The 1,153,433-nt window shown below is 44.5% G+C and overlaps 22 protein-coding genes, 4 non-coding genes and 1 pseudogene across 68 annotated transcripts in view; 11 read left to right on the plus strand and 16 right to left on the minus strand.

Annotated features, from left to right (window-relative positions):
- The window catches only part of TGM7 (transglutaminase 7), a 21,465-nt gene extending 13,066 nt beyond the window's left edge, over nucleotides 1-8,399 (minus strand). The window contains exon 1 of the mRNA XM_027521922.1: nucleotides 8,390-8,399. Coding sequence (XP_027377723.1) covers nucleotides 8,390-8,399 — 10 coding nt within the window. The remainder of the gene's footprint in view (nucleotides 1-8,389) is intronic.
- A 25,470-nt stretch (nucleotides 8,400-33,869) lies between these two features.
- Nucleotides 33,870-36,560, minus strand: LCMT2 (leucine carboxyl methyltransferase 2). The gene has a single exon (XM_027522042.1). The coding sequence runs from the start codon at nucleotides 36,507-36,509 to the stop codon at nucleotides 34,452-34,454; it is 2,058 nt and encodes a 685-aa protein (XP_027377843.1). The 5' UTR covers nucleotides 36,510-36,560; the 3' UTR covers nucleotides 33,870-34,451.
- ADAL (adenosine deaminase like) lies at nucleotides 36,339-68,846 on the plus strand. 4 transcript variants are annotated; one of them, XM_027522045.1, is made up of 13 exons: nucleotides 36,346-36,545; nucleotides 36,775-36,932; nucleotides 44,252-44,476; nucleotides 44,723-44,853; nucleotides 45,344-45,404; nucleotides 50,430-50,517; nucleotides 52,497-52,578; nucleotides 54,202-54,328; nucleotides 55,368-55,448; nucleotides 57,260-57,398; nucleotides 58,995-59,095; nucleotides 59,611-59,807; nucleotides 66,768-68,846. In XM_027522045.1, the coding sequence occupies exons 3-12, from the start codon at nucleotides 44,417-44,419 to the stop codon at nucleotides 59,794-59,796; spliced, it is 1,056 nt and encodes a 351-aa protein (XP_027377846.1). In that variant the 5' UTR covers nucleotides 36,346-36,545; nucleotides 36,775-36,932; nucleotides 44,252-44,416; the 3' UTR covers nucleotides 59,797-59,807; nucleotides 66,768-68,846. The 4 variants fall into 4 exon arrangements, with proteins under 4 accessions (XP_027377845.1, XP_027377846.1, XP_027377847.1 ...); XM_027522044.1 differs by lacking the exon at nucleotides 66,768-68,846 and having other exon boundaries at nucleotides 36,339-36,545; nucleotides 59,611-61,223; XM_027522043.1 differs by lacking the exon at nucleotides 66,768-68,846 and having other exon boundaries at nucleotides 36,515-36,603; nucleotides 59,611-60,197.
- LOC113880043 (60S ribosomal protein L17) lies at nucleotides 43,034-43,683 on the plus strand. Its single transcript, XM_027522047.1, has one exon. The coding sequence runs from the start codon at nucleotides 43,080-43,082 to the stop codon at nucleotides 43,632-43,634; it is 555 nt and encodes a 184-aa protein (XP_027377848.1). The 5' UTR covers nucleotides 43,034-43,079; the 3' UTR covers nucleotides 43,635-43,683.
- ZSCAN29 (zinc finger and SCAN domain containing 29) lies at nucleotides 61,580-73,640 on the minus strand. 5 transcript variants are annotated; one of them, XM_027522037.1, is made up of 6 exons: nucleotides 73,181-73,640; nucleotides 72,214-72,649; nucleotides 71,600-71,804; nucleotides 69,083-69,778; nucleotides 66,817-67,284; nucleotides 61,580-64,747 (listed from the first exon to the last, which is right to left on the minus strand). In XM_027522037.1, exons 2-6 carry the CDS (start codon nucleotides 72,526-72,528, stop codon nucleotides 63,882-63,884), a joined length of 2,550 nt encoding a protein of 849 aa, XP_027377838.1. In that variant the 5' UTR covers nucleotides 72,529-72,649; nucleotides 73,181-73,640; the 3' UTR covers nucleotides 61,580-63,881. The 5 variants fall into 5 exon arrangements, with proteins under 5 accessions (XP_027377838.1, XP_027377839.1, XP_027377837.1 ...); XM_027522038.1 differs by having other exon boundaries at nucleotides 73,140-73,616; XM_027522036.1 differs by having other exon boundaries at nucleotides 73,112-73,616.
- Nucleotides 73,641-73,652: 12 nt separating this feature from the next.
- Nucleotides 73,653-115,830, plus strand: TUBGCP4 (tubulin gamma complex associated protein 4). Its single transcript, XM_027522040.1, has 18 exons — nucleotides 73,653-74,010; nucleotides 79,265-79,393; nucleotides 83,163-83,285; nucleotides 83,551-83,604; nucleotides 84,016-84,072; nucleotides 87,120-87,199; nucleotides 88,552-88,753; nucleotides 91,402-91,567; nucleotides 91,805-91,929; nucleotides 105,465-105,515; nucleotides 105,930-106,035; nucleotides 108,140-108,247; nucleotides 108,663-108,801; nucleotides 110,902-111,079; nucleotides 111,501-111,635; nucleotides 113,094-113,210; nucleotides 113,830-113,969; nucleotides 114,601-115,830. Exons 1-18 carry the CDS (start codon nucleotides 73,933-73,935, stop codon nucleotides 114,611-114,613), a joined length of 2,001 nt encoding a protein of 666 aa, XP_027377841.1. The 5' UTR covers nucleotides 73,653-73,932; the 3' UTR covers nucleotides 114,614-115,830.
- On the minus strand, nucleotides 112,626-184,128 carry TP53BP1 (tumor protein p53 binding protein 1). 6 transcript variants are annotated; one of them, XM_027522028.1, is made up of 28 exons: nucleotides 183,992-184,128; nucleotides 183,237-183,421; nucleotides 182,935-183,028; nucleotides 182,621-182,705; nucleotides 174,714-174,844; nucleotides 173,910-174,068; nucleotides 173,463-173,562; nucleotides 171,772-171,935; nucleotides 170,081-170,210; nucleotides 169,273-169,367; nucleotides 166,531-166,736; nucleotides 157,180-158,506; nucleotides 153,461-153,580; nucleotides 152,489-152,692; nucleotides 149,371-149,428; nucleotides 147,320-147,412; nucleotides 141,884-142,367; nucleotides 138,222-138,374; nucleotides 128,232-128,503; nucleotides 127,423-127,572; nucleotides 126,700-127,130; nucleotides 124,335-124,526; nucleotides 123,704-123,919; nucleotides 121,828-122,043; nucleotides 118,324-118,418; nucleotides 117,658-117,857; nucleotides 117,013-117,158; nucleotides 116,293-116,638 (listed from the first exon to the last, which is right to left on the minus strand). In XM_027522028.1, the coding sequence occupies exons 1-28, from the start codon at nucleotides 183,996-183,998 to the stop codon at nucleotides 116,451-116,453; spliced, it is 5,901 nt and encodes a 1,966-aa protein (XP_027377829.1). In that variant the 5' UTR covers nucleotides 183,999-184,128; the 3' UTR covers nucleotides 116,293-116,450. The 6 variants fall into 6 exon arrangements, with proteins under 6 accessions (XP_027377832.1, XP_027377829.1, XP_027377831.1 ...); XM_027522031.1 differs by lacking the exon at nucleotides 127,423-127,572 and having other exon boundaries at nucleotides 112,626-116,638; XM_027522030.1 differs by lacking the exon at nucleotides 153,461-153,580 and having other exon boundaries at nucleotides 183,992-184,126.
- A 22,801-nt stretch (nucleotides 184,129-206,929) lies between these two features.
- On the plus strand, nucleotides 206,930-227,765 carry MAP1A (microtubule associated protein 1A). Of its 3 annotated transcripts, XM_027522026.1 has the most exons (8): nucleotides 206,930-207,175; nucleotides 208,425-208,526; nucleotides 216,521-216,603; nucleotides 216,870-217,010; nucleotides 217,234-221,947; nucleotides 222,032-225,661; nucleotides 225,799-226,019; nucleotides 226,194-227,765. In XM_027522026.1, the coding sequence occupies exons 1-8, from the start codon at nucleotides 206,938-206,940 to the stop codon at nucleotides 226,347-226,349; spliced, it is 9,285 nt and encodes a 3,094-aa protein (XP_027377827.1). In that variant the 5' UTR covers nucleotides 206,930-206,937; the 3' UTR covers nucleotides 226,350-227,765. The 3 variants fall into 3 exon arrangements, with proteins under 3 accessions (XP_027377827.1, XP_027377826.1, XP_027377828.1); XM_027522025.1 differs by having other exon boundaries at nucleotides 217,234-225,661; XM_027522027.1 differs by lacking the exons at nucleotides 206,930-207,175; nucleotides 208,425-208,526 and adding an exon at nucleotides 213,478-213,584 and having other exon boundaries at nucleotides 217,234-225,661.
- A 1,196-nt stretch (nucleotides 227,766-228,961) lies between these two features.
- PPIP5K1 (diphosphoinositol pentakisphosphate kinase 1) lies at nucleotides 228,962-269,088 on the minus strand. Of its 13 annotated transcripts, none has more exons than XM_027520908.1 (32): nucleotides 269,006-269,088; nucleotides 263,327-263,422; nucleotides 262,881-263,055; nucleotides 262,247-262,442; nucleotides 261,707-261,797; nucleotides 261,395-261,480; nucleotides 260,938-261,092; nucleotides 260,704-260,805; nucleotides 260,079-260,240; nucleotides 259,811-259,932; nucleotides 258,529-258,630; nucleotides 258,221-258,307; nucleotides 258,024-258,099; nucleotides 257,799-257,908; nucleotides 257,630-257,712; nucleotides 257,113-257,244; nucleotides 256,819-256,940; nucleotides 256,356-256,538; nucleotides 254,462-254,603; nucleotides 254,048-254,271; nucleotides 253,633-253,736; nucleotides 253,285-253,399; nucleotides 253,009-253,116; nucleotides 252,266-252,382; nucleotides 251,946-252,110; nucleotides 248,905-248,995; nucleotides 245,916-246,041; nucleotides 245,144-245,206; nucleotides 241,710-241,901; nucleotides 240,118-240,255; nucleotides 233,518-233,631; nucleotides 228,962-230,944 (listed from the first exon to the last, which is right to left on the minus strand). In XM_027520908.1, the coding sequence occupies exons 3-32, from the start codon at nucleotides 263,025-263,027 to the stop codon at nucleotides 229,998-230,000; spliced, it is 4,602 nt and encodes a 1,533-aa protein (XP_027376709.1). In that variant the 5' UTR covers nucleotides 263,028-263,055; nucleotides 263,327-263,422; nucleotides 269,006-269,088; the 3' UTR covers nucleotides 228,962-229,997. The 13 variants fall into 13 exon arrangements, with proteins under 13 accessions (XP_027376709.1, XP_027376706.1, XP_027376707.1 ...); XM_027520905.1 differs by having other exon boundaries at nucleotides 253,609-253,736; XM_027520906.1 differs by lacking the exon at nucleotides 269,006-269,088 and adding an exon at nucleotides 268,231-268,528 and having other exon boundaries at nucleotides 253,609-253,736.
- A 4,470-nt stretch (nucleotides 269,089-273,558) lies between these two features.
- Nucleotides 273,559-279,503, plus strand: LOC113879755 (creatine kinase U-type, mitochondrial). 3 transcript variants are annotated; one of them, XM_027521514.1, is made up of 10 exons: nucleotides 273,559-273,667; nucleotides 274,461-274,749; nucleotides 275,382-275,580; nucleotides 275,783-275,878; nucleotides 276,261-276,482; nucleotides 276,625-276,710; nucleotides 276,816-276,939; nucleotides 278,604-278,738; nucleotides 278,937-279,062; nucleotides 279,258-279,503. In XM_027521514.1, the coding sequence occupies exons 2-10, from the start codon at nucleotides 274,601-274,603 to the stop codon at nucleotides 279,369-279,371; spliced, it is 1,251 nt and encodes a 416-aa protein (XP_027377315.1). In that variant the 5' UTR covers nucleotides 273,559-273,667; nucleotides 274,461-274,600; the 3' UTR covers nucleotides 279,372-279,503. The 3 variants fall into 3 exon arrangements, with proteins under 3 accessions (XP_027377315.1, XP_027377314.1, XP_027377313.1); XM_027521513.1 differs by having other exon boundaries at nucleotides 273,573-273,667; nucleotides 274,428-274,749; XM_027521512.1 differs by lacking the exon at nucleotides 273,559-273,667 and having other exon boundaries at nucleotides 274,364-274,749.
- STRC (stereocilin) lies at nucleotides 279,497-298,016 on the minus strand. The gene is made up of 29 exons (XM_027521510.1): nucleotides 296,975-298,016; nucleotides 295,928-296,713; nucleotides 295,814-295,838; nucleotides 293,597-294,848; nucleotides 292,312-292,374; nucleotides 292,117-292,227; nucleotides 291,782-291,948; nucleotides 291,207-291,393; nucleotides 290,955-291,070; nucleotides 290,558-290,690; nucleotides 289,972-290,154; nucleotides 289,674-289,712; nucleotides 289,353-289,520; nucleotides 289,120-289,185; nucleotides 288,499-288,624; nucleotides 288,157-288,215; nucleotides 287,228-287,351; nucleotides 287,002-287,114; nucleotides 284,539-284,674; nucleotides 283,949-284,145; nucleotides 283,678-283,768; nucleotides 283,306-283,462; nucleotides 282,445-282,614; nucleotides 281,653-281,808; nucleotides 280,914-281,056; nucleotides 280,578-280,726; nucleotides 280,253-280,350; nucleotides 280,024-280,171; nucleotides 279,497-279,855 (listed from the first exon to the last, which is right to left on the minus strand). Exons 1-29 carry the CDS (start codon nucleotides 297,015-297,017, stop codon nucleotides 279,767-279,769), a joined length of 5,295 nt encoding a protein of 1,764 aa, XP_027377311.1. The 5' UTR covers nucleotides 297,018-298,016; the 3' UTR covers nucleotides 279,497-279,766.
- A 5,320-nt stretch (nucleotides 298,017-303,336) lies between these two features.
- On the minus strand, nucleotides 303,337-321,083 carry CATSPER2 (cation channel sperm associated 2). Its single transcript, XM_027520686.1, has 12 exons — nucleotides 320,270-321,083; nucleotides 319,313-319,486; nucleotides 318,648-318,716; nucleotides 312,017-312,189; nucleotides 311,327-311,482; nucleotides 310,927-311,051; nucleotides 309,415-309,593; nucleotides 309,102-309,201; nucleotides 308,725-308,781; nucleotides 305,739-305,950; nucleotides 305,202-305,369; nucleotides 303,337-303,825 (listed from the first exon to the last, which is right to left on the minus strand). Exons 1-12 carry the CDS (start codon nucleotides 320,412-320,414, stop codon nucleotides 303,794-303,796), a joined length of 1,590 nt encoding a protein of 529 aa, XP_027376487.1. The 5' UTR covers nucleotides 320,415-321,083; the 3' UTR covers nucleotides 303,337-303,793.
- Nucleotides 321,084-321,254: 171 nt separating this feature from the next.
- PDIA3 (protein disulfide isomerase family A member 3) lies at nucleotides 321,255-343,518 on the plus strand. Its single transcript, XM_027520683.1, has 13 exons — nucleotides 321,255-321,578; nucleotides 327,294-327,372; nucleotides 329,180-329,297; nucleotides 334,463-334,570; nucleotides 336,064-336,193; nucleotides 339,175-339,291; nucleotides 339,444-339,569; nucleotides 340,060-340,242; nucleotides 341,081-341,189; nucleotides 341,716-341,844; nucleotides 342,375-342,454; nucleotides 342,803-342,860; nucleotides 343,075-343,518. Exons 1-13 carry the CDS (start codon nucleotides 321,412-321,414, stop codon nucleotides 343,186-343,188), a joined length of 1,518 nt encoding a protein of 505 aa, XP_027376484.1. The 5' UTR covers nucleotides 321,255-321,411; the 3' UTR covers nucleotides 343,189-343,518.
- On the plus strand, nucleotides 328,092-328,198 carry LOC113880231. Its single transcript, XR_003507689.1, has one exon. It is a non-coding gene; the product is annotated as a U6 spliceosomal RNA (small nuclear RNA).
- A 1,044-nt stretch (nucleotides 343,519-344,562) lies between the features above and the next one.
- ELL3 (elongation factor for RNA polymerase II 3) lies at nucleotides 344,563-349,525 on the minus strand. Its single transcript, XM_027520684.1, has 11 exons — nucleotides 347,714-349,525; nucleotides 347,445-347,480; nucleotides 346,981-347,096; nucleotides 346,654-346,855; nucleotides 346,485-346,564; nucleotides 346,278-346,353; nucleotides 345,925-346,099; nucleotides 345,794-345,836; nucleotides 345,516-345,687; nucleotides 345,251-345,295; nucleotides 344,563-345,174 (listed from the first exon to the last, which is right to left on the minus strand). Exons 1-11 carry the CDS (start codon nucleotides 348,077-348,079, stop codon nucleotides 345,064-345,066), a joined length of 1,422 nt encoding a protein of 473 aa, XP_027376485.1. The 5' UTR covers nucleotides 348,080-349,525; the 3' UTR covers nucleotides 344,563-345,063.
- A 14,144-nt stretch (nucleotides 349,526-363,669) lies between these two features.
- Nucleotides 363,670-365,463, plus strand: SERF2 (small EDRK-rich factor 2). 2 transcript variants are annotated; one of them, XM_027521437.1, is made up of 3 exons: nucleotides 363,670-363,777; nucleotides 364,397-364,505; nucleotides 365,099-365,463. In XM_027521437.1, exons 1-3 carry the CDS (start codon nucleotides 363,771-363,773, stop codon nucleotides 365,382-365,384), a joined length of 402 nt encoding a protein of 133 aa, XP_027377238.1. In that variant the 5' UTR covers nucleotides 363,670-363,770; the 3' UTR covers nucleotides 365,385-365,463. The 2 variants fall into 2 exon arrangements, with proteins under 2 accessions (XP_027377238.1, XP_027377237.1); XM_027521436.1 differs by having other exon boundaries at nucleotides 363,671-363,777; nucleotides 365,122-365,463.
- A 386-nt stretch (nucleotides 365,464-365,849) lies between these two features.
- Nucleotides 365,850-371,097, minus strand: SERINC4 (serine incorporator 4). 2 transcript variants are annotated; one of them, XM_027521438.1, is made up of 12 exons: nucleotides 370,996-371,097; nucleotides 370,340-370,516; nucleotides 369,992-370,170; nucleotides 369,511-369,590; nucleotides 369,188-369,281; nucleotides 368,722-368,933; nucleotides 368,299-368,394; nucleotides 368,051-368,177; nucleotides 367,589-367,661; nucleotides 367,122-367,170; nucleotides 366,830-366,983; nucleotides 365,850-366,636 (listed from the first exon to the last, which is right to left on the minus strand). In XM_027521438.1, the coding sequence occupies exons 1-12, from the start codon at nucleotides 371,095-371,097 to the stop codon at nucleotides 366,429-366,431; spliced, it is 1,551 nt and encodes a 516-aa protein (XP_027377239.1). In that variant the 3' UTR covers nucleotides 365,850-366,428. The 2 variants fall into 2 exon arrangements, with proteins under 2 accessions (XP_027377239.1, XP_027377240.1); XM_027521439.1 differs by lacking the exons at nucleotides 368,722-368,933; nucleotides 369,992-370,170; nucleotides 370,340-370,516; nucleotides 370,996-371,097 and having other exon boundaries at nucleotides 369,188-369,730.
- On the plus strand, nucleotides 369,861-372,939 carry HYPK (huntingtin interacting protein K). Its single transcript, XM_027521435.1, has 4 exons — nucleotides 369,861-371,870; nucleotides 372,189-372,244; nucleotides 372,597-372,648; nucleotides 372,781-372,939. The coding sequence occupies exons 1-4, from the start codon at nucleotides 371,709-371,711 to the stop codon at nucleotides 372,874-372,876; spliced, it is 366 nt and encodes a 121-aa protein (XP_027377236.1). The 5' UTR covers nucleotides 369,861-371,708; the 3' UTR covers nucleotides 372,877-372,939.
- A 385-nt stretch (nucleotides 372,940-373,324) lies between these two features.
- MFAP1 (microfibril associated protein 1) lies at nucleotides 373,325-385,617 on the minus strand. Its single transcript, XM_027521433.1, has 9 exons — nucleotides 385,374-385,617; nucleotides 381,531-381,750; nucleotides 380,288-380,417; nucleotides 379,831-380,018; nucleotides 378,984-379,092; nucleotides 378,720-378,880; nucleotides 377,649-377,808; nucleotides 374,966-375,055; nucleotides 373,325-374,872 (listed from the first exon to the last, which is right to left on the minus strand). The coding sequence occupies exons 1-9, from the start codon at nucleotides 385,450-385,452 to the stop codon at nucleotides 374,690-374,692; spliced, it is 1,320 nt and encodes a 439-aa protein (XP_027377234.1). The 5' UTR covers nucleotides 385,453-385,617; the 3' UTR covers nucleotides 373,325-374,689.
- Nucleotides 385,618-385,709: 92 nt separating this feature from the next.
- WDR76 (WD repeat domain 76) lies at nucleotides 385,710-440,182 on the plus strand. 4 transcript variants are annotated; one of them, XM_027521429.1, is made up of 15 exons: nucleotides 385,712-385,826; nucleotides 387,524-387,625; nucleotides 387,840-387,934; nucleotides 388,745-389,155; nucleotides 399,560-399,652; nucleotides 400,703-400,758; nucleotides 411,194-411,320; nucleotides 412,672-412,773; nucleotides 412,861-412,904; nucleotides 415,331-415,484; nucleotides 423,081-423,239; nucleotides 430,409-430,626; nucleotides 431,213-431,365; nucleotides 433,285-433,338; nucleotides 438,651-440,182. In XM_027521429.1, exons 3-15 carry the CDS (start codon nucleotides 387,878-387,880, stop codon nucleotides 438,904-438,906), a joined length of 1,884 nt encoding a protein of 627 aa, XP_027377230.1. In that variant the 5' UTR covers nucleotides 385,712-385,826; nucleotides 387,524-387,625; nucleotides 387,840-387,877; the 3' UTR covers nucleotides 438,907-440,182. The 4 variants fall into 4 exon arrangements, with proteins under 4 accessions (XP_027377233.1, XP_027377230.1, XP_027377232.1 ...); XM_027521432.1 differs by lacking the exon at nucleotides 431,213-431,365 and having other exon boundaries at nucleotides 385,710-385,826; nucleotides 387,755-387,934; XM_027521430.1 differs by lacking the exons at nucleotides 385,712-385,826; nucleotides 387,524-387,625 and having other exon boundaries at nucleotides 387,879-387,965.
- A 125-nt stretch (nucleotides 440,183-440,307) lies between these two features.
- Nucleotides 440,308-440,377, minus strand: TRNASTOP-UCA. Its single transcript has one exon. It is a non-coding gene; the product is annotated as a tRNA-Sec (tRNA).
- Nucleotides 440,378-443,315: 2,938 nt separating this feature from the next.
- On the minus strand, nucleotides 443,316-767,593 carry FRMD5 (FERM domain containing 5). Of its 5 annotated transcripts, XM_027521101.1 has the most exons (16): nucleotides 767,271-767,593; nucleotides 488,968-489,072; nucleotides 484,940-484,982; nucleotides 484,635-484,713; nucleotides 474,521-474,618; nucleotides 472,172-472,295; nucleotides 469,397-469,484; nucleotides 461,189-461,277; nucleotides 458,805-458,891; nucleotides 458,157-458,220; nucleotides 457,518-457,609; nucleotides 454,855-454,929; nucleotides 454,230-454,298; nucleotides 453,239-453,345; nucleotides 446,622-446,965; nucleotides 443,316-446,442 (listed from the first exon to the last, which is right to left on the minus strand). In XM_027521101.1, the coding sequence occupies exons 1-16, from the start codon at nucleotides 767,370-767,372 to the stop codon at nucleotides 446,395-446,397; spliced, it is 1,614 nt and encodes a 537-aa protein (XP_027376902.1). In that variant the 5' UTR covers nucleotides 767,373-767,593; the 3' UTR covers nucleotides 443,316-446,394. The 5 variants fall into 5 exon arrangements, with proteins under 5 accessions (XP_027376902.1, XP_027376903.1, XP_027376898.1 ...); XM_027521102.1 differs by lacking the exon at nucleotides 458,805-458,891 and having other exon boundaries at nucleotides 767,271-767,592; XM_027521097.1 differs by having other exon boundaries at nucleotides 443,316-446,965; nucleotides 767,271-767,592.
- Nucleotides 465,602-468,948, minus strand: LOC113880062 (annotated as a pseudogene).
- Nucleotides 556,317-556,390, minus strand: LOC113880180. Its single transcript, XR_003507647.1, has one exon. It is a non-coding gene; the product is annotated as a small nucleolar RNA SNORD113/SNORD114 family (small nucleolar RNA).
- Nucleotides 767,594-950,215: 182,622 nt separating the features above from the next.
- Nucleotides 950,216-987,909, minus strand: GPR68 (G protein-coupled receptor 68). 3 transcript variants are annotated; one of them, XM_027521496.1, is made up of 2 exons: nucleotides 987,815-987,909; nucleotides 950,216-953,474 (listed from the first exon to the last, which is right to left on the minus strand). In XM_027521496.1, the coding sequence occupies exon 2, from the start codon at nucleotides 953,374-953,376 to the stop codon at nucleotides 952,261-952,263; it is 1,116 nt and encodes a 371-aa protein (XP_027377297.1). In that variant the 5' UTR covers nucleotides 953,377-953,474; nucleotides 987,815-987,909; the 3' UTR covers nucleotides 950,216-952,260. The 3 variants fall into 3 exon arrangements, with proteins under 3 accessions (XP_027377297.1, XP_027377298.1, XP_027377296.1); XM_027521497.1 differs by lacking the exon at nucleotides 987,815-987,909 and adding an exon at nucleotides 977,667-977,759; XM_027521495.1 differs by lacking the exon at nucleotides 987,815-987,909 and adding an exon at nucleotides 966,126-966,427 and having other exon boundaries at nucleotides 952,261-953,474.
- A 3,931-nt stretch (nucleotides 987,910-991,840) lies between these two features.
- Nucleotides 991,841-1,139,215, minus strand: CCDC88C (coiled-coil domain containing 88C). 4 transcript variants are annotated; one of them, XM_027522093.1, is made up of 30 exons: nucleotides 1,138,980-1,139,215; nucleotides 1,138,110-1,138,210; nucleotides 1,129,103-1,129,211; nucleotides 1,074,537-1,074,606; nucleotides 1,058,562-1,058,620; nucleotides 1,057,690-1,057,773; nucleotides 1,054,831-1,054,971; nucleotides 1,054,264-1,054,448; nucleotides 1,053,512-1,053,593; nucleotides 1,052,492-1,052,650; nucleotides 1,045,409-1,045,555; nucleotides 1,044,612-1,044,756; nucleotides 1,040,868-1,041,052; nucleotides 1,036,847-1,036,984; nucleotides 1,034,051-1,035,142; nucleotides 1,031,672-1,031,799; nucleotides 1,030,138-1,030,279; nucleotides 1,029,548-1,029,736; nucleotides 1,027,785-1,027,946; nucleotides 1,026,390-1,026,667; nucleotides 1,023,257-1,023,400; nucleotides 1,020,934-1,021,120; nucleotides 1,014,962-1,015,107; nucleotides 1,012,374-1,012,463; nucleotides 1,010,675-1,010,913; nucleotides 1,005,272-1,005,460; nucleotides 1,001,365-1,001,433; nucleotides 999,151-999,219; nucleotides 997,911-998,200; nucleotides 991,841-994,093 (listed from the first exon to the last, which is right to left on the minus strand). In XM_027522093.1, exons 1-30 carry the CDS (start codon nucleotides 1,139,037-1,139,039, stop codon nucleotides 993,086-993,088), a joined length of 6,087 nt encoding a protein of 2,028 aa, XP_027377894.1. In that variant the 5' UTR covers nucleotides 1,139,040-1,139,215; the 3' UTR covers nucleotides 991,841-993,085. The 4 variants fall into 4 exon arrangements, with proteins under 4 accessions (XP_027377894.1, XP_027377895.1, XP_027377896.1 ...); XM_027522094.1 differs by lacking the exon at nucleotides 999,151-999,219; XM_027522095.1 differs by lacking the exons at nucleotides 1,138,110-1,138,210; nucleotides 1,138,980-1,139,215 and adding an exon at nucleotides 1,111,264-1,111,451 and having other exon boundaries at nucleotides 1,129,103-1,129,170.
- On the plus strand, nucleotides 1,134,485-1,134,556 carry TRNAC-GCA. Its single transcript has one exon. It is a non-coding gene; the product is annotated as a tRNA-Cys (tRNA).
- Nucleotides 1,139,216-1,153,433: the final 14,218 nt, after the last annotated feature.

The following is a 1,153,433-nucleotide window of genomic DNA, read 5'->3' on the forward strand; positions in this document are numbered from 1 at the left end:
TGGCTCTAACTTGGCTATGATTGCTGTCCAGATCTTAGACCCCTCTGCACCCTGCTGCCTAGTTTCAGGACTCAGAGAGCAATTCAGCACCGTGATTCCAGTGACCTCTGAACCTAGCTCAAGAACTGAGGTCCCAGACAACACAACATTTTCAGATAACTGAAACTTAACCCTTGAAGTGCCATCTTGTGGTCTTAATCGCTTTGGTTGACAAGCTTTCTAAAAATTACTCTATTATCCTGATGAAAGAAGAAAGAGCATACTAGAATTTTGTATTAATTAAGTCAAAGACAGGCGACTACAGTCCACAGAGTCCCAAAGAGTCAGACACGACTGAGCGACTCACACTTTCTAAGTCAAAGAACTGACTGGAGGCTGGGACCTCAGCTACAGGCAAGTCCCTGCTTTAGGATGTGGGTGCAGCTGGGCACCACAGGGTTATTTACAACTTAATTTCTTACTTCTCAGCCACGTTCCAGGTGGATAAAGACAGTGGCTGCTGCCTAATGTGTATACTTAGTGTATAATCTTAAGAGTCTCATGGCATAATAGGCAAGGTGCAAGATGTCGCCATCTTGGCTGTGAGACCTTGAGCAAGTCACTTAAGGTCCTTGGACATCAGTGTCCTCGGCTGAAAAATGGTGACAATGGTGTGCCCACCTCCTAGGGTTCATGTGGGCATTAAGTGAGGATTCACATGTAAAGGCCTTGGCGTGGTGGCAGGTGCAGGGTGAGCGCTCAGGCAGCAGTACTTGCTCTTAGCACGTTGCCTCGGGTTGTGTTTGCTTCACTGTTTTTGCTGGTGATAAAAACGCATTCAGTCCTTTCCCTCCGAGGAGCACATCCGTTATCTCAGTGGTTCTAAACGGGGGAATTTTTGGCCCCTGCAGGACATTTGGCAAAATCTGGAGACGTCTTTGGTTGTCACAACTGGGGGAGAGACTGCTACAGGCGTGTAGTGGGTAGCTACTGGGGATGCTGCCAAACAGCACCCTAAAGGAAAACTCATGTTTGCTCCAGCCAGTTTCTGTGTCGTTTGCAATTTGAACTCTTTTTTCACTTAAGTTCTTTACAATTTCACTAAATGAGTTCACTTTGATGGTTTTAGCCTGTCTTTGTTACCTGGCTGAATTTTTTTGAGTCCTAATTCTTTCACCCAAACACTTTCTCTTGCCATCTGGGAACGGGCGAAACTGTCTTCCAGGTTGTCGTCCGAGTCTTTGGTCATACGATGATTTAGGCATTAAGGGTTAAGTCCAAGGCCAGTGGAGTATTACCGTTGGAGCTTCCTTCCACATTAACACTGAGTCATTGGGAAATACGGGAGCCTGGTGGGCTGCCTTCTCTGGGGTCATACAGAGTCGGACACGACTGAAGCCACTTAGCAGCAGCAGCAGAGATGTTCAGCTAGCTGTGACTACATCTAATTCTTTATGTGAGGAAACTGGATTAGGTGGGGTTTTTTTGTTTTTGTTTTTTTTTTAGGTGTTTTTAAATTTTCTTCACAGTCGAAAGTCAAATCCAGCTTTCATTTTGTATCTTTCTCACAAATTTGTCAAACATCTGGCTGAAAACAGAACGTGTACAATGCTCCCTTGACCCCCTCTCCTAGTAACAAGCTTTCCTTGAGGCAGATTCAAAGGTGAATCACGGGATCAAATAGTACAAAGTTTTCCAACCTTTTAAATGTAACATAGGTACTTAAATAGTTATATTATTGGAACCAGAAAATTCAGGGCATAATCCAAGACAGATGACTGTGAATAATTAAACAGCATTTTGTAAACATGTCTAACCTATTAGTAGTTTGTGAAATCAATTTAGAGAAATGTGACCAATATTTTTTTAAAGAGTAGAATAGAAAATATCACAATGCATCCTACATTAATTATATTCACTTAATATAATTATGCATTTAGCTCACTGAAGTGTTTTTCATGTCAAGGAGACGGTGACTTCAGAGAACAAAAGGGAGGGCCTTCAAGAGAGCAGGCAAAGAAAGCCAAGAGGATCAACAAGAAGTTCAACAAAACAGGAAATCAAGCAGAATCAATTAGTAAAAAAAACTGTAAAAAAACAACATAGTAACGCCCACAAGGCTGTCTCGCCTTGGCCACCAGCCCACAGGGGTTAATGACGAGTAAGATTAGAAGTAAGTCACGGCTGCATGACTCCTGGTGCTTGACTAACACAAAGACAAGGATATAGAAGGATCAAAATATATCCCCAAGTATTATGAGCCTTAAAGTGAATAGAGACCTTAGAGCAGCTGTGTGCTTGCAGTGAGCTCTGAGGTGCCAACCTCCTGACCTCAGAGACATCAAAACACTTAGACGTCCCAAGTTCCCCTCGGGTCTTGGCTCAGACGTAACCATCACACAGGGACTTTCCTTAACCACTGAACATGATGCCCCATCCCCTGCCCTATGATCATCTGCCATCACAACAGCCTTTTGACTTTCTGCAGAGCACACTTCATAGCATCTAGAATCAGTTTCAGGAAGCAGAAACCTTGGCCATCTTCTCACCCCTGTACGCCTCCCCCATTGCCTAGAAGGAACCATTGTTCCTAATTGCTGATAATTACAGCTGATATTCGCTGAACACTTAGCACATGCTAGGCACTGTGTGAAGCATTTGATGTGTCTGAAATCATTTTTGTTCTCTCAGCCACTCTGGGATGGAGGTGTTCATATTGTCCCTGCCATGCAGCAAGGACAGGGCTGGGCTCAAACCCCCGTAGGCTGGCTCTAGAGCCTGCCCCCTTAACCTCCACGATCTCCTGCCTTTCCTGGTGGGTGCTTGGAGATGTTTGCGTGGATGGAAATGTGTGAAGTACAAGGAGAATAACCTGGCAGGATAACAGCGGGGCTGTAGAGGAGGAGAGAGAGAGGTCATCGAGGGCAGCAGGGCCAGGATGAGGAGTGGCTTGACTCCAGGCTGAGATGTTGCTATTTGCTCAGTAGTAATGTGTGTAACTCTCCCTGATGGGAAGATAAAATGTTCACCTTTCTGAAGGCAGTTTATCAACATTTCTTATGAAATGAAAGGATGCCTTGAAACAAATTCCTTTGATCCACAAATTCTTCTTCTAGAAATTTTTCCTAAGAAAAATCATAATTTGTGTATAAAAGTAAGAACATAAGGATATTCAATGCAACCCAAATATCCTACAAAAAGGATTGGATGTTGTTGTTCAAGTTACTAAGTTGTGTCCAACTCTTTATGATCCCATGGACTGCAGAATGCCGGGCTTCACTGTCCTTCACTATCTATCTCCTGGAGTTTGCTGAAACTCATGTCCATTGAGTCGATGATGCCATCCAAACATCTCATCCTCTGCCACCCTCTTCTTTTGCCTTCAATCTTTCCCAGCATCAGGGTCTTTTCCAATTAGTCAGCTCTTCACATCAGGTGGCCAAAGTAGTGAAGCTTTGGCTTCAGCATCAGTCCTTCCAATGAATATTCAGGGTTGGGTTCCTTTAGGAGGGACTGGTTTGATCTCCCTGCAGTCCAAGGGACTCTCAAGAATCTTCTCCAGCACCAGAGTTTGAGAGTATCATTACTTCAGCACTCAGCCTTCTTTATGATCCAACTCTTACATCCATACATGACTAATGAAAAAACCATAGCTTTGACTAGACAGAACTTTGTTGGCAAAGTGATGTCTCATCTTATTAAGATGCTTTCTAAGTTTGTCATAGCTTTCCTTCCAAGGAGCAAGTGTCTTTTAATTTCCTGACCACTGTCACTATCCACAGTGATTTTGGAGCCCCCCACAATAAAATCTGTCACTGCTTCCACTTTTTCCCCTTCTATATGCCATAAAGTGAATGTTACATTTTTAGCCAGCTTTTTCAGAATTGAACACGTAAAGTTTATCCCTCTCATCCTAATGTAATCAACAAAAGGACAAAGGATATGGGGAAATAATTCATGCAACTTTAGAAAGCAACACAGAAAATTTTAAAAAAACATTATGTTAACAGATTAACTGCAGGTGGTAAAATTATGGGAAATTTTTCTTTCCTTTGAGTTTTTTTCTGTCAGCCCAGCATTTGCTTTGAACATGTATTCCTTTTGCATTTAAGGAAAAGTATTGCTTTGATTAAAGGGAAGTTTTTGAGGAGTGTCACGATCACAGCTGTGCTTCAGAATTAATCCAGACCAAAGGGAAAGAAGACTAGGCTATGAAGAGCAGTAAGAATTCTATTGCAATAATCTAGGCAAAGGCTAATGAGATCTCGGCAAAGGCATTGGTAGGAAGAAAGGAGGAACCACCCTGGGGTATGCGAGGGACTGGTGGCCACAGGCATGCAAGCTGGTAAACCTCTGGTGAAATGCCTTGACTTCTTGGGCTTCCTAAGGCCTCGGCTAATTTGGATGCAGACTAGGGCAAGTTGAAAGAATCCACTGCCCACAACATCCCAGGCAAGCAGGCTACTAGTAAAGGACTAGAAAGCTCCAGACAGAGGTAGTGAAGGGGACAAGACGGCCCCTGGTACAGTCAGCAGAGGGAGTGGACACCTGCCGTTGAATGTCAGGTGGACTCAGCTCCTTTACTTCTCCTGCCTCTGTCCCTGCTGTTAGTCCAAATCTCCATCAATGTCTTTTCTTTTTCCACTTCTCATTGTTTTTGTCAGTTTGGGACTTTGATTAACACTTCATTCTTTTTCATCTCTTGCCTTTTAAGAAATATGAAAGGGCACTTCTGTGTGAGAGCTTACAGAGATTCCAATGTGATGAGATTACTACTGAGCATTTCTGTATAAGGAGGAAAATGTCTCACTACCTAAAGATGCAAGTCCAAATCCTTAGCCAAGCAGTCAAAGCCCTCCACGATGGGGTCCTAACACATGTATCCAGCCTTACCTCCCAACAGCCCATAAATAAACTGGACTTCCCTTGTGTGTATCGTGGCCTCCCAATAGATTGTGCCCAGCTTTACCTCTGGATGCCCCTGCCTCTTCCCAACCTGTGTATGTCTGCATTGTACCCATTCTTCAAGCAAACTCGGCATCCTCTTCCTTGTGAATCCTTCCCTGTTATTTTAGGATGGGGAGCATCTGTAACAAGTTTCATATCTCACTAACATTTACTGAGTGTTATTAAGCACCAGGCTTTATGTATGTTATGCATTATGTCCCTCTATCCCTAAAACACCCAACAAGATATTACAAATTCCATATTACAGATGAGCAGACAGAGGATTCAGGAGGTTAAGTAACTTGCCTGGGATCACCTACCTGCTGCTGCTAAGTCGCTTCAGTCGTGTCCGACTCCGTGCGACCCCATAGACGGCAGCCCACCAGGCTCCCCCGTCCCTGGGATTCTCCAGGCAAGAACACTGGAGTAAGGTTGCCATTTCCTTCTCCAATGCATGAAAGTGAAAAGTGAAAGTGAAGTCGCTCAGTCGTGTCCGACTCCTAGCGACCCCATGGATTGCAGCCTACCAGGCTCCTCTGTCCATGGGATTTTCCAGGCAAGAGTACTGGAGTGGGTTGCCACTACCTTCTCCTAGTAAGTAGCAAAATTGTCATTTAAACCTAGACAGTTTGATTGTAGAACCTAGTTCTTAAGTTGGTTTGGAGGTTTTCACTTTTTTTTACTTTCCAAATAAATGACTATTGTGCTTTATTCAAATAAAAACATAACCAACAGACCTGAGAGGAGCAACTCTGGTGGAAGAACTGGGGTGGGGGTTCCCTTGACTGCTCTGTAGAGCCCTATGGGTCTGAAGAACACAGTGGAAACCACAGTCCCTCTTAACCTCCTCATCCTGCAATGCCAGCAAATCAGGGAAGAACAAGCTCTGGCACCGCCTGGCCTCTTGCCCTGCTCTTTGATTTCTTAGGCTTTGAACCACTTGTCTGTCAGTTAATCATGTACTACCATGTTGTTTCTTTGAAACATTATTTTCATTTAATGGTGTCTACATGATTGTATTGTTTGATTGTTTCCACTCAGTACTCAGCAATTCAAATAGCTGCTGGCAGGAGAAAAGTGTTACTTGACTGGCTGTACAAGTTAAATGATTAGGTCTTTTACAGCAAATGTAACAAAGGATGAATATCCATTTTATATAAAAGTTGCCATAAATATTAAGAAGTCTTGCTATAATCAGAGAAACGCAAATGAAAACAATAATGAGATTCCATCTTTGATCCATTCAGAAATGCTTAAAAGAATAACAGTATATTTTGTGAGGGTATATGGAAATGGGCTGTCTCCTATATTTCATATATGGTGTGAGTATAAATTCATACAGACTTTTTAGAGAAAATTGATTGATACTGAAGGGTAGCAGATTATGCCACCCCCAAATACACCACTTCAGAATAAAGATTATTTTGAACTGAAGGCAGTTGAGAGGCAGCAAATAAAAGAAAAGCTCTCTGCCCTCCCCTATTTGCCTAAAAGCAGAACTTAATTTGTAAAGGTGTCCCCCTCCCCAGGCTTCCCTGGTGGCTCAGTGCTAAAGAATCTGCCTGCCAGTGCAGGAGATGCAAGATACGTGGGTTCGATCCCTGGGTTGGGAAGATCCCTTGGAGCAGGAAATGACAATCCACTCTGGTATTCTTGCCTGGAAAATTCCAGGGGAACCTGGTGGGCTATAGTCCATGGAGTCAAAAAGAGTCAGAAGCAACTGACTGAGCACGCACACTCCCCCTCCGCTCTCTACTAGGAAGGACAGAAGTTAATCACCAGAGACAGCTCTAGACCCTCATCAACCCAGAGATAGCCCCAGAGGAATCTATATAACAATGTATTAACTAACCCTTATCTTCCATTAGTTCCCTCCCTTAATTTACCTCCCAACAATCTACTGCCCTAGAAACTCAAAGTCCTTTTCTTTTGTCCTTTCTGTAAAAATGTATGTTCTCTTGTTAATGTGATGTATAAGCCCAAGTTCTCACCACCCCTTGGAGTTACTCATCACAGCATGCTTCTTTGTACATGTGCAGAGCACGTGTTAAGAAACTTCTTTTTTTCTGTTAATCTGTCATTTGCTGATCTAATTTATAGGTCCCCAGCCAACAAGCCTAACTGGGAGAGGGAAAAATGCTAAGTTTTCCCTCCTCTACAAATAGCCATCAAAACTTAAAGTGGATATTGTATTTGATCCAATAATTCTTCTTTAAGAAATATTTCACATAAGTATTTGTATACATATGCAAAGTTATATTGACAGGGGCAGTATTGTTCATAAGAGAAAAATATTGGAAACAATCTAAATGTCCAGGAATAAGGCATAGTACAAATAAATAAATTTATTAAAGAAATTGTATTTATATGCCCAGAATGGAAAACTATAATTATTTAGACCAATTGATAAACCAATATGTACCAGCCTGCAAAGATTTCTGAGATATATGATTAAGTTTTTTAAAAAGCAAGTCATCAAATAATATATATTATATAATGTTATTGTATAAAACAATTTTATATACCTAGTGTTATTTAAAAGCAGTTAACCAAATTGTTGACAGTTCTTTCCAATGAGGAAGGAGGAGTATTGGGAGTACATTGTACATAAAAGGGGACTTGGGGATTTTTGTCCTAAAATATGAACTTTTTACATTTTATAACAAGCATATGTTTTTGTGTGTATTACTTGTTTAGTTAAAGCATAATATTTTAAAAGATAATATAACATTTTAGGCTTACAGTAATTGGGGATAGCCGAAGGGGGAAATACCCTAGAATTTAGCAATAAAGTACCCTGGAATCTAGCATAAGAACAAGTCTCTGGAGAAGGCTCTACTAAATTCTGGCTTGTATAAAAATACCGTGTGCATCTCTAATTCCTAATAGTTTATATAATATAGAATTTAGGACACAGCGTTAAGAAATGCACACTCCATCTTATTACCCTCGCCTGGCAGGCTCGGTGTGTCTGTCTGCCAGGCTGACCCGGCCTGCCCGGCCCTGGTCTTCTCAGTCCCAGCAGCAGAGTGGCTGCCGCTCTGAGGGGGCCTGAGCTCAGGGGCCAGGAAAGCTCTCTAAGGAGCAGCTGGACCAGGAGAGGTCTAGGATCCTGGAGGTGGCCCTCCCTCAGCTCCAGAGTCAGCCATGGAAACGACCTCCCAAGTACCAAAGGCACCCTGTGGGCCTCCTCAGACCTTCCAAAGTCATTCCAGTCCCAGGATGCTAAAGAAAAGATTGTCCATAGCTTCAAGGTTAAGCTGAATCCATGCAGAAGGAAAGGAATGACTGTATGATTGTGCCAAGGTCTGATCAAAGGTGAGGAACTAGGAGGAAGGGGGCAGATTGCACAACAAAGTAACAGCATCAGTTCAGGGTCTCCTGTCTCTGCTGTTCTCCCCTCTCCAGATGTCTCCTTTCCCTGGACTTAGCGCCTCAGGAAAGTTAGATTCCCAGTACTCACCCTCATCCATCTCCCTCCTTCTGTCAGCCAAGGCCCTTCAACGAATCAGCATTAAGACTCTAGACCAAATTGCCTCTCTAAGCATTTAGTCATCTCACTAGAACCTTTCCCTCCGTCCTGAGGCGGGTGGGGCTACAATTTCCTCCTCCTCCTCCTAGTACTCCTCCCGTTCTTAGGCTTCCCGTTGTTCCGGGTACATCTTAGCTTAAGGAAGAGCGCTTCTGTCAAAAGCCTTTTTTAGGATTGCTGAGGGATTTGTTTCTGAGGTCTCCTTTTTAAGCTGAGAAGATTCCACATGGAAGGCAAGGCGTGGTTTGGATCTGGCATTTTCTGCCTTTGTCACTTCAAGGCTTGGGACCCAATTCACTCTAAGTCAAGGAGAGAGATGAGGAAGGAAGGAGCTACCCTCTGGAAGGTTATTCACGAATAGCCATAGGACCAGAGAACTTTGCATATTGTATCTTTAACGAGTATATTAAAATGGTGAATTATTGTGCTATTGGTTAAAAGTGAAGCTGACAAACTCTCCAAGAATAAGGGGGAATGCCTATAATACAAGGTTAACTGGAAGGAAAAAGCAGGATAGAAACAATGCAGCTTATTCCAATGTTGTAAAAACTGTTGTTTGTGCAGGTGGACTCATTTTTAAAAGACAGAAGTAAATACCATAAACTGCTCTTTTGTGAGAGCAGATTGTGAATGATTGTGATTTCTACTTGAAATGATTTATACTTTTCTTAATTAAACAAATCCACAGTGCGAGGGTAGGGCTTCCCTGGTGGCTCAAATGGTAAAGAATCTGCTTGCAATGCAGGAGACCCAGGTTTGATCCTTGGGTTGAGAAGATCCCCTGGAGAAGGGAATGGCTACCCACTCCAGTATTCTTGCCTGGAGAATTCCGTGGACAGAGGAGCCTGGCAGGCTACAGCCCTTGGGGTCGTAAAAAGTCAGATGCAAATGAGTGACCAGTGCACACACACAGTGCAAGGGTAAGACGTTTTAATAAGGGAGGGAAAATTTTTTTTTTTTTTTTTTTGCTGCACCCCTCAGTGTGTGGGACCTTAGTTTCCTGGCCAGGGATTAAACCCATGTCCACTGAAGTGCAAGCACAGAATCTTAACCACTGGACCACCAGGAACATCCCAGGAAAAAAAAAATTTTTGTTGTTTTTTTAAAGAAAAAGTGAGAAAAGTAGAAGGAGGACCATGGCTGGAGATCTGGGCCTGAGTATTCAACCAGACTGACAGTTTAAAGAGAGAAGCAGAGGCATCCAGTCAACAATCCTGGAGGAAGTATTTAGTTTGGTAAAATAATAGTGCTGCAGAGAAAACAGAAAGACATTTACATATTTACTGATCATTGTCCAAGGTGTGTAGGAGGCGCCTAATTGCCTGGGTTAATCTGTGTGATTCATCACACATTTCTGTGCTTATTACAACGAAAGCTTTCTGTCATATCCTTTGCCTTTTTAAAACGTGTTGAGTGTATTTAAGGAAATGGTCCTAGTTGGATACACTGGACTCACTCGTGTTGGAGGGCGGTATACATTTTGGTAAATTTCCTTCTCGTTATTTTGTCTATGCTGAGGTGGTTTGTTTTTTTTCCCATAGTTGCAGTCATCCTGTATTTTAAGATAGAACTTGTTTAAAGTGATCATTTCCATATAAGACAATTTGCCATTCTACTTGAAAATATGGCCTTAAACGATATAATGACTTTTGCCTTGTAAAATAAGCTTTTATACTTTTAAAACTTATTTGTTTATTATTTATTCAAACCCTTCAATTCTTATTTGGGGGCTTATATGGGAAAAGAGGTTCTCCTAAAATAACTATAATATTTTTATCCAGGTTAACCAAACAAATTCCATTTTGTCAATCCTGTTGGCCCCATTAAGACTGAGTTTCCCAATTTCCAGTACTATTTTCCTTCCCTCCTTCCTTCATTTTTATAATTGATGACTGTGATGTTGATGGAACCATGTTAGTAGTTTTGAGGCACACAAAGGTAGTAAAAGCTGATCTTTAACCTCTTGTTTAATATGTTAGTGGAGATAAAACACACACAAATATTCTCTACAGAGGACCCTTCCCTGAGTAGCAGGGTCAGAACCATGGGGGTCTTTTAGGGAGGAGCTCAGGAAAGGCTTTGTGATATGTGAGCAGCCACTGGTCATGAAGGATGAAGAGGATTTAAGAAAAACAGAGAGATAGAGAGAGAGAGATGGTAGGAAACAGAATTTCCAGGCCAAAGGCACAGCTTGAACAAAGGAGGAAAATGGGGAAAGCTAGGGCTTCTTCTGAAACTGGCGTGGGAATTGTCTGCATCGACCAAAGAGAATAAAAGCAAAGGGTCAGAGGCTTGGAGTTTCAAAATTGTAAAAAAAAAAAAAAAAAGCTGTTTTTCCTTCACTGCTTTAGAAATTAGAGTTTTATAGATGCTGGTGATTAGTTTTAAAACTTGAACATCCCGCATCAAATTGAGCTCTTGATTACTCCCAGCCTTATTTATTACACTAAACCTTGGTTCTTGACCAACTCCATAAATCTGTCAGTTTCTTCATTCTTTTTTTTAATTGAAGTATCATTGATTTACAATGTTGTGTTAATTTCTGCTGTACAGCAAAGTGACTCTGCTATACATACATACATATACATTCTTTTTTCTATTATTTTCCATTATGCTTTATCCCAGGATATTAAATGTAGTTCCCACACCAGCCTCTTATATGTGCTTGCCACCCCACCTGGAATGTAGCTAGGTAACTATATCGGGCAACTAATTTTTAATTAGGTTATAATCAATTGATTAAGTTATGATCAATGTTCATTACAGTTTTTATGGCCCAGCAATACCACTCCTGCAAATATATCTGGACAAAACTTTAATTCAAAAAGATACATGCACCCCTGTGTTCATAGCAGCACCTTTCACGATAGCCGAACCGTGGAAGCAACCTCAATGTCCATCGACAGATGAATGGAGAAAGATGTGGTACATATATACAACGCAATACTGCTCAGTCATACAAAAGAACAAACTAATGCCATCTGTAGAAACATGGATGCAACTAGAGAGTGTCATACGAAGTGAGTTAAGTCAGAAGGAGGAAGACAATATCGTCTGATATCACTTAGATGTGGAATCTAAAACACGGCACAGATGAACTTCTCTACGAAACAGAAGCAGACTCACAGAGAACAGACTCGTGCTTGCCTAGGAGGAGGGAGGAAGGAGCGGGATGGAGCAGGAGTTTGGGGTTGGCAAGTGCAAACTATTATATAGAGAATGGATAAACAATGAGGTCCTCTGTAGGGACCTAATGTAGCACAGGGAGCTATATGCAGTCTCCTGTGATAAACCGTAATGGAAAAGAGTATTAAAAAGAATGTATATAGGTGTACAACTGAGTCACTTTACTGTACGGCAGAGATCGGCACAACACTGTGAATCAACTATACTTCAATTAAAAAATACTTATGATGGTTTTGCAAATCATGTTCTTTGACCATATTATATTCTGTTTATAGATTTTTTTTTCCCCCTTAAAGACTACACAGTCAAGTTTTACATTTAGTTTCAAGGGGGGAAAAGTGTTGATTAAAGACTAACCTCTATTAGGGTTAATCCACTCGATTTGTCCTACAAGACAGCAAGCTCTGAGATCTTTAACTCTAAAATAAATACAGACACATTATAATCCTCTCGTGGTTCCACACCCTTAATATGTGTTTACTGGGTTCTCCACTTGAAAATCCTGCAGTCACTTCAGATTCAGTATCTTCAAAATTGAACTCGTTAGCCCCACCCATCCCCCAGAAATTCATATAATTTCTTACTCATCTTTGTAAATATTACAAAATTTCGTTAGTTGTTTGGAACCTTCTATTTGAAGGTCTTGTGACCAAATGGAGAGAACAGAGGTGTCTGAATTAGGGAACCTGGTTTAGGATACTGCTTTAGCGCTTCTGAGATTGTTTGGCTTTATTGAACCTTGATCAAGGAAGTACTGATGAGAGCTTCAGCCCTGTGTAAAATGGGGCTGAGAGTAGTGCTCAGTTCATGGAGTTCTTTTGAGAATCAAAGGGATAGTGTTTGTGGAAGTGTTAAAGTGCTCTCCAAACATTAGCCCGTTTCACTGATAATAGTAATATTTATGATCCTTCAGATTGTGCGATTCATGTTGCGTAAAAGACCATGTGTCAAGATCTGTTGTTAAGATACTCAAGGAGACATTCATGACAACAGAGAAATTGTCACAGCCAAGTCCAGCCTCTCAATCTCAGTCTTGTCGGTACTCCTGGCTAGATTATTCTCAGGGGAACTGAGGAAACCACGGATAAGTGAACTGATTGGATCATACCCTTGCCTCACACTTGTCACTGGTTTGCATTGCTCCCCACATTCTGCCACCACATTCACCCTGACCACATCTCCATCTGTATTGCCCTCAGTTCTACCTCTGATTTCTGATTTTTTTGGTGGTTTGCCCAATTCCCACATGAAAGTCTTTCTCTAAGCCATACCCTTCTCTGGTCACACTTTCTACCCACTGTCTAGGTCTCAGCAAAAATGTCAGTCCCCACAGAAGCTTTTCCTAACTAGCTGAGGCCCCACATTTAGTCTCTTAGAACTCTTGGATTCTTCTTCACAGCACTGATCACACTCTGAATTTGTCTCCCCACTAGACTTTTCTGTCTTTCTGTGTGTCATCCGGATGATCCTACCTGATCCGACTAAGCCCTCTACAAAATAGCATTTTCTATGCTATCTGAATTAAAACAAACACCAGTCCTTTCCCTATGAAATCAGCAGGAAGTCGAGAAATTCCTGGGATCCCCTCCCCATAAGTCCTAGAGCATCCCCAGGGTTGCTTACTGTTTTCCAGAAATCCTCCTGCTCTCCTGACAGCTGCTGCCTGCTTGAAGACTAGGAACTCAGCCTCACTCTTTTCAAGGATAAGTTAGCTGGCTCTGCCAGGCTAGAGGCTCTTGACCAACTCCATAAACCTGGAGGATGGCAAAGGCCTTCAGTTATAAGGCAGGGAGGGTGGGGAAGGAGGGCTTAGTGAAATCAGCCACACCTACCTGGGATCACTTCCTGAACCCCTGCTGCTGAGTCTGGGTTTCTATCCAGACAGCCCCTTCCTGGTAATGAGCTGCACCTGTCTTGTCCTCACTTGCCTATCTGATCTCAGTCTGGACCACCCCCGGCCATCAAACTTGTTCTAATAACAACTAAACATCCAAGGGGAGTTAGTCATAGTTGGTCCCCGGGTACCTTTTTTTCCAGGATCTTCTCTTGCCCTTCAAAAATGATGGAGGAATTTTGTCTAAACAACTAGAACTGGGTTGGAGGTTATGCGTAGCAAACCCATCAGTTTTTCCAGCCAAAAATATTTTTATCCTTTTATTAGCTATGTTAATCCCATCAATTATGCTACAATCATATTTTGTTACATCTTCAGGCTGCACATCATCTAATTTCCTCCACTTCTTTCCATTCCCACCCCAAAGCAAACATTGTCAGATCAATTCCCTGCTTAAACTCTTCCCATATCTTCTTATTCCCCTTAGAGTAAGATCCAAAGGATATAAAGCAGTCTCCAAGGCCCTGCCTGTTCCAGCCTCTGTTTTCCTTCTCCTCTCTCTCTCTGCCGTAGCTATTTGTTCATGTGACAAATCTTTGCCCAGCATCTAAGTGCCAGGTGCTGGAGATACAACAGAGAACAAGACTGATGATGTCATTGCCCTCGTGGAACTTAGACTTTAATGGGGGAGGGACTACATTTAAATTTAGAGTCAATGAACAATGAAGTGAATGGATAAATAGACAAAATATACTCAGGTGGGGATAACTGAAGAAAAACAATAAACAGGGGGATGAAAGAGAGAATATTTGGAGGCAAGATGCTACTTTAGATATTGATCTGAAGCTAAGTGACGAAACAAACCTAGTTGTTTGAAAATAGGGGCAGGAAACAGTAAGTTCAAAGGCCCTAGGGCTGGAAGCAGGGGTGCAGGGAGTGTGGGGGTTGAAGAGGTGACGAACTGTTGGAGGAAAAGGACAGCCAGTGTGACAGGGATAAGAGAGGTGTGGGGAATGGCTGGATGGGGTCAGAGAAAAAGGAGGGGCCAGATCTCACTGTACACTAAGGGTAGGAGTTTGGGATTTCCTCTGAGCTCCCCTGGTTCCTTGGGCACATCTGCTCAAAGCCTTCTCTCATGCATTTGCCTGGACTGTTCTCCCCTCTTCTGTTCTCCTACCTAACTTCTCCTCTTTCTCAGAACTCCAGCTTAAACATCCTTTTCTCCTGGATGACTTCTTTGATACATGTTCATGTAATTTGCATGCATTTCACTTACTCATTCCACAAAGATTTATTGAGTGCCTGTAATGTTTCAAATATTTCATGCAAAGATAGGCACAATAAAGGACAGAAAAGGCAAGGACCTAACAAAAAGCGGAAGAGATTAAGAAGAGGTGGCAAGAACACACAGAAGAACTAAACAAAAAAGATCTTCATGACCCAGATAATCACAAAGGTGTGATCACTCACCTAGAGCCAGACATCCTGGAGTCTGAAATCAATTGGGCCGTAGGAAGCATTACTACAAACAAAGCTAGTGGAGATGATAGAATTCCAGCTGAGCTATTCCAAATCCTTAAAATGATGCTGTTAAAGTGCTGCACTCAATATGCCAGCAAATTTGAAAACCTCAGCAGTGGCCATCAGACTGGAAAAAGTCAGTTTTCATTCCAATCCCAAAGAAGGGCAATGCCAAAGAATGTTCAAATTACTGTACAATTTCACTCATTGCACATGCTAGCAAGATTATGCTCAAAATCCTTCAAACTAGGCTTTAGCAGTACATGAGCCAAGAACTTCCAGATGTACAAACTAGATTTAGAAAAGGCAGAGGAACCAGAGATCAAATTGCCAACGTCCGCTGGATTATAGAAAAAAGCAAGGGAATTCCGAAAAGACATCTACTTCTGCTTCATTGACTATGCTAAAGCCTTTGACTATGATGATCACAACAAACAGTGGAACATAAGAGATGGGAATACCAGACCACTTTATCTGTCTTCTGAGAAACCTGTATGCAGAACAAGAAGCAACAGTTAGAACTGGACGTGGAACAATAGACTGGTTCAAAATTGGGAAAGCAGTACATCAGGGCTGCATATTGTCACCCTCCTTATTTAACTTATATGCAGAGTACATCATGTGAAATGCTGGGAGGGATGACTCACAAGCTGGAATCAAGATGGCTGGAAGAAATATCAACAACCTCAGATATGCAGATACCACTTCAGTGACAGAAAGTGAAGAGGAACTAAAGAGCCTCTTGATGAAGGTGAAAGAGGAGAGTGGAAAAGCTAGCTTAAAACTCAACATTCAAAAAATAAAGATCATGGCATCCAGTCCCATCACTTCATGGCAAATAGGGGAAAAGTGGAAACAGTGACAGATTTTATTTTCTTGGGCTCCAAAATCACTGTGGACAGAGACTGTATCCACGAAATTAAAAGATGGTTGCTTCTTGGAAGAAAAGCTATGACAAACCTAGACAATGTATTAAAAAGCATAGACATCACTTTGCCAGCAAAAGTCCTTCTAGTCAAAGCTATGGTTTTTCCAGTAGTCATGTATGGATGTGAGAGCTGGACTATAAAGAAGGCTGAGAGCCGAAGAATTAATGCTTTCAAACTGTGGTGCTGGAGAAGACTCTTGAGAATCCCTTGGACAGCAAGGAGATCAAACCAGTCACTCCTAAAGGAACTTAACCCTGAATATTCATTGGAAGGACTGATGCTGAAGTTCCAGTACTTTGGCCACCTGATGTGAAGAGCTGACTCATTGGAAAAGACCCTGATGTTGGGAAAGATTGAAGGCAAGAGAAGAGGGTAACAGAGAATGGTTGGATGGCATCATTTACTCAGTGGACATGAGTTTGAGCAAACTCCAGGAGATAGTGAAGGACAGGGAAGCCTGGCATGCTGCAGTCCATGGGGTGGCAAAGAGTTGGACATGACTCAGTGGCTGAATAACAGCAAATGTTTCCAAGGGTTTCCCAAGTGGCTCAGTGGTAAAAGAATCTGCCTGCCAAGGCAAGAGTCAGAGGAGAAGCTGGTTCGATCCCTGGGTCAGGAAGATCCCCTGGAGGAGGGAAATGGCAACTCACTCCAGTATTCTTGCCTGGAAAATCCCATGGACAGAGGAGCCTGGCGGACTACAGTCCATAGGTCACAAAGTGTCAGACACGACTGAATAACTGGACATGCATGCATGCATGTTTCAAGAGGACCTAGTGAGTCTGGTGAAGGGTGGAGGGTGAGGACAGGAAAACCAAGAGGAGGCTGTCCCAAGAAGCCAAAGAAAGAGTGTTTCAAGAAGCAGAGATGCTGATTGGAATGAGGTGCTGACAAGTCACCAAGTAACACAAAGCCTGAAAACTATCCATCAGCTTGTGACATAAAGACTATTATACCTTAGTGAGAGATGTTCATAGCGTGATGGGGGAGAGGAAAAGATACTGGAGAGAGCTGAGGACTGCGTAAGAGGGGAGGAAATGGAGAAAGTGAATGTGGGCAAAGTTGGAACTGACTTTCTTTCTTTTTGCCAGGCTTTACTTTTGTTCTTTTAAAAATCATCAATGAAAGAGGAATTTCAGTATGCAGGTAGGTAGAGGCCAGTTGAAGGGGATGTTTTCCACTGTCCCTTTATTTTCTATTCAAAACCATATTCAGTAATATTTAAATGTGACCCACCTTTGTTTCAGTCCTCTGTGGATGAAAATTCATGTTTTTTCTCCCTTTCCTTTTCTGAATGTTCAAGTGGACCCCATAGTTTATGGGAAAAGAAATACACAGGATTTCTTATACAAGGTGATTCCTTCAAAGAGAAATTAAAGACAGAAATTATTTATAGATATAACATTGGATCTAATACCATCTAATTCCCTCATTTGAGACCTGTCATAGGCAAGACTTTCATTATTTGTAATTTTAACATAAAAGAGTAGGTTGGCGTGATTTGGATAGAAATTTCTTATCAGAATTTTGGAGCGATATTACATATTCTGCTTGTGGCAACATGAGAAATCTGTCATCTGAATAGATGTGGCAAATTTTAGTTTAACTTGCTTTTGATTTTTGTTTTTCTTCCAAAGAAGTAGAGAAAACTTCTCACCAAGATAAGATGATTTTCAGGAGAATATCAGGTACATAAAGGGTAATTTGACCAAGAGTGTCCGCAAATAACAGTTCTTTTAAGAAGTTTGGTTGTGAGGAAGAATAGCATCTGGAGAGGTCAAAGGAGGGATTTCCCCTAAAGTTGGAGGATTGAGCATGACTAGGTGCTAATGGGAAAGAATGAGTAGGAAGGGATTGGCTACATGATAGAGAAAAGAGAAGGAATAATCCAGGAGCCTCAAACTCAAATGTCTAAGGGGCCAGTAGGTAACCTAAATGAATGATACAGTGGACTGTAAGAAATGGAGAGTGGCAGAAACTGCAAGACTCTGGAGAGTACAGGCTCTTTCTAAATACTGGCCTGAGGCACAGGGGTGGCCTAGGGGTTGATGGAACTGTTCTTGATGGTGATGGCAGTATACACACAAATGTATGTCTTGATCAAAACTTGTGGAATTATAGACTAAAAAGGAAAGGTTTTACCTTCCATTTTCCCTTATTTTAAGTAAGATAAAATAAAAGGGAAAAACCTATATAGGTCAAGCATAGGATATGTCTGTGGGCCATAACAGTTTTATGGCCTCTGGAATGTTTGAGAGGATTGTTTGTTCTTCAGTCGCTCAGTCGTGTCCGACTCTTTGTGATCCCATGGACTGCAGCACATTGGGCTTCCCTGTCTTTCACTATCTCCCTAAGTTTGCTCAAAGTCACATCCATTGAGTCAGTGATGCCATCCAACCATCTCATCCTCTGTCACCCCCTTCTCCTCCTGCCCTCCATCTTTCCCAGCATCAAGGTCTTTTCCAATGAGTCAGCTCTTCCCAACATGTGGCCAAAGTATTGGAGCTTTAGCTTCAGCATCAGTCCTTCCAATGAATATACAGGGTTGATTTCCTTTAGGATTGACTGGTTTGATTTCCTTGCTGTCCAAGGGACTCTCAAGAGTCTTCAACACCACAGTTCGAAAAGATCAATTCTTTGGCACTCAGCCTTCTTTATGGCCCAGGTCTAACACTAAGAGGATAAGGCTTCTTAAAACATACGAGGAAGGGGACCCAGATGTCTGGTGGGAGAGATTAGCCTCAGAAGGAGGAGGGAAATGGTCTCCATGGTAACAGGAGGACCTGTAGTAAGGGAGTGAAAGCAGGCAGGTGAGTTTGTGGCAGGAATCTGAGGGCTTTTGTATTTGATGATTTCAGTTTTGCCAGTGAATCAGGAAGCCCAGTCATCTGTTGACTCTGTGGTGGGAAGTGGAAAGTCACATACTGGAGAAGAGTAGGGATAGTTCGATACAGACACAGAGATTTCAAAAATGAATGGACTAGGAAAAAAATGATAGGCTTGTTAGGCAGTATTTCAAGCCCTTCTGCGGTTGGTGGTTATATTAATTAAGCTTGACTTCAGCTGTATATAACAAGAAAAACACACCAAAATAATGATGTCTTTAAAAAAAATCAAAGTTGACTTCTTTCACACAGAGAGATTATGGAGGTAAGACGAGGGCTGGTATATGACTTCATCAGGGATCAGAATGACTGCTTTTTGCTTTAGCATCTTGGCTCTTGGCTTCCATCCTCAAAGTTACCTTATGGTTCAAGATGTCCTCAGGGGCCACCCTGGATGGTACGGGGTGGCGTGTCCACTGAGTCAGCTCTCTTACACTTTACTGCTGCAGTAGCACAACATTTTCCCTTGTTTTCTGTAACATAGACACTTGGCCACACCTGTGTACAAGGACAGCTGGGAAATATACTACTTTATGCCTGGCATCAGTGTTTCCAACTAGATATCAGTTCTCTTACATTTTAGAGCACGGAGTTGGGAATCTCTGCCACACTGATCTGCTCTGCCTTGCGCTTTTCTTCTCTGGTGGGGATCATCTCCGGATATGGCCATAGAGAAACCTGGGTGTTGGTTTTACCAGGGGCTGGAGTTTTATCAGATGAATTGTAAAATAAAAAGTATAAAATAAATGTCCTGAGGAATAAGAATCTAGAACTGCCTTGAGAGAGGGACTAAAATTATGAACCATAGATTCTAAACTAGATTTGGAGACAGGTGAGGGCAGGTGGAAGCTGATGGATAGAGAGAAATTAGAGGGCTGAATTACAGACATCCTGATGCCGTGGAAGAAATGTTCCTGTGGAAGAAATTGAGTGGGGCAGGAAGTTGTGGTGGGAGGTGAATTTAGGCTGTGGACAGACAGCCGCCAATCATCATTTTAAAGAAAGGAGACAGGACGACCACACCCTGAATCTCAAGTGAATCAGGAAGTGAGAAGAGTCCACCAAACCTCTTTCCTGTTTCTGTCTCTTGCCCGTCTACTTCCTGCTTCTGTGAGTCTGGATCTGAGGGTGCGCATTCAAACACTAGCTTCCACCTCACATTCTGCATCCTGAAGTTCACATTAGTCCCAGATCATTCTGGGACCTGTGGGACCAGGTCTAGGCTGGACAGTACGTCAGTCTTCACTGGAGAGGCATTTCAAATGCTTTGAGGAAGGCACTCCAAAAAGCAGGGCTCTCTGAGAACCTCACTCACCCAGGTCTAAGTGTTTGAATGTGCCCTACTTGCCACACTCCATGCAACACACTTGTTTTATTTGATCCTCGTAAGCACTTTGTAAGGTGGCTACTATCATCAAATCTGTTTTACAGATGAGAAAACTGTGTCCCAGAGAGATTATGTGACTTCCCTCAGGTCACCCAGTGGGGAATCCAGGCTCTGAAATGTCTTCTCTTTCTACATCCCATGTTATTTGCCCATGAAGGGTCTTGCCTTTTCTACTTCTACTAAAAGGGCATGTGCTATTTCTTTGCAGGAGTACAGCACTCTGCTATCTCCTCTGGTTGCTGACTGAGTACATCTCACACCCAGTTTGTGTGACTAGGTTTTGGCCATAGGCAGAAGCCCCCTCTGATCTCTTGACAGAGGGATAGGAGACCCTCCCCTGGTTTGCCTCCATGGTTTCATAGCTCCTAAACTCCTGTCTCAGGTCCAGGACTCCATCTGTGCCTGACAGTCCCCTGACTGTTGTCCTGGTGAGGTTCAGCTCCCATGTGCAATAAACTCGAGCAACTGCTTGAACAACTTTTAAAACCAGAGAAAGGGCTACCAGGCTTGAAGATGGAAGGTTTATTTAGTACTTGGCAGAAACTCAGGTTACAATCATTCTGTGTAAGTCTGTGGTGATGTTAATGATTATTCTGGTTTGAAATCTTCATTGGTTGGGACAGACTTTGGGCAAAAATCATTAGGGTAAGGTGTGGCCATTCTCTAATCTTGGCTGATGAAACCTTGCACCTGGGCAAGAGGCCAGGTCAGAATTTAAGCACTGCTGCATGGCTAAAGCCATTGTTTCAACACTTTCACCAAGAGCCCTAAATAAGAGATGGCTTCATCTCTTGAGAGGCGTTGCCTTGGGGTTAGGCAAAAGTTTTACTGCTTTTATAGATATCGTGGTCTCAATCTGTTGATCCTCCATCTTTTCCCTGACCACCATTTATGACCCCATAAATAACTATAAATAAATCAATAAAATGGAACTCCTGTGAAGGCAGAAACTCGGGATGTTCATTAGAGGGAGGGCAATGGGGAGCCCCATCCCCTTGTTAACTCTCCTGAAGGAGAGCATCTGGACAGTGTTCAGGAATGAAACAAGGTGTCTGGAGTGTCTGGTGACTTCGGCAACCCCTCAGGGCTGGGGCAGGGGAGGTGCTGAGTGTAACCGTGAATTAGAGTCCCAAGGTTCAAAACAGCAGCTGTTCCTACTCAGCCTAAAGCCAGAGAACTTCCCACAGACCCCTGCCTGAAAATGGTACTTATCTGTGATCGCAAGAAGGGGTAAGGAAGATGCCTCCCAGAAAGGTCTGGTACCAGGACAGACATCATTTTTTTCTGTATGGGTAGTTATCCCAGGATCTGCAAGTTAGTTTCCTCTCTTAACTTTTTTAAAAAATATTATACATATGAAATTTGTCCTATTTTATTGATTGATTGATTGGCTGTGCTGGGTCTTCGTCGTGTGTGTTGGCTTTCTCTAGCTGTGGTGAGCAGGAGCTACTCTTCCTTGTGGTGCGTGGTCTTCTCATTGCAGTGACTTCTCTTCATCCAGGGGCTTCCTAATGGCTCACCCACTCCAGTGTTCTTGCCTGGAGAATCCCAGGGATGGCGGAGCCTGGTGGGCTGCCGTCTATGGGGTCGCACAGAATCGGACACAACTGGAGCAACTTAGCAGCAGCAGCAATAACAATGGCTCAGTGGGTAAAGAATCTGCCTGCAATGCAGGAGACATAGGAGACGCAGGTTTGATCCCTGGGTTGGGAAGAGCCCCTGGAGAAGGAAACGGCAACCTGCTCCAGTATTCTTGCTTGGAAAACCCCATGGACAGAAGAGCCTGGCAGGCCACAGTCCAAAGGGTCGCAAAGAGTCCGACACGACTAGCCACACAGGCATGTTGTCCTTTGGTCCAGAGCACAGCTCAAGAGCACCTGGGCTCAGTAGTTGCAGCATATGGGCTTCGTTGCTCTGTGGCATGTGGGATCTTCCCTGACCAGGGATCAAACCCACGTCCTCTGTGTTGGCAGGTGGGTTCTTAACTACTGGACCACCAGGGAAGTCCTTCAATTTTTTTTTAACTAGTTTTTTTTTTTTTTTTTTGGCTGTGTTGCACGACATGCGGGACCTTAGTTCCCCAACAAAGGCTGAACCCATGCCCCTTGCATTGGAAGCACAGAGTTCCAGCCACTGGACAGCCAAGGAGGTCCCCCACTCTTAACTTTTGACCTATGTAGCAAATAAGGTAATAGATACGAAATGAGGAGCTAAAATGAGTCTGGTTTCTAAGGTACCTGATGGAACAGAACCAAAATTTCTGGATGAGAGAAAATTGACTTCCAGGCTAACTCACTCCCCAGCACTTGTCCAAAAACTTGGCCATCCCAGTTGGTTTTCATCAAGTTATGACATACAGATTGGGCACTTGGGGCGGTTGCCCGCGTCCATCAGCCCCAGGAAATACCACACATTTCCATCATAGTGTCATGCTTGTTTGTTCTGGACAAAAGGACTTTGGCTCCCCCTCGATGGCTTGTCTTCGGCTGCTGCAACAGAAACCGATGTCTCGGTTGTTTGACTTCACTGGGGCATAAAATCATGGGCCTATTAAAGGAGTAGAGACCATGAAGGGTTATGTAAGGTTTAAATCTCAAAGTCAGCAGAAATGGGTTTCAGGTTTCTGGGCTGACAATGCCAAGAAGGGAGTTTTGGCATTTCAGGGCAGGGTTGATGCTGCCTGTACGGCCTGTCTAACCAGCAGCACGTTGTCAGAGGCACTTCAGTCCAGTGCCAGAGCAATTATTCCAGTTTGGATCTGGAAAGCATCAAAGGCATTTTGTGGTGGTGGTCATTCTTACCAGGCAGATTAGTTCAGTGGTATGGGATTCAGTCCACGCCTTGGAACTATCCAGAGACTGGATTACTGCAGGATTCTCAAACTTGTGTTTGAATCCATCTCTACCATTAGCCTGTGTCCATGAACAAATTACATCCTGGGCTTGGGACTTGCCCTGGTGGTCCAGTGGTTAAGAATCTGCTGTCCAATGCAGGGGACATGTGTTTGACCCTTGGTCAGTGAATTAAGATCCCACATGCCGTGGGGCAACTGAGCCCCTGCACCTCAATTAGAGAGCCTGTGTGCCACAAATTACAGGGCCCCTGTGCCGCAACGCAGGATCCCACATGCTACAACTAAGTCCAGAAGCCGCCAATAAATAAGTAAGATTCTGACACTCCTGCTTTAATGTGTTACCACCTATAGCTGTGCCTTAGCCTCTCTGTACCTCAATTTCCCCATCTTTAAAACAGGAAACATAAACATTAACTCCTCATAGAGTTGCTGTGATAAATAATTTTCAGCATAGTGCCAGGACATTGTAAGTACTTGATTCATTTCTGCTACTGAGTTTATTATTACAAATAGCCTAGGATGTGTTCCTTCCCATCTATTTTTATTGTAAATGCTCTATTTTAAGCTCTGTCATTTTTGGCCTGGGTTACACACTGTTTTCACTCACTAAGTCACCTGGCTTCCCAGGTAGCGCTAGTGGTAAAGAACCTGTCAATGCAGGAGACACAGGAGATGTGGGTTCAATCCCTGGGTCAGGAAGACCCCCTGGAGGAGGAAATGGCAACCCACTCCAGTATTCTTGCCTGGAGAATCCCACAGACAGAGAAACCTGCTGGGCTACAGTCCATAGGGTCACAAAGAGTCAGACACGACTAAAGTGACTCAGCACAGTCACTAGTCATGTCCGAATCTTTGCGACCCCATGACCTGCAGCATGCCAGGCTTCTCTGTCCATCATTATCTCCCTGAGTTTGCCCAAACTCACGTCCACTGAGTCAGTGATACCATCCAACCATCCATCCTCTGTCACCCCATTCTATCTTGCCCTCAATTTTTCCCAGCATCAGGGTCTTTTCCAGTGAGTCAGCTCTTCACATCAGGTGGCCAAAGTATTGGAGCTTCAGCATCAGTCCTTCCAATGAATTTCAGGGTTGAGTTCCTTTAGGATTGACTGGTTTGATCTAGCTGTCCAAGAGACCCTCAAGAGTCTTCTCCAGCACCACAGTTTGAAAGCATCAATTCTTCAATACTCAGCTTTCTTTATGGTCCAACTCTCACATCCATTCATTACTACCAGAAAAACTATGACTTTAACTAGACGGACCTTTGTTGGCAAAGTGATGTCTCTGCTTTTTATTACACTGTCTGGGTTTGTCACAGCTTTTCCTCCAAGAAGAAACCATCTTTTACTTTCGTGGCTGCAGTCACCATCCACGGTGATTTTGGAGCCCAGGAAAATAAAATCGGTCACTGTTTTCACTTTTTCCCATCTATTTGCCAGGAAGTGATAGGACTGGATGCCATGATCTTCATTTAATGAATGTTGAGTTTTAACCCAGCTTTTCCACTCTCCTCTTTATCAAGAGGTTCTTTAGTTCCTCTTCACTTTCTGCCATTGAAGTGGTATCATCTACATATCTGAAGTTGTTGATATTTCTCCCAGCCATCTTGATCCCAGCTTGTGAGTCATCCAGCCCAGCATTTTGCACAATGTACTCTGCATATATAAGCAGAGTGACAATATACAGCCTTGACATACTCCTTCCCCAATTTTAAACCAGTCTATTGTTCCATGTCCAGTTCTAACTATTGCTTCTTGTCCTGAATACAGGTTTCTCGGGAGACAGGTAAGGTCATCTGGTATTCCCATCTCTTTAAGAATGTTCCACAGTTTGTTGTGATCCACGCAGTCAAAGGCTTTAGCATAGTCATAGTCAATGAAGCAGAAGAAGATGTTTTTTGGGAATTCTCTTGCTTTTTCTATAATCCAGAGGATGTTGGCAATTTGTTCTCTGGTTCCTCTGCCTTTTCTCAATCCAGTTTGTACATCTGGAAGTTCTTGGTTCACGTACTGGTGAAGCCTAGCTTGAAGGATTTTGAGCAATATCTTGCTGGCATGTGAAATGAGTGCATTTGTAATTTGAACATTCTTTGGCATTGCTTTTCTTTGAGATTGGAATGAAAACTGACCTTTTCCAGTCCTGTGGCCACTGCTGAGTTTTCCAAATTCGCTGGCATAATGAGTACAGCACTTTAACCACATCATTTTTTAAGATTTGAAATAGTTCAAATTGAATTCCATCATCTCCATTAACTTTGTTTTTAGTAAGCTTCCTAAGGCCCACTTGACTTCACACTCGAGGACGTCTGGCTCTAAGTGAGTGACCACGTCATTGTGTTTAACCATGTGGCTAACATGGTTGACATCATCGTGGGTCATTAAGAGCTTTTTCGTACAGTTCTTCTGTGTATTCTCGGCACCTTTTCTTAATTTCTTCTGCTTCTTTTAGGTCCTAGTCATTTTTGTCATTTATTGTGCCTATCTTTGTATGAAATGTTCCCTTAGTAACTCCAATTTTCTTGAATAGATCTCTAGTCTTTCCCATTCCATTGTTTTCCTCTATTTCTTTGTATTGTTCACTTAGGAAGGCTTTCCTATTACTCCTTGCTATTCTCTGGAAGTCTGCATTCAGTTGGGTATATCTTTCTCTTTCCTTTGCCTTTCACTTCTCTTCTTTTCTCAGATATTTGTAAGGCCTTCTCAGACAACCACTTTGCTTCTTGCATTTCTTTTTCTTGGGGATGGCTTTCGTCATCACCTCCTATACAATGTCATGAACCTCTGTCCGTAGTTCTTCAGGCACTCTGTCTACCAGATCTAGTCCCTTGAATCTATTCATCACTCCACTGTATAATCATAAGGGCTTTGATTTAGGTCATAACTGAAAGGCCTAGTGGTTTTCCCTACTTTCTTCAGTTTAAGTTGAATTTTGCAATAAGGAACTGGTTATCTGAGCCACAGTCAGCTCCAGGTCTTGTTTTTGCTACTGTATAGAGCTTCTCCATCTTCGGCTATAAAGAATATAATCTATCTGATTTCAGTACTGACGTCTGGTGACGTCCAAGTGCAGAGTCATCTGCTGTGTTGCTGGAAGACAGTGTTTGCTATGACCAGTGCATTCTCTTGGCAAAACTCCGTTAGACTTTGCCCAGGTTCATTTTGTACTCCAAGGCCAAACTTGCCCATTACTCCGGGTATCTCTTGCCTTCCTACTTTTGCATTCCAGTCCCCTGTGGTGAAAAGGACATCCTTATTTTGGTGTTAGTTCTAGAAGGTCTTGTAGGTCTTCATAGAACCATTCAACTTCAGCTTCTTCATCATTAGAAGTTGGGGAATAGACTTCGATTACTGTGATGTTGAATGGTTTGCCTTGGAAAAGAACAGAGACCATTCTGTCATTTTTGAAATTGCCACCAAGTACTGCATTTTGGACTCTTTTGTTGACCATGAGGGCTACTCCATTTCTTTCAAGGGGTTCTTGCCCACAGTAGTAGATATATTGGTCATCTGATACTGGTGTCTTATTTTATCCTGCTTCCAGATTTCCCTCTGTTTTCCTGGTTAGTTCTTCAAGATGAGAGGACATTAATTCAAGCTGCCAATGAATGCAGATCTGCTGTGCTCCTCGGGTTTATATTTTTTCTCTCTTCTGCCTTGTGTATGAGTACTTTGGTTCTTCACCTGCACATTCTTTTCCTCAGGTCTCCTGAGAGCTGATTTTATAGACCGTATTTCACATCTTGTAAAAAGCAGCATGAATAATACCATACATCTTAGTTTCACAATCTTAGTAACCTAAGGGACCTGAAGTGATTCTTACCAAATATAGCAGGAGAAGGCTCTCAGTCATCAACGAAGACATTCATCATCTGAGGAACTGTCATGCAGACACCAGCTGAACAAGAGTCATGCACAAGACCTACCCATCACTTGATTCTATGCCCCTGAAGTTAGCTTTCTTTGTGGTTATGAAAAATTTTATTCAGAACTTACGGAAAAGCATGCAATGTGACTCCAGCATGTTTAGAAAGTCCTAGAAAATAAATGTAGCAGATCTTGCTTTTTAAAGTATTTCCATAATGAGCAGATGTACAATAAATAGCAACAATAAGGGTATTTTTTTTATCTATAACCTTTTAAAAAATGGAAGTATAGTTGATTTACAGTGTTGTGTTAGTTTCTGGCGTACAGCAAAGTGATTGTTAGACATATATATGCATACTATTTTTTCATATTCTTTTCCATTGTGGTTTATTACAGGATATTGAATATAGTTCCCTGTGCTATATACAATAGGACCTTGTTGTTTATTTAATTTTTTAATTTAATTTTTATTTTCGAGTATAGTTGGTTTACAATGTTGTGTTAGTTTCACTTTATGTATAGCAAAGTGATTCAGTTATCTATTTTATGTATAGTAGTGTGTATCTGAAGAAGGAAATGGCAACCCACTCCAGTATCCTTGCCTGGAGAATCCTACTGACAGAGGAGCCTGGTGGGCTACAGTCCATAGGGTCACAAAGAGTCAGACACAACTGAAGTGACTTAGCAGCAGCAGCAGTGTGTATCTGCTAATCCCAAACTTCTAATTTATCCCTCCTCCACTCTCCCATTTGGTAACCATAAGTTTGTTTTCTCTGTCTGTGATTCTGTTTTGTAAATAAGGTTGTTGTTTTTTTTTATCATTAACAATAAGGGTTTTTTAAATGACCTGTTAGCTAACACGTAACAAGATATAGAGACTTGGATGCTGTGTGTTCTAGTTGAATTGAAACTGGTGTGAGTCTAGGTCATCACCTCAAACAAAAGTGGCCACAGGCAAGGCTTACCCAAAATGAAAAAATCAAAGGAAACTGGGATAGAGGATGAGTTTCAGGTTCAAGTCACTACGGGGTAAATCTTCATAGTTAAGATGCAGCTAATATGATTGTCTTCTACCAAAATAAGAGAAAATAATTACCAAAATAAGAAAAAAAAATCACTGTCTGTGGTTACTTATCTCTGTCACTACCCACTGGATGTCTGCGTGGAAGATGGGGGAAGCAGCAGGTCTAAGAGAGGGGTTCCCAAAAGCATATATTTATAATCACAGCTATGTTCTAACGGTTCTGGCTGATTCTCTCTGCATGTATGACCAAAAGAACAGGCTTCCATGACAGGCTTGCATTTAGGGTGTCATTGTATTAATTTTCACTAGTGCTAAGGTATAAGCGTGGACTTCCCTGGTGGTCCAGTGGTTAAGAGTTCGCCTTCCAATGTAGGAGGCAGACAGAGGTTTGATCCCTGGTCAGGCAACTAAGATCCCATATACTGCAAGGCAACTAAGCCCAAGCTCTGGAGCCTGTGCTCTACAGGAAGAGAAGCCTGTGCACCACGACGAAGGACTAGTGCAGCAAAAAAAAAAAAAAAATATGAGAAAGTTCTGGCTCCAAAACATTACACCCTGACGATGAGAGATCCTGTCCAATTCCAGGTGCTAGGAATACAATGGTGAATAAGATACTGTTCCTACCCTTAAGGAGCCAGGGTAGGGGTAATACCTAGTGAGAAGACAGATGAGAAAACAAATTATAACAAAATACGGGACTTCCCTGGTAGTCCAGTGGTAGAGAATCCGCCTGCCCATGCAGGGGACACAGGTTCAATCCTTTCTCCAGGAGGATTCCACATGCTGCAGAGCAACTAAGCCAGTGCACCGCAACTACTGAAGCCCAAATGCCTGGAGTCCGTGTTCTGCAATGAGAGAAGCCTCCACAGTGAGAAACCTGTGCACTGCAACTAGAGAGCAGCCCCTGCTCCTCACAACTAGAGAAAGCCTGTGTGCAGCAACTAAGGCCAAGAGCAGCCAAAAATATATAGATAAGTAATTTAATCTATATTAACATTAGAAAAACACAATATAGATGGTACTTACATGGTGCTATGGCAATATAGAAAGGTAACACATTCCAGCCTGAAAGGGTGGGGGGATTAGAACCAGGGAACGCTTTCCAAAGATAAGCCTTGAGTCACGTAGGAGTTGTATGAACAAAGTTGGGATAGTGAGGTTGAGAGTAAGGGAAAAGAGGCAGTACTAAGAGTCTGAACAGTAAGAACAGTGTAAGTAAAAGAATGGAAGCATGTAACAGTATTCTGTCTTTGGGACCCAGGTATACCTTCTTTATAACTGGGATGTCAATAAACAGAGAAGGTATGGCAGAGGGTGCAGTTTGTAAGATACACAGTGTCAGATTCTAACTGTATAAAAAAGCAGCTAATGAAGAATTGCATCATATGTATAATAAATATTAATAGAAAAAAATGAAAATCAGAAAAAAGCAAGACAATGGGGAAAGTGATAGCAAAGTTTTTTTCCTCCCTAGGTTGCTGATGTATCCAGGAATAAGAGATATCAGTTTTGCTAACTTTTCCTGAGATTCAGTTCAGTTTAGTTCAGTCGCTCAGTTGTGTCTGACTCTTTGCGACCCCGTGGACTGCAGCATGCCGGGCTTCCCTGTCCATCACCAACTCCCGGAGCTTACTCAAACTCATGTCTGTCGAGTCAGTGATGCCATCCAACCATCTCATCCTCTGTCATCCCCTTCTCCTCCTGCCTTCAATCTTTCCCAGCATCAGGGTCTTTTCAAATGAGTCAGATCTTCGCAACAGGTGGCCAAAGTATTGGAATTTCAGCTTCAGCATCAGTCCTTCCGATGAATATTCAGGACTGATTTCCTTTACAATTGACTGGTTTGATCTCCTTGCAGTCAAAGGGACTTTTCTGGGATAGCAAGTTTAAATGTGAATCAGAGATTGAAGCTCTTTTCATTAGAAAATCCTAAAAATGTGGACAAAGACTAGGGAATGAGAAAAGCTGTATGTAGCGTAATATCCTAAAATTCATTATTATTACAGTTTATTTCTCCATCTTAGTCTTCCAATTAGGTGACAAATGACTTTTCACATAAATATTAGGGCAAGGTCTTTCCTCTCCCTCTATTAAACTTACTTAGAGAGTTCCACACCAAGTCATGCCCAGTGAAGCATCAGCACATCCTAGGAAGATCCTGTGTTTATGTTCTCCCAAGCATATTTAATTGCACATTCCTACTCCCTCAGATTAGCCTTTTGGCAAAGTGAGCTCATTTCATTTCCAATGAATAAGATTACCATCGTCCATTGTTGAGCAAAAAGGATGAAGATTAGCTGGAAACTCAGTCAAGGAGAAGTTTCAAGAGTATTCTGCAAATCTAGGAGTAACACAAGGAAGTCTACTACAATTACCCAGGTCAAGTCAGATGAATTTTAAATAAGGGGTGTTTAAAACTTGAATGCCTTCCAACAACACATGGTGATTAAAGGAATTCTGACATCTGCTTGTACACAGTAGGCACAATGGTAATATTCAATAAATTTATAAAATTTATTCAAATATGAGTGTTAGATTGGACCAACAAGTATTTATTGAGTATCTACTATGTTGGAGATAGAGAAGTGAACTAGACATAATTCCTTCTCTTAGTCAAAGAATTCCCACTTTGGGACCAGGCGCTTAAGATCATTGTCCAAGAAAGATAGGTGAGTAGTCTTATAACTAAACCATGGAATGATAGAACTTCTTTGTGTACATAATTATTGACATCCAAGGAAATCTCAACCTACCCTAAAGCTGATTATAATTTTCATAATTTCTGCTCTATATATTCTTTTTCTCTCTTTAAACATCAAATCCAAATATGATTAGCAAGGTCATAAATGACCTCCAAAATCGGTGACTGCAGCCATGAAATTAAAAGACGCCTGCTCCTTGGAAGAAAAGCTATGAACAGCCTAGACAGTATATTAAAAAGCAGAGACATTACTTTACCAACAAAGGTCTGTCTAGTCAAAGCTATGGTTTTTCCAGTAATCATGTATGGATGTGAGAGTTGGACTATAAAGAAAGCTGAGCACCAAAGAGTTGATGCTTTTGAACTGTGGTGTTGGAGAAGACTCTTGAGAGTCTCTTGGACTGCAAAGAGATCCAACCATTCCATCCTAAAGGAAATTAGTCCTGAATATTCATTGAAACTCCAATACTTTGGCCACCTGATGTGAAGAACTGACTCATTGGAAAAGACCCTGATGCTGGGCAAGATTGAAGGCAGGAGGAGAAGGGGACGACAGAGGATGAGATGGTTGGATGGCATCACCGACTCAATGGACATGAGTTTGAATAAACTCCGGGAGTTGGTGATGGACAGGGAGGCCTGGCATGCTGCAGTCCATGGGGTCGCAAAGAGCAAAAGCTGAGCAACTGAACTGAACTTGCCAGCCTAATGCTACTTTATAGACCTTTCTTCATCACTGAAGTCAAAAAGCTTACTTAGTTTTAATGTCACACTGGACATCATTGGATGGCCCCTGGGATTAAGAACTTGCCTGTAACTAGTTCTTCTCTTAATCACCAGACTGTCCAAAGAGCACAGGCTCATCTCTCACAGGAAGACAGTGATTGATTACATTTGGGGCTCACATACAGGAGTATTTTCCAGAAGATATCTAGTAGGATGGGTCCTAGAGTAGGTGTGAGTTGTTTGAGGGTGAGTTTAGGATCACAACGTGAATGTGGAATAAAGCAGGACTTCAAGGTCTGAGATCACTGAAAGAGAAGGACATGCAGGGCCTGGGCATTGGAACACGTCTCTTACATGTCAACTTCCTAATATCAATAAGGAGGTTTAAATATGCAGAACGATGAAAAATGGACATTCCATGGCAAAATCTAGAAAACACATAAGGAAGTGACAGTCCTGGCCTTTGAGGAACATATCCTACAAGAGTTGTTCTTAACGTCATTTTCATATCCTCACTAGTATGTACAGTGTTTTTGAGACCCTGACAGAGCAGAGATGCAAAATAAGAAATTCCCTTCCTCCTTTAACTAGTTTTCTGGTCTAAAAAGAAGCAATCATTAAATGAGGAAAAGGGCTTTTACTAACTCTCATAATTACCCAGTGTCTCCATACCAGAATTTTAAACATTCAAAGGTGAAATGGAGAAGCAAAAAGTACAGTCTACAACTTCAGTTCTTAATCTGACCCACATCTCTAACTACTGCAGATTACTCTTATGAAACTAGGATCCAGCACTACTGAGTGCTGCTCCAAAGGCACAGAATTAATGTTACTGACAAAACTCTTAAGTGTTCTAATGACTAGAGCTTAAGAAATGAGTAAGTCCTTAACTGAGTATGATGCATGTATAGGGTCAGAGGTGGAGGGCATGTTTAATCTGATAATCACACAGAAAATGTGGATAATTTCTCTGGGGAGAACAAGCCCAATTACTCATAATGCGCCATACTGGGCAGCACTTGAGAGACTAGGCATCACTAGTAATTTTGGTCTGGCACACATCCATGTTTTCCTGACATCCCCCCACTCCAACACTCCCCGCTCCCCCAGAGCTCTGTATTGCCCAAAAGTGATGATAATAATGATGGCTGATGGTACCATCTAAAAGATAGCATAATGGAAGGCATTTCTGGGACTTTGGTGTTAGTTCTAGCTTCAAATTCTGGTACTAACTGCTACATTGCTGAGAATACACATTTCATCAATGTTCTGCTTTGACCTGCTTCTGAAAGCTGGAGTGTGGCTTGTGGTGAACTTAGAAACAGTAACTACACAGTGGCTTTTCCCTTTCTGGTCACAGTCCTGCCAACTAGTATTAATACACAATACTGCCTACTAGTATTAATACTAGTACCCAGTCCACGGACAGCCTTGTCAGATGCCTAGCCATGGCAAGCCCTTTGTTTCTCAGGACGAACAACTTCCCCAGAAAGGGCTCTTGCAGTCTCAGGGAAGCTGAAGTTAGAAGACAACACTTTCTTCAGCTTGTCTTCTCCTGAGAGCCTTCATGTAACAGAGCCAACAATGCCCTCTCTGTGCACTAGGCTTGTGTTTGCTAGTTGGTTTTCATAGATTACTTTATAGATGAAGTTGTTAATAGAAATATTTAGGGGAAAAGGATTGTAGGTCATACTAAGTCCATCAAGATGTTAACATTGATAGTACTTGTAGAATCTCAAGTTAAATTATTAAGATTTCAAAGATTGAAGACAAACAAGAAATACCGAAGTGGTATTTTTGAGACATGAATTCACAAGGTATACACAATTTTGATGACAAACTAAGGCTCAAGTTTTAAGAATGAATACCTAAGATGTTCTATGGCTCTCAGAAGGCTCACCGGGGAAAATGATTCATTTAAAGGAGGTAATTGAGGAGAGTTTAATGAAGATACTAATTAAAAAGGGATGAGCAGGGTTAGGTAAACCAAGTCAAAATGGTGAAGTACCTCAGTGGAGTCCAGATCTTTCTGCAGTGATGGAAATGTTCTACATCTGCACTGTCTAATTCTATAACAATTAGTCACATGTGGCTATTGGACACTTAAGATGTGGTTAATGCAACGAAGATGCTGAATTCTTTGGAGGGATGCCAAGTCAACTTATGGCTGTGGCTTTTGACTGAAGAATGCAGCTGCTGCCAACTTACAGCCTGGTAAGGGAAACACTGGGAATACTCACTCACTCTTCCTGTTGAACCATCCTTCTCTGGTACTTCTGACTGATGGAACTCTCCAGGAACCAGAGAACAAGCAAACTCACTGATGCAGTTCATAAAGGTTGACCTCCTGGGGCACAGAACATAGTGAAGCATGGAGCGTAGAAATGGAGCAAAACATTTTCATATCATGTACAAACTGAGAAATCAAACCGTTTTATTAGCATTTATAAATGTAAATAAGTATGGAACTAGTGGCAAAAAAAATTGAACAAAAGCATGTGTGTCAATAAAGTCGTATAAATGTTTTATTAAAGCTATCTGAGCTGTCTGCTGAGGTAAGTGGTACAGTGCTTTAATGAAACTGCAACTGGGTTCATTTCAGGTTTTGTACATGAAGAATGAGGTCGAAACCATGTCCCTTCACCTATATTCAACCTTGTGTTCTTAGCAAGGATCTGTGTGAAACTCTTTCCAAGGTCCCATCTAAAATCACAAAGCCTGGGAGTGGGAAATTTTTCACTTTACTTAGGTGAAAGGTCATTGTAACTCAATAAATGGGTAAACTCAGATTAGAAAGTGGGCAGAACACCAGGAAATTAGATACGGGGACCCAAAGGCCCCCAAATCCTACTCTAGGACTATATGACCACTCTATTTTTGTACCATCTCTTGGAATTTTGGTGTGTTTAAAAAAAATTGTTTTTTCCACTTTCTGCACTGAATAGCAGTGCTAAGAAAGAACCAGAAACAAAAAAAGGAGTGAGAAGGGGAGTGGTACTGTCCAAAGCCAGAGTCAAATCCTATTCTGGAAAGCTTTATTGTCCACTCTAGTGGGTCCTGAATATATAGCAAGTCCAGTCTTTACTGTCTAGCTCTTAAAGGAGAAAGGTCTAATGTCACTGTATGGGGGTTGAAGTAGGTGCCAAAAGAAAAGCAGTTCCCACCACCTCCAAGGAGCAGGAGCTGTTGCTCTTCAGGAAAGAGGATGCTGGTATGATTGTGTAACATTAATGGCCATGGCACACATGTTGTGTCAATCTGATACTCAAAGCTCAATCCTGTAGACAAAGCAATAACAGTCACTCCAGGAACTGCAGAGGAATGAATCCAGACGCCTCCAACCAACAAAAGCTTCCCATTGATTACATGAGCTGTGTGGGAGTACCTTGGGGTAATGGGAGGCTGGATGGCTATAGATTCCCAGAGAAATCCACTAGTGATTGGTTTCATAAAGAATACAGAGCTCAGTGGCTCCTCAGAAACACCCAGACCTCCAGCAATGAGGGCTCCCCCTTGCCAGCTGCAGGCACTGTGGGAATGGCGACCTTCAGGTCCTTCTCCCTCCACTGGGATCCTAACCCAAGTCATTGTCCCCACATGGAGGAAATGCCAGTCACTTAGTACAGGTTCTGCCACACTTCGGCCCCCATACACAAACAAATATTTCTGATTCTCACAGGACACTTCTGTTGTTGAATGGCGCCAACGTGACAAGGTGGAATCTTCTTCTGGACCGAACTTCGTGACTGTTACAATTGGGTCCTCAGTGCTATTATCCTCATTCTCACAACAAAGTTGGAGTATCCCCAAGGCTGGAGTTACTGGGGACAGTCTCCCTCCTAGAACCAGAACCTGAGTATCTGAAAGTCTTGTCATGGTGTGATAAAGGCGTCCATCCCACTGAGCTCCAGTTCCCCAACTGCCTATCTGGTTGCCTTTCCATTCAAAGTCACTGTATCTTAAGAGCATGTGAAACTTGCTCACTCGGCAATGTCGCCCCTCCTGCTCTCCAAATCCTCCTGCACTGAGAATAACGCCTGGGCTCAAAAGGACAGAGGCGTGGCCGTATCTCTTAAGGCCCAAGCCCTGGGTGTCCCCAGTGACTACACTGGCAGGGAAGACTCCTGAAGGGGAAGCAGGATCTATCCGAGGAAACGTCTCTGAGGGTGGAAACACCAGAGTCTGGGAGAGGCTGTCTCCCCGAGAAGCGGCTAGAATGAAATAGTGGGCACACTTCAGATGCCACTCTTCAAACTCGTCAAAAGGTTCAAGATTTTCCATGCGTCGGCGTTCTTCTGCGGGGAGAAAGCAGCGATAGAATTCATTCAGGTCCATGGCGCGACAGGCAGTCCAGCCGGCCTGAAGGAAGCGCTGCTGCTGGGCCTCCGCGTCGGGAAAGCGGTCCAGGCCATGAAGGGGAGAATTCAGGTGCCGAAAATGTTGCTGCATAAACTCGCCAAAGGCGTCCTGCGGCCTCATCTGCTCGTAGACGACGAAAATGGCATTAGAAAACCGCTGGGCGGCCCAGGCGATGAGGGCCGCGGCATCATCCGGCTCGAGGTAGGTGAGCACGGCCTCAGCCAGGAGCAGAGTCGGGAAGGCAGCGTCAAGACCCGCGGCGGCAAGGGCCTGGTCCAGCCGCTGCAGCTGCCGCAGGTCCAGGCCCAGGATGCGGTAGTCCGAGCTCTCAAAGCACAGCGTGGACCCGTGGTCTCCACTCTGGAAAGGCCCGGTTAACGCGCACAGATCCGGCGTATCTCGAATCCTCTGAGCTTTACGCTCGGCCACGTCCGGAAAATCCACCTCCCAGACAGCAGCCCCGGCCAGGTGGCCCGCAGTTTTGAGACGAAAATACAGTGAGTCTGAGCCGGCGCCCAGCGACAGAATCTGCGCACGAGGAGTGCCGGGGGCCGCGCACGTCTGCTCTATGAAGGCGCGCACGCAGTGCCGCACGGCGCGTGCGCGGACGTAGTAGCCGCGGTGGATAAGCGGCGCGCGGCGGGCCGTCCCCGGAACCAGCAAGGCAGCGAAGGCGTCGTGCACATACCCGCGCGCGGCCAGGGAGCTCTTGCTGAGCGCGCTACTGTCGTTGGTGCTCTGCACTGCCTCAGCCCGACGTTCGCGGTTGCGCGAGCCCATGGTCAGGGGAGTCAGGAGCGGCGGTCCGTCGGGGTGGTGAGCTGCTCTTTGGTCCCGTAGTATCCAGTAGCCGCGAGTACAGCTCGCGGACTCGGTACTGGGCGGGGCGAGGGGGGTGGGGAAACAACGCTCCGTTACATCTCTTCCTCGGATAGGCGGGCGTCACTTCCGGAAACGGCGCGCCTCGCCAATCAGGATTGAGTAGGCTGCAGCTGGCGCTGACAGTCGGCTGTGATTGACATTTCTTTGATTTTCTATGATCGAGGTTTCGCGGGAAGACTGACGGCTGCGGGTTTTTGTGGACACGTGGACTGTGTCGGGGAAGCGCGGATTGTCACTTTTCTACAAGCCTTCCTGGCTGAAACGAAAATTTATCTTAAGTTTTCATAAGCTGACTCAGCTGTTGACAAAAATCTTTCAGAGGTGAGTCTGTGGGGACTGACAACCCAGAACTCCTTGGACCGCAGCGCCTGCATTGAGTGTCTGGTAGGGACAAAGCAGAGTTAGGACCACTAATTTTAGGGGGCAAGGAGAAGGAACGATCTTTCCTTGGATGCTAACTACGAATAGTTACGAAGAGATCCCATTTAAGTCTGAAAACAAGTCAGTGAGGCCAGGTACAAAATAAAGAAACCTTTACAGAAGTTGTGATTCACTCAGTGTTTCCCCACAAATGTATACTGTTGATTCCCTTGTATCCCAGGCTCTGTGCTGAGCTTACAGTAAGTAAACCACTCAGCCTCTGTTTCTCAGCTGTAAAGTGATACTCCCCTCCGCGTTCAAAGTTCTGTCTTCTTGGATAGAATTGAATATGTCTGCGGAAGAGGGAATCACAAAAGAGAGGTGATTATTCTTTCTGAGTCTTGGCAGTTTAAAATAATCATCAAGTTTCTACTTTAAGTGTTTCAGAGTCATCACCAGTAGGTAATCACTTGCAAAGATACTTGGGGGATTTGTAACTTATTAATTGGTATTTGGTGACTGTGGGAGCCTAGATGGAGAAGGAAATCAGGATGACTCTTAAGTATGGTTACCTTGAAGCAGTATAGCATAATGGTGAAAGACATGAGTTTTGGAGTCCAGCTGATTCGGATACTGGAACTGGTGTTTAGATTTGGTGTTTAAAAGCTCTTAGTGACTTTCAGTTCAGTTCAGTCGCTCAGTGTCCGACTCTGCGACCCGTGGACTGCAGCATGCCAGGCCTCCCTGTCAATCACCAACTCCCAGAGTTTACTCAGACTCATGTCCTTTGAGTCAGTGATGGCATCCAACCATCTCATCCTCTGTCCCCTTCTCCTCCCCTTCTCGCACTTTCAGTCTTTCCCAGCATCAGGGTCTTTTCAAATGAGTCAGCCCTTCGCATCAAGTGGCCAAAGTATTGGAGTTTCAGCTTCAACATCAGTCCTTCCAATGAGTATTCAGGACGGATTTCCTTTAGGATGGACTGGTTGGCTCTCCTTGCAGTCCAAGGGACTCTCAAGAGTCTTTTCTAACACCATAGTTCAAAAACATCAATTCTTTAGTGCTCAGCTTTCTTTATAGTCCAACTCTCACATCCATACATTACTACTGGAAAAACCATAGCCTTGACTAGACAGAACTTTGTTGGCAGAGTAATGTCTCTGCTTTTTAATATGATGTCTAGATTGGTCATAACTTTTCTCCCAAGGAGCAAGTGTCTTTTAACTTCATGGCTGCAGTCACCATCTGCAGTGGTTTTGGAGCCCCCCAGAAAAAGTCTATCACTGTTTCCGCTGTTTCCCCATCTATTTGCCATGAAGTGATGGGACCAGATTCCATGATCTTAGTTTTCTGAATGTTGAGCTTTAAGCCAACTTTTTCGCTCTCCTCTTTCCATCAAGAGACTCTTTAGTTCTTCTTCACTTTCTGCCATAAGGGTGGTGTCATCTGCATATTTGAGGTTATTGATATTTCTCCCAGCAATCTTGATTCCAGCTTGGCTTCATCCAGCCCAGCGTTTCTCATGATGTACTGTGCATATAAGTTAAATAAGCATGGTGACCATATACATACTTGACATATTCCTTTTCCTATTTGGAACCAGTCTGTTGTTCCATGTCCAGTTCTAACTGTTGCTTCCTGACCTGCCTATAGGTTTCTCAAGAGGCAGGTCAGGTGGTCTGGTATTCCCATCTCTTTCAGAATTTTCCACAGTTTATTGTGATCCACACAGTCAAAGGCTTTGGCATAGTCAATAAAGCAGAAATAGATGTTTTTTTGGAACTCTCTTACTTTTTCAGTGATCCAGTAGATGTTGGCAATTTGATCTCTGGTTCCTGTGCCTTTTCTAAATCCAGCTTGAACATCTGGAAGTTCACGGTTCACGTATTGTTGAAGTCTGGCTTGGAGAATTTTGAGCATTGCTTTACTAGTGTGTGAGACTTAATGACTTTTGGGAGAGCAATTTCTGTGAAACAGTAAGGGCAGAATCCATGTTTTGGTGAATGGGAGATAAGTAAATGGAGGCAGTTCAAGGAGTGTAGCTCAGAAGGAAAGAAGAGACAGGTCAGTAAAGAAGAATGGGGGATAGGAGAAATTAGCAAGTGGAGAGAGGGTGACTTGCAGAAAAGTGAGAAGATTAGTGGAGTAATGACTTGGAATAGATAAGAAGGAATGGAATATTACATAGATTAGTCTTGGGAACAGGAGACTGAATCCTCTCTCTCTGACTCATGAAGGAAGAGGGGTACAGATACAGATAAGATTAAGTGTGAGGGAGGGCAGAGAGAAATACAGGAAATTCATGCCTAAAGGCTTTTGTTGTCTCTGTAAAGTTAGTGACTGAGTTGTAAAGTTGAGTGTGAGGCAGCTGGGTCTAGCAGAGCTCTTGAGGAGTTTAAAATTGCCCCTGAAGAAAATGGGAGAAGGACTCCCCTGAGTTTGCTGGGCTTTGAGATGTTCATTTCTAAAATGAGTGGATTAAGTGAAGTATCTCAGGGTTGATTGAGAGAGAAAAAAAGAGGAATGTTGAACTTTGGACAAAATGTATAGCACTGTAGAAATAAATTTTTGACAAGTTAATCAAATGTACATGATATATTAGAAATACTATATTTTTGGTAAAGAACATATCAAGAAAAGTGATTCAAGAAGAAAGAGAATGGAGCAAAATTTGTGAATTGGGTACCTTACAGTTGTTTTCTGGTGTGTGTGTGTGTGTGTGTGTTTCAACTGCACCGCAGGTGTCTCCTGGTCCAGTTGTTTTCTGGTGTGTGTGTGTGTGTGTGTGTGTGTGTGTGTTTCAGCTGCACCGCAGGTATCTCCTGGAATCTTAGTTCCCTGACCAGGGATTGAACCCATCAGCTCGCAGTGAAAGCACAGAGTCCTAGCTACTGAACCACCAGAGAATTCCCTCTGGTTATTTTTTCCCCCTCAGGTTATTTTTTAAAAATCTGTATATTTTTCTGTAAAATGGGACAGTAATATCTCATAGATTTTATGAAAATTAAGTACAGCTGCCAACTAGGACAGTTAGCAGAACACCTGGCTCATACTGAGTGCTTAATAAATAGTAGCAAGTGTTTTTATTATTCTGAGTTCCCTTTGTGGGGCAGGGACAGAGGGTGGGGAGGAAAAATATTCTCTGGGAAAACAGAAGATCTGATTCTGGCTCTGCTCTAATTTGATAAAATATTAGTACAAATGGATTCTGAACCACTGGGCCACCAGGAAAGTCTACTATGTCATTTTCTCAGGGTATATGCCCAGTAGTGGAGTTGCTGGATCATATGGTAGTTCTGTTTTTGATTTTTCAAGGAACATACTGTTTTCCACAGGGGCTGTATCAATTTACATTCTGATCAGCAGTGCAAAAGGGTTCTCTTTTCTTCACACCCTCTCCCTATTTGTTGTTTGTAGGTTTTTTAGATTATGGCCATTCTGACTGGTGCGAGGTGATATGTCATTGTAGTTTTGATTTGCATTTCTCTAATAATTCGTGGTGTTGAGTATATTTTTACGTCTGTAGAAGCGTAAACGCTTAATGACTGTGGATTTCTATGGCTGTCAAGTCCTGTGTGTGTGTATGTGAGTCACTCAGTCGTGTCCAACTCTGGAGGAGCCATGGACTGTAACCCACCAGGCTCCTCTGTCCATGGAATTCTCAAGGCAAGAATCTTTGAGTGGGCAGTCATTTCTTCCTCCAGGGGATCTTCCTGACTCAGGGATCAAACATGGGTCTCCTAGGTTTCAGACAGATTCTTTATTGTCTGAGCCACCAGGGAATCATCAAGTCCTGTATAAACCATTTTCTTAATTGCCCATTTTAATACCTTGGTAGCTTATTTAACCCTTCTCAGTGTTAACTGATTGATTTTTAATGTGGTAAAAATATGTATTTTGCCAAGTTCCTGCAAGAATTAAAAATAATATCATTAAAAGCACTTGCTACCTAAATGGTAAGCTCTGAATGGAAACTACTGTTCTTATCAACATCATCATTAATATCAGAATCCAAAGGGTCAAGGTGGCTACTTTTAAAAATCACAAAATTTTGTCTTAATTTATAATCGACCTTCAGAGGTAAAGGGAAATTAGGATTTATTTATCATCTACAATGTGCTGGGCACTCTGCTATGTGTGAAACTGCACTGCTTCTTGGGTGGGACCCAGCCAAAACTCAAATTGGAATTCAAACCCATGGGCTGGGACTTAAACCCACGGTCCCCTGACTTAGGAAAGACTCGAACCCACTATCTTTTAATTGAAACTGCACTTACCTGGTGTTAGGATTTACTGATGCTCAGGTCCTTTTGTCTCATTGCAGAAAGATTTCAGTGAGAGGCAGAGTGGCAGGCAAAGAATGAGTGTATTAGCAGAGGACACTTGTGAGAAATGCAAATGGGCAGATGAAAAGGCTCTGCCCCAGGACCACCTTCTTCCTCATTCATGGGTAGATGTCAAGACTTACATCGTTTGTTTCTCCTTTGGTTCTCTGTGGTCTAACCAGGCCTGCCATGGTGCTATTTAAATCATATGTGTTTTACCAAAAGGATGGTAACGTATACTAAAATATGGTAATGCATCCCAGGTTTCGGTATAATGGCTCCTCTCACCTAGTTTGTTTCTCCTTTCACCTGTATTTCTGTCTTGGCTATGTGCAGAAATGCTGCTCTTCAAGGACTGTTAATTCCCTGACTTTGTATAACAAGATTCAGACCCCATATCTATGGTCTTGTGTTTTTAACTATCAGGGTCTCTGGCTTGAGTGTGTCTGGCACTTGGATGCCCCTAGTCTTCCTTCAAGGTAAAGTAGACAATTACCAGGTTACTGGATTCTTTTCTTGAGTGGTCTTTAGCTTACAACAGTCTCCCAAACTCCCTTAAAATTCCCTTTCTGTTTTTAATAATCCCCTAGTGGGATTTTTAAACTATTTAATGATCCTACTCTATCCCTGGAACTTCCCAGGTGATGTACTGGTAAATAATCCGCCTGCCAATGCCAGAGATGCAGGAGACACAGGTTTGATCCCTGGATTGGGAAGATCCCCTCGAGGAGGAAATGACAACCTTCTTCAGTGTTCCTGCCTAAAAAATCCCATGGACAGAGGAGCCTGGCGGGCTACACAACATGGGGTCATAAAGAGTCAGACATGACTGAGCATGCACGCACTCACCATATCCCCTATCAGGTGCTGGGGAGGTAGTATAAGGATAGAGGAGGTAAATTTAAGTTACTTTATTAATCCCCACAGCTACTCTGCTTTTTTTTTTTTTTTTTTGAAGGATAATTGCTTTACGGTGTTGTGGCGGTCTCAGACTTACATCACTGTGAATCTGTCATAATTGTATATATATCTGCTCTCCTCTTGAGCCTCCCTCCCCCCACACCATCCTACCCCTTGAGGTCGTCAGAGCGCCAGGCTGGGCTCCCTGTGTTATGGAGCAGCTTCCTGCTGGCTATTTCACACATGAGAGTGTATATATCCTGAGTGTTCATTGGAAGGACTGATGTTGAAGCTGAAACTCCAAATCTTTGGCCACCTAATATGAAGAGCTGACTCATTTGAAAAGACCCTGATGCTGGGAAAGATTGAAGGCAGGAGGAGAAGGGGACAACAGAGGATGAGGTGGTTGGATGGCATCACTGACTCAATGGAGATGAATTTGAGTACACTCTGGGAGTTGGTGATGGACAGGGAGGCCTGGCGTGCTGTGCTCCATGGGGTCTCCAAGAGTCGGACACGACAGAGCAACTGAACTGAAGTGTATATATGGCAGTGCTACTTTCTCAATTTCTCCTAGCCTCTCCTTTCCCCAGCTGTGTCCACAAATTCTTTCTCTACATCTGTGTCTCCATTTCTTCGATGTAAATAGGCTCATCAGTACTGTGTTTCTGGATTCTGTATATGTGCATTAGTACATGATGTTTGTTCTTCTCTTTCTGACTTACTTCACTCTGTATAACAGGCTCTAGATTCATCTACTCTGCATTTTTATCGAATTTTTATTCCATTTTTTAATCCCGTTTTTACAGTTAAGGAAACTGAAGCCTGGAGTTAAAAGTGACTCAGGGCTTTTCCGGTAAGCGGCCTGAGGTGACCCCTAAAAATGGTGCGCTATTCACTTGACCCAGAAAACCCCACAAAATCATGCAAATCAAGAGGTTCAAATCTTCGTGTTCATTTTAAGAACACTCGTGAAACTGCCCAGGCCATAAAGGGTATGCATATCCGAAAAGCCACCAAGTATCTGAAGGATGTCACTTTAAAGAAGCAATGTGTGCCATTCCGTCGTTACAACGGTGGAGTTGGTAGGTGTGCACAGGCTAAACAGTGGGGCTGGACGCAGGGTCGGTGGCCCAAAAAGAGTGCTGAATTTTTACTACACATGCTCAAAAATGCAGAGAGTAATGCTGAACTTAAGGGCTTAGATGTAGATTCTCTGGTCATTGAGCACATCCAAGTGAACAAAGCCCCCAAGATGCGGCGCAGGACTTACAGAGCTCACGGTCGGATCAACCCCTACATGAGCTCTCCATGCCACATTGAGATGATCCTTACTGAAAAAGAACAGATTGTTCCTAAACCAGAAGAGGAGGTTGCACAGAAGAAAAAGATATCCCAGAAGAAACTGAAGAAACAAAAACTTATGGCCCGGGAATAAATGCCGCAAAAAATAAATGCAAATAAAAGTAAAAAAAAAAAAAAAAAAAGTGACTCAGGGCCACACACCTACTAAAGGGCAGAACTGGTACAAGGATTAACCTGGGTCCATCTGATTCCATTGCCTCTATTCTTACTTTATATATTTTAAACAGTTCAAAAATGTGAACTTTTGAACCCAAAGTAGGTCTTATAAATTTCTAGCTTTAGACATAGTTTTGTAGAAAGTGCTAATAGGTAAAAGTATATACCCTACTCGTAAAGGTATACATCTTCCTGGGTCGGAAAGATCCCCTGGAGAAGGAAATGGCAACCCACTCCAGTATTCTTGCCTGGAGAGTCCCATGGACAGAGGAACCTGGCGGGTACAGTCCATGGGGTCACAAAGAGTTGGACACGACTGAGTGAGTAATCCTTAATCCTATACACCCTACCAAATTTCAGATTTTAATCTCCCTCTTATCAGCTTGAGGACTTTTCTTATTTCTAGTTCAGGTTGTTGGCTCACTTAAATTATTAATAGCTTTGGAGAGCTTTTGTCTTTAGAGGAATAAATTAATAGAACTTGTTTCTTTGCTTTTGCGTCAACATCTAAAATGTCCACATTTGTTTAAATAGGTGAAACTGAGCCCAGAACTACATATACTGTTTATCTAATCAAAACGGGTGGACGTAAAGCAGTCTGAAGGAAGTTCAAGGCCACCAAACTTACTGACTGACCTATATTTAGTATTCATGCTGAGAATAAGTGGCTGGGGAAAGACCTTGATATTCTGCTAAAGCATGATGGAGGCAGAAGAACAGCCATGGAAGACAACCTTTTACTCAAAATTACCTAAAGTGGTAAGAATTCAACCACAGAATTCTGGAGTGTTGCTAAGTATCATGACTTCTGTGTTGTTTCTTTTCACAAAAAGAGAAATAAATTTTATAGGTAGAATTTGTAAACTTTGTACATTTTAAAAGTTATTTAGCTACATCTGGTAGGCCATTTGCCTAGTGCAGTCTACCAACATCAAGCACCTTCTACAATGCTGTGACTCTAGTGGACTTGAGAAGATTTTTACTGATTGTATTCTCTTATTTTAGGAACTTCATGCCCACTTGAATGGGTCCATTAGTTCCAATACCATAAGGAAATTAATAGCCAAGAAACCAGACCTTAAAATCCACGATCAGATGACTATGATTGACAAGGGAGAGAAAAGAACTTTAGAAGAGTGAGTTTGGGGGAATTTGTGCACACACTTCTTTTTTTCTCTATTTTGCGATTGTAAATAGTATGTAAGGATTCGGATTTTTGTAGTTAAAGGAATAAGGTGGCCATCTGGTATGGAGAGTATAACTTGACAAATAGTATTTTTTCCAGCTGTCAGACTGTTGACAAATTTTAGGAATTTGTATTGTTTGTGAAATTATACTATATTGGAATATTCTTTAGACTTGCAAATATAGACTTCTTGATTTTTTTCCCCCCTGTTTCCTGCTTCCACTTGAGATACAGGTTGTGGGGGTGAAGAAGGGAAACTTGTTTTCCACTTAAAAGTAACATTTAATTTTCCATCATTTGATGATCTGTCCAGATCAGTGTAATTTTTGAGAAACCTATTCTGTTGTTCCTTATAAATATATAATTACTACTAGCCTAAAATCAATCAATTTAGTGAAGTTTTTGATGACTAAAGTATGTTAAAACTTTTCATATTGCAGGTGCCTCCAGATGTTTCAAATTATTCATCTACTTACTACTACCCCTGAAGATGTTCTAATGGTGAGAAATGAAGCAGTTTTTAGACTGGTTTAAAAATTAGTAAGTAATTGACGCCCTTCTGTTGTTGCACATGACTGAAGAGTCTGATGAAAAATATTTTTTTGCTTTTTTTATGGTAACTTTTGAAAAATAATGTTAAGACATTTTGCCTAACAGCTAATAGACTCTATTAATTGTAAACAATATGAGGAAAGAACCAAGATCAAAATCTTATGTTAGGTAGAAAGTTGGACAGTGCGGAGGAGAAAATCTTGTCTTTTTTTTCATATATGTATAAACTGTATATATAAACATATCATATGAAATATCTGACCACAGGCTTTACCTGAATTGCTCGGGATACTTTGAACTTTCTGGGTGGACAGTATAGAGAATGAAGGCGTTCAAGAGGTGCTTGGAGATGGAATGATCAGTCCTTAGGGAAACTGCCTTCCCTCTGGAGATGAAGGGCTAGAGGACTCCACTGTGTTCCCTTAGCTGGATGACTGGCTTTGTATCAGATTTGTATCATTGATCTGATTAATATAGCATTTTTAAATGTTCTCTTTCTAATTGGAGAGAAGCAGAATCCTATCAGTGTTCTTAACCCTTAGGGAAAAAGTGGGAAGTAAGAAATGTAATGTGTTTTTGGAGAGGTGACATTTGACTGGTCCAGAAAGAATTTTTCTCCTTGGCTGAGACTGATCCTCTTGATAATTATTAAGTAAATTAATCACCTTTTGGAGGAAGGTTAACTCTAAGAGTTTAGTTTAGCAGAAGTTGACAGAGTGTCCCCAGTGTTCCAGGCACTCTGCTAGGGCTGAGAGACAAAAAGATCGACATGGTCCCTGCCCCTCGGGAATCCATAGTCAGGTTGGAGAGACAGACCCGTAAGAGGATAAATCCAACATCACGAGGTAAGCTCTGTGTTGGAGACATGCACAGGGGTTATAGGAACCCTAGGAAGCATTTGTCTTATCAGGCACTCAGTGGGTCCTGTTGAACCCTGCTAGGGATGTCCACCACAGGAGACTGTGTCTCATTTTCTCTTGTTGAGTGGAACAGAGCAAAACTGATTACACTTTCGATTCTGAGAGTTCCATGGGTATAATATGCCATACTCATTGTTTCTTTTCTTTAAAAGTTGGTAAGAAGCTTTAATAAGTGAACCTTGTGTGGGAATAAGTCAAGGGATTGTTTATAGATATGGGACTGAGTGTATGAGGATCACTTAACAGTCTTATCAGAGTAACTGAGTGTTATCTCAAAGAGACAAGATTGAAATGTGGCTGAAAAAAGATTAACTATTGCATGTGCTAGATTCTGTGCTCAACATGACTTTTCTGAAGTGGTTATTTTTATTGGTCCCTTTTTGCAGATAAAAAAACTGAGGCCTAAAGAGGTTAAATATAACTTGTTCAAGGTCACTAACCATGAGTAAAGTGGCAGAATTGGCTGTTTTGTCTGATTCCAGAGTCCTTGTTCTTTTTTATTTGAGATGTACAGTCTTACCATCCCTGGAGTAAGCGGCAACTTAATTGTAAGGTACTCTATCTGAAGACAGAACTTGAGTCGATGTTCTTAGTCTAGAGCAAAGGAGAACAAAGCCCAAAGAGCCAAGAGCTGACTGCAGTACCTATTGCTGCCTGGAGCAGAAAGGACTGAATCTGATTGACATGGGAAGAGAAGTCACTCCCTAGAGAAGTGTTCTTGGATATGAGCTAGAGATGATTCCACAGGTCTCACTGTGGCCTAGCGAAGTCTTGCTTCCACTGCTGTCAATCAGTACTTGCCAGCAACCTTCTGTTGTTCCTTTAGGTTTCACAGGTACCTCACCGCCAGGAAAAGGGATGCCCTGGACAGTAGATATGATCACTTCACACCTTCCCTTCACCCTCGTTGTCAATCCACACACTATAGACGGGCTTCTGCATTAGTCTCCTGTGAGCTGGGGTAGGGGGAGTTGGTCTTTCTGGATCTGCTTAGTTAAGGAGTGAAGATGAGATCTGAGTTCCTCACAACCTGCAAAGACGAGGACTGGGCTGTGGTGATGGCAGTGGCAGCAGCGTGGGGTTTCTGGAACACCAGCGCTACAGGGTGGTCTAGCGCCTTTGATGATGGTGCAGAGGCTGCAGGGTCGTGCCTGGTGGTGGAGGAAGCAGTGGTGTCTTGCTTGGTCCAAGGGTGTCATGTGATTTTGAATGCTTTTGTGTTGTCCTTGTTACTGAGTCCAAGCTGTCTCTGCTTGCCACACAACAGGCCAGTAAATTCAAGAGATGAGGTGTTGAGGCAAGGAATATGACTTTATTGGGAAAGCTGGCAGATGGAGAAGATGGCAGACTAATGTCTCAGAATAACCATCTTATTGGCGTCTGGATGCCAGTTTCTTTTATAGAACAAAGATGGGGAGAGGTGAGGGATTAAGGTTAAAAATGCTGTTAATCTTACATATATCTTCTGGAATGGCCAGCCTCCAGGAGAGGATATGTTAATTTTTTGCCTTCCTGGAGCCATCCACAGGTGGACAAAGTCCTGAACAAAGGCATTTTGGTTTGACATTAGGCAGAGGGGGCATTTGACATAATGGCCTCCGAGGCAGGCCATTTTGTTTGTTTATAATAATAGAAGCAACAGAAAGCAAAGGTTTAAGTCAAAGAAACAGGTTCAGCATGGAGTCAGAATTGACTCTTGCCTGTAACATCCTGAGCTGTGTGATCTCTAAGGCTGATTCTCGAGACCTCCTGGTGAATCTGAGCCACCTGTTATATGCATGTTGTAATAAGTTCCATTTTGGCTTTAGTATGAAGAAAAAAGACGAGGCTCAGACCTTGGCTTGCAGTGAATCCACCAAGGTGGTGCCACCCTGTTAGGCACTGTCTGTACAGTCAGCCAGCCCTGTTCCTCTGCCCGGATACGGCATCTGTGTGCCCATGTGCGTGTGGGCAAAGCAGGTGAAGCGTAGGATACCAGCTGTAAGGACTAACTAGGGCTGGTTGTCACAGTATTTCTAACTGGGTCCTTTTTTCTCCTAGGTTTTTACATTTTAGGTAATGGCAATGAGGGAAAACATGCCTTCAGCCTTTAGATATCATTTATCTTGGTCATTTAGTAATTTTTGGATTGTTGAGTTTTCTATTAGATTGAATACAGTTTTTTAATTCAAATTTATCACCAATTTTTCTTTGCCTAAAAGAATCTTCCTAAGTACCTTTGGGGAGAGTTTAACCCTGCCAAAAGAAATTCTTGCAAAGTTCAACTTATCCGTAAATAACGTGAATAAGAACCTTAAGCTATGACTTTATTTTTTTTATATTTTTAATTGAAGGATTATTACTTTATAATATTGTTTTGGTTTCTGCTGTACATAAACATGAATCAGCCATAGCTATACATATGTCCCCTCCCTCTTGAGCTTCCCTCCCACCTCCCACCTCATCCACCCCTCTAGCTTGTTACAGAGCTCTGGTTTGAGTTCCCTGAGTCACACAGCAGATTCCCCTTGGCTATCTGTTTTATATATGGTAATGTATATGTCTCCATGCTACTCTCCCCATTCATCCCACCCTCTCCTGCTCCCCACTCCCCCACCCCGTGTCCATAAATCTCGTTCTTTATGTCTGCATCTCCATTGCTGGCCTGCAAACAGGTTCATCAGTACCTTTGAGGATACCACATATATGCATAAATATGTGATATTTGTTTTAGTTTCAGACTTACTTCATTCTGTATAATAGGCTCTAGGGTCATCCACCTCATTAGAACTGACTCAGATGCATTCCTTTTTATGTCTGAGTGATATTCCATTGTATATATGTTCCACAGCTTCTTTATCCATTCATCTGTTGACAGACATCTAGGTTGCTTCCATGCCCTAGCTATTGTAAATAGTGCTGCATTGAACATTGGGGTACACGTATCTTTTTCAGTTTTGGTTTCCTCAGGGTGTATGCCTGCTAGTGGGATTTCTGGGTCACGTGCTAGTTTTATTCCTAGTTTTTAAGGACTCTCCACACCATCTTCCGTAGTGACTGTATCGGTTTACATTCCCACCAGCAGTACGAGAGGGTTCCTTTTTCTCCACACCCTCTCCAGCATTTATTGTTTGTAGATTTTTTTGATGATGGCCATTCTGACCAGTTTGAGGTAATATCTCATTGTAGTTTTGATTTACATTTCTCTAATAATGAGTGATGTTGAGCATCTTTTTGTTTGTTTATTAGCCATCTGTATGTCTTCGTGGGAGAAATGTCTGTTTAGGTCTTTTGCTCACTTTTGGTTTGGGTTGTTTGTTTTTCTTATATTGAGTTGTATGATCTGCTTATATATTTTGGAAATTAATCCTTTGTCAGTCGTTTCACTTGCTATTAATTTCTCCCATTATGAGGGTTGTCTTTTCACCTTGTTTATAGTTTCCTTTGGTGTGCAAAAGCGTTTCAGTTTAATTAGGTCCCACGTGTTTTTGTTTTTATTTCCATTACTCCAGGAGGTGGGTCTTAGAGGATCTTGCTGTGATTTATGTCATCCAGTGTTCTGCCTATGTTTTCCTCTATAAGAAGCCATGACATTAAATGGTACATCGGTACTGCCTAATCATTTTAACTGCTTATTTCTATATGTAACTTTCCAGTACTGTACACTCAGAGATGGTTTACTGGTTTTAGTTTTGCCTCATTTCTGTTTTATCAGTCTGCTGTTCTCTAGGAGATAGACAAATGGTTAAAAGGGAAGAAGAGAAACAGAAGGTGGCGGGGGGTTGTGCAGATTTGGATTTAATGTGAGAGTGAGGTGGGTAAGGGAAGCTGTTGGAAACATGGTAGTTTTGTCACAGCCTCCACTAGGGGTGTGAAAAGCAGGTTGCTTTACTGTGTGGGAGACTCCACCACTCCTTGCAAGTCATTTAATGCGTGAAATAAAGCTGTAGCACGTGGCATTTTCATTGGGCCCCTTGCTGCTGCTGCTGCTGCTGCTAAGTCACTTCAGTCGTGTCCGACTCTGGGCCCCTTACACTAATGTTATCAGTATTGTGTGCATTGCTTTTATTATCAGGTGACGAAAGATGTCATTAAAGAATTTGCAGATGATGGTGTCAAGTATCTGGAACTAAGGAGCACACCCAGAGGAGAAGATGCTACAGGTAAAATCTAACTATTGCTGCTTCTCAGCATATGTCTTTCTTTTCCCTCACGTGCTTTGATCATGCATGTGCCTGCAAAGTTGAGAGTATGCAGCATTTACCGTTACACTGTTGTAAAAGTAGGGTCAAAGATCCATATCTTCCGATGTACATTAATGACATATGTTATTAATGAGTCAGTCAGTTATTCGTAAGTTAAAATACCAGGTCAGGAATTATCTGTTGAAGGGAAATTAAAAGGGCTGCAAAAATTTCGATTATTCTTGTTTGCTCTTCTCACTCTGAAAAAAGAACACTTGTTCCTTATGGCTGTGTTCTTAAATAGACGTTGGTTCGTGTTCCCTGCAGCAAGCACTTGTGACACAGTGCCCCTGAGTGGATGTGGAATCGCGTTTCATGACAGTCACTGAGATGAAGTTATTCAGTCTCTTCTCGGGGACTGATGGTATCTTAGGCCAGGAGCGAGCTGTGATGTGGTAAAACCTCTCTGGGTGGAGATGAATGGATCTGGATATGGTCTGGAGAAGCTTCCTAGGGCCCTCTTTCTGCTGATAAGAGCAGCATCAGGAGGTATTCTATGATGTCTTTGGGTCCCGCTTAGCATTTTGTGACCAGATCATCTTGTGCCTAGATAATGTGTACCCAGCATTATTCAGAGGGTGAAATTTTAAACTACATATAGTAAAGTAAGTGTTGAAATGAGATAAGCAGAAGATTCTTTTTTTATTTTTGATTTTTATTAGAATATAGTTGATTTACAGTGTCATGTTAGTTCTGCTATACAGCAAAGTGAATCAGTTATACATATACATATATCCACTCTTTTTTAGATTCTTTTCCCACGTAGGTCATTACAGAGTACTGAGAAGAGTTACATATATCCACTCTTCTTTAGATTTTTTTCCCACATAGGTCATTATAGAGTATTGAGAAGAGTTCCCGTGCTATACAGTGGGTATTTTTTAGTTATCTACTTTACGTATAGTCATGTGTATGTGTCAATCCCAGTCTCCCAATTATTGCTCCCCCTGAACAGAAGATTCTTATTTCACATTTTTAAACTTTAGGATCAGTTCCAAGTTATGCCGGTGAGGATCGTGAAAGGGAAGGAGAAAAGCAATCTATAGATTATTAGTGCTAGTGGACTCTTCAAATGGAGATTCAAAGGGAAATGCTAACTTAAGTGTGCAGAATAGGGGAATAGTTAAAGTTTAATGGAATATTTGGTAACCATGAAAAATATTTGCAAAGACACTTTAATGACAGGAAGACATGCTCAGAACACAGTGTTAAATGAATGAATAGGATACACATACATCTAGTAGCATCTCATCTGTTCAGAATTGTATTTTTGTTGTTGTTCAGTCTCCAAGTCATATCATTGTGTGTGTGTGTGTGTGTGTGTGTGTGTAGTGTTGTTCAGTTGCTCAGTCGTGTCTCTTTGCTGCCGCATGGACTACAGCACACCAGACTTCCCTGTCTTTCACCAACTCCCAGAAGACTGCTCAAACTCATGTCTGTTGAGTCAGTGATACCATCCAACCATCTCATCCTCTGTCGCCCCCTTCTCCTGAACCAGGGTCGAACTCAGGTCTCCTGCATTGCTGGCAGATTCTTTACCGTCTGAGCTGTCAGGGAAGCTCATTAAGTACAAATGGCATTTACTAAAGCCTGCATATGCAAGAGACACAGATTCGACCCCTGGGTCAGTAAGATCCCTGGAAGAGGAATCAGGCTACTCCAGTATTCTTGCCTGGATAATCCCATGGACAGAGGAACCTGGGGGGCTACAGTCCATGGGGTTGCAAAGAGTCTGACATGGCTGAGTGACTGAGCATGCACACACATCCATAACTCATCTGTAACCATACACTTATCACACAGAAAGTGAAATGTAATTGTTCATATAGGAATATGATTGTTGAAGGATGAAATTGTTGATGATCTCTTTACAGATGTTTTATTTGTGTCCTTTCCAGGAATGACTAAAAAGACTTACGTGGAATCTATACTTGAGGGTATAAAACAGTCCAAAGAAGAAAACGTAGACATTGATGTTAGGTAAGAAACATTGTGCCTTAGTGGTCACCACTGAAAATACTAGAATGTGACAGTTTTACTCTGAGCATGGGTATAACAGATTTTTATAAATCAACCAATAACTGACTTTTATCTTATAATAGAAAAAAGGTCAAGAACTTCATTGTTTAAAGTTGAGAATACAGTTTTGAATTTTTTTTCCTGTGGCAATAAAGTTCTGAGTCCTGTTGCTGTAGTGAAGTGTGGCTTCCCGTGGCTCTTCAACAAAAACCCAGACTTCTTCTTGGGGCCTGCAAGGTCCCACGTGCTGCCTTTCTCACTTCAGCAGCTTCGTGTGTTTCACTGGTCACGTACCACGCACTGACCTTCCCCCTGTTCCTCAAACAGGCCGAGACTGTCGTCCCATGTCAGCACTTTTGTAGTTCCTGTTGCTTCTGCCTAGAACACTCTACCATATCCTCGCATGGCTGGCTTCTTGTTCCTCAGGTCTCACGTAGCTGTCACTTCCTCAGAGAGGCCTTCCTTGACCACCTTATCTAACATGCCTCCCCACATCTTCTAGTTACTCCATTTATTTCCTTTATGACACTCCTCTTAACAAAATCAGAAATTTTCTTGTTTTATGTATATGTATACACATTCACCCACTAGAATGTAAGTTCAGTGAGGCCAGGGACGTTGTCTTTTGATTCACCAGTACTTAGAGCCGGCACATAATTAGGGCTCATTAAGTCCTTGACGGAAGAAAAGAAAGAAAGCTAGCTGGCATTCTGGCTATAAAATCTGTCTATAACATCTCTCAGTTACGCTTAACTAGACTGATACCCTAATTAAAAAACAAAAACAGGCAAAAGACAAGAATTCAGAAGAGAAAACATAGAAATGGCCAATAAATGTATATAAAACTATTTAACTTCAATAATCAAATAATTTTGTTTATTTTTTAATATATGTTGATATAATTTGTATCAGCTATTGGGTACATGTTAGAATATTACCAGTCTTGTAACCCTTAATGAAATAAGAGATCTAAGCCTTCTGATGAAGGAACCACCGCCTATTAATTCCTCTTGCCTCAGTATTGAATTTGATGTGATTAAGCCTCTAGACTGGATCCAGTTTCCAATCCGTAGGAAATACAAGAGACAGGAGAACATGTTAGCAACATAGGGATTCAGTCAGCAAAATCAGACTGTGGAAAACTCTACAGAACAAATGATCTGGTTTCTTCAAATAAATTCAAGAAGAGAGGCTGGGGAGAGGTGTGAGGTGGAGAGTGGGGGAGGGGCGGGAAGTGGCAATGGATTAAAAGAGACTTGGGACACATTGACCAAAACGATGTGTGGACCTAAGTTGGATTCTGAACCGAACAGACTAAAAAACAAATACATGAACAACAACAACAACAACAACAAAAAAAACATGAAATAATCAGAAGTTTGAGTGGTAACTAGATATCTGGTGCTGTTTAGAAATTTATGTTTCACTCCCTCTGGCAAAGTAAGCTGTCAAGTCATTCAGGCTGTACTTCTGCAATAAGATACATCGCAGGTAGCTTGCCGTACCTTCTGGCCATCCTCAGAGTTGTCTTTTTCATCTTCACAATCAGCATTTGTTTTCAACTGTGTTCTTCTTGCATTGAAGGTATTTGATATCAATTGACAGAAGAGGTGGCTCTTCAGCGGCCAAGGAGGCTGTTAAACTTGCTGAAGAGTTCTTCCTTTCTGCAGAGGATACAGTTCTTGGCCTCGACCTCAGTGGAGACCCTTCAGTAAGTTATTTTTCCAAAATATGTTTTATTTCTAAAAAATAGAATCAGTTTGTGGGGTAAAGATTAGCTTGGGGCACCTTGCGTTCTCCAGAGGTTCAGCAGACCCCCTGTGTGGATGAAGCCGTGTTCTGTCCTGGATGACCAGAATGTCCGTAGCAACTGCTCTCCAGGTTTCTGTGAAAGAGTAAGCCCTCTAAAAAAAGGAAAAGAAAAAAATAGATTTGTATGACAGTATGATTATTTTATTCATTTTTCTAAAGATGGTATCCAACTAGTACCATCCTACATACATAGAGTTGATTTATTATAGTACATGTCTAATGCTTAATTAATGCTTAACTGTGGGTAGGGCTTAATTATCTCACAGAAGCCCCAGTTGAAAAAGGCTGGCCTAGAGCTTCTTGAAGGTCATATTCAAGCAGGGTGTCTCAGCTGTGACTACTGACATCTTGGGCCAAAGAATTTTTATTGTAGGAGAATATCCTGTGTATTTTAAGATGTTTAGCAGCATCCCTGACCTCTTCCCAATAGATCCGAGCACCTTCTTAGTTGAAACAACCAAAAATGTTTATAGATGTCACCAAATGTCCCTTGAGGGGCAGAATCACCTCAGTTGAAAATCACTGAATTAGAGTCCTGTGAACCTGGTTCTTACGGCTTTAACGAAACCTGGGCTGTTCTGGCCTTGTTTCATCGTCCATTTGATAGAAGCTTTCTTTACCAGTCATACTTGTTCCTGAATCAGGTGAGTTCTCCTTAGCTCTAGATACCTAGATAACCTTCCAGAAATAAAATTTGGTGACTGTTATATCTAGCTTAGCTGATTCACCTGAGGTTCACTGATACTTGAGATTCTTCAGGGCAAGGACAGTGGCTTTGCCAGCTTTGAATTCCCTAATTTTGTTTTATAAACAAAATGTACAAATGAGTCCATCTGCCACTTTATTTCCTGCCATTATTCCTTTGTTATTGAGACAGAATACTCAGTTCTTCAGTTTGCCTAGACTCATAGATCCTCATTTTAACTTTTATCTTCAAGGCAGGACAAGCAAAAGACTTCTTGGAACCTCTTTTAGAAGCTAAAAAATCTGGTCTGAAGTTGGCACTTCATCTTTCAGAGGTAAATAATATTGTAAAATTAGGCTGGAGAGGGTAGATTACAGTGGAAAATCATTAACAGAAAATAATAATCACTTGTACATGGCTAAAGATAAACCTGGCTTGGGAAAACACTTTTAGAGAGAAAATAGAAATATTTTTGTGTAAGTTATAATGATAAAGGCATAACTTGCCGTAGTCCCTGGAGTTATGGTTTCTATGTTGTTATAGTTCCTAGGCTTGGCTGTTGACTTGTGCTACAGTTGTATCCTTAGAACAGTTCAATGACAGCTTGGTGGAGAAAATGCATGAATTTTGGTCAGCAGCCTTGTTATCAGCAAACCGACACTGAGAAAAGCAGAGTTTGCCTCGCTTGTCCTGGCAGGGAAGGGACCTGAATGTATCACATACACTGGCAAGAAAGGAAGTAGCTCATCATCGTTTTATAAGATCCAGAGGGAGATCGGGTGCCCCGTGGGTCCCAACTGGACAGCAAGAGCGCAGGGCAGGTCATGCATGGACAGTAGCTGGAGAACAGTCACTTCCCTGGCCGGCATGTCCCTGAGGGGCAATCGAGGGCTCTCCTGCACTTTTCCATTTTATAGGTAGATTTGCTTTCTTACCTCAGTACTCTACCTACTTAATGCTTTCTTTTATTAATATACAAAAAGCTGTAAATAATTAAGGTATACAACTTGATAAATTTGGGTTTAATTGTTTCTTGAATGCAGGAAATATTACCTACTTACTGCATATGATTATTTTGAGTATTAGATGGGGTCATGATATAAAGATTGAGGCAAAAATTGGAGCTTCTTGTCAGTACTGAGTGTTTTTCATGTCTACAAGCAGAGAGTCAGTAATCTAGTAGCAGAACTTAAAGTCTAGGATCTATGTTTCCACACTCTGATCAAAAAGATCCTTCACACACAGGACACCCTCTAGTTGACCTAACCGATGCCAGATTGAAGCCATTGGTCAGGGTAACGGAACAGCCAGCATGAAGCCGGTTACCTCTGGTTCTGTGCACAGCGTAAGAACCTGCCCTTACTTTAGTTTCTGTTCTCTTATTTGATCCATTGGATGGGAAATGTTTCATTTCAACGTATTATGGTCATTTGTCTTTTAGTCTATCTAAGAGATGAAGAGCACAGCTAGACACACATTTCCGTGGTGGTTGTGGTATGCACATAGGTAGCTTTGTCAAGATAAAGCACGAATGCACTGTGTGGATGGAGGCTAGGCCCCAGAGTCAGACAGAGCCGGGTTTCCCCCTTATCTCTACCATTATGCTAGCTCTGTGAGCTTGGACAGCTTTTCTTTAAAATGCTTTATATCTGGACAGCTTTTCTTTAAAATGCTTTATATTTTTAGCTACAAAAGTTTTATGTACCTGAAGAAAATCGAAGAGTAGAGAAATAGTATAAAGTAGAAGTAAATAAAAAATGGAAGTTCCCCTTCAGTTCTGCTCCTGAGTTGATCCTGTTAACAGTTTCATTTTTATGTTTTTCCAGCTCTTTTTCTAATATGTGTGAAGACATGTACACAACACAGAACACACGTATGCATATAGAGTTGTGGGATTTTGTTATTGAACACTTACTTTTTGAGTTTTGATTTCTTTGTCTTAATACGTTGTATAATTCTTGTGAGGTTTAAAGCAGAATGTATGTAAAAGTCAATAACTGTTGGCTCTCTAGTTATTATTATCATTGAAATGAATCCAGAAGAATATTGGGAAATGAACGGGAAGATCAAAGGCAAAGAAGAAATACTTTTAAGAGCCACTGAAAGACGTTATTGATGCCTTCTTTTCCCCTTCTTTTTTTTGAGATTCCAAACCAAAAAACAGAAACACAAGTACTCCTGAACCTGTTTCCTGACCGAATTGGGCATGGGACATTTCTCAGCTCCTCCGAGGAAGGATCCCCGGATCTGGTGGACTTTGTGAGGCAACACCAGATACCGCTCGGTAAGGCTTCAGGTCCTCCAGGCAACTCTCTGACCCTTGCTCCCCCACCTGCAGCTTGCCATCCATATGTAGAGAAGCACTGTTCTAAATACATAGATATCATTTAGAAATGAAGTGATGCTTTCTCAACCTTATCTAAGTAACTGGAAATTTTATTAATAGCTCCCATTAGAGTATAAAAGCTCCATGAGAGCAGGGCCCTTGTCTGTCTTGCTCACTGCTGCATTCCCCAGTTCCTGGAACTCAGTATTATATTGAATAATATATAATTATATATATATATATAATATATAATAAGGGTCATCTATCATTTTGGAATGACTTAAACCTGTTTACTTATGTTGTGAAAATGTATAACATATATTTAAAGATTAAGACGTCTGCAAAATTCCAAATACACTTTTTTATGTCTGTTAACATCACATGCTGGTCCACATGTATATACCAGGAGCTATTTTTATTTAGCAACAAATATTTATGAAGTGCCTACTCTCTTCCAGTCACTATTCCAATTGCTGGGAATAGAGCAGTAAAAAAATAGACAATGTTTCTTTCTCAAGGAACTTATATTCTAGCATGGGTAAGAGAGACAGTAAGCAAATACACAAGAAAATATCAGTGATAAGTTCTTTTCAGAAAATTAAACAGGCTAGAATAGTGGTAAGCTAACCACTTTCGATTGGATGGTTGGGGAAGGCCTTTCTGATGAGGGAAAAAAGCAGGTGGCTGAACACCTTTTTACTGAATGATGAATTCACCGAACTTACAAATTTAACAGTTTGTCGTAACACTTTTGTGGGTGTGGTTTTTTGACTAATGTATAGAGTTTTTCAGCAATTCATAATGGGTGAGATTTTTTTTTTCTTTTTAGTAAAGAAATTTTTAAACATCCACAAAGGTAAAGAATCTTGGAAACCACTTGCCTAGTGATCTTACTTGGAGTGGTGTCCAGGCTCTGCAATCAGCAGGGGCAGGTTGGGTTTGCCATTCCTGGGACTGAGTGGCCCTGGGTCGCAGCCGCCTCACTGAAAGCAGTGGATGCCATCAATCAAGTCAGCGAAGCATTTCACTCTGGCTGGAGAGCCGGGCACAGCATCTCAAGGCAGGAGTTTTGTAATCATAGAAGTCATTCTTAAGATAGACTTCTTTGCAGGAGGCAGTGAATGGAAGGAGTTGAGACCTTTCTTTTCATGGAAAAGGTCCGTTTCCACTCTTGGAGTTTTGTAACATGCAGCCCTCAAGCATTGCTACTGTTTCCTAACCTCTACTTCAGCCTCCACTGTGGAAGAAGTGCAGCAGCCCTGTGAAGATTCCATCTACTCCCCTCTCACGCTTCCCTGCATTTGTCATGGTGACTGGCTTATCATGCTCCTCTTTCCTCTCCTTTTTCGTAAAAGAAAGGGGGGAGCACATGATTGTGAAGGGGACACTAATTCCCCGCCTGGTACAGTCGCTGCTGTAAACCGCAGCACATGGCAGTTTTCACATGTAAGAAAAGGCCAGCTACTAAAAATGAGCATAGCTTGGGAAGATTTCTCATGTCTCTACTAATAGATCTTTTAATTAGAAACTTCTTCCATTCCCACCTCGTTCTAGAACTCTGTTTGACCTCCAACGTCAAAAGCCAGACAGTTCCAGCTTACGACCAACATCACTTTGGATTCTGGTACAGCGTTGCCCATCCTGCCGTGATCTGTGTAAGGCATTTTGCTCCCTTTTAGTCCCAGAGTTGCTGTAGGTCAGACGTTCACTGTCTAGCTGGCTGCGTTGCATGCCAGGGGTGGTGCCCAAGTGGAGGAGTGAGAGAGGAGGGAAGTGTGAGAGGCTGCAAAGGTGTGACTGTGGTTTGCCTCTGCAGGGGAAGGTCCTGGGCAGGACCTGGGGGGAACGACAGTACCGATGCCCAACACCCACCTCTTGAGATAATGCTTTCATTGATCGGGGCTGAGTCCTGGGCACAGATGCATTTTAAAAGCTCCCTTGGTGATTTGCACATGCAGCCATGGTTGAGAGCCACTACTCTGGTGGTTTATGTTCTTAAAAAGGATAAAGAAGACTGTTCAGTAACAAACATGCCTGGATACATTTGTAGGCCCCTGTTTAGACTCTTAAAAGCATGGTAAATAGGAAAATACTCTCAACAAAAGTTGAGAGTTGTTATTTTTTTTTAAGTCATTTCCTCGTTCATTTTGAAACTTTCTTACATTGACAGACTGATGATAAGGGTGTTTTTGCAACACGCCTTTCTCAAGAGTACCAGCTGGTGGCTGAAACATTTCATCTGACTCAGTCTCAGGTGTGGGATCTGTCTTATGAATCCATCAGCTACATCTTTGCTTCTGACAGCACCAAGGCTGACCTGAGGAAGAAGTGGAGTCATCTGAAGCCCCATTTTTAAGCTGTAACAAGGTGAATACTACTGAGTGTGTTTTACAACCTAGATCTCCCTGCCATATCCCACTTAGTAAGCTGCTCCTCCCTTGGAACCATGGCAGCCAAGTGCTGCGGACTCCGACACCAGCACCTTTCTCATGGTGGGTGCTCAGTAAATCTGTCTTAAACCGCCTGAAGGCCCTGAGGTTGTCCATGGCTTACCTCCATGCTGCTTTCAGGAAGGGACCCGAATGCTGCTGCACACTGAGCTCCCCATTCTAGCAATGGTTTTGCCTTAACAGTCCCTCTTCACTAGAGATCATGAAACTTCAAGAAAATCAAAGTAGGTTCTCATCAGGAAAAGTTTTGGAACTGCTAGTCTACATAAGGTGAGAAGGGAATACAGATTGTTACCAAAACCTTTAATCTGTCTAGCTTGTGATGACAGCTCTGTGTTTTGTTGTGCCTACTTTAATCAGACTCCCTTAAGTATTCTCCAGAACTGTGGACTTCAGGCTACACTGCATACCATGGATTTTTGTGAATCCCAGTAGCCAGGGTTAACCTCCTTTGGGTGATGCTCGTGACAGATCAGGCTAGCTGCTGAGATCTGCCTTTGCCCTTCTCATGATTAATCCTTCTGGAGTCAAGATACATTTTAGATTTTGAGTTGAATAATGGCGAGAGAATTGATCCATTTTTGTGCTCATATCTCATCTTCCCTTCCTTACACTTTGTCACCATAAAAATAGTTCCCTAAAGAGTTGACAAGACAGCCCTATACTCAGGTTACAGTAAAAGAGAAATGGCAGTGTTCTCTCTCTATATATATGTATGTATACACACACACATATATATATGTATATATATGAACGTATGTATGAAGTGAAGTCGCTCAGTCGTGTCCGACTCTGCGACCCCATGGACGGTAGCCTACCAGGCTCCTCCCTCCATGGGATTCTCCAAGCAAGAGTACTGGAGTGGGTTGCCATTTTCTTCTCCAGGGGATCTTCCCGACCCAGGGATCGAACCCAGGTCTCCCTCATTCCAGGCAGACGCTTTAACCTCTGAGCCACCAGGGAACCTATGCATATGTGTGTATTAAGTCGTATGGCGTTGGCCACAGAGAATAAACAATAAAGGGAAGAAGGGACGGCATGGGGGTGGGGGAAGAATAGCACGAGGAAAACAGCTGATGAGAATAGACATGACTGTCCAGCTCCTGCTAAGATATTCTTGCTTTCTCTGTTGCACACGCTACCCAGTCTGTCCCCACGGTCTTACAAGAATTACAGGGAGGGGTGCACAGATCCTCTTGCTCTCCCAGCAGTAGGCTTGGCTTCTCCTAGGATGTCAGAAGGCTATGTATTATTTCTTGCTTCATCCATCCTCAAGAGTGGCAGACAATGGTTTGTGAGTTAGTTTGAAATAAGATTGGGTTTTCCCAGGTAAGAATTTTGCCTTTGTCTTATTCTTTTTGCACATTTTCTTCATCTGGAGATTGGAGGGCTGGTCCTGGGTCTTTTAAGATAGACTCATTCTCCATGCCCAATTATAATGGGTCCCAATGGATTGTCCTAAAGGATATGGATACAGATACTAAGGAAGAATTTTCATTCTGATTTGTCTTTTAACCACATTCTAATTTGTTTTTCAGCCTGGAACATAAAGATTTAGACAGGCATACTTGTAGCAGCCCCACACAGGGAGCCAAAAAAAGCAAGTAAAGATTATCTTTTCTTCCCAGGAATGACTTAATCATACTTTGCATATATACATTTTTTAAAAAAGCACTTGAAGAACCACTGGGCACTTTATAATTTTTATTAACTTGGTATCCCTGAGAGGCAAATTAAGGTGTAAACATTGTTCTGCTTTACACAAAGGGAAATGGAGGCAGGTTGACTTACATGTAAGACATCTGGAACCAGAATTCATATCTGTTGATACCACAACCAGTGCTTTTTCCACAAGACTATACACAGACATACTGAACACAGTACTCTCATTTTTAAAAAACATTACAGCACACTTCCTAAACTATCTCAGATCCTGAGGCATTGCTTTATACTGGTATTTATTGTTCTCTCCCTGTCTGTTTAGGCAACGTAACTGAGATACCACCTCCCCTTAATTCCTAAGACTCAGGAAATTCCCTCAGCACCAGAACTCCAATTCATCATTGGTAGACATCATTACTGTCTACCACAGTAAGCTATGGATTTTAGAATATCCTATCTCCCCATTTCTCTCCCAGATCTCATTCCTATCTGAGAGCTCATTAATGTGACTGCAACAGGGCTACTTATCTCAGACCTTAGCCATTGGGCATCTTCTTTCCTTTGACCTGCCAGTCGAAATATCTTCTCTCAGGATACTGGTTCCTGACCTTTGTCTCCCATGGGAGCTAGTCCCCTAAAACTTCTCATCTTTCTTACCCAGTGCCAGTCAGCTGTTGCCTCATCAGTAAGTGCAGCACAGGACCCGATATATTAATATTCTGGGGGATGGAAGCCCGTTTGTGATTTTCCTGGCACTCCACGTTTCAGCTGAAGCAAGTCCCTCTCTGCCCCCTGCACAGCCCTTATCGTGGTACCCCTCAAATTCTGTGCTACTCTGAGCTGTCTCACCTTCCTTAGTCTGTCCTTTGCCCTCTGTTCCCTTGCTCCCCAGTTTTCCCATTTTTCACTCATTCAGCATGCAGTTTTACAATTAGTTTTGGAAAGTTCATCTTGCCCAGTAAACCTTCCCTCTGAGCACTTCCTGCTTCATGAAACCTTCCTGGTTAAAGAGAAGGAAATACCTCTCATTTTTCCCCCAAACTCTAATGCTTTAGACCTTAACTTTTATGCATAGTGTTACTACCTAGCTTTCTAAATTTCTCTAAAACCGTTGTAGCTGTACGTGTGCACCATTTGTTCCTGTCAGTGTCATCTGTTGTATGTTGTAAGGACAAGGACGGGGTCTGTTTAACATGTGCTGTACAGGCTCATACTACTGTGAATATGTGGGCAGTTAATTCAATACCATCTTTATGGTATCAGAATTACACTTGTTTGAAGAGCTGCTTTTAAAAATAGATGTATACAGTTGAATATGTGTGCGTGTGTGTGTGTAAGTATTGTCAACTCCACTGACCAAAGATAATCTGTCCTCCTTACAATTAGGGTAAAGAATTTTTGGCACAAAGTGGTCTGTTTTCCCAGTCTGTGGGAACATGGCCAGTGGCTTCTGCTCATCGCACGTTAGTATTGTGCCCACAGGGTGCGTGACACTCACCCAGGTGTTAGGGTGTGTGGATTATGGCAGTCCCTCTGGCAGTTCTAGCTGCTTTCCCTACTACTGCATCCACTTGCCGTCCTCTTTGGGCTTCTGGACCACAAGGGACAGACAACTTTTAGATGAGACAGACCAGAAAAAAATCACACTAGATGCTGTAAATACAACGTTACTCTATTCCAAAGCTTCTGGGGCTTTGAAGACAGTAAGAAATCCAGGGTTCACAACTCTCTGTTTATATGAGGTTTACACTCTTCCCCCATATGGCACACCTAGATTCTTGACAAAATGGTTTATAGGTCAGAACCAGACTGGACACTTAAAGGCTCCTTCTTTAAGGTAAAGGAGTGTGTGTGATAAGTATATCATTCTGAGCACAGACTTAAGTGAGCAGGAAAAAAAATCATTCTTCTTTGCATTTCCATTACTGTATAAAGAGCTAGACCCATTCAGTGAGAATCCTTACTACTTCTCCATGAAATGCTGCAGTGTGGGTTTTTCTAGTTGAAATGCAACTGAATAATGTGATGAGTAAAGAGTACACATCGGATTCACAGGATCTGCTACTGTGTCCTCTCTGTTAGGGGAACAACTCAGGCTCTGAGAGGAAAGGGTGTTACCGTCAATACAAGCAAGGAGAGGGAACGAATCTTTCTTTCATTCTTACTCTAGATCTGAGAGAAACACAGGAACAAGCAGTGGGGTAAATTCTAGACTGTTTGCTTAACTAGTTGGGCACAGATTAGGAGATGGATCTCACTACTGGAGAACTGTTTCCAAACAATTTCAATACATGTAATGAGGCTGTTTTTCTCATAGATCCTCAAGGGCTTACTTAGGTGCTGGCTGTGACAGAAGTTTCTCTCGTGTGTGGATCTCTCGGTGCTTGTTAAGAGCAGAACTTTTACTGAAGCACTTGCCACAGTCTTGACACCCGTAGGGCTTCTCTCCAGTGTGGGTTCTGTGGTGTGCACGTAAGTCAGAACTCTTGCTGAAGCTCTTCCCACAGTCGGGACACACGTGGGGTCTCTCTCCTGTGTGTATCCTCCGATGTGCACTGAAATGAGAGCTGTTATTGAAACTCTTCCCACACTCTTCACACTGATAGGGCTTTTCTCCTGTGTGGGTTCTCTGGTGAATGATAAGGCTTGAGCTCTGATTGAAGCGTTTTCCACACTCACCACACTCATATGGTTTCTCTCCTGTGTGGATTCTTCTGTGGGTGATGAAATTGGAGCTGTCACGGAAACTTTTCCCACAGTCAAGACATTGATAAGGTTTCTCTCCAGTGTGGATCCTCCGGTGTCTAATGAGGCGAGCACTCCGACTGAAGCTTTTCCCGCAATCGGCACATTTATATGGATTTTCCACTTGATGGGCTAGCTGATGCATAGGGTGGGAGTTTGGACCAAAGCTTTTGCTGTATCTCAGATATTTATAGGGTCTCTCTCCCAAGTAAGGTCTCTGATGACTTGGGACCTTACCTAAACTTTCAGGGAATGTTGGTTTTCCTTTTTTCTCTCCCAGCGTGTTTTCCCACTGTCTTCCAGATCTGCATTCACTCTCATTGCTTTTACTTTGATTAAGATGCCGGGGAATTTTCCTTTCAGACCTTGCAAGTAATGTCTTATGTAGTTGTACTTCCTCAGAAATATCCCGTTTTAGATTCTCTTCATTCTCAAATCCAGCCTCGAAACCTAACATAAGAATAGAAATTTAAGTTACCCATTTTATCAATTATTATGTGTGACTGTAAAGTATCACATTAGATGACTTAACATAAAAATTAGGGAGCTCTAGATCCTAAATAACTGCTGCTGCTAAGTCGCTTCAGTCGTGTCCGACTCTGTGCGACCCCATAGACGGCAGCCCACCAGGCTCCCCCATCCCTGGGATTCTCCAGGCAAGAACACTGGAGTGGGTTGCCATTTCCTTCTCCAATGCATGAAAGTGAAAAGTGGAAGTGAAGTCGCTCAGTCGTGTCCGACTCTTAGCGACCCCATGGACTGCAGCCCACCAGGCTCCTCCGTCCATGGCATTTTCCAGGCAAGAGTACTGGAGTGGGGTGCCATCGCCTTCTCTGTCCTAAATAACTACTGTCTATTAAAACCTATTTGGTAATCTGTCACATGCTTCTCATCTACAGGGGAACTGATGAATATGTTCTTTTAACTCTTTTTCCTGGATATCTGGGATCTTCAGAAAATCCTCTCAGTATACCAAGAAAAACCTGCCAGATTTAAGATAAAACCATGACTATGATTATGCAGGAAAGACACTTTCTAATGCTGTATTTTAGCCTCATCTCAGGCCTGTCACGGTTTACATTCTTTGCCTGTAACTAAAGGGATAAGAAAAGAATGTCCAGGGAAACTGGGGAACTTCTATATTGAGGAAGAGCTACATAAGTCCTTTTCACCCTCAAATTCCATGTGTTGAGAATAAAAACAGGGTAGAAAGATACCTGTTGTCTTTCAAAGAACAAAAGGCCTTCTGAGAGAGAAACTTTGGTAGGTGCTCTCTCTTTGAAACTTTCTCTTTGCCCATGGACAAATAATCACTAGATGTTCCAAAGCACTACTCTAATGCCCAAACTAAGCTTTAATATTCCTCTAAGAGCCAAATGCCAGGCTTCCCAGGCCTAGGCTATGAGAATTTGTAGATACTTGGAAAGTTTCAGTTTGCAAATTCAGTTTGAATTTGTGGAATTTTCAGAGGTTTCAGATAAACTCTGGATCCCAATTCCCTGGACTAAATCTGAGAACATGTACCCCTTAAAGCACTATTTCTACCCAGAAGCCCAGTGTTAGGATTAGACCCATGAAATGGAGGTTCATTATATTAACTGAAATCTCAGAAACTTAAATATGTGACTATAAATTATGAGCCTCTGAGAGGGGTACTTAGCATTTCCTAAACCTAGAAGCTGTTACTTAGTGGAACATGTTAATAGCTTCATGGAGTTGATGCTCTATGGAGCACACTTGGAGGATGCAGATCTAAAGAATATTTTGGAAAAGAAAACTATTGTTTATCAAATGCCCAAGTACCGTGCTAGGTGCCTCACTGTGGTACTTCACTTACATCAATCTTGTGAGGCTGGTCTTAATAAATAAGCAAAATTACAGGGTTAAGTAACTTGCTTTAAGGTACTCAACTAATAACATAGTCTATATTCACATACATATATATGTATGACTCCAAAAACAGAATTCTTCCTGCAAGGAGGGAAGCCATAATGAAGTTTTATGTTTTTTTTTCTTCAACAGTAAATAAGATTCAAAGGGTCAGTTCCCTCAGAAATTTCAGACTTTGCGTTAAGTGTGTCTGAAGAAAGAGATTATCAGGTTTTCATAGATATGAATAAAGCAGGCATACAGATGGTGTATAAGCTGAAACTAGAAGAAAAAGCAGAAATGAGAATGAGCTTTAAAAACCCAACTTCATGTACTGTGTGTACAGGACATGCCGTTTGGGAAATGTTAGCTTTCAGAGTCCCTGCCAGGTACGCTGGCTAGTAACTGAGCAGCTCACGTGCAGATGAGGGCACATTTACAAAGTCTGCAGCCATCTCAGATTGATGCTATAGCGTGAGGAGGCAAGTCAAGTGGAAAGCTGCCTAAATAGACAGGAAACCTGGAGAAAAGAGAAGAATCCCTGAGTATTGGGTGTAGAGGCCAGTTCTCCTGGTCCTCAATCTGATAATTTTTCTTCTAGATGCCACTGCCTCCCCTTTGCTGCTTCTACCTTAAGAACAGGATCTTACCGCTGGGGCTCTGAAATAAGACTGGAGCACGGGTCAGTGCCTCTGGAGGTATTTCGGGATCCTCTTCATCATCTTCAGAATCATCTTCTATGGCCTCGACTGCCGGCTCGGCTTGCTTTTCAGCTTCAGCCTCACTGGTCTCCTGCATGGGGCATAAGGCTGTCTCTTCTTCCTGGCCGTCACTGGGCCGGGCAGCCACCCGGGCATTCACCAAAGCGTCCATCTCTTCAAAGAAGGGACAGGTCTCTGGTGCTTGGCCATTCTTGACTTTCCGATAGCTGGTCTGTAGGCTCTTAAACTTGGTCCGACACTGCTCCGGTGTCCTGAGGAAGCCATATTCCCATAACCGCTCAGCCACGGCTCCATACAACTGGCTGTTGCGGTGACAGTTCCGAAGGGCTTCGTAAAACTGAGTCTCACTAAGAATTCCAAGGTAGGTCTTTGTCTCTTCATAGCCCCAGTGCACACCTGCCACCAGAAGAGAAGTTTTAGCACCACTTAATGCAGGGCTTTATAGCCGCAATTCCTCAGTCCTAGCATCTGCACCATGAAAAGTCGCCTAAGCTTGGGCTCCTAGGTGAGAAGGCAAGAACACCTCACGTTTCCAAATCAATGCAGACTCTCAGGATGTCCTGCTTCTCTGGTCCATATCAGTTTCACAGAGACCTTGACTCCTACATTCAATTTAAAAGGCCTTTTCAGCTGATCACAGTAGTGATCATTATGTACACTGAGGCAAGTGTACAGAAGGCATTTCCCCATTCTTCTAGCAGTTCTGGAGTTCTGATCCTAACTAGAAAATAACTGGTTACAAGACCTACAGTCAGTCACTGTCAGCCAGGAGCCATCCTTAAATTCTCTGATCAATGTTTTCCTACCAGCCCTACTTCCTTATAAATTAAGTCTCCCAAAGAATGTCTCAAAATCCCAAGGAACAGTCTTTTTCAGATTCATACTGCTGCCTAATGCACTCCCTTTTATGGCCCTTCTTCACCTGGCCACAGTCTCAAAAAGCCAGCCCAACAATAGCAAAGGCCTGAAGGGTACAAGATAAGAACCTGTGGTCATGCACCTTCTCCTTAGTAGCAGAGGACTGGCAGAGCCAGGAGGAGGAAGGAAGCAGAGCATTGAGCACCTCCTGGTCCCCAACATGGGCAGAACTTCATCAGGATGACTAAGAGACTCTGCTCCCTGAAGGTCCCTCAAGCTAAAGGGAAGGGAGGTTCCAAGAGCTTTCCTCCCACTTGAGAGCCAGGTGGCAATGACATTGCTTCCATTATCCTCCACTCTCTGCCAGTGAAGCAATAGGGAAATAATTGGAAGACAGAGAAAAAGCAGTGGAAAAAGACAAGGGCCATGTTTGTGATTTACCTAAATTTATTCCACTGACAAAAAGGGAAAGAGAATTATTTTTTTTTAAAGGAAAAAGTACAAGACAAGAAGACTAGAACAGAGCAAAAGTAACAACACATAATAAAACGTGGAAGGAATAGATAAGTGTTCACAGTAGAACTGCAGCTTTGGAGTTAGCTCTGTCCATACCTTACAGTTGAGGACACAAACTGTGAAATGCTCCCCTGGCTGATGAGTGGGCAGGATTAGAAACAAAGCCTCCTGCTTCATATGTGGTGCTTTTCCCATAACAGCTTAGTTGTACAGATTACATCAGTAATAATGTGATATTTAAAGATGGTTCCATAGGCAAATAATATTTCAATAGAGTGTTAAACAAGATTTCTTGCTGCAAAACTGGGTCCTGTTAAAATGCCAATATGTGATGCAGATCTCATAGAGGAAACGTAGAAAATGTTTTCCCAACTTTAGACAGTCCTTCACTATGCTCTTTTAAGTAAAAAGGAACACATAATAAACTTGAGTTTGGAGGATAAAAATAAAACACCAGTTCATATAAGGCACTCAACAGATAAACTGTTTCTCCTTAAAGATACTATACTGCCAAGATTTTCTCAGCCTTCAGTGATTTTATAATCAGGAAAATATATTTTAAGAAAGAAACAGAAGGAATGGTACTCCTTTTCAGGACTCACTTGAATTTTGAGTGTATTTCTTTATAATATTTAATATTTTTCTTTACTTACTATTAACTCACTGGTTTTCCCACAAGAGAAGGAAATACATAAAGAACTGAGAAATACCTCTATTCTCTTAAGTGACAAAGCTGGCAAGTGACATTAAGTTTACTAACTCCACACCCAACCTCATAATTCCTCCGTCTAATCCTAAAATGCCAAGAAGAAAGGCTTACCACTTGGGCTACGGAAAAGGACAGGTGTGGTGGAGCTGTCAGGGTCCCGGGGAGTGGCCTCTTGGCCCACTTCGTCACTGTCGGACTCTTCAGCCGTGGCCTCCTCTCCCCCTTCATGGTGCCAGCCCTCTTGCTCTGGCTCCTTGGTCTCAGCATCACTGCCTCCCAGGCCAGAGTGAGAGGTCGCCTCCTCCGGGCCGTTACTGGGCAGGGCAATGACCTGGGCACTCATCAGGGCTTCCATCTCTTCAAAAAAGGGACAGGTCTCAGGTGGGTGGCCACTCTTGACTTTCCGATAGTTCTTCTGGAGACCTTTGAACTTGGTCCTGCACTGCTCCAGGGTCCGGAGGAACCCAAACTCCCGGAGCCGCTCCGCCACAGCCCCGTACACTTGGCTGTTTCGATGACAGTTTCGGAGAGCCTCATAAAACTCAGGCTGACTGAGAATTGCGAGGAGAGTTCTGGTCTCTTCATGGCCCCAGTGCACACCTGCCACCTTCTCATCCTCAAAGCCCCAGTGATCCTGGTCCACCCAGCTGCTTCTCTCTCTCCTGGATGGTAACAGATCAGCAGGCATTCGTCTGTCTTCTGTGTGACTGCCTCTTGGGAGTTCCTTCTCCTTGGAGCCCAGATCTGGGATCCATGGCTCTCCTTGCTCCAACCTGGAGACCATGCTGGATTTAGAACATGGAAATCCTGCTTGCAGGGAAGCAAACAAAGGATATCATAGTTTGGAATGATCACAAAAAAGTATGAATTCAGACTTGCTTTTTTTTTAATCCAAGAAGCTTATAAAGAAAAGTAAGAAAATGTTTTCAGAAAGATCAGTGGATTGAAGAAAGTGAGGAAAATACATAAAACCTCAAAAAATGAGAAATACTTTCCAGAGCCAGGTGACAGAGGAAAGTGTCCTCTTGTGTGTTCAGAGCAGATAATTCTGCTCCAAGTTACTGCTTAGCTCTCCTGACTACTTGTATGCAGGTCCTGGCACTGCTGAAAACAGTCACCTCCTGCCTCCTAGAGAGCTGACTCTTCAACGACATGGGAGTTAATCCGAGCAGAGCTCACAGTAGGCCCTCTGTATCCACGTTCCTCCACGTCTGTAGACTTAACCAACTACAGTACTGTAGTCATTACTATGGAAAGATCGCTGTGTATAAGTGGACCCGTGCAGTTCAGACTCATGTTGTTCAAGGCTCAGCTGTGGTTCTCTACTTGGGACTAGAGAATTAAACTCAAGAGTGATTGCAAGGAAGAGACTGTCTTCAACTGTTCCATTTCTCACACTTTGTCAGTAACTTCTAGAGGCTTTTCCCTCAGTATATATCCTTTATTCCTTTATTTATGAATGGGCACAGCCCATTCATACCAGACTCCTCTCTCCAGAACGCAGCACACATTCACCACTCTGCCTTGCCTTTCCTTTAACTCCCTCCCTTCTATGCAAATTTAACCCATTAGTGCCCCCCTGAAGCCTTCCATACAGCCCTCCTTCGTCTCCTGCTCTTTCAACCCCTATTGTACTCACACAACTGAGTAACAAGTCATTGTTTGGCACTGTTTGAATACAGTTCAGTTCACATATTTATGTTCACTTTTACATTCTCAATCATACTCTAGGCTCTCTGAGAGGCACCTTTCCTCGTTCCAAGTACCCTGCATGGTGTTACGCATGTTGGTAGGTGTTCAAAACGGATCGATTTTGCAAGTGGGGTTGAGGGACTGCATTTGGATGACTAGACAGAGACCACTACCAGCCTGGCTGGGAAGGCTGGCGTCTGGGATGATAACATCAGAATTCAAAACCACCTCAACAAGTTGAAGTGTTCGAGGAAAACAACGTACAACATGGAACTCAGCAGAGTACAAAGACGAGAAACAAGTTCCACAAAACCAAGTTTAAGAATAAGAACCAGGCACAAAGACAATCAGGAAGAGACCTGGGAGTATCAGGTGAATGATAATCATTAGTTGAGTTATACTGAAAGAAAGTATAATGAAATTCTGAAGTAAAATTCTTAGTCTGCCTCTACCTGCCAGACCCTCACTGGAGTAATATATATAATTTAATTCTCCACAATTAACACGATGTTTGAAGAATTTTCCAAAGGACAGTAACAAAAACTTACTAGCTCTGAAGAATGGAGCTTCTGGGGAAAAGCTTAAACAAATCTAGTTTAATATGGAGAAAGAAAATGACTAAAGGGAAGATAAGCCAAGTATAGAAAATAATTTTTATCTAGAAAATTCAGACTTAGTGTCGTCATTACCAGGAGAAAAGAAATTCCAAGTCCTGGTAAAAACTATAGAGAGCCATTCTCTGGCAGACTTACCAAAAGAGGAAGTATAAGAGTACTTATCGCAACAGAGAGCTAAGCTACTTGCCTTCAGGAGGTCCCCAACAGCTGCATGCTCCATTTCCACTCATTCCTGAAATCCATTTCCCACTCACAGCTCCCAACCCTACTTCCCAACTTAGAACGGCATCCTATCTTCCCACATGAATCTACTCCTCACCGCTCCTTTGAAAAGGTCTGAGCTTCTCCTTTGGGTTCATCTGCTCCTGTGGTCCCAGGTCTGGGCTTCTTGCCCTCTCTTTCTTGGGTACACCCCTGGGCTGGGGTTCCACTGACTCCTGCCGAACACTTAATAACTCTTGTGATGATTTCAGGGGTGTCATCTTCTCCAAGCGCACTTCCTGCCCCTTCACAGAGACTGTGACCTGGAAACAACCCCCATGAATTGTCACTGCAAGGTCATAATGAGGGGTATTCCCAGAGGAGTCTAGTTAATATCCCAAAAGAGATCATCCCTTTGGGACATGGCTAGGGTTGGGGTGGTGGTAGGGGGTTGGTTAATAGAACAATGGTCTTTCTTACTCCATTACTGTTAGCTTTAGAGCAGCTGGAACTCCAGAACAAAATAGTAAACCCAATTCCACACTAAAAAAGGATTCCCCTCTCATTATGTCGAAAAGTTACATTCAGGTGGCATCTCCCAATAACCTGTCTGAAAAAGTTACCTTTTGAAGGACCAGAAGTAGGAGCATCTAATGGAGACTGTGCCTTAATTTGGCCTTTTATCCTGCCCCTTCCCAGTCACATACTTCTGAATTCCCCCTCCCTGCTCACCGAACGTCCAGGTCTTCCAGGCTCTCTTTCTAAGTCTTCCACCAGAGTCACTGCCTCCTCTCCACTTTCTGGACATTGCTTTTGTACCCAGTTCTGGATCTCCCCAGGTAAGACGGTCAGGAACTGCTCTAGCACCAACAATTCTACAATCTGCTCCTTGGTGCGCACCTCTGGCCTTAGCCAACGACAGCAGAGTTCCCAGAGTTGGCTGAAAGCCTCCCGGGGCCCAGCCACCTCCTGATAATGAAATTTCCTGAAGCGCTGTCGGAAGGCCTCAGAGTTAGAGCCATTCCCTCTCAGGGTGGGTTTGGCCATGGTTCACAGCAGGAAGCAGCTTCCCTTCACTTAAAGGTCTAGGTTCCAGGGCTTACACCCATCTTCCCATGTCCTTGGAGAATCACCTGCAGATGAGTCTCTCTCTGTAAGCAGTTTCCTCCTAGGGCAGAGAGAGATGGCACTATCAGAAGGAATGTATGTCTAGGGTCTTGCCAGAGCTGGCCTGACTGCCCATATGCTCCAAGTGGTCACCTGAGGTAGCACCAGCTTCAGGTCAGGAAGTCAAAACAGCATGAAGGTGAGAGACCATTCAAAGGCTGCATTTCTGGGCAACATCCAGGGCAGCCCAGAGAAGCAGCAAAGGATATAAAGTACTGTCTACTCTTCCACCGCCCCCAAATCTGACCCATGGAGCTCCCCTGACCAGTGAGTTCGAACCATTTGGGAGACCTGGAGCTCGGGAGGTTCTAAAGGCAGGTCACCATTCTGCTGAAGGTAACAAAAAGCCTCTGTCCAGCGGGTCGCAGCTGATCTCCGCCGTCCTTCCCCAGGCCCTCACAGCCCGCCCCTCTCCCTGAGACTCCACCACTACCAATTCCCACCCCAAACAAAAATCAAGTACTGAATACTGGGTCTCTGTTTTCCCTCACAGCAAAAGTAAGCGCTCAGTAAACATCCGGGAACTACTGACGGGAAACCTCGCGCATTGAGAGAAGCTGATTTTGGCTCCTGAAGCGAGGTCCGGGTGGGTTTGGGGAGAGTCACACTGAGTTGGTGGAGAGAGGAATTCCGAGCGGGCAGTAGTCATGGGTCTCCTGAGGACGAGTTCGGGTGGTGGCCAGGCGCTCCGAGGTTCGCGAGCGCGGAGCTCAGGTCTAGGAGCGGCGGGTGCGGGGTTCCGGCCTCTTTGTCTTCGTTCCCTCCGGCCAGGTCACTCTCGGAGCCGTCATGAGTCCCTCCAGAGGCCTCCGACCGGACTAAGGCGCCTTGAGGGCACCCTGTGGCACACACCTGAGAGCTTCTTCCTCTCAGGCTATCGCTCAACCCGCTTGCATCTCTGCCCACCGGCCAGCCTCACCCAGTCAGGGTCTGGCTCCAGCCCGGGCTCGCCAGCCTCCCAGTCCAGCTTCCAAACCGGAAGTCCGAGTTGGTGCCTCGGGAGTCAAAGGCGCATGCGCAAGGGCAGCTCCCGCGACTCTTGCGGGGCACCGGCTGCAGCCGGCGAGTGGGCCCTGCTGAGCTCGGCGCACTTCCGGGACGCGGCGCGCCGGGTGCTTTCTGTCCTGTCTCCCCTGCAGTTGTCTCGGCGGGTAAAGTCAGGAAGAACGGTGCGTCCCGGAGACCTGTGCGCGCATAGAGAAGGGAGCGCTCGCCTTCTTGGTCTCCAGCTGAGGCTCTGGAGGAGGGTGCGACGGATATAGGGACTCGAGGTCCGCCGTGGGAATGATCCACGAACTGCTCTTGGCTCTGAGCGGGTACCCAGGGTCCATTTTCACCTGGAACAAGCGGAGTGGCCTCCAGGTACTGTCCGGCTCGGAGCGCGGGAACTAGCGAGCTCGGAACGGGTGGACCTGCGCTAGCGCTTGGGAGGAGGAGTCTGAGGGAGCAAGAAGGCGGGGCTGGCAAGGACCGACCGAGGCGCGGGGGGCGTATCCCTGGACGGGTCACCTGAGGGCTGTGCCCTAGGGGCTTAGGGATGGTTTAGACACCTGGAGAGGGTTGGGCCTAGGCGGAAAGCGGAGGGTGGATCCCTACTGGCTCTGCCTTAGGGGAGGAGGGAATCGCGGACCAGGCCTACGGTTGAAGTGTCTGGGCGAGAGTTGCTGGAGAACTGGACGTAAAAATGAGAGAGGCCCTTTCTCCCATTTTCATGCTTGCACAACGTTTTAAACTGAGTTTTGAAAGCTAGACCAAATACACAGTGCCTAATATACAATATGGAGAAGGAAATGGCAACCCACTCCAGTATTCTTGCCTGGAGAATCCCGTGGATGGAGACCGGTAGGCTGCAGTCCACGGGGTCGCAGAGTCAGACACGACTGGAGACTTCATTTTCAGTTTACAGTAAGGATTCAGCCAGTTTTGTTGAGTGAAAAAGTGAGTGAGTTCCTTATTACTCCTTGTTGGAAAAATCTCTGCACTCAGAGAATTTGGAGCAGGGGAGGCTTTTCGTGTATCCAGGGATTTCAAGGGGGCTATGTATATACTATATATATGATTTACCTGTATGCTTTAATCTTCACAACCACCTATCTCCATATCAGAGATTAATTTCCGGTGTCAGGGATCACAGAGAGTAAGTTTAGGGTCTTGAACCCAGGTCTGTCTGACTTCAGTATTTGAACCACTCTTTTCTACTTCTGCTTCCAGTAATATTATTCTAATCATTTCCATAACTTAGTAACTTACGTATTGTTGGCCTCGGTTTACAAAAGAGCAAACTGGAGCTCAGAGGACTTTATGGTGGCTGGTCTTAAAAAGGCAAGATTTGAATCTAGCTCTGTCTGATCACAAAGTCATGCCTGTTTGTATGAGAATTGGTAGTATAAGCTGTGGAGGAGCAGAAGAATTACATTCTTGGTTTTTACAACTTACACATCAAACAGATTCCTCTTATTATTTCTTTGCACCTGTAAAACTAGCACAATGCCAGGCATGTAGGAGGAAAAGGCTCAGAAAGTAATTGTGTGCTCTTGACTATGAAGTAAAAAGAGACAACAGAATATGGGAATAATAGCTGCCTTCCTTTTTTTCTTATAAAAAGTCTTAGTTGGATATTTTCCTCTTTAAGTTCTCAGTTTTAAAGTTACCGTCTAAGAAAAACTTTCTCTAACCACCTCTTTATACTTCTAATGCCATTATTTTCCATCACAGCAACTTATTTCCTTTAGAGGACATCATAATTCGTATGATTTATTGTTGTTACCTACACATATAGTCTTTCTGTCACATAGGTTGCCTATGGGGGCAAAGGCCCCAGTGATCTTCATAGATGTTGCAGAAGCACCTAACAGTTTCTGCCACATACTGGTATTAAGATATTGTGAGGGACTTCCCTGACGGTCCAGTAGCTAAACTCCGTGCTCCCAGTGCAGGGAGCCTGGGTTCAAACCATGGTCAGGGAACTAGATCCCACATGCTACAACTAAGAGTTTGCATGTCGAAGCTAAGATCCAGCACAGCCAAATAAATTTTTTTTTAATTAAAAGATACTTATGAAAGAAAAAATTTTACCCAAACCAGCAAATATTGCATACTTTCTTCAGGACAGTGTTTTTCACATTTGTATAAAGGGTAAAATTGTCATGAATGTTCTCTGTTGATAAAAATAATTTTATGTAATATAGAATATGTACACACATTAAGCTAAGTATAAACTCATATTGTTCTTGAACAACTGTAAACCCAATTATTTTTACAAAGTAAATAATGCTACCAAATTGATAATTCACATTGACAATCTGACGCAGCCTCTCAGTGTTGGCACTGTGACATTTTGGACTGGAAATTCTTTGTTGTGGGGACTGTCCTGTGCGTTATAAGATGTTCAGCAGCATCTGTGATCTCTACTCACTAGATGCCAGTAGGACCCCTGGCAACCAAAAATACCTCCAGACATTACCCTCTCCCTTGGGGGCAAAATTGCCCCAATTGAGAACCATTGAGCTAATGCAGCATATACTTTTGTTTTGCTAAACCTAAATTGTCAACACTTGAGTTTCATAGTAGAATGATTTTGCTGCTGATCTGGCTATTTCCTATTTTGACTTTAGTAACTCTGTTCATATAAGTAGCTTATACTAAACAGTACCAATAACTTTAAGGTATCATTTGCTGTTTCAGAATAACCAGACCTTGAACTTTTCTAAAATTCCTGTAACACTGCACAAATGCCAATTTTAGTAGTAATATCACTTAATAACTGCATAGGGCCGTCCTAATAATAAGAAATAGTACTCATTGGAAAAGACCCTGGTGCTGGGAAAGATTGAGGACGGGAGGAGAAGGGGACGACAGAGGATGAGATGGTTGGATGGCATCACCAACTCAACGGACATGGGTTTGAGTGGACTCCGGGAGTTGGTGATGGACAGGGAGGCCTCGCGTGCTGTGGTTCATGGGGTCGCAAAGAGTCGGACACGACTGAGTGACTGAACTGAACTGAATAATAAGAAATTGCTGACATGTATTGAGCACTTGGCTATGTGCTTAGCACATGTGATTTACATATTTAATCCTCAAAATTATTATCTCTACTTTATAGGTATGAAAGATGAGGGTATTGCTTGCCTAAGATTTCAGGGAAGTAAGAGGTGACTCAGATTCAAACCCAAGCATTCTGACTCCAGAGACCAGGTTCTTAAGCACTGGTCATGCTACCTCTTAAAAGTTATTAACTTGAAGATATGGTTAACATTGTGTCATTAAGTCTACTTTAAATGGATTCTTAATCAAATTATTGTGGAATCAGTAACAGAAAAATTCTTTTTTGCCTATTTATTACATTTACTATCATATAAAAATGGCTTCCACAAAATATAATACATTATGAATATGAAATATTCTGAGTTCCTTGTGAGTAGTAAATATTTCTGACTTTGCTCCTTATTTATGGAAAGTTAGCACAGTGCCTGGGATAAGTAGGTGGTCACTAAAAGTTGGTTGATTGTCCAAAGAAGATATTCAATGGCCAATAAACAAATGAAAAGATGATCAATAGCATGATTCTTTAGGAAAATGCACAATGAGATATCGTTTTATATCCTTTAGGATGGTTATTACCAAAAAAACAGAAAATAACAAGTGTTGGTGGGGATGTAGAGAAATTGGAACCCTTGTGCATTGCTGGTGGAAATGTAGAATGGTGCAGTCCCTGAGGAAAAAGATATGGCAGCTCCCCCAGAACTTAAACAGAGAATTACCAAATGAGCCAGCAGTTTTATTCCTAAGTATATAACCCAAAGAAGTGAAAGCAGAGACTCTGATAGGTATTTGTACACCATGTTCATAGCAGCATTATTGACAATAGCCAAAAGGTAGAAGCAGTTTGTCCGTAGACAAAGGAAGTGATTACACAAAATACAACAAATATCAACGGAATGTTGTTGTTGTTGTTGTTTAGTCTGAGTTGGGTTTGACTCTTTTTGCGACCCCATGGACTGTAGCTCGCCAGGCTCCCCTATCCATGGGATTTCCCAGGCAAGAATACTGGAGTGGGTTGCCATTTCCTCCTCTAGGGAATCTTCCCAAATCCAGGGATGGAACCTGCATCTCAGCATTGGCAGGCAGATCCTTTAACACTGAGCCACCTGGGAAGCCCACAATGGAATATTATTCCAGCTTAAAAAGGAGAGATATTCTAACATGTGCTACAACATGGATGAACCTTGAAGACACTATGCTAAGTGAAACAAGCCAGTCACAAAAGAATCAATATTGTAAAGCAGTCAAATTCATAGAGACAGAATCAGAAGGGTACTTGGCAGGGTCTGTGGGTTAAGGAACAATGGAGAGTCGTAGGTACAGAGTTTTCATCTAGAAAGAAGAATATTCTGGAGATGCTGGTGGTGATGGCTGCCCAACAGTGTGAATGCAGTTAATGCCACCAGACTGTACACTGGGTGATGGCTGAACTGATAACTTTTGTGCATATTTTGCCATGAATTTCTTTTTAAGTTGATTGAATGAATATATTCTCTCACTACTATTTTTCTGCTTGAACTGCTGTGAAATCTTTATATACCATACTAAGTTATCATTTGGCCATGATTTAAAAATATGAATGAAAATATGGATAGTAAATTATATGTCCCGTTTTAAAGTGCTCTTACAGATTAAATATGCTACATTAACTTTACTTTTTTTGTTCTTTTCTTTTAAGCTTTACATTTTTACTGAAGTGAAAACAAAATTTAAAATTTCAGAGAGAATTTGTAAATCCTATGAGTATGTTTGAGAAACCTCTGGAGTGTGCAGATCCAAGTTAGAGCAGTATTGCTCAAGAGACTTTGTTGCAACCAGGTCAAAAACCCCAAATATCCTTATAGATCATCCCAGGAAGAAAGATTTCATAAAAAATAGGTAATATACTCAGCCATGAAAAAGAATGAAATCTTGCCGTTTGTGACAACGTGGATAGGCCTGGAGGGTATTATGCTTAGTGAAATCAGGCAAAGACAAATACTATATGAAATCACTTACATATGGAATTTAGAAAACAAAATGAACAAACATAGCAAAACAGAAACAGGTGCGTAGATACAGAGGCCAAATGGCCATTTCCAAAAGGAAGAGGGGTAGGGTGAGGGATGAGATAGGTGAAGGGCATTGAGTACAATCTACCAGTTGTAAGTAAGTCGCGGGCTTGTAATGTACAGCACAGGAGCATAGTCTCTTGTAATAACTTTGTACAGTGTGTAATCTTTAAAAATACGGAATCACTACATTGTGCATCTGAAACCAATATAATATTTATACCTCAATTAGCAAAAAAAGAAATAGGTGATAGTGGCTGCCTCTGAGGAGATTGACTTATTTTTAATGTACACCATTTTGTATTGTTTAAATTCTTTACCATGCATTACCACCCATTTCAATAAGTGACTAATTAGGCTAGGGCTAGGGAATAAGGTCTTTGTAGTGACTTGAAAATTCTTTTGTTATCCAGAACTTATCGATGTTAAATAGGCATCTTGCAAAGGGAGACAGCAGTTGTAGCAGTGAATAGCAGTGAATAGCAGGCATCAGCATTCTTAGCATTATTCTCCTCCTCCAGGTGTCACAGGACTTCCCATTTCTTCATCCCAGTGAAACCAGTGTCTTGAATCGACTCTGCCGGCTGGGCACAGACTACATTCGCTTCACCGAGTTCATTGAACAGTATACGGGCCATGTGCAGCAGCAGGTAGGTTTCTGTTTTCTGAGAATGTACACCTCCTGTGGGCAGGGGCTAAGTCAGACTTTCAGTGATTCCATTGGTAATTCATGTGACATAAGTGTTAAGAAGTAATGAATGTCTCACCACTGGAATTATTCAAGTGAAGGGCAAGGTGACTCTCCTTCCAACAAGGGGAAAATACACGTGGGGACCAGTTTAGGCAGATTGAGAAAGTACGCTTTGCCCAAGTTTTAGGAACCTAAATTAAATCAGTTTGAATTGGATCAGGGTTCCAATTCCAGAGGTGAAAACACAAAGCATCCTTTCCAGTTCCTTTGTTGCTTTGCTTCTAACTGCCGTACTCACATCGAGGCAGGCAATTCAAATCTTCAGGCTTTGTTTTTTTAATTTGTAAATAAAGTTAAACTGGAGAAGGTTCTTGGCATGTGGTGAAACTTAATAAATATTGTTCATTAATAGGAATTGGAAGTCAATGCTTTATAGTGTAGAAGCCAAAGATTGATGTCCTGTCCATCCCTTACTGACCATAGACTGCTCAGCAGCAACCTGAGGCTGTTTCCTCACCTATAAAATGGGGATAATAGATGGTACCTATCTCATAGGGTTGTGGGGATTAAACAAGGTAGTTCCTGTGAAGTGCCTGGTGTACAGCAGACCCACAAACAATCTTTAAGAGAAGTTTTAAAGTTCTCTTTTATTTTTAACAGTCTGCAGTTCTGTCAGTGGTAAGTAAAAAGATTGCTACATTGTGTGACTGATTCAGTGGTGACTATTTCCCAGTGGAAAGATTGATTCTGCTCTAAGAGAAAGGCTTCTCTTCTAGAATGGGAAAGGAAGGGTGCTTTTCTGAAACAAATGCAGTCAGCACCATCTGCTTCTTCTGTAAGCACTTGTCAGGCTCTTGGTGGTTTTCTATGGGGCAAAGATGTTGGAGGATAATGCCTTATAAATGTTCGTTTCTGGGACAGGGATTCTGGTTCTATCAAAGAGATTTTGTTGCAGAGAAAGTACATAAGCTAAACTTGAATTCAAAATCTAATCAATGCTAGTTTGCTATGAAAACATAATAATAATAACACAATGATCAAATTTGGAACCTGTGTATATCCTGATATAGATGAAAAGGGCTCTAATTTTAAGTGTTTGTAACTTTGGGGTTTCTGTGGTGGCTCAGCAATAAACAATCTGCCTATAATGCGGGAGAGTGAAAAAGTTGGCTTAAAACTCAACATTCAGAAAACTAAGATCATGGCATCTGGTCCCATCACTTTATGGCAAACAGATGGGGAAACAATTGAAACAGTGAGAGGCTGTATTTTCTTGGGCTCCAAAATCACTGCAGGTGGTGACTGCAGCCATGAAATTAAAAGACACTTGCTCCTTGGAAGAAAATTTATGACCAAGCTAGATAACGTATTAAAAAGCAGAGACATTACTGTGCCAAAAAGGTCTGTCTAGTCAAAGCTATGGTTTTTCCAGTAGTCACATGTGGATGTGAGAGTTGGACTGTGAAGAAAACTGAGCACCAAAGAATTGATGCTTTTGAACTGTGGTGTTGGAGAAAACTCTTGAGAGTTCCTTGGACTTCAGGGAGATCCAGCCAGTCCATCCTAAGGGAAATCAATCCTGAATATTCATTGGAAGGACTGATGCTGAAGCTGAAACTCCAACACTTTGGCCACCTGATGTGAAGAACTGACTCGTTGGAAAAGACCCTGATGCTGGGAAAGATTGAAGGCAGGAGGAGAAGGGGATGACAGAGGATGAGACAGATGGTTGGATGGCATCACTGACTCAATGGACATGGGTTTAGGTGAACTCTGGGAGTTGGTGATGGACAGGGAGGCCTGGCGTGCTGCAGTCCATGGGGTCGCAAAGGGTTGGACACGACTGAGCGATTGAACTCAACTCACAATTCAGGAGACGCGGATTCCATGCCTGTGTTGGGAAGATCCCCTAGAGAAGAAATGGCAGCCTGCTTCAGTATTTTTGACCTGGGAAATCCCATGGACAGAGGAGCCTTGCAGGCTACAATCCATGGGGTCACAGAAGAGTCAGACATGACTTAGTGACTAACAACAACAATATATCACTTTAAGAAAAGCTAACCTCTTCTATATTCACATAACTGTGGATTTTGTATGTGGATTCCTACTTTTCCAATTCCTAAAGCTATTTGTAGCACCTCTTATTTATTTATTTTTTCTGAAAAATAAAAAGCAATTTCTCTTTCATTTTGTGATAAATGAAGACATTCAGTTCTCTGAAATGATACAAGATCAAAAAAACAACTGCCTGGTTGTAAGCTAGTCTGGTCTGTTTCACCCTATGCCCATGTTCTTATTATAGCTGTGAACATTTATCTCCAGGAACTGCTAGTATCCTTTGTGGCATCCTCTGGCTACACTGTGCCTTATAACCCCTGAGCCCAAGCTTCCTACCACATTTTTTGCTTAATTCTCCTATGGTATCTACTGCCACCAGAGCCTGACCACCCAGAAAGCCTAGTCATCATGGCCTCTAGTCAACTGTTAGTTACAGTTCCCCCATGTAAAAGAAGAAGAATGCTTTTATAGAAAAACTACAGCTTTCTTGAAAGACAAGCCATATTTGTAAATAGCCTCTTGGTGAGCATCTTCTAACTTCCCGTGTTGGCTGTCAGATTCATGTTTTTAATGAATTGCCATGTGAGACAGGAGAAGGGTTGTTAGGAGGAGGACTGAGGTCATTTTATTTATTCAATAAATAGTTACCCTCTCTTCAAAGAACTGTGCTAGGAAATGAAATACAAAGATGGACAAAGTGTGAGCCCTTGCTTCTTGAAGCTGTTGGTCTAATGAGGGAACAAATAATCAAAAGTTCAATTCCAGCACTGAATAGAGATGCTATAAAAGCAACAGAGGGGAGCTATTAATTCTCTGGGGAGAGTTAGAAAGGGCTTTGCAGGGAAAAGATGCTTGAGTTGGGTCCCGCAGGAAGAGTAGGTATTTGTCACAAGCATGGGCACACAATTGTAAGCAGAACACACTCAGATTCATGGAGGTGCAAGATAGAAATAAGGCACGTTCGGGGAACTGTTGATTAATTTGGAAATGAGGATGTGAAGTTGAAAGCAGTGAAAGATAATTTTGGAGAGAGGGTAAGGGCCAGAATACAGAAGTCACCGTATGCTATGTGCTGCTAAGTCGCTTCAGTCGTGTCCGACTCTGTGCGACCCTATAGACGGCAGCCCACCAGGCTCCCCCGTCCCTGGGATTCTCCAGGCAAGAACACTGGAGTGGGTTGCCATTTCCTTCTTCAATGCATGAAAATGAAAAGTGAAAGTGAAGCCGCTCAGTCCTGTCTTGACTCTTAAGCGACCCCATGGACTGCAGCCTACCAGGCTCCTCCATCAAGAGTACTGGAGTGGGGTGCCATTGCCTTCTCCGGTATGCTATGTAGAGGAGTTTAGATATTATTCTTGGGTAAGAGGAAGCCACCAAAGGGATTTAAGCCAGAAGTTACAAGGTTAGAACTGAGTTGTTAAAAAATCTCTAGTGATAGTGTGGAAGAATACCCAGTTTGTAAAATCTCAGACACTTGGAAAATTAAAACATTATCACATTTTAAAAGGTCAGGACTCAAAATCTGTCTCTTCAGTCAGATTTTCCTCTCATGGAAACACTACTTTGATTGGAAATTATTTAAGCAAAAATAATGCCATTAATAAAGGATAATGTCTTCCTCGGGTTTCAGGCTGTGAGCTGAAAAGCTGACTTCTCTTTGTTGATTTCAGGATCACCATCCATCTCAGCAGGGCCAAGGTGGGTCACATGGAATCTACCTCAGGGCCTTCTGCACGGGGCTGGATTCAGTTTTGCAGCCTTACCGCCAGGCACTACTTGATTTGGAACAAGAGGTGAGAAGAGACGTGGGGAGCCACACCTCTGGGACTGCAGATGAGGGAACATTCCTGATGTGAGATGCCCTCTGATATGGTCAGGTAGCTAAGAGTGAGCTATTTTCATCCGAAAATCAGAATTAATTATCTTCTGTAAGTGATCAATTCTCAGTACCCTAAAATGAACCCTAAACCTACTCTCAGATTCCCTTCTAGTTTTCACAGATGAAATAGACTCAAGATACTATATATGGAGCCCTAATCACAGTGTTTTTTGTTGCAGTTCCTGGCTGACCCCCATCTCTCCATATCACATGTCAATTACTCCTTAGACCAGGTAACAAAATGCTTTGGAATCTGTTGATATCATTGGAATACTCTAACTCAGGATATTATTTTTGAGAACTTTTTTCCTTCTGGTTTCAGAGCCCAGCATTTGTTATTTCATAGGTTTTCCTAGATCAGAACTGTTTGAAGAGTTCCACATTTAATGAAAACTTACTGTCTGATGTTAATGCTCTACATTGGCCTCAGTATTAGCAGTTATGCGCCTCAGACACAGAAACTGCTCATGTCTGCCGTTCTATCTACAGCCAACCCCCACATCAGATTGCCTTAGGATCCTGGCTGTTCTGTGGCATTGCCATCTTTATGATATATGGACTGGTTAAAAACAAAGGCATTTCCTGAGTTAATTTTTTTCCTTGTGCTTGAATATATACCATCCTAATCATTCTCTACTTTGTAGTTCCAGCTCCTTTTCCCCTCTGTGATGGTTGTAGTAGAACAAATTAAAAGTCAAAAGGTGAGTACTTTTTCCTTTTGCTGGGGTAAGCACCAAGGACATAATCATAATTCATTTTCCTTTACATTCCTTTTTGAAGACCCTAGTTTTCGGTAGTTTTTATTCATTCATTCATTCAGCAATATCTGCTTGGGTATCATGCTAAGTATCAGCAAAGCAAAAATAAGTTATGACCCTGCCCTTAAGCACCTCCTGGTCCAAAAGCTGGGGTAAATAGTAACAGATGTCCCCAAGAATGCTGCTGGGTAGAGGATAAAGCTATGGATACTTGAAGGTGAGAGTTTTGTACACTAAAGATTCAAAACTTTGGATATGGAACTTGAGAAGAAGTAGAAAGTTAATCCTTAGAAAGAAGGTAATAGGTTTATTATTAGGGTGTTGGCAGCTTTCTGAGTATTGTTTAGTCATTGGGTGAAACCCAGCTGTTCATTAGTTAAATATGCCTCTTATCACAAGTTTTTATCATATGCATTGAGAAGAGGGTCTCCAGTGTCCAGAGAATGTCTTTTCTGAGTAGGATTAATAATTGAGATGCTTTGAGATTTTACATTAGAAGAATCTGCTGGTTCATAACTGGATCAGAAAGGACAAGTGGATTAAATATATTTAGTTAATTCCTGTTTTTAAGCTGATGTATTTGTGCCTTGAATATAACTAGTTAACTAGGCAGTTTGCCAGATTGCTGCTTCTTTTTTTTTTCACTGTACACGTCTAGAAACTTACACTCTGCTGCATTCATTCTGTGGCAGCAAAGTCAGTGGGGACGGCGCTCTCTGACCCTGCAAAGCTGGTTGCCCTCATCAAATAACATCAAGCTTTTATTGTGCACTTGTTGTATACCAGGCACTGTGCAAAGTGCTTCACATGTATTATCAAGGTCAATCTCCTAAGGAATCAAATAGGTTAAGGAATGTAATTAGAGTCACACGTGTATGCGTGCTCAGTTGCTCAGTCACGTCCAACTCTTTGTAACCCCATGGACTCTAGCCCGCCAGGCTCCTCTGTCCATGAATTTCCCAGGCACGCATACTGTAGTGGGTTGCCATTTCCTCCACCAGGGGACCTTTCCAACCCAGGGATCAAACCTGCGTCTCTTGCTTTTCCTACATTGGCAGTCAGATTCTTTACCTCTGCACCGCCTGGGAAGCCCCTTAGGATCATACAGAAGGTAATAAACGGTACAACTAGGATATAAACTCGGGGCTGTCTGACCCCAGACTGTGCTCTTAACTACTCTACTAAACTGTCTCCCAAAGCTAGAGGGGACCTTCTAGGTAAGTGGGGTTAGCATAAGAGGCCATGCATGGCTGCACACCTCAGTTGACCCTGAGCTTCCATTGGCCCCAGGAAGGAGAGTGGAAAACGAGTGGAGGGATTGTAGATGGGCAAGGGATTCCTGCCAGGGAACGGGTAGGAAGCTGAGTGCTGAGGCTCTAAATAAATGAGGCTGTGGGTGAGAACAGGGCAGTGCACACAGGCACAAGGGGTCCTTTAGAGTGCTGGAAATGTTATAACCCTGGATCGTGTTGATGGTTGCACACTGCTGTAAATTTATTAAACATTGTTGAAAGTACACTTAAATTAGATGAATTTTATGGTGTATAATGGAGAAGGCAATGGCACCCCACTCCAGTACTCTTGCCTGGAGAGTCCCATGGATGGAGGAGCCTGGAAAGCTGCAGTCCATGGGGTCGCTGGGGGTCGGACACGACTGAGTGACTTCACTTTCACTTTTCACTTTCATGCGTTGGAGAAGGAAATGGTAACCCACTCCAGTGTTCTTGCCTGGAGAATCCCAGGGACGGGGGATCCTGGTGGGCTGCCGTCTATGGGGTCGCACAGGGTCGGACACGACTGAAGTGACATAGCAGCATGGTGTATAAAGTATACCTCAGTAAAGCTGTTTAAAAAAAATAGAGACAAAAGGACATTGAGAGAGGAAGCAGGTTTTTAGATAAGTGTGTACCTTATAAGAAGTCTGAATTAGGCCTTAATCTGAAGTAAAGAGCGTTCTTTACTTCTTTTCCTGGAATTTGAAATGATTCTGGTTTCCTTAGTGCAGTTCTCAAACTTCATTGTGCATTAGAATCACCTGGAGCTGATTGTTAAAAGCAGATCATTGGGCCCCACCCCAGAGATCCTGATTCAGCAGGTCTGGAACAAGGTCTAAGAATTTGTAGCTCTTAAAAGTTTCCAGGTGATGCAGATGCTGCTGGGCAAAGGTGTGGGCTGGGAAAGGACAGGGATGCGGAGGGTCCATACTTAAGAACAACTATTGTGATGTTGTGATTTATAATAAGAAAAATAGATTTGGTCTTTGTCCCATTTCTGGCACAGAGCTCCTAAAACTCAGAATTTCCTAAGTAATAATAGCAATAAAGACATCTTGATATGCATAGCAAACCCCTATTTACCACACCTGTTAACCAGGTGATTTTGGGAAAACACTGAAATATGGGCTGGTTGCCCGGGGAACCAACCCTGTGATTGGAAGGTGAGAACTTGCAGTCCCACGTTTCCCACCTGACCTTTGGCAAGAAAAGCGGGCAGAGGGCAGAGAGCTGGGAAGGTCCATAGAAACCCGAAAGGATGGTTTGGAGAGCTTCCAGACTGGTGGACCAGAGTGCCTGTGTGTGCCACCGTGCCCTGCAGAAGCTCGTTTGTCCGGGACTTCGCTGTATGTATCCTTTCATCTGGGTGTTGATTGGTATCCTGGTGTATCCTTCCTAATAAATTGATAATCTAGTGAATAAATGGGTTTCCTGAGTTCTGTGAGCTGCTCTAGCAAATAAGTGGAACCCAGGGATTGAGTTGGGTTATAGGACCCCCAGCTGGTGTCAGAGAGTTGCTTGGTGGTGTGGGGGAACCCCACCCACCCCTACACACACACAGTGGAATTGGAGTCAGAATTGGAACTATGCATAGATCTTACGAGTTTATCCTCACTCTCCGTGGATTTTGCCCTCTGGATTGAATATAGAATATGAGATTGTGTTACATGAACTATTAAAATGGAATTCAGCTTGACAAGGTTGTGTTTTCCACAGATTCATGGTTGTCAAATCCTGGAAACTGTATACAAACACAGCTGCGGGGGGTTGCCTCCTGTTCGCAGTGCACTAGAAAAGTAAGTCGTGGCTTCACTGGGGTATAGGGGGGAGTGGGTGGTCAAGTGACCTGACTTGGCCCAAGTTCTGTTTCCAGGTTATCTCGGGTTTCTCTCTGGGGACAGTTGTCCCGTGAGTACAGGAGCCCATGTCAGCCTTACGGTGACTCAGAAACCACAGAAAGGGGATTCTAAGGTGTTGAGTGTCCAGGCTAGGACCTAGCTGCCTAGATGATCTTGAGGCAATCCTTCATTTTTGGATCTCATTATCCTTGGAGAATTTCCATGAAATATTCCAGATTATGCTTAGCTGTGTCTAAACGTGTATTTTGAGTAGCTTTATAATCCTCTTAAGAATTTTACTCTAACAAAATTATCCAAAAGAAGAAAATAACCATATACACAATCATTATTCATTGCAATATTGTCTGCTATATTAAGAAATGAGAAAATCACCAGTAATAGAATGCTGAATAAAAATATATTCACTTGATAGACTATAAACCAATTAAAATTACAAATTCTGAAACATGTAAAAATATTTTTATAATACTAACTGAAAAAAGGATACAAAATTATATGTATTTTATGATTGCAACTATTAAATAAATGTGAAATATGATCAAAGGCTTCCTGTAGAATACTCCACAGTCTGGATTTTTCTGATTATTTCCTCATGAGTAGATTCAGATTGGACATTTTTGGCAAGGATACTACCTAGGTTGTATTATTCCGTTAGAGCATATCAGAGTGCACACAGCGCAAGTTTGCCCCATTGCTGGTGTAAAGCTTCATCACTAGGGTTAGGTGTTTCCCACAGATCTGTTTTAGAGGAACATTTTCCACTTTGTCATTGATATGTTTTCTGAGGTGTGGTCCTTTGAGGCTGTGTAACTATCCCATTCTCCAACAACCATTCTGCATTTTGTTGGGTAATACTTTCTCAGGTATATCTGCCTCTCACCTACTGGACCTACTCTCCTTATGGGAGTCCAACAAAAGTAAAAACTTACTTAATACTGTGTTAGCCAAAAAGAGACTCCTGTAAGTCCATTTAATTTTAACAGGAATCCTCCATTTTGAAACTTATTTTACTCAAAAGGAGGGAAGAAATGTGCCTCTTCTAAAAGATGATCAGAACCTTTACCGAGCATTTCAGACTTCAGTATACAGGCTACAGGTTTGGAAATTTAACCACTTAGTTCATCCGCAGAGATTGAAGTTAAAATAGCACAATTATTTTTACCCTAATTGGTCCTTTCCTTTCTGACTGACCAAACTCTCAGGCCTCTGTTTATCCAGTTTAAAGCACGCCCTCTGTGCTCTTGTCCTCTGAGTGAACTTCTAAGGCTTTTGCTGTCCTCTCCACTCAGGATCCTGGCCGTGTGTCACGGGGTCATGTATAAGCAGCTCTCAGCCTGGATGTTACATGGACTCCTCTTGGATCAGCACGAAGAGTTCTTTATCAAACAGGGTCCATCTTCCGGGAATGTCAGCGCCCAGCCAGAAGAGGATGAGGAGGATCTGGGCATTGGGGGACTGACGGGAAAACAACTGAGAGAACTCCAGGACTTGGTGAGAGCCCAGCAAGAAGCCTAGCCTGCTCCTGCCAGGAGCTGGACAAGTCGGCAGCTGGGTGACCTTCCGCTGACTTGCCCCCAGCTCATCATGGCCGGGGCACGTTCCATAAATTCTGTAGACGCAGACAGCTGGCTTAGCTTAATACTCAAACTTAATGCCTAACAGTGAGAGACTCTAAAGTAGAAAATACACTTGTAAGATCCCTTTTGTTTCCCCTTTTCCTGGTATTTGCATTGAGGAGAGTAATAATAAGTCTTATCCCTTTAGGTCGTCTTGTTGGTACCCAGAGCTTTTACACTGCAGGTTAGTTTTGATTCAGCTCCCTAAAGTCCTGTGTTGTTCATATCCATTCATTTATCCTGTTACATTTTATTGAATGCCTGTTATATGCCAGGCACAACTGTTCCAGGTGCCACAACCGCATAAACAAATAAAATGTAGTAGTCCCTGTCCTTAAAGAGCTTACAGTTAGTGGAAGACATATTACAATATACTAAGTGCTCTGGACCAGTGAGTGTGGGTATTCTGGGAATATGGACTAGAGTGGAATATATGTCTTAAGTGCAAAGAGTTTGGGAGAACGACTTCTCTGGTGGCTCAATTGTTAAGACTGAGCTTCCAATGCAGGGGGCTGAGGTTTGATCCCTAGTCTGGGAGCTTAGATCCCATATGCCACACGGCCAAAAAAAAAAAAAAATTCCAGGCAGAGGGAAGGACTGTGTACAGTACAGAGGCCATGAAGGACATGGATCATTTGGCGGAACCATTAGTAATTCAATTGAGATGGTCAAGTAAATAAAGACTGAAATATAGAGTGTAAGGGACAGTTGGAGGGGATGTGGGAAGTGGCAGTCAGTGAAGCTTTTGAGATGAGCGGAGGTAAGATCATGAAAGCCCTTGTAAATAATGGGAAGGAATTGGGACTTGAGCCTGAAAAGAGCTGGGAACCACGAAGAATTTTAGGCAACAGGTTAACACACCTCTGTATGTTATATTAGACTTTATGATAGATCACTCTGGAAACTGCGGGAAAACTTTTTTAAAAAAATTAAGATTAGCAGCAAGTACAGTAGTTAGGAGAATGTTTGGGACATTACATATGCTCAGTTGCTTCAGTCATATCCTACTCTTTGTGACCCCATGGACTGTAGCCTGCAAGGCTTCTCTGTCCATGGGATTTTCCAGGCAAGAATACTGGAGTGAATTGCCATTTCCTCCTCCAGGGGAGCTTCCTGACCCAGGGATCAAACCCAGCTCTCCAGCGTCTCCTGCATTGCAAGCAGATTCTTTACTGTTTGAGCCATCAGTGAAGCCTGTTGGGGACATTAGCTGAAAAATAGTGGTGGCCTGCACCAAGGATGGGAACAGTAAATATGGTGAAGAAGAAAGAGGCTTCAGCGCTATTTAGGAGGTGGAGCAGGCAGGTCATGGCGATTGATTGGCCAGGGGCCCGAGGGAAGCATCAGGGATGATGGCCAAGTCTCTGCCTTTAGTGCTGGCGAGTGGTGATGGTGAGGAGTGTGGGTTGCTGATAGGAGAGAGCAGGGGAGAAGGTGTGTCTAACTCTGGACACACTGAGATGCTTGTAGGAAATGACCAGTGGGCTGAGCCTGGAGCTGATGAGAGCAGTGTGGCTTAAAGATTAAGTTTTAGGAGTTATCAGTATATCAAAGTTTTTAATCTGAGGTCCATGGGTGGCTTCAGAGGTTCTGTGAAGTGTATGTTTCCATAGTCTTCTGGAAGGTCCATCACTTTTATACTTGCAGAGAGTCCTGTGATGCAGAAAGATTAAAAATACCTGTTATGATCAGTTCAGCCTCAGAAGATGTGATTGTTTAGGAAGAGTGTGGAAAGCGAGAGGAAAAAAGGGTCTTGGGTGGTGCCCTGAGGCACACCAGCACCCAAGCCCAAAATCGAAATGGCGGATAGCAGAGATCAAAGTCAGGAGAATGGAGCTTGGGGTTCCTTATCCATACCCTGGATAAGGGTCAAATTAGCAGCAAGTCAGGGACCTGGTTGGCTAGACGGCAAGAATCTGGGGCTTCATGGGCTAGATTAGTGGTTCTCAGACTGTAGAGTGCCCAGAATCGCCTGGAGAGCTTATTAAAACATGGACTGCTGGGCCTCATCCCCCAGGTTTTCTGTAGCTCTGGGGACGGGCTTGAAATTTTGCATTTCTAACAAGCTCCCACGTGAGGCCAATGATGCTGGCCCAGGAGCCAGGTTATGAGAACCACATGGCTATATGACTCAGGCCTCTGTGAAGAGCTGGGCAGAGCAGACATGCACAGGGTAGTAAATCACAGACATGCAGACCTGGAAACAAACAGATCAGGTATCCCACAGTACAGACAAGAAGACTGAGTTCCAGACCCACTGCACAAGTTTTACACAGTAGTCAAGGCAGAGTGAGAATGAAAATCCTAATGTTAATAGAACCACTGTTATTTCCACCGTGCTTTCTGTCTAAAAATGGAATGTCTTTCTCTAGCACTGGTGATTTAATAATTATGCAAGTTCAGATTTAAAGTCCCTGCTTCCAGAAACTGTAAATCGTGGGTTGGGAGAGCTGCCAGATATTCCCTTGTTTCCCCTTTCTCACTTCATACGTTATCTCTGATGTGGGTTTTTTCCTTGCCCAGCGCCTGATAGAGGAGGAGAACATGCTGGCGCCATCTCTCAAACAGTTTTCTCTGCGAGTGGAGATTCTGCCGTCCTACATTCCAGTGAGGGTTGCTGAAAAAATCCTCTTTGTGGGAGAATCTGTCCAGATGTTCGAAAATCAAAATGTAAACCTGACCAGGAAAGGTAGGAATATCCTTGCCCGGGGTACCCCCCATCCTCAAAGGCATATTTGACATCATGCTGGACCCAGAGTCGGCCCGGACAGAGTGGGTGGCTAGGGACCTTCATGTCCTAGGGACATGGGACATGAGTGGGTGGCTAGGGACCTTCATGTTGTTCCCGGCAGCCCCAGGCAGAGAGCCCCCTGCCTGTGCAGGTTTCCTGACTCCCGCTGACCGTGAGTGCTTTCCTGTCCTACAGGATCCATTCTGAAGAACCAGGAGGACACTTTTGCAGCAGAGTTGCATCGTCTCAAGCAGCAGCCCCTCTTCAGCCTGGTGGACTTTGAGCAGGTGGTGGATCGTATTCGCAGTACTGTGGCCGAGGTTGGTCTTTCTCAATATAGATATAGTTTATTTTACTTATTTAATTGACTGCACTCGGTCGTCACTGTGGCGCATGAATTCTTTGTTGCTGCACTCGGGCTTTCTCTAGCTGTGGTGAGCAGGGAGTACTTTCTTGTGGAGCCCAGGTTCTGGGGCTCTTGGGCTTCAGTAGTTGTGGCTACTTAGGGGCACACAGCTACTCAGGGGCTTAGTTGCCCTGAGGCCTGTGGCATCTTCGTTCCTTGCATTGGTAGGCAGATTCTTAACCATTGAGCCACCAGGGAGGTCCCTCGTAGTAGAAGAAAATAGACTAGTTTCCTAGAAATTGAGTACTTGATTTATTTCCTCTTGGTGTGATTAGAACTTAACTTGCAGGGAAGTGTTTGAGAGAGCTGAAGAGCAGGAAGTAGAAAATAAAAGCATTGTTTTAATAATAGAGGCGGAACTGCCTTAGCCTTTTCCCACCTGACAGGAGTTTGATTGATAGCTAGTCAGTTACTTAGTAATAAAGGAAGATCTTGGTTTGCATTTCAGATAGACACCCTTTTGACTCCATTGTGTAGTTGGCAGTGACTCCAGGGGACCCACTAATTCTGACTAAATTTAGTGCCTTACGGCCTTAGGATAATCTATCATAGGAAGGCAGGACAAGTAATATTTTTCCATTCTTTTTTTTTTTGCACTCCAGCATTTAAAAAAATTTTTAATTGGAAGATAATTGCCCTACAGTGTTGTATGAGTTTCTGTCCTATAACAGCAACAATCAGCCATAATTGTATATTTCCCTTCCCTCTTGAGCCACTCTCTCTGCCTCCCCTCCCGCCCCTCTAGGTAATCGCAGAGCGCCAGGCTGGGCTCCCTGTGTCACGTAGCAGCTTCCCACTAGCTCTCTGTTTTACACGTGGTGCTGTGTACACGTCGGTGCTCCTCTCTCACTTCGTCCGACCCTCTCTGTTCCCCACCGTGTCCCCAAGTCCATGCTCTCTGGGTCTCCATTTCTTCTCTAAAAATAGGTTCATCAGTGCTGCTTTTCTAGATTCCATATATATGCATTAATATATATTTTTCTCTTTCTGACTCACTTCAATCTGTGTAACAGGCTCTAGGTTCATCCACTTCAATACAGCTGACTCAAATTCATTCTTTCTATGGCTGAGTAATATTCCATTGTATATATGTACCGTATCTTCTTTATTCATTCATCTGTCGATGGACATCTAGGTTGCTTCCATGTCCTGAAAATTGTAAACAGTGCTTCTATAAACATTGGGATAAATGTGTCATTTAGAATCATGGTTTTCTCAGGGTATACGCCCAGTAGTAGGATTGCTGGGTCATGTGGCAGCCTTATTCCTAGTTTTTTAAGGAATCTCCATAGTGTTCACCATAGTGGCTGTATCAATTTACATTCCCATTGACAGTGCAGTAGGGCTCCTTTTGCTCTATACCTTCTTCAGTTCAGTAGTTCAGTCGCTCAGTCGTGTCTGACTCTTTGCAACCCCACAGACTGCAGCACGCCAGGCCTCCCTGTCCATCACCAACTCCTAGAGTTTACTCAAACTCCTGTCCATTGAGTTGGTGATGCCATAGAACCATCTCATCCTCTGTCATCCCCTTCTCCTCCTGCCTTCAATCTTTCCCAGCATCAGGGTCTTTTCCAATGAGTCAGTTCTTCACATCAAGTGGCCAAAGTTTTGGAGTTTCAGCTTCAGCATCAGTCCTTCCAATGAACATTCAGGACCGATTTCCTTTAGGATGGACTGGTTGGATCTCCTTGCAGTCCAAGGAACTCTAGAGAGTCTTCTCCAACACCACCGTTCAAAAGCATCAATTCCTTGGTGCTCAGCTTTCTTTATAGTCCAACTCTCACATCCACACATGACTACTGGAAAAACCATAGCTTTGACTAGACAGATCTTTGTTGGCAAAGTAATGTCTCTGCTTTTTAATATGCTGTCTAGGTTGGTCATAGCTTTTCTTCCAAGCAGCAAGCATCTTTTAATTTCATGGCTACAGTCACCACCTACAGTGATTATGGATCCCAAAAACTAGTCTCTCATTGTTTCCATTGTTTCCCCATCTATTTGCCATGAAGTGATTGGACCAGATGCCATGATCTTAGTTTTCTGAATGTTGAGTTTTAAGCCAGCTTTTTCACTCTCCTCTGACTTTCATCAAGAGGCTCTTTAGTTCTTTGTTTTCTGTCATAAGGGTGGTGTCATCTGTATATCTGAGGTTACTGATTTTTTCTCCCAGCAGTCTTGATTCTAGCTTATGCTTCATCCAGCCCAGCATTTCTCATGATGTACTCTGCATATAAGTTAAATAAGCATGGTGACAATATACAGCCTTGACGTACTCCTTTTCCTATTTGGAACCAGTCTGTTATTCCATGTCCAGTTCTAACTGTTGCTTCTTGACCTGCATACAGATATCTCAGGAAGCAGGTCAGGTGGTCTGGTATTCCCTGGAAAATTCTCTTGAAGAATTTTCCACAGTTTGTTGTGATCCATACAGTCAAAGGCTTTGGTATAGTCAATAAAGCAGAAGTAGATGTTTTTCTGGAATGCTCTTGCTTTTTCAATGATCTAGTGGATGTTGGCAGTTTGATCTCTGGTTCCTCTGTCTTTTGAAATCCAGCTTGAACATCTGGAAGTTCACAGTTCACATACTGTTGAAGCCTGGCTTGGAGAATTTTGAGCATTACTTTGCTAGCGTGTGAGATGAGTGCATATTTGCGATAGTTCTCTGGCATTGCCTTTCTTTGGGATTGCAATGAAAACTGACCTTTTCCAGTCCTGTGGCCACTGCTGAGTCTTCTAAATTTGCTGGCATATTGAGTGCAACACTTTCACAGCATCATCTTTTAGGATTTGAAATGGCTCAACTGGCATTCATCACCTCCACTAGCTTTGTTCGTAGTGATGCTTCGTAAGACCCACTTGACTTCGCATTTCAGGATGTCTGGCTCTAGGTGAGTGATCACACCAGCATGATTATCTGGGTTGTGAAGATCTTTTTTGTATAGTTCTTCTATATATTCTTACCACCTCTTCTTAATATCTTTTGCTTCTGTTAGGTCCATACCATTTCTGTTTTAGTGTGCCTATCATTGCATGAAATGTTCCCTTGGTATCTCTGGTTTTCTTAAAGAGATCTCTAGTCTTCCCAATTCTATTGTTTTCCTCTGTTTCTTTGCATTGATCACGGAGGAAGGCTTTCTTATCTCTCCTTGCTGTTCTTTGGAACTCTGCATTCAAATGGGTAAATCTTTCCTTTTCTCCTTTGCCTTTAGCTTCTCTTCTTTTCTCAGCTATTTGTAAGGCCTCCTCAGACAACCATTTTTCTTTTGCATTTCTTTTTCTTGGGGATGGTCTTGATCACTGCCTCCTGTACAATGTCACAAACCTCCGTCCATGGTTCTTGAGGCACTCTGTCAGATCTAATCCCTTGAATTTATTTGTCACTTGTACTGTATAATTGTAAGGGATTTGATTTAGGTCATACCTGAATGGTCTAGTGGTTTTCCCTACTTTCTTCAATTTCAGTCTGAATTTGGCAATAAGGAGTTCATGATCTGAGCCACAGTCAGGTCCTGGTCTTGTTTTTGCTGACTGAATAGAGCTTCTCCATCTTTGGCTGCAAAGAATATAATCAGTTTGATTTCTGTATTGACCATCTGGTGATGTCCATGTGTAGAGTCTTATGTTGTTGGAAGAGGGTGTTTTGTTTGAAAGAGGGTGTTTTGTAAGTAAGTTCATCTGTATCATTTCTCTTTAGATTCCACATATAACGGATATCATATGATATTTCCCCTCCTCTGACTTACTTCACTCAGCATGACACACTCTAGGTCCATCCATGTTGCTTCAGATGGCCGTATCTCATTCTTTTTAATGGCGGAGTAATATTCCCTTGTGTTTATGTGCCACGTCTTCTTTATTCATTCCTGTCGACAGACATTTAGGTTGCTCCCATGTCTTGTCTGTTGTAAACAGTGCCACAGTGAACACTGGGGTGTGTGTGTTTTGGGGGCTATGCTTTTCTCGGGATATATGCCCAGGAGTGGGATTGCACAGTCATATGGCAACTCTATGTTTAGTGTTTTAAGGAACCTCCATACTGTTCTCCATAGTGGCTGTACCAGCTTACATTCCCACCAACAGGGCAGGAGGGTTCCCATCTCTCCACACCCTCTCCAGCGTTCGTTGTTTGTGGATTTTTTGATGATTGCCATCCTGACTGGTGTGAGGTCATATCTAATTATAGTTTTGGTTTGCGTCTCTCTAATAGCTGGTGGTGCTGGGCCTGTTGACCATCTGTGTGTCCTCTTTGCAGAAGTGTCTCTTGCGGTCTTCTGCCCGTTTTTTGAGTGGGTTGTTTTTATTCTATTAAGTGTCATAAGCTGTTTGGAAATGTTGGAGACTAATCCCTTATCAGTCACATCATTTGAAAAATATTTCTCCCAATCTGTGGGTTGTTTTTTGTTTCCTTTGCTGTGCAAATGCTTTTTGAGTTTAAGTAGGTCCCATTTGTTTCTTTTTGCTTTTATTTCCACTATTCTGGGAGATAGATTAAAAAAGATGTGCTGTGACTTATGTCAGAGAGTGTTCTGCATATGTTTTCTTGTAAGAGTTTGATAGTGTCCAGTCTAACATTTAGGTCTTTAATTCATTTTGAGCTTATTTTTATGTATGGAATTAAGGAATGGTCTAACTTCTTTTTTTTTTAAACACGTGGCTGTCCAGTTTTCCCAGCACCATTTGCTGAAGAGACTGTCTTCCCAGCATTGTGTGGTCTTGCGTCCGTTGTCACAGATCACTGACTGTAGGTGCGTGGGCTTATTTCGGGTTTTCTATCTGCTCCACTGATCTGTATTTCTGTTGTTGGGCCACTACCGTCCTGTTTTGATGACTGAGCTTTGTAGTGTAGTGTGAAATCAAGGAGCCTGATTCCTACAGCTCTGGCTTTCTTTTTCAAAACTGTTTTGGCTGTTCAGGGTATATTTGGCTATTTTGTGTCTCCATATCAATTTTGAGAATTTTTTGTTCTAGTTCTGTGAAAACTACCATTGGTAATTTGATAGGGATTGCATTGAATCTGTAGATCACCTTGGGTAGTATAGTCATTTGGACAATATCGATTCTTCCGATTCACAAACATGGTATATCTTTCCATCTGTTTATGTCTTCTTTGATTTCTTTCATCAGCATCTTATAGCAAAAGAGGAATACATGTCTTTTTTCTCCTTAGGTAAGTTTGTTCCTATGTATTTTATTCTTTTTTGATGCAATGATAAGTGGAATTGCTTCTTGAATTTTTTTTTGATCTTTCGTTGTTAGTGTATAGAAATGCAACTGACTTCTGTGTATTGATTTTGTTACCTGCAACTTTACCAAATTCATTTATGAGCTCTAGTAGTTTTCTGGTAACGTCTTTAGGATCTTCAGTGTAGAGTATAATGTCATCTGCAAACAGTGGCAGTTTAACTTCTTTTCTAATTTGGATTCCCTTTACTTTTTTTTCTTCTCTGATTGCTGTAGCTAGGACTTCCAAAACTCTGTTAAATAAAAGTGGTCAGATTGGACATGGTTATCTTGTCACTTCCTCCATTTGCGTGTGACACCAGTGGTAGGTTTGTCATGCGTGACCCTTTATTTTTAATACATGTGTTTTACTGAGGTAGCGTTGGCCGTGTTTCAGGTGCACAGCAAGGTGATTCAGCTACACAAATACACATGTATTCATGTAGTATTGGGGAATTATTTTCTACCATAGGTAACTGCAAGATACTGACTATAGTCCCAATGCTATACAGTGAACCTTTTTTGCTTGTTGCGTATCTGTTTTTTAATTAGAAATCTGGCATTCTATTCATACTAAGTCAAGTAGTATCAAAATGTCATAATTTTTTTAGTTAGGCAAAAATTCATAAGTTTTCTAAAATATATATTATACATATTTATATATATGTACACAAAAGCTTTTCTACTACACTTGATGAAGACTTGAGAAAGAACATCAAAAAAAAAAAAGAAATGGAGAAATTGAAGTACATAAACTGAATGAAATGGGAGCACTGAGTATGAAATAGAAAAAGTCAAACGAACTAGATAAAAGTAAAAGATCATCACTTGTTTTTAAATATGACTGCTCATTAGAAATCTATCTGGACCTTTGGAGAAAAATTAACAATACTTGAGCATTTGTATTTTTCAAAAAATTCCAAGATAATTCTGATATGCATCTGGATTTTCGAAAGTTATTTTAGGTTTTTCTATTAGATCCTAGTTTTGGTGATACAGAGTTCTGTTATTTTTCTCTTGCCAACCATGATACAATGGTATTAAGTGAGTAACAGTTCAGTTCAGTCGCTCAGTTGTGTCCAACTCTTTGCAGCCCCATGGACTGCAGCACACCAGGCCTCCCGGTCCATTGCCAACTCCTGGAGTTTACTCAAACTCATGTCCATAGACTTGGTGATGCCATGCAACCATCTCATCCTCTGCCATCCCCTTCTCCTCTCGCCTTCAATCCTTCCCAGCATCAGGGTCTTTTCCAATGAGTCAGTTCTTCGCATCAGGTGGCCAAAGTTTTGGAGTTTCAGCTTCAGCATCAGTCCTTCCAATGAATATTCAGGACTGGTTTCCTTTAGGATGGACTGGTTGGATCTCCTTGCAGTACAAGAGACTCTTAAGAGTTTTCTCCAACACCACAGTTCAAAAGCATCAATTCTTTGGTGCTCAGCTTTCTTTATAGTCCAGCTCTCACATCCATGCATAACTACTGGAAAAACCATAGCTTTAACTAGACAGACCTTTGTTAGCAGAGTAATGTCTCTGCTTTTTAATATGCTGTCTAGGTTGGTCATAACTTTTCTTCCAAGCAGCAAGCGTCTTTTAATTTCATGGCTGCAGTCACCATCTGCAGTGATTTTGGAGCCCCCCAAAATAGTGTCTCTCGTTGTTCCATTGTTTCCCCATCTATTTGCCATGAAGTGAGGGCACCGGATGCCATGATCTTAGTTTTCTGAATGTTGAGTTTTAAGCCAGCTTTTTCACTCTCCTCTGACTTTCATCAAGAGGCTCCTTAGTTGTTCTTCGCTTTCTGTCATAAGGTTGGTGTCATCTGCATATCTGAGATTATTGATATTTCTCCCGGCTGTCTTGATTCCAGCTTATGCTTCATCCAGCCCAGCATTTCTCATGACATACTCTGCATAGAAGTTAAATAAGCAGGGTGACAATATACAGCCTTGACGTACTCCTTTTCCTATTTGGAACCAGTCTGTTGTTCCATGTCCAGTTCTAACTGTTGCTTCCTGACCTGCCTATAGGTTTCTCAAGAGGCAGGTCAGGTGGTTTGGTATTCCCATCTCTTGAATAATTTTCCACAGTTTGTTGTGATCCACACAGTCAAAGGCTTTGGTGTAGTCAATAAAGCAGAAGTAGATGTTTTTCTGGAACGTTATTGCTTTTTCGATGTCACCATAGTAAAAATGTTTATTGCTTTTCACAATCAATAGCCACAGGAAAAAAAAAGATAATTACAATTTCAAGCCATAATGAGAACATGATTAATTTAACAATATAAAATAATTACATACAATTTGTGGGGGTCAAGCAGGATGATGCGGTAAGTAGAAGTGCAGACATACGCATGTTTTCATCCACCCAACCAGTCTGTGTCTCTGGTGCATTTAATCCATTTACATTTAAGGTAATTATCAGTATGTATGATCCTAAAGCATCTGCCTTTAATGTGGGAAACCCAGGTTCAATCCCTGGGTCAGGAAGATCTGGAGAAGGAAATGGCAACCCACTCCAGTATTCTTGCCTGGAAAATCCCATGGACAGAGGAGCCTGGTAGGCTATACAGTCCATGGGGTCACAAAGAATAGGACACGACTGAGCAACTTTCTTAATGGTAATTAAGAAAATTACCATTTTCTTAATTCTTTGGGGTTTATTTTCTGTAGGTCTTTTCCTTCTCTTGTGTTTCTTGCCTATAGAAGTTCCTTTAGCATATGTTGTAAAACTGGTTTGGTGGTGCTGAATTCTCTTAACTTTTGCTTATCTGGAAAGCCTTTAATTTCTCCCATCAAATCTGAAGGAGAGTCTTGCTGAGTAGAGTATTCTTGGTTGTACATTTTTCCCCTTCATCACTTTATTCTTCTTTTTTTAATCATTTTATCATAGGTTAAAGTGAAAGTCACTCAGTTGTGTCCAACTCTTTGTGACCCCATGGACTATACAGTCCATGGAATTTTCCAGGCCAGAATACTGGAGTGCCTAGCCTTTCCCTTCTCCAGGGGATCTTCCCAACCCAGGCATGGAACCCAGGTCTCCTGCACTGCAGGCAGATTCTTTACCAGCTGAGCCACAAGGGATGCCCCCCTTCATCACTTTAAATATGTCATGGCATTCCCTTCTGGCTTGTAGAGTCTCTGTTGAGAAATCAGCTGACAGCCTGATGGGAGTTCCCTTTTATGTTGTCATTCTCCCCTTGTTGTTTTTAATATTTTATTTCTAATTTTTGTCAGTTTGATTACTATGTGTGTTCGGTGTGTTCCTCCTTGGTTTTATCCTGCCTGGGACTCTGTGCTTCCTGGACATGGTTGACCATTTGCTTTCCCATGTTAGGGAAGTTTTCAGCGATTATTTCTTCAAATATTTTCCTCTGGTCCTCTCTCTCTTCCCTGGGACCCGTATAATGCAAATACTGTTGCATTTAATGTTGTCCCAGAGGTCTCTTAGGCTATCTTCATTTCTTTTCATTCTTTTTTCTATACTCTGTTCTGCAGCAGTGATTTCCACTATTCTGTCCTCCAGGTCATTTATTCATTCTTCTGCCTCAGTTATTCTGCTATTGATTCCTTCTAGTGTATTATTCATCTGTTTGTTTTTTCTTTAGTTCTTCTAGGTCTTTAGTAAACATTTCTTTCATCTTTCTCAATCTTTGCCTCCATTCTTTTTCCAAGATCCTCAATCATCTTCACTATCATTATTCTGAATCATTTTTCTGGAAGGTTGCCTATCTCCATTTCATTTAGTTGTTTTTCTGGGGTTTTATCTTGTCCCTGCGTCGGGGACATAACTTTCTGCTTTTTCATTGTGATTAACTTTCTATAATATGGTTTTTGTTTTAGCCACTGTGAGACTGTGCTGCTGCTTGCTTCTTCTGTCTGCCCTCTGATGGAGGAGACTAAATGGCTTGTATAATCTTCCTGCTGGGAGGGACTGGTAGTGGGAAAACCTGGGTCTTGCTCTGGTCAGCTGGGCCTTGCTCATCAGTAAAGCTTTAATCCAGTTATCTGCTGATTGATGGGGTTGCACTCCCTCCCTGGTAGTTGTTTGGCCTGAGGCGACCCTGCCCTGGGGTCTACAGGCTCTATGGTAGGGTTAATGGTGAACTCTAAGAGCATTTTCACAAAGGGGGACCTTCCAGTGCCCCTGTCCCTGTGGTGAGGCCCTGCCGACCGACCCTGCGCAGGAGGCCCTTCAAGACTGGACTCTGTGTTTCCCCCAGTCCTGTGGAACTTCTATAATCAAATCCCCCTGGCCCTCAAGGCCAGATTCCCTGGTGATTCCCAGTCCCTTTGTTGGATCCCCAGGCTGGGAAGCCTGATGTCATAAACTTCACAACAGTAGGAGAACTTCCTTGATATTACTGTTCTCCAGTTTGTGGGTCAGCCACCCGATGGATGCGGGATTTGATTTTATCGTGACGGTGCCCCTCCTACCGTGTCTCTGTGGCTTCTTCTTTGTCTTTGGACTTGAGGTATCATTTTCTGGTGGGGTCCAGCATCCTCCTGTTGATGGTTGTTCAACAGCTAGTTGCAGTTTTGGTGCTCTCACAGGAGGAGATAAGCGCCGATCCTTTACTCCACCATCTTGAACTGGAAGCCTGAAAAATTTTTCATTTCTCTATTTACCATCCATATATTTTCTTGGAAGTATCCAAACCTTTTTTCCATTTTTTATTGAAAAAACTTTACTTTTTCACTATTGAGTTTTGAGTCATTTATGTATTTTGGATTTGTAAGTCCTTTATCAGATACATGACTTACAAATATTTTCTCCCTCAGTTCAGTTCAGTCGCGTCCAACTCTTTGCAACCCCGTGAATCGCAGCACACCAGGCCTCCCTGTCCATCACCAACTCCCGGAGTTCACTCAGACTCATGTCCATCGAGTCAGTGATGCCATCCAGCTATCTCATTTTCTGTCGTCCCCTTCTCCTCCTGCCCCCAATCCCTCCCAGCATCAGAGTCTTTTCCAATGAGTCAACTCTTCACATGAGGTGGCCAAACTACTGGAGTTTCAGCTTTAGCATCATTCCTTCCAAAGAAATCCCAGGGCCGATCTCCTTCAGAATGGACTGGTTGGATCTCCTTGCAGTCCAAGGGACTCTCAAGAGTCTTCTCCAACACCACAGTTCAAAAGCATCAATTCTTTGGTGCTCAGCCTTCTTCACAGTCCAACTCTCACATCCATACATGACCACAGGAAAAACCATAGCCTTGACTAGACGGACCTTTGTTGGCAAAGCAATGTCTCTGCTTTTGAATATGCTATCTAGGTTGGTCATAAAGGAGTAAGCATCTTTTAATTTCATGGCTGCAGTCACCATCTGCAGTGATTTTGGAGCCCAAAAAAACAAAGTCTGACACTGTTTCCACTATTTCCCCGTCTATTTCCCACGGAGTGATGAGACCGGATGCCATGATCATTGTTTTCTGGATGTTAAGCTTTAAGCCAACTTTTTCACTCTCCACTTTCACTTTCATCAAGAGGCTTTTTAGTTCCTTTTCACTTTCTGCCATAAGGGTGGTGTCATCTGCATATCTGAGGTTATTGATATTTCTCCCAGCAATCTTGATTCCAGTTTGTGTTTCTTCCAGTCCAGCGTTTTTCATGATGTACTCTGCATATAAGTTATATAAGCAGGGTGATAATATACAGCCTTCACGTACTCCTTTTCCTATTTGGAACCAGTCTGTTGTTCCATGTCCAGTTCTAACTGTTGCTTCCTGACCTGCATACAGGTTTCCTCAAGAGGTAGGTCAGGTGGTCTGGTATTCCCATCTCTTTCAGAATTTTCCACAGTTTATTGTGATCCACACAGTCAAAGGCTTTGGCATAGTCAATAAAGCAGATGTTTTTCTGGAACTCTTCTTGCTTTTTCCATGATCCAGCGGATGTTGGCAATTTGATCTCTGGTTCCTCTGCCTTTTCTAAAACCAGGTTGAACATCTGGAAGTTCACGGTTCACATATTGCCGAAGCCTGGCTTGGAGAATTTTGAGCATTACTTTACTAGCGTGTGAGATGAGTGCAATTGTGCAGTAGTTTGAGCATTCTTTGGCATTGCCTTTCTTTGGGATTGGAATGAAAACTGACCTTTTCCAGTCCTGTGGCCACTGCTGAGTTTTCCAAATTTGCTGGCATATTGAGTGCAGCACTTTCACAGCATCATCTTTCAGGATTTGGAATAGCTCCACTGGAATTTCATCACCTCCACTAGCTTTGTTCGTAGTGATGCTTTCTAATGCCCACTTGACTTCACATTCCAGGATGTCTGGCTCTAGATGAGTGATCACACCATCGTGATTATCTGGGTCATGTCTCTTCATTCTCTTAAGAGGCTTTCAAGGAGCAAAAGGTGTTGATTTTGATTAAGTCTAGTTTATCAATTTCTATGTATTTTGTGGTTCATGCTTCTGGCATTGTGACTGAGAAACCTTTGCATTACCCAGTGTCACAAAATTTTTCTATTTTCTTTTAGAAAACTTATAGTATTTAGTTTCAATTAGGTTCATAATCATTTCTAATTATTTGTATGTGGTACAAGGTATAGATCAAGTTTTAATTTTTTGTATATGGATATTCAGTTGATCCAACATCTTGGTTCTTTTTATGATTTATTTTTGTTTATTTATATTCCTGTTATCCTTGCCTCTTAAACATATTTATAAAGAGTATTTTAAATTTGGGGGAAAAGCAAGAGGAGGGTTCCTAGTGACCTAGTGGTTAGGATTCCAGAGCAAATAAACTGTGATGCAGTTGCAACAGAAGCCTTGGCCAATCTTTTGGAGAGTTCTGAAGCTAGAATGGCCCTTCCAGAGATGTCCCAAATTGAGGTTAGAGGGCTAGGCCATTGTACCTCTGCATCTATCAGAAATTGGTTCCTCAGGAGGGAACCATGGTCACGGTAGCTCCCTTTAGCCAAAAGTGCCAGTAACAGATAGTACTCTGAACAGCTGGCGTATGGAATGTCTCAGTCTTACTGGGGAGATCTGGGTGGCTAACTATACTACCCCCTCAGGCAGTTCTAAAACTTCTCCAGTGTTATCTGCTGTTGCTGTTTAGTCGCTCAGTCTTGTCCAGCTCTTTGTGACCCTCTGAAATGTAGCCCACCAGTCTCCTCTGTCCATGGGATTCTCCAGGCAAGAATGTTGGAGTGGGTTGCCGTTTCTTTGTTCAGGGATCTCCTGACCCAGGGGTTGAACCCACATCTTCTGCATTAGCAGGCAGATTCCACGACTGAGCCACCTGGGAAGCCCATGTCTGTCTAGTCTGTCACACCTCTTTTACACCTCCCGGGTCTAATTACTTTGACCTGTGTGCACACATTCCCCTGGGGAGGTCAGCTGTTTTGTCTAGCATTGTGTATTGGAGAAGGGCCTAGTCTGTGTCAGTTCCAATGAGACAGGGCAGAGAGTAGGAACACCCAGGTAGGGATTCCAGGCACACTGAATCAACACCGATCACGTCACTGGGCAAATCCTAGTCAGGATCCTTTGATGCGGTAATGGCCATGTAGTGGATTTTTTATATTCATCATCAAGCTTGCCAAATTCTCTTACTAGTTCTAATAGTTTATGTCAGTTCTCTTGGACTCTCTGCAGGTAGTGATATTATCTGACAATAGTAAGTTTTGTTTCTTCCTTTTCAATTATTTTTTTTTTCCCCATATTGGCAAATCTTAGTACAATATTGAATGACTTTAAAAGGAATTTCTTCTAATGTTTTGCTGTGAAATAGGTTGTTTGCTGTGGGATTTTGGTATATACCCTTTATCAGAATAAAAAGATTTCCTTCTAATCTTTGCTTTCTAAAACCATCAACAGATGTTTTATCAAATGCTTTTTCTGCATCTATTGAGGCAATCATGGTTTTTCTTTTTTAATTTTTAATAGTTATTAAAGTTATTAACTTTAATAAGTTATATTCATATTAAAATTTTTTTTGAGATTGAAAAACATCAAAGTTAAACATTTGAGCCATTTAAAAATAGGCAGGTTCACTTTTTTTTTAATGTTCACAATGTTGTACAACCATCACCACTGTCTAATTCCAGAGTATTTCCATCTCATATTTTCTTACCTTTTAAACTTTTATTTCTGGGATTAACCCAGTGTGGTCATGGTATGTATACTTTTTTCAATACATTGCTGGATTTTCACAGAACCATTCTTTGTAGGAGTTTTCATTGTAATGAAACTTTGACCCTGTATTGTTGGTTCTTCTCACAGCATCTCTGGAAGCTGATGGTGGAAGAGTCAGATTTACTGGGTCAGCTGAAGGTAATAGCTTAGCTCTTCTTTTAACTCTTAAAATGATACTGGTGGTCAATGCCTTTATTCTCCAGCCTCTTCTGAGGGCACTGGTTGCCTATCCCGACTTCTAGAGTGGCTTTTTATGTCCTCATCCAGGTGGGTGGGCAAACTCCATCTAACACTACAGATTTACTCTAGCACAAAGCTTCGGCTGTTTACTTTCTTCTGGCATAATTGTGTTTTTGTTGAATAAATAAGATCAAAGACACGCCAGTCACCCATTACCAAGTATGCTCCTTTAAAATGCCAAAACCCTATGTCCTTTTGTAAGCTGGAGTGAAACAGATGAAACTTGAAATTATATGCATAAATCTCTTAGGATAGTGAAGAGCTCCTGGCCTTGCTGTTTTACTGAATTAAAAATTGAAATTCTTTCTGCAGATCATTAAAGACTTTTACCTTCTGGGACGTGGAGAACTGTTTCAGGCCTTCATTGATACAGCTCAACACATGTTAAAAACACCACCCACTGCAGTAACTGAACATGGTAATCACCCTGGGGCCTGAGAATTACCAGCTTACTGAAGTCCCAGGGCTGTAGGGGATGGCTTAGCTTGCTGCTGAACCATTTAGACCTGGTCCACATTTAAAGTAGCCTGGTGAGTTAAGAGTGTTTCCAAAGATAGAAGGCTGCTCAGGTATGCTCACACTGTTGTTACTGGGAACAGCCTCAGCTCGTGACCCTTCCTGGAAGAGGCGGTACAAGCCTTCAAACGAATTGTTCAGTTCATCTCATCAGATTATAGCCATATATTTCTTTAAGTCTGTATTGAATTTGTGACAATATTGCTTCTGTTTTGTTTTTTAAGCCTGGAGGCATGTGGGATCTGAGCTCCCTTACTGGGGATCAAACCTGCATCCCCTGCATTGGAAGATAAAGTCTTAACCACTGGGCCACTGGGGAAGTCCCTGTAGCCATATATCTCTTAAGGGACATATTAGGACGTTTTGTTTTGGCTGAGCCACGCAGCATGCTGAAACTTAGTTCCTTGACCAAGGATTGATTGAACCCCTGGTCCCTTCATTGGGAATGCAGTCTTAACCACTGAACCACCCAGGAAGTCCCCATATTGGGACTTATTGCCCCTTGTTGTATTAGAACTGTTTAGGTTGTCAGTGATGGAAAATAACCTCGGTAGAAGAGGGGAATTTATTTGCTATTGTATCTGTAACTCCAGTGGGAAAGGGTATTTGTTGTTGTTTTAATCACTAAGTCATGTCTCTTTTGTGACCCCATGGACTGTAGCCCACCAGGTTCCTCTATCCAAGGGATTTTCCAGGCAGGAATACTGGAGTGGGTTGCCATTTCCTTTTCTAGGGGATCTTCCTGACCCAGGGCTCAAACCAGTGTCTCCTGCACTGAAAGGCAGATTCTTTACCACCGGGCCAATGAGGAAGCCCATGGGGATGTAGCTGGGCCTAAGAACCAGGGACTGCCAGGATTCTCTCACTGCTAGGATTGTCTGTGCCTCTTGTGTTCTGATTGCCTTCCAGTCCCTTGTGGCCACATGGCCACCAGCAGCTCCCAGGAACATAGCTCACAGCGTCTGCTGGGAGAGTCAAACCTGGTCTCTCTGGTAGCAGGTTAAAGGATTCCAGGGAAGGGGTTTTGATTAGTCCAACTAGATTGTACACCTGTCCCTGTATCAAAGAGGTCAGCCATGAAGATCTGTTTATTTGGGGACTTCCCTGCGGTCCAGTGGTTAAAATTCCATGCTTCCACTGCAGGGCTTACTGGTTTGATCCCTGGGGAACTAAAATCCCACATGGGTCACAGTGCAGCCAAAGAAAATGTCTCCTTCAATTAAGTGTTCACCCTTGACTGACAGGAAGGATAACCATTCCCATTTGAACTACATGAGAGTTGGTTGGGTAAGGCTGAGTGTCAAAAAAAGGTGTGGGAGAGGTAGGAGAGAAAACAGGGTTACCATTTTTCTAGCTCTATAAAACCGCAGATGTCCACTGTACTTACATAGGGCTTTCTAGGTTGCAGGTGTCAGAAAACTCAATTCAAATCCCATCCACTTCCAATTCAAATTCACTTAAGCAAAGGAAAAAAGAATTTATTGATTCTCATAATTGAAAAAGCCACAGGTATGATGGCTCTAGGCAGTTTGCTCCAAGGCTCACCTGGCGCCTTCAGGGCTTGGTGCCATTCCATCTTTCGCCTCTGCCTTTTCTTCTGAAACAGGTCTCCTCTGTATGGTAGCAAGATGGCCTGTAACCAAGTTCACATCTTACTGACTCCGTTTATCTCAAAAAAAAAAGAGCTGCCCTCTTTCAGAATCTGAATAGAACCTCTGGATTGGCCTGGCTTGGGTCATATTCCTATCCCTAAACAGCATAATGTAACAAGATAGCTCACCACTGGGTCACCAGCCCCCGCTGGAACTACATGGATTGTTCTGGGCCAGGGTGATTCCTCAGGGAAAACCAGGATGCTCTTATTAGCAAGAGGAGAAGGAACGCTTGCTAGTCAGCAAAAGCAGCTGCTATTAGAGCTGGGCGGGCTGGGGGAGAGATGGAAAGCCAGAGGAGCTGGGACGTGTGGCAGAGCCAGGCCTCCACTTGGCCCGTGTCCTCCTTCGCAGACGTGAACGTGGCCTTCCAGCAGTCGGCGCACAAGGTGCTGCTGGACGACGACAACCTGCTCCCTCTGCTGCACCTGACGATCGAGTATCACGGCAAGGAGCACAAAGGTCTGCCTTGCTTTCACGCGCCTTCTCTGCTCCTACCGGTCATTGTCTCTTCTGCTTCCATCCACTTCTGCAGAAACCATATAATTTTGTACCTCAGAAATCACCTAATCCAGCGCCCTAATTTTACACAAAAGGGAAGTCAAGAGATGCTAAGAGACAGCCAGGCCATGGTTTTGTTTTCGTCATGCTGCTGGAATGGTCTGTTTATTTATAGCCGCCATTCTTTACGGCTGAAAAAAGAACCCCTGTGAAAGATCTCCTGCGAGAACCCCGCACGGGCGTCTCCTTGCCCCCTACAAGTCCTTTTGTGTGCCCTCTCTGCTTCTCACACTGCCGGCTCAAGCGAGCGCTCATCTCTCACCTTGTTGAAACTCTGGTTCTAGATGAGCAAAGTCATCTTCTCTGTTCTTAACAGATGCTCCTCAGGCAAGAGAAGGGCCTTCTCGGGAAACTTCTCCGCGGGAAGCCCCAGCATCCGGCTGGGCGGCCCTGGGTCTTTCCTACAAAGTGCAGTGGCCACTACACATTCTCTTCACCCCTGCTGTCCTGGAAAAGTGAGTATTTCTGAGTTTCTCACAGGTAATGATTATCCAACTTAATTCCACGGAAGAAAGTATCAGGAGTAGAACTGGTGGGAGCGAGAGAGCCAGCCGACAATTTAACAGTCTGTAAATCAGGGGCTGTGAACTCGGATGCCTTCAGGGGCCGGAGACAACACTAGAAAGTGAGGCTGTACGTGTGAGACGGCAGTGAATGCTGCAATGACTGGGAGGGTCAAACCCTTAAAACCTTTTTTTTTTAAATTGCAAAGTAAGGAGCAATTTGGGCTTCCCAGGCAGTGCAGTGATAAAAGAATCCACCTGCCAAAGCAGGAGACATGGGTTCATTCCTGGGTCGGGAAGATCCCCTGGATGAGGAAATGGCAAACAACTCCGGTATTCTTGCCAGGGAAATCCCATAAACGGAGGAGCCTGGCTGGCAACAGCCCACGGGGTCGCAAAGAGCACGCACACAAGGAGCAATTTACAGGCTGCCAGTGTGTGGCCTCTCCTCCTCCCCATGCCTGTACGCAAGCCTCAACTTCTGGGGGCAGAGCAGCTTAGGGTACGAGACACTATAGACATACACTGCAAAGACAGAGCTGGTTCAGGGAGAAAACAGAGCCACAGCCCGCCCAGGTGAGCTGCCCGGATTCTGCTGAGAGCACCTGTAGGTCCCAGTCCACTTTTCTCCTCACTTCATAGGCTCCTAACACCCTTGAAGAAATCAAGCTCAGAAGTATTTTCTTAAACATTTTATTATGAAAATTCCCGAATGTAAACAAAAGTATGGACTGTAACAAACTCCCACGGACACAGCGTCTATCTCCAGTAACCAGCCATGTCATGCTGTTTGATTCATCTCCTCTTTTTGGCCAGAGCCTTCTAAAGCAAATCCCAGTCATCATTTCACTCCACCGCTATGCAATTCAAAAAAGGAACATTTTTTAACATAACTACAATGCCATTATCACACCCAGTAAAAGTAACAATAGTTCTATATTGAAGTTTCCCTTCTTACCTAAAACTTGTCTTTCTATGGTTGGGTTTGTTCAAATCAGAATCCAAACAAGGTGTATGTACTATTTTCAGTACAATGTTCCATTACAAATAAAAACGTTTTAAAGCCAGATGGAATCAGGTTCTTACGCAAGCCTCCCTGAGAATCGGTAAGAATAGGTAAATAAGCCTATTTCCACCAGGAACTGGCTGCTCTTCCCATGCATCTTCTCAAGACAGGACTCAGCGTCAGGCAGCTGCTTTGAACTCAGTGAGGGGAGCCTTGACTTTTTTAACTGAAGTGGAGTTGGCTTACAGTGTTGTTAGTGTCAGGTGTACAGCAGTGACTCATATTTTTCGTATTCTTGTCCAGTACAGGCTTTTAAAATACTGAATAGTTCCCTGTACTATACAGCAGGACCTTGTCTGTTTTGTATACAGCAGTGAGCATCTGTTAATCCTACCCTCCTCATTTATTCCCCCCCTCCCCAGGGGGCCCTTAATTTTCTCTCTCTCCTGGTCTTCAGGGAGAATCACAGTAACCAAAATCCTTGGTTCCCAGCACATTCTTATTGGTCCGTGCAAGGCCCTCCTCCCCTCCTTCTTACACACAACATAAAACCACTTCTAGAAGAAAATCTACTGCACTGACCCTAATGTCTGTCTATCTGTGTGGACCTTCTCAGCCCTGCTCCCTTGCCTCCCTCAGCCCTAAGTGACCACTATCCTAAACGCAATGTTTTCTATCGTGTTTATAGTTTTATAACACCTAAATATGTTCCCCCAAAGTACATTTTTTCTACTTAATTGGTTTTAAGCATTACCAAAAAGATATCAGGTTATATGTAGTCTGTGAATAAAAAAGGGAAACTGAAAAATCCTATCACTTGGGAGTCATTTTCTAATGTACAGCTAAAGTTTTTTTCATTTTGATGGCTGTGCAATTTTCCATCATAGAAATAAACCAGTTTCCCTGATCACGTTTCTAGCCATTCTGATGTCCTTCTTGCCTTCTGGGGACAGGTGGGTGGCACAGAGTCCTAGGGTCTGTCACGTGGGCGGAGGTGGGGGGGGGGGGTGACGTTTTATCTTGAATGGTCTGGTGTTCCCGTCCAGGTACAACGTCGTTTTCAAGTACTTGCTGAGTGTGCGCCGGGTGCAAGCCGAGCTGCAGCACTGCTGGGCCCTACAGATGCAGCGCAAGCACCTCAAGTCCAACCAGAGCGACGCAGTCAAGTGGCGCCTCAGAAACCGCATGGCATTCTTGGTGGATAACCTGCAGTACTACCTCCAGGTCTGCATTGTGGGATAAGAAAGGGGTAGGAAAAAAACCCAGGTTGGCAGGAGTCGCTGAAGAAGAATCCTGCACTTGGTGAAAAACTAGGGTCTGAAAATCCGTGGATTATATCACTAGGGCTGTTTCTTGGGGGGCATTTTAGAGGAAAGTAGAAATAAGGACCTTGACTCCTCATTCTCCTTCATCCACTCAACAGTCATGCTATACATGCCTGTTGAACCTAGTTTGCTGTAACTTTTGGGATCCCACAGGACTTAACCAAGTCAATCAGTGGAGGGAATGAGGGATAGGAGGGATCTGCCAAGACACTGGAGGTTGGTAGGGACAAAGAATTTCTATTTCATCGCTCAGGCACCTTAATGTCCTTGAGTCCTTAGACTGAGCAGGGTACTAAAATGATTTGTGTAACTGTCTCAAGGTAGATGTGCTGGAGTCTCAGTTCTCACAGCTGCTTCATCAAATCAATTCGACCCGAGACTTTGAAAGCATCCGATTGGCTCACGACCACTTCCTGAGCAATCTGCTGGCCCAATCCTTTATCTTGTTGAAACCTGTAAGTAGAGCTGGCTGCTTCTAGCCTCATCACTTAGACACTTTGACTTGCCAGGATAGGGGGAACTGTCATTCAGCAGCTTTGTGGTCTCTGTCTAAACATTTTTAACAGTTTACAATGGACAAACACTAAGAGGGAATACTAAAAAGGAACTTAAAATGTCTTTGAATTTCTGAAATATTATACCATAGGACCTGGTGAGCAGCTATAGATAATGTATGCTTACCCCTCAGAAGGAAAGATTTTTGTTTCTTGTGGCATGTGGGCTCTTAGTTCCCCAACCAGAGATCAAACCTGTGCCCCCGCTGTGGTGGAAGTGCAAAGTCCTAACCACTGGCCTGCCAGGGAAGTCCCAAGACCAAGAAGAATTTAAAGAAATTTTTAAAAAGCTTTTATGACACCACAGAAAGACTAATGAAAAGCACATAGAGTTTACTTTCTTAGCAACCTTTTGGATCAGGATGGACCAGTTTGGAACTTGTTTTCAGACAGCTAGAGTAGTGTTGTCTCTTACGTATGTGTGTGTGTGCCTGTGTACATACATATATCGTGTATCTCCTTTAGGGAGGTTATCCTCAACCTTGGCTCCACATGAGAATCTGGGAGCTTTTTTTAAAAAAATCTAGGCCCCAGAGCACTTATATTAGTAGAACCCAGGTTCCAGTTGGCACCAGTCTTAGAAAGCGCACAAGCTGATTCCAGTTCAAGGATAAAAAAGGCAAAATGATTAAAAGGGCCCCTAGTAGGGTTTTGTTTTCCTAGTACTTTCTGATAGAATAGTTATGCCTTATCTCTGACGGGAGCTAATTGGTCTTCCTCAGTCACACTCTTTTGTTCTGGTATTTGGGGCCATTTTTAAAGGAGAGTGAGCTCTATAGATGCCACTCTAGAGGGTTCTGTGAACTGGAAACCACCGAGAACCACTGTGACAGGGAGACTGTCCTTAGGTGGTATGAGCGTCCTTGGGGAAAAGCAGAGTATCAGAGCAGGTGATCATCAGCAAATATTTATTGAGTGCTTACTGTATGCAAGGCACTGGGGATACAAAGAGGTATACGTCGTGGCTCTGCCCTTAAGGAGCTCACAATCTAGTTGGAGAAACAGGACTTACATACATCACAGATCAGTAACACCACAGGGGCCTGAACAAACGCCAAGTGAACAGTACACATAATACAGAGAGGGAAGCAAGGGGTTGCTCAAGGCTGCAGTGGGGAAGGGGGCGCCACGGGGACGGGTACAAGCAGAGTGCCCCAGGCACGGGAGCAGCACTCAAAGCGAAGCTCAGCCTGGCGCACACTTGTGGGTCCGAGAGACGACGACGGATTTATTGTGGCGCAGGTGAGGTTTCGTGCAGGGTCTCTGCCCACAAGGTGGGAACAGGTTAGCTCTTATTGTCCCGAATCTTTCACAGATGTGTCTCCCTTTTTCTCCTAATGCCAACTGTTTCCTGGGTAGGTGTTTCACTGCCTGAATGAAATCTTAGATCTCTGCCACAGCTTCTGCTCACTGGTCAGTCAGAACCTGGGCCCACTGGATGAGCGTGGGGCTGCCCAGCTCAGCATCCTGGTAAAGGTGAGTCAGCCTGGCCGCTGGCCGGGTGCAGCCCCGTCCAAGGGACACAGGTGGTTCTGCACGTGGGGGATCACGGTCTTTTCCCCAGTACACACACACACAAATAACAAGATACAAAGGTAAAAAATGTTCTATCAGGTTTTGAAGCAGGTATGTATGTGCTGCTTTGGTGTTCAAATGCAGTTAAGCCCCAAATGGTTTATGAAGCCACCAGATACACACTGGTTTTGTTCCTGCTTTCTAACATTCAACCTCCGTACTTCCTTGAACTAAACCCCCTATTTCACCGAGATTATAATTATCTGCCTGTAGCACAGGCAGGTCTATGTTATCTGAAAACACAGGTTCTCGCCAGCCCAGTACACAGCAGAATATACTCATTTAAAGCTGGCTGCTAAATTCCTACTGAGAATGAGAGTACTTTCATAGGAAATTCTGTGTTCTGTGGACTCAGTACAAAGAATTCATTTTTTGAGTCGAGAAATGGGACTGTCGGCAGGCCAGTTAGTGCTGTAGGATTTTCAGGAAGACTTTTCCAACGCATCCCCTTTGCCCCCTTCATCCACATGGGCTGGTAGATCTAAGAGGAGTGACACAGCTTGAGCCCTTCTCTCTGCAGGGTTTTAGCCGTCAGTCTTCACTCCTGTTCAAGATTCTCTCCAGTGTTCGCAATCATCAGATCAATTCGGATTTGGCTCAGCTACTCTTACGACTAGATTATAACAAATATTACACCCAGGCTGGTGGCACTCTGGGCAGGTAAGAACAACCACCTCTGGGGCGCTCAGTGGATTGTGTGTGGCTTTTTAACAAATTGTAGAATTCCAGAGTTGGAAAGAGACTTTAGCCATTATCTAGTCCAAAGAAAGAAAGCAAGGCTTGGAGAAGAAAGCAAGCAAGGCTTGGAGAAGAAAAAGGCTGTGTCTGATCGTCAGCAAAGATTATTTTCCAGTAGAAGTTTAAGTAAATACTTAAATTCCTGACACTGAGATGGACTTTAAATTCTTGGCTAAGTTGCACACTGCTGTGCTGGGAGGCAGCATGGCTGCAGTTCCCAGTTCTGACGTGAGCCAGCTGCTCAGCCTTAATGCCCCTTACCCCTAGCCTCCTTGACCCTCAGAGCTTTTGCTTCTGAAAGGAGGGAACCACTGCTTCACACTCTAAACTTTTAAAAAATCATACTGATAAAAAAAATCTAATAGATTCAGTGGTAGGTGGCTTCTCCAATGTCTGTCTCATTCAAAAAAGCACTTGCAGATTCCTCCTAAGTGATTTTAGCAAAAAGAGTTTTAAGATGAGATTGTCTAGATCACAGGTTGCCCCAATTCGTACTTTTTTGAAGAAAATCTCGGGAATACATGATATATTGATGCAGCTTTTCTTTCTGTAGTTTCGGGATGTGAGAATTTCTGGTCCACAACCTGAAATAATCCCACTGCATTGTGACAGAAGATTCAAAACAAACATCCCCTTTCTCTCGCCGGCCTCCGTACATCTGCAGCTACTGGAAAAGCTCTGACTTCTCTCCTAGAAGCCATTACTGAACATCCACGGGTGCAAGTCCTTCCCCTGGTTCCTGTGTGGGAGGGGCCTCTGCCCCACCCCCGAGGAGTTCTCAACTCACCACGGAGGACTTGTAGCTTCGGCCCACCGCTGACCAGGCAAGGTCTGTTACGTTGGGAACATTTGTTGGAGGTTACCTACTACATGCCTGGGTACTGTTCAAGCTTCGAAAGACAGCAGTAAGTTACACAGCTCAGAACATTATATGGCTCATGTGAAAAAGGAATTATAAATAGGTCAAATACTGGATGTTACCACTGAGCAAGAAAAACACCAGGTAAGCTAGGTTTCCCCACAGACCTCCTTTCCTCTTTCAGAAATTGAAATGGAGTCTCCCATCCTTAAGGGTCTTCAGCTGTGACTCTGAAGAATTCTACCAGTAACTTCCAGTTATTTCAGACTGTTAAGAAGGTAATTCTGCTGCTGACAATGTATTTTTTTAACAAAGGAAAAAGGGTCCTTAAGGAAAAAAAAATATTAAGATTTCGAATACTGAAAGATGCAGGTCTGATTATCCCTTATTAGAAGAACCACAGGAGTAATATGCCCAGCCATCACTGATAACCATCAATCTTCATATCAGTATGAGCCAAAATAAATATGCATTGGACAACTGCCTCCAAACTGAAAGATAATTCTGGCTTCAGTGTGTAGCCACTCAATCTGGCCCTTGTCCATCCCTACATCTTCTACCACATATAGACGTTTATTCCCTGAAACTGTCAGCTAAAGATGACCCTTCCACTGCTGCCTCTGGAGCACAGGTTAGCATACTATGGCCAGCCTGTTTTTGTAAATAAAGTTTTATCGGCACACAGCCACGTTCATTTGCTTACCTATTGTCTACGGTTGCTCTCATGCCATCATAGCAAAGGTGAGTAGTAGTGACACGCCAAATGGCCCACAAAGCCTAAAATATTTACCGTTTGCAGGGGGAAAAGAAGGTGTTAAGAGATTTAAGCCTTGATTTAGAGAATAAGACATTTAACAGGGATGATGCTAGAAGTAGAAAAGGAACAGCTTCCGACTGTGACAGTAATAAAATTCTGACCTCTGACTAGAGCTGCTAACATTTTCAAGTGTTACCACTGTTTCTCATGTTTATCCTTGCAGCAAGTCATCAAGTTTACAGGCACCAGCCATTCACAACAACTGGTCCTTTTTAGCTTTGAGAGTATAGCACCCACAAGTCAGCTGTAAGTAAATTCAACTCTAAAGAGATTTCTTTTTCACTGCCAGAAAACTAAGATATGTGCCCAATCCAACTCAGCTTTTGGGACAACTATAATCTGCGCCTATTATAAAATCAGATTTTGGGAAGTACTGAATTTTAGACAACCCAGATTAATCTTCTGACAGTGATACCACAGAAAACTATAAAAAATTCACTGTCTTTTCTTGACCCACTGTCCTACAGCAAACAAGTCCACTTGAAAACAGCAGTTACTGTGTTTGTCTTGCTATTTGTTCTGAGATTAAGCTCAAAGAAATGGATGAAGAAATCCCAGTTACTACAACCAAAGAGATTCAACATTTATTTTATCATAAAAGTCCAGCAAATAAAACTATATACAAGATCCATGCAAGGAATCCAGTTACACACAAGACACATTTAAAACCTGGTTAAAACACGATCGCCACAACAGCAGGGAATAAAACCGGTAAGACCAAGTATCCTTAGTGAGAAACATAATCGTGTTTATATTTTGGATGCTGCTTGAATCCAATCCTCTCCCCAACAATGAGGCACTGGATCACCCACTCTTGTGACACCACAGGGAGCTGCAACGCTTCAGCACACTTCAGCACCGAGGCTGGGCATGAGGGGTCCGTCACCACCACGTCAAACACCCCTAAAGCAATATCTGCAGGGGAAGGTGGACGAGGAAAGGAGACTCAATTTAGCCCTCCAGTAAAAAGACAGGGTAAGCCTTCTCACCAGTATATCCCACTATGCCCAAATTAAATCCCTTCAAGTCAAACACGGTGCCACTGATCACAAGCACAGTGGAAAGCTGTGCTCACTGCATGCTGGCCTTCTGTTCAGCAAGTACACAGTGGACACCAAGAGGAGCACCAACAGCCCAGTGCTTCACTCACGGTGGCTCACCTCGTGAAAGCACTATTTTTCTTCTCTTGGACTGACTTTGTGTGTTTCTGTCAGGCCTGAGACTTAGAGCACCAGGCCTCAGAGCTACAGACATCCTTGGCTCAATAACAACACACACTTTCCAGGTACCTTTGTTATGGGCACTTGAATGGTGCTGCTTCACAGAGGCTGCCCCCCCAGTCATGAGGATCTCGGACCAAAGCTCCAGGAAATTCTGCTGTTGGTCTGATACCAAGAGTACCTTCAGATTCTGGAAAGGGTTTTCACGGGGTTGCCTATGGAGGAGTCGGAGAAACAGCATGATAAATAATACCCAACAACAGCCTTTCTGCAGAGAGACTCGGGTACATGTGAATGCTTTCAAAAGCCCTGCTGAGGGTGTCACCCCCTTCCCTCTTTCTTTGAATGATGTGTCTTCTCTGGGATCCTGACCTTCTAATCTACCCCTTCTGATTTCCAGATTTATCCTGAGCCCCAAAAATCAGTCAAATCACGTTCCTGGGTCTATATTTTTAAGCTTAAAACTTAGTCCCCTCACCTGACAAGTTGAGAATATTGAATCTACATGAAAATCTCACATGTTTTTAAAAAGGTCCCTAACCATATACTCTAGGAAAACAAACTAAATTACAAAAATAATCTCAAACCCAAATTCTGTCATGTATCCTATGATTGTTCCAGTTTCTAGAAATACTTACTTTCCCACAGATTCTTCCCCTCTGGAAGCTTGCTATCTTCCTGTCTGCTGTTCTAGACAGGCTCACAACTACTCACCAATCCAGAATCCTTTGCTCCTCAAGGCTGTACCCAGCTGGCAGCAGGTAATTGCGGTAATTCTGGAGCTGGTTGGCATGGCAGCTGTCATGGACCCAAACATGAGACACACAAGGAATCCCACTGGCAAGGCACAGGAAGTACTTCCGGGTTCGACAATGCTGATCCGCAATTAGGAGACACTGGTAGGCTGTGTTACACTGGAAGAAAAGGCATAAAACCAGTGGGTCTGGTGATGACTATGGAAAGCTGCTTAACAGCTTCCTTAATGAGTCACAGAAAACAGAGTTGAACACCTCCCGATACTATCCAAAATGTGACTGAGTCTATTCTCCTACCCAAGCAGCTTCCTGCCTCACCTGCAGCTTTCTGGGGGTCTAAGTCCTCAAGGGACAACCACACCCCATATATTTAGCCAGTACCATGAAAAAGATTTCTGTTAAACACAAATTTTCATCTGCTTTTGTCCCAGCAACAGAACCAATGCTATTAAATGTAACCCAAGATTCTGACTTCTCTTCCTTGTACACAGTAAAAGTTCTATTTTATGCAACATTTTGGCAGTGTCTCAGTTCCCAAAATCTCTACCATCCAGCCGCTGCTCAGTCCAGCAAGTGGACTTGCATTACTGCCTCCCCTGGGAAGCTACACAAAGGAACGCCTTACCTGGGCTTCATTGAAGTCTTCGAGAATGTAGCCAGCTCCTGCTCGAAGCTGGCATTCTGTGTACTGCTTGTTGAAAGGAGGAATTTCTAAATATTCTATTAAAAAACATAACCAAGATGATAATCACTACCAGTTGGTTCATTTGCTACTTTGCTTCTTACTGTCCTCTTTCTTACTTCCCAGTTACTTCCACAATACTGTATCCCCAAAACAGGTAAAGGGCTTCCCCGTGGGCCAGAAAGACCTGTCACGAGGCCTATGAAATGCTGCTCAAAAAAGGGACAGGAGCAGGAAGGGTGGGGAAGATGAGAAATGGAGGCAGGTCCTAGACCTGAGAACAGCAAAGGTCTCTGCACTAAGATCGCGCCCAGGGACTGCGCCTGGGGACCAATGCACCCACTCCCCACCCTGCTGCCCTCCAGCCTGAGTAACCCTTACCATCAGCAAGTTCTTCCTGCTGTCTGCCCTAATCTCTCTTGCAGACTAAGCCTATTTCCTCTAATTCTGCCTTCTGTGGAGATGAAGAATGGCCAATTAGCACTTTTTATAATAAAGCCTTCAAATGTGCCCTTCATCCACATTTTACTCCCTATCCAGTAAAACTCTGATAAACCAAAATGCTCAAAGAAAATGGGGTTTGTAAAATATAATTAACTGGAGGTTAGCCAGAAGGGCCTAATTCAACCTTTTATTGCAAACTATCTACCTCTGATGATCCTGAAGTAGCTCAGGACACTGAACATCAGTGACTGCTCTACATTCTTGAGAGTGAAGCAGAAGTTATGAGAGATGAGGCTGAAGCTGTAATGAACCTAGGCAATTAGAAATTGCTTCTTTTGACCAATATCTGAGACTTTTCTTGTCATCTGCTCCTCTCATATATAAATAACACTTTAAAAAAAAAAAAGACACTAGAGATTTTATTGAATTAGGAGCGTTTGGAGAAATTTAAGTTCTAATGGACTTATCACAAATTAAAAAAAAAAATCAAATGTATAAAAAGTTCAGTGCCAGGACCACTCCCTCCCCCAACTCATACCTGAAGGAGAACCTGCTGGAACAGAACCCCCGCCACCAGAGGCCGCCCAACCCTTTGGGGCCCTCCCTGCCAGAGCTGCTCATGCAGTATTGAGGCCCCAAACCCAAGCCTCTGCTCAGGTCTGACTGACCAGCCTATTTGCTTCCATTGCTCTTTTCTTGATTGAGCATTCTCCATATTCTTGTCAGAATGAAAACTCAAACTAGAAACTAATTGGCTGTAAGAAACCCAGAATCCAGCAAGACTATTTCTCAGTTTTGCCCTGGCATCCTTGGCCCTTATCAATAAATCATGTCACACTTTTTGGCACCAACACTCTACTGCTGAGTCACTGCCAAGACCCCCAAGGTCCTTTATTTTTCTCAAGATTTCTATTTTATGTCTACTTATCTAGAACTGTTTCTAGTCCTGACCTGTTTAGCTTTTAATCCCCATCTGTATTTCCTGCATTTGTGTAATCAAATATTACCCTACCTCAGCAGTCCATTTCTAACTTTTCTCAGTTTGGATTTAATTTTATTTCTGACTGCATGAGTGGCCCTGGTCAATCAGAGGCTAAAATGAACAGATTTTTACTGCATCATTTGAATCAAGGATGAAGGTACCTAACTCTGAAGTCAATCCCTGTGGCTGATGGGTCCCTAATAATGTGCCACCTAACAAGATCAGATGCCGTATTCTTAACTCGTTACTAAATACGTCTCACAAGATGGATTCAAATATTTTACTGAGCTCCTGATACAAATAAAAGAGATTCCTGGTTATCTGCAAGACATATCACATAGTTTCTTAAAAGCTAATTAGTAAAGGACTGTTCTGATACAAATGTCCCCTGCTTCCTGAGATCATGGATTCTCTAAAATATACTATATACCAAAAATATCAAAGATTCTGGTACTGCTGGAGCAATGTGTAAGGATAAAGGAGCAACATAAAGCGGACATTCATCGTAACTACATTTTCCACAACAAACATGGCCGGCTCCCTCTAAAAAAAAGGTCCAAATTCCTCCTCACTTGAGACAAAACCTATCCCTCACTCATGCTTTATAAGAATGAGATTAAAAATATTTGATATATCTGCAAGAGGGGATGGAAGGAATTCTCAGGTTTATAAGATCTCACGCAGGCTCACAGATTTTTAAAGAATCTGACAGTCTGCATCTCATACCAAAGCAAGTTTTCTTAGGCATTCTGTATCAATCAACAAAACATCTGGAGAGCTGCATTGTGAAGTCCCAGTCTAGGAAAGGGCTAGAAGCGTGCTGGAGAATGAAGATTAGAGTCCAGCAATATTGTGAAAGCAAAAGAAAACAAGACCACAAGCATGGTTCTGATACCCTGACACACCCAATCACGATCCAAATCACACTAAATCCTTAGCTAGGAAACCCTTCACATACCTGAATTCTGTCTGAAAAACTAGGCCTAGATCACACTTACTCTTGAAACCCATCCACTGGACACATGCTCTCACACCCTAAAGCCTCAATACTGATAACCATTTATGTATCTCCAGATAGTATACACTTCAACCGCAATTCCCTGACCACCCTCCCCATGTCCCCATACAGATCTCCACAGAGCTGTGGCTGGTGAGATGTAGTTTTGGTTAATTAGGAAAATCGGCCACACACCTGAAGTGCCAATCCCAGATCTGCAGCTGGTGCTGTCTTCTGATAACCATGTTCCCCAATTCGATTTCCCTCCTGCAAGGCCCAGCGCTGGTGAGCGGTCTAACTTATACAACATTGTTCCACTTGGAGTGTCAGCCCCGGCAGACACACACGGATACTGTGCTGCCGTCACTTAATTACAATGTATGTTTGTACCTGCCCAGCTTTCTCACCTGGATCACACACTCTTTAGACAGGTGAAATAATTTTTACCTCTCCCCACTGCAGCCTTCACTCAGACCCTAAGAGACAACCCAGATGCAATGTGTAAGGTTTAAGGTTGAAGAGACGTACAAGAGGTGAAAAGGCCTAGAGGCTGCTTCTCTGAAATCACCTGGGACCCTGAGCCCACCCTTCCTAGTCTGACACACAAACTCAAGGGAACGAACTTCATTCCCACATGTCTTCTTGGGCCCAGAGAAAACCAATGGGAAGGGTGGCAGGGCATTCAGAAATCTGACTGTACTGCACAAAATGGAGTTTAAGTCCCAAGTCCACCATTACTGTGGATAAAAAGCAATTATTTGACCGCTCCTAGCTTGTTTTCTCATCTGTAAAATGGATAAGACCTATCTCCCATCTGCCTCTCAAGGACTATTTTGAGGAACTGCTACGAGAAATTCTCTGAGAGTATTCTATAAACCACAAAGCAAGCAGGGTTAAACTAGTTTTCTCTGACTCTGACTCCAGTTGCCACGGGCCCTGCCTCCTCGACATGGTTCGTAAAGTGAATGGAAAGGAAGGACGAGCACATGGGTGTGAGAGCCCCCAGGGCTTCTTAGGGCCTTACCCTCCTCTTCCTCGCTGCTTCCTGTAGGACCATCTGGCAATTTGGAGCGGCTAGCCAACTTGTCGCTGGTCGTGGCCATGGTGAGGAGGAAGGCATAGCCCAGAAACAAGGTCTTGTTGAGGGGCAGAGGCCCTCTCTGCTCTTCCAGGGCAGAGGGCTCACCCAGGTTGTCGCCACTCTCACAGGGGCTCACAAACTCTCCTGCCCCCACCGCACCTGGGAAGGACAGAGGCACAGGGTACAGACCGTGGCCTGGGCACAACAGGGTGGGCAGGCAATGCCTGCGGAACTTTTTTGAGCTATTAACCAAAGACCATCCTATGGCCAACAACCTGAAAACAAACTCACAAGGCAGAGGGCAGTCCAGTGGTTCGAACTCCATGAATTCATTGCCAAGAGCCTGGTTTCAATCCCTGGTTGGGGAACTAAGATCCCGCAAGCCATGCCACTTGGCTCAAAAAAAAAAAATTTTGTTTTAACAGTGCAGAGGAATTCTATGTATTTAAATTTTACAGTCATAACAATGCATACATTGTTTTCCCAACTAGCACTGTTTTTATAGAGCCAAATCAAAAACTTCTGAAGTCACCTGAAGAAAAGGTGATTCTAACACAAAGTAAAAGTGAAAAATGACTGGAAACCTTCAGCCCACATTCCCTGCCTAGTGCTCTGAGGCAGCCTTTAAAAAGGTGGGTTCATTTAAAAGAAATGTCCCCAGCAGATACTCCCCCCGTCCCTGACCCTCACCAGAACAGTGCACAGAATCCTTGGTAATAAAGTGCTTTTACATGTCGACAGAACCGTATCAACCAGTTTCCAACACCTGGGAGTGGGACGTGAACCGGCCAGTCCAGGACTCCCAGAACACCCATGCTTGGTGCCCCAGGAAGTCCTCGAGGAAACAAGCAAATACCTGGCATGGAGAAGCCGAATCCTGGCTCATTGGGAGGCTAAGATGACAGTCAGGTTATGCCTCCCTAAAACAAAACCAGCAGCAAGAGAACAGTCTGATGTAGCATGCACAAGCCTGGACTTCACAGCCAGACTGCCTCAGTCTGATTTCTGGATGACTGTGTCACCTTGGGAAGTAAACCAACATTCTGCCTTAGATTCTTCAACTAAAAAATGAATTCCAGCACCTGCAACTCACAGACACTGTATGAGGTAAAATGTATGAAGCACTGAATTCCATGCCTTACATACCCTGAACCACAGCAGAGATATTTAGATACGGAGAAGACACAGGAAACAGAAGTGCCAGGCGCCAGGACATGCGACGACAACCAACTTCCTCAGTTTGCTAGACTAAGACAGCGCCCTGGGGCAGACACTGCAGACCCTGCCTCTGTGTCTCCAGCATCCACAGAGGCCGCGGCTGGGTCACAGCACACACCCAGTGAACAACAGATGGACTGAACTTCTATAAACACGCAGCTTGAGGGGCTGGAAAGGGGTTGTTTGGGGGTTAGTGTGGAAAGGGGAGACACAGGCTAAGGTAGCAGCCTTTAATAGGACATGTGGGAAAGCCAGAGGGCCCTGAGCATAAGGGAGGGGGCAGCAGAGCTTCCAGAGGAAGACAGTACCAGATAAAGGAAGAGGTCCAAGAAAAACTGCACCTCCTGTGAGTCTGCCTAAAATCCATTACATTTCTTCTCCCTCCCAGAACCAACACAGGCATCGAGGGATGTTTCCCATCAAAGCCTGCCTTCCTTTCTGGTACCAGACTGGGCTCTGCTGGGAGATGGAGAGGTGGGCGTGTGCGGGCACCGACTCTGTGATCAGGAAGGAGCCCCTGCTTGTGCCAGGCTCCACCTCTCCAGCAGCTGACCCTGCATTCCGAGGTCTGGGGGAGAACAGGGTAAAAGGGAGCACTCACCAGGTTTCACAGTGGCAGATTTCCGGCCTCGCTTGGCAGGGGACCGCTCCTCTTCAGGAGTGACAAGCTTTCTTTTGCCCGAGGGGACCCCCGTGGCGGCACGAGGGCTCTCTGTGACCTTTCGAGTCGGGGTTGTACTGCTGCTGCTGGAAGTGGTGGGGGTGGCTGGGGAGTTGATGTTACTTCGCCGTTTCCGTTTTCCTTCCACCAAATTGTCTGCGATACAATGAGCCAAAGGCAAGTCATCTCCTATGATGGTCTGAGGCCATGACCTCTAAGAAGCTGATTGCAGCCTGATTTAAAAACCACCACACCCTCTCCTCCACCTCCCACATGAGCAGGAAGCCTCTGCCAAGGTCACCATATTTTCTGTTTCAGCTTCTGCCATGACTAAAGTGTGTTTGGTCCTTTATAGAACTGGGGAAGCCAGAAAAATCTGAGGACTTACTATTGGGTCCTAGCAAGAAAACAAGAGATATGCAGTGGCTCCCAATATGAGAGTTCATTTCCATCTCATAAACCACAAAGGAGTAAGACTGAGGGAAGCTTTACAAACTGCTCGAAAGCCACCACTCTGCCCATAAGCAGGCCAGGGGTCCGTTGGCAGTAGTTCAGGAAGCCAGGGTCTTACCTAAGCTGATGTCTGCTGCCTTGGTGAGGGGCGTTACTGCCTCATACGGGCCCAGGCCATACTGCTCTCTCAGCCTGTTTCCTTGCTCCAAGGACAAGATGACAGCCATCCGCTTATACCACTTCCTTTGGCCCTCTTTTTCAATGCTGTAGTACAGCTCTCCAGACTCCTTTCTGTGCCCTTTTACCACTCCTGGGTGAAGGGGGAAAAAAACAAAAAAGCAGCTTGTTTAGGTTGCTCGGCATCTATTCAGAGCAGGCCTGAAGCAGGGAGTCACAGGAGGTCCAAGAGAGGGCTGAGGTTAGGACTGAGCAAACTCCTAGCCGTCAAGCCCACACACCACCACCACTCAGGGATTGGAATGTGAAGGTTCCCAGCAGCAGGAACCCTCTAGTTATAAAATTGTTTCCTAAAGCCAGCCTTTATGGGTTGTTAGCAATTCAAATGGTTCTCAAAATGAAATGCATGTGGTTTCTTAATGGTCCCATTATAACTTACTAAACCTTTCCTTCTTCGTTTGTTTGGAGGCTGGGTGGTAATTCTTGAGTTAAGTCACAGATGAAAGATGACATCATTTCAAGAGAAAGCACGAGTCTGTGTAGCAAAATCGAAGTAGAAATACAGAGCAGAGAAAGGAAGGAAATCAATCCTGCCTCTCCTCCATTATCTGCTTCTCTGATCTTGCTCTGATTCGGGACCTAAAGACAAGGCCTCCAGACTAAAAGGAACTCAGTGTGGGGCACAAAAGCACATTGGGCTAGAATTCAGGAGACCTGAGTCTAGGCCTAATTCTGCTGCCACCAAGCTGTGTGATCGTGGGCAAGACCCGTTTCCAATGCTATGAAAAAGATACCTATGTAAAGATAAATACAAATATAAAAACAGGGCACTAATGTGAATACTTTCTCATTCCTATGAAGAGAAAAATCAATGTATTCTCTCCTGTTAGCCAGTGCTTGAATGAAGGGCTAACAGAAACCCAGAGCATGTACCAAGGGGGAAAAAAAAAAAGGAAGAAAGCAGGCCTTGGTTCTCTCCTTATCTCTGCCACAGAATCACTCGCTCTGCCCTTGCTTGTTCATCTCCTGGCTTAAATCTCTACCACCACACTAAATCCTCAAGAGCACAAAGAAGGCCAAGGTCAAGAATACCCTTCACACTCATGAAGAGGCCTAGTCTAACACCCGAAGACAGCCTCAATAAATGGGGCCGAGTCCCCTTCCCCTGAATGGCACAACGCACGCAGGATAGAGAACCGGCTCTGTCTTAAGAGGGCCTAACATGGACTTCCAAGAGAGGCTTTACACTGGAAAGAGGAACAAATACATTTGACACAAACAATGTAAGTCACAGGCCATAAAAGATCTCAATCCATGTGCTACTGATGCTAAGTGAAGCTAAGTGTTACCCAGAACTAGAAGGTGAGGTGGTTCATTTAACAATGAAATAAAGCAGCAGACAGCAAACCACTGAGGAGTCCAAACACAACAAAGTCTGAAGAGACTTCAACTGACGCATTTTTGCCCACTGTACCCAATCACTGTTCCAAACAACCCTCATTAAAGAATGTTTTTAATGACAAACTCAATGAAACATGTATCTCCAAATCACCTCACAGAAAAGAGGCAACACATTCAAAGAATGGACACATGAAAGGTAGACATCCCAGAGACACCCTCTGGCTGTCGCCCACCCCCCTCCCACACACAATGCCGTGAGAAGGGCATGCACTACCGTCGCATTCTTTTCAGAAACTCATTAATGCCAACCTAACCAAGAGAAAACAGGAGACAAACCCAAACTGAAGGACGGTCAAAAAACACCTGACCCAGTACGTACTCCTCAAAACTGTCAGGGTCATGAAAAACAAGACAAGGTTCAGAGATTGTTACAGATCCGAAAACAAAAGACATGTGAGGAGTAAAGGCAGTACAGGAATCCTGAACTGGATCCTGGAACAGAAAAAGGACGTGGAAGAGCTGGTGAAATCCGTGTGTCAGGAATTGAGTTAATGGTATAGTGCCAAGGCAGTAGTCTTCATCCTGACAAAGGTGCCAGGTTAACGTAAAATGCTGACAACAGGGAAAGGGGAACGCTGGCTGAGGGGCACGGGGGACGTCTCTATGCTATCAGTACTCTGCACGTGGCAGATGCTGTGTGTATATACATTTTTTCCAAACTACGGAGTTTATTCAAAAATAAACAAGGGGAACAAAGAACAACAAAGCAGCCAGGGGTGAGAGTAGGCCGTGTCGGGAATGAAATTTCTGACTGGAGGGCACAGGAGAGCACTGAGGCTGGAGTGAGTGCTGCTGGTGGTGGAGGGCCACGGACGCGTTAGGAGGGCTCTGGCTTCTTCCAGTACCTGCACTGAAATACTCATCCTCCGAGAGGGCGGTCACTTCCGTGTCCAGGGGGATGGGGTCACACAGCAGGATGTCTTTGCCCAACACGTCACACTCGTACCCATCGTCAAAGAGCAACTTATACTTCCCAGCTCCGACATCTCGTGTGATTTTTCCAGAGTAAAAATAGCCATTGGATGACCACTTGGCTACAACACGGAGCCCTACAAAGCTGTTCCCTGGAGAGGAGGCATCTAAGCCATCTGAAGGGCCAGCAGCAGTCTGGAATGGAATCTCGGGAGAGTCGCTTCGACGCAAAGCACCAGCACCCGAGTCTGCCCGTCTGCTGGAGTCTGGCGCTCGAGGCACGATACGGGTGAAGGATTTATCATCCGGCGACATGCTAGGTGAAATGTCCTCTATGCCCAAGGGGCCAGGCACAGCTGTTTCCCTAAAGTGAGATAAGAGACAGGCGAAGGCAGTGAGAATGAGCCAAGGGCAGTAGGATCTATCAGTTTCCCCACTCCTCTGTCCGTGGTCTCCAGCCCGTTCGCTGCTAACCCCATCGCAGGCAGAAGCCTGGTGTCTCAGGGGCCTCACTCTGATCCCGGCCCACTCCCCAGTCAGTGTGGGCCCCTCTTCTCCCTCCTGACACCCCACATACTCTCTGCTCCCCTCTCTTCTCTCTACTCCCTTTTTTCTGAACAAGTCACAGACTAGTGTATCTCACACTACCCGGGTACCTGGTTCCAGTGGTCCGAGAAGGCGGGCGGCCCCTTCGCCCGCGCCCACGAGGTGTGACTGGAGCCTTCCCTGCCTGTCTGATGCCAAGGCCCGCATCACCATCCTCCTCACACACTGGCGTCCCTGTCTGACTGACCCCTTTTCTAGGACTAGAGAATGAAGACAGGTTAGTCTGAGAGCGCCTGCTACCGGATCCTTCTTCACAGTCTCCCCTTGGTCCTCAGACTACATGCCAGGCCAGCAAGGCTGAGCCTCCAGGGCAGCAGGAAGCTGGTCCACACACCCACCACCAAATTAGCTGGGAGCGGGAGTTAGGATACCAAGTAAAGGGCATCCTTCTACACTCCAGTCTAGACCCTCCTGACAAAGCTTCCTACTGCTGCCCTCAAAAACAGCACATCCACTCCTGCCCTGCCTTCTCTTGTACTTCAGGCTCTGGGTACCTGTAGAGGAAAACAAAAAGCTAGGGAACGTGTCAGGTTGGGGCCACTACCCCGAACTTCCTGTGCTCCCAACCAAAACACCCACAGGCTGCAGAAAGTGGGGGGCGGGGGGCAGGAGCCTGGGCCAGCATTCCCGAGGCCCCTCACCTGTTTTCCACAGTTTCTCAGGAAGTCTACCTCCCACAGGGCTCCACCCTACCTCCCATGCAAACCCAAAACAGGAGAGGAATGAAAAGGGGTGGAAGAGGAGTTGATCGATCCTAGGAGGATGGGGGGACTTTCCGCAACTCCCCTTTTCCCATGATATTAACACGTCAGCAACCCTGCCCCTGCGGTGGCTCTCTCTCTGGAGACCCTGTCTGCACCTCAGCTTTCCTGGGCCTCCTCGGGAGCTGGGCAAGGCAAACTCGGCAGGTTCTGTCCCGCTGGTTTTCCCTTTGAGCTGTCCGGCTCCTCTCCCTGAGCTGCCGCTGCTGTGCATGGCAGACAGGCTCGTCCCACTTGACGTGCGGTGTAAGCTGGACGCCTTGGAGGAGAAGGAGCTGATGTCCCCCAGGTCACCCGAGGAGCCGCCGGTCTGTGAAGGGGAGACTTCCGTTTCACACTCCTGACACTCTACGATCGGCTCTTCGGTCTCCTGCCGGAAGAAAGGGGTATAACGGCTTAGAAACGCCACAAGAACATAATGCTCCTGTGATGACTGGATAGTCCTAGATGGCAAGAAATTTCAGTTTAGAGAGTTGGGAATTAGGAAAGAACTTTCTGGAATAATGGAAATGTTCTGTATCTTGCTTTGAATAGTTGTGACATATTGTCAAAACCACTGAACTGCACATTTAAGACCCGTGCATTCTATAGGGAATATATACTTCAATAAAATAAATAAACAAAGATGGTACTAGATCAGGAGGAGGGGGCCTCTATTACCTGGAGCTAAGTTAAATTATCTTTTTACTGGACAAGTTCACAACCTTTGGCTGCTGAGATGCCAGCAAGGATTCCAACGCAGAGAAGAGAGGTAACGCCCTAGGTGAAGGAAGGCAGGGAAGCTGGCAGGTTAGAGGAGGAGAAAGTGTGGTCAGGAGCCCTTCTGGGTACCTGATTACAGCAGTGGGTAGCCTGACAGTTGTTTCAAATTAGGTATTTCAATACACGATTAAGGAAATTAAAAATCACAGGCAAAAACTGATATATAATGGTATTACTGTTTATAAAAATGAAGACCAAAAAGATAGTAAGCAAAATATTTGAATTTCTGATACCTACAGAGGACAGGAATATCAAACTGACTCTATCTCACTCCCGTGCCTGCTTTGATGAACTGGTAGTGGTTGCCTGGAGCTCAGTCTGAAGCAGCTTCTGAAGCTAATCCCCAGGCTTAATAAGGAAAAGTTCTAGAACCAACCAGCAGTGTCCTCTCTCGGCACAGAACTGAGAGATTATAGGACACCTGTAATCTGCCCACCTGCCTTCCTCCTCTAGACTGTCTGTGCATGACCGTGCTGCTGCCAGAGAGAAGATGGGAGAGACAGAGGACAGACCACCCCCGCCCCTCCCCTCAGAGAGTGTACTCTCTCTCTGGGAGATGGTACTCAATGTGCACAGGCGCACACATTTAAATACTACTACTGACTGAATGATTATGTTTGACTACTCCTTTCTTGAAAATCTCTTCTCTAAAATCTATAAAGTCACTCTTCTTTTCATTCTACCTGTTTAGCTAGCTCTACTTGTTTTTGACTCCTCTTCCTCAGCCTATTCATTTTAAATTAGTATTTCCCAGGAGTCTGTTCTCACTTCTCTCCTCACTCTTCGTGTTTTCCTTGGCCAGTCTTATACGACTTATTCTGACCTGTCTACCAACAATACCATGATGACTCAGCTCTAAGCTCTCAGATATAAATGCCTCCTGAACTCTTACCCTTGGATATACCAGGGACACCTGTATCTTAACCCCTCTAAAACTCAAACTCCTCTCCATTTCCTTGCCTTCAATGAACCCTGGACATCCCCAGTGCCTCTCATATCCCCTGAAGCTCTCTGTAGCAGGGGCTGATTTTCCTTAACCAAACCTCAACCCCTGGTTGGGGAACTGGATCCCACACGCCACAGCTAAAGATTCTGTGTGCAGCAACTAAGACTCTGCACAGCTAAACAGATAAATAGAAATAAATATTAAAAAAAAAAGAATTTGGAGATGAGAGGCCTCCTTGCTCCCCATTGTCATTAACAGATCATTTCTACCTCCCTACTTCTTGCTCCTACCAAACCATTATCTGTCGTTCCATACTCACCCACATCCTCCCAATCCCTCTCATGCATGAACACCTTACACCTGGTTCAAAGCCTCCCCATCTCCCATTTCCATGATCATTTTTGAGGCTAACAACCAACAGATGACCCATCCAGCAACAAGCTTTCCCAATCTAATCACACCATTAACCTTTTCCTCTCCTCTACCCCAGCATCTGCATTCACCAGTGTCATTACCAGAACTTGTACCATCTCCAGAAATCTCATCCCTCTCCACTCACCATCTCCTATTCTAGCCAGATATGAGTCAGCACCATCTGCCAAGGTCACTGAACTAAAGCATGTGTTGGGAGCCCAGAACTTAAGTCAACTCCTTCTCGTGAACATAGCAAGCGAGCAGGGGCAAGACCAGTCCAGCAGGCTGGGACTCCAGGCGGCTCCTCAGTTGGAAAGGAGACCCAAAGAGCAGCAGCGACCTACACCTGCTTTTGCAACTGTTTAGAAGTTCAGGTCTTGTTCTTATAATGACTTGGGTCCAGGCTCCAAGTTGGCCTGTTAAGATCTTTTTAATGTATTTGCTTATTCTTTTTCCTGTGTGTCCCTCTTACTAGATTCAGAGGCCACAGTAAGAGTAGTAACCATCTTCTTTCCTGGATTTATCCTCCAAATAGCACAGTGCCTGCCACAAAAGTGGCTCTAAATAAATATTTACTGAAGGAAGGATCTTCTCTCGTAAACCTGTGTCCTATTTATATTCTCCCAGTAAACGGTACCACCATCTATCTGGGCTCCCTGATGGTTCAGTGGGTAAAGAATCTGCCTACAATGCAGGAGACAGAGGAGACATGGGTTCGATCCCTGGTTAGGCAGAGTCCTGGAGGAGGAAATGGCAACCCACTCCTGTATTCTTGCCTAAAAAAATCCCATGGACAGAGGAGCCTGGTGGACTACAGTCCAAACAGTCGCAAAGAGTAGGACATGACTGAACAACTGAGCACACATCTATCTGCCCTAGCAGAAAGCCCAGGCATCATACATGGTTCCTCCCTCTGCCATCATCCCTGCGATCAGGAATTCAGCAGCCCATTAATTTCACCTTCTGTATGTTCTGTATGTATTTTACATCTGCTTCATGCCTCTCAATCCCTGCTGCTACTGCCCTAATTTGACACTCACTGCCTCTGGTCTAAACTTTGCCTCTAATCTCTCCTGTTCCAATCAACTCTTACACTGCTCCGATTAGACCTTCCCAATATGCAAATCTGAGCATATCATTCCTTTCCCCCAAATTCTTTAAAGGCTCTCCATCACATACAAGATAAAAATCTAAAAAAAAAAAAATCAAAGATAAAAATCAAAACTTTGTTCTGTGGGATACGAAGCCTCGTGCTCTGGGCCCTGAGCAACCTCAAGAGCATCCACTCTCCTCAGTCCCACCCTTTCGTTCTTGCTGCATCCTAAATATTCATTAAGCACGCCATGGAGTCTACAACACGTGCAAGCTTCTTCACTCTGCCTGCAGCGTCCTCTGCCCCTGCCCCCTCTCCGCCCCACTGCTGAGCACGTCTGCTGAGGCCTCTCGGCCACCTTCAGGCCCGCTCACAGGCTCTGCGCCCTCTTTCTAACACAGCTTTCCCACCTCTCTACTGCAGCGACCACAGTTCTGGATTGCTTGCACGCCAAGTGTAAGCTCCTAAGAGAATAGGGACCCTGTCTTTTTATCTTCATAGTAGTGATAGGAACACAGCAACAGAGAAGATGCTGGTAAATAAATGAATAAAAGATGATAATCAAAGGCTACAAGAGATGAGGGAAAGTTCCCAGAATCCTCTGCCCTTGACCTGTGCACCGTCACATCTTCAGCCTGGCGACCAACTGGACTGTTCCCACCTGTGTTCTCTTTACCTTCTGCCTCTGTGCTTTTGCCCGCCAAGGCTTCTTTTTAAATGCAATGTCCTTTCCCCGAATCTCTCAATATCTAAAACCTTCAATGTTCAACTGGCCCTCACCCGAAGGATTTGTCAAAATTCCCTTCAGACAAGTTTCTTCCTCTTCTCAACTCCTACATAGACCTTCCTTTTGACACATGTCCCTTTCACTCTAAGAGACTGCACACTGCAGCAGTCAGGAAGGCAGGCTCTGGAATCAGACTGCCTGGAATAAATGCCACTTCCTCTGTTTATTAGCTATACAGCATTAAGCAAATGAGTTTAACTTGCTATGCCTCAGTTTCGTGAGTGCAAAATGAGAATAATATTTACTTCATACCTTAGTTGTGAGAATTAAGTAAGTTAAATCACTTAAAAGTCCTTAGAATAGTGCCAGGCATATAGCCAGTGACCAATAAATGTTCAGTTCAGTTAGTTCAGTTGCTCGGTCGTGTCCGACTCTTTGCGACCCCATGGACTGCAGCACACCAGGCCTCCCTGTCCATCACCAACTCCAATAAATGTTAGCTGCTATTATTATTTTATTTAGTTACGGCAGTGTTTCCCAAACTATGTAACACAGGGATATAATAAACATTACTGTAAAAAATGTTCAATGGTCAAATAAGTTTGGGAAGTTCTGGGTTACACAATAAAATAAATATCTTTACTCTAAGACTTCTTAAGGTCTTTAATGTAATATGCACTGTGAATTCCCACAATGGGGGAAGGCATGGTTACAGTTCTTGGTGTTTTCTCAAACTTAATATTTATGACCATGGAATTTTTTTTCCCTCTCAGAATATCTAATAAGCCTACTGTTTCCAGATATATACTTTAAAAAGCATCATAAATGAAATAATGAAGTAATATGTGCGACACTTAAAATAGCACCTGGCACAGACTTCAGTGTAGACTACAACAGTTACAAAAACTTGTCATGAAAGCAAACTGTTTTTCTGTAAAGCTGCTAAGTTCGTAATTTCTCCAAAATAGTAATAACACTGAAAAAAATTTTGTAAACATAAAATTGAAAGTAGCGTTCCAGTTCAAGATGGTGGAGTAGAGGAACATGCACTCATCTCCTGCGAGAGCACCAAAATCACAACTAGCTGTTGAACAACCATCGACAGGAGGACGCTGGAACCCACCAAAAAAGACACCCCACACCCAAAGACAATGACGAAGCCGCAGTGAGACGGCGGGGGGGGGGGGGGGTGCACACTCACGATAAAATCAAACCTCATACCTACCGGGTAGGTGACCCACAGACTGGAGAAAGGTAATACCAAAGAAGTTCTCCCACTGTTGTGAAATTTCTGAACCCCACGTCAGGCTTCCCAGCCTGGGGATCCAACAAAGGGACTGGGAAACCCCAGGGAATCTGACCTTGAAGGCCAGTGGGATTTGATTATAAAGACTTCCACAGGACTGGAGGAACAGAGACGCCAGCCTTAGAGAGCACAAACAAACCCTTGTGTGCATCAAGGCTCAGAGCAAAGGAGCAGTGAGCCCAAACTGAACCAGAACTACCTGGTGGTGTGGCGGGGTCTCCTATGGAGGCGGGGTCAGCAGGGGGCTCACCACAGGGACAGGGGGGACTGGCAGCAGCTGTCTGGGAAGGTCTCCTTTGGCATAAACCCCCTTGGAGGTCGCCATTAACCCTACCATAGAGTCCAAGGCTGGGTCACCTCAGGACAAACATCTATCAGGGAGGAAACTCAACCCCACCCATCAGCAGATAACTGGATTAAAGCTTTACTGAACAAGGCCCTGCCCACCAGAGCAAGACTCAAGTGTTCCAACCACCAGTCCCTCCCATCAGGAAGCTTACACAGGCCTCTTAGCCTCCTCCATCAGAGGACAGACAGAAAGGCAAGAACCACCACAATCACACAGCGAGTAAAACAAAACCACATTACAGAAAGTTAATCAGCATGAAAAAGCAGAAAGTTATGTCCCAGATGAAGGGACAAGGTAAAACCCCAGAAAAACAAATGAAGTGGAGATAGGCAATGCTCCAGAAAAAGAACTCAGAATAATGATAGTGAATATGATTCAGGATCTCAGAAAAAGAATGGAGGCAAAGATTGAAGAGATGCAAGAAATGTTTACCAAAGACCTAGAAAGAAAGTGAAGTCGCTCAGTTGTGTCCAACTCTTTGCAACCCCATGGACTGTAGCCCACCAGGCTCCTCCATCCATGGAATTTTCCAGGGAAGAGTACTGGAGTGGGTTGCCATTTCCTTCTCCAGGGGATCTTCCCGACCCAGGGATCGAACCCGAGGCTCCCACATTGTAGGCAGAGACGCTTTACCATCTGAGCCACCAGGGAAGCCTAAAGATCTAGAAGAACTAAAGAAAAAACAAACAGAAAATAATACACCAGAAGGAATCAATAGCAGAATAACTAAGGCAGAAGAACAGATAAATGATCTGGAGGACAGAAAGGTGGAAATGACTGCCACAGAATAGAATATAGAAAAAGGAATGAAAAGCAGTGAAGAGAGCCTAAGAGACCTCTGGGACAACATTCAATGAACCAATATTCGCATTATACAGGTCCCAGAAGGAGAAGAGAAAGAAAGGACCAGAGGAAAATATTTGAGGAAATAATAGATGGAAACTTCCCAAACATGGGAAAGGAAACAAACAAACCAAGTCCAAGAAGCACAGAGTCCCAAGCAGGATAAACCCAAGGAGAAACACACTGAGACACACAGTAATCAAATGGACAAAAATTAAAGACAGAGATAAATATTAAAAGCAACAATGGAAAAATGACAAATAACATACAAGCGACCTCCCACCAGGCTATCAGCTGGTTTCTAAACAGAAACTCTACAAGCCAGAGGGGAAAGGTATGATATATTTAAAGTGATGAAGGGGAAAAACCTACAACCAAGAAGACTCTACCCAGCAAGACTCTCTTTCAGATTTGATGAAAAAATCAAAAGCTTTCCAGACAAGCAAAGTTAAGAGAATCCAGCACCACCAAACCAGCTTTATAACAAATGCTAAAGGAACTTCTCTAGGCAAGAAACACAAGAGAAGGAAAAGACCTACAGAAAATAAACCCCAAACAATTAAGAAAACAGTAATAGGATCATACATATTGATAATTACCTTAAATGTAAATGGATTAAATGCACCAACCAAAAGACATAGACTGGCTGAGCAGATGAAAACATGTGCATGTATGCATTTCCACTTACCACATCACTTCTGCTTGACCTCCCCCCCCAAATTGTATGTAATTATATTTACAGTTAATCATGTTCCCATTGGAGAAGGCAATGGCACCCCACTCCAGTACTCTTGCCTGGAAAATCCCATGGACGGAGGAGCCTGGTAGGCTGAGGTCCATGGGGTAATGAAGAGTCAGACATGACTGAGCAACTTCACTCTCACTTTTCACTTTCCTGCATTGGAGAAGGAAATGGCAACCCACTCCAGTGTTCTTGCCTGGAGAATTCCCGGGACAGGGGGAGCCTGGTGGGCTGCTGTCCGTGGGGTCACACAGAGTCGGACACGACTGAAGTGACTTAGCAGCAGCAGCATGTTCCCATTATGGCTTTCAACTGTAATTATATTTTTTATAATTATCTTTTGATTGTGAAAAATAATAAACATCTTTTACTATTGTGATTATGTAACTATTACTCACCTCATATCACTGTATCATGATTGGTCAACAGAAAAATTATGTAATTCTGTATCACCTAAACTACCATTTAATAGAAAAACCTGTAATCACTTTTTAAAATCCATATGCGTATCAGAATTACCTTGAAATTTTTTGAAAACTACAAATATCCAGGTATTGCTTTTTTTTATTGGCCAGAGGTCCAGATATATTTCTAATGAGCAGCCATGTTTAAAAACAACTGGACTATATGAGGATCTTTTACTTTTATCTAGTTTGTTTCACTTTTTCTATTTCATATTTAGTGCTCTCATTTCATTCAGTTTATGTTTTCCAATTTCTCCATCTTCTTTTTTTGATGTTCTTTCTCAAGCCTTTATCAAGCACAGCAGAAGCTTTTGTATACATATATGTAATATATATATTTTACAAAATGTATGAATTTTTGCCTAACTAAAAACTTTATGACATTTTGATTCCACTTGTTTGATTTAGTATGACTAGAATGCTAGATTTCAAATTAAAAAAATAGATCTACAACAAGCAACAAAGGTTTACTGTATAGTACAGAGAACCTAGTCAGTATCCTGTAATAACCTATAATGGAAAATAATTTCAAAAATAACATGTGTGTATATGTATACCTGAAACACACACACACAAAAGAATTCTATTTTCTGAAACTTAGTAATGTTTATCTTCTTGCCAATTTTTCTAAATGTCCTATGGATATCTAATAACAATGCATGAGATACAAAATTTTAAATATATTTCTGTAGGATATGCTTAATATAAATTAAATATATATTTAAATTATTGACATTAAAGATGCTCTTATTCTTATTTTTTTGCACTTGATAAAATACTCTCAGAGACATGTCAATATATCTGTGATTATACATTTCTCTCTTCCCTTGTACTTCTTCTGATATTCGCTTTACGTGTCTTTCTTTGTTGTAAAAGTGTCTAAAGGTTTATGATGTCTATCTTCTTTGTGAAATTGTACCTTTTATCATTAAAAACATTCATCTTTGTTTCATTTAAAATAAATTTTTTAAAAATTGAAGGTAAACCAGCATTTTAAAAGAAATATTTTTGGCATCTGGTGTATAATAAAGAATATAAGACAATTTCTCAAACTAAAATTAAACACTTTGACATGAGAGCCATAATGGCCCATTAATGAACAGCAGCAATAATATGTTCCACTTAAACTATTTACCAGTTTAATTCTCCCAGAGAACAATCTCCTATATGGCTAGCTGCCAGAATTAAAGAAAAGTGCTTGACTAAGGAATAAAATAGCTATGCCTCTTGTCAATCAGTAAAATGGTTCCTGGAGGAACTTCCCCAGTGTTCCAGGGGTTAAGAATCCACCTGCCAGTGCAGGGGACATAGGTTCCAACCCTGATCCTGAAGGATCCCACAGGCTACAGAGCAACAAAGCCTGCAAGCCACACCTGAGGCCACACTGTAGAGCCCTTAAGCTGCACCTACTGAAGCCCGCACGCCCTAGAGCCCACGCTCTGCAATAAGAGAAACCACCACACCAAAGAGCAGCCTCCACATGCCGCAACCAGAGAAAGCCCACGAGCGGCAACAAAGACCCCGTGCATCACATAGATGAATACTGAAAGAGTAAAACATAATATTTTATCATCGTATGTACCAAGATATTAACATACGTGGGCTTCCCTGGTAGCTTAGTGGTAAAAAAAAAAATCCACCTACCAATGCAGATGGGTTCAATTCCTGGATCAGGAAGACCCCCTGGGGAAGGAAATGGCAACCCACTCCAGTATTCTTGCCTGGGAAATTTCATGGACAGAGGAGCCTAGCAGGCTACAGTCCGTGTGGTTGCACAAGAGTCAAACACGACTAAGCAATTAAATAAAAACGTTAACATATGTACCGGATATTAACATATATACCAAGAAAAAAAGTGCCAGATCTTTAATTCTAGAAAATCTAACCTCAGCCACTGTTAGATCTAAACAAAGTCAGCATACAACACTGTCCACTGTATCAGTCAATAAACATCAATATTCTGCTGACACTGGGAATGAGTTCATAGTGAATTCTACTAAAAAATAAAGGTATACTTCCTACTAACAGGCTCATAACCACACATGGATGGAGACCAAGATCAATGAGTAAAAAATGGTAACGTGAGAAAACAGTAAGAAACAATGAGAAAATACATGCTGCTAAGCAGGAGATTCTAAACTTCATTAGTTTCAAGGATTAAAAATAACACATAAAATCTTTATACATGACAGATTTACCACTTTGTTCTCTATACATATGGAAAGCATAATGGGACTGGTTAAATGACTGACCAAAGATCAGACAGCAAACCCATGGTTGGGAAAAACAGAACTCTAACCCAGTTCTTATATCTTTTTCACAGGAGGAGGAAGGAAAACCAAGCATTAGCAGCTAGCTACACAGGGAAGAGGGATGGAGGCGGAAAACCAGGTAATTTTTCTATTGAAAGAAATCTGCCACATAGACCCAAGTATGTATTACCTCAGTTACTTTTCTTTCTACTTCTGTTCCATCCACGTAATACACGTCTGTGATGACACGAGTGACAAGTGTGCGGACCTCACGGATTGTTCTCATGTGGCGATGCAAGACGTGGCCGTGCGGGGGCTGAGGCATATCAAACTCTTCCTCCCCCTACGACAGAAAACAGAGAGCACAGGCCTGAGTCTCACGGCAAACTGGCAGACTCACAAGTCAACTTCTTCACGACGAGCACTGTTCAGAGGGTCCATGAATCTCGTGTGATGGGATTTTCCAGCTGCTCTGTTTCTATTCACTTATGGCTAACACTAGACATGGGCCAGCTGTCTAGTGAGAGGAGTTTATATCGGTTTCACCTAAAAACCTATTTCAGTCTAAATCAAAATCATAACATCTAGCACTTATATCTAGGATTTTTTAGTGAAATTTTGATCCCCTAAAAGCACGTTAGAGATTGTAATCCTTCTGATTCTGTTGCTGACTTATCAGCATACAATTTACACTTGCAAGAGGTCTTCAAATAAAAGGAACGCATTCTTTAGAACTTTATATAAAACAGAATAAGATCTGAAAATCTCAGTGTAGTCTGTTTTTCCTGCATTAGTAAGTGAAAACTATGGTATATTTATTCCTGGAGCAAGACACATTGATTTCTCCTAGAATTAAGTATGAAATATTTAATGTATTCCAAATAATAGACTGTAACTAAAGAGTTGAGCTAGTGTCCACAAATAGAGGACATTAGCAAATTAGGATTTTGTATCTAGTTGTATCATAAAGAATAGTCAGCTACATAGTTTAAATGAGACCCTACATTTTTATGACAACTATTACATACATGTTTTCTCATAACATCTGTATCACATTTATCCACATCCACAACCCCACCCCTTCTGCCCCACAGCTCTATAACTGTGAAAGGAAATGCATGCTTTTTTTTCCCACCTGATTTCCCCTACAGTAGACTGATACTACTTTCTGCAATCAGTGTCAAGGTCAGTGTCAGCATCAAGTGTCTTTCAGGAGAGTTATATGCACCACCACATAAGGGCGAGCCTGGTTTTTCATTGCAGTGTGGCAATATTTTACCTAAAGTAATTTACCTGAAGAATTCCCAGTCCAACTTCATGTTAGGGTGAAATATCTATGAAAATTATACAAATAAAGTGCATGGAAACTTACTCAACCAATTCCTTAAAATAATTCTGTCCATACAAACAACTCTGGTTAATGAATGGTGAAGGTACTGGTCTGTCACACACCAGTCACCAGGGTGCCCCTGCATAAGAACCACAGCAGCCTGGACCTGCTAGCTGCACACACGGTGATTAGACCCTCGATCACAGAAGTCTAAAAGCTTTTGGTGTGCTTTACGTATATCCTTAAAATGCAGCCAAAAGCCTCCCTGTAGTCTTCCATTACAACAGCCAGGTAAATGATCACATCAAGAGAAATACCTAAATAAACATGTCTGATACAGTAAGACAGAAGAGAAGGGAAAGAAGGCGGATAAAAAGAAAGTTATGCTTACTCTCTTCAAATAATATTCTGAAAAGTTTCTGTAAAGATACGTAACTTGAGGATCTTGTTATAATTAAGGGAAGATAAAATGAAAATAAAGCCACACTTTCACTTCACAGAAAACCTGGCTCCAGGCCCACCTGACACGCAAATGGAAATTTAAGGAATGTCAAAGGTAGGCTGCCTATGCTTTTCTCTGAGACTGACCTGAATCCCACCCAGACTGCAGGAGATAAAAAAAAGCACCAACATTCAGAAGATGTCCATACAGCCTTATCATTTTCTAATCACTCTTCAAAAGATGGCATACCAATCCCAATTTCTGTTACAGTACCCATCATCTATATTTTTTTATTGTGGTAAAATATACTTAATATAAAAATTACTGACTTTAACCACTTTTAAATAGACAGTTTGTAGCATTATGTACATTCACACTTTCACAAACATCACTGTATCCATTTCTCCATAACTTTTTATCTTTCCCAACTGAAACTCTGTACCCATTCACTATTCACACTTTCGAGCACTTTTCTTTCCTTGGCAGGAGGAACAAGCTTTTAAATGTGCTGTTTCACGCTGCATGACATAGCAGTAGTATAGCGTAAGTAATGGTTGTGTTGCTAACAGCTGCAGTAGTGGTATTTAAAACAATAATCAATAGGTTGTAGCAGCAGCTATATACTGAGCATTTACTGTGTGCCACAGCCAGCACTAAGGGCTTTGCAAACTTCATCTCATTCAACTTTCAAGACATCTAGATGACGTCTGACTCCAAAGCCTGGGCCTTAACTAACGTTCTGGCTCACTCACTGGCTCCTCACTGTCACGACACAGGAGCAGGAATTATTTCCCTAGCTGACAGAGGGAGAATCTGAGGAAGTAAAGAAAGACACAGTCTAGTGGCACTCATGTGATTGCTGTCTTTAAGATACAAGTTTTAACCCTGGTTATAAAGGCAGAGAAACCAAATTATTATGTGGCAGAATATAAGCACTTTAAGGGTAAAATAAATAGCTGCAAAATAGGCTCTGATGTGCTACAGCTCCAAAAGGCTATGTTATTTTGAATCTGTATGAATTGATAAGGTCTTAGGTCTCAGAGTGTTAGTATAAAAGGCTAATATAAACAGAATTTTTGGAGAGGCACGGATAAACAGAACAAGACTACACAAGCTATGATTAAAAAATAGAAAAGCAACATAGCATAATGAAAAGAATACCGCTTCTGAAGTCAGATATGCTGAGTTCAAATTCCAGTTCTGCCACCTACTGATGGCAAAATCTTGGGCAAGTTACTTAACCTCTCTTCAGCTTGGTTTCTTTACCTGTGAAATGGGAATAACAATACCAACCTCATGGGTTGTCTTGAGCACAGTGCTGATATACTGTAGGTGTTCAATAAATAGGAACTATATTATTTTTATAAAACAAACAACCTGGACCATTCAAATGAGAGGTACCTCACTAGTAAAGCTTTCCTAGGCAGATTTCAAGTGATGATGCTCTACTGAAAAGGCAATTTAACCATGGTTACTAATGAAATTTTATGAACTTACCCCCTCAATTTTCACGAGTTCCTACACACCCCTACTCTATTTCTAAAAACCTGTTCCTGCAGTCTCACATTCATCAGCCCCAAAACTTTTGCTCCCACTGTATGTACTCTTAGCTGCTTTCTGCAGTCCCTGGTTACCTGGGAACTTTCCCTGTTACTGCTGTTTCCAATACTGTGATACACTATCCTTCACACTTCTTCTACTCCTTCCGGGAACCACAGTGAAATCAACTTGGGGGAGAAGCAACTGGCTCTGATGGTTATAAAGGAGAATGAAAAATGGCAGAAGACTGAATGTAGAAAAATACCACAGGACCCAAACTACACTCCCGGCTTTCTCATCCCGTAAAGACCTACTTGACAAACTCTAGCACCAAAGACTGCAGGAATAGTCTTTGGCTATAGCTACTCATAATTTCCACCACCCTGTCTCTTATCCTGGATAAACCGTTTTTGTCTTTTAACCACTGGTCTGTATAAAACGGTCAAGAATTATTGTTAAGTAGAAGCAGCACAACTTAAATCCTCTGGGAATCCAGAAAGGTGAGAACAGGGCCCCTGAGGTACCCTACGTGCGCTCTCACCTGGCTGTGGAGCGACTCTGTATCATCCCCAGGAGCACTGACTGCTCTCTCACCAGTCCCCTTCTCCGTCTGAACTGTGGCGTCTTGTCTTCCAGAGTTCTGGTCCACTGTACTGGTCCCTTGTTCACACACATTCTGTACAGTCTGAGTTGCTGCTGAAACAGTTTCTGGGACCCACAGGGAATGTTCTATAGTCTGGATCCCTACGTTATTTTGGCTGGGCCTTTCGATCAAGGCCTTACTAGGTTTCTCCTGACTGGTACTCCATGCTCCTTTCTGGCCTTCTGGCGTATCTATCTCCATTGCTTCCCCTTGAGGACTGGATGGCTCCTGTGTGGCCATCTGCTGGGAAATAGGAGCAGCAGGCTCTTTGACAGGACTACTGGGCTTCATGGGCTGTTGACTCTGCCTGGTCCCTTGGTCACCTTCGAACTTTCCCTTCTCCTCGTCGTCTTGAGTACTCGGAAAATGGAGCAAGTTTCCCCTGTAAATGAAGCACATAAAGAAACCGTGTTTTAAAAAAAAAACAAAAAAACCTATCAAGTAAGTGTGTGTGTCTGTCAAGGGGGAAACCATAATTTCATGATCTGAGAAATGTAGGGATGGGTGAAAATAAGGTGACCAGGTGTATCACCTTACAAGATTTCTCATCATAATTTCATTCCTGTGAAAAAATAATGGTACACAGGATTAGTCCACTATGACAGTAAAATAGCCACAAAATTTCTCCACTCCATTAGCTACGAACTCTGAAACCTGACACAGGAAAATAAGGTCAACAAAAGATGTAAACCATTATTGAAGCCATAGACAATGAGGGCAATTTAGGGATCTACTTTAAAAGAGATCAAGTAGGTTAAGACGTCTCATTTGGCTTTATTGATGGTTCTAACATTCCTTAAATGACTCCCAGCATTCTAGATACTGTTCATTACCCTCTTGACTAATAATTTTAGGAAAAGAAACCCAATCTTATCATATCAAAAAACCAAACAACCCAATCAAAAAGTAGGAAAAAGACCTAAGCAGACATTTCTCCAAAGAAGACATACAGATGGCTAATAAACACCTGAAAAGATGCTAAACATTATTCATTACTAGAGAAATGCAAATCAAAACTACAATGAGATATCACCTTACACCAGTCAGAATGGCCAACATCAAAAAATCTACAAACAACAAATGCTAGAGACGGAGAAATGGGAACCCTCTTGCACTGTTGGTGGGAATGTAAATTGACACAGCCACTATGGAGAACAGTGTGGAGATTCCTTAGAAAATTAGGAATAAAACTACCATATGGACCCAGCAATCCTACTACTAGGCATACACCCTGAGGAAGCCAAAACTGAAAAAGAAACGTGCACCCCAATGTTCACTGCAGCACTATTTCCAATAGCTAGAACATGGAAGCAACCTAGATGCCCAATGACAGATGAACCGATACAGAGGCTGTGATACGTACATACAATGGAATATTAGTCAGCCATAAAAAGGAACACATTTGAGTCAGTTCTAAGAACACATTTGAGTATGATGAACCTAGAGCCTATTATACAGAGTGAGTTAAGTCAGAAAGAGAAAAATAAATATTGTATATTAATGCATATATGTGGAATCCAGAAAGGTGGTACTGATGAAATTATTTGCAGGGCAGCAGTGGAGACACAGACATAGAGAAGAGACTTACGGACACGGGGTGGGGGGAGGAAGGAGAGGATGGGATGTACAGAGGCAGCAACACGGAAACTTTCATTACCATATGTAAAACAGATAGCCAATGGAATTTGCTGTATGACTCAGGGAACTCAAACTGGGGCTCTGTAAAAACCTAGAGGGGTGGGATGGGGAGGGAGATGGAAGGGAGGGGACATATGTATACCTATGGCTGATTCAAGTTGATGTTAGGCAGAAACTAACACAATTCTGTAAAGCAGTATCCTTCAATTAAAACATAAATTTAAAATCAAAAAACAATAAATAAATCACAAGTTCAGTGAGTTACTGTACCATGAAAAACTACATACTAATGTATTTTTAGATTGCATTAAATATACAGTAACCACAGGCTTCCCTGGTGGCTCAGTGGTAAAGAATCCCCCTGCAATGCAGTGGACACAGGTTCTATTCCTGGTCCAGAAAGATCCCACATGCTGTGCAGCAACTAAGCCCATGAGCCACAACTACTGAAGCCTGGGCACCTAGAGCCCATGCTCCACAACTAGAGAAGCCACTGCAATAAGCAGCCCACACACGTAAGCGTAGCCCCTGCTGACCGCAACTAGAGAGCCCGTGAGCAGCAACAAAGACCATACGCACACACGCACGCATACGTGCGAGCACATACACCAGATTAAGGGCTTTCCTCGTGGCTCAGACAGTAAGAATCCGGTTGCAATGCAGGAGACCTGGGTTCAATCTTTGGGTTGGAAAGATCCACCGCCAGCACAAAGACAAAAAGAATCCATTCTGAACTAATCATGGAAAGACATCTGGAATGTTTCAGGCTGCCATGTCTGACAAAGCATAAACTGAGATATACCCAGAAGATAAATTCAGGGTGAGGAACGGTCTAGAAACTATGTATCTTGCTGCTGTTAAGTGGTTGGCCACAGAAAGACAGAGCTAGCCATCTAGACAGAAAAAGCTGTCTCCAACTTGGGAGGAGCTCTCACCCTAAGAAGCTGAAGAGACCTGGGAAGACAGAAAAAGGAAGCATGAAGAGTTCTTTAGGGCATGCTCTGCATCTTGGAGAAGAAAGGAAAAAGGAGACATTTCTGAGGTTTCTATCTTGTATAGCACAGCTTACCACAACAGGAGACCAAAGCAGGGTTTACAAGAGAGTTCTGGCCAGAGAGCCTGGTATATTCAATGCAATTGGTTGTTAAGAGCTTGGGTCCTATCTGTCAGGAACCTCAACTGAATGAGGATATACGGCCCCGTGAAGAACAGGTAAGAGTAAAATCACCAGAAGACTGATGAGTAACACCAATCTGGTTTATAAGTGATCACACATACAAATTACTTAGCAGAGTGCTAGATACACAGCAGATGCTCAATCAGTATTGGTTGCATAAGACAAAGCATGGACCGAATACACATTTGAATCTTTAAGACATCTAACGTATCAACACCTAAGCAATAATAAAAGTGAGCCAAAAGCTAGAAGGGACAGGATTTGATTTACCATTTTAAGAATTCTATTGTTCCCACCCTTAAACAAGCCTAGACATTTTACCTCAGTTCAGTTCAGTCGCTCAGTCATGTCCGACTCTTTGCAACCCCATGAACTGTAGCACACCAGGCCTCCCTGTCCATCACCAACTCCCGGAGTCCACCCAAAGCCATGTCCATTGAGTCGGTGATGCCATCCAACCATCTCATCCTCTGTCGTGCCCTTCTCCTCCTGCCCTCAATCTTTCCCAGCATCAGGGTCTTTACAAATGAGTCAGTTCTTTGCATCAGGTGGCCAAAGTACTGGAGTTTCAGCTTCAACATCAGTCCTACCAATGAACACCCAGGACTGATCTCCTTTAGGATGGACTGGTTGGATCTCCTTGCAGTCCAAGGGACTCTCAAGAGTCTTCTCCAACACCACACTTCAAAAGCATCAATTCTTCAGCACTCAGCTTTCTTTTTTTTTTTTTTTTAAGCACTCAGCTTTCTTTATAGTCCAACTCTCATATCCATACATGACTACTGGAAAAACCATTTTCCCTCAGAAACTATTTAGGGCATAACTTCTGAATATAATTTCAGTTTTAAAACAAAGCTTCATTTTATTTTTGACATTTTAATTCCTAATTTGAAAAATAACAGGCTGCCTTTTCCCCCAAAACTGTTAATCAGAACAATTCCTATCTCTCTAAAGACTAAAGGTATCTCATTGCAACAGCAGCAACATTCAGCAGATTCCAGTCAAATATCAGATTTTTGCTACTTCTTTCTTGTGTTAGCATCAAATAAAAAATGTGCAAATCAAACTTTCCTCCAAGAAACATCTATCACAAAGATGTATATATCCCACAAAACACTGAAGAAGGAAATTTTAGCACCAGAAAAGAGACAGACAAAAGAAACTCAATAATTTTAAGAAGGACCACACTTCCTTTTCTTCATTAGATTAGGCTACACAATTCTACTCTGGTCACTATATGTTAGGTTTGGAAACTGATGCCAAAAAAATAGCGAATTTTAGCAGAAAAAGCCTGGGTAAAATTCATCCAAAGTGAAATATGGAAGAATTAACCTCCATATTTAATAAACATTTAACCATTCTGTTCTGAGCGTAGGTAGGTCTGCCGGAGGGGACCTGGAATCAAGATCACCTGAATTCTCAGGCCCTTCTTCCATCAAGGTTAAACAACAATCATCAGCATCCTATTCTATTATAAACCATCTAATAAAACAGGAAGGCAATACAATGCAATCAATAAGTTTCCTAATTGCTGGGCCAAGACCACACTACTTTTGAAAACATACAAGGTGGTACTTTAGTTTCCTGATACAACAAAGGATGTGATCACAACAAAGGATGTGATCTGGACTATCTGATTCCCAAGAATACCAACAAGTTCACATGTAATCATCAGAATGTTTAGTAAAAGCACTGATGTGCTTCTCTTCAATATTTCTACCAATAAGGAACACAGAAATTATGTTGCAGGGAATTAGGACTCGAGTGCCAAGAGTCTAGGTTCAATCTCTGGTTGGAGAACTAAGACCGCCCGGCAGGTTACAAACAGCCAAAAAAAAAAAAGTTACAAATAACGCTATTAAGAATATAGCTGATGACAATACATTATTCTAGTCCCTAATTACAAATTACTGAATTCTAGAGATATAAGATTCCTAATGAAGATACAAACTTATTCCACTGCCATTACTTATTTCTCCTACACTAAATATAAGAACCACATATTCCAAACAAGATACTTTTCTAATACAGAAGAAATACTTTGTAACTCAAAAAATTTTTCCAAGCTTCATAGCTGGTCTAAGAGATAATGGAGTAAAGAAATTATTGGAAAACTTTAATTGCATCAAGCCTGATAAACTTTAAATTTGAGCTGTCAAACATCCCATTTTGCTGTATGGGAAACTAATGGAAAATAAAAATTCTGTTAAAAGTAAACATGTTCAAAACTAAGTAAAAGAGAATCTTAGAAATTCAGGATGATATATTTTTATAAGTTATGAAGACTGAATAATTTTAAATTGATAAAACTAGCAGATAAAGACAAAAATCTATTTATGAAATATTTAATAAAACTTTTCATTACATCTCATTTATAAATCTACCTAGAATATGTCACAGTCCCTCAAATAAAACAGCAAGCTCAAGTTCACAAAACAGTAGCAGTATATTCTAGATTTTGTTACCAATCATTTTGTGAATCCATATAGCCCAAAAGACGCTATGAAAATAATGCTCGCCTGATGGGTGCAGAGGAGGAATTCTGATTTCGAGCCTCATCCTCTTGCCCGGCTTCACAGACACAGCTAAACACAGACATGGTCTTCTGGGAACTAAGAAATAAATTAAAGCAATACACTGTGTTAACTGTGAAAGGAAAAGTACCTCTGAAAATTATCCTTTTAGGTACAGAGAGAATAAAATTCTTTCTCTGAATATGAAAAATCTGAATACCAAATATTTGATGACATTAGGAATCAATGGCAATTTTAAAAGCATGATAGTAGTACTGTGGTTAAGTTGAAATTAAAGATTTCTTATCTTTTAGAGACAGCATTGAAATATTTAAAGATAAAAATGATACAATGCTAGAATTAGCTTTAAAAAAATCAAGTGGAGTGGAGAGTGTGGGAAGCATTTATAAATGAATCAAGACTAGCTGTAAGTTGTTAATTTTTGACCCTGGGTGATGAATTCATGGCAGTTCATGATACTATTCTCTTTACTTCTGTATATTCATGAAATCTTCAATAATGAAATGTGAGAGAGAGACAAGATGGAAGCAAGTAATCTGAACAGTGTCCAGCTACAGACAACACTTAAAAACAGAGTGGTACTGCTTCACCTAAACACAGAGATAGCATTTAAAATACTCTAACAGAGTCCATCACCGACTTGATAGACATGAGTTTGAGCAAGCTCTGGGAGTTGATGGGCAGGGAAGCCTGGCGTGCTGCAGTCCCATGGGGTCGCAAAGAGTCGGACACAATTGAACGACTGAATTGAAAGGAACAGAGCTTACTTTAAACGATTACCTATGGTGAACCCAGTGGTAAAGTCAAAGATTCTTAAAATCTGGATTCTCCTATATAAAATTTGCTTCAGAACAGTATCAGTGACTCTCATTCTGTGATCCTCCAATCCAACCCTCTGCCTCAGGCTTTTCTCTATTTTTCCATCCCTACATTCCACCCAAAGGGTCCAGAAAGTTTCAGCAGCATATACTGTTCCCTCTTAACAAGTACATGTACAAAGTGATAACAAGTTGTGCTGGATTTTAACAATTTTGTTAAAACTGAAAGATCAAGTATAAACTCCATTTTCTTCAACACAACATTAAAGAGTCTTCAACTAATAAGGAGTCAAAGGTACTTATCTTTCAAATTAAATATGTAAAATACCAGAAAATAATTACTCACTCTATACAAAGATTGACACAAATCAAAGGATTCAGATGGATCACTTACAACTGAGGATCAAATTTAGTCCAAAGACAACTTAGTCAACAACAGTTTTAGATGACCCACCAAGCAGGAAATTTTATTTTTAAAAATTTATATTTTCTCTTTACAAATTTAAAGATTTCGCAACAGTAAGTCTGCATGGTAATGACTGGCTGGAAATGAATACGGGCTACCCTCCTTTAAAACGAGACACACGATCGGTTGGCCATCGTCGTCAACATTTCACGCTCTTGCACCTAGACTGCTTTACTTATTTATAGCACGTGTCTAGACTGATTTAAGAATCCTCACCTATACTTCAACAACCACTGCTGGTATTTTCATACTGGATGACTCACACAAGAAACCAATGAAACAATTCTATTCTCACGGCCACCAGATGGCAAAGCTTACCACCAGAGCCTCAGGATGGGGTCATATTCAAACTATGACAGCATCCGTGACAAAGCGAAAACAACAGGACGGTAGCTAATTTGGCACCAGAAAAGAACACGGCCTGAGGCTTGGGCTGGCGAGGGCAGACCTCAGGAAGAATAAGGTCTATGGCTACCTCTGTTAGCTTCCTGTTTCCTCACCAAAGAAAAAAGGCACTCTCACATGAACGAAAGGACGAAAGGGAAACACCATTAAATATCTTAGTTCTAAATATAGCCAAAGCTTTATTAAAGTATTAATAAGAAAGCCTACAGTTAGATTCAACACACTGCTACATGGTTTACGCTCAAGTTTTGTTTCAAATTTTTTTCCTTTCTTGATAAATTATCTTCCCCTCATTACCAGTGGCTTTGTATATTAAACTCCTCTAAATAGCAACCAGCTCTGGTTACCTGGCAACAGCCTCAGCAACAGCAGTAGATCCATTTTTCCTTTCACCAGCTGCTGGCTCTGAATAAAAACAAAAGAAAGGAAAGAGAAACAGAACTCAGTATCACACCTTAAGACCTCTTAAAAACCTGTTCAGCCCCAATGATACTCTAAAATAATGCTTGAATTTCTGAAGCTATTGAAGGCCTCTTTTCACTATGACATTGAAAAAAATCATAAAAATAAAAACCTGATCTACTAGTATTTGCAACAAATAATAAAAAGGAAATGAGTAAGAATAAAAAGTGAACATGCAAAGATTTCTTAAAATTTAATGACATGTCTTTCTCACTTCCACTGATTTTCTTTCAAACTCCCTACAGAAGACTACTCAGCTTCTCCAGAAATACAATATAATGAATTACTAAGAAGATTTAAAAACGAAAATGAAATTTCTGAATTACCTCTTCTAAGTAAAAAAATCATGTAGTAAAAAAAAAATTCTATTTAAAAATTTCAAAACAAATTTAAAGAAACTTCTGAGAAAGTTTATAAATGTGAAACTAACACAACATTGTAATTCATCTCTACTTCAATAAAATGTTTTTAAAAAGAAAAAACTTTAGTAATTATGCAGGAAAATTGCACAAATTTTAAATAGTGTTAAGAGAACCCACACACAGAAGATACTCAAATTCTTTCCAAAGAGCTTTTGGGACAGATATTTGAAAAATAAGAACGAACCTGTAGTAAAAAATTAAAGGTCATACTGAAAAGAATTCCATGTTCTCAAAGCAATGCCACAGGATTAAAATGTGTTCATTTACCATTAATTCTAGCCTTAGAAAAAATAATAAATACTTTAAAACATTTCTAAAACAGTCATAACCCAATATAATTTGAACAGTTCGTCAAGGAGGCAGCTGAAGCTTGGTGGTCAGAGGCCTGGCTCTGCAACAGAAACCTGGCTCAGGCCCTGGCTCCAGCACTTAGCAGTCCAAGCTGGGGATAAACTTCATTTTGAGTCAGTTTCCTCAAAATAGGACCAACCCAGGGACTCCTGGGGGTCTAGTGGTTAAGACTGCACTTCCACTGCTGTGGACTGGGGTTCAACCCCTGGTCTGGAAACGAATACCCCACAAGCTACACGACCAACCCTCATAGGTTTGTTGTGAGGATAAAATGGGGAAAACTATTAGTATGGTACCTGATTATCAGGAAAGGTAGTAAAATTTACTAATACGGTCATCTTTAACATTTAGCTCCATTTAAGGTCTTCCCAATTTTAACTTCAAATCTAAAGAATCAAAGCTATCGTGTACTCTCTTACTAAGTCCTATCTGATTTCAGAGAAGATGACAATAATGATGAAAATGTTATACTTTATTTCTACTGAGGTTCTAAATTTTCAAATCAATAAGCACTGAGAAGCAGAACTGCACTCTAATTCAGAACCAGACTTCTGGTTCTTGGAACTACTTTGAATTCAGGCTACTTCATTTACTAGCTGTGTGACTCTAGGGAACAAGCTCAACCTTTCTGTGCCTCAGTTTCCTTACCTATAAAATGAGGATAACAACAGGATCTACTTTACAGGTTTGTTATCAGCTTTAATGAGCTGTACATGTATGGCATATACATGTGGCATATAAGAAGAACTCAAAATACATAGCTAAAATTTCTTTTCTTCAATCTCATAGAATCAGAGTTCTTATCAGGTCCACCCACTCTATCTGCAGTCTTTGAAAACTCCCCTTTCATCTCTCTCTCTCAAGAATCTCATTTTTAACCCATTTCCCCTTTGGAGATTTCCTTTCAATCTCTAAACCTCCTTAGGTATCCCTCAGCCTGAAAAAAAAAACAAACCTCCTTCAGTTCTATATTCCCCTCTAACTTGCTGTTATTTTCCCTTCCTTTCTTACCTCAACTTCTCAAAAGTAGAATACATTTGCTGCCTCTTCTCCTCCCCTTTACTCCTCAATTACTGTCAGGACAGGTCCCACCCAACCACTGTACTGAAATAGTTCTTTCTAGAGTCACCCAATGAATCCTAACTGCCAAGTCTAATGTACATTTCCAGATATATCTTTCTAGACCTCACTTCGGCATGTGACATTTTAACTCTCCTCCTCACAGGCTTCCACGGCTTTATACTCTCCTAGCCCTCTTATCTAGGAATATTTCTTATCTAAGATAAGGAATATTCTCCTTATCTAGAGTAATATTCCTTTACAATCTCCTTGATAAAACTTTTTCCTCTCCTAACTCCATTAAATCCCATTTAGAGTCAGATGGATCTGATTGAAACTCCTGCTCCACCTCTTACCAATTACTGTAACAGTAGGTTTAAAACCTCTCTTAGTCTCAGTTTTCTCATCAACAAAATGGAAATAAGATCTACTACAGAGTGCTATCATGAAAACAAAATGTGGATGTAAAGTCATTCTATATTTTTTCTTGTATTATTTCCATATTTAACTGGTCCCAAGATCCCCTCTATTCTGCTATTTATCTCTCAAATTCATCCCCTCATCTCTGAACCACTACTAATGATCCCACTTCCTGGTTAAAGACTGCATTTGCCAGGCAGCAGAACAGAAAATGGGCAAGGAAAGGAATGATGCACAGATTTTTCAAACAATCAACTGATCCTTTAAAAGAAGCAAATCTGACCGTATTACTCCCTGGCTTAAAATTCTTCAGCTTTTCAGCATGATGTAAAAGGCCTTCCAGAATCCAGTCCTGACTTTGCAGCCATTCCCTTGCACCTTCTCTGTATTGCGGCCATACCAAACAACTTGCAATTAATGTGGGAAAGTCAACTTAAACCTACAACCTGAATCCACAATCCTACATTTTCTAGTGACTTCTGAACTCAAACATTTCTGACTATGAAAACCAATTACTTTATATAGACACAAGTTTAATACAGAGATACAAGCAGTACCATAGAGATTATAAAATGGAGCATCTTCAGTAACATGACAGTGACTAGCAAAAACAAAGAATTAAAATTCATGAGAATAAGACTTTACAAATAACATTTCCAGAAGTTTCAATCATTAAAACCAGAAGAAAAAAAATAATTACAGAAGATCTGGAGCCACTAGTTACCCAAGATTAACATAAATTAAAACTTACTTTCCAGGCTAAACTGCAAAGACTCTTCACTTGCCTCAGTCTCAGGACTGACCAATTTCATTCTCAGACACAACTGATCACCCATTTCTGGGGCAGCCCCAGAATCTCCTTTTTCATTCCCAGGTATGGGATCGTTGGTCTCCACCATGCTTTCTGACATGACATCACTGGTTGTTATGGTGCTTTCTGGATAGTTGCTAATACCTGAAAGAAGGGAGGCAGGGGGAAGAAAGAAAGAACACTAAAATACAAACATGAAAAATAACAATTCAAAGTCATCAGTTTGTCTGTTTGGCTCCACAGCTCTGCAGGACTGAAGAGGATTCCTAGGACAGATCCTGTCACAAGTATCAACAACTACGCACTAGTACTGACACCTGGTCTTAAGAAGAGCAACAGGATTCAGTTCCACTTCTGCATCTGGACAAAGGATGCTGCATGAGCCCTCAGCCAACCCACATCTGCCAGCATCAGGCATAGGTAGCAGGAGACTCCAGACGGCATGACTGTTACCTCCCAGCACTGACTAGAGAAAACAAACAGGTTAATGTAGAAGACTACTAGCTGCTTCAGGGAAGGAGGATCTCAATTTTCTTGCCCTGTCAAGCAGCAGCAGACTGATTAGCCAGGGTCCTAAGTAAACAGTATTTCTACCCTACCTGCTTTCCCTTCCTTATAAAACACCTCTAAACCACTGTTTAACACTCAGATACTATGCCCTTGCAAGTAACAGAATAAAACCCTCATAGATATTCTTCCTTCCTTCCTTCACTGTATCCTTTCCTTCCTCTCATCACTGCTCACATTTCCTGGGAGTTAACTCATGGAATCAGACACCATAATCTTATTCTTCCTAAGACAAAAATCAATCTCATCAGGCAGGCCCAACTCCTCAGATATAAAAGAATCACTGGCGTACAGAATGGTATCTCAGAAATTCTGCTTTAAACATCATTACATTTAATCACTCACCAATAGGAGTACTGTGTCTCTTGGGCTCCAATTTTAGGTGCCCAATAAGAGGTGGAGTTGCACCAGTCAATGGTGGAATAATATCACCTTCTTTAGGCAAAGTAAAATGAAATGGAGTTTCTGGAGAAAGCAAGAAACAAACAAACAAAAAAAAAAACCGATGATAAACAAAAAGGAAATCAAAACGTAAGTACACGAAAGGCAAAAGTGAGGAGAACTGCAAGAAATATCCCAATTACTCTTTTCCTTTGCTCCCCAATTCTGCCTCATTCCCAACCCCCCTCCCACATCAGGCCTCTCAACCAACGTCCTACTGTTCTCTCTGCTCATCAACAGAACTGACACAAAGCAGACAACTAGGGAACAGGCAAACAGAGGAAGCCCAAAAGCTCGGAGGTCCTGAGGAACATGGGGTCACAAGGAGCACAGACACATCTGAGCCCCAAGACAGTAAGTAAGCTGGATAGTTTCAAATCTAGACATCTTAATCTTGTGTAATGTTATCTCAAGGAGTTCACTTACAAGCTTTAGCAGCCTGTAGGATTTCTCTATGTTAAAGTCTGATGTTAATACTTGTAATTTACAATCTACTCAAAGAGCAGACAAAGGATTTCATGAGCTAAAAGGACTTCAAAATACTCATTGGTTCTACAAGAAATATACAGGTTTCACAATTCAGCAGTACTAACCAGTTCTAGGCCATAGCAGTGCAATGGTAAATCTCACATGTATGAGCATTCCCATTGTAGATATATTGGTCATTAACGAACATTTGTCTAGAAACAAAACTTTATTTTTTAACTAGGTCTCCATTCCAAATTTCTAATCAGAATTAGCAAATGGCCAAAATCACATTTTTTGAATTCCTAATTATCTCTTTTAATAAAATGACTAAGTTTGGGAGAAAAAAAGAATTATGCCAAACTGCTGTTCTTAAATCTGGCATGTGAAAAGTTATACTTAGTTTCCTGGAATGGCTCAGAATAACTATAATATGGCTTACCCAGTCACTATTCCTTATGAAAATTATTTGTCTAATGTCCTTTCCAGATCACCAAGCAATTCTCTGATTCCCAGGGGACATTTAGTGGGTGCTGTACAAAGGTAATTCTGACACTGTCTACCCAGTTAGTGTTAGTCACTCAGTTGTGTCTGACTCTTTGCAACCCCATGGGCTATGGCCCACCAGGCTTCTACACATGGAATTCTCCAGGGAAGAATGCTGGAGTGGGTAGCCATTCCCTTCTCCAGGGGATCTTCCCGACCCAGGAATCCAAGCCAGGTCTTCTGCATTGCAGGCAGATTCTTTACCATCTGTGCCAACAGGGAAACACAGAGATAGCATCAAATCCCACAAATTAAAGGCTCAGGTCCACAAGATTGCCCCCACTTCAGACACCAATCAGCAGTCCAGGCTTCTAACCAACTAGCTCTGTATCACAGGTTCCCACAAGGATGAAAAGTTCACATGTGCTGCTTAAGAAACTGTGAAGAGCAGAGTGGAAAGTCTCAACGTCCCATCTAACTGGCAAAGAATTCCACCATAGTTATAGCAAAATGAAATGGGCTGGTAGGTAAGTATTCATTCTCTGGCAACTCTTTAAAAAGTTAAGTCCTTCAAATTACTAAAGAACTTAAAGATATAGAAATTAAAAAACAAATACACCTCACAAAGCGTCATACACTCTGAAGACTATTTTACAGAATGTTCATTCCCAGTACAACCATCTGTTCTCTCTCTTGACAGGAACTATCCTTCACATTATGATTAACCATTCAGACTTTTGAAAATCTGTATAAAATCTTTAAGTAGAGCCTTCTACATGACAAACCACAATATGCGAATGTAATATGCAAGCATTAATTACAGAATATCATTTATGAAAAGTTATCTTAGCACTACTGATCCAGTGCATCACTACAACCTAATAGATATTGGCTTATATGGGTAGCAGTGCCATTATCTGGTCTTCAAAGCCTCATTTCCGGATTATCACAAGAGCCTATCGATTACTTTGCCTGCCTGAAGTCTCCCTCTTTCCCCAATCCACAATTCTTTCTGTACAACTAAAGCACCTTTCCTAAAAAACGTGACTTAGATTGATAACAGTACTCAGATAAAATTAAACTATAAAAGTCTTTAATAATGTAGAATACTAGGTCATTCAGATAGTTCTTTGCCATAACTCAGCAGAATTAGAGAAACGGTATAATACAGTTTGGGGCTTCCCTGGTGGCTCAGATGGTGAACAAGTTGCCTGCAATGCGGGAGACCTGGGTTACATCCCTGGGTTGGGAAGATTCCTCTAGAGGAGAAAATGACAACCCACTCCAGTATTCTTGCCTGGAGAATCCCCATGGACAAGAGGAGGCTGGCAGGCTCCAGTTCATGGGGTCTCAGAGTTGGACACGACTGAGCAACGAAGCACATATCATACGGTTTTTACAGGAGGTAAAAGCACAGACTTAGGAATCAGGAGACCGAGGTTCTAGTCCCACTTCAATCATTAACTAGGCACAGGACTTTAGGAAAGAGAGACTGAACCCAACACCCCTTAACCTCCTTTCAGCTACTTTTCATTTCTTGTTCTAAAAAGGAAAAAAAAAAAAAAAATGAGCATCAAATCTAATGAAAGGGAGCAATTTTGAGATGAAAAAAGTACTAACAATCACTCCTAGACAAGAGGTATAAACTAGAACCAGGAAAAGGTATCATCACCCATACTAATAGCCATGATGCTACCTAAACATTGCTTCTCATTTCCATTATCTTTAGAAACTTGCTTTCTTAAGTCTGTATTTTGGTCTTTTGGTTTGTTTTTTAAATTATACTGACTTTGGGCATTCAGAAAGTTTGAATTCTTTTCAGCTAATGTCAGACATGATATTCTAGACATATTTCAGAAATAAGCTATTATTCTCTTTCTGGACTGTATAAAATAGATAAAGGGACTTCCCTGGTGGTCCAGTGGTTAAGAATCTGCCTGCCAATGCAGAGGACACGGGTTCAATCCCTGGTCTGGGAAGATTCCACATGCTGCGGAGCAACTAGGCCCGTGCAACACAACTATTGAGCCCACGAGCCAAAACTACTGAAACCCAAGCAACCTAGAACCAGTGCTTTGCAACAAGAGAAGCCACCACAATGAGAAGCCTGCTCACCACAACTACATAAAGCCCAGCAAAGCAACAAAGACCAAGCACAGCCAAAAATAAATGAAACTTAAAAAAAAATAAAATAAAGCACACAAACTAAAACTTTCCCAGTTAAAGGTTTAAGATGTATATACGTTGAACCGCTGTTAGAAACTGAATATCCGTAAGGAAGAGACCACCACACTTTTTTGAACATGATTTAACTGCGTAACGTAATCAAAAAAGGTCCCTGTACTTCAAGGCCACTGTCCAAATATAAAAACATGGAGCAAGGCTGAGACTTAAGTAGAAAATACCAGATTGGTACAATTTTCTAAATACTTAGAAAATCCATGCTAATTACACCTGAGTTCTAAAGCTGATAAAAACTTCAAATGATCTGATTCCACAAATAATTAAAGCTATAAAAGAAAAAAACCCATATTTTAATTATTGGCTGCTCACAAACATAAATCCAAATTCATTTTCAGCCCTGATGTAACAAGTATGCAGTTCTCGCCTACCTTCCATTCCAAATCATACTTTTTGGTTGGAAACACAGAACAGTTTACAATCACACTCACCACTAGAGCTTTCACAGAAGCTTTGTGAAGCCTGGGCAGAGGCTTTCTCCAGTTGCTGGGCCTCTACACCTGAGTCCACGTGCTCTGCATTAGCCACTTTTGAGTCTTCCCTTAATGTGCTATCGGTTCTCTCTTGTGGTTGGGTCTGCTGCATTTCCTGCTCAGGTCCTAGAGTACCATCTGCTCTCACTAAAGTCAAAGGAGGCTGTGGAGAGTCTGCCTCTACAGATTCTTTTTCTGCAGTCACTGATTTCCGATCTCCTTCACACTCTGCACTCTTTTCTTCTTGGATATCTACTCTATTCTCAGCACATGGTTCTATTTCTGGAGCATCATCCTCCCACGACTGAGAATCTGAGCATTTCTCCACTCCCTCTAAAGGTTCAGAAGAGACATCAACTCTGGGAGATGGTTCCTTCACATCTACAATGACAACACTCGAGTCCTCTGAAGTAGCTTCTTCCCATGCTTCCTGATCCTTATGTTCCAATTCCTGTTCAAGTACTGGAAGCTTCTGGGGAGAATCAATACTTATCACACTGGTTTCAACTTCCATAGCTTCCTGGCATTCTTGTTTGGGGACTTCCTTCCGAAGACCCAGCCCTTGAGACTGCGTTTCAGTCAGAGAAAGATGCAATGTGACACTCTCCATATTTTCTTCTTTGGGCTCCTCTCCTTGACTTTCACAAGGAGTCTCAGGGATTTCTTCCACCTCAGACCCTGAAGACCCCTCCTCTGGATGATGTTCTTTAATTTCTATAGCTTCCTCCTGATCCAACACACTTGAGAGTGCCTCAGATCGAGTAGCTGGAGAGGGAACTGCCTGACTGCCTGAATCACAAGTGAGATCAATACAAACGTCTTCCGCTACAGGTTCTTCTCTGCCTTTGCAAGCGGCAGATAAAATACTAATGTCAACCCTGGTTCCTATGTTGTCCCCCTTTGCTTTGTCATCATTCTGATTCAGTTCTACTTGGCCCTCTTGTGCAGGATCAAGCAGGATACTATCATTTTCAGCAGGAACAAGTTTAGAATTGAGAACAGGAGACATGGGTTCAGTATCCTCAATCTGTGTGTTCTCTCCATCTTCATCAAGCCTGTGAGAACTCAAGCTCTCCATCTTTGGGGACTGGCTATACTCACTTGTAGAAAGCATTAACTTACAAGAATCCCCTGTCAAAGAAAGTCCAAGATCCTCAGTGGAATTCTTTGGTTCAGTCTCTGAAGCTTTAGAACACTCAACAGTCAAAGTTGAACTATGCAACTCCCTACCCTTCTTCTCATCATTTGATCGTTCTTCCAAACTTGGAGATGGAATGAAGATATCCTAAAGAACAAAAACAGACAAATAATCATTTTTTCATAATCGTATTTCTTTTATATCTAGTCCTTCAATTCTAAAATTTCTAAATCAATTACACAAGAATTTTAAACTCCAGGGCCATAACTTCAGAAATACAAGTCATAATCATCAGTCTTTTTTTCATCAACACAAGTCAATGTTTAATGCTTTTCTTGAGAATCACTGATCTACAATAAGCACGATCCAAACAAAAACCTAGAAGTATTCAAGTAGGTAGAAAAACACTTAAATTGACTGCATCTCACTACTAAAATCATGTCATACACTGTATGATGGACTGTTAATTACATAAGAATCACATGAACATAAGCCTACACAGTCCACTTCAGTTCTCACAAAGTGGGAATACGTATAGGCATAACTCAGAGATACTGCAGGTTCAGTTCCAGATCACCATGATAAAGCAAGTCACACAAGTTTCTAGGTTTCTCAGTGTACGTAAATGTTTAAACTATGGAGTCTAAGTGTGCAATAGCACTGTGTCTTTAAAAGATGTACATATCTTAATTAAAAAAAATTTTTAATGCTAAACATCGACTGACAATTCTGGATTGCCACAAATCTTCTATCTGTAAAAAACAAATTACCTGCAAAGCACAATGAAATGAGGTATGCCTATTCTTATTTCATGTCCCACTATTTCAAAACGTGCTGGCACTCACAAAGCAAATGTTAAAATTCAAAGTTTACGATAATCACATTAGTCAACAGATACCACTACACACCAGTGTGGAAGGTGAAGGCTTAGCAGTAAGATGACATCCTGTTGGTAAGGATGCGGAACAACTACAACTGTCATAAACTGCTGGTGGCAATGCAAAAGCTACCACCACGCAGGAAGACAGTTCGGTTCTATCTTACAAAGCTAAACGTACATTAGTGTTACGATATGATCCAGAAATTGTATTTGTACATATTAACCCAAAATAAATAAAATCCTAAGTCCACACAAAGATGTGTACGCAAATGTTCACAGCAGTATCAAACATCCAAAAACTGCAAGCAACCCAAATGTTCACTGAGAGGTGAATAAGTATCCATATCACAGAATAGTACTCAACAATAAAAAGGATTAAAATACTAATACGTGCCAGAATGTGAATGAACCTCAAAAATTAGCTAGGCTAAAAAACTCAAACACAAAACATCATACACTTATCATTCCAATTTTAAGACATTCTTGAAAAGATAAAACTGTAGTGACAGAAGGCAGATGACTGGCTGCCCAGGGTAGAAGTGGGGGAGGGTGGGTGAGGAGGGATCAATCGTAAAGGATTATAAAGAAGCTTTTAGGGTGAGGAAACTGCTCCATACTTCGATGGCGATAATGGTTATACATTTGTATACAACTACCAAAATTCATCAAACTATACACTTAAAATGGCAGTCTCATTTTATGTAAGTAACATCTTTAAAAAATTTAACTCAAAGTTTAATGTTTTTATGTAAGAATTTACATTTAGGGTGTTGTTTTGCTCAACATAAATGCTGTAAAGCTCTAGACATAGCTGATAAGGCATTCACTTCCTATGATTTTTAAGAGAATGAGGAATCAAAGTATGTTGCCAAACATTCTGTGCATTCATTAACTTCTGATATTTCAATGTTTGGTCTTACTGTTTACCCTTTCAGATTATAAAAACAGTAATAAATTTTATCTGCTCATATACTCCCAAGCATGACTGCATAAAATTGGTTCAACATTTCTAATGGCAATTTGACAATACACACAGCCTTGAAACCTTATATACTCCTTAGTCAAATAATTCCACTTCCAGGAAATTATTTGATGAAAATACACTGAGATTTAGCTACAATGCTGTTCAATACTAAAAGTATTTAGAAAAGGAAACAATATGATATATCCTAAATATCTACAGATAGGAGATTCATTTAAAAATTACGATATACCTAACACGATGGAAGACTTTATAACTTACATAAAATTGTACATGAGTATTAAAAAAATATAGAGAGAAGCAGGCTATACATTAAATAGAAACATTTTCTAAAGAAGTTTATGAATACACATTTTATTGTGGTCTACACATTTTTACATAATTTCCATGTTTTTTAAGTTATTAATAATACATAAATACCATTAAAAAGTTACAAGCAGTCATTTGAGATAACTGATGATCTTAGTTTCACTTATTTGTATGTTACACACGTTTTATAAGAAATTATGTATTTTTTAATAAAAAGTCAATTCACAAAGGCTTATAGATAAGACATTGCTAATAAAATTATAAGTAACAATTGTTTTTGAAAGTCAAACTCATATAAAAATAACCATCTCAAAATGAGCATTTACAATGCGCAACCACCACCTCTATCTACTCTGAAAACATCTTCATCACTCCAAAGGGAAATCTCATACCCATTAAGCAGTTGTCCCCATTCTGAATATGCTTTAAGAGTTATCAAGGTAAATATTTATGTGATTTTTTACAGAATTTTTTCAATATATGTATAATTTTTGTCAGCAAAGTAAAATTTCAGGGGCTAACCAGCCTAACAATAAACTTTATTTCTTAAAAGGCTTCCTGGATCTAGTATCTTGCCCCTAATAATCTCTGAAGGCTTAGTCAGAATAATAAAGTTAAGTGGAAAAAAAACAAAAAAACCCCTCAGAGCTCTGGATAAAGACTAATGAAGAATTGTCAGGATTTGCATCAATGAGTCAACCAGTCTAGACTCAATACAGACCTAAATCCATAGCATCCAAGCAGTCAAAACTGGTCTCTCACACAGTTTAAAAGCCACTAATAAAATCATCTATATGTGTATCAAGAATAAGAAAGTGTTAAATATCAAACTATTTTCTACTAATCCTCTCCTCAGCCCTCACACCCTGGTGAAGGATCAAAAAGGCTACGCAATTAACAAATATATTAAGGAAAAAAAGAAATAAATACATGAAGTTACCTTTATCTCAGTTTTCTCTTGATTAGTAATGATTTTATCACAAATAAACAGATCTCACAACATCAAAATTAGGTTGACTTGGATTCCCGTAACCAAAGTACAGAAAAAAAAAAAAAAAAAACAGATGTACAAAGGTGAGCCATTAAGAATAACATAAGGAGTTTGATACACAATGAAAAAGTACGGAGCTCCCAAATAAAAACAACGGATTTAATACACACATTTACTTTAACTTCTTTCAAAAATCCCACTAAGGAACGGTATAGCAATTTAAAAAAAAAATTAATTTTCAAGAAAAAGAACACGAAGAAAAGATTACCACAATAAAATTTTAGAAGAGTGATCATCTATTCAGCGGACTAGTGAAAACTGAATTCCTAAGACAGCAGTAGGGAAAGCTAAGATGTAACCCAAATTACACCTCAGAATCACCATGCCCCAAAAAAGATTCAGGACTTGGCAGCAGCCCAGGTAACTCCGGAAGTGGTGATGAGGGCAGAGCTAAAATCAGGACTGACTGACTGGCTGGAAATCTATTTAAGAAGCAGTTTAATCCCCAGATCCTCTCTCCCTGAGCCTTGTCCTCCCTGGAGAGAGTGAAACGTAACATCCCTGAACTGGAGGACAGGGGACACAGTTATCAGAAAGTACCATACTGGAAATTGGGAAATTAAATGAAAATTTACACTGAATAGAACCTGCCCCTGTCTCTAAACATCCCCAGTCCTCTTTCATCATAGATTTCTAAAGTAATGGCAGACAACAGGGAACCTGAATAAGACCAGATAAATCAAGATACTGACATTAGGAGACCCCAGAAATGGCCCTACAGATAACACTACAGTGAATACCAGAAACAAGAAGCACCAACCACTAATTCAGAACTTCTAATCTGTTTTCTAGGATTTCACTCTTAAAGGAGGCAGACAATCAAGTATTTACCATCACACTCTTAAATTAGAGGAAAGCCTCTAATTCAAAAGTGAAACACACAACAAAACTAAAATGTATTTGAAGAAATAGTGATCATTACAGGGAGAAAATGTCTCAAAAACTACTGTTATTAGGGAGATAAGATAGCATTTGGAAAACTCAGCAGTGGCCACAGGACTGGAAAACGTCAGTTTTCATTCCAATCCCAAAGAAAGGCAATGCCAAAGAATGCTCAAACTACCGCACAACTGCACTCATCTCACACGCTAGTAAAGTAATGCTCAAAATTCTCCAAGCCAGGCTTCAGCAATACGTGAACCGTGAACTTCCTGATGTTCAAGCTGGTTTTAGAAAAGGCAGAGGAACCAGAGATCAAATTGCCATCATCTGCTGGATCATGGAAAAAGCAAGATTCCAGAAAAACATCTATTTCTGCTTTATTGACTACACCAAAGCCTTTGACTGTGTGCATCACAATAAACTGTGGAAAATTCTTCAAGAGATGGGAATACCAGACCACCTGACATGCCTCTTGAGAAACCTATCAGCAGGTCAGGAAGCAACAGTTAGAACTGGACATGGAACATAGGAAAAGGAGTATGTCAAGGCTGTATATTGTTACCCTGCTTATTTAACTTCTATGCAGAGTATATCATGAGAAAGGCTGGGCTGGAAGAAGCACAAGCTGGAATCAAGATTGCTGGCAGAAATAATCAATAACCTCAGATATGCAGATGACACCACCCTTATGGGAGAGAGTGAAGAGGAACTCAAAAGCCTCTTGATGAAAGTGAAAGAGGAGAGTGAAAAGGTTGGCTTAAAGCAAAACATTCAGAAAACTAAGATCATGGCATCTGGTCCCAACACTTCATGGGAAATAGATGGGGAAACAGTGGCAGACTTTATTTTTGGGGGCTCCAAAATCACTGCAGATGGTGATTGCAGCCATGAAATTAAAAGACGTTTACTCCTTGGAAGGAAAGTTATGACCAACCTAGATAGCATATTCAAAAGCAGAGACATTACTTTGCCAACAAAGGCCCATCTAGTCAAGGCTATGGTATTTCCAGTGGTCATGTATGGATGTGAGAGTTGGACTGTGAAGAAAGCTGAGTGCCTAAAGGATTGATGCTTTTGAACTATGGTGTTGGAAAAGTCTCTTGAGAGTCCTCTGGAATGCAAGGAGATCCAACCAGTCCATCCTGAAGGAGACCAGTCCTAGGTGTTCTTTGGAAGGACTGATGCTAAAGCTGAAACTCCAATACTTTGGCCACCTCATGCGAAGAGTTGACTCATTGGAAAAGACTCTGATGCTGGGAGGGATTGGGGGCAGGAGGAGAAGGGGACAACAGAGGATGAGATGGCTGGATGGCATCACCAACTCGATGGACATGAGTTTGAGTAAACTCTGGGAGTTGGTGATGGACAGGGAGGCCTGGCATGCTGCAATTCATGGGGTCGCAAAGAGTCAGACACGACTGAGCGACTGAACTGAAGATAGTATACCCATAAAATGACAAAATGCTAATCTTTTTTTAAAAGGGAGAACATTTGAGAAAAAAAAAAGTATAGAAATTAAAAACCCAAGAGTAGAATAATTGCTCAGAGAAAGGTTAAAAGATGGTTAAACCTAGTAATTGCGCTCCTAATTATATATAATGAGAGAAATAAATTATGACTACATATAATAGATATAACACACATTCATGGAGAAACTTGTGCATGAATGTACATAGCATTATTTATAACCAAAAAGGGGGGAAACAACCCAAATGTCCATCAACAGATAAATGGACGAATAAAATGTGATATGTACACACACAGTAGGAGAAGGCAATGGCACCCCACTCCAGTACTCCTGCCTGGAAAATCCCATGGAGGAGGAGCCAGGTGGGCTGCAGTCCATGGGACTGCTAAGACGCAGGCGCGACTGAGCGACTTCACTTTCACTTTTCAGTTTCATGCATTGGAGAAGGAAATGGCAACCCACTCCAGTGTTCTTGCCTGGAGAATCCCAGGGACGGGGAGCCTGATGGGCTGCTGTCTATGGGGTTGCACAGAGTCGGACACGACTGAAGCGACTTAGCAGCAGCAGCATACACACAGTATTCTTCAAAATTAAAAGGAATAAAGTTCTAATACATACCACAACATGCATGAACTGTGAAAACATTATACTGAAGAAACCAATCACAAATTGTATAATTCTGTATAATACTGTATATGAAATACCCAGAACAGGCAAAATCATAAAGACACAAAGTAGATTAGTGATTGAATAGGGCTGGGAGTAGGGGAAATGGAAATGACGGTTAATAAGCATAGGGTCTTTTTATTGGAGGGAGTGTGATGAAAACGTTCTAAAATTAGAATGTCAGGAATAACTGCACAATTTATACTAAAAGCCACCTGACTGTACACTTTAAAAGACTGAACAATATGGTGCGTGAGTTAAATCTCAATAAAGTGGGGGCTTTTTAATTAAAAAAAAAAAAAAAAACAGTTGAGGAAATCATCCAGAAAGTTAAAGAAAAGGAGAAAGGGAGATGGGAAGTAGGGCACAAAATAATAAAAATAAAACTACAAGACTATTCTAGGAGTTTGAATATCCAAATAATAGGTATTCCATGAAAAAAAAGAAGAAATTAAATAATTAAATGTCCCTGAACTGAACAACTTGACTTTCCAGATTGAGAGAACTAACAAATACAAAATAAAAATAGACTTATGTCAAGGATCTGGAAGTTTTAGAACACTGGGGATAAAGAGAAAATTCTATAAGATTCCAGTAAGGAAAAATAACAGCTCACATATTAAGGAACAAAATCAAACCGGACAGGGACATGCCTGGTGGTTGAGTGGTTAAGAATCCTCCTTGTAATGCAGGGGATTCGGGTTCAATCCCTGGTTGGAAAACTAAGATTCCATATGCTGCAGGGCAACTAAACCCATGTGTCACCATATAGATCCCATGTGCAACTAAGACCCAATGTAGCCAAATCAGTAAATAAATACTAAAACCAAAAATCAAACTGGCCACACTCCTCAACAGCAACACTGAACTTTGAAGATGGTGAAGCTATGCTTTCAAAAAGTTTAAAGGAAAATTATTTCCAACATAAAATTCTATACTCCTACAAACTATGAATCAAGTATGAGAGTAGAAAGTCTGCTACTAAAGAATGTCCTCCACCAAAATGAGGGCATAAATCAAGCACGAAGACATGGAGCCCAAGAGGAATCCAACACAAAGACAGGTAAGGACAATCTGCAGACAGTGGAAGGGAGGTGACAGTTCTACACCGGGAATAGAAGGCAATAGCACAGATTAGGAAACAGGAGGCTCCCAAAAGTGGTTTCTCCAAATAGAAGTTTGAGGCCCTTGAACATCTGGAAAAGAAATTTTCATTAATAACATCTGGTAGAAAGCCTAGGGTTGATTTAGTGAGAAGTTAGTGGCGTTAAGGTAGAATAATGATTAATGCTGCCTTTCAATTTCAAAGTAACATTTCAAGAACTTTAAAGACATAGTATAAAATTTAAACATAAAAAGTACATCAGATAGTAGGTGACTCTGGAAATGTTCTAAAACTAGACCATGACAGGTGCACAAGTCTATTGCTATTGTTGTTGTTCAGTCACTCAGTTGCGTCTGACTCTGCAACCCCATGCACTGCAGCACGCCAGGTTTCCCTGTCCTTCACCATCTCCCACAAGTGTATAAGTTTACTAAAATATCACTAAACCACACACAAAATGGGTGAGTTTTATGGTTTGTAAATTATACCTCAATGCTGCTGCTAAGTCACTTCAGTCGTGCCTGACTCTGTGCAACCCCATAGATGGCAGCCCACCAGGCTTCCCCCTCTCTGGGATTCTCCAGGAAAGAACACTGGAGTGGGCTGCCATTTCCTTCTCCAATGCATGAAAGTGAAAAGTGAAAGTGAAGTCGCTCAGTCATGTCCGACTCTTAGCAACCCCACAGACTGCAACCTACCAGGCTCCTCTGTCCATGGGATTTTCCAGGCAAGAGCACTGGAGTGGGTTGCCGTTGCCTTCTCCATACCTCAATACAGTTGCTTAAAAAAAAAGACGTTAGGAGGAAAAAAGTATTCTACAATACTCACATGAGAAAACTCAGGCTGGGACGGAATAGGAAGTGAACCAGGAGTGAAGACTGGTGTGCTCTGAGATACTGGTGTCGAGGCTTGTGGTGATATAGTGGGCTCAGTGGGGAGAGGGGGGTTTTCCATCTCTGCTGGCTCATCACCTTGGAGTTTCTTCTGAAAAGACTCTCCTCCTTCAGATAACACTGACATATCCATTGGCTCATCTAGTTTAAAATATTGAAAACAAATTGAGAAAGAAGCACTCATCAGTACTATTCATGTTCCAATACCACTAGTAATTATATTCAGAGATTTTCACTCCTAAAAAAAAAAAACAGTGACTTGATTTTTAGAAAAACCGATAGGTTAATAGAAGATTGAGTCCTAGAAATCTAGCAATACTTTATTCCCCCAGGGGAGGGAAGTCCACACTCCTAAAATACTCAGATATAAATTAAAACAGGGTTCATCTAGGGACACCCATCCATCTATATAATAGCAAATTAACTTGGTTCCTTTGAGCCCCTTTCCTGATTATAGCTCAGTTTTCATACTTTGCTCAGGAACACCCAGATTAATGGCATCTAATTTAACCACAGGCCGTGAAAGGCAGTGAACTTGCTCACCACGCTCAGTACACATCTAGAGAGGTATGAACTCATTTTATTTGTATTAACGACTGTTAAGTGCAGAGGTGGATGCTAGGACAAATAAAGGAGGGGGGGAAATGTATCAATGTCAGTCAGTAATGATTTATCAAAGAACTAAATATAGGACACTAACCCTGGGACAAACTGCTCAGGAGGGAAACACACAAACAAAACACAAAATACTGCTTTCCCATAGTACTCTCTCCACCTGTAGGCTAGCAGGACCTTCCTCAGAGGCAGCCTAGCTGGTATTTGATTCATCAAGTCTTTTCCCCTATCTTACAACTTGAAGCCCCAAACAGGCTTCCCTTTAGACCACTCTCACATACTACCCACACCATTTAGTTTTTCCCTATAATCAAACTACCAGCTCCCCCAAACCTCAATGCCTACCTATCCTGGCTGCTTCGCTTGGTGTCACATGCACGCTCCAATCTAGACAGGTTTGGGAACTGGTGCTGTAGACCTTAATTACACTACCACAGCTGTGTTAAGTAATTTCATATCTTTTGATCTTTATCACCATGACAAAGCACTTATTAAGGACTGTTCTAAGCACTACATATAAAAAGGCTTTAGGTTAATATTCTTAGACATAAAAAAAAAAACAAGAAGCATACACAGTCCCACAGTTATTCACATATTAAGCAAATACATTAAATCTAAAATATAATTGAGAAGGGAGAATACAATATGTTACATGAAAAAAAAAAGAACACAGAATCATATACATAACATGATCCCAACTGTGTAAACATCCTTCTTTATATTCATGCACAGAAAAACTCTGAAAGGAAATAAGCATATCCAAATACTAATTTACATCTGGGTTGTGGTATCACAGGTTGATTTTCTCTTCTCATTACTTTCCCATATGCTTTCCAAACTTTCTACTGTAAGTAGTAACTATGTTTACAGTAAGGGAGAAAGCATTTTTAATATATTTTTTATATATCTTCAGTGTTCACACTACAGAGAGAAAAAAATAAGATCAAGGATAAACCAAATTTAATTTGCATTAACAGTATTTTTTGCATCAACAGAATGGATTCACTTTTATTTTTCACCGAAGATATCTAATCCCGTTATGCTTAGAACGGTATTAGTCCGCATGGATACACCTACATTGATTTCAAGAGAAAATAACCAGACACAAACTCTTTGACAGAAGAAAAGTCTAAGATTAAATTTGTCACAGGTAAATTAAAACTCATTAACACAGGCTTTGGTGGTAGGTGCCCAAGTTAAAATCCTGCCTCTGTGACTTAGCTGTGAAATCTCTCTGTGCCTCCATTTTCTCATCTGTAAAATGGGGATAAAAGTAACACCTACGTCTCAGAACTGTTGTGAGAATTAAAAAAAAAAAAAAAAAACACACAAAAAGAAGCACCTAGAACTGAAGAGAAACACAAAGAACAGTGCCTGGCATAAACTAAGCATTCAATAAATATTAGCTATTGTACCATTATAGCTATGTGAAAGAAGGAAAAGGGAAAAAACCATGAAATTCACTGGAAAAGGCTTTGTATAGGAGGAGGAATTTGAAATCTCTTGAGTGACTAGAACAGGGCCAAAGAGGTTTAGATAATGACATAGGTAAAAAGGAAATCTCTCCTGTGAATAAAGTAATATAAAATCACTACGTCCTCAAAGGAGGAAGGGAATGAAGTCAAAATTTCTACCACCTGCCCCTAACCACTCTGGCTAAAACTGCTTCGATAATAGCAAAATAACCTATAAAGAACAAAAGAAACAATTTTTGGTTCCCTCTGACTAGGAACTTGTTACCATGTTGTTGGAGAGTATTAGGCCAATCGTAATAAAATTCTTCACTATGTTAATTCATCTGAGTTCAACTTTAACAATTTTCCCTTAAGGGTCTTTTCAAAAATTAAGTTGTCAATACAGAACTCAGAAAAATCAGTGCGAGAAGAGCAAAAAACTGAGGAGAGCACTTCACACTAGGCCACAATGCTGAAGGTTAGACTTGAGTCCTAGTGAATAGTTCCGGTCTCAGTGTTCTAACATAGAAAGAAACAATACACACTGCAGGGCAGAAGTGCTGCTCCACTTCTCATCTGAGATCGACAGACAGATCAAGAGAGCTCACCTTTTCTCCCTTCTTGCTCTGTGGGACTGCTAGGGACGATAAAGGGGGTGGATCGGAAAGCATCAGGGGAAGGAGCAACAAGATCTGAGGAATTCCTTTATGTAAAGAGAGAAGCACAGGTTATTTCACCAGAGCCACAGTTTTCCATTTGTTTTCTACTTCTCAATAACAAAAATATCTAAGTCATTCAAACAATACTTATTAGTATTTCTCTCAAACAGCTGAGATTGGTAGAAGGGCCATGAGTAATACTTGAATAACTATTTCTCATACCAGACGTATCCAAAATCAGACTAAAAAAATAAAAAAAGATTATGGGAAAAGCCATATAATTACAAAAGAAAGTAACTGATTGGATACAAGGACATTATGACTGAAAAGCACGATGAGAAAAGTGCTTAAAAAAAAAACCATTCAACTGCAGATGTGAGACAAATATTCACTCCTGCACACAGATAAAGAAATCCAATTATTATCAACTCTAGCATAACCCCTTCTGCACCCCTATGCCATTAAATGGGAAGAACTGTTAGTCAAATGGAGCAGCAAGCAGCTTATTTTAGACATGTAAGAGTCTCTAAATAACTGGGCAATTTCTTCCCTGGTAAAACCTTTGGGCTCCAAATGGGAAAGCAGATCTACCTGTCTTCAATAATTCCATAAGTTCTTATTCCCCCAAATTCTTAAGCCTAGAGTTTACTTCTTTGCTTCAAAAGACTTCTGGACTACCAATTTTAGTTCTTTCAACCTTAGCCTTAAAACCATAAGGCACATGTTTCCCTGAAAGGGCTATTTTCAGCTTACTCACGTGGAAAGACTCTCCTGAACAAGGGATCTCTGACCAGAGAGCTGCAGGAGGTGCAAAGTGGTAGCAGGTGTGGAGGCCAGAGAACACCCACCTTCCTCCCTTAAAGGAGTAGAGCAACCATCAGAAGCCACTGAGAAAAAAAAAATTCCAGTTGCATTTACTTCTCATATTGACATTACTGAACTGTCAAAAAACAAAAAACACTCAGTGCTACCAAAAGAGTAATATTCATGTATGGTTTGATCCCCTGGAGACGGGAATGGCTACCAACTCCAGTATTCTCGCCTGGAGAACTCCATGGACAGAGGAGCCTGGTGGGCTGTAGTCCGTGGAGTCAGTCAGACACAACTGAGCAACTGACAAAACAGAATGGCATTCTAACACAAATCTTGAGTAACAGTTAAACACCCCCCTCCCTAATAAATTATGAATTTCTTTAAAAAAGAATTCACAAGAAAAACTACTTAGTCTTTTCCACCATGATCGAAGCTTGGAGAGGAAAAGCCAGAACCCTTAAACCTCTCCTTGGCTGCTCTTTCTTGTGACGTTTCTATTGTAGTGAGTGAGTCTTCTACTTCAAGTTCTACCTAAGGTGAAGTAAAGTTCATGCCATGATGCAGATGAGAGAAATCAAAACAATATGTATGACGCCTGATAATATAAATGCAGCAATTTTCATGATTAGAACCTGGGCTCCTCAAAGGAGAGAAAAAATACTAATGCCTAAGTAAAAGGATATATGAGCAGCTATTAGTGATTTATACTATGAAGAGTCTCCTGTGGGTCCCTTCTCCTTAGCAATGAATTGAGTATCTGCTGTTTTAATTGCAAAAATAAAGAAATTTCTTAAACACAACCTTGTAACTTTAGTGAGAGTCCAGAAAAGGCTTCATGGTGACCCTCTGTATGTCCTGCACACATTCACAACACAGTAAAGGAATATAACCTTCTCTTCTTCCCTACTTACAACCAATACATCATAATTTGCTGATTGTGACTAAAGCTTTTTGGCCCTGTGAGGCTGCAGAACAGGCCATTGGTGGGGGTTAACAAAATCTGAAACAAATACCATTCTGCTTCTGAAAGTATTATGTTCTTTCTGCTAGATCATAAATTCCTATTTGTGGTATGTGAACTAATAAACAGATGAATAAGTAGACTATTACCCAGATGAATATAAAAATCTTCACTTAATTATCATATTATTTAAGATTTGAAGACTTATGATAACAGAAATAGCTGCTCAGTCCATAACATTAAATCTGCTATATTATTATTATTCAATATCTCCATTTCCAAAAGAGAAAGAAAATTATGCTAAAATGTTAAATAGCAATCATTTCCAAAAAGCCCTTCTCATTAATTAGCTAGAAATATACTTTCCTTCTGTATCACAAACAAGTCTGCATACCTACAAAGTGCCTTATAACTTAAAACAGTAGCTTCAGAACAGAAATAAAAGTTCAGACCTTCAGAAAAGAAGAGCTACAGCAACTAATTATTCTTTGTACCGGTTTTATTGCTCTGATCCGGAGAAGGCAATGGCACCCCACTCCAGTACTCTTGCCTGGAGAATCCCAGGGACGGGGGAGCCTGGTGGGCTGCCATCTATGGGGTTGCACAGAGCTGGACACGACTGAAGTGACTTAGCCGTAGCAGTAGCAATATTGCTCTGATCAAACAATTTGTACCTGTTTTATTGCTCTGATCAAACAAGTCTTCCTGGGTTGACAAAACCTCAGGCTCTGGTGACTTCTGAACCTGCATCCCACCTTCTGGAAGTTCTTGAGCAGAAGTCTGTTCTTTTGCTTCCATAGCAGCAGACACTGTGGGACTAGAAGGCATGTCCTCTGACCTAGGAAATTCATATCACCAGAATAAAGAATTACTATGTTCAAAGGCTTTCATCTTTGAACCAAGAAGCTTTTCCTAGTCTGTGTTTTCCTTTATTAATTTCAAAACCTTCAAAAACTATTTGTTAAAAGTGAAATAAGCTACTCTTTATAATGAAGCAAAGCTCTCAGCCTCTTTCAAAGTGTGTCTCAGTCTCTCACACAGCAAAATCTCTTTCTCCATGCTGCTCACTGCAATGCTGCATGCTGTCCAAGATATCTGATCAGTGGTTTAGGGATTTCTGCTGCACATGTTGTTATCTAGATGTGCATGAAGGTGTGTGATCAAGGGCACAACAATGCCAGAAGGAACAACGACCTTGCACAGAAAGGGCCTGGATGTAAATTATCCTGTGTATCATCCACACACGTTATCTTCTGCTGACCTTTTTCTCTTTTTTAAATATTTGTTTGCTTGTGCCAGGTCTCTGTTTCGTCATGAAGGATCTTTAGCTGCAGCACGTAGGATCTAGTTCCCTGACCAGGGACTGAACCCAGGCCCCCTGCACTGGGAGGTGGAGTCTTAGCTACTGGACCATCAGGGAAGTCCCTGCTGGCCTTTTTGATTTGATCTACTCAACCTAAGGCCCAAATCAAAACTCTCACCACAAATACTACTTACACGTGTAAGACACTCACTGCTGGCTCTTTTCCAGAGACTTATGAGGTTTACCTACTCAGCCATTCCCCAGAGTAAATAGGATAGCAAAATCAGCTAAAGAGCAATTTCCTAAAGAAGAGTGGGAAAAGTCAGCTGCAGTTTAGCTGGGTGTTTTGCATTAGAAAGCTGACCTCTCTTTATATTCAACTTTGTTCAGTACGGTATTTCCCACTGGTTCTAACTAAAGGAAGAAACAACAGAATACTAAATCTTTATTCATTCCCTCCTCCCAAATGGAAACATCTCACTTGTCCTCTGCCATACCTAAACCTGAACTACTGACTAGAGATAATGCTGTTTGGAATATAGCAATCACCACAGGCAGAAAAGAGATCAACTGGTCATTCCTACCAACTTAAGAGACTAAAGGACATGCAGAAAGAACACTTCCCTATTTATCTTCTGTCATAAACTACCAGATGCAGGATACCTGAGGAAACAGAGCAATCTGGGTGCTCCTCAGGTATAAAAACAGTGGACTTCCAAATACAATATTCCTGTGACTCCTATAACAGAGAAGCTAGAAAGACATCCCACAGAGACATGGTGCCTCTGCAGACAAAGAACAGAGAGGAGTAGCAACCAAGAATAAAGGGGTCATCCTCACAATTACAACAGCAATAAATTGGATTTTTAATATGCCTAAAGATAAGGACATAATAAAAATTCATAAACAATAAATGTTTCCACTGAACCAAAAATATGCCCAGGGAAAGAGGGGAAAAAAGAAAATCAAGAATTTCTAAAAATGTTTCCACCTGGCCAAGTGAAATAAGTACAACCCGACAGCAAACACCCAAAAACACTTTCTAGGAAGAAGTTGGTTTACCTTTCAGGTGGTGCATTTTGCTCTTCCACCACAGGGACATCCTTGCTGGGCTGTTCTGCCACGCGAGTATCTTCATTAGACTGTTCTTCATGCTTAATTGCTTCAAGTTTCAAGTTTTAGAAGAAGATAGGAAGGAGATATTTAATTTTTCAAAATACTAGAAGTAGTCCCAAATGCTTTTTAAAGGGCAAAGATTTTAAAGAAAGAAATACAAACTGAGAATATACACAAGTATATCATTCCAAAAAGGAAAACAGCCTTTACCCACTTACCAAAAAACCTTAGTGTGCAAGCCATCAACTGATACGTATTTGCCAGACAACTCTACTTTACTATATTTAGATTACCTTAACTTACATAGCCATAAAATACATCAAGGAAAACACAACTAGCGTGGGAGTAAAATACTTATCAACAATTCTAAATGCCAGAACACACATTACGTACCAATATTAGCATCCACACCAGATAGCCGAGTATATCCAGAGTTGGTGGTTACTGACTGTAGAGGCTCTCTGTCTATTTCATATGGCACAGTTTGTTCTTCAATATCCTGGCTCTGGGAGAGTTCCAGAACCCCAAAGCCCATCTGTGATGAGGCAGGATCTAGGAAGAAAACCCCAAGAAATCAGGAATCATCCCATATTATGCGCTATGTAAGGTGCTGCTGCTGCTGCTAAGTCGCTTCAGTCGTGTCCGACTCTGTGCGACCCCATAGACGGCAGCCCATCAGCTATCCTTCAGCAAAAGGCCATACTAAGTCCTTCACATCAAAGCCCTGCCCCACCTCTGCAAGTTTTTTCAAAATAAAACTAAAGGAAAGGGGGGGAATGCATAATAAAGCAAAAAACTGAACTATAAAACCTTACAAATACCTAATAAAGGCAGACTATGTCTACTTTCTAAAGAAATACATAAATGCCACACACGCACGCATGCACACACATGCACGGCAGTGTAGTTCAGATTGTAATTCCACCCTACAAGGCATCCATCTCCCAAATATCTGAAAAACGAATGAATACAAAAGGAGTAGGAGTCAATATGCAGAAAGGAGGCCAAACAATGAGCTAAAAATTCCTGAACAACAAATCAGGTGGAATATCTTAGACTACTAGCAAATTTCCTAATGACTATACTTAATTTAATGATGAGACATCTACAGCCTGATAAGGAGAAATTGAGGCATCTGCAATGTTCATGTTAAAGGGACTAGACCACTCTACTATCCTGAAAAAGGCATAAAGTTACCTTCAGCACTAAGGGAGTGTGTGGTATCATCTGGAATATCTTCTTCCTTTTCCTCTTTCTCCTTCTCTTCCACCTCTTTTTCCTTCTCTTCACTTACAGGAGGAGCAGATTCCACTGACATTCCCAAAACACTACACAGCAAAAAGACACAATCATGTATTCCCATATAGGATGGGATACCCTGCTCAAAGAACTCTGAATTCTTCTGTGACTCCCCACACATCATACCACTTTTTAAGTAAATGTGAAAAAGTAAAAAAACCTCACCCCGTTACCGCTTCTTTCTACAGAAAGCACCTAAAAGGTTAACAACTTAAAACACTGTACAGAATTAATACAAACATGAGTCAGAAGGAGGAAACAAACATACTTCATTTTTATCTTTCTCTGAAAAAAACATGAGCAGGGACAGAAAAATCTCACACTCAAGAGAATTACTGACAAAAGAAGATGTGCATTAGATGTGCAGAGAAGGGGCTCTAAAATACAGCTGTTAAACAGAACACAATTAACAAAGGCATTTTTGCAAAAATTTTTAGAACACATAACACAGACCCACACAGCATATGAGGAAAAAATTCAGGTTAACATCACAGGTTATGTTATGTTAAAATGATAAACAAAAGTTTAAGACATAAACAATTAGGAAAAAGTATCTGCAACAATGTAACAAAAGAATCATCTTCATAAAATACAAGGAATTTATAAGAAGCCTAAGATATAAATGCACAACAAAAGAGACAACTCACAAAAAAAACAGAAATACAAGTATCTTAAAACACGTAAGAAATCAGAGAAACCATTAGTTGCCAATCAAATTAGGGAAAAAAAACCTGTAAATATTGTCCTACTATTCAGTACTGTTGAGGTAAGACGAGCATTATCACATACTCTTCCTGAGAGTGTAAACTAATAGAACCTTTCTGAAGAACTAGAAAATATGTATTAAGAGCTCTAAAAAAATGTTCGTACCTAGTAATTTCAATTATAAGAAATAGCTTAAAATATGAAAAGATCCTTATACAAACTCACTTTCACTGTAACTAATAACCCACTATAAGCCCAACAGTAGGTAAATGACTAATTTCATAATCCATAAAATGGAATTTATGCAACTGTTAAATATGTTCAAAACAACCAAATACAATGTGTAAATTGTATATCTGGACCAGATACTGGACAAAATAGATATATATAATCCAAACAAAACAAAAATTTATGTATATAAAATAAAGACATCTTTGAGACAACTGGGAAAATATGAACATAAACTATATTATTAGGTATTATGGAATCGATATTAGGTGTGCTAAGGGTATTATGATTACACAGGATAATGTACTTTTCTTATGGGATGAATTCTAAAGTATTTGAGGGGAACTATGATTTCTGCAACTTAGTTTCAAATGATCCAGCCCCCCAAAACAGTATATATTATACACACAGAGAAAAAAATGCATAATTTTTACAACAAAAATCATGGGCAAATGTTAGTAAGAGCTTTAATTGTCAGGGAAAATTAACTGCTCGTGTTGATAAGCAAAAAGGTCAAGAAACACACAAACTTTTACCTTCCACATCTCAACTATGTAAATCAAGTGCGCCAAAAAAAAAGAGAGAAAAGAAGCCAAAATATTTACAGGAATTAGCCTCTGGGTGGCAGAATTATAGATGACATTTTTTGTTTCCTTTTAACTTTCTATCCATTTAACATTTCACATAAAGACCATTAAACATAAGTTTAATAAGCATGAAAGAGATGAAAACATGGATTTGCAAAGTTGGGAACCATGATCCAAGGAAGAGAAGAAGGACTAAGTAAAGACTTTCACAAAATAAAATAGAACATTACCTACACAACTGGGAGGACCAGATGCAAGACACTGGGAAATATAGGGAAAGAAAGTCAAGAACATGTATGACAAAAAAGTAGAAGAGCAAAAAAAGACAGCACTAATCACACACCCTGGATCTTCTTCAGCCTCTGTTGATGGTTTTCTTCACGTCCCTAACCTCTAAATGCTGCTAGGCACAATGAGTCCTTGAACCTCTTCTTCACCTACACTCATCCCTTTAGTGATCTTATCCATACTCATGGCCTTGAGTATCATCCATATGCTTATGACTCTGCAATTTTTAATCTCCAGCTTAGACCTTCCTCCTGAGCTCTAGACTTTCACATCATCAACTGCCTCCAACTGACAATTGAAAAGGCAGCTCAACTTTAACAAGCCTGTAATTGACCTTCCTGTTCGATCTTCTCCATCTCAATCAACAGCAACTCCATTCTTCTAGTTCCCAAACCAAAAATGTGGAACCGCCGTTACCACCTTCATTTCCCTCATACTTAACATCCAATCTGACTTTGAATCCTAATTTCAAAAACCCAGAAGCTCACACTTCTCATCCTACTTCTACACTGGTCCAGCCACTGTCACATTTTGCCTAAATTATTTCAAGAGTCTCCTAGTTGGTCTTTCTGCCTCTGCCTTTGCTCTCCCTTCAAATTTTATTTTTAACTTGAACAGCTTCTTTTTTATTTTTCCCAGCTTTATCCAGTTATTAGTCTATTCTTGATCCAGCATCCAGAGTGATGCTGTTCAAATCTAAGAGCATGTCATTCCTCTGATCAAATCTATTAAACACCTTCCTATCTCACTAAATGTAACAGCTAAATGCCTCACAATGATCCATAAGGCCTTATATATTCTGGCTCCCCCCTCACTCCTCTGACCTCTTTTCCCACTCCTCTCCAGCACTCCAAGGCAGCCACACTAACCTCCTCGTCATTTCTCAAATATCCCAGCACACTCTTCCCTCAGGGCCTTTGCATTTGCTGTTCTCTATGTGCAGATTACATTTATTTAAATAACAGCAGAGATCACTTACTCAAGATTTTTAGTCAAAAGTCACATCAGGGAAGCATCCCCTAAGTCACCTTGTCTAAACTTGCAACTCCACTGATGTTTCCCATCCAATTCTCCACTTTATTTTTCTCTGCAGCCCTATCAGAGTGTAAGACACTATAGATTTTTACATATCTATCAGATAACTGGTATGTCCCATAAAAGAATATAAGCTACATTAAAGTCTAAAATTTCTTATCTCTTCTGATCACTCTGTATCTCTAAAACTCAAAAGTGCTTGGCATATAGGAAATACGCAATAAATATTTGTAGAATTATTAGGTGAATCAGAGCAGATGTGAAATAAATCAGATTTTGTCCAATATCCAAAACTGATGGAAAGAAAACAAATGTTTAAATATACCATTTAGAAATATAAATCTAGCCAATAAAAAAACTAACATAATTATTATCAAAAGTTAGGAGTGTGCTGGGATTTCCCTGGTGGTCCAACTGTTAGGAATCCGCCTCCCAATGCACGGGGTGCAGGTTCAATCCTCATCAGGGAACTAAGATTCCATACACCACAACTACAGAACCCACACCAGAACGAAGGCCCTACACAGCCATAAATAAATAAATATATATATTTTAAAATTAGAAAAGTGTTGTTGTGAGTTAAACCTCATCTTTCATTACAGAACTCAAATGTCTGAATCTGATTAAACAAGAAATGGCAATACTGTAGTGTTACTTAGTTTTACAATATTAAAAGCTAAAAAGATAACCTCCCAGAGAAGTAAAAACAGACACTTAAAAAGGGTTACCTCTTTGGTTAAAAGGATTACTTCTGTGAAAGGGAGCCAACAGTGGGAATGGACTCTTTGATTTTTATTATAAGTTATTTTTAAAATAATCTATGCATTTATATTTCTCTGTTAAAAGCATTTAACAGACCTCATCAAAATTAAAAACATGCTCCATGAAAAAAAACCTCTTAATGAAAAGACAAGCCAGAGAGAAAATATTTGCAAACCACATATCCTACAAAAAACTAGCACACAGAATATTAGAATTCTCAAAACACAATAAAATAAAACCCAATTACAAAATAGGCAAAAGATATGAACAGACATTTCCTTGAAGAGGATGTACAGATGCAAAGAAGCATGTGAAAAGATGTTCAACATCATTAGCCACTGCTGCTGCTGTTGCTAAGTCGCTCAGTCGTGTCTGACTCCTAGCGACCCCATGGACTGCAGCTCACCAGGCTCCTCCGCCCATGGGACTTTCCAGGCAAGAGTACTGGAGTGGGGTGCCATTGCCTTCTCTGCATTAGCCACTAAGGAAATGCAAATTAAGACCACAATGAAGGCTTCCCTGGTGGCTCAGTGGTAAAGAATCCACCTGCCAATACAGGAGACACAGGTTCAATCCCTGATCCGGGAAGATCCCACATGCCTCGAAGCAAATAAGGCCCTGTTGCCACAACTACTGACCCTGTGCTCTAGAGCTCTGGAACCACAACTACTGAAGCCTGCACACCTAGAGTCCAGGCTCTGCAGCAAGAGAAGCCACTCTGCAACGAGAAGCCCACTCACTGCAACTAGAGAAAAGCCTGCACAGCAACAAAGACCCAGCACAGCCAAAAATAAGTAAATAAATAAAATTGTTAACACACACACACACACACACACACACAAACTGAGATATCACCACACACTATCAGAATGGCTAAAACAAAAGACGGACAACACATCAGAATGCCTGAAAGAGTGACAACACCAAATGCTGCTGAGAATGGACAGAAATTGGACGTCCAATGCCAGTCGAACTGTAAAATGATACAAGCGCTCTAGAAAACAGATCAGCATTTCTTAAAAAAAAAAAACCTGAACATGCAACTACCATGTGACCTAGCAACTGTCCCCCTGGCCATTTATCCTAGAGATATGAAGACTTATAAAAACCTGTAGGCAAATGTTCATAGCAGCTTTATTTATGCTAGCCAAAAACTAGAATCAACCCAGATTTCCATCAACGGGTAAATGGTTAAACAAATTGTGGTACATCCATACCAGGGAACACTACTCAGCAATAAAACAAACCACTGATACATGCAACAACGCAGATAGATCTCTAGTACGCAGTTTGAAAAAATCCAACCTTCAAAAACTATATACTATATGATCTTATTTACATAAGATTTTAAGTGACAGAACTTTACCAATAGAGGATGGTCTTTAATTTTTTTGGCTGCTCCTTGCAGCATGTAGGATCTCAGTTTCCCGACCAGGGATCAAACTTGTAGCCCCAGGATTGAAAGCATGGCGTTTTAACCACTGGACCACCAGGGAAGTCCCGAGGATGGTGCTAACTACCGGTTGCCGGGGGTTCACGTGCAGGTGAAGGGGATGGATGTGGTTGTAAAAGGGCAACACTAGAGCTCCCTGTGGTGTTGGAACTGTTTGCATCTTGGTCACAATGGTGGATAAACCTACACAGACAATTGAGCAGTATACAAATTACACACACAAGTACAAGCAGAACTAGAGAACTCTGAATCATTTCATTGAATTTTAGCAATGCTGATATTCTGGTTGTGAAATTATACTATAGTTCTGCAAAATGGTATCATTGGGGAAAACTGGGAAAAGTATACAAAAAAATCTCTGTGCCATTTCTTACAAAAGCATGTGAATCTATAATCATCCCGGGACGTCTCTGGTGGTCCAATGGCTATGACTCCACACTCTCAATGCAGCGGACCCAGGTCCAATCCTTGGTCATGGAACTGGATCCCACAAGCTGCAACTGAGAGTTTGCACACCACAACTAAAGATCCCGCACACCATGACAAAGATCGAAGATGCTGTGTGCCACAGCCCTGACGAAACCAAGACCCAGCGTGTCCAAATAAATAAAAATAAATATTCATCATCATCTCAATTTTTTAAGCATTTAACAGAAATAAAAATATCTTCAGCATATTTTACAACGCTTCATGTTTAGGACCAAAGGCTTACATCAGCAAGACAACAGATAAAGAGAGGAAGATCTTTTGGAATTTTATGATGTATAAAACTCACAAGCAGCTTTTCAAAATGTCTGCTGTAACGAATAAAGACAACATAAAGAGATCAGTACACATGTGTTTTCTAGAGCTTTCATTGTTTTGGAATCAACCCCACATTCTTTGCAGTTTCGTGGCCTTTTCACATGCTGTTCCCTCTTTTTGGAAAGTTCCTCCTCCCACATGCCACACTTCTCCCCATCCCTTCAACTATGCCTAACAAATTCGTATTTATAATTTACATCATCTTCTCAAAAAGGTTTTCCCTTATCCCCCAGATTAGGTCATATATCCTATTTTTCCCCTGTTTACAATGATCACAATTTTCACTGAATAACTATTTATGTAATTATTCAACATATGTCTCTATTAAAGTGTAAACTCCATGATGGCAAAGATGATTTAAAACACCCGCCACAGTGCTTGCACGTTTACTGAATGTAAGCATTCAAGTTTTTTTTCTTTTTTAAAGAAAGAGCAACATGTTCATGCAAAAATGGAAAAGAAGTAGCATGAGAATTCTCAAAACAGTACCATCCATTTATAACAACGGGTACGCACGCATTCTGTCCCCAGTGGTTCAAACCCGGGTCCTGAGCCACAAAAACATAGATAAGCCTGGCACGTGGATCCTAAAGAGGTATCAGAAAAACTTAAACGCCTACAAAAAGCAAAGAAAGGTAACATAAATGATTGAAGTGGTTGGGTTTAAGAACAAAAGCACAAGCCCTAGGAAAATGAAAAAAAAGAACAGCTGGCCTCAGTGTCCAGGTACAACAGTGAGTTACAGGCACTATGACAGACCACAGCACTCATGTCCCATCTAAGCAGAGACTGGCTGCTACTCACAGCTCTAGCCAACTGTTGCCAATAATACAGCAGTTGTGTTACTTCTGAACTAGTAATCCCAGAAACGGGAAACTGAAGTTCCATGTGAAATTTCCCTATTTTTAAATTCTATCAATTAATTCAAATATATTTTAACAACCATGTATGGGCCAACTAGAACCCACCTGCAGGCCAAAGTAACTCCACCAATTTGCGGATTGATCTAAAGTGTCCAATTGATGATTTGAAAGAAAAATTTTAAATGCAAACACAGAGTATTAAATAGAACACATACACACAAAAAATATTTATTTTTGAGATAAAAATCGTAGCCTTTCACCCCAAACTAACATTCTCTTAACAACCTCCCTTTTCTATTCCACCACTGTAAAACTCTTGCATTCTTCCTTGATCTTAGAAGAATTTGGGCGCTGAATAATCATAAAGAAAGAGAGGCACTTGAGTTACAAGGACTCAAAACCCAGGTCTGCCACTTACTAGCAATATATTCTAGTGTAAGGTTTTTAACTTCTTTGCCCGTCACTCCCCCCTACTAAGTAACATAAATGATTGAAGTGGTTGGGTCTAAGAACAAAAGCATTCAGTAACAGAAGTAATGCAATGTGTTCATTATACAACTCTTTAAGGATGAAATTAAATGGCAGTATATATCAAACATCCAGACTAGTACCCAACAGAGAGGATAAATTCACAAATGGGCAATGTTAAAGATTTACAACAGACAAAGTAAAAAGTGAATACTGTTAAGAGTATGAATTAAACATTCTTGAGTCTAAAACTGGTGAAGATTCTTTGGTTGGTAGGTAGAAACCATTCCTAACTTTTGATAATATATCTTAATTTTTTTATTATTTTTCCTATTAATAAGTCATATCCAAGCTAAGAATGAGGAATTCTTATTTTGTTTCACACGCACAAGACAGATCACAATTTGAATAATATAGGTGCAAAAAAGTTGCTACCTTCGCAAAAGAGATTCCAGCTTAAGTACCAATAGAATGCTAGTTAAAACAATCCTCAAATCAAATTTCCTGCTCCACAAAAATAAATCCTTTTATCCTTAGGGCAAGACAACAGGCACAGATAAAAGAACTGATCCATTAATGCATTTAAATAAATTCCTCCAAACACTAATATACCTGCTTTTCCTATTTGGCTGAGGTAACTGTTCAATGACCTGACTGATGGAACCACGTGTGTCCAAATGAGAAGAATCCAGAGAGTCTGAAAAAAATAACTGGATATTAGCACAAAAGGCATTCACCACCAAACTTTAATACAAGTTCAGGAATGTGGACAATACCAATCTAATCAGCTGTATTAGAAAACCAACCTTGTGCGTACCTACTACACACCAGACACTGTGCTAGACTTCCTTACACACCTCACCACAATTACATAATATTTAAATCTACCCAACTCCAATATGAGCACCCTTGCAAAGGGATCTCACCTGCAGCTTTGTTTTCTTTCAGATGCTCATTGAAGCCACTCTTACTGTCTCCTTGTTCTTCTTCAGCTGTTTGCTCAGTATTGGACTCAACATCCTAAAAAATACACATGCACAATATACCCACTATATATGAGATAATCCAAAATGAGATATATTTTTATGAAAATATAGATTTCATTTTCCAACCAACTTTACCCAAAAGATAGTGATCTCCTAAGTACTTACATTTGCAGGCTGGTCTAGATTAGGGGTGGGGTGGGGTGGGAATCTACTCAATCATTTCCAAGCAACCTATCACTCACCAACACAGGGTTCTCTTTGTGCGTCTGAAGATTAGGAAGGTGTCGAGCTAGCACACTGAAGTGAGAACCAGAATCATCTTCTAGAACCTGGCTTTCAGGCTGAGAATCTTCAATTATCAGGCAAGGAGTGTCTTGCTGAGAGAAATCTGAATCCAACTGACTTCCAGTAGGGTCCATCTGCTCCCCTGGAATGGAATAACAAAAGATCAGTTCCGTGTAACCTACTAGCCTTCCTCACGCAGTCTGAGCTTAAAATAATGAGGCAGTTAAGTACGAGACTTGGAAAGGGGGACGAGTGTAGGACTCTTCCTATTACAACATTGTACATAAGCACTTTCCTGTCATACCTGCCACGGCCCGATTTCCTCTTGCTTACAATCAGCCTGCCTACCCTTCTCTCCCCTTCCATCACCTTCGCGTAGACACCCTTTCCCCTCCTTCCTAACCTCTACTCTCCCCGCCCCTTTTTTCCATCCCCCACAACTCTCCCTACGTCCTTCAGGCGCCTCTACCGCTCCCCAAAAAGCATCTTTGGAAAACCTCTGATCGTCTGAACCCCTACAGCCGTTCCTGCTTCCTCACGACCACCCGGGTCTTCCTAGCGAGTGCTACCCCACCCCCTCCTTGGGGCCCTCCAACCCTTCCCCCGTCACCGCCGCCATGCTTGCCACCCCGCCCCCTCCGGTTTGCCACCCCTTCAGACGCGAAGCCCAAGCCTTCAGAGCCGACTACTCCCCCTTTTCCCCACACAGTACCAGGCATCCCGGCGGGAGGTCCCTCGCTCTCGTCCTAGAGGTTTCCGCACGCTCCCCAGGTCCCTCCAGCTCTATCCCCAGGTCGCCGCTGTAGCCACCGCCGCCACCAGCCGCGAACTCCCCCTTTCCCGTCGCGTCACGCAGCATCGGCTCGCTCATTCGCTGCTGCTGCCCGCCACTCAAGAAAGGCTGTGGGTAACTGGCGACTGAGTCGGAGTGCCCCGCCCCACGTAAGAAAAAGGAACACGGCGGCGTGTTTCCATGGCAGCCTGGACTTTGCAGGCCCTCCCTCTAGTATAGCTGGAGAATGACAGTATCCTTGAACCGAAGGGACCTTGAGAGGGCATGAAATATAGTCCGATGCCTCTCCAGGACGGTTGTCTGTACCACTGCTCAGACATAAGAGAAAAGACCATTTTTTTTTATTGTTCATGCACCATAAGGCCCTACTCTCACCCTCTTGCGTGGAAAAGGTTTCCTGGTTTTCTAATAAAAGGGCAAAGAAGGATGGCTAGAATTTCAGAGCTAGTGAAACTGAAGAGAGAGAGGACTCTTCGGGGTTTGCCAGGTCAACCAGGATCCCCTTCTTAGGCCTCTACTTGAATTCAAGGGCACACATTAAATACGTCTCCACCAGTTCTTTTTTTTCCTATTTACATTGTCTGAGGGCCCTGGTAAGCCATATTTCCCCCCCATTGCCCTTTCCAGTCTGGAACATAGTTCAAGCTTCATATTTGCTTATCGGTGACCTATCTTTTATGGAATTGCAGCCTACAGAGACCATGGCCCCAGACATTTTTTGCACCTCCGTTTGAGATAACTGAGCACAGTAACTGTCGGTGATGAAGAGAACAGCTGCTGCTCTTTAACTAAATGACCTCAAAGATCCCTCCAAGCCCTGAGAGTCTATTATCCTAATTATGGTGCTAGGGTCTTATAGAGGGTGTGGCAGCTGTGACTTGTATTATTGAAGGAGGTCCCATGAGGAATATATTGTTTTGGGGAGGGTATTTTTGTTTTCTGTTTTTAATTTAAAAGGTGGTTGGATCTGAGATGGAATTCTAGCCAGAGCAGCTGTCAATAGGGAAAGCACCCAGCACTCTGCCAGGCATATACATAGTAGGTATTCAATAGGAAGTAGTTTTCTCTCTCTCTACCCCAGACTCAGAATGACTTAAGCACAGTCCAACCATGATTCTCTAATTCTGGAAAATACCCAACACTTGATATAGGCTAAGCTGAAGTGGAGCTTCGTATCAACCAATCTTCTCCCTCCTGTTATAAATTACATTGATCGTATTTTCCAAACAAAAATCAAAGCATGTCATCTGAGTATATGTTACTTGTGGGAACAAAAGGACAGACTCTTTGAAATGAAACTGTCCTGAAAAATCTAGAATCTACTGTTGCTATAACTAGAATATAATTAGGGTCCCCAGAATGTTTTATTAGTGGAACAAAAATGGAAAGGAGCATACAGAGACATATCCCACTTCTTAATCCTCAAATCCTTTATAACTGACTCCTGTCTTCCCTCCTACTCCTAGTGTAGCAGAAGACCAGTGACCAAATAAATGCAGTCCTACAAGAACCAGGTAAGGTCAATATTGACTACACTAGATAGACAAAGTGAATTCATCTGCTTGATTTGAGAGGACACAATCATGTCCTGTTGTATGCAAATTTTGACCTTGATTCCCATAAAAATTCTCCATAGTCACTATATTTTGGGTCTTTTCTGTCCTGCTGTTGCATCTTCCATCTCCAAGCAGGACATAAATAGGTAGACTTTCTTGATTATTTGACAAACAACTGTATGTGTTTATCAAAACTTACAAAACTGTACTAAAAAGGGTAAATTAAACTTCAATAAGCATGGCTTCCCAGGTGCCCCAGTGGTAAAGAATTTGCCTGCCAATGAAGGAGATGCAAGAGATATGGGTTTGATCCCTGGAGAAGGAAATGGAACCCCACTCCAGTATTCTTGCCCAGAAAATTCCATGAACAAGGAGCCTCCTGGGCTACACCCCATGTGGTTGCAAAGAGTGGTTGTGTTCAGTTAACACAACTGAGCACAAACGTGGCTAAAAATAGATAAATAAATGAGCCTGAGCCATTCCCATTACTAAATAAAACAAGACCTTTTTTAAAAAGAACTGTGAATTCCTTGTTAAGCAGGATGATAATTAAATTAATCATTAAATTTCCCAAAGAGATCAGAAAATGCAGGCAGGATGATTACCCACTGAGGCTGTGATTGATCACAGTTTGGTGATCTAAAGGCCTTTACTGACTCTTAGACTGCAAAGGACCATCAGCATATCTGCCTGTCTACAGGTGCATCTTTACCTAAGCCACCCCCAAGAAATCTAATCTACCTCTAAAGTTCTCCCAGACAAGAAAATTCCATCAAACCGCATGTTAACTCACTTTGAAGTTTAACAAACCTCATTGTCAGAAATTTTTCTTCTAATCATATAATCTGAACTCTTTATTCTAGAATTTAGAGCCATTTTCACTCATATTGTCCTTAATTGGTAATTTTAAAACCTGGACAAATTCTCCTAAGACTAGGATCATCTCAGCTGTCCCAATAATTCTATCAATCAAACAATGAACATAAATGCTACATAATGAGCTCGATAGTCTTTTCCTGAGGTCTCCTCACAGACTTCTCTAAGCAAAAGAACCCTAGATGGTTTAATACTACCTCACAGACACTATTCACCAGCCTTTATATTTGCTTCATGGTTTTCCCTGAAGCTCAGCAGCAGAGAACTTTACTGAAGATGAGTAAATTTAATGATAAACTAAAACATACCCCTTTTAAGCTGCAATATTAAATTATTACAAACTTAAATTTAACATGTAATTGATTCTGACCTCTAGGCTGTCTTCTGTTGCATGTGGACCTATACAATCATACCCAGGCATAGACCAATAGTATTGATATAATTAATAACTGTATTACAGTTTTACTGTGTGTCAGGCATGTACTCTGTTTTACATTCACTATCTCACCTAAAAGCTTCATAACTCTGAGGATTACAGATGAGGACACTCAAAATTAGAGAGATAACATAATTTGCACGATGTCTCACAATCTGTGAGAACCCAGTCTAACCTCAGAGGTTTTATATATCTGATTTACATATATATATTTTATATATATGTCTCATTTATATATACATGATTGAGGAGGAACACTTAACAGAGGAATGGCAAAAGAGTTGACAAAAAACTTTCTCATTTTAGAATGTATTTTTGAGTATAAATATGGGTGTCCCTAGTGTCCTAGAAATTCATAATAATTAAAATAATATCAAGAGAAAAATAATATGGAGAAAAATGAAAAGTTGTCAACTTCCCACTCTTATGAAGAAATTAAGTCAATAAAGAGGTGATGATCAAAATGTGAAAGCAAATTGCCTAAAGTAGTCAATAATTGCCTCTGATATATTAACTTAACACCAGGCTGATATGCTTAGTGCTATGCTATGCTATGCTAAGTCACTTCAGTCGTGTCCGACTCTGTGTGACCCCATAGACGGCAGCCCACCAGCCTTCCCCGTCCCTGGGATTCTCCAGTAGGGCCCTGCAACCCCTGCAGTGGAAGCAATCTTAACTGGTCTGTATCATCTCTACAGAAAGTCCTCCTGTTAATTTTAAGGAAGATTTTTTTTTTAAGTTTAGACCAGCAGAAAAGTTACAAAAAGAGTATAATTGAAAAACAACAGTATAATGATCTCTCAGAAACCCTTTCACCTAGATTCACATGTTGTTAATATTTTACCACATGGCTATTTATCTTTTTAATTGTGGTAAAATATGCATAGCATGAAATTTACCACTTTAACCACTTTTAAAGGTACAGTTTAGTGACATTAAGTACACTGATGTATTTAGCCTCCCAAACTGAAACTCTTATCCATCCAACACTTATTTCCCCCTTCCCCTCTCCCTTCAGCTCTTGGCAACCACCATTCTACTTTCTGTCTCTATGAATCTGACTACTCTAGGTACCTCATACAAATGGAATCATACAATATTTGTCTTTTTCTGTCTTATTTCACTTAGCAAAATATCCTCAATGTATATCCATGTTGTAATTTTAATAGCAGGTGTTAGAATTTCCTTCCTTATTAAGCCTGAATAATATTCTATTGTAGGTATGTATCACATTTTATCGTCCTTGTTCATTTTAAGCCACTTTTCAAACTTTTCCAGAACTCCAACTTTGCCACACCCAAGTACAGATGATGCCCTGAAGGCATGTTAGCAGACTCCCACCAAGGCAGCCACCTCTTTCAGGTTGCTAATTTTCCCGCTGACCAGTTAGCTGTAGGCCCTCTTACTGGCCTGAGTCTCTCAAACACACAATATTAAGCACAATTGTGACTTCAGAATTAGCTGCAATTTCCTCCCTTCCACCTTTTCAAATGTTTAACCCAAACTGCTTAATTCCACCAGAAGCTGCTTACCTGGAAACAGAGAGGTAGCTGTGGGAAACAAGAAGCTGTGGGATGAGGGGGGAACGAAATAGAATCCTTGCCTATTTGAACACTGACAGGGCTTGCCATGCTCCCTTCTCTGGCTTATTCCCTCTCCTTATAGAAATATTCAAATCACCACATCCTGGAAGCACCTCCCCTCTACTCTTCTATCAAGCTCTGGACTTTTCCTCTCTCCTTTCCCTCCAATCTCCACTTTCTCCATACTTATAACTCCATAATCCTTTACAATCTGGGTTTAATCCCCACAAATCTAGTGCCTGGAACAAAGCAGTTACTCTAAAACTGTGAACAACTGATTCTGAAATTTTCTTGTCAAGTCACCGCATTAGCTTTGGTCTCTATCATGTTTGATGGTGTTGCTGATTCCCTTCTCTTTAATTCTCATCCTGTAACCTAAATGCAAACTAACAACGGATGGATGGATAATTTAAAAAAAAAAGTGAGGTAGACAGAGAGAGAGAATGCAATACTACTCAGCCATTAAAGAAAAAATGCAATCTTGCCATTTATGACAACATGGATAGACCTTGAGGGTATTATGATAAATGAAGTAAGTCAGATGGATAAAGACAAATATCATATGATTTTAGTCATATGTGGGACAAATAAAAAATAAGTGAACAAATGAAAAAATCAAACAAACACGTGAATACAGAGAACAGAATAGTGGTCATCACAGGGGAAGGGATTGGGTGAAGACAAAGTGGCTAAGAGGGTCAACTCTATAATGATAGATGGAAACTAGGCTCCCCTGGTGGCTCAGACAGTGAAGAATCTGCCTGCAATGCGGGAGAACTGGGTTCAATCCCTGGGTTGGGAAGATCCCTGGAGGAGGCCATGGCAACCCACTTCAGTATTCTTGCCTGGAGAACCGCCATGGACAGAGGAGCCCAGGAAATAGTCTCTGTTCATGAGATTTCCCAGGCAAGAATACTGGAGTGGGTTGCCATGCCCTCCTCCAGGGCATCTTTCCAACCCAGGGATTGAACCCAGGTCTCTCACATTGCAGGCAGATTCTTTACCATCTGAGCCACCAGGAAAGCCCAAACAAATTAACTATTTTCAAAATTAAGTCACTGTAGCAAAACCTGAAGCCCCAAAATGGAAGAATGCTAAATGTTGTCTTATCCTAAAGAGCTCAATAACTATAAGACACAATAAAAGTGCTGTAGGAATGCATGCTGCTGCTGCTGCTGCTAAGTCACTTCAGTCGTGTCCGACTCTGTGTGACCCCAGAGACAGCAGCCCACCAGCCTCCCCCATCCCTGGGATTCTCCAGGCAAGAACACTGGAGTGGCTTGCCATTTCCTTCTCCAATGCAGGAAAATGAAAAGTGAAAGTGAAGTCACTCAGTTGTGTCCGACTCCTAGCGACCCCATGGACTGCAGCCCACCAGGCTCCTCCGTTCATGGGATTTTCCAGGCAAGAGTACTGGAGTGGGGTGCCATTGCCTTCTCCGATAGGAATGCATAGGAGGGAGAACTCAAAAGAAAGAATTTTAGTCATGTGGTTATAATGAATATTTAGTGAGCATTTACTGTATTCTAGGAGCCTGGCAGGCTGTGGTCCATGGGGTTGCAGAGTCAAACATGACTGAAGCGACTTAGCACACACACACAAGCTCTCTTTACTCTCCCTCCTTGCTTTATCTCATCCAGTCTCATACTGTAACTACCATTTATATACCAATGACTCCCAAGTTTATATCTCCAGCCTAGACCTCTTTCTCAAATCCTGAACCTACACCTAACAGCCTATTCAATATCTCCATTTAGATTCCAACTGATATCTCAAACTCGACATGCTTAAAACTGAATTATTTGGGTTGCTTCCATGTCTTTACTATTGTAAATACTGCAGCAGTGAACACTGAGGTGCACGTGTCTTTGTGAATTCCAGTTTTGTGCAGATATATGCCCAGGAGTGAGACTGCAGGATCATATGGCAACCCTATTTTTAGTTTTTTGAGGAAACTCCACACTGTTTTTCATAGTGGCTTCGACACTTTACATTTCCACCAACAGTGTAGGACGGTTCCCTTTTCTCCACGCCCTCTCCAGCAATAAATGCCCAATCTTTTCAACTATATCTCCACCCACTTATGCCCAAATGATCATTTATAAGAAAATCCCAGATATCATAAAATTTCATGCATAAATATTTATATGTGTGTTACAGAGAATCTTTTAAACATAACAATTAACACACCTAAAGAAAATTAACAGTAACTTTGTAATGTTATCAAATATATAGTGTTTAACTTTCTCCAATTGTTCATAATTTTACAGTTCCAAACAAGATTTGTGCATTGCATTTGGATGACACTACCTTCAGTTCAGTTCAGTCACTCAGTCGTGTCCGACTCTTTGCGACCCCATGAATCCCAGCACGCCAGGCCTCCCTGTCCATCACCAACTCCCGGAGTTTACCCAGACTCATGTCCATCGAGTCAGTGATGCCATCCAGCCATCTCATCCTCTGTCGTCCCCTTCTCCTCCTGCCCCCAATCCCTCCCAGCATCAGAGTCTTTTCCAATGAGTCAACTCTTCCCATGAGGTGGCCAAACTACTGGAGTTTCAGCTTTAGCATCATTCCTTCCAAAGAAATCCCAGGGCTGATCTCCTTTAGAATGGACTGGTTGGATCTCCTTGCAGTCCAAGGGACTCTCAAAAGTCTTCTCCAACACCACAGTTCAAAAGCATCAATTCTTCGGCGCTCAGCCTTCTTCACAGTCCAACTCTCACAGCCATACATGACCACAGGAAAAACCATAGCCTTGACTAGACGAACCTTTGTTGGCAAAGGAATGTCTCTGCTTTTGAATATGCTATCTAGGTTGGTCATAACTTTCCTTCCAAGGAGTAAGCGTCTTTTAATTTCATGGCTGCAATCACCATCTGCAGTGATTTTGGAGCCCAAAAAAATAAAGTCAGACACTGTTTCCACTGTTTCCCCATCTATTTCCCATGAAGTGATGGGACCAGATGCCATGATCTTCGTTTTCTGAATGTTGAGCTTTAAGCCAACTTTTTCACTCTCATCTTTCACTTTCATCAAGAGGCTTTTTAGTTCCTCTTCACTTTCTCCCATAAGGGTGGTGTCATCTGCATATCTGAGGTTATTGATATTTCTGCCAGCAATCTTGATTCCAGCTTGTGCTTCTTCCAGTCCAGCCTTTCTCATGATGTACTCCGCATAGAAGTTAAATAAGCAGGGTGACAATATACAGCCTTGACATACTCCTTTTCCTATTTGGAACCAGTCTGTTGTTCCATGTCCAGTTCTAACTGTTGCTTCCTGACCTGCATACAGATTTCTCAAGAGGCAGATCAGGTGGTCTGGTATTCCCATCTCTTTCAGAATTTTCCACAGTTCATTGTGATCCACACAGTCAAAGGCTTTGGCACAGTCAATAAAGCAGAAATAGATGTTTTTCTGGAACTCTCTTGCTTTTTCCATGATCCAGCGGATGTTGGCAATTTGATCTCTGGTTCCTCTGCCTTTTCTAAAACCAGCTTGAACATTAGGAAGTTCACAGTTCACGTATTGTTGAAGCCTGGCTTGGAGAATTTTGAGCATTACTTTACTAGCATGTGAGATGAGTACAGTTGTGCGGTAGTTTGAGCATTCTTTGGCATTGCCTTTCTTTGGGATTGGAAAGAAAACTGACACTACCTTAGGCCTCTTTTAATCTGTAAGTTTTTCTCTTTCTTATTTCCTGCCATTTATTTGTTGATGAAACCACATCATTTGTTCTGTAAAATTTCCAACTTTGTGGATTTTTCTTATTACATCCCTGTGATGTCATTTACAGTATTTTATTTTTTATTTTTTATAAATGGGACAGAGAGGTATGCTTGTTCATATTTATGTTCCTTTTTTTGGCAAGAATAACTGGTATCATAAACTTCCTACTGCATCTCATCAAGAAGTATATATTAATAACATTTGGTTTAATGTATTTTTGTTCTGTTACAATTGACCATTGGGTTCAAATATTACCACCTTTTTACTTGATAGTTTAGCAGTCATTGATAATTATAACCAAGATGAATTATTTCACTAGGGGCTGTAAAAAAAGTGATATTCTAATATTAACATACTACTTTCATCTATTAGGTAGAATTCTTCTATAAATAAGAACTTATAGAATAGTCAAGTATTTGAACATTTAGAATAGTCAAGTATTTGATTAGTGAGGGAAAGGCAGGGCTTTGATAAAAGCCTGATAAAAGCTTGATAAAAGAATCCACCTGCAATGCAGGAGACTCCAGTTTAATTCCTGGATCAGGAAGATCCCCTGGAAAAAGGATAGGCTACCTGTTCCAGTATTCTTGGGCTTCCCTTGTAGCTCAGCTGCTTCCCTTGTGGCATGACTCAGCTGGTAAAGAATCTGCCCGCAATGCGGGAGACCTGGGTTCAGTCCCTAGGTTGGGAAGATCCCCTGGAGAAGGGAAAGGCTACCTACTCCAGTATTTTGGCCTGGAGAATTCCATGGACTGTATAGTCCACAGGGTCACAAAGAGTCGGACATGACTGAGCAACTCACTTCACTTCAGAGAAAAGCAGGACAAACATTTCTTTCTTTTGATTTACTAGTTTTCAAAATAGTAAGTTGAGGTCCTCCATGTAATACAGAATAGTTCTCTAAATAATGAGGTTGTCCAGCATACCCCAAAGATTACTTAAGAGAGTTTTGTTTTTAGTATCACTATGATCTGTGGGTTTTAACACATTTGGTGTGCTTCAAACCACTGCAATTATTGTTCATTTTGAAATACACACTGTCCCATCTTTGGACCATGGAAGTCGTCTCAGATTAGCTCCAAAGTTCTTTTGACATGACTTCAGCACTCTTGGATGGCTTTGTTGCTTTCTGGTATAACAAGATGTTCCAGGTTCATCTTGTTTATTTCCTGCCACAGATCTAGAATCAGATGTTTCTCTGAGAAGCCTTGGTTCATTTAGTAGTAAATGGTATTTAAAGACTACAATTTAGACAGTTGGAATACTTACTGCTACTGAGTTGATCATTGTTTGGCTTTATCTAACTAAATCTTAGGGTTTCAGGGATTTTATCCAACTTTTTTTATTCTATATCTCTTTTTAGCATAATCAACAACTTGATTCCTAATAACATTAGCACAATTTATTTTATTCAATTACATATATAAAACTGTTTCCAAAAAACTCCCAATATTATTACTAACAAGATCACTAATAATAACAGTTTAACATTTTTTGCAGTTTCTTTCTTTCCTTAGGGTACATCCCATAAAAATGTATACTTAAGATATATGCTACAACATGGATGAATCCTGAGGACATTATACTAAGTCACATAAGACAGTCACACACACAAAAAAACAAAATACTGTGTGATTCCACTTATACAAGGCATTTAGAATAGTCAAAATCAGAGACACAGAAAGCCAAACGGTGGTTACTAGGGACTAGGGGGTATGGAGGAGAATTGGGAGTTCTTATTTAATGAGTATATTGAGTTTCAGTTTTACAAGATAAAAAGAAGTATGGAGGCTATGGCCATACTCTCTTGAGTGTGCCTGATCTCATCTGACCTCAGAATCTAAGCAGGGTTGGATCTGGTTAACATATGGATGGGAGACCACCTGGGACTACTGACTACTGTAGGTTTAAAAAAAAGGTGGGGCTATGGATTACATGCCTGGATGGCATCACTGACTCAATGGACTCGAGTCTGAGTGAACTCAGACTGAGTTGGTGATGGACAGGGAGGCCTGGTGTGCTGTGATTCATGGGGTCACAAAGAGTCGGACACAACTGAGCAACTGAACTGAACTGAACTGATGGAGATGGATGATGGTGATAGTTCCACAACATAATGAACATATTTAATATCACTGAACTATACAATTAAAATGATTAAAATAGTAAATTCTACGTGTATTTTACCACAATAAAAATTTTTGAAAAAACATGCAGTTAAACTACCATATTTTAAAGTCATCTGAAAGAATTCCACCAATTTAATACAGAGGTTAATTTATTTCACTTTGATTTTTATTTTTAGTGACTTCTTTATTTTTTTATTGAGGTAAAATTTAAATACAGTGAAATGCAAAGCTCTTTGTTTTTGCAAAGCTCTTAGTTGTATAATTTGATGTGTTTTGATAAACATATATATCTATTAAACTTACATACCAATCAAGATTTTCTATCACTCTGTATTAGTTTCACCTGCTCAACAATTTTACATAAAGGTAATCATACTGGTCATAGCAAACATCCTCTTGCAACAACACAAGAGAAGACTCTACACATGGACATCACCAGATGGTCAACACCAAAATCAGACTGATTATATTCTTTGCAGCCAAAGATGGAGAAGCTCCATACAGTCAACAAAAACAAGACCAGAAGCTGACTGTGGCTCAGATCATGCCAAATTCAACTTAAATTGAAGGAAGTAGGGAAAACCACTAGACCATTCAGGTATGACCTAAATCAAATCCCTATGATTATACAGTGGAAATGAGAAATAAATTTAAGGGACTAGATCTGATAGAATGAGTACCTGATGAACTATGGACGGAGGTTGGTGACATTGTACAGGAGACAGGGATCAAGACCATCCCCATAGAAAAGAAATGCAAAAAAGTAAAATGGCTGGCTGGGGAGGCCTTACAAATAGCTGTGAAAAGAAGAGAAGAGAAAAGCAAAGGAGAAAAGGAAAGATATAAGCATCTGAATGCAGAGTTCCAAAGAATAGCAAGAAGAGATAAGAAAGCCTTCCTCAGTGATCAATGGAAAGAAATAGAGGAAAACAAAAGAATGGGAAAGACTAGAGATCTCTTCAAGAAAATTAGAGATACCAAGGGAACATTTCATGCAAAGATGGGCTCGATAAAGGACAGAAATGGTATGGACCTAACAGAAGAAGAAGATATTAAGAAGAGATGGCAAGAATACACAGAAGAACTGTACAAAAAAGATCTTCATGACCCAGATAATCACGATGATATGATCACCGACCTAGAGCCAGACATCCTGGAATGTGAAGTCAAGTGGGCCTTAGAAAGCATCACTACGAACAAAGCTAGTGGAGGTGATGGAATTCCAGTGGAGCTATTTCAAATCCTGAAAGATGATGCTGTGAAAGTGCTGCACTCAATATGCCAGCAAATTTGGAAAACTCAGCAGTGGCCACAGGACTGGAAAAGGTCCGTTTTCATTCCATTCCCAAAGAAAGGCAATGCCAAAGAATGCTCAAACTACCGCACAACTGCACTCATCTCACATGCTAGTAAAGTAATGCTCAAAATTCTCCAAGCCAGGCTTCAGCAATACGTGAACCGTGAACTTCCTAATGTTCAAGCTGGTTTTAGAAAAGGCAGAGGAACCAGAGATGAAATTGCCGACATCCGCTGGATCATGGAAAAATCAAGAGCGTTCCAGAAAAACACCTCCTTCTGCTTTATTGACTATGCCAAAGCCTTTGACTGTGTGGATCACAATAAACTGTGGAAAATTCTGAAAGAGATGGGAATACCAGACCACCTGACCTGCCTCTTGAGAAACCTATATGCAGGTCAGGAAGCAACAGTTAGAACTGGACATGGAACAACAGACTGGTTCCAAATAGGAAAAGGAGTACGTGAAGGCTGTATATTGTCACCCTGCTTATTTAACTTCTATGCAGAGTACATCATGAGAAACGCTGGACTGGAAGAAGCACAAGCTGGAATCAAGATTGCCAGTAGAAATATCAATAACCTCAGATATGCAGATGACACCACCCTCATGGCAGAAAGTGAAGAGGAACTCAAAAGCTTCTTGATGAAAGTAAAAGTGGAGAGTGAAAAAGTTGGCTTAAAGCTCAACATTCAGAAAAACGAAGATCATGGCATCTGGTCCCATCACTTCATGGGGAATAGATGGGGAAACAGTGCAGTGTCTGACTTTATTTTTTTGGGCTCCAAAAATCACTGCAGATGGTGACTGCAGCCATGAAATTAAAAGATCCTTACTCCTTGGAAGGAAAGTTATGACCAACCTAGATAGCATATTCGAAAGCAGAGACATTACTTTGCCAACAAAGGTCTGTCTAGTCAAGGCTATGGTTTTTCCAGTGGTCATGTGTGGACGTGAGAGTTGGACTGTGAAGAAAGCTGAGTGCCGAAGAATTGATGCTTTTGAACTGTGGTGTTGGAGAAGACTCTTGAGAGTCCCTTGGACTCCACGGAGATTCAACCAGTCCATTCTAAAGGACATCAGTCCTGGGTGTTCTTTGAAAGGACTGATGCTAAAGCTGAAACTCCAGTAGTTTGGCCACCTCATGCGAAGAGTTGACTCATTGGAAAAGACTCTGATGCTGGGAGGGATTGGGGGCAGGAGGAGAATAGTACGACAGAGGATGAGATGGCTGGATGGCATCACCGACTCGATGGACATGAGTTTGAGTGAACTCCGGGAGTTGGTGATAGACAGGGAAGCCTGGCATGCTGCAATTCATGGGGTCGCAAAGAGTCAGACACGACTGAGCGACTGAACTGAACTGAATCATACAGGGAAGGGCTTCCCTGGTGGCTCAGACTGTAACGAATCCGCCTGCAGATTGGAAGACCTGGGTTCAATCCCTGGGTTGGGAAGATCCCCTGGAGGAGGGCATGGCAACCCACTCCAATATTCTTGCTTGAAGAATCCCCATGGACAGAGGAGATACCTAGCAGGCTAGAGTCCATGGGGTTGCAAAGAGTCGGACACGACTGAGAGACTCATCAAACAATCATACAGTATGTGCTCTTTTGCATGCATCTTCTTTGCTCAATACACCATGTTTGAGATTCATGTGTTGTTGCACAAATCCGCTCTGCAGTATTCTGTTGTATACATGTTCCACAATTTATCAATTTGCCTGTTGATGGATCTTTGGGTCATTTGGACCATTATAAATAAAGCTCCTATGAATGTTCATAAAGAAGTCTTTTTGGGAACATACATTTTCATTTCTCTTGGGCTGATATCCAGGAGTGGAACTGTTGCAGTTAAACAAACAGCATTTCTTTAACTTTTAAGAGAGAAATGACAAACAGCTTTCCAAAATGGTTGTATAATTTTATACTCCCACTAACAACATATCAGTTTCAGGTGCTGCGCATTCTCACTAATGTTTGGAATTGGTAATGTGAAGTGGTATCTCACTGTGTTTTTCAGTAAATTTTATATATTATTTGTGTTCAACAAAGTGTACCTGTTTTAAGTGTAGAGTTTGATGAGCTCAACAAATGTATATATACGTGTATAACCACTACGATAATCAAGTACAGAACATTTTCATCACCCCAGAAGCTTCCTTGTGTCCCCTTTGCAATCAATTCCCATCCCCTCCCCAGCATCAGGAAACACTTATTTGCCTTCTATCACTGTAGATAAGCTTTGCCCATTGTACAACTTCACAAAAACTTATTCTTGCAGTATGTACTCATAGTGACCATGAATATGCACTACTGAAATCTTCTTTCAGAGAGTATATTTGATGATGAACCCACCTGCTGCCACTCTGGATCTACTCCCACATTTGCACCAAAGCCACACTTCCTTAGGCTGATCCCAGCCAATGCCAGAGAAGAGCAGGGCTACAAAGGCAGGCCTAATCCTGTGATTAAAAAGATTCTTCCAACAGGAATTTTGACTTGAAGACTCTTCATCAGCCTGACCAAACCTTTCTTGAACCTATGCTGCAGGACAAAACTCTTCATTTCCAATCCTCATTCTTTTCCTCTCTTCTTCCACAGATGTCAGACCTGTATCTGGGTCTGAGGCTCTCTGTGCCTTCCACTGGTCTGTCCATGTGGTGATTTAAAATATATCCACAAATTCATTGACACATCCTTCAAAAGGTAGAGTCAATTTCCTTCCTCTTGAGAATGGACTAGACTCAGTGACTTGCTTCTGTATATAAATAAAATAAAACAAGGCAGAAATGATGATACCTAACTTCAAACACTGTCATTAAAAGGCATTGTAGCTCCCTCCTTACTTTCTGGCTTTGGGAGAAGACAGCTGCCATGTTATGAGAATACTCAAGTAGACCAATGGAGAGTCCTACATGGTGAGGAGTTGAGGTTTCAAATAGCCATTTGAATGAGCCATCTTGGAAGCAGATCCTCCAGTCTCAGTCAAGCCTTCAGATTACTGTAACCCCATTTTGACATCTTGACTACAACCTCATGGTTGTAGGACTACAATCCTAAGCCAAAACCACTCACCTAATTTGCTCCTCAATTTTCAGATCCTTAAAGACTGTGTGAGCACTACCTTGGTGGTCTAGTGGTTAAGAATCCACCTGCCAATGCAGGGGACACAAGTTCGACCCCTGGTCCCAGAAGACCCCACATGCTGCGGAACAACTAAGCCCGTGTGCCGCAACTACTGAGCCTGTGCTCTAGATCCTGTGCTCTGCAACAAGAGAAGTCACTGCAATCAGAAATCCGGGCACAGCGATAAAAAGTAGACTGCTCCCACCTCTCCCCTGCTCACTGCAACTAGAGAGGAAACATGCAGGCAGCAACAAAGACCCAGTCCAGTCAAAAATAAATAAATCATCTTAAAAAAAAAGAAACTATGTTAGATAATATGTATTTGTTATTTTAGGCTGCTGAATTTTAGAGTAATCTGTTTCAAAACAATAGATAACCAATATTGTTGTTTTAGTCACTCAATCCTGTCCGACTCTTTTGCCATGCCATGGACTGTAGCCCACTAGGCTCCTCTGTCCATGGTATTTCCCAGGCAAGAATACTGGAGTAGGTTGCCATTTCCTTCTCCAGTGGATTTTCCCAACCCCTGGAGAACTGAACCTGTGTCTCCTGCATGACAGGCGGATTCTTTACCACTGAGCCACTAGGGAAGCCAAGATAACCAATATACTCCCCTAATAAATCTCTTGCACATCTAACCACATCTTGGTATCTACTTCTCAGGAGACCAACACAACATTCTTGTGTTTTGTTTCTTTTGTTTCAACATAATGTATTTTTTATTTTTCATCTATGTTGTGTATACTTGTAGTTTCTTTTTATAGCTGAGTAGTATTCTGTTGCATGAAGGTAACACAATTTGTTTATCCATTTTTTAATTGCTGGTTGTGTTGTTTCCAGGTTATGGCTGTTATGAATAAAGTTGCTATGAAAAACGAATCTCTTTGTGAACATATATGTGTTCATTTTTCTGGGGTAAATGCTTAGGAGTGGAATTTCTAAGTTATAAAGGTTTAGATTTATAAAAAGCTCCAAATACTTTTTATAAAGAAATTATAACATTTTATACTACTATTAGCCATATATGAGAGTTCTACATCCTAACATTTGGTGTTATTGGGTTTTTAATTATTGCCATTTTGTGAGTAAGTAATGTTACACTGTAGGTATGTATATATATGTATATATGTATATATTTTGTCATGCCACAAGCTTGTGGGATCTCAGTTCCCCAATCAGGTATTGAATCCAAGGAAAGCCTGAAACCTAATCACTGGGCCACAAGGGGACTGCCCACTGTGGTTTTAATTTGCATTTCCTTGGGACTAATGATGTTAAATGGTTTTTCCTATATTTATTGGTCATTTGTGTACCATCTCTTGTGAAAATCCATTCAAATTCCTTGTCCATTTTATAGCTGGGTTGACCTTTTGTCTTTTCTGGGCTGATTTGTAGATTTTTAAAAAAATATATTCTGGAACAGGTTATTTGTCAGATTGGTCATTTTGATTTAATTTTGTTTTATACTTCTGTAAAACATTTATATGATTCTAATGTCAAATTTACAAAATAAGATAAATTTTAAAAATCTACTTTCCATCCTTGGCTGCCTTACAATCTGTTTCTCTTTCCTCCTAGAGGTAATTTTTTAAAGTTTTTGGTTTATCTTTGGAGTCACTATTTACCTTTTCTCTCTCACTCCCCATTTGATAAGGCAGGAAATCAGATTGGCTCTAGCTTTGAAATACTGTGTGTCTAGCATCCCACCATCTCCACTGACCCTGCTCTGATCTGAGCTAATCCCTGCTCATCCAGGTTACTGCAAGTTGCTTGCCTGGTTTCCCACTTTATTATTTTTAACCAGGGCCCCTCAGACCCCTAGGTGTCAAAGGTCCTGGGGTGATCAAAGACCAGTACTGGTCATGAAGAGAGTGGTTTCCCACTTTAAACCTTCCAACCTTTACAGTCTATTCTCAGTACAGCAGCCAAAGTGATACTGTAAAAATCTGTCAAATGATAGCACTCCTCTGTTTAAATGCCTGCATATAGGACTTCCCTGGTGGTCCAGCGGTTAAGAATCTACCTGCCAATTCAGGGAACACTGGTTCAACCCCTGCTCTGGGAAGACACCACACGCCGCCAGGCAGTTAAGCCCGTGTGCCACAATGACTCTGCCCAAAGCCCATGCTCTGCAACAAGAGAAGCACCACAACTAGAGTAGCCCCCACAAGTCGTTGCTTGTGGGAACTAGAGAACACGGGTGCACAGCAACGAAGACCCAGCACAGCTTAAAAAAAAAAAAAAAAAGCCTGCATATGTTTCCTATTTCACTCAGAGTAAAAACCTAATAGTAACTAACAATGCCAACAAGGCCCTACGTGATCTGGCCTCTATTATTACCAATCTCATCTCCTATTTCTCTTTCACTCCTCTGCTCCAGGCACAGTGGGCTCCAGCTATGCCTTGAATGTACCAGGCATACTGCTACTTAGGGACTTTGAATTGGCTATCTTCTCAGCCTACAAGACTCTCTACCACATAGCCAAATGACCAAAACCCCTTGCTTCCTTTAAGTCTGCTCTAGTCTCATCTTAATAAGGCCCACCCTAACCAGCCCCTTTCAAATTGCAGCCTTTCCTGCTGCTTCACCATTCTTCCCCATCACCACACCCTGCTCCAGCACTCTCAGTCACCCTTATCATGATGATTTCTTTTTTGCCACAGTACTAATCACGTTCTGACATACTATATACCCATCTATTATTTTTTATCTGTCCCTCCCCACTAGAACATAAGCTCCACAAGAGCAGGGACCTCTGTGTTTCTTTTGCTGGCACACAGTAAGTGCTCAATACACATCACTGAATGAATGACTTAAAAATGAATTCTGGGCATTCCGAGGGGAAAAGAGACAACCTGAACAGAAAGTGTAAGAATGACTGAGGGAAAGGCAAGTGGTTCAGACTGACTAAATGAAGGGGTTAATGCAAGGTATTTGGAGGAAGTATTGTTAGAAAAGGAAGTAAACACATATGATGAAGGATCAAGAAGGGATAAGGAATTCCCTGGTGGCGTATAGGTTAAGAATCTGCCTGCCAGTGCAAAGGACATGGGTTAAATCCCTGGTCTGGGAAGATACCACATGCCACAGGGCAACTAAGCCTGTGTTGCACAACTACTGAGCTCACAGGCCTAGAGGCCGTGAGCCACAACTACTGAAGCCACCGCAGTGAGAAGCCCACCCACTGCAATGAAGAGTAGCCCCTGTTCACACCAACTAGAGAAAGTCCAAGTGCAGCAACAAAGACCCAGTACTACCAAAAAAAAAAAAAAAGGAAAGAGAACTGATGAGAAGACAAACTATTTCTGAGTTAACTTATATACCAAGTACATCATGAGAAATGCTGGGCTGGGTGAAGCACAAGCTGGCATCAACATTGGCAGGAGAAATATCAATAACCTCAAATATGCAGATGACACCACCCTTATGGCAGAAAGAAAAGAACTAAAGAGCCTCTTGATGAAAGTGGAAGACAAGAGTGAAAAAGTTGGCTTAAAACTTAACATCCAGAAAACTAAGATCATGGCAACTGGTACCATCACTTCATGGCAAATAGATGGGGAAACAGTGAAAGACTTTATTTTGGTGGGCTCCAAAATCACTGCAGATGGTGACTGCAGCCATGAAATTAAAAGACGCTTGCTCCTTGGAAGAAAAGTTATGACCGATCTAGTGAAAGTGACCAATCTAGGCAGCATATTAAAAAGCAGAGACATTACTTTGCCAACAAAGGTCCATCTAGTCAAAGCTATGGTTTTTCTAGTAGTCATGTATGGATATGAGAGTTGAACTATAAAGAAAGCTGAGCACTGAAGAACTGATGCTTTTGAACTGTGGTGTCAGAGAAGACTCTTGAGAGTCCCTTGGACTGCAAGATCCAACAGTCCATCCTAAAGGAAATCAGTCTTGAATATTCATTGGAAGGAATGATGCTGAAGCTGAATCTCCAATACTTTGGCCATCTGATGTGAAGAACTGACTCATTTGAAAAGACCCCGATGCTGGGAAAGACTGAAGGTGGGAAGAGAAGGGGATGACAGAGGATGAGATGGTTGGGTGGCATGACCAACTCAATGGACGTGAGTTTTGAGTAAACTCCAGGAGTTGGTGATGGACAGGGAGGCCTGGTGTGCTGCAGTCTGTGGAGTCGCAGAGTTGGACACAACTGAGCAACTGAACTGTACTGAACTGAATGTTGTAAAGGTAACAATATTTCTGCAATCCAAGTAAGTACTCCTTGAAGGAAAGTGACTCTATTATATGAAATCTTGAAAAAATGATGCAAAATTTAATTCACACACAGGCATGGCCTCAAAACTAAGTATTACATTTTGCGCCTTTTTACCACCATCCTCTTCATCATCACATGAAAATCCTTAGAGATTCCTATAGTAAGAGCAACTTCATTCAGACTAAAGGAAAAGGTGGTTGTCAGAGACCACAGCCAAACACTAACTTTCATTTCAGACACTAATCAAACAGAAAATTGAAAATAATATCCATAAATATTTCTTTTTTACTTTTGGAAATGATTTTCTTTAAGAGAAGAGTGTGGAGAGCGAGGGAAGAAAAAGTTTCTTCATTGTCCGTTTCAACGCTCTGCACAGGGAGGGGAAACCCAGTGCCCTGATCTTCCCGTTACTTAGTGAACAAATTATAATTAGGACAATTATGCAACAAATGTTTATTGTGGGCTTCTTCTGTGTGCAAGATAGAGTAGTAATAAATGCAGACTTCTTCCCCATCTCAAACTTCTTAGAGATTATTTTACTCAGTGCCTCATTAGAGGTTATTTCACTCGGTGCCTTTGCAGATAAACCATGCGAAGAGGTGACCCTATGGTTGCTGGTGTATATTACGATCCTAGTATTCTCCCCAAAAGCCAAGGATAAGCTTCTGACCCAGCAATCCTGTAATTCAACACACCTCTCTCTTTGTAAAGAATGCTTTAATAGGCACAACTGAGTACAGGGTAGGAATGTGAGCTGCATACAGCTCCTTTTGTATATCTTGGTTGATAAGACCATGCAATCCAGCACAGCCAGCTGGAATTCTGCCAAATGAGCTGAGATTCCCCAGAAAACTGACATTCACTGGACTAGCAGGGAGGAGCCAGTACATTTTCTTTACGAATTATCAGAGCTAGCCTAAGTCCTATGGAGACCCTAAGTATACAAAGGACGATGGTGCCTTCCTCTCTCACACATACACAATTCTAGATGAGAGTAGTTCATTCCAATAAATTTCTCATTTTCTCATGAGGATAACTTTAATAATTTAAATACCAAAAATGAAATTATTTCCAAAAAAAACATAGAAATGCCCCTCCTACTTTGTTAAGTATGTGTATAATTTACCTGTTGCGTATTTATCACTATATATTATGAACTGACAAAGGTCTGGGCGCTGAGAATCCCTTAAATGGCTTAAACTTGGCCAAGGCTACAATTACCTTTCAAACCATTTACAATCTGTAATACCTTTTGCCTTGCGCCCACTCCCATGCATACCCAAGCAAAGAGCCTGTAATAGTGTCTTCCTTTGATATCTACCCTAACTTCCTTTTTCAGTGATAGATCCTTAGAGACCCCTTCCACAATTCAAGGATCCTTCATCACAAATAGTTTGGAAAGCACAGATTGTAACCACTATATTTGCCAATGCTATATGACAAGAAATGTGGAAGAAACTATAGAATAGCAGAATTTCCAAAAGATCATACCTGGTCAGTTTGAGGGGTAAACAGTTAAATGAAACACTACAGCAGGCTCTATAACCATCACACACTACTGAACATGCTTCACAATCACGTATATCATAGGTTCTCAGTTGGATGGGTCTTTGAATGCTCCTGCCACAGCAAACTATTCCTAAACACAAAATAGGGTTTTAAATACTTTGCAATTCATATATAAATGTATTTCTTTAAAATTTTTATCCAATTTCTATGCCTTGTACATATAGGCAATCTGTTTTCTGTCTGCAGTTGCAGAATTCTGGCACATAAATACTAACATTCCAGGTTTTTTTTAGTCCCATCACAGTCTGTATTTAGGGACTTCCCTGGTGGTTCAGACAGTAAAGAATCCACCTGCAATAAAGGAGACCTGAGTTTGATCCCTGGGTCGGGAAGATCCCCTGGAGAAGGACATGGCAACCCACTCTAGTATTCTTGCCTGGAAAATCCTATGGACAGAGGAGCCTGGTGGGCTATAGTCTATGGGGTCAGGACACAACTGAGTGACTAACAGTTTAACTTTCCTTTACCAGTCTGTATTTGCAGCTCTAATTAATAAAAAAGCCAATTCTAGCAGGGTCTGACATCACAGGCCTGAATTGCTGCCCCTATCATCTGATCAGTGTGCGGTCCTTCTTTACAGAATTCAGATCTATTGTCTAATCTCTTTGTCAAAATTGATGAAAGCAGAGCCTGTGCTTAACTGCAGATGACCGTTATACTGAGGCCCTGTGCTAGTTAAAGGCCTCAGCTCTACAGTTGCTATGGTAACTGTCCCCTTCCTCTCCCTACAACCTATTCTGGCTCTGCCTCCATGTGGCACTCTTTTCTGATTGCAGAAAAGGGGAGGCTTACACATCCATTTGTGCTCTTTGCCAGACTGAGATTTGCAAATGGGGGGCGGGTGGGTAGAGCACAGCACTGTCTCATGTGTCAAATAGGGTGAGGCATCCCCACCATTTTACATACCACTGTATTATTTCTGTTACACAAAGGATTTTCAGGGCCCTGTCCATGTTTTTTTTTTAATTTGAGGTGTAACTGACATATAACACTATGTTAGTTTCAGATAGGGCCATATCCAAATTGCAGAATGGATGTTTTGCTAAACAAATGCTCCATGATAAGAACCAGGGCTACTGTGAGGTACTTAAAATGCAGACACTGTCCAACCCTCCTCAAGGCCTCCAGAGAGGAGGTGAATCAGAAGGTGGCTCACAGACAGCCGTGCTGAATCAGGCACTGTGCTCCTTTCTTCCCTGTACCATCCGGAAAGTGTATGGCATAGGGAAGCCACAAAAGTACTGCTGGAGTCCTAGGGCAGAAGGCAAGCTCTTCTCCGTGTGATACACATACAGAATGACTCAGTATCCTGGGTAAAAGAAGATACAGGAGTGCAGAGTAGGTGGTGGGGACAGGCTGAGGAAAGGAGGGGGTGGGAGTGTGGATTAGGCTTTTAGCACCACACCATTGTCACAGGATGTTCCAGGCAATCATAAAACAGTGCCAGCCTCCTTAGTACATCCTCTGGTTTTGGTTCTTTTTTTTTGGAAGGGCCAATCTCTTTCCTTGTTCAAACATTGTCCCTTCTGTTTTGAGAATTCCCTGGGGGAAGTAATACCATTGTCTCCCAAGGTTACCCAATTCACTGTGTCACAAGTAGTTGGGAAGGACTCTTCTGGGTTTTACTCAAACCCCCCTTGCTGCAGTCTGAGCTCATTGCACTCAGTAGAGATGGAGACAAGCCAACCACTATCTTCGGAATAACAACTCACCAGGGACTCAGGGCCGGAAGGTCATTCTGTCCGTCCTGATACTGCACAGCCTTCCAGAGCACACCCAGGGCCTGGGGCAATGAGGACAGAAAAACCGAGGACGGAATCTAGGACCCTGGCAGGCAGTGACAGGAGGGAGGAAAAAAACAAAAAACCTCCAAACAATGATAATACAGACACACCGACTGAAGGATACACCAAACTCAGAAGCAGAGAGGGACAAGATGGCTCCCCTCAGTACGGGCGAGGCTGCGGAACTGCCAGACAGCACTTATCCGGGAAAGACTACCTAGAAGCTTCTTCTGGCGCGGAGGCAAGAGACTCGCCCCTCCACCCGGCCCGCAGAGCCCCCACCCCTACTCTAGCCCGAGTATCAGCTCCCTCTGGAAAACAAGTGATGACGGAGGGAGAAAGCCAACCCGCACCTCGGTACCCGCCCCCACGTCCAGCGACACCGCAGAGCCGGAGCGTCGCGGCCGCGGCCCCGCCCCTGCGGCGCCAGTGCTCCGCCCCCTGACAGGCAGCAGCCAATGAGCGACTTCTGCTGCCGGCCTTTAAGAACCGCGCGCACTCTACCCGCAGCGGACACGGCCGGCCTAGCGCGCCAACGGAGTTTCCATGGAGACCGAGGCTGGGCCCGGGCGGCCTCGTGGCGTTGCCATGGAGACAAGTCCCGGGCTAGGGCTCCGCAGCCCCGGCTCTCCGCCGGCTCAGAACCCCGCGGAGCCGCTGCGCGAGGCCGGAGCCGTGGTGGCGGCGGCACGCTGGGACCTGCGGAAGCACTCTTTGCTCATCGTGATCGGCGATATCGCTACAGAGAGTCAGCTGAGGGCCGTTCGGGCCCACCTTGAACAAGGTGAGCTGCTGTCCTGGCTGCGCTAGGGACATCCTCCATCCCGTGCTTCTCTGCCATCTGCATCCTCTATCCCTAGTGTGCATTTCCTGAGATCTGCGCGCCCTGTTAATCTGAATCATCAGCCCCTGTCACCTGCATCTTCTGTGTCACGCGTTCGTGTCCTCCCAAACTGCCAACATCTCACAACCCCATCCTTGCCTCACACCCCACGGCGTTCCGCAATCTCCCTCAGGCAGGGGTCGGGGTAGGGGTGGGGGAGCTGGCACTGCCTGGGTGGGGATGCCCTCTGGTTATACCCCTCTCTCCCGCAGTGTCTTGGGCCAGAGGTCCTGAAAGTCCTCACCATCCCCTGAAGAGTCCATGTCCCTACCTTAGTTTCTTCTTTAGGGTTCTTGAACCAAGCACAGTGTGCTTTCTGAATGCTGTAGACAGATCTCAAATATCCCAGTGCTAGCCGCCAGTCTGAAAGAGTGACCTTCGTGGCCACAAGCTCTTCAGCCCTCCACTGCCTGTGGCGCAGTGCTGCGGAGCCACCTGCGGGTGGAAGCAAGCCACGGAGGAGTGGAGGCAAGGAGGGGGCCACAGAAGGAAAGTCTAGGATCCTACTTAGCCGTATTGGGAAGGCAGCCCCTAGTATCTGGAAACGGAGAAGGCGATGGCACCCCACTCCAGTACTCTTGCCTGGAAAATCCCATGGACGGAGGAGCCCCAGTAGGCTGCAGTCCATGGGGTCGCTCAGAGTCAGACAGGACTGAGCGACTTCACTTTCACTTTTCACCTTCATGCATTGGAGAAGGAAATGGCAACCCACTCCAGTATTCTTGCCTGGAGAATCCCAGGGACAGGGGAGCCTGGTGGGCTGCCGTCTATGGGGTCACACAGAGTCGGACACGACTGAAGCGACTTAGCAGTAGCAGCAGCAGCAGTATCTGGAAATGGGCCCTTGGGTGTCACTTCTATCACAACTGGGCAACTCTGCAAGAAAATTCCTACATACAAATTCACCAATGACCAAATTTAGCCTAAACTCTGCCCTCCTTCCTGTAGCTCAAGCAAAGTCCAAGTACAGGATGGGAGCTAGACATAGGACTGGCCACCTTTCTTAAATACATTAGTGAGGCTGATCATGGCAACCATCCTTATCCCCTCCCTCTCACCCCTCACCCCTTCTGTGAGCTTGGAAATGCTCCCCGAAGTCCAGTCCCTCTGACCTTATCTAGGTCCCTCTTTGTTTCTTTTTCTCTCACAGGCATTCTCTCCTGGAACATTGATTTATCATCCATTGACTTGAACCAACAATTGAGACTCTTCATTACCCGGCATCTAGCTCACTTCTCCTCAGAGGTCAAAGGTTAGGACTAGTGTCATTTGTCTCGGTGCTGTGGGTGAGGGATGGTCACAGAAGAGCAGAGGTCCAGTCTCTCTGGCAGAACTGACCTTGTGGGAAGTTTGGGTTGGGGAGAAGGGAGGGGCTCCTGAGGGGAATGTTGTAGAGCTCCGTAGCAATCTCCACATACCCAGGTCACTTCACAGACAAATGGTATGATTGTGGAGGAAGCCTGGAGAATGTAATTTCTACCTGAGAAGGGGGTGGTTTATGGACAGCCAACATGCACTAAGGGAATGAGGTACCTCTTGAGTGATGAATCATCTCCTATGTAAAAAGTTCACTCTCTTTTTTGTGTTCCCCTTTCTGTATACCCTGAGCTCCTTGCTTCCCTTTACAGAGACCCTTGAGTTCCCCCACTCACCTTTCCAGATCCTTGCTTAGCACTTTCCCTCAGGCTGCACAGCCTATCCTCTAGCCTCTAGAGTTTCTGGTTCCTCCTTTGGCTCAGTCAGCAGATGTTCAGAACATAGCAGAAACCTTGACCCAAAGGCTGATGAGCACCATTAAATGTACCAGGAAGCAGGGTTTCCTGGGTTCACTGCTGCAAGAAAGAGCTAGCCATACTTTGAGATTTGGCTCTGAGATCAAAGTTTGCAAGATGCAGTTTTGCATTCTGCTGTGTGGGAGAAATGGTCAGGAATTTGAGAAAAGTAACATTTTAGAAGCTATTATTCCATGATGGTATCTATGGGAAGACTTACAGAAAGCTCTACATCCCATTATAAAAATGCTTGGGCATCTGGTCATGTTATTGGTAAATGTCGGCAAACCAATTGATACACCAGTGTCTCTATGGAATATAAATCCACCCAATTCAACAGTCCTTACCATCAAATGACTGAATTTGTATCTTATGCAGATGATTCTCAGTTATCCATTATATCGGACAGTCACTTCCCCTTCTTTTTCTGCTCCTCCTGCTAACTGCCACATCGTTGGTCATTGCCCTGATCACCTATTCCTCTAGAGCTGCTCCTGGAGAGAGAAGACAAGTTTAATGTGACTAATGCTATATTATCTTAGAACTATGTGCAGCATTTTAAAAATGTGAGGCTGGCATCTTCTTGATGTGATTGGCTTCCTATGAAGCTAACCAGTCACTGTTTTGAGACTTCCTTCTGTTTAGTATACTTACATCATGGCTTCCTCCATTAGCTCTAACGATGTGAAAATCGACAGTTTTACCACTTTATTCATCCTAGGAGCTTTGGTGCAAGTCTGGAGAAAGGGATGACAGCAGATGAAATTAATGACTCAATTGAAGTTTGGGAAGTATCTGCTGATGTTATTAATTCACGCTGAATTCTCGAACCTTGTCTTTTTGGACATGGATGTAAGAGAAGGATGCTTTCTGGAATGATGTAAGAAAGAATAGAACTTGAACCAAAAAACTTAGCCATTCTTCAGATGAAGATTTGGGGATGCTTGGGAAAATACTTACAGGGAGATGCATAGTTACTCTCAGGGACCTCTCAGACTGATATACAAACACCTACTGGATCTTTTCAATCAAAGAGTTTTAGCATGGTATCCTCAAGGAGTTTAGGACAATTATACCCAATATCAGGGCTTACTTCTGAATTTTTTTAGGTTTGGACATTTTTCACGGTGGCCTGTCTATGTCCCTGGAGAATAGTGGATAATTTCCTGGAAAAACCCACATGGCTCAAGACAGCCACAGCCCCACCCCTGCTGGCTCCTCTTTCAGCTGTCCCCACAAACACCAGTCAGCCCAGAGCAGCTGCAGACACTGCCCCTCCTTTCAGCTTCCATTAGTGGGGAGGCCAAGGGAACCAGGCTGCTGGGATGAGCTCCATGGCATATGCTAGGAGCTTACTATTTTATCTTCTCTGCCCACCCCACAGGCTGGGCCACCATCTCTCTCACGTCTCCTCAAGCCCTAGGTCAAAATGCTGAAAAGGGGGGACAAAAATGTATCTTGTAATGATAGGGAGAGAACAATCATTCCTGCCACTACCCTTTACACACACACACACACACACACACACATAGAAAGGAAGGGGACCCTTTGATGGAGAGTCACACACACACACACACACAGACACACACACACACAGAAAGGAAGGGGACCCTTTGATGGAGAGTCTCACACACACACACACACACAGACACACACACACACAGAAAGGAAGGGGACCCTTTGATGGAGAGTCTCTCTCTCTCTCTCTCTCACACACACACACACACACACACACACACAGAAAGGAAGGGGACCCTTTGATGGTGAGTCAGTGGCCCAGCTCCTTCTAGTGGTCAAATGTGGTAAAGGCTTTCCAAGGTGAATTTTGCACCACTTTGGTCTCCAATGGTGACTTGGAGGCTTCCTTTCTAATTCCTGCAAAAAAAAAACCTCTGGAGTTTCCAAGCATTTTAAAACAAATCCCAAAACAATTAGAACAGTGGGAAACTGAGCTTAAATAACACTGTGATACTGCTTCTACTATTGAGCACATATAGGAAGGAAGAGGGTTTTGTAATTTATAATTCATGATTGATATTCTGGGCCTAAAAAAGACACAGGCTGAAGGACCAGTTTGGAAGCCTTCTGTCTGATGCTATCCCCACTGATGTGCTCAGGAAGTGTTAGTTCTGTTACTTCTGCAAACATGAAGACTTCTGAATTGATACAGTAGCTCATTGGCCCCTAGAACTGGGGTTTGCACTGCTGTCAGAAATGGGAAAGGAGGGACATGAAGAGTACGTGAAGTCCCTTCTGACAGGCACTTTGCGTCATAGCTTTACCTGGGAGCTAAGTTACTCTAGAGTTGAGATATTCTGGTTTAGGAGTTCCTGATCACCTCGGTGACCTCTCATAAATCTTCCACAAGAGGGAGACGGACTTCCAGTGGCACTGGTGCATTATGGGTTTAAGGTTCTAGGAGTGAAGCACTTTTTCATCTTTTATGTGATTTACTCCTTGTGGCGCTATTGGAGGGTGGTACTAATATTATACTCATTTTGTAATTAAGGAAGTAATCTTTCAGAAACCTTAAGTGGCTTGTTTAAAAACATGATTAGTAAAATGGCAGAGTCAGATCTCAGATCCAGGATTTCTGATCTCACTTTGTGTCTGAGCTCAGGCCTCTCTTCCTTGGCATCTCACCATTTCATTGCAGCAGAGCCAAGGAACACAGCGGATGGAGGTGTGGTTGTGGTGGGTAGGCTGTTCAGAGGGTGAGGGATGAAGGAAAACTCCCTTGTGAGTTGGAACCTTGCCCAGGGTGTGGCCCTTGGGGGTGATAGCTGAGAATAAGGGTGGGCTCTGCAATGGTCTGGGAAATGTTATTTTGTTCTCAAAGCACATGTCTATTCAAGTTTCCCTCTTAGCACACTCCAGAGAGCTCTAGAAAGCAGGGAGGAGAGAGAAGGTTCGAGGTGGGAGAAAATAAGAACTATGAAGTTGCAGAAAGGGAGTGTCTCCCCTTTGTGATGCTCGGAACTCAGCCTGGTTTGTGTTGTACGTCTCTGCAGATGGCCTCCTCTATCCAAATGGGGCTGTTGCCATGTTACTGCTTTGCATCCCCGGATCTGAGCAAAGATTCCTCCCCATCTTTAGTCCCACCCCCACCCCCACCCCCCACTGGTGACTCAGCTCCTCCTCTCCTCTGAAGGCAGTTTACAGGGGGATGGGGATACTGAGAGCAGAGACTATTTTGGCTTCTCTGACCTTCAAAAGCAGCTCTTGGCAGCCAGGGGCAAGGGTGGAGCCGGTGCTGGGGAAAAGTGAGTGGATGTCACTGGGAGGAAGCAGTAGGAATTACCCAGGACTGGGGAGGGTTGATGGGAGGGAAGAGGGCAGGGAAGGACCCTGTAGGAACTTGAGCATCACCGGTTGGAACTCAGTGCTAGAGCTCCCTGGGTCCTCTCTTTGAGTCCTAGAGTACGTGTCACCAAATCTGAGACAGAAGAGGCTAAGGGAAACAGGACCAATATTAAAAGGATTAAGACCCTATAAAATGAAGACAGCAGAGAGACAGCAAAGTACAGAGACAAGAACAGGGACCCAACACTCTACAAAGTCATTTTAAGATCTTTTTAGTCCAAAGAATACTTTATGTGACATTTAATAATTGGTCTATAGAAAGAAACTCTTACAGGCCTGGGGCCCTGCTGATCTTCCTTCATCCCTTTAACTATTTCACTGAAAGGTAGAATGTGCCCTGAAACTTCAGAAAATGCCTCTTCATACCCAGAGAGCAAGAATTCCAAGTATCAGTGCCTGTGTGGTTGCAGTGCTGTGCTGCATTGGCACAGAATTGTAGGCAGTCTTAGGGCCCCTGTGCCCCACCCGAGACGGGCTAGAGATGGAGTAGGGACTGTGTGTCCACTCCAGAATTTCAAACTACCTCCCAACCTAAAATGACTTCTTTCTGCCACATTCCCTCCCTCCACATCTACAGCTGTGGCTCAGAAGACAACCGAGCTCAGCGCAACTGCCTTCTTTCTGTCATCCCTAGTCTTCTCAAATAGTCCCTTCACTCCTACCCTAAGCTTTTAGGCCCCCAGCCTCTTTGTCTCCTGCTCCTCCAGGGATTGAAGGTCATTCCCCCAGTCTGAGGGGAGAGGCAGCAGATGGTTCCTGAGAGAAAAGGGAGGGCCCAACCTCCTATATCCCCGGCAATGTGTAGCACAGAGTGTGGGTCTTTAGCTGACACTAAAAGAATGTATCTTAACTAAGCAGGGTTGGGGGAGAAGGACCCCCCTCCCCCCGTAGGCCACTGGAGACCCCCTGACTCTTTGAGCTGCTAGACAACTCCTCAGCCCCCAGCCAAGCAGAAGCACTAGAGCGCTGACACTGTGAAGGCAAAGAAACAGTTAAATCTCTAGAGCCTCGTCATGGACCAGCCCCCCTTCCCCGCCCTGGCGCCGCCCTCACCATCAAGCGCCCCCACCCCCACCCCACCCCACTCCCACCCCAGTGCCGCAGACTCTTCTCTGAAGCTGCCGGCTGAGGCCGGAGCAGCAGCCTCCATGAGGGTCTCCCCACCACATCCCCGGGTAAGAACCCAACCAGGCCAAAGGACTTGGCATGGGGGATGCTGTGATGGGGAGGTGGGATGCGGGTAACGGGAAAGGGAGTTGATAACCTAATATGCTGTGTCTGGAACTAGCCTGGCGGGGGTTGGCAGGGTGGGGAGCCGAGAAGATGAACTGACTGTGGGGCCAGCCTGGACCCAGAACCAGGCGGAGGCCAGTGGGGCCGCACAGTGACAGGCCACCGCGCGGGCTGGGCTGAGCTGGGAGCAGCCCCAGGGGCAGCCGCAGAGGGTGGTGTCACCGGCTCTGCCCAGCGGCCTGGGGCTCTGACGGAGTTAGAGACGGGCTGTGTCTTTGGTAGGGACAGAAGAATTAGAGGGAAAGGCGGATGTTGTGGGAATGCACCGAATGGGAGAGTCTCTCTGTGTGTCAGCTGCTGGATTGCTCAGCTGCTCCGATGCAGGGGGGTGAATGGGACCGCGAGTTTTTGCCAAGTAAGGGAAGGTGGGGGACACTTTGGAAGAGAAGGGAGGAAAGGGTCGTTAAGACGTGGCACGCGCCTCTTCACAGACCAGCCGGTGTGCGGTGTGCTCCCCACACCCATTCCCGGCAACCGGCAACCGTCGAGCTTGAAACTTGGACTCGAAGCCCCCTCTTTCTGGCTGCCTCCGGGGATGGAGAGGCCGCCTCGGAGATGGGGAGCGCTCGCTCCCCAGCAGCTGCCCCGCATTCCCAGTGCTGTCAACCCCGCCGGCTCCCAGTCACGGCCCCACCCCCACCCCCACCCCCGCTTCTCTTCCCAAGATGGGGGCTCCGAACAGAGGAGTCCGTTTCTTCTCCCTCTCGGCGTCCCCCCTTTCCCTCCCCACCCCCCATGCAGAGGCAGCCAAGAAAATGACTTGTCATGCTGGGGTGGGGGCGGGGGCGGAGCCGGCGCCGGGCTCAGCGCGCACGCTCACACACTGCGGCACACTGCAGCTGCCTGGCCCCCTCCCGCCCGCCTCACTGCGGAGACACCTGCCCTCCCGGCTCCGCACCCGCAGCCACCCCCGCCCCCCCACTAACCCCATCCCTGGCCTGGGGATGTGCCCCTGCCTCAGAGAAGTCCTCTCCAAAGAAAGCGGGAAAACAAGTCCGTGGCCTTCAGTGGGAATGCAGGGGAGCCGAAGAGAGGCAGAGGGCTTCCTCCCGGGCCCCGAAAAGGAGGGGCGCAGGATACAAACCATGTAGTAGTGGCCAGTCACAGCCAGAGCGCCCAGGGGTGAGCCATAGGGTCTTACTCCAAGACCGGAATTGGTGGTTACAAACCAGTCTAGGGGGCCGGGGTAGGGGGCAATGGCAGACTGGGGGGGAACAGAGGTAGTGGAGAGAAAGCAAGTTGGACTGTGTCACAGATTTTTCCTTTTCTGACCCCCTAGCTCAAGTGTGTTGACCTTGGGCGTTTGTGCCAGGGGTGAGGGAGGTGGTGGAACTGCCCTTCTAAATCTGAACTACTTAGAGCCCGCCTTGGGCTGGCTGCTCCCTGAACCCTTGAAGTCCCTCATCCCTCACCTGCCCAAGCCCTGCCCCTTCGTGACTCCGAGGTGGTTCTCACCCTCTGAACTGACCTCCAAGCGTCCCTCAATTCCCAAGTTAATAGCAGAGAACCCTTGAACTCCGCATGGGCCCCGCCCACCCTGCGTGGGCCTTGGTCTTCGGACACCATCGGTAGTTCATTTCCCTGCAGCTGCCAGATCTGCCCAATGCTGGCACCATCGCTCTTCCGTTTAACAAAGGCCCTGGCCCCGGGGTCCTCTTGTCTGAGCCCCAGAAAGAGGAGAGAGTGCTGGGTCACAGAAGAGGGTCTGGGGGACAGGTTATGAGTCCTCCCACCAGTATCCTCCAGACAGCCCACTTCCACACCAACCACCTATTCAGTCGGTGAGGGCGGGAGGAGCCTGGGCTGGCGGCACCCTTCTTCGGGATCTCCTTTCTAACCTGGCACTTTCTTTGCTGCATTGCTTGGTGTTTCATGTGAGTCTGGAGAAGGGACGTAGAGAGGGGATTTGAGGGTGTATTCTGTCCCTCACCCCACCCCCAGAGCCTGGGGAACACTCTGAACCTCTCCTATCTTAACTGTTTCTTGTTTGTGCATCCCAGACTCCCCTCCCTATGACAGAAGGCCCATAGGAGAGGCGCAGGAGTGAGAGGAGAAACTGTTGTTTTCTCGGAGAGGTCGGGTTGTGGGGAGTGAACCAGGAGCCTGGGAACGTGGAGCTAAGGTGGAGACAGGGAGTGAAACCTTTAGTGCTGGGAACAGGATGACTGTGTTTGTGAGCGCAGGCTTGGCCTCCCGAGGAACCAGAAAACAGATTAAGAGGTCCTATTTCTCCTCTGCCTTGTAACTCCCTAGGGTTTAGATAGCTCAGACTGCTCTGAGTCCTTTGGAATGGGACGTTGGGCCTGGGATGGGAGTTTGAAAGGAGGATGAGTCCGTACCCACTGCCGTCTCCTTATTTCCAGGCACTCTGGCAAGAAAGCCCTGGGCAGAGGCAAGCTAGTGAGCAGGGAGCTGAGTGAGGATCAACGTCGCAGAAGCCCCTCCTCCAGCTGAGCCCCCCATCCCCAGGCAGCACCAGGAGCTTAGTGCTCCAGAGCGACAGAGAGGGACAAAAGGTTCTTGTCAGCAGGGCAGCCTGAGGCGGGAGTTCCAGGCAGAGGGTGTGTTAGATGAGGGGAGGGAGCAGACAGCCAGTGCGGGAGGAGGAAACCCTGGAAGGGAAGGGCTGCAGCCGGAGCTAGTCCCCAGACCTTACTCAGCAGGTTCCAAAGTGGCAGGATCAGGGAGAGCCAGGCTACTCTTTCCCCCAGCCCTGTTTTCTGATAGTGCAGTTTTTCCTCTCCTGCCCTACACAATGCCTCTCCACTTTAGTCTCTACCCACTTCCCTCAATACAAATTCCTGCATCTCTCCCTCAGGCCAGAGGACCCTCTGCCACCAGAGTGAGATCCTAGAGACTGTCATCCTCGTAAACCCCAGTGCCGACAGCATCAGCTCTGAGGTAAGGCCAGGGCCTGAGCCGCACTGGCCTCAAGGGCCTGCTGAAAGCGCCATAACCCACCCCAGCCAGTGCCAAGAATTCCCAGGCTTGGCTTTGAACCAAGCTCTCTCTACCATCTAAGCTGCCTCACAATCCCAGCCCCACCTGGAGGTGCTGTGGGGCTCCCAGTGGGGAGCATGTCCTTGCTGTACTGAGGGGGACCTGGAACCTTCAGTGCCCTTTCCTGGGCTTCCTCCATTGTGACCAATCCTCTCCTTCTGCTGTAGGTTCACCACCTCCTCAGCAGCCCATCAGCTCACAAACTGCTGATCTTGAGTGGGCAGAGTTTAGAGCCTGGGGGAGACCTCATCCTACAGAGTGGCACCTACTCCTATCAAAACTTTGCCCAGGTCCTTCAGAACCCAGAGGTGAGTCCTATGTCCCAGTGTCCAGGAGGAACAGAACACGGGGTGTGACTAGAGCTGTGGGGAGGGATCCAAGGAAGGGCAAATCCTATGGCCCTTGACCCCCGGGGATGCTGGCAGAATGGTAGATCACCTCAGAGAGAGATGGAGACTAGCAGGTTGAATCTGAGTTGGGCTGAGACAACCCCAGTGACCTGATCAGGCTTTTTGTCTCCCATTCATCCAGATTGCCCAACTGCTCAGCAACAGAGACCCTGGGATCCAGGCTTTCCTCACCGTGTCCTGCTTAGGGGAGGGCGACTGGAGCCACCTGGGACTATCCAGTTCCCAAGAGACCTTGCACCTCCGGCTAAACCCTGAGCCCACGCTGCCCACCATGGACGGCGTGGCTGAATTCTCCGAGTACGTCTCTGAGACCGTGGATGTGCCATCCCCCTTCGACCTGCTGGAGCCCCCCACCTCAGGGGGCTTCCTCAAGCTCTCCAAGCCTTGCTGCTACATCTTCCCCGGCGGCCGCGGGGACTCGGCCCTCTTTGCCGTTAATGGTTTCAACATCCTGGTGGATGGTGGCTCTGATCGCAAGTCCTGCTTCTGGAAGCTAGTGCGGCATCTGGACCGCATCGACTCGGTGCTGCTCACCCACATCGGGGCCGACAACCTGCCAGGCATCAACGGGCTTCTGCAGCGCAAAGTGGCAGAACTGGAAGAGGAGCAGTCCCAGGGCTCCAGCAGCTACAGCGACTGGGTGAAGAACCTCATCTCCCCTGAGCTAGGGGTTGTCTTCTTCAACGTGCCCGATAAGCTGCGGCTGCCTGATGCCTCGCGGAAGGCCAAGCGCAGCATTGAGGAGGCCTGCCTCACTCTGCAGCACTTAAACCGCCTGGGCATCCAGGCCGAGCCCCTGTACCGCGTGGTCAGCAACACCATAGAGCCTCTCACCCTCTTCCACAAGATGGGTGTGGGCCGCCTGGACATGTACGTCCTCAACCCTGTCAAGGACAGCAAGGAGATGCAGTTCCTCATGCAAAAGTGGGCAGGGAACAGTAAAGCCAAGACGGGAATCGTGCTGGCTAATGGGAAGGAGGCTGAGATCTCGGTGCCCTACCTGACCTCTATCACCGCTCTGGTGGTCTGGTTGCCAGCCAACCCCACTGAGAAGATCGTGCGCGTCCTTTTCCCAGGGAATGCCCCCCAGAACAAGATCTTGGAGGGCCTGGAAAAGCTTCGACACCTGGACTTCCTGCGCTACCCCGTGGCCACACAGAAGGACCTGGCCACTGGGGCTGTGCCTGCCAGCCTCAAACCCAGCAAAATCAAACAGCGAGCTGACAGCAAAGAGAGCCTCAAGGCCACAACCAAGACACCCGTGGGCAAGCTGGCCAAACGGGAGGAGGTGGCCGAAGAGGGAGCCAAGGAAGCTCGCTCAGAACTGGCCAAAGAGTTAGCCAAGACCGAAAAGAAGGCAAAAGAGTCGTCTGAGAAGCCCCCAGAGAAGCCCGCCAAGCCCGAGAGGGTGAAGACAGAGTCAAGCGAGGCACTGAAGGCAGAGAAGCGAAAGCTGATCAAAGACAAAGTGGGGAAGAAGCACCTGAAAGAAAAGATATCAAAGCTGGAAGAGAAAAAAGACAAAGAGAAAAAGGAGATCAAGAAGGAGAGGAAGGAGCTCAAGAAGGATGAAGGAAGGAAGGAGGAAAAGAAGGATGCCAAGAAGGAGGAGAAGAAGAAAGACACCAAACCTGAGGTCAAAAAGATTTCCAAGCCAGACCTGAAGCCCTTTACCCCTGAGGTGCGGAAGACCCTCTACAAAGCCAAGGCCCCCGGCAGAGTCAAGATGGACAAGAGCCGGGCTACCCGTGGGGAGAAGGAGCTGTCCTCTGAGCCCCGGACACCCCCGGCCCAGAAGGGGGCCGCACCCCTCCCAGCAAGGGAGCTGGCCTTATCTTCACCAGAAGACCTTACACAGGACTTTGAGGAGTTGAAACGTGAGGAGAGGGAGTTGCTGACTGAACAAAGGGATGAGAAACCGCTCCCCCTGGACACTGCCGAGGAGGGACTCCCAAGCACAGCGGCCCAGGTGGCACCACCCTCTGTCCCCGGGCTGGAAGCAGAAGTACCTGTGGTGAAGGAGAAAGAGGTTGTCCCAGACGTCCCTGAGGAACGAGGCATCAAGGACAGAGGCCCAGACTCTGGGGCGGAAACAGAGGAAGAGAAAGACACTTGGGAGGAAAAGAAGCCAAAGGAAGCCGAGGGGCTCCCTGACAGAACAGAAGCCCGAGAGGAAAGTGAACCTGAGGTAAAGGAAGATGTGATAGAGAAGGCCGAGTTAGAGGAAATGGAGGAGCTGCCCCCTTCCGATGAGGAGGAAGAAGAGGAGACAAAGGCAGAGGGTTTTTACCAAAAGCACTTGCAAGAAGCCTTGAAGGTGACGCCAGGGGGGAAGGAGGCTCTCGGCGGCCGGGAACTGGGACTCCAAGGCAAGGCCCCAGAGAAGGAGACCTCGTCATTCCTAAGCAGCCTGGCCACCCCAGCAGGAGCCACTGAGCACGTGTCTTACATCCAGGACGAGACGATCCCTGGCTACTCTGAGACCGAGCAGACCATCTCAGATGAAGAGATCCACGACGAGCCCGAGGAGCGTGCGGCCCCACCTAGGTTTCCGACAGGAACCTATGACCTCCCTGGGCCTGAAGGTCCCGGCCCATTTGAGGCCAGCCAGCCTGCTGACAGCGCTGTTCCCGCCACCGCCAGCAAGGCCTACGGAGCACCAGAGACAGAACTCACCTACCCCCCCAACATGGTGGCCGCCCCTCTGGCGGAAGAGGAGCACGTGTCTTCGGCCACCTCGATCACTGAGTGTGACAAGCTCTCTTCTTTTGCCACGTCCGTGGCCGAGGACCAGTCCGTAGCTTCACTCACGGCCCCACAGACAGAGGAGACGGGCAAGAGCTCCCTGCTGCTTGACACGGTCACAAGCATCCCCTCATCCCGCACTGAAGCCACTCAGGGCCTGGACTACGTGCCATCGGCCGGCACCATCTCACCCACCTCCTCGTTGGAAGAAGACAAAGGCTTCAAGTCACCACCCTATGAGGACTTCTCTGTGACCGGGGAGTCAGAGAAGAGAGGAGAGATGGTAGGGAGAGGCTTGTCTGGAGAGAGGGCCCTGGAGGGGGAAGAGGAGGAGGAGACCGCCAACGTACAGATGTCGGAGAAACTGCATGGTCAGTATGGACCCCCGATGTTTGCCGCCCCTGGGCATGCCCTCCACCCAGGGGAACCAGCCCTTGGAGAGGCAGAGGAGCGCTGCCTCAGCCCAGATGACAGCACAGTGAAGATGGCCTCTCCGCCACCGTCTGGCCCACCCAGTGCCACCCACACACCCTTTCATCAGTCCCCAGTGGAGGAAAAGTCTGAGCCCCAAGACTTTCAGGAAGCAGACTCCTGGGGAGATACTAAGAGTATCCCAGGTGTGGGCAAGGAAGTTGCTGCAGAGGAGACCGCCAAGCCAGGGCCTGACAAGGGTGCACTGGAGGAGGAAGGGAAGGCGTCTCCTCCCAGGAGCCCCCAGGCCCAGGAGGTATCCATCAGCATAGCTGGGGGACAGGCCGGCCGTACCATCCAGCTGCTGCCAGAACAGGACAAAGCCATCGTCCTCGAGACTGTGGAGGCGGAAGAGCCCGCAGGCCCGGTTCCGGAAACAGAAGCCCTACCCGGAGACTTGAGAACCTCACTCCAAGAACTTGGGGAACCTCAGAAAGAGGAGGTGCTCCAGATTCCTGACCGAGGCCTCTCCCCTGAAGAGGCAGAGTCCCTCTCTGTCCTCAGCGTGGTCTCCCCAGATGCTGCCAAAAAGCAAGACGCCACCCCGAGGTCTCCCTGTGGCCTGACGGAGCAGCGCCTCCACACAGACCTGTGGCCGCAGGGATCTCCAGAAGACATCCGGTCACTGTCTCTCTCAGAGGAGAGTCCCAGCAAGGAGACCTCGCTGGACATCTCTTCCAAGCAGCTGTCTCCAGAAAGCCTTGGCACCCTCCAGTTTGGGGAACTAAGCCTTGGTAAGGAAGAAAAAGGGCCTCTGATACAGGCTGAGGACACCGCTCTCCACCTAGCCCCTGTGTCTATTCCAGAAGCTCGGGCAGCCACAGCATCGCCTCCCACAGATGGGACCAGTGGATACTCCGCACGGGCAGACATCACAGATGACAGCCCTGATGGAAAATTACCCGCCAGTTCCTTCTCTCCCACTGCACTGCTAGGAGAGGGGAGGCACTCACCCGGAGTGATCACAAGCCTGGGTGAACACATTCTTACACCTGATAGCTCCCTCACCAAGAGCCCTGAGTCCTTACCAAGCCCTGCCGTGGAGGATATTGTCATGGAGTGGGAAGGCAAAGTTCCAAAGTTGAAGGACAGACCCCCAGAGCAGAAGGAGAAGGGACCCGAGCCCACGGATGAAGTCCTTCAGCAGCAGGGCAAAACCCTGGAACAGAGGGACACTGTCATGGAGCAGAGGGACACAGCCATCTGTCGGAAAGATGAGGTTCTGGAAGAGAAGGACAAGGCTGGGGAGCCGCAGGATCAGGCTGTGGAACAAAAAGGCAGTGACTCAGAACACAGGGAAACAGCCCCGGATCAGAAGGACCAGGCCCCAGAAAGAAAAGACGAAGACTTAGAACCTAAAGACAGAGGCTTAGAACACAGGGACACAGCCCCGGATCAGAAGGACCAGGCCCCGGAAGGAAAAGACGAAGACTTAGAACCTAAAGACAGAGGCTTAGAACACAGGGACACAGCCCCGGAACAGAAGGACCAGGCCCCGGAAGGAAAAGACGAAGACTTAGAACCTCAAGACAGAGGCTTAGAACACAGGGACACAGCCCTGGAACAGAAGGACCAGGCCTCGGAAGGAAAAGACGAAGACTTAGAACCTAAAGACAGAGGCTTAGAACACAGGGACACAGCCCTGGAACAGAAGGACCAGGCCTCGGAAGGAAAAGACGAAGACTTAGAACCTAAAGACAGAGGCTTAGAAGCAAAAGACAAGGCCCTAGAACAGGAGGACAAGGTCCCAGAAGGGAAAGATAAAATCTTAGCACAAAAAATCAGAGACTTGGAACATAAAGACACTGTTCCAAAAGACACGGTCCCTGAACTGAAGGGCAAGGCCTTAGAACAGAAAGATGAAGCCTCTGAACAGGACAAGGCCCCAGAAGAGAAGGACAAGGCCCAGAAGGACCAGGCCCCAGAACAGAAGGACCAGGCCTTAGCACAAAAATACTGGGCCCTCGAACAGAAGGCTGAAGCACTTGAACAAACCATTAAGGCCACTGAACAAAAAGATAAATTTCTGGAAGAGAAAGACAAAACTCAGGAGCAGGAGAGCCCTGTGCAGGAGGATAAAACCATGGCACCAAAGGAAAAGATCCTAGAGGAAAAATCTCCAGAAAAAGTCAAGGCTGTGGAACAGAAAGAAGAAGCTGTGCTGGAGAAGAGCAAAGCTCTGGGGCTGGAAGAGAGCCCAGTGCAGGAGGACAAGGCCTGGGAGAAGTACCAGAAGGAGCAGGATGTGGTCCAGGAGTGGCGAGAAACATCTCCAAGCAGCAGAGAGCCGGCTGGAGAACAGAAGGAGCCTGCCCGGACGTGGGAGGACACATCTCCTGAGCAGGAGGACACGTACTGGAGGGGCAGAGAGGATGTGGTCCTGGAGCAGGACACGTACTGGCAGGAGCTGAGCTGTGAGCGGAAGGTCTGGTTCCCTCATGAGCTGGGGGGCCCGGGGGCCCGGCCACGGTACACAGAAGAGCGGGAGAGCACCTTCCTCGATGAGGGCCCGGATGATGAGCAGGAAGTGCCCCCCTTGGAGCACACACCCCAGAGTCCCTGGGCCTCGGACTTCAAGGGCTTTCAGGAGCCCGCACCACAGAAGGGGCTGGAGGTGGAGCGCTGGCTTGCGGAGTCACCAGTTGGGCTGCCACCAGAGGAAGAGGACAAGCTGACCCGCTCCCCCTTTGAGATCATCTCTCCTCCGGCCTCCCCGCCGGAGATGGCTAGACAGAGGGTTCTGCCGGCCCCAGGGCAAGAGAGCCCCATCCCAGATCCTAAGCTCCTGCCACCCATGAGGGACGAGCCCACCACCCGCTCCTGGCTGGCTGACATCCCACCATGGGTGCCCAAGGACAGACCCCTGCCCCCTGCACCCCTCTCCCCAGCTCCCGCTCCCCCGACGCCTGCCCCAGAGCCACATACTCCTGCACCCTTCTCCTGGGGCACAGCTGAGGATGAGGGTGTGGTGGCTGCAGTGCAGGAGGGGGCAGCTGAGCTGGAAGGCGGGCCATACTCCCCGCTAGGGAAGGACTACCGCAAGGCCGAAGAAGAAAGGGAAGGAGAAGTGGGGGTTCCTGACCACAGCCCCCGGAGCTCACAGGTCCCCAAGGCCGGCGACAGCCATGCCTCTGAGGAGCCCGAGCAGACCGAGCCAGAGCAGAGAGAGCCCACTCCCTATCCAGACGAGCGGAGCTTCCAGTACGCAGACATCTACGAGCAGATGATGCTCACGGGGCTGGGCCCCGCCTGCCCCACTAGAGAGCCTCCACTTGGAGCTGCTGGGGACTGGCCCCCCCACATCTCAACCAAGGAGGAAGCTGCTGGCCGAGACACACCTGCAGAGAAGGAGCTTTCATCTCCTGTCTCACCCCATCGCCTCCAATTCGACACTCCGGCCTTTAGCTATGCAGCTCTGGCAGGACCCACTGTGCCCCCCAGGCAGGAGCCTGAGCCGGGGCTAGGCATGGACCCCAGCCTCATCCCACCTGCGGTACCCCCCCGTGCTCCTATCCCCCAGAGCCAAGGCCCAAGCCCGCCGCTGAACGGTCACATCCTGAGCTGCAGTCCAGATCGGAGAACCCCCTCCCCCAAGGAGCCAGGCCGTGGTCCCTGGGATGACAGCCCCAGTGACTCGGAGCTGGAGAAGGGGGCTCGGGAGCAACCCGAAAAAGAGGCCCAGTCCCCAAGTCCCCCGTACCCCACGCCCGCTGGCCCCTCCGCCTTGTGGCCTGAAAGCGAGACACGTACCAGCCCTTCCTCGGACTCACACCTGGGTCCTGCCCGACCCAGCCTGGACTTCCCTGCATCAGCCTTTGGTTTCTCCTCACTGCAGCCGGCGCCTCCACAGCTACCCTCTCCAGCGGAACCCCGCTCAGCACCCTGTGGGTCGCTTGCCTTCTCTGGGGACCGGGCTTTGGCTCTGGCTCCAGGACCCCCCGCCAGAGCCCGGCATGATGAGTACCTCGAAGTGACCAAGGCCCCCAGCCTGGACTCGTCGCTGCCCCAGCTGCCATCACCCGGATCTCCCGGCACCCCTCTCCTCTCCAGTCTGCCGAGGCCCGCCTCTCCCGTGCTGTCTGAAGGCTCCTCCTCGGAGGCCACCACACCTGTGATGTCAAGCGTGGCTGAGCGCTTCCCTCCTGGTCTGGGAGCTGCAGAACCAGGGTCCATAGAGCTGGTCCCAGGAATGGAAGCCGCTGCCCATGGCCTCTGGGACCTCGCTCCTCTGAGCCCAGCACCTCCAGCGTCCCTAGACTTGGCCCCAGCTCCGGCTCCAAGCCTGCCCGGGGACATGGATGACGGCACCCTGCCCTGTCGCCTGGAGTGCTCAGGGGTGGCCGCCAAGAAGCCAAGCCCCTCCCAGGGCCCCTCTGGAGCTGGTGCCACCAATGGTCCAACTGAAACCAGCCCCAAGCCCCCAGGCCCTACCCCAGCCGACGCTGAGGCCTGCCCTGCCTGGGAGCGTGGGGCCTGGCCTGAGGGAGCCGAGAGGAGCCCCCGGCCTGACACGCTGCTCTCCTCTGAGCAGCCGCCATGCCCTGGAGCAGCCCCTGGAGACCAGCCTAGAAGCAGCTCCCCCGAGACGGAGGCTGGGCCCCAGGGCTGTGCCGCTGAACCCCGGCCCCACCGCGGGGAGCTCTCCCCCTCCTTCCTGAACCCTCCTCTGCCTCGGTCCACGGATGACAGCGACCCCCCAACTGAAGAGGCTCGGCTGGTAGGGAGAGGGGGGCGGCGCCGGGCAGGAGCCCCAGGGGCCACAGGGGGCCCGTGCCCCGTGGCAGATGAGACACCCCCAACATCAGCCAGCGACTCAGGCTCCTCACAGTCAGATTCTGATGTTCCGCCAGAAACTGAGGAGTGTCCATCCATCACAGCTGAGGCAGCCCTTGACTCAGATGAAGATGGGGACTTCCTGCCTGTGGACAAAGCTGGTGGGGTCAGTGGGACTCACCATCCCAGGCCCGGCCATGACCCGCCCCCGCTCCCTCAGCCAGACCCTCGGCCAGCCCCTCCCCGTCCTGACGTGTGCATGGCTGACCCCGAGGGGCTCAGCTCAGAGTCTGGAAGGGTAGAGAGGCTACGGGAGAAGGAGAAGGCACAGGGGAGAGTTGGCCGCAGGGCCCCGGGTAGGGCCAAGCCAGCGTCTCCTGCCCGTCGTCTGGATCTTCGGGGAAAACGCTCACCCACCCCTGGTAAAGGGACTGCAGATCGAGCCTCCCGGGTCCCACCCCGACCACGCAGCACTCCAAGCCAGGTCACCCCAGCAGAGGAAAAAGATGGACACAGCCCCATGTCCAAAGGCTTAGTCAATGGACTCAAGGCAGGCCCAAGTAAGTATAACATGGAGAGTGGGAGACTGGTTTGGGTCTGGGTGTGGGCTGGTCAGGGGCTCCAGTGGGAGGAAGGAAGACAGTTGCCAAAAGAGTTCTCCTCTCCCTCTACAATGAGTCCTGTGTTGTCTCTACAGCGGCCTTGGGTTCCAAGGGCAGCTCTGGTGCCCCTGTCTACGTGGATCTCGCCTACATCCCGAATCACTGCAGCGGCAAGACTGCCGACCTTGACTTCTTCCGACGAGTGCGTGCATCCTACTATGTGGTCAGTGGGAACGACCCTGCCAATGGCGAGCCGAGCAGGGCTGTGCTGGATGCCCTGCTGGAGGGCAAGGCCCAGTGGGGGGAGAATCTTCAGGTGAGTGGCAAGGAACACCAGGGAGGCGGTCTGGTCAGAGTTTGCTCAGAGCAACAGTGAACACAGTCTCTGTTCAAAGCCTTGGCTCTGGTCCTTCCTGAACCATCAGGTGCCCATCCCCCGACTTCCCTTCCCTCCGCATTCTCACCTCAGGCTGTCTTGTCTCCTACCCAGGTGACTCTGATCCCTACTCATGACACGGAGGTGACGCGTGAGTGGTACCAGCAGACCCATGAGCAGCAGCAGCAGCTGAACGTTCTAGTCCTGGCCAGCAGCAGCACCGTGGTCATGCAGGACGAGTCCTTCCCTGCCTGCAAGATTGAGTTCTGAAAGAGCCACTCTCCCTTCCCCGAGGATCCGCTCCCCCAGCTCCCCTAGAAGATGGCTACTGCTGAGTCCTTTGGGGTCGAGGGACATGGGAGTTGGGGGAGGGGGTGGGGTGGACAGGATGTCTCGTGGGAACTTAGGCTGGGCTAACGGGAGGAGTCATCCTTCCCCCTCATCCACATCTGAAACGAGTCTCCAAACCAAAGGTAACCAGGATTAGGATAGGGAGAGAATGCAAAATTAGGACACGAGGTCATCTGATGCCTGAGGACCCTGGAGTGACACCCTCTCTTAGCACTGCCCAATGCTGGTGATGGAGTGGAGAGTGAGGATGGGCCTCAGAGAGCAGCCTCTTCCCTCATGGAGGAAGGTCACATCCCCAACCCCAGGGACCTCTTAATCTATTTAATTTAGCATCCCACAGAAGGACTTCCAGTAGTAATTTATGTGACCTGGGTGTAGGATACTGTCAGTGAGGTGTTCAGAGCTGCGCCCTTTGGTCCATCTCCCATTCCCTTCCCCGTCAGAGTCTGGGTTCTGGCAGGGATCTGGGGGTACGCCACTGCTACACTGTCCCACTGCTTCCCTCCGTGTCTGAATGTCTCAGTCCAAAACTTGAAGCTCTTTTTTGACCAACAGATTGGTGAGGAGAAGAAAGGAGCTTATCCTCCTAGCCCCTGCTTCATACCATTCACATCCCAGAGCCATGCCCAGACCAGGCCTGCTGGGCAGCACAAAGGAGCGAGGAGAGCCCGGCCTCACTCGCGGAATCTTTCCAAGCTCCCTGACCTTCGGAGATTTTCACCCGCCCATTCCAACTCTCCTGATCCCTTCTCATCCCTGCTTGGCTTATCTGCATGTGGTCACCTGCTGTGGCCTGGTGTGTAATGGGTTAAAAGCCACTGCCTGACATCCAAACACTTGACACCCCGGCAATGTGTGACTCCCCCAACATTCCATTCTGCCATCCTGCAGCTGAAATGGGGACGCTGGCTGCCTTTCCAGCTCCACACTCTGGGACAGAGGATCTGGGAGGCGGAGGCCATGCCAGAGGACTTGGGGATAAGGAGAGGGAGGAAGGCAAAAGGGAGAGGAAGCTGAGCCAAGGCTGAACTCTGACTGAGGGAGATGAAAACAGGCCGAAAATACCACCCCGGGAGAGGACCTCACCCCAAGCAAGCCAATAAGAGCTCTGCCAGACTGCTGCGGGACTGAGAAATCCAGACGCTCTTGTTAGGACTCGGCTTCTCTGCCAAATGACTGTGTGGAAACCAGATCGAGCCCGCCTGTGTTCTTCCAGCTCCCCCTCTCCCGTGCTGCTGTGCTCTGCTCCTCCCCACTCTTCCCTGCTCTAGTTCCCAGCTGCTGTAACGGAGCCGCCTCCAACTCTAACAATAAATCCAGTTCATTACAGATGTTCCAGTGAGGCTTAGGCTTTTTCTCACTCTACTCATTGCTCAGTTGCTGGGCCCTGGCTTCTGCCTCTCTGCTTCTACCAGTGTTGTCATTTATCTCAGTGCCTTTGATGACTGGAGGCAGTTCCAAGACCCAGGCAGGCCTAAGAATACAGGGTGGGTGAAGGGCGAAAAAGTCACGGGAAGCCAGCATAACTTCTAAAAACCGGTGAGAGTGCCCAAGGATGGGGAATAGGAACTGAGCGTAGGGACACACGTTTGGTTTGGGGGAGGGGAGAGAAGCCAGAGCGGGTGGGGGCAGGGTCTCTGAAGAAGGGGAACTACGTACCATGGGGTCAAGAGCTTAGGGCAGAATAACCAGCATCAGACACCTTTTGCACAAAGTGAAGTCACTCAGTCGTGTCCGACTCTGACTCGACTCCGTGGACTGTAGCCTATCAGGCTCCTCCATCCATGGGATTTTCCAGGCAAGAATACTGGAGTGGGTTGCCATTTCCTTCTCCAGGGGATCTTCCTGACCCAGCGATCGAACACAGGTCTCCCACATTTGCAGGCAGATGCTTCACCCTCTGAGCCACCAGGGAAGACCCAGAACCTTGCACAGGAGAACATCAAAGAGGCAAGGAGTTGAGGGGGCTCTATGAGATCCAGAGCCTATTGAGATTGTAAACAGCTTTCACCTGTGCAGTCAGGATTTCCAGCAAGTAAACTGTTGGATTTTCCTCTGCAATGAAACCCTTTATAGTCCTGGGTATGTCAGGAGAGGCCACATTATAAGTGTGAATACATGGGGAGGGGGATATTCCAGCCTTCCTAGTGTTCCCGGCTCTCCCAGTGTAAAGACGTCAAGGGAGTAAAGAAAGAGCATAACCCCTATATATCAACTCCTCCTGACACTCCCAAGCATCAGAGTTAAAATGAGAGTGATTCCAACAATCTGGTGAGAAGGCATCGTACCTTTGGCACTTCACAGAGATAGAACCTCTCTTCCTGGTAACATGACTTATTTAAGAAATTTTGGGATGGTGGGCTGACAGTCATAAGGACTTCCTGGGATGCCTGATCTCCATACTTTTATAGCCCATTCCTGCTCAATTACAGTGGCTTCTGACTGGTTTAGATTAATTTAGTCAACAGACATGCTTGCTTGATCTACATTCATAATCATTCTTGAATTCACAAGGACATCATCACCACCACTATGATTCTTATTATTTCTTATTTATTGAGCACTCATAATGTTCCAGCCCTCCCCTCCAACCTCTCTCACTCATCTCCATTCCCAACCCCAGGTCTTTGGGAAAAGCTTCATAATCACACCTGGCCCTAAAGACATAATGATATAAGGACAAATCTCTTGGGGACCCTGGAGTATTTGGTCTTTGGCCAGTCTGTCTCTGGCGTGACTACAGAAATATATATATATATAATCTTTGCTCATGTCTGTACAATAATGATCTCTGCTGATTGCTTAAAATAGAACCTGATTTTCTCTACTACAACATTTCCTAAGCCATATAGCCTCTCAACAAAAGGAGGCCCAGCTTTCCAGATTAGCCAAGAACCCCACTGCATTTTAAGTAGGTTACTCTGAAATTTTCACAGCAAACTAATACCTGTTTTTCCCTAGAGCTACTGCCCAGAGGAATAGGACTAGGGCCGAGAGGGCACTTGGGGATGATAAGGAAACCCCCATAAGCCCAATCTAAAAATTAGTGGTCATGATGGATGTTTGCTGGGGAAAGGAGCTCTCTTTTTCCCCCAGACGTTTCAGACAGCCATCCTGGGCCCACCTGAGGATGCTAACAAAGACAAGTGTCCCCCAAATGCACATGTAGTCTAAGGGTACCTTGAAAAGTTGTGAATACTCCCCAGAAAAGTGGAGACCTTGGAGTCCCTTTTGTACCCGTAGATGGTGTCTTCAGCAGTTAAGTGGTATTTCCTTTACCAGTCTTGGATTTCCTGGGATGATCAGAGTATGTTAGGTAATGATAGACCCGTCTAACCCTTGAAGGAAATCATCGTATTCAAGTCTGATGGCTGGGTGAGAAGTCAATGGCTGCTTTGAACATGAAATTGGCTCCTCCCCAAGCCCAGCCCTGGCACAGATGTGCTTCAATGCCAAGAGGACTGCTTCCTCAGACACCTCTGGTGAGATTCAAGGCCTTAATGCTGGCAGGTGAGTTAGGCAACAGAACAAGTTGCTAGCTCAAATGGCTGGTATAGTGTGACACCACTAATGAGAAAATGATGAGTCACATGTTGCTGGTGGAAGGGGGGCGTTCTGGTCAGGGGCTAGAGACTGGCTCTGAGGGTTTGCATTGCTAGGTGGACACTGGACTTGGGGAACTTCCTCTCTGGACAGCTGGTCAATCAGCTCAGGGACCACATAGGACTGCTGCTGCTTCACCCACTCTGAGACCTCCTGGGCCTGCAGAGCACCCTCCCCAGGGAACTCTAAGGGAGGGTTATCAACCTCAGGTGTGTCCGGAGACAACAAATTGATTGCAGAAGCCTCTTGGGCCAGCCTGCCAATGTCCACAGAGAATTCCTGGCACGATTGGCTGAGCTCCTCAGGGATCTCTTGGGTGGGCCTGCCAACTTCCCCAAGGACTTCCTGGGCCAGGCCACCAACCCCTACAGGGAACCCATGGACCAGCCTGCCAATCTCTACAGGGACCCCCTGGCATGGCTGGTTGACCTCCTCAGAGTTCTGGCAAAGTTCACAAACTTCCTTGGAGACTTTCTGGTACAGCTGGCTGGCATCCTCGCATGGTTGGCTGATTTGAGGGACCTCCTGGCATGTCTGGTCAACATCATCATGGTTCTCCTCGCATGGCTGGCAGATGTCAGAGACCTGCTGGCATGGCTGGTTGACCTCTTCAGGGATGTCCTGGCATGGTTGGCTGACCTCCTCAGCAACTTCCTGGCACGGCTTCTTGGTTTCCACAGGTGGTTCCTGTGGGGACTGGTTTTGTTCAAAAGGCTCTTGCTGCCCTTCTAAAGGGGGCTCTTGTGCGCCACTCCCAGGGGCCTCCTGGAGCAGCCCAAGGCCTTGATATTCTTCAGTCACATGTGAGCTTACGGAGGGCTGATCACTGAAGCCAAAAGGGCAGTTACCATCCACTGCAGTAGGGGAGGAAGGACCAGCACTGGACACAGTGCTGGAAGGGCCACTGCTGTCTGCAAAGCAAAGCCAGGAGACCAAGTCAGACAAGCTGGAAGCACTGCCTCTACTCTGTGTCTGTAGTTCAAATGCCAGAACAGATGGTCTTTATTACTGATGTCTTGGGGAATGAGGGTCTGAATTCTTCCTAAGTTATACAGAGACTCCTAAGTTAGCCTAGCCCAGGAACTGTTGCTCTGGCCTAATGTGTACTACTGGAGTAACACTAAGGGACAGCTAAGATTTCAGAGTGAGTACTGAGGCCCACTTCATCCAGTTCTTTCATAAATGTACGCCCATCCCAACTCCAAATTCCCATGACCCCTCATTCCTACTTTGGAAGCATATGAACACTTCATATCAGTGGTTCATAATTAGGGTTACATACCAAAATTATGGGAAATTTTTTTAAAATACATATTTCCAGGTTCTATCTTCAGAAATCCTAATTCTATAGATTTACAGTAAAGGTGTGGGATGTTAAAACACTCCCAGTTAAATCTGACATACATCTTTCGTTAAGAATTATTTCTTTAAAGCTTATTTCTGGGGCAGATGTAATCATTGTTTACTACCCAAGGAACAAGTAAGCAGGAAAATGTAGAAAAACTTTGTGAATCAGAGCATTAGGAAGGAAAGTGATTTACTCCAAGGTGGAAGACTGCCATAGAACAGCAGCAGTTCTTAATTAACCTTTCTGGAGGTCACTGACCCCTTTGAAATTCTAATGAAAGTCATGGACTATCTTCCCAGAAAAATGTGCATATGGATATCCTCGGTAATGTTTACATATAATTCCTAGAGTTTGTAGACTTTACCCTGAAATCCATCCATAGATCCAGGTTAGAACCCTCTAAGTTTTGGGACACACAGTGTTCCAGGTTTATGGATATTATATACATATAAAATATAAAAATGAATTTCCTAGATTCTGACAGTAGTAAAATGAAAGACTTAAGTCTTTAATTACACTGCGGGACAACTCCTACCCCAACCTCTACTTCTTCATTGATCCTTACAGGGAACTAATTTACCTTTCCCTTTGTAAATTCTGTATTTATTGATGGTACGATAGCTTTATATTTAAACCACTCTAATATCAACAATGATAGATTTTAGAAATAAAGGACACCTGAATATATTGCCATGAGGAGAACTGGGAGAGTTGGTAAGCCTGAGTCTGAAAACTCAATGATTCATTAATCTTTGAATTTAAGGAATGCCAGCTATCTCTTTTCTGTAAAGGATCATAGGAGGCATGCTTCAAGCAGAAAAAAAAGAAGAATGTGGTTTGGGGTCAACAAGGCCTATTGAGGGCAGACAGACCCCAAAGAAAATGTTTATAAGTGAACTACACATCTGATACTGAGATTTTAAAAAAAGAAGAAAAAAGATGTAAGCTGAGTTCACCCAAGGATGATGAAGTAGTAGCCTTAATATTCAGCTAGTAGTCTGATTCAGACAAATCAAAGAATTCAGACAGAAAACAGAAGTGGAAGAAAGGTAAGATTTCTAGGGCACAGAACCTATAAACACTACTGGACAGAGAAAAAGGCTCAATGGCAAGGTGAGTGTAGAATAATCTGAAATTCAGGGGAAAAATTCTTGGTGCCAGGAAGGAAAGCTGCTTCTGCATAAAGGGTGTCAGAAGTGTAAAATTCTACAAGTTTACTCCAATGCTAAAATATGAATCTTTGCTTCAGTTCTATCCAAGTAAAATAATAAAAGCCATGTTTGATTTTAGGTAGTCCCTGGAGGATTCTTCCACTGCCAGTGTCTCTGCCCCTAATCGCCCAGATATCACCACAGGTCTCTCTCCCTACCTACAATTACCCTAAGAATTCCTTGTGGTTCCACTGTTCACCCTGTTACCAAGGATAAATAGCGATAGGCTGAGATTATAAAGTAGAGATGGGAAAGAGCAGAACCTGAGCTTGAATTAACAAATGAGAACAGACAACTGGAAAGGAGGGACATGTAGAAAATAATAGATGATTCTAGTTTCTTTCTCCCAGCTTTTCTATATATCCAGGGTCCCTCCCAAGTCACTTTTACTTGAGAAGGCTGTGGTCAACCAAATAGGGATCTAAGGAGAAGGCAGCCTTCATCTTTTCTTCCCCAAAGGACCCCCTCGGCCACTATCATTTAGGAGCCCCTCTAGTGAGATAAAGAATCCACCTGCAATGCAGGAGACCTGGGTTCATCTCCTGGATTGGGAAGATCTCCTGGAGAAGGGAAATGACTACCCACCCCAGTATTCTTGCCTGGTGAATTCCACAGACAGACGAGCCTGGCAGGCAACAGTCCATAGGTTGCAAAGAGTCAGACACGACTGAGCAACTAACACTTTCACTTTCTTCCCAGTAAGATAGAGGGGATGTGGAGGACAGAGGTGATGGACGAGAGAGAGGAAACAGATGTGCCCTTCATCTTGGAAGCAGCAAGTGTGACTGCCTTCTTGCCTGATTAGTCCTGGTCTTTCAGCCCTCATCTCTGTTTCCCTCCTGGGATGAGTCTCTCATTCACCAATCCCTCCACTCCCCCCATTCCCTCTCAGTCTTGCCTATACAGTTCCAAGAGAATTACTTACACCAAGGGGGCTTTTCAGAGCGCTGTTGGAGTTGTAGGGTAGGTGAATGAAGAGTGCGAGGTGGAGAAAACGGGCTGTCAGAGGCTTGGTTGCTGTGCATAGAGTCAAAGAGAGCTGGACAGGTGAGGGAGAGAGAGGGAAGGAAAAAAAAAAGCCCATGAAGAATTCAACAGCCACAGGTTCTAAATATAAGTCAAATCCGACTTATACTTCCTCAGGCTGAAAAGTAGCATGTCCTAAGGACCCTTCATACAAACCATTTTTAATATTTTAAACTGTATGTTATGAATATTTTCAAACATTTTTTCAAAATACTTGAAAGACTAGTACAGTCAATACCTATATATTCATCTTCTTTAACATGTTAACATTTTGCCATTTTTGTTTCATCTATTTCTTCATGCTAAAGTTTTTTAAAATAAATGACAAACATTATGAAACATTTCACCTCTAATACTTCAGTATTCATTTCTAAAGTACAAGACATTTTCCCTATATAGCCATACACCAGATTAAACTTAAAAAATACCCTAATATCATCTAAATACCCAATCCATATTCAAATTTCCCCCAATTATTCCCAAAATGTCTTTCATAGTAAGATCCAAACATGGACCATGCATTCCATTTTATTATGTCTTCAAAGTCTCTTTTAATCTAGGATACAGCTTCCCCTATTTATTTTTTTCATAGTGACTTTTTGAAAAGAACAGGACAGCTGTCTCATAGAATGTCATATTCCACTCTCTGGATTTGTCTGATTGCTTCCTCATAGAATCATTTAACTTGTTTCACTATCCCTATAAACTGGAAGTCAGATATAAAAGGCGTGATTCAATGATTCAAGTGTTTTTCTTTTCTGTAGTATAAAAATGAATGCTTACATTTTAAATGTTTTTTTTAGGTTTTGATAATTTTTTTAAAAATTGAAGCATAGTTCACTTATAATGTATACAACAAAGGTATACAGCAGAGTGATTCAGTTATCAGAATATAAATATATATTCTTTTTCAGATTCATTTGTACTTCCACTGTGGATGTACTGTAATTCAACATTACAAGATATTGAATATAATTCTCTGTGCTATACAGTAGGTCCCTGTTGGTTATCTACTTCATATATTGCAGTGTGTATACGTTAATACCAAATTTCTAATTTATCCCTCTTCCCCCTTTCCCCTTTGGTAACCATAAGTTTGTTTTCTACCTCTATGAGTCTATTTCTGTTTTATAAGTAAGTTCATCTGTACCATACTTTAGATTCCACATATAAGTGATATCATATGATATTTATCTTTGACTTATTTCACTTAGTATGATAATCTCTAGGTCCATCCATGTTGCTGCAAATGGCATTATTTATCCTTTTTTATGGCTGAGTAATATTCATATATATATGTGCACCACATCTTCTTCATCCATTTATCTGATGAACATTTAGTTGCTTCCATATCTTGGCTACTGCAAATAGTGCTGCTATGAATCCTGGGGTGCATGTATCTTTTCGAATTATGGTTTTCTCTGGATATATGCCCCGAAGTGGGATTTCTGGATCATATGGTAGTTTTATTCCTAGTTTCTTAAGGAGCCTCCATACTGTTCTCCAGAGTGGCTGCACCAATTTGCATTCCTACCAACAGTGAGGGAGGGCTCCCTTTTCTCCACACTCTCCCCAGCATTTATTATTTGTAGACTTTGAAGATTGGCAGTCTGACATTGCAGGCAGATTCTTTACCTTCTGAACCACCAGGGAAGCCCCTTGGCAAGAATACTCAAAGAATATTCTTGAATATGTCCATCATATTGGAGGCACATAATGTCTCATTATCCCACTAAGTTACGACTAAGTTGGCGTGTGTGCATGCTCAGTCGTGTCCAAAGCTTTGCAACCCTACAGACTGTAGTCTGCCAGGCTCCTCTGTCCATGGGATTTTCCAGGCAAGAATACTGGAGTGGGTTGCCATTTCCTACTCCAGGGGATCTTCCCAACCCAGGGGTCAAAACAGCATCTCCTGTATCTCCTGAAATTGGTAGGTGAGGCTAAGTCTACTAATGAGGTTTAAATAGGGCTCACAAGATCTCACCATTGAAAAAGCTTCCCCTTCTGATTATAGATGACACTTTGGCACTGTGGAACCTGACTTTTCGACTTTTCTTTGTGTTAGTATTCACTGATGATCCTTAATTATTTTATTACAAGTGTCAAGTGGTGATTTTCTAATTCTATTAAGTCTTCTATATTTATTAGCTGGCATATTTTCTGTAAAGAAGAACTTTCTCTCTTCAACTGGCACCATTTGATTACATTAAAACTGCAGTTCTTACTGAACAGGTAGGATAAGGGTTTATTTCCCTTAAATTAGTTTTCAGAAGAAAGAGTTGGTAAAAAGTATTCACCAATAGTAGCAGATGATTATTATCTTTGTTCTCTTTCTTGTAAGATTCATTATGAGCTTGTGGATGTTCACATGTTTAGTGCACTTTAATCGATTATAGTAAGTTATTCTTTTTAATACTAAAATAATCCAGTTCTGGTCAGTGGGAGCCTATTCAGGCTTGAGTGCTTCCTTGTTTTTGTTACAGCATGCCTCAGGATCACCTTGAGCTTTCCGTGCCCTAGATAATGCATCCTCAATAAAACTGGTTCTTGGTGAAAGTGAAAAAACTTAGATATTTCATTGGTTTGTAATCCCTCAAATGGTGACATTACATTAACAGATATAAAGTAATCTGTAGTATTAAAATTTCATGTGGTGGGGAGTGATTGGAGGGAAAAAATGTAAAAATACTCTATAGGATAGGATGTGATTTAAAAAAAAAGAAAAGGTTAAAAAACATGGACCTAGACCAAGAATACAACCATGGAATCCTGGTTGCTTTTAGTGGGGGATGATATGTGGAAACCAAAATCTAGGTGCTAAGAGAGCTCACTGATACTGTTTGTAATGCATTGAGTTACAAAAAGCATTAATAAACAATTTATATTGATATTATCAATTCAAATTTAATATTACAGCACTTTAAAAATATTTTTGAATTTTTACTTGTATCTTATTTATCTTACTTTGAAAATTCTTATTCCTAATAGGAACATAATTACTTATTTGCATTACTCTATTATATGTGTGTGTGTGTGCATATGACATATATGTTACAAAATAGTATCAACCTCACTATTAACAAATCACTGAATGAGGATTATAATTATTTTATAATCCTCATTTTTTTTCCACTAAAGGATTTATAGTCAAAGCACAGTAATTCAAACTTATTTGAAAAATGATTTTCCCTATGTGATTATATTACTATTTTGATACACAATTAGGGTAATTTCTTTCCTTTTTTTTTCTTTTTCAATTTTAGGATTTGCTTCTTTTGATTTAGTTTTACATTCTGAAAAACATTTACAGGTTCACAAGTCAAAGATTTATAAAAAGGCATACTCAGAGGAAGTTGCTTTTTCTTCATGCCTTCAGCTCCATTTCTGTTGCTCTCCAGCAGTAAACATTTTATTAGTTTCTGGTATTTACTTTTAGAATTTCTTTTTGCAAATATGTATATTTTCCCTTTATTTTCCCTCCTTATAAAATAGGTAATGTACTATCAACACTCTTCCACAACTTTTTAAGTTAACAATATATCCTGGAGATTACTTCATATCAAGACACATATACCCCCCGCCCCCCAAAAAAAAACAGACCTTCCTTACTAGTTTTAACAGAGGCACAGCACTCATTTGAGTGGACACGCCACTGTTTATTCAACCATTCTTGCACTGAAGAACCTTTGCATTGTTTCCAAAAATAATAATAAACAGCATAAATAATGTCCCAATAACTCTATACAAATGTTATTTCAACTTTGTGAACAATACCTTCAGAATAAATTCCTAAAATTGTATTATTAGAAAAGGAAGTAACTGTATCTGTAATTCTCTGAGATATTACAAAATCTACCTTCATAGGGGTTGCACCATTTTGCACTCCCACCAACAATGTATGGAACTGCCTCTCTTGCGACAGACTTGTCAAGAGACTGTGTTATTAAACTTTGGGATTTTTTTCCAAATTAATAGGTGAGATATGATATCTCAGTGTAGTTTTAGTTTGCACATTTCTTATGACCGAGGTTAAGCATCATTTCATAAATCTAATGGCCACTTGCATTTCTTTCTTTGTAAACTATCCTTTAAAAAAAATCACACTTTTGGTCTTTTCCTTCTGACATGTAAGAGTTCTCTGTATTTTAGGATGATTAAGCCTAAATGTGATATAAATTGCAGAAAAAATTTTTTTCTTTGCTTATGATACTGCTACTGGCTTGCAACATTAAAAAAAATGTTTATATTACTTAAACATCATAATCTTTTCCTACTGTTTCCCAAATTTGAGTTTGAGTCACAATTAGGCTCTCCTTATTTTCCAGTGATAAAAGAATCTACCACCATCACCCCTGCTTACTTTTAGTACTTGCATGATTTATTTTTATTATTATTGAAGTGAAGGCCACATAACATAAAGGTAACATCTTAAAGCATATAATTCTGTGGCCTTTAACGCATCCACAATGTGCAATTGCTACCTATATCTAGTTCCAAAACATTTTCATCACAGCCCCCTCCCCCCAAAAAAGAAAACCCATATCTATTAAGAAGTCACTCCCCGTTCTACCCTACTTTCAATCCCTGGAAACCACTAATTTGCTCTCTGTCTCTGTTCTGGATCTTTCATATAAATTGAATCATACAATATGTGACTTTTTCTGTCTGGTTTCTTTCACTTGGCATGTTTTTGAGGTTCATCCATATGGCAACATGTATCAGTACTTCACTCCTTCTTATAGTTCAGTACTATGAGATTATATGCATATACCACATTTTGCTTATCCATTCATGTATACTTCAGTCATTTCCACCTTTTGACTATTATGAATAGTGTCACCATAAACTTTTGTGTGTAAATCTTTGTTACAGTACCTGTTTTCAGTTCTTTTGAAGGGAGGGGAATTTCTGAGTCAAACAGTAATACTATATTTAGGTTTTTGAGGAACTGTGAAACTGTTTTCCACAGAGGCTGCACCCTTTTACATTTCCACCAGTAATGTACAAAAATTCTAATATGTTCATGGCATTACCAACACGTATTTTCTGCTTGCTTTTACTCTATTTCTCTCCTTTTTAAAATTATAGCCATCCTAGTTGGTGTGACTTTGATCTGTATATCCCTAATGATCACTGAGGGTGAGCAGTATTTCATGTGTTTCTTGCCTATTTGTATATCTTCTCTGAAGAAGTGTCTACTCAAGTCCTTTGCTCACTTTTAAGTTGGGTTGTTTGTCTTTTTAATTAACTAATTTTTGGCTGTGTTGGGTCTTCGTTGCTGCCCAGGCTTTCGTGTTGCGGTGAGTGGGGGCTACCCTCCATCGAGGTATGCAAGCTTCTCATTGTGATGACTTCTCTGGTTGTGAAGCATGGGCTCTAGAGCATGGGTTCAGTAGCCGTGGTGCATGGGCTTTATTGCTCCGCGGCACGTGGAATCTTCCCAGACCAAGGACTGAACCTGTGTCTCCTACTTTGGCAGGCAGATTCTTACCTACTGTGCCACCAGGGAAGTCTCTGCTTGTCTTTTTGTTGTTGAAGTGTTATATTCTGGATCTTTATCAGATATATGATTTGCAAATATTTTCTCCTTTTCTATAGGCTGTCTTTTCACTTCTTTTTTTCCCCCATTTTTATTTACTTATTATTTTTGGCTGTGGTGGGTCTTCATCGCTACATGCAAGCCTTCTCTAGTTGCAGTGAACAGGGCTTACACTCTAGTTCAGTGCAGGGCTTCCCACTGCAGTGGCTTCTCTTGTTGGAGAGCACGGGCTCTAGAGTGTGCGGGCTCAGTAGCTGTGGCCCATGGGCTTAGTTGCCCCATGATATGTGCGATCTTCCCGGACCAAGGATTGAACCTGTGTCCCCTGCATTGCCAGGAGGATTCCTAACCACTGAACCAACAGAGAAGTTTGCATGGTTTAATTTTTACTTGCAGATCTCTGAACCCTATGGAGTTTATCCTGGTATATAACATGAAGTATGGATTCAGTTTTAATTTTTGTCAAATGACTATTCAATTGTCCCAATTCCATTCCTTAAATTCTATCTTTCCCCTAGTATTTTGAAATGCTAACTTCAACCATTTCTGGACTTACTATTTTGTTTGCTTGGTCTCTGTCCATTCATGTATCAATACTACACTGTTTTCACTATAGACGTTTTATAAAATGTTTTAAAATCTGGTAGGGCCAACATGTCTTCATTGCTCTTCTTTTCAAGATTTCCTTGGCTATTCTTGTTTGTTTGTTTTATGAGCACTTCAAAGTCAGTTTGTCTGACTTTAGAAAAACAATAGTATTTTTATTGAGATCACATTAAATTTATAAATTAACTTTGGAAGGAGTGATAGTTCTATGCTTTTGAGTTGACCTATGCAATTAAACATTTTTTTTAAGTCTACTTTTTCGGAGTGCCTATCTTTTTAACTTACCACTCAAGCTCTGGGGAGCATGGGAGTGGGGGCAGAGATAGTGGTTCAAGATAAGAGGATTCTGTATACCTGCAGACGCCTGTGCTTGGGCCTCAGTGTGGCGTTGGCAGACTCTACTCAAGAATTCACTCACTTGACGCAAGGAAAGGGCATTATGCAGTGTTTCCAGGGGGTAAATAGTAGGCACCATGGAGCACCCCTCAAATCCTGTTAGAAAACAGATGGGCAAAGTCAGTGTTATTCCTGCTGGATATACTCCAGCTGGCCGAGGAAGCATGGAGAGTCCCTGAGCACCATCAGGAGTGTCCGTGGCTTTTGGAGTGTGGGATGTCCCAGATTCGCGGGAAAGGGAACTCTAGGGCCCTACGGGGGTCTATTTCTGTCACCTGCAGATTTCCCACAAATTCCCCAACTCTGGGTGAGTGAAATCACCTCGCACCCTCCTACGGAAAGCCGGCAATGTCCCATGGGAAAATCAACACAATCCCAATAAGGTGAGCACCCATACTCTTCTTATACTTTCGGGGGTGGAGGGGATGTGGATGGGGAATAGAACAAAGGTCCACAGGGAAGGGGTGCAATTGTACGTCTGAATGAGAGGTAGGGAGTCATGGAGCTGGGAAGAAACAGCAGATTTCAGGGATCACATACTAGAGAACCAGATTAAGGAGAAGGGTTTGGGACCTGAGGAGGGGTTCATGCAGATTTCGGATGTGGGTAGAAAGGCTAGGATATTTGGAAGCTGGATGGCATGCAATACACGTGAAGCTCAGCTCAGGAAAACCACATGCATGAACAGGTTGGGGGATGGAAGTTCTTTCTTGGTTATTTCCATCACATCAAAGCTTCTTTCCTCTGTTCTCACTGCAAACCCCAGACTTGCTAGGATTTCTCTATTCCTTCAGGAAAATGAGGCAAACCCCCTAGAAAAAAGAATAAATACTGATTCTCTGCTCTGAACCCAACAACTCCAATATAGATCTACAATGTAGGGTGAAGGGTGAACCAACTCTAATCTCAGGGCCTGCTGATGGGAAAAAACGTCCCCGTTAGAGAATCAAGAAGCATACATCTCAACCACTTTTTCAGTCCCTCATCTTTCCTGTGTTTCCTTTATAGTTCTTTAGAGGGACTAAGGGTAGGCAGGACAGCAACATTTATGCAAGACATAGCCTAGAGTCTGACAATGATTAAAACCTACATAACTCAAAAGGATTATACCTGACCATCTTCTAACCTTGGGCCCTTGGTCACTTCAAGGGTACAACTGAAACCTCTGTGCCTCCATTAGCAGCAGGAGGGCAGGAGAGGTACAGTCCCCAGATGCTCAGGGTGGCTAGAGAAACATCTGGATTTGAAGAAGGTGATCACAGAGATAAGAATAGATTCCAGGGCAAGAGACTGCTCCTGTACCGAATAGCACCGGGAATAGGTAACATTAGGAGGCAGTGAGGGAGGAGAGTGGGAAGAGGATGAGCAGCCAGCACTACAGCCACGAGGCAGCCTGGCCCCAATCCCATCCAAGCAACTAAATGCAAGTCGCATAACCTCAGGGCAGAGAGGAGAAAGGAGCAGGTGGGTGCTCCTGCCAGAAGTGCAAGAAGCAAAGCAGTCAGTCCCAGCCAGGGCAGTTGCGGCAGCCCGCTCAGTGGCAGGGGTACCGTAGAGGCACTCGGGGTCATCCTGGCCTGAGCGCAGCCAGTTCCGGAAGAGCCGCAGGTGGTAGGAGCACTGGTGCAGGTGATGTGCCAGCGCGGCGTCCAAGGACACCGGCCGGCCCCCCGTGCAGTCAGAGGAAAAACCGCGCAGCAGCCGGACCACAGGGTGCTGGTCATCCAGCAGCTCTGGAGGGGCTGGGGGACCACAGCAGGAAGCACGGAGATAAAGAGAGAGAAGAGGGAGAGACAGTGAGGGGGCGCTGGATGACAGACGCACTCCTGGGAGGCAGGGCCATTCAGCTCCAAGGTGAGCTAAGAGGGGAGCAGAGACATCAGAGCCATGGTCAGAGCCACGGGGCAGCCCTCGCAGCGGGAAAGAGTACTGGCATCATGCTAAGAGAAGTCTGGAAGAGCTGAGTCTAAAAGAATGGGCAAGTGAGACCCCATCGTGCAGCAGCCCCACCCCCGCGTCTTGTTGTGCAGAATTCAGTCAGTGCTTACAGACTGCAGTCACATCTTTCTGGACTGGGTGAGCTGGCCATTCTGTAGCTGGGAACTCCAGTGTCCCTGATCGTTCTTGGACAAAGCCTAGTTAGGGCTCACTTCTCAGATGAATGTATTTGCAAGGTTGGGATAGAGATGAAAAGATTCAAAGTCACTGGGAGAAGGTCAAGAACGGTATAGGTGATCGAGATAAAGCCTGAAACTAAATGGCTCCTAAAGACTCAGACCCGGTCCTCTGGACCAGACTCTGAGCCAGCCACAGACAAGGACGGTGTTAGGCAGCTGACACAGATGAGCAGCAAACCAGGTGACCTTTAAAACAGCATGTAAAAAAATGGAATCAATATGTGAAAATGCCAATACTGATTAATCATCCTTCACTCTTGTTCAAATACAGCCTTTAAAAAGGTACAGGGTCTTATAAACTGATGATAGGATCTACAGAAAGTAGGATCAAGGATGCTGAGAACAACTGCTCACAACTCCCAGACCAGAGGTGGGTTCCACAGGGTGACCCATGTGACTATGGTTCCCAAGACCCTAGTTCGGATGTCAAGAGATTTCTGTATCCATGGTCACACAACTGTCTGGGTCCCTAGAAGAGAATGGGCTGGGCAGATCTGGTGGGCACACTGACGCTCTGGATGAGGGAGAGCCACAGTGTCTTTCCCACTATATTAGTTCACCTTGGTAAGTTCAGCGTGCAGTTTAGTAAGGGGCCATACTTCCATACTTGAGGCAGGCAGAGGATGTGACGGCAGCTTACCAGGAATACAGGCAGGGATGGGCGGAGGGATGTTCTCCTAACAAAGCAAGGAAGTAGCAGTGCCTGGCCTCCTTCTCAAAGCCAGGTCCAGTTTCTCCAGCTGCTATTTCAAAGCCACGCATCATGGCAAAGAGATGGTAATGATGGATGGTAGGTTGGCACACTGTTCTGAACTAAGCTGCTGCAAGCAATTGTGGACAGAGCATCCACTCTGTAATTGCTGGGTCGGTCCAGTCACATTTGGCCATGGGGTAAAGCCCTCATATTGTCTTGAGGGCCAAATTAAATCTAGATAATCTCAAGCAAGAGACATAAGAACTCCAAGTCTATTTCTCCTAGATCCCAGATTCTGGTTTCTCAGGCACTTTAGCCTTCAAGCTCAAGTGCAAGAACAAAGGCCAGCAGAACCCTGAAGATGCATGCAGGGTATTGGAGGGGATCTTGAAATTACTCTCCTGCATGGTAATTGTCCAGGTCTTTCTTCCTCTCCTGCTTTTGGTAGAATTAATTCTTCTTTTCTTCAATTGGTAAAGCTGCTAACCAAGGCTTCAGGAAACTAGAGATACATACAGAGGCTTAAGGATCTATTTGGGGGATTTGGATCTTTTCTCACAGATTACTTAGGCGAGTTGTGATTTAGCTCTGAGGTCAGGGGCCCAAGTTCCTAGTACTGTCTTCTGTACCCTCCCTAAGTAACAAGCCTCCAAGTCCAAATCCCAGGCGTAGTGTTGGTGCATGAGGTTATACTCTGGAGATGACTGTGGCATGAAGGCAGAAGAGCTTGAGGCTAACCACACAGTCAGGCCACTCGGAATGGGAAGACCCTGTCACAGGCACAAATGGGAGCAGAGGATGGGGGTAGGGTGTAAACTGAAAATGTATAGACTAGTCAGACTAGGGAGACCCCAGCAGTGCTGAGTGGAGAGGTATGGCCTGAACTGGCTGAGAGCCAGCAGCTGCCACTGGCTAAGGAGCAGGTGATCAGTACCTGGAGTTTCTTCCAGCCAGGAGGCCAGGCTAATTTCACCTCCCTCAGATAGTCTTAGCTCTTGAACAGAAGAAAATCATATCAAACAAAATTGGATTTACCTTGAAGATAAGATACAACTGCAGAGAGAAACTAAGGATACAAAGGATAAAGCAAAGGTGAAGTCCTGGGCTCCTCACCACATCCTACAAATGAGACCACAGCCCTTCAGTCTGGGTTTACACAGATCTCTAAACTCTCCCACCTTAGAGTGGGCAGACCCTGTTCTTCAGTATTCTTTTTTTTTTTTTTTTTCAGTATTCTTGAAATATGATTTATTCCTAAGCTCCCCCAGAATCCCCAGTAGATATCCTCCTCTTTACCTCCCCTTCTATGAGGCCACAGTGCTACAGAGAGGCTGGGGCAACATGGAAACCACGTGTAAACCCTCAAGGCACAATTCTTTTTCCTGAACCTACCACCTCCTACTCCTCTCTTTCTCTCTTTTATCCCATATCAATCTGGACTCCTGTTTTGTAGGCCCAGGCCCTAGATTAGTAGTAACATAAAGCAGATGTCAGGAGCACAAGAGCCACACAAAATACACACAATGGTGGGAGACAGGAATACAGAGATGGAACACAATATGCTCAAGACTAATGCCCTTTACGAGTAGGCTTGGGAACTGGGGACCACAGCATTGTTCCACAAGCAAATTAGTTGTCCACTCCAACAAAAGAACTGGTGAAAAAAATAGGAAGGTCAAAATTATATAAGCTGAGGAGTTGGGGAAAAAAAGAGAAAAGAAATGGGGATGATACAGGAAATACTACTCTCTTCCTAAGAAGGGAAACCATTATCATGTTTGTACAAAGCCTGGCAGTCATGTGATGGGAAAGGAAGAGGTGTAACTCGTTTTGGTGACAATGCTGAAAAAAAGTGACACAATGGCGATGAAGGTGACCACAGAAGTAAGACCTTGAGTTGCCCCAGGGATCGGGCAGCCAGGCTGCGGCTGAGGCTAAGGTCTGTCACAACAAGGAGTATACCCCAGAAGGGACAGTTAGTGAGTGGTTCATTCAGAGACAGCAGGGTGTCAACACAGTGGAGGGAGAGGGAAGTCAGTGTCAGAACTCAGAGGTTAAATGTCTGGCGGTGACATGGTGAGGAGGAATGACGTTGAGTCAGAAGCAAACGTACCGTTAGTCGGATGCTTTGCAAACGACACAGAAAATCGTTTTACGGCCGGGACAAACAAGAGCTCTGGGGAGAAAAGACATCACGGGGATTATACCCACCGCGGTCCCCGCCCTCTGCTCTGGAATTTGTTCACAACATACTCTGTTCTTCACTGTTAGTAACAATCTGCTCCCACCCCCCCCCCCCCCGTAGGTCCCTGTCTACTGTATTTCAATCTTTTCCTTTGGATAATCTCCTCTCAGGAATCCGTGTGTCATCTCTACCACAATAAGGCCCCACAAACAGCCCTAACCTCACCACCACATCCTCTTTTTGGTCATTCGGAAATAAAAACCTTTGCAGAAGCTCTCATCCCTTCCCCCGATCTCTTCCCAGGTTGTTTTTCCTGCCTTGGCTGAACAACGTCCCCATTCCTGACCTCCTACATTTTCAAGGTATCACTCATCCTTCCTGACCACGGGTCGCCCTTTTTGGTCCTTACCCCTAAAGGCCAGAATCCAGGAAAGAATACGAAGGTGGGGTAAACTGATGCGGCAGGGCTGTATGTGGGAGATTATGAAGGGATAAGCATAAATAAGTAGTATTCATATGGCGAGAGGGAATGCAAATGGAGGGGTGGTGGGGGTCCTGGTTCTTTCTCCCCTCGATAACTGATGCAGGAAACTCATAATGCCAGTGTCAGTGCCATTTAAGCATGAATTGTTCTTGAGCTGTGTCTTTGCTGGCAGACGCATGAAGAAAATTGTTGCCCTCCCCAAACCCACCCACATACCATCTCGGTGCTTCAGACTGGCGGGTGGAAGCTTTTTGCCTTGGCTGCGGGCGTAGTCCTGAAGATTCGGGGCGCTGGAGGAGCCACCCAGCACTGTCGTGCTGAACAGCCCCGTGCACTGTGAGCCTGCAAGGCCGGGAGTGCATTAGTAGCCACGCAAAGCTGCAATTACCGCACAGAAGTACACACGACTTCACATGACAACATCAGGACACACATACACATAATCATTCAGAGCCACCACCCAGTGGCCACCTCTCACAACCACAGACAGCTATCACTACGGTCCATAGCCACGCTGGGCAAGCAGAGTGAGGAGTCTCCCGAAAGTCTGCTTGACGGATACAAGAGGCCACTACGAATACAGGGTTAGTCATATTAGGGGCGTCAAAGAGCTACTCAAGAGGGATAAACTGTGCTCTCTAGGTGGCTCCCAGGAATGTTCGAAGAACAGGTGGATTCCTCTTGCTCTCCCTAGACATAATTCAGTGCTCCTTATGCTCAAAATAGGGTTAGAAGAACCCAGAGATCGAGTCCCTTATATGTGTGAAAGGAAAGAACTTTGATTGGAACTAGAGACCAAGTTTTGAGTAGTCAACTCAAATACCAAGTTCTCATAAGTTCCAATTCCCCCTGTTTTTCATCCAACATTCCCTCCCTTCTGTTCTCCTTTAGCCTTTTTACCTTTCCCAAGAAAGTATGAGACTCACTAAATTTTTAAAGCTGGCATGGATTTAAAGATTGTCCAGTTCAACCTCTTGATTTTAGAGATGAAGAAACTGAGATTCAAAAAGGATGTCATTTGCTCAAGGTCATACAGTTTGTTTAGAGCTAAGCTGGACTATAATCCGGGTCTCCTAACTCTTAGGATCAACTGTATTGTTAGAAAGGAAATAATGATTTTTTTTTCATTGGGAAGAAACATAGCATTGTTTCTGAAGTGAAAATAGACACAGATTGAAAGGCATGTGAGGGCTCAGGTGATTTATGTAGAACATGCCTACTAACCGCTGAGCATCCTACTCAGGAAAACCTGATGAGCAGAAAAACAGCAAAACTCACATGCTTTTTCTGCTCTTGAAAGTTGTCTTGTAAGTCTTATGCTCATTGCCAGATGCTCACAATGTAAGTTCAAAGAAAGCAAAGAGACCTCTTGCCAATAAGAGGAGTAAACAAAACTTGAAAAATCCCTGAAGCAAGTAAATCAAGTGAGTCATGTCTCAAATCAAGAGTAGGGTTGGGCCCCTCCATGGTCCCCTCTCCTACCTACTACAGCCCACAAAGAGACAATGGGCAGGAGGAAACAAGATTAACATCGCAATTTGTGGGATCTTCTCCTCCACTTCTAGATCCATCTTAGCCAAGACCCCGGGTTTGGCATGGGAACTTGACATTCATATGGCAAATGGACAGAGGGAGAGGAGGTCAGTTTCCTTTGAGCCCATAGAGAAGGGATTTGCTTTCAGGGGCCCCAACACTTCAGGGTCATCACAGATATCAACAAGTTCAGATGGCTAATAACTTCCGCCCTGGAACCGTGCACCATTCCTCTATGTGGCATATTCTCCTACATTTCACGTGCAAACCACCTCTAGGATAGAGCTCAAGAGAGAGACAAGGATTGCTAAATGTCTGCTTTTCTTCAGAGAAGCTGAAGCTGGCTGGCTCTATCCCAGACCACCCCCAGGCTTTGTTCTACATTCACTTCCTCCACTGGGGGATTTTTCTGGTGTAGTCCTGCCAGTGCTGTACTGCTCAGCGTTGGATCATCTCAGCGGGTAGTCTGTACCTTAGCACCACCATCTGTCCACCGCACTCAGATCTCTGCGCTGTTCTTGACAGCACTGCCTCTTAACTGGGCCAGACATACCCATCCTCTTTCCCAGCCTACCTGAAACCCAGTCTTTTCTGGGGCTTCTGGGGGAAAGAATTCCATAGCACAGATCTAGACACTAGTCATTTGTTTTTCATGCACCAAACCATCTACTTCTTTCTAGGGCTCCAGAAGACAATCTACTCCCATACAATTAGCCTGGAAAGTTCCCCCAAACCCTTCTTCTCCTTGCTGGTCCAAATGCTGGCCATTTGGGGGCCAGGAAATTAGGTGCCAAAGAGAAAAGTAACAGAAAAATGAAAGCAGCACAATGGGACAAGATAGAAAAAACAGAGTCTAGACCCCACAACATGTGTCTAACTGCCAGGTCTGGGTCCTGGCTCACGGGCACTGTCCAAAGATAGCCCCTCCCAAGGACCACTCCCCACTCCCGAAGAATACAATACCCTCTTAGGCTTGGTCCTTCCTGTAGTCTGTGTTCTTAGGAAAGGTTGAATGATGTTCTCCACCCCTCTCCAGGAATCAAAAAAATCAAGAGACATTCCCTCAAAGTCCTGAGAGAAGCCTCTGCCACTACACCAGTCTCAGATTTGTCCCTCAATTTTCAGGAAGGAAGGAAAAAAAATTACAGGATTAGGAGATGATGAAGGGGAGGGCGTGGAGGTAGGAGGGGCCAGAGCAGGGATGTAATAAACACAGGTCTCAAAGGAAGACATAGCGCAAGTTTTCCAAATGAGGAACATGACCCCTATTGAGGTGGGGGTTGGGGGAGGGGGCTCACAAGTACATCTGTTTATAGCTTTGTCTCTGATGACTCTGAATGGTCACTGTCTCTATGGACCCTTAATGTCTGGGCTAGACTAAAGGGACAGATAAGGAATAAGAAGTGAAGCCAGAAAAATGCCCTCAGTCAAAGAAATGGGGGTTGGTGTAGAAAACCAAAATACAAACACCATCCTGGAATGGAGACAATCACCTGGGGTCAAACTTCACATCTGAATATGGTTTCTCCCACTACATCCTCCCCAGCCCCATCCAACAACTCCACCAACTAGAGGACCCGAACTCCCATGACTACGGTTTCCCACAATAAAACTCTAAAGAACAGACAGACACCCCTTCCCAACAATGGTCAGAGATGCTGGAAAGCCATACCTAGGCCGCTCTGCTTCATCTCTGTCGGTGGCCGTGAAGATGAGAAGAGTCGGTGCCCACCAGGCCTCGAGGAGGAGGTCTCAGAAAGCACCTGGGGAAAGAAGACTGTGTGAACACTGAGACACTTCAGCGGAGAAGTCTAAACCCAGGCCCTGAGTTCCTGCCCCTGTGAAACCAAGCAATGTCATAAAGTTTAAGAACCAGAGTACTTCTGTGGGAAAGAAGAATACAAAGTCTAAGAATGCGTTTTACAGAGGAAACTGCCCAGGGAACCCTTCTATACTAGAAAGTACTTCTGTTTCCAAGATGCCTGTCCCTGCAGCCCTCCAATCCCAAATCTGAGAAACCATTAGTCAACCATTCTCAGTTCTCAGCAGGGCACGGTTCCTTCATCTTTATATCCTTCCGCAGAACTCAGAAAGCCCATCACAATAGCTCAGCCACAGTAAGAAGTAAAGCCCGCCCATGCCCACTTCTTTCCACGGGACAGTTGTGGTTACAGCAACCATACTTAGTTTCTTTCTTTAAAAAAAAAAAAAAACTTATTTGGCTTCACTGGGTCTTAGTTGCATCGTGCTAGGTCTTCAGTCTTCATTGCAGCATGTGGGATCTACTTCTGTGACCAGGGATTGAACTCTAGCCCCCTGTACTGGAAGCATGCAGTCTTAGCCACTGGACCATAAGAAGTCCCCATACTTAGTTTCTTATTTGAACCAGAAGCCCTCCCCTCCACTCCTAGAGACATGAAATGAATTTCCAAAAAGCCTACAAGAGTTCAGTCACACAACCCCCAGCACACACCCTCCTCAGCAGCGTTCTGAGTCCCTAAGTCCCAGAAGGCAAAGACAAGGGCAATCAAGGAAGACGAGGTACACAGGGACACATGTCCGCAGGAGGCCAAGTGCATGGTGGACACAGCCCGGGACTGTAGGCTGATGGTGGGGGAAGGCCAGGGGAGGTCCCCTGACCTCTGGTGGTGCCCTCCCCTCAAGGGGATTAGGTCCAGGCTCCCCGTGCACTCAATGTTCATGACCTGCAATCAGGCCGAGTGGAAAACCGGCCATGCCTCCTCACACCCCAGGCTCTCCAAAGCCTTAATGTCCACTGGGCAGAGACAGTTGTAGGGCCAGAGAGGACGATCACCTAGGGCATGGCTGCTATGAAGGTCACAGGTTTTTAAATTCTAAACCAGTCCAAACACATAAGAGAAGAAGGGACGAAGAGAAGGGTCATAGTTGATAAGAAAAAGACTACTGATGCCTATATTTATAAAACAAGGAGAGGAACTATTACTATGAAAAGGCTGCATGAACAAGCAGCAGAGAGAAGATTTTATTGCAAAGCTGAGGAGCATATCTTGGGCAACCATCAGCCTGAAGAGCCATGGTACAAGAAGAACCAGTAACTGAGAGATAGAAATCTGATGACAACAGGAAGCTTCCTGTAAGCCTGAAAGAAAGAAATCAGTTTCATCAGGTTGGGAAGATAACACACTGGGAGCTCTGCTTTGCCTGTGTCTCTTGACTGCTTAAATCAGAAGAAAAGGGGGTCCAGCACAACAGTGCCAGAGGGGCTGACGTGAATGGAGAAGACACTGGATGTGGAGGAGAAGTCTATTACTTGACAATTATATGTCATTCTGTCCAAGTGGTCTACCCACATGAGTCGGCAGGGTTCTAATGTACTGTGGATACTAAGTTAACATATCTTAAGGAGTGAATGATACATACCCCACCTAAAGAAATTGAGTATTCATGACCTCAAATCCACCTTAATGTAATCAGAAAGAAAAAGATGAGTCTAGGACAGAGGCTGTAGTTTGTCTTCTCCAAAATCTGAACCATGAACCTTTGGCTGAACCTATGTAAGCTAATCATAGATTCTTCTGACATACTTCAAAATGGAAAGGCCAGTTCCTCTAAGACAGATAACTGGTACCAAACCAAGTGAACAGATTCATCTGTCAAAGCAGGACCCACACCAGTCATGGTCCTGAGACAGGGCTAAATCATGGGGTCAAAGAGTGTCAATGAGCCAAAGAAGGAAAGGATCTCTCCAGGAAGAAAAGACCAAAACTTTGGTTTTTACCCCAGGATAAAATGTAAGATTTACAAAAATCCTTTCCTCTAGGCTAGAACCAGAGCTAGACACAAACTCCAAGCACAGCAGAACACAGGCCCAGGTTGATAAACCTCATCCAAACAAAGGGGAGACAGACAGAACTCCAGGCTTGATTCCCTTTCTGGAATGAGAGTATAGATAACTCTAAAGGGGTTAAATGAAAGTGTCATTTTTAGTAAAGTGATATTTACTACTATCAGAGCCATAATATTTACCCAAGACAGCAAGAAGATGGAGAGGGCTTGGCCTTTAATCAACTGGGGGGAATTGGGGGCAGGAGGAGAAGGGGACGACAGAGGATGAGATGGCTGGATGGCATCACTGACTCGATGGACGTGAGTCTGAGTGAACTCCGGGAGTTGGTGATGGACAGGGAGGCCTGGCGTGCTGCGATTCATGGGGTCGCAAAGAGTCAGACACGACTGAGCGACTGATCTGATCTGATCTGATTGTCCTCATTGCCAACTGTTTACTGAACATCTATATGATGATGAGTATTACTTGTATTCATATATTACAGATGAAAAAAATTGAGGCTTGGAGAAGCTGCCTGTCCAAGGTCACACAGCATCTATCAAAAGAGATTTTAGTCCAGAGTTCATGCTGTTTCTATTACATTCTCTTCATTTTCTTTTAAAGAACTGCCTTTTCAAATGCATCCAGAGGCCTCCTCCTCAATCTCATCTCTTGAAGTCCTTGTCTCTCAGATGGCCCTCACCAGCATCTCAGAAGGAGCCTCCAGCTTAAAGGAGCTTTATGGGGAGACCAGCTGTGAAAGTGACATTAAGGGTTACATATACATCAGGGGCAGGAGGACTCTGCTTAAGGTCCCGAGAATTCCACTGAAGGGATTCAGAGATTCACAGATATTGTCCCATGTGCATTTCTACTACTTCCTTCTCCCAGGCCCCTCCCATTACCTCCATGGAGCCGGCTTTGCGGTTACGAATGAGGGGTGATCTCTTTGGGAGGCCGGGGCCCTCAGAGGGCAGAGGCGAGGTCTGCAATGCTCTGTCTGGTTCATCTGATGCCTTCCCAGGGCACAGGTCCTCCACGCTGCCTTGGTCTGCTTTCCTCTCCTCATTCTACCCAACAGCAGGCACAGAAGGGAGAGGTGTTAATGGCCTCCAGCCTCCTACTCCAGTCTCTCCAATCCTTTCAACTTCCCTGTACTGTTTCCGAGTTTCCCACCACTTGGTTCCTAAATCCTCCCGTCCCAAATCCCAGCACTCTGACCCACCTCAGAAGAGGCTGGACGGAATCCACAGCCAGTGGGGGCACTGCCTTCTTCCTCGACACCTTTCACTCCAGGGCTGAAGTGCAATTCAACATGGAACCGCTCCTCCGACAAGGGATCCTACGGGGCATCACCAGAGGAAGGGGAAGTTAGCGAAGCTGAGTATGGTGGTGGAAGACCAGGCAGGGACGATGGAGAAACTCAAGAGGTCACATCCTCCTAGGGAGGGCTGAGGTTTCAGTGTCTCACCCTCCTCTACAGTAACAGCTCCCCACAGTCTAGTCTCATGGGATCCTCATGTCCTCACCTCCACGTGACTTTCCAACTTCCAGTTCTACAATGGAAGTAGAATGGGGAATCCCCCCCAACCATCTCCTACAGGAATTCAGCTTTGCTACAGTACACACAGCAGCACATTTAAAGGTATCTTTGGGGAGCCAGGTGAATAAGGTATATGTGTAACTGTTTGAGAGGAGAAACATTATTTTTTCTCATTATAACACCGTTCAAATTCCATGCCCTCCCTAATGTCAGAGCTCTGTTCTCTGGTATCTCTCTGACTCAACATCAACCCAGACCATGTCTTTCATTCCAGGGGGAACCTCCTGGACACGCTCTGCGTGCTGCACTTAGACACCACACGTAACTGGATTCCACAGATTCTAAGGATAAGAAAGTTTTCCCCTAAAAGGGGATGGAGGAGAAAGAAGGGGCCCCCTCCTCATCCTGCCCTGTTAGCTCCTCACCCGGGTGTTGTCCTCATAGAGCATGATGACAATCTGGGTCATGTAGTTGAGCTCTGAGATGGCACTGAGATATGCCAAAGCTCGCTGCCACTGTGTATCCTTGGTTTCCTGCCAAATGCGAGAAGAGGTGGGCCAGTGCCCAAGGACGAGGGCATCAGCAAATGGGCAGGGAGACATGGAAACTAGAGGAAGCTTGCAGTGAAAAAAATGAGGAGGAGAGTAAAAGAACGCTGGGACAGGAAGCTCATAGGCTGAGGGAAAAAGGAAGATCCTTACATCCAGAAGTCCCCCATAGCGGAAGACACTCAGTAGGGAGTGCACGTGGCTCTCACTGGTGAAGTAGAGACGTGTTCGAACATGGCGGCCTGGAGAGAGCACCCCTCGGGAGTACCTGAGACAACAGCCAGGTCACTCACACTGTCAGCCCATTGTCTTCCCGGCCCACCACAAACTCCCTCCTCCCGCCTCAAAGCCTCTCTCCTTTCCATCCCAGAACCCCCTTCCATTCTCGGTTCCCCAAGCGGTCCCGGCCTGGGTTCCTCCAGAGCTCCCTGACATGCCCCCTCCCTCCATCCAGCACCCCGCCCAGCCCTCCCTCACAGGGGATGCAGCTTGTTGACAGACTCATCCTCGTGGGTTCTCTGCAGGTCAAGCAGTATCTTCCGCAACAGTGGGAGACAGAAGCCCACGGCAATTTCCAGTTTCTCCTCCCGGCTGATCCCATATTCCTAGGGGCCACAGGCCAGGAATAAGCATCTCGACAAATCTCTTTTTCCTCTCACCTCATACTCCCAGGCCCAAGGTCATGCTTGTCTTCACCTCGGGTCTCGGGCTTCTTCCCAGTTCACCACATTCCTCCTCCCTAGGTTTCTCCCCAGTTAGCCTCTTCGGCTTCCTCAGAGCCAGTATTGTAGCAACTCAACTAATCCCTTCTCTAGCTTCTATCCCCTGGTCCCCACCGCATGCCTCCTTTCTGCCTTTTCTCTCCTTCCTGCCCAGTGCCCCTGGCCCCAGACTCGATCCCTTCCGTGAGACACACCTGGGGAATGACTACATCAGCCAGCGCCTTAGAGAGACGGAGCAGCTCTGCTGTGCCTTGAAGTCCCAGACTCCCATTGTGCTGTACATCATACTTGACACAGTCGTAGATGTCAGGGATCTTACTGATGTCATAGCGCCCACTCTTCTGCCGGAAGTCACGCTCCAGCTTGCTCCAACGCTGCAGCATCAGCTCTAGTGTCTCGCTGTGGTAGAGCTGCAGGTCTGGAAGGCGGACAGACAGTCAGAGAGAACCAGAGGCTTTACCTCTAACCGAAGGCCCTGGCACACCTGAAGCAGAGCTAGAGAGATGAGGATGACTTGTCTCAGACACGTAGGAGAGGGCACACGGTGGCCTGAGGAACCCATCCATACCCAAAACCCTGAAAAGGAAGACAGCAGTGTTCGAACTCACCTACAGACTTGGGGTCCTGCATCCGTTCCCGGATCTGGTGAGTGAGGTTTTCAATCAGGTCAAATACTTGATCACAGACCTTCACAGGATTCTGGATAACAGCCATGGAGCTGAGGAGGGAAGTGCTTCCAGTGGGAGCCAGCTGTGGAGAACAGAGACATGGAGAGCAAGACAGACTCAGTGCCAACTGCCCAGGCTCCTGTGCGCTCATCACAGAAACTGCCAGCAAACCGGCTCTGTCTGTCAGCTCGCTCCCCCAAGCATTCCCAGGCTTCTGGGAACACTAGCAGTTCCAGTGAGGGGACTGGCCTAGCATACAGCTACCTGAGAATGGGTCATCTTAAACGTTTTGAAGTCCAAGGAAATAAAACAGATCTAGGTCTTCTTGGGGCTTCTAAAATACTCAGAGAAAATGCTGGGGAATAAAGATTCAATGCAAATCCCCACAGAATGTTTTCATGAGTGGATAATAGAAATGACATTATCTTATTCCTCTAAACAAGGTGCTAGCTTGAACCTAGAGCAGAGGTGCCGCCTCAGAACTAAGTCCAACTCAAGCATGTAGGATGGTCCCAGTCAATGAAGAACGGGGAGAGGGCGAGGAGACCGCAGGTGGAATGCACGCATTCTACCTCACTCCTCACAGGTTCCATTCTTGCTGGCCAAGGGTAGCAAGGCAAAAAGGAAAAGATGCCTTAGCATTTTTTGATTTGACATTGAACAATGACTTGGAAAATAAGGTAGCAAGGTCCTGCCCCTTTATCGAGGCCTGCTCAGAGAAGAACACAGAAAATGCTATTCTCTAGAACAGATCCTAAGCATCCGGGCAACTTTAAGAAAGACCCTGGAGAGAGGTCTCAGAAGAAGCTGAACCTGCCGCCACCTTGATCTTGGACTTCCAGCTTCCAGGACTGTGAGAAAATAAATATCTGTGGTTCAAGATAAAAAAAAAAAAAGAAAGACCCTAAGCAAGACCAGTTGAGCCTAGAATGGTGAGTGAGAAGATAAAAATGGTTTTTGTCTTAAGTTACTGAGTTTGGGGTGGTTTTTAATACAGCAGTAGACAAATTGAAAAATTCTTTTATTGAAAATCCTTGGGATCAGCTGTGTTTTGGAACTGAGAATTTTTTGGACTTTAAGAAGTTAATACAGAGCATATGCCATATGTTAGATAATACCTCCAGCAGGGCCTAGGTCATAACCAAACACTGTTCTATTTCTGCAGCAAAATGTATATGATTATTTTACACAAGATGGGATAAACAGGGATTAGAAAGAGTCTTATCATGTTGGATTTTGCTGCCAAAGGAGTATCTTCTTTTTAAATTTATTTATTTTTGGCTGCGCTGGGTCTCTGTTGCTGGGCTTTCTCTAGTTGTGGTGAGCAGGGGCAACTCTCTGGTTGTGATGCATGGGCTTCTCACCGCGGTGGCTTCTACTGTCTCAGAGCACAGGCTCTAGGGCATGCGGGCTTTAATAGCCGCAGCGCTCAGGCTCAGTGGTTGCCGTTCCCTGACTCGAGAGCACGGGCTCAGCAGTAGTCACGCATGGATTTAGCGGCTCTGAGGCATATGGGATCTTCCTGGATCAGAGACTGAATCTGTGTTCCCTGCACTGGCAGGTGAATTCTTAACCAATGGACCACCAGACTTCCCTGCCAAATGAGTCTTGGTGGCAAGGTTATAAAAATCTTTCTGATTTTCAAAATTCTAGATGACAGATTGTGGACCCATACTTACCTCAAAGGGTGGGCAAGGATTAAATGACTGAATGTATGGAAAGCATGTGAAACAGTGCCTGGCACATCATAAGTACCATTACTGATGGCTATTATTTAAAATTCTAGGACTTTGGAAGTGGGGTGTATTAGGCACAAAAATAGGGACAGCCTGACCTGATTGTAATCCTCAGGGCCAAAGGGCGCATCCTGCTGCAGAATGTGATGTAGCCGAGCCTTCACACGGTGCTGGCAGCTGCTCAGGGAATCCCCATCGCTGTCCAAGAGCCCGTTCATGTTGGCACTCTTCACCATTTGTACCAAAATGGGTGTCAACTCCCCTTCTAGAGCCAGAAGGCCCTGGAGGGAAAGCACGAAGTCCATCAAGTTTCCCTTCTATTCCACTTCCCCTAGGCTTCGATAGTCCCAGAGATCAAATGGGAGCTGGCTTGGGGGAGCTGGGGTGCAGATCAAGGGACCCATCCCATTAAATATTCTCAGTAGCATAGGATGTAGTCATACACAAGCAGAAACTCCTCTGAGTTGGCACACAAATCCTCTGAAATTTCCTGACTAGTTCTCCAAACTGTGCTTCTCTACCTAATGGAAGCTGGGACTGTGGGAGAACTAGAGTGAGCACCTTAGCAAAGGCTGCGGCAGTCATCTGGACACGGCCCTCATCAGAGGCGTAAATCTTGAGATCGTGGCGGAAAGTGCTATGGAGACGAAGCAGCCCACAGCCAGGAAAGCCAGCATAGTCACCTGGGGGCAAAGGGAAGACCAGAAATGGACAGCTATGCACACCCAAGAATGCGCCTTTCCCCTTTAACCTCCCCAATACCTCTGTCCCTTTGTTTCCTCAACTTACTCTCTAATCATCGTATCTCAGCCCTGCTATGTATCTACACCTCCCCGGCCCCCGCCAGACACTCACCCTGTCCTCCAGGGTACATGCAGCGGAAAGCTCGCCCCAGTTCCTCAGCCTGAACACGGCCAGCCGGGGTCAGTTCTCCACCCCACTTCAGTACCAGCAAGAGGGATGGGGCCAGGGCCTCCCGCTGTGTATCTGCAGGAATAAGAGGGAGTGAACAGGTCTAGACCTAAGGAAAACAGTGTGTGCTTAGTCACTCAGTGGTGTCTGACTCTTGCAACCCCATGGACTGCAGCCCACTAGGCTCCTCTGTCCATGGGATTTCCCAGGCAAGAATACTGGAGTGGGTTGCCATTTCCTCCTCCAGGGGATCTTTTCGACGCAGGGATTGAACCAGCATTTCCTGCATTGCAGGCAGATTCTTTACTGTTGAGAAAGTGTGGAAGCACAAGGAAAACAGTGGGGACATCTAAATGCTAAGTCTTCTGAGGAGCCCAGAAAGGTGATTTGGGAGAGAGGTCATCTAAAGGTTCAAGAATAAAAGATGTGAGTAGTAAAGGAAAGAACTGTTATGCCTCACCTTGCCCCTCATTAGAAGCTTTTACTCCATGAGGGTAGTAAGTCAGCTGCACCTTCCGGTTGATGCCTGAGAAGTGACCGTACCTGCAGGATAAACTCACAGTTTGCTTTCTACCCCAGCGCCCAATTCTTATGGCTATTGACACCCTTTTTCCTATTCCCTTTCTCACATCTCCAGCACAGATTTTAACTGCTCCAATTTCCCCGTCTTCTCCTCGATCTCACCACCTGGTTCTTTCTCCAGTTCAGCCAATAGCAGCCGTGTGATGTCCAGCACCTCCTGGAGGAAATAATAGGGTGTCCACGCAGGAGGCCAAGTCCTGGCTGGCTAGGCTTTCATCCTGGCCTCTGTCTTTTCATAGCACTGCTCCTGCCAGCCAGATTCATCATCTTACCTGTAGCTGCTCTGGCCGCTTCAGTTTTAATTTCCCTGTCTTGTAACCACCATGTTTTTCGAATAGACTAAAAAATCTGAAGAAAGGAGGAGAAGCTTCAGTAAGGGCTGAGAAAGGCAAAAAACCTCTGGGAGGTGCCCCTCCCCATTTCCCTTACAAAAACCTATTTGTCTAGATTAGAACACTCGGCTTTTTACCTTGGGTGTGTCACCTCCATCTTCATCTTCTGCTTGGGTGTACGATCCCCATGACGAATGATTGCAATGACACAACGAAGTTCCATCCTAAGACAGGGAATGCTGTTAGAGACACTTCCCCATCCCACCCCACACCGCCACCCATTTCATCCTACTCGCCATGTCAAAGAACACAGGAAAGACTATCTGAGATGAGGAATACAGGTAGGCTCCACCGGTCAGATGGCACAGGGGCAGGAAGTGACCACTGGTCTGACTTAGATGTCTTAAGTGGTTACTCCAGATTTTTAATTTTTACTTTTGCTCACATAGTGCCAGAAGTGGTAGGGACAATGGGAATGTCCTCAGCCTCCATGGGGATGGACCACGGGATCTGGAACTGTGGGGCAAGCTCCCGCATTATGGTGTTCCTAGAAGGGGAAACATGAAGAACCCACGTGAATATGAATGAACCAGAGCTACACATCTGAATGAAGTTCAAAAAAACTAACAATATGTTAATATAAAATCTAAATACATGCAAAAAAAAATCCCTATATTTGTAATAAAGATTGTGTTTACCTCTGGGTGGGAGGGGAGGGGATGTTATTAGTAAGGGTTATGTAGGGGCTTCAATTCTATGTGCTTGCTTTTTTTGTTGTTGTTGCACCACACAGCTTGTACGATCTTAGTTCTGTGACCACGTATTGAACCTGGGCCCTCAGCAGTGAAAGTGCCAAGTCCTAACCACTGGGCTACCAGGGAATTCCCTCAACTATATTCTTAATATTTTATTTCTTAAGCTCAATGGTGAATATAGCGATACTCACCATAGCCATCATTCCTTAAACATTTTTTAATGTTTTACATATTAAAAAGTCAAGTTGAGAGACAGTGTTATGGTATGATCACATTTAGCACAATGAATGGTCTGTTTATATACAGAAGAAAAAGACATATTGTTATGTCTAAAACAGTTAACAGTAATTCCCTGTGGGGAGAGCCATGTTGGGAAGGCAAGAGAGTTGAGGAGCCCTTTCTCTACTTTCCTTTTTCACTTTTAAATCATTTTTACAGCATTTAAAGTACAGGCAGACCTCAGGGACATTGAGAGTTCAGTTCCAGACCACTGCAATACAGTGAATATCTCTATAAAGTGAGTCACAGGAGTTTTCTTGTTTGGCAGTGGATATGAAAGTTACCGTAGTCTAGTAAGTATGCAATAGTATTATGTATAAAAAAAAACAATATACATACATTAATTAAAAAATACTTTATTGCTAAAAAGTGCTAACCATTATCTGAGCCTTCAGCAAGTTCTAATCTTTTTGCAATAGTAACATCAAAGATCACTGATTGCAGATCACTATGACAAGCATAACAAGAAAAATACTGTGAGAATTGCCAAACTGTCACACAGAGACATGAAGTTAGGAAATGCTGTTAGAAAAATGGTGAAAATAGACTTGCTCAAAGGTTGCCACAAACCTTCAAAATGTAAAAAAACACAATACCTGCAAAGTTCAACAAAACAAGGTGTCTTTAAAGTAAAACTTTGCTATTCTCCTCTTTAAGCCCATTCTCCCCAGCCCAGACCACTGTGTCCCTTACCCTAGAATCTTGGCACAATCATCATAGTATTTCATTGAATTCTTGACAAAACTGAAGCCATTGACATCACACACAAAGGAGTGACCATTGGCACGGAGGAGATCAAAACCACAAACTGTTTGCTGCAAGGGGAAGAAGGGAAGATGAGAACAAGAGGGCCACGCTTCCTTCTCAGCTTCGCCCCACCAACCTCTCCCTCATGCCACAGCCCCTCCCCTGCACCCCTCCTGCTCCTGCACAACCTCCCTACCAAGGGGCCTCCCTTCACCTTAAAAGCTACGCAGACTTTCCTGGCCACCAGCTTTTCCATGGCGGTCAGCATGACTGGATATCGAATCTCTTTTCCCTCACTGTCTCGTTCAACCTTCCCATCCAAAGCTGGAGATTTTCTGGCTTCAGCATGGGCATAGTCTGGCCCCACTGTGTACACCTGCAGGTACATAGCATCACTGAGTATGCCCACAGCTCACCCTGTATATGAGAAGGCAATATGAGCGTCATGTCTGTAGGCTAGTTTCCCAGGAAACATAAACAAAACAAACAAATCCCCTGAGTATTAAGAACAAGAAGACTGACTTTTTTTTTTTTTTAACTGAGATGGAACTTCAGTATCATTATGAAAGTTTCTCCATGGGACTCTAAAACTATTGCCTAGTCCTTACTAAGAAATAACTTACCAACGTTATTCCATTTTTCACATTACCCTTGCCCTCACTCTGATAGTGACAATATAAATACCTACTTCCCCAATCCTTGTCTTCACCTGCATATGAAAGCCAATCCCATTCACACTTTATTTTCTATAACTGCTTCCCTACACTTCTACTTGCTTCACAAGCACCCCACCCCACTCAGACATTTATAACCTCTTAAATCCCCATATCCACCATAACCTTGACATCTGTGCCATCTGTTGGCATAAACTCCTCATAGATGTATGAGCCTGTCTTTCGGACGCTGCTCTCTGGAGAGTAAACACTGCTTCGGCTGCCAATCTTCAGGAGAAAAAGGAAGGGGAAGGAAAAAAAAAAGGTTGCCTCTAACTTGTCCCCAAGTCTTCCAGCTTCCCTTCCCACAACTTCATTCTTGCTCATCTACTTTTCTGCCTCCCCGGATATCTCCCACACCTTACGGAAGAGGCGCTGGCTTCCTCCTCCAGCTGAGCTGGGGTAGTAGATGTAAACGTTGTGGTCCTCTGCACTCACGGGCTTCTCCACAAAGGGCTTGGGGAAGACGGCTCCATTTACCTCCACCTGGTCTTCACCCTCTATCAGGTTGCACTCTGAAAGGTCGGTGTGTGGTCATTCCTAGGGCCCAAGAATGCTTCCAACTCCCAACTTCTCTGAGTTTTAATCTCCATCACCCTCAAATTTCTATGACCATACTTTAATAATAGATATGGTAACTAACATCTGTATACGAGGTCTCAGATTCTGTCCAAAGACCCATGGCTCTAGCTCTACCCGTAGTCCAGTAACCAAAGCCTCACAGAGACAGGCGGCACATAGCTGTCTCAAGAATGGAGAACTGGGCTCAGTCACAGAAAGCGGGGCAGCGTAGGACTGGACAAGGCCAGGTACTCACCCTCAGGCCGGGCAGGGTCACGGTTGAGCACAGCGTATCGAGGCAGGTCAATACCCTCCTCCTGCAGGATCCGGTACACCTCCCTCCTGTTACCCCCGAATAAATTAGCTGAGAGAGGTGGGGGCAGGTGACAAGGGGAGAGGCTAGGGATTTCATTCACTCAGGAATTGGGAGACACCCGTGTATAGAACTCAAGAGGGTTTGGTATAACAATTCGGCATGTTTGTTTGACTCTGCCCCTCCCAGAGTGGGTTCTCTAAAACAGGCGTGATCTCGGGGCTGCCCATCCCCCCAGTCAACAGAAAGCTGTACCTATCCTGGATGTAATACTGCATAGCCAGGTCATTGATAAGAAAAGGGTTTCGAAGCTTGGAGTAAGCAACAGCTTTGTCCAGGGGAAAGCCTGGGATGGAGAGAGGAAATAGAGAGGTGGAAGAAAGAAGGAGAGAAACAGTGAGAAAACAGCAAGAGAAACAGAGAAATGTGTTAAAGCTATTCGTTGCCACTGAGCTCCACAACCCGTCCAACCCAGCACTCATCCTCCTGCCCAACTTCGCAAGTCTAGAAAATCCATCAGGAAAAAAGCAAAACAGAAACTACTTGTAGGGTCCTTCCAGAGACCGATTTTGTCAGAGATCCGAAGAAACTTACAGAGCTTTCCTGAGGTTTGAATATGGGCTTTACACTAACCCCAGCAACTTCTCCAAGATGTAGGAAAAGCAAATCCCTTTGCACTGTTCTCTAGTGTCGGGAAGAGAGGACGACTTCTTTACTATTTGACAGTAAGAGCCTCATTTCCCAGTCCAGCATTCCCAACACCACTCCTTCCCATTTTCCTTCACAGACACCAACCTTTGGAGTGGAAGGAGATGAGGCAGTGGCAGGATGGCCAGTTTTCCACAGGTTCATTGAGGATCACGTCTTCTCCCAGGATGATAACAGTCAGGTAGTCAAACCTGCAGAGTCGCTCTAGGATCTGGGTCATTGGCTTGGACTTGGATTTCTTGGTCATGGCACAGATGCCAACAATGATCTGAGGTTCAGGAGGCTACCAGGAGGAAGTGCCATCAGGAACTTAGGAACTTCTCACCTGAACCGCCTTTAGCAGGGAACACTGCCTCATCATCTCCTTAGGGCAGAGTTTCTTGTCAGGACTTTGGACTTAGGGGGTCAAGGTTGTCTCCTAACTCAGGCCTAGACTGGGGTTCCTGCAGGGATTCCTCCTGCCACAGTGCAATACGTATACTCAGGCAGAAGAGTCAGAGAACCAATAATCATGAGACAACAGGAGGCGGACACAAGCAGAGGGGCTTCAGGGAGCGGCAGTCTAACCAGTCTCCACTGCCCTTCCCTTTCATCAAGAGGGCCTGTTTGTGACAGGGAGTCTAAGCATTTGGGAAGATTGGGAGGAGGTGTCTTAATCCTATGGAATCTCCACTATGGCGGGGGTCCCAACACCAAGTGACATCATGCCCCCTAATCTTACCACTTCATCCTCCTCATCCTCAAGGAGCTCGCTGTCACTCTCTTCTGGCCTCATGCCGAGTCCACGGGTGCCCAGCCCCTCATCTCCAGCTCCGAGGAAGAAGTGGGCTGTGGCACTCTCGCCCTCACTGGCCGGCAGTGACCACATCCCCGCCGGAGCACCCACTCATCCCGCCCTGAAATGGAGGGGATCCCCTTTAGCTCAGAATCCAAGTCCCACAGTAGAGGGTGGGGGTGGGGGATGGGGAATGAGAAAATAAGAGGGAAATACAAGGGGAAACAGGAAACAAAGCTACAGTGACAAGGATCAACAGGGAAGGAGGCACATGGGCTGTGACTGGCAATGACTAAAGATCCCCAAGAGAAAATCAAGGTTTCCCTTTTTTTCCCTGCTCACCCCACCCCCAACCAGGAGCCTGGGATGAGAATTACTGGATTAACCCTTACCGTGCTGGCATGTCCCTGATTCTGCCAGCAAGAAAAATCATTAACTCCAGCAGCAAATGCGAAAGGCAGTTCTTCATGGAGGGCCACTGTTGATTCCTACCATAAGAAAAGAAGGTTAGAATGACATTTCAAGTTCAGATTCACTCGAAATCTTCCCAGCCCTCCTCTACCTCCCAACGGCAAAAAGCAGAGACATCGCTTTGCCCACAAAGATTGGTGAAGTCAAAGCTATGGTTTTTCCAGGAGTCATATATGGATGTGAGAGTCGGACCATAAAGAAAGCTGAGCATCAAAGAATTGATGCTTTTGAATTGTGGTGCTGGAGAAGACTCTTGGGAGTCCCTTGGACTGCAAGGAGATCAAAATAGTCAATCCTAAAGGAAATCAACATTCATTGGAAGGACTGATGCTGAAGCTGAAGCATGCTGAAGCTAAGCTCCAATACGTTGGCCACCTGATGCGAAGAGCTGACTCACTGGAAAAGACCGTGATGCTGGGAAAGACTGAGGGCAGGAGGAGAAGTGGGTGACCGAGGATGAGATGATTGGATGGCATCACCAACTCACTGGATATGAATTTGTGCAATCTCCAGGAGATAGTGAAGGACAGGGAAGCCTGGCATGCTTCAGTCCAGGAGGGGCGTCACAAAGAGTCGGAAATGACTTAGCAACTGAACAACAACAACAATTCAAGAGCAGAGGAATGAGAGAGCTCAGTTGCTTTTGCTCTTCACCTCTATCTTCGTTCCTACCAAGGACTAACTCAAAAAAAACATTGATTGATTGATGAGGGCATTGATTGATATGTTCTAAGCATTGTATAAGAACATTAAAATCCCTTTGCCCTGACTCTCCTTCATCTACTTTACCTTAAAAGAAAGACACCCAATTCCAGAAAATCTGTTCAAGAAAAAAGGTCTAGTGCTATTTGGGAAATTCAGGATACAGGCATCCACACAACAGGCCCCAACCCATTCTCAAACTGAAATTTCAATTTTCTCTCCACCGTCATAGGGTACACAGACACAAGGCTGGTCTAGGCCAAGGTCCTTCATAACAGAAGTTACAATGAGGGAAAAAAAAAAAATCCTACCTAGAGCCATTATCAGTGAGAATTTTTTTTTTTAATAATTTTATTTATCTGTTTTTGGCTGTGTTGGGTCTTCCTTGCTGAGAGGGCTTTTCTCCAGCTGCGGCGAGTGGGGGCTACTCTCTAGTTGCAGTTCGAGGTTCTCATTGCAGAGGCTTTTCTTGTCGTGGAGCATGGGCTCTACGGCGCAAGGGCTTCAGTAGCTGCAGCATGTGGGCTCCGTAAGTGCAGTTCCTGGGCTCTAGAGCACAAGTTCAGTTGTGACAGGCGGGCTTTGTTGCTCCGTGGCTTGTGGGATCTTCCCAGATCAGGGATCGAACCCGTGTCTCCTGCATTGGCAGGCAGATTCTTTGCCACTGAGCCACCTGGGAAGCTCTGGTAATATCTTAAGAGTTAAAATTGAATTAGAACAACCTGGAAGGTCCACTTTTGTACACATATAGAAGTAGTGGTTCTTAACTAACTGTGATTATACTGTGCAATAAACAATTGTCAGGAGACACTTTTGGTTATCACAACTCGGCAGGTGCTATTGGCATCTACTGAGTAGAGGCCAAGGATGCTGCTGAAAATTCTAAAAGGCATAGCATATACCTCCACAACAAAGAATTGTCCAGTCCAAAATGTGAGTGGTGCCGGGGCTGAGAAACTCCCTGTAGGGAAATTTTCCCACGTAAGAAGACATGTACAAGAATATTCATAACCTACTGTTGGTAAGGGTAAAACCTAAGAACAATTCAGATGTCAAAAGTTAAAGAATGATAAATATAATGTAGTATACACAAATGGTTGACTAATAGCAATTATTAAAAATGAATCAAGGGCAGGGTTCCCTGGTGGTCTAGGGTTAAGAATCCATCTGCCAAAGCAGGAGACTTGGGTTCTATCCCTAACCCAGGAAGACCCCACGTGACTCTGAGCAGCTGAGCCTGTGGGCCACAACTATTGAGCCTGTGCTCTCGAGTCTGGGAACCGCAACTACTGAGCCCATGGGCCACAACTGCTGAAGCCCGTGTGCTGTAGAAGCTGTGCTCTGCAACAAGAGAAGCCGCCACACTGCAACTAGAGACAAGCTCCCACTCCCCACAACTAGAGAAAAGCAAAGAAAACCCGCACTGCCTCCCCACAAAAAAAGAGAGAATTGGGGGATAAATTAGGAGCTTTAAGATTAAGATATACACACTGCTGCTGCTATGCTGCTAAGTCACTTCAGTCGTGTCCGACTCTGTGCGACCCCACAGACGGCAGCCCACCAGGCTCCGCCGTCCCTGGGATTCTCCAGGCAAGAACACTGGAGTGGGTTGCCATTTCCTTCTCCAATGCATGAAAGTGAAAAGTGAAAGTGAAATCACTCAGTCGTGTCTGAGTCTTAGCGACCCCATGGACTGCAGCCTACCAGGCTCCTCCGTCCATGGGATTTTCCAAGCAAGAGCACTGGAGTGGGGTGCCACTGCCTTCTCCATACACACTACTATATATAAAATAACTAAACAACAAGGACCAACTGCATAGTACAGGGAACTATACTCAATATCTTGTAATAATCTATAATGAAGGGACTTTCCTGGTGAGTCAGTGCCTAAGACTCTGCTCACAATGCAAGTAGCCCAGGACTGATCCCTGATCAGGGAACTAGATCCCACATGCCACAACTAAAGATTCAGAGTGCTGCAACTAAGACCTGGTGCAGCCAAAAATCAAACAAACAAATAAAAAAACCTATAATGGAAAAGAATCTGAAAAAGTATATATATATATATATGTGTGTGTGCATATATATATGGATATATATATATATGGATATATATATATGGATCATTTTGGTGTACACCTGAAATTAACACAACATTGTAAATTATCCTTCAATTTTTAAAAAATGAATCAAAGCTATATAAAACATGAATAGCTTCCAAATGCAAACTGCAGAAATATACATGAAGGACAATTCTACTTGTACAAATAAAAATACTACAAATGTTTATGACTGCATACATAATTAGATACATCTGTTAACACTAAATCGTGGGAATAGAAGTACCTGTTATTCTTTTCTCCCAAAATGAAACTGAGTCATATCATCAATTTTCTACGTTCTGCAAAAGTTCTCAGAAATACTGACCAATGGATCTAATGAAAGCCACAAACTCCGTTAAGTAAATGGAATGATTTAGTCTTACAGACTTGTACAGTAGTCCTCAATAATTCCTTTCTGTATTTTTATTTTAAATCCTTACCCTTCACGTGAACTCTGAAGCTTTGATTAGAAAGCCACAGCTAATCTTTATACAGATCCTGACCTTTCTAGTCTTCACCACCTGCTTTTCTCTGTTGTTCCACCACCAGACAACGCTCTCCTTAGACTTAACATTTCCAGTTGTGCACCGCAGGTCTTAAACATACACACCCCTCCTGATTACAGGCTATTTCTTTGAATTCCATTCTAGTGACCTGACCCAGTTTCCATGACTTGTGACATTCTCAAGGTCCCTGTACAGTTTAAGCAAGCCGAAGTTTGTGGCAGGCTTTATCCTTTCTCCGAAGCAGGAGCTTTTTCTATGTCTAAGATTCCTAACCCTTCACACTTTCTGCCACTAAGCCCTTCCTGGTTTGCTACTGAATGTACACTATCACATTCTTGAAGTTCTATTTTAACTCTCTAACAGGAGATGGTAATAGAATAGCAAAGGAAAATGTGTTCACAAATGTGGAGCTGAAGGAACATGAAAGGTCTAAATTCATAGTTAACAAAGCAGAAATAGAAGCCTGACAGAAATAGCCATGAAATAAGCCAGGATTTATTTAGATGTACCTCTGGGAGAAGCTGGGCTTTAACGCGGTGTTCCAACAGCCACAGCCGGTTTCTGTGCTCTTCTCCCCTTCCTCCTCTCTCTTTCCTAATACTTTGTTGCAAAAGAAAACTTCAGACCCTACACTCAGCTAAAGGGCAAGTCTTACTGGGGCAATGTGGAAGGGAGAGAGGGAGGGAGGGAGGAGACAGTAGGTAAGGACAGGGAGGGGCAGGGGCACAATCTCCTCAGGAACATCTATGTCAAACTGGATCTAGAGAAGGGATGTGTTTTCCCTGGTGGCTCAGATGTTGAAGAACCTGCCTGCAACACAGAAGACCCAGGTTTGAAGAGAGGGGATAGAAGGGAGGGTTCTGTGCCATGCTTAGTCGCTTCTGACTTTGTGACCCTATGGACTGTAGCCCGCCAAGCTCCTCCATCCCTGGAATTCTCCAGGCAAGAATACAGGAGGGGATACCCCATCCCTTCTCCAGGGGAATCTTCCTGCATTGCAGGCAGATTCTTTACCCACTGAACTACCAGGGAAGCCCAGAAGGGAGGGTAGGTGGTTTAGTCCCTAAGTTGTGTCCGACTGTTTGTGACCCCATGGACTGTAGCCTGCCAGGCTCCTCTGTCCAAGGGATTTCCCAGGCAAGAATACTGGAGTGGGTTGCCATTTCCTTCTCCAGAGGATTTTCCCGACCCAGGAATCAAACCCAGGTCTCCTGCATTGTGAGCAGATTCTTTACTGACTGAGGGAGGGTAAACTGTGTTAATTTCTTTCTCCCTTAGAATTTAGGGCTGCTTGCCTAGTCCTCTAATTTCTTTAACCACCATGCACTTGTTGCAGGGCCCCATTAGTGGTGAAAGAGAAACGTCAGTACAGAGTCCAGGCAGAAATCTTTCCAACACAGTTAAAACTCCTCAGACCATCAACACTGCCTTCTTCAACAGTGGACCCCTTAGTTCCTACTTGATACAGGTTTTGTTTGTTTGTTTTGGATGCAGACTTGAATGATTCATACATACCCTTTTTCTGCCACCGATGAAATGTGCTGATGCCCTTGTTCTCTGTATCAACTCCCTCATATCGCTTTCTTTTTCCTACTTGCTAAAATGACTCTTCCTTGACTCCCTGAACTACCGCTCTCTCCTCCTTCACTGATCAACTGATCCAATGAACAATCCGACTAACCCTCTCCCTCACTGCCTCCCCAACCTTAGGTAGTCGTTCAAACCCCGATGAGTCACCGCACTTGGTAACAAATTTACTTGGAACCCTCAGTGCTTTCCACCCCCCACCTCCACAGGCTGTCTGTGGGCCACTCTCCCCACGCGCCCTCCCTCCAGGGTCACCTCCCTCCTCTCTCCAACAATCCCCTTCCTCCAGCCGGCTCTCCGGTCCGACTCCACTCCCACCTCGCCTCACGCGGACCTGCCCACTCTGACCCTCTCCCCTGCAGACGCCCTGGCTCGGCAGGACCCCTCTTCCTCACGCAGACCTCACGCGCCCATCTCTTCTCTCGCGGACCCCCCTCCTCCGCGCTCTCCTCACTCCGCTCCCGGTCCCGATTACCACCGCCCATCCTGACTCCTCTAGCCTTTGCCCGCCCCCGCCTTCCCCGCCTCACTCTCCCTTCGCTGACATTGAGGCCTCTCGGCTGCCTCCCTTCCCAGAGCGGCCCCCCGGCCACTACCAACCAGGGCCCTCAGCACCAACGGAGCCCACTCCACCCAAGCCCACCCCCTCAGATACCGCCCCCAGCCCCCAGCCACTCCCCCACCGCCCCGGGCCCTCACTCACCCGCCTCCCCGCGCTCGCGCAGCCGAACCTGCCGGCAGCGACACCTGACAGCGGCCCAATCAAAGCGCAACTTCTCTTCGGTGCCACCAATCAGCGGAGGGCGCGCACCGGCTGCGGAGTCAGGCTGCGTTGGCCGGCGCTTCTGCGCGGAGGCGGGTGGCCTCTAGTGGCTCTAGGGAGGAAGTGCAACCTGACGTTCTTTCTCCGATTTCTAACTGCGTCGCCACAGTCCATACGCTTGATCTCTTAGAGACTTTCCAGTGAGATGAAGTGAGGGGTGGGGGGAGCAAGATGCAGAGAAAAAGGCAGAGTCTGTTGCCATTGCACCTCCTTGAGGACAAAACCAGGTCTTCTGTTTGTCTTGTAAAATAAAACGGGATATGATACATGTGGTGGTGGTCGTTGTTCAGTCGCCCAGTCGTGTCCAACTCTTTGTGACCCCATGGACTGCAGCATGCCAGGTCTCCCTGTCCCTCACCATCTCCTGGAGTTTGTCCAAGTTCATGTCCATTGCATCGGTGATGCCCTCCAGCCATCTCATTCTCTGATGCCCTCTTCTCCTTCTGCCTTCAGTTTTCCCCCAAATCAGGGACTTCTTCAGTGAGTTGTCTGTTAGCATCAGATGACCAAAATACTGGAGCTCCAGCTTCAGCATCAGTCCTTCCCGTGAATATTCAGGGTTGATCTCCCTTAAGATTGACTGGTTTGATCGCCTTACTGTCCAAGGGACTTTCAGGAGTCCTCCAGCACCACAGTTCAAAGGCATCGACTCTTTGGTATTCTGCCTTCTTTATGGTCCAGCTGTCACAACCACATGTGACCACTGGGAAGACCATAGCCTTAACTATACAGACTTTTGTCAGCAGAGTAATGTCTCTGATTTTCAACACACTAGGGATCCAATAAATGTACATTGCAAATGTTAACAGAAGAGTGAAAGTGGTTCTGGAGACAAAAAACAGAGACAAACAAATCAGAAATTTGACAGATGGAAGAGAGACTTAAAAGGAGACAATAAAATGGACAGACTCCTGTGCAGCCTTGGACAAGTCAGTGAATTTCCCTCAGCCTCTCTTTTCTCACTTGTGAGAGAGTAGGACTGGAAACTCTAACTCACAGGGTACTGATTATTTGAAAGCCTTTTGCATGTGTTTGTATTGTTATCTTTGCATCCTCACTCAGGTTTCCCTGGTCAAGACAATTCCAAGTTCTTTTACAAAGCAAGTTTGTGTGCCGGAAGCTCTGTGAGGCCAAACTGAAAGGCCAGAGATTGGAACAGAGAAAGTTTTATTGCAAGGCCAAGCAAAGAGAACAGGTGACACATGCCCCCAAACCCCAAATGCTTCGAAGGTTTTCGGGGAAAAGGTTTTATAGGCAAAATTCCGGGTGAGGGCTGCAGGTATGTTACTTTCCTCTGATTGGTGAGTGGTGAGGTAATAGGGCAGTGCTCCAGGAATCTGTTATTCAGCCTGAAGTTACCGTCTTCCACCTGGGGGCGGGGTTGGGAGGTGGCTTGTGTGTGTACTCGGTCACTCAGTTGTGTCCAATTCTTTGCAACCCCATGGACTGTAGCCCACCAGGCTCCTCTGTCCATGGGATTTTCCTGGCACGAATACCGGAATAGGTTGCCATTTCCTCCTCCAGGAGATCTTCTCAACCAGGGAAAATCAAACCCATGTCTCCAGCATTGGCAGGCAGATTCACTGAGTCCAGTGTAATCAACTTGCCACTAGGTAACTGGCAAGGGAGGAGGCTTTGTTCCTGTAGAACTAAGCATATTGTTATGTATATTCCTTTAGGAGGAACCAGGATCCTACTTTAACTGCTGCACTATAGTTTATATATATATAATTTTTTAAAATGTATTTGGCTGTTCTGGGTCGTCACTGCTATGTGGGCTGTTCTCTAGTTGTGGCCAGCAGGGGTTACCCTCTAGTTGCAGTGTGCAGGCTTCTCATTGCGGTGGCCTCTCTTGCTGGGTCACCAGGGAATGGTGGCTCAGCAGTAAAGAATCCAATGAGGGTTTGATCCCTGGGTCGGGAAGATGCCCTAGAGGAGGAAATGGCAACCCACTCCAGTATTCTTTCCTGAGAAATCCCACGGACAAAGGAGCCTGACAGGTTACAGGTTACATGGGGTTGTATCTAAGGGTCAGATATGACTTAGGGACTAAACCCCCACCCCTACCACCTCTTGCTGCAGAGCACAGGCTCTAGAGCAGAGGGCTTCAGTAGTTGCAGCTCCTGGGTTTAGTTGTCCCGCAGCATGTGGAATCTTCCCAGACCAGGGATCTTCCACCTGGGGGATGGGACCTTCCACCCATGTCTCCTGCATTGGCAGGCAGGTTCTTTACCACTGAACCACCAGGGAAGCCCCTGTGAAACAGAAGGGAAGGAGGCAGGGCACAACCTTTAAAGAATGACATAGCCTGAGGTCACAACATAAACTGATTTCAGTATGAAGTGAAGTCGCTCAGTCAGGTCTGACTCTTTGCGACCCTGTGGACTGTAGCCCTCCAAGCTCCTCAGTCCATGGGATTCTACAGGCAAGGATACTGGAGTGGGTTGCCATTTCCTTCTCCAGGGGATCTTCCCAACCCAGGGATCGAACCCAGGTTTCCCGTATTGCAGGCAGACGTTTAACCTCTGAGCCACGAGGGAAGCCTTGATCTTCAGTATACACTCCCTCCTAGTAACACATCAGCAAGCTAAATGACACACCCAGAGGTTCCATGACAGTTCCAAGGTCAACCATCAAAGATCAAAAGTGGGTGGTAGCCCAATGACTGGAAATCTCCACCCCTTCCCCCCAAATAGTTGGAATAATCCTCACATTCATTAGCCTTTGAAATTACCCAGCCCATAAAAGCTAACCAGGGGGGCTGTCCCCTGGTGGCTCAGATGGTAAAGAATCAGCCTGCAGTGCAGGAGACCTGGGTTCGATCCCTGGGTTGGGAAGATCACCTGGAGAAGGGAATGGCTATCCACTCCAGTATTCTTGCCTGGAGAATTCCATGGACAAAGGATCCTGGCAGGCTGCAGTCCAAGGAGTCGCAAAGAGTCGACACAACTGAGCAACTAACACTTAAAAGCTAATCACACTACATTTTGAGGCTTCACTTGCCCTCTTCTGAAGGCCCACACTCAGTGGACTGTGTTTCTCTCTGAATAAATCCACTTCTTATCACTTTGTCTCTCGTTGAATTCTTTCTGTGATAAGATATCAAGAACCTGAGCCTCATTAAGTGCTGAAACCAGTTCTGTGACTTCAGTTGGAAGACCATTGGCTGGGTTTGTGTCCCAGCCATGTGGGTTCAAGTCCCAGACTGGCTTTTGGCTAAGTTTGAGTCCTGGTACATGAGTTCAAGTCCCAATTTGAGGTAAACTGTTTCACCTGCACTATAGTTTTTTATTGTTCCTCCTTTGTTTCTGCTTCCCCTCCCTTCCTTGACTAGCAACTATTTGGATCTACCCTTTGGAACCCGGGGAAGTTCTTGGGAGCTGAAGCCTATTTCCAACAATCAAGAAATGGGGGACACAGTAAGACTTCCATGCCCAGGACCCCTACCCCGGGTCCTGCTTGGTCTCACCTCTTTAAGAGTATACAAATACCCATAGCTTAAAAATTCACCAACTTTGCCGTTTGGGGAGACATTGCTTTGGGAGAGATCCCCAGGGTCCCACTTACTTGCAGCAAGTAATAATAAGTCCTTCCTTCCTCTGTTTTTCACCTTGGTTGTGTCTAATGGCTTGATACCCACCAAAAGGTGAACCCAGTTTTCAGGTAACACAACTGCAGGACTCCATCTAATCCTGATAATTACTCTCTTAGCAGGAGAAGGAATTGATGGACCGAGAACAGAGGTGATTATCTTCTAAGGATACCCACATGAGGAAGGCAGGAAAAGGAGCACTAGGGAAGCCTGAGAGGAATGAATGAAATGAGAGGAAACGGATGGAATGGGGTCTCATCAGTGAGGCCAGAGGACAAGGTGAAGAGGATTTCTTTTTCTCAAAAACTCTCTTAAGATGAACAAATTTCTTACTGTCTTATGAGTACATCAAGATAGCTGAAAGACTGGACTAATGCCCCCATGCCTACCCCACCTTAACTGAGCCTCCATACTGAAGCTCACATCTCTATTTCAGCTCCAAGCATTCATTTTCCTTCTGCCAGGACAAAGGTCAAGTCACACCCAAGTCATACTTGGAGATCAGGAACAAAACCCTCTAAAATCTGAATATGCACCATGTGAGAAGAGAGGAGGAGAAGGGACCAGGAGGAACGCAGAGATTCCTTGGTGACCCTTTGTCCTTGGACACCCCTCCTCCTTACACTCTGGATTAAACAGCATTAGGGAGCCAAGAGAGGAAACACATGTGGTGGTTAGAGACCTGTGCCTGCCTGTTCCCTTCCTACACCCTGTCATCTCACCACACCCTACACCTCTCCTTACACTCCCCTTCAGCTCAGGAACTGGGAGCTACAGAGAGGAGGGGAGGAGGAGGAGGAGGAGGAGGAGGAAACAAAATTCCCTGCCCAACTCCAGCCCCACGCCCAGCACAGACAGGAGGTAGGCAAGCCTGCCGAGAATACTCAGAGGGAGTCCTGTGATCAGCAAATAGGTCCCAGCCTGGAAAATTCGCTGAGAAGAGATCAAAGGTGAAGTAAGAGATGGAGAGGAGGATGGAGGAGGGGGTAAAAGTGGGGGATCCTGAGAAGCGGAGGAAGGACACAGCCGGGCTTCAGACTTGGGGGCAAGGTGGGATGGGGGTGGGGAAAACAGCTAGATGGAGTAAGAGTTGGTGTTTCCCCGATGTCTCTCAGGGAATCTTTCCATAACCTTGTAAGGAGACTTGCACAGGTGTGACAGGGAGGAGCCTTGGTGCTCTTCCTGGTTCTAAGGAAGGGGTGACCTTGAGCCAGCGGGACTGTCTTTCTCAGTGTCTGCCTGTGTGCTTTCTCTGTGTGTCTTCCCCTGGTATCTGTTTATGCCACGGGTTCCCCGAGGCCACCTCTCCTCGGGAGACAGAAAGGTTGCAGGGGCAGGCCGAAAAAAAACGAGAGCAGGTTGGGCAATGTCCCCCTCTTCCACCCAACGGGGCGACGAACGGAGGGTTCCGATGAAACCGAGAGGCTTAGGGGAAGGGTGTTAGGGTTTCGTCGGGCCCCTTGGGTGCTGTCCTCCACTTGGTGCTGAAATCTGGGCGGCCTCACCTCAGGTGGGCCCATTCCTGGGCCTAAGGCTGCAAATGACCAGTCTCCCTAATCTACCTGGGGGGGTGGTGCCTACCTCTGCCCCCGCACACCTAGCGCGGTGGCAGGCGGGAAGGCGGGGCCTGCACGAGCCCCACCCCTGGAGACTGCAGCGCTGCCTTCTCCTGCGCCCGCCTGCCGCTAGCTCATTGCGCCTCTCCTGCAGTCTGATCGGTACCGGCTTTCACTCCCGCTCCAGCCTCTACGCCAGCCCCTATTTCGGCTCCAGCCTCGCACTCAGCTCCGGCTCTCAGCCTGTCTGCATCGCCCCCCTCCTCCCGGATCCTGCCCTGAGCCAGCAGCTCCTGCCCTGAGATTCCGTAGGCAGACCCTCAAGCCATGGCTGGTCCCTTCTCTCGTCTGCTGTCTGCCCGCCCCGGGCTCAGGCTCCTGGCTTTGGCTGGAGCTGGTTCTCTCGCCGCTGGGTTTCTACTCCGATCGGAACCTGTTCGAGCCGCCAGTGAACGGCGGAGGCTGTATCCCCCGAGGTACCAGTGTCTCAGGCGCTCCGGGGGAGGGAGGGAGGGGGGAAGGTCAGACAGGTGGTGATAGGGGTGGAGATGAGAATCTGGGCAATGGAGAAGGGGTATAATCACGCAGGTTCTGGAGTGGGGCGCTGTGCAGTCTGGAAACCTCAATGGGGTGGCGGTGAGGGGAGGCCAAAACCATAAGGTGAAAGCATTCCCGGGGACTTGGAACCCGCAGTTCCCGTCCCCAAGGCCAGCTCTGGCCCTGCGAGTTCTGGCTGCACCTACTCTGCTCAAATTCCTAATTGAGAGACCAGGAACTATCCTTTCCGCTCTCCTCCATCTCCCTTTCCTGCTGTTCTCTCCGGTTTCCTGAATTCCCCTCCTTAGTCTTTCCCCTCCCCCATCCCTAATGCTGCTTCCATGGGAGAAAAGAACGGAGCAGATATGGGAGAACTGAGCCTCCAGCCAGAGGAAGCTAGAACTCTTGGGAAAGAATAGATCCTGAAAGTCCCTAATGAGATTACCAAGATTTAGCCCAGCTCTAGCCTCCCCTCCTCCCAAGGAGCAAAGCCAGGCATGCTCCCAGCTGAGTGCACTGGGTCCAGGCCCCTGTGCCCTCCCTCCATGGTTACTAGGTACCCCCTCCCTAGTGCTGAGTACCCAGACCTCCGAAAGCACAACAACTGCATGGCCAGTCACCTGACCCCGGCAGTCTATGCCCGGCTCTGCGACAAGACCACACCCACTGGCTGGACGCTAGATCAGTGTATCCAGACTGGCGTGGACAACCCTGGCCACCCCTTCATCAAGACTGTGGGCATGGTAGCTGGTGATGAGGAGACCTATGAGGTAGGGGGCCCCAGAGTTTCCCGGTAAAACCCTGTTCATCTTCCCGGCAATCCCAGTTCCTTCCCCCTGAAGCCCCTCACTTTCCCTTAAGACTGGACCATCCATACTCATGTTTTCTGACCCGGTGAAATCAATCCACAGTGAAAGCTTGGGAAGGGGTTCCCTCTCCTTAACCACCTTCTTCCTCTCAACTCCCCCTCAGGTATTTGCTGAGCTGTTTGACCCTGTGATCCAAGAGCGACACAATGGATATGACCCCCGAACGATGAAACATACCACCGACCTGGATGCCAGCAAGGTAGGTTAAATATCCCACTTCTGATTTGCATTGCCTTTTGTACAACATACTGTTTTCTCCAGTCCCTTCCACCATAATTATTCTCTGACTCATAGTCATTATACTGCTGAGCTTTCAAGTCTCAGTGTGGGGAAAGAGTTGTATGTTAAGGAGCAGCCGCTGTGGAGAGGAGCGGGCGTTGAGAACGGCCACACCCCAAGGTGGGCAGTGTGGGGGAGGGTTCACAATGAATGCCCCTTCAGTTGGCATGCTTGCCCAATGGGCTGTCCTTCCAGTGCAGGCAATGAAGACTCCTCTAGTCCTTATGGTCTGTCCTTCCCAAGGCCCTCAGCTCCCATCCACCTTGTTTCTGTGACTTACCTTAATTTCTACTATTCTCCAGATCCGTTCTGGCTACTTTGATGAGAGGTATGTATTGTCCTCAAGAGTCAGAACTGGTCGGAGTATCCGGGGACTCAGCCTGCCTCCAGCCTGTACTCGGGCAGAGCGACGAGAGGTGGAACGTGTGGTCGTGGATGCGCTGAGTGGCCTGAAGGGTGACCTGGCTGGACGCTACTATCGGCTCAGTGAGATGACAGAGGCTGAGCAGCAGCAGCTAATTGATGTGAGAGGCTTTGAGAGGGAGCTGGGCAAGGGGGGCAGATAGAAAGACAAGAGAATCAAGGGAGGCTGGGCCAGATGAGGTAGATGGGCTTCCCGGGGGCTACTGTGTAGATTCTTAACCCAAGTCCTTTTACTCTCCTCAGGACCACTTCCTGTTTGATAAGCCTGTATCTCCATTATTGACCGCAGCAGGAATGGCTCGAGACTGGCCGGATGCACGTGGAATCTGGTATGAGGCTTAGCTTACCCCAGGCTCCTAAAAGTGCCCCTTTTTCCTCTATCTCTCCCTTGCCTTCCCTCTTAATTCCAGTTCCTCCCTCTCTCCTGCCTTCAGGCACAACAATGAAAAGAGCTTCTTGATCTGGGTGAATGAGGAGGATCATACACGGGTCATCTCCATGGAGAAGGGTGGCAACATGAAGAAAGTGTTTGAAAGATTCTGCAGAGGCCTCAAAGAGGTTGGAGAAGAATGTATAAGGGAACTAGCTGAGAGGACTTAAGGAAGAAACTAGAATATGTAGATGGGGATATAATTTATCAACCAACCCAGGACACTTTTCATAGTGAAAGAGATTACCACCAATCACTCTAGTAGGACAATAGGTATAAATCAGAACTGTCCAGGGCATATGGTCTTGGTATACATGGACCAGGTATACATAAATCTGGGTATGGTCATCTTAAGAATAGGAAGAGAGAAAGAATGTCAGCAATCTAAGGAAGTAAACAAAGCAGTTGCCAAATAATGCAAAGAAGGAATTGAGATGGTGAGTCAGTGCCTGGGGGGCATGTGGTGGAATGTGCAGATATAAGAGGAAGGTTTAAGCTTGGACAGATATAAGGAGTGAGGGGTTGGTATGTTCGTGATTCTCATGTAACCACCCATTTCTGAGCCAAGGTAGGCCTTTACTCTAGATTCTGTCCTTCTTACTAAAGTAGCATGTCTAGATTTTAAGCTGAATGGGAGGGAAAACAGGGAAGGTGGAAGATGGAATGGTTTAAGTTCCAGACTGTGTGGCTCTACGTGAGGGGTTGAACTAAATCCTCAGTCCTATAGGAATTAGGTCTCCATATTTGAGTCTAGATTAGAAATTCCCATTAATCCAATCCTTATTGTATGGTCTCATATATACAGTTCTGTTTTGGACTTGTAAAGGGAAAGAACTCTCCTCCTTTTAGAATCTTAGCTGGGAGGTTCCTATTATTTTTAGCGGGTAATAGGTAACATATCTTTGACCCACTGAAGTGGGTAGGGAAGTACTTTTTATATGTCTTAGTATTCTCATCTGTAAAACTGGGGTAAGAAGACTTCGTACATTTAAGTGGTGGGGATTAAGTGAGATAATGCATATAAAGCATGTGGCCCATAGTAAAAGTTCACAAGTGTTAGCTGCGTTATTATTCTAGATGGAAGGATTTCCTCTTGTTCAGCATTATAATATCCCCCATGCCATGGGTCTTTCTGAACTATGAACAGGGTCCCCCTTAGGTTACGTAGTGGTCTTCACGAACATTACCCTGGCAGGTCTCCAGTCTTTTCAACTCTAGTGGTCATCTTCATGATTGGGATGTTTAAGTGGAACAAGAACACGCTTCCCACACTCCTCTCCCACCCTCCACAAGTATGAGTCCAGCTCTTCTGCTCCATTTTCACCTTTCTGCTTTCTCTTTTTCCACAGCTAACAGGCTCTCTTGCCTCTTCCTGTTGCAAAGCCTACACCCTCATTTTCTGGCTGAAAGAATTCTTCCAAGCTCTAGCTCATTAGCAAAGTAAAGATGTCAATGCATGCAGAACTCCCTGAATAATCAATCCTTTCTCAGTTCAGTTTACCACCTCCGTTCATCTCCCCAGATCATCCTTAGCACATCATTCCCTGAAGTTTCTCTTCTTCCACACAGGATATTTTTGCACAATCTCATCATGATGGGCTTGCAACATCAAAAATATCTTTTATGCATGATAATAATGAGCCATTTCCACCAAAAAAAAAAAAAAAGCAGTGTCATTCTTTCACATCCCAAATCTTTGGTTCTAGACATATTTCTAGAGCTCCTGTGGGTCCAGCTAAGGGAGGGTTTGCACAGCCCTGACATGTCACTAATGGAGGCTTTGTGCACGCAGGTGGAGCGGCTGATCCAGGAGCGTGGCTGGGAGTTCATGTGGAATGAGCGTCTGGGATACATCTTGACCTGTCCGTCTAACCTGGGCACTGGACTTCGGGCAGGAGTGCACATCAAACTGCCCCTGCTGAGCAAAGTAAAGGAGTTGGGCTAGAGAGAAGTGTGAGGGAGGAAGTGGCCATGTGGGGTGGAAAAGGGAGTGTACACTTTGGGAAGGAGCAGCCATTGTAGCTCAAGAGTCAAGGGAAAGAGCTCTGGGCAGCTTCAGGGCTCTTTCAGGTAGGACCAATCTCAGACTATTGACCCTGCCCCCAAATCTCTATCTCCCCTCTAGGATAGCCGCTTCCCAAAGATCCTCGAGAACCTAAGGCTCCAAAAACGTGGAACTGGAGGAGTAGACACAGCTGCCACAGGCAGTGTCTTTGATATCTCTAATTTGGACCGACTGGGCAAGTCAGAGGTGAGATTCTCAGGGATTATGGATAGGTCTGTGGGGGGTGATTTGACAAGGAGTGAGCCTCAAGAATGTAATGGAATCTGAAATGAAACTCAGGTTGACTGGGGGAAAACTGGCAATGAGTTCCCAGAGCAGGCAAATCAGCGCTAAAGAGAGTCAGGTTGTGGGAAGCAGAGATCAAGGGTCAGTATCATCCAGGTGGAGCTGGTGCAGCTGGTCATCGATGGAGTAAACTTCCTGATTGACTGTGAACGGCGTCTGGAGAGAGGCCAGGATATCCGCATCCCTCCACCTCTCCCCAACAAGCATTAACTCCCGTCCCCAGTGGATGACTCAAGACTCCCAGGACCTCTGCCATTCTAATGGCAGCCCCTTCTCCTTGCCCTGGGTGCCATCATCAACCCACACCCCCCTGTCCTAGTAAAGGCTCCATGCTATGCTTCAGTTGTCTGTGTTATTTCTAATGGTGGGATGAGGAGGAACTAGCTTCCAGGAGAAAAAAAAAAGGCAATGGGATTATTTATGATGAAAAGAGACTCCAGATATGGCATGCCAGGAACACTGATTCTCAGGTGGGTGGAAAGCATTAACATTCTACCCATATTCCATCAGCTTCCTAGGATAATTACATTGCACTTCCATTTGCACTTTGTTCGTTTTACTTCAAATGTCTTTCCCAACAAATCTCTTTAACTGCAGAGACAGGCTCATAGCAGATTGCCAAGGAAGCAGATGGTCAATGCCAGGGCCCAGGAGGGTTGTGACCAGTCCTGGAGACCCCAGGCTGTGCTTCGACCTGTAATGAGACAGAGAATGGAAGGAATATCACAACTCTGTTCCCCAGGAGCCACTGCTACTTGGAGACCATTTGCCTGTAGACCCCTTCACTCTCAGATCTCCCTGAGTTAGGGCTCTGATTCTGGGCCAGGAGTTCGGGAGTCAGTCTGTGCAGTTAGGGACTCACCTTCCTGCTCCAGGCTCTCCATCCCCTCATACTGGGCCCATGCAACTGCTCGTCGCTGCTCGGGACTCAGAAAGGCCATTTGTTCGGGAGTGACAGCCACGGCCTGAACACTGGTGAGACTAGATAGCTGGGTGGGGCTGAACACCACCTGGGGATGGGAGCAGGCATCAGGACATCCATTGTGGCCCTCTTCTGTGGTCACCTCAGACCCCATCCCATCAGTGCTTACAGCAAATTTAGGAGCAGGGATGACAGAAATGGCCAGAGGGGTAAGGCCCTGGATCTGTCCTCGCAGCAGCGCGGAGAGAGCCAGGTCGGGGATTCCAGCTGTCAAGGCAAGTGGGATGGGCCTCCAGATGTTATCCTACCCTGGCCTTCTCTAACTACTCCCAAAATACTTTTCCTCAGACCTTCCCCAGCATGTCTCTAGCCTCTTACCTAGGTGCCTTAGACTCCCACCTTAAGATTCCAGAGAAGTCCTCCACCCAGTCAATTCACGATGCGGAAACTGGCCCCTGACACCCAGCCCCAGCGGTGGCCTAGTCTCCCTATACCTGCTATTGTGCCAATTTCAGTGAAGATCTCGGGCCCCCAGTTACTGACTGGGCCAAAGCCACCAGGCAGCACCAGGAGCTGGGCCAGAATCTCCAGTTGCTCTTCAGAACATGGGAGATGCAGGTTGCCCAGGAAGAGAGCTGCTTGGCTGTGGAAGAGTGGGAAGAGAAGGGAGGAGGATTCAGCCACAGTGACAGGGTCCGTGGTCATGAGTTGGTGGTAGCGATGACTTTAAGCGAGATTGCTTCCTCCATGGGATCACTCCCACATGATCCTTCCCCGGTGAGCCCACCTTCCCCACAGGACCACAGCCCACCCCCTCCTCTATGTGTGACCTAAACTCCCAACTGCTGATATGCTGTAGCTCCTCAGGCCGAAGTCCACACAGTGCGTAGCCCAGTGCAGTCAGGTGGAGGAAATCCAAGTGGCTCACGTGTCGACCACTCTGCCGCAGGAAACTGGAAACCACCACCCGGAGCTGGAGTTGGGGTGGAGGTCACAGGATAAGGAGAAAAGTCATGAGGAATTCATGGATGGGGAACTAGCTGCTTAGGGAAGGGACAAGTGCTACTGGATTTTCTTATTAGTAGGACCTGAAGAGCCAATTCTGTGCTGCGCTTAGTCGCCCAGTTGTGTCCGACTCTTTGCGACCCCACGGACTGTAGCCCTCCAGGCTTCTCTGTCCATGGGGATTCTCCAGGCAAGAATACTGGAGTGGGTTGCCATGCCCTCCTCCAGGGGATCTTCCCAATCCAGGGATTGAACCCAGGTCTCCTGCACTGCAAGCAGATTCTTCACCGTCTGAGCCACCAGGGTAGCCCAAAGAGCCAACAACCATGGGGAAGGTTGAGGATCAAAAAGAGGACAGGAAAAGAGGCCAAAGGGAAAGGAGGCAGGAGGAAGTATTATGTGTCCAGGGCCTCAGTGAATAAATCACTGCTCTAACTTCCTACTAGTATGGAGTATTAAGAAAAGATAGAAAGCATGGCCATGTATAGTCACAAGACAGAAATTCCTTGGGCTTTAGATGGCCTGGAGGCATTCGGAAAGTGGTAGAGAGGAGGAAGATGTTACCTGGCTGGAGCTCCAGCCATCTATCTGCCCCAGGGTGCTCAGCACGCCCCAGTCCACCAGGCTCAGCTCCTGGAGTTCCCGCTCTCCTAGACCTATTAAAAGCCGACCCAGCTGCAGGATCTGCTCAGGACGGAATCCCCGGGGGGGACCCCACAACTGGAGAAAGAGAGGAATGGTGTGAATGGGAAAAGCACGGAATTAGGAGTCAGAATGCCAAGGGTCATTCTTGCCTCCGACCTGAACTGTGTAACTCGAAGCAAATCCCTTGCTTTCTCTGGGTCTTTGGTTTCTTCAACCATAAAATGAGATGATTGGATGAAGGTTCCTCTGACTAAGGTGTTATTGAAAGACTCTAGAGTCTCAGTAGGAAAGAATAGCAGATTCTAGTCCATGAGTTCCAGTGTGCACCAGACACGGGGTGGGGGTAGCAGGGGCAAGATACAGATGCCCAGACCTGATCCTCAGAGAATCTTTCTTCAGTAAGTCTACAATGGGATCCTCAAGCATTTCAAACACCTGCTCCCCAGATGATTCTTTCTTTAATAATTTTTCCCCAGATGACTTTGATACCTGCTAATGTTGGTAAATTCTAGTCCCTCTAACCATTTCACCAGCTTCCTGTCCTCACTTTCCATCCCCTCTGACTTCGTACTCAGGATCCAAACCCTCTAATTCTTTATGTCCCCCATCTCTCATGCAGCTATCCGTTTCCATGTGGTATGGTTTCCATACCACACCCGACCAGCTTCCTATGTTCAACCTCCTACCCTGACTGGACTCTCCATCACTAACCTGTTTTGCTTTGCCCATTGCTGCCCGGAGTTTCTCAGGCCCAAGTCCTGGGTCTCCTGCAAATAGTGCGAGGCAGTCCTCAAAGTCCAAGAGCTCCATGTCTGCGATCTGGGCTGCAGACCAGGCTGATGGGAATGTCCCTCGTACATCTGCACAGTTTGGCACAGGTTCTAAAGGAGGATGACAGGGTCAGGGGGTCAGTGCAGTACTAAAGCATGCCCAGAGTGGTCAGGTCCAGGGGCATGAAGGGTGGGGGCCATGGTGGGTGGGGGCCTCCTCTCAAAAAAAAAAAAAAAAATCCCAGAGAGGTATCTGTAGATGGAATGACCCCTCCAACCTTTAAAGGACAGGCTAATATGGGCAGTATGGCTCAAGGGATTACTGTAGTGTGAGATTCATAGGACTCAAAGATATTAGAACTGGTGACTGGGGAGGACGAGCCCCTCATTGTACAGATGGAAGACTGAAGGGCTTGCCCAGGGACTGAGTGGCTGATCTAGGTTGAAACCCAGGTTCCTAGCCCCACAGTGTCACCTTCCTCCATCCTAAGCATGTTCCCAGCAGAGAGCGCCACACTTATCCAAGCCTAGAGCTGAGTCAGCTGTTAACAGGGCTAAGAGAGCAGGGAAAGGGGAGTCCTGGGCTAAAAATGTAATGAGTGATAAATTCACAGAGGTATAGAACCCTACAATTGGAAGAGGCCTTGAAGATCATCCCTCACTGCTCTGGGCTTTATAGATTAGAAAACCCCAGCCTAGAGTGACCTTGTACAAATCTGTTGAAAGGGCACAAGTCTGATTGCGTGGTGGATACTTCTTCCTGTACCCCTTGCTGGAAGTATGGGCATCCGGGCCATCTCACCCGGGAGGTTCTCTGCAGCAGGCCGCACAAGCCCAGCTACCAGTGCTGCTTTCTTGGGAGCGAGCTGTGGCCCCGCACACAGCTGTCCAGCTCTGCTCTGCTCCCAGCTCTGCTGCTTCTCGAGGAGTCGCTCCAGGGTCTCTGGGCCCAAGGCCTCCTGGGAGAGAAGGTGGAGGGAGGGTGGGCAGAGCCAGGCACGTCAGGAGCAGCTGCTACAGCTGTAATTCCGAAGTCCTGTCTCTTTTCAGCAGCCTCCCCCAGATTTGGGCTTCACATCCTTTGCCTTCAACTTCCTTGGCCTTAGCGCCCCCCCTGAACTAGCTCCCCAGTCCCCTCTCTGCTCTCACTCCCTCCTGTGCTCCTTCACCTCACCCTGGGGATCAAGGAAATAGCCTCGGGAGACAGAGTGAATATTAGGCGTCCTGCTTGCTCGACTTCATCCTGGCTCCATAACTCTGGTTTCCTGAGGGACAGAAAGAAGATCAGGATGCTGAATGGACTGTGAGGAAGAGGAAAGATATGCTGAGACGGGGGACTCAGGGCTCCAAGGGCCTCTGGCATACTGAATGGGCTGCCGCTGAGGAGGGTGGTTGAAAGGGTGGGTGAGGATGAGTTAGAATCTGGACTTGCCGGAGGCCCATACCCAAGAACAGGCTCCTGCAGCAGCAGCCATCCCAGCTCTGTGGCAAACAGCCCTCCGAGGCAGAAGCCTTGCAGCTGACTGAGGTGGGCCAGCAGGATCTGCAGGGGGATCCGCCGTGTGCTCTCTATGCCCAGGAATCCAACCAGGGGCCCCAAGGTCTCCAGCACTTCCCTTGACACTGTTGTCTCCTTTGGGGCCTGGAGGGGGATCAGACCTTGGGACGACACACCTCTGACTCAGAGGACCAGTCTCTTTGATCAAGACACAAAGACCTTGTCTCCCTCTAGCTCCCGATCCAAGATCCAATGAAGCTTATTGCCACTGTCCACTTTTCTAAACTATGAGCCCAAAACGGAACAGGTGGAAAGACTGAGAGGTGGAATCTAAGGAATTTCTAATACTCCAAGGGATATGAACAAGAAACATGAAGCAGACTATCAATGAATGGAAGCCAAAGGTAGATCTAGGGCCCTGTAGACAAAAACCTGCCTGGCAGCAAACATTTGAGTCTGGGCCTAGAAGACAGAGCATTGTCTGAGTGATGACAGTGGCCCAGGCCACAGTTCTGAGTTTGGTGGGGGGATTCTTACCAGGTTTTGTAGTGCTCGCTCTGCCAGGGCTGCCCGGTGGAGTGGGGTCAGGGCCAGCAGCTGCTCTGGAGCACCTCGTACCAGTTCCACCACTAACATGATGGATTCATTGGACAGTCTATCCATCAACTGGACTCTGTAGCAATTTGACAACAGGAGGACTTGGAATTGAGCCAAGTTGAGAAGGGAACCACAGAATGCACCATTCCCCAGACAAGAGGTAACACCAGACCAAACCCTGTGGCCCTGGATAGGAACTGATATTTAACAGACCCAGATCCAATTTCCACCACAGTGCTTACAGGGAGAGATCAACAGGAGAGACCTATTTCCAGTCTTCTTGGGAAGAAATGACGAACAATCCTACCTCATCTAATAGAATAAAAGAGCCCAGATGTTAAGTATCATTAAATCCCCTCCCCCATTTTATGGATTAAAAAATAGGTTCATATGAACTTTCCCAGTGGTCCAGTGGCTAAGAATCCACCTTGTGACGCAGGGGACGTGAATGTGATCTCTGATTGAGGAACTAAGATAATGCAACAGAGCAACTACTGAGCTCGTGTGCTCTGGAGCTTAAGAATGACAACTAGAGAGTCCATGAACCACAAAGAAAGAGTCCACTTGACCTAGTGAAGATCTTGAGTGCTGCAACTAAGAACCAACACAGCCAAACTAATTAATTAATTAGAAAAGAAGAGTCCACCTTCCAATGCAAGGGACATGGATTCAATCCCTGGTCAGGGAACTAAGATTCCACAGACCGTAAGCCAAAATGAGGACCCAGCACAGTGAAAAAAATTTTATTTAATTTAAAATAAATAAATAAAATAAAAAATTGAAACATTCACAGAGACCAAATGGTGGGGTCTTACTCTCAATTCCTATTTCCCACCCTTCCTCTATTTATTGTGAGAAGGTCCCCTCTGATTTGTATAGTACTATACAATTGACCCTGGAGGAGGGCATGGCCACCCATTTCAGCATTCTTGCCTGGAGAATTCCATGGACAGAGGAGTCTGGCAGGCTACAGTCCACAGGGCTGCAAAGAGTCAGACATGACTGAAGTGACTTAGCACTCATGCACCAAAGTTTTTTTAGGTGTTATCTCATTTGATTTTCATGGCAAAACCTGGGGGTAAGAGGTATGTTAGAGAAGGAAATGGCAACCCACTCCAGTACTCTTGCCTGGAGAATCCAATGGACAAAGGAGCCTGGCAGGCTATACAGTCCATGGGGTCACAAGAGTCAGACATGACTTAGTGACTAAACCACCATCAGCACTCTTTCACAAACAGATTTGAATGGCATTTTTAAAAAGCCTTTTTGCAGAAAAATCAGAGTGATACTCTATACTCTACCTAAGGTTGCCAGGTCTGGAACTGGGCCATGTAGTACAAAAGCCCAGATCTGTGGAAAGACCTTTAAAAACGTAAGGATAGAGTCAGCTCCTTCCCAGAAAGACTGACTGGAGTCAGCCTTTTCCTGCTCTGACTTACAGTTCAGTTGGCAATGAGGTGGGGATGGAGGTGATATGGGGGAAAAAAGCCTGTGAGTGAGATACTCATAAACTCCGAGTCTCTAGTTTAGGAGGAGCCTTGGGTTCATCAGTCTTCTCTCTCCTCACCCATACTTCAATCTGTTCTGTAACATTCTTGCTGTAGGGCCATCCAGTCTAGGCTTGACTAGCTCAGAACTCACCACCACAATCTTCCTCATATTGTGCAAAATTCTGATTTTCATTCACTGGTGCTAGTCCTGCCCAATGGGGTCATTCAGAAACATGCCAATCTATTTTCTATTTGATGGCTCCTGGGGTATTTGGACACATTTATTGTGTGTTTTGGAGGAGCCTGTAGGCTACAGTCCATGGAGTCACAAAGAGTCAGACACGACTGAGAGACTTCACTTTCACTTTATCACATGTTTCATACATTTTCTCTTTACTTACTCCTCTGAACATACTGAGAACACAGTGCCCTAAGGAGACTACAGTCCTGTGGGGGCAGGATTGAACCATTACTTCCCTCATTTTATGTATTTAATTTTAATTACTTTTTTTGGCTACCCCACACAGCTGTGGGATCTCATTTCCCCAACCAAGGACTGAACCCAGGCCATGGCAATAAAAGCCCAGAATCCTAACCACTAAGCCACCAGGGAACTCTCACTTCCCTCATTTTATACATTCTACCAGTATTAATAGGGCCTAGGTTACATTAAGACTGCTTGGCAGGTCACGTCACAATATTACCACCTTCAGCTGCCCCATTTTGGGGGTCTTGTTGGGGGAGCCACTCACCACCTAGAGCAACTTTGAATAGCATCCTTCACTTTAGGCTGTAACTGATGTCAGGGAACAACCAGACAGAAAAGCACCGCCTCTGGGGTGTTTCCTAAGAGCAGCTCTTCCACCCCAGGCTGAGCCTTCTGAGAATCCAGTATCTCCAGGTGTAGCCTTACGGTAAGTCCAGGAGGAGCTTGGTGTCCAGCCCACTCAGCTCTGGCCCCAGGGTTGCCAGCTCTGGCTCTGGCATTGCCATCCTCCGCTGTAGCTCTGCCCAGATACAGGTCCTCTGTGGGGCAGAGTAGGGAGGCAGGTTCAGGACAGAGCTGAACACCGAGCCTTGGTTCTCTACCCGGGGTCCCGGCCTCCCTACTCCCACTAATGCCCAAGCACCCGTCTCACCAGGCTCCCTCGGACCCCAGTGGGGAGTTGATAAATCATGTGTACCACTTCAAGGAAGTCTGCCATCCAGTTGATCTGCTGCAGAAACTCACAAGACATGCCCCCTGCCAGCGTACCCAGAGCCCTGTAGGTGTGTGAGTAGGCACATGCTCATTCAACACATGCCACAGCCTGTCTGCACCTTATATCAACATTCTCAACACGAGGACAGATGTTCATTTACAGTAATTTGCAGTTTGAGAAATATTTAAAAAAAAAAAGAAATATTTTTTCGATAGATATTCTCATTGGTCTCCCACACCATTATTGTTTATTAGAGAAGAAAATAAAGATTTACAGAGGTCGAGTGACAGTCCAATATCATCCTACTAGAAATGTGGTCAACTGAGGCTAGAACCACATCTTCAGATGCCCATGGGTTTTTTGCTGGGGGTGAAGGTAAAGTGATCCTTGCTCCTGTTAAGTCCTGCTTGGTCAGTGGCTCTGAGGGGTTAATCAGCAAATATCTATCAGAAGCTTACACTGGGCCAGGCACTGTGTTAGGTACCTTATATGCCTTATCTTGTTTAATCTTTACAACTACCTATGAGATAGGTACCATGTCAATACTTATTCTAAAGAAGGGAAAAATGAGGCTTAGAGAGGTTGAACATCTTGCTCAAGATCACGAAGAGGAGACAGGGCTAGGACCTGAATCTGAGTCTTCTCAAAATCCCTGAGATCCACTCAGGATGGATGTTGTGCTCTAGAAGGGCAGGAGGGTCAGGAGAAGAGGAACCAGGAGAAGACCCACAGGCTGACCTACAGGTCACTGATCCTCATACACCTCCCACCCCCACCCCTGGATATCACATGGTGCCTGGCACACCGTAAGCACTCAAAAAAAATGTTAGTTGAATTAAACTCACAGCTCATTACAAGTTACTCACTGCAGATTCCTGAGGGTCAGGTTAGTGGGCACTTGCATCTTCTCCCAGAGAAACTGTGCCTACAAGAGAAAGAAAGAGGAGCCGCTTCCCAGCAGAGCTATTGCCCAGGAACCTAGGACGCCTTGGAGCCAGGGCTGCCACTCCACCCTGTGGGTCCCACCAGTCTCCTACTCTCCCCAGTGCCCAATCCCTGGGAAAGAGAGACAAATAGGGGGAAAGGGGAGGAAGGAAAAGCATCCTAAGGGCTGCTGGGAGTAAGGTGCCCAATCTAGGGCTGAGGGATGCGTGAAGGAGGCGGAAAATGTTGAGAGAAGGGAGTTCTAGGCTAGTGGGAAGAATCACCTGCTGCTCAGACCAGGGCAGGTCCCTATAGCGCCTTCGGTCTGCCAGCAGAGCAGCAGCGTCCAGCTGTAGCAGCTTTAGTGGGAGCAGGGGCAGCAGGCAGTCTGGCCAGATGGTGGGGATAGGCTGTCGGAGGGGTAAAGTGTAGCAGTGTAGTGATAGGTGAGAGCGTCTGGACTCAGGCCTCAGGGAAGAAGGGGAACTATGGTGGCAGGAGGGGACCTGAAACTAGAAAGGTGGAGTGGCAGGTGCCACCCTAGCAGGGCACACTCTAGAGCCCTCGCGGTTGTGGTCAAAGGTCCCTGCCGTCTAGGCACCTGACGGACTAAACTCCCTTAGTCGCTCTGAGCCTCGGTCTCTTTTTCTGAAAGCAGGGTGACTGCCCTGGAAGATTCCTCAGACCCTCGGGGCTTTGATGTTCTAGGACATTATGCCTTCCTGCTTCGGGACAGAGAGAGCTGCTAAGGTCTTAGAGGACACAGAGCTAATGTAGACACTCGGGCCACTTGCAGGGGGAGAATGTGAGGCAGTGCCAGCTGTGTGAGACAGCCCTAGGACGGGGAGAGGAGCTTAGTTGGCAGAAACCACACACACACACATACCATACACACACACACGTACCTGTCCAGGGATGCACACAGCTGCACCAGCTCCTGCTGCACCCGTATTTTTAACACCATCTTTCACCTGCATGAGAATTGGCTGTGTGTGTGTGTGTGTGTGTGTGTGTGTGTGTGTGTGTGTGTGTGTAAAAAGTGGGGAGGTTTGGGGGTCCTTCCCTGGCCACAGGGAAGGTGACCCCTCCCAACCAGAGCCCTCCTCCCTGGTCGGCTGTCTCCCTGCTGCTCTCCTACCCGGAAGGTCTGCAGCAGCGCCGCGGTCTGGCAGGCTGAGAGGCGTGCCAGTTCAGGGGCCAGGCAGGGACAGGCCCTCAGCAGAACTCGCCTCGGGATGGCCTGGAGCGTCTGGGAGCTGAGGCCTGGAAGCAGAGGGTGCAAGGAGCAGAGTTCCTCCAAGGACAGCTGGGGAGCGAGAGAGACAAGAAGCCTGAAGAAGACGGGCCAGGTCGAAGGGAAGGGGACAATCACGGTAGAGAGAGGCAGCAGGGGTGAGAGGGAGCCAGGGAGGAGGGGGACGGATAGCTTGGGCCATGCGGAAAAGTTGCTGCCACTCACGTCACGCCTCGGGAGGAGCCGTTCAAGCAGCAGGACAGCCTAAGGTGGGAGGGAACAGGAAGCAACAGCGCTGAGGCCCTGGCAGCCAGGTCCCCGAACAGGTCCCTGGGGCCCGACCTCCCAAACTCCCAGCTCCCGTTCCACCATTCCCGTGACCAGCCCTTCTGCATCTGAGGAAGAGGGATGAGGGGGTTCTTCTTGGGACAGAGGAAAAGGAGGCTTTGGGGCGGGGAGGGGGCCAGGCAACAGCATCCTTGAATGTAATTGTCTGTAATTGTAATTGTCAGGTCACCCACACCTGGGCAGGGGTGACCCTGGCTCCTTGCAGGGCGGGAAGCATGGCCCTCAGCTGCGGCTCTGACAGCTCCTGCAGGAAGCGGAGCCCCAGTTGAGGGAAGAGAGGAGCCCAGACCCGGAGCTCCCGGGGGCTCAGCACCGCTCCTCCGGATGAGCGCAACACCCCCAGAAGTTCATAGGCTACCTGTAACCAAAGAAGGTTTGGGTCTGAAGAGAAAAGACAGGCGAACCTAAAGCTTCCTCTTTAATCCCACATCTGGTTATTCCAGGGCCTGGACTGTGGCTTGGAACCAGGGATAGGACAGGAGCAGTTTGGGCTCAAGTCATCAAAGGAAATGCTGGAGATGTCGTGGACCAGATGGAGTAGAGTCAGGAAGAGGTGGTAACAGGTAAGAGTGGCCAAGGAGTAAGGAGATTAAGAACGAAGGTGAATGTGGTGGGATGAGGGCTGGCTCCAACTGTGCTCCAGCTTGGCTGAGGTGAGTGGGCACATCTTCCGCACAGACCACCCCCCACGGGAAGCCTGGAGTTCTTTTTTTTTTTTTTGATAGCCTGGAGTTCTTGAGGGCCTGGGCCAAGGGGCTCACCCGTCCTTGTGGGCTGAGGGTCCCATTGGCCGCACATTCCAGCAGCCCCCGTTCTACCGGCCCCATTGGATCATTCAGGGGAACCAGGCTCTGCAGCTCCTCGGGAGTCAGGAAACAGGCGAGGGGCCCCAGCCTGAGGAGGGCATGAAGCTGGCCTTCATGTGGTCACTGAGGCTGCTACTAAGGCAGGGACTGTGTGGGTACAGGGAACAAGCACTCTGACCGCTGAACTATGAAACGTGGGTGCCACAGACAGGCCTCTCTCCCAGGGCCCTATGATGCCCTGGGGCCACGCCTCCTCTGTTGCCCCTTCCCTCCTGGGACCCCAGCCCGTCCTGGCAGCTGCACCTGCCTCTCCGCCGCTCTGGCCTTGATCACTGGCCCCACAGGCCCTCACCTGCGCACCTGCTCCTCTCCATCCTGGACACTCTGGTTCACCAGGCTGCGCAGCACGTGTCGGGCATGTCCTGGCCCAAGACCTGCTGCTGGCCAGCTGTCCTCCAGGGCCTGGATCTGGAGTGGGGAAGGTCAGCTCATGTTGGGATCACTGTGGGACACTTGTGGGGAGGGGCTCACTAGGAGACAGGTTACTGATGCCATCCCACATGCCCGAAAGCTTGCTAGTCAAATAAATGAATTGTTCTCATACCTGGTGAGGACTGAGCTGCAGAAAGTTCTCCAGAGGGAGATGGGGGAGCAGGGGCAGTGCTGCCCAGAGCAATTCCTGGGGCCAGGCGGGCACTTCCCCAAACAGCTCAGGGGCCAGCAGTCGCCTTGCCAGAGCCTCCTTCTGTTCAGGCCTCATTCCAGGGCTGTAATCCCGGATGGCGGCCAGGCTGGGGAGAGAGTGGGTCTCACCCCTTTGCCCTGTCCCCTGGCTCTGTGCAGCCCTGCTGCACATGGACAAGAAGGACTCCCTAGTGTTAAGAGAAGGGGCTGTTCTGGGTGTGTGGGCTTCCCTGGTGGCTCAGCTGGTAAAGAATCTGCCTGCAATGCAGGAGACCTGGGGTCAATCTCTGGGTTGGGAAGGTCTCCTGGAGAAGGGAATGGCAACCCACTCCAGTATTCTTGCCTGGAGAATCCCCATGGATAGAGGAGCCTGGTGGGCTTAAAGTCCATGGGGTTGCAAAAACTTGGACATGACTAAGTGACCAAGCATAGCACAGCCCTGGGTGGGTAGGGTTGACCCTGACAGGATCGGGAGGAGTAGTACAGAGTCCTTACACACTGTCATTGGCCAACAGGGATGGTGGGAAGCGCATCAGGTCGGAGACAGCCAAGAAGGGGATGAGTGGTGAGAGGTCAATGAAGAGCTGGGAGGTGAGGCGTGGGTACCGCTGCAGCAGCAAGGCTGTCAGGCGACCCAGGGCCTGCTCCTCAGATGGTGGCACCTGTGGGGGCATGGGAACAGATGCCAGCTCTGGAGATACCCACTCTCCTGGCCCCGGCTCCTCTTGCATTCCTCCTGCTGGAGCAAGCCTGCTGCCTGCCTGGTTCCAGGTGCTCTTGATGCCTAGACTTCCCCCGCCACCCTTGTCCCCCTCTCCCTCCATGCCCACCTGCAGCTGAGCCCAGGAACGGTACATGAGCGTCAGGAAGCCCTGAGCAGCCTCCCTCTCTGCTGAAAGCACCAGCTGCTGGAGGTTTTCTGGCGGCATGTGCAGGTATGCCTGGGCACAGGAGGTCATAGTGGTTATGGCCTCACTGGGCACGGATCACCCAGCCCGCCCACACACCCTGCCCCCATCTGTTACCTGCACTAGAATCTGCAGGGCCCAAACACTCTTCTCTCTCTGCAGCAGATCCCACAGCACGGGCTGGTGGGGACATAGACAAGATACCAGGAGAGTTGTCCCCTCTGTCCCTCCAGCAGCTTCCCAAGGTCCACTCACTAGGATGCTTGTCCTTCTGAAGGTGTGTGTGTGTCTCCTTTAGGTCAGGGACCACAGTCTTTAACTTCTTCTATAGCCTTTGCCATAGCTGGCTCAGTAAATATTTGGAGATATGAACCAAATTTGGACGAGGGCATGGCAACCCACTCTAGTATTCTTACCTGGAGAATCCTATGGACAGAGGAGCCTAGAGGGCTACAGTCCATAGAGTCAAAAAGAGCCAGACAGGACTGAAGCGACTTGCCATGCACGCACATGAACTAAATTATTACATTTCACTGGTCCCAGGAATTGAGAAAGGTGGGCCCTACCATGGAGTAAAGACTCTTTACATTCCCCACAGCATCTAGCAAAGTGCTTTATGCATAACGGGAACTCAACGAATGAACTATGGTGTTCACATATTCCAGCCCCTTCACTCTACAGAGAAGAAAACAAAGCCCAGGAAAATCAAAGTAAATTGGCTAAGACCATGCCTATGGCATAGTCAAACCTAAAACTTCTGATCTGCAGTCACCCTGAATTTTTCTCATTTCTGCCTTATCTTCCTATATTTTGCCAGTTTCCAATTCTCACTCTCTAGGGACAGAATTAGAGCCCTCTAACTTGATCCCTTTCCTTTCTGAAGCAGAAAGGGGGTAAATCAAAGAGTCAGGAAGAATAATGAGATAACATTTATTATATATTGTCTGTATATCATATACTAGCGCTAAGCCCACAGCCGGTATCATCTGATGTAATCCTTACAGCCATCCTAAAAAGAGTGGCACCATTATTCTCCACCGTTTGTTTTTCCTTTTTTTTTTTTTCCCCGAGACTTTTTTTTTGGCCATGCTACACAAATGTGGAATCTTAGTTCCCCAGCAAGAGGTTGAGCCTGTGCCCTTGGAAAGGAAGCGTGGAGTCTTAACCACTGGACGGTCAGTAAAGTCCCTCCACCATTCATTTATAAAGGACAAAAGTATTGTTCAGAGAGGCTGAAAACTTGTCCGGGGTTGATCACAGAACTAAGGTGTGAACCCAAGCCTGGATGACTCAGAGCTGCGAGCTTAACCACTGCACTGCTGTCTCTCAGTAAGATCGTAGAGAATTCCCGTGGAGACCCTTCCCTCTGCTCCAGGAACTTTGACTTTGGCAGATCACTCACGCTGAAGCAGGCCAGCAGCTCCATCTTGCTTAAAGCGGGGCTGGAGCTGTCAGTGGGGTTAAAGCCTGGGGTTGGCTGCTCCTCCTGTTCCAGGAACTCCCCGACGGTCCTCAGCACGCTGCGCCGGCCCTCTGGGCGGAAGGCATCCCAGAAGGAGCAGTTGTCTGGGAGACTGGAGAGCATCAGGGCCTGACCCAGCATTCCCTGCGCCTCGTTCCCTCCGGCCCCTGGCCCCAGGAGGAAGGTCAGCAAGCGCAGGAGATAGTGTAGGCGTGTGGGGTGGGCAAGGGCTGGCACAGAGGACTGACAGCGTGGCAGCTGGGACAGCATGCCAAGCAGGAAGGGGCCTGGGGCCAGGCAGAGTGGGGACGGTCCCAGCGGTGGCAGAGAGGGCAGAAGAGGACCCAGCAACCCCTCCAGGAAGCAGGTGTCATTGCCCCCACGACTTATCCTGCACTGGCCAGCTAGCCAAGGCCAGGAGGGCACCAGGGCCTCGTACATGGTGTCGTTGGCACAGACCATCAGCAAGAAGCTGCCCCCATCTGGGCAGCGCTCCCCACATGGTCCGATGTAGCAAGGGGGGAAGGCTGTGACATCCGGGGTGGGGCCCTGGCACACGTGCTGAACCCAAGCCTGGTTGCTGGGGGGCACAGCCTGCAGACTTGCTTCCCCACAGAGCCGCTCAGCCCACAGAGTCTCATTCTCCAAGAAGCAGCCCCAGAAGATCTCTGGGGTCAGGGGCACAGGGGGCAGGCCTTCAGGGCAGCTGGTAGGGGGTGGGAGCAGGCCGGCACAGAGCCGCTTTACCAGGCGGCGGTTGGGGCCCGAGAGGGTGGAAAAGGAGAGGTTGCCACAGATGGCATCTAGGAACTGCTCAGGAAACTGGTCGTGGCAGGCCTGGAGCCAGCCTTGGGCACCTGGCGCCCATGAGACTGCATACCACACAGCTGTCTGGCAGATGGCAGCGGTGCTGGGAGGGGGCTGCGGGGTGACAGGCTTGGCGTGCTGGCAGAGCAAGTGGATGGAGAAGTTGGAGATGCTGTAGGGTGGTGCCGGGCCTGAGAGGTTCTCGCAGAGGGCCTCCACAGAGATGGCCCGCCGCTGGCGAGGGCTGATGTAGGCTGAGGGTTGGGAAGTCCTAGGCAGAGGCACCCCCGTGCTCAGGCAGTGGAGGAGGGCGGGGGGTGGGGGTGGCGATCCAGACAGAAAGCCCAGTGCCCGGACATCCCAGGAGAGGTTGTGCCGGATGCCCCTGGGAGCAGAGGGAGGAGCAGGCAAGCAGCTGGTCAGTTTGCATTTCCTCCACTTGAGGTTTCTGGCCCTGGCCCAGAGCCCCGCAGGGAGGGTGACAAGCATAGGCTTTTCCAAAAGTGAGGTCCCTGGGAGTGACGGTGTTTAAATGTTGGGATGGGGGAGGGGAGAGAGATCTGTCCCTCCAAGGCACAAAGTCACCGGAGTTGCCCAGCCAGAGCCCCTTCTGTCCACCTGGCCCCCTTCTTTTTCCTTTCTGCACACGCTTTTAGGTAGCTTAAATAAAATAAAACCTTTGGTTGGCCTCAGATCAGGACATCTGCCCAGTGACTGAATATGTCCACCTGTGCTCTGGTACTGTTGTACCCAAACAGTAAGGGGGGGAGGAATCGAATCTTGCCCTCTCTTCCTATACTCTATTAGTTAACATTTATCAAGTACTATGTGCCAGGCACAGGCTTCCCAGGTGGTGCTAATGGTAAAGAACTCGCCTGCCAATGCAGGAGACGTAAGAGGCGCAGTTCGATCCCTGTGTCGGGAAGATCCCTGGAGGAGGGCATGGTAACCCACTACAGTATCCTTGCCTGGAGAATCCCATGGACAGAGGAGCCTGGCGGGCTATGGTCCACAGGGTCACAAAGAGTCGGATGCGACTGAAGCGCCTTGGTATGCACATACTTCTTCTAGGTGGTTGACACATACAGTGTCAACTCATTTAATCCCTTGTGAAAACTCCGAGGCAGTTAATATTACCCACAGTTCATGAGCGAGGAAACTGAGGCATAGAATGATACTCTAACCTGCCCAAGGTCACATGGCTAGGAGGAGGCGAAGCTGGGGCGCCAACCACCAACAGTCACCCTCTCAAACCACTAAACCACAGCCTTCTCATCAGCTTCCTCTCCTGCCCTGAAAGCTGATGGCTTCCCAGGCCCCGCCCCTCAGAACTCCTCTCTCCTTACTCACCACAAGAGCAGCTGCTGAAGGTTGCCTAGGAGGGAAAGGGAAAGGAAGAGGACTACCCCAGTCTCAACCTTGCTGGCCCTGCCACAGCCCAGCCCCGGACCTGGTGGCACTCACCTCCCTGGCACTGCCCATTGGCATCGGGCTCTGGCTGCCCCAGAATGGAAAAGACCTCATCCTGCAGGGAGTCAGTAATGCGCAGCAGCCCCTCCTGGAAGGTAGCATAGAGGGGGGCCCCCACTGTGCGCAGCAGACCCCCCCAAAGAGCCTCCTCAGAGCCCAGCTCCCCTACTGGGGCAAGCAAACCCAGCAGACCCTGCAAGAGGTGGGGGGCTGGCTCCCTCCCATCGAGGCCCGTGGCATTGGCGGGGTCCACGCTGGGCTGCACCCGCACCAGGGCCTGCCAGCGCGTGCCCTCTAATAGCAGCAGCAGAGAAGGCAACCAGTCAGCCGCCAGAACGCAGTCAGAGGGCCCATCGCGGGTGCAGGGGGGCCGGGTTGGGATAGGGGGTCCCCCAGGAACTAAGGCTCCCAGCAGCACCTCTGCGAGGCCACTCAGCACACCTGCCTGGTGCCCCAGGAAGTCCCGGGGGGTCTGCTCCTGTCCCAGCAGGGCCAGCACGTCCCCTAGCAGCCCTAGCATTGGCTCCCAGTCCGGGCTGCCCCTCAGCGTCACTAAGAAATCGTGGAGCCGGAGGGCAGGGGGCTGGAGAGGTGGGGGCTCTCCCACCGGTCCCTCCCCCATTCTCCCAGGCTCAAAGGAAGAAGAAATGTTGGCCAGGAAGGCAGAGAACCGTGAGCGGCTGAAGGACCCCTGGGGAGCCTGGTCCAGAGCAGAGAGCGCTGACTTCAGGAGGGAGAGACCCGAGTCCAGGGACTGAGACCCAGTAGGGACCAGAGTCACTGTAAGGAGAGAAACCAGAAATCACCAAGAGGGGGAAAAGCCTGGGACCCAAATTCAGCCCTGGCCTAGAGCCCAGTCCCTGCCTGGATGAGGTGCAAAAGATGGTGAGCTGAGTCCCTTTCAACAACCCACATTAAGTCTTGGCCTAATTTCTTAACCTTCATTTATTTTTTTTCTCTAACCAGTTAATCTCTGCATTCTTAAATCTCTTTCCAGCAACCATCCCCATCATGCCCAGCCCAGCTCACTGTCCCCCTCACCTGCGCAGGACAGCAGCAGCAGGGGCCGGAGGCTCAGAGCCATGTTTCCAGAAGAGTGCAGGTGCTAGAGCTGAGTTCTGGTTATTCTTACCTTGTGTGGGAGAGCCAGGTGAGGACAGGGCACGGCAGGCAGCCCCAGTCTCCGCTGACACCGTAGTGTGGTCTTTCAGGAAACAATATCTGTAACCTGACAGCAGATTTGTCACCTGAGCCACTGACTACCTGATCCTTCGGCTTTGGAGAAGGAGTGCCCCTGTCAGAGGGAGCAGTGATATCGGATCCCAGGGGACCCTGGGAGGAATCCGAGGATATAGCTTCAGTTAGGAGCCAGGGTGCAGATAAGAGGAGGCAGACATAGAGACGGAGCAGTTCTGGAGATCAGGAATGTAATCGAGAAGAGTCTGCAGAAATATATATAAATAGCATTAAATAAACAATAATATCAGAAATATAAGGGGGGGAGGGCCCAAGGGAGCTAAAAAGCAAGTAGAATTCAAGGGAATTGAGGAAGAAAGGGGGCCAGGAGAAAGGATCTGAGCAGTTAGGTGCATACAGAGAAGAGGAAGTAAGAGAAAGGTCTGGTCCAAGGATGGAGCGCTTGGGAAGAGAGGGGCTTTTGATTCAGTACCCAGAGCCACAAAATGTTAAGAGTTGGGCAGGACTTCAGAGATCACACAGACCAAATCTCTCATGCCATGGATAAGAAAACAGACCCAGAGAGGAGTGACTTGCTCATTCGGTCACTCCAGGGTTTGGATTTGTCTTCTGGCCTTCTTTCTGTGGCCCAGGTGAAAGCCCTTAGAAAATTCTGAGGTGAGAAAAGAAAGAATGAAACCAGGTTAAATTACTATGCAAAGGGGCTACTCCTCACACACACATGTGTATGCACACAGAAAGAGGGAGAAAGAGACACTGCTCTTAGATCAGAGAGATCCATCTCTCTGATCTGGTCAGGGTGAGAAGGCTTGTCTGCCGTCTGTTTATATCCCAAGGCCTTCACTTGACACCAGCTCTAAAGAGTAATTCAACACCAAGGCTTCACTCAAACCATATTCTCTTCTTCTTTCCTTAGAACTCTTCTTTATTCTATCGCCCAAACCCGTATGTTCAAATCCATTATTACTGCACCTCTGTCCTGGAAGTTTCATTGACGATCATAGAATTTTAGAACTGGAAAAGACTTCAGGAATCCTCTGGTAAAAACTTCTCATTTTATAGATGAGGAAATGGAGGCCCAAAGAAATAGAATAACTTGGCCCACGGCAATCAAAGGAGGTGAGGGCGGTGCTGGGATTTTCCAAAATGAGTCAAAAAGTTAGAACCAGTGAAATGATCTATTGCCTCACTGTGCCAATATTTTCTCTTTGCTCATCAGAGTTACCACATCTAGTCTGAAAAACAGAGAGGAGAATCAGAGGAAGAATACGGCCTGGGTTCCCAACAGTTTCCTACTCCTGGTTCCAACCCATCCTGCAAGCCACTTAAATTTCTGCCCTTTGTTCTGTAACAACCCTCTTAAAAGAAATTCTCCCTTTTGCTGATAAGGTAGCAAAATATGACTCGACTGGATTCAAATCCTGTGTGTCCTGGGCAGTTTCTAAACTTCTCTGTGTTGGTGTTCTTTTCTGCTAAAATGAGAAATACTAGTATAGAGTTGTCATGAGTGTTAAATTTGACAAGGCATTTAAAGTATTCAGCACAGTGCCTGGCATTCATTCAAAAAAAAAAAAAAAAAAACTACCTATCATGTGCTAGGCACTGTACAGAATAAACATTCACTAAATGTGACGACTGTTATTAGTCTAGCTCAATATGATTCTTTTATTTGAAGCTACAGAGTCGTAATTAATTCAGAAATTGTTACCAAGAGGTAGTGTCTTGAATGAAAGACCTTTAGAACAAGTACGGAACTAGCTGAGTCAAGCAGAGAAGGTAACAATGAGGACTTCCTCAAACCAGAAGGGGAAATTCTTGGCAGTCCACCAGATGATGAAGCAGTTTAAGCAGTCCTGTTGCTGCCAAGGATTCAGACTATGTTTCAGCTGAGGGTGAAGTGCTTAGGGTTTATAGCAAATATGTCAGCCTTATTCAATATAAGCAAGTTACTGCTTATAGTCTGGTAAAAGTTCAACAAAAGCAAGACAAGTTCCAATCCATGGATAAGAGCAATCCAGAACCAACAAACTGAAGTGACAGGGGTCCAGAGCAGGAAATTAATCATGTGTTTTGCTTAAGTGAAGTGGGTTAGATTGGTGTGGTGATTGCTATGCTCTGTGATCTGGCAACTGGAATGGAGATACGTAGGAGGAGCCAAGGGAGTTGAGAGATCTGCTGCTGCTGCTGCTAAGTCGCTTCGGTCGTGCCTGACTCTGTGCGACCCCAAAGACGACAGCCCATCAGGCTCCACCTTCCCTGGGATTCTCCAGGCAAGAACACTGGAGTGGGTTGCCATTTCCTTCTCCAATGTATGAAAGTGAAAAGTGAAAGTGAAGTCACTCAGTCTTCGACTTAGCGACCCCGTGGACTGCAGCCTACCAGGCTCCTCTGTCCATGAGAGTTTCCAGGCAAGAGTACTGGAGTGAGGTGCCAATCTGAAACATCCTCAATTCCCTAAACCAACCGCAGGGCACTTTCTGATTAGAACACAGGCTTCCCTTTGTAAAGCATTTGGGATCTTAGTTCCCCAACCCGGGATTGAGCCTGTGCCCCCTCCAGTGGAAGCTTGGCGTCTTAGCCACTGGACTGCAAGGAAGTCCCATTTTCCTACCTTTCCAGTTTGCCTTTTATAACTGAAATATAGATATATACTGCTAAGGACCCAAGCAACCCCCAGATCTCTTGCAGTTAGGTGGAGTCCGGTGATTAGTCTTGGCTAATGGATAGTAAATGACTAAAGAGCTAAGAGCGAGTGAGTGATGCTGTTGAGGTAACCTGGAAACCACACGTTGAGACAGCAGTGTCATAAGGCTAATTAGCCCCGATTTATCACGCAGCATTTAGAGTCAATTCTTATTTGTGAATTCTGTCTTTGCGGATTCCTCTGCTCACTAAAATGCATTTGTGACCCCAAAATCAGTAACCATGGCAATCTCACAATCATTCACAGACATGTGCAGAGTGGTGAAAAATCTGAGTCGCTTGATGTGTATATTCCTAGCTGAGGTCAAATAAGGCAGTACTCAGTGCCCATACTACCCTGAATGTGTTTCATCTCGTCTGATCTCGGGAGCTAAGCAGGGCCAGGCCTGGTTGGCACTTGGATGGGAAACAAGGCAATACTCTACCTTCTTCTCACACTGTAAATAAGTGTCCTTTTCACCATCTATCTAGTGCCACAATTTTAGTATTTTTGTGCTTTTTGTTAGTAATTTCACTGTTTAAAATGGTTTTCCAGCTTCATGCTCCTAAGCACAGGAAGGCTGCAATGCACCTTACAAGAAAACGTGTGTATGATAAACATTATTCAAGCGTGAGTTATAGTACTGTTGAAAGAGGCCAATACTACTGAATCAGCAACATATTATAATTAATAAGGTGTCTTTAAACAGAAACACCTTACAAAAAACATCCTACAGGAGGGAAGGGGAGTTTGGAGAAGAATGGATACATGTATATGTATGGCCGAGCCCCTATGCTGTCCACCTGAAACTGTCACAACATTACTAATCAGCTATAACTCCAATACAAAATAAAGTTTAAAATAAAAACACCATAGATAAAAGAAAGTTATGTATCCATCCAATGATATTTGAAGATGTGAGGGATAGTTGGAGATCAAACGGGGAAACTATGGTCCAAAATTAAAGCTTATTACAAACCGTATGCAAAAAAATTTTAGTTACATCACAACTGTATCTAAATCCTAACTTCTCTTCCAAAATGCTCTTGAGGAACCATCATAGTTACCTGGCATAGAGTTTGAATCTCTTCCTTGACTCAAGGATAGTTATAGATGGGCTTTCCTGATAGCTGGTAAAGAATTCGCCTGCAGTGTGGGAGACCTGGGTTCATTCTCTGGGTTGGGAAGATCCCCTGGAGTAGGGAAAGGCTACCCACTCCAGTATTTTGGCCTAGAGAATTCCATGGACTGTATTGTCCATGGGGTCACAAAGAGTCCGACACGACTAAGCGACTTTTACTCACTAATAGCAGGGATACTAGGTCAGGGCAAGGATAAAAAGGGAGCTGGAGGAGTAATGGACTCGTTGCCAGTGGGGTTTGATCCTTAGGCCCTGAAATATTTTTATTTCGTTAGAAAAAAATTTGGTCGTGCCTGGGTGGCTTGTGGAATGTGGGATCTTAGTTCCCCACCCAGGGATTGAACCTGGGCCCTCGGCAGTGAGCGTGTGGAGTCCTGACCGCTGAACTGCCAGGGAATTCCCTGAGCAGCATCTTTGAGTAGTTTTTCTCAGAGTACAGACTGAGGACCAGCAGAATTGGCTTCACTTGTTGACATGTTAGAAAGTACAGAATCTCAGGTCCCATCCTCAGGGCCTATTGAATCAGGTGTTAAATACACACATTAAAATTTCAAAAGCACATTATAGCTATATGAGGACTGATTCCCCTTCTGGATTTTTATACCTAACCTTAAATAAAGTGGAGGGCTTCCCTGATGGCTCAGAGGGTAAAGCGTCTGCCTGCAATGCGGGATACCCTGGTTCGATCCCTGGGTTGGGAAGATCCCCTGGAGAAGGAAATGGCAACCCACTCCGGTTCTCTTGCCTGGAAAATGCCATGGATGGAGAAGCCTGTAGGCTAGAGTCTATGGTAGGCTACAGTCTATGGGGTCGCAAAGAGTCGGACACGACTAAGCGACTTCACTTTCTTAAATGAATGTCCTGTGCTTGCTACCTCATTTTTTTAACTCCTTCTTTTATATATAAGTGTATATATATATATATATGTAATTTATTTATTTGGCTGCACCAGGCCTTAGTTGCAGCATGTGGAATCTCTTAGTTGTGGCAGGTGGGATCTAGTTCCCTGACCAGAGCTCAAACCCGGGCTCCCTGCACTGGGAGTGTGGAGTCTTAGCCACTGGGCCACCAGGGAAGTCTCCCTCTCAGACTTCTTTTTTTTCCCTCGCAGACTTCTTCCTGGCTCCTCTTTCTCTTCCTGTCCTTCAAACGTTCCTGTTTCCCAGGCTTCTGTGTCCAGTCCACTTTTCTTCTATTTGCACTAAGTGGAAATCTTCTGTCATCTCTAATTCTGGCTGATTCCTTTGGGGTTGCTAGGTACACAAGTGCGTCTAAAATTGTATCTGTAGTTCTTCGTTCCAAATACTGATGCCACCTTTCTTATTATACGATTTTATGATTTTATTTATGTATTTTTGGTTGTGCTGGCTCTTCATTGCTGCTTGGGCTTTTCTCTAGTTGTGGTGAGTGGGGGCCGCTCTCTAGTGGAGGCGCACAGGCTTCTCATTGTGGTGACTTCTCTTGTAGCAGAACATGGGCTCAATAGTTGAGGTGCATGGGCCTGGCTGCTCTGTGGCAAGTGGGATCATCCCAGACCAAGGACTGAACCCATGTCTTCTGCACTGGCAGGTGGATTCTTTACCCCCAAGCCACCAGGGAAGTCCATTATTACAAGATTTTAAATACAATACTGACGTTTATTTTTCAAACATTTGTGTTTTGTTCCATATTTTATGGGAAATGACTAAAATGCTTTTCCTTGAAACATAGTTAGTTCTTAGTTTTAGACAATCTTTACTTACTTTATTTTAAAAATTGAGAATTCATATAATATAAAATTTACCAGTTTAGAGTATACAATTTAGTGTTTCAAGTATTCCTCAAAAATTTATGTTCATACATGTTAACACTCAACAAGTGACAGAATTTTTAATAATAAACATTTCTAAAGATTTGAGTCATCCAACAGGATCCTCTCTAGATAATGTTACCAGTAACTAGAAACATCAAACATTGGATAACCCCCTTTCAGTGATGTTCTGTAAAGTGTTGCTACTTTGATGGGAGACAGATTAACTCTGAGGGCCCTTCTAACACTAAAAATCTGTGGGACATACTGATCTGCCCTGCCCGCTACAGAGTGGACTCAATGCCCTCAGAAATAGCAATGGAAAAAAGGGACGCAGTTTTGGCCCAGAAACAGGTGAAAACACTTTGATCAACACTTTGATTAAAGTTAACGGTGCACAGGAGAAGCAATGTTCTTAGAGTAGCAATGGGAACAACTGTTGTTGCTGTTCAGTCGCTATGTCCAACTCTTTTCGACCCCATGGACTGCAGCACACCAGGCTTCCCTGTCCACTATCTCCCCGTTTGCTCAAATTCATGTCCTTTGAGTCAGTGATGCTATCTAACCATCTCATCCTCTGTCACCCCCTTCTTTTGCCTTCAGTCTTTCCCAGCATCAGAGTCTTTTTCCAGTGAGTTGGCTCTTCGAATCAGGTGGCCAAAGTAATGGCAACAAGAGTTCTCAATTAGTCACACTCACAGCTTCTGGGGTCTCCTCACCCCCAACCCCCAGGGACTTGTACTCACTAGTGAGGTAAATTAGGACTCTAGTAGGAAGTAGACGCTTCAGAAACGATGGGCTGTAGTGACAATGCCAAGGGCAGAGTGAGACTCAGGAGCTGTGGCAAGAGTAGAAAGCCAAGGACCGGGGCCCCCAGCAGCATCTGAACCAACTTTTCACCTGATCTGGTTGTCTTTCAGTATCCCCTCTGTCTCCGAGACAGATCACTGCACAATTATTAACAGGATTTATTAGACTTTGAATTCTACATTTCCAGCTATTTCCTTCATTTATGTTGGCCAAAAATAGTGAAGCCATCCACTGTCAGCTCTACTTGTCTTCAAAGTTCATCAGTGCCTGCACTGTAAAGAAACAGACTGTGAGGCTGGAGACCTAAGAATATTCAGAACATACAAACGTTTGGTGAAGATCCTGCTTCTCTGGGTTCCAGGTTCCTACTCACATCTTTACTAATCTTTACTCTAAATTAAGCTGTATGAGTCTGTCCTCTTTGCCACAGATGAATTAATCCGTATTTAAGGAAACCACCTTGCTACCTTTACCTCCCCTTCACCTTGTTCTCCCCAGAACACACTGGGAGGCAGGGCCAGGACCACTGGAAAAATGCACCATTTTGAAGCAGGCAAAACCTGTCTGACATCCTGCTCTCAATTCCATGTTTCATTGTTACAAATTTCTCTTATTGCTCTCCTGTGCCCACCTCTGGGGGTCACATTCCTCTTCCCTCATTGATATTTTCACTTTGGGTTGATTTTAGCCAGGTATTAGGCGGAAAGCACTAATAACATGCTAATAAAAGGAGGACAGGTATTAGGAGGTATTAGGAGGATAACACTAAGAAAAATGCCCCTAACTCTTCTAGTTTTTTTATTTTTAGAGGAAAAACTCATTGATCCAAATTAATCTCCAGGTAGCTAAATCTCAAGTGAGAAAATTAGGAAAAATAATTTTGAGTAGGTAGTTCTCAGCTTAAATCAAACTCTGCTATTTCAATCACATGTTGTCTCTGCATCGGCCGACTCTAGAAAGGACTGAAAGGAAGAGAATTCATAAATCTCTTGAGGACAGTGGGCTCTTGAGAGCTTTCTGCCAACTATCCAATCCTCACAGCTACCAAACTTGAGCCTGAGGCCCTTACTGCCTGGGCCTGAAAGGTGACCTTCAAAGAGAGGAAACTCACATTTCAAAAGCGGGTGGGCTGCCCAAACAGAGCAAAAGCCCACCTTACTATCCTAATTCTCAACAGCTGGAACTGGGTACTTTTCTCTTGGGAAATCAGCTCTCGGACATCACAAGATTTCTGTCCCCTACCAGGGAGATTCCCACGTAGCACAGTGGAAAAGAACCTGCCTGCCAATGCAGGAGCACAAGAGACACAGGTTCGACCCTTGGGTCAGGAAGATCCTGGAGAAGGAGATGGCAATCCACTCCAGTATTCTTGCCTGGGGAATCCCATGGTCCATGGGGTCACAAAGAGTCAGATACAACCTAGTGACTAAACAATAACAACCAGAGAAGCAGAGTTGCCAGGTCCTCACTAGGTTAGAAGAAATCAGGACATATGCCCAGAAAGTGATATGCCAAATGCTGAATTTGCCTTTTTTAGGTGTGAGGTAGAAATCCAGAGGCTGAGATGCCACAACAGTGAACATACTCTGTCTCCCCAGGTACATATATGCTGCTCTGATGAACTTAACTCCTAGCATCCATGGCATACCTGCAAACTCTTGTAACTGCTTACGCTCCTCCAGGTTATACTGAAGCTTCTCTAGCAACTCAAAATACCGGAAGAGTGAATCTCTAGGCCAGACAACACGTTCATCCTGATCCATGTCCATTAGCCCAGGCAGATTCTGGTGCACGTGAGTCTCCCAGTCCAGCTGACCTGGAAGGAGGAATGCTTCTTAAAAATATATTGAGATTCATGGAAGTTGGATAAAAGCTGATAAATTCTATGGGGGTAGAGGTGGAGAAAGCAGGGATGAAAGAGGATGCGGGAAGGAGAGAAGGAAAAAATGTGTAGCACCAAGAAACCACTTTTACAGTAAACAAAGAAAGCCACAACCGTACTTTTAAAAACTGCAGCAGAATCACAGAAGAAATGAAGAGGTGTGAAGAAAGTAATCAAGGCCAGAACATCGGACTGGTGGCGAAAATGGGGAAATACACACAGTGGGAGAACTCCTATTAAGATTTTGGGCTGTCTTATGGAAAAGAGGGGTCTGAATTCAACTGGAAGAAACCTTCTGCTTACCGATAAGGTCACAATATCTGGAGCTAGAAACCGACGAGCAGGAGGAAAACGAAGAGGAGGAAGAAGAGAAGGAAGATGTAGACTTTCTCCTTTTGGACAAGGACTTTGTTCTTGACTTAGATGCTTTTGAACCCTTTCTAGTGGCACTCTGCTTAGACTCTTGTTGAGAAGCTTCTGTTAAGTCTGAAGGTCTCCCTTGTTGACTGGCATCTCTGGAAGTGAAAAGGGAAATTTCATTGCTTCAAATACATCTACACGATATGACTAGTTCTATCCCTATTCTAGTCCTGGCCCTGGCCTAAAAGTAGAACTTAAAGCGATGAGGCATCTCTGTTGTGGCATCTCAGCCTCTGAATTTCTACCTCACACCTAAAAAACTGCTGCCAAGATCTAAGTTTAAGCATATCCAACCTAAATTAACCAATGGGATGCTCTCCTATTAGTGCCCTTCACTGCATAACTTCTGTGCTCACTCTTATCCAGGCTTTCACATTCCACACTCCACCTTATTTTGCAGAGTCTTAGCCCCACCCACAGCCCTTGGCCCTATGTCTATTACACCACAACTATGCCCCCTGAGCCCTCGATTCCATCTCATTATTAGAGGGACAGTGGCCTCAGGTCTTTATGTCTTCTCCATTTATGGTTGCTCCTTTGGGGATCTCATCTCCTGAGTTTAAATGCCTCCTAGATCTCTGGTGGCTCAGATGACAAAGAATCGACATGCAATGCGGGAGACCTGTGTTTGATCCCTGGGTCAGAAAGATCCCCTGGAGAAGGGAATGGCTACCCACTCCAGTATCCTCACCTGAGGATATATAGACAGAGGAGCCTGGCAGGCTACAGTCCATGGGGTCACATCAGACACGACTGAGTGACTAACACTTTCACTTCAGATGCAAATTTAAGCCCCTTGTCCAGATCTCACTCCTTAAACCAAACTTGTATATATAACGTTTACTAATGTAGAAAGCTTGAATTTCTAATGGACATCTTAAATCCGATCAAAACTAAATTCTTTTCCCACCAATCTTCCATTCACAGTCTTCCCCATCTCAGGTAACTGACCCTTTCTGCTCAGGTCAGACTCTCATCCTTAAATCTTCTCTCATAACCTACATCCAACCCACCAAGAAATCCTGTTGACTCTACCTTCAAAATATATCTTTTCTCATTAGTATTGGTACTACTCTGGCCTGAACCATCAACATCTCTTATTTGGACAGCAGCATAGCCTAACTCATCTCTACGCTTCTCTTTTTGTTCTTCTTATAGTCTATCATCAACACAGCAACCAGACCAATCCTTTTCTCTTTTGAAAAATATTTATTTATTTGGCTGCACTGGGTCTGAGTTGCAGTGTGTGGGCTTAGTTGCTCCAACACATGTGGGATCTTACTTCCCAGAGCAGGTATCAAACCTGCGTTCTCTGCTGCTGCTGCTGCTGTTGCTAAGTTGCTTCAGTCTTGTCTGACTCTGTGTGACCCCATAGACGGCAGCCCACCAGGCTCCCCCGTCCCTGGGATTCTCCAGGCAAGAACATTGGAGTGGGGTGCCATTTCCGCATTGCAAGGTATATTTCTAACCACTGGACCACCAGGGAAGTCCCCAGACTAATCCTTCTTAAACGTAAGTCATTACATGTTGTTACTCTGCTATGTTCCCCTTTTCACCCAAAATCAAAGCCTAAGTCCTTACAGTGGTCCCCCCAGCCCTACAGGATCAGGTCCCCGTTGTCTTTCTGACCTCATCTCCTATCACTCTCCCCCCTGTTCACTCTATTTCAGTCACAATAGTGTCCTTGCCATTTCTCAAACACCACCAGGCATGCTTCTTGTTTAGGACCTTTGCACTAGCTGTTCCCTCTGCCAATAACACTCCTCCCATAGATATCCATGTAGTAATGCCCTCACGTCCTCCAAGTCTTTGCTCAAATGTTACCTTCTCAATAAGGCCACTCTGTTTAAAATTAAAACCCATAATGAATCCCCACCCTATACTCCAATCCCCCTTAACCTGTTATACATTTTACTTTTTCATAATGCTTATCATATTTTTAAATTTTTTAATTGGAGTATAGTTGATTTGCAATGTTGGGTTAATTTCTGCTGAACAGCAGTGACTCAGTTATGCACATATACACTTTTTATATTAAATGCTTATCATATTTTAACATGTTAATTTTCTTTTTAATATGTTCATTGCTTATTGTCTCTTTCCTCCTCCTACTTCACATAAATTCTATGAAAACAGGCATTATTGTCTATTTTGTTCACTGATATGTTCCAAGCAACTAATAAGTATTCAATAATTATTAGTTGATGCATTTCTTCTTTTTCTTTCTGCTCTCTTGTCTACTGCTACACATTCATGGCTTTGAATATCATCTGTTTCATGGAAGGTACTGTTACTAGTTTCCTATGGTTGTGATAACAAATTACCACAAACTTGGTAGCCTAAAACAACAGAAATTTATTCTCTCACAATTCTGGAAGCTGGAAATCTGAAATCGACATGTCAACAGGGCCATGCTCCCTTTGGAAGCTCAAAGACAGAAGGTTCCTTGCTTCTTCTAGCTTCTGGTAGAAGAAGCCTGGCATCCACTGGCTTCCTTTGGCTTGTGGTTGCATCACTCCAATCTCTGTCTCTGTCTTGACAGCTTCTCCTATTCTGTGTCCATGTCTTCTCTCCCATATCTTATGAGGCTCCTAGTCACTGGACTTATGGCCCACCTGGATAATCCAGGGTGATCACATCTCAAGATCCTTAATTTATTTGCATCTGCAGAGACCCTTTTTTCCAAATAAGGTCATGTTCACAGGTTCCGGGGGTTAGGACATGGACCTATCTTCTCGGAGGCCACTGTTCAACCCGATATGATAAGTGGTTATTGAAGGAATAGAATCCTCTCTCAGAGCCAATCTTCACCTTTGGCTTTCTACCTCTTTCACGAGTGTGCATCCCACTTCACATATACACTCCTAACCTGGCATCCAGTTTGCTAATGCTTGACCTCTGTGCCTCAGGGATTAGGTTTTGTCTCCTGCAAAGAAAAAAAAAAAAAAGCAAAACAGTGAAGAGAGTTACACCGAAGCAGGAGGGTAGTAAGGAAAAAATAAAAGAATTCTGATCATTAAGTGAAGAAAAGTGGGTGAGAACAAGTTGCAGTAAAGGAGTGAAAAAGAGTAGGAAAGCCCTGAAGTGGATAAAGAATCGGGCAATATTTTAGAGCTGGGGAATTCTAACTCTGAGGCAAATCTGTCCCACGGCGGGAAACAGGATGAAGGCCAAGGAGTAGAAATAGAGGGTGGGATCGGGAAACCCTCGAGAACTGAAGGTGTGTATGAAGATATGGCAGCAGACCTCTGGATAATCTGCCGCTTGAATATGTCGGCTTTGTGCTGGACCTCCAGGTGTGTCATCTCCTCGTTCAGCTCATTCCTGATATTCTGGAAGTTAGTAACTGCCCCAGAGGGCCATTAGGAGTCGGAAGGCGGCGGTGACTAGACCTGGGGAGACCGCTTGGGTGGGGAGAAACCAAGTGAAACATCCATTCCAGGGCCCACGCTTTCCTATTACATCAGATTCTCTCCCTCTGTAATCCAGCAAACCTCGCTTTCACTCTAACTTCTTCCCAGCCCCGCTGCCCACCAAGTTTCACCTCTTCTATGCTTACCCATCATGGCTACTATGATATTTCGAAAGATAATGGAACCAAGTAACAACCAGAGGATGACATAGATGCTGCTGAAGGTGCGGCTGACCTCAGGCACCTTCCAGGTGTCCTGAAGCAGTGCATACCAGTGGTCCAGGGTGAAGAGAATGAACACGGTTACTATGGAATTCAGTAGGTCCCTAAAGAAAAAGGAGATGTGAGTACAGAGGGAGCTAATTCTCTACGAAACACTACCATTTGTACTCTCACAGCAACATATGAGCACTTCTTTGCAGTTTGCTCTGACTTTGGCTCCTTTTCTACCATACTGGTTTTTTTTTTAACCTAATCTTCAGTTTGAAATTGCTTTACTTGCTTTTCCTTTGTTATGAATAATCTATGAATATCTCTAAGTATTCCATCAGTGCCTGAGGCACAGCAGGTACTCAATACATAGATATTAACTGAATGTTTAAAAATTCAGCATGTGATTCATGCTGATTCATGTGAATGTATGGCAAAACCCACCACAATATTGTAATTAGCCTCCAATTAAAATAAATAAATTTTAAAAAATTGAATCACCAATTACACATTATTTTTGCAAGTTCATTCTACACTGTTCTATGGACTTCACCTGGTAGAGTCACAAAGTTAGCAAACATCATGCCTACTTTGTTTGCTGCATGAATTGATAGCCAAGTAAGTGGATGGATGTGTAGCATAAACATGTGATTCCAAATAATGAATAATGATAAGTATATCACAAAAGATCTCAGAAGATATCTAAATTTTCCCTCTTATCCCTCCATATACAAATTATTGAAAACATCAGAGCCTGAATAGAATGAATTCTATGACTTCCCTAAATCAATACTCTTACAAAACCACCTGTTAGTCTAAGATAGAGAGCTGAGAAGTGCTGACAAGATTGGATTCCAATTTATAAATAACTTTGTATCCTCTAAATCCAAATAGACTTTCTACTAGTAATCAGAGTTCTCTAGACAGAGATTACTAGGAGGTTTTACTTTTGAAAGAATGTAAGTGTGTTCATGTGTAATTTCTACACTGAGAGATTGCAGTAAAACCAGTGACCATGCTTGAGAGTCATGGTAACATTTATTGATGTGTGTGAAATGTGTGAAATGCTGTGTAAGTGCTTAAATAAATTACATCATTTATCCCTATACTCATGAACTTATGCTGCTTTTAATCCCATTTTTCAAAAGAGGTAACTGAAGCATAGAAACCAGGGCTTAACCACGGGAGTATACTGCTTTTTAAAGATAGTTGATAAGGGTAAGTTTGAATTTGCAAAACGCAGAGCAAACCAGGAACTAGCTGCCCTATTCTCAAAATTGGAGCTAATACCACTCACTATTCTTTGCTTTCTCTTTCCTTCTCCCTACTGTGTTCTATTCCCATTTCTTATAATAGACTATACTTGTATTACTGCACTTTGGATTCGCTTCCCAGTCTCATGTCCAGATTCTCTCCCCCACCCCCGAGGCTCCCCCTGGTCCTGCCTACGAGAAGAACTCATGATACTCCAGGTCCTGGCGAGTTGAACGGGTGTAATTCTCGAAGAAGTAGACACCAGCCACAGCAAAAATGTAGAAGAAGATGAGCAGCAACATCAAGAGGAAGGTCATGCTCTAAAGGTCATGACCTTGAGTCAGAGCTGGGCCAGACTAGGCTGATTTCCACCTACAGCCCAGTCAGGCCCACCCTGGAAATCCCCCACCAGACCCTCACTTCTAGCCTGAGCCCAGTCATCTCTAGAACACAGTGGCTTGTCCCCAGCCCTTTCTCATGGACAACATTTCACAGGGTCTCTTATTGCCTTCTTTCACCCACCCAGACTGTTTCATGTTATATCCCCATGTTTTTCCACTTTGCCCACCTGATAGAGCTGCAATAGTCAAATTACCTTGAGGGCCCTGACCAGGGCCAAAATGATGACTCGAACTTGATGGAATCGTGCAAAGAGTTTGAGAGACCTTAGTACCCGGCAGATCCTCAGCAACTGGAGCCATACAGGTTTGCTTGTTACCCCTGCCAGCACCACAATCTCAGGAATCAGAGACTGTAGGAAACACAGATTGTGAGTAAAATACACCCCTCAAAGCACCCAATACAGCTGCCCTTTTTTAATCTCTTCTTTTCATAGTTCTTTGGTCATTATCCTTTGAATAGCATTTTCTGGGGACTGTTTCCTATTCAGTCTTCCTATAAAAAATTACTTAAACTCTGCATTTCAACTTGCTCAGATGTAAAAAGGGGATTATCTCAGTGCTTATCTCATTAGATTACTGTGGAGCTCAAATGAAAAAAAAAAAAAAAGCAAGTAAAACAGGATAGTTCCTGACATTTAATTAGTGCCTAGTAACTGGTAGAAGTTATTGCTGAGGTTAATGTGATTAGATTCTTCCTTGCTTCTAATAACAACTCCTGCAATGCCTGACTTTTAGTTTTAGAGAAAAAACAACCAAAATAAGGAAGTTAGGTACATTTCTATTTGTTTCTTCCTATACTGTAACCATCTTTTCTTGTCTTTGATTCACCTAGGCACATTTCTCCGTCCAGTAAATTAACCTTCAGGATATCTATCTATCCTTACCAATACTGTGACCACAAAGTCAAAAACGTTCCAGGCATTCTTCCAAAAGAGAAAAAAGCTGGATAGCCACATAAGAAGGATCTCCAAGATGAAAATAAGCAAGATGAACCAAGCTGCCACCTCCAGAGTCAGCTTCAGTGGCTCCAATTGGGTATTTGCAGATTCAAGCAATTCTGTGAGAATAGAGCAAAGGATGAGTAGAGCTTAAAGAAGGGGGAAGTTGAATGATAGAGAATGATTAGCAACTGCTAAAAAGCCACAGTTGTGCCCACTGCTATGCCATTTTTCTTTTGGAAAATTAAGGAGTTTCTCTCCTTAATACTGTTGTTGGTTCAACCTATGAAACAGAACTGAACATGAAAAATAGCTTCAAGTCATCTACTGTTGGTTCTGGTACGTGTTAACAGCTACAAGTTACTGCCTTCTCACTCTGGGGTCAGAAAGTCACCAAGGAATTGCTTAACGACCACCAATGCTGTCTGCTGTCTGTTGTTTGGTGTTACCGGAACACCAAACTTCACAAAGCAGCAATGGGCCTTCAGAAAAGAATGCAAATGTAGGGCCATGGTATGGAAAGTGTTTTATAACATATCTAGGAACAAGAAACCAAATTCATGGGATGTATTAGGCTATCACAAGAAATTACCTGGTTGTTATTTTTATTTATTTGGCTGTGCTTGAGTCTTCACCGGGGCATGTGGGCAGCACACAGGCTTCCCAGCGCAGGGGCCTCTCTCTAGTTGCGGCGCGTGGGTGGGCTTAGTCATGCAGGTGAGTTTACCTGCCGCTCAGGGTGTGGGATCTTAGGCTCAGACCAGGGACTGAACCTATGTCCCCTGTATTGGAAGGCAGATCCTTAACCACTGGACCACCAGGAAAGTCCTTTTGTTAGTTTTAAAACTTTCCCTTTCTATTTTGCCTAAAATTGATTTTATTCTGCAGACTGAATCCAAATTGAACCCTTTGTAGAACCTATTTGCTAACTTTGATTTCTTAACTCATCTTTCAACCCTCTTCACTTCTTCTATACATTTAATAGATGTATATCATGCTGTAGAAAAAAGCATTAAGATCAAAATAGGTTTAAAAGCTAAATAATAATTTGTTTCTCTTTGAAACAGAATAATCTGAGAACCTCCAAAGGCACTATGACTGATATGCCTGGCGGTTAATAGAGACAACAAGAGAATAATCAATCACCTTGAACAACACAAACTGCTGTGTAATTTTGATACATACTCAGTTATAAATTGTTATTGTTTTTAGCAATGTTTTGGCTAATTACATCTATTATGAAGTAAGGAACACTGATATTCAAATACAACTTCATGGAGAGCAAAAGAATAATCCTGCAAGTTTATTTCAAGACAGTCTTCATCAGATTCTATAAATTGCATTCATCTGATAGAAAATTTTATTTAGCACATAAAGATATCTCTAGAACCTCAAAAATCAGTGTTAAAATTGTGTTATACTCAGGTTTTTTTTTTTTGTTGGAAATAAGGACTATTCACACTCATGATGTGTTATTTTCAGAGAAGGGCTTGCAAATAAGCCAAATCTTCTTTCTTTTCTCACTCTCACCATTTAGAAGCAAAATATGAAAAGTATAAAAATAAGCCAATTGGTGTCTGAAGTGCAAAGAATTACCAATATCATTCTAAAAGAAGATTAGTTCCTATTTTTTTATGCCCGAACACATAATTAAATTTTCACCTACACTTTAACATATATAACATGTATTTAACATATAATACATAATGTTGTAAACCTAAAACTAGTACATATCTAATTTTTTTGAAAGAAACAAAAACTATAAAAATATAATACATAGGGAATTCCTTGGTGACCCAGGGTCCAGTGGTTAGGAGGCACTTTTACTGCCACGGGCCAGGGTTTGATCCCTGATCAGAGAACAAAGATCCCGTTAGCCATCCAACACAGCCAAAAAAAAAAAAAAAACCAATAAAGTAAATATATTTGCTACCCAAACCAAACTTAACATATGTTGTTGTTCTTCAGTTGCTAAGTCATGTCTGATTCTTTGTGACCCCATGGACTGCAGAACGCCAGGCTCCCCTGTCCTTTACTATCTCTCGAAGTTTGCTCAAACTCATGTCCATTGAGTTGGTGATGCCATCCAACCATCTCATCCTCTGCCTCCTCCTTCTCTTTTTGCCTTCAATCTTTCCCAGCATCAGCGTCTTTTCCAATGAGTCATCTCTTCACATCAGATGGCCAAAGTATTGGAGCTTCAGCTTCAGCATCAGTCCTTCCAATGAATATTCAGGGTTGACATCCTTTAGGATTGACTGGTTTGATCTCCTTGCTGTCCAAGGGACTCTCAAGAGTCTTCTCCAACACCACAGTTCAAGAGCATCAATTCTTTGGTGCTCAGCTTCTTTATGATCCAACTGTCACATCCGTACATGACCACTGGAAAAACCATAGCTTTGATTATATGGACCTTTGTTGGCAAAGTGATGCCTTTGGTTTTTAATACACTGTCTAGGTTTGTCATAGCCTTCCTTCCAAGGAGCAGTGAAAGTCGCTCAGACTCTTTGAAATCCCATGGACTGTATAGTCCATGGAATTCTCCAGGCCAGAATACTGGAGTGGGTAGCCTTTCCCTTCTCCAGCAGATCTTCCCGATCCAGGAATCGAACCAGGGTCTCCTGCATTGCAGGTGGATTCTTTACCAACCGAGCTATGAGGGAAGTATAGGAGCAAGTGTCTCTTAATTTCATGGCTACAGTCACTGTCTGCAGTGATTCTGGAGCCCAAGAAAACAAACTCAGTCACTGCTTCTACTTTTTTCCCTTCTATTTGCCATTAAGTGATGGGACCAGACGCCATGATCTTAGTTTTTTGTTGTTGTTGTTGTTGTTAATTTTGTACTTTGTAGTGATCTTAGTTTTTTGAATGTTGAGTTTTAAGCCAGCTTTTTCACTGTTCTCTTTCACCCTCATCAAGAGGCTCTAGTTCTTGTTCACTTTCTGCCACTAGAGTGATATCATCTACAAATCTGAGGTTGTTGATATTTCTCCCAGCAGTCTTGATTCCAGTTTGTGATTCATCCAGCTCAGCATTTTGTATGATGTATTCTGCATACAGATTTATAATCAGAGTGACAATATACAGCCCTGTATTCCTTTCCCAATTTGGAACCAGTCAGTGGTTGGGTTCTAACTGTTGCTTCTTGGCTGGCATACAGATTTCTACAGAGAGAGGTAAGGAAGTTACCTGTTTGTTGTGATACACACAGTCAAAGATTTTAGCGTAGTCAATGAAGCAGATGTTTTTCTGTAATTCCTTTGCTTTCTCTATGATCCAACAAATGTTGGCAATTTGATCTCTGATTCCTCTGCCTTTTCTAAACCCAGCTTGTTCATCTGGAAGTTCTTGGTTCATGTACTACTGAAACCTAGCTTGAAGGATTTTGAGTATAACCTTCCTAGCGTGTGAAATGAGTGCAACTGCACTGTAGTTTAACATTCTTTGGCATTGCCCTTCTTTGGGATTTGAATAAAAATTGACCTTTTCCAGCTCTGAGGCCACTGCTGAGTTTTCCAAATTTACAGACATATTGAGTGCATCACTTTAACACCATCATCTTTTAGGATCTTAAATAGCTTAATTGGAATTCCATCATCTCCACTAGCTTTGTTGAGTCAATATATAATGCCACATAAAAATTAATTTCTAGACAAATAATATACTTTCTTTTAAAAAAGCATGATCACTTATAAAATGGAAAAAGTATAAATTTACTCACATTTTATTATTAAAATTATAACACTAAAATAAAATAGTAACATGTTACTTTAAAATATTTTTACTTCAATTTACTTCTCCATATCACAGAAAAAAACATGATAAAATAAAATGATTATAATTACTAAGGAGGTTTTCAAAATTATATATGTTTTCCTGGGAAACAAAGTCATAGGACAACAAAGATTGGGGAGCTTTGATCTAGAGAACTGTTACTTACATTAGTATTTTTCTCCCTATCTCTAACAGTAATATTTATGATCTGGAAAACTGCTTTTAAAAATCTAAACAAAGTCTTAATGTTTATCACACAAATTAGTCTATTCAAAAAAACTGTTAGTCACAAATTATTTCCCTCTGCCAACTCCCTCCTGCCTTTCTATCATGCGTGCATGCTAAGTTGCTTCAGTCCTGTCCAACTCTTTGCAACCCTATGGACTATAGCCTGCCAGGCTCCTCTGTCCATGAGATTCTCCAGGCAAGAATATTGAAGTGGGTTGCCATGCCCTCCTCCAGGGGATCTTCCAAACCCAGGGACTAAACCCCCACCTCTTATGTCTCCTGCATTGGCAGGCAGGTTCTTTCCATGAGAAAGTATTTAATGATCTTGCCAGGTGGTTGCCACATAGGCAGTCCACCGTTCCTTTGACACAATAATCATATTTCATATTCAGCTATTTTACCAAAAAGAATGGTTAGTGTTGTTCTATTTTGATTTGCCCATTAGATCCAAGGAATTCCATATAATTACTGCCCATTAGATCCAGGGAATCTCATATATTTACTTTATATTCTAAGGCTTAAGTCTATATCCCTAATCCTACAAGGTAAACACTTGCCAATTATCATGATTAACAAGAAATAGGAAATGTGGGTAAAATCCTCACCACTGTGGGGAGGAAATAAAAGAGTTCAAAGCATATAGTATACTGGAGTTGGCCAATGACACCAATTACTGTTGGGTCTTAAAATACTTCTGACCTGACTGCATTAAAACACTACTGTTAAGGTGGGAAATGTCCCCCAAATAGTGATGAAACGAGGAAGTGAGTTCTTCTACTCTCCTTTCTGAGTGGTTTGTTTGAGATGTAATCAAATGAGTTCATTGATTTTCCAAACATTCTTTTGCTTTTAATATGTTTCATAAAATTTATGACTGGTTTTAGAGTCATTTACTTTTTAAGCCACTCTTCTGGCTCATCTAACATCTTAGTTGTACCTTTACATACATTGTGAGCTTTCTTATTTGTACTTAATCTTTCTAAATCTATTTGTAAAAATGTAAATGTTGGATCACCTGCTGATAGGCACTCAGTATCTCTATTAGGAGATCCATTATATTAAAAACAAAAAACAAAAAACAGTCCCCTACACACGAACCTTCAAGTTGCAAACTTTCAAAGATGCCAATGTGCGTTCACACATCCAATAACATAAGTTAGCTCATGTGTCTGGTGTACACGGTCATGTGTGTGCATCCTTTACAAGTGGTTGTGTTTTCATGTACTTTACTGTACAGTACCACATAGAGTACAGTATCTTTATTTCAAGACCAGGATGTCCAGAAGCAAGTGTAAAAACAGTGGTCATGTAGCTGGTACTGCTAAGAGGCACCAGAAATTGGAGGTCCAGAGAAAGGAACGAAGAGAGACAAGAGAAAGAAGTAACTGAAGAACCAGAGAGAGTCACAACGCAGGAAATGGCGAGGGGATTTTCTTTATTTGAGATACTTTTAGCTTTTGAGGCACAGAACCCGAACATAGAACAGTACACAAAGGCTGCAGCAGCCGTTCAGAACACAATCCAGTGCCCCCGTGTCGTCGAAAACAAGAAAAAAAAAAAAAAAAAGAGCTACGACCCAGACATCACTGGATTGTTTCTTTCATGAGCATAGATAGAATTGAATTCAGCAAGGAACCATCAACATCAGGCATGAATGAAATTGCAGCTTGCCCTCCATCTCCTATGGTTAATGATGCTTCAGCTCTACCATCTCCCACCTCCTCTCCCTCCTCCAGTCAGTACCTCTTCTTGCTTGTTCACTCGATGCCAACTGCTGTGTGCCAAATCTTGTAGTGTACCTTTCAGGGTACTGTACTGTGAGATTTAAAATGTTTTATTTTTTTTCAGTTTTTAAATTTTTAAAATTTATTTTTGGCTGTGCTGGGTCTTTGTTGTTGCATGGGCTTCCTCTAATTGTGATGAACAGGGACACTTTCTAGTCGAGTGTACAGGCTTCTCGCTGTGGTGGCTTCTCTTGTTGCAAAGCACAGGCTCTAGGGTACACAGGCTCCAGAGCACAGGCTCAACAATTGTGGCACACAGGATTGTTGCTCCATGGCATGCGGTAGCCTCTTGGACCAGGGATCGAACCTCTGTCTCACGCGCTGGCAGATGGATTCTTTACCACTGCGCCATCAGGGAAGCCCTTATTTGTTTTTTCTTTACATATTATTTGTGTGAAAAGTATCATAAACCTATTACAGTATGTTAGCACTATATAGCAGATGGTGTTGGGTACCTTGACTAACTTTGTTGGACTTATGAATACACTCTCGGAATGACTCGTTCATATGTAGGGGACTTACCGTATTAGACTAAACTAACTAACACAAGAAATACAGGTGGTTTTCCCATCTCCAATTTCTTAGGAGCTGCTACCCCTACCTCTAAGTGTCTGGACTACCTTAGACTACTTTTGAGAGCCCTCCCAATGTTTCTAGGTCTTAGCAGTTGCACAAATCCAGGGGACTTAATATAATTGTCACTATCACAATTCAAATAACATTCAAAAGTGTAAAGTGATCAACTTGAAGGAACAATGACCCCCATCCTTTCATTCAATGTGAGTTCTCACCTATTTCAACCATCAGTACAACTGTATTCAAGAAGATGAGGAAGATGATAAAGTTTCTGAAGATAGGACCTGTCTTCTCTTAAGAAAACATACAGAATGAAGTTCTTTCTAATTTATGCAGGCGACATAATTAGGGCAATAGAACCCTAATGAGAAGAAAATGGAGTTTGGGAAGGAAAAAATAAGTCCTTAGGCAGATGATGAGGCAAGAGTGAGTAAAATGGGATAAAAATGAGTGGCAAGAGGAACCTCCCTGGTGGTCCAGTGGTTAAGACTCTGCCTTCTAACACAGCAGGTGTGGGTTCAATCCCTGGTCCGAGAACTAAGGTCCCACATGCCATGGGGCATAACCAAAAAAAAAAACAAAAAACAACACAACTCTTGTGGGGGGTGGGGAGTTTGGGAGGAAGGGATAGTTAGGGAGTTTGGGATCGACATGTACACACTGTTATATTTAAAATGGACAACCAACAGGGACCTACCGCATAGCACAGGGAACTCTGCTCAATGTTTTGTGGCAGCCTGGATGGGAGAGCTTGGGAGAGAATGGATATATGTTTATGCATGGCTGAGTCCCTTTGCTGTCTGCTATCACAACACTGTCAACTGGCCATACTCCAATAAAAAATAAAAGTTAAAAAAAAATAAGTGGCATGAAAGGATACGCTCAAGGACCCATCCAGCCCATAAGGAAAGAGGTGGCCTCTCGCTGCATCGCACTCGAAGGGTGCTCATTAGCCTCTGGGCATGTGTAATCCGTTCTACATGACGAGGTTTTATGGAGAATCGTACAAGCTGGTGTTGATCTCCCAACATAAGCTTCTTCTGACGGGAAGAATCTACATCAAAAATAAAAAAGGGACAGTGGATAAACATAAAAAGAAATCTTTGGGAGTATCAAGAGCAGGTAGGGTTGAGCGGCGGGAACACTTGTTAAGTAATGGACCCCTCCCATACCCCCGAGGGCTTACCTTGCTGTTCCTTCACATAGCAACTAACACTAGTTTGAAGTAAGAGCTAACCTATTGCTTATGACCAACACTGTTCATGCCCAAGATAAGTTACAGGTTCAACCCTCAAAGTTCTCAGTGTCTTTGGTGGAAACATCCAGGCCAACCAGGGCTACTAGGTATCCTAGGCCTAAAAACGAGTGACATAGTTCTATCTCCTGGATTCAGAGCTTTATTTACTAAGTCTTTATCAAGTTTGGTGTAACTTTTTAAAAGCTGCAACCAAACCAATCTCCCCTGAATTTTCCACCTTTAAAATTTTCTCTGCTTCCTACTCTTCGGAGGGTGTGGTTACATGTGTGTGTGTATTCAGTCACTCAGCTGTGTCCCACTCTGCGACCCCACGGACTGTAGCCGCCCACCCTCCCCGCCCACCACCACCCCCGCCCACCACCACCCCCCCCCCCCCAGCCCCGGGCTGCTCTGTCCATGGGATTTTCCAAGCAAGAATACTGGAGAGGGTTGCCATTTCCTCCTCCAGGAGATCTTCCCCATCCAGGGATGAAACCCGCATCTCCTGCATTGGCAGGTGGATTCTTTACCACTGTGCCACCTGGGAAGGGTGTGGATGGGAGCCTTAAATGCATCTTAGTGAAGAAACAGGCTGCTGACCAAGTATCTCTCGGATTGTGTGCCGTGGCACAGCTTGGCTCAAGCCTTGCAGATGCTCGATGAGAGAGAAGGTATCAATGAGCCGGGAACGAATGGCATCAGCCCGGGGTAGTTGCATGTGTCCTGATGGGTGATAAGTGGCCATGTCTGTTAAGAAAATAAAAGTGTCGTTTCATTTTTGGAGTTGCACCAAGGCTTAGAGATTCTCTTCCCTTTCTCCCAAGGTCTTCGCCCTTAAGAGGACAAATACATTGTACTCAGACTCAAGGCCTTTTGAAACAAAAGGAGACGGGATTCATTAAAGAATCTGCGTAGTTGACTAAGCGGCCAGGCGCCTTCACCCGTGTGACAGCAGTTCTAGTTAAATGCAGCAGCCACAAAAGGTAGGAGTCCCGGGTTGGACAAAGAGGAATTCAAGCACTACCTGGACCTGAGGGAGTCAGGTAATGCAATGAGATGGGACAGAGGGAGGGCTCAAGAACTGGCTCCGAAAAGAAAAACCCAGTTCCATGAGGAACTGGATAAAAGGCAACAGCCTGACATTTTGAAAATGTGTCCGATCCCAAGCGTGACCACTCCAACGCGCTCCCTCGGGTGCCAGCTCCTTCTCTCAATTCCCGCTCCTGGGCCTCATCTCAGCCCAGGCTCTCTTCCGCCCACTCAGCCCTGACTTCAACTCCTCCGCCTCCGGTTCTGGCGCCCCCTGAGCTCGGCTGTCCGCAGGCGGGACGAATTCAGGGTCGGCTCCCAGCTCCGCAGCGCCACACGTCCGGCTCCCGCCCGGTCCCGCCCGGTCCCGGGTTCCGGCTGGTCCCCGGACCCACCCCCAGCAGCAACCAGCGACCCGGGCCCCCCTTCGCGGCCCCGGTCGCCCCGGCGCTCGCCGCCTCGGCCCCGCCCCACGCTCCGGCCACTCGGCGGTTACCAGCTGGTCCCGCCCGCCCGACGTGGGCGCCGCACAGCCAATCGGCGGCTGCCACACTGCGGCCCGAGCCGGGCTGGGGGGTTGGGACCTCCGGCTGCAGGTCCGCCTGGGCCAGACGCGCGATCGCAGGCTGAGGGTACGTGGTTGCCGGCCCGGTCTCCGCAGTCCCCACCGAGCCCCGACCCTCCTGGCCGCCCCCTCGCCTTACCTCGTCGCCATGCGCCTCCGCCGCCTAGCGCTGTTCCCAGGCCTGGCGCTGCTCCTCGCCGCGGCCCGCCTCGCTGCTGCCTCCGATGTGCTGGAACTCACGGACGACAACTTCGAGAGTCGCATCACCGACACGGGCTCTTCTGGCCTCATGCTCGTCGAGTTCTTCGCCCCCTGGTGAGGCCACTCAGCCGGGGCGGGAGAGGGGCGGCCGGGTGGGCAGGGGGCGAAGGCGCGGGAACGGTTGGGCCTACGCAGCGTCGGCGCCCTCCATCATTCCGGAGAGCCCGGCTGCGGCCGGCAGGTTTTCCGCCCACGGAGACCCGAGCTGGCTCGCCGAGAGCGGAGAAGTCGGTGCTGAGCCTCCTGGCAGCGAGAGCCGAGAAGGAGAAAGCGAAGGCCCCTCTCGCGCAGGGCCACATCCTTACCTCGGTGCTCCTGCGGCACTTCCTATTTGCAGAGGGTTTGACCACCCCCTCCCCCGCAGCTTCGATGGTGTCTTTAGAGTTTCTGCGTGAGTCAGTGCTACTGTTTTCCGTTCTACAGACTAGGCTTCGCGAGGCCTTATATTGGAACCTAACGTTTCACCAAATGCAGAGGCCCTGCGCCCCCAGGGTACTTCCTTTCTTCTTGCCCCAGGCAGCCGTTGGTTTCTAGCCAAGGTCACTCAAGTGGCTGCAGAATGGTCATTTGTGCTTTCTTAAGGCAGGCAGTTATTTTGTCCTTCGCCTGGTGCACACTTTCTTCGTTCAACTGATGCTTCTCAGCACCAGCAGAATTCAGTTAGAAAGAGTAGATGGACAGAGTAATTCCACAAGAAGCTGTCTAAATGGTCAGTTTCAATTAGGATTTCTGGAAAATGCCAAAGAAGACCCCAATGAGAAAGTAAGCAGTGTTGGAGAAATACTCCACTTAAGGGTGACTTAACTAGGATGTAAGTTCCTTAGGATACAGCTGACTGGGGGTGGGGGTGGGGAGAGAGCAAATAGAATTTGTGGCTCAGGAAACTTGAATGTTGGCTTTTTTTTTTTTTTAACCCCAAGATATTTATCATAGCAAACAATGATTATCTTAACGCTGGTGATGGCTCAGTATAACCATGCTAATTACAGTACTTAATTTTTCTCCTGCTACAGTGACCCTTAATTAAAAACTATTTGTATTCAGAAGTCTAAGTAAAAGAAAGTTAGTGGATAACTTGCATTTACTTCTGTCAGTAACTCTGGTCTTCACTCTACAGGGGCTCAGCCGACTTGAGGGTACACTAGAAATCCTGTAATGAAGACCACAGAAGGGTGTGCTTAGCAACACATTTTCAACTTCTGATAGACTTTGCATCTAGGGTGTTCCCTCGACTAACTGGCAGTACTGGTTATACATCACAGGTGGTCCTTATACATCTCTAGAACTCACATTCTCTCAGAAACAACTGGTCTCAATCACATAACAATGACTTTGAGGGGGTGTTCCTGTAATTAGAATGGCTGTATGGAGCTGTATCAAAACTGGGAGGTGCCTGTGTGACTAGAGGGGTCAATATGAAGTGAATTGCTGGAGAATTGTGGGCTATCAGACTGTTAGTTTAAAGAAGATTTTTATTTTTACAATTGAGGTGTTCTCTGCTACTTTAAGGGCTTCCCTGGGGGCGCTAGTGGTAAAGAACCGGCCTGCCAATGCAGGAGATACAAGAGACTCTGGTTCAGTCCTTGGGTCAGGAAGATTCCCTGGAAGAGGGCATGGCAACCCACTCCAGTATTCTTGCCTGGAGAATCCCTTGGACAGAGGAGCCTGGCGGACTGTAGTCCATGGGGTTGCACAGAGTGGGACATGACTGAAGAGCCTCAGCACGCATGCACATGCTGCTTTAAATTGTTGCACGTGCTTCCCTAAGAACTGCACAGCCCATTGTACGCTAACTGTCCCTAAAGTTGGGTGGACCTCTGCTGTGGTGTCACCTTTTAACTGGTCTGGAAGGTAAAGAGTCATCCTCTGTAATGCCTGCAGGAAGGATCAGTTTGCTGAATGAGTAATTTGGAATCAAGGAAGTTACCTGTTGATGATGTCCTTATTTCTTCACATTCAGCTATTTATTAATATTTTAGCTGAAAATATTTTCCAGCTGCTATTATTCCTTTGTACTCTTGTTACATGTGAGATAGGAACAGTTAAAGAATCCTTGTTAAGAGTAAAATGGACCTGTTTTGAGCAAGTTGTTTTTCTCATTTGTCTTAGGGTATTGTTTCCACTTTCGTTTTACAAGTGAAAGTGACAGATATCTTTGCAGCTGATTCTGTAGCCTAATATTTCCATTATGGAGTCATCATCTATGTAATTTGGAAGAATGGGAGTATCTGAATTTCTGTGGGAATAAATAGAACTATTTAAATGTGATAATTTTTGAAAATTACTGGTCAGTGTGAAGTTTTAAGTCTTCAGCATCTGCGTGTGTTGTAGGTTTGTGCCCTGTCCTCTGGGGCAGTAGTATTAATTAATGATACTTGATACTGTTTTTATAGATATAGAAAAAGACTATGTGGATAGTATAAAGTGGAATAGTTAATATTTTTCTTACACATACTGATTTCTTTCCTTGGAATTCCCTCCTCCTCTCCCTCCCCAATTTGGTCTTTTCAGTAGGATTTAGCTCAATAGTTAATGTCTTACTTCTCTGGACCACTAACTGGTTGCTCCCTCTATTAGGATCTAATAATACTATCACCCCTGCCAGACTGATGTTTCTACAGGGTGAGGACTATATCAGTTTTTCTTCTGTCAAAAGCTAAAATAGCATATGGCACAGTGCAGTCATGAAGTAATGGTTGTTGGGTGAATATATGTTGGGATTCCTAATTTAAACTACCTGGATTAGTTGCTAGGTAGCATCCCTGAAGGTGAATGGGATTATTTGTGTTTTAGTATTATCCAGTAGTAGGTGAAAGAAGTAGTGGTAAAACTTGATGATCACCTTCAAAATCTACCTAAATTCTATTCCTGATGAATTTTAAAGAGGCAGTCTCCTCCACTGGAACTTGTCAGACAGGTCCTTCCTTTGGGTATTTGATGATATTGTGGATAGCAGCAGTGCTTAAGGCAGCGGTTTTCAGTCCCAGCCCAGTCCCTCTGATTATCTCCTGGATTCCCAGAGGAATCATTCAGTAAGTCCCAGGGTGGTGCCTCAGCACAGGGTTTTGGGTTTGTTTTTTTTTAATGCTTAATTGATACTTTGTATATGCATCTGTGTTGGGACCCACTGCTACTACTGCTGCTGCTAAGTTGCTTCCGTCTTGTCTGACTCTGTGGGACCCCATAGACGGCAGCCCACCGGGCTTCCCCATCCCTGGGATTCTCCAGGCAAGAACACTGGTATGGGTTGCCATTTCCTTCTCCAATGCATGAAAGTAAAAAGTGAAAGTGAAGTCGCTTAGTCGTGTCTGACTTTTAGTGACCCCATGGACTGCAGCCTTCCAGGCTCCTCCATCCATGGATTTTCCAGGCAAGAGTACTGGAGTGGGGTGCCATTGCTTTCTCCATGAGACCCACTTGTCTGGCCTAATTATTTTATACTATTCTCTTCAGATGTTTAAAGGTAGCTGAAGTGAAACTATTCATAAATCTGTTGCCTCATTCTTTTTGGACAATTACTACATATGTATTCAACAGAAATCTCTTAATACGTATAACACATTGTCTCTTATAAAAAAAAAAAAAAAAAAAGCCCTTCGTAGTTCTCTTGAATGAATCATTCTTACTAGTAATTTTACTTTTGCTCTACTATTCCCTTCTGTAAAATACCCTATCCTGTCCTGTATGAAGCCTTAAATCTTTAAGACCCAGATCAGTTCCTTAACACACATTCATTTTTAACCTTTGCACCCCTGTATTATGTTCCCAGAAGCCTAGATTTCTCAGCTAATTTGGTTCTTTTATTAAATCATTTGGGATTTGTGTATTTTTGTTACAATGCATGTGCATGAATTTTTTTAATATATTGTGGAATACAGAGGATATAATAATACCATATTTTATGTCTCACAAAGTGAGAAATGCTACCACTGAAACCATGATGTGATTGCAAGACATATCCCAGTTTCTGATGTTCTAATGCAGTAAAATGTGCATCTGTGAAATACAGTATAAGGAATACCATTAATTCACCACCTGCCCAGTCTGAAAAATAAAGCGAGGACAGTTGAAGTTTCCTGTGTACTCTTTCCCCAGGTTACACACTTCCTTGTCCTGAATTTGGTTTTTATCATTTGGTTCTTCTATACTTTTAGTAAATATGTCTGTGACCCTAGTTCTGTTCAGTCACTCAGTCATGTCTGATTCCTTGCAACCCCATGGACTGCAGTACGCCAGGCTTCCCTGTCCTTCACCAATTCCCGGAGCTTCCTCAAACTCATGTCCATCGATTTGGTGATGCCATCCAACCATCTCATCCTCTGTCGTCCCCTTCTCCTGCCTTCAATCTTTCCCAGCATCAGGATCTTTTCCAGTGAGTCAGTTCTTCTCATCAGGTGGTCAAAGTATTGGAGCTTCAGCTTCAGTCATTCCAATGAATATTCAGGGTTGATGTCCTTTAGAATTGACTAGTTTGATCTCCTTGCAGTCAAAGGGACTCTCCAAGAGTCTTCTCCAACACCACAGTTCAAAAGCATCAATTATTCAGCGACCCTGCTGCTAAGTCACTTCAGTCGTGTCCGACTCTGTTCGACCCCATAGATGGCAGCCCACCAGGCTCCCCCGTCCCTGGGATTCTCCAGGCAGGAACACTGGAATGGGTTGCCATTTCCTTCTCCAATGCATGAAAGTGAAAAGTGAAAGCGAAGTCGCCCAGTCATGTCCGACTCTTAGCAACCCCACGGACTACAGCCCTCCAGGCTCCTCCCTCCATGGGATTCTCCAGGCAAGAGTACTGGAGTGGGTTGCCATTGCCTTTTCTGTCAGCGACCCTAAGCAACATGTTATAGTTTTTTTTAATATTACTCTCTTTCTGTGTCAGCTTTCTAGTGATTATTTTTGAGTAGCACTTGTACGGACCTTGAAGAATATAAATTCTTTATTTTGTTTTAAACAAGTTTTGGGGGGCAAAGTGTTTCAGAGTTACTTATTCATCCATTACTAAATGTGTGACTTTTGACTATGAAATATGTCAGCTCAAATTTCTTCCTTGTTTCCTTCCTTATGTTTTCTGATTCTATTTTTGCTGTCTGTGGGGAGGTCAAAGAACTACGCACCTTCTCTAAGGGATCCCTCTGCAACCTGTTGGTTTTTGAAGAGATGATATATAGTGGTGCTAGATCTGTGCTGATATACTGCTCCCCACATTGCAAGTACAGTGTGCCTAAGGGATTGGTAGGGCTTCTGGGCAGAGGAGCAGGTGTTATAATGGCCCTCTGGGAAAATACTCTAATTGACATAATGCTTTATCCTCATGAGCTGTTATAGTCAGGTGAACTGTGTAGCCATAAAAATCAGGCTTGCTTCTTAGGTACATCTTTTAGATTCTTTCCCATTATAGGTTATTACAAGATACTGAATATAGTTCCCTGTGCTATACGGTAAGCCCTTGTTTACCATATAGTATTGTGTATATGTTAATTCCAGATTCCCAGTTTATCCCCCCACCCCCATTGCACTTCTAATTGAAGATAGATGCTGTTCTGGACTGAGCCAGTCCTATAGAGTAGATCACAGGCTTGAGATAATAGTACCTTTACTTCTGAGGGATCTGATTAACCTTATCAGTACTGGATGTTGTTCAGATGATGTGTTTTCTTTTGGAAGCAGCTATTAGTCAAAAGTAGTAGTATAATTCGAAGTCCTTCCTAGAGAAACAAAATTAACAAACTTATAGGATATATAAGCTTTTTCTTTAATATATTTACATAGGTGTGGACACTGCAAAAAGCTTGCCCCAGAGTATGAAGCTGCAGCTACCAGATTAAAAGGAATAGTCCCATTAGCAAAGGTGAGTATAGGCAAATTCTTCATTAAAGGAAACAAAGTATTTTAAATAGTAATTGGTTAACAATTAACATTGATTTTCTTTGTTCATAATTGCTAAGAAGAGAGAAAAGGAGGTTCTGGGTAAATACACAACTGACTATTATGGCTTTGAAAGATTAAAAGTGGTGAAACTGGGAAATACTGGTGTAATAAAAAAGTAAGATATATGGTAAATAAGAAGGGGCAAATGTGGAAAGTAAAATTACAGTAGACAAGGTTAGAGGAAAATTATCATTGAGTAAATGAGTTCCCTAAATTACCATACGCTAGTCACAGTGATGGGAATAGGAAGATGACAAGAGGATGTTAAGTGAGTAACTGGTCAACTGTAAACTTAGTATTTGCTTTTACAGTCAAAGTAATGCTTCCAGAATTTTGTCATTGTTGTGTTGCAAACTCCTAGTTGCTCCAGTCTAAGAGTTCATATCTTACCAGTCTCTAGTAAATAATTCATACCTGTATAGGGCTGTTTTTGAAAACTGATTTTTTTTTTTTAATTTATTACTTTGGCTGCGCTGGGTTTTAGTTGCAGCAAGTGGGATCTAGTTCCCTGACAAGGGATCGAACCCAGGCCCCCAGTATTGGGAGCATGGACTCTTAGCCGCTGGACGATCGGGGAATTCCTGAAAGCCACTTTTAATCCTGATGTTCTATGGCAACTTGCCATAGAAAAAGAGTTCAGTGCTTGCTTCGGCAGTACATATATTAAAATTGGAACGATACAGAGAAGATTAGCATGGCCCCTGTGTAAGGATGACGCCCAGATTCATGAAGCGTTCCGTATTCTTTTACAATACCATATGTAAAATGGATAACCAACAGGAATTTGCTGTATGGCTCAGGAAAGTCAAATAGGCTCTGTATCAATCTAGAGGGGTGGGATGGGGAGGGAGATGGGAGGGAGTTTCAAAAAGGAGGGGATACATGTATACCTATGGCTGATTCATGTTGAGGTTTGACAGAAAACAGCAAAATTCTATAAAGCAATTATCTTTCAATAAAAAATAAATTAATTTTAAAAAGAAAAAGAGTTTCTGTCATGACTTTGTTCCTGCCTCATGTAGCTGTAGCCTACGTTACTGGAGATACATTACTTTTCTGAACTTCAGTTTATGTTAAGGCATTGGGATCATTCCTCAGAATCTTGTGTAGATTAAATGAGGAAATACATGCAAAGTGCTGGCTGCATTACCTTGCTTGGAAGAAATGGCTAAATAGATGGAAAATTGTTTTTCGTCTTCCTGGTAGGTCTCACTAGATCTGTCTGTCATGTTTTAGTTTAGCCCAGATTCAGACTAGCTCAGGGAGCTTGTTTAAATATCAGTACCTTTGCTAATAACCATTTGTGACTTGCTAAATCAAATTATACCCCACCTGATGGTGATATATCAATCCATACATCCCATTGATGATAATCATTATCAAAGTAAGCCATTATTACTAATTTAAGTGATTTATCTCTCTCATATTCTGAGGGACGGGGAAAGGGTGGAATAATTGCTTTAGACAGTAGAGACTCCCAGAATAGAATTTCAATAGTCATTTGTGCATTTTATATGAGGCCCAGGAATCTAAATTTTAGAGTTCCTGGTAGGTGGTTCTGATGTAGCTAGACCAACACCAGTCTGCCTTTAAAATCTAGTGTCTGTGGGATGTGTGTCATGAATTGCTTGATATTTTGATTTGACCACTCTTCATGTTTTGGGAATGTGGGAAAAGCCTGCAGCAGACTTTTGGATAACAAATGGTTCATGTATTTTCATCTTTAGGTGGATTGTACTGCCAACACGAACACCTGTAATAAGTATGGAGTGAGTGGATATCCAACCCTGAAGATATTTAGAGATGGTGAAGAATCAGGTGCCTATGATGGGCCTAGGACTGCCGGTAAGGAACCTGAATTACATTTTGGAAACTGGAACTCTTTGGGTCCTCTGTTCTTTGTAGTGGAAATGACATTTTCTATACAACATACTTAAAAATTCCTCATCTAAGAGGTCAATTTGGACACTTGACAAAAGACTTCTCTAACTAAACAGATTACGTAAGTAATATAGAAAATACTTGAGGTTGATTTATAAGGTTTACCAGGCATTTTTTTATTTGACAAATATTTATTGAGTACTGACTCTGTGCCAGATACTATAGTATGGTGCCCAGAGTTTATTGATGAATAAAGCAGCCATGGTTCTCACTCTTATGATGCTTACATTCTGGGCAATGAAGGCAGCACACAGGTTTAAAAATATACATACATAGATAACCACATCACATCCATCAGGATAACTACTACTAAAAAAGAAAAGAACAAGTGTTGGCAAGGATGTGGCGAAATTGGAACTCTTGTGCAATGTTGGTGTGAACTTGACATAAAATAGTGCATGCAGCCACTATGGAAAACAGCACAGCGGTTCTGAAAAAAATAAAAATACAATTACTGTGTGATCCACCGGTTCCACTTCTGAGTATATACTTAAAAGAATTAAAAGCAGAGTCTGGAAGAATTATATAAAAATTGTATATAATACAATGGAATATTATTCAGTCTTAAAAGTTAGTTCTGATGTGCTGTGACATGGGTGAACCTTGAAAACATGCTAAGTGAGATACGCCAGTCACAAAAAGACACATACTGTGTCATTCCACTTGTACGAAATTCCTTGAGTGGTCAGTTTCCTAGAGACAGAGTAGAATGTGCTTCACAAGAGTGGTGGGGAGTTGTTTATAATGAATAGAGTTTCAGTTTTGCAAGATGAAAGCAATTGATTTCTGCAGTCTGGAGATTAGTTGAACAGTGGTGTGAATGTACTTGATGCCACAGAACTATATACTTTAAAATGGTTAAAATGGCAGATTTTATACTATGTATATTTTACCACAATTTTAAAAGTGTGTATGCTATGTTGTTATACACATCAATAATCTATATGGATAAGATAAATTCAGTCAGTTATAAGAGCATTAAAAAGGAGAAAAATAAAACTATATGATGTGATAGTGATTGGGGGTGGGAGTACCACATTATTATAACGGTGATTAGGGACGTAACCTTTGAGGTGAATGCTCGGAAGGAGCTAGCCATGAGAATATGTGGACCAGAGCTTTCCAGGCAGAGGGAAAACAGGTGCAAAAAGACCCTAAGACATCACTGAGCTTGATGTGTTCAAAGGACAGGAGGACCTTGTGGCTGGAGTATAATTAGCAAGGATGACAGGAGAGGTTTGGGAGGTAAATAGTCTGGCCCTGTTGGTAGGGCCCATAATGGATGAGAAAATATATTTTGGACAGTTTGATCTTGAGTCTTAACAATTAACTGGGCATATTTTAACAGCTAAGAGGAAGGTTCGCTCAGTTCGGGCATTTTAGGTGACGTGGAATTTTTTCAGCATGTATGATTGTTACTTGTACACAAAGCTCTACATAACATGGCCCCTGCCTAACTCGAATGTCACCTCAAGACTGTTTGACTTTAGGGCCTTTGTCCTGGTTGTGTTCACAGTCTGAGATGATCTTCCCCCATGTTTGCATGGCTTGACTCTCTTTGTCATTCAGATCCTGGCGTAAATTTCACTTCCCAGGGAATTGCCTGGTGGTACACTGGTGCTTTCGCTGCTGGGACCTGGGTTTAATCCCTGGTCAGGGAACTAAGATTCCACAAACTGGGTAGTATGCCATGCCCCACCAAATTCTCTTTCTACCAGACTATCAAATCTAAGGTAGCCAGCCAGTCATATACTTAACAGCCTCTTCATTCTCTGCATAGCACTGGTTACTATCTGATATATATATTTTAATATTCTTTGTTTAATTTGTTAGCTGTGCTGGATCTTAGTTGCAACTCGTGGACTTTTGAGTTGCAGGATGCATGCGGGATCTGGTTCTCCAACCAGGGATCAAACTCCCTGCATTGGGAGCTGGAGTCTTACCCACTGAGCTACCAGGAAAGTCCCACTATCTGATATTTTAAATTGCTTGCTTATTTGGGGATTTAGTTGGATATTTACTTATATTGTAAGCTCCAGGAGATCAGTAATAAAGTGGTTGCTCAGCACTCCCATTATACCTCTCAGAGAATTGTAAATACTCAGGGAAAAAAGTAACACTTTTCATCATATCCCTGAGGTAAAGTTCTTTGTCTGAGGAGGCCTTACAAATAGCTGTGAAAAGAAGAGAAGCCAAAAGCAAAGGAGAAAAGGAAAGATATAAACATCTGAATGCAGAGTTCCAAAGAATAGCAAGAAGAGATAAGAAAGCCTTCTTCAGTGATCAATGCAAAGAAATGGAAAACAACAGAATGGGAAAGACTAGGGGTCTCTTCAAGAAAATCAGAGATACCAAAGGAACATTTCATGCAAAGATGAGCTCAATAAAGGACAGAAATGGTATGGACCTAACAGAAGCAGAAGATATTAAGAAGAGATGGCAAGAATACACAGAAGAACTGTACAAAAAAGATCTTCACGACCCAGATAATCACGATGGTGTGATCACTGACCTAGAGCCAGACATCCTGGAATGTGAAGTCAAGTGGGCCTTAGAAAGCATCACTAGGAACAAAGCTAGTGGAGGTGATGGAATTCCAGTTGAGCTATTTCAAATCCTGAAAGATGATGTTGTGAAAGTGCTGCTCTCGATATGCCAGCAAATTTGGAAAGCTCGGCAGTGGCCACAGGACTGGAAAAGGTCAGTTTTCATTCCAATCCCAAATAAAGGCAATGCCAAAGAATGCTCAAACTACCGCACAATTGCACTCATCTCACACGCTAGTAAAGTAATGCTCAAAATTCTCCAAGCCAGGCTTCAGCAATATGTGAACCGTGAACTTCCTGATGTTCAAGCTGGTTTTAGAAAAGGCAAAGGAACCAGAGATCAAATTGCCAACATCTGCTGGATCATGGAAAAAGCAAGAGAGTTCCAGAAAAACATCTATTTCTGCTTTATTGACTATGCCAAAGCCTTTGACTGTGTGGATCACAATAAACTGTGGAAATTGTGAAAGAGATGGGAATACCAGACCACCTGACGTGCCTCTTGAGAAATCTGTATGCAGGTCAGGAAGCAACAGTTAGAACTGGACATGGAACAACAGACTGGTTCCAAATAGGAAAAGGAGTTCGTCAAGGCTGTATATTGTCACCCTGCTTATTTAACTTATATGCAGAGTACATCATGAGAAATGCTGGGCTGGAAGAAGCACAAGCTGGAATCAAGATTGCCGGGAGAAATATCAATAACCTCAGATATACAGATGACACCACCCTTATGGCAGAAAGTGAAGAGGAACTCAAAAGCCTCTTGATGAAAGTGAAAGTGGAGAGTGAAAAAGTTGGCTTAAAGCTCAACATTCAGAAAACGAAGATCATGGCATCTGGTCCCATCATGTCATGGGAAATAGATGGGGAAACAGTGGAAACAGTGTCAGACTTTATTTTTCTGGCTCCAAAATCACTACAGATGGTGACTGTAGCCATGAAATTAAAAGACGCTTACTCCTTGGAAGGAAAGTTATGACCAACCTAGATAGCATATTCAAAAGCAGAGACATTACTTTGCCAACAAAGGTTCGTCTGGTCAAGGCTATGGTTTTTCCTGTGGTCATGTGTGGATGTGAGAGTTGGACTGTGAAGAAGGCTGAGCGCCAAAGAATTGATGCTTTTGAACTGTGGTGTTGGAGAAGACTCTTGAGAGTCCCTTGGACTGCACAGAGATCCAACCAGTCCATCCTGAAGGAGATCAGTCCTGGGATTTCTTTGGAAGGAATGATGCTAAAGCTGAAACTCCAGTACTTTGGCCACCTCATGCGAAGAGTTGACTCATTGGAAAAGACTCTGATGCTGGGAGGGATTGGGGGCAGGAGGAGAAGGGGACGACAGAGGATGAGATGGCTGGATGGCATCACTGACTCGATGGACGTGAGTCTGAGTGAACTCCGGGAGTTGGTGATGGACAGGGAAGCCTGGCGTGCTGTGATTCATGGGGTCGCAAAGAGTCGGACACTACTGAGCGACTGATCTGATCTGATGGTAATTACTGTCCCTTTGCAGGCCCGAGAATTGTTACCTGATTCATTGTACCTATTTTTAGAATGTATTCCTTTGCCTTCTGGTTGCTGCACACAGGCTTTTTCTACCTAGTGCTGGGGTGCCTCTCTAGCTGTGGCGCACGGGCTTCTCGGCGCGTGAGCGCGGGGCCCTACGCACAGGGGCTCAGTAGCTGCGGCTCTTGGCCCTCAAGCATGCAGGCTTTAGTAGTTGTGGTGCATGGGCTTAGTTGCTCCTCAGCATATGGGATCTTCCCCGACAAGGAACCAAACCCTTGTCCCCTGCATTGGCAGGTGGATTCTCACCTACTCTACCACCAGAAGATGACATTTTGAGTGAAGACCTAAAGGAGGAGGAAGTGAGGAAGGAAGCCAGGTGGTTATCTGAAAGACTGAGGCAGAGAGCAGCGTGCACAAGGGCATCGTTTATGTTGTAAACACTTCACTACATGACTGGTAGGGATATAAATAAGTACTGTCTATTTGGGAGCCAGTTAAACAGTTATAAATGCATGTCCTCTTTTTGACCCAGTGAATCCACTTTTAGGAAGTTACCCTATAGATACACTCAATCATGTGTAGAAGGACATTAGTACATGGTTGTTTATGGCAGTATCATAGCAGCAAGAAATTGGAAACAAATGTTCATCAACTGTGGCTGGTTAAATAAATTATGTTACATCCATACAGTGAAATACTATGTGGCAATAAAGAAGATTGAGATAACTCTTTATGTTTATTGACGTAATTATCTCTAAATTGTGTTAAATGGCAAAAACAAAATACAGAACAGTGTACATGTATGCTGCCTTTAGAGGAGCAAAGAAAGCATGTCTGGAGGGATATATAAGAAACTGATGTTTTATCCTGTGGGGAGGAGACTGGGTAACTAGGGACGGAAGAAAATGTAATTGTGTATGTTTTGTAACTTTTCGAACTTTAAATCATGTGAATGGTTGGTTACTTTTCAAAAATTATAAATTTGTGTTGCTATCATCTTTTGTCTTTTAAGATGGAATTGTCAGCCACCTGAAGAAACAGGCTGGACCAGCTTCAGTTCCTCTCAAGTCTGAGGAAGAATTTGAAAAGTTCATTAGCGATAAAGATGCTTCTGTGGTGGGTAAGTAGCAAGTTTGATTGTGCCACAAAATCGTCAACATGGTTTCAAAAGTCCTCTAAGTCTGAGTAAACAATCAAGTTAAAACTGTTTAGGAAGGCTTGTGGGCAGTTAAAAGACAACTGGCAAAACTAGGTCAGCATTACTATTAATGTAATATGGGGGGAAAGTGGTTTTATTTGAGTGGCTTGGTATTCTTACAGATGTAAGGATTTAGTCAAAGAACTAAAAGAGGAATAGCTTTAGTTTTTCCTGTTACTTCTTAAACTCCTGAGATTTAACTCAAATAATAATATAAGACTGAAAATGGGGTTTTAAAGGGTGAGGGTATAGATAAATGATAAACCTCTGTAGCTGCTACTTCACAGTTGTAGAAGAATTTACAATTTAAGATTGAATTGCTGGCTTTGTGTGGCTTTGTGTGTATTTTTACAGCAGTCTTTGCTTTTTCAGATGTTATCATATCTTATTATTTTTAAAATAACTTGAACCAGTTAAACACATTCTACATCTTGAGTGTTCTTTGTTTTGTTTTAAATGTGTTGTATAATACATTTGACTTAAATTTAAACATACAGTCTTGTGCTTCTCTTAATCTCCTCGTTATTGTAATAAAACTGATTTTCTGGCAGTAGAGGATGGTTTATCATTTAAGTTTGACCAAAAGTCACTTCTTATCCAGTTTTATTCATTCTGTGTATGTGTTTTATTTTTTTAGGCTGTTCTCCGTCTTTGTTGCTATGCAGACTTTTCTCTAGTTTTTCCTCTAGTTGCAGGGGCTACTCTCTGGTTACGGCGCAAGGACTTCTCATTGCAGTGTCTTCTCTTGCTGCAGAGCATGGGGTCTAGGGCACTCGAGCTTTAGTAGTTACAGTTCTCGGGCTCCAAAATCCAGGCTCAGTAATTGTGGTGCGCAGGCCTAGCTGCTCTGCGGCACGTGGAGCTTCCTAGCCTAAGGATCGAACCCATGTCCCCTGCATTGTATGTGGATTCTTTACCTCTTTGCCACCTGGGAAGCCCTGAGTCTGTATTTTTTACAAGGAGTTAAACCATAAGTTGACATTTAATAAACACTTTACTAGATTTGAAGTTCTAAAGATATAAGACATAGAAAAAATATGGTGAATTAATTTACATTGTATTTTGACATACTGCCTTATTGACTCCTCTGACACCTAAAATAGTCCCCGAAGCGCTAAGGAGTTAAGCAGTATGCTCAAAATTTTCAACTGTGAAAATCTAGAATTAAGACTTGAACCCTGACAAATTATCTCCCTCAGCTTCCTCAAGAACGTTTTTTTTTAAGGGTAGAGAAAGAATAGTTCTCCTAAATATTTTGTTGAATATCCTCAGTAGTCATGGCAAAGCAGAACTGATCCTTCCTATCTTGCTTTGCTTATCCATAATAAAGGCTTTGAAGAATAGAGGAGTTTTAAAGTTTTGAATATGTCTCAGCACTTACTGTTTCTTCCTTGTGTTTGACGTTTTCTGTATAGGTTTTTTCAAGGATTTATTCAGTGAAGCTCACTCTGAGTTTCTAAAAGCAGCCAGCAACTTGAGGGATAACTACCGGTTTGCACACACCAATGTTGAATCTCTGGTGAACAAATACGATGACGATGGAGAGTAAGTAACTGAGTTGAATGCCCTTGTAGATATACACCTTGACCAAGTACTATTGTGTGAACTGGTGTTGTTTTTATTTTTTTAAGATTATTTTTTAATCTTTTGGCCATGCTTCATGGCATATGGGATCTTAGTTTCCCAATCAGGGATCAAATCCAGCCCCCTGCATTGGAAGGTGGAATCCTAACCACTGGACTGGACTGAACTGGTGGTTTTTAAGCCTCGTTTTTCCAAAAGCTTTATTGAGCACATATTAGGCAGTAAGCTAAGTTCTGGAAACTGTTGCTGCCCTTGAGGGGCATCTAGTAGCAGGAGATAGTAAATATATTTAAAAATACAAGTGTGAGTGAGCATTACAGGTATTGTGATAGAAATTAGGCAGAGTACCAGAAGTACATAGGAGGGATCAGGAGTAGTATCAGGGGGAAAAAAATCATAGAGAAACTCACTCTTGAGGTGTATCTTGAAAGATAAATTTTTCTGGCAGGTTATGGTGGGGGATAAAGATTATTCCATGTAGAGCAGCAGGAGGGAAGGCCTCGAGATGTGAAATAACCTAGGTGTGTTGGAACCTGTATTACTGCTGAAGTATTGTTCATAGATGAGGTCATCGTGAAAGGTAAGGTTGGAGAGGTCAGCAGAGACCAAATTAGAGAAGACCTAAGTGCCATACAGAAAAATGTAGATTTTATCTTTGAGACACTTGAGAGCCATTGAAAGACTTTGAGCTAGAGAGTAATGTGATGAATTTTGTGTTTGAGAGGAAAAGTCCCTGGCACTCATATAGTGGACGTTTGAAAGGGGAGGGATGGCAAAGCAGTCAAGAGAGTCTAAGGGTGGCACACAAGGAGGTTAAGCTTTACACGCTATACGTGGCGGAACCAGGGTAGAACCTTTGCTGCTAGACGATCTGGCTGCAAAGTTGTTGGGCTTTGCCATGAGGCTCTATGCTCATTAAGCACACCACATATCAGCTTGTTAACCTTAGATTTGTTCACTGTGTCCGCCTCTCACACTTGCCATTAAAGGTGGCAATCAGCCTCTGATCAAAAGTCTTATTTAGAAGACCTTATGAGAAGGGTGTCCTAAGGCCTTCATGTGTATCCCAATGCCATATCATCATTAAAGATCATATCTGGAACTGATTTCAATTTTTTGACAGCAGCTGCTCTGAAACTTGGTCAGTCAGTCAGTTCAGTCGCTCAGTCGTGTCCGACTCTTTGCAACCCCGTGAATTGCAGCACGCCAGGCCTCCCTGTCTATCACCAATTCGCGGAGTTCACCCAAACTCATGTCCATCGAGTCGGTGATGCCATCCAGCCATCTCATCCTCTGTCGTCCCCTTCTCCTCCTACCCCCAATCCCTCCCAGCATCAGAGTCTTTTCCAATGAGTCAACTCTTCGCATGAGGTGGCCAAAGTATTGGGGCTTCAGCTTTAGCATCTGTCCTTTCAATGAACACCCAGGACTGATCTTTAGAATGGACTGGTTGGATCTCCTTGCAGTCCAAGGGACTCTCAAGCGTCTTCTCCAACACCACAGTTCAAAAGCATCAATTCTTCGGCGCTCAGCTTTCTTCACAGTCCAACTCTCATATCCATACATGACCACTGGAAAAATCATAGTCTTGACTAGACGGACCTTTGTTGGCAAAGTAATGTCTCTGCTTTTGAATATGCTGTTTAGTTTGGTCACAACTTTCCTTCCAAGGAGTAAGTGTCTTTTGATTTCATGGCTGCAATCACCATCTGCAGTGATGTTGGAGCCCAGAAAAATAGTCTTCCACTGTTTCCACTGTTTCCCCATCTATTTCCCATGAAGTGGTGGGACCAGATGCCATGATCTTAGTTTTCTGAATGTTGAGCTTTAAGCCAACTTTTTCACTCTCCTCTTTCACTTTCATCAAGAGGCCAACACTGCTTTAAAAAGTAAAAGTCTTAGATTTAGATTCTTGGTTGCCAGCATGTTTGTATTAGGTCCTTTTTCACTATGTAGTTTCCCTGTATGCTATGAAAATACCTGTGTTTTAAAATTGACATAAAGTTCATAGTTAATGTTGGAAGAGTTGAGAGGGGGCTATAAGGACTTAAAGGTGCTGACACCTAGCCCAAAACAAGTGATATAACTATATATGGGTGTGTGTAGTATGGAGAGGAGGAATGAATTGAAGGAGAAGCAAAAGCAAGAGGCAAGATATTAATGGTTAGAACAGTGATATTTTCTGGGAATGTTTGTATTAGATACAAATCTGTGACTCAGAACCAAATTGGGGTTCAGTGTTATCTGAATAAAAGGCTAGAAAGTAAAAAGGAATTTCCTTCAAATGTTCAGTGGAATGAGGAAAACTTGGCTTAGGGAGACAGGCAAAGTATTACCAGCAAGGGAAAATTATGTAAACTGGATTTACTGGGATAGAAAAATCTAGAACCAAAAAATTTCTAATGAATTCAACCTTAACATTATCTATAATCACATAGAATTATACCTAAAGAATTTCTATAACTGGAAGGGATCTTATCTATATTTTCTCTATTGAAGTAATTTTCTTACTGTATGGGAGAGTTGAATTTTCAAGGAGAGTGTCAGGGCAAGGTACCTTCCAATAAGAGCAAGTTCTACTTTCTCATATTTGTACATATTAGGGCTTTGGGGTAAGTTGGGTACTTTTTTCTGTTGTTTTTAAAGGTTTGGAAATTGTCTACTCTAACCCCCTTTTGTACTGATGTAAAAGCTGAAGCGCTGAAGAATTAAACTGATAGCTGGCCCAAAATCTTTGAAGTTAGTTGGTAGAACAAGAATTAGAACTAAGGTCTCCTAACTTTCCAACCTAGGTTTATTAAAACCAATTTTTGCACTTGAGATTAAAGCGGTAAGCTCCTTAGCGTTGATGAGAGGATCATGTTGTAGATAGTTTGAGCTTGAAATAATAAAAGATGGGAGATAGTTCTTCTGCTGTCTACCTACTAAATTTTTTTTTTAAGGGGTATCACCTTGTTTCGTCCTTCCCATCTGACGAACAAGTTTGAAGACAAGACTGTGGCATATACAGAACAGAAAATGACCAGTGGGAAGATTAAAAGATTTATTCAGGAAAACATGTGAGTACATCTTTATACTTTTTTTGGCCTTTCTTGGCTTCATTTTAGTTTTTTTTAATCTTGGTTATTAAGCATACTATCAGTTACTTAATGTTAATTTCATAATATAGATAAAAACCTGCCAAATTTGATGATGGATTCTGTCATTTCAGTTTTGGTATCTGCCCTCACATGACAGAAGACAATAAAGATTTACTACAGGGCAAGGATTTACTCATCGCTTACTATGATGTGGACTATGAAAAGAATGCTAAAGGTTCCAACTACTGGAGAAACAGGTAATAAGAATAATTTTTCCCCTTTGTAGACAAATTTACACAGTACATAAACAGTTTCTTCTAACTATCCTTTTACCATGTGTGATCATTTGAAGCTATAAGGACAAATAAACTATTTCCAAAAACTATCGGGCATAATGTCCTTTAACACATTGTGCCTTGTTGCCCATTGAGACCCTCAGTGCACTTGATCCTTAGAGATTTTCATTCTGGATTAGTTATTAATGCCTGCAGTATTTTATATTATATAATATGGCAGCATTCAGTGGGAATGGACTGTTTGCTTGAATACCACTAGTTTGGCAGTGAAGTTCAGTAGGACATCAGTGCACCATAATCCTATGTCAGTGCACAAGAATACAAGTTCACACTGATTCCAGAGGGCTGCAGGGACTCTTAAATGTTGCTTTCTACTTTCTTGCTTCTTGGTTTCAGAAGTGATTTACCATCCTGGTGTACTCTTCGCATAAATCTCCCTTGTTTCCCACAGAGTAATGATGGTGGCAAAGAAATTCCTGGATGCTGGGAAGAAACTCCATTTTGCTGTAGCTAGCCGTAAAACCTTTAGCCATGAACTTTCAGATTTTGGCTTGGAAAGCACTACTGGAGAGATTCCTGTTGTTGCTGTCAGAACCGCAAAAGGAGAGAAGTTTGTCATGCAGGAGGAGTTCTCGTGAGTTACAAGTTAGCGTGGGTTTGGGATTTGATTCTGCAAAGACACCGTTAAAGCCTTAGACACTACTGAGGATGTATAAAGAAGAACATTGGAATGTGAAGCTAGGTGAAGACCCATGACTGTCATTTTTCTCAATTAGTTATAGATATATTTTAAGGATCATGATTCTTAATAAATTTTGAAAAGCAAAAAAGATGGCAGCTTGGAATTCTTACATGACTATTTCCACCCTGCCATTATATATAGTAAATAGAGAACACTAGATAGCCTCTTTGAGACTGATGTAATTTCAGACCAAACCAGTCCCCTCCCATCCCTACAGAATGTCTTTGTTCTTGGAATACCACATTGGCCTAAAGTAAACTCAGGAAATTGGAGACATCTTAAGACAAAACCAGACAGTTTTGACCATCACCTTCTGAGACTTCGGGAGATTAAAACAAGAGAAAATTTTCCTGTGAGTGAAGCCAGTAAAACAAGATACCATAAATAGGCACTGTTCTCCAGAGCAACAAAGTAAGACCTGGTTCTTTTGCAGAATTGAATTTCCAGAAGGACCGATGTGTTCTTCTTTCTCTGACCTTTCTAATCCACAAAGAACACACTAGAAATACAAGAAGGTGGTGGTTTCTTATTCAGTCTGTAGTTCTGCATATTGAAAAATGAGGGCTCCCTCTTTTTTTTTTTTTTTAACTTCCAGTTACTTCCTAGGGTTGAAACTTAAGCTAAAACAGAAACAATTAAGCTAAAGTGGAAACTATTCTAAAAAACTGCCTTTAGTTCTCTCATTGGTAGGAGTATGTTCACAAGCTCATCCTTGCCTTTCTAATACCAGGCGTGATGGCAAGGCTCTTGAGAGATTCCTGGAGGATTACTTTGACGGCAACCTGAAGAGATACCTGAAGTCTGAGCCTATCCCTGAGAGCAATGATGGGCCTGTAAAGGTGAGGGGCTCACAGGGTCCTCAAACCCCTACACAGCTGCCTCTCCTCACTTTTTTATTCCCAAAATGCTGGGTCTAAGTGAAGATGAGGTTGGCTGTTGAGTTTCTGTTTTGGTTTGTCCTTAACGTCTCTCATCATAAATTAAGCATTGGCAGAGCTCATAATGCTTAATAGGGGAATTTTATGATATTTGTATTAGGGCTCGGTGACTCTTTGGGACAGAACAAGCTAACCCCTGAGAGTAGTTTTAACATTGTTGCTGTAAGATTATTTTAAGGAAGAGTTGGGTAGCACTTGTTCCCTGTGATTTCTTGAACTTAGTCTGATAGGTGACAGACATGGGAGTGAGTTGCTTTCTGGGGAAATGGTAATATCTTAATAAAGCCTGTAAGTGCAAGTTGGGTTTCAATAATGTACTTTCAGTGGCAACACAACCAATTTGAGAGGGATTGAGTCCAGAAACAAATACAGCTCATGAATGTATTCAACTGGCCTTACCAACTAGAGAATCTTCTGTGTTTTCCAGGTAGTGGTAGCAGAGAATTTTGATGAAATAGTGAATAATGAAAATAAAGATGTGCTGATTGAGTTTTATGCTCCTTGGTGTGGTCACTGTAAGAATCTGGAGCCTAAGTATAAAGAACTGGGAGAGAAGGTAAGTGTGAAGTATATTATACAGTTGAATTTGAGTTGGAAGTTAGCATTGGCTGTTGATTAATAGTCACCCTAATTAGTTCAGAACTTAGGCACTGGTGGATTTTCTTTCAGCTGTCTCCTATGTGCTGTCTCCTGACTGCGCTCTGAGCCTACTCAGTGCCTTAGATACCTGCTTTAACTTGCCACTCCTCAGACTCAATCTAGATTATGATTAAAAGTACTTTGGCTTCTGAATTTGGTAATGGCTTATATGAATTCGTTATATTCCTCCATCTTGAATCACTTGTCTTAGCTGATGTCTTCCTTAGGCCAGGTAATTTTGCAGGTGTCTGTATATAGTCTTAATATGTAGGAACCAAGAGCGAAAAGGGAAGTTTATGGGAAGTTTGATACTTGTGAAAGTATCGCTACTCTTTCCATCTCAGCAGCAAAACCTATCCAGCTGTTAATGGTTTTAAGTCCTAAATTGACTGTGTCCCTCTGTCACTGAAAACTTGAAACTTAAAGACCTAACCTTTTTATTAACAGCTCAGAAAAGATCCAAATATTGTCATAGCCAAGATGGATGCTACAGCCAACGATGTGCCTTCTCCATATGAAGTCAGAGGGTAAGTAGATTAAAAGCTAGTAAAAGTGTCTAGGCAATTGATAGGAAAAAATGAGCTTGTAAACCATGTGTGTATTGGGCATGGTTTGGAGAGTCCTCATATTCCAGTTGAACACAGAACCACCAGTGCCTTCCTGGCTTAGAGTTTGTGCAGCATGGGCCCTCATGACTGCCCCAGACCTGTGAGCTCTCATATTCCTGTGTTCTAATAGGATGTAACCTCGTCACTGATGGACAATAGTATCTGGTCAGATGAGAAATCATGAAGAAAAGTTATTCCTAGAAACAGTTATTAGGGAAGTGTACGTTAGAGTTACTCTGAAATTTCATCAACTCTTTCTTTTCCCAGTTTTCCTACCATCTACTTCTCTCCAGCCAACAAGAAGCAAAATCCAAAGAAATATGAAGTAAGTGCATTGTCTTAGCTCCCCACAAATACAGACACACACATACAGATCCAGTTCTTTAACTGAGTTTATATAAGTAGAAACTCAACTCTCATGGTCAATATATGTGGTTGCTAATGTGCTTTTTAAAATACAAAAGGCTTCCTATTGAGGGGGTAGAAAATCCACAGTTTTTTAAAAGGTTAAATTTTCAGAGTTATCTTTCTGTTTTCAGGGTGGCCGTGAATTAAGTGATTTTATTAGCTATCTAAAGCGAGAGGCTACAAACCCCCCTGTAATTCAAGAAGAAAAACCCAAGAAGAAGAAGAAGGCACAGGAGGATCTCTAAAGCAGCAGCCAAACATCATATCACTTTGTCAAAGGACTTTTCCACCAGAGATGGGAAAACCAATGGGGAGGACTGGGACCCGTATGGAATTACTGCCTCTCAGGGCTGAGAGGGCAGAATGGTTATAATCTGAGTCCTGTTAAATTTTCTCTAAACTGTTTCTTAGCTGCACTGTTTATGAAAATACCAGAACCAGTTTATGTTTGTGGTTTTGGGAAAAATTATTTGTGTTGAGGGGAATGTTGTGGGGGTGGGGGGAATTGAGTTGGGGGGTTATTTTCTAATTTTTTTTGTACATTTGGAACAGTGACAATAAATGCGCCCCCTTTATACTGTCTTTTCTCCATGAGGTGGGAAACCAAAGGTTCTCTAGACCAGCACTGTCCAGTAGAACTTTATGCTATGATAGAAATGTTCTATAATCTTCATTGCCTAATACCTATTGCTGTTGAGCATTTGAAATGCAGCTAGAACCATATTTTAGATTTTCATTAAATAGTTATGTGTAGGGCGAGTAACTACCATGATGGTCCGTTCAGCTGTCTGCACTGGGTCCATAGTTAATCACCTGCAAATGATTTCCAAATTTCATCTCCTTCTATCCTTATGTGTTTATTGCACAGGACCCTAGCCTGATGATTAGAACAGGTGAAGGACCTTTCTTGTTGGGCTGTTGCTGGCCTCCCATGCCCTAAGGTTGGGTTGCTATTTATCCTTGCCATGCAGCTGAGCATGTTTATACCTCCCAAGGGCTATTCCTTGCCCAGAAATGCCCTGTGTGGGTGTGGCACCAGGTTGGGGTTCATTCAAGCTGTTTCAGGAATTGACAGTGCCGGGTACAGCTCTCTCCCGCAAAGCCCAGGGTGTGTTTGTTAACTTCCTTCTCCAGTGGAAACGGGAAAGGCAGTGTCCTTGGTTGTGAGTGAAATATCCACTTTCTTATGCAGCAGTGAGGAACAAAAAGGATAGGACTGGCAAAAGAATTGAACCATTTCCCTCTTCCTTTTTTGGGTAAATCCAAATCCTATCTACAGTTATAGTTTTGAGTTACTGGATAATTGTAGATAGGAGCCCTAGTTGCAGGTGATCCTCATCCTCCATGTTTGGAGAAGGAGAGTATACTAACGTTCCTAATGCAGAGGGCCCAGGTTTGATCTCCCTGTTCAGGGAACTAGGTCCCACATGCTGCAACTGAGAATTCACATGCCACAACCAAGACTCGGCACAGCCAAATAAAATAATAAAATACATATTTTTTAAAAAAGACCTGGGCTGGGATCTAAGGATCTAATTTTTTAGAGAGCCCCAGAAGTGGTTCATATACACAAGCAAGGGTGAGAACCGCTACCTTGGAGGATTTAAGGAAAACAAGACTTGACACAGAACCAATCCGTTTTAATTTTTTTAGCCATGTTTGTAAAAGAATTCACTTCTAATACATGGGTAACGCCCAAGCCCTTTCCCATTATGTCCTGTTGTGTTACAAGTTCCTTTAGCTTTGTTACCAAAGGTTTTTTCAGGGAGGCTACCAGGTAAATTCTAATGTTCTCAAGGTATCTTGTCTTGGAAACGGTGTCATTTCTCAGGATTTGAAAATGACTTGGCTGAACTAAAGGTGGAGAAGCCAAGCGTCTGCTACTTTGCCTAGTTTTCATTACTGGATAACTCCTGGGCACAGCTGTGGAGTCTTGGCTCTGTGCCCATGCCCTAAAAATTTAAATATGGTAATAATGAAAACCAAACCTCAAGAACCTAGAGCAGCTCTCCTACTTGCCATTATGGACTCAGCAATATGAACAGCAGACAACTGTCCTCTTAGTTAATAGCTGCTTTTTTCTTTCATATCATACAAGGGTAAAGAGCCATGTGTCAGCTTCAGCTGCCCCTGTTCTTTTCCTCAAACTCCAAGATGAGACCTTTGATGTGGGACAGTTTCTGATGCAAGTACTCACAGCGGCGCTTCTCTTCCCTGTAACCTGGGTACCGCTGCAGAGAAAAAGCGCCCATGTCAAAAAAAAAGTCACTTCTGCCTTCTTGCTGCCATTCCCAGGCCCAGTCTTACCTTCCTGAACTTTTTATATTCCTGGACTATCTTTTCTTCCAGCGCCTGAAACAGAAAATGTTAGCACCAAGTTTAACCTTGAGAAAAAAATCTCCAGCTCTCTTAGCGACTAAAGTAACTTCTCATAAATTAGGCAGACTAATTTTTCTCTCAAAACAGACTTGCTTGTCTCTTTGGTCATTGAACAAACACACTTATGGGCAATTAGCAGGGAGTTTATGGCCAGTAGAACTTGAAAACCAGCCTGGGTTCATCCAGTCCTTACCTTGTGTTCTGGAGTTCCACGCTGAACATTGTTCATCTCAGCTGCCAGCTCTATAAACCTCTGGCTTGCAGCCGCAACGCGAGCATGCAGGATGCGGTATTCGGCATAATCTGTCTCAAAGTCCTGCTCATAGGCATGTTGCTGTTCTGCACTGTGGATGGCCCTGTATTGCCTGCCAGGAGCAGAGTGTTGTCACCATCAGTATCATTGACCCCCAAAGCTTCCAGCTCCCAGGAATGCACAAGGCTTGAAAAAATTAGAAATGGCAAGGGACTCACAGGAGGTAATCTGGTACTTCTTCAGGGCTTAGAGATTCAGAATCTAGAAAGGAAACAAGACATGAAGGTGATAACACTTTTTTTTTTTTCCCCCTCCCCATTATGGCAGTTTCACCCTCTCTTTAACTCACCTGCTTGAACTGAGGGACTGTGCTCCAGCCTGGGACCCATGTCTTCATCTTTATCTTCTTGCTCCCAGTCTTCCTCTTGTAAGTCCTGACTGGGCAGTCCTTGTAGGGGACTTGGAGCTAGAGTTCTGAGCCTCTTTTGTTTTAATTCTACCATAGCTGCAGGCGCTGGACGTTTCTGTTGGGAACATATCCGGAACATAAACAGTAATCCAGAAGCCTCCTGTTCTGCCCTTCTCTCAAAAATTACTTCCATATAATGATCTCTGGGAGTATGAAAATGGTAAGCTCTCAGTTCTAAAATGTTAGCCTCATTGGACACAACTCTTAGAAAAACCCTTGCTATTACAACTTACCTTGTCCACATGTTTCTGGCTAGCAGAGGGAGGCAGTGCCTGATCAGGATCTCTGTTTGGAAGAAGGGTCTGGTTCCTAGGAGAGGGAATAGGAGAGATCAAGCCCAGGGTAGAAAGTAGGGCTCCATCTCTTATCACAGCATTTAGAGTGGTGATTAGAGAAGAATACCAGAGCGTCCTGGGTTAGTCCCACCCTGCCCCAAGTACCTCACTTCCCACTGTGCCATGTGTTCCCTCGAGGATCCTGGGAGTGACTGTCCTTGGCTGCTTGCCAGTGGGTCTGGCACCTGGCAGGGAAAGTGGCAGGGGCACATGGCTCCCTAGGCTTCAGGCTTTGCCCCACCTTATCCTAACTCCCTGCACTTTCTGGCCTCACCTCTTCTAGTCCCATCTGTGACTGTGAAATTGTGTCTGCTTCAGGATAGTCTCCCACATTCTGCCAGCTCTCACGGTCCCTGGCATCTTCAGTCCGGTTGTGTCTCTGAAGTGAAGATGGAGCTGGGATAGAATCCATAGCTGCCCAAATCGTGAGGCGCTCCCTGAGTGGACCCAGGCAGTGGAGGCGGTTAGGCCCAGACCTGGGAAAAGGTGGTTAAAAAAAAAAACCACACATAAAACAGGAGGGTGGAGAACTTTTAAGCAACTGTGGACATCCCCTTCCCTGACCTACCACAAATTCTTACCTGCTACCCATTTTCCTTACCTGCCTGGGCACTGGCACACAAGGTCCAAGCCTGGACCACCAGGGCCCTCCTGGCCACACTGAGACACTATGAAGGAAAAGAGGCAGGACCAGTGGGGACCTGGGAGCCTCAGGTACTGTGGGTGAAAGGAGACAGTAAACCCCATGAAAGTCAGTTCCTCCTCCCCAACCAATGCTGTTCCTCCCTGACCCAGCGGAAGACTGAAGATGGGTCCCATGGGGCTCGTTAGCACACGAAGTGCAGCTGGGCCTAAGTTCCTCAGGAGGTTAAGTCGCCGCAGTCTCCTCAACTGCAGCCTCTTGGGACCAACTCCAGCAGCCCCGATTTCCCCCATTTTGGGTTCAGTTCTCGAAACTTCATCAGACCGTGACTGCTCTCAGCCTCCCGCCCTGACGATCCCTTCGTGAAGCCCATGTCTGTTCTCCCTGCACTTCACCTCCACACACCCCAGACCCGCGCTTACCCCTCGGTTGCCTTGGAAAGCAATCACTGGCCGAACCTGCGGGCAGAGCACAGACTTGAGCCAAGAGCAGCTGAAAAGGCGTCCCCAGGATCCGGCGTCGGGAGCCCAGGGTGGGGGGACTTGCCTAGCGGGCTTCACTTGGAGAGTTGGGAAGGCCAGAGCCGAGGATGCTGCTCTCCACCCCCAGGTCCCTTCGCCAAGGTCGCCGGCTGAGACCCGACCTCCGGAGAGGCAGGGGATAGAGAGGATGGGGCCCGTGCTAGCCGTACCTGTTGCCGATGACACTCTTGCAGCGCTCGCAGCGCTGCGTCGTTGAGCTTGAGCAGTAGGAGGCTGGTCCGGGCAGCCGGGGTGAAGCAGAGCCGGAGCTTCCCACTCAGAAGCTCCTGGGGTCCCTCCATGGCTGCGAGGTTCAGGGGCAGGTAGAGCGCGAGCCACAGACCCGAGCCACTACCACCTCGGCTGTGCGGGACTAGGCTGGCACACCCTGGCGCCCAGGTAGGCCCCGCCCTCCGCCGGGACCCCACCCCGGCCCCACCCACAGCCGGCGCCACCCCAGGGATTTCCCAGTAGCCGGGGGTGGCACCTCGCTCTCCCCCAGATGTTAGCAGCACCAACCCCAGCAGTTTTTTCATGGATGAGCGGGCAGCTCTTTGGGCTTTCCGAAGAGGCTCTCCCAGTTCCGGAGAGAAAGTCTGCGGCCAGCTTCAGACACCTCACCCGAGTCCCCATTCCTGCCTGTTTTTCTAACTAACTTGAACTCAAGAGCTGCGGTCTCTAAGTGAAGCTGAACCTGCAACCCCCTAGAGGGTTGTAGGTGCAGAAGGGCGGGAGACAGCGACTGGTTGCTGGGCAGGGCCGGCTCATCACGCCAAGAGCCCCAAGGAACCAGAGGAGGGCAGACCCGAGGGGCGATTCCCGAGGCCAGCATCTGGCGTAGCCCTTTGGCTTTTCCCAGCCAACAGTACCGCTGCTGACCCGAAACCGGCTTCTAACTAAGAATGAAGAGGAAATCGAGCCCAGTGGGTGTGGCGGCAGGAGAGAAGCTTGACTTCTCAAGCTGGAGCGCCCCCCATCGATCGACAGAGATGCGAGCAGTGGTTGATGGCAGGGGGTTCCTCCAGGTTCCTTGCCTGTTGCAGGACAGGCAAGAGAACTCAGTCCCAGGTCTCCCCTCGTGGCCTGTACACGGGAGATTGGTGGAGACTGGTGTGAAAGAGAGCTGGCTCCCTCCCTCGTGAAGACCAAGAGGTGCCGCGAAGTTGCCAGACATCCCAGAGGTTCAGATCCTGCTGCAGTGAAACCCCAGGACCAATAATCTCCTGTCGGCCCTTGATGTCTCCACTTGGTCCTGTTTCCCAAAAGCCCTGGTGGTGTTCTCTTTCCTGGCCAGTATACCTCTGCTAAATCCCCGATGACCTTAATGCCCTTACATTTGTGAAAACTCATCAAATTGTACACTTAAAATGTATCTATTTTAATGTCAGTAAATATACCTCGATAAAGTTGCTTGGTTTCTTTCTTTTTTTAAAGTGAAAGCTCAGAGTCGTGACTACCAGGGAACTCCCTAACGTTGATTTTTAAATCTAACTTCAACAACAAAACATTGACCTAGCCCTCTCCTCAGGCTGTCTGCTTCTCTGGGTAACAATTTCCTAATTTGATAAACAGTTGTGGCAGTGGGTAGAGCTGGTCTCCCAGGGTCCTTTTGATTCTCAGATGATATCTGTGGCCTTCTGTTGGATTTTCCTGGATTTAAACTTTAAGTTGGTTAAAATGTCCAAAGAGGCAGGAAGAAGCAATGCTGTAAGAGGCAACTAGGGAAGACATTTGAGGAAGAGAGAAGGAAGGTGGGTATCTAACAGTGTGTCAGGATCTCTGTATGTTACTTAATCTCTACAGTAACTTTTTAGAGTGAGTATCATTATCCACATTTTTCGTTTATTCATTCAACAAATATTTACTGAGCACTTACTCTGTCCCTGACACTGTACTAGATCCTTGGGATACATCAATGAACAGATTCTTGTTTGGGGACAGCTTATATCCTAGAGGGGAAGGAGACACTGATGCTGCTACTGCTGCTAAGTCACTTCAGTCGTGTCCGACTCTGTGCGACCCCATAGACCGCAGCCCACCAGGCTTCCCCGTCCCTGGGATTCTCCAGGCAAGAACACTGGAGTGGGTTGCCATTTCCTTCTCCAATGCATGAAAGTGAAAAGTGAAAGTAAAGTTGCTTAGTTGTGTCCGACTCTAGCGACCCCATGGACTGCAGCCTACCAGGCTCCTCCGTCCATGGGATTTTCTAGGCAAAAGTACTGGAGTGGGGTGCCATTGCCTTCTCTGAAGGAGACACTAGATATGCATCAAAGAAATAAACATAAGAAATAAGGTGAATATTAGAAAAAAAGATAAAGAAAAATTTTTTTAAAAATTTTAAGTAAAAACAAAACAAAAAATATAGTATATGTTAAAAGGTAATAAGAGCTATAGTTAAAAAAAAAAAAGAGAGAGAGAGCAAGGTAGAAGGTAGAAAGTTTGGAAATAGAGGAGGAAGAAGAAGGTGGAGAGGGCTGACTGTATATTAAGTAAGATGATCCAAGAAGGCCTTCTGGAGAAAACGAAATTTGAGCAATGTCTTTTTTTTTTTTTTTTTTAATGGCCATGCTTCGTGGCTTGCAGAATCTTAGTTCTGCAACCAGGTTTTGAACCCAGGCCCTCAGCAGTGAAACCACTGAGTCCTAACCACTGGATCACCAAGGAATTCGCCCCACACACAGGCACTTTTTTTTAAGTGGGAGCAATGTCTTAAGGGAAGTGAGGGGACTGGCCAAGATACACAGTTGGAGGAACTGTTTTCTAGGCACAGGAACTAAGTGCTGCTGCTGCTAAGTTGCTTCAGTCGTGTCTGACTCTTAGCGACCCCATGGACTGCAGCCTACCAGGCTTCTCCGTCCATGGGGTTCTCCAGGCAAGAACACTGGAGTGGGTTGCCATTTCATTCTCCAATGCATGAAAGTGGAAAGTGAAAGTCAAGTTGCTCAGTTGTGTCTGACTCTTAGCGACCTCATGGACTGCAGCCCACCAGGCTCCTCCATCCATGGGATTTTCTGGGCAACAGTACTGGAGTGGGGTGCCATTGCCTTCTCCCAGGAACTAACTAGCCAGTGCAAACTCTGTAAGTCAGGAGTATATGTGGATAGTGTGAGGAATAGCCGAGGCCAGTGTAACAGGAACAAGGTAACTGAGGAAGAGAGTAGTGAGAGATGAAGTCAGGAAAGTAAGAAGCAGGGGTGGGTCCTTGTGGGCCACTGTAAGGACTTTGGCTTTTACTTGGAGTGAAATGAGGAGTCAAAGTAGGGTTTTGAGCAGAGGAATCACATGAAGTCACTTCTATTTTTAAAGGCTCACTGTGGCTGCTGTTAAGAATAGACTGTAGGGGACAAGGATAAAAGCAGTATGACCTGTTAGGAGACTATTGCAGTAAGCCAAGCTAGAGATTGGAGAAGGAAATGGCAACCCACTCCAGTGTTCTTGCCTGGAGAATCCCAGGGATGGGAGCCTGGTGGGCTGCCGTCTATGGGGTTGCACAGAGTCGGACACGACTGAAGTGACCTAGCAGCAAGCTAGAGATGGTGGCAACTTGCACCAGGACCAGACGTGGGAGAAGGGATAGGGTTCCGAATATATTGAGGGTAGAGCCGACAGGATTCCCTGATGGATTGAATGTGATATGTGATAGAGAAATGGCATCACGAATAACTGGGATTTTTGGCCAGAACAACTAGAAGGATGAAATTGTCATCAACTGAGGTAGGAAACACTGCTGGTGGAATAGGGTTAGTTCTGAATATGTTGAGTTGTCTGTTAGAATCCACATGGGGGTGTGGAGCATGAAGTTGTATAGATAAGTTTGGAGATGGTGAGGGATGACTGGGCTAGATATGTAAACTTGGTAGCATTAAACAGATAAATGGTATTAGGTTGGTGCAAAAGTAATTGCAGTTTTGCATTGTTGAACTTCACCATTTGATATTGGAACCACCAATTGAGAGACTCACTGAAGCTGATCCTCTTACAACTACATGAGAAGTCACTCAAGAACTCAACGTTGACCATTCTACAGTCATTTGGCATTTGAAACAAACTGGAGAGGTGAAAAAGCTCGATAAGTGTGTGCCTCATGAGCTGACAGAAAATTAAAAAATCATCATTTTGAAGTGTCGTCTTATTCTGTCATCAACAACGAACCATTTCTTGATCAGATTGTGATGTGCAACAAAAAGTGGATTGTATACAACAAACAACAACTGGCAATGACCAACTCAGTGGTTGGACCCAGAAGAAGCTCCAAAGCACTTTCCAAAGCCCCACCTGCACCAAAAAAAGGTCATGGTCATTGTTTAGTGGTCTGCCACCAGTCTGATCCACTAGAGCTTTCTGAATCCCAGTGAAACTGTTACATCTGTAAAGTATGTTCAGCAAGTCAATGAGATGCACCAAAAACTGCAACACCTACAGTTGGCATTGGTCAACAGAAAGGGCCCAATTCTCCTCCACAACAATGCCTGACCACACGTGTCACATGCTTCAAAAGTTGAACAAATTGGGGTACAAAGTTTTGCCTCATCCGCCATATTCAACTGACCTCTTGCCAACCAACTACCACAACTTTTTTGCAGGGAAAATGTTTCCACAACCAGCAAGGAGGGAGAAAATGCTTTCCTAAAGTTCCTCAAATCCTGAAGCACGTATCTTTATGCTACAGGAATAAACCAACTTATTTCTCATTGGCAAAAATGTGTTGACTGTAATGGTTCCTATTTTGATTAATAAAGATGTGTTTGGAGCCTCAGTATAATGATTTAAAATTCACAATTGAAAACCACAATTACGTTTCCACCGACCTGATATTTAAAACCATAGGACAGGATGACTCATCCAAGAAGAGAGAGACGAGACTAAAGGACAACACCCTAGGGCACTCCAATCTCTAGAAATAAGTCAGGGGGAAGAAAAGTAAAGGCGATCGAAAGGCAGGGAGAAAGGAGGGAAAAGAGAGTGCGATGTTCTGAAAGCCAAGTGAAAACCACGTTTCAAAGAAAAGAGAACTGTGTCAAATGCCACAGCGACACAGTGGTCCAGTGGCTAAGACTCCAAACTCCCAGTGCAAGGGGCCCTGGCCAGGGAACTAGATCCTACATGCCACAACTAAAGATCCCAAGTGCTACAACTAAGACCGGATGTGGCCAAATAAATAAGATATACATTTTTTTAGAATGCCACAGACAGGCCAAGTAAAATGAAGATTAAGAACTGACCATTGTGATGAAAATATTTTAAAACTGACAGCAGTGGTGGTCGCACACATCTATGGATTATACTAAAAACCATAAAATTGTACGTACACTTCAAACGGGTTAGTTGTATGATATGTGAATTACATTTCAACTATTACAGAAGGAAAAAAGAATCAATCACTGGGTTTAGCAATGTGGATTCACTGGTAACCTTCATAAGAGCAGTTCTGGTGAAATGATAAGGTGAAAGCTGATTGGAGAAGGTTTAAAGAAAATGGTAGATAAGGCATCTACAGAGGATGTAAGGAACTTAAGCTTTGCTAAATATAGAGCAAAGAAATAGGGAGTCAATTGTTAGGGGAAATAGGATCAAGAGAAAGGTTTACGGTGGGAGAAAGTTCATATTTGTATGCCGGTGGGAATTATTTGGGGAATATCCCCCAAACTTTGATGATGGAGGAAAGAGAAGAGGGTTGCTGAAGTGGGGTTCTTGAGTAGAATAGAGGCAGTGGGATCTATTCAGGACTGGCTTTCCAAAGGAGTATTGATGGCTCATCTACAGGAGAAGGCCACATGGACAGAGAAGGTAGGTGCAGGTGAAAAAGATTGGTAGAGGTCTGGAGTTCCCTGGTGGCACAGTGGATAAAAATCTGCCTGCCAATGCAGGGGACATGGGTTCAATCCCTGGTCTGGGAAAATTTCATGTCCCATGGGGCAACTACTGAGCCTGTGTGCTACAACTACTGAAGCTCAAGTTCCTAGAGCCTGTGCTCTTGCAACAAGAGAAGCCACTGCAATGAGAGGCCCAAGCACCGCCACGAAGAGTAGCCTCCGCTCACTGCAATTAGAGAAAGCCTGTGCAAAGCAACAAAGACCCAGTGCAGGCAAATATAGAAATAATAAATAAAGTTATAAACAACAAAGACTGGCAGGTGTGGAGAAAGTCTAGGGGAGTGCTCTTCTGATTGCTTCCGTCTTCCCGGTGAAGCAGGAAGCAACTGAGGAAGAGTATGAGGATGACGGAGGAGCAACAGGAGTTGACGGATAAAAATGGTGTGAAGTTATTGCCTAGAAGGGTGAGTGAGTTAGGAATGTGCCCAATACTAAGGACTGAAGAGAAAACTGAAGTATAGAGAAGCTTATCCAGGGTCACGGGGCAGAGGTTCTAAAACTGTGTCTGCAGACCATAGAACTCAGGAATTCTGTGAGCTTGGAAAGGGGAAAATTATACCCTTTATTTTCACTAACCCTAATAAAATGTAACATTTCTTTCAGTTATAAATGTAGGCACAAACCACTTGTACTGGCAGTAATGATGTTCTCACAAAGAGAAATGAGAAGTATTTTCATTTCATATCACATTTGTTGGAGCGATATCTAAACCCAATTTGCACTCATCAGTTCAGTTCAGTCGCTCAGTCGTGTCCGACTCTTTGTGACCCCATGAATCGCAGCACACCAGGCCTCCCTGTCCATCACCAACTCCTGGAGTTCACTCAGACTCACGTCCATCAAGTCAGTGATGCCATCCAGACATCTCATCCTCTGTTGTCCCCTTCTCCTCCTGCCGCCAATCCCTCCCAGCATCAGAGTCTTTTCCAATGAGTCAACTCTTCGCGTGAGGTGGCCCAAGTACTGGAATTTCACCACTTTATAATTACAGTTGTTATTACCATTACAATTCTTATTGCCTCGATCTTTTATATTATGCTTTGATAAAAATGCAGTTACTATATACCAGAAGCATTTTAATATTTTGATAACTATATATGAATATAATAAATTATACCATTTATGATCCCATGTAGTCTTAATTTTTTATTTTAATTGTGGCAAAATACACATAGCAAAATTTACCATCGTCACCATTTTTAAATGTACAGCTCAGTAGTTTTAATAGTACAGTAGTGTTAGTAGGGCTTCCTAAGTGGCTCAATGGTAAAGAAACTACATGTTAATACAGGAGACCCTGGAGACACAGGTTTGATCCCTGGGTCAGGAAGATCCCCTAGAGGAGGAAATGGCAACCCACTCCAGTATTTTTGACTGGAATATCCTATGGACAGAGGAGCCTGGCAAGGTACAGTCCACGGGGTCGCAAAGAGTCGGACATGACTTAGCAACTGAGCGCACACACAGTGTTAGTTGTACAGAGCTTGCCGTTGCTGTGCAACCAATCTTCAGAACACTTTTCACCTTGTAAAACTGAAACTCTGTACTCGTTAAACAAGAACTCTTCATTTCCCCCTCCTCCCAGTTCCCACCAACAGAAAGTCCCCTCTCCTTCCTGTTTCACTGAATGTGACTACTCTAGATACCTCGTACTGCAGTCATATAGTATTTGTCTTTTTGTGACTGGCTTATCTCACTTTGCGTACTGTCTTCAAGGTTCATCCATGGTGTAGCATCTGTCAGAATTTCCTTCCTTTTTAAGGCTGAATACGATTCCATTGTATGTCTATCCCACATTTTCTATGACCATTAATCTGTCAATAGACGTCTGGGTTGCTTCTTATTGTTTGGCTATTGTGAATAATGCTGCTATGAATATGGATGTACAGATACCTTTAAAAAATATTTTATTTATTTGTGGCTGTGCTGCATCTTCATTGCTGCCCTTGGGCTTTCTCTAACTGCGAAGAGTGGGGGCTTCTCTTGAGTTGTGGCGCATGGGCCTCTGCTGGGATGGCTTTTCTTGCTGTAGAGCCCAGGCTCTAGGGTGCTCAGTACTTGTGGGGCACAGCTTTAGTTGCTCCACACATGTGGAATCTTCTCGGAGCAGGTATTGAACCCAGGTCCCCACCATTGGCAGGTGGATTCTTAACCACTGGACCACCATGGAAGTCCCCCACTGGTGTATTTTAAACCTTTTTTTAGAAGGGATCCTTAAGCTTTACCAAACTGTTTTTTGGCCTAATTGTCTGGACTATTTCTTCAACTTTTATCTTCCAACTCTTCTATCATATTTTTAATTTCCAAGAGCTGTTTATTCTCTGAATGTTTTATTTTTTTCCTAGCTCCCCTGTTTTTGTTCAATATCCTCTTCATTTCTAAGTATACTAATTATAGTCCCCTCTCCCTGCCCTCTCCCCCGCAACTTTTTTTTTTGTTCCTGGAATTGTTTCTAATCCTCTGAGAGCTTACTTTCTGTTTCTGTTTTGCTTTGACCTATTTTTATGTTGAGTGTTTTCTTCAGTGCTTGCTGATCCTTGGCTTTCTACTCATCTCTACAAGGCACTAAAATCTAACTAGACGTTTAGTATGCATGGAGAGGACTGATTGCACTTTACAATAAATTTACTGGATCATTTCATTATGTGATCCCTCCAGTTAATATATTTATTCAAGCTTTTCCCCATCTCAGGGCCTTGGCATATGCTATTTCTATTGTTTGTATATTGCTTTAAAAGTATTTGGAGGAAGTAACAGAAATCTGATTCAAGACACTTTACTCAAAAAACAAATATGGTGGTTTTCATAGCAGGAAGCTCAGAGAGAGAACAAATGTTACAGTTGATTTATTCAGTGGCCCAAGAGCATCATCAAGGACCCAATTTCCTTCTGCCACTCACTTTGCTTCAACTTAAGGATTGTGCTTCAAAGTCAAAGAAGCCAAAAGCAGTTAAGGGCTATGTGAATGAATCCTTATTCAAGTTAATGAGAAAGAGCTCCACGGTGGAAAAAAAGTCCCTCCCTTTGGTCTTGTTACCAAAAGCTAGGCTTCTCTGTACACTGGTGGCAAATCAAATCCTTGAGACAGGGTTTCCCTCATGGTTCAGTGGTAAAAAATTCCTCTGCAATGCAGGAGATGCTAGGTCAGGAAGATCCTTTAGAGAAAGAAATGGCAACCCACTCCAGTAATCTTGCCTGGGAAATCCTACGGGAAGAGGAGCCTGGCAGGCTACAAGGGGTTGCAAAAGAGTCACACATGACTAAGCAACTTAAAAAACAGTAACAACAACAACAACAAATCTTGGAGACAGAGTTTTGGGGTCGATTTTGTAGATCTTTTTTTCTTCTCTTGTATTTCTTGACTATATAAGTCCCTTTAACAGGACATAGAGTTTTGGATGAAGCAGAAAAGGATAGCCTTATTGATGCACTGGGCTTCTCTCTTGAAAAACTGTGTCTCCACCCCGGAGAAGTTGATGAGGGTTGTTAAAACAGTGGGTCAAAGGTGGGGTCTGACAAGATTAGGGTGAGAGCAGGGCTTGCACTCCTTTAATATCCTCTCAGGTGGTAGATCTCCTAATCTTTTTTTAAAAAAATCTATTTATTGTTGACTGTGCTGGGTCTTCATTACTGGGTGGGCTTTTCTCTAGTGAGGCAGGGCTCTAGGGGCTAGTTTCAGCAGGTGGATTCAATAGTTGCAACTCCCAGGCTCTGGAGCACAGGCTCAATAGTTGTGGTGAACTAGTTGCTCCGAGGCACGTGGGATCTTCCTGGATCAGGGATTGAACCTGTGTCTCCTGAATCAGCATGTGGATTCTTTTACAACTGAGTCACCAGGGAAGCCCCTCAATCTTATGAGCTTCTCCGGTCCCTTTAATCTTGCCTCAGCTGGTTTCTTGGCTTTTCCTCCCTCAATTCTCAAGTGTTCCAAACACGGAGGCTGGAGTCTTGCCTACAAGAAATGGGGAACAGAAAAGCTTCCATCTTTGGGAGCCCCAGAGGGCTCTGCTAGGTTTCACTCTGATCAGACCTATTTAGGTAACATGCTAACTCCTGAACCAATAACTGTCACCAGATGAATACCATGCACGGTTTAGGGAGGGATTCCTGAGCTAATCAAAGCTAAGAGTGATGAATTTACTTTGATTGACTTAGTGATTCAGTTCCACCCTTGGAACTTAGGGAGGAAGGTAAGAAGTTCCTAAAACTATTGCTCTTCCTTGTTAAAGGTGATATGTTAGAAATGTTAGGGATTCAGCTGCATGGCTGGAACCCTCTTCTACTTTCCCTACAACTGGCTCCAGGCCTCAGTTTAAAAGTGACCACAGGGAATTCTTTGGTGGTTCAGTGGTTAGGATTCCATGCTCTAACTGCAGAGGCCCCAGGTTTGATCCCTTGTTGGGAAACTAAGATCTCATAAGCTGTGTGGCACAGCCAAAAAAATAAACAAAAAAACCGTCAACACGGAAGTGAGTTTTTCCCATTATTCTTTGTCCTTACACTTTTGTTTCTCTTTTAACACTTAAAGTAAGCTATAATTTCATATTTGGTTTGGCTACTTGTAAATTGTTAAGTCTCCTCCACTAAAGTGTTGAGCTACCTTGCTAGCTCAGATGGTAAAGAATCTGCCTGCAATGCAGGAGACCTGTGTTTGATCCCTGAGTCGGGAAGATCTGGAGAAGGGAAATGGCTACCCACTCCAGTATTCTTGCTTGGAGAATTCCATGAAGAATATGAATGAACCCAGGAATCAATAGTATCTTCCTCTATAACTGAATCTCCAAGTATATATATATATTAATATTTCCTTTTATTTATTCATTTGGCTCCATCGGGTCTTAGTTGCGGCACACAGGATCTTCATCTTCATTGTGGCACGTGGGATCTTCAGGTACGTCACGCAAACTCTTAGTTGTGGCATGTAGGATCTAGGTTGTGAGTTCAGAGTCTTAGCCTCTTGGACCACCAGGGCAATTTCTCCAAAAATATATTTTGAAGCTGTACACTCTTGCCATTTCTGCTGCCACCATTTCAGCCCAAGTGACTATCTCCTGTGCCCTGAGGGAATGGACATCTTTTATCTGTCTAGCATCCTCCTTTTCTGGGGAGCAAACTCTCTTTCTTTGATAAACCTGTTCCTTCCCCATACTAACCAAATAGTTAGCAGAAACAAATGGTTCTGTTGGGAGCTGCTCTCATTATATTCTGCTTCACAACCACTTTCCCACCACAAAGGTGGGCACCTAAACCATCAGAGCTCTGACCTGGGGTTTTAAACACTGAATTTAAAGGAAGAGACTCAGAACTCCTCTCTTGGACATGGTGTGAAATTTGAGGGTAGGGACCATTTGTAGCCATTTGCTATCATGTCAAGGGATCTGGATCTGAGAAAACAGAGCAAAAATAAGAGATGGGGAGGCATCCCCCTGTTATTGGTTTTAGTTTCCCCTACAATCATTCATGGAATTCCAGTTGAGTTATTTCAAATCCTGAAAGATGATGCTGTGAAAGTGCTGCACTCAATATGCCAGCAAATTTGGAAAACTCACCAGTGGCCACAGGACTGGAAAAGGTCCGTTTTCATTCCAATCCCAAAGAAAGGCAATGCCAAAGAATGGTCAAACTACCGCACAATTGCACTCATCTCACATGCTAGTAAAGTAATGCTCAAAATTCTCCAAGCCAGGCTTCAGCAATATGTGAACCGTGAACTTCCTGATGTTCAAGCTGGTTTTAGAAAAGGCAGAAGAACCAGAGATCAAATTGCCAACATCCGCTGGATCATGGAAAAAGCAAGAGAGTTCCAGAAAAACATCTATTTCTGCTTTCTTGACTATGCCAAAGCCTTTGACTGTGTGGATCACAATAAACTGTGGAAAATTGTGAAAGAGATGGGAATACCAGACCACCTGACCTGCCTCTTGAGAAATCTGTATGCAGGTCAGGAAGCAACAGTTAGAACTGGACATGGAACAACAGACTGGTTCCAAATAGGAAAAGGAGTTCCTCAAGGTTATATATTGTCACCCTGCTTATTTAACTTATATGCAGAGTACATCATGAGAAACGCTGGGCTGGAAGAAGCACAAGCTGGAATCAAGATTGCCGGGAGAAATAGCAATAACCTCAGATATGCAGATGACACCACCCTTATGACAGAAAGTGAAGAGGAACTCAAAAGCCTCTTGATGAAAGTGAAAGAGGAGAGTGAAAAAGTTGGCTTAAAGCTCAACATTCAGAAAACGAGGATCATGGCATCTGGTCCCATCACGTCATGGGAAATAGATGGGGAAACAGTGGAAACAGTGTCAGACTTTATGTTTTGGTGCTCCAAAATCACTGCAGATGGTGACTGCAGCCATGAAATCAAAAGACACTTATTCCTTGGAAGGAAAGTTATGACCAACCTAGATAGTATACTCAAAAGCAGAGACATTGCTTTGCCAGCAAAGGTTCGTCTAGTCAAGGCTATGGTTTTTCCTGTGGTCATGTATGGATGTGAGAGTTGGACTGTGAAGAAAGCTGAGTGCCAAAGAATTGATGCTTTTGAACTGTGGTGTTGGAGAAGACTCTTGAGAGTCCCTTGGACTGCAAGGAGATCCAACCAGTCCATTCTAAAGGAGATCAGTCCTGGGTGTTCATTGGAAGGACTGATGCTAAAGCTGAAACTCCAATACTTTGTTTGGCCACCTCATGCGAAGAGTTGACTCATTGGAAAAGACTGATGCTGGGAGGGATTTGGGGCAGAGGAGAAGGGGACGACAGAGGATGAGATGGCTGGATGGCATCACCGACTCGATGGACATGAGTTTGAGTAAACTCTGGGAATTGGTGATGGACAGGGAGGCCTGACGTGCCGCGATTCATGGAGTCGCAAAGAGTCGGACACGACTGAGTGACTGAACTGACTGACTGACTGACAATCATTCACATTGCAGCCCATGCCCTAGTTTGGTTATATAAACCAATAAATTCCCCTTTCTGCCTAATTGGTCTGAACTTCATTTCAATGATCTGTTACCGAATTAGGCCTAGCATCCTGCATGTCTGTGAGAGCCTCCTGACTGGTCTTCCCATTTCCATTTATCTGTTCTAATCCACGTTCCTCCCACAGAGTGATCTCTTAAAAAAAAAAAATTACATCCTGATGAATATCAGTGGCTGGGTTAAATTTTCAGCCTCACCTTTTACTATCTGTGCTTCCTTGGGAAATTTATTTAACCTGACTGTGCCAAAATTTCTAAATCAGTAGAAAGGGGATAATGACACCTCAAAAGGTCATTGTAAGGTCCAAATAAGAAAAGTATACTTAATATACTTAAGAAGCACTCACTTAATGTTAGCTAGTAGTGAGGGGTATTAGCAATAGTGACTCAGATCATATAACTACCCTGCCTACTTCCTGACCTAGTTTCATACCATGCTCACCAGGCATCAGTTGGCTTGCCTATTACTTGTCTCTACTATCTATTACCTATCTAACTAACCCAGGTGGCATTAGTGGTAAAGAACCCACCTCCCAATGCAGGAGACATAAGACATATGGGTTTACACAGGTTTGATCCCTGGGTTGGCATGCAACCCGATCCAGTATTCTTGTCTGAAGAATCCCATGGACAAAGAAGCCCTATGGGTTATGGTCCACAGGGTCGCAAAGAATTGAACACAACTGAAGCAACTTAGCACGCATGCATGCATACTTATATGTGTATTATATATATAGAGAGAGCTTCTTCTTTTTCTCTATACTATATGTTCCATGAGTCTGGTGATACATATGTTTTGTTCATCACTGTAAACCTAGGGACTAATACAATAGATCTCTGGTTCCTCTGCCTTTTCTAAAACCAGCTTGAACATCAGGAAGTTCATGGTTCATGTATTGCTGAAGCCTGGCTTGGAGAATTTTGAGCATTACTTTACTAGCATGTGAGATGAGTGCAACTGTGTGGTAGTTTGAGCATTCTTTGGCATTGCCTTTCTTTGGGAATCAAAACTGACCTTTTCCAGTCCTGTGGCCACTGCTGAGTTTTCGAAATTTGCTGGCATATTGAGTGCAGCACGTTCACAGCATCATCTTTCAGGATTTGAAATAGCTCAACTGGAATTCCATCACTTCCACTAGCTTTGTTCGTAGTGATGCTTTCTAAGGCCCACTTGACTTCACATTCCAGGATGTCTGGCTCTAGGTGAGTGATCACACAATTGTGATTATTTTGGTCATGAAGATCTTTTTTGTACAGTTCTTCTGTGTATTCTTGCCACCTCTTCTTAATATCTTCTGCTTCACCTGCTGCAATTTATGGGGTTGCAAAGAATCTGATGCAACTGAGCGACTGAACTGAACTGAACTGAATACAATAGATGATACATCCTTGGTGCTTAACACAATGAATATTTGTTCAAAGAATGAGTGACTTCTTTGGCAATTCCAGGAAAAGTTAGATTGGAAGGAGTTGTGGCAATCAGCCTAGGTTTTGTTAGGATTGGAAATAGACCCTTGAACAAGGGGATAGTGTTGGGTGAGTTAAATAAGAGGAGACTGGTCACAGAGTTGTTTTACTCTCTCTCTGCTGGAGCTGATAAAGAGGTAGCATGTGCCAAGAGAGAAATTGCTTCCTCATCCTGCACTATTTCACTCATCCTTGGCTAGCCAGGCTTTCTCCATGGGGCTGGCTCTGTAGTCTCTCTAAATGCAAGGGGACCATGGGAAGCTGGGGCTAGGAAACCAGAGCGTCCAAATTCTTTTTGTGAACTATGGTCAGTCTGCAGCTCTAGGTCTGCGATGCTGTCCCTATCCTTGAAGTCCAGTTTTCTCATCTACTCACTGTATATGTGGGATCCTTAAATCCCACCTCACCTCCTTCTCTGCTTCAGAGCCTTGGATCTCCATTTTCTCTAATTTAGTCCCTAACTCTCAACTCCAACTTCCATCCTGAATTAAAGTGGAAGTACTTCTCTACCCTCTGACTGTTGGCCAGTGACGATAGTTCTTCACCCAATGGGCCTCTCCTCCTGACATAGCAGCTGACTCTCCATGAGCCAGTAATCTAAGGGAGAGAGAGGAAAGCAAAATTCACTGTGTCTTTTAACATCAGAAGTGATGAATCACCAGATGCCGTTTTTTTTTTTTTTAATTTACTAAAGAAATATGAATTTTGCATTATATCCTGCATTTGAAACTGATACAGGGAGTTCCCTGGTGGTCTTGTGGTAGGATTTGGTGCTTTCAGCCCAGGTTCAATCCCTGGTCAGGGAACTGAAATCCCCACAAGCCCTGCAGGGCAGCACAACTTCTGCCCTCCAAATACAAAAGTTTCAAGTAATAAATAGTAGTAGTTCAGGTGATACCTGGGTATGGAAAAACATGGGGTTCAGAGCGAGAAACGACTGAGCAACTAACACACTTCTCCTTTATCCAGTGAATTCCTCTCTACTGGTGGGGAGTTTTGCAGACATATTAGTGAATCTGGGAATGCGAGGGGGAAATCTAAGCTTCCCGCCCTATTCAACTGCCAATTAAAACAGGTGTTGCTGGTAGATACAGTATAGTGGGGGAAATGCCGAAGGAGAAATGAACATAGTATGTGCATTTCCCAGTCTCTGGGTCCCTGATACAAGGCCACAGTCTGTGACTTTGGGGTCCTCAAATACTTCCAAGCTGCATATTTAGAGCTTCTGTGGGCAAATGAGCAGGGCCATGATTTTTGTACATACTGGATGTGGCGGCGAATTTCTGTATTGGTGTTTGGGATGGGCGAACAATAATGTTGGAAGGGAGTTTGTTAAGTTGTTCTGGTACATGATATTGTGCACTCAAGTGTTCAAATAGGTGGTTAGTTGGGAAGGATCCCAAGTAATACCGGCGTTTTGTTCCAGTCTTGGTTAACAGCACCAGTCAGACCATCTCAGCGCCCGCGAAGCCTCCCCACTCTGTTCCCCAGGCGTTCCCTCTGGGTGAGTTTGTCTCCCAAACCGTCCCCGTATGAGGTCACTCTGCCAGGTCACGTGCCCGAGCCCGCGGGAGTGCCACATCGCCAGCCGCACCCCTCCATCCCCCGACCCTGGTCACATGACCTGGCCTACTTTCTCTCCACCCGACCTATCGACTTGCTCGGAAAGCCCCGCCCCACGCAGCGCGCTCGGCCTGCGAACCTCCCCTTCTCGTCCGCCGGAGTTCCAGCGTGGCCCGCGGCCACATGTGTTTCTTCCTGGCCAATAGGAATCGGCGCCCGGGCGCGAAGGGGCGGGGAGGAAAAGACGACTTCTTACGCTGCGAGAGAGGGGCGGGGCCTGTAACGTCGTACTGAACGAGGGGACGCGACGGAGGCAGGCCGGAGCCGTTGCCGTCGCCATGACCCGTGAGCATTGAGATCCTCTCTCCTTGCCCTTTTCTTCCCCTTTACCCTGAACACGACTGCCGAACCTCGGCATTAACCTCCTCTTGGCTTCCCCAGGGAGACCTTTCTCTGGGAGCGCTCTTTAGCCACCCTCACACTCGGAGCCCGGAAATCGACCCTTTGCCCACCGCCACTTCTTGAGAACCTTCCCCGCCAACCCTCCCGCTCCTCGGCCTGCAAAGGCCCTCCTCGATTCTCCGCGGTGTGGGAAGAGTTGCGCGCCTGTGATAGACCCAGAGCCCCCTACTCCGGATCCCTGCCCATCCCCCACAGAGACCCAGACCGTCTGCAGACACCGCCACTACCTGTCTGGGTCCTCATGCTGCGCCGAAATTCGAAACACGCCTCTAGCAGGCTCCTCAGAACCGTCCTCTGTCCACTCTCCAGTTTGACCTGCCCCGTGGCAGCTCCCCCCACCTCACCTCCCCCGCCGAATCTGCAGCCCAGGGCCCAAACGGGCCGGTGTCGGCGCCCCGGGAATGAAGTGTGGGAGCCTACTGGTGTCTGGTGAGGGGAGAGGGTCGCCGGTGTGCGACCGCAAAGGCCCTCGCGTCTCATCTTTAATTTTTTTTTTCTCTAGGCGGTAACCAGCGCGAGCTCGCCCGCCAGAAGAATATGAAAAAGCAGAGCGACTCGGTTAAGGGAAAGCGCCGAGATGACGGGCTTTCTGCTGCCGCCCGCAAGCAGAGGTAGCCCCAGGGAGGGGAGGGGAGGCTGGGGTGAGACCTGGGTTTAGACCGAGGGTTGTACCTGGAAAAGTTAGCTCTGAGCTTACATCTGGACTAGCCGTGAGGGGCAGAGTGCATTGTTTCCTCTAGGGTTTTATTCCTCTCACCCTCTAAATTGTTAGTTCACAGAGTTACAGGAAGGGACTGGGACGGGTGCTGCCCTCGGTCTGGTTTCTGAGTGCCCCCGGGTCTGACCTTAAGGGCAAGGGCAGGGAGTTTCACATTTCAAATGCAGTAGTGGTTATGACAGCCCCGTACTTTTGGCCCTCCTTGCTGTTCATTTGCCCTCCCTTCTCCCAACCTTCTCACTGGTGTGGCGGGGTGTGGTACTCGGCACAGAATAGCCTTGGGCCTGTGTGGCCAGACTTCTGACCCCTTGGGCAACAGCCAGATAGAGACTGATTGCCTTTTGAGCCTCAGCTCTCTTCCTCTTGTTCTCCTAGGGTGGGAATACAGCAGCCATATGCTGAATTTTGTCCCATCCACTTCCATCTTATCCTTTGTGCCCTTCATACCCCTGCATCTTGTCCTTTTTGCCCTCTGGTACCTCCCAGTGCCCCATCATCTCTACCCCTAGGGACTCGGAGATCATGCAGCAGAAGCAGAAAAAGGCAAACGAGAAGAAGGAGGAACCCAAGTAGCTTTGTGGCTTCGTGTCCAACCCTCTTGCCCTTCGCCTGTGTGCCTGGAGCCAGTCCCATCACGCTCGCGTTTTCTCCTGTAGTGCTCACAGGTCCCAGCACCGATGGCATTCCCTTTGCCCTGAGTCTGCAGCGGGTCCCTTTTGTGCTTCCTACCCCTCAGGTAGCCTCTCTCCCCCTGGGCCACTCCTGGGGGTGAGAGGGTTACCCCTTCCCAGTGTTTTTTATTCCTGTGGGGCTCACCCCAAAGTATTAAAAGTAGCTTTGTAATTCCTTGAGCGCCTGGTTTGACTGGGGATTTGGGGGGATGGGGATGGAGGAATGGCTGCCCTTTCCCACCAAAAGGGAAGGGAATTTCACACTCTAAAAGGTTGTGAATATGTAGGTTAAGTTTAAACATCACAGAGAAATTCTTTATTGTACTGCAACAGACAGGTATTGGGTATGTGGTAGAGAAATCCTCTAAGAGCTGTAGGGACTTCTTTTTTGTGGTTTTTGTCCCCCACTCAGACCTGGAACATCATCCTAAGGATGGAGTTGAGGTCCTGAGAAGGAAGGCTGCAAGACCTAAATTTATGCTCCCTCTTCCTCATTCTTCCTCAGTTTGTTCCTATGCTTGAAAGTTGGCCCAGACCCTGCTGTTGCCGGAGTTCCCATGGTTAGCTGCTCTCAAGTGTTCACATTCTCTTCTGTCATTCCTCATGGAATGAGGGTAGATTTTGTCTTCCCATTTCCTTTGCCCTCAACATCAGGAGTAAAACTTAGGGTAGTATCTGTGCGCCTTTCTTCCTATGTCCTGGTTTGTTCTAGGGTTCTGGGCTTCTTACATCCCTGTACCCAGAGGTGGACTCCTGTTTTCCTTTTTATCGCCAAAGGCAGAGCCAAGTAAGTCTTTGGTCCCCTTTGGTCTTTCCCTGCCCACATCTCTACCATAAGAGCCAGGAATGAGCTGGTGCCCACTGTCTGCTGGGTTAGCAGTGATTGCTGAGCTGCTGACTTGGAATCAGGCTCTTGAGCTGGGTTGAAGAAGTGAAGAAGTAACGGTAGCTCCAGTGAGTCAGATACTCTGCCCAGGGTATTAGGGTGTGTGTGGCCACTTTTTTCAAGTCAGACATACTACTGACTTCAACTTAAAGGGAGGTAACTTCCCATTGTGTCTTCGAGGAATCTCTTGGGCTGGACAGCTCCTTTGAGTTAAGACTAGGGGTACACATTCAAGGGAACTCCAGTTTGTTGAAAGTACCTAGATTGGATATTTGTCATTTGGCAATACACGATGACAATGTCGCCTTAAGATAGGATGCTGGGGGTCTGGGGTTGGGGACCAACAGAATGGTGCTAGTAGCAGCCCCAGATAGAGGAGTACACAGGCCCAGCATGAGGCAACCTTGACCCAGAAGGTAGCCCAGCTACCTGTGATGAAGGTCTTTTCCAGCTCTGCTCCCTCATAGCTGTGGAACCAAAGTCTCTGGTTAGAGAGTCGGCAGGTCCGTGACTTTGAGAGCTTAGAGCTATCCTGCTGCCCCACCAAAGAATATGGTAGACTCGTGTGTCTCGGGAGAACTCCGGACTGGCCTTGAAGTGCTCTTTTCCCTAAAACAACTAGGTTTTCAGAAGAGTATCCCAGGCCCCCCTCCATCCTACCTGAACCAGTTGGTGAGGGTAACCATGACATAAAGTGATGCAAGGAAGAAGACGAAGTGGAAGGCAGAATAGCTATAGGAAAGCTGCTGGACTTGCACTGGAGGAGCTGGAGAGGTCTCTTGGTCAGCTGGTCTTGCAGCCACACCTCTTGGTCCTGGAGAGAGAGAAAAGAAGTGCTGGTAGCAGAGCTGCTGAAACACCTCTTCCCTTCCCCAGCCTCTTTCACAAAGGCATTTGCACTCTTTGGCATTCTACAGAAGTCTACACTTACGGATCCTCACTTGACACTCGCCTTCCTCTGGCTCCCCTGTTTCAGGGCAGCAGAAGCAGAGTGAGGGCTTCTGTGAAATGAAAGGCAGCATGTTGGAAAAAGAATGTCTGGGAAATAGTACAGGAAACTCCTCCTCTAAAAAGATGGGTGTGGGGTGACAAGTGGAGGCACACCTGGGTTCAAATTCTAGCTCCAGTATATGACTGGCTATGGGGACTTTGGTAAGATGTTTAACCTTCTGTGCCTCAATTTCTCCATTTGTAAAATGGAGCAAACACCTACCTCACAGGGTTGTTGTGAGGATTAAATTAAATGAGATTGTGTATGTAAAGTATCTAGCACAGTGCCTAGCATATTGTGGGTACTCAATAAAAGGTAACAGCAGCTAGAATCTGAGCATTTTGGGTAGAGGTTGATAGGATGTGTGTGTGTGTTGCTATGTGTGAAGGGGGTTGGGGTACTGGGGATATTGAGCTACCCATCCTCACCTGGAACTCATAGCTGTAAACCTTGACAATCCACAAGGGCCCAAATACCTCAGCCAGGTAAGAAGCCTCGTTGCTGAGAAGAGATGGTTTTCAAGTTGATACAGTCAAATAGCAGGAGGGTTACCTGACAGCATTTACTGCCAGCTGGTCCATATTAGTAACTCAGGAGGGTAGTGATCTCCCAAAGCCCTTTCCCCGCCAAATTTTGAAATTTTTTCATGTGAGGGCCCTGAAATCTTTTGTGCTTTTTTAAAGTTTCTCAAGTCATTTCCCTTGTCCCCTTCCTCAAATACAGGTCATCTGATGGGTGCTATTCTTAGAAACTGTTTTTGTTCGTGGGGAGATTTCCTCTTACCTTCCTTTAAAGTTTAAATAAACCATGGCCCCAGACTATCTCCTAACCATCCCTGTCCTTGTGAGCATCCTTCCTTCTCACACCTTTCCCTTGACACTTTTACGCACCAAGCAAAAAGCACGCAAGCATACATGATGCCAGCACTCATCACTGCCAGAGAAGTATCTGGTGTGTGGGATTCCATTTTACTCAGGCCAGGCAGGCACAGAGTGTGATTCTGTCCTTGAAGGATTACTGAGAAAGGGCAAGGCAACAGAAGAGAAAGATGATGAGAACAAACAGCTAGGTATTTGGCAGGAGCGAAAACGGTTTTAGCATGAGTAAACCTTGTTAAGAATCCAGGTCCTTTCCTTACCCCTCTCTGGAGGACGGCTGGACAGTGCAGAGAATGTCAGGTACATGATATAGCAGCTGATGATAGAGGCTTGTAGAAGGCCAGAGCGAGGTTGCTCTGGGGAGAACGGAAATCATCGCTTTAGCCTACTGGGTTCTAGTTTCCTTCACCCCTACCCTCATCTGTGCTTCTGTCTCCCCACCCTTTGGAGGAAGCAGAGAATGGTTGAGATTAGGGAGGCAAATGAAATTTGCTATCTGGGCTTCCCTGGTGGCTCCATGGTAAGTCTGCCATGCGAAAATCTCATGGACAGAGGAGCCTGGTGGGCTGTGGTCCATAGAGTTGCAAAGGGGTTGTAGAGAGATGACTGAAGTGACTAAGGATGGTGGAATTTGCTATACTAAAGGCCTCCCAAATCTTTAATGCTGTAAGGCATGTACCCACTGAGGCGGATGCAGGGAGCGATGGAGAGGAAGGAGAGGAGGCCACAGAAACAAAGGTGCAGACTGAGCAGCATCTTGTTGAGCAGGCAGCCAGCGGGGTGCGTGTAGTGGTGGAATAGGAGTGCGGCTGCTGCGCCCGCCATGCTGTAGAATCCTAGGGTGGTCAGCAGCACAGCCAGGAACCAGCGGCAGTCTTGGGCTGCACCTGTTTGCCTAAGGGTGGGAGGTGGGCAGTGGCTTGGGGCTCCAGCTCTTGTTTTTACCCATTATCAGCTATTCCCCCTCTCCCAGAAGACTGGTGAGACTTGCCTATCCCATTTGGCCTACAGCCATCATATTCCTGAGTTTTTCCATACTGCTTAATTGGAAGCTTTGGGATCATCAACCTGTCATGTCCTTTGCCCAACCTGACTGGGTCTAGTAATGTCACATTTCCCAGGAAGCTTTCAGGGTTATGTGCTCCTTACCAGTTCTTGTTCCAGGAATGAGCAAAGGCAGTAATAAGCACCAACTGCAGCAGGATGAATGTGAAGCCGCCACATATGCCAATGTAATGCCAGGCTGCAGGTGAGGCACCAGTAGGAAAATGTAACTGATCATATCATTACTCCTGGTCTTCTTCCTACCTTTTTTTTTTTGGCTGTGCCACAAGGCTTGTGGGTTCTTAGTTCCCCAAACAGGGATCAAATGCGCATCCCTTGCATTGGAAGTGTTTGGACTGCCAGGGAAGATTTTTTTCTTAGAAAATCTTTGAGCTTACACCTGTTAATTAGGATGAAATAGAACGTACCTGGAAAGAGATGCTCATCAGGGATGCACAAGGCAACAGCACAGAGACCTAGCAGGAGTAGCAGCTTGAGGAGCCAGAAACTGGTTAAGAGGAAAAGAAAATGTCTCAGAATAGGCAGGACAAAGCAGAACTATAGGAAAGGGGAGAAGAGAGACTAAGTAGAGGAAGGGAGGAACCGACAGGCTGATCACAGCCTATTCCAAATTCTGACCCTGATACCTAAATGACATCTGGACAGTGTTCTAGAGTTGACAGAGGGTTTGCATATAGTAACTCCACTGTTACCTCCATTTCAGAAAACTAGAAGATCAAAGAGGGAAAGTGTGTGGCTTGTGGTTACACAGCAAGTATAGTGGAAGCAGGGACTTAAACCTGTTCTCTGTCTTTTTACAGTGCTATGACTTCATCTGGAAATTTCCTTTACTCAGCTTGTGTCTACTTCCCTCCCTGTCCTCTCCCCACCCAAAGAGTACACACAGACCTATTATGTAGCTGTGCTCTTAGGCTGGTGCGGGAGTGGAGGTCGATCAGCAGCACAGCCTGCAGCAGGTGGAAGGTGGCAGTTCCTGCACATAGGCGGTATACAGCCCCAGAGCCGCGCAGCACTGGGCAGTGAGAGTGGCCAAACAGATGGGCACACAGCCCTGAGGGCATCTGGATCTGAAGGGAAGGCACATGTGAGAAATGGCTGGACAAGTCGTCATGCACAGAGAAGTACCTACTCGTGGGTGCGTCCACTCATCTGTCCCCTACCCTCAGTCCAAATCTCGTTTACCTCAGACTTTTCTCCTGTTATCCTTTCCCGCTGCAGCCCAGCCCTCCCACGTACCCCATGTGCCTTGCCCCAAACTCTCTCCACCACTGTCCTTGACAGCAGGAGGCAGCAGACTGCTGAGGTCCCCACGTGGAGGAGGATGTAGAACAGGCGGCTACAGGGAGGCTCTGTGAGAGGGGGCCGCTTAGAAGGGCAGCAGCAGGTACAGGGAACAGGCCCGCAGCAGGACACCTGAGGGTAGAGCAGATGCAGGGCAGCAAGGTAGAGACTTGCTGAGGATAGGCTTACATCACTACATTTGTGAGGTCAACCCATGAGGCTGAATTCCAAAATTTTCCCCTCCCCTCTCTTTCATTTAGGAATTCTCAGACTGTTGGGTTCCAAGCTATTTAAGATTGCTTTACACTGACGTCAGGTAGAGCTTTCATCGTAAGAGCTTAACATAACTGGCAGAACTTCCTAAGAGCCTGTCACATCTGGCCTCTTAATCTTTCCCAGGACCTAAACATCTGGTACCAGGAACATGGGAGGAGAGGTTTAATGATCAGTAGTCTTAGACCCAAAGCAGCAGAAGGGCCTCAGCAGTAAATGGCAGGTCAGCCATATTTACCAGCTCCCGTGGGTTTTCCTCCACAGCTTCAGCCACCATTCCCTTCCCCTTTTCAGACAGCTCTTGCTCGGGGGAGTTCTCTGCCCACGTACCCTCTCACCTGATAGAAGGGAGGACTCACTATGACACTGTTGACTCCCCTGCGTTGCGGTGCCAGGCGGAGGGAGGTGTTGGGACTTGTGACCGCTTTTTCACCCACCATCCTTATCCCAGGGATTAAGCCCAGGTCCACCAGATGGAAGGCAGATGAGAAAGTAGAATCTTTCTTTCGTCCTCAGCCCTGGACTCCTGCAGTCCCGGGTTGTTTAAGGCAGTTTAAGGCAGAATGGGAAGGGATACCAGGAAAAGAACACCGACCCCCCCGGGTGGTGGAAAATGCAGATATCCCTGTGAAACTACTTTCTTCCCAGGGCCCTTGGGTTTCTCAGGCTGTTCTCCCCAGATTAGGGAGCAGTTTGCCTATCTGGTCTATAGATTAGCATTCTTAATTGGTTTAGGATTAGACGTCATTCATCTTGAACAGAGTTCCTTGCCGTGTGTGGGCTGGTCCTAGTTTAAGAAAGGCTGGGATGGTCTGCAGTGGTGATGGGTTAGGTCTGGGACACGGCCTGGCAGAAAACACTGTACAAACCCGAAAGGAAGTCTGAAAAACGAACTGCTTTGCTTGCTGAAGCTTCTAGAACCAGCGCACTAAAGAAGGTGTGGCCCAGGGCCAGCCCCGCCTCCCCGCCGTCCCCGCGGAAGTTGCGAGGTAGTTGCCGGAAGTCCTTCTAAGGCGGGGTCGGGTCCGTGGGGCTGCGCGTTGGGATCGATATGGCGACGGAGGGGGACGTGGAGCTGGAGTTGGAGACAGAGACGAGCGGTCCGGAGCGGCCTCCGGAGAAGCCACGGAAGCATGATAGTGGTGCGGCGGATCTAGAGCGAGTCACCGACTATGCGGAAGAGAAGGAGATCCAGAGTTCCAATCTGGAGACGGTGAGGTTGGCCGGGCAGCGTGTCTGGGCGGGATGAGAGCAGACGGGGCTCGGAGGCCGACACGGCAAGCCTGGGTCCAGGAGGGGCCCGCATCCCGCTGGTGGGAGGAGGCGAGAGGGAAACTGAACTGTCACTGGGCCCCTCCGCTTGATGGAGATGGGGTTTAAAATGGGTCTCAGGTGCGCAGAATTGAACTAAACGTAGGCCCGAATCCTACGTTTGTGAATTGTGAATCCACACCTCACTCGCTTGTTACTGGTATTAGGTTGTTAGGAATTGTGAGTAGCAGATCAGTAACTTGATCTGTCTTTCCTATAGGCCATGTCCGTGATTGGAGATAGACGGTCCAGGGAGCAGAAAGCCAAACAGGAGCGGTAAGTCTTACCTACCCGCCCCACTCTACCCCAGACAAAAAAGGCATCGTTAGGCTTTTGTACTACGTACTGTTTGTTGTTCTTCAGCTCTATCACCAATTTCTGAAGACCTAAGATTTACAACTTTACTGTTTTGTTGGTGGAAGGAAAGGCCACCTGGCAACACCTGCCTGCTATAAATATTCCAGGGGATGGGGTGGGATGGGATGTTAGGCGAGGGGGAGTCCTTTTGTATTTTCAGTCAACAGTGTTTATCAAGTCATTTATTTGTAAGGCACAACTGGGCATGATCCTTTCTGGGAGTTTATGGTGGAGGTAGAAAATGAGGACTAAAGTACCTGAATATTTTCAGGGAGAAGGAACTGGCAAAAGTCACCATCAAGAAGGAAGATCTGGAGCTGATAGTGAGTAGGAATGCCTAACTACTGTGTGGGTGGGGAGTATGTCTTGTTTCCTGAACAAGTTGAGTCTTCACGTTTTGCTGGCACCTTATTGCCCAGGAGACTTCGGTAAAATCATTGATCCTTTCCCTGCAGATGACAGAGATGGAGATCTCCCGAGCAGCAGCAGAACGGAGCTTGAGGGAACACATGGGCAACGTGGTGGAAGCTCTTATTGCCCTAACCAACTGATGTGGGTTTTCTCAGGCCCACTGCATTAACTTATTTCAATAAAGACGTCTTTTTTAAGTTTCAGTTTTATCATTTTGGACCAAGTATGATGCATATTTTATTTTACTGTGGGAAGTTTACATCTTGGAGTATAACCCTTAATGAACCTATGTTGAGGATCAGTGTAGAAGAGTAACTCATGTTCAGATGTTAGGTAGCAGACCAGGCTCATTCATATGACTAATTCTCAGCAATATTCAAGGTGCACTAATTGGCTCAGTAAAGTTTACCCCATGGCATGTGTCTCTAGGGTAGCTCACCAATAGCTGAAAGGCCAACACCTGTCTAGGAGCCACTGTATACAGATAAAAGTCACCAATCCAGTTCATAAGCCACTGTGAGTTACAGTTTAGGTACTGAGGTGGGAACATGGTAACTTCAATAAATTATCAAAGGTTATGTCTTAGAATTAATTTATGAAAAGATTTTAATTGATTTAATATTTTAATTCTGAACCACAGCACTTACACCTTGAGATTGCATTTTCTAACGTAGAGAGAAAGCAGTTTAAAAGTTGATCAAGTTCGGCCAAGTCACCCTTGCTAAGCTTCTGTTTCCTCAGCTGTAAAATGATACATATCTGATAGATGTGATGAGCAGGCCAGTAGCTCTGACTTTCATTTTGACTCTAGGATAATTCTTAGATTGTATCTCCTGGCACATACAACAGTGACTTACATACATCTTTGTGTTTATTACTTCATAGTAATTATTTGCACTCATTTTTATTCTAGGACATTTAGGGATTTATGGATGATTCTCCTAGTGGGGCATTGAAAGACTGTGAAAAGACCTTGCCCTTCTCATTTTTAAATGCAATATAGATACGTCTTCCCACTGGTTAAATGTCATTCTTTATAACCCCCAGGCCTCCTAATGTTCTGCCGTATGCAGGGTGGTTATGTAGTACATATTAAATGAAAAACGTAACTCTGCCAGTGATGTCACTACATTCCAGCTCAAGAGCACTGTGCCCTCCTTGGTACACGAGCCGGGCAAGCAGGTACTGGTGTGCTGCTTGGATTCTGTGTTTTGTGTGTCCTGTTTTCTATATACAGCTACGATTTAGACAGCAATGACAATCACATATTTGCTCATGGAATAAATCTAGGTGCCACTTACAATATAGCTTATCTTGCATCTGTGCTTATTCCTGAGATGAAAGGGTATGATTAAAATGTGAAACATCCTTTGCCTGACAACTCCCTGCTGTCTTTTGTCTTAGTTAATATATTTGTCAGCTTGCACATTTTATTTCTGATATGCTAAAAAAACCTCTTGGTGTATGATTTTTTTATTTCTTGACACTTGCACATAAATGGATCAAAAAGTATGTTTGCCTAGAAAAATTTACCCAAAAATGCAAAACAGGTTTTCAATGACTTTAGATTTCCTGTAAGGTAGAAATAATACATTGTCCACTTAGATGCCCATCCATGTTTCTAACCCAAGCTCAGAGCTGGTAGAAGAAACTTGGAACAGTCCCAAGTGAATATGGGAAGCCAGAGCAGTAATGACATTCAAGATTTCTCAGAAATAGTCCTAAGTGGGAGCCTATAATCCTACCTGACAGTGCTTTTTTGCAGGCTTCTCGGCATGAGTCCAAACCTCACAAAGCACTTTCAAACACTGGGTTTGCCCAGTGCCACAAGTATGGCAGTAGGTTCAGCAGGCCAGATACAGGGGCCATGTGAACAGTAGTAAAAACAAATCAAGGACCAGATGCTGAGATTTCCCCTTGTGTCCAACAGCTGGAAGAATAAGTAGTTGAACTCTAAGTAGTTTTCCGCTTCTTGGCAGATGGCCGTTCAAATACATCTCGTACCCCGGCTGCCTTTTGTTTAAAGAACTTTGTATTCTGGGCACTCTCTTGGCCCCATGCTGAGTCAAAGGAGGTGGTGTCTTGATCCACGAGGTGGGTGTATTTGGTACGACCAGAGCGTCCAAAGTTCTTGACCTGTATGGACAGATGATGAGTTATACCACCAGATTTATCATGGTCCGGCCTCAATACGTTCCTTTTCTCTCATGTCATTAAGGTTCCCCATACCTGCATGACTTTGGGAAGAATGGTTTTGTTGAAATGATCCTCCAGGGTAGGTGCACTGAAATCTCTCTTGTATACTTCTTCATCCTCATCCTGTAAAAAAGAGTCTTATCAATCTTGTGGTTTTATTTCTCATGTATCTCTCATTTTTTAAACCATTTAAAATTATTTTTATTTATTTATTTATTTGGGCAGCATATGGGAGCTTAGTTCCCTGACCAGGGATCAAACCCACACCCCACCCGGCAGTTTAAGCACAGAGTTGTAACCACTGGACCCATCAGGGAAGTCCCTCAAACTACAAATTCATTAAATTTTACAACAAAGGATAAAAAGAAACCAGAGGGCATTGAACCTACTGGACCAAAAGCTTACATCAAGTTAAGGAGATGATACTCCTTGTTTTCCTTTGTGTTGTCTTTTTCCTTCTTAAATGTAGCTATTTCCTGAAGGTTGGCTATATTCTTTTCACTCAATATGTTCATTCAGTCACATGATTTCAACTTCATACAGGCCTCTCAAATCTCCAATCCTGATTCTTCTACTGCCCAATATATATCTTACGTATTGTTGGGATTTCAAACTCACAACTAAAGTGAAAACTACATCCTTGAAATTTTCCAAATCAGCCTCTCCCTGACTTAATTTCTGTAATAGGACCAACATTCTCTCTAGATTCTCATTACTTTGGTTATTACAGTTTTTCCCTGCAATCAACCTTACACATTTCTTTAGATTAATGTGTTTCCTAAAACACAATCCTCATCATACCTTTGTCCTGCTCAAAACCTTTCAGAGGTTCTCTCTTTTATTAAATAAGCATAATCCCTCTGTGTACTGCTGCTGCTAAGTTGCTTCAGTCGTGTCTGACTCTGTGCGACCCCATGGACCGCAGCCTATCAGGCTCCTCCGTCCACGGGATTTTCCAGGCAAGAGTACTAGAGTGGGTTGCCATTGCCTTCTCCACCTCTGTGTACTAGTCAAGGCCAAATGCTACATAGCCTTAATGTACTCCTTGCCTTGACAGATGATACTTTCTGCCTCCATTTCTTCTGGTTCTTTTACATGGAATATCTTCCTACCACTGAATGTCAGAAAGTTTATACATCTTACATGTCATCTCCTTGATATCCTTTTCAATCCTACCAAATATAACACCTCTCTCTTCAGAAGTCCTTTAGTACGTTCATTCTTCCTTATGTTACAGTACGTATTTGCCTTAGCTCTATTATTAGATTGTAAGCCTTCTCAGGGCAAGGAGCTATGGCTGTGTTAAACAGTACTACCCTTCATACACTAAATGCTCAAAAGGTTTACTTAATGAACTGTATAAAACAACTATAGAGAATAGTTTCAAATCAACATATAAATACAACTATAATGTTATGATACAGACCATAAACATATGTACTGAAAGAACATTAAAACAGTACCATCTTAAGGAAAGTTTCATGGAAGAGCTGAATCCTTTAACTGAACAGTTTTGGGATACTCTCTTCCTATCAGCTCTTGAAAGGCCCAATTTAAAGGTAGGCCTTTCATGAGACCAATTTTTCTCCTTGTTAGAGCCTGAAAGTCCCTTATTTAATCTCAGAAGCTATTTCCACTTCACCCTCCTCGTCCAGATGAGAAGAGTTGATATTTGAGTATGTGCACCAAAAGACTTTTACATGAACCTTTCCTTATGTATCTTAGGAATGCACTGCTTCTCTAAGGAGCTTGATTATTAAAACTGTTGAAATGCTAAAGCAATGATATTTTATGACTTTGAAGCAATCTAAGAAGTAATTAATCTCCACTGACTCCTATCTAGAAAGCTACGTGGGCTGGAAAACTACATAATAAGCAAATATTTCCTGCTGACTAGATAAGACTGATTTTGGTGGGAGAAGAATAAGGAATCCTCCTTATTTTTACAATTTTTTAAAGTTTTACAATTTTACTGGTATCTACAGCAAAAGGCAGGAATTTAGCTGCAGTGGAGATACTAAGGTTTGCTAAACAGCATCTCAAAAAGCTAGATTACTTTTTGATACAAACTTCTTTAATATCAGGAAATAATTTAACAAACCACAGGCCATTGGAGTAATAACTGTCATCAATTCTCCCATTTCCTTTCCTGCTATCTCTCTATTAAGGAATTACCACTAGTGCTAATCCAAATAATTTGGAAGCAGTCCTTTTCATTTTATACAGGGTTAACAGACTGCTGTTTTGACTTACATAAAGAACAGAGATCATGGCATTACAAATAATGGTTAGATAATTAACAACTTTTGGGTCAGATTTAGTCACTTTCTGTCTGCTGAGAAGGAAGTGAATTAAATCACCCAAACATGAGTTAGTGTAAAGCTCTTTGCAGAGCTTGGTTTTCTCATAATCAAAATCTCTCAGCTATGAAAAATGATATCTAAGTGATCTGGGGGACCTAAATCGTCTAGTCTAGTCTAGATCACTCTCTCTTTCACTTCCTCAATTCTGCAGTTACATCATTTCCTCCTGAGAGCTGGGGCCAAAAGGGAACAGTTGCTGCCATTTCTGAAATCCTGCTGCCAATGCTTTCCTCTATTGGGTTTTATATTCTTCACAGGCAAAAAGCAAGTAAGAAAGCTGACCACTGGTAAGTGGAGGTAACATCCCAGGACTAGGAAAATGGGGGTTATTCCAGTCTCTTTTCACTTCTTACCATGAAGAAGGCACCCCGGTGATAATACTTCTGTAGGAACTTATATTTGCCCTTAACAGCTTTGTTGGTAATGACTTTGCCATTTGCCCGAAGCTCAGCTCGCCTCTCTTCCTCAGTTAGGTTTCTCATTCGTTCAATTTCTGCTTTCTCCTTCTCAAGTCTGTTCAGAGAATGAAAACTATTTATTAGTTTCCTTTTAGTTTCATAAAGACCCAGTTATCTGAATATGACACAGTCCCACCTCCTTTCAAGCATTACTTATCTTCATTGATTCTAGTTAAGATCTGTTAGGAATTAAGATTTGAAGTTTAATAAATAAAAAGGTCAGGGAGTCTTCATTACGCTCGCAAGACCTGGTACTGCAAACTTCTGAAAGTTTATTCTAGTCTTTTTGAGGTTCAGACATACTACTACTGCTTGATTTTATAACATTACGAATTTCCCTTCCCTGAAGAGCCTTCTTTGTTTAAAAAAAAAAAAAAAATCAGAATTAAATTCTGTATAAGACTTGACTGGTATTTTTTAAATAATGTGCTTACATATCACAAACCAAAGGTCACCATCATTAACTAGATTGCAGCAGTTTTAACCTTTTTTAGGGGGTGGAGAGTCATAGGTCCCTTTTCTTCAAAAAAAAAAGCATTCCTAGTAGTTTTTAGGAATTGGGTGGTGCAGCTCCAAGATGATTTTGGTCTAACTGAGTGTGGTAGAGGAACTGCATAGCAACCTCCAAAATTGTGAGAAATAATTGTTTTAAGTCACTTACTTTTGGGTTGGGTTGTTATGCAACAGAGAACTGATTACAGCTAGTTAAGTAGTTTGTGTCTACTAGGAAACTACTAAAGGGAGTATCAGCTGCACTCTTACCATGGAGAAACACTGACAAAATGTGTTTCTCTTGCCTGATTTTATTATAATAAGCCACATTCCAGTTATGGGGAATACACCTAGCTGTAGGAACCCTAAAGAAAGCTAGAATGGAACTCACAGTAGGTGTGGAGCCTAAGAGCTACCCTACTAGGAATATGACCACCCAGTGGTATTAAGCTCTAAGCTCATCCTGTTACTCACGCTTCTCTGTCTTCTCTGTCCCTCTTGATTCTCTTTAACTCCCGAACTTTCCAGGCCTCATATTCCTCCTCATCATTTTCATCATCAGTATTGAGTGCATCCAGGGCAGCCAGAGACCGCTTGTTCTCCTCCAGCTCTTTCTTGGTTTCCTCCTCTACAATCTGGATAGGGAGAACAATTCAACTGTTGGACTTCCTTATTCTCCCTCAGACAGACCGAAACACACAACTCCTCACACTCAATCCTCACAGCCACGCCCAGCACCTTGAGTGTGTACTTGCGCCTCTCCTCAGCCATGTGTTTGGCCTCCTGCTCCAGCTCCTTCTGTTTCAATGCTTCAGCCTCACGTTCTTGAACCGTCACCCGGTCCTTCCTGCAGCACAGAGGTCCTGTTAATTGCCCAAAGTCCTTTGAGTAGTGCTGTTTGTTCCCTAAATCAAGTCTCATTCAAACCAGACAAAGCCAAATGGTCTCTGGCTCTATTATTTGCAAAGAGCTAAAAGTGGGAATCATTTCTGGCCTTTAGAACATCAAAATTCCATTATCTTTGAACTGCCTGAATATCAAGAAACCTGCTGGACTGTAGGATTTCTAGCCATTAGGAAAGGAACAGGAATTTGCTCTTAAGCTTGATTTTGTATTTAAAATAATATAAGACCTTGGCAAGTGTGTTTTAAGTGGAAAAGGAGACGTGAAAACTAACTCAGACTGCCACCAAGATGCGTGTGTGCGTGCTCAGTCGCTTCACTTGTGTCTGACTCCTTGCGACCCCATGGACTGTAACTTGCCAGGCGCCTCTGTCCATGGGATTCTTCAGCAAGAATACTGGAGTGGGTTGCCATGCCTCTTCCCCCTGCAAGAGGATCTTCCCAACCCAGGGATCGAACCCATGGCTCCTGCAATGGCAGGTGGGTTCTTCACCCACTGAGCCACTTGGGAAGCCCAACACCAAGATACTCCTCAGCAAATGCTCTGCTGAGCTGGGGCACTGGGCAGAAGATTTTTACTTAGTGCCTACATTTCAGAAGAGCATGAGCGAGAAAAGAGGCTTCCGTCTTCAGACCCAGAAAGCAGTAATTATGTGGATTCAGGCCTGTTGTGAAATACTTACTTCCGAATGAAGACTGGCTTAAGGCGAGGCTCCATCTCATCCTCACTGTCTGTGTACTCCTCATACTCAGACTCTGATTCGGACTCCTCCCCAGAACGTCCCTCGTCTTCCACCTCCATGACTTCCAGCTCTTCATTTTTTCTCTCCTGTGCTCTTTGGCGCATCATGCCACGGCGCCGCTCTATTTCCTATCAAGTTACATGTCCAAACCAGTCAGCCAAACGGCCTGTGCTCTGCGGTGGCTTTTTATTCTTACCTCATCAAGCTCAACAAATTCTGGTTGAGTAAATGCAACTTAGTACCACTCTATTTCAATCCTATCCAAAACAAGTAGGGAACACTGGATCAGACTTCTGCCAAAAGCAGATATCTTGTGCTTCTAAGGCCTTAACAAAGGAGCACTGGCCCTAATTTCTTCTTCCACCCAGAAAGAACTTCCCACTTTCCTTAATCATACCTCTTCATCAATCTCTTCTTCCTCTTCTTCACTGCTATCTTCTCGTTCCATGCGCCAAGGATCTCCTTCTACTTCGGAGTCACTTTCTCCAACCACTTCAGGCTCCACTATTTTCCGATGTCGAGCCAATCTGAAAGACAGTGTCCGACTGTAATACCAACCTCACAAAAAGGACATTTCCTTAGTCACAGAGCACCAGGACATTATGTTTCCTTTTATTAGTACTGAAGCCTTGAGATGAGGAAACTGAGGTGCAGATTAAAGAAACTAACTCAAAGTGTCAGAAGAAATAGTCAAGTTGGATCTAAAACATTACATGTATGCTGAGGCACCCTGGGGCACTGTACCAAGCTTAGATGGGTGCACTGGGATATACTATAAAGCTCAAAGTAGTTGAGTTTCAACGGCAGATCACATTATGTTTCCTTTCAATGGTATCGTGTCTTTATAAAACTGTTTTTTTGGGCTGCTATGATAAAAAGCAAGTTCTGCATGAAAGTCAATATAGAACAGGAAATGAGTGACTGTGCCAATGTGACTCTAAGGTTTGAGAAGTTGTTAGTGCCCAAGAGGCACATAAACCCCAAAAGTAATTGTGGTTATGTAAAAATGAAATAAAAATGTTTTTTCTTTTATAGGTATTAAAGTTTATAAGTATCTAAGTTGCTAGGACATAAATATTTATTAAATCACTTAGCTCTAACTACTTAATAAAATAAAGAGAATTGTTTGGGCCCAGAGGCTCTGTGAAAAAACTCCTGAGACTATGTGAACTGTGAAAGTTGGGAACCTCTGGCTACTCTGTAAGGTAATGTCTCAGTCAATACAAAATAAAAATCCCTCGTCGGAAGGGGTCCCTTTCTGACATGAGACCACTCATCAGTCCTTTTCTCCTACTTTATCAGTATCATTTCTCCTCCTTAGCTTTTAGAATAACTACCTGGAAAAGATCAATTTCTCAAATTTTAGAAAACATCTCTGTGCGAAAAAGACCCCTCAACAAACCAACCAGCGATCTGTGCTTTCAATCCCCTTAATGAGTCATTTTCCAAACCCCACTCTGCTTTAGTTTCCTGGCTTGTAAAAATGGGGATAATCATACCCTCATAAAGTCATTATGTGGATTACAACAATTAGTTAAAGTAATATACCAGGAACAGTGCCTGGTGCACAGCAAGTGCAACTCAAGTATTAGCAGTTATTGCTGGGTTCACGCCCAGGATAACAGAACCCTCGTCATTACCTCTCCTCCACATCTTCACTAATACGGTTCTGCAGACGCCGCAGCCGAGGGTCACTAGATGAATCCTCCTCCTGTTCCTCGGGCTCTGCTTCTTGTTCTTTGGCTTTCTTAATGAACTGAAACTCTTCATCCTCCTCATCTGAGGACTCCATAGGGGCATAGTCTGGCCTCTTTCCCGACACATAACGTTTTACCTTCACTTTTTCCATCGAAATCTCACCTGGGTAAGAAACAGAACTTACGTTTCAGTAACCTCTTTCCCAGTGTCCCTCAACCCTTGGCCTTTCCAGGTAAAAAAGCCCTGTATTCCTGGCAAACCAAGTCCAAGGAGGAGAAGGAGCCCTGACCCAACCATCTATTCAACTACATCTTTTTCCTACAAAGGCCAAGGCATGAGAAGGCGTTCCTGTGAACACCAAAACTAATGATAATGAGGTTTAGCTTGGGTACAATGAGTGGAGGAAGGGTGGGCAGTGAAACAATACAAAGTCCCTCCTAATAGGGAGACTACATCCACCTTAACTATATGCTTAAGTGAATTATTTGTTTAACAGTGCCCAGCACACAGGGTGACTTCAGTCGGAATATAAAATTAAAATAGTGTTCAGTCATTCTTTTAGTTCCTCAAGATATTTCTCTGGCAGTCTTTATATAATCTATTACCACATAACTCCATCTTCTAATCTTTATTTCTACCTTTTCTTTTAGCTATGTGCTACCAAACCTGCAAGAGTAGATTATATTTCTTTTACAAATACCAACAATTCCAATGAACAGAAAATCAGTGAAAACTAAGCAACACATTTTCTAAGAGGAATATCACCTGGATAACCAAGCTGGACAGTTCAAGGGAAAACTTTAGGTGGACTTCACTTACAAACATAGATACAGGCAACATAAAAACTAACCAAGAAGCCCCTCTAAGCTATAGGGACATAATTAAAATTTAGCCCAGGACTACAAGGATGGCTTAACCTTAGAAAATTAACAGGGAAAAAGTAATATACTTTTTAAAGTTTATATACTTACAGTCACACAATCTTAACAATAGATACAGCAAACATTATATTTAATGATAAAATATTAGAAGCACTCCTTTAAAAAACAGTAGGCATCGTTACGTTGTCCCTATCATACCTTCTAATCAACATTGTATTATGGTTTCAGGGCAATAAGAAAAGAAAGAGATAAAAGGTAAGAATTAAAAAGGAAGAAACTGCCACAATTTGCAGCCAATATGATTACTTACGTAGAAAATACAAGATAACCAGAGAAGCTTAAAAAATTCAAGTGGAAAGGTGTATAAATGCTAGATAAAAATAAATGTACCTGTACATTGGCTACGTATAATTAGAAAATACAGTTTAAAAATTCTATTTACAATAGCAACTAATCTATAAGATACTAAGAAGTAAATATGTCTTCATGCATGCTCTGTGGCTTAGTTGTGTCCGACTCTTTGTGACCGCACGGACTGTAGCCCACCAGGCTCCTCTGTCCATGGGGATTCCCCAGGCAAGAATACTGGAGTGAGTTGCCATTTCCTCCTCCAGAGCATCTTCCTCACCCAGGGATCAAACCTTTGTCTTCTTCATTGGCAGTATTTTTTTAAACCACCTGGGAGGCCCTTATATGTCTTCAAGGAATGCAAATTTAAAAAAAAAATACAATGAGATGTTGCTACACACAGAATGGCCAAAATCTAGAGCTCTGACAATACCAAATGCTGGTAACAATGTGGAGCAACAGGATCTCTGATTTATTGTTGGTGGGAGTGCAAAATGGCACAACCACTTTGGAAGATAGTTTGGTGGTTTCATACAAAACTAAGCATCAGATCAGATCAGATCAGATCAGACGCTCAGTCGTGTCCGACTCTTTGCGACCCCATGAATCGCAGCACGCCAGGCCTCCCTGTCCTCCAACTCCCAGAGTTCACTGAGACTCATGTCCATCGAGTCAGTGATGCCATCCAGCCATCTCATTCTCTGTCGTCCCCTTCTCCTCTTGCCCCCAATCCGTCCCAGCATCAGAGTCTTTTCCAAAGAGTCAACTCTTCACATGAGGTGGCCAAAGTACTGCAGTTTCAGCTTTAGCATCATTCCTTCCAAAGAAATCCCAGGGCTGATCTCCTTCAGTATGGACTGGTTGGATCTCCCTGCAGTCCAAGGGACTCTCACGAGTCTTCTCCAACACCACAGTTCAAAAGCATCAAACTAAGCATACTCTTACCATATGATCTAATTTCTGCTCTTTGGTATTTATACAAAGGAGCAAAACACAAAAACCTGCACATGGATATTTATTGTAGCTCTGTTCATAACTGCCAAAACTTGTAAGCAATCAAAGTGTCCTTCATGAGGTGAATGGATAAGTAAACTATGGTACATCCAGATGATGGAATATTACTCAGCAACAACAAAACAAAAAGAGCTATCAAGCCATGAAAATACATGCAGGAACCTTAAATGCATATTACTAAGTGAAAATACTGTGTGATACCATAATGATGGATATATATCCCTATACACTTGTCCAAATCCATAGAATGTACATCAGAGTGAATCTTAATGTAAACTACCGACTGAATGATAAATGATGTGTCAGTGTAGATTCACACTACCCTAGTAGAAATTTTTACGCAAGTGCACTAAAGAGACATGTTTAAGCACTATTTGTAAAAGGAACAAAATGACAACTAAATGTCCCTCAACAGGGATCAAACTGTGGTTTAATTATACAATGGAACTTATAAGCAGTTAAAGGGGCTTCCCTGGTGGCTCAGAGGTTAAGAATCCACCTGCCAATGAAGGAGACACCGGTTCTATCCCTGGGTAGGGAAGATCCCCTGGAGAAGGAAATGGAAACCCACTCCAGTAATCTTGCCTGGGAAATCCCAAGGATAGAGGAACTTGGTGAGTTACAGTCCCATGGAGTCCCAGAGTCAGACAGGACTTAGCAACTAAACAACAAGCAGTTAAAATGAATGAATAAGACCTTCATGTATCCAAAGGACACTTCTCCAAAGTCATGTTGACTAAAGAAAAAAAACAACAAAAGGCAGAATGCACAAAGATAGATACTGTATATTTAAAAGATAAAAAGAACTGACATTATTTTCCAAATACTTTACTGAAAAAACTTGGACTTTCAGTCTGACTCCCCAAACAAGTACAGTTTTCCTTCATCCACCTGCACTCATTAGAATCCTACCCATCCTTTAAAGATCAAGTTAAATATTCCAATCTGAAGAGATTATTTCTTCTCTGTCCTCCCAAAGCATTTCGTTTATATCACCTATGTGACAGGTTTTATAGGTGGGAAAGACCATAAACTTGTTCAGAATGTGCGTCTTTTTACATGTCTCACAGACTATGAGTTCCTTACACCACTGTTTTACACCATTCTGTATTCAATTTAACAAATACAGTCACTGCGATGGCTGAAAGGGATAAAAAGTTTTAAGATAAGAGTTCCTGCCTTAAGTAGGTTCTTAACTTACGATATAGCAGACGGAGGTGGACACGTAATTACAATGATACGAGTTATAAAAGCACCATAAACAGACAATGGACAACAAAACGTATGCCACACAACGCCACGCAAATAGCAGGCATTCACTATATTAGCTTAACTTATTGGTGGAGGAGAGAGCACACGGGTTCTACTAACGAGATGAGTTCTAAGTAGCAACGCGATCGGATCCGATTTTGACAGGGAAAGTAGAAGAAATAGGGGCAGGGTCTTAAGGATCGCTGGAGATAAGGTGGTGGGCCCGGGGTAAGTTTGGAATATACTGGCGAAAGAGATAAGATCCGACTGGAAAACCGCTCAACACAGTACCTTTCTCATTGCGAACCGGGACGGCCCCAGCCGTTGACTGAATGGGCGGTTGTTTCATGAGTGAGCTTGGGACAGACATGTTGACGACAGCGTCGGTGACTCCCGAAAGTCGACTGATTTCAAAGTGAACAGCTACAATGTCAACGAACAGATAAAACCCTCTGCTCCTAGGACCACTGGAAACTGCTGCGCGACTGATAGAAAGAAACACCACCTACGGCTGAGCTAGAATAACCGGAAGTATACGACCAGAGGATTGTGGGATTGTGGAGGACTTCTAGACGCCTACGACTAGAAGGTGGAGTCTGTTACTGCGCATGTCCGTAGGCTGCCCCGGCGTTCTCAGTCTTGCGGTGTTTGTACGCGTCATCCCGGCGGGAAGTTGGTTCCACTGGGATTTGCTGTTAAGACCCTGCGACGAGGGAAGTCTCAAGTAAAGGTTTTGTTCGTTAGGTTGGTCTAAACCCGAGTATTACAGGGTAGTGATGAATAATGAAACTCAGGAGATAATGAACTGCAGTTTGTAAAGACTGTCAAATTTGAAAGCTCAGAGTTTAATCGGATTAGAAATCCCGTTAACAGCACTTGATTAGCTCAGTTGATGAGGCTGAGCGGATTGTGGTGAGGTATTTTTTGGTCACTTGAGGGCAAGTGGGTGGTAATTTAGGCCAGTGGCAAGAAAAAAAAAAAAAAATCCCCCAAGGGGCTTAGAATAATGTCTGAAATCCGAACACTATTAAGCGTTCCAGTTGTGTCCATTTCTGGAGACTGCCTATTATAACATATTCCTGGCTGGAATGTTTGTATGTGAGTCCGTAAGTAATTATTAAGCACTTGTGTTTACATCACTTAGATCTCTCTAAGGAGTATGGAATAGTGTTAAAAGGCTCGTGTCCTCCAGGAACTTGAATTTTATTTAGTAAGCCTTAATGGGAGGCCTGCTAAGTCGCTTCAGTCGTGTCCGACTCTGTGCGACCCCATGGACGGCAGCCCACCAGGCTCCCCTGTCCCTGGGATTCTCCAGGCAAGAACACTGGAGTGGGTTGCCATTTCCTTCTCCAAAGCGTGAAAGTGAAAAGTGAAAGTGAAGTCGCTCGGTCGTGTCTGACTCTTAGCGACTCCATGGATTGCAGCCCACCAGGCTTCTCCATCCATGGGATTTTCCAGGCAAGAGTACTGGAGTGGGGTGCCATTGCCTTCTCCAATGGGAGGCCTGGCATGCTGCTGTTCATGTGGTCGCAAAGAGTCGGACACGACTGAGCGACTGAACTGAACTGAAAGGGTTTATAGAATAGGAACAAATAGACCCAATTTTCTAGGTGGATCGTGTTAAAAAAAAAAAAAACAGGCTAGTTGGTAGAACACATGCACTGTAGAAAAGATATTATAATTGCTGTGTAGGGAGAGAAGGGACAGTGTGAGCAAAGTCTTGAAGTCCAGAGATACGGCATTGTATCAGGCGCTGTGAAAAGTTTGATTTTATCAGTAATTTTTGAGTCTAGGAGTGAAAATCGCTGAAGCGAACTTTCCTGAAGGTACTGTTAGTAGCATTACTTCTCAAGTGGTTTCACGTGTGCTACAGTTGGGCCTCAGCTGGGAGAAGAAATAAAACTGGGCAAGTCTCAATCAAAGAACAGTGCACGACAAAGTTTTGAGCTATAAAGGACTGTAAAAGTAGAGTTGATAGAAATTTGTATTGTAAATTTATCAGCTCCAAAACTATGCTATCCCGAGTGAGTAAATCTGACGGGAAGGCAATTCTGCTCTTGGCAACCCAGAAAATAGAAAAGAACAACAACAAAACAACTTTTAATATGGCAACGACTAAAATACAGTGTCCTAAAATCTTATTTATGATGCTTTGTGATACAAAAGTTATTGAAGACTTTCCCCCTGTCCTTGGGCTTTGTAAGGTCATCACTAGAATCTTAGTTAACTGGTGGGTGAAGTTTAAATCACCTTATTAGCTCTTGGGGGGAAAAAAATCAAAATACTTCCCTTCCTAGGAAGAAGAGAATACGGTAGCCATAGGGCATACTTTTCTGGTGGGGGGATCACAAGGAATCATCGGGTCGAGGTAAAGCCTGCAGGTTGATTTCATTTCTTCTCTAGTTCATCTGGCCAACTAAATGCCCCTGAATCTTTTCCAGGCTCACATTGCTAGGCGAGGTGGTTTTTCTTTAGGAGAAGCGCAAGTGTTTTTCAAAGTAAGATACAGGCATCAGCAGCGTCAAAAACCACCGGGATCTAAGGTAAAAATGGCGATTCGGTCCCTTCGCTTCCCTAAAGAATTTGAGTTTGGAGTGAGGCTGGCAAGCTTGCGTACCTAGGCGAAAATGTAACGCCCCGTGCCCCTTCCCCCTCCCGTCGGCTGGGATCAGCGCCCGCCTTCGCCGCCCGAGCCTCGCGGGCGCCGGGCTCCTCCTCGCCCCTCCCATCTCCACTCCTCCCCGCCTCTCGCCGCAGTCTTGGCGGGAAGACGCCAGCGGCTACGCTGCGGAAAGATGTCTGGGTCCCGCGCGGAGGCTGAGCAGAAGGGGGGCTCCAGACAGCGACTTCAGGTGAATGTTAGAAACGGCTTGTCCTTTTCGGGTGTGTTGCTGCCTCATTGTTCGTGAGGGATATGCGTGGCGTAGACAGGGGAGGACTTGCCAAACGGCACCTCCTCGCTGCAAAACTATTTCCTGCTCCTTGGGGCATCTCTCAGTGTAACGGGTTTTGGGTTTTTCCGGGTGTTGCTTCAAAAGATAAGCGGGGATGCCTGTCCTGGTTTTCCTCTGTGGAAACTGGGCCCTTAGCCCCAAGGAAGATGCCTGTCAGTAACCCCAGAAATAGTGTCAGGCTGGGATCAGAAAGTCTGCGTTTGTTATTGCAGTCGTTTTGGTCAGTTTCCCACTCTTGGAACAATTCCAGTTACTCAGTTTCCTCAATAACAAATTGTAGTCATTTTTATTATTGGTCTGGCGGACTCATGGGTCAGTGCCCAGTATAATAATTCTATTTAGGTTAATGAATTAGGTATCTAGATTTTGGAGGGGAAAAAAGTTTCCTTACAGGCTGTCAGCTGGGATTTATGTTGTTATTTTGAAATAGGAATTAGATTTATTTACACAGATCTCTGGGACTTGCCAGGTGGTGCTAGTGCTAAAGAACCTGCCTGAGAATGCGGGAGACCGGAAGAGACGTGGGTTCAATCCCTGGGTTGGGAAGATAACCCTGGAGGAGGGCATGGCAACCCACTCCAGTGGTCTTGCCTGGAGAAACCCATGGATTGAGGAGCCTGGTGGACTGTAGTCTATGGGGTTGTGAAGAGTAAGAAAAGGCTAAGGACCTGGAATTTTAATACTGTTTTCCTTTATTGACCTGAATAGGTGAATGAATATAAGGAAAACCAAAACATCGCTGATACATCTCTGAGACCGGTACAGACTACAGTTTTAGGAGTAACAGCTAAGGTGTGTCTTGTCCCCTTTTCACTCAGTAACTACAATACAGGCCAACTTAAGCGCCCCAAATCTCTATTAGAGAAGAATTCTAACAGTGAAGTGACATGTAAGAAATCTAAGAAAGCTGAAATAAAGAAAAGTTGCAGAAGGCTTTTAACTCCAAAGATGGAAGCCACATCTTCCAAGGAAGAATCCACTCTGCAAAAATCATCCTTGGATGTTCATGCTGAAAGCAACAAGTGGCAGTACAAGAGCCCTTCAGATACGGTGGTTCTCAGTCCTGATACAGAAAGCAGCCAGGAAGGAGACAGTGATGAAGACACCACACCAGGCCTGGTAAGGATCTAATTACTAGCTTATTCAAATTTTCATGTGTAAAAATTTAGAGCTTTGTTAAGCTATGGTTGAAGGGCCTCTTTAGCTTAAACAGATTATTTTATCATCTAATTTATATTTAAGTGAAATTTTATTTTTTAAATGTACAACAGATAATTTCCTTGGTTTTATTTGGCTCTTGTTTTCTTTTTTGTGGGGGGCTCTTGGTTTTGATTTGTGAAGGAGAGGATTGTCTTTGCTTCTCATTCTTTCTCAGTTTGCTGCACTTATTTTTGAGCTTACTCCTACTTAATGGTGTCTTGCTCGCCTTTACATGTTTATGCATGGTATACCAGAAGAAGTTGACTTGTAAAGGACATATAGAACTTGAGTAACTCTTGATGTTAAGGTGGGAAAATCATCATTAATTGACTGCATTGATGTGCTGAATAATTCCCTTAATTACTTAAAGGAGACAAACGATGGAATAGAGAAGATACATGAAAAACACTAATTCTGTTTGAAATGATAGTTCGAATCAGTTTAAGGAATTAAGCATCTAATTCTTTTGGCTCTTATTGCCTACCAGGAATGTTGTACCTCATTTAAAGTGACAAATTTTATGACCCTGTCACATGGTAAGAAGTAGATGGAACTGGAACAGAAAATGATGGTAGGGAAAGGGAGATAGGATAATTGAGGCGGTGTTGTAATGAACTAGGACCCGTGGTGGGACAGTGTGGGCTAAGTCAGAAATGCATTGGACTGGGGGTTGGACGCCTAGGTTTTAGGCATGGCCACTTCTAAGAAACCTTGTACCTTTAAGCAAGTCACTTCTGTGGTGAGAGAATTAGATAAGATTGGTAGTTCTCAAACTTTAGTCTGTATTAGAATTACCTGGGGGGCTTGTTAAAACCCTATTGCAGGGCTTCACCACCTGTTTCTGATTCAGACGTTTTGAGTGAGTGTTGAATTTGAATGTCTAAAATAGCTTCCTAGAGACTGGTCCAGGACTGCACTTTGAGAGCCAGTGGACTGGATTGTCTCTTTTTGCCTCTTAGACTCTAAAATTCTGAGTGTTTGAGGCTTAATATAAAGCAGATTTTGTTTTGATGTAAAATAAATAGGGCTTCTCCCTATGGCTCAGCGGTAGAGAATCTGCCTGCCAATGCAGGACACTCGGGTTCAATACCTGGGTTGGGAAGATCCCCTGGAGACGGAAATGGCAATCCACTTCAGTATTCTTGCCTGGAAAATCCCTTGGACAGACAAGCCTGGCGGGCTACGGTACATGGGGTCTCGAAAGAGTCAGACACGGTTCAGCAACAAGTAGGGTCAGAAATTAGAACATGAGATAGTGAATACTGGAGATAGTCAAACAGGGCATAGATGCTCAGCATACATTTTCTTACAACAAGCTGAAAGATCTCACATCTTTTTTAGAACATTTCATTTTTTTTTTCTCTTCCCTTTCATTAATTATCGTTTGGGGGTAAAAATTTATGGTACCATGGTTTAGGATCAGTATTTAGTTTATAAGCTTATTTCTTTCTAAATGAAGGATGGCTTTTGTCACATCAAAGACATATAATGACGTATAATGTCCCTCAGTTTGTGTTGTTAAGTCAGTAGGTTGTGTCTGACCCTTGGTGACCCCATGGACTGCAGCCTGTCAGCCTCTTCTGTCCATGGGATTTCCCAGGCAAGAATTACTGGGGTGGGTTGCCATTTCCTTTTCCAGGGGATCTTCCTGACCCAGGGATTGAACCCAAGTCTTCTGCTTTGGCAGTGGATTCTTTACCACTTAGCCACCTGGGAAGCCCTCAGTTTGGGTTCATCTGCTATTTTCTCATGATCAGATTAAGATTTTGCATTTTGGGGAAGGATACCACAGAAGTGAAGGTGCCCTCCTCAGTGTATCATATCAGAGTGTACATGATGTTGTTGATACTTTACTGGTGATGTTGACCTTCATCACTGCTACAGTGGTGTCTGCCAGGATTTCCCAGTGTAAGCTTAGTATTTTTCCCTTGGTAATTACTGAATGCTTTGAGGAAGGTACTTTGAGACTATGTGAATATCCGGTTTCTGTCATCAAGCATATATTTATTTCTTTATTAAGACAGAATTCACATAACATATACTAAAGTGTATAATTCAGTGTTTTTTGTATATATACATGAAGCATATATTTATTTTTTTATTAAGACAGAATTCACATAACATATACTAAAGTGTATAATTCAGTGTTTTTTGTATATATACATTAAGCTGTATAGCCATCATCACTATCCAATTTCATAAATTTTTATCACTCCAAAAAGAAACTGCATACCTGTCAGTAGTGATTATAAACCCTTCCCCTCCCTCTCTCAGCCTTGGAAAATCGCTTATCTACTTTCTGTCTCTATATATTTGCCTATTCTGGACATTTCATAGAAATGGAATTATACAATATATGGCTTTTTTGGTCTGGCTTCTTACATTTAGCATGTTTTCAGGATTCATTCATGTAGCATGTATTGGTACTTCATTTCCTTTCATGGCTAAATACTATTCCATTGTATGGATATACCACATTTTGTTTATGCATTCATCAGTTGATGGACATTTGAGTTTTCACTTTTTTTTTTTTTTGCTGTTAAGAATAATGCTGCCATGAGCATTTACTTGTGAGATTTTATGTGATGTTTTCCATTCTGTTGGGTGCGCACACACACCTTGGAGCAAAATAGGGTAACTGTGTTTAGCTTTTTGAGGCATTGTCAAATTGTTTTCCAAAGTGACTGCCCCATTTTTACATAACCAATAGCAATGTATATATAAAAAAAATCCAATCTCTGTATACCCTCAGCAATACTTATGTCTTTTGTAACATTTAAAATTTTTAATTGAAGTAAAATGCTCAATGTAAAATTTACCTCTTTGCCATTTTTAAGTGTACAGTTCAGTAGTGTTATGTAAATGTATATAGTTGTAAAACCAGAACTCTTCATCTTGCAGAACTGAAACTATACCCATAAGGGTTTCCCAGGTGCCACTAGTGGCAAAGAACCTGCCTGCCAATGCAGGAGACGTAAGAAACGCAGGTTTGATCCCTGGGTTGGGAAGATCCCCTGGAGAAGAGCATGGCAACCCATTCCAGTATTCTTGCCTGGGGAATCCCCAGGGACAAGAGGAGCCTGGTGGGCTACAGTCCATAATGTCGCAAAGAGTCGGACACGACTGAAGTGACTTAGCACACATGCCCATACCCATTAAAAAACTCCTCATTCTCCAGCTCTTCAGCCCCTAACCAGTCTACTTTCTGTCTCTATGGATTTGACTACTGTAGGTACCATGTATAAGTGGAAGCATACAATGTTTGTCTTTTTGTGACCGTTATTTCACTTAACGTAAAGTCCTTAACTATTTTGGTTATAGCCTTACTAGTGGATATGAAGTGGTATCTCGTGGTTTTGATTTGCATTTTTCTAATGACTAATGATGTTGAACATCTTTACATGTGCATACTTGCAATTTGTACTTTGGAGAAATGTCTATTTAAGTCATTTGCCTATTTAACAAATTAGGTCGTGCACATTTGAGTCAGGTCTAAAGAGGTGGATGAACCTAGAACCTATTATACAGAGTGAAGTAAGTCAGAAAGAGAAATACAAAAAAAAAAAAAAGAGAGAGAAATACAAATATTGTATACTGATGCCTCGGAGAAGGCAATGGCACCCCACTCCAGTACTCTTGCCTAGAAAATCCCATGGACAGAGGAGCCTGGTGGGCTGCAGTCCATGTGGTCGCTAAGAGTTGGACACGACTGAGCAACTTCACTTTCACTTTTCACTTTCCTGCATTGGAGAAGGAAATGGCAACCCACTCCAGTGTTCTTGTCTGGAGAATCCCAGGGATGGGGGAGCCTGGTGGGCTGCCGTCTATGGGGTCACACAGAGTAGAACATGACTGAAGCGACTTAGCATAGCATAGCATAGCATACTGATGCCTATATATGGAATCTAGCAAGATGGCACTGATGAATTTATTTTCAGGCAGCAATGGAGGAACAGAGAAAACAGACCTATGGACGTTGAGGGAGGGGAGGAGGGAGAAGGTGAGATGTATGGAAAGAGCAACATGGAAATTTACAATACCATAAGTAAAAAAGATAGCCAATGGGAATTTGCTGTGTGACTCAGGGAAGGCAAACGGACTCTGTGACAGGCTGAAGGGTGGGATGGGAGGGAGGTTCAAGAGGGAGGGGACGTGGATGTACCTATGGCTGATTATTGTTGATATATGGCAGGAAACCACAAAATTCTGTAAAGCAATTATCCTTCAATTAAAAAATTAAAAAAGAATTAAGTTGTCCTTTTTTTCTCTCTCTTTTTATTGTTGAATTGTAAGAGTTCTTTATATATTCTGGACACTGGATCTTTACTAGGTATATTATTTGCAAATATTTTCTCCCATTCTGGGACTTTGTTTTCACTTTCTTGACAGTGTCCTTTGTACAAATGTTTTGAATTTTAATTTAAATTTAAAAAATTTATTTTTATTTTTGGCTGCTCTATGCGTTTTTGGTCTTCATTGCTGTACGTGGGCTTTCTCTGGTTATGGCACATGGGGACTACTCTTTGTTGTGTGTGGGCTTCTCATTGTGGTTTCTCTTGTGGGGCATCGGCTCTAGGCACACAGGCTTCAGTAGTTGTGACACTTGGCTCGGTAGTTGTGTTGCATAGATCTGGTTACTCCATGGCATGTGGGATCCTCTTGAACTAGGGATCGAACCCATGTCCCCTGTACTGGCAGACAGACTCCCAACCCTGGACCGCCAGGGAAGTCCTTAAATTTAATTGTTAAAAATGTTATCAGTAGTTTTAATTTGAGTCCAGTTTATTTTTTCTTTTGTTACTGATGCTTTGATGTCATATCTAAGAAACCATTGGCAAATCCAGGTTTATAGAGATTAAAACGTATATTTTCTTCTGAGAGTTTTGTAGTCTGGCTTTTAAATTTAAGTCTTTGATCCATTTTGAGTTAATTTTTGTATATCACATGAGATAAGGATCCAAATTCATACTTTTGCATGTGGATATACATTTGTCCTAGAGCAATCTGTTGTCAAAACTCTTCTTTCCCATTGAATGGTCTGGACTTCCTTAATGAAAATAAATTCACCATAGGTGTATAGATTTATTTCTAGACTCAGATTTATTCAGTTGATCTATCTGCCTATCTGAATGCCAGTATCACACTCTTTTAAATGCTGTTAATGTTGTTCTTTAGTCACTAAGTCGTGTCTGACTCTTTGCAACCCCATGAACTGCAGCATACCAGGCTTCTCTGTCCAATACTTTCTCCCAGAGTTCGCTCAGACTCATGTCCATTGAGTCAGTGATGCCATCCAACTTCTCATCATCTGTCACCCCCTTCTCCTCTTGCCCTCAATCTTTCCCAGCATCAGGGTCTTTTCCAGTGAGTCAGCTCTTTGCATCAGGTGGCCAAAGTACTGTAGCTTTGTACTAAGTTTTGAAAACAGGAAGTGTGAGTCTTGTTTTCAAGATTGTTTGGTTGTTATGGGTTCCTTTCAATTCCGTATGAATTTTAGGATCAGCTTATCCATATTTGCAAAACTGACATTTAAAATTTTGACAAGAGATTGTACTGAATCTATAGATCAATTTGGGGAATACTGCCATTTTAAAAATATTAAGTATTTCAGTCTATGAACATGAGCTGTCTTTCCACTTATTTAGATTTTCTTTAATTTCTTTCAATGTTTTATAATTTTCTGTGCACAAGTCTTTACTTCTTTGGTTAAATTTGTGTCAAAGTATGTTCTTTTTCAAACAGTTTTTCTATGTATTTGTGGCTGCACGGGGACTTTGTTGGCTGTGTATAGCTGTGGCTTCTCATTGCAGTGGCTTCCTTTGTTGTGTCTTGAGGGCTCAGTTGCCCTGCAGCCTGTGGGATCTTCCTGGATGAGGGCTGGAACCCACGTCCCTTTGGCAGGCAGACACCCAACCGTTGGACCACCAGGGAAGTCCGCTAAATATATTATTCTTTTTGATACTATTATGGTATTTGTTTCTTAATTTCATTTTCTGATTGTTCATTGCTAATGTACAGAAACACAACTTATTTTTATATATTGATGTGCGATTCATGGGGTTGCAAAGAGTCGGACACGACTGAGCGACTGATCTGATCTGATCTGATCTTACAACTTTGCTGAAATTGTTTACTCTCATTTTTTTGTGTGTGGATTCTTTTTAAGATTTTCTACAGATAAGATCATGTCATTGGCAGTAAAAATGGTTACATTTCTTCCTTTTCAATCTGGATGTCTTTTATTTCCTTTTTTGCCTAATTCCCCTGGCTAGAACTTCCAGTACAGTGTTGAATAGAAGTGGTGAGAGCAGACATATTTATCTTGTTCCTGAGTTTAGGGGAAAAGCTTTCAGTCTTTCACCGTTAAGTATGATGTTAGCTGAGAAACGTATATTTCTTAAAATTTTTATTTCGAAGTGCTTAACAGATTCATAGGAATTTGCAAAAATAGTACAGAGTGGTTTCATTTACCCTTCACCCAGTTTTTCCCTAATGAGTACATCTTATTTTATTTTTGATCAGTTAGTTAACTTTTTTGGCTGTGCCACACAGCTTGTCGCATCTTAGTTCCCTGGCCATGAATTGAACCAGAGCAGTGACAGTGCAGAGTCCTAAGCACTAGGCAACCAGGAGATTTCCCCCAGTGAGCACATGTTAAATAACTACATTGCAGTATCAAAACCAGGAAATTCATACAGATGCTAGGTGTGTGTCCTGTTCTGTATCATTTTATCACATGTGTAGATTCATGTAACCACCACCACAATCGTGATACAGAACTGTTCCATCTCTGCAAAGATCTCCTTTAGACTACCCCTTTATAGTTAAGGCCACGGCACTCCTTCCCACCAGCCTTAACCCCTGGCAACCACTGATTTGTTTTCCATCTCTACACTTTTGTCATTTGGAGAACATTATATATGTGTTCATACAGCTGGTAAATTTTTGGCATCAGGACATTTTTAATTCAAGTTATTTTTCTTTTGTTTTCTAAAGGTAGCATTTTCCCTCTTATTTTATATATGCAGTAACTGCTCAAATGTCTCTGAAGATAAAACATTAATGGGGTTAAAAACATTTCTATTTCTTATAATATATATTTACTTTGAGAACCCACTTTGATATTCTTTGCTTGGTCTTTGATGTTGCAAGTCCTGGAGGGGCAGATAATGGGTGAGAATAGTTTGAACGATGCATACCTCGAAAAAAGTCTTATTTTTCTTAATAAATTTTCTTATTTTTTCCTGTGGTAATTAGAATCACTTAAATTTTGTTCCTTTGATCTCCAAATGCAGCGTTTTAAGATAGATTCTTAGGAAGTCTGATGATGGTGGTAATGTTTTCCTCTGAGAGGCATTGTTCAAGGCAGTGACGAAATAACCATTCACCTTTGCTGTCACTATGATGTGTGTGAGAAGATTCTTCATTTTGGTCACACTGATACTTGTACATACTTGTTTAGGTCATAGTAAGTCATAATTCTGTGTGTGTATATATATTTGTTGTTGTTCAGTTGTTCATGTCCAACTCTTTGCAACCCCATGAACTGCAGCATGCTAGGATTCTCTGTCCTTAACTGTCTCCTGAAGTTTGCTCAGACTCATGTCCATTGAGTCAGTGATGCTATTTAACCATCTCATTCTCCTCTGCCTGCTTCTCCTCCTGCCTTCAATCTTTCCCAGAATCTGGGTCTTTTCCAGTGAGTCAGCTCTTTGCATCAGGTGGCCAAAGTATTGGAGCTTCAGCATCAGTCCTTCCAGTGAATATTCAGAGTTGATTTCTTTCAGGATGGACTGGATTGATCTCCTTGCAGTCCAAAGAACTCTCAAGAGTCTTCTCCAGCATCACAGTTTGAAAGCATCAAGTTTTTAGCACTCAGCCTTCTTTATGGTCCTACTCTTACATCTGTACATGACTACTGGAAAAACCATAGCTTTTACTGTATGGACCTTTGTTGGCAAAGTGATGTCTCTGCTTTTTAATACGATGTCTAGGTTTGTCATAGCTTTCTTCCAAGGAGCAAGCGTCTTTTAATTTCATGGTTATAGTCACCATCCACAGTGATTTTAGAGCCCAAGAAAATAAAATCTGTCACTGTTTCCACTTTTTTCACCATCTGTTTGCCATGAAGTATTGGGACTGGATGCCATGATCTTAGTTTCACACAAAGGTAATTCCATATGTGGTGGTGGTTTAGTCGCGGTGTCGTGTCCAGCTCTTTGTGACCCCATGGACTGTAGCCCACCAGGCTCCTCTGTCCGGGGGATTTCCCAGGCAAGAATACTGGAGTGGGTTGCCGTTTCCTTCTCCAGGGCATCTTCCTGACCCGGGAATTGAACCCGCCTCTTCTGCATTGCAGGTGGATTCTTTACCACTGAACCAGTGGGGAAGCCTCAATTCCATATGCACACACATGTATGTATACACAGAACCAAATCAAAACAGCCAGCAATTTTCTGTTATATACCTATTTGTGATCACTGCTCAACAGACAAATTAGACTTTAGGCCATTTTAGCTTTTTTCCCCCACATCGCCTATTGACTTACTGTAGAAGATTAAGTTTACACATGTGCTGTCTCCTCCTCCTTCCCATGTTTTACCTTCCGTGTTACATATAGTCCAAGCTTTACCTCAGGTGTAAAATTTTTCTCAGTATAAATCGATGAATTCTAATGGCTTTATATATATTATATATATGTGTGTATGTATGCTGCTACTGCTAAGTCACTTCAGTTGTGTCCGACTCTGTGTGACCCCATAGACGGCAGTCCACCAGGCTCCACCGTCCCTGGGATTCTCCAGGCAAGAACACTGGAGTGGGTTGCCATTTCCTTCTCCAATGCAGGAAAGTGAAAAGTGAAAGGGAAGTCGCTCAGTCGTGTCCGACTCTTCGAGACTCCATGGACTGCAGCCTACCAGGCTCCTCCGTCCATGGGATTTTCTAGGCAAGAGTACTGGAGTGGGGTGACATTGCCTTCTTTGGTGTGTGTGTGTGTATGTATGTATATAATTCATGAAATGTTTTCTGGTACCCTCCATCATTCTGGACCATTTTCTCTTTCTTGGCCTTCTCTTTACTGTTTTTCTTTAAATTTCTTTTTTCTCTCTCCTGTGTTGGACTTCTGTAGCCTGGATCCTGTCTTGCTTTTTCTTGGTTTATTGTCTAATTTTGATGAAGTGCAGCTTATAGTAACTTCCTGAAAGCTGGTGTATGACAGATAGTTTTCTGCTGGTAAGTGCTCAGTCATGTCTGACTCTTTGCAACCCCATGGACTGTAGCCTGCCAGGCTCCTCTGTCCAGGGGATTTTTTCAGGTAAGAATACTGGAGTGGGTTGGCTTTTCCTTCTCCAGGTGATCTTCCCAGCCCAAGGATTGAACCTGGGTCTCTTGCATCTGCTACATTGGTAGGTGGATTCTTCACCACTCACACCACCTGGGCAGCCCGACAGATTGTTTGCATGTCTGAAAAAGTCTTTATGCTTTACATTTGATTGTTGGCATTATTGGATTTAGAATTGTAAGTTGAAAATAATTTTTCCTTAACATTTTTAACATATTCTTCCTTTGTCTTCTAGCTTCCTGGATATTGTGAAGTTATCATTCTTGGTTCTTTGTGGTCTGTTTTTCCCTCTGCAAACTTTTGGGATCTTCTCTTTATTTCACTCATCTTCAGGTATTGAGAAATTTTGTGATGATATGCCTGGGCTTGAGTCTTGTTTTCATTCATTGTGTGGTATACACGTTGGGCCCTTTTAATCTGGAAACTCATTTCTTCTGTTTTCAGAAGCTTTCTTGTATTATTTCTCTAATGATTTTCTCTCCTCCATTTTCTCTGCTCCTTTCCCCACCCTATAGTAACTATTAGTTGGATATTGGACCTCTAAGATTCTCTAGTTTAAAACTGTCTTTTCTGCTCATGTGATTCTCTTTTTTATTGAATTTCTTTAATCATCTCAGTGAATTTAAAAATTTCTGTTTTTGAGTTCTTTCTTGTTTTGCTTAATAAAAAGGTCAGTTTGTGAAAGGGCCAGTAAAAAGTAATGTGCTATTGGGCTGTCCTACTTGACTTCTGATATCAGATCACTTGTTATTTAATTGGGAAGCTGTGCATATATCCTGCAATTATCCCAGACCCAAACTCTTTCTCTCAGTATCCAGTGCAGCAAAGTTTATGTGCTGTTTGGTAATACAACATAAAATAACCATAGTAGGTGCAATTTGAAGGAACATATACATGTGGAGAATGCAACAACTAGTTTTGTGGGGTATTTTTGCTGTGGATTATATAAATAATAGAATCTTTTTGGTGTGATTTTATAGGATGATTTTTCAGAATTGTCACCATACGAAAGGAAGAGACTGAAGAACATATCAGAAAATGCAAACTTTTTTGCTTCTCTTCAGTTGTCTGAGGTTTGTTTGAAGTTTCTAATCTAAACTGAGACACTATTCCTCTTGCTAGTAGGTCCATAAAATACTCATTATCAGGTTTCATAGTGTCAAATGAGGGAGGGTAAAATTAGCAAGATCTACACTTAATACAGTTTACTGTATTTTATTGATTCCAAGACTTTTTTTTTTTAAACTGTTGTATTAAAGCTGTAATTGGAAGCTTCCCCTCACTCCTTTCTATCCCTGGTCAGGGAGCTAAGACCCCACACTCCTCGAGGCACAGCCAAAATAAAGAATAGAGGAAAATATGGTTAGTATTGGAAGCTTTAAGGGTTAATGGCCATAAGTATGCTAATGTTTTCTAATCATTATTACTAAAGGTATAATTTACATTGAAGGTCTTCACACTGCGGTCAAGCTTCTATGTGTGTGAGAAGAGCTGTCCAGGAGGGTGTGATATGTTTCACCCCAAAATACATTAAAACCCTTGGCTTTATTAAATAGTTTCTGGGCATACCAGATTCCTAAATATTCACTGTGTATTTGCATCTTGAGGGGAGGGAGGGTGAGTTAATATAAGGCACTAAATTGCTGAGTCACTCACTAACAGTTGAAAATTCATCAGAAATGGAGACAAAAATACCTCTGATTTTGACTTTAGTTAACAGAAATTACTATTGATTTATGGAAGTATAACCTGTAACTTTTCTGGAAAACACCCACAAAGGATTGCCTGAAGTGGAAGTTGAACTTGGAAATTTGTAATAGTATATTCAGTAAATGTTTGCTTATGTCAACTTGTTAGTAGCCTGGTCCCAGGAATCAGAATGTCAGTACTTTAGATAGTATTATATACTACTCTTTATTATTGATAGTGTATTTGTCTCATGTCTGCTACCAAGAGCAGTTGTCACATCCCAAGGTTCTTTACTTCCTGTATAGATCTTGGCTTAGTGTGCATACAGTAGCAGATACTCAAATGTTTTAGAAGGTAAGCTATGTAGTTACAGTATTACTTTTTTTTTAATAAGATAGTATTTTTACATGTATTATGTTTTGTGTATTTTACAGTCAGCCGCAAGGTTCCGTGAAATGATAAAGAAGAGACAGCCTCCTGAGTCCAAAAGGTAAAAGATTGGGTTTACATTTCCTATACCATGATATATTGCTGAGTTGTTTTATAATTTGAAAAAATGGTTCTACATAGTACAATAAGTAGCAGATCAGAAACAGTAATTTGGTTTAATCGTTTATATCTCTAAGGGAATACTATCTTTAATAACTCTAAAGTTCTCATCTTCATCAAAGGACTGTAGAGGAAATAAAATCTTGAGAACTGAATTTTATTTATATTTATTATCGCTGCTAATGGAGGGAAATCTTTTTTTTTTTTTAACATTTATAATTTTTTTTGGTTGTACTGGGTCTTCATTGCTACGTGGGCTCTCTAATTGTGGCAAGCAGGGCTGTTCTCTAGGTGCAGTGCGTGAGTTTTTCATTGCAGGGGCTTCTCTTGTTGTGGAGCATAGGTGCTAGGCACACAGGCTTCAGTAGTTGTGGCACACGGGCTTTGGTTACTCCGTGGCATGTGGAATCTTCTTGGACCAGGGATCGAGCCCATGTCCCCTGCATTGGCAGGCGGGTTCTTATCCACTGTACCACCAGGGAACTCTGAGAGAAATCTTTTTTACCACTAAATTGTTCTTATTTTTCCCTAAAAAAAAAACTATTGTTTTTAAAGATTCCTCTATTTTATTTTTTTGTTTTTTCTTTCCCGTTCCTAGAATAAAGGAAGGAAATTAACATTTGTTGCACATCTGTGAAATACAGTGCATGCATTGCATGCTAAGTTGCTTCGGTCGTGTCCGAGTCTTTGTGACCCTATGGACACAGGCTTTGCTGTCTGTGGGAGTCTCCAGGCAAGAATACTGGAGTGGGTTGCCATTTCCTTCTCTGAAATACAATGCAGTGACCTAAAAAATTTTTAGGTCCTATATTATCTACAGGACCTAACATCCTATATTATCTCATTTAATTCTGGCAAAAATTTTGTGAGATATAAAACAGACTCAAAGAGGTAAAGTAATTTGGTCAAGGTCAAAGTAGCTCTTAAAGACTTCCCCAGCAGTCCAGTGGTTAAGAACTCCCCATTTCCAATGTCGGGGGTGCTGGTTCAATCCCTGATTGGGGAACTAATAGCCCACATCTCATGTGGCATGGCCAAAAAAAAAAGGTAAAAAAAAAAATCAGCTTTTAAGTGGAAGCTTCAGGATTTGACCTCCAGGATGCCTTAGGTTCTCTTCTCTGCATTTTAACAATGCTGATGTATAAATGAAGAAACTGAAAATCTTGGCATCATTAGATCATTGTTTTAGTACTAGATGCTAATGTAACATCATTTAATTGATTTGATTCTGGTATAGGTCAACTAGCTTGAGAAAAGCTGAACCTTTAATTATGACCAGGTATTTGCAAGTGTGAAAAATTGTTATAAGAGGAACAAACAGTGTTTGACACTGGAAGATAATAGCAGCCGTCCTGTTGTCAGTTGATCATTAGCTTTATATTTGCATGCATCTATATATTTTTGGCTGCTGCTCAGTGTTGCATGTGGGATCTTACTTCCCTTAGTATATTATTTTATTAGTAGAGATGAGTGATTTTTTTTTTCCCCTAAATCACCTAAGTCACAAAGTTACAGCACTTAATAGTTGTGTCAAGATAAGTGTCCAGCAGCTAGAGCAGAAGTTATATAGAAAAAAGGGCATAACTTCTGAAATTTCGCAAACTTACTTTCAAGCTTCAATTCAGCAACTTATAATGGTGGTATTAACTTTGGACAATTTATATAATCTTTCCTTATCTATAAAGTTGAAGTTATGCCAATCTAGAGGGGTTTTAAAAAATTACTAAATATACATACAAAGAAGCACATATGAATATTTATGTAATTTAAACAATAATAATAATTGAAGGATCCATCCTTATACCTGCCATCCAGGTCAGTAGAAATTTATAGTACCTTTTAAGGCCCTCCTCGAGGTAACAGTCATTATGCTGAATTTTGTGATAATCACTCCTTGCATTTATTTATAGTTTTACCACCAATGAATGTATATTAATATTAATATAATATTAATAGTAATACAGTGTTTTACTTATTTTTACCTGTTTTTTATATTAACGTATAATATGCCATTTTTATATTCTGGGGTTTTCTTTTGCTCACTTTTACATCTTTATATGTTTTAAAATTCGTTCATGTTGTTGTGTGCAGCTTTATTCATCCTGTTTTTTCTGCTCTATGAATGCACTATGTTGACTTGAGTATGGACAGTTGAATTGTCTTTGTATTTCCTTTATTATAAAGACTGCTGCTCTGATCAGTCTTAAGTCTGTTGGTGTTTATGTGTGAAGAGTTTCTCTCTGAGGAGGATTCTCTAGGAGGATTATATATTAGAACCCCAATTTTTGCATATGCTGAGGATTTTTTTTTGAAGGTTAAATGAGGTATTAAATGCTTAGTATAGTTTCTACCACACAATATACTTTAAATAAATAGTAGTTATCACTCATTCTTCTAAACTAATGTGGACTGTTGGTGAGATTTATGCATGTGAATTTTTGGAAGTAATTTTAGAGGCCTCTCTTTCCCCAACATTTTTTAATGAACTACTTTTTTTTTAAGATTTAATTTTTTAAAGAACAGTTTTAGGTTCACAGCAAAATAGAGAGGAAGATACAGAGATTTCCCATTTATTCTCTACCCCTGCCCCTTCGAAGCTTCCCCTATAATAAACATCACGTATTAGAATGGTACGTTTGTAGGTTACCAAGGCTGAACCTACACTGACACATCATAATCACCTAGAGTCCATAGTTTATCTTAGGATTTGTTGTTGGTGTTGTATTTTCTGTTGGTTTTTACAAATGTCCAATGACATGTATCCGTCATTAAGACAGCATACACAGTATTTTCACTTCCCTGAAAATCCTCTGTGCTCTGCTTTTTCATCCCTCCCCACAACTACCCTCCAACAACTACTGATGTTTTTACTGTTTCCACAGTTTTGCCTTTTTTAGAATGTCACATAGTTGGAATGATACAGTATGTAGCCTTTTCAGGTTGGCTGCATTGCATTTAAGTTTTCTCCCTGTCTTTCCATGGCTTGATAGCTCATTTCTTTTTAGTGCTGAATAATAGTCTGTGGTCTGCGTGCATCACACTTTATTTATTGGTTGTTTCCCAGTTTTGGCAGTTATGAGCAAAGCTGCTGGAAACAACCGAGTGTGTGCTTCTGTGCGGAGTTTTCAGCTCCTTTGAGTAAATACCGAGAAGCACGGTGGCTGGACTGTATGTGACAAGTTTGCTTAATTTGGTAAGAAACCACCACACTGTCTTCCCAAGTGACTATATCATTTTATATTTGCACCGGCAGTTAATGAGAGATCCTGCTGATACACATCTTTTCCAGCATGTGGAGTCATCAGAACTCTGGATTCTGGCTATTCTAATATGGCTGTAGTGGTCTCATTTCTCTGATGAGATATAATGTGAGGCATCTTTTCATATGCTTATTTCCCATCCGTGTATCTTCTTTGGTGATATGTTTGTTAAGGTCTTTGGTCCATTTATAAACGAAGTTTTCTTTGTTGTTGTTTAGGGTTTTTCAAAACAGTTTTTCATTTATTTTGGCTGTGCTTGGTGTGGGATCTTTAGTTGCAGCATGTGGGATCTAGTTCTGTGACCAGGATTGAATGTGGGCCCCCTGCATGGGGAGCACATAGACCACCAGGGAAATCCCTAGTTTTAGTTTTTTAAGGAACTTCCGTACTGTTCTCCATAGTGGCTGTATCAATTTACATTCCCACCAACAGTATAAGAGGGTTCCCTTTTCTCCACACCCTCTTCACCATTTATTGTTCGTAGGTTTTTGGTGATGGCTACTGACTGGTGCCATCACATATTTAGAATCATACAGTATGTAGCTTCATTCAGATTGGCTTCTTTTTCTTAGTACTATGCATTTAAACTTCCCCCATATCTTTTCATGGCTTAATAGCTCATTTCTTTTTTTTTCCCCATATATTTTTATTATGAATCTTTTGTTATTTAGATCGTTTTAGCAAAAAGACTGAGGCTAAATTACATTGGAACTGCCATTGACTAAGTAATGTGACAGATCTACTTTTCTCCAACTGCTAGTCTTCTCACTTTTTTCAGAGTTCAGTTACCATAGGTCAAATCCTTTTGGAAATAAATGTCAGTTTTAGTAATATGTGATATCAGGTTTTAGTTCTGTTTATGATGCTATCATTATCTTCCTGACAAAAGATTTAGAGGACTCTGAAGTTGGCATATTACCTATAATATTTTAATACTATGTAAATTCAAAGGGATTCCCTGGTGGCTCAGATGATAAAGAATCTGCCTGAAATACAGGAGACCTGGGTTTCATCCCTGGGATAGGAAGATCCCCTGGAGAAGGAAATGGCAACCCACTCAAGTATTCTTGCCTGGAGAGTCCCAGGGAGAGAGGAGCCTGGTGGGCTGCAGTCCATGGGTTCACAGAGTTGGACGTGACTGAGCAACTAACACTTTCACTCTCATGAAAGTTAATAACGAATGTTAAATCTACCAAAGACTGCTACAGGAATCTTCGGTAAATTTAACCAGTATTTAACTAAGTATATAACAAGTATACTTGGTTTTGTTTTATATTAATACTTCATTGTTAAGCTAAAGTGATAACATTTATTTCTTAAATTATATATTTTTGGCTGCACTGGATCTTCTTTGCTGCAGGTGGTCTTTCTCTCGCCACGGAGCTTGGGGGCCACTCTAGTTGTGGTGCACGGGCGTCTCGTTGCAGTAGCTCCTTCTGTTGTGGAGCACGGGCTCTGGGCACACAGGCTTCAGTAGTGGCAGCATGTGGGCTCAGTGATTATGGCTTGCTGGCTCTAGGACACTCGGGCTTTAGTAGTTCCAGTGCACCGGCTTAGTTGCTCCATGGCATATGGAATCTTCCTGGACCAGGGATTGAACAAGTATACCCTGTGTAGGCAGGCAGATTCTTCTGTGCCATCAGGGAGCCCTAAAGTGGTAACATTTAAGTTAAAAGGAGCTGGTTACAGTCCTTTTAAGGCCTTGGGCAAGAAATCAGTCCCATTTTTGGACTTCATATTAGATTTCATAGCAGTACAGTTTGCTGTGCTGCACTTAGTCGCTCAGTTGTGTCTGACTCTTTATGACACCATGGACTGTAGCCCACCAGGCTCCTCTGTCCATGAGGATTCTCCAGGCAAGAATACTGGCTTTGGTTGCCCTCCTTCAGGGGATCTTCCCAACCCAGGGACTAAACCCAGGTCTCCCTCATTGCAGGTCTGAGCCACCAAGGAAGCCCAGCAGAACAGTTTAAGTACATATAAATAGGTCATATACTTCATTAAATTGTGAACCTCTCTCACCAGGGGGGAAAAAAGCATTACCTCTGGATCTTATTTACTCAAGATCATATTAAAATTCCCAGTATGTGCTCAGTTCCTGTTGACTGATCATAATAATGATGGGAATGAATGGGAAGCCAGGCTGCAATTGTAGTCGGTTCTCCTAGGATTTTTTTGTTAATGTATATGATAGTTCCATATAGATGGAATTCCAGTTGAGCTGTTTCAAATCCTAAAAGATGATGCTGTGAAAGTGCTGTACTCAGTATGCCAGCAAATTTGGGAAACTCAGCAGTGGCCCCAGAGCTGGAAAAGGTCAGTTTTCATTTGAATCCTAAAAAAGGCAATGGCAAAGAATGTTCAAACTACCGCACAGTTGCACTCATCTCACATGCTAGAAAAGCAGAGCTCAAAATTCTCCAAGCCAGGCTTCAGTAGTACGTGAACCGTGAACTTCCAGATGTTCAAGTTGGATTTAGAAAAGGCAGAGGAACCAGATCAAATTGCCAACATCCGTTGGATCATCAAAAAAGCAAGAGAATACCAGAAAAACATCTGCTTCTGCTTTATTGATTATGCCACAGTCTTTGTATAGATCACAACAAACTGGAAAATTCTGAAAGAGATGGGAATACCAGACCACCTTACCTGCCTCCTGAGATATCAGTATGCAGGTCAGGAAGCAACAGTTAGATCTGGACATGGAACAACAGACTGGTTCCAAATAGGAAAAGGAGTATGTAAAGGCTGTGTATTGTCACCTTGCTCATTTAACTTACATGCAGAGTACATAATGCAAAATGCTGGGCTGGATGAAGCACAGGCTCAAATCAAGATTGCCAGGAGAAATATCAATAACCTCACATATGCAGATGACACCACCCTTATGGCAGAAAGTGAAGAAGAATTAAAGAGCCTCTTGATGAAAGTGAAAGAGGAGAGTGAAAAAGCTGGCTTAAAACTCAACATTCAAAAAATGAAGATCATGGCATCCGGTCTCATCACTTCATGGCAAATAGATAGGGAAACAATGGGAACAGTGAGAGACTTTAGGGAAACAATGGGAACAGTGAGAGACTTTGTTTTTTGGGGCTCCAGAATCACTGCAGATGGTGACTGCAGCTATGAAATTAAAAGATGCTTGCTCCTTGGAAGAAAAGCTATGACCAACCTAAATAGCATATTAAAAAGCAGAGCCATTACTTTGCCGACAAAGGTCCATCTAGTCAAGGCTGTGGTTTTTCCAGTGGTCATGTCACCCTATTTATTTAACTTCTATGCAGAGTACATCATGAGAAATGCTGGGCTGGAAGAAGCACAAGCTGGAATCAAGATTGCCGGGAGAAATATCCATAACCTCAGATATGCAGATGACACCACCCTTATGGCAGAAAGTGAAGAGGAACTAAAAACCCTCTTGATGAAAGTGAAAGAGGAGAGTGAAAAGGTTGGCTTAAAACTCAACATTCAGAAAATGAAGATCATGGCATCTGGTCCCATCACTTCATGGGAAATAGATGGGGAAACAGTGGAAACAGTGTCAGACTTTATTTTTCTGGGCTCCAACATCACTGCAGATGGTGATTGCAGCCATGAAATTAAAAGACACTTACTCCTTGGAAGGAAAGTTATGACCAACTTAGATAGCATATTGAAAAGCAGAGACATTACTTTGCCAACAAAGGTCCTTCTAGTCAAGGCTATGGTTTTTCCATTGGTCATGTATGGCTGTGAGAGTTGGACTGTGAAGAAAGCTGAGCACCAAAGAATTGATGCTTTTGCACTGTGGTGTTGGAGAAGACTCTTGAGAGTCCCTTGGACTGCAAGGAGATCCAACCAGTCCATTCTGAAGGAGATCAGCCCTGGGATTTCTTTGGAAGGAATGATGCTAAAGCTGAAACTCCAGTACTTTGGCCACCTCATGCAAAGAGTTGACTCACTGGAAAAGACTCTGATACTGGCAGGGATTGGGGGCAGGAGGAGAAGGGGACGACAGAGGATGAGATGGCTGGATGGCATCACCGACTCAAAGGGCGTGAGTTTGAGTGAACTCCGGGAGTTGGTGATGGACAGGGAGGCCTGGTGTGCTGTGATTCATGGGGTCGCAAAGAGTTGGACACGACTGAGCGACTGAACTGAACTGTATGGATGTGAGAGTTGGACTGTGAAGAAAGCTGAGCGCCGAAGACTTGATGCTTTTGAAATGTGATATTGGAGAAGACTCTTGAGAGTCCCTTGGACAGCAAGGAGATTAAACCAGTCAATCCTAAAGGAAATCAACCCTGGCTATTCATTGGAAGGACTGTTGGTGACGTGGAAACTCCAATACTTTGGCCACCCTGGCTATTCATTGGAAGGACCGTTGGTGACGCGGAAACTCCAATACTTTGGCCACCTGATGCGAAGAACTGACTCACTGGAAAAGATCCTGATGCTGGGAAAGATTGAAGGCGGGAGGAAAAGGGGACAACAGAGAATGAGATAGTTGGATGGCATCACTGACTCGATGGACGTGAGTTTGAGCAAGCTCCGGTAGTTGGTGATGGACAGGGAAGCCTGGTGTGCTATAGTCAATGGGGTTGCAAAGAGTCAGACACTGACTGAATGACTGAACTGAATTTTCTGTTGTCTGGAGATACCCCAGTTTATCTGTCCATTGGTTTGTTGAAGGATATCTTGGTTGCTTCCCAGTTTGGCAAGTTGTGAGCAAAGCTCCTATAAACATATGTGTAGGTTTTTGTGTGGACCACCCTGGAGTTTGTTTTTATTTGTTCTGTTGCATATCTTTTTTAAAATTTATTTTTATTTTTAATTAAAAAAATAGAGGTATAATTTATTTACAGTATTAATTTCAGGTGTACAACATCGTCATTTAAAATTCTTATAGATTATACTCTATTTATAGTTATTGTAAAATATTGGCTATATTTCCTGTGCTATAAATATATGCTTATAGCTTATTTTTTACAAAGTAGTTTGTACCTCTTACTCCCGTACCCTTATATTCCCCCTCCTCTCTTCCTTCTCCTTACCAGTAACCACTAATTTGTTCTCTGTATCTGTCAGTGTGTTTCTGTTATATTCATTCATTTTATATTTTAGAGTCCATATGTAAGTGATAACATACAGTGTTTGTCTTTTTCTGTCTGATTTATTTCATTAAGCATACTACCCTCCAGATTCAGTCATGTTGCTGCAAATGGCAAAACTTTGTTCTTTTTTATGGCTAAGTAGTATTCCTTTGCAGAAAAGGCAATGGCAACCCATTCCAGTACTCTTGTCTGGAAAATCCCACGGACGGAGGGGCCTGGTAGGCTGTAGTCCATGCGGTCGCTAAGAGTCAGACACGACTGAGCATCTTCACTTTCACTTTTCACTTTCATGCGTTGGAGAAGGAAATGGCAACCCACTCCAGTGTTCTTGCCTGGAGAATCCCAGGGACGGGGGAGCCTGGTGGGCTGCCGTCTATGGGGTCACACAGAGTTGGACATGACTGAAGCGACTTAACAGCAGCAGCAGTATTCCTGTGTGTGTGTGACTGTGCTGGATGTTTGTTGCTTTGCCCAGGCCTTTTTGGGTCTAGTTGCGGTGCGTGATCTTATCATTGTATTGGCTTCTGTTGTTGCAGAATTTGGGCTCTTGGTCATGCTGGCTCAGTAGTTGTGGCACATGGGCTTAGTAGTTGGAACTCTCAGGCTCTAGAGAGAGAGCTTCAGTAGTTACAGCACATGGGCTTAGTTGTTCCATGGCATGTTGAATCTTCCGAGACCAGGGATGGAACCCGTGTCCCCTTTTTTGGCAGACGGATTCTTAACCAGTGTATCACCAGGGTAGTTCTGAACTGTTTTCTAAAGTTAATTTCGGCTGATTATAATTATTGTTTCATAATTTTATTTAGTTTGTTTACTTTTGGCTGTGCTGGGTCTTTGTTGCAGTGCAGGCCTTTCTCTCGTTGCTGTGGGTAGGGTCTGTTCTTCACTGTGGTGTGGGCGCTTCTTTTTGTGGTGGCCTCTCTTGCTGTGGAGCCTGGACTTCTGGCAAGCAGGCTGCAGTAGTTGCGGCACATGGGCTCAGTAGTTGTGGCACACAGGCTTAGTTTCTCTGTGGCGTGAAATCTCCCTTGAGAAGGCATCCAACCCATATACCCTGTGTTGGCAGGAGGAATTCTTATCCCTGTACCTCTAGGGAAGTCCAAAAGCACATTGTTTTTATTTCATAATTGCTGCATCTTATCTCTCTGAGGTTTTTTATTTATATTTTATTTATTATTTATTCATTTATTGGCTGTGCTGGGTCTTTGTTGTGCACAGGTTTTTTTTTTTTTTCCTCTTGTTACAGAGCACGTATTTTGGAGTGTGTGGGTTCAGTAGTCTTGGTTCATGAGTTCAGTAATTGCAGTTAACAGGCTCTAGGCTGTGAGCTTTAATAGTTGCAGGACATAGGCTTAATTGTTGCACAGCAGGTGGAATCTTCCAAACCAGGGATTGAACCTCTGTCCCTGCATTGGCTTATGTATTCCCCACCACTGAGTCACTGTGGAAGCCTCTGAACTACTTTTTTAAATGAAAAAATAATAAATAAAAAGTAGGGTATCTATGATTTTACAAGGTAAACGATATGGAAGCAAATGCAATGAAATAGTCAGGTCTTTTTTTTTTTTTGTAAGTTTAGACCTTAGTTCTCCACCCTTCTTCCTAGAGTAATCCACTGTTAATATTTTCATGGATATTCTTCCATTGGTAATTTTACCAGTTACAAATGTATATATTTCGTAAAAAAGCAAATGTAACCATATTCAACATATACGGTACCTTCTCTTTTGCTTCTTATATCTTAGAGTTCATGTCGCACATAGAGATCTATTTCATTCTTTTTTTTATGGCTGCTTAATAGTTGACTAGATATATATGTCTTAATTTAATACCCCTTACCTCCCCATAGTGAACAGTTACCATGTCTCCAAACTTTTAATTAAAATTAATGTAGGTATGTATATATATCTTTGCAATGTTTGACTATATGTGTGAGATACATTACTAGAAGTTATCTCCTTGGTAGTAATAAATACATATAACTCTTCTATGAGTATAACATGATTTTCCTTCCACTCCTTAGGAAGAAACCCAAGAAAAAAGAAAATGAAACTGGATGTAGAAGGTCAATGCGATTACTAAAAGTTGATCCTTCAGGAGTCCCATTGCCAGCAGCCCCAATCCAGACAGTATTAGAAGTAGATGAAAATGTAAGAAAGAGTACAAATACAATATATTAATAAAATACTGAAAAATTTGAAGTGTTTGAAAGTAGAGTAAAAAGTCAGTAAAGTATGTTTAATTTGTACTTCATTAATTTAATACTTGGCTGTTATATGGTTTAATATGGTTGGATGACATCACCGACTCAATGGACATGGGTGTGGGCGGACTCTGGGAGTTGGTGATGGACAGAGAGGCCTGACGTGCTGCGGTTCGTCGGGTCGCAAAGAGTCGGACACAGCTGAGCGACTGGACTAACTAACTAATATGGTTTAATGAGTAAGATTTCAAACTCATGAAAGACTGGATTATATATTTCTGCAGACTTACCTATGTCGGATTGTGGGTAAATTGCTTAGCCATTCCGAGCCTCAGTTTCCCTATTTTTAAAATAGCAACAATAACAGAAACCTCTCACAAGGGGTATCATGAGGGATAAAGGTCTTTACATTATATTGAATGTATTATATTATTTAGTAAGCAATAAATGGTAGTATTAATAATAATATGTGATAATAATGATGGGGGTCCTATACTGTGGTTTAATTTATGCTGTCAGTGAGTGGAAAGAGTTTATTTACCAAATTTATTGTCTGAGTAAGATTATTTTTTATTCAGGAGCATCTACTGTTTTTAATACTTTACATCTAAGTGCTTAGTTATAACTTGGAAGATAGTACTCATTAGCCTGGTGCTTTGAGAGCCAATTGAAAATTAAGTTGCTACAAAGAGAGTAGCTCATTTTTTGAAGCCTCTATGCATACATGATAAGAAATAATTTACATTGAATCCACTCCACGTGCGTGTGCGTGCGTGCACACACAGACAAAACTGAAACAAACCTTTTGTGAAATGATGCTTAACCCTTACTACATATGATGTACTTTTGAATTTTCTGGTCTATTCTTTTCTCATTCAATAAAACACAGTGTTGGTTATAACATATTAAAATGATTTCATGACTTGTGGGTTATAATCCTTGGTATAAAAAAGTGATACAGAGTAATAACTTTTGAGTAATGAAATTGAACTGATCTGAATCAATTCCTAGCAACTCTGTTTATAGGCAGTGTAACTTTGGATAAATTAACTTCTCTGTTTCATTCCACTGTTTTTGAAATGTGGTATCTCATTCACTGGATTATTAAGGGAATTAAATGAGATAATACATGTTTTTACTTTACAGGATACTTGGCATTCATTCATTGAACAGCTGTTTTTGATTGCTAACTATATGGCACCCCTGTTGTAGATGTTGAAAGTAAAGAGAAACCTTAAGCTTGAATTCTAAGGCAGAGTGACAACCAAGTTTTTTTTTCTTCTTACTTTTTATAACAGCCTTTGATACCTCCTGGGCCTTTAGAAATGACTCCTGAAAATCAAGATGATGACAATGCACTATTTAAAGGATTTTTGCAGACTTGGGCAGAAATGAGCAAGGTATCACTTGGGAGGGTAAACCCAAGCGATTAAGCAAATTTCAGTGCATATGTTAATTTAGTACTTTCGTTTCGCTTGTTGTTTCAGACAAGAAGTAAAAACACTGAGAAGGAATTATCTAGCATTAAAAGGTGAGTTAAAATCCCTTGCTTTTGTTTTACATTTCCTGAGATCTTTAAATTATAAAGACTATATACCATTAGAGGGAATTTGAAAATGAGGTGAAAAGAATTATCCATCATGTTTCTACCCTAACAAGATTTTGTGTATTTCCTTTCACATATTGCTATATACAAAACCACTGGGACACAAGCTTCATGAATGCATGGATTTTATCTCAGTAACCAGAAAAGTACATGGCGCGTAATATATATTTATTCAGTGTTTAATAAACGAGTATAATTACATACATTTTTGCTTCATTATGTTTTAATATATGTACAGTTTTGCATTATGCTTTTCCATTAACATTGTGGTTGGATGTTACTAGAGTCTTTAAATTTATGGAATAATTGAGTAATATTTCATTCAGTAGATGAAATTTGCTTAACCTCTTGATATTTGGAGTTGTTTTCTGTTTAGTTTTGAGTGTTGTGTGTTTGTGTATCTGTTGAAGTTTATATTGTGATAGTGGATTATTTCCTTAGGATAGATTCCAGAAGTGAGGTCAAACATTGTGGATGTTTTTATAGCCTTTCAGTTCAGTTCAGTCGCTCAGTTGTGTCCAACTCTTTGCGACCCCATGGACCACAGCACTCCAGGCCTCCCTGTCCATCACCAACTCCCAGAGTTTACCCAAACTCATGTCCATTGAGTCGGTGATGCCATCCAAACATCTCATCTTCTGCCGTCCCCTTCTCCTCCTGCCTTCAATCTTTCCCAGGATCAGGGTCTTTTCAAACGAATCAGCCTCTTTGCATCAGGTGACCAAAGTATTGGAGTTTCAGCTTCAACATCAGTCCTTCCAATGAACACTCAGGATTGATCTCCTTTAGGATAGACTGGTTGGATCTTCTTGCAGTCCAAGGGACTCTTAAGAGTCTTCTCCAACACCACAGTTCAAATGCATCAGTTCTTCGGTGCTCAGCCTTCTTCACAGTCCAACTCTCACATCCATACATGACCAATGGAAAAACCATAGCCTTGACTAGACGGACCTTTGCTGGCAAAGTAATGTCTCTGCTTTTTGATACACTATCTAGGTTGGTTATGACTTTCCTTCCAAGGAGTAAGCATCTTTTAATTTCATGGCTGTGGTCACCATCTGCAGTGATTTTGGAGCCCCCCAAAATAAAGTCTGACACTGTTTCCACTGTTTCCCCATCTATTTGCCATGAAGTGATGGGACCAGATACCATGATCTTTGTTTTCTGAATGTTGAGCTTTAAGCCAACTTTTTCACTGTCCTCTTTCACTTTCATCAAGAGGCTCTTTAGTTCTTCTTCACTTTCTGCCATAAGGGTGGTGTCATCTGCGTATATGAGGTTATTAATATTTTTCCCAGTAATCTTGATTCCAGCTTGTGCTTCCTCCAGTGCAGCATTTTGCATGATGTACTCTGCATTTAAGTTAAATGAGCAGGGTGACAATATACACCCTTGACGTACTCCTTTTCCTATTTGGAACCAGTCTGTTGTTCCATGTCCAGTTCTAACTGTTGCTTCCTGACCTGCATACAGGTTTCTAAAGAGACAGGTCAGGTGGTCTGGTATTCCCATCTCTTTCAGAATTTTCCACAGTTTGTTGTGATACACACAGTCAAAGGCTTTGGCATAGTCAGTAAAGCAGAATTAGATGTTTTTCTGGTATTGTCTCGCTTTTTTGATGATCCAACGGATGTTGGCAATTTGATCGCTGGTTCCTCTGCCTTTTCTAAAATCAGCTTGAAAATCTGGAAGTTCACGATTCACGTATTGCTGAAGCCTGGCTTGGAGAAATTTGAACATTACTTTACTAGTGTGTGAGATGAATGCAATTGTGTGGTAGTTTGAGCATTCTTTGACATGGCCTTTCTTTGGGATTGGAATGAAAACTGACCTTTTCCAGTCCTGTGGCCACTGCTGAGTTTTCCAAATTTGCTGGCATTGAGTGCAGCACTTTCACAGCATCATCATTTAGGATTTGAAATAGCTCAACTGGAATTCCATCACCTCCACTAATTTTGTAATGATGCTTCCTAAGGCCCACTTGACTTCGTATTTCAGCATATCTGGCTGTAGGTGAGTGATCACACCATTGTGGTTATCTGGGTTCCCCTTTAGGACATGCCAAATTGTTTTCCAAAATCTTTTTTTTTTTTAAATTTCTGAAAATCTTATATGAATTTACTCTGCTGTTAGTATATATGAATGTTTAGTATATATGAATGTTTAACTATAGCCTATTAACTTTTATGAGTGAAAAATAGTACTCTGCTGTTTAATTTGATTTCCTTGGTTGCCAGGAAGTTGAATATTTTCCCACATTTATTGTTACTTTTCTTTTTTGAATCACCTTTTATTGTTTTGACCATTGAGTTTGGTTTTATTTCTCAAGTTTAACTTTTTAATGTTCTCAGCTACAAAGTCCATTTAAATGGCATGGTCATTAGTGAAGATACTGTCTGTAAAGTTACCAGAGGCTCAATTTCCTCAATGGCCATCCACCCATCGGAAATGAGAACTTTGGTGGCAGCTGGGGCCAAATCTGGGCAAGTTGGACTTTGGGATTTGGTAAGTTATTATTAATTTTTTGAAGGTACTGAAATTCGACTAAAGGAAATAGTCTGCGGAAGAATAGCCTAGAGCCATGTGTTTCTAGATGTTACTTGAGATATATAGTTTTGTGCTTTGTGATTTCAAATTTTAGAAACTTAGAGGAATTTAAATTTACTTTATAAAACTTCTAACATTTTTAGCTTGAATATCATTAGTCATCTGGGCATAAATGCCTGCCAGGAAACTTTATTACAGCTTTAAATGTATATATGAAAAGATCATAGCAAGTTCTTAGTTTTCTAATTATGTTTAAAATATAATTTTCAAACTGGATCAAAATATCTTCCCAGGGATGATCTTAGGATGATCCTAGTCGTTTTTGATGAGTCAGAAACTGATACTAAATTTCGTTCATTGCATATATAATAATGCATTGATTGCTTTTAGTGGTTACAAAATTGAATAAAGTCAAGTTAATATTCTCTGAATTTATGTATTTATTTATTTTTGGCTTTGCTGGGTCTTTGTTGCTATCTGGCCTTTTCTCTAGTCTCGGTGAGCTGGGGCTGCTCTCTAGCTGTGGTGCTCAGGCTTCCTATTTCGGTGGCTCGCCTTGTTGCAGAGCATGGGCCCCAGGGCGCTCAGGTTTCAGTATCTGTGGCACATGGGCTCAGTAGTTGTGGCTCCCGGGCTCTAGAGCACAGGCTCAGGAGTTGTGGTACACTGGCTTAGTTGCTCTGCAGCATATGGGATCTTTCCGGATCAGAGATTGAACTCATGTCTCCTGCATTGGCAGACCACTGAGCCACCTGGGAAGCCCTGAATTTATTTTCTAATTGGGGAAGTAGAACAAAGACATGAAAAATGCCTTAAGGACAGTTAATGGAGATGGAGAAGCCATTGTGACTTGTTGAGGGTTGGGGTTAATTTGTCGAGGGTTGGGGTTAATAAATAAAATGAATTTTGTGAGAAGAGAAGAAATAACAACCAAGTTCTCTTTTATTTTGAGTGCATAGGTTCTTGCTTATTTTGATAAGATGTTAGTAGGGGTAGGAGGCGAAAGGATTTGGTAAAGAAAACAGAAGCAGGGAAGTGGGACGAGGACCAGAAATAGTATAAGATTGTATAAGCTAAGAGATGAATTTCAAGCATGAGAGTCTGACAGGGCTTTTTTCCAGAGGACTTAAGAAGAATGGGTGGCTTCACTTGTAGATCAGTTGGTAAAGAATCCACCTGCAATGCAGGAGACACAGGTTTGATTCCTGGGTTGGAAAGATGCCCTGGCAAAGGAAATGGCAACCCACTCCAGTATTCTTGCCTGGAGAATCCCATGGACAGAGGAGCCTGGAGGGCTGTAGTCCATGGGGTCACAAGAGTTGGACATGACTTAGTGACTAAACGACCACCAAAAAGAATGGGAACAGAAAAAAGGGATGTTAGTTTCGACATAGGGTATGATTAGTGAGTTGAGAGAAGAACTTCAACAGTAAGGTAAGGAAGGAACAGAGACTTATAGGAGATTAAAAAAGTATGGGGTCGGGGACTTCCCAGGTGGTGCAGTGGATGAGAATCTGCGTGTGAACGCAGGGAACACGGGTTCGATCCCTGTTCCAGAAGAGTCCACATGCTGTGGAGCAACTAAGGCTGTGAGCCAGAACTACCGAAGCCTGAGTGCCTAGAGCCTGTGCTCTGCAACAAGAGAAGCCACTGCGATAAGAAGCTTGAGCATCCCAAGCAAGAGTATCCCCCACTCACTGCAGTAGGGAAACCCGCATGCAGCAATGAAGACCCAGTGCAGCCAAAAATAAATAAAACAAAAATTAAAAAAAAAAAATGAAGTAGAAGAAGAAATGAAAACTGTGGATAGACTATTTGTTGAAGAACTTAGAAAAGGAAAAACAGAATTAGCATAGTCAAGTGAGTATCTTTTCAGGGTGCATGTTGATATATAGCACAGAGTTGAAGACATGTAGAACAGTCCATTTGTCATGTCTTTTCTGATCTCCAAAAATCTTTTTTACTGGATGTCTACAGTCCAATGTTTTTATCAACTTTCTAGTTTTTCAGGACACCTGGTTATCTCAACAGACTGAGCAAGTCTAAAGCCAGTGTCTTAGCTATCCTGTTCTCACTCCCCAACTTCCTTAGGTTTTTTTTTTTTAATATTTATTTTTATTATTTAACTGTGCTGAGTCTTAGTTGTGGCACATGGGTTCTTTGCTCTTAGCTGCGGAACGCGGGATCTTTAGTTGAAACATGTGAACTCATAGTTTTGGCATGTGGAATCTGGTTTCCTGACCAGGGAACAAACCGACCACCCTGCACAGGGAGTGGGGCATCTTAGCCACTGGACAGCCAGGGGAGTCCTCCCCTAGTTTTTGTTTTTAAATTAGTTTTGTTGAGGTATAATTCATATTTTATAAAATCCACACATTTAAAATGTACAATTTAATGATTTTTAGTAAGTTTATTGAGTTGTGTAACTATCATCATAATTCTGTTTTAGAACATTTTCATCATTCTTGTAAGATTCCTCATGGCTATTTACATTTAATCCCTGTTTCTACCCTTATCCCTGGGCAAATCTCTACAAATTTGCATTTTTTTAGGTAAATTTCATATAAGTAGAATCATAGAATACATGGTCTTTTATGTTGGTGTTTTTCTTTTAGTATGGTTTTAAGGTGTATCTGTGTTACTATAACATGCTCGTAGATGCTAATCTATCAGCACCTCTGTCTTTTATTGTTGAATAGTATTTCCTTGTTTGATTATACAACATTTTGTTTATGCATTTATTACTCGGTAGACATTTGGGTTGTTTCCACTTCCTGGCTGTTCTGAATAATTTGATTTTAAATATTTGTGTACACATTTTTGTGTGGAAATGTGTTTTCATTTCTTTTGAGTGGGTCCCTGGGAATAGAATTGCTAGGTCATATGGAAACTGGTTAACATTTGAGGAACTGCCAAACTGCTTTCCAAAGAGTTTGCACCATCTTCTGTTCCCACCAGCAATGTATGCAGGCTCTCCATGCTCACCAACATTTATTATTGTCTGTCTTTCTGATTATAGTCTTTCAAGTGGGTGTATTTTCCTAGTGAAGTTTTATCTCCCTGTGGTTTTGATTTGCATTTGTCTAATGAATAATGATGTTGAGGCTCTTATCCTGCCATTTGGATGTCTTTGGTGAAATGTCTATTCAGATCTTTTGTCAATTTTTTTAATTGGATTTTTTGTTTTCTTATTGAGTTGTTAAGAGTTCCTTGTATACTCTAGATGCGAATCCTTATCAGGTACTTGATTTACAAATATTTCTCCTTGTCTTTTCATTTTCTTAATGCTATTGAAGTGCAAAGTTTTGAGTTTTGATGAGGTCCAATGTATCAAATTTTTAATGGATTGTGTTTTTGGTGTCATCTAAGAAATCCATGTAGCCCAAAGTCAGGAAGTTTTTCTCCTATGTACTTTTCTAAATATTTTTATAGTTTAAGCTTTCACACTTAGTTCACTGATCCACCTTGAGTTAGTATTATTTTTATAATCTTTGAATTGTTTTTGTATATGCTCTGAGGTAAGGGCCCCGGTTCCTCTTTTCATATGTGTATGTCCAGTTGTCCCAGCACTGTTGAAAAGACTCCTTTGCTGCATTGAATTGCCTTGGTACGCCCTCAGCTTTCCACTTAACTTTTCATAAGATTCCTAGTCTCGCCTAGGGTCAAAAGTTGCGTTGTCATTCATTTGGTCACCCGTGTACCCATTCATTCATTCCACACTAACTGAGTGTTTTGTGTTAAGTACTCTTCTAATGATGCCCCAGCCATATTTGTGAGGAAAGACTGTCCATGTTCTCATAGGGTTTGGAATTTAGTGGCAAAAGCAGCATGAATGAAGTAATTATATGTTTGATAAGTGGGGTGGATTATATACTCTGATTAATGGAGTGAAGGAAGAGTGGTATTATCACGTAACAGGTAGACTGGCCTAATTTGGAGGATCAGGGAAGGCTTCCCTGAAGAAGGGAGAATTGAGTTGAGATTTGAAAGCTAAGTAGGAATAAACCAAGCAAAGAAAGGGAAAAGAGCATTTCAGGCAAGAGGGAACAGCATGTTAAGGACCTTAGGCAGTAGGGTGCCGGCTTGATACATTCAAAGACCTGAAAAAATGCCTGTGTGGCTGGAGCATGGACAGCAAAGGCATAGATGGAGGGGATGAGTGGAGTAGGGGGGAAATACAGAGGTGGGAAGAGGTCAGATGTATACCTTTATAAATTTTGTTGAGAATTTTGCTTTTTATCCTAAAAGCAAGAGGAAGCATGGAAGAGTTAGGTTGTCCCTTCATTCCTTATGTCTAGTAAAACCCTTTAATGATTTTGCCCTCTCTTTCCTGTCCTGGCTAACAGCAGATTAGTGAGGGCTCCATTTTCTTTTTTGGGATTACTGTAATCGTCTTTACTGGTACTTGTACTTTCAGTTTTCATATCCAATCCAGTGTGTACAGACAGTCATTTCTAGGCGCAAAACAAACTGGTCCTGGACTCATTTTGGTTTGAAGTTGTTAGATGTACACCTAACTTGGTATTTTTGGACTGAAATGAAATTTGAACTGCAGGTTTCCCTCCTTATCCAGAGTGAAAGTGAAGTTACTCAGTCGTGTCCGACTCCTTGTGACCCCATGGACTGTAGCCTACCAGCTTCCTCCTTCCATGGGATTTTCCAGGCAAGAATACTGGAGTGGGTTGCCATTTCCTTCTCCACCTTATCCAACAGTAGAGTATTACTATGAAACAGTTTGTAAGCTCAAATGGTGTAATGCAAGAAGCAATTACCTTAAGGTGTCTTGCTAATAAATGCACAGAATAAATCAAGATAAGGTACAGATGCTGTCAGACACAGTTCAGAGCTAAGAGCGGCTTCATGCTGAGATCCTGAGTGTAAGTTCCCTGGGACAGAGCTTGGTGGTGCCACTCTTGCTGCTTGGGGTGCGCTGCCTCTGTAACAGCTTCCTGCAAAACAAATGCTGAATACTATTTTCATTTTTCACCTTTTCTCATAAAAACGAAAATCCTTTTTGGATTCCCTTCAGTTAGCGAAAATAGTTGTTAACATAGGTGTTTTGTAAGAGCGAAGTGGTATAAAGCACAAAGCAAACTTTTGAAAAGCAAGGTTACCTGTGTTTATTTTTAAAGTAATTAAAATAGAAAATTCAGTTCTACCAGGCACATTTCAAGTGCTTAATAGCCACACATGAATAGTGGATACCATATTGGACAGTGAATACATATATCATTTTTGTCATCTCAGAAAGTTCTTTTGGACAGTGATGCTGTGGAGCAAGTTAATAACAGCATTAATTTTGGTAAAATAAGGCTCAAAGATAAGATAACAAACAACGGAATGAAGGAGACAGCAAAACTAAGGAAACAAATTGAAAATCAGTGAAACTAATAAATTAGAAGGAACAGAATAAACATTGCTGAAAATAAAATTACTGATATTAAAGGAAAGATTTGAGGTTATCTTAAATACAGATGAAAAAAGTCTTAAGGGAAAAGCCAGAATTGGATTGGCACATTTGAAAATGTATGAAATGTTCTCGGAAACTTTGGAGCTTAAAGGACAAAGAATTCTTCAGGTAGGAAAAACAAATTATATTCAAGGGGAGAAGCCAGGCTTGCCTCAGTTTTCTACAACATTTTATGTAATGTCTACAAAGTTCTGAGGGAAGGAAGTGTGGCCTGGAATACATAGGTAGCCCAAGATATTATTCTTATGTAAAGGCAGCAGGTAGGTATTTTCACATGTGAAAAAACTCAAGAAATTCAAGACCTATGAGTTCATCTGGAAAAAACTGCTTGATAGAAAATCTCAGCCAGTTAAAAGTAAGTCAAAATTAAGAATTCACAAGTGAAGAAGCTTGACAGAAGAATCGATGATTGAGTATTGAATCCATTTAAATGAAGAACTAATATTAAACAGCAATATGAATTATGGTTACAGAACTAGATATGAATGTTGTTAAACTGGACAAAATTAAATATAGAGATGGAAAAAGGGGAGATTGGAGGGTGGGAGGAAATAGTGTCCTCAATCAATAGAAATTTAAAATTGAGACATCCATAGTTAAATTTAAAAATAAAGCTTAATGACTGTAAGGGCTTTATGCTTTATACTGTTTCCTTCTTAGATAACTCTTGTAAAGAAATACTTGAAATTCAAAAATTCCTTCAGCTTGCTTTTCTTTTATTATTTTAAAGTATAGTTAAATTTAATACTATTAAAAGTGGCCTTCCCCATCCCACCCCCCCAAAAATCTTCTCTGTCCTTCTGTCTGTATAAGTAACTACATGTAAAGACATCTATAATGATTGCTCAATATTTCAGTGATAATTTTGGTCAATTTTGGGTTTTGAATGATTTTTCAGAACTTTTGTCTGGAGTGTATTGTTTTTCTAAAAAATATATGCTGTGGACAAATATGCCAAAGTGTTAACAGTGGTTAACTCGGGGTAGGAGGAGGAGTATGTGTGGTTGTAATTTTTTTCCTTTTTTTAAAAGGAATTTTTCTTTCTTTCCTTTAAAATTTTTTTCTCTTTAAAAACTTAAATAAAAAAGACAAAAACAGTGCTTGAGTATTTCAGAGCAGACCAGGCTAGATTTGGAGATGATAGTTGTTGGTTCATAGTATAACATGTGGTATAGGAATATAGTGTGGAAATTCGAAACATGATTTCAGAGTTGATAATCCAGTAGTGAGAGGATAATCTTTAGAAGCAGTAATATTACTACAGAAATTCAAATACATGCATTTTTCATGGGGTATTTAGGGGATTTGTTTTTTTTTTTTTTCCAGTTGCTAAGTCGTGTCTAACTCTTTGTGATTCCATGGACTGCAACATGCCAGGCATCCCTGTCCTTCAATATCTCCTGGAGTTTGCTCAAACTCACGTCCATTGAGTCAGTGATGCTATCTAACCATCTTATCCTCTGCCGCCCCCTTCTCCTCTTGCCCTCACTCTGCCACCCCCTTCTCTTTCCCTCAATCTTTTCCAGCATCAGGGTCTTTTCCAATGAGCCAGCTCTTCGCATCAGGTGGCCAGAGTATTTAGGGGATAAAATATTTTAAAAACTATCATTTTGGGCCAGAACCAAACAACTTACGAAAATTGTGCTCAGGATGATATACTCATAGAGAAGCATACTTAGCAAGCAAAGTAGAAGTAATGTTGATGTATTTTAGTAGGAAGGAACTATCCTGTGTGTGCAATAAAAAGTAAATCTCACATTTCCTGAGGATTTCATGAAATGAAGTCAGAATAAGCAGTAATTATTTCCCCTCTGCATTATGAAAAACTAGTTGTCTAGTGGTAAAAAACTGGAAACTGTTAAAATAAATGAGACTTAATTCTGTTGGATTGAAAATTAGGAAAATAGCTTAGAGTCTAAAGTTTCTAGTTCTGACTTTCTAATTGGGAGGTTGGTTATATAATAGACTGAGAAAAGACTGAATATAATACAGACAAAAATATTTTAATGACTTAATGACATAGCATATATTACTGTTTCTCACCAGTTTTTGTCTCTCTCTCCCTACCCCTAACTCTCTTCCAGACTCACCAACCTAAAGAGGATGGAGTTTATCTTTTTCAGCCCCACAGTCAGCCGGTCAGCTGTCTTTACTTCTCACCTGCCAATCCGGCTCACCTGCTGTCACTGAGCTATGATGGCACATTACGCTGTGGGGACTTTTCCAGGGCTGTTTTTGAAGAGGTAAATGTTAATGTGTTTACTTATTGACCTTAGATGATATTCTAGATTCTTTATGAAATGCCACATGAATGATTATTATACCATCAGACTGGATGAGATGGGATGGAACAGGGACTTTAGAACTATTCTGCCTAAATTCATATCCCATCTGGTACTCTTTGTGTGACCTTGGCAAGTTCCTTTACCTCTTTGTGTCTCAGTTTCCTTAGTTTTGAAGTGAAACAGTAATAATATTTACCTTACAGGACTGTCACGAGGATTAAGTGAGTTAATGTAGATAAAGTACTTAAAACAGAGCCTGGCACATGAGAGATTTTTGCTCTTATTTTTTATTTTTGCAAAAATCTTTTAAAGACAATAACCTATTCTTCTGTTTTAAGGCTTAAAACTTGTCTTTTATTCAGGAAAAATATTAGAATATTATTATATTTTTATTATTTCTAGCCTTTGCAGATATGAATTTTGTGAGGCTGATTCTTAGATGTGACAGAAAAGACTATAGAGAAATTCATCACATAACAAATAGTACTATAGCACATTATATCTAAAACATATGGCAAGTCTACATTAACTCACTTAATGTATCACAGAAACTATAAAATTTGTTTTTTTTTGTCTTATAGCTAAGATTTATCAGGCCTACATGCCATATATATATATCTGATAATAGATTAGCTCAGCTATTTTTATCTGGTGAAGTTAGAATGAAATACTGCAATTGGATGTGATAAAATTGTACTCTGGCAAGAAATGGACACCCAGGCAATTTCGTTCAGAACATCTTAGGCCAGGTTTATTCATAACCACCTGTTGAGGATAAGGTCTTTTCCTGGGCTAATCTAGCCTCTATGAGGTCAGATTAAGTTGAAGTCTGTTTAAGAATAGTTGAAAGATGTTAGGCTCATACTCGTGACTATCCATCTGCTGAAAGATACTCTACCAAGATAAATAGCCTTTACCCCTTGAAGGTTTTCTAATCCATTTGATCTCTGGTTGGGTAGACCAGAAGCTTCCAAAGGCCTGAGGAATCCTCACAGTATTTGATCCCAGTGATTACATTTGGTCTCCTACTTAAATATCTGCTACTTAATGCTTACAACAAACATGTCATTTCAAGTGAGCTTTCACATTTGCTCATTAACCATATTAGATTTCCTCATTAAGAGAATTCTTATAAATTAAACCCTTTTTCAATGTGAATTTTAATCTTTATGAAGTTTAGGATGGTTTAGATGTAGGTTTCTACCCTTTAACTTATTTTGAATGAAACTTTTGGAGTTTTTAGACATCCTCAGTATAAGGGCAATTTTATGTGTGAAACAAGAAAACATGATATCATCACTTACGGTTTATTGTCATAAATACTAATTTAATTGATCTAATTTTATGTATGCCTTAATTTTTTATGTAAGCCAGTACTCAAAATTAACACATTCTGATGTCTTTGTAATTATTCTAATGTTCTGTGTACAGATTATTCATAATTACTTATATGAGTTTTTCTTAATACATGTATTTATTGAAGTAGAGTTGACTTACAATGTTTCAGGTGCACAGCAAGGTGATTCAGTTATACATATTATTTTTCAGATTATTTTCCATTATAGGTTCTTAAAAAATATTGACTATAGGTCCCTGTGCTATACAGTAAACCTTTGTTACTTGTTGCATCTATTTTTTTAAAATTAGAAATCTAGCATTCTCTTCATACTAAGTCAAACAAGTGGAATCAAAATGTCATAAATTTTTTAGGTGAAAATTCATAAGTTTTCTAAAATACATATATTATGCATAACATATATATATGTATACAAAAGTTTTTCTGCTGTGCTTGATAAAGGCTTGAGAGAGAGCATAAAAAAATATAGATGGAGAAATTGGAAAACCTAAACTGAATGAAATGGAGCACTGAGTATGAAGAAAAGATGAAACAAACTAGATGAAAGTAAAAGATCATCATCTAGTCTGGTTGGTTTTAAACATGGCTGCTCATTAGAAACATATCTGGAGCTTTGGACAAAAAAAGCAGTACCTAGGCATTTGTAATTCTGATATGCATCTGGATTTTAAAAAGTGATTATAGGTTTTCTTATTAAATGGTAGCTTTGGTGATAGAGAATTCTATTATTTTTCTGTTGATCAGTCATGATACAATGGTATTAAGTGAGTAATAGTTCAGTTCAGTTGCTCAGTTGTGTCCAACTCTTTGCGACCCCATGGACTGCAGCACGCCAGGCTTCCCTGTCCATCACCAACTCCTGGAACTTACTCAGACTCATGTCCATTGAGTCAGTGATGCCATCCAACCATCTCATCCTCTGTCATCCCCTTCTCCTCCCGCCTTTGATCTTTCCTAGCATCAGGGTCTTTTCCAGTGAGTCCGTTCTTCACATCAGGTGGCCAAAGTGTTGGAGCTTGAGCTTCAGCATCAGTCCTTCCAATGAATATTCAGGACTGATTTCCTTTAGGAGGGACTGGTTTGATCTCTTTGCAGTCCACCCTGTCCACCCTTCAGCCTTTCCCAGAATCAGGATCTTTTCCAGTGAGTCATCTCTTTGCATCAAATGGCCAAAATATTGGAGCTTCTGCTTCAGCATCCGTTCTTCCAATGACTATATACAGGGTTGATTTCCTTTTGGATTCACTAATTTGATCTCCTTGCAGTCTAAGGGATTCCCAAAAGTCTTCTCCAGTATCACAGTTTGAAAGCATCAATTCTTCAGTACTCAGTCTTCTTTAGGGTCCAGCTCTCACATTTGTACATGATTATTGGAAAAACCATATCTTGGACCATACAGATCTTTGTTGGCCAAATGATGTCTCTGCTTTTTAATGTGCTGTCTAGGTTTGTCATAGCTTTTCTTCCAAGGAGCAAGCGTCTTTTAAATTCATGGCTGCTGTCATCGTCTACAGTGATTTTGGAGGCCAAGTAAATAAAATATGTCACTACTTCCACTTTTCCCCTTCTACTTGCCATGAAGTGATAGGACCGGATGCCATGATTTTAGTTTTGAATGTTGAGTTTCAGGCTAGCTTTTTCACTCTCCTCTTTCAGCCTCATCACGAGGCTCTTTAGTTCCTTTTTACTTTCTGCCATTAGAGTGGTATTATCTGCATATCTGAGGTTGTTGATATTTCTCCTGGCAATCTTGATTCCAGCTTGTGCTTCATCCAGTGTGGCATTTCACATGATGTACTCTGCATATAAGTTAAATAAGCAGGGTGACAATATATATCCTTGATGTACTCCTTTCCCAATTTGGAACCAGTCCATTGTTACATGTCCGGTTCTTACTGTTGCTTCTTGACCGTCATACAGGTTTCTCAGGAGAGAAACCATCTTTTTAAGAATTTTCCATAGTTTGTTGTGATCCAAACAGTCAAAGACTTCAGTGTGGTAAGTGAAACAGAAGTAGTTGTTTTTTGGAATTCTCTTGCTTTCTCCATCATCCAGTGAATGTTGGCAATTGCATTTCTGGTTCCTCTGCCTTTTCTAAACCCAGCTTGTACATCTGAAAGTTCTCTATTCATATACTGGTGAAGCCTAGCTTGAAGGATTTTGAGCATAACTTTACTAGCATGTGAAATGAGTGCAATTGTACAGTAGTCTGAACATTCTTTGTCATTGCCCTTCTTTGGGGTTGAAATGAAAACTAACCTTTTCCAGTCCCGTGGTCACTGCTGACATATTTTCCAAATTTGCTGACATATTGAGTGCATCACTTTAACATCATCATTTAGGATTTTAAGTAACTCAGCTGGAATTCTGTCACCTCCACTAGCTTGTTTGTAAGTAATGCTTCCTAAGGCCACTTGACTTCACATACTAGGATGTCTGGCTCTAGGTGAGTGACCATACCATTTTGGTTACGTGGGTCATTAAGACTTTTTTTTGTACAGTTCTTCCGTGTATTCTTACCATTTCTTCTTAATCTCCTCTGCTTCTGTTAGGTCTGTATCGCTTCCATCCTTCATTGTGCCCATCCTTGAATGAAATGTTCCCTTGATATCTTCAGTTTTCTTGAAGAGATCTTTAGTCTTTCCTATTCTGTTGGTTTCCTCTACTTCTTTGCATTGTTCATTTAAAAAGGCCTTTTTTATCTCTCCTTGCTGTTCTCTGGAACTCTGCACTCAGTTGGGTATATCTTTCCCTTTCTCGCTTGCTTTTCACTTCTCTTCTTTCCTCAGCTATATGTAAAGCCTCCTTGGACAACGATTTTGCCTTTTTGCATTTCTTTTTCTTTTGGATGGTTTTGGTCACTGCCTCCTGTACAGTGTTACAAATCTCTGGCCATAGTTTGAAGAACTGTGGCACTCTGTCTACCAGATGGAATACCTTGAATCTATTCTTCACCTCCCCTGTATAATCATACAGGATTTATTTAGGTCATACCTGAATGGTCTAGTGGTTTTCCCTACTTTCTTCAATTTAAGTCTGAATTTTGCAATAAGAAACTGATGGTCTGAGCCACAGTCAGCTCCAGGTCTTGTTTTTGCTGACAATATAGAGCTTCTCCATCTTTATCTGCAAAAAATATAATCAGTCTGATTGCAATATTGACTACCTGGTGATGTCCACGTGTAGAATGGTCTATTGTATTGTTAGAAGAGGGTGTTTGCTATGACCAGTGCATTCTCTTGGCAAAACTCTATTAGCCTTGCAGTGCTTCATTTTGTACTCCAAGGCCAAACTTGCTTGTTACTCCAGGTATCTCTTGACTTCTTACTTTTGCATTCCAGTCCTCTATCATGAAAAGGACATCATTTTCTTTTTGGTGTCAAATCTACAAGTTCTTGTAGGTTTTCATAGAACTGTTCTGCTTCTTTGGCCTAAGTGGTTGGAGCATAGACTCAGATTATTGTGATGCTGAATGGTTTGCCTTGGAAATGAACCAAGATTATTCTTTCATTTTTGAGATTGTACCCAAGTACTGTATTTTGGACTCTTTTGTTGACTATGAGGGCTACTCGTTTTCTTCTAAGGGATTCTTGCCCACAGTGGTCATCTGAATTAAATTTGCCCATTCCCGTTCATTTTAGTTCATTGATTCCTAAGTTGTCCTAAGAGTTTTTTAAAAAAATGTCAGTGTTGTGAATGAAGTCATAGTTTAAAAAACATGGTGAGAGTGAAGTTTATGGTATAGGAAATACTACATCTCAGTAAAACTGTAAAAAGAAATTAAGAAGGGGAAAAAAGAAATAGCCCAACCCACGTGCAGACTTGATTCTGTCTGACAGATGTCAACAGACAGCTGTCAGACGCCTTGAAGTTGAGGCAGAGGTGTCAGTAACTAAAGCTTTAGTCTCCTGGATTGTGGTCTAGTAAAACGGTGTTGAGGATAAATAACACCATTTTGGGGATTCTCGATCTGTAGATCAATCTTGCCATCTCCTACTTGAGTGTGTCCAGTTTACCTTGATTCATGGACCTAGCATTCCAGGTTCCTATGCACTACTGTTCTTTATAGCGTTGGACTTTACTTTCACCACCAGACACATCCAAAACTAAGCACCATTTCTGCTTTGGCCCAGCCGCTTCATTCTTTTTGGAGCTATTAGTAATTGCTCTCTGCTCTTCCCTCATAGCATGCTGGACCCTTTCTGATTTGGAGGGGGGCGGTGTCCATCTTCCGGTGTTCTGTCTTTTTGCCTTTTTATACTGTTCATGAGGTTTTCCTGACAAGAATGCTGGCTTGGGTTGCCATTTCCTTCTCCAGTGGACCATATTTTGTCAGAACTCTTCAGTGTGACCTGTCTGTCTTGGGTGGCCCTGCACAGCACCACTCATAGTGTCATTGAGTTAAACAAGCCCCTTCGCCATGACAAGGCTGTTGTTCATGATGGGGATTTGCTTATTAGTAATTATTGTAATTATTTAAAGAAATGTCTATTTGGATCTTTGCCTGTTTTTAATTGGGTTATCTGTGTTTTTAGTATTGAGTTGTCAAAGTTCTCCACTTATTTTTTTAAAAGTCAGGTTTATTGAGGTATACAGTACATACTATAAAACTTACCTATTTTAGGTGTGCAGTTTTATGAATCTTGGCAAACTTATGTAACCACCACTGCAATCAAGACATAGAAAATTTCCTTCACCTGAAAAAAATTACCTCATGACCCTCTGCAGTTAGTCCTCTTTTCTTTCTCAAGCCCCTGGAAACCAGTGATGTGATTACTGTCCATATAATTAAAAAAAATTTTTATTGGTGTGTAGTGGATTTACAGTGTTATGTTTCAAGTGTATAGCACAGTAAATCAGTTATACATATTATCCACAAGATTCTTTTCCCATATAGACCTTTACAAAGTATTGAGTACGGTTCTGTGTGCTTTTTAGGTTCCACATGTAAGCAATATATGATATTTGTCTGTATCTGATTTACTTAGAATGACAATCTATAGGTCCATCCATGTTTCTGCAAATAGCATTAGTTTGTTATTTTTTGTGGCTGACATTCCATCAGGGTGTTCCTGGTGGCTTAGATGGTAAAAAATCTACCTGCAGTGTGGAGAGACCTGGGTTCCATCCCTGGGTTGGGAAGAACCCCTGAAGAAGGGAATGGCTACCCACTCCAGTATTCTGGCCTGGAGAATTCCATGGACTGTATAGCCCATGGGGTCACAAAGAGTCGGACATGACTGAGTGACTTTCACTGAAACTGAATATTCCATCATATATATGTACCACATCTTCTTTATCCACTCCACTGTGGATGCACCCTTTAGGTTGCTTCCATGGCTTGGCGATTGTAAATAGTGCTGCTGTGAACATTGGGGTGCATATATCTTTTTGAGTTTCAATTTGTATTTGAGTAGAATTCAAATTGAATTTGTATTTGAGTAGAATTCAAATTCAGTCTATTTCCTAGTAAGTTTCAGGGTAGATCTGCAACTGAGTTTTATTGGATTTAAGAGATTTAGGATGTAGCCCCAGCATGGGTGGATGGGCTGTTTGATTGCAGGCCAAGTCTTAGAGTTGATCAGTGCCTTCGATTCCATCTCTGCAAAAGAGGATGACCGTTTTGTCCTGTGTTTCTTGTGGGGATGATGGGAGGATAAATGAGGTATTTGGAGTAAAGTGTTGTATTACTTTTTTAACAAAGAATTTATGCATTGGCTTTTTTTAAAAGAAGAGCATTACTTAAGTTGATTGTTCCTTATATCCTTAGGTATATAGAGATGAAACAAGAAGCTTTTCCTCCTTTGACTTCTTGACAGAAGATGCCTCCACTTTAATAGTAGGTCACTGGGATGGAAGTATGTCACTAGTGGATAGGCGGACTCCTGGAACTTCTTGTGAGAAACTTATCAAAACTTCTTTGAGCAAAATAAGAACTGTTCATGTGCACCCGGTGCAGAGACAGTATTTGATCACTGCAGGATTAAGGTATGTTCTTCATCAAATTTTATGATACGGATGTTTTAACTTTAGGAATACTGTTTTAGCTTGATTGACAAAGACTTTTTTGTGATACCCACGGACCAAATAATTTTCCTTTCTATGCTAATTTGAGGGTGTTTTTTTTTTTTTTTTTAGTTTTTTTGTGATTCTTTAAAATGAGATTTAATACATAGTAAAAATATTGAAACAAATATACATTTTTGTTTTCCCTGGTCTCGTGCATTTACTCCAGTATTTTGAGAAGAAAATCTGTAAAAAAAAAAAATAATAAGTTAAATGGGACCTACAGTTTCTTAGTCTGTGTTAACTTTTTTCTTGAGGCGATGAGAAAACCAGCTAGAATCTTGTCTCTCTATACCCACCTGGTTACATAGATATGCTATAATTTTGGAATTTTTCTAATTTTTAATCTATGCCCGTGTTCTTAAAATGAATACCGAAGATTAGAGGGGCCTGTCTTAACTGTTCTTCAGCGTAGTGTGTATTTGAGTGTCTGATTTATGTTCCGTGCTATTGTAGAAGCTTACTCTGTGTACTGTGATAACACTGAGAATTATTCCTCCTGTTACAGGGACATTCATGTTTATGATGCAAGATGCCTGAATCTCAGTAGAAACCAGCCTTTGATTTCTTTAACTGAACACACAAAGAGCATTGCTTCAGCCTATTTTTCACCTCTTACTGGTAACAGAGTAGTAACCACATGTGCTGATTGTAAGCTGAGGTAAATTGGGAAGACAGAATACGTTGTTAAGAGTCTGTAATTACTGTGTTAACCAGTAGCTTTCTTTACTATTACTCCTTATTAAATCACTAGCGTTAACTGTTTTGTAGCCATGTCTAGGTTCCCAAAGATCAACTATTTGTACTTAATAGCATTTCAGCAGTTTTGGAATCTGTAAATTTCCTTGAGATTGGCAAGAAGGTCTGTAGCTACCCTGGGGAATGATGTCAGGCTTTCCTTTTAGCACTGAAATCTGATGAAATCAGGCTTGTGATATCTTGTGTGAAAGTCACTCAGTCGTGTCCAGCTCTGTGACCCCATGGATTGTAACCTGTCAGGCTCCTCTGTCTGTGGAATTCTCCAGGCCACAATACTGGAGTGGGTAGCCGTTCAGGAGATCTTCCCAACCCAGGGATTGAACCCTCCGCGTTGCAGGAGGATTCTTTACCATCTGAGCCACCAGGGAAGCCTAAGAACACTGGAATGGGTGACCTATCCCTTCTCCAGTAGATCTTCCCGACCAAGGATCAAACTGTGGTCTTCTGGATTGCAGGTGGATTCTTTACCAACTGAGCTACCAGGGAAGCCCTTCTGTGTGATATCTTGGACAGAAGATAATTTTAGCATAGGAAGAAGCTCTTACTTTGGGGATAGTGGGATCCCTCCCACAAATCAAGTGCTGAATTGAAGTTGCAGAGCCCTTAGCCATGGGCAGGCAGAAAAGATAGCAAAAACTGGGTCTCTGTACAAACTACTGGATAAAATTTTATGATTTTAGCTTTGGTACCGTTCTATAGCTACTACCTAAAAATAGATTTTAAAATGTAATATAAGCCAGTTGAACAAAAATAGAAAATAATGCCAATTTTTAAAAATGTGGAGAATGTTAACGCAACAATGAAGGAAATAATTTTGTTCTCTTCTAAAATCCACAATTTTGCTTAACATTGCAAGCAGTTCTCAATTTATGAGACTTTTACCTTAAGTGATTTTGGAATGTGTTCATTATTCACTCAACAAGTATCTGTTGAATGTATACTGTGGGCTGGGCTCTAGAAAATCACCTAATTTCTGTTTAGACCCATATATTGGGAAGAACATGGTTTATAGTGTGTGACAGGTGCCCTGTTATTTCCTAGTAAAGTCTGTGAGCATTACCAGGTAGTACATTAAGAAATTTCATCACTGGGCAATGACAGCCCAGTGTCCCCTTTCCACCCATGCAGTTTTCTTTGTCTTAAGGACCACTTAACTTGTCCCATTCCTGTTCATTTGCACTGCAGACTTTACTCTTGTGATTTGGCTTTCTGGTAATCTCATTAGAGTTCTAGTGCCAAGAAATGGCAGTGGGATAGCTAGGCACAAGGAGAAGGGTGAGGTGGTGATGACATGGCTACTTTCTGCCAGGGTGCCTAGTGGAGGCTTCTGAGCTCCTGCAGTTGCCCCACAGAGTTCCTCCCCTTAGTTGCTGGCCAGTCAGTCTTGCCAGAGCCTGGAAGTGATGGTAGGACGCCTTCAGTCGATGAGTCTCATAGGCAAATTGCTCGTGATACATGCCTGCACTTTTAGGTTATTTGTGCATTTTCAGACAACATCCGTTATGTGTGACCTATATTACTGTGGATCTGATTATAGAGTCTGGATTATCACTGTAGAATGTACACTTAAGTTTGGAATAATAGTGTTTAGTTTCCATACTAAACTCTAAGAACTGAATTTTACGATATTCTTTGTAACATTTATAAATATATTAGCTAGCTGAGGTTTGTTAGAACCTGATCCTATATATTTTAAAACAACAACCATTTCATTATTATAAACCAATGAAAAGCTTGTTAAATACCCTGATGATATTTCAGAAAAATCTCAAGAAATAATAAAAAGAGTGTGCTTCTTTATTCTTGCTGTTTATTTTGCAGAATCTTTGACAGCAGCTGTATATCCTCGAAGATTCCTCTTCTTACTACCATCAGGTCAGTGCCCATATGCCAAATAATGTGGACCCTGGATTACTATGAGCTCTTTGTTGGACTGCATACATTAGACATCTGATTATCGAAGAGATGTATAGGTCTGATTTTATATTACAGTGTTCCTGGTTACTTGTTCCTATCCCATCCGGAAGAGTTCTTGCTTCCAGGTTGCCTGTGTCTACAAAGAGGTTCTGTCTCTTTTAATCTGTAGCTGTTCTCCGCCTCTGAGTGGTTATTTTTGGTTAAGGTGAATGACTTTATTCAAAAACTGAATTAGTCATGTTACCATATTGAGACTGACCTGCTCGTGAGGCTAACTGAAGCACTCTTTATTTGTGCCTGTTTGTTCTGGGCTTAGCTTCCCCATCTTCCTATTTCTTTGTTTGGTTATCCTCCTTTTGCATCTGCTACTTTTAATATATGTATTTTACATCAAACTTTACTCAATGTCTGCTTCCTACACATACTTCTTTATCAGCATTTATAAAGTTGGGGACAGGGTATGCAATATATGTTAACTGTTGCTTCATGAGTTTTATAATCTGTAGCTGCTGCTGCTGCTGAGTCGCTTCAGTCGTGTCCGACTCTGTCCGACCCCAGAGACGGCAGCCCACTAGGCTCCTCTGTCCCTGGGATTCTCCAGGCAAGAACACTGGAGAGACTATATTTAATATGCTTATTTTCTTTTTCACAGAATTTCCCCTCTTCGTTTCCTTTTTCAGACTTTATTAACTATAGTTTATTGACTTCTAGTGTGTATTTTTAAAAAATTATCTAGGGTGATGATTCTGGGGTCAGTAGAGATACGGTCATTGAATGGCAGTGGGAAATGAGGCTCTCCATTGTTCATCCTTCTTTAATAAGAAAGGGCTGTTGGTGGTGTTGCAATGCAGAGAATAAAAGGGCAGTGCTTTGTTTTTTGTTTTGGAGAGCAGTGAAGAGCCCCACATATATCTAAATGGTTTTTTACCTTATTTTTAGTTGTGCTTATAAACACCTAACAGTAAGTCAGCCACCTTAACTATTTATATGTATACAGTTCAGTAGCATTAGGTGTGATCACGTTGTGCAACTGAGTTCTAGAATTTTCTATCTTGCAAAACTGAACCTGGCCCATGAGACATTAATTCCTCTCTCCCTCTTTTCCAGATTGTGGCAGCCATCTGTCTAGTTTGCATTTCTATGATTTTTACTACTTTAGGTATTTCATATGAGTGAAATCATATGGTATTTGTTTTTTTGTAATGGGTTTATTTCACTTAGCATAATGTCCTCGATGTTCATCCATGTTCTGGCATGTAACAGGATCTTCTCCCTTTTTAAAGGCTGCGTAATAATTCCATTGCATGTATATGCCATATTTTCTTTATCCATTCACCTCTTGATTGACATTTGGGTTGTTTCTACCTCTTGACTATTGTGAAAAAGGCTACAGTGAACAAATGGGTGTAAAGGTATCTCTTCAAGATCCTATTTTGAATTCTTTTGGATAATACCCAGAAAGGAGATTTTAATGGATCATCTGATAATTCTATTTTCAATTTTTTGATGAACCTCTATACTGTTTTCCCATAGCTGCCAAACCATTTTACATTCCAGGAGTGCACTAGAGTTCTAATTTCTCTTTATATGTATCAATACTTATGCTGATGATTGTGAGGTAATATATCATTGTGATTCTGATTTGCATTTCTCTAATGATTAGTGATGATAAACATCTTTTCATATGCTTATTGACCATTTGTCTATCTTCTTTGGAGAATTGTCTATTTAGGTCTTTTGCTTATTTTTGAATTACATCATCTTTGTTGTTGAGTTACAGGAATTCCTTACATATTCTGCATACTGGTCCCTTATCAAATATATGATTTTCACATGCTTTCTACCATTTTGTGGGTTGCCTTTTCAGTCTGTTGATTGTTTCCTTTGCACAGTTTATAAGTATGATGTAGATTTGTCTATTTTTGCTTTGGTTGCCTGTACTTTTGGTGTCATATCCAAAAAATCATTGCTAAATCCAGTGTACTGAAACTTTCCCCTTCTATGTTTTATTAAGACTTCCAAGTCTTAGGTATAGGTCTTTAATCAACTTTGAGTTGATTTTAGTATATAGTATAAGGTTATGCTTGGAGAAGGCAATGGCACCCCACTCCAGTACTCTTGCCTGGAAAATCCTATGGACGGAGGAGCCTGGTAGGCTGCAGTCCATGAGGTCACTAGGAGTTGGACACGACTGAGTGACTTCACTTTCACTTTTCACTTTCATGCATTGGAGAAGGAAATGGCAGCCCACTCCAGTGTTCTTGCCTGGAGAATCCCAGGGACGGGGGAGCCTGGTGGGCTGTTGTCTATGGGGTCGCACAGAGTTGGACACGATTAAAGTGACTTAGCAGCAGCAGCAGCATAAGGTTATGCTGGTTTAGTCACTGCATCATCTGTGACTCTTGCAACCTCATGGACTGTAGCCCGCCAGGCTTCTCTGTCCATGGGATTTTCCAGGCAAGAATACTGGAGTGGGTTGCCATTTTCTCCTCCAGGGGATCTTCCCGACCCAGGGATCAAACCCCCATCTCCTACATTGCAGGCAGATTCTTCACCACTGAGCCATCAGGGTTACTGTCCAATATTATTCTTTTGCATGTGGATATCTAGTTTTGCCAGCAGAGGGACTCTCCTTTCCCCATTTTGTGGTCTTGGCACCCTTGTTAAGTATCATTTGACCAGGAACGTGAGAGTTTCCTTATAGGCTCTATTCTGTCCCACTGGTCCGTAGCATCTGTCTTTATACCAGTACCATGCTGTCATGGTTTCTGTCGCTTTGTCTAGTATATTTTGAAATCAGGATATATGAGGCCCCCAACTTTGTTCTTCTCTTTAAAGATTATTTTGGCTGTTTGTAATCTCTTGAGCTTTCATATTAATTTTAGGATTTTTTTTCTATTTCTGTAAAACATGCCCTTGGGATTGATTGCATTGGTTGAATTCTATAGATCACTTTGGGTAGTACAGACATTTTAACAATATTGAGTCTTCCAATCCACAAATAATTTATTTGTGTCTTTATTTGTTTGTGTCTTATTTGTGTCTTTTATTTGTTTTAGTAATGCTTTGTAGTTTTCAGTGTACAAATCTTTCATATCTTTGGTTAAATTTATTCCAAAATATTTTATTCTTGTTGATATTATTATAAATGGGATTTAAAGAAATATATTTATTTACTTTTGACTATGCTGGGTTTTTGTTGCCGTGTGCAGACTTTCTCCAGTTGTGGTAAGCAGGAGCTACCCTTCACTGTGGCACATGGGCTTCTTCTTGTGGTAGCTTCTCTCGTTGAGGAGCACGGGTTCCAGAGCACAAGCTCCGTGGCCGTGGTGCACGTTCTTTGTTGCCCCATGGCGTGTGTAATCTTCCCAGACCAGGGATCGAGCCCCTGTGCCCTGCACTGGCAGGTGGATTCTTGACCACTGGACCACCAGGGGAGTCCTGGAGTTGTTTTCTTATTTTCCTTTCTGGATTGGTCATTGTTAGTATGTAGAAATGCAACTGATTTTTGTGTGTTGATTATATCCTGCAAATTTGCTGAGATTTAGTTTTAACTGTGTGTGTGTGTGTGTGTGTGTGTGTGTAGTTCCTACCCAGTTTTCTAACTTCTACCAAATTTCCAGTGTTAAATATGTTGACTAGATGGCAAGAAAGGCATCATTGCTTTTTACCAGATCTTACAGGAAAAGCTTTCAGTCTTTCATCATTGAGTATAACGTTAGCTGTGGGCCTTTAATATATGACCCTTATTTTATTATATTGAGATAGTTTCTGTCTGTTCCTGGTTTGTTGAGTGTTTATCTTGAAAGGGTATTGAATTTTGTCAGATGGTTTTTCAGTACCAGTTGAGAGGATCTTATGATTTTTGTCCTTCGTTCTGTTTATGTGGTATGTCAATTAGTTAGGTTTTGTGTTTTGAACCTTCCTTGCATTCCAGGTATAAATTCAACTTAGTTATGGTATATAACCCTTTTAATGTGCTGTTTGAATTTTTTTGCTGGTATTTTGTTGAGAATTTTACACCAGTATTCATCAGGAATATTTGTCTGTAGGGCTTTTTGTTTTTTTTTTCTCCCAGTAGGGTCTTTGTCTGGCTTTGGTATTAGAAGTGTTTGCCTCATAGAATAAGTTAGGATGTGTTCCTTCCTCTTCAGTTTTTTGGAAGAGTTTGAGGAGCATTTGGTGTTAATTCTTACTTCAGTGTTACGTAGAAATCTTTAGTGAAGCCATCTGGTCAGGGGCTTTCTTTGATGGGAAGTTTTTGGTTATTATTTTAATCCCCTTACTAGTTACAGTTCTAGTTAGATTTTCTGTTTCTTTATGATTCAGTCTTGGTAAATTTTATGTGTTTGGGAATGTATTCATTTCTTCTGGATTGTCCAGTTTATTGGTGTATGATTGTTCATAGTATTATAACCCTTTTTCTCTCTGTAACATAAGTTGTAATGTCCCACTTTCATTTCTTATTTTAGTTATTTGCACTTTCTATTTTCTTAATCTAGCTTGCCAGTTTTGTTCTCTTAAAAAAACCAACTCAGTTTATTTTTTCTATTGTTTTTGTATTCTCTAATTCTTTTATCTTTAATCTTTATTATTTCCTTCCTTCTGTTGAGTTTTGGTTTTGATTATTCTTCTTTCTCTAGTTCCTTGAGATGTAGTTAGATTGTTGATTTTGATATCTTTCTTCTTTTTTGATGTTTACTGTTAAAAATTTCCCTCTTAGTATTGCTTTCATAGCATCCCATAGATTTTGGTAGTTGTATTTTTATTTGTGTACAGATATCTTGTAATTTCCCTTGTGATTTTTTTCTTTGAGCCTCCAAAGTACTTTTTACCTTAAGGTTGTATAGACTATATAAACGATTGCAGGGTTTGGTTATTAGGGGAATACAAATATGGGAAATAGATTCTGTTAAATAGCAATAACTTAGATTGTATATTCCTTTATTCTAGGTCTTGTATTTGCATGTGTTAAAAAGGAGGGGCGTGCACTGAGGAAGCTGAACAAAAATGTTGCCATTTCAGTGTGTTCAGTGACCATCCACTGAGCACAAACCACTGCACTCAGCACTGGAGATTCAAAAATGCAGACATCATCTCTCTCCCAGGTTTCAGTCTTGTAGGAAGGATAAGATTAGGTCGTTGATGACTCAGTAACTTGAAACTTGGCAGCGAAAACCAGCATTTAGGAGCAGTGCCATCTTTACCCTCTGCCCATGCTATTCTGAGTTACTTAACACTGTCTTTCAAAAAAATTGTTTTTTCATTAGGCACAACACCATCACCGGGCGATGGCTGACCAGGTTCCAGGCCGTGTGGGACCCTAAGCAGGAAGACTGTATCGTCGTTGGCAGCATGGCCCAGCCGCGGCGGGTGGAGGTCTTCCACGAGACAGGAAAGTGGGTGCACTCTTTCCTGGGTGGAGAATGCCTTGCCTCTGTGTGTTCCATCAATGCTATGCACCCAACTCGGTATATTTTGGCTGGAGGTAATTCCAGTGGGAGGGTACATGTTTTTATGAATTAAGAAAGTTGTGGAGTTTTGGGTTTGGAAACACCAATTTGTTCAAATTAATCTGTCTAAGGAGCCTAGTAATTCGTGTGGCTTATTCTGTTTGCTTGGTAATATGTACTATTTAGCGAATATAAACTTGCTTTGTAAATAAGAATTATGAGCAGAATGTACTCTTAGGAAGACAGAGGCCTTGAAGGTGTTTCTGTAGGATGTGGAGGGCATTGGGGGGAGACTGTGATGCTTTCAGCACTTTTAACCAGGCCGAATGTTGAGAAATTCTAGCATTATAAATTACAAAGCTTTGAGTGATCAGTGTTTTGGTTGTTTTTGTCTCCTTGATTCTATAGTCATATATAGATTTGTGGTTTATTTTACAGTTTGAAATACATATTTATTTCTAGACTTATATACACTGGAAGGGATCCTGAAAGGTTATCTCATCTGAGTGATTTTGAAACTTAATTTTTTAAACTGAGCACTTTTTCCCCCTTGCCTCTAAATTAAATCTTACATGAAATCCCAAGATAATTGCTGAGAAGCTGTGGTTCACTTGGGCAGGGCCTGGGTCCCTGTGTTGACCTTCTCCTTACTCCTCTCCGTGGCTCCTGAGACACAGCCAGGAAGTCCCAGGGCTTGTAGGCACAGGGTGGGAATATACTAACCCCTGTCACCCAGCATGAGATTACCGTCAGACCAATGTTTCCCAGACTGGGTTGTAGCTATTGATGTGAGTTAAGTGACCATGACCAGTGTCTAAAAAAATGAAAAGGAGATGAATAGTAGAGAATAGCAAACATAATTAGAACAAATATTCTTTTGTGAAACTTAGTTCCATATGCATACATAGCTGTAGGTGTACATGCACATGTATTTTATGATGTAAAATGTATTTATTACTGTGGTACTGTGGGTCATGGTTAAAGAAGTAAGAGCTCCTACCCTAGAAGGTCCTGGCCAGCTTTATGTGTCCTTGTCTTTTAAACTCTCCAGAGGAGATTTAGTAGCCTGGGAAAGTGTTATGGAATACCATTTCTGGCGTGTATTCATTAAAAATACTTGTTTTCAGAAGCTGTGGCAACTTGAATGTGTCTGTTGGACCCTACTAAATCAGCGACAGAGTACTGTGTGTTATTATTGATGCAACTTTTTCTGTTGTTCTTCATTGCCAAACGACTACTGAAAGACTGTTCTAAATAGTTTCAGCAATATGCCTGATTTCTAAGAGGAAATACGATTTTTTCAGAATTGTATGTCACAGAAATAAAGTGATGTGTGTAATTTCCTTGAATAACATTTTTTTCTTTTTAATATTTATTTATGCATGTGGCCAGGCCATGTCTTAGTTGTGGCATGCAGGATCCTCAGTCTTTGTTGCAATACACAGGATCTTTAGCTGCAGTATGTGGGATCCAGTTCCCTGGCCAGGGATTGAACCTGGACCCCTGCATTGAGAGCAGTGTCTTAACCACTGGACCACCAGGGAAGTTCCTCCAACGTTTTGCTTAAATAATTTCCTTCTCTGTAATTAAAGACTAAACAAGTTTTGAAGCTTATTAAAAGGTTGTGGGTATTTATAAGGAATAGGGTTTCTCTGTTTTCTTGGTGCTGGAATACAGGAATTGATAAGCAAGGTGGAAATATTCATTTATGAAACACAAAGTAAGGCTGTGTGAAGTTGCATAGGTGCATGTGCTTAAATGCTCAATTCTGTCAGACTCTTTGTGACCCCATGGACTGTAGCCTGCCAGGCTCCTCTGTCCATGGGATTCTCTCAGCAAGAATACTGGAGTGGGTTGCCATTTTCTCCTCCAAGGGATCTTCCTGACCCAGGGATCGAACTAGAACTCGCACCTCTTATGTCTCCTGCATTGGTGCCACCTGGGGAGCCCTGTGTGAGGTTGAGGTATGTTATAAACTGTTCTGGAAATAGTTAAATAAAGACTTTAGGCTCCCTTTCCCTTTTCCACATCACTTAATTTTATAGGTTCTAGTTGTGGCTGGTTCTGTGGGAATTGTTCTTTTTCTTAACATGTTGAAAACTACTCTTAATCAAATTAGTACTGTCATTTAAGCCTTGAATACTTCGTGGTAATTACCTGGCTTCTGCTATAAATGTTAAAAAATTCTTGATGGCTCTCACTTTTGTGGTCTCTTGCCATTGAAGCTTCATAAGCTGTGCTATTTATATCCATTCAAGAGTTCTGTCTTCTTGAGGCAGTGCAGGAAGGAGAGTGAGTAGGGGGCTTGTTTCTTCATGGTAAGCTCTACAATGAAACAGCTGTTTAAATCTAGAAAGCACATAAAGGACAATTGTTCCCTTACGACATCCTTAAACTGTATTCTGTTGTGAAAGGCACTTTTCCCAGAGACTTGCTTAAAGCCATGTGGCTTCTGTCATTCTGTGTATGTTATGTTTGCTCTCTCTCCTTCCCGGATAAACCTTTTGTGTGTGTTGGCCTTTATATCTCATAACCATGTAAGCCCTGAATTCTACTGGTGTTATTTTCTTTGCGATGCCTTTTTTTTTTTAATGTGACATTAAGGAGGAAGGAGATGATCTCGTTTGGGGTGAATGGAGACTTGGTCAGACTAAGAGAAACTGCAAGTGACTAAGGACTGATAGACTCTTAATTGCTTAAGACCTGTTTTAGTATTCTGGCTTTTGAGTTACCTTTCCACAGGGATTTTGCAAAGGCACTTCTCCAGGAAAGCAGAGAGCTTTAGGGCTGTGGTTCAAAGATTTAAATATTTCCTCATCCAGGGGACGAGGAGGAGGGCAGAGAAGTGCCTTCTGTATCAAACGTGAAGGAAAAAATAGATGCCCTCTGTCTTCAGATTCCAGAAACTTAGGCATCTCATTTGTTAGGCTGTCCCTTCTGATTTGTTTTGTTTTTCCTTTTTAATACAGAGTTGGGCTTCCCATGTGGCTCAGCTGGTAAAGAATCCACCTGCAATGCAGGAGACCTGGGTTTGATCCCTGGGTTGGGAAGATCCCCTGGAGAGGGGAAAGGCTACCCACTCCAGTATTCTGGCCTAGAGAATTAATTCTATGGACTGTATAGTCCACGGGGTTGCAAAGAGTCGGACACAACTGAGCGACTTTCACTTCACTGATGGCCAATCTAAGACAGCATAGACCCATAATTCTGGTTCATTTGGCTGTGTTTGACTTTTCAAATGAAAAGGTGGAATTTTGTGAGGAAGGTAACATTTAGTACAGTTACCCAGAGTGAGAAATAAAACATCTTAATATATGTTTTCCTAAAATAGAATCTATGTGAGGAAATGTTTTGTAAGTATCTTTGGGGTGTCTTACTCCACTCCACCAGCAGGTGGTAGGGGTGTATAGAGGAATCCTGTTCAGGAGCTGAAAGCAAATGTGTTCAGGTGCAGCAGCGTGGTGGTGGCTGAGGAACCCCAACGGACACGGGCCCTGAAAGGATGTGCACACAGGTGAGTCCTCATCAGTTATCCAAGGGCGGCAGCTGTGACTCTGTAGCGTCATGGGAACCCACTCTCATCCAGTGGTTCTCATGCCTTTTCCTCTTCAGCTCACTTTAAGCAGAGATTTTTGTCGGTTAGAAAAAAAAAAACTTCACTGGGGACAGGACACTGGATATCATTTTAAAGCTAATAGGAAGCTCTCAAAATGAGGTAACTGCTTTCGGAAGATGATCTAGTGGCAGAATGGAGGGTTGGAGGACAGGTAGAATTGAAAACAAGATTGGGTAATAAGTAGCACAGTGGACCTTAGTTTCACCTTTTATGCTCATGGAGTTTAGAAGACCATTACCAGCCTGTAGTCATAGAGTGGTTACAGAATGAGATGAGATAGCATTAAAGGAATGGATGCTGAAAGTACTTGTGAGTATGAGGTTTGTCATTGTGGTGGGGAGGTCATCCTGTTCCCTCTATAGGAGGTGTTTTCTGTTCTTTTTCTTACTCTAGGCTTAATACCAGTTCAGAAGTTGGACCGTCTAGGTTCTCCTCTGGGCTCTAAGACTATGTAACCTTGGGGAAATAATTTGTTTTTTCCTCATCAGAAAAACGAGGTCCAATTCATATTTAAAATCATTCCACACTTACAGTTTCTAAGTTCTTTTTTTTAAAAAAATATTTTTTAATTGAAGGATAATTGCTGGTACAGAATTTTGTTGTTTTCTATCAAACCTCAGCATGAATCAGCCATGGGTATACATATGTCCCTAAGTTCTTAATAGTATTTATCTGGGGGGGGGGCAGGAATAAAGATAATAGATGACTCTAAGCAAAGTGATTCTTTTAAATAACTTCAGTCACAGACAGCAGTCAGCTATGTAAACCCCACTGGTGTCCTCTTATCTATGGGCTGTTAACTTTAAGGAGGAGAAAGTGAGACAGGCTGTCAGTTAAAAAGAAAAAAAAGAGTCCACTCTCTTCTATGATATTTAAATATTTATTTAAGTTTAAAAATAATTTTCATGGCACCAGTGATTTTATGCTAACTACATACTGCATATGTAGAAAAAGGTACATTGCTTTGAAGGAAAATGTAACTTAGAATTTTTGGCACACGAAAGGTTAACAACTATATATATATTTTAATGAAACTAAGAAATTCACATTTGCAGGTAGTTTACCTTCTACTGCTTAAAGATGCAGTACACTATTCTTCAGTAAGTTTTATTTCCTCTGATAGATGAAGCTATGGAAACCATTGCTTTTTCTACAATGAGATCAAACTAATTTTGAGAAAAAATAGACGTAGTGGAACACAGTAAAGCTAGGTTAAAAAACGTGAACAACTTTTGATGATGGGGGAGATAGCAAAAAAGACTAGTCACCAACAGAGGAGGTTTGTTGTTCAAGCATTATGTGAAAAGCAAATTGAAGGAGACTTTTCTATCTGTATTTTGTAGGTGGGATAAGCTCTGGAGAAATATAATCCACAAGTTTCTGTTCAGAAAGCAAATCCCTCTGTTGGAAGTGGTGTGGACTATTGTACCGTTGGAACTCTAGATACAAGTAACATACCAAGATATGGAATACTGCATCTTCCGTTAATGTGAATATGAAAGGTCAGAGTTGAGTCTATCACTCACTGCATAGAAACACCATATTCTACAGACTGAGGTAGGAACACTACACTAAAAGGTAATCTGCTATGTTGCATAAGACAGTAGATATCCAGGGTAAAACCAGCCCCGTGTCTCCTGACAGCCTTGTCGTCTTTGAGTCTACTTTTCACTCAAGTCCTCTGCTAGTAAAGCCTTTCCTGTGTAGATGACAAGTGGCAGTGGCTATCTGGTTCTGAGTGATCCCTACTCTTTACTAGGATCTCCCTCAGTTTTTGTCTTGTCACTTGGAAAACAGATGTTTGTAATTCTGCCCAAATTGTTGCTGGTATGGAAATGGTCAGACAGGCTCTCCTCTTCCAGGCTTCGATTCTGGCTGCATATTAGCATTACAGTACTTGATCTTGCTCATCGTGGCATCAGGCATCTCTTTGCTGGTTGGTTGTTCGAGCACCCTTTAAACAAGCAAGCCCAGTGTCTCTACTGGGAAATGATCCTGGATCTCTACCTGTCAGAAATCACAGCAGAGCTGGCCCTCCTGCTCACACACTGGTAAGAAACAGTTCTGTTGTCTAGATCGGGGTTGGCAAATTCTGGCCTGTGGGCCAAATTCAAACTCACCATCTGTTTTATAAATAAAAATTCTATTGGAACAGAGCCTTGCTCCTTTATGTATTACCTGTGGCTGTTTTTGTGCTCAGACAGCAGAGTAGAGTAGTTGCCACAGAGTATGGCCTTCAAAACCAAAATTTAAAAATATTTACTACCTGGCACTTTACGGAAGAAGTTTGCCGACCCTTGGTCTAGATAAAAGGGCGTTTAAAATTTCGTAATACCCACCTTAAAAAAGAACTCTGTTTATTCCATGGCTGTTATATTCTGTACATGGATATGGTTCTGCCACCTCAGAGGACACACTAGGGCAAAGCAGACCTGCACGTGACTCTCTGTTCTGCGTGCCCCAGCAATCTGTCCACGGACCATCTACCTACGTCCTCCAGCCCCACATGACTTGGAACTCGCTCCCTGAGATGAAAACAAGTTCTTGTGTGTGAGCGGCTGTAAGTGTTGCAGAGCTTGGGCCGCGGACCCCACACTCGCCCTTCACACTTCTGCCTGCTTCCAACGGCTCTCAGCCAGGACAGCCAGCGTTTTCCTACAGCTTTCGTCTTCCTGGTGAAGAGGATGACCCTAGGGGGCAGTGTTTCTACAGCTAAGTGTTGGTCTCTGCCACGTTCACCTTCTTTTGGAGGCATCTGTTAGAACTCTTATTTAAAGAGATTCTTTTCCTGGTCCCTTCCAAGGCTGTTTGGTTGATCTTGGAATTCTATTTTCTGAAGCTTTTCATTCTCAGGATCAGTTTCTTTCTTGCATCTTTTAAGTTCATCAGGCTCTCTTTTTCTTACTCCATAAAGTAAAAACAAAAGGTGAATTGATAAGAAAATAATATTTTGTTGTTAAAATATAAATTGAAATAGTCTTTTCTAGGGGGAGAGGGGTGTACAAAATAAGTACTGCTGTGTGATCTCAACAGTCTCTCCGGTACCTCAGCTCTGGTTTCTGTTAACCGTACTTAGTCCAGCGTCTGACCGTGCTGTCTACTCCTGGCGCCACTGAATTCACCTATTGCTTCTGGAGCACTGTAAAAGTCTTGAGGTCCTTAGAAAAAGTCACAGGAGTCTAAGTTCATTATACAGAACTCATGGTGATGCTCCCTAGGATCTAGTCTAAGGGGACAGACTTATCCCACCCCTGCTGCTGTAGCTGCTGTAGCAGTGGTCGTTTCAGATCCCCACTCTGCTCAGATTTGAAAGAAAGAAAAGGAAAAGAAAATCCAACTCAGACCGTCATAAGAAGCAACTTTCCATTTAATCGTTCTACATGGATGTTTACTTTTTTTTTTAAAAGCTCTGTCTGGGAAGAAAACCTAGACAGTCCCCATTGTCCAGGCCCCTGACCTGCCCCGCTGAGGCTGCAGTGATGAGTCTGCTGGGCCCCCAGCAGGGAAGCTCCTGCGGTAAACAGAAGACGACAGCCCTCTAGTCTTCAACTAGTGTCTCGTCTGCTGGGTGACACTACTGTGAGAATCAGTAATAACAAAATAAATTATTTTTGATATCTTCAAAATAATACACATCTATGAAAAATCAAAATTCAGAACCAAAAATTATCCTGCAAATTGGGAGGATGAGAAACGGAGTTGCTGAGCCTTTCTTGAGAGAACCTCTGAAGGAAATGAGTTTTCCCAGTTAGTTTAGACAAGGCGTGTGCCTAGCCCCTTTCTTCTGGGAAACGACCCTCCTAGGCTGTGGACTTTCTGAGTCATGAGAGGAGGACTTGGAACATGTGCCGATGGTTCCGCGATGGGCCCCATTGCTGGGAACGGGTAGCCGGGCTCCTTGGTCCACCTGGCTAGTTATTGGGAGGATTCATGCCTTCTCAGGTGTCAATGAGCAGGCTCACCACTGAGCGGATTTTGCAGGCAAACCATCGCCTGAGGGGACAAAAGTATTGATAGTGGAACTGTTCAAACTCAGGGGTCTGGCGGATATCGCGGAAAAAGGCAATGTCAAGGTCAGACTCAGTAAGGATGATCAGGAGGAGGAGCAAAACAAAGAGGAGTCCCATGGTCACAAGGAGCAAACGGAGGACACTTAAAACAAACTTATTCACCTGTTCCTCCTCCGGCCTGCCGTGCCCCTGACACAGGGCCCTCAGCTCGCCCCCAAGGGCCTCCAGCTCGGCGGCAGTCGGGGTGCTGGCCTCAGACTCCTTCTCCTCCTCGATGCTGCAGGTCGCCCCGTTGATCTGCCGGGAGAGCAGCATCAGCTCTAGGCTGTGCTCGGCCACAGGGGTGGGCAGCACGCTGTCCGCAGGGCTGTAAGCCTCGTCCGCGATCACGGCGACTCGCTCGTTGCTGTCTGCCCGGCCGCTTCTCGCGTGAGGCAGGAACGTGTCCCCGTGGGAGGAGGCACGTACTGGGGTGGAGTGGGCGCTGTCCCGCAGGGACTCGAGGCCTAGAAAGACAAAGGGGAAGTGAGCAGGCCTTTGTGTACCAGCGCGCTGTGTGTGGTGGAGGCAGCCCCGTTCCGTTTGGTCACTGACGTCTTTGGAAGCCCCTCTGCAGCCCCACGGGACCAGCCGCCGTCGCCCCTGCTCTCTGTTTTGATGCATCAAGAGTAGGACCAGAGAAGCAGCAGGAATCAGGGTGTCACTGGCTGTAAGTTTCTGTTTTGTTTTTTTCCTCTCTTTGCTTATAGTTTTGGCCATAGTCGTTACAGACTCTGCCTTTCCTGCCTTTGGTGTCCTGGCTCAGCCCAACCTGAAAGAGAATTGCAAACTATCTCTGACCCAGAGCTGGGGTTTTGGTTCAGGGAGCTGAGGGTCTTGAGAGGCAGGAATGAAGAGGAGACTGTTTTGCCCAATGGGGCCTCATCAGTTACCTATTCTGGAGCTGAGTGTCCTCCTGACACCTGAACACACTGCTCCTTGAACTCGTGAGTTCATCTTTTGGACTTCTGCAGTTGCTGTCAGTCTCTTCAGCCTCCACTCTTAGCTGTACTGACCTAGAGTGGGGTGAAAACCCAACCTGCTCTTCCTAAGTGCTTGCCCTCTCTTTTCACCTTCGAATGAGCCGGGTCCAGAACAGGTGAAACCAGGGGAGTCAGCCTGGAGTGTAGACTGGTCTCTGAGAAGAGGACCAGTGGGAAATTCTCTTACGTTTGTCTGGAGGAAGGGTCTTCTGGCCCTAAAACTGCTCATTATTCTCTTTCTCAGAACATTTCTCATTTTCCAGAGCTTAAGCTCTGGTAGGGAAAAACAGAAACTGGTTACTTCCCTCAACCAAACAGCCGCCACCCAGGCCTGAGGATGTGGACTCAGACTGGCTGAGCACCCTGTCACCAAGCTCCCAAGAAAAAGGCTTCTTGTTTCAGGTTCAGTGTCTGCATTTCCCACTCCTGGACGTACTGGTGCTGCCGGAGTGGCTCTCCCTACCTTTGTGGTCCACATCAAGAGAAGCTTGTCCCTTTCTATTGCTCTAAAATTGACCTTGACTGCCCCAGACTGAACCAGATTCCCAAGTAGTAAAGATCTGACCTAACCAGGGCTGCTTAGGGAGTTTTCTGGCTCAGGGTTAGCTTCTTTTAAAAGGTGCCAGTCACCTTTCAGAAGCAGTGTGTCTCATCTTCGTTAGCTTCCTTGTAGGGTAGCCAGTTGCAGCCAGGCCGCCTGCCTGCCCAGGCTGCTTCAGCTGTTCTCAGCATATGCACAGTTACAGGTTCTCCAGAGGAATGAACGAGTGGCTGGGGTGAGTGGGGCAGATGGCAGCCCCCCGTTCTCCGCCTCTGCTCCCCATCACATCACCGTTAGTGTACTCGCCACAGCTCTCAGCTCCTGCTTTCAGAAGCTTCATGGGTCCTGGCTGTATTCCCTTTGTCCCTATGCTCTAAACTCTTAAATCTGTATAATGTTTTAAACATTTCAAAGCACTTTTATCTTTCAACATTCTTCATGAAGTAGAGAGGGCAAGAGGTTATAAAACTTCCCAGAGTCATGTGGTTGGTTGGTACTGGCAAAGGCGATGGTAGCGTCCTAGCATCTTTCTATTCCATGGTGCTGACGACCATCCAGCTGGATTCCAGGGAGCGGAACAGCGGGCCAGGATGAATTAAGTGAACAGCCTGCACCTGCCTTAGATTTAAGTTGCCCAAGAAACCGTCATGAAATAAGGTAGAATTAAGAGCCTGTCCCTTGTTGCAGCGCCTTCGATGTTCCTCTGCTCTCTGTTCCCCTCTTCTGCCCCCACTGCACGTGTAGCCTGAGAAACACGTGCCTCCGAGTGTGAAGTGGGTTCCTGATAGAACAGAAGCCTTTTCAGGCCCTGACTACACGTGATGCTGGCTCAGCTCCTTTCCCAAATCCTCTTGTGGCTCTCTGTTCTCGGGAACCTCCTCTCCCTTGCACCTCACAAGGACAGCTCTGATGGCAGATTTTCCAGCACATGACCAGATTAGCTGCCAGAAGCCACTTCACTGCAATCTCAGCTTGGCCTACAATTCAGCTCTGAGCTTGCTGGGGAAGGTGAGAGGCAAAGGCTGTGACATGAGAAAGCACAATCAGAGGGACCGCAGAAGCCACGTCACCGTGAGTTGTTGGTGCTCTCAGTAAGCAAGATACTGGCTACGCATGCATTTTTCCCCTAAGGAGAGCGCCCGACAGACAAAATTATTCAGTAAATATTAGTCTTCTATTCCCCCAACAGCAGGCTTCCCTGGTGGCTCAGACAGTAAAGATTCCACCTGCAATGCAGGAGACCCAGGTTCACTCCCTGGAGAAGGGAATGGCCACCCACTCTCAGATCCACCTGTAAGGTGATCTTAAATCATCACTCCTATGCCACGTTAGTCCTGTACAGAGCTTCAGGTTTCAGTAGAAATCATCACTCGCCTCAAGCCTGTTGTTCTGGGATGGCTCAGGTGGGCGGCACAGCAAGACAGAGGGTGTCTCTTTTACCTTGGAGGTGCTCCAGCTGATCGCCTTGCCTGGAGTCGGCTCCCAGTGGGCTGGGGGGCACAGCGGTCAGGAGCCTCCCCTGAAGCCGGGGCCCCAGCCTCAGGATGCGCACGCTCAGGGGCCGGAGGCAGTGATTAGTCAGCCGGAGCTGAACTCGGACTCGCGTGTGAATCTTAATCAGGCTTTTCCCCATGGTGGCCCAGGAAGGCAGGCACGTCTTCAGTGGAAACCAGCTGGTCTCCTCATGGGACCGGCCAGGAAGAGAAGGTACAGGGGGTCACGGAAGGAAACCCAACCAGGGACGCAGGCTTTTTCACTGATCACACGCCATGGCAGCCCCTTCACAGTGCCTCCCGTGCTGGAGACAGCAGAGCGGCTCTGAGAGGCCAAGCTTATCAGGGCCCTGGATTCAGTTAGAAGCACTTAGACCCATAAAAAGTAATGTTTTCCCAGCCTGTAGAGCTGGTTCCCTGAGGCCCGTTATCAGGGCCCCAGGCCTCTCAGAGGGTTAGGGACCGAGAGGGTAGGGGTGATGCCAGAGGGGAGAGGAAGCGGGACCGCCCCAGAAAACCCAGGATGTGAAGCCACAGAGGCAGGGGGCCTTGTGATGTGAGGTTCTGATGTGTGAGGAGGGGGCTCTGCGGCTGGAAATGGGCCCTGTCCTCTGCTGGGCTCTGTGCAGGCTGGTTGCTGACTGGTGCCCCCGGGGGTACAGTGAGTGACAGGAACGGACATACCTCTCTGGGTCAGGTCTGTGCTAATGTGTTATCTTGGCATCCCTGAGAGCAGAGGGCAGGGCCAACCAGTGCAGGCTTCTGTTTAAAGGTTTCAGTTCAGTGAGATTACATGGTTTCATTCAAACTGCAATGTTACGTTAATGTTTTTGCTGTTTACCCCCATTTTTGGAGAAAAACAAAGCTTTCCCCTGGAAAAGGCAAATGGTTTCTGTCATAACAATTTATATGGTGTATGGACTGCAGGAAAGACAACCCCTGATGGAGCATGAGCCCATGTCAAATGTCCATAACTTCCTGGGAGTTGTGCTGGTTTGTGCCCTTCTCTGAGGCCCCCGTCACGTCCCTCCCACCCTTCCCTGCCTGGTTGGGTGGACAGTGGGGATCAGCCATGTTAGGGGCTTTAAAGGCAAAACTGCCCTCAGAGATGATGCAGCTGAACTTTCTCCTCCTGAAATGATCCATTCTTTATTTCACTAGGTTTCATGACCCCTGTACTTCCTAGGTGGCGCAGTGATAAAGAGTCTGCCTGCCAGTGCAGGAAACACAGGAGATGTGGGTTCGATCCCTGGGTCGGGCGCCAGTCCATGGGGTTGCAAAGAGTCGGACGTCACTGAGTGACTAAGCACATGGCTCATACCTCTCTCCTGCTCTGCTTAAGAAGTCATGTACTGTCTGGGCTTCCCAGGTGGCGCTGGTGGTAAAGAACCAGTGCCAGTGCAGGGGACATAAGAGACGCGTGTTCGATCCCTGGGTCAGGAAGATCCTCTGGAGAAGGAAATGGCAACCCACTCCAGCATTCTCATGGAGAATCCCATGGACAGAGGAGCCTGGCAGGCCATGGTCCATAGGGTCGCAGAGAGTCGGACACGACTGAAGTGACTAAGCACGCATGCACGCACTGGTAAGAGCCACTTAACTGCTGAAGTCTTGTATTTTTTCCAAGGCAGATGTCCATCTGCCTCTTCTCACACTGACTTTCATTCTGCCTGTGAGTTTATTCCCACTGGGGCAGTTCTGAGCTGCCTGCTCCCTCCTGGGTCTAAATGGGCCCCGGGTGGGGATGGAGGCTGTGCTTGACTGTAGGCAGCCTGGGGCACAGGGTGTGAGGAGCAGGGTGGCTTGGGGAGGAGCACTGGGACGGAGGCCTGCTGGGCTGTCATCTGCCAGGTGTCAAGTTCTGAGGCTGAGCTTTTGAGGCCAGGCCCTGGCCTTTGGGGGAGAGGGGTTCTCTGCTCTAACGGCTTTCGTGTGGCCTCTGCCCTCTGCATCCTCCTTGGCCATTTTGCAAGCTCAGGTAACTTTTGGATGTTGAGGAGCTTACTGCTGCTACGATGGGAGGAGGCTGAAGGCATAGCCAGCGCTGGCTGGGAGCTGAGGTGGCCCCATTGCTCGTCTTGGAGAAGCCTGAGAACAGTGTCCCCACCCCTGGGGTGTTGCTAACCCTGCTTGCAGCTACTCCCGATGACCTGTATCCCCACCTGGATGGCCCCAGTCTCCCCTCTTCTGGGAATGCTGGTTTTCTTGATATTCTTCCCTATACTGGGGAGCAGTAATGCCCAAGGCTGCTCTGTGATTCCTGTATTAGTGCCAGCTCCCCCTGGGGGTGGCCCTTCTCTCTGGGAGGACAGCTGTCCCGACTTTCTGCAGGAGTCCTGGGATGGACCTGATGGCAAAAAGGGCCTCAGAGAGGGGAGGAAGATATGTATCCTCAAAAGATGAGAAGACATTCCGCTTTGCTGAGATGCACACCCCAGAATGAGAGAGCTGGGCTCAGTTCTCCACTGAAGAGTCAGATAGGAAAAACCCAGGGGCAGTGTCTGATGACAGCCAGAACTCAGTAATTCCATACCTGCTTGGTACTTTACAAGGCCACCCCACCCACGACACCCATCCCCCCCTACAGTGGGGTCAACAGGCTCAGGTTAAGCAAGCTGCCCCAGAAAATGCACGGCAGAGCTCCTGTGCTGACCTCAGCTTTCTGTCTGGACCAGGGCTCTCTGCAGTGCTTGGCTGCTGCCAGTCAGTGCTTTCGTCTCTTTACTTGCACAGGGACTGATCCAAATCTGCCTGCCAACGCAGGGGCCATGGGTTTGATCCCTTGTCCGGGAAGACCCCACATGCCTCGGAGCAACTGAACCTGTGTTCCACAACAGTAGACCACCACACAGAGAAACTCGAGCACTGCCACAACTGGAGAAAGCCCGCACGCAACAAGGAAGATCTGGCGCCACCAAAAATCATAAAATAATAAAGTACTCGCACATACACCAGCTTCTTCACAGCCCCATGGAGTTTTACAAATGGAGCACTATGGTACTCCCATAATTAAGGCAGCTGATGGTGGCTGCCCGGCCGGGGCTCTTAACCCCTAGCCTATTAGTAGTTCTGTGCCATACTCGGGTGATGCAGTCACTGACACATCATTAAATTCTAAGCACAAGCCAGGGATCCTCCTAGAGGAGCAGCAGAACAATGTCCTTCCTAACCTAAGGGATTCTCCATTTTCATTAACAAACAGCATTCCCACAGAAAGGGCTGAGGGCCTTCCCTCCCCAGCCTCCAGGACAGAGAGGTATGAAGCAGTCATATTCTGTGTCCTGTTCCTTGACACCTTCTGAGGCCTTCCAAAATGTCATCTTCAGGAAGGAAAGCACTCAACTTTATACCCGTATCAGGCCTGTGGGGCAGCCCGGGTCAGTGACCACAGCTGACAACAAGAGTCCTAGAGTCTCCTCACGGTATTAACAGTCCAGAGACTGGAGGGGTGTCAGCCTCAGCTACGGGGGTGTCTGGTTTGGTGAAGATACATAGACTTTGTCGTTCTTCCGCCTCCACCAAGAGGACAGATTTCTACAAAAGGAGAAGGTGGTGGCAGCTACTGGAATGCTTCAGGACCATGCAAACGGGTTTTCATTTCCTGGTGAACTGCCTCACCCACCTTGATCCTTTAGGCTGTAGAGACCGGGTATCAGATCTGGAACACCAGTGAAAGCCTGCAATGTGGAGGGACCCTGGGTCACCTCCAGAGCTCGGGCTCACCTTCCATGATGGAGATGTGAACAGCTCTCCTGCGGGTCCTGGGGACGCTGCTCAGCCTTGGGCCGTGGGTTATGGAGGGACAGCTGCGGCTGGGGACCATCCCCGCTCTGAGGTTAAAGAAAAAGAGAACTCTTGACTCAGTGCCCAGACAGACAGAGAGTTGACTAGTTGTATTCTAGTTACATAGAATTGCCTGGCTGTGTTAAGTTTTGTTTTTTAAAATCATTATCCCCTTTAGTCCCTGGATCCCAGTCAGAGACACTACTTCAAACCTGTCAACCTCCTAACATCCCAGACCCACCAGAACCTTTCTTTAGTGTGGCAGTGGTGCCACCAGTCCCTGGGCAGGACTCAGGGGGGTAGAGCCCAGGATATGCGGCACTCCTAAAAATGTGCCTAAGACCGATTCTGCAGCCTCCCCTGACTTCCCACAGGGGCTGCTGGTGGCTGCGGCTCCGTGTGAAGGCAGGAGTAATGACCTCTCCCATTCGCAGAGGTCAGGCTGGCGGCAACCCCAGCCCTCTTAGCCAATCGTCTTCTCCCCGGGTCTCATCAGGTTCTAGGAGATGGACTCCTGGACATGCCTGATTTACACTTACACATAAAGCATGGATCCTGAAACTATTTCAGACCTAGTGTGACTGACTTCCTTTCATGGACTGTTTACAGAACCCATGAAATCTTGCTGCTTAGGCGTGTCCGCTGAAGTCTGTGACTAATTTGAGGACTTGGAATGACGAAGAGAATTACCCAGGAAGGAGGCTCCTGGGTCCCATGTATTGTCTTGGCTGCATTCACCCACCTGCCCTCATTCTCCATCAGGGCTCAGGGAACCAGGGTCAGCCTGTTCTGTAGGCCTTTGGCCGAGACTGGTCTCCTCAGCCTCCTGCCTGGTTTGGGAGCTGTCATGGCCAGAATCTTCATAGCGCTCAACTTAAGATCCTGAGATCTGATCTGGGACCTGGCTGGGGGTAAGCCCCTGGCAGCTTACCTGTGTATTTCTGGTGGCTCCCGCTTGATCTTGGCACTAGACTCCATTACTTCTTTCGCAACTCGGCCGCTGTAAGTAGTAAAATAAAACATGCAGCAGGAAGTGAGACAGTGTTCCAGGACGCGCTCTCTCTAAGATCTCAGATAACTGGCTGCACTGGGAAGTAGCCTCTTTGGCTTACCCCATCCCAGTGTTCAGGCCACTGAGAAGGGCTTGCTTGTGGGGGTAAAGAGCCCTAAGGCGTCCTGAAAGCTCTCTATCTGGAGGCTTTGGGATCTTCTGTTCTCATTTAAAGAATGATTCTTCATTGTCCAGCATGTTCCAAAAATATTGCCTCAAAAAAAGATCTTTAGACAAAAATGAGAGGCATCACTGTTACAGTTCTTATTTTGCTGCTTTTGTAAGAGGAGGAGGAGAAGATACATATTGTCAAGCCCTACAGGCAAACAGCTGCAGAGAAGGAAATAGTCAAAGGGTTAGGAGATAGGAGAACCGGATGGAAACCACAGGCTTTTCTGGAGGTTCCCAGCATCTCTGTTCTCAAGGGTAAGGACCACTGAGCCACTGTGCTCCAGGGAAGGGTCTGAAAATAGGTCCATAGTGGTTACTTACTGTCACTATTTACCTGTATCGGAACCGGCTCCCTTTAAAGAATAAATTGCTGCTGGACACTGTGCGCACTTGGCTTGACTTCTCCAGCCTGCAGCAAGGCAAAGTCCAGTGTGACAGACGGCCTGCGAGGCCTTACCGCCTAAGGCAGCGCGTCCCCAGCTCCTTCCAAGGGCTACTTGAGGAAACCCTTTGGGAAAAGGCCCTTCACAGCCCCACTTGTTTCTGACTCTCCTTCAGCCCCTGAGGGCCACACTCACAGCCTCAGTGCTGGGGGTGCGCAGGCTGCAACCTGCTTCCATATCAGGAGTGTACGGGCTCCTCAGGAGTGCCGGCTGGGGCTCCCCAGGAGGACCGAAAGAATAAACGTTAGGGCCAGGGGCTGGCCGAGTAAGAGAATGCCACCTGCTGAACCTCAGCCAGGCCTCTGTTAACAGTGTGCCCTGGGCAGGTGTCTCTTTCCTCTCCCAGTCTTCTCTATAAAATAGTGGAGCTGGGACTTCTTGACCTCAGGAGTCCCTCCCAGAACCAGTATCTGAGAGTTCATATGGATATCTGGGTAACTGTGGGTGGAGAAGAGAGGAGAGTCTGCCTTCCTATTCTGTCTCCTCCTTGGAGAGAACCTACAGTGTGGTATCACTTTAGAGACTCTGAAAAGCCCTGAAATGAAAAAACTAGCTGAACTTTAGTACAAGTTCCACCATTTATTTGAATTCGGACCCATTCGCCCTCTCTCAGAATACCTACTAACACCGCTGTCCAGGCTGTGGACAGCCTATCTATCCTCTTGAGTGACCTCTGCGACCTCTTTAGTCCTCTCACACTTGGACAAGAAAGCTTGGGTAGAGCTCCCCAGATTGAATCTCCTAAGACCCAGCTCCACCCACAACACGCCCTGGGTTGCATGTCGTGCTAACCCAGCTGGGAACCAATCTGGTCCAAAGCCTCTGTCCTGAGCGGTCAGTGAACATTTAGGGAGGCGTCCCTATATCCAGGAACAGCAGTTCCTGGGGACACCATCCCCACCTGTGTCAGGGCTCCACGAGCCTCTGAGCCTACCTGCCCTCCTGCCTAAGCACATTCTTTTTTTTTTTTTTGCTTCAAAATATTTAATACCTGTCAGATATGCAGTTACATTTTTATCGGAGCACGTTCTTGAGTCTGACCCAGCCAGCACCTTGTGAAACCCTAGGCCAGACACAAAGCAGGGATCTGAGCGCATGGCAGATGCTGAGTGAGGCCAGAGCGGCTCTTGATAGAGACTGGGCATAAGTGGGGATCGGACCCAGGATGCAGGCTTCTAATACTTAATTAGTAGTCAGTGGAAAACAGTGGCAAGCAGCCCTGGTTTCCACTGTGGGTGCTGTCAGGGTGTGGAGATCTATTCATGAAAGACTCAGAAACTGAGTTTGGTCACAGGTTCAGACCATGGCACAGAGGGAAAAGCAAAGGTAGGCCTCCAAAAACAAGGGTGAGATGTTCTCCTGGCTTTCCTTGGACAGCCAGGGATTGAAAAGGAGGGAAATGGGACCACATGAAAGTCTTCCGCGTGCCTTCTCCATGAGAAGAAAGAAGCCCACTCAGGTGAGAGTTCTGGCTGTCAATTCAGTTCCTCCCCCCAATTCTGGTATCAAATGCACAGAAGTTATTACACAGCTCAGAAAACCTGCCCAAGGAATAGCCTCTGGGGAGGAGGGAGGAACAGGGAGGAGACATCCCACAGCAGGCAGCAGAGTCCTTGGAGTGGGGAGGATGGGGCCCCCTGACCCCCTCCAGCCCCCTTCCCCTGACAGGGAGAACTATGGCCTGTCAGAGGAGAAATATACTACACATCCTGTCTTTGTTGTTCTGATCAAGATGCAGCTTATTAAGGGATAAATCACTACAGTCTGTTTTAAAAACAAGACCAAGAGTTTTAGCAAACATACTTTTTCTGGCATCACCCCAGTTTGTTGATGGGCTATTTCTTTGCTTCTTGATGCTTTTATAACCACTTTCTTAAAATTGGGCACAAAAGCCTCAGTATAACTTTACAAAATCATTTAGTAAGCTGTGCTCTAAGCTGGTATCTCAGTAACAGACAAGTCCTTGCTCCCTCCAGCTACCCCAACGCCGGGCTCCCGGGCGCTTGGCCTGTCACTGGCAACATCTCTGTCAGTGACACGCCAGGAAGAGCTGGGCCTCAACTGCAGCTCAGCACCAGGCCACCCACTGGGGAGTGGGCCCCAGAGTCTCTCCAAGACTTAGGAAACTGTTCTGGGTTGTGCCTGTTCCTTCATGGAGCTGTTGTATTCTGGGTCGCCCATGCCTCTGAATGGCTCCACAGGGCTAGCTTACAGATACCCATGGGCTTTCTCTGGCCCAAGCCTTCCCCTAGGAAGACACAGAAGTGCTCTGCCACGGGGGATGCGGTGGGTGCGGGGGGCGGGCAGCTGTCCAAGGACATCACAAGGTAGACCCCTTGGGCAGCTCTGCTGAGGCACTCTCCCAGACCTCAGCTTTGACCCTCCAGCTGGTACAGTCACCTGGAAAGGACTCTGGGTTTTATAAGGAAGCCCAGCGTTGTCATCTCGTGTTCGCCTTTGTCAGTTTCTTGGTTTCCTGCCCATCATTGCTCTAAAAGTTGATTCTCTGACTCTGCCCTGATCAAGGCAGTCCCCACCCCAGGTATCCACTCACTTGTAGAAGGCTTGGTTCTCGATTCCACATTTCCAGAGGTGCTTGCAGGCTTCTGGAGTTGGAGCAAAATATGTGAGAATAATTTTCTTTTCCTACAAAAAATCCCACATAGGAACAGCTGAGTGTGGATGGAGACGCGAAGGGTGAAGTGGGCCAGGACACTGACCCCGGGGCTGTCTGAGGGTTCCCTACCGCTCCCAGGGATCGGCTTCAGGTGGGGAGAGCAGCCTCAGCACCCACGGGCAGAGCTCAGGTCAGTGTGCAAGGGCACGCCTGGCAGTCAGGTCCCGTCGGAGTGAGTCTCCGCTGGCCTAGCGTGAACGAGACAAGCCCTCCCCAGAGAGAGTGGCACTCTCATCTGGAATTTTCTTCTTCTTTTTGGGGGTGTTTATTATCTTCCTGGAATTTTCATATGGAAGCAAAAGAATCTTACTTTGTACTTTCTGGAGGTATGGAACCTTAGGGGTCACCAGCGTCCCTGACGAAAGTCCCTGTGCTCCAGGGCCTAGCCACCTCCATTCCTCACCTCCATATCTTGCCCTTGGTCCTGACTTAGCCTGCAGGCGGCTTAGCTCTACCTTGGTGGACCACCTTGGTTCAGCCCCGGCCCTCCCTGAAGAGAAGGAAACTAGCACTCACCTCTTTCTGACTTACGTATAAATAAAAGGTCTTTCCCTCAAATTTCAGCTTGGTCACCTCATTCCTAGAAGCACAAAGAGAGCGCCTGTCAGCTTGCTATGGGCCGCCTGTTGGCAGCTAAGTCTCGTAGATGCACAGCCCACCCCGACTGGAAGGGGCTCCAGGCACAGACACAGTTTTAGCCAAAATTAGAACCGAAACAAGACAGCAGCGCAGGGGCCTTAGAGAACAGTCGCTGAAACAGTTCACCCCACAGTTTCTGGTCAATCACTATCATAATAGGGTGATAGGAGGATTTCGGGCTCATCAACAGTGGCTGTAAAAGGGAAATGTCTGCACGGGCAGTGAGTCTAGGTAGAGTGGTCCTGGGCCATTTCAGGATTTGGTTCATAACACAGGTGCATTATCTAGGTGGGACTGTCAAATGTACGGTGCCACAGGTAGCTGATGAGGCCAAAGTTCAAGATACAGCAAATAATGAGAAACAATGCAACCGGGTTCTGAGGGAGCTGAGTCTTTCAGGTGACGGTGCCACTGGATGGAGAATGCAGTTTAATGCAGACAAATGTCAGACGATCTCGGGGAGGGGGCAGGGCAACATACCAGAGAGAGGACAGATTACATGGAACAGTCATGCAGCGTACTGACCAGGAAAGGGGCTTAGGGGTTTGTGTAGAAAAATCCTTGAAGCCACCAGCCCAGTGAATGGCTGCAGTAAAAGAGGCAAACAGGATACTGGGGTACATCGCCCGCAGGACAGACACAAATCAGAAGAAGTGACATGGTTACTGTACATGGCACAGCTTCGACCTCACCTCCACATCCTGCTCTCAGCCTTGGTGACATTTACAAAGTGGGAAAACGGACCGGGGTCTTAGCTTAGGTGGTTGTCCCTGAGAGCCAGAGGACCAGGCCTCTGCATCGACCGAGGCCTCAACTTCCCTTCCACTGATCTGCCTGACAGCTTCCCTGTGGAGCCCGAAGGCCCCCTCCTACCTCACTGGGGCAGAGTCTATTTTTCTACCCTCTCCCCGCGCAGGGAGGTCTGACCACGCATATCTGCCTCCACTTGGCTTCTTCCTCTTTGCGATTTCTAGGGAGCTTTTCCTCAACATCCTAGAATGGCAGCAGAAAGGTGGTAAGAACAGTGTACCCGGCTTACTCCCGGACAGAACTCGTGGGGCAGAGGAAGGCCACTTGTTCCCTGGAAGCCACAGCCGGGTCAGGATGAGAGCTCGCACTGCTGACCACCAGTTCCGAGCTCATACGAGCCACGTGGGGTTCCTTCCCTGTGAGGCTCCCTCCCAGGCAATCCACCTCTCGTACACGTACAGAATACCGTACTTATCAATTGACTGATAACATAAACAAGCACATGGATCATCTCGGCTTCAACAAGCAAGGTAGGAAAGGAGAAAATTTTCTGTTGGGAGTCAGATTGAAGTTTACATCTGTTACTCTGACGTTGCGAGAGATGAAGAGACTTCCTGAAGAAGTGGGCTGTGAGAGAAGCCAGAGAAGGAAAAGGGTCTGGGGCAGCCTGGAGAGCTGCAGTAGGGCTTCTGGAGGGTGAGGGTCCTTTAGGGACCACCGGCTCCAGTGACAGGCGAGTCCTCCATGTTTTTAGCTAAAATGTTCCCTACCAGTTGCCTCATGTGACAGCTGGCCTGGTCGGAGTGTGGCCAGGATGTGGGTGCTCTGGGAACGTCAGACCACCCAGAGGCTCCATGTGGCAAGTGCCCCTCACGAGGAGAGCGGTGCCTGACTCTGCTCAATGTCTGAAAAGATCTGGTTGGACAGAAGACCCCAAACCCTCACCATCTTCACCTAGAGAGTGCAGTGAGTGAGGCCAACTTGGGAAGGTCGGGCAAACGGGAGTGTTGGGGTGTACCCGAGTTAGCGCAGTGCAGCAGGCCCACTCTGGAAAGGGGTTTTCTGGGGAACGCGGCCTGATTGGGCACATTTGGGGAGCAGTTTCATGAGCACTCTCATGATGACTGTGTCTCCAAGCTTCACAAAAGTCACGAGGGTTGGAAAGGGGGTGTCTGGCCTGCAGCACCCCCAGCAGAAAGCTCGCCAGGGAGAGCTCTGTCCTCGGGTTTCCCACCAGCTCTTCTGGAGAAGGCCAAGGGGATAAGCCAGGAGCAGGCTTCCGTGGCTAGCCCTGCTGGGCCAAGGAAAGCTGCTTGTCCAAGCCCCTGAGGAGCGGACCAGCTCAGACCTGGCAGCCTAAAGGGAGGTTCAGGGGTCGCAGGGGCCGAGGAGAATGTGCAGCATGGTCTGATGAGGTTGCACGGTGTCTGCGTGCACCCGAGAAAGATTCTCTTAGAGAGCCACGTATCCATCAACAAACCAGAGTCTGCGGCTTCAGCTCACAGAGCCCTGCCGCAGAACAGACCCCGGCAGATGAGCAGGGAGGAAGCAGTCCGTGCAGCTGCAGTGGGGGCTCCTGCCTGCTGGAGACGGGAGTGGGAGGGGACATAGGGGAGGCATGTGACTCCTGGAGGCCGAGGACCCCTAAGCCCTGAAAGGGGATGGGAGACAGCGGCGTCTGTTTCCATAGGCAGTGCCCCCCGAGAGGTTCAGTCTGAGGAGAGTGTTTCGCAGAGCACCAGGGTAACTTCTGTCTGCTCCAGGGTCACTGCAAGCCCTCCTTTGTTAGGAGAGTGGGTAAGAAGTGACCCTCCCTGAGATGCTATTGCCCCCAGGAGAGGTCAGTCCCAAGGACTCGGTTCTCATGGGAACTTTGCTTCCCTGACACTGGCTCCAGCTCTAGACCTCATCCTACACAGGAACCAAGTATCCACACCCTTTCTCTCTCTGGAGAGGCTGATGGCTCTCAGGAACACCCCTTTGGAAGAATAGGATCCCTAGAAGAGACCACTACCTTCACCAGTTACCATTACGGACGCAAGGCTTAGGAGAGGGTTCAGAACCAGAACTCGCCCACTCACAGACAAAGGACATGGGAACCACAGCCCTCCCCAGCTGGTGAGGGGTAAAAAGCCTGTTTTGGAAATGAAGATACTCACCATTTAATGAAGTGGACCCTCTTGTTTCCTTGCAGAACAACAAACCCAAAAGGAGTGAAGGCCAGAAACGCAGCATTTCCTGACACGTCCTGTAACATAAAGATTTCTCATAGGACCGTGCAGGCATAAGAACACAGCTGTCCTCTGAGGATATAGGGTTAATACTTGGCAACCAGTCACAGAGGGAAGAGCTTGGCATTTGAAAGGAACAGGCAAGTTTCTTACCTTTCCTGAGCCTCAGTGGCCTTAATTTAAGTTGTAGATTATAATACCAGTCTTAGAAAGCTGTTGCGAATATCCAGAGAACACATTGCTGGGGGGATTGTAAAATGGTCCAGTCACTTTGGAAAGCAGTTTGGGAGTTCCTCAGATTGATAAAGGTAGAGTTACCATGTGACCCAGCAATTCCACTCCTAGGTATGTGCCCAAGAGAACTGAAAACATACGTTCACACAGAAACTTGTGCATGAACGTTCAGAGCAGGACTATTCATAGCAGCTGCAAAGTGGAAATAATCTCAATGTCCATCAGCTGACAGATGAATAAACAAAATGTGGCACATGCATACAATGGAATATTATTTGGCAGTAAAAAGGAATGAAGTTCTGACACCTGCAACAACACAGATGAACCTTGGAAACACTGTGCCAAGTGGAAGAAGCCAGTTAATCAGAGAGCACACGGTGTACGCTTGCGTTTATATGACTTGTCCAGAACAGGCAAATCCACAGAGACAAAAAGTGTGTTTCCGGTTGCCAGAGGCTGCGGGGAAATGGGGGTGGGGAGGGACAGCCAAGAGGTACAGGGTTTCCTTGGATGACGGAAATGCCCCACAATTCGATCGCTGTGACGGTTTCACAACTGTTAACGGGCTAAAAACCACTGAACTGCACACTTTGAAAAGGATGGGTTGTTTTGATGTGTGAATTGTATTTCGAGAAGGCAGCTCTGAGTGAGTGAGAATAGCAGTAATCAGTATCATGATGGCCTTACACACTGGACTCCCTCAGGAAAGTTTAGCTGAAGAAAATGTAAGAAGCAACCAGCCAAGTGGAACAGTTACCGCCAGCCCTGTGTCGCCTGAACCAACCAAGAGATCACCTGTCACTTTCAGCCGGTGAACAAGAGGCTTGAGGCTCTGCTGGGCAGAAAGGGGAGAAGGTGCGGCAGAAGCTGTAGGTCCTGGTTCCCTCCCGTGGGACACGGGCTCCAGAAGGCCCGGGCCTTTTCGAGGCTGGGACGGGGCCCAGAAAGCTGGCTCCTGGGGTACATTCTCTCAGAGGTGCTTCCTTCCTAATAATGGCCACAGGTGAGCATCTCTTCTGCTGGGGGGTGAGGGTGTGCAGGGGGCCAGAAATTATGCCTGGATGCTGACTGAATGGGACTGACCGCAGAACAGTCATCTGAGATGCAACTCAGATGGTGCCGCAGGGTCGGAGTCGGGTCCCTGGTGTGATGCGTGCAAATGGGAGCTGTGGCTATGGGGCTCTCCTAGCCTCTCCCACCTTCCAGCTTTGCCTCACTGGCGCAGACCTTCAGCCTGATCAGTCCTGAGAACAGTGGGGGCTCTGCAGGGGCTCTGCAGGGCCTCACGGACCTTGCCTCAAGAAAAAAGTACAGTTTTGCCTTAAAACTGTCTCTTTGAGCCAGGGTTACAGGTGTGAACACTGGGCCCAGGGAGTAAACCAAATGTACATTTTGCAAACATTTGAACGAACATACAGCTGTTACTGTCCTTTCCTCTCGGTCTGTTGTGACCCCAACACTTGGCTGCAAACACAGCATCATTCAAGCCATGGGCACAGCAAAAAGCTGTTTAAAAATAACCTGAATGGAGATACTGTGAAGCCATGGGGCTGGGCTTCCCCCTGCCTGTCATCAGGGCTTGGTGGTGGGTGCTAACGGCTGAATACACAATGCAGTGTGCCAGGGGGCGCCAGCACTAACTGGGCGGGCTGGAGGAGTCAGACCTCTGTGAAGGTCATCGTGGTGACAGTGAAGGGAAGGGCAGGCCCTCCCATGAGCTGGGTGGCGCTGGCTGGGTTCCTTGGTTGGCAGTGGTCACCGCACCATCCAGATACCCCAGGGCTGGCCTCTGAGTGAAGGATGTGTTGGACTTAGAAACAGTCTCTCCTGACCAGACTGGCTGACTAGGAGCAGGGAGCAAACATGCGAAGAAACCCCGATTAAACGCCAGTAAATGTTACTCATCTTTCCAATAAATAATAATAGCACCTGTGCTATATCCCCATCCACCCTCTCATTGGAAGAGAGCAATTATCCAGACTGTTTCTGATGCAACAGCTGCAGACAGAGCTGCTGCAAGGCCCTGGCACCTGGCATCCACTGGGCGGGGGCCAGGCAGCTGGGGGGTTTGCTACTTGTCTCTGCACGTGAGGAGCGGGACTGGAATTACAGCATGAAACCTCACACCTGGGCCAGCGTGAAAACACACAGGCGGCCACAACGACACCATCTCTGGAAGCTTCCTGGTTTCCTTCCTCTAACGAGCCATTCTCCTTGTGAGCCTGCCCCTGGGGTTTGTATGTGAAAGGACGAGTTGCTGACAAGAGACGGAGATGAAGACAGGGAGAGAAGTGATAGACGGCCACACCCTGTCCCTCAGGCTCCCATCTCAGCCATCTTTCCTGCCTGTCCCCTCCATGCTGACGTATCAGCGCCCCCCGGACTGCGCCATCAGTGACCTGGGAAGTGGAGTAAACACCCAGGCCTTGCCAGCCATGCAGCAGTTACCACCAGCCCTGCTCCGTATCCGTCCTGCACCTCATCCCTGTGGAAGGAGCTTCAGTCCTGGTTTAGGACCCCAGCGATGCTTCTTAATTTGCTCCGTAACTTCCTTGCTCCTCTGGGCCTCAGTTTCCTCATCTGTAAGATGAGGACCACCATACATACTTCAAGAAATACTACTTTCAGGACTTCCCTGGTGGTCCAGTGGCTAGGACTCCTCACTCCCGATGCCAAGGCCCAGGTTCCATCCCTGGTCCGGGAACTAGAGCCCACGTGCCGTAACTGAGAGCCCACGCGCCGTAACTAAAGATCTTGCACTCTGCAGCAAAGATTAAAGATCCCACGGGCCACAACTAAGACCCAGTACAGCCAAATAATTTTTAAAAAAATCATTAAAAAAGGAAAAAAATATATTATTTCTGTCTGATTTTAGGAAGATGGCCTAAATGATGTACTGCCAGGACAAGGCCAATGGTGATTTGGGGAGGGGATGGGTTTGCAGAGTCATTCACGTGTTCATATGGAACCCACCATGAGACCTAACCTGCATCCATCAGTCATCAACTGTTCACCCTGAGATGATCACTCTGCCCAGAAAAGGAGTTTTGGAAATCAGTCCTGACAGCTTCTTGGAAATGGGAACACTGGGCCACCTTTGCCCAGACCCACCTCTGAATACAGTTGAAATAGGCTCTGTCTGCACCACCACCCCCCGCCCCCGCCCCGGCCCGAGGACATCCTGGGGGTGACTGGGTCAGGACCACAGCATTCTCAGTTGTTAATGCTGCTCAAGGTCACACAGTCCTTCTTCTGGACCTGACGGAAACTAATTCAATCTGGGTGGATGAAGCCTCTATTATTCTTAAAAAAAAACAAACAGAAAAAACCTTAGCAAAGAAGATTGCATATGCTCTTTCAGACAGTGATGCCCATTCCTGAAAGAGCTTGGAGCTGGGGGACCTTCACACTAAGCCAATCATGAGAGTCACCCAGTTTCAACATACTTAAACCCAGTCATGGTATTTTCCTGGTGGTTTAGTGGTTAAGACTGCACTTCCACTGCAGGAGGTATGGGTTTGATTCCTGGTTGGGGGACTAAGGTCCTCCAAGCCATGAGGCATGTCCAAAAAAAAAAATAGTAAGTCTAAACAAACAAAAAACACGGCCACAAGAATGTACAGTGGCAATAAGGAGAGCAGGCAGCCCCCTCTAAGAGGCTTGGCATCCACCCACGAGAGCTCAGAAATGCAAACCTTGGCAGAAACTTGCCACTTAAGTGACTTTAGTCAAGTTTTTCATTTGGGCAGTAAACCTAACATTCTCTGCATGGTAGCCAAGAGGGGCCAACCTGAGGGTGAGGCGAGTCAGCACTGATCCCTCTTGTTCTGCTTTTCTGAGGTTGGGGGGCGATGTGTCAAGATAGGGGGTGGCTTTAGAGAGGAACCGGCTGCTGCTGCTGCTAAGTCACTTTAGTCGTGTCTGACTCTGTGTGACCCCAGAGACGGCAGCCCACCAGGCTCCCCCATCCCTGGGATTCTCCAGGCAAGAATACTGGAGTGGGTTGCCATTTCCTTCTCCAATGCATGAAAGTGAAAAGTGAAAGTGAAGTCGCTCAGTCGTGTCCGACTCTTAGTGACCCCATGGACTGCAGCCTACCAGGCTCCTCGCCCATGGGATTTTCCAGGCAAGAGTACTGGAGTGGGGTGCCATTGCTTTCTCCGAGAGAGGAGCCTACGCAGCTGGATTATGAACACAAATGATCCCACTTTAAGAGCAAGGAAACGGCACCACCTTGCATTTGTGTGGTTGATCTAATCTAGATCCTATTGAAGTCAACTTTTTTCTTGGTCTGTACAGAACAGGCATAAAACCACCTCATCAATTTCTGTTACATTTTTCTACGATGATTTCAAGTCTCACGGGCCTTTTTGTCCTCTCTTGATCAGAGGTGGTGTGAGTCCCCCTCTGTTCCTAAATAAACACCATCTCTCCAGGTGGAAGACCATGACGACAACTGAAAGAGCACAGCACGGAGACATCGAAGCTTCGTGTCCCAGTACCGTCCCTGCCAGTAACTCTGGACATGTTAGTCCCTCAAAGCTCAGTGTTCTTATCTTAAGGAGAAGACAAGAATGAATTCTTAGCAGAGTTGTAAAGATGAAATGAGATACTGTGTGTACGTGCCTGGCATGTGCTGGCTCTCAATAAATGGCACCTTCAAGACTCATGATAAGGAGGGACTCATGTGATGAGTTCGACCAGTCCATGAGCCTCAGCAGGGCAGGGGGGCACAGTCTGGAGACCAGGGCAAAGCACCAGGCTCAGGCTCCCTGAAAGGAGCAAGATGGTGTCCCCTGATATTGGAGAGGTGTCAAGCTGGGGGGGCAGGCACAAGGCTGGGCCATCAGCGGTTTGCTCCATTTTTCTCCTCCAGCAGCTGTAGGCTTGGTCTGTTGGGGGCTTCTGCCGGGAGCTGGGGCCCAGAGAAAAGGCAGAGAGCTCAGAACAGCTTTTGCGAATTCAGGGTTCGTGTATTAGTGTAAGACAGCTAGCTAGAGAGGAGCCCTCTGGCTGTTCCACCCAGAGTTGGTATGATCTCCTCTTCCTAGTCCCAGGGCCAGGCAAGGACATCCTGGGCAGAAAGAAACCATCAGCATGGACAGGAAGAGCAGCAGCTTCTTAATCAGTCCAGGAGAACAGAGCCCAGCCGAAGCCTTGTTCTGCTCTCATTTAATTATCGAAACGATTCTTTTTCTTCTGTCCTCCCTCGGGCTGCGTGCCCCAGATTCCCAGGGCCCAGTAATTGCCTCTCTGTTAATAGAAATCATCAGTATTTATTACACCGAGTGCTCCAGCTTATTTCGGCTCCCCTTGTAGCAACGTCAAGGCGAGTGCTTGGGAGCCTATCACCAAAGTGACTCTCCTTAGTGGCAAGAGTAAAAGGCTCCCAGACTGTTCTCCTTGCCCAGAATGGCTGAGGAGATCCTGAGCTGGAACCCACGGAGATGAGCCGTGGGGCCTGCAGCAGGGCCCTGCGCCAGCAAGAAGTATGGAGCCCAGGAACACGGGCGTGGAAGCCCAGTGAGACGACTGCTCCCACCTTCTCCACGAGGAAGTCTCCTGGGCGCTTCTGCTCCTTAGAGATGCACAACAGGAAGGGACCTTAGTTCATATTCCTGCTCTGCCACTCAGGGCCTTGCGCACTGCGGCCTGCCGGAACCTTCATCTCCTTGTCTATAAATCAGGAAGAATAATATCCACACCCCAGTGCTGGCATGAGGATTAAATGAGAAAATAATGTGAGAGGATTCCAGTGGGCCTGCCTGGGAAGACACGCCACAAAGCCTCTCCTCCCTCCCTCCTTCTTGGAGTTGATGCCGCGGGGGTGAAATGATGTGATACATGGGATTGGGCCTCGTGCAGTGCCTGGTATGAACGCTGGTTCCTTCACCTCTGTGTCTGATGGTGGTCAGGCTCAAAGACAGGGCTGAACCAGGAGCCCCACAGTCCCAGGGTGCATGTGGATTTGGGCTGGACACCAAGCGGGCTGCTCCTTGGCTTCCAGATCTCCGGAGACAACAGGAGAGACCTTCATGCCTTCCACTCAGTTGTCATGCTCAGGTTACATGCCACCAGGTGACGGCCCTACCCAGGGACCCTCCTCTCCTCACAGGGACCAAACAGATGTGGGGTCACATGCAGAGGTGAGCTGGTATCTTCGGTTGACCATATGCATCTTTAGGCAGCTATGTCTTTTTTTTCCCCAACAAAAGGCCTCACGTGTTTATTACTAAGCCAAAAGCAGTAGTGCAGAAACACTTGACACAGAGGAAAATCATTTTCCCAATAAAACACCCAGCAGGTCAGACAGTACGTGCTCTCAAAGTGATAATGATAAGACGCAAGTGACCTTGACACAGCCTAACGTGTGCCGCTTCACGTGCGAGACTCCTCAAAGACCCAGCTTGGTTCTTCTCCAGTGTCTTCTCCTGCAGTGGTACCTGATTTTATTACCAGTTTTCATTTGAATCCATTGAGAAATGGGACAATTCTGTTTTTGCTTCTTGGCCAGGAAACTGCTCAGTCCTGAAAGTCTTGTGAGAAGACCTGGAGCAAATTCAGCCATGCACAGGGTGGCGGAGAAGAAAAGAAGGCAGCGGTGTCTCCTGAGGTCCTGAAGTGACTCAGGAGTATCTGCTGAGGACTTTCACATGGACAAGGCAAGGGAAGCTCAGAGAAGCCTCTGAAGGCCCCAGTAAGGAGTAGACCAGCACTAAAACCAAGGCCGGTTGACCCCAAAGCTCTCTTCGGTCCTCTGCAGCCCTCTGTTGTTGGTATCCAAGCCATCAATGCAAGTTAAACTACGCTGGTGGTGCAGAAGGCATTATTCGGGAAGCTTTGCGAATTCACTTGCACATACCCGTATGTCATTTGTTTTTTCGGTATAAACCGGCCTGAATGTGTTTTCTGACAGTGCCCTCAGGAACACGGGTTGTCTGTCAATCGGCTGTGCTGGTGGACAAGGAACTGTGGAGGTGGGAGGGTGGCCAGGTTTCTGAGTGCCAGAATGTTCTCAAAGTTAACTGAAGTTTCGGCATATAATCCTATGCAAGAGCATCTCCTCACCAAGGGGCCACGAGAAAGGTAATTCTGTCTTCTTTGGTTTCTGTTCTGTTCTCTCTTGTTGGAAGCCTACACTACCCCTCACTTTTTAGGAACAAGAGGTCAATGTTAAGAGTCAGTTTTGCTGGGGTCTCTCTGGTGGTAGAAAGAGGCACAGATCTGGAGGACTGAGGCAGAGACCAGAAGCGTCAGAGCTGGAATGAGATGACATGTGGGGGGATCCAGCCACAGACAGACAGGGAGAGAGGGCCACGGTCTCCACCGATCTCCTCAGTGTCCACGGCTGCCCGAGCTCATCTCCCAAGTGCCAGACGCATGTGAGTAATTACAGAGGGTTTCTCTGGGCAGAGCCTCCTGGGCTGGTCCCCGTCCCGCCCTCACAGGCGCATAATGGAATTAAGTGCGACTCCACTGCAGCTCTACAGTCAATAAAACCCACTCCTGGACAGAAACTAGATTACGGGTCACAGAAGGGTGGGCTGTGCGCTGAGCTGCCTCTGATCATTCCCTGGGAGGGGCAGGGCTCCCACCTTCCGTCTCTACTCAGTTCCACCAAATTACCCACGGCTCCCAAAGGGGGGCCCTGGTTTCAGATTTGTTATCTAGACAGACTGTGCCTGTATGCTTCAGCTCTGATGTGGCACAAGATTCTGCAGAGTGGAATCCAGAGGAGTTTTCACAATGAGATGTTTTCTCTGCCCTCTGTCACTAATGAAGCCAATCATCCCAATATTGAAGGGGTGGGGGGGGCACAGGCATGAAGTCCCTCCCTGCCTGTCATCCTCTGGTGGGCGGGGGGCAAGATCAGTGCAGTCTCCAGCCACAGGGGTGCCTTACCTTACACGGGTGGGGGTCCACTCCGTACGTCTCCAATGTCTGAGCTTTCCTTAAAAAGTTCAGCTCTGAAGTTGCTGGTGTTTGACCACTGGAATAAAGAAAATGAAGCGATTCAGGATTTCCTGCTCCTATAGGTTCCCCTGAGATGAACTCAATTAAGAAGTGCCCAGGGTCTCTCACGCTCCTATTTTTTCATGGGGTGTGCTCCCGGCTCTGTCCTAGGAACGACTTCACAGACCCTTTTCTAGGGTCAAACCCTCAGATGTCTTCAGAGTGAGGCAGGCTGTGTGATGAATGACATGGGCTGAGTGTAACACCATAGGGAGTGGTGGGGACTGTGGCTAACTGGGAATGCTGCCCCATCTATAGAGGGAAGCTGCTCTCCAGGTCCAAGATGGTAGTGTTGGAAAGCACGGCCCAGCATTTCTGGGTGCGATTTTTAAAGAGAATTCAGACATACTGATTTTTACGTGGCATTTCCCAGTTTTAAATACGATGGGGGCAGGAAAAAATACATCTATAGGCTGGCTGCAGGCCATCTGATCTGGACTGAGACACCAAGACAGGACCTGTGTATCTTGTTGCCTAACCGTCTTCCTTTACAAAAAGGGAACATGGGACTGGGGAAAAGAGACGCAGTGACAGACGCTGCTGAGCTCCCCAGACTCCACAATAGCTCTGTCTGCCCACAAAGTGATGACTATGAAGAGGAAACAAACAGAAAAAGGAAGAAACCAGTGCTGGCACCAAGCCCTCTGAAGAAGGAGCCTTGAGCATCGTCCCCCTCCTGCTGGCTCCTCAGCAGAGGTGTGGACAAGCTCCGAACAGGACCGGGGCAAGCAGGGTCACATGGGGTCTCAGTGTCCAGCGCCCTGGCAAGCTGACGTCCTTCCACTGATGCGGGGTGGGCTTCAGGGTCAGGAGGGGGCGGGCAGTTTGTGCAGTCAACAACTCTGACGGCTGCTGGACAGGACTGGAACTCTCTAAGTTCATTATCTGCCTTAAGTCCTATGGCAGGGCAAGAAGACAAGCCCGCCCAAGGAGGAACAGCCCTGGATTCCCGCTCCTGTCTTTCTGGAGAGGCAGCAATCCATCAACACCTCAGCAGCCTTTGGGCGGCCAGGTGTGAAACATACCATAGAATTTAATGCACAGCCGGGGCCCTCAAGGATCTCAGAGTCCGGGCGAGGAAATGCAGACCAGTTCTACGTGATGAAGATGAGGCTGAGCCTGTGTGAGCAGTGAGGGTTCTGTGGAACGCAGATGCGTACATCCACCAGCGCACCAGAGACACAGGGAAGGTGTTGGGAAAACGCTGGCACAGCAGACAGAAAGCCAGGCCCCAGAGGCCACTGAACACCGACACCCCTTCCAGGGAGGCTCTGTTGCCTGTCTGGAGGCTGCAGGGCTCCGTGGGCTCCATTCACCCCTGGAGTCAGCCCAACCCTCTGGGGTCCTCCAAGTGGACATCATTTCCTGGGGGATCCCCCTGACTTCTGTTAGGTTTCTGGAGGACTGTCCCCACTGCTCTGACGTCTCTTAAAACCTTCCTGGCAGAGACTCCGGGCAGCCCCAGCACACCCTGGGTCTCTCTTTGAATGAGCCATAAGCCCTCATCATCTGTGTCTATTCTGACTTTTACCACAAGGGGCCGCTATTCGCTAAGAGTGATGGGAGGAGCCGTGGGAGGGGCTGGGATTCCACCTCTGATGGGGGTCTTCATTCCTCTAGGCGGGGTGGGGTCCAATGTGGCCACACACAGCGGGCAGGAGGTCTGTTTATAAAAGTAAGGAGGCTTTAGGGACATATTTCTTGGTAAAATTTTTGAGTGAAGGTGAAGGATTTTTTTTTTGGGCGGGGGGAGCCATCAGTTAGGAATTCGTTTAAGCTTAATATTACCATTAGGAATATTTTTCTCCCCCTCCCCTTGAGCACTGTCCTTCCCCAGAAAGGTAGTTACAAAATATGTTAAAAGAGTAAAAAAAATTGTACTGTATTAATATGCTGTATTGTATGTAAATTTTTTCTTCCCAGTTTAGCAGTTGAGCGTCTGCTCCAGCATGCCATACAAAGTAGAGCCTAAATACCCCTTTGTTTTGCTTTTTTAAATAAAAACCTTTGTAGAAAACCCTATTTCATATGGGTGAAAGGATGCATTAATACTATTTTTATGGACTTGGGTATATTCTGGGTGAACTAGGACAATCTGAGGAGGACAGTTACCTCCTGTTTCTGGCTGCTTCTCCCCCTCTTCCCTGGGTACAGCCGTGTGGGGTTGAGGGAGGCAGTGTTAAAGTCACAACCTCCGAACCAGGAATCTCCCGGCACCCAGAGCATCTGGCCCTGCTCAGTCCTATCTGCTGACCCAGAAGTCACAGACCAGGGGTGGAGGTGTGCCCATTTTCTTAACCCTTCTCTCTTCTCTCTGTTCTCTTTTGCTATTTCTTTTATTTTTCCCTTTTCCCCAGTTCATGCTTCTGCTCCACACCCCGCTACTGCCCTGCCCCGACCTCCCCCCACCCCCACCCTGGTCTCTCTCTCCATTTATCTTAGTGAAGCAAATACCTTTCAGAGGCAAATCCTTCACCGTTTTCCTTATAGTATAGCATCTCTCTTGCCTCTAAGCCTCAGCCTACACCACTGTTCTTAGAGAGGGAGCCTTAGGGTTGTACCAGCAGTGGATCACGGAGGATGGAACATCGTCACATCCTGGAGTGAGGAGGGCTGGGTCTACCGGAGCAGACAGTGGCCTGGCCTGAACCCAGGGACACGCACCTGAGCTCTGTCTTGTGAATCTCAGCAATCTTCCTTTCCAGCTTCTCTGAATGTTTAGGGAAAAACTGGAACTTGGAGCTGTAGCCTTCGGGGTGTTTTCCTGGGTCATAATCCCCGATCTCCGCTTGCAAAAGGAAAGCAGAGGAAAACAATAGGAGACAGGACAGGTAAATCGTCACTGGCAACACAACAGGAGACTAACACGCAGAGCAAAAGGCAAAGTCTGCACCAGATTTGCCAAGAACAGTGGATCCTGAGCACGACTGTGGGTGGGGCGGAGGGCAGGTCCTCAGGAGCAGGCCCAGCTTTGTTTTCCCTCATGTGTCCATTGACTGGGTTGGTTTCAAGGCCACGTGGAGACAGTGGAGCTAAGCCCGTGTTCTGAGGCCACCACATGGAAAACTGCTGTGAAAGCTCAGACCCCTGCACCACGCCCACATCCATTCAGCCACTAGGAGAGCACCTGGGAGCGAAGCTCTTTGTGGCAGCGAAGAAAACTGAGCTGGATCAGGAGATCAGAACCTTCTGGGCCTGTGGCCACATACAAAGTCTAAATCTCGTTTTGAAGATTTTAGCAGGGACACAGCCAAATGATGACTGACTCATGACCCAAACTCAGAACTCAACCCTTGGTCCAATCAGATCAAGTGAATATATTTGAGTAACTATTCACTGAGGGCTGACCAGGTGCCAGGCCCCTTGGAGAAGCCTGTAGAGTGGGAAGACTGGCTGTAACCAGATAGTGCCACGGAGTTCAGGAGCATCGGGTCCCAAGGCTGACTTCCCAGTTCCCTGTGGGGGTGGGGCTGGGCTTTCTTCCCCTGAAAATTTACAGAGTCCGTCCCCTAACTGCTGAGACCTCAGATCAGTGAACTTCGGGGGGTCACTGGGCCCACACTACTCCTCACAGTGTGTCTCCAGGTCAGAACCCAGCCTTCTCCACACGGAGCATCCCGCAGGGAACGCTGTGTGTGCGTGAGGAGGAAGGGTGTTGAGCAGTTCAGCCGCCGTGCGCTTGTCTTTTCTCCTTCCCTAGTGAGAACCACAGCCAGTGCAGGTGAGAAGTCTTGAGTGAGGAGTAAATATTAAGGGAAAAAATGTGCCTTTTTTCACAACTGAGTATTGTTCTGTGGCACTAGTCTCCTGATAGTATCTTCCAAATTACTTGGGAATTTCTATCATTTAGAAAGAGACTAAAGGTTTCCTGGGGCTTAATGTCTGAAATGACCTTGAGCCATGGGGTCCTTTATTATAATTTTACTTAGAAAGCTCCCAGTGGGAAACATCGATGTTGGATATCAGTGACTTCTTTAAAACAAACAAAAAAATTTCAATATGGCTGTCAGGGTAAAACTAAAGAAAAGACTAGAGTTTAAAATTTCACTTAGATGGGACCAGGTTTTCCTTTAAAAATGAAAGGGATCTCGTTGGGTCCCTTAAAGTTGGCAAGCACCTTCTAGACTTCCTACTTGAGTGGTTTTTTAAAACAGGAGTCTCAGAAGTCAAAGTTGCAATAAAATGACTTTTACATTCATAACGCAGCTGTGACATTTTTCTTGCCGGAAGAACTTTAGTTTCTTATTGGCAAGCATTTTTTTTTTAGGTTCTATTCATAAAATAGCTTCCTGGAGTTCACAGATTTCCGATTACGAGTTCAGTTTCTTGGGGAGAAACTTCACGATTTTAGCGCTATAGTCCAAAATAACCCAGTGACAGTTTCAGGCTAAAGGACTAAGAGAAGTCCAGGAAGTGGCACTTAGGAGTCTCCTGCATCTCATGAAAGGAGAAGGGATGATGTATGAAGAGTGCATACCTTTCCCTCTGTTTTGCAAAAAAAAAAAAAAAAAAAAAAGCCAGTCTGGGTATCGGCTGGGTACAGCCCCAACTCTTATTTGTGCGTAGAAAATGGATTTGTAACTTGGAAACATTTTCAACTTTGAGCAATCTGAATGGGAAAGTCTCTGAAACTGACACCAGAATCCCAAGGCGCTTCACATCTTTGAGATTTGCACAAAAGGACAGGGAAAAAACAGAACAAACAGATTTGGATTACTCTCCAGAGGCTTAGTAACTTTATCAACCAAGGGTGCAGGGAAACACTCCCTCCTCCCGACACAAACAGAGTCTGAATGACTTGAAGGGGCTTCCAGAAAGACTTGAACTGTGGACAACTTGAGGCTGAGTGGTCAGAGCTTCTTGGATCAAGGGAGTCCAGGCAAAGCCCTTTAACTTGGACTCTGTTTCAAGTTAGATACTGTTTGTATCCAAGAAGTAGTCATCTGTGGTAACTGAAATAATGTAATCAGTACTTAGCATGAAAAGCAAATTTATCCTGTCAAAAGTCATTACCTTGAAGGATATAAGCGGCTAACAAGGCTGCATCTGATGTTTTACAGAGGAGGCGGCCATGGTAGAGATCCCTTTTGATCTGCAGGAAGACTAAATACCTGGAGAGAAAACAGAGAATGAACTATAAAGGATTTCTTTGATTGCTTTTAAGACATAAATATGTAGTATCAGCCTATCAAAATCTCTGTCAGGACACTTTTACTACCTCAAAACAAAAATCTCAAAACATGTCCCAGAACAAATACATTTTTCATATCCCTGAGGACTAGACTCTTTCAAGCACTTTGCCCTGAACTGATTTTGAGGTTCAATTCCAAATAACCTGTCAGTTTCCTCCTGCAGCTCAAAACAGAAATGGTATCTTCTGGTTAAAAGCACTGTGCTCAGTGTTGGACTCCGGAAGGAGCCAACTCCAGTCTCTCAGCACTGACAAAGCAACCTGTGTCATGAGAGGGGCTGGCGGAGCTGCTCTCCTCCTCGGACTCTCGCTGATGTCTCCTAAGAAGCAGGGGGCTTCCCTGCTGATTCAGTGGCTAAGACTTGGCGCTCCTCATGTAGGAGGCCCGGGTTCGATCCCTGGTCGGGCACTAGATCCCATGTGCCGCAAGTAAAGATCCCGTACGTCATAACAAACGTTGGAGATTCTGCGTGCTGCAACTAAGACCCAGTGCAGGTAGGTAGACAGGTAAGTAAGTAACCAATAAACAAGCAGAAATGTGGGGAAGGAACGAGCCCAGGGGAGGGATCTGCCTCTGCTCGCCAGTGGACCTGTCCTTATGTGGAACAGCCCTCGTTATTGGCAGAGGTCAACCAGATCTCTCAGAATGTGAATAAGGTGTAATAAGAGGCACCGGTGAGGGATGGACAGAAACCTGTGGCTAGCATTTCTTCAACCACAGGGCGCTCTCACCTCAGGTGGAAGTAGGCTGATTCTCAAGAGCAACCCATAGCAGCTGATGCGTATTGAGCACTTACCATCTGCCAGTCTGGGGATTATACACTTTACTGCAGCCTCTCAGCTAATTCGCACATACCACTCTGAGAACAGATACTGTTATTGTCCCCTTTTTATAAGATAAACTGAGGCTTCAGTGATTTTCTCAAGGGCACATAACTGGAAGATGGCAGAGCCAGGATTCAAGTTTAAGACGGAGGTTGGCTCTTCATCACCATGTTATTCCTCCCTCTCGGTGCTGTGCTATGGCTGCTTCGTATTCTCACAAGTAGTTGGGTGGACCCTGTGACCACAGAATTGTTGACGCTCCATTTTGAAAGATCTTTGCAAGGAGTGGAGTCTCTGCTGTACATTACATCACAGATCCCCTGAGAAGAGCAGAAGCCAGGGGTATCAAGCCCTTAAGTGAGTCACCCACCACAGCAGTTCTTTGGCCAGGGGGCATCTGTGGTGGTTTAAAACCATGTCCACAGGGAATTCCCTGGTTGTCCAGTGGTTAGGACTCTATGCTTTTACTGCTAAGGGTGCGGGTTCAACCCCTGACTGGGGAACTAAGATCCCACAAGCCATGCAGTGAGGCAAAAAACAAAAAAAAGTCGAGAAATTCCCTGATACTCCGCATTTCCAGAGGTAGAGCTTAATTTGCTCCATCTGAGTGTGGGTTGGACTCGGTGGCTTGCTTCAAACAAGCAGAATAAAGCAGAAGTGATAATGTCTGACGTCTGAGACCAGGTCATAACATCCCTACAGCTTTCTCCTCATTCTCTCTCTCTCTTGGATCACTCATTCTGCTCGAGGATACTTAAGCAGTCCTACAGAAAGGTCCATGTGGTGAGGAACTGAGGCCTTCTGCCAACAGCTAGAAGTGAACTGAAGCTTTCTGCCATGTGAGTATACCATGGTGGAAGTGAATCAGTCAAGACTTCAGATGACCACCAGCCCAGCCCACCTCTTGGCTTCAACCCCAAGAGAGACCCTGAGCTGGAGCCACCTAGCTTAACTGCTCCTGAATTCCTGACCTGCAGACACTCAGAGATGAGAAATACTTGTGATTTTAAGCTAAGTTTTGTGGCATTTTGTTAAACAGTCATAGATAACTACAGCATCCCTACAGGAGTAACGGGAATATAGTGAAAAAGAAAATGAAAATCACTTAGTCATGTCTGACCATTTGCAACCCCCTGGACTATCCAGTCCATGGAATTCTCCAGGCCAGAATACTGGAGTGGGTAGCCCTTCCCTTCTCCAGGGGATCTTTCCAACACAGGGACCAGCTGAGCCACAAGGGAAGCCCTGGGAATATAAGTAAAATTCCCTTAAATTCCATCAGCTTGAACCAAAAAGAAATTAGGCTCTTCCTGGACAACTCGAGGTTTCCATTGCTTCTGTTTTCAGGCAGAAGAATAACACTGAGGATTCCATGCCCACCGGATCATGTGAAAATGCTCAAAAGCAAGCAGACCAGTGACAGCACAACTTCTAGGGTGAGGAGGGTCACCAGCAGGTGACTCAGAGCCCGGGGCTTGGTGATTCAAGTAATTAAATAGAAACAGAGTAATCTTCATTCTCTTCTAAGCCCTGCTACCCGAAGTGTAGCCCACCTTACAGAGGTATCAGCAGCAGGTGGGAGCTTGTTGGAAATGGAGAATCAAGCCCATGTGAGACCTAATGAATCACTGTAACAAGATCCACAGGTGATCTGGACATATATTAAAATCTATGAAGCACTGTCCCTAAGAAATTCAAAAGCATCCTTCTAACCACATTAGGGTAGACCACCCTCCTCAAACCAAAGGGAAGATGACTGCTGTAGTGTGGAAGTTAGTAAGAATTCCCCTCCTTTTCCCACCTATTATACCCCCAATCGACCCAATATTTGCCAAGGAAAACCGAAAGAAAATTACATCATGCAGTGAATAGTAATTTTTTAAACTGAATCTAGCACATCAACCCTGAATATTCATTGGAAAGAGTGATGCTGAAGCTCCAATACTTTAGCCACCTGATGTAAAGAGCTGACTCACTGCAAAAGACCTTGATGCTGGGAAAGATTGAGGGTAGGAGGAGAAGGGGGCAACGGAGGATGAGATGGTTGGATGGCATCACTGACTCAATGGATGTGAGTTTGAGCAAACTCCGGGAGATACTGAAGGACCAGGAAGCCTGGCATGCTCCAGTCCATGGGGTTGCAAAGAGTCAGACATGAGTGAGCAAGTGCACAACTGCTAAGTCACTTTAGTCGTGTCCGACTCTGTGCGACCCCATAGACAGCAGTCCACCAGGCTCCCCCGTCCCTGGGATTCTCCAGGCAAGAACACTGGAGTGGGTTGCCATTTCCTTCTCCAATGCGTGAAATGAAAAGTGAAAGTGAAGTCACTCAGTCATGTCCAACTCTTAGCGACCCCATGGACTGCAGCCCACCCAGCTCCTCCGTCCATGGGGTTTTCCAGGTAGAAGTACTAGAGTGGGGTACCATTGCCTTCTCTGAAGTGAACAACCACCACCACCAAATCCAGTTTGTCTACACTCTGCTTCCCATGGTGGAATATCACAAGATGTGTGGAAGGGAGGGGCTGAGCCCTTTTCTTCCTCTTGCCCCTCCAGCCCCACCTGTCCCAGGCTTTGGGAGGGCATGATAGCAAGCCTTTGGCCTCCTGCTCGTGGATCACTTCCTGGACCTGAGTTCATGCATTACTCCGCCCACAGCCCTCTGCTTGTCCAACATTCAGTGACAGCACATACTGGACTGAAGGAGAGGTTTCAGAGGCCCTGGGCAGCAATCCTCAATGTGGTGGTGAGGACAACACCCCCGGGGGGGTGGGGAGCATGTGACTCTGCATATGAGTGGTCCTGGGTTTGAAAAGGCTCCTCCGGAGCTTCTGATTTGCTCCCCAAGGACCCTCCTCACAGCGAGAACCACGATTGATGCATGACAGGGACCTCGGGTGAGCTGGAGCGGAAACATGGCTTTCCACTGCTGGGCAGGCTTCCTTCAACCTTCTGAAGGTAGAAGAGCTACAGGGAGCTCAAGGGGAAGGCTGTGGGAATACGGTCCGGTGACGGGGTCATCACAGGATGGGAGGGTCAAGGGAGGGGCAAGTCAGCATCCTAAAGCAGCACACCGCAGTCTTCAGAGGACAAGAGACAAGCTCATGAAAGAACCAAATGATGGCTCCACGGAACGGAGTTCCACAGGGGTCCCCCCTTCCTTTTCTGCCCCAGCGACTTCCATCAAGCTTTGTGTTTTGTTCATTTGAGAAGGTAACCAGTGACTCAGTGTTGTCGGTCATGAAATCCATCCCACATGACTCATTGCATCCTTACACTTATCCCCAAGATGCCGTGACACGTTCTCCCCTGCCACACAAGGGCCTAAGGAAGCCTGTCCAATTGCTGGGGACACTGTCACCAGGGCCGCTGGGCTGCCAGGCAAGGGGTCAGCTTGCTGGGCTGCCCAGACCAGCTGTTCATGACGATCAGGCAGGTTGGGGTACCCAGGCTCAGAACCTCATAGGAGGAGTCACACAGCCTAATTCCCACATTGTATAGCTGAGGAAACAGAACCTTTTTCTACCTGATACTTTTTCTACCCCTGTGGTAATTTAGTGAGCTATGGTTAGGGAGATCAGATCAGATCAGTCGCTCAGTCGTGTCTGACTCTTTGCGACCCCATGAATCGCAGCACGCCAGGCCTCCCTGTCCATCACCAACTCCCGGAGTTCACTCAAACTCACGTCCATCGAGTCAGTCATGCCATCCAGCCATCTCATCCTCTGTCATTCCCTTCTCCTCCTGCCCCCAATCCCTCCCAGCATCAGAGTCTTTTCCAATGAGTCAACTCTTCGCGTGAGGTGGCCAAAGTACTAGAGTTTCAGCTTTAGCATCATTCCTTCCAAAGAAATCCCAGGGCTGATCTCCTTCAGAATGGACTGGTTGGATCTCCTTGCAGTCCAAGGGACTCTCAAGAGTTTTCTCCAACACCACAGTTCAAAAGCATCAATTCTTCAGCGCTCAGCCTTCTTCACAGTCCAACTCTCACATTCATACATGACCACAGGAAAAACCATAGCCTTGACTAGACGAACCTTTGTTGGCAAAGTAATGTCTCTGCTTTTGAATACAGAGACATTCCTCTGTTCAGAGGAAACAGAACCTTTTTCTACCTGATACTTTTTCTACCCCTGTGGTAATTTAGTGAGCTATGGTTAGGGAGAGAAAGGTCCTAAATGAAGCCAGGGGAACTCCTTGTCATCAGAGAGAAATTCTCACTGGAAAAAAGAGAAATCAGCTTTAGATCAGATTTAAGACAGAAAGGCTTGCTCTTTAGCACACCTTTTTGGTTGAACTCTGCCTCTCTCCTTTTTTGCTTCAAAGAGGCTTTACCTCATGTCCAGTTTTGTTTAGATGCCAGGCTATCCTAAAGTGATGGAGGACCATGCAAAGGCAGAATGTGTGAGAGCCTAAAAGATGACGGAGGAAAACCCGAGCGTTTCTGGAACACGCACATCCAAGGTACTGGCATTGGCATTGTGATTTCTGACATCAGAGGGTAGGGATTAATCCAGAGATATTCCCACAATTAGAGGTTCTGAACTCTGGAAAGCACTGGTGGCCCCTGAAGAGTTTCTTCCAGAAGACCCTTTGGACCTGTCTTCCTCTCTGCCCCTGGCTTCCTCTATTGTCTGCCCTTCTTTTCCCTGACTGTAATCAAGTTTAGTATATCTTCCACACCAATACTAGATTGTGGGCTCCTTGGAATTAGAGATTCATGTTTCATTACCTTTAATATTCTTCTAGAGAGCCTATGACTTCCCTGGTGGCTCAGACTGTAAGGCGTCTGCCTGCAATGTGGAGACCTGGGTTCACTCCTTGGGCTGGGAAGATCCCCTGGAGAAGGAAATGGCAACCCATTCCAGTATTCTTGCCTGGAAAATCCAGTGAACAGAGGAGCCTGGCGGGCTACGGTCCATGGGGTCACAAAGAGTCAGACACGACTGAGTGACTTCACTTTCACTTTTGGAGAGCTTATACATCCTGTGCCTCTTCACCTTCCCTCCTTCCCACCCACCCATCCAGTTCTGAGCACATGCGTGTGCCAGGCACTGCCACAGCGGCTGGGAATGCAGCAGAGAACCAGAGTCCTCCTTCTATGGAGCTGACATTCCAGTGATTTACTCAGGTTTTCCTCTGTCATCTTTTAGATAGGCTGTATGCCGTTTAACATGCACTCTTTCATTTCATCCTCACAGCAACTCAATAAGGTGATTACTGTTTTAATCCCTGTCTCATACACGAGGAGAGGGAATGATCAGAGGCAGTGTTGCTTGCTTTGTCACATATCCAGCTAAAGAACGATCTGGGATTTGAACTTGGGTCTTCTTGATTCCTTCGCCCAGAGCTGGCAAACCAAGCCTGCCACCAGAATCCCCAGTGAGATAAAATAACCTTTGATTGGAACACAGCCATGCTCATCATGTATGTGTTGTCTACGGCTGGTTTTGCATCACAATGGCAGAACAGAGTAGTTGTGACCGCGACCATATGGCCCACAAAGCCTAAAATACTTCTGATCTGGCCTTTTCCGGAAAAAGTTTGCCAACTCATCTTAGCCTAAGCTAAGCTCAAGTGACATTCACCGTTGGAATAAATTACCTATACGCTTTATTAACATTTTTAAAAAATGGCCTAAAAAAAATCTATGAACATTTTTTGAGCACCTGTTCAAACATGTGTCGGGGCCGTTTGCTTCCTGGGAAGGTGGGGCCCCATCTGCACTCAATCGCCTTCTATCACTTGATCTTTCAACCAGTTCGAACACCTGCAGCCGTTGTTAAAAGCTAAATCTGGTGCCTAATCCCCATTTTCTCTGCCTTGTCTCTAGCTCAGACAAGAAAATCTATTTATTACTTTAAAAAATGACAAAAGAGATTAATCAGGATTTGGCAACTAAATTTATCATCTGGGAAGAATCCAAGAGATAAATTGAAGCACAGTTCTTTACTCCCTACTTCATCCCTCCTCTCAGCCTGGCTTTATGGGGACAGCCGAGACGGTGGTGAAATTTAGGACCAATAATGCCCGGAAAAAACACACTGACGGCTAAATTAGTCTGGCAGGAAGGTGGGGTGCAGGGCTCTAAGCCAGGAGTGAACTGTGGGCATTGACTGAGGCGAGGGCAGGCACCCACTTAGGTGCAGCTGAGCCCAGGCCTCCACAGAACACCCCAGGGAGCAGGGACACAGACTCCAAAGCAGACCCAGGCGCCCTGAGAGCCACACTCCTGGAAACGCCTGGAAAAAATGTGCCTGAGGGAAGGAGGGCTGCTGAGGCGGAGAGCAGCAGGAAAACAGTAGAGTGGCGGTCCCCAGCCTTTTGGCAGCAGGAACTGGTTTCATGAAAGACAATTTTTCCATAGACCAGGGAGGGTGGGGGGTGATGGTTTCTGGATGATTCAAGCTATCACCTTCTTATGCACTTTTCTTCTGTTATTATTACCTGAGCTCCACCTCAGATCATCAGGCATCAGATCCTGGAGGCTGGGGGCCCCAGTGGAGGACGGTGGGCATGACGTGTGCGGAGAGGGGTGGAGTTCACACTCTTGGCAGTGTCTTTAAAGTCTGCTGACTTGGAGAGAAGCCTGACCCTGGCTTTCTCAGGCCTCAGCTGCTTAAGTGTCAGGACGCTAGCTGGGACAGAAGAGGAGTGGGGATTATCACAGCAACAAGGGAGCAAAGCCAGAACCAGGTGGACTTGTGCCCTCTGCAGAGCCACTGGGTCCACAGGCCATGTGACTGACCTGGCAATGAACAGTGTGCCTCGGCTCAATGCCAGGCTCCCTGGGGGTGCATTAGAAGTACAAGACCCCGTGTAGTGGTTAATCCTCCCGACAAAGCTGTGGGGTACTATTACCATCCTCATTTTATAAATAAGGAACCTGAAGGTCAGAGAAGTCAAGGATTTTATGCTCAAGGCCACACAGAAGTAACAGAACAGGATCTGAGCCCCCAGGTCTCTGCTGCCTTTAGTCAGGGGGCACATTAGTATTATGCAGTGACATTTGCTTTAGAAGAGTCTATGGTTAAGACCTCCTAACGGCCGAGAGAACCGTGTACTTTTGTCCTTCAATCAAATCAGAAGGCCATGTGTCTGCCGTGCTCTCGCGGGCAGCCCTCTGGGTTGTTAGACCAATCCTTCTCATCCTCTCTGTTAATCCAGGGAGGTGTGGACAAGGTGATCCTAACGCTGGGTGTTAGAAGGTGGGGAGTCAGGCTCTCAACAAAGATGTGTTAAATGTTTCTGCCATGTGGACAGGAGCCTGGTCTTCAGGGTTGACCCTGGCCTCCTCACCTCTTTCCAGAGGGAAGGGGGAGGGAGGGAGGAGAGGGATGGGGGAGAAGGGGGAGGTAGGGGGGAGAGGCAAGGGGGAGGGGAGAAGGGGGAGGGAGAGGGAGAGGCAAGGGGGAGGGGGAGAAGAGGGGAGAGGCAAGGAGGAGAAGGGGAGGGAGAGGAGAGGCAAGGGGGAGGGGGAGAAGGGGGGAGAGGCAAGGAGGAGGGGGAGAAGGTGGGGGAGAGGCAAGGGGGAGAAGGGAGGGAGGGGGGAGAGGCACGGGGGAGGGGCAGGGCTACGACAAACACTCTGGAAGTCACGAGCAGGGCGTGCTCAGTCACTTCAGCTGTGTCCGACCCCGTGGACTGCAGCCTGCCAGGCCACTTTGCCCACGGGATTCTCCAGGCAAGAATACTGGAGTGGTTGCCATTCCCTTCTCCAGAGGGATCTTCCCAATCCAGGGACTGAACCTGTGTCTCTTGCGTCCCCTGCCTTGGCAGGCAGGTTCTTTACCACTAGTGCCCCCTGAGCAGGGCAGGCCAGTGCTTTGCCCAAACAAGTGGTTAAACATCATGGTTCTCCCCTCACTCTCCTGCCTGAAGCTACAGGTTTGCTCTTGAATATGGATGAGCTTGGTTTTCAAAAGCCAAGTGGGAGCCACACCCACTTCCGTGTGGCCGAGAGGGGCCTGCACTTTGCAGGCGCCCAGTTCTGGAGCACGAGATTTGGCTCTAACTACACAGGGCACTGTCCTCAGCGCTTCAGGCTGGGCGGGTTCAGGGTTTAGAAACAGGTCTCAAGGCCTTAGAGGACAAGCAGTCTCTGCACTGGCAACGGCCTCGTCCAGTCTTGGCTGTCTCTAAGGTTTTTTGGTTTTGTTTCTCACTGCACTGCTCTGTATGTGGGATCTTAGTTCCCCAACCAGGGATTGAACCCACGCCTCCTGCAGGGGACCACTTGGGAAGTCCCTGTTGTCTCTAAGACTTTAGGGAAGGGGTTAGAGCTGGCAGAGCCATCTCCTCCTCGGCTCTAGGACTTCCTGGCATCACATCTTTACCGAGGGCTCCACCCTTCACAGGGAAACAAAGCTTTTACTAATGTTAAAATCAGATCTTTCTAATATAAAAATTATGAGTCTCAGTTCAGAGAGTGCCTGAACATTTAAGGCAAGACTTTTAGAGTGAATTCGGCTCCCATGTACCAAGCCCTCGAGGAAGCGGTGCCTCTCCTGCTTGCTGAGCCTCTTGTAGCATGGCGTGAGCACAGAGGCTTTTTCTCATCCTCAAGTGGTGCTGGATGAGACGCGGTTCATGCCATGCAGCTGCCTGCCTTCCCTGCAACATGATCCCCACAATGAAGAGTTTATCACGAGCCTGGGCCATCAGCACCCTGGAGGTCACTGACTTGAATTCAAAATCCTCAGTGTTTCCCGGCTTGTTTTCCAGTTTCCTGCTTTGCCATTTAGGCTGCTGGAGTCTATTTCAAGCCCCCAATAAGCAGCAATACAGCCCTCTCCCAAAACATCCCCGGTGGCCACATCACTGGTGAAAGAAAAAAGTACTTTTGAGTAATTACATTACTCCAGCTACCTTTGCAGATGGCCAGATTAAGGTGAAGCATTCACACTTCTTGAAGGAAAGAACCTCACTCTGTTGCGGTTCTACTGAGGAGATGAGCAAAGAGAGCATGCGGAAGTGAAACGCAGAAGTAAGGCTATATTTAGGAAGAATTCTTGCCTAGGAGCTTTCCAGGGGACCTAGGAAGTTACGGCCCCTCTTTCCTATCCTTCCCAATAGGTCTTGGAGGCTGAGGGATGTAATAACCAGCCTTACCTGGTTATTTCTTCTTTCAGGGCCGCAGGGTCTGCAGGGTAAAACTTCACACGGAAACACATGGTGAACGGAGGCTGGGCTGCACAGAAAAAGAGGTGTCCATCAGCAAAGACCCTCCCTGGCAGATGACAGGACTCACTGCCCCCCTGGATGCACAGGACTCTGAACCATCAGAAGATCCTCTCGTGTTTAGGGCCAACTTCTGCTCAGAACAACGGAAGGTTCCCAAGACACATTACAAGGAGGTGGTTTCCTCCCACCCTCCCCAGGGGCGAGGCTTCTGTCTTTTCATGGACAGTACTTACATCTCAACTGCTTCACCACAGACTTTGTAAACTCCAACCAATGCTGAAACAGAGAACACAGACCAAGAAAACCCTAATGAGAAGCAGTGTCAAATATATCTCGCTGTATTCGATTTAAATAGCTAGACAGATTGTAGCCCAGGGTGAACGCGGCTCAGAAGCCTGTGATATGTACGTTTGGAGAGTAGAGAGTGATAGGATTTTCTGAAATAAGCTCCCCATGGAACCAGCTGTGAAGGGGGGAAGAGTTCCAGCTTCAGATGCCATTTTGGGGCTCCCTGGCAATGTCGCCTTCCAAGATGGGGCGCCAGAGTTCCGAGCCATGTTTCTGGTGTGCTGATGGGCAGCAGTGAATGCACGGATATGTGCTGGGGACAGAGCTCCACTTGGCCTGAGTGGCGAATGCCTCCCTTTCATGGGCTGTGCGTGTCTGTGTGATGTGGTGGGGTCGTGAGGACACACAGAGGCGATTGGGAGCAGCTCTCGAAAGCACTGGCAGGTGGAATTTCATAAATGGTGAGAAGGCAGGGATGGCTGGTGTATGTTTCGTTTTTGTTTGAGCAACACATTGCCAGCCCTTGTGTGAGGGAATACATACTCAGAATTCCTTGGCATCCAGGGATGTTTAAAATGTAAGTCTTGTAAGATACCCAACCACAACTAATGTAGTATCCTGTTTTCCCTGGATTTTCACAGAGGCTGGACACAGTAGTAACACATTCCCACCCCCGCCCCCCGCCATGGTACTTCTGTTTGGGTCAGGAAGCAAGGAGATGGTTCTATATCATTTTCCCACTTCTACATGGATGCCTTATAAAATGCATTATTGATATTTGCTGCTTTTGTGCTCATCAGGAAACTTGACAATTTGCAGAGAGCTAGAATAGCTGATATTTGGGGCTTGATTATCGGGAAGCAGCTTAAAAGCACTGACCATAAGCTCTGGGAGGGCAGGAAATTCTGCCTGTTTCCCACTGTGTCACTGGTGACCAGCTCAGCGTTCAATGTTCAGCTGTAAGACGGATGGAGGAGCTAGTCCTCACCTCCCTCTTTTCTGGCGACTTTTGCTCAGTACAGTGGAGCCTCTTGGCTGAGTCCTCTCTCTGGCAGGAGAGCAGCCAGGGCTGTGCAGACACATCCTGGCCTCCCTCGGTTTCCAGCTCTCACCTTCTGGGCTGGACCGTGGTTCGTGCAGTTAATGGACCCACTAAGAGCCAGTTCTTCCATCAGCGCCACATGGATAATCTGAGCTGACACTCTGCTCTCTTGCTTCCCTCTGATCTGAGTTCCCACGAGGCTGGCAACTCATTATAGCCACTCAATGTGGTTAAGAGGTCCTTCTCACATTACACGGCCCACCGCGGCGTGGCTTCCCAGGGAAGGAAAGGCAAGGGATGAAATTGCATGGAAATGACTGGGGTTCCAGGCCGTGCCTGGGAAGGCGGCGGAGGCTGGCCTGTGCAGAGCACACCGGGACTGTGGACAATGAGATGAACACAGCACATGTCTGGGGCTCAGAAGACAGAACGCCCTGGGGCACGGGACCCATAGGTTAAAATGAACAAAGGGAGATAGACAGTGGGCTGCCCCGGTGGCCCAGATGGTAAAGAATCTCCCTGCAATGCAGGATCCTGGGTTCAATCCCTGGGTTCGATCCCTGTGCCGCCCCTGGAGGAGAGCGTGGCAATCCACTCCAGTCTTCTTGCCTGGAGAATTCCATGGGCAGAGGAGCCTGGGCTACAGTCCATGGGGTCGCAGAGAGTCGGACACGCCTGAGCGACTGACACAACAGCAACCACACAACTAAATGCAATGACAGATCCATTAGCAGCAGAAGGCAGAGAGGCTAAACGCAAGAGGCTACTCCTCTTGGCAATAGGTGGAGACAAGAGTTTGTACTGGAGTGAGACTCCTGAAAGAAGTGAGGCTGGAGGAGACTCAGAGGGGTGGGCAGGCAGTGGAAAGCTTGTCTAAGAGACTTCAAGGGTCTGGCAGAAAAATCTTGAGAGCATCCCCCGAAATATGGTGAGGGCCAGGGTGACCTTTTGCAGCTGTCTGGCTAAATCCAGGTCCCAGAATTACTAGCAAATTGATAACACTGGCTTGGGGAGGCGGGGTTAGGAGAAGAGTAAAAAGAAGGTTCAGAGACGGGAGCTTCCACCTGTATTTGGGTGAGTGGACCAGTGTGGCACAGTCTTCAGATTTGGGAGGCTTGAAGGGCAGGCTGAGATCAGGATGAGCCCAGGGCCTGAGGGGCAAAAGGGAATGGGGAATGAGGGTAGCTCATCCAAGAGTGGGCAGAGGAATCCCAGACCCTACAGAGACCCCTGAGAAGTGGGCAGGGACAGCATGGGTGTGAGCGCCAGGTTCTGCCTCGCTGGTGCTCAGGGGAAGGGGTCTAGGGGGAGCCGGGGAGCTCACCTCCTCCATCTCTACTGTGATCAGTAGATACAGAAGGACAGTTCTCTACTGGTCCATTTCCTCACAATGCTCAACGACCCTTGCAAGCCCCCCTGCTTGGCTTAAACCCTCAACAAAGGCACAGAATCAGGTCACTTTAGAGGCCATAGAGCAGGAATTCAGCAGGGAACCCCAGAAACCACACAGGCTCTGGCATCAGGCAGGTCCAAGCAGGACCTTTGTCACTTGCCTTGGGCAAGTTAGGCAACCTGCAGGAGACTGTTCACTCGTCTGGAGAGTGGATGGTCAACTGCCGGTACGCATCTCATTCATGGGAAGGATCCAGTAACTTATGTGAAGCTCTCAGCTTTGTGCATGATAACACCTCAGTGCTCAACATCCATCGGCTCAAAGGTCTAGGTGTGTGTCCAGCGTAGAGCCTGGCACATGGCAGCCACTCCATCAAAGTTTATTTCTCCTTTCCCCTACTTCCTTATTTTTCTCTGTCTCTGTTGGCTTTAAATCTTTGCAATCTCAACACACTCTCTTATTTTCCTCAAACACATTCTAAGTGAAAAACAATGGACAGGACACACTTTACACTTGAACAGGATACATTTTACCCTTTTTTCTTCACATGCCACTGTCTTTGGAAGGTGAAGAACTGCAGGATTTGCAAGGGCCAAAAAGCCTGTGTCAGTTGGGCTCCACCTCTGTCCTGCTCGGGGAGGGTTGCTGTGGCACTCAGGCAAGGCCCCTCCTAACCAGACCAAGGTGAGCATGCCCATTTACCAGGGAAGGGGCAGGACAGCCTCAGCCTGTGACCTGGGCTCTGGGGCCACCACACCAGCCCAGCCGCTCTGCCTCTAACTGGGCAGCTTTGGGCAAATCTCTTCAGCTTTCATGCATATTAAAAAGCAGAGATGTCATTTTGCTGACAAAGGTCTGTATGGTCAAAGCTATGGTTTTTTGATTTGTCGTGTATGGATGTGAGAGCTGGACCATAAAGAAGGCTGAACACCAAAGAATTGATGCTTTCAAATTGTGGTGCTGGAGAAGACTCCTGAGAGTCCCTTGGACAGCAAGGAGATCAAACCAGTCAATCCTAAAGGAAATGAACCCTGAATATTCCCTGGAAGTACCGATGCTAAAGCTGAAGCTTCAATACTTTGGCCCCCTGATGCAAAGTGCTGACTCACTGGAAAAGACCCTGATGCTGGCAAAGACTGAGGGCAAGAGGAGAAGGGTCAACAGAGGACAAGATGGTTGGATGATCATTGACTCAATGGACATGAGTTTGAGCAAACTCTGGGAGATAGTGAAGGACGGGCAAGCCTGGTGTGCTGCAGTCCGCAAAGAGTCGGAGACGACTGAGCAACTGAACAGCAACAACAACTTCAGCTCTCCAGGTTGCCATTTCAGTGTCTAGCAATCGATGGAGCACGCCAGGTGAGCTCTGCTGCGGGGTGTTCCAGGTCTCACAATATGATCCGAAGAGATGATATCCAACTACAGGGTCCAGTTGGTCCCCTGACTCCTGAGGCTAAGCTCTGAACATGAATGACAATTAGTGCCTCAGGCTAACTGACTGACCCTCTCCCCCATCCGTGCTTTGAATATGGACTTACCCGCTGCTTATCAGGGTCCACAAAGCGGATCCCAAAATAGTCTTTCTCCAATAGATTCAGGTGGTGGCAAAGAAGGTCAAACAGGTATTGGCCTTTGGCATCTCTCTGCAAAGAAAGCAAGCTCCACTGAGAAACAGAGTGTAACTGTGTTTTGATGGTCATTAAAGGTCACTTGTGACAGTTCCGTGAGGATATGAAAGGGATACATGTCCATAACCGTGTCCTCCACGTTGTGATGGATTCAACATTCTTGGGAATTCTGAAGCTTTTAGCACCTGGAAGGAGCCCAAGAACCCTTCCTTCCACAAAGATAAGGCAGATAGATTCAGGTAGGCCCAGTCCCCATTGGGTGGAACATGCTGAGTCTAGCTTGTCTCCATCCCCATCACCCACCCCACAGGTGAAGAAGAACCATCTCTCACCGCGGCCCCGGCCAGAGCCTTCTAGCCGGTCCTCTGTTTCTGGGTTCACCCTCGCTCCACATGATGGCCAGGGTGACCACCATTTAGACAAACTTTTTTTTTTTAACTGAATAAGTAATGCAGGTACATAGTAAGATATTCAACCATACAAAAGCACATACTACCAAGAGTAAGTCTCCCTTGGACCTCACTCGCCCTGTGCCTTGGACCTCACTCCCGACCCCAGGAGCTTCTTGGGCATCTTTTTTTTTTTTGACTTTTTTCTTTTTAATTTGAAGAGGATTATCTGGAAGAGAAGCCTGATGAGGAAACTAAGACAGAAGTAAAGGAAACTTAGTGAAAAATCACTAAGTCACGTTTCTCAACTTTTCTACCATGAAGATCCTTAAGATATATTTTTCAAACATTTTCAACTGTAACGCTTAGTTTAAAACATTTTATACCAAAGGAACATTTCATGCAAAGATGGGCTCGATAAAGGACAGAAATGGTATGGACCTAACAGAAGCAGAAGATATTAAGAAGAGATGGCAAGAATACACAGAAGAACTGTACAAAAAAGATCTTCACGACCCAGATAATCACAATGGTGTGATCACTGACCTAGAGCCAGATATCCTGGAATGTGAAGTTAAGTGGGCCTTAGAAAGCATCACTACGAACAAAGCTAGTGGAGGTGATGGAATTCCAGTTGAGCTATTCCAAATCCTGAAAGATGATGCTGTGAAAGTGCTGCACTCAATATGCCAGCAAATTTGGAAAACTCACCAGTGGCCACAGGACTGGAAAAGGTCAGTTTTCATTCCAATCCCAAAGAAAGGCAATGCCAAAGAATGCTCAAACTACCGCACAATTGCACTCATCTCACACGCTAGTAAAGTAATGCTCAAAATTCTCCAAGCCAGGCTTCAGCAATATGTGAACTGTGAACTTCCTGATGTTCAAGCTGGTTTTAGAAAAGGCAGAGGAACCAGAGATCAAATTGCCAACATCTGCTGGATCATGGAAAAAGCAAGAGAGTTCCAGAAAGGTATCTATTTCTGTTTTATTGACTATGCCAAAGCCTTTGACTGTGTGGATCACAATAAACTGTGGAAATTTGTGAAAGAGATGGGAATACCAGACCACCTGACCTGCCTCTTGAGAAATCTGTATGCAGGTCAGGAAGCAACAGTTAGAACTGGACATGGAACAACAGACTGGTTCCAAATAGGAAAAGGAGTACGTCAAGGCTGTATATTGTCACCCTGCTTATTTAACTTATATGCAGAGTACATCATGAGAAACGCTGGACTGGAAGAAACACAAGCTGGAATCAAGATTGCCAGGAGAAATATCAATAACCTCAGATATGCAGATGACACCACCCTTATGGCAGAAAGTGAGGAGGAACTCAAAAGCCTCTTGATGAAAGTGAAAGTGGAGAGTGAAAAAGTTGGCTTAAAGCTCAACATTCAGAAAACGAAGATCATGGCATCCGGTCCCACCACTTCATGGGAAATACATGGGGAAACAGTGGAAACAGTGTCAGACTTTATTTTTCTGGGCTCCAAAATCACTGTAGATGGTGACTGCAGCCATGAAATTAAAAGACGCTTACTCCTTGGAAGGAAAGTTATGACCAACCTAGATAGCATATTCAAAAGCAGAGACATTACTTTGCCAACAAAGGTTCGTCTAGTCAAGGCTATGGTTTTTCCTGTGGTCATGTATGGATGTGAGAGTTGGACTGTGAAGAAGGCTGAGCGCTGAAGAATTGATGCTTTTGAACTGTGGTGTTGGAGAAGATTCTTGAGAGTCCCTTGGACTGCAAGGAGATCCAACCAGTCCATTCTGAAGGAGATCAGCCCTGGGATTTCTTTGGAAGGAATGATGCTAAAGCTGAAACTCTAGTACTTTGGCCACCTCACGCGAAGAGTTGACTCATTGAAAAAGACTCTGATGCTGGAAGGGATTGGGGGCAGGAGGAGAAGGGAATGACAGAGGATAAGATGGCTGGATGGCATGACTGACTCGATGGACGTGAGTCTGAGTGAACTCCGGGAGTTGGTGATGGACAGGGAGGCCTGGCGTGCTGCGATTCATGGGGTCGCAAAGAGTCGGACACGACTGAGCGACTGATCTGATCTGAGACTGCAAGCCAACACATGTACACATATGTACATGAATGTATGTACATGTCATTTATATACATGTACACACGTTATGTATCTACACACATAAATAATTAAAACAACTTTCACAAAATGCTCTCCTTACTATGCAAGATGTAGGTTGATATTTTAAGTGCTATCTGTGACTTCACTAAGGTAATTTCAGAACCTCTCCTGAGTTGTGACCTACAATTTGAAACTCACTATGTTAGAAGTTGTCTTCCCAAAAGTTCATCTCAAACTTGGATCCTCTTTCTCCTTCATTTCTTTTTTCTTCTTCTTTTCTTGTATGTCCTTAATGTGGTTATATTTTATACCCAGGCAAGCTGATATATACATATACATCTTCTCTTAAAAAAAACGTCAGCGGCATATTTTATACTGTGCTCTGTTTCTTGGGATTTTCCCCCGCGTAGGGTCTCTTGTGACTCTTCCTATAGCAGCACATATACATAAGCCTCACAGTTTTGAACTGCAGTGAGGACCCCGTGATCTTTAATTACATTATCGCTCCTGCATAACGCTGTCAGCAAGGAGCCTGTCTTGCTCTCAGAACAAAATCCAAACTCTGACCGTGGCCTCAAGGCCCTGCATAACCTGGTTCTGGCCTCCTCTCTGAACTCCCCCAAACCATTCTCCCTCCTCTCCGGCCACAGTCTCCCCACTCCTGAGCATGCCAAGGCTCTTCTGCATCTTTGCGTCCTCTCTGCCTGGGATGCCCTCCCTCCACTCATCTCCCTGAGGTCTCAGCTCAGATGTCTCTGGTGCAGAGAAGTCTTTCCCCTACAGAATGACCCCTCCTCGTCTCTTTACAGGTCCTTTGTTTATCCTGTTTATTTCCTTCTGGCACTGACCAGCCTGTCAGCGTATTGTTCATTATTTGTTTACTGATGTATCATCTGCTCCCTTTCTAGACTACAGTTTTCATGAGGGCAGAGCCATCCCCCAGAATCCAGCACAGGGCTTGGCATATGGCAGGGACGTCCTCAATGCTTATTTGCTGAATCAATGAATAGCAGGTGGAGGGGTGGCCAGAAGGTTTTACAGACTGTCAGGAAATTAGGTCCCTCGCTTCTAAACCCATAACCTTCTTCTTCAGGGACCTTCCTGGAGTGAGCTGGGAGGAGAATGGCTTGCAGGTGAGTGTCAGGACAGCAGGAGCTCTGCAAGGCAGCATCTCTGGGCCTCTCCCCAGTGGTCTCCGCAGCTCAGCCAAGATGCTCGTCTCTGGTGGATCTATGTTTAGTGCTGCACCGAAATCAAGGTGGTCTTGTAAGATCCGAACCATCTCACCTGGGGCAAGGCCCAAGGCCATGGGGCGTTATGGGAGGGCCTGGCCCTGCTCCAAGAATGGGCAGGTCTTCAAGACCTCTTCAGAAGATTTACCCCTCAGGGACTTCCCTGATGGTCCCGTGGCTAAGACTGCATGCTCCCAATGCATGGGGACCAGGTTCGATCCCTAGACGGGGAACTAGATTCCACATGCCGCAACTAAGAGTTTGCATGCTACATCTAAGACGCGGTACAACCAAATAAATAAAAATACATTTTAAAAATATAAAAGAAAATAGTTTACCCCTCACTATTTCCCTTCTGCCAGCTTACCTGATACTTTTCAAAAAGAACTAGGGCAGGATAGCAAATCTCTCAGCGTGTATATTAAGAAGCTTATCCTTGCAGGACTGGAAGGATGAGCGAGGGGACAGCTCAACTAAGGAAGGTGGTGGCACGTGGGCACCTCTCCCTCCTCTTCTGCGGGCCTTGCGCTCCCTCCCACGACACAACCCTGAGGCAGTGGTCCCCATTCTTACACCCTCGGGTCTCCCACCAGAAAAAGCTACTCTCACAACAGAGCCTTGTCGTGAATCACCCTGGAACTTCAGCGTGACGGGCCATAAAACCAGGTCTTTCAAAGGACTCTAAGAACAACGGTCATTGTGGGCATGGCTGTCAACTCTTACTGATCCACCTGAGGGTGAGAAGAGCTTAAACTCATTTTTAAACGGAGGAAATAGGCTTAACCCTATCTCAAGCAGCATATCCTGTACTTATTCTCTCTCTTAAAGCAACTGAAATGGAATACTAAGAGACAGTGCATATTATGAACATTTTTCTCTACAAATTTTCCTTTGTACCAAGCTGGCTACTACACTGTGATCAGCTGGGGGAGAGGTTTCTTTCTTTTTTTTTTTTTTTAATAAAAGTATAGTTGATTTATTAATTATGTTAGTTTCAGGTGAACAGCAGAGTGATTCAGCATTTTGGCAGGTTATACTTCATGACAGGTTATTTCAAGGTAATGGGTATAATTCTCTGCACGATGTAATATATCCCTGTTGCTTACCCATTTTATATATGGTGGTGGTTTAGTCGCTAAGTTGTGCCTGAGTCTTGCAACCCCATGGACTGTAGCCTGCCAGGCTCCGCTGTCCATGGGAATTCTCCAGGCAAGAATATTGGAGTGGGTTGCTATTTCCTTCTCCAGGGGATCTTCCTGACCCAGAAATTGAACCAGGGTCTCTTGCATTGCAGGCGGATTCTTTACCAACTGAGCTATGAGGGAAGCCCTATAGTCATCTGTTAATCCCACACCCCTCATTCGTCTATCCTGGGGTGAGTTTCTTAGATGTATTATTTATTTAGGCTGTGCTGGGTCTTCATTGCTGCGCCTGGGCTTCCTCCAGTTGCAGTTTCTCATTATGGTGGCTTCTCTTGTTGTGGAGCTGGGCTCTAGGGTGTGTGGGCTCAGCAGTCACAGCAGACAGGTCTAGCTGGCCCTCGGTGTGTGGATCTCCCTGGACCAGGGATGGAACCTGTGTCTCCTGCACCGGCAGGTGGGTTCTTAACTTCCCTGGCCCTGCTGCTGCTGCTGCTAAGTCGCTTCAGTCGTGTCCGACTCTGTGCGACCCCATAGATGGCAGCCCACCAGGCTCCTCTGTCCATGGGATTCTCCAGGCAAGAACACTGGAGTGGGTTGCCATTTCCTCCTCCAATACATGAAAGTGAAAAGTGAAAGTGAAGTCGCTCAGTCGTGTCCGACTCTTAGCGACCCCATGGACTGCAGCCTACCAGGCTCCTCCATCCATAGCATTTTCCAGGCAAGAGTACTGGAGTGGGGTGCCATTGCCTTCTCCTCCCTGGCCCTGGGGGGAGTTTTAATAGCTGAAGAAGTTGGCTTTCTTGCACACAACAACCATATTAGCACAGGAGCCCAAGGCAGCCATGGGGAAATTGTGCTTCTGTGATAGAAATCACATGGACTTTTAAACAAGAACCATGTCTTCCATAAAAATAACTTAGTCACATGAGCTGGTGGCTCAAATACACTTGCATGGCTCTTAGCTGGTAAGAATGTTCAGTTCAGTAGATCCAACCTCGGAGTTGTTCCACTTCACAGGAAGAAAAAGGAAGCACTGGCTTTTCTCCAGGTAGTCATAAAAAACAACAATAACAGCCACACATGTACATCGTTTATATCAGTACAAAAGGGTCTTTTTCTATTCCCCAGCATCTGGTGAAAGCCCTGCTCCCCACCATGAAGTGACCCCTCCCTTGGAGCACTGGGCCTGTGGCTGGTGGCCGGGCCCCAGGCAGCCTTTGGGGGAAGTCACATTCAGGTGGAGCTCGTGGTGGGTTCCCACAACAGACCTCTGGCAGGGCCTAGTGTTTGGAGATTGAAAACTTCCTGGCCTGCACTGACAGATACCCGCCGTGTCCTAGGAGTCCCTCTCTGTGGTCTCCCCACCTGAAGCTGGGGCTTTCTGGACTATCCTCTGGCAGCCAGCCTTCTCCTCTGGGGGGACGGCAAAGCCCAGTGAGCCCACCTCCTTTCCCCTTGGCCGCAGTCGCCCTGGCACTACTCCCACCCGGGTGCTCCGAGCTGGATGTTGTGCCATTGATTACACTGGGGACACAGGCGCTCACGCTGACAGGTGATTACGGTTTAGTCACCGAGTCGAGGCTCCAAGCCCCAGGCCGTTTATCTTCGGGACAAGCGAGCTGAGGCAGAGCACCTGAATCCAGCTAAATCTCGGAGGTTATTCTCCTCACAAGGACATGAGTAAGGGCAAAACGGCGCATGAAGCACCCACCTAAAACATAAATGTACATTTTATGAACCACAGTAGTACCTACATACATATTTTAAAATGGTAGTGCATAGACAGGCCACCTCTTAATTCTGTCTAGACGGTGCCCAGAATGATGCATGAGCCCCTCGGAACCGCTCTGCAACTCTGAGGTCTGGAGAATTCAGGTGCCTTCCTGGAGTGCCTGGTCCAGAGAAGGCAGGAGGCAGGAGGCAGGCTTGGGCTAGTGACCTATCCTGTTCAAGGTTCATCACATTTTCTGCCTCACAATCAATAGCCCTGGGCAGGAGAACAGCTTTTTTTTTTTTTTCTTTTAAACCCATCACAGGGTTGATTCCAGGGACTCTGGCCTGGTGCACTCTGATCAGAGGGGCTAACATGTAGAAAGCCCCCTACTCACTGGGCCTCACCCTGGGCAATCCCACTTACCCAGAAGGCAGGCAGACTGTAAGTGCCAACTACCTGAGTCATGAAGAGGGCAAGAGACATCACAGCCTCCTCAGATCCTGGGTCCCAGGCGGTTAAGGGGAGCTGCCATGGCTTCATGGCCCTTCGAGAAGGCAGAGGGGAGAGGGAGGGTTGCAGGAGGTGGCACCAGCTTCCCCATCCCCAAAACACAAGAGTCCAGGGGTGTGGAAAGGCCATGCCAGGATGGAGGGAACAAGAGTGGATGGAATGAGTTGTCCTTGGGGTGGGATGAGGCACCAAGGGTGGGAGGAAACCCCAGCCTCTGTTCTGACCTAACTTTACACTTCTTGTGGGCCCAGGACTGGCTTTCTCATCCATGTCTTCCAAGGGCATGCGGGTGCCGCCAGCTGCCGGGTTCAGGAGCAGATGCTGAGAGAAAGCACTTTAATGTCACAGGGGGACAGCCACGGTAGCTCATCTTCTCAGGGCCGGGGCACGAGCACGCGGAGCGGAAAGTGTGAATCAATTCCCGGGGCGCCATTCTGCCCTGGTGTTCACACACTACAGCGGCCGGGCTTCTGGGGCACAGGGAGGAGAGGGGCACAGACGCAACCAGCAGGGCACTGGATTTCTTCACTGCTGCACTTTCCATTTTCTTTGAAGGGCCCGAACTCCTGCCAAGCTCCGGGCCCAGGAGCCCACTTTTCTTGCTTAGTGGTAAACCAACAAAATATGTCCAGGAACTGCTGAGGCTGCAGCTCGACAAGCAGCCGGCTCCCTCCAAGAGGAGATGGGGGGTCGGGGGAGATGTTCAGCTCCATGGAGAAATGCCGGGCAGCTCAGCACAGGGCTGGAGAGGAGCCCTCGCTCCTGACTCTCAGCGGAGACAGACTCCAGGGCTTGGCAGCAAGGCTGGGGCCCATGCAGGCACTTGGTATCTAGACTGTAGCACCAGGAGGTCCCAGCACTGCACTGGGACCAGTGGCGATGTGGCTCCTGGGGGGAGAGACGAGGGCCTAAGGAGGGAAGTCGGAGTTCAGATGGAGAAGGAATGGCACGCACCCGGACTCCTGCAGCCACCTGCCCGGCTAGTCCTTAACAAACGCAGCGCCTTCTTGAACCAATAGCCTGCTCCTCCCCACTCAACAGGCAGGACTGAGAGAGTCGGGGTGCTTTCCATGATGCAAAGAGCTATCTGTAGGTTCCGATGCCAGGCGTGGAGCCCCAGGGAGCCCCGCTGGCAGTCCTGGCTCGGGTCAGAGAACTGGCCGAGCTCGGCGCCACGAGGTGTGGTGGGCAGAGGACTTGCACACAGGGCAGGGCAAACACATTCCATCTGCAACACGGAGGGCACCGTGCCAAGTCAGAGTCACGGGAGGGAGGGCTGCATGTTCTGTCAGCACAGGTGGCCCACGCCAGACTCCACAGGGGCGATCAGGATCTCTGAGCAGACCCCTCAAAGCGGCTGTCAGCTCGTAAGAGCAGGGCTAAGGACAGCGCTAGACTTATTGAGTTATCAGTGATGATGTTTCCACAGCCAAGGCACCCCTGCTCCTGTGTGGATTCCTTGTACTTGGGGAAGTTACCAGAAAGAAAAAAAAAAATCTGAGCTGAGCCTGAAAAAGAGCAAGCGTGTCCATCTTTCCTACAGCGAGGCCACCTTTATAGTAAAGTGACTCTCAGAAGTGTCATTGTTTCTTGCTGCTCATTGCATACGTTTCGGTTGTATTTTTCCAGCCAGTATTGAATATCTCAGTGGACTAGTCATGTCACAGCTATAGAATTACAAAAACTCAGCCAAGCTTGTTAGGGGGGTAAAAAACAACAACTCAGCATTTTGTGTGAAGCTCATATTCTCTCTCTCTCTCTCTCACACACACACAGCCTCTCATAAAACTATGCCTTCTCTACAACATGACGTCAGATGTCAGATAATTTGTAAGGAAAGCCCAGCATTTGGGGGGCAAATAAACACTCCCTCGGAATGTAAACTGGTACAGCCACTATGGAAAAGAGTGCGGAAGTTCTTCAAAAAACTAAAAATAGGGTCTTCCTTGTTGGTCCAGTGGTTAAGAATTCACCCTGCACGCAGGGGACATGGGTTTGAGAAACTCAGCCTTCATGCTACAACTACTGAAGCCCATGAATCGTAACTGGAGTCTGTGCACAGCAGTGAAAGACCCTGCACACAGCAGCTAAGACCCAGCACAGCCAAATACATAAATTAATGTAAAAAACAGAAAAAACTAAAAGTAGAGTTGCCACGTGATCTAGCAATCCCACTCCTGGGCACACATCTGTACAAAACTACAATTCAAAAGACGGTAAAGAATCTGCCGGCAGTGCTGGAGATCTCAGTTTGGTCCCTGGGTTGGGAAGATCTCCTGGAGGAGGGCATGGCAACCCACTCCAGAATTCTTGCCTGGAGGAGAATCTCCATGGACAGAGGGACCTGGTGGGCTACAGTCCCTGGGGTCGCAAAGAGCTGGACATGACCGAGCGACTAGGCACACACAACTCAAGAAGATGACATGCCCCCCTACACTCACAGCAGCTCTATTCACAACAGTCAAGACGCGGAAACCTAAATGTCTGCTGACCCACGAGTGGGTACAGAGGACACGCTGCACATACCCAAGGGCATACTACTCAGGCATGAAAGGAGGGGATTCTGCCACTTCAGCTACGTGGATGGATCTAGAGATGGTCATACTAAGTGGAGTCAGAGAAAGACAAATACCATACGATATCACTTTTATGTGAAATCTAAAACATGGACAAATGAACTTATCTATGAAACAGAGACAGACTCACAGACAGACAGACAGACTTGTGGTTGCCAAGGGCGAGGGGGGAGGGGGCATGGATCGGGAGTCTGTGATTAGCAGATGCAACTGTTATATACAGAATGGATAAACACCAGGGTCCTGCTGTATAGCACAGGGAACTATACTCAGTATCTTGTGATAAACCATAATGGAAAATGATATGAATAAGAATGTATATGTGCACAACTGAATCACGGTGCTATACAGCAGAAATCAGCACAACACTGTGAATCAACTATACTTCAACAAAACAAATTAAAAAAACAAATTACTTAAAAAAAACAGGCATCCCCTTGCACCCAACCCTAAAGACAGTAAACTGACAATACATTTTATTGTCTTTTTTTCCCCAAAGGACAAATGCACATGCTCTTTGACAAGCCCAGGAATTTCTGGGGTTAAGGGGAGTGGCCTGTGTGGCCAGGGTCAGGAGCGCCGCGTCAAGCTCACGTTCTCACTGGTTCTCATAATCCTGCAGCCTTTCTCTCAGCCTCTCTGACCCTCAGCGGGAAACTGTTTATTGGCCACTACCAACAAATGTGGTGAATTCTGAGTGGGACACATCCCGTGATGAAGGAGGCCAGGATTTCTGAGTCCTGGTACAATCTCCTTTTCAATTTTCCTATCAGGTCACTTGTATTCCCTTGGAGTTGAGGTGGAGGCAAAGAGAGCAGAGAGGGGAAGGGCCCTGGGAAGAGTCACTGAGGATGAGCCCTGGGCTTGGAGCCAAAGCCCTGCTCTGACACTCCTCAGCTTGTGACCTTGGACCTGTCCCTTAATCTATCTGAGCTTCTGTTTCTTTAGCTACAAAACAAGGTTAACACTACATCTCTCAAAGGATTACTGAGACATAACAAAACCAGAGACATAACAGGCATAAGGACCCTGTGCATTTTTCCAACTAACTTCCTCTGCCTCCTGTAAACTCTTCTTCCTTTAGGCGGAGTGGACTTGTACATGACAAGGCCTTAGTGACGAGGCTGTGTTCTCCCCAGACAAGAACACTCAGGTGGGGCCTGGCTACACGTTCACCTTTGCAGCACCCCTGAGCTGGTGGGGATGGCCACCACTTTGGAAATGTTCTCCAGGGGCTCTCAAGGCACAGTTTGCATCTTTTCCTTATCCCAAAGTTATTTTTCCCAGACAAGGTCAGAAGTAGAAAATATCAAATATATGCAATTAACCCAAACCCTTCGGAGGCTTGGCAGAACAAATAAAACTCAAAGTTAGTAGAAGAAAAGAAATCATAAAGATCAGAATAGAAAGAAAGTAGAGATGAAGAAAACAATAGAATGGATCAATGAAACTAAAATCTGGTTCTTAAAAAAGATAAACAAAATTGATAAACCTTTAGCCAGACTCATCAAGAAAAAAAGAGGTCTCAAATCAAGAAAATTAGAAACAAAAAAGAAGTTACAAGGGAAGCACAGAAATACAAAAGATCATAAGAGACTAGTACAAGCAACTATAGGCCAATAAAATGGACAACCTCGAAGAAATGCACAAATCTTAGCAAGGTGCAAACTTGCAAGACTAAAGCAGGAAGAAATAGCAAATATGAGCATTCCAATCACAAGTACTAAAATTGAAACTGTGATTTAAAAACTCCCCCAAAAAACAAAAGTCCAGGACCAGATGGCTTCACAGGTGAGTTCTATCAAATATTTAGAGAAGAGTTAACATCTATCCTTATGAAGGTCTTCCAAAAAATTACTAAAGAAGGAACACTTTCAAGCTCATTCTTCAAGGCACCATTACCCTGATACCAAAACAAAAGATATCACAAAAAAGAAAATTATGGGCCAATATCACTGATGAAAACAGACATAAAAATCTTTAACAAAATACTAGCAAACCAAATCCAACAACACATTTAAAGGATCATAAACCATGATCAAGTGGGATTTATTCCAAGGATGCAAGGACTCTTTCAGTTCAGTTCCGTCACTCAGTTGCATCCAACTCTTTGTGACCCCATGAACCACAGCACGCCAGGCCTCCCTGTCCATCACCAACTCCTGGAGTTTATTCAAACTCATGTCCATAAGGACTCTTTAATATATGCAAATCAATCAATGAGATACACTGCATTAACCAACTGAAGAATAAAAACCATATGATCATCTCAATAGATGCAGAAAAAGCTTCTGATAAAATTCAGCACCCATTTATGTTAAAAACTCTCCAGAAAGTGGGCATAGAGGTTTCTCCAGAAATCTACCACAACATAAAAAAGCCACATACAACAAACTGAGAGCTAACATTCTCAACAGTGAAAAACTGAAAGCATTTCCTCTAAGTTTAGGAATAAGACAAGGGTGCTCATTCTCACCACTTTTATTCAACATAGTTTTGAAAGTCCTAGCCATGGCAGTCAGAGAAGAAAAAAAAAGAAATAAAAGGAATCCAAATAGGAAAATAAGTAAAACTATTAACTATTTGCAGATGACATGATACTGTACATGGAAAATCCTAAAGACACAATCAGAAAACTACTAGAACTCATCAATGAATTCAGTAAAGTTGCAGATACAAAATTAATACATAGAAATCTCTGACATTCCTATACACTAACAGTGAAAGATCAGAGAGAGAAATCAAGGAAACAATTCCATTTACCATTGCATCAAAAAGAATAAAACACCTAGAAATAAACCTAAGGAAGCAAAAGACCTGTATGCAGAAACTGTAAGATGCTGATGAAAGAAATAAAAGATGATACAAACAGATGGAGAGCTATGCCATGTTTTTAATTGGAAGAATCAATATTGCCAAAACGACTGTACTACCCAAAGCAATACACAGATTCAATGTATTGTCTATCAAATTACCAATGGCATTTTTCACAGAATTAGAACAAAACATTTTACAATTTGTATGGAAACACAAAAGACTCCGAACAGCCAAAGCAATCATAAGAAAGAAAAAATGAAGCTGGAGGAATCAGGCTCCCTAACTTCAGACTATATTATAAAACTACAGTGATCAGAACAGTTTGGTACTGGCACAAAAACAGAAATATAGATCAATGGAACAGGATAGACCAGTCCAGAGATAAACCCACATACCTATGGTCAACTAATCTATGACAAAGGAGGCAAGAATATACAGTCTCTTCAATAAGTGGTGCTGGGAAAATTGTAAAAAATTGTAAAAAAAATCGCAAAAAAAATTGTAAAAAAATGAAAATTATAAAAAATATGTAAAAAATGAAAATTAGAACACTGTAACTCCATACACACAAAAAATTCAAAATGGATTAAAGACCTAAATGTAAGGCCAGACACTATAAAACTCTTAAAGGAAAACATAGGCAGAACATTCTCTGACACAATTTTGCAGCAGTATCTTTTTTTGATCCACTGCCTAATGAAAATAAAAACAAAAATAAACACTTGGGACCTAATTAAACTTAAAGGTTTTTGCACAGCAAAGAAAACCATAATCAAAATGAAAAGACAACCCATAGAAGGGAAGAAATATTTGCAAATGAAGTGACCAACAAGGAATTAATATCCAAAATATATAAACAGCTCATGCAGCTCACTATCAAAAAAAACAAACAACTCAAGCAAAAGTCCCTGATGAAGGCGAAAGAGGAGAGTGAAAATGCTGACTTAAAACTCAATATTAAAAAAACTAGGATTATGGCATATGGTCCCATCACTTCATGGAAAGTAGATGGGGAAAAAAATGGAAACAATGGCAGATTTTATTTTCTTGGGCTCCAAAATCACTGCAGATGGTGACTACAGCCACAAAATTAAGACACTTGCTCCTTGAAGAAAAGCTATGACCAACCTAGACAGCATATTAAAAAGCCGAGACGTTACTTTGCCAACAAAGGTCTGTATAGTCAAAGCTATGATTTTTCCAGTAGTCACATATGGATATGAGATTTAGACCATAAAGAAGGCTGAGCACTGAAGAACTGATGCTTTCTAACCATGATGCTGGAGAAAACTCTTGAGAGAGCCTTGGACAGGAAGGAGATCAAACCAGTCAATCCTAAATTATTCACTGGAAGGACTGATATGGAAGCTGAAGCTCCCAATACTTTGGCCACCTGATGTGAAGAGCCGATTCACTGATAAAGACCCTGATTCTGGGAAAGACTGAGGAAAGAAGGAGAAGGGGGCAACAGAGGATGAGATGGTTGGATGGCCTCACCGAATTAGTGGATATGAGTTGGAGCAAACTCTGGGAGATGGTGAAGGACGGGAAGCCTGGCATGCTGCAGGCCATGGGGTCATAAAGAGTCAGACATGACTCAGTGACTGAACAGCAACAAACAAAAAGTAGGCAGAAGATCTAAATAGGTATTTCTCCAGAGACACTCAGATGGCCAAAAAACACATGAAAAATGCTCAATAATTGCTAATTAATAGAGAAATGCAAATCAAAACTACAATAAGGTATTACCTCACATGGGTCAGAATGGCAAAAAAAAACCCTACAAACAATAAATGCTGGAGAGGGTGTAGAGAAAAGGAACCCTCCTACACTATTTGTGGGAATGTAAATGGATACAACCATTATGGAGAACAGTATGGAGGTTCCTTAAAAAACTAAATATAGAACTACTATATGATCACAATCCTACTCCTGAGCATATATCCAGAGAAAACCATAGTTTAAAAAGATACATGCACCCCAGCGTTCACTGCAGCACTGCTTTCCAGCCAGGACACAGAAGCAACCGACCTGTCCACTGACAGAGGCGTGGATAAAGAAGGTGTGGTACATATATACAGTGGAGTATTACTCAGCCACAAAGAAGAACAAAATAATGCCATCTGCAGCAACACGGATGGATCTAGAGATTCTCACACTGAGTGAAATCAGTCAGAGAAAGACAAATATCATATATTGCTTATACGTGGAATCTAAAAAACAATGGTACAGATGAACTTATTTATAAAACAGAAATCGAGTCACGGATGTGGAAAACTAACTTATGGTTACCCGGGGGGGATTGGGATTGATATATACACATTACTATATATGAAACAGACAACTAAGAAGGACCTTCTGTACGGCAGAGGGAATTCTACTCTATACTCTCTAATACCCTACACGGGAAAAGAGTCCAGTGGACTTCCTCCTGGAGTCTGCAGACGACTGCGCATCCTCATGGCAGGTGAAGGGCGAAGGAGGGACAAGTAGAGCTTACGGCTCCCAGTCTGGGTGCCCGAGTTCCCCAGAGCTCACCCAGTCACTCACAGACGCTGGCGTCCTTAGCTAGGACCAGACTGGTCGTTCTCACTGCTTCCCCTAAGAAGGACAGCCAGGCCTCCCTTGAAAAGTCTCTCCTCAGAGCAGACAGGACTCTGAGCGCGGGCTCCAGGGCCGGCTCTTGCTCTATGGTCCCACTGATGGATGCCCTACGCCCTTTCCCAGCACTAAGTGGAGACAACCTCATTGCAACAACAAAACTGAAGTCCCAGGAGAGGAGTGAGACAGCTGGGGCCAGAAGACAAGCAGGTGGTGGGAAGATGGTTTACTGTGCAAATGCTGAGACCCGGGGAAGCAAAGGGCAAACCCCTCATCTCCCAACAGCAGCTATGTCAGTGGTGGAGCGGGGTAGAGAGGAGAGGTGAGGTCGGAGGCAACGGCTAGCTCTCCTGAAAACAGTTTCCTTAATAAATTCAGCACCATACCATGCTCTGGACCAGTGGTGCCAACTGGAGCCTGCACTGGAGTCACCTGGAAAGTCGTTAAAACAGAATGCTGGGCCCCTCTTCTAGACTATCTGGTTTTGTGGGTCTGGAGGGGGCCTAACGAGATCCAGTGATGCCAAAGCTGATGGTCTGGGGCTCACAGGACTAGATCCACCCTTCTCCAGCACCTGGCGGTCACCAGCAGCTTACAGGACAAGGCCTGCAGGAGTACGGGGGAGAGAAAGTAGGTATTTGAACTCCATGACAATCCAGGTCTGTTGGTACAATTCTCACTTTTATTTATCTTTCACGTTCTCCTGTACCAAGAGTACCAACTTCAGTGCCCTCGGCTTGGGAATTTAATACTACAGAAGAACTCTGTCCCTCCCTGCCAGGTTTCCCAATTCTGCCTTTTATGCCAGTGGGCAGCTGCCCAATTCTGGCTGCAAAGTTCAAGTCCCCAATTACCATCTACTTTCAGTGGCTAAGCAGCACAAAATTCACTGCCCTTTTGCCATGAACTAGATCATCAGAAAATAAAGCTGGCAGGTATCATCAAACCCAATTCGGAGAAAGAGCTGCCTTCTCGCCTCAGTTCTGCCAGTGGCCAAAGTCTGTTCCAGAACATTTCTCTCTTGGCCTGCAGGATCTCTTGCCTAGGAGGTGGGCTGGGAGCCGCCCCAGACCTCTGCCTGCTGCCTCCTCCCCGATCTGTGCTCCTTCAGCTTCTCAGTCGGCCCTGTGTCTGGGCTGTCATGACCAATCAGTCTTCTCCTTCCTCTTTGCTAGGCGAGGATACAGATGCGCCTCTATCAAGGGATGGGGAAGTGGATGGGTATGAGATGGGTTCCATGCCAGGGAGGCAAGTCTTCTGTGTTCAGCTTTGAGCAGGGAGCTGGGGCATGAGGGAGTAAGGAAAGGCGAATCCTGAGTGCCATCATCTCTCTCTCAGCCTCAGTTTCCCTCTGTCTAAATGATCTCATGTCCCCTTGTGGCCCAGAGTCTTTGATTCTCTTTTCAGTTGACCAGAGTTATCACACTCTAGGTTTGTCTTAAGTGAGGATTAAAAAAGGAAGTGGGAAAAAAAAGGGTAATCCAGTAATTTTACAAAGTAATGTTTATTAAGACATTTATCGCTAGTTTAATTAATTTAAAAAAACTCAGGGCCATTGCTCAAAGTAAATGGGAAGAGTAACTAAACAGAATTCATTCAATTCTGGAAACTGCCTCTAGCAGGTCTGAGACAGTGAAGACCATTTACGTGAAACTTACAACACAACAAGTCTGGTCATTTTACATTCCGCTGTGAACTAGGAAAAGTCCTCTTAGATCCTTCCAGGGAAAGGGAAACACAGCTCTGCTTCCAGGAAGGTCTCTAGTTGGGTCCCTGCCATTGGAAAGGGAATTAAACGTTCAATACTGGGAAAGACTAATCATTACATCTGCGTAATTATATTGATGTGAATCTCAGAGCCAAGTTCCTTTCAGGGAGCTGATGTTGGGAAACACTGCCCTACTCCTAGGATCATGGGGAATAGGATTTAGGATGTTTTTAATTTCTAGAAATTATCAGACATCTTCCTACGGGCAAATTTCATGTCTCTACGTGTTTCTTCTTTCTCTCTCAGTTTTTCTGATGTTCTTCCTGTCTTTCTATAAAACACTTCCTGACAGCTGGCCAAGATGCCCAGGATCTTTGGGCTTTAGATCAACAGGAGATAAATAACACAGGATTGAATACCTGCCTTATCACTTGTCACAGCTTACACAGGAAGTGGCTCTGGAATGGGGTTTAGCACACAGGATGTTTTTAAGGAGGGCTTGTGGAATTGACACTCATGGCAAGAAAGCTGGACTAGGCAGAGGGAGAAGGCGAACTGTGAGGCAGGCCTGGTGTCAACCCGGCTGAACCACATTGAGCTCTGGAGCTAGAATGGTCCTTTAGAACCAAAACAGCCAGGCCTTGTATAGCCCTCCCTGGGCAATCATGGGATATGGACCGCTGCCAATGCCAGCACCCCCCGGGGGATTGGGTGGGACATCAGAATTCATTATGTCACTCTCAACACAAAACCCAAATCATAACTACTATTTCTTAAGAGAAATGTGCAAAACATTCTACAAACATTCTAATATTAACAATTTCATTAGAAAGGTTTCTATTAATCTTATTTTACAAAAGAGAAAACCAAGGTCTAATGAGTTAAATGACATATCTAGGGCCGTACAGCTAGTATACGGGGCTCAAATTCAGGCTTGCCTTGCCCCAGAATTCACATGCTTCCATTATGCTGGACTCCCATCTTATCGATTTTTCTCATGTGGCCCCTGTGGAAGGAACCTACGGCTCCATCCTTCATGCACTTTGGGGTTGAATTTATAATTCTTGGACTTTATGTCCAAATGCATAGCTAAAGCCCACTGCTTGAAATTTTTTATGACTCTTAGACCTGGGCACTATGGGCCTGCTTCAAGGAGAAAACCACTCCTGGGACCTGCTCTGGTGGCCCTGTGGTTAAGAATCCAGTTTCCAATGCAGGGGACATGGGTTTGAGCCCTGGTCGGGGAACTAAGATCCCACATGCTGTGGGGAAACTAAGGCTGTGTGCCACAACGAAGACCCAGTGCAACCAAAATTACAAAAAAAGAAAGCCCTTCGTGCTGGAAAAAGCGATGCCAGGCTTTTCCATGAGGCTAACCAAAGGGGGAAAACTCTTCAAAACCTAACAGGAAACCAATAACTTAGTCGACAGTGTTTGAAAATGATGAATAAGAAATAAGCAGCATTTAAAGCCAGATTTCTTACGTTTTTTTCTTTTAGATTTTTTTTTTTGAGGGGATCACAACATTTTCAAATCTTTATACACAGGATGTTAGAGATCGTCTGGTAACGAACCCTGAATCCCCTAGATGGGGGAGCTGAGCCAGGCTCGGTGTCACGAGAGGTCACATGCATTCTTTCCATCCCCCTATAGGCTATTATCAATCTTGTTATTCCTTTGCACACTCTAGATATCCTTAATCTTTAATACAAGTATAGGCCAGAGGAAGTTATCAGCTCATGGCAAGACATGTTGCTGCCCCAGAAAAATGACGCATCGATGGCAAGTTTATTGGGCTCAGTGGGTCTTTCTCCTCAGGTAGAGTGTCTAATGTTGTTCTCCAAGGTGTTTTTAACTTATCAAAGGTGCCTACCTAGGAAAGCATGTGACATCAGACTGGGTAAGAGGACAGAGCCAATGGAACGGGGTCTAAGCAGCCTCTCTGTGTGTTCAAGTCCTTCCTGCACCTCAGGTAAGAATTCTTCTGAAGCTGTATGATTGATACCTCATCTCTCTGCCCAGGAGGACTCCAGAGATGAAGAGTGAAGGGGTGATCCTTTCCATTTTCCCTTCACTAGAGGTGAACCTTATTTTGGCGAGGGGAAGAGTTTCTCACACATTACAGTGAGGAGATCGATTTCATAACAGAGGTATATGCAGGGAAAGTGGGACGGAATGAGACCACCAGAAAGATCTCACAAAGGAAGGGACTGACACACGAGTCCCGTAGGAAGCACAGAGCTCGCCAGCCCACGAGTGGGAGAAACGCATGGGGAACGGCATGTGCAGAGCAGCGCATGTTCTAGGAATTTTACCGCCTGCCATGGCACAAGGTCTGTTGCAGGAGATCAAGGTGAAATACAGAGAGGCAGATAAGGGTCAGGTGCTGAATGGTTGCATACGCTATGCTAAGGACTTTATTCTGTCAGCGATGGCAAGGAGTGCCAAGATTTTAAGTGGGAATAAGATGTAAGCGGGTTTCATGTTGGTGGAGGATTAGAAGATGGTAAGACTCTAAGAGAGTGAAGTAAGTCAGAAAGAGAAAAATGAATATTGTATATAAATGCTTAATATGGAATGTATAAAATGGCACAGATTATCTTGTTTACAAAACAGCAAGAGACACACAGAGAACAAGTGTGAGGACACCAAAGAGGGAAGGGGGTGGTGGGAGGAATCAGAGATTGGGATTGACCTATATACACTATTGATACTCTGTGTAAAACAGATAACTAATGAGAACCTACCATATAATTCTGGGAACTCAACTCAGTGCTCTGTGGTGACCCAAATGAGAAGGAAATCCAAAAAAAGAGGGGATATATGTATAGCCGGTTTACTTTGCTGTACAGTAGAAACTAACAATATTGTAAAGCATCTATACTCCAGTAAAAATTCATTTAAAAACAAGAACATGACTCTATGTTTCAAAAGGGAAGGTCAGATAGAAAGTCACTGTAATAATCCACATGAGCTTTTTTTTTTTTAAATTATTTCCAAGTTTTTGTGGGCTGTGCTGCCCAGCATGTAAGATCTTAGCTCCCCATCCAGGATCAAACCCATGCCCCCTGCAGTGGAATCACAGAGTCCTAGCTACTGGATGGCCAGGGAAGTCCCCAGATGAGCTTTGATGGACACACAGACTAAGATAATGATGACGAGGATAAAAATGGGATAGATCAAAGAAATATTTAGACGGCAGGATACACAGTGTTTCAGTAACAAATCTGAAGGGAGGTGTGACTGAGAAGCAGAACTGGAAGACAAGGTCCACAATTTCAGTTCAGTAAGGAGGCTGGGAGAATAGGTTGAAAAGTTATCTTTAAACTGAGCATTATCACAACGACTTTGGTGAGTGGGTCATTAACTCTTCCAAGACCCGACTACTGAGTTAATTAAGGAAATAATTAAGATTTCCCAGATCAGTCATTACATTGATTTATTTTTAGAGCACAGTGGTTTTGGAAAATCTTATTTTAAAAAAATTAAGTTTACTAGAATGCATTTCCTCCTTATAGGTAACATTGTTGAGTTCAATTATTAAGACATAGAAGTCATGTTTGTATGAACAGAGCTCTGTACACATCTTTAAAGTTAGCTTTAGGTGCTCTCCTGTGATCTTCCATAGTATTCTGGACATACTACCCCTCTAAGATGTTGTAATGATCTACTAATTTGTCATGGGGGCAGGGTGGGGGGACAGGGACCTTGTCTTATTCCTTTGGTATGCCTAATTCTTGAAACACAGCAGGCACTCAGAAAAGAAATCTTGACTGAATAAAAGCTGTAAAACTAAAAGTAGTAAAGTATATCTAACAAATCCCATTAAGAGTGCCTTTTCCTTAGACTGGCCTCAGCAGAACTGAGACTAATTGTGCACAAAATCCTGCGGGGATGCTCCTCTCGCGCCAGCAGCTGAGTCTCAGCACCAACTTCGAGTGTTATGTCAGTGATCACTTTCACACCAAAGAGAGTCGATTCCAGGCATGGGGAAATACAAAAACACATCTTACAATTTAGCCCATCAGCAGGCACTCTGGAGGCAATGTTTTTCTCATCGTTAAGATTCTTATTCAAGAAATATATTAAGAGAATGACTGGTACTTATATTTATTATCAAATTAGCCATGACAACTGCAAAATGTTTTCACTTTAAGCTGAATCTCAAAAGCTTCATTTGCATTTTCTCTAACTCGGGGATATTGTTAAGAAAATGCCAGGGTGGCTGGCATAGGGGTGGAGGGGGGGTGAGAGAGGATGTTTCCTCTTTGGTTCTTCTAAATTGATTTAAATATTTTAAATCAGTCATCTCTGATCTGTCATTAGGTGATCTGCCCATATACTTTTTTTTCCCCCAAATTCAGTTCAGTTCAGTCACTCAGTCGTGTCCAACTCTTTGCGAACCCATGAATTGCAGCACGCCAGGCCTCCCTGTCCATCACCATCTCCCAGAGTTCACTCAAACTCATGTCCATCGAGTTGGTGATGCCATTAGAGCTGCTATGAATTTACAATTTAAGAATTTGTGAAGGTCAAAAATATGGAATTCCATAATCTCTGAAATGACAGCCTCAAAGACAAGAGTCCCTTACTGCCCCCTCCCTCTCCGAGAGCAATCTAGAGCAAAGGCCAGCACTGAGACGCAGGCATTTCCAAATGCAGCAACACTGAAACTCATTATAAGTTTTAACAACCAGCTTTTCAGTCTATGGGGCTTTGACAGCCTAAATTTAGGTCTCCTTAATGGAATAGCTTTGCTTTAGAGAACAGATTATGTCAAGGGCTTTATAACCCTATTCTCCCCCAAATTCATTTAACTTTACTCATTTGGAACAATGGAAGGGAGAAATAGCCAGGAGAAGGCCAGGATTACTTAGCAGAGTCTTAATTTTAAATGTTAACGATAAAATTAAACCGTTTTTACTTCTAATGACAACATATAAAAGTTAAAATATAGATGAGTCATGAGTAATTAGGTATTCATCATCATAACACACAATATACTTTCCTGAATAACAGAGTTTCACGAGATGGAGAGAGCACTTCAATATTTAAGGATTATTGAGACCCAGAACTTATAGTTCTGGATATTTCATAATACTTTTTATTCACCTCTGTACTGAGTAGAAAAGTGTCCCCTTACCACCTCAAAAATTTATGTCTAATTAAGAACCTCAGAGGGTTTCTCAGGTGGCTCAGTGGTAAAGAATCTGCCTGCCAAGCAGTAGATTCGAGTTCAATCCCAGGGTCAGAAGAACCCCCAGAGGAGGAAACGGCTACCCACTCCAGTATTCTTGCCTGGAGAATCCCATGAACTGAGGAGCCAGGTGGGCTACAATGGGGTTGCAAAGAGTCGGATATGACTTAGTGACCAAACCACCACCACCAAGAACCTTAGAATGTGACCTTATCTGGAAATAAGATCTTTGCAACTAGTTAAGATGACGTCATCCTGGATTAGGGTGCGTCCTAAATTCAATGGATCGCGTCCTTATAAGAAGGCCACGTGGAGACAGATGCGTAGACGGAAGACAGACAGAAGAGCTAGATGAAGATGGAGGCAGGGCTGCTAGTAACTGCTAGAAGCTAGCAAGAGGAAAGGAAGGATTCTTCTGAGACTTCAGAGGGAGCAAGACCCAGTTGACACCTTAATTTCAAACTTCCGGTCTCTAGAACTGTGAGAAAGTAAATTTCTGTTGTTTCCAGCCACTTAGTTTGGGATTATTTATTACAGCAGCCCTCGGAAACTAACACAACTCTTTCAGGGCAAAGTCCCACTTTGTGCATGACAGACCTTTGGCCCTGAATGTGGCCTGTGTTGTTTCATGTTTTCACACATACATTCTTGTTATGGTTTCATGTGTGTATGGAATTTCACTAATATCTGAAATGATGGTCTCAAAGTCAAATTTCAGCCATACTTAACTTGCCCCAGCACACACAGCTGCACACCAAACCAAGAGCTCAATAAACCAAGAATTTACTTGCATCATTTAAAAAAGGAGATGCTACCTAGAGAAGATATAAAGTTTTGAGTTTTTAAGGCTTAGATGGGCTCCTGGGAGTCTGTCCCAGGCATGCATACATAGTCAAGGGTCAGCCAGAGATTTGGGGAGAATTTATGCACAGAATCTGGGGTTGCCTTATCTGTGTCTCTCCTTATTAGAATTTTCTTCTCCACTTTCCAGCTGTTGTGGTTATCCCAAACTATGACCTCTGTGGGTTTGATAGAAACCATGGTTTCTATGAATTTTTTCTGCCTTACATGACAGTAAATGGGACATAACCCTCAAGCTAAAAGCCGTAAAAGAATGGGAAGATCCCCCTCTGCTATTTCCTCCCCACCAAAGTAGACCCTCCTTGAGTTTCTGCTGCTTTCCAATCATGCCCTGGTGGCTTGAAGTGGTTGTGTTTTACACTTTGTCCAGCATCTATAGTTGTTATTTGTGGTGAGTTAGCTCAATAGGAAGTACTTGGCCATTCAAGGAAGCAGAAAATTTTCCTAAAACTTTTGATGCTTTTTTTTTTTAAATAAAAAATTTTCCTGAAGGGCTTCCCTGGTGGCTCAGTGCTAAAGAATTTGCCTGCCAATGCAGGAGACACGGGTTCAATTCCTGGTCTGGGAAGATCCCACATGCCTCGGAGCAACTGGGCTCGTGTGCCACAACTACTGAGCCTGTGCTCTGGAGCCTGGGAACCACAGCTACCGAAGCATGTGGCCTGCAACAAGAGAAGCCACTGCAACGAGAAGTCCACGACTAGAGAGGAGCCCCACTTGCCACAACTAGAGAAAAGCCCATGCAGCAATGAAGACCCAGCACAAAAGCAAAAACTATAGGTTGCTTCTGAACCCGAAGAATAAGAGAGAGTACTACACAAAAGCCAAAGCCATTGCCACCTGCAGAGGGGAACTGATTTAAATTACCACTCAGGATGTCTCAATTTTTAAAAAAATATGAACTTAGATTTTCCTATACCATTAAATATCAGTAGGAAGGGAAGAGGCTGTTGAAACCTGAGCCTTTGATGCCTGCCACTGCTGTTTTGTGTGCACTGCGACGACACCGATACCAAAAACACCTTCAGCGCCAAGTACGATCAACTACAGGCACCCAGCTCCCAACATCCCGGAATGTAACACAGCCCTTGTCAACATTTCTTAGGGAGTGGAGTGGGGGCTACACAGCACGACAGAGAGTAAAGCTCTCCCCAGGTCTTCTCCCAAGTCTCACCTACACAGGTAGCTAACTCAAATCCTCTCCTCTCACATCTCCCTCTTTCAGGTCCCATCCAGCCCCCTTTCCCTTCTCTCTCTTTTGGAGGTAAAGCTCTCAACTGCTTCAAATCTGCAGCTCTATCCAGTTCTCTGCTCATCACAGCAAAGTCAGTGCAGTCCAGCTTTTCAACCGCAGGGTGCTCGTCCTCGTGGTGTGGTGGGGTGTGTCTGTGTGTGTGGGTGTGTAGCATGACTGTAAATAGTTATCATTTAATAGCTTTCTCCTGTCACAGTTGCATATTCATAGACATGTGGAAAGAACAGGAAGGAAAGGGGAGCATTTTAGGGCGACAGGGTCTGAGCTAACCATGTGCCAGGCACTGTATGCGCACATACCGTTTCTAATCCTCTCCATCTTTCAGATGAGGAACTTCAGGCTCAGAGCCCCTGTTCGCTCTCCTTTGTCCTAGCCCACAGCCTCTCCGATGTCACTAATGTATTAATATAAGATGCAAGAGAAAACATGAAAGATACGTCTGGGAGCTGGTGGGAAGGGGACACGGAGTAGAGGCTGGGTTGTGCTGGGCTCCAAAGGAAGGTCTGGGCGCTGGGGCAGCAGAGGGTAGAGGTTTTTTAAAGGAAGAGTCCTGCTCCATGAGGCAGGGACGGAGGGGCTGACGAGGCTCTTGGGTTCATCCTGTTCCCGTCGCTCCCCTTCATGCCCACAGGGTGGTCACACAGCCGCCTCTCTGTGCCTCAAACTCTCTCCCAGCTCATTTTTAAAGACAGAGGTACTCTGGGTGGTGACTTGATTAATTTATGCACTAAAGCTAATTAAAGTAGATACTTTGGAAGTCTCATAGGAAATTTCGGTCTTTCAAATACTGAATGACACCATTTCAAATGGTAGTTAAACTACTTCTCCTGGTTCACCACATGCTAAAGAGGACAAGTTTCTAAATTTATAACCATCTTGTCAATTTGGGGTGAAGTCCAAAAGAAAACAAAAACTATCTATAGAAGTGACTGCTTTTAAATGTATCACTTGAGTAGAATTTAATGAACACTGGTACTTAAGTGACTTTTGTTTTATTGTATGATACGCTTTAAAATCTAAATTTCCTGGCATAAATGTCTTGAATGATTCATTTTTAGCAAGCCTTCCACAGGGATGGCTGCTGGATATTTATCTTGGATCTGAGCATATGTGTGAAGAATATTAGCTTGGAAATATACTACTGGTAGATTACAAAAAGCCACGCATGGCTACAAAAATTTCCATTTATACTGTGTTCCAAACTCCACATATTTAAAAGCTGTCATCTCGATTTCATGCTGACAACTTCAAGTTGGGCAAAATATGACAGTTAGAACTGCTTTCCCATGGAGTTTAGGTGTTGGGTGCTAAGAAGCAATTTACAAAAGAAAATCCATTCGAAATTTAAAATTCCGATTTTAAAACGATGGTTTTTATGATCTCTGGTTTTAAGGAGGTTTCCAGGAATGAAGAAGGCATGAAAAAGAGGAAGAAGAATAAACAAATGATGAAGGATGATGGAGACGGAGTCAAGGGAACTGGTGAGCTGAATCACTTACAGAGCGATTCAGAAAGGCAGGGGCAGCACAGACCTCAGATCCAGGGAGAAAGCTCAGCTGCACGTTATGCCAGAGAGAGAGAGAGTTGTCCTGGGGGAGTTAAAGTTTTTGATAAATTAAATTTTCTTGTTGATGAGACAGAGGCAGCTGGGATAGTTGAAAATTAGGAGACAACTCAAACCCGAACCACATGTCAAAGCCCTCGACCCCAGCTGTTAGCAAAAGCGAAAAAGCGGCCAGGCTGATGCTCTTCAAATAGCCGCCATCTCATTTTTATCCTCCTGCAGGTGGATAAGTAAGAGAGGCGGGGAGGGAAGCACAAAGAAAGCCAGCTCTGACCGAGTGTTATGTGTCAGGCCCCGCATTAGGCATTTCACAAGTACTGCTTCATTGTCATGGCAACCGTAAGAGAGGCATTATTATCAAGCCCATTAAACAGACGGAAAAGCTAAGGCACAGGGAAGGTTGGTGACGTGATGATTAGTACACAGTCAGTGACTGAGCTGGTAGCTGCAATCAGGCAGTTTAACTATAGAACCCAAATACATAATCACCGTGCCATATGGCATTTTCTAAAATAACCAAAAATTGGTTGACAGGCTAAAAAGGGACTGAGAATGTGTGGTACTTTAACACCTGGCTGCCACCTGGGAAGTCTGTTAGGACATCATGGCAGAAGTCCTGAGTCCTCCTGGAGGTGAGTCTCTGACCCCCACCATTATTTTTAAGTCAAGGAAAAAAAAAAAAAAAAAAGAAATCTACTGGAAGCTCTTCTTCCTTCTAAAGTCAAGTATGAATAAGTGAAAGAATTTAAAATGTTTGAATTTTTGACATATTCACTTCAGTCTATTAAAATTTCTACAAAATGTCAAATACTCCTTGAGGGGAACGTTTCAGTAATTTGGTGGTTGAATCATGTAGCAATTATGAGCCTAACTTCTAAAGCAGTTTCCAGAAAGAGGGTGTCATTTTTTTTTGAAGTATGCATAAATACACACACATACCAATACTCTCTCCCTATAAGACATCTTCAAGCCAAGTTTCCGTTTCTTCAGGTTCTATTTATGTGCAAGCAGTTCTAAGAATTCTCAGCAAAGGACAGGCCCGACACTGTCCCTTCACTAACATCCCTTAGAGTGAGAGTCCTCATCCATTTTTCAGGCATTGACCCATGTGAAGGGTTCGGACTCTGTGATGGGTCACATGCACATCCTCTAAGGCCCTGGACGGTCTGCAAATGAGATGAAATGAAAATGACTGAAATGTTCAGAGTCAGCCACCTTAGTTTCCTTCCTATTTGCCATCTGCCCACAGATCATTAGGTTCAAATCACATTTTTGTAAATAAATATCTAGAATTTGGGGACACTCCTCTGGCTTCACAGTCTTACAGGCCCAGAGCAGCAGCAAGCTGCGCAGGGCTGCAGCGCTGGGAGCAAAGCCTGCAGGGCAAGGACTCCAGGAGGCTCACAGGTGGGGGCGCTGCCGGCCCCAGAGTGAGCTCACCTCCTCATGCTTGTGTGGGCGACTTGGGCCTCGCACAGCCCCCACAGGGCTCCTGACAAGCTCTGTGTAACTTGCTTGCTCCCGGTAACTGCAAGCTCCTTACTCCCTGCCTTCTTCCCCTCAGGCCCATCCACACACTCATGGTCCACGCGAGGCCCCTTCACAATGGCCTTTCCTTCTTTAAATCGGTCTTAAGGTCCTCCTTCTAACCTTCCACCCAGTGCTGTAACTATTCATAAACATATTCCATGTCCCACTAGACTATAAGCTCCCTGTAGTAGGGCCCACATCCAGTCCCCTTTCTACAACTCGTGGGGCCTTGTCCAGTAGATGTTCAGGAAATACTGAATTAAACAAATGGTTCTGCAAACTGAGAAGACACTGCAGCTCAGTGGAAATCATAGCTCTGGATGGGCATCATTTGAGTTTCAGGATGTTCAATCCTTGTACAACGCTGGAGTTGTGGGATTACTCTGCACATGCTGATGGCGTCTTCTGTACATCTGTTTTGAATACTCACTCGCGTCCCAAAGGTGAAACAGGCTGATTAGACAATGACTGTTTAAGCACACATGAATCATGCATTAGGAGTCCTAAATTGAATAGCGTGATACACCAGGAAAATAGCTTGGACATACGGATCCATTACAGACAAGTGATCGCTCACATCCTGTCATGTACATGTTTGGAAAGTGAGTGCACTTCAGGGAGCTCTGCTTACTTGTAAGAAAAACAAAGATGAGGAAAGAAAGAATACAGCTGCATGCTGCGTGGAGACCACAGCTTGGCAGGGAGGCCCAGGCGCTTTGGAACCTGTATTGGCCGTTGTGACGATGAGCTGCTCCACGCGAGGATGCCTCAGTGTCTTTAACTGCTTCCTTCTTCCCCTCTGGTGTACAGAGGGCTAGGAGGCCATCTTATACTGCAGGTTCTGATGACCAACATCCCCACACTGCTCAGGGGTCTCAACCCTTCCTGCAGAGGTAGCAGCAGCTGATGCAGCCCCTGCAGAAAGCCCCTCAGATCTCCTTGAGCACACAGGGTCCAGAACCTTCTGCAGGATAGGGAGGCTGGAGGGGTGAGGGCAGGAGGAGCATGTGACCAGGGAGGGGCACGTCCTCCTTGAATGAGATCCTACACCCACTCCCATTCTCAAGAAAAAGGACAGCAAGTCTTCTTAGTCTGGGGACAGACACTGGCTTCACCCTTTAAAAGATGCATCCGTGCAGATGAACACCTATGCCTGAACTACACCAGGACAGATGCTGACAACAGGTCCCTGGTGATGGATCTGTGCCCTCTCTCTCAGCTGTCTCAGGCATGCCTGGGGACAGAAGTGTGCGGGCACATGCACACACACACACACACACACACAACCCTCTTGGCAGGGTCACAGTAAGAGAGGCATCAACTGTGCTTCTTAGCCTCAGTCACCTGCAGCTCCTAAATGACAGAGGCAGAGGCCAAGCATTTTCATCTGATGGAGCTGAGTTGTTCCCCCCACCCCCACCCTCCCCAGAGCAAGCTCAGCTTGGAACCTGGCATCCTGAGATGATGAAGAGATCTTGACCAACAGGCACAGCTGGGGCATCTGTGCCAGTGACAGCAAACTCCAGATTCTTGATGGTTCTCTCCAGCTGCCTTGCTCAGCTATTTTCATAACCAGAGGGGAGCTGGGTGCTTAGCAGAATGCTCCCCTAACTGCCTTTTTGGTACTTTGATTATGGACCAAGTGACACTGATTTTGAACAAGAGGGATATACATGCTACGATATAATGCTCTTCATATAAACAGAGACTGAGGAACCTTAGTTTCTTTCCTTTAAACATGGCATGTGACCAGATAAAATTCAAGTGGGGCCATCTGGCGACCTGTGCAAGGGAAAAGGTTAACAATATAGAGCATTCTGATTACATGTACAAGAACGAAGATGAAAGCAGACTAGAAGGAAGTAAGAGCAAATTATATCAGTGTTTTAAAATGCTGAAGTTGAGAGCTTTTCTCATAATTTCTAAATGTTCCATGAGGTTGACTTTTTGTGTGATGAAAAATATTTAAAGTAAAAGAATTCATAGTGCTCTCAGACTTCAGGTATTAGATGGTTGGGGCCCTAGATAATTAAACACAGGCAACTCAGTTCTTAAAGCATGTCACACACAGGAGAGGGTACAAATATATTGGATATTGTTGCTCCTCAGTGCTTTTGAGTATTAGGCTGCCATATCAGAAAACTATGTAGAATAGCTCTTTTTTTTTTTTTTTTAATTATTTTGGGCTGTGTTGGGTCTTTGTTGCTGCACACCGGCTTTCTCTAGTTGTGGCAAGTGGGGGCTGCTGTCCAGTTTCGGTGTTTGGGCTTCTCACTGCTGTGGCTTAGTTGCCCCGAGGCATGTGGGATTTTCCAGGACTGGGGATGGAACCCATGTCCCCTGCATCAGCAGGTGGATTCCTAACCACTGGATCACCAGGGAGGTCCTAGAATGGCTCTTGTTTGTTATGGTGAGTGGTATGCAGTAGGGATAATTCACAGGCCATCAACCAAGAACATTCTTGTACTAAAAAAGAGCCTGCCCACTATACCTCTTTGAAAATCAACACTAACCCGTGATGGATTCTCTCCCGGCCGGCCTCTCTCCCATCCTAGAGGGAAGGCTGAACTGTGATGACGGCACACTTGTCCAGGCCCAAGTTCACCAGGGCATCCATCTATGCGTGTGAGTGGTTCAGAGCCGCTGCGTGGTCGTCCTGTCCCAGCTGGCCAAGCGGCTCTGCGGGGAGGAGGAGGATCAAGCAACAATCTGCTCAGCACAGCGAGCAACTTCCTCCCCAGGTGGGAAAATCTGACTCTCTCTCATGCCCCACATAAGCGTGAGCTGCACTAAATATATATTCCAAAGACATTTCATCAGGAAGCCAGAGAATCATCGGCATTCGTGCTCAGGCTAATGCTCTATTACATGGATCAGAGTCAACTGGAATAAAACGAATATTCTCCACCACAACTCAATTGTTCTTTATACAGTTTTTTTGTTTTTTTTTTAAAATGAGATTGCACCCAGCGTCACAGCAGTACTTATGTAATGACTCTATAACTCGGCCAGCAAGGAGGGAATGAAATCTCCTTATCAGGGTATGGCAAACCAAAACTACCTCAGCAGTCTGTCTCTCTCAGTGCACTGCTGCATTTTGGATGGTCTGGGAGTGCAGCCATCATGCAGAGGGAACGCCTGGTGACCCAGGCTTCAGCATTGCAGAAAAGCTTTCAGGAATGAGGACTGCACTTTCCTGAAATGCCTCAGGAAAATGTTCTATGCAAATAAAGGGAGCCTGCAACCTCTGAGCTGGGTCCTCTTTCATCAGGATGGTCAAAGGGACACATGTGGCAGGGTGCACCTCAGTCGGAGGCTGCTGGAGGCAGCTGGAACCTGGACAATCCATCAGGGAAGAGGGGTGAGCGGGAGAAGTGGATGGAGTTGAAAAATAGTTTACTTGCCTCCTTGAGGAAAACTGGAGGTCAGCAGAAAGCAGAATGAAGAAAGAAAGGGCCGCTGAGAAGCACGTTAAATCTGGTCTTGGGAAGTCACCTAGATCAGGAAGATGGGTCTCTGCCTGCTGCTGCTGGGGAACCCTGGAAGCCAGGGGCTAGACCCTGAGAAGTTCCATGGAGCCTCTGTCCTGTGGTCTCAGGAATGACTTTCTTCTCTACTGCTGTCCTGCTTTGGGCCATGAGGCAGAGCCCAGTCTCGGTTTCTGCTAAAGCATTCTCAGAGCATTCCCAGGGAAGCACAACTCCGGACCCTGCCGAGGTAGAGTAATGGAGAAGGGATGGGACGGCTGCATTAAAAGCCTCGCTCCGGGCCTTCCCTGGTGGACCAGTAGTTAAGAATCCACCTTCCAAGGCAGGGGACACAGGTTCGATCCTTGGCCTGGGGACTAAGATCCCATGTGCTGTGGTGCAACTAGAGAACCCGTGTACCACAACAGAGAGCCCTCATGCCAAAACAAAGACCCAGCAAAGCACCCCAACTCCCTACATAAGTCCTCGCTCCTGCTTTCTGGGCTTCTCTCTGGTAGCATCGCCCTTGCCCCCCATCCAAGTAACACTCAGTCCTTGGTGGCAGAGGCAAGCACACCTAGGAAGTAAGTGCCACTTCTATGCCACAACCTAAAGATCAGCAGTGAGAAGGCTTGGTCAGAGAGCAACAGGGAAACACAAATGGAGAACCTCTACTCCTTTGGTCTATACTGCAGACACTTTGTTCTACGCGACTGACATCCCTCATTAACACCACAGACCACGCTGCTCACCAAGCCTTGTAGATTCTTCTTTGCTTCCTACGTACCTGCTCTTCACACCCATTTCCCTCCCATTTCATCTTCAACTTTCCCTGCCAACAACAACAAGAACCTCACACCTTAGTTACAATTTACACTCCTGTGTAAACAGAAAGACAGCTTAGCAAGTTTCCACATTGTGCCTTTCGTTTGTTACCTGCATGGGTGTGTTATTTGCACTTAGGTGTGTTAACAGTAAGACTCCAGTAATAGCAATATTCAGCACATATTTAATCTTTCAAAGGGCATTCTCAGCTATTATGTGGTTTTACAGTCTCATGAAAAAATTCATGGCGACTGGCAAGGTGGGCATTCTTCCTAATTTATAAATGAAGAAAATGTAACTGACAGAAATGAAGTGACTTGGGCTCCGGTGGTAAAGGATCTGCCTGCAATGCAGGAGACCTGGGTTTGATCCCTGGGCCAGGAAGATCCCATGGAGAAGGGAATGGCTACCCACTCTAGTATTCTTGTCTGGAGAATTCCATGGACAGAGGAACCTGGCAGGCTACAGTCCATGGGATCACAAACCGTCAGACACAACTGAGCAACTAATACTTTCTAAACTTTGTGACATGATTGAAATCAGTTCCCAGGTTTCTTGATCCTCACCCAAGGACTCGTTCTCTAGAAAAGTTCTGGGCTACCTCAGTGGAATGATCATTACAGAAGCAATCTGGCAGAGCTGAGCGGCTTGCGATGGGAAGCAAGCTCCTCAGCCAAGCCTGGTTAGTGCCCAGATTCAATTAAATATCACCAGGAAGAGGGCTATTCAGCTTGTGCACTTCTTATCCCTTCCTGCTCCCGTGCTGTCACGGGGACAGGCACAGAACCACACGGACGGTGATCCAGGACCTTCTTCTGGGCCAGAGACACCTCCGTCTGTCCACTGATGAGACGGAGGTCTGCTGGAGGCTGAAGCCCAAGGCAGATGAGCAAGATCATCAATGCGAACGGCATGGCCCCTGGCTTACCCAAGCACTGTGGGAGACAGTGACTCAATGGTTGCCTTACAGACCCCAAATTATTCAGCTGCCCCATGTGATTCCTTATCCCAAACACAGGGGCTGAGTGAGAGGACGAAGTGAGAATCTGGGGGCCAAAGTAAGATGAGTAATATTAAAGGGTAGGCCAAAGAATGATTCCAAAAGGTACACAGTGCTGCTTTTTACTCACCCCGACGCCATCCCAAAATATGTGTTGGGTGACAATGTGTGTGGGGAAGGGGAGGTGACTCATCCTGGCTTGCCATATCTGAACGACAACTATGACATTTTCCTTGCATTCCTGTAGCACCTCTTTTCTATTGAGCTTGGCACCGGCCACATCCGCCTTCCCTTGGCTAGATGAAATAGGCTTGTCTGGCAGGGTCCCGTTAACAAGACTGTTCCTACCATCCTGCTAGGCCTAACATGAATTTACCTTTCTTCATGAAGTCTTTTCAAATTCCTTCCGAATGTCAATCGTATTTCCTTCCTTTAAAGGCTCAAAACATTTGTCTCTAAACTCATGTTTTTTTTTTTTTTTTTGGACAGACATTCATGCAGTAGGCTCATTACCCCACAAGGAATAATCATTAAATTATGTTTCTTGGGGGTGGGGACTGTGTCCCACTCACTGTTTGCCCACCCTAAAGCCTGGAAGCCCTAAAGCCCTGACCGTGGTGGGTACTCCATGAATGCTGTGCAAGAGACATGGGTTAATTTTATCTCATCTACACTGGAACCTCTCTCAGTATTCCCCTGCTATTCTCCCAGGTAGTCTCGACCACACCGAGCTCACCTCTATGGCAGTAACTAAGCAGATGTAGAGTCCTCCTGTCTCAGAGGCATGGTGTAAGCAAAGCTGGACAAACTGATCAGGAATCAGGATTAGATGATTGCTGAAGTTCCTTCTAGTTATGAAAAAATGAATATGTTGGATAAATGAAAAAGGAGTTGTGTATGTTGTAGGGCTTCCCTGATGGCTCAGACAGTAAAGAATCTGCGTGCAATGCAGGAGACCCGGGTTCAATCCCTGGGTCTGGAAGATCCCTTGGAGAAGGAAAGGGCAACCTGCTCCAGTATTCTTGCCTGGGAAATCCCATTGTCAGAGGAGCCTGGCAGGCTACAGATCATGGGGTCACAGAGAGTTGGACACGACTGAGCGACTAATAGTAACAGTTCAGTATGTTGTAGGCTCAGGGAAAATACAAAATACTCAGGAAAGACTTTCTGGGATAATATAATTTAAGATGCTCCACAAATAACGGGAAGAACAATTCCCAGAATAAGGAAGGAGTTTCTTGTAAAACAGGGTCTGGTTTAGGGAATGTCTTGAAATGAGATTAAATGCATATAAAATAGTGTTGAGTAAATCTGATAAGGAGAGTACAGGAAAGGCAATAAGACAGTCTGAAACATGCCAATCTGAAAAGATAGTGAACTCAGACACTGTGTGTGTGTGTGTGTGTGTGTGTGTGTGTGTGTGTGTGTGTGTGTGTGTGTGTGTGTGTGTGTATGCATGCGTGTAGGGAGGTAGGTAGATGTGATTAAGTATAGGTTTTGGAGTCAGATTAGTGTGGAATCCTGGCTGCCATGCTCAGTCGCTGTGTGACAGTGGGTAAATTGTTTAAATGAAGTTTCAGTGTCTTTTATGTTTATCATGAAGATATATATGCATCTTCATGTGAAATTAAATGTGACAAATGATATAAAATACTTAGCATAGCACCTAGCACTCATTCATTTAACAGATATTTATTGAGAATCTTAAATGTGTTAGGTAGCTTGCTAAGCATTTTACATGAGAAATCACCAGAAAATTGAAGCTATAATTGTTATCAGCTACGGGGACAATTGCAACGCACTCCAGTACTCTTGCCTGGCAAATCCCATCGACGGAGGAGCCTGGTGGGCTGCAGTCCATGGGGTCGCTGCGAGTCGGACACAACTGAGCGGCTTTACTTTCACTTTTCAGTTTCATGTATTGGAGAAGGAAATGGCAACCAACTCCAGTGTTCTTGCCTGGAGAATCCCAGGGACGGGGGAGCCTGGTGGGCTGCCATCTATGGGGTCGCACAGAGCTGGACATGACTGAAGCGACTCAGCAGCAGCAGCAGCAGCAAGGAGACTATGCCTCCTCCTCCTGCATCTCCTGCTGCAAATCATGTCCCTGTTGATTCTGGAACTTAGAAGGGAAAAAATGTCATTTTATTGTATATGAGAATCCACTTATTTGTCTTTGGTATATTTTACTTAAAAATAAAAAAAATCCAAAATTTTATCCCAAGCTTTAGGTGCACTGTAAATGCAAATTAAGTAATAAGAATTTTCTTAAAATCCCAGATTTTTAACACGGCCTCTCCTTTGTGCACAGAGGCATAATAAAAAAAAGCCAAACACAGATCCTTCCCTCCTCTTGGAAAGTCACTTCCTGACATGGTACCCAAAGAGACATCTTGAAAGAGACGTGCATGGTTATGTGTCCCCTCTCAGGGGACAGTCTTCTCCCGTGGATATAAAACAGGCTTTGGCAGCTGCTCAGTATCATTAGATCAAGGGCAAGTCAACTGCTCTCTCAGGCTTAAAATAAAGTTATCATCTCAAACCAAAAATGCTAAGCATTTGACCAAGCAGAGAAAGCCAGTGGAGATTCAGTTATCATGAGGGATTTTCTGTTGATCTTATGAGCTTTCTACAGTGAATGGCTGAAAGTCTGATTTCTATTTTTGTACGTATGTACATATATATGTATGTACATAGAGTGATATGGAAAAATTGCTGAAGGAACCTGCTTTGCAAAAGGGGCTGTTTTTGTGTGTAGATCAGCAAACCATGAAACTTAAGTGAGGTTTGTCTTGCTCAGCATACAACTTCTTAATACATTTTGCAAGCAATCAATCTCTTGGTAAAGGAACACATTATTTTTCTGTTCTATATGTTGCTTGTTTTCCAATGGGCTGTATCTACTCTGGTTATAACCAAGAATAAGGTGGCAGCTTCAAAGAGTGTTTTCCTGAGGTCTTGGATATATAAGAGAATCCAAATGTTTTCAGAATTTTAGATGGATAACTTGGGGTTCATTTGGAGTTCGTGTGTTTTGGGGGGAAGTTCTCGACAAAGAAACCAAAGATACAAGGAAAAGTAACTGGGACATGCAAACAACGAGTCTTCAGAAAGTCACTCGCAGCTACACTCATTCAAGTTTTAGATAAGAAAGGAGAGCACACACTATTTCACTTAATAATCTGAATATGATCCCATCACACTCAGGGCAGATCTATTTCCAAACTAATGCTTGGTTTTCTCTAATCCCTGTTTATTCTTATTTGACACAGTAATCTCTAGCTAGGGTAAGGTATTTTCTCTCATAAATTTATAAACCTTTACAAAGGAAATTACTTTGGGGAAATTACTTCAAATGTCAAATAACTCAAGAGACTTAAGTTTTGGAATTTATGTTTCTATTTTTAATGTTTTAATCCAGACACATTTTTTTCCCCTTAATACTTGAAGGGACTGAATCAGCTCTTGTACAAAGAGCTCATCAGAAGGGAAATCAGAATTTTCCTCCTCATTTTTAGTTCTTTTAAATTCAGCTGTTTTGTGTAAAAAAAAAAATTAAATGAAATCAAACCAATTAAAATACACATGATATGAGATGACATTTTCTGCTCCAAAGTTTTCAGCATCTCAGTTACTTAGAAACATCTGCTCAATTAAGAAAAATAGATTGAACGAAGGAATCTCAAGAAGCCATTCAATCTATGATACCATTCCTGGGTCACATGTCAACTAAAACATTCCCAAATGTAATTGCCTATCTTATGGTCTCTGAACCTGAACTTGGCAACTTTCCAAAGCATCAAATAAAATGAATTTGAAGTCATTTTCATTTGTTAAAGATGCTACATAGCACTTTACTTGTGTGTGTTTGTCTCCTTCCCCAAAGGCTGGAAATTATGAATCTATAAATTTTAGGACTATACTATTATCAATTCATTTCTTTCAACTCTCCCCTCTATGAAAACAAGAATTACCATCATCTACTCCTTATCTGTTATTTTACTTGTAATATCAGGAAGGAGTTTAGTCAGCCTTTTTGGGGGGGAGTAAATATCTTCCCCTATTACCTCCTTAAAAAGTGATTCATATAGTGCTTTGCAATTTACAAAGTGCATATTTATAGAAATTATCAGAGATTTTTAAATTATCCTTAATCTTTATAGATATGAAAATTAAGTGAGATTGTGTGTTGCCAATTAAAGCATTTGTGATAATTTCTAGTTTGCTGTTGTTGTTTAGCTGGTGAGTCATGTCTGATTCTTTTGTGACCCCATGGACTGCAGCCCACCAGGCTCCTCTGTCCGTGGGATTTCCTAGGCAAGAATACTGGAGTGGGTTGCCATTTCCTTCTCCAGAGGAGCTTCCCAACTTAGGGACTGAACCCACATTTCCTGCATTGTAGGAATCCAAATTACCCCTGGGCCACCTTAAGTGCCGAGCAGAGGTTCACATCCAGGATTTCTATGTCAAATCTTTGATTCTCTCCACTGTTCCTTATGGACCTTCCAGAAGCCACGCAGGCATTTGTATAACTCGATTTAGTTCTCTCAGGGCTTTAAAGGCTTGTAGCTCCAAACCGAACTAGCACTCCAGTGATGTACAGTCACAGCATGACCACCTGATGCTGAATGCCACGTTCTTGCCAAACATCCTTTTAAAATAGCCTCTTCGCACTGATTATTAATACCACTACCAGTCTGCCTTGATTCCTTATCATTTTCCCAGTGTTTCCTGTGCTAGCAAGCAAGTAGACATCACCACCTACTTACTTAGTTTACTTTTCTTTCTAAACACAGGAAAGATTTACTGAATCCTTACTGTGAGCGAGACACTGTGCTTAATTCTTGTGTAACTCCACGGGGTATATATTATCCTATTTTATAGATGAAGAAACTAAGGCTATGTCTAGAATAGAAAATATTCTAGAATATGATGAGTCTAGAATATTCTAGAATAGATATGATCATTTTTAGAGTATGTCTAAGAGGATTTGACATTTTTATCAGATTTTTCGTCATTCCATTTATGATACAATGTATGTTCCTTTTTTTCTACATAAATTAAAGAAGCCACTGCACTCCAAAGAATGACTCACTTGTGCAGACACTAGATTCAGACTATTAGAGGGATATTCAATTAGCCAGACTCATGTTAATACAGGCTGGCACACAGATGCTGAATAATGTGCTGAGTGCTGCTCATGCTTGAGTATCATTGATGTACCGAAGTAAAAAGGTAAGGAAAAGTAATCTTGGAAGGAAAAGAAAAAGGAAAAGGTGAAAGAAAGAGGAAGAAGGGCATAGGTTTTGCATGTTTCTGTTGCCTCTGATGTGACGCTTTTTAAAAGCAGGTTTTGTCGGTTCACACTCTGTTACCGAGTTCTTATTGACACCACTGTTGCTCGAGGGCCTGTTCTTTCCTGAGTGGTGGTCTCTGTGACCAAGGATTTGCAGGATGACAGGCTCAGTAGACACAGAACATCCCAGGGCTGGACTTTGCGTCTCTCTGCTGGCCACTCATGTTAACCCAAGTCACACGGGGCATACCGGCAACACTGCTGTCGAGCCTTCCATCCATTCTCTGAAGAGAGTGGAAATGACGAGGCCTTTATCCTAGTACAAAGCCCACTCCCCACCATCGCAGAAGACTGCTTTCTTACAAATTCAAACACCTTCTAGTGACTAATTATGTAAGAAGTCTCTCTCCTTGGACCTTGTAGCTCACTACCTCAGTTCCTCTCAACGGAGCCATCTGTTAGCCAAGGACTCAACATCAAAACATTCTTTGATGAGTCACAATTGATGACAAGTACAATGTGAGTACTGCCAGGATGATAAATTTAACACTATTCAAATATTCATCACGGACTAAATAAAGAGCATTTTAGGTTTTGAAAACGAAGTATTTTAAGGTTTAAAAAACTGCTTGGCTTTAAAAATAAACCAAATACAGTCCTGGCAGTTCCAAAGAAATCGATTGATACTGAGGTAGTGTTAGCAAAACTGCCATATGTGCCTGAAAATAATTGCAATGGACTTATTTAATTGTTGATACGGAAAGCTTTGCAAATAGAGCAGTGGGATGAATGCAGGGTGAACTGGGGTAGGAGACCCAAGGGTTCTTAACTCTGGTTAGGACACCAACTAGTTTATGTCTCTAAACCAGATGATGACCAAAGTCCCTACCAGGACTAATGCTCCATCATTCTGGGGGTGTGTTTAGATCCATAGACATATGGCTGCCTTTTGGGTTCCAAGGGGACCTCACTGATAGTAATACTGTGTGCTGAGATTCCTGGTAATCCTCTAAAATTTTTTTCTGGACCTTTTTACTTGTTAAAAGACCAGCAAAATACAGTGAATGGACTTAAGTTCAATATTTCTCTTCTCTTTTAATGGGTTCTAGTTGGTAAGACCCATTGCTTGGTACTAATGAAAGAGCAAGTTATTTCTATCCACACTCACTAAAATTCTCCAATAAGATTATTATTTTAAAAAATGAGGTCCATATAATGGAAACCAACAGTTTTCCTTTGGTCTGTTTTACAATCAATAAAAGATGAGTAAAAAATGATCAGTGATAATGAGCAGTAGAAAAACAAATATAACTTAGAATTTGAGTCCCTTTTTATGACTCAAGACTGAGTAGCCAAAGTGGACAAATTGAAGACTAATCTTGTATCTGACAAAAATATAACCTATTTTTAAAATTGCCCTTTTAAAAGCATTTGTGAATGCAACTTCTGTTATAACCACAGATTAAATAAGATGACCACTTGCTGGTTATAGATCAATTTTAAATAGATTAGCCACAAGGGATCCATCTCAGAAATGCACTCCACACAATGGGTAGGACTCAACAATCAAAAGTCCTTATATATCATAATATGATCCTCTTATGATTCGATTTTCCCTGTTCATTTCTTTGATTAACTAATGTGTCTATGGCCATTTTTCCTGAACTTTTTTTTTTTGGTTTGTTTGTTTTAAAGCATGAAAATAATATAGTATTAAATGTTTTTAAAAATTCCCATAACAGAATCCTGATATTAACAAGGTTTTTCAATTATGGCATATTCGATTTTGGCCTTTTCCACGAACTGATGCTTTTTCATATGTGTAAGCAAGCACGTATCCAGAAGCATGCTCTCAAAGGAGAGAGCGTGGCCAATTTCAGATTATGATAATTCTCTTTTGACCTTGTATTCTGCTAGTTTTATATCCACAAGTATAGACAATATTGTGTTTTATGGCTGAAGACTGTCTATATCATCGTTGTGGGTCTTGTCTAGAAGAGGCAACCCTGGATCACTAAATAAATGAAAACATGATGATTTACAGCCCATGGTTCAGACTGAGAGCTGGCAAACCTAATACAACTGCAGGTAGAAGAATGCATGAAAACTAAGTACGATTATGGTTGCTATGAAATAAAAGAGCAAGCAAAAAAAGAGGGTATAACTGAGCTATGGTTTGGGTTGAGGGGGTGCTTCCAAATAAGCACTAAGGGAACTCACCTGCTACAGAATAGGATGAAAAATGGTCTGGGGACCTAGGACTTTTTAAATTGACAATTAGGGATTCCAGCTATATTCAGCCCATAATCCTTAGGGCTGAGGATGCGCAAGTGCAAACAGAGAGCATGGAGGCAAGGCTTGGAGAAGTGGGTGGAGGCTTTTTCTGACTCTCTTCTATATTTGCAGCATCCTAACCCACAAGAGTTAGATACAACCATGATCCTTCACTTTGACAATCTATCAAAACCATACGATGTGCACTAAGATTATCTGTCTCTTATTGGCCAGGCACTGTACACTTACTGTGCTCAACTGTGCAAAGCAAGTATTGCTACTGTTTCCACTTTATGACTGAGGAAGATAAGCAATAAAAAGGCCTTGTAAGTTGCCAGGATTTCACATAGCTAATGTGTCTAGGTTGGGATTTGAATTTAGATCTGTGGAATACGTAAGACTGAACTTTCCCCTACAACTCTACTCTGTAAGGTAGCACACAAAATTTTTTTAAAATTGAGGTCATTTTTAAGATCCAAAAAAAATACAAATGAGGGCAGTATTAATACACTAACTACTGGCCACACCAGGGACTATACAATTCTACTTTAGTTCAAGTGATATTTAAAACTGTTAAAGTACCTGCTGTATGCAAAGCACAGGGTCTTGACACAGACACAAAAGTCTTAATTCTTGCCTTCTACGAGTTTGTAATCTAACTCAACAGGCTAGGAAGAAAGTTAAATAACAGCAGGTATAACTATTTAATATAACAATGAAAGTGATATCAGGAAACAATACACAATTAATTGCCAAAGCAAACATATTTAAGACTGTGAAAAAGGAGACATCATATGGTCTCGAAAGGTTTAGGAAGACTTCCTGGAGGAGGAAGGATTTAGGCTGATTTTTAGGGATTGATAAAATCTGGGCAGAATATACAAACATAAACTCAAAATGGATTAAAGACCTAAATGTAAGACCAGAAACTATAAAACTCTTGGAGGAAAACATAGGCAAAACAGTCTACAACATAAAGCACAGCAAGATCTCCTATGACCCACCTCCTAGAGTAATGGAAATATAAACAAAAGCAAGAGGGACCTAATTAAACTTAAAAGCTTCTGCACAGCAAAGGAAACTATAAACAAGGTGAAAAGATGGGAGAAAATAATAGCAAATGAAACTGACAGAGGAATAATTTCAAAAATATACAAGCAGCTCATACAACTCAATACCAGAAAAACAAACAACCTAATAAAAAAATGGGCAAAAGACCTGAACAGACATTTCTCCAAAGAAGACATATAGATGGCTAATAAACACATGAAAAGATGCTCAACATAGCTCATTATTAGAGAAATGCAAATCAAAACCACAATGAAATATCACCAGTCAGAATGGCCATCATCAAAAAATCTACAAACAATAAATTCTGGAGAGGGTGTGGAGAAAAGGGAACTCCCTTGCACTGTTGGTGGGAATGTAAATTGATACACCAATCTGGAAGACAGTATGGAGATTTCTTTAAAAACTAGGAATAAAACCACCATGTAACCCCAGCAATTCCACTACTAGGCATATACCTTGAGGAAACCAAAATAAAAGACACATATACCTCAATGTTCATTGCAGCACAATTTATAACAGCTAGGACATGGAAGCAACCTAGGTGTCCACTGACAGATGAATGGATAAAGAAGCTGTGGTACACATATACAATGGAATATTATTCAACCATAAAAAGGAATGCATTTAAGTCAGCTCTAATGAGGTGGCTGAACCTAAAGCCTGTTATACAGAGTGAAATAAGTCAGAAAAAGAAAAACAAATATCATATACTAATGCATATACTGGAGAAGGAAATGGCAACCCACTCCAGTGTTCTTGCCTGGAGAATCCCAGGGATGGGGGAGCCTGGTGGGCTGCCGTCTATGGGGTCACACAGAGTTGGACACGACTGAAGTGACTTAGCAGCAATGCATATATATGGAATCTAGAAAGACGGTTCTGATGAACTTATTTGCAGGGCAGCAATGGAGACGCAGACATAGAGAACAGACTTACAGACACGGTAGGCTGGGGAGGAAGGAGAGGGTAGGATGTATGGAGAGAGTAACATGGAAACATACATTACCATTTGTAAAACAGATAGCCAATGGGAGTTTGCTGTATGATTCAGGGAACTCAACCAGGGCTCTGCAACAATCTACAGGGGTGGGAAGGGGAGGAAGGTGGGAGGGAGGTTTAAGAGGGAAGGGACATAGGTAAACCTATGGCTGATTCATGTTGATGTTTGGCAGAAACCAACCCAATACTGTAAAGCAATTATCCTTCAATTAAAAATAAATAAATTTAATTATAAAGAAAATAAAGAGAAGATTAATGCATCCAAAGGAAAAAAAAATCTGGGCCAACAGTGAGGAAAAGGGTACTGCATTCCGAGAAGAGAAATGAGGAACAGAAGTACCACAGAGAAAGCCTGTCGCTTGGAGCTGAAGGTTAAGAGGACATGAGCAATGTGAGGCAGCTGGAAAGGGAAGTTAGAGTCCAAATGTTGGAAACTTTGAGAGGGTTGTTAGGTAAACTGGATTTAATCCTAAGGGGCCGTGGGGATCCAGGAATGTTTCTGAGCAAGGAAATCACACGATCTAAGTGGTGTTCTAGGAGGACCTCTCTGCCAGTAGATCTCAGGAAGACTGCAGAGGGGCAGAAGGAAAGCAGGAAGATCAGTTAGGAGTTGGCTAGAACAACAACTCAGGGGCTTCCCAGAGGGTGGGAGTGGTAAAGAACCTGCTTGCCAATGCAGGTGATTTAAGAGACGCAGGTTGGATCCCTGGGTCAGGAAGATCCCTTGAAGGAGGGCGTGGCACCCCACTCCATTATTCTTGCCTGGAGAATCCCACTGACAGAGGAGCCTGGTGGGCTATGGTCCATAGCGTCACAAAGAGTCAGACACGACTGAAGCGACAGCAGGAATGCGTGCAGAACAACAGTTCAGATCTCTGACAGAAACAGAGGGAAAGAAGAAGATATTTCAGTTTTGTTCTGCTGCTCTAGATATAGAAAAACTTGAGCTTGGTTCTGGATGGAACTGGTTTAATTAAATCTAAATTTGGGGAAAGTAATGCACAAATAACTTTGGATGGGTTTATAGTTCTATTAAGAATTATTTAACTTTACAGTTTTGGATAAATTTGCAAGTTACATAGTATTTTTAGAAATATTCATTAATTTATCCTTATGACACCCCACGAGCTAGGTAAGTTTTTCAGATGTTGAAACCATGGTTTGGAGACCTGAAGTAACAAACCCAAGGTCACACTGTTAGTATTGATACACTTTGGGGCTGACACCTGCATAAGAAGTATTGGGCTTCTGATTCCATGTTCCATCTGCTATTTACCATCTAATCTCAATTTTTTTTTATTTTGGAGGATTAATGTTTAGGTTTTTTAATGGAAAATTTCAAATATATACAAAAGTAGAGAGACTAGTACAATGAACTCCTATATGCATATCACCCAGCTTCATCAATAATAAACTCACAACCATTCTGGTCTCATCTGCAGTTTCCCATTCCGGATTATTTGCAGCAAATCCTTCAAATCACATTGTGATTCTTTTATGTTTAAGGCCCAGCTGATGTTTTAAGGAAGAACTCAAAATTGGTTGTATTCCTTACAATGGAATATTTTCTATCTTTAATTGAAAAACTGAGGAGGATGTATGCTGTCTTGCAGAGCACTTTTCTTACCGAGATGTGAGAAAGTGAGGAGCAAAGCAACTGACCCCTTTCTCAGAAGAATTTCCTGGGAATTTCATTTTTTTCAAGCCTCTGGTACATGAAATACATTTCTTTTGTTCTCCTGACTCCCATTCTACTCTGTATGTTTCTCATTCCAAGCTGGAATGATGACAATCCATTTACTATACATAAAGTGCTTACAGCTTTCCTAAAGGCGGTTTAATAGAATGCCTTGGATCCATCCACATTATTCTACTGTGAATGGATATGGAAGATGCAGGGTAATTTTAGGGACTAAAGGAAGCTGTTTTTCTTTCTGTACTCTGAGGGAAAAATATATTTCTATGTTTAACAAGTTTTTCCTAAAATTGCAAAAAGATTTCCTTTGCTAAGGGCATAATAACTTCATAATCATTTACTCTTACATTGCTCAGGAAAAATTCTATTTAGAATTTTAAAGTTAATAACTGAACGACACTGAAAAATCTTTGCTTTCATCCCAAATTCTGTTAGTTGTCTTTTTATTCTGAATTGGTACCTAAAGTAACATTACTTTATGCTACCGGGGGTGTGACAGGACTGTGGGTGAATAAGAACTGATCAATTTTATCCAGAGGCCTTAATACAGATTTAGAGGGAAGGATATACTTTGTTAAAGACACCCCAAAAAAGAGGTTTAAATTGCTTTGATTCTTTATTTGGAATTTGATAGCCTTGCAGATTCATTCATTCATTTGATCCACATCTACTGTGCCCAGGTTCTGTATGAGATTCTGAGGGTGCAGATAAAGAACAAGACAGATATGGTCCTTCCCCCTAGGCGGCATTTCTCCATATAAAGTACTGCTGCTGTTAAGTCGCTTCAGTCGTGTCTGACTCTGTGTGACCCCATAGACAGCAGCCCACCAGGCTCCCCCGTCCCTGGGATTCTCCAGGCAAGAACACTGGAGTGGGTTGCCATTTCCTTCTCCAATGCATGAAAGTGAAAAGTGAAAGTGAAGTCGCTCAGTCGTGTCTGACCCTCAGCGACAGTAGTGGGATTTCTACAAATACATACTGCAATCTTTTGATTGCAATCTACAAATACAAATTGTCTCGTATATTCAAAAACACTGAAAGGTCTTCTTTAAAGGGGCTCATTTCAAATGTCTTAGCCAATAAATAACTGTAACTAGGACTGAGAGGATTGTATGTGGCCTGTAACCAAATCCATAAGACTTTCCAGATAGAACATATGCCACTGATAAGCCTGTGACTATGGGAATAGGAAGGGTCTATACTAGTTAACTGGATGTTTTCCTGGTTACGAAAAGATGAATGACACTAACACTCTCTGCTAAGATTTTCTGGAGGTAAGAGCTATAATCGTTATAGATATGCTTTTGTTGGAGCAATGTAATTTCATTTCTTCTGCTTTCTAATAGGACTACCTCCTCTCTCAGATGGGGCCTTTCATCATGAAACCTGCCAACTGGCTTTAATTATTGCCAGTTTTTCTGTCCCTTCCCCACAGTGAGGGTCCTTTTTCAGTGCCAATCAGTAGGAACTTGTGGCAAATCTCTGTCCTGGCAGTGTGTCAGCAACTGGAACAAGCCCTGTCGCTGGCGAGGCCCCTGGATCACACACAAGAATGAAGTCAAAGCAGACTGCTGCACACACACAGTCACAAGAGGGTCCTGACTGAGATGCAGACTGCATTTGACAAAATGCAAATCATAAAAGGGAGAGTAAGAGAAAAGGGGGAAATCGGATTCTATGCTTAATTTTCTACAATTACTCCATTGTAACCTGATTGATGAACTAGATAGAGTTCTAAAATTCAAATGGGAACTAGGTGGAGATTTAAGATAAACCTCTATTCCCAGAAACATAACAGACACCCGGGTCGCTGGCCTGATGCTCAAGGCCTACCTGCTGCCAGCACTTCTGACAAGTCACTCTCGCTATACTGCTTCATGCTTCTTTTCTTTGTCTTTGAAATGCTCCTCTTCCAGCGTTGGACTGGAGACGGAACACAGCTTAGGAGTCAAACGCACTGCAGCGGATGTTTGTTTTCAGCTTACGCCTTCTCCTGCTTCAACATGTATGGTATCTAGGAGAACTCACTCTTCTTGGATGCACCATTTACCCCGTCTGTTTCTGAAGCTCATTTTCAGGAGCATTTCCTCAGCCAATGAGGTGTCATTTTCTCTCAAAGATTTTAATTGCACTTTGTTTTGGTAGTATGCGGTAGTAATGCAATAAAAGAAATGAGAATGTAGAAGGTGTGAATCCCATTGGTGAGTAATCTTCTGATGGGGTGGGCGGGTGAAACCAAAATCAAATTCGGATGTGCTAGTGAGGTAATTTAACTGTAATTCAACAATCAGTCTAGACATTCCAACCAACCCAGTCCACCAACTCAGTATAACAGACAAGTTTGGGTCATGGGAAGTTGAAAAGGAGAAGAACATTTTTTTTTTTAATATCATATGTGGAGACACAGGATGAAATGAAATGTTTCAATGTATAGTTTTCAAAGTGAAAGAAAGATTGTTTTAAAGTATTTGTTTTCTGTTTACAAAATACATAAATCTCACCCATGATTCCATCCTGCAGAGAGCAGATCTCTGTTTCTATTTTGCTGTTTTGGTTCAAGAAAATTTCTATGCAACAGAGTTGAAGTGATATTATATGTACAATTTTATATCCTGCTTTTAAAAGTGTACACTTAAATATAAGAATTTTTAGCAGGGAACATTTGAATGGTGCTTCATCTCCAAAGAAAGATATGGCCTGGCACTGGGTATGCCTCAAACATAGCAGAGCTCACACCTTGTTATAGGGAGCACTTACTAAGCATGGCCAACCATCCAGCTCCATCCTTCTAATCCCCTCCTGCACAGCTCAGCAAAGATGGTCATGGGGAGAGAGTCAAGGAGACCTTCGAGTGCATCAACATTTGAAAAGTATAATTGAATCATGCTCTTTGGGGTTAAATGAAATCTATTTGCTTTTTTTTTTTTTTTTAACTTTTTCTTCTTGAATGGTAAAAGTTATTAGGGAGTTATATGTTCTCTTACCTGATGAGAAAATCTTTCTGTATCTGCTAGATGTGGAGCACCTTTTGGTGAACTAAATAAAGGTGCCTCTTCCTCTAGGGGACCAAGGCCAGGACACATGATGTAACCACTGGGACACTGGCTGGATGCCAGCCTTAGTTGCCCCTTGCCCAGCTGCCCTGTGCACTAACCAGCCTGCACGACTGCACAGCTCAGCTCTCAGGGTGCTTTCCGAGAAATCATCACCTCACACACTAGTCCCCTGCATCTCTGAACAGTGCTGACTGTGGCAAGTTCTTGACAATGAGAAGAAATGCCTTCTTTTAAGTTCTATCCACTGATCCTAGTACTGCTTCTAAAGGAATGGAAATATCCTCTACTCAGGCTTCTTAAGATTACCCTTCAGATACTATACTATAGCATGTCTTCCCTTCCCCAGGCTGAATACCTAATTCTTGTAACTGGATCTTCACATGACTTATTTCTAGGTCTTGGTGAAAATATCCCATATTATTTTCTAGTTTGCTCATGTTCTTTAACTAAGAAGATCATACTGAACATGATACTCCAAGAATATTAACAGCTTTCTAATACAGTAAAGCTATCAAATCTTGATCTGAACACTATAGTTCCCTTAAAAACACCCTAAACCCGTATTTGGTTTTAGAGAAACTCACATTGTTCAATTTGTGGGTATCTAGAACCCCATTTCAAGCATTCCTTTACTAAGCCAGACATTCCCAATCTTCGATTTGTGCAATTAATCGCTAGAACTAAATATGGGGCTTATTATGCCTAGTACACTTCTTTACGTGGACGTTAGCCTACTGTTTCAGTATATCAGGATCCTGTTGAAACATATCAAATTAACTTTTTTTTGGAAGTCCCTCCACAGCTCAGCCAGAGAAAGGTCATAGCTATGGTGAATCAGGCTTTGAATAAAGCATGTCACCAAGATAGACAGTCATCTCTCGGGTGAGTTTGATTTATAGCCATTTGAACAACCATTTGCTAAAAGGTGCTGCTTAACAGAGCAAGTAGATCTAGAGAGGAGCTCTATGTTTTAATCCTATCTCTTCCAGTAGTCCCTTCACTTAGGTAATGACAGAAGGCACCAGCCTACTCTCCAAGAGAGACCGTAATTCCCAGGACATGTAGGACACAACCAGGCACATAATCGGCTTTGTCTTTTCCTAACTGAAGAATATTTGATTTATATTGGAGAAGGCAATGGCAACCCACTCCAGTACCCTTGCCTGGAAAATCCCATGGACGGAGGAGCCTGGTAGGCTGCAGTCCATGGGGTCGATAAGAGTCGGACACGACTGAGCGACTTCACTTTCACTTTTCCCTTTCATGCATTGGAGAAAGACATGGCAACCCACTCCAGTGTTCTTGCTTGGAGAATCCCAGGGACAAGGGAGCCTGGTGGGCTGCTGTCTATGGGGTCGCACAGAATCGGACACGACTGAAGCGACTTAGCAGCAGCAGCAGCAGCAACAGTGCACATAATCAATTTTTGATAACTCTCGCCAAGTCTTTAACCTGGACCGTGGAGGAGATGGGGACCAATACCAATCAGAAACAAAAAGAAAACGAGACCCTCCTCCACTTACTGATGCTCCCTAATAGTATTTGTCCCTCCAGTTTCAGTCCCCTCAGCCTTATTCTTATCTTTAGGCTTTTTCTTTCTTTGGGCTAAACACTCCCCCTCACCACCCTTCATCTGTTCATCATCATTCAATTACTCATCACATAGTTCACTGTTTATTCATGTCTCCATCAGACATTTAATGAGCGCCTGCCACAGGCCTTATGCAGTGCTAGGCACAACACGGTACAATACGACGGTGAGCAAGACGTGTCTGTGGTCTGCTGGGAGGAGACACACACGTAAGAGGCACCTCTGATGGAGCGTGGTAAACGGAACAGGGAGGGCATACGGCGGGGTGCATGAAAGCACATAAGAGAGTCCCCTAGCTGAGGTGGGAAGCAAGCAGGAAAGCCTTCCCAAAGCAGATAAAATCTAAGATGAATCCTTACAGAGGAGTGGGACCTGGCCAAGTGGAAAGGGTCCTAGAAAACCTAGGAAGAAAAGAGTGTGAGCAAGTGTCTGGGAACACAGAAATCTGACTGCCAGTTTCTTTCAATGTCTCTTTTTTGGTCTAACAGTCCAGTTGTCCAGAAACCACATGTTGCAGGTATTCATCTGATTCCCTAGAGCTATTCTTTCTGACCAAGTTTCTATAAGTAAAAACTGCTTACTTTTTGTGTCTTAGAATGGCGCTACTCCTGCCTTTACCTTCCCATTTCTTTCTCTGAGAAAGCAGTGGAGTTAATTTCTGCCTACATTCTGGCATCTGTTAGCTAGAAGGACCATCTTCATCCTGATAATGCAGGTCCCTGACACACTGCTCGGCACACAGTAAGTGCTCAACAAATGTTTGAGGTATTGAAAAGCAAAATTAACCGATTTATAAGCTGTAATTCATATAAAGAATATTCTGTAAGACACCACCAGATCCAGGTAGCACTGATTTAGAAATCACAGAATGCCTCTTTTATAGCCTACGGAAACCAAACTTTTAAATCAAAATCAATCAATGTTTGGCAATTTACAGTTCTGTAAAGCAATTATCCTTCAATTAAAAAATAAATTTAAAAAATCAATCAACAAATTAGTATGGGCAGATCCCTTCCGCTGATAAAGGCAAGTTCACAGAACAATGACTGAGGCTCTTGTGCCTTCCGATCATCACCACCCAGAGTCTCTGAGCAAGCTGCCAAGGTGCCTGTTGCCTCAAAGGTGAGAACCCCAGGCTACCCAAGTTCTGCCCAGCGACGCACAATTGTCTCTGTCTTTTAATGTCCTCGGTTGCAACAGACTCGCAGAATGTCCAGAGCAGTGAACCATGAGGAATGAACAGATTAGCTGAGCAAAGAGATAAACTAGGCATCGCCCAAGGGACACTGACAAGTGAAGTGACCTCCTGCTTTGCTTTCAAATCAGAGTTCTCAAAAGTTATCTGAGCTAGAACATCTAGGACACAGGAGAAAGACTGAACTGGCAGAAAGTAGGAGAGGATAAAATTAATAAGGAATGAAAAGATGTAAAGAGGTATTTGCACCTAAGCCTAAATTACTATATCAGAATTGAGAGCTAAACAACAACAACAACAAAAATTAAACAATCAATAAAAACAAAAAAATAGTTGAAAAACAGGAGACCCTAAAAATACCCAAATGGAGATATTCTTGCTAAATATTATGTAGGGTCAACATGAAAGCAATCCAGGGAAGAGGAAACCTGAAGGGCCAATAATCACTCAAAAGATGCTTGATCCCAGCGGTGATCAGGGACTTCCACTAAAACCTAAATTAGATAACATTTCACATGCAAGTGATAAGCAATATTAAAAACTCTAACAATTACACCGAAACCAACAAAACATCACTGAGAGAAATTAAACAAGGCCTGAGCAAATGCAGGGATGTGTACCTGGGTTTTAAGACTCAGTTTTGTTAGGATATCAATTCTCTCCAGACAGATCCACAGATTCGGTGTGATTGCTGTCAAAATCTCAGCAGGCTTTCTGAAGAATAACAAACCAATTCTAAATTCATGTGGCAATACAAAGGACCTAAAATAGGCAAAACAATTTTGCATAAGCAGAACAAATTTGGAGGACTAATACTACCTGATTCCAAAATGCATTATAAAGCTATATTAATCAGGACAGTGTGGTTCTGACAAAAACGAACACAGCAGAACAGAGAGCCCAGAAATAGACCCACACATTTTTCCTAGGTTGCTCTCAGTTTGCATCCTCCTGATTCATACACTGTTCATCACACTCTTTCTAAACCACCTTTGGAGGGAGAAAGCTAATTATGACTTCAGCCTTGTGGAGGTGGGAGAAAATTATTCTCCCCATGTTAAATATGCAATTAGTTTTACTAGGTGAAATTTGTGATTGGTTTGTACAGCACTGTGGGCGTGTAATGATAAGGTTGATGAATAGAGACTATCATTCTTGTCGGTGCCCATAATCCTGCCAGTCAGCAGGGAGAACCTTTTCCTTACCACCAATCAACGGAGAGTGTCCTGGGAGTGTACAAGGAATGGTGTTGTTCTTTGAGCCATGCCTGTGAGCACCCCCAGCCTCTCCTCATCTGTGGATAATGGACAAATACTTCCTCCTTAAAGCATTCTTCCATGTCAGCTTCTAGCATAGTATTCTGGCTGGTGTGTCTCCTGTGTACTATTTCAGGCTCTTTTTCTTTTTCACCCCTTAAACGTTGCTGCTGTCCATGGTTTCTCCTTCCAATCTCTCTCTCTTTCCTTATTCTATGAAGTCTGAGATTTCCCATCCACTTCTTTTCTTTTCGGTCCCACTCTGCAGCTTGTGAGATCTTAGTTCCCTGACCAGGCACTGAACCTGGGCCTTGGCAGTGGGAGTAGAGAGTCCTAACCACTGGACTGCCAGGGAATTCTCTCCCATCCACTTCTATAGCTTCAACTGCCCCTGTAAAGTGATGACCCATCTCTCTCCTGAACTCCAATTTAATTAATACCATCTCAGCAGTGTTTTCCTCATTCTACACATTCTTCAAAAAGAAATTAAAAATTTTTTCATCATAAAAGTAAAACACATTTACTGCTAAAGGATTAATAAAGAAAAGAAAAACCTGTCCACAATTCCCACAATTTATCTTATCATACAATTTTTCCAACTCAAAACATTTTCATCTTTCCCTTTCTCCTCTTACTCTTCATTCAGCTTGTAAACACAAAGATGATCCAAATTACAGCTATAAGAATAAGATCTAGTTATATGCTGGTTTCAGTAAACATGAAAGTGACATAATTTGAAGAAAGGATAAATGAAATATTAGTGAGTCATGTATACAGCCTCTGAAAATGTCCAAAAGCCTACTTCAAAATCACGGTAAGACTTTCCATCAACTTCCATATTAGCCTCTGATAATGTGATTTTCACTAAGCACCACATCAAAACTTTAAAAAACTGTTTTATTCAATACTGGGTTTCATTTTTTTTTTTTTTTTTAACAAACTGTCCTGTAACTACTGGCATTTCTGCTGGTTTTCATTACAAAAAATACTGTTCATTAGTCATTCCATGAGTTCAATGATATTTTGTGGGCTAACCTAAAAATCCCATAACCATTTACAATATTACATCTTTGGAATGATATAGGTTTCTATAATATGAACCAATTTAGCATAAAGGTTTGGAATACGACCTGTGTAAATCGGGGAAGTCCCTGTTCATTCATAGGCTGTGGAAAATGATAGTATTTATTATTATATCTAATTTCATTTAAAAACTTTTATATGATCCCAACTGAAGTTTCAGGGACTATCCTTTATATAATTAGCCCTATCCAAACTACTTATTTGATGATATTTATGTCTTCTCTATAATTCATACTGATAATTCACCTTTGAGCTGGGGTATGGGAATGTTTGCAATGACCACATTCTGATTCCTAATCCTATCTTTCATCTACCATTTACTCCTTCTCTAAGATTTACACTTTCTAGAATTCAGAGTCTAAGCAAATTGAGATGTGGTAGGATGTGATGCCATCTTCTTTCCCTTCTCTCTCCTTTTACCCTCATGTAGCCACACTAACTAATATATAACTGAAGATGTGTTTCTTTGTCCCTTAAGATTTTCTTCTTTAGATTTTCCTTCTCTTCTTTTCCTTTTTGGAGACAGTTAGTCATACTTATTGGGGGTGCCCTTCACATGCCCATACAAACAAAGCAAGCAAATGCCTCAGGCTATTTTCCATGAATTTCAAGAGTGACGGCAACGTGTCTCACTCCACAAATGGGAAAGATAAGCGGACTTAAGGTGTGCCCTCTTTTATATAACATTTTCCTGAAAGAATTGTAAGTTAATCAGAAATTAACTGAATAATTTAAAATGCACTGAGAAAAACGGACACGATTCGTAGTTCTAACAAGGTGGATGAACCCACAGCCTATTACACAGAGTGAAGTCAGAAAGAGAAAAACAAATATCATATATTAACATATATATATGGAATCTGGAAAGATTGTACTGATGAACCTATCTGCAGGCAGCAGAGGAGACACAGGCAGGGAGAGCAGACGTGTGGACACAGTGGGGGAAGAAGAGAGTGGGATGAACTGAGAGAGTAGCATGGAAACATACACGTCACCACACATAATATTAGATAGCCAGTGGGAATTTGCTGCTATGATGTAGGGAGCTTAACTGCTGCTCTGTGACAACCTAGAGCGGTGGGATGGGCTGGGCGGTGGGAGCGAGGTTCAAGAGCAAGGGGACAAAAGCATACCTATGGCTAATTCTTGCTGATGTGTGGCAGAAACCAGCACAACATTGTAAAGCAATTATCCTCCCATTAAAAATAAATTTAAATTTAAAAAAGAAAATCATAAAGAGAAAACAACAAAAAAATGGACACGACTCAAATATAGAGTCTAGGAATGCACACTGGGGTGATAAGATGATAAAAATGCAAGAGAAAGTGATTTCTACAGGAGTCAGAACAGTAGTTATTTATCAGGAAAGGAAAGGGCTATGACTGAGTAAGGGCATACGGATGGGGACAGGGACTGGGTGACCTGGATGGTTGTTTTGGCCAGCTCAGGCTGCTGTAATAAAGTTCTGGCCTACACAACAAACGTTTTATTGCTCACAGTTCTGGAGGCAGGGACACCCAAGGTCAGAGTACCAGGGTGGCTGGGAAGTGGCAAGAGCCTACTGGTTTACAGACGGCTGTCTTCTCTCTGTGTCCCTACATGGCAGAGCCAGGCCATTTCTCTCTGTCTCTTCTTATAAGGGTCCCACTTCCATTCATGAGGGCCTTCCCCTCATGGCCTGATTATCTCCCAAGGGCCCCAACTCCAAACACCATCATATAGGGGATGGGGGCTTCACTCTATGGATTTGGGGGAGGATCAAACATTCAGTCTAAAGTGGTGGTGTTCACTTTATAATAATTTATTGCGCTATACATTTGGTTCACATGGTCTTCCATGTCTGTGTTTTATTTTATAATAAAAGAGTTTTAAAAACTATACCAGGAAATTTGATTTTTAGATGAAACATTTGCTAACTTTAAAACAAAAAGTTCTTTAATCTTCACTATTGAATAACGTAGCTTTTACATATGAAGTTTGCTTAGAGGAATACGAAAGTACTGTTCCCTGAACTGCCAATAAATAAGCCTGTGCTTTCGAGGGCAACACACTCTATTTCTGACACTGTAGAAAGTGCTTCCACAAAGGGTTCAATTTATTTCCCTTGGCATGTTCATGCAGCTTCTATAATCCTTGTTGCTGTTGTTCAGTCGCTAAGTCATGTCTGACTCTTTGTGACCCCTGGAGTGCAGCACACCAGGCTTCTCTGTCCTTCACTATCTCCCAGGGTTTGCTTTACGATCCTAGGCTTTTATAGACATATTCTGACCCATAATGGCTTGGATTCTATTCCCAGGAGAAATGACAGACACTAGAGTCAAGCAACTGGGAATTAAACTCAGCCTTTCATGACTGAAAAAAGGTAACCTCCTTCTGGATTCAAAATAGTTTATTCCACATGGGCTGGGGCAGCGGTCAGGGGAGGGACAGCAAATCTGCAAACATCACCTCCACTCCTGACCAGAAAGAAACCTAAACAGTGATACACAAAAGTGCGGGCGGCTTCGTTCTCTTGGTCCCCAAGGTCCAAACAGATTGTCATGAGGCTTTAGTGGAGGTGCTGTGAATATTTCGTATATTTTCTGTTTCATTAAGAATTTATACAATGGTTTCTGCTCACATTTACCCACTGTTCTTCACAAATGTTAGGTAAGTCTGGAAAATATCCCAGAATGATAAAATAGTGAGATGAGGCAGAATATTTCTTATTCAAAAACACAAGAATTGGGCAATGATGTAAAAACCAAGACTGAACAACAAAACCAACCTCCAACTGGAGAACAGAGTATTTAGGATAAGGGAACCGGGAAATATCAGCTTATGGTTGAATTCAAAGTCTATTTCACTGCTCAGAATCTTATATTTCCATTTGAATTCCTCCAGTTGCCACTTGGAAATAGTGGTCTATAATTTAATTGATTATTAGCATGGTTTCCCAAGATACTTGTTTATTCCTTTTATGTAGCATTATATTGCTTTTATATCTCACATGCTAGCAAAGTAATGCCTTTACATCTCACAGGCTAGCAAAGTAACGCTGAAAATTCTCTAAGGCTTCAACAGTATGTGAACCATGAACTTTCAGATGTTCAAGCTGTATTTATAAAAGGCAAAGGACCAGAGACCAAATTGTCAACATCTGCTGGATCATCGAAAAAGCAAGAGAGTTTTAGAAAAACATCTACATCTGCTCTACTGACTATGCCAAAACCTTTGACTGTGTGGATCATAACAAACTGTGGAAAATTCTTTAAGAGATGGGAATATCAGACCACCTAACCTTCCTCATGAGACACCTATATGCAGGTCAAGAAGCAACAGTTAGAACTGGGCATGGAACAACAGACTGGTTCCAAATCAGGAAAGGAGTATGTCAAGGCTGTATATTGTCACCTGCTTATTTAACTTATATGCAGAGTACATCATGACAAATGCCAGGCTGGATGAAGCACAAGCTGGAATCAAGATTTCCAGGAGAAATATCAATAACCTCAGATATGCAGGTTACACCACCCTTACAGCAGAAAGCAAAGAAGAACTAAAAAGCCTCTTGATGAAAGTGAAAGAGAGGAGTAAAAAAAAAAGTTGGTTTAAAATTCAACATTCAGAAAACTAAGATCATGACATCCAGCCCCATCACTTCATGGCAAATAGATGGAGAAACAGTGGAAACAGTGTCAGACTTTATTTTTGGGGGGCTCCCAAATCACTGCAGACGGTAACTGCAGCCATGAAATTAAAAGACGCTTGCTCCTTGGAAGAAAAGCTATGACCAACCTAGACAGTGTATTAAAAATCAGAGACATTACTTTGCCAACAAAGGTCCATCTAGTCAAAGCTATGGTTTTTCTGGTAGTCACGTATGGATGTGAGAGTTGGACTGTGAAGAGGGCTGAGTGCCGAAGAATTGATGCTTTTGAACTGTGGTGTTGGAGAAGACTCTTGAGAGGTCCTTGGACTGCAAGGAGATCCAATCAGTCCATCCTAAAGGAAATCAGTCCTAAATATTCATTGGAAGGACTGATGCTGAAGCTCAAACTCCAAAATTTTGGCCATCTGATGTGAAGAACTGACTCATTTCAAAAGACCCTGATGCTGGGAAAGATTGAGGGCAGGAGGTGAAGGGGATGACAGAGGATGAGATGGCTGGATGGCATCACTGACTCAATGGACATGAGTTTGAGTAAACTCTGGGAGTTGGTGATGGACATGGAGGCCTGGTGTGCTGCAGTCCATGTGGGTCTCAAAGAGTTGGACATAACTGAGCAACTGAAGTGAACTGAACTGCTTAAGTGTAACTAGGACTCAATGGTCTCAGCTCCTGTAACAGAAGGTTTTGCCTTCCACTTGTGCAGATGTCCTTCAGAAAATGGACAGTACTGGTTGGGTATAAGAGATTCAATCTTTAGGTTATTGGCATTAGAAAAGCAATTGTGTCTCTCTTTAGGAAGAGTTACTGTAAGTGAAAATAACCTATTATCTTTACCACAATATCCCCATAAGTCTTTACCATTTCCCTATTCACTGACTGTGGCTCAGACCATGAACTCCTTATTGCCAAATTCAGACTTAAATTGAAGAAAGTAGGGAAAACCACTAGACCATTCAGGTATGACCTAAATCAAATCCCTTATGATTATACAGTGGAAGTGAGAAATAGATTTAAGGGTCCAGATCTGATAGATAGAGTGCCTGATGAACTATGGAATGAGGTTCGTGACATTGTACAGGAGACAGGGATCAAGACCATTCCCATAGAAAAGAAATGCAAAAAAGCAAAATGGCTGTCTGGGGAGGACTTACAAATAGCTGTGAAAAGAAGAGAAGCGAAAAGCAAAGGAGAAAAGGAAAGATATAAACATCTGAATGCAGAGTTCCAAAGAATAGCAAGAAGAGATAAGAAAGCCTTCTTCAGCGATCAATGCAAAGAAATAGAGGAAAACAACAGAATGGGAAAGACTAGGGATCTCTTCAAGAAAATCAGGGATACCAAAGGAACATTTCATGCAAAGATGAGCTCAATAAAGGACAGAAATGGTATAGACCTAACAGAAGCAGAAGATATTAAGAAGAGATGGCAAGAATACACAGAAGAACTGTACAAAAAAGATCTTCACGACCCAGATAATCACGATGGTGCGATCACTGACCTAGAGCCAGACATCCTGGAATGTGAAGTCAAGTGGGCCTTGGAAAGCATCACTACGAACAAAGCTAGTGGAGGTGATGGAATTCCAGTTGAGCTATTCCAAATCCTGAAAGATGATGCTGTGAAAGTGCTGCATTCAATATGCCAGCAAATTTGGAAAACTCAGCAGTGGCCACAGGGCTGGAAAAGGTCAGTTTTCATTCCAATCCCAAAGAAAGGCAATGCCAAAGAATCCTCAAACTACTACACAATTGCACTCATCTCACACGCCAGTAAAGTCATGCTCAAAATTCTCCAAGCCAGGCTTCAGCAATATGTGAACCGTGAACTTCCTGATGTTCAAGCTGGTTTTAGAAAAGGCAGACAAACCAGAGATCAAATTGCCAACATCTGCTGGATCATCGAAAAAGCAAGAGAGTTCCAGAAAAACATCTATTTCTGCTTTATTGACTATGCCAAAGCCTTTGACTGTGTGGATCACAATAAACCGTGGAAAATTCTGAAAGAGATGGGAATACCAGACCACTTGATCTGCCTCTTGAGAAATTTGTATGCAGGTCAGGAAGCAACAGTTAGAACTGGACATGGAACAACAGACTGGTTCCAAATAGGAAAAGGAGTTCGTCAAGGCTGTATTTGCCACCCTGCTTAACTTAAATGCAGAGTACATCATGAGAAACGCTGGACTGGAAGAAACACAAGCTGGAATCAAGATTGCCAGGAGAAATATCAATAACCTCAGAAATGCAGATGACACCACCCTTATGGCAGAAAGTGAAGAGGAACTCAAAAGCCTCTTGATGAAAGTGAAAGTGGAGAGTGAAAAAGTTGGCTTAAAGCTCAACATTCAGAAAACGAAGATCATGGCATCTGGTCCCACCACTTCATGGGAAATAGATGGGGAAACAGTGGAAATAGTGTCAGACTTTATTTTTCTGGGCTCCAAAATCACTACAGATGGTGACTGCAGCCATGAAATTAAAAGACGCTTACTCCTTGGAAGGAAAGTTATGACCAACCTAGATAGCATATTCAAAAGCAGAGACATTACTTTGCCAACAAAGGTTCGTCTAGTCAAGGCTATGGTTTTTCCTGTGGTCATGTATGGATGTGAGTGTTGGACTGTGAAGAAGGCTGAGCACCAAAGAATTGATGCTTTTGAACTGTGGTGTTGGAGAAGACTCTTGAGAGTCCCTTGGACTGCAAGGAGATCCAACCAGTCCATTCTGAAGGAGATCAGCCCTGGGATTTCTTTGGAAGGAATGATGCTAAAGCTGAAACTCCAGTACTTTGGCCACCTCATGCAAGGAGTTGACTCGTTGGGAAGGACTCTGATGCTGGGAGGGATTGGGGGCAGGAGGAGAGGGGGACGACAGAGGATGAGATGGCTGGATGGCATCACTGACTCGATGGATGTGAGTCTGAGTGAACTCCGGGAGTTGGTGATGGACAGGGAGGCCTGGCGTGCTGCGATTCATGGGGTCCCAAAGGGTTGGACACGACTGAGTGACTGATCTGATCTGATCTGATCTAATGTCTTTTCTGTTACCACTGAAGTTGTTTTGGTCCCTTAAAATCAGAGTCAAGAAAGCACTCAATTAGAACCTGCCCTGGCAGCCTTCCTGGTGGCTCAGTGGTAGAGAGTATGCCTGCCAGTGCAGGAGACATGTATTCAATCCCTGATTCGGAAAGAGGCCTCCATGCCGTGGTGCAGCTAAGCCCATGTGTCACAACTGCTGAGCCTGTGCTCTAGAGCCTGGGAGCCCTAACCACTGAAGCCCATGTGCTGTAACTACTGAGTGCCCTAGAGCACTCTGCAACAAGAGAAGCCACTGTGACAAGAAGCCTGTGCTCTGCAACTAGAGAGTAGCCCCCACTTGCTGCAACTAGAGAAAAGCCCATGCAGCAATGAAAACCCAGCACAGCCATAAGTAAACAATTTTTTTTTTTTTTTTTAAAAAGAATCTTCCCTAGCTCTCTCTCAATGCTCCCTGGCTTATGGTGTTCCACTTTGACACCTCTCTAGTCTTTTGCCTCTTACATGTGAAACAAAGTAATCATGTAAACATACAAACACCCAAACACCCAAACCATGTATCAGATATCAGAGTCTTCTTCATCTTAAGACTGGTTCCGGGGACTTCCCTGATTGTCCAGTGGTTAAGACTCTGTGCTTCCAATGCAGGGACCCAGGTTTGATCCCAGTCAGGCAACTAGATCCTACAGGCTGCGACTGAGTTCATATGCCACAATTAAAGATCCTGCCTACCGCAACTAAGACTCAGTGCAGCCAAATAAATTAATTAAAAAAAAATAAGATTGGTTCTCAGTTGCAGGCACTCTAGGAAACTGAAGATATATGTTATTTTAATGAAGGAAAGGAGTTTCCCTGGTGGCTCAGAAGGTAAAGAATCTGCCTGCAGTGCAAGAGACCTGGGTTCGATCCCTGGGTTGGGAAGATCCCCTGGAGAAGGAAATGGCAACCCACTCCAGTATTTTTGCCTTGGAAATCCCATGGGCAGAGGAGCCTGGTGGCCTACAGTCAGTCCATGGGGTCAAAAAGAGTTGGACATGACTGAGTGGCTAACACCTTCACTTTTAGTGAATGAAAAGGTTTTGTTAAAGTTAAGATCGGAGCTGACCCTGGCTAGACACCATGGGTGCTCATTTCATGTATTCATTATATATATACTATATGTAAAAGGCATTTGTTTATTCAAAAACACTGATTCAGCATCTACCCTGACAGGTACTGTGCTTGTGGCTGCAAACAGAGTAATAAGCAAAATGGTGTAACCTCTGGTGCAACTATTATTATAGTAATAATGCACAGGTCTACAGATCCTCAAATCTACTACGACAGTTTCATACTGGAAAACTACAGGGACAACAGAAGAGAAATAATGAGGGAGACCTGACTTGGTATGGGGTTTAGGGAAGTCTTTGAGGAAAAGCTTTAACATGAAGGATGTATGGAAGATACCCCAGTGAAAGGAGAATGGTGAGAAGAGCCCTCCAGGCATAAAGAACAGATGTGCAAAGAGCTTGAATAGAAAAGCAATGAGATACATTCAAGGAGATGGAAGAGCAGATGGTTGAGCCCTGAGTGGGGCAGATGTGGAAGAAGAGATAGAGGTCAGGTGCTACAGAGCCTTGGAGACAATGTTAAGGACCTGAGTTACTACCCTAAGAGCAAAAGAAAGCCCTGAAGAGTTGTTAAGTAAAGGAGCTGACAGGCTCAGACTATGAGTGATCACAAAGCAACAAGATTATGGAGTCTAGTTAGGAGGCTCTTCTAGGTGGTGCAGAGGTAAAGAATCTGCCTCCCAGCGCAGGAGATGCAAGAGACTTAGGTTCAACTCCTGGGTCAGGAAGATCCCTTGGAGTAGGAAATGGCAACCGACTATGGTATTCTTGCTTGGAAAATTCCATGGACAGAGGAGCCTGGTGGAGGACAGTCTATAGGATCGCAAGAGTCAGACACGACTAAGCATGCACGCCATCCATCTATTCAATGGCTCTGGCAAAAGATGAGAAGTAGGCAGATTTGACAGTTCTTTAGGAACTAAAATGGACAGGACTTGGTGATGGAAGGGTCATGAGAGGAGATGGGGAGATGGAAGGTCCATTTATTGAGACAGAGCTTGCCTAAGGATATTTCTATCAGGACGGGGGAAAGTACATTTTCATTCTAAAACTTACACAACAAGTCTTAATAAATATCTATATTCTACATGAACAGTAAGATTGGGTGAGCTCTTAGAACCATCTTGTATTCTGGAGAAGAAACAGAAAAATATCTCACAGTAGTAGAAAAATTATATGATAAGCATGTCAGAGAACTTTATAAAATGCCATATAATCTACTGCATTAAAGAAAGCATGGATCACAAGAATTTTAAAGTAGAGAAGAAAAGGGCTTACTTATAGAAAAATTAAATGCTTTTATGTAGGATGAAGCCAGGACACTACAGCTTTTAATCTTTTTTTTTTTTTTTTTCCATGATCATTTTTCTTTGGAGAAAATTTGAAAGATGCACTGAAGACCTGTAAAGGTATCTTTAAAGCTTCTCTGGAAAGACCTTGCTTCCAGGAAAATCCCAGGCTTCCCAGGTGGTGCTAGTGGTAAAGAACCCGCCTACCAATGGAGGAGATGTGAGAGACGTGGGTTCCATCCCTAGGTCAGGAAGATTCCCTAGAGGGGGAGGGCATGGCAACCCACTCCAGAAAATCCCAAGGACAGAGGAGCTTGGTGGGCCACACCTCACAGAGTTGGAAAAAGTCGAACACGACTGAAGTGACTTAGTCATGCACACATGACTTAGCATGCCAAGTTTTGTAACTCTTGAACTAGTGACCAGCTAAAAATACCAAACTGAGACTGGATTGGTCTCCGCTTCTGCAAAGTCAAGGACTAGAAAGATACAGAAAACTTCAGGTGTCTAAATATAGCATAGAGATGGCAGGACTGCTGAGAACTAGGCAGCATTCATAGAATGGGGTGAAAATACCTGGTTCTATATACAGCACGGGGCAGCCTAATGGGCTGCCGTCTATGGGGTTGCACAGAGTCGGACACGACTGAAGCGACTTAGCAGCAGCAGCATATACAGTAGTATATGCCATATACTTTGCTTTCTGTTTAGAGTTTTCATACTTCACTGGGAAAGAAATGAGGCTTCAGGAACCTGACTAGAAGCTCTTAAAGAACACTTTATTGTTGTTGAGTCACGAAGTCACTTCCCACTCTTTTGTGACCCCATGGACTGTAGCACACCAGGCTGCATGGGATTTCTGGGGCAATAATATGGACTGAGTAGCCGTTTCCTTTTCCTAGGGATCTTCCCCAACCAGGGAGCAAACCCATGTCTCCTGTACTGGCAGGAGGAGTGTTTACAGTGAGCCATCAGGGAAACCCCAAAGAACACTTTGACTACTCACAAATTACACTGAAAAGCTTTGAAAGAAAGCAGAAAATAGAAAATTATTACCTAGAATCAACTGCTGAACAGAAGGTAATGTTTCTTTGTTTATGACGGTATATGACTTCATGTTAAAAATATTTATTAATTGATGCTAACCTTTACTGGGAAAGAGAAAACTGAGCACTCACTTGCAAATTAAATTTCCCTAGGTTTCTTTTTCATATCTTCTAGCTTTTTAAGATCTTTCTTTCTCATTATCCCAGGATTGGATGCATCTACATATAATCAAAATAGATGTTTCTGTACATTTTGGTCTGTCTTCAGGGTGAGCTGTAACTTAAATAAGTAGTGGAATCTTTTCTACAACTTCTCAGTAGGGCCTGTGAATATTTTTAAAAGAGTATGCTATTATGAAGGGGGCTTCCCAGAGGGGGCTGGTCAATAAAGAATCCATCTGTCAATTCAGATGTGGGTTTGATCCCTTGGGTGGGAAGATCCCTACAGAAGGAAATGGCAACCCATTCCAGTATTCTTCCCTGGGAAATCCCATGGACAGAGGAGCCTGGTAGGCTATAGTCCATGGGGTCACAAGTAGTCAGATACAACTGACTGACTGAGCACACACACATATATGTGCAGACACACACACGCGTTACTGTGAAAGGTACTCGTGGATAATTCTTTATGGTTCCAGGAACTTTCTGGAAAAACTTGAGTCATATAAAAGAATGTGGAGGGTAGAGTCTGCCACCTTAATAGTTTCAGCCTGCAATCCTGACTGAGCTGGTAATGTCAGAATAAGTCAGAGACAGAACACACCAGGGACGTGGAGGAGACGACATTCCAGAACTGATCCTTCCAAGAACCAAGGAAGGGCGATGGCAGTCTATACAGGGAACCCACCCTCAGGGAAGCTGGGCGTGCTTTTAGAAGCTGAATGGTGTTTATACATTAGTTCTGGTGAAGATAGAGAAAGACAAAAACAATTTAAAAGGGGGAAAATCACCATCACCAAGGAATACTCAATGGATTCAAACCTGATGTGCCTGTAAAACTAATCCCAGAAACACTACATTTTGGGTAAATATCTCCACCTAGAATCAACTGGATAATGAAGAACATCCTTTCTAATGTCCTGTTCATAAGTTTCTTCCTTTGCCTCTTGAACATTTTAAGCGAACTTATTCTAAAGTTTCTTTCATATTGTTCTGTTAGCTGTAGGTTCTTGGTTTTGTCTGCAAATGGGTTTTGTTTTTTCTGTGAGCTCATCTCCAGGGAGAGCCGCCTTGTGTAAGAATCCTTCTGGTCCCCTGAGCTGAAAAGTCATCTCAGTGGATAGGCTGTGGCCATGGCTGTTTTTTGTTTTCTCCTTTAGTCTTTGGACCAGTTTCACATTAATTTCCTTGGCTTGGGGCTTCCGCGCTTTACAAGTAGCCTAACTCTGGGCCCCACCCCGAGTGAATGGACGCTTACCAGAATCTGGACAGTCCCTTCTGGCCCCTGGCTTTAGGCAAGGAGCCCAGGTCCATCTCCCAGACAGCAGGGGGCCTCGAGTCCAGTCACACAGGACACTTTCCAAATTCCATCTTCTTTTCAGTAGAAAAGTACTGATCTGGTTTCTCCAGCTGTAGGCATGCAGTCCCATCTCCTCTAAAAGTCTGTCATAGAGACCAAAACTCACAACTGCCAAATCACTAGGATTTTGTATTAAAAGAAGCCTGAAAAATGTGTTTTATTATGTGCAATACGATGCAGTCAAAACCACACTGGCCTGGGAGTCAGGAGCCCTGCACTAGACTCTAGTCAGGTCCAGCTCCAAACAAGTCACGTGATTGTGGCCAAGTCGGCCGACCCCTTGGGCCCTCAGAGGAGAAAACTAAGAATCTGGAATTGAAACACAATATTAACGCCTCTTCCAGCTCTAAAATGCCATGGTTCAATGAAATACTCTCTTTTATCCTCTGGGGTCTAGCGGGAAGCTGGGGTGGGGGCAGCATGTACTTGAGAGAAGGTGAGAAAATGTAGAAGCAAGGCCCTGGATTTCAGCTTCACAGGGATAAGCAGCAACTCCTTCTTTAAAATGGCTACCAGACACATTAACATTTCAAACGCTGTTGCCTCTGACAGGGGAGCTCAGGGAGATTAGGAGGTAGACAAATTCTGTTTTTGTTTTGTTTTTTCCATGCCAGGCTTAGAATGTAAACATTAACTGTTCACACATTCTCTTCGGCAATCCCCATTCATTTTTCATGAACTCATAAAACATATCAAAGGGATATATGCTTGACTCCTTAGTTCTTCTCTCAGAATGACAGACAGACTCAATTTCCTCTGTCAGCAAACCTGAAAGCTGGAGTCTTAGTTTAGCTGTAAGAACGTCTCGTGGAAATAGAAAAAGCTTCACGGAGTAGGACGTCCCCACCTCACCCCGCGTTCCTCCTCTCCTGTCAGGAGGTGTCGGTAGTTACACAAACAGCCTCTGGAAACAAACGCTGTGCACAACTCAAGCAGATATCTAAGCACATCAGAGGCAGAAGGCTGGGTGCCAGCGGGCAGGCACACAGCAGACAGGGTACAAGCACCAGAGCCTGAGGGAACCGAGGCCCCCAGAGCTTCTCCAGGGCCCAGAGCACCCGTGACGTGAGAAATCCCGACCTCCACCCTGCCCATCCATAACAGAGCACCTTAGTTAAGCACCTCTCCTCAGAAGCTAATATACAGACTCACTCATACCAAGAAAAAAAAAATTACCACAGCAGAGCTTGAAGATGATAGTCAATGATTCTGATTATGACCCAACTGATGGAAATCAGGGAGAAGGAGTACTGAATTCAGAGTCTGGAAACATGGCTTCCAGTTCCCACTCAGTCTGTAACTATGAGACCATGGCCAAGGCATTTGGCGTCTCCTACTTTTCTCACTTCTAAAATGAGTAGGTTTGACAAAATGATCTCTAATGTGTGGGTCAGTTCTGTTAGTTTAGGATAAGGTCACTAAGAACTAGGAAGATATGGTTTATATTATAGACCAAACCTAGCTAATTATATGGGGGCACACAGACTCCCAGATCCTTCCCCAGACCCTCAAAGGGCTTGGGGAGCTGTTTGTAAAATTCCTTGGAAGATCCTAATGCTGAATGATAACCAGGAACCACTGGCCTTGAGCTAACAGAACTGACTGAACCGCATGACCAAAAGGATAACTCTGAACTGGCCGAGTCAATCTGGGAGGTAATAAGGAACTGACATGTTGTGAGGATAGTTAGTGTTCACATTAATGCATGGGGAAACGTCTAATTTGCAAATGCTAGTAAACTTGGGAAGGGAATCAATTCCAAAAAACTTCAGAGACTGAAGGAGTGTTCCCTAGTAGAAACAAAAGTACGAAATCAAAGAGGAAAGACCTAATGGAATATCCCTGGTGAGAAAAGAAAACATTACTATGATGAAGTTGGCAGGGCTGTATGTCAGAAAAAGACCTTAAGTGTCAGCATGGATAACAAACAGCAGGAACCAGAACATTAGCACCGACCTGGGGTACACGTAGGAACTGAATAAGGCCATTCTTATTTTGTGTGGTTCTAAAATGCCAGAATTTCAGTTATAATCATTTAGCTAAACAAGTCCTCCAAGAACAGGGTTCAAATGTCAGCGGCCAAGGGACAGCAGCTGTACTTGAGAAGGTACACATTTCACTGCTTGCTCTTCAGTTCACATATCACAACATAAATAACGAATATGTGTCATGATTGGTGACAAATCACATCTCTTCTTCCAAAGTCTGTTGGTGATTGGTCACTGTGGGTCTGTTACACACAAACAACAGAGTGTTCCATGGGGTGTCTCCTTGCCTCCCAGTGATGAACTCGACAATGGAAAAACAGAACTGGTCAACAAAGATGAACATGTAGCAAAGAATAAAAAAAGGGGCGACCTCCCTGGTAGCCCAGTGCCTGAGGCTCAGCACTTCCACTGCCTGGGTTCGGTCCTCGGACGGGGAATCAGATCCCACGTGCTGCAACTAAGAGTTCACATGCCACAAGATCTGGTGCAGCCAAAATAAATACATAAACGCACGTTAAAAATAAAGAAGAGGAAAGTGATAATGCTGGAATGTAAAGGGAGTTATAGGAGAGGGAGCTAAGTGGGAGCTGTTGACACTGCTGCATGAGAGACTAGACACATGCGCCAGAGGAACTGAGGGGAGGCAAACCAATCAACGTGAGTGAGGAAAGTGGCTGTGATGAGGAGTAGAAGATGTCCCAGAGGAAGTGAAGCTGGCAAAAAACTTCACATTAGAGCAGCTCTTGGAGCTATTTCATGACACTGATAGCACAAAGGAAAATAAACGTTGGAAGCTGATCCAGACTTAGGAAGGAGTGTAACAAATTGCCAGAGCGTGCAAAGGATGTGTGCCCAGTGTGTGAGCCATACGACAAGAAGGCAAGCACTATTCAAACTACTCTGGATATGTTGTTTGGGTTTGTTCGGTTTTGCCTCTTTCAGGATTTTTTCGTCTTGGCCCTATTTATTTATTTGAATTTTAAAAAAATTTTGGCCTCGCCGCTTGGAATGTGAGATCTTAGTTCTGCAACCAAGGATCAAACTCACATCCCCTTCAGGGGAAGTGCAGAGTCTTAACCACTGGACTGCCGGGGAAGTCCCAGGAAAAGTCTTTTACACAGAAGTGAAACACTTAGATTTTTAATGTTTTTTTTTTTTTTTTTTTACATTAAGATATCAGTTTAATTAGTCTTTGAATTCCATGTTCCATTTAATCATTTAAGTAGGTAGTGAATTGGGATCATTTATACTTTAGTTTCTCCTAAGTAAATGAACAATATCAATCTTGACACTGACACAGATCATAGACACATGACATAGAGAACATAAACAATTTACTTATCCATAACTATATCATTCTTAGCCAAAGAATAACATCCCTGTACCATAAATTTCCTAATTTACATTTGTTTTTAATGTATATTAATAGCATTTCTTGCCTAACCACTTTTCTATGGTTGAACAAAGTTTCACCAATTTCATCTTTACATATTATTTCATTGATCCAATTATAAACATAAAAAGAAAATATATGAACATAAAACAAGATACTTGTATATTCCTGACAGATGTCTATAGGGTTACCTGGAACAGAGGCAGTGGGTCTCCATTTGCATTGGACATCAGAGTTCCAGACACGTATTCATCGTATACGACTCATACATGCACCGAAAAACCATCATTGATAATTTTTAATGTTTTAAATTACAGTATCTTAATACTCAGAGAAGGAAATGGCAACCCACTCCAGTATTCTTGCCTGGAGAATCCCAGGGATGGCAGAGCCTTATGGGCTGCCATCTATGGTGTCACAGAGTCAGATACAACTGAAGCGACTTACCAGCAGTAGCAGCATCTTAATACTAGTTAGACCATGGTTTTTTGATTTCTCTGTACATATATAGCCAACAGCAACAGTTTTTTAAAAAAGGTTTCAACATACATTTATGTATCAATTTTCCCACCAGTTATTAAAACCACACTCTCCAGTCTCAGACTGCATGGTCATTCTTAGTCTCACACTAATGTGCAAAGCAATAATCTCTGGTGTTTAGGAACTGGAGGTGAGTTTCTTATTACTATGTACTTGTCAGATATTTCTATGGCACTGGATTCAGTTCAGACATTACAACCAAAGACTGACATGGAGAACTTGAAGGAGAAGATGAAAACAATAATTAGTAAGAGGCTAAAAAACAGGCCATCAGAAAATATGTAAAGAAACCGAGATTTCCGTCTGAAAAGAAGGTTGAAGTGCTAATTTACCTATGGCTGATCTTTAGGGACTTTGTCATAAGGGATACTGACTAGTCATTATACATCTCCAGTAAAGAACGAACCAATAAAAACCAGTTTTAACTGCAATAGGACTGATCTGGGTTCACTGAAGAATGAACTTACAAACCGTGAGAAAGGTACTACAGATCAGAACATTTTCCACAGGGAGCTGTGTCATTTTCTTCCCGGAGGGCCTACATCACAGAATTGGTTCTTATCCATCTAGAATGGTTTAAGTTTCAAAGACAGGCAAATGGAAGATGGTCTGTATGACCTTTCAAGGTCTCTGCCAGAGCTAAGATGCTATGATTTTTACCATTATGGGACTTCATCTTACCCTAAGTGGCCAATTATTTCTGAGCACTGTACTTAAATTGTTCTATGCTTTGTACATTCAGGGCTCTTTCTCCCAGATCGTCTCTAGTTAAAGGGTGCTAGATTATGAGGTAGAACTCTGAGGGGAAAGCAAAGCTGCAGAACAATCCTGTTTTCCACGAGGCTCTATGATGGGGACTGCAGTAGCTTTGATGTATGCGGCTCCCAGAGCATCCGTGCATCCATACAAATGAGCCCCGAGTGCCTGGGACAGGTCCTTCCCGCTGCATTCTGTGCGCTCAATCCAGCACTGCTTCAGAGCCCTGGGATGGGTTTGAAGCACAGATATTCACAAAAACCGATTCCCAAGCCAGGCTTATAAATGCCCTCCCGGGACAAAGCATTCACAGTAAAGACAAAAGCAGACCTTTCGCGCTCTCTTCAGTTCTGACAATTCTTGAACTATAACCCAGACAACTGTTGCCACAAGAAACACAATCTCTTCACCTCTAAGAATGATCAGGCCTACCAGGTGAGGGAAGACTTGGTGTTTTTAAACAGGACACAGAGTTGTTCTTCATTCTCCCATTCACTGATCTCCATTTAAAGATCAGCTCTGCTAAAACTTGAGATCTACTCCAGTATTCTTCAGGAGATGGCTCGATAATACAATCTCTAATACAGTGTAATGCTCTAGCCCTGCAACCTTCTTCCAATTACTGGATTTCCAGGGGGAAAACATGTGATAGACGAGACCCAAACTCTGACTGCCCATAGCTCCCAACGAGATGAAGTATGGGAGACACAGAACTTCATTAGTTGTGAGTTACTTGAAAATAAAGTGTCTTTGATTTTAAAAATATATATATGATTGGAAGTAGAATACTTGCTTTCTGTTATAAATTTTGATTCAGAAATACTACAAATATTCTCCATTCTGGAGTCTCACACCAGAATTGAAATTGTTCTTTCAGTGGACTTCTAAAGGGAGGTTTTTCTGAGTTTGCTTTTGTTTAATCTGACGTGTAGTTTCAGACTTGAGCAGTGGTCCCCAACCTTTTTGGCACCAAGGACAGGTCTCATGGAGAACCATTCTTCCACAGACCGGGGGGTAGTGGATGGTTTCAGGATGATTCAAGTGCATTACATTTACTGTGTACTTTATTTCTATTATTATTATATCAGCTACTCCTCAGGTCATCAGGCATTGGATCCTGGAGGCTGGGGACCCCTGGACTTGAGAATAGTCCCTACAGCAGAAAAACAATCCAATTTTGGCTGGACATGACCTGAGTATGACCGATCATCTATTTGAAGAGAACGTTGTAAAAGAAGAAAATTTTAGATTATAAAATTACTTACTTTTTCTTTTAAATTTAATGTTGACATGTCACCAAACACTTAGAGTTTAACAGACAGATGTTTTAGCCCACATCCTATCACACGTGTATAAACCTTGCTTCAACTTCTAACATAGGTATCTCTATTTATAAAGACCGGACAGCACTGATCAACCAACGTATTTTTTACAAGCTCACAGAACATTCTACTAGGAGATGGGAGAACAGGGTTGTCTGAAAATGACTATTATAAACTAAAACAGTTTATCTGGCCTCTTTTTGGATGAAATTTGATCTTTTTAAAACTAAGAAAACAGAATGCAACAGTTTTAAAAATAAGAGCACTTCCATTTTCAGACTATTTGTTGTATAGAGCTGCTCTAGAGTTTTCGGTGCTGGCTGAAGCTTTGTGTTAACGGAAATGTTTGATATCTGCACTATCCAAACCACTAACCACTTTGTGGCTTGATGCACCTTGAAATGTGGCTAATGCAACTGAGAAACTGAATTTTTTGTCTAATTTAATTTTAATTTAAATACCCACAAGTGGTTAGTGGCTAGTAACAATGCAGATTTGGGCCTTCCCTGGTGGCTCAGTGGTAAAGAATCCACCTGCTACTGTAGGAGACGTGGGTTTGATCTCTGGCTCAGCAAGATTCCCTGGAATAGGAAATGGCAACCCACTCCAGTATTCCTTCCTGGGAAACTCCACGGACAGAGGATCTTGGCTGGCTATAATCCATGGAGTTGCAGAAGTGTCAGATATGACTTGGTGCCCAAACAACACCACAATGCAGATTTAGAATGAAGGGTCCCATATTTAGTTATAGGGTGGAATCAGAATGTTCCCATATTTAGTTACAGAGTGGTGGAATCACTAGGAGAGCCTAAAAAATATCCATGCTTGCTAGACACTATCTCCTATTAATTCTGACTTCATTAAGTCTGAGTAGGGACCATTATTGGTCTGTTTTCTAAATTCACCAGACGATTTTATAAATTTTTACAGCAGTTTTAGATTCACAGAAAAATTAAGACTAATATATAGAGATTTCCCATATTCCTCCTGCTCTCCAGTAAGCTCCCATTATAGAATTTCCCATTATCAATATCTCCCAGCAGACTGGTATACAATTACAATTGATGAACTTATGCTGATACATCATAATCACCCCAGATCTATAGTTTACAAAATCCAGGATTGTTTCTCTTTGATTTTTCTGTAATGCGAAAATGGTATGACTAGTGTAGTCTTTTCTGCATTTGTCTTGCTTGGTGTTCTCTAAGCTTCCTCGGTCTTTGTTTTGACATTAATTTGGGACAAATTTTCAGTCATTATCATTTCAAATATTTACTTTATTCCTTTTTAATTTGTTTATTACCATTATGCATGTTACACCTTTTGTAGCTGTCCCAAAGTCCTTAGATACACTTTTTTCCCAGACTTTTTTTTCCTCTTTGCTTTTCAGTTTTGGAGGTTTCTATTGAGAAATCCTCAAGTTCAGAGAATGTTTCCTTAGCCATGTCTAGTCTGCTAATAAACCCTTCAAAGGCATTCTTCATTTATGCTATAGTAGTTTTTATCTCTAGTATTCCTTTTTGGCTCTTAGGATTTCTTTTGCTCTGCTTTCAATGCCCATCCATCCTTGCATGGGTCTGTTTTATCCATTAGAGCCCTTAATAATTAACTGTTTTAATTTTCTAGTATGATAATTCCAACAACTATTATGTCTGGTTCTGAAGCTTGCTCTCTCTCTTAAAATTGTGTTATTTGTCTTTCAGAATGCCTTGTATTTTTTTTTAATTGATAGCTAGACATGATGTACCGGGTACAGGGAACTGTTAGAAATAAGTTTTTAGTAATATGATGATAAGGTACGTGTGAGGGGAAGCATACTAAACTCCTATGATTAGATCTCAATCTTTTTGTGACCCTGTGCCTCTGGACTGTGAACTTCAGAAGTATTTCTCAGCTTTTTCCTCCCCCTTTTTAGGTGGGATAGAATGGCTAGAGTGGGTTGCAGTTGGATATTTTCTTTCCCTAGGTCAGTTAGGCTCTGATAATATCTGAGTAGGTTGCATGCGTGAGTGCTCAGTCACTCAGTCATGGCCAACTCTTTGGACCCCATGGACTGTAGCCCACCAGGCTCCTCTGTCCATGGGATTTCCCAGACAAGAATCCTGGAGTGGGTTGCCATTTCCTATTCCAGGGGATCTTCCTGACCCAGGGATCGAACCTGTGTCGCCAGCAGTGGCAGGTGGGTTCTTCACCACTAAGCCACCAAGGAAGCTCCATCTGAGGGTGTTGCTGCTGCTGCTGCTAAGTCACTTCAGTCGTGTCCGACTCTGTGCGACCCCATAGACGGCAGCCCACCAGGCACCCCCGTCCCTGGGATTCTCCAGGCAAGAACACTGGAGTGGGTCGCCATTTCCGTCTCCAATGCATGAAAGTGAAAACTGAAAGTGAAGTCGCTCAGTCGTGTCTGACTCTGAGCGACCCCATAGACTGCAGCCTTCCAGGCTCCTCTGTCCATGGGATTTTCCAGGCAAGAGTACTGGAGTGGGGTGCCACTGCCTTCCCCAATCTGAGAGTGTTAGCTCTGGTTAATTAGCTTCTCTTAGGGTCAGCCTTATTAAGAAGAATAGAGTGCTCTGATGTATGTAAAAATGGTCCCTTTCTCATCCCACTTCCACCCCTCAGGCCCGCCTGCAGGAAACGTGAGGGAATTTTTCTCTGATATTTATTGTGTGAGCCTGGAGGAGTTCCTGGTGGCAAATCTCACAGTGTTATGGGAAACCTGTGTATTGATCCCCTAGAGTTTAACTCTCATAGTTGTCCATACTGAACTTTCTGCAGTTTGTCAATTATAGTTCAGGTTTTTCTACTAGGACACTAGCCCTTTGGCAGTTTCTGCTCTGCTAAGTTGTGACTCCTTATATTTGCTAGTCTCTCCAGTCTTGGGGAGGGGCACTGATTTGCTCTGTATCCTCTTCTCTCTTTTGGATCCAAGAAGAGCGGTTACATTTTCAGACTATTCAGCTTTTTTTTTTTTTTTAACTTTCAGGACAGGATGGTGACTTCCAAGCTCCTTACATGCAGAACAGGATACTAGAAGTCTTTCTAGGTGATCTTGTTACTTGTCAAATTCTTGTAACCAGAATTTGAGAATCCCTGTTGCAGAATACTGCTACTCAAAGTGTTCTGTATCACCTGGTAGCTTGTTAAAAATGCAGAAGCTCAGGCTCTAGCCTGGATCTACTGAAACCAGAAACTTCCGTTTAACAAGATCCCTAGATGACTCACTTGCACATCAAAGCTTGAGAATCACTGCTCTTGAACAGAATTCTCCACTTTGGCTACACATTAGGATCATGTGGAGAGCTCTTTAAAAAATCATACATTACAGCAGTATTTTTTTAAAGCTCCCAATGATTTCAGTGTGGAGTTAATGTGAGAGACACTGAGTTAGACAGCACAAACACAGACAAGAACTGCTTGGGTATACTCTGGTCAGGGTGGGTCCAAGGAAAAGAGAGAAGGATTGAGCCCCCACTTTCAAGGGATGAAACACAGGGGCCTATCTTATGAGAAGAATGTTGCTGGTACCAGAAGGCGAAGGAGGAAACAGACAGAGCTGGACTCCATCTTAGGCCAGGCTGCGAACATCAGGCTACACGCATGGTCACCCTCCCAATGGACTCTAAACTTTGTGCCTGGTGTCTATAGAAATGGCATACCAATGGAAAACCAGACCCTCCCAGATAAAAGAGCCTCAGCACTTGGACTCTCCATTGCCTAAAAGAATATGCTAATTATCTCTGTGACAGAAAAAGTGGTAAATTCCATTATGTTTATCGGGATATGACCACAGGCCTATTGATAAATATCCACTGTTCATCTAGTCTTGTGACACATGAATCATGGGTTAACGTTGATCGTATCTCTCTTTTACCTTGTCCAGACTAGTTTCAAGGAATTTGGGGAGGTGGGTTTGGGCAAGTACATTTAGGGTATATAAGGTTTTCACAAAAACTGGTCGGGGTCCTTGGCTAAGAGGAGACTCTGCCTTGGTCCCGCCGGTGTAATAAACTGCACTCCACTATCTGCATTGTCCTTCTGAGTGAGTTTGTTTCCCGGAATGCATGGCTACAGCAAAGGAAAATGATCTTTGTGATAATAAAGGCCTGGACACTGTCTCTCAAGTTTTATCTGGTTTTCATCAAAAATGGTGTATTTCACAGCATCTTTGCTCTACATCTCTACATCGTTCGCCCAGGTGTTTGCTCCTCTCCCCAAACCACACTCCAAGAGTACTCTTGACATTTCTCAAGAAAACAAATTTCTGGTTCTAGGAAAGCAGAATGGATCACAATAGAAATTCCTCATTCTTTACAGTAAGGCTGTAAAGGATATATTCTTACCAATGCATTCTCTTGTATCATTCATCATATCCTCTTCAGCGTGCTTATTGGCAACAACCCAGGATGCCAGAACCGCTGATGCAACCTTGTCTTTCTCCATATAAGAAATTCTCTTCTTGCCTACGGTCTCCCTTCCCCTGCCTTTTCTTGATAGAGCTCTGTTGACCAAGTGAATGACTATAGTCCCTGGGCTTGAGCTCCAGGGATAAGTCTTTATGATGCTGAAGTCTAACAGTGATAGTATTCTCCCTGTAATTTAATGAAAAGAAAACATCTCCATTCTTTCAGAAAAAATCAGGATGGTCAAATACAACACACGCAACAATCATTTCAGTTCATATGATTCTGTTGCTTCCAAACAACAACCAAAGATACATTTCTCAAGTTTCACAAGATTGAGAAGTTCCATCCGTCTCCAGTAGGTCTTTAAAAGCTTTTTCTCCTTGATGTTGCTTTTTTACAAAATTAATTCTTGTTGGAGTATACTTGCTTTACAACTTTGTGATAGGGAGTACACTTGTGGTAGTATCTGGTACTGCTGCTGTTAAGTTGCTTCAGTCATGTCCGACTCTGTGCGACCCCATAGATGGCAGCCCACGAGGCTCCCCCGTCCCTGGGATTCTCCAGGCAAGAACACTGGAGTGGGTTGCCATTTCCTTCTCCAATGCATAAAAGTGAAAAGTGAAAGGGAAGTCGCTCAGTCGTGTCCGACTTTTCGCGACCCCATGGACTGCAGCCCACCAGGCTCCTCCGTCCGTGGGCTTTTCCAGGCAAGAGTACTGGAGTGGGGTGCCACTGTAACTACTGTACCACAAAACGAATCATGACATGTACACATATATCCCCTTTCTTAGACTTTCTTCCCATTTAGGTCACCACAGAGCACTGACTTCCTTGAGTGATACAAGAGGTTCTCATTAGTGATCTATTTTATACATAGTCTCAATAATGTGTGTATGTCGATCTCTCCTGTATGTTCTGTATGAGGTATTTCCTCCATCACACTGGAGATGATGTAATGATGTTAGATGGTTAGATTTATTAGATGATGTGATTAACACAACTATACTTCCTCAACTGGTTCAATGTGGAAACTCAAATACATTCTATACCAATCCACCAGGGAAAAGAGAGTCACAGCTGCTTCTTGATGGTATATGATCTTAGCTATGTTTCTTTCTCTATAAAATGGGGATAAGGTGCTCTCTAGTTCTGTTGTGAAGATTAAATGAGACAATGGATGTACAAGGGCTTGTAAGTTACCAAGTGCTGTATGAGATTTATGCTTATTACTGGTTGGGTGGAAAGAATGATGCTTCCTGGAAGATAAGCACAGAAATATTTTCCAGGGCACAGTGAAGGTATCAAAGGACAGACAGGGGTTCCTCTGACGGCAAATCTTTGGACCGGTGAACAAAGGGTTCATTTCTACTTTCTTGTCAAAAATTAGTGCCAACACTATACATTGTCTTTGACATTAGTTTCAAACAAGTATACCGATCAGAGACAGTGTATACGTGACCCAGCAGTCGGAGGGGAGGATATCTCTCAGGAATGTTAGGCTCACTGGTTCACTCACTTTAAGTACAGCCCCCCAAATCCCACTGCCATTCACAGCGGCTGACACTGAGGCTTGCACACTAAAGAGGAAAGAGGGGGGTGCTCTTTCAGATCTAATCATGGCCAGCCGTTCGTTTCTATCTGCGGCAGCACAGCCGCTTTCTACCGGGAAACTGAGAGGAACTTGTGCGAGGAGGGCTGATTTCAGCATCCCAAAGTTTGCCTGGGATTTCTGAATGGAAGACTGTTTGCATTCCCAAGTTCTGCCCTGCTGTGAGATGGGCAGGCCTGTTTCTACCCAGCTGCCATTCACCACGCAAGATGACACTGCTTTCTCGAACACAGATAATCTCTGTGGACAACATGCTGGTAATCAGGCACCAAAACATCTGCGGAAAAAACTGAGCCGGGGGTCATTGAATACTGCAGATAGGAAACACACAGTAATTCCATTCCGCAGCTGTTAACAGTGTTCCTTTTAGCTTTACAACTGGCTTTTAGACAAATCCCAAGTTCTTCATCTCTGACAACCGACTAAAAGTGAAGTAAAGAGCATTATTGGAGGGAAATATAAATTATTTAATTGTTTCAGGACTCAGTCCTTGGTTTTCGTCTACCTTAACTTAATCCCTTGGTAGTCTGGTCAATTCTCATAGCCTTCAGTTCAGTTCAGTCACTCAGTCGTGTCTGACTCTTTGCGACCCCATGAACTGCAGCACGCCAGGCCTCCCTGTCCATCACCAACTCCCGGAGTCTACCCAAACCCATGTCCATTGTGTCAGTGATGCCATCCAGCCATCTCATCCTCTGCCGTCCCCTTCTCCTCCTGCCCTCAATCTTTCCCAGCATCAGGGTCTTTTCAAATGAGTCAGCTCTTCGCATCAGGTGGCCAAAGAATTGGAGTTTCAGCTTCAATATCAGGCCCTCCAATGAACACCCAGGACTGATCTCCTTTAGAATGGACTGGTTGAATCTCCTTGCAGTCCAAGGGACTCTCAGGAGTCTTCTCCAACACCACAGTTCAAAAGCATCAATTCTCAGGCACTCAGCTTTCTTTACAGTCCAACTCTCACATCCATACATGACCACTGGAAAAACCATAGCCTTGACTAGACACACCTTTGTTGGCAAAGTAACGTCTCTGCTTTTTAATATGCTGTCTAGGTTGGTCATAACTTTCCTTCCAAGGAGCAAGCGTCTTTTAATTTCATGGCTGCAATCACCACCCACGGTGACTTTGGAGTCCAGAAAAATAAAGTCAGCCACTGTTCCCACTATTTCCCCATTTATTTGCCATGAAATGATGGGATCAGATGCCATGATCTTAGTTTTCTGAATGTTGAGCTTTAAGTCAACTTTTTCACTCTCCTCTTTCACTTTCATCAAGAGGCTCTTTAGTTCCTCCTCACTTTCTGCCATAAGGGTGGTGTCATCTGTATATCTGAGGTTATTGGTATTTCTCCCAGTAATCTTGATTCCAGCTTGTGCTTCATCCAGCCCAGCATTTCTCATGATGTACTCGGCATATAAGTTAAATAAGCAGGGAGACAGTATACAGCCTTGACATACTCCTTTAGCCTTAAACTCCATTTATAATGGAGACCCCTCAATTGTTTATCTTCAGCCCAAACCTTTATCTCAAACTCCAGGATATGGTACTGTCTGTGTGATATCTCCATTTAGATGTCTACTACTCAAACTCTGTATGTCCAACATCGAACTTCTCTTTGTAATTTTTTGTTTTGAAATAATTTCAGGTTTACAGAAAACTTGCAAGAATAATACTAAGAAATCCTCTATCCCCTTCACCAAGATTCCCTGTTACCATTTTTCCATATTTATTTAAGCATTCTTTCTCTACCCATATATGTGGTGATATATATCAGTGTTATTTTCTGAGCCGTTCGAGAGTAAGTTGCAGACATGATGGCTCATTACTCCCCCAATACTTATGATGTTTCCTAAGAACAAGGACATTCTTCAACATAACTACAGTGTAATTATCCAAATCAGGAAAGTAACCCTGATACAATAACATTATCTTATCTACAGGTCTTATTCATATTTAAGCTAATGCTATAGGCCCAGATTTGGCCAGTGGAATCCTTTCAAGTTTGTTCCTGTGTCTTCTCAACATGCCTGTATTATTATTTGAGTCCTTCCTTACTTCCTGGCACAGTAAGATGTCCTGGGCTCATCTACCCTTTCTCTGACCCCGTCTGGAATCAGCTATTTCTCCAGAGTACCTGATCTCTCTAGTGGAGAATGATATTTAAAAACCTAGGTGTTGTGTGCTCATTGTTTGTGGAATGCCATTCCTTTCCAGTCTTTTCAGTGATGGAGTTAAGAAAATATGTTTGAGAGTGTATATTTATATCCATTTCTATACCTATGTATCTATATATTAAAAACGGTGAGTTCATACTGATAATTACAATTCTAATCCAACATCACATGGTCCATTCCAGTCTTCCCTCTTTCCACTCTTGTGACTCCCTTCTCTGACGGGGAGAGACATGGCTCCTATTCGTCTCACCTTTACTTCTGAGCTGAATCCCAGATGCACCAGACGCAGTTTGAGAATTCCCGAGTGATGGAACACTGGGAAATTAAACTCCAGCTCTTTCATTCCGAATGGGCTCCACCCACAGCCTTTTCCATCTCAGTTGATGGCAACTCTATCCTTCTAGTAGTTCAGGACAAAATCTTGTATTCATCCCTGACTCTTCCTCTCTCTCTCACATCAGCTCAGTTCAATTCAGTGGCTCAGTCATGTCCAACTCCTTGTGATCCCACTGACTGCAGCACACCAGGCCTCCCTGTCCATCACCAACTCCTGGAGCTTGCTCAAACTCATGTCCATCAAGTTGGTGATGTCATTCAACCATCTCATCCTCTGTCATTCCCTTCTCCTCCAGCCTTCAATCTTTTCCAGCATCAGGGTCTTTTCCAAGGAGTCAGTTCTTCACATCAGGTGGCAAAAATATTGGAGTTACAGCCTCAGCATCAGTCCTTGCAATGAATATTCAGCACTGATTTCCTTTAGGATGGACTGGTTGGATCTCCTTGCAGTCCAAGGGACTCAAGAGTCTTCTCCAACACCACAGTTCAAAAGCATCAATTCTTCAGTGCTCAGCTTTCCTTCTAGTCCAACTCTCACATCCATACATGACCATTGGAAAAACCATAGCTTTGACTAGACGGATCTTTGTTTGCAAAGTAATGCCTCTGCTTTTTAATATGCTGTCTAGGTTGTTCATAGCTTTTCTTCCAAAGAGCAAGCGCCTTTTAATTTCATGGCTGCTGTCACAATCTGCAGTGATTTTGGAGCCCCCCAAAATAACGTCTGTCATTGTTTCCATTGTTTCCCCATCTATTTGCCATGAAGTGATGGGACTGGATGCCATGATCATAGTTTTCTGAATGTTGAGTTTTAAGTCAGCCTTTTCATTCTCCTCTTTCAGTTTCATCAAGAGGCTCTTTAGTTCTTCACTTTCTGCCATAAGGGTGGTATCATCTGTGTATCTGAGGTTATTGATATTTTCCCCTGGCAGTCTTGATTCCAGTTTGTGCTTCATCCAGCCTGGCATTATACCCTGTCATATCTAATGTGACATAATGTCATATCTAATATGATATTATATCCTGTCATATCTAATATGACAGGAAACCTTGTCACTTCTGCCTTCAAAATACATTCAGAATCTAACTCCTTCCCAACACCTCCGCTTCTACCAACCATGCTGATCTAAGCCACCACCAGTATCCTGGGCTTAGACTTCTCCCACCTGACCTCCTTGCATCTTAGTCTTATGTCAACACAGGAGCGAGAGTTGTCCTTTTAAAATGTAAGTCACCTATTTTAAATATAGTAGTGTGTACTTGTCAATTCCAATCTTCCAATTTATCCCTCCCCACTTTCTCCCCTGGTAACCGTAAATTTGCTTTATGCATCTGTGATTCTATTTCTGTTTTGTAAATAAATTTTTTACCTTTTTTTTTTAGATTTCACATACAAGCAATATAATATGATATTTGTCTTTTTTTGTCTGACTTACTTCACTCATAACTAATAAGGACCTATTCTATAGCACAGGGAACGCTCAATACTGTGTCATGACCTACATGGGAAAAGAATCTAAAAAACACTGGATATGTGTACATACGTACATAACTGACACACTTTGCTGCACAGCAGAAACTAACAACATTGTAAATCAACTCTAATAAAGTGTTTTTTTTTTTAAGAAAATAAAATGTAAATCACTATTCTGCTGCTAAGTTGCTTCAGTCGCGTCCGAGTCTTTGCGACCCCATGGACTGCAGCCTACCAGGCTCCTCCGTCCGTGGGATTTTCCTCAGACAAGAGTACTGGAGTAGGGTGCCATTGCCTCCTCCGACTCTTCTGCTAAAACCCTGCAATGGCTACCTATCTCACTCAGAGTAAAAGCCAAAGTCAATGGCTTCAAATGGCCCTACATGATCTAACAGCCTTCATTTCTCACTTTCGTCTCAATAATCTTAGCCCAGACATGCTGGACTCTTTGCTGTCTGTCATACACTTCCATTTAAGCCCTTTGCTCTGCAAAAAACAGCTCCTCGTTTTCTTCAAGTGCTGGAGCTCACTTTCTCAATGAGGCCCATACTGACTCCTGGGTTTGAGACTACACCTCGCCCACCAGGGCTATCCTCCTTATGCTGCCCTAAGGTTTTTTCTTCTCTAACAATAGGCACCTTCTCACATATCATATAATTTACTCATTTATTATGTTAATTATTTATCATCCACTCGTGGCTGTCAGCCAGAATTTAACCTCCCTGAGAGCATGAATTCTTGTCTGTTTTGTTCACTGATGTACTCCACATGTCCAGCATGGTGCCTGGCATGCAGTGGACATTCAACAAACATTTGGTGATGTTGAATGAATAAATTAGTGAGGTTCCAGCCCCAGGAATTAGTTCGTCTATTTTGGCAGTATAGCTTGATTATAGATTTTCTGTAAGCCATAATTTGATTTTTAATGCATAACAGCAGTTTGGGCCAATGATTCTCAAATTCATACTTCAAACTAATATTCTCGCCCAAGGAGGAAGGTGTTCTCACAAGAAATTGAGTAAGTAATATATCCATACCAGTGGTTCAAGGGGCTTCAAATAAATACCAAATAAGAGTTCCAGAGAAAACTGGATCACTTTTATATAACTTGTGTGAATCTACGTATGAGGCTTCTGCTTTTAATTTCTATAATAGTGTGAGGGCCTAGAATTTCATTTGGAGTTAATGTACACATTTGACGAATTTTCTCATTTTGAGAGCACTATTTAAAAAATCTTCCAGTTCTCTGTCTGCTGATGAAAATGGAGATTAACATCCTAACACTGCATTTCCTAGCACCTACAAGACCAGATTTTTTTTAATTCATTTTTAATTGGGGGATAATTGTTTACAATATCGTGTTGGTTTCTGCCATACAACAACATGAATCAGCCAGAAGTACACATATGTTCCCTCCCTCCTGAACCTCCTCTCCACCCCACCGCCACCCCACTCCTCTATCAGACTGTGCTCCCTGAGCTACACAGCAGCTTCCCACTAGCTATCTATTTTACGTATGGTAATGAAGGCCAGATATTTTCACATAGGGTACATCAGTGGTTTTTGTAGTCAAAATTTTGTATGTATCCACTTTGTATGTATGGAAGGAGAAGCTAATTCTCATTAAATTCGCAAAGGAGGGGTTTTCCCTGGTGGCCCAGTGGTTAAGAAGCTGCCTTGTAATACAGGGGACATGGGTTCAATCCCTGGTCAGGGAACTAAGATCCCACATACTGCAGAACAATGAAGTCTGCACGCCGCAACCAGAGAGTCCATGCACTGCAACGAAAGATCCTACATGACACAGTGAAGATACTGTGATCCAACGCAGCCAAATAAGCAAACAAATATTTTAAAAATTCTCACAGGAGTCTCTGACCTAAACAAAGTTAAGAAACATTACATTTGACTATTTAGTGACACTCTTCCATTAACAGTAAGTTTTCTGAGGGCAGGAACCATGTCTTTCCCATCCTCAAACCTCAGTGCCTAGCAAATAGTAAATAACATGCTTGCTGAACAAAAAGGAGTGAATAAATAAAGAATAAATGAATGAATCACTGCTGCCTCAGCTCACACTCTCTCTCCTTTCTCCAGGTTTCTGAGGAGATGAATCATAGCAGCACATCAAGGATATCTAAGTGATAATGTTTCCAAGAGTAAGAACTAATCCCAGAAGTTATCACCAGGTTTGAGTCGGGGAACCTTCATAGGAGTGGAAAAGAAATCGCAAAGATGGGAGAGACGTTTGTCTCTCTGCAGCTCTTTAAAGTTATGGTGTTTTTTTCGGGGGGGGGTGGCGGGCAATGAGCTCCTAGGGACCTTGAGGTACTAAGGCCCAGAGTATAGTTTGCAAGAGTTTGTTTCAGGTTTTAGGTTTAAGGGGAAAAGGTGATAGATAACATGTTAACGTTCCTTTCTAAGTCATTCATCAGGATAGAAAAGAAGGCAGAAATTCAAATAAGAACCCTGTCCAGGAATAAACACTGGATTTATGATGCATTGTTTTAGAATCTGAATGTATTAGTCAGGGTAAACAGGCTACTCCTCTAATAGCACACCCGGAATTTCGAAGGGACTTTGAAATATTTATTATACAATTTATGCACCATGTTGGCCACAAGGATTCATTTCTATTTATAACAGAGCTATCCATGAAGATTGATCAGATTCAATCTCTGGAATTGGCTGCATCTGTTCTGCCAAGGGAACTTTCTGCCATGGATGGCTTGGCTATGAATTATCCGAAATACTCCAGAGGGCAGCACGTCGCCTTCTGTCCCCACTTTACACTCAGCAATAGACCAAAGTGGCTGCAGAATACGGTGGGTTGCCTGGAAATAATCATGACAGAGGCTCTACATGGCTTCAGTGATGCCTAACCTCATAGAGGAAGGAAGCCGCACAAGAACCTCCCCTGCAACATCAGACCCCACAAACCATGTTCCCGACAGAGGCAAAGGAAGAGGTAAACCTCAGCCACACACAATGGCGACATCTTCCATTTACCCTTTACGCGGAGCAAAAGAGCAGTAACTGGGGGCAGGTGCAGGCAAGGTCACACCTCACTACTCAGCACTTCCGTGAGTATCTACTAGGCGTTAAAGCACAGTGCTGGATTCAGTGGGGGCACTAGGTGAACAAGATGAGAGCCCATGATCTCTCACAGTAGAGAGAAACATAAATGCTAATAACTGAAATGCAAGCGAGAGATACCCAGACACACATGTGTTTCGAGAGGTCATGAGTGTGTGTGGCCAGGGGCAGCAGAGGTCTGTTGCTTGTCCTTGGTGGATCAAGGAAGGAAGGAAGGAAGGTTGGGGTCTTGGGTGCCCAGTTAAGGAGGCCTCTTCTCCTTTCTTTCTTTCCTCCCTCCCTTCATTTCTTTCTTCTTAATACTTTATGTCCTTTAAAGTTTTGACTAGAGAATTAATGATGCTCAGAGCTACTCTCCGGAGAGATTAACCCGGTAGTAATGAAGTTTGTGAGAATGGAAATTAAGCGACAGAGGCAATGGCTATTTAGGACATATCGTCAACAGGTCCAGACTGCTGACTACTGTGGGGATCAGCAAGAGAGACGAGTCAAAGGTCACTTGGAGAATGCTGATGTCTTTCAGAATAGGGTCCCCAGGAGAGAAACAGGAGGCTTGAGAGAACAGATGATGTGTGGTTTTGGATATACTGAAGTGCTAGTCGCAAAGAGTCGGACACGACTGAGCGATTGAACTGAACTGACTGAAGCTACCTGACAGGCTGTTGGAAACACGGGACTAAAGCCCTGGGGAGAGGTCTGGATTGCTGAAGCTACAGATGAGAGAGCATCCTGAATACAAATGGGAGCTGACACCATGAAAACGGATGAGAGCTACCAGGGAGAGAGTTTACAAGGAGAGACGAGGGTCAAGGGCAGAACCTGAGGGCATGCCTGCATACAGGATGAGAAAAAGGGCCTGACGAGGAAACAAAAAGAGCAGTCGTCAGGGTAATGATCGGAGACTCAGCAGAATGTCACAGGGAATCACCGAGGCAAGAGGCTCGGGAAGCAGTGGGAGGTCACAACCGGAAGGGCACACGGGGATGAGAGGATAGGACCTGGGGAAATGCTGGTGGGCCTTCGAGGAGCAGTTTCACTGGACGTGCGGTAGGGTCACAAGTCACGTTTCCACTCCAAGGGTTAAAGAGGGAATGATGGCTAACTAGTTTCTATATACAGTGGTGCATGTACGTGAATCCCAAACTCCTAATTTATCCCCCCTCCCCCATGCTTCCCCTTTGGTAACCACAAATTTGTTCTCTAAATCTGTGAGTCTGTTTTTGTTTTGTAAATAAGCTGTATCATTTTCATAACTAGATTCTACATAGGAGTGGACCTACTGCATAGCACAGGGAACCAATATTCTGTAATAACCTATATGCGTAAAGAATCTGAAAAAGACTGAATATTCGTATATGCAGAAATGAATCACTTTGCAGTACATCTGAAACTAACACAGCACTGTAAATCAGCTGTCCTCCAACAATTTTTTTTTAAAAGAGGGAACAAATGAGTTGTTCAATTCATATTTGTGAGCATCCATCTGTCTTTACTGCTTGCCTCTTCTTTTCCCTCCCTGAACTCACCATCTGTCCACTTCCACACTTGTGTGCAAGTTTCTAAAGCCTCTTCCCATTAAGTATTCAATAGATACTGACAAATATTGACAAACCGAATGAATAAGTCCCTCTAGGAATCCCCAGGCTCCTAGAAGGTTATTGCTTATCTAGATTTTTGTCCCCCAGGCAAAGAAACACCGAAGACAAAGGAAATGCAGTTGTTTATTTTCACGGGCTGTGAGTCAGACAGGTCTGGATTTAAATCTTTGCAGCCCTACCACTTACTACCTGTGTAATTTCACTGAGTGTCAAGTGAAAAAAAGGATGTAATCATAGTTCTCATTTCATGGAGTCGATAGGAGGACTAAACAGGATAATGTACATGGTGCCTAATACAGAGTAAGGGCTCAATAAATTCTATCACTATTATGTCCCTGGGTATTACCAAGGGCTACTTACTGCATAAGTATTTATTATGGATAGAGACAATAAGGAACACAAAAGAAGCATTTGAAATCCTTTCTGGCCTCACAGGGGTTTATGATCTCATTAGAAGACTCAAGGTTGACAGAGAAAATACAGGAACAACACCTGATAAGTGTGGTAATGTCTATAAGTGAAATAGAAAATGAGGGTGCGGTGGAGATGACTGGAAATTCCAAACAGAGGTGGGACACTTTTCATAGGCTATGGAAAAAGAGAGAGAGAACATGAGAAAGAGAGAGACAGACAGAGAAAGCAGTCCAGAGGATGGGAGAACGTGTTAAAGCAGAAATGCCTATGCAGGGACTGGGGTCACCAGCTTCCTGTACATGGAAGATAAGGGATGAGGAGTAATGAGACACTAAAATGGTTATGGCAGGATGGAGACTGTCAAGATCTTAGCACCACAGTTCTTGGTGTTTGGTGGCTATTGTTGGGAGGTCTGTGCAAGTCTATTTGGAGGTGGGCAGAAAGATCTGGTCGGAGAAGGTGATGGCACCCCACTCCAGTACTCTTGCCTGGCAAATCCCATAAACGGAGGAGCCTGGTGGGCTGCAGTCCATGGGGTCGCAAAGAGCCGGACACGACTGAGCAACTTCACTTTTGCTTTTCACTTTCATGCATCGAAGGAAATAGCAACCCACTCCAGTGGAGAATCCCAGGGACGGGGGAGCCTGGTGGGCTGCCGTCTATGGGGTCGCACAGAGTCGGACACGACTGAAGCGACTTAACAACAACAACAAAGACCTGGTAGGGAGACCAGCCTCACTCGGTGGAGTTGCTCAGGCAGACTAAAGGCTGATGCTCACGCAAGGCTCCAGAGGACTAAATGCTTCTTTGAATGCCAGCCAGGATTGGAAGCAAAAGACTCATTCCAGACTCGACTTCCTCCTCATGAAGCAGTACATCTGGATTTTGAGCCTTTTGGATAAGAGGGGGCATCATGGGTGCTGGGACAGGCAGAGATCAACACCACAACAAGCATGCTTGTGTGCACCAGTGAATGAATGAGCGTGAGTGCAAATTTCCACAGTCTTCCTGGGTATTGCACAGACTCTAAATCTCCCTCAAGACTGCAGAGAGCATCGTTCTTTGGACACCTTTAGGTTTTGCAAAGCTACACACTTTTAATTACATTTAGTGAGGAACCATCTTAGAACTTAAGTGTATTTAACCATTTCAAGTCTGTAACAGAAAATGGCATTAAATGATAAAGCTTCCCTACCAAATTGAACATGCCTAGCCATCCTATTTATAGATATAAGAAAAACATAACACAGATATACCTCTTTCAAATTCAGCGACCAATTTCCCAAACATCTGCACTGAAAAGATATGATGTTAAGAAGCGTTGGGGGAAAGAATCACAGTATATGCCCCTAGTGTCATTCACTGGTCTCAATTATTCACCCGTCCACTGGCCGGGGAGATAAATTAATCCAGGTATAACATGACCATCTTTGGGGTTTACCTAAACTACTACTCTGTAGACAGAGTGTGGACCATCTCAAAAGGTGAGAGGTCCCAGGGTACAGGGTTGCCAGTTTTTATAGGAGTGGGTAATTTTATAGGTTAATAAGTGGGAAGGTTATTTCAACTATTTTGGGGAAGCAGGGGATTTTCTGAAATTGGGCCACCACCCACTGTTGGGCCTTTTGTGGGCTGCCTTGGAACTGTCAGAGCGCCTGTGAGTGTGTCATTTAGCTAATATATTACAATGAGCATATAATGAGACTCACGGTTTAGTGGAAGTCAACTTGTCCACCATCTCAGACCTAGTTGGTCCTAACTAGCTTATGTTGTGTCCTCCGGGGCTATGTCATTCTTTTAAAGGTTGTGCCCTGCCCCCTTCCTGCCTCATTCCCCACCTCAGAGATTTTGTAAAAGTTCGTTCTCCAATGAAAGCACACAATGATTTCTGAAAGTCAATATTTTGCAGTTTGCATTTCCAACTTTAAAATTTTTCTCAAATACCAGACGTTAAAACTATTACTGGAAATATCTAAATTATGAGAAAGGTATATTCCCAGAGTTTATCAGTGCTTCTCTCATAGATAATCAATTGTGCTGTGACCACTGTTTTCAACTTATAAAAAAAAAAAATTTGTGCCAAATTTTCACCTAGGAATAGGAATTTTAAAATGGCATTATGAGGTTCTCAGTGAGAACCAAGCAAGTCCTACTGAGATTATTTTAGGAGTGTATTTTCTTCTGATAACAAAAAATATAATTTTTTTCATTTTTTTGACAGCATTGCACTATGAACAACTACTCAAAATGGGTTCCATTAAAGTGTTCCTTTCATTTCACTAAGTGAAATAAGGTCATCCTTTTTAATTTTGGAAATGTCTGTGCCCAGCCAAATGACAAATGTCATTTAAAGCCCTGGCACATAAATTGCAATAATTTTTTAGACACAAACTTCAGGGTTCAACTGCCAAGTCTACATGCTTCCTTTCATGGTGTGCCAGCACAAAGAGTTACTAGGGGAAAATGTTTGTTAAATGAAAAAGGTTACATCATATTGAAGGACTGTGTGCTTAGGAATGGTTTCCTTTTGCCCAGTATTCGAAGATCAGAGTAGCTGTCATTTCCTCCTTTACTGCAGGATTATCCTTTTAAGTAAATGAAAGGTTGATTCATATGTGCATTACCCTTATTATCTTGCTAGAGCACAGAAAAAGGTTTAGAATGCAACATTCGGGTCTAGGAAGTGACGAGATGTGAAGAAATTCCTTGTTGAGAGTCTGACAGAAAAGACTAGCCAGCTCACAGGACCCAAAGCAGCACTGCTCTCTGCTTTTTGGCTATGCTAGCAGTCCTCACCACTGTCTCATTCTCTACAGAGCAACTGCATTAGACAGCATCATCTGCAAACCCAAAGTGATGGCAAAGTGTGGCAGACCCGATCAGAGAGGGGGAAATACTAACAACCACTAAAATGGCTTAGAACACAGACCGACAAGTACCAAGCCATGTAACAGAAATTTGTTATGCTAATGAAGTAAGAAACCATTACAGTCTTTATATAAGACAGTTAATGTTTTTATATGCAAATACTCTATTTCTTCAATATACCCTGAAATAGGTGATAGTCCAATGCTTGCTTCTTTGAAGAAAAGCTGTGACCAACCTAGACAGAATATTAAAAAGCAGAGACATTACTTTGCCAACAAAGGTCTGTATAGTCAAAGTTACAGTTTCCCCACTAGTCATGTATGGATGTGAGAGTTGGACCATAAAGAAAGCTGAGCGCCAAAGAATTGATGCTTTTGAACTGTGGTGTTGGAGAGTCCCTTGGACTGCCAGGGAGATCAAACCAGTCAATCTTAAAAGAAATTAGTCCTGAATATTCATTGGAAGGACTGATGCCGAAGCTGAAGTTCCAATATTTTGGCCACCTGAGGCGAAGAACTGACTCATTTGAAAAGACCTTGATGCTGGGAAAGATTGAAGGTGGGAGCAGAAAGGGACAACAGAGGATGAGATGATTGGATGGCATCACCAACTTGATGGACATGAGTTTGAGCAAGCTCCGGGGGTTGGTGATAGACAGGCAAGCCTGGCATGTTGCAGTTCATGGGGTCACAAAGAGTTAGACAGGACTGAGTAACTGAATTGACTGACGTAATAGAGGCAAAGCATGGCATTATGGAAACTGCACAGGCCCTGGAGTGTGATGACTTGGGTTCAAGTGTAGCTCATTAGAAACAGGGGGCCCTTGGATAAAAGGGATGATAATCATACCTGCTGTATAGACTTCACAGGATTTTGGAGGGGCTCAAACAGGATCACGTATGTGCAAGTACTTTGTAAACTGTTAAGACCTTTCAGATCCAGTTCTTTATTATCATGATTATATTTGTCTGCTTACTTACTATATTAATCAGTATGGATCACAGGGTATACTGTAAATCAGGCAGCATATGTATCAAGTACTGATTTTGGCAAGTCATTGATCTAACAGCATGAAGCCTTTGGGAAGTTAAACATGGCTCTCAAATCCTGCTGCAGGCTGCAGAACAAGTCCCACTGTCTAGAAAGGCTAAATGTTCATCCATTTTTGTGTAGAAGGAAAGAGCAATAAGCAAATAGAACCTTGTACATCTATATTAGCATTTAAATCAATATTTTATCTGAGAATATATTAGACAACAGGATTATTTAGGTTAATGTTATCTACTTGAAATATTTGTTCAAAGCACAGGCTGCCATCAAAGTATTTAATGTGGTTTAGATCAAGGGATTAGACTTTGAGGCTTAATGGAAATAAACTTCAAAAGACCCTTTTCACAGAAGTTAATATAAGTAGAATATATAAATATAAAATATCATTTCTGTCCCAAAGGAACAGTTAAGCAGTAAACACAAATCTGTTTGTTCCATGTCTCAGTGGGATTTAGATTTTTTAAAAGGGGAGGGCCAACTCCTTTAATGTGGAGCTACTCTTAATACTGGTCTGTATAAGTGATGAGGCACAATTTGATTAAGGTTAGGCATGTGGGTAAACAACCCTTAGCAGGAAAATCTGACTGAGGTCTGTGCATATGGAACCTTGAACAGAAAGAATACAAGTTTGGGGCATATCATTAAAAATGTCCTGTCACTAACTTCTCAAATTATGTACTTGTTTAATATCAAGACCACGACCACCAGCCAGGGACTGCACCCCTAAGAGTTACAGTCTGATTGTAAGGGGTGAGACAAAGTATACAGGGGTGGAGGAGAGAGTCCTAGCTTCCTCGACCCTAATCCTCTTCTTTTCCATTATATTTTCTCATATAGAAAATACAGAGCTTTTCCCCCTGTACATCCCTTGGCCCCCCATGTTTTGGTCCTGCTGACACAGACAGCTTATTCCAGGGCAATAATTTTTGGTAGAGTAAGACAGACTGTTAAGAGGCAGAGAGATGGCTAACAGTTTGTGTAGATATATATTTCTAATGCCTCTCTGCTGTCTATTTTTATTCTCTAACAGACTGTATTTCACCCATCTTTGTAAATCATAACGTTGACATTCTTATTAGCACAGTGAGAGCACACAGCAATCACCTATTAAATGCTTACTGATGATGATCACATACCAGCATTCAAGATGCTCTGGACAAGAAAATCTATGCTACTTCAGAGGTATTACAAAGAGTTTTTATAACCAGAAAAATTATGCTATCCACAGTATCTTTAGCATCTTATTAAGGAAGAAAAAAAGAATACACATTAAAATCCTTGGCAGAGTGCCTAATACCAAACATTACTTAATTTTTTTCTGTTCTCTAGTTAATGTAAATTATCGTTATAAGCAGATTATACACCCATTCAGTGCAAGTAATATATTTCTCTGGTATTTTCTAGAGCACCTAGAGCTGAACCAGGCAAAAGAAAAAGTTGCCAAGTATTCAGAGAAATAAAGTGAGTAATATATGTTTTCTTTGGTTGAAACAAATGATCTGTATAAAAACCCTTATTTCATTAAAGAGTCCTTTAACCAACATAGAAAGAAAATATATACTCAGTGTATATTATCATATCACATCATATCTTAATCACACACTTGACATTTGTTTAGTGCTGCTTGTTTATGAAGCACTTTCATCTTTATCATTACCTTGGCTTTCCCCTCACCCCAGTGTGACAGTAGCTTAGGAACACTGTCCTTAATTTACAGGTGAGAAATTGAGACACTGAAAGTTAAATGTCTTCATTTGTTCAACAAGTCAGGTATTTTCTAGGTTCCCTGTTTATAGTGATGAGCAGGACAAAGTTCCTGCTCTTGTGGAGCCTACTCCGTGGTGTCTGTAAATAAGGAACGGCCAACTCTTTGAGCGTAAGTTCACCATGAAGGTATGATTTAACACTTTCCTTCACTTTCATGAATATGACAAAATTGAAATAGCAAAGTCCTATGTTGGAATGTCACTCATTTCTCAATAATCTGAGTGACTTCTTTGCTAAATTAATAGTTTTCAAATGTTAGAAGATTTTCTCAATTTTTGTGCTATTCCTGTGACAGTCATAGACAATAAATTATTAGCATTTTATTCATCATTTTCTTAAATTCAGATCATCAACAAAACAATAAACCAGATCCTGATTTGTAGTGTTGGATGATTTTGGTGCTATAAATACTCCTATCAGGACCAATTTTATGCTATCAGTACAAAGTCACTGAACTCAGAGTTGGGAAAAAAAGCACAGCAGCACACCACTGTAAATTACTTTTGCCACTCAGATACATAGATGTAAACACACGCAAGAGCACAGATAATTAGAAAATGGTAAGTTTTGAGCATTTTATATTTTTAAAATATAAGTTAATTTTAAGCTTATATAATTTAATTTGTAATAGCTTCCATGGTGTTTTTTTTTTTTTTTTTTGGTAAAAAGGCAATGCACAGGAGAAAACATTGGCAAATCACATATCAGATAAGGGATTAATATCTAGAATATGTAAAGAACTCCTAACACTCAACAACAAAAAACCAAACAACCCTAGTAAATAATGGGCAAGGGGTCTGAATAGAGATTTCTCCAAAGAAGACACACAAATGGCCAGTGAGCACATGAGAGGGTGCCCACTATCACTGACCATCAGGGAAATGCAGGTCAGAACCACGTGCGACATCACATCACATCCACAGGATAACTCCTGGTACACAAGAAACTCAAAACAGAACCAGCCAGAAATAACAAGCGCTGGCAAGAGTACAGACAAACTGCAACTCTCACACACTAAACAGGAATGTAAAATGGTTTAACTGTAGTGGAGAACAGTATGGTGGCCCCTCAAAAGTTAAACAAAGAATTATCATATGACCTAGCAATTCCACTTCTAGCCATATACCCAAGAGAACTGAACAATATTTGAACCAGTGTTCTTGGGAGCATTATTTGCAGTACTCAAAAACTGGAACAATGGGCAAACAATGGAAACAGTGAGAAAGTTCATTTTTTGGGGCTCCAAAATCACTGCAGATGATGACCTCAGCCACAAAATTAAAAGACGCTTGCTCCTTGGAAGAAGAGTTATGACCAACCTAGACAGCATATTAAAAAGCAGAGACATTACTTTGTCAACAAAGGTCCATCTAGTCTAAGCTATGGTTTTTCCAGTAGTCATGTATGGATGTGAGAAATGGACTATAAAGAAAGCTGAGCACTGAAGAACTGATGCTTTTGAACTGTGGTGTTGGAGAAGGCTCTTGAGAGTCCCCTGGACTGAACGGAGATCAAACCAGTCAATCCTAAAAGAAATCAGTACTGAATATTCATTGGAAGGACTGATGCTGAAGCTCCAATACTTTGGCTACCTGATGCGAAGAACTGACTCATTGGAAAAGACCCTGATGCTGGGAAAGACTGAAGGCGGGAGAAGAAGGGGACAACAGAGGATGAGATGGTTGGATGGCATCACCAACTTGATGAACATGAGTTTGAGTAAACTCTGGGAGTTGGTGATGGACAAGGAAGCCTGGTGTGCTGTAGTCTATGGGGTCGCAAAGAGTCAGACATGACTGAGCCACTGAACCGAACTGAAAAGTGGAAACCTGGAGGGGTGGGATGGGGTGGGAGGTGGGGAGGGAGGTTCAAGAGGGAAGGGACATGTATATACCTATAGTTGATTCATGGTTATGTATGGCAGAAACGAACACAGCATTATTAATTATTAATTATAATTATAAAGTAGTTATCCTCCAATTAAAAATAAACTGATTTTTTAAAAAAGAAAGTAGCATAACTGTTACCAGGGGCTCAGGGGAAGAGAGAAGGGGAATCACTGTTCAATGAATACAGAGTTTCAGTTCAAGATAATGAAGTTTCTGGAGCTGGAAAGTGATAACAGTTGTTCAATAATGTGAATATACTTAATGTCACAGACTTAAAAATTATTAAAATAAAAATTTCATGTATTATATATATAAATTTCAACACAATTTTAAAAAGAGGAAGAACTAAAATAAGGAATATTCTGATGCCTGAATAATTAAAAAAAAAAAAGCAACAGCTGACAATGTTACTGAAAATTTAACAATCACATTTTGTGAGCCAGGACAGGCTGGCACCAGCATATCAATGAGCTTGACTTCCTTCTAATAGGGAGGTGTAAAAGAGACTGGCTCAGGGTCACACGTGAAATGGAAGATCCAGTCCAACTCTAGATCCTCCAGTGGTCTAGCCCTATTTCTACAATAGCAAAAGACCTTAATGCCAGGAAAGATTGGCAGCAAAAGGAAAAGAGGGTGGCAGAGGATGAGATGGTTAGATAGCATCACCCACTCAATGGACATGAATCTGAGCCAACTCCAGGACATAGTGGACAGGGGAGCCTGGTGCGCTGCAGTCCATGGGGTCGCAAAGAGTCAGACACAACTCAGTGACTGAACGACAACATACTGTTTTCCATATAAGCAAGTAACTATCAGATTAGTATCAGAAAGTTCCAAGGTATATCTGTTTGTTTAGAATGGCTGCATGGAGATCAGAAAAACATGCCTCAAAGGTAAAGATGGTGCATTTGGTAAAAAGGGATGCAGCAAGTTCTGGAGAGAATAAAGATGGGAGAGTAGAACAGAAGGAGTCAGTAGGTCCAGTAACTGCTCAGTCTGTAGATATGCAGGAATGTTGCAGTGGGGAGAAGGAAGAAGCCCCCTTCTAAATGGATTAAACTCAAAAGGAAAAAAAAAATTGTAGCACAGCCAAGGAAACCATCAGCAAAACAAAAAGACAACCTAAAGAATGGGAGAGGGACTTCCCTGGTGGCCCAGTGGTTGAGAATCGCCTTGCAACGCAGGGGGCATGGGTTCGATCCCTCATCGAAGAACTAAGACCATGTGCCACAACTAGAGAACCCCTGGTGCCGTGAGTCAAGAGGAGCAATGTGGATGGACCTGGAGATCATCATACTAAGTGAAGTGAATCACATGGAGAAGACAAATATATGTTATCACTCATGTGGAATCTAACTGTTTAAAAAGTGATGCAAATGAACTTACTTACAAAACAGAAATACAGACTTAGAGAATGAACTTATGGTTACCAGGGAGAAAGGGTGTGGGGGTATAGATTGGGAGTTTTGGATTGACATATACACACTACTATATTTAATTAATTTTTTGGCCACACTGCACAGCATGTGGGATCTTAGTTCCCCAGTCAGGGATCGAACCTGTGCTCTCTGCAGTGGAAGCATGGAGTCCTAACCACTGGACCACCAGGAAATCCCCCATATTACTATATTTAAAACAGATAACCAACAAGGATCTACTGTATAGCCCTTGTCTCAATATTCTACAATAACCTAAATGGGAAAAGAATTTTAAAAAGAATGGATACCTGCATGGATATAACTGAGTCACTTTGCTGTAACCTGTAACTAACACAACATTGTTAATCAATTATACTCCAATATAAAATAAAAATTTTAAAAAGACATACAGATGGCCAAAAAGTACATGAAAAGATGCTCAACATCACTAATTACCAGAGGAATGTAAATGAAAAATATATCCTTGGGAGAAAAGTTATGACCAACCTAGACAGCATATTGAAAAGCAGACATTACTTTGCCAACAAAGGTCCGTCTAGTCAAGGCTATGGTTTTCTCAGTGGTCATGTATGGATGTGAGAGTTGGACTATGAAGAAAGCTGAGCGCTGAAGAATTGATGCTTTTGAACTGTGGTGTTGGAGAAGACTCTTGAGAGTCCCTTGGACTGCAAGGAGATCCAACCAGTCCATTCTGAAGGAGATCAGCCCTGGGTGTTCTTTGGAAGGAATGATGCTAAAGCTGAAACTTCAGTACTTTGGCCACCTCATGCAGAGTTGACTCATTGGAAAAGACTCTGATGCTGGGAGGGATTGGGGGCAGGAGGAGAAGGGGACGACAGAGGATGAGATGGCTGGATGGCATCACTGACTCGATGGACGTAAGTTTGAGTGAACTCCGTGAGTCGGTGATGGACAGGGAGGCCTGGCGTGCTGCAATTCATGGGGTTGCAAAGAGTCGGACACGACTGAGCGACTGAACTGAACTGAATGATATAATACCTCACCCGGTCAGGATGGCCATCATTAAAACATCTATAAACAATAAATGTTAGAGGGGGTGTGGAGAAAAGGGAGCCCTCTTACACTGTTGGTGGGTATGTAAACTGGTACAGTCACTATGGAGAACAGTATGGAGGTTTCTTCAGAAACTAAAAATATAATAGAGTTACCATATGGCCCAGCAATCCCACTCCTGAACATCTATGTAGACAAAACTGTAATTCCAAAAATATGTGCACCCCAATGTTCAATGCAGCACTATTTACAATGACCAAGACATGGAAGCAACCCAAATGTCCACCGACAGAGGAATGAATAAAGAAAATGTGGTACATATTTACAATGTAATATTATCCAACCATAAAAAAGAATCAAATAATGCCATTTCCAGCAACATGGATGGACCTACAGATTATTATATTAAGTGAAGTTAAGTCAGACAAAGACAAATGCCACATGATATCACTCATATGTGGAATGTAATTTTTTTAAAAGAAGTGATATAAATGAACTTACTCAAAAAACAGAAACAGACTTACAGATATTGGAAACAAACTAATGGGTATCAAAGGGGATGAACATTCACACACTACTATGTATAAGATAAGATAACCAACAAAGACCTACTATGTACCACAGGGAACTCCATTCAATATTCTGTGACAACCTACATGAGAAAAGAGTCTAAAAAAGAATGAATATATGTATAATTGAACCACTTTGCTGTACATCTGAAACTTACCATTGTAAATTAGATATATTCCAATTTGAAAAAACCCAATTAAAAAATGGGCAGAAGATCTGAATATTTTTTCAAAACAGACAGACAGATGGCTAAGAGACATACAGATGGCTAATGAAAAGACGCTCAACATCACTATTTATTAGGGAAATGCAAATCAACACTACAATAAGATATCACCTCATACCTGTCAGAATGGCTATCATCCAAAGTCTACAAATAACAAACACTGGAGATGGTGTTAAGAGCAGGGTGCCCTTGTACACTGCTGGTGGGGATGTCACTGATGCAGCCACTGTGGAGAACAGTATGGAGCCTTCTTTAAAAACTAAACAAATAACTACCACATGACCTAGCAACTCCACTCCAGGGTACATTATCTAGAAAAAAAACAAATACACTAATTTTAAAAGAAATATGTACCCCAATGTTCATGGTACTATATACTATGAAAGTGAAAGTCACTCAGTCACGTCTGACTCTTTGCCTTCCAAATGGACTATACAGTCCATGGAATTCTCCAGGCCAGAATACTGGAGTGGGTAGCCTTTCCCTTCTCCAGGGGATCTTCCCAACCCAGGGACTGAACCCAGGTCTCCTGCATTGCAGGTGGATTCTTTACCAGCAGAGCCACAAGGGAAGCCCAAGAATACTGGAGTGGGTAGCCTATCCCTTCTCCAGCGGATCTTACTGACCCATTGAACTGGATTCTCCTGCATTGCAGGCGAATTCTTTACCAACTGAGCTACCAGGGAAGCCCACTATATACTATGGAAGCAACCCAAATATGCCTCGACAGACGATTTCATTTAGAAGACGTCTCTGTCTCTCTCTGTCTCACACACACACACTCTGGAATATTACTCAGCCATAAAAGATCAAACACTGCCATTTGTACCAATGTGGATGGATCTAAAGAATATTATGCTAAGTGAGATAAGTTGGAGAAAGACAAATACTGTATGATATCACGTCCATGTGGACTCTAAATATAATACAAATGAATATATATGCAAAAATGTAGACTCACAGATAGAGAAAACAAACTTGTGATTACCAGAGAGGAGAAGGAAGGGGGAGAGACAAATTAGGGGTAGTAAAATGACAGATACAAACTACTGTATATAAGATAGATAAGCAACAAGGGTTTACTGCATAGCACAAGGAATTACACTTATTATCTTTTAATAACTAATAATGGAGTATAATCTGTAAAAATACTGAATCACTATGCTGTACACCTGAAACTAACACAATATTATAAATCAACTAAACTTCAATTTTTTAAAAAAGCCCCTTTCTTTCTTTGGTCTTCACCAATTATGTACACTCCTAGGTTGTGATCAAGGATTTTCTGAGAGATGTCCCTGCCTTGTCAATGTAGCTACTACCAAGGATATCTTGATCTCTCCTAAATTTCCTCAGATCCCCCAGTACCTCCTATCTGGAGGGTGTCTTAGGAAATGCTGCACATGAGGCATTACCAGTGATAGCCTGATGCGACGATGTTGAGAAAAAACATTCTGTTCAGAGAAAACGGTATGTACAAAGGCTCAGAGGCAAGAACAAGAAAGCCAAGGGCTTTGGATAGAAAATAGCTTTGGCAGAACAGGGAGTTAGCAACAGGCAGACCACTGCAAAGCACTCTGAACCTTGTGATGAAGAACATGTCTTATTGTGAGAAAGAGGCTGTTTTAGCACATTTGTTCATCTATTTTCTGCAGGAAATAAGTCCCTCTCTCAACATTTGTTTACATCTAGACTTAAAAAACTGTAGACTGAATTTTGAAAACCCTCTTTGAAGGAAGTTGGACTTATTTATGGTCCACACACTTCCAACAAAGCAGTGATCCTTCCAAGGAAGGATGAAAGGAAAATGAAATTATAAGGGGGATTAACAAATATGAAAGTCTTTGAGAATATACCATTGGCAGCATTTGAATTTCACTTTTTACTAATATTAAACTAGGCTCTTCTGAGAGATCAAGTTATTTGCTGATTGTAAAATATGGAACATTAATACTTTCAATATACAAAGGTAATACTTAGTGCATTTCTGAGAATCAGCATGATCAAAAAAGAAGACATACTTTACCTCCCTGGGCCTCATTTACTAGCTGGTCTAACAATCCCTGCATTGTAGGGTTGTTGGAAAAACAGAGTGTGAAGTATATATGGCACCTAGGAATAAGAAAGCATTCAGTGTACTGCAACTGCTGTTAGCACTGTGCGCATGCATGTTTAATTCAAGAAACAATTATTAGGTGTTACAATATACAAAACTTGGTCTAAAATCTAAGTCTTATTTCAACTTTTATTCTGTTATAAAATATTTCAATCACAGGAAAAAATAAAAGAAGAACCCTCCAGATATCTGGCAGACCATTTGTTTTCACTCCCTATGATTTTCAACTTTATGACAATACTACAATTTATCCAGTTCCCCAAATAATACTGGCACTGAACATGCCTCCTAGGAGAATCTCTCTGGGGTATAGATCTAAAGGTGGAATTGCTGGTCACAGGGTATGATTATCTTCCTACCACAAATTGCTCTCCAGATTGATATATCCTCTTTTGCATCCAACATTGTAGGAGCATTTTCATTCTCCAACACTAGATGTCAGGCGTTTTAATATTGCCAACACTATGGGTATGAAGTAGTATCTCATTGCTTTAACTTAGATTTCCTTAATTATTAAAGAGGTTGAATATCATTTCATGTGTTTTTGTCTGTTATAGGGTTCTCCTTCAGTAAACTTCTGTTCATGTTTTTAATTAGGAAATTGGTCTTTTCCTTACTGATTATATTCTGGCTCTCAATTCTTTCCCAGTTACACATGCCATAAATATCTTTCAAAGTCTATTCCCTGACTTTCTAGCTTTGTTCACTGTGAACTAAAATCATCTATAAATGGAGATGATAACATTACCTCATATGATAATGTACCTGAAAGCTCAGACTCAAGCATCAGGTACAGATTAAATATTTAGTAAAAGTTCAGTTTCCTCCATTCTCTCTCAACTCCCAATCTTAAGAAGTTCATAACTTAGTAACAGAGGAGTGATTATAAGCACTGGTTCTGGAGTTGAAGAGACTTTGCTATATTTAGCTCTATGATCTTGGCCCACCTTGCTTAAGCTCTTTTAGCCTCAATTTCCTCATTTGTAAAAGTGAGATGATAATATACTTAACTCAGAGTTATTGTGAGGTATAAGGGCCTCCCGGGTGGCACAGTGGTAAAGAATTTGCCTGCTAATGCAGGAGACGCAGGAGACAGGGGCTCAATCCCTGGGTCAGGAAGATTCCACGGAGCAGGAAATGGCAAGTCACTCCAATAATCTTGCCTGGAAAATTCCATGGGCAGAGGAATCTGGCAGGCTCTTGTTCATGGGATCACAGAGTCAGACATGACTGAGCACACCCGTTATATAAAGTGTTAGCCCAGGGGCTGGCAACATAGGTCTCAGCATATGGTAGCTGCTATCACCACCAACACTATGAGGAGAGATACACAATGAATGCAGACAACTGTAATATAGAGCCAAATACCACTAACATTTCTATGAGACAAACAGTGACTCAGTGCTAGCAGAATGCAGAGATAAGAGTGATACCATCCAGCTGGGGTTCAGAAGAAGTGACCAAGGCTCCACAGAGAAATGGTGTGTGAACAGGCCTTGGAGGAAGATAGAAATGAAAGAGAAGGACATGCCAGCAAACAAAGCAGAAGCATGGAAATTAGAAACATCTATCTCCAGTCTGCCAAGATATAGGGACAACTGACTCAGGAAGTGAGCGTTCACTTTTCTGGTTATCAGAGTATTCTATGCACTAGAAGGTAATTCATGGCTTAGGTATTTTTCTGAGTATAAATATGGAATACTGTTGGCTTTGGAATAAAATATGGTGCACAAGACTCCGTGGAAGAATTACTCAGAGAAAGGTGGGTTAGGAGAATAGGAGACAGAGCATCTGACTGGTACAGAGGCAGCAAATAGATGCAGATGGCAAACGAGTGACAGGCTAGGGGACCGCTGGTCTAGAGAGCCAAGTTTGGTGGCTGCTCACTTGCTGACTTTCAGGAGATCAGCAAGGCATGATTTTCTTTCTTAAGGTGCATTCTGAAATTTGACCCAGAAAAAATACAGCCTTTTCTCATGGCCTTTGCCTATATAGGCCCAGGAGATCATTCCCAGTCTAATTTTTTTTTTTAAATAAAACAAATTTCATTAAGTATGTTTTGTTTTGAGTAAAATGTGCTCCACTTATACTTTTATCTACTTATAATTTATTTTTTTTAAATTTTATTTTTAAACTTTACATAATTGTATTAGTTTTGCCAAATATCAAAATGAATCTGCCACAGGTATACATGTGTTCCCCATCCTGAACCCTCCTCCCTCCTCCCTCCCCATACCATCCCTCTAAAACAGCATTTGACTATACTGGAATATACCAGAATATCTATTACTATATTTCTCATGAGCTAGTTTGTTTCTTTCCAAATTCATAGCACGTGATCAATTATTTTAGAAATGATTAGGCCTTACTTTACTCTTTTCTTAAGTTTATAATTTAGTTACTCACAAGATTTGTATAGATCAGTTATCAGACCCAGCTGTAAACTTTGTCCAGCACAACAAAGTATCTGAAGTTGGACCTCAAAAATATTAGGACTGTTATTTTTGTTGTTGAACCTAAGTTTGTGTGCCTGATGCATAGTGGGACCACATAAATAAAAATGTTGGAGTTTGGAGCAGGGAAAGGTTTATTGCAAGAACCCAGCAAGGACCATGGGTGGCTCACGCTCAGAAGACCCGAACTCCCTGTTTTCAGGAAAGAGTTTTAAAAGGCAATATTTGGGGTGGGGGCTGCAAGGATGTGACTTTCTTCTGACTGGCTGATGGTGAGGTAATAGGGTGGAGTCTCTAGAATCCTAACCTTCTGGTTCCAACCTCTCTGGGGTCTGTGTGCTTGTGGTCAGCATGCAGTCACCTGGGTGGGGGTCTTAGTTTCGACAGAATAACTCAGAGATATGCATCAGATTGCTATCTATATCCCTTCAGGAGGACCTAGAGGTCCCATGTGACTTTGCTATGTTGTCAATGCTTGAGTCTGCTCTCTGGAACTCACGAAGGCCTAAAAGAGAGCCTTAATGTTTTTTTTTTTTTTTTTTTACAAACAATAAACAGGGAACACAGAGGGGTTTTGGTATCCAGGAGGGCTCCAGTCAGTTTCCCTTTTATTTTTTCTTACAAATCCCAGGTTTGAGCTTGGAGAAATGCTTTTCCTCAAACAGAAAATGGTGGGCAGTTCTGTATGCAAAGCCAGAAATGAACCACAGCAGCAGGGAAATCTGATCACTCAAACCCAGCAGAATCCTATGCATTTCTAAAGGAAAAAGCTACTACATTTTTCTACCTTTTCCAAAATTTGTCTGCTCGAGGTGATTACTGCGTGTGCACAGATGCAGCCAAAATAATCACTGTGGGACCAACAGTTCTTTCCTCATTGTCTCCCAGTTCTGTTTGCCTCTGCCATGAGTAAACAAACAGCAGGTGTGTTCACCACTAAGTTGGTCTTATCTGCTTGCAAATCCCTAAAATACAATAGAATGAAAAATGGCAAGAAGAATCTTTGCTGTTTGTTGGAATCTGAGCTCAACCAAACAATAAGGACAGAAGGATCCTGTGGTCGGTCACAAACCGTGGACCGTAACTCTAAGACCATAGCCCAGAAGTTACCTGCCACCGTAAGAGGTTTGGAGAAGGAAATAGGAGCCCACTCCAGTATTCTTGCCTGGAAAATTCCACGGGCAGAGGAGCCTGGCAGGCTATAGTCCATGGAGTCACAGAATCAGTGCACAGAGTCGTGCACACCTATGAGGTTAACACCCTCTTCTACATATTACTTCTCTGTAACAATATCATAACCTCAAAATGTTACTTTCTATCTTTTTATAACCCCTTTCTAATTGTTGCCTGCATGCGCTGTATGCACAGAATATACCATCATGTATGTATGGTGTGTATATATATACACACAGTGGTGATTACTTCTTCCTTTCAGAGCAAACAACCCCAAAAGCAGAACACACACAAAATCAAAACAAACAAAACCCAAAATATCACAGTTTGTTTTCCATATGAAGTTTCTCTCTTTATGTAACCTGGCAATATTTTGAAATGAATTCAGATGCTTTATTCTTTTGCCTTTCTGAATGCATAACCTTCACCCTTTCTAGCTCAAGGCATCCATCTGCTTGGGGAGAGATAACGATTTATTAGAGAAGGAATATAAATAGAAAGAAGGAAGTGACATTTGGCTTTTGATATGCAAAACTTTATGGAGTATATTAGTCAGCTTTGCTATATAGTAACAAACAACCCCAAACCTCAGTGGCTGAAAGCAACAAAACTTTCTTTCCTATTTACATTAGAGCCTGGCCGCAGGCCAGGGTCAGCTTGTTCTGCGACCCAGGCTGACGAAGAAGCTCCTGTTTTGGGGGTGCCACCCGCATGGAAGAAGGAACAGAACAAGAGGGCTGGTGGAAACCTGCACTGACTCTCAAGGCTTCTGCTCAGATGTGGCGCCTGTTACATCCCGTTCACACGCCATTGACCAGTGAAAGCACTTGTCTCAGCCCCACATCAATGGGGCAAGGCTGTGCACTCCTCTCACAGGAGGTGCTGCAAGTCACATGGCAACAGGAGCGGAGAATGAACAACGGCACACAGCAACAGAACGGACAGCATGCCTCACGACAGCAGCCTTGCAAGCCAAGTTGGCTTGCAAGAGGATTTTCCAAAATCCTTTACCTTTCGCTCTGCTTTATTAACCAACAAGCCTACTGGAAAAGAAAATGTAGAGAAGATATCCCATCCAGCTCTTCAGCCACAGTAGGTCTATAGAGGGAGGAGGATATAATGTCAGAGAAAGCCCTGTCCTTGCAGAGCCTGGGAGACTTGGGGAAGGGCCTCAAGGCAGCTCTGATTCCCCTATCCTGCAGGGCCTGTTAAATGAAGAGGAAACCAGTGGCTGAGTGCCTGCTCTCTCTTTCTGCTTGTTTGAGACTCTAGGACAAGATCAACTCTCAGGTGGCCTCCACTACCACATGGGGCACAGACCCGGCAAGTCAGAGTCACAGCAGGGCTGGCAGAGAAGAGCCTGATGATCCCATAGGTCCCCTGAGGCTCAGAGCCTGAGGGATGACAAGAGGAAGAAGACTCAGGGGTGTGCAACCAGTAGAAGTCAAGGTGAAGCCCAGCTAGCTGGAGTGAGCTGGGCAGGGTTCTGAGCAGGCAGCCGCCAGCCACACTTCAGCCACGATGCCCGCAGAGCAGGCTGCACTCAAGTGGATAAGGGGAGGTGCCCCCAGGACCCAGAGACCAACAGGCTTGTCATCTGTGTGACACAACCTCAAGGGACTGTTGGAATCATTGTGTCCAAGCTGAAGCTTTAAAGTGGACTGGATATGTAGGTGGTTTGTCTTCCCTGCCAATCAGTGGTAGAAGCGCAGAAGGATGGACATCCTGATACTGACAAAATAATGAAGCTACTTTTTTCTCTTGGGAAGGCTCAAAGAAATAAGCTGAACAACTTCTACTTCGTCCACTGTTACATCCACAGCCCTAACACAGTGCCCAATGTAAGGATTCAATAAATATTCACTGAGTGAAGGAATGAGAGGCCACACATGAGAGGAAATGGATTAAGAGGTGACGCTGTCAGCCAGGCAGACTGAATTAAGAAGACAATGCCAGTTTCTTCTTGGCATCAAACCAACGCACCCCCCCCCCCACTTCATTCCTGAAACAAGCTTATAATCTTTATGACATAGCTCCTACCACCATATTTAACTTACATCTGCTTCCCCGTTTCAAAGCCCTTTGGATAAATGCTGCACCTTTTGCCTCAAGGGAAAAACAAAACAAAACATGAATAGCTGTGCAGGATTCCACCTCGCAGTCACGACAGGAGAGCAATGAGTGTTATGGAACCCGAATGGGTGATATCTGAACCAAGAAACTAACTTTGGCATTTCATGACAACTTGATTTTACCTGCCCCAAGATAATTTCAGTGCTGGAGCTACTGAGCCTGTAGGCACCATTGTGGCTGGGATTCATACACAGAACATCACAAGGAATGACAGAGAAAACATGGTAAATAAAATACAAGGTTACACAGGATTGAGGTGGGGATGTGTGCTGACCGAAACAATCAACTACCACAACGAACTCTGCTTCTCAGGATTCTAGCTGCACACCAGAGTCACCTGTGAAGCTTAAAAATCAAACAGATGCCTGGCAGTTCTGACTATGTAGGGTGGGGCCTGAGCAATACTAATTTTTAAAAGCCCTACAGGTGATTCTGACCAGAGTGTTCTGCAAGTGAGAACTCCTGAGAACATGATCAGCAAGGACTGCATTTATGAATGAATGAAAAAGCTCCTTGAGATGATAAATTCTTTGTGTGTATGGGCTATGTCTCATTTTTTGTGTGCTAACCTCCAATGTGTCTTGTAATGAATGAATAAATGGATGAATGAGTCACAAATACTCTGCCTTGGTAACCTGATCTCTCAGGGAATTCTGAACATGAGAAACAAATAAAGTTGATAGCAGATATATACTGTATATACTTCCTAACACAATTCCTAGCAGAATATTAGACTAAATGAGAATGAACATATGTGGTCATTGTTCATTCTCACAGATAGTCGGACACGACTGAGTGACTAACACACACACACATGTGGTCATTACAACAGTAATTAAAAAAAAATTAAATGAAATGAATTTTTGTTGAACTTGCAGGGTTAAGGGAGGGGAACCAAGGAAATTGGTTTTGATAAGATTTGCATAATGCAGTCCTACACTGGGATATGACAAAGAGTAGAACCACAAAGCTGCCTCATTCTATCATTTGTGTATTTTTCTGTTTACTTCTCCTTGGACAGCAGTGTAAGGTACAGCTGAAAATACCTGGTGTTACTGATACGATTTACGATATAAGGCACCAGTACTTTTAGAAATGTTTGATGTGTTAATGACTCCAGAACCCTGGATGAGCGAAGCAAACCTGGATGGGCTCACTGCAGTTTCAAGCTCCTTGCTGCTTTATGCTTAAGCTTTGTGGTAACAGAAGCCTATGCTGGGAAAAAGCAGCACATTTCACTTTCTAAGCCTTCCTAGTTAGATGCTAAATCACAGGCAATTCTGCCTGTTAGCAAAGCTCAGCCACACCATGGATCCCACTCTGTCCCCTCAGAAAGAGGAGGTGAAGGAGGAGGCTGAGGAGAGGCTGACACGGTGCGACCCCGGGGAGAGTCTGAGGGCGGCTCTGCAGTCTGTCACACTGAGCTTCCACAGAAGGGATGAGGGATGCCGAACAAAAGAAGGTGAAGTGTGAGGCAGGCCGGTGAGAGAAGAAAGGCTTGGAACTGAAGCGAGAGGAGAAATCTATTCTCGGCTAATATGACAGGAGCTTTCTGACTACAAGTTGTTCCAAAAGGGGCCAGTGTAAGGAGGGAAGGAAGGAGAAGCCCTGAGCGTGCAGGTGGGCTGTTAGTTTGACTGAGTGTCCTAATCAGAAGGCCTGGTAGAGTGATTAGACCCCCACGTGCTCTGGGCCCCGCCTGCCTGGTGGCACACGCGGCTACCTGCCCTGGCTGACACAAGCAATTACACACGGCACTGCACATGAAGGCTGTCTGTGAATTCCTCGAAATAAGCAAGAATGGAAGTCTGCCTGGGGCCCCTCATCTGCAGGAACACAAACTGTGGATATGACAGCTATTCCATTATTTCCCTGTGAAAATACAGAAACAAAATCCACGATGGTAGTGCTCCTTTGTTCTGTTTCGTGTACTCCAGTATCTGGTGGCTGTATCTGCGGTATTCCTCAAACACTGGACACCTTCTTCTGCATTAACTTTAAGATCATCTGACTGTTTCAAAGACATTAGAGCAACTAAAGACAGGGATGTCTTCTTTTGTTTTTCTCAACTGATGACTCTGTCCCTGTTCTACAGATAATATAGCCAGAAGTAGGCTGTATACTAACCAGGTCAGTCCCTTGAGAAGCTTTATAAATATTCCAGCAGGCCAGAAAATAGACTATTAAAGCTTCTCAAACTGACAATAAAGGACAAATTCTCTTCTAAGTGTCTCAAAAAATACCACAAATGATAGTTTTCACATAAGCCTCTTTTTTGATACTGTATTAGTGAGCTCTACGCTTAATATTTTCATGTGTTATAATTTGCACTGTGTATATTCAATAGAGGCTTTCATTTATCCCATTATTTCCTTTTGCTTTGTGAGATTTTTTTTCCCCCCTCAGGAAACTATGTAGCTAAACATTTGTAATAGTTAAAAAATGGTTTTAGTTCTGACTTAATTTCAAAAGTAGAGAGATGAAAGGCAATGGAATACAATGATTAAAATCATAGGCACTGCAGTCAACCTCTTTGAGTTCAAATTCTGGTTCTTTTACTAACTTGGTGACTTTGGGCAAGTTATTTGATCTAAGTCTAGCTTTCTCTATAACACAGGGGAAATGGTTTGTCCCTAAAGATTTATAAAAAATTAAACAAGATCATTCATGTTTGGGGCTTAGCACAGTGTCCCATATCTAGTAAATGTTCAGTAAATGGTGATTATGATTCATTTGCACCTGCTCGATATAGAGTATAAATTTTCCTTTCAACACTCAAAACGTACAGGAAAACACAACAGGCCACAGATACAATGTATCTGAAGCTGGTAGTTAGAAAGATTTTAGGAGTATGCCTGGTCACACAGGATTCTGGAATTTAGCCAGGCTGCAGAGTCGAAGTTTCTGCTCTTGCTTCCTTGGCAATAGTCTGGGCATGAAAAAGATTCCAATTTTGATAATCAAAAGTCAACGAAAATATACTTTTCAGGCAGGCGTCTAATTGAATCTGGTTTACTTGAAAAGAACAGTGATAGAATTTGTCACAATAGGATCTTAAAGGTCATGCAGGGAAGTTCATTCAACCCTCCTTCTCCAGCCAAGTAATTTAGGTTCTCAGGTCTTCCAGTTAGAATGATCAGACTAGTGACTTAAATGCATTGTTAGCCTGACCAAGTAACGTCTGTATTTTCCTTGGAGGCCCGCTGGCCTATGCTCAAGTTCACGAACTTCTACAGACAGGTAAACGGAGTCACGTTGCCCTCATTTACCACCTGCCTTAGCACCTGTTTCGGCATCAATTTCACAGTAAGGGGTTAGACAGAAAGCCGTATTCCCTTTCTTACTCTTTTGGGTGTTAATGGGCTTATGTGTGTGTCTATCTCAGAGAAAGTATTTCCCCCTTAGTTAGCACTGTTTGGGGCAGGGAGATACAGGGCTTGCCTACTTCCATGTCCTTCCACCCTGGCCTCAATCTCCACACCAAATCCTCAGAAACATCCGCTATCTCAAATCTAGCTCTTTCTCTAGGCTTTGGGACAGTCTGAAATTTGGGAGCTGAGAGGCAAGAGATTTAAGAAGCCCTATTCAAAGGGCAGGAATGGAAGTGCAGAGGTAGAGAACAGGCGAGTGGACATGGAGGGGGGAAGGAGGGGAAGGACGAATCTAGAGTGGTAGTGACATACACACACCACCACGCATGCAGCAGACAGCTAGTGTATGTGCAGCTGCCGGCAGCGCAGGGGGCTCAGCTCAGTGCTGCACGATGACATGGGGCGTGGGGTGGAAGGGAGGCCAGGAGGGAGGGGATATATGTACACATATAGCTGACCACATTATTATACAGCAGAAACTAACACTGTAAAGCAATGATAATTCCAATCATAATATTCCAATCATATATATGATATATTCCAATCATAATAACAAAAAGAAGCCCTGGTTCAATACTAACGAGTTCTGTTATCAGGCTCAATCGAGCTCTAACCTAGCAGGTAGCTGCCTGTAATCAGACGTCCCTTTTCCCTGAACCCAAGTTACAGAGCCTATCTCCCCCTCACCCGCCTGTGCATCTATCCCCTCTTTTAGCGATTTCTGGCCCTGAAGACGACTCCCTGAAACACTGAATGATGCTTACTCCAAGAGTCCCCATTGCCGCTGCTTTATCCTGATACCACTTCTTGCTGGAATCCTCCTCTTCCCCCTGTCCATTTTTGCCAAAGCCCTGTCCTACCTCTAGAAGGGCCGAATTCCTCCCAGCACACGCAACAGGTTCTAGACTCCATTCCACGCCCCGAGGAGCCGGCAGCCACGCTGCCACTGGGGGCTCTCCTTGTAACTGGCTGAGAGACAAGATACAGTGCCCATCCCCAGAGGACACGCTCCATAATCCCACAGTTTACACTTTGTTGTTGTCTTGCCATGGCAAGCTGACAGAAGGCCACAGAGACGCTTAAGAAATTTATAATCACTAAGCAATGAAATCAACCCTGGAATAGGTTGTACCCCACCAAGGCTTGGGCTGAGTTCAAGTCTGGATGCGTACTACACCTGGAATGCAGTCCTAACTGCTAACCCGGTGGTGTCAAGGAGGACCCCTTAGTTCTGTGCGTGTGCCTCGCTGGCTGTGAGCCAAGCACACAGCCTCCTGGCTGACTGAGACGCTGGCATTTGCTGGAATGTCTTCTGCCAAATTCTTCTGGCGTTTGCTTGGAGGTGTCAAAATGTGTTGTGTCTCCTGAAGGATATTTTACTTTCTTATCCAAAGAAGGTCTGTTGATTATTATCTGCCTACTAGTGTTGTTAGCCCACAGAAGTAACAGGATTTGGAGACTCCTTGCCATCTACACCATCAGTGATGTGCAATCGTGCGGCTGCTTCCCCGGTTAGGGCTTGGTGCCTTACTCTATTCTCCTTCGAACCAACTGCCAATTGAACAAGGCTGAGCCTAAGTCGAAAGATCTATTTTCTGCCTTTGTATCGCAAACCTGAGAAGCTCTGGTGCCATCTTCTAGTCTCTCAGGAAGCTGAGGTCAGTCTGGTATTTCTTATTCATCGGCCGAGAGGCTCTTTTCTGTCCTAGAGCCAACTAAACAGGATGACTCAAAACTGCCACATGGGTGCCCCTGACAGACCTTCCCCATAGTAAACCCTCTCTGAAGGCGCTGCTTGGCTGAACTAAGTGAGAAATGTGTGCTGACCTGAGAGGAGCCGCTGGCGAGAGCAGCTGAGTCACACGTCACAAAAATTACAGGCGAAGCTCCTAACACAGCACTGCCCTTCACGGCCGGTCAGAGCGCTCGACAGCGGGGTAGAGCCCCACCAGAAACGCCTTCCTCCAAACTCCGCAGTTGGCTCAGACAGCACCACTCCTGACCGAGTGTCAATGGAGGACACATCCTTTCTCCCCACCAAGGTCGAATGTGACCTGAGGTTCTTCTTTTTTTTTTTTTTAAATCTCATTTTTTTCCTGTCTCCTTCAGACCTAAGTTTCATTAATCAGGCTCTCTCATCCCCATCACTCACACGGTCACTCAACATTCACCTATCTCTTAAAAAAAAAAAAAAAAAAAAACTCAGAAAAACTCTCTGTGTATCCTGAGTCTCTTCTAACTCCTCTGTCCCTTGTCTTTGGGGACAGTGGGGAGCAGGGTTTAAGAGTTTGGGTCCTGCAGCTGGACAAGCCTGGACTCAAGTCCCTTACCCACGTGGCTGTGTGACGCTAGTTACTTAACCTCTCTGTACTACTACCTCATCAATAGAATAGGGATAATCACTGTACTTAAATATAGTTACTAAGAGGAAGAAACAAGATAAAGGACGTGGAAGAAAAACCAAACTCTGATTTTTATACATTCTTGTACTCAGTAGTTTGTAGAGTCTCTTGGATTTTTTCTAGTAGAAAAAAGAAAAATGGCATCATCTGTAACAATGTTATTTGTTTCTTTCTAAGCCTTCCACTTCTCTGTTTTTGTTTTGCTTTATTCATGGGCTTCCAGTGAGGAGAAGCAGCGCTGTTCAGAATCCTCGGATACTAACTCTTCTCTTCACTCCTGTGTTTTAATGAGGACCCCTACCCCACGATGTTACTAAAAGGTTCTGACAAAGGCCATTAATATCCTCTTTGCTGTTAAATCCAACAGGCACATTTCAATCATCATGTTCCCTGTTAAGTATCATGCAACACTGATGACTACAGCTTCTTTTTTTTAACTCTTGCTTCCTTTACTTCCCATGAACACATGCCCTGTGTTCGTCTCCTACTTCTGAATATTCTGTCTCAAACTCCTTTGATGACTACACTTCCTCTGACTGTTGCTTAAACATAACCTGCGACATACAACAGCTCACAGTGCAACTCAGATTTGGAAAGAACAAAATTCCTTTATTTTGCTTAGAACAAATCTGACTTTCCTTCCAAGCCTACACTCACTCGTTAGTGGGAAAAATGAGTTGAACTATCCAGTTCAGTTTGTAGTCTTATAATTCATAAAATCCTATACCTCAGACAAGGCAGGCCCTCACCTTGGGCTTCCCTTGTGGCTCAGCTGGTAAAGAATCCGTCTGCAATGCGGGAGACCTGGGTTCGATCCCTGGGTTGGGAAGATCCCCTGGAGAAAGGAATGGCGACCCACTCCAGCATTCTGGCCTGGAGAATTCCATGGACTGTGTAGTCCATGGGATTGCAAAGAGTCGGACATGACTGAGCAACTTTCACTCACTCATCAGGTAGTTAGAATTCAGTCTCTCTAGGATTGGACAGAGGTGTCCAGGAAGGCAACTGTTCTCCTCCAGGAGGATTAGAAGTGGCATTATTGAATAATTAGCAAACTTCATCATTTGTTCCTAGATATTTTTCAATTTAACCTTATATTTTTGGAAATGGCATTTATGGCCAGGACTCATGCTCCTGGCACGCGTCTTTTCTAACAGAAGAGAAATGGCTAACACATTATGACAGATTCACTCCCCGCTCTGGTGTGTATCTTGTATTCTGACTACGCTTAAATGATTCATACCAAAGACTGCTCATCCCACATCAACAGTAGTTAAAACAATTTAAAATGGTAAAAGAGAATGGGAAAACAGAATAAAAAGTGGATTATGTTTACATATATATTTATCTATATGTCCTTTAAGCTCAATACAGAAAACCAGACAATTTCCTCAGAAATATCAGTGATAATTAAATTAGTAATATAGACTATTCTTCAATAGACAGTATATAGGTAGGAGGAGAAATAAAGCCGAGATAGGAAAGGTCAGAAAGGACGTTTAGAGGATAAGAAAAGGGCAGAAGGAGAAGAGTAGAAAGGAGAAATACAGGGTTTGCCATCCACTCTTTGATATATGAATACAATGCTATTATATCCTGAATATGAGAACAGCTGGCTCTAACATCAGGGCAAAGCACTATCTCACCCCTGGGAAATGCAGTCATTCTTCAGCTCATGATTAGGGCCTGAACAGGGTCTGCTGCCATTTGTCACTCTGTCACAGAGAGTTCAATGGAATTATCTATTTCTCTCACCTACAACAGTCTTGTCTCTTTGCTGCTACCATCATTCACAGCACTGTGATGTTACATTAAACCGTGTTGCAGAGTTCAGCTTTGTAGTAATCTCGACTATTTTTAGAAAAACCTGCAGCCTAGCCTAATGCCTGAATGGTCTAGTGGTTTTCCCTACTTTCTTCAAATTCAGTCTCAATTTGGCAATAAGGAGTTCATGATCTGAGCCATAGTTAGCTCCCGGTCTTGTTTTTGCTGACTGTATAGAGTTTCTCCATCTTTGTTTGCAAAGAATATAATTAATATGATTTCGGTATTGATCATCTGGTGATGTCCATGTGTAGAGTCTTCTCTTGTGTTATTGGAAGAAGGCGTTTGCTATGACCAGTGCATATTAAAAAGCTCAGACATTATTTTGCCAACAAATGTCCATCTAGTCAAAGCCATGGTTTTTCCAGTAGTCATGTATGGATGTAACAGTTGGACTATAAAGAAAGCTGAGTGCTGAAGAATTGATGCATTTGAACTGTGGTGTTGGAGAAGACTCTTGAGAGTCCCTTAAACTGCAAGGAGAGCCAACCAATCCATCCTAAAGGAAATCACTGCTGAATATTCATTGGAAGGGCTGATGCTGATGTGAAGCTGAAACTCCAATTCTTTGGCCACCTGATGCAAAGAACTGACTCACTGGAAAAGACCCTGATGCGGGGAAGCATTGAAGGCGGGAAGAAAAGGGGACGACAGAGGATGAGATGGTTGAATGGCATCACCGACTCAATGGACATGAGTTTGAGTAAACTCCAGGAGTTGATGATGGACAGGGAAGCCTGTAGTACTGCAGTCCATGGTGTCGCAGAGTCAGACATGACTGAGAGACCTAACTGAACTGACGGAGCCTAATGCCTTGCAGAGAGCAGACACTCAACAAACAATTTCTGAATGAATGAATGAATGAATGAGGATCTCCCTTCACTGAAGAAGGGAGAGAAGTGTCTCATTCTTCTCTTCTTCAATGTTCTACAAAAGGAAAAGCTTTTGGCATGTTTAATTTAGCTCTGAATAGAGACCAAAGTAGGAGAGAAGTCAAAGAAAATAAAAAGAGGAAAAAATAACAAATAGTTACAAATGTACTATTCAGTTCAGTTCAGTTGCTCAGTCGTGTCCAACTCCCTGTGACCCCATGAACTGCAGCATGTCAGGCCTCCCTGTCCATCACCAACTCCTGGAGTTCACTCAAACTCTCGTCCATTGAGTCAGTGATGCCATCCAGCCATCTCATCCTCTGTTGTCCCCTTCTCCTCCCACCCCCAATCCCTCCCAGCATCAGAGTCTTTTCCAATGAGTCAACTCTTCGCATGAGGTGGCCAAAGTACTGGAGTTTCAGCTTTAGCATCATTCCTTCCAATGAACACCCAGGACTGATCTCCTTTAGAATGGACTGGTTGGATCTCCTTGCAGTCCAAGGGACTCTCAAGAGTCTTCTCCAACACCACAGTTCAAAAGCATCAATTTCTTCAGCGCTCAGCCTTCTTCACAGTCCAACTCTCACATCCATTCATGACCACTGGAAAAACCATAGCCTTGACTAGATGGACCTTTGTTGGCAAAGTAATGTCTCTGCTTTTGAATATGCTATCTAGGTTGGTCATAACCCTCCTACCAAGGAGTAAGTGTCTTTTAATTTCATGGCTGCAATCACCATCTGCAGTGATTTTGGAGCCCCCCAAAATAAAGTCTGACACTGTTTCCACTGTTTCCCCATATATTTCCATGAAGTGATCCATTATATTAAAAATGGAAGTAGACAAATCATACATCCAGAATAAATAATGTTTGAAGACACATGATGGAAAATGTATTATGAGCTTTATTGCTACAAGGATATTGTCAATATAGTATGCATTGCCACCTGTTTCCTTAATTCAACATCTAATTACCAAAGTCAATTCAAGGCAAATAGAAAAGTACAATGGACCACACACAAAAGTACTGACTCAAGAGGCTAATATTAATTTAATTTCCTAATTTTCCTTCTTAGCAGCTTTCCTAGCATTTGCAAGGTTGCTTGACATAGTTTCTGTTGGCTTTGGAACTGAAATACAATGTTGGTATAATTACTTTTCTAAGAATAGCAATGGTCACTACAATGTTTCTAAGCAGTTCCTAACCTTTTCACATTTTTGGAATTTGCTAATTCTTGGAAACTACACAGTGTATAAATTTAATACATTTGAAAGCTGTATTAAGGTTAGCCAAATTCAATTCCCCTTAATTCTAAAATTCGAGAAGTAGAGCATCTGTACAGGCTGAGAAAGGACTGCCCTGTAACTTTTACACACCAATACTGGATGCAACCATTTTAAAGAAAACATTTAGAGTTAGCCGTACATGTCTAGCATGCCAGTACTGTCTCTGTGCTGAGGACACCAGCTTTATTGACACAGATGCACTTCATATACTTTGTGCGTGCTTAATCACTCAGTCGTGTCCGACTCTTTGTGACCCCGTGGACTGTAGCCCGCCAGGCTCTTCAATCCATGGGGATTCTCCAGGCAAGAATACTGGAGCGGATTGCCATGCCCTCCTCATAAAACCCAGGTCTCCCGCGTTGCAGGTTGATTCTTTAATTCACCATATAAAGTATATAATTAAGTGGTATTTAGTATATTCACAAGATTGTACAATCATCATCAGGATCTAATTTTAGAACATTTTGTCTCCCCTAAAAGAAACCCCTTATCCATTAACAGCTAATTCTCATTCCTCCCAATAACTACCAGTCCCTTTGAATCTCTATGATTTGCCTATTCTGGACATTTCATATAAATGGAATCATATAACACATGACCTCTGGGTGGGGATCTGGCTTCTTTTCACTTATGTTTTTGAGGTTCACCCATGTTGCAGAAGGCAAAGGCACCCCACTCCAGTACTCTTGCCTGGGAAATCCCATGGATGGAGGAGCCTGGTAGGCTGCAGTCCATGGGGTCGCTAAGAGTCAGACACGACTGAGCGACTTCCCTTTCACTTTTCACTTTCATGCATTGGAGAAGGAAATGGCAGCCCACTCCAGTGTTCTTGCCTGGAGAATCCCAGGGACAGGGGAGCCTGGTGGGCTGCCGTCTATGGGGTCGCACAGAGTCGGACACGACTGACACGACTTAGCAGCAGCAGCAGCATGTTGTAGAATGCATGAGTACTTTCTTTTTAGTGACAAACAATATTTTACTACATGGGTATGCCACATTCAGTTTAACTACTTCTCAGCTGATAGACATTTGGGTGGTTTCCACTTTGAGGCTATTATGAATAATGTTGCTATGAACATTTGTGTACAAGTTTTTTTGTGGACACTTGCTTTCATTTCACTTGGGCACGTACCTATGAGTTATATAGCTGGATCATATGGTAACTTTCTAGATATTTAACTTTTTGAGGAACTGTCAGACTGTTTTCCAAAATGGCTGTACCATTTTTTTATTCTCACCAATCATACGGAAGGGTTCCAGTTACCCCACACCCTCATAAGGCTTGTATTATCTCTCTTTTTTATTATTCTATCCATCCGAGGGAGTGTGAAACAGCATCTCATTCTGGTTTTGATTTGATTTTAATTTCCCTAAGATCTAATGATCCTTAGCAGTTTTTCATGTCTTTATTGGCCATTTGTACATCTTATCTGGAAAACTTTCTTGGTGGTATCATTTATACCACAAAAGTTTCTTATTTTAATGAAGTCTAAGTGCATGTGTGCTCAGCCGTGTCTGACTCTTTGCAACCTCAGGGACTGCAGCCCTAGAGGCTCCTCTGTCCATGGAGTTTTCCAGACAAGAACACTCGAGTGAGTTGCCATTTCCTACTACAAGGAATCTTCTTGACCCAGGAATTGAACCCACATCTCTTGTGTCTCCTGCACTGGCAGGCAGGTTCTTCAACACTGTGCCACTTGGGAAGCCCAATGAAGTCTTAGGTACCTATCTTTTATTTTGTAACTTTTGGTTTTGGTGTTTTATCTACGCTAGTTGTTATTATAACTGTATCCCTAGAAATCCACCATTAAAGTACTCTGTATTTCTTGGGGGAAAGGCAGGATGCATTATTGTTACTACTTGTAGATTAAAAACTTGGATCATTTAAATAAAAACTAAATTACAATAGTACAATGATGGAAAACCTCTTAAAAATGGCTGAGATAGCTGTCAGCTACCTCTTAAAAATCCATAGAAATGAGAGAAAGAACCCATATAACTGAAATCCACAGATGATACTCAATGTGTACTTTAGGTAGTTTTAACCTCCTTCACCAGAACCCTGATCAGAGTTACTTAGAAGCAGATGACTCATTTGATTTTTATTTTTCTCCCTGAATCTGTACCACTATGGTAGAGAGTTCCACAAGCCTTAAAGTAGTCCAAAGACAAAAGGCAAACAGACGTATAAGTAGCCTGAATAAATCTCAGCCTGTACAGTGGGCTCCTGAAAAACAGAACCCTCTGATTGAACAGAGGACTGGCTCTGCTCCTCCACTCCATATCCTAGCCACTGCAAAAACCTTTGCAAATAATGTATTTGTAAATAATATATTTGTTGAGATGTAAGAGCGCAAAGTGACAAAATCAAATTAACTAATTTTTTAACTAAAGAATCAACTTGGCAAAGAAAAAATAAGCTACAAGGAGACACTGGGCTCCTGTCACTTTGTTAGAAGCAACAGGTAGGACTATAAGGTCTTTCCTTCTGCCCTCTCTGCATTTACAAAGCCTTCAGTCATCTAACAAGTGTTATTGAATACCTACTATGTGCAAGATGTACACAAATTAGTAATACATAACCTCTGCTTTAGTGGAGTCTACAATTATTGCCTGGAAAATCCCATGGACGGAGGAGCCCGGTAGGCTGCAGTCCATGGGGTTGCTCAGAGTCGGACAGGACTGAGCGACTTCACTTTCACTTTTCATTTTCATGCATTGGAGATGGAAATGGCAACCCACTCCAGTATTCTTGCCTGGAGAATCCCAGGGACAGGGGAGCCTGGTGGGCTGCCGTCTATGGGGTTGCACAGAGTCAGACACGACTGAAGCGACTTAGCAGCAGCAGCAGCAGTTATTTAAGACCAAATCAAACTACTATTTCTTTCATGAGTCCTATTTGGAGTAAACTCTCTTCCACTAATTATCTTGGATAGCACTTTATCTACACCTTTATTGGAAAGTTACAAACTTCTACTAAAGAATATAGTTGCTGATAAACATATCTTGTCTCCAGAACTAAATGATAAAACTCATTGTGAGCAGGATCTGTGTATAAGTCGCATTCCTGACCACCATATAACCCTGTATATGAACACACAATCAACTTCAGTTGAGTGAATGGAGTTTTTAAAACAGCAAAATTAGAAACACCAGTAGAAGATTAATATAAACCACATTTTCACAAAAAATTACATCCATGAATTGTTAATGCTGAAGCTTATTACCTTAGTCTGAAATACCAGCTATTCTAGTTTCCATATAAATGGTTTCTTCTCAACTTCAGCAGAGTGCCAAAAAAGAGGGTGGTTACATTTTTAGACTTTTTCAGCTCATGTGAAAGAAACTCAAAACGCTAGAAACAGAAAATTATGGGTGAGTTATACTTGAGGGATATCTGATGAATAAAGAGTATTTTCCTTTAAGAAAAACTTCCCTGAAATCTACCCCAAGTGGGCCACAGACAAACCTACAAAGCAAACAATTAGATCCTAAACTGATGATTTCTTATTGACCCTGAAATTCAGAGTGTTCTCTAACTCTTCCTCATCTCCTAATTAGTTTATATATTCAGCTACATTTTAAAAAGAACATTTAAATAATTTAAAACATTTTTAGAACAGTTTTAGAGATACAGAAATTTGCAAAAACAGTGCGTTTATCCTATACCCAGTTTCTTTTCCCATTAAACCATTCTACATTAGTATGGCACATTTATCATGATTAATGAACAAATACTGATACATTATTTTTAACCAAAAATCTACATTTTATTCATATTTTCCTAGTTTTAACCTAATGTCCTTTTTTTCTGTTCCAGAACCCCATCCAAGGAACCATTTTACATTTTGTAGTCATGTCTCCTTAAGTTTCTCTTGGTTGTAACAATTTTTTAAGATATTCCTTGTTTTCTATGATCTTCCTATTTGTAGGAATATTGGTCAGCTATTTTGCAGAATGTCTCTCAACTGGGATTTGTCTAAAGTCTTCCTCATGATCATCCTGGGGTTACAGATGTGGGGGAGGAAACCCACAGAGTTAAAGTGCCATTCTCATCAAATCATACCAAAGTGCATGTTATGAACATGACCGGTCACTGTTGATATTAATCTTTATCACCTGCAAAGGTGGTGTTTGTCAAGGTTCCATACTGTAAAGTTACTCTTTCCCTCCCTCCCATTCTGTGCTGTACCCTTTGGAAGGAAGTCACTCTAAACAACACACCCTAAGTGTGGGAGTGGGGATTTATGCTCCATCTCCTTGACAGCAAAGGAGATACATAAATGACTTGGGCTCTCCTGCATGGGAGATTTGTCATTCCATCATCATTTATTTATTACAGATTTTTCTATTTTCTCCCATTTGTTGAGGTATTCCTTTATTCGTATCAGTATAGACTCATGTATATTTATTTCATACCTTGGGCTACGATACAATACTATACTTTGCTGCTCAAGCTGACCATTAGGAACTCATTGCATTGGCTACTGTGTCCCTTTAATATATACCACTGATGAGTTTCTCTTGAGCACTTTCTTATTCTCCAGCAGGAAAAGATGCTCCAGGCTCATCTTGTATATTTCCTGCCCCAGTCCTGGAATCAGCCATTTCTCCAAGGATCTTTGGTGCTGGAGAAAGGGTTAGCATCCAAAAGCTGTGTGCTAGATACACTTGTTGCTACTTGAGTGTCATTGTTTCTACAGTCACTTCTTTTTATACATTTCTCTCCATTTTCAGAATTAGAATGCTCAGGGCACCCTGTGATAGAGTCTAGGAATGATAAGCCTTCTCCTCTGAGATCTAGGAAGCCTCACTCCCATAGATCAGTTTCCATCTCAACAAAAGATACTGTTACCATTTCTTACAAAGGGTGAACAATTAGACTTCAGCAATACTTCAGTTCAGTTCAGTTGCTCAGTCGTGTCCGACTCTTTGCAACCCCATGAATCACAGCACGCCAGGCCTCCCTGTCCATCACCAACTCCCGGAGTTCACTCAGACTCACGTCCATCGAGTCAGTGATGCCATCCAGCCATCTCATCCTCTGTTGTCCCCTTCTCCTCCTGCCCCCAATCCCTCCCAGCATCAGAGTCTTTTCCAATGAGTCAACTCTTCTCATGAGGTGGCCAAAGTATTAGAGTTTCAGCTTTAGCATCATTCCTTCCAAAGAAATCCCAGGGCTGATCTCCTTCAGAATGGACTGGTTGGATCTCCTTGCAGTCCAAGGGACTCTCAAGAGTCTTCTCCAACACCACAGTTCAAAAGCATCAATTCTTTGGCACTCAGCCTTCTTCACAGTCCAACTCTCACATCCATACATGACCACAGGGAAAACCATAGCCTAGTGGCATATTTCTCTGCCTCTTACAGAATCATAGGATGTAAGGACCAGAAAAGGCTTTAGAAAGTATGTATCAAATTCCCTGGGTCACTCATTCACAAACACATATGAAGGACCTACTATGTGCTGGGCACAATCCTAGATGTGCTGATACAACAGTACACAAAACCAGACACAGTCCATGATATGAAGCTCGTGGTCTGGTGAGAATGACGAATATTAATTTAAAAATATCACACGAATAAGTATAGCACTGCAACTGTGCTAGGTACATGCATACGTGCTAAGTCACTTTAGTCATGTCCAATTCTTTGTGACCTTATGGACTGTAACCTTCCAGGCTCTTCTGTCCATGGGATTCTCCAGTCAAGAATACAGAAGTGGGTTGCCATGCCCTCCTCCAGGGGATCTTCTCGACCTGGAAATTGAGTCTCTTTTGTCTCCCGCTTTGGCAGGCAGGTATTTCTTTTTACCACTAGCACCACCTGCGAAGCCCATGTAGTCAGGTACATGAAAAGACAAAGAAGATAGTATGAGAGGGTATTGTAGGGAGTCTAACTCTGCTGGGGATTTAGGATTCACAGTACTAAAACCAGGTAGAGCAGCAGGTAACTAGGTGACAGGCAGCAAGAACACAAATCCAAACAGGGAGAACATGTACACGGGTCAGTGGCAGGAGGGGATGTGGTCTAGTAAAAAGCCCAGAGAAGAGCACTCAGGAACCTGGCAAAAGAGGAGGATGGAAGTGAAGCAGGGACTAGATCACAAGTCCTTACCAAATAAAGATCTGGTCCCTATTTGAAGAGGAAAGAGAAGTTCCTGAACTAGAACTTATTAGGGTTTTAAGCAGGGAGTGGGTAGGTAGTGACATTTTAAGATTTGTGTTTTGTAAAGATCACTCTGGATGTTGTGTGGAGAATAGATTATGGGTGGGCAAGAAGCTCTAGTATGAGGTGAACAATTATGAAGCTGCTGGAGCAGGATGAAGAAACGATGCTGGAGAGCGTGGACTGGAGGAGTGACAGTGGAAACACAGAGAAGTGGGCATATTTGAGGACTACATAGTAAGCAAGATTGAAAGAACTGTGGCATTTTGGGTATGAGGCAAGAGAAAGAACAGTTTCAGGGCAAGAACTGAGTTTCTGGTTTTGCACAATTGGATGGTGGATGCTGATGTCATTCACCAATAAGGAAAATATTGGAAGAGGACCAGGTTTGACAGGGAGGCCATGAGTTCAGTTTTGGATTTGTTGAATTTGAGGTATTTATGAGACACCCAAGTAGAGAGGCCAAAAATATCACTGGATTAAGAAAATCTAGAGCTCAGGGTTAGTGATATAAATTTGATACAGTTGGGTGATAACTGAAGCCGTGAACACAGACAAAATAGCATAGAAAAGATACTGCATGGGAAAGCAGCAGCACTGGGCAGGGCAAGTCACAAAACGAGGTTAATAATAACTCCTGCTCCAGTCTTGCAGTCAGGATTAAATGACATCACTTACGTAAAAGCATATGGCAAACCATAAGCCCCAACTACGCTAGTTATTACTATCAATATTGTGCGTTTCATAAAAAACCCTCCAATGGGATACATGTACAGGTGTTTACCTCCTTGTGCCTTAACAAGACATAAAGTGTATACCATTACTCATTACTTGAAAAACACAAAACCTCTGGTAGTTATGGTAAAGGACTAACAGCTACTAATGATATGAAGAATAATATTGGCTTAATGTCATCTCGTTTTCTTACTTACTGACTTATAGGTAGAAAATGAGGCATTGAGGGAAGAAAGAATTAAGGTGCAGGAGCAGCCCACGACCCAGGCTCCATATTCTCATCCCTGCAATTGTCTGCTCTCCAGAGACATTTGAAACCACAAAAATCTGAAACTCTGTAACTTGGAAAGATTGCCAGACTTTACCTACATTCTATTCAAATACATATTAACTAACTAAACATAAGTAACAAAGTAACATCTTCTTTATAGAAACTGATTTGAATGAATGAGAAAACATTTAGTACAAAGAATTATTTAATAGACTGTGACCATCAACTAAGTGCTATTTTCACAGGGGTGTCCTCCAGAAAATGGAATTAGCTTCTTTACAGAGAACTGGACATAGTTTTAAAAATTGGATTATACCCATATTTAATGAGATGCAAACTCTTTAGGATACAATTTTAACATGTCAGTTTTCATAAAGATAATTCCAGAATTACAAAGGTGAAGGGTACACAAAAATGTTGAGCTGCCTCCAAAAACATTGAGCTGTCTCCCAAGATTTCACACTTTGTGAATTGCCCAAGGCACCTGGTCATGGGGGTCTGAAATTCAGCCCATGTTCCTCTCATAAAGTCTTGTGACCAGCAGAAGGGCTAGGATAGCTTGAATAAAGATAGGGTGTGTGTTGTGGAAAGGGAGCAGGAGAGGCATTTTATCTTGTTTGGCCCAGAATTGATGCCATAGACACCAAAATGCTATAGAAGCATTGCAGAAGGATCATACAAGAGCAACTGCTTGAACTCCAGACAAGTATCTTTAAGATCAGATCTGGGTTTACATATGGTCTTGAAAGGAAGCTTATAAGAAAAGCAACCATTAAAATTCTTTTATTAAACTATTAATGGTCTCCTTGGCTATGAAGTTGGCTTGATTTTCTTAGTGAAGCCTTTCCATCGATACTACACTGTTAGTATGAAGTCATTATATAAATTCTAAGCTTTAATGCCCAATGTATTTGGAGACATTAAAAGTAAATAAAGGGTTTCCCTGGTGGCTCAGTGGTAAAGAATCCTCCTGCCAATGTAGGAGACACAGGTTCCATCCCTGGTCCAGGAAGATTCCCACATGACGTGGAGCAACCCACCCATGTGCCACAAACTACTGAGCCTGTGCTCTAGAGCCCAGGAACCGCGATGACTGAGCCCACGCACTGCAACCACTGAAGCTCATGTGCCCTAGAGCCCAGGCTCTGCAACAAGAGGGGCCACCACAGTGAGAAGACCACATACTGCAACTACAGAAAAGCCCACACAACAATCAAGATCCACCACAGCCAAAATAAAACTTTAAAATAAATAAAAGTAAAAAGTCAAATACCTTTAATTTTACCAAGTACAGTGGTACAAAGAAAACAAAACCACCAAATAGTAAAAAGAACTCTGTAGAAGTTTTTAGGAAAAGAAGTGTGGGAACATTCTTAGAGGAGATATGGTACTTTTGGAACAACCATCAGCCTGAAGAACTGACTTCAAACCTTGGCTCTGAGCCTGTTGTTTGGTTTTAAGTCACTCAACCTCTTTCAGCCTCATTTTCTTCACTTGCATAGAGTGGATTGAACTAAATTATTTCTAAAGCCTCCTCCAGCTCTGAAATTCTCTAATTCTACAAGTGTTGTTGTTACAAAAATCTCCTTTTCTTTGTGATCTTCATTTTCTATACCACAATTATCATTTAACCACTGTTTTTGGCCTCCTTGTCATGGTATTTCTTACCATTTGTTCCCACACTGAAATAACCTATTTTATTCATTAATTAATATATGATCCTCTCATCTCCAAACCTTTCCAAGCTCATTTTAAATTTTCCATTAGCTATTATTCACTAAAAAGCTGAAAGACTCAATCATCTCTTTGTCCACTGTCAAGATTCTGCTGGACAATTTAGCCTAAACCTAGTACTCCAACCCATGTTTAGACAGTCAACAAGCATTTTAACTCCAGGCAGCAGGAGAATTTATAAAAAGCAAATGACATTTAGGGTGAAAATTAGCACAGAATCAAACTAGGAGAGAATAATTCTGAAGTGATATATAAATGAGAGAAAGTAGGGTAAATATAGTGAAAGCAAATTTTAAGAGGGCAGAGCAGAAGAAATCTCAATATAGGTTGGAGAAGAATAAGAATTTAACCGGCAGAGGAAATCTCTCCGTGTGGAGCAACCTATATAGAAACCTAGGTACTGAGCAATTATAATTATGAAAAGCCTTTCAAGGTGTTTTCTGTACTGTAGAGAAGAGAGGTGGTCAATAGTACAAGTTTCCTAACTAAAGGTTTTTGTTACGGGTTTCTAAATATTCAATACTCTGAAGAGTCTCAACCACAGCAACATGAAAAAACATCTTGTTAGAACAGAGACGGTCACTGTCAATCTAAATAAATCCTTCAGATGTATTAGCTCATGAATGACTTCAGGAGCCTAAGCTAGGAAGGATATTATCTTGCCAAGATATAAAACATACCTTCTGTTGTGTGTTGTGTTAGATTTGCTCAGTCATGTCTAAGACTCTTTGCAATCCCATGGACAGTAGCCCGCCAGGCTCCTCTGCCCACGGGATTCTTCAGGCAAGAATACTGGACTGCATTGCCATTCTCTTCTCCAGGGGATCTTTCTGACCCAGGGATCAAAGCCAGGTCTCCTGCATCGCAGGCAGATTCTTTACCAATTGAGCCACTAGCTTCTGCACCTCCTCAATTCTCCTCCAGACCACTGGCTCATTGTCCCTGAAGCCAACCAGGGACACTGTCGGGGACGGAAGATCCTCCCCATTGACTGCTAACTAGCCATGTGCTCCAAGTTTCTAGATTCTCCTACCACTTCCAAACTTGGATAAAATTCTACGTGAGGGCATGGAATCTGGCTTTCCAAGTGATTATCAGTGAGGTAGGATGACATAACTCAGAACCATGAATTAACTCACCACAAGGTGACCTCTGATAATCAGAAACAGCAGCAGAAAGGGTCCAGACGGATACACACCCTCTCCCTCCCTGCTCCCACGAACTGTCCATCTACCCTGTCTGGAGACACCACATAACGTTGAGCATATGCACTTGCTGAACAACCAGTGTAATCCCTTTAAGGCTCATCATGACACAGTGCAATCCAATCACTTTCCTGTGTTTCTCAAAGCTTCTCCCTTCTCATTGCTTTGCCCTTACTCTCACTGCTCTGGGATTGTACCTCCAAATAAATCTTCATTTTATTCCTGCCCTCAGGCTCTGGCTTCTAGAGAACCCAGGCTAAAACAGCAGTCAGGCCAAAAAGAAGTAAAGAAAGAATCTTGGATTAGTAACTGAGATACACAGGTTCTAATCTTGCTATAACTGGCTCTATTAATTAACTAGTTGACCTTCTGAGATCTGAAACATTCTGAGACCTGTGAAATGGGATAGAAGTCAGAGAAAGAGAGATTAAACCAAGTAACTGCTGGGTTGCTTCCAGCTCCAGCGCTTTATGATCCTTAGGATTACACAGTCCAAAGCCTCAAATAACCCATTAGAACATGGGTCAGTGTGAAAACCACTGAGTCCTATTGTATCCCAACTCATTTGATCACAGCAATAGTGTGAAGCAGACTGATGAAATATAACTTTAACTGAATCTTGTGCAAAATTCTCTTGGCTCTGAAACAGGGCCATTTTCAATACCATCAGCAGTCAGTGTTATTTGATGTGTGACAGTATATTTTGCAACTTAACCAAATATCACAAATGCAATAAAAGTAGGCCACAGAAGGAGTTATGAGTGTTATAAGACCACATCTGTTTTGTGGAAAGTTATAAATACAAGAGTCTTTTTAAAAATCAGTAGTATCAAAAGAAAAAAGTCAGTCACAAAAGACCACATACAGTATGATTCCATTTACATGAAATGTCTGGCATAGGCAAGTCTATAGAGACAGAAAGTAGATTCTTGATCACCTTGAACTGGAAACTGGGGAAATGAAGGATGACTGATAATGGGCATGGGATTTCTTTTGGAGATGATGAAAATATCCTAAAATTAGTTTATGGGGATGGTTGCACAAGTCTGTGAATACAATAAAAAACATTGAATTATTTACTTTAAATGTGTGAACTGTATAATATGTGAACTATACCTCAATAAGGCTATTTAAATAGTGGGCCTGTTTCACTGTGGGGAGTGCATTGGCTCAGAGACAAAAAAAAAAAAATTGTGTGAAGAACAAATGAGCATTTATCCCTAAGGACAGAGATCTGTAAAGAACTTATTTATATCTTTAAAAAGGCCACAGAAGAGGATGTACAGAGTAACTTTATCTGGTTTCTATTTGACACTAAGTTCCCCTAAGCAGCAAAACAGCCAGACTCTTTGGAGATAGAGTGTAGGAAGAATTTAGGAATTTGGGCAACTGGCAGAGGAGACTCAGTGTGAGCAAGTGGAAATGACACGAATGGGAGAGGCCCTCAGCTAGCATCAGGCTCAAACTGCAAAAGGCACCTGGGAGCAGAGTGGGTTATTCACTTCAACACAACTGTTTGGGGACAGCTATTAGATCCAAGGCACTGTTTTAAGAGCAGTAGTAAATTAAAAAATGACACCAGTATATACCCATTCTCTCCTCTTCAAAGAGCGCCTAACATGATAAGAGAGAACATGCATACTGTGAGGCCAGGTGAATAAATGCTGTGATAGAGTCTGAACAGACACTACGAAAGTTTAGCAAGACTCCATGGAAGAACTGATCTTTTCTCTGGGCCTCAAACATTTGAGAATATCAATCCAATATGCTGCCATACTTTGAAAAACTAAACAAATAATGGAATCCATTCAAGAAGGGTTAAGAAACATAAACACCAAATTAGTCTACCTTATTAAAACAAAAGATACACTCTAGGATGACCACACTGCGCAAGACATAGAGTAAAATTTCATTTATATGGAGACAAGTCTCTTGATAAGTCCATGGCTTCAAGTTCAGAAGCATCTGTTTTTCTTAACGTATTTAAGGTTCAGAGGCTACAAAAACTTGGCTACAAAAACAGGCCAAGGTGCTAAAGAGCTGCAGGCTGATCAGATGGCTATTTGTAGAAAAAGCCTTTCTGTGATTTACTGACAATGTCATGAGCATAAAGGAGAAGAGAAAGGATAGGAAAAGACAAGAAGTGAAGGGGAAAGAGCTGTCAGACAGCTACGGAGACTGGAGGCAGAAGCAGAGATGGCAAACAATGACAGGTTAGGTGGCAAGGCTGCAAGTGGCAGACACTGGCACAGAAGAAAGCGAGTTATAGAAAGAGGCACAAACGAAATGCATTCTACAGTTTAAGCCAACAAAGAGTTACCAGCTCACCAACAGCCTGGGAAGGCAGGAGAGAAAGAGAAAGCAGAAAAAGCCTAAGGACACGCACATCCATCCAGAAGCCTGTCAACCAAGGCAGTTCAAGGGGCCCTGGGGAAAAGGGGCTGTTCATGGCCAGAGCTCTGTTGTTAAGTTGCTAAGTTGTGTCTGACTCTTTTGCGACCCCATGGACTGTAGTCCGCTGGGTTCCTCTGTCCATGGGATCTCTCAAGCAAGAATACTAGAGTGGGTTGCCAGGGCATCTTCCCAACCCAGGGGTCAAACCCACGTCTCCTGCTTGGCAGGTGGATTCTTTACCACTAAGGTCCACCTGGGAAGCCTGCAGAGCTTGGTAGCTGCAAACTAAATCAATCAGCTCCATGCCCCATGTCCCATAGATACGCACAGCACAAAACACTGACATTCCTAAACGTGACCCTGAGTCAAGAAGAGATCAAGTCAAGATAAACACTTTCTGTTTAGGGACTTCCCTGGTGGTCCAGTGATTAAAACTCTGTGCTTCCTGGCCAGGGAACTAAGATCTCACATAACTTTTGGGCAAAAAGACCTCTCTGTTTAAAAAGGCACCTCTTAGAAACAATTTAATTCAAAATTAAAGTAAAAAATTGGGAACATAAATCATCAAATCCTCAACTATACAGCAAACTTATTTTTTTAGGCCCTGAATTGCTTATTCCCTAATGATCTGCCACAATGGAAATTTCATTCCATAAGAGAAGAAGAAGATAGAAACGATCATTCTGCGAGGAGGAGGAAAAGAAGTAGGAAATGGGAACCCATTCCAGTATTTCTTTTTTTTTTTTTTTTTTTTTTTTTTTTTCATTCCAGTATTTCTGCCTGGAAAATTCCATGGACAGAGGAGCCTGGCGGGCTGCAGTCCATAGGGTCATAAAGAGGAGAAAATGACTGAAGCAGCCTAACATGCATGTATTCTATGAGGCCGATCTAAAAAAAAGCATGGTTGGAAGACATGTAACTACACAAAATAAGAAAAAAAAATCCATGGAATACTAATTTATTCTCCAAATCTGAATCTCAGAACACTTGGTTTAAGAGCCTGTGCTCTAGAGAGTAGATGAGACAGGCTCCTATGTGAAAACATTTTACATCCCTTTAAAAATATAAGCTCAGTGAAGGAAGGAACTATCTGATGTTTCTCTCTATCATCCATAGTTCTTGGACGTACTGTCTTGCATGTAATATAACTTTCCCAACTGCAACACTCTTCCCTGCATTTAACAACTGAAGCTTTCACTATGTACTAGCTACTGCTTTTGATTAGCTCAGAAGAGTACAACAGTATCCTCCCACATTGTCAGCTCTTGACTCAAAGATACATCAATGGGGAAATCCCACATCTCTCACCTCTCTCCTCCATGTGCTTTACAAATGTGATTTTATCATAGTGCTCTTTTCTCGCAACTCCCAAACATGCCAGCTTCTCTCAACATCACAGTGACTTAACTCTGACTCCTCCACAGTCAAAATCTAGGGGCAGATTTTGGGGACAGGTTTCAGGCCATTTGAGAGAGTTTGTAATATCAGTCTGGGATCTAAGAAGGCAAACTGTAATGTCCCTGGATATTCGCAGAGGCTCAGTCCTAAAGAGAAGTTGTAGGGTAATCCCAGGCTTCACCAAGATAAAAAGCGGTCAAGGGTGCCCATGGTGTGCCGCTGTTAGCCTCACCCTTTGTGGAGTATTATCATTATCCCCTGTACTCTGAATTGTCTAAGACCTCTGCCAGGTCATAAATGTGTGATCATTCATCCTGGCTGTCCCCCACTCCAGTTTACACCTGCCATCAGGGAATTCCAGAGAGTCTGATATTTGAATCAGAGGATCTACTTTTCAAAAAGTATTATTTTTTCACCACAATAAAACAAGCTTGGATAGGCTGCGACAGGTGTAGTATGCTCTTTGTTTTGAACTCTGCAGCCTCTTCCATGGTCTTGTCAAATGGTAAGATACATTTTCTATAAGTTGTTTAATCTGCAAGGCGGTCAGCAATCATTTTGCACCATCATTTCCTAATACAAACAACTAACTTTGCCCTTTCAGAGACATCATGCAAGGTGCCTGCTGGTAAAATGGAATGTGCAGGAACACAGTGGCTAGGCACAACTCATCCTTTCCTGTCCTGATGGTCACAGGAGAAGTATTTGATGCTGCCGCCCACCGCCATCCACCTGGTATACCAGCCAATCATGCTGTAACCCATACCATCCATGTGTTATGAGACACACAACGTTGCCAGGCTTCCAGGGTCAGTGGGAAATATAATAAGTATCAGGCTAGATATATGTGAAGAAAACACATTGCCTAAGTCCCATTGTAAAGTATTTAAACAGTATAGCATTCCTTCTACAGTGCTTATGTCATTAATTTTCCTGGAGTAAACAAAGACTGTATTTTACTGTTTGGGGGTGCTTTTTCATTTTGCAATAAGCCCTTTCAGCAGCAATAAGCTTTTAAAATGTGCATGCTTAATGAAAAATTAAGTCCCAAGTTCCTTTCTCAAATAAGTGGATTATGAGCAGGCACCCTACACAAAATATTTGTTGACATCTTCCATCTACCAGAGGCGGGGGATAGAGATATCACTGCCCAAACTAAAACTAGAAGATATAATCTTTATGAAGAAATATTGGCATTTACTTCAAAAGTTAGTAGCCGCACATACAGAGGAGTTGAGTGAATAAGTAAATGAATGGTGGATGGTGGGATCCAGGTTTCCTACGATTAGAAAGGAAGCAAGGGACGCAGGCCAAAGTAAGCCATGTAGTACTAAGTTAGAGTTAAAAATATGATAAATATTATTAGAGTCAAATACATGAGTATAAACTCATGTTCAGCTAATATACATGAAGACAGATACAGAATAATCATATATATGTCTTAGACATTTCCTAGCTCTGTTTGCTGAGAGACCCTAGAAGCAGTCGCACTCTACTACAGTCAACACACCCAGATCTTGGCTTTTAAATACCATTCTAAGATAAAGGAAACCAGAGTTCCTCAGGTAAATACATGATTCTAAGGCTGGGGCAAGAGAGTTCCAGAAAAACATCTATTTCTGCTTTCTTGACTATGCCAAAGTCTTTGACCATGTGGATCACAATAAACTGTGGAACATTATGAAAGAGATGGGAATACCAGACCACATGACCTGCCTCTTGAGAAATCTGTATGCAGGTCAGGAAGCAACAGTTAGAACTGGACATGGAACAACAGACTGGTTCCAAATAGGAAAAGGAGTACGTCAAGGCTGTATATTGCCACCCTGCTTATTTAACTTATATGCAGAGTACATCATGAAAAACGCTGGGCTGGAAGAAGCACAAGCTGGAATCAAGATTGCCGGGAGAAATGTCAATAACCTCAGATATGCAGATGATACCACCCTTATGGCAGAAAGTGAAGAGGAACTCAAAAGCCTCTTGATGAAAGTGAAAGTGGAGAGTGAAAAAGTTGGCTTAAAGCTCAACATTCAGAAAACATTAAGATCATGGCATCTGGTCCCACCACTTCATGGGAAATAGATGGGGAAACAGTGGAAACAGTGTCAGACTTTATTTTTTTGGGCTCCCAAATCAGCGCAGATGGTGACTTCAGCCATGAAATTAAAAGACGCTTCCTCCTTGGAAGAAAAGTTATGACCAACCTAGATAGCATATTCAAAAGCAAAGACATTACTTTGCCAACAAAGGTTCGTCTAGTCAAGGCTATGGTTTTTCCTGTGGTCATGTATGGATGTGAGAGTTGGACTGTGAAGAAGGCTGAGCGCTGAAGAATTGATGCTTTTGAACTGTGGTGTTGGAGAAAACTCTTGAGAGTCCCTTGGACTGCAAGGAGATCCAACCAGTCCATTCTGAAGGAGATCAGCCCTGGGATTTCTTTGGAAGGAATGATGCTAAAGCTGAAACTCCAATACTTTGGCCACCTCATGCGAAGAGTTGACTCATTGGAAAAGACTCTGATGCTGGGAGGGATTGGGGGCAGGAGGAGAAGGGGATGACAGAGGATGAGATGGCTGGATGGCATCACTGACTCAATGGACATGAGTCTGAATGAACTCCAGGAGTTGCTGATGGACAGGGAGGCCTGGTGTGCTGCAATTCATGGGGTCGCAAAGAGTCAGACACGACTGAGCGACTGAACTGAACTTAAATGAAGGCTGGGGCAAAAATGCAAGATAAGTCCAGAGCAAATAGTAGTACCATAAGGTAAGGAAGTACCTAACAAAACAAAAGGACAAGGGCGCATCAAAGGAATTTGGAGCCAAATTCCTGAAAGAATGACTAAAGCTGAAACAATCTGAGCAATTAATAACACAGTTTGGTTTACAATACAAAGTAGAATATAAATAGGCCTGAGTTGATACTGACATAAATAGATGAATAAATAAATAAATGGGTGAGGTAAGATAAATCTTCCTTACAAAAGAGCTCTAAATAATTTACAGAGATACTCCCCGCCCCCCCCACCCACTGCAGGAGGTACAGCTTCATTCTTCCCTCCTCTCTCTTGAGTGTGAGCTGGACTTAGTGAGTGACTTGGTTCCAAAGAAGTATGACAAATAGTAATGGTAGACTGGGGTGGGGGATGGGGGGGGGGCTGGCAGCCAGGGAGGGATAAGTTACTTCACAGTGTAGAAATCTGGCAAACACTGCTTTAGTCAGGTGACAAGTTTTATATCACCAGTACCAAGTACACCTTTAAGTTATTTAATAAGAACATTTCATTTCTGGGTGGTCTTCCCCTGCCCCAGCTTTACTGAGATATTATTGACGTAGAACATTTATCAGTTTAGGGTGTACACTGTGAAGATTTCTAAAATATATACACATATATATGTGTGAGTATATTTGCACAGTTAAATGATTACTATAATAAAGTTAGTTAACACATCCCTCCCCTCACACAATTACATGTGGATGCAATTAGTTGTCTTTAACAACTTTTAAGTATATAATATAGTATTGTTAATCAGTCACCACTCTGTACATTCAGTTCAGTCGCTCAGTCGTGTCTGACTCTTTGCAACTGTATGGACTGCAACACGCCAGGCTTCCCTGTCCATCACCAACTCCTGGAGCTGACTCAAACTCAAGTCCATCGAGTCGGTGATGCCATCCAACCATCTTACCCTCTGTCGGCCCCTTCTCCTCCTGCCTTCAATCTTTCCCAGCATCAGGGTCTTTTCTAATTAGTCAGTTCTTCGCATAAGGTGACCAAAGTATTGTAGCTTCAGCATCAGTTCTTCCAATGAATATTCAGGACTGATTTCCTTTAGGACGGACTGGTTGGATCTCCTTGCAGTTCAAGAGGCTCTCAAGAGTCTTCTCCAACACCACAGTTCAAAAGCATCAACTCTTTGGTGTTCAGCTTTCTCTATAGTCCAATTCTTACATCAATACATGACTACTGGAAAAACCACAGCTTTGACTAGATGGACCTTTGTTGGCAAAGTAACATCTCTGCTTTTTAATATGATGTCTATGTTGGTCATAGTTTTTCTTCCAAGGAGCAAGTGTCTTTTAATTTCATGGCTGCAGTCACCATCCGGAGAAGGTAATGGCACCCCACTCCAGTATTCTTGCCTGGAAAATCCCATGGACGGAGGAGCCTGGTGGGCTGCAGTCCATGGGGTTGCTAGGAGTTGGACATGACTGAGCGACTTAGCAGCAGCAGCAGTCACCATTTGTAGTGATTTTGGAGCCTAAAATCACCTGAGTTGTTCCCAACTCAGGGATCAAACCCAGGTTTCCTGCATTGAAGAAAGATTCTTTACCATCTGAGCCACCAGGGAAGCCAAGCCACCAGCTACTAGCCAACAAGTTAGTAGATATTGTAAAAACAAACAAAGAAAAAAAAAAAAAAACTTGTGCCTAAAAAAATTAAGTGCAGCTGCAGAAGATATATAAGATATATAGTATTCAGTGATGTATGATTTTTCAGTTAGATCAATGATTATTCTAAATTAATTTTGCTCATTTTCAATAGTTGAAATTATTTTCATTCATTTCAGTTCTGGACAGAAAATCAGTTAATTCCAATAATGGAAGTTTGTTCTCAAGTGTGTTTTGAAAAATCTCAACTTGTGGAAAGAATCTTTCGCTGGTACACCTAATTTTAATTGGATGAATTTATGTTCTGCACTAGAATAGAATAAAATTGAAAAAGCATATAGTGTCACAGCATCTAAATTGAACATTAAAAAGAATCACAGATACAGCTTATTTATTTTGTAATAATATTTGTCTAAGAAGGTGTTCTGAATGGAGGCAAAAAGACAATGTTTATGAAAATATTTGGGCTGAAATATTTCTACTTTTAAACTTTATAGGTGTAGTTTATTTACAATAATATTTCACCCCTCGATAATACTGTTGTATACATTCAAATGAGTTTTGACTCACTGTATACAGTCATGTAACAATCATCACAATTAAGATATAAAGCCTTCACAACACTCCAGAAAGCTCTCTTGTATCCTTTGCAGTCAATCCTCTCACCAATCTCCAATCCCTGGAAACCACTGGTATGTTCTGTGTCCCTATGGCTTTGCCTTTTCTAGAATTTCATAAAAATTGGATAGTACAGTATATGATTCTTTGTTTCTGGTTCTTTTATCACAATGCTTTTGCAATTCATCCATGCTGTAGCCTTTATCAGGAGTTTCTGCCTTAGTAACTGCTGAGTAGTATTCTACTATATGAATTTACTGCAGTTTACCTGCTGAAAAACATTTGGGCTATTTCCATTTTGGGGCTATCATGAATAAAGCTGCTATGCACTGAACTGAACTGATGCACATTTGCATATAAATCTTTTCATAGACACACATTAGAATTGAAACTGCAGAGTCATATTCTTAGAGTATGTTTACCTTTATAAGAAATGGCCAAATTGTTTCCAAAGAGGGTGTATCACACTGCCCTCCTGCCAGTAGTATACGATAATTGTACTTGCTCCAGATTCTCAACAACATTTGATATTATAAATCTTAATTACAGTCATTCTATGGGTGTGTGCTGCTGTATCATCGTGGTTTTAACGTGCATTTGCCTGATGACTAACAACACTGAGGATCTTTTCAAGTGGGTACTGGCCATTTGTATATCTCCACTGGTAAAGTGTTTAAATCTTCTGTGTCTTTTAAAAACTGAGCTTACACTCTTAATGATTTGTGCTGTCAATATATTCTGGACATAAGTCCGTTATCAGACATATGTTTTATAAAGCTTTCGCTGCCTGTGGCTTGTCTTTTCATTTCCTAAACAGTGTATTTCAAAGCGCAAAAGTTACAAATTTTAATTGAGTTCAACTTATTAATTTTTTTCCTTTTATGATGTGTGCCTTTTATGTCCTTTCAAAGAATTCTCTGCCTAACCCATCACCATGAAGATTTTCTCCTATATTCTCTTCTATAAATTTTAGCTCTTAAGTTTAGGTCTATGACCCATTTTAAAGTAATTTTGTATAAGGAGTGTGATAAGGTTGAGGTTTTATTTATTGTACTTACATATCCAATTGTTCCATGGTACCTGTGTTGAAAATCAAATGACTGTTTTGTGTGGGTCCATTCTAGACTCTGGACTCTGTTCCATTGATGTATATATTGATATTTATCCTTAAATCTAAAGTATATCATCTTGATTAACTGCAACTTTATATTAAGTCTTAAAATCAAGTAGTACAAGACCTCCATCTCCATTGTTCCTTCTCAAAATCGTTTTGGCTATTCCTAGCTCTTTGCATTTCCATACAACTTTTAGCCTCAGTTTGTCAGTTTCATTTTTAAAAAGCCACCCAGGAAGACTTTGTATACAACTGTAAAATTTATCACTATATCTATCTAGGACTAGATTTTCTTTTTTTTCTGGTTTCAGGATTTTTAGCTATCAGTTGAATTTCTTTAAAAGATATGAAGCTACTTCAGTTATTTCTTCCTAGATGTCTCAAGAAATCTGCCATCTCATTCATGTTGTCAAACTCATTGGCAAGAATTTATTCATGTACTTATACACTTTAATACAAAAACAAAACCAAAAATCAGATCAGATCAGATCAGTCGCTCAGTCGTGTTCGACTCTTCTCGACCCCATGAATCGCAGCACGCCAGGCCTCCCTGTCCATCACCAACTCCCGGAGTTCACCCAGACTCACGTCCATCGAGTCAGCGATGCCATCCAGCCATCTCATCCTCTGTCGTCCCCTTCTCCTCCTGCCCCCAATCCCTCCCAGCATCAGAGTCTTTTCCAATGAGTCAACTCTTCGCATGAGGTGGCCAAAGTATTGGAGTTTCAGCTTTAGCATCATTCCTTCCAAAGAAATCCCAGGGCTGATCTCCTTCAGAATGGACTGGTTGGATCTCCTTGCAGTCCAAGGGACTCTCAAGAATCTTCTCCACCACCACAGTTCAAAAGCATCAATTCTTCGGTGCTCAGCCTTCTTCATAGTCCAACTCTCACACCCATACATGACCACAGGAAAAACCATAGCCTTGACTAGACGAACCTTTGTTGGCAAAGTAATGTCTCTGCTTTTGAATATGCTATCTAGGTTGGTCATAACTTTTCTTCCAAGGAGTAAGCATCTTTTAATTTCATGGCTGCAGTCACCATCTGTAGTGATTTTGGAGCCCAGAAAAATAAAGTCTGACACTGTTTCCACTGTTTCCCCATCTATTTCCCATGAAGTGGTGGGACTGGATGCCATGATCTTCGTTTTCTGAATGTTGAGCTTTAAGCCAACTTTTTCACTCTCCACTTTCACTTTCATCAAGAGGCTTTTGAGTTCCTCTTCACTTTCTGCCATAAGGGTGGTGTTATCTGCATATCTGAGGTTATTGATATTTCTCCCGGCAATCTTGATTCCAGTTTGTGTTTCTTCCAGTCCAGCGTTTCTCATGATGTACTCTGCATAGAAGTTAAATAAACAGGGTGACAGTATACAGCCTTGACGAACTCCTTTTGTTCCCATTTAACAGAATTAGTTCTGAGTTTATCAAGTACCTCAGCACCTTTGAGGAAGTATTTTTTTCGGTTAATAATATTGTGGTTTATATAGAAGAGTCAATAATGTTACATTTATGAGCCATACAATGCAACTACAAAGATAATCATGAGCAATTTTGTAAAAACCCTAGAAACAATAAGGTCACTTTAAATATATTCTTTAGAAAAAGACCAATGACATGCTAATAGATACAGATAGAGTTAAAGTTATTAGAGTAGGTATGTCAAGAATAACTGCTTTGATTGTTATTTCTGAAAGTTCAGATAATCAATACATAGCTTTAAAATTTTATTTTAATGTATATGTATTATATGTTTTAGAAAAAAATATTTTGGGAAAATGGTTTTTGAACAGGTTATCTTACGGTCCAATGTAATAAAACCAAGTTTCAGTCAAGAAGTAAATATTTTGAAAATTATGTAACTTTAATTATCTTAAGAATCCACTTTCATTCTCAAAAATGAATTAGGATGATAAATTATATTGTCAATGTAGGCATAACCCACTGCCTCATATCAGTATCAGGATGACTTTCTAAGCTTTTTGTATCACTTTAGTGTACTTGATAATCATCTTCAACAATCCTAAAAACAAACAAACAAAAAAAAAAGCACAAGATAAACTAACAGGTACGGTCCTTGGCATATGACAGGAAAGATTTCAAAGAATCAGAGAAAGGATGAATTGTTGAGATATGGATGAGATAACAGGCTTTTTATTTGCAAACTCACACACAAAATTATGTGTGTTACAATTAGAGCCCTACCCTATATTCTACACAAAAATAAATACCAAATAGGTAGAAGGGCCTAAATTTGAGGTATAAAACTTTCAAACTAATATAGGAAAATCTTTACTCAGAATTGACTCCTTAATGGATTTCTTAAATAAGGCATATTTTAAAAGGCTTATAAAGTTGATCATATTAAATGTATAAATTTTTATACAACCTATTTACATCACAAATGAAGTTAAAAAGATAAGCAATATAAACAAGGACTTACTGTGCAGTTCAGGGAACTAAACTCAAGATCTTGCAACAACCTATAATGGAAAAGAGTCTGCAAAAGAATATATATGTGTGTATAATTTTTATACACATATAACTGAATCACCTTGTTGTGCACTTGAAACTAACAATTTACTATACCGCAATGAAAAAAAGAAAGATAAGGAATAAACTGGGAGAAATCATTTGCAAAGTATATAACAAAGAATTAATGTCCAGACTTTGTGATGAACTGCCACAAATCAACAAGAAAATTAAGTTATTAATGGAAGATGGAACTCATGAGGCCAGTAAACATGAAAAGATGATCAGCCTCATTAGTAATTAGAGAACTGCAAATTAAATCCACCAGATCAGACTGGCAAATGTTAAAAAAGCTTGACAATTTTTAATTGTAGGTGAAATAATAGAAATAAAAGGAATCCCTGTACATGCTTGGTGGAAGCATAAACTGGCACAATCATTTTGAAGAGTAATTTGGCAATATAGTTGACCCTTGGACAATATGGGGGTTAAGGTCTCTGACCCACTGCTGCTGCTGCCACTGCCAAGTCGCTTCAGTCGTGTCCGACGCTGTGCGACCCCATAGATGGCAGCCCACCAGGCTCCCCCGTCCCTGGGATTCTCCAGGCAAGAACACTGGAGTGGGTTGCCATTTCCTTCTCCAACGCATGAGAGTGAAAAGTGAAAGTGAAGTCGCTCAGTCGTGTCCGACTCCCAGCGACCCCATGGACTGCAGCCCACCAGGCTCCTCCGTCCATGGGATTTTCCAGGCAAGAGCACTGGAGTGGGTGCCATTGCCTTCTCCGCTCTGACCCTCTGCACAGTGACAAATGTATAGACCTCCCTGTCCGTCTATATCCAAGGTTCCACAGCTGCAGGCTCCACCATCCTGAGGACGGTGTAGTAATGCAGTGTTTGTTATCTTTTTGGTTTTATTATTTATTTTCTTTTTGGTTGTGCCACATGGCTTGCAGGATCTTAGTTCCCCGACCAAGTACTGAATGTAGGCCCACAGCAGTGAAAACACAGTCTAACCACTGGACCACCAGGCAATCTCCCATTATTGAAAAAACCCCACACGTAAGTGGACCCATGGTTCAAAACCCAAGTTGTTCAAGGGTCAACTGTATCTAGCAAAGTTGAAAATGAGTATATCCTATACGCATCAAGAATCTAAAAAAAAGTGGACTCTATGGGAGAGGGAGAGGGAGAGGGTGGGAAGATTTGGGAGAATGGCATTGAAACATGTAAAATATCATGTATGAAACAAGATGCCAGTCCAGGTCCGATGCACGATACTGGATGCTTGGGGCTAGTGCACTGGGACGACCCAGAGGGATGGTATGGGGAGGGAGGAGGGAGGAGGGTTCAGGATGGGGAACACATGTATACCTGTGGCGGATTCATTTTGATATTTGGCAAAACTAATACAATTATGTAAAGTTTAAAAATAAAATAAAATTTTAAAAAAGTGGATATATGTATATGTGTAACTGATTCACTTTGCTGTACAGCAGAAACACAGTGCAAATCAACTATACTCCAGTAAAAATTTAAAAATAAAGTAAGTTTGAGAGATAAGGCCCCAAAGCAGAATTTCTCAAAAGCTGTGATGTGGCAAGGTGGTCCTGGTGTGCTTAAATAATGACTCCTTCAGCCACTGGGATGGCGGTTGGGCTTAGCCAGAGACTCTGCCATTTACCTCTCTGCCATGCAAAAATTCTGTCTTTAACTTGATAGACAAAAAGTTTGGGAAGTCCTGACCTAGAAAACCTCTCACATGGGTACATAAAGAGATGGGTACATAAAGGATGTCCACTGAAGAACCATATGTAGGAGATGGAAAAATGAGAGGAGCATCTAACTGTGGAAGGTGACATAAATTGTGATATATTCACATTACTGGATACAATATATAGTCTTCCCTCAGTATCTGTGGGGGATTGATTCCAGGACCACAGGGATACCAAAATCTGTGGAAGTTTGTTTCCTTTGTACAAAAGGACATAATCTTTGCACATAATCTATACCTACCCTCTCGTACACTTTGAATCATCTCTAGATTACTTGTAATAACTAATACAATGTAAACGATAAAAAATGAGCTCTATATACAAAATAAAATGTATGCAAATAGTTGTAAGAGCAAGGCAAATTCAAGTTTTACTTGTTGAAACTTTCTCGAAAATTGTTTTCCCAAAATGTTTTTGATCTGCAGCTGGTAAGATAAGCAGATATGAAACCCACAGAAATGGAGGGCCCACCGCAGTACTAAAAATGTTTTAACTAGACCTGAAGATATTGGCGTGGCCAGATACTGATGTTAGTTGTTAACCTCAGGGAGGAAAACAAAGTAATAGAATTGGGAAGAGAACATAGGTGACTTCAACTATATAATTTTAGTTTTTAAAAATTTCTGAAGTATGAGGAAAAAATGCATATTTCTTTATTTTGGGTGACTGGTATATGGGAGTATGTTTTATTATGTTTGTATTTTTTTGTATTTAGACAGTTATTTTTTAAGAAAAACAAACCTACCGCAACCAAAACAGAAATAAAAGCACATATAATTTCCAATAGAATAGAAATATATAGAATTTAAAAGTTCTACTTCATTCCTTCCCCTCATCTCAATCTTTTTCCAAGAGTTAACTGTAGTTGAGAGCTTGGTGTATATTATTCCAAATAATTTTCTATACATTTACAAATATACTTTCTTTTTTTTATTATTATTTTTTTAAATTTTATTTTATTTTTAAACTTTACATAATTGTATTAGTTTTGCCAAATATCAAAATGAATCCACCACAGGTATACATGTGTTCCCCACAATAGGCTCTTAAGGGGAAGAATATTGAACATATTTCTGGGACTTGCTCTTTTTACACTAGAAAATTATATTCTGGACATCCTTCCTTGTGAGTACATATCTATTTAAGCTCATTCTTTTTAATTGCTACTTATTATTTCCTATACAGATACTTATAATGTACTTAAAAGTAGCGGTAGAAAATTGGATAACACTTTTACCTAAAGATGAAGCTTTGCTTTAAAATTACATTTATTTTTCTCCCATCCTATATAAGTTTGATATAAAGAAAATCTGAAAATTGCCTCTACCTCTCCTTTTAGAGAGCCATAAGTAGATAAATAGCTGAGAAGAAACCAAACCGAAATAGCATACTGTACCATTACTTTCATTTCAAATCCAACTTTTAAAAAAAGAACTATTTTGGGTCTCCAAATAACAAATATATTTTAAGCCCCAGAATTTAAAGATCACTGAATAATGAAAATTATGTAATGCCTTGTACCCAGGATGCTCTGGAAATTATTTCTGAATTCCCACACCATTATCATTAATGGACACCAGCTGTGGGCTCACAGTATCCTGGGTACGTTACCCAATAAAAACATAGACAGGATGTCACTGCACATATGCCGTGTGCACAGCTTGCTTCTAATTAGCATCACTGTGAACACATATTTACTGCAGAAAATGGTGCGGTGGTTGGAAGCACAGACCCTGGAGTCAGACTGCCTGGGTTCCAGTCTTGGCTCAGCCACCTTTGTAATGTGTGACCTTGAGCAAACTATTGAAGCATCATCTTCTCCTTTGAAAAAAGAGGAAAGTATCTCACAAACTTGCTATGAGAATTAAAAGGAATAATAAGTACACATTGTTTAGGAAAGTGTCTGCCCCTTAGCAAGCACTCAACAGATAAAAGGGATTGTCATGATTATATGTCATTATATGTCATGTATTACTGAATAATGGCAATAACAAAGGAGTTCTGTTAGGGAAAAGGTTACCAAAAAAAAAAAAAGAAACAGTTTCCTGGATTTCAATACCTTACAATTTAGAAACAAATTCGAATATTCCAAAAACATACAGTAAGAAGAGTATCACATTCCTCAGATCAGATCAGTCGCTCAGTCGTGTCTGACTCTTCGCGACCCCATGAATAGCAGCACGCCAGGCCTCCCTGTCCATCACCAACTCCCGGAGTTCACTCAGGCTCACGTCCATCGAGTCAGTGATGCCATCCAGCCATCTCATCCTCTGTCGTCCCCTTCTCCTCTTGCCCCCAATCCCTCCCAGCATCAGAGTCTTTTCCAATGAGTCAACCCTTCGCATGAGGTGGCCAAAGTACTGGAGTTTCAGCTTTAGCATCATTCCTTCCAAAGAAATCCCAGGGCTGATCTCCTTCAGAATGGACTGGTTGGATCTCCTTGCAGTCCAAAGGACTCTCAAGAGTCTTCTCCAACACCACAGTTCAAAAGCATCAATTCTTTTTTTTTTTTTTAATTTAATTTTATTTTATTTTTAAACTTTACAATATTGTATTAGTTTTGCCAAATATTGAAATGAATCCGCCACAGGTATACCTGTGTTCCCCATCCTGAACCCTCCTCCCTCTTCCCTCCCCATACCATCCCTCTGGGCCGTCCCAGTGCACCAGCCCCAAGCATCCAGTATCGTGCATCGAACCTGGACTGGCGACTCGTTTCATACATGATATTATACATGTTTCAATGCCATTCTCCCAAATCTCCCCACCCTCTCCCTCTCCCAGAGTCCATAAGACTGATCTATACATCAGTGTCTTTTGCTCATACATAGGGTTATTGTTACTATCTTTCTAAATTCCATATATATGCGTTAGTATACTGTATTGGTGTTTTTCTTTCTGGCTTACTTCACTCTGTATAATAGGTTCCAGTTTCATCCACCTCATTAGAACTGATTCAAATGTATTCTTTTTAATGGCTGAGTAATACTCCATTGTGTATATGTAGCACAGCTTTCTTAGCCATTCATCTGCTGATGGACATCTAGGTTGCTTCCATGTCCTGGCTATTATAAACAGTGCTGCGATGAACATTGGGGTACACGTGTCTCTTTCCCTTCTGGTTTCCTCAGTGTGTATGCCCAGCAGTGGGATTGCTGGATCATAAGGCAGTTCTATTTCCAGTTTTTTAAGGAATCTCCACACTGTTCTCCGTAGTGGCTGTACTAGTTTGCATTCCCACCAACAGTGTAAGAGGGTTCCCTTTTCTCTACACCCTCTCCAGCATTTATTACTTGTAGACTTTTGGATCACAGCCATTCTGACTGGTGTGAAATGGTACCTCATAGTGGTTTTGATTTGCATTTCTCTGATAATGAGTGATGTTGAGCATCTTTTCATGTGTTTGTTAGCCATCTGTATGTCTTCTTTGGAGAAATGTCTATTTAGTTCTTTGGCCCATTTTTTGATTGGGTCATTTATTTTTCTGGAGTTGAGCTGTAGGAGTTACTTGTGTATTTTTGAGATTAGTTGTTTGTCAGTTGCTTCATTTGCTATTCAAAAGCATCAATTCTTCGGCGCTCAGCCTTCTTCACAGTCCAACTCTCACATCCATACATGACCACAGGAAAAACCATAGCCTTGACTAGACATTACTATTCAGCCCTAAAAATGTAAATAAAATCACTTCTCAGTTATCCTATCCAAACAGGTAAATATTTAATCAATTTACCTTATTGGAATACCTAATAGATACTGCTGCTGCTACTGCTAAGTCACTTCAGTCATGTCCGACTCTGTGTGACCCCATAGACAGCAGCCCACCAGGCTCCCCCATCCCTGGGATTCTCCAGGCAAGAACACTGGAGTGGGTTGCCATTTCCTTCTCCAATGCATGAAAGTGAAAAGTGAAGGTGAAGTCGCTCAGTCGTGTCCGACCCTCAGCAAACCCATGGACTGCAGCCTTCCAGGCTCCTCCATCCATGGGATTTTCCAGGCAAGAGTACTGGAGTGGGATGCCATTGCCTTCTCTGTAATAGATACTATTAGAAACCTAATACTCTGCATATAAAAGAGGTGTGAATACATTCTAGGGTATGGGTTGACCTAAAAGTTTTTCAGTATAAAAATTTGAAATTAAATTTATCCTTGAGTACACACTGATTTTGATCATATTGATTTCATGACCCACAAATTCATTAAGAGTTGCTTCAAAAGGCAGTTGAGAGACCACCACTACCCACCAACTAGTAGCATATAAAATTGACCCACACTTTGTAGGAAATACTTTTATACTTTTAAAGGTAAATTTATATATATTACTTTATAGGTTACAAAGTTCCTGCAATTCACTACTTCCTTTCTCCATAATCGAGAAGTGACCATGACATCCTTCATAACAATTCAGGGCCATGATTCTGAACAGATGATTCAATTTGTCACATAAGGTGACTCTACATCATTCTCTGCTCAATTGGTTCTACTGTATATGTGTGTGTGTGTTTGCATGTGTGTGTGTGTGTTTGCATGCGTGTGTGTTTTACCCTTGGGGTTTTGAACATAAAGAATACATCCGCTAAGCAATGATTAGTTTTAAAACTGACACTCAGAAAAATGAGCTTTTGAGTTTGTATTCTGATTCACTGTAAAGCTAAAGCATAAATTACCTGCTCATCTTCACCAATCCCTGTCTACCTCATGCTTTCTGCTTTATCTTTTCCAGATTTTTCTCCAAGGATGTGGATGGCCCTGGCTCTTGTTTTCAACTCAAATTTCATCAGTTCAAGAGATACTTAACTGAGTACCTATTAGTTCGAAAGCTCTGTCTGGTTACTAGAGAAGATCCAAAGATAGACAAGCTACTGGTCTCTGCTTACAATACATTTTTAAAAACATTTTTTATTTTGTATGGGGGTACAGCCGATTAACGACATTGTGATAGTTTCAAGTGAACAGCGAATGGACTCAGCCATACATTTACATGTATCTACTACTGCTACTGCTAAGTTGCTTCAGTTGGGTCCGACTCTGTGCGACCCCATAGACGGCAGCCCACCAGGCTCCGAAGTCCCTGGGATTCTCCAGGCAAGAACACTGGAGTGGGTTGCCATTTCCTTCTCCAATGCATGAAAGTGAAAAGTGAAAGTGAAGTCCCTCAGTCGTGTCTGACCCTCAGCAACCCCATGGACTGCAGCCTTCCAGGCTCCTCTGTCCATGGGATTTTCCAGGCAAGAGTATTGGAGTGAGGTGCCATTGCCTTCTTCTCCCCTAAATCCCCCTCCCATCCAGGCTGTTACATAACATTGAGCAGAGTTTCATGTTCTATACAGTAGGTAATAAGGGCCACACAGAACTTTGCAATGCTGTAGGGCTTTAAACGGAGAAGGCAATGGCACCCCACTCCAGTACTCTTGCCTGGAAAATCCCATGGATGGAGGAGCCTGGTGGGCTGCAGTCCATGGGGTTGCTGAGGGTCGGACACAACTGAGCGACTTCACTTTCACTTTTCATTTCATGCATTGGAGAAGGAAATGGCAACCCACTCCAGTGTTCTTGCCTGGAGAATCCTAGGGACGGGGGGTGGGGGGGTGGGGGGGGTGGGGGTGGGGCCATGGTGGGCTGCCGTCTATGGGGTCGCACAGAGTCGGACACGACTGAAGCGACTTAGCAGCAGCAGGGTTTTAAAGATTAGAGAGTGCCCTCTGGTGGAAGGGGGAGGAGATGTTGAAAAAAGACAGGCATTTGAGTAAAGACAGAATTTTCATAGGAGAAGAGTAAGGAAAACAGGCATTCTGAAGAGCAGACATTAGACAGGAAACTAAAGGCCTATGTTCAGGGCAGGGTTGAGAGGATATTACAAAGACTCTGAATTAAATTAGTCTGAGGAGTCCTGGGGATAACTCGGTATTAAATGAGTCATCAAAAGTTTTTAGACTGGAGAGTTAGGGGAGACAAACTTCATTTTGGGAAGATTTATATGATGTAAAGTGTGTACAATGAGTCAAAGTGGGAGACTAGGGACTTGGAGACCACTGAAAAGGTTATCGCAATATTTCAGATGAGGTGAGACAGCTCCTTCAAGATGAAAAGGAAAAGTCAAAGAGGTTGTTAGGTTTAAGGGAAAATAAAACTTGGGAATGTTCCTCTCCCTGCTTTTCTTTAAAGGGGAAACAAGGAGCTGAGGTTATATGAAGGGAGAAAAGAAAGAAGAGTAGAGGAGAGATTATTGATGCTAGAAGGGAAAGAAAGGCCAGTCGCTGAATCAAAGTCTAAGAAGAGGGGATGAAATAAATAGCCCAGATGGAGGTGTTCATCTTAACAAGGAAAAGCAAAACTTTTCTCTCCAAAAGAGGATGTGACAAGAGGAGGGAAAACGAAAAGTAGAAACTTAAGAGGTTGGGACCAAGGAAGCTGGGGAATTTATGGCAAGTAATCACAGCCTTCTCAGAAAGTAGGAGGCGAGTTCATCTGCATCGACTAAAGGAACTAGGGGGAGACTAAGTATTTGCTGTGAATGGGGGGCACTGGGAAAAGATCCAAGTGGGCATAATAAAGAGTAAAAGAACACTGTTTAAAAACTGCTTAAGATACAAAAGCAACCAAAGGAGAAATACTTAATATGACCTTATTAAAAATTAACAACCTTTGTGATTCCAAGGATCATCATTAAGAAAGTGAAAATACAAGCTACAGAATGGGAGAAAATATTTGTAAATCCTCTATTTGACAAAGATCTAGCATCCAGAATATAAATATAAAACTTTTACAATTCAACAAGTTAAAAATGGTCAAAGGATGTGAATAAACATTTCTCCAAAGTAATACAAATATCCAATAAGCACATGTAAAGATACTCAACATCATTAGTCATTGCTGCTGCTGCTGCTAAGTCGCTTCAGTCGTGTCCAACTCTGTGTGACCCCGTAGATGGCAGCCCATCAGGCTTCCCTGTCCCTGGGGTTCTCCAGGCAAGAACACTGGAGTGGGTTGCCATTTCCTTCTCCAATGCATGAAAGGGAAAAGTGAAAGTGAAGTTGCTCAGTCGTGTCCAACCCTCAGCAACCCCATGGACTGCAGCCTACCAGGCTCCTCCGTCCATGGGATTTTCCAGGCAAGAGTACTGGAGTGGGTTGCCAGTGCGGGAAATGCAAATCACAATCGTATCATCTCATACCCATTAGAATGATCATAGATTCATGTTGATGTTTGGCAGAAACCAACACAATTCTGTAAAGCAATCATCCTTTAATGAAAAAATAAATAAATTAAAACAATTTTAAAATGGCTGTAATAAAAATAGCAAGTATTGGTGAAGGTGAAGAGAAATATACTGCTGGTGGAAATGTTAAATGGTGCAGCCATTTTGAGAAAATTTAGCATTTTCTCAAATGGTTAAACATAAGAATTACCATATGACATAGCAATTTCATTCCTAGGTATATCTCAAAAGAAGTGAAAATGTATATCCACACAAAAATTTATACACAATATCCATAGCAGCCTTCTTCATAATAGACAAAGAGTGGAAATATTAACTGATCAATGGCTAAACAAAATGTGGGATAACCATATAACAGAGTATTATTCAGTCATAAAAAGGAAAGACATACTGATATCGGCTACAACATGGATGAACCTTCAAAACATTATGCTAATTGAGAGAGGCTAGATACAAAGAGCACATACTGTATGATTGATTTATATTAAACCTTCAGAATAGGTAAATCCACAGGGACAGAGAGTAAGATTAGTGGTTTCCAGGAACTGGAGGAATGGGAGAATAGGGGAATTCAAAGTGACTGTAATAGGAACAAGGTTTCTTTCTTGCAGTGATGAAAATATCCTGGAATTAATGGCGTAATGTTTGTACAACTTTGGGGATATACTAGAAGTCAATGATTTGTACAATTTAAACAAGTGAATTTTATGACATGTGAATTGCATCTAAGAAAAAAGACTGTTAGGCAGCTGTAAATTCAGACGACCGGTATCTTGTTCTACATCTATTCAGAATGGAATCGTGGCTTTTCTAGGCTCTAAAAAGTCACACAAGTCAGACAGTGGGAGTTACCCTGAGCAGGGAATTGGCAAGGCAGGTATGACAGAAGGAATGAAGAGCACATTGTTGAAATGGAAATCTCTATGAAAACTCAGGGTCTTCCAAACCTAACAGTAAAAATGCAAACAATCCAATCAGGAAATGGAGGAGGGGGAAGAACAGACATTTCACTGAAGAGAATACAAATGTGGCAAATAAGCATATGAAAGGATTTTCAACGTCATTAGCCACGAGGGAAATGTAAATTAAAACCACAATGAGCTATCACTACACATCTCTTAGAATAAAATAAATGAGAATGACAACACCAAATGCTGGCGAGGATGCAAGGAACAGGGCTATTTATACTTTGTTGATAGGATTATAAAATGGTACAGTCAGTGTAAAAAACAGTTGGGCAGTTTCTTATAAAACAAAATACCAACCTATCATATAACCTAGCAATTGCGCTCACAGACATTTATCTCAGAGAAATTTAAAAAAAAAAAAGTTTACTCAAATGTTTGTAACAGCCTTATTCAGTAACCGAAAACAGGAAACAACCCAGATGTCCTTTAACAGGTAACGGTTAAACAACTGAATTATACCGTGGATATTTCTGGGCAATAAAAAGAAAACTACTGTTAATCTACAACAACCTGGATGAATCTCCAAGGAATTTATGCCGAGTGAAGAGAAACAATCCCAAAAGGTTATATATGGTATAATCTCACTTATATGAGATTCTTAAAATAACAAAAAGTATAAAAGTGAAGAATAGATGAGTGGTTGTCAGAGCAGGGGAGAGGAGGGTGAAAGAGAGGAAAGTACAATAAAAGGGGCAATAAGAGGGATCCCTGAGGTAATGGAAACGTTCTGTATCTTGACTATATCCCTGCAATACCCTCTTTGTGATGCTATAGGTTTGCAAGCTACCACTGGGAGTAAACTGGGTAGAGAGTACATTGGATATCGCTTATTATTTTTTAAAACTGCCTGTGAATCTACAACTGTGACAAAATAAAAAGTTCAATTAAAAAATAGTTCAGTTTGGGCTGTAGGTAGGTTGATCAAAATTTACATACAATTTTCACATTTATAATACAGGGATTAGAACACCTACTAAGGAGAATTTTTAAAAATATATATATATAAAGTGAGTAGATTCTGGAACAAGAGTTCTCTTAACGATAAACAGGTAGTTTAATATCACGACCATTCCTGAAATGGCTCAGAAATTGCATATGGCTGTCCGTTTCCAGAGGATTTATTATCAAGGACCATGAACGCACACAGGCTTGCAGGGCACATTCATGACACCTAAATCCCACAAGAAACCAGACTCCCAAATGCAAGCTCGGCCCTCTCACTGCAAGACTCCTTCTGTTCAAAAATGTTCTAAGTCATGAAAGAAAGGACTTAAATGGATCTAATACATATTTATGTGACTTAGAGAACTGCAGTTAAGGGTCAGCTGCAGCACAGAAATTAGCAAAAACTGGCTCTGGAGGCAGATTGCCCTGGATTTGAATCCCACCTCACCAGTTACTAACCACGTGATCATAGGCAAAAAACAAGTGGTCCTCTGGGTCTTGGCCTCCTCACGTATTATAAGAACCAAAGAGGTAATACATATACGCTACTTCAGCACAGCACTCCATAAGCACTCAATAAATGTTGGTTCTTATTCGCAATTACAAGTGGCTACAATAATGAACTAGTGGAACCCAACTCTTCCTGCACAGCAGGAATCACCTCTACATTCCCAGCCTTTGCTTGAACACATCTAGTGATGGGCAGCTCACTGCTTTTCAGGGCAGTCTATTTCAATTTTAGGCAGGTGCAATCACTAAGAAGTTGTTGCTTCTATTTTTATTTCAAATCTTTCCTTCAACTTCCAAATACTGGTCTTGCTTTTGACTTTTCAAGCCAAGAAAGACATGGGCCCCCTTCCACACAGCAGGTCACGTGCCGGGCACCTGCTCTCTCATCATGTAGCACTTTTAGAAACCAGTCTGCTCCTGTCTTGTCCCTGTGACCCAGGACAGTTTTCTCATGTCAAAAGTAAGAGTTCCAAATTAAACAATCTCTAGGGTTTTTTCCCTCAGAGGCAAGAACCATGACTTTACTTAGCTTTTGCCCAGTTATTCTGTCAGTCTCTCAGGCACTTTTTAGTCCCCTCATTACCTTGCTGCCATCCTTCCAGTCTTGCCTAAGTTGGTCAACACCCTTCTTAAAATGTAACCTCCAGAATAGAACACAAAACTAAAATTCTGACGATAACACTCAAGGTACTATAAAACTCTCTCCTCCCTATTTGATGCAACTTAATATAAGCATTTGGGGCTAATGTCTTACTACTTTGCTTTACAACAAGCTTATTATAATTAACTAAAATCTCTTGGGGGGATGGTTAGCCATAAAATGCTATTGTCTCCATCTTGATATACTCAGAGTTGATTTTTGGAACCTAAGTTCAGGATTTTATATTTATTTCTGCTTAAGCATCTCTTTAAGCTTTGTTCCATCATTTCAGCCAATCAAGTTTTATTTGAATCTGTGTCATGCATTGTCTTAATGAAGGTATACTAATCATATTCTTAATAATCAGAAAAAAATTTTTTTAATCTTTTAATATTCCACTACACATACACAAGTGCTTATATGTAACAACTGCGTCTTTACTATTAATGCTGGATTTTCTTTTTAACTTCGAGATATTTCTTAAGAGTTGACTGTACAAATAGTCAGAAAACATGTTTCGGATTTATTAACTTCATCAGTCCTCTTTTAATGATTCTAAAACCTAGCAGTTCTATGTGTGACATAAAACAGTCAGAGCAAAGAGAGGGGCATGCCTTGCAATGTGTGGGAACTGCCTGGTGGAAAAGAAGCCCAGTCCACCCCACCTTGCAAGTGTTTGAGCCTTCGTGCTACTTGTCACAACACTGCCTGCAAGACTTTCCTTTGTTAATTAAATACAGGAATTTGAAACAAGCTAGACCGTCTTGTCCTTCAGAGGTGAGAAAGGTAAAAATTATTATGAAAACTTGCTGTCATAGACAATTTAACTAGATCTAAAAAGCTTAGAATTGGTGACTGCTAACGTCCATTATAAAAACTTTCAGTGAGAAGCTCTCACGTTTGCTTTTGTAGGACTCCAGGATTTGCCAGGTTATATTTCTTTTTGTCATACTAACGTCCAAATGGCGATGCTCAGGTTGGAAGAGGTTCAATTCAGTAATTGAACTATGATTCTGGATGTTAGATACTGTCTCTTTCAAAGATAACATTGTCCCAAATTTTTCCTAGCAAAAAAAATAATAACCTATGCTTTTTACTGTCTAAAATTATAACAGTAACATTTTAAAACATGAAAATTGTAAAAATTTCATCTCTCAGGTAAATTTTGGTATTCCTCTCCCCATTGTATGATTTCCCCTCTATTCTCTGCATAAATAGGGACTTGTGACTAACATTTTTGATACTCAAGTTTTACTGACCATCTATGAATATGTTGACATGTGAATATGTAACAGTAAAAATGCACAACATCACAGACACTAGAATCTTGACCCACTCCAAATCCTTGCTGTTGCTTCATTGTATAGTTTCACCCTGGTTTTCTCTGTAGGCTTTATGTAAAGGTCAATGCCACAGTTCTCAAGTTGATCTGTGCTGGGGCCACCGCCTGATTCAAGTTGATAACATGTTCCCTCAAGCAAGTCCCTCTCCTGGGGCCATAAGGGGGTGTTCTGCATCCTTCTCAGACAAAATGGGTCCTCTATGACACCCTTCAAATGAATTATTTTTAACCTTATAGAATTTTGGATCCATAACAGTGAAACATTAGTATGAACTATGAGCTAGATCATGGGGATACGCAATTACATTATACGCAACTAAGTGTGAGATAATAAAGTATGTGTTAAAATGGGATTTTATTTGTAATCTATTCTCATCAGCACAATCCAAACAGTATTCATAAAAGAGAGCCAGGAGCCTAAGCCTTCATGCTAGAATATCTTCTCTAAGCCCTAGCCTATATACCCACTAGACGCTTCACACTGGGAGATGGGAATCAGTTAGTTTGACTTTGCCAAGAAATCATTTCACCCTAACTCCTTACACTTTAGCAAGTTTATAAGATAAGTAGGTTAGACTAAATCGTTAATTTTTAGTCTAGATGCTCAGACTCATAGGAGACTTTCAAAAAGTAATACTGGGCTGGAAGATATTTTTATTTCGAAAAGTTTATTTGCTACATCATCTAAATAAAATGTCAAATTTCTTTTTTTCAGAGCTGGAACTACAGTCCTAACTAACCATAATTTTCTCATGTAGACTAGAAATTCTGGTTGGCTTTGGTCAATAAAAGCAGAAAACAAATCAATTATTACTTAATCAAGGCAGGGCAGGATATCTTTCAAATTTTGGAGGCCATGGAAACGAAGTTAATTAAAAAGATCTTCGGCAAAGAAAAAAAATACAAATCACAGAGCTAGGTCACTGAATGATTCTTTCAGCTAATATTCACTGTATATTTATCTGAGCCAGGTTTTCCTCTAGGCCTTAGTATTACAGGGTTAACATTGAGAAGTCCATGATCACAACCCAATAAAGGAGATAACCTATTAGGTGCCTTCCAACTGCTGTATGCAAAGTCTATTTATCTGTTAATGGGGAAGTTGGTTGTTGGTGGCGTGGTATTTTATGATTTCCCCCTTAACTGTAGTTAGGATATAAGAAAATTTCAACTTTCTCACAAAATGTACAACATCTCCTGCCCACTTTTCATAATGATGTCAGCTTTCATGCACTCACCAGGCATTCCCAGGTGTACATTTCAGAAATCTAGAACTTATATCTCAAACACAAAGAAATGGAGCACTGAGGGGTCCCTCATGAGGCTCAAGTCTAAACTAAAGCAAGGACTGAGGCAGTTCAGGATGACGACCAGCCAGCTTTTCTGTGTCCAGGCCTCGGTACAAGTGAATCCTGAGGGAAGAGGGTGATTCTTAGGTCCTAAATAGTATAAAACAGAACCTGCTTGCTTCTTCCCTCTACATAATAAATCTCTGAAAAACCACAGACACAGACCTTGGAAGGTTACTAGATATTGATGGTTTGGTACAGAGCCATCATATGTAGGCCCAGAAAACATCATTTCCCTGGCTTGGAGAGCAACAATTTTAAAGTGCTGGGCAGAAATGTGGTCTTAGCCAAGTAGACCTCAAACTGCAAATTCTAAGTGGTATCCATTTTAATGGAAAATAAATTGCTTCCAACAAGATGCTGCTCAACCCTTGAATGGCCAGAGTTTATTACATATATTAAAGGATTGAAGTTTCTTAATCCTCTCTTTCCAAATACAGAGTTTAAGCATCATAAAAGAACACGTTTCCCCTCTTAATTTAGTGAGTTTTGATCCAGTATGCTTTTTGAAACTTATAATGAAAACCGTAGCGACAAATACTCAAATGAAGATATGGCTATAGAACGCTATCCTCTGACTTTAGACAGTATGTTCCTTTTACATAGCTTCTAATGTATCAAAGAAAACAAACATGTATGTATCCACGTAAGCATTCAGAGTTGCTCCCCCTTTAAGTCCTCTATTTGACCACTTCTTCTATAGAAGTCCCATTTGGAAAGTCATGGTCCCATTCACAAAACCAACTCTCTAAATTCAGTCATTCCTTCCCCTGGTGAGAGGACAGGAATCTGTGAGAACATAAGTCCTGATAGGCAGAGGAAAATGCTCTGAAAAATGAAAAACTCTATGAACAAGAATAGAAGGTTCCTGGACTCTGAGTGTAAAACAATCCCTCTTCTATTCATCTCCCAGTCTGAGATGCCCAGATATGGGTATCTGATAGAGGCCCAGAGTTGTCACCAGAAATCTCAATTCCAGCCATCACACATACTCAGAAATGCTGGCTGCATCTGCTTGGCTGGCAGAGATGTGCTCTTGGATATAGACTGCTAGAGGGAAAAGTTGTGACGTCTGAAATCACAACACTCTTGCCCTGATTCTTTCCCCAGAAAACATTTCTTTTGCCCACTGTCCTGGAATATTTCCCCTGGGGTGATCTATAAGCCAAGGATGACAGGTTGTAGCACATCCATGTCAATGGTAACTGAACACAGTTTAAGAGTAAACTGTCATTACCTATCATGGCTTAATGTTTATGTAAATCAAAGAAGCCACCTTCTACTTAACACACACACACACAATCATTTTTCCTTTTCTTCTCAGGAATGATGGTGTACCACTCTGGGAGAGGAGATATTACTAGAGTAGCTAAGGTGTTGTTTGAGAAAAATCATTACAAAGGAATGGGAATTTCTTTAAAATATTCTTAAATATAGAAGAAAAATGTTCAATTGTGATACAGCAAAAATATGAATCATAACTACAAGAGATTGTAAAAATAAATAGCAAAAGACCATTCCTACATATCAGATTGGCAAAGTTTAGAAACCCAACACCGTTCTTGGGACAACTTTTATACTGGACATTTTGTCTATATGTTCCAAAACTTTATAAAGCTCATAATCGTCAACTCAGTAATTCTACTTACGAGCATTTACTTTAAAGAAATGATTAGATACATTCATAAAGATTTATAAATACAAATGTTTACCTGAAAGATTATTATAATAGAAAAATCTTTCTATTTTTTATAGGGATAGGGAGTTGGCTAAATAAAATGTGACACAGCTATGAGAGAACATTATGCAACTATTTTTTAATAAATATAGTCTACCATATCCAATAGCATTCAAAAAAACTTTACTAAGCGGTTACTATCTGCCAGACGTACATTTGTGTACATACACACACCCCAAATTATATATACATGTGCATAAAGAAAAGACTATAATGCAATACACTAATAATTTTATCATTGACTATTACCGTCTTGCTGTGATATGTGTAATTTAAAGTTTCATCTTGATTTCCAAGATTTTCAAAAGAAGGCATACTGCTTTTATATGTAGAAGAAACAATGAATCACAATAGTAACAAAAGTCAAATTTAATTGAATACTCATTTTGTGCCAGATTGAATAAATAAGCACTTTTCAGTAATTATCTCATGTAATTCTCACCAAAATTTTATGAGACTATAATTATTCCCATTTTGAAACTACAGTAGTGGCAGAGTTGAGACTTGAACACAGGTCTAACTCCAAAGTTATATCCTTGACTACCGTTAATCACTAAGGGACACCACATTTCTGAGTTAACTTTCCTGGAAGCAAGTTTTCCAAAAAGCACTATCACATTCAGTCTCAACTGGAAAGAGAAAAATAGAAAATAAAAGAGTTTCTGGAATTTCTCTATGCCGAAAGGACAAGGTTCGTATATTAATGCCTATATAAGGAATCAAGAAAGATGGTACTGATGAATATATCTGCAGGGCAGCAATGGAGACGCAGACAGAGAGAACAGACTTATGGACACGGGGAGGTGGGGAGGCAGAGGGTGGGACTCACGGAGAGAGTAGCATGGAACATATTCACTACCATATATAGCCAGTGGGAATTTGCTGTATGACTCTGGGAACTCGAACTGGGGCTCTGTGACAGCCTAGAAGGATGGGATGGGGTGGGAGGTTGGGGGGAAGTTCAAGAGGGAGGGGGCATATGTACTCTTATGGCTGATTCATGTTGATGTATGGCAGAAACTGTAAAGCAATTTTAAAATTTTAATTAAAAAAATTTTTTTAAAAAGGACAAGGAATCCTTTTATAGGCTAAATTTGGGTACCTGACAATTTTGTAAGCCCGTGATAATAATGAAACTAGCTATCTAAATTCACCAAGCAACTCAGACAAGTGGTCCAGGAATCTCTAGAGTACAGTCTGTATGCGCTTAGTTCTCCTGCATTACATATTATTGTTGATAAATAGTAATTGTTGACGATGATAAAGGAAATTTCAGCAACACAAACCACAGTTCATTTGGGTTTTGCTAAAATTGGAAAATGTCTATGATCCAGAAGATTGGACCAAGCCTCAAGCAGTGTCACACAGTCAGTGTGCACTCAGCAGGTCTTTAAGGCCTCTGATTTAGGGGAAAGACCACATTTTTACATGGATGAACCATCCCAGACATCTAAAGCATACATTTTAGGGACCACTTCACATATTTTGAAGGAGGCACTGACACCTTTAAAAATCTACACATTGATCTTTCACTGAATATTTAAAAAAAAATTTTTTTTTAAGAAACCTTAAGTACACACATGTATTTAAATATGTGTCTTTTCATTTAAAAAAGTATTTTATGTTTCTTGTATCCAGATCATAGCTTTATAGCATGGTAAAGTAAATCATTTCCCATTACTTTTTGTCTTTTTTCCACTGCTGCTGTAGCCAAACTAAATCAACCATGCAGTGAGACCAGTTACTCTGCAATAACTCATTATAATTGAAAAAATTCAAATGGTCAAATTGGACTCATAGATAACAACCTGTCTTAAATATGCAAATTATACAGTATCTATTAAAATACCTACATAATTTTGAACTTACTGGAAACTAATCAGGTAAAATTGATGTGGTTGCCACCTTCAATGAGCAAATTAAATTCCGCAGTATCTTGAAAGCTGGCAAGATCTCCACAACCCCTAACTGTGAGTGAGATATGTGGATGGTCAGGCTTATTCCAAAAAGAGGACACCATGACCTGAATGGTAGAGGAGATACCAGTAAAAAGGGTAGAGATACTCCAAATTTCCCCAGCATAGATCTGGTCATACTCTACCTGCTGAAGAGGATGCAAAGAACTTCTTACATGTATTATGATCAGATAAGTAACAGCAAAATTAAAAAAGACCTGCAGCATGCTGAAGTTCAAAGCCAAAAGAAATTTGACAATTTAAATAAATTGACAGGAAAATATAAACTTCTCACTTTTTCCCAAAGTAATTAAACAGAGTCCAGAATACTCAAAAACATGATCACTAACGAATTTAATAAGTACTTTTCTTTTGAATAGGGAAGAGAGAAAACTAGACATACTGAGTAACTTCAGTCCAAAAAGTTCTTTCAAACACTGCCTATTATTGGACAGGATAAAATAGATGTGAATTTTTTAAAATTTCATTGAAAAACAATTAACAAACACCTGCTTTAGAAAATTACTATGTAGACTTCATGAAGGTTATGAAGATGAGAGGAACTTATCTAAAAGTTGTCATGATATATGTATCCTTAAACAACAAAAGGTAGCCCCTAAAGATTTAGGTAATTTTTCATAGCTTGCATATTACACACATGTGTTATAGACTGTTATAGAAAAATCTCCCAATCGTATCCATTTGCAAAGTAAAAAAGATTGCTGAGAAAACAGAGGGTAGAGGGAGGGGAACAGGTCTAAATTTTTCTCTCAGGGCAAATGCTAAGTATTTTCTAACTAGAGCTGTTTTTCTTTTTTAAGTCACTAAAGACATATTAACCTCTTCTTTAATGTGTTTTTCTCTAGAAAGGAAATATATTTTCCAAATCCTATATCCTATAACCCTTTTCTTCTAAGGGCTTAAAGAATACCATATAGCCCTATATTGGCTTAAGTCATCAGACCTTGCCATACTCTAAACTCAGATAAGCAGGAGAGGATTACCTCAAAAGAAAATTTATATAAAAATGTCAAAGAAGACTTTCTATAAAATATTTCAAAGACCATAAGGAAAAGCATGTCACTATCTTAAAATTCATATGGAAGCTCAAGGAAATTGGAATAGCCAAAACAATCTTGAAAAAGAAGAACAAAGTTGAAGACTCCACATTTCCAAATTTTAAAACTTACTATGGGTGGTGTTAGTGGTAAAGAAACTGCCTGCCAATGCAGAAGACACAGGAGATGCGGGTTCAATCCCTGGGTCAGGAAGATCCCCTAGAGAAGGGCAAGGCAACCCACTCCAGTACTCTTGCCTGGAAAATCCTATGGACAGAAGAGACTGGCAGGCTACAGTCCTTAAGGTCGCAAAGAATTGGACACAACTTAGCATGCACATGTAGCTACATGCTACATGCAGATCAGGAAGCAACAGTTAGAACTGGATATGGAACAACAGACTGGTTCCATATAGGAAAAGGAGTATGTCAAGGCTGTATATTGTCACCCTGCTTATTTAACTTGTATGCAGAGTACATCATGAGAAACGCTGGGCTGGATGAAGCACAAGCTGGAATCAAGATCACTGGGAGAAATATCAATAACCTCAGATATGCAGGTGACACCACCCTTATGGCAGAAAGTGAAGAAGAACTAAAGAGCCTCTTGATGAAAGTGAAAGAGGAGAGTGAAAAAGTTGGCTTAAAGCTCAACATTCAGAAAACATTAAGATCATGGCATCTGGTCCCATCACTTCATGGGAAACAGATGGGGAAACAGTGTCAGATTTTATTTTTTGGGGCTCCAAAATCACTGCAGATGGTGACTGTAGCCATGAAATTAAAAGATGCTTACTCCTTGGAAGAAAAGTGATGACAAACCTAGACAGCGTATTAAAAAGCAGAGACATTACTTTGCCAACAAAGGTCCATCTAGTCAAAGCTATGGTTTTTCCAGTAGTCATTTATGGTTGTGAGAGTTGGACTATAAAGAAAGCTGAGTGCCAAAGAATCAATTCTTTTGAACTGTGGTGTTGGAGAAGACTCTTGAGAGTCCCTCGGACTGCAAGGAGATCCAACCAGTCCATCCTAAAGGAAATCAGTCCTGAATATTCATTGGAAAGACTGATGCTGAAGCTGAAACTCCAATATTTTGGCCACCTGATGTGAAGAACTGACTCATTTGAAAAGACCTTGATGCTGGGAAAGATTGAAGGCAGGAGGAGAAGGGGACAATAGAGGATGAGATGGTTGGATAGCATCACCAACTCAATGAACATGAGTTTGAGTAAACTCTGGGAGTTGGCGATGGACAGGAAGGCCTGGCGTGCTGCAGTCCATGGGGTCGCAGAGAGTCAGACACGACTGAGCAACTGAACTGAACTGAACTGTTAGAGTACAAGATCAAAACCGTGTGGTACTTGCATAAGGAACAGACCAATGGAACACAATAGAGAGCCCAAAAATGAACCCTCCCATATATGGTAAAACAATTTAGAACACAGGCGCCAAGACTGTTCAGTGGGAAATGGATAAACAAATGATGCTGAGATATTCGTGGGTAAAAGAGTGACATCAGACCCTTATCTTACACCATACACAAAAGACAATTCAAAATAGATCAAAGACCTAAGTATGAGAGCTGAAACTATAAAATCTTAGGAAAAAACACAGGGGAAAAGCTTATGACATTGGATTTGGCAATTATTTCTTGGATAGGACAACCAAATGTTCAGGCAACAAAAGCAAAGATCGATAAATTTGACTTCATCAAAATTGAAAACTTTTGTGCATCAAAAAATACTATAAATGGATCGAAAAGGTAACCCACAAAATGGGAGAAAATATTTGCAAGTCATATGTAAGAAAGGATTACTATCCAGAATACATAAAGAACTCCTACAACTCAACAAAAAAGAATCCAATTTAAAAATGGGAACAAGACTTGAATACACATTTCTCAAAAAAAAAAAAAAAAACCAACAGATGGCTCATAAGAACATGAAAAGACGCCCAGCAACACTTATCACTGCTGCTGCTGCTGCTAAGTCGCTTCAGTAGTGTCCGACTCTGTGCGACCCGTTAGATGGCAGCCCACCAGGCTCCACCGTCCCTGGGATTCTCCAGGCAGGAACACTGGAGTGAGTTGCCATTTCCTTCTCCAATTCATGAAAGTGAAAAGTGAAAGTGAAAGTGAAGTCGTGTCCGACTCTTAGTGACCCCATGGACTGCAGCCTACCAGGCTTCTCCACCCATGGGATTTTCCAGGCAAGAGTACTGGAGTGGGGTGCCATTGCCTTCTCTGACACTTATCACTAGAGAAATGCAAATCAAAACCACAATGAGATGACTTCCCTGGTGGTACAGTGGATAAGAATCTGCCTGCCAGTGCAAGGGACACAGGTTCTTAACTGGTCTGGGAAGATTCCACACGCCACAGAGCAGCTAAGCCCATAAGCCACAGCTATTGAGCACACATGCTACAACTCCTGAAGCCCGTGCACCTAGAGTCTGTGCTCTGCAATGAGAAGCCAGCCCTACGCAACGAAGTAAGCCCTCACTCACCGCAACAAGAGAAAGCCCATGCACAGCAACAAAGACTCACTGCAACCAAAAATACATAAATTATATTTTAAAAAACCACAATGAGACATCACTTCACACCTATTAGAATGGCTATTATTCAAAAATCAGGAAATAAAAAGCAGAGGCAAGAACATGGAGAAATTGGCGCCCTTTTCATTGGTCATGGGAATGCAAGATGGGCAGTCACTCTGAAAAAAATATGGTTATTTCCTAAACAAATTAAACACAGAATTACCATATGATCCAGCAATTCTATTTCTAGATATATACCCAAAGGAATTAAAAAACCAGGGACTTGAACAGATATTTGTATACTCATTATTCAAAATAGCCAAAAGGTGGAAGCAAACCAAATGTCCATAAACAGATGAATGGGTAAACAAAATGTGGTATTTACATACAAGGGAATATCATTCTGACACATGCTGCAACACAAAAGAAACTTTAAGACATTATGCTAAGTGAGATAAGCCAATGACAAAAGAAAAAATATTATCTGATTCTACTTATATGGGGTACTTAGAGGAATCAAATTCAGAGAGACAGAAGACAGAATGGAGAATTATTATTTAATAGGTACAGAGTTTCAGTTTGGGAAGGTGAAAAAGTTCTGAAGATGGATAGTGGTGGTGTTGTCATAACACTGTGAATGTACTTAGTGGAACTTAGCTACACCCCTAAAAGTGATTAAAATGGCATGTATGTTTTACCACAGTTTAAAAAATGTAAAGCGTGTATCTTAGTATGTTTGGACCACTGTAACAAGATACCATTAACTGAGTAGCTTATAAACAATATAAATTTACTTCTCACAGTTTTGGAGGCTAGGTATTCCAAGATCAAGACGCCAGCAGATCTGGTTTCTGGTGAGGGCCTAATTTCTGGTTCACAGACTACTGTCTTCTGTGTCCTCATATGGCAGAAGGGGCAGGGAGCTCCCAGGGGTATCTTTTATAAAGGCACTAATCCCATTCATGAAGACTTTTGAGTTAATCACCTCCCAAAGGCCCTAAACTGTCACACTGGGGATTGGGTTTCAACATAAGAATTTGGGAAGGACACAAACCTTCAGTCTATAATAGCATATCTCTGATATCACAAGCAAATAAAATTTTGTAACTCCTTTATTTATAAAATTTTGTATGTATTTCCAAACCTAACTTTTAAATTAAGAGTTCATATATGCACTGTTTATCTTTCAAAACTTGAAAGTATTTTAGAGAGTCTGTCCTTTTCCTAAGGGATTTGTGTGTATAGGAGATTGTGTCTGTATTATTTGTTGATGTTTAGTCACTAAGTTGTGTCCAACTCCTTGCGACCCCATGAACTGCAGCACGCCATGCTTCCCTGTCCTTCATTATCTTCTGGTGTGTGTTAGTCACTCAGTCGTGTCTAACTCTTTGCGACCCCATGAACTGTAGCCCACCAACTTCCTCTGTCTGTGGAATTCCCCAGGCAAGAATACTGGAGTAGGTTGCCATTTACTTCTCCAGGGGATCTTCCAGACCCAGGGAACAAAGCCGGGTCTCCTGCACTGCAGGCGGATGCCTTACCATCTGAGCTATTAGGGAAGCCATTATCTCCTGGAGTTTGCTCAAACTCATATTCATTGAGTCAATGATGCCGTCCAACCATCTCATCCTCTGTTGACCCCTTCTTTTCCTGCCCTCAATCTTTCCCAGCATCTGGGTCTTTTTCAATGAGTTGGGTCTTTGCATCAGGCGGCCAAAGAACTGGAGCTTCAGCATCAGTCTTTGCAGTGAATATTTAGGGTTGAATTCCTTTAGGATTGACTGGTTTGGTCTCTTTGCTGTTCAAGGGACTCTCAAGAGTCTTCTCCAATACCACAATTTGAAGTATCAATTCTTTGGTGCTTAGTCTTATTTATGGTAAAACTCTAACATCCGTACTCCAGGGGATCTTCCCAACCCAGGAATGGAACCTGGGTCTACCATCTGAACCACCAGGGAAGCCCATATGTATATTTAATAAATATAATTTCCCATGGATTCCCAAAAGTTTTAAATTCTATATTTACTACCCAAATAAACAAGAGCTTTGAGGAAGCAAACCACTTGTGTGTGTTTTTTTTCAGGTTTCTAACTACCTCTGATGTAACCAAAATATCAACGTTTTCATTTCTTTCCCTGCTCAAAAGTTAATGGCATCCACAGAGGAATGGCTAAGTAAACATGGTATATATATATATACAGCAGAATATTCAGTTCAGTTCAGTCGTGTCCAACTCTTTGTGACCCCCTGGACTGCAGCACGCCAGGCTTCCCTGTCCATCACCAACTCCTGGAGCCTACTCAAACTCATGTCCATCACATTGGTGATGCCATCCAACCATCTCATCCTCTGTCATCTCCTTCTCCTCCCATCTTCAATCTTTCCCAGCATCAGGGTCTTTTCAAATGAGTCGGTTGTCCACATCAGGTAGCCAAAGTATTGGAGTTGCAGCTTCAACATCAGTCCTTCCAACGAACATCCAGGACGGACTGGTTGGATCTCCTTGCAGTCCAAGGGATTCTCAAGAGTCTTCTCCAACACCACAGTTCAAAGCATCAATTCGTCAGGGCTCAGCTTTCTTCACAGTCCAACTCTCACATCCATACATGACCACTGGAAAAACCACAGCTTTGACTAGACAGACTTTGACTAGATTACTTTGTTGGCAAAGTAATGTCTCTGCTTTTTAATATGCTGTCTAGGTTGGTCATAGCTTTTTCTTCCAAGGAGCAAGTGTCTTTTAATTTCATGGCTACAATCACCATCTGCAGTAATTTTGGAGCCCAAAAAAATAAAGTTTCTCACTGTTTCCACTGTTTCCCCATCTATTTGCCATGAAGGGATGAGACTGGATGCCATGGTCTTAGTTTTATGAATGTTGAGCTTTAAGCCAACTTTTTCACTCTCCTCTTTCACTTTCATCAAGAGGCTCTTTAGTTCTTCACTTTCTGCCATCAGATCAGATCAGATCAGTCGCTCAGTCGTGTCCGACTCTTTGCGACCCCATGAAGCGCAGCACGCCAGGCCTCCCTGTCCATCACCAACTCCCAGAGTTCACTCAGACTCACGTCCATCGAGTCAGTGATGCCATGCAGCCATCTCATCCTCTGTCGTCCCCTTCTCCTCCTGCCCCCAATCCCTCCCAGCATCAGAGTCTTTTCCAATGAGTCAACTCTTCGCATGAGGTGGCCAAACTACTGGAGTTTCAGCTTTAGCATCATTCCTTCCAAAGAAATCCCAGGGCTGATCTCCTTCAGAATGGACTGGTTGGATGCCAGAAGAGAGGTTTAATCTGCATATCTGAAGTTATTTCTCCCAGCAATCTTGATTTCAGCCTTGTGCTTTATCCAGTCCGTCATTTCGCATGACATACTCTGCATATAAGTTAAATAAACAGGGTGACAATATACAGCCTTGACGTACTCCTTTTCCTATTTGGAACCAGTCTATTGTTCCATGGCCAGTTCTAACTGTTGCTTCTTGACCTGCGTACAGATTTCTCAGGAGGCAGTTCAGGTGGTCTGGTATCCCCATCTCTTTCAGAATTTTCCACAGTTTGTTGTGATCCACACAGTCAAAGGCTTTGGCATAGTCAAATAAAGCAAAAGTAGATGCTTTTCTGGAACTCTCTCACTTTTTCGATGATCCAGAGGATGTTGGGAATTTGATCTTTGGTTCCTCTGCCTTTTCTAAATCCAACTTAAACATCTGGAAGTTCACGGTTCACATACTATTGAAGTCTGGCTTGAATATTATTCGGTCTTAATAGGGAAGGAAATTCTGATACATGCTATGCACATGGGTGAATCTTGATGACAGTATGATAAGTGAAAGAAGCCAGTCACAAAAAGAGAAATACTGTATGATTCCACTTACATGAGGTATTTAGAATAGTCAAATTCACAGAGATAGAAAGCAGAATGGTAGTTGCCAGGGCTGGGGGCAGGAAAGAGGAGGAAATTATTGTTAAGCAGGTAATGGAGATGGATGGTGGTGATGGTTGTACCATACTATCAATGTATTTAATACCACTAAATTGTACATTTGAAAACGGTTAAGATGTTAAGTTTTAAGTTGCACATATTTTACCATAATTTTAAAAATTGGAGGAAAAGTTGAAGGGAGAAGTCCAAAAGGCAGTGGACCCTTCACATCTGGGGCTCAGGAAAGAAGACAGGACGAGAGACAAATATGTGGGAGTCCTTTGTCACTGGAGTATCATCTTGTACCTCTGCCTGGTATACTGTGTACTTGTCTCAGCCTCCATAATTGCTGCTGCTGCGGCTAAGTCACTTTAGTTGTGTCCGACCCTGTACGATCCCATAGACAGCAGCCCACCAGGCTCCTCTGTCCCTGGGGTTCTCCAGGCAAGAATAGGACTAGGGCCTATTTCAAAAATATTTCCTTATACTCCATAGCCCTTCCCTTGATGCCCTAGAATGGAGCGGGTTGCCATTTCCTTCTTCAATGCATGAGAGTGAAAAGTGAAAGTAAAGTCGCTCAGTTGTGTCTGACTCCTCACGACCCCATGGACTGTAGCCTACCAGGCTCCTCTGTCCATAGGATTTTCCAGGCAAGAGTACTGTATTGGGTTGCCATTTCCTTCTCCACATAGTAGACTGGAAACTCTTAAAGGGCAATGGAATGAACACCTTACTCAGCTCTTTGTCCCATGCAGCATTAGCACATCACCAGAAAAGGGGTTCAATAAATATTTAAAAGAATTTAACCACGTCTGAGCAATATATAGAATCTACAGTCTTTCTCCATCTGGTCTACCTAGACCTGAAATATACAGATTTCTTCTAAATCCTGGCTAATCATTCTGGGCCATTTGTAAATGGAAGGTCAGAGGTTTACACCTGGACCATAATGTCTTATTTCAGAATCCATTTTACTATATGAACATCATTTGGGAAAAGTACAAACCAGAACCTTCCCCTTTTGGATTCACCTGGCTCAAGACTCTCCTTGTATGTCCATCTCTTCTTGAGAATACTCGCACAGGTTTTCACAGCCAAAAATAAGGCACAAGGTCAACCATATCCTTCTGCAGAGAGGATATTCCTTCCCTTCCTTCTGGAAACACTTCAACTAACTTTGTTTTAGTTTGGCTGCTTTGCCTCATTTCAAAAATATTTCATTATACTCCATAGCCCTTCCCTTGATGCCCTAGTTAATTAAGTTTACATAATTTCCTACTGATTGGGTTTGAACAGCTTGCTCTGGATTTTCTCTCCTTTAATTTTCTGCCTTTACTGACTGCTTAAAATCCTCCACTATGAACCTAGAGAAGTATTTGTAGCTGCAAAATTCACCATTCTACACAATGAAAAGCAAATCCATATTGTGATTCTTTAAGACATCTGAGATCATCTTTCCAGGAAACAAAGAAACTGTTAGGTGGAATCCAGCAATAAGCCAGTAATAATAAACACGAAGAAGTCACTAGTTATAATCTTTCGCATACAAAAATGAACCATGGCTCGTTTCTTTATTTATAATGTATATAACAGGCTTCCCTGGTGGCTCTGACAGTAAAGAATCTGCCTGCAATGCGGGAGACCTGGCTTTGATCCCTGCATTAGGAAGATCACTTGGAGGATGGCATGGCAACCCACTCCAATATTCTTGCCTGGAGAATCCCCATGGATAGAGGAGCCTAGTGGGCTACATTCCATGAGGTTGCAAAGAGTTGGACACAACTGAGCAACTAAGCATAGCACATACTTTATTTCACATTTACTAAGATCCTTTGAGATTCCTTCTCTGTGCTTAGGAACTCAGAGGATTAATAAAAAAATTATTAGTATGTGTTTAAAAATTATTGCTCAAGCTGATTTAAGTCCCTTCTCAAATAAAACTCTGAACTGACATTTCTGTGTTTTTGTGCCATAACTGAATGGCTTATAAGGTGTTGAAAAATCCATTTATTTTGGCCATCTTAGTGGCTGCTGTGAATTGCAGCACAACCAATGAAAGTTTCCAATAAGGAACATGATCAAAATTAATGGGTCAGCTGTGCCACAAGCTGGTCTATCTGCTGCAAATACACAGCCTCAGAGGACAATGAGGAGGGAACGTGAACCCAGAACATCACCACCAACATCCTAAGATCTTTCACAACCACAGCAGGCTTTTAAATTACTCTGAAACTTGCTTTTTCCATGAATTCTTTCATGGGAATAATGTAGGGACAATAAAACAATTTATTTTCATATGTTGGTCATTCTGAGCGCTGATCTAAGTTTAATGCCATTTTCTTCTTGCTCATGTTAACTCTGAAAAACAAAGTCAAGGGCCCCCTTCCTCCACTAGCTCATATCAGAACACAGACAGGTGAGTTTTAGGGTTGCAGCAAATCTCCTTCAAATACACGCAATCCACCAATCACGAATAAGTCTGAAATGGCAAAACCAAACAAATGCATTGTTTTGAAAGTCCTCTTGGATGACTTTTCTGGTGTGAGATCGCCCCACCCTCCCCTCACCCCAGAGTCTGACCCACGCTGGGTCAGCCAGGATTCTTGCCGAGTGACAACCAGTCCTCCTCCCTGGAGGGATCAGTGCTTCATCTCTGGTGATCGTCTCTGTAACTGACAGTTGAATGTGTTGACTTTTCAGAAACATGTTTGTACAAATCTCACTCCAGTATCTTATTTCTGTTGAAGATTATCTTGTTTCATATGCCAAGAAACATTGTAAGATGGGAGTTTTCTTTAAAAATTAAAAAAAAAAAATCAGTTTCCACATACAGCCTGAAGATTTTTTTCACCCAGACATTAATAATCACTTCCTGAAAGCATAGCTGAAGGTCATATTATGCAGTGATGAGATGTCAAGCAAAGGAATACATACATTTCAATTTACAAGCTCACAAACAAGTGTCGGTACTTGGAGGGAAAAAATTCATAGGCGTGGGAATGAAAGATAAGATATGGAACACTGGCTAATTGGTTAATTCACAAGGATAGCTTCTCCTTGCAACAAGCATAATTCCCATTATGATAAGCACTTTGCAGGTGTGCTGAAAGGAGGCGCGATAAAGTTTGGCAATTAAGTTAGTGTTTCCCCAGTGAATTCTGACTTCATCGAATGGTACCAAAGGAGTGTGATGCAATTATGAAACAAAATTTCTCAGGATTTTGTGGGTGAAGATACTCTGTCAACAATTTACTGAAAACACTCATAATCCATGACAGGCTTCTCAAATACTTTCTGATCATACTCCTTAAAAAAAAATTTTTTTAGGCATTGCATTATTATTATTTTAGAATTTATTTATTAATTTTTGGCTGTGCCGGGTCTTTATTGCTTCACCAGCTTTTCTCTGGTTGCCACAAGCAGGGGCTCCTCTCTAGTTGTGGTGGCGGGCTTCTCACTGTGGTGGCTTCTCTTATCAAGAAGCAGGGACTCTAGGGTGTACAGGCTTCGGCAGTTGTGGCACGTGGACTCAGTAGTTGCAGCTCCAGGGCTCCAGAGCACAGACTCAGCAGTTGTGGTGCCCGGGCTCAGTTGCCCCATGGCATGTGGGATCTTCCCCCGTCAGGGATCAAATCTCCATTGGCAGGCATATCTTTACCACTGAGCCACCAGGGAAGCCCTCATCGGGGTCAAGATGCCTTTCTTTTTACCTTTGAACCTCAGTGGACATACGTAAGTAGCATAGGGTATTTTATATGATAAAAAACAGTGAAAAGAAAACTAGAAATATGCAAACTAATACTCTCTTTAGGATGCTTATGGGGGAGATGAAGATATGCAGTCCCATAGAAAAGAGCAGGAGGGACTCAAGATGTCCCCAGGACCCTAAACAGCATCCATTTTAAGGGAGAAAACTTATTTGATAAACTCCTCTAAAAATATTCAAAATAATGATCAAGATTTGATTTCACTTCTCATGCCAGTCTTACACAGCTCCTAACTGTTACAATGTCTTTAGGCTCTGTGCCTAAATTTGGGAGGCAGAACTGCCGTCTATTCACAGTCTGGCACAGCTGAGTAAAACCTGACCACTTCGGTGGTCCTGCACAGGCCTCCTAACTGGCTGGCAAGCTCCTAGCAGGGTTTTCCCTGAGCGCAGGTTTTTTTTCTCCCCCACGGTTTTTATTTCATTGTTCTTGAATGCTTTACTGTTTTTTCCTGCTATCAGTGTTAGAAGTTTTGAATCCTTTGCTGTTCAGTGCATTTGTTGTGTGTGTTAACACTTAAGGCACTCAGATAAAGGTGAACCGAGAATAAAACAAGATCCATGGGATCAAATTATGAAAATAATAGGACGTTCAAAAACAATGATGAAGGCAGACAGAAAAACACATACAGAGAGCACAGTTTAGAGGGCCACACCGCGTCAGATCAATGGTTCATTCAGTTCAATATCTTCTGGCAGCGGCACCAGGGTGAGTTTTGTGGTAAAGCTTGTCATTCACGCTCTTTGATTTTGCCCTCAAAAGGTTAGAAAGACATCCTGAACATATCTAGCTTTCATTAATAATACATTAAGGATCTGGTCATAACCAGATCCTTGGATCCATCGGTATTTCTATCCAGTAAGTTATTTGTGCTTTCTCTAATTGTTGACATGAATAATTCTTTTATTTATTTTAAAACAACATGGATCCTGGTCCAGACTCTGCCAGCCACTGACCATTTGACCTTGGGTAAGATGAATAAAGGAGAAGGCAATGGTAACCCACTCCAGTACTCTTGCCTGGAAAATCCCATGGACAGAGGAGCCTGGTAGGCTGCAGTCCATGGGGTCTCAAAGACTCGGACACGACTGAGCGACTTCACTTTCACTTTTATGCACTGGAGAAGGAAATGGCAACCCACTCCAGTGTTCTTGCCTGGAGAATCCCAGGGACGGGGGAGCCTGGTGGACTGCTGTCTCCGGGGTTGCAAAGAGTCGGACACAACTGAAGCGACTTAGCAGCAGCAGCAGCAAGGTGAATAAACTCTGTATCTGTATCCCCATCTATATAATAAGGGGGTAGGCAAGTGATTAATGAGGTCCCTCACTACTCTAAAATTTAATGATTTGGCTACCAAATTTCAAGAGGATGATCACGCACCCATCTTTACCTTACACACGCCCACTGTTTACCAGGCTGTAGTTAGCTTCCTCCACCTTTGTTTTCTCTAGATGTCAAAAGAGCAGTTTCTTGTGGTTGAAAGGAACCTCAAAATCATCTAATATAACTCACAGGATGCTGAATCACTTGAATAGAATACCCTACTAGCAGTCATCTTGCTCCTGTTTGGATACTGTTATTGATGGAGAATTATACGATCTCCCAAGGCCACCCAATTCATTTTCAACTAACTCCAATTGTCAGAAATTATTCTGATATGAATTCAGATATAAATATTGGAACACATCCATCTCCTTGTAACTTCCTGCTTCTTCCCTCTGGGACAAGACAGCCCATCTCTAAACCTTTCTTTTCTATAGGATCTACATGATAGATATTCTAATACGGAAGAAGCTACCACATTCTTCTAAGTCTTCTCTCCAGACTGATCACTGGAGAATATAACCTTTATTCCTATTTCATGGTGTTCAAGCCTTTCATTGGCTGCTCTTCTCTGAACAAACTCTAGGTTGACAGTGTCTGTCTTAATGTACATCATCCTAAACAGAAACTAATATTTTAGCCATGGGACAGTTAACTAGTGAGGACAAATGCATTATATCTTCCCTTGTTTCAAACACCTATTTAGATGTTTCTGTTAACATAACTAAGATCACGTAACTTATGAGACTGACACTTTTTAATATTTTTAATGCATTGCTATTCAGCTGTATGTCCCCCACCCCTCTATTCAGTGAATCATGGGCCTACAGGTACTAGAAGACACAACCTTTATTAGCTGTGTAACCACTGGCAAACAAGTTTAATTTCCTGTGCCTCGGTTTTCTCATTTCTAAAATGGAGAGAAGAACAATTCTAAATATCTAAGACATTATAAAAATAAGCCAGTAGATGTAAGTATTATTTTCTTAAATTAAAAGAACCATGAAAAAATAATCTGGCAGCTCCTAAAATAGTTAAACATAGAGGTATCATATGACCCAAGTATATACACGAGAGAAATGAAAATATACATCCACCAAAAAATCCCCTCGTATACAAATGTTCTGTGGAAAATTCTGAAAGAGATGGGAATACCAGACCACCTGACCTGCCTCTTGAGAAACCTGTATGCAGGTCAGGAAGCAACAGTTAGAACTGGACATGGAACAACAGACTGGCTCCAAATAGGAAAAGGAGTACGTCAAGGCTGTATATTGTCATCCTACTTATTTAACTTCTATGCAGAGTATATCATGAGAAACACTGGGCTGGAAGAAGCACAAGCTGGACTCAAGATTGCCGGGAGAAATATCAATAACTTCAGATATGCAGATGACACCACCCTTATGGCAGAAAGTGAAGAGGAACTAAAAAGCCTCTTGATGAAAGTGAAAGAGGAGAGTGAAAAAGTTGGCTTAAAACTCAACATTCAAAGAATACATTTGAATCAGTTCTAATGAGGTGGATGAAACTGAAGCCTATTATACAGAGTGAAGTAAGCCAGAAGGAAAAACACCAATACAGTATACTAACGCATATATATGGAATTTAGAAAGATGGTAACAATAACCCTGTGTACGAGACAGCAAAAGAGACAATGATGTATAGAACAGTCTTATGGACTCTGTGGGAGAGGGAGAGGATGGGAAGATTTGGGAGAATGGCATTGAAACATGTAAAATATCATGTATGAAACGAGATGCCAGTCCAGGTTCGATGCACAATACTGGATGCTTGGGGCTAGTGCACTGGGATGACCCAGAGGGATGGTATGGGGTGGGAGGAGGGAGGAGGGTTCAGGATGGGGGACACATGTATACCTGTGGTGGATTCATTTTGATATTTGGCAAAACTAATACAATTATGTAAATTTTAAAAATAAAATTAAAAACAACAACAACAACAAAAAAACCCTAAACAATAGAATGATAATCAGATAGGATCAATTTATTCTAACTTAGTGTTCTAAAGAGTATGCTCTCATGATTTAACTGTGCCTTATATTTCTGGAAAAGTGTATGAACTTAAAATATGTTTGACTTTAAAAAATAAAGCAGGGAAGAATTAGAAGACAAAAAAAAAAAAAAAAACTCAACATTCAGAAAACTAAGATCATGGCATCTGGTCCCATCACTTCATGGCACAAAGATGGGGAAACAGTGGACACAGCGGCTGACTTTATTTTTCTGGGCTCCAAAATCACTGCAGATGGTGACTGCAGTCATGAAATTAAAAGACGCTTACTCCTTGGAAGGAAAGTTATGACCAACCTAGATAGCATATTCAAAAGCAGAGACATTACTTTGCCAACAAAGGTCCATCTAGTCAAGGCTATGGTTTTTCCTGTGGTCATGTATGGGTGTGAGAGTTGGACTATAAAGAAAGCTGAGCGCCAAATAATTGATGCTTTTGAACTGTGGTGTTGGAGAAAACTCTTGAGAGTCCCTTGGACTGCAAGGAGATCCAATCAGTCCATCCTAAAGGAGATCAGTCCTGGGTGTTCATTGGAAGGACTGATGTTGAAGCTGCAACTCCAATACTTTGGCCACCTGATGCGAAGGGTTGACTCATTGGAAAAGACCCTGATGCTGGGAGGGATTGAGGGCAGGAGGAGAAGGGGACGACAGAGGATGAGATGGTTGGATGGCATCACCGACTCAATGGACATGGGTTTGGGTGGACTCCGGGAGTTGGTGATGGACAGGGAGGCCTGGTTCATGGGGTCGCAAAGAGTTGGACATGACTGAGGACTGAACTGAACTGATACAAATGTTCATAGCAGCATTACTTATATGAGCTAAAAGGAGAAATAACTTAAACAGCCAGAAATGGATGAATGGGTAAACATCATGTGGAATACTCATACAACGGAATATTATTTAGCCTCTAAAAGGAACTGACACATACAACAGGGATGACCCTCAAACATGCTAAGTAAAATAAGCCAGACACAAAGTACATTTTGCATAAATTCATTTTCATGAAATATCCACAACAGGCAAATTCATACAGACATGAAGTAGATTAGTGGTGGCCAGGCTGAGGGCAGAGGAAACCAGGAAATGACTAAAAATAAATACAGATCAGATCAGTCGCTCAGTCGTGTCCGACTCTTTGCAACCCCATGAATCTCAGCACGCCAGGCCTCCCTGTCCATCACCAACTCCCGGAGTTCACTCAGGCTCACGTCCATCGAGTCAGTGATGCCATCCAGCCATCTCATCCTCTGTCGTCCCCTTCTCCTCCTGCCCCCAATCCCTCCCAGCATCAGAGTCTTTTCCAATGAGTCAACCCTTCGCATGAGGTGGCCAAAGTACTGGAGTTTCAGCTTTAGCATCATTCCTTCCAAAGAAATCCCAGGGCTGATCTCCTTCAGAATGGACTGATTGGAGCATAAAATGTTTTAAAACTGATTGGGAGGATGGTTGCACAACTCAGTGGATCTGAGACACTGAACATACGCTTTAAATGCATGAATTGTATGGTATATGTGTTATACCTCAATAGAGTTTTTTTTAAGAACTATGGAAATGTAAGACATTATTTTAATTATTATGTCTCTAGCGAGTAACTGACAGCAACTCTAAGGGTACCTCCCTGAATATAGAACTCAGAGGCCATCACTCACATGGGAATTATAATTCTGAACAATTGTGACTACAGTACACAGTCTGGGGAAGCAGCATGTGTAAACCACATCCAGGGATCAGGCTGTGATCTGAGTACAAAGACATCTATCCTTGGAAATCTAATACGGCCACTGGGAAATGTTCCCATATGCACAAACTTCACTTAGCAGCTGGCATTTATATAGATTATTATTTAACAACTACAGCTAGTAGATTGTTGTGAATTTTTAAAAGTGAACAAGTCTTCCAAATAAACATTGTAGCCTGGAGAATACTCATTAATTCACTAAACATATTATATAACAGTCCCAGACCCTAGGAATATAAAGATGAATTGACCCCAGTTTCAGCCCCAGAGGAGTCCTGTATGAAGGCAAAGGGAAAAGATAGGAGATGAGATGAGAACTATAAAAAGGACTTTTCATTTATGACAATAGAGGGAATCTGAAAAGCTTCCTTGAAACTATCTCAGTGAAACTCAGAATAAAATACAGTGAAGATTCTTTTAAATATATAGCCAAGTTTTCAAGGAAATAATCAAATTCTGCAGAGACCAAAATAAAACATTAAGTTTAAAAAGAAAACAATAAATAAAAAGAAAACAGAAGAGTAAATAAATGTCTTGATGCTAAGGAAGCCCTGTGGATAGTGGGTGTATACACATGGTCATGAAAATATAAGGGTCCACACAGGACAGGAGAAGCCAAATAAGAGGGTCTCAGATTAAGTTCAGGAGTCTGAACTTTGTCTGGAAGACATAGGGAGTTTTAAAAGGACATAAAGTAATAGTTGTCAAATTATAGCTCAGTAAACCTGAAAATGGGCTTCCCTGGTGGCTCAGATGGTAAAGCGTCTGCCTGCAATGTGGGAGACCTGGGTTTGATCCTTAAGTTGGGAAGATACCCTGGAGAAGGAAATGGAAACCCACTCCAGGACTCTTGCCTGAAAAATTCCATGGACGGAGGAGCCTGGTAGGCTACAGTCCATGGGGTCGCAAAGAGTCGGACACGACTAAGCGACTTCACTCAAACCTGAAAACACGTAGGAAGGCAACACAGTCAAATTTGCATTTTAGGAAAATTATTCTTGCAGCAATATGGCTAGTGGACCTGAGAAAACCAAACCTGAGGAAGAGAGACAGGTTAGAAGACTCTTGACAACAGCTGCATTCTCTGAGTCCTCATGTGACAACATAAAGCTAAGAGCATGGCATATATCAATGTTATCTCAGTTTATTATTATTGTACCTCTATACAGAGATTCTCCCCCGACTTTATCAACAATGAAACTGAGACACAAAGGATAATTTGCTCAAGTCACGTAATCAGCAATTGGTTTGGTAAGATGCAGTAAGAGTCTGATAGCTTAAATGCAGTTGAGAAAAGGGGTTTCAGAGGTACAGTTAAGAAGACCTTCTAAGATCTCCTGGAGGAGGGCATGGCAACCCACTCCAATATTCTTGCCTGGAGAATCCCATGGACAGAGGAGCCTGGTGGGCTGCAGTCCATAGGGTCACACAGAGTTGGACACAACTGAAATGACTTAGCATGTCCTCACGTACTAACCAATTAGCTCTAGCAAAGAAAGGGAGGTATTTAATTACAAGCAGCACAGGGGAGCCTGATGGGCTGCCGTCTATGGGGTCGCACAGAGTCGGACACGACTGAAGTGACTTAGCAGCAGCAGCAACATTACAGAAGGGATATTGAAAATTCTTCAACAAACTAAATATAAAATAACCATATAACACAGCAATTCCACATTTAGGCATATACACAAATGAACTAAAAAGAGGTTCAAACAAATACCTGGACACAAATGCCTATCATAGGAGCTCTAGTCACAACAGCCAAAACGTGGAAAGAATTCAAGTGCCTATCAACAGATGAATGGATAAACAAAATGTGGTATATTCATACAGGGGCATATCATTCAGTTATAAAAAGGAATAATGTACTAATACAAGCCACAAGGTGGATGAAATCTTAAAAACATTATGCAAAGTGAAAGATACCAGACACCAAAGGCAACATATTGTATGTTTCCGTTATATGAAATATCCAAGATGGGTGAATCCATAGAGACGGAAAGGAGATTAGTGGTTGCCTGGGTAGGAGAGAACAGGAAGGGACAGCTTAATGAATAAGGAGTATCCTTTTGGGGTGAAGAAAATGTTCTAGAACTACATAGTGGTGATGGTGGTTACACAACATTGTAAATGTATTTAATGCCACTGAATTGCACATTTAAAAATGATCACAACGGTAAATTTTATATGTCTTACCACAGTTTTTAAAAAGGAGGACTGGCCTGTTGAGGGAACACTTCCATGAAGATATTTAAAAGGTAGAACTGGTAGGGGTGAGGGAGGGTGGGAGTGTCATTAAAAAAGCAGTGATTATAACTTTCAAGAAACATTCATATTGCAAGAGGGATCGTGGCCTTCCAAGAGAGCTGCTCTGGAGAGGATTTCCATTCACTGCACAAAATCATCCCTCGAAGCACTGACAACATAAGGGCCACACAGGGTCAGGGTTAGACAGAGATACAGTGCTAGCCCCCACCCCACCGGCTTTTAAAATCAAACTTAGTAAGCGGGGCTCACAGAAAATCATAATATACTAATGAAAAATAACCTAAGATAAAATTTAAGAACATGTAATCGACATATACCATGAATTCAGAGGGGGACGTACTCAGGACACAGGACAGCTCTTCTGAAATAAGCAAAGTGAAACATAAGGAACGACAACGCAATAGTTAAAAGCGTGGCTTTTTAGGTGGCGCACAGAGGATTCTTTGGGCAGTGAGACAACTATATTTGATACTTCAATGATGGAAATGTGTCCTTATACATTTGTCCAGAGCTACAGAATGTCCAGTATCAACAGTGAACCTTAATACATACAATGGGCTTTGGATAGCAATGATGTGTCCTATAGGTTCACTAATTGCTAATAGATGTTCCATTCGGTACAGTATGATATTGTAGATAAACCTTCATATTAATCCTATTTTTTAATATACTGACATTAAAAACTCAGAATTCTAGAGAAAGTTAAAAGCTGGCTGGCTGATACAACAGAAAGAATGTACCAACAAAGGACAGAAAGGCAGCAACTCTGGTCTCCAGATCTACCTATATTTCCCAGGTTTATTTTTGCCCTCAGCACTAACCTACTTCACAATATCAGACAGGCTTTGAAATTTTTCTCTGTGGGTCCAATCTTCTAAGTAAAATATGAAGAAAGCTGACATAAAGCTATTACAAGGGTTATAAGTATATATATAATGTGGAACTGCCACTTCCTGTCAATACCAGGGATCCCAGGCGATAAACAAGCATGCTCCTGTTTGTCCTTTAAAAAGTTGATCACCTTCTAACAGGTGGCATTTTATTGGGGTAGATTTCAACAGTCAGAGCAAGCAGAGGAAAATAATCGTGATGGTCGGGAACAGTAACACTTTTATTGGAGGATGTTCACAGTACATGCAGCCAGCTAAGACAAGACAACAGAACTGCATATTATAAGACTGGAGAGATGAGAAAGCAGATGACTAGATCTAAGGGTCTAGTAACATTTTCTCTTCCACCCTTCCTCCTCTACAGAGAGAGCAAAGACTGCCAACACTGTCCCTCAGCAATGTACGCACGAGTGTGTTTTGCACACACACACATACTCAATGCACACTCACTTTACTTGAACTAAATTTGTGAGTTAGGGAACTCCTACTCCAGTCTCCATCTCCATGTGAAACTCAGCGATTCTGGAGTTAAGGCCAGAGGCAGACTATGGTGATGCCAGGAATCTAAAAACCTGTGGTATCGGTCCATGTCAGCTACATCAGGGTACAACTTTAGACCGCACTTCTGAGCTGCAGGCCCATAAGCAAGTTAACTCCTCTCTTGGAGCTTCAGAAGACTCACCTGTGAAATTACTGAGATAACATAAATAAAATACCTAGTGAGTATTTCTCACTTTAGACACCCACATATGTTACCAACTCTAATTATGTGTATTACAGCCAGATTTTACATTCTGATGTGTAACTCTATTTCAGCACATACAATATTTAGCCACAACAGCCAGCTCAGCCAGCTCAAGATACTTTTTTACTAAAGACAAAATGCAGCGGAAGCCTTCTGCGAATTACCGGAGAGATGAATAACCGCAATTTTCCCCTGAAGATGTGAGTCTTTAAGTCTTATTGTACTCATTTCCAACGAAAAGGCTATATTTTAATCACTCTACCTTCCTTGTTTTGAATCTTTAAAAAGAGCACCGTGAATCCCTAGCACAACTGCTAAATTCTTTCCATTGCTACAGACGGCAAATATGCAATCTGAGAAAATAGGCAATTTGAGGCTATCTAACACAGCCAGCTCGGGGACCCTGTACAAAGGGCGCTGTAACTATGGAAACACTTGGCAATGGAGTTACAACATAAATCAAAGAACCTGTTCTATTATTCAAGTACCAAGCAATTGAGATCAATTTATAGCAACTGTAAGCTATTAATAATTGTATTCTATTTAATTTGTCAAACATGATTTTCTCTCTCAATGAGATCTGTAGGAAACCCTTAAGTGCTTTCCTTAAGGAGAAGAAAATGATAAATTAAATCCACTTAAGTGGTGCGGTGTACCTGACTGGTGGTTTTGATCCATTTATGAAGCAAATGCTATGAAAACAGGCTTATTTGGCACTTAGCATATGCTCTGTAATATTATTTACCTCGTATATGTATGTTTTTCTGTTTCTGCAACCAGAATCATAAATTCCTCAAGTGCAAGAAAACTGAACTGATTTCTCATTACTAGTACCTAGCAGAGGACCTACAATCCTTAATGAATGCTTTGCTTAGTCATTTTCCTCCTCCTCCTTAAACACAAGTGGCTTTGAAAGAAGATAAATCACAGCACATGAATGTGAACAAGACTTTCTGAGGGGGAAAAAATGGGAATCAGTGACTGAAAGCACCCTACCATACCACGTTCCAGAAGGTTATCTTTAGGAGATTTACAATCTATACCCTTATAAAAAGGGTGGCTGCTTCATTAAAAACTCATTTTTTCCACAAACATTTTTGTTGTTATTGGAGAAAGGCAACCATACGCCAGTTTCAACTCTTAATTTCCTTCTGCATACAGCAAGTTTTTTTTAACTGACAGTTTTTGTTTGTTTTTCTTCAGAACAGTGTGCTGCCTGAGTTCTTCCTTCCCTTTCTCCTGTTCCCACCTCAGTCAAGAGAAGAAGGGGAAATACAGAGAGTGCCCATGTATGAAAGAATTTTAGGAAAAAGTTCGGGCCTGATATCCTCCATGGAACATCGAGGGAGAGGCTCACTCTATGATGACATAGGACCACAGGCAAGCAGACTTTGAAGTATATACATTTTTAAAAATTGCTTCTGGGATTTCCCTGGTGGCTATGGTTTTTCCTGTGGTCATGTATGGATGTGAGAGTTGGACTGTGAAGAAGGCTGAGCACCGAAGATGCTTTTGAACTGTGGTGTTGAAGAAGACTCTTGAGAGTCCCTTGGACTGCAAGGAGATCCAACCAGTCCATTCTGAAGGAGATCAGCCCTGGGATTTCTTTGGAAGGAATGATGCTAAAGCTGAAACTCCAGTACTTTGGCCACCTCATGTGAAGAGTTGACTCACTGGAAAAGACTCTGATGCTGGGAGGGATTGGGGGCAGGAGGAGAAGGGGACAACAGAGGATGAGATGGCTGGATGGCATCACTGACTTGATGGACGTGAGTCTGGGTGAACTCCAGGAGTTGGTGATGGACAGAGAGGCCTGGCGTGCTGTGATTCATGGGTTCGCAAAGAGTCAGACACGTTTGAGCGACTGAACTGAATTGAACTAGGGACTAAGATTCTACACACCCATTGCAGAGGGGCCAAGGTTCGATTCCTGATCAGGGAAAGAGATCTGGCATGCCACACACACAAAAAAAGATTTCATGGGCCAAAGCTAAGAACCCAGCACAGCCAAATTTGTTGTTTTAAATCACTTGGTTGATCTAGGTTAAATGTTCTCAACTTTTAATTTAAAAAGCCAGGTGAATAAAGTATTTCCTATTTTTCTCTCATAAGACAATAATTTGCAGGTTTTGTCATGGTCCTCAATCTCTTTAGGAACCCAGTCCCTTAACTGAAAATGTCTCTTCCCTCTGGTGTGCCTGGCCCTTCAGATTCTACCTCCATGGTATCTTGCAGGCAACCTCCATCCTTTCTGTTCTAGCTGAGAGGTCTTCATCAATTCTCATCCAAACTAGTGTATTCATCTCCAAATTGCTCTTGGAGTTTCCAATCTTCTGCTGTAACTCATTCTATCTGGTGCTGCTAGATCAATGTTGCTAAAAAATGGTTTTGATCATTCATGGAGTCACGAATACTTTTTTTTTTAACAAATACTTGTTAAACACACATTCTTTATATCAGATGCAATGGCAGATGCTAAAAATTCAGAGAAAAAGGCACGCTGGTTTTTGACCTTAGAGAGCTTACATTCTAATGAAGTATTTCTTCCATCCAAAATCTGTCAATGGTGCCCTACTGCCAATGGAATTAACTGTAATTTCTTCACTCTGTGCAACTCAGATTGGGACTTGAACCCACGGTCTTTTCAATGAGATCACACACCTAGTCTCAGGATTCAGTGAAGCTCAGGTTCTTAATGTCTCATTGTGGAAAAAATTCAGTGAGAGACAAAGTGACGGTAGTAGCGGATTTATCTAGAGAAAAACACACTCCACAGACAGAGCGTGGGTCATTTTATAGGCTGAGTAATTTCATAGGCTAATGAATGGGAGGATTACTCTATTTCAGGAAAGGGGTGGGGTTTCCAGGAATTGGGCCACTGACTACTTTTTGACCTCTTAAGGTCAGCCTCACAACTGTCATGGTGCTGGTGGGTGTGTCATTTTACCCAGAAAGCAACACAATGAGTGTATAATGAGGCTCAGGGGCCACTGGAAGTGGAATATTCTGCCATCTTGGACCTAGCTGGCTTTAACCAGTTTTTGTCATATCCTATGACTATGTCCTTCTTTTAAAGGTTGTGCCCTGCCCTCTTCCCTTCTATTTCAACTCTGCCCAAAGAAGGATACCCTAAGTGACATTTTCTAGATTATTCTCCGAATGCACCTTTACCCTCTGTTCTAGTGAAACGAATTTTGCTCACCTTGAATTCAGATACATCTATGCTTCTGTTTATTCCAACCTCTGTAACTAGGATCCTCTCTCTGCTGCCACTTCAACCTCCAGAAAGTCAACTTGTATTTCAAGGTCTGTCTCGAGCAAGATCCCCTTCATAGCGACTTCCAATGACCCCATATCCTTATGTTATCTCCTATACCATTCTTCTGGAACTTCGATTTTGCTTTATATTATAGTAATTGTTGGGCTTCCTTGGTGGCTCAGCGGTAAAGAATTTGCCTGCCGAACAGGAGATCTGGGTTCAATCCCTGAGTCGGGAAGATTCCCAGGAGAAGAAATGGCAACCCTCTTCAGTATTCTTGCCTGGGAAATCTCAAGGACAGAGGAGCCTGGTGGGCTACAATCTATGGGGTTGCAAAGAGTCAGACACGACTTTGAGACTAAATGACAACAATAGTAATTGTGCATTTGTTCTAGCTCTGTCTTGCTCTTTTATTAGCATGCAAATTTGTATAAATTAGGTAAGAAGTACAAAGCCTAGGGTTCATTTTCAAGGATATGCACATTTCTAAACTCTATTTCCTTTTCTCCTTCAATCCAAAAATACTTCATCTCATCAGGGATAAGGGAAGGGAAGGATATATACATAAAAGCAAGAAAAACTGACTGATGAGTTCTCCTAATCTGGAACATGAACAGGGATCAGTCAGATGAAGAAAGGCAGGAATGACAAAATCTGTTAGTATATGAAAAAGGACAGAGAAGCTATACCTTGGTGACGAAACACTGCCACCATGCTGATATCTTAATGGAGAAATTCAATTTAGTTCCACTGGGAAAAGAAAAGTCACAGACATCTTCAGCAATATATATCACAGTAACTGTGTTTTGGCGTAAGCAGATCACCTCACAAGGATCCTACTTTCTCAGGGATCACATCTCCACCTCCCATTCTGTATTTCCAGAGACATATGGACTCTGGCAGCCCTGTATCTACCATGAGCCCAGGGAGGCACCCTGACTCAAGCCAGGCCCATTAGATTTCCTCTCCTGAGAGTGCGGAGCAAGAACCACAAGAAAGTCAAGGAAGGTCTCCATGAGGCTGGAACTGTAACAGGGCTGACATAGTAACTTAGGTACCATTTGGGTAGTCATTTTTGTACCAACTGGATGGCGGTGCAGAGAAACAAATCTATACACAGATAAGAAAGCAGCAGATGTGCAAACAAAACATAGGACGAAGGGGCACAAGAACCCCAGGTCTGTGCTGGCTTCCTATTTGTCCCCCAGTTGCAGTATCTCTCTAAGGCCCAGCTGCTCTCTTGTTCTTGGTCTGCCAACCCCTATATCCTTACCACAAACCCCTCCTTCTGCTAAGGCTTGCTCAAGTTTCTTTCAAACACCTATAGCCAGCTATTCCTAAGATAAAAACAGCGTACTGAGCCACAAAATCCCTTCCTAACAGTGTGTTGGAAACTCTCCACTATTGATCAAGCCACTACAACTCATAAGTTATCTACCATCAGTGTATCGAACTCTAAGAGATTTATTTTCCATTCTATTTAGTCCAAAGCCTAGGATTCTTGTTTCATTTTATAGTGTTCACTCAGAGGTGCTGATATAGGGACATGAATATTCTGAAAGACATTTTGGAAGATGAAGGGGCCATGAGTTCAGAGAAGTCATTTTTCCTGTCTTTAAACAGATCAAATTCATCTAACAAATTTCAAGTGGGCTGATAAACAGTTCTAGGAAAATTCACTGAGGGACACATTGAATTGGCCTCTTTGGAAAGCATCAAAGGAATTATCACATCTATTGATTTAATATTACCATGATGCAGTGATTCACTGGACCCCTTAAGAGCCAGTCAACCCAGCCATCTAACAAAATAAATGTAGTCTAGCTGCAGTGTTTCCCCAAATTACCCAATCCTAAGACTCACCTGGAGGACTGGTAAACACAGATTTCAGGTGCAGCTCTCAGATCGAGTCAGAATTTCTGAGGAACAGGCTGAGGACGCTACACTGAGGATCCCCAGAGGACTCCGTTTCTCCAAATGGTTAAGTGTGACTTTAAGAACGACCCCTGACTTCACATCCAAGAGAAAGCCCCTGTCAGATGTGGCTGAACCGGGCTCTGACTCCCCTGTACTTCATCTTCTTTCTAGCTCATGCTTTCTGACCTTCATTAAAGCCTCTGGCTCCTCTCCAAGCACACCCTCCTGCAGCAAGGCTCTGGAGCTTTCCCGGAGTTCAGGGACCTTGTTTCTCCTGGTCTGCCCGACTAGAAAACCCAGTAATGAAGGACCTGCCCATTTATGCTTTCCCCTTCTTGGCAGAGACCCTCCGACTGTATGCTGCCCTCAAGGCTGCCCTGATGGGGTATGGCCTGGCCTTGACAGCCCACCTTGATGCAAAACAGACCCCAGGAAGGCTGCACAGCATGCCATCCGTACACGTGAGAGTAAATGATGTCCATCGTTCCCACTCAAAGTGATCTATTTGATCACATAAGCAGCATTCTTCCTGTGTGTACACTTTAAAAATACTGACTGAAGCAAATTCCCCAGCATAGTACTGAAGAATTGATTTAGGAGTATGTTTCTTTGAAATAAATTTTATAGACGGGAGTTTTCAAAGGGCAGTCCTCGGTCAGCCCATTTCATAAACCACAAATGTGCTTAAGGTCACTGTGCAAACAGGACTGTTTTCCACATGTCCACTACTCACTGGGACACAACAGAAGCAAGAAGAGAGGCAGCGAGAAGGAGGGGTGGTAGTGAGTGACCCTCGTCGCATCTGATCAGGCACTCCAGACCACAAACTGCGGGGTCTGCTTTGGAAAGTACAAAAAACATGACAGCTGAGTCAGCCGCCAAAAACTAGAGGATGGATATCAAGAGAAGTTTATTCACAGACTCGTTGATAATTGGTAATTAAATCATGTAAATTTTTATGCCATCATTTTAGTTTATGGAACATAGGATTTTCTTCCTCTTCACAAAAGATAGGGAGAGAAGAAGAAGTCCAAAAAACCACCCTGTTGTCTAAGATGGGATTTCTGGTAGTAAAATCCACTTTGGCAGGATTGATGAGTGAGAGGGCTTCCTTGGTGGCTAAGTCAGTAAAGAATCCACCTGCAATGCAGGAGACCCAGGTTTGATTCCTGGGTCAGGAAGACCCCCATAGAGAAGGAAATGGCAAACCCACTCCAATATTTTTGCTGGGAAATCCCATGGATGAAGAGCCCAGCAGGCTATAGTCCACAGGGTCACAAGAGTAGGGCACGACTTAAGTGACTAAACCACCACCATCCAAGGGGAGAAAAGGACTAGCTGTTCTCACCTGGCCAGGAACTACAGGCTTAATGACAAATTCTAAGGTGTCAATCTCCTCTGCAACTGTGCTATCTGGAGGACACTGGGGAGGCAGTCTGGGCCGTAAGACTTACTTGAGCCCAGATTGCAACAGCTGGAATGATGTGGCCACGCAGGCAAGAAGCAGAGCACCAGCAGCCTGACACGTATACTAACCTTGGAAGAAATATCAGGTGCTGCCAGTGCCACCTACAGAGAGGCTCTCTGAAGAAAGCAAGGCAGCCCGGGGGAGGCTCTGTCTTCAGTGCTCTATAGCGATAATACACAAGTGTGTATACAAACAAATACACCTGTGGGAATGGTCTACGTGTGTCCTGGAGATTCAGACTAGCAACTTGTCAAGTGAGTGCAGACTCCTTCTGTGGACAGAAGGACTGCTTATGTGTGTCCAGATGGGTACAAGGACAAATTACGCTTGCCCAACTTCAGAGAAATCATGCCAAATATTTCCCCCAAACCACTGATTTTACCTTGTTCTTGTTTTCCTTCAACAACAGCCTAACACACTGTTTCAGACAGGCATTTGACTTTTCAAATATTTGCATGCAACCATGGCAAACTCAGTGAGTCCCTGTGTTCTGGGAGCTGCGGAATGGCCTTTGAATGACATGTGTTCTGCATCCTGATGTAAAACGTCATCTTCTTAAAGGACAGGAGGAAGGCCCTGAAGCGGCCCAGACCTGGTATGACTCTGTGGTATGTGCATCAGTGGGAGCCAGATGCCTAAAGCAGCCAAAACAGAAATGTCATGCTCCCCAAAGTTCAGAGTAACAAAAAAACAAACCGAATCAAAAGTCTAAGCTTCAGTGTCAATTCATGTGAATCTCCCTGGTCACTGGACTCTTCACTGAACAGAAAGCATACTCTCTATAAAAGGAGACACCAACAGAAAAACAACAGGAGGGAGCTTCTGCCCAGCCTTGGGTCTCCCTCCACTCACAGGGGTGGATGACTGTGAACCCCAAATGCAAATGTACCACTTCCCCACCGATAGTCAGCTGATATTTCTGATGCCTCATAAAGAGATCTTGTCACAACCGTGGGCTTCCCTGGTGGCTCAGTTGGTAAAGAATCCACCTGCAGTGCAGGAGACCCAGGTTCGATCCCTGGGTTAGGAAGATCCCTTGGAGAAGGAAATATCTACTCCAATATTCTTGACTGGAAAATTCCATGGACAGAGGAGCCTGGCTGACCACACAACTGTGACTGAAAGTGAGCCCCTACTCCTTATCTTACTGCCCACATTTTTTTTACACTCATTTAATTCCTTTAAAAATCATATATTACAGTAATTAGGTATATGCATCAGGCATAATTAAAGGTGGCGAAAGCCACCTTTCGCCAACAAATTACATACTTAGTGCAGAACAAAACTTTATATAAAAATTATCTTTCTTGTTTCTAAAATCAACTATTTGTTAGAGTAAAGATGCTTGCTTTGCAGATGAAGAACAGGGAACTGCTTTCCACTTTCTCAATGTATCAAAGTAGAGCAGGATATCCAAAATATGACATTATCCTTTAGGTTCCCAAGGGAACCTAAAGGGCAGTATCATCAGAAACAGTTTATGCTGAGTGTTACATGGCTTCTGTATGGAAGCCAATCACTCCCACATATAAACACTTTCCTCACATCAATATGTTGTAGTTCCAGTAAGTTCTGGCAAGATCACAGACATTTTAATGATCAAAAGAGGTTGGAAAGTAGTGTGTTCATGATCAATAAAATAAGTACTAGCCATAATTCTCTATGTCAGTACTTCTCAAACTTTAACATGCATACAAATCATTGGGAGATTTTTCTTTCCATTTTTTTTTGTCACACCACACAGCGTGTGGGATCTTAATTCCCTGACAAGGAATTGAACCCATGCATGCCCCTTTCATTGGAAGCTCGGAGGCTTAACCACTAAACTGCCAGGGAAGTCCTGGGTATCTTTTTAAAGTCCTGATTCTGATGCAGTGGGTCTGGGAAGGGGATTATGGAGTATAACAAATTCCCAGGTGATGACGGTGCTGCTGGGATGTGGACCACATTTTGAGTACAGACCAAGGCCTTCTACCATGCCCCCTCTTGGGAGACCGATGTAATTTCTCTGGCCCACGTGAATTTTGATCATGTGACTGTCGGAAGAAAAAAAGGCACTAGAAAAAGTGTAGTCCAGTTCTAGGGAACAGGAGAAAGAGGCAAAGTTGGGATCTCGGGCTCTATTTTGACTCATGCCGTCATTCTTTTTCCTTTCCTCAAAATTGGCTGGGCAGCCTGACTCCCTTAGGAGAGATGGGGACTGTTTGTTGCCCAGGCTCACCAGTATCCAAGATACAAAAGCATTGTCTTTCGTTGTCTACTTGCAATGACTACAAAGAGGCTAGCCCTGGGATGGCCTCTGGCTTGCCAGGAAAGCAGCGGTAAGACTATCTCTGGCATTAGACACACATATGAACATCCCTGAATTCTCTCTAAAGAACCACAGAGTTCTACAACATTTAAAAGGATAACCTTGTGTGAGTTTAACCAAACTACTGTGATTAAGCAATTTTTTGCTGGTTTTGCCTCTTGGTGGCTTAGCGTATTTAACACTCTGAAACGGGTCCTAAATTCTGAGTCTAGCCACAGTAGGAACACAACATCAGAGGATATACAAAAGTCTCATTTGAAAAGATAGAGGACTGAGGGGAAAAGTTTACATTTTATTCACTAGAGCTGAAACCCAGTCACCCTGACTGTATCTGATGCCTCCTTAATTACTATTTTGCATCCCAAACATCCACATTGTCACCTAGCAGCAAATGGAATCCAAAGTACTAGAAATAATTAGGGTACATCAGAGCACTCACAGAGGCATGAAAGTCACTAATAATGAAGCACATGCCCCTATGAACACAATATACTTCCTCCTAGTACAATTTTTAAAAATACAAGCTGTTGACAAGTTGCTCCTTGGAACTAAAAACTACCTACATTATTAATTTTACTGACCTCACACCACACCCAAGGTCTCTAGTAACCAAAGAAAGCAACAACCATGTCAATGAGATAGCAAATGAGGAGCTGATATCTCCTAAGACAGATGGGAGCCACAGGCAGCCTCACTTTTGAGCTTGAGATTCTGCCTCCTAAAGAAGGTGCCATACAGAAAGAATTCTGATTTTTCTGGATTCTTTCTACTTATTGGACTAAAAGGTCTAGACCAGAGAACTAGTTCCTGTGGTTATAAATAAGCTAGCCCTCCAGGCTTTGCAGTGCCATGCTGGAGAAGCCAGCTTTGTGACCCAGCAGCCATTCATATAACTCTGCGGGACTTCCCCCCAGAAAGGGGGAGCAAAGAGAAAGCTTGCAGAAGCAGGGAGTGTACAAAATCAAACCAAATCAAGTCAGAATGTTAGAGGATATATGTTTTCCCCCAAACGCAGGCATAGTGGAGTATCTTAAACAATGTGAAACAACACTAACACCATAACCTCATTAACTAACCTACTTACTATATATTTCTTGCTGCTAATTCCCGTGGGTGCCTCTGGATTCCAGGCCTTGTACAGATGATTCTGAAACTCCTGTGAAGGCAGAAATAGACCGACAGAACTGGTGTGCCTGCTTCCGTTAGATCTTCACTATAAAGAATGGTAACGGATGTATTTGTTCCCAGGGCGAGGATGAACAAATATAAGGTGATGAATGCTGTGTTATTTCAGAAATAGATATATTCCAGGTCCTAGGCAATTTATACCATATTTTACAAATTACCATTAGTTTTTCCTTATTCCCCAGGGATGTAGCCTATAACTAAGTGAAGTGAGGTGAAAGTCACTCAGTCGTGTCTGACTTTTTGCGACCCCTGGACTATATACAGTCCATGGGATTCTCCAGGCCAGAATTCTGGAGTAGGTAGCCTTTCCCTTCTCCAGGGGATCTTCCCAATCCAGGGATTGAGTCCAAGTCTCCCACATTGTAGGTGGATTCTTTATCAGCTGAGCCACAAGGGAAGCCCAGCTTATAACTAAAGAAAAGGGGATTGTAATACTCTTGGCTCTGAGAGTGATAAATGGAACAACTGCATTAGAATCATTTGGATTTTTTTTTTTTAATTCAAATTCCTGGCCCCCATTCAAGAGACCATGAGTCGCAGGTTTGGAGGGAATCCAGAATTCTATTTTAAACCATTACCTTTAGTTATTCTGCACTCTCTAGAGAACTCTGACTTAAGGTACTACAGGGCTGAATGGCTCTACAATACTGACAAGTTGAAAAGCCTTGTTAATTGATTTTTATAGTGATTGCCACATCAAACACAATGGCAGGAGCAGTCCACTTGGCACCATTATCCTTAAAAACATTTTTTTTTTTTACTGTGGTAAAAGTCACATCATATAAAACATCCTATTTCAACCATCTTTAACTGTCCAGTTTAGTGGCACCAAGTACATTCACATCATTGTGCAACTCACATCCATCTCCTGAGTGTTTCACGTCCCTCAACTGAACTGTCCCCATTAAACACACAGTCCTCATTCCCCATGCTCCCACCCCCAGCCCCTAGCATCCACCAGTGTACTTTCGACTCCATGAATTTGACTATTCTATATACCTCTAACAAGTGGAGTCAAACAGTACTTGCTTGCACCTGCTATATATACTGGAGTGCATGTTTTAAAGTCTGTATTGAATTTGTGACAATATTGCTTCTGTTGTGTGTTTTGGTTTTTTGGCTGGGAGGTATGTGAGATCACAGCTCCCTGACCAGGGATCAAGCCCTCAGCCCCTGCACTGGAAAGTGATGGTCTTAACCACTGGACTGCCAGGGAAGTCCCTGGAGTGCATTTTTAAGGTTAACTTACTACCAATACCCATTATTTGCAGGTATCTCTAACCTGTTGGACACACCCAGTACCCTGGACCAGGTCTAGATATACACAAGATGCAATTGGTCATGCACCCATATGTAGAGCCTTAAGAGAATACTCTAATTAGGGGATGAGAGTTCATAGCAAGAGACAAAGATGGATCAGTTGAAAGAAGTAAGTCTTGGTGCTTTAGTGTAAGAAAAGGTTGAATTCACTAAGCATCAGTTGAATTCCAGTCAAAGGAAAAGCGAGTTCTGAGAAGACAGTGGTCTGGAGCATTATTACTAATGTTAAGTAGAATGCAGACTGGGAATTTGGGCTTGAAGGAGGTCCTCAGTTTATAAGAGTGTTATTTCCAGTAAGCAAATCTGGCAAATCAATAGAAATGAAAGCTAAATTGAAAGAGCCATGGGTAAATCAGGGTAAGAAAATGAAGACTACTCTTTGATAGGAAAAGGAAAGGAAGACATTGACCTCGCTTGAAATGAAATGTAGTTTTTATTTATTTGCTTGTTTGTTTGAAGATAAGAGACTTGCCAGAAATTCCCAAGCAATCTTCCATTCTGTCTTGCAGACACAAAAGAATCCAAAGGTAACTTTGTACGAGTTCAGAAGGTTTTCTAGTCCAATCTACCCACCCCACTAATCAAATGGATGGTTAGCAATGGACTTAGGGGCTCACTGACTCACTTGGGGATCACTTAGACAAGCAACAAGACAGAGAGCTTGGCTGGGTTCCCAGCTGTCCGCTGTGTGTGCCTGAAAGAGTGAACAAGTCAGAACAGCTCACCAGTCACAATCTTTTGGTCCAAGGCTTAGGAGCCTTAAAAAGAATGAAGAAGGGAAATGGACAAAAGGAGATGATGACTTTGGAACAAAAGTTAGGCCTACCCTCATACCCTGGGAGACTAGAGAGGGATAGAAAAGAATTCCAGCAGATGTGGTTGGAAGGTTTTCCTTCTGTTATCCAAGAAAGAGAGACCTGGCTAGGACAAGAAGACACATGTGGTCAATCAAAGAAAAACCTCCTTGTGGCCAACAGATTGGCTACTTTGTCCGCATGTCATTTGCCCAAACTAAATATAGCTTTGGGAGCAAAGCCAGGTCAGGTATCCGCGGCTGCAACAGTACAAATCTCTGAGACCTTGTTGGATCAATACAGACCTGCCAGGGTTCAAAGTTTCTCCAGAAGGAGAAAAAAAAAACCAGGAATTAAATATTAATAAAATGACCACACAATATAGGGGCTTTTAATCTTCCATGGGGAAAATTTCTATTCAAATTATGAAGCAGTTTTATGGAATAATTTTGATGAGACATACTTCACACTATATAGTTTTTAGCTTTCACAACATGCATTTTCAAACCCTTCAGTCTTTAAATGATCAATCTAACTGTTGAGATAAGAGAGAGATGGATAGATAGATAAAATTGCTTTATTTAGATATAACTCACACTTCCCTGGTGGCTCATATAGTAAAGAATGTGCCCACAATGCATGAGACCCACCCAGGATCTTCCTGGGTCAGGAAGATCCACTGGAGAAGAGAATGGCAACCCACTCCAGTATTCTTGCCTGGAGAATTTCAAGGCCAGAGGAGCCTGGAGGGCCATAGTCCGTCATGTCACAAAAAGTCGAACAGGAATGAGTGACTAACACTCTTCACTTTCATACTAATTCACTCGTTTAAAGCACATATAATTCAACAAGTGTAATTATATACACAGGATTGTGCAAACTGTGCCAAAACCAATTTTAGAACATTTTTATCATCCCAAAAGAAGCCCCACACCATTACTACTGATTTCCCAACTTCACCCTGCCTCCGCCCCAGATAACCAGTAATCGACTTCCTGAATCTACTTCCTGTCTCCATGATTTGCCTATTCCAGACATTTCATACAAATGGAGTCATACAGTATGCAATCTTCTGTGACTGGCTTCTCTCTCTTAGCATGATGTTTTCAATGCTCATCCATGCTGCAACGTATATTTCTTTTTATTGCCAAATAATATTCCATTGTATGGATATGCCACATTTTACCTACCTAGTTTCTCAGTGGATGGACGTTTGGGTTGGTTCTACTTTTTGACTATTGTGAATAATGTTGCTAAAACATTCATAATAGTACCTTATTAAAAGTCAAGAGCCTATCACTCAATTTTTTAAAAATATTTCAAAATATTTATTTTGGCTGTGCCAGGTCTTAGGTGTGGCACAGGGGATCTTTAGTTGTGGCATGCAAACTCTTAGTTGTGACATGCAAAATCTTAGTTGCAGTATGTGGGATCTGGTTCCCTGACCAGGGATGCAACCCAGGCCCTCTGCATTGGAATCGTGAAGTCTTAGCCACTGGACAACCAGGGAAGTCCCACCTATCACTCAAATTATTTCAAAGTTCAGAAAAGCAAAATGTCTTAAAAAATAAATGTGCTAGTTGCAAGAAACTGTCAGAGTTAGACTTAAATGGCTGCTAAAACAAAAAGATACAGATTTGCTAACATGTTTTGTCATTTATTGCTGAGCTGAGTTTGAGAATTTAAAGATTGGTTCATCTGTTCACCATTTATGTGTCACTTGTCATTCTTTCTTTCCTGGATATCCTACTTAGCTCTCAGATCAGATCAGTCACTCAGTCGTGTCTGCAGGCCTCCCTGTCCATCACCAACTCCCGGAGTTCACCCAGACTCACATCCATCGAGTCAGTGATGCCATCCAGCCATCTCATCCTCTGTCGTCCCCTTCTCCTCCTGCCCCCAATCCCTCCCAGCATCAGAGTCTTTTCCAATGAGTCAAGTCTTCGCACGAGGTGGCCAAAGTACTGGAGTTTCAGCTTTAGCATCGTTCCTTCCAAAGAAATCCCAGGGCTGATCTTCTTCAGGATGGACTGGCTGGATCTCCTTGCAGTCCAAGGGACTCTCTTTCCCCATCTACTTCCCCATCTTGTTTCCACTCTTTCCCCATCTATTTCCCATGAAGTGATGGGACCAGATGCCATGATCTTCGTTTTCTGAATGTTGAGCTTTAAGCCAACTTTTTCACTCTCCACTTTCACTTTTATCAAGAGGCTTTTGAGTTCCTCTTCACTTTCTGCCATAAGGGTGGTGTCATCTGCATATCTGAGGTTATTGATATTTCTCCCAGCAATCTTGATTTCAGCTTGTATTTCTTCCAGTCCAGCGTTTCTCATGATGTATTCTGCATGTAAGTTAAATAAACAGGGTGACAATATACGCCTTGACGTACTCCTTGTTCTCAATTTAGCCTTTCAAAAACTGGAAATATTTTTTACATTCATTAGCTTTAACAAGAAAATACATCATCATTACTGCCCGTTAGAACTAAACGGATGGTGAATATTTACCACACGATTCCTTCCTATTAAGTTCATTACTGTGATTTTAAAGTTGTGGTTAAATTTATTTCACAGAAAAATAAAGTTAAATGCTTTCCAAAGAAAAACCACAAACTTGCAAAAGTGTTTTTCAATTTGGAGTAAAACAACTGTATACTAAAGCTTATTTTTCTGCCTATTGTTTCAAGTATCACAGAGCCTATGAGAAACCAACATATACAAACAAACGTTAAAAGACATTAAGCCCTTGATTTTAAAACAAAAATATAAACCCACATACAGACAACACAAAGCAGAGAATGCACTAGACGGTCATTTGTAGAAAAGTAAACAGAAAGACAAAGTCACGATATGCAAGAAGCTTATTTCATACACATTCACTGCAGAAATCTTTGAATTGCCACATATGCCAAGTAAGGGTTATGACCCAGTTTACACATATATCTTCATAACCCACATCTGAAGCTTCCAAGGGGTTATTTTCACAGAAGCCTATTAAGATCCCATTTGTTAAATGTCTATCAACAAATGTTAATAAAAGGGTTTTATTGTCAGAACATAAGCCAGAGACTTACTTTTATTATCTGAGTTCTATCTATAAAAGCTCTGTGCATCTCAACATAAGGATCTTCCTTTACTGAAGTATAACACACACAACCAGAAATGTCACCCCTTCAAACTGCGCACTTCAGTATTTTCCAGCACATTCACAGAGTTAGTTTTCATTTTTGAGAACAGTTTTGTAACTAGCTGTTCCCCTCTCAGACCTGTCTCCTTCCCTTTTGTATGAGAGGTGTTACGGCATACTGGTGAAGAGTGCTGGTTCTGGACGAGGGCTGCCTTCACTTAAATATCATTTCACCCTCTAGATAGCTATGCATCCTTAACCTCTTTGAGTTTTCGTTCTCTATATGTAAAATGAGAATGACTACAAAGTATTGATATGTGTGAAATATTTAGAAGTTAATTTGACACTCAGTAGCTCTTATTAATAAACCAAACTCTTCAAGTATAGAAAAAAGCATTAAAAACGAATATGTGCTTGAAAAAATTTAAAAAGTCCTTTCCTTTCTAGGACATCCTTCCATCCTAAAAGGCCAAAAATGGCTAAGGTCTCTTTAGCCTCCAGCTGCCACCTCTCTAACCTCGGCTCCATCCTCCTTGAGACCCGCCTGACACACAGTAATACTGACTGACTGTGTGTGCCTGCACACACTGCACTCTGGTCTTCATTCTTTGGTTTCTGCTGCTGCTTTGAGAATGTTTATCATGTCCTCCACCTAGCTAACTTGTTCTGGTTTTTAAAATCAGTGGTTCAGTGGTCAACTCCTCTGGGAAGCCTTAGCAGATGTGGTTATAACTTCTCACTGATCCCTTCTACCACCATTACTATAATTACAATTAGCTAAGTGTCCTTCTCTCTGGCTTCTCATGATATGTGAATCTGTACTTACTGCCTCCAACTATACTTATTCTTTGAAGAGTCTGTCTTCTCCACTAAACTGTGATGGTTTTTTTTTTTTCCAGCTTTACTGAAATATCAACATAATGAACATATAAAATTATTAGCTATTTAATTAAAGTGTACATAGAGTTGATTTGATATAGACATATATTACGAAAGGATGCCCCATCTAATTAACACACCACACCTACCACCTTACTTTTTGAATGTTTGTGAGAGAACACTTACGTTCTACTCTCTTAGCAGATTTATACTTCTAAAGCCATTTATAGTGCCTAAAAATGATTAAGGATTTTAAAAGCTTTTGTTTATATGGAATTTCAATAAATAACTACCATATTAGAAGTTAAAACTGATAAACTTGGAAAACATATATTAATTCAAGACATAAGTAACTTTTAGCATTACTATGAAAATAACTGATTCTCAGGACTCGCTGAAAGGGTCTCAGGACCCCCAAGGGCCCAGACCATAATAATATGGTATAGTGAAGTTTTTGTTTCTTAAATTATAAATGTATTTTCATTCATAGAATAGTTACAGTATTTGAGAGGAGTGAGGGCCAAATGAAAAGATCTAAGATAGGAAGGAAGAAACAACCTTATCACAGTTAGGAAAAACTACTAGAGACAAGGCGGCAAAGAAAAGGAAGAGAAATAATAAAGTATAATACATCAGCACCAGTCTTCAGAGAAATAATAAAGAAGCTATAACTAACTGCACAAACAAAACCAAAAACCAGAACAATGCTGCAGGCCAAAAGTTGAACAAAAGCCTAAATAAAAATTTATCTTTTAGGTATGAAACGCACTATTTTGACTACTCCATCTCACCCCATTTTCACTTCTTTGTCATTCTCAATCCTCATGTGCTCTTTTTTACAGGACTCTTCTCTGTGGAACTTTGTTCTCTCTTGCCTCACAGTCACTGGCTGAGAAAAGCTGTTCAAATGTTATATGGTTAGGTGGGGGGAAAGAGCGACAGCTCTGATGAAACTCCATGATTGGAATCCAACTGATAAAATTTTTAACATCCTATTAGATCATAAAAATGGTAAGATTTTAAAATAGAAAGGCTGAAGTTATTTTTACATGCTGAAAATGCATTAAAAATTAGTGTCCTTAAAATATGCTACATGAAGGCCAGGACTGGAAAGTAATACGGACTTGGTTATACTGCTATTTCACTGACATTGTGATATTATCCTTTCTACAGCAACAAAAGCCATGGAAGTAGGACAATTAATTTTCAACTTACATTTTGCTTTTGGTCTTTTATACAAACTTTTCAGGGATATACAACTGGTTTGAATTTTGTTAAGCAGTCTTATGTGCAGAGGTCAAACACTCAAGGTCAAGACCAGACGCAGGCCAAATACAGACCCAGGCCAAATTCAGCCTGCAGACTGTTTTTGTGTAGTCCTCAGGCTAAGAATAGTTTTCACATTTTAAAAAGTATGCAAAAACAAAATCATCAAACAAAAACCAAAGAGTAATATGCAAAAGAAATTCCATGTGACCTGCAAAGCCAAAAACATTTACTGTCCACTACAAAAAAGTTTGCGAATGCATTCATCACAGTGTCTGGTTCATAATATACGCTAAATAAATGTTATTAGAGGAACCTGGTGGGCTACGGTCCATGGGGTCACAAGGAGTTGGACATGACTGAGCAACTAACACTTTAAATTTCACTATTCTTAATTTTGATATTGTTATTCCTGTAATTTATTATCTTTAATAAGTATACTCCTTGAGTACTTTTAACTTCTCAATACTGAAGATATGGCTTGAACCTTATTTAATTACATTAACCATGAAGTATTGCTGTCACTAATTTTTTTCATTCTTTTCATCCTGCAAAAATGTTGATTTCTCCTTTTTTCTTAAACTGTGGTAAAATACACATTTAAAAAGTTACCAGTTTTTCCTTTAAATTTTAACTGTGGTAAGAACACTCAACATAGATCTACCTTCTTAAATTTTTAAGTGCACAATATAGTATTGATTATAGGTACAATGTTGTCCAGAAGATCTCTAGAACTTACTAATCTTGCTTATGCAAGACTATATACCCATTGACTCGTAACTCCCCAATTCTCCTTTCCCCTAGCCTCTGGCACCCACCATTCCACTTTTTGTTTCTACAAATTTTATTATTTTAGATATATCATTTAAGTGGAATCATGCAGTATTTGTCTGTTGCTAGCTTATTTCACTCAACATAATGTCCTCAAGATTCACCCATGTTGTTAATAATGCAGAATTTCCTTCTTTTTGAAGTATGAATAATAATCCATTATGGTCTTCCCAAGTGGCGCAGTGACAAAGAACTCACCAGCCAATACAGGAGATGCAAGAGACGGCGGGTTCAATCCCTGGGTTGGGAAGATCCTCTGGGGTAGGAAATGGCAACCCACTACAGTGTTCTTGCCTGGAAAATTCTATGGACAGAGGAGCCTGGCAGGTTACAGTCCATGGGGTTAAAAACAGTTGGACACTGCTGAGAGACTGAGCACATACACACACAGTAATCCACTGGATATATATAATACATTTTCTTTAACCATTAACACTTCTCTGTTGATGGGTGTTTAGATGATTCCCAAGTCACAGCTATTGGAAATAGTGCTGTAATGAACACAAGAGTGCCAGCATCTCTTTGAGATCCTGATTTCAATTCTTATGAATGAATATCCATAATTGGGACTGTTGAATCATATAGTAGCTCTATTTTTAATTTTTCAAAGAATCTCCATACTGTTTTCCATAGTGATTGCACCATTTTGCATTCCTACCAACACTGCACAAGGGTTCCAAATTATTCACAATCTCATCAACACTTGTTGTCTTCTGCTGCTCTTTTTATAATAGCCATCCTGACATCTTATTACGGTTTTGATTTGCATCTCTCTGATGATTAGTGATGGTTTACATTTTTTAAATGTATCTATTAGCCATTTGCATGTCTTCTTTGGGGCAATGTCTATTTAAATTCTTAACTAATTTTTAATTGGGTTATTAGGTGTTTTTTTTTTTTCCTGCTACTGAGTTGTTGGAGTTTCTTACATATTTTGGAAATTAAGCTCTTATTAGATATATGATTTGCAAATATTTCCTGCCATTCCATAGGTTTCCTTTTCACTATGTTGTTTCTTTTGCTGTATAGAAGTTTTTTTTTAGTTTGATATAGTTCCACTTGTTTATTTTTGCTTTTGCTATCTGTCCTCTTGGTGTCATAGCCATGAAATCATTGCCGAGACCAACCTTATGAAACTTTTCTCCTATGTTTTTCTTCCAAGAGTTTATTTATAGTTTCAGGTCTTAAGCTGAAGACTTTAATCCATTTTGTGTTGTGTCTGCATAAGGGTGTTGAATTTTATTAAATGCTTTTCCTGCATCTATTGAGATGATCATACAGTTTTTATCCTGTCTTCTGTTAATATACTGCATTACATTAACTGATTTTTGCATGTTGAATCATCTTCACACTGCAGGGATAAATCCCATTTGTTCATGCTATATGATCCTTTTAACATACTGTTGGATTTAGTTTGCTGGTATTTTGTCGAGGACTTTTCCACCAATATTCATCAGGGATATTGGCTTTTGGTTTTCTTTTCTGATGGTTATAACCTAACATGTGATCTGTCCTGGAGAAAGTTCTATGTGCTCTTGAGAAAAATGTATATTCTTCTGCTACTGGATGGAATGTTCTGTATATGACCTTATTTCCAAGACGAGTGTGGAACTATTCTCTCCTCTTCAATTTTTTGGAAGTTTGAGAAGGCTTGGCATTTATTCTTCTTTAAATATTTGGTAGAATTCACCAGTGAAGGCATCTGATCCTGGGCTTTTCTTTGTTGGGAGGTTCTGGATTCCTGATTCAACCTCCACACTAGTTATAGGCTTGTTCAGACTTTCTATTTCTTAATGTTTAGTCTTGAGAGGTTGCATGTTTCTAGGAATTCATCCAATTGGTATAAGTTATCTAGTTTTCTGGCATGTAATTGTTCATGGTGATCTCTTATCCTTTTTACTTCTGTGGCATAATTGTAATGCCTCTTCTTTCATTTTGGACATTATTTACTGTTCTCTGCATTTTTCTTAGCTAGTCTAGCTGAGTTTGTCAGTTTAAACCAACTCTCGGTTTCATTGATTTTTTTTTTCTATTGTCTGTTTTCTATTTCATTTGTTTCTGCTCTAATTTGTGTAATTTTCTTCCTTCTGCTAACTTTTGAGTTTAGTCTGTCCTAAGGACTAAGGAGTCTAAGAATCTTTCTAGCTCTAAAAGGTATAAAGTTGTGTTGAGATTTTCTTTTTTAATGTAGGCATGTATCACTAACTTCCTTCTTAGTACTGCTTTTGCTATTGGTATGTTGTGTTTTGTTTTCATTTGTGCTGGGTATTTTCTAATTTTCTTGTTTTCTTCACCCACTGGTTGTTCAAGAGTATGTTATTTAATTTACACATATTTGTGAATTTTCCAATTTTTATTCTGCTACTGAATTCTAGTTTCATTCCATTTGATTAGAATAAATACTTGGTATGATTTCAGTCTTAACTATTTGAAGACTTGATTTATAACCTAATATGCTATCTATCCTGAAGAAAGTTCTGCACGCACTTGAGAAGAGTAAATATTCTGCTGCTGTTGGATGGAAGGTTCTGAATATGACCTTATTTCCATTGCAATCCAAATCTAACGTTTCCTTACTGATTTTCTATCTGAATGTTCTATCGATTATTGAAAGCAGAATACTGAAGTCCTCCACTGTTATTATACTGTTGTCTATCTCTCTCTTTAGTTCAATGTTGGCTTTACAGATTTAGGTGTTCTGATGTTAGGGGCATAAACAATTTTTCTTTCTTCCTAGAGGATTGACCCTTTATTATTTAATATCCTTTTTGTTCCCTGTGTCAGTTTTTTCTTTTTTTTTTTTCCTCTCAGCATTTTAAAGATGTCATTCATTGTCTTCTAGCTTGCCAAGTTTCTGACTAGAAGTCTGCTCTAATTAATATCTCTGCTTCTGCATATAATGTGCCTTTTTTCTTTGGCTGCCTTCAAGATTTTCACTTCATCTTTGGTTTTCAGAAATTTGAATATGATGTCTAGCTAGGACGCGTGCATTCTGTTTGGCATTTATCCTACTTGGGATTCTCTGAGCTTTTTGGAGCCATGGTTTAACATCCTCCATTTCATTATTTTTGGGAAACTCTCAACCATATGTCTTCTAATATTTCTTCTGCCCATTCTTTGTCTTTTTCTTCTGGGATTCCAATTATATGGCATATTAAAATGTTAGACCCTGTGATACTGTCCTTGAGCTCTTGCATGCTCTGTTCTGTTTTGGGGTGTTTTTTCCCCATTCTTTTTTCTCTTTCTGTTTTTGAGTAATTTCTGTTGATCATCTTCAAGTTCGCGAATTCTTTGCTCAGCTATGGAAAGTCTACTGATGAGCTCATGAAAGGCGTTCATTACTATGACTGTGTTTTTAATGTTTACTATTGCGATTTGATTCTTTCTTAGAGCTTCCACCTCTGTGCTGAAACTCCCGACTTACTCATGTACGTTGTCCATCTTTTCCACGAGATCCTTTAACTTATCAATCACAGTTATTTTAAATTCCCTGTATAATTAATAAAACATCTAGGTCATTTCTAAGTCTTGTTCTGTTGATTGCTTTGTCTCTTGAAAGTGGGCTGTTTTTTATTTTTCTTGTCTTTTTGTGTATTTCATAATTTTTTGTATTGAATATATCATGTAGAAGACTTTTAATGGTCTGGGTCCCAGATGGTTCCCCCTTATTCCCTCACAGTTACAAGGTATTTTATTTGCTTTTTCCCCAACCACAGTGGGTTTCACACTGGGACAAACAGATGAAGGCCTTTTTTTTTTTTTTTCTTCTTAGAGAAGGGTATGAGTCAGGTTTTGTATCTTTTTCACAGCAGCAGCTGCCCCCCTCCCCAGTCCTGCAGAACTGAGGCATTATTTCTCTGGTCTGCCACCCCTGCTCCCAAACTTTCCAAAGAATATACAAAAGAAGATCCTGATGTGAACTGTAAGTAGGCACAAACATCCTTTGTGTCTGCAACTTTTAGGTGTTCTATATGCTCATCCTGGCCCACACTCCACCTTCAAATTTGTCAAAATTTATAGCTGAGTTCTTATTCCCTTCTGTGGTGGTCCCATCCTCTTCCCATGCTCTCCCACAGGTAAGCCAGTGCTTGCATCCTATCCCTCCTTGGAGGTACCTGTATATCCCTAGATTTTAGATTAGTTGATTGCTCACAACCTCAGCTCTCTAATAGGTTCAAGAAAAATTATGGTTTTGTATATTATCTGACTTTTTTGGTTGGTGGTATGAGAGTAACACTCTTTCTAGTTTTCTACATACTAGACCCATCTATATGTCTGTCCCATCTTATTCTTGAATACTCTGGTTATGAACAGCTCATAGACACTTTATAATTACCTTTGCTCTTCTAATCTATTTTACAGATATACCAAATGTCATCATGCACCAAGAGCAAATCTGTACCATGGAGTATACATCCTATTGCAATAATAAGCAGGTATTTATTCATTATGATGCCCCAAGCTATTTTTTAAGTTGCTACTATTATTATCCAGGCAAAGCAAATTCTTTCATGTTACTTATGTTTCTAAGAATTTCATATATTTCACAGCTACAGCATAGTACAGTTCAGTTGCTCAGTTATGTCTGACTCTTTGCAACCCCACGAATCGCAGCACGCCAGGCCTCCCTGTCCATCACTAACTCCCAGAGTTCACTTAAATTCAAGTCCATCGAGTCAGTGATGCCATCCAGCCATCTCATCCTCTGTCATCCCCTTCTCCTCCTGCCCCCAATCCCTCCCAGCGTCAGAGTTTTTTCCAATGAGTCAACTCTTCACATGAGGTGGCCAAAGTACTGGAGTTTCAGCTTCAGCATCAGTCCTTCCAAAGAAATCCCAGGGCTGATCTCCTCTAGAATGGACTGGTTGGATCTCCTTGCAGTCCAAGGGACTACAGTACAGACAATCCTCAATTTACTGCCATTCTGCTAAGTAAATCACTATACAACCCTCTGGGAAAGACATCCCATTATTGCTTTCAAACCAGCAAAAGCACAGACCATTTCTCCTTTTCCATTTTAATCCATCTAGCCTCAGTTTTTTTCATTGCTCCTTATACCTCTCTCTGAAACTCTCAAGGAGTAAGCATTTCCTAATCCCTTTAATGAAGCCATGCTGTAGTGCTTCCTGGCCCTATGGTCTTCCTCAGATTATTGAACCTCTCCAAACTTCAGTCTGCTCATTTGCAAAATGAAGATAACAATGTGAGAAATTAAATGAGAAAATGTGTTATCTTTGAAAAGTGATTGGCCATCATTATTACAGTTTTCTATTATTAATAGCTGATTAAGCATTACAGTTATAGCCAATTCTATAAAGACTCAGGTATGTCTCCTCTAATCAAGCATATAACCCTTATAATAATGTTACTGTAAAAAGAAAACTCAATTAAAATAAAAAATCATTTCCACTTAAAATGCCTTTTCCAGGAATGCAACCCACTGCAAATATAAGGTCTTCTTATGCACTACATAATATTTTTTCTTTCTTAACTTTCATATATGGGCTTCCCTGGTGGCTCAGTGGTAGACAGTCTGCCTGCCGATGCAGGTTCAAGCCCTGGGTTGGGAAGATCTCCTGGAAAAGGAAATGGCAACCCATTCCAATATTCTTGCCTGGGAAATACCACAGGCAGAGTCTGTGGGGCTGCAAAGAATAGGACATGACTGAGCATGCATGCAAACATACACACACACACACACATATATGTAGCACATACATGTGTTTCTATATATAAGCCTGATGATTGGCAACTGACTGTCCCTGCTCATCTGGCCTTCCATCTGCAACAGAGACAGTGCCAGGCACAGTGCTTAGCTCATTTTTTCTTGGACAGACTCCATTACCCACTCATATATTTCACTGACTTTAAAAGAACCAAGCAAATGATCTGATGGTTTTGGTAATTAAAAAACTTCCTGCCAGCATGCATTTTCAGAAATTGCCAAAGGTATTGCAGAGTGATAAATTGTTCCTGCAAGGGCCTGATCAGTTTTTTTTCTCTTGATCGTCAGGTTTCATCTTATCTATAAACAAAGTCCCTATGAATATTTTGATCCAGCTGCTAGCAGTATCCTTGAGATACTGAGTGTGTGTATTCTTTCATGATGGTAATCCTAAGACTAAAAGACTATTAAAAATAAGATCTCTAGATCTAAAAATATAAAGAATTTTTAATGTCCACAGGACACTGCTTATTTACAAAGACATGTCTATTTGTCCTAGTATCATCTGGAAATGCATTTGGTAACATTTGCAGATTATTTGAAGGTTTTTCCCTTAAAATAACTTGCATGTCAAAAAGTTCCACAAGTTTGAAGGCAGTCTCAAATTTTTACTAAAGCTAAAGTATATACAAAGCTAGTAATCATTTCAGACTTCATGGACAACAAATTTTCCATCCCTACAAAGGTTTCAGCAAAGATTATGACGATGATCTCGCTGCAGTAGAGATTAGTAGTAGACTAGTAATTCTAATTATGATTTATATATATGTGCTGAAAATAAACTAATTCAGCTATACATTTCAAAGATTTCAAATACATACCAATCAATAAAGACATACAGTTTAAGCTTCTCTGTAAATCTCAAGGTCACTAGGCCTACAGGAGCTAGATTCCAACTTTATTTCAACTCTAATAAAATATTTAGTTATTCTTAATCACTCATTCTAACATGATGAAAAAATAAAACAAGCATCTTGTTTCTAATCTCTACAAAAGAAATAGATGCTACTTCAGTGCTCCCCCCATTCTCAGTCATTTAGGGTGTAATAATAAACTAGGAAATATATTCACCAACTTGGAAATCCAAATGCCATAAAAATGATTTGTTGAATACTTCTTCCTCCCTTTTCACACAAAAATGCCAGAGGTCCCTGGAGACAGAAATATGTATCATTTTTATATTTAAAGGTTTTGCTATAATGACTATCTTAAGTGTACAGGAATTAGAATGAACTCATAATAAAATTAGTTTTATACAAAAATCTTTCCATAATTTTAGAAATAATTTTAAGAGAATAAAAAGCCTAAAGGGAATATAGGCATTCTTATAGTAGGCTTATTGTTCATTATTTTAAAATTCATAACTCAATCTTCTCAGTATCTTGAAAAAAATTTTAACGAGTAAAGAATCCCCCATCTACCATCCCATCCTTTCTGATTCGTCCCTTCTGTCTTATCTCTAAATCATCTTTTAAAATAAAAATGCTTCAGGGACAAGTGAAGCTCTACTAGTGACTATCTTTGTGTCTAGCCAGATGAAAAGAGGGTCTTTGCAGAAATGATTCTGTAAAAAATCTCTCTTTAGCTTTCCTCCTGTAGCTGCTCTGACAGGACCAGAGGTGCCTAATATGCAAGACTCTCACCAACAGATTGCATCGACCTCCCTGAGAAACCCTCGTGTAGAGTTCTGTACCACTTATATTCAATCCAGAGAAGCCTGCTGTCACCACAGGAGCACAAAAGACCTTCAAATGAACAATCTGCACGTTAGGATCACAGCTCCTTATAGTTTCTGAATCACTGAGGTCACTGTCTGATTCTACTTGATCTTCTGGCCTCCAGACTACTGCTTATTTTGGAAACAAGGATTTGAAATGAGATAATCATGGTGTAGGGCTTCCCTGGTAGCTCAGCTGGTAAAGAATCCACCTGCAATTCAGGAGACCCCAGTTCGATCTCTGGGCCGGAAAGATCTGCTGGAGAAGGGATTGGCTACCCACTCCAGTATTCTCGGGCCTCCCTGGTGGCTCAGCTGATAAAGAATCCACCTACAATGCGTGAGACCTGGGTTCAATCCCTGGGTTGTGAAGATCCCCTGGAGAAGGGAATGGCTACCTACTCCAGTGTTCTGGGCTGGAGAATTCCATGGACTGTATAATCATGGTGTAATTCCCAACTCCACTGCATACTAGTTTTTTGACCTTAAGCAAGTCACTTACATGTTCTGATCATCAACTTCTTCATTTTCAAAAATGGGGACCATCATACTCTGAGGACTGACACAGGGACTGAAAAGGATAAAACAATATACGTGAACTATACTGGGGGAACTCTGAAGTATTAAACAAATGCTGGTTTAATCAGCACATAAGAACAAAGATTACGCAGAGCTTGGAAGATGAAAACTGAACACAAATCTAGAAAGGGTAAACATAAACAGATGGCATCAGTCCTGTGTAAAAGTCATCCATCATAAAAACACCATTTGGGCCCCCTCTACTCCAAGTCCAATAAGATGATTAGGTAGCTCAGCAAAAACGATTTATTTAAAATAAAGTTGTTACCTAATGTTTGAAATTTGTATGAAGAAAGAATGTGTCAAAAGAAGACGGCAGGGACTTTCTTGGTGGTCAAGTGGCTAGGACTCTGTGCTTCCAGTGCAGGAGCCTTGAGTTCAATCCCTGGTTAGGAAACTAGATTCCCCAGGCCACAACTAAAGATCCCACATTCCACAACTGCTGTTGTTGTTGCTTAGGTGTTAAGTGGCATCTGATTCTTTTCAACCCCACGGACTACAGCCTGCCAGGCTCCTCTGACCTTGGGATTTTCCAGGCAAGAAATACCACGGTGGGTTGCCATTTCCTTCTCCAAAGGATCTTCCTGACCCAGGGGTTGAACCCACATCTCCAGCTTGGCAGGCAGATTCTTTTTCTTTATCATGAGCCACCTGAGAAGCCATGGTACAACTAAGACCAAATAAATTGTTTTAAAAAGAAGATGGCAGTATAAGTGGATTTTCTAGAAAGGCGAGGGAGGTGTTACGAAGAATATGGCAGTATTTACCCTGACTTGACTAAGGGAAATGGATACTGACTCAGCAGGCGTTATGATTGAGAGACAGATGTTCTATATTATAAAGCAATTTTAACATGTCAGTTTCCACTGAAATATAATGTAATGTGCTTTCAATACTACTTGGAGACAACACATACTTTCAAACCAAACCTATTGGTTACCAAAGGGGAGAGAAAGGTAGAGAGGGTGATAAATTAGGAGTTTAGGATTAGCAAATACACATTACTATACATAAACTGACCAACCTAGATAGCATACTGAAAAGCAGAGACATTACTTTGCCAACAAAGGTCTGTCTAGTCATGGTTATGGTTTTTCCAGTGGTCATGTATGGATGTGAGAGTTGGACTGTGAAGAAAGCTGAGCGCCGAAGAACTGATGCTTTTGAACTGTGGTGTTGGAGAAGACTCTTGAGAGTCCCTTGGACTGCAAGGAGATCCAACCAGTCCATTCTGAAGGAGATCAGCCCTGGGATTTCTTTGGAAGGAATGATGCTAAAGCTGAAACTCCAGTACTTTGGCCACCTCATGTGAAGAGTTGACTCATTGGAAAAGACTCTGACGCTGGGAGGGATTGGGGGCAAGAGGAGAAGGGGACGACAGAGGATGAGATGGCTGGATGGCATCACCAACTTGATGGACGTGAGTCTCAGTGAACTCCGGGAGTTGGTGATGGACAGGGAGGCCTGGCATGTTGCGATTCATGGGGTCACAAAGAGTCGGACACAACTGAGCAAGTGAACTGAACTGACAGCAAAGTATGGGGAACTCTACTGAATATTCTGTAATAACCCACATGGGAAAAGAATCTGAAAAAGAATGGATATATGTGTATGTATAAATGAACCACTTTGCTGTACATCTGTAACTAACAAAACATTGTAAGTCAACTATATAATCCCATATAAAATGAAAATTAAATAAATAAAAACTACTTGCAGTCCTTTACTCTGATTCTATGTTCACCAAGTTATCTTTTGGTTACTAACTGGATCAAAAAAAGTAGAAACTGGAATTAAAACTGATGTGATGCCCACCAGGACACGGTGGGTGAGAAGCCAGCCTTTCTCTTGCCTTCTCTGTTGGCTCTTCTTTCTAATTTCAACTTTAGCTAACTTTATTGAGGAGGTCCTTGTGTATTTTCGAGCGCATCGATGGCGAGGCATCACGCCTGGTGCATTACAACAAGCGTTCGACTATCACATCCAGGGAGATCCAGACCGCCGTGCACTTGCTGCTACCTGGGGAGCTGGCCAGGCATGCCATGTCCGAGGGCACTAAGGCTGTCACCAAGTATACCAGCTCCAAGTAAATATAGTATGCCTTGCCGCTGTTAACGGAGAAGGCAATGGCACCCCACTCCAGTATTCTTGCCTGGAAAATCCCATGGATGGAGGGCCTGCTGGGCTGTAGTCCATGGGGCCGCTAAGAGTCGGACATGACTGACTTCACTTTCACTTTTGTGTATTTATCAAGAGCCATATAACTGTTTTCACTTTTCTGAATCCATACTTTTGCTTCTAGGGTATAATGCCAACACGGAAAAAATACATTTACTAAGTTGAAAATCATAGAATTATATACACTTTAAAAAAAAGAAAGGAAACTGACAATTATAGTATACTTACTCTACAGATATTTCATAATAATTTAAAACAATGGTTAGAAAGACTACATAGAGCAGGGGTCACAAACTCAAATGCCCACAGGACCAGGAAAGAAAGGATAAAAATAGAAGCAGACTGATTTAAGAGAAACAGAGAATGATGAAGACCATGGTGAACTCCTAGCTAACAAGGGCAGCCAGCACTGCCGCTCAGTCACTGCCATGGGGAAAGGAGGATCCAATGCTGCCAAATCTTGGAAGTCAAAATCTCTTTGAAATATTTTGACTTTCACACATTGACAATTAATTCAATCTAAAAAAAAAACACACAAAACACTGAGTGAGCCAATATTATGAGAGTCAAACAAACATTACAACCTGGATTTGGCCTGGAGTCTGCCACTTTGAATCCTGCCCTGCAACTTTGAAAAATGCTTGTGTTATAATGTTTAAAAGCACAAAATGGTAGGACATAAGCCAAATTATACAAATGAAATGTATTCTTCCCATAAACAGATCTATCCTAACACTGTCCATATGTCACATGGAATATAAATCAGGAAAAGGGCTCCCCTGGTGGCTCAGTGGTGGAGAGTTCGCCTGCCCATGCAGGAGATGCAGGCTTGATCCCTGATCCAGGATTCCACATGCCATGGGGCAACTAAGCCCATGCACCACTCCTGTGCTCTCGAGCCTGTAAAATGCAACCATGGAAGCCCTAGTGTCCATGATTGGCAACAAGAGAATCCACGGCGATGAGAAACTTGCACACTGCAACCAGAGAGTAGTCCCTGCTACTTGCAACCTGAGACTGGCCCCTACTAGCCGCAACTAGAGAAAAAGCCTGCACAGTAACAAAGACTCAGCACAGCCAAATAAAAATAAATTTGTAAAATCTTTAAATCAGAAAGACAGTTTGTTATCAACATCAACTTTTATCTCCATGAAAACAGTAGTCATTTGCCCTACTCAGACATTTATGTCATGCTGCACTTTATTCTTTTAAATCTAGGACTGGCTTACAAAATCAACTTAACATATTCTATACTTTTTAATATACTTGAGCCGGAAATGTGTTCCTTTCTAGCAAAGAAAACTATAAATAACGTTCAGATTTTTAATAATGTTTTCAGTCAATCACACATAGAGGGTAACATTAAGCAAAGCCATGGAAATATATGTAAAATAATAAAAACTAAGACTGGATTGAGATAACAGACCTTATACACATCAAAACTAAACCCCTTTCTATTCTAAAGCCAATGAGATGAAAGAAAATACTTTAAAAGAATGAATTCAGAATTCCAGTGAAAGCAAGGAAGAGTGCTAAGCAGATCACAAATTTTGAGGCTTTCTTAAAGGATAGGAAGCAGGTGGACTCAGATCAGAGAAACAAGATCAGAGGAAAGCTGAGTTCTAAACACTTGCAGGAAAAAAAAAAAAACTGCTGTGAAGGTAGGTAGGTGCAGTTTCAGGGGGCTTCAAACTTAGAGTCAACTGAGTAAGGAGCAGATAGAGGTTCTGAGGCAATCATCATGATGAAAAAGTACACCAGGTACAGGAAGACAAGGTCTTTCCTTCTCTGGATTATGCTAATAAGATGACTGATCAAAGCAGCTAATATGATCATTGAAGTCTAGGCTACTTGTTGCCAGTTCAGGTCCTCTCCCTTCACTTGTATCTGCCTTCTTCAATATGTGACATGCTAATATATGTGCTCACCAGGGGAAGTGATGGGGATAAAGAAGAGAAGGAAAGATGATTTATTTGGGAATATGGAAGAATATTTCAATATATATTTATTTTTTCTTAATAACTGGCAGAGCCTGCACCCCGACTATGAGGCTTTAACACCCAGAGGATCTGAATGTGTCAGTTAGATGTGATGCTGCCAGCATAACAGACTTCTGTTAACCAGCTAAAGGGTTAAAGAAGGAACCTGTTCCTAGCAACTGAATAGGGTGGGAGAAAGGGACAACAAGCTAGCATTATCTCCTTTATGCTCCCAGTTCCCCTGTTGCTGGTTACTGCTCTCTTCTGTCTGCACCCTTCCTCCCTTGGACCCAGAAAATAGAATTCCTGGATCCTCAAAGCAACCTACATAACCACGACAAGATTTATTAAAGTGCGAACGCACTCCTCGGAGGAGGAGGAGATGACAAAATACATTTTGTCTCCATCCATTCAACTTGCCCCTCACCCCTGTCACAGCCATCTAAGGAAAGTTCTGTTTTGTACTGCCCACTTTGCCAGGACTTACTGTGATTCAGAATCACAAGAATGAATAGAGAAGGGCAGAACTGGAGAGGAAATAGGGAACCATTTCTGCTTATTCTGTTAGTTTCTGGATTTATCTTTGTTGTGGACAAGGTAATGAATGTAGAGAATGTAATATAATGGACAAGGAATGGAGAAAAATAATTAAAGATGCTACAAAGACTAAGTCTGCCTATCTAACAAAGAGTGTAGAGACTCCCTGAAAACAAAAAGAATCAGGTTGAGAAATAGCTCAGTGTTTTAGTAAGGGAGGGATGTCTGAGCAGCCCTGAGGTAAAAGATCTGGAGAAAAGAATAAAGGGGATTGCAAGAAACATAACTAGATTTTTATTTCATATTCTTTGAGAGAAGCAAGTCAAGACTGAGATCCCTTATTAATTTCTCCTGGTTGCTGGACTGTGTTTCCAAGTATGCAACTCTGCAGAGATGGTCTAGCAGTGCCTATTTCATGAAGATGAGGGACTTGGCGTGGCCAGGACAGATGAAAAGGAAAATGATGTAGGTACAGCCAGGAGTTCTAGCAGCTATTTGTACTTCTTGCCCGAGACACTTATGTCACAAACATTAAAATTAAAAGGCATTTCTAAATATACCAGCAGTTTTCAATCACTAATATGTCTTCTACCTTCTTCTTCAAATGCGCACACAGCTTTAACGGTCTGCTTTGAGGAATAAGAGAAGGAATAAATAATGGATTCCATTTCAATTTTTTTTGTCACTGTTCTTTGCAGAAACAAATATCTCAAAGATTAATGAAACTTGCTAGGGTTAGTGATTGAGGAGGCTTCATATATTCTAGTAGTTCTCCACTTGTGATTTAGAATAAAACTATGAGGAAAAAATTAAAGAAACAATTATGAAAACTTCTTTAATAGGTCCCAGGTAACTCCATATTATTAATAGTACATAACTCCAGAGCAAGGTCTACCCTAAGCCAGATTTCAAGGTAGACCAAGTTAGTCAACAAAGAGCCTAAGTTTTTTTCTTTCTACATATATTTGCATTGCCCAAGGCCAAAGACATGTTTAAAAGAATGTTCAGCCTAGTAAATGGAAAATATACTCTAAGGCAGAGGGAGGTGTCTTTCTGAAGCTCTGAAAAATCCAAAACATGTTGATGGTCTCCTCCTCTGACAACTGCAAGGCCAACTTTGCTTCATATTCTTTATTATTTTATCATAGGTGCTTCATTTAGGTGCTTCATTTACAATTTCTACAATATCTCATCTTCATATTCAATCACTTTCTTGCCACTCCCCATACTAACTTTCCCAAAAACCTCTCTTTTCTTCCATTTCTACCCTTTTATTTTTCACTTTACCGAATTCTTACCTCCATTTATCAGCTTATTTATTTCTCTTATTCAAAATCGAATTCAAACCCAAACCCCAAGCAGAAAATCTTCATAAACTAGGCAGTCACAAGCTCAGAATCAATCAGATACCCAATGGGATACACAAAGGTGTTACAGGGAACTGTGTACAGAGCCTGTCCTCTAAAAATAGTTCTAAATTATTATTGTTGATTTATTATCATTTATTAGATTTTTTTTTAATTTTATTTTATTTTTAAACTTTACATAATTGTATTAGTTTTGCCAAATATCAAAATGAATCCGCCACAGGTATACATGTGTTCCCCATCCTGAACCCTCCTCCCTCCTCCCTCCCCATACCATCCCTCTGGGTCGTCCCAGTGCACTAGCCCCAAGCATCCAGTATCGTGTATCGAACCTGGACTGGCAACTCGTTTCTTACATGATATTTTACATGTTTCAATACTTCTCCTCCCCAATGGCTTACCAACCTTCCCAAGATCCAAGAAAAGAAAGTAAACAGTATTTTTGTCCCTAGCTGACAACTAGGAATAAAGAAGCAGTATGAATGGGCTCAAGGTTCTCATGAAATAAGTCACGATGTTAAAAACTGAAGGCCACTGACTTCAGACTCAGAGTGATTACATCTTAACCTAACTGGTTCTATTTCAGGATGCCTTTTTCTTTTTCTTTCTTTCTTTCTTTCAGTTTTAACAGTATTGAAAGATGCAGATTGCTCCAAAATTTAAACTTGATTTTAAGCAATTTGATGCAAGTATAAGGTTTCTCTGGCCTTTTTGGAATGGAATATTCCTGGGAGGGATGGTACTTAAACTCTCTTTTTTACCCTCTATAAAAGGAGTAAGTTTCCGTTCCTTTCATGAGAACAGGTTTTGATAATGGATGAGAGAGAGGGCAATTTATGCATTAGCAGTGATGCTGTCTCCCAGGGAGGATATGAGAAGAAAGGCCCTGGATAGATATGCCAGAATCACAGAGGCTAACTTCCTCTACTTCATACTGAATTTAAGAAAAAGTTGGTTTCTTTTTTTTTAAAGGATAAGACATTGTGAAAGGACAAAGACACCCAACCCAGTTCTAGTTCTACCAGAATGTGAAGCTCCATGAGGGCAGAGATTCTGGTCTGTTTTATTCATTACTATCTCTGACATCTGAAACATGCCTAGCACACAACAGGTAGTAAAAAAAAAAAAAAATACTGACTGAATGAGTGAGCTTCTCAAAGGATGTGAGTAAGTAAAGAGGAGGAAGCATATCTCCAGGGAACAGAATGTGCAGACACAAAGTAGGAATAGTCAAGAGACGTACAGACAATTCAATATGGCTGGAGCACAGAACACCTGTCAGGGAAGGCCAGGACACAATGTGGACAGGTATGGAAGACTCCAATCATTAAGGGACCTATGGGTCATGCTAAGGAGTCTGCGCTTTATTCTGATAATAATAAAACCATTAAAGGACTACCAAGCAGAAGAATGACATTAGCATACTGAGTTTTAGGAAGATCTCTCTGGAATCACTGTATAGGTTAATTAGGAAACAGCTGTCTAGAGGCAAGCAGCCGAGGTAAGAGGCTATTGAACTTCAGGCATGAATGATGAAGACCTGAAATGAGACAGTAGCAAAGAGGGTACAGTGGGTGGGCCAAGTTTAAGAGAAATTTGAAGAAGGAACACAGAATGTGATAACAGGTTGATGCCTAAGTGAGACAGAAGGATTATAGTATAAGTTATACATTTGGCTTAGGTAACTAGATGGACAATAAAGATGTTCTCTCAAAACAGTGATAATGTCAGTGCAGTAGATCTTGAAGGTATGATGATGAGTTCAATTTGGACTTGTTGAGTTTGAGCGTACACGTCTTATGCTTAGGAACACAACCTGAACTCAATCAACTTACAGGTCAGGTAGTCATCAGTGTCTTAAGTGGTAGTGGAAACCGAGGCCAAGGGGAAGATAACCCAGAAAGAAAATAAAGACTGAGAAACAGAAATTCAAGTACACACGTCTGTGAATCTCCAACACGTGGAAAGTAAAAAGAACTTGCAAAATAAATAAATAAATAAATAACTCAGAGAAGTAGAAAAGGATGAACAGAAAAAGAGAAATGTTTAAACTGATTTAGGGGAAAGCATCAAAGAAGAAATGGTTAGCTGTGTCATATGTTGCAAAAAGGGCAATTAGGATAAGGGTTCGGAGAAGGCGATGGCACCCCACTCCAGTACTCTTGCCTGGAAAATCCTATGGACAGAGGAGCCTGGTAGGCTGCAGTCCATGGGATTGCTAAGAGTCGGACACGACTGAGCGACTTCACTTTCACTTTTCACTTTCATGCATTGGAGAAGGAAATGGCAACCTACTCCAGTGTTCTGCCTGGAGAACCCCAGGGATGAGGGAGCCCGGTGGGCTGCCATCTATGGGGTCGCGCAGAGTCGGACACGACTGATGCAACACAGCAGTGCAGCAGCAGGATAAGGGTTGAAAAGTATCTTCAGCATCTAGTAGTTAGAAGATGGTGACATCAACTAGGGCTTTTCTATAGAGTGGGGGCAAAAGCCAGATGTCAGTGGGTGTGAAGTGAATAAATGCCAAAGAAGTAAAAACAACAAAAGAAGGTGGCATTTTTCAAATTGGCTATGGAAGAAAGAACAACAAACAACCATTAGAGGGAGAAAAGCACTTTCACAAAGCGGGAAAGGCCACTAAAAAGGTTATTGTCACACTAGTGTTGAAATATCAATCTGGTTTCAATCTTCAAGCCAATGATCGTTGGTCTAAATGTAGTAGGACTAAGTCTAGGAGTCTCCAATAGGTGGACAAGAGTCCAACCACCAAATCTCTAAGGCTTGTTTTTTAACTTCTTGTTCCCTCCCCTCTTTGCCTTCTGCCAGACCCTTTCCTGGTTAAATTCTATAACTTGCTGTATCTTCCCTGAATGTCTCCAGGCTTCATGGGAGAAGATTCTTAAAAAATATTCTTTATATGATGGTTAAAATAGTCTAGACAATACCATACTTTTCATTATAAGATAGAAAATAAATGTATTCAAATTGCATTCCTGATTTATAGTAACATGTAACTAAAATATGTAGAGAAAAATAAAAGTCATTAACAAAAGGTAAAAACCTTTAACAAAATTTAAGATATTTACGGAAAGAGATTAATTGTCGATGGCAGAATACAAGAAGACATTAATTAGTTAAAAGCTATACTTCAAGCTGATAAGACTAATAAGCACTGCAAAGATAATAAAGCTCCTAAATTAAAAATAAGTTTAGTTTAATACCAGTTAAAATATTTTTGTGTTTTCATGGATTATCAGTCTGATGAAACATTGAAAATAAGATGGCAAGAAGTATTTATGGAAAAAAAAAATTATGGATACAATGAAGTAAACATTAATCAAAATGATATGAAACAGACTTAATAAGTTATCCACAAAATAGGACAGATTCATCTGACATTATTTATTTAATACAGAACAAGTGAGAAATCAATAGCAACTCATCATTTGGGAAAAGAAATCACCACTTAAATGTTGGAATAACTGAATATTAGTACAATTAGTACAAAAAATTTGGAGATACACCTTGCCTAGTATATTGGTATATTTGTATGAATATTTTTTAAATAATAAAATAAACCAGAAAATTAATCTTTTGTGGTGATTAAGAAAACATCTCAGAGAAAAAATTTTTTTAAAGCACATCAGTTTACTAAACTATAATAATGAGATACAGAAAGGAATACAAATTAAGAAAAAGTGGTAAACATTTCTTGTCCATAAATGTAGATGAAATATACAATAAGGACAAAACAAAAACCACAAGCGGTCAAAGAATAAAAATTTTGAAAAGGAAAATACAAATGGGAAAGTAATCGTGGGAAAATACGTCGACAGAAATTAAAGAAATGTTCATTAAAATATGCTGTAAATACTATTGCTTTACTAACAAAACAGAAATTATAGAAGTCTGATGCTGAATAAACTGTTTGACCTAGTGACATCATTTGTTAGCTCCATCTTTCTGAAAAATAATCAGTAACAGGTAATCAGTAAGAATTATAAAACTGTTCACATTTTATGATCCAATAATTCCAGGTGGCAATATAAAGAACATAAAGAAATATTCAGTACCCTAAAAAAAGAAAGAAGGGAGGAAGAAATGAGAGCAGGAAGAAAGGAAGAATAAAGAAAAATACAGTTGGCTCTCGAGACATGCAAATGCAGAACTCACGGATATGGAGGGTCAACTGTACTTTGCCATTTAATACAAAGCAGTTGAGCATCCATGGGTTCTGGTGTGAAATCGAATCCATGTGATGGACTATTTCATCTGTGTCTATGGGTCTCTCGTCCTGTTATAGAATAGGAAATGGATCTGACAAGACTGATTTTCAGTTATTTTCATTATTGCCCTAGTACCTTGTGTTCTTGTAAGTGATAGACGATTTGTTCAGTTTCTTTCTAAATGCTGAGGTTAAGCTGACTTTTAAAAATTCCTTTACTTTACTTTGAGGCCTTTGGAACTGAGGATGAAGCTTCAGCTATTAACTTCTGAGATCTTAAAATTCTTAGACATGAGAAGGAGAAGGTGGTCTGATGAATACTAACTACTTTCGATTTGACATTCAGATGAAATAAAAGCTCTTTTCTTCTAAAGAAAGAAAAAGAATATGAAGATGATAAAATCTCACTCTTTCTCATCAAGCTTCAAAATCCCACCATCATCTTCGTGACCTCCTTTGCGTGTCAATGATCACCGGATAAAGCACCGGGCACCAATTGTGCCATAGCAATTCTAGTTTTGCTTTTGTTTAGAACTGACTCACCACTACCCTGCCACCACTGACTTCAGGGTAAGCACATTAACAGTGAAGCCCTGGACATCCTGGCCTTTCCCGAGTGTGTCTAAAAGCAACAGGAAGCTTCTTAAAATATAAGTGGTCTTATCAGTAAGTTCCATAAATTACCTTTCACTTGAAGAAATTCCCACAGAGTTGTAATCAGATGCTATCAAAAAACCAATATAAGTCAGGTCAGCTACTGCAATGATTTTGTGTATCATAAGGACACCAAAGTCTCATTAAAGGTTCACCTCTCTTAACCTGCTTCCCAGTGATAATCAGTACCAGGATCACTTTGTCCTTTTACCTGATATATATGTTACCATGTTAAAATGATACAATCCAGCTTGGTCAGTTTAAAAAAAGTTCTTCAAGAAATATGACTCCAACTGACAGCTCTGAAAACCAGGCTGAGTGTTAAAGATTTAACAGTATTTCCTTATGATGGGATTTACTTTCTACAAATTTGGATTTCTCCTTCTTCTTTACTATAATAAGCACTTTAGATTAAACATTGTGACAAAAACTAAAATGCATAAATTAATACAATAAATCCTTGAAATAACCTAAGTCTGTGATTGTATCAGAGCATGCCATCTGAGACTGTATGTCACAGTTTTAGAGACTATAATATATTCAAGGAAGTGTCATACAGCTCCTAATAAAATGTGGAAGTAAAAAACACAAAACAAAACAAACACAGCTTCTTTCTCCTCTACACTGGTGAGATCCTTTCATATACTTTTGCAGGAACATCATATTATCCTGTTGACCAGGAACCAACGCCTTCATCTGGGTTTCACATTCCTGCCACTGCTCTTCAAGGACCCTCATCTCTTCTTACTCTCCTATAGACTCTTTTCCTCATTAAAATGTATTTAAACCTCATCCTCTTCACCAGTCCATCACTTTATCCTGTCTCTTGGCTGTCTCATACACTATGGCCCTCCTACTCTCAGCTGACCAACCCTTCAACCAGCCATCTCTTAAATCACTGTGGAAATCGGTCTTCTTTACAAAAATGTTTCCAAGTAACAAGGAGTGAAGGAAACAGCCAGCCACTAGACTGTTAAACTAATAAAATTCCCTCAGACCAGTCACTGGGGATGACTGCACTCATGCATTATAAACACTTTAAGTATCCATATGATGTTTGATCCTAAGGAGTGTTCCTACCATGATTGTTCATTTTAAAACACAAACACCCAGAAAGGAGCACTCTTTCCATAAAGCACAAAACAGAACATGTTCACATACAGTCATTTAATAAATGCTTTTTTATTATGGAAGTCATAAGAGAGAAATATCCAAATCCCAATCTGGTGTGTTCAGTGATCATTCCCAAAACTGAAAAGCACTGACTAACCATCACCACCTCCCATTTCCATGACTACTGAACGCTCCCAACTTCATTGTTGGCTCTTTTTTCCCTTAAATGAGGCCCATTAATAAAAATAACCCACCAGATGTTATTGTCATTTTAAGAGAACTTTACGACTATGAAGGAGGCAGCTGGAGGAATCTGGCTTTCCCACTCTGCCTCCATTTTTAATTACACTTCAGCTTTTAATTAATTTCTTCAGCAGCTGTGCCAAGGTACAAGAAAAGGTAATTTCACCCCCAATGTACAGATGGAATCATTGCAGTCATATTTTAATGATTCCCCTGAGGGGAAAAAAAGGGTAATCATCCCAAATTGCCCAAGATGGACAGCTATTTTTAATAACTATTTAGTACTAAAGAATTAAGAAATTAATTTTCACAAAGAATTATCATTGAAAAAAGAACAGGATTATAAAATTAAGACATAGAAACAGAATGTTAGTCAAGCTCTAACACTCTTACAGAGACAAAAGTCAACAGTATTGGGCATAAAACATGTCTACATTATAAAAAAATCTCAAACAAGTTTTATTTTGAGAAAGAAAACACAACTGAGACTACAGGCTAACCCTAATCCAAATAGTCCTGAAGGATCAAGGTCAGTTATGCTGGAAAAATATGCAATCTAAAATGAACAAACAGATGCCTACTTACATGCCATTTTAAAAAGTCAGGGTGGTACATTGGGATGACCCTGAGGGATGGGATGGGGAGGGAGGTGGGTGGGGGGTTCAGGATGGGGAACACATGTACACCCATGGCTGATTCACGCCAATGTATGGCAAAACCCACTACAATATTGTAAAGCAATTAGCCTCCAATTAAAATAAATAAATTTTTTTTTAAAAGTCAATTCAAGGGATAGAGGCCCAAGAGGGAGGGTATATATGTACACTTACAGCTAATTCACATTATTGTACTGCAGAAACCAACCCAACATTGTAAAGCAATTATCCTCCAATTAAAAAGACTTAAAAAAAAAATCAATTCAAGAAACTCCATCTAGTAAAAAGCAATTTTGTGTCTAAAGTAAAAACTCCAATTTTTGTGCACTTTAATAACCACTTCATAAGCTTGGAACCTGACCATTTTGATTTACCAGAAGTCAAACTCTACTCTACAAGTGCAAGAATCATTGTCCCAAAAATGTAAAAAGCAAAGGAATCACAGACATTATCCCTAAGGCTATGGAACTTTAGCAACAACTCTGGGCTGTGACTGAAGGAATCCAGTGAGGAGTGACAGCAATTCCTGTAATTGTGTCTTTACCCTGCCATCCATGCCTCAAAGGCATTGTTTTTTTATTTAAAATAAACAAAAAGTGAAAGTAATCCTTAGAGATTCCCTGCAGTCCCCAGATGACAATATAACTCAATTTCCTCCTCAATATCCCATTAGCTCCAAACAAGGAGAGACGGCTTAAAGTCATTTCCAAGGACATCAAGAGATTCTGCAGGATAAGCTTAAAGGATAAAGCTCCTCACAACAGTCCACACCACAAAAATAGACCTAACTAGAGCCCAGAACCTTTTCCTCTCCGATTTTCCTAGCACTGCTCTTCCTCAGGCAGGAAGGTCAGTCTAGAAGCTCTGACTTGCAGCATTTTCCCCAAGTGAGGGTCTAGGATCCTTCTGGCAAGGGAACAAATGAGCCATGGATAACACAAATGACTCAGCAAACTTCTGTAATAGGTGTTCCCTGAGGAACCCAGCTTGGGGAGCTCAACCAAGGATTCTCAATGTCACGCGAGTGTATGTTCCTCGGTTCTTTGTCTCGTCACAACAAAGATTTGGAGCAACGGACATTAAAGCCCTTGGCGCATCACAGCTCTCGGGTCTTGGACAAACCGTGTTACAGCTCTTAGGCAAATCAGTGTTACAGCTCCATTTTATTTAGAAGATAGCAGGAGAATCCAAGACTCGAAGAGAAGAGAGTGGAGGAGTGCGTGGGGAGGGAGAAAGAGAGAGAGCGCACACACATGCACGCGGGAGAGAGAGTCCATGAGAGAGCGCTTTGGCTCCTCCTTTTATATGTTTTTTTCCTCCACCTGGGCCTGCCCTATGCAAATTGGGCTTAGCCAGGAGTGCTGTTTGTTCTGCCTGAAGTCTTCACTCTGGTCCTTGGACCTCCCTTTGACCTTCCTTGTCTTTTAGCCACCACCATTTTGGACTCCTTTTCCCCATTCTACCTACGTAACATCAACGTCAATGTCCCACAGTGTGGGTGCTCTCTCCCACACAAATCCCGCCCTTCCCGTGAAGATGATGGGATGGCTTGGGCCTTGCTAGATAAGTAGTATGATCACCCCTCCTGCAGCCAACGGCACTAGCTCCTTGTGGGCTACACTGCTAAAAGAATCATTCTCTCGCCTCTAAATCCATCACACCTCCGCAGGGCACTTTCACCTGCCATCATTACCACACCTATGCCCCCGTGCCAAGTGAGACCCGTGACAGACTGGCATTCCCGTCAACCCCCGGAGGCAGCAGGACTTGCCCTCTGGCCCTCAACAGCAGCGCGGCTTCACCTTCACAGCCATCTTTCCCGCACGGGCAATGCAGAGTAGAGCCTCCCCCAGGACCCTGCTACACTTCAGTCTACCTCTTTTCCCAGGGATTATACTGCTGTCTCACTACCCCAACAAAGTTCCAAGTGAGACATCCAACCTACAAAGGGAGAGCTGTTCTCAGGTCACTCCAGGAAACTGAAGACAAAACAGGGAAGTGGGGTGCAGTGCGGGCAAAGTGCACCTTGTGCAAAACTCCAGCAAAAGACTCTAGGAGAAATTTTTCCATACTATGTATTACCTGTTAGAGTTGTGAAGCCTACTTGGGAATTTGTAAAATCAGCACTTCGGAAGGTACCTATTTCTTTCAAACTTTGAGTAGCTAACACACGTTATAGGATAGAAATTGGTTTACAACTATAGATCCACTGGAGATAAACAAAAAGGGAGAGAATACAGCTGCATCTCTTGTGTAGCTTTTCACGATTGGAACTTCAAAGCACAGGGTGCACAGACATATAGATTTATTTACAACCCTGACTCAAGCAAACAGGAAACCAGCTTGGCCTGAACATGTTGGTGTTAACATTGAAAAGAAATTCTTATTTCAATGCTACAAATTTCACAGTAATGTCACTATCAGTAAGTAAATAAGTAAATAAGGCTTTGTTTCTTTGGCACAGATGACCTCTACTGACCAAAGGACGAATCCAAGCCAGGTTTCAGCCTTATATAGTTATCCAAACTTTATGTCTATCCAAACCCCCTTCTGGTCGAATGTTTCTAATCTCATTTCTTACTGCTGGTTTCCTTGCTCCCTCCATTCTGGCCACAGTAGCCTTCTTGCTGTTTCTCGCTTAGGCGTCCTGCCATCTCAGGACCTTCGCATCTGCTGTTGCTTCAGGCTGCAGGGCCTCTCTCCCAGAGCCAGCACCCCCATCTCAGTCAAGTCTCTGCTCAAATGCTTCCTCAGAAAGGCCTTCAGTGACTATCTAAATAGTATTTCTATCCTCTCACACTGCTTTATTTTTCTTTAAAGTACTATCGTCCCTGAATATTATATCCTATATTTATTTGTTGTCTATTTATACCACTAGAACGTAAGTACCTTGAAAGCAAAGGTTTTGTCTGCTTTGTTCAGTGCGACATGCTCAGTGACTAGATCAGAACCTGGGGCACAGCAGGTGCTCAATGAATGAACTGACTTAAGTGGTCCCTTACCATATGTATGGAGTTGGAGAGTCCCCAAGTCTATATAAATGACATCTCAGAATATTTTTTATTTAATGTACAGATATCTTGTTTACAGAACCACTGTCAATAATTTTTTACAATTAAACAAAAACTAGAGTAGTGCCAAAGCCTAGAGATAAATGTCTTCCTCGTTTTCACAAATGGAGGAGAGGAAAGGTAGGGTCCAGCTACAAGGAGTCAAAACAAGCCTACTCTGAACAAAACAACCCTGTAGAATGCATCATCTCTTTCCAATTTTTTTCATATTTCTTTCCAGTCCTTAGTCCTATGCATAAATAATTTCTCAAAGTAGTAATTATAATGTAGACATGTTGTTAAGGCCTGATTGTTTTAGATTTCACTGTATTATAAACATTTCTCTGTGTTGTGACTCTGGCACAATTTTTTAAATAATTGCAAGGGAAATGGAACAATGAGACAAGTTGTAAATGAGGCATAACATTTAAAAGACATTTCTGCCTATTTCCCTAATTGGAGTCACAATCTTACTTAAAATGCAAACCTGGAACAGGTAAGTTTTGGTGACTACAAAGACATGTGAGAAAAATTATGAAAGGAAGATTTTCTGTCAAATGCAAGTAACGTTTTCATAAAAACAGACTGTCAGGAACTCCAGAAGAGTCTTAAAAAGATGGATAGAGTGAATATTTACTTTTATTCTATAAATCCTAGGGAAGAGTTTTATTTCTCTAGGTCTATAACTAGCAAACTGGCTATGATAATTATAAAAGTAGAGAGAAAACAGGGAGGGTAACTATATGGTGTTTTCTACTTCTTTGGTCATATTAATTCATCATAATCTTCAAAGAACATACCATTTCATTACCTTCCAATGGCAGAAAGACGTGCTACATCTTCTAAATGTCTTTAGGCCAATCAAACTGAATATATACTGAATATATACTTGAATATATACTGTCTTTTTTCTCCTCAAGGGTAACAGCCACCATTTTATTTCAGTTTTATAATGTTATGGTTCAGAAAACTATATAAATCAAGAGAGTTTTACATGTTGAGAACCTAAAAGAAATTACTTGGAATTGAAAAACAACACAAGAGAAAGAGTTTGAATAAGATCTTCGTGTAAGTTCACAGTTTAAGGCCACATGGCTCCCTCTACCTCCCCACCCAACCTCAGTATTCCTGCACTACTCACATAAACGCAATACACAAAAAATAAAACAGTAAAAAATGTAAAATCCTAGCTGCTATATTAGTTAGGGTTCAGTTGCAGGTATGAAAATCTTCTGGTATTTTAAGCAGAAGCAGATTGCATACTTAGATGCTAAGAAAGTAACTAGGAGGGTTGGAAGAAGAGCCTCTATACTAACCCTAAGGAACAAGTCTCAGAATCCACACAGAAATGGCCTGCCAAGGGAACTGCCACCTTGGCCATGATCAGTTAAGGAAGCAGGGTGCTGCTGTGCCAAGTACTGGACCAGATTCTACCTCCTTAGCCACAGTCCAGAAATTAGGCAGCCACCAGTGTGACTGCTGGCTCTAAGAACACGATGCCTCAGCTTCGGTTAGAGAGATCAGAAAGTTGCTGCCAGGAATGCCAGCTCTAGGGAACTAAGGGCTACAATGTGGGGAACGTAAATAGCCGCAAAACTTAAGCCACTGGATTTGCTCCAGCAAAACTTATGTCAGATGTACTACTGTTGTTCACTCTGCTCAGTCATGTCTGACTCTTTGGACCCCATGGACTGCAGCACGCCAGGCTTCCCTGTCTGTCACTGTCTCTTGGAGTTTGCTCAAATTCACGTCCACTGAGTCAATGATGCCATCCAACCATCTCATCCTCTGTCACCCCCTCCAGCATCAGATATCCTTTCTCTATACTATATACTATACTTAACTAGGTTCTGAATTCAAGTTTCATAGAAGTGAATATAATCAATACAATCCAAATCACATTAGGAACTCTAGATGGAAGGAAACATGTTGCAAAATATTTATTTTTCAGTCTGTGTAATAAAGGCAAGCATGCTAGAAGGAGACTGAAACGTATACTCAGTTATTTCATCCACCGGATACGCCAAATTCCCCAAGCAAGGCTTCAACAGTATGTGAACTTTGAGATGTTCAAGCTGGATTTAGAAAAGGCAGAGGAACCAGAGATCAAATTGCCAACATCCACTGGATCATCGAAAAACCAAAAGAATTCCAGAAAAACATCTACTTCTGCTTTATTGACTACGCCAAAGCCTTTGTGTGGATCACAACAAACTGGAAAATTCTTTAAGAGATAAGAATACCAGACCACCGGACCTGCCTCCTGAAATATGTATGCAGGTCAAGAAGCAACACTTAGAACCAGATATGGGAAAATAGACTGGTTCCAAATTAGGAAAGAAGTACATCAAGGCTGTATATTGTCACCCTGCTTATTTAACTTCTATGCAGAGTACATCATGTGAAATGCTGGGTTGGATGAAGCTCAAGCTGGAATCAAGATTGCTGGGAGAAATATCAATAACCTCAGATATGCAGATGACACCATCCTTATGGCAGAAAGCAAAGAAGAACTAAAAAGCCTCTTGAGGAAAGTGAAAGAGAAGAGTGAAAAAGTTGGCTTAAAACTCAGCATTCAGAAAATTAAGATCATGGCATCTGGTCCCATCACTTCATGGCAAATAGATGGGAAAACAATGGAAACAGTGAGAGACTTTATTTTGGGGGGCTCCCAAATCACTGCAATTGGTGACTGCAGCCATGAAATTAAAAGACGCTTGCTCCTTGGAAGAAAAGCTATGACCAACCTAGACAGCTTGTTAAAAAGCAAAGACATGACTTTGCCAACAGAGGTCCATCTAGTCAAAACTATGGTTTTTCCGGTAGTCATGTATGGATGTGAGAGTTGGACTATAAAGAAAGCTGAGCACTGAAGAATTGATGCTTTTGAACTGCGGTGTTGGAGAAGACTGTTGAGAGTTCCTTGGACTGAAAGGAGATCCAACCAGTCAATCCTCAAGGAAATCAGTCCTAAATATTCATTGGAAGGACTGATGCTGAAGCTGAAACTCCAATACTTTGGCCATCTGATGTGAAGAACTGACTCATTGGAAAAACCCTGATGCTGGAAAAGATTGAAGGCAGGAGGAGAAGGGGACAACAGAGAATGAGATGGTTGGATGGCATCACTGACTCGATGGACATGAGTTTGAGCAAGCTCTGGGAGTTGGTGATGGGAAGCCTGGTGCTCTGCAGTCCATGGGGTCGCAAAGAGTCAGACACAACTGAGTGAACTGAACTGAACTGAAGATATGCCAAAGCCATACCTAGGGATATGACAGTAAATCTTATTACATTCTATTGTAATTGTTGCTGTTGTTCTGTTGTTGACTGGTTTGATCTCCTTGCTGTCCAAAGGACTCTCCAGAGTCTTCTCCAACACAACAGTTCAAAAGCATCAGGTCTTTGGTGCTCAGCCTTCTTTATGGTCTATTGCAATACATTAGTTAAAATAAATATTTTCAGGGATTTCCCTTGAGATTCAAGAGTTGGGACTCAGTGCTTCCACTGCAGGGGGCATGGGTTCAATCTCTGGTTGGTGAACTAAGGTCCTACGTGTTGCGTGGCACAGCCAAAAAGTAAAAAATAAATAAACATTTCCAGGGACTATAAATGGAACAGAAACACAAAGCTGTAAGTGAGGTCTAATGAGCTCCAGGTCTAGAAGCAAGGAAAGAGGGCCAGGAATTCAGCTTCTGTAGGTTAATGAGAATTAAAAGTACCTCACTTAAGGCAGGGAACTGGAGCCAGGCTCATTGCTTAAAACCAGGGAATGGGCAGAACTCCAGAAGTGAGACTGAAGGAAATAGAGCAGTTTACATAAAACTCTACACCAAGAGACGCAGGATCCAAGCCAGCCACTTGCTTGCTCGGTGGCTGCTGTACATTATCACCATTATTATGAAGATCAGGAATCCAGAGTTACCTAGTGGAACCAGATGGAGGTATCCACAAAAGCAGTAGGTTGGACTCAGTAAGGTGAAGATGGGTAATAATTCTCACTCAAGATCTCAAAGCAAAATTTAAAAATACATGAAGAAAACCAACATCGCAATTACCAACAAAATCAACTACTGAGAAATTAATTCACTCAGGACAAAATGAGAATAATAGAACAATCTGAAATGACCTTAAAATATCAGGATCCTCAGAGAGATAAGGAAAGGAAAAGCAGCCATAAAACACATTCAAAGTGTAGTCTCAGTACCAATCAGGATAAACACAAATAAATCCACACTGAGACATATCATCGTGAAACTGCAGAACATCAAGGTGCCATAAAAAACATTAACTACTCAAAAATAACAATTGGACTGACAGCAGATACTTTATCAGCAATAATAGATGCCTTGAAGAAAATGGAATTATATGTTCAAAGTGTTAAAAGAACACTCAAGCTAGAATCCAATGCCCAGGTAAGGTTCATAAGAATGAGGGCAAAATAAAGACATTTTGAGACCTACAATGACTCTGAATTTTCCACTAACAGATTCTCAGTAAGGAATTGATATATTTTAGGATGTACGTCAGAAAGAAGAGTTCAAAGAAGGAAGCAACATATGCTGATGGTCCCACAAACTGATAAAATGCTTCATCAAATGTATCTAATTATAGATTATAAATAAAATAACTATTTTTTCATGATTAAAAAAGCGGTAATGTGAATGAACCTTTGAAAATGGGCTATGTAAAAGAAGCCAGTAACAAACAAAATTACATATAATTCCAATTATATGAAATGTTCAGAATAGGTATATCTAAAGAGAAAGTAAATTAGTGGTTGCCTGGATTGGGAGGACAGAAGAGGGAATGGAGAGTAGGCTAGGGAACAGAATTTCTCTTAAGGGGGACAGAAGTGTTATAAAATTAGATCATGGAGACGGCTGAACAACCCTATGAATAAACTAAAAAAACACTGAATTGTACATTTAAATGTATGAATTGGAAGATATGCAAATTATACCTTAAGCAGTTTTTACAAGTGGAACTAGAAAAGAAGGAGATGTTCAAGTATACCAAGATCCTTTTAAACTCTGATATAAAATTTTGTAGTTATGTGTGAATATTAAGGATGCTCAACATCGCTCATTATTAGAGAAATGCAAATCAAAACTACAATGAGATATCACCTCACACCAGTCAGAATGACCATCATCAAAAAGTCTACAATGAATGCTGGAGAGGGTGTGGAGAAAAAGGAACCCTCTTGCACTGTTGGTGGGAATGGAAACTGAGATAGCCACTATGGAAGACAGCATGTAGATTTCCTTAAAAAAAACTAGGAATAAAACCACCATATGACCCAGCCATCCCACTATTAGGCATATAACCTGAGGAAACCCAAACTGAAAAAGACCCACGTATCCCAATATTCACTTAGCACTATTTACAATAGCTAGAACATGGAAGCTACCTAGATGTCCATCGACAGATGAATGGATAAAGAAGCTGTGGTACATATACACAATGGAATATGACTCAGCCACAAAAAGGAATGCATTTGAGTGAGTTCTAATGAGGTGGATGAACCCAGAGCCTGTTATACAGAGTGAAGTAAGTCAGAAAGAGAGAAATATCGTATACTAATGTACATATATGGAACCTAGAAAAACGGTACTGATGAAAACTATTTGCAGAGGATCAGTGGAGACACAGACACAGAGAACAGACTTATGGACACGGTGGGGGCCAGCGTGGGGCAGGAGAAAGGAGAAGGTGGGATGCATGGAGAGAGCAACATGGAAACATACGCTACCCACGGAAAATAGACAGTCAACGGGAATTTGCTGTATGACACAGGGAACTCAGACTGGGGCTCTGTAACTAGAGGGGTGGGAGGGAGGTTCAAGAGGGAGGGGACAGATGTGTATCTATGGCTGATTCATGCTGATGTTTGGCAGAAACCAACCCAATATTGTAAAACAATTATCCTTCAATTTAAAAATTAAAAAAAAAAAAAAAAAAACCAGGAATGATCATACAAAAACAGAAATGCCACCTATGGCTTTTAAAATCAGTGGAGGAACCAAAAAAAAGATACGGACAATTTTATAAATCTAAATTTCAAGAGTAGTACAAAAGAAATTAAGAAAATAAAGAGAAAATAAAAATGGCAAAAGGAGTTCAATTCTCTACACACACACTCATCTATTAAAAGACAGTCTATCAGACTACTTAACAAATCCAACTAATGACATATCTAAAGCACAATGATCCAGAAAATTTGCAAATAGATGGTGAAAAAATATATCAGGTAAATATTAAACAAAGGAAGGCTGGCAAAACAATCTTAACAGACAAAATAGAACTTAAAATATGAAACAAAAATAAGAACAAAAGAGATTATATAATGATAAAAGATTTCTACAAAGATAAAATGGACTTGTACAGTTAATTATATAGTCTTTTCAAATGTATAGGAAATGAAAACATATGCAATTAACAAGGATAAAGTAACACAACTACAATCGTGAGATTAACATTCCACGATCAGAAAATGACAAGCCAAGCAGACAAAAATTCCCTAGATCAGATCAGATCAGTCGCTCAGTCGTGTCCGACTCTTTGTGAACCCATGAATCACAGCACGCCAGGCCTCCCTGTCCATCACCAACTCCCGGAGTTCACCCAGACCCACGTCCATCGAGTCAATGATGACATCCAGCCATCTCATCCTCTGTCGTTCCCTTCTCCTCCTGCCCCCAATCCCTCCCAGCATCAGAGTTTTTTCCAATGAGTCAACTCTTCGCATGAGGTGGCCAAAGTACTAGAGTTTCAGCTTTAGCATCATTCCCTCCAAAGAAATCCCAGGGCTGATCTCCTTTAGAATGGACTGGGTGGATCTCCTTGCAGTCCAAGGGACTCTCAAGACTCTTCTCCAACACCACAGTTCAAAAGCATCAATTCTTCGGTGCTCAGCCTTCTTCACAGTCCAACTCTCACATCCATACATGACCACAGGAAAAACCATAGCCTTGACTAGACGAACCTTTGTTGGCAAAGTAATGTCTCTGCTTTTGAATATGCTATCTCTAGGTTGGTCATAACTTTCCTTCCAAGGAATAAGTGTCTTTTAATTTCATGGCTGCAGTCACCATCTAACGACATAGCAAATTAAACACAATACGAAGTTTGATACTGGGGCTCCTGGTGGCTCAGAGGTAAAGAACCACCTGCCAATGCAGGAGATGTGGGTTCGATCCCTGGGTTGGGAAGAGCCCCTGGAAAAGGAAATGTCAATCTACTCCAGTATTCTGGTCTGGGAAATCCCATGGACAGAGAAGCCTGGTGGGCTACAGTCCATGGGGTCACAAAGGAGTCAGACATGACTTAGCAACTAAACAACAACAACTTTTGATGTTATATAGACACACACACACACACAACCAAACAGAAAAAGAATAAACACATGAATGAGACATTTAATACTAGTCTATGAATTAGGTTTCAAAGGTAGCATCAACTAATTTCTAAGAATAAATCTCATACTAATCACATTCCTCAAGTACAATATAGATAATCAAAACACAAACAGTAAATAAAGAACAATCATGTTTAGAAAATTTTAAATGTACTCAAAAATAAATTATACTCATAAATAAAATGAAATCAAAATAGAAATTATGAAATACTAGAACTGAACAATAATGAAAGTAGTACATATCAAACTTTGTAAAAATGCAGCTAAAGGAGTAAAGAGAGATCATCGAGAATGACAACGTCCATTACTACCACTTCTAGTCAACTTTGTTTCAAAGATCCCAGACAGTAATGAAGAAAAAATACAAGATAAAAGAATTTATAAGGAAATGGCAAAGCTGTCATTATTTGCATGTTATCATCACTCTCATAACAAAATCCAAAGGGATCAGCAATCAGAATTAACGGAGAATTCATAAGGTTGCTGAGTATGTAATCAACTTACAAAAATTGACTGTTTGGCTTTCCCTTGTGGCACAGGAGATAGCAATCCACCTGCCAAAGCTGGGGACATGAATTCGACCCTTGGTCCGAGAAGATTCCACGTGCCATGGAATAACTAAGCCCCCGAGCCACAACTGCTGAGCCTGCGTGTTGCAACAACTGAAGCCCGTGTATGTAGATTCTGAACTCTGCAACAAGAGGAGCCACCGTAATAAGAAGCCTGTGCATCGCAATGAAGAGTAGCCCTGGCCTCTGCAACTGGAGAAAGCCCTCATGCAACAATGAAGACCCAGTGCAACCAAAAATTAGCTAGTTAAAAAACGGATGGTGTTCTTAAATACCAGTAGTAACTAATTAAAAATGTAATTTAAAAAAAGAAATCAAATATAACAGCAATAAACACTATAAGGCAATTGGAGATAAATTCAACAAATTATGTGTGTGAATCTGACAAAGTATAAAACTGTATTAAAGACTCAAACAAGGAACTAAATAAATAAATATACAATGTACATAAACAGGAATACCTGAAGGAATCGTTATCAATTCTCAAATTACTCCATTTAAAAAAATCAACACAATTCCAGCAAAAATTCTAATAGGGAATTTTTAAAGAACTTAATAAGCTCATTCTAAAATTCACATGTTAGAAGAAAAGCCAAGGATAGCCAAGATAATTTTGAAGAAAATGGTAAAATAATCAAAATCATGAGATATTAGCCCAAGGATAGACAGGCAAACCAACAGAAAGATGCTCAAGTGTGTACATTGAAATGATATTGGACAGTGATGACATTCCAAATTGAGGGGGAAAACAGATTATTCAATAAAAGGTGCTGGACTAACTGGCAATTAATGGCAAATTAGATCCCTACCATACAGCCAAGTAAAACTGATGGGAAGAAAAAAAACTAAATGTGAAAAGCAGAACCAGAGAACTTCCCAAAAGGAGTTACAACATTGTGGTTCCTTTGACTTTCCCTCTGGATTCCGTTTCTAAACTCAACAATCCTAGTTGCTCTCCTGGAGGGCACGCTGTACTCACACTGCATTCTCTTTGTAATTTGGAAACTGTAGGGATGGAGTATCACTTTCCCAGTCCTGTTACTAGACTGCTGGTAACACAGCCTACCTAAGACCACACTAGCTTTACTTGGTTACTACAGTATAGAACTGATGGAGGTTGTACGTGCCATCTGTCAATATTAAACTTCTAAATCATTTTCATGCCTGCTACACTTAAGCAAATTGCTCCATTGGGGGTTCATTTGCACAGGGTTTTTTGTTTCCTCCACATGCAAGGCTTTATTCTTAAATCTATTTAATGCTATCATTAATTCAGTTGTCTTTGTCTGTGGTGACCTTTTCTATATCTTCCTATGTTACCCAATGCATTCATTACCCTTTTCCATACTGTCATCCATAAAAATCTACAAGCATGCCTTTTAAGGATGGTTTCATCCAAAGAACTAATAAAAATGTTGACAAAGAAGTTCTAAACAGACAACCCTATAGGTATGATAACAGAAAATTTCCTCCATTGACTCATTAATACTAATCTGCCTATTTACATTAGCAGTCTGTATTTTTCCATCTCGCCTTAAAAATATTATGACATGTTGGTACATGTTCTACTGAGTTTTAGAGAAACTGTTCTTAATGCATTGCCATGCTCTTTCAACCTACTAAACCTTTCTGAGAAGTAACATGAATTCTGACATAACTTGTTTTGGTGAACCATAGTAGCATCAAATAATTTGTGCTGCCTCTCTCAGATGCTCATAATTTATTAAGAATTTCATAAGCATATTCATTAGAAATTAGTATAAATTACAGAAGACCAAATTATGAGGATGCCACAGAGTCCCTTGGACTGCAAGGAGATCCAGCCAGTCCATTCTGAAGGAGATCAGCCCTGGGATTTCTTTGGAAGGAGTGATGCTAAAGCTGAAGCTCCAGTACTTTGGCCACCTCATGCAAAGAGTTGACTCATTGGAAAAGACTCTGATGCTGGGAGGGATTGGGGGCAGGAGGAGAAGGGGACGACAGAGGATGAGATGGCTGGATGGCATCACTGACTCGATGGACGTGAGTCTGGGTGAACTCCGGGAGTCGGTGATGGACAGGGAGGCCTGGTGTGCTGCGATTCACGGGGTTGCGAAGAGTCGGACATGACTGAGCCACTGAACTGAACTGAACTGACACTGTTATAACACAGTTACCATAATCTCTATGGAAGACATAATGTGTCTTGCCAAATGTGTAGGCCAGAATTACATAATGATAACTTTAGTAACTCTAAGAAATGGAGCCCCGTGGGGTAGGAAGAGTATGGGGAGGGTGATCATACAAAAGGATAACTAGTGGACTTCCTTGGTGGAACACTGGGTGAGAATCCACCAGCCAATGCAGGGGATGTGCGTTCGATCCCTGGTCCAGGAAGATTTCACATGCTGCAGAGCACTTAAACCTGTGTGCCACAACTACTGAGCCAGCACCCCAGAGCTGCAACTAGTGAAGCCCGTGAGCCTCGAGCCTGTGCTCCTCAACAAGAGACACCTCCACAATGAGAAGCTCATGTGCTGCAACGAAGAGTGGCCTCGGCTCGCCGTAACTATAAGCCCATGCACAGCAACAAAGACTCAGCACGACAACAGCACAAATAAGTAACATAAAAAGATAACTGAATTAAGAAGAATTACTTTGACTATTTAAATTAGGAGAAGGTGTACTGGATATGACTGGGCAAATTCTGTACTTCTTCCTAAGTGGAGGGCAAATGATGTGTCCCAATCCAGAAAGAGTTGGAAAACTCAGCTCCAAGATAACAGGAGACGCCCTGCCTGACCACAGAGAAAGCATCACAGTGCACACCAAACACTGAAACTGGAGATTAGAAAATACTCTGCCATCCTTATACATCCCCCAACTTTGAACCACTTCTCATTTGATCTTCCTGTTGAGTTCACACATGAGCACTTAAGAGATTTACTTCCAGCTAGCTTTCTTGGCATCTCCAAATACAGACTTGTCCACTCTGGGACTGAGAAATCAGCTGTCTATAAAGATACTGTGTATATAGAGAGGGACACACAATCAAAAGTTTTCACTTTCCATAAAGTGAGTTAGAATAAATTAGTTAGAATAAACATTTTGTTACTTAAGGCACCTTCCCAGGGGCTCCAATAATAATCAAGATGTTATCAGAGAATTATTAGAGGACAAGCAAGATATAATCAAGATATTGTTAGGGAATTATTAACTGCAAAAACCAATTCTGGAGACAAAGAAATAGGTATTTCCCAACAAACTATACCAGAGGGATCTAGTACAATACTGGATTGGAGACCGTGTTATCTTTGCCTAAAGCTCTTTTTCTTGATTGTGAATTAGAAATGGAAATACAGAAGTCCTAAAGCTAACCACAATAGCCAGTTACTATGCATGATTATGGAAGTCTCCCAGAGCCTGCTAGTGTCTAATACCATAGGCATTCATAGTGTTGTACTTTGCCTGCTTCTGTGCGGCAATTTCCTTTCCACCTGGAGCTAAGCAAAATCAGTGCAGATAGTTACTGCAGCCATGAAATTAAAAGACGCTTGCTCCTTGGAAGAAAAGCTATGACCAACCTAGATAGCATATTAAAAAGCAGAGACATTACTTTGCTGACAAAGGTCAGTCTAGTCAAAACTATGGTTTTTCCACTAGTCGTGTGGATGTGAGAGTTGGACCATAAAGAAAGCTGAGTGCTAAAGAATTGATGCTTTTGTATTGTGGTGCTGAAGAAGACTCTTGAGAGTCCCTTGGACTCCAGGGAGATCCAACCAGTCCATCCTAAAGAAAATCAGTCCTGAATACTCATTGGAAGGACTGATGCTAAAGTTCCAATACTTTGGCCACCTATTGAGAAGAGCTGCCTCATTGGAAAAGGCCCTGAAAAGATTGAAGGCAGGAGGAGAAGAGGACGACAGAGGATGAGACGGCTGGATGGCATCACTGACTCGATGGACATGAGTTGGAGCAAGCTCTGGGAGTTGGTGATGGACAGGGAAGCCTGGTGTGCTGCAGTCCATGGGGTTACAACATGACTGAGTGACTGAACCGAACTGTGCAGCAATTTCTTTGATACCAGAAGTTAAACAAGGAAGACTGAATCATTTAGATGTCATGATTACCACACAACACTTAGTTTCTTAGAGATATCAGTAGAACCTGAGAACAGAAGGATAATCTAGAAGCCACCTAATGTAACCACCTACACTTTAAAGAGGAAACAAAAGACCCAAAGAATTCGAGAGCCCAAAGCCTCATGATTACTTCCTAACAGAACTGGAGCCAGAACCCAGGTCGTGAGGCTCCCGTGCCACAAGCACAGTCTTGGTTTTCCAGGGTCTCGCTCTTTTAAGTAGGACTCATTCTTTTTCACCCTTCTCAAGCTTCACTGGCCATCATCAGACACTGCGGTGACATTTCACAAACCCTTACAGCTCTAGGAAGGTGCAGAATACACTGGGCTCTATGGTCATAGTATCTGGGAACTGGAGGAATCCGTAGACTGTCCCTCCATATCTCTGCCTCTTACACATAAACAAATAGAGTTTAAGGGGTTGGTACAGACTCCCAATGTGGAGCACAAAATCAGAATTTAAAACTAACTGTACTGGTTCCCAGGTCAGTGTTCTTCACACCTCATTGCAGGGCTTCTCTTCTCTTTGCTTTCCCTTTAAAAAAAAAAAGCAAAACAAAACACACCAAAAACATAGCTTCTGCTTAAGAACAAGAGCTCTGTATGTTGAGAATATATAGAAAGTAGTATTGTTTTTATAAATATCTTTAAAAAAAAAAAAAAAAAGTAAAACCCCTCTGGAAAAGGAACTTGTGAATAAATAAACAAGGCCCACTCAGCCTCTGACTCTATCAGCCTTTGGGCTGACTGCTCACTGCCTCTTATTCAACTAGACATGGACAGTGGGCAGCGCTGACACATGGGAGACACAAGTCTGGCGATGAATCAGGGAGCAGAGGCAAGAACGCGCTTAGGAGTCTCCACTGCTTCCCTCAGGGGACTTCGTATGATGCAAAACTAAGCTATCAAGTGTCTTGGGCCCGGAGGACTTGGTGGTTCAGGCACCCTAAAGGATTCTAGACGATAACAACTTCTCTTCACAGGTACATCCTGAGCTAAATGGTTTCTGTGGATTAGCTTGAAAATGTAACCACCTTTTAGCACAAATCTATTTCAAACACATCTTCCCATAAGCAGCTTGACATTTGAATGCTTGCATAATTCATAAATATTCGACAGTTATATTTAAGACATTCCATTCGTTTTCTCCAAACAAAATCCTTCTAGAAGGGAGAACTTGCAACGCAGTGCATCAAGTTCATATGACATCCAAGCCTTCCAAACTCTGAGAAGACTGAGGAAGTCCATGCTGCTCCCTTACTGTGTGTGTGTGTGTGTGTGTGTGTGTGTGTGCGTGTGCGTGTGTGTGTGCGTGCGTGCACACGTTCGCGTACGCTCAGTCTGCTCAGTCATGTCCAACTCTGTGACCATCTGGACTATACAGGAGCCAGGCTCCTCTGTCCATGAAATTCTCTAGGCAAGAATACTGGAGTGGGTTGCCATCTCCCCCTCCAGGAGATCTTCCTGACCCAGGGATCGAACTCACATCTCTCACGTCTCCTGCATTGGCAGGTGGGTTCTTCATTACTGTGCCACCTGGGAAGCCCTCCCTTATTGTGCCAGGCTGCAAAGAAAGCTGGTGTTTGGTGGAAGACAAGAGAGGAAAGAGTTCTAGCTGAAACCTGACAAGAGTCACAGCATCACAGACTTATGAATTTATCCTGGTAAGTTGTTCTGGAGGCAGAAAGCTCTTACTCTTTTCGGTTTACTAAGATTTACGATAAAAATGTCTGGTGTAGACTCCCATGAGGATATATAAGCTACAGCAGTTTCCTTCTCTGTTACTGCTGCTTCACTGATTCTGGTTGACAGACCTACCCATCCTCCTGCGCACATCTGTCCTGCAGCTCTAATGCCCCAGGCCATCAGAGAGCTGGCAGACAGCAAGGCCGTACAGAACCGAATGCACCGGCTACTCCCCACAGGCTAAGGTGGGAATGAGAAATGATCATCTGTTACGTCACCATCACCTTGTGTGCCCATCAACACTTAACTCTCTCAAGTCTAACATCTCTTTAAAATCATTGTTTCAGTTAGTATATTACTTCTCACTATGGTATTTGCTTGAACTTTAATGAAAGTTTCATAAATGTTGGGCTGGTAAAATATCTGCCTGCAAGGCAGGAGACCTGTGTAGGGAGGATCCCCTGGAGAAGGGAATGGCTACCCACTCCAGTATTCTTGCCTGGAGAATTTCATGAACAGACGAGTCTGGCAGTCTACAGTCCATGGGGTCACATAGAGTCAGACACGACTGAGCGACTAACATTTCATACTGTATTTGCTTGAGCAAAAGTTTCATAAATGGAGTGTTCTTATACCACTAAACCTACCAGGGCTTAGTTGCTGGTAAGAGTTTAGAATAAGGTTTGTCAGGACAAGGTAAATAGAAATGTACGCTACCAAACAGAAAATCTGGGAGTGAAATCCATTTCAGTGAACATTTATCTGAACAGGACTCCAGTTCTAAGAAACCCAACCCTAGAAGTCACTACTGAGAGTCTGGGATTCGTCAGCATGTTGCTCAGTTACAGTTCTGATCATCTACTAACGGTCCAATGATGTTTAATAAGCAGCAGGGACACATGGTTACCAAGGATAATTCTGCCAAACTGAATGAGAAAGTTCAAGATTTAATACATGTAATGTAGTGAACACATTTGGCCGCTAATATAATTGGCCCCTTGTCTTTCATTTTAATCATCTTTATTAGAAAAAATGTATATCATACTAAAGGAGTTCACCAGATGGAAATGGCAACTTAAAATTTAATGTTCTATTAACATGTAGAAAATTAATACATTATGATTTTTCATAATGAGAATGGAATTGAATTATCACTTTGATGTGAACTTTTTTTTTTTTGATGCGAACTTAACTTGAAATAATTTTGTCTTTTAAACTTGACTTAGAAAACGGGTGTCAAGAACAGACCAACCAATTCAGTACCCAAATTTTTGGTTTTCCCTAATTACCATGTTACTTCTTTATCTGTTTACATGTTTGGTTACTTAGGGAACCAAAAGCTTTTTCTTCAAGATTAATTCAGGTTTCAATCCTACTCAACAGTATAAAGCAGTATTTATGATTTATAATCAGAGCACATTTATAAGAGGCTTCTGAGTGAAAATGGCTTGGTATATACTGCTAATTAAGTTTTAGGGAACTGTTTTCATTGCAAAACAGGCAACACTTTATGGATAAAGCCTTTATCGCAACCAGTATATAATGTCTCTTCTGTCTGTCCTGATAATTCATACTCTGATACATTATAAAAAAGGGCCTGTATGAAGCAAATTCTATAAAGTTATGACAGCTTTAAAAGATGAAGGGCCCTAAATATCTCACAGAAAAATTACAGAAATCACAGTTCTTTGCTAATTGTTTCTTAGATCTTTTGGCTTCTATAAAATCCTTGCTGCTGTTAAGTCGCTTCAGTCATGTCCAACTCTGTGCGATCCCATAGACGGCAGCCCACTAGGCTCCTCTGTCCCTGGGATTCTCCAGGCAAGAATACTGGAGTGGTCCAATAAAATCCTTATTTACCCTCAATCCCATTCCAAGAGATAACACACTCAGTATTGACTATGGTTCCTTCAACAATGAAATTCAAACTGAAATATATTCTATGAAATGAGAATCTAATACTTAGTACTTATTACTCACTGATTCTTGGCTCCCATCTTTCTTGTCCTCACACCCCATTATACTGAAGAGCGTGACCACTTAAAAATCTTTCCCAGACTGTGTTCCTTGAAACAACAGTATGCCACAAGAATGTGTGTTCAACATGATAGGCGTTAGCAGTGTTTAAGTTTTATTTTAAATATATATCTAATCAAAAGAGTGAACACCTTTACAGAGTAATTGCTGAATGCAAATCTTTTAAGAAATAATGCACAACCCATGAGAAACCAAACCTGTTCTGGCACACAGAAACTTATATAAAAATGCTCATAGCAGCATAATTCATAATAGCTAAAAAGCGAAAACAACACAAATGCCCATCAATGTTTAAAAAAAAGAATACAGTATATCCATAAAATAGAATATTACTCAGCAATAAAAAAAAGTACTGATACATGATGAAATATAGATGAACCTCAAAATCATTATGTGGAGCAAAAGCAGCCAATCTCAGAGGACTTCATATTGTATGATTCCACTTATAGGAAATGTCCAACAGGCATCTATAGAGACAGAAAGCAGATTAGTGGTTGCCATGGGCCCAGGACGGGCAGGGAGGAGTGTGCTGAGAAGGAAGGGTTGGAAGGTGACAGCTAAGGAGTGCAAGGTTTCTTTTAGGCACAAAGAAAAATTCTAAAATTGATGCGGTGATGAATGTACAATTCTGTGAATATACTAAAAGCCATTGAATTGTACCCTTTAAATGTGTGACTAGTATAGTATATGAATTATGCCTCAGTAAAGCTACATGTAAAAAGAAAAAAAAAGTATTTGAACAGATACTTCACTAAAAGGACATCCAAAAAACTATTCAAAAACACACGGAAAAGGTGCCCAAATTTAGTAGGTATCAGAGAAATAAAATTAACACCAAAATGAGACATCACCACAGACTTCCCAGAACTAAAATAAAAGATGGATAATATCATATGTTGGTGAGAATGTAGTACAGTAGACATATTCTACTGAAAAACATTTAAGTGGTAAAGTCACATAGGAAAGCTATTTGGTAGGATCTATTAAAGTTGAATATAAATATACTGTATGTCCTGGCAATTCTATTCCTAGATATATATACCATGCATACATACATAAAAAAAACATGCATAAGAATGTCCATAGCAGAATTATTTGTAATAGCTTGAAACCGAGAACAAAAGTTCATTATAAACTATGGTATACTTATACACTGGAATATAACAGTAAGTAAGATAAAATACCAACATATACAGCAGCAGAGATAAATTGGATTAATAATATGTTGAGGAAAAAACATACAAAACAACATATAATAAAGTAATTTTGAATGGGCAAAAGCAACGTGTCACTATTAGGACAGTGACCACCTTTTGGTAGGAAAAGAGGTAGTAATGTAGGAGAAGCGTTAGTCATGAGGGAGGCTGCTGGGGTGTTAAGTTTTATTTCTTGATCTGGGTGCTAGTTACAAGGACATGTTTACTTTGTGATTAACTCTTCTAGTTACACATTTATTATTTGCATTTTCCTTTATAAATATGTGTACATAAAAATACTATATTTTGGTTTAAAAGTTTATTTTTAAAAAGTGAGGGAAAAAAGAAATGGTACACAATAGCACAATCCTTGACAATGCCAAGAAAGTGTGACCAATCATTTACCCAGAAATTTTCCAACAATTACACATAACATGTATAGCCACTTCAATAAACGCTGGTCTGTGCTGTGAATCCTGTCATTCTGTTTCAGCATACATTTGTGGTATTTTATTATATTGAGTATTGGTACCACATAGACCTATGGCTAGTTCATAATCCATCTATGATGACCCAAGTGACCAAATAGCCAGAACACGTCAATGTGAAGTTAATAATCACAGCACTTGGTGTGAAGTGCTTCTGCTAAGTCATTGTATCATAAATCATAAATCCACAATACCATTAGTTCTACAACATGAAAATGTACCATCTAATTTCACTTTACTCTCACTTCCTTTTTCCGCTAGACACCAAACAGGAAAGAAAAGGAGAGTGTAATTCAAGAGTTGAAAGAAAAAGGAAATGCAGGAACCTCAATCAGATCTGCATGACTCATGTTGTGTCAATTGCGAATTTCTAATTTCAAGCCTTTAAAAAAAGAAACTTCAAGGACCCTTCAAATTATGTTCAAGTCAGATGGCTGATTAGACAATTGAATCACTTTACTGGACTACATTTTTCTTGATTCAGATCTCCTCTCTTGCTGCCACAAATATGTTTGTTCAGTGTAAATGGAGTGATGAAGATTGACCTTTCTAGCCAAGCAGCTGGCTGAACAGGATTTTAAATGATATGCTTAGGATTTTACTCCACTCAATTTAAAGCAAAAGGAAGTTCAATAAAAGTGCATGGATGATAGATCCACATACCTAAGTTTTATTCTAAGAATTCTACAGCCTCTGTCCCACTCCTTCTGACAAAGTCAGAATTTCACATCAGAGTGAGGTTATAACCAGAAGTGAAACACTGAACTACTACCATGAAAAGTTCAGGGCTCCAAAACAGAATTGGTAGTGGCTCTGTCTTTTAAGAACTGTCCCTATCTATTTTCCAGTTCTTGAAAGGAAAAACTGAACAGAAGGGAAAAAAGCAGTTGCTGTGCCCTTAAGCCCTGCCTACTATCTCGACTCATTCCAATGTCTTTTCTCTGAATTTCCATCCAATAACACCAAAGTAAGACGCCCATTCCTGGAGGAAGGCATGGCAACCCACTCCAGTATTCTTGCCTGGAGAATCCTCACAGACAGAGGAGCCCAGAGGGCTACAGTCCCTAGGGTCGGGCGCAGTTGGACATGGCTGAAGCGACTTAGCACGCATGCAAGATGCCCATTTCCTTCTTTCATACTTCATAACTTGACAAAACAGTAGTCTTGGAAACTATTCTTTTTCCCAAACATTAAACTTTTATTTTATATTAGGGTATAGCTGATTAACAATATTGTGGTAGTTTCAGGTGAAGAGCGAAAGGACTAGCCATACATATAATACATGTATCTATTCTCCCCCAAATCCCTCCTCCCATCCAGGTTGGCACATAACATTGAGCAGGGTTCCCTGTGCTTTACAGTAGGTCCTTGCTGGTTATCCATTTTGAACGTAGCAGTGTATACATGACCTTCCCAAATTCTCTAACTATCCCTTCCCCCCAGCAACCATCAGTTCGTTTTCTGTGAGTCTCTTTCCAGGAAACTCACTCTTCTGGATACAGAAGACCACATATACTTGCAGCATTTTGTAAAATTTTTATTTCCCCTACTTCTTAGCCCACCCCCACCCACTTACTGTTTACTCCTAACTCAGCCCATCACTCTCTAAAATCAACAGGAGATTGTGTGCAACTGCCTGAGAAATTACCTACTCAAAGCAGCCCTCAGAAACAAATTTCCATGAATAGCTAATGGAAAGGAGAAAGAGCCTATATTTATGAAATTTCTTTTAGACCGGCTACCTGACTTTCATTCAGAGCTAGCATGTGAGCAAGTGCTAATTTGCATAGCTGATAGGAAGCTGAGTCCAATCATTTATTCACAGCAGGTACAGTGCTGGAAGCTAAGGATGCAGAGATAAAAGACTCTTCATTCAAAGTCAGACTTGTCATTCAAAGAACTCAAAGGTCTAGCGGAAAAGAACCTCCTAAGTCAACAATCATAATATCATAGATGCATCATGACAGGTGTGTGTCCAGAGTGGCATGGGAAGACAAAAAAGCAAGCACCAAACTCAAGTTTAAAGAATTGGGGTAAGTTTCTCAGATGAGGTGGCATTAGATTTAAGTGTGGAGAGATACTGAGAAGGAATCTAGGTGGGAATGGTGGGGACAGGGCATTCCACTTGGAGGAAGCCAGCATGTGAAAGACACAGCAGTTCAGGGAATTCTCTGGCAGTGCAGTGGTTAGGACTCTGTGTTTCCACTGCAGGGGCACGGGTTCCATCCCTGGTCAGGGAACAAAGATCTTGCATGCCATGCAGCAAGGCAAAAAAAGACATAACAGTTCTGTTTGAGGTGATGATAAAAAGACCTGGAAATGGACAGTGGTGATGGTTACACAATATTGTGAATGTACTTGATGCCATTGAATTGTACATTTTTTAAATGGTAAAAAAAAAAAAAAATTATGTACGTCTTTCCACAATTAAGAAAAAAAAAACACATATAAGGCTTCCTTGGTAAAGGAACTGCCTGCCAATGCAGGAGACACAGGTTTGATCTCTGAGCCGGGAAGATCCCACATGCTGTAATGTAACTAAGCCTGCGTGCTACAACCATTGAGCCTGTGCTCAAGAGCCCAGGAGCCACAACCACTGAAGCCTGAGTACCCTAGAGCCCATGCTCTGCAATAAGAGCAGCCACCACGAGGAGACTGCACACTGCAACTAGAGAGCATCCCTCTGCAACTAAAGAAAAAAATAAATGCAAAAAAAAAAAAAAGAAAAGTCCTCACAACAAGGAAGACCCAGCACAGCCAAATTCAATTTTAAAATGCTAAAAAATTAAGAAAGACAGATGTCTGAGTGTGTAGAAACACCAAATAAGATATCTATAGAGAAGACTGAGTGGCAGGAAAAATGATGGAGCTGTACCAGGGCTAGACCATAAAATGAAAATGAGTTGCTCGGTCGTGTCCAACTCTTTGTAACCCCATGGACTGTACAGTCCATGGGATTCTCCAGGCCAGAATACTGGAGTGGGTAACCTTTTCCTTCTCCAGGGGATCTTCCCAATCCAGGGATCGAACCCAGGTCTCCCACATTGCAGGCGGATACTTTACTAGCTGAGCCACAAGGGGAGCCCTGGGCTAGACCATAAAGGGCTATATATTCCATGTTAATGGAGTATAAAAGATAACCAGAAGAGGAGGAAGATTGGAAGATTCATGAGTGATTAGGAGGCTATTAATATAATCCAGAGGAAAAATCAAAGTCTGAACTCTGGAGAGGCAGTGGAGACAAAAAGAATGAACAGATTTCCAAGACTGAACGACAGAAGAATAAAGTAAACTGGGACACTAAATGTGAAGGAGTGGGAGGAGTCTGGACTGCCTCTCAGGTTTCTGGCTGGAGCAAAGGCACTTTCTGATGCCCTTCACTCAGAGTGAAAGCAGGTGGACTGGGGAGCATGGTAACTTCTGGTTTGGTCTTCCCAGTTTGAACCCTTGTGAATGAAGGATGAAGACCAGCAGTTAGAGGAACTGCAGGATTTCTTAAGTGCATCTGGGGACTTCTGCATGAAAGTCCAGCTCTGTGGAGAAAGCCACTTTTCCACATCTCTGAACAGAGCCCAGCACCTCTCTGTCATGCCAAAATTAAGGGCTTTGATAGACTCATGCGGATAGAGGCATCTGTCAAGGCCCTGAGGTTCTCAGCAGTACCTTCAGGGAGGCTCATTAAGGGCAGCATCTATTAACAAAGGTGAGTCAAAGGCAGACAACAAGGCTGCCACTTCATGGTGGCCACGGTCACATTCAGGACTCTCAGAAATAACCAGGAAGCTTCACAAGCTTCACAGGTATCTCACAGGTTGGGAAGGAAAGGGCAAGATGAGTTATTGTCATTGGGAGAACCCAGGTGGCGCTAGTGGTAAAGAACCCACCTCTCAGAACAGGAGATTGAAAAGATGGGGGTTCAATCCCTGGGTCAGGAAGTTCCCCTGGAAGAGGGCATGACAACTCACTCCAGTATTCTTGCCGGGAGAATCCCACGGATAGAGGAGCCTGGAGGGCTACAGCCCATAGGGTTGCAGAGTTGGACACGACTTAACACACAGCATAACAAGTACAGAACATAAAAAGGACCCGTTTTATTCTTCCCGGCTACTGAAGCCTGTGTATCAGTTAATACACATTTTAGAAAAGTGATACGATGCTATTCACTAACCCTTTCGTAGGCTACTCTTGGACATTTAGCAACATGGTGAGCATCTATGTCATAACGCTCATCCATAACTTCATACTTAAGGCTAAATAGTATCTGATTATATGCTAGGATTTATTCAATCGATCCCCTATTGTTGGACATTTAGGTTTGAGTGGAGCTTTTCAAACTATTAAGCATTAAATCCACCACGTCCAATTAAGCATATTTTCATGGCAACTAGGAATATCTAACCATTTTATTTAAAGATTCTTTGTCCATGAAATTTTCTTTGGATTTTTGTTTAAAAAAAAAAACCTATATAACCGGCTAAAAAGAATACATAGCAATTTACAAGGCCTGATTTTATAAGAAGAAAGTAAATTGGTCACTTGTTGCAGGTATGTTAATTTTATCAAGCCACTAGCGTACCATATTGTACAATGGAAGAGGCAGGTAATTCACTAAATGACCCCCTGGTGGCACAAAAGAATAAATGCATCTCCAGTAAGTGAACCGTGTGCTCTTTGTCAGCAGGATCAAGGGTATTGTTTTTTATGTCCTTTCCTATCTCATGGACGCTTACTGAGTTGGCCTTCCTGAGTTAGCAATGCTTGCATGCTAAATGTCTTTAGTCACATCCAACTCGTTGCAACCCTATAGACTGTAGCCTCTGTCCATGGGATTCTCCAGGCAAAAATAGTGGAGTGGGTTGCCATGCTCTCCTCCAAGGGATCTTCTCTACCCAAGTATCAGACCCATGTCTCCTATGTCTCCTGCACTGGCAGGAGGGTTCTTTACTAGTGCCACCTGGGAAGCCCAAGTTGGCAATACATGTAGGCAAAGATGCCTCTATCTGTGTCCGTGCCTTCTATCTGTAATGTCCTTCAGCTCCCTCAATTTCTGTGTTCAACCAGCTCCTACTTATTACTTGAGACATTTCAACTGTTATTTCTTCTAGAAAGCCTACCCTGATCACTCCATCCTGAGCCAAGTATTCCCCAAGTGTCCTGTTTATACCTCTGAATACTCAGCACAGTTTATTAGGGTGATTTGATATTCACTCACCTGATTATAAGCCTTTTTAGGCTGAAACCTTGGCTTTCACTGTAATATTCAGGGTCCAGCACATTGTTTCACTAAATGATTGTTAAAAAAAAATGCTACTAAACCGTGCCACAAAGTCTCACCTGAATATCAACACTCTAACCCACCAGTAATACTTTCTATTGAGAATAACTGAGCAACATGCCTAACTGTGAAGGTTAAGTACAGTTTCCTAATAAAATAAAATGCAACAATAATTTGACAGTGCATAATCATTGATGTGATGCATGGTAATTAAGCAAACAATAAGTGATTGTATAAATTACTACCACTGGGAATTTCCTGGAAGGCTTTGGGATGGCATATTTCCATTGGTTGGTAGTGATCAACTTCTTTCTCCATCAGAGATGGGACTGATCTCAACTAGTTCTGCTTCTATTTCAATGGCCCCTCAAAATAAAATAAATGTCCCAAACTCCAAAACTGCTCCCTACTCCAACATACCTTTCCCACCTTCTACACACTCTCCACTAAAATCATTATTTTCTCTGGAATCGAGGTTCAGCTGAGAGACTTTCTCCTCTGATTTTGTAATGAACTGTCTGTCACCTTTATGGGCCTTATGATCTGCCATTCTTCCCTGGGATTTTTAGGTAGAGACACTTCCTTAAAGAGTTATAAGAACCTCAGACTCCTCTCCTTTACTTCCCTATTTCAAGTATCTTTTTTAAATAAAGAGGTGCAGTAGGTTGAGTGGTATGAATGAAGAAAACCTGACCTGCCTCAAAATCTCTCCTTTAAGATTACTAAGCATTTCCATCATTTACATCTTCATTTAGGTTCGCACACATGCACACACACACACACACACACACACACACACACACGCACAGCCCCCTGAACGAAGAAAACCTGACCTGCCTCAACATCTCTCCTTTAGATTCCTCTGCATTTCCATCATTTACAGTTTCATTCAGGTTCACACACACACACACACACACACACACACAACCTGCCACCAATAAGCAAACAAACTAAGCAAGATAGGTTTGTCGGTCACTTAGGTGGTTGAAACATGCTGACAATTCATCATATCGGGGCAGAGTTTCGAGGGAAAGTGAGGAAGAGGAGCACATGGAACTGTTGTCATAAAGCTCTGGTGATGAGAGAAGGAATGACAACAGAAAGAGGAATGAAACTGGGTGAAGGTGAAGCCCAAAAATTAACTTTAAATATCAATCTATAGCTGCCCAAGCATCCCTCCTTTCTTCCCCTCTTTTCTAAAACCCAAATTCCAGGAATTCTCTGGTTGTCCAATGGTTAGGACTCTGCGTTTTTGCACTGCAGGGGGCATGGGTCTGAGCCCTGTTCAGGAATCCCAAAGTCACACAGTGCGGCCAAAACAAATAAAAGCCAATTTCTATCCCCTGAACTTGCCGTGTAAAGAGACCTTTTAACTTTCATTGGTCTTAACTGTTATATTCATTTACTTTTCACAACAATACTTAGAGCTACACAAAGTCTTCTCATCTCCAAAATGGGGATAATACCACCTGCTCACAGGCCAAGAGAAGCAGGTTATTGCCCAGGAACACATTATCTCATCAGTCTAAGAGATGTGCTTAAAATACGAGTACAAAGTTCATTCTTCCTCATCACGATTGAAATATTTCAGATTGAAAGTAAATTCTAGTACACAAATGTTCACAGCAGAACATAACAGCCAAAGAGTGGAAATGATCCAGTGTCCACCAAATGATGACTGGGTGAACAAAATGTGCTATGTCCATACAGTGAACTATTATTCAGCAAAATAAAAAAAGGAATGCAGTACAACAATGTGAATGTACCTAATGCCCCAGAACTAACCATTCAAAATTGTTAAGATGCTAAATTTTGTATTATGTATGTTTTACAATTTTTTTTTTAAAGAAAATAAAGTATTGATACATGATACAAGTAGGTGAACTTTGGAAACATTATGCTAGTAAAAGAAGTCTTTCACAAAAGGCCACGTACATTAATAGATGATTCTACTTATATGAAATTTCCCAAAACAGGCAAATTCATAGAAATGGAAAATAGATTAGTGGTTGCCAGGATCTGGTGATTGGAGGGAGTGGGTTGTGACAGCTAACAGGTAAAGGATTTCTTTGGGGGGTGGCAAAAATAAAAATGTAAAGTGGAAACAGACTTAGGTTTTGTGAATATTCTAAAAACCAGTGAACTGTACTCCTTCAAAGGGTGAATTGTATAGAAATTGTTTCTTATATTTTTCTTTTTAAAAGACAAATGCTGGTACACAAAGTGTGCTGATATCTATGTGGGACATTTAAGAACATTTAGAAAGTCAGAATGAAGGTAAGGCCTCGGAAACTGCATAAGCGATCTATTTGTATATAGGAAACAGCCATAAGGTACAAAGCACCACCTCGACCACCATCATGAAACTAACAACAAATACTGATGTATCATTTAGAAAAATAAGACTGCCAAGATGCTAACCACACCTGCATGAAATACTCAAGTGTTCATTCTTTACCGAATCTGAAAGAGAAGAAAGCAAATGTCTAATGAGTAACAACTTTTGCAGGGTCTCAGGTAAGGGTAAAAAGCTGCTCTGCCTCCCTATCCTCTCCGTTGTGCTAGGATTTTTAACGAGGCCACCTCTCTTGCTGCATGAGGAGACTGTGCAGCTGGCTGATTAGAGGCCCTGAAGGCTGCCTAGTCAAGTGCCTCCACTTCAAGTCGTAAGAGCCAAATTAAATGTTGATAGATATCATCATCCAGTTTTAACCCCACATTCTCTACCTCCGCCTTTCTTCTAACAAGAAGTCTCTCGAATCTGTGTGCTCCATTTTATGCTGCTCCTTAGCCTCTGCACCATCTCCTAGGAAAGCAAGACAAGAGGCTTCTCTACCTCCTGCTCCTCACTGTCCTCTCCACTCTTCATTTCTGCAGCCTCACCTCCTCCCAAACAATATCTACCCACCCCCATCGTGTATTCTTCAGTTTTCCTGAACATCCTTACTTACTAGTGCCTGTGGTGATTATCTTAGCAAATCCCTAGAAGACAAGGCCAAGATTTCTCTCAATTCGTCTTTTGATACGATAGTCCACTAATGCATTTCCAAATGATGGTCTAGCTTGAGATTCCACCAATTGATCATGGTACATTCCTTTTGTGTACTGATTATTTTTGTATTTTTAAGCACATTTTTTGGTTATAAGAAAAACATACTCTTTCTAACTTTTATGGATTTGTTTAACATTCACTGACTACTTGGGCTTCCCAGGTGGCGCTAGCGGTAAAGAATCTGCCTGCCAATGTAGGAGATGCAAGAGACGTGGGTTCGACCCCTGGGTCAGGAAGATCCCCTGGAGAAGAAAAATAGCAACCCACTCCAGTATTCTTGCCTGGAAAATTCCATGGACAGAGAAGCCTGGTGGGCCACAGTCCACGTAGTTGGAAAGAGTTGGACACAAATGAGTGTGCGCACACACACACACTGACTACTTACCATGTTCAAAGCATATATTATTGGTCATTCTTTGCAGATTCAGAACTATTCTTTAAAATCAGCCTATATTATCAGAAAAGCAAGAAATAACAAGTGTTTGTGAGGATGTAGAGAAAAGGGAACCTTCATGCACTGTTGGTAGGAATGAAAATTGGTACAGCCACTATGAAAAATAATACAGAGATTCCTCCAAAAATTAAGGACAGAACTACCATATGACCCAGTTATTCCACTTCTGGAATAACCACTTCAAGATATGTTTCCGTATCTTGGTATTATAAACAATGCTACCATGAGCATAGGAGTGGTTATTCCTACGCTCATGGTAGCATTGTTTATAATACCAAGATACAGAAACAAAATACAAAATAACCACTCCTATGCTCACGGTAGCATTATTTATAATACCAAGATACGGAAGATATGGAAACAAAATACAAAATAACCACTCCTATGCTCATGGTAGCATTGTTTATAATACTAAATACAGAAACAACTAAACGTCCATCAACAGATGAATGAATAAATAAGATGTGGTGTGTGTGCGTATATATAAATATGCAATAGAATACCACTCAGCCATAAAAAAGATAAAATCTTGCCATTTGTGATGATATGAATGAATTTTGAGGGTATTATGCTAAGTGAGAGAAGTCAGATGGAGAAAGACAAATCTATGATTTCACTTGTACACAGGGTATAAAAAATAAGTAAAAAATAAATGAACAAAAAAAACAAACACATACATACAAAGAACAGAGTGGTGATTACCGGGGGGGATGGGACATCAGAGGGGAGAGAGAGATTGGTAAGGGGGATCAACAGTATGGTGACAGACAAAAACTAGACTTCTGGTGGTGAGCACACTGTATAGTGTTCAAATACAATGTTGTGCACATGAAACTTCACATAATGTTATAAACCAATATTGCCTCAATAAACAAAATTTTAAAAGAAAAAAAATTAGCCTTAATAATGCAGAAAGCTACACATATTTATGGGAAATCCCTCTACCTTCCTCTCAATTTTGCCATAAGCCTAAAACCGCTCTAAGATAAAAATAATAGAGGCTTTCAAAAAGTAGCCTATAAATCAGAGATCATATATGAAACTGGACTGCAGCATACTCAAAAAGAGCATACAATAATAAAAATTAACAGAATGTTAGCCTAGTCTCTAGCAGAATAAGGGCTACAGAAAGTAAAGTGTAAAACTTACCCCATATTTTGACGGATGCATAGACATAATAGGTTTTTCTGCCTTCTGACTTCATGAGTCTTGGTGTGGGATACTGTGGAGACTGAAATGTCAGATCTCTCTTTCCCAGTCTTCCTTGTAGCTAGAATGGAGCACGTGACTTCCACTTGGCCAACCGGACACTTCTGCCCTGGACCCTGACTCTGAAGCTATGACAGTGAAGCAGCAGGGACCAAGGAGAATACATTTTGGTGGCAGACACTGGCAGCTAAGAAGGCTGTGGCACCAATATCGAGTGTAGAGGGGCAGAAGTGGCGGCAATGTGGCTCTGGTACCTAGCTTCAGTACCCTGGTGTCAGTGGGGCAAGTTGTGGCATCACGGAGGCAGCAGGGTCCTCTCCAGACAGCCTCGATGGTGTTATTCTTGGTTCTGGGTGCTGCCTACCCTGCCTTGCTGTTGTCCATTTTCCAAACCTGCTTTGCACCTTTCTTATATACATTTTCTGAGCTAGCCAATGTCTTTTCACTATATTTCTCTCTGACTGTTCAAATCAGCCAAAGTCAGTTCTGTTGCTTGCAACTAAAAACTTTGACACCATGGGCTAGTGGTTAACAGGTAGTAGACATTAATCTAAGCACAGTAAGTTAATTTTTTTTTTTTTTGAGGACCCACTTATAACTTTTTTTCAGTCAGATTTTTTACAAAAAGTAAAAATCACCTTTTTAAAGTAATATGTTTTGACAAATGTTATAGTCATATAGTCACCAGCACAATCAAGATATAGAATGTTTTCCACCATCTAAAAAAGTTGCCATGTTAGTTTGTAGACAATTCCTTCTCTCTGTCCCAAATCCCTGGTAATCCCTGATGTGATTTCTGTCCCTGTATTTTTGCTGTTCTCAGAACGTCGTATCATGTAGTTATGTAGCATGTAACCCTTTTGTATCTGGCTTCTCTCACTTAGCAGAATGCACTTGAAATTCATCACGTTGCTACATAATCAATGGTTAGTTCTTTTCTATTGCTAAGTACTATTCCATTCTGTGGCTGTTCCACAGTTTGCTTATCCATTCACTAGCTGATGGATATTTGAGCTCTCTCCTACAGGAGAGAGGAGAAAATTATTTTGATAAATTTCTGTTTTTATCAAAATAGTTATACTCTACCTTCTGGAAGCTCAAATGGTAGGAATCTTATATAAAGATTTTTTATAAAAATCTTTGTAAAAATCTTATATAAATCTTAAAGACAATACAGAGGAGATAAGGTACTTTCTTCAGGATAAAATATTTTTTCAAGCATAAAACATTTTAAAGACCGATATATGCTCAGATATATATATTTAATTTCTCTTCAAGTATCCCCTTTGACGCATTTGTAAAAATAATCCCTCTCAATTTCACAAGAAAATTGTAAGAAATATTGTTCAGGAAAAAATTCAAGAAATATATATATATAAGTTCATTTTTGTTTCTCCTTTGCCAGCAGTATCATTACAGCAGGATACAATAAAAAGCAGAATGCTACATCAGCAGTACCTTCTCTCTTAAATTAACTAGGTTCCTAACTCAACAGCAACTCCAAGCTGCAACTAGTTTTCATCTTGTAATTCATTCTACAGGAGAAAAACCATTCTCCAAACCTATTTTCATGACTCTCAAGTTTATAAAAACATGGCCAAGGGCTGTTCCAATTCATTCAGCCTCTAAGTAGTAAAAGAGGTAAAGTTAAGATACATGTTTCAATATGTAGAAAAAATGCTAGCTCAGAAAAAAATCTTAACACTTCTATGTGAAATACAGAATTCTAATTCTAACTCTGCTGACACAGTTTGAGCCTGAAAGGTTGACCTCTGCACTTCGACTTCCCTCTGGTTATACTAAAAGTAAGCATCCTTGTCCTGTCAAAATCCTAGTATCTTTTGCAAGACCTTTTGAAGTTTTCAAAATTATAGATTTGCTTAACCCTATTATTTTGTGGTCATTTTGCAAGCCTGTTTCCCAAGTATTAACACACGAATTCCAGTCTAAGGCACTGATCGTTATTAAATGTAATTTAATGCTTAAAATAATATTAAAACTCCCAGGCATTCAGGGTATATATTTATACCCATACTAAGGAAAGTCAACTTAAAATAGGTAGAGTTGGTGAAATAATACTGTTTTAATGGTGAATAATACTATCCATTTAAAATAGCTAGTATTGGTGAAATAGCACTATTCTGGATAAATTATGGAGATATTATCCAATATGCATGAAATCAGGGGAAGCTAGATATTGCAGCCTATAATAAACCTCACAAATGCAATCTTGAACTTGGTTATATCACACTTACTGTTTGAGGCAGGAAATCTTCCTGCTCTGTTACAACTCTACTGTAAAATGTAACACAAATGAAATACTTGTTAATTTTTATTTTATATTTGTTATATGTGACTTGTCAATGGCCACCTTGACATTTAACAAAGCAAAATAACCTAAAGAATCAAAATCCACTCTCTACCTCACAAGCTAACCATTTTTTATGTAGTCGCAAACCTAATATTTAAGTTCCCCCTCATTTTCTTTACCTCTTAAAAAAAGGCCTTGGGGAATTCAAAGGAGGAAAGAATAGCAGGGTTTCATAAAAGTGGTAACAGTAGCAATATTAGTAATAGAAATCTTCAGCTGGATGGGAATAATTTCAGCCTTCTAGCAACCTGGGGTACCTAACTGCAGCATGATCCTGGAAATGAATGAAGATACCTTCAAGAAGTACCAAATCTGAGCAGAAATGAATAGGTCAGATTCTATTTGCACCCACGGTTATAAACACAGCTGAGTTTCCCTGTCTTTAGGTCCTAAAATTTCACCACATTGCTACCTGTCCATCAAAATGAAATGGAACACTTGTTTCTTTCTAAAGTTAGAAGACAGTTTAAGCAAAGTTAAAAGTGAGTTGAAGATGAAAGGTAAATTGGGGTACCTAATAATATAAAAATAGAAATTCTAAATGATATCCAAAACTTAAAGGATACTGATATAAGCAGAGACGGTTTTATCAAAGATGAATAAACTTACAAGTTTAATTTTTGATTCAACAGTTAATTTTGTAGGTAATACTCATACTACACTTCCCTAAGACAGAGAAGAATAATTAAAATACCTACTAAAAACATTTTAAGATATAAATTCTAAGGGTGTTCTTAACCTAGAGTTCTTAGAACATTTAGGAATAAAGATGTCAATTAAAGACACTCCAGCAAAGAGAATATTAGTGATAATTTATGATGTATTTTCAATATTTCAAAGAGCCCAATGGAAATTCTATATTGACTCAAGATTTCTTTTGATTTGGTTATTCATAATTAGAAATTCTAGTTGACATGTACATATGTCCTTCATTAATCAAAATGGTAAGATCAATTATTATTAAATATAGTTTAGTGGTTGAAAGTCTTTAAAAAGCAATCCATGGGAGGCCAAATAACAACGGAGTTCTGTTTAACTGTCTTGATAGGGTACAACTTCCAAATCAAACCATCATAAAATTGAAGGGGAAAAGAGTCACACTTTTAATATTTTTAAATCCCTTCTGGACCTCCAAGTAGAGTGACCTGATAGTCAAAGAATTCAAAAAGTTTAAATCCTATCTGGTTCAGTTTAAGAGAAGCTCATGGAGTTAATATTTCCCTGAGCCTTCCTAGAAGACAAGGGTATAAGAAATAAAATTTAAATCCTCCATAATCACAACACCCAGAGATAAAAACCATTAAAATTTTGATGTGTAACCTTCTGTAATAGGCTGAATAATTGCCCCCAAAGATATCAGTTCTAATCCCTGGAACCAGAAAATGTTACTTTATTTGGAAAAGGTCTTTATAGATGTGATTAAGTCACATTCAGGAGATTATTCTGAATTTTCTAAGTGGGCCCTGAATGCATAAAACACAAGTGTCCTTATGCAAGAGAGGCAAAGGGAGGTTTCACACGGAAGAAGAGAAGAAGGCAATATAACTGGACTGGAGTGATGCAGCCACAAGCTAAGGAATGCTGGCAGAGGCAAGGGACAGATTTTCCCCTAGGGGCTCTGGAGGGAGATACAGACTGGCCAGCATCTTGATTTCAGCCCAGTGACTTTATTTTTCTGGGCTCCAAAATCACTACAGATGGTGACTGCAGCCATGAAATTAAAAGACGCTTACTCCTTGGAAGGAAAGTTATGACCAACCTAGATAGCATATTCAAAAGCAGAGACATTACTTTGCCAACAAAGGTTCATCTAGTCAAGGCTATGGTTTTTCCTGTGGTCATGTATGGATGTGAGACTTGGACTGTGAAGAAGGCCGAGCACCAAAGAATTGATGCTTTTGAACTGTGGTGTTGGATAAGACTCTTGAGAGTCCCTTGGACTGCAAGGAGATCCAATCAGTCCATTCTGAAGGAGATCAGCCCTGGGATTTCTTTGGAAGGAATGATGCTAAAGCTGAAACTCCAGTACTTTGGCCACCTCGTGCGAAGAGTTGACTCATTGGAAAAGACTCTGATGCTGGGAGGGATTGGGGGCAGGAGGAGAAGGGGACGACAGAGGATGAGATGGCTGGATGGCATCGCTGACTCGACAGACGTGAGTCTCAGTGAACTCCGGGAGTTGGTGATGGACAGGGAGGCCTGGCATGCTGTGATTCATGGGGTCGCAAAGAGTCAGACACAACTGCACGACTGAACTGATCTGATCTGATACTAATTTTGGATCTCTGGCCTCCAGAACTTGAGAGAATAAAGGTTTACTGTTTTCAATCACCAAGTTTGTGATAACAACAACAGTTAACAGGAAATTAATATATCTTTATATATTTTCTATGACTTATTTTCTACAGTTCAGATTATAATATACATTTAAATTTTTATTAAATTATCTTCTGAATTATCAGATTTTTGCAAACATGATTCAGTTCAGTTCAGTCACTCAGTCATGTCTGACTCTTTGCAACCCCATGAATTGCAGCACACCAGGCCTCCCTGTCCATCACCAACTCCCAGAGTCCATCGAGTTGGTGATGCCATCCAGCCATCTCATTTTTTGTCATCCCCTTCCCCTCCTGCCCTCAATCTTTCCCAGCATCAGGGTCTTTTCAAATGAGTCAGCTCTTTGCATCAGGTGGCCAAAGTACTGGGCTTTCAGCTTCAACATCAGTCCTTCCAATGAACACCCAGGACTGATCTCCTTTAGGATGGACTGGTTGGATCTCCGTGCAGTCCAAGGGACTCTCAAGAGTCTTATCCAACACCACACTTCAAAAGCATCAATTCTTTGGCGCTCAGCTTTCTTCATAGTCCAACTCTCACATCCATACATAACCACTGGAAAAACCATAGCCTTGACTAGACGGACCTTTGTTGACAAAGTAATGTCTCTGCTTTTTAATATGCTGTCTAGGTTGGTCATAACTTTCCTTCCAAGGAGTAAGCATCTTTTAATTTCATGGCTGCAATCACCCAATATGTCAGCAAATTTGGAAAACTCAGCAGTGGCCACAGGACTGGAAAAGGTCAGTTTTCATTACAATCCCAAAGAAAGGAAATGTCAAAGAATGCTCAAACTACCGCACAATTGCACTCATCTCACATGCTAGTAAAGTAATGCTCAAAATTCTCCAAGCCAGGCTTCAGCAATACGTGAACCGTGTACTTCCAGATGTTCAAGCTGGTTTTAGAAAAGGCAGAGGAACCAGAGATCAAATTGCCAACATCTGCTGGATCATCGAAAAAGCAAGAGAGTTCCAGAAAAACATCTATTACTGCTTTATTGACTATGCCAAAGCCTTTGACTGTGTGGACCACAATAAACTGGAAAAATCTAAATTTTTGCTTACCGTTTAGTTTTTGCTTTTGATGCTTCTGACATGATGAAAATTTTAATTTTCATGTGATTCATCTTTTGATCTCTTCCCTTTTAACTTCCTCCATTATCCTCCTGCTTAGAAAGTTTTCCCTATGCAAAGATTAAACAAATATTTCTAATTTCTTCTAGTGACTCCTATTACTGCTAATTTAGAAATTAAAGTTTATCCAAAGTGAGAAATTGCCTTCTGAGTTTGCTTTTAGTAAACTTTGTCAGTTTGCTTCTGAGTAAACTCATTGATATTTCTGTAAGGCAATGAATCATCCCAACTGATACAAAGACCAAAGGTTTAATATCTTTTGGCCTCTTTCAGTCCAATTTACTCCATAATTTGTAACTTTTTTCTAATGAAACAGTCCTTACCAATTGGGCTTTTCAATATAATAATAAATAGACAAAAGGGCCAACAGGTGGCACTGCCAAGCAACTGGTATGGGCTGCCTGGTGCACTGGGTTAAGAAAAGTGCTCAGCAGCGGAGAGTACTCGCATTACTAACAATGGTCCAAAAAGGAGCAGACAGCAACAAGGCCTGGCTCCCATAGCCACCTGGATCCTGGTGACCCTGACTTCCTTCATTCTTCATCCTCTGTACTTGGCCTAGTGTCTGGCATATCAGAGATATTTATTGGGTATCTTACGGGTGACTACATGATATTCATTCCAAGGCCCCTCTCTCTGAGGCTTTCTAAGCAATTTAATAAGGCTCTGTACTAATAAAATTTAACTTCAAATTTATAGTGAAGTCACTGAAAGTCCATGTTCAACAAAGCAGAATACCAATGCTATTTAACCTCTAAGAAATCCGATGCTAATATCAATGAATAGTTCAATCTTCTAATCAAGTAACTAGAAACTCTATTGCCAATTAAAAATAGATAAACAATCTTTCATTGAAAGGGGAGGTAACTTATTTAACTACTAGGACAACTGCTAGAATAAACCAAATTGTTTACACTGAGAAAGGATACCTCTTGCAGCAAGCGATCACACTGAAAAGAACGGACCATGATGTAGTCTATACAGCTGTTTAAATATAAGTCTCAGGCTGACTGAGTGATTCCTCAATTAAGGGGAAATTAATGTTCTCATTCAATTAATATCATTTTTCAATCTCCAAAACTCTGAAGTCAGACCACATTGTGTATGAGGATCCTTCTGAGTTTAAAGTTCTTTCTCACATTCCGTTGAACCCTTGAAGTCGCTCAGTCGTGTCCGACTCTTGGCGACCCCATGGACTGTAGCCTACCAGGCTTCTCCGTCCATGGGATTTTCCAGGAATACTGGAGTGGGTTGCCATTTCCTTCTCCAACATCAAGCACTTAATTATTCTCACAAGGACTGGTAGGAAAATCATGTGCATACAAACTTGCTCACTGCCAAATTCAAAGAAATTTCAGAGTTCTTGTGCTTGATTTTTGTGTGTTACAGCCAGTTTTATTTTTTGTGGCAAACTCTACTGAAACAACAGTAGTAATGACAAGAACAGTTATTTGGTGTAAAACCTGTTTTTGTGAACAGCTCCACTACCTGATAATGAACATAAACTATATTTTTACTACCCAATCAGAATCTAGGAATCAATTTAAATGTATTAATATATGGGAGTTAATAAGAGCTAAAATTATAGACACACTTATATTTGGAGGCTGGGACAATACAAAGAATTGGAATTGACTAGTTTCCCTAAGACACTTCATTTTTGATGGTCCAGGTTTTACACTGAATCCATCTCTACCCACCCTTTATCTGATTCCCTCCTAGGTGCTGATCTTAATACCCTAGTTCCTCTTCTGCCAAGCCGGCTAAATAAGTGCTATTCCATCATACACTCACCTGCTGCTACGGGCCTCCTTTACTTCAAAGGTTTCTTTTCTCCCTGTTGTCAATGATCGATATCATGTCAGGATCTCCTAGGCTACTCCTCCCCATCACTTACTATTTCAAATTGCTCTGTTTGATCTCTCCTGCGCTCATGTACAATCACTGGCCAGAGAATTCACATGGAAAACACACAAGCCCTGGATGAAGGAGCTTTAATATTATTCAATAGAAAGTGATAAGTATAAAACATATGCACCTAATAAAAACACTTATTTCTGTGTTACAGTTGAATCTACTCCCTTCATCTCCAATTACTCCAGGCTTCCTGTAAGGCTTTAATCATCTCTTAACACTCACTGCACCTGTAATCCTTCAGGACATGCGACATCCTTTGTCTTCCATCAGGAAAATATAAAATGATCTCCAAGATTCTCCTCCATTCCTCCAGACCCTACATGAAGATCACCTTTAACTAAATGACTCCTTTGGAACTGGAATCCCCCCAAAATATTTTGAGCAGGAGAGAGTCTTTTTTTTTTTTTTTAAATCTCTGAGACCTAAGATCACCAAGTGGAAGGGGGAGTTTAGAGAAATCAAATTTCTAAGAAAATAGAGTTGAAAGGAAGGAAAGGAACTGGCAGAGAGCTGCTGAGAACAGTTATCCTGAAAATACTCAAGTACACACCTCTTCCAAGTAAATGCAGGTGTCACATGAAGCCAACCCAGGACCTGCTCAGTCAGTTTTATAGGGATTTACTTGACAGCAGGAGATTTCTGGAGACCCTTGCTTCATCACCATGCATCAAAATATGTGAATTCCAATATGACACAAAGACAAAATGAGGAATTTCTTAGCCACAAGTATGGTAGCTATTTATATATAATTTCTGATAACACCAAATTTAGATTATCTGAATATACTCATTAAAAAATATGGCTGGATGGCATCACTGACTCGATGGACGTGAGTCTCAGTGAACTCCGGGAGTTGGCGATGGACAGGGAGGCCTGGTGTGCTGTGATTCATGGGGTCGCAGAGTCGGACACAACTGAGCGACTGATCTGATCTGATCTGATAATTATTTCCCTGTTTATATACAGTACTAAAACTCCTTTCCATACAGAATACTACAGAAAAGTAATACTGTCATTACTGAAATCCCTGAAGAGGTAGAATATTCAGTCTTTTGCCTACTGCTTTGCATACAGCAGCTGCATGCCCCTTTATGCCTGCAGAGAATACAGGATCAGTGCATAAACTGTTCCTTCTGATTTTTAAATATTACTTTTACAGGTTTTCCCCTCAAATATAGATTTTCCAAAACTTACTTTTCCCACCATTTTTTAAAACTACCTAATTGTTCTCAGCTATCTCATTAAACATGGAAATAAACCTCCATTTTCCCAAGATTTTTCCCTTTTGGTAGAGTTGGGAGTCCTTACACTTACTCGTTTTCTTTTTGGCCTCCAAAGCATTTCAAGGCCCAGGATCACTGGCAAACAAATCAGACTCTCTCTCTGACCCCTGCCAGAAACTTCTGATAGAGCTTATGCCCTTAGATAAGCTACTTCTGCTATTCCAAAAAGAGTTATCTTACCTAGCTGGTTATACAACACCTATACCATGAAAACTAGGTTGAGCCATATATTACTTTCTATATGATTTTTCATTTAACTACAGGATTTGCTATAGATTTTCGTGAATAGTTCATTTAAAAATGCTTCCATTTACAATCAATTTTTTTAAGTCATCTATTCTGTGGCTCAAGATATACTTACATTAGTTGACATATCCCATTCATGTTGCTACGTTTAAAACACACAAATACAACTATTAAAATCTACAGTACTCACAGCTTGGTCACAAGACACATGCCTATAATCAGAATTTAAGAGCTCACAGAGATGCCCTATAGTCCTAAGCAGAAGAACCTGCTCTTCTTAAATTGTTAGTGCACATTTTTTTTTGCATAAAACATCTAAATACAAAATACACTGTTACCACAAAATGGTGACACTTTTAGAATACAATTTAATGTATAGATTAGGGAAAAATATGAAAGCCATGTTATAATTCTCACCATAACTAAGCCTAAGTGATATTTTAGAGAAGTCATTCTATTGGCAACCAAACTACTGATCAAGCTGTTCAAACTGCCCGATTTTACTGGTTATGAATTTCTCTGATCTACTTAGTATTCAAAACTGTGAGCTTTTGGTTATAATTAAAAGGCTGTATTTTGGGATCCAGCATTTCTGGTTTTGTTTTTAATATACTATGGAGCATACAATAATGCATACTGAGAATGTTGCCTCTGTAGTATTTTTAGAAATTAGATTTCTCTAGGCCAAGATATAATTTTCCCCTAAATATGAATGATTAAAGCATATGCCAACCTTTGAATTCCCAATGAGGAATTCAACTGGCACAGGCACCTTCATCTACTCCATTCCAGGCTCCGTCTTCCCAACCCCCAAGGAAGACTGCTGTGAACAAAATGACCCTAGAACATCATCACTGAAGAGAATTCTGCTACCTGCTGCCTTTTAACACAGTATCCCTACGTATCATTTTTCTTGTTCTTAAAGTACAGATGATTTACAATGCTGCATTAATTTCAGGTGTACAGCAAATTAATTCAGTTTCATATACATGTGTTCTTTTTCAGATTCTTTTCCATTACAGTTATTATAAAATACTGAATATAGTCCCCCGTGCTATAAAGTAGGTCCTTGCTACTTACTTTATATATAGTATGTGTAAGTCCTTGTTGTTTATCTATTTTATATATATAGTAGTGTGTTAATCTCAAACTCCTAACCTATAAATCCTTTTAAGTATATAAATGGTGTTTTCCAAAACACAAAGTGTAACATAACCCAATAGTAATTAAAATAAATTATGAATACACTAGTATTTCTATTCCTCTGCTTTTAAAATTAAATTCACTTTAAAAAAAAATTAGCCTCTAATTTTAAAAAATTATGTGTTATTTTTAAATTACTTCAAATGATGAAGGCACACCTAAGAAAGAAGTGTAAATAAATCTCACAATGAAACAGTATTTCAATAATATTTAAATTTCACAGCTTTTTAAAAATTAACTTGAATAAAAAGAAATTACTAAATCTATGGCTGATTCATGTTGATGTATGGCAAAAAAAATCACAATATTGTAATTATCCAATTAAAATAACTTAATTTTTAAAAAAGAAATTAATAAGACAGACATGAGTAGCCACTCAAAATAACTTTGAAAATTCTCAGGTAAAATTTTTCTCTTCTCTTAACCAGGAAGGAAGAGAAAGAACACTATGACTGACCACTTCAGCAGCTCAGATATCAGAAACGGAAGATCCTTCCATTTCACCAACAGAGCAGACAGCTGTTTCCAGAGTCTACAGTTTCTGAAGACTGACCAAGACCCTTAAATCCATCTAAGACAGAGGAGCCAGATCAGCAAATGAAATCTCTCTTTGACTGTACTGGGGGAGTGGAAATGTATGACTCCACCATTCATGTCCATGAAGTAAATCTTAATAAGGTATCTGATTACTATTATGAACCAACAAATGGACTTAACCAAGGTAAAGGTATCAGATCAGATCAGATGCTCAGTCGTGTCTGACTCTTTGTGATCCCATGAATCGCAGCACGCCAGGACTCCCTGTCCATCACCAACTCCCGGAGTTCACTCAGATTCAAGTCCATCAAGTCAGTGATGCCATCCAGCCATCTCATTCTCTGTGGTCCCCTTCTCCTCCTGCCCCCAATCCCTCCCAGCATCAGAGTCTTTTCCAATGAGTCAACTCTTCACATGAGGTGGCCAAAGTACTGGAGTTTCAGCTTTAGCATATACTAGGTGTCAAACACACCTTAAGGGAGCAGAGAGCCCAGAAGAAATGCAGTAGTAGAAGAAACTCTACAACCACGAGGGAGGGAAATTCAGTACCAAATTTTAAAAATCTACATGCAGCTTATAGCTTTAAAATTTCAGCCAAGCTGGTTAAGCTAAATATCTGTACAAAATAAAAAATAGGTCATCTTTTCCTTAAGAGGAAACTAACACAGTCATCTCTTCTAATAGAAAGCAACGAGGAAGGGTCATCTATTTGAAAGAAAAAGAGGAGGACTAAGGAAGAGGAAAACTTCCCATAGAAACTAAAGGCATGAGACAGAGGCAAAAAGAATCTAAGTATTGTAATAAACAAATAGAACCTAACTAAACTTGAAAGTTTTTGCACAGCAAAGGAAACTATAAACAAAATGAAAAGACAACCTATGGAATGGGAGAAAATATTTATGAATGATTTGACCAACAAGAGATTAATTTCCAAAATATACAAACAGCATAATATCAAAAAAAAAAAAAAAAAAAAAACCACAACCCAATCAAAAACTGGGCAAAAGACTTGAACAGACATTTCTCCAAAGAAGTCATACAAATGGGCAATAGGCACATGAAAAGATGCTCAACATCACTAATTATTAAAGAAATGCAAATCAAAACTACAATGAGGTATTTCCTATCCCCTCACATCAGTCATGATGGCCATCATTAAAAAGTCTACAAATAATAAATGCTGGAGAGGGTATGGAAAAAAGGGAACCCTTTTAAATTGTTGGTGGGAAAGCAAATTAGTGCAGAAACTATGGGAAACATGGAGGTTCCTCAAAGAAACTAAAATTAGAGCTAACATATGATCCACCAATCCCACTCCTGGGCATCATCTGGAAAAGATGAAAACTAATTTGAAAAGATACATGCACCCATATGTTCACAGAAGCACTGTTTACAAAAGCCAAGACAAGGAAGGAATCTAATTGTCCACAGACAGAAGAATGGATAAAGAAGACGTAGCATGTATGTGTGTGTGTGTATATATACACACACACGCATATACACAAAATGGAATATTACTCGGCCATAAAAAAAGAACAAAATAATGCAATTTGCAGCAACCAGGATGAACCTAAAGATTTATACTAAGTGAAGTAAGTTAATGACAAATATCATATGCTCTCACTTATATATGGAAGTTTAAAAATGACATGAATGAACTTATTTACAAAACAGAAGTTGACTCACAAGCATAGAAAACATATTTATGGTTAGCAGGGGCATAAATCAGGAGTTCTGGATTAATAGATACACACTACTATAGATGAACAACAAGGACCTACTGTACTCAGAATCTTACAATAATCTATAATGGAAAAGAATCTGAAAAAGAATGATATATATGAAACAATCACTTTGCTGTACACCTGACATAACAACATTGTACATCTGCAGTTCAATTAAAAAAAAATGCAAGTAACTTATGGCCAAATATCAGGAAGAAAAACCATTTAAAAATCCTGCATATATCACAGTTCTAAAAGTTTTTATAATAACACTACATCTGAATAACACTTTAAAATTTACAAAGTACTTTCATAATTTTTCTTATTTTTTTTCTCTCCTTATACAACTATGAAAAGTAGGCTGGGTGGATATCACTGTCATTCCTTATAATTGAATTAAAAAAAAAACCATGAAAAAGTCACAGAAGTAACTCATTCAAGGTCACAAATGTGATATGAAGCAGAACTAAGATGTGACTTTTAAGTTTTGAGTCCAAATATGATGCACCTTTAACAATACCTTTACTAAATAAAACTTCTACTCAAATCCACCAAAGGCATTCTAATAAAATTCTGCTCAATCTAATCATGCACTGCTTACTCATCAGTCCTGAAGCCAATCTCAGACTGTCAGCATAGAATTGCTTTCACACTCTAGTAATTTCTGGAAAAATCTCAATAAAGGAAGGATTTCAGAACTGAACCCTTCTTCTAAAATATAACTTATTCTAACCATTATGTTTGCACCTAATGAATTCAATTTTACCCTTTCAACATTGATGAGCCATTGCCGGTATTTGTCAAAACTGGTAACAAAATATAATGTCTGTTTCCCCAAGGTAAATCCCTTCTTGTTCCCTTACCTATTTTCATAATGTACTGTCATTTATAACCTCTGACAGTTGTGCCACATTTTCAACACCACTCAGAAACTAAGCACAATAATTTTAAAAGGTTTTGTACTAGAAATTGGTTTCCTAAAGGAAGAAGAAAAAAATACAATTTTAGCGCAGCTAACTCATGAAAGATGACTGAGTTTTGATGCACTATTTTTCAGAATGAGAGAAACCTGTTTTTTAAATATTTATGATTTTAACAAATCTTAATGACGCTTTTTATCATAATTCTTCCTCAAGCCAATAAATACTAGAATTTTAGAGCCATGACAAGATAATACTTTGCAAAATAAAGATCACTGGATTATGACCCTACTCCAGACTAACTATATGACCTTAAGTCAATTTACCTCTCTGGGTCTCAGTTTTGTCCTCTAGAAAAAGAATTCTTTAGCCTTCATTTTTTTTCCCACAGAGGTATCTTTTTTCTAATAACATATTATATGGGAATTCAATATAAAAATGGGAAAAGTAGAGCTCTTCTGGGCAGGGAGCTCAGATCCACACCCACTCAGAATGCTCCTCAGTTCTCCAACCTCCTAGCCCAGCCTCAGACAGCCCATGAAATATGTGTGAGGAACACAACATAAAAACCAAGAATGAACTCTTTGATGTCTATTCCGACTCCAAAAGTTTAGGATTTCATGAATCTTATGATCCATAGCATATATCATTCAGATCAGATCAGATCAGATCAGTCGCTCAGTCGTGTCCGACTCTTTGCGACCCCATGAATCGCAGCACGCCAGGCCTCCCTGTCCATCACCAACTCCTGGAGTTCACTCAGACTCACGTCCATTGAGTCAATGATGCCATCCAGCCATCCCATCCTCTGTCATCCCCTTCTCCTCCTGCCCCCAATCCTTCCCAGCATCAGAGTCTTTTCCAATGAGTCAACTCTTCGCATGAGGTGGCCAAAGTACAGGAGTTTCAGCTTTAGCATCATTCCTTCCAAAGAAATCCCAGGGCTGATCTCCTTCAGAATGGACTGGAAATGAAAATTAAAATTTCAATGAAATACCACAAACAACAACAACAACTAATAATACCAAGTGCTGGTGAGGACTTGGAGCAAAGGAAACTCATGTATTGCTGGTGGGAATGCAAAATAGTATAACACCTTTGGAAAACAGTTTGGCAGTTTCTTATAAAGGTACACATATACTTATGCACAACCAGCAGTTCCATTTTTAGGTATTTACTCAAATGAAATGAAAACGCATGTTTAAATAAAAACTTACATGTGAATATCATTTACAGCTTTATTCATAATTGCCAAAAAAAATAGATTTAACCCAAATATCCATCAATTGGTTAATGGATAAACAAACTACAATATAATCCATAAAATGGAATAGTACTTTGCAATGAAAAGGAACAAAATGCTGACACATGCACTAACATGAAGATATCTCAAAAGCACTATGCTTACACTGAAAAACTACAAAACATTGTTTTAAAAAATCAAAATAAATTGAAATACACCCCATGTTCATATATATCAGAAGACTTAACACTATTAAGGGGATGGCAACACTCCCCAAATTGATCTTCAGTACAAAATTCCACTTGGATTTTTTTTTTTTTTTTGCAGAAATCCTAAAATCTTTGACAATTTTGACAAGCAAATCCTAAAATTCATAAAGAAATGCAATGGACTAAGAAGAGTCAAAATAATCTTTAAAAATAACAAAGTTGATGGATTCACATTTCCCAATTTCAAAACTTACCACAAAGCCAAAGCAACCCAAACAGTGAGATGGTGTGGTACTGGCATAAAGATAGATGAATGGAATACAAGAATCCAGATATAAACACATACATTTATGGTCTTACTGAGCCTCAGCCAAAGGGACCGAGACAATTTGATGGGGAAAGAACAGTCTCTCCAACCAAAACTACTGGACAATTGGATGTCAACATGTAAAAGTATAAATTTAGGCCCCTACTTCACATTACACATAAAAATTAACTCAAAGTGGACCATAAATCCAAATGTAACAGTTACCACCACAAAACTCTTAGAACAAAATACAGGAGTAAACCCTGATCTGGAGTTAGGTCAGTGATTTCTTAAATATGATACCCAAAGCACAAGCAATAAAAAAGATTAAAGTTGGACTTCATCAAAATTAAAACCTCTGGGTCTTCCCTGGAGATCCAACGGTTAAGACTCTGAGCTCCCAATGCAGGGAGCCCAGGTTTAATCCCTGGTCAGGGAACTATATCCCGTATGCCACAGCTAAGACCCAGTGCAGCCAAATAAATTCAGTTAAATAAATTAAAACCTTTTACGCTTCAAAATAGAGTATTACTCAGCCATTAAAAAGAATACATTTGAATCAGTTCTAATGAGGTGGATGAAACTGGAGCCTATTATACAGAATGAAGTAAGCCAGAAGGAAAAACATAAATACAGTATACTAACGCATATATATGGAATTTAGAAAGATGGTAACAATAACCCGGTGTACAAGACAGCAAAAGAGACACTGATGTATAGAACAGTCTTATGGACTCTGTGGGAGAGGGAGAGGGTGGGAAGATTTGGGAGAATGGCATTGAAACATGTAAAATATCATGTAAGAAACGAGTTGCCAGTCCAGGTTCGATGCACGATACTGGATGCTTGGGGCTAGTGCACTGGGACGACCCAGAGGGATGGTATGGGGAGGGAGGAAGGAGGAGGGTTCAGGATGGGGAACACATGTATACCTGTGGCGGATTCATTTTGATATTTGGCAAAACTAATACAATTATGTAAAGTTTAAAAATAAAATAAAATTAGAAAAAAAAAGATATCATCGAGAAAATAAAAGACAACCCACAAAATAGGATAAAATATCTGCAAATCATCTATCTGATAAAGGACTCGTATCCATAATGAACTCTTACAACTCAGTAACAAAAACAACCCATTTAAAAAATGGCCAAAAGAGATGAATAGACATTTCTCAGAAAGACACACAAATGGCTAATAAGCACATGAAAAGATATTCAGCATCTTTAGTCATCGGGGAAGTGCAAATTAAAACCACAATGAGATCCTACTTCACACTCATAGAATGGCTATAATCAAAAAGACAATAGTGAGTGGAAAGGATGTGGAGAAACTGGATCTCTCATGCAGTCACTCTGAAAAACTGCTTGGCAATTCCTCAAACATTAAACATCAAGTCACCATAGAACCCAGTATTTCCACTCCTAGGTATCTATCCAAGAGAAATAAAAACATATTTCCACACAAGAACTTGTATATAAATGTTCACAGCATATCCAAGAGAAATGAAAACATACAACCACACAAAAACATGTACATAAATGATCAAAGGAATTTTTTTTATAAAAGCCAAAAAGAATACAAACTTCCATCAACCAATGAATGATAAAAGAAAATGTGATACGTCCATACAATGGAAAATCATTTGGTGATAAAAAAGAAATACCTATATAAATTACTACTTGGATGAGCCTCCAAAACATTATGCCAAGTGAAAGAAGTCAGTTACAAAAGACCATATATAGAGTATACCATCTATTTGAAATGTCCAGAGTCTACAGACAGAAAGGAGATTGGTGTTTGCCAAGGGCAGAGAGTTGGGAGGAGGAGACCAGAAATAAGGATGACAGTTAACTGGAAGTGATATCAATGCTCTAAAATTAGACTATGCTGATGATTGTACAACTCTGTAAATATACTAAAAATTGTTTAATTGTATCCCTTAAACAGACTTTATGATATATAATTTGTATTGAGATCTCAAAAAATCATTATACTAAGTGAAAGAAAAAAAAGTCAAAGTCACTCAGTCATGTCTGAGTCTTTTTGACTCCATAGACTGTAGCCCACTCGGCTCCTCTGTCCATGGAATTCTCCAGGCAAGAATACAAGAGTGGGTTGCCATTTCCTTCTCCAGGGTATCTTCCCGAACCAGGGATCAAAAACCTGGGACTCCTGCATTGCAGGCAGATTCTTTACCATGTCAGATCCAAAAGATTATATATTGTATGACCCTATTTATACAACATTGTAGAAGAGGCAGAACTATAAGGACAGAAACCCAACTAGTGCATGACAGAGATCCAGGGAAGTGGGAGGGAAGAGACCATAAAAGGGCATGGGAAATTATATGGGTACTGGAAATATTCTATATATGTTGGTTATACAACTGTATATATTTGTTATAATTCAAAGAACTGTACACCTATAAAATAGTGAATTTTTACTCTATGTAGAGTATCCCAATAATCTGACTTTTTTAAAAAGGCAAGTTTATATTGTAGGCAAATTAGAAAACAGTATCTGGAAACTTGAGAGCAAATAAAATAGTGGAAACCTTTAAAACACATCAGAATTTACTCTTAAGTTCCACAGCATATATGGAGTATGCCTCCTATGGATATTATTGAGATTACATAGACTGCAGCCCACTTGGCTCCTCTGTCCATGGAATTCTCCATACCACTCTATATGACAGAGTGGTATTTGAGGACTATGGCAGAATTCCCCCCTTAACATTTGAGACCAGCTTTTTAAAAAGGCCTCCTTCTGAAAGACAAACATAATATCAATTTCTCTGGCCAAGTCGACTAACTTAGGAGGGAAAAATGGCATTTCAGATAGAGTCTTAAGAAACATCCAGACAGAATATCATCTAGGATATACCTCAATAAAACTTTAAAAAACACTTAAGTTGTATTATTAATATATGTACAATAATCTACATGAAGTGGGCAGAAGTGGGCAAAGGGTTAAAGAGAAGACCACGAGCATTTAGTAAGCACCTTTCAAGGGAGATAGAAAAGCTGATTCTGGAAGATACATAATTACTACAACCCTACTGTGGAGCAGAGACAGCTTACAAGGCTTTGGCACAACCTAGAAGAATGTCCCTCAAAAATCATCTGATTTTGTCTGCCTTCCAAAATAGCTTCTAATTTGGGTTTCCAAAGTCTCTGATCCAAAAAGAAGTATCTTCAATGGCAGAAACTAGTTCTCAGTACTTTACCACATAATTAACAGATTCTGGATTACCGAAAAAGTTCTTATGACTTGATGAGCATAAGTCAATTCCCCAGAATCTAATCGTTGAATGAGTAGAGAAAACCATATTTTGTGTTCTGCAAAACACAGGGCCAGAACGTAGACTGCAGCAGTCACCAAGCTCTTTTTTGACATCTCTTTCTTTAAAAGGAATATTTGCATTTATAAAGACTATCCTTCACAGAGGAACACGAAGAAAAACACTACTGAGCCATGCGCAAATGTTTGTGCTAAAAGAGACTTGAGGGGTTTTCTATTTGAGTCTCATTTTGCAGATGAGAAGCTCAGTTGCGTCTTAAACCTTAAGTTACCTGTTCAAGGCCTCAGAGTAAATCAGTCAGAATCAGGCATTTTACACAGGGCTCCTGACTCCCCCACATCAGTGTTTTTCCCACTAGACTATACTACTTGCTTCATCATAGAGCAGTGATTAAGAACAACTCTGAGGTCAGAGACACAAGTTCAAATCCCAGCTCCTGCAACGACCAGCTATGTAACACTGGGCGAGTTCTTTAACACCTCTAAGCCTTATTGTGCTCATCTGTAATTAGGGGCAATAATATTTTCTATTAAATATGTATGAGTAAATGAAAGAATGCACATAAAGTGCTCATCACAGAGCCCAGAACACAGTAAGTACTCAATAAAATTTTAAATGGATCAATTAACACATATTACAATTAAGGTACATAATATGGACACTATATCAAGTAACTCTCTAACACATAAGAATGGCACCATGTTATGATATGCATAATTTGTCAGGACATTCATTTTAACTGTAATTAATCATGTCACAAAAGAATAAGGAGAGGAACAGAAAATCATATGGAAAGAAGGATGCAAAAAGACTACTGAGGTATTATTTCTAAACCCTTAATTTGTCTTATTAGAATATAATTGAAAACATTTTATTTTCAAGTGTCATATGACAAAATGTATCTATCTGCTTATTAAAATCTCCACATAATTTTGAAAAGTAACTGGATCCTAATCAAGCGAGGAAACTTTCTAGTCACTCTAAACCATAAATCTTAACAATAAACATATTTGCTCAGGAAAACTAATTTAATCACTATAAAACTTTTTATTATATTATGATAGAAAAAATTGTAAGAACAGTATAAAGATGTCCCATGTATCCTTCACCCAACTTCCCCCAATGGTAACATTTTGTATAACAATAGTAAGAAGTTGACATGTGAATTGAGATGAAATTCACATAAGATTACCACATTAAAGTGTACAATTCAGTGGCTTTTAGTATATATCTAGAGTTATGCAGCTATCATCACTAAATAACCACCTTTTAAAGTCACCAGAACATATCTCTAAAGACCAGAAAATCTGTTCATTTTAAAAAATCTATTTAATTCAAGTCAGAGATAACCTTACATTTGCATTATTAATAATCCCCTTTATCAGAGCTAACATTTTCATTCATGCACATCTATTATCAATATTTACTGGACCCCAAGGTGAGACTTTACATACTAACTGTACAAAGATATAACCTCTGCCCTTCTAACAGTTCACAATCTAGTGAGAGGAAGAAGTGTGAGTGAACATTCACATTTTAGTGTGGCAGGTCTGCAATAAGGTCCCCCCAAGGCACTACCGAGCAACTCTGGCTATTTACCCTGGAATAAGGAGGTGATGAGAGACCAATTTGTGCAGGAGAGAACGCACATGGAGGATGGCAGGAGACAAGGCTGCAAGAGTGGCTGCAGAGAGGTGACAGAAGGCCTCCTATGCCCTGCCAAAGGCCTAACTAAATAATACACCAGTAGGCAATGGGAAAAGCTCGAAGGATTTGATCAGAGTTGCATTTGGAAGCACTTTCACCCTCCATAGGAGGGTGAAACCTAGACCTTTAAGACCCTGTATCTGACAAGCACAAATAGAGAGCCAGGGAAGACAATGGAGGGGCCCTAATTCCTGTCATCACTGAGGCTACCGTCCAAAGAGAAAGGCTGAATTCATCCAGAGCACTATCATGCCTCAAAAACCCAGAGCTCCTGCGGGTTCTTGGAAGTTCCAATCTCATCCCACCTAACAGAAGAAGCCTGAGGGAGTGAGGAGTGAATTCAGCTTGGCATGCTATCAATAAGACCTTGCTGATCACAGAAATGTTGAGATCTCTCTCTACCAGTTAACAAACAGCCGCCGCCCTGAGCGGCTTCTCCTTTCTTCCCTGGGACCACCCCCAACCCCACCTCCCATAATTCAGCACTAAATATTTACTGTCTGGACCCAGCAGGACCCTAGACCCAACTTCAGTGCTCTTTGGCAGAGTCTTGGTCAGGCAGGTACACATCTTAAATATCACCTCTACATGGGGGCCAAGCCCAGAAGCCTCCTTTAAACCATTAAGCCTCTTCTCACATCAGCTGCAACAACAACAAAACAACAGACCTCCAATATGCTTTCATTATCCCCATCCTGCTTCCCCAGATCCTCCCTCCAAATTCTGACCAGATATTTCTGCTTAAGGCTCACCTTGCTCTATCCCAACAGTGTCTCTGGTTTTCATCTTTTGTTTGTCCCTTTAGTCAACAATTTTAACTCTCTCTCCAGTTTCACTGACTTTAGCTGTGCAGTATAGACTTTCCTGGCCATGGACAGCCCTTCCATGTCCATCCAGTCCTCAAGAACCAGACCTGAAGTTACAGTAGACAGAGTCTCATTTGGTTCTATTAATCCATCTTGAGTGTGTGTGTGTATGTGTGAATGAGTCACTCAGTCACGTTCAACTCTGCAATCCTATGGACTGTAGCCCCTCAGGCTCCTCTGTCCATGGAATTTTCCAGGCAAGAATACTGGAGTGGGTAACCATTCTCTTCTCCAGGGGATCTTCGCAATTCAGGGATCAAACCCAGGTCTCCTGTGTTGCAGGCAGATTCTTTACCATCTCAGCCACCGGGAAAGCCCATTAACTATAAATGATTGCAAAAAATTAATAGAAAATCTAAACATACAATATTCAGTCCAGCCTCAAAATATCACCTTATACAATACAGATTTTCATTTGTTTGCACTGTCTCAAATTTTAATTAACCAACATACAACATTTTTGTGTTAAACAACAAATTAAAGGATATGGATCACATTATGCTTCAGTGTATATTTACATACATTACAATCACACTTTTTTTTCCTAACACCTCCCACCACCAATAGAAGGTATGGCCACCACACAAAGAATCTGACCATAAGCAAAGGTATAACTTGTCAGTGATGCCAATTAAAAGTGGTGATAAGAGAATGTATTAAATGAATGGCCTAGAGTATAAATTAGCATAAAACAAAGAACATAATAAGAGATGGACAGAAGAGCTATCATGTCAGAAAAGATGGAAGGAAAATTGTGGAAATCAAGAAGTGAAGACAAAGTTCGATTTCTTTTGCCATTTTCTTCTGACCAGAAGCTAAAAGGATCTTATATGAGACACATTATTAGTAGAAATAGTTCATAATCTTTTATGACACACTAGAAGATATAATTTGCAGCAAGACAATATAATATCATTATATCCGTCTCTTTCAAATAATCAGACTGTCTAGTACCAATATAAAAAATTGGAATACAGGTAATATGTGTTCTGCTTTATCATAAAATTATTAGAAAACAATTCCTACCTGTGCTTTCTGTACTATGGCTCTTCATTTAAAGAAGCTAAATTACCTAAATTAACCAAGGTGTATCTAAAAATAAGCAAAGGAAATGTTGATCAGCTATTCTGCTTATAAAATCTGACATGACAATAGTTAGCTCAGTAACTTATGTTCTGTAGTTACAGCAAGCAAATGCTCACTTTTTTTTAACCTACTTCACGTGTACTAGAATCTGAAACTGGGCATAGATTGAAGAAGACTTAGATTTTTGCTTATGGTCAAATTCTTTGTGTGGTGGCCACACCTTCTGTTGGTGGAGGGAAGTGTTAAAAAAAAAAAAAAGGTGTGATTGTAATGTATGTAAATATACACTGAAGCATAATGTAATCCACATCCTTTAATCTATGGAACTACCTTATGTTTTGATCGGACGTTTTTTCTCTCACAGGCAGATTCCTTCTGAGTGGCCTCCCAAAGTGCTGATGGGATATTCTGTTGTACAGAACTGTGTACAGCAAAACTGCAGATTCAAGATAACATCCCAGGCATCATTGCCAGTCCATAGGTCCTTCTGACCTATGAACCTCTAATTCCAGAACCTCAGGGAGTTTTAGAATTTTCTAGAGGCAAAGATCTGAAAGAGGGCAGGCTGGGTGCCTTCTCCAGCCTCAGTCATCCCCTAGAAGTACTTGAGATCCTTCAGTGAGTTGATTATTTCTGCTTCCTTGTGTGGTGATCAATGTTCTTACCTGCTTGGCTCCTGTGTGACAAAGTAAGAATCTTCTACCACCACCTGCCTAGAGTAACTGGAATCTTCTGGGACTCCTGGAGTCAACTCTTCCACTTAGGTGTCCTCAGAATTAGGCTAGGGCCCAGACTAGAGGCCCCTGAGTTAAAATCAGGCTACAGAGAAATAGGCTTTGCATCTGTTCGGAGGCAAAGGATAATTTGCCAAACTTTGGAGGGCCGGAATGGAGGACCAGACTAAGAGGGTTCGGCTGAATACCGAAGAATTGATGCTTTTGAACTATGGTGTTGGAGAAGACTCTTGAAAGTCCCTTGGACTTCAAGGAGATCCAACCAGTCCATCCTAAAGGAAATCAGTCCTGAATATTCATTGGAAGGACTGATGCTGAAGCTGAAACTCCAATACTTTGGCCACCTGAGGTGAAGAACTGACTCATTTGAAAAGACCCTGATGCTGGCAAAGATTAAAGGCAGGAAGAGAAGGGAACGACAGAGGATGAGATGGTTGGATGGCATCAGTGACTCAATGGACATGAGTCTGAGTAAACTTTGGGAGTTGGTGATGAACAGGGAGGCCTGGTGTGCTGCAGTCCATGGAGTTGCAAAGAGTCGGACACAACTGAGCGACTGAACTGAACTGAAAGATCTGGCTTTTTCCTACCACAAATTCAATGAAAACGGCCAGACATCTGAGTGTGCCCTAGGGCATGCTGTTTTGAGGCACCACTATTTCTTTCAGGTCTTGGGCCCGTGGGCTTTTGCTAATTTATCTGGCTCCCGTAACACCACTTCACAGCAAGCCTCCTTAATCTCTCCAACAATATGCAGTGCTCATATTGTCAGTCACTCCCCTATTCATCAGTCTGTAGACTATCCCTCCTTTTTCTCCTTTTCCAGAGCAAAATAACCGATTAGCATTGGCATTCTGCCGAACATTGATTGCCCAAATGCCAAACAGTGCTTTCTTGGAGGTTCCCATCCCCAAAGCTCCAGCCTGGCATTGTGTTGAGTGCTAAAAGTGCACCCTGTGTAGGGCTGGGAACTTCGGAGCTGGCAGGCAGGGGCGCATGGAAGAATCAAGGGAAGTACTCGTCTGTCCTCTAGAAAAGCCATTTGGGGTGGCCACTTGGGTAGAAATGCTAAAACAACAACAAAAAAAGTGCCTCTTAGGGCTCTATGGGTCACATTTTCAGACTCTTAATACACGATCTAGGCTACACTGTACCAGTCAAAGGATTTTCAAACATTAGCTGGATGTTAGAATTTGATTTCAGAGAAGGCAATGGCACCCCACTCCAGTATTGCCTGGAAAATCCCATGGACAGAGGAGCCTGGAAGGCTGCAGTCCATGGGGTCGCTGAGGGTCGGACATGACTGAGCGACTTCACTTGCACGCACTGGAGAAGGAAATGGCAACCCACTTTAGTATTCTTTCCTGGAGAATCCCAGGGACATCGGAGCCTGGTGGGCTGCCATCTATGGGGTCGCACAGAGTCGGACACGACTGAAGTGACTTAGCATCAGCAGCAGCAGAATTTGATACCCTCTTTTTTTGTCAGGTAACAAACTGATGCCAAAGATGACATTTCTTGAAAATAAAATTCACGTGCGCTTGCTGCAGCCACAGATTTAAGACTGCTATCCCAATGCACGTTTTCTTTATATGATGCCATCGCTTTATGAGGAATCTTAATTTGTGTTACAGTTTTGGAACTAGATTTAATTCAATGCCAGCTTTATGCATTTATTTTTAGTTTAGACTCACTCCTCTGAGCACATCAAGAATGATTGAAATTCACTGACAGTAATTTTTCTTAGGCAAGCAGATTCCTGTTGTTTGACTCAACTGTACCAGAGCAAGTCAGATCAACATAGTAAAAGAAAGACTAAGTATATTTGGCTTTACACTTTTAGCTTTTCTACCTAGAGGGAGCCTGCTGCTACCTCAGCCTGGAATGCCCTTTACCCATCCCCATAGCCCATTTTCTGCTTTTGGCAACTTTTCATGACCCAGTTCAAGCCTCACCTCCTCTGAAAAATATTTATTAGTCTCAACTCCCCCACATTTGCACTGTCACAGCATACCACCTTGTATAAGCCCTGAAATTTGTGATGTTTTATAGTTTGCTATTTACATGTTTGCAAGGCAATGGCACCCCACTCCAATACTCTTGCCTGGAAAATCCCATGGACAGAGGAGCCTGGCGGGCTGCAGTCCATGGGGTCGCTAAGAGTCGGACACAACTGAGCGACTTCACTTTCACTTTTCACTTTAATGCATTGGAGAAGGAAATGGCAACCTACTCCAGTGTTCTTGCTTGGAGAATCCCAGGGATGGGGGAGCCTGGTGGGCTGCCGTCTATGGGGTCACATAGAGTCGGACACGACTGAAGCGACTTAGCAGCAGCAGCAGCAGCAGCAGCAATCCCTGTCTAGATTGTAAGCCCTTGGACAACAGGGACCTTTACAACTCCTGTCCCTTTACGACTAGCCAAATACACCTAGTGCTTTGAGTTGTGAAGATTTCTTTGAAAAACAGTATACAAATATGAAATAATCATATTGACTGTAGGTCAGAGAAGATGAATAATAATCAATAATATAAGAGCATCAAATTGGAATTAAGACCCATCTTTAGACTCCTGCCCACTTGAAAATGGGTATGCATATCTGCAAATAACCTTTTGCCTTTCAAAATTAGAGAATCAGTTAAGGCCATTCAGAAGTAGAAAGTTTAAGCTGCCCAAATTTTAAATAAAAGGTAGTCATTTTTTAAAAAATAAACAAAAAAAAGAAATATGAGATTCACTCTTGGCTTCTCCTGCACTTTTAATATCCAATCAATCAACAATACTTACCAATGTTCCCTCCTAAATATCTGTGTGACCCAGGAGGGATTCTCAATCCTCAGCAAGCTAAGTGTCAGCTGGAAGACTTGTTAAAACAGCTAAGCTCCAGCCCCCAACTTTCTGATTCGCTGGATCTGCAGCGGAGCCAAGAATTTGCATTTCTAACAAGCACCCAGGTGAAACTGATGCTGCTCATCCAGGAACCACACTTTGACAACCACTGCTTTAAATCACCCACTCTATTCTCCTTACTTTTAACAAGGTTCACGATTTCTACAAAAAGAAAAGAGCCCCTGAGTTGTGACACAGTAAGACGGCTCAAATAAGGTAGGAGAATAGCTAGGTTTGGTCCTTATCCTGGGTCCTGGCTTCCCTGGGTAGGCAGTGGTTACCTAACTTGAAATGATCTTTAACATATGAGAACAAGTCCTAAAGCATTTCTGGAGTGGTCCAGAGTGCCTCTAAATACAGAGCAAGAGATGAGGTCATGGTAACGCAGGGAGTCAGAAGTAGAGGAGGGGGGACAAAAGCTATAATCACTTGTCAAAGGGGTGTTTTCTGTAGACAAGTGAATGGAGCTATTGTACACAAACTCAGTGGTTGCCAAGCATGTGGCCCAATTATTTTGCCTGTATGAGCATGGCACGGAAGGATCTCCTTAGAGGACTTCACACAAGCTGATGTTTAGTCCGGCAGTAGCAAGCAAAAGCCTGGAGAATCTGAACCTAAGAATCTTTTCAAGTTCCTACCTGCCAAATCTAGGATATGATACAATTAAGCTAGAAGGACCACAAAAGTAAAATACCTGAAAATAGTACAGCAATTATAATTGGTGAAAGACCAAAAAGGGGCTTATCTTGTTCAAAATATTGACAATAATGAGGATCACATGGTTGCCTTGGGAGGCAAGAGGTCCATAATTTAAATCTGGGGATTATCCTCCCAGAGAAACTGCTCACCCCAGTCTATCTCTGCTGCTGCTGCTACATCGCTTCAATCGTGTCTGATTCTGTGCGACCCCAGAGACGGCAGCCCGCCAGGCTCCCCCATCCCTGGGATTCTCCAGGCAAGAACACTGGAGTAGGTTGCCATTTCCTTCTCCAATGCATGAAAGTGAAAAGGAAAAGTGAAGTCGCTCAGTCGTGTCCGACTCTTAGTGACCCCATGGACTGCTGCCTACCAGGCTCCCCCACCATAGGATTTTCCAGTCTATCTCTGGCTCTACCCAAATGTAAAATGTCTGTCAAAGTTCAAAATGACCTATTGGCCACCATGGTTTAGAGTCTTAAAAGAATGGAAGGCCTGCTTCAGTAGCTAGAATGGACATATGACAAGATGTTTTGCTTTCTTAGGAGAAACACCATTCACTCTACAACATAGGATGGAGATGCTTTGTATGTGCTAAGTTGTTTCAGTCGTGTCTGACTCTTCAAGACCTCAAGGACTGTAGCCCATCAGGTTCCTCTGTCCATGGAATCCTCCAGGCAAGAATACTGGAGTGGTTGCCATTTCCTTCTCTATGGGATCTTCCCGACCCAGGGATCGAACCTGCATCTCCTATGTCCCCTGCAACAGCAGGCAGGTTCTTTACCACTATCGCCACCTGGATAGAGATGCTTTGAGTGAGTGAGTGAGTGAAGTGGCTCAGTGGTGTCCGACTCTTTGAGACCCCATGGACTGTAGCCTACCAGTCTCCTTCCTCCATGGGATTCTCCAGGCAAGAGTAAGGGAGTGGGGTGCCATTTCCTTCTCCAAGAGATGCTTTAGTACACTTCAAATTTCTCCACTGCATGAGAAAACCATTCAGGTGGTTGGCTTGAGCCCCAGGGATCAAGACCACGAAACAAAGGAGCAACAACTGCCACTTGGCCTCCGAGAGAGCAGCACCCTCCTCCCCGAGCACCATGCAGGTGAGACACAGGAGCTGTAAGGTTGCTGCCAATCCTTCATGACATTCGCATCTCTTGTACAAGCTCCGGCTAGGCACAGCTGAGGGAGAGTGACCCACAGGAAGCTGCTCCGGGAAAGAACGTCTGCAGAGTCCAAAAGAATGTTACAGATGAGCCCATCAGAGAGAACATGAATTCAACTTGAAATAGACATAATTAGAAACAGATTGGCAAGCATGGTTCACTTCCTGTCCGGGCAAGAGGTTAGAAAATGAGACTGTGAGGAGGTTGTTTTATGTGGTGCTGACTTCGGGGAAAGGAGTGAAGGAGACTTTGTGGCTGTGGTGATACCTATACTCAATATCCGAATTTTACCAGACCTCTATTCATGTACACTGTACTACACCCGTGTACACTGTACTACACCGTATCCATGTGATGCAAGCCTTCTAAACCTGCAGAGATGGGGGAAGTGAGGGCACCTGAAAGGCTTGACATCCTAAGAGACAAAGGGAAAAAATCAGTGGTTTTGGACTGAAGCCCACTAATTCCACAAAGGATAATGACAAAAAGTTATCTGGCTTCATAAAATACCACATTTACATACTGTATTTCTCATCAGAAAGGGGGGCTACACAGCAAAATGGTTTGAAATGGAATGGGTTGGAACTACAGAAAGGGTTACATTGATACTATTGTTATAAAATGTTTATTGTTTTCAGGTATAATAACTGTTAAAGTGTCTTAGTTAACACAGCAGTCCCACAGCACAAATTAGAAAAAGTATTTACTGAACTAAAACTATGTAAGGCACTGAACTAGGTGCTGTAATTCTCAGGGTTTAAGATTTACAGCCTCCACTTACTCTCTCCTTTGTGAATGAGTCTGAAGTGTGATCTATCAGAAAATAAATTTCTTAAAATAACCCAAAATATTTTAATATGTCATTGGTAAATTGCCTCTAAAATAATGTCATGCTTCTTGTTATGGGTTACGCATTTTAAGACCTATACATAAATCACTACAAACATGAAAAAGTACTGTTTTTGCCCCAGGTTGTCTGATTTTACTTTGGCAAACACTTCCTTTTTAAAAGTATGACATTAATATCACAGACATGATATGTTGTCTCTGGACAATGTAACAGAGGACTCAAAAACCACATTATATTTTATTATACACTATAGTGAATTGCCTCATCTAGCATACTCATTCCAAGCTTTTAACAAAATGAAAATTCATACAAATACCCTTGAGTAAAATCTTCTGTAGTGATTGCTTCTAGGTTCCTCTTGGATGAACACTGACACTTCCTTAAACAGGATTTCTTCAAAATCAAAAAGAATTAAAGCATACATGCATGTCTAGAATTTACCTTCTGTACCAAACTGACTTGCATTCTTTCAGTACAATAAATGTTTTAATACACTAATTAAGAAACAGAATACAAGTGCTTTTAGGATCCTAGAAGGCTCATTTTGGAACTTAGTTTTAAGAATTAGATTCTAACTGACTTGCTATCATAACAGAGATCCTGAGACCGCATAATTACTTTTTAAAATAAAGTTTAAAAAAAAACACCAATATTCGTGAAAATACAACAGCTCTGTGTTTTCATCTGTTAAGAAAATTACCCTAATTCTCTAAGAACATCCCTTTGCATTAATGAAACCAAGGATTCCACTTACCAAGAAGTTCTTAGAAAAGACAAGCCACGGTTCAAGCAACAAACGTCCCTCTAAAGCCAAATACCTTGTAGAGTTGAGGGAAAGCAAAGCTGAACTCTTGACTTTAAAGAAGAGTTTTAATAAAGATTTCACTTATGCCAGTACAGGGTTTTACAATTTTATTGAAATTAATCAGAAATCATTTTAAAAGCACTTACAGCTTAACTTCATTTATTTTCCTAAAACAGTAAAACATTTCTCAATTCTATTTCTGAATTGAATCGACTAAAGCACAATGTAAGTACAGTAGTCTATTCAAATGTTCTTAATTATTTGTAGTAATTTTCCAAGTAACTTTGTCTTTACTGTGATGTAAGTATTAAATTTCCATTTTATAGATGAAGAAATTAAGGTACAGACAGGTGAAGTGCCTTAAGGAGTCAGAATAGAGAGAGGGAACAAAGATGGGATTTCGAAACAAAAAGACTGGGGTTTAAATACAGTACAGTCACCTACTAGCTTTGAGCAAGTTCCTTCATCTGGGATTTTCATCTGTAAAACAAGGACAATACCACCTACCTCTCAGTGGTTGATGTAAGGCAGAAGCAAAGCGCCTGGCAGGAAACTAGTACACAGTCAGCCATTCAACAAATACAGGCTCTCCCATCAATCCACAGTCCCATTTTCTTTAGCTGGTACAATGAGTCTATGATCAATCCGTAACACTGACGTGAGGAAAATGAGATAATAATACAGGCAAAGTACCTGGCAGGTGCAAGGATCAACACGTGTGTTCTCCCCCTCAATACTCCCTTCCTTACTCCAGGTCCCACAGTTACTAAGTGGCTGCTGCTGCTGCTAAGTCGCTTCAGTCATGTCCGACTCTGTGCGACCCCATAGACGGCAGCCCACCAGGCTCCCCTGTCCCTGGGATTCTCAAGGCAAGAACACTGGAGTGGGTTGCCATTTCCTTCTCCAACTAAGTGGCTGAGCCACAATCAAATCTGCATCTTGGTTCCACTTTAGAACTGACTCTGCATGTACATTTCATTTATGGTTGCACTTTATTTAACTGGAAAAACTAATCTACCCTAACTGCTTAATCAGTTGTTATTTTAGTATGTTCCCAGTAAAATCAGATTCATTTCTCATGTAGCTTTACTTTTCAGCAATAACCAAAAAAGGTGATTAATATTTCTGACTTGGCAATATATATTTTTTGATACATACTTCTACTGGCATTTCTTCAATAGTCTTAATATTTTATAAACTATTATAACCTGAAAGATAGTTTAAAAATCTATTCTTCAGGATATTACATGCCTAAGTTCGTAAATGACTCCATTTGGGGAGTTCAAAAATACTAGGTAGCCTTTTCATTTTTCCTATTTTCTCCTAAATAAAATAATAAAGTAAGGTAGTGAATGTGGTAACTAAATAAATATGTGATTAAGTAAAAGAGATATGTGAAAAATATGGACCAGATTTGCATTTATGAGGCAATGACCTTCAAAACTGGCAGGGAACTCTTAACAATGTTCTTCACAGGGAGGCAATTATACTACAACCCTTCTACGTATACTTGCATTTCTCATGGCCCACAAATACAATTGCATATCAGAAAGAATAAAAGAACAGCCTGGTAACTGTGGCAACCTTCATTGAGAGGATATAAGGAATTTTTATTACCTTAATAATCACATCATAAATACCAGATCAGTAGAACTGCTGCAATACGAAAGGCTAGACCAACACTTCCACAGGATTTCCTACAAACTGAAATTTACCAAATGTAACTAACACTCTAAGCCAATGATACATTTCTGGTTCTGTAATACCCTATGTGGTCTCTGACCACCTCAAGAAGCGCTGAAATTTAGATACCTTATTTTCAAGAAAAATATGGGCATACAATACTTTTAGGAAAAGGAGTTTAAACTATCACCAATTTTTAATATAATATATGGTACTGTAATTCCTAAATGTAAATATTGCTTTAATTTAATAAGTGACGCACACTGATTAAAAAAAAAAGACCCTGTGCCCAGTGTTTGACATATAAGCACATGTGTGTGCTCTCTCTAACACACACATAATAGAAATATACAGAGGGGAAAAGTTGCTAAGAAAAGCTCAATCTCTAAATGCTCAAAAAAGGTATATGCTCAAAATATTAATTTCACATAAAATATTGTCTTATCTACATTTCCTCACATGGGTAAACACAAAAGCAATTCACAATAGTAGCACCAAAGAATGACAATAATACATATACTTTAGAATTCCTGTGTTTTTAAATTTTCATAAAAGAAACACAATGCACAATCATTGAAACATCTAGACAGTGAATACTTACAGTATGGGCATATTACACCAGGCTTAATTTTTAAGTAGCCTAAATTTTTATAACATATTACATTGTAACAATGTAAAATTAAGACCAGCAGGAAAATAAACACAACCACAGTAGTGCACAGAAAGCATAAATCCAATAACTCCTGCTCAACTTAAAAATATTTTCCTCAACAGTAATAAAAACTACCCACAAGTATAACACCAATCTGCCAGCTGGGTTTTCCACTAACTGGGAAAATAACTAGTTGCCTTGTTGTGATACCTTAGAACCATAAGGTTATCACTAAATGGAGAGGTGTTTTATTTGTACCTTACATCTCAGCAAAAGTTAATAATCTGCCCCAGAAATTTTATTTCACCATATACTCCAAAAGTATTTTCAAGACTCATGAAATCTAAATCTCACACTGCCCTTGATATGCTATTGTGTAAATGCTTTAAATTTTAAAATATTTTTAAAAGCTCTACACAATGTATTCAAATAGTAAACATGTCAACTCAATCCATGTTTTCTCTGGCTCCCCACCTCCCACCAAAAACAAAAAACTTGTACATGACACATAAAGATACAATAGAAACAAAAAGTAGCATGTCACTCATTCACTAAGGATATAATACACAACATCTCTCTATCATATTCTACTACAAAAATCCTTTCACTTTATGGCTAGCATCTTTATGACTGGTTAATCTGTATTTAAGGGGCCTGAAAAAGAGATTTTGTTCTCTTTCCCTACCCTCATAAATCTTTGGCAGAGGTCAGCACTTATGCCCAGAGCTGGGTTTTGGAGGTGGGAGAAAAAGCAAAGTGGAGAGAAGGCAGAACTGAGCACGGAGTCAGCAGACAGCAGCTGCTCTCATATACTACCCAGCGTCTTTCTCACACACCGCTATTTTCCGCTATTGAGCATTGTCAGCAAAAAAAAAAAAATTAATGGGGGTTGGAGGGAGGCGGGGAGGGAGACAAAGAGAGTAGGACCCGGGCCGACGGTTCTTGCCTGCTACATCTGAGATGAGAAGCCTTCTCGGGTTTTTGCTGCAGAGGCAAGGGATCAGGTGAGACCCTCCGGGTCCGACTCAATTTGCTTCTCCAGGAAGAGCAGTTTGGGGCAGGTGAGCACAGGACCCTCTTGACTGTGAACTACACTGGAGCATTGTCAGCGGTTTCTATTTCTGACTTTATAAAGGAGGAGAGAGGGCTGCGACTGCATTCCTGGGCAAGACTACTACTCCTGACGTGCCACACAGCAGGAGGTTGTAAAAATCCCTTCAAAAACACCAGGTTCCGAGGAAATGCTGTGCAGCATTACTGTATTGTTGGCGTTTTTTCCTTTATTTTATTTTATTTTTTTTTAAGTCACCGATTCTCGCCAATGCCATCCCTCAAATCGCTGGGACTTGTTGCTAAATCTTTACCTCGCGCCCCCCAGAATTGCCCAGCTGAATAAGATTTGGGGAGCGAAAAGCCGGGTGGGGGGAGAAGGGGGCTAAGTCTTTAAAGCCCAAGGGGCTGGGTTCCCTTCAATAGGCCACTCTGCATGGGCTACGCGTTCAATTCTACCTTCGGAGAGCTTTGACTCACAAATGCTGGGGGGGAGATTATGACATACACCATCATCCTTCCAGCCAAAGAGATAGGGGGAAAGCCGCCAGCCGTCCTTGCCCGCCCAGAAAGCCAAAGCCTGCACCGCGCCCCCCACCCCCCTCCCCGCCCCTCGACGGGGCGGCCGAGGAAAGAACCTCCCGCCCTCTCCGCCCCCCTCCGGACGCCCGCGGAAGGTGCTCCCCATATCGGCGGGTTCGAGGAGCCAGGATGGGGCGCCCTCACCTCGGGAGAGCGAAGGGGACGAGCTGGGGGGTCCAGGACGCCGGGACTCGCGCCGCAGCTGCGCCGAGCTCCGGGTACCCAAACCCGGACCTGCACCGGCGGGGCCATCCGCCGCAGGCAGCGGCGGACAAAGCGCTGGGGTCTGGGGCGACCCCCGGGAGGCGGCCGCTGGTCAAGCTGGCCAGACTAGGGGAACAAGGGGCTCCCGCGGGCGGGGCGGCGCGGCGCGGCACTGACCTGGATGGTGCAGGTGTACTCGCTGTCGTCCAGCAGCCGCACGGTGCAGCTGTACTCGCGCTCCAGGCTCCTGCTGCTGCCGCTCATCAACCTGCTCAGCATCTTCCCGCCCGCCCGCCTCCGGGAGAGACGCGGCGGCGCTGCGGACCCCGGACCAGGCGCCCCTCAGCCGGGCAGCTCCGCGCCGGCCCCAAGCACCTGCACCATCACCCCAGCGCGATCGCCGCCGCTGCCTCCTGCCGGCCCGGCTCCTCCTCCTTCTCCGCCACCGCCTTCCCCCAGCCCAGAGCAAACGCCGGACTCGCTCTGCTCCGCGCCCCACTGCCCGTGTCCTGCTCGTGGGGCGGGGACTCGGCCGGAGGGAGGCCAATGGGGGTCAGCGCGGCGGAACCGAGTGGCAGATGGAAGAGCCAATAGAAACAGAACACTGCGATGATAGACAGGTCAGGGAAGCAATCGCGGCAAAGCAGTCGCACCGAGCCAAGTCAGACCCGCCCTCTGGCGTCCCAAACCAGGGGCTCTTTTTCTCTCTGCGGTTCGGATAGATGCTGTTTTTCCCTCCCCCGGGCCAGGTGCGGGCAATGGGTTTGATCAATGTCAGCTGTTTGGAATATATGTGGCCTCGTCTTCAGGGCCCAAGTCGCACGCTCTGCAACGCCGCGGTTCCCGCCTCTCTGGTGCCTGAGCGCTGAGAGCTCACAGTCCCTGCACCTGCAGAATGCAGGCACCTTCGGCTCTGGACCAGGCGGCTGCCCCCACCTGCGTTGCTGTACCCCACGACAGTTGGAAGGTCTTCTCTGCTCCACTCCTCTTATTTTGGAGAGCATCTGTTTTACAGGAGCTACCTAAGTAAAACTGCAGGGTTCGCGGAGGGGCTGAAGCACCAGGGTTTTAACCCCTAGAAACCCTCCACTCAAACACCGTTTGCCTCCTTTTATTTTCACAAGACAAAAGGAAGAGACTGAGACGTGGTCCTTCAGCCGATACAATGCAGAGGAAACGATGGGTCCGTTATCTACACCTTTAGAACTAGAAGTATCATGTCTTCGTACTTCCTCAACAAAACAGCAGAGTATGTAAGGAGGTACACATCACAAAGGAAAAATACTATCTCCTGCCTTCTCTGACTTCATATCTAAAGACTTCATGTTCTTTACAAAAATTTCACTGAGACAGTATTCTCCCAAAAGATTTTGGGATGAAATATTACAAAAGGATCAAATCAACAAAGAACTTTAATAAACATATTAATGGAAAAATAATGAAATACAATAATTTCCTGTTATTTTCAATTATGCTATTGTTTGTAGGTATAGCATAACAATAATAAAACCCTACATTAACCAAGAAAAATGTTCAACCATTAAAGTATGCTGCTTCTCTAGTATCACTGGACTCCAGGATTTATACCCCCCTTTTTTTTGCATGTGACTGACCCTGTCCTCCTTTGTATCTTGGATTGCTCTCCTCATTAGTAGCATTCTCCCTAATGGCATTCAGGTGCTGTAAGAGGAGGTTCTTAGTGCAATTCTGGAAGCATTAGTTTAGAAACTAGAACCAGTAAGCCAAGTAGTCTATCCATAAAACCAGGTGTGAGCTCTTCTATTTTGTAGCTCCAGCAGATACCCTAGCGCCTGCAGCATAATATTAATATTCAATAAATGTTTTTTAAATGAAGTAAATGGAATTGATAGATATTTTACAGCATCTAAACCCCAAGAGAAGAAACTAAGAGAATTTCAGAAAGGTCTTAAAGACAAGTGCAATTGTTAATGCATCAAAGTGATATTCTATAGAGTTCAAGTTTGTTGTGTAGTTGGGAGAAGATGATGAAAGTCTTCAGACAGGCAAACTTTTATTGAAGGGAAAGTTTCTATTTGATGTAAAATCTACACAAGCAAGAAAAAATGTCCAAAAAGCTAGAGGAAGACCAGTAGTGTGATGATAGGAAAGCATCTTTAACAGGTTATGCAAATAAGCAGCTGTTAGAATAAAAAGACAAAGCACCATGAATCCAGAAAAGCTCTACAGAGCTGAATGCAGTCTTTTTTCAAAGTATGACCATAAATGCAATCGACAGGGATGAGACTGTGGCTGCTATCCCAGTGCATTAAGTAACATTCCTGCTTAGCCTAAGAAAATCATGTAAGCTCACCCCATTGAAAGACCAGTCAGATACTCATCATGCTTATGCATAATATCCAGAAAAAACTTAAAACCCTCCCTTACTCTCTGATACAGAACATTTTGTGAAGAAAATAGAGGATGGAAAAATAATGGAAGAAAAGTGAGAGTCCATCAGTTCATTTCTGGTTTCTCCTATGCCTCTACAAAAAGGCTCAAGAACCAAAGCCTAAAAGGAACAAAAAAAGAAAGGGCTCATGTAAAGTTAAATGGAGGAGTACTTTATTTACCTTTGTATTTCTCAAGTCTATTGAGCAGGATACCCAGAATGGAAAGGGTTTGCTCAATAAAAGGCCTTGTATGCCCTTGAGAATCAGAGTATCATAGTGTTCATGAATTTTCTACTATAAAGGAAGTCATATTTAAAATAAAATTCCCCTCAAAAATATCCCCAGCTACAATAGCTCTGAGTTCCCACCTTTCAAATTACCAGGATGTCAGCCCACCCCCTTTGGAGTTTCCCTCCCTTCTCTACTACAGAGGAGTCCGTAGGAGAGGTGCTGGCACCCACATAATCCTGAAATAACTGAACTATTCTTGCCTCTGCTTCAGATGTCCCACACCCTAACGTTCTGGGACACTGAGCTCTCTCCAGCCAGTGCCATCTTCAGCGTTGCCTTGGGATTTGGCAGGAAGGAGCACTGCCCTCTCTTCACAAGAACATCATGAACACAGGTATGACATGGCTGCTCTCAGAGCCCTGTGGACTAGATCAGGCCTGCCTTACTGTAGAGTTTCCAGCCTGGGTCCATATGTCTGGGTCCATGCAGCTCCCCTCTCAATCAAGAGTTCCCCTAGCCATGCGGAGCATCCAGGCCCAACCTCTGTAAAGCTCAGAAAAGAAAACAACCCTCTTCACCCAGTTTAAGGTCCACTTTCAAAGGCCCATTTTCTGTCCCAGGTGTAGTGTCTCCCTCGGGTGACAGACCATGGGAATATCTGCTCTTTCAAAGGAAACCCCATCCTCCAGCCCCAGGACTGTGACCTTGACCTCTGACCCAACTGGGCTATCACCTTAGAACACAGCAGTCCAACAACAGCGCATTTCTCACAAAGATTGACTTAGTCTTTGTAGGTAAAGTCTCACCAAAGCCAGTTTGGTACCATGCATAATTGTTTCTCCAGGAAGCTGTAGGGATCATGCCTGTCTTTGCTTTAATGTATACTTTAGACCTCAGCTTCTGTTCTCCTAGATCGTGGGCTCAAGCAAGGATATCCATATCTCTATAGAAGCAACAATATATTGACACATGAGAGAGAGTTAAAGTTGCTCAGTCTTGTCCATCTCTTTGCGACCCCATGGACTATACAGTCCATGGAATTCTCCAGGCCAGAATACTGGAGTGGGTCGCCTTTCCCTTCTCCAGGGGATCTTCTCAACCCAGGGATCAAACCCAGGTCTCCCGCATTACAGGCAGAATCTTTACCAGCTGAGCCACAAGGGAAGCCCAAGAATACTGGAGTGGGGAGCCTATCCCTTCTCCACGGGATCTTCCCGACCCAGGAATTGAACCGAGGTCTTCTGCATTGCAGACGGATTCTTTACCAAGTGAGCTATCAGGGAAACCCATATTGACACATATATGGTCTAAATCAACAGAGGAAAGAAACAGTTCTGTTCTTGTCTGCTTCGGTGTCTGGGGAAGCAGGCTCCTTCTCCACACCCAAAGATTTGCATATCCAAACGGAGCACTGCTTTTCAGTGTTAACGCATCTACAATCAGGGTAATGGTTACTTTATCATTTTCCAAGAGTAATACACGTATACTTGCTTTAATTTGAGGAGCTAAACAACTCACAGAGTTTTCCCAGAGCAGTCTACCTCTAAAGACTTCTCTTTTATCAGGACAGAAAACCACAGCTTAAGAGACAGCTTTTCTACCTTCTATCAACCCTTAGGATTTTCAGTTTAGCCCTCATTACTTAAAATAATTATTTTTACTTGTAAATGTAAGAAATGCATGTACTTTTTAAATTCCAAGCTACAGACATCCATCGAACATTTATTATGCGTCAGGCACATTCTCTGTGACAGCTTTCTAGAATACATAAGGCACAACCCAAAGAATATGGGGAAAGGAAATGTACAAACCCAAGAAGATCACGAGCGAGGAGACAGTGTTTGATATATGTACAATTAGCTATAATACAATAAATGGAGGGGCTTCCCTGGTGTCTCAGTGGTAAAATATCTGCCTGCCAATGCAGGAGATGCAGGTTTGATCCCTGGGTTGGGAAGATCCCCTGGAGAAGGAAATGGCAACCCACTCCAGTATTCTTGCCTGGGAAATCCCATGGACAGAGGAGCCTAGCGGGCTACAGTCCATGGGGTTGCAAATAGTCAGACATGACTTAGTGACTACACAATACAATAAATGGAGCATGAGGAAAGTACTACAGAAGAATGACAGGGACATCCCTGGTGGTTCTGTGGTTAAGAATCTGCCCTCTAATGCAGAGGACCCAGGTTCAATCCCGTGTCCAGGAACTAAGATGCCATGTGCCATGGGGAAACTTACCCCTTCACAGCAGCTACTGAGCCCTCCCTTTCTAGAATCCATGCTCTGCAACTAGAGAACGCCTGAGCACCACAATGAAGACCCAGCACAGTCAAAACTTTAAAAATATAATAGAAAGAAAGAAGAACCACAAACAGTACAGTTATTTAAGCATGGGAGACAGCAAAGCCTAATAGAGAAAGTAATGGAGTTGGGTTCTAAGGAAAGGAGTAGTATCATGATGGTTGCTGACAGCAAGAAAAGAGAAGGATATGGGATGAAAAGTGACATTTTAAGTAGAGGGAACACCATGAGCAAAGATATAGACGCACAAATTATATCAGTCAGTCAGTTCAGTTGCTCAGTCGTGTCGGACTCTGCAACCCCATGAACCTCTCAGCACACCAGGCCTCCCTGTCCATCACCAACTCCCAGAGTCCACCCAAACCCATGTCCATTGAGTCAGTGATGCCATGCAACCATCTCATCTTCGTATATAGCATGTTCCAAAACTTGCAAGTACTCCTGAATGGGTAACATGTGAGGGGCATTGGCTGGCAAGAAATGGACTGAGGCCAGATCACATAGGACCTTCAGTGCTATGCACAGGAACTTGGATTCTGTTTTGTAGACAGTAGGGGAGCATGGGAGGTTTTTAAGCAGAGATGTGACAGGATCAGAGCTGAGTTTTGAAATTATCATTCTGAAAGCTGTATGAATGATTAAATTAGAGTGAGCAGAGATTATTTACTGGGGGAAAATGCATTCTGAAAACAATAGAATGTCTTTAATGAGGCATCAGGAACATTTATAATAGGTCTATCAGATGTGGATGACAGGCTTTATCATATTCTCCAATTATGGTTCATTTTCCTTATATTTCCAGCCAGCAACAAAATGTATATGAAACAAAGCAAATTAATTCATTTATTCAAAAAAATTTACTGATGATCTACTATATGCAAGTTTCTATGCCAGGTGCTGAGAGAATTCAAAGATGAATAAAACATATTCCCAATCTTCAAGAATTTACAGTCCCATGAAGTCTGCAAAATTGCCTCAACAACATTTATTAAGTATTCAGTTGTTATGTAGATTAATATTCAATGCATATTGGTTTAAAAAAGGATATAAAAGGGAGCAGCAGCAAAGATATGAAAAATAGCCCAAAAATATGAGCAAAGAAAATACATAAACAAAAATAAAATCAGAACAGCCCATATTTCTTGATTAATAGTGTCAATTGACTACTTGGTCAGCAAAATGAGGTAATTAACATTATTATACTTCCTCCCACCCTCTGTACTTCAACTCCCAATTTTTGTGGTTTATATCGTTTCTATTTTGTCAGGGTTTATAACATTTACAGCTTTTGGCAACTTTATTTAGTTGTTTAGTCTCACTTCTGTATTCAAATGGATTCGGTGCTTACCACCAATTCTTTTATCCTAATATCATCATTCCTGGGTTTTTTATTTTTTATTCACATCCTGAATGGGTGGGAATTCTTTGGTAGTTTTTTCAAGAATGGTTAATGGCCACATTCCCTGAGTTCTTTTTTGTCTGCCTGTTGCCTTGAGCAAATACTTGAACAGAAATACTACTTGTGGCTCACATTTTCTTCACGTTCCTTCTCTCAGAATTTTGTAGCCATGACTCTTGTGTCTTTTTTTTTTCCCCTGACTTTTGCTCTGAAAAAGTCTGAGTTGAGTCAAAATTTTTCTATTATAGGTGATTTTCTTTTCTTCCAAGATTCCTGAAGGCTATATATAGTTAACCCTGAAGTTCAAGAACTCAATGAGAATATAATATATCTCTATGTTAATTGTCAGAGAAGGCAATGGCACCCCACTCCAGTAATCTTGCCTGGAAAATCCCGTGGATGGAGGAGCCTGGTGGGCTGCAGTCCATGGGGTCGAAAAGAGTCGGATACGACTGAGTGACTTAGTAGCAGCAGCAGCTATGTTAATTGTTCTAAATCAATTTTCCCTCGTGTCGTTGGTAGGGGTTTTGGTATAATACCTCTTATTATTTGGAATTTGTTGAGTTGTCTTCCTCTGAGACACCAATTAGCCCTGTATTGGATTATATTTGACTGTATCTTTCATTTCTTTCAAATTCTTAAATCTCTATGCCTTTTCACTCTTTATTCACTGTGATTGACCCACATCTTTCCTCCATGCTATTAACCTTATTAGTTCTGCTCTCTTGTGAGATTTAGTAAAATGGTCAGTCTCAGCCCAATATAACCAAGCAGGGGTGTATTATACTCTTGTGTATTTTGTATCAGTTCTTCTGCTCAACTTGGTTACCTGGGAAGTAGAAAGCTCTAGAGGCCTTTATAATCTCTGCTGAGGTACCATGGTGGTTTATGGAGACTTCCATTCTAAAACAATTTTCTTGTATACCCCCATTTCTTCACTCATCCCCTTGTCTACACCCTCAGAATTCTTCACAAATTAGTGAAGGCATGAGAGAGAACCTCAGAATGTTGTCAAATCCCCTACCCTCAGGGGGAGGGATAAATTGGGAGATTGTGACTGACACATATACAATACTATATATAAAATAGATAACTGATAAGGACCTACTCCATAGCACAAGGAGCTGTATTCAGTACTCTGTAATGACCTATATGGGAATAGAATCTAAAACCAGTGGATACAAATACACACACATACACACACACACACACACACACACACACCCCTAGTCTTTGACTTTTCATTACCTTAACAACGTCTTTCAAAGAACCAAAGTTTCACATTTTGATGAAGTCCTGTGTTCTAATAGAATTTTCACCCTCAATTTCCTTTTCTAAGTCTCTGTATTGATAGTTCTCAAGTTACAGGACTCAATCTTTGTTTTTTAGACAAGGGAGGAAAGAAGCATGATGCCTATATTTCACCTTCATTTGGTTATATCCACTCTATTGGAATTTGGGTTTTAGTCCAGGAGAAGGCAATGGCATCCCACTCCAGTACTTTTGCCTGGGAAATCCCATGGACGGAGGAGCCTGGTAGGCTGCAGTCCATGGGGTTGCGCAGAGTCGGACACGACTGAGCGACTTCACATACACATACACACAGAGGATGAGATGGTTGGATGGCATCACTGACTCAATGGACAGGAGTCTGAGCAAACTCTGGGAGATAGTAAAAGACAAGGAAGCTTAGAGTGCTGCAATCCACAAGGTTGCAAAGAGATGGACAGGACTTAGCCACTGAACAATGACAACAATAGCAACAACAACACACACACTCACACGTATATCTGACTCATGTTGCTATACGGCAAAAACTAACACAACATTGTAATCAACTATACTCCAATAAAAAATTAATTTCAAAACACCCACACTTTTTTCCTCTTGTTCTTCTTCTGAGGAATAGGGACAGAGTGAGAAGCCACACCTGACTGCACCAGAATACTCCGTTTCTCTTATCAGTAATTTATAACATCTGTTTCATTTATGAGCAAGGTTTCATTCTTTACCTTGTTTTAGCTGCTGGTGAATTTGGGGCTTTGTAAATGCATTTGGTTGCTGTTAATTATGTTGATGGATAGAAAAATCTGTGACCCTGCCCAATTCTTCTATCCTTACTCAGAAATTTGTCATCTAAGCTCAACTAGTTTTGGAGTAGATATTAATCAAAGATGTTTTCACTAAGAGGTTCAAATAGAAGAGAAAGGAAGAATAAACATTCCACAGTGCACATGCTAATTATTCAGTAAATGTCTGCAGAATTAATTTAAAAGTTTCCCTGAACATAGTTCAGTTAATTAAAACTGCAAATCATTATTATATCTTATCATTTCAATTTTTCCATTATAGTAATAAGGGAGCACTCACTATATGCCAGAAGCTCTGCTGAGTACTTTACATATATTATCTAATTGAATCCTCAAAACACTGTCTTGAGGTTGTGCTATTGATATCATCCCCATTTTATTAAAATTCCAATGAGGAATTTTCACTGTAGTGAGACTAAACAATTTGTCAAAAGAATACAGCTATCAAGAGGCAAAACCTGGACTCATACCCACATCTCTGGTGCCAAAGATCATTCTTTTAACAATGACATTATACAGCCTTCTTTTTTAGGAATTTGGTGGAAAGAGCATTGAACTTGGAGTCAAAGGACCAGAATGAATACAAGACCTAGATCCAGCATTATATGCTGTGTAATCCTGGCACGTCATTTGAATTCTCCTTTAAAAAAAAAATGGGGATAATAATGTCTTCCCTGGTTGTTTGCAGAGTCATAAGACTTCTGCTTAAAAATAGTAGGTTGAGCACATGCATTTACCTTTACTTTCGTTCCAAATTTATTAAAACAATAGTAAGGGATTTTTAAAAAGTGTAAACCTACAAGACCAATGAGGGGAGCCACAGTAATACCATTCTGAGAACCAGAAAGCATATGGATGAGTTAATAATTGAGCAGACCCAAGAAAGTTGAACCCAAATCTAGCAGAGGAGAAGGCTGAGAAGCAATTTGATTTGCATGTAGAACTCACAAAATATTTAGAAACTGATGCAACAGGTGCTTTAGGAAGTGGAGACAAAACTGAAAACAGGAAGATTGTTTGAAAGTCCATTTAAGACACCGTTCTCTACCCTACTCTGTGCAACCAGGAGACTTCCAGCAAGTGGAGACACTTGCTGGAAAATAATTTTCTGAAAAGGGCAAAACAGCATTTCTGAACTAGGGGTGGGATCACCAGAAATTTAAGGAGTTTAAGTAATTACTCTAACATAAAATATAGGAGCCAAAACAAAAAGGGGACAGGCAACTTGAGGATGAAAAGACTAAGCAGGAAAAAGGAAATGTTGAAAAAGCAAATTATTAGTAAATATCCTAATAGAGGGGCTTCCCACATAGGTAAGTGGTCAAGAATCTGCCTGCAGTGTAGGAGCCGCAGGAGATGCAGGGTTGATCCCTGGTTTGGGAAGATCCCCTGGAGGAAAACATGCCAACCCACTCCAGTATTCTTGCCCGGAGAATCCCCATGGACAGAGAATCCTGGAGGGCTACAGTCCATGGGGTCGCAGAGTCGGACACGACTGACACGACTGAGCGTGAGCACAAGTATCCTAATAGAGATAGGGGAAGGCGTTGCATTTTAAAATAAGTATCAAGTGCCATTTAGAAAAAAACACATTCAGATAATTAAAAAGAGTCTTTCTAAATATAAAATAAGTTAGGAGACATGAAAATAGATGTGAATAGACATAGGGGTAAAATGGTGGAGGGCAGGAAAATATCAAAGATATCAGTTCAGTTCGGTCGCTCAGTCGTGTCCGACTCCTTGTGACCCCATGAACCATAGCATGCCAGGCCTCCCTGTCCATCACCAACTCCCGGAGTCCACCCAAACCCATGTCCATTGAGTCGGTGATGCCATACAACCATCTCATCCTCTGTTGTCCCCTTCTCCTCCTACCTTCAATGTTTCCCAACATCAGGGTCTTTTCAAATAAGTCAGCTCTTCAATCAGGTGGCCAAAATATTGGAGTTTCAGCTTCAGCATCAGTCCTTTCAATGAATATTCAGGACTGATTTCCTTTAGGATGGACTGGTTTGATCTCCTTGCAGTCCAAGGGACTCTCAAGAGTCTTCTCTAACACTACAGTTCAAAAACATCAAGTCTTTGACGCTCAGCTTTCTTTATAGTCCAACTCTCACATCCATACATGACCACTGGAAAAACCATAGCCTTGACTAGATGGACCTTTGTTGACAAAATAATGTCTCTGCTTTTCAATATGCTGTCTATGTTGGTCATAACTTTCCTTCCAAGGAGTAAGCATCCTTTAATTTCATGGCTGCAATCACCATCTGGAGTGATTTTGGAGCCCAGGAAAATAAAGTCAGCCACTGTTTCCATTGTTTCCCCATCTATTTGCCATGAAGTGATGGGACCAGATGCCATGATCTTAGTTTTCTGAATGTTGAGCTTTAAGCCAACTTTTTCACTCTCCTCTTTCACTTTCATCAAGAGGTTCTTTAGTTCTTCTTCACTTTCTGCCATAAGGGTGGTATCATCTGAATATCTGAGGTTATTGATATTTCTCCCAGCAATCTTGATTCCAGCATGTGCTTCACTCAGCCCAGCATTTCTCATGATGTACTCTGCATAGAAGTTAAATAAGTAGGGTGACAATATACAGCCTTGACGTACTCCTTTTCCTATTTGGAACCAGTCTGTTGTTCCATGTCCAGTTCTGTTGCTTTCTGACCTGCATACAGGTTTCTCAAGAGGCAGGTCAGGTGGTCTGGTAGTCCCATCTCTTTCAGAATTTTCCACAGTTTATTGTGATCCATACAGTCAAAAGCTTTGGTATAGTCAATAAAGCAGAAATAGATGTTTTTCTGGTACTTTCTTGCTTTTTTGATGATCTATCAGATGTTGGAAATTTGATCTCTGGTTCCTCTGCCTTTTCTAAAACCAGCTTGAACATCTTGATGTTCATGGTTCATGTATTGCTGAAGCCTGGCTTGGAGAATTTTGAGCATTATTTTACTAGCATGTGAGATGAGTGCAATTGTGTGGTAGTTTGAGCATTCTTTGGCATTGCCTTTCTTTGGGATTGGAATGAAAACTGACCTTTTCCAGTCCTGTGGCCACTGCTGAGTTTTCCAAATTTGCTAGCATATTGAGTGTAGCAGTTTCACAGCATCATCTTTCAGGATTTGAAATAGCTCAACCGGAATTCCATCACCTCCACTAGCTTTGTTCGTAGTGATGCTTTCTAAGGCCCATTTGACTTCACATTCCAGGATGTCTGGCTCTAGGTGAGTGATCACACCATCGTGATTATCTGGGTCATGAAGACCTTTTTTGTACAATTCTTCCTGTATTCTTGCCACATCTTCCTAATATCTTCTGCTTCTGTTAAGTCCCTACCATCTCTGTATTTTATTGAGACCATCTTTGCATGAAATGTTCCCTTGGTATCTTTAATTTTCTTGAAGAAATTTCTAGTCTTTCCCATTCTACTGTTTTCCTCTATTTCTTTGCATTGATCGCTGAGGAAGGCTTTCTTATCTCTCCTTGCTATTCTTTGGAACTCTGCATTCAAATGGGTGTATCTTTCCTTTTCTCCTTTCCTTTTCACTTCTCTTCTTTTCACATATATACATATCAAAGGTATAATTCATGAAAATTTTCTAAACTGAAGGACATAAATTTCCAAATTTAGAGGGTCTGTCAAGTATCCAGCACAATGGATGGAAACAAGTCCACACTGACCCACCACTGTGAAATTTCAGATCAGTGGGAACAAAAATAAACTTCCAGAAGTGAAAAAGGTTATAAACAAACATTAGGGTTACATTGCACTTCTAAACAGCAACACTGGAATCAAGAAGACAGCAGAGCAATATCCATAAATTCTGAGGAAAAAAAAATCATTTCAATCTAAAATTCTATATCTAAATTAGCTGTTAACTGGGTAAAAGGGATATTTTAGACATACAGGATCTCAACAAATTTAGCTCTTATGCACCCTTCTTCAGAAAGCTTTTGGAGGATGGCTATCCAAAAATGTGGGAGCAAGTGATGGAGGAACACACAGTAAGGTTGTGTTATGTGTTCAGAATATCCCATGCCCTTGTCCATCAGAATTACGATTTTATTATATTTCCCCTCCCACTGACATCAAACTTGGCTATTGCATTGCTTTGAACAATTAAATGCAAATGGAAATTATGGATATCTTTGCTCTTTTCTTTCCCAAAAGGTGGGTGTGGGCCAGATCAGGACCGCGCGCGGATCCTGGGAAGAAGCTAACATGGAGCAGATCTGCAGCCAACCTACAGAGGATAGCTACTGAAGCGAGAAAAAAACCTTTTTTATTGTTAGCCCCTGAAATGTTGGAATCATCATTGGAAAAAAAGAAGATAAAAGAAAGGAAAAACATCAAAAGCTAAGACATGTAGGATTCTGGAAATGAGATCTGACACAAGAAAGAGACATGTAAACTATCAGAATAATGGCGAAGTTTGATCCCAGAATTACAGCTGTGAAGCAAGTCTAGAGAAGCATCAAAGTCAAAATGGTGAAAACCAGAAGGCTTTCACGTGTTTCACAAGAAGGTGAAATTGATAGACTACCTAATGTGTCCGACTACATTGTAAAGAAATACACCTTTAGAGGTGAATTTGGCTGTGAGCTGGTGATAACTGAAATGAAGTGAAAAGTAAAAGCAAAGTGTGTGTTTATAACTTTGCGTGTTGGTGCTCAGTCGCTTCAGTCATGTCTGACTCTTTGACCCTATGGACTGCAGCCCACCAGACTCCTCTGTCCATGGGATTCTCCAGGCAAGAATACTGGAGTGGGCTGCCACGCCCTCCTCCAGGGGATCTTCCTGAACCGGGGATTGAACCCACGTCTCCTGCTTTGCAGGTGGCTTCTTTACCACTGAGCCACCAGAGATGCCCCATCTATAACTCCACGAAAAACAAAAAGGAAAGGTATCATAGTATGTAGGCATTTACATAGTCATAATAGCATACATATTGATTTGATTTAACCAACAAAATGATATATCTGTATTGGAAGAGTGGATAGAAAAGTGTGTAAGTGTGCAATTGGAGTGGGCTGGGGTTGAGGCAGTTGAAAGTAGCAATATAAGCATATCATTTAGAAATGCTGAAACAAATACTAAAAGAAACAGCTGAAGTAGCTGACAGTTATTTGCTCTGGGGGAGGGTTTCGAGAAAGTCGGGGCCTAGGGAATTGCTGTTTTCCTTCATAGACCTTGTAGAACTTTTTGACTTCAGAACATTGCAGCACAGGGGCATCTTGAGGCTTAAGAATCCAAAAGATACAAGAAGAAAATTAATGTAATAAACCAATGCGGTACACATTTACACACACACACACAGAAGGAAGAAGGTAGGAAGGGAGGGCAGGAGGAAGAGGGAGTATGAAAACATTTGTAAACTGTATAGCACTGGGTCATTTGTAGAGACATGATGGACCTAGAGACTGTCATACAAAGGGAAGTAAGTCAGAAAAACAAATATCATGTATTAATGAATATATGTGGAATCTGAAAAAAATTGTTATAGATGATCTTGTTTACAAAGCAGAAATAGAGACACAGAGAACAAATGTATGGATACCAAGGGGAAAGTAGGGATGGGATGAATTGGGAGATGGGGATTGACATACATACACTATTGACACTATGCACAAAATAGGTAACTAATGAGAACTGTATAGCACAGGGAACTCTACTCAGTGCTCTGTGGTGACCTAAGTAGGAAGGAAATCCAAAAAAGAGGGCATACATGAATATGTATAGCTGATGCGCTTTGCTGTACAGCAGCAGCTCACACAAAGTTGTAAAGCAACTCTACTCCAATAAAATTTCTTCTAAAACTATAACGTGCTGGGAACACTTACAGTGACTGGAATCAAGTTAGAAGTCTGAGTAGTGTGGAAGCAGGAAAGTGTAATGGTAAGAGCATACTCTCTAGTTTCAGACAGCCCATGGTTCAAATTCTAGCTCTGCTCCATACTACCTCTGTGACCATGAGACTTCTGCTAAACCTCGGTTTTTTCCACCTGTAAAACAAGGATAATAGACCTTCTCTTATAGAGCTGCTGTGAGAATGAAATGAAGAAAATACTGGGAAACTTTTTGCTAACATTAATCTTTTGTTCCCTCATCTTCCCTATGGATTGCTGCTGCTGCTGCTGCTGCTGCTACTGCTGCTGCTGCTGCATCGCATCAGTCGTGTCCAACTGTGCGACCTCATAGACGGCAGCCCACCAGGCTCCCCCGTCCCTGGGATTCTCCAGGCAAGAACACTAGAGTGGGTTGCCATTTCCTTCTCCAATGCATGGAAGTGAAAAGTGAAAGTGAAGTCGCTCAGTCGTGTCTGACCCTCAGCGACCCCATGGACTGCAGCCCACCAGGCTCCTCCATCTATGGGATTTTCCAGGCAAGAGTACTGGAGTGGGGTGCCATTGCCGGATGACTAAAGGACAATCAGTAGGAGGGGACATTTGAAGCAAAAATCTGAGGTTATATGCAAACTGCAGAACCAACCTCAGAATAATTAAAAACAGTGTATTGTGGTCGCTTCAGCAGCAGTAATTGTCATGCCAGCTGCCTTACAGCTACAGCTGTTTCTTTCCTCTCCCTGTCCTTTTCCCTTTCCTTTTCCTCCTTCATTTCTAACCATTGTCATCACCATTATCTTGTAATGCACACTGAACATCTCATTCATTCAGCAAATGTTAATTGACTGCCAAGTACACTCCTTAGAGTCTCTGATTTCCAAATGCTCAGTTTATCTGCCTACATAATTTAGACAACAGATTATGATTGTAGGTATGAAAAGGAATTCTTTTCTGCAACAAGAAATAGTTATGATCAATGATAGTTAGGGAGGCTCATTAACTCAAGAGCAACCACAATGATAATTGAGCAGTATCCACCTCTCATAGTTGGAGAAGGGGGCAACAGAGGATGAGATGGTTGGATAGCATCACCGACTCAATGGACTTGCGTTTGCGCAAACTCTGAGAGGTAGTGAAGGACAGAAGCTTGGTGTGCGGCAGTCCATGGGGTCACAGAGTTGGACATGACTGAGTGACTGGACAACAACAACAACTCTCATAGAAGATCAGTTTCCTTTGCAACTAGTGCAATTCTGATTCCAAAAGCCATTGTGCTTCCCTAATCTTGGTAATCAAAAAATGTGAACTTCCAAAGTAGATTTTTATGTCATGTTAAATAAGCCTAGTTCTCCCTTGCATGTTAGGAAGCAGTTTTTTCCTGGACATAAGAGAAAGGGAGAGAGAGAAGGAAGCTTTCAATCTCTTAGAGTTTACTGCCTGGAGAAATCTAATAATTCTGTAGGAACATAGTTCTTTTTATTTTTTTTCTCATACCTATCACTCAGACATATTGCTCGGACTGATTTAAGGTATTCTTAAAGATCACCATTCCTTCATTGAGAAAATGTCCAGAAGATCAACGGTGCTTTCTGTTCCACAAAGTTTAGATGATGAAAGAAACTACTTAAAGGACTACCTCACTCCTTCATAAACATCCTGGTATTCTTTTCTTCCTCCCCCTTCCAGTTAGACAAGAAGGTTCTACACAAACCACCCCTTGGACCATCCTAACCAATCTTTACCCCAACATCCAGTGTAATTTGCCATTGCTGCTGTGGTTCCAGTAACACGCTCCAATTCTGACACAGATTACTTGGATTAACTAAGCACAATTTAGGTAAACTCTCTAACCAGAGTTATTTCTCCTCGTCATCAACTGCTTCCCCAGGACACCCTCACTTCCCTATTTCTGTGTCCTTCCAATGTGTATCAGTGAGGCAAGGATTTGCTCCCAGAACCTGCAGTTGGGTCCACCTTGTACTATCTTGACCCAGTGTACCTTGTCTACTTACTGTTAACCAGAAGGTGTTGGCCCTGTCTCAAGATAAGACAGCCATTCAGCCAACCTACTGGGAAGGATGTGTACTCATAAGAAAGTAAGAAGCCTGATCTTTGAGATCAGGCAGCATATACATGCATGACTCTATACCCCTCCTTACTCATACTGGTCTGCCTATAAAAAGGCAGACATATATTTATTTCCATACTTTGAGTCACTAACTGGGTTTGACAGGCTATTGTTCTATTATGAATAATTAGCTCCACTGGCTGAAATTTTAGGAAAATAATATTTTGCATTTTGGGGTATAATAATGACTAATGATACTTTATGTATATAAACATACTGTATGTATGCATGCATGTATGTATACTGTATGTATGTACTGTATGTATGTATGCTGTGTGTGTTCGTCACTTGGTCATGTCCGACTCTTTTTGACCCTGTTAGGTAGGTAGAATAGGGAAAAGGAGTCCAAAATGGCAGTGGCTAAAAGACAAGGAAGGTCCAAGGACCAGAGTGAAGACTTCAGGCAGAACAAACAGCACTCCTGGCTAAGCCCAATTTGCATAGGGCAGGCCCAGGTAGAGGAAAAAAACATATAAAAGGAGGAGCCAAAGCGCTTTCTCTCGGACTGTCTCCCGCGTGCGTGCGTGCGCTCTTTTCTCTCTCTCTCTCTCTTTCTCTCTCTCTCTTTTTCTCTCTCTTTCTCCCTCCCCATGCACTCCTCCACTCCCTTCTCTTCGAGTCTTGGATTCTCCTGCTGTCTTATAAATAAAATAGAGCTGTAACACTAATTTGCCTAAGAACTGTAGCATGGTTTGTCCAAGACCTGAGAGCTGTGATGCGCCGAGGGCTTTAATGTCCGTTGCTCCAAATCTTTGTTGTGACGAGACAAAGAACCGAGGAACATACAATCACGTGACAACCCCATGGTCAAAACAGTAACAGCCCACCAGACTCCTCTGTCCATGGAATTTTCCAGGCAGGAATACTGGAGTGGGTAGCCTATCCCTTCTCCAGGGGATCTTCCCAACCCAGGAATGAAACCCGGGTTTCCTGCACTGCAGGCAGATTCTTTACTGTCTGAGCCACCAGGCAAGCTAGGCACCATATTGAGTGCTATAAACTAACTCATTTAATCCTCACAACTAGCCACTGAAGTAGGCACGGTTTTATCCCCACTTCACAAATGAGAAGATCAAAGCACAGAGAGGTCAAGTAACTCACAAGGTCACACAGCTAGTGGAACTGGGCGTTAAACCAAGCAATCCTCAAGGTCCACCAAGCTCTACCGCCCCTAGGAAACTAAGACAGGGATCTTTAGATCTTCCTTCAAAATGGTCTTTGTAATCCTTAAAATAAAGTCCAAAATGATTTCTCTCAGTGAATCAAGCAACTCCTAGTGCATCTGACTTCATCTTTACAATACATTTGCTAATGTAAACAGGAAAGCAGCCAACTACTACTGAAGTGTGTATTGTATTTATTAACAATACTATAAAATTCTGATGAAAACCCCTATTGTAATTCAGACTTGTGGGGGGTTTTTGTTGGCGTTCAGAAACTGGTCCAGCTGTTTCTCCAGCTGCCTGGTAATTCGACAGGAACAAAATCAGTGAATCCGTTCAAATTCTAAATTTTGAAAAGGACAATGTATTTCCTTTTGTCTTCATAAGACACCTACATTTAAATTACAATGCAAAAGCAACCAGACACTGTGTGAACACATTTGCATAATTGGTGTCAGGGGTCTAAAGCAGAAGCAAAAGGGGGCCAGAAATTAATGGAACTGATAGAGCTGATTATTCTATCCACCTTAGCATCTTTTCAAACCCTTTATAATGGAGACATTAAATTGCTATGCAAATCTCCTTTAAATCTAGCTACATTATTAAGGGCTTAATTAGGTTAAAGAAGGAAAAATGCAACCATAAGGTTTTGCATGTTTGGATCTTTGCCTTTTTGTTTCGAACATGTATGATAAAACATGTGCCCATTGCTGCAAAGATTTCATGCCATTCAGTGCTTCTTTCTGACCCATTTGCTCACAAAGCCTGCCACATCTGTTATACTAAACAGCCAGTTCATCGACCAGAAGGCTAACGTGGATAATTTAAAGCAAAATTTTAAGAAGCTGAACATCTGCAGTAAATGTGGCCTATGTCCTTCATAGATTTTAGCTGTTCGTTGTGGAGAACACTCGTAATCAGGGATAATTGCTCAAAAGGAACAGAGACCCACTGAAATTAGCTCAAGCACAAGGGGTAATGATTAAAAGGATACAGGAGTGTCTTGTAGAACCAAAGATGGTGGGACAACTAGGTCTGGATATGGAACTTCACATGTCAAGGGACTTGACCTGGAACTCGAAAGTCATGGACTAAAGGTAGTCTTTTCATCTCTTCTAAGCTCAGTAATATCTTTTTTTTCTCTTGAAGATTGGCTTTGTCTGCTGCTCCCTTGGTAGAAGACAGCAGTCTAGCCCCAGCTCTTTGTCACTTACTAGCTCCACTGCCCAAGATAAACTAGATAGAGATAATATCCCAATTCCAAATATCCAGGAGAGAGAATATAATTAGCCCAACCTCACTCAGGACAAGATTCTACTTCTTGCCCAGTGAGCTATGGTTTTGGGAGCAGCATCATATGACACTCAGTTGCTCTCCTCCCGTTAGTGAGTGGGGCCCATAGGCATTTTGAAAAGGATTCATTATAATGTAATGTTGCCCCTCTTGTGGAATTAGATGAATTGTCTCATTCATGAGTTAGCATTTAAATTTTCTTAGATTCACATTTTATCCCTCTCTGCATCTATCTACCCTTGTCTCTATAGATAATCTTAAACACTTGATTTTCTCATTTCTGCATGTGCCTAAATCATCAACAGGGTTGACAAGCTAGTTGTGAGCATTTATCAACTTGCACAACTGATGCTGACTCTCTCCTTCTCATGAAGAATTTCCTAGAAATTTTGCTTTCCAGCTTCAAGAAATTTCACAAGCAATGCCTGCAAATATCTCCACCCTTGCCCTTAAACTAAGCGCTCTGTGGCCAAAAATAACAACAAAAAAGACAATCTACACCTTTTAGTCAGAACCTCCAAAAAAGTGAGACCAGTATAAATGCCATCTCTTGTGAAGATATAGAAAAGGAAAATATAAAGTGATACCCTTTTTAATCAACACATTATAATTTTGATTTCCTGGCTGGAAATGGAGTCACTTCATTAAAATACAGACACATCATGGTCAATTCCAAGTGACGTTTCAGGAAAGAATAAGTGGTGGTACATTTAATGACTGAATTCGGCCATGCTAATCCTTTGCCACTGTCATTTAGCTACCAAGATCCCTTTCTGAGAAGAAGAAAGGACTTCATCTTCTGAATTAAAAAAAAAAAATTATGTAAGTTTTAATTTTCACAATGTATGTGAAAGTGTTCCCCTGGCATCTAGAGTTCCCCTGGGTATAGAGAATAAAGAAGATTCCATGCTGAATAGCTTTTTAACTCAGTAGAGAATTTAAAATTTTAGGAGCTGAAGATAGAGATGATTTCTAAATTGCATCTATGCAGAAAATGCTGACTGTGGGTACTAACCCAGGAATAACTAGAGCCATATTTTTTCCCTTCTTGTGTTTTCCAAATGAGTCATAAAAGACCCTCTGCATTCAAATCGTGTGTCATGAAATGGGAAAGATAAGATACAGAAATTGGACATTGCTCTCTCTCCTTGATGAATCCAGCTTTTTGTTACCTGGTGTGAGGCCAGAATAGCCCTTCTAAAATAGAAGTGAGTTGTACTCCATGCCAGCCATTTCCAGCACACTGTGCTATTTCTCTGCTATTTATGTGGCACCTCTCCTGGGGGAAGCAATGCTGCTTTGTCTTGGAGAATGTCTGGTCCAGTGGTTCTTAACCCCATCTGCGAATTAGGATTACCTGGGAGCTTTTTCAGGATGGGGAACACGTGTATACCTGTGGCGGATTCATGTTGATATACGGCAAAACCAATACAATATTGTAAAGTTAAAAAATAAAATAAAAAATAAATTAATTTAAAAAATAAAAAATACCAAATTGTGGATTCTACCAGTTAAATTAGAATCTCTGAGAACCACACTGGGGTATCAGTATTTTTAAAAAGCTCTCCAGGAGCTTCAAATATGCTACCAGAGTTGAGAATCTCTGGATTAGACTCTTTAAAGATAGGCTGACCATTACTTTTTGCCAACAGACCAATGTTTCTCAACCTTTATTTCATTATTGTATTCCAATGAGCATTTTCAGACTTTTTTTCCTAGTTCTCCACCCCATGTGTTAGTCGCTCAGTCATGTCTGACTCTTTGCAACCCCACAGACTGTAGCCCCCCAGGCTCCTCTGTCCATGGGGATTCTCCAGGCAAGAATACTGGAGTGGGTTGCCATGCCCTCCTCCAGGGAATCTTCCCAACCCAGGGATTGAAATCAGGTCTCTCGCATTGTAGGCAGATTCCTTACCATTTGAGCCACCAGAAAAGCCGCTAGGGAAGCCCAGTTCCCCACCCCTAGCCCCGTGAAAATTTAATACCACAGATATATTGTATATTTGTTATGTATTGTATGTATATCTCTGCTTTATACATAAGAGTAAGGCCCTTCTGCCCTCTAAGAATCGACTTTTGCCCCATTGGGGGCAATATTCTTTCCTTTGAGAATGTATGTAGTAGACTGAACAAATCAGTCCAGTTGGAAGGGCCAATTGTGCTGCAGTGACAAGCAACCCCAAAATTTCAGTGGCTTCAAACAATAAAAGTTCACATCTTGTTTGCACAACATGGGCGACAGAGGCCAGGAAAAGAGACTCTACATCACAAACCTTTACTCCAGCACCCAGGCTGCTGGAGCAACTTCTATCTGGAATATTACTGGTAATCATGGCAGAGGAAAAAGGGAACATGAAAAAAGCCTGCTTTGACTCTTAAAACTTATGCCAGAGGAACCCCCAAAGCTTCTACTCACATATCAAAGGCCAGAGTAAGACATGGTGACGTCTGAGTTCACGAGGATGGGTAAATGTGATCCTCCCACAAGCAGGGGAACTAGATATTGATGAGCAATCTACCAAGCAGGAAATCTTCTCAGACAATGAATCACACACGCTCTTATTGGTCACTAAGAGCATCTTTCTTGGTTGCTGTGCACTTGGCTCCAGAGCAAAGAAGGGCATGACAGGACACCGGCACTGCTATTCCCTTCTTGGTTTTTACACTAATCTTTAACTTGAATTCATGTGAAATTAAGAAAACACAGTGGTCTTTTTAAAACTATTTTTTCACAGTTCTACTAACTCTGTAGTAATGATCATGGCGTTCTGCCCGCATTATTGACAAGATTCCTTTCACGGGCCTCTCCTATAGTGTCTTGGAACACATTGAGTTTTCCTCAGTGACTTCTGATCAGGTTTCATATTTCCAGTTTGAGCTTTGGGAGGACTCATTACCTACACTATACACCCTGTGCAAAACTTATTGTAGCTTCAAACCCAGAAAATGCAGGTCAACGTCTCATTTCTTTTATCAGTCAAATTTCTGCCAGGACTAGGCAGAAATCAAGATTTCTAAGCCTCATGAAGGAAATGGTCAGAATTATAAGCCATGATGACTGGACATATTGCCAACTGCCATAACATAGAATGAAGTTTGGATACCAAATACCAAAAAAAAAAAAGAATGTAACTTCATAGGTGAAATCAGGCACATCATGTGGAAATCACAAGGGGGCCCTAAATACTGTGAGTCTCATAACGTCAATTCAACTCTTCCCTGCCAAAGAATTTGCTTGCCAGTGCTGGAGATGCAGGAGACATGGGTTTGATCCCTGGGTCAGGAAGATCCCCTGAAGGACAGCATGGCAACCCACTCCAGTATTCTTGCTTGGAGAATCCCATGGACAGAGGAGCCTGATATGCTACAGTCCATGGGGTCATGAAGAATTGGAAGCGACTTAGTGACTGAACAACAACAACTGGGGGTCCTAAAAAGAAAAATGCTTGTAGAAAGTAAGGATTTTAACTCGAATTGACGTTATCACTCACAATATTTAATATGATGTCTGTCTTGTTTCTTGTTGCACTTAGGCACAGCAACTGCCACTGGTTACCAAAAGACCTTTTGAACTATAAATTGATCTAAAAGCTTGGAAGGTTTTAAAGAGTTCTTTGGTTCGGAAAAGCAAAAACCGAGTTCTTGGTCCTTGCTCTATGTTCTGTGTTAGAGAATAAACCCTTTACTCCAAAGGATCCCAAACAGATCACTATAGTTCAAAGTTATTGGAGCTTTATCTGGCAAAGTCCATCATGTGTTTCTCACATATCTCTTTTACTCTGGTTTGCCTGGGTTCTCTTTGGGGATAGAATTTCCCTTCCATAGCCCTTCTCACTCATATTCCATTCCTTGCCCCAGGTCCCATCCCTGCTTCAATAATCTCAGGCTTTGAAGACATTAAAAAGAGTTTTCTTCCTAAGATCTGATCATGTTATGACTTTCTTCAGTTGCATCCCCTCCTAGGTCATGGAGAAGCCTATTTCTGAACATCACAAAGAAGGGTCATTCTCTTCTTCAAAGATGTCACCATTTATAAACTTTTCATTCTAGAAGATACATTTTATTACATAGAAAGTCTAAAAATTATTCTCCTTATGTCTCTAGAATTTAGTGACAACGACTAGAACACGTTTGTTTATCATCTGTTTCCAGCTGGGAATCTACAAGGTTTGAGAAACCCAAACATGATCCCCTCAACACATTTCACAAAGGCCCTATCAAAAGACCCAGGCTTTTTTCTAGCAGCCCACGTCCTCTTGGAGCCACAGGGACTCCATAGAAGCCCTTAACCGCGTCCTACAGCCTCAGATCAGTCTGTTGCAAAAGGAAATTTTTGTGCAGGACAGAGTTGGATGCACATTTTCACAAAACTGGACCCAGCCCTTTATACCTTCACAGAGAGGGGTGACCCATAGGTTTCCAGAAAGCACCCTGTCTTGTGCTTCCATTGGTTGCTTCAGACCTTGATCTATGCCTACTGTTTGTCCATACAGTTACCGCTCTGTCTGGTGTAGTTCTTTGTTCACTTCTGGTTTTCATCCTGGATCAGGAATCTTTAACGCGGCATTTTAGTAAAAGGGCCTGATTCTTCTCTGGGAGGGCCTGAGTCTTCAAAGTCCACCCTGGATAATTAGGGAAGTGTAGCTGGTGGCTCAAACATTAAAGAATCTGCCTGCAATGCAGGAGACCTGGGTTCAATCCCAGGGTCAGTTAGATCCCCCAGAGAGGGAAACGGCAGCCCACTCTTGCCTGGAGAATTCCGTGGACAGAGGAGCCTGGCAGGCTACACAGTCCAGGGGATCTTAAAGAGTCAGACACAACTGAGCGACTTTCACTTTTTTTTGCATCAGGCCTTGGGGAGACTGTCGAAGAGTAAGCAATACCGCCGCCTTGTGGAAGATAATGGTTATATTCTTTGTGGAGAAAATTTTTTAAAAGCAACCTTTGAAAGTGAGATTTGAAGTGGTTTTGGAGATTTGCTTGTCATTTTATATCTTTGTGCATTGCTTGGACTTTTGTCATTTATACAATGAATCATATTCTAAAGTAAGTTTAGTCCATTGCGTGCGTTAGTCGCTCAGTCATGTCTGACTCTTGAGACCACCATGGACTGTAGCCTGCCATGCTCCTCTGTCCATGGGATTCTCCAGGCAAGAATGGAGTGGGTAGCCATTCCTGTTTCCCAGGGATCTTCCCGACCCAGGAATCCAACCCTCATCTTCTGCATTGCAGGCAGATTCTTTACCATCTGAGCCATTACTCCATCAATAAGTGAAATAAATTTCAAAAAGTAAAAAAAGTAGGGTATTTTAAAATATCCAATCATTTGTCATTTAAAGTTTGTCCTGGCTCTATCTCTGTGTAACTTAAATAATTTGAATCTGTTTCCTCATTAATAAAATGTGGGATTTGGCTTTGATGACACAATAATTATTATTACTATTATTATAAATAATTATAATAATAAATAATTATTTGGGCTTCCCTCTATTGTCTTTCAATTAATTTTTTCCTAGTCTTCTTTTTACCAGATATAGTAAACATAAGTTGATACATTTGAAACTCACATAACAGAAAAATGGAAATTTTTTAGTATTGAAAGTTAAATCAAGAAAGTCATTTGAACCTGGTGGTTCTCAAACCTAGTATGCTAGCTACATATTAGAATCCTTCTGGGAAGCTTTAAAAATGTTAATACCTGGGTCCCACTGTGGACCAATTATATTAGAATCTCTGAAAGTGGGGTATTGGCGATAGACATCTTTTAAAAGCTTGATTCTAACGTGCAACTAAGACTGAGAACTACTGCTTTAAGTTTTTGTTTAGTCACCAAGTAACATCTGATGCTTTGGGACCCCATGGACTGTAGCCTGCCAGGCTCCTCTGTCCATGGGATTTCCAAGGCAAGAATACTGGAGTGGGTTGGCATTTCCTTTTCCAGGGATCTTCCTGACCCAAGGATTGGACCCATGTCAACTCACATCTCCTGCATGGGCAGGGGATTCTTTACCGCTGAGCCACCAGGAAAGCCCACCAGGCAAAATTGTTCCCTGGCCTAAAAAACATCTCCTTTACAGAGTTTAAAATTCCACTACCAAGTCACAAGTTAGATGAATGACTATCCTGTTTTCAAAGTAAATATACCCAGAAAGACAAAATTAAGTAAAAGCTTCCATTCAAATTAGCTTAGTAAGAGTACTTTCTTCCTAACACCTAGCTAAGGTCAGTCCCATGAAGAGGTTGAGAGTTTAAATAAGGTTAGAGGAAAAGAAAACTCAATATATCATGCAATACCTTGGGAGAGATTAGGTCTGAAAAGACTGCCACAGGAAGAAATGAGCAACCAGAAATCATCATGAGGATGCCATGAATATGGAAGAGAATGAACCAGGGAGCAGCTGAAGAATGAAAAGGAGCAGACCAGTGAATCAAAGACTAATTGCAACTACTTAAAAATTTGTCTAGGTCAAAGGGTACAAACTTATAGTTATAAGATTAATAAGTTCCGGGGGTCTAAGTGTAGAGCTTGGAGATTATATTCAATAATACCATATTATATACTTGTAAGTTGCTAAGAGAGAAGATATTAAAAGTTCTCACAAGAAAAAAAGAAATGGTAATTACGTGACATGATGATACTTTTGGCTAAAGCTACATTACTTTGCTGACAAAGGTTTGTCTGGTCAAAGCTATGGTTTTTATAGTCCTGTATGGATGTGAGAGATGGACTATAAAGAAGGCTGAGTGCCTAAGAATTGATACCTTTGAACCGTGGTGTTGGAGAAGACTCTTGAGAGTCCCTTGGACTGCAAGGAGATCAAACCAGTCAGTCCTAAAGGAAATCAGTCCTGAATATTCATTGAAAGGACTGATGCTGAAGCTGAAGCTCCAATGCTTTGGCCACCTGATGCGAAGAGCTGACTCATTGGAAAAGACCCTGATGCTGGGAAAATTGAAGGCAGGAGAAGGGGACAACAGAGGATGAGATGGTTAGATGGCATCACTGACTCAATGGACATGAATTTGAGTCAGCTCCGGGAGTTGGTGATGGACAGGGAAGCCTAGTGTGCTGCAGTCCATGGGGTAACAGAGTCAGACATGACTGAGCGACTGAACCAGACTGAACTGAACTGAAGGTGATAATCATTATGCAATATATACATACATCAGTCAACATACGTACACCTTAAATTTACAATGTTATATGCCAATTATATTTCAGTAAAGCTGGGATTTCTTTGGAAGGAATGATGCTAAAGCTGAAACTCCAGTACTTTGGCCACCTCATGTGAAAAGTTGACTCATTGGAAAAGACTGATGCTGGGAGGGATTGGGGGCAGGAGGAGAAGGGGATAACAGAGGATGAGATATCTGGATGGCATCACTGACTCGATGGACGTGAGTCTGAGTGAACTCCGGGAGTTGGTGATGGACAGGGAGGCCTGGCGTGCTGCGATTCATGGGGTCACAAAGAGTTGGACACGACTGAGTGACTGAACTGAACTGAAAGCTGGAAAATTTTTATCTACAAATTTCCCTTAATCTAATCTGTAATGTAATGATTTCTTTAATAATATCAAACCTTTCAGGTTGAGTAGAGGAGATTAGCTATTCAAAGCTAGTATTCAGAGCATCTTAGTATGATTTCTATATATTATTTCATTAGTCAAATATTTATGTACTTTTTAAATATAGCATTTAAAAAATTTAATCTGTAAAATTTCATGAAGTACATATTATTATCCCCACTTTACAGATGAAAACACTGGGTTTAAAGGAAATGGTATCAACCTTTTTGTTTTGTCACAGTGAAAAGAAGCTTGATCGAAAGATAATTATATTCATTGATTAGCTCTAGTAATTTTCTGGTGGAGTCTTTAGAGTTTTCTATGTAGAGGATCATGTCATCTGCAAACAGTGAGATTTTTACTTCTTTTCCAGTTTGGATTCCTTTTATTTCTTTTTCTGCTCTGATTACTGTGGCCAAAACTTCCAAAACTATGTTGAATAGCAGTGGTGAAAGCGGGCACCCTGTCTTGTTCCTGACTTTAGGGGAAATGCTTTCAGTTTTTCACCATTGAGGATAATGTTTGCTCTGGGTTTGTCATATATAGCTTTTATTATGTTGAGGTATGTTCCTTTTATTCCTGCTTTCTGGAGAGTTTTTATCATAAATGGATGTTGAATTTTGTCAAAGGCTTTCTCTGCAACTATTGAGATAATCATATGGCTTTTATTTTTCAATTTGTTAATATGGTGTATTACATTGACTGATTTGAGGATATTGAAGAATCCTTGCATCCCTGGGATAAAGCCCACTTGGTCATGGTGTATGATCTTTTTAATGTGTTGTTGGATTCTGATTGCTAGAATTCTGTTAAGGATTTTTGCATCTGTGTTTATCAGTGATATTGGCCTGTAGTTTTCTTTTTTTGTGGGATCTTTGTCAGGTTTTGGTATTAGGGTGATGGTGGCCTCATAGAATGAGTTTAGAAGTTTACCTTCCTCTGCAATTTTCTGGAAGAGTTTGAGTAGGATAGGTGGCAGCTCTTCTCTAAATTTTTGGTAGAATTCAGCTGTGAGGCCGTCTGGACCTGGGCTTTTGTTTGCTGGAAGATTTCTGATTACAGTTTCAATTTCCATGCTTGTGATGGGTCTGTTAAGATTTTCTATTTCTTCCTGGTTCAGTTTTGGAAAATTGTACTTTTCTAAGAATTTGTTCATTTCTTCCAAGTTGTCCATTTTATTAGCATATAATTGCTGATAGTAGTCTCTTATGATCCTTTGTATTTCTGTGTTATCTATTGTAATCTCTCCATTTTCATTTCTAATTTTATTGATTTGATTTTTCTCCCTTTGTTTCTTGATGAGTCTGGCTAATGGTTTGTCAATTTTATTTATCCTTTCAAAGAACCAGCTTTTGGCTTTGTTGATTTTTGCTATGGTCTCTTTTGTTTCTTTTGCATTTATTTCTGCCTTAATTTTTAAGATTTCTTTCTTTCTACTAATCCTGGGGTTCTTCATTTCTTCCTTTTCTAGATGCTTTAGGTGTAGAGTTAGGTTATTTATTTGACTTTTTCTTGTTTCTTGAGGTATGCCTGTATTGCTAAGAACCTTCCCCTTAGCACTGCTTTTACAGTGTCCCACAGGTTTTGGGTTGTTGTGTTTTCATTTTCATTCGTTTCTATGCATATTTTGATTTCTTTTTTTATTTCTTCTGTGATTTGTTGGTTATTCAACAGCGTGTTGTTCAGTCTCCATATGTTGGAATTTTTAATAGTTTTTTTCCTGTAATTGAGATCTAATCTTACTGCACTGTGGTCAGAAAAGATGCTTGGAATGATTTAAATTTTTTTGAATTTACCAAGGCTAGATTTATGGCCCAGGATGTGATCTATCCTGGAGAAGGTTACGTGTGTGCTTGAGAAAAAGGTGAAATTCATTGTTTTGGGGTGAAATGTCCTATAGATATCAATTAGTCTAACTGGTCTATTAAAATCAGCACACAGAAATCCCTTGCATTCCTATACACTAATAATGAGAAAATAGAAAGAGAAATTAAGGAAACAATTCCATTCACCATTGCAACGAAAAGAATAAAATACTTAGGAATATATCTACCTAAAGAAACTAAAGACCTATATATCAGTTCAGTTCAGTTCAGTCACTCAGTCGTGTCCAACTCTTTGCGACCCCATGAATTGCAGCACGCCAGGCCTCCCTGTCCATCACCAAATCCCGTTCACTCAAACTCACATCCATCAAGTCGGTGATGCCATCCAGCCATCTCATCCTCTGTCGTCCCCTTCTCCTCCTGCCCCCAATCCCTCCCAGCATCAGAGTCTTTTCCAATGAGTCAACTCTTCGCATGAGGTGGCCAAAGTACTGGAGTTTCAGCTTTAGCATCATTCCTTCCAAAGAACACCCGGACCAATCTCCTTTAGAATGGACTGGTTGGATCTCCTTGCAGTCCAAGGGACTCTCAAGAGTCTTCTCCAACACCACAGTTCAAAAGCATCAATTCTTCAGCACTCAGCTTTCTTCACAGTCCAACTCTCACATCCATACATGACTACTGGGAAAACCATAGCCTGACTAGACCTATATATAGAAAACTATAAAACACTGGTGAAAGAAATCAAAAAGGACACTAATAGATGGAGAAATATATCATGTTCGTGGATCAGAAGAATCAATATAGTAAAAATGAGTATACCACCCAAAGCAATCTATAGATTCAATGCAATCCCTATCAAGCTACCAATGGTATTTTTCACAGAGCTAGAACAAATAATTTCACAATTTGTATGGAAATACAAAAAACCTCGAATAGACAAAGCAATCTTGAGAAAGAAGAATGGAACTGGAGGAATCAACCTGCCTGACTTCAGGCTCTACTACAAAGCCACAGTCATCAAGACAGTATGGTACTGGCACAAAGACAGAAATATAGAGCAGTGGAACAAAATAGAAAGCCCAGAGATAAATCCACACACCGATGGACACCTTATCTTTGACGAAGGAGGCAAGAATATACAATGGAGAAAAGACAACCTCTTTAACAAGTGGTGCTGGGAAAACTGGTCAACCACTTGTAAAAGAATGAAACTAGAACGCTTTCTAACACCATACACAAAAACAAACTCAAAATGGATTAAAGATCTAAACATAAGACCAGAAACTATAAAACTCCTAGAGGAAAACATAGGCAAAACACTCTCCGACATAAATCACAGCAGGATCCTCTATGACCCACCTCCCAGAATATTGGAAATAAAAGCAAAAATAAACAAACAGGACCTAATTTAAATTAAAAGCTTCTGCACCACAAAGGAAACTATAAGCAAGGTGAAAAGATAGCCTTCAGAATGGGAGAACATAATAGCAAATGAAGCAACTGACAAACAACTAATCTCAAAAATATACAAGCAACTCCTGCAGCTCAATTCCAGAAAAATAAATGACCCAATCAAAAAATGGGCCAAAGAACTAAACAGGCATTTCTCCAAAGAAGACATACAGATGGCTAACAAACACATGAAAAGATGCTCAACATTACTCATTATCAGAAATGCAAATCAAAACCACTATGAGGTACCATTTCACGCCAGTCAGAATGGCTGCGATCCAAAAGTCTACAAGCAATAAATGCTGGAGAGGGTGTGGAGAAAAGGGAACCCTCTTACGCTGTTGGTGGGAATGCAAACTAGTACAGCCACTATGGAAAACAGTGTGGAGATTCCTTAAAAAACTGGAAACACAACTGCCTTATGACCCAGCAATCCCACTGCTTGGCATACACACCGAGGAAACCAGAATTGAAAGAGACACGTGTACCTCAATGTTCATCGCAGCACTGTTTATAATAGCCAGGACATGGAAGCAACCTAGATGTCCATCAGCAGACGAATGGATAAGAAAGCTGTGGTATATATACACAATGAAGTATTACTCAGCCATTAAAAAGAATACATTTGAATCAGTTCTAATGAGGTGGATGAAACTGGAGCCTGTTATACAGAGTGAAGTAAGCCAGAAAGAAAAACACCAATACAGTATACTAACACATATATATGGAATTTAGAAAAATGGTAATGATAACCCTATACGCGAGATGGCAAAAGAGACACAGATGTATAGAACAGTCTTTTGGACTCTGTGGGAGAGGGTGAGGGTGGGATGATTTGGGAGAATGGCATTGAAACATGTATAATATCATATATGAAACGAATCGCCAGTCCAGGTTTGATGCATGATACAGGATGCTTGGGGCTGGTGCACTGGGATGACCCAGAGGGATGATATGGGGAGGGATCTGGGAGGGGGGTTCAGGATGGGGAACATGTGTACACTCGTGGCGGATTCATGTTGATGTATGGCAAAACCAATACAATATTGTAAAGTAATTAGCCTCCAATTAAAATAAATAAATTTATATTAAAAAAAAGAAAGGTAATTATACGGCTTCCCTGGTGGCTCAGTGGTAAAGAATCTACCTGCCAAAGCAGCAGGAGCAACTAAGCACTCCCCCACCCCGTGCAACGTGACTGTTGAGCCTGTGCCCTAGAGCCTGGGAGGCATAAGAGAGAAGACCAAGCTACTCTCTGGAACTAGAGAGTAGCCCCTGCTCACCGCAAACTAGAGAAATGCCCATGCAGCAATGAAGACCCAGCACAGCCAAAAATAAACAAAATTATTTTTTGAAGTAATTATATTGTAATATTTGGTAACCGAAAGCATATAGATATAGATACAGCTATACCTACCAGCTGCCCTGGATGATTATGCCTTGGATAACTTGCTGTTGCCCTCTGCTCATCTTTTTAAAAAATATTCAAAACATTTTCTAATATATTGTAATTATGTTCATTTCAAGGTAAAAATGTGACAAAGAAGAAATTATCTTTGACTTTTCTTCTTGAACCACATCTATGCATACCCATTACATGCTTCCCTTTTTGATGATAAATGGTTATCTTGAAATTAAAAAAAATACTAAGATACAAAATAATCAAATTTCACACCTGGAATATGATTTTCTACCTTCACAAAAAGTGAAAAGCATAAGCCGTTGTTTTTATGTAGTAAGCTAAGGGAGAGATTTTATTTGCATATTTTGAAACATTAGCAACCAAAGCAGGAGACAGCTAATGAGAAAGTATGAGCTTCCTTCCTCAAAGCTGAAAGGAATGTCATCTCCACCAATACCTAACAACTGACCTTTGCAGGGGGGTTTCCCATAAAATGTGGCTGGCAGTCGTTTGAGCTACAGCAGTTTCTTCCTGATATGGAATCTCCAGGAATCACTTAAATAAGTCAAGTTTGCTCATCAGACTCTGGGACTCACAGACCTGAGGAGGTCACTGGGAGAAGAATGCCTGACTGTTTGAAATGCCTTCGTGACATTGTCTGGTGATTTACATGTGATGTGTCAATTAACAGACTTCAGTTCAAGAAGCGTTTATGTAACTAACTATCCTGGACACAAGCACTTGCACTCCACATTGTGGGACACACGAAGATCTAATGATCTAAGTCACCTTGTCTCTTGTCTGGATTATTACCAAAAAACAAACAAATAAAATCAATCCCAACCTCTCCTCTCCCCCCAAAAAACCCCTAAACAACTGACATTCCCACATCTACTCATGGCTCCGATCTGTTCTTCAGATTGCAGTCATGTGCACTTTTAACAACCTAATTCTGACCCCCTCATTCCCCTGATTAAAAACTCCAGGATCCTTTTCCCCATAGGATAAAATAATAAATTATTAGGACTGCATTGAGCTAGCCCCTGCCTACTTCTATAAGCCTCACATCAAGTCACACTTCCTCATTCATTAAACCCTCATAACCCTTTTTCCAGTACTTAGAACATATCATTATTTCTGGAGTCTTATATTACTTAGGTACTGTTCCCACACAGTTTTTCAATTTCCTTCCCACGTTCACCTAGCTATTTCCTACTCTCTGTTAGAATTTGCTATAAACATTATTTCTTCCAGGAAGCATTCCCTAATTCCCCAGACTGAATTTTGTCCCCATATCATATGCTCTTGTTAAAATCGGCATTTCTGGGACTTCCCTGGTGGTCTGTCTGCCAATGCTGGGGACATAGGTTCAACCCCTAGTCTGGGAAGATCTCACATACCATGCAGCAACAAAGGCCATGCACCCTGCAGCCCGTGCTCCATGACAAGAGGAGCAACTGCAGCAAGAAGCCTGAGCAGCACAATGGAGAGTGCCCCAACTTGCTCATCAACTAGAGAAAGTCCGCACGCAGCAGCAAAGATCCAGGGCAGCCAAAAAATTTTTAAATAAATAAAAATTTAATAAATATTTTTTAAAATCTGTATTTCTCCATCATTATACTCAACATACTTATAATTATTGGTTAATGTCTGACTTTTCTGATTGACTAGAAATTTCACGAGTGCATTTAAGACAGAGGTTACCCCCATTCATTATTGAATGAATAAAATTAATTAAAAATTGGTTCACTGCTCTCAGAAGCCCACAGTGTAGTTGAGACAACACACACACACATACACATCACTCTTAGTTTTAATACAAGATGAGCTAAGTGTAGGCAGGACACAATATGCAATGAAATTGGTAGAAAAATAAGGAAGGGAGACATTAGTTCTTAGTAAGAAGATGGAAAATTAGCAGTACTTGATGGGAGGAATGCCATCAGAGGGATGGTGGCAAAGGACTCCACAAGGAAGGAGGAACCAAGGTATGGAGAGAAGAGACTACAGGTAGATTTGGGCGAAGGCAAGTACTCCACTGTGACTGAGGAATGGCATTTTTGGAAGGGTGTGGTGCAAGATAAAGCTGGAAAGTTAGGCTAACTTTATCAAACTGAATATCAGACTGAGCTATTTGTACGTGACACTACAGGCAGGAGTATCAGATCTGGCTTTGAAGAGGATATTCTCCGTTGTATAGAATTAAATCTCTTAGGGATTGTCTAGAGTTCTAGTTCCAGTAGATAGCAGTCTCTCCACACTCTCCATATGTCTGTACACATTTCAAACACACAAACAATAAAGAAACCTCCGTCCTACTGCACATAAGCATTTCCAGGGAAATACAGGTCATCCTGTGGATGCTACAGATGAGAATTCCAGGAGAAGGAGGGATCTAGCCAGCTAAATTTATGCTGAGAGGTGCAGGTTGCAACGTTTGAGTGGTTTTCTCAGGTTCTTATTTTTCTCAGCTTATTGATAGATAATTGACAAAGTTGTAACACATTTTAAGTGTGCACTGTAATGGTTTAATATATATATGTGTACACATTGTGAAAGCATTCCCCCCAAAGAATAAATTGACATATCCATCAACTCACCTATTTATCTTTTTGCGTCTGAGAATATCTAAGTTCCACTCTCTTGGCAAATTTCAATTATACAATACAGTATTATCAACTGTAGTCACTATGCTATGTATTAGCTCCTCAGGCCTTATTCGTTTTATAACTGAAAAAAAGTTTGCACTCTTTTACAAATCTTTCCCTGTTCTCCCACCAAGCAGGCCCTGCCAACCACTTTTCCACTCTCATATTTTATGAGTTTGACCTTTTAAAAAAAATTTTAGATTCTTCATATAAGTGATACCACATAGTATTTGAAACAGATGTGGGTTTTTTTGGCCATACTGCACACCATCTGGGATCTTAGTTCCCCAACCAGGGATCAAACTCACATCCCTTGCATTGGAAACACTGAATCTTAACTGGTAGACCACCAGGGAAGTCCCCAAACAGATTTTTATCAGGGCTAAATAATGCTATCTCCAGTAACAGTGTTGGTCTTTCATTTAGAGAACAAAATGCCTCAATTATGTAAAGAAAAGAAGCTGATCTGGCTTTTGAGAAAAAAAGTAATAGTAGAGTCAAATTATTAAAAACTCTTACCCTATTTCAGGAAAATGAATTCTCATATGCAGCTGGTATAACCACAATCTACCCAAAAAACCAATTTGGCAATGTTTCCTACAAGCAAAAGACAGTTGGTAATATTTCCATATGACACAGTGCCTTATGCATGAATCTGTAATACAAGCCTCTCACGAGTTTGAAATTTCTTGTATCTTTTCCAAAGAATTTGACTCTTTTTCTTACTTTCAGGTGCTTTGGTGTATGATGTGCATTCCTGTTGCATGAATGTCAGTGACAGAATGCCACACAGCTTCACTTATTGTGGGGATCTTTATTTCCGAGGTCCTTATCAAGTATTTGTGAGAAACTATGAAACTGTACTTCTTTCGAGGATGAATATGGCTTCATCTATATAAAATGTATGTTTCACTGCTTTACTGCAGATAGAATAAGCTTTTATTTCAGTTCTGAGTCATGATGTAATTATGATTAATTTTAAATGGCACTTAAACTTAATATATTGGAGTAAGACATGGCAACTCACTCCAGTATTCTTGCGTGAAAAATTCCATGGACAGAGGAGCCTGGCACACTACCGTCCATGGGGTCACAGAGTCAGACACAACTAAACACACACACAGACTTAATATATGTATTTCAAATAATACCTACAATTAAAGCATCAGTAATATGAACGGTATGACGAAGGTCACGCATGCATGCACAGGCATTGGCAACTACGATAGGCTGCCATTTGGCTGAGAACAGTTTTATGACACTACCTTGATTTCAGAGATACATCCTGATTTCAGAGATACTAATACGTGGGGAAAAGGAAGTAGATTGCCAAGTCAATGAAATATGGTAAGTTCTGCCTCCCCAATTAGATTATGTTTTTCATAGTTGGAACCTGCATCCAAGTGGGATGTTCTCTGTAAATATAATCTCACCTTGATTCAAACTGACCTAATAAGAAAGTAGATGGGTTCACAAAACTGGAAAGCCAGAGTGATGTGGGAGAATCTTTCAGGGTTGGTTAACCCTGTGGAAAAATTATGTGATTAAGCACTCAAGTTTTTTCCATAGGTCTGCTTGCCTTCCTTAATAACAGCTTCATTCTCAGGCTACCCTCTCTTCTTCAGTAGTCTTAAGATGGTTGTCAATAGCTTTTGAGGCTACCTACATTCTACTTCTTAACATCCTGCCAGATCAATGAATTTCCATTTCCAGAAGCTTCCACAAACACCTATGACTTGTTAAAATTGGTTCACAAATCTTTTTAAGTCAATCATATGAATAGGGGAGGGATTATCCTGATTGGGCTTTCCTTTATAGCTCAGTTGAGAAAGAATCTGCCTGCAATGCAGGAGACCAGGGTTCAATTCCTGGGGTGGGAGGATTCCCTGGAGAAGGAAATGGCAACCCACTCCAGTATTCTTGCCTGGAGAATCTCATGGACAGAGGAGCCTGGCGGGCTACAGTCCATGGGGTCGCAAGAGTCAGACATGACTTAGTGACTAAACCACCACCTATCTTGATGAATTAAATTAGTTAATTTATTTAATTAATTAATTAGATTAATCAAGTATCCAACATAGAATTGAATTTCTTTCTACTGAGGCATATGGAAGAGTGAACTCTTGGTCAAAATCAGAGTTCTGTTAGTAAGGAAAAGCAGGATAGTAATTTGTCTACTCCAGAACCCTCCTGAATATTTTTGTATCTCTACTAGTCTCTAGAATGTGACACAGTATTGGTAATTTCTTTAAGACCAAGAACTGTGCCTTATTTATCTTTTCTACTATCTTTAATTTCCTGCACATTGTTGATGAATAATGAATTTATTATTATTGTATGTAATAGTGGTTATGTTCCTTGCCAAAAGAATCTTGAAATGACATGTAGTTTCCTTTGCTTTTTTTATTCAGTAGTAAGGCCCTGTATCAATAGAAAGAAAATAAAAATTTTGCTTAAAAAATCTAGCCCAGTAAAATTCTTGATATTGTCAAGAATATCATGGACACAGAAGATTATCCATGAAAGCAAAGTTGAAGATGTGTAATAGATAAATAGTGAAACTTAAGAAAAAAAAAATAAGATATATTCAGCAAAGCTGTTTATCAAGAACTTTAGACAAGATTCAGGAAAGAAACTTCCCTGGTGGTCCAGTGGTTAAGATTCTGCCTTGCAATGCAGGGGACATGGGCTCCATCCTTGGTCTGGGAGCAAAGGTCTCACAGGCTACAAAGCAACCACAGCAACTAAGCCCAGATTCCACAGTGCAGCCAAATAAATCAACATTAAAAAAAGAAAAAACCTCAAAGAAAAGATTCAGGGGAGGTAACCTTACTTCCACATCAAAAGATTGCCTTTTGTAGAACTCTACTCCAAAGAAGACAGAAAGAGTTGGATAGTCTAGCTTTTCTTTTCTTTTTATTCTGATTCTACTCCAATATGAATCATTTCTTGTTCTAAACTATTCTGTTCTAAATTATTCATTTGATACCTCAGATCTAATGACTAAAAATAGGTAAGATCCGTTTGGCTAGCTAATCCTTTTCTCGTAAGTACATGGAGCTTCATGCTTTAGAGACTTTTTCCTCTTATTTTTACCATTTTAAGTGTCTCAAAGACACCAGAACGTGAACTCCACAAAGGCAGGGACTTTGTATTGTTCCAGTATCTGCAGTTCCTACTACTGGGCCAAAGAAGGTGTTCACTAATTTTTAAAATAATGCAATAAATGAATGAGAAGAATGTCATTAAGAAGAAGAAATGATGTTACTATATAACGAATAGTGGAATAGTAATACTATATTGTATTTTCCAGCTAGGAAACTGTTAGAATTTTCATGAAAGATGTTTGGAAAATGTACAGTTAGAAATTTCACAGTAATCATTTCCCTATAGAAAATTGATATCTTCAAGGCACAGATCTGGAAAAATTCCAAATCTGATTTTCAACAAAGTACAGATGGGTAACTCAGTCTTACATGTGGTTTATAAAAAGATCTTAGAATTAAATTAGCAAAATTTCTTGCACAAAGGAGGCATTTCAGTGACTACCTTAATCACATTGTCCCATTAACTAAGTGGTAAGAGGTCAAGAGACAAGTAGATGATTTGTTAAAAGACACTGGCATGATGAACTGGAGAGTTTTCTGCTGAAATGCCTCTGGTTACTCTATTTCAACCATGTACAGATAATGCTGCCAAATCCCTGCTACTGCTAAGTTACTTCACTCGTGTCCGACCCCATAGACTGCAGCCCACCAGGCTCTTCCAGGCCTGGGATTCTCCAGGCAAGAACAGTGGAGTGGGTTGCCATTTCCTTCTCCAATGCATGAAAGTGAAAAGTGAAAGTGAAGTCGCTCAGTCATGTCCAACTCTTAGCGACCCCATGGACTGCAGCCTACCAGACTCTTCCATCCATGGGATTTCCCAGGCAAGAGTACTGGAGTGGGGTGTCACTGCCTTCTCCGCCCAAATCCCTAGAGGGATTATTATGTATGCAGTACTTAGCACTTAGGGGACAGACAGCAAATAAAGGGGAAAGTGTTGGAAGGGGACACTCATCAGTTTCATTAGTCAAAAAAATCTAATTACAATTTTAAGGAAAAGGCTTGGTACTTAATAATATTCCCAAAGTTATTTCTAGACTCTGGGAATGGCAGAGTCTATCAGATGCTCTTATAGCCATGATCTCATATACCTTCAGACACCCACAGAAGGAAAACATCTACTTCTCTGCTGCTTATTATGTATGCTTGAAGAAACCTTCAAAAAAATTGCTTATTTATTTATTTTTGGCTGTACTGGGTCTTCGTTGTTGTGTGGGCTTTCTTTAGTTGTGGTGCATAGGCTTCTCATTTCTGTGGCTTCTTTTGTTGCAGAGAACTGGCTCCAGGGCTCAGGGCCTTAGTAGGTGCAACACGTGGGCTCAGTAGTTGCGGCTCCCGGACTTTAGAGCACAGGCTCAGCAGTTGTGGTGCACATGCTCAGTTGCTCCTCAGCATGTGGGTCTGAAATCACTGCAGATGGTGACTGCAGCCATGAAATTAAAAGACGCTTGCTCCTTGGAAGGACAGTTGTGAGCAACCTAGACAGTGTATTAAAAAGCAGAGACATTACTTTGCCAACAAAGGTCCATCTAGCCAAGGCTATGGTTTTTCCGGTGGTCATGTATGGATGTGAGAGTTGGACTCAGAAGAAAGCTGAGCACTGAAGAATTGATGCTTTTGAACTGTGGTGTTGGAGAAGACTCTTGAGAGTCCCTTGGACTGCAAGGAGATCCAACCAGTCCATCCTAAAGGAGTTCAGTCCTGAGTGTTCATGGGAAGGACCGATGTTGAAGCTGAAACTCCAATAATTTGGCCACCTGATGCAAAGAGTTGACTCATTTGAAAAGACCCTGATGCTGGGAAAGAGTGAAGGCAGGACGAGAAGGGGATGGCAGAGGATGAGATGCTTGGATGGCATCACCGACTCAATGGACATGGGTTTGGGTAAACTCCAGGAGTTGGTGATGATAGGGAGGCCTGATGTGCTGCGGTCTGTGGGGTCACAAAGAGTCGGACACGACTGAGCGACTGACCTGAACTGAACTGAACTGATGTGGGATCTTCCCAGATGAGGGATTGACTGTGTTTCCTGAAATGGCAGGCAGATTCTTTACCTCTGAGCTACCAGGGAAGCCCTTGGAGGAAGATTTTGAAAGAGGATAACCAACTCTTTTCAGTTTGCTAAGACTTTCTCAACTATACAAGTCATGTGTCCCAAGGAATTCCCCAGTCTCAGGAAAACTGGGACAGTTGATCATGCTACTTTGAAAACTCCTTTTAAAAAATAACAGAAGACTTACTTGGACCTACCCAGATTTCCTAACACATCTTTCTCCTTTCTGTCTTCTCCCAATTGCTCTTTTACAATCCTAAAATGTTTCTCCTTTATGCCTCTGCTGACTTGTCTCCCTTCAACTCGTCATGGCTTTACAAGCCAGAGTTTTGGTGTATAGCTTAATATCTATTATATTTGTTAACTTCTAAGTAGTTAGATGGAGAAGGCAATGGCAACCCGCTCCAGTACTCTTGCCTGGAAAATCCCATGGATGGAGGAGCCTGGTAGGCTGCAGTCCATGGGGTCGCTAGGAGTCGGACACGACTGAGCGACTTCCCTTTCACTTTCATGCATTGGAGAAGGAAATGGCAACCCACTCCAGTGTTCTTGCCTGGAGAATCCCAGGGACGGGGGAGCCTGGTGGGCTGCCGTCTCAGGGGTCGCACAGAGTCGGACACGACTAAAGTGACTTAGCAGCAGCAGCAGCAGCAAGTAGTTAGATGACCTCCATGAATTCTGAGTTTTCAAAAAAGGAGTACTTACACTGAAAGGACTTCTTTTATTAGCCCAAGCCTTTCTAATGAGGAATCCTAGAATAAAAAAAACTAACAAAACAGTGCTTTATGGATTTAAAAATACAAGTGTATGACAATCTTTAATGGCATAAGGATACCTCTTTTTTTGGGATTCTCTCTCAGTTTTTTAAAAAAGTGATTCAACTTAAATTTTCTTCTAGCCTAGTATATCCCAATCTGGGGATACACTGGAGATAGTTTTAAGTGATATGTGGTGATGCCGTCTTAACTAACTTGGGCAATGAGAAAATTTTTTCCCTTTCACCTCTCTTATAATAACACTGGTTTTGACAAGAAAAAAAAAAATCTCATTTTAACATCATTATGTCTTAACACCTCTCTAACATCTACCAGTCTGCTTCGATAACACAGAGTGAGCCAAGTAGGGCTCAGAGACCAAAAGTATCTAGCTGGAATTTGCTGAGAAGATTTTGTTTTTGTTACATTTATATTCATGGCTACATTCTACTTATGGCAACAGAAACGGGATTTTTCTATTTTCAAGAGTAATATAGAGACATTTTTCCTTTTAGGTAAATGTATGTAAATAAAAATAATCAATTTAAAGGAAAAATAGTCGGCTAAAACCATGAGGTGAGATAAGAATTACTTAAGCACAGGCACCCTTGCCCAGCTAGCTTCACATATACTCAAGGAGTTATAGAGGATCACGTGGAATAGGGCAGCATCTCAAGCTCCCCTTCCCCTAGACACATACAAGCCAAGTTTTGGTGTATAGCTTAATATCTATTATATTTGTTAACCTCTAAGTAGGTAGATGACCTCCATGAATTCTGAGTTTTCAGAAGAAGAGATGTGAGCTATTTTCCTAAGGAAGAACAAAATAAAACAGGGTAGCACTCTATGTCAAGGCACACAACCTCAGATTCCCACCAGGACTTGAAAGGAAAACACTTCATAGTCTTGGTGTTTTTTTTGTCATAGCAGAATGCCCTTCTTAGCATTCAACACAGCTAGCACTGCAGGTGGACCTAACAGATTTCTCTAAATTTTCAGGTCTTGGCGTGTCTGGAACCTGGACACATCATGTGGGAGAGCAGCCATGCACTCGCCATGGTATTAATGTTGGAAGGACTGAAATGAACATCTTTGAGCTTACTTGTTGAGCTGGCATTTAGAAAGAGAAACTTTAGGTGTTGTCTGGTTTCTGTAATTTCCCATTCTCTTTTATGAAACTTTTTTTTATCACATTCAAATAAGAAAAATATAAATCTGGGAGAGAGATTTCATCAATGGCAAACTCCGTATTCAAATAAATGATACTGAGACATTTCGTCAAGGAGATAGACAATATAATCTGACATTTGATTAAGTTATTTGGAAATATTACAGGTCTTATCTTGGATCAAGATTTGAGAAAGCTGTGTTCCCAAAACACCAACTTCATCAAGTTAGCTTCTACAGTAGTAATCACCCAAGTGTTTTTTAGCTTCTATTATGTACTCAGCTCACTTAGACACAGAAGAACATACAGACTTGTAACTCGTGCAGTCTTCTCTTAATGATATATGATACAAATAGAGAGACTATACTAACTAACCCACATAAAATAATTGTATAGTAATAAATTGGAGTAAATACTTAAATGGTAAGTAGAATAATAAAGATTTTATATGGAGGTTATATAAGTTTACAAGGGAGTTATATGAAGAAGACAGAAATAAATGAAGTTTCAAAAGTCCAAGAAAGTTTCATGACGGGATTCTGTTTTCTTTTTAAAAGATAGGGAGAGACTTCCCTGGTGATCCAATGGCTAAAGCTCTGTGCTCCCAATGCAGGGAGGCTGGGTGTGATCCCTGGTCAGGGAACTAGATCCCATGCGTTACAATTCAGAGGTCACATGCTACAACTAGGACCCAGCGCAGCCAGATAAATAAAATAATTATTTTTAAAAAAAAGATGGGGAAACTTTGAATTAAAAAGAAATATAAAAGCGTTTCATGATTGAGACCTTCATTGACACAGGGTTTGGGATAGTATCCGGAGTGGGTATGAAGCAAAATATGTAGAACTAGTGCTACCAGCTCAGAGTGAAGCATGGAGTTTGTGAGGGGTATTGATAAGAGAAAATACTGGCATAAGTAGAGTGAGACCAGACCGGGAAGACCTTGAAAACTAGTCTCAGAGGGTAAACTGCTACTTGTAAACTCCACAGCTTACAAAAGCACCACAAACTGTAGAGAAATCACCCTCCTAGCATTACTGTAAGAATTAAACTGGGTAATATTTCGGCTGCACTTTGCTGGAGCAGCCGTGAAGAGATACCCCACAACCAAGGTAAGAGAAACCCAAGTAAGACGGTAGGCACTGAGAGAGGGCATTGGAGGGCAGACAGACTGAAACCACAATCTCAGACAACTAGCCAATCTGATCACATGGACCACAGCCTGGTCTAACTCAGTGAAACCAAGCCATGCTCTGTGGGGCCACCCAAGACGGGGGGGTCACGGTGGAGAGGTCTGACAGAATGTGGTCCACTGGAGAAGGGAATGGCAAACTACTTCAGTATTCTTGCCTTGAGAGTCTCATGAATAGTATGAAAAGGCAAAAAGATAGGACACTGAAAGATAAACTCCCCAGGTCGGTAGGTGCCCAATATGCTACTGGAGATCTGTGGAGAAATAATTCCAGAAAGAATGAAGGGACAGAGCAAAAGCAAACACAACACCCAGTTGTGGATGGGACTGGTGATAGAAGCAAGGTTTGATGCTATAAAGAGCAATATTGCATAGGAACCTGGAATGTTAGGTCCATGAATCAAGGCAAATTGGAAGTGGTCAAACAGGAGATGACAAGAGTGAACATCGACATTCTAGAAATTAGTGAACTAAGATGGATTGGAATGGGTGAATTTAACTCAGATGACCATTATATCTACTACTATGGGCAGGAATCCCTTAGAAGAAATGGAGTAGCCGTCATAGTCAACAAAACAGTCTTAAATGCAGTACTTGGATGCAATCTCAAAAACGGCAGAATGATCTCTGTTCGTTTCCAAGGCAAACGATTCAATATCATGGTAATCCAAGTCTATGCCCCAACCAGTAACGTTGAAGAAGCTGAAGTTGAACGTTTCTATGAAGACCTACAAGACCTTCTAGAACTAACACCCAAAGAAGATGTCCTTTTCATTATAAGGGGCTGGAATGCAAAAGTAGGAAGTCAAGAAACACCTGGAGTAACAGGCAAATTTGGCCTTGGAGTACAGAATGAAGCAAGGCAAAGGCTAATAGAGTTCTGCCAAGAGAACACACTGGTCATAGCAAACACCCTCTCCCAACAACACAAGAGAAGACTCTACACATGGACATCACCAGACGGCCAACACCGAAATCAGATTGATTATATTCTTTGCAGCCAAAGATGAAGAAGCTCTTATCAGCAAAAACAAAACTGGAAGCTGACTGTGACTCAGATCATGAACTCCTTATTGCCAACTTCAGACTGAAATTGAAGAAAGTGGAGAAAACCACTAGACCATTCAGGTATGACCTAAATCAAATCCCTCATGACTACACAGTGGAAGTGAGAAATAGACTTAAGGGACTAGATCTGATAGACAGAGTGCCTGATGAACTATGGACCGAGGTTCATGACATTGTACAGGAGACAGGAATCAAGACCATCCCCAAGAAAAAGAAATGCAAAAAAGCAAAATGGCTGTCTGAAGAGGCCTTACAAATAGCTGTGAAAAGAAGGGAAGTGAAAAGAAAAGGAGAAAAGGAAAGATATACCCATTTGAATGCAGAGTTTCAAAGAATAGCAAGGAGAGATAAGAAAGCCTTCCTCAGCGATCAGTACAAAGAAATAGAGGAAACAATAGAATGGGAAAGACTAGAGATCTCTTCAAGAAAATTAGAGATACCAAGGGAACATTTTATGCAAAGATGGGCTCAATAAAGGACAGAAATGGTAGGGACTTAACAGAAGCAGACGATATTAAGAAGAGGTGGCAAGAATATACAGAAGAATTGTACAAAAAAGATCTTAGAGACCCAGATAATCACAATGGTGTGATCGCTCACCTAGAGCCAGATATCCTGGAATGAAGTCAAGTGGCCCTTAGGAAGCATCACTACGAACAAAGCTAGTGGAGGTGACGGAATTCTAGTTGAGCTATTTCAAATCCTAAAAGATGATGCTGTGAAAGTGCTGCAGTCAATATACCAGCAAATTTGGAAAACTCAGCAGTGGCCACAGGACTGGAAAAGGTCAGTTTCTATTCCAATCCCAAAGAAAGGCAATGCCAAAGAATGCTCAAACTACTGCACAATTGTACTCATCTCACACGCTAGTAAAGTAATGCTTAAAAGTCTCCAAGCCTGGCTTCAGCAATACATGAACTGTGAACTTCCAGATGTTCAAGCTGGTTTTAGAAAAGACAGAGGATTCAGAGATCAAATTGCCAACATCCGCTGGCTCATGGAAAAAGCAAGAGAGTTCCAGAAAAACATCTATTTCTGCTTTATTGACTATGCCAAAGCCTTTGACTGTGTGGATCACAATAAACTGTGGAAAATGCTTCAAGAGATGGGCATACCGGACCACCTGACCTGCCTCTTGAGAAATCTGTATGCAGGTTCCAAATAGGAAAAGGAGTACATCAAAGCTTTATATTGTCACCCTACTTATTTAACTTCTATGCAGAGTACATCATGAGAAACACTGGGCTGGAGGAAGCACAAGGTGGAATCAAGATTGCCAGGAGAAATATCAATAACCTCAGATATGCAGATGACACCACCCTTATGGCAGAAAGTGAAGAAGAACTAAAGAGCCTCTTGATGAAAGTGAAAGAGGAGAGTGAAAAAGTTGGCTTAAAACCCACATCAAAAAGATGTGAATCTTTTTGCCATTTATTGCCAAAATAATACAGATAATATTTTGTTTTTGTTGTAATAAAGCAACATAAACAGACAAAAAAAAAAAAACCCAACATTCAGAAAACTAAGATCATGGCATCCAATCCCATCACTTCATGGGAATTAGATGGGGAAACAGTGGAAACAGTGTCAGATTTTATTTTTCTGGGTTCCAAAATCACTGCAGATGGTGACTGCAGCCATGAAATTAAAAGACACTTACTCCTTGGAAGGAAAGTTATGACCAACATAGACAGCATATTAAAAAGCAGAGACATTACTTTGCCAACAAAGGTCCATCTAGTCAAGGCTATGGTTTTTCCAGTGGTCACGTATGGGTATAAGAGTGGATTATAAAAAAAGCTGAGCACCGAAGAATTGATGGTTTTGAGCTGTGGTGTTGGAGAAGACTCTTGAGAGTCCCTTGGACTGCAAGGAGATCCAACCAGTCCATCCTAAAGGAGACCAGTATTGGTTGTTCATTGGAAGGACTGATGCTGAAGCTGAAACTCCAATACTTTGGCCACCTGATGGGAAGAACTGACTCATTGGAAGAGACCCTGATGCTGGGAAAGATTGAAGGCAGGAGGAGAAGGGGACGACAGAGGATGAGATGGTTGGATGGCATCACCGGCTCAATGGACACGGGTTTGGGTGGACTCCGGGAATTGGTGATGGACAGGGAGGCCTGGCATGCTGTGGTTCATGGGGTTGCAAAGAGTCAGACACGACTGAGTGACTAACTGAACTTAACTGTACTGAACTGTTATTTGGGCATAGAAATGGTATAGGGGTAACAGGTAAAGTATATTAAAGTTAAAGAAGAACACTGGCTTCCCTGATAGCTCAGTTGGTAAAGAATCCACCTGCAATGCAGGAGACCCAGTTAGATTCTTGGGTCAGGAAGATCTGCTGGAGAAGAGATAGGCTACCCTTTCCAGTGTTCCTGGACTTTTCTTGTGGCTCAACTGGTAAAGAATCTGCCTGCAATGCGGGAGATCTGGGTTTAATACCTGGGTTGGGAAGATCCCCTGGAGAAGGGAAAGGCTACCTGCTCCAGTATTCTGGCCTGGAGAATTCCATGGACTGTATAGTCCATGGGGTTGCAAAGAGTCAGACATGTCTGAAGAACTTTCACTTTCACTTTGGGGATAGAAAGCTATTTTAATATTCTGGACACAGTCAATGAGAATCTGCACTAGGGCAGTATGGTTAGGGATTTAAAAAGGAGGAAAATCTAAAATATATAAAATAAAAATATAGCAATAGTCATTCAATCATCATTCAACATTTACTGAGCAGGTACTATGTGCTAGGCACTAAGCCAGGCACATGCAGAATTGATGGAACATAGGAAGATTTTGTACATGAGAAATTCATGAGTGGTGTCAAAGGTTTCTGAACTAGGAGGCGGAATTGAGAAGGGCTGTGGATAATCAGCTCTAATTTGGCATTTGAAGTTTGAAGAGAATACGGATTGTCCATCTCCATTTATTTACCAGACACTGGGCTAGATGCTAAAGCTACAGGAGCTGTAAGACAAGGTCCTTATCTTGAAAAAGCTTACACTTAAACCAGGAAGAGAAGACAATAGGGGCTTCCCAGGTGGCTCAATGGTAAAGAATCCACTTGCCACTGCAGGAGAAGTGGGTTCAATTGCTGGTTTGCAAAGATTCCCTAGAGGAGGAAATGGCAACCCACTCGAATATCCTTGCCTGGAAAATCCGATGGACAGAGGAGCCTGGTGTGCTGCAGCACATGGGGTCGCAAAGAGTCAGACACGACTTAGAGACTGAGCACAAACAACAATATAGAGTGACATAAGCCAACCGTCAAATAAGTGGTACAGATAACAAATGCTATTAATACAGAAGTTCAGAAGAGGAAAGTAGTACTGTGCTTGGGGCAACCTGAGCCTGCTTTGTGCTTAGTAGTATTTGTGCTGAATGCAGAAGATCTGGTGGTAACAATAATGGAATAACTATTATTTGTTAACTCTTTACTTTGTTTATGCTATCTCCTTCACATACATTGCCTCATTTAATCCTCACAGCAATCCTATGATACAGATACAGATGAGGAGACAGCCTGGAGAGATGAAGTACATTAACAGGAGGTCATACGGTTTTGCTAAGAAGTAGAACTGAAACGCTAACTCATGTTTGACTTAAATGACCATACTCTTAGCCACTTCTCTACAAGGAAAAGAGAGAAGCTGTAGGAATTGAAAGTAAGAAATAGATTCAAGAAGCATGCAAGTGAAGATGTACTGAGAGCAGATTAAAAAATTCATCTAGAATCTAATAATGATGATTGTCAATATTTATATAGTATGTAACAGTTCCAGGCACCATTCTATGCATATTACATGAGTTTACTTAATCCTCCAATAATCCAATGAAGTTAAGTTCTATTATTATTCCCATTTTACATACAGGGAAATTAGGGGGCACTGCCAGTAAGTAGAAGAGCCAGGATTTGAACTCGGACATTTTGACACTAGAATCCATGCTTTTAACCAGCACACCATTGTGCCTTTTGAATTAAGCACAGGTTAAAGGTTAAGTCTTAGAATTTGGGAGAAGAAGATACAGAAGAAATAGGAAGGCACAAAAATGAACAAGAGAATAAATACAAAGTCAGGTCAAGGACACAACTTTAGAGTCATACACAAGTGGGGACATAAAAGAGGGAGGCAGGCTGACAAAGGAAATAATGATGAACCATTAAAGGACTGTAAAGGAGAGGTTTGTCCATCAGAGAAAGTGGTCATAAGAATACGTGCTGAAAAGAGACTATGAGCTAAATAAAACTGACAGAGAAAAAGAACACTGGTTGTCTTACAGAAAGCACTCTCAGGGATGTAAGTCAAAGTTCAAGAAGAAACTAAGAGGATAGGAGAGGACGAGGTAGGGACAGGGAGTGTGGACCACACATTTTATTTTTTACTTTGGAATTTAATTGCTTTTTAGTTTCTGCTGTACAGCAAAGTGAATCAACTTTATGTATACATGGTTCCCCTCCCTCTTGGGTCTTCTTCCCACATGTCTCACACATTTTAGGAGTTGATGGTGAAAGGAGAGAGAGAAAAGGCCTGAGCTAATGGCGTTAGCAAGATCAGTTCACTCTGCTGCCCTTAGGGACCTGACCATAGACAGTTACCCCACTTCTTCCAACCGTAAGTTGGAAGAGAATGTCCAGAGAAGTTCCTTCTTTAATAAGTCAAATGGAAGCGATGCATTAGTAAAGGGACAAACAGGACCTTGTTGTGAGCTCATCTGGTCCTTTCAGGGCAACTCTATTCTGCACTCCTCATTCTGGCCCTTCTTCATATACTCTTTTCAGTTGTAGCTTATAAGACACTGCTACGAGTAGGCTGTTTCATGCCTTTGAGCTTTTCCGCTTATTTATCTGTTTATATTCTCCAAGGTTTGACTCGAATGTCACAGCCTTTTGGAGGCCCTCTCTGACCTCAGTCTGCGTGAGACTCCATCTCCCCACTAAACCCTCTTCCCACCCTATCATAGCACCTGCTGCATTTCCCTGTAACTGTTAGCATTTTTGTTGGTCTGCTAACATAGACAACAAGCTCTTGTGGGAAGACAGTGAGGTTTTCATTGCTGGCTTCCCAGTGCCAAACACAGGCCTGACATAAAATAGGCACTTGTAAATGTTCATTGAACAAAGGGGTAAACAAAGGGAAGTAGGATGAGAAAGCATCAAGTACAGCTTCGTTCGGCCATCAGTCATCCTAGCTGATAACTGACAAGCTCAGTACTGGGCTTCTAGTAGGCATTTGAGTTTTTTAATTTTTTAAAAATAATTTTATTAGTTTATTGGCTATGCTGGGTCTTCACTGCTGCTTGGGCTTTTCTCTAGCTGCAAAGAGCAGCGGCTACTTGCTAGTGGTACATGGGCTTCTCCTTTCGGTGGTTTCTCTTGCTGCAGAGGGCAGGTTCTATAACACAGGCTCAAAAGTTGTGGCACACAGGCTTAGTTGCTTCTTGGCCTGTGGGATCTTCCTGACCCAGGGATCGAACCCATGTCTCCTGCATTAGCAAGCAGAGTCTTTACCACTGAGCCATCAGGGAAGCCTAACTTTAGTAATTATTAATTTAATATTTTCTTGAAGTATGGTTGATTTATATTTACATTAGTTTCAGGCGTAATCATAGTGATTCAATATTTTTACAGATTGTACTTTACTAAAAGTTTCTGTAAAATAGAAAGGAGATCAGACCAGTCAATCCTAGAGGAAATCAACCATGAATATTGAAAGGATTGATGCTGAAGCTGAAGCTTCATGAATATTGGAAGGATTGATGCTGAAGCTGAAGCTCCAGTATGTTGGTCACCTGATGGGAAGAGCCGACTCATTGGAAAAAGACCCTGATGCTGGGAAAGAGTGAAGGCAGGAAGAGAAGGGGACGACAGAGGAGGATATAGTTGGATGGCATCGCTGACTTAATGGACATGAGTTTCAGCAAGCTCCAGGAGATAGTGAAGGACAGGGAAGCCTGGCATGCTGCCGTTCATGGGGTTTCAGAGTCGGACACGAGTTAGTGACTGAACAACAACAAGTCTGTGCCTGTTAATCCTTTACCTCTATCTTGCCCCTGCCCCCCTTTTCCCCCCACTAGTGACCACTGGTTTGTTTTCTGTATCTGTAAGTTTATTTCTGTTTTGTTATATTCATTCGTTTGTTTTGTTTTTTAGATTCCACGTGCATTTGGCTTTATAGTGGCATATCTTACCAAGTTCCTCACACATAAGATAAAGGCTTCTTAGTCCCCAGAAACTGAAAAACAGAGATTTGTAAACCTTGTAACTTCCTTTCACCATGTCTCTGAAAGAGAATGGAGATGGAACTAAGCATGCTCACTCCCTGTCACAGACAAGGAAAGTAAGGCAGAAAGCAGTAGAATAACTGCAAGTAGCTCATCTCCTTTGCACTTAGGCCCTCAGTGTCTCTCAAGAATTAGATCGTTTGCTCAGTCTGTGCTGTTTCTAGATGAGACTGGCTTGTGACTCTTTCTCTTACTCCTCCACCCGTCACCTCAATGGTCATCATCACCCCATGACTGGCTCCTACTCCCACAACCCAATATTCTGCCCTGGGCAAATCTATCCCAATGTCAGTTACATAGTTGCTTGCAAAAGCATCACACAAACATTCTCACCAATCTTCCTATTAGCCAGGGCTCTTCCCCAAACAGGCCCATTCTTGTCTTGCAGATCAGAATCTGAATCACCAAAGGCTAGGCCCTTGTCATGCAGAAGTCTGCAACAAAGTGTAGAGCGAATGGGAATTGTGATGTACAAACAATTGAGTGAGTTTGTGTTTATCTGATCCATTTTCTTTAATCCATGGGAGATAAGCTAAACAAATTGTTCACCTGGTATCTGTTCCCTGAGGCTTGGGCATTCAAATATACTAAATAAATGATTCACCATAAAACTCCAGTTCTGTCCATGTGTAAACCCCACAGAAAACTTAGGTTAAGTGAGCTGTGTGCTCTTTGCTGATTTGAAACTTTTAAGGCAGTTGAGTGTCTGGCTCCACTTAGTGCTGAAATATCATAGTGCAGCCTGGTTCCTGTTCCACAGCTATAAAAATCAAGGAAGGGGTGAACTATCGACCACTTTTCTGTTTTAGGCAGGTATGTGGTGATCATATTCAAATTGAGAAGTTGAAATTCAAAGCCTTCAGAGTTTGTGCTGAAAACAATAAAAAAAAAAATTGGGGCAAGAAATATGAAGCCAGAGTTGGGATCAAGAGGAGAGGCTCTGGCTAGTATGTGGTAAACCAGTTTGGGTTCCTGCTCTGTGTGCTTTGCTTTCTTGATAATGCTGCAGTTCCTTTCAAAATCACTGTTTTAATGCCACTGCTAAGACCTCATTGTTGTTGTTGTTCAGTTGCTCGGTCGTGTCCGACTGTGACCCCATGGACTGCAGCAAACCAGGCATCTCTGTCCTTCACCATCTCCTGGAGCTTGCTCAAACTCATGGCCATTGAGTGGGTGATGCCATCCAACCATCTCGTCCTCTGTCGTCCATCCCCTTCTCCTCCTGCCTTCAATCTTTCCCAGCATCAGGGTCTTTTCAAATGAGTCAGTTCTTCGCATCAGGTGGCCAAAGTATTGGAGCTTCAGCTTCAGCATCAGTCCTTCCAGTGAATATTCAGGGTTGATTTCCTTTAGGACTGACTGGTTTGACCTCTTGCAGTCCAAGGGATTCTCAAGACTTCATGGGGGAGGGAAAAGGGCCCAGAGCAAGGCTAGAATCAGAAGCTGTAAGTTTTCAATAGTATCACTGTATTAGCCCCAATTTTTAGTTTATTATACACAAAAGATTAGATGGTATATTACCATCTAATATTTTAGATTTGCTAAACCGTAAAGGGGCACCATGTGCTGCTAACAAACATTTTTTAAAGGGTTAATAATGTTCTGTGTCGAATTTCTTTCAAACATTGTACCATAAAACACTTATTTCATCTTCAGAGTCATTCTCTGTCCATCAAGAATTGGATCAAGTCAAACATTAGAGTTTGAAGTAGGCAATAAGACATTGGATAAAAAAAAAGAGGAGAGGGGCTTCCCTGGCAGCCCAGCGGTTAAGCCTTCCATTGCCAGGGTGTGGGTTCTATCCCTAGTTGGAGAGCTAAGATCCCACACATCTTGAGGCCAAAAAACTAGAACATGAACAACAGAAGCAATAGTGTAACAAATTCAATAAAGACTTCAAAAAGAAAAAAGAGAGGGGAACAAGAAAAGGGGCCATAAAAAAAGAGAAAACAAAGCACTTCTCCCTTGATCTTGGTTTCTGGTTCACTCTGTCTTTTCCTGGCTCCAGTGTAAGTGTAGTCACATTACGTGTATTCTCTTAAGCTTTAGATTCCAACTTGATTTGAGAAAGCCCCATCAAAACTATTTCCTTCTTTAGCTGCAAGATCCAGAAACGATGGGTAGGTTTCACTCTGGCCAAGGGCAGCTACAACTGATGCTACCTCCTGGGTGCTTGCCTGCAGCAGGTGTTCTTTGTATGTTACGGGTGCTCCACTAATCTCACCAGTTGATGAACAAGGCAGGGGTGATCGCTCTGAGCAAACAACCAGACTCCCCAACTTGAATTGTTTCCATATGATGGTTTATATATTGAGTGAACATATTGCATGGCTTTGGGAAAAAAATAATTTGATCCTGACATAGTTTTATTTTAATAAGGACAAGGGCTTCATTTTATGTCTGAAAGACAGGGGTCATGCTTATTACTAGCATATTCCTTGGGTTTTCTGAATGAATAGAGTTATAGACATGAAACGGCATCTGAGTAAATACTTTAATCCGGTTCCAGGCTCATTTTTTTTTTTTTTTGGCTAGCACAGTTTCAATTGTTCATTATTCTCCCTTGAATGAACCTCTCTGTGTAATCATAAAAACATTTTCTTAACAACCAGTACCAAATAATTAAAAGGATAGGATACAGAGCTCTTGTACTATGATACAGAGATAACTTGAGATAACTCAATAACTTTTATATAAAACTTTATTAATAACAATATACTTTTTAAATCTTATGACATGTATCTAATCTTTATGGCTTCACAAAGCAAATATTATTACTATCATCACTATGTTACTGATGAGTAAACTAAGACTTAGAAAGGCTGGGCAACTGGCCCATGGTCATACATAAACAAAGGACTTGGAAAGCAAGCCCTGTCCACATAGATCTTATCCTCTTTCCCTTCTCGGTATATTTTCCACACCTTGACCTTTCAGTGTAATTTGGGATATTCATAATGTTTGAATGATAAAAGTAAGGAAAGAAAAAAAAAAGTTAAAATGTCAACCAAGAAGAAAATAATAAGAATTTCATGAAAAGATAACCTCAGTCCAAGGAGCGGTGGCTGCGTGGGCGCAGGAGGGTGGAGAGGAGCCACTCCACGTTCAAGGTCAGGAGGGGCGGCAGTGAGGAGATACCCCTTGTCCAAGGTAAGAAGCAGCGGCTGTGCTTTGCTAGAGCAGCCGTGAAAAGATACCCCACGTCCAAGGTAAGAGAAACTCAAGTCAGAGGGTAAGTGTTGCGAGAGGGCATCAGAGGGCAGACACACTGAAACCATAATAACAGAAAACTAGTCAATCTAATCACATGGACCACAGCCTGGTCTAACTCAGTGAAACTAAGCCATGCCCTGTGGGGCCACCCAAGATGGGTGGGTCATGGTGGAGAGGTCTGACAGAATGTGGTCCACTGGAGAAGGGAATGGCAAACCACTGCAGTATTCTTGCCTTGAGAACCCCATGAACAGTATGAAAAGGCAAAATGATAGCATACTGAAAGAGGAACTCCCCAGGTCAGTAGGTGCCCAATATGCTACTGGAGATCAGTGGAGAAATAACTCCAGAAAGAATGAAGGGATGGAGCCAAAGCAAACACAATACTCAGTTGTGGATGTGACTGGTGATAGAAGCAGGATCTGATGCTGTAAAGAGCAATATTGCATAGGAACCTGGAATGTTAGATCCATGAATCAAGGCAAATTGGAAGTGGTCAAACAGGAGATGGCAAGAGTGAACTTCGACGTTCCAGGAATCAGTGAACTAAAATGGACTGGAATGGGTGAATTTAACTCAGATGACCATTATATCTACTACTGTGGGCAGGAATCCCTTAGAAGAAATGGAGTAGCCATCATGGTCAACAAAAGAGTTCTAAATGCAGTACTTGGATGCAATCTCAAAAACGGTAGAATGATCTCTGTTCATTTCCAAGGCAAACTTTGCCAACAAAGGTCCATCTAGTCAAGGCTATGGTTTTTCCAGTGGTCATGTATGGATGCGAGAGTTGGACTGTGAAGAAAGCTGAGCATCGAAGAATTGATGCTTTTGAACTGTGGTGTTGGAGAAGACTCTTGAGAGTCCCTTGGACTGCAAGGAGATCCAACCAGTCCATCCTAAAGGAGATCAGTCCTGGGTGTTCTTTGGAAGGAGTGATGCTAAAGCTGAAACTCCAATACTTTGGCCACCTCATGCGAAGAGTTGACACACTGGAAAAGACTCTGATGCTGGGAGGAATTGGGGGCAGGAGGAGAAGGAGACGACAGAGGATGAGATGGCTGGATGGTATTACCAACTTGATAGACATGAGTTTGAGTGAACTCCAGGAGATGGTGATGGACAGGGAGGCCTGGCGTGCTGCGATTCATGAGGTCGCAAAGAGTCAGACACGACTGAGCGACTGAACTGAACTGAACTGATTAGGTCTATGTAGAAATCATATACACAGTGCCAGAAAGTAAGGAAGGGCTCCCTCACTGAAAAAAGGAAAAGAGGTAGAAGCATGTCAAAAGGACACAGAAGTGACCTGAAAGTGCTCCCAGTGGCCAGAGCTAGAATAATTTATAGTTAATGAAGTAAAAATTTATAACATTACATTAGGGCTTCCCAGGTGGCACTGTAACAGAAGGGAAAGGGGCAGGGCACAACTTTTGAAAGAATGACACAGCCCAAGGACACAGCATAAACAGATTAGAATCAAATGGGACCAAGATGTCAGACAAAACTAGATCTTAATCCTCAACAAGTGAAATGACACACCCAGAGGTGCCATGACAGTTCCACTGTTAAAAGACCAAGGAGTGGGCCGTGGCCCAAATCCTAGAAATCTCCACCCCTTCCCAAAAATAGCTGGAATAATCCTCCCACTCATTAGCACATGAAATTCAGTCAGCTCAGTTCAGTCCTTCAGTCATGTCCAATTCTTTGCAACCCCATGAATTGCAGCACGCCAGCCCTCCCTGTCCATCACCAACTCCCAGAGTTCACCCAAACTCATGTCTATCAAGTTGGTAATGCCATCCAGCCATCTCATCCTCTGTCGTCTCCTTCTCCTCCTGCCCCCAATCCCTCCCAGCATCAGAGTCTTTTCCAGTGAGTCAACTCTTCGCATGAGGTGGCCAAAGTATTGGAGTTTCAGCTTTAGCATCACTCCTTCCAAAGAACACCCAGGACTGATCTCCTTTAGGATGGACTGGTTGGATCTCCTTGCAGTCCAAGGGACTCTCAAGAGTCTTCTCCAACACCACAGTTCAAAAGCATCAATTCTTCGATGCTCAGCTTTCTTCACAGTCCAACTCTCGCATCCATACATGACCACTGGAAAAACCATAGCCTTGACTAGATGGACCTTTGTTGGCAAAGTAATGTCTCTGCTTTTGAATATGCTATCTAGGTTGGTCATAACTTTCCTTCCAAGGAGTAAGCGTCCTTTAATTTCATGGCTGCAATCACCATCTGCAGTGATTTTGGAGCCCCCAAAAATAAAGTCTGACACTGTTTCCACTGTTTCCCCATCTTTGTGCCATGAAGTGATGGGACCAGATGCCATGATCTTCGTTTTCTGAATGTTGAGCTTTAAGCCAACTTTTTCACTCTCCTCTTTCACTTTCATCAAGAGGCTTTATAGTTCCTCTTCACTTTCTGCTGTAAGGGTGGTGTTATCTGCATATCTGAGGTTATTGATATTTCTCCCGGCAATCTTGATTCCAGTTTGTGCTTCTTCCAGCCCAGCGTTTCTCATGATGTACTCTGCATATAATAAGATAATAATATAATATAATCTGCAAATAAGCAGGGTGACAATATACAACCTTGACGTACTCCTTTTCCTATTTGGAACCAATCTGTTGTTCCATGTCTGGTTCTAACTGTTGCTCCTGATCTGCATATAGGTTTCTCAAGAGGCAGGTCAGGTGGTCTGGTATGCCCATCTCTTGAAGAATTTTCCACAGTTTATTGTGATCTACACAGTCAAAGGCTTTGGCATAGTCAATAAAGCAGAAATAGATGCTTTTCTGGAACTCTCTTCCTTTTCCATGATCCAGCAGGTGTTAGCAATTTGATCTCTGGTTCCTCTGCCTTTTCTAAAACCAGCTTGAACATCTGGAAGTTCATGGTTCATGTATTGCTGAAGCCTGGCTTGGAGAATTTTGAGCATTACTTTACTAGTGTGTGAGATGCGTGCAATTGTGCGGTAGTTTGAGCATTCTTTGGCATTGCCTTTCTTTGGGATTGGAATGAAAACTGACCTTTTCCAGTCCTGTGGCCACTGCTGAGTTTTCCAAATTTGCTGGCATATTGAGTGCAGCACTTTCACGGCATCATCTTCCAGGATTTGAAATAGTTCAACCAGAATTCCATCACCTCCACTAGCTTTGTTTGTAGTGATGCTTTCCAAGGCCCACTTGACTTCACATTCCACGATGTCTGGCTCTAGGTCAGTGATCACACCATCGTGATTATCTTGGTCATGAAGATCTTTTTTGTACAGTTCTGTGTATTCTTGCCACCTCCTCTTAATATCTTCTGCTTCTGTTAGGTCCATACCATTTCTGTCCTTTATTGAGCCCATCTTTGCATAAAATTGTTCCCTTGGTATCTCTAATTTTCTTGAAGAGATCTCTAGTCTTTCCCATCCTATTGTTTCCTCTATTTCTTTGCGTTGATCGCTGAAGAAGGGTTTCTTATGTCTCCTTGCTATTCTTTGGAACTCTGCATTCAGATGCTTATATCTTTCCTTTTCTCCTTTGCTTTTCGTTCTCTTCTTTTCACAGCTGTTTGTAAGGCCTCCCCAGACAATCATTTTGCTTTTTTGCATTTCTTTTCCATGGGGATGGTCTTGATCCTTGTCTCCTGTATGATGTCACGAACCTCCGTCCATAGTTCATCAGGCATTCTATCTATCAGATCTAATCCCTTGAATCCATTTGTCACTTCCACTGTATAATCGTAAGGGATTTTATTTAGGTCATAACCTGAATGGTCTAGTGGTTTCCCCTACTTTCTTCAATTTAAGTCTGAATTTGGCAATAAGGAGTTCATGATCTGAGCCACAGTCAGCTCCAGGTCTTGTTTTTGCTGACTATATAGAAATTCAGACTTAAAGTGAAGAAAATAGGGAAAACCACCTGACCAGTCAGGTATGACCTAAATCAAATTCCTTATGATTATACAGTGGAAGGGAGAAATAGATTTAAGGGCCTAGATCTGATAGATAGAGTGCTTGATGAACTACGGACAGAGGTACATGACATCGTACAGGAGACAGGGATCAAGACCATCCCCATGGAAAAGAAATGCAAAAAAGCAAAATGACTGTCTGGAGAGGCCTTACAAACAGCTGTGAAAAGAAGAGAAGCGAAAAGCAAAGGAGAAAAGGAAAGATAAAAGCATCTGAATGCAGAGATTCAAAGAATAGCAAGGAGACATAAGAAAGACTTCTTCAGCCATCAATACAAAAAAATAGAGGAAAACAGCAGCATATGAAATTACCCAGCTTATAAAAACTAACCACACCAAATTTTGCTGCTGCATTCACCCTTTGTGAAGGCCCACATTCTGTCTGGAGTGTGCTTCTCTCTGTATCTGAATAAATCCACTTCTTACCTATCACTTTGTCTGTCACTGAATTCTTTCTGTGATGAGACATCAAGAACCTGAGCTCCTGAAACCAGGTACTGTGGGTTTTGGCTGGGTTCAAGTCCCAAACAGGATTTTGGCTGGGTCTGAGTCCCAGCCAAGTGGGTTTAAGTCCCAAAATGGGTTTTGGCTGGGTTTGAGTCCCAGCCATGTGGGTTCAAGTCCCAGTCTGAGGTAAACGATTTCAGCACTAGTGGTAAAGAATCCACCTGCCAATTCAGGAGACGCCAGAGACCCAGGTTTGATCCATGGGTTTGGAAGATCCCCTGGAGTAGGAAATGGCAACCAACTCCAATATTCTTGCCTGGAAAATTCCATAGACAGAGGAGCCTGGTGGGTTGCAAAGAGTTGGACACAATTGAGCACACCACAGCATTATAACCTGAAGAACAGAATAAATATCCATGAGTACACACTGATACACATAAATGATTAAATAAACAAATAAATGGGGGAGAAGGAACAACTCTTCCTTTCATAAGTATTCCAATTAATTATGTTTAAAAAATAAAGGAAATAGAAAATCACCATTAGAACACCACAGTAACAATTGCTACAGGCAAGATCATCAAATGTTAAAATCATTGAGTGAAATAGTAAAATTGAAATGAAGTATGGAGCTTACTCAACAGTAACATATCAATGCTGGCTCAATAGCTGTGATAAATGTATATATAGGGAGTTAACAATAGGGAGAAATGAGTGAGGGGTATTAGGAACCCTTTGCACTATCTTTGCAACCTTTCTGTAAACTTTAAATTATTCTTAACTATTGCAGAACATTACAAAGACAAAATTCCAATTCTCAATTACAAAGAGAAAAAAATAGTAACCTTGCAGTAGAGAAACCTGGCAGACAGCACCTTAACCAAATTATCAAGGTTGATATTGCCAATAATTAGACATGACAGTATCACATAACCCTGATATAGGATGCTCTGAGAAGGACATTGCCTCTGTGAGGTTTTTCTCCAAAATTTATAACATCAATCTAATAATGAGAGAGCATCATACAAACCTAAATTGAGGGACAGTTTACAGAATTTCTTATTAGTACTACTCGAAAGTGTCAAGGTCGTGAAAGACAAAGAAGGACTGAAGAACTGTCAGAGATTAGAGGAGACTAAGAGACATGACAGCTAAATGCAATGTAGGAGCCTAGATTGGATCCTGGATCAGAAAAAGTATACTAGTGGGAAACTGCTGATATCCTGATTAAGTCTATGTTCAGGTAAAAGTATGTACGAATGTTAATATCCCAGTTTTGAAAAATGTACCATGACTACATGCCAACATTAGGGTTGGAAGAAGGTATACAGGAATTTCTGTGTAGGTGTATAGGAAGGGTGTAAGAAATATAGATTTGTGCTACCTTTGCAACTCTTCTATAAGCCTAAAATTATTTTTTGTTTAATTAAAAAACTAAAAACTATATGTAAATAATACACAAATTATTCTCTTCTTCCTACAACTGAACTGTGTCTTCTGGAAAGTCCTGTTAGGTTTTAATACTCTGTGTGGTATAACTTAATGAACATAATCCCTAAGTATAAAATCTTCTCTTCAGAAAGACAAATACTATTAGATCATCAGCTCCTTGAGAGCAGGGACCGTATTTTATTTATCCTGCGTGCTCGATGCCTGACACATAGTAAGTACTGAATACTTAATAAATGCCTATTGAACTGAACTACACTATCTGGTCCCATCACTTCATGGGAAATAGATGGGGAAACAGTGGAAACAGTGTCAGACTTTATTTTTTTGGCTCCAAAATCACTGCAGATGGCGATTGCAGCCACAAAATTAAAGGACGCTTACTTCTTGGAAGGAAAGTTATGACCAACCTAGATAGCATATTCAAAAGCAGAGACATTATTTTGCCAACAAAGGTCCATCTAGTCAAGGCTATGGTTTTTCCAGTGGTCATGTATGGATGTGAGTGTTGGACTATAAAGAAAGCTGAGCACTGAAGAACTGATGCTCTTGAACTGTGGTGTTGGAGAAGACTCTTGAGAGTCCCTTGGACTGTAAGGAGATCCAACCAGTCCATTCTAAAGGAGATCAGTCCTGGGTGTTCATTGGAAGGACTGATGCTGAAGCTGAAACTCCCATACTTTGGCCACCTGATGCGAAGAGTTGACTCATTGGAAAAGACCCTGATGCTGGGAGGGATTAGGGGCAGGAGGAGAAGGAAACGACAGAGGATGAGATGGCTGGATGGCATCTCCGATTCGATGGACATGAGTTTGGGTAAACTCTGGGAGTTGGTGATGGACAGGGAGGCCTGGCTTGCTGAGATTCATGGGGTTGCAAAGAGTCAGACACGATTGAGCAACAACTGAACTAAACTGATATATACATATGGTGGAAGTGGTTTAGTCACTCAGTCGTGTCTGACTTTTGAGACCCCATAGACTTTAGCCTGCCAGTCTCCTCTGTCCATGGGATTTCCCAGGCAAGAAGACTGGAGTGGGTTGGCATTTCCTTCTCCAGGGGATCTTCCCAACCCAAGGATCGAACCCACATCTCCTGCACTGCAGGGGGATTTTTTACTGCTGAGCCATGAGGGAAGCCCATATAGATGTATATTATATACACACACTCATACACACAAATACATATGCATTTCAAGGTAAGAGGGAAGTAAAAGATTACAAGCATAAAGACATGTGTTCCTGAAACTGAAGAGCCAAATACAAAAATAAATATCCCATGAATTAAATAAGCATGTTGTATAAGCTCTGATGCTATAAACCCATCAGTCTTTTCCTCTCTGCTAAGTTTTTGGGCTACTGACAGAACACATTTTCCTGTGCCACCTGGTGACAGGAAGGCAGTAATCGCCCTGGCTGACAGCCTCTCTGCTTTTCTCCTGTGAGACTCCTCCCACAAAATGTTCAGCGTTCCCTACGTCACCTAAAGGAGCATCTCTTTATGGCTCCTGTCAGCTGATAGCAACATGGAGTGACTGAGAAGGGAAATACTGCAGTGGGAAATAATGAGCTGCCTTTTTGCTCACCCTCTTTGTCTCCTACCCAGCATGAATAAAAGAATAGGGACTAAAAGAGGGAAATGAGTACAAGATTGGATATTTTACCCAATTTTTCAGCGATAGGTAGAAAGGACAGATGGTGGATGGATCAGATGGAAGTTGTTTTTATCTTTTCTTTTTCTAAATCCTTTTCCTGTGTGTATATGTGTGTGTGAGAAAGAGAGAGATACAGAGAAAGGGGGAAAACTGGGATTCGTTTCTGAATGTGTATAAGAAGCCATATGCAGCCACAGTTATACACAGACACTTAGAGGTGTAGATAGAATTGGAGACAAAACCGCTTGCCTGCCAATTTTTCTAAATAAATATGTTCACAGATTTCATAGCATTAATGAGCTGAAAAAATAATCACATATTGAAGCTGGATGCAGCTGTCTATACTAAGTTGAAGAATACTTTAAGTGAGTATTAAACGAACAATAGAAATTAGAGAGGCCAAATTCTCAAAGATGCTTGAATCAGGTGCCAGTTAACATAACAGAGGAGTACATGATTTGGATATCAGATGTTAGATCCATGGGTATTCATTATAACTTTATAATTTCCATATATGATACTGTGTTTTATGAGTGAAAATGTATATCCTGAGAGTATGGTAACAAGATAATAAGAAAAGAATTTTAATTGGTTTATAAGCATCTACATATGTTTCAAGTTCAAAAGTTGAGGCACAAGCTATAGTTACGCGGCAGGGGTAATGACACTGACTGACTGTTATGTTATGATCCGTGATGTTGACTGATAAATGTCTGCATGTTGTTGTGATAGCTTTGACACATTCCTAAGCAGGGCTGAGAAATATCCATTATGATGTCAACATACCTGTGCAGTGCTGAATTTTTACATTAACTTTAGTAATAAAGATATTCTTGTTATTGTGGACTAGAAGTAACAGATGGTTGATCAAGACAGACAAAAACTAGCCCAGATTCTTCTAATGGCCCAACTGATAGAAAATGGCAGAAATAAACTCCAGTTCAAATCTGACTCCACAGCCCATGTTTTCCCCACTCTGTTATATCCTTTCAAAGTACTAGTGCCAGTAAATGTGCTGTGTTTAGTTGCTTAGTCGTGTCTGACTCTTCGTGACCCCATGGACTGGAGCCCACCGGGCTTATCTTTCAATGGGGATTCTCCAGGCAACAATACTAGAGTGGGTTGCCATGCCCTCCTCCAGGGGATCTTCCCAACCCAGGGACTGAAGCAAGGTCTCCCGCATTGCTGGCGGATTCTTTACCGACTGAGCCACCAGGAAAGCCCAGTGCTAGTAAAGTTCTCACTAAACATCGTCCTAGAGAAGCTTAGCTGAAAGTCAGCCTTAGGAAAGAGATAAAAGCATCACTTGACACACTGATTCTAAAAGTTAAGTAGAAATACAAAGTAGCAAAAGCAACCAAGAACCTTGTAAAGAACCAGAAAAGAGAATTTATTCTCCTGGATATAAAGACAGTATAAAACTATAGGAATTAAGACAGTGTGGTGTTGGTGCAAGGACAGACAAATGGAATGGAATATAGAGCTCGTGCATTGATAAACATCTGATTTTCACAAAGATGGTAGTGCACAGAAGTGCAGATTGAACAGTCTTTTCAATGAATAATGCTAGAATCTTAGAAAAAAAGAAACTTAATCTTTAACTCATACCATACATAAAGATCAGGGCTTACCAGGTGGTGCTAGTGGTAAAGAACCTGCCTGCCAATGGAGGAGCCTAAGAGAGTCCATCCTAAAGGAAATCAGTCCTGGGTGTTCATTGGAAGGACTCATGTTGAAGCTGAAACTCCAACATTTTGGCCACCTGATGCGAAGAGCTGACTCATTTGAAAAGACCCTGATGTTGGGAAAGATTGAAGGCAGGAGGAGAAGGGGACAACAGAGGACGAGATGGTTAGATGGCATCATTGACTCAATGGACATAAGTTTGGGTAAACTCCGGGAGTTAGTAATGGACAGGGAGGCCTGGCGTGCTTTATGGGGTCACAAAGAGTCGGACACAACTGAGCGACTGAACTGAACTGAAGGGAGTCTAGTTCGATCCCTAGGTAAGGAAGATCCCCTGGGGGAAGGCATGGCAGTTCACTCCAGTATCCTTGCCTGGAGAATCCCATGGACAGTGGAGCCTAGTGGGCTACAGTCCATAGGGTTGCATAGAGTCAGACACGACTGAAGAGACTTAACATACATAAAGATCAATTCAAGATGGATTGTAGATCTAAATTTAAAAGCTAAAAAAAAATTCTAGAGAATAATACAGAACATTTTCATGATTTTGGTGTAAGAAAACATCAAAAACATAACATATAAATTTCAATATAAATTTGAAAGTTGGAAACTTTAGAAAGTTGAAAAGTTGGAAAATTTGACTCACGTTAATATTAAGAACTTCTATTCATCAGGACAGGGAAGCCTGGCATGCTGCAGTCCATGGGGTCTCAAAGAGTCAGACACGACTGAGTGACTAAACTGACTGAACTGATTCATCACAAGACATTACTAAGAGAATGAAAAGACAAGCAATAAAAAGATAACAGAAATGTATAATATATATTACTGACAGAGGGCTTGAATCCAGAGTATATGACTACTAGAAATCAATTTAAAAAATGGTAAAAAAAAAATCCATTTGAAAAATATGCAAGAGATTTGAACAGGCATTTCACAAAAAGGATGTAAAATAGCCAATAAGCATATTAAATTTGCCCAGGCTCATTACTAATCGGGAAACGGAAATTAAAACTGCAGTTGGATAATACTACATATTCACTAGTATGCTGCTGCTGCTGCTAAGTCACATCAGTCGTGTCCGACTCTGTGCGACCCCAGAGATGGCAGCCCACCAGGCTCCCCTGTCCCTGGGATTCTCCAGGCAAGAATACTGGAGTGGGTTGCCATTTCCTTCTCCAATGCATGAAGATGAAAAGTGAAAGTGAAGTCGCTCAGTCGTGTCCGACTCAGCGACCCCATGGACTGCAACTTAAATAGATTAACTATAATAATGGTTGGTGAGGAGGTGAAGCCCTGGGGATTTTCATACTCTGCTGGCAGAAGTGATAACAACCATAATCTGACTTTACTAAAGTAAAGGACATATCCCATGACCCAGCAATTCAACTCTCTGACACGAAACAGAAATGTATGCACATATATACCAAATAGACATGTACATAAATGTTCATGAAAGTATTATTTGTAATCTCTCCAAACTGGAAACAACCCAAATATGACATCAACAGTGGCATGAATAAATGCTTAATGTGATATATTCATATAATGTAAAGATATACAGCAAATTAAAATGAACAGATTATAAGCTACATTATGGATAAATCTTGCAAACATAAAGATGAATAGAAGAAACTACTACCAAAGAATACATAATGCGTTATTCCATTTGTAGAAAGTTTTTTTTTAAAAAACAGGCAAGACTGAACAACAGTGTTTTAGAGCACATGCTTGGAGAAGTCAAGAAAATGGTTACCTTTGGGAGAATAAAGGAGACAATAATTGAGAGAAGCTTGCTGGTGATGTTCTTTTTCTCGAGCTGGACAGTGGTTACATGGGACTTGGCTTTGGGATAACTTGCTGAGCTATTCATTTTTGTGTTGTGCAGTTGGCTAAATGAAAGTCCTATTTCACAACAAAAGAAGGTTTTTTTTTTTTTTTAAGAGCAGAATCTTTTTATCCCCATTATATTCTACAGGAGGGAGAAAAGTATTGACTGCTTCCATGTTAGGTTTGGTGCTCCTCTAGTGACGCCAAGGGAAGGATAGGATTTAAAGATGCATGTCCACAGTCTGTTCTCCATGTTTGCATGGCCATTGCTGTCCTGCAATTAGGTTCATCAGTACCTTTTTTCTAGATGCCGTACACATGTGGGGAAGAGAGAAGGTGGGATGAACTGAGAGAGTAGCATGGAAACATGTGCATTACCATATGTAAAATAATAGCCAGTGGGAATTAGCTGTGTGACACAGGGAGCTCAACCCAGTGCTCTGTGACAACCTAGAGGGGTGGGATGGGGTGGGAGATGAGAGAGGTTCAAAGGGAGGAGACATATGATACCTGTAACTGATTCATGTTGATATATGGCAGAAATCAGCACAATATTGCACAGCAATTCAGTTCAGTCACTCAGTCGTGTCCGACTCTTTGCAACCCCATGGACTGCAGTACACCAGGCCTCTCTGTCCTTCACCAACTCCTGGAGCTTGCTCAAACTCATGTCCATCGAGTTGGTGATGCCATCCAACCATCTTATCCTCTGTTATCCCCTTCTCCTCCAGCCTTCAATCTTTCCCAGCATTGGGGTCTTTTTCAATGAGTCAGTTCTTCCCATCAGGTGGCCAAAGTATTGGAGTTTCAGCTTCAGCATCAGTCTTACCAATGAATAGTCAGGACTGATTTCCTTTAGGATGGACTGGTTGAATCTCCTTGCTGTCCAAGGGACTCTCAAGAGTCTTCTCCAACACCACAGTTCAAAAGCATCAATTCTTCAGCGCTCAGCTTTCTTTTTGCACCAACTCTCACATCCATATGTGACTACTGGAAAAATGAAAGCTTTGACTAGATGGACCTTTGTTGGCAATGTCTCTGGGTTTTAATATGCTGTCTAGGTTGGTCATAGCTTTCTTCCAAGGAGCAAGCGTCTTTTAATTTCATGCCTGCAGTCACCATCTGCAGTGATTTTGGAGCCCCCCAAAATAAAGTCTGTCACTGTTTCCATTGTTTCCTCATCTATTTGTCATGAAGTGATGGGACCAGAGGTCATGATCTTAGTTTTTTGAATGTTGAGTTTTAAGCCAACTTTTTCACTCTCCTCTTTCACTTTCATCAAGAGGCTCTTTAGTTCCTCTTCACTTTCTTCCATAAATGTGGTGTCATCTGCATATCTGAGGTTATTGATATTTCTCCTGGCAATCTTGGTTCCAGCTTGTGCTTCATCTAGCCTGGCATTTCACATGATGTACTCTTCATATAAGGTAAATAAGCAGGGTGACAATATACAGCCTTGATGTACTCCTTTCCCAATTTGGATCCAGTCTATTGTTCCATGTTATCCTCCAATAAAAAATTTTAGAAAGAAGATGCACATCATGATTCCTGTCCTCGAAAAACTTACAATCTTAAAAAGATGAGAGATACACAAAGCATTACAAGGTAAGATTAAATGAGCAACAAATAAAGATCAGATCAGATCATATCAGTTGCTCAGTCGTGTCCGACTGCGACCCCATGAATCACAGCACGCCAGGCCTCCCTGTCCATCACCAGCTCCCGGAGCTCACTCAGACTCACGTCCATCGAGTCAGTGATGCCATCCAACCATCTCATCCTCTGTCGTCCCCTTCTCCTCTTGCCCCCAATCCCTCCCAGCATCAGAGTTTTTTCCAATGAGTCAACTCTTCACATGAGGTGGCCAAAGTACTGGAGTTTCAGCTTTAGCATCATTCCCTCCAAAGAAATCCCAGGGCTGATCTCCTTCAGAATGGACTGGTTGGATCTCCTTGCAGTCCAAGGGACTCTCAAGAGTCTTCTCCAACACCACGGTTCAAAAGCATCAATTCTTCGGTGCTCAGCCTTCTTCACAGTCCAACTCTCACATCCATACATGACCACAGGAAAAACCATAGCCTTGACTAGATGAACCTTTGTTGACAAAGTAATGTCTCTACTTTTGAATATGCTGTCTAAGTTGGTCATAACTTTCCTTCCAAGGAGTAAGCGTCTTTTAATTTCATGGCTGCAGTCACCAACTGCAGTGATTTTGGAGCCCAGAAAAATAAAGTCTGACACTGTTTCCACTGCCTCTTGAGAAATTTGTATGCAGGTCAGGAGGCAACAGTTAGAACTGAACATGGAACAACAGACTGGTTCCAAATAGGAAAAGGAGTACGTCAAGGCTGTATATTGTCACCCTGTTTATTTAACTTCTATGCAGAGTACATCATGAGAAACGCTGGACTGGAAGAAACACAAGCTGGAATCAAGATTGCCAGGAGAAATATCAATAACCTCAGATATGCAGATGACACCACCCTTATGGCAGAAAGTGAAGAGGAACTCAAAAGCCTCTTGATGAAAGTGAAAGTGAAGAGTGAAAAAGTTGGCTTAAAGCTCAACAAATAAAGATACTATTTTGCTATTTGCATTAGTTGGGTTCCTACTAAATGTTACATTATCTAAAAATTGCATTATAAAAGTATCTCCACTCCTGTGTATACATCTGATTAATATTACTCACTCAGTCCTGTCCAACTTTTTGAGACCCCATAGATTGTAGCCAGCCAGGCTCCTCTGTCCATGGGATTCTCCAGGTAAGAATACTGGAGTGGGTTGCCATTTCCTTCTCCAGGGGATCTTCCCACTCTGGAATCCAACCCAGATCTCCCACATTGCAGGCAGATTCTTTACCGTCTGAGCCATCAGGGAAGCCCAAGGATGTATATCTGAAAAACACTAATTTGAAAAGATACATGTACTCCAATGTTCATAGCAGCATTATTGACAATTGCCAAGATATAAAAGCAATCTAAGTGTCCACCAACAGATGTATGGACAAGGAAGATATGGTGTGTGTGTGTATATATATATACACACACACAACAGAATACTACTCAGCTGTATAAAATAATGAAATTATGTTATTTGCAGCAGCATGCATGGACTTGGAGGGTATCATGCTAAATGAAAGAAGTCAGAAAGAGAAAGACAAATACTATATAATATCACATCTATGTGGTATCTAAAAAATATAAACTAGTGAATATAATGAGAAAGAACCAGACACAGATATATCAAACTAGTGGTTACCAGTGGGGAAAGGGAAAGGGGAAGGGAAAATATAGGAGAAGCAGATTATGAGGTACAAATTATTATGTATAAAATAAGTTTTAAGGATATAGGGTACCACATAGAGAATAGAGCCAATATTTTATAATAACCATCTAGTTCTAGTCCTAGTTCAGTTGCTCAGTCGTGTCCGACTCTTTGTGACCCCATGAATCGCAGCATGCCAGGCCTCCCTGTCCATCACCAACTCCTGGAGTTCACTCAAACTCCCGTCCATCGAGTCAGTGATGCCATCCAGCCATCTCATCCTCTGTCGTCCCCTTCTCCTCTTGCCCCCAATCCCTCCCAGCATCAGAGTTTTTCCAATGAGTCAACTCTTCGCATGAGGTGCCCAAAGCACTGGAGTTTCAGCCTCACCATCATTCCTTCCAAAGAAATCCCAGGGCTGATCTCCTTCAGAATGGACTGGTTGGATATCCTCGCTGTTCAAGGGACTCTCAAGGGTCCTCCAACACCACAGTTCAAAAGCATCAATTCTTCGGTGCTCAGCTTTCTTCACAGTCCAACTCTCACATCCATACATGACCACTGGAAAAACCATAGCCTTGACTAGATGGACCTTTGTTGGCAAAGTAATGTCTCTGCTTTTGAATATGCTATCTAGGTTGGTCATAACTTTTCTTCCAAGGAGTAAGTGTCTTTTAATTTCATGGCTGCAGTCACCATCTGCAGTGATTTTGGAGCCCAGAAAAATAAAGTCTGACACTGTTTCCCCATCTATTTCCCATGAAGTACTGGGACCAGATGCCATGATCTTCATTTTCTGAATGTTGAGCTTTAAGCCAACTTTTTCACTCTCCACTTTCACTTTCATCAAGAGGCTTTTGAGTTCCTCTTCACATTCTGCTATAAGGGTGGTGTCATCTGCATAGCTGAGGTTATTGATATTTCTCCCAGGAATCTTAATTCCAGCTTGTGCTTCTTCCAGTCCAGCATTTCTCATGATGTACTCTGCATAGAAGTTAAATAAGCAGGGTGACAATATACAGCCTTGGCATACTCCTTTTCCTATTTGGAACCAGTCTGTTGTTCCATGTCCAGTTCTAACTGTTGCTTTCTGACCTGCATATACGTTTCTCAAGAGGCAGGCCAGGTGGTCTGGTATTCCCATCTCTTTCAGAATTTTCCACAGTTTATTGTGATCCACACAGTCAAAGGCTTTGGCATAGTCAATAAAGCAGAAATAGATGCTTTTCTGGAACTCTCTTGCTTTCTCCATGAGCCAGTGTATGTTGGCAATTTGGTCTCTGGTTCCTCTGCCTTTTCTAAAACCAGCTTGAACATCTGGAAGTTCACGGTTCATGTATTGCTGAAGCCTGGTTTGGAGAATTTTGAGCATCACTTCACTAGCATGTGAGATGAGTGCAATTGTGCGGTAGTTTGAGCATTCTTTGGCATTGTCTTTCTTTGGGATTGGAATGAAAACTGACCTTTTCCAGTCCTGTGGCCACTGCTGAGTTTTCCAAATTTGTTGGCATATTGAGTGCAGCACTTTCACAGCATCATCTTTCAGGATTTGGAATAGCTCAACTGGAATTCCATCACCTCCACTAGCTTTGTTCGTAGTGATGCTTTCCAAGGCCCACTTGACTTCACATTCCAGGATGTCTGGCTCTAGATCAGTGATCACACCATCGTGATTATCTGGGTCGTGAAGATCTTTTTTGTACAGTTCTTCTGTGTATTCTTGCCACCTCTTCTTAATATCTTCTGCTTCTGTTAGGTCCATACCATTTCTGTCCTTTATTGAGCCCATCTTTGCATGAAATGTTCCCTTGGTATCTCTAATTTTCTTGAAGAGATCTCTAGTCTTTCCCAATCTGTTGTTTTCCTCTATTTCTTTGCATTGATCGCTTTCTTATCTCTTTCTTCAAGGCTTTCTTATTTCTCCTTGCTATTCTTTGGAACTCTGCATTCAGATGCCTATATCTTTCCTTTTCTCCTTTGCTTTTCGCTTCTCTTTTTTTCACAGCTGTTTGTAAGGCCTCCCCAGACAGCCATTTTGTTTTTTTGCATTTCTTTTCCATGGAGATAGTCTTGATCCCTGTCTCTTGTATAATGTCACGAACCTCCATTCATAGTTCATCAGGCACTCTATCAGATCTAGTCCCTTAAATCTATTTCTTACTTCCACTGTATAATCATAAGGGATTTGATTTAGGTTATACCTGAATGGTTTAGTGGTTTTCCCTACTTTCTTCAATTTCAGTCTAAATTTGGCAATAAGGAGTTCGTGATCTGAGCCACAGTCAGCTCCTGATCTTGTTTTTGTTGACTGTATAGAGCTTCTCCAACTTTGGCTGCAAAGAATATAATCAATCTGATTTCGGTGTTGACCATCTGGTGATGTCCATGTGTAGAGTCTTCTCTTGTGTTGTTGGAAGAGGGTGTTTGCTATGACCAGTGCATTTTCTTGGCAAAACTCTATTAGTCTTTGCCCTGCTTCATTCCGTATTCCAAGGCCAAATTTGCCTGTTACTCCAGGTGTTTCTTGACTTCCTACTTTTGCATTCCAGTCCCCTATAATGAAAAGGACATCTTTTTTGAGTGTTAGTTCTAAAAGGTCTTGTAGGTCTTCATAGAACCGTTCAACTTCAGGTTCTTCAGCGTTACTGGTTGGGGCATAGACTTGGATTACTGTGATATTGAATGGTTTGCCTTGGAAACGAACAGAGATCTGTTGTTTTTGAGATTGCGTCCAAGTACTGCATTTTGAACTCTTTTGTTGACCATGATGGCTACTCCATTTCTTCTGAGGGATTCCTGCCTGCAGTAGTAGATATAAAGGTCATCTGAGTTAAATTCACCCATTCCAGTCCATTTTAGTTCGCTGATTCCTAGAATGTCGACGTTCTCTGTTGCCATCTCTTGTTTGACCACTTCCAATTTGCCTTGATTCATGAACCTGACATTCCAGGTTCCTATGCAATATTGCTCTTTACAGCATCGGACCTTGATTCTATTACCAGTATGATCCACAGCTGGGTATTGCTTTTGCTTTGGCTCCATCCCTTGATTCTTTCTGGAGTTATTTCTCCACTGATCTCCAGTAGCATATTGGGCACCTACTGACCTGGGGAGTTCCTCTTTCAGTATGCTATCATTTTGCCTTTTCATACTGTTCATGGGGTTCTCAAGGCAAGAATATTGAAGTGGTTTGCCATTCCCTTCTCCAGTGGACCACAAACAACCAGACATGGAGTAAAATCTTTAAAAATTGTGAATCACTATATTATACACATGTAATTTATATACTAGTTTACATCAACTCTATGTCAATAAAAAATATTTAAGTGATTATTTCAATGGGAAGAATCGAGATATAACAAAGAAAAATAATATTTATTTTTCTTTAGAATTTTCAGTAATGAAGATGTTTTTGTTATTATGGCCTAAAAGTAACAGATTGGTTGATTAAAACAGAAAAAATAAAATAAAAACAAGCCTGAACCTTTCTCATGGTCCTTTAACTTCACACACTGAAGCTTTAAAATTTCTGGTATCATCTTTGGCCCTGAAGTTTTCCAAGCACTTTTGTTCCAGAAAGATAATTTTTTAAACTCTTATTAACATTTATTCTGATGATATGAATCCAACGCTCTAATGACATTGCATATCTTTTCAAAGATTCTATTACCCTTGACTTTTGCATAAGTCATGGCCTTTATTTTCCTAGCTCTACACAATATTATCATTAATCCAGCACTTCTTATACACACTGTTATCATTTTTATTACCCATTGTGATGAAAGATATAACACATAAGTGAAATAAGAAGCAAAACAAATTCCAGTCCACTTCACGAACTGAGCTGCCAGCCATTCATTAAGCCATACATTTCTACAGCAACACAAGCAGTTTCCTAGCTGCCAGGAACCTGAGCCTAGTCTAGGCACTGCAATTCACATTCTCTACATATTGAATTACATCTAGTTTGAAGTATGAAAGCCAATTGTAGGTGAAATGTCTATGTATGTAAGTTGCTATGGAAACACAGAGAGGGAAATGTTTAATTCCTTCTTGGAGGGAAATTGAAGTTCAGGGTAGTTTTCACATTTGATCTGTGTTTTAGGTAAAGAAAAAGGTGTCTGCAGGTGTTGAAGACGAATAGGCACCTCCAGATCAGGATGTAGTGGGAACCATGGCAGGAGATGTATGTTTGAAAGCCCAGAGAACAGGAATTAAAATGCACAGTTGAAATAGGGTTTTTTGAAAGCGAGTCTTCAAAATCTTTTAAAACAACACAAATGCATATCCCTCTCATTTGTAGAACTAGTATATCTTATTTCTGCACAATAGATGCTGTTGCTCCTCAGTCATTTCTCAAGGACTTATTTATTTAGTTGCTCTCGCTCCAGTTAATTTGCATTCATTTTCTTCCGATTAGACATTTCCCCTTTATAAAAATGATTATAATTCAAAATAGGCATCAGCAGTCTCTGATAAAAATATATCTCTATGGACAGGCTTTAGAATGATTTATTTAGCGACGTGAATACCAAACTCTGAGTAGGATATCTTGGTCCTGGTCCTGGCACATCCTTCAGGGAACTCTGAGATCTTGGTCAAGTCACAAAACCTGTTTTGACCTCAACTTGTGCTTCCCTGATGGCTTGGGCTTACCGTCTGATGGCTCAGATGGTAAAGAGTTTGCCTGCAATGCAGGAAACCTGGGTTCGATTCCCAGGTTGGGAAGATCCCCTGGAGAAGGAAATGGCAACCCACTCCAGTATTCTTGCCTGGAGAATCCCATGGACAGGGGAGCCTGGTGGACTACAGTCCATGGGGTCACAGAGTCGGACATGACTGAGTGAGACTTAATCCTCATATACTTGTAAAACAAGATATCCAAGATCCCTCTTTCTTTTTCTTTTTTTTGGCTGTCCTGAGTCTTCGTTGCTGCATTTGGGCTTTCTCTAGTTGTGGGGAGCAAGGGCTACCCTTTAGTTGCGGTGTGCAGGTTCTGTCACTGTGGTGGTTTCTACTGTTGCAGAGCAGGCTCTAGGGTACCCGGGCTTCAGTGTTGCTGTCTTTGGGCTCAGTTCCAAGATCCCTTCTGTTATAATGGTCCTTATAATGGTGAGCCATGAGCTAATCAGCAGCCTAATGTCCTAATTTGAGGCTAACAGGTCTGCCTCAAAACAGAAATTAAAATATGTGCTGGCACAAAACAGAAATTAAAATATTTGCTTCCTAAGAAATGGACTTTCAGATAGAGTTCCTTAGACAGTGCTAAGGGAAGGGACAGAATCTCAGTCTAGGTACATGACACTATAGTAGTAATGCTCATCTCATTACTATCATTCAAGTTTCAATAAATTAGATTCAGAAATCTCTATTCTTGACCAATACTATGCTTTCAAAAATAATCGTAGTAAAATATACAAAACATGAAGTTTACCTTTTTAACCATTGTTAAGTGAACAATTCAGAGGCATGATACACATTATAAGTGTTGAATAACCATCACAACTCTTTATTAAATGCTATAAGGAAAGTTACGACCAACCTAGATAGCATATTCAAAAGCAGAGACATTACTTTGCCAACAAAGGTCTGTCTAGTCAAGGCTATGGTTTTTCCTGTGATCATGTATGGATGTGAGAGTTGGACTGTGAAGAAGGCTGAGAGCCGAAGAATTGATGCTTTTGAACTGTGGTGTTGGAGAAGACTCTTGAGAGTCCCTTGGACTGCAAGGAGATCCAACCAGTCCATTCTGAAGGAGATCAGCCCTGGGATTTCTTTGGAGGGAATGATGCTAAAGCTGAAACTCCAGTACTTTGGCCACCTCATGCGAAGTGTTGACTCATTGGAAAAGACTCTGATGCTGGGAGGGATTGGGGGCAGGAGGAGAAGGGGACCACAGAGAATGAGATGGCTGGATGGCATCACTGACTCGATGGACATGAGTCTGAGTGAACTCCGGGAGTTGGTGATGGACAGGGAGGCCTGGGGTGCTGCGATTCATGGGGTCGCAAACAGTCGGACACGACTGAGCGACTGATCCAATCTGATAATTTTGTGTTTTTCTTTTCCCCCGTAGTTTCCTTGCCTGCATGCTCAGTTGTGTCCGACTCTTTGTGACTCCATGAACTGTAGCCCTCCAGGCTCCTCTGTCCATGGGATTCTCCAGGCAAGAATACTGGAGTAGGTTGCCATTTCCTCCTCCAGGGGATCTTTCCAACACAGGGATCGAACCTGTGTGTTCTGCATCTCCTGCATTGCAGGTGGATGCTTTACCACTGAGCCACCAGGGAAGTCCTTAGCTTTATTTTAAATACATTTTCTCTTTCTCTAAACTGAGTTAAAAGATAAAAGACATTTCATGCCTCTATTGCAGTGGTAGTAATTTAGGAGTCATTTTACCTCTCAAGGGATATTAAGCAATGTCTAGAAACATTTTTTATTGTCACAATTGAGGGGAGGGGATCCTATTTACATTTAATGGGTACAGGCTAGGAATATATGCACAGGACAACCCCCCACGGAGACTTAATATCCTCAAGTGTCATTAGTATCACTTTAAAAACACTTTCTCTTCTGGTTTCCTCCCAGAAGGGAAAGAGACACATGTACCCCAATGTTCATCGCAGCACTGTTTATAATAGCCAGGACATGGAAGCAACCTGCTCATCAGCAGATGAATGGATAAGAAAGCTGTGGTACATATACACAATGGAGTATTACTCAGCCATTAAAAAGAATACATTTGAATCAGTTCTAATGAGGTGGATGAAACTGGAACCTATTATACAGAGTGAAGTAAGCCAGAAAGAAAAACACCAATACAGTATACTAATGCATATATATGGAATTTAGAAAGATGGTAACAATAACCCTGTGTATGAGACAGCAAAAGAGACACTGATGTATAGATCAGTCTTACGGACTCTGTGGGAGAGGGAGAAGGTGGGGAGATTTGGGAGAATAGCATTGAAACATGTATAATATCATGTATGAAACGAGTTGCCAGTCCAGGTTCAATGCACGATACTGGATGCTTGGGGCTGGTGCACTGGGACGACCCAGAGGGATGGTATGGGGAGGGAGGAGAGAGGAGGGTTCAAGATGGGGAACACAGGTATACCTGTGGCAGATTCATTTCGATATGTGGCAAAACTAATACAATATTGTAAAGTTTAAAAATAAAAAAAAAACACTTTCTCTTTCAGAATCAACGTGGGATTCAATGCATCTCACTCTTGGCAATGGAGAGGCATGGTAGCAACAAAAATGGGAAAGTTTTAAAACAAAATACAGCAAGGCTTGGGCAGATAAAGAGTAGAAACCAAATAAGGATGAGCTGTGAACATTTCTCCTGGTGATGCCCTCGTTGTTCCGTTCTCTGATTCTGGTTGTTGTTCAGTCACCAAGTTGTGTTCAACTCTTTGCAACCTCATGGACTGAAGCACGCCAGGCTTCCCTGTCTTTCACTATCTCTCAGAGTTTGCTCAACCTCATGTCCATTGAGTCGATGATGCCGTCCAACCATCTCATCCTCTGTTGCCCCCTTCTCCTCCTGCTGTCAATCTATTCCAGCATCAGGGTCTTTTCTAATGAGTTGGTTCTTCGCATCAGGTGGCCAAAGTATTGGAGCTTCAGCTACAGCATCAATCCTTCCAATGAATATTCAGGATTGATTTCCTTTAGAATGGATTGGTTGGATCTCCTTGCAGTCCAAGGGACTCTCAAGAGTCTTCTCCAGCACCATAGTTCGAAAGCATCAATTCTTCAGCGTTCAGCCTTCTTTATAGTCCAACTCTCACATCCATACATGACTCCTGGAAAAGCCATAGCTTTGACTATTTGGACCTTTGTTGGCAAGGTGATGCCTCTGCTTTTTAATATGCTGTCTAGGTTTGTCATAGCTTTCCTTTCAAGGATCAAGCATCTTTTAATTTCATGGCTGTAGTCACTGTATGCAGTGATTTTGCATCCCAAGAAAGTAAAATCTGCCACTGTTCTCATTTTTCCCCATTTATTTGCCATGAAGTGATAGGACTGGAGGCCATGATTTTAGTTTTTTAAACATTGAGTTTTAAGCCAGTTTTTTCACTCTCCTCTTTCACCTTCATCAAGAGGGTTTTTAGTTTCTCCTTGCTTTCTGCCATTAGGGTGGTGACATTTGCCTATTTGAGGACTGATTCTGTCTGTGGTAGTGGTCATTTTATAATCCTTTCTGTGGTAGAAGATTTATCAATGGTACAGGTATAATATTTAAAAGGCTGGTCCAAAAGGCAAGAGAATGACAGTGTTTAATTACTTCTTCCTTTGGGATGAGTTCTTTCTTAGAGGCAATCTCTCCTTGAAATTTGGTGTCTATTGTACTTTGATTATCCAATTTCCCACCCTTAATTTACTGGTAATATGTCTGGCTCAGATTTTGACTTTTTTGATATCTTTTTCCAAGAGGATTACAGCTAAGCCCCCTACCAGAAAAAGTACATAGTAGTTCCTTTTGTAACCTCATTCTCACTTGATTGCATACTAATATGTTTTCATGAATGGGAAATAGATGGAACTGCAGTTGTCTGGGGAACGCAGATAATCCTAGAAGAGTGTCACATCAGTGATCATCCTTTAAATGTGCCAAAGAAAAACAATAACAGAAAAGATGAAAACCATTGGCTTATTAGAAAAATTAAGCAGCATTGTAAATGAAACATCATTAAAAAGGTAAATTTGCTATTTGTAAAGAATATGCATTGTAATCAGCTTTCAATAGTATTATATGACCTGCTTTTAGAGTTGATATCCCTGTTCTCCTCTTTAGAAAAGGTATGATTTAGGGGACTTCCCTGGTGGTCCTGGAGAAGGCAATGGCACCCCACTCCAGTACTCTTGCCTAGAAAATCCCATGGATGGAGGAGCCTGGTAGGCTGTAGTCCACGGGGTCGATAAGAGTTGGACATGACTGAGCGACTTTCCTTCCCTGGTGGTCCAGTGGTTAAGAATCTGCCTTCCAGTGCAGTGGGCCTGGGTTTGATCCCTGGTCAGGGAGGTGGATCCCATATGCTCACTGCAGCCAAATAAATAAAAATAGAATAAATTTAAAAAGAAAGAAATTGATAAAAGAAAACACACTTACTTTTAAAAAAGAAAAGAAAAGATATGATTTAAAATAATCTAACCTCTTCCTGTGGTCATGTATGGACATGAGAGTTGGACTGTGAAGAAAGCTAAGAGCCAAAGAATTGATGCTTTTGAACTGTGGTGTTGGAGAAGACTCTTGAGAGTCCCTTGGACTGCAAGGAGATCCAACCAGTCCATTCTGAAGGAGATCAGTCCTGGTGTTCTTTGGAAGGAAATGATGCTAAAGCTGAAACTCACAGTGCTTTGGCCACCTCATTCGAAGAGTTGACTCATTGGAAAAGACTCTGATGCTGGGAGAGATTGGGGGCAGGAGGAGAAGGGGACGACAGAGGATGAGATGGCTGGATAGCATCACTGAGTCGATGGACATGAGTCTGAGTGAACTCCTGGAGATGGTGATGGACAGGGAGGCCTGGCGTGCTGCGATTCATGGGGTCGCAAAGAGTCGGACACGACTGAGCGAGTGAACTGAACTGAACTGAACTGAACCCAACTCTTTCTGTTTCTTGGTATCAGACTGCCCACTGGCAACAGAAGAGTGTCAATGGGTCAATCATAACACCTCACTTCTCTGGCCACAGTGATGGGTACAAGAGGCATGCACATGGTCAGGCTTGGACACTAGAATCCTTCCCTGGTCATTTTTGTACTGAAGGCTAGAAAACAAAACTCCCTTGCTTCTCAGATCATGGGACTGACAGGATGTATCCTTAAGGATGCTGGGGCTACATTTTCTGTCTACAATGAAAAACACCCTCTGAAGTGAGAGAGAAATAATTCAAGCAGAAGGCAGAAAAAGAAAAACCCAGTTCATGCTGCTTACTGTGAATTATCTTGCTGCTGCTGCTGCTGCTGCTGCTGCTAAGTCGCTTCAGTTGTGTCCGACTCTGTGTGACCCACACAGACTCTGTGCAGCCCACCAGGCTCCGCCATCCCTGGGATTCTCCAGGCAAGAACACTGGAGTGGGTTGCCATTTCCTTCTCCAAAGCATGAAAGTGAAAAGTAAAAGTGAAGTCGCTCAGTCGTGCCCGACTCTTAGCGACCCCATGGACTGTAGTCTACCAGGCTCCTCCGTCAATGGGATTTTCCAGGCAGGAGTACTGGAGTGGGGTGCCATTGCCTTCTCCAGTGAATTATCCTAGTATCTATCTATTTACACACACAAACACACACAGCTTTACTTATTTATTTATTGCTTAAACCATTTTGTTTCTTTTTTTTCATTTTCAATGGAAACAACTTGCCTAGACATGTGTATATTTTCTATTTACACACACAAACACACACAGTTTTACTTATTTATTTATTGCTTAAACCATTTTGTTTCTTTTTTTTTCATTTTCAATGGAAACAACTTGCCTAGACATGTGTATATTTTCTATTTCTACAAGCTGCCACCTCCTCTAACCTAGTCCTACTCAATATCCTAAATATTGAAGAATAAGCAATAAAATAATCTACTTTGCTCATATCCAGGAAGTTAAATTTTTTATGGGTCAACATATATTGAAAACAATGCATGCCCATGTTTTGAACTCAAGATAATGTCAGGGTTGTAAAAGAGAAATAAATGACATAATTTTTGCCTTTAAGGAAGACTCCATATAAAAACAAAATTCCTATGATTTAATCTCCCTTGCTACTCTATAATAGCTTCTTACCCTTCCCTTAAATCTTAAAACATTGTTTGTCTGTGATTATACTGCCTTTCCAATTATATGAATATATTTATGTCTGTATTTGGTATCATAAAAGATATACCCCCAATAGGAACTTTTTTAAACTAATTTTTAAAATTTTATAATAATTTTAGAAATACAGAAAATCCGTAAAAATATGATTTCCCATATGCTCAACATCTAGTCACCCATGTTATTAACATCCTATAATAGCATGGTAGATTTGTGACAATCAACCAATAAAACATTATTATACATTAAAGTCCAAGCTTATTAAAATTTCCTTACCTAAAAACCTAATAGTTTTTACCTAATGTTCTTTTTCCATTCCAGAATCCTATCTAGGATACCACAAAACATTCTTTTGGCTGTGAAAGTTTTTCAGACTTTCCTTCCTTTTGATGACTTTGATAGTGTGTAGGCTTATTATTGGTCAGGCATTTTTCAGAATGTCCCTCAGTTGAGATTTGTCTGATGTTTTCCTTCTGATTAGATAGGGTTTTGGGGAGGAAGACCACAGAGTGCTACTCTCAGCACATCATATCAAAGGTGAATACTACCCACACAACTTATCAATGTTGCTGTTAACCTTGATCACCTGGTTTAAGGAGCTGATTTTTACCTCAATTTGTTTAACACCAAATTCAGAACCATCTATGTTGCCTTGTTGTTTAGTTCCTAAGTCATGTCCCAGTCTTTTTTAACCCCCATGGACTGTAGTCCACCAGGATCCCCTGTCCATGGAATTCTCCAGGCAAGAATACTGGACTGGGTTGCCATTCTCTTCTTCAGGGCATCTGCCTGACCCAGGGATCAAACCTACATCTCCTGCATTGCACAAGGATTTCTATCACTGAGCCCCCTGGGAAGCCCCTAAATAGAGCACTTGTACACTGTCTTGGTCGGAGAAGGCAATGGCACCCCACTCCAGTACTCTTGCCTGGAAAATCCCATGGACGGAGGAGCCTGGTAGGCTGCAGTCCATGGGGTCGGTAGGAGTCGGACACGACTGAACGACTTCCCTTTCACTTTCCACTTTCATGCATTGGAGAAGGCAATGGCACCCCACTCCAGTACTCTTGCCTGGAAAATCCCTGGGATGGAGGAGCCTGGTGGGCTGCCATCTATGGGGTTGCACAGAGTCAGACACAACTGATGCCACTGTCTTGGTAATATCTGGTTTGGGCTGTTTAATACAGAGAAGAGCTTGAAGAAGTAAGCAACAAAGCAGATTAAAAAAAAAGTTTTTTTCCCTGGGGGAAGGGTGGAAAGAGGATTGGTTTTCTAGCTTCAGCCCTGCCACTGACTAGATGTATGACTCTGGGCAAGTTACTTCCACATCTGTAAAATGGAATAATGGTAGCAAAGAGTTAAGCACCTGATGAAACAATGTATGTGAATGTGAAAGTAATAATATACTTTTACATGCTAGAATCGCATATAAAAATGAAAACACTTTCTATAAAGAAAAAGTAACATCTAAGCAGTTAACATCACTTTACAGATTAATTTTCAACTGCTGGGCTAAGCAAACCAAGGCCAATGTGAAACTGAGGAAAGGATAGGTGTCCATCATAATCAAGGATTTCACATATTTGTTTTGCTTTTCTTTTTCTGCCAAAGTCTGGTTGTCCTTTCTTGGATCTTAGAAAGCCAGAGCAAAGGACTCAAGCTAGATGTAAAGTAAATACTAAAAATTTTGGGGTTTTTTTTGTTTTTGTTTTTGTACCTATGGAAGAGAAATCATCACTCTTTGAGGGTGTAATAATTTTTCCTAGTAGTCCTAGGCTACTCTAGGACTATTAGGCAGGTAACTTTATTTTTGAAATGGATAGAAAGCACAGAATAATTATTCTATGACAAGTCTTCCTGCCTCAAAATCATACCACTCTGATTTGAATGAAAATACCAAAGTTTTTTCATTTGGGGGGTTTTAGGCACATGTACGTTCTTGAACTTGATGTCTGAAAAAATAAATCAGCTCCACCTTCTCCTTAAACAGGATAGAGCCAATAACTTTCAAAACTTTCATGTAAGGACAAAGGAAATATGCAGAAAAAATAAGAAGTAGGGGCTTTTTCTGCATCACTGTAATTAAAGCCGAACATATAGCAACAGTTAGCCTGGTAGCCTGTTGTAACACAAAGAGCAATGATGTTACATACCAGTGATCCGAATCCAAGCCTAATTCTGTCTCAAGGTATGGGTCTTTGCGAAAGTTTCTGGGACATATTTGTGCTCATCCATAAAACTGTGTTGCTGAGAGGATAACATGGAAAAGGGTTTCCCTTGTGACTCAGATGGTAAAGCATCTGTCTGCCAACGCGGGAGACACTAGTTCAGTCCTTGGGTCAGGAAGGTTCCCTGGAGAAGATGGCAACCCACACCCAATATACTTGCCTGGAAAATTCCATGGACAGAGGAGCCTGGAAGGCTACAGTCCATGGGGTCCCAAAAGAATGGGACACGAATATTCGACTAAACAACAACAAAACACGCAGAAACAATTTGTAAGAGAGTTATTATCTCCTAGAATGTGCTTGCTGTTAGTGACAGCATGAGTTATTATTCATTGTGGGCAGCTTCTGGACTTTCTATTTGGAAGCCTAGCTCGACGCAAAAGCAACAGTGAGTTTAGAAACAGTTTCTAAAAGCTCACCCTTTCTGAAGTTCTTTTCCTTAGTGTGAAAGCAGTAATCTTGGAAACCAGGCTGGCACTACCCCTTTCAGTCATAAAGCTTAGTTCTAGTTCTTCTTGCTTTTCTCTGTAATATTTGGGACACTGCTATTTCATGGTCATTTTCTTTCTTTCTTTTTTTTTTTTTTTCTCTTCACAATGTCAGCACAAGCGAGAAAATCCACTGAAGCAAGTACAAAATCTTTCTTGTCTCCCCTTCTGCTGCGGCTCACCTAAATTTTCCCTACATAGCGGTCGCAGCCTCAGACGTCCTCAAAAACAAAAACTCTCCTGAGGGCCTAGACCGTGGGTCAAGGGCATGCACCGGGTAAAAGCCGAAGAGTTCCGGTTCATGTACAAAAGCTAACCCAGAGAGACAAACGGAGCCACACACTTCCACACATAGCTAAATCGCGCGAGATAAGACTGAGAGGAGCGGGACAAGTCCACTTTCTCGCGAGAAGAGGAGGCGTCGACAGTTCAGTTCGGTTCAGTCGCTCAGTCGTGTACGGCTCTTTGCGACCACATGGACTGTAGCATGCCAGGCTTCCCTGTCCATCACCAACTCCTGGAGTTTACTCAAATTCATGTCCATCCAGTCGGTGATGCCATCCAACCATCTCATCCTCTGTCGTCCCCTTCTCCTCCCGCCTTCAGTCTTTCCTAGCATCAGGGTCTTTTCCAATGAGTCAGTTCTTCACATCAGGTGGCCAAAGTATTGGAGTTTCAGCTTCAGCATCAGTCCTCCCAATGAATATTCAGGACTGATTTCCTTTAGGATGGACTGATTGGATCTCCTTGCAGTCCAAGGGACTCTCAAGAGTCTTCTCCAAAGCATCAATTCTTTGGAGCTCAGCTTTCTTTATAGTCCAACTCTCACATCCATACATGACTATGGGAAAAACCATGGCTTTGACTAGATGGACCTTTGTCAGTAAAGTAATGTCCCTGCTTTTTAATATGCTGTCTAGGTTGATCATAGTTTTTCTTCCAAGGAGCAAGCGTCTAATTTCATGGCTACAGTCATCATCTGCAGTAATTTTGGAGCCCCCCAAAATAAAGTCTGTCACTGTTTCCATTGTTTCCCCATCTATTTGCCATGAAGTGATGGGACTGGATGCAATAATCTCAGTTTTCTGAATGTTGAGCTTTAAGCCAACTTTTTCACTCTCTTTCATTTTCATCAAGAGGCTCCTCTTCTTCACTTTCTGCCATAAATGTGGTGTCATCTGCATATCTGAGGTTGTTTATATTTCTCCCAGTGATCTTGATTCCAGCTTATGGTTCATCCAGCCCAGCATTTCTCATGATGTACTCTGCATAGAAGTTAAATAAGCAGGGTGACAATATACAGCCTTGACGTACTCCTTTCTCAATTTGGAACTAGTCTGTTCTTCCATGTCCAGTTCTAACTGTTGCTCTTGACCTGCATACAGATTTCTCAGGAGGCAGGTAAGGCGGTCTGGTATTCCCATCTCTTGAAGAATTTTCCACAGTTTGTTGTGATCTACACAAAGGCTTTGGCATAATCAATAAAGCAGAGAAAAGATATTTTTCTTCTATTTTCTTGCTTTTTCTATGATCCAACGTGTGTTGGCAATTGGATCTCTGGTTCCTCTGCCTTTTCTAAATCCAGCTTGAACATCTGGAAGTTCATGGTTCATGTCCTGTTGAAGCCTGGCTTGAAGAATTTTGAGCATTACTTTGCTAGCGTGTGAGATGAGTGCAATTGTGCAGTAGTTTAAACATTCTCTGGCATTGCCTTTCTTTGGGATTGGAATGAAAACTGACCTTTTCCAGTCCTGTGGCCACTGCTGAGTTTTCCAAATTTGCTGGCATACTGAGCGCAGGACTTTCACAGCATCATCTTTTAGGATTTGAAATAGCTCAGCTGAAATTTCATCACCTCCACTAGCTCTGTTCGTAGTGAGGCTTCCTAAGGCCCACTTGACCTCGCCTTCCAGGATGTCTGGCTCTAGGTGGGTGATCACACCATCATGATTATCTGGGTCATAAAGATCTTTTTTGTATAGTTCTTCTGTGTATTCTTGCCACCTCTTAATACCTTCTGCTTCTGTTAGGTCCCTACCATTTCTGTCCTTTATTGAGCCCATCTTTAGATAAAATGTTCCCTTGATATCTCTAATTTTCTTGACTAGATCTAGTCTTTCCTATTCTATTATTTTCCTCTATTTCTTTGCATTGATCACCAAGGAAGGCTTTCTTATCTCTCCTTGTTATTCTTTGGAACTCTGCATTCAGATGGGTGTATCTTTCCTTTTCTCCTCTGCCTTTAGCTTTTCTTTTCTCAGCTATTTGTAAGGCCTCCTCAGACAACCATTTTGCCGTTTTGCATTTCTTTTTCTTGAGGATGGTCTTGATCACTCCCTCTTGTACAATGTTACGAACCTCCATCCATAGTTCTTCAGGCACTTTGTCTATCAGATCTAATCCCTTGAATCTATTTGTCACTTCCACTGTATAATCGTAAGGGATTTTATTTAGGTCATAACCTGAATGGTCTTGTCGTTTCCCCTATTGTCTTCAATTTAAGTCTGAATTTGACAATAAGAAATTCATGATGTGAGGCACAGTCAGGGGAACCTAGGAAACTGCTCCCTTGGCGACGCCGACCCAGCCAATGGGCGGGACCAGAATTAAGCCCACCCCCTTCCGGCTTCTTTCCCGCCTCCTAACCCTGAGGTGTTGGGCCTGGGCTGCGGGGCTGCCGGGTTCTCCTGGTTCCGCCCAGCTGGTGCAGGGTCTAGTTGAAAGCCTAGGGAACGCGCTTTGGCAGGATTTGAAGGGGGTACGGGGAGGGGCCTCGGAGAAGGCGATGGCACCGCACTCCAGTACTCTTGCCTGGAAAATCCCATGGACGGAGGAGCCTCGTATGCTCCGCAGTCCTACCAGGGGTCGGGGTCTCGAAGAGTCGGACACGACTGAGCGACTTCACTTTCACTTTCATGCATTGGAGAAGGAAATGGCAACCCACTCCAGTGTTCTTGCCTGGAGAATCCCAGGGACGGGGGAGCCTGGTGGGCTGTTGTCTCTGGGGTTGCACAGAGTCGGACACGACTGAAAGCGACTTAGCAGCAGCAGCAGCAGCACGGGGAGGGGCCTACGGCTTGCGGCCCCGCCCCCTTCTCCGGTTCGCGGGCCGGCGCGGGCCTCCAGCTTCAGTGGGCGCTGGGTCCGCGTCCCCGAGGCAGCTCATCAGCAGCCGCATGAGCTTCTGCCCGCAGTTGTCGGCGCCTAGGCACCGGGGCATAGCCTGGTTCGGCCCCATGATGGGCTTCTGGGCGAACCGGCGGGCCGGCCGCCTTGCCCTCCTTCGTTTTGGTGGTCCTGCTGGTGGTGATCGCGGTGGTGATCGCCGGTGATCACTGGTGATCGCTGGTGGTGATCGCCTTCAATTACTGGAGCATCTCCTCCCGCCACATCCTGCTTCAGGAGGAGGTGACAGAACTGCAGGGCCGGGTCCTGCGCACCGAGGTGGTCCGCGGGCGCTAGGAAAACCCAATTCGGACCTCCTGCTCTTGGTGGACTCACACAAGAAACAGATTGAGCAGAAAGAGGCCGATTACGGCCGCCTCAGCAGTCGGCTGCAGACCAGGGACGGCCTGGGGAAAAGATGTGAAGATGACAGGGTAAGGACGAACCCTTTTCCATCAACCTCCATAGTTTCTTTCAGCTCCGTGGTGGGGGTGTTTGCCTGGCCGTGGCTGCCTATGCCTTCCAGAATTGCAGCCTTGGAGGCTCCCTTTACTGCTAACAACCCTATTTCTGTCAGACTTTAACTGGTTTACCATTGCCATTTTCCGCTCCCTGCTAGACGAAACTGCAAGTTTTTGGTTCTCAAGAGTGGCATCTACGTGGATTCCGCCTTTTCTCCAAGCTCAGCTGCTGATCATCTCGCCTGTGTGGCCGGTCGCCTTACCTTTACAGATACACAGATCTGGAGACTGCCAGATTTGATGTGAGTATTGTTGCCTTATCCTTTATTCCGTGCACACTGAGCATTGTTAATTTCTTTATTTAAAGAATGTGGCCTCCTCTAATCCTTCTGCTTATGGCAATCACCATATATTTTTTAAGCAGTCTAACTGCTCGGAAATCTCTATAGGGCTAGAATCAGAATTACTGCCTTTTTTTGTGATCAAAATATTTTTATAGGTGGGCTGTGGAACCTTATATGAGCCACACTTGTGACTTGGATATAGGTAATTCAAAATTATGTACTCAGTTTGAATTGTTAGTGAAATTAGCCCAAAAGAATCTAAAAATACATTCTAAGCAACAAAATCTCATATCATTGTCCTAATTGATCTCAAAAGGAAATAAAAATGCAATTTTGTATGCTTAACTTTTAGGGTTAGTGTTGGGAAGCCATAACTAGGTTTAAATTGTGAAAGTTTAAGGCTAGACTGTAACTAGACCCATGCTGAGTAGTCTTCGTTCTCACCAGCATATTGGGAACTATATTATTAACTTATGACCTATGCAATTTTTGTTGATATACTAGACATGTGAAAATTTCTGGATGGGATAAGTATAATAGATACCTTTCTTTCTGGACTCTCTTTTGGTAATCGTTACATTGTTTTTGTGTGTGTCTGTGTGTGTTCCCATTATAAGTTTTTATTTTGTATATCAATTATTTATAGTTAATCATTATAAATTAAAATCTCCTGAGCTCCCCCAACTTCCTTACTGTCACCACCCTCTACCTTGTTTCTTATTTCATGAAGATTGAGGCCCTCAGGTAAGTGCTTTTCAATAGCTTACACCTTCACCATAACATAGCTTCTGAAAGGAGCAACAGATTGGCAAACTTATGCTGGTGCTGCTGCTGCTAAGTCGCTTCAGTCGTGTCCGACTCTGTGCCACCCCATAGACGGCAGCCCACCAGGCTCCTCTGTCCATGGGATTCTCCAGGCAAGAACACTGGAGTGGGTTGCCATTTCCTCCTCCAATGCATGAAAGTGAAAAGTCAAAGTGAAGTCGCTCAGTCATGTCCGACTCTTAGTGACCCCCTGGACTGCAGCCTACCAGGCTCCTCCATCCATGGGATTTTCCAGGCAAGAGTACTGAAATTCTCTTGGGTGGAATAAGCAGAAATCCATGAAATTTTGGAGTATTAAAAGGACATCTTCAGACTTGGATGGTTAGGCATTACTATTCAAATTCTCTACAATCTGAAAAGAAAGATAAGTCTTCTCTAGTCGTTTATCCTCTGGATTCCATTTCTTCCATCTCCTGGACTGTGATTATCAGTTTCTTTCAGTAGGTTTTCACTTTTACCTTCAACCATATGTAGGTGCTTGCTGTTCTAAAACTTTTTGTATTCTTCTATATACTCCGTTCTCCCAGTCAACCAATGTCTTTGTTTTTACTTTCATTGCTAAACTCTAGTTATTGGTTGGTCGGTCTATAAATGTTTCATGTATTTCTTTTTTTCATCCCCATCCTAATTTTTTTCATTCTGTATACCATCCTTCTTTCCTCCTCTTTTGTGAAGCTATTTTCTTGAAGGTCACAAACGGCAGTCTTCCTGGTCAAATCAAAAAGCATTTTTATTCTTATTTTTTTCACTTTCTCATTTGTCTCTAGCATTTTGGAAACTATCTCCTTTCTTGCTTCTTTATCATTGAATTCTCTGGATTTGCTTCCTACCTTCTTCACTATACTTATTCTTTTCTGGATATCCCCCCACCCCTGCAACTGTCTAATAATAATTGGGTCTTGGTCTTGGGTCTTTGTTTTCCCCTTACACCAGTATTTCTCAAGGTGGTGTTAAGCAGAATACTGTCCTAGAAATTGTTCATAGATGGTCAGGACAAAAAAGGAAAACTTTCTTTTTGGAGGAAAATGTTGAACAGTGTAAATAGTATATCCTCCTCTTGGAATTTATAATCCTGCTAGCATATAAAGCCTCTGAGAGATGTGTTAGTAAAGAAACCTATTTAATTTTGTTTAACTTAGTCTCTATCAGTTAATTTGATCACAGACTATGATTTTCATGGCCTGCTTGTTACCATGGTACAGAAGAATGTAGCAAAGCACACTAGTCTGGGAAATGTTGCCCTAGGTATCTAGATGATCCATAGATAAAATGTGTCTTTTAGAGGTGTTTCCTTTATTCCTGCTGCTCCCTCAAGAGCTGAGAAGAGAGATTTATCATGTGTAAATGGTCTAAAATCCTTCTGGATGGTGATAATGTTGGAGAAAGAAGTAAATTTGACAATTAAAAATGTCTTTCTTTTTAAACTAGACTTGTTTGAATGTTTAATCCTGTTAATGTCGTCTCTTTAAAGGCTCTCTCTGCCTTCCAGGGTTTTTACACACAGAACACACTGGTGCTGACCCCTTCAGCGGTCATTTGTACCCCTTTGGTTTTGTATGTATCCATCCTGATGACTCAGGGCTGTGTCCTGATTGGTCTAAACTGATAACAGTAATTTCATTATTCCCAGTGATTAGTTCAGGAAGGGGTTGACTAGTGAGTTGTGAGGGGAAGCTTCCTTGCTCCTTAAAAGAGTTGTACTTGCACCTCTGTGATATTCTTCCCCCAAATCAAAAATCTCCAGTCTAATCATAAGAAAGCATCAAACAAACTCACATTCAGGGACATTCTACAAAGTACCTGAGAAGTACTCTTCAAAGAGTCACACTTGAAGAGGCAGTCTCTTCTGCCAGATGTTGTTGCTTCACCACGTGATACCTGAAATTAGGGTAACCAGAGTGCCAGAAAAGTTAGCTAAGGAATGGCTGAGGCACTGAAGATGAAGATGGCAGAGTGGACTGTTACAATAGCGTATTGGCACAAATAAAGAAAAATTCTTGGGGGCTTCCCTGGTGGCTCAGTGGTAAACAATCTGCCTGCCAATGCAGGAAACATGGGCTCAATCCATGACCTGGGAACATCCCACATGCTTTGGAGCAACTAAGCCTGTGCAACCACAACTACTGAGCCTGTCTTCTGAAGCCCAGGACTTGCGACTACTGAGCCCACAGCTGCAGCTACTGAAACCCGTGCGTCCTAGAGCCTGTGCTCTGCAGTAGGAGAAGCCACCGCAGCAAGAAGCCCGAGCACTGCAATGAGAAAGCAGCCCTGCTTGCCCCAACTAGAGAAAAGCCAGAGCAGCACCGAAGACCCAGCACAGCCAAAAATAAACAAAATTAAAAAAAAAAAAATTCCTGTTGTGTAAGCCAGTCATGTTGAGAGTTCCTTAGTTACAGCCTAAGTTATCCTGTCTATTAAGATTCTCATTGTCACAGTGGTGTCTGAGATGTAGATTAAATCTTCTATATCCCCAGGGTAGTGTGGGCAGTGGCCTCAAGTCTACATGTGGTTTGAGGGTTCCTTAAGGGACTTTATCTTAAGATCAATAGTGGTGTTTGGATGCCTGACTTGGTACTTGCTTCACAGTCTTTTGGAGATCAGGATCCTTAGGTGGCATCACCTCCCTATACACCCTTCCCTACTCCATGGATGTTCCAAGCAAAAACTCCCTTTGCCCTGATGAGATAGCTGCCTTAGGTATGATGTGTGTGTAGGGAGTTTTGGCAAGGCCACCCTTGTTCAAGTTACCTTTAAAAAAAAAGTTATTTTAGAACATTTAAGATCTATGGGATTATTGCAAAGATAGTACGGACAGTTTCCTCATACCCCACACCTAGTTTTTCCTGTTTTCACGTTAACATGGCACATTTGTCATAATTAATCAACCCCTATTGATGCATTCAAAAAACTAAGATCATGGCATCGGGTCCCATCACTTCATGGCAAATAGATGGGGAAACAATGGAAACAGTGACAGACTTTATTTTCTTGGGCTCCAAGATCACTGCAGAAGGTGACTGCAGCCATGAAATTAAAAGACGCTTGCTCCTTGGAAGAAAAGCTGTGACCAACCTAGACAGCATATTAAAAAGCAGAGGCATCACTTTGCCAACAATGGTCCAAATAGTCAAAGCTATGGTTTTTCCAGCATTCATGTACAGATATGAAAGTTGGACCATAAAGAAGGCTGAGCACTGAAGAATCGATGCTTTTGAACTGGGGTTTTGGAGAAGACTCTTGAGAGTCCCTTGGACTGCAAGGAGATCAAACCAGTCAATCCAAAAGGAAATCAACCCTGAATACTCATTGGAAGGACTAAGGCTGAAGCTGAAGCTCCAATGCTTTGGCCACCTCATGCAAACAGCCGACTCATTGGAAAAGACCTTGATGCTGGGAAAGATTGAAGGCAGGAGGAAAAGGGGACAACCGAGGGTGAGATGGTTGGATGGCATCACCCATTCAATGGACATGAATTTGAGCAAACTCTGGGAGATAGTGAAGGACAGAGGAGCCTGGCGTGCTGCATGCAGTTCATGGGGTAGCAAATAGTCAGACATGACTGAGTGAGTGAAGACCACAATTGATGCATTATTAATAATTGAAGTCCATACTTTATTTAGATTTTCTCAGTTTTTCCCTAATGCCCTTTTTCTGTCCCAGGATCCCATCTAAGATTCCACATTACATTTAGTTGTCATGTCTCTTTAGGCTTCTTTTAGTTTTTTTCAGACTTTATTTTTTATGATCTTGACAGTTTTTTTCCGTAATTTATATCTATTTAGTTGGTTATTTTTGGCTGTGCTGGGTCTTTGTTGCTGCATGAGCTTTTCTGTACTTGCAGAGAGAGGGGCTACTCTCTAATTGCAGTGCTCGGACTTCTCATTGCTGTGGCTCCTCTTATTGTCGAGCACGGGCTCTAGGGTGTGTGGGCCTCATTAGTTGCAGCCCATGGGCTTAGAAATTGTGGCTTCCAGACTCTGGAGCTCAGGCTTAGTTGCTCCATGGCCTGTGGGATCTTCCTGGATCAGGGATCAAACCTACCTCTCCTGCATTGGCAGGCAGATTCTTTCCTACTGAGCCACTAGGGAAGCCCTGATCTTGATAGTTTTGACGATTACTGGTTAGGTGTTTTGTAGAATGCACTCTGTTGGGATTTGTTTGATGCTTTTCTCAGGATTAGACTCAGGTTATTGTTTGGGGGAGGAAGATGGCAGAGTAAAGTACAATTCTCATCATATCAAGAGAACGTCTATCAAAATGACTTATCTCTTGATGTTGACCTTGATCACCTGACTTGAGGTAGTGTTTGTCAGGTTTCTTCACTGTAAAGTTGCTCTTTTTTCCTCCTTTTCCGTGCTGTATTCTTTGAAAGGAGATTGCTATGTGCAGCCAACGCTTGTGAGTTGGGAGTTATATTCTGTCTCCTTAAGGCCAGAGTATCTATGTAAATTACTTGCAATTTTTCTGCATGGACCTTTGTCTCTTCTCCCTTATTTATTATTCAGTTCTTTATTTATATCAGTATGAACTCATGGATATTTATTTTATACTTTAGTTTATAATACACTGCTACTTTATTTTGTTGTTCAAATTGTTCCAGCTCTGGCCATTGGGAGCTCTTTCATTTGCCTCCGCACAGAATACCCCATCATTGTCACAAACCCCTTCCTGTCACTACTACAGTTTCTGTCACTACCAGATGCTCTGGCTTATCTTGTATACTTCCTGCCCCAGTCCTAGAATCCTTCTCCTCGGAGCTCTAGTTCCTTTTATTGGAAAACAGTATTAGAGACCGAAGTCTAGGTGCTAGGTGTACTGATTGCTACTGTCAGACTATCTTTGGAAATCTTGAAATTCCTGCTCCATAGATACCAGGAAGGTGACATTGGATAGCTTCCAATTTATTATTCTGTCTTGCCATTTTCAGTTTTTTACCTGGGCTGTTGGAACACAGAAATTCTTTCTTTTTTCCTACACTTTGAACTTTTTATCTTGTGTTGAGGTATAGCCAATTACCAGTGTTGTAATAGTTTCAGGTGAACAGTGAAGGGACTCAGCCGTACACATACGTGTGTCCATTCTTCCTCCACCCTCCCCCCAATCCAGGCTGCCACAGAACATTGAGCAGAGTTTCCTCTCCTATATAGTAGGCCCTTGTTGGTTATCCATTTTATTTTATTTATTTTTTTTGGTTATCCATTTTAAATACAGCAGTATGTACATGACCATCCCAAACTCTCTAACCATCCCTTCCCTCTAGCAATCATAAGAACACAGAAATTCTTTAAGGGAGCCTGAAATTGTCCTTGGAAGTGAGAAACAAGGTCCACTTCTCTGGGATTCCCCCCATATTTACCTTGTTTGTTTGTTTTTAAACTTCCTCCCTAGTTTCAGTCTAGAGGGGTGTGTTAGTTGTCTACAGCTACCATACAAAACACCACAGATTGGTTGGCTAAAAACAGCAGAAATTTGTGTTCTGATGGTCCTGGAGATTAGAAACCCAAGGTGACGTACTAGCGGGTTGGCTTCTTCTGGAGCCTCTCTCCTTGGCTTGTGGATGGCCTCCTTCTTGCTGCTTTGTCATCACATGGTTATCCTTCTGTGCTCCTGCGTCCCTGGGGTTCTTCCTCTTCCTATAAGGGTACTAGTCATATTGGATTAGGGTCCCACCCTAATGGCCTCATTTTAACTTAATTACCTCTTTAAAGACCTTATTTCCAAATAGGTCACATTCCGAGGTACTGGGTGTTGAGACTTCAGTGTGTGGGTTTGTGGGAACACAGTTCAGCCCATGACAAGAGGGAATCTGTGATATACACGCTGCTTTTTCTTTCCTCTTTCTGTGAGAAAGACCCTTTCTTCTAATTCCTAGGTGTGGGCAATTTCTCCTATCCTAACTTGAATTCTTCCTGCCTGTATCTTGTACCAAAGTTATGGTGGGCCAAGGCAAGCTCTTGATAAATCAAAGCTGTTTGAATATAGAAAAAGTCCTTCCCAAAACTGTTATTTTGTTACAGATGGAAAAAAAGAAAATCAGTTTTGAGGTTTGAAGCCGAACAGTAAGTGACCTCTTTTCCCTCTAACAACCATAATCCTCCTTGAGGCAGTACATACGTTTGCTTGAACAAGGAAAAGGTCATGTGCCAGAAAGGAGGGTGGGAAGCATATTGCTTTTTTTAAAAATACCTTCCTTGTGTGTATATGTTCACAATGCTCATATACATAACAAATGCATATATGTAAAAACCATGGCATGGAATAAGTGTTCATTACCATGATCTCAAGTCCTGACTATGCCATCTAGTATGTGTAGAACCTTGGACAAGCCACTTAACTTCTCTGTGCCTTGGATCCACATCTGTAAAATGAGGACAATAACAGTTACCTCTCGCATTCTTGTGAAGTTTAAATGAATGAATTCATTTAAATGCTTTGAACAGTGAGTACCACATTGTTAAAAAAAAAAAAGAAAGAAATGTTTAGTAAGTGTTATGTTAGCTATTATTCCACAACTACTTCCTTATTTCTGACCTGCCTTCTTTCCAGGATGGACCTCTATCTGTGTTCCTGCCTAAGATCCGGTCCCAGTTCTAGCCAGCCTGCCTTGCCCTTTGCTCCTGGCTGTCTGACTCTCCTCTTGCCGCCTTTCTGCTGCTGCTAAGTCGCTTCAGTCGTGTCCAACTCTGTGCGACCCCATAGACGGCAGCCCACCAGGCTCTCCCGTCCCTGGGATTCTCCGGGCAAGAATACTGGAGTGGGTTGCCATTTCCTTCTCCAATGCATGAAAGTGAAAAGTGAAAGTGAAGTTGCTCAGTCGTTTCCGACTCTTCGAGACCCCATGGACTGAAGCCTACCAGGCTCTTCCACCCATGGGATTTTCCAGGCAAGAGTACTGGAGTGGGGTGCCATTGCCTTCTCCGTCCACCTTTCCTGGTCCATTTCTAAATAGGCGTAGTTGACTCCTCTCATGTTTGTCTCAGCTGACTCCCCAACACCTGCCTTTTTATTGTTGTTTAGCCCAAAGTGTCTGACTCTTTGCGACCCCATGGACTATGGTCCACCAGGCTCCTCTATCCATGGGATTTCCCAGACAAGAATACTGGAATGGGCTGCCATTTCCTCCTCCACTGATGCCTGCCTCTGTAATTTGAAGATAAGCCTTGTGCAGTTCTTCTGACACTCTACACATGAAAATTCCTGCCTTTGCCTCCTCTTGTCATAACCTGGCCAAATTCTAGCTGTCATTGAATCGCTACTTCAAATTACTCATAAACCATACAGAGCTCATTCCTCCTTTCTAGACTGCATCTCTTTCCTACCTCCTTGGTCCCTGTAATGTAATGTATTGAGATTGAGGTTAGAAATTTTGGTATCATCTTTGATTACTTGAGCATCTCAGATTCAATGATCAACATGCAGAGGAATTACTTGATCAGATTGAGTTTAAAAAAAAAATTCACTCTGGTTGCAGAATAGAGAATTGATTGGAAAGGAAGCAGGAGCTTCCTAACTAGTCTCCTTGCCCTGAACTCTATTTCTTTCGGTTAGTCCTACCCACTTAAGCAAACCAGATCTCACTTCAACCTTACTTTCAGAATTGTATCACTCACTGTGTCAAATCAGAATTCTGCTGTCTAACCTTTAAGGTCTTCCATGGAGGCCCTCCATCTACTTTTGTCTTCCACTGTCTCCCGACCCAAACTGTTCCAGATGTGTTGCTTTGCTAACCTTTGTCTCCTCGCCTGCCTTTCTGTGTCATGTCAATTCCTGTTTCTGCACTTCTGTTCCTATTATTTGACTCATAGCTTCTTGCCTCTTTTCTGTTATACTAGCTGTTCGGTGCATCGACCATGAAGCCCTCTGACTTCTGACCTGGCATGTGCTTTTTTTAATATACAGTTAACATTTATTGTTTGAACCACACTAAATTATTTTGTTTTTCATTTTTCACTGATAGCTTCTTAGATGTTAACTTTGTCTTCTCAACAAAATTTTAAATTCCTTGAGGAAGGACCATATTTAAAATTTTTTCCAATGAGTTCTTGATCATTCTTAGTGCCAACACAAAATGTTACAGGTTACAGGGTTAGAGTGGACTCTAATCCAGTCTGTGTCCTTATAAGAAGAGGAAATTTGGATACATAAAGAGACATGGGGAAGAAGGCCACATGGAGATGGAGGCCTTGACTGGATAGGCCAAGGAATGCCAAGGATTGTCAGCAACCACTAGAAGCTAAGAAAAAGGCCAAGAAGAATCCTCCTTTAGGGCCTTCAAATAGAGAGCATGGTCCTATAGACAACTTAATTTTAGACTTCTAGACTCCAGAACTGTGTGAGAATATTTTTGGTTGTTTTAGTCACTGGACTTGTGGTTTGTTTTGTTGTTGTTTAGTTGCTAAGTAGTATCCAACTCTTTTTTGACCCCACGACTGTGGACTATAGGACTGTAGCCCCCCAGGCTCCTCTGTCCATGGGTTTTCCCAGGCAAGAATCCTGGTACTTTGCTATAATGGCTCTAGGAAACTAATATAAGATTCAATAAAAACTCTGGCAGACTTTTGAGAGTTATTTTATTTTTGTAGAAATTGACAAGCTGATTCTAAAATATATGGAAATGCAAATAACCTAGAATGGCCAAAACAATTTTTAAAAGAACAAAGTAGGAGAACTTAATACTCCCTGATTTCAAGACTTATAATGTAGTAATATAATACTATATAGATACAGTAAGAAGACTGTGGAGTTATTGAAAACAAGAGGCATATAAATCACTAGGATGGAATAGAGTACACAAATAGACCCACAGATATATGGTCAATTCATTTTTGGCGAAAGTGCCAAGGCAGTTTAATGGGGAAAGGGAAGTCTTTTCAACAAAAGATACTAAAGCAACTGGATATCTTTATGGTGGTGGGGTGGGTGGTGCTGTTATAAAACCTGTGCTACTTCACAACATAAACAAACAAAATTAACTTGGATCATGGATTTAGATGTAAAAGGTAAAGCTATAAATCTTCTAGAAGACAAAATAGGAGAAAATATTTGTGACTTTGGATTGGCATGGGTTTTTGAGGACACAAAAAGCTTGAACCATAAAGAGAAAAATAGATAAATTTGACTACCAAAATTAAAACCTTTTCTCCTCAAAAGGCACTACTTAAAAAAAAAAAAAATGAAAAAGCAAGTCATGGGTTGGAAGACATATTCAGAATACGTTTATCAGATAGGAGAATTGTATCAGTGCAGCCCCCTGTACCAGGACCCAGCCCACCTACCAAAAGGCCAGCACCAGCCCTGATACCCCCTTGGCCCCAGCCCTGCAGAGCATCAGGTTACCACCAGCTCTAAGACCCCAGGGCTGTACAACCAGAGACCCAGGAACCCTGCTCAGCCTACCAGCATGTTATCACTAGCCCCTGGGACCTCTTGGGCCCCAAACTCACCTACCAGCAGGCCAATACCACCTTCAACCCCTTAGCTAGCTACCCTAGTATCCAGCCCCACTCACTAGTGGGCCAGCACCAGCTTTGAGACACCCTAGACCCTGCAACCTGCTGTGTCAGGAATTAGTCCCACCCACCAGTGGGCCAACACTAGCCCTAGGATCCCAGGCCCCTCAGCCAGTAGCCTGTGACCCAGCCTCACCAACCAGGGGCCAGAAGCCTCCACACAAGGAAAGGCCTGGAAACCAATGGGACTGGGGGCCAGCCGTACCTATCAGACTGCCCACAGTAGACCACTAACAACAGAAGGACCCACGCGGCCCAGACAGGGGGGTCCCCTAGAGCAGGTAGCTCTGATGACCAGAGGGGAGTGTGCTCTTGGGATGCATAGGATATCTACAAAAGCCCACTTTCCCAAGGTTGGGAAATGAAACCAACCTACCAGATACTTAGAAATAAAAACAGTAAATTAGGCAAAATGAGGCAACAGAAGAGTATCTTCCAAAAGAAGGGGCAAAATAAAACCCCAAAAGAGCTCAGTGAAGTGGAGATGGGCAATCTGCCCATCTTTGTAGATAGTTCACGGTAATGAGCATAAAGATGTTCAAAGAACTCGGGAGAAGATTGAATGAGCAGAGTGAGAAGTTAGTTTTTAACAAAGAGTGAGAAAAAAAAAAAAGAACCAAAGAGATGAAGAATACGATAACTGAAATGAAAAATACACTAGAAGGAATCAACAGTAGATTAGATGATACAAAGGAATGGATCAGTGAGCTGGAAGGCAGAATAGTGGAAATCACTGAAGCCGAACAGAAAAAGGAAAACACTTTAAGAGAAACTTAAAGCGTCATGAGAAACTAAAATTACTGCATGCCTTGCCTGTGCCAAGAGGAACACAAACTTTAGTCAAAGGGAACGTTGATTCTCTTACAAAGAAGAAGCCAAAATGCAGAAACCATTGGTCTTCATTCACAAAAAAATAGTTCCTTGCTTAATGAAGTTACAGTTCAAGTATTCCCTGTTGCATCAGAGGACATATACCACATCGCCACATGATATGAATTGCTTCTTTTCTTCTATGGAGTGGGTGGAAGGAATCTCCTGAATGTTTTTTTAGGTTTTTCTGTTTAAATTATAGCCAACATTTTTCAAAAATCAGTTTTATGATCTTCATGGAACTTCCTGAGATTACTCTGACCCTTATCATGGGAGCAAGAAGCAGCAGAGAAATAAGGAAATAAGAAAGGAAGACAAAAAAGAAAAGTGGATACATGTGTCTAAGATCTTTGTAGTAGCAGTACATTAACCTCTGGGAGGTTGCCAACGAATCTCACATGGCTGGCAGGTGACTGAGTTGGAATTTGAACTCAGGTTCTGTCTGACTCCAGAGACCGGAATAAATGCTCGGCTATGAAGGGGCTTCTCAGGTGGTGCTAGTGGTAAAGAACTGGGCGGCCAATGCAAGAAACATAACAGACAAGGGTTCGATCCCTGGTTGGGGAAGATCCCCTGGAGGAGGCACTGAGTCCATACTGGAGGCAACCCACTCCACTATTCTGGTGTGGAAAATCCCATGGACAGAGGAGGCTGGCAGGCTATAGTCCATGGGGTCATAAAAAGTTGGACATGACTGAAGTGACTTAGCATGGAGGGTGACCTTGAATTAGGGGAACCCTTCCGCGGAGCTCTTTGGCCTTGTGGATCCCTTCCCAAAGAGAATGTCCAGTGCTCCCAGGAGAATGCCTGATCGCTGTTGTTGAAATGAACACGGATCCTTTCTTGGGTCACCTGTGTAGACTGATGGCACCACCCCTCTCCCCTCCTGCCCACCTCTTCCCCCCTCCCCCAATACCTGAACAAGCCCCAGAGGAGTCATTTCCTGTGTGGGCTCCCCTCCACCCACAGGAATTTTATATCTGCAGCGAGTAGAGAGCAAACTTCCTGGAACCTTGGGACACATTCCCCGCAAGATGATGCAGATGCAAGCCTTTTATTTTTTTAAAGGCCACCTCCAGCATGGAAACTGGGAATGCGAAAGGTCCACGTGAGCAATCTTAAGGTACCACAGCAGCTTTGGGAGAAGGGGACTGCAGGGAAGTGGACTCCCTGCTTTCCTTTATGTTCTGTTTTTAGCCCATGTTTTTCAGAGCAAGTAGGTGCCATGGTGATAGGTACCATAGAAATAGATGGAGCACAGCACCCAGTGCAGGATGGTGGAGCCGGCCATTTCCGTGGAAACGCACCACCAGTGGGGAGAACCCAGGACTCAGCTGTGTTCTGCTACAGTGCAGGGCAGGCCCCCTGAAGGACCGACTCCTGACCTGTCACCCTTGTAGCCAGGGGAGAAGATGCTGCTTTAGGGTGGCCCCTTGAGGCTTCCAACATTCTCCGCATGATTGTCTGAGCTCCCTGATTGCACACCTCCCTCCAAGGGCGCCTGAGGGGCCTCTCTCTGAGTCGACCTGGAGACTGCTTATGTAGCTCTGGCTTTCATCTAGGCCAATCGTGCAGTGCTCAGCTGCTCAGACCTGTCCGACTCTTTGCGACCCCATGGATTGTAGCCCACCAGGCTCCTATGTCCATGGGATTCTTCAGGCAAGAATACTGGAGTGGGTTGCCATTTCATCCTCCAGGAGATCTTCCTGACCCAGGGATCAAACCCACATCCCCTGAGTCTGCTGCCATTGGTTGGTGAATTCTTCACCACTGAGCCACCTGGGGAGCAATCCAGATCAATAGTGACCTCTAAACTAACACTGCCAAGGTTCCCGTCCCAACTGATGGGAGCGCCCTGTCCCCATCCTGACTAGATGGGGAACAGTGCCTGGTTTTATGCAATGGTAATAAAGAGCTTTTACAACTGGGATCGAATCCCAGACATTTGGTGGCCAGGAATACTCATAAAATGAAATCTCAGAAGATCTCAACTAGAAAGCAGAGCGGGGAGGGGAATATTAACGTCTCAGATAGTGCTTTTGGTTTGTGAACCCTCCCTCGGGCAGTACAGACTCAGGCCAGGTCTCAGCTGTTTCTGGAGGCACTGAAACACGCTTTGAAAGAACTGGTTGAGCCATCCTGTAGAATCTGTATAACCATCTCGGCATCCCTGTCTGTGACGTACACGCTGAGTTGCTTCAGTTGTATCCAACTCTTTGAAACCCCTGGACTGTAGCCTGCCAGGCTCCTCTTTCCAGCGGATTCTCCAGGCAAGAACACTGGAGCGGGTTGCCATTCCCTTCTCCAGGGGATCTTCCCATCCCAGGGATCTAACCCCCTTCTCCTGAGGCTCTTGAATTGCTGGCGGGTTCTTTACCCCTGAGCTGTTGGGGAAGCGCATCGCTGTCTATAGATGTATGTAAATGATCCCTTTGGAACTCAGCTTGTTTTTGTTTGGATTTAGGCCAATTATACATCTTCTGAAATATAACCCATATGTACACATGCCCTTTAAACTGAACTGTCTTATATTAGACCTGGCATAAAAGAATTAAGTTTAAAGGACATATGTTATATGTGTCCCATCATATATTCTTCTGCAATAGGGCTCTATTATATATGTTTGTTTCCATACATTTACACTGTCAGATGGCATACATCCTTCAGGGCAGCATGACTATAATTCTGGATTAAAGTATACTTCTGAGACTAGTAATTCTAAGTAATGACCAATTCAAGATAATCTTACTCTCAATTAAAGAAACACACACATACTCTTAACAAATGAATTTTTTTTTAAAAAATTGATAATCATACCACCATCAACTCACGAATTACTGCCTAAGTAATTACAGATTATGAAAATCATAGCATGGGGGGACTTCCCTGGTGGCTCAGTGGTTAAGACCTGCACTCCCAAAGCAGGGAGCACAGGGTCAATCCCTGGTGAGGGAACTAAGATCCCACATGCCAAACAAACAAAGAGAAAATCATAGCATTGGAAGGCTCTAAAGCAGTGTTTATCCTGGCATATCTGGGACTTGACATGAAGAGGCTGAGCCCAGTGAAGTGCTTGGCTGTTGAGCTCAGCATATCTTCTGTGGATGCAGGCAGTGTATCTGGTCATTATCACTCAGCCAGTCCTTTCCCAAGCAGTGGACATGCACGGAGCCTTCCGCTCCTCCAACTAGCCAGTGATGACCTTGAAGGAGGCTTGTAGGTCATGCCATTGGTGGAGCTGTGCAGTGGAAGAGTAGTCAGACATTAAAGCAATTTCCTGGTTTATCCCTAGGACTCATCCGTGAAACCACATGACTCCACACTCACTGTTAGTAGCATCGTACATGTAAACTGCCTCTGGGTCCCCTGTGTCCTGTTTCATGGTTACAGGAATTTGGTGTGACTAAGCATTGCAGAATCTCTGAACTAAATAAGCAAACATGCGTGCTCTAGTTTTTCAGGCCAAGCCAACTATGAAACAGACAGGCTTGCCTTTCCCGCCCATAGCACTGTCATACCTTGGAGTTCTGCCACCGGGTGGGATTGCTTTTTTTTGGCTTAGTAACTACAAGCAGATTTGCTTTGAAGAACAAGGCTCTCAAATCTTCTGTAAGTCTCTAAGAATGGACATCCACAGTCAGGTTTGGCAGAAAGAGTTTTCCCAGATTTTTCAGAGTGATAAAGTTAATGTTTGGCCATGTGAAACATCAACACAGAAACCTTCCTTTCCAAGATAAGATTCTTTCTATGATGTTGGAACAGGAAGCCTGAATTAGAGACTATTTGATATTTAATTCAAGACACGCATAAACTCAGGTGTCACTTTTCCCACCAACAATTTGAAACTAAACATTTAATGTGAATGTAACTTAGCGATTGGTTTCCCTTTTTAATTTTTATTGTGGGGAAAAATATATATATATAACACAAGACTTATATCTTAACCAGTTTTACGTGTACAGTTCAGTGACATTGAGTACACACACATGGTACAACCATCCCCACCATCCACCTCCAGATCTTTTTCTACATCCCTGTCTTAAAATCCATCCCCATTAAGCACTAATTTCCCATTCCCCCATCCCCCCAGCTCTATGTTACCAGCCAGAGCTCTTGGCCTTCCTCAGTCAATAGAAATTGACTACGGGGAAAAAGTGGAAACAATAACAAATTTTATTTTCCTGGACTGCAAAATCACTGCTGATGGTGACTACAGTCATGAAATTAAGAGACACGTGCTCCTTGGAAGAAGAGCTATGATAAATCTAGATGGCATATTAAAAAGCAGAGATATCACTTCGCTGACAAAAGTCCGTAAAGTCAAATCTATGGTTTTTCCAAAAGTCATGGACAGATGTGAGAGTTGGACCATAAAGAAGGCTGAGTGCCAAAGAACTGATGCTTTTGAACTGTGGTGTTGGAGAAGACTCTTGAGAGTTCCTTGGACAGCAAGGAGCTCAAACCAGTCAATCCTAAAGGAAATCAGTCCTGAATATTTATTGGAAGGACTGATCCTGAAGCTGAAACTCCAATACCTTGGCCAACTGATGCAAAGAGCCAACTCATTGGAAAAGACCCTGATCCTGGGAAAGATTGAAGGAAGGAGGAGAAGGGGATCACAGAGGATGAGATGGTTGAATGGCATCACTGACTCAATGGACATGAGTTTGAGCAAACTGTGGGAGATAGTGAAGGACAGGGAAGCCTGGCACGCTGCAGTCTATGAAGTCACAAAGAACTGGACACGACTTAGTGATTGAACAACAGAGGCCAGACAAGAAACTGACTAGAGGCCAAGCGAGGCTTTATTGGGGCCCCTGCTGCAGCAGGGGGAAGTGAGAACAAACAGCAGGATCCCTTGATTGCTTGCTCCGTGAGGGGTGGGTGAGCTGGTTCTTTATATGGAATGAGGGTAGGGGAGTGTCCAGGGGTCCAGCAGGACGGGTGGCTTAGGTATTTTGCCCACCCCTTGGGTGGTGTTGAGCGCAGGGGGCATGCGCAGTACCCTATTTTAGCTCCCAACATCCTGTTTTTGTCCGAAGCTCTTCATAAGTAGCAGGTGGGGTTTTTTGTTTTTTGTTTTGGTCTCTTTGTATCTGTTTGGGTCCAGAATCTGCCCTAACTGCACATGCATGAAGTTATTTTTAGTCTAATAATTGTTTTGTATTTTGTTGCTCTAGAAGAGGTGTGTCCAGGCGCAGGCATTGCAGCACTGCAGCAGAGAGGCCCATGTCCCAAGCCTGTCTCCCCTTGGCAACCACTCTTCTGTTTGCTGTCTCTGTGAGATTCTCGTATCTCATATAAATAGAACCACATGGTGTTTGTCCTTTTGTGACTGACTTATTTCACTTATTTCACTAGGGCTTCCCTGGTGGCTCAGCTGGTAAAGAATCTTCCTGCAATGCAGGAGACCTGGGTTCGATCCCTGGGGTGGGAAGATCCCCTGGAGAAGGGAAAGGCTACCCACTCTAGGATTCTGGCCTGGAGAATTCCATGGACTGTATAGTCCACGGGGTCACAAAGAATCAGACATGACTAAACGACTTTCACTTGCTCACCTGCTATTTCACTTAGCATAATGTCCTCAAAATTCACCCATGTTGTCTCATGTGACAGGGTTGCCTTCCTTTTAAAGGCTAAATAATATTCCATTGTATGTATATACCACACTTTGTTTACCTACCATTTAAATTTTCTGTATTTATTTCTTATCATTTAAAAATTTTGAAATAATCACCAAGTGACAGAAAAGTTGCAAGGACAGTTTGAAAATAAGATACCCCGATCCTCATCATCTTTTCATACTTTCTTGTGTTTTTCTATAAACAAAAATACTCTCCCACCTCATCAAACAGCCACCACCACCAGGAAGCTCACACAGATTCACAGCCACCGTGGAAGCCGCAGACTCCACCCAGGGTTTGCCAGTCATCGCAGTGGGGTCTTTTATCACAAAAGGATCCAGCTCAGAACCACTCTTGCGTGAAGTGATATCTTTTGGTCTTCTGCAGGCTGGAAGAACAGCCCCTCAGTCTCTCCTTGACTTTCATGACCTTGACATTTTGAAGATCACAGACTTTGTAGAATGTCTTTCTAAGGTTTCCTCTTGGTCAGAGTCAGGTGATGCATCTGGCAGAAATGCCACAGCAATGGCACTGCATTCTTCTCCTTACACCCTGCAAGAGGTTCAGTGGTTTGATTTGTTCCTATACTAATGATGAGCACTTTGATCCCATGATTTAAGGTGGTGTGTCTACCGGGGTTCTCCATTATAAAGTTAGTCTTTACCTCTTTGTAATTAATAGGTATATTATGGGGAGATACTTGGAACCTAGGTACACAACCCTTGCCTCATCAACTTTATTTTTTATATCCATGTGGACTTACAGATTCCTATATTAGTGAGTTATACTCCATTCCCATCAGTATTTATTTTAAAGCTCACTTTATTCCCAGTTTGACTAGTGAGAGCGCCTTTGATCTGCACCCTTCCTACATGGACCCATCATTCATTGAGCGCATCCTTACTTTCTGGCATGACAAGATGTTATAGACTCATTTTCCGTCCTTGTCCCAGTTCTAGAATCAGCCATTTCTCCAAGGAGACTGAATTCATTTAAAAAATTTTCTGACATGTACACATTGCTATATTTATTTATATTTATTTTTTATTTTTTTATTTTTTACATTTTGAGAGATTTTTTTTTAACTTTACAATATTGTATTGGTTTTGCCATATATCAACATGAATCTGCCACAGGTATACACATGTTCCCCCTCCTGAACCCTCCTCCCTCCTCCCTCCCTATACCATCCCTCTGGATCGTCCCAGTGCACCAGGCCCAAGCATCCAGTACCGTGCATTGAACCTGGACTGGTGACTTGTTTCATATATGATATTATACATATTTCAATGCCATTCTCGCAAATCGTCCCACCCTCTCCCTCTCCCACAGAATCCAAAGACTGTTCTATACATCAGTGTCTCTTTTGCTGTCTCGTATACAGGGTTATTGTTACCATCTTTCTAAATTCCATATATATGCGTTAGTATACTGTATTGGTGTTTTTCTTTCTGGCTTACTTCACTCTGTATAATAGGCTCCAGTTTCATCCATCTCATTAGAACTGATTCAAATGTATTCTTTTTAATGGCTGAGTAATACTCCATTGTGTATATGTAGCACAGCTTTCTTATCCATTCATCTGCTGATGGACATCTAGGTTGCTTCCATGTCCTGGCTATTATAAACAGTGCTGCGATGAACATTAGGGTACACGTGTCTCTTTCAATTCTGGTTTTCTTGGTGTGTATGTCCAGGAGTGGGATTGCTGGGTCATAAGGCAGTTCTATTTCCAGTTTTTTAAGGAATCTCCACACTGTTCTCCATAGTGGCTGTACTAGTTTGCATTCCCACCAACAGTGTAAGAGGGTTCCCTTTTCTCCACACCCTCTCCAGCATTTATTGCTTGTAGACTTTTGGATCGCAGCCATTCTGACCGGCATGAAATGGTACCCCATAGTGGTTTTGATTTGCATTTCTCTGATAATGAGTGATGTTGAGCATCTTTTCATGTGTTTGTTAGCCATCTGTATGTCTTCTTTGGAGAAATGTCTGTTTAGTTCTTTGGCCCATTTTTTGATTGGGTCATTTATTTTTCTGGAATTGAGCTGCAGGAGTTGCTTGTATATTTTTGAGATTAGTTGTTTGTCAGTTGCTTCATTTGCTATTATGTTCTCCCATTCTGAAGGCTATCTTTTCACCTTGCTTATAGTTTCCTTTGTGGTGCAGAAGCTTTTAATTTAAATTAGGTCCTGTTTGTTTATTTTTGCTTTTATTTCCATTATTCTGGGAGGTGGGTCATAGAGGATCCTGCTGTGATTTATGTCGGAGAGTGTTTTGCCTATGTTTTCCTCTAGGAGTTTTATAGTTTCTGGTCTTATGTTTAGATCTTTAATCCATTTTGAGTTTGTTTTTGTGTATGGTGTTAGAAAGTGTTCTAGTTTCATTCTTTTACAAGTGGTTGACCAGTTTTCCCAGCACCACTTGTTAAAGAGATTGTCTTTTCTCTACTGTATATTCTTGCCTCCTTTGTCAAAGATAAGGTGTCCATAAGTGCGTGGATTTATCTCTGGGCTTTCTATTTTGTTCCATTGATCTATATTTCTGTCTTTGTGCCAGTACCATACTGTCTTGATGACTGTGGCTTTGTAGTAGAGCCTGAAGTCAGGCAGGTTGATTCCTCCAGTTCCATTCTTCTTTCTCAAGATTGCTTTGGCTATTCGAGGGTTTTTGTATTTCCATACAAAATATTTATTAAAAAATTTTTTTTGGCTGCATGTGGTCTTTCTCTAGTTGCAGACAGTGGGGTTACTCTCGTTGCAGTGCATGGGCTTCTCATTGCAGTGGCTTCTCTTGTTGCGGAGCACGACCTCTAGGGACATGGGCTTCAGTAATTGCAACTTGCTGGCTCGAGGGTGCGCGGCTTCAGGAGTTGTAGTGCCTCAGCTTAGTTGCTCCATAGCTTGTGGAATCTTCCTGGATGGGAGATTGAACCTGTGCCCCCCGGATTGACAGGCAGATTGTTATCTACTGAGCCACAAAGGAAGTTCCACGTTTTAATGGAAAATGGTATTTAGAAGCCAAGATCTGGACAGTAGATGTGCTCATTCCTATTGAGATGTTACTGCTCCCAGGCAAAGCTGAGGAATGTACATTACCCTGTGTTCACTTGAATACACAGATACACTCCTTACCCTCTGATACCACATTCCAGGCTACCATTCCTCAGCCTTCTGAAGAATCCCCCCTTACCCTGGTCAGCTGGTGATACCACAGGCCAGGCCACCCTCCCTGCGTAAGTCCTCCTTGTCACTTGGGCTCTGACCCCCACTTTGGGCCTTCATGACTTCCTGCCCTCCATCTCCACCGTGAACTCCTACCTCTCTGCTCCACCTAGTGACTTTAGCACTGAATTGTTTAGGAGAAAGAAGTTGAAGGGACCACTACTGACTTTGGTTCAAAGTACTGATACTTGTTATTGTTAACAGTCGTTTGCATATTGGGTGTACTTGTATCTGACCTATTAATTAGACAATACTAATCATGACTGTCAGCATTTCCCCAATCTTTTGTCTCTGCTATTGTAATGAAAAAATTTTCATGAAATATTTATACAGCTAGGATATTTATTTATATTTATGCAGCCTTCTTCCTTACAGCAACATCTATTTTGCAAATTCGCAGTTGTATTTAGGCAACTCTTAGCAAACACTGAGCAAGTCCTACCTCAAGAATTAATGAGTGAAGACAAGGTCTGTAAACCTATTTATTCCATGCATTCATTATCAAGTTACAGGACTCTGGTGAAGTGATCCAGGGGACAGCTATAGAAATCAGAAATAGAGTTTTGTAATTCTGTGATAGGGCTTCCCTGGTGGCTCAGATGGTAAAGTGTCTGCTTTACCCTGCAATGTGGGAGACCCGGGTTCCATCCCTGAATTGGGAAGATACCCTGAAAAAAGGACTCTTGCCTGGAAAGTTCTACGGACAGAGAAGCCTGTTAGACTACAGTCCATGGGGTCACAAAGAGTCGGACATGACTGAGCAACTTCACTTTCTTTTTTTTTTTCTTTCAATACTGTGAACTATGTCACGAATAACAAGATCTTCCTGACTAGACGGTGAACATCAAAGAAATGGGCTGTGTCTTCTACTATTTTTGTAGCCCTGAAGGTCAGGTCCTAAATACGATCTGTGTACAAATGTATGTGATGCTCCCTGTGCTTGTTGGCTGACAGAGCTGTGACAACATTGTCATGGTAGTAGAGTTACAAAATCTGATGGGCTCCTATTGGACTTTATCCTCCCTTTTTTCTATTTGGCTGTGCTGGGACTTTGTTATGGCAAGCAGGCCTCTTTAGTTTCAGCAAGAGGCTTCTCTAGTTGGGGTGCATGGGCTCTAGAGCGCAGGCTCAGTAATTACAACGTTCAGGCTTAGTTGACTTGTGGGATCTTAGTTCCCTGACCAGGGATCAAACTATCATTCCCTGCATTGGAAGGCAGATTCTTAGTGACTGGACTGCCAGGGAAGATTTTATCCTCCTTGAACCACAAATTGCTCCTTGAAGTACTTGCTTGTTTGGCTGCTGAGCCACCTGGTTTATCTCCTGCCTCCCTGGTTGCATCCTCTTGATGGCCCTTGTACATCCTATTTGCTCTGCCCATCCCCACCTCCCCGATGGTGAGTGTTTATCAGGTGCCTTCAATGTGCCAGGCCCTGTGGTTGGCACTGGCGATACAGCAAGGAATAAAACAGACCAAAAGGCCTGTCCTGGAAGAACTGAAGGGAAACAGAAAGCCTTCTGCCTTGTGTGTGTACGATCCCTTGTCCCCACTTCACAGGAGTAACCTCTGCTGAGCACGGGCTGGTCCAAGCAGGGCATATGAAGGGGTTAAGGCAGCCTCTGTCCTGCAAGGTTCTTTTCTGGGAGGGAGACTTTCTACATGCTCATCTCTCTGACCTGGCGCCCTCTCTCATCTGCCTGCTTCCAACTTTGCCCGCCCTGCAGTCAATCTGCTACCTGCAGTCAGAGCCGTCTTTGTAAAAGGCAAGTCTTACCAAGTCACTCTGTTGCTGAAAACCTTTGTGAGTTCCTGTTGCTCTGGGGATAAATCCAAATTCCTTCACAAGCTGGCCTCTGCTTACCCTTCCAGCCCCTGCTCCCAGCACCTCCTCCCTTGCATCATACACTCCAACAGCACCAGAAGCTAGTTCCCTCCACGTGTTTCCCTGCCTTGGCTCGAGCTGTGCCCTGGCCTAGAACACCCTTCCTCCCCACCCTTCTGCTAGTCAAACCCAGACTCTTCCTTTAGGCTCAGCCACTTTTCCTCCTCCACCTGCAGTCCTTATGGCCCAGAAGTGCTCAGCGGTGATAGTTACCTATTTATTTTTCTGTCTCTCCATTGGAGACAGACACAATGGTAATGATGTGTTTAATGTCTGCCTCCAGGGATGGTAAACCCTCTGTGCGTGTGAGCTGTGGCTGTCTCATTCCTGCTGTATCTGTAGCGTGCTGGGCTGGGCGAGGAGTAATAAACACACATGATACTTGCACAGTGAGCCCAGTCAGGAATTGTTTTAAGAACCTCACAAGTGTCAGCTAATTTCATCCTTACCATAACTCAATGAGGAACAAACTGTTGTTAGTCCCTGTTTATAGATGAGAAAATAGGCACAGAGGGTTAATGATCCCCTCTTAAGTGGAGAGGCAGGCTTAGCATCTAGTCAGCCCTGAAACTGTGCTCTGGACCACAATTCCTGTTGCATGGACCCTGGGCTCCCAGCAGGCGTTCAGTGAGTGATAGCTGATGATATTCACACTCCCAAGCATACATGCCTTTCACATAGGAGTAAGGTCACTTTTACTCACCTCTGTGTACTCAGCATACGCTACATGCTGCTGCTGCTAAGTCGCTTTAGTCGTGTCCGACTCTGTGCGACCCCACAGACGGCAGCCCACTAGGCTCTCCCGTCCCTGGGATTCTCCAAGCAAGAACACTAGAGTGGGTTGCCATTTCCTTCTCCAATACCCTACATGGTCAGGGCTAAATCAATATTTCCTGAATGAATGAAAAAAATAAGTGAATCCTCAGAAGTATAAGGAATAACTTATTTTATCATTATGACCTGAGTACCTCCCGAGCATAAGTTTAAATTTAAATTTCATTTTTTATTAGGTAATACTTACATGTTGTGCTAGTCAAGGTTGCAGAATCCTTTTTCCACCAGGACCGTCTCATGGCACAACTCCAGAGGGCGCCATTCACAAAAAAACAGTGTGGCATCCACTACTCCTGCTCAGGCCCCCATCCACCCAATTTCCCTCCCTGCAGCCCCCACTGATACCAAACTTCTCCATCCTTCCAGAGCTGGTCTCCATGCATTTGAACTGATCGATTGCGTGGGTGTTATTCAACGTGGACTTCTTCCTCTTGCCTTGTTCATTTTACACCTTTGGGAGATTGTTTCATTTGAGGTGTATAGAGTAGGCTCATTCTTTTAATTATTAAGTTACATATTATCTATGTATGGTATGGACAGATGGTATGGATGTAACAGAATTTAGCTATTCCTCTGTTTAACCAGTCCTCCATGTATTTAATCATCCTCTATGTGTTGTTTCTAAATTGTTTTTACTACATATAGTGCTGCCACTTGCTGTTATTATCCCATCCACTTTTTAAACACATCTGAAGGTTATATTTGCAGAATTGGATTGCTTGGGTAAAGCAGAGGAATGACTTTCTAACAGTAGAGTTTCAGTCATCTGTGACAGGCATGGATGAGATATATTTACATTGGGGCTTTGAGTATGTCAGATTCTGCTAGGAATTGATTGTCCATCCCCCTGCCTCCATATATTCCATGCTGGGGAATGATATTTGTGGATCTGATGGTTTGTTATCCATTAAAGAGAAAAGAGAGATCTCACAGAAGGCCACAGAAAGGTGGCTTCTTGGAGTCTGACCAAGGCTCACTGGTTGGATCCCATCCTGCCTCACTTCTAGAGAAAGACCTTGCTAGATAGCACAGCACCTGCGCCACTGAGCAGTAAGTTCACCGGAGGTCCTGAGAAGCCTGAGTTCAGGGGTCGTTCCACAAAGAAACATGTTTGAACTCTGGCCCCAGAGTCACCTTGCAGGGAAGAAGGAGAAGGTCATTGCTATTCCTGAGACTCTGAGGATGTGATTCCTACTAACACCACAAGATAGATGATGGATAGGTGGATGAATGGATGGATGGGAGGTGGGATGGACACATAGATGCATAGATATAGATAAGTAGATATCGATCAAGTTAGCATGAACTTAGACTTGTTTTGAATTTGTGCTCTGGCACTTCCTCTTTATGTGACTTTAAGTAACTTCTTTGATCTCTCTGAGCTCCAATTTCCTTGTTTATAGTGGGATTGTCTTCTTTGAGCAGTGCCAGTGGTTATAAACCAATGAGGGTAAATGGCCTAGCACAGTGCCTGGCCCACAGTGGTCTCCTCTATGTGGTTGTAGTTGCTATAATTTATTTTATGACTGGACAGTCTCTGGATGGTATATTGAGGGCATCTCTTTAGGAGTCAATGAGCATGTACTTCATGCTCTGTTTGGCCCCTGCCTTCAAAGGAATGAACCTGTAGTGTGTAGTTCTTGGCCTTCTTTCCCTCTCAGCATGCTTGGCTTATGACATTCAAGTGCCTGGCACTTTCCCAGTATGCATTGTACAGGGCAGGATTTCTAACTACACTCATCCATCTCCAGGCTAAGAAAATAATGTTATTATAACAATTACCCAAAAAAAAAAAAAAATTACCCAGATCCTCTGAAATTATATTAAAACGATAAATAAAGGAAGGGCAGTTACCCTTAGATTTGGGTCTCCTGGCTACAATTTATTTGCAAAACAACATTAAGCTTGCACCTGCTGCCTTATAGTACAATGATGGGGGGTGACGGCTAACAGAAACTTGTGGGGTGTCTCCTTCCATTGGGTTTGGGTAAACTCCATTCACTCTCCAGATGTGAAGTGAGGTCGGTTATCACTGGGGTCCAGCCACTGTTCCCACATGACTATTGAATGGTTCTCTCTTGTAAGACGTCACTTTGCTGAGTGCCTGACTTTAGGTGCTAACCCCCTGCAACAGGGACCTCAGGGAACCACAGACATCAGGGCCTTAGCTGGTGCCTTGGCTGTTTGGGTAAAGGTCAGGCTTGCCAGGCCTGCCAAGCCCAGGTGGGCTCTCTCAGTCCAGCAGGTAAACACAGGTTGACCTGCCAAGAAGCCCCTGTGTCTTCAACTAGGGTGTGGAAACCAACTTCACCTGACCCTCCCAGCACCCCCACCCCAGCCCATGGGGGCTACTGTTCTCTCCTCTATGCCCTCACAGCATGTTGTTCCTGCAGCTATTAAAACACCTGCTGTAAGTTTTAAATATATCTCTACATCACTTTGCCGACAAAGGTCCGTAAAGTCAAAGCTATGGTTTTTCCAGTAGTCATGGATGGATGTGAGAGTTGGACCATAAAGAAGGCTGAGTGCCGAAGAATCGATGCTTTTGAACTGTGGTGCTGGAGAAGACTCTTGAGAGTCCCTTGGACAGCAAGGAGATCAAATCAGTCAATCGTAAAAGAAATCAGCCCTGAAAATTCTTTGGAAGGACTGGTGCTGACCCTGAAGCTCCAATATTTTGGCCACCTGATGTGAAGAGCTGCTGCTGCTGCTACTAAGTCACTTCAGTCGTGTCCGACTCTGTGTGACCCCAGAGACGGCAGCCACCAGGCTCCCCCGTCCCTGGGATTCTCCAGGCAGGAACACTGGAGTGGGTTGCCATTTCCTTCTCCAATGCATGAAAGTGAAAAGTGAAAGTGAAGTCGCTCAGCAGTGTCCAACCCTCAGCGACCCCATGGACTGCAGCCTACCAGGCTCCTCCCTCCATGAGATTTTCCAGGCAAGAGTACTAGAATGGGGTGCCCTGATGCTGGGAAAGACTGAAGGAGGAGGAGAAGGGGATGACAGAGAATGAGATGGTTGAATGGCATCACCAATTCAATGGACACAAGTTTGAGCAAACTCTGGGAGATGGTGAAGGACAGGGAAGGCTGGCATGCTGCAGTCCATGGGGTCTTGAAGAGTCAGACATGACTGAGCGACTGAACAACAACACCTTCCAAGGCAGTATTTTTTATATTTTGTTTGTTAGAAATTTTATAAAATCTTGAATTCTTCATGAAAATGGCCATGGGGTTTACATGATCTTCTATCTGGGAGGTTAGAGCTGAAAACAACACATGGGTGATTTGGAATTCCATTGGGCTCTTCTCTGTAGATAAAAAGAATTGTGGGAAGTCAAGCTTGTACAGCTTCATTACGAACCTTCACTATGAACACTGCTCTTGAATCCCATTTTCATCCATTCTGCAGTCAGTCAGTCATTCAACAAACACCTATCAACTCTCACTTTGTGCCAGGCACTATGCTAGGCATATGGTATAATTATGTGAGGAAGACATGGGCTGTGCCTTGGCAGCCAACACAATGTGACTATCTAGCCCTAAATTTTGCTAACATATCGACACCTCTTTCCAGAGTATAAGAAGTCAATTTATAGAATTACTTTTGGAGCATAATTTCCTGGAGCTTTGAGACTATCTATTTTTAAATTTACAGTATGTGTTCATTCACCAAAAATCTGTGTAAGACACTGTGTCTATAGTAGTGGTGAGAGGAGGATATAAAGAGGAAAACATAAAATCTCTACTTTCTAGGACCCAAATCTAAATAACAGAAGTCATATGTAGGCAGAAAATCCAGCCTGTTAATTCCTTTGTGATTGCATGTGGCATTGACTCATTTCTTCATTTCTCATAAGTCTGTTTGGTGTGTGCTGTGTGCTGAAGCTGTGATAAGGGCCTGTGGAAGAGTTCTAAAATGTAGTCTTGCCCTCTAGGCACTCTGGGGTCTCCCCAGGAGAGAGAAATGGGATTCAGATTCAAGTAGAACATCCGGCCAATTGTACCTGCAGACCAAAATCAGTAGCTCAAAAAATGCTTTGGTGGCAAGGCAGCCCAGCACCAGCCAGCGTGAGCCTGTTGGATGCTTCGTGGGGGCAGAAGATTCTGCACCAGTTCTGAGGAATGGAAAGGCCTTCGGGAGAGAGGCAGGGAGGACATTCCAGGCCAGGGCAAGGGCAAAAGCAGAGCTCTTGAAGTGTCAGGAATTTCTCTTTAGAAACGGAGACATGAGGGGATGGGGTAGGGCGGAAACTTGCTCCAAACAGTAGCCCATCCCAGAGCAGTGCCAGGAGCAGTCCTGGGTGGGTTGGGAGGCGGTCCTGATGCTGAATCTGCCCCCTTAAGGGGAGCTGTGAGTTCTCATCTGTTCCTCTCTGTCCATTCCTCAGGTCCTCTGTGGCCCACTCAGGGATGGCATAATGATCTTCACATTCCACTGGAAGTCCTGCCTTCCCTCTGCCTTAAGGAGTTTGATTATACAAAAGAAACCAAACACCAGAAACATGTCCAGCATGAGTAGGGTGGAGTAGTACTTGGTGTTAAAAAAATTCCCTGGAAATACCAGCCATGTCCGTTCCCAGAAACTCTCAAGACTCCCAGCTTCTAACTGGGAGACAGAAGGTCAGAAGCAGAAGGAGATTCTCCTTGGTCACTGCTTAATTTTCTAGAAGGAGCTGATGCCTTGGACCAGACTCAGGTGTGAGGTCTAGTACGACCCAGCTCTGCTTGGTACCCACAGATCCACAGGGAGAACCCCCAATGACCTCTGATGATAAGGTTTTCCCTCCTGGGAGAAGTTTCCCCAGATTATGCTACATTTTAGTTTAGTTTTGATTGAGACCAAGTTTCCCCACATGGGCTGGTCTTTTCTGGGTGGCACCCATCCTTACACTATCTCCCAGGAGTGACACCCAAGGCTCCAAAAGGTCCTGAAAGAGAAAACAGGTATCCAGGTTGTTGTCACCAACCTAAATCCCAGCAAAATTTCACAATAACAAAGACATTTCTGGTTATGGTGGAGTCACCAGCAACATAGACTAGAGTACTAACGCAGGACAACTTTCATTGTTTATGGACATATCTGTCCTCTGTTGCCATTTGAGGGCCAACAGTTACCTATTGTTGCCTATCAAAGCACCCCCAAACTTGGTGGCTTAAACCATAATTCTCATAATCTACACTGAGGCTAGGCTTAGTGGGGTGGTTCTCCTGCTCTACATGGTGTCTCCTGGGCCAGCCCACCAAGCTGGTGTCTTCCTCACATGTCTGGAGTGTCCACTGACATGGTTGGAACCACTGGGACCAGCCTCACATTTCTCTCTCTAGGAAGCCTCTCCATCAGTAGAGGCCAGAATTCTTTACAGAGTAGCACAGGCCTCCGTGGGAGATATTCCAGGAGAACAAGCCCTAATGCACATATCCAGCCTCTGCTTGCTTCATACCTCCTGAAGTCCTGTTAGTAAAGCAAGTCGTGTGGCCCAGGCCAGTGTCAAGGTGGAGGGGCCTCCCAGTTGTGAATACTGGGGAGCGTGCTTTATAGTCAGCACGTAACAGTGGACCACAGCCCTTCATTTACATGATGGACCAACAAACACCAGCTTCACCAGATCGACCTCCACCCACTAGAACCTGGGGGAGAGGGACCAAGGGAAGAGCACGGCCCCTTACTGGCCATCTCTGGGGGCAGACTGTGCGATCTCTCTAAGCCTCACCTGTTAGAAAGCAACCACAGAATCCTGCCCACGGAGCTGACATAGGTGAGGTGCTGGACCCATATTCGCTGCCACCAATCACCTCAGATATGCAGATGACACCACCCTTATGGCAGAAAGTGAAGAGGAACTCAAAAGCCTCTTGATGAAAGTGAAAGACGAGAGTGAAAAAGTTGGCTTAAAACTCAACATTCAGAAAACGAAGATCTTGGCATCTGGTCCCATAGCAAATAGATAAGGAAACAATGGAAACAGTGACAGACTTTATTTTTGGGCTCCAAAATCACTGCAGATGGTGACTGCAGCCATGAAATTAAAAGACGCTTACTCGTGGAAGGAAAGTTATGACCAACCTAGATAGCATATTCAAAAGCAGAGACATTACTTTGCCAACAAAGGTCCGTCTAGTCAAGGCTATGGTTTTTCCAGTGGTCATGTATGGATGTGAGAGTTGGACTGTGAAGAAAGCTGAGCACCGAAGAATTGATGCTTCTGAACTGTGGTGTTGGAGAAGACTCTTGAGAATCCATTGGACTGCAAAGAGATCCAACCAGTCCATCCTACAGGAGATCAGTCCTGGGTGTTCATTGGAAGGACTGATGCTGAAGCTGAAACTCCAATACTTTGGCCACCTCATGTGAACAGTTGACTCATTGGAAAAGACTGTGATGCTGGGAGGGATTGGGGGCAGGAGGAGAAGGGGACGACAGAGGGTGAGATGGCTGGATGGCATCACCGACTCGATGGACATGAGTTTGGGTAAAGTCCGAGTGTTGGTGATGGACAAAGAGGCCTGGCGTGCTGCGATTCATGGGGTCGCAAAGAGTCGGACACAACTGAGTGACTGAACTGAACTGAACTGATGATGGATTCTCCAGGAGGAAAGTGGCTGTTTCTGTGGGCCAGCTGGAGCTCTCCAGCTTAGAGAGCTATCTTCCAGGGCTTTAAATCAAATTAGTACTGTTAAAAGGCTTTTGCGTCTTCCTTCTCTCTCTCGTTATTAAGTTTAAAAAAAAAAGGGGAAAGCATTGCTCTTTGGGTAAAAGGACTCAGAGGACTCATTTCATTTCTCTCTGCAAAGAAAAGGCTAACATGACCTTAAATGGAGCCGGAGAGGGCAGACCGTAAAGTACCCCTGCCTCACGTGTCCACTAGTGACTAGTGAAGTCACTCAGTCGTGTCCGACTCTTTGCAACCCCATGGACTGTAGCCTACCAGGCTCCTCTGTCCATGGGCTTTTCCAGGCAAGAGTACTGGAGTGGGTCACGTGTCCACAGCCCCTTCCAAAAGGGCACCATGGAGGCCTCTATTCCATGTCCTGTTACTGATGAGGATGATGTGAAGACTTTCTATGATCAGCGGTACACGTGAAAAAAACCAAAACACAAAGCCTTCAGAAGTACACTTAATTAAAAAGGAAACAGAGAAGCTTTGTGTGCATAATACCTCATGATTTATAGTAGTCATCCAATTGCTCTGGAAACAGGCTTCAGAGGTAAGAGAGTGGTGGCCAGGGGCTGGGAGGCCTCCAGGCTGGCTGAATTCCCTTCCACTCACTCTAGATTATTTCTGAAACACTCTGGGCTTGCTCAAGCCATGCACCCAGCTTCCTTGGGCTTTCGGCAGCAGGGGGTGTCCAGTTTGTCCTCCTTTGGAAAGTCTGTAGCATTGGCAGGCACTACAGGCTTTGAAATAATGAGTTGAGTGGGGACCAGTCCCAGACTTGCCCTGCAGAGGATTGCATCTGCTTCATTGCTCTATTCCTGAGGAGGAAGGTGCTGGAGGTGGTGATGGACCCATCCTGGTTGGGGGTGGGGTGCATGCCTGCAGCCCAGTGGTGACCTGAGAGGACCTCAGGGGTCACCTGTCTGAGGCTTGACTCCTGACTGTGCTACATACCAGCTGTGTAACCCTGGGAAAGTCACGCCATCTCTCTGAGCCTTATTCTACTCGCCTCTTGTATAAAGTACAGATGATTCCACACAAATTTCTGAGCACAGAGAATGTGGCATATAATAAGCATTCAGAAAAATATTAACTGATAAATATTAATGCAAAAAAGAAATGTCCACATGTTGATAGAGCAAGTCTGGCATTTAGGAGATTTGTCACCAAGATTATTTCTCCAAAAGAGTACAATTATGTTTTTCTTTGGGATGATCTTCTTTTTAAAGGAAATAGCCTTTTTTTTTTTTTTTTGGAAACATAACTTTTCTTGTTTGTTTTTCCTCCAGTTACAGATTGATACCTGTTTATTGCATAATTTTTAGCATATTAAGGAAACCATAAAAAAGAAAATTAAAATCACCCACAATCTTGTCAGTAGAGATAACCATGATGAACATGAAGATGTTTCCTTCTGGTTCTTTTGTAAAAATTAATTTATTTTTCATTGAAGGATAATTGCTTCATAGAATTTTGTAGTTTTCTGTCAAACCTCAACATAAATCAGCCATCAGATCAGATCAGTTGCTCAGTCGTGTCCGACTCTTCGCGACCCCATGAATCGCAGCACGCCAGGCCTCCCTGTCCATCACCAACTCCCGGAGCTCACTCAGAATCATGTCCATCGAGTCGGTGATGCCATCCAGCCATCTCATCCTCCGTCATCCCCTTCTCCTCCTGCCCCCAATCCCTCCCAGCATCACAGTCTTTTCCAATGAGTCAACTCTTTGCATGAGGTGGCCAAAGCACTGGAGTTTCAGCCTCAGCATCATTCCTTCCAAAGAAATCCCAGGGCTGATCTCCTTCAGAATGGACTGGTTGGATCTCCTTGCAGTCCAAGGGACTCTCAACAGTCTTCTCCAACACCACAGTTCAAAAGCATCAATTCTTCGGCGCTCAGTCTTCTTCACAGTCCAACTCTCACATCCATACATGACCACAGGAAAAACCATAGCCTTGACTAGATGGACCTTTGTTGGCAAAGTAATGTCTCTGCTTTTGAATATGCTATCTAGGTTGGTCATAACTTTCCTTCCCAGGAGCAAGCGTCTTTTAATTTCATGGCTGCAGTCACCATCTGCAGTGATTTTGGAGCCCCCCAAAATAAAGTCTGACACTGTTTCCACTGTTTCCCCATCTATTTCCCATGAAGTGGTGGGACCGGATGCCATGATCTTCGTTTTCTGAATGTTGAGCTTTAAGCCAACTTTTTCACTCTCCACTTTCACTTTCATCAAGAGGCTTCTGAGTTCCTCTTCACTTTCTGCCGTAAGGGTGGTGTCATCTGCATATCTGAGGTTATTGATATTTCTCCCGGCAATCTTGATTCCAGCTTGTGTTTCTTCCAGTCCAGTGTTTCTCATGATGTACTCTGCATAGAAGTTAAATAAACAGGGTGACAATATACAGCCCTGACGAACTCCTTTTCCTATTTGGAACCAGTCTGTTGTTCTATGTCCAGTTCTATCTGTTGCTTCCTGACCTGCATACAGGTTTCTCAAGAGGCCGATCAGGTGGTCTGGTATTCCCATCTCTTCCAGAATTTTCCACAGTTGATTGTGATCCACACAGTCAAAGGCTTTGGCATAGTCAATAAAGCAGAAATAGATGTTTTTCTGGAACTCTCTTGCTTTTTCAATGATCCAGCGGATGTTGGCAATTTGATCTCTGGTTCCTCTGCCTTTTCTAAAACCAGCTTGAACATCAGGAATTTCACGGTTCACATATTGCTGAAGCCTGGCTTGGAGAATTTTGAGCATTACTTTACTAGTGTGTGAGATGACTGCAATTGGCGGTAGTTTGAGCATACTTTGGCATTGCCTTTCTTTGGGATTGGAATGAAAACTGACCTTTTCCAGTCCTGTGGCCACTGGTGAGTTTTCCAAATTTGCTGGCATATTGAGTGCAGCACTTTCACAGCATCATCTTTCAGGATTTGGAATAGCTCAACTGGAATTCCATCACCTCCACTAGCTTTGTTCATAGTGATGCTTTCTAAGGCCCACTTGACTTCACATTCCAGGATGTCTGGCTCTAGGTGCGTGATCACACCATCGTGATTATCTGGGTCGTGAAGATCTTTTTTGTACAGTTCTTCTGTGTATTCCTGCACCTCTTCTTAATATCTTCTGCTTCTGTTAGGTCCATACCATTTCTGTCCTTTATCGAGCTCATCTTTGCATGAAATGTTCCTTTGGTATCTCTGATTTTCTTGAAGAGATCCCTAGTCTTTCCCATTCTGTTGTTTTCCTCTGTTTCTTTGCATTGATCACTGAAGAAGGCTTTCTTATCTCTTCTTGCTATTCTTTGGAACTCTGCATTCAGATGTTTATATCTTTCCTTTTCTCCTTTGCTTTTCGCTTCTCTTCTTTTCACAGCTATTTGTAAGGCCTCCCCAGACAGCCATTTTGCTTTTTTGCATTTCTTTTCTATGGGAATGGTCTTGATCCCTGTCTCCTGTACAATGTCACGAACCTCATTCCATAGTTAGTTCATCAGGCACTCTATCTATCAGATCTAGGCCCTTAAATCTATTTCTCACTTCAACTGTATAATCATAAGGGATTTGATTTAGGTCATACATGAATGGTCTAGTGGTTTTCCCTACTTTCTTCAATTTCAGTCTGAATTTGGCAACAAGGAGTTCATGGTCTGAGCCACAGTCAGCTCCTGGTCTTGTTTTTGCTGACTGTATAGAGCTTCTCCATCTTTGGCTGCAAAGAATATAATCAATCTGATTTTGGTGTTGACCATCTGGTGATGTCCATGTGTAGAGTCTTCTCTTGTGTTGTTGGAAGAGGGTGTTTGCTATGACCAGTGCATTTTCTTGGCAAAACTCTATTAGTCTTTGCCCTGCTTCATTCCGTATTCCAAGGCCAAATTTGCCTGTTACTCCAGGTGTTTCTTGACTTCCTGCTTTTGCATTCCAGTCCCCTATAATGAAAAGGACATCTTTTTTGAGTGTTAGTTCTAAAAGGTCTTGTAGGTCTTCATAGAATCATTCAACTTCAGCTTCCTCAGCGTTACTTGGGGCATAGACTTGGATTACTGTGATATTGAATGGTTTGCCTTGGGAACGAACAGAGATTTTTCTGTCATTTTTGAGATTGCGTCCAAGTACTGCATTTTGGACTCTTTTGTTGACCATGATGGCCACTCCATTTCTTCTGAGGGATACCTGCCCCCAGTAGTAGATATAATGGTCATCTGAGTTAAATTCATCCATTCCAGTTCATTTCAGTTCGCTGATTCCTAGAATGTCGACATTCACTCTTGCCGTCTCTTGTTTGACCACTTCCAATTTGCCTTGATTCATGGACCTGACATTCCAGGTTCCTATGCAATATTGCTCTTTACAGCTTCGGACCCTGCTTCTATCACCAGTCACATCCACAGCTGGATATTGTTTTTGCTTTGGCTCCATCCCTTCATTCTTTCTGGAGTTATTTCTCCACTGATCTCCAGTAGCATATTGGGTACCTACTGACCTGGGGAGTTTCTCTTTCAGTATCCTATCATTTTGCCTTTTCATACTGTTCATGGGGTTCTCAAGGCAAGAATACTGAAGTGGTTTGCCAGTCCCTTCTCCAATGGACCACATTCTGTCAAATCTCTCCACCACGACCCGCCCGTCTTGGGTTGCCCCACGGGCATGGCTCAGTTTCATTGAGTTAGACAGGGCTGTGGTCCTAGTGTGATTAGATTGACTAGTTTTCTGTGAGTATGGTTTCAGTGTGTTTGCCCTCTGATGCCCTCTTGCAACACCTACCGTCTTACTTGGGCTTCTGTTATCTTGGGCGTGGGGTATCTCTTCACGGCTGCTCCAGCAAAGTGCAGCCATTGCTCCTTACCTTGGACGAGGGGTATTTCCTCACCGCTGCCCTTCCTGATCTTCAATGTGGGATAGCTCCTCTAGGCCCTCCTGCGCCCACGCAGCCACGGCTCCTTGGACGTGGTGTTGGTCCTCCCGGCCAGCGCCCCTGGCCTCGGTCGAGCGGTTGGCGGTTGCTCCTCCCCACCGCCGCCCTTGGCCTCGGGCTTAGGGGCGTGGGGTAGCTCCTCCCGCCCGTCGCCCCTGGCCTCCGGCATGGGGCGTGGGGTATCTCCTCCTGGCCGCCGCCCCTGACCTCGGATGCGGGGTAACTCCTCTCGTCGCCGCCCCTGGCCTTGGGCGTGGGGGCGTGGGGGCGTGGGGTAGCGGGGTAGCTCCTCCCGACCACCGCCCCTGGCCTCGGACGCCAGGTAACTCCTCTCGTCACCACCCCTGACCTCGGACGCTGGGTATCTCCTCTCGGCTGCCCGCCCCGACCTCGGACGCAGGGTAGCTCCTCTCAGCCATTCCTGCGCCGTCGCAGTCTGGTACTCTCGGCCGCTGCCCCTGACCTCGGACATGGGGTAACTCCTCTTGGCCGCCGCCCTTTAACTCCTCTTGGCCGCCGCCCTTCGGGCATGGGGTCCTCCCGGCTTCTGCCCCTGACCTCGGACGTGGGGTGGCTCCTCTCGGCCGTGCTATGGCACGCCTGTGGTATACATATATCCCCTCCCTTTTGAACCTCCCTCTCATATCCCACACCATCCCACCCTACGTTTATACAGAGCCCCTGTTTGATTTCCTGAGCCATACAGCAAATTCCCGTTGGCTATGTATTTTACGTATGGTAATGTAAGTGTCCATGTTACTCTTTCCATACATCTCACCCTCTCTTCCCCTCCCCTCATGTCCATATGTCTATTTTCTATGTCTGTTTCTCCACTGCTGCCCTGTAAATAATTTAGTACCATTCTCCTAGATTCCATATATATGCGTTAGAATACGATATTTATCTTTCTCTTTCTGACTTAATTCACTCTGTATAATAGGTTCTAGATTCATCTACCTCATTAGGACTGACTCAAATGCATTCCTTTTTATGGCTGAGTAATATTCTATTGTGTATATGTACTTCTTTATTCATCTGTCGATGGACATCTAGGTTGCTTCTATGTTCTAGCTATTGTAAATAGTGCTTCAATGAACAATGGGATACATGTATCTTTTTCAATTTTGGTTTCCTCAAGGTATATGCCTAGGAGTGGGATTGCTGGGTCATATGGTGGTTTTATTCCTAGTTTTTAAGGAATCTCCATACCATCTTCCACAGTGGCTGTACCAATTTCCATTGCCACCAACAGTGCAAGAGGGTTCCCTTTCTCCACCCCCTCTCCAGCATTTATTGTTTGTAGACTTTTTGATGATGGCCATTCTGACCCGTGTGAGGTGATAATCTCATTGTAGTTCTGATTTGCATTTCTCTAAAAATGAGCAATGTTGAGCATCTTTTCATGTGTTTGTTAGCCATCTGTTTAGGTCTTTTCCCCACTTTTTGATTGGGTTGTTTGTTTTTCTGGTATTGAGTTATATGAGCTGCTTGTATATTTTGGAAATTAGTCCTTTGTCAGTTTCATTTGCTATTATTTTTTTCCATTCTGAGGGTTGTCTTTTCATTTTGCTTATTGTTTCCTTTGCTTTGCAAAAGCTTTTAAGTTTAATCAGGTCCTACTTGTTTACTTTTGTTTTTATTTCCATTACTCTAGGAGGTGGGCCATAGAGGATCTTGCCTTGATTTATGTCATCAAGTGTTCTGCCTATGTTTTCCTCTAAGAGTTCTATAATTTCTGGTCTTACATCTAGGTCTTTAATCCATTTTGAGTTTATCTTTGTGTATGGTGTTAGGAAATGTTCTAATTTCATTCTTTTACATGTAGCTGTCCAGTTTTCCTAGCACCATTTATTAAAGAGGCTGTCTTTGCCCCATTGTATATTCTTGCCTCCTTTGTCAAAAATAAGGTACCCATAGGTGCATGGTTTATTTCTGGGCTTTCTCTCTTGTACCATTGGTCTATATTTCTGTTTTTGTGCCAGTACCATACTGTCTTGATGACTGTAGCTTTGTAGTATAATCTGAAGTCAAGAAGGTTGATTCCTCCAGCTCCACTTTCTCAAGACTGCTTTGGCTGTTCAGAGTCTTTGTGTTTCCATATGAATTGTGAAGTTTTTTGTTCTAGTTCTGTGAAAAATGTCTGATAATTTGATAGGGATCACATTGAATTGTAGATTGTGTTTGGTAGTATAGTCATTTTCACAATATTGATTCTTCCTACCCATGAACATGGAGTATCTTTCCATCTATTTATGTAATCTTTGATTCTTTTCATTAGCATCTTATAATTTTCTGTGTACAGTTCTTTTGTCTCCTTAGGTAAGTTTATTCCTAGATATTCAATTCTTTTTGTTGCAATGGTGAATGGGATTGATTCCTTAATTTCTATTTCTGATTTTTCATTGTTAGTACATGGAAATGCAAGTGATTTCTGTGTATTGATTTTGTATCCTGCAACTTTGCTAAATTCACTGATTAGCTCTAGTGATTTTCTGACACTGTCTTTAGGGTTTTCTATGTATAGTATGTCATATGCAAACAGTGAGAGCTTTACTTCTTCTTTTCCAATCTGGCTTCCTTTTATTTCTTTTTCTTCTCTGGTTGCTATAGCTAGGACTTCCAGAACTATGTTGAATAATAGTGGTGAAAGTGGACACACTTGTCTTGTTCCTGATCTTAGGGGGAATGCTTTCAGTTTTTTCACCACTGAGAAAAATGTTTGCTGTAGGCTTATCATATATGGCCTTTACTATGTTGAGGTAGGTTCCTTCTATGCCCATTTTTTAAATCATAAATGGGTGTTGAATTTTGTCAAAGGCTTTTTCTGCATGTATTGAGATTATCATATGGGTTTTTTTTTAATATAAATTTATTTATTTTAACTGGAGGCTAATTACTTTACAATTTGTATTGGTTTTGCCATACATCAACATGAATCCACCACGGGTGTACATGTGTTCCCCATCCTGAACCCCTCTCCCAATTCCCTCCCTATACCATCCCTCTGGGTCATCCCAGTGCACCAGCCCCAAGCATCCTGTATCATGCTCGAACCTGGACTGGCAATTCATTTCACATATGATATTATTCATGTTTTAATGCCATTCTCCCAAATCGTCCCACCCTCTTCCTGTCCCACAGAGTCCAAAAGACTGTTCTATACATCTGTGTCTCTTTTGCTGTCTCACATACAGGGTTATGGTTACCATCTTTCTAAATTCCATATATATGCATTAGTATACTGTATTGGTGTTTTTCTTTCTGGCTTACTTCACTCTGTATAATAGGCTCCAGTTTCATCCACCTCATTAGAACTGATTCAAATGCATTCTTTTTAATGGCTGAGTAATACTACATTGTGTATGTGTACCACAGCCTTCTTATCCATTCGTCTGCTGATGGACATCTAGGTTGCTTCCATGTCCTGGCTATTATAAACAATGCTGTGATGAACATTGGGGTACACGTGTCTCTTTCAATTCTGGTTTCCTCAGTGTGTATGCCCAGCAGTGGGATTGCTGGGTCATAAGGCAGTTCTATTTCCAGTTTTTTAAGGAATCTCCACACTGTTCTCCATAGTGGCTGTACTAGTTTGCATTCCCACCAACAGTGTAAGAGGGTTCCCTTTTCTCCACACCCTCTCCAGCATTTATTGCTTGTAGACTTTTGGATCGCAGCCATTCTGACTGGCATGAAATGGTACCTCATTGTGGTTTTGATTTGCATTTCTCTAATAATGAGTGATGTTGAGCATCTTTTCATGTGTTTGTTAGCCATCTGTATGTCTTCTTTGGAGAAATGTCTATTTAGTTCTTTGGCCCATTTTTTGATTGGGTCATTTATTTTTCTGGAATTGAGCTGCAGGAGTTGCTTATATATTTTTGAGATTAATTCTTTGTCAATTGCTTCATTTGCTATTATTTTCTCCCATTCTGAAGGCTGTCTCTTCACCTTGCTTATAGTTTCCTTTGTTGTGCAGAAGCTTTTAATTTTAATTAGGTCCCATTTGTTTATTTTTGCTTTTATTTCCAATATTCTGGGAGGTGGGTCATAGAGGATCCTGCTGTGATGTATGTCAGAGAGTGTTTTGCCTATGTTCTCCTCTAGGAGTTTTATAGTTTCTGGTCTTACATTTAGATCTTTAATCCATTTTGAGTTTATTTTTGTGTATGGTGTTAGAAAGTGTTCTAGTTTCATTCTTTTACAAGTGGTTGACCAGTTTTCCCAGCACCACTTATTAAAGAGATTGTCTTTTCTCCATTGTATATTCTTGCCTCCTTTGTCGAAGATAAGGTGTCCATATGTGTGTGGATTTATCTCTGGGCTTTCTATTTTGTTCCATTGATCTATATTTCTGTCTTTGTGCCAGTACCATACTGTCTTGATGACTGTGGCTTTGTAGTAGAACCTGGAGTCAGGCAGGTTGATTCCTCCAGTTCCATTCTTCTTTCTCAAGATTGTTTTGGCTATTTGAGGTTGTTTGTATTTCCATACAAATTGTGAAATTATTTGTTCTAGCTCTGTGAAAAATACCGTTGGTAGCTTGATAGGGGTTGCATTGAATCTATAGATTGCTTTGGGTAGAATACTCATTTTCACTATATTGATTCTTCTGATCCATGGACATGGTATATTTCTCCATCTATTAGTGTCCTCTGATTTCTTTCACCAGTGTTTTATAGTTTTCTATATATAGGTCTTTTGTTTCTTTAGGTAGATATATTCCTAAGTATTTTATTCTTTTTGTTGCAATGGTGAGTTGCCGGGAGCAGGAGCTCCGCCCATGGCAAAGGTCATGAGGAAGGAGGCTCGGCATACGCAAAGGCAGGATCGAGCCTCAGGAGTCCCCCTGGAAATTCTCGAGCATCTACCCCCAAAACCAGAGTCTGCCTACTTTCTGCTTTGTGCTCTCACCTACACCTCTGACTTTATGGGGGGCTGTCCCCCACTACCTCTCTCTAAAAAAAGAGTTAACTTACAGCTCCAGTTAATAAAGTTCCTGGGTGTGACAATGTTTCAACCTACAAACTCCTTTGAAAGTCCTCTAGCCTGCCTGAATAGGTTTTTCCGGCCACATGTGATTGTTCAGAGCCTCCCAACTGTGAGAGGCAGGAGATGTTCTAAACTGTCTAAACACAGATTCCTTTGAGCAGTTAAAAGATTGATTAGAAATTGTATTGGTGAAGGGTTTTTCACTTGTTGGGCCAATGTTTGCTGCTAAGTTTCCATATCCCTTACCTGCTGTGTCCCTGGCAGTGTATTGATTAATATAATTGGTGTAAGTAGTAGCTTTAATGTTTGTAACCTTGGACCCTTGAGTTAATTCTTTTTCTTGTTATAGCCCACCACACCTTTGCCCTATAGGAATGTAACTTTAATGCTTTTGGAGGGTGGCACCTGACTAATCACCTTTAGAGAAAAATAAGTTTTCTGAAGAAAGGGTCTTAAGATGTTAACAGGCCTCCAGGCCAGAAGATGATGCAAATCACCTAAACTTTTGCATATGATAAGTTTGCAGGAAGAAAGCCTGGCTTACTGCATGATTCTATCCCTTCCCTCATTATCCTCTATGCATAACTTAAGGTATAAAAACTACTTGGGAAAATAAAGTGCGGGCCTTGTTCACCGAAACTTGGTCTCCCCATGTCGCTCTCTCTCCCAAATTCTGGCTGAGTCTCCATCTGGAGCGCGGAACCCGCCGTGCTTGCTAATTATGCCTGGGCTTCTGAGATCCGACCGGGGAGGCCTCAGTGTCTCCTCTCCTTTGGGAGAACGGAAGGACACCTGTGGCCTATGTAAGTGGTGCAAACTTCTTGTCTTGAAGTTTTATTGGTCTCCCGCGTAAACCAAGCTACTCAGCCTCTTTTCTCCACTGAATTTTCCTACTGAGCTATCCTCATTCTATTACTCTTTATATCCTTAATTAACGTTTAATTAAGCAATTGTTTCCTGGTCCTCGCCAATGCCGTCTCTCCTTCGAATACCCTGGATCAGCCGGGGCTGGACCCCGGCAGTGAGTGGAATTGTTTCCTTAATTTCTCTTTCTATTTTCTCATTATTAGTGTATAGGAATGCAAGGGATTTCTATGTGTTGATTTTATATCCTGCAACTTTACTATATTCATTGATTAGCTCTAGTAATTTTCTGGTGGAGTCTTTAGGGTTTTCTATGTAGAGGATCATGTCATCTGCAAACAGTGAGAGTTTTACTTCTTCTTTTCCAATTTGGATTCCTTTTATTTCTTTTTCTGCTCTGATTGCTGTGGCCAAAACTTCCAAAACTATGTTGAATATCATATGGTTTTTATCTTTCAATTTGTTAATATGGTGCATCACATTAAGTGATTTGCCTATACTGAAGAATCCTTGCGTCCCTGGAATAAACCCAACTTGATCATGGTGTATGAGCTTTTTGATGTGTTGATAAATTCTGTTTGCTAAAATTTTGTTGAGGAGTTTTGCATCTATTTCATCAGTGATATTGGCCTTAGTGTTTTTTTGTGTGTGTGTTGTCTTTATCTGGTTTTGTTATCGGGGTAATGGTGGCCTCATAGAATGAGTTTGGAAGTATTCCTTCCTCTGCAATTGTTTGAGTTTTAGAAGGATAGCCATTAGCTCTTCTCTAAATGTTTGATAGATTTCATCTGTGAATACATCTGGTTCTGGACTTTTTTGGGGGGGCGGAATTTTTGATCACTGCTTAAATTTCATTGCTTGTAATTGGGTTGTTAATAATTTCTGTTTCTTCCTGGTTCAATCTTGGAAGATTGAACTTTTCTAAGAATCTGTCTATTTCTTCCAGGTTATCCATTTTATTGCCAGTTTAACAGCTGATTTTTCAGTAGAAACTCTTCAGGCCAGAAGGGAATGGCAGGATATATTTAAAGTACTGAAAGGGAAACATTGACAACTAAGATTACTGTACCTAGCCATGCAAAATTGATGGAGAAATAAAAAGCCTTTCGGATAAGTAAAAAGATAATTCAGTACCACCAAACCAGCTTTACAACAAATGTTAAACGGACTTATATAGTCAAGAAATACAAGAGAAGAAAAAAGATCTACAAAATCAACCACAAACAATTAAGAAAATGGCAATAGGAACATATATATCAATAATTACTTTAAATGTAAATGGATTAAATGCTCCAACCAAAAGACACAGACTAGCTGAATGGATATAAAAACAAGACCCATATATATGCTGTCTACAAGAAAGCCACTTCAGACCAAAAGACACATACAGACTGAAAGTGAGAGGATGGAAAAATATATTCCATTCAAATGGGAAGCAAAAGAAAGCTGGAGTAGCAATCCTCATATCAGACAAAATAGACCTTAAAATAAAGATTACAAGAGATAAGAAAGGACACTACATAATGATCAAGGGATCAATCCAAGAGGAAGACACAACAATTGTAAATATCTATGTACCCAACATAGGAGCACCTCAATACATAAGACAAACACTAACAGACATAAAAGGAGAAATTGACAGTAACACAATAATAGTAGGAGACTTTAACACCCCACTCACACCAATGGACAGATCATCAAAACAGAAAATTAATAAGGAATGTCTTAAATGATGCATTAGACAAGATGGATCTCATTGATATCTTCAGGACATTCCATCCAAATGCAGAAGAATACACCTTCTTCTCAAGTGCACATGGAACATTCTCCAGGATAAATCACATCTTGGGTCACAAATCAAACCTCAGTAAATTTAAGAAAATTGAAATCATATCAAGCATCTTCTCCAACCACAATGCTATGAGACAACAATTACAAGGAAAAAAGAAAACTGTAAGAAACACAAGCACGTGGAGATTAAACAATACGTTTGTAAGTGACCAACAGGTTACTGAAGAAATCATAGAGGAAATGAAAAAATTTCTAGAAGCAAATGACAATGAAAACACGACAATTCAAAACCTATGGGATGCAGCAAAAGCAGTTCTAAGAGGGAAGTTTATAGCAGTACAATCCTATCTCAAGAAACAAGAAAAACATTGAATAGACAACCTAACTTTACACCTAAAACAGCCGGAAAAAGAACAAAAAAAAAATTAGTAGAAGGAAAGAAATCATAAAGATCTGAGTGGAAATAGATGAAAAAGAAATGAAAGAAGCAATAGTAAGATTAATAGAACTAAGTGCTGGTTCTTTGAGAAGATAAGCAAAATTGAAAACCTTTAGCCAGACTCATCAAGAAAAAAAGAAGAATCAAATCAACAAAATTAGAAATGAAAAAAGAGAGGTTACAACAGACAATACAGAAATACAAAGGATTATAGGAGACTATTGGCAACTATATGGCAATAAAATGGATATCCTTCTAGTTCTTTCTCATATCTTCTTTAAAAAGGAGAATATTCTGAGAATACTATTTTCTTACCTAATAATGTTCCTTTAATGATACATCCCAAACATCTTTTAATATCATTAAATATTTCTTCTTTACCATAATCTTATTTTATCTTATTGGCCATGCCCTGTGGCATGTGGGATCTTAGTTCCCTGAGTGGGGATCAAACCTGCACCCCTTCATTGGAACCACTGGACCCCCAGGGAAATCCTTGCATAATAATTTTAAATGTCCTTGCAAGATTCACTGGATGAATGTAACTCCAACCCCTACTTCCTGAGCACCCACGTGTTGGGTAATTCACATATAGGAAAGGACTCACAGAGTTCTCTTTGAGGTATGTATGATTACTATCATCTAATCCATGGCAAAAGCAAGCCCAGGGTCATAGCACTGGTCAGAGGCAGAACTGGAATTCAAACCTGGTTTGTTTGCCTCTAGAACCAAAGGACTTCCCATTCCAGAGACGGGCTGGTTGCCCCCAGAGGAAAATGTGTCCTGCAAGTGGTGGGCATGGCAGGATGATCTTCCTCTAAAACTATCTCTTTGGAGGGAGTCAAGGATTCCTTGAACCTGCTCAGTTAAGAACCTGCTCATACCAAAAGTGTGAAATGTCTCTTTCCCAAAAAGGATACCCAAATGGGCAATAAAACATACAAAAAGGCACTCATTGCATTACTCATCGGGGCAATGCAAATTAAAATCCCCATTTGATGCCACTGGAAAGGCTGGAATGAAAAAGGCAGGCCATACCAAATGTTGAAGAGGATACGGAGCAACAAGAGCTCACACGCCCCTGTTGGGTATGTAATCCGTGAAACAGACGGACTGGGACCTGGGACCCTGTGCTGAAGTGCTGGACTGCTTGCACCCGGGCAAACATCTCCTCGAGCAACAACATGCAGAGAAACTACATGGGAATAAAAACAGCTGCGTGCATGCGCAACTGGGGTAAATTCTGGGCAAAAATACAAAAAAGACCAAAACACCCAACTGCCACTTCTAAAGAGCTGGGAGCAAAAATAGTGTGTCGGGAGGAAAAGCAGGGTACTGCACATGCCCCGTGCACTCAACACCATAAAGAGGTGGGCAAAACACTGAAGCCACTGTCCTGCCTGAGCCCTGGACACACCCCTACTCTCACCCCATAAGGAACCAGCTCACCCAGCCTCAGGGAGTGAGCCAAGGGACCTGTTACTTGTTTTTGCTCCCTCCTGCAACCACAGAACACCAATGAAGCCTTGCCTGAGTGTCTTGGCCTGGCCTCTTATTAGTTTCTGTTGACTGGGGAAGGCTAAGAACACTGGTCAATATCACAACCACTTTGGAACCTGCTTAGCAGTATTGGCTCAGACGGTAGTGTCTGCCTACAATGTGGGAGACCTGGGTTCGATCCCTGGGTCAGGAAGATCCCCTGGAGAAGGAAATGGCAACCCACTCCAGTACTCTTGCCTGGAAAATCCCTTGGACAGAGGAGCCTGGTATGCTACAGTCCACAGGGTCGCAGAGAGTTGGACATAACTGAGCAACTTCACTTTCACTTTTCACTAAAGCTGAGCAAGTGTATTTCCTATCATTGTAGATGTGTGCCAAACAGCACTGGGCATGTGTGTGCCCAAAATGAATGTACTCAAGTGTTCTTGGTGGCACCATTGGTAATAGCCCTACGCTGGAAGGGATTCCAATGTCCATCAGCAATAGTTTGGGATAAAAGCAGTATCCCAAATGATAATGAGTGTACCTAAAGAAAATCAACCCTGAATATTCACTGGAAGGACTGATGCTGATGCTGAAGCTTCAGCACTTTGGCCACCTGATGCAAAGAGCTGACTCACTGGAAAAGACCATCATGATGGGAAAGATTGAAGGTAACAAGAGAAGGGGATGACAGAGGATGAGATGGTTGGATGACATCACCAACTCCATGGACATGAGCAAACTCCGGGAGATAGTGAAGGACAGGGAAGCCTGGTGTGCTGCAGTCCATGGGGTTGCAAAGAGTTGGACATGACTGAGCAACTGAACAGCAATGGGTATACCACACATCAGTGAGAATGAACCTGCTATTGGTGAGCAAAGAAAGGTAGCCTCAAAAGACACATGCTGTATGATTCACAGGAAGAACGCGTGTGAAGAGCAGGCAAACATGATCTGTCATGTTAGAAGTCAGGGTAGTGGTCACCATCATGAGGGCTGTGGAGGGGGCTGACTGGAAGGGACATGGGGGGCAGGATCCTGGGATGCTGGTAACACTCTGTGCCTTTACCAGGATGCTGGCTCCATGGGTCTGGTCATCTCATGAAAGTTCATTAAGCTGTACACATAGGTGCCTTTTTCTGTGTGTGTTATGCTTCAATAAAAAGTTGAATTATAAAGGGTCTCCAAGAAGGAATAGACCGCATTCTTCCCTTTTCTTAGCAAATTCAGGGCTCCAGCCAGCCAGTGTGGTGGTCCCGCCCAGACACCTTGCTCTGGCCTTTGAAAAGCTCTGCCAGGTTTCCCCCATTTAAGTGGCGCTAGTGGTACAGAACCCGCCTGCAAATGCAAGAGACATAAGAGACTTGGGTTCAGTCCCTAGGTTGGGAAGATCCCCTGGAGGAGGGCACGGCAACCCACTCCAGTATTCTTGCCTGGAGAATCCCATGGACAGAGGAGCCTGGCAGGCTACAATCCATGGGATCGCAAAGAGTCAGACATGACTTGGCATGCATGCCAGGCCAACAGTGGCCCTCTGCTGCTGCTGGGCCAAAGTGAGCCAGACAAGTGGAATTGCCCACTCTGGCCACTGTTCCAGGCACCAGGTAAAACACCTGAGTTTTGGGGTTAAAGCTTGGGAGTGGCCAGATGCTGCAGCCAGGTGCATCTGTCACCAGGGATCACTCTGTCCTGCCTTGGGGACCGCGGGTGCCCGGCACGGAGCCTCACTCATGACTTGCGCAGGAAGGAGCTGCCCACCCCATGTTCCCACTCTGACCCCTGTCCTCTGCCAGGTCAAGAAATTCAGGCAAGGCTTTATTGGTGTTGCCACGACTGAGCGACTAAGCACATTACCAACACCCAGAGATAAACATTGTTAATATTGTCATGAATGCTCTCCCAGCCTTTTTTAAAAAAATAGTTATGTTTATTTATTTTTGGCTGTGCTGGGTCTTCGTTGCTGCTGGGGCATTTCCTCTAGTTGTGGAGCGCGGGCGGGGGCTACTCTAGTTGCAGTGCGAAGGCTTCTCATTGCAGTAGCTTTTCCTGTTTGTGGAGCACTGGCTCTAGGGTGTGTGGCTCCCGGGCTCTAGGGCACAGGCTGAACAGTTGTGATACAGGGGCTTAGCTGCTCTGTGGCATGTAGGATCTTCCCAGACCAGCGATAGAACACGTGTCTCCTGCATTGGCAGGCAGATTCTTTACCTCGGAGCCACCGGGGAAGACCTCTCCCAGCCTTTTAAAATACAACCTCTGGAATAAATGGCCCCACTGACTCTGCTTCCACGGTAGTGCTCTGGGGAGCCGTTTCTCCGGGCCTCCTGGCTCAGGCTCACATCCCTCTCCCTAAACTCCGAGGACGTCCTAACTGTTCCCTGGTGCCACTTACTCCCTCCTCCTCTCCCCGCCACCCCTCATTCCCATCTGCTTGTCTCCCACTGGAGTGACTTTTCAGCATCTGATCACGTGACTTCCTCATTTAAAGTTCTTCGGCGCCTTCTCGTGACTCGTCCTTTACCCGGTATCAGGCCAGTAGTGACCACGCCCTGGCCCAGTGCTTACCCCACCCCGACACTCTGGTCATACCTGACACTCTCCCCATAGAGAAGCCCCCAGAAGCATTCTTCTGTTATCATTTGTGGATTCCAGGAGTCGGAGGGTCCTTCAGAGCCCCCACATAAGCCCAGTGTCAGCTCCTTGACTCATCCCTCCCACACTGCCATCTCAGGGGCTCCTTGGGTCTCGATGCCTCCATGCTGTTTACACGCTGCTTCCTTTGCCTAGGATGTGCTTTCTTCCTCCTCCAACTGGCGAACTCCTATTCATCCTTCAGAACCCCATCCATCTGTGGGAGAGAATGGATTTCTCCCTTCTCTAAGTCATTCCTCTATCTAGGCAGTTGGCACTCACTGCTCTGTATTGCAAGCATCTGATTTCAGTGGCATCTCAACTGCCGATGTAGGATTTCAAGCATCTGATTTCAGTGGCATCTCAACTGCCAATGTAGGATTTCAAGCTTCTGAAAGGCTGGCTGGGGTCCTGTCTGTCCCTATAGTGGTCATCTGACCTGTGTCGGGCAAGGTGGGATGACTCAGCAAAATGGTTTTGGAGTGAATAAAGAATAGGCTTATAACCAAAGACTTTCAACACTGCAGAGTTTTTCTGAGAAAGAGAAGGTCTCTCCACTGCTGGCACTGAGAGCTTCCTCATCCCTTTGGTCTGTGAGTCCTGCCTCCATGGCAGAGAGGGCACCATTGTTTTTTTTCTTGCTGGTTTGGCTGGTTTCTGGTCCAGGTTCCGGGAAATATAATAGAGTGGAGACAGGAGCAACATTATCTTCACGCTGATTTAATAGTTTCCAGTCTGGCAAGATTTGAAAGATACTAACAAGGCCCTCTGCTCAACCCTGTGCTCCCCGCCTTGATGCTGGTACCTGAAATTTCAGACCCGGACGTCCTCTTCTCTCTGCCCAGCTCTTTTTAAAAACGCATTATCCAGTATTGTGTGATTCTGCTTCCATGAGGTTCCAGGAAGAGGCAAATTCATAGACAGAAAGTAGAACTAAGGTTACCAGGAGCCAGGGAGGGTGGTGCAATTGGAGAGTTCTTGTTTAAGCACAGAGTTTCTGTCTAGGATGATGAAACAGTTTTGGAAATGAATGGTGATGACAGTTGCACAATTTTGTGAATGTAATTAATGCTACAGAATTGTATACTTTAAAATGGTTAAAATGGTGAATTTTATGATATATATATACACACACACACACACACACATATTGCCACAATTTTTTTTTTAAAAAGCTTTCATCTGATAAATAAGAAAAAGTGCATTTTCAGAGTCCATATTGAGTCTGGGGGCCTACGAGCTTTCCTTTGTGTCCCCAGGATGGGCTGTCCGCAGTTTGGGGAGTGTGAGTTCAGCGTGTACACAGGTAGCCTGCCCTCGCTGGAGGAGTCCTCGGAGCAGCTGAAGGACACGGTGACCTTCCTCCTTGGTGGCAGCTTCTCCCTGGGAGAGGTCTAGGAGGACGCGGGCCTGCCTGCATACAAGGTAGGGACTGGTCCACGGGAGCAAACTGACTTGAAAATGTGGATTATCTTATATTTTCCTGCGGTGGGGAGAACACTGTCACAGGAGGAAGGAGACCTAAGCTCTGGCCCCTTCCTAGCTGTGCAACCCAGGACAGGCAGTGAGCCTCTCTGAGCTTGTTTCCTCCTCTGGAAAATGGGACCGCCAGCCTCTCCCCTGCCCACCGCTGGGTCTGTTATGAGCACCCAGCCTGGCCCTGAGTGTGGGGGTCCAGCCCTTCTGGACAGATCACTGTGCTGTGTAAACCAAGCCTGCTGGGAATTTGTCTGGCTCCTTTGACTTCGGGCATCACAGTGAGATTTCTGAAAAAGCTCCCTGGCGTCAGGGAGATGTGCCTGGCTGTGTAAATGCCCAGGGATTTGTGGTGGAGCCTTGGGCAGGCTGCTCACTGCTGGGTGATGTTTGTCAGGGAAGCTGGTCACGTTGTTGGCCGGAGGCAGCCTCTGGCGGTCACAAGCACAGCGTGGCCATGTCTCCGGGACATGCCTGCCGTGGGGCCACCTCCCTGCCGTGTCCCTGAGGTTTCATCCCAGCCACTGCCTGTCATGGTGGGGAGAGAACCAGGTCCCTCACTCCACTAATCCCTTCCTGACACTCATTGAAGTCTGGGAATTCACTCTGCTTCTGAATGGATGGGCAGCCAGGGTCAACAGCCGGCCCCAGGTTTCTTTCTTCCTCTTTTGACATTTTTGCCACACCTCGTGGCATGTGGGATCTTATTTCACCGACCAGGCAATCAAACCCACACTCCTTGCATTGCAAGTGCAGAGTCTTAACCACTGGAGCAACCAGGAAGCACCCAGGTTTTTTATGGAGGGCTCAGATTGGAGATTTCATCTTGGGTCCAAGACATTTATTAAACCTTGCCTGGAGAATTCCCTGACTAGGATCCCACAAGCTGCGTACCATGGCCAACAAACAAACAAAATGAAACAAAAACAAAACCTATTGAGATAAAAAATAAATAAATAAAAATGAAACTTGCCGGGTTTGGGCTCCTGCCAGAAGGGCCTGAGCTGCCTTTAGTGAGGAACAACTATGTCCACAGTGATCGCTGCTTTTCATGTGTGAAAACTGCGCCTGAGCGGTTTTCTTGAAGGTTGGGAAGGATAGGGGCAGAGCCGCAGCTGCTGGCTGGCCCGGGAACATACCACTGTTTGTAACAGGTAGGAGCTGAAAGGGGCTTGAGGTTCATTGTGGGCGGCCTCTCATTTTATTTTATTATTTATTAATTTATTTAATAAGTAAATAAATTTATATTTCATTTTAATTGGAGGATAATTACTTTACAATATTGAGATTTTTTTGCCATACATCAATATGAACCAGCTGTAGGGGTACATGTGTCCCCCCCATTTTGAACCCAACATCCCTCCCACCCTATCCCTCCAGGTGTCACAGAACATCAACTTTGGGTGCCCTGCTTCATACATCAAACTCACACTGGCCTTTCATTTTAGATGCAGAAACAGAGGCTCGAGAGAGAAAGGAACCTGCCCAAATCCCAAAGCCAGGCTGGAACCCAGGACTCCTGACTCCCATCTGCAGAATGTCCAGAGTGGAGGTGTGACGATTACCAAGATGCTTTGCATGGAGGCGTCTGTTGCTACTCACAGGAAGTGCTTGGTAGAGCATGGCTTAGCCACACCTCAGTTCAGTGCTTACCAGGTAGCTTTCTGTTTAACACTGACTCCTCTGCTGGGAGAAATGGCCAGGCTGCCATGTGGATTCAGTTGATGGCCTTGAGGGGATGCAGTGAGCACCCTCCCACCTCCCAAGGAGTTTCCTTGGCTTCAGGGAGTGCTGCCTGTCTCCTGTGAGCCTCCCTGGCATGTGCCCTTCCCAAGTGCTGTTAGTCAGACCCGAGCCTGGCAAGCACACCAAGGTTTCATCCTGCTGCTGACAGGGTGCTAACAGCAAGCCCTTCAGGTGGCTGCCAGAACTGTCCCGGTGGTTTAGCCTCCTGGCCATGTACTAAATCTTTCATAAGCCCCACTTTAGGGACCAGAAACCTCATCAGTGAAAGTCACACAGGTCACCCTGGGCAGCTTCTGCTGAGGAAGAGGAGTGAGCGGGGGTCTGTGGATGCAGGAGGGCAGAGGAGACCCTGGGTCCCCTTTGGAGGTTCCCACCCCCTATGGACTCTCTGCCTCTGATTCTCCAGAGGCCTTCATGGGCCCCTTGAGGTCTATGGAGAAAATTCAGAGGATCCATGAAATTGGGTGGGAAAAAAATTTATTTTTTAATTTTCATAGCTTCAAACTAGAATTGAGCTTTGCCTTTCATTATGAATGCAGTGGAAATGCTGCACCATGTCAGCAGACCCGGTGATTTTGTGGCTGTCCAGAGAAATCAGGCATTTTCATGTCACACTGAAGTTCCTTCCTGATATCTCATAAATATCCTATACCCAGATCACCACTTCAAAATTCCAGGCAGAGGTCTGCCATTTTGTTCCTTGAGTTGCTAATGAAGACACATACGAATTGCCATATCACAGTTTTCTCATAATTTGATAACTGCATTTGCAACATAATTGGTTTCCTTTGTAATCCTATGCATTTCCTTTTATGCAGGTAAAAATATGACTTCCATAGCTGCATTAGACTACCAAAGGGGTCCAGGGCACATACAATGTTAAGATTCTGTTTTAGATAATTACCAGCAATCTTCCTCATCTCGACATCACATAAAAGTAGAAACTGTGTTCTCATTGATAGCTTCTTGGACTTCTTCCTTCATTCTGCTGCCTTGAACTCAGTGCTCAGGGCTTTGATCTGTGCTGATTCTTTTTTTGTATATATTTATTTCACTTGATTTCGTAGCAGACAGCTGTGTCTTATGCCATCATCACTGGCTTTTGCTGCCCTCTTGTGGTCACAATGATGCCCGCTCCCAAGGACAAGCTGGGAAGGCTGGGGCAGGCCACTTGGTCCATGCCCGGGTGAGCAAGGACAAAGCCATTCACAGTGGTGACCCAGGTCAGTGTCCACTCTCGTTCATGGTTCTGACAGCTGCACTTGGACTTCAGCCCAAGAAGACAGGAACTTGCTGTGTTCCTGAATTCCCCTGATTTGTCCTCATCTTTCCCAGAGGTCCCAGGAGTTAAGGTCCTGGACAAGACCCAGATTCCGGCAGCGGTACCAGGGCTGGGCTTGCAGATGCCCTTCAGGTTTTAAGGCAATGCCCTTGTTTGTAGAGCCAGCCTCACCCATTAGTCCCTGTGAACGTCAAATGAAGCTGGGGTAGGGGAAGCAGGTGGTAGGGAATGTCAGCTGTTGTTTGTCTTGAGATTTGAAATCATAGTAACCACTAATCTAGGCTATTGTTTGGTGGCTTATTTGAGCAGGGGACGGCTCCTTCCAAATGTTAACTTGAACTGAAAGCCATTGATCCCCAGTGTATTAACTCAATCTGACAGCAAGTGAACAACAGATCCAAGTGTGGAATCTTCCCAGGCCTCTTGGAGGCTCTCAGAGGCCTGATGAGAACTTGGGATTTAGGCCTTGGGTGAGAGTCAGAGTTCAGCATAATTGAACTCGCTCAGCTGCATAACAAACAAAATCAGACAAAGCCTGCATTCTGTAAAAATGCAGGTGACACTTGCCAACTCGCTCACAGAAAGATGGTCTCAGGACCACCCAAAGCAAAGTGTCTGCTGAGTTGTTTTATCATTAGTGGATGGATGGTACCCAGCACACCCATCTTTGCTGTCCTTTTTGAGTACTGATGGCCAATGGTAGGGACATTGTTAGTGGTCAAGCCACAGAGTTTCTGTCTGGGTCATGTGACAGTCTGTAGCAAGATAAACTCAAGATCGCTGGCTTTGTTAGTGATCTGTATGATAGCAATGCTGAGCAAAAACTGCCTGCAAGTCTGCCCCAGAAATCATACTAGGCATTTCAGATTCCATGCTCTGAAACTGGGGCTTCCCTGGTGGCTCAGACAGTAAAGAATCTGCCTGCATTGTGGGACACCCGGGTTCGATCCCTGGTTCGGGAAGATCCCCTGGAGAAAGGAACGGCAACCCACTCCAGTATTCTTGCCTGGAGAATCCCATGAACAGAGGAGCCTGCGGGGCTACAGTTGCAACTATTCTTCTCAAAATGGATTAGAAGTCAGCACACATCCTGGGCTGTTAAAGAGACTTCTGGCCTCCTCCCCATCCTTCTCCAATGCAATTTACAGCAATTCTGTGACTGGAGTTCCTCTTGGAGAAAGAACCATAAACTACTCAATGGGTCCAAATTGGATTGTACCAGCCAGTACAAAACCCTGTGGGATTCACTTTCTTTTTCCATCAGAAGAACTGTTGGGCATCAGAGATCTTTCCAAACCTGACTACAGGGAGGTTGTGGTGTGTCAGCCTGGGCGTGTTCCAGTGTTCTGGCCTTCTCAGCTGACCAGTCTCAAAGCTGTCGGCAGCTGCATTATGTCTGGGCTTAAGGGGGCTGTTACTCTGACCTAGGAGAGAATTGGGTGGGTCTCCAGTTCCTGAGTGAATAAGGTTTATGGTGCAATGACTTAAGGGGCTTCCCTGGTGGCTCAGAATCTGCCTGAAATGCAGGAGACAAGTTCGATCCCTGGGTAGGGAAGATCCCCTGGAGAAGGGAATGGCGACCCACTCCAGTATTCTTGCCTGGAGAATCCTATGGACCTGGTGGGCTGCAGTCCATGGGGTCGCAAAAGGTTGGACATGACGGAGTGGCTAAGCACTGACACTTAAGAAATAAAGCAAATGGCTAAGCAATGACTTAAGAAATAAAGTCATAAAACACAGGAGTGCAGCCCACAATGAAGATCTGTTTTCATTCTTTTCATTCCAGTGCTGGGCCCCACCATAGGAGCTTGACTTTCAGCTCAAAAATGGTGGGTTTTTTTTTTTCCTTTTTCTTTTTTTTAAACTGAAATATAGTTGATTTATTGGGTTGGCCAAAAAGTTTGTTTGGGTTTTTCATACCATCTTTCAGAACTGAATGCAAAGTTTTTGGCCAGCCCCATACAATATCGTATTAGTTTCTGGTATATTTCTATCAGCAAAGGCTAACAGCCCATTCCAACAGAAGGACCAAAGTGTTGCTTGACCTTTGGGGACATTTTTGGACGTTGGTGGAGCTTTGAAAGCCAAAGTGAAGACAAGCAACTAAACGAAGCATTTCACATGGTGTTTGTCAGATACTGGTCAGTCCAGTTTTTCGAAGGCTGAGGGTGATATTACAATAAAGTGACACACGAGGGCGCCCTAGCTAGCACACAGTTAGGTAGGGATGTGACAGAAACATTAAAAATAACTGTTGCAGCCCATTGTCCTAGACAGAAGAAAATTCTAGCCAGGTTAGCCTGGCTTATATTACAAATAATAGAATTTAGTGCTACTTTCAATTTATTTTTCAAGCTTTTATGGAAGCTTGGCTATCAGAATAACCTCATGAGAGGGGAAGATTATCTCTAAAATGTTGAGGAGGCATAAACACCAAGATACACAGGATTCCATTCATTTGTTTATTTCATGTAAACATACTGGAAACGTACTGTGTGCCCAGATCTTAGGAGTGAGATGCTGCAGGAGACAGGATGTAGTCCTCAGGGAGCCTGTGGTTGTTTCCGAGTGTGTACTCGTGTATACACACATCCACCCAGTGGCAGTAAATATCTTCCCACACGTGGGTCTCAGCCCTCTCCTTCCCCTGCCAGGGGAATGCCCTGCAGAAGGGCTCTCACTGCAGCCACTGTCCCAGCACATGGTAACCCTTCAGTTCTGGCTTTCAGTAGCATATTTGATTGTAAATGAGAACAAATGACACCATTGGTCAGGGATGACCTTGAATCTTCCTGCTGTTGTTGTTCAGACGCTAAGTCGTGTGCGACTCTGTGACCCCTTGGACTGCAGCATGCCAGGCTTCCCTGACCTCCACTATCTCCCGGAATTTGCTCAAACTCATGTCTGCTGAGGTGGTGATGCCATCCATCTTGTTCTCTGTGGTTCCCCTTCTCCTTCTGTCTTCAATCTTTCCCAGCATCAGGGTCTTTTCCAGTTCTTCACATCAGGTGGCCAAAGTATTGGAGTTTCAGCATCAGTCCTTCCAATGAATATTCAGGGTTGATTTCCTTTAGAACTGGCTAGTTTGATATCCTTGTTGTCCAAGGGACTTTCAAGAAAATTCCTGCTCAGACTTCAGTATTTAAACTTTTATTAGCAATAGATTAAGTGCTACACATCTCACAACTGATGGATCAAAACCCAATGTCATACTCAAACTGATTGTTCTAATGTGTGATGGCTTTAGAGTGACCAATTTTAGGTTCTGTCCAAAACACATAAAACCAATGATTGGATTCATCAAAATCCTTACTTCTTATCCTTTACATCAAGGCTAAAAATTAATTTAGAACGCTTGAGGTTCTAACTTAATTGTTAGAACCTATTGTCAATAGGTTTTCCTTCTGCAGTTGCCTGACTTTGGCTTTCTGTTAGGTCTGAGAAATTTTACTGTTTTCTGTGAGATCCAAGATGCTGTTACTTGCTCAGTTCATATCTGCATTCACTGAGCAGTTATTGTGTGCACTTGTGAAATGAAAAGGCAATGGTCCCTCTTCCCTGGAAACATACAGAGGAGTGGAGATGGAGTACTCAAGGATGATAATGACACTGAAGAAAGCAGAAGGTCTAAATGAAGTATAGTGAGGATTAAGCACCTAACGGAGAAGGCGATGGCACCCCACTCCAGTACTCTTGCCTGGAAAATCCCATGGACGGAGGAGCCTGGTGGGCTGCAGTCCATGGGGTCGCGAAGAGTCAGACACGACTGAGTGACTTCCCTTTCACTTTTCACTTTCATGCATTGGAGAAGGAAATGGCAACCCACTCCAGTGTTCTTGCCTGGAGAATCCCAGGTATGGGGGAGCCTGGTGGGCTGCCGTCTATGGGGTCGCACAGAGTCGGACACGACTGAAGTGACTTAGCAGCAGCAGCAGCAAGCACCTAACAGGCCAGGGTCAAGGACATGAGAATGAATAAGATACAGCACCTGGTTCAGTGATGCAAACCATCCTTCCCGAGGGCTTACACTGGGCCAGGCACTTTGTTAGACACTTTCACGTGCATTTTCCAGCTCGGTTCTTACAACAACCATAGGAGGCATTATCACTTTATAGTTAAGGAGGCAGGTTTAGAGAGGACAAAGGCACATCTCAAGCTCAGGTGGGTTCGCCACGCTAAAGCCATGTTCTTAATGACTACACTACAGTGTATCGCACTGCCTGGGATCTAGTAGGGAAGAGTTTTCAAAAGGACAAAATTAGCATAAACTAAAGCAAAATATATGGGATATGAGAAAAATAGAAACTGTTCAGAGAGAGTTGCATGTGTGTGTGCTAAGACATTTCATCATGTCCAACTCTTTGTGACCCTATGGACTGTAGCCCACCAGGCATCTCTGTCCATGGAATTCTCCAGGCAAGAATACTGGAGTGGGTTGCCATTCCCTTCTCCAGGGGATCTTCCTGACCCAATGATCAAACCCACATTTTCTGTGGCTCCTGCATTGCAGGTGGATTCTTTACCGCTCTGAGGGGAAGCCCCTGAGAGAAAGCTGCTGCTGCTGCTAAGTTGCTTCAGTCGTGTCCAACTCTTTGCAACACCATAGACGGCAGCCCACCAGGCTCCCCCGTCCCTGGGATTTTCCAGGCAAGAGTACTGGAGTGGAGTGCCATTGCCTTCTCCAGTGCATGAAAGTGAAAAGTGAAAGTGAAGTCGCTCAGTCGTGTCCAACTCTTTGCGATCCCATGGACTGCAGCCCACCAGGCTCCTCCATCCATGGGATTTTCCAGGCAAGAGTACTGGAGTGGGGTGCCATTGCCTTCTCCGTCAGAGAAAGCTACTTGTTAGCAAATCTAACATCTGCTGCAAAGTAGTTAGATTGCTTGAAGGGTTCAGCAATTGTAAGGGTAAGGATAATTAAGGGTTCAGCAGGTCCTTTCTGATATCCATGGGATAGCATTGAAAGAAACTACAGCCCCAGCTGTAGCGGTGGGTACTTCATTTCTTTCTGCACATTTAACATATCATCACTTTCCTGAAACTTGGGGTCCCCTGTTAAAATGGAACTTGATTTAGCCATAAGCCAACTTGTTCTGCCCTGGTGCCAGTAATGGTGTAAGGAGTCCTAATGGGTGAGTCCAGGCGTGGGTGCCATCTTTTCCTATCAACTTGATGGAACGGACAGGTTTGATGAAATTGGCTGGGCTCAGTCACTCCTGTTGTGTGCCTTAGAGACCCCACTGGCTTTCACCAGCACACCAAGGTTGCACAGTTACAACCAACCTGAAGGGTACAGCAACTCCAACCAGACATCTCACCCCTGAGGGAATTCCAGAGAGCCATCACATTTCCCAGGATCCTTTGCACTACAGCATGGCATCAGCTGCAGCCATTCAGAGAATCAGCGAACTGGAGATGATAATTGCCATCGACCCAGGTAACAAGCCAGTCACAGCTGCAGACATAGAGAACAGACTTGTAGACACAGACAGGGAAGGGGAGGGTGGGACAAAATTGAGAGAGTAGCACTGAAACGCATATATTACCATTTGTAAAATTAGACAGCCAGGGGAAATTTGCTCTAGGACACAGGGAGCTCAAATCCAGTGCTCTATGACAACCTAGAGGGGTGGGATGGGGTGGGAGGTGGGAGGGAGGTTCAGGAGGTAAGGGACATATGTTTTCCTATGGCTGATTCATGTTGTATGGCAGAAACCGGCATAATATTCTAAAACAACTATCCTCCAATTAAAAGTAAATTTAAATTAAAAAAAAAAACAAAAACAGTAACCAAGCAGTCATACCTCAGAGACCTAGAGAAAGTCATCAATTATGTAATGTTCAGGGGGAAAAGCAGCAAGCAAACTCTATCTACAGTATGACTTTTTAATGCTAGTATTATGTATGGATCCTGAAAAGGTAAATGCAGCAAAATACTGATGATGGTGATTGTGATTGTGGATGATTTTTGTTTTCTTCTAATGTTTTTCTCCCAAATTTTCAACACTAAACACATGAGAGTTTGAGAGGCGGGCACATTCCCATCCAGAACTAAACTGGGGTTGAATAGGGAGGAAAAGGGGAGAAATGTTTCCTACATCATCAACTGCCACCGTTTACCCCGTGTCATCGGTTATATAATATTGTCCCTAATCTTTCTCTTTTGTGTCTTTGTCCAGGGTTGGTGTAGACTAGATTTTGTGTGCCAAGCAGCTGAGACAGGACTGGAGGGTTGAGTTTCTTCTCCTTGGGGGATCCTGGTGGGGCGGGACCCTGCAGAGACAGTCTTATAACAGTTTGCAGCCAACATGTATATTGTTTATGGTGCCTCGGAGGACAGTCTTTTGAAAACTTCTGACTTTCTAGACATGATATAGCATTGGTGGAGTCCAGTAGGGGTCTGCTGGTTCCAGTTAGGAGGAGGTTTGCTGAGAGCTGGTTGAGGGGCTTTGAACTCCCAGCAACATCTTCATTTAAGAGCTGAATTGCTAATCCCAGATGGCCAACAGAGGGCGCCATTGTGCGTAGAAAAATTCAATCTGTTTTGCTGGCAAAGGCTCAGGAAAGAAATAAGGTGTGGACCTCACAGCCACTCCCCACCTGCTTCCTCATCAGTGTAACAGGGGTAATGAAAATTATTCCTCCTCCTTGAGGGTGTAATAGGCAATAAGAATAATCAGTTCAGTTCAGTTCAGTCGTTCAGTCGTGTCCGACTCTTTGCAACCCCATGAATCGCAGCACGCCAGGCCTCCCTGTCTATCACCAACTCCCGGAGTTCACTCAAACTCACGTCCATCAAGCTGGTGAAGCCATCCAGCCATCTCATCCTCTGTCGTCCCCTTCTCCTCCTGCCCCCAATCCCTCCCAGCATCAGAGTCTTTTCCAATGAGTCAGCTCTTCACATGAGGTGGCGAAGTATTAGAGTTTCAGCTTTACCATCAGTCCTTCCAATGAACAACCAGGACTGATCTCCTTTAGGATGGACTGGTTAGACCTCCTTGCAGTCCAAGGGACTCTCAAGAGTCTTCTCCAACACCACAGTTCAAAAGCATCAATTCTTCAGCGCTCAGCTTTCTTTGTGGTCCAACTCTCACATCCATACATGACTACTGGAAAAACCATAGCCTTGACTAGACAAACCTTTGTTGGCAAAGTAATGTCTCTGCTTTTGAATATGCCATCTAGGTTTGTCATAACTTTCCTTCCAAGGAGTAAGCATCTTTTAATTTCATGGCTGCAATCACCATCTGCAGTGGTTTTGGAGCCCCAAAAAATAAAGTCTGACACTGTTTCCACTGTTTCCCCCATCTATTTCCCATGAAGTGATGGGACCAGATGCCATGATTTTCGTTTTCTGAATGTTGAGCTGTAAGCCAACTTTTTCACTCTCCTCTTTCACTTTCATTAAGAGGCTTTTTAGTTTCTCTTCACTTTCTGCCATAAGGGTGGTGTCATCTGCATATCTGAGGTTATTGCTATTTCTCCTGGCAATCTTGATTCCAGCTTGTGCTTCTTCCAGCCCAGCGTTTCTCATGGTGTACTTTACATATAATTTAAATAAGCAGGGTGACAATATACAGCCTTGACGTACTCCTTTTCCTATTTGGAACCAGTCTGTTGTTCCATGTCCATTTCTAACTGTTGCTTCCTGACCTGCATATAGGTTTCTCCAGAGGCAGGTCAGGTGGTCTGGGATTCCCATTTCTTGAAGAATTTTCCACAGTTTATTGTGATCCACACAGTCAAAGGCTTTGGCATAGTCAATAAAGCAGAAAGAGATGTTTTTCTGGAACTCTCTTGCTTTTTCATAGGTATCAGCTAATCAGTTTCACTCTAGGCCAGGCATATCCTTAAAATATTTACATGTTTCAACTTATTATACTGTCCCAGTGACTTGATGAGGCAGCTATTATTAACCTACTTTAACAGATGAGGAAACTAAGGCATATAAGGCTAAGAAATTTACCCAAGTCCACATACCTAGATGGTTGAGGCAGAACTTGAACCCACACCCACTAACTCCAAGGCCCATGATCAGTAGGTATCGGATACTGCATATTAAAAAGCAAAGACATCCCTTTGCTGACAAAGGTCCATCTAGTCAAAGCTATGGTTTTTCCAGTAGTCATGTACAGATGTGAGAGTTGAACCATAAAGCTGAGCACCAAAGAATTGATGCTTTTGAATTGTGGTATTGGAGAAGACTCTTGAGAGTCCCTTTCTTAGACAGCAAGGATATCAAACCAGTCATTCCTAAAGGAAATCAGTCCTGAGTATTCATTGGAAGGACTGATCCTGAAGCTGAAGCTCCAGTACTTTGGCCACCTGATACAAAGAGCCGACTCGTTGGAAAAGACCCTGATGCTGGGAAAGATTGAAAGCAAAAGGAAAAAAAGGACGGCAGAGGATGAGATGCTTCAACAGCATCACCGACTCAATGGGCATGAGTTTGAGCAAACTCTGGGAGATGGTGAAGGACAGGGAAGCCTGGCATGCTACAGTTCATGGGGTCTCAAAGAGTTGGACCCAACTTACTGACTGAAGGACAACAACATTGGAATCTAAGTCTAAATGCTGTGTCACAGTTTCGCCTGGGCAGTGAAAAGAATCCTCTTGGCTCATACCTCATTTCCTCTTCTGCACCTTCTTGTGGGCTGTGGTTCCAGAACTGCAAGTTCTTTGTACTTTGAATGTTTGGGGAAGGCACTTGGGATGTCCCTGCTGGCCCACGTGACACCTGTTTCCCGAGCAGATACGTGCTTGATGGTGGCAAGGGCCCTGTGGAGAGCAGAGCAGTGAAGCCAGCTGGGGAATTTGATCATCCGGGCCAGGCTCCCAGGACCCAGGCAGAGCCGACCATGGTGATGTTAGGGTGGCAGCCACTTAGACCATGCCTGTGCCGGCTTGTGCAGCTGTCAGCCTGGGTGCCCTTTGCTGTTGGCCATCACTCGCCCAGAATCCGATGGTGCAGGTCAGCCTTAAAAATGTCTGCTCTCTAGAGAACAGACTTGTGGACATGTGGGGGAAAGAGAGGGTAGGACGGATTGAGAGAGTAGCATTGAAACATGTTCGTTACCGTATGTAAAATTAGACAGCCAGGGGAAATTTGCTATATGACGCAGGAAGCTCAAATCCTGTGCTCTATGACAACCTAGAGAGGTGGGATGGGGCGGGAGGTGGGAGGGAGGTTCAAGAGCAAGGGGACATATGTATACCTCTGGCTGATTCATGTCGATATATGGCAGAAACCAACCCAATATTATAAAGCAATCACCCTCCAATTAAAAATAAATAAAATTTAAATTTTTAAAAAGTAAGACCAAAAAAATAAGATGTCTGCTCTCTTCTCTGGGCCTGGAAGCAAAGGTTGCCCCCCAGTTACAAGGGGTCTGCAGTAACAAAGCTTCCTGTGACGTCACAGGGCGTAGTTTTTTGCTTGTCCATTGGTTAGGTTGTTCATTCATTCATTCTGCAGAGAACACAGTTTCTTTTACATGCAAAAGCACAGTAAATTTGGGATATGTGTTCAACAAAAATACACCTTTGAGGACTCACGCATACAGAGAGGTGACTGCTCCTGTCTGCGTAGACACAGAGTATCTGACATAGTTGGCCTTCTGGGTGAAAACATTTAGAAAATCTGCAACACTTGCTCTCACCAACATTCTTATCCAAGCTGACAGCCCTCCTGCTAGTACAAGTGTCATGAGGGAAGATGTATTCCGAATTCTGCCATTGGCTCAGATTAAAAAAAAAAGTAACTGGGAAGTAAATTCACTGCAGACCCAGTGCTCCGGCTGCTTAATACAAATGCTCCAGGAGGTCATCCACAGCAACCCCCTCAGCGCTTGTGCAGACGCTGTGTCAAGGCTTGAGGGAGGCTCGGGGGAGAGGCAGATTAATGACTGTCCGGATATGCCAATATTGACTTTTAAGGAACATCTTTAATCCTTAAGAAAAACAGAGCCTCCCAATTCCCACTGTATTAAATAAGCAGACGTAAGATTGATGGCCATGTACTGAACACTAGTCGCTCGGCATAATAATAGAGCCACTCAGTCATTTTTGAGAGGACATTGGCTGGCATTTGAGGTGTCTGGGGAAGATGAAGTGCCGGGTTGATCATCGTGATGTTTGTATTAATAATAACATCATCATAGGTGGAGGGACTGCTTTCAAGCTGACAAGTTTCAAGTTCCCTATTCTATTGGCGCTCACCACATCCTATGAAATGGGTTATGTTCCCGTTTTTTCCCCTTAAAATGTTATATTCGTCTCCCCACTTATCAACAGTGGAGAGAAACTTTAATCCATGTTTATTGTAGAAATATCAGAACCATGAAAGAAATGAGGCAACAAAGATAACCGTGATCCCATCACAATTAATCATTATTAACATTATTATTTGTTAGTGGTAACCATTAAATAACCATTATTTTATGTTTGTCCTTAAAATCTTTTTCTTCAGTCTTGATCCTATAAGACTGAGTATGTATATGTGTTGCGTGTTAGTCACTCAGTCGTGTCTGACTCTTTGGACCCCATGGAATATGGAATGCAGCCCGCCAGGCTCCTCTGTCCAGGGGATTTCCCAGGCAAGAAAACTGGAGTGGATAGCCATTTCCTTCTCCAGGGGATCTTCCTGACCCAGGAATTGAACCCAGGTCTCCTGTATTACAGGCAAATTCTTTCCCATCTGAGCCACCAGGGAAGCACTCACTATATGTGTCTGTATATATATATGAATATATATATCATATACATGAATATATGTATCATATATATGAATCATTGTTGTTATTGTTTAGTCACTAGGTCATGTCCAACTCTTTGTGACCCCATGGACTGTAGCCCACTAGGCTCCTCTGTCCATGGGATTTCCCAGCCAAGAACACTGGAGTGAGTTACCATTTCCTTCTCCGATGGTGGAATCACTGTGATCCTATTTTAGAACTTGCTTCTATCCCTTTTAAATATATTTTAAACACCCTTCTGTATCATTAAGTAGTCTCCACAACATCCTTCGTAATGTTTGCATAGAATTCTATTTCATGAATGTTCTACCATTTTATTAATAGCAGATTGTTTGACACCACAAACAGTGCTGCAGAGAACAACTTTCTGACCACATTTGCAGACCCATGAGCACTTTAGTAGAATAAATACCCATGAGCACTTTAGTAGGATAAATTCCTGGAAGTGAATTGCTGGCTCCAGTGGAATGTACACGCTAAGGTACAAATCACCCTCCAGGGAAATGTTCCCATTTCCACTCCCTCGGGCGGTATGTGAGGGGCCCTGGCCTCTCAGCCTTCCTTCACCTGGAGCACTCTCTAGCTCCATGTAAGAAAACTGACATTCAGAGCGGTCAAGGGAGGAGGCCAGGGTCCCACAGCTGCCCAGGGACGAGGCCAGGGTCACAGAGCTGCGATACATCAGCACCTGGACTTGAATGTGTGAGTTTCCAGATGCTGAACTTGGAGCTGCTTCTCTATAGCCAGGATCCACACCCTGTGCTCCTCTATGTGGTCCAGGCACCTTGAATGCAAGCCCACTGGGTTCCTCAGGCCCCTCCCCTTTCTACCAGCCACTGCTGGGGTGGGTGGGAGTTCTAAATCACATTGCCGCCTTCCACGGCACAGATATGCCCCGAGGTGCCCCGAGCGTAGACAAAGGCGCTGCTGTGTGTGAGGAGCCTCTGGGGCTGTGCTGCCTTCTGGGGCTGGCTTGGGAGCCACGGTGACATCTGCAAGATGCAGCTGGTCCCCCGCCCGAACCCCCAGGTGAACTGCAGCTGCAGTGGGTGCTCCCAGCATATGGGCTTCCCACCTGGGCCTCAGGTCTCTCTGCTCCTCCAGCAGGGCAGGCACAGCTGAAACAGCCGGGCATCCACACCCCCGACAGGCAGCCTTCACCCAGCAGCGATGGAGGCGGTGCATACAGCCCAGTCTCCCTGTCCTCCAGCAGGACCATCCCCAAGGACTGGCTAAGGTACCACACAGTTTCTTAGAAGATCTCAAGCAGGACCAAGCCCCAGTTGCATTCAGAGTTAACTCACTCACACACACATCCTTTGGTGGCCTTTCACCTTCTTCCACCTTCTGACTTCTTTCCTGGGCTCACTCTGCACCGAAATTCATGCCCTCAAGCCCTTGTCTTAGGGTCTGCTTTGGGGGCCTCCCCAACTGGGACACCCCTAGTTCCCTTCCTTCGTCTGTGCTCCCTGTACAGATTGTTGTTGTTGGTTAGTTGTTCAGTCGTGTCCGACTCTTTTGCGACCCCGTGGACTGTAGCCCACCAGGCCCCTCTGTCCATGGACTTTCCCAGGCAAGAATACTGGAGTGGGTTGCCGTTTCCTCCCCCAGACGATCTTCCTGACCCAAGGAGTGAACCTGCATCTCGTCCATTGCAGGCTGATTCTTTTCCACTGAGCCACCTGGGAAGCCACCTGTATGGGTCACAGTTTGATAAACTGCTCTAACAAATGATTCCCAAGAGGCTTTGTGAAAACACAGCAGAAATGTGTGCCTCTCACACAAGAGTCCAGGGTGAGTTCTGCAGGGTGAGTGTTCTAGCTCAGCAGGAAGGGGATCTGATTCCCTGTCACTCGGGGACCCAGCAGCTCTGCATCTCGTCCTGAAACCCCCAGGGGGCGCTAGTTGTCAACATTCCAGTCCCTGGAAGTGGCCGGAGCTTGGAGGAGGGCCTGGAACTGTGTGCGTGGCCAGGCAGGGAGGAGGCCACATGACTCTACCCATGCCCCCTTCCTCCAGCTCTCTGAGAGTCTCCAGGAGAGAACCTGGTCTTGAGGCCATGCATACATGCTAAGTCGCTGCAGTGGTGTCCGACTTTTTGCGACCCTATGGACTAGCCTGCCAGGCTCCTCTGTCCATGGGGATTCTCCAGGCAAGAATAATGGAGTGGATTGCCATGCCCTCCTCCAGGGCCTGTTCCCAACCCAGGGAGAAAAACCACCTCTCTTAGGTCTCCTGCATTAGGCAGGCAGGCTCTTTACCACCAGCACCACCTGGGAATCCCAGTCTCGAGGCCACACTTAACTAAAAGAGAGGCTGGTGAGCCCCTTACCCAGTGATCATTCTCGACTGGACCAGGAGGGGTCTGCCACACCCCCAAATCCATTTCACAAACAAAGAAAAAACCCGAATGAGTGTTCACATAAAATTCTACTTGAAACACAGTTGCATGATTTTGTGATTTTACAGTAAGTCTCCTACATACAAACAAGTTCTGTTCCAAGAGTGTGTGCCTAAGTCCAATTTGTAAGTCCAACAACGTTAGCCTAGGACCCAGTTAACATGATCAGCTATTCAGTACTGTACTATAATAGGTTTATAATAGTTTTCACACAAGTAATACATAAAAAAATAAATAAATAAACATTTTTAATCTTATCATACACTAGTCCTGTACAACAGCTGGCATACAGGGGCTGGCATCGAGTGAACAGGCAAGAAGAGGTACTGACTGAGGAGGGAGAGGAGGTGGGAGATGGTAGAGCTGAAGGATCATCAACAATAGGAGACGGAGGGCAAGCTGCAATGTCACTCACGCCTAACAGATGGAATATGCGTTTGTGTCTTTGAAAGTTTGCAACTATAACATTCAAATGTAGGGGACATACTGTATTTCGTTTTTGTGTAATTTCAGGCAGCGGGGAGATGGGTGAGCTGTCTAGGTGAGCTGCTGCAGGCCTCCCTGGCACGGTCCCACGCCCGCTCTGTGCTCCTCACCACCATCTTCCCCATGTATTTCAACTACCGGCCTCCAGACCGCTTGCCAGGAGCCGTGGCCCTAGCCGCCTTCCTGCAGGGCTTGGAGAAGGGGTCCTCCATGGTCGTCAAGCAGAGAGACTTGAGTGTGCACAAGAAGCTTGTGGATGAGGCTACCGAGCAGGTGAAGTGAGGGGACGGGGTCCCCCTACACAGACAAGCCTTTGTGGGTGGAGGTGGAGGGAATCAGCGTTTGCAGAACTTCCGCCCAGCACCAGGCAGAGTGCTATGCACTCGGCACCAGGCGTTTTCCTTAACGCTCAGAACACCTCTTTGATATAAGCTGTATTATCCCATTTGGGGCTTCCCACGTGGCACTAGTGGTAAAGAACCCACCTGCCAATGCAGGACTCATAAGAGACATGGGTTTGATTCCTGGGTGGGGAAGATCCCCTGGGAGAGGGCATGGCAACCCACTCCAGTGTTCTCGCCTGGAGAATCCCATGGACAGAGGAGCCTGGCGGGCTACAGTCTATGCGGTCATTAAAAGTCAGACACAAGTGAAGCGACTTTCACTTCACTTTCATCCCCATTTTACAGATGAAGAGACTGAGATGCTGAGAGGTCCAGGTGATTTACCTAGCTGGGGATGATGAGCTGGAATTTGAACCCAGGTCCGCCAGGCTCTGTGATCCCACTTGTGCATGTGCTGCCCTATGAGAGGCAGGGGTGACCTGCAGAGGACACTCAGCAACCCGGGACAACCCTAGACCCCCAAGTTAGGTGGTAGAATAGTCGAGGATAGAGGGGTCGAAAGGCTGAGACAGCCAGGGCCATAAGGCCCAAATAGGCCCAAGCTGCCCAGGTTCCTGGAGCACCCAGGTGGGCATCAGGGCCAAGAGTACCGCCCATGTGAGGCTGGGATGCTGGTGTCTGTAGGCTGGGACCACCTTGGCTGCAGGGTGGACAGCTGCCCCTCATCACTCTCCGTTCTGCGGTGATCCTTGGGCAGCAGCTGGAGGCCTGGTGACTCCAACCTGCTTCCCACTTCCTGTCTCTCTGTGTCCATTCAAAACGCATCTTTCAGACTTAGCCTCTAAAAAGGACTCCCACCCGTTGGGCACATGCTGAAGCACCTGCTGCATTCATTGTTGTTGTTTTTGTTCAGTTACTCAGTCGTATCCGACTCTTTGCAATCCCATGGACTGCAGCATATCAGGCTTCCCTGTCCTTCACCATCTCCCAGAGTTTGCTCAAACTCATGTCCATTAAGTCGGTGATGCCATCCAACCATCTCATCCTCTGTCGTCCCCTTCTCCTCCTGCCTTCAATCTTTTTCACATCAGGGTCTTTTCTAATGAGTTAGCTCTTTGCATCATGTAGCCGAAGTATTGGAGCTTCAGCTTCAGCAACAGTCTTTCCAATGAGTATTCAGGACTGATTTCCTTTAGGATTGACTGGTTTGGTCTCCTTTTACCGCTACATTAGAAGCTGCAAAAAGGCTGTGTCTGGACGTACAGAGTCCATTTCATACAACAAGTGTGTATTGAGTACCTACTGTGTGCCAGGCACTATTTAAGGCTCTTGAGACCCATGGCTGAACCAGACTGTGCTGTATTCTTTTCCTATGCTGTTTATGGTCTCCATTAGAATATATACTCCATGAAGCCTTCAGCATAGGAAAAGAATATAGTGTGTTGAAAGTTGAGACACTGAGGGGGAATGTGGACCAGGACCAGGAGAATGGGGATCGTTGGGCCAGGGGGTGGGACTGGGGGGTGGGCTGCTGTCTTAAACAAGAGGGTCAGGGAAGACCTCCTGGAGAGGGTGCCTCCTTGAAGTGGATGCAGGAGTGAGGCCTGGGCTGGCTGCAGGAAGAGCGTCCCTGGGTGTGACGGTGGCCATCAGGGAGAGTAGAGGCCTGGCAGGCTTCAGACAAGACAGCAGGCAGATGACTGGCCTGGAGTGGAAGAGGAGGAGAGGAGTGGATGGAGGGCAGAGGTCACAGGGTCAGATGGGGGAGGGACTTGAGGGCCACTGTAAATAGCTGGGCTGCCCTGGGAGCCACAGAGTAGAGGAGGGTGGTGCCAGCTTAGGTTCTAAAGGATCCCTGGTGGCAACAGGGCCAAGGGGAGGGACAGGAGATGGGCCGGGTTATTGCAGGCAGGAGATGACAGTGGAGCCCTGTGGCCAGTCCTTCTGTTCCCTGGTGATTTCAGCCACAGCTGCGCTGGAAGCTCTGAGTCACACAGACCTGACCAGGCCCGTGCCCTTGGGGGATTCACCCAGCCAGGAAGTATGGGGGCTAATGCCTCCAGGGCTCCCTCAACCTGTGGAGGGTGGGTGCTAATGACTTGCCTCCCTGACTTTTGGAGACAGGGAACTGAGACCCCGTTGCCTGGAGCAGTGAGCTTGAAAATGCATGAACCCTCCTGTAGGCTTTTCCTCCTTCCTGCCCTCATGGTCCCTGCTCCCTCCTGGGCTCATCTCTCAAATAAACCACCTGCACCCAAGTCTTTGTCTCAGACTCTGGCTTCAGGGGACCCCAGAGAGACGAATGGTGTGGGTGGAGGTGGTGAGAAGTAGTCGGATTTGTCTCTGTTTTTGAAGGTAGACTTGTGATTTCTAGGTGGGTTGGAGGCAGGGATGAGACTGGGGGCGAGATTGCTCAGAGGTTCGGGCAGTTACTGAGAGGATGGAGTTGCTGTGAACTGGGATGGGGAAGACTGCGGAGCAAGCCTGAACTTGTGCCGTGTTGGTGAGGGTGTGAAAGGGGGCGGCCGCTGTGGAAAACAGTATGGCAGTTCCTCAAAAAATTAAAAATAGAAAATACCGTATGATTCAGTAACTCCTCTTCTGGGTATGCACCCAAAAGAACAGAAAGCAGGGACTCAAATAGACATTTCCACACCCATTTGCACACCCAGCTATAGTGTTCACAATAGGCAAAAGGTGGAAATGACCCAAGAGCCCATTAACAAATGATGGGTAAACACAATTGGTCTATACATAGAATGGAATATTAGGCAGCCTTAATAAGGAAGGGACTTGTCTGGTGGTCCAGTGGTCAAGATTGTGCTTACAATGCAAAGAGTTCAATCCCTGGTCAGGGAACTAATATCACACATGCTGTGTGGCTCAGCCAAAAAATGGGGGGGAAAAAAGTTGAAAAAAAAGGGAAATAAATGTTTTTTTTTTTTTTAAAAAGGAAGGAAATTCTGACACATGCTCCAGCACAAATAACCTTGAGGATATTGTTATTAGTTATGTTAGACTCTTTGGGACCCCATGGACTGTGGCCCACCAGGCTCCTCTGTCCATGGGATTTCTCAGGCAAGGATAATGGAGTGGGTTGCCATTTCCTTCTCCAGGGTATCTTCCCGACCCAGGGATCAAACCTGGGTCTCCTGCATTGCAGGCAAATTCTTTACCCTCTGGGCTACCAGGGAAGCCCCACACAAAGTAGTTAAAATCACAGGGACAAAAAGTAGAATGGCGGTTGCTAGGGACTAGGGGTGGGCCGCGGGAGGTAGTGTTTAGTGGGTTCAGGGGTTCAGTTTGGGAAGATGTAAAAGTTCTGGGGATCGATGATGGTGATACATTCACAATGATGTGAAAGTTCTTAATGCCAGAGAATGTACTCTTAAAAATAGATAAGATGGTAAATTATATGTTATGTATTTTACCACTGCTGCTGCTAAGTCACTTCAGTCGTGTCCGACTCTGTGCGACCCCATAGATGGCAGCCCACCAGGCTCCCCCGTTCCTGGGATTCTCCAGGCAAGAACACTGGAGTGGGTTGCCATTTCCTTCTCCAATGCATGAAAGTGAAAAGTGAAAGTGAAGTCGCTCAGTTGTGTCCGACTCTTAGCGATCCCATGGACTGCAGCCTACCAGGCTCCTCCGTCCATAGGATTTTCCAGGCAAGAGTACTAGAGTGGGGTGCCATTGCCTTCTCCGGTATTTTACCACAATTATAATTTAAAAAAATTTTTTAAGAGTGTAAGTTGAGCTCAGGTAACTGTAAGTGTGGGTACCTATTAGACTTGCAAGTGGGAAAGGCAGCAGGCAGTCAGATCTACGAGGCAAGTTCAGGAGAGCTGTCTGGGCTGAAAAGAGAAACTGGAGAGCGGTTGGCATATTGATGGCTTCAAAGTCAAGATGCTGGATGAGATCATGGAGGAAATGAGTGGAGACTGAGAGCAGGACCCTGATGGCACCCTGGGACATTCCATGCGCGGGGTAGAGAGTAAGAGAGGGGGGCCTTCCTCTGAGAAGCACTGAAGAAGGAGGAAAACTAAGGACCCTGTTGTCATCAAAGAGAAGGGCCACCGGCTGTGTCCACTGCTTCATAGGCCAGGGGGTGCTGGGGGTCTCTACCATCTGGCAGGGGGTTTCAGCTGCCCACTTTCTCAGATGTCACTCTGCTTTCCTGTTCACCTGACCACCAAGGCTCAAGCTGGATGTCAGCTCAGAACTGGGTCTTGCCTAGTGGCAAGACCAAAGTGGCTTCGTACTTGGAATCGACTGTATTAAATTTTGCAGAATTTTTGTTTCATGTGGATGGAGAAAGTGGAAGCAATTTGAGCTTTTAATGGCAATGATTTCCTATCTTTTTAGAACTGAAGCCTGGGAAATGCTTAAAGAAGAAAGCTCAGGCATTGATTCCCAGCTTGAAGATAAATTGATACATCAATTCTTTACAGCTTAGGTGTGGGGTCTCCTCTTGCCCCGACCTTCCTTGCCTAGGGTTTTTATCTCTCTGTGGCCCCCTTGGGGATATGCTATGTTCCCCGTCCTGTGAAGCTCCCTGGTGCCCTGTCTTACTAGTATCCTGTATCCTCTGTTCAATGTCAAAGAAACGAAGAGCCAGGCTTTACTCAGCACCTGCTTTTTGCCAGGCCCCCAGCCCAGTGCTTCACACACAACACACAGCTGGGTCCACAGCAGTCCTGAGAGGGGGCATGATAAACCCCATTCTGCTGAGGGGGAACCAAAACTCAGAGAGGTTCCATGACTTGCCCAAGGTCGCACAACCAGGAGCTGTTGTTTGGCTCTGCTCAGCGCCCTTGCCAGGCCAACAGGCTCCCCCTCGCAGCACACAGAGGAGCTGGGTCTTTTAGACTTATCATGATTGCCCCACACCCCCCGGGGTGTCATGTCACACATACTACTAGATTGAGCCTTGTGAGTATCCCCTGATGGACCGACTGGCCTCCTTGTCTTTCCCCCTAGAATCTGGGGGGGCGGGTGGTGCTGGAGAGAGGGTACTTTAGGATCTCTGACAGTGATCTGACTCCTCACCCTCAGCTTGTCCCTGCTGCTGCTGCTGCTAAGTCGCTTCAGTCGTGTCCGACTCTGTGCGACCCCACAGACGGCAGCCCACCAGGCTCTGCCGTCCCTGGGATTCTCCAGGCAAGAACACTGGAGTGGGTTGCCATTGCCCTCTCCATTGTGTGAAAGTGAAAAGTGAAAGTGAAGTCGCTCAGTCGTGTCCGACTTGTAGCGACCCCATGGACCGCAGCCCACCAGGCTCCTCCATCCATGGGATTCTCTAGGCAAGAGTACTGGAGTGGCTTGCCATCGACTCCCAAATGGCTTGAGGTGATGACATGGGGGAGTTGGGATGGGAAGCAGCTGTCTCAAGGCCATATGGGTTTTTCTATATAATTTTAATTAATTTTTTTGGCTGTGCTGGGTCTTTGTTGCTTTGCTCGGGTTTTTCTCTAGTTGTGGTGAGCAGGGCTACTCTCTCTCTAGTTGTCTGCAGGCTTCTTATTGCATTGACTTCTTTCGTTGCAGAGCCCAGGCTCTAGAGTGCATGGGCGTCAGTAGTCGTGGCTCCTGGGCTCTAGAGAACAGGCTCAAGAGTTGCGGTGCACGGGCTTAGTTGCTCTGCAGCATGTGGGATCTTCCTGGCTCAGAGGTCAAACCTGTGTCTCCTACACTGGCTGGATGTATTCTCTACACTGATGGATTCTCTACCACTGAGCCACCAAGGAAGTCCCAGCCATATGGTTTTAACACAGACAACATGCTTGTTTGGCTTTATGTGAGGAGGTGAGGGGCTGGTGATGGAGCTTATGGGAGTGACCAGATCTCCCCCAAACTGCCCCTTGGCACCACTCCTGGGCCATGGAGTAGTCCAGGAGCTCCTGTAGAACCAGCGGTACCATGAGTACTGGGTCCATTCTCCCATCCCAGGCCCTCACAAGCTCAGGCTGGACAAGACTTTATCCTGGGCCAGCAAATGCACAGAGATCCTGCCCCAAACAGCTATGAGGGGTTTAGTGAATGAAAACCATATCTACCTTACTTTGGGATTTCTGTGTGTGTTCCACATATTCTACAACCATATGTCTTATTATTATAATTAGAAAGTGTGCTATTTTTAAGAGGCAAGTTCACTTTGGAAATCACTTTGATGCCAGTAGCTAACTCAAGACCAGACTCTCAGACTTTTCCTCTATTTTCTTGAACTTCCCTGACGATAGTCAGGGGGTAGGGGTGTGGAGCAGATGAGAACTTATGTTGGGATCTAAAGTCATGACACCAACCTACATACTGGACTTCGCTCACATTATTTAGCATTTCTGAGCTTCAGTTTTCCTCCTCTGTAAAATGAGGGAAATAATGATTTTTATACATAATTGTTGTGAAAATCGTGGCTCTCTGGACATCTGTATGCAGCATCTTTGCTCGTTCACAAGACGAGACAGGCTGGTGACACTAGCCTGACTCCACTTACATGCTGGCCAATTTTAGGGTTTCAGTTCAGTTCAGTCGTTCAGTCGTGTCCGACTCTTTGTGACCCCATGAATTGCAGCACGCCAAGCCTCCCTGTCCATCACCAACTCCCGGAGTTCACTCAAACTCATGTCCATTGAGTCGGTGATGCCATCCAGCCATCTCATCCTCTGTCGTCCCCTTCTCCTCTTGCCCCCAATCCCTCCCAGCATCAGAGTCTTTTCCAATGAGTCAACTCTTCATATGAGGTGGCCAAAGCACTGGAGTTTCAGCTTTAGCATTAGTCCTTCCAAAGAATACCCAGGACTGGTCTCCTTTAGAATGGACTGGTTGGACCTCCTTGCAGTCCAAGGGACTCTCAAGAGTCTTCTCCAACACCACAGTTCAAAAGCATCAATTCTTCGGTGCTCAGCTTTCTTCACAGTCCAACTCTCACATCTATACATTACCACTGGAAAAACCATAGCCTTGACTAGATGGACCTGTGTTGGCAAAGTAATGTCTCTGCTTTTGAATATGCCGTCTTGGTTGGTCGTAACTTTCCTTCCAAGGAGTAAGCGTCTTTTAATTTCATGGCTGCAGTCACCATCTGCAGTGATTTTGGAGCCCCCAAAAATAAAGTCTGACACTGTTTCCACTGTTTCCCCATCTATTTCCCATGAAGTGATGGGACCAGATGCCACGATCTTAGTTTTCTGAATGTTGAGCTTTAAGTCAACTTTTTCACTCTCCTCTTTCACTTTCATCAAGAGTCTTTTTAGTTCCTCTTCACTTTCTGCCATAAGGGTGGTGTCATCTGCATATCTGAGGTTATTGATATTTCTCCCGGCAGTCTTGATTCCAGCTTGTGCTTCTTCAGCCCAGCGTTTCTCATGATGTACTCTGCATAGAAGTTAAATAAGCAGGGTGACAATATACAGCCTTGACGTACTCCTTTTCCTATTTGAAACCAGTCTGTTGTTCCATGTCCAGTTCTACCTGTTGCTTCCTGACCTGCATACAGGTTTCTCAAGAGGCAGGTCAGGTGGTCTGGTATTCCCATCTCTTTCAGAATTGTCCACAGTTTATTGTGATCCACACAGTCAAAGGCTTTGGCATAGTCAATAAAGCAGAAATAGATGTTTTTCTGGAACTCTCTTGCTTTTTCCATGATCCAATGGATGTTGGCAATTTGATCTCTGGTTCCTCTGCCTTTTCTAAAACCAGCTTGAATATCTGGAAGTTCACGGTTCACGTATTGCTGAAGCCTGGCTTGGAGAATTTTGAGCATTACTTTACTAGCGTGTGAGATGAGTACAATTGTGCAGTAGTTTGAGCATTCTTTGGCATTGCCTTTCTTTGGGATTGGAATGAAAACTGACCTTTTCCAGTCCTGTGGCCACTGCTGAGTTTTCCAAATTTGCTGGCATATTGAGTGCAGCACTTTCACAGCATCATCTTTCAGGATTTGAAATAACTCAACCAGAATTCCATCACCTCCACTAGCTTTGTTCGTAGTGATGCTTCCTAAGGCCCACTTGACTTCACATTCCAGGATGTCTGGCTCTAGGTGAGTGATTATACTTCTAGGGTTTACTCAGAACTAAAAGTAAATGTTTATGAGCTGACTCATTGGAAAGAAAACCCTGATGCTGGGAAAGATTGAGGGCAGGAAGAGATGGGGCAACAGAGAGTAAGATGCTTGGATGGAATCATCAGTTCAATGGAGATGAGTTTGAGCAAACTCAGGAGATATTGAAGGTCAGGGAAGCCTGGCGTGCTGCAGTCCATGGGGGTCGCAGAGTCAGACACAACTGAGTGACTGAACAACAAGAAAAGTAAACTTAAGTATTCTCCGTGTCAAATTTTGGCTTACCTAGTCAAGTATTCTACAGGTTGACGTCATTCAGTAATGGTAATGATGCTTTCTGAAGAAGTTCTTGAAAAGCTAGCATGAGTTCCCCAAATGCAACACTAGCGCTGATGGCTCCACGCTTTGCCTTTATTTCCAAGGCGTTCTGAAGATGTCGACCCCAATGTTAACTTACCAAAGCGGATCAGTAGGAGCTGATCAGGTGTTTCTGTGCAGAGATGGGAACCCCAAGTCACCCAGGTATGTGTGTCTCATCCCAGTTTAAATGGGTGACAGTGAAGAAGCCCAGGTGCTATTAACTTTGACAACAAAGTATCTGCACACCTCAGCCCTCCAGAGAGGACAGAGCCAGGAGCCCTGGGTTCTGATGGGCCAGACTCGCCAATGAGGCAGCAGGGGAGCGGGGGTCGGGGATGTTCAAGGTGTCTAGGGGCTTTGCAGAGAATCTCTGGAAATCGCAAGTCTCTGAAAGGTGGCATATATTGGTAATAAAGTGAGAAGATATGAAAATTATTATTTTAAAAAAAGACCATCAGTTTCTCAAACTGAGTTATGACCCATTAGAGAGAGAAGTAAAATCATTTCAGTGGGGGTTAACCAGCATCTTTGGAAAATGAAACAGAAACGTTGTATTGCTTGTATAGTAGTGGTAAGTACCCTCTTGTGAAACTCTGTGTGTGTATTTTTTCACTGTGCAGTGGTCAAACATTTTGAAAAATACTTCTTAATTATATGCTCTCTCCTGTGTGCGTGTATGTGCTCACTAGTGTCCAACTCTTTGCAATCCCAGGGACTATAGCCCACCAGGCTCCTCTGTCCATGGGATTTTCCAGGCAGGAATACTGGAGCAGGTTGCCATTTCCGTCTTCAGGGGATCTTCTCAACCCCGGGACCAAACCCATGTCTCCTGCATTGGCAGGTGGGTTCTTTACCACCAGTGCCACCTGGCAAGCCCGTGATGTATATTAGAAATGCTTATATTCTCCAAATTGTTGGCATACAAACAAAGCTCTGGCAACTCAGAGAGAAACTAGAGAATTCTCCTGGGTGGGACCCCTGATGCCAGATAACACCAGTGTTGCTCTGTTTGCAGAGTGGAGGGAAGGGAGCCCGATCTGATAGTGAGGAGAGAAGATTTCGCTGTTTTTGGATAAGATGCATGAGCTCTTCCCAGGGAGCAGGCTTCCCAGGACTGGATTACTTCCCACTGTAGTTAAATGGACCCTTATGGCCTAAAAACATCAATCCGCCTTCACGTGGTATGAAACAAGTTCCCAGAAGGGAAAGTCCAGAACAGAAGATATATTCATCTCGACTGGAGCTCTTGTTCTGAACTGCCTTTTCATCACCACTGATGTAAATCTAGCTGGAATTCAGGGTCAGAGCTCCTTCCTCTTCCTGGTTCTGCTTCTCAGAAAAAGGGGCTGCCTTTTCTGACACTGCACATGTAGCCTCAGGACCACATTGAGGTGGTAACACCTACTCAGTGGCCTGCCATCTAAGCATACGTGATCCACCATCTTCCAGCACAACAAAAGGACATGGACAGGCATGTAGATTTTGTTTTTGTATTTTTTAGTGCTGTTCTGGGTCTTCGTTGCTCAAGAGCCTTTGGTAGTCACAGGGACTGGAGGCTACTCTCCAGTTGCGGTGCAGGGGCTTTTCACTGCAGTGGAGCACGGGCTTAGGTGCCCAGGCTTCAGTAGTTGGGGCTCCTGGGTCCAGCAGTTGCGGCTCACGGGCAGAGTGTCTTGCGGCATGTGGGATCTTCCTGGACCAGGGATAGAACCTGTGTCCCCGCAATTGGAAGGTGGATTCTTTACCACTGGCCCACCACCAGGGAAGCCCAATTTTGTTCTTTTAAACATATCCAGAAAAAGGCACTCAGAGTTCAGACTTTTTTGTATTGTGTTACTAATGAAACATGCATAATGTAAATTTGTAACCATTTTTTAGTGTGTGGTTCAGTGATAATAAGGTATATTCACATTGTTGTGAACTATCACCACCATCCATCTCTTGAACTTTTCCATCTTCCCAAACTGGAGCTCTGTCCCCATTAAGGAATAACCCCGCTCCTGCCAGTCCCTGGCAACCACCAACCTACTTTGTGTCTCAGAATTTGACTGTTTTAGTCTCCCATGTAAGTGAAATCATTCAGTGTTTGTCCTTTGGTGACTCGCTTATTTCACTTAGCAAAATATCCTCAAAATGCATGCATATTACACCTTACCTGCCTCCTGGGAAAGCTGTATGCAGGTCAAGAAGCAACAGTTAGAACCAGACATGGAAGAACAGACTGGTTCCAAATTGGGAAAGGAGAGTGTCAAGGTTGTATATTGTCAATCTGCTTATTTAACTTACATGAAGAATACATCATGCAAAATGCTGGACTGGATGAAGCACAAGCTGGAATCAAGACTGCCAGAACTTAGACATGCAGATGACACCATGCTTATGGCAGAAAGCGAAGAGGAACTGAAGAGCCTCTTGATGAGAATGAAAAAGCTGGCTTAAAACTTTCACCAATCAAAAAGCAGATGGCATCTGGTCCCATCACCTCATGGCAAATAGATAGGAAACAATGGAAACAGTGACAGATTTTCTTGGACTCCAAAATCACTGCAGATGGTGACTGCAGCCATGAAATTAAAAGATGCTTGCTCCTTAGAAGAAAAGCTATGACCAGCCTAGACAGCATATTAAATAGCAGAGACATTACTTTGCCAACAAAGGTCCATCTAGTCAAAGCTATGGTTTTTCCAGTAGTCTTGTATGGATGTGAGAGTTGGACTATAAAGAAAGATGAGCACTGAAGAATTGATGCTTTTGAACTGTGGTGTTGGGGAAGACTGTTAAGAGTTCCTTGGATTGTAAGGAGATCCAAACAGTCAATCCTAAAGGAAATCAGTCTGAATAGTCATAGGAAGGACTGATGCTGTAGCTGAAGCTCCAATACTTTGGCCACCTGATGCAAATAACTGACTCCTTGGAAAAGACCCTGGTGTTGGGAAATATTGACGGCAGGAGGAGAAGGGAACAACAGAGGATGAGATGGTTGGATGGCATACCGACTCGATGGACATGAGTTTGAGCAAGCTCTGGGAGTTGGTGATGGACAGGGAAGCATGGTGTGCTGCAGTCCATGGGGTGGCAAAGAGTTGGACATGACTGAGTGACTGAACTGAACTGAACTGAATGACATGTCAGAATTTCCTTCCTATTAAAGGCTGAATAATGGTCCTTTGTATGTACAGACCGATTCTGCTTATTTGTTCATCCATCAGTGTACACGTGGGTAGCATCCACCTTCTGCTTAATGTAAATCATGCTGCCACAGGTGCATAAATACTTCTTTGAAACTCAGCTTTCAATTCTTTGGGGTTTCAAAGAATACTCTGGCATCTGTACATCTGTACACAGAAGTGGAACTGTTGGATCATATGGGTTGTTTGAGTAATCTCTGTGCTGTTTTCCATAGCAGTTAAGGTATTAAAGAATTCCATCATGGGGGTATTTAAAGAGATATAAAAGTGTAATTTTCATGTTCTTAGATGATTAAAACAGTATTTCTCCTAATTGTGATAGAAGCCACCACCACTAACACTGAGCCCTGGGTAGGTGTGGAGGGCTATGCGCTCATACTTTTTCTCACTTAACCCTTCCGACACTGTATGAGGCAGGTCCTATTGTTAGGTCATCTGACTGATGCAGAAACTGAGGGTTCAAGGGTTTAACTACTCACCCAAGGCCAGCAGCATCAGGACCTAAAACCTACACAATCTGATTCCACAACCCACTTTCTTAACCCCTGTCGCATCTGTGCCCCTTCTTTCTCTCTCTCGTCTAAAAAAGTTTATCTTGTGTTACAGTCATCTGTCTTCCATTTCAGTTCCTTTTTAGTCTGTTTTGAGGGCTTCCCAGGTTGCACTAGTAATAGAGAAACTGCCTGCCAATTTGGGCGATGTAAGAGATGCAGATTTGATCCTTGGGTCAGGAAGATCCCCTAGAGTAAGGCATGGCAACCAACTCCAGTATTCTTGCCTGGAGAATTCCATGGACAGAGGAGCCTGGCGGGCTACAGTCCATAAGGTCACAAAGAGTCAGACATGACTGAGATAATTTAGTCTGTTTTGTGTCTGTAAAGCAAACAAGATCCTGGAAGAGGCCAACAATGGGCCAGTAGCAGCCAGCACTCGCCCCACTGGGTTTTGGCTGCCCTGCTGGTTAACAGAGACTTGGGTGGGCTACCAGCAGCATCCACCACGGTGACCCGGCCGCCGGCCTCCCTGCTCTCACAGCCTCTGACTCTAACACAGCGCTGAAGATTCTGATTCCATTTCTCAAATTGATCTGATAGGGTAGCCCCCAGCACAGGCGCTGGCACACAGTGGACGTTCAACCAAGTTCTGCAGGAATAAAAAAAGAAAGAAGGGTCCTTCGCGCACAAACACAGGAAAGTGTGATCCTGCCAGGCACCTGGCTCTCCACAAGGACCCTGTGCCCTCGCCCCCTGGCAGGTTTGACCATCTGGTGGCGATCGAGCATGCGGAAAGGGCTGCCACTGCTACAGCTCGAGGAAGAGGAACGTCGAGCTCTTGGGGGACCCTATTGATGACCTTTTCCTTGGTGCACACAAGATTCCTGGAATCTCGTCAACTGGCAAGCAAGGAGCACTGAAAATTCCACAAGAAAATGTCAGCACGAAATGCCTTTTTTATTGACTATTGAACAAATGACAGGAAGGAGTTATATGGGACCATTGTTTTCCACTCCAGAAATGGTCTTTGTTTATTCTGGTCGGTATAGGCAATAACGACTCTGAAATCCAGTGTTTACAAGAGTAGGAAAGGGAAATGACGTCTAACCAAGAATATTCTATTTGTCCAACTCTAAAACATCAAAACTAATAATAATGACTACTAAAATCAAGGCCTGGCATATTATTTCAGTCATATAAGATGAATGCACCATATGTGTTCTGTGTCATCTTATGAAGTAGATTATTTTTAAGTATATTTTAAATTTCTGATCAGTGTGATATTTTGATAGCTAATAATGTAATAATGTGATCATTTGTGTTTATATAGAATTTTATAGTATTCAAAGAGGATTCATAAAAATTATATTGCTTAATCCACTTTTAAAACCTATATGGGACTTCCCTGGTGGTCCAATGGTTAAGACTTTGCCTTTCAATGCAGAGGGTGTGAGTTTGATCCCTGGTTGGGGAGCTAAAACCCCACATGCCTCATGGCCAGAAAACCAAAATGTGAAAGAGAAACGATATTGTAACAAATTCAATAAGAATTTTAAAAATGGTCCACATCAAAAAAATCTTCAAATACTTATTTAACAAAGTAAATAAACACATAAATCTGTAGGTAAGGAAGGTCCACTCCAGTATTCTTGCCTGGAAGATCCCATGGACAGAGGAGCCTGGTGGGCTTTAGTCCATGGGGTCACTAAGAGTCGGGCACGACTGAGAGACTTCACTTTCACTTTTCACTTTCATGCATTGGAGAAGGAAATGGCAACCCTCTCCAGTGTTCTTGCCTGGAGAATCGCAGGGATGGGGGAGCCATGTGGGCTGCCGTCTATGGGGTTGCACAGAGTTGGACACGACTGAAGCGACTTAGCAGCAGCAGCAGCAGCAAGGAAGGTATAGTTTCCGAAAGTGAGGTCTAGGGTGGTGTCTCGAGGTTCCCTAGTTAATTAGGAGTAGAGGTCAGACTCCCAGGGTCTCACCGGACATACTTCAGGGGATCAGGTTACCTTTATGAATTTCTGAAAGGCTTGATGGAACTGGAACACCAGCGTGCCTCCCCTGGGGGGATATCAGCCTGTGGGGGCAATTAAGGCGTGTTTGTCGTCCATATTTACTTGTTCTCTGCTTTCAAACAGTTCTGAGTGTTTCTCAGACTCATTAGTTGCCTTTGGCTTTTTGAGGTTTTGATGAGACAATGAAAGCCTTCCTGGCTGCGTAAAGAATTTCTGCCAATCTCCCAGGTCTTTCCCAGAAGAGGCCTTGGGTGTGGCGCCCACAGTGAAACTGGCTTCCTCCTTTCCTGCCTCTCGGGGCTGGGTGGATGAGGACCTGAGGCCTGTGGGGAAGCCTCCCAGGGTAGGATGGGGGGAAGGAGATTCTGCATTGGAAGGGGCCCAGAGGGTCCAACCTGGACCTGTGCGATTCCCCGCTACTGAGGCCCCCAAGATCCTGGAGGAAGCAGATGGAGCCGGCTGTTGGTGTTCTCAAGCTACTGACTTTGTGGACCCTTCTCTTGGCCTCAGGATCCCCGGCCCCTCCTGTAGCTGCCCAGCCTCCTGCTCGGCCCACTACCCCTCCTGGGGTGCTCCTCTCTCTCCTCCGCTCCATCAACACCCTGATTCCTCAGCCCCACAGGCAGTTGCCTTGTCGTGGAATCGCACTCAACTGAGAATCAGGACACCCACCTCCCACTCACTACCTGGGCCCTGTCCTTCTCAGAGACCCCGTGAAGTGAGGAGATCAAGGGCACCGACAGGACAGACCTCAGGAGTGAGCAAGATGAATTTAAGATGCTGAAGGGCAGAGACAGAAACAGACAAGCTAGCAATGCTGTGTCGTTATTTTCTTTCATTCAGTGGGCTGTCGTGGATCTAGAAAACTGTTCTGAGAAAATTCCTCAGGGTGTGGACCTGAGGCGACTGGTCATTCACAACGAGCACAAGGCACCAGGTCTCTGAAGCCCCCGGTGAGTTGGCTCCAGACCTCTCTCCACCGTCACACAGTGAAATCTTGCCTCTGGTGGTTCTTCCACATAGTTGTAGAAACAGACACAAAGACCATCCTACAGCATTCTGTAGGCTGGGGGGTGGGAGGGGGTGTGGGGGGCAGACCATCTGTCCTTGAGGCACTGGTGTAACCAGGAAGGGTGCATTTTGAATTTATGCTGGATCTGTGTGTTTAGTCGTGTCCGACTCTGTGAGCCCATCGACTGTAGCTCGCCAGGCTCCTTCATCCATAGAAGTTTCCAGGCAAGAATACTGGAGTGGGTTGCCATTCCCTTCGCCAGGGGATCTTCTCAACCCAGAATTGAACCCAGGCTGCTTCATTGTGGGCAGATTCCTTACCATCTGAGCCACAAGCACCTTGGTGAATGGTTAGCTAGAGGCAGCTGTAACCACCTTCTGGAGGCAGGATGAGCTGACCTCTAGTCTACAAAATCCTCCAGAAATACCTGGACGCAGGACCAGATGGTGTTCGTAGGGCGCCACCTGAAAGGGTACAGGCTACAGGGCTTGTTATTAATAGATTTTTTCATTTTCTGGCAAAAGTGGCATTGCCTGGTAATTATTTTTAGCCAATTATGTTTAGCCAATAATTATTTTTAGCCAGTTCACCTATCTTGAACACCATTTATTTCACCAATGCATTAAATAATTTCTAGCACTTACTTATTCTGACATATTTATTCTAGCATTTATTATGCTAATTAACAAACCTTCTGGTGCCTATCAGATGGGTCTTTCAATTGTGGTCTCTTTCAAATGCTAACCGGCCACCCGTGGGGTGTGAATTTCTGATTATGCTACTTTACATATTAACCAGGCGCCCATCTGGTGTAAATTAAAATTAACTGACACACATACATTTCACATACTTGAGACAGAAGCCTTTTAATTACAGAATTGACTTTAACAACCTATGCCAATTCCCGTCTACAAATGGAATGCTGTCTGGTCAAACTAATGGGACTCAGGGTCTTGCGGCCACACCCTGTTCAGGAGCCACTGGAAAGGAGACCAAGTCCTGGGTGTCACCATCTCCCATGGACCTGGCACTTTCAGCATAGAGGGCACTCCATCTGTGACTGGAGAATGTGCTCTAAAAGGGGACACAGCCACACTGTTGAGTTCCAAACCTCTGCTGCTAAGTCACTTCAGTCGTGTCCAACTCTGTGTGACCCCATAGACGGCAGCCCACCAGGCCCTGCCGGCCCTGGGATTCTCCAGGCAAGAACACTGGAGTGGGTTGCCATTTCCTTCTCCAATGCAGGAAAGTGAAAAGTGAAAGTGAAGCCGCTCAGTTGTGTCCGACTCTTAGCGACCCCATGGATTGCAGCCCACTAGGCTCCTCTGTCCATGGGATTTTCCAGGCAAGAGCACTGGAGTGGGCTGCTATTGCCTTCTCCTCTAAACCTCTACTCATTTTCTATTAATTAATTAATGTACTTATTTTTGGCTAAGCTAGGGTCTTTGTTGCCGTGTGCGGGCTTTATTTAGTTGCGGTGAGCAGGGGCTACTCTCCAGTTAACAGTGTGTGGGTTTCTCATTCAGTGGCTTCTTGTTACTGAGCGCAGGCTCTAGTGGTGCAGGCTTCAGTAGTTGGTGCTCAGGCTTAGAAGCTCTGACACGAGCACTTAGTTGCCCCAAGGCATGTGGAATCTTCCCAGATCAGGGATCGAACCCACGTTGCCTGCATTCGGGTGGATTCTTAACCACTGGACCACCAGGGTAGTCCATCAACTTGTTTTTGTTTAATTTTTAATTGAAGGACAATTGCTTTACATTACTATGTTGCTTTCTGCTGTACATCACCATGAATCAGCCATCAGATCAGATCAGTCACTCAGTCATGTCCAACTCTTTGCGACCTCATGAATTGCAGCACGCCAGGCCTCCCTGTCCATCACCAACTCCCGGAGTTCACCCAGACTCACGTCCATCGAGTCAGTGATGCCATCCAGCCATCTCATCCTCTGTCGTCCCCTTCTCCTCTTGCCCCCAATCCCTCCCAGCACCAGAGTCTTTTCCAATGAGTCAACTCTTCACATGAGGTGGCCAAAGTACTGGAGTTTCAGCTTTAGCATCATTCCTTCCAAAGAAATCCCAGGGCTGATCTCCTTCAGAATGGACTGGTTGGATCTCCTTGCAGTCCAAGGGACTCTCAAGAGTCTTCTCCAACACCACAGTTCAAAAGCATCAATTCTTCATCGCTCAGCCTTCTTCACAGTCCAACTCTCACATCCATACATGACCACAGGAAAAAACATAGCCTTGACTAGACACACCTTTGTTGGCAAAGTAATGTCTCTGCTTTTGAATATGCTATCTAGGTTGGTCATAACTTTCCTTCCAAGGAGTAAGCGTCTTTTAATTTCATGGCTGCAGTCACCATCTGCAGTGATTTTGGAGCCCCCAGAAATAAAGTCTGACACTGTTTCCACTGTTTCCCCATCTATTTCCCATGAAGTGGTGGGACTGGATGCCATGATCTTCGTTTTCTGAATGTTGAGCTTTAAGCCAACTTTTTCACTCTCCACTTTCACTTTCATCAAGAGGCTTTTGAGTTCCTCTTCACTTTCTGCCGTAAGGGTGGTGTCATCTGCATGTCTGAGGTTATTGATATTTCTCCCGGCAATCTTGATTCCAGCTTGTGTTTCTTCCAGTCCAGCGTTTCTCATGATGTACTCTGCATATAAGTTAAATAAACAGGGTGACAATATACAGCCTTGAAGAACTCCTTTTCCTATTTGGAATAGGTATATGTATATGTCCCCTCCCTCCTGAACCTCCCTCCCACCTCCTACCCCATCCTGTTACTGGCCCAAATCTTGGCTTTCTCTGCCCACCGAAAACAAGTAAAAATCACGGAGACAGAGTTTGGAGGGAATAGAAAGGTGGCTTTAGTTCTCAGCTGGTGGAGAGGGGAACCCAGTAGGCTCATGCCTCCAGAACTGTGCCCCCACCCCCATGAGGAGTCTAGGGGCTGATATAAGATGAGGCCTCGCAGTCAGGAGTTGGTGATGAGCAGCCAAGGTGTTAGGATCTTGGTTTCCTTCTCCTGCATTGTTTCGAAGACAGTCATAGGCTGGAATCAGTAACCCAGTAATTGAGTCTGGCAGTCCGGTGGCTCTGTGGCCTTCTTTCTGATACGTAACTACAAGGGGAAGGGTGTTGTAAGGGGAAACATCAGAGGCAAGATGTATCTAGCATAGAGTCAAAGGAAAAATAGGTGCAAAATGTAGCTCCTACAGAGTTAGGGGACAGAAAAGCAAACTTAGTTACAGACATGCAGAGTTAGGAGCAGTTAAAGTTGGAAAAAAACCCAAAACCAGGACTGTTCAGTCCTGCTCACTCACTCTCTCTTTATCCTTTTTGTTCTCAGGACAGGGAAAGAGAAAACTCATTCCTCGTTTTTCTTTTCCACTGCAACAATTCCACCCCTCTAGGTTGTCACTGAGCCTTCAACTTGTCTTTAGTTAACTAGAGAAGTTTCTAGAATACCGGAAGAAGTACAGCATCTCCTGGTTGTCTGAAATGTATCCAGGTCAACCCCTTTTCTCACCCTGAGGCACGCGGGTAGGAGCTGCCCTGCCCCACAACCACCCTTCATTTTGCCTAATCCTGTTTCCTGACTTGGTTCCCTTCCCTCCAGGAGTCAACGACAAAGGCAACAAGCTTGGGATGGACAAAGTCAAGGAGGCCGTGAAGAGGCACATACGAAATGGGGACATCCTCGCCTGTGATATGGAGGCTGACTTTGCGGTCATCACAGCTAAGTGCTCAGATGGTCAGCCAGTCAGGCAAGGCTGCCCAGGGGGAGGGACCTGGCTTGGAGCCTGTCTAGCCAGAAACTCATCTCCTCCATGAGTGGGGTCTTGAGGCACCAGAGGAGAAGGGGACCTGGTTCTTAGCCTCTGGCCTCTCATTCAGTTGTTCAACAACCATATACTGTATGCTAGGCGTTGCTCTGTGTGCTCTGTGTGCTGAGCAGGAGCAGCTCCCTGCTCCACAGAGCATCTGCTCTAGTGTTGGGAGATGGACAATGAACCCTAACAAACAAATACACCAGAGTGTGCTGAACGGGTTTCCCTGGTGGCTCAGACGGTAAAGAATCTGCCTGCAATGCGGGAGACCCAGGTTCTATCCTGGGTGGGGAAGATCCAGAAGAACCTGGTGGGCTACAATCCATAGGGTCACAAAGAGTCAGACACAACTGAGCAACTAACACACACACACACACACACACACACACACACATTGTCCTAAACAGAGATGAGAGCTACAGGTAGAGGAGAGACAAGCCACTTTAGATCAGTGATCAGGAAAGCCTCTCTGAGGAGGGGTCATCTCTGCTTTTATTTGTGTTTCCCGTGTGATGGAAAGGAAGAGAACAATGCAGCAAATGTTTGGAGGATGCAAGAGGCTCCGGTTCTGCTTCCGCTTTCTTCTGCCCCCGTTGCCCCTCCCCTCCCAGCAGCTGTCCTTCCCATCAGGGCCAACCTTTCCTGTGTCCGGGTCCTTCCAGGCCCCACCCTTCCTCTTTGATGGCTTCACAAGTTTCAGGAATTTTGACTGATACCTGAGAACAGCCCTCTCCCTTTTCATCATCAAAAACAGCCCCAGAGATGAGCAGAAACCTCTGAGGGGACCAGTGCCTGGGTAAGAAAACCTGAACTGTAATCAACAGATTGCTGGAAGCTTTGTGTGGGCAAGTCTGAGAGTTAGAAGGTCCAGGAGGACCTAGTCACAGGGGGTTCCCGCACTTCCAGGAGCATTACCTCCAGGGACTCTGCCAGGTCCATGCTGAATACTAGAGAAAAGTCCCCTCATGCTTTAGGTAGAGGAGGGGGAAGGAGCCACTTGAAACGCACCTGAGCACTCTTTTCTGAACAAAGCCTGCCCTCAGAAGAAATTATTTCACCAGTGCCTAGCCTGCTGGGGGGCTTCCCAGGTAGCACTAGCGGTAAAGAAACTGCCTACCAATGCAGGAGACGTAAGTAAGAGACGCGGTCAATTCCTCCCTAGAGGAGGGCATGGCAACCCCCTCCAATGTTCATGCCTGGAGAATTCCATGGACAGAGGAGGCTGGTGGGCTATGGTCCGTAGGGTTACAAAGAGTCAGACACAAGTTAGCAACTAAACAACAACAATGTCAACTACCCGTCAATAAAACTGAAGGGAAAAAATTGAAAACTTCTGCTCTGCAAAGGACCATGTCAAGAGGACGAGAAGACAAGGCATAGACTGGAAGAAAACATTTACAAAAGATGTTTTTGATGAAAGACTGTAACCCAAAATATACAAAGAACTCTTAGAACTCACCAATAATAAAATAAATGGCCCAATTTTCACCAAAGAAGATGTACAGATGGCAAGTAAGGATGTGAAGATACGTTCAGCATCCTTTGTTTCTGGCCTCCACCCTGGATTAGTTCTTTGGTTGGGTCACCCAGACAATCCCCACCCTCAGGCCCCTCGAGCTTGTCTTCTTATTACAAACACCTGAAGATGTTTGGGTCTACTAGAAACATGGCTTATACCACATTGAGAAAATGGGAAATTATGCTATGAGGAAATGTATGTTTCTAGAAACAGATTATTTCTAATAATACATGCAAAAATACATTATACATTATGAAGTGTACTTTAAAATGCTGGTATAACAGTTTACAATTGCTTACTTCTTTGTTTTCACAAGAAATTAAGGTTTCTAAGGCTTCCCTGGTGGCTCAGATGGTCAAAGAATCTGCCTGCAATGCAGGAGACCTGGGTTCAATCCCTGGGTCAGGAAGATCCCCTGGAGAAGGAAATGACAATTCACTGGAGTATTCTTACCTGGAGAATCCCATGGACAGAGGAGCCTGGCAGGCCATAGTCCATGGGGTCACAAAGAGTCAGACACAACTGAGTGACTTACACTTTCACTTTCAAAAGTTAAGAATTCTAATTAATATACTATAAAAAAAAAAGTAAAACAAAAGTTAGTTGCTCAGTCATGTCTGACTCTTAGTGACCTCATGGACTGGAGCCTGCCAGGCTCCTTTGTGGAATTCTCCTGGCAAGAATACTGGAGTGGGTTGCCATTCCCTTCTCCCGGGGATCTTCCCGACCCAGGGATTAAACTCAAGTCTCCTCCATTGCAGGCAGATTCCTTATTGTCTGAGCCACCAGGGAAGCCCCATATGTACCATAAAACTACTAAAATAAATAAGGAAAACATCTTCATATGTAAGGAAAAAATTTTTAAAGTATGAGTGGGAATGCATTTTGTTAAGGGAAAATAAAGTAAAAAGGTTAAAAAAAGAGGGAAAGCATAGGATAAAGTCTGAATATTGGGGGTGGGGGGGCAGGGAAAGGGAGTTATAGAAAGTTTATGGGAAAGGAACCATGAGAAAAGAGTTCTCTGTGTGATCAGGACTGGCTAAGATTAGAGTATATTTAATCGGACTTCCCTGGTGGTCCAGTGGCTAAAAATCTGCCTGTCAATGCAGGGGACAGGGATGGGAGTCCTGATCCGGGAAGATCCCACATGCCATGGGGCAGCTAAGCCCACGTGCCACAGCTACTGAAGCCCTCAGTCTCTAGACTGAGGCTCTAGCCTGTGCAGCAAGAGAAGCCGCTGCGATGAGAAGCCCGTGCACCGCAACTAGAGAGTAACCCCTGCTCTCCGCAGAGAAAGCCCGTGCAGCAACGAAGACCCAGTGCAGCTAAAAATAAAATAAAATAATAAACATTTTTAAAGGTAAGCTGATACAAAATTAGAATTCTGTTTCCTCTCTGTGTTAAAAAGACAAAAGTCTGCTTTTGACAAAGAATTAATAAAATGTTTTTCTTTACTTTTGAGTAGCCTGTCTAAAAAGAAGTGACTTTATGTTTTATCAAAACAGTTTCCTATATTGTTTTTATTAGGTCTTTGGTCATTTCTTTGGTCCCAAACCAATGCTCCCCAAGATCCATTTTTCTTTAGCTGAAGGTGGTGTTGTATGTAAGGTGAGGGCTTCAGCGGTTTTTGGTTCAGCCCTCATTTTCAGTTCTCCCGGCTTTCTCCCGTGTATACGTCTTATTAAACTTTTGTTTGATTTTTCTCCTGTTACTCTATCGCAGATCAGTTTAATTGTCAAACCAGTCAGGAGCGCCTAGAAGAGTAGAGGAAAATTTCTTCCTCTAAGGCAAGCTATATGACCTTTCCAATCCTATGATGAAATCTTCTTTTGTTCCAGATGATTCTAACCTGGGAGGTCATTATGCCTTGACCTGTACTTCCCGAGCTCGTGTGAGGTCCACAGGCGTTACCTGGGAAAGAGACTGGGCCCTTCAGACCCCCTGGGGAGCAGAACTGGACTCGGGCCCTCCCATCTCTCACTAAGGTATCATAGCCCAGCAAACCACTCTCGTGGATGCAACTTTTCCCCTGGATGAAGAGTGGACATGGTATTTCAAGCCGTAAGCCAGGGACCTGCACTCCTGGAAATCAGGAACCAGGTCTTTCTTATCTGCTTTCCCCAGCAACCATTGGAGGGAAACCTGGTGCTTGGTAAATCCTTTTTGAACGAAGGAATACAGTGCTTTATTAGAGCGGTGATTCTTCCAACTCTAGAGGCATCAGAATCGCCCCAGGGGCATCTTAAGCCACCCAGGGTAGGGGGCAGGTGGCGATCAGGGTTCCTGATTCAGGCAATCTGAGTTGGCCTGGAGAGTCTGCATCTCTGACAAGTTCCCAGGTAACGTTGCTGCCTCTTCTGCCTCGGGGACCACCCTTTGAGACCCTGGACTAGAAGGTTGGTTCCTAGGGTCGTGGAAGAGGCTGGTGTGTGGAGATGGGAAGGCAAATCAGGAGGCAGGAAGGTTCCTGAGCGTGGAGCCTGGAACAGCAGCGGGGATGGGCTGGTGCTTTGCAGGTCCTCCAGCCAGCAGCTGAGGCCCCGGAGCCCCTCACCAGTGAGAAGTGTTAGCATCCAGAGGCCCTCGCTGCCTCCTTCCTGTCCTGCCTGTACACTGTCTTGTACCTTTTCTGCTCACTTTTTCCTTCCGCCTGCTTTTTACTCCCTCTCTCTCCCTCCTGTGTGTGTGTGCATGCTAAGTCGCTTGAGTCTTGTCCTGTTTGCAGCCCTATGGACTGCAGCCCACCAGACTCCTCTGTCCATGGAATTTCCCAGGCAAGAATACTGGAGTGGGTTTCCATGCCCTCCTCCAGGGGATCTTCCCGACACAGGGATGGAACCTGCGTCTCCTTGGTCTCCTGCATTGGCAGGGGATTCTTTACCACTGGACCACTGGGGAAGCCCCTCCCTGCTACACCTGCCCCGATTTCTCTCCAACATCTCCCTGGACTGGCTTGTTATCCCCATTTTACAGAGGAGGGGCTGAGGCACAGAGAGGGAAGGTGGCATGCTCAAAGCCACCCAACTAAGAAACAGAGCAGAGATCTGGGTCTGGATCTTTGACTCCATACTCTGGGTCCTTCCCAATGAGATGCAGAAGTTTCCAGTTCCTGGCAGTGCCAGGGTGCGGGGTGGAGGAGTCAGGCAGCTGAAGTGACATTTTCAGGGGAAATGCTCTGCTCTAAAGGGGCCCAGGGAGCCTTCTCTGCTTTCTCTGCACTTCCTGGATCGGAACTGGAAAAAAGCACTCAGAGAGCCATCTCGCACATGGTTTCTGATTCACACAGACACAAAAGACTGAACCCAGCCAAGCAAGCTCACACAGCCCCACACTTATCCTCTGGGGATGGAAATTCTCCTTCCACATTTCCACCCAGTCTTTCATAAATATATTAATAATGCACCACCCTTGAAAAGAAAAGGGAACATCATTATAGCAAAATTACAAACACAGTTTCATATAACCCTTTCTCTGGGCCAGGCCTGGGCTTGCTCTGGAGACAATGTTGGAGGGGTACAGAACTCAGGGTCCACGAGGGGAGGTGATTTCAGGAGCTGGGGTAGAAGTATGCACGCTGCTTGTGAGGACACAGAGAATGGGTGCTTGACTCGTTCCGAGAGCTCAAGCAAGCCTGCCTCTAAGAGGTGGCTCTAAACTGGGTCTTGGAGAGTGAGTAGGATGTAAGAGTCAGGTGAGGAAGGGTAGGAAGGACCTTTCAACAGCAAGACACACAGAAGCGAAGGTGCAGAGACATGAAGCAGTGCAGGGGATAACTGGAGACGTCATACTGGAGTTCTGGGGGTCACTCCGTGGGGACCACAGGGTCATCAAGAGATGCCAGACAGAGCTGTGGCCTGAGCTTTGGAGAAGCTTGGCTGGTTAGGTGCAGAAGAATGTCTCTCATCTCTCTTCTTGCGTTGCTTATAAGAAGGCCCTCCCATACTCAGGGGATCTTATCGTGACTGCAACAGGAATGGGTACCATGTTGAAGAGCCCGAGGTAGGTGGCCACCACTATCCAGGGCACACCCTGCTCCCTCTGGCCCTTGGCTGTGCCCCAGGGGTTTTACTTGAGGGCAAAACAAATGGTCAGAGGGCATTTCCCAGAGCTTGTCAGGAACCAAGAGCTGATTGATGATGCCTTACAGGAAGGACTAAGAAAGGAAGGCAGGATGGATGGATGGATAGATGGACAGACTGCAGGTGAGCTGGCTAGCTGGATGAATGGATAGATGAATAGCCTGATGGATGAATGGATAATGGATGGATGGATGATGCAGAAAGACAGGAATGTGGCCTCTGGCTCTCATTCTCTTCCAGCACTTTCATCCCACTCTACTTTAAATCTTTTTTTAAAAAAATTGAGATATAACTAACAACGTGCATGACCTTAAGTGTACAGTGGGTGAATTTTTACACACGTATGCACCTGTGCAGCCACCAGCAAGGTCACAATGTAGAACAGTTCAGCTTCCCAGGAGGCCCCTCTCTCCCTTCTCTCCACCCGACTCTGAACAGCAATATCACCTAACCATGAGCATCAGCCCGTTATGCTCCAAGCCTGAATCAATAGTGACCACCCACGTACTCAACCTCTAAGCCCAAAAGTCATCCCGGAGCCTCATCCCCCACCCACAATTAACCAGGCCCTAGATCCAGTCTACTCTGCCCACTTGAGTCCTCTGTCCCCCCACTCCCGTCCCTCTGTCTCAGTCTGGACTGGTGTGGAGGCCCCCAAGCTCTCTGCCTCCAGCCACTCCCTGGTCAGTTCTCCTCCTCCACGCACCCACCCGCTCTTGGCAGGGCCTCTTGAAGATGGTGTGGTCATTCGGGGATTCCCGGGAATTTGCAGGCCATCATGGTTGGTTCAGCTAGTCCCCACAGCTCTTAGAGGCTGAGTGCCAGCCAGTTCCTGAACTGTTGACTGATTGCATGCACCCTGAGGATCCCCAGGGCCCTCTCTGGACCAGAAGGATGTGAATGGTGAGGGCAGGCAGGGTGTGGGAGGAAATGGTCCCATGGTCCCAGAAGCACTGACATGTAAAGAGCAAATATGATCCAATGGAGAAGAGAAATGGGAGAATAAAGTCCACACAAATGATGGAAAATGCGACTCTGGGCCGGGTACCCCTGGGAAGGGGCTCTTGGACAAAGGGCTTGCCCGGAAATGCTTTTGGGCCTCCCTCCCACCTTGGTCCCTTGGGAAGAATGGACATGCAGGTTCTCAGGCCGGTTGTGAGTAGAGACAGGTCCCGAGTGACATTTGCCAACACTTGCCTCCTGTTTTGAAAAGTTTTCATGGGACTTCTCTGGTGGTCCAGTGGCTGAGACTCCACGCTCCTGCTTCAGGGGACCCAGGATTTGATCCCTGGTCTGGGGACTAGATCCTGCATGCCACAGTTAAGATCCGGCACAGCCAAATAAATTAATAAATAAAAATCTTTAAAAAGAAAAGTGTTCAGTGAGTGGCCTCCATGGCCCCTGGCTTGACTCACTCCTGCTTTTGTTACCTGTGGTGCTAGCTGTCCCTCATCCAGAAAGTCTTTCTTGAGCCACTCCAATAAATTGGGTTGGGTGCCCCTGCTGTGTTCCATGATCCCCACGCACTGTGCTTGCCTGATCACTCATCTAGCATGTGATGCCTCTGGGAGCAAGGTGATGGGGCAGGGGCTGTATCCCATTCACCACTGTATCCCTGCTTCAGGGCCTGGCACACAGGTGCTCAGTAAAACTTTGATGGGCGATGGAATGAATGTGCAAATGCCTGATTGGGAAGATGAGCCCCCTCCTCCTGTATGTCCTGATCTTCCTGTTCTAGATCCCTTTGTCCCCTTCCTTTGTTTGTAGAGGAGAAGAAGGGTGTACTTGATTTCTTCCCCTCAGGCATCTCTCTCCTGTGTCTCCACCTGAGATCCTCCTTTCTCGGGGGAACCTGAACTATTTAACAGGGACAGACATGTTAATAACTTAGACAAGTGGTTCTCTGGGACCTTGTTTTTGGAAAGAGGTAGAAGGAAGCAAAGCAAATCACTTTAAAAAAACTCAGCAAATAAGTAAAAGGAATAAAGCTCTGGGCAGAAGGCCAGGGGCCCCAGCCCTGCCGACAATAATCCACCTCATTTTGTGAGCACCTACTGTGTGCCAAGGACCATGTGAGGTGCTTTACTTGCATTATCTCATTTAATCCTCACAACAACCCTCCAAGGAGGCATTATTATTATCATCCACCTCCCCATTATACAGATGAGGACACTGAGGCAGAGAGAGGTTGACACCTCTGCCAGGAAAGACCTAAGTCAGAGCTGGCTGATTGCAAACCATTCTCCCTGCTGGGCCCAGGATGGGGCTGCCTTTTCTCCATGGTTCTGCTCCCTCAGTCACATGGAGGTAATACCTAGAAGGCGACGGCAGTGGGACCTGGTCCATCCCCCATTGAAGGCTAACAGTGGGGTTACAGGAGGAACAGGAGCCATCCTGGCACCAAAGCCATTGGCAGATAATGCAAAGCTGGGCAGGGCTGGCTTGGCAGGAAGCGGGCATGCTGCCCCTGCAGAAATGAATCTATAGTGTCAAGAAAACGGAGATTTCCAGAAAAAGCATACTATTTAGTTGCATGAAGAAACAGCCCAAACCGTTCAAAGCGGCAGCTCTGGGGAGTGGATCTGGGATGTAGGACACATTGATTTTTCGCTATGAGTCTTCCAGTGGCATTAGCATTTTTACCCAGTTTTATTTTTTAAAAAAGAGACCATGGCAAGTCAAATGCTCTTTTTCCACTTGTAATGTATGTTGTGGGGTTTTTTTCCCCATTTTTTTCTCCTCCTCCACTACTTTTATCTCTGTCCCATTTTTTTTTTTCCAGGAAGAAGAACTGCCGGGCATCCTCGTGCAGCATGGAGTCTGGAGCAGATTCTCGAGCACCCTGGGCACAGAGGTGGACAGGCTGCTCTTCCATGGCACTCATGCCCAGATGATCCAGAAGCTGATGGGCATCACCCTGCCATAAGGGTGACCATGCCTATTACAGGTGTGGGAGGTGGGTACCAGATGGTCCCACCTGGTTCTAGGGAGGAGCTCCCTGAGGGTCCTGGTTTCCTTCCACAAGAGTCGTGCAAATAAACACTGGCCCTGGGTGAACAATGTGCTCCACGCAGTCCTGGATCACTGCATGCTCACCTTCTGGGGATGTGGGGGTCATGCAAGTGATGAGGACTAAGGAAAACTGTTCTCTGGGGTTCCCAGTTTTTGCTTTTATTCCCAAGTTCTAGGAGGCCTTGAATCCAGCCTCCTCACTCCAGCTTTTTTAGGCCACCCGTGTGTTCTGGAACTGTACACAATTAATTTTATTATCAAATAATAACATTTTATTATCAAATAATTAATTGGTCTTCTGACCAATCACTAATGGGGATGCCAGTGAGCAATGAACAGCCAGGCAGACATAGAGGGCCCTGAATAATCCCTCTGGTTAATTAAGAAACAGAAAATGTACAAATGGGTGGTGTACATTACAAAGTTCAAGGGTTCACTAAAGGTTTACTCATCACTACCACTGACAAAATATTTATACCTCGGAAATGCTCTCTTTTTCAAACAGCATTTCATTTATTTAGGCAAAAGATCCCTCAAAACTTACATTTATCACCATCACCGCTCCTCTTCCCCTCCCTTTTCCTCACCCCTACACGTCCTAAGACCCCACCGTGGAGCCTGACACATCTCCCACCTCCTCCCCATCTGTTCACCCCCAACTCTGGAGCCAGACTCTAGCCTTCTTGCATAGGAGGGCAACCACATTCCCAGAGCCCAGGGCTGAGTGAGTCAGGACCTTCCAGGGCTTAGATCACTCAACGAGTCCTGGACAACTCATCAGCTTGTCCTTATCTCTCGTACCACCTCCCACCGTACATGCCCCAAGAAAATCCAAAGCAGAGTCACTGACCACATCCCATTACATTCACATATTAAATCAGTACAGTGTCTTGCATTGGCTCATCTAGGTGTGGTGGTGTAAGCAGTTATTTGCAAGAAAGAGCTCTCTGCAAGAGGCCCCTTTTGTCTTGTCGCTTTAGCAAAACTATATTGTAAGTAACCTTAAACCAGGCACTCACAACATTCTACTCATCTCTGACCCAAGCACACCTTTCAGATCTTTTACTCACACAATACCTTGCCTAAGCTCTTGGTTCTTCCCTAATCAAAGAAGTAAACATGAAGAATGATTAACAGATGACCTGATCATTTCCCAGCTTCCCTTTGAGTAATCTTGAGAACAAACTGCGTCAATGAGATAGCATCTAAAGAAAGATCACAGGAGGTGGTGAGCCTTCAAGCAGTGGGAGATGTCTTATGAGTCTGATCCCTTATCTCAATGATTAACTGAAATTACTTTCTCTTTTCCCTTTAAAAACTTTCAATCCTGAGCAGCATCTTGAGTGTTGGCTTTGAGGACACTAGTCCACCTTCTCCCCAGATTGCAGGCTTTCAGATTAAAAGCAACATTTCCCGTTTCTACCAACACTTGCCTGTCCAGTATTGATTTTTGAGCAATAAGCAGCCAGATTAGAATTCAGTAACAATAGTCCTTTCCAGCTAGGGCCCCAAGTGTTTATTGTGTCTGGTGTATTTCCTTAAACATGTTGAGTTTGATTCTTTTAGGAGTATTAGTTGTAAAGCATGGAACACATACTGTAGAAATTGACTCTAAATTGTACACTGAACAGTAAAACCCTAAGTGTGGAGTTCGGTGATCAGGGGTTAACTTGCAATGCTGCCTATGCAGGATGTAGTAAAGTCTTTGGCCAGGAGTAGCTGGGGTGGGGGCTGTCCTGATGTCCTTTTGTTATTCTGGTGGGGAGTCCCCACCTATGTGTCTGTGCTCCTGCTGGGGTGGCATCAGGGCCATTGTAATGTGCTCATAGTCCCTGTCCATCCTTGACTTCTCAGGTCAGTGGTCCCACCTCAGCTCTAAGCCTCACTGGCCAGGTCTCCAGTTACAATTTGTAGAGTCTGGGTCTGCAGAGCTCCATCTAATGGGGGCCTCTGACTGAGAGTGCACCCTGGTATTGTTGAAATCCTGATGGCTAAAGAGACAGGAAACATCATCTGCTAAGGCTGCCAGCATTCTTCTGATTCATATTTTAGGGGAATACACTAATGGGCCTTTGGTTTTGCAAAAGTAATAGCAGAATTCTATTCTGCATAGAGAAGTTTGAGACATGACTGTGTAATAGGTTATCTTCCCTGAGGGTAGAAGTTTATGGGGAGATGATTAAGTTGTTTAGGAAAGAGACTAAGACCTAGGTGGAGCCCAGAGAAGGCTGAGAGTACAGATCCTAGGTCTGGAGTGAAGAATCCAAAGCCCCCACCCCCACCTCCCATGCAGGGAGAGACAGGCTGTGGCCCTACACTAGGGCCTAAGGTGGAAGGAAGGGCTAGGAGAAGACTTAGCATGATCTAGCCCAGGAACCATTGGAGCGCTGAGTTCTAGGATCCAATTTTATGCTTTTCTGTTCCACATTATTCCTGCTCTGGTCTTTAGTAAAGTTTTGCTCATTTCACCCTAGTCATCTTTTATCCTTTTGGGAAGGGACCTGTGTCCACATCTGAGGCGGCATGGTGAGCATGGCTATGACCTGGAGAAGGTGGTTACAGGGGGACAAGAGGTGATCTACAGGTATGATGGGGAAGCCCAGGGTGAGGGATGAGCTAGGGTATCAACCAGTCAATCCTAAAAGAAATCAACCCTGAATATTCATTGGAAGGACTGATGCTGATACTGAAGCTCCAACACTTTGGCCACCTGATGTGAAGAGCCAATTCATTAGAAAAGACCCTGATGCTGGGAAAGATTGGAGGCAAAAGGAGAAGGGGGTGGCAGAGGGTGAGATGGTTGGATAGCATCACCGACTCAATGGACATGAGTTTGAGCAAACTCTGGGAGATAGTGAAGGACAGGGAAGCCTGCTATGCTGCAGTTCAGGGGTCACAGGGAGTCGGGCACGACTTCGCAACTGAACAACAGCAACAATTCACCAGGATGGATTCCTGGGGCATATGAGCATCCCTGGGCATTTCCAAGAATATTGAGGTCAGAGCCTGATAAGTAATACCTGGATCTCTGTCGGTCTTCAAGGGCAGGCTGGTGAACTTCAGACCTTGGGTACATAGAGGTGCACATGCCCCACAGACTCTGCTGGTGGGATTGGAAGATAAGCGAGCCAGGAAGGGGATCAGGGCTCCTTAGCCCTCTTGGCCATCCTCTGGACAAGTGACACCCCATTGCTCCACTGAGCAAGGCAATCCTCTGAGGTCATTTCCTGCCTTTCATTGCACAGGCTCTGATGACCACCAGCCCCACCTTAGTCCAGCCTACTACATTCTACTACTCTCCACCTATTCCATGTGGGTTCCACTGGCTCCACAAAGTCTAACTTTCAGGTTAAAAAGGCCACTGCTCAGAAATTCCCCAGAAGTCCAGTGGTTAGGACTTTTAGTGCTCACTGCCGGGGGCCTGGGTTCGTACCTAGGTCAGGGAACTGCAAGCTGCACGGCACAGCCAAAAAACAAAACAAGACAGACCAACCCAAAAAAACCACTGCTCACATAAACTCAGTATATTTCAGTGATGTGATGTGCTTGCCAGAGAGGCTGTTGCATCCGTAGAAGCATAGTGAGGTAACTGATCTGTGTCTCCTCAGCACAGGTTGCACAGATCTAATCTCGCTTCAGATCCAAGCATCACATTTGAAGATGTGGGTGTTGTTCAGATAAGTTACAGGAAGGTGAACGCTTAAGGAGGTGTTAAGCGGAGCTGTTAAGTGGAGGTGGCTTGAAAAGCTGTATGTCTGTGACTGGCCAGATGCTCACAAATTCTGCTTCTTCCTTCACACCCAGGAAAACTACATTTCCCAGCCTCCCTTGTAGTTATATTGGGGCCATGCAACTGAGATCTGGCCAATAGAGTGTGAGTAGCGGGAATACTAACCACATTGAGATTTCCCATAACCCCCATGTGAGATTCTTTTCATCCTGCTTTCCCTACCTGTGTGGATGGAAGAGGAAGACCCCAAGATGGTAGAATCTCTTAATGCATGAATCCTGAATCACTGCCATCACTTGGGGAAAAAAAAAACGCCAGAAAGTAGTTGCTCATCTAGCCCTTGCATGAACAGGAGATAGACTTTTATTGTTTTAAGGCAGTATGATTTGGGGGTATATTTCTTATTGTAGTATAATCCAGCCTTGTCTAATACAAGCTTTGGAGATTTAGCACTGAGAAGTAGGGTGTGAGAGTTGTAACTAAAGGTACCTAAAGGGCTTCCCTGGTGGCTCAGATGGTAAAGAATCTGCCTGCAATACAAAAGACCTGGGTTCAATCCCTGGGTCAGGAAGATCCCCTGGTGAAGGGAATGGCTACCCACTCCAGTGTTCTTGCCTGGAGAATCTGATGGACAGAGGAGCCTGGAGGGCTACAATCCATGGGGTCACAAAAAGTTGGACCCAACTGAGCAACTAAGCACACACACACCAGTACCTAAAGGGTCACTTGGCTCCAGAGGCCAGAACTAAGGCCAGTGAGAAAAGCGGTTCCACTTTGGCTCATTCAGAGTTACGATTTTCTGCCCAACCTTGGAATGACCTGTGTTGGACAGTAGTGAATTGGTATCCATGGTATTCTTTGCAGAGAAACTGGGCTATCATTTTAGGGGAGACGGTGAAGGGAAGCCTGGCATGCTGCAGTCATTAGGGTCACAAAGAGTTGGACCCAACTTAGTGACTGAACAACAGGGGATAATTCACAGGTAAGGAACTGGAGATCATGACCTCTGTGGGACTTTCCGACACTGTTATCTATGTTAATCTACCAACGTCTTCCTTATATTGGTTGACCCACCATTTCCCCAGAACACTGGGCACTGTTGTGACCTCAGGGTTATTGCCATCAAAGACCATCATCTTGCCAGATGAATTCCTGGAAGCTGCAGGATCACCAGCTGCAAGAAGCACATTTTTCAAAAAAGCATTGAACCAAGAAGGGCCAGATTCTGGCTCTCTCTTGATTGTACCAGCCAGAGAAAAGCGGCAGATGGAATGTATTTTGTGCTGCAAATTTCTCCTACACTTGTCTAGCCAACCCACAGACCAGTGTGTGTAAACAGGAAGATGAGCCCTCATCTTGCTAAGCAACACTGGTGAATGAGAAAGCAATCTAATGGCTCTTGCCATCTCCAGTCGAAACCAGATGGACCTTTTCTTCCCGCCCCCGCTTCTCTTGAGAGGAAGAAGTCTTAATCTCCAGTAATACCTTTAGTCTGTCTGAAGGATCAATTCTTCCAAAGCACTCCAGAACTCCAGGAATTTGACCCAGGAGGGATTAAGTGACTAAAATCAAATTTACTTTTGAACATGATGCATTTAATCCTGTGATAAACACACAGCCCGTCACTGTTGAAAAGATGCTCCAGCTTAAAAATGCTAATCACTAAATGGGGGGCTCCTCAAACAAAATTCAGACTGTGAGGATAAGGAGAGCCCCCAAGAGGTGGGTACAACAGGTGTTCCTGCTTTGGCAGTTTTCACTAGTGAGGAGAGGACAGTCTGATCCAGCTCTTTCTTACTGGATGTTGTGCTCAGTCGCTCAGTCATGTCTGACTCTTTGCAGCCCCATGGACCGTAGCCCGCCATGCTCCTCTGTCCATGGAATTTTCCAGGCAAGAATACTGGAGTGGGTTGCCATTCCCTATTCCAGGGGATCTTCCTGACCCAGGGGTTGAATCCACATCTCTTGCATCTCCTGAATTGACAAGCAGATTCTTTACCACCAGGACCACCTAGAGTAGAAGGGGGTCCTGTGTCCAAGGACAGGGAATGATAGTCTCCAAACCGCAGGGCTGAGTTGCATCCCCAGAGTCAAGGGGTGACCAAGTTAAGTCCCAGAGTGGATTTGCAACAATGTGCTGCAGTGTTTAGGACACTTCATGAATCTCTAGAGGACAGAGAAAAGCCTTCATTTAAGGCTTCATCCTTCTTGGCCACTAGTGGGTAATCGAGGGCAAATTCTCTCATTGACCTGTTTGAATTTTTTCTAAGAAAGTCAATCCCTGGACCTTTCTGACTCTGTTGGGTACTTCATGGACCCTCTAGATGTCCCTGGTGTTGAAAGACCCTCCCTCCCCACGTGAACTGAAATACACTCCAACTGTGGCTGGTTAGGTTGCTTTATTTGCAGACTCAAGTTTGCTACATAAATCCACTGCATGGTCCAACACACATATACTTGGCATAAAAGAAAGGACAATACAAAAATACAACTCTTGATAATAAATGAAACTGCCTTCAGCTCATGCCAGTTTATCCCAGTGGGAATGCCCATGTTTAAGATCCAAATAGGAGGGAATTTGAAATGAGGAGGTATGGAGGCCTCAACCAGTGCCATTGCCTCTGTAAGATCCTGGGTTTTGCTTGGCTGTATGGTCATTTTTTCCACCTTCAGACCTGATCACTTCCTCCTCTATGAAGGGGAAGAGAACCTCCACAGGTTATGGAAGGGGCAGGGATTACACACAGTCAGAATCAAGTATAGACTTGGAATCCCACTTCCTTAGGGCACATCCAGCCTAGGCTATCAGCTTCTGGATGCCTCTGAAGAGAGGGTTAAGAAACTCGGGGTGGAACTATCTCTGGGAAAGGGTAAGAGAGACACAAGGAGAGACTGAAGATGTTCTCTGTGGTCCCTCTTCGGCAGATTCCAGAAATGTCCCACTGATACCAGTTTCTATCTTCCCATCCCTGGTCCCTCCCCAGGCTTGAGCCCACCAAGATCCTTGGCTGTAAGAGCTCAGATTCCAGGTCTCTGAGGGAAGTCAGAAGTGGTGCCGGTCCACTCCAGGAAATCTAAAGGGCTAGCATTTCTGAAAGGTGGGCAGGTCCCTGGAGTAGCAAGACGCTCTTCTGGTCCTTGGTGTATTCCCCAGGCAGAAGCTTCACATGACTGGGTGGGAAGCTTCAGGAGAGATGAGCCCTGTAACCAGTCTTCTAGGACAGAACAAGAGACAACATGTAGCCAGTGGGCCATCCCGTCACTCTCCAGGTGGGTGAGGGGGAACACTTGGGCAGAGGAGTGGAGATGGAGGACCAAGGAGGCAAGACAAGCCCAGGGTCTTTTCCTCTCTTTGTCACAGGGGCTACTTAAACCACAGTGGAGCTTCACCCACCCTTTGGGCTGAAAGATGCTAGAGAATTCATCTCTTGTATTTGTTTTGCTCCATCTAAGACCTTGGGGTGAATGTCATGCTCTTCTCAAAGACTGCAAGGCACTCGTCTGTGTATGTGGCAAACACTATCAGCAGTCCTATGACCTTAGTTAGCCTCAGTGTCTTGGAGCAGAGCTGTCACGGAGACCCTGGCATTTTAACCACGGACATACATACACATACAGAGTCCCAGACTTCTGGGTCTTGTATACTTTGGGGCAGATAGCAACAGAAGTTGAATTGGGAGGGATCTGTCAGGAACTCAGTTGAACACACTGCTTTAGGCCTCTGACCTGACACTTGACAGAGCCCCACGGAGCCCTAGGATTTGCTGTGCATTAGTGCTGGGACTTGGAGAATCCGCTCAAATCTCCCTGCAGGTGAAAACTGTGAGTTGCCTGGATCTGGGGTCTCTCCTCTGCTTGTCCCTCCCCCACTGTCCCTGCCACACACAATCTCATGGCCTCAACCCCTCCCCACATTCCTTCTCCCCATCCAACCTCCACGGGGTGGGGCTCAAGTGGTAAGGATGAAACACACCTTCCTGCGTTATCTTCTCAGGTAACACCAGTGCATTTGGACAAGGGTCACCTCTGGCATTGGAAGGCCCCAGCAGGTGAGCACCTGGGTACCTGCCTCCTCTCCCAGGCCCCTCTCTCCACGTCCTCACACTCTGTCCTCCCACGAGCTTCTCTAAAAACCTCCTGGAGGTGAGTCTTCTTCCCACCAGCAGCCCAGCCGATGGCAGATGACCCTCCACGTGCTGTCGGGGCTTATCCCCACACTCAGCTAGCAGCCCCGTTGGACTCGGCAGTCACACTAGGCTCCCTGGAAACCAGAGAGGTCGTGTTATGGCCCAGACCTGGGGCCCCGTGGCTCCACCCATCATCCCCTCCAGCAGCAAGAAGCAGCTGCCTTGGCCAAAAGGGCAGCAGCGATGCAGCAGGCTCAGGCCTCGCCTCGTCCTGCACGTGGGTGATGGGGTGACCAGGCTAGGACAGCCCACCTGCGGGGGACCCTCCCATTCCAGGCGGGTGGGGGGTCTGGAAGGCCGGGTGGAGCCTTGTCAGGACCTCGGGATCCTCGCTCTTCCCGGAGGCCTCGGGGGCGCCCAGCGGGTAGGCCTCCCGGGCCCGGCCGGTCCTGGCGCAGGTGAGGAAGGCCAGGCAGGCCCCGCGGAGGCGGGCCAGGTCCCTGTGCGTGGTCTCGCTGACGAAGCAGTAGAGCACGGGGTCGGCCACGCAGTTGAAGCTGGTGAGGAGCAGGGAGAAGTGGTAGGCATTGAAGATGCCCTTGGCGAAGTCGCAGCTGGACTCCCAGAGGCTGCGCACCAGCAGCAGCACGTGGTAGGGCAGGAAGCAGGCCAGGAAGATGACCACGGTGCTGAGCACTAGCCGCTGGATCTGGTCCTTGCGGCTCTTCTGGGTCCCGTGGCTGCGGCGCACGGCCCGCAGGATGCCCCGGTAGGAGGCCAGCAGCAGGCAGATGGGGAAGAGGAAGCCCACCAGGAAGCGGTAGTAGTTGATGCCGCGCTGGCGCGGCTCGAGCGGATAATGCTCGAAGCAGACGCGGTGCCGGTCGGCGTCTTCCACCACCTCCTCGTGCATGAGGAAGTAGATGCTGGTCAGCAGCTCCTTGACCCAGATGAGCGCACTGACGCCCATGGCGGCCTTCAAAGTGCGGAACTGGTGGAAGCGGAAGGGGTGGGCCACGGCCAGGTAGCGGTCGATGGAGATGCAGCAGAGGAAGCCCACGCTGATGTAGATGTTCTCGTAGAGCAGGATCCCGCACACCTGGCAGGACAGGTCGTCGTGGGACCAGTGGTCGTGCTGCAGCACGTACTGCAGCCAGAAGGGGAGGGAGCAGATGTAGAAGAGGTCGGCCACCGTCAGGTTGCACAGGTACACGCCCAGCTCGTTCCGGGCCTTGATCTGCAGGTAGCCGTAGTAGAGGGACAGGCAGTTGGCCGGAAAGCCCACCACCAGCACCATGACGTAGACCACCGGGGCCAGCGTCTGGTGGATGGTGTGGTCGATGTCACAGTTCATCGAGGTGTTGTCTGCCGTAATGTTCCCCATCTTCGGGCCTGCCGGGGCCTCACCCCCCATAAGCTCAGGAATACGCCAGTCTCTCTGTGGCCATCTTGTTTCTAGGATGTGGTTCAAGCCGCAGCGAAGGCTTGGCCTCACTGGTGATGCATAAGCCCCTGAAAGTCAAAGGCAGAAAGGCTTAGGATAATAGAAGCTAACATTTATATACCACCTACCGTGTGTCAGGCATTGCTCTAAGTGCCTCACTTAATTTTTTTCCCTAATGATTATCTTGATGCACACAGTTTTAACATCGATTCTTTTGATATTTTTTGCTTGTTCTGAAAAGGACACATTCATCCAAATTCCATTCAAGCATTTTTTTTCCCTATTAAACGGTACTTCTCTTTAAGATAGGCGATATCATCATTTCTGTGCAAAGCAAAACACAACACATACTTTGTTTAATGAGGAGCTATTTGGGCATCATATGCAGATAAAGAGCAAACCTTAGGATAGTATAACCTAGACAGCGCTTGAAATAACAGTCGTCCTACTTGAGCTTAAATAATGGTGACAGAACAAGCGTTAGCCAGGCAGAGAAAAAAGAAACTCAAGCTGACAGCTCATTCGTGTCGCTGGATCCATCGCTCATTGCAGGGCAGAAGGCAGTCGAGTGGTCGTGTTTGTGCCTTTCACATTGGTGTAGTGCCTCAAAATTTAGAAGATGACCCAGCCCACAAACTCCAACTCAACTGCACTGAATATACAGAATGCAGAGACCAAGACACCGACATGCGATTTCTGTCTCCCCATCCCCCTTCCCTGGCCTCCTGTCCCTTATTTACTTTCCTGGTCCCTTGGTCCAGCAAGCAAGGCCTGGAGCTCTTGTGAACGCCATCCCATCCCGAGCTGGCTCTCCAAGGTAAAGATCAAATTCTACCCACAAAACAGCACGGGCCCCAGACACTCTCTTCTGCCAACATTCAGCACCATGCACATTTTTCCTTCTTGCTCACAGGAATTTACCAGATCAGTCAACACTGAGGCCACAGCCCGTCCTGGGAGCTTCTTCAGACAGCACAAAAGAGACCCAACTTTGTTCACATCCTGCTGGGCAGTGACAGACTTTATTTTCTTGGGCTCCCAAATTACTACAGATGGTGACTGCAGCCATGAAATTAAAAGACGCTGGCTCCTTGGAAGAAAAGCTATGACCAGCCTAGACAGCATATTAAAAAGCAGAGACACTACTTTCTGACAAAGGTCAGTCTAGTCAAAACTGTGGTTTTTCCAGTAGTCATGTATGGTTGTGAGAGTTGAACCAAAAAGACAGCTGAGTACTGAAGAATTGAGGCTTTTGAACTGTGGTGTTGGAGGAGACTCTTGAGAGTCCCTTGGACTGCAGGGAGATCACACCAGTCAATCTGAAAGGAAATCAGTCCTGAAGAGTCATAGGAAGGACTGATGCTAAAGCTGAAGCTCCAATACTTTGGTCACCTGATGTGAAGAACTGACTCATTGGAAAAGACCCTGATGCTAGGAAAGATTGAAGGCAGGAAGAGAAGAGAATGACAGAGGATGAGATGTTTGGATGGCATCACCGATGCGAGAGACATGAGTTTGAGCAAACTCTGAGAGTTGGTGATGGACAGGGAAGCCTGGAGTACTGCAGTCCATGGGGTCACAAAGAGTCGGACACAACTGAGCAACTGAACTGAACTACTGTGCTCTGGCAAGAAAACAGGCCAAGCTTCCCACAGGGCACTGCTATTTCTCCTCCACGGAACCAGGAACCCAGTACAGAGCACAAGCTCATGAGACATGAGCACCAGGCGAGGGTCAGCAGCTCACAGGCTGTGCAAGTCTTTACCCTTCCTCAGCTTCAGTTTCCTCATCTATAAAATGGGGATAAAGACACTTGCCCTCAGGGTCAACATCAGTTCAGTTCAGTTCAGTCGCTCAGTCATGTCTGACTCTTTGCGACCCCATGAATCTCAGCACGCCAGGCCTCCCTGTCCATCACCAACTCCCGGAGTTCACCCAGACTCATGTCCATCGAGTCAGTGATGCCATCCAGCCATCTCATCCTCTGTCGTCCCCTTCTCCTCCTGCCCCCAATCCCTCCCAGCATCAGAGTCTTTTCCAATGAGTCAGCTCTTCGCATGAGGTGGCCAAAGTACTGGAGTTTCAGCTTTAGCATCATTCCTTCCAAAGAAATCCCAGAATCAGGGCCACATAAAATATGTCAAATGGCATGGCATTCTTTCTCCAGAGGCAAAGAAGCAGAATAAAAGATGATAGTCTGACTTGCAGTAGTGAACAGTTCATATTGTTGAGAATGTAATTAAGAAAATGCTATTGCTGGGCTTCCCTAGTGGTCCAGTGGTTGAGAAACTGCCTGCCAATGCATGGGGCACGAGTTCAATCCGTGGTCTGGGAAGATCCCACAGGCTGCAGGGCAACCAAGCCCCTGCGCCACAACTACTGAGCCTGTGCCCTACAGCCCATTCTCCACAACCAGAGAAGTCACCGAGGTGAGAAGCCCGTGCACCACAATGAGGAGCAGCCCCCGCTTGCTGCACCTAGAGGAAGCCCGAGCACAGCAGCGAAGACCCAGGGCAACCCCAAAACCAAAAAGTTAAAAAAGAGAATAAAAGAAAATGCTGTTGCCATATATACAAATGCATTTGAACAAGAGAGAATAAAAAATTTTTGCTGTAGGCCTACCTTACAGATTGGGCTTCCCTGGTGGCTCAGCTGGTAAAGAATCTGCCTGCAATGCGGGAGACCTGGGTTCAATCCCTGAGTTGGGAAGATCCCCTGGGAAGAAGGCTACCCATTCCAGTAGTCCGGCCTGAAGAATTCCTTGGACTGTAGAGTCCATGTGGTCACAAAGAGTCAGACATGACAAATGAGCAACTTTCACTTTTCCTTTTAGATTAATATACCATAATGAAAAGCCTGAGCAGTTCTATCGATTTAAGACTCCTGGCTCAGATGAAAAACCTCACTGTGTTTAAATCAACCTTGTTGTTGTTCATAATCATCCTCCCAAGGAGATTTTATAGACATATTTTTTTTTTCCTAATCACCTGCCCCCATGGAATGTTAATATCCTTAGATGTATAGAATATCTGTTTATGCACCATGGCCTTTTGGAGGGTGCCAAATCACTGTAATATTATCTCTAAGATTATTTTCACCCCACCCTCTGAGAATGTACGGTCTATACGGCTGCAAATTCCAAGTGAACGGAGTCTGCATTTAGTTGTAGTTTTAGCAGATCAGTCTTGCCCTTTGCTCTCTCTTCACCATACATAGTCAAGCTGGGACTCACGGACCAGGAGGGAAACCCCTGCCACAATTGACAATGTCTCATCACCCTCCCTCCTGTGGGCTCCTAACTGGCCCTGTGGGCACCAGAGCCAGGGCTCAACCTGAAAACTGACAGAGCCTGCTAGGGAGGGTCCCAGAGATATCCCAGCCCAGCAGTTCCAGTCCTGGGGCTCATGGTAAACTTGAGGGGTTCCCCTGAAATCACATGCTCCATCTTGTAAATATTTAAGTATGTGCACTTTTCCTGGAAAAGGGTCCCGTGGCTTTCATGAGTCTCTAAAACAGGCGAGAGATGGGTCCAACCCAAAGCTGCACCCTCTTACCTGGATTCCCTGTGGCTCTCCCCATGGCCAAGCCACCCCCGCTCCTGTGCTTAGTCGTGTTTGACTATTTGTGATCCCATGGACTGTAGCCCACCAGGCTTCACTGTTCTTGGGGATTCTCCAGGCAAGAACACTGGAATGGGTTGCCATGCCCTCCTCCAGGGTATCTTCCCAACCCAGGGATCGAACCCAGGTCTCCTGCATTGAAGGTGGATTCTTTACTGTCTGAGCCACCAGGGAAGATCAAGAATACTGGAGTGGGTAGCCTTTCCCTTCTCCAGGGGATCTTCTTGACCCAGGGATAGAACCCAGGTCTCCCACATTGAAGGCAGATTCTTTACCAGCTGAGCTACGAGGGAAGCCAAATCCCAGCGTTCTCATTTTTCCCTGACCATTATTCCCCGGGGCAGCCACAGTGATCTTTCCAAAATCCAAACCGCATCCTCCTCTTCCTTGTTTAAAACCCACTGAGACAGTTTCACAGTGAGTTATCACACCCCCAGAAAAACCCCCAAACTCCTACAAGGCCCAGTGTGACCCGACCCCAGCTCCTCCTACCTTCCCGCCACCAACATGTTGGCCAGCTTTCTGTGCCCTGGTCACCTGGCCTTGCTCCAGTTGCTCCAGGAGTGCCGCCCCCTGCCAACCCCTCCCCTCCACCTCCAGGTCAGGGCTTGGTTCCTTTGCCGCCAGTTTGCAGCTTAAACACCACCCCTTTGTGAGGCCCTCCCTGACCATCCCACTGGACTGGCCCCCTCCCCCAGCACCATCACTCCTTCCTATGTGCCGGCTCTGCAGAGTTTCCATCAGTATCTGAGATTTGTTTGTTTACTTGTCTGCTTGTTGCTGATCTGTCTCCTCCATGAGGATGTATTGGGTTGGCTAAAAAGTTCATTTGGTTTTTTCCATAAGATGGTACCAAAAAACCCGAATGAACTTTATGGCCAATTCAATAAATTCCAAGAGGGCCGTGTGTACCTTGAACAGTGCCTGGTACATCACAGGCACTCCTGAGGACTTCTGGAATGGATAAGTGGGTGCCACCTCCCCACCTTACAGATGAGGAAACTGAGGTTCAAAAGGGGAAGGGACGAGCCCAAAGCCAGCCTGACAAAGGAAGTATGGGCACTAGAATCCAGGTCTTCTTGTTCCAAGCCCCACCTCCCCGCCACAACCAGTCCCTATCTGAGCCTTGGCCCCAAGCTCTTAGTCCCTGAAGATGAGGACTCCGGGAGGGCCCACCTCTCCAACCTTTCCAGGATATAGGCCTGGATTTCAGTGATGGTGGTGGAGGGAGGTGCTTCTTGGTGCCATTTTCAGTTGTGGTTTAATATACATGACGGGAGCTTCCCTGGTGGCTCAGATAGTAAAGAACCTGTCTGCAATGCAGGAGACCCAGGTTCGATCCCTGGGTGGGGAAAATCCCTGGAGAAGCGAATGGCTACCCACTCCAGTATTCTTGCCTGGAGAATCCCATGAACAGAGGAGCCTGGAGGGCTACAGACCATGGGTGGCAAAGAGCTGGACATCACTGAGTGACTAATACTTTCACTTTCATACATAATATAAAATTTACCTTGTTAACATTTTTAATGTACAATTCAGTGGTAATTAAGTACACTTAAACTATCATGCAACCATAACCACCATCCACCTCCAGAACTTTTTCAGTTTCCCCAGCTGAAAATCTGTTCCCATTAAACACTAACTCCCCATCCTCCATTCACCCAGGCCATGGCAAACACCAGTCCACTGTCTGCCTCTGTGAATTTGACCACTCTAGATACCTTATGTACTTCCCTGGTGGCTCAGACAGTAAGCTGAGTGATACAGCATTTGTCTTTTTGTGTCTTATTTCACTTAGCATCATGTCGTCAAGGTGCATCCATGTTGTAGAATGTTATTAGAAGCTCCTTACTTTTTAAGGCATAATAATAGTCCATCATACATATATACTGCATTTTATTTTTCCATTTGTCAATGGACATTTGGGCGACTTCTACCTTCTGGCAATCATGAATAGCGCTGCTCTGAACATATCAGGTCAGGAAGCAACAGTTAGAACTGGACATGGAACAACAGACTGGTTTCAAATAGGAAAAGGAGTACGTCAAGGCTGTATATTGTCACCCTGCTTATTTAACTTCTATGCAGAGTACATCATGAGAAACGCTGGGCTGGAACAAGCACAAGCTGGAATCAAGATTGCCAGGAGAAATATCAATAACCTCAGATATGCAGATGACACCACCCTTATGGCAGAAAGTGAAGAGGAACTAAAAAGCTTCTTGATGAAAGTGAAAGAGGAGAGTGAAAAAGTTGGCTTAAAGCTCAACGTTCAGAAAACGAAGATCATGGCATCTGGTCCCATCACTTCATGGGAAATAGATGGGGAAACAGTGGAAACAGTGTCAGACTTTATTTTTGGGGGCTCCAAAATCACTGCAGATGGTGATTGCAGCCATGAAATTAAAAGATGCTTACTCCTTAGAAGGAAAGTTATGACTAACTTAGATAGCATATTGAAAAGCAGATATATTACCTTACCAACAAAGGTCCGTGTAGTCAAGGCTATGGTTTTTCCAGTGGACATGTATGGATGTGAGAGTTGGACTGTGAAGAAAGCTGAATGCTGAAGAATTGATGCTTTTGAACTGTGGTACTAGAGAAGACTCTTGAGAGTCCCTTGGACTGCAAGGGGATCCAACCAGTCCATCCTAAAGGAGACCAGTCCTGGGTGTTCAGTGGAAGGACTGATGCTAAAGCTGAAACTCCAATACTTTGGCCACCTCATGCGAAGAGTTGACTCATTGGAAAAGACTGATGCTGGGAGGGATTGGGGGCAGGAGGAGAAGGGGACGACAGAGGATGAGATGGCTGGATGGCATCACCGACTCGATGCACATGAGTTTGGGTGAGCTCCGGGAGTTGGTGATGGACAGGGAGGCCTGGCATGCTGTGATTCATGGGGTCGCAAAGAGTCGGCCATGACTGAGCGACTGAACTGAACTAAACATGGGTATACTACTTGAGTCGCTGCTTTCAGTTTTTTTGGGTATAGATCCAGAAGTGGAAACACTGGATCATATGGTAGTTCTATTTTTAATTTTTTGAGGAACTGCATTCTGTTTTTTCACAGTGGCTACACCATTTTACATTCCCACCAACAGTGCAAAGATGTTTTCTTTGTTTTTGCTTTTCGTGTTTTGGTTTATATGTTTTGATGGCGAGATTTGGGGCGAAGGGGAAGCTGAGGACTGTGACCTCTGAAACTTGCACAGTCCCATGAGTCAAAATTTGGCCTCACTCCTCCTCTTCTTGACAGCTCTCCTGTCCCTGAATCCCAGGCCCACACCTGAGGGTCCAAATGGTTCACGTGGCTCAAACGTGAGGAAGTCCCTGAGCGGTCCCCAGGGACACTGGCCCGGGACATCCATGTCCCTGAATTTATCTGAGGTTCTCCACAGTACACACAAAATTACCCTCAGGAAGATAAAAATTCATGCATCAGCACGGGCTTCCAGGCACCCACAAAAATGGGCAAAAGAAACCAAATGAAAACACGTCCTGTCTGGTCTCAGGAATTTGTTGAGAGTCACCTGGCCGCAGCCTACTGTTTGCAGGTGGTGAGTGTATGCATGTGTGGGACAGGCTGGGGTGACCATTGATAAGTTCCTATTTCCTAGGACAACAACAAGCAACTTCTGGCAACCAAAGTCAGAAATATTCAAGTCTGCAGAGCAAAGAAGAAACACAGACGATGCTTAAGTGAAAGCACCTCCTATGTCCACTTTGGAGCCAAAAGAGGTTTGGGGGGATTCTAGAGCAGTCGTTCTTAAACTCAGGTGCGCCTGAGTCACCCGGAGGATTTGTTGAAACAGATCAGAGCCCCACCTTCATAGTTCCTGACTCAGTGTGTCTGAGGCAGGACTCGAGAACCTGCAACCCACCCACCAGATGATGCTGGTGCCGCAGGGCCACGGACCACACTCTGAGAAGCAAAGCATCCACGGGTCTAGAGGCTCTGGGGTTTCACTCCTGGCCGAGTGTCATCCATGAGTTCCCAGGTCAAAGGACAGAACAGCTGGAAGGGGAACTTAAGACCCAGCAGAACTCGATGGGCAGAACCAGAATGCAGCCCTTGGGAGGTCAGCAGCCTGACTCAGGCTCTCAAGACAAGTGAGTGCGTCTCTTTGGTACTCACACTTGGTATTTGCCAGATCTCCCACAGTTGACACAGCATTTCACATCTGCCCTCCTGTCCCATCTTTACAACAGCCCTACTGTCCCCCCATTTTAGGGATGAGGAAACTGAGGCCCAGAGGGATACAGTGGCTTGTCCAACAGTCTGGTACCTCCTGGTTTCATTCCACAAGTATCTCTGGAGCATCGGTTCACAGCCCCAGACTGGACATGGGGGACTTAGAGATAAAGAAGAAGAAATGGCTCCCACCCTCAGGGAGCCTCTGATCTTGAAAGGCAGGAACAAGTCAGCACCACTCAAGGTCACGTGTGGCGGGAAATGGGGGCATCCCTCCCACTCACATTTAAAGCTGACTTGTTCTTTTCACCACACACACACTCACACACACACACACACACACACACACTGCACCTCCTCCATGGTTTTGACCCCCCAACACTGATGACTCCCAGATGTCCTCCCCACCCCGAGGGGGAAGGCTTACAGAACCAGCTTCCTCCTGCCACACAGGGCATGCTCAGTGAGGCCGCCCTGCTCCCACTGTTTCTTCCACCAGTCTGTTCTTGGAGGTAGCATCTCCACCTGCCCAGGCTCTTGTGTTGGATGGCTGTGTGGGTTGGTTGATCTTTATCTTCATCCACAGCATCCACTCAATCAGTCAGTTCTACCATTTCCAAATCTTAAATATTTCCCACATCCGTCTCCTCCTCTTTAGCTCCCTCCCCAGTGCCCCAGATTGGCTTGGTCAAGGCTTCCTCCCCAGAATCAATGCATGGTCTCCTGTGGGATTCCCTGTCTCCATCTCACCATCGTCAAAGCCATCTTCTAAAACACAAATCTAAGCTAATCACTCCTGCTTCAAACCCTCCAGTGGCTCTCCAATCATCCATCCACTCACCAACCACAGCAGATACTTACTGAGTGTCTATTATACAGAAGGCACCACACTAGACACTGGCTCCTGGGGTAGCTCACATTGCTTTTAGTCTCATGGGAGAGGGGAGAAGAAAAGAGAGGATTAGCTCCTAGGGAGAGTACAAGACATTAAGTTCTGAGTTCATAGGAGGTGACTTAGCCAGAAAAGCCTTTCTAAGCAGCATGATACTCTAAGATCAGGAGAAGAGAGAGGGGCAGCCAGGGAAGAAAGGAGTTTCTGCCTGTGGAAACAATACATTCAACAGGCCAAATGCCAGATAGACAGAGAGTGAGCACCTGTAAGGAACTGAATGTGAGGAGGGTGTGACCAGAGAGGGGACAACAAGAAGCTACAGAAATGTTACCGAGTCCATACTGGCTCTGCTCGCCACACGAGAGGCCAATGAATTGGAGATGAGGTGTAGAGACAAGAAATATGACTTTATTCAGAGGCCTGGCTGACCGAGAAGATGGCAGACTAATGTCTCTAAACAACCATCTTGTCGGGGTCTGGATGCCAGTTTTTTTTTTTAATAGAACCAGAAAGAGAAGAGCTGAGGAGCTCAAGTCAAAAGGCAGAATAGAGAGGGAGAGACAGTAAGAAAGTAAAATAAAATGGGTCTTCAGTCTTGCAAAACATCTCCGGGAAGGGGTGTGTCAATCTCTTCTTTCCTGCAGCCTTCACAGGTGGGCAAGGTCAGATTATCTGTGATTATCTGTGAGCTACAGATTGCCTGTGAGCTGCAAAGGCACTCACAGTCAGGCAGAGGGACAGGGTCCTCTGAGGCAGGCCATTATGTATGATGATAATAACAAAAGCAATGAAAAGCAAGTCAAAGAAACAGTTCCATCATGGAGTCAGAATTAGCTTCTCCCTGGAGCAGGAACTGCTGACTAATTAGAAGGAGCTGAGGACAGTCAGGGACAAATCTGAGATGTATCTCAGTGCTTGGTCCTCATATTATTTGTTAAAATGGATGGATGCACGGAGAGGTAGGTGGGTTGGGTGGATGGACAGAGGAGTAGGTGGATGAGTAAGATGGGTAAATAGAAGGATAAGGGAGTAGATGGACAGATGGGTGAGTAAATGGGTGGAGAGATGGGTGGGTGCATGGATGGATGGGTAGAGGGTTTTGAGGTCAGGTGCTGGGACGGACGATGGAAATATCATTAACTCATTAATGGAAACAGAAAAGTGAGAGGGAGGAATCATTATGGCCTCCTCTTCAGCCTGTGGCATCTGTTTAAGTGACCTGAGCTGGTTGCAGAGGATCCTGCTTTGTCACCCAGGCCTCATCACAGCCAGCTCTCCCTTCTGCCACTCCCAGAGGAAAGGTACCCCTCCATGGAAATTGCATTTTTCCAGGAGTGTCCCCTCTCTACCTGTACTCCACAGAAAGCCTGCTCCCCAAAATCAAAGGCACAGTGGGTGCATGGTGTTCTGTAAATGGGAACGTGTGGCTGGGACAGATGGACCAGGCCATTCCAGGGAAGAGCCCTCCGCGTACCAGGAACATTGCTGCACATTCATTCTCTCTCTCACCAGCACCCATTTTCCAGATGAAAAAACTGAGGCTGCTCAAGATTCTAAATCCGTGGGGCCCTGCGGAGCTTGCAGGCACGAAAGCCTTTTTTTGTCTCCCTCTTTCTTGTAGGCCGGCCTCCAGCCTTCATGATCTTCCCTTAGGTCCGAAGGGCAGATTTGAACAGTTGCTAATCAAGAGAGGGGCAGCCAAGAAACCACCTGAGGCAAGATTATACGGGAGGAGAGCTCATCATCATTAGGAGACTGACCACCCAAGATGAAGTTAAGGGAGTGAAGGCAGGAGAAGGGGACAACAGAGGATGAGACGGTTGGAAGGCATCACCGGCTCAATGGACATGAGTTTGAGTAAACTCTGGGAGATGGTGCAGGACAGGAAAGCCTGGCGTGTTGCAGTCCATGGGGTTGCAGAGAGTCAGACACAACTGAGTGACTGAGCGACTGAACAAATGAACAACAACAGGCCCTGCTCATACCTAATCTTATCAGAGACCTCACCCTTGAACCACTAATGAAAAACCCTTCATCAAATCCTCTGGGGCTGCCACACATAGTTTTTCATGGTGAGAGCCCCCAGTGTCCCTCTTTGGCAAAGTAATACAGTTATCCGTTTGTGTGTTGTGGTAGTCACTCAGTCGTGTCTAACTCTTTGCGACCCCATGGACTGTAGCCCGCCAGGCTCCTCTAACTGTGGGATTTTTCAGGCAAGAATACTGGAGTGGATTGCCATTGCCTTCTCCAGGGGATCTTCCTGTCTCAGGGATCGAACCCAGGTCTCTTGCACTGCAGGCAGATGATTTACTGTCTGAGCCACCAGGGAAGCACTTTCTCCTTTTCTACTTCATCCAAAACTCTGTCTCCACGATTCAATTCAGCACCAGTGTATACAGAAGTTGAGCTTTCAGCAATAATTACGTGATGTAAGCCAGGGCTTCCCTGGTGGCTCAGTGGTAAAGAATCCACCTGCAATGCAGGACATGCAGGTTCAATCCCTGGGTCTGGAAAATACCCTGGAGGAGGAAATGGCAACCCACTCCAGGATTCTTGCCTGGAAAATGCCATGGACAGAGGAGCCTGGCGGGCTACAGTCCATGGGGTGGCAAAGAGTCAAACTCAACTTAGCAGCTAAACGACAACAAGAACAAATGATGCAAGCCAGGTTTTGAGCTCAGATTGGTCCACGCTTTCCTTTACACCGCACTTTCTGACCATCACAGTTGTTACAGAGCAACCACCCCTCACTTCCAGGCTTTGCCAGGCTCCAGTTCACCCAGATGCCACCTGGAGGCCAACAGGCTTGGGCCTGGGCTAGCTCCACCCCCGCCCCCCCCCGCCCCTCACCACACCTGGCATGCCAACCATCTTCTCACCACTCAAGGTAAAGAACCTACTGTGTGGCCAAGGCTTGGATCCCCAAGGTAGAGGGGATTGGGACAAAGAATCAAAACACAGAGCCGCTGCGTCTGCCTCACGTTACCATTCAGCTAAGAAACTGAGGGGCTTCCCTGGTGGCTCAGTGGTTAAAAACAAAAAAAACCCAGCCTGCCAATGCAGGTTCGATTCCTGGGTTGGGAAGAGTCCCTGGAGAAGGAAATGGCACCCCACTCCAGTATTCTTGCCCAGGAAATTCCACGGACAGAGGAGCCTGGTGGGCTACAGTCCACGGAGTCGCAAAAGAATCAAACACCTCTTAGTGACTAAACCACAACAAGAAACTGAGACAGTACGTGTGAAGCAACCCAAAACCTAAGAGCAAAACTTCAGACAAATGCCCATCAGCATAGAGGCCTCGGAGGACTTGAACATCCAAGAGCAGTTCAATCCCCAAAGGCAGGAAGGGCCTCTGACTCGAGCTGGGAGCCCTATGCACGTTCTAGGCCAAAAGTGCTGAGCTGGTGCATAAACGGCGGTCTAATCTGTCACCCGTCTCTTCTGAGTGGTGGCTTGATGGCACACACACAGTTACTCATGGGCTGGGCAGCTCTGCTCAGGGAGCCACCAGCACAGCGAGCTGGGGGATTTCCTGCATGCCCAGCTTCCCTTCCCTTTGGCTGGTCAAACTTCCACATGCTTTAAACACTTCCTAAAAGTGCCCTTTTCAGAGGTCGTTGATGTCTCCTTCTGGGGCAGGAGTAGAATCAGACTGCATTTTCCCCTTAGTCCCGAGCTTTTCCCTAAATAGCCTCACTCCAGCAAAAGCAAGGAGACAACCTCACTTCTAAAGCCCTCGTCACTGTTTAAATATTCAATTCCATCGGGAGCTCACAAAGCCACAGTGAGTCGGTGGGGCCGGCACTGTGAACCTATTTCACAGAACCTGAAGCCCAGAGAGGCTAACCTAGTTGCTCACGTCCATACAGTAAGTTGGGTGGATCTGAATCCAGAGCCCAGACCACTGGGCACCAACCCGCTGCCTTTGAGCTCTTTCCATCATAAATCACAGCAAGGAATGCACTTGACACATAGAGACACCAGAGACACATGGACCCAGAGCAGTACTTACCTTATCACTTGTGATGCACTCGGATCATTTCTACTCTATTTTGTTTTTCTAAGGGTCGTGAGCTGATAAATCGATTTCCTGACCTGCTCTTCTGTCAGGATCCCACCCCTGTCTGCCCAGGCTCCAGACTCCAGGAAGGGGACGGCCGCTGCTGCCAGGTGGGGAGGAGCAGACAGCGAGGCAGGGAGCCGCAGCCTCGGGAGATCTGGGTCCTCTCCGACTCTGCCGGCCCGCCTGAGCTCAGCCCGCAAATCTCCACCAGCCGGCTTCCTCCGGCGCTCGCAGAGGAAGGACCCCGCAGCCAGGACCCAAGCTCCCCCTCCCGCGATTTCCCGAAGGCCACGCCCCCGACAGGCCACGCCCCCTAGCTCAGTCTCGAAAATCCCAGCGGGAGGCTCTGCCCATTCCCGAGCTGAGGCAGGATCATGTGAACTCAGAGCTGGTGTCAGGCTGGGTGGCTGTGAGGAAAGCTCGCCCACCACAGGATGAAGGCGGCTGGACAGGCGCCCTGAGCCTGCCTTCCATACACCCCAGACATAGTGCGCGACCTTGCCGAGAACGCTAAAGCCTCCATTTGGGGCACGGACCCCAAGGACTTGTGGGGATTCAGGAGGAGCCGGGTGTGCTAATGGTACCCACCCAACCGCCTTTGAGCACCTGCAAGACACCAGGAGATTCAGGATGCTGAACCCCTGAGCCAGAGGTCTTGACTTGAGCCAGACAGGCTGACGCTCAGATAACTAGAAAGTATCACAGACCTACCTGCCAACGCAGGAGACTGGGGTTCAATCCCCGGGTTGGGAAGATCCCTTGGAGGAGGAAATGGCAACCCACTCCAGTATTCTTGCCCGGAAAATCCCATGGACAGAGGAGCCTGGTGGGCTACAGTCCATGGGGTCGCAAAGAGTCGGACACGACTGAACGATGAAACAACCACCACAGACACAAGAGGGAGAGGACAGCAGACACGGCGGAGGAAGCTGACTGTTTCCACTCCACCCCCAGCCTGTCACCCTTCAGAAGCCAGCATCTGGGTCAGTGGGGCACAACCACATGAGCAAAAAACTGGGCAGCTTATGACAAATAACACCACTGCCCGGGCCCCATCCCAGATGAATTAAATCATATTTTCTGGAGGTGAGGTACCAGCCTCGGTGTTTTTAAAAGCTCTCTGGGTGGTTCCAAGGGACAGTCAGGAAGAGAAGCTCTGAGGTGGGAGCGAGGGGGGTGGGGGTGGGGGGTAACTTGTTCTGCAGATCAACAGAAGGAGGGCATTGGAGGAAGCCTCTGGGTTGTGAATAAGGTGGACATCAATGTTTTGTTTTTGATGTTTATTTATTTGGCTGTGCTAGGCTTCCCTGGTTGCTCAGATGGTAAAGAATCCACCTGCAGTGCAGGAGACCAAGGTTCGATCCCTGGGTCGCAAAGATCCCTGGAGAAGGGAATGGCTACTCACTCCAGTATTGTTGCCTGGAGAATTCCATGGACAGAGGAGCCTGGCAGGCTACAGTCCACGGGGTCCCAAAGAGTCTGACACGACTGAGCAACTAGCACTTCACTTCAGATCTTAGCTGCAGCATTCAAGATCTTCAGTCTTCATGGTGGCATGTGGGATATTTAGTTGTGGCATGCAGAATCCAGTGCCCTGACTAGGGGTTGAACCCGGGCCCTGACTCACTGGAAAAGACCCTGATGCTTGGAAAGATTGAGGGCAGGAGGAAAAGGGGACGACAGAGGATGCGATGGTTGGATGGCATCACCGACTCAATGAACATGAGTTTGAGCAGACTTCGGGAGATTAGTGAAGGACAGGCAAGTCTGCAGGTGTGCTGCAGTCCATGGGATCACAAAGAGTTGGACATGACTTAGCAACTGAAAAACAACCCTGCATTGGGGGCCCAGAGTTTTATCTACTGGACCACCAGGAAGTCTCAAACATCCATGTTTTTAAACAGCATGGCCCCGAGCAGGGAGCAAGCATGGGGCTCTGGCTTCATGGGGTCTTCTGGCTCTCAGGACCATTTCCTGAACTCCCTCAGCCCAGCAGAGCTAACAGGATCCATGGAGGTGACCTAGCCCAGTCTCTTCCCTTTACAGATGGGGAAACTCAGGCCCAAAGGGGCAAAAGCTCTAGATACGTCTTACTAAGTGATAGAGCCATGAATCTCCAAATGGTCTGCTGTGCTGTTTCAGTTTAACCTCCTCTCTCTGTGGTGTCTCCTTGGAAGTTGATTGGAAGAACATTGCTGGAGCCAGAAAACCAATGTCCACTATGGGCGGGGGATATCGGGGGGCACTGAGGATGTGCATTCTCTATTTTGTTGGTGATTTGTGATTTCATCTTCTCTAGGAAGTGAACTGGTACAGTCCTGCCAGGAGGCTGTACTGGTAGGGGGCCCAGCAAAAATGCCCCTCAGTGGGGCCTGGGCCTCCAAGCAAATGCTCCTCCTCTGTCCAGTACAGCAGAAGCCTTGTCACCGAGCAGCAGTGTGTGCGGACAGAGAGTGGAGAAGTCTGTGGGCTCTTCCTGATGCCATATGAAAGGAGGTGGGGAAGGAGTGCAGGATTGACCTAAGGGTGAAAGTCTGGCTGCCCCCAGGGCACACCCAGCAAAGAGAGCCCCCCTGACTCTTTACAGGGTGGCCCAGCCTAACAGGGTGCACACACAGAGGCTGTCTATACCATCAGCATCCATACCTGCAGGACCACTGATGGCAGTGGGTACCCTGCTTTTGCCAGGGACCCCCCCCCCTTCCTATTGGGCCTTTGGAACTGCAGATGGAGAGATGACGCTGACTTCAGATGAGTGAGCCCAGATCCTCTGTGAAATGCCCACTCAGGAAGAGAAAAAAGAACCTGTGTGTATTCTACTTTGGTGCTGATGTTTTTTAAATATAAAACAGGAAAGAAGGACTAGAAACCACAATGACATCAAGCACCAAGCGGTGGCCTGATGCATCCTACAGACTCCATCGTAACCTCAGTCCCCCTGCAACTTCTCCAAGTAAACCTACAACCAAGTAAATGCAGTGAGCTTGTGATTAAAATACAACCTCAGGAGAAGACCACCTCTCCCCATTCAGACTTCTCTCCTTAAGCCCAAAGTGGGCAGAATGTCAGAGCTGCCACTGATGAGAGGCGGGCATCTGGTGAGGGGTGAGAATGCCTGAGTCCTCTGGGATGCTAGGGCTGCCTCTGTGGCTCTTTCCTGCCTAGAAAGACATAAGGGCTGAAATTGGGCCAGGCTTGTCACCTGAAATCATTTGCTCATTCTGCTCTTCCAGCCCCATGAGAGCAGTCATGAAGCACTGTAGACCCACTGGGATGACAGCCCTGGAAACCTGGATGAGCCCCGTGCTGTGCTGTGCTTAGTCGCTCAGTCGTGTTCGACTCTTTGTGACCCCACGGATTTAGCCCACCAGGCTCCTCTGTCCATGGGGATTCTCCAGGCAAGAATACTGGAGTGGGTTGTCATGCCCTCCTCCAAGGGATCTTCCCAAGCTAGGGATCAAGCCCAGGTTTCCCGCATTGCAGATGGATTCTTTACCATCGGAGTCACCAGGGATACCCAGGATAAGCCCTGGGCATCCCTATTGTGTCCTCAGCATAAACACCTGCTTCATGAACCTAGAGGCTTGGAAGGGCTGGTGGACTTTCCTGGGCTACTCTAGAGGTCACCAAGAGGGCCCCAGGGCCCCAGACCACAAGGCCTTTGGGCATCTACTGCCGACTCCCTAGAGGTCCAGACAGCCTGGGAGTCATCAGAGGGAGGGTTCTGGAGTGGGCCCTGAGCTGGTGACAGAATGCAAGTTCCTCCAGCACATGACAGTCACACAGTGCTGGGGTCCAGCCCTGGTGGATCCAGGGAATTCGAAGCGAGGACGGTGTCGGCGAGGACCAGGAAACAATTGCTTAATTAAATGTTAATTAAGGATATAAAGAGTAATAGAATAAGGATAGCTCAGTGAGAAAATTTAGTGGAGAAAAGAGGCTGAATAATTCAGCCAGAAGGTGAAAGATAATGGGGGAAGGGGTAGAGTCATGCAGTAAGCCAGGCTTTCTTCCTGTAAACTTATCATATGCAAAAGTTTAGGTGATTTGCATCATCTTCTGGCCCAGAGGCCTGTTAACATCTTAAGACCCTTTCTTCAGAAAACTTATTTTTCTCTAAAGGTGATTAGTCAGGTGCCACCCTCCAAAAACATTAGATAAAGTTGCATTCCTACAGGGCAAAAGTGTGGTGGGCTATAACAAGAAAAAAAATTAACTCAAGGGTCCAAGGTTACAAACATTAAAGCTACTACTTACATTCCTATACACCAATTATATTAATTAATACACTGCCAGGGACACAATAGGTAAGGGATACGGAAACTTAGCAGCAAACATTGGCCCAACAAGTGAAAAACCCTTCACCAATACAATTTCTAATCAATCTTTTAACTGCTCAAAAGAATCTGTATTTAGACAGTTTAGAACATCTCATGCCTCTCATGGTTGGGAGGCTCTGAACAATCACATGTGGCCAGAAGAACCTATTCAGGAGAGAGATGGTGGTGGGGGACAGCCCCCGTAAAGTCAGAGGTGTAGGTGAGAACACAAGGCAGTAAAGTAGACAGACTCTGGTTTTGGGGGGTTGATGCTCGAGAATTTCCAGGGGGACTCCTGAGGCTCGATCCCGCCTTTGCGTATGCCGAGCCTCCTTCCTCATGACCTTTGCCATGGGCGGAGTTCCTCACGCTGGCTCCCGGCAACACGGAGCGGTTAAGAACAGAAACTCTGGGCCAGACTGTGGAGGTTAAGTCCCCGTGCTGCTACTGTCTGACTATGTGACCTTGAGAAACTCCATTCCTGGATGACCAGTTGGCACTTGTGAGAATCAAAGATGAGGTCCAGCAAGTGCCTGGCACTTAGTAGGTCAATGGTAGTGAGGATGCAGTGATGATGAGACTGGTGGTGGTGATGGTGATGGCCCCACTCCCTCGAGCTGGAAGGTCCTGCCCCTCCATCTGAGTCTCCCTAGAGAGGGTGAAGGATGGGCAGGCCAGCCTGGTAGGATGCTTGTCACGGTGTGTACCGTATTCCCCATAGGTACTCTACTGAATGGGGCTAGTTGGGGTAAAGGTCTTGGAGGCTCCCCAAGGGCTCCAAAAAATAGAAGAACTCTCTATAATGAGATGTCTGCTGTTTGACTGCAGGGACGACTTGTGCACTGAAAACTGGTCTTGGCCTTCCCAGCCTCACACTGCAGCACACACCTACATCAGAGGAGCTGATGGAAGGCTTCGCACTGCTGCAAGTTCCAAGTGGCCAGGTATGAATTAGGATGGCTTCAAGGACCAAGAGAAGGACAAGGAGAGAACCTCCCGTAGTGCCTGGCTCTGCTGCCCTCCCTCATGGGGTCAGAAAAGAGGTGGGAGCAACTCAGGATCAGGGAGCACAGGAAGTGCCATTTTGGGAGCACGTGCTGAGTGCCTTCCAAATGTCTCCCGTTTTAAGCTTCACTTCAACTCTCTTCGATAGGCAAGGCAACTGAGACTCAGAGAGGGCCAGCATCTTGCCCAGGGTCACACAGCAGGCTAAACGCAGAGTGGTTTGACTCCAAAGACAGGGCTCTAGACTAGCTTCCTGTTGCTGCTGAAACAAATTACCACAAATTTAGCTTTAAGACAACACACGTTTCTTACAGTCTGGTGGTCAAAAGTGGGTCTTAAAAAAATAAAGAGGGCTTCCCTGTTGGCTCAGTGGTGAAGAATCTGCCTGCAGGAGACATCAGTTTGATCCCTAGTCTGGGAGAATCCCACATACCTTGGAGCCACTAAGCCCATGAGCCACAGCTACTAAACTCTAGAGCCCAGGAGCCACAGCTACTGAAGCCTGAGCACTCTAGAGCCCATGCTCTGCAACAAGAGAAGCTACTGCAATAAGAAGCCTCCACACCACAACTGGAGAGTGGCCTGCACAGCAACTGAAGACCCAGCACAGCCAAAAAGACATAAATAAAATTATTCAAAAAAATAAAAAAGTTTGGACTTCCCTGGTGGTCCAGTGGTTAAGACTCCGTGCTTGGAAAATGCAGGTCCCACATATTGTGAGGTGTGGTCAAAAAAAAAAAAAAAATGGGTCTCGCTGGGCTAAAATCCAAGTGTCAGCAGGCCTGCCTTTCTCCTGGAGGGTATGGGGAAAACCCACTTCCTTGCCTTTTCCAGCTTCTAAAGGCTTCTGGCATCCCTTGGCCTGTGCTCCCTTCCACTTTCAAAGCCAGCAGTGGCAGGCTGAGTCCATCTGTCATCGCACCACACTGACCTCCCTCTGCTCCCATCTTCACATCTCCTTCTCTGCCCCCCCCAGCCCTCTCTTCCTTTTAAGGACCCTGTGATCACACTGGGCCCACCTAGATAATCCAGGACAATCTCCCTATTTGAAGGTCAGCTGATTAGCAACCTTAATTCCACCTGCTGCCTTAATGTCCTTTTACCATGTAAGGTAACATATTCACAGACTTCAGGGACCAGGAACTGGACATCATTTGGGGGCCATTATTCTGTCTACCACAACCCCCATGTTGTACCTAAGGCCCTGTGAGCAGCACTTCTCAAATGTCACTAAGTCTCGTCTGACTCTTTGTGACCCCATGAACTGGAGCCCACCAGGTTCCTCTGTCGGGGTTTCCCAGCCAAGAATACTGGAGTGGGTTGCCATTTCCTACTCTAGGGGATCTTCCCCACCTGCATTGGCAGGCAGGTTCTTTACCATTCAGCCACCAGGGAAGCACCCCCCCACCCCACCCCCAGCCCCAAGAAGCTGCACTTTGAGCAATTCCCTTGGGTTTTTCTGACACACACCAATTTGAGAACCACTGTTTTAAGGGTGACTCAAATGCCACTTCCTCCACACAGCCCTCCTTGACACCCATGGGATGAGCAAACCTCCCTCCCCATCCCATCCCATGGCATTAACCAGAGCCTTCCTTGGGTTCTTTTCATCCCTCCCTGGCCAACTTGCCCTTCGGAGTGGAGATGCCTGGGTGTTTGATCACTCTGCCTGCCAGGGAGCTAGGACCAGAGCTCCTCATACAGACAGAAGGTGGCCTGTGAGGTCTGAATGATAAATGGACACAGGACAAGAGCACTGGCGTGGGTGGTTACGTGCTCTGAGCTTACCACAACACGCAAGGCACTGTGCTTCCATAAGGCGCCTTGATAACTCCACACAGCAACCCCGCCAGGAAATTATTACTATCCCACCAAAGAGACCCAGGATCACCAGCAGTGCTGGGATTCAAGTCAAGGTCTGAATTAATTGTATTTTAATAATTCCCCAGGCAGTGCATGGGAACTTGTATGACTATGTCTTATGCCCATCTCTCCTTCCAGACAGCAAGCTCCATGAGAAGGGAGGAGCTGGGTCTATTTTGTTTTCTGTTGGAGAGAAGGTGGTTCAGTCCAAAAGAAAGAAAAGAAAGTGAAGTCGCTGAGTTGTGTCTGACTCTTTGCTACTCCACGGTCTGTAGCCTACCAGGCTCCTCTGTCCATGGGATTTTCCAGGCAAGAATACTGGAGTGGGTAGCCATTTCCTTCTCCAGGGGATCTTCCCGACCCAGGGATTGAACCCGGGTCTCCACATTGTAGGCAGATGCTTTACTGTCTGAGCCACCAGGGAAGTCCGAAAGGCACAACAAAAATGTGTTGAACGTTTGAATGAATAAATGAATCTAAACTCCGTTTCTTTCTGCAGTCCGCCTGGAAGGCCAGCGTGGCTGAAATTGAAGTTGCTGCTGCTGCTAAGTCACTTCCGTCGTGTCCGACTCTGTGCGACCCCATAGACAGAAGCCCACCAGGCTCTCCTGTCCTTGGGATTCTCCAGGCAAGAACACTAGAGTGGGTTGCCATTTCCTTCTCCAATGCATGAAAGTGAAAAATGAAAGTGAAGTCGCTCAGTCGTGTCCGACCCTCAGCAACCCCATGGCCTGCAGCCTTCCGGGCTCCTCCGTCCATGGGATTTTCCAGGCAAGAGTACTGGAGTGGGGTGCCATTGCCTTCTCCAAAATTGAAGTTAGGAGCTAGCAAACTGGGGAAAGCAGTCAGGATATGGGATGGGGCAGCAGGAAGAAGGTTGGTTTTGACTCCCGGGGCATGTGTGTGCGTTGGTGTGTGAAACGCATTACAACGTAAACCCAAAAGACAGACTCTGGTCTCTCTTTGGAGAATCTGTGGTCTGTCTGAGAAGGTCTGAGCTGTCTGGGCCATCCTTCCCGTTCTGAGGCCAGAGCACAAACCACAGGCCACAAGGTTGCCATGACAACCCTCCCTGCACCTGCTTCTCCCATCAGCTTCCTGCCTTTAGCCCCAGAGTGCTCCAACCCATCAATTAATAACCTAATAATGTCTGACAACAATCACTCCAAACACCCAGGCAGCAACCCTCTTGAGAAACAGACTTCTCCAGGGAGCAAGAGCTACAAAGATGCTCAGTCAGCCAGGGCCACCTGCTAAAATCTAGTTTTCTGAATTCAAATGACTCTCTCTGGCTTCTTCCTCTTGTTTTAAGGGCACGGGGTTGGTAGAGCTGATGACTGAAGCCTCAGAGGTTCCAGGGAAACAGATTCTAGAGAAGCTGCCATGCCGCATGTCTGCTCCCTCAGCCCAGAATCAGATCCAGAGAAACTGATCCTGACCAAATGGGCTCTGGGACAAGGCCCTAGTCATGGATGGTTGTATCCCTGCTGGTCTTCTCCTAGGAGAAGCCTATGTCTTCTGCAAAGATTAATTAATTTGTCACCATGGCATTCAGAAAACACAACAAAACAAAGGAAAGACTTTCAAGTTGTGGTAGATTCAAGATGGTTAGAAATTATGCGATGTTCTTCTCATGAAGAGATATGTCAGTCCCCTCCCCTTGAATCTAGGTGGGCTCTGTGACTAGTGACCAATGAAATGATCCAGAAACCATACTGTATCAGCTTCTGAGTCCAAGTCTAAAGAGACCGGGGGCTCCCTCTTCCTGTCTCTTGGGATAGTAGCTCTTGAAACCTAGATGCCATGCTGTGAGAAAGCCCAAGTAGGCTCAGAGAGGCCCACTGAGAGGAATCTAGACCCTGGGATACAGACCCAGCTGACAGCCAGGATCAGTTGGGTTACCATACAAGTGTGTGATTTTTGGAAGAAGACCCTCTATCCCCAGCTGGGCCATCTCAGCTGATGCTGCAAGGAGTAGAGATAAGCTATACCCACCAAGCTGTGAACAAATTGCAGATTCGTGAGCAAAACAGGTGAGTTATTTTAAGCCACTATCTTTTGAAGTGGTTTTTGGTGTAACAAAAGATAAATGGAACATGTCTTTTTTTTCCCCCTGTAAATCATGAAAGGGCTTTTTAGTGTGTGAGGTGGGCGTAATAATCTCCATTTTCCACATTAGATACTAAGGCTCAGTTTGCTGACAAAGGTCCTATAGTCAAAGCTGTGGTTTTTCCAGTAGTCATGTACAGATGTGCGAGTTGGACCATAAAGAAGGCTGAGGAGAAACTGATGCTTTTGAACTGTGGTGCTGGAGAAGACTCCTGAGTGTCCCTTGGACAGCAAGGAGATCAAACCAGTCGATCCTAAAGGAAATCAACCCTGAATATTCACTGGAAGGACTGATGCTGAAGCTGAAGCTCCAATAGTCTGGCCACCTGATGCAAAGAGCTGACTCAGGGAAAGACTGAGGTGAAGAGACCCCGATGCTGCGAAAGACTTAGGGCAGAAGGAGAAGGGGATGACAGAGGATGAGATGGTTGGATGGCATCACCAACTCGACGGACATGAGTTTCAGTGAGCTGTGGGAGATGGTGAAGGACAGGGAAGCCTGGTGTGCTGCAGTGCATGGGGCTGCAAAGAGTCAGACACGACTGAGAGACTGAACAACAACACTAAGGCTCAGAGAGCCAAGGTATCTTGTTTGAGACCAGCCCGATAGGAAGGATGAAACTGTTTTCCACTCTTTATTTGCTGTTAGATGAGTCTTCTTTCTCTACAATGTGTGCTGTACCCAGAAGGGTGCAATATAATAGTAATAACAAGAATACTCAGAGTATACAAGAATACTTCCTAGTGGTCCAGTGGTTAAGGATCTACCTTCCAATCAATGCAGGGGATATGGGTTTGACTCTTGGTCAGGGAATTAAGATCCCACACGCTGCAACTATTGAGCCGGTGCATGCTAGAGTCCACGCACCACAACCAGAGAGAAACCTGCATGCCCCAAGGAAGACCTCAAGGGCCATAACTAAGACCTCATGCAGCCAAATAAATAAATAAATACTTAAAAAGAAGAAGAAGAATACTCAGAGCTAACATTTAGGGAGGACGGCAAAGCTTTCAAGGCAGGATCCTTACCTGCACGATCTCATGCTCTAGGAAGGATACTCTATTTCATACTCATTTCACAGATGGTGCTACTGAGGCTTAAAAGGCTTAAAAGTATGTGACTTGTCCAAGGTAAGAGCTCTAAGTGGAAAAGCCCAGATTTGAACTCACAATGTCTCGTTCTGAAACTAGGCTCTTGTGGGCAGATAATTCTCATCTGTACAGTCTAAAGCATCCACACTGCTCCAGCCCTGCTTCCTCTGTTAGGCTCAGGAATTCTCTTCTCTCCTTCCTTCTTCTGGAAACTCATGCGCGTTGGTGGGCGTGGGGGGTGAAGCCAAACCCTAACCATATCATCTCAGCTTTGCAGAATTTCAAACCATTCCCGTATCTTTTTTTGTCCTCACAACCCTTCTGTGAAGTGGCAGCTAGTAGTCATCTCCAGTTTACAGAGGCCCAGCCACAAAAAGTGACCTTTCCAAAGCCACACAGCCTCTGGCTCCAAGTTAGTGCTCTCTCCTAGGTCCACCGCTAAACCCCAAAGAGCCTTCCCGCTCGCTGCGCGGTTCTCCAGCTCCAGGACTAACTGGGCCGGTTTCATTGCAGACCGGGGCCCAGGCCAACCAGCCACCCCACCTGGCATTTATTCGGCCAATCGCGGGCAGGTTTTCCCCTTCCTCGGTGGCAGGGGGACTTATTCTGGCCCCTGTAATCCCGCCCTATGCTTGATGGAGCTGCCCATCGCGGGAGAGGAACCGCGCGTAGATATGGGGCAAGGCAAGGAAACCCTTTGTGGATCACCTGTGCCTTCCAGCTCTAGAAGGAGAAGGGTTAGCTGTCTGACTTTTTTTTTCGCGGGGAGGGGCAGGCGGCCGGGGAGGGCAGTAATTACCAGGTGGCCACGGAGCTAGCCCAGGGGGTGGCGGCAACCGCAGGCAGACATCCTGCCGGGCAGCCTCGCAGCTGCCGCTCCTGCCCGCCGCCTTCACGCACCCGCCCGGCCCCCGCTCTTGGCCTCCCCGCGCGCACGTGGGGCCCGGTTAACCCCCACCCTCTCCGCGCGCTCGCGGGCCGCGCGGGGGGCGGCGCGGAGCTGGATGCCGGGAACCCGGGGGGCGGCCGCTGCCCGCACGCGAGCCGGCGACCCCACCGCGGTGGCGAGGAGAGGAAAGGCTCCTGGGATGGGGGCACGTACCTGCGCTGCGAGAGGCCGGGGCGCAGTCACCCGCGTCCGTCTTACAGCCGGCGCGCCGCCAGCGGGGTGGACACTGCGTCGGCGGCTGCTGATGGGGGTGGTCGCGGGAAGCCGGCGGCCCGCTTCCCTGCCAGACTCTCCTCCTCTTCCTCGAATTTGGAGCCACAGCGTGCCCCTATCTTCCCTCCCCCAGCCCCTCCTCCCGCCCCCGTCGGGCACACCCATTCTGGCCCCAGCTCCCTGCCTTTCTCTGCGACCACAGGCTTGGCGCCGGCCGGGAAGAACCGCGGTCGGTCGCGCAGACCCGTCCTGGAGGCTCAGCTCTCTCCCGCCCTCGCTACTATCCTGCCCCGGGGGACAGACTCCCGAGCGGCCAGCGGGGGGCTCACCCACCCTGGCCCGGCTGTAAAAGCTCAAGGGTCCTTCTCCAGCCACATCAGGAATCCCTAGGTAAGGAGAGTCCCTGAAACGACCTTTCTGTGCTGTTCACCTCTGTGTCCCCAGCACCATGACATCAGTAGCCATCCAGTAGATTCAGGGTCCCCTGGCTGTCAAGGCCTCTCTCCACCGCGCAGGGACCTCAGAAATGAGGCCCAGATAGAGGGGTCGATGGGTTGGGGGCGGGGGGTGGTCTGCACTTACGTTTGCTGTCTGGTGGATCCCTACACTGGTGCCTTAGACCGCCTGAGTGTGCCTGCAGGAGGGGTGGCCAGGGACAGCTCAGAGGACCTCCTATTGGTTTTGTTGAGAATGCAAGGAGGTTTCAGGGCCCTTTGCCCCACAAGCTTCCATACAAAAACATTAATAGTCATAACTCTGGGCTTTTGAGTATTAATACTTACTGGGTGCCAACACTGCTGTAAGTACTTAAATGCATGAACTCATTTGATTCTCACTGCTCTATGAGATAGATACTCTTATTCACTCTTATTATCCCCATTTTTGGAGAAGGAAATGGCAACCCACTACAGTGTTCTTGCCTGGAGAATCCCAGGGACAGGGGAGCCTGGTGGGCTGCCGTCTATGGGGTCGCACAGAGTTGGCCACGACTGAAATGACTTAGCAGCAACAGCAGCAGCAGCATCCCCATTTTATACATAGGGGAATGAGGCACAGAGAGGTCAAGTAACCTGCCAAAGGTCACTCAGTCAGTTCAGTCGCTCAGTCGTGTCCGACTCTTTTCGACCCCATGGACTGCGGCACACCAGGCTTCCCTGTCCATCACTAACTCCCAGAGCTTGCTCAAACTCATGTCCATTGAGTCGGTGGTACCATCCAACCATCTCATCCTCTGTTGTCCCCTTCTCCTCCTGCCTTCAATCTTGCCCAGCATCAGGGTCTTTTCCAATGAGTCAGCTCTTCACCTCAGGTGGCCAAAGTATTGGAGCTTCAGCATCAGTCCTTCCAATGAATATTCAGGACTGATTTCCTTTAGGATTGACTGGTTTGATGTCCTTGTAGTCCAAGGGACTCTCAAGAGTCTTCTCCAACACCACAGTTCAAAAGCATCAATTCTTCGGTGCTCAGCTTTCTTTATGGTCCAACTCTCACATCCATACATGACTACTGGAAAAACCATAGCTTTGACTAGACTGACCTTTGTTTACAAAATAATGTCTCTGATTTTTTAAGTAGAGGCAATGAAATCCAAACCCAGGCAGGTGAGTCCAGAGCCCTCATCACCACCTGCATCCTATCCCAAGCCACCCCTTTGCTGGCCCCTCAGCATCTTCTGCTCTTTCACATCTGCGCACCTTACCTCCTGTGTCCCTGTCCGCTCAGAAGACCTCCTGTCCTGCCTCCTGGACCCTTGCCCCAGTTTTAAGATCGGAAATTCACCTCCCCTATCAGGTCTGCTTGGCTGTCCCAGGCAATTTGTGCTGAGTCCCTCTCCCTGCTCACTTGGCTCCCTTCCCAGCATCCCTTGCACTTCCCATTGGGGTCACTGGCCCACAGCCATCGCTCTGCAGGACCCTCATTCCCTGCCCTGTACCTAGCTGAGAGCAGGGCACTCTGTTCCTGTTTGTGAACCGAGTGTCTGGGACTGGTCGCTGCAGGAGTCCATTGAAGCTCGTGTGGTTGGTGGGTCAGATGGATGGTTGGGGGTTAGGGATGGCGGGCAGTTGGAGTGCAGGCAGAGGAGGGATAGAGGCAGTCTGATGGCTCACCTTCTGCTAACTGTTCTGGGGGCTCAAAGTTCCACACTTCGTGACTGAGCTGCTAGGTGAGCCCCTGGAAGGAAATGAACTGTGGGCAGGGGAGCAGGGAGAGGCAAGGCATTTTGCTTTTCCTGTTGGGCATGTGCCCAGCAGGCTCTTCTGCTGGTCCTCATTTTGAAATTCCTTCTTGTGAAATCTTCACAAATGGAGTCTTCTGGATTAACTACTCATGCCACAAAAATGCACAGATAAACTTTTTGAAAGATTGCCATACTGAAAGTGGTTGTGAAGAGTTTGGCTTGGAAAGCCAGAGTGCCTGAATTCCAGAATGTGAATTCTGTCTCTGCACCTATTAGTAGGGTGACCTTGGACAGATCCCTGGACTCCTCTGTGCTGGGTTCCTGGTGTGTGAAATGGGGATGCAGCTTCAAAAGGAGGTTGAGGTGACTGCATGAGTTAAATCAAGCCCTTAGCTCAGTACCCGGCACATACTAGGGTTCAGTAGATGTTAGGTGTTATTGTTGTTTACTCCAAATACCCTCTTATATATAGCTGTTATTATGGTCCATTCCAAATACCCTCTTGGTTCTTACCCTTTGAATACTGTGGTTTTATTCTCTGCCTTTCGCAGATCAGGAAAACAAGTTTCAGTGAATTGCCTAAGGCCACTCAGTTCTGGGTGTCTGAGCCTGGCTGTGAAGCTGCTTCCTGCAGCAATTACATTATGCCTCATCCTATCCCTCCTGGATAGAAGCGGGGTTTAAAGCCCATCATCAGTTGCTAGGTCGAGGATTCTGACTCTCAGGGGTACAGTGCTTGCGACGTAGAAAGTTTATTGTAAAGTGAATCCTGGAAGGGCTGCCATATTGCCCATTTCCAAGGGTGGGAACACACTGTAATCTATCAGGTGGGGGCGTCTGGAGTGGGGCCGTATGGCAGTACTCGGTGATCCCGTCTCCCTGCTTCTCTTTTTCTAGCCTACAGTCTCTGTTTACAGATGTCCAGACATATCTGGAACCTTTCACAGTCTTCAATTAAAACAAACTCCATTTCAACTCACATTTCATTTTTTAGTGTGATAGAACAGCATGGTACCTATGTTGTTATTTAGTCGCTCAATGGTGTCTGACTCTTTGTAACCCCATGGACTATAGCCTGCCAGGCTCCTCTGTCCATAGGGTTTTCCCAGGCAAGAGTAATGGAATGGGTTGCCACTGCCTTCTTCTGGGGATCTTCCCAACCCAGGGATCAAACCTGCCTCTCCTGCATTGGCAGGCAGATTCTTTACCGCTGAGCCACCAGGGGAAGCCTTCATGGTACCTATACCGCTTACTTAAAAATCCAGAATAGTCCTGTGGAATAGGGGGATGGGCACCTCTGGCTCTCCCTGAGAAAATGCTAGGTTTGGAGAAGCAAAGAGATTCATTGCACCGCCTGCAGAGTCAGTGGCTTTTGGCTAGACTTTACTGTGTTTCTTGGTGTCAAGATGTCCAGACCTTGGCAGGGTCAGCAGAATTTGTAAACAAAATTTGGCATTGGCCATATATAAACAACAAAGAGCCCATTTAGTTAAAACGAGGCATGTGTTGTTTTCCAGAGCCTTTTGGGACCTAGAGAATGGTAAATTATGGCCCATGCTCTTGGAATGCGGATTTGAGATGCTGTGCTAATAACTGTGTTTCTTGCCCACAGAAATCCTCTCCCACATTGGGCTGGGCTCCAGAGACGTGGTCAGAATTCCTCCATAGCTGGCACAAGTAACGATTATGTCCATGTCTTCTTTTCCAGTCTCTCGTAGGTTTTTGGTCTTGGCACTGGCGTTTTCCGGTGTCAAGCCCAAGGAGCATGCAGCAGGGACTTAGAAATGGCAGCTGATGGAAAGCATGGAAGAGCTGGTTGTCTCAGGCTGGAAGTGGATGGAGGACTTTTTATTGGCCCGTGCAGATCCATTCTTCACCCTTCTCCATCCTACTCTACTGATTATATCACAGGGTTCCCTCACTCTCTGGCTTCTCTGTTGGGTTGGGCAAGCGGAAGCACTCACTGGGGTCAGAGGGTCGCCGGAGACTGGGATCAGGGGAGTTGGGGGCACTTTAGACTGGCCGCCCCCCCTTTACTGCACTCATCAGCTCCTGTTGGAGTCTCTCTCCTGTGCTGTTCACCCCCTTCCTCCTGCAGGTCTGGGGACAGTAACAGCTCCCCAGAGATGCTAGTCCTGGGGTGCTGCACCATCCTGCATTGTTCCCTTAATCCTCCCCAATCCCTTGAAAACCATCCCTGGGTCACCCTCTCCCCAGTCACCCCGCCAGAGTGGCCTCTTCTTTCTGCCAAGACCCTGGCTGGTACAGATGCAGGTATTTCTAGATGTATCCTCATGGTGAGCTCATGCTAATGGAAGGATGTGTGCCTATTTAGGAATGTGTATAGACTATTTACCTTAAAAAAAAAAAAAAAAAACTATACCATTTTTCCAGTTCCTTCTTCCAATTAGCACAGCTGGCCAGCCTCAGAGGAAATCTCTCTTTATCCCCCAAACGACGGGATTGAGTCCCTAACTTCCTCACTTGGCTCCGACACCGGCTCATCTCCGCCCAGGCCTCCTCTTGCAGACTCCCTTGCCCTGTGCTTCCTGTTGCTGGGAGCTTCCTAGCTCCTCCTTAAGGTGGGCAACTTCACTGCGGAATCCAGCAACTCCCAGGACGGTTTCAGGCAACAAGGGGCTGGTTTTTCTGAAAATGATCTTTCCTGGCAGCAACCACACGCCAGCAGGCTTGGACCTGAGTTGATTAATCAGTCGACCAGCCTGATTAATGGAACACTGTTGCTTCTGCTCCCGCTCAGATCATCTGTGGGCGCTCAGACAGTATGTGACTAACCTGGACACCCGAAGGCAGGAAGCTCTGAGCTCAAGTCCAGTTGAAGCATTGGCACATACATCTGGAGAGCTGGGGAACCCGTGTCACCTTCCCAGCTAGGCTGTGGACTCCTGGAGGAGGCCTGCAGGCTGGGCTTGCTCAGGCTGAGTTGGGAGCATCTGAATGTTTGGGTTCAAATCCTAAATCTGTTGTGCTCTGGTTGTTAGAGCTCTGGCAAGTTACTCAGCCTCCCAGAGGTTTCATTTCTTCTTTAAAATGGGGTTAATAATGAAGGTTGGTGTAAGAATGAAATATAATGGTGCTCTCAAGAAATCTGGTTGACCTACAAAGTGGGAGCCCAGCCGCGCAGGTGCAAAGGGAGCAGGTTACACTGAGAAGGGACAAAAGAGGACTTGGCCGACTGAAGTGGGGTGAGACAGGGCAGGCTGGGGTTGACCAGCTTCCTGCTCATGGAGAATGGGTAAAATCCTGGCTCTTCACACTGGCTGTGTGACCTCAGAAACTTACATGACCTCTCTCTGCCTCAGTTTCCTCATCTGTGAAATGGGGATAATAACAGTACCTCACAGAGTTGTTGTATTAAATGAGTTAATATGAAAAAATCTTTTACAACCATGCTTAACTTTAGTGGGTGCTCAATAAATGTTAGGACACCCTCTTATCCAGTGCCTGTAGAAGGCTTAAGTGTGCCTCTCCAGTTCAGGTTCCACAAACTCTTCCAGACTTACCTGTCTGGAGCCCCTAAAAGGAACCCTTGGGAGCGTACTTCAACTTCCCAGGATAAGCTCAGGTGCCTCTGATGGGGGGTGAGTGTTAGGCTGGGGAGAAAGGGCTGAAATGAGAGAGAACTGGCAAAGAATTTATAGTCTATGTGATGTCTCACCCAGAAAATCTTGGTGAAAATTCTCCCTCAGTGTTGGGCTTCAGACCTTGCCTGGGCTGCTCCCAGGCTGTCGACTCATCTCCTGGGTTGATCATGGTGCCAGAGAAGGTAGCCTCAAAATTAGGAGATGCTACCTGGAGCCAGACAGCCTGGGTTCAAACCCCAGCTCAGCCTCTTGCCAAGTTATTTAACCTCTTAGGGCTTCATCCATGAAGTGAGGTGGATAAGACTGGCATCTTTCTCACAGAATATTGGGTGATGTGCTCTGAACAGTTCCTGGCCGAGCTTAAATGCTCAGCAAATGTCAGCTATTGTTAATATACCACAACCTGCTGTGTCCTCTGCCTACCAGGGGACAGCTATTGTAGTAGCCAGAATAAGGGTCTCTTTCGAGGATGCCCACGTCCTAATCCTCAGAACCTATAAATATGTTGCCTTACATGGGGAAGGGGGCTGTGCAGACGTGATAAAGTTAAGTATCTGGAGACGGGGAGGTTATTCTGGGCTATCTGGGTGAGCCCAATGCAATCACAAGGGTGAAAGATGGAAGAAGAACAGGGAGAATGTCAGAGTGGTGCGGGGTGGGAGAGACTGGACCAGCCGTTGTTGGCTTTGAGGATGGGAGCTGGCCAAGAGCCGGGAAATGCAGGCCACTTCTAGAAGGTGAAAAAGGCAGTGGAATGGATTTTCTCCTATAGCCTTCACAATGGAACTCAGCCATGAATCCCATTTCTGACTTCTGGAATTGTTAAGATAATCAGCTCGTGTTGTTGGAAGTCGCTGAGCTTGTGGTTAGTTTGTTACAGCAGCAATGGGGAAGTCTTACAGCTGCTGAGGCAGATGCATCCTTGAAGGAGGCACCATGTGGAGTGCCTCTGTGGTAGTTATTGAGCACCTGTGGCATCACCCCCTTCTTCTCGCCTTCTGGACATGTGGGGAACACACTGGACTCTGGAATTGAACTTCCCCTGGGCATAGGCACTGCCAGGGATGGACTATTAAGAGGCAGGATTGCCTCCTGGGGAAGCAGAGCCCTCAGCAGGGCCTTGAAGGATGGAGCATGCTGAGTTTGACAGGAGGAAGAGAAAGGAAAGTCAAGGCTGGAGGCAGCCCAGTGGGATCAAAGTCAAGGAGGTCAACCTACATATTCATTCATTATTCATTCATCTGTGCATTCACCACCTGTGCTCCAGGCCCTGTGGGGGGTACCTGGATAGAGGAATGAGTCAGACAGACCTGGTGGAAGCCAATATGCCACTGCGATAAAACATGACAAGCCTTACAGCAGAAGGCTGGCTTGTAAAGGGGGCATATCTTTGGGCTCTGTGTGATACCCTGCACTCAGCAGGTGCTGAATGATAGGAATTTAGCTATGTAAAGATTGCTATTCCCAGTCCAATTCTATCCTAATCCATTTTATTACACGAAGGAGAAAGTCTCAGGTGGGTGCCATTATGTCTCAAGCACCACTTTAATTCTTGCTATGCTTCCTACGTGGCTCAGTGATGAAGAATCCGCCTGCCAATACAGGAGATGTGGGTTTGATCCCTGGTCAGGAAGATCCCCTGGATAAGGACATGGCAACCCATTCCAGCATTGCCTGGGGAATCCCATGGATAGAACAGAGTCTGGAGGACTACAATCCATGGGTCTATAGAGTCGGACACGACTGAGCAACTAAACAGCAACAACAATCTCCCTTTCTAAGCTAGAGAGTAAGCCTCAGGTGTATTCTGCAGGTAACAGGTGCTAATTCAAGTTTAATACCACTGCTTCTTATTTGTTTAATTACCTTCCTTTTGTAGCCAGGGGCACTGATTTTCCACTTCTGGGAGTAGAATACAACTTCTATTAAATTTTTTTTAATGTAAAGTATAATTTCCGTGGTGGTCTAGTGGCTAAGACTCTGGAGTCCCAACGCAGGGACATAATAGTATAATAGAACCATGAGTCGAGGGTTCTTTCTCTTGCCCTGGAGTTGACCACTGGGGTCCAGTTGAGGACAAAGAGGCACTAAGTGTCCCTCAGTGATGGATCTGACTCTCCTTCAGAACCTCCCCATCCTAATCCCCACCCCTAACACAGGCACACTCAGTACTGGGGAGGGCGGAGTAGGAACTGGGATCAGAGGTGAGCAGTGATTGGCTGTGAGATTCTCCAAAAGTCTCCTAGAGCTGGAGGGTGGGGCTGCCACAGGGAGAGGAGCCCAGGGGACTCGGTCTGCTCTGGCAGGGGACACACTAATCTGCTCAGGATGGGGAGAGGAAGAGAAGAAACCTGGAGAGAGACAAGAGGCGGCCCAGTGGACAGTGAGTGGCCTAACACCTCCAATCGTCATGCAGGGTTGTGTGGCTGAGTGGATGAGGAGGAAAGAAGCTGACATCTCTCAGGAGGACTGTCTAACAGTGGGGTGGGAGCCAGGAGCCATGGAGGAGATGGTGCTGCAGCCAAGGCTCCCACATCAGGGATCTGGCCAGCAGGGAGGCCCCAGTGCACCTCTGAAGAACTCTCGTCTTGTGCCCCTGAGGGGGCAGCAGGGCCAGCGCAGGCTGGCCGGTGAGAAGAGATGACCAAGGGCAAGGGGACCTCGGGTGGCAGGCTGCATCATGGGACACAGACGCCTGTCCCTCTCTCTCCTGTCCCCAAGGCACTGAGGGAGCCAGGCCCTGGAGGAGTGGAGAAGGGCGGGAGGCTGTCCTCTTTTTAGAATGTGGGTTCTTAGACCCTCTTCGTCCTCCGCTGGAGACCAGTTGGGGAACCTAGGCGTTATTCTGAGGTATCAGGGTTTGGACCCAAGGTAACAAAAAAAGTGATGGCCTCTGCCCAAGAAACTGTGGAGGAGCACAGGGGAGATCTGAAAATAGAAATGGCAAGTTTCAAGTTTCTATTACTCTGAATAGAGGTTCTGCAGTAACCCAGTCTCCAGAGTAAACTATTCAAAGGAAAACAGCATAAGGGACTTCCCTGGTGGTCCAGTGGCTAAGACACCACACTCCCAGTGCAGGGGGCCCAGGGTTAGTGCCGCAACTAAAGATCCTGCATGCTACGACTAGGGGAAGAAACGTTCAAAGGGAAAACATCACGCATATAATAACATGGAACTTGAATGGCTGAGTTTTCGAAACTCTGATTCAGAAGGGAAAACTGGCACTGACACAGCAACTACAGTACTCTGATAACAGCTATGATTGGAGGGTGATGGGCAGGAGGAGCCACACTGGGAGCCCAGTGTACAAAAAGCATCTGATCAAGAGGAGGCAGTCAGGGTAGCCCTCCTGGAAGAGGTGTATTCTAAGCTGAAGTCTGCAAGGGGGGACTAGGAGGTATCTTGGGAGTTCTCCCAGTGACTGGTATGCGTGGTGCTGTGGATACAGAAGGGGCCCTTTGAGTACTGATGGTGGGGATGGGGGGCGGTTTCTAATTAGTCCAGGGGTGTATTGCTGGGGGCAGGTGTCCCTTAGTTAGCTTAGTCATCTGGCGCAAGAAGGAGAAGCAAGGTGTACCTCCCACCAGTCACTTCTTGAATTTGAGTCTGTCTCCCCAGCTAGAGTGTGAGTGGTCTGGGCAGGAACCAGCTCCCTCCACCGGGGGTTACCACTTAGCTGACAGCCAATGTGCTGGACTAGAATGGATGTAAAGATCATCTGAGACAGCTTCAGGAGATGACGCCTCTGAAGCCAGGCACCAGCAGGCGTCACTAGATGGCAGTTGGCCCCTACTCACCTCCCTCTCAGGAAAGCGCCCAGCCTGGGACTGGGTCCTTGGACTCCTCTCCCAGGGCTCAAACCGACCCCCTTCCCGAGCCCCTCCCTCTTAGCTGCAGTTACCCAGGGTCGGGCCGTGCCCTAGGGGAGGTGGACAGTGTTAGACTTCGAGATCAGCCTCCAGGGTCCCTGGGCAGGGCAACCCACTCTGGCCCGCAGCACCCCAAACGCCACCCTCGCGGCACGCCCTCTGGGCGGTAGGACCCTGGACCCCCAAAGCACTATCAATTTGGACCCCGGAATGATAAGGACCTCCCTCCTGGCCTTTCTCCTCTCTCCACGCCCCCGGCGGCACCCCCCCACCCCCGCCCCCAGGCCTTTGTCGGAGACTGGATTTTGCATTTTCCTTTCCAGGTGGGCGGCGGGAAGTGGGGGTGGGGCACCGGCCTCGCTGAAGGTCGGTGGTCTACTCGGCCGGGCGGCAGCCGCTGTCCTAGCCCCACCCGAGCCATCCCGGCGCACTCACCTCTCTCGGGTCCGGGTGCCGGAGGCCAGGCCGCGGGTCCGTCCCGCCCGGCTGGGCCCGACGCCGGCGGGCGGGAGGAAAGGACTGCCGCGCGGCGGCGGCGGGACCCGGGTCCGGCGGGGGCGTGGTGTGGACCGCGCTGCGCTCGGGCTACGGCTCCCGCTCGCCCGCGCGTCTCGCCGCCACCTGGAGGCGGAGGAGGGGGCGGAGGCTCGCGGCGGCCAGGGCAGGGTGCGGCTTCCCGGAGGGCTCCTCAGGGCCATTGCTCTCCCGTGGGGAACGCGGAGGGGCCCGGGGGCTTCTTCTCCACCTGCTCATTTGGGGTCTCTTGCGGGTAGGGGCAGTGGGGAGCAGGTGGCCCGTTTGCTTCTGCCAGAGCTCAGGCTGCGTGTGTCGTGTGACTTGGTGAACTTGACCTCGGTGGGCTGGGCCCCAAAGCCCGAGTTTGGGAAGGGCATTTCTGAGCCCTGCCCCAACCCCCACCTCTTTTCTGGTCCCTGCCAGGACCCTCCCTTTCCCCACTCCCCACCCCTGGGTTCCTGCCCGACTTCTTGTTGTCCACTCTGCCCCACTTTACAGATGGAGAGGTCCCCCATGCTGTCAACCTCCCCAGGCTCACTCCTGCCCTAGCTCCAGGGAGAAGGGCAAGAAGAGAGAATGGAAGAAACGAGAAGCCGGAGGCAGCCTCCAGACTTGACCCGAGTGGCCTCCTGTGTGCCCTTGTGCGGAGGAACACTGCGAGGAACACTGCGCACACCTGCGTCTCTGCCAGGACGGTCAGCTCTGCACACCAGCTGCTCTGCTCTTTGATGTTCCTCCTTCTTGGCCCATTCTTCTCGGTTGTTCTGTCTCTTCCGCTTTTCAGCCCATCCCTTAAAGGCGGTGCTCTCAGTGGTGCGCTGAGCCAACCTGTACTGACCTGTGAGAGCAGGTTAGTGAATTTCCCAGAATTTTCCAAGCCAGTTGTTAAACAGGGCCATCATTAAAAATGAGTTTATGTAAAGCTGCGAGTAATTTATGTTAAAAGCCATAGTAATAAATACTCAAAATGTGTCTCTTCTTAATTATTTTCCTGTTACCTGTGCTTTTCAGGTTATTTGCACCTGTTTCCATCTGGCATGAATATGTTACAGGGTACACTGCACGTCTCCTTCTGCCTCTGTGGTTAGTAACACCATGGCTGCAGCTTGAAATCAGCCATGGCCGGAGTATTTCTGCCACAGAAATTGGCATGTATTACCAGTCAGGGCTTGATTTATGTCTTCTGCAGTGTCTAGACTCTCTAGACTTGATTGAGAAAGTGATAGGAAAAATGTGAATAGTGCAGATTAAATTTAGAGGTGTATCCTGGGTGAATATAGTATGTAGACTATATTTCTTTTATTTTTTAATGTGCTGTGTCTGTAAGCCATCACAATGTGAGCAGCACAAAAAAATTGAGGAAATTTGGCCAGCATTCAGCAACTACTACCTGACTGAGCAATTGCTCATGTCATCAATGAGTGAAGTTCTGATACACATCTTTGGCTTGTTTCACTTTCATCTTACTTGCTAACATAAAACATCAACTGACATTCACATCGGAACTACACTCATTCATCTCTTGCAGGCATAGGCTGGCTATAAATACATAGGCTTGGCAAAATTCAGTGAGAGCATTCTAAGAGAATCCATTGACTGTATGGATTTTATAATAAAAGTTTGTATCTTATATATAGTTTATTTGTAAATTATGTCATAGGCCTTTATATCTGTAAATATGTGCGTGTATATGTACATTCCCTCACCCTGGCTGGTTGATAAATATTTTGGCTGGATGTCTAGTGTTGGCTGGTGCTTCCCAAGGTTTGCCTTATGCTTTCTCATTTTCTCACTTTAATGTATTCCACAGAGTAGCCCCTTGTCCTGCGTGCATGTGTGCTAAGTCACTTCAGTCATGTCCGATTCTTTGTGACCCTATGGACTGTAGCTCCTCTGTCCATGGGATTCTCCAGACAAGAGTACTGGAGTGGGTTGCCATGCCCTCCTCCAGGGGTTCTTCCCGATCCAGGGATCAAATCTGTGTCTCTTGCATCTCCTGCATTGGCATTTATCTCGTGTCTCCTGCATTTATCACTAGTGCCACCTGGGAGGGCCACAGATGATCCCAAGTCTCCCTCCAGGCAGCAGTGGGCATGAAAATCCAGTGGCCACATTGATATTTCCCAGACACTGGGTCACATGTCTCCCAGGCCAGTGCAGAGAGGATGGGGCCCTGGAGCGCAGAAGCATGATTGGGATGCCCCCCTCAGCAACAAGGCCCAGGGTACCATCCAGAGGACCATCGGCAGGGGCTGGCTGTGTGAGTGAGGTGTGGAGCCAACTGATGGAGTGATGGATAGGGTGTGGGGAGGAGAGGGGGGTGTCAAAGGCTGTCTGGAGGGACGAGATGGGGGAAGGACAGGGAATCGTGTGTTGAGCACTTTGAGTTGGCAGTGTCTTGGGACTTCCCAGCTGAGAACAGATCTGGAGGTTTCCAGCAAGAGCTTGGGGCTGGAGATAATGGAACCTCTGCAAACAGATTGGAATGAAAGCCGTGGATGTGTATGAACTTGTCTGGGACCAAAGGAGGGAGTGAGAAGAGGGCTGGGTGCGCCTTGAGCTGAGCCCAAGGGCCAACCAAACCACAAAGGCTGGGTGTGGCAGGCGTGGAGGTCATCTGGGGTGAATGTCCTGAGGTGCTATGAGGGCTGAGCTGTCTGAGGCTGGCAGACTAGTTGGCAGGCTCCTGCCAATACCCAGGGGCAGGGGTGTGTGTGTGTGTGTGACCTAGGATGAGAACAGCTGGCTAAGACGAGGACACCAGAGTCGACAAGCACTCTCAGGTCCAGGATGTGATCCATGAAACATGGGATGTGAAGAGACGAGGGGTCAGGCCCACATCACAGAGGGCTGTGCTCGTGTGACAGCGTGGTGTCACTGGAGGAGCCAGGGAGAGGAGTTGAGGAAGCCTCAGGCCGGGGCTCTGAGGGGCAGTCAGCACTTGAAGTGGGGCAGGAGGCCAGCTCTGAAGAGGTTCAAGGGGGAAGAGGTCTGGAAGGCGGAGCCTAGGACTTGGCACACAGGAAGCTTCCGATGAACCTCTGTGGAAGGAATAAGTGAATGAATGACGGGCTGGCAAGTCAGCGCCGAAGAGCCGTACCACAGTGGGGAGAATTGGGAGACAGAGAGTGAGGATTCCAAGGAGTGATTGGCCAGGTGTCAAAACCTGCAAAGGCCACACGGCATGAAGCCCTCAAGGTGGCCGCTGTTCATATGCTAGAGGTAGCTCCACTGAGTGGCCAGATGCACAGATCACAGAGGCTGGGGAAAGAATGGGCAGAGAGATAAGAGGAGACCCTTTGTCTAATTTTATTTTTTGGCCACAACAAGAGGCATGTGGATTCTTAGTTCCCTGAAGAAGGATCGAACCTGCGCCCCCTGCATTGGACACTCGGAGTCTTAACCACTGGACCGTTGGGGTAGTCCTGAGAGGAGATCCTCTTAAAGAAGTCTGGTGAAAAAGGAAAGGAGACACCGAGGCAGCAGCTGGACAGAAATCTACTGGAAGAAAGATTTTGATGTATGGATATTTATATGCCTTCCTTCCTTCTGACTTCCACCAACCCTCTCCCCTGCCCCCACCCCCTCACATCCATCCATCTGATTTAAGCATCTGATCTGAGGCCTCTAAAGGTCTAAATTGCAGGTCTGGTACTTTCTCGTTAGGTAGCTTTGGGAACATCCACAGGACCATTTTAAGCTGAGCTCCTGCCAGACACAAATCCCATAGCGAAATAGGATTCAATTTACACGAAGTTAAAATTCAAGTCTGGAAAAAAAAAAAAAAAAAGCTGTTGTAAAGAGAAAAACCTTGCTCTCTACGTTTTCTGACCTAGTGGCCAAAGGAACTGTGGATTCCAGTGGCCAGTGCTAAGGCAGGAACCCTGAGCTCCCAGCACCTGGTCAATGATGCCATGATGAATGGTGAGGAAAACCAGGACTCAGTACTGGTCCATGTCCATTTATTACAATCCTGTCCTGTGTTCCAGAACGAATGGCTTTTTAATACACAACCCGAAGCACTCTGAAAAGCGATCTTAACTTTCCATTTCTTTCTCAGTATATCAAATCTAAAGGAAAAAAAAAAAAATCACCAGGTTTAGTACATCCCAGAAAAAGCACCTTTACTAAACAACAGGAAATAAAACGTGCCAGGAATCTGACCAAAGAGACGAAGCAGCAGGTGAGATTCCTGATAGGAAAGAATGACTCCCAATGGAACATAAATAGATTCCCCTCAAAGTACATACATTTCACACGGGTGTGTACATACATAGGTAATATATTAAAAGAAATTTGGTTTCTACCATGAGAAGTTTACTCAGAAATAATAAATCAACATCTCACCTGAGACAGGGAGGTCGGGGCGCTGCAGCCACGGTATAAATCGAGGTGCACCTCGCTGCTGCACAGGCCTCCCCACTTTACACTATATACACTTGCTGGGTAAGGGGGACTGGGGCGAGGGTTTCTCCCTGCCCCTCCCGCCAGGACCAGCAGATCCAGTGTTTGTAGAAAAGTGAGCCAGGGAAGGCAGGTGGCTATATGGCCCGGGAGCCCACCCTGCAGAGCCCAGGAGCTGGCTCCAGCGGGGAAGGCAAATGCCCGAAGCCACCTCACCTGCCTGGAGAGCTGCTTCAGCTCTGGGGTGAAGGGAAGCGCTCAGGACCCCAACAACGGTATGACAGCAAGCCTGCCTCTGGGGTCCACCCACGGCCTCCAGATTTTTGTAGTTTGGCCAGCGGGGGCTTCTCCTGGGATCAAACGGCTTTGGGGAATAGAATTTCCAGACCCACCAGGGCTCAGCCCTGGGAACGTGTGTACGTGTGTGTGTACATGCCCTCGTACACACATGCTTCAGTGGAGGTCAGCAAGTTGCAAACAAAAGTGTTCTACAGGGGCGTGCTCAAATAGTGTCTGCTTTGTCACTGCGTTCTGAGTGTCCTCATACCAGAGTGGATTTGTTCAAAAGATACTGGTTGCTGGAGGCTACAGATACAGAAGACAGGTTGTACACCAGCGGGGCGCGACCCTCTCAAGGCTTGGCACAGCATTTTTAGCAACAGAACAGAAGACACGCACAGGAACCCTCTCCTCCTCCTCAAACCCTTTCCTGGCGCCGCAGGCAGACAGGGAAAAGGCTGCGGTGATCAGCAGGTGCGATCCAGGAGCTGTGGGCCAGGAGCCAGGTCACACGCAGCCGTACTCGTACCACACCGTCTGCTGGTCGCCACCTGGCTCGGGGGATGCTGGCGTGCTCTTGGAGCTGCTCCCACGCCCGAAGTCCTCGGGGGTCCGGCTGCCCTGGGGCGCCAGGTCTGGAGACCTGCCTGGGACCTTAGCAGGGAGGCCCTCACTGTGGCCCTGCCCCGGGACCCCGTCCCCTTCCGAGGGGCTGAGCCCCCCTCGGACGGGGGGGATGGTGGCCAACTCCCCCGGGTGCAGGGGGCCTTGGGGCTTAGTCCTGGGGACCGGGGCTGCAGAGGGTGAGAAGTGCTGGAGCTGTGAACTGCTGCTGCCACTGCTGCCACCGCCACCAGTGGCAATGGCTGGGGATGTGGCGGACTGCTGCAGGGGGGGCGGCCTCTCCTCCTTCGGGGGAGCCAGCGAGAAGCGCCTCAGGTCCAGCGGCCGGCTTCGGGGGCTGGGGCCCTGACAGGAGCCGCCAGCCTTTCCCACAAGCGGGGTCCGCTCACGGGCCAGGCCATGGGAGCCAGGGGCTGTGGAGCTCTGCAGGTTGTGGCTGCCTGGGTCTCTGCCCCCTGAGGCCTCAGGACCCCCCAGCTCCTGTTTGCAGGCCTCTGGCCCGCTGGCCCGGAGGAGGTCAGCAGAGGCCAGGCTGAAGGCCCGGTTTAGGGATGCACTCCGGCTGGCAGGCGTGTGGGAAGCGTGGGGCATGGCGGCCTGCCGGGCTCTGCCCAGGGACAGGCTCTGGGATGGCTGGGCCTGCCTCTGGGGGACACTGGGCATGGCCTCGGCCTCAGTGGCTCTGAAGTTCGGCTTTACATACTGCCCAGGCTTCAGTGGCTTTCCCTCAGAGGTGCAGACAGGCATCTTGATGGTGGGGGCCACAAAGCTGGTGGGCATTTTGGCCCCTTCTTTCCTGGGCAGTGGGCCTGGCTGGCCTCCAGTGGATGGGAGATCACTGGCCTTTCTGAAGTAATCACTCAGCAGGTCATCCCGGCAACTGGGAGCATCCTACAGGGAAGAGAAGAAGAACTGAATGAGTCCAGGGGCTGTGTGACTTGGTGGGGGTGTGTGACTTGGAGATCCCTCCTCCCACCCAGGATCTCCCCTGGGCTGCCCACACGGCCGGGACTGAAGTTTCTTGCTTGGCCTGTTGAGGGCCTAATGTCCCCACTGCACACACTGTCCCGGTCGGGTGGGGGTCAATGTGAAATGAGGATCATTAGGGAGCTGACCCAGGCACCACTCAGTCGCCCCCTAACTTCACAAGCAAGAAAGCAGATTCAGAGAGGAAATGACTTCCCACAAAGCTCATTCATTTTATGAAAGGATCAGGACAACCGTTTTGACCTGGGTCTCCTTTTCCACCAGGCAGCAGAAAGCTGACGGGCAGGACTGGACCTTCTTTGTCAGCCCACCAGGCTCAGACACACTGCAAGCGCCTTCCAGTGGGCCACAGAGAGGAAGACAAACAAGGCCAGCTCTGCAGAAGCCAGAACCAACCACACAACAGCATCCTCACTGCCTCTCAGATCCTTCTCCTGATTTTAGGAAGGGGAGAGGCAGGCACAAGGGGCAGAGGAGGGAGAGGGAACCAGAAAGGCCCAGGAGAAGGCAGAGGGGGCCCAGCCCTCCAGATTGTACCCCGTGCCAGGCAGCCACCACCTGGCTGGGCTTCCCCTGGCCAGGAACCAGTGTTCTCTGTCACCATCCTGGGGGCAGGTGGAGCCCCCGGAGCCAACAAGCTCGGTGGGCCTGTTCAGGTCAACTTCAGCCTTCTGCCAGCACCTCACAGCCTAGAGGAGCCCAGCTAGAGGTTTCTCTCAAGGCTGGGGATGGAGCAGGGGAAAGGTCAGGGCCGAGAGCTGCTGCAATCAGCCCCCAGCTGGCTGGGACCTGTCAGGGGGGAGTCAGCCTGCAGGATGGGTCAGCAGCTCAGGAACCACCTGCCGACAACTCCTGGCCCCTGAAAACATTTGGATGCTCAGCTTGACAGAGGCACCCTCTGCTGTTTCATGTTAGCCTGAAGCCTTACTCTTGGGTGTGTGTGTGCAGTAAGAACCTGGGTCATCAATATGGACAAGAACCATTTACCAAGTACTTCCCACATGTCAGGCACCGTGCTAGGAACCACGGGTGTAATCCCAAAAACTTAAATTTGAAAGCAACCTTGTGTGAGAGTTGTTTAAGGTTGTATGAAAACATCACTTAATATGTAAGAAAGGACTTCCCAGGTGGTTCAGTGAGTGGTAAAGAACCTGCCTGCCAATGCAGGAGACGTAGGTTTGATCCTTGGGTCGGGAAGATGCCCTGGAGTAGGAAATGGCAATCCACTCCAGTATTTTTGCCTGGAAACCCCATGAACAGAGGAGCCTGGCAGGCTACCATCTATAGGGAGGCAAAGAGTTGGACACAACTTTGCGACTAAACACATGTAAGAAAACTGAGGTCACAGAGATTAGGCATCTGAAGAACGGCAGACTGAGGATTAGAGCCTATGGCTGTTTGACTCTGGAGCTGTCTGCCGTGCCTCCTGGCCCCTTTCTGCACACTTCTAGTTAGCCTCTTCATCCCCACTTTCAGGAGGCCACCCAGGGAGCCCATCGTGTGACTCTGCTCTCCCAGCATCACCAGTACTCAGGGAGTGGAGGCATGGGTGGCTTCTCTAGGCCTGATCGGGGGAGGATGGAAGTGTCAGGTGGGGCTCGTGGGGTGAGCACCTGGGCCGATGGAGGGGGAAGGAGGTGGCTCTCAGAGGCTGAGCACCAGCTTCCAACAGAGACTGCTGCAGTGAGACAGCTTTGGCCTCATTTAAGCTGAAAAGGGACATGCGCTGATAGCGGCCTGAGCAACAGTGTCTGTATAGGTCTAAGCTGAGTGCAGAGGGGCCATGCCCCTTGTAAGCAAGGGGACCTGACCCCTGAGATCTGTCCAGGGATAGGAAACCCACTGGGACAGGCACACAATCAGAAATGGATTGAGGAGAAGAGCCATTCAATTGCAGGTACCCTCGATTTCTGGACTTTTCTCGTTTGCTCCATCAGGTCAGTGCCCCTTAGCCTGTGATGCCTGGACCCCCAGTGACAGTGAGAGCACCATCTGGGAACTCGGCAGAGATGCAAAAATCTCAGAATCCCTGGGGTCCAGCCTGTGTCCTACCAGGTGAGTCTGACGAATGCTAGAGTTTAAGAGCCACTGCATCAGACCATAAACTTCTGGAGGGCAAGGTTTTGGTCCTTCTTAGCTTGGTTTCCCTAGTTTCTAGCCCACAGTAAGTGTTTGATAGGCAAATAAATGAAGAGGGGGAGGGGCCATGTTTTATAATTCTTTGGCACCACCCAACTACAAGACCAAGCATCTAGCAAGTATGCTATAAAAATTGGCCCATTTGCTTTGTTTTCTGAGAGCAGGCAACATACATATTGCCTAAGACACAGTACCTGCTCAATAAATATTTCCAAGACAAATATTTTGTGTTCTCTGTGTCAATATAACGCATTAATGTGGGTCACAGAGTTTACCATGTGGCTACAGAAAGTTCAACTGTATTTATTTAAGGGAAATGAGATGCCATCACTGAAGCCTTAAACCTTAAAAGATCTCAATTATGGAAAAGACCATGATGCTGGGAAACATTGAGGGCAAGAGGAGAAGGGGGCGACAGAGGATGAGATGGTTGGATGGCATCACTGACTCAATGGACATGAATTTGAGCAAACTCCAGGAGATAGTAAAGGACAGGGAAGCCTGGTGTGCTGCAGTCCATGGGTTGCAAAAAGTTAGACATGACTTAGTGACTAAACAAGAAGAAGACAGTATATAAGCCATCTGTTCAATAACCCAATAGCTCAGGGGACTGAATTTAGACAGTATATATATAAAAAAAAACCGGCAACCCACTCCAGTATTCTTGCTGGGAAAATCCCATGGACAGAGGAGCCTGGCGGGCTATAGTCCATAGGGTCGCAAAGAGTCAGACACAACTGATTATGCACATATATACATGTGAAAGAACAGATGCGCAGCTTCAGAAAAGCTAAATGGAGACACTGGAAAGGTGACATGGGAGGGAATCCTAATAATGGGGGTGTCTGGGTTTAGATCTGCAGAACCGAGGTTAGCAAACCAGACCTGTGGGAGGTCCAGTGTGGGGCCCCTTTTTGTATGGCCTGTGAGCTAAGAATAGTTTTTACACTTTAAAATGACTGGAAAAGACTTTTTCTTAAAGAACAATCTTTTGGGACATGAGACAACTGCATGAAATTCAAATTTCTATGTCCATAAGTCAAGTTTTATTGGAACACAGCCATGCCGACTCATTGACAGATGGTCCATAGCTGCTTTCCTACTAAAATGGTAGCATCGAGAGGCTGCAACAGAGACCGTCCTGCTTGGGAAGCCTCAAATATTTACTCTCTGGCTCTTTATAGAAGAAACTGATCTCTGCTGGTGAGGGCTCAGGGGAAGTGGGCACGCAGAGCTCTGCCTCAAAACCCGGTGAGATGCTAAGCCCAGAGTGGGTGCTGGGCACATGTCTCAAGAAGCTCGCAGCGGTGGGCACACACTATCCCTGCCCTCCATGCCGGCACCAGGCTCTGCCCACTCACTCCACAGATGGAGCAAACAGCCTCTGTGGTCTGGGGCTGGCTGCCAGCCTCAGGCCCTGCAGGCTCGTGGGCTTCCTCCCCATCTAAGGAGCCCCGCACCTAGGCTGCCCCCTGTTCCATCTCTGTATTTCTGCTGCCAGTTTCTGCCTGCTATCCCAATCCAGGGAGTATGCAAGGGATGATGGACCCGCTGTGTCCCTTTGAGCCCCAGGGCCACTCACGGGGGACGGGGAGTCCCGGTTGCTCTCCTCCAGGAACTCCTCCAGGGTGACCATCTCGCTGCTCGGGGAGGTGGAACAGGGCCGCGCCCCACCGTGGGGCTGTGCTGTGCTCCTCTTCTGGACACCCTCTTGGGGGAGAGGCCCGTTCCGTGGTGGGGGGTACTCATGGCGGCTGAGGGCGGGGCGCCCCGGGGTGCTGGCATCCCGTGGCAGAGTGGCCGTGTCCCTGCTGGGGATCAGGTCTTCGCTGCTGAAGCTCTCGGACCTGCCGTGGAGCTGGTCGGAGGAACCTGGAGTCAGGGCGGGCGGCACAGAGCACACATCAGACCTCTTCTGCCTCCAGTGGTCTCCGGGCTGCCTGCCGCTCACCTACAAGAGGACCCTGCCCGAGAACCCAGGGCACACTTCTCCCAGGCTGGGATTCTCCACGTGAAGAACACTCTGGGATGCTTAGAATTCAGAACAAAATAGTTTGAGATAAACGTGGAAGGTTTCTGCTAAAGTTCATACTGTTAGTAGTGCTAAGGTCCCTGGTGGCTCAGCTGGTAAAGAATTCGCCTGCCATGCGGGAGACCTGGGTTCGATCCCTGGGTTGGGAAGATCCCTTGGAGAAGGGAACAGCTACCCACTCCAGCATTCTGGCCAGGAGAATTCCATGGACTTTATAGTCCACGGGGTCGTAAAGTGCTGGACACAACTGAGCAACTTTCACCACACTCATTAGCTCTCATCCATTCATATATTTAAAAGCTTTACTGAGCACTTGCTATAAGCCAGATGGTCACATGGACACTAAGAAGTGAAAAAAATTTGTGTAAGAGTTTATGGTCCCAGGACAGCAAACACATTCTTTTCAGACGTAGGGGAAACATTCATTAAGACAGACTATATTTTGCACTATAAAATCAACTTAAAAAAACCTGAGAATCAAAGCCACTCTGTTCTCCGACCACAGTGGAATGGAACTAGAGTCACAATCCCCCTTCTAAAGATGAAGTAACTTGGATTCAGAGGGTGGGTAATTCGCCTAGGTGCCCAGACTCTGTCAGTGGGGGTGAAGGGATTTGAACTAAAATCCGTTTAAACTCTCGGCCTGCACTTGAAACCACGTGATGTGGCCTTGGAATGCAACAAGTGTCGAATGCGTGGAAGGTCTTGGGGAACTGTATTTTAAAAATTACAAATATAAACACAAAGACCCACAGACACTGCAAAGTGCCCAGAAGGAGGGCCAGCTCACCTTTCAGGTTAAGAGGTGAGCTGCCGCTGGACGCATTTCTACTGCTCTCCAAGCTCCCCGGCCGGGATGCTGAAAGGAAATGCCAACATTCAATCTAAAGGCCCGTGACCAGGTCTAGCCTGGACCAAACCATCTAATCTGAGAAAAATTATGGAACAAAGTCACTGCAGAAGTGGAGCGGAGCACGCCCTGGAAGGATGAGCTTCGGGACACCCCATGTTCTCCCATGAGGATGGCTAACTTCCCCGAGTGCCAGGTATGGGCGTCCAGAAACGACTGTGTGCAGATTTTTGTTTTTTTAAAGTTAGGTCTAGGGCTGTGGCTTCAAACGATTTTGTTAACGAAGAAGCTCTCATGCAGAACTGAGAAAGTAGATGAAAAAAGGGCTGCTCTGGGTGAGCTGAGGGTTGGGTGCAGGTCCCCACCCCTCTTCCTGCACAGATCTTCCTGGAACACGTGTGAAATCTCCTGCCTAGATGACAGTGCAGCTCGGTGAGGGCGGGAGCCAGGAAATGGTGGTGTGTGTTCACGTGCGTACATGTGTGCAACTTCAGTTCCCTGATCCAGGAGGAGGAGCTGGGACCCTCAGCAGGACAGGGAGCACTCGCTTTTCCCAGCTGTCTGCTGTCCTTCAGCCCATCCATCTCAAATTCACATCTGTCCCGGAGGAAACAAGTGACCTATATGGTGACGAGCGCTGGAGGGAACCAGGCCTTGGGGCTGCCGTCTGCGCCGAGCGTGTCTGCGGTGGCTCTTGGATCAGAGACTGAGTGCCAGGACCAGGGACGGTGCCCCCCGGCCCTGCCACGGGCAGGCTGTGCCTTCAAGGCCTGCGGGCCACCCCTCTGGGTCTCCTCCGCCGGTTGCACTGGGCACCATTGCTCTTATCAGCCTGCCCTGTATCAGTTTGTCCTGCTGGACCGCGAACCCCCGGGGGACAGGCCCTGTGTTTCTGTCATCTCTGCATCCTCCCAGCACACAGCTGGTGTTGAGCGCACTGAAAACGGAAGACACGCTGCTTACAAGCCACCTCCCCCCACCGCCTGCAAATCTGCTCTTGTTCTTCTGGGTCTTTAGGGCACCTAGTTCCCAAGTGCTGATGTGTTCACTGCAAATAGCATGCATCTGGAGAACACTCACTAGCAAACCGGGTTTGGGGACGAGCCAAAAAATACACGTTTTTTTTTTTTTGTGCATGGTATAAAAGCAAAATAAGTCCTCTTGTTGAAAGGGGAATTTTTGAAATTTAAAAATGCACATCCCTCTTTAGAAAGGAAATTAAGTTTCATTAAAGAAAACTGTGATACAAATCAATGGGATCTAAAAGCACTTTTATCTAACTGTTGCATCAAAAACCCCTTGCCCTTTTTTTTCCTGAAAAGAGAAGCTCAAGGAATCAAATACTTCGGAAGAAAACCCTTCTGGTCAGCTGACAAGCATAAATCAGGCTACTCCAGTTTACTGAACGTTGCAGGAGATCCTTGCGATTGTGTTGCCCACCACTCCGTGCAAAGACATAAGGGCTCCTTGTGTCAACCTGTGTCACCACAGAGCCTATAAACTGGGAATGTCTGTATCATAAAATTAAGAGATGCTAGCTAGTTCCCACACACTGTTGATCAGAAGTAAACTGAAATAAATGTAAACTTTGAGGGTTTTTTTTTAAGAATTATCTTCCAACCTTCCTATGACTTCTGTTTTGCAAAATTAAAAAAAAATCCACTTTTAATTTTTTGAGAAAGTTAGTATAATTTTGGTTTCCCTTCCGCAGAAATTTACAATATGCCTAACTCAAATGGCAAGTACTTTTAACAGTTTCTAAGACTAAATGTAACTTGGAGCCACTCTGCAAGTGAGGGTGGCAAGAGATCTTCCCGAACTCAGTGCTCCCTGTGTGGGTCACTGGAACATCCTGGCAAACATGAGGGGTGCTTTAAGGCAAGGGAAATTAAAGTCTCCAGAAGTGGGATGCTTCATAAGTAGTGAGTTCCTTGTCATTGGAGGTATGTAAGCAGAAGTCAGATGCTCGGGCCCCTGGGGAGGGGAAGGAAGGAGCTTGGACGAACTGTGGACCCATCCCCACTTCATGCAACTCCACTTTCACCTGTTTTGTGTACTGGACTTCTGTGCAGGATTTAGCTTGAGGGAGAGGCACTATTGCTGAGAACAAGACTGAGAATCCAGGTGGAAGGGCGTGTTGTGCTGACCACTCACCGTACTGCCTGGGGTGAAGGAACTCGAGCTCCAAGGACGGCTCGCAGAGGCTGTCGTCGGAATTATAGCCTGTGGTGAAAACAGGACAGTGAGTCAGGGGTTCTGGAACATCCATGGGGAAACTCAGGCCCTCTGCCAGATGGCCACTTCTGAACCTCGCCTGGCACCTGGGTCGTGGCAGCCCTTGGCTCCGGGTGAGGCGGGGGGAGCGTGGACCTGGCCTCGTCTGTGCCTCCTGCTGGTATAAGCCTCATACTCCTGACTCCTATTTAACTTTAGATCCCCTTTCCGCCTGTGCAGTGACTGGGGCTTGAGGGCTACAGCAGTGATCTGGCCTAACACTGCAAAAGGAGCTGAATATTTAGGGCCCTGAGGACCACTTCCCAACCTCCAAGGCCAGGCCGTGCCGGCAATTCTGGTCTGGGGGCCACACTGCCTTCGGGTCATAGGAGGAGGGCAAAGGAAAGATTCCAGCACCTGACCGGAGAGGCCGACTCCCTGGAGATAGCCCTGCCCTGGCAACTCCAGAAATAGACCCAGAAGCACAGGCCAGCCATCCACGGCCCTCTCTGAGAGGGACTCAAATGCCCTATGCCTCGGACCTGCGAGTTTCTTTCCGACAGTAGACCCTGGGTCCCTCCAAAGTGGCAAAAGGGTTTCCAACCCACCCCTGACTCCTATTATAAAAATTCTGGTAGTGAGAGACACTCAAAGTTAGGTATGATCTTCACACTATTGTAAATAACTATATATAACTAATAAGGACCTACTGTATGGCACAGGGAACTCTACTTAATACTCTGTAATGGTCGATTTGGGAAAAGAATCTAAAAAAGTGAATATATGTATAACTGATTCATTCTGATGCACCGCAGAAACCGACAATCACAACACTGTTAATCAACGGTGCTCCAATAAATTTAAGTTAGATATGATCTAAAGGCTTCCTCTGCAGGTTCTGTCTCCCAGGAGATGACAGCAGGACAACTCCTTTTTTTAATTCACTGAAGGTAGCAGAATCCTACTTTTTGTGTTCTCCCTTAACGCCCAATGGGCTTCCCTGGTGGCTCAGTAGTAAGGACAAGCGCCTGCCAATGCAGGAGACACAGGTTCGATCCCTGAGTTGGGAAGATCCCCCGGAGAAGGAAATTGGCAACCCACACCAGTAAACTCGCCTGGGAAATCCCATGGACAGAGGAGCCTGGCAGGCTACAGTCCACGGGGTCACGAAAAGAGTCGGACATGACTTGGTGACTAAGCAACCTAATGCCCAACTCAAAGTAGTGGCTTAATTAAAACTTGCTGCCTTGATTACAATAGTAAAATATGGCTAGTGATATGTAGGCTCATTGCTGCTAAGTCGCTTCAGTCGTGTCCAGCTCTGTGTGACCCCATAGACGGCAGCCCACCAGGCTCCCCCGTCCCTGGGATTCTCCAGGCAACAACACTGGAGTGGGTTGCCATTTCCTTCTCCAATGCATGAAAGTGAAAAGTGAAAGTGAAGTCGCTCAGTCGTGTCCGACTCTTAGCGACCCCATGGACTGCAGCCTACCAGGCTCCTCCGTCCATGGGATTTTCCAGGCAAAAGTACTGGAGTGGGGTGCCAATGCCTTCTCCAAGGTAGGCTCATTAAACCTGGCTAATTATCAGAATTTTCTGAAGAACCTTTAAAAAAATATGGAATCTTATTTAGGAGAAGTATATTTGTACTCGTCTTTTGACCCAGCAATCCTAATTCTAGGAATCAACTCTGGGGACTGGTTGGTTGAATACCGTCATATCAACATTTTAATTATTGTGTACTTATACAAAGAATGAGAAAGATCTCCATGATATATGTCTAAGTGAAAAAAAAAACCCCAAGATGTAATATTTTTATTTATTTATTTTTTGCAAAAAGAAACACAAAGTATAAATAAGGAACTAAAAAAAAGGTTATCTATAGGGTGACTTTGGAATGTAATGGAGGGGAAAGGGAGAGACGTGAGGCTTAGAAATCTAAGCATGCCTTTTTATGTAATTTAGATTTAAATTATGTAAATATTTTATGTAGTAAAAAACAGAATTTAAAAAAGAAAAAACTCTACAATTGAAGACAGAAACAAATAAACCTTAGTGTATATGAACCCACTAACATAATCCATAAAAGAAAAATTCCAGTGAATTTTGAATATAAAACTCTGCGCATCCTTCATGAGATTGAATCTAAGCACTAGAAAAATTACAAAGGAAATAAACATCGCTTGGTGATTTTGTTAGTAGCAGTAGCAGTATTAAAATTTTTAACCATCACCGCATATTTTCAGGAAATATAAGTAAATGTTTTGAGAGAGAAGACGTCTGTGTAAGAAAAGGACACACATGTGAAATCGAAGGGAAAAAAAACCCCAAGGAATTGCTGAGGGCAGTCTGGGGGCACCGATGGTGACAGGCCCTTGTGCTTGCTCTGCAGGCCAGTGATGATTCCAGGATGATTCCAGGCTTGGGCTCCGACGGGATGCAGGCTGAGATAGCCTGTGGGTCAGCCCAGAGGGCTGGACCTTGAACCACAGAGACCCCCCAAAACCCTGAGGGGAGATGGTGTTCCCAGCTCTCCCCCAGGACCAGGCAGGGCCTCTGCACCCCAGAGCTCCAGAAACCAGCGGGGACTGATGGCTGTGGACAACAGACACCCTTGCCACGCGGGCTCAGGGCACGGTTCTCCCAGAGAGCTCACGGCACAGCTCCACTGACGCCCAACAGTAAGTGACTGCCGGCAATGGGGAGAGGCTGCCCACCTCTCCTGTGCCCACCCCATTCACCTGTTCCCCTGGGGGGCTTCCTACTTATAAGCAACCGGGACAAGGGCAGGGACCCTGTCTGCCTTTGCCTGTCAAACCAAAGTTGTGTAAGCCCCTGGTTTTAAGAGCAGAGTGGGTGCTATTACTGTGAAAAATAACAACCACGTATTGTTTTCCAACTTCTAACACCTCAGAGGCAATTACTTTCAGTCCTTTTAGCTGTGTCTTTGGATATCTCCTATTTTTAAATTAACAGCCGAAGGTCTTTTTTGGTTTTAAGCTTTACCTGTTCCTCTCTGGGTAATTTCCCAGTACTCTCCCTCCTCTTTTGGTAGCATCCTATTCTTGTTTCATGGGTGCAACAGCTTTGCTCATCTCTGACTGTTAATGACGGGCATCGTAAAGCTCCTGTCTCTGTGCTTATGTCTGTTTACTCCATGATGTTTCACTGTTGCCTCTCACACTGGTTTTGGTCTCTGCTACTAGAGGCTCTAGAGGTGTCGCTGGGCTTCACCTGGCAAGATCTGATGGAGACATTCAGCTGGGATCTTCTTAAGTTGATCAGACGACTGGGACAATATTTTAATTTCATGTCTAAAGGTGTGAACACGCATAGCTACTGGCAACCTGGGAGACCTTCAGTTTGTAAATCCTTCCCTACAACCCCCTTGTTTTTGACTTGGGAAACTTGCCTTCCACTCTATCAACTCACCTCCAGTTCAGAGACCCTCTTGTGTATCCTCCACAGAGAATGAACCTCCAGACTTCTACTAAGGTGGGCTGGAGAGGATGCCTCCTTTTAGCCCAGATGCTGGCTTATCTCCCTTCTAGACCTACTTGGTGCCACCAAGTTCTGCATGGTGGTTGTGGGAGTGGGTCCCGGGGCTTCCCCTCCAGTGGCTTGGGATCAGGCTTCTTATCTGTCCAGAGTTACCCACCCAGCTGGCAGGCAGGGCTGAAGTCTGAACCTGTGTCTGGATGATGCCAGAGCCTGCCCACAACTTAACCACCCTACTCACTACCTCTCAGCCTGGGACCCCTTCTCCCACCGAGAGCCTGGGGTCTTTAGGAAGGACCTGAACCCCAGATGCTCAGCCCTCTTGTTTCTGGAGAGGCCCGTGACTCACCTTTGGTGCGGCCTGGGTGCCGGGAGATGGAGCTGGCGCTGGAAGGGGTTGTAGTGATGGCTGAGGTCGAACAGGGCCGGGGGCCCAGCTCCAGGGGCCAGGGCTTCACGGCTGGGTCAGCAGAGGCATCCTTGTGGTCCAGGCTGCCTCGGTGCGGGGACCCTCGCTTTGGCTTTAGGTCCCCAGGGCCTGGGGCAGAAAAGGACATTGAGAGACGGGCTGGCAGAATCTTGGGCTCAGGCTGGGCGACCACACGGAGGCCTAGAAGCAAGGGCAGCAGGGCACACAGACCACACGGACGAAAAGCTGAGTTGCCCCCTAGCCACGCCACCCCCTTCCCTGCCGACCCAGGGCTGTGGTTTAAACAGGAGGGCCCTGGCTACAGGCCTGTATCAGAGACCCCAGCTCCACTGATGGGCCATACTGCAAGCCCTAGAATTTTGGCTGGGAGACAATAAAGGAAAAACTCAGAAGGACAAAGAAAATGTTGGTAGAAGTTCAACATATTAACTACAGGGCACGCCTGCCACCCAGCACTGTGTATCATGCAAATCCCTGATGTAAAAAGATCCTGGCAGAAGAAAATCCAAAAAAGAGGGGATATGTATATACGTACAGCTGATTCACTTTGCTGTACGGTAGAAACTAACACATTGTAAAGCAACTATTCTCCAGTAAAAATTGAATCTAAAATAAAAATAAAAAAGATTCTGGTAGATGTCTGCTCAGGATCACTGCAACCTAAGGCTGAGGCCCTGAGGTCCAGGACGTGCATCTTGCCAACTGGCTTCACTTATAAACTCAGAAAAAGTTGATTGTCACCTTAACAAGAATTTAAGAGATCTTTAATGTTTGCATGGTGAGACTGACTACCAGAAGGATTTTTATCTTGACTTATGCTTTTCCACAATCTCGAAGTTTTCTACCATGAAAATATACTCTTGTCAAAGTTAAGTAAAATCCTATTTAAAAGCATTTTTATAAAACCCAACCCTCCACCTATCTCGTAGTAAGAAAGGGGATGGGCTCTCCAAATACGAGACAGAAACGAACGCAGCTGGAGTTCCTGTGAGCATTAGGACCACACTGTCTCCCATGGCGTCTCACTCCAGGCACCCCAAGGCTGCAGACCCAGAGCCTCACCCACTGCCGGGCTCTCAGGCCCCTCCCCTCCCCTCCTTCATGGACCTGACCCTGCTGGCCCCTCAGCCACTCCAAGTCTGGATTCACGGTGAAGTTTTAATCGCCTACATCTTATCATGACTTGAAATCAAGGTAGAATTTGGATTCTGAAAGATAACCTTGATGAGAAGCAAGATTCAAGTCTGGTGGGATGCATGGGGCAGACATCCAACAGGTGAAGTTAAGAGCAGGAGCAGGTGGCGGGGAGGTGGAGATGACCAAACAGTTAGCACGAACAGCAGAGAAACAGCACCGTTCCAGCAGCATGCTCAGAGGACAGGGGGCCGGGACCACAGCAGCCCAGGGTTCCCAAGGCGGCGAGTGAGAGAGAAGGCGGTACCACATCAGCCAACTTTGAAATCAGCATTTCAATACGTGTGGACTTATTTTTTTAAACAGTTACCTTGTTTTTAATGGTACTGGCTCTCCATTTACAGTACAGGTAATAATCTATCCTTTGAGGATAAATTTAAGTGGAAATGGTGGGTCAGTCCAAGGGGAAATATGTCAGTAACCACACAGGTGATGGACAGAGGTGGCAAAAATCATGAAGATGGAACAAGAATGATTGAAGACAGAAAGAAATTGCAGTAGCTAAAGGCCTGTCTCGACCAGCCTTTCTCCCGCTCTGGGCGTGACTGGCCTGCTGATGCTCTTTCTGTCCACCGCTGCTTTAACTTCAGCACCAGAGATGTTCAGAGAATGACAGCACAGTCATAAAGCTTCATTCTGGGCTGGCCTCTGGCTGGGCATCATCGATGCAATTATTCAAAACGCTTGCATGGAGCACAGTAAATCCTTCAAAACATACAACACCTCTAAAAAGGACCCTATTTGGCAAAAGCCATCAATTCAGGGCTCTGACAAAGAAAGAGGAGAATAGGGCAGCAGTTTTAAATTTTAGCTGCTTCAAGATAAGCCTTAAGGGAAAAAAAAAAAACTCACTTGACAGAGGCCGTATATTTTAGGAAGCATAGCGACAACTGACCAGCTCTGCTTTATTCTTGAGCGTTGACAAAAGCCTGCGGGTGCAAGGGTGGGGGGCAGCACACGGCCACTGGACTTACTCAGCACGGACATCCTGGCCCCAGGACCTGGGCACGCATGTCCCGAGGCGCCCCTACAACTGTGCTGTGCTGGAGAATCGGTCCAGAGGGTGTGGCAACTCATCTTCTCTTTTGAAATCAGAATCCACGCTGGCTACTTTAAAGTCTGGCCTGGAATTGGGGTTAGGAGGAGGGGTCCGCTAGGGGTCATCTGGCCTTTAGGTACTGTTTTTTTTTTTTTTTCCGTTTGTTTGAATTTCAGAAATGAAGGAGGATACATGATGAAGACACATGGTAAAGGAAAAGGATTAGAAGTCTCCAATTTCTGAAAAGGGGAGAGGCTCATTAGGAGAGGATGGGATGTCAGAGGAAGACCAGAACCGCAGGCGTTTAGAGAGAGCCGGGTGGGCCGTTGGAGACTTGTCTTTGTCCTTGCTTTTGCTTCTCAAAAAGGGACTCTTTTTGCGCTGAGTTGCTAAATCGTTATCCCCAGGATAACCCAAGAGGGGAAGGAAAAAAGAAAAAAAAAAAAAAAAAAAACACGACAAATAAATGAAATGAATAATAACATGTAACTCTAAATTAGTTCAGTGTACTTTGGAAATCAGAATCCAGTCCAGGAAAGATGGAAACAAAAACCACGACAAGACTGGAATCAGGAGTCAGTGAATCATTTATGCTCTGCCTCAATTTAATTAATTTAGCGGCATCTCAGTGCCAACACTTTACTCAGCACGTGAAGAGAATTACATATTGCTCACGGAGCCAAGGGCTTAGATGATTTTCAATTTCAATGTGTTAAATTATTAAATAAGAATGTTCATTAATTTAGGACCCAGCTTCTCTTACTCATCCATTTTAATGACCGACTCCCTGACAATTTGGCTCATGTGTTACTCTCATTCCTGTTCAAAGACTTTGGAAACAACACTTTTCTGGCCTGCTGTAATAAAACAGTCAACCTGACTATTATTCACCAATAATTCTTATACATCTGAAATAACTTTTGGCAAAATGAGTTAAAAAAATAATGAAAATACCTCTTTTTCATACTCCAAAACACCAAGAATTACTATACCCTTTCTTCTATTACATGACTTTTAAATTATTTCTAATTTTTATAAGAAATAAAAATTATCAGAGCAGACAATTAGTCTAACTTTTTGAACAGGTCATACAGAAACATAACCAATACATCCAATTTCTGACTTAGAATTAAATTTGGAACCAGAACCTCCATTGTTTCTTCCTCCATAGCGCCACCTGGTGGTCAATATTCACACCATCGGTAAGGGACTGACGATGTGACGCTGGGGCCCTTAGCTCTGCTGGGGGCATGCCTAACATCTGTTAGGCAACATGTTTAATCAGCTTTCACTGCAGGTAGTGCACTTGGTGGCCTAGAGCTCAGATTCCCGGATTAACAGGCCTGTGTTCAAATCTAAGCTTTGTCACTTATTACAGCAGCATGTGTCTCACCTTGTTAAGCCTCGCTTTCTCAGCTCTGAAAAGGGGATGATTAATCATGCCTACCTCACAGGGCAGTTGGGACTAAATGAGGCAGATAAAGTAAATTAAAAAGGTGCTGGCTGCCCCCAAAAAGGCATCCAATGAATGGCTGCTGTTAATAATTATCGCTGACTTGCTCACTCATGGATTGGTACAAGCAATTTTTCCCCATGAACGTTTTCCTGACTCAATTGGGCTGATTATGGTTAATTGAGGATTTCCCTGGTGGCTCAGTGGTAAAGAATCTGCCTGCAATGCAGGAGATGTGGGTTCAATCCCTGGGTGGGGAAGATCTCCTGGAGGAGGAAATGGCAACCTGCTCCGGTATAGTTCATTAAGCCAACTTTAATACAAGTTGAGGTGATGAATGTCAAAACAATTAAAGAGCCAATATGAAAACTAGGGGCCAGAGAACCTGCCTAGATGAAAACAAACTTTGAGTTTCATCATCACTGACCCGAACAAGAGCCTTTTACATAATCTGACCTCCTGCGAAGAATGGGAGTGCAAATAGTCCCCAAACAATGTGTGAAAGCACTCGCTTTTGTGCATTTGAAAGTGACACGACAGTACCTGTGAACCCAGCCTCCTGAAAGGCCTGTGCACATCCCACTCAGCAGAGGTGGCTTGTCACTGGCTCTTAGTGGTGTAATGTCAGCCCCCACGTGGGGGTCTCAGGCACAGGCCTGATCTTCAGGAAGTCCTGGTGTCTTTCATAAAAATTTACATTACTCAGGCTGTAGGTTTGGTATAAATAATCCGAGCAATGATATTTGAAAGTAAATTTGGAAACTGAACAATGTTTGAAGTAACTGCTGTGTTTAATCAGTTCTAAGATGTACATCTCCCACCCCCAAATCTTAACATCACTGAAATCAGGGTGCAGCTTCCACAGTATCTTAGAGTCACCACTGGGGGGTCCAGACGAAACGGTGACAAAATTGTTGCTGCCACAACCAATATATTTTGTTTATATTTTCCTTTCATGTGTGTACACAAAAATCTATCTAATTAAGTCCTTTAGAAGAGCTTTTCAACCAGAGGATGGTAACAGTTCTAAGTGGTAAAGTTCTACATCATTGGATTGCCAGCGGTATGTAGAGTAATTGTGCAGTTTATAATTGACAGCCTCTTAGATTTGATGACATGAAGCACATTCAACTAGAAGTCCGTTTCAGAACCTCTGGCAAACTCAGAAGGACAGTCTTCATGGAAAGATTAAGCCAAACGCCCTGGCTGGTAGGACTGAAGGCCAGGTCAGGCTGAGAAGAAAACCTGCCTGCCTTTCCAAGTTATGAAAAAGACTGAAACCACACACGGACTTGCTGAGATCCCATACGTGCCTATTACCCATGAAATGTGCCTGGGATGTCCCTACAGAGACAGCTTACTCTAAATCTCTAACCTGTACAAGGAAATCCCCAAGCAATGCTACTGAGCTTTCTTCTGGTGCCTGGAGGGTGTCACTTTTGGCCTGAGTACCTCTCATTGTCTATAGGATTAGTGATGCTTCTTATTTGACATGGGTGTATATTTTCCTGGCTATTAACACACCCCTTTCAGGCTCTTACACACACATGTGCACATCTACATGCCACCTCCCTCTACCCTGTCCAGTGAGAGGGTCCCTTAGGCCCACCTCCGCCAGCCAGGTCAGCATACCTACCTTTTCCCAGGGGCCCATTATGGGAGTCACGTTCTTCTGGGCAGCTTGAGCCCAATGGGGTGGACTCGGGGTTCTCGGGCTGAGATCTGAGCGGCTGAGAAGCAGATGGCAAGGTCGGGTCTGGGGACTCCAGCTGCCGGGGAGGGCTGTCTGTGGTTGACTTCAAGCGTTCTCTGGAACCCTCTTTCTTTGGTTTGATGAGTTTGACTAAGGCTTTGGCTCCAATCCAGTGGTTTTTCCTAATGAGAAGTAGATTTTTAGGACACAGTCAACCCTCACTGCCTGCTCCAGCAGGTCACTGGGTGCAGTGTCCCAACATGGGCTGGTCTCTCCATCACCAGCCTAGGAAGGTGGCAGGTAACTGGGGTTTCGAATAATGGCACTGTATTTGGGGCTCAGGAGATAGAATGGAATTCTCAATCAGGTACAGTTCAGGGATGGTAGAACCACGTATGGGTGCAGAAATCCACACCACTCTCTTGCAAAAACAGAACTTCAAGTGCGCCCATTAACCCTTTTTCTTTTTTAAAATGTGGACCATTTAAAAAGTATTTGGCTTTGTTGCAATATTGCTTCTGTGGTTTATGTTCTGGATTTTTGGCCAGGAGGCATGTAGGATCTTAGCTTCCCAACCAGGGACTGAACCCACAGCCCCTGTATTGGAAGGCACTGGACCATAAGGGAAGTCGTCTAGTCGCTAAGTCATGTCCAACTCTTTGTGGCCCCATGGACTGCCCCTGCCAGGTTCCTCTGTCCATGGGATTTCCCAGGTAAGAATACTGGAGTGGGTTGCTGTTTCCTTCTCCAGGGGATCTTCTTGACCAGGGATTGAACCCCCATCTCCTGCATGGGCAGGCAGATTCTTTACCACTGAGCCATCTGGGAAGCCCTTGCCCATTAACTCTTGATTACCTCTGTGAAATAAAAGAAGTGCTCTGCTAATGTGATCTATTAGGTGACCATTTTTCTGCCAAAATGCCATTTTCAGCATCACATTCCTCCTCATTCCCTGCTAAGGTTCACAGCAAGTGTAATAATAAGCTGGCATTCCCTGACCACTCCCCGCACTGAGGAATCTGGACGTGGTGGCAGAGGGCAGTGAAGAGTGGGCCGTGTGGATGAAAAACAGGGACTATAATGAGTAAGTGATAAAAGCTGTAGCTAACAGGAAACAGAGAAGGCTTCTGCTGGATCGAAAAGAGAACCATGTCCGGATTCTCCTCCTCCGCTGAACTGCACTGAACTGTGCTTATACAACTCATTGCACTTCTGCATCTGGGCCTCAGTGTCTCCATCTGCCAAAGGGAATGCTGGGACTGAGGTTCTGAACCTCTGTGGTTCTGTGATTTTAACAGAGAGGCCATTAGGGATGCACAGCGATTCTGACTTCAAGGCTGGGCTGGGCCAGGACCATCTGTAGGGCCCAACTCCTGGAGCCCAGGCCCGGGGAAGCGCTGCTTGATGCACAGGGCCAGTAGCCTCGGGGGACGGAGCCAGCCCTACAGCCCAGCACAGGGCTGAGAGAAATTCTAAAATCTTTCCTCTGTGGGAGGGATGTGCACAGAGGCGGCCTGCCAGCATGGAAGACACCGGCCCTACAACTGGGGGCTGCTCCCGACGGCTACTGTTTTCGCCCTGAGCGTGAACAAGGAATATCTGTTGTTCCGTGTTTCAGCCCCTGAAACTTAAGTCAACTCACTTCTTTGGAGCAGGATCATAGAATTTGTACTGATCCATGATTTTTTCTTCCAGTTTTTCCTTGTGTCTCCGTAACGCATTTAATTTGTCTCTGTGGAGAGAGGGGACAGACCACCAAGTCAGGTTTAAGCCAGAAAAATGAAGTCACTCAGCTCGGCCTGGGACCTGGCCCAGCACACGTCACGTGGGCCACCCTGGTCACTGAGTCAGGAATATGTGAATGGAAACACGGGATACAGGCCCAGGAAGTCCTAATGCCTCGAGGCGGCCTGCGAGCACCCAGGACCCAGCTGAGTGACCTCAAGGAAGCAAACCCCTGACCGTCTGAAAACCCAGCTCAGAAGCAAGGACTTTCCGGCCTGGTCATTCAGGACGTGGGACACCCCAGGGTCACACTCAGCGCCAGTTCCTGGGCGTGCATATCAACCAGACCTCGGTAGTGGGGTGAGGTGTGCCCTCAGATGCTAGGTGGGCATCAGGGCGGAAAAAGTCATCTTAGCGAAAGCAGACCTCTGACTCGGACCCATTCCAACGTTGGGTTTCTGACTACACTTTTGTGCAACAAACTTGAAAGCTTCCAGGGGCCAGAAAGAAAAGATGAGGAGCACAGTGGGCCTGGAAAGACCAGGGAGGGCGGGGCGGCCTGAGGCATGGTGAGCCACCTGGGATTGCTGCCATGTAGGAACGAATGCAGACCTGGGTCGGGGGATGGGGTGGATCTTCTCATTTCCCAGAGAAGCCAGAAACTCAAGATCGTGAAGCTAAATCTCCCAGCTTGTACATGCTGGAAACCAGTTTCTATTTCCAAAAATGCAGAAAAGACCAGAAAGACACGTCCTGAACCCTGGGCTGCCAGAGAGCTCCTCTGCTTCCTGGGAGAGAGACACTGGTCTTCCTGATTCGCAGGGTGTGCTTTTATCTCAGGGAGCCCTGCGGGTGGACTCCGTACAGCACTGCCCACAGGGCCACCGACTCCTGTCCCCTCCAGCCTCTCACCACCTGGGTGGTCTCTTCACAGCGTGGACCCTCGGTTTTCTCACTGGAAAATGAGGCTTCTGGGCCAGAGGCAATGGCTCACGATTCTTTCTGTCAAGGCACTGCCAAGGTTCCACCCAAACCAGGGACTTTCCCAAGCATTCCCCACGAAGGAAGCTCCTCATGCAGAGAGGCAGCTTTGGGAACCACTGGGTCCCGACCCCTCGCTGCTTGAGTCAGCCCCCTTGACTCGAGGCCTGTGATTTGTTCCTCTGTCCTCATGGCCCTGCAGCGTGGCCTTAAGCCTGGAGGGCTTCCGTGGCTGGGTTCGCCTCCCACAGATGCACGAAAAGTCAGAGAGCAGGCCCAGGCCCCTCCCGGCCCCCGGAACAGCACTCTGCTCCACTCGAAACAGCCTCCGGGAAGCCTGCCAACCCATGGCCCTCTGCAGACGCTCTCTAATGCAGAACTGTCATCCACCCATCCCCCTGGGGTCCAGGCGCCTCCTCTTCTAGTTAGCACCTGCCCGGCGTCTGCAGCGATTATTATCCGCTGGATTACAGAGGGCCAACTTCAGGCAACGGTCGTTTCTACCCCCAAAATTATGGTGTGGTTTTTGATGCAAAGCATTTTCTGGTAGGTGGTGAGCCACCTCTGAACGTGGAGGTGAAACCGGGAGGATAACAAACAAGTCTCAGGACACTTGAGAGCTGGACGAGACCACGCCCCTCTACAACGTCTCTTTCCTTCCCCAAGCCAGCCAGGCGCTCCTGCCCACAGCAAGGACAGTCCAACCGCCACAGCAGAGTGGTGGAAACCCCCTGAATCCATGGACCCATCCTGTGTTACTTCACGTCTGTGCCACATCTCAGTACCAAGCCTCCTGAGCTCATCTCTGGCAGCTTCCTAGGTCTGGCTGGACCAGCATCCTATAACACTTCCTGGTGTATCCCGACTTGTGAGCCAGGCATCGGCGCCTCCTCTGCTGGGGCTCCTCCAGGTTCCCTGCACCCAGGCCCCTGCCATGCTCCACCTCCACATCCCCCCAGCTGCCCTGCTTGTCCCCGTCCTGCATCAGCAGCATTAACCCGATCTCTTCCTTCTCCATCTCCCTGAAGCTCCTCAACCTCTGGTATGGACACAGCTCTAGTCATATCCCATCGGTCCCACCAATTCCCATTCACCAGATCGCTGTGCATCTCGCAAGGCCCATGTAAAGCCGGGAGAAATAAACACCATGGCACACTGGTCACCCACCCTCCAGATGATCATCGAACACAGACATGAGTGAGAAAGAGTCCTGCAATGGCATCTGTGCTCAGCCTTCGAAGTGAATTCTTTCCCTGAGCTACTTCTCGGTGGCACGCTTGTATTTTTAGAAGTGCACTTAATTCCAAAAGCAGAGTAAAAAGCTTCTGGCGGTGGGCAGTGCCTTTAAAAATCTAACGAAAGCCAAATGCCACTACCTGCAGAAACCCAGAACCACTCCAGGGCAAGAGAGAGGAGGACAGGCTGGTAAGCTGGCCTGCCCTTGCCCTCAGGACACTGACGGGCCCCGGAGCTGCTCTGGCCTGGCACGGGGAAGCCAGGATCCCCATCACCCGGGCCCCTTACATGTACTGCTTCTGTTCCTCGTGGTACTGCTCCTTGTTCTCCAGGTTCTGTTCTAGAAGCATCTGGTTCTGCTGGCTCAACAGCTGGATTTGGCTCAAGAGGTGATGGTTTTCTTCTTCCAAGTTCCCCTTGAGTCGGGATAGCAGCTGAAATACAGATCAACAGTGTCTTAAAAATGGTGTGACCCCGTGAGTCTGCTGCTGGGAGGCCAGCTTCCGAAAGAAGGAAAACGCCACGTGCGCCAAGACGTCCATCTCAGGCCTCCCCGGGGGCTCAGTGGTAAAGAGTACGCCTGCCAATGCAGGAGACAAAGGTTTGAACCCCAGTCCGGGAGGATCCCACATGCCACGGAACAACTGAGCCCGTGGGCCGCACCTACTGAGCCTGTGCTACAGAGCCCGGGAGCTACAAGCACTGAGCCAGCACGCCCAAGGGCCCGTGCTCCGCAGCAAGAGAAACCACCACAATGAGAAGCCCGAGCACCGGAAGTGGAGAGCGGCCCCTGCTCGCTGCAACTAGAGAAAAGCCGGAGCACCAGAGAAGACCCAGCACAGCCAAAAGGAAAAAAAAAAACAGACACCCATCTCAGTATTATCCAACTCGTGATAATTAGAAAGGACCCAAAGGGCCACTGCCCAATCTGACAGCTGTGGGCAACAAGTGGCTGCTGAGCACTTAAAACGCAGCCAGAAAAACAGACAGAAACAACACAGCCAGTCCTCGCCAAGACGAGCAGGGCAAATATAGCAAGTCCTAAAGACTTAACTCGGAGAAGGCAATGGCACCCCACTCCAGTACTCTTGCCTGGAAAATCCTATGGACAGAGGGGCCTGGTAGGCTTCAGTCCATGGGGTCGCTAACAGTCAGATACGACTGAGGGACTTCACTTCCACTTTTCACTTTCATGCATTGGAGAAGGAAATGGCAACCCACTCCAGTATTCTTGCCTGGAGAATCCCAGGGACAGGGGAGCCTGGTGGGCTGCCGTCTATGGGGTCGCACAGAGTTGGACACGACTGAAGTGACTTAGCAGCAAAGACTTAACTAAAAAACGGATGTGAAGTATCTGTGTAAACAAAATATATTATTTAGGATTAATACCACCTGCTTCCCTTCACTTTTTAAATGTGGCTAACTTGACAATTTTATTTATTTATTTATTTTTTAAATGAAAGCAAAATAAAGACATTTTCAGAAAAACAAAAGAAGAGAATATTCACCAATAGCAGAGTGCACCCAAAGAAATACGACAAGAAGCTCTCTGACTGAGGTACAAATGGAAGTCTAGATCTTCAGGAAGGAAGGAAGAGTAAAAGGGAAAGGGTAAATTTTTTTTTTTTTTTAATTTTTCAGCACTTTATTTATTTTTTTTATTTGATAAATTTAACGCCTTTTATTGCCATACCTCATTTTACTGTGCTTTGCTTTAGTGAACTTTATAGATACATGTTTTTTTTTTTTTTCCCTTGTTAATTTTCTGTTTAGTTGGTCTATCCATAAGTGTGAGTGGGGTATTAAAGTCTCCCACTATTATTGTGTTATTGTTAATTTCTCCTTTCATACTTGTTAGGATTTGTCTTACATACTGCGGTGCTCCCATGTTGGGTGGATATATATTTATAATTGTTATATCTTCTTCTTGGATTGATCCTTTGATCATTATGTAGTGACCTTCTTTGTCTCTTTTCACAGCCTTTGTTTTAAAGTCTAATTTATCTGATACGAGTATTGTGACTCCTGCTTTCTTTTGGTCCCAATTTGCATGGAAAATCTTTTTCCAGCCCTTCACTTTCAGTCTGTATGTGTCCCCTGTTTTGAGGTGGGTCTCTTGTAGACAACATATATAGGGGTCTTGTTTTTGTATCCACTCAGCCAGTCTTTGTCTTTTGGTTGGGGCATTCAACCCATTTACATTTAAGGTAATTACTAATAAGTATGATCCCGTTGCCATTTACTTTATTGTTTTGGGTTCGAGTTTATACACCATTTTTGTGTTTTCTGTCTAGAGAATATCCTTTAGTATTTGTTGGAGAGCTGGTTTGGTGGTGCAGAATTCTCTCAGCTTTTGCTTGTCTGAAAAGCTTTTGATTTCTCCTTCATACTTGAATGAGATCCTTGCTGGGTACAATAATCTGGGCTGTAGGTTATTTTCTTTCATCATTTTAAGTATGTCTTGCCATTCCCTCCTGGCTTGAAGAGTTTCTATTGAAAGATCAGCTGTTATCCTTATGGGAATTCCCTTGTGTGTTATTTGTTGTTTTTCCCTTGCTGCTTTTAATATTTGTTCTTTGTGTTTGATCTTTGTTAATTTGATTAATATGTGTCTTGGGGTGTTTCTCCTTGGGTTTATCCTGTTTGGGACTCTCTGGGTTTCTTGGACTTGGGTGATTATTTCCTTCCCCATTTTAGCGAAGTTTTCAACTATTATCTCCTCAAGTATTTTCTCATGGTCTTTCTTTTTGTCTTCTTCTTCTGGAACTCCTATGATTCGAATGTTGTAGCGTTTAATATTGTCCTGGAGGTCTCTGAGATTGTCCTCATTTCTTTTAATTCGTTTTTCTTTTATCCTCTCTGATTCATTTATTTCTACCATTCTATCTTCTAATTCACTAATCCTATCTTCTGCCTCTGTTATTCTACTATTTGTTGCCTCCAGAGTGTTTTTAATTTCATTTATTGCATTATTCATTATATATTGACTCTCTTTTATTTCTTCTAGGTCCTTGTTAAACCTTTCTTGCATCTTCTCAATCCTTGTCTCCAGGCTATTTATCTGTGATTCCATTTTAATTTCAAGATTTTGGATCAATTTCACTATCATTATTTGGAATTCTTTATCAGGTAGATTCCCTATCTCTTCCTCTTTTGTTTGGTTTGGTGGGCATTTATCCTGTTCCTTTATCTGCTGGGTATTCCTCTGTCTCTTCATCTTGTTTAAATTGCTGAGTTTGGGAGTCTTTTCTGTATTCTGGCAGTTTGTGGAGTTCTCTTTATTGTGGCGTTTCCTCGCTGTGTGTAGGTATATAGAGGTGGCTTGTCAAGGTTTCCTGGTTAGGGAAGCTTGTGTCGGTGTTCTGGTGGGTGGAGCTGTATTTCTTCTCTTTGTTCAGTCGCGCTATGGGGAGGGAGGGAGGGATGCTGCAAACAAATGACACTGGCGTGTGCTCGCAGTGCCTCAGCCACACTGGGTCTGCCCCCGCTCACGGCGCGTGTAGCCTCCCTGCCCACACTGCTCAGGCTCTAGGTTGTTCCGCCGGGAACAATCTGAGGCTGGCCCTGGGTTGCATGCACCTCCCAGGTCCAAGCCGCTCAGGTTCAGGCACTCAGGTAGTCCTCAGAGGCGCAGACTCAGTTGGGGCTGCGTTTTGTGCTCTTCCCAGGTCCGAGCAGCTCAGGTGATGAGGTGTTTGGCGAGCGCCAATGCTGCGACTTATCGCCTCCCCGCCACTTGGTTATCTGGGTGTAAAACCGGCGCACCTTCTCAGGCAGATGTTGACCGTCCAGACCCCCAATAAGTTTTAGTTAGCAAAGAAGCCAGTTTTATACATAATGTCTCTCTGGGGCTGCGATTGCCCCCTTCTGGCTCTGGCTGCCTGTCACCGGAGGGGTAAGGTTTGCAGCCGGCTACCTCTGTTTAGTCCTTTGTTCCGTGCGCGGGCTGGCAGTGTCTTAGGTTAGGGCTGGCTTTTCGCATGGTAGATATCCCACAGTCCCAAATTATTTCGCTCAGATAGTGCTCAGGGTATTCAGGCCAGATTCTTACTCTCAGCGATGCAGCCCGCGCCGCGCCTCCCTGCCCAGCCCCCGCTTGCTAATGGCGGATGCAGGCGTCTGCGCTGCTTCTCCGCTGGAGGAGTTACCGTAGGGCTCGCAATCTGCAAGTTTTAATTGTTTATTTATTTTTTCTCCCTGTTATGTTGTCCTCTGTGCTTCCAAAGCTCGGCACGGATTCGGCAGTGAGAAGGTTTCCTGGTGTTTGGAAACCTCTCTCTTTTTAAGACTCCCTTCCCGGGACGGAACTCCATCCCTCCCTCTTTTGTCTTTTTATTGTCTTTAATATTTTTTCCCTACCTCCTTTCGAGGAGTTGGGTTGCTTTTCTGGGTGCCTGATGTCCTCTGCTGGCATTCAGAAGTTGTTTTGTGGAATTTACTCGACGTTTAAATGCTCTTTTGATGAATTTGTGGGGGAGAAAGTATTTTCCCCGTCCTACTCCTCCGCCATCTTGGCGCCTTCCCCTAACTTGACAATTTTAAATTATCTCTGGTGGCCACATCATTATTTCTATGGGACAACTCTGTTCTAGCTGAGGGTCAGCACACTTCTCTTGTAAAGAGCCAGGCAGCAAATATTTCAGGATTTCCAGGCCAGATGGTGGTCTTTGTTGCAACCACTCAACTCTGCTGTTGCAACAGGTTAGAGCCAGAGACAAGACGTACATGCATAGGTGTGCCTACACTCCAATAAAACTTGACTTACAGATGCTGACATTTAAGTGTCACAGCATTTGCACTTGCCACAAAAAAAAGAAAGATGGTAACAATAACCCGGTGTACGAGACAGCAAAAGAGACACTGATGTATAGAACAGTCTTATGGACTCTGTGGGAGACGGAGAGGGTGGGAAGATTTGGGAGAATGACATTGAAACATGTAAAATATCATGTAAGAAACGAGTTGCCAGTCCAGGTTCGATGCACGATACTGGATGCTTGGGGCTAGTGCACAGGGATGACCCAGAGGGATGGTATGGGGAGGGAGGAGGGAGGAGGGTTCAGGATGGGGAACACATGTATACCTGTGGCGGATTCATTGTGATATTTGGCAAAACTAATACAATTATGTAAAGTTTAAAAATAAAATAAAATTAAAAATAAAAAAAATAAAACTTTTTTTTTTTTCACTTTCTCAACCATTATAAAATGCAAAAGTCATTCTGAGTTCACAGCCATATAGAAACAGATTTAGGGGCTGGACTTGAGTTTTGGGCTGAGGACAGCCAGCTCTTGCTCCAGAGTATGTGTATGATGGTTGGTGTACAGCAAGACGACTAGCTTTTTGGCTTCAGACGGCCTGGGTGGCAGCAAGCTCTGGCCTGAAGTCCGCACGGAGACCCTGAAGCACAGCCCGTGGTGGCGGGGCTCCCTGGGACAATATCTGCCAGTGTTGTGGCCCCCATCTCCTCCACAGGCCCCAGTCCCAGCCCAGAGTGTCTTTGGGTGTCTTGGCACCCTGGCCTCTGCTTCCTCAGCTGCGATGCCCCGTGGGGCTACCGTGAGCTCAAAGGAGAAGACCCTCCGGAGTGTTTCTCAACAAAGGGCAAGAGGAGCTGTGTCTGGAGTCCTGGCCGTCTTGGGCCATGCCGGGGCTGGGGCGGGACCCGGCCACTCCTCCCTGCCCTGTCTACTCTGTCTTACTGTCCCGGGCTCTGCTAACAACTCCATCTGAGAGAGGTCTGCTGCTGAACACAGTACTTTCCAACCGAGTACACCAGAAGGCAGGGCTCTGCTCCTTTGGAAACCGGGGGAATGCGTGTGTAAGCTCCAACCTGACCACCCCGGGATCAGGAGCCAGGCAGACAAACCCCAGCACAGAAAAAAAATAACAACAACAAAACCTGTGACATTTCCCTAGAAGAGTGCAGCTACTACATGAAAAGAAATGGAAGAACAGCATGGACACAAGAGGGCAGGGATAACACAGCACACGGCTGTATCGCTGCACCTGCTCCGACCCCTTGCAAAAGGCAAAGATCAGATGCAATGGTGCTTCTGCGTGCATCCTGACCAGTCGAGGTGTCTGTTCCCCACCCAGACAGCTCTGGCCTCCTCTCGGTCTCTGGACCACCTTTACACGCGTCCTCAGAGCATACGCGCCAAGGAGGACCCATCTCGACCCCGCTGAGCCGGAAGGCTGTCACGCCAGGGCACTCGTTCTGGCGTCCCAGGACCCCGCCGCCCAGCCCCAGGCCTCACCTCGCAGTGGTTGTCCAGCTTGGTCAGCGAGATGTCCATGCTCTGGTGCTGCTCCTTCAGCGTGTCAAACCGGGCCTGCCAGCGGTTCAGCTCCAGCTGCGAGCTGTTCAGCGAGGTCTTCAGCTCCTTGGTGTGGGTGTGCAGTTCCTCGTACTCCCCCTTCAGCTGGTGGTGCAGGAAATTGACCCTGGGGGTGGGGGGCGCAGAGAGCCACAGGGCTCAGGGCCGAAGAGCACTCCCAGGCTTTGTCCCAGCTGTGCAATCTTAGACCAAAGCACAACCTCTCTGGGCCTCAAAACGAGGGAGTAGAACAAAACCAGGGGTTTTTAAGCTGGGTTCTTTGGGGTCCTGTGAAGGTACCCCTGGTGCCCCCGCCCTGTCTGGGGCAGACAGCACAGGCAGGCTCAGGCACCCACTCCGACAGAGCATCACTGTTGATCTCTTCTGGAGTTAAGGCTCTGGCATGTGTGCCTCCTTGGTAAAAAGGGTTCTGCTGTTCAAAGATTTTTTTAAACACTGAACCACAAGATGCTCTAAAACTCTTTGTCTCTGCTCAGCTCCTCTTCCCAGTTCCAAGCTCCTTTTCTAATTTCAACTCTCGAGATAAATAAAGTATGAGATGCTGGGGTATTATGTAAATCTGCTAAAATTATCATCATCATCTTAACTATTATCTAACTGGGCTTTCTCAGGGGAGGATGTATAACAGAAAGCTCAAAGTACCAGGGGCTCATGGACTTGATTTTGACACAGATGGGTCATTTGGCTCACTGATTAAATGAATTAGGGGGTCGACATTTAAAATTGTGAAAGTTTCACATCAACATTCAAATGTGCAACTTCTTTTAAGACAACAAGCACAAACAAAGGAATAATCTGGCAGCCCCAGGCCTGCCTCCCAGCTGACCACCTTGAGACCAAGTGGCTTCTCCGTTTCACTGTCTGGTCTACGGCTGGCACTCATCACCCACGTGCCTGACCTGCCTGGCACCTGAGCCTGCAGTCCTCTGTACCCATGAACACAAGGACGTGGGGAGGAAGCGGCATCATGTGGCCCTGCCAGAGACAAGACCCGATTCAAACCCTGTCTCTGCCACTGACTACAAGCATCGGCCCCGGACGAGGCATTTAATCTGTCTGTTCCCTCATCTATTTTTTAAAAAATGGATAATAATTCTATGATGGTTAAGAACCTGCCTGCTATGCAGGAGACCTGGGTTCAATCCCCGGGTCTGGAAGGTCCCCTGGAGGAGGGCACGGCAACCCACTCCAGTATTCCTGCCTGGAGAATCCCATGGACAGAGGAGCCTGGTGGGCTACAATCCATAGAGTCGCAAAGAGTTGAACACGACTGAGCGACTAACGTACACGATGATTCTGTAGATTCCTGTCACTCTCAGTGGGAACAGTCGAAGGTCCCCGAGACACTAAACCAGCTCTTAAGGAGAAACGTGGGGTGTGTTTCCGTGAATCTGGTCATATGTTTGTGTCAGCTGGTCAAGACACACCTCGTTTAGTGTGGCTTCCGCCTGTGATGTGCTCACAGCCACCAGCAGTGTACTCATGCCTGAAGGAAGCTTATCTACCACACCTGTATTCTCTGCAGTGTACATCACAGCCCTGCACTTGGGAACGTGAGACGGCATCCCACCTGGGGGCCATTCACATTATTGCCTGGGGGAGTTTTGCAGAAATTAATGCCTGTGGCTGGCGATCTGTTATGTAAGTGAATACTGAAACGTCTCTGGTCAATAATGTTCAGGTAATGAAAGGCGCTGTTAAAATACCTCCCATTAATAAGTTGTTGAATGGCAAAACTGTCACCAAAAAGTACAAAACCACGTAAACCATGATTCTAAACAGGCCACGCAAAGGACACTTGTTTGCAGCATGGGCTGCTGGGACCGAATACCCTGGGCATCCTTAGCTGGAAATGTGTGCGTCAGGCACCTCGAATGTCCCACCACCCTGGGCATGTCCTCAAAAGTGTCATGAGCGCTGGTTTGGGGCTTACAGATGAACGTGAGCAAGGAGGTGAGTTCATAAACAGGGAAACCGTGAGATGATGAATGTGCCTGTGGCTGACATAATCGTCATCTCGGGGTGGGAGGTGAGGACCGCCAGCTTACTGGACGCGCTGTCCCAGGTACTACACTGGTCCTTCCATCCCAGTCCATTCTCGGTGACCTCATTACCAACCAGCTGTTAGCATGATGGGCTGTAAAACACACGATGACCAGGAACACCCTTGACCTCAGGGAGTGCTGAGTGGGTGAGATGCCGCTGCCTATGGGCAGGTGGGCCCCGGGGCCCCAGCGTTTACCTGTCTAGCTCCTCCTGCAGCCTCCGGTTCTCGCTCGCGGCCATGGCGCTCGTCCTCTGCTCCTGCTGCAGAGCCTCCCTCTCGGCCCTCAAAACCTTTTCCAGCTCGTCCAGCTCCGCCTTGTGCTTCAGCATGTCACTGTGCCTGCAGGAGGGGACACCTTGCTGGCAGCCCGTTCCCCAGCCATCTGTCCCCACAGGTAACATACACCCCGGAAGACCTTGGAGCCTCCTCTGCGGGGAGCGAGGCTTAGACGGTAGGCAATCGCGAGGGTGGCGGCTGAGAAGCGTCCGAGCCAGCAGCCAGGGAGGCGGTGCCCAGGTTTGGGGGTCTCTTCCAGCCCTGGACCCAGGAGGTCCCTTCCTCCCACCCAACACGCCTCCACAGTCCCCTCGATCCCCTGTCACGGCAGCCTTCCCTCCCTTGGGTCATCTGGAACTCCAGAACTATCTCCTCTGAACCCTACGCCCTTCTCTTAGGGATTATAAATAAGCTACCAGGTGGTTCACTAAGAAAGTGGTAGTTGCTCAGTCGTGTCCGACTCTGTGACCCCATGGACTGTAGCCCGCCAAGTTCTTCTGTCCGTGGGATTCTCCACGCAAGGTTACAGGAATGGGTGGCCATTCCCTTCTCCAGGGGATCTTCCCGACCCTGGGATTGAACCCCAGTCTCCCGTATTGCAGACGGATTCTTACTGTCTGAGCTACCTATTCAGCTAGGTTCACTAAACACAAATAGATTTAAAAGAAATCACAAAATAAACAGCTGAAGTCCAGTACAGGTAACAGCTAATAGAGCAGCGAATCCCTGGGGATGGGGGTGGGGTGGGGGAGCCCTTCCCACTCTTGTCGAGCCTCGCCCTGAGGTCAGGGGAGCAGAGGCTCCCTGATGCGGTGCTGAGCATACGGCTCTGCCTGGTTTTCCGGGGTGATCTTTCTCAGGCAGGTTAATGATTCTGGGAAAAGTCATCCCAAGTCTGACAAATCAGGGCCATGGGCTGACCATTAGGGTCCCCGGCTCCCACTTCCCTGTTGTAGCGTCTTGGGACAGCGCACTGATCCAGCATCTCTCTGACCGTCAGTCACCACCCCACTGCAGGACAGGGCCCGGGTGAGTCTGGCTCATCACCAAGTCCCCAGTGGAAGGAGGCACCGTGTTCAATAAATACGTGTTAAGAGAATAAACGAGCAAGCGTCCGATTTCAGTGTCAAAGGAAATGAATGTAGAGCCTTTGTCCCTGTGAGCCAGGTACCCAGACTCCTGAACCTGGAGCCCTGCCGCAGACAGACCCATGGGGCCTCCAGCCTGTCCACAAGCGCTGGGTAACACAGTGGCTCTGTGCTGCATTGAGCCAAGGGCTACAGGAGAAGCAACGATGAACTCCAGTCCAAATTCCACCTGCAAAAGCCTTCCCCTGCTGAATACACATGAAGAATATCATAAGATATTATAACACATAACAGGAGAGGTGAGTGCTGGGCATTGTGCTAGCTTCAGAGTTGAGTGAACACTTCTCACGCCACATTGTTAGTAAATAGGGTGCCTCCCCTACCAGTCTAGACTCAGCGCCAAGCACACCGCAGGTGTGTGCAAAGGATCACATGTGTACGGAAGGGTGCAGAGGAGGCCGAAGACGCTCAGTTTGGCTGGAAGGAGCAATCTTACGGGAGCAGACGTCTCAGCAGGACGTCAACTGTCTCAAGGATGGCAATCTGGGTGGATCAAGTGAGTGGAGGACTCCAGACAGAGGCAAAAAGGAAGCACCAGGTGAGTGGATGAATGAACGCCATCACCCCCGGTCCACAGCACCATCAAGCACCCTCACGCAGCTTTGCTGGCTCTATATCCTCCCCCTGGTCTGTGATGAAACACCCCGCACTGCAGCTTCACTGAGCATCGTAAGGCCAAGTGGAGGGAGGCACTGCCAGCAGGGCCATCTCACAAGCGGATGACGAGGACAACTGCTTCCGCTCACCCACCACCCACCCTCGCGAAGTGTTAGAGAGACTCTCCCTCCTGCATTAGAGCCATGTGCGTATCACACCTGTCCCCAGGTGTGATGGGTTCTGCCACCCCTGCCCAGGAGCCTGGGACAATCACTGATCTGCCGGGGCAGGTGCTCAGGCGATGCTGGTTGACTGAATGAATGTACACAAAACCCAGAACCCACGAGCTGTCAACAGTGCAAAGTGAAGACTTGTGCATTTCAATGTATGTAAATTCTATCTTAAAGTATAGGGCTAGAGAGTGGAAAGTAAAGATGAAACAAAGATGGCAAAAAGAGCTCACTGCCGAAGCCAGTCATGGGTCTACAGAGGCTTCACTCTACCATTCTGTTTAATTTCTATATACCTAAAATTAAAAGTTGTTTTAAACTATGATGCTGGAGGAGACTCTTTAGAGTCTCTTTGACAGCAAGGAGATCAAACCAGTCAATCCTAAAGGATATCAACCCTGAATATTCATTGGAAGGAATCATGCTGAAGCTCTAATACTTTGGCCACCTGATGTGAAGAGCTGACTCATTGGAAAAGACTGTTGCCGGGAAAGATTGAGGGAAGGAAGAGAAGGGGGCAACAGAGGATGAGATGGTTGGATGACATCATCGACTTCATGAACATGAGTTTGAGCAAGCTCCGGGAGACGGTGAAGGACAGGGTAGCCTGGCGTGCTGCAGTCCATGGGGTCAAAAAGAGTAGGACATGACTGAGAGACCCAACAACAAAAGGTTAAAAAAAAATGCAGCTCAGACCTTGAAAGGCAAGAACAGAACAGAAGGCAGGGTGAAGGGCATCAGTGTACATGAGCTGCTATGGTGAACTTCCTCCTTATTCTTAGTTTGGAGAGAAGAGAGAGGGAAGAAGAGACTCCTCACGGGAGCAGGGACCCCACACCAACAAGCAGTTTCCCTCAGCTGGGACTGGCCGAGACACCCCTTCTTCCCTGGGGATCCTCTGGCCACCCGTTCTCCAGCTGGTCTCACTCCGAACCACTGAGGGAGACTCTGATTTACTTCCCTTTGGGGAAGCTCCAGTGCCCCAGATGGTGTGAAGCCGCAGGCAAAGAGGAGACTCGCGGGGCACGGAGGGACACAAACCCGGGGGACCCGGCCTGCCGGCCCGCCAGCGCGCACCTCTCGCCGAGCTCCTTGTGCTCCAGCTCCAGGTTGCGGTGCAGGGTCTTCAGGCAGCTGTGCTGGTGGATGAGGGCCTCGTACTCGGCGGACTGCCGCTCGTGAAGCGCCCCCAGGTGCTCGTGGTCCTGCAGCAGCGCCTGGTAGGCGGCCGTCAGCTGCTCCTGCTGCTTCTGCAGGCTCTCGTTCTCGCTCTCCTTGGCCGTCTGCTGGCTCTGCAGCAGTGCGTACTGGGCGCTGAGCGAGGCGCTCTGGGAGGTCAGAGTGGAGTTCTCCACCTGCCGAGAGGGAGACGGGGATGGAGGCTGACACGAGGGAGCGGGGACCCCCCCGGGCCAGGCAAAGACCCAGCTGGGACCAAAGACAGTTCTACTCGGACTTGAGGAATGGCTGGGGGAGGCCAGACGGTGTAACAGGCTGTCACATGGTGCTTAGTCCTGAAGTCTCTCCACAGATGTGACTTTCGGTGGCAAATGAGGCCCTATCTATGAATAAGCTCCTTGGATACCATCTTTGAATACTCTTAAAAGCCTAGTTTTAAAAGAGCATCACTGAGGACACAGAATACCTGAACAACCTCCCTTAACTTAATTGACAGCTTCAGAACCCCCACCCAACATCCAAAATTATGAGCAACTGCAGGGAAGGGAACACTTCATAACTCATTCTGAGGTCAGAATTAACTACCTTAACATCAAGATGAGACAAAGACATGACAACTACAATCAAAACCCCAACAAAACAAAACTACAAACCCTATTTCCTTATTTTACTAGAGTAATTTCCAACATCTTTGCCAGTCTCTTGTTTATCACCCCTGACCCATAAGTTACATACTTTCAGACCCCTTTCTCAGAAACTGCAATGAATAATTCTTAATTTTTTTCACAATCTATTAACTGTAAATAAATATCCACATCTTAAAATGCACGGTCCAGAACACTCGTTTAGCTAGATGCTCTCAACAGACATGTGATACTCCATTTCACTCGTGGAGATGAAAAATTCACATTTGCTTCAGAAAGATTCTACCAGGTCCTACAGTGAAGAAATGTGCTTGGCTTGGTTGAACTCAACTTATTTGATTCCAGAGTCTCTTTTCCCAAAAAATTCCTAAGAGCATCTCAAGAAATAGATTTTGGGAAACAGACAAGACTGCAAATAAAAGCAGGGAAATGAACTTTTTTTTAGCCTGGGCAGCCAGGTGTTTAATCACTGAAAACTATTTTCAAAGATCCTGAGACTAGGAATCATGGTGTACGATGCATCTGCTAAAAAAAAGCCCCAAACTCTCCCTCTGCTTCGTCTTGCTGATTGGGAGTTGTGAGCATGCTGGGCCGGCCTCTAGGAGACAAGAAGCATCCTCCCCGCGAGGCTGGCCCGCCCGGCCCTCACCTGCAGCTTGGCCGTCTGTGTCTGCAGTGTGGTGTTATGCTCCTGCAGGAAGGTGCTCTGCTTCTGCAGCGTCAGGATCTGGCTGCTGAAGGCCGTGTTCTGGGTCTCCAAGTGCTGCAGCTGTTCCTTGAGCAGCTGCTTCTCAGCCTGCAGGGCCGCATTCTGGGGGAGGGAAAGGCATGGGACTGATCAGATGCCAGTTCCGTATCTGCTTCCCTTGTGGCTCAGCTGGTAAAGAATCCACCTGCAATGAGGGACACCTGGGTTTGATCCCTGGGTTGGGAAGATCCCCTGGAGAAGGGAAAGGCTACCCAGTCCAGTATTGTGGCCTGGAGAATTCCATGGACTGTATATAGTCCATGGGGTCGCAAAAAGTCAGACACGCCTGAGCGACTTTCACTTCACTTCTTCCATACCTGCTAAGTGGCAGCGGGGACCTGAGTTGCTGGGAATGAGAACCCTCAAGAGTTGATGCTTTGGGGGCTAAAGCCAGACTCCATTAAGTAAGAGAAGTAACACTTTCCCTCTTAGAAAGACAATAGCATCAGAAAAATAATTTTTTTTGTCCATGTTTTCATGATAGAAATGATGGGGATACACATGATGGGGGTCTTGCAAGGAACCTGAGCATGTGAGTGTGAGACAAGGGTGAGCTGGAGTTACAGCTGCTTTCTTTAAAGTTATCTGTCTTTAATGCTTCTCTCTGTTTTCTGTCGCTCACCCTGAGAATGCATGTCTGTGAGCTTGCCCAGGACAGGAGTCAGGGCCTGTGCCCACAGCCTCATCCCACTCAGGGGTGACAGCAGGTAGGTTAAGGCGGTTCATCCTCTGCGAGGCAAATGAAGGCCAAGCAAAATAGGCCACCGACTGGACTAGGATGTGTGGGTGGTGGTTGTGGCCTGTCCCTTACCAGTATAGGGCTTAGGGTCAAGTTTCGTACACTCTATCTCACCTTTTTCATCTGTCAAATGAAAACCATCACTATCTACTTCATAAGGCCATTGGGGGGACATCAAAGGACAAGTGTTTAGACATGCATGGACAAGCTTGTTCTGTAAAGGGCCAGACAGCAAATATCTGGGGGTCTGCTGGTCGTGTGGTCTCTGTCGCAACACTGACCCGCCGCGGGAAGGCAGCTCCACACAACGTGGAAGCAGAGGGTGTGTCTGTGGGCCAATAATGTCTTATTCATGAAAACAGGTGGAGGACTGTGGTGGACGGTCGACCCCCCACAGAGCAGTGAATCACAGAGCCCCGTGGAAACGGTGCGGGTGTAGACGCTCCAGGCCCAGTGATGTGCTGGGAGGCAGAGAGTGCGTCTTCGGGGAAGACGTGCACACACCCTTTCAGTTAGAAACTCCGAAGAGGGACCTCCCTGGTGGTCCAGTGGTTAAGAATCGGCCTTCCCCCGTAGGGGACACAGGTTCGATCTGTGGTCGGCGAACGAAGATCCCACGTGCTGCAGGGCAACTAAGCCACGTACCACAGCTACTGAGCCCATGTGCAACGACTAACATCTGACATAGCCAGAAATAAATGAACAATTTAAGATAAATAAATAAAATGTTCACTTAAAAAAAAAAGAAAAAAGGCTGAAGGGATCTCAAGTGGAAAGGAGCTCACAGGACCTGCCAGGAAATACAAGAAGTGGCTGGTGAGACCTGTGTCAATCTCAACAGCTCCTGCTGCCCAGGGTCCTTCCTGGTGATGTGAATTCCCACTCCACCTACACGACGGTTCATGGACGGCCTCTCCCCACTCACGTTGCGCTCCAGTTCGATGGCCCGGTCCTTCACACGCAGCAGCTCCATCGTGGCCTCCTTGTGGCTGGGCGCCCAGGGATCCTTCCCCTGGTGACCCTCGACCGACGTCCCCATAGGGTGTTTGAATGAGTTTTGTGCCTGCGTCCCCCCTTCCTGGCTCTGCTTGAGGATCTCACACTCCTTCTTCAGCTGTGGGAACAGGAGTGCAGACTTGGGGCAGGAAGGGGCCCAGCTGGGGGCCCCCTGCACCAAACCATCTCCTCGCCCAGCACTGGCGCGGACCCGCCAGGCACCTGCCTTTGCTTTTGCAGGGGGCACACACAACCTCCATCCTGCATGTTACCCCCTCCCTGTAGATGGGATTGAAGGGCAGCGCTGGGACCCAGCCCCGACTTCAGCTACATGACTGTGGCCAGTCTCCTCCCTCCCCTGAGCCTTGGGTGTCCTCTCCACAAAAACCTGCCCCAGGACACGGGCATCCAAGTCGCCCCTCTGCCACCCAGGTGAGGGTCTGGGAAAGGTGAGGCGGGCATCTCACAGCCACGACCCCTGGCCTGTCTCAGGGCGGGTTGGGGGGACGCTGCTCTTACCACCTGGATCTCGTTCTGCAGCTGGTGATTCAGGCTGGCTTTCTCTTCTACCTGCGCTTCTAAGAAAGCAATCTTTTCTTCTTTCATGGAGAGTGTTGTTTTTAAAGCTGATTCATTTATGCTCTCCAAAATCTTGTATTTCCTGAAAAAATAAAAATACACGGTAGTATTTATCTGTCTCTTCCTCCCACAAGCTCCCAGTCTCCCAGCTGCCCTCAAGGCCTTCCTGCATTAAGCTGGTTTCTTCATCTTGTTGAAGGATGTGGCCCAGAAAGACCGCAGGAGCCAAACACCGTCACCCAGAGCCCTTCCCTGGACTCCTGGTATAAACACATCTGGGACACTCGTAAATGAAACGTTATGGCTATAGTGTTCCAGGCGTCATCTTAGAGAAGTACTGTTATGCCCATTTTACAGATGGGGAAACTGAGTCTCAGAAAGGTTAACGAATCCATCCACAGTGCTAGGTAAGTGGTAAATCTCTGTGGACTTGTAGCCACACCAAAAGGACATCATGTTGGTTACAAGTCCAACAAAAGTCCAAGATGCTGGATTTCTTGGAAAAGCGAGATCATTCAGGAAAGCACTGCAGGCAAAGTAGCAACAGTTCAACTTTAAAAATCAAAGTGCTGGGCCCAGTGGTTAAGAATCCTCCTGCCAGTGCAAGGGACGCCAGTTCGATCCTTGGTTTGGGAAGATCTTCCATGCCGCGGGGGCAACTAAGCCGGTGGGCCACAACTACTGAGCCCACGAGCTGCAACCACTGAAGCCCGATGCCCTAGAGCCCGTGCTCCACAAGAGAAACCACCACAGCGAGGAGCCCGCGCACGGCAACTAGAGAGTCGCCCCTGTTCACTGCAGCTAGAGAAACCCCAGTAAAGACCCAGCATGGAGGGGTGGTGGGGAGAGAGCGAAAGAAAGAAAAAGAGGAGAGGAGAGAAAGAAAGAGAAAGAAAGAATGGCAGGCTGGTTTAAAAAAAAATCAAAGGGCTGGTGGAAGGACAAGGGAACAAATGGGTGGAACACAGAGGATCCTTAGGGCAGTGAAAACACTCTGTATGACCCCAGAGGGGTGCATACATGTCGCTATATATTTGTCAAAACCCACAGAACGTGCAACACCAAGAGTGACCCCAATGTCACCTGTGAACTCTGGCTGATGACCTGTCAGTGTTACCGCATGTACCATTCTGGTGGGGGGTGGGGTGTTGATGGTTGGAAAGGGTATGCATGTCAGGGGGCAGGGGTCCACAGGTAATCTCTGTACCTGCCCCTCAGTTTTGTTGTGAATTTAAAACTGGCCTGAAAGAGCCTAACTAGAAAAAAAATCAGGAAGCCTTTTCATTGGACAAAAGAAATCCCCTTCCACTCCCTGCTTGGAATCTCCAGGAAGGAGGCCTGGGATAGAAAGCCCCATGCGACAAGAGGCCCTTGGGTGTGGAGACTAAATGCAGCACTGGGGGGTGGGGCGTGGAGCCTGCGGGGTGTGGGGTGCATGGACTCCTGCAGCCACCCGGGGCGGGTAGGTCCTCACGGGTCGCCGTTGCTGTTGTCATCCTGCAGCAGCATCTCCTTGTGGAGGCCGACCTTCTCCAGCTCCTGGCTCAGTTTGTCCAGCTCACTGCTCAGCTTCTGGCTCTTCAGCTTCTCCTGCACCAGGTCCTGTGGGGACAGTGAGGATAAGCGTGGGCCAGGAGCCCAGCAGATGCGGCAAGAGAGACAGACACAGGCCCATCTCAGGGCAGAGCAACCGTCTTCTCGAGTCACGGCCAGCTCGGGAGTCTCGAGGGACAAGCAGGTGGTTCTATGTGGACAGTGGACCCCGGGGATGTCTTGAAGGGAAGGGGTGAACACACCTTCCCAGGCCCTGGGGTTCAGGACACGAGGCCATGCAGCAGTGTGTCTGGGAAGGACTGAACATGTTCCAAACACATCCAGAGACGCGTCTGAGATACCATTTATGGTGACCTTTGAGGAGCAGGTTTGAATTCTTCCAACACGACTGCCTTTTCTATGAAGTGATGTAATTAAAGGCCCATTGCAGGGAATTTAGAACATAAGAAAAAAATATAAAGGGGAGAAAGATTTTACTTTTAGACAGGTTTTGATTTACTTTTCGCAAGTGGATGTTGACCTCATCTAGGAGTTCACTTACTGTGGTCCACACCTCTGTAGCTTTCCAGGCAGCTACCAATTTCTGCCCGGTGACATAGCTACATGCCCTCACATGGACACCTACCACACCCCAAGGCCTGGAACCCCTAACACATTTGGTGATGTTTGCTGAACATTCCAGGGTCGCTCCCCAGGTGTGGCATGGAAGGGCCGGTACGTGACCTTACAGCTGCCTCACCTCTGCCGCGGGAACCACCCTAACCCCACGGGTTAGGCGTGGGGTTAGGATGGGGGAGCCATAATGTCAAAGCAGACTGGACTACTGAGCCCCAGCACAGAGGACAGGCTCCATGGAGAGTCACCTGGACTCACACGAGAAACCAGCCTTGGACAGGATGAGCCCCTGAGACTGTGGGGTTGATCGTTACTGCAGCAAAGCCTAACCAATGCTTATGAGGCAGGGGCTACTGCCTGAGTTGGTGTCTTGTATCTTCCCCACAGCATGGTGATCTGTTGCACTGACAGTCAGTAATATATACACATATGTATATATTTAACATGGAGACCTTTCTGTGTTCTCAAATTTCCTTTTCTTCCTTAGCACACAGCTAGAACATTTCTCAGCCTCCCCAGCAGTTAGGTGCAACTCTGTGACCCAATTCTGCATCAAGAGGTGTGGTCCTTCTTTTCCGCATCTACCTGCTGCAGGTAGGTCCACCGTGGGATGGCCGAGCCACAGGATGGAGGAAGCCAGGTGCCTGTGAACAGCCACAGTGAACTTCCACATGTGGGGAGACCCAGCTTCTGTGATGTGCCAGGGAGATGCTGAAGTCATTTACCAGAGCAGTGACTCACCCTAACACATGCAGGAAAGCCCAGATGACCACACAAAAAAATATCAGGGAGAAGTAAGGTGTTCACCAAGAAGACTTAAAAATTTGGACCCTTTCAAGTGTAATTGCACTTCGAGGTATATATCCTAAGGAAATAGGTATCTGTGAAGGTGTACTGTTAGGAGGCCCAGTGTTATTTAAAATAGTAGGAGGGACTTCCTTGTGGTCCAGTGCAGGGGGTGTGGCTTCCCTGGTTCCCGGCTCTGCCAGGTCAGGGAGCTGAGATCCACATGCCTCTCGGCCAAAATACCGGGACACAAACAGAAACAATACTGTAATGAACTCAATAAAGACTTAAAAAAAATAAAACAGTGGGAAAACTCAGAAATAATCTGATTGTCCAAAACACGTGCTAGTGTGTGTTAGTCGTGTCTGACTCTTTGCGACCCCATGGACTGCAGCCCTACCAGGCTCCTCAGTCCATGGAATTCTCCAGGCAAGAATACTGGAGTGGGTCGCCATTCCCTTCTCCAGGGGATCTTCCTGACCCAGGGATTGAACCAAGGTCTCCTGCATTGCAGGCAGATTCTTTACCGTGTGAGTGGCCAGGGAAGTAATCACAGTAAATCTACCTCACAGCCATTAGAAATTGTGGCTTGAAAGCTATTTAGTGTAATGAGAAAAGGTGAAGTTAAGTGAAAACCAGAGCAGGGCTAAGGTGTACAAAGCAGGGTACCAAGTGTGTGTATCCAGAAATGCACAAGGAAGAGGATGGAATAAAATACCCCAGGCACCGGCTGTCTCCGGGCAGTCAGATCCTAACAGGGTACGTCTACTTCCTCTTCATGCTTTCGGGCGTCATTCTGGTTCGAAGCAGGGGGCACGTGCCAGGGGCCTCCCGCCGTCCCACCTCAATCCCACAGCACACACGGTGTGGCCCGGCGGCCCCGCGGCCCCCGGCTCACCTCCCTCAGTGTGGTCAGCGTCCTCGTGTGCATGGTGACCTGCTTGGTGAGGTCCCTGTTGTCCTTCTCAAGCTCCTTGAGCTTGCCGGCCGCGTCCCGGCAGCGGGCCAGCTCCTTGTCCAGCGCGCGGCTCTCCCTCTCGGCGGCGGACAGCTTGGCGGAGCTGTCGTCCAGGACGGCATCCTTGAGCTCCACCTGCTGCCACAGCCGCCGGGCCTCTTTCTCCAGCAGCTTCTTGTCCTTCTCCAGCTGGGCCACCTCCTGCTCCAGCGCCTTCCGCTCCTGCTCAGCCCGTTCGAGCTGCCGGTGGGCCAGCCGGAGGGCCTCCAGGTCCCGCCGCAGGCCCTGGTTCTCGGCCTCCAGTTGCCCCAGCTCCCGCTCCAGGGCCTGTGCCTTTTGGCTGCCGCTGTCCAGGCTCTGCTGCAGCCGCAGGTTCTCGGCGCTCAGGCTCTGGTAGCTGAGCTCCAGGCGCTCCGACTTCTTGCCCAGCGCCTTGAGCAGCTCCACGCTCTTCCTCAGCTCCTGCTTCTCACGCTCCAGCTCCTGGTTCTCGCGCTCCATCTGGGCCACCTTGGCGCCCGTGAAGCGCATGGCCTCCACCATCCGGCGCAGCTCCAAGTTCTCCTCGTCCAGCTGCCGGTTGTCCTGCTCCAGGCCGGCCAGCTGCACCGACACGTTCTGCAGGGCGTCCAGGGACTTGCGCAGCTGCCGGTTCTCCAGCGCTAGCCCGTGGCTCTCGCGCTCCGCGGCCTCCGCCCGCTCGCCCGCCGCCTGCAGGGCGCTGGCCCTCTGCGCCAGCCTCCCCTTCTCCTCCTCCAGCCGCCCCTTCTCCTCCTCCAGCTGCCCCAGCTCCCGCTCCAGTGCCTCGGCTCGGCCTGCCTTCTCTTGCGCCTGCTCCAGCGCCCGCTGCAGCTGCTGCTGCTCCAGCTCCAGCCTGCTCAGTCGCCCGCTGGTCTCTGCCACCGTCCTGTGCAGGGCTTTGTTCTCCTGCTCCACGTCCTTGGCGCGGGCCTCGCTGCTGACCTGAGACCTCTCCCGCAGTGTCCACACTGCCTGGTTGAGATGGTCCTTTTCTTGCTCAAGGTCCTTGATCTGGGGGAAAACACGATGGGAGAGACATTGGCTGTTGCACAAACATATTGTGATCTGGGGCTGAAGTCTGGTTTAATCTGGTGACCAAAGCCCAGGCCCTAAAAGACCATTCCCCGCCGAAGTCCTAATGGTATTACTGTACAGCACAGAGAACTATATCCAATAACTTGTAATAACCTATAATGGAAAAAGCATATGCATATATGTGTACATATATTTTTTTATACACATACACCCACATATGGGCTTCCCTGGTGGCTCAGCGGTAAAGAATCCGCCTGTGATGCAGAAGATGCAAGAGACCTGGGTTTGATCCCTGGGTCGGGAAGATCCCCTGGAGGATGGCATAGCAACCCACTCCAGTGTTCTCGCCTAGAGAATCCCGTGGACAGAGGAGTCTGGCGGGGTATGGTTCACAGGGTTGCAAAGAGTCAGACATGACTAAAGCAACTGAGCAGAGACCCATGAACGCATGCACATACATATCTGAATCACTTTGCTGTATGCCAGAACTGAACTATAGTTCAATTGAAAAAACAAAAATCCCTAAAGTTCCTAGGGGCAAACATGGACACGAGGTAACGAGCGTGGAGACCCTTAGGAAGACACTTCAAGTTAAAATGCCTTCAGGGCGGCCAGGAAGATGTAGAAACAGAAACCCCTCTCTCCCTCTTACTGAAAACGATGGAAGTTGATTCCCTTGGTATGCTCGTCCTGGCCGCTCGCCTCTGTAGGCTCCCCTGAGGCCACTCCTCACCTGCAGACCCTGCACACTGTCTTCCCTCTGCCCTGGACGGCCCTCCCCTGGCCTTCAGCATCCTGACTCCTCTCCATCCTCCAGGGCTCCGCATGTGAGCGGCAGCCCCTCAGGGACAGCCTTGCACCCCGACTCCTCAGCGCCTGTACCCAGCAGGATTCTCTCCGTTTACTCCCTCAAGAGCACACGTCTGGGATCGCCTTGCTTGTCATCTTTTGCCCTCCACGTAAGCCACATCCTGCCAGGGACCCTGCCTGTCTTTTCTCCAAACATGGCACTATCCCATCCCCTCTTTTTTTGCTCCAGCTCAGCGCCTGAAAAACTCAAATACTTGAAACCTCGGCCTCCCCTCACAGGTAGGGGGTAGTCGCGTGTTGAGTGTGACCAATGAATGTGACAGAAGGTCCCAGAGCGGAGGGGGGCAGTGGGGAGTGGCTCTCTGCTCCTCGCCCTCCCGTTCTTTCTCTCATTCCTCGAGGGCATGCGGCAGTCCCAGCTAAGGCCGGCAGAGGAGGAGGAAGAGCCTGGCCCCTGCCCGGCATCACAGAGCCGCCACACCAGCCCTGGACTGCCTCCCACCTCAGGCGTGAGGCAAATAAACCTCAGGGGCTCAGCAAGGCGCGACAGATGTTGGGAGCCAGATTGTTCTCGGTCACGCGGGGCTGTCCTGTGTGACGCTGGACATCTAGCTCCACCCACCACACGCCAAGAGCATCTCCTCTCTCCTGTCATGACACCCGTCTCAGGCGCTGCCAGTGTCCCCGCCGGGTGGGGGGCACACCCACCCCCACCACTGAACAAGAGTGGCTGGTTTGAGCTGCAGCTAGGCCAGATGCCTGGTCACCGGTGTTTCCCCTACAGACTCCCGGGAAATGGCTAAATCCTGGACTACTCTCCCTCCTGCAGGCAGGAGTTCCGGGACAGGCATCCATTCCCAGAGGACCTACCTGCCGGGCTTTGTCAGCCTTCAGGGTCTCCATGTCGCTCTGCAGCTGTTCCTTCTCTTTGATGAGCTCCTCGCTCAGGGTCTCCAAATCCTGGTTACTCTGCTTCTCTCTCTCCAGCTGGGTCTTTAACTTCTCAATCTGCGGAGCCAGAAGACCCAGACGGGCAGCAGTGAGCCTCACAAAGTGATCTATATTTTAAAATCAACTCAAAACCCATCAGCCCCACCCAACATTTGAACGGGCCTTTTTCTCAAGGGAAAGTGGCCCGGCCTTGCTCTGAAGGGACCTCCGCACACCCTCGACCCTCAGCTCCCAGCCCGCGGCTTGCATTTCTAGCTCGTGGAAGTGGAAGGCCATGGGCACCATTGGTCAGCTTCTTTCAGCCGACCTCTCTCTCCTCATTCTCAATGCCATGGGCCCAAGTGCCCCCAGGGTTCCTTGCTCTCATCTCAGGCCTTATCCACTGTCCCGAGGGTCAGACCACATGTCTGGGACCACCACGACTGGATGCCCCACAGACGCCACTTGGTAACACTCCGGTTCACCCAGATGCTCAGAGAGGTCTGCGGACAAGCCCTTGCTTCCTCTTTCACCCTCCAGTAATTCTGTCTCCAAGCCCTGCCTTCTCTACCCAAGCTTCTCTATTGCCGCTGCCTGCCTGGGGCTGGGCCACCTTCCCCTGGCCTGGAAAACCACCCCATCACCTCCTTGACACCAAGCTCTTCTGCTGAGATCCACCAGCCCGACCTTCCTAAAACAGGAACTACTATTTCATGGTGCCTAACACCTGGATAAGGTGGTGGACGAAGATTCTGACTCAGTGGGTCCAGGGCAGCACCTGAGACTGGGCTCCCAGGAGAAGCCCCTGCTGCTGCCTGCACTGGGAGGGCGTCCAGGCTGCTGGTCCCCTTCCCACCAAACCCCTCGGCAAGGGGGCACTGGAGCTCGGCAAGAGGCATGACTCTGGTGCCACGGGGACAGGGTTCAGATTCCGGTCCCTCCCTACTAACGGTGTGACCACGAGCAAGTCTCCATAGCTGATGCAGGAGCAGCAGTGAGCATCCTCGTGAGCGTCACTGTGCTGTGCTTGGCACGTGCTGGCAGGCGGCAGGTGCAGCAGTGCTCGCTGCCCCTTCCTGCGAGAGCGCGGCCTCACCACCTACAGATCTTCTGTCTGCATTTTGACATGGTCCTAAAGGATCCTGGAGAAGGAAGTGGCAACCCACTCCAGGATTCAGGTCTGCGAAATCCCATGGACAGAGGAGCCTGGTGGGCTACAGTCCAAGGGGTCGCACACAGTCGGACGTGACTGAGCGACTAAACAATAAGGGATCCTGATGTGCTGGTTTGGGACAGCTCTTCTAAAAAGATGGATCGCAAAGACCAGATGGGTCTCAATGCTTTGAAAGATCTTGGACTCCAGCCCATCAATCAACCTCTGGGGTAAGACCCTGAGATGTCCAGTGACCTTTGTGAGCAGCAGGCCTGGAGTTGCTGCAGTTCAGCCTGTCTGAGCTGGGGCCTTGCACGGAGAGGTGTCCAAAGCTCTTGGAAGGATCGCTGCCCGTGGGCAGGCTCTGTCTACTTGTCGTACTTTTCCTTTCTGGCTCATGGGTCTGGGAGCTCTCAAACCTCCACGGGAGGAAGCAGCGGGCATGCTCCTTCCCCCACCAGTGGGCAGACTTGGGCCAAGCAGGACCCATACTCAGGTCATCACATCACCTCGTCAGCACTTCAGCCCCGCACCCCAAGCCGGGCACCTCAGGACGGGGGAGCCTGGCCCAGCTGGGGCCAACAGGAAAATGAACTGTGATGTGGTGTGCGTCTGAGTCATCCTCAAAAGAGGAGTGCAGGGCGGGGGTCGAACTGGGGGAGTGTATTCCAGCCCTGCTGTGTCCTCACTGCGAGGCTCAGGCAAGTCACTGAGCTCCTCTGGGCCCGTGACCTCCTGGGTGGGGAATGAGAGAGCCAGGCTGGCCCCCATGGGGCCTGGGGCTTCACCAATTGACTGAGGAGTGCCAGCTGGTGCCCAGACACACCGCATGGGAAGATCGGGACAGTGGGATGGCTGAGGCCCGGGAAAGGAAATTCCGACAAACTGAGCCGGATGAAGGCCCAAGGGGCCTGGGGGTGAGTCCTCCCACCGGGGCTGTGGTGTCTGCCCATCCATCATCAGAGAGCACCTGTCGGTGCCGGACTTGGGGTGTGTGTGGAGGGAGGAGGAGAACGTGAAGCCACACCTGCTGGGCCGGGACAGGGTCATTCAGACGGAGGGCAGGCTAAGTAAGACAGCAAGAGGTACTCTGGAGGGCAGAAGGCCGCCTCCCAGGGCTCCCAGCACCGGATACAGGACAGGTCTGGGAACCGTGGCACCTCCCTCCTGCCAGGGACTCTGTGCCAAGCCCTGTCTCTTAAGGACTGTGGCAGGAGAGGGCTGGTGTCCCACCAGGGAACCGAACCCAGAGGAACCGGGAGGGTGGGACCCGAGAGATGGGGGCTGAGCAGTACGGCCAGGGGGGTATATTCACTGCCCCTCCTCTGTGCAGGGGTGCGGGGCCGGGGTGGACCACGAGGGCTGGGAAAAACGTGAGTGCTCACCTCGGAGGCCTGCTGGGAGCTGGGCCAGAGCTATTACATCGTGGGCTTTGTGCAGCAGACCCGTGAGGACCTGCGGAGCCGATGGTTCTCATCTTTCTAAAGGTGGATTCTTTTCCTCTTGGCTGAGATCGAAATGCCACTTATAAAGACATCTCCTGTGCTAGGCCCATGTGAATCTAAAAAACCTAGCTGCCTTCCCCACGCTGTTCTGGGTTGAGACATGGCATGAGATGGGATGGGGTAGGGGTTATCTATTGTCCTATGAAGCCAGGACAAGATATTTGTTGGCAGAAATGCTGCAAGGCACACAAGGCTTCAAAGGGACAAGAAGAGTGAGTGATCAAGCCTGGGAGGTCCCATGAGGGGGCTCCAGAGACCCAGTCACAGGAGGAGGAGGGGCTGTCCCAAACCCATCTCAGAGATAAGGAACCAGCAGAGTCAGGACCAGCGGTGCCCAGGTCTCTGCCTGTGGCTGGTGGCCCTCCCACTGCCCATGCAGCCTCAGTAAATGATGCTGGCAGGACTCATGGGCAGGTGGGACGGCTCAAAGCACCAAGCCTGTATGGTGGCCAGCAAGCAAGCGTGCTCAAGCTCTCACCCTCAGCTGGACGTTGACAGCTACTGTGCTCAGAGCCTTCAAATGTGATTGTGCCACGGCAGCGTGATGTACTGATGCCCTCTGACCTGGAGTGGCCAAAGCCACGGAAGCCATCCCTAGCCTCTCAAGGACCCTTCCTGTGCCTGAGACTGACTCCCCAGTGCAAATGGGGGTCCCTGTAACCACAGAACGAAGACTGGTCTGTAAGCCCCTGTCTGCCCTCCCAGATGTCTGGGTTTTACTGTGCTCCTGGGAAGACCCAACAGCTGTCCCGAAAGGCAAATGCAGTTTGGCCCTCTCTACTTCTCCATCCCATAAACCCAGAGGGAGAGGTGGGTACTGGTCCTGTTCACCACCAGCAGTGCCCAAAAATGTCCACCAACAGTCCCTACCCCCCATACATGTATGTGTGCATGGCTTACATCATTGCTTCCTCTCCCCTATGCCCCCTAATAGTCCACTGGTTTCTTCTCACTGAACACTTATTACATACCAGACCCCTCACATACACAAACCCATCGAGTCCTTGCAACATCTGTTAGACGGGAAGCCCACGAACCCCATTTCAGAGATGAAGACAAGGAGGCACACAGAGGTCACACCTTCAGGGTCGTGCAGGCACAGGACCCGCTGTCTGCTGACTGCTCTCTACGACTGCTCGTTCCTCTGTTATAGTTAACTGCGGCTGCACTGGCTTCTGCTCTCCTCTCAGCTGCGCATCCTCACTTATACCTGTCCCCTTACCAGCCTCCAGACGGCAGACCGGGCTGGGGGAGGGGTATCCACCTGCCCGACACTCCCCCCACCCCACCCCCGCAGGGTTACCTTCTTGATGAGCTGCTGGTTCTCCTTCTGCAGCTCCCCGCACTTGAGGGTGCTCTCCTCCAGTGCCAGGGACGCGTCGCGCAGCCCCTGGATGGTGCTCTGGAGGCTCTGGTTCTCCTTCTCCAGCTTCAGGATGCGGCTGGAGGCGCACTCATTCAGCTCGAACACAAACGACTTCCTGGAGGCTGAAGCACAAAGCCGAGTCAGCCCCAGGCTCCAGCTGCGAGCCAGGCGCATCAGGCACCCCATGCCGTGGTTTGAGGGGCTGGGAAGGGGGTCCCAGGGGCCGGCTGGGGGGTCTCCTCCATTTCACAGGGTACTGTCACAGTCAGTGCCTAAAAGTCCCTCAGACAGCGACAGTCCTCTGCTAGCTCAGCTGGGCCCAGAGCTTCAGAGGAAAGCAGGTTGCAGCGAAGACGCCAATGCAAAAGTTAAAGATCATGTCAACTGCTGGGAACCATTTTTTATCAAGTGGCTCACATGACCATACAACTCAAGGATCTTAGAGACTAGCAGAGATGGAAAATAGACAATATTTTCTGTTCCAGCTCTGAAAGCAACGGGAGTATGGGTGGCTCAGCAGGAGGGGCACAATAATCGACTAGTTATGTCTGCCACAGGTGGCAGAAGGCTCCGTGGGTACATATGCCCAATACTTGCCATCCCTGGATAAGGTCCCCTGAATGGAGATTTCATTTTGTAATTTCATGATTACATTGGGGGGGAAAAAATGAGAGAGTTTATGTAAATTGCTTTAAAAATTCTAAGTGTAAGAAGGAAATCTAAAAAAGGGGGGATATATGTATACGTATAGCTGGTTTACTGTATTGCACAGCAGAAACTGTCACAACACTAGAAAGCAACTACATGCCAATAAAAATTTTAAAAAATCTCACCCTTTATAAGTATAAAAAAGAAAATTAATGCAAATATTATTAATTTTACTTTCTACTTTTCTAGTATAAGTTTCCTTCCACAAACTGATATACCCATAGTACCAATTTTCTACATATGATTCAGTTGCTTCCTAATCTCTATTTGATTTTTTTCTTTGATCGAGGAGTTTCTTAAGGGTATATTAATTCATTTCCAAATATTTGGTTGTTTTCTTAAAAAAAAAAAACAAACCTAAATGTGATGAAAATATAAGCTAAAGCTAGAAAGAGGAAGATTATTTATTCCAGCGGTCCCCAACCTTTCTGGCACCGGGGACTGGTTTCATGGAAGACAATTTGTCCACAGACTAGGGTGGGGGAGGGGACGTGGACCAGTACCAGTCTGTGACCCGGGGGCTGGGGACCCCTGAGCTGTTTCCTTTCAAAAAGCTCAAATGCATATGGAGAAGGGGGGCAGTGGGCACAAACCCGAGAGTCAGGAACGGGAGTTCTTAGCTCCTTCCTGCCACCAGCGGGTGCATGACTTTAGGTAAGTCACGGGATTTTAGGTGAGTCTTGGGACTTTTCCAGGAGGAGAAAGGAACGCGAATGAAAGCCCTCGAAAGAAAGGGCTGGGGTTGTACTGTCCTCACTTGTCTCAACAGTGTTACATACTGAGCTCTGGGAGCCTGATCTGAAAACAGGGCTGCACCCTTACCTGCCTCTTACTCATCACCTCCAGGGGCGAGGATACAGGCAGGACGATGGCATCCAGAGTGAGCACATCGAACCGGACACAGACGTGTATGTTCAGATCCTTTGGGCGGATATCCTAAGGTCTAAAAGGCATCCGCCACCCTCTCTGAGTTCTCATCTCCCACCAAGAACAGCAGTTCAGAACCCACCAGCCTGAATGTCCTCAAGACCCCAAGCAACAACAGGCAGCACGGCAGGGGAGGTGGACAAAGGTCCGCAGCCCAGGTCCAGCGCTGACACACACCAGCACATGTGCTCACCACACACGAAACTATGCCACAGACAAAACAAACCTCAGCTGAAACCCCATTAATTCAGAGCCTGTGATTGTTTGGATGGTACCATGGCATTTGTGAAAAATGGACATTTTTCTATTGGGGTAAAACATTATAACATAAAATCCACCATTTTAAAGCTCTGTGGCATTAGATGCACCCCCAGCGATGTGCAACCACCTTTACTATCCCCCTCCACACCTTTTCATCATCCCAGACTGAAACGCTGTACCCATGGGGAGTAATTCCTAAGGGTCCACAGGTTTAACAACACAGCTGACCACAAGCCTCCTCTCCTCTTCCATAAAAGCCAGTGCTTCAGAGACGATCACGATGACACAAGAGTTCATTACTGAGTGCTACGCTCATTAGCACCCAAGCAATCAGAGTGATGGGATCTATTTTAGTGAGACTGTGGCTGTAAGAACAGCATCCTTTAGTGTGCCGTGGGCCAGGCATAGCATCGAGCTTCACCGCTCCTGTGAGGCAGCTTCGTTATCCCCACTTTGCAAATAAGGAAATTGAGTCTAAAAGAGGTCACCCAGCTAACAAGCGGAGGAGCCAGGACTTTAAGCCAGGTCTTTCTTGACTCAAGAAGCCACCACGCCACACATGAAAAAGTATATTCAGGCTCTACTTGCATTATGCCCTCATTCAACCTAATGTTCAATAGCTCCTAGCTAAGCACTAGGAGTTGGGAACATCGAGAATAAATCATGCTCACTGATCTGAAAGGGCTCATACACTATACTGAGTAGTCTGAAGGAGCAAGACTTTCCAACCCCCATAGGCCACCCTGGTCTCTTACAGAAATACTCGTAAGTCTAGGACTGTCCCTGGCAGCCTGCACCACCTCTCTGCTCCACCAGGGGGCAGTGGTCCTCTCCAATGGACCTACTCTCCTCTCAGGGCTAGGAATCAGTGATCCCACCCTCAGCCCCCAGCACAGGGTACAGGCCCCAAAGCACAGACAAAGCTCACTCCCCTCACAGGCTGGTAGTTTAACAAACTGATGTTTGGTTTGGAACTGATGGGACACCCCTCGAAGAGAAGATGTTTTCCAGCTACGTTCAACAAACTTTCTACTGTTTGGGGGGATGCTTATGGGAATTGAAAAAGGTGACTCCCAGCCCAGCTGAAAGCCCTACCTTGCTCTGCACAGCTCTAAGTAAACAATAACTCGCTCCATCACAGGCACGTGTGCTATTTCTGAACACAGGAACTGGCTTATTGTTTGCTGGGCACCGAAGCTTCCTGCCGCAGTGCTGACTGCTGCCCCACCCACCTTTCCCTGGCCGAGACGCCCCGTCTGTCTCGAACAGGGACAGCGGTGCAAGCCAGAAGAGGCCTGGGTCCTGGAGAAGCAGCCACTTAGCAGCCCCCGCCCGGGGAGACAGAGAACAGACTGCATCCGTCTTGCCCAATTATGCAAATAAATGAGAAAATAATGCCCAGGATACACTCATAGCGGGGATGAGTGACCACTGGGGATGTCTCCTGCCATCCAGGGCTTTCAACCGTCCACAGATAGGCCTCTGATGCCCTCCGGGCGTCAGCGCGCGGTAATCTGCAAGCTCCTGGGACTGTCCATATGGGAACTGGGAAAGCTGGCAACACTTAATTTGTGTTTCATGTCCTGACATCAAGGCTGCTAGACCCCTCCTGCTCTCCTTGGGGAGAAGGGTAATGAAACAGTTCCAAATGGCACTTGAAGGAAATCCTATTTACTCGGGGTGAATGGATGGCCTGACACGGAAGATTTAGAGCCCAGGGCTCGGCTCCCTGGATGAGGAAGCAGCCGCGGGCTGGGCAGCTCCTGGGCACCGGGCGCCCCCTACCGTCCGACAGGTCTGCGTTCTTGGACAGCTGCTCCAGCTCCCAGCCGAGGTGGGCGGACTCGTTCATGCTCTGCTTCTGAGCAATCTCCAGGACCATGTTCTCCTCCAGCAGCTCCTCTATTCGTTTCTTATCTGTGTCCCGATCCTAGTGCGGGAAGAAAGACGGAGTGAGAATGTGGCTGGGGGACCCCTCTGGACAGGCCCTGGTCTTGGTGTATCCACCCCCACCCCATTCCTGAAGGATGGAAGACCTTCTAGGCACCTGCTCGCTTCCCCAAAGAGAAATGAGTCTAGCCCAGGGCCCAGCTGGGAGTTACGGCCACTGAAAGACACATTGACTGGAAACGGAGGGTGATGAGAGCGCCCAGGTCTCTAACTGAATGCTGTCTGAACAAAGGGACTTATAGCCCAGGGCTTTAGAGCAAGTACCCTGGTGACAGGCGGCTTCGTGGCTCTAGGGTACCTAACATGCCTCGAGAAACCTGGAAAGGAACTCAGGGATCTCAGCTCAGACCTCACCATAAAAGCCAGCAGAGACTCTTCTTGCAAAAGACACACACATGAGCTCATCCATACATGAGAGGTCCGGCACGGTGGTCTCGTCCTGTCCGTCTGTGGGCGCCCAGCGGGGCCCACCCTGGCCGCCAAACTGAGTGAGCTACTCTCCGCAGTCAGCGCATTACCATTTTGGCAGCGGCACCAAAACCAGTGTTGGAAAAAATCAGAGAAGGGCATGGCACAACCCGAAACCACCCCAATCTGTTTAGACAGGTCTGTGTGGCAGCAGCCTGCAGTACCAATTCCAGGTCGTGAAGCTTCGATTTCAGCTGCAGGTTCTCTTTCTCCAGCTCGTGAACTTTATCGCCCCGGGCCCGAGCAGCCGTCAGCTGTTCCTCCAGCATAGCCTTGGTTTCAATTAAAATGATATTATCTTCTCTTAGCTCCTGAGCAGCAAAAACATACATGAGAACCATCAGATAAAGGCACCTGCTTCGTGATGACAGCTCGTCCAGGTCTCTGGACCAAAACAAATAATCCAGGGGAAAGGTTGCTGCCTTGAGAGAGTTCTGTCCCCACTTTTGGGCACCGCCACCTTTTTCATTAGGTCAGGCCACATGGACTTTCACGACTGAAAGAAAATATCCATGAATTATCTGACATGTGCACACACTGTTGCTGCTGGTTGGTAACTAAGTTGTGTCCGATTATTTTTCGACCTCATGGACTGTAGCCTGCCACACTCCTCTGGCCAAGGGATTCTCCAGGCAAGAACACTGGAGTGGGTTGCTGTTTCCATCTCCAGAGGATCTTCCCCACCCAGGGATCAAACCAGTGCGGGATCGAACCCAGATCTTCTGCTTGGCAGGCGGATTCTTTGCCGCTGAACCACCAGGGAAGCCTAATATCCACACTACCCAGTGTAAAATAGAGAGCTAGTGGGAAGTTGCTATATAGCACAGGGAGCTCGGCTTGGTGCTCTATGATTACCCAGAGAGGTGGGATGTGCAGGTGGGAAGGAGGTCCAAGAGGGAGGGAATATATGTATACTTAATAGCTGATTCACTGTGTTGTTCAGCAGAAACTAACACAACATTGTAAAGCAATCATACTCCAGTTAAAAATAATAATAATAAATGAAATCAATCTGGGAAGGTAACACTTTCTTTGCTAGCCACAGTGCACAGGCATGTGACATCTATAACCTCGCCTGGTTGGACAACTAAACTCCACTGACAGCTCCCGGACCTCGCTGAGCCTCCATTTCCTTAACAAGGAAGGAATGGGGTTAAGAGTCTGTCCCAGTTCAAGGGCTAAGTCTAATCCTCTCAGCTCAACATTCATTCCATTGATCAGGGTGTTGGGGAAGCTGTTCTTTCGTTCAATCAACAGCTTGTATGTAAGCATTTTATACATATGCTCTTGGAAAAACAACTGTTCTCAGCCGTTTCCTGGAAATGGGGAGTCTTTAAGACAGTGAAGTCACAAACACACGTGAACCCCACAAATAAGTTCCGGGCACATGCTGGGTGTGGAATACTATGGCTGCCCCCTTGCAGAGTAGTCCGTCATGCAGCCCAGCACCACTCAGCATCTCGGGGGAACCAAGAGTCCCCTGAATGCTTTCATCTCACAAACATGCACACAGGGGATGTTTCTCCCGGTGGGCAGTGTTCTAAGGCTGGCCCCACGTGTGGATTCTAACCATTGAGAGCTGGGCTGGGAGCTGTGTTATCCACTGCATGTCCACTCGCCCTGCACGGACGGGCCAGAATCCAAGATTCCTGGTAGAAGGGAAACTGCAAGCCTTCTGGTCAGCGGACACGGTTCTGATCAAAGCCTGACAGCCATAAAAGGTATAATCATCAAAACTCTAAATTCCCCTGGGCACCCTCTCTGCTGGAGATGACATTCACCATGTGGTTGGCCCTGCACCAGGGGCTCCCTGCCCCCATCCCACTCACTGTTCACCACAGTCCGGAGGGGGAGGAGAAAGAGGCCGATTTGGGTAAATTAAGGAATAAATTCCAAATCACAAAGCCAGCAAAGGGTGAAACGAGGATTCGAACATGGGCCAGAGAGCTCAGACTGCCTGCAACCTATCCTCCAGGGGCTCATGTGGGTAAGAGGCTCAGACTACCAAAAACAGTGAGGCATAGCAAAAGAGGGATTTCAATCAAGAAGAAGACCTGGTCCTCCTCTCTGACCACCGCCTCCACTGTTCGCACCTGTATTCCAATAGGTCCGCCCACGCGCACTCCCAGCCCTGAGTTCCAAAACAGGCCATCCCTTCATCCTCATAACGAACTCCTATTCCACCCACAAAGCCCAGCCTGAGCTGCCCCTTCTGAGAAGTGCTTGCAGATTCCCACTGTCCCACTGGTTGAGTCAGCTGCCTGGGCTCCCAGATCGCCCTGGGTACACTGTGCGACAACGGTGTGCTGGCCTGTCCTCCTCCTCCAGACTGCGAATTCCTCAGGGCAGGCCTATTCCACTTCTGCTCTTGTGGGCCTCACAGGAGTATTCAGTAAACACCTGTCAGCTGAATCACGTCATGAGGGGGGATCACAGGTGGCATTCAAGATGGCCTTGATTTCTGACAGGCAGGGATAAACAAGGGCGACCAGGGGAGCAGAATACAACACAGCCCAGGGCTCGGCCCCCAGGCAGATGCCTGCCTCCCCACCTCTGGGGCAGCTGTCAGCCAGCCCGCTCCTGAGGACAGGACCCCAAGTGAAGCAGGTGGCCTAACCCAGCCCGGCACACAGCTGAGAGGCCGCATTTAGGAAGTCACAGTCCAGGCCTGGCGGTCAGGGCTCGTGTGGTTCGAGAGCTGCCCCTGCCCGTCTGTGAGGTGACTGGCAACGTGGGCTGACGGCTCAGGTCCCAGGGCTGCCACGTGTGCTGCCAGCCGTGGGGCCTGGAGCAGACACCTTTCTCTCACCGTGGATCCTGCCTTCCTCTGCTGGACATGAGACAGGGCTGAGGTGGGGGTCGGCTAGAATAAGGCATGTGAAATGGTCTGTGCATGGCGTCTGGGGCCCAGTAAGCAGGCCAGCTGCTGATTACCATCTCTTTTTGCCCCCGTGAGACGCTGTTCAGGCTGACACTCACTGAACATCACACAGCATCAAGCTAACAGTTATTTCAGAGATGCCTTATGTCCCCCCTCCCAAAAAGCACCAAAATTCAGAAGGAGGGGTAAAAATCAAAGCAACCACCAGCTCCTGGCCCACTGCCCTCAGGACCACCCAATGGATCCCTAAGCACCCAACGGATCCCTAAGGTGTCCAGAGCAATGGAAAGCCAGCCCTGAGGGGCCCTCAGGGGAGGGAGCCCTGGGTTACCCTACTTGGGGCAAGCAGCGGCTTCCCACTCAGGAAGGACCACCCCTCGATAATCTGTGCCCACCCATCCCATTCCACTGGAGGCCCTGAGGCTTCACCGAGGACCTGCCTGCTTTTAAACTTCGCCCGACTCAGGAGCGTGGTGGGCTGAATCATAAAGCAAGCATTGGGTCTGTCCTGCACTAACTTCTCTGTGCACCAAACTTTAAGACAACTCCCAGAAGTCATTAGGAAACAGAGTCCCAATTGGAACAGAGGGTCTGCCCTCATAAGGTGATCTTAGCGGGGATGTGATCCTACATGGGGACAAGACTTGCTCAACATCCAGCAAGCTGATGTGGCAGCTGTTCTAGCTGTGCACTATGTCTCCGCCTCTCAAGCTACTGTTCATTTCAGAGTCAGCACAGACCAGGAAGCTACAAATCTCAGAGAGGAGTGGAGACAGGCCTGCCTGGCTTTTACCCTGCCCAGACACACATGATACTATGCATCTGTCCTTGCTGTCGGGGATTTCAGACAATGAAACGTGGGACAACAGGAATCTCCCAGGCAGTCTTTCTGCCTTTGTCCTCCTCCCACGCGGTCCTCTGGACAGCAACCCCTGTGCCCTGACAGCAGTGAGGTGCCACCACCCTCTGCAAAAGCACTCAGGGGTCTGCCTGTGCGACCCCACATGCCCCACTGCACCTAGGGGTCGCCATGCCACGGTCCTCTTCTTGCTTGCTGTTTTAATCCCTACATAAATAGACTAGGACCCACATAAAAGCCAACAGAAGCTGAAAAACAAAACATGGAAATTTGTGTTCCATATTGTTGTTTAGTTGCTCAGTCCGTGTCCGACTCGTTGCGACCCCATGGACTGCAGCCCACCAGGCTCCGCTGTCCATGGGATTCTCCAGGCAAGAATACTGGAGTGGGTTGCCACTCCCTTCTCCAGAGGATCTTCCCAACTCAGGTCTCCTGCCCTGCAGGCAGATTCTTTATTATCTGAGCCATCACAGACCCACATAAAAGCAGACAGAAGTTGAAAAGCAAAACATGGAAATTTGTGTTCCATATTATTTTAACCAAAATTGACCTTGCCCTCGCCCTGAGTCCAGTTCTTTATGTTTCCGCCCATGTGGCACTAACACATTTTCTCTTCCGCGATGTCAAGCCTTTTCTCAGCAGTGAGACTAGACAGACGCCAGGGGAGGGCACTTGGCTGCCTGCTGCTGCCCCTGTCCCAGAGAAGCGTCCCCCTCGCATGGCGGCTGTCCACAGACGTGAGCTGGCTGGAGAGCATGACCACGCGCCTTTCTGCCCTGCTGCTCGTCACACCTAATGCTGCCTTGTTCCAGAGGAGACAAAAACTCACGCTTCTTCTCCATCCTTCTCCCCAGACCACAAGTCTGTTCCTTACTGAGCAATGGTTTTTTACTTGCCTTGCACAGTGATTTCCAAGCTCTCTGTGTGTGCCAGGCCCTGGGCACACGGTCAGGTAAGAGCCAGGCCCTGTCCTTAGGGCTCGTGGTCCACATGAAGCATCTGGCCATGCATGGCAGACGGCAGGTCTGCAGACGGCTCGCAAGGCCACTGCATCAACTCCAATCAAAGAAGGCGTGCACAGGTGGCTCTTTTTCTCCGTTCTTGAGACGCCAACATTATGGGCATCCAAGAAGAGCACGGCTCATCCTCTCTCTAGCAGCCTGGACTCCCCGGACCAGGCCCTCTGCAGACTCACGCGTGTCACTGCCTGCCCTCCAAAGAAGCATCCTACACAGACAGACGCTACAGGACTTTTTCTTGTGACAAGAAACGCCTGCAAAATTTGAGGCATCGCTAACCTCATGGTAAACTTTACTATGAAAATTATCATTATTATGATAATAATGACTATAATGAATAATAATAAAATTCATCATTATGAAAATACTGGGGCTTCCCTGGTGGCTCAGTGGTAAAGAATCTGCGTGCTAATGCAGGAAACATGGATTCAATCCCTGATCTGGGAAGATCCCACAGGCCGTGGAGCAGCTAAGCTCATGTGCCTCAACCTCTGAGCCTGTGCTGTAGAGCCTGGGAGTCCCAACGATCGAGCCCACGCATGGAGACTACGGAAGCCCGAGTGCCCCACAGCCCATGCTCCGCCACAAGAGAAACCACTGCAATGAGAAGCCCCCACACGGCAACTAATGAGTCGACCCCATGTAGCAATGAAGACCCAGCACAGACGTAAATAAATTATAAAGTAAAATGGAAAACACTGCTGTCACCACACAGAGGCATAACATTTGAGAATACGGAAAAGGGGTTCCCATGTGAAACCATCCCCCACAAAAGGCAGGAAGCACCCTGAACGTAGGGAGCGAGTCTGATCTGTGTCCAGATCCCTTGCTCCTGGTGCAGGGCTTGGCCCCATGCAGGCGCCGAGCCCGTGTCTGCCCAACTAAGAGAGGTTGCTCGGACAAGGTCAGGAATGAACACGGAGACTAAAGACAGGACACCAAAACCCATCCCCTCCGAGGCTGGTTGTGGGGGTGAGCTGTGGGAACTGCGCTCCATCCATGATTCCACTTGGGGGCTGCGTGAGGACTCCCGGTGCAGGTGGGGCGGGAGGGGCTGCTGCGGCAGCAGTCTGAGGAAACTCACACATGACTGTCCCCAGCTCTCCTGAGGGCAGCTCGTTCGGCCAGCTGTGGGAGCCCTGCGATGCATCCTGGAACCTGTCTGTGCTGGGAGTCACGCCTTTCAAACTTAGCAAGGCCGGTGGACCATCTCAGGACAAAGCCCAGAGCTGGTCTCCCACCCCCATCGTCACTGGGGCCAGTGCTGCCTTCCCGGAGCACCCAGTGCCTGCCCCGTGTCACTGACAGTCCTCAGGGAACAGACACTCCCTGAGTAGGTCTGAGGAGCAAATGGGCCCTGGACCACAGGCTTCTCCATCCCACTTCCATGCACCCCAGGGACCCCAGGGCCTGTCTCCGTGGTAGAGCAGGTTGCAGTCAAACAGCCATCCCCACGCATGCTGGCCAGCAGCTTAGCAGGAGGCCGTGGATAGGGAGAGGGCAACACCGTCCCGAGACCTATGTTCAGTCTCTCAGAAGCCTCCTGGGCGGCAAGAAGAGACTTGAGAACCTTTTTGTATGCGCTGACATTCAGATCTCACCCTGCTAGTTAAAGTGTTAGTCGCTCAGTCGTGTCTGACACTTTGCAACCCCAAGGGCTGTGGCCTGCCAGGCTCCTCTGTCCATGGAATTCTCCAGACAAGAATACTGCAGTGGGTTGCCATTCCCTTCTCCAGGGGATCTTCCTGACCCAGGGATCAAACTCAGGTCTCAGCATTGCAGGCACATTCTTTACTGCCTGAGCCATCAGGGAAGCCTCTGCTCATTAAAACCACCTCTAAACTCCAAGATTTAACGTGGGGGCAAAACCCCTCAATTCTCAGGAAAGAGGGTTCTGGAAGCTGCTGCTGATGGAAGGCAAAGGGTGAAGGGTGGGAGGTCAAAGCATCAGTGACCCCACCTGGATACTGGTCTCTGTTCCCCCTTCAGTCCCGACACCCTCCCTCGCAGCTCCCCACAACCTGGGTATCAAAGGAGGGCCCACCATTGAGGGCTTACTATGGCATTTGCTCAAACACCAGGCACACCTCTTTCATCTTAGAAGCCTCATGAAGTAGCACCACTATCTCTACTTTATAGATGAGCAAGGGGTTGGTCTTGGCAAGGTTCAGCCATAGAAACATGCGAGAAGTCTTAAAAGAAAAAGACACATAAACTGAAGCCCATTACTGTGACATGACGTGGGAGAAAGAAAGAAATCAGGACCCTTTTGTTATAAATCACATTCCTTCCTCGCACCCATCTGACACCTCGAGATGGAGGAGAAGCAGAGCGGGAGGCCCCTGGGGAGGAACAGGCAGGTGAGGGGCAGGGACGGCGCCAGCTGCTGAAACCTGCTGGCTCCTCATCCCCAAACCACCAGGACAGAGAATTGGCAGGTCCTTCTCAGGACCGGTCTGGCGAGCCCACCCCGAGGCTGGGCGCCTACCTCCATGCGGGCCTTATAGAAGTCCACGTCATGCAGCTTCTCCCGGCAGCGCACCAGCTCCATCTCCAGCCTCTCCACGCGGTTCGCCTTCTCCCTCAGCGAGTCCAGCTCATCCCGGTAGGCGCGAGCGGACCGTGCATCCGCCGCCAGCTGGATGTTCTGGGAGACGGGCAAAGACAGGGGAGCCTGACGTGGGGGCACCCCTCTGGGGAGGGAAGACACAGCCACGGCTCTGAAGTGCGGCGTCTCCGGGACATCCTGGTAGCTGAGGGGCTCTCGGTGCAGGCCACTGCATGGTGGCCCCACCTGCTGCCACAAGAAACGGTCACCCCCACAGCCGTTCTCAGGACGACTAGCTCTCGGCAGTGTCACTTTGAGTGGGAAGGAAACAGCAGCCTTTGCTGGGAGCTCCCAATGCTGCATTCCTGAGCCCCTGGGCCACAGTTACTGGGGCGTCCCAGCTGCCCTGCCCTCTCGGCATGCATGTGCACATACACACACATATACACACACACACATACAAACACAGTTACTGGGGTGTCCGTCACCCTGCCCTCTCGGCACATGCACGCACGTGCACACACACACAGACACACACAGACACAGACACAGACACAGACAGACAGACACACACACACACACACACACACACACACAGGTACGCCCAGCTACCGGGACATCCCAGTCACCCTGCCCTCTCGGCATGCATGTTTACACACACATACAAGTATACACAGTTATTGGGGCATCCCAGCTACCCTTCTCTTTCAGCATGCATGTACACACACACACAGACAGACACACAGGTACACACAGTTACTGGGGCATCCCAGTCACCCTGCCCTCTCAGCACGTGTGTACACACACACACAAACACAGGTACACACAGTTACTGGGGCGTCCCAGTCACCCCTTCTTGGCATGCGTGTACACACATACACACAAGCATAGGTACACCCAGTTGCTAGGGTGTCCCAGCCACCCTGCCCTCTTGGCGTGTACATATACATTCTCGCTCACCTCCTGCTTGACCTTCTGCAGCTCCAGCACCAGCTGATCCACCTCATGCCTGGTGTCCACCAGCTGCTCTGTCTTCTCCTCCCTGGGGGGCGATCAGAGCAATCGGAAAACAGTGAGAGGGCCTGCCGGGCACGCAGCGGAGCAGCCCACCACCCCGTAAGACCCCAGCGGAAGAAGGAAAGGGAACTGGGTTTCTGGCAGGGGGGAGGGGTGAAACTGGCATGTGATGTCTGCAAAAATGTTCCTGATTTCCGTTCTTTTCCATTTTTAAGTTTACAATGCCCACTACCCTCAAACTACCTCCATTGGGAACCTGGTGGGCTTTCCTAGGAGGGTATAGGAAGTTAAGCAGACACTAGGCACAGTGGCACCACCTCACTGCCAAACAGGTAGCAGTGCCCACTGGTGAGAGGCAGGCAGCCCCCGAGATGATGAGCAAAGTGGCATTCCCCCGCTGCAGGAAAGGGGAACAGCCTCACCAGACGGGGCAAGCCACATCCCCGCTCCAGCCCCAAACCGTACCAGTGTGTGGTCACCTGAGTCCAGATGGGGCCTGGGTGTGGACTGGCGGGAGCCCTAACCTCTTGGGAGAACCCCTTCTCGTGCCGGCCCCAAGAGGCTAGCTGAGGGTGCTCAGCGTGGAGTCAGAGCCCTCCTGCTCCCCGCACCACACAAGCTGATAGAAACGTGTGTCCGCAGCCCACGGCACAAGAGCAGAACCAACCAAGAGCCCAGCCGACCGGAGGACTCACAGCTCCTGCCTGACGCGGCGCAGCCTGGCCTTGGTGTCTGCCAGCTCCACGGCCAGATGCTGCTTGTCCTCGCTGGAAAGGCTGCTGGTGGGGCTGGGGGTGGACTCGGCGCTGGAGGACTTGAGGGGGCTGGGGGGGTGCTGCGCCTGGAGGTAGTCCCGCTCCTGGGTGAGGTCCACAATCAGCTGCAGAAAGGGGGGTGGGCGGGAGAGGGAAGGGAGAGCTTACACCCGAACTCAGTGCACAACGGTCAGCAGACAAGAGGAACTGGCTGAGAACCAGAAACCACGAGGAAGCAGGAGGCATCGGATGTAAGTTTTCGAAAAAAGATGAAATGTTGAGTGGGACAGAAATCAGGAGGGACCCAGAGCTCTGCGCTTTGATGAACTTCCCCCTGCGCACGGGGGTCTCAGAGGTGGCTGTTCATTTGCTGCAGGGCAAGCGCCACCTCCCCCCCATCCCCACCAGAAACCAGACAGAGAGAACCAGGGGGATCTCAGCTTGGAGACAAAGCGTCAGGATGAGGAGCTGTCCCTCCTGGACCTGCCAGGCCGCCTGCAGACGCACCTCCGTGCACTCGTCCCGCTCGTCGATGAGCCGCCGCAGGTGAAAGACCATGTTCCGAGACAGGGCCTCCAGCTCCTCCGGGGCCACGTCCGGGAGCTCCAGCCACTGCAGGTCGAACACATTCTCCTGGTTGTGGGTCACCTGCGGGCATAGGTCAGGTGCTGAAGGGGTGGGCAGGGCATAGCCGGGGTCCTGGGAGCAACCCCTCCCCATGACCGGGGGGCAGGGCCCCCGCTGACTGGTCCTCCAGACAGATTTCTTATGGCTGGCAGGGGGCACCTCCAGTCTGTGCAGACGCCCCTTAGCCAAGCTCTACTAGCAAGTCAGGCCTGCTTACAACACCAGCTCCTAGAGGACACGGATTTTTTTTTTTTTTTTAAATAACAGAGAGCACACCTTACAACTCAGAAGAACTTCCCTAACAAACCATCCTCAGATATTCTTACTGTAGAGTCAATTTACAACACAAACAAGGTAAGTCCTAGGGATGCCAAGGGTAAAGAGAGGAACGGTGTGTTATTTCTTACAATCTAACGCAAGTACAGCATATGTTAAAAATCTTATGTTGAAATGTTGGGTACGCAACAATCTTACATTGATTTTTCGGAAATATTTCCTAATTTAAAGCAATTTGTTGGCGGGGGTGGGGGGTAACCTCCCTGTCAGTCCAGTGGTTAAGACTCTGTGCTTCCACTGCAGGGGGCACAGGTTCGAGCCCTGGTCGGGGAACTAAGATCCCACATGCTGCATGGGGCAGTCACAAAAAAAAAAAAACAATTTTCAGGTAGGCTTGTGTCTCGTCCCCACAGGCCGCATAAGATTGGTGGTTTTTCCCTTTCTGTCAGGTGTGAGTGGAAACCCACAGCCAGGCCTACAATGGGCAGCCTCTTCAACCTTCAACTACTCTGCTGACCTGACCTTCTCAACCTGACACCCCAAAACCTGGCAAAGGAGGTAGAAGATCTATTTTGAGTCCCCACCTTCTCCATTTGGAAAGATAAGTATTAGCACACTCAAGCCTCAACGGGGGAGAAAACAAAAAGAAACCAGGGGTTATGCACTCAGACAGGCACACCACGTATTTAAATTTTTCAGCAGCAGAGAGAGAAGGAACGGTTCAAACACAAATAACAACAAAAAACAAAGACAGGGCCCTTCAGTTTCTCAAAAGACACCTGCTTTCTTACCCCTCCCCACCTTACAAGGAAAATTTGGGGATTTCCCTGGTGGTCCAGTGGCTAAGACTCTGAGCTCCCAAGGCAGGGGCCTGGGTTCCATCCCTGCTCAGGGAACTAGATCCCATATGCTGCCGTCAAGAGTTTGGATGCCACAATGAAGACACAGCACAGCCAAATAAATTAATTTTTAAAAATTGGGGATTCAGTGAATCTCAGAGAATGAGGAAGAATCTTACCCCATAGTACAGGGCATCCTAAAGTATGAACTGGGATTGAGAGGCTGGGTTCCAGGCCTGTTCCATACCAGGGCTACGGAAAGGCCTCTATAAAGGGGGTTCAGGGCTATAAGCACAGCCGCACCCCAGTAACCCCAGGAGCCTGTAATGAAAGGCTTATGTCTCTCCTCCCCATTCTGACACAGTGGGTTTCCCGTGAGGCCCGGGCACCTGAATGTTTAAGAAACACCCAACTAATTCCAAAACCCAGTCCCCAGGCAAGCCACCGACTTTGATAATCATCCAGGACTTCTTTCTGGGTGCATACCTTTTTATCTTTTAATATCCTGCTGGTGGAACAGGGGAGACAGTGAGCAGCAAAGTCCTGGCTAGTCTCCAGGACCTAGTCCCCAGATATATTTTCAAAACACAGAGACACACAAGGAAAATCAAAAGGCAGAATGGTTCTACGACTAGCAGGTCACTGACACGAACGGCTGAGAATATTTCCTAGAACACTTGACTGGCTCTGCTGGACGTCCTTCCCACAAGCCGCATCCGTCTCTTGCATTCAAATCCTGACTCGGAGCTCGCCACCCACAGTGCCCCGGCGGGCTGAGGAAGCCCGGCAGCTGCACCCCGTGAGGGGAGCTGGTGAGGGGAGCTCCGTGTTCAGCTGCCTCTGCCAGTCACGCACCTGCTCCTACGTGCTTCTGCTCATGTCTTTTTCATGCATTTATCTCAGCTGTCCAATTAGACGGAAGGTTGAACTGTACCTCCTAAGATAATTAAAACACATAAGGCTTCTTTTGCAGGAGGGTGGGGTGGAGGTCAGGGCAGTACGTTTCAGGTGGGGGCTCAGTTTCCAGGGAAACCGTCCCCCCTCAGTTGACACCACCTCTGCCAAGGTCAACAGCACAGGGGGTGCCCTCAGTGCAGAGCCCCCCACTCCCAACCCCACCCAGGCGGGCTGGGTGTCCAGAGACAGACCTTCTGGGACTCGCTGGTTTTCAACTTTCCAAGGGGTGGTGGTTGTTTCTCTGCCATGTCACTGACAGGAGCAGCGACTCTCTCTCTCCATAAAGATCAGCCATTCGAAACGGGGTGACATTTGCCAGAATACATTTTCAGGGACTGTAAATCAAATTCTGAGCCTAAACTGCTTGACAGCTCTTAAAAATAGTCTGAGTCCATATTAGGCAAGAAGAAGAGGCAAAAGAAGACTTGATTGAAGTTTAAAAAAAAAAAATTTTTTTTTTTTTTTGGTTTCAAATCCCCATTTTAGCTTACTGACAGCTACCTTTCCAAATAGGATCCATTTGTCGATGGTGTCTGAAACCTTAAATTAGCAAAATCATTCATGGGTGACGTGTTCTTTAGCCTTTTCAGGGGGAGAGAACCTGCCTCCTGGGTGACCCAAGAACAACGGTCCACAGCTAAGCACCTCCCCAGAGCCTCCCACTTACCTCCTGTATATGAGCCACGATCCCCGCCTGGGTCTCAATGTCCAGTTGTTTGATCCTTTCAATAAATTCCTCTTTCCTCTCACACTGCGGAGGGTTACAAGTGTTAATGAAAGCATTTAACGATGAGGCCCACCTGAGGCCACCAGAGTCACAGAAATACAGTTTCAAAAGGAGCCCCACCCCTGACTTTTTCTTTTATAACCAAGAATGCTCTGCACCCCCCACCAGCCGTCACATTGATGTTTCTCTGTAAGTGGCTCAAGCTATCTGTATCACAATCACCTGTGCGGGGGCGGGGTGGGGGGGTGGGTTGCTGTCTTTAAAAACACCAGTGGGTGGGACACAGACAAATTTTCCAGGGGATTCTTAAACAAGTAAAGACTAAGAGCAGCTGGTTTAGGCCAGTGGGGGGGTTGGGGAGGCAAACTTCATCTGTAAAGGGCCAGATGGTAAAAATCTTAGTCTGGAGAGGCCGTCCATCTAAGCTCATGCCATAGGAAGAAAGCAGCCACAGGTCCTATGTAAAGGAACCAGCATGACTGTGTCCCCATGAAACTGTTTACAAAAACAGGTGGCAAGTCAGATTTGGCCCACAGACTGTCTGCTGATCCTTGCTCTAGATGTTCCTACACTGGGGACAATTTGCTAAGGACACCTGGCCCCGGGGATCCCCACCTGACCTCTTGCCCAAGATGCCAGGAGCTAAAAATGGTTGCTACCCAAGATGCCGTCACGTCTCTCACAGGAACGCTTCGACCTTCTGTCCCGCTGGGCTGAAAGTAGCTCCCCCCCCCCACATCACCGAAGCGGGGGCGTCATCCCCGCAAAGCAAACACAAGAGCAGCCCTCTCCACCCACCTGCCGAGCCCTACCTGGACAGCACAGCCGAGCACCAGCAGCAGCACCTTCTTAATCTCCTCCATGCTCTTCCCTAGATCAAAAGAGCCACACAGTTAACTAAGCTCAACTGTCTGAAAAATTTCACCAGTGATATACACACACCTGCTGCAGGGGGCGGTGAAAATCAGATACGCTAAAAACGAAGCTCTCTGCCCAATGATGTCCACTTAGGGTGTACACACTCCATCTGTTTTCTGCATATGGGTTTGTTTATTTCTTAAACCAAATAAGAATTCTCGTCCCTCACTACTTGGGGCCCTTTTCCATTCAGATGTATCATAAACTCTTTCCACGATGATCAGTGAATATGAGCATCCCTTTCTAATGTGTGTGGTCAGCCAAGCACAATGGAAGAGAACCATCCCCCCACAGGGAATACTCAGTCGACCCTGAGATAAAACTGGACTTAACCCTTCCCTTCCACCACACAAAATTTCCAACACACGAGGGAGAAGAGTAAAGTGAACCCTCCGCTCATCACCCACTTCACGCAATCAACATTTTAAACGTCTATTCCATCCCCCGACCCCTGCCTTTGTTCTCAATGTCTGGCTGGAGCACTCCGCAAAGCAAGTCCCAGACACCACACACTGCATTTTTGATGGTCTCCTACTTACTTTGTACAAAAGCCACAAATGAATTCAACTACCCCCTTTCCAGAGATCTGATTTTTTGATATTTTAATCTAAATGATGCTACAAAGAACATCTTCCGGCTAATTCTTTCATCCGTACTTCCCTCTTTAGGATAAACTTGCCTTTCAAGGTTTTCCCACTTTCAAAGAGCTCTGCAGAAAGGCTCTGCCATTTTACTCCCTCACAACTAATATATGATAAGCCCCACATCCCCACACCCAGACCAAGACAGCTTTAATGCTCTTCCTCAGCTTTGCCAATCAGGCCCCCAGAAAATCACATTTCATCATTTTACATCATGTCTCTTTCACTGTGCTTGAGGCTGTCGACTTGAAAAATAGCTGCAACCTAAAAGCCAAAGAGTTATATTTTATTTGGTGGGAATTTTTAGGACTTCAAACCTGGGAGACAGCATCTCAAGTGACCCTGAGAGAACTTGCTCCGAGGAAGAGAGGGCAGGAGTCAGATCATATAGAAGTCTGCAACAAAGGGCAGGTAGTCTGAACATCCAAAGTATTTTTGTGAATTAAAAAAAATCAGATATCTCAAGGGATTTAGTGCTTTTCAATGTATGGGAAGATGCAAGCGTCTGGGCTCACTGCAATCATTTCTTTCATACGCATGAAATGAAAGCTATCTGGGGCCAGTCTCCTGTGTTTTTCGCATCCCGAGTTCCTCAGTGCTCACTGTAGGGAGGGGCTGCAGCCTAAACGCGGCCAGACGGAGCAGGTATCCTTTTCCTTCTAGCTGCCCTGGAGGGCTGGAATCGCTGACGACTGTGACATCCTTGTTTACCGATAAGACAGAAAATATTCCATTTTTCAAGGCCAAGTGGGCCTTCATCTATCGTTTCAGTGGCTTAAACAGAGTGAGGATATAGACGCTCCAGACTTAATTTGTTCACCAGGAGGCCCCGTGATCCCAACAAGCCATACTCTGCTTCCCAGGCTCAGTGTCCACATCTGTGAAAGGAAGGTAGCCAGCCTGGGTGACTTATGGGGTGGTTTTCAAGTGGAAAATTCTACAGTTTTCTGCCTTTCCCATTATATACTCTATTCTGTTGATGTTTCGTGGAGAAGGAAATGGCAACCCACTCTAGTATTCCTGCCTGGAGAATCCCATGTACAGAGGAGCCTGGCGGGCTACAGTCCATGGGGTCGCAAGAGTTGGACACAACTTAGCGACTAAACCATCACCACCACTGATATTTAGAGGAGACGTGACATGCCAGAAAAAAAGCATCATTTTCCTGAAAGACTTGCCAACACCCACTTACACTGGGTTAAAATGGTCCAAAGCATCATCAATAACCCCAGGATGAAGAAAACCAAACTCGTGTCCAAGAACCAGTGCTGTGGTTCATTTCGGGTCCTTGGGTGCAAGGTATATACAGAGTAACCTGTGACCTCATCCTAATGCCTCTCAACTGAGACACAGCTCAAAACAGCTTTTCCTGAGATGACAGCATGATGGTCAAGTCTCACAACCAGGGGCGGGGCATCCGCCTTCCTACCTCCCCAGCTGGAGGTGGGCAGGATGGGCTGGACCATGGAGTTCCCACAGAGCACTCAGATCCCACACTCTCTTTTCAAAAAACTTCTTTATTTATTCTGGCTGTGCTGGGTCTTCGTTGCTGTGCGCAAGCTTTCTCTAGTTGCAGCAAGGGGGGCTACTCTCTAGCTGAAGTGCTCAGGCTTCTCACTGTGATGGTGTCCCTTATTGCAGAATACAGGTCTAAGGTGCACAGGCTCAGGCCCTGAGCACAGGCTCAGCAGTTGTGGTGCATGGGCTTCAGTGCTCTGAGGCATGTGGGATCTTCCCGGACCAGGGATGGAACCGGTATCCTCTGCACTGCAAGATGAATTCCTAACCGCTGGACCACCTGAGAAGCCATTCTCTATGAAGAATCAGGTTTGGGGTTGTAGATCAGTCATGATGACCAAATCTTCTCTTTGCTGGTAAGTGTAGAATTTCACCCATGTTTAAAATGAAAAAAATTCTCAAAGACTTGTGTAGATTTTTTTCACCTGAGGCCTTTAATTTGGCCTGAGAGACTCTAATCCATAGACATAAGTACATGGAACTCTACAATGACTTAGCTGAGGTGGTGATCAGTCACGATTTTAGTTCTGATAAAAAAGAAAAGGAAACACCCATCTGAGTATTAAAAACCTTCAAGAGTCTCACCAAAATCTCCCCCCGGCCTCGGTGCCCATGCCAGCCCATGTGGCCGTCCTCACCTCTGCACCCTCAGGGTCAGTCCCCAGAGGCCTGGCAACAGCCCCTCATAGGCCCTTTGGTGGTTATAACAAGGATATACCCCTTCCAGCCACCACGGGCTCCTCTTCCTGCATTAATTCAGCTTTCACAGGCCATGTACCTGGGGCTGAAGCCAGCGGAGCTGACACACAGGAAGAAAGCATTTTAAGAGCCTTGGAGCAGCTCAAACAGAAGTCAGGGTTCAGGGGATCTTTATAATACTGTTCACAGCTAAGGCCCCAGAGGACCTAATTATATCATACTTTGGATAACTTAAACAACTTGGATGATCCATTCTCCCAGCCTACAGGAGATAAAAACAGCAAATTCAAAGTGGACAGGAGCACAAGACAGACCCACCGAGAGGAGCTACAGGGTAAGCTGGTTATCTGAGAGCAACAAGAGACAAGAGGCCCTGCACACATCCACGAGAGCCACGGGCTGAGGCTGTTCAGGGAAAGAATGAAGGCCTCTGCTCCTTCAGCCTCCTGCAGAGACACACAATGGCAGCCATGACTCGTTTACTCCTTCCTTTCTTCAGTCACACCCATCACAAACCAAGGAAAATCTCAATCTGATCCAGAGACCTATTGGGAGAGTATGGAATTCCAGTGGGCTAATTTTATAACAAAGGGGAAAAAAAAGATCTTAAAAGTAGAGAATTCATTTCTTCATTTTAGAAATACGGTCAGGGAATAATTATTTAAAATAAGCTTTGGGGGGTCTTCCCTGGTGGTCCAGTGACTAAGACTTCCTACTCCCATTGCAGGGGGCCCAGGTTTAAACCCTGCTCAGGGAACTAGATCCCACATGCTGCAACTTGAAGGGGAAAAAAAAAAAGATCTCATATGCCTCAATGAAGATTAAAGATTCCACATGCTGCAACTAAGACCTGGCACAGCCAAATAAAGTAATAAAATAAATTAAATTAGATAAGCATTTTGGTGGTGAGCAGGGCACTAGGGAAACTCACCCCTGCCCTCAGTCACATGAAGCAGTGCTGTGCTCATTCTCACCAAGCTAAGTGAATAAAAACATTTGCTATAACAAATGTATCCTGTGATTTTTACCCATACACAGATTTCTAGCAAACTTTAAAAAAAAAAAAAAGAAGAAGAAGAAGAAGAGAGAGTAAGAGAGAAAAGCAGAAGTTCACTCATTTCTCATGGGAAGCTGATGCCCAATTTCTCTCAGGATTTCTGCTATTTTCAAAAGCTACCAGATTGTGGGTTTTGAATAGTTTTACAACATAACAGAGAAGACTCTCTGCTGGGTCCCTGCCAGCAAGGGCGGCTCTGTGGCACAGTTACGCAGGCAAAGAAGGAACAGCCCTACAGACAACTCCCTCCAAACACCTACCAGGTGCTGGGTCCTTGCTGAGCACATCCATAGTCAACACAGTTCTCTGAGCTCAGCCGAAGTGTGATCCATCGTGTCCGACTCTGTGACCCGATGGACTGGGGCCTGCCAGGTTCCTCTGCCCATGGAATTTTCCAGGCGAGAATACTGGAGTGGGTTGCCATTTCCTACTCCAGGGGATCTTTGACTCAGGGATCGAACCCGCATCTCTAAGGTCTCCTGCACTGGCAGGCAGGTTCTTTAACCACCAGCGCCACCTGGGAAGCCCAAGAAAGCTTGGCTCAAACCAAGAAAACCAGCAATTTTAAAAGCTGATAAATGCTATGGGAACCCAAGGGAGGAACACCTCGTTTGCAGTAAGGATCAGGCAAGGCTCCTTGGAAGAAAAGCTATGACAAACCTAGACAGGGTATTAAAAAGCAGAGACATTATTTTGCAGACAAAGGTCCATATAATCAAAGCTATGGTTTTTCCAGCAGTCATATATGGATATGAGAGTTGAACCACAAAGAAGGCTGAGCACCGAAGAATTGATGCTTTTGAAATGTGGGGCTGGAGAAGACTTTCTCAAGAGTCCCTTAGACAGCAAGGAGATCAAACCAGTCAATCTTAAAGGAAATCAACCCTGAATACTCACTGAAAGTACTGACGCTGAGGCTCCAATAGTCACATCACACCTGATGTGAAGAGTCGACTCATTGGAAAAGACTTGATGCTGGGAAAGACTGAGGGCAGGGGGAGAAGATGACAGAGGATGACATGGCTGGATGGCATCACTTACCCAATGGACAAGAGTTTGAGCAAACTCTGGGAGACAATGAAGGACAGGGATGCCTGGTGTGCTGTAGTCCATGGGGTCGCGAACAGCTGGACACAACTTAGCAACTGAACAACAACAAGGCTTCCAAAAGGAAATGACTTCTGAGCTGAGACCCCAGGAAGAGGAGAGGTAGGTATGGGGGCTTTTCAGGGAACAGCATATGTAAAAGCCTAGATGTAAGAGAACACGGTGCTTGTCAAGTTATAAACGCTTTGGTCTTAAGTTGGGGGTGGGTTTTCATGAGGAATGGGAGGCAGGGTAGGAAACGACACAGATGTCTGTGCCTAGTGAGTCATAAGCAACCAGTGGGTGGGGGAAGCATCGAACACATCCGACACCCTCTGCATCAACCCACAAACCCAGGGGACATCCCAGGACAGGCTGAGCTAATAGTTGAGTCTACGAAAAATCTTAAGTTTACTACCCGTTTCCTGGAGTCCTGACACAGAGAAACTCCCTCCAGCCTTTCTTAGTAGAAATGGAATGCACGTAGGCTGACCTAAGCTATAAATAAAGCTACAGATGTGTGCAGCCAAAACAGAAGGGAAACGAGTTCTGCACATGGGGTAGAGGTGGACCTGGGGACAGAAATGCAGTGGGACGATTAAAGCGCACCAGCCTTTAAAATGTGGAGGCTGAGTAAGAACAAGGTTGGAAAATTCCCTGACTTTCTAATCTCATGTCTGCGGCAGACCTAACTAGTCAATCACAACACTTTTTTTTAAACCGAGCCTGGAAGGAAGCTTCGGAACCCTTCTGAACACAGCACTCTCCATACAGCCAGTGCCAATCAATAAACATTGGCCCAGGAAACGAAACCTGTCTTCCGTGCCTGGTACCTAACTTCTAGGGTCCTTTTGGTGCCAGTCTTTGATGCTCCAAGATGCCGTCATTTGAACGTTCGTACATCCTCTGGATATGGAAAACGAATCTTATGTGTCAGTGATCACCTGGGTATGAAGACAGGCATTTAGATAAAGGAAGGCAAACAACCCTTTCCAAGAGCAAGCTCTTCCTGCTGCAAACTGCACACTGTCTTGCTGAGGCTGGAAAGTACAGTGACTGACCCACAGAGACCCCACTACCACAGAGGCCCCCAGGGCCGTGAGTCTTGAGCCAGGCTGAGGGCTGAACCCTTTACAACCTGGAAGGACTGACCCACTGGAGTTAATCCTGCCCTCCCCGCGTGCCCTCGCACCTACAGACCATTCCAGTCCTTTCATACAACACTCTATCATCTGACTGGATCCCCAGAGCAATTCCCAAAGGCTGCTATTATCTGCATTTTACAAACAAGAAGAGGCTCAGACAGGCTGAGCCACAGATCTGAGGTTTGGTCACCACCTGCTCACTCCTAACTTGCTACCGCCCTCTCCCCGAAACTGCTGCTATTTCTGTGCATTTTCTTGCAGAGCTGGGCTCCCTCTGGCTTAGCTTCTGATCCCAGTGCCCTGGGGCAGGTATTTCAGCCAGGGTCTGCTGACTGACTGCAGGTAACTGTGAACACCACGTCCGTGTAGAAGAACAAAGAGAGCACAGCTTCCATTTGCTTTCTTGTTGGGATGGAGACCCCCCCCACACACCCATTTTTCTTAATAATTCTACATTCTGTTCTCTCCTAACTTATGTGCTGGGGTGAACCGCTCACTGTGCTTTCCCTGGTTTCTGAGTTTAAAACCAGTCATTTCATATGGATGATTATGGGGGCTGTCTCACTGATTTGAAAATAGCACTGCACTGAACATGACCCTGCTTCTCCTCAAGGTAATAATGACATCTCAAGACTCACCCACACAGGCACAGCTCTGTGCGCCCTCCTGGGGGCTCTGCTTACACTGAGAAGACCTGTTATTACTTTAGCAAGGTTACCTTGGGTTCCATAAGGAACAGTATGGGCACATGGGGACCCTCCATTAATATCTGTCCTGGGTCACGGGGTAGGAGGAGACGGGCACCTCTACATGCCACCTCACAGCCTGGAGGGCGACTCCTGTCAAACCCTCACCAAGATCTCTTACACCTGGAACATTATACTTGTGACGCCCATCAGGCACACCCCCATTTATTTAATTAGTCATTCAACAAATGTTTATCACAGGTGGACTCTGCAGGCACCGAGTTGCACATCCGTGTGAAATAGCACAGGGGTGCTCCAGAGTGTACCCTGACCAGTGACCTCCCGCTTATCCCCACGTCTCTCCTGCACCTGGCCCAAATCTGCCCCCAGCCGCAGGGATACCCCCACCACCTCATGGAGGTAACGAGAACCTCTGCCCTGGTCACAGAGACAATCTGAAACAGCCACATCAAGCCCCTCAGACCAGCACCGCCAGAAATGACTCCCGAGCCCAGCCTGCCCAGGGCACAGAAGCTGAGAGCTAATTCATTTCCCAGCACCAAACAACTGAGGATCAGAAAGGGAGATGGAACCCTAAGAAAGCAGAATCTGCACTGGCTGGAGGTGAGGCGATGGCTGAGGTGATCAGAGAAAGGGTCCCCCCACCATGCACCAGGCAGAAAACACAAAGCCCAAACATCATCGGGGAACACAGAGACCTTTGACAAATAACAGCTCGTCCCTCCTCCTCGGACGGCCACAGCCACAGAGAGCAGACCCGGTGGACGCCATGTGTGCTCATGCAGCCGGGGAGTCCCTCTCTGTGTACGGCCCATCGCTAGGAGGCGACCAAACAAAGTCCGGTTTCCAGGCAGGTCCTGCGGCTGCTCCAAAGGCCGGCATCCAGCCGCGCCTGAACGCTCGCTGGGCTTGGTAGTGTTACTCAAGCGCTTCACGTTCCTGAAAGAGCCAAGTGCTGGCTCTCGGCTCCAGTGCCCAGCACCCCCCTCACTCTGGGTGGACTGGAGACTCATTTCTGAGTCCAGCGGGCAGCACAGAGCTGAAGGAGCAGGCTGCAAGCCACGCCATGTGAACCCCCGCGTGGGCACTTTTCTGAACCTGCTCCCTCAAGAATGAACTGGAAACATGAATAGGATCAAGGCCAATGAGATGAACTTTTATTTACTAACTTCTTCCCTCCTCATTTGAAGGACCTATGTGCGTGCGTCAAGTCACTCAGTTGTGTCCGACTTTCTGTGACCCCATGAACTGTAGCTCCCGAGGCTCCTCTGTCCATGGGATTCTCGAGGCAAGAACACTGAAGTGGGTAGCCACGCTCTCCTCCAGGGGATCTTCCCGACCCAGGGATCGAACCTGTGTCTCACATCTCCTGCGCTGGCAGGTGGGCTCTTTACCACTAGCGTCACCTGGGAAATCCTAAAGGACCTAAGGTTTTTGCAAATGCAAACATAAAAAAAACACATGGGGTAAGAATTCAGGAGAACTAAAAAGAACAGCCCAAGTTTGGGAGAAAGAACACAAGACCTGCACTGCTCATTAGCCTCTAAGGGCAGACCCTTGACTCCCCTATGTTGCTTGGCAAGTAGGGTGCTGGGGGCAGGCGGGGGCAGGTAGCACAGAGCACAGGGTGATGGCCGGGGAGGTAAGACAGCCACCTGCTTTCTCAAAGAACAATCTCGGAGGCAGGAAGACTGCTCATATCAACCCGACATGGAGCCCTCTCCCTGTCGCAGGGCTGGAGGTGAGCCAGCTCCCTGGCGCACCGGCCCTTGGAGGTTCCAGCTTGTCATCAAAGGCAGAGCTGTGCCTTGAGGGAAGGTTTCTATGGGATCCGAGAAACACTTCAAGGATGTCCTTGACAAGCGAGCAAGTAAACACTTAGAGGGTTAAATATTAAATTCCAAGGAGTCTCAGGAGTTCCGTTTCCTTCTGGCCTTTGAAACCTAAACTTCAGCTGTGATAGAACACTTCTTCCCTGTACCCTAGGCTCGCTGCTCCTCCTGGGACTGCTGGTACACTCCCCCTCCTCCAGGCTCATCCCACGTGGACACTCGCACTCTGCTGCTCTGTTCAGAGTTCCCTGAGGCTCTGCCACATATTGCCTCCTCCAGGAAGCCTTCCTGACCTGCCCAGGGAAGAACTTATTACCCGCCGTGTATTCTGTGGGAAGCACACTCACACTGCTTCTCGCCCTGGAGCAGGCTAGTGATGGACCCCCTCTTCCTCCTCTCTTGCCCCAGTGCAGACTGGGGGCTCCATGAGCAGACACAGCCTGTTCATCTCCGCAGCCCCTGGACCCACAGTGGGCATTTTACAAGGAGAGCTTGAGGCAGGCTTGGGCTGAGCTCCTCTGAGCCTATGGCCCAGGGGTGCCACTCGGAGGAGGATGAAAGCAAGGGGTTCTCATCTTCTATGTGGGAGGGTCAGAAATCGGCCTTCTGGTTCCTTCAGCTGGAGCAGCAGAAGAGAGGCCTGCATGAACTGTGAAGGAAGCACGTTCACAGCGTCGGTGGGCACAGACTCCCTGACTCCTCAAGGGGCTTCCCCTGTCCCTGGAAGCCCCTTCTGTAACCGTGGTGAGAGCGAAGACTGAGGATGAGGACCAGATCTCTGAACAGCAAAGAACAGATTCCCCAAGGCTACCCTCCAAGGTCCCAGCCGTATTCACAGTATTCACAGACAGGACCCTACAGGGTGCAAACACAGGGTCAGCCCCTCCAGGGACCCACGAATCTTGACTGGCATTTAGAACTTGAGAAACGCCAGGCAGAATAACGATGATGGCAGGTCATATATAACCATCTGCATGACTTATGGTGATACACATATCTCTGCATCTCTTACTTACAGGACCGCCACGCTGAGTGCCTCGGAATGAGTTCCCTCCCCTCTCTGGGCAGGGTTTCTGTACCTACACGGCTCCCGCCTTTGCATTCTAAACAGCTTGGGAGCGATCAGCAATTCACAAGTCTGAAACCCACTACCGAGCTTGGATACAAACCTTGGAAGACAACACAGTGCCCTCTTCCAGCATGACTGCTCTATGATTCATCGCAGAAATTAATTTGCTAACACCCTGGCTTCTTGTCAGAGCAATCTAGTCTTTTTCATGTGGGTAGCACGGTGACAAGCCTGGCTGCAGAGAAATCAGGGTGTGGCGCTCTGGCAAGCACTTTACAGATGCTGCAGACACTGGGATCCCTTGGTTCTCATGTAGAATACACTCTTCAATAAACCAGGTAAATATGTTTCATGGAAGCATAGCCAGCCAGGCAAGGGTGCGAGCAGCTTCCAGTGCAGCATCACCAGCCTAGGGCAGCCACACACGTGGTGCTGAGCAGAGGTCGACTCTCATTTGACCCTGACCACTGACACTTGACAGTTTTATCTGTGGGAGCACGTGGCTAACATCAGTAAGGAGCACTAGCTTGATGGAAGAGGGAAGTGGGGACAGGACAGACAAGTAGATAAAGTCCGTCTCCAGCGCTTACGCTCTACTTATTTGGCACCTACTACGTGCCAGGCACTACTCTAGATACTTAGAAGACACTGGCGGGGACTTCCCTGGTGGCCCAGTGGCTGAGATTTTTGCACGCCGCAACAAAGATCAAAGATCCCACGTGCCACAACTAAGACATGGCAGAGCCAATCAATCAATCAATAAAAACTATTAAAAAAAACCCCAAAACCACACAAGACATTGGCAACAACAACAAATCCCCTAAAATTCCTGCCTTCGTGACAGATTACATCCTAGAAGGGGAAAAAACAAGCAATGGGGGAAAAAAACAAGCAATGCAGCAGACAGGGAAAAATAAGTAAATGAGAGAGCGTCCTGGAGGGTGATAAATGTTATGAAAGAAAAGAAGGCAAAGCAGGATGAGAGAACAGAAGTCCCAGGGAGAAGGAGGATACAGCTACACACAGGGAGGTCATCAGGATGGGGTGCACTGAGAAGGTGACATCTGAGCAATGACTTGAAGGATCTATTCCTTTTTCCAGTAGTCACATATGGATGCGAGAGTTGGACCATAAAGAAAGCTGAGCGCCAAAGAATTGATGCTTTTGAACTGTGGTGTTGGAGAAGACTCTTGAGAGTCCCTTGGACTGCAAGGAGATCCAACCAGTCCATCCTAAAGGACATCAGTCCTGAATATTCATTGGAAAAACTGACGCTGAAGCTGAAACTCCAATACTTTGGCCATCTGATGCAAAGAACTGACTCATTTGAAAAGACCCTGATGCTGAGAAAGATTGAAGGCGGGAGGGAAAGGGTACAAGAGAGGATGAGATGGTTGGATGGCATCATTGACTCAATGTACTTGAGTTTGAGTAAGCTCCAGGAGTTGGTGATGGACAGGGAAGCCTGGCATGCTGTAGTCCATAGGGTTGCAGAGAGTGGGACACGACTGAGTGACTGAACTGAAGTGATTCCTGTGAATATCTGGGAAAAGCATTTCAGGCCAAGGGAACAGAGTTAGAAGGCCACCCAGGTGCTAGGCAGGAGAAGGATGGTGGCGGCTGGAACCAGGGGGGCAGCGGGGCAGGAGGAGAGAAGAGTGCGGCTCTGGTGCAGGTAGAGCCAGGGCACCTGCCTGAGGGATGGGAGTGGGGTCGGAGAGAAGGATCAGACGTGGCCGCCTGGAAACAAGACGAAGGACAGCCTGCGACACCAGTCCCGGCAGCCTGCACTTGGCCCAGCCGCCGGGGAAGGCTCTTCTGCTGTGCACCCGTGGACGAACGTGAGAGGCCTACAGCAGGGTCCAGGGGACCCCAGGCCAGGCTCCAAGAAGTGGGGTCCACAGTAATGAGGCGCCAGACAAGATGCTTCCCCAGGGACAGGTATCCAAGGAGACGGGAGCAAAATCACGCAGTCAGAGAGGAAATGCAGAGATGATTCGAGGTACAGACAGGAAAGCAGAGAATGGGGACTGGAGGCCAGGAGGGCAGCCACTGAGGACAGATTTTTAAATATATGAAGTCTTTTCTCATATTCACTGAACTGCCCTTGAATCCCACCTGAGGTAGGGAAAAAAGAGAACATCTTTTGTCTGTTGGGTGCAGGATGACAGACATACAGAAACATCTCATAGTGTGAGTCGTGCCATCTCCCTTGTTTAGGTCAGAGGGAGGGGGACAAGTGATTGGTGTTCTGGGATCACTCAGTGTCACTGTGTGTGTGACTGTGTGTGTGTGTCTCTCCATGGAGGTGCATTTACCAAAACCAAAAACTAACCCCAAACTGAAATGTTATAAATGACGGTACAGTGTCAGCATCAGCTAAAAAGAACACAGGTGTGCTCCTGAGCTGGATGACAAAATTTGTTTAAAAAAAAAAAAAAAAAGCCCCCCATCCACCCCTTCTAGGCAACCACACAAGAAAGAAACCAACTTTATTCTTTATTTTAAATGAAGCCCCAAATGCTTCACCCACCTACTTTTAAAATTTAAAACAGAAAACACCATTCCACAAATGTGTCTCGGGCACTCATGTTTGCTTCTTCTTGCTGGTGCCTATCCCCTGACAACCTTCTTGCTCTCAGAGTTCCCCTGAGACTCCTGTCAAAACCTACCCATGCGTGCTCCCAGCTCTCATCCCTCCAGCCTCGCTCTGGGGGAGGCAGCCCCTCCCCTCTCGGCAGAAGCCGCCGTCAGTCAGCCCTGCCTGCCGGGGGCCCTCTCAGATTGCCGCACTGGGTGGAATTCTCGTCCTTAACTTTCCCAGAGGTCCCCGTCTCATCTTAACTTCTCCATTGAACTGGGGCCGGAACCTCTTCGACTGATATATGTTGATTCCATACGGCCCTAGGGACTTGGAGACATTCCATTCACCTGTCCGTTTAAAGGGCTTCCCTGGTGGCTCAGACGTTAAAGAATCTGCCTGCAATGCAGGAGACCTGGGTTCGATCCCTGGGTCAGGAAGATCCCCTGGAGGAGAGCATGGCAACCCACTCCAGTATTGCCTGGAGAATCCCCATGGACAGAGGAGCCTGGTGGGCTACAGTCCATGGGGTTGCAAAGAGTCAGACACGACTGAGTTTAAAATCCATTAAATTTTAAACTGAGTTTAAAATCAGCTTCCCGAGAGTGTTCTCAAACTGGATTGTGAGGAAGGCTGTACCACTTTGTACATTTATGGGGGGGAAAAAATCACTAAACTGTATACTTAAAATAGGTGAATTTCAGTCTTCCCTGACGGACCAGTAACTAAGATTTCACGCTCCCAGTGCAGGGGGTACAGGTTCAACCCCCAGTGGGGGAAGATCCCACATGCTATGTGGAGTGGCCAAAAAAAAAAAAGGTTAATTTTATGGTATGCAAATTATATCTTAATAAAGCTATTTAAAAATCAGTGTCCACATCTTCGCAGGTGTTTCTGTTCACTGCCAGACTCGAGGTGGGACCTGGGTTCCCTGCATGTGGACAGTCTCTCTCCCCATGTGATTCAGAGAGGCTGGAACAGAGAGGCTCTGAAGGCAGGGCTGGAGCCAGGGTTCTGGTGAGCAGAGGTGCCTTCTGGAGAAGGGGCCCCCCACAGCAGTAGGAAGGGACGGGCCAGCACAGGAAGGTGGCAAACCACGCAGTGTGATGGGGTGATGGGTGACACGGTGGGGGAGGAAGACGTGTTTAGCACGAGAATGACTCATAAATGTTAGTTGCTCAATCGTGTCCAACTCTTTGTGACCCCATGGACTGTAGCCCACCAGGCTCCTCTGTCCATGGGGATTCTCCAGGCAAGATACTGGAGTGGGTTGCCATGCCCTCCTCCAGGGAATCTTCCTGAACCAGGGATCAAACCTGGGTCTCCTGCAGTGTTTTACGATCTGAGCCACCAGATTAACTCATACGTCACTGTCATTTTTGTAGGTCAAAATGGTTAAACACTGGCAATTGCCTGAGCTGTTCATGTGGGATAAGGACCAGGGCTCAGGCCCAGGGTTCAGGTGGAACAAACTCCCACTCAAACTCCCCTCTGCTCATGGGTCAAGTGGCTGAGGGCCTGTCACTTCGACCCTGCCATTCTCTCATCTATAAATGCGACGGCACGGCCACACCCCAGAAGCACATTTTTACTTCCGCTTTTAAATGCACGTCTGGTGCCTAGCACACGCTGGGTCCCGAGTGTTCAAGCAGGGAGGGACCTTCTTTCCTGCTCCTCTGCTTTCCTCTCCTCATCTGACAACGCTGTCTCTAGAGCAGGTGGAACAGCAGAACTATGCCTGAACCACCAACCTCTCTGGGCACCTCTCTCTTAATACCAGTCCCCCAAATAAGGCAGGACAAGCAGCACAGTTCTGCTAAGCAAAGCAGTCCCTCATTTTCCTCATGTTACTGCTGAAACACGAGAGAGTCCCAGCTGTCCCTGGTGCCCGGGGCTGCATCTGGCATCCCCTACCTGGTGGTTTAATCATAAGTCATGTCTGACTCTTGCAACCCCGTGGACTGTAAACAGCCAGGCTCCTCTGTGCATGGGGTTCGCCAGGAAAGAATACTGGAGTGGATTGCCATTTCCTTCTACCTAGGGGAACCATGAAATAAAGCCAGAAAACAAATGGCTCCAGGGCAGAGCCAAGGACAGCGCAAACCAAGGGCTCCCTGTTCCTAACACAGCAAGTAGAGAAGGGCGTTACTGCCAGGGGCTGCCAGGTGGGTCTGGGTGTACCCTGAAGAGCCAATGTGATGCTCATGGGCCGGTGGCACTGAAGATGAACAGGAGATCAAAGAAACCCTTTCCTTGGGCTCTTGCAGAGAACAGGGGAGTGGGGTCCAAGAAGGACCCCTCCCCATGAGCAAAGTGATTTCATGCTCAGCTTCCCTTGACCCAGTGCCCCCAGAAGCTGCTGCTGCTGCTTTCAGGGCCAGGGCTCCTCGACGAGGAACATCCTCGGCGGGTCACAAGGTGTACCGCTCCTCTGTGCTCCAGACGACCTGAGCTCACGTGGACGGGCTCCCCTGAGAGCAGGTCGAGGAGGTACCCGCAGAGGCAAGCTTCAGCTCCTCCCGCAAAAGCCTCTCATGGTGGGATCCTTCCCGCATGCCCTGACCCCACACCCAGTCCAGGAGGCTCCCAAGGTCTCCACGGGAACCAGGGGAGTCCCAGCCAGCAGGCACATCTGTCCCTGGGGCCCACAAGTTTCCATCCACGAGCCACAGGTTCAGGTCAACACTCAAGACCATGGAGGGGAGGAAAGGAAGCACCCCGTTCAACTCACAGTGCATTAATCCTCAGGTTGGAGCTAAGCTCTGGCTTTCTGTGAGGTGTCCGGAAGGACATTTTAGGCTTTCAAAGTCATACCAAGTGTCCAAGACCAGGACTCAGGACCTTACCCGCTCGGGCCCCAGAGACCAGCGGGAGACGTGAGAACGGATGTGTGACAGGGGGTCCCAGTGAATGTGCATGGGGCAAATAAAGCGGCACAGGATGCCAGCGGAAGGATGTTAGTTCCCTCCAAAGACTCTCTCCCAGGTGGCTCAGAGGCTAAAGGATCTGCCTTCAAGACAGGGGACCTGGGTTCGATCCCTGGGTCGGGAAGATCCCCTGGAGGACAGCATGGCAACCCACTCCAGTATTCTTGCCTGGAGAATCCCCATGGGCAGAGGAGCCTGGTGGGGTACATTCCATGGGGTTGAAAAGAGTCAGACACGACTGAGCGACTAACACTTTCCCTTTCAAAGATTTTTTCTTGTCAATAGAGACCACACCCCATGATGGTACGAGGAGAGACCCCTGGGTGGTGCGGGAGCCACCATATTACTTCAGCCCCACAGACCAAGGAAGCAGTGGCCTCACCTGCCTTGGGACTCCCATCTGAGCGGTCGTGAGGATATATTCTTAAGGAAGAAACGTGCTCTTGGCGTAAAGCCTTGGGGTTATAAGCCCATCCTTTACAATCATACCCAAATGAGCACGTGTTTTCACTGTGCTGGCTCCAGGCTGGCAGCCAGAGCTCTGCCTCCAACAGCTGCCCAGGGCACAGCCCAGGCTCCAAGGGGGGCGAGGGCGGCCTCCACTCACCAGACAGCGGGTCTTTGCCAATCATCAAGACATTAGGCAAATTCATGACGATCAGCTGCTGGAGAACTTCCTATGGAAACAAAGGGGAAAGGATGCCATTAAGAACAGAAAACAAAATAAAGACTGATTAAGAAAATTACAGTGTACCAAGAAACTGGAGGAGTGTGCAGCCATTATGAAAACAGTTGCTATGAAAATACTATATATATATAATAGAAAGGAAAACGTAAGATATAAATAAATGAAAAATCCAAACAGCTAACTGTGCTTCTGCCTTGATTATTACTAAATAAAAATTATGTCTGCATTTGTACAGATACTTTGGGGGGAAAGAAGATATATTAGATGCTATATTAGTAGGACTAGCAGTGAGTTTCTTTTAAAGGATGTCTTTATTTTTATTGTATGATTTGCTTGTGCAACTAAAAAATGCAGAATAAACATTAAAAGGGCTTCCCTTGTGGCTCAGCTGGTAAAGAACCTGCCTGCAATGCAGGAGACCTGGGTTCGATCCCTGTGTTGGGAAGATCCCCTGGAGAAGGGAAAGGCTACCCACTCCAGTATTCTGGCCTGGAGAATTCCATGGACTGTATAGTCCATGGGGTTGCAAAGAGTCAGACACAACTGAGCAACTTTCACTTTCACTTTGAAACATTAAAAGAGATGTTACTGAGTCTTTACAAACTGACAATTCAGGATTCTGGCATTCAGTATGTCTTTGGTACAAGCTGTAAATAAAGACACTTCTCTTTTTTCAGCAGTGACTTCCCTGTTGCTGTCGTTCAGTCACTCAGTAATGTCCAACTCTCTGTGACCCCATGGACTGGAGCACGCAGTCCTTCCCTGGGGGAGGGATAAGTCAGAGCTAATCTGAAGCCCCCACACACACCCCCAGAGACGTGGCACACAGGAGATGCCCAGCCTCCTGCCCTCACACCAAGGGTCCCTGAAGGAAGGCCCAGGCACCAGCCATCGACATGCCCCCTTGTCGTGGGGGTTTTAATAAGTTCCCATCCGAGTGTGCTGGCCCACCACTCACATTTCCCAGAGTACTTCTCAGGGCAGGTTGGTCTTCCCTGCCCACATGTGCCTTGTTTCTCACAAACCCAGAAGATAAAATATCTAATTCTACAGAAGACAAGCAAGGCAGTAGGATTCAGTAATATTCTTGGTCTTGCAAAAGTGGTCACCATAGAAACTCTTGACCAACAAAGCTCCGCTTACGCCTTTAAAAAAAATGTTTCCATTGAGAGACAACTTTTTTTCCAGCAGTCACTCTACTGCATGGCGTGAGGACTCTCTGAATTCAGGACACTGCCAACCAGCGCTTATGAATTAAAAGGGGACAGTGAACACAATTGGCTAATCCCGCAGGGCCCAGCTGATCACCTCGGAGCTCTCTGAATCCTCAGATGGGAATGGCAGCCTTGGCAAGCTCGCCAGGAGAGGCCGACACCGTCACAGTCTCAGCTACAGACTGTGCTGAGTGCTGCTGCAGCTGCTGATTTCCAACACCCTCTGAAAGGCGTTCAGGGTGGAGAGGAGAAGGGAGGCACTCTGTGCTTGGGGGAAAAACTGGCAGGAGGGGTCTTCAAATAATTAGGTATTTTCAGGAGCTGATTTTCTGAGCCCAATTCTTATATCTCCCCATGTCTAGAAAAGCACAAAAATCCTTCACAGTGACAACCGTTCCTCATGACTAGCAGAAAGCTTTACCAGACTAGCAGAAGCCTTCTGGAAAAAATATGTGCTTGACTGCGTGTACTCCCCCTTCACCCAAATCACGTATACAATGACCTCCCCCTACCCTGCCTCTTTGGAGCAGCTTCTCAGAGCTATCTGAGGTGCTGTCTCCCAGGCTGCAGTCCTCACTCTGCCCCAAGAAAAAGTTAATTATCAGACTCAGTGCACGTTTTTAAAGTCGACAACAGAATGTGCAAAATGAACTGCTCCACCCTCCTTATTATCTTTCCATGGCTCCCACCACACCAGAAATTGAGGAGGTGTACCCCACTCCCAAACACTCCGGGCCCCTCTGTGCTCAGTGTTGGAGGACATCTTTCTTTACGATCTGAGGTCACATGTCACTGCATCTGAGACGGCCAGTGTTTTCTCAAGCCAAGTCTCAGTGTTGGGCAGAGTCTGAGTTGTGTAACAGCCTCAGCCTTCCTTCAGGGCTTGGAAAAGTCAAGGCAGTCTCTCTCAACTGGATGTGCTCACCAAAGGATTCCGCAGTAGCACCCTCGGGCAAAACACACACAGCCAGTAAAATCAGATAAATCCACTCCCAGCAAAAGGAGGGACTCCCAGCCAAGTCAGCCGTTCTGTCACGGCTTCCCTGGTGGCTCAGGCAGTAAATAATCTGTCTGCAATGCAACAGCCCCGGTTCGACCCCTGGATCGGAAAGATCCCCTGGAGAAGGAAACGGCAACCCACTCCAGTATACAGTCCATGGGGTTGCCAAGAGTCAGACTGACTTAGGGACTAAACCACCAAGAACTGCTAAGTCACATCAAAACTAAGTCACTTTAACTTGGGGACATTCAATAAATAATAACATTGCTAGCAATGTCACGGAGTCCCTATCTGGTCTCAATGCTAAACTCAAGTGCTCAGCCCAACTTCTAGAAGATTTCCTTGTTATCACTGTCAACCAACTACATTCCCTTCTGGAGTCTTGGCTGGTTTCTGCTCTGCTGTGGTGCAAGTGTCTGGAGCACCAGCCCTATTATCAGGGTGCTTGAAGAGGGTGCACATGTTTATAAAGGAAATTTGTTGTTGTTCAGTGATTCAGTCGTGTCCGACTCTTTGCGACCATGGACTGCAGCACCCAGGCTTCCCTGTCCTTCACTATTTCCCAGAGTTTGCTCAAACTCATGTCCATTGAGTTGATGGTACCATCCAACCATCTCATTCTCTGTCGGCCCCCTTTCCTGCCTTCAATCTTTCCCTGCATCAGGGTCTTTTCCAATGAGTCGGCTCTTTGTATTAAGTGGCCAAAGTATTGGAACTTTAGCTTCAGTCCTTCCAAAGAATATTTAGGACTGATTTCCTTTAGGATTGGCTGGTTTGATCTCCCTACTGTCCAAGGGACTCTCAAGAGTCTTCTCCAACACCACAGTTCAAAAACTTCCATTCTTTGGCATTCAGCCTTTTTTATGGTACAACTCTCACATCCATACTTTACTACTGGATAAACCATAGCTTTGACTAGACAGACCTTTGTTGGCAAAGTGATGTCTCTGCTTTTTAATAAGTTGTCTAGGTTGGTCATAACTTTTCTTCCAAGAAGCAAGCGTCTTTTAATTTCATGGCTGCAGACCATCTGCAGTGATTTTGGAGCCCCCAAAATTAAAGTCTGTCACTGTTTCTATTGTTTCCCCATCTATTTGCCATTTAGTGATGGGACCAGATGCCATGATCTCAGTTTTTTGAATGCTGAGTTTTAAGGCAGCTTTTTCACTGTCCTCTTTCACCTTCATCAAGAGGTTCTTTAGTTCCCCTTCACTTTCTGCCATTAGGTTGGTGTCATCTGTATATCTGAAGTTACTGATATTTCTCCTGGCAATCCTGATTTCAGCTTGAGCTTCATGCAGCCTGGCACTCTGCATGATGTACTCTGCATGTAAGTTAAATAAATAGGGTGACATTATACAGCCTTGACGTACTCCTTTTCCGATTTGGAACCAGTCTGTTGTTCCATGTTCGGTTCTAACTGTTGCTTCTTGATCTACATACAGGTTTCTCAGGAGGCAGGTCTGGTGGTCTGGTATTCCCATCTCTTTAAGAATTTTCCACAGTTTGTTATGAAGCAGATACAGAATGTGAAATCATCTTGAAGGTCTCTGCAGTAATGTAAAGCTGAATTTTTATGCTAACGATAACCTAAGCAAAAGACTGCTGGGAAATACTTCTGGGAAATCCATGTATTCTCCTTCTAAACCTGGAAGTTTAATTTTATCTAATTTGGGCTTTCTAATTTTCCCACAATATGTATGTATCACTTGCACAGTTAGGAAGTAATGTTTCATGAACAATGTTTTATTGATGTGTTCCTTTCAAAGCCTCATGGGTCTCCTAAGATTTAATCCTGTGGCCCAAAATACCTCTAAGATCTTAATTGTTCCCCCCGAAGGACCATTAATCGTATTCCAGCAAAAATAGCCTCGGAGGTTTGAGTACCACGGTGAGAACTGTCTAGCAGAAATACATGAGAAACGTTCATTTCGAATGTTCTTTATACCTGAGGCTGATTGATGTTGATGTATGGCAGAGGCCAACACAATATTGTAAAGCTGTTATCCCCCCAATTTAAAAAAAGAAAAGTAAAAAGAAACAAATGACAACATACAAATAATATACCTTAATTAAACCAACATTTCCAAAATATTATTGCTTCACCACCGAATCAACATAAAACCATGAAAGAGATGATTTGATTTCACACTTTTTTTCACACTAAGTCTTTGAAATCCACTGTGTAGTTTACACTCGCAGCACATCAGAATTTGAATGCCAAACTGTCATTGGAAACATGATCTGAATAAGTAGATTCGCACACCCAAGTTGTTCCAAACACACTTACAGTTCTTCCAATAACTGAATTCCAGAATTGGTTTTTCAATCTAAGTAAATGAAAAATTCACTTCCTCTGTCACACACCAGCCACATTCTGGAGGCGGCACCAGCCACATGTGGCTAGTGGCCGTCATGCTCCACAACACCGGAGACAGGGGAGCCAAGCAAATGCGTCTCCTCGGGGTGGCGGGGCCTCCAGGGCGACAGGCCAGGCCCTCATCTAGTGGGGACGTGAGGAGGCTGCTGACGAATGGACCCTCCCGCCTGCTACTCAGAACAGAAGGCCACTGTGGAGACCGCAGCTGACACTGGCCTGCTGGGCGGGCGATGGCCACACCCCCCCTGGCTGCAGGGGGTGGACGAGTACGGAGATGTGCTCTGGGCAGTCCTCAGATCTGCCAACAAGCCTTCCTGGGGCCACACGGGCTTCTGTGAAGGCAAAACAAAGGCCACTGTCGCATTCTGAGGCCGCGATGAGGGACGAGGGCACACACAAGCCTTGCGGCCTCTCATGTCACCCCATCCTTCTTGTGGCCTGACAGTGGGAGGGAAGAGTCAGGCCTGGGGCGCTGCCATCGCAGAGACCCCCTCCCTCCGCAGAGAACTGGGCTCGGGCCAGTGAAGGGGGAGGGTGCAGGCGAGAGGGATTTAAGCACCGAGATCCAGAGCAGACTTTGTACACCCCTCCCCTCTCTGTCCTGCACCTCCTTTAGATTTGTTCTGAGATGCTAGGATAAGATGTGGGGGAAACCCCAGATTTCCCTTTTCCTAAGCGAAACTGCACTAACTGCGTCTTGGAAGGACCTCGTTGCTAACCACTTTAAACAAACAAAAAGAAAAGTCACAAAAGTAGGTCAGAGGAGGGTGGCAGCACTTGGATTCTCAGCAGCAAGGGGCTGGGGCTAGAGAGGGCTTTGTAACGTAAAAGGGGAAAGAGCCCACTGGACCTCATCCAGGCTGCAAACCTGAAATTTAGGAGAAACGATGGTTTTGAACTGTGGTGTTGGAGAAGGCTCTTGAGAGTACCTTGGACTGCAAGGAGTCCATCCTAAAGTCATCCTAAATGAACATCAGTCCTGGTGTTCATAAGAAGGACTGATGCTGAAGCTGAAATTCCAATACTTTGGCCACCTCATGCGAAGAACTGACTCATTGGAAAAGATCCTGATGGTGGAAAGACTGAAGACGAGAAGAGAAGGGGATGACAGAGGATGAGATGGTTGGATGGCATCACCGACTTGATGGACATGAGTTTGAGTGAGCTCCTGGAGTTGATGATGGACAGGGAAGCCTGGCATGCTGCAGTCCATGGGGTTGCAAACAGTCGGACACGATTGAGTGACTGAACTGAACTGATCAACTCCAAAGCTCCTTCCAGGGCTGTGTCGACACAAACAAGGCCCGACACCTTGGGGAAGGACAGACTGAGCAGGACGGTCTCCAGGAAGCGTCTGGCACCCCAGCTGGGGGTCCCAGCGGCAGCATCTGGCTTCACACCGTGTCAATAAGCTCAGAGACTCCGACTGCCCTCGGACTGCCAGTTTCCTGATCCAGACTCTCTGGCGGCCACCTGGGGGGAGTGGCAAGGGGCCGTCTGGAAGCCAGGGCACTGGCTCCCAGGGGTCACAGGTGAGAGAAGCTCTCAGAACCAGGAAGTCAAGGGGAAGGAAGATACTCCCTTCCTCCTAGAATCCTCTTAGGACAAGTACAGATGTATCCAATGGGGAAAATCCAGGACACGGGACAGGGTGCTCCGCTTCAGGCTTCACCAGTGACAGGGCTCTGCCATGTGGCAGGAAGGACAATACAAGAGGGGGACAGCAGACTCCAGAGGCACCTGGCGTGCACAGAACTGAGATGTGATCACAGCTACACAAGTGGCCGTCGTGGTGGTGGGACCTCCTGGCCTCCCCACAGCAAACACGACCAGCACCCGGGCTCATGGCTTCACTGAGCCCACGATGCCAAACCCCTCAGCCCATGATGCCAAGCACTTGAGCTTACGATGCCAAATGCTTGACCCCATGAGTGAACACTGCTCCCAACACAGGGCCCCGGCTGCCATTCCAGGCTGGCTCCAGGGGTCACCTGAGCCCTCGTCATCCCTCCTGTTACCAGCCTTCACACAGGCCAGCGCTTCAAGTAACAAATGTCCTCCTTCCCAAACTCGCTCAAACCTCACTCCCCCCAAGGGAGCTTTGCAGTTTCCCGACTGCCTGCACTTTACAGATGTCGGCAGTGCTAAGTCTTAGGATAACAAGATGGGGCTTTGTCATTGCCCTCTGGAGGAGGGTGTCTCTGAGAGAGGTGGGAGTGGAGGGGAGGGGAGGCAGAGGCCAGGGGCAGCACAGCAGGGGCTTGGAGGGATCCCAGGGCAGGCCTGGATGCCTCAGTCTACCGGGTCTGTCCCTCGGGCCCGAAGTAACCGGTGGCTCCCAGAGCTGGAGTTCAGTGAGGCTCATTTCCAGCACGTCACTCAGTGGGCTCCATTAGGTCCCTGTGGGGTCAGGCCTCCTAATTCCTTTCTAGCCAGTCTCTATCCAGAACTTATAAATAGTGCACCCACTCAGTCATGGCAGACAAACGTCTTGGAAGCCCTCAAAAAATGAGCCTGTGCTTTTCTCCAGGACCTCCTCCCTTGGTTTGGAACAGGAGGACTCAGCTCCGCTCAGCTCCCCACCCCGCAAAATGACCCCCTCGACTCACCTCTGAGAATAAGTGTGTACCCCCAAAAAGCTGTCTGCCATAAAACTGTCAACAGCAGAATAGTAAACAGAAGCTCTAAAATACCCCCATCAAAGCTTCACCCCCAAGTACGACAGGGCGTGTGACGAGGGAGCCGCACTTTAATAATTAGGCCACAAACGGACACTGGGGAGTGGTTGGGTATTCACTATCCTGGTTGGGAGGATGGCAGAAAATGCTTAAATGCATAAAACAATACCTAACTGGGTGCAGAAAATGAAAGATATGCCAAAGGGAAGAAACCTTCAAAGAAAAATATGCCAAAATGACAGAACTCTCTTTATTAGAGTGGTCAGGCCAAGAGCAAGCTTTCCCAACATTTTGAAAAGATTCTGGGATTTCCCTGGTGGCACAGTGGATAAGAATCCACCTGTCAATGCAGGGGACAGGGGTTTGATCCCCGGTCCAGGAAGATCCCACATGCCACGGAGCAACTAAGCCCGTGCACCACAACTATTGAGACTGCTCCAGGGCCCACGACTCACAACTACCGAAGGCCAAGTGCCTACAGCCTGCGCTCCGCAGCCAGAGAAGCCACTGCGGTAAGAAGCCTGTGCACCGAAGCGAAGAGTACAGAGCCCAATCGCTGCAACTAGAGACAGCTGGCGCAGCAATGAAGACCCAGCACAACCAAAAATAAATTAAAAAAAAAAAGGTTCTATAAATGTGGTTCTATCACCTTAAATCATTTTAACCCTGTAGCATGGCTTCCCACAAAGAATGTATGATCAGCAGTACCTCTTTATCAGTTATGGAACTGTGAACACGACAGATCCACTAAAAAAAATTATCCTTTCTCCTGAGACAATTCACAATGCAACATGAAAAACGATGCGGATTATTGGTTTCTTAAAAATCACCCACTCCAAATCAAACAATACCCCATCACCCCCCATCAGGAAGTACAAAGCCTCCATCAGCTGGGAAGAGACACGAGCCAGAGGAACCCAGGGATGACGGCAGAGGCTGGCATGCAGCTCTGGTGCCTGTGCTGGGGCCGGAGGCAGGAAGCCCTGTGGGAAGGGAAGGGTGGGGTGGAGGATCAGCTCCAAGGGCATCAGCCCCTGGAAAACAGAGGCTCAAGAATCCCAGAGACGTTCACCCACCACCTGTGGCAATGTAGGGGCCTCACTGAAAAGGCTTAAAATGCCGCAACGGCTCCTGCCAACCTCTGTGCGTGCTCAAATAGAAAGGTCACTTTCTCCGCTGGTGGAAGAAACAAAAGGTCCCAGCAAAGTTGCCGGGTGGAAACACTTTCCGTGTCTGCGGCAAAGGTTATCTTCAGTTTCCACTGAGAACACTGGGATTATTGGATTGAGAACAATGATTTCATGAAGAAAGAAATCTTTTTCTCTTGCCAAATGAAAGAAACAATTTTATGGTCTGACATTTTGCCAGGAAGGAGAAACAAATGCTGCTAAATGCCATGAGTTTAGGTCCATGGAATGACCCTCCATGAGGGTTTGAAAAGGAGCCGTTAATGCAGAGCCAATAAGAGAGAGAGATCCCAGAGAAGTTAAGACAAACACTCCTGAGAGGCATCCAGGAGGAAGATGATGCTCATGGTTTCCAAGGAGACCAGGATGGTCCAGACAGCAAAATGTGCCTTCCACACAGCCGGAGAAACACAAAGACCTGTCCAATACTGAGAATCAGAAAGACGAGTGATGGCTGCTTTGAGTATGCATCCAGCATGCGTGTGCGCACGCACGCACACACACACACACACACAGAGCACATCTTAAGTCTTGGGTTCAGAGAGTCAAAACCACACATAGAGGACCTTGCCATGCACTGACAAGTCAGACAGCACAGCAGCAGGTACACTGCCAAACTCTGCCCAGACAAGTCCGGGAAAACTTCCCAGAGGTGCGCGCTTGTGAGCTGGGCTGTGGAGAATGCTTAGGAGTTCCACAGGTAAAGGTGGGAGCCAGGAAATGTATTAGTTACCATGTGTGGCCAGTGAGTCAAGCCGTTGGTTACACTGTTCTGTGCATACTGTACATTTTCCACTGGGCGCTGTTTCTGCCTCACACAATGGCAGCCCCAGGTGCCACCAGATCAGAACCCTATCCATCCTCCAAAGCTCAGTGAAAATGCCACCTCCTCCAGGAAGCCAGCCTTGATGCCTTTAGTCACACATGACTGCCTTTCCCCTCAAGTCTTAATGCTTCACCTGCCTACTCCTGCGTTACTTTCACATTTTGCCTCATCAGTCGGCTCCCCGCCCATGAGGAGACAGCAAAGAGGCAGTAGCTAAGTAACCGCTGACAAAATGAGACTGACTCAGCTTATGGCAAAGTGCTTGGTTTTATTGTTTTTAAAATCTCTTTTTTTTGGAAGCGGTGTCTTCTCTTTCTCACATGAACAAAGGGACCGAGTCCTGAAAAGCAACTACTTTGCTACACTACTATGAGTTACTTTAGTCCCCTGTTAAAGTTCCTTCCTACGCCTTCAAGTATTTTCCCTGGCAAAATTGGCCACCACACGTCTGAAGATCCCACATTTAACATGCCTGTAGATGAAAACCAAAGTTACAAACACCTCACGGTGAATCTGTAATGCCGGTTTGAATACATCAGGCTTTCCAACTGTAAAATCCCAAATGTGATAGTTTTATGAGCAAGTGAAGGAAAACAAGGGGAATTTAAAATTCCTCAACAGGGCTTCCCTGGTGGCTCAGTGGAAAAGAATTTGCTTGTCAATGCAGGAGACATGGGTCTGAACCCTGGTCCAGAGATCCTACATGCCTCAGAGCAACTAAGCCCATTTGCCAGAACTACTGAGCCTGTGTTCTAGAGCCTGTGAGCCACAACTACAGAGCCCGTGTGCTGCAACGACTGAGGCTCACACGCCTGGAGCACGTGCTCAACGAGCGAGCAGCCCCCGTTTGCCTCAACTAGAGAACAGCCTATGAAGCAAAAAAGACCCAGCATAATGAAAATAAAGTTATTTTTAAAATTAAAACATAATAAAATTCCTAAACAAAAGAAGTGACTCAGACAGGAAAGGCAGCACACATATGTATCAAAGGACCCCAGCATCTATCCCAGGGCCCCAAGAGAGGAGGCAAGACCACAAACCCCAGAGCCCTAACTCTTCCAGAAACCACACAGCTAAGGTTCACGCAAGTGAGGTACCTCTGGGATCTGGAAAGGCTGAGATGCTCACAGAGCACCCCATGGAGAGACCCAGGAAGTCAGGGCTAGTATTCCAGGCAGCCTCTGCACACATCGTGGGGGTTTATGCTCCTGCCATCAACTAGTGCTCCTCCAAAGCTCCCCCTTCGATGGGGCCAAGAGGGGTTCCCTTCAATAGCATCCTGGCCCAAACAAAAACTGTCTGACAACCCAGATGGCAAACACACACCCAAACACAGGGGAAGGTCCCCTCTCCCCCTCCTCACATCACGTGAGGGCACCAGGACAAGAACTGTCAGAATTTTCAATTGGAAAGAACCATGGTACTTGCTGTAATGGGGTTTAACAGCAGGATGCAGAGCAATGGCCAAGCTGGGCGCTCTGGGCTGGTGAGCTTTCCCTGAGACCCCAAACCGAGGCAATTCTACGGTGATGCTTGTCTCCTACCTTCCATAATGACAGCCTACTGACCCCATTCCCAACCAATCAAAACTCCCACGATGTCGCTGCATCTGATAGCAACAGGGACCTGACCCCCAACCCCCGCGGCACTGCTCACTTTTGGTGACATTACAGCCAAGAGAATGATTCTGTAAATTTAGCTACTGTGCAGAGACACAAGCCTGATGAATTATCCCCAGCCGCCTGTTTGGAGGCGGGCCGTCAGCCACGTGCCTGTGATTCCATCTGGACGGGGTAGGGGGACTCCCGTTTCGGCCACATTCCCTCTGACTCAGGCAGGGAGCCCTGGCGGAAGGAGTGGGTAATGAAGTGTTTTTATGTTAAGAGGCTGTCACGTAAAGCTGCTGATAGACTCAATCCATCTGTTCCACCTCATTTCAATTAATCCCGGGGTCCCCAGGGCTTGAAACCAGCTCGGGTCTGCACAAGCCCAGGAGCACCAGCTCCCCTAATGAGGCCACACTGCATCTCAGGACTCAGCGACTGAAGGCCACCAACCTGGTCCGCCTGCGGGTCTCAGACGGTCAGAAACCCCCACCCCTGAACACTTGGCAACTGCCTGTCCTCGTGGCTGTGTTCACAGAAATGAACCAAGCCCAGCCTTTGTTCTCAGAAAGGAAAACAAATATTTCCTTTGAGCTGACCCAGGAGGAGGGAGATCCGTGGGAGGGAGCACCCGGAAACGCAAACACCAAGTGAGGGCAAAGCTACTTGCTGTGTGACCTCAGGCAAGTCACAGGCCCTCTCTGAGCCACACTATCTGTAAACGGAAGAAGATCATCTCTAAAGGATGTCTGCCTCCTTCAGATGGAGGCTGGCACACAGACTCATAGCACATCGCTACAGTTACTAACTCAGGGCTGCCAACTCTGAAAACAGGCAAGTGCCCACATGTCCATGAAGAACCCGGGGAAACCCGCAGGGACGGGACTGGAGGACACCTCAAGTGTCCCCGAGGATGCCTGCCACCTTCCCATTGTGTTGCTCTGTGGGTGGACTTATCTGATGCTAGAAGCACCTGTTACGAGTCCCTGCACCAAGGAAAGTGGTAGGGGCAGCCCCAGGAGCACAGGCAGGGCGCCGCATTCAACTCTTCCGAGAAGAACTTCTGCCCACAAATGGTGTCCCAGGAACCATATTACATGGCAGATACAAGCCTGGCCAGCAGCAGCTAAAGCTGGGCTCCAGGCCTGAATGTCTGCGGTGAAGCCACCAGCAGCCATAGGTGCAGTGGCGGGGGCAGGGAGCCAAGTTGGACCAATGCAGGAGATGGAAGAGACACAGGTTCCATCCCCAGGTTGGGAAGATCCCCTGGAGGAGGGCACGGCAACCCACTCCAGTATTCAGGTCTGAAGAATCCCATGGACAGAGGAGCCTGGCGGGCTACAGTCGCACAGAATCAGACACGACTGAAGCGACTTAGCACACAGGCAACCAAGAAGGATTTAGGGGATTAGGCAGGCTGGGGAGGCAGGGGTGGGTCCTGTTCTCGCACTTCAGTGCCTGGGGTGGCTCAGGGCCACCTTGTCCTCTCTTCCCAGCAGAGCAGCAGCATCTGTGCTTGGGGGTGACGCAAAGAACCCTATTTTTATGGTGGCGAGGAATCATGCAGCTGCAGAGTTCCTTTCTTTGGGCTTCTTGCAAAAGCCAACCTTTTTGGCAATGGGCAGACAAGGGAGGGTGTGCGGCTCACAACAGCCAGAGCACAGCATGCGGGATCACAGCAAAGGTGGGGACACCTGCACAGCCACCAACACCAGGTTCCCCAGGTCCATGGGCCCCAAACTGCTCCCTGCACCCTCGCCAGCTGGGGGCTCTAGGCTGGCATCCTGGCACCTTCTGCCCCAGGCACGCCCACAGAGCTCAGTGGGAGAGGCACGGGCATTCCCCGCCCCCTGCCCGCCCTGGTCCCAGCAAGCAGCTGGGCTGGGAACATGTGTCTGGGTGGCTGCTGTGCCCCGCAATGCTCCACCCACCACTCAGGCCAGTCAGGGCCGGGGCAGGCGCCACCCTTGGCAGCCCCTCACCCACTAGCTGCCAGTGCTGCTGCACCAGCTCTCTCACTCCCAGGGGACACGTGGGAGCAGGTGGGGCCGAGTGTGCCTAGGAGCCACCCGTGGCAGGTGGCAGCCTGCTGGGACCTGTGAGGGTGGGGAGAGGCAGGCCGGGAAGCCAGGCCCCCCTGCCGGTTCCCCCACCAAACAGCATGAGCGCCACAGCCCACAGGGCATCGCTGCTCCTGAGTCAGCCCGCCAGGCCTAATGCCCGTCTCCCCAGGGCAGGAGGAGCAGAAGGGCAGCCATTCACACTTAGACTTACATCACAGTATTTCCTGGAGATAAGTGGACAGGGGAGCCTGGCATGCTGCAGTCCACAGGGTCACAAAGGGTCAGACATGACTGAGCAGCTGAACAACCACCACAGGTCTCCTGGGCACCTATGGGGTGTCAGGCGGTGTGCTGGTCAGGTGGTGGGGTAAATAGACAAAATCTGTGTCCTCAAATCTAAGAAATGCAGACAGACAGACAAGCTCAACAAAACCGACAGGGAGCAGGAAGGGTGTCCAGGGTGTGTGCGTGGGGCAGGGCCTGGCCCTCAGGGAGCCCACAGCCTGGCAGGAGACAGGCCTGTTGGCAAGTCTGATGCCCTTACAGAGGGGATGTGAGGCATCTGAGCTGGGGGACAATGGGAGCATGTGGGAGGACTAATCCAGAAAGGCTTCCATGAGGAGGTGGCGCTGAGCTAAAATGGAAACAAAGAGCAGGTGTCGTCTGGGAGGCAACACAGACAAAGGCAGCAGCAGAAGGCCCTCCTCCACCGCCTGTCTCCCACCCCAGGCGCTGGAATCACACCCGCGCCCCACTGCAGTCTCAGGATGGAGAAGCAGGACCCCGCACAGGGAGGTGGGGCCTGGCACCCGCTCTGGGCTTATCTCGCCAGGGGCAGCAGTGGCTCTGGGGTCCCCCAGCCAGGCCCACCACCAGCCTGTCACTGCTTCGAGCCCTGACAGTGGCTGGGCAGGTGGGCATCACACCTAACCCACAGGAGACAGCACAGTGCCTGGCACTACTCAGGCCCACAGTGGGTGCTGCCCCAGACACGCTCAGGGAGAACAGCCATGCCTGCCTCCGGCTTCAAGGGTCCCAGTTGAGCACAGCCCTGTGGTGCCCACAGGCAGGAGGCCTGCAGCGACTTGAAAGGGAAACCCATAAAGGAGATGGCGCAGCAACTGGGGTGTGGGGGCTAGCCCTGGAGGTCCCCAGGCCTGGGGAAATCCACCCCACCCCCAGGCTCACCCACACCCCTTTCCTGCCTAACCCTTGGTGTTCAGAGCAAGAGGGGAGGGGCTGAGTGGGAACCTCTGAATGCCCGCCCCCCCATGCCACCTGCTTAAAAACTCTTTTTCCTCTGGTCTCAGGAGAAGCATACACAAGACAGTTTGTACTTTGAAGGGTGACGGAGGTTTCACTCGAAGGGCTGGCGGGCCGCCAGGTTGAGAGCTCTAAGGGCAGGTTTGTGCTGGGGGGAGGTGGAGTGTGCACGGTGGATTAGCGATGCCTGCCTTGGGCAGAGTGACAGCACTTGAGCCTCAGAGAAAGGGCTGGAAAAGTGGGAGGCAAGTTCTGTGGGAGCGTAGAGGGAGCAGTAAAATCTTGGATAAATGAGGCAGCGAAGTTAGACTGTATTACCGCCTCCTTCACTCCCACTTGGCCCCCTGAAAGAGCTACACATGAAATAAGCAAGCAAACAAGCCCTGCAAACCAGCTACTACTACTCACTGTCATGGGAGTTTGCAACAAACGATCAGACTGCACCCAGAAAGCAAGAAACTCTGGAGGGTTCTGTAGTTCTATCACCAAGAACTTAATTCTCTAAGCAGGAAACGGGGGGGAGAGCAACTCAGGACACAGTTGAAAAACCGGGGAGGAGGAAGGTTAAGAAATGACGCGTTTGTAATAACCACCATCTCAGCAGGAAGTGAGAATCTCAACAGATGGTATCAACTCCAGGGCAGCTGTCCATGCTGGGGTGGATGGGGGGGGAGATGCACCTGACCCAATCCTTGCCCCCACCATGCCCACCTCCAGCACCTCTTTCCCTGCCCAAATCCCTTGGTTGGAAATAATTACTGCATCTGTGCCCCCTGAGCCCTGGCACAGTGTACCCCACATTCGAGGTGACTAGGAACCTCAGGGTCCGGGCGTAGGCCCTGCCATGTGCTCATATCTGAATCCCCTCCACCCCCAGCCTCCACATGCGCTGCCCACGGCAGACGCTCGCCAGCTGCCGGCTAAACCGAAACACTGACCACAAGGAGGAAGGGTAGCAACCAAACATGCCCTGCCCCTCCTGCTAGAGTGCAGGAGCCTTTTCTTTGGAACAATGATAAAGCAGAGCCTGGACTTGACACTTTGTACTATCTCATTTAATCCTAACTGGCAGGGGCTATGCCTGGCCCACTAGGATTTGTGACCACAAGATCCACAAGTGTTTTTGCTGGCTGGGGATGCCATAGTAAACGAGAGAGACAAGGAGGTAAAAGAGTATGTCGTGTGAAGTACGAAATGCTAACAAGAAAAATAAGGGTGGGTCAACCCAAGAGACAAGGAAAACGAAACTATCACAAGCAGGTGGTCAAAGAGGGTCCTCCGACTAAGGAACAGTTGAACAATCATGCCAGGTGGACACGTGGAAGAAGACCGCCGGGCAAGGGAGCAGCGAGTGGAAGGTCTGTGTCTGGAGAACGCTTTGCAGCCCCACAGAGCCTGGAACTGGGGGCGGCCCGGCCTAACCACCGCCAGCAGTGCCGTGGGCCCCCACGGTCAGACGTCTCATTCTGAAACAGGGAGCTCTCACACGAGTAGCTCACCACGAGAGCAAGGGCTTAGGCCCAGGTGCCAGGCACAGGCTATTGGTAGAACTAACAGCATCTGGAGTGCTGTGCTGAGAAGGATTCTGAGGCCAGGTCTGGGCTCAGAGGCAGGGAAGCACACACAGATTCATGATGTCTGCCTGAGCCAGGATGTAAGCTGCGATGGCACGCCCTCGGGTAACCCAGCGTGATAAGCACTGCCAACATGTTTAGGGTATAAAATGCTGAGAGGGTGTGAGGGAAGACCAGCAATCCTCTGCCTCTAGTTATAAAGGTGCAGCCTGGGTGTCCTCTGCGAAGCCAGCTTCACTTTTCAAGTCTCCTGACCAGGCTGTGGGCTGCCCAGGGCGAGCACCTGGACTGTCCCCCTCCCCTTTGCCCCCTAGCATCTGGCACAAGGAGGGGTTCACTTGGCATTTGTCAGATGAGCTAATGAAGGGCCAGGAGCCCCAGACGGGTGCGTGTGTTCACAGGGTGGACTTTAAACGTGGATCCAGTAACAATGCTCCACAATTAGAACACAGGGCCCCTACTGGGTGAGGCTCTGATCTGAAGATGGGGGGAAAAAAGTCCCCCTTTATTTCTTTGGTTCTTTTTTAAAAAATTTATCCTCTTTAATTTTATTCTCTTTCACTTATTTATCCTCTTTAAACTTATCCCATTTATTTAAATTTTTAAATTTAAATTTTCTATTGAAGTACAGTTGATTACAACGTTGTGCCAATCTCTGCTGTACAGCAAAGTGACTAAGTTATACACATATACATCCTTTTTCATATTCTTTTCCATTATGGTTGATCACAGGATTTTTTTTTTTAATTGTAACTTGTTAAAGTATCTAGCAATTATTTATGGATTTGTTTATTTGTGGCCACACCAAGTAGTGTGTGGGATCTTAGTTCCCCACCCAGGAATCAAACCCAGGCCCCCTGCACTGGAAGCACAGAGTCTTCACCACTGGACTACCAGGGAAGTCCCTATCATGGGACAGTGACTAATGTTCCCTGTGCTATCCAGGAGGACCTGATTGTTTATTCCTCCTGAACATAAGGAGTTTACACCTGCTAACTTGCATACTCTTGAACAAAAGAAAAGGGAAACTTTTCTTCAGATGTGAGCAAGGTGGGTGTGCAGACCGGCAGATTCAAAGAACACACCAGAGAAGGCGGGAGAAGGAATGAAGGCACGCAGACCCGCCCCGGCACCTGGGCACAAGGCAGGCAGCTGCCTGGCCTCCCTCAGGGCCAGCTGAGAACCCACAATTCAAGTAAATAACAGGCACCCTCACCAGCTGTCCCTGCGCCCAAACTGACACTCTGGGCCCATCTCGCCACCACAGCGAGTGGACTCTTCCAAGCCAAGCCAAAAAAGAAGAGGCTCAACTCTGCACATCAAGTGAGCCCACAGTCACGTGTAAGGCTCTGCGAGGCATTGGGGGGTCGGGTGTATGCCTGAAGGACATCTCGCTCTGGCCCGACACTCTCTGGCGTGTCCACGTCATCTTGTGTCCAGTGGGGCAGGTGTCTGACTGTGCCCTAGCAATGCACTGAGATGCCCGGTTGGACCTTGGGTCCGGTGGCAAATCATGAGCAAGCTGGGGCAGGAACCTAGGGAGTTCACGGCACGGTTGGTGAGGAGAGACACCGACACGGTCAGTCTGGAGCCCAAGGGCATCCTCAGGGGTACCCTGAGGAGTTGGGAAGTGGAGCGGTCCCTGCAGGCTCCAGCCACCAGGAAAGGCTTCATGGGTCACTCAGGCCCCAGGAGAGGCTGTCGATAAACACATCAGGCTTCTCACCATGAGCGACCTGTCCTGCCCTCTCAGAGCCTCAAAATACCTAAGTGCTTCTCTTAGGGCATTTGTACAGCTGGTTTTGGGGGGCTTCTCTGTTTGCACCCATCTCCCCAAACTCAGCCATGGTTCTCTGTACTCTCACAAACTGCCTTGATCTTATAATCACTCCTTCATTCATCCATACATTCAATAAGTATTTACTTGTTAAAACAAGCCCGGGAGCTTCCCGGGTGGCTCGGTGGTAAAGAATCCACCTGCCAATGCAGGAGACACAGGTTCGATCCCTGGTCCGAGAAGATCCCGCATGCTGCGGAGCAACTAAGCCCGTGCACCTCAAATACTGAACCTGTGCTCTAGAGCCTGGGGGCCACACCTACTGAAGCCTGCACTCCACAAGAAAAGCCACCACAAAGAGAAGCCTGAGCACTGCACCTACAGCAGCCCCCATTTGCGGCAACTAGAGAAAAGCCCATATAGCAATGAAGACCCAACACAGCCAAGAGTGAGTAGTTCAGTTCAGTTGCTCAGTTGTGTCCGACTCTTTGCGATCCCATGGACTGCAGCATGCCAGGCTTCCCTGTCCATCACCACCTCCCTGAGCTTATTCAAACTCATGCCCATTGAGTCAGTGATGCCATCCAACCATCTCACCCTGAATAAGTAAATAATAAGTAAACAAGCCTGGGTCTATTCCAGGCAGCATGTGAGGAGTCAGGGATGTGATGGTGCATGAAAGCAGACAGGATCTCTGCCCCCTGGAATTCAGATTTGCAGCGGAGATAGGCATTTATCCTCACTACCGACTTCAGGAACGGGACTCTGGTTGGGCATGGGACAGGCTCTAAATACATGCTTCCTGAATGAATGCAAGAGAATGACTGTTGGAAAGCCAGCAGTTGGTCATCATAAATATGCTGGAGCAGAGAGGAAAGATGCAGAAAACGGGGCGCCCTAGCTGGGGCCAGGAGACGGGGTTCGACTGTGGCCGCAGGATAAGCCATGGCTGATGGCCCCCAGGCAACACAGGCCTCTGAGATAGGAAAGGCCTCTTCTGCCAATGGGCACACAGCCGGTCCCCTGGCCACTCAGACCCAGGAAATCAAAGCCGAATGCCAGACGTGGTACAGAACCACTCCGGGCAGGCCTGGCTCTGGCTGGAGCTCCCACATACGTGGCGCCCTCCACCCTCCGCTCACCGCTCACCTCTCACCAGCAGAGCCACCTCCCCAGCCCCCTGCACAGAGCGGCTCTCACCCTGGGTCCACTGAGGGCAGTGTGCTAAAGGAGAAAAATAAAAATAAAGAGGAACAGAAGCTACAATAAAGCACCACCAGCTGAAAAAGCCAGCTCAGCTCATCTCAGACTGTCCACCCCAAGCTTCCTCCCGAAAGAGGGGTCACAGTGTCCCCTCCGTGGCAGAGGGACAGCAGCATCAGGCTGGGGACACCTACAATAGGCACAGATGTGTTGTGGGGACCACAAGCCATTCCTGGAAAGTGAGGCTGCTGCAGGGGGCAGGCCTCAAGGAGAGCTTACGACCCTGTGGTAGAGATGGCTGAGAAAATTACAAAGCGAGCCTTCAGTGTCTGGGGCACACGGCCTGGGACGGCTGACCATCGACTGGGTGGCTGACCATCCACGCTTCTTTAACTCTGCTGTCACAGGCAGGGTTCCCAACTCCCTGACCTCGTGGAGCTCAGAGGAGTTAAGTGACTTGACCAGGTCACCAGCAGGTGAGTGGCACACGGGACCCAACACCAGCTCCATTTTGGTGTGGCTGACCTTTTTAATCCACAGGACTTGCGGGGCAATCATTATGCACTCAGTGCTCAGAACCACGGGGGCGGGTAGTTCACATGCTATACCCCTAAGAATTACAGTCTCTGTGAGCAACAAAGACCTGGGCATAGATAGGACCTCCCCGGGGGGTTAAGACAGCAGAAGAAGAGCAGTCCATGTGAGCCCCCCACCCAAGGGTGTCAGGGACCTGGGCGCTGCACTCTGGGCAGCAGGAAGGAGGAAGGGGGAAGAAAGGCACGCTGCCACCTCCTCTTAGGAAGACTTGTCAGAAGTGGCACTCAACACTGCCACTGACATCTCCCTGGGCGGCGAGGCCAGGCCCAGCTGGACGGGAGGTTGGAGGCTCTTTGATTAAGGAAGACAGGGCGTGTGAATGGGAGCAGGGGAATAATCTGCCACATAAGAGGAGATAAAATGTGACCCCTGGCCTAGGGGAAACTACCATCGCCTTAGAAAGATACACACATGTGGAACCGATTACTGGGTGAGGCCATTTATTACAAGGCACTGATTGTGTGACATGGATAGGAAGCAAGTGGTTAAGGACGAGCAAAGCCACAAGCCGGCCGAGGCCACTCCAGCCGGCGGGCACCGTGGAAGAACGAGGCTGGAGCTGGATGGACGGATGGCCGACAGAGAAGGCCGGGGGGCTGGGGAGGGTGGTGGGGATGTCAGCCACGGGAATGGAGGCTCAGTAAACACTGAGCCATCACAGCATCACAGCTTCTGCTGAAATGAGCTTAGGGTGGGCATGGGGGCATGCTGGACCTAACATGCACAGAACTGGGTTAATTATTCACCACAGTCCTTGGCTCCTGACATTCATCTGTCGTCACCCATGACTCACTTTCACTTACTTTTTACAATGTAATAACCACCTGCAAATCGCCCACCCCAAACAAAGGCTGGGCCCTTGACCAAAACCTGCATCTATCTAGATGGTGCTCCATTCCACACCCCGCCCCCTTCCATCCAACATACCCCCAACCTCAAGGGGCACATTCTCTTGTCCCTTCCCCCATTTCTGGTTTTTTTTTTTTTTTCCAGCTTTACTGCAGCTGTAAAACCTTCCTAAAAAGCACATTTATTTTAGCTCCTTCTGACTTCACAAAGAAAAAGATTAGTGCTGTATGTAATCTTTGGAAGCACAGCCTCTTTTTAGCTAATATTTATGACACTGCTAAAATTCATCTACATCGTTGAGTGCTGCTGCAGTTAATTTGTTTGGACAGCTGTATAATATTCCATTGTGTGGTCACGTCTCAGTGTATTCATCCATTCCCCTACTGATGGGCATCTGGGCTGCTTCCAGCCTTTTGCTGTTGTGCACAGAAATGCTGCGACCATTCTTGTACACCTCTCCCGGAGTCCACGCACAGGAGTTTCTCTCGGGTATACACTTCAGCGTGAAATCAGCTGGGCTGTCGGGGATGTGGGTGTGGGACTTCAGCCTTTAATTCCAGACTGTTTCCCAAAATGCCTGCATCAATTTGCATTCCCACCGTGGTGGATGAGAAACGGAACAGTGAATGCTTGTAGTACATTAGCTACCAAGAGCTTCGCTTCCTCCCCTCTCCCTGGGTCAGTGCCCCCTACACAGGGCGCAGACGATGACCCAGCACCACAAACTATTCTGTGCAGAAGCCGGATCTTGGCCCCCGGCCAATGTGACTCTCAAACTTGGCATTTCTCCGACTGGGGCTGCCCACTCCACAGGCCGACTCTTAATGGAGGGAGGGGGCTGGAAGGACAAGAATGACGTTGCAGTCAGAGGATTACATCAAGGATGACACCCCAGTAGGGTCAAGCTTGGGGTCAAGGGCTGAAGCACAGACACTCCAGGCCCGTCTGTGTACAGGATCCAGCCTTTGTATCCTGGGGCCCACAGGACGAGCCACTGTGAGGTCTGACCTGGTCTCACACGGCCAGCACTTTCTCACTCTGTCCTTCACAGTCCCTGACTCCATCACCTCCTCAAAGCGAGCCCATCTGAGCAGGATGCCAACGGTGGCCCCAAGAGTGGACTTGGTGAGCTCACCTCCTTCCACTCCCTTCCAGCACCATCCCCTCCTTGGCACTGAGTGCCCGCAATGGGGCCTTCCACAGCCAGGTCTGCACCTACGCCAGCGGCTGTGCCTCCTATTCGACTGCCTTATGCCTTCCCCATTTCCACTGGGCCCACCTGAAACCAACAAGAAAAAAACAATCAGCTTTCCCTGCCCCTGAGAAGTTTAATTACTGGAGAACGGGTTTAGCCTGAGAACAGGATGAGAAAACTTAAGGCAAAGGGGCTTGCGTGTGGTGGAATATAGGTGTTACAGTCTATCAAGACAGAGTGAGGGGACTTCCCTGGTGGTCCAGTGGTTAGGACTCTGTACTCCCAATGCAAGGGGCCTGGGTTTCATCCCTGCTCAAGGAACTAGATCCCACATGCCACAGACGAGAGTTCACGTGCTGCAACTAAAGGTCCCGCATGGCACAATCAAGATCAAAGATCCTGTGTGCCACAGACCCAGCACAGCCAAATAAATACATACACAGATATTTTAAAAAATATAACTGAAAAACCTGTATGCAGGTCAGGAAGCAACAGTTAGAACTGGACATGGAACAACAGACTGGTTCCAAATAGGAAAAGGAGTACGTCAAGGCTGTATATTGTCACTCTGCTTATTTAACTTATATGCAGAGTACATCATGAGAAACGCTGGACTGGAAGAAACACAAGCTGGAATCAAGATTGTCGGGAGAAATATCAATAACCTCAGATATGCAGATGACACCACCCTTATGGCAGAAAGTGAAGAGGAACTAAAAAGCCTCTTGATGAAAGTGAAAGAGGAGAGTGAAAAAGTTGGCCTAAAGCTCAACATTCAGAAAACGAAGATCATGGCATCTGGTCCCATCACTTCATGGGAAATAGATGGGGAAACAGTGGAAACAGTGGTAAACTTTATTTTTTGGGGCTCCAAAATCACAGCAGATGGTGATTGCAGCCATGAAATCAAAAGACGCTTACTCCTTGGAAGAAAAATTATGACCAACCTAGACAGCATATTCAAAAGCAGAGACATTACTTTGCCAACAAAGGTCCATCTAGTCAAGGCTATGGTTTTTCCAGTGGTCATGTATGGATGTGAGAGTTGGACTGTGAAGAAAGCTAAGCACCGAAGAATTGATGCTTTTGAACTGTGGTGTTGGAGAAGACTCTTGAGAGTCCCTTGGACTGCAAGGAGATCCAACCAGTCCATTCTAAAGGAGATCAGTCCTGGGTATTCTTTGGAAGGACTGATGCTAAAGCTGAAACTCCAGTACTTTGGCCACCTCATGCGAGGAGTTGACTCACTGGAAAAGACTCTGATGCTGGGAGGGATTGGGGACAGGAGGAGAAGGGGACGACAGAGGATGAGATGGCTGGATGGCATCACCGACTCGATGGACATGAGTCTGGGTGAACTCCGGGAGTTGGTGATAGACAGGGAGGCCTGGCGTGCTGCAATTCATGGGGTCACAAACAGTCAGACACGACTGAGCAACTGAACTGAATTAAAATAATAAAGTGAGATATTGTGGCCTGGACCCACTGTAACCAAGCACCTCCATGCTACAGGGTGAGTCCTAAAAGGACCCACAACTCCCAGCTCCTGGTTGATCTTGAGAGTGCCAGGGCCCCTCCCCCACAACATTCATTTCCTCGTATATGTTCCGTCTTCATACGTAGATGCTCAATAAATGTTCATCCAATAAAAACAAAACTCATACAACTATTTAAACAAGAATACCCCAAACCTTTGTAAAATGTTATTGACAGAGTTCTGGCCATGTTGGGGTGGCTGAATGTACTGCAACTTTTCAGAAAACATTACACAAAGGAGTGCGTTAGTTTCAAAGAGCAGGAGGAAGCAGCAAGGGCCTGGAGGAAAACTACCACGTGTCAGTTGGACACGCATCTCTAAGCAGGTTAAAGCAGTTTTACAAAGAGCACCAAAAATTACACACATCAAGTTCTCAGTACAATCCTGTACCCTTTAAACACTGTTAATGTGAAAAACTTCTGATGTAAATAACAGGAGAGACAGTAGCACAATGACCCCCATGACCCCACATGCCAGTTCGACAGTGAGCAAGATTTGCTTGTCCATCTTTTTTTTCCCTTTGTCATAAAACCAAGAAAGAATTTAAAGCAAACTCTAGCACCTTGTCATCTCACCCCTCCATCAGAAGGCATCTCTGAAGAATACTGGGGTTTTTCTTACATAACTCACAATTACATGCTTTAAATTTTTTTTCCCTGTGTGCTTCTTAAAATGCAGCTCTCTACGCTTTTGGAGGCCAGCCCAAAAGTGGGAGAGAAGGGTAGTGGGGGGAAGCTGGAGAAGGGGCAGGCAGGGTGTGGACACAGCATTCCCATTGGTGAACCTGCAGAGGCTCCAGGCAAGGTCTGTGATTTGCTCACCCCGAGCAGGTCTCTGTGACTCCAACCACTGGCCGAGGAGACCGTGAAATTGGCAGAATGATGACAAGCAAGGAGGAGTGGCTAGTGGGAAAAAAAATCAAGCAACTCCTGTAGGAGCCAAACGGATTCCTGATCCAGCAAGAGAAATGAGCTAAAAACTAAGATGTGAAGCAGTATGTGCCTGGATCCACCCTTGGTTCAACCCACTGACAGCAGCTGCTCCCATCACAGAAAATGCCACACCTCCATCGCACAATGGCTCCCAGAGAAGCACCGGCTGGCGGAAGTTCAAGGTGCAAGGGCTACTCCGTGGGGAGCCTGCCCTGTGATGGGGGCTGTGACCCACAAGACCCATCGCACTCTGGCCAAGGGGCTGAGTGGGGAGCACACCCCAAGTCTAAGCACCACCAGTACACAGGCGCTGGGCACACAGCAGGTGCAACAAGCCAGCAAACAGCAAACGTGGAAAGAATCCTTGGGGGTTAGGATTTGGTCTCCTCTGCATTCTCAATGCCCAGGTGGTCAACCCGTTCTTCCTGTTCCTGAAGGAAAGGGCTTTAAAACCTGACACATCGAGAGCCGAAGGTGGCGGCTTTTGCACTTTCTGCCCACAGCCTTGGGGGACGGTCCTCATGGAGGGGTCTCAGAACTTTCACCCAAATCAGACCTTTTGTGCAAGACCCCGCCCTCTCCTCTCTCCTGTCAAAGCCCATCTCTCTGCCTCCCTGCTGATCTTTTCTATGGTGTATGGTGTATTTTGTTTAATTTATTGACTTATTTTTGGCTGTGCTGGGTCTTCACTGTTGTGCACAAGCTTTCTCCAGTTGCAGTGAGCGGGGGCTACTCTCTAGCTGCAGTGAGTGGGCTTCACATCACAGTGCCTTCTCTTGTTGCAGAGCACAAACTCTAGGGTGCACAGGCTTCGGTAGTTACAGCCGGTGGGCTCAGTGGCTCTCAGGTTGAGTTGTCCCGTGGCTTGTGGGATCTTCCCTGATCCCATTGGGGATCAAATCTGTGTCCCCTGCACTGGCAGGCGGATTCCCAACCACTGGACCACCAGGGAAATCCATATGATGTCTTTTCTGAACAGCCCAGTCTGATACTTGCTCCTCGCTGCTTCATGCCTGTTTGTCTGGCCTCTCACAAAGCTGGGCTTTTCAGCGTCAGCGCCGTGGAAAGCACACTGGGTGGGGAGCAGCAGCCTCAGGTTCCAGTCCCGGACCCTCCAAACACAGAGACAGGCCACAGCTTCTTTGGGCCTCGGTTTTCTTCATGTGTAAATGCAGAGATAACACACAATGCGCACGGAACACCGCTCCCCTCCACTCCTCGTCTCCATGGCAGACAGCATTAATAGATTAAAGAACCCCTGCCCTCAGGTCCAGGGCAAGACCTCTGAGCCCTTCTCAATACAGCACTCTGAGCAGCCACAACAAATCCACCTGCATCCAAGAGAAAACCTACCTGCCATTCCCTGGACTAGGTGGTTTCTATTAAAAAAGCAGAGACATCATTTTGCCAACAAAGGTCCATCTAGTCAAAGCTATGGCTTTTCCAGCAGTCATGTATGGTTGTGAGAGTTGGACCATAAAGAAGGCTGAGCACCAAAGAATTGATGCTTTCAAACTGTGGTGCTGGAGAAGACTCTTGAGAGTCCCTTGGACAGCAAGGAGATCAAGCCAGTCAATCCCAAAGAAAATCAACCCTGAATATTCACTGGAAGGACTGATGCTGAAACTAAAAGCTCTGATACTTTGGCCACCTGATGTGAAGAGCCAACTCACTGGAAAAGACCCAGATGCTGGGAAAGACTGAGAGCAAGAGAAGAAAGGGGCAACAGAGGATGCGATGGTTGGATGGCATCACTGACTCAATGGACATGAATTTGAGCAAACTCTGGGAGACTGAAGAACAGGGAAGCCTGGCGTGCTGCAGCCATGAGGTCAGAGAGAGTCGGATACGACTTAGTGACGGAACAACAAGAACACTGTAAATATGGTGGCCCCAAAAAACAGCACCTAGAAGATGATGCAAAAAGGAACAGTTCATCCCTCTCTGGAGTCTGAATTGCTTTTGGGGGACGAAGGTCCTTACAAAGCGCCGTCATCTCCAGTTCAGCCTCTGCTACATACTGCAGTGTCGTAACCCTGAGCTCCTCCAGGGCCAGGAGGACATCTGCCCATCCCACCATCTCTCCTCAGGGCCCTGGGCCAAACTGATCCATGCTGGGCCCCGAGGAAGCCATCCAGCAGGTGAGAGAGAGAAGAGGGGGAAAGACACAGTTCCCAAGGTGGGGAATAAAACCAAATCTGACTTCAGCTTGAGAAGTGGGTGCAAGCTCAAGTGGGTGGTCCTTGGGTCCCACACACTGTCTGGTCGCCTACAGGAAACTCAAGGGGAGACCACAGCCTTCCTGGACGTGAGGCTCAGACTCAGCCCTACCCTCCAAACCCGGTCCTGCCACAACCGGCTTTACATCCTGACCTACCCCACTCAGTCGGACCTACACTTACTCCTTGGAAGGAAAGTTATGACCAACCTAGACAGCATATTCAAAAGCAGAGACATTACTTTGCCAACAAAGGTCCGTCTAGTCAAGGCTATGGTTTTTCCAGTGGTCATGCATGAATGTGAGAGTTGGACTATAAAGAAAGCTGAGCGCCAAAGAATTGATGCTTATGAACTGTGGTGTTGGAGAAGACTCTTGAGAGTCCCTTGGACTGCAAGGAGATCCAACCAGTCCATCCTAAAGGAGATCAGTCCTGGGTGTTCATTGGAAGGACTGATGCTGAAGCTAAAACTCCTATACTTTGGCTACCTGATGCGAAGAGCTGACTCATTTGAAAAGACCCTGATGCTGGGGAAGATTGAGGGCAGGAGGAGAAGGGGACAACGGAGGATGAGATGGTTGGATGGCATCACCGACTCAATGGACATGGGTTTGGGTGGACTCTGGGAGTTGGTGATGGACAGGGAGGCCTGGCGTGATGCAGTTCATGGGGTCACAAAGAGTCGGACACAACTGAGAGACTGAACTGAACTGAACCCCACTCAGGACACATGGCATCCCCCAGACTGGGCCTCTCTAACACCCTGTGGTATACAGGCCTGTGGTCCCCCTTAAGCACTCCGGGAGAGGAGGCCCTGTCCCCCGAAACCCCTGCCCTGCCCCCTGCAGGGCTGTGCCTGTCCTCCCCTCTTGCAGCCCCATCAGGTACTGACCACAGCCTCTGAGGTGAGGCTGAGACTCCCGCTGAAGGGCCCCAGGGGCTCTGGCTCCAGCGCTCCACTGCAGCCCCTTCTCAGCACCTGTCAGGCTCCTGAACCCCAGGAGGGCCTTGCTGACAAACCAAGCAAAAACTAATGAGCCCACAGCTGCCGGCAGGAGCCCCTTCTCCTAGCCATCAGCTGCAGAGCTGGAGGTGGGAGTGAAACATTCCCCCCTGTGCCCAGAGCAGTCAAGTGGACAGACAGGCCCATCTCCCACGGAGTCTGCTTAAGGCCCAGGCCCACCCTGTTTCAGTGGCGGGGCCGGGGAGGGTGCAGGGTGTCCAGCCAGGAACTTCAGGGGCCACAGTGAGCCCCAGGCAAAACTGGCTTTGTTTGATGGCGCAAGCCCTCCTCCCCACTCAGAGGTAAGGGAAGGCTGTCCCTCCTCCTGCTTGCCCATTCAAGCGTTAAGGAGCAGGAGGAGTGAGGAGCCAGGGCCACTGGGCCTCCTCAAAGGTCTGCCAGTAACTTATTAAGCCGCACCATCCTTATTCACCCTGGATACCCGCCGAGGTATCGGTTTACTTGGTAAAACCAGTTCTAGCTGCTTAAGGACGGTGTGGGGCCTGGTGAATGGCGGGAGGAAACTGGACACCCCTGGGAACAGTGCTGTTCTTGGGGAAATGCAGCGCTGGGAAAAGACACAAGCACTCCCGCAGGTTGTAAAGCATTTTATTGTTGGCTGCATGCTAGGACAGGGAGCCGGAGTCACCAGTGGAGAGGACGCGCCCCCGAAATGCGATCGCCTCAAACTGCACAAGGCCCGTTTTCCCCATGGCGAGGCAAACACGTTTCTCTGTGTGTAAACTTTTCCAGTAACAGGTGATGCTCTGAAACCGGCAGAAAGGCGGATCCCTCTCTCCAAACTATGAAGGCCAATTCTGCATCCCGTGTGAAGGAAAGGCCTTCTGGAGAGCCATACCTGGGGACCACGGCGCCCTGTGCATCCTGGGAAGGCACCCCAAGGGCACCACACCTGGGGACCACGGCGCCCTGTGCATCCTGGGAAGGCACTCCAAGGGCACCACATCTGGGGACCATGGCGCCCTGTACATCATGGGAAGGTACCCCAAGGGCACCACATCTGGGGATCATGGCACCCTGTGCATCCTGGGAAGGCACCCCAAGGGCACCACATCTGGGGATCATGGCACCCTGTGCATCCTGGGAAGGCACCCCAAGGGCACCACATCTGGGGACCACAGCGCCCTGTACATCATGGGAAGGCACCCCAAGGGCACCACATCTGGGGATCATGGCACCCTGTGCATCCTGGGAAGGCATCCCACATCTGGGGACCACGGCACCCTGTGCATCCTGGGAAGGCATCCCACACTGGGGACCACATGCACTGGTACATCCAGGAAGACTGAAGTGAGAGAATCAAAGCATCAAAGTGCACACCATGAGGCCATCCAAGTATCTTCTGGAGGAAAGACCCTGACTTTCACTACTATGCTGTGAACAGGGAAGAGGGTGGCTTCCCTCCACTGCACACCTCGGACCCCATCAGCCCATCTCTCCTGCACCTCTGGTCCACCGCACACCTCAGACCCCATCAGCCTGTCTCTCCTGCACCTCTGGCTGCTCCACGAGCCAGCTGGTGACCTAGGCTGGTCAGTGTGGTGCTAAGAGCCACATGCTGGACTCTGGGACCTGAGATCCTTGCTTTCCTGGTCACAGACAGCCCCTGGTAGAGCCAGGTCCACTGGTGCACCCCTGGTCACCAGAGGAGGACCCGTGGCTGCATCTGATGCTCTGAATCCTGTCCCTCAAATCCACAGCATCCGGGTGGCTCTTAGGTCACCATCCACCAGCAATGGACCGTACAGTCCCTACTCTCTTTTAGAGTAGGGACTCTAAAAAGACAAAATTTTTCTTTCAAAGTAACATCTCCCCATAAAGCACTGCAATGTGATCACCTAGACCCACAAAAGCCTCTTCTAATGAGCCGCCTGGTGAGACAAGTGCCCACACATCCTCCCTTTCCAACCCAGGAAAGGACCACCAGGACCACAGCACCCCAGGCTGATTTTGCTCTGCGGTTTAAGTTTGCAGGTCAGTAGGACCCCAAAGCTCAGAAGCCTAGGCGAAAAGTGCAGGATGTTGGCCAGGGATTTGATCCATAGGACTCCAGAGATTTCTAACAATCTTGGGAAAAAAAGAAGTCTACCAACAAATGTCATCCAACCACAGTCAGGGGCCAACACGCCTTTCCATCTCTCCCGTATTCAGAGTTCTGCTGTTCCATGGAAACAAGGAACTTGAACAGGGGAAAAGACCCCAGGGCTGCACTCTCTGTCACCCCGACCCCAGGGGCCCACAGCCCCCACCACCTCCAGTTCTGAAAGTGATACCCAGGCGTGCATCACAAAGGCAGGAACCTTCTGCAGACTCAACAAGCAAGTGAGCCAACAGGCAGGAACAAAACCTGTGCCTGGAGACAGACTTCACGTCACCAGACGGTGGGTGGCCTTGAAGGCAGGGAGCTGTGCCCTTTCAGGGTACTCCAGGGTGTGCCAAACAGGGGTCTGGATATTCTGGGGCTTTAAAATCCATCCGTGTTTGTCCTGGATGGGGTACACAGTTCACTGCTTAAGGCACATCTCCATCACTTCCTCACCACCTAGAAAACTACCCACATGTGTTATTTCAGAGACTATACGGTGCAGAAGAAAACACTGCACCAGGAGCAAAAAGGCCTGGGTGCCAATTTCAGGCCTGACACCCACTAGCTGCGTGTGACCCTGAGCAAGGCAGTTAACATCCCAGGGCCTCACTGCCTCATCTGACAAATGGGGGTAATGACACCCGAACCATCTGCCTCATACTTTTTATAGGTCCTTTGATGTCTGAGCGTTCTCTCTCCTATGACGAACCTACAATTACAAAAGTAAATGCAGCAGCAGACTCATGTCAGGACCCACAGGGCCTGTGTCTATCTGCACACGTGGGCACACATACATCCTCGTCATGGTCACAGCTGGATTCCCACCCCCCACCCCCCGCCTGGGAGGCTAACCAGCGTGTTTTCTGCCCATGCAGCCCAGGTGGCATGCGGTAGGCGTTCCGTGACACCCGCATCATGGTGTGGGACATGACGGTTCAAATGGGAGGGAGTCCTCGCTGGTTCCTGAGGCCAGCAGCCTTCCTCCTCACGCCCAGAGGCGGGATGACCTGAGGGATCCAGGGCTCTGCTGTCTGGGCTATGAACCAGTCTAGCCCCCTAGACCACCCAGGGGCCTAAAAACCTACTAAGGCACCAGGAGGCACCAGTCTTCAACAACAGCGTGCTTTCCGGCCTCCCTGATAGCTCAGTTGGTAAAGAATCTGCCTGCAATGGGGAGACCCCAGTTTGATTCCTGGGTCGGGAAGACACACTGGAGAAGGGGTAGGCTACCCACTGCAGTATTCTTGGGGTTCCCTGGTGGCTCAGCAATGCAGGAGACCTCTGCCCGCAATGCAGGAGACCTGGGTTCAATCCCTGGGTTGGGAAGATCCCCTGGAGAAGGGAGAAGGGAAAGGCTACCCACTCCAGTATTCTGGCCTGGAGAATTCCATGGACTATACAGTCCATGGGTCGCAGAGTCAGACACAACTAAGCAACTTTCACTTTTCCATCCTGACTGCTGGCGGCTTGAGGATGGACCAGTCAGATTCAAAGGCCCAACTTGAGAAGGTGAGCCCCTGGGGGCGGCTGTGGAGCCCCACTCTCTCCTGACTGCCGCCGTGCTAGGACCACCAGGCAGAAGAAGGAGCCAGGTTCCAGCTCTGGGAAGCCTGGCCTGTGGGCTCCACAGGTTTTTCTCCCAGCGACCCGCTCAGGCCCAGCCTCCAGGGCAGCACACCCTGTGCGCTCTCCCCAGAGTTCAAAGCCTGATGCAAACAGAAAGCCCTGAGCTCTCCTGACGTACCTGTCAGGCTGGTAAAGGCACCAGGAAGCAGATTCAGGGGTTCTCCGGTCCACCTGCTCACACCGGGCACACAAGCCAGAGTCCCTCCAGCGACTTTCCATAAGGTTTTCACAGCCACATGAAGATCCCTGGCCCATGTCTGGATGCCTGCCCTGGAGGCAAGGCCAGGAGCAGATGAAGTGACCATGGAGGGCCAGGAGCCCAGCCCCCAGGTGCTAGACTCAGCTGCCTGCAACTCGGAATCACTGACAGGAACAAAGGAAACCCAGGTGGCCTGAGTTTCTGTCTTTCCATTTGTTAATGAGGAGCAAGAGGAAGAGGATAGTGGGTTCCCAGGCCAGCTGCACATCAGCATCATCTCATCAGAAGCATCTAAGAGAGCTTTCGGGCTTCCCTGGTGGCTCAGCGGGAAAGAAACCGCCCGCCACTGCAGGGGACGTGGGTTCGATCCCTGGGTCAGGAAGATCCCCTGGAGGAGGAAATGGCAACCCACTCTAGTATCCTCACCTGGAGAATCCCACAGAAACAGAGGAGCCTGGAGGGCTACAGTCTATGGGGTCACAAAAGAGTCGGACACGACTGAGCAACTAAACAACAACAACTAAAGAGAGCTTTTAAATGACACCGGTATTCCCGCCCTTCAACCCGTTACATCAGAGTCTCGCTCTCTCCGGGAAGGGGGCCACGTGCTGCATGGAAGGAGGTCCCAGGGGTCTGGCTGGGGGGCTGAGAGGCTAGAACCACCCCACGGCCACTTCTTTCTTTAACGTTCCACCACCCACATGCCATCGGCTGAACCCTCCATTAGAGTCACCTGAGCCTTAACAACAGAGAGGAACGTTCACCAAGCCCCAGGGATGTCCCAACTGTGCCTCTGGCCAGCAAGAGGGAGAGGACAGGGTGGTAAATGAGCCCCAGCTATGACCAGATTTCTGTCGCGTCGCAGGAGAACTAGTTTCCAGCTCTGCTATTAACTCGCCATGTGGCCACAGCCCATCTCCCCATTCCCCCCACCGAATCCCCTCCCTGCAGCTGTGGGCCGCCTCAGCCCAGCTTTCCGCCTCTCTGGATGCCTCCTCTAACCCCCAGGGCCTCCTGCCCTCCGAGGTTCAGGCGGGTACCAGGCAGCACCTGTTCTGGAAACGCCCCAGGCCAGGGTGTCTGTTGCCTCTGCCGCAGGGTCTCTAGACCCTGACCGAGGGCCACAGCAGTCTCGAAGAACAGCCCGAGACGGCGCCTGGGCTCAGGCTTGGCTCGGATGCTCACAGGAAGCCCTCAGATTGGTCTGTCAACAGAGAATACACACGGCAAAGTCGTCAGCCACTTGTGGCACACAGAAGCAAAACACCGTGGAGCAAAACACTCCGACATGTGACGTTTCAACCAAACGAAGGCAGAGATGTGTTCTCACAATGGTCCCTGGCCCAGAAGCACACTTGCGGCGGGCAGGAAGATGTGAACCCCTCCCCTTCAGGGTTGGCGGAGGACTTCCTCAGGGTATTAATAGCCGTCAGCTGTCCCCACGAAAGCCACAGATTCCCTTCCCAGGGAACGGCCGCAGGCTCCGAAGGACACTGAACTATGAACCACTTTAATGTGCTGAGGTGGCAGGATAGAGGGGGATGCGGAACATCTGCTTTCTCTCTTCAGAGGTCAAGTTTGATCCTGATGACTATCATTTATGGGATAAAAACACGAGGCGGAAAAGAAAACATCCAGGTTCCTGATTCTGCAACTGTGGGCCAAGGACTCCTTCACGGGGTAGGGGAAGCTCATTTCCAGAGAGAATACGACCTCTCCCCCAGCAACTGCTCACCAGCCCAAGGCAGGATATCAATCTGGATGCCAGGATAGCATCAAATTCTAGGAAAACCGAGTGTGCAGGAAACGCTCCAGTCCTCAGCTTAGTTCACTTTTTTTTAAACTGGAGGATAACTGCTTTACAACGTTGTAGTGGTCTCTGCCGTACATCGACAAGACTCAGTCACCATTATATAGAAGGGGACAAGAGAGGATGAGACGGTTGGAAGGCATCACTGACTCAAGGGACATGAGTTTGAGCAAACTCTAAGACATGGCGAAGGACAGGGAAGCCTGGCGTGCTGCAGCCCATGGGGTTGCAGAGAGTAGTACACGACTGAGTGACTGAACAACAATATCCCCTTCCTCTTGAGCCCTCCATCCTCCATTCCACTGCATTTTACAGCCTCAGCAGCTAACAGTCATGTAGAGTGAGGCCTTTACAGGCCAGGTAGGGGCGGGTAAGGAGAAAGAAGCGCCTCCATCAGCCCTCCCTTGGAGTACAGACACTAAAATGGGAACGGGGGCACTGCGCATCCTGACCTCTGCCACCGCCTTCCTCTTCGTCCTCCCCAGCTTCACCAGAGGCAAGTCATCACATGCTCTTCTAGACAGATATGATTTCAAGTCCAAAGCTGACATCACTGACCTAGACCCAAGGACCTCATGAAGAAAGGGATGCATCCGTGTATGCAGACAAAACTCTAAACCAAAAAGATACAGGCCGTCCCTGCGTTCATAGCAACTCTCTTCACAAGAGCCAAGCTATGGAAACAGCCCACGTGCCCATTAACAAAGGAATGGTAAAGATGTGGCAAGGGTGTACAGCGGACTACTACTCAGCCATAAAAAGAATGAAATAATGCCATCTGTGGCAACATGAATGCAACCAGAGAGCTCACTAAGTAAATCAGAAAGAAGAAGACAAACATCACATGATATCACTTTTATGTGGAATTTAAAATATCACACAAATGAGCATATCTATGAAACAGAAACAAAGCCAAGGCTATAGAGAAGAGACTTGTGGTTGCCAAGGGGAAGGCATGGGGGGAAGGATGAAACAGGCTGGGATTAGCAGTTGTGAAGTATTATATATAGAATGGATAAACGACAAGGTCCTTCTGTATAGCACAGAGAATTATATTATGATTACCCTATGACAAACCATAATGGAAAAAAATAGGGGACACGTCATTTTCGAGGCAGGAGCCTGCTGTGTCCCCCTTTGCCTGGCAAAGTGATAAAGCCATCCTTCTCTGCTTCATCCAAAAAGAAATATTAAAAAAGAGAGTGCGTGTGTGTGTGTGTGTGTATAACTGAATCACTGCTATACAGCAGACATTAACACATTATAAGTCAACTATAGTGGAATTAAAAAAATAAAGTTTACTGAGCATCAAAAAAAAAGAGAGAGAAAAGGATGCTTCTGTTTCTGACAGTTTAATCCCAGTTTGATTTAAAGCATGAAACAGCTAAGAGGTGCTCATGCCCTAGGACTACCCTTCACCAACAGGAGTGTCCTGGTTGTTGGGACTTAAGCGCTTCATTGTGGAAAAACCTCTATGCTGACTCCCAGAGAGAAAAGGATTTTTCTTTAAAACAAGCAAGCAAAAAGAGCAAAAAAAGAAAAGCAGGGAGGGCAGAAATGCTGAGTTATTCTGTCCAACTAGCCATGTACGGTCATTCAGCCACTAAGTGGGACAGACTCGCCACTTTTAAAGCTGGGGCTGGGGTTCCACGCCCTCACTGATCAACATCACGGACATTCTTACTGGATGCCTTTTTCATTCCTTAAGAAAATACTTGAGACCAGCATTTGGCATTCGGCCACGCGTGAGGGTTCAGTCCCTTTTTTGGGTAAAATTATGATAGAACACACATAACAGAAAACCAGATAAAACACACACTAGCATTTACAATCTTAACCAATTTTAAGTGTGCAATTCAGCAGTGTTCAGTGCATTCACATTACTGTACCGATCGCTAGAATTCTCTTCATCGTACAAAACTAAACTCCATCCCGTTAACCAATAACTTTCCACTCCCTCCCCCAGCCCCTGGCAATCACCATTCTACCTTCTCTCTCTCTGAATTTGACCTACGAACCTCACAGAAGTAGAACTTCTAGTATTTGTCTTTTTGTGGCTGACTTATTTCACTCAGCATAATGCCCCCACAGTCCATCTATGTTGGGCATGTGTCAGGACCCCCTTCCTTTTTAAGGCTGAATAATATTCCATTGCATGCGAGTACCACATTCATCCACAGACAGACACTTGCATGCTTCCACCTTTGGCTTCTGTGAGTAATGCTATGAACATGGCTGTAGTTCCTTTATTTTTAAAAGTCAAAGATGATTTCCAAATCAGGCAGCTTCCTTAAAGACCAAAAGTTAAGTTTTTGTAAGCATACCATATTCCTCTTTACTTATCTATTTTTGGTCTACTCTGGAATAAAGTCTAGTTATCCCTCCTCACGCTTCCTAAACTTTCCAACCAGATCTGAACATACACTTGGATTTTAATAACACGTGGTGAATTCACCTCCCAACTCCATGTTTCTGCACCCAGGCCTTCTGGGACCTCTCAGGGTGGCGGGTACTGAGGCCACCACAGCCGATGTCCTACAGACCCTATTCCCACCAACCTGGCCATCTCCTAGGGGTTCAAGCCCTCCCTTCCCGAGACTGTACCTAGGAGGAGTTCAGAAACACCTGGGAATTTAAATGATCTGTGTAGGTAGGCACTGGATCACCCTTTTTCAAACATATCCCCCAAGTCACCCAAAAACCCAACCCAGTAACTTTGAGTTTGGGGATGGTCATGGACATGTGACTCCGAGGTCCTGACTTCAACCTCCCAGAGCAGGGGAGGATACCTCAGTCAGAACCAGAGAAGAATACCTCCAAAGGGAAGAAAGAACAGAGGAAGGCTTCAGTGGTCTCACGTCCAGTCACTTTCTATTTTAAAAAGGGTGAGATTAAAAGGCTAATAGTGGAAACAGTGACAGACTTCATTTTCTTGGGCTCCAAAATCACTGCAGACAGTGACTGCAGCCATGAAATTAAAAGACACTTGCTCCTGAGAAGAAACGCTATGACACTCCAAGGGTTGCCTAGGATCTGCCTGTATTAAAAAGCAGACATTACTTTGCTGACAAAGGTCTGTCTAGTCAAAGTATGGTTTTTCCAGTAGTCATGTAGAGATATGAGAGTTGGAACATAGAGAAGGCTGAGCACTGAAGAACTGATGCTTTCGAACTGTGGTGCTGGAGAAGACTCTTGAGAGTCCCTTGGACAGCAAGGAGATCAAACCTGTCAATCCTAAGAGAAATCAACCCTGAATAAACACTGGAAGGACTGATGCTGAAGCTCCAATACTTTGGCCACCTGATGTGAAGAGCTGACCCATTGGAAAATATCCTGCTGCTGCTGCTGCTAAGTCGCTTTAGTCGTGTCCGACTCTGTGCAACCCCATAGACGGCAGCCCACCAGGCTCCCCTGTCCCTAGGATTCTCCAGGCAAGAACACTGGAGTGGGTTGCCATTTCCTTCTCCAATGTATGAAAGTGAAAAGTGAAAGTGAAGTCGCTCAGTCGTGTCCGACTCTTTGCGACCCCATGGACTGCAGCCTACCAGGCTCCTCCATCCTGATGCTAGAAAAGAGTAAAGATAGGAGAAGGGGACGACAGAGGATGAGATGGTTGGATGGCATCACCAACTCGATGGATATGAGTTTGAGCAAGCTCTGGGAGATGGTGAAGGACAGGGAAGCCTGGGATGCTGCAGTCCATGGTGTCTCGAAAAGTTGGACACGATTTAGTGACTGAACGACAACCACAAAAGGCTAGGCTAATCAAAGTGTCTTTGCCTTAAGAAATCAATTTATCCCACCTTTTGAATTCCAGCGTTGATAAAGACCCAGGGTTTCCATTCAGGCAGTGCATTAAAGTAGGAACATTTGAGAGTCCAGCCCATCACATAAACCTGCCCCTGGGAGAAGCCCCGGGCCAGGCAGGCACAGCTGGGCCAGTACACTCGCCTCTTTCAGACTCTGGTAGCTCAGCTGGTAAAGAATCCACCTGCAATACAGGAGAGGAGACCCTGGTTCGATTCCTGGGTCAGGAAGAACCCCTGAAGAAGGGATAGGCTGCCCACTCCAGTATTTGTGGGCTTCCCTGGTAATTCAGATGGTAAAGAATCCACCTGCAATTCGAGAGACCTGGGTTTAATCCCTGGGTTGGGAAGATCCCCTGGAGGCGGGCATGGCAACCCACTCCAGTATTCTTGCCTGAAGAATCCCCATGGACAGAGGAGTCTGGCAGGCTACAGTCCATGGGGTCGCAAAGAGCTGGACACGAGTGAGTGTCAAAGCACAACACACAGCACCGGGGCAGCCCCTCAGCTGGCATCCCATGTGCTCCCTGACCCTGGAAGGACAAAGGGCACCAGAGTCCCAGCCCTGAGGGAGCCTGCAAATCTGGTGCAGGACCCAGAGAAAGCAGAAGAGAGCTGAAAGGTGTGATGATGGTGATGATGACAATGATTAAACTCGGGTTCAGAACATCCCACAGGCTTCACAGAGGCAGTGAAGGGAAGGTGCTCAGGGCGGGAGAAAGCACCGAAGCCTGATGGATGAGTGCAGAGGAAGGGAGAGCACAGACAGCACTGCAGCCCAGCAGCCAGCAGTGCGCACTGCACCAGCGCCAGCTCTGCAGTGCCCCCACGCTGGGCATTTCACATGCACGCTCTCTCTCTCTGGATCGTCGCTACCCAGGGCATCATCTGTTATCACCCGTTCTCCCCACTGGAGAAAGAAGGAGACAACTCGGAGGGGTCAGGCCACTTGCCCCAGGTCATGGTGGTGTGCGTGGTATTGGGAGGGGCGACGAGAGGGTTGCAGGAGAAAGAGGAGCCCCTGGAGAGGCGGGCAGGCCAGGCGCCTGAGCGGTGGGCAGGACGCTGGCCCGAGGCACCCTGGGGCTACAGCTGAGGGGCTGGCAAGGTGAAGGCAGCCTGAGACGAGTACTCCTTCCCGGGAAGAAACCAGGGTAGAGGTGGGTGAGGAGGAGAGAAGCAGGACAGACCCGCGCACAGCCATCCTCCAGGGCGACCCACCCCTCGGTCCTCCTCCACTTTGCTCTAAAAGTCATGACAAGCTTCAGTCTCAGGTGGGTCCAGACGAGCTCGGAGTTATCAGCAACCACCAGTTCTTCTTTCGGCATCTTGAGCTTAGGATGACCTCGGCTGCGACTCAGTCCATTTCTGTTGGAAAAGTCCAATTTTGGAAGCTCTGTTCTATAGAGCTCAAACGTCACAAACTCTCACCCCAACAATGGCGGGAGGAGGTTGTTGAGAACAGGGTCCCCCACCTCTGAGCCGGGACCGGTATCCTATCAGGTCAGTGGGGGCATTATATTAGAAATAAAGCACACGATTAAAGTGATGCGCTTGAATCTTCCCTAAACCGTTCCCTGGTCCGTGGAAAAAACTGTCTCCCACGAAATCGGTCCCTAGTGCCAAAGAGGCTGGGGACTGCTGGTTGAGAAGACCAACTTTGCACAAAAATGCGAGAACTGCTTTAGAGTCTCTGCTATCTCGTGCAGCCACAAATTCACAATGTAAGGGGAAAAAACTACCCTGACTGGTTGCGAGAACTGGACAGCCTGCTTGGTTACTGTGCTTTGGAAAAGGAGGCATTTATTTTTAAAGTTTTGAAGTCATTAAGGCAAAACACTGGCAAGCTCAAGGGAGCCAAGCTGGCTAGACAAAGTTGAAAACAATCAATTTAACTTCCACCCCCCAGGGACTGAGCCTCCTGGGTACCTGACATATGGCTTTTCCAGCAACAAAGCAAACACCGCATGAAAAGCCTGCAGGTTTGCGTGAAAGCGGCAGGGGGCGGGGTGGGGGGGGTGGGGGGGATTTGAGGGGGGAAGAGGGGGAAGACCTCTGTAAGGGGGAGATTCAAAGGCTCCAGGCCTCCGCTTTGCCCTGCATCTCCACCCTGGTTTGCCCCCACTGACCCCCTAAAACAATCAGGTCCTGAGTGTCTGATACGTAGGTCAGGCACTCAAGGAACACAGACTTGAGTACAGGAGGGCCCTGTCCTCCAATTACTCAACTGTCTAGAAACAGGGAACAAACCGAGGGTCTTTACAGGGTTATTTTAGCCTAGAGATAGGATCCTGGGCCCAGGCCAGTAATACATGCCCTGAGGGCAATGAATGACTTATCCTCTCTGAACTACTCTTGAGTCATGGCTTCTGTTGCCCTGTGTCTTGCAACTAACACACACTGACTGGCAGGCATGTCTCCATGCTGTTGGGGTGAGAGGTGAACAGAGAAAGAAATGCAGAACCTGCTTTTAAGGAGTTTCATTGCTGGTGGGAGAGAAAAATCAAGAGGCTGCCACGAGATAGTGTGCCTAAGACACTCAGTTCACTGGAAGCACACGGTATGCTTTAAATTAAAAAATCATACAGGAGGACTTCCCTGGTGGTACAGTGGTTAAGAATCCACCTGCCGATGCAGGGGACATGAGTTTGATCCCTGGTCTGGGAAGATACCAAATGCTATGGAGCAACTAAGCCCGTGAACCACAACTCCTGAGGCTGCTACTGCTAAGTCACTTCAGTCGTGTCCGACTCTGTGCGAACCCATAGACTTCAGCCTACCAGGCTCCTGCATCCATGGGATTTTCCAGGCCAGAGTACTGGAATGGGGTGCCATTGCCTTCTCCACTACTGAGGCTGGAGCCACAAATACTGAAGCCCAAGCACCTAGAGCCTGTCCTCTGCAACAAGAGAAGCCACCACACTGAGAAGCCCACGCACTAAAACTAGAGACTAGCCCTGGCTCTCCACAACTAGAGGAAGCCTGCATGCAACCAAGACCCAATGCAACCAAAATAATTTCTAAAAATCATACAGGAGAAAAATCGGCAGGGCAAGAGTTAAGCATGTTCGTCCACATGTACTGGATTAATCCAAGCAATTCAGAATCTAACTGCTGGAAGGTCCCCTCTATAATCCGCTCAGTAATAAACGAAGTTAGCATGGCCCAGAGAGGTGGGTCTGTGTAAAGACCCCCATGTCTGCTAGACCATCTGGTGGGCATCTTATCAGTGCCAGCAGGAAAAGTCCAACACCTCTGATGCAATACTCAGGCCAACACTATTCACATGCCCACTTTTCAGGTAAAAAAAGATGCTTGGAGATCAAATTGCCCAAGGCCACAGCTCTAAGAGGTGAGCTCAAAGGAGCCCACGACTCTTATCTTCTGCCTCTGCAGACAAACGGGCCTGAAGCTGCTTTTCTTCCTCTCTTCCTATTTTTACTTGGATGTGTGTGTCTCCCATCCTCTGCCTACACAAGTGACATGGCCCCCCTATCTGCAGAGCGTGGACACACAGGAACAGTCAGCCCTGCAAAGTCAGCCCTCAGGATGAGCTAGTGTTATTACTGTGCCCTGCTGACTCAAAACCTAGGTGCGATTCTGAGTCCCATGCCAACCTGTAATATGGTGTTACCCACATTTTATAGGTGAAATCAAATGATACACCAAAGTCACACTGCTAGAATGATGACACAGAAATTTCTAGATCCTTGGAAGAATGAGATGACTTCTCCTTCCTGCTGCCCTCTCACTTCCCATCTTGTTCTTCCTCCGGCTTCACCTTCCTGACCTTCTAGGGCAGTGGTACCCAAGGGACCGGTTTTGTGGAAGACAACTTTTCCACAGATGGGGCAGAGGTCAGGGGTGTGATTTCGAGATGATTCAAGTGCATTACTTTATTTCTATTATTAATACACTGGTCCCACCTCAGATCACCAGACATTAGATCCTGGAGGTTGCGCACCTCTGTTCTTGGGAATTGGAGAAACCACCCAGCTCATCCTCTTCCACAGGGCAGTGGCGAAGCTCCTACCCCCAGCTGAGAAAGCAAACCTGACTTCTCCCTGCGAAGCTAGAGCCAACGCCAGCGCCAGCCCCAGGGGATGGGCAGCGAGGAGGGCAATGGCAAATGTCTCCCTGAAGTTGCACTGTACCCTCTCTTCCCATGGGGAGTCCCATACTCAGAGCACCTCTCCCCTTAACTTGCTGAAAAAGTGAAAGTGTTAGCCGCCCAGGCGTATCTGACTCTTTCTGACCCCATGGACTGTAGCCCGCCAGGCTTCTCTGTCCATGGGACTTCCCAGATAAGAATACTGGAGTGGGTTGCCATTTCATCTGCCAGGGGATCTTTCGACCCAGAGATCGAACCTGGGTCTCCCGCACTGCAGGCAGATTCTTCACCATCTGAGCCACCAGGGAAGCCCAACCTGATGAAACCCAATCCCAAACCAATGGAACCCTTGCAGCATTCAGCCGGCAGCCTCTTTACCCTTCTGAAACCTCCACCTCCTCTCAAAACATCACCAACAGACTCAGAATTGGGGGTGAGTTAGAAGGTGTAGCCTCCTCAATAATTCTGGCTGAGCCCATCAACCTCAGACAAGCGCTTCCTCATCCTCATACTTCACCGTCCTCCTTCCTGGAAAAATAGGACTAAAGTTATACTGGAAAGGACCATGGCCCTGAATGCCATGGCAAAGGAGCAGAGAAACTGCCTTTCCATAAGAACAGGCTGAATAAGAAAAACTGTTATTAGCCCTGGACGCAGGCCACACAGCCGGCTTTATGGAGCGCAGAGCCTGCCCAGGCAAGTTCTCCCATGAGTCCTTCTCACAAACTAGTTATAACATCAAACACGCTGATCTTGGCATTTAACCCCAAAACCTAAGGCAAGGGAGAGACTCCTTTTCTTTTTAAAAGTTTGAGAAATTCATTTCCCTCCTTTCTGTTGCCAAAGGACTTGGTACCTCTTACCACTTCCTACCTTTCTGGGGTGTGGAGTAGCCTGCGATAAGATGTGTTTCTAAACTCATTCATGCTCAACCCGTGATTCTCACACCCTGAACCATGCTGGTCCTGATTCTGCAACGAACGCAAAATGAGGCTGGGCACCTCCATCGGAAAGCAGCGTGGCTCCCTCTCGGCCTCTGAGGGCCGCACAAGGAGGTTTTCACTCCTTTTCTGCCAGAGGCACGGGCTCGGATCTCAGGCCTGATGACCAGGTGACTGCCCAGCTTTCCACCCTGACACAGACTCGCTCTCTGTGCATGGACCTTCCGTGAAGGGCTCGAAAACTGAATGCTTTAAGGAATGCCATGGATTAAGAGAAACGTCAAGCAAGCGATAAAAAAGTAAACACACAGTGAGAAAACATATCAGAAACACTGAGAAAGTCTGGATCTGTAAACCTGAGGAGGTCTTAGGGCCACTGTGAACTGGGCATCTGGGCTCGGCTCCATGCAGAACAGATCAAAGCCAGGCGGCAGCCCTCGGGAACCATCATGGACGCAAAGGGGGAAACTCCAAGGCAAAGGAGAACCCAGCAGCTCAGAGATAGAAGGGAAACCCCAGAAATTCAAAATCTGGACTCACGGTCAGAAGGAGGAGCCCACGGAGCCCAGAAGGAGAAATGGGATTTCCCTGTTCACTCTGTGGTAAAGAATCCACCTGCAATGCAGGAGATGCAGGTTCAATCCCTGGGTCAGGAGGATCCCTGGGAGCAGGCAAGAGCAACCCACTCCAGTATTTTTGCCTGGGAAATCCCATGGACAGGGAGCTCCAGTACGTGCGGTTGCAACAGTTGGACACAAGAGTTGGACAGGACCTAGCAACTAAACAAAGAGAAATATACAAGGAGAAATATCCCAGGACATCCCTATGCAAAGAAATGATACAAATGAACTTACTTGCAAAACAGAAGGGACTCACAGACTTAGAGAACAAACTTAAGGTTGCCAAGGGGGCTGAATGGGGGGCAGGGATAGTTAGGGAGTTTGGGACAGATATGTATATACACTGCCATGTTTAAAATGGATAACCAACAAGGACCCACTGTATATAGCACTCTGCTCAATGTTATATGGCAGCCTGGGTGGAAGGGGAGTTTGCAGGAGAATGGACACGTGTAAAATATGGATGGGTCACTTTGCCGTCCACCTGAAACTAGGCTTCAGCAATACATGAACCTTGAACTTCTAGATGTTCAAGCTGGTTTTAGAAAAGGCAGAGGAACCAGAGATCAAATTGCCAACATCCGCTGGATCATCGAAAAAGCAAGAGAGTTTCAGAAAAACATCTATTTCTGCTTTATTGACTATGCCAAAGCCTTTGACTGTGTGGATCACAATAAATTGTGGAAAGTTCTGAAAGAGATGGGAATACCAGACCACCTGACCTGCCTCTTGAGAAACCTATATGCAGGTCAGGAAGCAGCAGTTAGAACCGGACATGGAACAACAGACTGGTTCCAAATAGGAAAAGGAGTACGTCAAGGCTGTATACTGTCACCCTGCTTATTTAACTTCTATGCAGAGTACATCATGAGAAACGCTGGGCTGGAAGAAGCACAAGCTGGAATCAAGATTGCCAGGAGAAATATCAATAACCTCAGATATGCAGATGACACCACCCTTATGGCAGAACGTGAAGAGGAACTAAAAAGCCTCTTGATGAAAGTGAAAGAGGAGAGTGAAAAAGTTGGCTTAAAGCTCAACGTTCAGAAAACGAAGATCATGGCATCTGGTCCCATCACTTCATGGCAAATAGATGGGGAAACAGTGGAAACAGTGTCAGACTTTGTTTTTCTGGACTCCAAAATCACTGCAGATGGTGATTGTAGCCATGAAATTAAAAGACGCTTACTCCTTGGGAGTTATGACAAACCTAGATAGCATATTAAAAAGCAGAGATATTACTTTGCCAACAAAGGTCCGTCTAGTCAAGGCTATGGTTTTTCCAGTGGTTATGTATGGATGTGAGAGTTGGACTGTGAAGAAAGCTGAGCGTCAAAGAATTGATGCTTTTGAACTGTGGTGTTGGAGAAAACTCTTGCGAGTCCCTAAGGAGCCCAGTCTTGGGTGTTCATTGGAAGGACTGATGCTGAGGCTGAAACTCCAATACTTTGGCCACCTCATGCGAAGAGTTGACTCATTGAAAAAGACCCTGATGCTTGGAGGGATTGGGGGCAGGAGGAGAAGGGGACGACAGAGGATGGGATGGCTGGATGGCATCACTGACTCGATGGACATGAGTTTGGGTGGACTCCGGGAGTTGGTGATGGACAGGGAGGCCTGGTGTGCTGCGATTCATGGGGTCGCAGAGTCGGACACGACCAAGTGACTGAACTGAACTGAACTGAAACTATCACAGCATTGTTAATCGCCTATATTCTAATACAAAATAAAAAGCAAAAAAAAAAGAAAGAAAGACCGTCTTCACCCATGTGTGCGCGCGCACACACACACACACACACACACACACACTCCTATCTGGTGGCCTGAAGCCTCCTCGGCCTGGCCAAATTCCAGCTCTGCTAATTGCATCAGACCCACCTTTCACCCCTCCTCACCCTCTGCAATTAGCCCAGATTCTCTGCTTCCTGCTGCTCTGGGGGAGGAGGGGCGGGGGTGCAGGGTGAAGTCTGAGGCCAGCTGCTCCCTCAGTCCCACCCACAGCCCAACGCCGGAAGTGCTGGTTTCAGAAGGTGCCTGAAGCAATCCAGCCCCTTCCTCTGGGGCTCCCAGCGGGTGTGAAGTCAGCTTAACATGGGGGAGCCCAAGCGGGAGACCCTGGGGAAGCAGCACTCCCAGCCTGGCCCACCTGCACACAACGGCTAGTCTGCCCACCGCAAGCCACCTCCCTCCAGGACTGCAGAAAGCAGCCAATGACCATGAGAGCTTGAGCTCCACCAGCCTCACTTGCCTAATCTGTAAAATGGGGACAGTAGTTTCGTCCTCACAGTGACAGGGCTGAAAGCTCCTAGCACAGTGCCAAGCTGATAGCCATCCAGCTATCTTCTCTCAGCCATCTGACAGGGGCACAGGGCTGAGTCCCAAAGTTCCTGCTTGCTATTCAATACAGCTCTATAGCATTTCTTCTAAAAACAGAAGGGGAAAAAAAGAAATCCAAGTCCAACCGGCAGTTGGTCTCTCTCATGTGCTGCAAAAACAAAACCCTGCCTCTGGGAAGGTGTGGGGCTGCGTGGCCCATGACCAGGTGTCCACAGCCCTGTCGGCTCCGTCCCTGGCAGCAGGTCAGGGAGGGTCACCGGTCAGGAGCACACACCTTCTGCTTGGTGTGGAGAAAGGGAATTCAGGTGGACCTGAAGCTGCTGTCCTCCTGCAGCCTCCCCGCCCCACTTCCAGCCCCAGACAGGCTGACTAGGAGCCACTGCCCTGAAGCCCAGGGAGCCAGCACCCTGCTGCAGGGCTCTGCTCTCCCGGGCCTGAGAAAGCATTTTATCCTCTTCCCGCTGTTCCCTCTGGGCAGGGGACCTAACAACTGCCGCCCACAGCCCCCCGAGCCTCTCGGGCTTGTCCCCTCTCCCCTCTGCCCCAGCTTTGGTCCAGGCTTCCATGACGTGTCCTGACTCCCCAACTCCCTCCTGAAGCCAATCCACTCTCAATATGGGTGTCAAAAGAGTTCTCTTTTTTTTAAACTTTCCTCTTTCAAAAGGTTATAAACACTCCCAAGTCCCTCTGGGATGAAGTTCAAATTCGTGAGCCTGGCATCCGCCCTGGGGAACCTCCCTACCTTTGGAGCCTCACCCATCACCACTCCCCAGCGAAGCCCCCACCCTCCAGCCACTCAGAGGTGACTTGCTGAGCCCTCAGGCTGCTCTGCGCCTCTCTGGTTTTGCAGGTGCTATTGCTCCCCCAGGACACCCCCACACCATTTTCTGCCAGACTAGCTCTGTGCCTATCCTTCAGGACTCAGGCCAAGCACCACCCCTTTGCAAAGCTCTCCTTGGGCACCGGCCCTCCCCTGGCTGGGGCACTCCTGCCCGTGCCCTGTGACATCCGTGTCCTGTGCACACAGGTGTTTCAGCGGTTGGTTTGCCTGGCTTGTCTCCCACCCCGCTAGACATGAGCATCTCAGGCATGAAGAAGGAGGAGGAGGAACAGACACAAGAACCAGGGGACTCCCAGAGGGACACACCCAGCTCTCTGGGCCACAGCGTTTCCATGTCCCATGTTTCATCACCCGATACCAGAGAGAACAGGGGACAGGAAGGGAGAGGAAGGAAAGAGGAAAGGAGGGGCCCACGCAGACCACCGCCCTCCCCAGCCTCACTTCCCAACACAGTCTGGAAGTGTCTCCCTTAAACTTTAGACAGAGAGCGAGCATTCACAGGGAAGTCGATCATCTCCTGGGTCGAATCCACGGCAGACAAAGGCTCCCGGCTCCGAAAGGGGGCCGGGGTGCTGGGACCCCTCTGACGAAGGCCTCCCAGGCCTGGGGCTGGACCGCCCAGCCTCACCACTGCATTTGGTCACCATGTCACAGCCCTGCTGGAGACTCCAAACCGGGATCCAGTGACACGCCAACAAGGACGTTTGCCCAGATGTCCGGTATAAATAATCTCAGACCTCCATTCGCACGGCAGAGACACAGAAATCTTCAGCATTCAGCAGCAACACAGAACACGGCGTTTTTCATGGGTGCGGGACATAAAGGGGCAATTCAGCAAAGAAAAACAAAAGGCCATAAAGAAGGCAACTTTGGTAATAAGTAGCAAAAGTCCTCAAAGTATTCATGCCCTCTGACCCGGGGATTCCATGCTAGGAATTTATCCTAAGGACATAAAAACAGAAGTTGAAAGATTTATGGACCAAGGTTGTTCATGGTGGTATTATTTATAATTCTAAGACAGAAATAACTCAGTATCAATGAGAGGGGCATAGCCACATGACCAAGTGCCATGTAGACACCGAAATGCATTTATGAAAGAACATGGGAAAGGATATGAGGAAATGCTCACTGCACAGTAAATGAAAAGAAAGGTTTCATATGATCCACATCTTGAAACACACATAGGCACAGACACAAAGTTAGAAAGCATAAATAACAAAATGTTAACAATGGTATGCCTAGGTGGCAAGATAGTGGGCAGATTTAATTTTCTTTGCATTTCCCAGTCTGCAATCAGAAAATATAATCAAAAATATTACCTTTAATTTCCTCAAAACATAGAGATAAGCTACATCAAGAATACCCACCTTCCAATAAGAAAAAATGCAAAAGGAAAAAAAAAAAAAACCCATCTCACTGCCTTTCTCTTTTAAGAGTGGAGAGTCTGTCATACAGAGTAAAATGAGTCAGGAACAGAAGAACAAATATTGTATATTAACGCATATATATGGAATCTAGAAAAATGGTATGCTGCTGCTAAGTCACTTCAGTTGTATCTGACTCTGTGTGACCCCATAGACGGCAGCCCACCAGGCACCCCCGTTCCTGGGATTCTCCAGGCAAGAACAATGGAGTGGGTTGCCATTTCCTTCTCCAATGCATGAAAGTGAAAAGTGAAAGTGAAATCGCTCAGTCATGTCCGACTCTTAGCGACCCCATGGACTGCAGCCTACCAGGCTCATCCATCCATGGGATTTTCCAGGCAAGAGTACTGGAGTAGGGTGCCATCGCCTTCTCAATGGTATAGATGAACCTATTTGCAGGGCAGGAGTAGAGATGCAGATGTAGGGAACAGACCTGTGGGTAAGGGCAGGAAAGGGAGGGCGGGACGCACAGACATATACACACTGGGGCTCCCCTGGGGCTCGGCAGGAAAGAATCTGCCTGCAACGCAGAAGACCCAGGCTCGATCCCTGGGTTGGGACAATCCCCTGGAGAAGGAAACGGCAACCCACTCCAGTATTCTTGCCTGGGAAATCCCATGGATAGAGAAGCCTGTTCATGGGGTCACAAAGTCGGACAATGTGTAAGATAGATAGCTAGTGGGAAACTGCTGTATAGCAGAGGGCTCAGCTTGGTGCTCTATGATGACCTCTGTGATGAGTGGCGAGAGGGAAGTGGGTAGGAGGGAGGCTCAAGAGGAAGGGGATATACGTATACTTATAGCTGATTCACTTTTGTACAGGAGAAACTAACACAACATTCTAAAGCATTAAGAGTGAAAAAGGTGGCTTAAAACTCAACATTCAAGAAACTAAGATCATGGCATCTGGTCCCATCACCTCATGGCAAATAAATGGGGAAACAACAGAAACAGTGACAGACTTTTTCTTGAGCTCCAAAATCATGGAAGATGGTGATTGCAGTCATGAAATTAAAAGATGCTTGCTCCTTGGAAGAAAAGCTATGACCAATCTAGACAGCTTACTAAAAAGCAGAGACATTACTTTGCCAACAAAGGTCCATATAGTCAAAGCTAAGGTTTTTCCAGTAGTCATGTATGGATGTGAGAGTTGGACCATAAAGAAGGCTGAGCACAGAGGAATTGATGCTTTTGAACCATGGTGTTGGAGAAGACTCTTGAGAATCCCTTGGACTGCAAGGAGATCCAATCAGTCCATCCTAAAGGAAATCAGTCCTGAATACTCATTGGAAGGACTGCTGCTGAAGCTGAAGCTCCAAAACTTCGGCCACCTGATGCGAAGAGATGACTCATTGGAAAAGACCCTGATGCTGGGAAGGACTGAGAGCAAGAGGAAAAGGGGTTGCAAAGGATGAGATGTCTCGATGGCATTACCGACTCCAGGGACGTGAGTTTGAGCAAGCTCAGGAGATGGTGAAGGACAGGGAAGCCTGGTGTGCTGCCGTCCATGGGGTCACAAAGAGCCAGACACAACTGAGTGAGTGAACAACAACAAATACTCCGATAATAAAATAGAGTGGAAAAATCAATTTCTCCCTTACAAACTCAATACACTATAATTCATGAAGCAGATTCCTCTGGTACCTGTAGACAGGGCCTGAGCAGAGTTAAGTTCCCTTGAACACTGTCTCTATCCAGTAAAGCACATCACATCTACCTAAAGAGACTTCACTTTATCTAAAAAGCCTCCAGACCACATGAATTAGAGTTCACTTTGTTCCCACCAACAGTGTCAAATATACATTTCCTTCTATTTTTACTTTTGACAAAAGTCTTTCATTTTTTCAAACTGCACACATTTCTAAAGATAATTCTAGCAGTCAGCCCATGCTTATCTAATACAAATACCACAGAAAACCAACAGATCCCCAAAGTAAGGTGGAGTGGGCAAAAGGTACAAGCAGTAATATGGAGGTTTAATCTGAATATGTGACACAAAACCATATGTACACACACAGAGAAACTAACCACAGGAGTTACCTCCAGGGAGGCAGGTAAGGATAACTGGACAAAGTAAGAGAAACACCAGGGACTTCAGGCAGAAAAAACCTCTTAGAAGAAGGTCTGAAGCAAATATGAAAAATATTCACATATGTTCATATTTATTTTGAGCAGATACACAGGTGTTCCTTAAAAGCATTTGTACTGTTTCATTTTTAATCTTTTCAAAGCAATGAAGGAAAAGAGAGATTACAGAAGAGATTACAACCCGGGACTGTTGCTTCTGCGAAAAAGACCAATATTGTGGGTCTGTTCTGGCCTTCCAACCACGTGACAGACCAGAAGTCAGAAGAGCCAAGTTCCAAGAACTCGCAATACAGAACTTCCTTGAGGTGATCTGAAACTCTAAAATCTTAGTGGTCTCGGGCCCCCATGCAACTATGGAATTTCAGAACCACAAGGGCCCACCCTCTTCCGGACAGATGAACGCTCAGGAGGCCCACAGCAGGAAAGCCGCAGGTCCCAGGGCTCGGCCAGCGAGGGGAGGCACCCGGAGCAGCTCGGCCAATTCCCCATTTCAGAGCCAGCCCTGCGGGTGGGTCCCTGCGTTCACCTGAGGGTGCCGGTTTCAGGATCGACATCCACACGCGACACGATAGTGAAGACGTACATCTCCACCAACACACGCTGAACTCGTCCGGGCCGCTGTGTGAAGTACTTCTCACTCACAGAAAGCCAAAGAAACCTCAGAAATTTCACGTGACAATTAGGCCCCAGGTGTCGTGAGAAGGAGCTGGCTCACAGGTGTCCACGGCCCTCCCGGGGCCTGGACACCACGCACAACCCCCAGAGGATAAACACGCATGAGCCACCTGCCGCACCAGCGATTTCTGCATCTACTACTGGCCATGTTTTCCTACGGGTTCTGCGATCAAATGAATGTACACTCGACATCCACACTCAAGGCTCTGATGTGACAAATGAACCATTCTATAATTCCAAATTTTACCTTAAAAGGACTCAGATAGAAAAGAGTTTGGCTGTTGAGTGTATCAAACAAGCCTCATGTGATGCTCTGGAGAAGGAAATGGCAACCCACCCCAGTATTCTTGCCTGGAAAATCCCATGGATGGAGAAGCCTGGCGGGCGACGGTCCATGGGGTGGCAAAGAGTCGGACACGACTGAGCGACTAAACAATAAACAACACGTGACTCTGGGCTCAATGCTGACCAGCCCAGGGGTCAGCCCCTCGACCAGGGGCTCGAGGCAGCACACGCTTCTGATCCAGGCCCACCTTCCTTCCAGGTCTCTCTGCAGGTTTAACCATTTGTGGATGCTCATCCTGACCCGCCTCTCCTCCTTTAAAATTCAGAGACTGAACCAGGTGCTGTCCCCAAGGGCTTGTCCAACTCTGGCTTCCTAGCAACCCCCTCAATGACACCCGTTCCCCCTGGTCACCTTCTCATCACTGCAGCCTCTCCTCCACCTGTCCTGGAGCAGACGAGACGTGCCTCCATTTTATGTGATGGACAGGAGTCACCCGAGTTCTCACTGAGCTCTCTCTGCCCCTGGAGGCCTGGCTGACAGGGCCTCTCCCCGGCATCCCTAGAAACGCTCTAAACCACTAGGTTCCCACGAGCATGCATCAGAATCGCCTGGAGGGCTTGTTAAGCTGCAGACTGCCAGACCTCCACAGAAGGTCCAGGGAAGGGGCCAGACCTGCACCTCTAACAAGTTCCCAGGTGACACGGATGCTGCTGGTCTGGGGACCACACTGGGAGGACCACCTCTCTGGCCCACTGACTGCCCCTCCTGCTGGAAGGATGTTAAGACTTAAAACAGCTGGGGAACTTCTGAAAACGCAGATTCCAGGTGCCAACCCCAGAAGAGTCAGAGCAGCAGTTCAGAGGGAGGCCCAAGACACCAGTGGTCAGACTGAACCGGGCCACGCTGGTTCTTACCCGCTGTCTGTCCTCTGCGCCAGAAGAAGGTCAAAGGTCAAAAAAGGTCAAAGACCTTTTTTTGTCTCTGCAGGCTTTCGGGAACAAAACCTGAGCTTCCTTGTGAAAGAAGCCCGTGCTATTGACGAGAGGCCCCGTCCCTCCTGACTTTCCCTGCCCCATGTGCCTCAGAAAAGAAGGGGACAGCCTGGGGGTGGGAGCAAACCACCGCTGGGCAAACAAGACCCGGGGCTGGATTCGCCGACCTCGTGGTGTCTACTGAAAAGCCATGGCAAGAGGAAGTCCCTGTCCCGAAAGGGGGACCTCCCACCCTCCCCAGTCACCCTGGCCAGAACCTCACTGGTCTCACGTCACCTCAAGCCCTCACAGTCTGTAAGCCCTCTCTCAAAAGGGGATGCTGGGCACTACTTCTTTTGGAAAACTTTCTTGAATGTCACTCGACAATAATAACCGGTTATGTTTATGCTACAATTGTCAGGTGGGAGGGGAAAAAAGGCAGGATATGCAATTGTATATAAGGCATGACTACCACGGAATAAAACACAAAAACTATTCATGCAAAAACTGGAAGGAAGCACTAAAAATGTTAATAGTGATTGTCTCTGGGTGCTGGGGTTCTGAGCGGTTCTTTTCTTCTTGCGACTTGTTTGTTTCCTAAGGGTTTGTTTATAAAGAACACATATTACTTACATAACCAGAACTAAGCTTTATTTTACAATAACTTGGAAGGAAAAAACAACAGAACACTGCCCACACCTAAGCTGTGTCGGTGCAAAAGGGCAGTGTCCTGCCAGCTTCCTCCAAGTGCGCGGGGCTGACTGAGGGGCAGGGACGGCTCACGGCCTTCAGCAAGTGCTTTCAGCAAACACTGCTCCGGGCTGGGGTTGAGGCTGTCCACGCACACCAGCCCTACCCTCAAAGAGCTGCTGCTGCTGCTGCTAAGTCGCTTCAGTCGTGTCCGACTCTGTGCAACCCCATAGACGGCAGCCCACCAGGCTCCCCCGTCCCTGGGATTCTCCAGGCAAGAACACTGGAGTGGGTTGCCATTTCCCTCTCCAGTGCAGGAAAGTGAAAACTGAAAGGGAAGTCGCTCAGTCGTGTCTGACTCTTAGCGACCCCATGGACTGCAGCCCCCCAGGCTCCTCTGTCCATGGGATTTTCCAGGCAAGAGTGCTGGAGTGGGGTGCCATTGCCTTCTCCAGAGCATCACCTGAGGCTTGTTTGATACACTCAACAGCCAAAATCTTTTTCATTTGAGTCCTTTTAAGTTAAAATTTGGATTTATAGAATGAACAAGGATGCAGGGGTCTTCTTTTCTACCTGTAAGTCCTTCAGGGCCCTGAGAACAGACTAGCGACTGTCTCCTTCCAGAGACTGCTGCCCATCTTCTAGAACTCGGCTCAGTGACCCCAAGAGCAGTAAACTGCCTCCAAGTACTGGAAAGGGTCTCAAGCCCTTTGGCCAACCCAGAGTGGACTGTCAGAGCTGGCAGGCACCACGGCATGTGTGCTCCTGGGCCGGCAAGCCCAGAGAGCAGTACCTGCCAGGCCAAGCAGCCCGCAGTAAGCTCCTGAGTGCCGCAAGCTACACACAGACCCAGAAATCTCACCTCCATCCCAACCCTTCACCACGGCCCTCAGGGAGGGTTACCACCTCCCAGCCACACCTGGAGCGGGAGACACATCTGTCCAGAGCTGGGGGTCTCGTCTCCAACTGTTACGACCATCCACTTCCTCTGGCACTTGCACACATCATGGAAAGCACTGTGTGAGTGCTAAGTCTCTCCAGTCGTGTCCGACTCTGTGCGACCCTATGGACTGTAGCCGGCCAGGCTCCTCTGTCCATGGGATTCTCTAGGCAAGAATACTGGAGTAGGTTGCCATGCCCTTCTCCAGGGGATCTTCCCGACCTAGGGATCAAATCCACATCTCTTACATCTACCCGACAGCCACTATGGCCACCAGACAGCCTGCTCCACGCCCAGGCCCAAGTTCATGGGCAGCAGCAGGTTCCATAGAATGTGGCTGCCATGTGGGAAGCACTAGCTGAGACCCACTGGCTGACAGCATGCCTGGCCCTGGGCATGGCTCTCCTAGCAAGGAAACAAACCCCCCACCAGCCCCCAGATCCAACTTGCACAGGGCTCCCCCCAGCCCTTCCTCAGCACAGCTAGCATCTGTTACTAAAAGCATGGACCTGGTGTTCAGCCGCCCAAAGGCTGCTCAGAGTGCCCACGGTGCTGGGCTTTCAACGGGCCCTGAAATGAACACCAGGGGCTGGCTGAATTGGCCATAAAGCAAAGGCATCCAGCACCCCAACCCCAGAGGGAAGAAAATGGAAACTATCAACTCAGAAAACCCATGACATGTCCACTCCCTCCTTCACCCATCTTTCCTCAAACAGCAGCACCTACAGCCCTCTGCAGGAAGCAGACAAGCACACGGCCCGACGCCACGGCGCAAACTCCATCCGGCCGCCTGTCCAGCGACCTCAGTGACCTCAGAACCCGCACGGCTGCACGAGGGCAGAGAGGGAAGCCACACCTGGCCAGAGGGCTTCCTCATGGTGACAGGGACCTCATGGCTCTGAAGATGCTCCCAAGCCCCAGAACCGAGACGAAGTCACAGCCCAGAAAGCCGAGGGCTAGGAGAGATCTCAGAGGCAGAGGGCTCCGTGAAACCCCAGCACAATTCCGGAAGAGAAGGGCTCTTGAACAGTGATTCTCAAACTGTGCCCCCTGGGGTCCTGGGAAGCCCTCCAGAGATGCCCTGGAGGGCGAGGAGGGGGCTGAGCAGAGGGCATTCAAGCCCCCACGTCACTCAGAGTTGCCAGGGCTTCCCCTGGGGCCTTGAGAAAATTCATATGGGGCTAAAAAGTTTCATGCCTAAGTTTGACAAGCCCGGGCTCCAAAGTGCACACTTTAAATCTACTTCCCTTCAATGTCTCCATATAAAGATCATGAACATCAAAGATCCTTGCCCAACTAGCCCAAGGCTGGGATGGGGGTTTCACAGCCCTTCCCCCTTCGGGCCCTCTTGCCTGACCCACCTACCGGCGAGCTGAGATATGGGGAGCATTTCCATATCTCAGAATGTTAGGCAGACACCCCAACCCTGAACCCTGGTGCTCCTGTCTGCCAACTCGGGGCTGGCTGATTTATATTTCGCCCGAACACAACCCTTCTGTGGTCCCTTCTCTTCCTCAACCCCTTGAATCGCTCCTGTACAGACTCGCCGAGCTGTGGGTGATAACCGTGCAGGGTGCCCCTCCCAGAGCCCTCATCAGCCAGGCCCCCCAAGACTGTGAGCTGGGGCTGCGGCTCCGGACCAAGGCTCATCTCCCAGGCCCACCCGGCACCAGGCACGCTGTGGTGCACACGGCTCAAAGGATATTCCCTGGGCAGAATAAAGCAATCCCACCTCTGACCCTTCTCACAATGTCAGAGAAAAGATGCATGAGCAAACATGCCAAGTGTCAACAGGCAGCTAGCTGCCTGGCCACCACTTCCTCTCAGCTTCCTGTGGGGAAACCGTTCGAATGAAGGTATTGCCGGACGCACAGCAGGACTCCGGGGGGTGAGAGGGGGGAGGACCGCCTTACCTGGTAGTAGGTCTTGATGTTTCTCACCAAGATGGTCAAGTTCTGAATGCGAAGGTTCACATCGTTGTTGACGTGCTTGTTGATGCGTTGATTTGTTGGCCTGGGATCTCTAGTGGGGATAAAAAATGATGAGAATGGAAATTGCACCTCCCAGCCCCTGCCATACCCCATCCTACCCCCGAGTGCTGAGTCCTCTTCAAGCCTAGGTCACTATGCAGCTGTGGCGAGTGTGGCTCAGGTCAAACCCTAAGTCTGCTATTGCCAAGCCGTGGAACCCTCAGGGGAGACATGTCACTTTCTGCTCCCCCTCCCCAAGCACCAAGCCCACCACCTGCCCTTAATCAATATTATTGTTTCCCCACTGCTGGCAGCAGCCACAAACGACCGAGTGTCAATGCTGACCCCGAAGTGACACTGTATAAAAGTCAGCTTTTGTTGCTCAGTCTCTAAGTTGTGTCCAACTCTTTTGAGACCCCCATGGACTGTAGAGCCTGACAGGCTCCTCTGACCATGGGATTTCCCAGGCAAGAATACTGGAGCAGGTTGCCATTTCCTTCTCTAGGGGATCTTCCCAACCCGGGGATTGAACTCGTGTCTCCCAGCATTGGCAGGTGGATTTCTTTTTCTTTTCTTTTTTTTTTTAAACCACTGAGCCACCAATAACCTACCTCAAAATATATTTCAAGACTAAAGAGAACAGGACTTCCCTGGTGGTACAGTGGATAGGAGTCTGTCTGTCAATGCAGGGGACACAGGTTCGATCCCTGTTTCGGGAAGATTCCACATGCCACAGGCAACTAAAGCACCTGTGCCCCAACTCCTGAAGCCCATGCACCTAGAGCCCCGTCCTCTGCAGCAAGAGAAGTCAACACATGAGAAGCCTGTGCACCCCAATGGAGGGCACCCCCTGCTCACTGCAACCAGAGAAAGGCCACATGCAGCAATAGACCCAGTGCAACCAGAAATAAATATTGTTAAAAAATTGAGAGAGCTAACTTATTAAATAAAAGATAAAAAAGGATTAAAAGCTAAAAGCCAAACAAAGCAAATTATGCGAAATATCAAGAAAGAGGGGAAAATGGTACATTTTCTGACTTCATAAAAATCAGTAAAATCATCAATGTTCCACTTCACATGAGTCTCCTGTGTGTGTCGCCGAGTGTTCATGCCTGTGATTTACATTCCAGGCAGACACTTCTGGCTCAAAAAACCGCCACCATGAGTCTGTGACACTATGTCGTGTACGCCACACCCTACAAGAAATGCTAAGAGACACAGATAATTGATGTGGGAAATCCCCAAGTGTCATTTCTTTTCCAAACTCAGGCAAAAGGCAGGTCTGGTTGTGATGAAACTCAAAATCTGAATCAAGTGATTTATAATATCACTCATCTACATACAGGACATTTCTCAAAAATTCTCAGTGTTAACGATGTTTCCTATTTGGAGAACAGACTGGACAAGAATGGATTTTCGCTCCCCACTCCCCCTACATACCACACACTGCTTTCTTTTCCTAACAAAGTCCTCCCGCCCATTCGACTGTCCCAAGACACCATGAAGGATGTCTCATTCAAATGAGGACTGTGTTCATGGTTTCATCTGTCATCCGAGCCCCGTGATGAGGGTGCTGAGCCTCCTGGGGGCTGGTGTGACGGAAGAGAAACAGGTCTCTTCCTCCTTCCTTCGTACTCATGCCCCTCGATGATGATAGTGTGAGCACAGGAAGGGGAATTTGGGGGAGTAAAGCAAATCAATTGCAATGCCATTTGGCTCTTTCAAAGCCAAAAATTTATACAAGATTAACCAATAGAAAAAAAAATCTACAAACTGAAATTATTTCAAATATCACTGCAGGCATAATTTCTTAATAACACAAGCTGTTTAAAATTCAACCATTAAGTAAATATTTGATATAAACTCTATGAGTCCTGACACTGTACTGCGTGTGTGCAAACCCCTTCATGAATCACGCTGCCATAATCAGCCATGGATTTTATTCAATCATCCTGCCTCCCCTAAAACAGTCATATGAGCATGTTGGGGCAACCAGAAGACCTCTTTTCAACTGTCCCAACTTTTTTCCTGGGACAAAGCTTCTTACTGTCCTCATATAGTAGAGAGTCCTGCTAAGCCATTTACATGTCTCTTCTGGAGCCATTCATTACTGAGAAAATAAAGGTTAACAGTTGCATGGAAATTAATTTAGCCATAGAGGAGGTATTCAGAATTTAAACCACAAAGGCATTTTAGCTAAAGAAGTATACCTAACATGACAAAATAATTTATCTTACGGGTGCAATTCTCCTCCCTTTACTACAGAGACCTGAAGAGATGAGAGGCAATTTCACAAAGTGATGAATGTGCTGCTTACAACAGGAGAACTTAGGGCTTCCCAGGTGGCTCAGCGGTAAAGAATCCGCCTGTCAGTGCAGGAGACACGGTTCGATCCCTAGGGAAGATCCCACACACCGCAGGGCAATTAAACCCAGGCGCCACAGCTACTGAGCCTGTGCCCTAGGGCCCAGGAGCCGAAACAAGAGAAGCTACTGCAATGAGAAGCCTACGCATCACAACTAAGACCCAGCACCATTAATAAATGCATATTTTTTAAAAACATAGAACTTAAGAGAAGATGCAGGTCCCAGTTTCCATTAAGTCAGACGGGACCACCTGAAGAGTACCAGGAGCCAGAGGACCTTAGCAAACACGTGGATGTTCACTGCACGAGCAAAGGCAAAACACACACCTGAGGTCTGGGCCTGGGAAGCCATCAGGTGACGGGGGAGCCTCTGACCATCCCCGCTCTTAGCCTCCAGTTCTAGGAAGCAACAGCTAATGGAAGCAACATTCCAAAATATGCTCACATTTAGTACATGAATAATTAGACTAATTATCATGATCATTATCTTAGCACTCCTTCCTTTAACTATGGCTTTCAAGGTAAAGAGAGATTAGAGAATAAATTGAACAGCAGTCAACTCTGGTTAAGGAAGGCCTATCCCTACTTGGCCTAGCATTGCATAACCCCCTCCCGTCCTGGAGCAGGAAATGGGTCAGAAGCCACTGACTCTGGTCTGGAAATGGGCCCAGGATGGGTCAAAGTTCTCTAGGCTCCATTGGGCTCATCTGCCAGGTGACCACAGGACTCTTCCGGCCCTAAAAGCCTACCATTCCAGGAAGGCCAGGGCTGTACTGGCCAACGTGGTTCTTGATCCCAGGAAGATCACAGAACTACTGCAAGACTGTCTCCCTGAAAGCCATCAAAAGCAACAAGGATCTTCTTTACATGACAGTCCTAGAACACAAAAGGCTGCCAGTCCCACACCGGGATGTGTGGGGCGCACAGAAGATAGGAGAGAGACAGGGGTGCAAGAAAGTGTCTAGGAGCTTGTCCAAACTCGGAGACAAACAAGGCCAAAGTGCAGGGCCCTGAGGGCTTTCTTCTTGGGGGAAAAAAAAATCACTCTCCCTAAAATTTCAAAGAGAACTATAATTTAGACTTATAGCAACCTTGTCTCCCTCCTTTGAGAAAAGGTCAGCCCTGAACTTTCCATCATATTCCAATGACTCCTAGATTTAAAATTGAATCCAGAAAAAAAAAAAACCCGAATCAAGAAACCATGTTTGGGGATTTCCCCGGCAGTCCAGTGGTTAGGACTCCATGCTTCCAATGCAGGGTGTATAGGTCCAATCCCTGGTCGGGGAACCAGGATCCCACATGCCATGTGGTGTGGCCAAAATGTTTTAAAAATAAAGAAGAAATTATGTTTGATACAGATGATAGAGATACTGATAATCTATCATAGGTTGAGCCCAACATTATATAAAAATACATTAGGAAGATATATGTATATACCACAGATGACATCTGGGAGGCACCAGAATATTAATACTACTACCTTGACATGGTAAAATTATAGGCAGTGTTTGTTTTGCTCATCTATATGTTTCTCCTGAAGGAGGAAATGGCAATCCACTCCAGTAGTCCCATGGACAGAGGAGGCTGGTGGGCTACAGCCCATGAGGTTGCCAAGAGTCAGACGTGACTGAGCATACACATGCATCTATGTGTTTCTACCTTCCTACAACGAACATGAATTTTTTCATTTAACTTTTACAGACTCAAGGCCCCATGAAGAGTGTCACATGCTGCAGCCATCAAAGAATATCACTTAAGTTCATGAGTAAAAACTCTTTTTGCTCCAAGACTTTAGCACCAACACAAACTCATTCAACTAACAAGTATCTGCCCCTTTATCCTCAGCTTTAACATCTGCAAAATGGGAACATAACTCCTCTTCTGGCACTCTAAGGAAAAAACTTATGTTCAAATGCTTTTTATTTTTTTCTCCCGAGAAAAGCACTTTTTAAAAGATATACTTATTTTTAATTGGAGGATAATTGCTTTACAATGATGTGTTGGTTTCTGCCATACAGCATCATGAATCAGCCGTAGGTACGCATATGTCCCCTCCCTCATGAACCTCCCTCCCACCTCCTATCCCATCCCACCCCTCTAGGTTGTCCCAGAGCACCAGGCTGATTTCATACAGTAAATTCCCACTGGCTATCTCTTTTACATATGGTAATGTATATGTGTCAATGCTATACTCTCAATTTGTCCCAAACTTTCCTTCCCTTACACAAGGTAATGTGTATGTTTTAATGCTGCTCTCTCAATTCATTGCACTCTCTCCTCCCCGCCCCACCCGGCTCCCGCTGTGTCCACAAGTCCATTATCTATGTCTGCGTCTCTATGCTGCCCCACATATAGGGTCATCAGAACCATTTTTCTAGATTCCATATATATGTATTAATATACAATACTCCAAATGCTTTTTAGAAGCTTAAGAAACTCTTCCATTGGCCTGCAGATATTTCCAACTTCTGAATAATGAATATATTATTCATAATTCTGCAGCTAGCACAAGGGGTTAGAAAGGAGTCTGAACAAAGCAAATAGTATTGGATTTAACATAGGCCTTGCCCAGGTACAAGCTTTCAGTCCCAGTTTCCAACTGCACTCAACAGCCACTGCATCAACTCAGGTGTCCACTCTCATGTGGACAGATGCACACCAGCACAGGCATGTGTCCACACACATAAAGCCAGCTTCAGGCCTCGCTAACAATAATGATGACTGACATGATTGACATTTGTTGGGCATTTCCTATACATGCATAATCATATTTAATCTTCCCCAAATCTATAAAATACCATCCCGCTTATTACAGATCAGGAAATTGAGGCTTAGAGAGTTTAAGTAATTGGCCCAACGTAACAGAACCAGTATAGCAGAGGGAAGACTTGAATTTGTCTGCCTGATGCTAGAGTCAGAGCTCTCTTTTTTTTTTTTTTTTGAGTATTTTCTTTCGGGCTTCCCTGATAGCTCAGTTGGTAAAGAACCTGCCTGCAATGCAGGAGACCCTGGTTCAATTCCTGGACCGGGAAGATAGGCTACCCACTCCAGTATTCTTGGGTTTCCCTTGTGACTCAGCTGATAAAGAATCTGCCTCCAATGTGGAGACCTAGGTTCAATCCCTGGGTTGGGAAGATCCCCTGGAGAAGTGAAAGGGAACCCACTCCAGTATTCTGGCCTGGAGAATTCCATGGACTGTATAGTCCATTGGGTCGTAAAGAGTCAGACAGGACTGAGTGACTTTCACTTTAAAGTCTTTATTGAATGTGTTACAATATTGCATCTGTTTTAGGTTTTGGCTTTTTGGCTGTAAGACATGTGGGACCTCAGCTCCCTGACCAAGAATCGAACCTGCACTCCCTGCATTGGAAGGCAAAGTCTCAACTGGACCACCAGGGAAGTCCCTGGAGTCAGAGCTCTTAATTTTCCTATGAGACTGTGAAAAGCATGTCCACAGTGAATTAGACATCTTGTTTTCCCCTTGGGGACCAGTAGGTACCCCGGGAAAGTGCATCCACAGAGGAGCTATTCAGCAAGTTTTCCCAAGCCGCTCCATCCACACCACTCAGTGCCTCACTTCATTCAGGAATTCTCCTGGACCTGGGCCTCCCCTGAAAGCTGAGCCCACAGGGCTTTCCTGCTTTCAGGCACTCATGTCACCGAGAGGCCTGGCGAGAGACTACCACTCCAGCCTTCTTCCGTTCCCAGAGACAATGCCCAGGTGCAGTCACATGACCCCCAGCCAGCCTCCATATGGCTCTCAAGTGTTAGGTAACACCCCTCTTGTCTGAGCTCTGGCAACACATTAGCACACTGCTCTCTGCAATTTTCTCAGCTCCTACCAACCTGGAGAGAATTTATCAAAAGAGGCGAACTGCACACAGTAGGGGCCAGCAGCATGGGAGATAAGGCACAACAGCCTTATCGCTTACCCACTAGTTAGCCTGACACTTGGCAGAAGTGAAAACAGGCTTGGCTTAAGTACAGTGTTAGATGTGGGCTAGGATGTGGCTCCCACAGTCCAGTTTTCCCTCCGTCTCGTTAGGAGAGGGCTAAGACTTAAGAATTATTAAGAGCCTAAGAACATAGTGGGAAAGTAGACTGTAAAAAAAAAAAACTTTTCAGCAGCGATGCAAATCCTTTCTGGACTAAGAAGGGAGACACGTAACTACATAACTGACACCAACACTTACTAAGTGGCAGGCACTGTGTTAACTGCTAATACAGCACTCACTTCATCCTCACAACCATCTCTTAAGGGAGGTACTTTTCCTGCCCATTTTACAGATGAGGAAACTGACATGGTAGTGATGTGCCCAGCAGCACAGGGCTTGCATGAGACCTAGGGTTTGAAGGTTACACAAGCAGGTTACACAGGCTTTTGACACTAGGACTAAAACTTTCTTTTTAAATTGAGGTCCTTTTTACACAGGGTGAAATGCATGTATCTTAAGTCACAGCTTGATGAGTTTTGAAAACTGAAATATACTCCAGTCAATACATGGACCATTTCTACCGCCCTTAGACGTTCCCCTGTGGACCTCCCTGGTGGTCCAGTGGCTAAGACTCCATGCTCCCAATGCAGGGGGCTCGGGTTCGACCCCGGGGTCAGGGAACTAGATCTCACATGCCACAACCAAGACCTGGACCAGCCAGCCAAATAAATGAATAAGTACTAAAGAAAAGAAGTTCCCTTGTGCCCCCTTTCCGATCAACCCCTACCTACTTCCAAGAGCAAACAATGCTGATTTGTCACCTGGAGCAGGGTTATTTTGCTCACTCACTCAGTAAACAGCATGCAAGTGGCACCTCCCTCCTTATGTCCTTCTAGAAAGCCACCCAGCTTCCCCACTGCTCTCTTTCTTGGTGCCTAACTCTGGCCAGAGGACCCAGAACCATTGCTTGAGGCCTGAGAAGCTGCAAACATATCAGTTCTCACTTGCAGGACCATTACCTTGGCACATCACAGAGGAGAAAGTAACACTGAAAATTGTCAAGGGGAAGGGAGAAGCCCTTCACACTGCATTTAGCTTCGGGGCTAAGTGTGAACAAGTGATGAGCTGGCATTTCTCAAAGGAATGGTCCAACAGGCTTTCCTGATTTACAAGCAAGTGGTAAACGCTTCAGGAATTCCAAAGGTCAGGGAAGAAAGAGAAACAGTCCCAGGGCTTTTGTTCTCCCCTCGCCTGGGTGTAAAACTCTGAATGAAAAAGCCGGGGATACTGCTGGTTTTTTTAATTAAACAGGACAGGTTGAAATTTCACTGGTTGTTGCACCAACTGGAATCCAGCAATTTTGGGGGGTCTAACAGGACGAAGAGGGGAAATAGTTGCCAGAACTTGAATGTGCCATGAGACAACCCCAGGAAAACTCCTTCTTGTGAACTGAGAAGTGCTGCCAAGCTGACAAGAGATTCGTCATTTTAGAATCTAATCAAACTCAAGACAGGTAACATTGGTAGTGTCTTAAAAAACATTAAAACTGAGATGTCTCTGCCACAGCATGACATCAAGTAACTTATTACGCTACAGGAGCAATGACCTCAGGAAATTGTTTAAAATAGATCTTTGTAGGTAGATCTATTTAAACCTCTTTCGGAATATACCAAAGCTGACCCTTCCTCCTCCCACAGGGGGCCACAAATGCAGCTGATTCTCATCAGCTAATGAGTTCCTGGCTCAAGATGACAACTTGCTTAGCTGCAGGTGAGTAGGTGAGCACAAGGGCCTGATCCACGGAGAACATTGGCTCCAAGTGCCTATGAATCATACAGACACTCAGTTCCAATATGTTCCCTGCACTTTCTGAGTTAAAAACAGAACGCAGTGGCAGGAGCCAACACCTACATGTGGCAGGCTGTCAATCAAACAGGCGCTGCAGAATGCAGCAACAGGAAAGGATGTGGTCAAACATGCTAGCAGGTGTAACCTCCACCAAAACTCTGTTTAAACCCAAGCCTCAAGACAAAGAGCACCAAAGCATTCTGGCTCCCCAGGCCTCTCCCAACACAGTGACTTTTCAATCCAATTTATAGGAAGGAACTTAACCAATTGCACTTGCTCTGGGGCAACTGGAAACACAAGATTAAAGGGAGGCAGAAACACAGGCATCCTGACCTTGAATGAAACTTTATAGTCACTCACGGATGCTCTGGTCCCACCCGACACTTCCTGTAACCAAACACTCTCCGTTCGTTACAGCTCCTTGCCCCCCAAAAGAAAGGTTGTTTTTCTTTTTTTTTCTGTGTCATTGTCATATAACATGTAAGTCCCTGAGTTCCAAGTCAATTGCAACATGTGGATGACAGTCACTCAATTTCAAATTCCTTTCACCAAACATCTGACCAAACTACTGTCCTGGAGTTCTTCACACCCAACAAACCAGGAAAAGACACCATTAATACCGACCAAACTACTGTCCTGGAGTTCTTCACACCCAACAAACCAGGAAAAGACACCATTAATACCGAAATACCAGTTCTCTGCCCACATGCAGAGAACATTGCAACTTCACATTCTATTTCTACAAACTTAAATTCGACTTTCCGAGGCATCATTCCTTCCTTTCTCCCGGAAGGTAACTCACATTTGCAACATGATTTGGTTCAGAAAGATGCCATCCGCTAAATCCATGTACATGGTCAGGTTGTCCTGGTTGCCGCTTCCGAATGGGCCAAAAGTTTTCACCTGCGGGGAGGGGAACGCAGAGAGTAAGGCAGTAAAAGTCACCCCTACGCGCTCAGTCTAAAGCTCTCCAGGTGGGCAGAGAGGCCCTGGGGGCAAAAGGGAGTCACCCACGGCCACCCACCCTTCCACAGCACCCTTCTCCCGGGCCTCGGTCCCCCTCCCCGTGGCAGGCAACGGAAGCGAGACAGCAGAAAGAAAACTTCCTCGCCACTTTTCTGCGGCGTCTCAGAGCGGAAAGAAAATAAACTAAAGGGGACTTTTCAATACATTTCTCACGTCTCAGATCTATTGGAAATCACAGCGCCCACCCTAGCCTGTACATGTTCTTACTCGAAACCCCCTAATCTCCACTGCCCTCCACCCGTTGGTCTCAGGGGTTCAGAAACTACACGAGGATATCTTAGGGGAGTGGGTCCTTTTTCCAAGAGGTCAAGCCATGCGCCCAGGGTGACCACTAGGACCCTGTCGCTCCAGGGCCGGCGGCCCAACGCCCTGGCGGGAACAGGTGTACCCGCTCAGCACCCCCGCCCGGCCGAGAGCAAGGCGGGGTCCTGCACCCGGCGCGCCGTCTCCAGAGTTGGAAATAACCCCAGACCCCGGGACACTGACCGCGACCCTGGCTGGGGGTGGGGGACGGAGGGCACTTGATGAATCCTCTGGGTCCAAGGGCTACCCGGGGCCCCGGCTGGGTCGGGTTTAACTGCGATCGCCAGCGGGCGGGAGAGGAGCCGGTGCCCCAACAATGGGGCGGGGAGCCAGGCACACTCACCCAGGTCACCAACGGGCTCTGCAGGAAGAGCTCCATGAGCTCCGAGACCGTCACGTCCATGCTGAGGCTGCGCCCGCCGGCTCCGCGCCCCGCGTCCCCGTCCCCCGCGCCGAGGCACAAAGCGGCTCTGGCAGCGAGCAACCGGCGCGGGGTTGCGGCGGCTCGCGCCCGGGAGACAAAGGCGGGGCGCGAGCCCACGTTCCGCGGCTTCGGCGGCCCCGCGCCCCGCCCGGGGCTGGGGGAAGGGGAGGGCCCGCCGCTCGGGGAGGAACAATGCGGGCGGCAGCCCCGCCCCTTGGCGGCCCAGGGCGATCGGCGCGCCGCCTCGCGGTGCTGGTGCCGGGAGTCCCGGCGCGGGCGCGGCGGCGCCAGGAGGGGGCAGCGGCCCTCACGTGTGCAGGGGGAGGGGGCGTCCCGGCCGCCCGCACGTGGGGCTGCCGCCGCGTGCAGATGCAGAGAGCGCTACCTCGGCGGGCTTGGGGCCCCAACACGTGGCTCCTAGCTGAGCCCGTGCGTCGGCCACCCGGCCCCGGCGCTCGGTGCGGGCCTGAGCGCAAAAGAACGTGGGTCCCAGCCTCTGCCTCCCCGGGTGCGCGCGTGGGAGACCGAGGGGGAGCGGGGTGCGCTGCCCACCCATGTCGATTCGGGCACACCACACGCTGGAGGCCCAGCGGAGCCCACCACCGCCAGGCTGGCGGCCCCCAAGCAGGTGCAGCGCATCGGCCGCGCGGAGCCTCCCAGGTGCCGCCGAGGCCCCGCTCGGCTCCGTGGCGACAGGCCCAAGCCCGCCAGCCTCAGGTGCTGGGGTCGACCTCGTGGGCAGGTGGGGCGCAGGCCCGGAAGTCAGAGGAGGAAAGTTGGTGTTGAGTTTAAGCCGTAGGAGCGCGACCTCTTGCGCCCCACAGTGCCACCTCCCAGGCTGCTAGCCTTTTAGAAGTTATCGCAGAAAAACGCGTGTTGTGGCCGCCCCGACCTGGACCCGCCCCAACTGGGACACCCCCTCCCTCCAACCCCAACACCACCGCCGCTTTGCCAAGAGTGAAGCCAGATTCCGGATTCCTACTTGGAGGACGTAGCGGCAGCTTGGTGGTAGGCGACAGGAAAGAGCACAGTGCCCCAACTGGATGGAAAGCCAGCCCTGGGCCCAGACCCACACTTCCCTGCTGAGACAGCTGCGGTGGATCGGGCGGGTCTCTGCCACCTCACCTTGGGCCGGTAATAATTTCACACTACGATCATTGTTCAAAACATTGTACACAGTTAAACTAGTCGAATCCTCAAGAGTTTCCCAGGTGAGCCCACCGGTGCAGTATTGACCTGAAAGCGCCTAGCATAATTGGTGGCGAGTATACAGTAGGCGCTAAATGGCTGCTGGTTGGTTTGCATGTGAAAGTTGACTCTGTCAAGCGTTGGGGCTGCGGCATCTGCCGGTGAAGTGTGGAATTGCAGCCGAGTTCTGTGGTACTTGAGCGGGTGACGGGGTGAGATTGTGACCCTGCCAGGTTCCTCTGTCCATGGAAATTCCCAAGAATACTGGAGTTGGTTGCATGTTTCCTCCTCTTTCTGGGATCTTTCTGACCCAGGGATGGAACCCGGGTCTCCTGCTTTGGCAGGCGGATATTATACCACTGAGCCACCCAGGGAAGCCAGCCAAGTCGACTAGGGGATCCCTAAAAAGAAGTGCCCAATTCAGGATGATGGAAGGGAAAATGGGAGACTGAAGAAGAACTAAAATTTCGAGTTTATGTGGTTTTCTTGTGCACCAGAAATTCATAATTCCTAATTGCCTATATCATGAAATCAGTTGGAAAATAGATAAAATATGTATTTATGTCCACCTCTGTTTAAAAGGCCCCTGTTCTGTGCGGCTGGGATTTTTTTTTTTTTTCATATTGATCCCAACTATTCTGGAAAGACAAAGAGGCGATCTTTAAAATTATTAGATAAGCATAATCTTTCACACTAGGAAATACATTGGACAAATGCTTTTCTGACATTTGTCCCTGAGGACATTGATACCTCCTGGGCCATAAATATGTCAGGAATTTCTGTTTGGGGGTCAGTTAGCTGCTGTGTTGGTTCATTGTCATTGATATATCCGCAGTTCATTGGCTCAAGCCCATTTTATTCCGTTGGGAACGAGCTGACTGAGCATCCTTGCTCCCTTGTGAGGCAGGGTGTCAGGTCAACTGGATGGTGCCCAGGTTGCGGGAGTGGAAGGCTTCACAGGGTTGGATGAGCTGGACAAGGCCCTTCCTAGAAATCCTCTCACTCCATAAAATCAGAATGAGTTTCCTGTATGACTTTACAGGGTAATTTTGAAGTTCGGGTGATGGGGTGTAAAAAGGTCCATAAAGGAGTCTCCCACACTGTCTCCGCCTCATCTGTTGCCACTGCCCCGACCCCTGCCCCTGCCTGCCATTATTTTAATAAGAATTGTTTCCCCCATGTCTCCATCGAGTTGGCCATAAATTTCAGGAAGCAAACACACAGACTGTCTATTAACCACTAAACAGTAACCCTCCATCCCCTGTCCATCCAGACCAACCCTTGGGTTTCACTCTTACCTGAGACTTAACTGCTGCTGCTGCTAAGTCGCTTCAGTCGTGTCTGACTCTGTGTGACCCCACAGACGGCAGCCCACCAGGCTCCCCCGTCCCTGGGATTCTCCAGGCAAGAACACTGGAGTGGGTTGCCATTTTTGTCTCCAATGCATGAAAGTGAAGTAGTGTCTGACTCTTAGCGACCCCAGGTACTGCAGCCTACCAGGCTCCTCCGTGCATGGGATTTTCCAGGCAAGAGTACTGGAGTGGTTTGCCATTGCCTTCTCCGGAGACTTAGCTATTTATTTACAATTTTTTTCTTTTTCTTTTTCTGCATGAAAAGTAATTGCTTTGTGCATTGCTTCCTAGACAGAAGCAGTACTTTAATTATGTTGTTCATTCTGATAAAGAAATTTTCTCCCTTTCTCAGAAAATCCTGGCTCAGCTGTGTAATCTAATGGCATCTCTGTAATTTGATAGGAGTTTTAAATAATTCGTACAACTTTAAGGAGCGGGGGGAGTGGCTATTTGTTAATGTCTTTGTGATTAACTTGTTATAAGGAGCATGTGTTAATGTCATAATTAAATGTTTGTGTTAAAATACACATAACATAAAAGTTACCGGCTTAACATTTTTAAGTGTCCAGTTCAATAGTGTTAAGTACATTCGCTTTGTTGGGCCACCATCCATCCCCGTAACTCTTTTCATCTTGTAAATCTGACAATACCTGTAACTTTCCATTCTCCCCTGCTCTAGCCCCTGGCAAACCTTATTCTATTTTCTGTCTTTCTTATTTTGACTACTCTAAGTGGAATCAGACAGTATTTGTCTTTTTGTAACCCACTTATTTCACTCAGCATCATGTCCTTAAGATTCATCCATGTTATGGCATATTACAGAATATCTTTCCTTTTTTAAAGCTGAATAATACTCCTGTTGGTGCGTGTTGACTTTTGCTTATCCATTCGTCAGTGGCTGGACACTTGGGTTGCTTCCATGTTTTCGCTGTTGTGAATAATGCCGCTGTGAATGTGGGTGTACAGGTATCTCTGTAAGACCCTGCTTTTGATTCTTTTGGATGCATAGCCGGAAGTGGGATTGCTGCATCATTTGCTTCATCTATATTTTGTTGGAACCTCCGTACTGTTTTGCACAGTGGCTCTACCAGGTTACAGTCCCACGAACTGTGTACGAGGGTCCTTTTCTTCACATCTTTGCCACCGTTTGTTATCTCTCATCTTTCTAAGTTTCACCATTCTAACAGGTGTGATGTGATCACTTGGGTTTTTTATTTCCTTTTCCCTAATGATGATAGTGATGTTGACCATCTTTTCATGTACCTGTTGGCTATTCATATATCTTCTTTGGAAAAATGTCTGTTCAAGTCCTTTGCCCATTTTTAAAATTGGATTACCTGTTGCTTTTTCCTGTAAGTTGTGTGAGTGTATATATATGTGTATACATATATATAGGTATGTATAGGGTTTTAACCCCATTATCAGATATATCATTAGCAAGTATTTTCTCCCATTCTATAGGCTGCCTTTCATCTTGTTGATTTTCTTTACTGTGCCAAACCTTTTTTAGCCTGAATTTTACTTTTTGTTGCTTTTGCTTTTGGTATCAGATCTAGAAAATCATGGCCAAGATTGACGTCAAGAACCATACATGGCAACATTTTCTTCTGAGAATCTTTTTGTTTTCAGGTGTTACATTCAACCAAATCTATTCTGAGTTAATTTGTGTGGATGGTATAAGATAGGAGTTTAGTTTAATTCTTTTGCATGTAGCTGTTCAGTTTTCCCGATGCCATTTATTGAAGAGGCTGTCCTTTCCTCGTTGCGTAGTTTTGGCTCCTTTGTCATAAAATAATTGACCATATATGCGTGGGTTTATTTCTGGACTCTGTTCTGTTGCATTGACGTATGTGATGTTTTTATTCAATACCATTCTATTTTGATTACTACAGCATTGTCATATAGTTTGAAATCTGGAAGCATCATGCCTCCAGCTCTGTTGTTCTTTCTCAAGATTGCTTTAACTATTCATGATCTTCCTAGTTTCATATAAATTTTAGAAACTTTCCTATTTCTGTGGAAAGTGCCTTTGGAATTTTGACAGGGGTTCCATTCAGTCTGTTAATTGCTTTGGGTAGTTTGGACATTTAAACAATATTAAATCTTCCAATCCATGAATATGAAATATCTTTCCATTTTATTTGTATCTTTGATTTCCCTCATCAATGTCTTAATAGTTTTCAGTGTATAGGTCTTTCACTTCCTTGGTTAAATTTATTCCTAAGTATTTTTTTTTTTTGGTTGCAGTTTTAAATGGGATTATTTCCTTAATTTATCTTTCTGATAGTTATTGAGGTGTCGAAATGCAATGATTTTTATTTATTCTGTATCCTGCAACTTTACTGAATTTAGTTATTATTTTAATACTTCTTTGGTGGGATCTTTTGGATTTCCTATGTATGTCATCTGCCAACAGTAATGGTTTTACTTCTTCCTTTTTGATTTGGATACCTTTTATTTCTTTTTCTTGCCTAATTGTCCTGGCTAGGACTTCTAATACCATGTTGGAAAAAAGTGGTGAGCAAAGGCGTCTTTATCTCCTTGCTCACCTTAGGGGGAAAGCTTTCAGCTTTTCACCACTGAGTATGATGGTAGTTGTGGCCTTGTCATTGGGCTCGGTCGAGTCTGATTCTTTGCAACCCCGTGGGCTGTAGCCCACCACGCTCCTCTGTCCATGGGATTTCCCGGCAAGAATACTGGAGTGGGTTGCCATTTCCTCCTCCAGGGGATCTTGCTCACCCAAGGATCTCTTCTGTCTCCCGAGTTGGCAGGCAGATTCTTTCCCACTAGCGCCACCTGGGAAGCCCAGCCTTGTCATAGATGGCCTTTATTATGTTGAGGGATATTTCCTCTCTACCCACTTTGTTGAGAGTGTTTTCATAAACAGATGTTGAATTTTGTCAAATGCTTTTTCTGCACATATGATTTTGATCCTTCATTTTGTTAATGATTTGTTAATTGATTTGCACACAGTAAACAGTGATTGCGTCCCTGGAATGACCCCACTCAGTAATGGATGTGATCCTTTGTTTTCTTGTGAGAATTCCATGGTTTTAGCTCTTACACTGAAGGCTTCAATCCAGTATGAGTAAATTTGTGTGTGAGGTGAGGCACAGTTTCATTCTTTAGCACGTGGCTATGTGTCATTTCAGCACCATTTGTTGAAAAGACTCTCCTTTTCCCATTGAGTGATCTTGATGTCTGTATTAATCAAGGTTCTTCAGAAATCCAAACCAATAAGATGTGTGTGTGTCTACTTATGTCTATCTGTAGTATATAGACAGACAAGGTGGGGAGAGAGAAAGGGAGAGAGAGATTTAAGGAATCGGCACATGCAGTTTGGGGGCTGGCAAGCCCAAATCTTCAGGGCAGGCCTGCAGACTTGAGACTCAAAGGAGCGTTGATGTGGCCGCTCGGGTCCCCAGGCAGACTGGAGGCAGAACTCCCTCTTCGTGGAGGACCTCAGTCTGTTCTCTTCAGGGCTTCAACTCATTGGATGAATCCCTCCCACATTGTAGAAGGTAATCTGCTTTACTCAGAGTCAACTGATTTAAATATTAATCTCATCTAAAAAATATCTTTACAGCAACATTCAGATATTTCATGAAATCTGAGTACCTTGGCCTAGCTCAGTTGATGCATACAATTAACCATCACAAATGCAACCCTTATCAACTTGGTGCCCAGACACATCTCCTTAAACCATACTTGATCTCTGAATAAAGCCAATACCTAACATGCTAACAGTCACTCTGCATACAATCAAAAATGTACTGTTTCACCAGAAGAGGATGCAAAATTCTTGGGTGATATTCACTCTTCTCCTTGAAATCCTGTAACTTAAATACTATGATGCAAAAAAAAAAAAAAAAAACAACTATGATGCAGTTAACAACACTTAAAAGCCAGAATATCTTATGTGATAAAGGAATAACAAAAGAGAAAACACAGATAGTTGTGACATATATATACACACACACACACACACACACAAAAACATACTGTTGTTCAGTTGCTCAGTCATGTCCAACTCTTTGCCACCTCATGGACTGCGTGCAGCACGCTAGGCTTCCCTGTCCTCCACTGTCTCCCAGAGTTTGCTCAAGCTCACGTCCATTGAGTCAGTGATGCCATCCAGCCATCTCAGTCTCTGTTGTCCCTTTCTCCTTCTGCCTTCAATCTTTCCTAGCATCAGAGTCTTTTCCAACGAGTCGGCTTTTTTCATGTTAGCCGGTACACACACACACACACACACATACCAACACACATATATCTATGTATATATATACATGTATATTATATATATATGTGTGTGTATACACACAAATGTATATACACACAAACATACACATGGACACACACTTAGCAAAATAAGGAAGGAGTAATTACTCATGGCCGTTACTGTCCTTATTTTTGTAACTGATCACATGGTCACAGCTGGTGTTTATAACTAGCTTCTTCCAGTAGCCACTGCATATGCCTTTTGCCGTCAGCAAGTGCCTCGTATGGCCGTGGCTCTTGGCCTTTGTTAGTTGGGTGCAGCGACTCACACCTTCCTTCCTGAAGGATCCAGGCCTTTAGAAGTCCTGCCTGAATTGCCTGCTAGTAGTTCTCCATCAGCTTTCATTACAGGGCACAGTAATACGACTAAGAGGTGCCCTAGAGGTTCTCCTTTATTCCAGATACCCTCTTCCTAACTTCCATTGTGGACAAACAATCCACTTTCTCCCAGATAGTCAGGTTCAATCACCCCAGTCAGCACAAAACTTCATTCTTTACCTGTTAATCCGGAGGCGTGAAGAGCCCAAAGTGGCCGAGTGGCAGGCTTAACAGTTTAATGGACTCCTCCTTCCTTTGAAACTAAGACCTAGCAGAGCATAAGGTTTTAGGGACAGGAAGCAAAATGTTGCGGGTGAGTCACTAGGAGTAACAGTGGTGCCGCTCCCATCTCCAGCCCTTGACTGTGGAGCCGTGAATCCTGGCTGTTGGAGAAACAGCAAGCATTCAGATTCAGAACATGTGTGGCTGTCTAGAGACCTTTGCCTGACCCCTACGTGGTACTGCTACCTAGCTGATGCTGTAACTGAGTCTTCCAAAGGCCATTCCAGCATCTATCTAGCCAACTGCTTCAGGATGGTGGGGAACCTGGTCAGAGCACTGAACTCTATGATTACAAACCCATGCATTTGGAGAAGACCAAAAGACTCACTGGAAAACACCCTGATGCCAGGAGATTAAAGGCAAAAGGAGAAAAGGGCGGCAGGGGATGAGATAGTTGGATAGCAATCAGCAACTCAAGGGACATGAACTTGAGCAAACCCCTGGAGATAGTGAAGGACAGAGAAGCCTGGTGTGCTGCAGTGAATGGAGTGGCAAATAGTCGGACACAACTGAGCGACTGAAAACAGCAACAAGCCTATGTGTTTACTTCACTTGCTGAGAAGTGAGCTCCTTGATCAGAAGCAGTATGTGTGGAGTACCATGACCATGGATGAGGCATTCTGTAAGTCCACAGATGGCAGTCTTGGTAGAAACATTGTGTTCAGGGAACATAAGTCTGTATTCAGAGTAAACGTCCATTCCAACAAGAACAAAACATTGCCCTTCCATGGTGGAAGCTGTCCAGAGTAATTAACTGACTGCGAGGTAGGTAGCTGGTTGATCATTCTGCGGAATGGTGCCCTGTTCATTAGGGACTCACTGTTGGTCTTTAATTGGACACAGATTGGACACTCTGACAAATTGGACACTTAGAAGTGGCTGTAGCCAGGTTGACCTGGTGAGTAGATGTCCATGTTGCTGAGCCTGTACATAACCCACGGCCCTGCCACCGTGACCACTTTGCTCATGAGTCCACTTGGTGATGACAGGGTTGACGGGGGAAGGAAGCTGACAGGTATCCACAGAATGTGAAAGTTGCTTAGTCATGTCTGGCTCTTTGCGACCCCATGGACTATACAGTCCATGGAATTCTCCAGGCCAGAATACTTGAATGGGCAGCCTTTCCTTTCTCCAGGGGATCTTCCCAACCCAGGGTCTCACACATTGCAGACAGATTCTTTACCAGCTGAGCCACCAGGGAAGCTGAAGAATACTGGAGTGGGTAGCCTATCCCTTCTCTGGAGGATCTTCCCAACCCAGGAATCGAACTGGGGTCTCCTGCACTGCAGAAGGATTCTTTATCGGCTGAGCTATCAGGGAAGCCCTATCAGCAGAATGGGTCCTCCTATTCCTTTGATTACATATCTCTCTGCTGTAGTCAATCAATGGTGAATGTTCCCGGGGGAGACAAATATCCCTGTGGCTTTCGCTCATTCATAGAGGTTTGCTCAGGTACCTCTCTGCAGACTTCCTGTTACCAGTGCTCCGAGTCATGTTCCTTCCAAGTGCCTGGCCATCCAGCCACACCATTTGTTACAGCTCATAAACTGGTATATAATCGCATACCTGGCCATTTCTCCTCCCACACAGAATGGACGGCTTGGTTCACTGCTCCAGGTTCTGTCCACTGTGGGGATTTCCCTTGGCCCCCACCACTCCGGGATCCAGTGACTCCTATTTCACTTAGATTGCCCAATTTAGTGGCAGCAGCTCCCACCAAAATTTCTGACCTACAGAAAAGAGTAAAGTCCTTGGGTGTAGTGAAAGGTGTATCATATCCACCCAGGGTGAGTGAGCAGATCTTTTTTTAAAATTCTAATATTTATTTATTTGGCTGAGTTAGGTTTTAGTTGTGATGCATGGACTCAGTATCTCTGTGACATGTGGGATCTTGGTTCCCCAACCAGGGTTTGAACCTGTGTCCCCTGCATTGGAAGGCAGATTCTTTTTTTTTTTAATTTATTCATTTTTAGTTGAAGGATAATTGCTTTCCAGTATTGTGTTGCTTTCTGCCGTACAGCAACATGGATCAGCCATATATGTCCTGTCCCTGTTGAAACCCCCTCCTACCCAATCCCACCTGTCTAGGTTGTCACAGAGCCCCGGTCTGAGTTCCCTGAGTCATACAGCAGATTCCCCCCAGCTGTCTATTTTACATGTGGTCGTGTATGTTTCCATGCTACTCTGCCCGTTCGTCACACTCTCTCCTTCCCTGCCCCTCACCCACATGCCCAAGTCTGCTCTCTATGCCCGCGTCTCCACTGCTGCCTTGCAGATAGTCTCATCAGTACCATCTTGCTAGATTCCATGTATATGCATTAATAGACAATATTTATATTTCTGTTCCTGACTTTACCTCACTCTGGATAATAAGCTCTAGGTTCACCCACCTCATTAGCACTGACTCAAATGTGTTCCTTTTAGTGGCTGAGTAATACTCCATTGTATATATGTACCATGGCTTCTTTACCCATTCATCTGTCAGTGGACATCTAGGTTGCTTCCATGTCCTATGGAAGGCGGATTCTTAACCACTGGACCACCAGGGAAGTCCCAAGTGAGCAGATTTTAAATGGCAAATGTCCCTAGCATTCCAGTCTCCCTAATCCTTCGGATCCTTTCCTTTATAGTATCTCAAGGCAGGTCTGGCATTTCAGCTACTGTAGCTGCTTTTTGGTTGGGGTTTCAGCCAGCCAAACTGTTAGAACCCTTTTTAATCCCCCTGCAGTACAACATTCAATTCAGAACCTCTGCCTAGCGGGCCCCTATAGATAAATTCGGCTTGATTCAACTTGTTCCACCCATTATCCCATACTCTAATATCCATTCCCATACACAGTCCCAGATTCTGTATTTGGAAAATGTATGTGTTCCTTTTGGAAGAGTGCACCTCGTCACGGGCCACACTTTTACCTCCCTCTTAGGAGCCTGACGGGCCTTGAGTCCAGTTATAGACCTAGAAGCAAAGGGAAGGTGGGCGGAGCACTGAGGTGAGGCTGCAGCATTTTGCAAGGCGGTCACCCAAGGGAGGCCATTACAGATTTCTCTTAGGGTTAATCTTAGATAGTCTGGCGGAGAAGACTCATCAGAACCAAGGGTTCTCTGCTCCCAGCCTCATTTGGATCTCTGCATATATCCCCACTCCAGCTCTCAGTGAAAATAAAAAGCAGTCTATAATAGGAACAGAAGGAGTTTTATTTGAGCCAAACCGAGGACTATGGGCTTCCCAAGTGGCGCTGGTGGTAAAGAACCTGCTTGCCAGTGCAGGAGACAAAAGAGACTTAGTTTCAACCCCTGAGTCAGGAAGATCCCCTGGAGGAGGGCATAGCAACCCACTCCAGTATTCTTGCCTAGAGAATCCCACAGACAGAGGAGCCTGGTGGGCTACAGTCCATAAGGTCACAAAGTGTCAGACACAACTAAAGCGATTTAGCATACACGCACGCACACGAGGACTACAGCCTGGAAGACAGCCTCTCAGATAACTGAAGAATGCTCCAGAGAAGCACCGTTTCAACAGTTTTATGTCTTGTCAGAACAAAGAACATCAAACACGGCAAGGATGCATTCCTTCAGAGTTTCAAAGAAAAACACATCAGGGGACTTCCCTGGTGGTCCGGTGACTAAGACTCTGTGCTGTCAATGCAGGGGGCCCAGGTTCAATCCCTGGTCAGGGAACTAGATCCCACATGCCACAGCTAAGACCCAGCACAGCCAAAGAAGCAAATGCACACACCCAGGGAGTCAGTGTGGCCTTGGCACCTGGGAAAGGGAGTCTTGTCCTGGAAGGAGGAGCAGTGTGGGTTTCTCAAGACTGGAGGCATTGAATCTTTATTTTTAACATAGACGTTCTTTCCTTCTGCTCAGTGCCCCCTTTTCTTTAATAATTGAAGCAGATGTCCAGGGTGTGTTCGACAGGCCACAAACAGGCTGTTTTTGTCAGCGTAAAATTAAAGTTAACTCGTGAGTGAGCCAGAATGACTTCCTCATACCTCAGTATGTGAGAATATCTTTGATCACAGCTTTCAGAATCACATTCCTTCCCAGTTGTGTTCGTCTGCTCAGGCTGCCATAACAAAATAACACAGACCGGGTGGCTGAAATTGCAGAAATGTATTTTCCCATAGTTCTGGAGTCCCGAAGTCCAAAATCAAGACACCAAGGCAAATTTGATTTCTGGTGCGTGCTGATGTCTTCCTGGCTCACGGGTGGCCACGTGTCACTGTGGCCTCACGTGGCCTTTCCTCTTCACACATGCAGAGAGAGCTCTACCGTTTCTTCTTATAAAGACATCAGCCCAATCAGATCAGGGACCTCCCCTATGACTTCATTTAAGTATAATTACCTCCCAAGTTCCGAATGCAGTCACACTGGGGGTGAGGCTTTACCGTGTGAATTTTGAGGGGAGACTATCTAGTCTCCTTCCCTGGTGGCTCAGATGGTAAAGAATCTGCTTGTAAGGCAGGAGTCTTAGGTTCAGTCCTTGGGTTGGGAAGATCCCCTGGAGGAGGGCATGGCAACCCACTCCAGTATTCTTGGAGAATTCCATGGACAGAGGAGTCTGGCTGGCTACAGTCCATAGGGTTGCAAAGTGTCGGCCACGACTGAAGCAACTTCCACTTTATGTTACGTAATCTAACCTTCAACACCAATCAATGCTCAAGCTTTAATGGTATACACTCTGTGAGGTTCAGAATTTAATCTGCATTGTAATTCAGTCTCTCACAGCACAAGGGTCTGAGTTTTATTTTCTGCAATGTTGGCTTTACAGATATAGGAGAAAATGATCTCTTTCAGGCAGACATAAAAGCGTTTGAGTCACTTATGTGGAATTTGAACTGGAAATTTGAATTCCTGAGCTTATCTTTGTCTTTCCCTACTTTGTTCGGCGAAATTAGGAACAAGCAGCCAATCTTCATGATATTTCTTCGTTTGACAGAAAATATTCCAAGGTATGATATACATGATTGCCCAGAACCGTGCCTCTTACAAGTATGTGATTAGAAGTATCCATTGATGATATTTTTAATGTCTCCATGTCACCTCGTACCACAGACTATTTGTGCATTCTTTACTTCTGAAAATTGAGTCATTAGTGCCTTTAATCAGATAAGAGAACCAATTCCAGAAATCTTAGAAGGATTAGATCTAGAAGGATTAAATTAGAAAATTCATCCTTAAGATTGTGTTCTCTAGAATGACTCTTGCTACCAAAACCTTTATTAGTCTGCTAGGTCTGCCATGATGAAGTACCACAAATTAAGTGGCTTAAACACCAGAAATTTATTTTCTCACAGTCCTGAGGGCTTAAGTCCAAGGTCATAGTGTCAGTGGCTTGGTTTCACTAAGGCCCCTCTTCTTGGCTTAAAGGTAGTTGTCTTCCCTCTGTGTATATCTGTGTCCTAGTACCCTCTTCTTAGAAAACGCCAAGTATCTTGGGTTAGTTGTTCAGTCACTTCGTTCTGTCCAGTTCTTTGCAACCTTGTGGACTGAGGCACGCCGGGTTTCTCTGTCCTTCACTATCTCCCTAAGCTTGATCAAACTCATGTCCATTGAGTCAGTGATGCCATCCAACCATTTCATCCCCTGTCATCCCCTTCTCCTGCCTTCAGTTTTTCCCAGCATCAGGGTCTTTTCCAGTGAGTCAGCTCTTCTCATGAGGTGGCCAAAGTACTGGAGCTACAGCTTCAGCATCAGTCCTTCCAATGAATATTCAGGATTGATTTCCTTTAGGATGGACTGGTTTGCTCTCCTTGCTGTCCAGGGGACTCTCAAGAGTCTTCTCCAGCACCACAATTTGAAAGCATCAATCCTTCAGTGCTCAGCCTTCTTTATGGTCCAACTCTCTTATCCATACATGACTACTGGAAAAACTGTAACTTTGACTAGAGAGACCTTTGTCGGCAAACTAATATCTCTGCCTTTTAATACACTGTCTAGGTTTGTCATAGCTTTTCTTCCAAGGAGTAAGCATCTTTTAATTTCATGTTACAGTCACCATCTGCTGTGATTTTGGAACCCAAGAAAATAGTCTGTCACTGTTTCCACTGTTTCCCCATCTATTTGCCATGAAGTGATGGGACCGGATGCCATGATCTTCGTTTTTCTGAATGCTGAGTTTTAAGCCAGCTTTTTCACTCTCCTCTTTCACTTTCATCAAAGGGTTCCTTAGTTCCTCTTCACTTTCTGCCATAAGAGTGGTGTCATCTGCATATTTGAAGTTACTGGTATTTCTCCCAGCTTGTGCTTCATCCAGCCTTGCATTTCACATGATGTATTCTGTATAGAAGTGAAGTAAGCAGGGTGACAATATACAGCCTTGATGTACTCCTTTCCCAATTTGGAACCAGTCCATTGTTCCATGTCTGGTTCCAACTGTTGCTTTTTGACCTGCATACAGATTTCTCAGGCAGGTCAGGTGGTCTGGTATTCCCATCTCTTTCAGAATTTTCTACAGTTTATTGTGATCCACACAGTCAATGGCTTTAGCATAGTCAATAAAGCAGAAGTAGATGTTTTTCTGGAATTATCTTGCTTTTTATATGATCCAACGGATGTTGGTGATTTGATCTCTGGTTCCTCTGCCTTTTCGAACTCCAGCTTGTACATCTGGAAGTTCTCAGTTCATGTACTGTTGAAGCCTAGCTTAGAGAACTTTGAGCAGTACTTTGCTAGCATGTGAAATGAGTGCAATTATTTGGGAGTTTGAACTTTCTTCGGCATTGCCTTCTTTGGGATTGGAATGAAAACTGACCTTTTCCAGTCCTGTGGCCACTGCTGAGTTTTCCAAATTTGCTGGGATATTGAATGCAGCACATTTACAGCATCATCTTTTAGGATTTGAAATAGCTCAGCTGGAATTCCATCACTTCCACTAGCTTTGTTCATAGTGATGCTTCCTAAGGCCCACTTGACTTCTCTCTCTAAGATGTCTGGCTCTAGGTGAGTGATC

This window comes from Bos indicus x Bos taurus, chromosome 21, assembly GCF_003369695.1.
Source record: "Bos indicus x Bos taurus breed Angus x Brahman F1 hybrid chromosome 21, Bos_hybrid_MaternalHap_v2.0, whole genome shotgun sequence".
NCBI classification, from domain to species: Eukaryota; Metazoa; Chordata; class Mammalia; order Artiodactyla; family Bovidae; genus Bos; species Bos indicus x Bos taurus.

Coding starts and splice junctions, on each gene's coding strand:
- LCMT2 (XM_027522042.1), bottom strand. CDS start 36,509: ATGGGCTCGCGCAACCGCGAACGTCGGGCTGAGGCAGTGCAGAGCACC.
- PPIP5K1 (XM_027520905.1), bottom strand. CDS start 263,027: ATGTGGTCACTGCCGGCCAGTGAGGGCGAGAGTGCCACAGCCCACTTC. Junction 252,383..253,008: donor TCTATGAGGACAACACCCGG/GTGAGGAGCTAA, acceptor GATGCCCCGTAG/GATCCCTTGTCGGAGGAGCG. Junction 245,207..245,915: donor CAGTCTGAAGCACCGAGATG/GTATGTGGGTGG, acceptor TTTTCTCCCCAG/AGCTCTTGTTTGTCCCGGCC.
- LOC113879755 (XM_027521514.1), top strand. CDS start 274,601: ATGGCTGGTCCCTTCTCTCGTCTGCTGTCTGCCCGCCCCGGGCTCAGG. Junction 275,879..276,260: donor CCGACCTGGATGCCAGCAAG/GTAGGTTAAATA, acceptor ACTATTCTCCAG/ATCCGTTCTGGCTACTTTGA. Junction 278,739..278,936: donor AACTGCCCCTGCTGAGCAAA/GTAAAGGAGTTG, acceptor TCTCCCCTCTAG/GATAGCCGCTTCCCAAAGAT.
- ELL3 (XM_027520684.1), bottom strand. CDS start 348,079: ATGAAAAAACTGCTGGGGTTGGTGCTGCTAACATCTGGGGGAGAGCGA. Junction 346,856..346,980: donor GTGTGCCAGTGCCCAGGCAG/GTAAGGAAAATG, acceptor ACCTTTTCCCAG/GTCTGGGCCTAACCGCCTCC. Junction 345,175..345,250: donor AATATAAAAAGTTCAGGAAG/GTAAGACTGGGC, acceptor TTTTCTCTGCAG/CGGTACCCAGGTTACAGGGA.
- CCDC88C (XM_027522093.1), bottom strand. CDS start 1,139,039: ATGGACGTGACGGTCTCGGAGCTCATGGAGCTCTTCCTGCAGAGCCCG. Junction 1,027,947..1,029,547: donor CCATCGAACTGGAGCGCAAC/GTGAGTGGGGAG, acceptor TCCCTCCCCCAG/AATGCGGCCCTGCAGGCTGA. Junction 1,005,461..1,010,674: donor TAATGGGCCCCTGGGAAAAG/GTAGGTATGCTG, acceptor TTTCTGCCCCAG/GCCCTGGGGACCTAAAGCCA.
- SERINC4 (XM_027521438.1), bottom strand. CDS start 371,097: ATGGTGGGTGAAAAAGCGGTCACAAGTCCCAACACCTCCCTCCGCCTG. Junction 370,171..370,339: donor TTTGGGGCAAGGCACATGGG/GTACGTGGGAGG, acceptor CCTTCCCTTCAG/ATCCAGATGCCCTCAGGGCT. Junction 368,395..368,721: donor CGCTCCCTGCATCCGCCTCA/GTGGGTACATGC, acceptor CGTTCTCCCCAG/AGCAACCTCGCTCTGGCCTT.
- ADAL (XM_027522044.1), top strand. CDS start 44,417: ATGATGGAGGCAGAAGAACAGCCATGGAAGACAACCTTTTACTCAAAA. Junction 45,405..50,429: donor CCCCTGAAGATGTTCTAATG/GTGAGAAATGAA, acceptor TTTTATTATCAG/GTGACGAAAGATGTCATTAA. Junction 57,399..58,994: donor GCAACACCAGATACCGCTCG/GTAAGGCTTCAG, acceptor ACCTCGTTCTAG/AACTCTGTTTGACCTCCAAC.
- ZSCAN29 (XM_027522037.1), bottom strand. CDS start 72,528: ATGGCCAAACCCACCCTGAGAGGGAATGGCTCTAACTCTGAGGCCTTC. Junction 67,285..69,082: donor CCTTTTCCGTAGCCCAAGTG/GTAAGCCTTTCT, acceptor TTCTGGTGGCAG/GTGTGCACTGGGGCTATGAA. Junction 64,748..66,816: donor CTTATTTCAGAGCCCCAGCG/GTAAGATCCTGT, acceptor TTCTTATGTTAG/GTTTCGAGGCTGGATTTGAG.
- CATSPER2 (XM_027520686.1), bottom strand. CDS start 320,414: ATGGCCACTTATCACCCATCAGGACACATGCAACTACCCCGGGCTGAT. Junction 311,052..311,326: donor CCCTGGTCAGGGCCCTCAAG/GTAATTTGACTA, acceptor CATGACCTTTAG/AGCATGACCTTCCTCTTGAT. Junction 308,782..309,101: donor AAGCGGCAGATTATCCAGAG/GTCTGCTGCCAT, acceptor TTTTCTTTGCAG/GAGACAAAACCTAATCCCTG.
- PDIA3 (XM_027520683.1), top strand. CDS start 321,412: ATGCGCCTCCGCCGCCTAGCGCTGTTCCCAGGCCTGGCGCTGCTCCTC. Junction 329,298..334,462: donor TGATGGGCCTAGGACTGCCG/GTAAGGAACCTG, acceptor TTGTCTTTTAAG/ATGGAATTGTCAGCCACCTG. Junction 342,861..343,074: donor AAAATCCAAAGAAATATGAA/GTAAGTGCATTG, acceptor TTCTGTTTTCAG/GGTGGCCGTGAATTAAGTGA.
- SERF2 (XM_027521437.1), top strand. Junction 364,506..365,098: donor GCTGCCGCCCGCAAGCAGAG/GTAGCCCCAGGG, acceptor GGTACCTCCCAG/TGCCCCATCATCTCTACCCC.
- MAP1A (XM_027522025.1), top strand. CDS start 206,938: ATGGAGACCGAGGCTGGGCCCGGGCGGCCTCGTGGCGTTGCCATGGAG. Junction 207,176..208,424: donor TCGGGCCCACCTTGAACAAG/GTGAGCTGCTGT, acceptor TTTCTCTCACAG/GCATTCTCTCCTGGAACATT. Junction 208,527..216,520: donor CTTCTCCTCAGAGGTCAAAG/GTTAGGACTAGT, acceptor TCTCTCCCTCAG/GCCAGAGGACCCTCTGCCAC.
- GPR68 (XM_027521496.1), bottom strand. CDS start 953,376: ATGGGGGGTGAGGCCCCGGCAGGCCCGAAGATGGGGAACATTACGGCA.
- TP53BP1 (XM_027522028.1), bottom strand. Junction 174,069..174,713: donor ACACTCCCTTAGTGCTGAAG/GTAACTTTATGC, acceptor TTTTCTTCCTAG/ATCCTGCCTCATCACAGATG. Junction 128,504..138,221: donor TAGAAAGAAAAGTAACTGAG/GTAATACATACT, acceptor TTCTTCCGGCAG/GAGACCGAAGAGCCGATCGT.
- HYPK (XM_027521435.1), top strand. CDS start 371,709: ATGGCGACGGAGGGGGACGTGGAGCTGGAGTTGGAGACAGAGACGAGC. Junction 372,245..372,596: donor CAGAAAGCCAAACAGGAGCG/GTAAGTCTTACC, acceptor GAATATTTTCAG/GGAGAAGGAACTGGCAAAAG. Junction 372,649..372,780: donor AGGAAGATCTGGAGCTGATA/GTGAGTAGGAAT, acceptor CTTTCCCTGCAG/ATGACAGAGATGGAGATCTC.
- WDR76 (XM_027521429.1), top strand. CDS start 387,878: ATGTCTGGGTCCCGCGCGGAGGCTGAGCAGAAGGGGGGCTCCAGACAG. Junction 399,653..400,702: donor CTTCTCTTCAGTTGTCTGAG/GTTTGTTTGAAG, acceptor TGTATTTTACAG/TCAGCCGCAAGGTTCCGTGA. Junction 431,366..433,284: donor TGTGCTGATTGTAAGCTGAG/GTAAATTGGGAA, acceptor TTTATTTTGCAG/AATCTTTGACAGCAGCTGTA.
- STRC (XM_027521510.1), bottom strand. CDS start 297,017: ATGGCTCTGAGCCTCCGGCCCCTGCTGCTGCTGTCCTGCGCAG. Junction 290,155..290,557: donor CCCTCAGCCCACAAGGACGG/GTGAGCCCCTTG, acceptor CTTTGGTTACAG/GTAGCCTATGAACTTCTGGG. Junction 289,521..289,673: donor GGCTCCTCCCGAGGCGTGAC/GTGAGTGGCAGC, acceptor CTCGCTCCCCAG/CTGTCCTTGGAGGAACTCTG.
- FRMD5 (XM_027521097.1), bottom strand. CDS start 767,372: ATGCTGAGCAGGTTGATGAGCGGCAGCAGCAGGAGCCTGGAGCGCGAG. Junction 469,485..472,171: donor ATTCACAAGACAGAGCTCAG/GTGCGTGTCCCT, acceptor TCTTTATTCCAG/TGGTCAAACACCAGCAACTT. Junction 461,278..469,396: donor TGGACCCCCACCCGTGTAAG/GTAAGGCACCCC, acceptor TTTATGTTACAG/GACGTGTCAGGAAATGCTGC.
- MFAP1 (XM_027521433.1), bottom strand. CDS start 385,452: ATGTCTGTCCCAAGCTCACTCATGAAACAACCGCCCATTCAGTCAACG. Junction 378,881..378,983: donor GGCGCAAGTACACACTCAAG/GTGCTGGGCGTG, acceptor CTCCCTATCCAG/ATTGTAGAGGAGGAAACCAA. Junction 374,873..374,965: donor TTCTTCCCAAAGTCATGCAG/GTATGGGGAACC, acceptor CTGTCCATACAG/GTCAAGAACTTTGGACGCTC.
- LOC113880043 (XM_027522047.1), top strand. CDS start 43,080: ATGGTGCGCTATTCACTTGACCCAGAAAACCCCACAAAATCATGCAAA.
- TUBGCP4 (XM_027522040.1), top strand. CDS start 73,933: ATGATCCACGAACTGCTCTTGGCTCTGAGCGGGTACCCAGGGTCCATT. Junction 83,605..84,015: donor TCAATTACTCCTTAGACCAG/GTAACAAAATGC, acceptor TCTACTTTGTAG/TTCCAGCTCCTTTTCCCCTC. Junction 105,516..105,929: donor ATTTACTGGGTCAGCTGAAG/GTAATAGCTTAG, acceptor TTCTTTCTGCAG/ATCATTAAAGACTTTTACCT.